This window comes from Euleptes europaea, chromosome 5, assembly GCF_029931775.1.
Source record: "Euleptes europaea isolate rEulEur1 chromosome 5, rEulEur1.hap1, whole genome shotgun sequence".
Lineage (NCBI taxonomy): Eukaryota > Metazoa > Chordata > Lepidosauria > Squamata > Sphaerodactylidae > Euleptes > Euleptes europaea.
Genome location: NC_079316.1, coordinates 62,925,575 through 64,079,007, shown reverse-complemented (window position 1 = coordinate 64,079,007; position 1,153,433 = coordinate 62,925,575). Strand labels below are relative to the sequence as shown.

Sequence of the window (1,153,433 nt, the reverse complement as noted above, 5' to 3'; positions counted from 1 at the left end):
ACACACAAATGCTGCTACAATCTAGGTTTGGTTAAATATGATGATGATACATATATGACTAGAGTGGGAGGGAAAAAATTGTTTAAACCATGTCATAAGAACATCAGAGCAACCATGATGGATCCAGTGTCCATCTAGAACAGCTTCCCGATTCAGAGATTGATAAACTAAATGCTCTTGAAACCCTACGAGCAGGGCATATATTCCCCCCCCCCCAACCTGGTTGTTGCCTTCCTGCACAGATATTCAGAGGGTTGCTGCTTCTGGACACAGAAGTCCATTTAGTCATTGTGGCTGAAAGCCATTGGTGGACCTCTCCTTCATGAATTTTAAAGCTAGCTAAACCAGTAGCCATTACCATATCCCACAGCAATGACTTCCAGAAGCCAATTAGTCTTTGCGTGAAGTACTTCCTTTTATCTGTCATACAACCCTTCATTTAATAATTATACAGCTTTTTTTTCATCTGAAGTATGCTGGGGTTTTTTTAGCTTGGCCATGCATTCATTGCTGGTGAAGCACCAACCACTGGAGTTACACCAGTAATGAATTTGTCCATCCATGTCAAAGAATATATAAATTTTAATGATTATATATATATATATATATATATATATATATATATATATATATATATATATATATATATATATATATATATATATATATATATCTGGCACAGAGTATCTGTTTAGCATTCAACTAGGCTGATTTGTCTTCCAAGGTTTTGGCATGCTTTCCCCTTTCAAATTAATTTGTGTGTTAATCCCTTGCAAGAAATCAATTCCAGACCAAAAGCTCATTAGTTTGAATATATATTTTTAATTAAAGTATGGATAGCCTAGCTTTGTAACTCTACTGCATTTCTTCAAAGTTAAAGTATCTGAGCACTAGAAGAACAAATTGTTGGGTTTTGCTCCTTCCTCTTCATCAGTTCTTCTAATACGGAACACTGCATTAGATAAACCAAAGTGGGGAAAAGGTATCTCATTTCCTAGGGGCAACTCTATGATGAAAGCACTCCATCTAAATGGGTATGATTGAATGACCACTAGACTATAGCTTCCACATTACAGGGTTCAACTGTGATGTTGTGTGATGCCCCCCTGACCCATGTCCTTTAGATAAAGAAAGAAAAGGGTATTCTGTTTTCCAGGGGCAGTCCCATGATTTATATTTTATGTGTTTCTATTATCTTTTATTTAATTGTTTTAAATATTTAATGTGTTTGTGTATTTTAAATACTTTTTAATGTCTACAATATTTGAACGTTTTAATGATTGAAATGTTTTATTGCTCACCGTATAGGGGTCCCTATATGTTTTAATGCTCACCGTTTAGGGTGTGTAAAGTGCCATCAAGTTGCAGCCAACTTATGGCAACCCCAAAGAAGGGCTTTCAAGGTAAGTGAGAAGCAGAGATGGTTTGCATTGCTTTCCTCTTGCAGAGTCTTCCTTGGTGGTCTCCCATCCAAGTACTGTGCTTGCTTAGTTTCTGAGATCTGATGAGATTGGGCTATATCATGCCATCTTCCTTCCCAAAAAGGCAGCACAGAAATGTGTTAAAGATATAATAAAAAATAATGAAAGCATTCCATCTAAATAGGTGTATTTAAATTGTAACTATAACTTCCAAACTATGGTAATCAGGGGTGCTATTGCATGGTACCCCCTTCTGAGACTGGTGTCCATTGCACTCCAAGATACTTTGGTCTTCAGATGTCTTAGGTGCAGGGGAAATGCATCCAGTCTGGTATTAAAACAGAGTCTTTTCCCAAGGTAAAGTAGCCAGCTGCCTAAATATTCCATAAGAACATAAATCACAGATCCTTCATTTGAACCTTTCCCCCATAAACAACAGCTCATGTTTCCAGGATAATAAATAGAGCTCTTGAAATTTCCTTGTGGTCCCAGCACTGAATGGGCAAAGAGATAGCGAGACACCCCCCCACACACAAACACACACAAACACACACATGATGACAACGGACAACCTTCTGGATTAAAAATGGCCAATGGGGAATGAAAGTAATTATCAGATTTCTCAAACATCGCTTATGGAATTAGGGAGAAGCCAAAGGATTGGTAACAATGCAGAACAAGATGAGCCCCTTGAGAATGGTAAGTTTTAAGTCAGAGGTTTGTAGTAATATGAGAATTCTCCTGCTCAAATACACTGACTTTGTGACTATCATCATAAATATGTATTACAGTATTGAACAAGAAAATGGCTAATGATAATTTGATAAAATATTAGAAAACAAATTTCCACTGTCAGTGTGTACATTGAAACCTTCCCAGCTTTTACAGTGGCCAAAGGTTTAACTCTTTGATAACTGTCTGGGCTTTGGAAATATCTGTCAAAATATTTTAATAATAAAAAAATTCAACTTGCAGTGTATACGTGTTTTGTATTATGAAAACCACAATAACCTGTTAGCAATCAGAATGTAGAGTTTGGTGATCTAACTGGCAGAAAATGAAACATTTGGTTTTGAAAGATCGAAGTAGCAGAACAGGTAATGGCTCCAGATCTCTGTTTTGTGGGTCATGATTAAAGTATTGAAGGCATAATATTCTGGTTGCTGGCAAAGCAAAATTCAACAACAACACAATTTAAAAGGAAAAAACAAACAGATGGTAAGTTTCAAATCCAATAGAAAACATTTCTATTTCTTTCACAATAGAACACTTGCTGTTTGAACAACTGACAAATGCAGACTCTCTTTAATTTCACTTTTATTATTGATTTGAACAGAGAAATGTCTCTTATTCTCCAAAGAGGAATATGAAATCAAAGGACCAGAGAGCATGACAGAAGGAAAACTGAACAGAGAACAACAGCATCCCTAGTTGCAACTTGACAAGAGGGGAGGGAATGGAGATCAGCATACGTCTTGTGCCTTCAGAGGCTACAGAAGGTAGGCCAGGTGTGATTACTCATTGTCAGTGTGCTGTCCACTTAAATAATAGTACTATACTTACAAAAAGTATCATATAAAAGACCATTTCAATAGCCCTGTAATGTTGCCTCCGTAGCAGTAGAGACAAGACCAGACAAGAGTACTTTTCACGCAGCATGTCAGGGGAGCCAGAATGTCCATGGGGGAAAGGAGCCCTGTGGAAGCTAACCCTGCCCTATTTGTGCATTTTCCCTTGACGGTGTGCAAATATATACACACAGGGCTCTCTCTATATAATCAGGAACCCTCCTTTTTCCGAACTACCAATTATATGAAGAGTTGCATGTTTGCTCACATGTAGGATCTAACATACCTTGAAGTCAAGGTGTTTTAGCTGGGCACAGAACTTGCCACCACAGTGCCACTTCCCCTTCCAAGTGCATGTAGTCTTGCTGTGTGAAAAGCTTCCCACCCCGAAACACTAAGAGCCAGTCTAAGCATTACACAAGATGCCTGTTACATCATCCCGGTGACCTTTCTTTAAAATTCAAAAAATCAAAAGCAGGATGTTTAACTCTTTCCAATTTGTTAACTCAGCTGTTCCTCCTTACCTTGAATAGTTCCAAGTGCATAAATGTGCTTGGATCCCAGTGACTGGAGGGAAAGTAGTAGAGGCAATTTAGAGCAGTGCTTGAATTATGGGGGGAGAAGGGGCCCTTAATGAAACACAAGATCTACCCCATATTCCCTCAATTTTAACCCGTAACATTGGTTATCATTAGCCACATCCCCAGATATGTTTTTATAGGGAGCTGTAGAAATTATAGAATATACTATTAGAGAAAAAAGTAGGGGGCATCTAGATGCAGCAAGAGCCCCCCCCTCCCGTTTTTGTTTTAATTTTGCTAGTGAGAGGTAGCATCACACTGCTGACTCATGTTCAGTGTTTGGTCTACTAAGACCCCTAGATCCTTTTTGCACACACTATTGCTAAGACAAGTCTCCCCCATCCTATAATTATGCATTTGATTTTTCCTATCTAAATGCAGAACTTTATATTTATCTCTGATAAAATGCATTTTATTAGTTTTAGCCCAGTTCTCCAGCCTGTCAAGATCATCTTGTATCCTGGCTCTGTCTTCTACCGTATTTGCTATCCCTTCCAATTTAGTATCGTCTGCAGATTTAATAAGTATTCCCTTTATTCTTTCATCCCAATCATTTATAAAGATATTGAACAACACAGGGCCCAGGACAGATCCCTGAGGCACTAGTCACTCCTCTCCATGTGGATGAGGAACCATTAACAAGCACTCTTTGGGTGTGATCTGTCAACCAATTACAGATCCATCTAACAGTAATAGGATCTAAACCACATTTTCCCAATTTGTCAACACGAATAGTATGTGGAACCTTATCAAAAGCCTTACTGAAATAAAGATAAACTATGTCTACAGCATTCCCCTGATCCAGCAAGGTAGTAACTTTGTCAAAAAAAGAGAGTCTGACATATCTTCTTGAGAAACCCATGCAGGCTCTTAGTAATCAGATCCATCCTTTCTAAATGCTCAAGGACTGATTGTTTGATGATTTGTTCTAAGCCTTTTCCAGGTATAGATGTCAAGCTGATGGGTCAGTAGTTTTGGATCCTCCTTTTTCCCCTTCTTGAAGATGGGGACAACATTTGCCTGCCTCCAATCTTCTGGCACCTCACCTGTTCTCCAAGAATTCTCAAAAATAATGGACAGAGGCTCAGAAATTACATCTGCAAGTTCTCTTAGAACTCTTGGATGCAATTCATCTGGTCCTAAGGACTTCATTTAAAGAAAGTAGGTGTCCATATACTACCCCCTATGCCTGGGGTGGGGAACGCCAGGCCCAGGGGCCGTTTAAGGCCTGCGAAATCATTTGGTCTGGACCTTCGTGGGTCCTGGCAGATCTCTAGCTCAGAAGGATCTAACACTGGCGATCTGGCCCCTCCCGCAAACAGGAATAGCCTCTATTCAAGGCGGATGTGAGTTTGTCATGGAGCTGCTAGGACTGCCCAAGAAGCTGTGTTAACCCTTTCCCACCTGGTCCATGGAGAAACGTATTCCCTCTGTACTACAAGAGGGCTGGGGACAGAAGTGGCGACAATGGAGAGGTTAAATGGGGCAGGGCCAGAATGCGCGGGGGGCGGGTGAGTTCTTAGCCAGTGTGTCCTCATTTCATCCCTGCAGGTGGAAGTGGCAGGAGCCGGCAGTAGAATCCGCCCCGACCATGCGGAGCCGGAGCAAACCCGGCGTGTGGCTGGACAGCTATGCCCGACCATCCTGGGCCACCAGGTGGGTGAGTGTGCCACCGGTTGGATGCCTGCCTGCTTGCCCATGCAGTGAGGGGGTCATCTGGGGCAGCTGCCTGCTTGGGGCTTGGTCGGCTAAATTTTAAGTTGTATGGCCCACAAATGATGTTATAAATATCCAAATGGCCCTTGGCGGAAAAAAGGTTCCCCACCCCTGCCCTATGCCAATCCTAGGCTGCAACTCGCTTCCCTCATCATGTGTTCTGTTTTTACCACATTGACCACCATTTTCCTCACAAGAGAAGACTGAGGAAAAGTAGGAATTGAGCAGTTCTGCCCTCTCTTCATCTCCTGTTACAATTTCACTTTCTGGTCCCCACAATGGGCTTATCACGTCCTTGTTCTTATTCTTACTCTGATCATTTGGATTGCAGTCTAAGCAACATAAATTTATATTAGACATTTATGTCATTTTTCTTTAATTACAGCTATAGCCTGCCTTTCTTCTATTATGGAACTCAAGGTAGGGCTGATGGAGTTCTGTATCATAAACATTTCAAAAACAGGGATTTAAAAAGGCCACTGACTTGTCAGACAGTCGCCACATTTTCAACTTTTCTTTAACAGATTATGTCCACATTGAAGTGAGCTATTACAGCTGCTTGAAAAAGCACTGTTTGATGTCTATAAGCATAGTCAGCAATCAATAAATTGAAATTTGTGCCATTTGTATCCTTAAGAACTGGCACATCATTTTTTATTTCATTTAATCTGCTTACCGTAGATGAAAGTGGGGGTTGAACTGATGCCACAAAGAACATTTACTCATGAAATAGTGCTCATTTATCCAGCAGTAAGTATATCATTTTGACATTTATTTGCAATATTAATTGTACTTATTGATTAAACTTTTGCACATATTGTAAATTGATTCAAAATACCACAGAAGGTGACATTATTCTGGTAGCTGCATGCAACTATGGTGAATAATCACAACAGAAAGCACAGAGACTGTTGTTTGTTAAATAATATTTTTAAGTGAAAAGGTAAAGCGTAGAGCTAATAAAGTACAATTGTCTTTTCCACACCTGACAAGTTGGACATGAAATGGCATAACATTTTAAAATCAGGATTATAAGATACATTGTGGAAGTTGAGAAAACACACTGTAAAAAAAGGTTTGGAGGCTGCTGCAAGCAGGAAAAAGGGCCATTTAACTCTGAAAAATAAAAATTGGGGGGGAGGAGAAGCCCCATAGACCAAAGCAATGTGGCGCCATCGCTTGCACTTGTGCTGGCGGGACGTCTGCAGGAGGCCAAGCCGGCATCCCAGGGCTGCAGTGCCACAGCAGCCCACAGAGGCTGGCATGAGCACCCCAATGCCAGCGTACGTGCCAGTCTTGGTGGCACAAGGGGAACAGGCATGGCACAAGGCACAGGCACTGGTGCGGCCGCTTGCGCACTTCCTGTGGACTTTCAGCCCCTGGGCTCATGAATGGGCTATTAGGGCCTTAAATTCTTATGGAGGTTTCCTTTAAGGTCTTAAAATCTACAGCTATTGTCATTAATACCTATTGCCAATGTCATTAATACCCAATGCCAACTGAGGTGAGACAGTGAAGGGTGGGGACATATAAATCACTGTTTCTTTGATGGCATGATGGCACTTCTAGTACAAACCCAGAAGGTATGTCATCGAGTTAGGATGATGCCCTAGGATTTAAAAATCTTAGGGCTTCCGTGGAATCCTAGAGCATCACCCCATGTGATATTGTCAATTCTAGGTTCATACTGGAAATGATATTTTGCCATCAAAACGATGGTGATTCCCGCCTCCCCCCATTTTTCCTGCATTGCCCTGCTGAGCAGTGGGAGACTGGGGCTGCCGGATGGAAGGTCTCCCACTCCACTGGCAGCCCTAATGCAGAAGGGCTGACTGGAGGAGAATCCTCCCTGCAGCCCAGCAACCCCACTCAAAGTTGAGTCACAGCTCAGTTGTTAAAGGGGGGGGAACCTTGTTAAAGGGTTAAGGGAGGGAATTCTGGAGCTTAGTGTCACCATTTTGAAGGTGATTCTGCCCCCCACCCCAGATTGGTTGCAAGCAAAGCTTTGACATGGAGGCTCTGCCTGCAGCCAGTGTGTTGCTTTCTCCTTTAGTTGAACCAAAGGAGATTTTTCTCTGCTCCAGCTTAAAAGGGAAAGCCCTGGGAGACCCAGGTGCTGTTCTGGGAAAGAGTACAACAACCACTGTGTTGGTAGATCCCAAATGAAGTGGGGAAGGATATGCTGTGTGCCACCTGACAACAAAAATCTCCACGTGGAAGCAGCTGGGTTAGATGAGCTCAGCCTCTACTGCAGTGGGAATAAATAAGGAATATATTTGAGTAAATAATCCTTAAAAGGCAGGGAGTGCAGTAAGAAGGGGTAGGAAAGAGAATTATTTGTTGCACTGCAAATATAGAAAAAAAGAGTGCCAAAAGAAATATCTCATGTTGTTATACAATACTTTAGGAGTGCACAGATACCAGTGACACAATGTCTATCTCCCTATTCATCTCATCTATTTTATTCCCTTCAGTAAACTTTGCTTCTGATTTCACTTGAACCACATTCTCAGTGTTTCTTCCAAGCTTGTAGAGCACCTCAGCTCTTTGTAGGAAATCCCTCATAGCCTTTTGTGTGGTTCATAGTCCATAATGAGGAAGACAAAGCTATCAGCTTCTTTAGCATAGGAGTGAGGAACACATGAACACATGAAGCTGCCTTCTACTGAATCAGACCCTTGGTTCATCAATGTCAGTATTGTCTACTCAGACCGGCAGCAGCTCTCCAGGGTCTCAGGCTGAGGTCTTTCACATCAGCTACTTGCCTAGTCCCTTTGACTGGAGATGCTGGGGATTGAACCTGGGACCTTCTGCATTCCAAGCAGATGCTCTACCACTGAGCCACAGCCCCTCCCCAATAGAGAATAAAATAGGAATAGAGAATAAAACTGCTGCTATCATACTGCCCTTGTACAAATCTATGGTGAGACCACACTATAGTTAAATTGTGGAACTCCCTTCCCCAGGATGTGATGATGGCTGCCAACTTGGAAGGCTTTAAGAGGGGAGTGGACATGTTCATGGAGGAGAGGGGTGTTCATGGCTGCTAATAAAAAATGGATACTAGTCATGATGCATATCTATTCTCTCCAGGATCAGAGGAGCATGCATGTTATAGTAGGTGCTTTGGAACACCAGCAGGACAAGATAATAGATACTTTATTTGCGGCCCTTAGCCAGATAAAACAAGATAAAACTGGAAACATGGACTAAAATACTCTTACAAGCAAACCAGCAGGACAATGCTGCTGCAGTTGTCTTGTTTGTGGGCTTCCTAGAGGCACTTTGTTGGGCCACTGTGTGAACAGATGGCTGGAGTTGATGGACCTTGGTCTGATCCAGCATGCCCTTTCTTATGTTCTTATGAGAGGCAGTGGAAGGAAGATTTCTTGCTTGCATCCAAGCTATTTAGTGGGTATTTTGGTTCACATCCCAAAGTGGGCCATGTGCACTCTACACACATCTAGTGTCTTCCAATCAAACATAGTAACAGTCCATGTATATATGTGCGCACACTCTACCCAGGCATATAACGTTTACTTTTTCTAGAGTGGTGACTACCACTGCTGCTACCTGAAAATCTTTAGAAATAAAACTTGTCATCTTCCACTGAGATATTATAATCACGAAAATAAATGACACAAGACATCAGAATGTCATGTCAAAAAATAAAATTAAACCCACGGGGAATTAATCTTTGTCAAACTAATAGCAAAGATTATGTTCCCTTCAAAGACAGTATGAGACACTCATGGGGATATGACTATGATTGGTCTTTCTTTCCTCCCCCATATTCTGTCCTTCCAAGTACAATTCTGGCTCAACCACTTAAGCTGTGAATAAACACCACTTTCCCCAGACACATCATCTTTCCTGCTGACTCCTCCTTTCCCTTTCAGTTTAATACAATGAAAGAGTTGCTGGAACTTGCATCTTATGCCTTATGTAAGATTTTCTCCAGTGTAATTTCACAGAATGTCCAGATGAAGAATAAAAATAGTGCTGTAATAAAAAGGGCTTTGATGGATAGGTTACTGGACTGCCTAATCATCAGACTGCTGTGATGGATGTGAAAATTAAAATGGTTCTCCCTTCAGTATCCAGGCCTGTGCTGAAAATTACATGGCAGGATATTCACTTGTCAGGCTGGTTTTGTCCACACTACAAACACTTCAGTTATTGAAACCCTCTGTAGCTATAAGGGACATATTTATACAGCAATGGAAGCATTAGTATGTACTCTGAATGAAACCTTTTTGGAGTGATTAGCTGAAATGACATCAAGTATATGGCCCCTGACAATATGGAGATAATTTTACAATCTAAACACATCAGGATAATCATTCATACCTTGGTGAAAAATCCCCCCTGCCTTTTTTCCTATTCATATTTTAATTCTTTTCTATAAACATTGTGTTTTGTTTTATTTGTATTTTGTTTCATTCCTTTCAATTCTGATTTTATTGCTGAACATAATTATTTTAATCAGTGATGTAACTGTTATGGTAATAATCATGTATCTATTGAAATGCGCCAGTGATTTTGGAGGCATGTTGTCAAAATGTGCTGGCCATCTTTATCCTGTTCAGTAAATTGAACTGAATTATCTGCTCAGTACCAGCATAAGGTTTGCTTCCCTGCTTCCTTGAGATTTTCGGTGCTCCCTCCTTTGTCCCCTTTATCTGTTTATTTGTTGTCTGTAGATTTCAAGCTTCTTCATTGCAGAAATCACTTCTTCCATTTGACTTAATAGTTGAGGAATCCCTGTGCATCCCAGAAGATTTTGGTGCATGTCCCAAGAGCACACGCAGCTCATTCAGAATGGTACAGGCCTTTAGAGCCCCACTGTTGCCTCAGGTGAGAGGACATCCTAAACATGCCCTTGTCAATGCATTTTTATATATTTACATAATTTATAGTCCTCCTTTCTCACTGAGACCCAAGGAGGATTACACAGTATAAGACAATACAATCAACAGGATGGGATATTGAATAAACAATGCTATAGGGTTTTGATTGCAGAAATCTGAAACAGAGCTGAAATAAAGCATAATATAAGAGAAAATTGAAAGTAGTGGGCGAGATGTCTTTCAGAAAAACTTGTTCACTGTTACCAGACTTCTGATTGAGGAATCCCAAGTTTCCCCTCAGAGGAACCCCAGTGTTCTCAGGAACACAGTTTGAAAACCACTTGACTGGAGCTTTGCCATTTACTACCACTTGCCGTCTTCCCTTGGATTTTCCTTTACAAGAGCATGAGATTATTTGAGTAACAGCTAGGGGGCTCTGTCTGTCCATATTTAAGCTTATAAGGCCCCACTGGATAAAAAGATCAGAATAGCAGAGAAAAGTCTTGAGCAACTATATTGTGTTAATGTTCTAGGCAACAACTGTTTCATTTATATCAATTCCATCAATTTTATAAATGGACTGGTAACGCTGTAATCTTTAATTTCTGCATATCTGTTGATTTAAACAAAAAATTAGGAATTATTTTATCATTTTTTAAAATAATTTGATGCTGTCAAGTCACAGCTGGCTTATGGCGACTCCATAGGGTTTTCAAGGTAAGAGACATCTGGAAGTGGTTTGCCATTGCCTGCCTCCATGTCATGACTCTGATGATCCTTGGAGGTTGCCCATCCAAATACTGATCAGGAACGACTGACCCTGCTTGGCTTCTGAAAACTGAGAAAGGAGGTCAGGGCTTTTATCATTAGTAATACTTAATCAGCAATAAAACTAACTTTCTGAAGGAATTTAGAAACTAAACCATACCCAGTACATATACTTACCAAGGAGGAAATAATCTGTTTTCTAATAACATATTATTTACCTATTAGAAAAATAAGTTTAGGAAGAAAGATTCCCCCACCCTACTTTTTCACACTATCAGTCCAAATAAAATTTATTAACACGAGATTTGCACACAGGATTTTCAGACTTCTGAACAGTAGGATGTGCAAGCACGTCAAGGACAACACCAATTTCCCACCACTGACTGTTTACAAGCAACTGCTGTCTGATGCCAGCCTAAGTGACAGGGTCATTAAAGCAGGAAACACATATGCCCCAAATGTGCTTTGAGCTCTTTTTTGGATGTGCACATAGCAGTAGCACATCAGCAAATCAAATGCTGTGATATAAGACAGCCACTTGCTGGTAAACCATCACTGTCTACTCCTCTCGCTCTTGCTGTTGGAGAATGAAAAGTTCCTTTGCCGACTGCCTGAGATGGGCCACTTCCTGGTCCCAGGTTGGTTTCTTTCCAAGCAGCAGCAAGGAGGCATTGGAAGCAGCAAGAGCACTACTGATTTGCTTTCCCTCTCACTATCGGGGAGAGAAAGTGTTGGCAGAGTGATTAACACAGCAGCAAAGGCCCTCAACCTGATTAAAGTGTAGACAAAGCGTTATTCAGGAATTACCATACTTGATAGCGAAGGGAAGAGGCACAGACAGATGGGTTGCTTAACTGTTCATCCTTAAAGCCATATGAATGTGTTGATTATAAGGAACTTGTCTAAAACATCTAATTGCAATTTATTTGGGAGAGAGTGGGTGAGGTGAGATCAAGACTCGCATCCGCAGCTGCAGTTGCACTGACTTTTGTAGTCAGTTTTTAGGGCAAACGGGCATTGGTTCTTGATGATTTGGTATTTCTCCTCTATCGGTAACAGGAAGAAAGTCTTTCTAGCATCTTTTCCCATAGTTGTTGGCTGTTTCTACATCAGTAGTTCAGCCTGGGATTTAATTTATGCTTGAGCTGAGCCATGGGAAAAACAGAAACTAGGACAATAATGCACTTGAACCTTCCACCGAGGGACAATCTCTGTGGCTCTGCCAGCATCTGCCAAGGAGTAGTCTCTCGAAGTCCATGTGTGCTTCTGCCTCATCCCCCTTTTTTGCTTACTCTGCACTGATGTAGCCTCAAATCGCATGTTATACAAAATATTGTTGTCCTGCCTCTCCACAGTGCTAAGGCAATTTATATTAAAATCAAACAGTATACACCATTAATGAACCTATAGTCAGTGCTTGTACCACAGGACACGCAAATCCAAAAAAGATATTGAGACTCTGAGTTCAATCCTGGCCCAGCTAGGCACATCTCTGTGTGTGTATGTGTGTGTGTGTGTGTGTAAAGTGCCGTCAAGTCGCAGCCGACTTATGGCAACCCATTTTGGGGTTTTCAAGGCAAGAGACTAACGGAGGTGGTTTGCCAGTGCCTTCCTCTGTATAGCAACCCTGGATTTCCTTGGTGGTCTCCCATCCAAATACTAACCAGGGCTGACCCTGCTTAGCTTCTGAGATCTGACGAGATCAGGTTAGCCTGGGCCATCCAGTTCAGGGCGGGCACATCTTTAGCTGCTGGTAAAAGGAGGCCTGGGATGGAAACATGCAGATGTCCAATGGAGGGGCATTCTACAGAAGGGGGCAACAGAAATGACTCTCTCATGGCAACACTCCTCACCTCACTCAGAGGAGAGACACAGAGCAGAACCTACAGTGGTGATCTCAGTTGGGCAGAACAAATTGGAAGGAAGTACTGGCCCTTGTCTATTCTTGGCTTTGTGTGTATCACATGCCATCAAGTTGCAGCCAACTTATGGCGACCCAGTAGGGTTCTTAAGGCGAGAGGTGGTTTACCATTGCCCTCCTCTGCTTAGCGACCCTGGTATTCCTTGGTGGTCTCCCATCTAAATACTCACCAGGACCGACCCTGCTTAGTTTCTGAGATGAGATCGTGCTAGCCTGGGCCATCCAGGTCAGGGCATTCTTGACTGTACTGGGCATTATAGGTCAAAATCAGCACTTAGAATTGGGTCTGGAAACCAACTGGTAATCAGTGAAGAGCTTTTGAAACTAACGATTGATAATGATGAGGATAATAACTGTTCCCCAAAATAAATGGGAAGCTGCATTCTGAACCCATTAAACCGTCCAAATTGTTTTCACATGAAGCCCATGCAGAGTGTGTTGCATTAGTCTGATCTGAAGGTGATTACCACATGGATTACTGTAGCTAGATCTTGCTTCTCAAGGAAGGGCCACAGCTGGAAACACACCAAAGCTAGAAAAAGGTGCTATGCACTACAGTGGGGATTAGCTTCTCTATCTGTAAATCTGGGTCTAATTGCACCCCAAAGATGTGAAGCTGTTCTTTCAAGGAGAGTGCTACCCCGAATCCCTGTAGAATCAACTGTTGTGTCCAAGGAACTACCATCTGTGGGCAGACCTATAACCTCCATACTATCTGGAACAATTTAGCTGGATGGCAATCCACAGATGCAATGGTGGCTGAGAAGATAAAGCACTCTATTGTCATTATCTCCACAGAGTAGGGTTGATAATATGCCTTTACCTGTGTTTGTCTCCACTTGTGCTTGAATTGTCTCCTTCCGTTTCATTACCCTAAGTTCCTCAGGCAAGTTCTACAGGAAGGGAGAGGGCATCACAGGAACACAGTCTCAACGTTTGGGCTTTGATCCACAGAGTACTGGGAGAGGTGAAGAACTTCCTGAAAGATCACAGCAAGTCCACCTCCACAACCATCAGGTCTACATTGGTGTATCACTGAGTAACCTGACAGAAAAAGTTACAGTAATCTGCCGTTCCCTCCCTTCTGTGGTCAGGTCTCAGCAATACATACCATGTCAGCTTTTTATGTAGGATCAGATGCTGGATGAGAGATGTTTTGGCAGTAACTAACCTGGCATTTAATACTGGCACTTTTAATATCTAATGATGACACCATATGGTCAACAGCGTGGTGGGAAGAAGGAAAAAGCTGGAAAGTGTTAATTGTCTAACTTGAATTGAATAAGCTAGCTTGCTCTTCTCTCTATACCTTATCTTCCTCTGCCCAAGCCTCCCAAACTCATTTCTGATCCCCGCAAAATACATAAGCAAGACAATGTACATTCTAGTAAAATCAGCATAACTGAAGTCTTGCAGGCTGTGTGTCAAGGAATCTTTGCTGGTGCAGCCCCAGGAAGGCCACAGGCCTTTGGTTCTTGCACTTTAGCTCACGCTTCTGGCAAACACAAGACTTAAATACCTCTGAACAGAAGGAGAAAGATGCTCAGCAAGGTCATCCATTAGATGATTCCTCTTCCTCCCTTTTTTGTGCCTCTAGTAAGCAGATAGGGTTGCCAGCTCCAGATTGGGAAATACATGATTTTGGGGGTAGAGCCTGAGGAGGGCAGGGTGTGGGGAGGGGAGGGATTTCAATGGGGTATAATGCCATAGAGCCCACTTTCCAAAGTGGCCATTTTCTCCAGGTGAACTGATCTCTGTCACCTGGAGATCAATTGTAATAGCAGGAGATCTCCAGCTACCACCTGGAGGTTGGAAACCCTACAAGCAGAACGCCTAAATACTTGGGACAAAGGAAGGGGCAGATGTTTGGCTGGCTCAGGTGTTCCCACTTCCTCCCCCTGGAATTAGTTATATATATTAAGTACCTATACATAAGTCCATATGATTGCCATGCTTTGTTCTGTTTGTGATTTGGGACAGAAAGGGAAAATTATTCGTGTTTGCTTTGAAGACTGGAAAATGAATGTTTTGAGAATGGGAAGAGAGTAATATATGAATAGTGGATAGGCAAAGTATCACGAACAAAGCCAAATTCTTCCCAGCTGACAACATCAACACTGGAGGCCGGAGCCTTTGTTCAATGCCATTAACAAAAACTGATCATAAGTTTACAATTGGTTCTTTATAACCACGAGGGCTAGAGAGGTAACCTTTTAATCGTGAATGTTTTAGAATTTTACCAACATTTTCAGTGCATATTCTGTGATTGCTGCTAATACTTGGACCTCTTGCTTCTAATTGCCATTCATCCTGACAATCTCGGCAGAATGTTGAAGCTGCCTAATTGCCAAACTGCTAACAGAGTAAATTCTCGCACTAAATGGTGTGTCCCAAGTCATGTCCAAAATATGGCCCACTGATTCAATGTCCTTTAGGGATGTCCAGTCTACGTCAGTGCTGTGGCAACTTGCCAGTGATCAGGCATGTTGTATAGATTGTCATTCTTTCCTTGCTTATTTTAAACCGGCTCCATATTTAGTAAAAATGGGATAATATAACTTATTGTGGAGTACATTTAAGCAATACTAAAAAAGAAATGACACACTTTATTACAGGAAGTCGCATGCCTTGAGTGGATTTTGTGGCATGAGGCCAGCATGCACAGAATTGTAAAAGAAATGTAATCATTTTCTATAAATACACTCTTGCACCTGAATAGTATCTAAGAAATAGGCTGGCTAATCTATTGGTCCTGTCATGCTGGGAGCCGCTGCACTGGTGACTCCTACTCTGGAGTTATCTGCATTAACATGATCATGATTCTGTGCAGCTCCAGTCAGCAGTCCAACTGTGGTCCTGCAGAAACAAAGGCAACATGGGCAGAAATTCACATGGCACCCCTGGTCACTCCTTGGCCACCCATCACTCAGTGTGGTGATTGTGGTGCCAGCGTGTGTAGCTAGCATGTATAGCCATCGTGGTATAGTGGTTAAGAGGGGTGGTTTGGAGCAGTGGACTCTAAACTGGGGAACTGGGTTTGATTCCCCACTATAATCTGGGGAACCGGGTTTGATTCCCTACTCCTCCACATGAGCGGCGGTCACTAATCTGGAGAACCGGGTTGGTTTCCCCACTCCTACACATGAAGCCAGCTGGGTAACCTTGGGCTAGTCACAGTTCTATTAAGAGCTCTCTCAGCCCCACCTACCTCCCAGGGTGTCTGTTGTGGGGAGGGGAAGGGAAGGTGATTGTAAACCGGTTTAATTCTCCCTTAAGTGGTAGAGAAAGTTGGCGTATAAAAACCAACTCTTCTTCATCATCAGGCTGCTCGCAAAGAAGGCCTTTCCACTGGTCATGCAAAATAGATGTCAGTCAGTCCTTGCAAGGTGACAGCTGAATGACCCCATGAAGTCATCCAATCCACTGCAAAACAGCCAGCCAAAATATGACAACAGCTCCTTCCTTCTTTCCTTAACATAGACTGCCATGGTACATCAGGTGAAAGTTCCTCAGCTAATGTGTATAACTACAAAACCCAGAGCTTCTGGCAGACAGAATTTCAAATCTCCTGGAAACACCAACAAAGAAAGCCTTCAGCCACTCAGGTTCAGTCATGGAAGAGTGCTATTCCAGCTGCAACATTTACTTCTCCCAGAGCTCAAAGGGTAGATGTCCATCAAGAATGTATGGGCTCCCCAGGAGAAAGTTCAGATTCTGTTGTGGGAATAATTAATCACACAACGTAGGCTGTCTGAGGGGAACAAACTTTTTTCAATGGTCAAAGAAGAGTAGAAGCCATAATAGGAAGCTCAGAATGACCAGTGCTAGGAGCTGCTTGGCTTGGTAGCTCACTGGAGGAGGACACCACCATGGGAAACAGGAGATGATGGTCCGAGTTACTAAAATAAAATCTTACCTTTTGGTTAAGTTTGTGGCTAGCAACAAAGATACAAAAGGAGGAAAGTAAGACTAGAACCCAGACCTGTCACTTCACAATGCAACTCTATCCCAGGGGTCCAACCCTCCCCCATGCATGGAAGTCCAGCCATGTAGAACAGAACTGAAGAGGCCCAACTGGCAACAACACAGGCTCACCAGCTGCATGGCTGTAGAGCAGGGATGGGGAATGTCCGGCCCAGGGGCCGTATGCGGCCCCTGAGGACATTTTCAGTGGCCCTAGGGAGCTCCAGGGCCCAGCTGTGGAGGCACAGCACAGCGCGACCCTCCCCGAGGGTTTTCCTGGGGCTGCGGTGCCCTTTGGATCTCCTCTCGTCGACTGTTGGTCGGTGAGAGGAGGGGGGAGGGGGACGGACGCTTCCCCCAAGGCTGCCCCCTACAGTCGCGGCATGCAGGAACGCCGCGGCACACTAAGTCCCTCTCGCCGGCTGTCAAGCAGCGGGGTGGGGGGAGAGGCCGATGGCTCCTGGCAGCGGAACATGCAAGCGGGAGCCGATCGGACTTGGAGGGCCTTTTGTGGACTTGGGGTGGGGCAGTGGGAGGGCATGGAGGCTGGGGCCTGGTCGCACGGGGCTGCATGTGCTGCCTTGTGTGTGTGTTGGGGGAGGTGGGGAGCCTGGGGCCCGGTTGCGTGGGGCAGGTGTGTGCGGCTTTTCTCTCTTCCTCTTTTTCTGTAACTCTTTCTCCTTTCTCCCCCTCTCTCCCTCATCTCTTTCTTTGTCCGTTTCCTTCCATCCTTTTCTCCCCCTCCATTTCTGTGTTTTCCTTCCTTCCTTCCTTCCCTGAGGATTGGCTGCGGGCTGCAGGCTGCGCCCCCCTGGCGCCTCATTTGTTCGGGGCCCACCGCTGGCTGCCTTCCTGCCTGGGAGGGGGCAGGGAGGGGAGTGGGGGTGCCCTCCAGGCCTTCTCTGCGTGGCCTCCTCTTTGGTTGCCAACCTCCAGGTGGTGGCTGGAGACCTGGCAACCCTAACCTCTCCCTCCCCTCACGCACCGGGAGATCTACACCTGGTTAAGGCCCTCGAATGATGTTATAAATGAACAAATGGCCCTTGGCAGGAAAAAGGTTCCCCACAAAGGATATCAATAATTCTTAGAATCATAGAATCATAGAGTTGGAAGGGACCACCAGGTTCATCAAGTCCAACCCCCTGCACAATGCAGGAAATTCACAACTACCTCCCCCCCCCACACCCCTAGTGACCAGAAGATGGCCAAGATGCCCTCCCTCTCATCATCTGCCTAAGGTCACAGAATCAGCATTGCTGACAGATGGCCATCTAACTCTTCTTAAAAACCTCCAGGGAAGGAGAGTTTACCACCTTCCGAGGAAGCCTGTTCCACTGAGGAACCGCTCTAACTGTTAGAAAATTCTTCCTAATGTCTAGACGGAAACTCTTGATTTAATTTCAACCCATTGGTTCTGGTCCGACCTTCTTGAGCAACAGAAAACAACTCGGCACCCTCCTCTATATGACAGCCCTTCAAGTACTTGAACATGGTTATCACATCCCCTCTCAGTCTGCTCTTCTTCAGGATAAACATACCCAGTCCTTCAACCTTTCCTCATAGGACTTGGTCTCCAGACCCCTCACCATCTTTGTTGCCCTCCTCTGGAAACGTTCCAGCTTGTCTACATCTTTCTTAAATTGTGGTGCCCAAAACTGAACACAGTACTCTAGCTGAGGTCTAACCAGAGCAGAGTAAAGCGATACCATCACTTCGCGTGATCTGGACACTATACTTCTGTTGATGCAGCCCAAGACTGCATTTGCCTTTTTAGTTACAGCATCACACTGCTGACTCATGTTCAGTGTTTGGTCTACTAAGACCCCAAGATCCTTTTCACACACACTACTGCTCAAACAAGTCTCCCCCATCCTATAATTATGCATTTGATTTCTCCTACCTAAATGCAGAACTTTACATTTGTCTTTGTTGAAGTGCATTTTATTAGTTCTAGCCCACTTCTCCAGCCTGTCAAGATCATCCTGCATCTTGGCTCTGTCTTCTACCGTATTTGCTACCCCTCCCAATTTAGTATCATCTACAAATTTAATAAGCATCCCCTTGTTGTTTTAAATAATTTTATTGTGCCATTGTTCCTTGGTGAGACTCCTTAAGTAGATCTCTGGTGAGGTGGTACACACACACACGAGAGAGAGAGAGACAGAGAGATTCTAAATAAATTAATAAAGGAAATAGATGGGATGGGGCACACACATACATCTGATGCAGAACAGTAATATTAAACTAATCAGAGAGAGTGGTGTGAGACCCGAAGGCCTCTTTCAGGTAACCCTTCCGGCCCCAGTTGCATTTCCTTTTGCCCATTGTTCTCCACCCCATCCAGCCACACCTCTCTGATGCTCCACTGGTTGATTGCCTGTGAACCTTGTTCTTAACCTTGTCCCCCTCCACCTCACTCAAACCTCTGCTTGCTTTTGCACACCAGAATTTATCAGGGTGGGAAAGAATCATGAGGCCACTGAGCTGTTAAAGTCCAGTTCTCAAAGAAATGAAATGATACTGTCTTGCAGCATCTTCTAAAGGTCAACAGGGACGATGCTCTCTTTATCTTCTCTGATAGCCCTTTCCAAAGAACAACACCAAAGAAATTGTATAACAAACAGTGAACAAAGTGGAACAATGGAAGAGGAAAACAATACTGAAATGCACTGCAGTGTATTGAGAAGTAAATCTATATTGGGGAGGGAAATATCATTACACACAGCTCAAAAGACACTTTTGTAATTTAACTTTAAAGTATTTCCCTACATTTAACCTTTTTGTCTTTACGATGTTTTAGTTCTTTGAACTTCTTTAAAAAAAACTTTTTTGAAGAACACCTATATGGAAAAGCAGTATATAACATCATTAGCAGATAAATCGACATGTGAAATTAGGATAAAGTATTTTGCAGCTTGCAGAGAACTTGAAAGCTTTAATATGCTTTGAAACAGAAGGATTAATTATATAGTGACATTTGCATTTCATTGCTCACCTTAGCTCAGTTTCTTAAAAAGTAAAACTCACAATTGCCTTGTTCGAGCTGTTTGCAAGATTTATATATTAATCATTTATTTTTCCTTTGTTAAGCATCTGTTTCCATCTGTCCAGTAGAATATATTTTATAATATCAGGTTATTTAACATTTTGTAATTATATTTTGGGCCAATGGTGATTTTTCACACATGGATGGACTTTCAGTGGACTTCTGATGGATTTATAGTTACAAGAGGAAATGGTATTTATACTGTGTCTATGTAACCTATTAAGCTTATGGAAGTAAACATATTATATCTGGAGTTTCAAAAAAATCACATCACAAATCAGATCACACAGATTCTACTTGAACACATTTGCAAGGTCAGTTTGGGGTTACATTTAATTAGTATTTCAGAAGACACGAACACACTTATCTGCTAGGAAGACGGCTTTAAATAGCTGCAGTCCTGCCTTCTTGAACTGATATTATGTGGAAGAAAGTTCCACTGATTTCTTGGGGATTTGTACAGATCAGATATTTAAGACTGGAGTACAAGTCTCCCCAACTTGAGCTCCTTGGAGGAAGGGCAGGATAAAAATGTACTAAATAAGTACACTGGGAATGTAGTGAATTATCCTGATGACCATTTTCTTAGTGTAATATTTTTATCAAACAGTAGAATCTTCATCAGTTAATTTCAGCTAATAACGTATGTAGCTTCTATAGCCCCCTGTTTTGTTCTTCGGTGTATTTTAATGCTGAGCTGTGAATAGGTGTTGGTGTCCCAAAACTGTTTAGTTTAATGGGATTAGACTCCACATTTTCCTATCAACTGCAATGGTTTGCTATCGTTTTCTTGGGGCTGATTCTTTGTGGGCTGACCAGCTAGGCAACAACTGCTTCACTGCACTTTCAAAACTCTCCCCAATGCCTGGTAACTCAGCCTGCTCTACTGCATGGCTTCTTTGAACACTATAAATTTCCTGTACTTAACATGATGTGAAAACTACTTGTAGGAATCATGGGAGTGATCCAAAGAATTGCTATGTAGCGCAGCATTACATGCCCTGGACTTCCTCAGACCCTGTGGAAACTCCAGGCATCTCCTTCTCTTTCACCCTCTCCCCACCTCCATTTTAATCCCACCCAGTGGTCCCCAACATGGTACACCTGGGTGCCATGGTGCCCACCAACACATCACCAGGCACTTGCCAAGTGTTTTCAGAAAGTGGAGGCAGGTGAGATTCTTGCCCAGCCCAATTTCTGTGCAGATTAAAATAATGTTGCTTTGGTGACAGCTGCCACAAGCATTGGTTTTATTTGGTCTTTCACTCCTCTTTCCCAGTACATTTTTAAAATTACCCCTCTTCTACCCTGCACTTGGACTTCCTCTGGATGCATGTTTAGCTGTATCTCCAGCGGCAGTAGGGTTGCCAGGTCCCTCTTTGCCACCGGCGGGAGGTTTTTGGGTGGAGCCTGAGGAAGGCAGGGTTTGGGGTGGGGAGGGACTTCAATGCAATTTGCCTAAGTCCAATTTCCTAAGTGGCCATTTTCTCCAGGTGAACTGATCTCTATCAGCTGGAGATCAGTTGTAATAGCAGATCTCCAGATAGTACCTGGCGGTTGGCAACCCTAAGCAACAGCCATTTTATGGTTGCACCCATCACCCCATGTTGGAATTCCAAAGGTGCCCACAGTTTCAAAGAGGTTGGGGACCCGTGCTCTAAGCTCGGGGCAGGATATCTGGCTCTCGACTCCATATTGTCCTAATAACAAAATAGATAGTGTCGTTGTTCCCCACTACATAAACTTTGGGATGGGGGAAGAGACTTCAACTTGCAGAGCATGATTTTTGTACTTTCCCCTTTATAATGGGAGCATGAAATGCCCCCTGAAATTCTGTTCCCAGGCATTTTGGGCTCCTGTGGTTAGGAGAAATCGCACTTTGCAAGCGCAAGCCCTTGTGCCTACAGAAATGCCAATTGGGATGCAACCTAGGGATTGTCCCAAGGTCTTCCAGTAAACATCATGGCTGAGTGGGGATTTGAACCCAGATCTCCCAGATACTAATCCCAGGTAGTGCAGTAACCACCAGACCATACAGGTTCATATCTAGAAACTCGATACCACACATGGCCTAGCACTTGCACAAAGCCTCTGATATTGCTGGGACTGGTGGAGCAAAGCTCTTGGTCAGCAGCTTCCCCATTCCTTGCTAGGACCTGATCAGTTACAAGCAATATCAGAGCTGCAGGCTGTGCTCTATGTGGTACCAGGGTCCACAGCTCATATGGGGTTTGATGCTGCTCACATGCCTGCATCAGTCCTGGCATGTCTTCACTGCATCAGTCCTCATCTGTTTTCACTGCTGAAGATAGAAGGCAAATACCTGTTCCTGAATGGATGTTTTCAGGAGGGGAGGATGTGGAGCTTAGGCAATTAGTGATGACAAGGGAGGAAGTTTTAGAACTTACGGACAAAATGCAAACTCACAAATCACCAAGACCAGATAGTATCTATCCTAGAGTTCTTAAAGAACTCAAATGTGAAATTGCTGATCTTCTAAGTTATGCAACATGTCCCTACGATCAGCCTCTGTACTGGAGGACTGGAGAGTGGCCAATGTAACTCCCCCTTAAAAAAAAAAAGGGGTCCAGGGGGGATCTAGGAAATTACAAGTCTGTTAGGTTAATGTCTGTTCCAGGTAATTTGATGGAAAACATTATTAAAGATTAAATTGTCATGTGTATAGAACCGTGTTGGCGAACCTATGGCACGGGTGCCACTTCCGGCACGCGTAGCCCTTTCTGCCGGCACGCACTGTTCCTCCAAGCCGCTGGCCTTTCCGGCTCTGCCCCACCCCGGATGGGGGAGGCTGTAGCCCAGGGGTGGGGAACCTCCGACATCATTGGCGGTGGCCCCCCGGACTCTCCCACAGAAGCTGCCGCCATTGCCGCCGCTGGAGCGTGCGCAGCCAGCCAGGCGGGAGAGCGGGGAACAGAAGCTGAGAGCGCACACTCGGCACGGCCGGCGGCTTCTCCAGCGCCCTCTGGGCCTGTGCGGGCGGAGGGGCATGGCTGGTCGGTGGGTGCGAAGGAGGCGCCCTCTGCCCCACCCTGCTCGGCTCTCACAAGCCTGCCGCCGCGCCCCACCGAGTGGCAAATCCAAGGCAAAACCTCCCATGCATAAATGGCCTCTTTCTTTTTCTGTCTCCCTCTGTCCTTTCCTTTCTCTCCCTTGCTCCATTTCTTTCTCCCTTTCTCTCTCTTTTTCTTTCTTTCTCTCCCTCCCTTCCTTCCCTTTCCCCCTCCCTTCCCTTCTTTCCTTCCTTCCTTCCTTCTTTCCCTCCAGCGGCTTCTCTGGCACCCTCTGGGTCTGTGCGGGCGGAGGGGCGTGCAGTCCTATTCCACCTTTGAAGTTCCCACAAGCTATCCTCCAAACACCTTTCCATTTGTCTTGATATGTAGAGAGAAAACACTAAGGAACTAGTTGCCAATCTCCAGGAGATCTGCTGGAGATCTGCTATTACATGTGATCTCCAACCAATAGAGATCAGTTCCCCTGGAAAAAATTGCCACTTTGGCAATTGGACTCTATGGCACTGAAGTCCTTCCCCAAACCCCGCCCTCCTCAGGTGCCACCCCAAAAACCTCCCACTCATGGCGAAGAGGAACTTGGCAATCCTAGCCTCTCCCTCTGGGCCCCCTCTGGGGGTGGTATTCAGGTTACATTGCCGCATTGGCACTCAGCGATAAATAAGTGGGTTTTTGGTTGCAGTTTGGGCACTCGGTCTCTAAAAGGTTCGCCATCACTGGTATAGAAGGACAAGGTCTGCTGAATAAAAACCAACATGGCTTCTGCAATGGTAAGTCCTGTCTCATTAATCTTTTATTATTATTTGGTTATTTATAGTCCACCTTTCTTGCTGAGACTCAAGGTGGATTATATAGTTTGAAAGAACTTTTAGAGTTCTTTGAATGTGTCAATAAATGTGGATAAGAATGAGATGGTAGACATTGTTTATTTGGATTTCCAGAAGGCTTTTTACAAAGTCCCTCAGCCAAGATTCTTGAGTAAACTTCAGAGTCATGGGATAAGAAGATTGGAAATTGGCTCAAAAACAGGAAGCAGGGAATAGGAATAAATGATCAGTTCTTGCAATGGAAGGATGTGAGCAGTGAGGTCCCTCAAAGATCCATATTTGGACCAGTGCTTTTCAAGTAGTTCATAAATGACCTGGAGTTAGGGGTGAGTAATGAGGTGCCAAGTTTGCGGATTACACCAAATTATTTAAGGTGGTTAAGACAAAAACATATTGTGAAGAGCTCCAAAAGAATCTCTCCAAACTGGGGGAATGGAAATTAAAATGGCAAATGAGGTTCAATATGAGCAAATGTAAAGTGTTGCATATGGGGGCAAAAAAAATCCCAACTTCGCATATACATTGATGGGATCTGAGCTGGCGCCAACAGACCAAGAAAGGGACCTCGGGGTAGTAGTGGATAGCTTGATGAAAATGTCAACCCAGTGTGCAGCTGCAGTGCAAAAGGCAAATTCCATGCCTGTGAAAAAGGCAAATTAGCACAGGAGTAGAGAATAAAACTGCTGCTATCACGCTGCCCTTATACAAAGCTATGGTGATTTGTACTTGGAATATTGTGTACAGTTCTGCTCGCTGCACTTGAAAAAAGATCCTGTAAAGCTTGAAAAGGTGCAGAAAAGAGCAACCAAAATAATCGAGATTAGAACAGCTGCCCCATGAGGATCAGTTAAAACGCTTAGGGCTGTTTAGCCTAGAAAAAAGCCACGTAAGGGGAGACATGATAGAGGTTTATAAAATTATGCATGGTGTGGAGAGTGGACAGGGAGAAAAGTTTCCATAATGCTAGAACCTGGGGTCATCCACTGAAGCTGAAGGGAGATTCCGGACAGACAAAATGAAGTATTTCTTAACCCAGCATAAAAATTAATTTGTGGAACTGGCTGCAACAGGAAATGGTTATGACCGCCAACTCTGAAGGCTTTAAAAAGGGAGCAGACAAATTCATGGAGGACTGGGCTATAGGTGGCTACTACTCACAATGGATATCTACTCCCTCCAGTACCAGAGGTAGCATCCCTCTTTACTTCCTTTGCTAGGGAGCACAGGAAGGATGATGCTGATGCAGTCTTTCTGGTTGTGGGCTTCCTAGAGGCAGCTGGTTGGCCACGGCATGAACAGATTGCTGGATTAGATGGGCCTTTGGTCTGATTCAACGTGGCTCTTCATATGTTATGTTAAACATTGTTTTCATGATAAAGAGTAAAAATATTGAAGTGAATAAGATTTTTTTCCATTCTCTTGCCCAGAATAGTTGTGAGGATTTGCTATTCTCTTCTGCTTCCTTGTGAATTCCAAAACATCTGTAAATTTTGAAGACCTAAGGTTTTGCTGCATGTGTCTATATGGGATACGACCTGGAACTGACACCCAATTTGCATATTTTATCAAGATAGTTTTGGAGCATCTCTGTAAGTAGCAAGTGTGTGAAAACAACTAACAGCTCTGCTTGAACCATCTGTCATGAAGTTGTGACATATGTTTGCTTTGTTTATTCAGGAGCCAAGTGTAAATTGATACACTGAACTAGTATTTGGCTGAAACGATGGTGTATCTGTGCGCGTATCAGAACTGCAAGTCTATGCATACATCTCTAAGCCTCATGAAATTTTCAAGAGCTCTGTTGCTCACAGAAAATTCTGCACATTTTACATGGCTACAAGTCAAGCATACAACAGATTTTTTGGTAGTACAATTCACTGGGCTTCTCCTGAAGCCTTCACTTCACTAAAGTGGAATTTAAATACTCTGCTCCTCTAAAGGGCAGCTGATGGTCAGAAACCATTCGGTTGTATTTTTCCTCTACACCTTGCTTGACTTAAATTTTTCCAATCCCATATACCATCACTCTTTCCTAGAAGTTAAAAATGATCCAAGCGACACTTTTTGCATTGGGTGATGCAAAAACACTAAATTAAGAATTGGCGGGTCACTGGTAGGGTTGCCAACCTCCAGGTACTTAGCACGGGAAAGTGGTACACAAATGCACATAAACAGGTTGCAAAAAACACGTCTATAATGAGTAATGAAGATGGAAAGAACAAAACAAGTGTACAACATGAAAGCTTAGCAACTAAGTGATTGGTTATATACAAATATACAAGTAAGCATGAAACAGTCTATTGGTGTGTATCTGGAGGCAAAAAGTCCTCTTCTGAGTTTCAAAATTAATCAGTTCAGCAGGATATCCAATAGTAGGTATAAATCCAAAAGCTAGGGGACGGCCGTTTCACATTCGTTTCTTCAGCCCCACATTGCATTATTCATTTTGTAGTAAGTCAATTACATATACAAGTCCATTTCAATTCAACATTCTTCAGCAGCACTGTCAACAGGTTCCCAATGGGATACCCCATTGGAGGCCCTCCCTTCCCCAAACCCCGCCCTCCTCAGGCTCCGCTCCAGAAATCTCCAGGGATTTCCCAACCCAGAGCTGGCAACCCTAGTCACTACCGTAGTAGCAATAAATCAGAGCAGATGGGGTTTCACCCTTACGAAGAACTAATAGCCCTGTTGCAAAGCGTGCACTGATGCATTTCTTTAGGCGAAGCGAGAGTCATTTCCTAAAGGCCCCGGGCTGCGAGGGAAGTTCCACAACGCTTTGATGTCTTTTCATCTCCCAACGACCCGCGGGTCAGGGCCGCCCCTTGTTTGCGGCCCCGATCCCCCACGCAACATAGACGGCGCCTAGAGGAGCGGCAGCAAGTTTCCAGTACCCAGCCGCCGGGAGGGGAGCTCCTCGGGAGGAGGTCCCTCGCCGCCAGGCTTCCGCCGGGAGCTTTTCTCTTCTGTGGGGGCCGGTCTGCCGGTCAAGCAACGGAGAGGAGTCAACTTTGCAGAGTGGAAATTTGCCTTGGCTACTCCCCCGGCTCGCAGTCCCGGAGTTGGGGAAGAAATGGGTCCTGGGCGTTCCCAGGCCACGTTTCTGTTTAGTTGCATCAGTATCCAAAGTCGCCCCCCCAGGGCGCTTTCACACATGCTGAACAATGCACTTGCAATCCACTTTAACAATTTGCCATTGATGCATGGGAGCTTTTGCCTTGGATTTGCACCTCTTTAGACGCACATTTCCCCCATCTAAATACTCAACAAGAAGCCCCCATGCAGACCATTTATGCACGGGAGGTTTTGCTTTGGATTGGCCGCTCTCTAGATGCACGAATTCTCAAAACTGCATGGGGGCTTATTGTTGAGCTCTGAGAATTTAGATGGGGGAAAATGTGCATCTAGAGAGTGGCACATCCAAAGCAAAACCTCCCGTGCATCAATGGCCCAATAGTTTGCAAATGGATTTTGCCGTTTTCCCTAGTCAAATCCAGCTGCTTGCTTTGTTATTTTATGCTGGCCATTCCGGCTGGTTCACAGTGGGTCGCCGTGTTAGTCTGTCTGCAGTAGTAGAAAAGGGCCAGAGTCCAGTAGCACCTTAAAGACTAACGAAAATATTTCCTGGCAGGGTATGAGCTTTCGTGAGCCACAGCTCACTTCTTCAGATACCGCTAGAACGTGAATCCATCTGTCTTTAAGTAGAGGAGAGTGATTGGTTCTTGTGGGTTATCCGGGCTGTGTGACCGTGGCTTTGGTATTTTCTTTCCTGACGTTTCGCCAGCAGCTGTGGCCGGCATCTTCCGAGGAGTCACCCTGAAGGACAGTGAATTCAGACAAGCATCAGTATGTCAATGTGAACAGTATGTCAACGTGCATCGCAGGCGTGACGGGATTAGGTGCGGCATGCAGAAGAGTCTGTGATGTCCAGGGGAGAGATGGGTTGCAAAGTGCATTGGAAGGGCATTGTCCGGCCCGGGCGAAAGCGCCCCCAGTCCCCGTCCCCCATCCCACCCCCGTTGGGGGCACGTTGCTCCGGATTGCAGAGAGCGCCGCTTGCAGTTTTTCCCGGTTACTGAAACCGGAGCGGTTGGGGGGGGGGAGAGGGAGACGCGAACTTTTGCGAGGGGCCCCGGCTGCTGCGCGCCCCTCGCCTCTCCCTGGCAGAGGGGACCCATTTGCCCCTGCCGGAGCCCGCCCGGCTCCGCTCGCTGCGCGCCCCTCCTTCTCCGACAGAGGGGGCCGCGCCTCCGCCTTCCTCCCCGCCCGCCGGTCCCAATGAACGAGGCGCAGCGAAGCTCCTTAGAAGCCACCAGCCCAGCCTGCGCACTTGGGCATAGGGGAAGGGACGCGCGGCAGCGTTGACTTGGAGGCGCCTGCAAAGGAGGAGGAGGAAGAGGAAGAGAGAGGGGTTTCCCCGGAGTGGTCTTGGGGGGTGGCGGCGGGACGGGGGACGAGCGCCTGGATTTTTTTTTGGTTCCCCCCCCCCCGGTCTCTTTCTTAGGAGTCCCTCCCCGGGAGGAAAAAAAAAAGTGCTGCCCCCCCAAAAGAGGCAGGCGAAGCTCCTGCTCTGCCTCCCCTCCCCTCTCATTGAGAAAGCGACGCTTCTGCGGTCCAGGATGCTGGGATGTGAGCTCTAAGCGGGAAGTCTGTCTCTCCCCCCCTTCTTTTTTTTCCCGGAGTGGGGGGGTCGAGGCGTCGCTCTCCCTGGTCCTCCCTGCGGAGCGGAGCGAGAGGAGGGCGGGGAAGGGGCATTTCCCGTGGCAGCTCGATGGATACGGACTTGGGGGCTTTGGAAGCTGCCTGGCTGGGAAGCTCTGCCTGCTGATCGCCTTTCGCCGCGCCAAGCGGAGGCTCGCCCGGGGGAACGAGCCGCGGATCGGCAAGATGCCCCTGGCCACCTTCTACTTCGTGTTGCCCCTCATGGGTAAGTGTCTGCAGTACAGCCCGCTGCACCCTTATGCGTGCTGATTTGCCAGCTTGCTCTTGTAAGGGCGGACGCTGAAGTTGTCTGTAGTAGGTTTTTTTTTTTTGCCTCTCATCCTTTTGCGTGGACCGTGCCCAGGTAAAGCTCGCAAAGGTACCCTCCACAGCATCGCCCCGGATTTTAGCAAGTTGGAAGGGAAACTTTCTGATAATTGCTCATCTTTGGCGACTGAACATCAAGGGAAGTGGGGGATCTTCTTCTGTGAGAGAAACAGAAGACGCTCCAAAATTGTTTTTTTTTGGGGGGGGGTCTCAAATCTGGACCGTTTTGACAGTAGGCATGATGTGTGTGTTTGTGTGTGTGTACACATGCCTGCATGTTCTCGACAGCAAGAAAGGAAATAAGGAAGTACGTTCACTACAATCGCTCTTGCTTTCTGCAGTGAAATCTTAGTGGTTGGAGAGAAATCTGGAACAAAACCAGGGTCAGTTTTTACCTTTCCGGTGGAAGATGGGGTAAGGGCAAGCCTTTCAAAGGAGGCTGGTGGAGTGCGAAGCGTTCTCATCTGGCCGTTTGCGAATGTCGATTGGAAGCACAGCAAAGCCTTTGTGGAAACTGAGGGCGCATCTTGAGCCCATCACTGCTGTTTGAAATGCATGAAGGGGAAGTGTATTTAATTGAGGCAAGAGAGGAACAAATCTTTGGCTGTGCAAGTTAACCTCTGTGGTATTTTTCTAGCCTCGAGTCAGCCAAGCAGGCTTCTCGTCAGCTAAAAGTAGTTACTTTTCTGCAGACTCCTAAGGAAGAAGATCCTGGGAGCAAAAGCTCAATTATCCCCCAAACTCTTTGGCTTGTATGGTGGGAAGCTGGAATGGGGTTGGCGGGGGTGGGGGAGGGTTGGCTATATTATTGACTACTGAGACATTTGTTTGTTAGGAAGAGAGATTAGAGCCCTTGGTGATTCAGCTGCTTGAAGGATGCTCAGCTTTTCGGGGACTCCCTGAGAAAAGGAGCTGGAATAAAGGGTTGTGCTCTTTTTCTTTGGAATGGTTTTAGTTGGACAGCAATTCTTGCTGTTCCTAGGATGGATGCCTCTCTCCTCACAGCCTCCCAGGGACTTTCCCCTGACGTCTTTTGCGCTCTTTTCCTTGTAGAGGTGCTCTTGTCCGCAGAAGTGAGCGGGCTGCTTGGCGGGGACCGCCTGGACTGCGTGAAAGCCAGCGACCAGTGCCTCAAGGAGCAGAGCTGCAGCACGAAATATAGGACGCTGAGGCAGTGTGTGGCCGGCAAAGAGAGCAACTTCAGCCGGGCCACGGGCCTGGAGGCCAAGGACGAGTGCAAGAGCGCCATGGAGGCCCTCAAGCAGAAGTCGCTCTACAACTGCCGCTGCAAGAGGGGCATGAAGAAGGAGAAGAACTGCCTGCGCATTTACTGGAGCATGTACCAAAGCTTACAGGGTATGTGGCAAAACATTCCCCGTTCCCCTCCGTTGAGGGGTTTTCCCCTCTGGCTGACAGTCCCCCCCCCCTCAGGTGACTTCCCCGTCCCCCTTGCGTTCTTCATCAGCCAAGGAAGGACCTTTTCGTGTTGCCCAGCTTGAGCAGCTGTTGCTGCTCCATCCGCCTGTTGTTGGGAAATGCAGAATAAAAGATTTCCTCCAGGGGGACTCAGTTGACCTTTGTAAACTGAAGTCAAAAGATTAGGGTATTGTTGAGCGCAAAAGTCTGCAAGGCCTTCTGCTAGGTGCTGTGCTTCCCCACCTCCTTGCCCCAAGAAGGGCTTTAAACATTTGTTAATGAGATCTAATTTCAGGGGTCGCTCCTCAACCACTCTGTCAAACTGGAGTTAATTGTTTCCTAACTGCCCTGCAAGGGCTGTGTTGAAAAGTAGCTCCCTTTCCATGTGTGTGAACATCCAGGAGGAAAGAGATCTTTTGAGAAAAGGGTTTTGTTTTTTTGGTACTTTAGGTAACATTTAGGTGCCGTGTGGGGACGGCATACTAATAGTCCAGTATTAGAGTAGCCAAAACATTCATCGATTCCTGCTACAGCCGGACTGCTAATACAATTTTGAACTCTAACCTTTGGTTGATTTAGAATTAAGGGCCCTGTACTGTTGTCCTTGGGATCTTAATGTGCCTTTTAATATCTTCTTTGATGCTTCCATACCTGTGGGGCTTAATTGAAATCGATATTTTATTCAATCACAACAGTGAATAATTTAATGACTCTGGATTTATTAGCTGTAGCTTTCACACTAAATGATGTGTATTACTGGATATTTTGGCTGTATATTGCTTCCTATCACTCCTTACCATAGAATTGTTACTTTCAAAGTATTCAGGTCTTGTTGGCTGTTCTTTGGCCAAGTAACAGATTATTGCAGCTAAATGCAAACTAAATTGTAATTGTGAGTATACAGGGGAATTTTTTCTTGGTCTGCCTTTCCCCTGCTGTAATTGCTCATGCAGGCAGGACAGCCACAAGTAACCTGTTCACGTTTTCTTTTTGATTTCATGTTAGGGGATGTCAGTGAAGAGTTACTGACAAGAAGCATCTCTCAAAAAGCTCAAGGACTTTCAAAAAATAAACTTTGAGAACATCAACTGTTGAGATTGGTAAAGAAACCAGATTTTAACGTCATCTGGTTTAGCATAAGTTGCAGTGTAGAAAGTCTAAAAAAGATCCTCTGCTGAGTAATAATTCTGAGGCGACCAAACTGTTGAGCATTTGGTGTGATGGTTTCTGTCATCCACAAGGCTAACAGAGGGGCATGAAGAGGCTTCTGGTAGAGTCTCATAGAAAGGGAGTACAAGGAGATGAGAACTGGTCCACATCCTAGAGAGGAGGCTGTGGTCAAATGGGGAGAATAATCAACAGTTGACTGGTGGGATGTAGGCTAGAGCTTCTGGATATATTCAGGTTTCAAAACATAACAAAGAGCTAAAAGAAGAACCTCCTATTTTTTATTGTCTTTAGGAAATGACTTGCTTGAAGAGTCACCTTATGAACCAGTTAACAGCAGACTGTCGGACATTATGAGGCTAGCACCCGTCCTGTCAGGTAAACACTTTTATGATTGTTGTGCTCCAGTGTGGGCTACTAGTTAAATCATTTCCGTGTGGCTAAGGAGAGTTCTCTCAGAACATGGAGTAAGATGTTTTCTTCTGTTTAAAAACCAGCCCAGCTGGATTTTGGACTTGGAAAATATAAACCATAGCAAGGCTGCCCGTTCTGTGCATTCTGTCGGTGTGAACTCATTTGCTCTGGTATAATTGCTAGATTCTGTAAACCACAGACTGTGGGTGAGACCGCACTGCCTGTTCATCGTTTAGTTATTGCAGTGTCAGCATGTGCAAAAGAGCATCGCGGGCCCAGCTCCACAGAGGGAGCATTCTTGTCAGCTGGCAGCACTGCAAATGCAGTGCTTTTCTGGAGGAGCAGTTCATACACTTATTTGTGAGTCATGAGGAGCTTAAGCATCCAGTGACGTACATGTATGTGTGAATAAGCCAGTGTGTCATTGGTCTTTATGGGAAATGATAATTTACTTTCCCCCTAGTATATGCAACTGTTGTTTGAGCCACTCATTGTTGTATTCTGTACACGTAGAATGTAAAAAGAGTGCGTTGTAATTCTTATCCTGAAAAAAAAAGTCCTGTTCTCCTCACCCCCCTTCATTCAGTTCCTGGAATGGAAAAAGAAAAGAACAGCTAAATACACCTGTAGGTGGCAATCTGATTCTCTGCCTTCAGAATTTAAAATGCCACAGTTTTTTGTTAATGTGGTCGATGCAGGATTGAGACAAAGGCAAATGTGATCATTCTTTCAACTGTTTTAAGAGAGGCAAAAATGAGTTCCTTTTAAAAGTGGTAGATAACAAATGAAGACTTTCCCGTTTTGTTGGCACTATTAGTCTTAGAGTTCTTTCACTTGTTCGGCTTTCAACAAGTTTCCTTTATGTGATTATTCAGGCTAAGCCTCACAGTAATTGTGTAGAATGGAATGGGGTACACTGCTTGTGCTTCCAGACTTAAATTGCATTTCTTCTGGATCAGAAATATTTACTGGTGCCACATATTTTAAGCATCACCGGAATCCTGCAGCCTAAGGTCAATATTCAAGGCTAGAATTCACTGCCTGTATGAAATACAACATTTCTCTTGTAAGCTGATGATATCATATCTAAGTATAATCAGCCACTGTCACCCTCACATGCTTGCACTCAAGGGTTCAATTCCTGGGTGAAGATAGCAGCTCCTTTGCCCAGACTGTACCAGAGAAAAGGCCTAAAACACCAGAGCAACAAAGTGCCCGGATAAATGGTATAGAGAGGAAATTGTTTCTTGAAGCCAATCCAAATAAGTAACACATGCCAGCTTTATCTGAATAAGCCAGTGAAAACCTTGCATACTGAGCTCATAGATCCTTTATAATCTGTTTAAGATAAAATTTTGATCTGTCTTTTAAAAATTATTTAATATGAATGCAGGTGCCTTTTCTGCCTCAGATCTGATCTATTTCTTTTTTTAAAAAAAAATTGTTAAGGAGTTAAACCCCATAACTGTCTGCCGCAGCAGTTATGTAATAGACACACAATTCTAACAGCTGTAATTATTCTGGAGCTGATAGGTATGATCTGTTTATTCCTATTGGATCTGTTTTATATTATTCCACCTGGGATTTCCCCTCATTTAAGTGTAATGTTCAGATCTGCAAGATTAGTTTGAGAGAAAAGGATATACTATAGACATTTCACTGGCTTAGACTTTACTGTGGATATGGTAAAAATGTTCTAATATTTTGAAATCTGTAATAGTAGATAGCTCTTAATGATCCTTCTACTGAATAGCTATATTAATTCCTTGAAGCCCTGCACACTTCACTCTTTCCAGCTCACTGCCTATATAAGCAGGCAGTGAATATATACTGTTTTGATTTTTGCTGATCTGATTAGCAAAACTTGCTTAAGGCAATGTTTATATCTGCGCTTCTGCCAAACTTGGTCAGTGTTTACATTGCCTTAAGTAAATTTTTGATATATACAGGGGGTTGTACATATCTTGTGAGACCCGTTGTGTGTGCCTTCTGTGTAGCTTTTCTTTACTGTGATCAGAGCAGGTTCATTAATAATTTAGGAGAGGCAGTTTGGGAAATCTCCGCAACTGCCTTTAAGGATAATTATTGAACGAACAGTAGATGGAGGAAAGTGAATTGGTCATTCCTCTTACTTAGCATATGTTTCTTCAACAAATGTGGCCTCTTGATGACCCCAGCAATCCTTACACTTTGATTTATGCAATTTTTATTAAAATATTTACAGAATAAGGTTGTTCTGTAGCTTCAGCTGCAGTCATGTGAGTTGATGCTGCTGCGGTGAAAAGGGAATCTTATGCTGGGCACGTGGGGTTCGGTCATGCGAGCTCCGCTTTTAAACGTGCTTTATTGCTCCATTTGGTGGATATCGTGTATGAGACCAAGGAGAGGCAGAATCATGCTAATAGTCCTTTGGTGGTTGTGCATGCAAGAAGCCATCAGTATCTGCCTGTATGAGAGGGGAGGATTTAAGCGAGTACTCTCCTCGCAGCAGGGTAGTGTAAGTTGTGATGTCATGAGGACAGGTCACGTCCTTTTGCATTACCTAACCAGGTGCAGCGTGGTGTGGTGGTTAGAGTGTCGGTCTAGGACCTGGGAGATTCAGGCTCACATCTCCGCTCCCCTATGGAAGCTCATGGGATGGCCTTGGCAAGCCACTCTCATCCTCATCTACCTCACAGGGTTGTTGTGAAGATAAACTGGAGGAGGGGAAGGTGATGTTGTAAAGCCGCTTTGGGTCTCACTGAAGAGAAACATGGGGCATGAATAAATTTAAGCAGAGGATAAATACATTTAAGTAATTTTGAGAAAACTAGTGCCAGGTCTTATTCATGTTGATTGAAGCTTGTAAACATAGAATGCTATTGTTGAAGGCTTTCACGGTCAGAGTTCATTGGTTCTTGTGGGTTATCCGGGCTGTGTGACCGTGGTCTTGGTATTTTCTTTCCTGACGTTTCGCCAGCAGCTGTGGCAGGCATCTTCAGAGAAGTAACACTGAAGGACAGTGTCTCGTCCACTAAAATCTAGAATGCTATATTTTAGTGTTTGAATGAACACTGTACATTGATATCTAAACTGTTGAGGTAAATAAGTGGCAACACTGAACCTGCTTCTTCCATGTATCCAGTTATCACCTGAAGTCAGGCCTGCTTAACTACAGAGAGGAGGCCTGTCTTGTAAAAAGTGCATGGACAGGTCACATGGCCACTGAACCGAGGGTTTTACAAGTAGAGTTGCTGGATCCCTCTTCGCCACTGGCGGAAGGTTTTTGGGGCAGAGCCTGAGGAGGGCAGAGTTTGGGGAGGGGAGGGACTTCAATGCCATAGAGTCCAATTGCCAAAGCGGCCATTTTCTCCAGGTGAACTGATCTCTATCGGCTGGAGATCAGTTGTAATAGCAGGAGATCTCCAGCTAGTACCTGGAGGTTGGCAACCCTATTTACAAGCCTTGCAGATTTTGCCATTCTTCTCTACAGCGGAATGCATGTTAATACCTTGAGTGGAAGAGGCTTCCTTTTCAGCATGCTTTGAGTTGAATACAATGCCTGTTGAAATAAAACCTTTGGGCATTGGTTGGTTGGTCGGTGCCTGTATTTCTATACTGTAGTTTTGCATCATATTTTTAATTGTGTCACTTTCACCTAGCAAGTCAAGTTTATTGTATAAGACCATAGGTCATTACAATGTAAAAACAATATAACAACAATTTTAAAATATACCAGCCAACATAATCAAAAGGAATACATTAAAATACACCTGTTCCGTTCTGTCCAGCTTTCCACAATTTATATTTGTTTCTCTCTGATTTTCTTGGGTGCCAAGCCATAGAGTACCATTTTTTGGGAAATATAGGGATCCTTATTTGATGGCGGATTAATTAATCTATCGGCATCAGATGATGATTGCAATGCAGGTAGAATATTTGCCAAAAACTTGTTTCGGGGTTCAATAATAGTGTCACTTTGCCTTGTGGTCATGTCTATAAGCCACCAGGGGCTAAATGGTAAAAGCAGGTTATAAAAGTTTTAAATTAATAAATAAAATACCATTTTTGCCAAGAGAATCATGGGTGGAATTTTCTCTTTGTTGCTATTCAGACATTGCAAAAGCATGGGGGCCCCTCTCATGTGAGCCCATGCTGCTTGGGTATGGTGTTTGACCAAAGCAAACTGTGGGCCTTGTAGATGCTGTGGGTTGTTCCCAAATGATTGTCACATGGCAACACCTAGGTAATAATTTGCCCAATCACTTGGCTGCTTCTCTCATACTCTCCAGCTGTGTCATGGTCACACAGCTGCGTACGTTCCAGTTCCGTTCAGGTGTCGTAGATCTGGTTTTCATTGTCAACAGTAGAGCTAACTGTTCACAGATTTCCCGTAAATGAAAACCAAGTAAGCAATTTCAATAAGAGGTTTCCAGGTAAGTGACCATACAGTAAGACAGAAAAAAAAGCTACTAATTATGCAGCAGAGCCTTATCAGCTGAAACTGCCCCTGCATATAAATTCTCATGCTGTCAGACATTATCTTGGCCAGTTTTACTTAATCCCAGTGGCAAGGTGCTATAAGCATGGGGAGAGGTGCAGATTGTATGATGTTATTAGCTTTGCCGGAGTCATTGCCACTTAACTGAACTACAAATGCAAATGTAAGCACAATTACACCTTTCTAAACCCAGGGTCATGTAGGCGTAGTCCTGAGAATAATGGCCTTTAAAATAATGTACAAGTTGATAGTGGTTTTTCTGTTTCGTGGGTGTTAAATAAATTGTTAGAAAGCCCTCTGCTTCTTGATCTTTAGAAAGGGTTTTTATGCATGTGGCCAAGAGCCTAGAATCATAGAGTTGGAAGGGACCATACAGGCCATCTAGTCCAACGCCCTGCTTAATGGAGGATAAGCCTAGAGCATCCCTGGCAAGTGCTTGACCAGCCTCTGCTTAAAGACTGCCAGTGAGGGGGAGCTCACCATCTCCCTAGGTAGCTGTTTCAACTGTCGATCAATCCTTACTGTAAATTTTTTCCCCTAATATACAGTCAGTACTTTTCCACCTGCAATTTAAACCCATAATTGCGAGTCCTATCCTCTTGTGCCAACAGGAACAGCTCCCTGCCCTCCTCTAAGTAACAGCTCTTCAAATACTTAAAGAGAGCAATCATGTCCCCCCTCAACCTCCTTGTATATCAGAAGCAGCTTCTGGTACAACCTGAAACGTAAAATGCCCAGTGCCATGCCATTCTGCACAGATCTCTGAATTGGAGCCACTATCCATTGGATCCATTTGTGACAGTAATGTGATTAAATAATCCATCACAGAAATATCTGTATTGTAGGGCAATAAAAATGTGAATAAGATACAAAGGTACATATATTTGCTTATATATTGCTTTAAAACATTGCTCCAATTGAATGAGGCTGTTACGTGACAGCTCCTGTTTGTGAGAGCCTGGGTTGGGGCAAGATGTACTTCTATTCCCTCCCACCCCCGGTCAAGTTACATCTGGCTTATGGTGACCCGTGGTGGGGTTTTCAAGGTAAGAGGCATTCAGAGGTGGTTTGCCATTGCCTTCCTCTGCATAGTGATCCTGGTGTTTTTGGTGGTCTCCCATCCAAATACTTGCCAAAGTCAACCCTGCTTAGCTTCTGAGATGTGATGAGATCAGGCCAGCCTGGGTTATTCAGGTCAAGGTACTTCTATTAATCAGAATTTATTCAAGAGGTTTGAGATGGTTACGAACTCATTCTTATAAGACAATATTGTTAAACTGGCAGGTAGAACTCATATTTTGATAGTAGCATCACTGTGCCTTTATACGCATTTCTAAAAATAAAATCAATTCAAGAAACATAGAACATAAGAATCTTTATTGAAGCATAAAAATCACATGTTCCTTTCAGCAGCAAAGCATATAAAGTTTATATCTTTGATTTGCATTTTGACTGAGTTGGAAATAAGCATCAGAATCCTGTTGGTAATATTGGATCAGGATATTCATTAATATTTTAGGAAGCTACTGATTATTAAAGGGTACTGGAATTGACAGATAAATTAGATGTGTGTACCAGTGTGTACCAGCTTACCTAGTATCTTGATCCTGTTTAGATGTCTAATGTCTAACCATCACTCTTAAGGTGCCGCTTTAACTTTTTCTACAAGTTTCATATGATAGGCAATGGGTCAGAACTCTAGGTCACTCTTAAACTCTTATTAGTTCTGTACAAATGGTGCTGGGTATCCAGAGAAATTTTCAAGACACACACAAAGGGAGTTGTAAGTATTAATGATGTTTTCCAGATGCCACTGAGACAGGTTCTGATGCTTGCTCATGGAGACCTTGCAAAGATGCTTGGACCTGCCTGTGCAAGTTTGTGAACCCCATATTGGCACAAAGGCTTGTAGGAGTTAGTTATGGGCCATTGACATATTCCATTTTAATTATGTTAAGTTGGGGGGAGGGGAACACGTTTGTTGTGTACCTTTTTTCAGAATTAAAGCATGTGGTGTAAGGCAGTGGTTCGGTACCTTTTTGGTTTGGTGACCCACAAGTACAAATTTACGTAGTATGGTAACCCACTTTTTTTTTTTAAAAAAAGCATGCATAAATCAATAAAACTACAAAAATCTGTGACCTACCTACACAGGCTTTATGACTGGCTTTTGGATCAGGACTCGTAGGTTGGGAAATGCTGGTATAAGTTATATTTATTTAGGATTAAATTTCTGTAAGGCTGTAAAACAGAAGTAATTGTGCTAGTAGTTTATATTTTTACGTGCTGAAGGGTTTTTAGCAGCAGTAACAACAACCTTTGGTGTTTCTTGGGTGACCCAATGAGTAATTGAGGGATTTGTCAGCTTCAGAATGTCAACAGCCGTTCAGTATTGTAAGCTGAACAGGAATGTCATTTTTGTTAAAAACTATTGCAGGTGACCTTGGGCTAGTCACAGTTCTCTCAGAACTCTGTCAGCCCCATCTACCTCACAAGGTGTTTGCTCTGAGAGGAAGGGAAGCCACTTTAAGACTCCTGTCGGTAGAGAAAAGCAGGGTATAAAAACCAACTCTTCTACTTCTTCTGTAAAGCTCAGTGGTAGGTGTTTCTCGAAGGTAGAGAAGTGAAAGGCTGTTAGAGTGCCTGGAGAAAGGTGACAGAGCAGGCAGTGGGCTGAAAAAAAAGAAGCTAAGTACAAGATAGAGGAGAGTGATACATGAGAAAAAGGTCAGAGAGTGGAGTGGAGGGAGCTGAAGCAAAGAGAGGCTAATGAAAAGGAGATGGCTGTGGAATAAATCTTACGGTACTAAGAGTAGAAAGTGTGAGGACCCTGCCCCCTCCTCCAGCCTAGACACCTTAGATCAGGGGTGTGTCAAACATAAGGCCTGGGGGCCAGATCTGGCCCCTTGAGAGCTCTTATCCAGCCTGCATCAACCAGGCTCCTTGTGTCTATGCAAATTTGGCTCACAATAGCCTAATTAAGGTATTTTCTTCAATTTCCCCCACCAAAGTTTGACAGCAGTTAACTTTAAACCAGCTAGCGAGATTTAAACTTTGTATCTTGACCCAATCCAAAGTTGAAATAGTCAAACTCCCACCTACCCGTCAGTAATTCTCTCCATAAAAGAACCCCCAGACCCAGCAAATTTCCTCAGTTCCCTGGTCCAGATCTCTGCTGGTCAGAACTCTGGTTTCCTTCTGAGAACCCGTTGCACTCTGCAGGCCTTTTTTCTTCCTCCTTCCTTTGCCAGCTCCTTGCTCTGCTTCTTAAATTTCCACTGCATCTACATCTTCACCTCTAACCTTGGATTTAAGGTTGTATGTCTCTTCCCTAAAACTTCCCAAATTCTTTGTCCCATTTGCTTGTGCTTTAACCCCATCTGTAGCATGCTTGAAACATTATAAAAAGAGAGTGAGTAATTAAAAGGAGTTTGAAGGAAGTTAACCTGCATGGTAAACTGCAATAATGGTGCAATTTTAAAAGATTAAAAAAAAAATTTTCAAAGGTAATTTATTCATGGGAGTTTTACCTGAGGTTCGTTGCTCGCTGGACCCACCCTTTCCTGTTGGGAATCTATGCACTAGCAGTTTCCAAGCTCAAGTCAAGTCCTACCCCTTTAAATGGTGCTTTGTAATTGGCTTACTTGTAGTGCTTACTGTGAGAGAAAATTCCCCCCCAAAACCAATTGCTGCATAAAAAAGCATTTTAAGAACAACAACAAAAGGAGCAATCTGAAAGGAGGGCTGGAATCCAAGCCTCCATTTTAAAAAGCTGTTCAGAAAGAGCTCCGAGGAAGCAGGAAGTATTTGAGTCCCCGCCTCTGGACATGCTGCTTTGTAATTGGATGTGAGCGAAACCAAGCTTTCTTGTCCCACACTTTGCCTTATGCATGGGGATTTCACCTGGACTTTGCTCAGGGAAGATGGACGAGTCGGGTTAGCAGAGGAATGGGAAGACACGGACATTGTGAGGGCTGGACATGAGGTTGTCTCTAATGGACGGAAAACTCATGCATAACTCCAAGGAACAACTGATTCAGACCAGGGGCGAACGTGAGTGAAAGTACCCATGCGTAAACGACCAAAGGTTCCCTCAAAAAAGGGTGGAAGGAAATGGCTAAGGAAAGTGACAATATGAGATTGGTCCAGATAGGACTGGTGAGAGTGGATCTTTAATGAGGTACAGCTCTAAACATAGACAGATCACAAATGGATCTTGTGTGATTGTTAGTGGTAGAGCGAAAGCTAGTCTGACAGTCTAAGCAATTCTACTCATTTTATTTAATGGGGCTTACTGCCACGGAAGTGCTTTTGGGATTGCAGTTTGAATATCGCTTATGCAATACTGTTTGTATTGCATATCTTATAATAATAAAAAAACATTAAAGGCATGTATTTGGCTTTAGTAGCAGCTTTTGGTCATCCAAATCTGCCATCTGTTTTCATATATGTTTATATAAGAATCTGATCTGATGAATGTATAAAAATGTGCTCACTGACATTTCTGTCTGCAGATTTGCTGCGGAAGCAGCAAAATTTGCTTCCAGGCAGGCAACAGTTATCAGCATTGCTCATACACACTAGCTGCTGATGCCCACTTCTATTTGTTTGTAATCAGGTTGAACCCTGTACAGAAAGAAATGTCTTTGGTGATTGCTTCAGCATCTTCCTGTTTGCATTTGTCGAATTTACGTAATCCTCCCTTGTTCTATTGCACTTGATATCATGAGATTTTGGGCCTCTTATCCCTTTTTTAAGAAGGCTTTGGCAGAACTGTGGTGCCTTCAGCCCTGCATTTTCTCAAGAAATGGTTGTGAGATCTCTTCATTCCCACCAGTTCCCTCTCTCTGTGAAGGGAGAGAGAGGCCTTCCTGTCATTGGTGTATGAAGTCTAAATATTTTACTTAAATTATCTATAGATTATGAGTTGTGGAAAACCTTTGGGTGGATGGCTCCACTCCTTTTGTGCAACAAATAAGAATATAACGGTGAAAGGAGATAGGACCTGCCTCGGAGGGTGGTGGAGTCACTGTCTTTGGAGGTCTTTAAGCAGAGGCTGTGGATGGCCATCTGTCGGGAGTGCTTTGATTGTGGGATCCTGCATGGCAGGGGGAGGGTTGGGGTCACTGGGGATGTGGGGGGAGGTAGTTGTGAATGTCCTGCATTGTGCAGGGGGTTGGACTAGATGACCCTGGTGGTCCCTTCCAACTCTATGATTCTATGGGTGCTGTATGGATTTGTCATTAGCATCGGCAGTGAAATCCAGAACAAAGACCATGTCTCTGTTGCAGAAAGTTTGAGAATCTCAGCTGTTAGGTTATTACACGGGTCGGCAAACTCATTAGTCAAGAGAGCCAAATATCAACAGTACAACGATTGAGATTTCTTTTGAGAGCCAATTTTTTTAAACTTAAAATATATAGGTAGGTACACTGTTTATTAACTTAATAAACTTTAATTAAAGTTTTAATTAAACTATAGGTACACTGAATAAAACTTGACATCATACTTAATAATGATCTTATTTATTGATAAAAATTAAATTGTAAGTAACATATCCATAACATTAAATCATGACAATGACTGACAAACACTTAATGTGAACAATGGCCTTGCATCTCTTTGGAAAGTTTGGGTAAGTGAGGTTTGTATGTTGTTGTTTTTAATTTTAGGCACGATTCCAGGTTCTCATCAATAAGACAACTTCTCACTTTACTCTTGATAAGGTTCATGCTTGAAAAAGCTTGCTCGCATGAATATGTAGAACCAAAAAGGGAAAGAACAGCAAACTCTTTGCCTCCCCCTCCCCTCCGGGCTGCGGGCGGCCTCAAGAGTGGAGAGAAAGGCGGTGCACGGGGCTTCCTCTTCCGGGCGACGCGCGTCCTTTGGCGCAATGTGAATTAGAGGCTGGGATGCTCCGTCACAACCCTTCCCAATCCTAAAAGAAAACTTGGGCTTACCGTACAAATATCGACACGGCGGCCACTCCCTCCGCTGCTTAAAAAAACCCCAATCCCCACAGCAGGCCCTCCAGGATCAATGGCACGTGGTCGCTGCTTTGTCACGCAAGCGCCTCCTGCGCAGACTCTCTCACCACAGCAGGCCCGCCAGCATCAGCGGCACGTTGTCGCTCCTTTGTCACGTGAGAGCCTCCTGCACAGACTCTCTCCCGCCCCCTTTTGGTACTGCCATGCTGGTATTCGTCTCGTTCCCCCCGCCCCCTGTCTCGACCGACATTCGCGACCTGCGCGCCCGCACGTGGGAAGAGCCACAGTCAAGGGCCCAAAGAGCCACTTGTGGCTCGGGAGCCGCACTTTGCCGACCCCTGGGTTATTACATTAAATATGTAGGTTTTATTTACTCAGAGATGAACATTTATTTTTTCTGTGTTTTATTATACTTTTATCTTTTTATGGTCTGAATTGTCGAGCAGATTGGCAGAATGTATATCATTCATCAACTATTGAGTATATGTTAGAAATATTAGACACAAATTGTTTATATTTTAATAAAAACAAATAAGAACTCTCATGTTTCAGGGGATGATGTAAACGTAGCGATAGACTCTGCGGGATTCATGTTGCTTAAGTATTGGGAAGGAATGCTATTATAGTATGTATATTTTAGCAACATGATCTCACGGATAGTTTTTTGATTGTGCTACAGGAGCAATTTTCCAAACTAAACTCAGCAATTTTTTTTTACATTAGCATTTTACTAACATTTTAAAATGAGCAATGTGGCAGTTTTCTGTAGCTAAAACTCACACAATTACTTGGAATCATTGCTATTGAAATAAGTCATTAACACAATTTCCGTTATTTACTTGCTCAGAAGCACTTTAATGTCAGTCTAGTGAATGAGAGGCAATTTTGGCAAATGTCAAGTTATTGTCCTGTGTAGACCGCTCTCCTGCTACAAATATAACATGAGAGAGATGAAATATAAAATGTGTAATGGCAGAAAAATAGCCTATTTTTAACTTGGAAATGTGCGGAATTGACAGGTTTTTAAGAAAGTTGATGATATCAGACAATTTGCCTTCACAATCTACATGAATCTTATTACTACTTGATGTCCAAAAATAACGTTTTTCCATTAAAGTTTTGACATACAACAGATGACACTCAGATGTTCTTAGCTTTTAAAAATAGCTGTAGGAAATACCTAGTGCCGAAATTTAGTTCCTCGGTTTTCCCAGCCAAGCACTCCTCTTTTCAGCCATCATTCATGATAATTAGATGTATCTCATTGTTGTTCTTAAAGCATTTTTCCCCTTCTCTAATTTATTTGTTACTGTTTTAATTTGAGTCTGAGTGAAATCCTATCAGTTCATTAGATTTTATCCCAGTCTCATTACTTCAGATCAGTGACTGTTAGAGCTTTAGATACAGCTGCGACAAGAGTGGTCAGATTTGGGGGGTTCTTGGATCCCACATTGTGTGGGGTGAAGGACCATGGATCTTCTCATAAGAACATAAGAAAGGCCCTTAGACCAAGGCCCATCAAGTCCAGCAGTTCGCTCATACAGTGGCCAACCAGGTGCTCCTAGGAAGCCACAAACAAGACGACTGCAGCAGCACCATCCTGCCTGTGTTCCACAGAACCCAAAATAATAGGCATGCTCCTCTGATACTAGAGAGAATAGGTATGCAGCATGACTAGTATCCATTTTAACTAATAACCATGAATACTCCTTTCCTCCATGAATATGTCCACTCCACTCTTTAAGCCCTCCAAGCTGGCAGCCATCACCACATCCTGGGGCAGGGAGTTCCACAATTTAACTATGCGTTGTGTGAAAAAATACTTCCTTTTATCTGTTTTGAATCTATCACCCTCCAGCTTCAACAGATGAAGTTCTAGTATTATGGGAGATGGAGAAAAACTTCTCCCTGTCCACTCTCTCCAAACCATGCATAATTTTATAGACCTCTATCATCACCCCTAAGCCGCCGCCTTTCCAAGCTAAAGAGCCCTAAGTGTCTTAACCGCTCCCCATAGGACAGTTGCTCTAGTCCTATGCTCTTTTCTGCACCTTCTCAATCTCTGTAATATCCTTTTTTAGGTGTGGTGACCAGAACTGTACACAGTATTCCAAGTGTGGTCTCACCATAGATTTGTACAATTTCTCCACCTTCTCCTTTTCCCTGGAGCCTTTTCTGCCTCCAGAAATGTTTATTGATGGGTGGGGTTGAGGAACTTGCATGCACTAGTAGGTGTGAGGGTCAGGCAGCTGCAGTGGGGAAGAGGAAGAGGGCAAAATTCTTTCTTTCTTTCTTTCTTTCTTTCTTTCTTTCTTTCTTTCTTTCTTTCTTTCTTTCTTTCTTTCTTTCTTTCTTTCTTTCTTTCTTTCTTTCTTTCTTTCTTTCTTTCTTTCTTTCTTTCTTTCTTTCGCGGCAGCCCCCCCTTCAGTTGATATAGTTAGTATATAACCTGGAGAGGAGGAGGGTGGGGAGGCCAGCAGATCTAATACCCACGGCTGCCCTCAACTATAGGCATGGTGGAATAGCTCCATCTTGCAGGCCCTGCAGAACTAAGGTCCTGCAGGACCCTGATGTCACCAGACAGAGCATTCCACCAGGCCGGGGCCAGGGCCAAAAAGACCCTGGCTCTCGTCGAGGACAGCCACACACTCTTAGGGCCAGGGACCACCAGTAGATTATTCTGCCATGGAATCCCAGTTCTGCCATGGAAGCTCACTGTGTGACTTTGGGCAAATTCTCAGTATACCTCACAAGGCTATCATGAGGATATAATGGAGGAGATGAGAATACTGTAAGCTGGTTTGGGTCCCCATTGTGAAGAAAGGTGGGATATAAATGAAGTAAATAAATATAGCAGATGATAAAATTTGGCAGATGGGAAAAACAAAAGGAACAATGGAAAGGTAAAGATATGGGGCTTGCCAGGAGGAAGCAAAGAAGCAATAGTGGAGGGAAGGGGATACAGGGAAAAGTCCTCCCACAAGTCCTTGCTGGTTCCCTACTATGCAACTGGGCAGGCAAGCAGTACTATGCAACTGGGCCTGGCCCAGTTGCTGGAACCATGCAAAGTTTTCCCAGAGAGTGGCTGCTTGGAGAAGTGAAGGTTGAAAAGCTGAAGTCAGATAAGGGTAGGCTGGTTGGTGGGTGAGAAAGGGGGAGAGAAGCAAAAAAAAGGGAGAGGCTATGGTAGCTTTCAGGGAAGGGAAAGAGGAAATAGTGGGGGAGGGGAAAGTGAGATTCCCCCCACAAATTTTTATGAGTCCCCCACTTGTTTCATCATAAAAGTCACATGAAATTAACATCTTGCTTTCATTGGTACTTTTAAATTTAATGTGCATACCTGGATCTGACCGCAGCTGAAAGCATATTTGCATTATTATAGATGCCTGTTTTGTTGGTGCTGAGCTAAAATAAGAAAGGGGATTTGAGGAACGTTTTCTGCTCCTCATGTAATAGAAATCAAACCAACAGCTGCCCTTGAAGACAACTGCAGGTGGTTCAGGATGCTACTACCTGGTAATTTTCAGGGGCTAGCTGGTGGGAACCTATCTTGCCCATCTTAAAACAGATACATTGGCTACCAGTTTGTTTCTGAGTTCAAGTCAGGGTGCTGGATTAGAACCTGAAAAGGTCTTCACTGCCTAGGACCTATATATCTAAAGGACTGCTGCTTACCATCAGTCTCCATGCACCGACTGTCATCCACTGTCACCGACTGTCACCGACTGTCACCGGCTGCCACCTACTGGCCGTTCTCTCTGGGAAAGTGGCCCATATGTTATCAACCACACCTTGTAACCTTTCCTTCGTAGCTCCCACTTTGTGGAATGGGCTCCCTGAGGAGGACACCATCTTGAGAAACATTCCAGAGGCGCTACAAGGCCCTTTTATTTGGCAGGGCTTTTATTGGCGTATAAACCCCAGGAATCTTTTGGTAGAGCGAGTAATTTTGGGTTTTATTTTGTTGGTTTAAAGCAGTGATTTTTTTTAAAAAAAATTATGATTTGTAAGTTGTCTTAAGCCACAAGGAGAGGCCAGATATAAACATTTTAATTAATAAATAAAGGGTCCTTTTGGCAATTTGTCGCCCTTCTTTGTGAAATGGTACACACTTTGTTTTCACGGGGCAGGTGATGGAGAGAAGAAAGAATATGTCTCTGTTGCTGAGGCAGCCAAGCTAATGCTCACTCCACAATCTGCTCATGGTTAATTGACTAATGCGATCTAAATGGAGCACAGTGCAGATTGATATCATCTGCAGCTAGGAGTACCTGCCAATGTGCCTCCTTACTCATATTCTTCAAGTAATTATATGTCTCTGTATCAAGGCAGAAGAAGTCTTGCTGGATTGTGCTGGAAGGCAGTTAAGCCACCAGCACACCATTGCATGAATGGGAGAGTTGGCCAGTTGTTGAAGTGTTTTCAGAGGGAAGGAAATGGGAGAGCTGCTCCCCCCCAATTGAAGTTATCATGTATTTAAACCTGATTGGTTAAGTGGTGTCTTCATTATGTGATTCCTGATTTGTACACTGGGGTCACAGAATGGCATTGAAGCAGGACCATAGCTGGGATTTGAACAGATAGGGAAAAAATGCAACAGGACCACTAAGAGTTTTTTTGTGGGGGGTTTTTTTGCACCCCTGTGTAAGTTACATTTTGTATTAAAAATGTGGCATAGCACTAATTAACAATTAGAGCAAGTGTTGTGTAGTGGTTAGTGTTGGACTAGGATCTGGAAGGCCCAGGTTCGAGTCCCCACTTTGCCATGAAGACTTGCTGGGTGACCTTGGACCAGTTACACATTCTCATCCTAACCTGCCTCACAGGGTTGTTGTGAGGATAAAATGGAGGAGAGGAGGATGTTATAAGCTGCTTTGGGCACTCATCGAGGAGAAAGGTGGTGCACAGATTAATTTTTTTTTAAATCCTCACGCACAACATTTTGAATAACTGCTAGCATTATTGACACCTAAAAATATTACTCATTGTAAAAAACAAAATAAAAGGGTAATATTTTTACTACAAACAAATATTTTTAAGGGTAAGCAAAGATTATGGTCACATTATGAGAAGACAAGAGTCACTGGAAAAGACAATCATGCTAGGAAAAGTTGAGGGCAGCAGGAAAAGGGGAAGACTCAAGAAGAGATGGACTGACTCTATAAAGGAAGCCACGGTCCTCAGTTTGCAAGACCTGAGCAAGGCTGTTAAGGATAAGAGGTTTTGGAGGACATTGATTCATAGGGTCGCCATGAGTCGGAAGTGACTTGATGGCACTTAACACACACACAAGCAAAGATATTTCTGCTTATAAAACATCAGGAAAATTATGTGTAGTCTTACATGAATTCATGTAAATGTGGCATTTTTTTCCTTTTTTTGGCTGCTAGTCATTTTACTTAATTTTAGTTTATTTAAAAGTAAAATAGTGACTACAGAACATTAAATGTTCAGATAGCTGATGAAGTAAACGGCTTTGATGTGTTGAGAGGTCAAATTGTATGTGAGTCTAAGCAAGCATTCCCCAAGGCAGACGATGTGCAATATGTCTCTTCCTGTTGCTAATGCCCCACCTTCACCGAAGAAAATTAAAGAGGATTTTGTGAAGAAAAGGACTATAGATTTAATCCTCTCTGTACTTTTGGTGTTGAAATTACTGGCAGTTTGGGTGCATTTGGAAGAGCAGGGCAGATTTGACATCTTTGTAGTGCCGACTGTCAAGGGGAGGAAAGGGTTCAGTTGATTTTCGTTTAGGCTTTAGAGAAGAAGGGGGGGAACCTATGATTTTAAAATGTTCACTGTGGCTGAGCAGAGGCTTTTGTAGATACTTAGAACATTGTGTAGTTGTAGGTAAAAAAAAAAGACCTTAATATAGTTTCATTCCAACAGAGGGCCAAGGAAAAATGAAAACCTGAATGACTTTCATTTTAGAACTGACAAGCAGCATATTTCTTACTGCTGACAATGTCACAGTCTGGATGCAAAATTCAAGCGCACAGGTTTGTTTGTTTGTTTGTTTAGCCATGATGGGGATATATATGGCAACCAGAGATCAGGAGAGGGTAAGATAAAAGGAGCGTATGGTGGGTTGAGATGAGGTCAGCGGGGGGGTTGGGCCCTGATGTGAAAAGTGGATTGTGGTATTGAACCTTAATTGCTCAATTAACAGAAAGTTAAAATGAATCAGTTCAGGCACACTGTTGATACTTAAAAATTGATCCTAGTAGCTAGGCTGCTGAAAAGGGCAGACAGCTGGTGTTGTGGCGGTATGGTGAACTTTGCCACCTCTTCCTCATAATTCCTTAGTGCCTGTACACACCCTGCATTGGCATACAGCAGGGGTCCCCGACCTTTTTGAGTCGGGCGTCTTTGAAATTCTGGCACAGCATGCCAGGTGCAACCACAAAATGGCTGGCACGGTATGGCTTCAGCAGGAGGCCGAGCCCGCCACAGAACGGCCGCCACAGCTTACCTTCGGTCACGTAGTGAAGATCCTTGTGCTGTAGGGGCAGCTGCTGCCCAAGCAATGTTTTTAAAAATCTGCACAGCCAACCAAATCTCCTATAACCATTCAGAACCTTTGTTGGGCAAAAGCCCACCTGGCGCCACCCAATCTCTAAAAACACTTGGTGGGCACTAGGAAAGGTGTTGGCAGGGGCCATGGCACCCACAGGCACCATGCTGGGGACCCCTGATATGCAGGGCTAGTTTACATGAGAACAAGAAGACTGGTCCTGTCCCACATTCACAATCATGTATGAGTGTGTGCAGTGCTCATGAGTACAAACTTCAGGCACATAGGCCCATGATTGGGAAAAAACATTCCTGATCGTGGGAAGAGAGAACCTATGCGTGTAGGCACTGCCCCACTCGTAGCGAACATGCACAGGATGGGCTCATGTTGCCCGCTTCATGACTGTGTCATGTGTGCAGGGCTGGTATCTCTCAAATAAGCACCGCATGCATGATAGGGCAATAAGAGCTACGATGGGATGGGGAGTAGCCTGAACTTTCAGGTGAGAACTGGAGCTCATCTCTCATTGGTAGGCACATCTGTGTTTTCTCTCCTTCTAAGTTGCCTCCTAAAGTTTTGAAGAAACTTTAGACTTAATGCTTTGGGGGGGGGTACCTTCTTCCAGAGAAAAATGGGGCCCTGCTAATTTTGTTCCAACTCAAGCAAAGATTGCTAGGTCAGATTAAGAAAGAGACTCCTGCTTACCTTCTAGGCTGTTTACTAGCTGTCCTCAGCTGCCAGTTCTGAAATGCTCCTGCTTTCTTTTCTTGTGCTTCATGGACACATGATATCTGGCCGTGCTCCAACAATTTCAGGCATCTCCTGGCAGATCTTCTGTTCCCAGAGTCTTTGTGCACACCTCTGAATGAATCTCTGTACTTCTGCGCGTCTGGTATCTGTTCCAGGATCCTGTCATATTCTTTCCTTTTTCTAGGCATATTTTCTCTCTCCCTCTTCCTTTGCCTTTCACATGACTCATAAAGAGGTCTCTCGGTGACTTCAGTCTGCTCCTGAAGAAACCTTCCTTCTGCCACCTCTCAGTCTTTCAAAGGCTGTCAGCTTAGTTTTTACAGCCAGTTACACAACTGGTAACCAAGGGGTCATTTGACAAAGTGACAGGGAACCCAGGCAGGTTTGAAAAAGAGCATTGAGATCTGGAACACAGGGACATCAGAGAGAGCTTTATTATGGAATAACACTACTTTTGGGCACTTACAATAACATGAGGTTTGCAGAAATAGCAGCTGATATTAGAATACCAACATTAAGATTCAATATAACTGGGGACCCCTCTGTGCAGTGTGTATTACTGGAGAACGGGAGGCAGAGAGGATAAAAAGAGAGCAAGAGAGGACAAGAGAGGCTTATAGCTGTCTGTCAACTCGTTAGGGGCCAGATCATCCGGTAATGGCCCCAAACATCTGGGCAGCCGGTAATGCAAAAGGAAACCAACCTCTCTTAGGAGTACCTTGAAGTTTTGTTGACAGCTTTAAACGATCAGTATTGTGAGCAGAGGCAGGCTTTGGCATGGTGGCTGGCTGCGGTTCATGCATGCTTGATTACCGTGCGTCTTAGGATGTCTCTCTTAAAAGCAGCTGACTGGTTTTGTGGGCTCTTTTTGTGTTCGTCCAGTGTACTGAAGATGAAATTGACCAAGGCTTCTAGAGCTCAGATTTATTGTCATTGCATTGTGTGAAAACTTGCTGTATTCATTTGGAGGAATGAGGCTGTGAGCCTAGGAATGTGAAATGATCAAGGGTAGCTCAGCCACATGGGTAGCTCGGCCACATGGATGGGCCACATCTAGAAAAAAAAACCCGTTCCCTCAAGGAAAGAAAAAATGGAGAGCCCTTTGCTAATTAAGGGATAATATGTCTTGCTGGTTGATTTTTTTCCAGGCTGGAAATTGTTTTGGAGAGGAGACAGCTCTGGCAAAACATTATGAGACCACATGAGCTGGTGCAATTACATGCAGTGTCCAAGCAGGAAAAATTGTTATCTGAGTAGAGTTCTTGAACATCCTTTATTTTGGACTGGCTCGGTTGCAGTATAGATGTAATTGTAGTACTCTTACCATGTGTTCCTTCACAGGTCATACTCATTTGCAGTTGGTATGACTCATAATTTAAGTAATATGATTGTTTTTCTAAGACAGTTGTGGTGACCTGATTGTATATACTGAGGATCTTATGTCTTTTATATCTTTTTGAATCTCTCAGCATCATTTTCCATGCATTGGTATTACTTAAGAATGGTTGATTAAAACCATGTTTCTTAAGCATGGGTTCCTATGGCAGATGGCCCTGGTGTTGTATCAGCTACTTTCTAAATTGAGATGTCTCTATGGATCCCATGGAGTTCATACTTGTAAAACTAGCATAATAAAGGCTATTTGGGATGTCACCCTTATTTCAGGAAGCAAGTTCTTTCCCCAACAAATCGAAGCTATCTCTTTTATACTCTTCTTTCTAGGTTCCCCATCCTCAAAGCTGTACAGAATACATATGATTCTACTTGCTAAGTTTATTCCAAATTATCTTGACAGCGTATGTCCTGGAAGGTGATGATGTCACAGATTTTAACTTTAAACCATTGTTTAGGACACAGTAGGCCTGAGAGTTTGGTTTTAAGTTTTTGTGTAATTTGCAAACATGTATTCCCCCCCACACATACACACACTCAGTTCTAGCTAATTTACAGTTTTCAGCCTTGAGAAGAATAAATGACTCAATGGCTTTGTGTCCAGAATAAATCTTAGAACCAATGGAACAGAGTTTGCAGCATTTATTCTTTGGAATGCTCAGAGGTTTTTAACATCACTCCTTTAGAGAAAACGAATTAGATGGTTTAAAAAAAGTCATGTGAGGATTGTGTAATTATATCAATATAAAATAGCCACACCCTAAACCTCACAAATCTCTCAAATACGGGTTGCTGTGAGAATATCTTACCTTTTCTGAAAAGGCTTGGTAAGAATTTTAGTAATTGCATTTTATTTTTAAATGCAGGCTATGCAGGAGGAGGTATGCTTTTTAAATTATAATCTCCTTTGCTTATGCTAGTGTGTTCTGTATAATTGTGATTCTGGTTTATTTCATCTGTTCAAGAGTAACTAGAGTGATTTTAAATAAAGTTCTTAACACACAACATTGAGGGATCATTGACTGTGTTTGGCTAAGACCTGGAATAAATAAACGTCTGACCTCTTTCCAGTCATGTACCTGTACTGATCGATCGTTGGAGATACTTGTCATTCTTCACACAGCCATGTGGATTCGTGATTAATGTGTTGCTTTGAAACAGAGACTTTTGGTTTCCATGTACCTGTTTTAAGCGATGTCCCCCCCCATAGATGAGAGTAACTCCGTAACAACAGTTCACTTCATAAGTTTGCACTGACTGTATACTCAGTCCATTTTAAACCAATTCTGTTGTTGCTCATGAATTTTCAGTGGAGCTGAAACATATTACATGATGATACCTCCATTTCCTTGAGTTTTTCTACCTCATATGTATGCATGAAATCTTTGGGGGAGAAAAGGCAACCAGGGTGATTGTTGTAATGGATGCTTCCATAATAAGGACGATTAATGGGACACAGGAGTTCAATTTGCTATCTCTGTAGATTGCTTATCATTTGTAAAATAGATCATTCTGTTCTGTATTACTGAACTAGTGTTGGACAATTTTTAATGTTCATTAATGATTTTCAAGGTAATATTTGTGACTGGCTGGTATAATTCTTCCTGTGATCACCCTGCCAAGGTAATGGAAGATCATAAGAGTTTTTCAGGTTGGAGGCAGGGTCTTGTTTACCGCTACTTGCTGTATTCCTTTGTTTTGTTCTTTAAAAGGAACAAAGTTGCTCGAGGATCTGGGCCTGTGCTGTTGTTTCTGCCATTCTGCACTGTTTAAACATCTATTTTGCTTTGCTTTGTTTTGTTTTGTTTTATGAAACTCAAAGAATATGGTGACTTTTGGGGAAGCATGGTACTCTTACACACACAAAGCCGCTGATAGACAACCGTAGCCATTTTTGCCAGACTATTCAGCTTATTTCTATTTCAGTGGTAATCATTCCCAGGAGTAATTGACACACTGTTTTAGTATGAACACATGAAGCTGCCTTATACTGAATCAGACCCTTGGTCCATCAAAGTCAGTATTGTCTACTCTGACCAGCAGCAGCTCTCCAGGGTCACAGGCAGAGGTCTTTCACATCACCTACTTGCCTAGTCCCTTTAACTGGAGATGCCGGGGACTGAACCTGGGACCTTCTGCATGCCAAGCAGATGCTCTACCACTGAGCCACGGCCCCTCCCGTGCTTGCACTTGAGCACTGTTGGATTTCACTGTGTTTGGTGTTTGATGATCAGTTAAGGTACAGCTTCCACAGGCATAGCTGTGTTGGTCTGTGCATCCTGTAGACTAACAGCTTTATTATTATTTCTCCTGTTACACGTGTTAAACTAGCATGGCACAGCAAGGTACTGCTGTTGTGAACAGTCACTATGCCTGCCTTATGTATGTTTGAGCTTTGTGTAGAAATGTGACAGACACTTGAGCTCATGAAGCTGCCTTAGACTGAATCTCAGACCATTGGTCTGTCCAGAGCAGTGTTGTCTGCTCTGATTGGCAGGTTTTCAGGCGGAGGTCTTTCATATCACCTACTACTCGATTCTCTTAACTGGAGGTGCCAGGGATGGAACCTGGGACCTTCTGCATGCCAAGCTTTACCACTGAGCCACAGCCACTCCACTTGCATTTCATGGCCTTTGTCATCATGATTTGTATTATGGGTGGGTGTCTGCGCATATGCACGCGATGCAGACCTGCAGCCTGCAGACCACAAAAGCCATTAGTCTCTTTTGGTGCCACGAGACTCCTTAACTTGCATTGGTAATTGTGTGCGGTAATTGTGTGTGGTCCCTTCAAAGAGTTTTTTTAAAATTAGGTATATTATAGTTAATTTATAACAGGCAAGGAACAGTCACGGTTGGCTGGCCAGCTTTGGGTGTTGATCTCCAGTGGTTCTGTCTGAACTTTGCAATATGTAGGTACTTTCATTACTGCTAATGGTGCTTAAGCTTGTAAATTCTTCATGTTATCAGCAGAAGAGTGGATTGCTTTTTATTTCATTTATAGGAAACCCTAAAAGTAATGGGCTGTGGAATATCTTTTATAAATCAGTCCCTCTTCGAAGCCAACAAAACAGAAATAAACTTGTGCCATTTTGCCTTGTTCCAGAATTAAAACTGCAGTCCTGAGCATATTTATTAGGATGCAAGTCCCACTAGAAATGATGGACCTTCTGAGTAAACAGTCTTAGGGTCGGGCTTTAAATGTGTAGCTTTCCGACACAAACTATTATTTCACTATTCAATGTTTTAAATTAACGAGAGATTAAAATGTGTTCATGTAACCCCAGACAGGAGCAAACAAAGCAAAAGGCATATCAAAAAGCTAATCAATAAGTAACTATACCCAGGACAGTGACTTGAGGCAAAAGAAATTGATTTGGTAAATAGCAATCTTTTCTTTAAAGCTAAACTCAGTGGGATTTTTAGAAAACAATCGTGGAAGGCTGTAATGTAGGCAGTAATCAGTGTCTTGGCCGAAGCTCTGTAAACAGAAGGACATTAAGATGCTGTCATTTAAAAAAGGCTGTGATTTACAAGTTGCTGAAGTTATTTTCTGTAGACCAAACAGGGCAGTTTTTTTTTCTTTCCTTCAAACAATAAAGTGCACTAATTTAATAGCTTGCATTTAGTTGTGGGAATTGGTATTGAGGTAAAGTGCTTCTAGGCACGCAATTGACTCTGAAATCCACAGCACCAGAAAGCAGGAGATTTGCTTAACTACAGCAAGGCTCAGAGTAGTGGTGTTTATGGAGTTATGGTAGCTGGAGATGCCATAACCTTGGCCCGATAAACCCTGTTCTGTGGGGTGTAACTAGCTTTCTGTTTGTTTCTTTGTGTGTGTGTGCCCCATCAAGTCACAGCTGACTTATGGCAACCCCGTAGAGTTTTCAAAGGCTGAGAGACTTCTGAGAGAACTATGACTGGCCCAAGGTCACCCAGCAGGCTTCATGTGGAGGAGTGGGGAATTGAACCCGGTTCTCCAGATTAGAGTCTGCCACTCTTAACGACTACACCATGCTGGCTTTCTGTAGGAATACTATATGGCTGGCATGAGAGCCAGCGTGGTGTAGTGGTTAGCAGTGGTTTGGAGCGGTGGACTCTGATCTGGACAACCGGGTTTGATTCCCCACTCCTCCACGTGATCGGCGGAGGCTAATCTAGCGAACTGGATTTGTTTCCCCACTCCTACACATAAAGCCAGCTGGGTGACCTTGAGCAAGGCACTCTCTCTCAGCCCCACCTACCTCACAGGTGTCTGTTGTAGGGAGGGAAGGAAGCTTAAGCTGGTTTGAGTCTCCCTTAAGTGGTAAAGAAAGTTGGCATATAAAAAACCAACTCCGTTCCTCATCTCGTACACTTATGTTCTAGTGTGCCAACTCCTACAATAGGGGCTCTGTGATGACAACCCAACAGATCACTGGGTCCACCACAGAAAAACCTCATTACGGTAACTATGAACATGGAAGATATTGTGAAAGTTTATAAAGTACCATCAAGTCGCAGCTGAATGTCAACCCCCTTATAGGGTTTTCAAGGCAAGAGACTAACAGGTGGTTTGCCACTGCCTTCCTCCTCATAGCGACCCTGGTATTCCTTGGTGGTCTCCCACCCAAGTACTAACCAGGGCCAAACCTGCTTAGGTTCTTCTGTTTTTTGAGATCAGGCTAGCCTGGGCCAGCCAGGATAGGGCATGGAAGATATTAGGTGACTGTAATGCGCTCTTTGTGGGGCTGTCTTTGAAAATGGTTTGGAAACTTTGATTGTTCCTAAATGTGTTGGCTAGGCTACTGTTAGGAGTTCATTACAGGGATTATATCACTCTGTGCTGGCTCATCCCTGTGGTTATTCATCTCTTTCTGGGCACAGTTCAAAGTGCTGTTTCTTATCTCGTAAGGCTCTAAACAGCTCGGGGCCAGGATACCCGATGGACTAACTCCTTCCTTAAAAACTAGCCCACCAGTTAAGATCTTCCTCTCAAGCCCAGTTCTCTGTGCCCCAGCCTACCTTCAGAGGTGAGGCAGGTGATGACTAGAGCCAGGGCATTTTCGGTTGTTATACCTTGCCTCTGGAACAACTTTCCTCTGGAGGCTTACCTGATGCCTACTTTACTTCCTTTAGGCACCAGGTCAAAACACATCTTTTTACATGTGTAAGTGCCATCAAGTTGAAACTGACTTATGGTGATCCCATCAAGGGGCTTTCCAGGCAAGTGGGAAGAAGAGGTGATTTGCCACTGTCTTCCTCTGCAGATATTTTCTTGCTGGTCTCCGATCCAAGTACAGGCCGTGCTTAGCTTCCAAGATCTGAGAAGATTTGGCTATACAATACTGCCCTCCCTCTCCACGTCTTTTTACCTACCCTTTTACTTAGACATTTTATCTTACTGGCTTTTTAATGGGGTGTCTCTGAGTTTTGGATAGTTTTTTAAACTCTCTCCAATAGCTTGTTTTTAATATTGTGATGTTTTAATTGTAAGCCACCTCAAGGAGGTCCACCTAAAGGAAGGACCAGCTGGTTGCCAATATATATATATATATTCTGCCTGCTACCTTTGTTGTTCTCTATTTTACTAATGGAACAATTAAAAACAGTTTTCTGACTATATGCTGTTCATTTGACCAGGATCCAAGCCCCAGGGCACTTTCACAAATTGAGAATTAAGCCTGGATCAAGATTCATCATGTTCAAGCCAATAAATTAATGGTAAGGACACATACATTCAAGGCGAATGCAAATCTGAATGAAACCAGTGGAACCTCCTTTTCTGAGAATGCTTAAAACAGAAAGACCAGAGGCTTATTTTCAAAATGCAAATTTGGTAAATTGATTGGAAGATAAGGATCAGGTAGCCAGCAAAAGAGAATTTCAAGCTTTCTGTCTGCCTAGGACCTGAATGAGCCCTTACAAAACGTGCATGTGACAAAATTGGGTCTGGCCCCAGGTTTGTTTTTAAAAAAATGTATAAGTGATGGCCCAGGCTAGCTTGATCTTGTCAGATCTCAGAAGCTAAGCAGGGTCAGCCCTGGTTAGTATTTGGATGGCAGACCACCAAGGAAGTCCAGGATTGCTGTGCAGAGGAAGGCACTGGCAAACCACCTCTGTTAGTCTCTTGCCTTGAAAACCCCAAAAAGGGGTCACCATAAGTCGGCTGCGACTTGAAGGCACTTTACACACACAAGTGTTAAAGTGCTTCCTCTGGAGTAGTCCCAGAGGGGCTATGCCAGCAATAGATATCTTTAGGATTGCACGATCAGCTTATTTTCTGTCTGGGCAATTTTCACACTTATCCGAACTTGCTGGAAAATAGGATTGTAAATATTGGCCTAGTAGTCCTTGGCAAGTAGGAATTTTCTTCAGACAGTCAGGCAAGGAACCTTTTGTACATTGGTAAGGAATAATTTCTTCAAAACTGTCAGGGTGATATAAATGACTGTGGTTACAGTTCTGTGCATATTTACTTGGGAGTTAGTCTCACTGAATTCAGTAGGACTTGATTCTGGGTAAACATGAAGAATATTGGACTGTAATAAAGATAAGCATAGGGCAGGGGTCCCCAAAGTTTTTGAGGAGGTTGGCACTTTTGGAAGGTTGATGGAGGATGGCGATAGGGGGTGTTGTTGTCGAAGGCGGGGTCAAATCCAAAAGGGCTGGTGCAGGAGGTGGAACCAAAGGCAATACCTCCCTCAAACTTTACAAAAGAATTGAATGGGAACCTGACTGAACACATGAAGAGAAATGAGAAAGGGGGCATAAAAAGAAGGAAAGCCTAAAGGAGGAATAGAACCACATGCTGACTAAGGAAAGCCAGGTGCTTACCAGTCCTACTGATCTCCAGTGTCTGTGGTTGCTATTGCAGGCATGGAAAAACCTTTGATTGGAATGAGGGCAGCCAATAATATGTTGCCCTGAGAGCCAGTGAGAACAGACAGGTCAGCATATTGATAACATTGCTGTGCTTAGAACTCTTGTAGGGACTACTTCTCAGGACACCCTTCCCCAACTAGGTTTGCAAGGTAGAAAAGGCAGTGGGAAACCATGATTCTGACTGCTGAACTCCCCCCCCCCCGCCCCAGCAGCATGCATTTAACTTACTTAAATGAAACTACTCATTTGACCCAATGGCCTTGAGCAGTATCTCATTAATAACGCTAAAAACATTCCTGATAACCCAACCCCAGACTCATTTATGTATTCCAGGGATCCCCAACATGGTGCTCGTGGGCTCCGTGGTGCCCGCTGACACCTTTTCTGGTGCCCATCAAGTGTTTTTAGGAAGTGGGCAGGACCATGTACAGTCTAGCACATGGAGAAGAGATTAAGAGAAATATCCCAGATAAATACATTGCACTAAGTGAAGGGGGAAAAAGTCTTTATAAAAAGGTTAATTGTAAAAGAGGGGAAGAAGAGAAAGGGTGGCTGGATTCAAAAAGGGATGGAAACAGCAAAACAAAATACAGGGGGTAAGTATACAGCAACAACAACACAGAGATATTCAAACGAAAAGCAATGCATAACTACGCTAAACACGCTACCTATGATGTAGCTGGTTCCTCAGAGCAAGTGCAAAGTTCCTTGTGGTAACAAGAGTTCAAAGGAGCTCTTAACCCCTACCCAACTTCCTGTGGACCCAGTTTCCAAACTGAAGACAAGTGAAAATCCCAAATGTCCAGATATTTATGCTAAATGGAGTTGGACCTAAGCCAGCCTCCTTTCTAAGAACGACAAGCGGATTTCTCCAAACCCAAGCAAATCCCTGGTGTCAGAGGCTACTTTTACCAATCAGAGCCATATATTATATTGTCCCATCTCCATCAAGCTCCAGTTAATGGCTCTGAACTTCCATGACACATAGGTCCGAACCGGATTGGCCTTTGTCCAAAAGAGAATAAGGCTGTTACCGCACTAGGTATTCCCAGCGATGTATCAAGTGTTTGGAAATGTTATAAAAAAACATCGCTTTAAAAGGGTTTTTGGATGCCATGGCTAAAAAATGGTTGGAAGACGTCTTCACAGCTAAAGGGGCCAAACAAAGTGCGAACAGTAGTTTTTATTACATTTCCAAACTCTTAATACATCGCTGGGAATACCTAGTGCGGTAACAGCCTCAGTCTGCCAAGATGGTCCAATGTTGAATGGAAGCGAATAGCTCATTCTAATGGGATCTAGAGGTCCAAGATCCCAGATGCTGTAGGTGGCATTCTTGAACCTTAGCAAGTTTTAGGATTTCTGTCACAACAAGTTACTAGACAAGCTGTTAGGTAGCAGTTGTGTGCAGATGTTCAAGTAGCAAGAGGTAGCTTCGGGCTCACCAGTATTGGTACAAATATGCCTGGGAAGGTTTGTTGGATCTTTTTGACTTGGAACAATGTACCCCAGGTTATCATAATTCAGATACTATCTCATAGTCAGGGCTACATTAGAGAGAGGGCTGGTGGGGATTGCTAGTTCTAAATTAATAGTTTGAATTTTGGCATATATTAGATATCTGGCCATCTTCTTAGATATATTTACAGACGTGTTTGGGACACTTGAAATACGGCTCTAAAAGTAAAAGTTTAAAATTTGGGAGATGGGAACATGCCCCCGTGTATTTTCTCTGTGTTTGGTTATGTCAGTTGTGTGCCTGGTTTTTCAAATATGCGTAAAAAGTAGATATGCTTTGTAAGCAGGGTGTATTACAGTTTCATTGCTTACAAAGCCAGCAGTTTCAGAGAGTGCTACAAAGTCAGTTCCAGTCTCAAGTCACCCTGGAAATAGTAGGAGCATCATAGACTACAGTAATCTACCCCTAATATCAATTTAGCCAAATACCATAGCTCAGCAGAATCTCCGCATTCAACGAGGCAAAATTATCTCCGTCAGCAACCTTTACTTAAATTTTCTAAGACATTTTGTTCAAATGGTGCTATCTCTTTTTGCAGTTTTGAAAATCTACCCTAGAATGTCTGTCATGCTACATTGAATTTTATACCTCAGTTAAAATTTAAACAAGCATATTTTCTGCATTTTTCCCTTGACTGGAGATTAGAAAATGTAGAGATCAATTCAAGTAAGTATGAAAGGTGTCAGTTTTATGGGTCTGATAGGTGAGTTGACAGGATAGAAGAAGGTGACATTTTGTAGTTTACATAGATGAAAAAAAGTTGGGAAAAGAGTTTCATTATGGTCATCATTCTCTAAAAAAAATAAAACCTCAACCACAGTATTTAATACTGGAGCTTGCAATGGGTAAGCTTTCTCTTCTGTGAAGAAAATATGCTGTCTTTCAGACCATTCCTGAAAATTTGGGCTAAAAGTCTTTAGGAGGAGGTGTGACCCCGCTGCCAGTGTAAGTGTGTGTAAAGCCATGATTACACGCACTGGCGGCGAGGCGAGTCCTGCCGGTGGTGGAGTGCCGTGGGCCCGCGCCTCGCCCCCCCACTAGCGCAGCCTCTCCGTGGCGCAGGCCATGATGAAGAGAGGCCAAACTGGCGCGGGGGGGGGGCATTCCAGGGGCGGGCCAGGGGGAGGAGCCGCCGGTTAGGCAGCTTCCTATCCTGGTTTGGCTGGTTACGCTGGCGCCGGGAACAGCGGTGCTGCGCCTGCTTTTGAGCAGGCACAGCCTCGCTGTTTTCAATGAGTCTTTAAACCCTGGTAAAACAAAAAAAGGCCGCAAAACGGGTTTTTTTTGTTTGTTTGTTTTTTACGGTGTGCGCAAATCGGCTTTTGCGCCTCTTCGGTTTTATGGCGTGGGAAATAGGCCATTGCGCCTCTTCCCCGCCGACTCCGTATGCCGTTATTTCAGGAATGGGCTGTTTGAATCTGATCCCAACGTGAGCGGGAGTTAAGCTTTTCATATGCAGCCACATTCATTTTTTCTAGGTACTAATCACTGAAAATATATAGAAGTCAACTGGTGGTCTGGGGATAACCTTGTGTCAAGTTGTTAATAGTGCTTTTCAAATGATAAAATACACCGTTGATTCAGAGCAAAGCAAATTGTAATTGGCAGATTTAAATCTGTTGCTATATTGACGAGATGCTCTTTAGGAGTTGAAGGAAGTGGCATTTGTGCATTTCTTTTATAAGGGGTTCGTATGCTATTGTAAGAAGATAAGGGATTTAGGATGGCTAATCTTTTAACTGGGGAAACAAAGTGTGCATATTTAACTCGTAATGGTATGTTGTAAGCCTGACATCATGATCCGGAATTTATATTATTTATACTGTTTACATATTTGTATGGGTTAGATTTAAATCTGTTGCTACATTGAAAGGATTATCTTTAGGAGTCAAAGGAAATGAGATTTGTGTGATTGTTATGTGTGCATTATTATGAGAAGGAGGGCGTATATCTTGGTGGTTCTGTTCATTAGCAAGTAGGCTCCAACAGGTGATTCAGGGGGACTTTTGCTGTGGTTGTGAATTTTGCTTCACAGTACTACTTTTCCATTCTATTCGACATCTACATGAAAGTGCTGGGAGAGGCCATCTGGAGATTAGAAATGAAGTCTGGTCAGTATTTTGATAATACACAGTTCTGTTTCTCCTTTTCACCTCATCTAGGAGTGGCTGTGTAGGTGCTAAATAGGTTCCTGGAATTGGTAATGAGTTTAGGTGATGGTTAGTAAACTGATAGTCCAGACGGCGGTACTATTGATATGCAGTTCGTATGACTATGAAGGTGGTATCAACCTCTTTGGATGGCATCAGGTTCACAGTTTAGGGGGCCATTAGATCACTTTGAATGCTGGGTGGCATTTGTAGCATGACATGTCTTTCGTTGGTTTAGGATTATGCATTGTGGCACCTTCTGCTAGAGAGAAACTTCCAACCATTATTCATTCTCAAGTATCCAAGTTGCATTGTGCCATATGTAGAGTTGCCCAGGAAAATTATTTGGAAACTAGTTCAGAATATAGTAGCCAGGTTGTTAACTGGGATTTTCCAGTCTGACCAAATTTTGCTATTGTTAAAAGACCTTCATTGGGGCTTCCAGTCTGTTTCCAGATACAATTAAAAATATTGATTTTGACCTATAAAACTCTAAATGGCTTGGGACAAGGTTATTTGAAACATTGCCTTCTTCCCTTTGACATTGAAGCTTCTGGCCTGATTAAGAGTTCTGGTGTACTTGAAAACGTGTACAATGTTTGTTGTCATTTTGGTTGGTCCTAATAAATGTTATTAAATTGATTTTGGGTTTTTTCTGAATTTTCTATGGAATAATACAGACTGTTTACAACTTTTTTCCTTTACCCTATGAACCAGATATCCCTTACAATCAGCTTCTTTGGCCTTGTTTCAGAGTTGGCAGCTATCGTAGATAGGGCCTTCTCTGTGGTGGCATCCTGCTTATGGAATACCATTCTGTAGCCTGGAGACACTTGAATAGTGCTGACTTTATGGTGTTTTAGGCACCACAGTATATCCTATGCAAAGTTACTCCGGTTTAAGCCAATTGAAATCAATGGGACTAGACTGGAGTAACCCTGCATAGGATTGCACTGTGAGTGAATCATTGTTTTTGCTGTTGCTTCCCATTCTGATTGACTGTTTAAGTGTTTGATATTTTAGTCTTTATTCTCTTTTAGTAGATGTATGCCACCTTGCAGTTTTATAACAAAATGACAGGATAAAATGGTATTAAGTAAATAAAAAAGTGAATACTGGCATATATCCTAAAGGAAGGTGGATGTGGCTTTGACACAGTTTGCTTAATTCTGAGGCATTTGTTTTCAGAGAATAATATGTCCATAACATTAGAAATGTTTGTCCATCTTTACTTTTGGTTATAGCAAACTGCCTGTGACATACATTTAGAAAAGTGAACATACCCATTAAGCAGTGTGACTTTCACTACTAGGCATCTCTGAACCTTCAGCTGTCTTCTTAATTTGTTGTCAAATGTTCCAATTAATTATTTTACTCTTCTTGGCTTTAATCTTTTAAAGGCTAACCTTTAAATCATTGTTTTAAAACAGCAGTGGTAAAGCTTGTATGATTTTCAAATATTTGTGTTAAATTGTATAAATCTGTAGGCTTTCTAGGCTAAAGTTATCTGGGATGTGTTCCGCAAATCCTGTGCACCGATATTTAAAGGCCGGGTGTATCTGGGAAGACTCCTGCAGAGAATCAGCATCTCTAACCATAGGAATTAATAAACACAGTACTGCAAACAAGGGACCTTTTGAACCTCTTCATGCAGAACAGCATGAGTTTTATAACTGCTGAGTGTACTTCTGAGTTAATTAACATTTAAAGTCTAAATAAAATCTCTAAGAAAGAAAGGGGGGGAAACGAAAGACATTCTAGTGGCTGACTGAATTCTATTTTGTTAACTAGCAACACAGAACTACAATTATGCTTTGTGGCCCTGTTTGAGTCACAAAGTTGAAGAGTTTATTCTAAATGGCTAAATTGGACAAGAATTGCTTGGCAGAGAAGAAATGATCTACCTGTGTAGACGTTATAGCAATCATGGTGCCACTGGTGATGGAACATCCCTGGAAAACTAATATTTAGCAACATCCTCTTTGAATGGAATTACACTAATGAGTGTTGTGTAGCAGTACACTGTTGGACTTTGACTGGACAGAAACAGTGCAAGGACCAGAGCAGCTATAATACTCCCTGGGAAAAACGTGGGTCATTTGCTTAACTCTTACCCTAACTTACCTCACAGAAGTATTATATGATCCCAGCATATGGTTGGAAGGCAACTTTAGTAAAGTAAACAGATCTGGGTCTGGTCAGTGCTTGGATGAGGGACTTCTTTGGAACCCTATGCTGTCTTGATCTGCAGGACAGAGAACGTGGGGGTAAAAATGAAATAAATTACCGTATTTTTCGCACTATAAGACGCAATTTTTTCCTCCTCAAAAGGGAGGGGAAATGTCAGTGCGTCTTATGGTGCGAATGCAGCGCCGGCTGCCCCGGGAGCCGGCTGGGACAACGCCAGCTGCAGCTGGAAGGCCCTTCCCAGCCACCCAGCACAGGGCAGAGAAGTTTAACCTCCCCCCCCCCCGCTTCCCGGTCCCGAGGCTCAGCTGCTGGGCGGATCCTCGGAACGGGAAGCGCGGGGGGGGGGGGTCTTTAAACTGCTCTGTGCTGCCTGCCCAAGCAGCGCAGAGCAGTTTAACCTCCCCTGCTTCCTGGTCCGAGGCTCAGCTGAGCCTCGGGACCGGGAAGCGAGGGGGGGTGCGGAGGAGCAGTTTAAAGACCCACCGCCCCTCCTGATCGGGCTTGCCTGACTGGTCCCGATCGGGCTTGCAGCCTGGAAAGGGAGGCTGGAGAGTTTCCCCAAGCCCCGCTGTGCGCACGCTCTGATCTCTCAGCGCGTGCACACAGTGGGGCTTTGAAGGCTTCAGCCTCCCTTTCCAGGCTGCAAGCCTGACTGGTCCCAATCCGGCTTGCAGTCTGGAAAGGGAGACTGGAGAGTTCCCCAAGCCCCGCTGTGCGCACGCTCTGATCTCTCAGCGCGTGCACACAGTGGGGCTTTGAAGGCTTCAGCCTCCCTTTCCAGGCTGCAAGCCTGACTGGTCCCAATCCGGCTTGCAGTCTGGAAAGGGAGACTGGAGAGTTCCCCAAGCCCCGCTGTGCGCACGCTCTGATCTCTCAGCGCGTGCACACAGTGGGGCTTTGAAGGCTTCAGCCTCCCTTTCCACGCTGCAAGCCTGACTGGTCCCAATCCGGCTTGCAATCTGGAAAGGGAGACTGGAGACTTCCCCCAAGCCCCGCTGTGCGCACGCTCTGATCTCTCAGCGCGTGCACACAGTGGGGCTTTGAAGGCTTCAGCCTCCCTTTCCACGCTGCAAGCCTGACTGGTCCCAATCGGGCTTACAGCCTGGAAAGGGAGGCTGGAGCCTTCCTCCTAGCCCTGCTGTGCGCACGCTCCACAGAGCAGGACTAGGAAACTGGAAGTGGAGTGCAGTAATCCCTCCACCCAGCCCTGGCCATAATAACCTCTCAGCGGTTGGTCGGGAAGCGCGGTGTGTGTGTGTGCGGATGTTAAACTGCTCTGCGCTGAGCAGTTTAAACCACCACCGCCCCCCTTCCCAGGAGTCCCGGGAAGGGGGGCGGTGGGGAAAGAGAAGGAAAAAGGAGGAAAAAGAAGATAAATATATTTTCTTAAAGACGCAGCGGGTTTTTAGAATATATATATTTTTTCTTCTTTTTCCTCCTTTAAAAACTAGGTGCGTCTTATGGTCAGGTGCGTCTTATAGAGCGAAAAATACGGTATACCAAATAAGTAAAATGGAAAAGAGGAGGACATTCAGTATGCTGCCCTGAGCATCTTGGGTAAAGGGTGAGATAAAAATGTGATTGTAAATTATAGGAAGCATAAACTAGATTATAGATTATTTTCTACTTGCTCTATGTTTATTGTGTGGCAGATAGGACTCAGATAGGACTCACTGAGGCAGATAGGACTCAGATTAACTACTCAGGGAGGGAATAAATACTTGTGTGCATGCACTGCTGCAGCCATTCTGTATTCATCCTAGCCAAACATAGCTTCAGATCACAATGTTAATAATTTTGCTGACAATGAACTGGGTTCCAGTGAGGCTAATTGCAACAGCACTATTGTTATGCACTCAGAGCTATCTGGATTGGTTTCTTTCGGAAGAGAGCGTACTGGAGTCTTAGAAGGTCATCTAATATTTGCTTTATTTACAAACAAGTGCAGGTGGATGCAAAGTGGCACTCCTACAGGGCAGCAGAACTGCTTCCCCGCTTCAGATCCACAGAGAGATAGAGAGAGATCCTACACTTCAAAGTGCTTCAGCCAACTCACAGATCTGTTTCAAAATGCAAATTACTTTTACACACACAATCACTGCCTCCCCCTGCCCCCAAGCCCAGCTGGAGTTTTTATGGCTACTTGAACAGATGGGAACCATCTTCCGACAATTAACCCCCATTGGGGAACACGGACATTCTTTTGTTACAGGCCTTTGCTCCCACTGGGTATGTCGCTGAAGGCCAGGCTCCTATGGATAGACCCATTCAGAGTTCTCAGACAAAAGTTGCATAGCATTATATAACAGATAATTGCCACAATCCAAACCACAGACATCACACACAAATTATGGTTTGTGCTAAACCATGATACAACCCATATTATGATTCCAAACATACAATTCAAAACATACAACAGGAAAATCATGATTTAGAGGTTTTGTTTTCTCTCCCTTCAGCTCTCGGATTCATAAGCCTACTCCTGCCTTTGCGGTGCAATGTGTTTAAAAGAAGAGTGATGGCTGTAGTTGTCAATCCCTGTTTGAGCATATGATGGAGCTCTACTGGGCACAGCAATGTTGTTTTTATGATGTATTGTTGTTACCTGCCTCTGGTCTCAGTTTTCTGAGCAGAAAGATATAAATGTTTTAAATAACTAAACGTGGTTTTCCATTTATTGTGCCAAGCCACAGTACAGTTTTCTGGTTCTGATTGGTTAGGTAATCTATCGCAAACCATGATTTGTCATGAGAAACCGTAGCAAAGTTCCTTTAACCATGGCAAAAGTAATGACTACAGGAGAATTACACAACTTTAAGGTTGACAATGAGGAAATTGAAATTGTTGAAGACTTCCTATTCCTTGGCTCCATCATCAACCAAAAGGGAGACTGCAGCCAAGAAATCAGAAGGAGATTGAGACTGGGAAGGGCTGCCATGAAGGAGCTAGAAAAGATTGTGTAAGGATGTGTCACTGGCCACCAAGATTAGGTTAATTCATGCTATCGTATTTCCTATTACTATGTATGGGTGTGAAAGTTGGACAATGTAGAAAGCTGATAGGAAGAAAGTAGACTCCTTTGAAATGTGGTGCTGGAGGAAAGTGTTACGGATACCATGGACTGCCAAAAAAACATATCAGTGGGTTCTAGATAAAATCAAGCCTGAACTGACCCTAGAAGCTACAATGACTAAACTGAGGCTATCGTATTTTGGTCACATTATGAGAAGGCAAGAGTACTAGAAAAGACGGTCATGCTAGGAAAAGTTGAGGGCAGCAGGAAAAGAGGAAGACCCAACAAGAGATGGATTGACTCAATAAAGGAATCCACAGCCCTCAATTTGCAAGACCTGATCAAGGCTATCAAAGATAGGACATTTTGGAGGACATTGATTCATAGGATTGCCATGAGTTGGAAGCGACTTGACGGCACTTAACACACACACACACACACAGATGTGCTGAGTATTTAGAGGGGTAATTAGTAGCAGTAACTATTGATCCCCTGCTTGTCTGCTGAGGGAAGACTTTAGGACTGTTGTTGGAAAGTTGGGTTTGAGGGACCTTACTGTCAAGGCAGTTTTTGTGCTCTTGACTTGAATACTTGAAAAATGTCAGCTAAGAATTTAGCAGTGGATTTTTAAAAAAATAATAAAATAACAAAAACATCCATGAGGAATATGAGAATGGTGATTCTGCATTAGGAGAGCTTTTTTCTCCCTCAAAGTCTTCGTTGGTCCAGCTTTAATAATACGGATAGGTGAGGGAGGACATTAGATGATTAAGGCGATCATTTGGGAAACAATTCAAAAACAAATTCACAAATGTTCTTATGGCATATTTCCCCAGGCAACTAATCCTGATGTTCTGGCAAAAGTGGAGTGTGGATTATTTATTCCCATGCTTCAAAATTTCTTTAGTTTCCAAAATGTTTTAAGTTACATCGTTGTGTATGTTGATGTATTCTTTCCACCTGAGATACTGTGGTTTGCATCAAAAGTGCTTACCCTTGAGTGAAGTGTTATTGCTGGATATTAGCATGAATATAGAAATGGATTGGAGCCAGGGTGGTGCAGTGGCGGAATCTAACCAGGAGAACCAGATTTGATTCTCCACCATGGGTCAGTCACAGTTCTCTCAGACTCTCTCAGCCCACATGGAGATAGGCAATGGCAAACCACCTCTGAACATCTGTTGCCTTGAAAACCCTACAGGGTCGCCATAACTCAGCTGTGACTTGATGGGTCACACACACAGAGAGAGAGAGAGAGAGAGAGAGAAATGGATCCACACTCATGTCTGAGGTTGCCAATCTCAAGGTAGTAGTTGGAGATCTCCTGGGATTACAGCTGATCTCCAGGCCACATAGATCAGTTCACCTGGAGAAAATGGCTGCTTTGGAAGGCGGACTCTATGGCATTATACCCCATTGAAGTCCCTCTCCAAATCCCACCCTCCTCAGTCCCCACCCCCAAATCTACAGGTATTTTCCAACCTGAAGCTGGTAGTCCTTCTCTTATCCACACTAAAGAGAGAAGGTGTGTCTAAGTTGCAGAACCCGTGCTATGTATGGGAAATATTCTAGTTTCAGTCTCTGGCATTGTCACTCAGTGGGTCTCTTGTACCAGATGGAGGAAAATTCCTTTCTTTGAGACACAGGATTACTCCTGCCAGTCAGTACTGAGCAAGATGTAGCAGTGATTCGGTTCTGTGTAAGGGAGCTTAGCACATTCACGACTGGAAAATAACAGGACGATAAAAGAGGAGATACGTTTTTTGGTAAAGGATTTTGAATAAAAGGCATATTATAAAGAGCAGGATGAAGATGTAATCATCAATTGTTGTTCCTTTTTTTATATGCTAGTTTTGGAGACAGCTGAGAACCGAAGAATGCCCCAAAGAATATATTAGGAATAGGAATCAATCCAGTCAGCAATAAGGATCCTAAGAACCCTGTCTGAGGGTATAAGCTTTAATTGCTGCAGGCATGCAGAGGCTTTCTGGCTAGACATTGCTTTTGCACCAGGCGCTCTGTATAATGGCTATTGACATCCTTTTATATATTATTTTAAAACTGTATGTTGAAATAAAAGCCCAACCAGAGAGTTATATGCTGCATAGTCAGGCTCAGTAGATGTTTGCATTTGGTTTTACTAGCTGTTAGCATTCAATAAGATCTGTCATATCCCCCATGAGCTCTCCACCGGGAATATATATGTTTATGATTAAATTAGCCAGTGGACTCATAAATACAGATCAAAGAGCATTTATCTAAAAGTCTGAAAATATTGATTTGTAAAGTGTCAGCCCTTGGCCCACAGAACCAGAAATCACCACAAAGTCGTATAGAGTCCAAACAGGTGGATTTTACTGATCAAATAGGCATACAGTGCAAACGAATAAAATGACAGCTATGAAAGGCTCACTAGCTGGGAGATATTATAAGGCAGGAAAGGCGGGAGATTACACGCAGGAATACAGTTTCCCAGGAGCTGAGTTCCCAGGCTTAGGCTTAGGCATGCGACCTTGGGGGGCAGACAATACAGCACAGAGACAGAGGCAATAACGAAACCGAGATAGCAGCCTGACATTCTGCTCCCCTCAAGGCCCCCTCCCAGTTCGCAAGGGGGCTGGCCTGTTCGGGTAAGCAATGTGAAAGGCGTCAATGAGGTCGGGGGCGGAGACATCCCGTGCGCGCACCCATTCGTCATAGGCAGGGGGGAAATGTTTCCAACGAACTAGATACTGGAGAGTACCATGGTGAATACGGGAGTCAAGGATCTTGGAGACTTCGAAGTGTTCTTCCCCCCCCACCATGATGGGTTGCGCAGGCGGTGGGTCCGGATGCCACCGTGGAGAAGCAACATGGGGTTTGAGGAGGCTTATGTGGAAAACAGGATGCACACGCCTCAAAGATTTGGGGAGAGCCAGTTCCACTGTGACAGGGTTTATGACCCGAGTAATGGGGAAAGGGCCAATGAATTTGGCGCTGAGTTTATGGCACGGTTGGGTGGACCGGAGGTTTTTGGTGGAAAGGTAAACCAAAGCACCCACTTGCAGATCACCCCCGGGGGAGCGATGTTTGTCAGCTTGCGCTTTGTATTTACGTTTGGCCCGGTCGAGGTTGCTAACGAGCCAGGGCCACGTGGTACGGAGGGCGTGTGCCCAGGAGGCAATGTCGGGGTTCCCCTCCCCCTCTACATCATCTGTAGGAACGATGGGACTGAAATCTTGTCCATACACAGCAAAAAACGGGCTAAAACCTGTGGATTGATGCATGGCATTATTGTAGGCATATTCTGCTAAAGGTAGCAGTTCCACCCAGTTATCCTGGTGGTAGTTAACATAACAACGCAAATAACATTCGAGTACAGCATTGACACGTTCAGTTTGACCATCAGTTTGAGGATGGTATGCACTAGACAATCCCTGTTCCACCCCCACCAACTTGAGGAAAGCTTTCCAAAACTTAGAAACGAAACCACTTCCGCGGTCACAAATTATTTTACGCGGAAACGAATGTAAACGAAATATATGCGTCACGAAGAGGCGGGCCAGTTTCTGAGCAGAGGGGATCCCTGCACATGGAATCAAATGTATTTGCTTAGAAAACAAATCAGTAACAACCCACAACACAGTTTTACCCCCACTGAGAGGGAGATCAGTCATGAAGTCCATAGCGATCACTTCCCAAGGTTTGCTGGGCGTTTCAAGAGGTTGTAGCAGTCCCGGGGGTTTGCCCTGCGATCGTTTCGCAGCGGCACAAACGGGACAGCTGCGGATGAAGGAGTCAATGTCGGAACGCATTCCCCCCCACCAGAACTGTCTGCGCAATAAGTGAAGGGTCTTCAGAAACCCAAAGTGCCCAGCTGTTTTGGCTCCATGAGCTAAATGTAAAACATCCTTCCGGAGAGTTTTGGGTACATACAATTTTGAGTCTTTGTACCAGGACCCCCCTTGTTCCAAAACACCAGGAGGTAGGGTATGAGCGGAACGTTCTAAAAGGCACTGGTCCCGAAGGACAGTTAAAAAGGATTCGGAGATGGGGAGTTTGGAGGGAGCCCCCCCGTCGGTTCTGGAGATCTGAGAAATAGTTATAGGGCTAGTGCTTACGTGTGGCGGCGCGCAGACTGCAGGCGGCTGAGCGGTCGGAGGGGTAGGAGGGGCGGGAACTCCGGTCTGTTGCGGTGGCGGCTGGGCAGCCGGTTGGGCTGGCGGAGCTTGCGAGGTGTGTTGATGCTGGGATCGGGTTTGCACAGCCAGCATAGGTAGGGCCCCACGTTGCATAGGGGTGAACAGAGAGTTGGTGGGTCTTTCGAGTTTTACCGGATATTGTGGTAAACGGGAGAGGGCATCCGCGAGAACGTTCTGCTTCCCAGGGACGTGCTTCAGGGTGAAACGGAACTGAGCAAAGAACTCCGCCCACCGTTGTTGTTTCGCCGATAGTTTATGGGACCCCGTGAGGGCAGCTAGATTTTTGTGATCGGTCCAAACTTCAAAGGGTATTTTAGACCCTTCCAAGAATTGCCGCCATAAAGTCAGTGCATGATGAACTGCAGAGGCCTCTTTCTCCCAGATGGGCCAGTTTAATTGAGCGTGCGCAAATTTTTTTGAAAAGTAAGCGCAAGGGTGAAGAAGACCGTCCGGTCCTTGCTGGAGGAGGGCCCCTCCCATGGCTACATCGGAAGCATCGACTTGCACAATGAACATTTGATTTGGGTTTGGGTGCCGTAGCACCGGCTCCGAAGTGAAGAGGCGTTTGAGGGCCAGAAAGGCGGCTTGGCACTGCTCAGTCCATAGGATCTTTGCGGAGGGCAAGGCAGCCGAGCTTACTTTTCCTTTAGTTTTCAGCAGGTCCGTAATGGGTAGAGCCACTTGGGCGAAGTTAGGGATGAATCCCCGATAGAAGTTTGCAAATCCCAGAAATTGCTGTACTTGCTTACGGTTGGTGGGGGGAGTCCAATCGAGGACGGCTTGGACTTTGGCGGGGTCCATGCGAAGACCTTGGTGGGAGATGATGTATCCCAAAAACGTGAGTTTGCTTTGGTGAAATTCACACTTAGCTAGTTTAGCGAACAGTTGATGGTTACGCAGGCGTTGTAGAACTTCTCTGACCAGAGTCACATGCTCGTCCATAGTTTTCGAATAAATGAGAATGTCATCTAAGTAGACCACCACCCCACGATATAGAAGGTCATGTAGGATTTCATTGATGAGTTGCATGAAGACCCCCGGGGCCCCTTTTAATCCGAACGGCATTACAAGGAATTCATACATTCCGAAACAGCTAGAGAAGGCAGTGAGGTGTTCATCTCCTTCGCGGATACGGACTCGGTAGTAGGCTTCCACCAAGTCTAATTTAGAGAACACACGGCCTTCCTGTAATTGTCCCAAAATATCCGATATTAATGGGATAGGATAGGCGTTGGTCTGGGTAACCGCATTGAGCTTTCTGAAGTCAATGCACAGGCGAAGGTCGCCCTCTTTTTTCCGGACGAAAAACGCGGGGGCCGAGTTTGGGGCATTCGAAGGGCGAATGAACCCTCTGGCGAGGTTTTTGTCCAAAAAGTCCCGGAGGACAGTGCGCTCGGAAGCGCTCATAGGGTAAATCTTACTTTTGGTTAATGTGCAGTCCTTTACTACTTCAATCGCACAGTCTGAGGCCCGGTGGGGGGGTAAGGCATCACATTCCTTAAGGTCGAAGACATCTTCAAAGTCCCGGTATACAGCGGGTAGAGCCGGTGGTACTGGGGCAGTAGAGGTTAACGCTGGAACGGGCGGAAATGGCAGAGCAAAGTTTTGCCGATGCTGGTCGCAGGTGGGACTAGCGAAAGAAATAGTGTCTGTTTCCCAATCAATACTGGGACTATGTCCTTTAATCCAGTTAATTCCCAAGACCACTTCAAATCGGATAGGGGCTATAGTGAAGTCTATTTGTTCCCAGTGGGAACCAATTCCCATTGCTACCCCTATGGTGCGATGATCAACTGGACCCCCCTGGAATTGGCTCCCGTCCATTTGAGCAAATTGGACGGGGGCGGGTAAAGCCTCTGAGTCGGCTCTGAGGGCAGCAAACGTGGCTTCGCTTATGAGAGTGCGACAGCAACCGGAGTCAATTAGTGCTTTGACGGGGATTTGTGGACCTCCGTTAAGTTGTTGTAAAACTGCATCTACGTAGACGGTGGAGTCCACTTCTTTGATTTTGGTAGGAGCATTCGGTTTGATAGGAAGATCCTGAGAGGTCTGTGGAGATGCTCCATTCACCACAGACCGGAGCCGTTTTTTGACAAGTCGAGGGGAGATTCCAGGTTTAAGGCTGGAGAAATCCAAGGGTTTTCCTCATCCGAAGAGGGAAAGCTGTCCCCCAATGGGGCACTTGTAATCCGAGACCCGGCGGGGTCGTTGGAAGCAGGCAGGGAGGCTGGGTCCCCGGCATGGAGTGCAGAGGGTGTGGGCCTTCCCGGAGCTGCGCTGCGGGTGGCCGCGGTGCCTCTGCGTGGTGGACGACCTCGGGCGCGGGTTGTCGTGCTGGGACGAAATAATTCCTGGCGGCGTGGGCAAACGGCTGCAAAATGGCCCATTTCTCCGCATGTAAGACAGGCACCCCTCTGAAATCGGACTTCACGTTCCTGGAGCGGACGTGGGGGATTTCGTGGGACGAGCAGTGGTGCCTTGGGTTGAGGCTTTTGGGTGCCCTTCTCCTTGTGCTTTTGACGGATGAGAGAAATAAAGCGGCGGCGGCTTTCCACTTCCTCGGCTAATAGGATCCAGCCTTCGAGGGTATCGGGATCGCCCCGCATGTAAGACCAGTTCAGAATGTCAGGATGCAAGGCTTCCCTGAAATGATGGATTAGGGTGGTCTCGGGCCAACCTACAATTTTACTTGCCAGTCGCTGAAATTCATCGGCAAATTCCCGAACTGTAGCAGAGCCTTGTTTTAATTGTAAAAGTTCCGTTTTGGCTCTTTCTCCCAGGAAGGGGTCCTCAAACCTCCTTCTCAGGGCAGTCATGAAGTTGTTGAGGGAACGAATCGCACGAGAGCGGGTGTCAAACTGGAGGACCATCCAGTCAGCCGCTTTGCCTGTCAGGAGGGAAGCTACGTACCGCACCCGGCTATCTTCCGTGGGGAAGAGTTGACCTTGTTCTCGCATATAACTGTCCACTTGATGCAAGAAACAAGGCAAAGTCTCAAGAGATCCGTCATACGTAGTCCTCAATTTGAGTTGCTTCCAAGGGCCGGGCGCGGGCTGACCCGGTTGCACGGGTGGTCCGGGCGGAGGAGCAACAGGAGCTCCAGGAGGCAAGGGTGGAGCAGGCACATTAGCAGGTGGTTGCACGGGTGGTCGGAGCGGAGGAGCAACAGGAGCTCCAGGAGGTAAGGGTGGAGCAGGCACATTAGCGGGTGGTTGTACGGGTACCGCCTGACCCGGTATCGGAACGGGCTGTCTCTGAGCTATCAGGGTTTGTTGTAATTGCCTGTTCTCGTGAAGCATAAGTTCCATTACTTCTTGGAGTTGATCCACACGGTCGGAGAGCTCCCGATTCTGGGCTCGTAAAAGATGAACCTCCTCACTTGGGCCCCCAGTAAGATGAGGCTTACTGGTTCGGAAGCTCGTGGCCCATTGAGAGCTATCCCCATATAAATCCTCGTCTTCAGACTCATCTGAGTCTCGACGTCGGTCAGCCAAACGGCGTGCGCGTTGGGTCGTACGCGACGGGACAAACGCCGGGGAAAAGGTGAGACCTGATAGTCCCAGTACATAGTCCTTGGGGCGCGTGTCCACGTTCGCCTGATTCCTTGCTGCAGCCGCCCTGGCTGCTTCCGCCGCCTCTCTCTCTCTTGCGACCGTAGCCGCTTCGGCGGCTTGCTGATCCGCAAGAACTTTGGCGTTCTCAAGTCTTAGGGCAGCCTCTGCCGTAATGCGCGGCAAAAGTTCTGTCTCGAGGAGCAAGAGTATGGGGTCAGGTTCCCCGCCCAGCAGAGGTTGTACTCGAACCGCCAGTGCGGATGCCTCGGCTCCAAACGTCGGGGTCAAAACTTGAGCCAAGGTGGCTACCGGGGTGTCCTTTGTACATTCCACAAGGAGAAGAGCGGTGCTAATAGCGACTCGCTTGGCCTCAGCCTGGCAGCTGGCCGCATCCGGGATCAGGGAAAAACCCTCCGGTGGGGCTCCCGCCATGGTAGAAAGAGTTTGTCGAGAAATAAGATTATCCAGAAGTCCAGTTAATATTTGTAAATCCTCAGTCGCCAATCGGGCATCGTCCAGTAATTGATCCAAGTCCTGAAGATCTAAACGAGCATCAGTATCCTCCGATGTTAACATCCAGAGACGTCCTGTAAGAGATTGCCACTGCGCGTGTACCAGTCCCCTCAAGCGGCAAACCTCTCGGTTCGTCCGGAAAAGTTCAGCAATTAAGTCCTGTAACAGAGTAGGGTCCTCTGAGAAGGGCTCCAGGGTAGTAGATCACCTGGAGAGCTGCACAGCTCCCATCCAAGTGGCAGGCGAACCCCCCTGGGCTCCAGCCTGGCTAGGAGAACGGTGAAGATGTGAGATAGCTGTCATAATGTCAGCCCTTGGCCCACAGAACCAGAAATCACCACAAAGTCGTATAGAGTCCAAACAGGTGGATTTTACTGATCAAATAGGCATACAGTGCAAACGAATAAAATGACAGCTATGAAAGGCTCACTAGCTGGGAGATATTATAAGGCAGGAAAGGCGGGAGATTACACGCAGGAATACAGTTTCCCAGGAGCTGAGTTCCCAGGCTTAGGCTTAGGCATGCGACCTTGGGGGGCAGACAATACAGCACAGAGACAGAGGCAATAACGAAACCGAGATAGCAGCCTGACATAAAGTAGGAGATGTGACTTTAAAAGCAGTTTGAGACACATCTGCTGATATTAAGAAGGGGGAATACTTTCAGAAACTTCTGATTAAAAGTTTAGAATGGATATTGATGCCCCTCTTTAACTACAAGTTTACAAAAATGAAAAGATGAATCAACTGAATATTGTCATACTTCCAAACAAGCAAAATATTCTCGTTTAGTTATAAAATGTGGATTGCAGTGTTTTTAGACATCTGATATACTATTTTTACAGTGCAATCCTAAATAGTTACTCCAGTCTAAGCCCATTCATTTAATGGGTTTAGACTGAAGTAACTCTGCATAGGATTGAGCTGTTAGTCATGTATTATGTTTTTATTCTGTCCTTTCTCCAAGCAGCCTATGGCAGCATACAACGGTCTCCCCTCCTCCACACTACCCTCACAACAATCCTGTGAGGTAGCTTACCCTGAGAGAGCGTGACTAGCCCAGGATCACCAGCAAGGTTCATGGCAGAGTGGGAATTCAAATCTGGGTCTCTGAGATCCTAGTTTGGGATGTTAGCAACTACACCAAGTTGGCTTTCTGAGTTTGATATTAAGTCTGATTTCTCCCTCTTTTGGATGCACACCTTAATGTGGTGAGGGAATTAGACTTTCAGCAGTAGTCATTTCAAGTCTTCCCTATTTTTTGCCAGTAATGTAGAGGCTGTCATACTTTGGTCACATTATGAGAAGACCAGAGTCACTGGAAAAAATAAAAATGCTAGAAAAAACTGAAGGCAGCAGGAAAAGAGGAAGACCCAACAAGAGATGGATTGACTCTATAAAGAAAGCCACAGCCCTCAGTTTGCAAGACCTGAGCAAGGCTCTTAAAGATAGGACGTTTTGGAGGACATTGATTCATAGAGTCGCCATGAGTCAAAAGTGACTTGACCGCACAACACACACACAAGGGTCTTACAGTGCCTATGTAGAGTTACTCCAGCCCATACCTATTGAAATCAATGTGTTTAGACTGGAGTAAATCAGCACACAAATGGGCTATACAAATTATGTAACTAATTTATTGAAAATATTTCTATCCCGCCTTATCTTCTCATACCCAGGGTGGTGACCAGTGCTGCAACCAGATTGCAAGGATATTATAATAGTCCAGTTAATCAAAGCACAGATTAAAATTCACAAATTAGAAATTTAAAAGTGCTCAAGATTTTAAAACACAGGATCAAGGGCCATAGAGAAGAGTTACAATAAGGCCAAGCAGCTTAGTCTTACATACAGAGTTGTGTTAGCTATAATTTGTGCCCAGTTCAAATGCTACCTTTGTGATGTGTTTGCTGTGTGTGTCTCCCACACCGCATGGGTGGTGTCTGAGGTTTCATGACATATGTATCGCTTTATTCAGCTGTGTCTCTTTCACGTACATCCTTCTTCCATCAGGCATGTTATTTAAACGGTCGGTCTTAATCATGGACAGTTTGGGACATTATTCAGGAAACATGGGAACTAACCTTGGAGAGGAGATGCCAAACTGCAAAGGCGTTGCTTGAACTGGGCATTTGGAGAAGACCAAGGTTTCCTGGGAAGTGGATACAGGTGTAATGCTATTGGAGCAGCTAAAGGTGGTTACAGGACTGGTGTGTCAGGGTGTAACCCATAACTTGTTTCTTCTAGTGTAACTTTAGCATTATATAAGGAAGTCCACATTAATTACATGTGGTAGCTGTGCCCTGTGCTGTCTGCCAAACTAGCCTCCTGTTGAGCCAGAATGCTGTGGTTTAAGCCAGTTGCATCATGTTTTAGAGCCATGGACATAAATCCAAATTTATGGATTGGGCTTTGTGTCCTTCATAGTCAGTTATTAACTGGACAGATTGTATATGGGATATCTTAATCTGGTTCGGCAAAAGACAGGAGGGGGAAAAAGTAGACATTCCTTTATTACAGATTTGCATCATTTATTTTATGTTTTCTGTTATGTTCATTTGTGTCAAATATTTTACCAACATGCCTTTAATGGGATGACTAATAACCTCAGCTGTCACAAGAACATTGTATTTTAAAGAGCACCTGAAGGAAAAAATAATTATCTTAGATTTTGTCCTACATTTTGCATCATTCTGAAAATGATGATTAGGGGTAATGTTTTCAAATGAGCCATTGATAGGAAAGTAGCAATAAAATCATTCTAAACAGTATTAGATTTGGAAAACAACTGAAATTGTATGTCCTTCTCAAAGGCAGAATACTTTCCTTTCCTTTTATCCCTTAGAAGCTTCTTGATCAATTGATCTTGAGCAGCATATATCTAGTGTTGGAGGGATATAAGGACTGAAACAAATCTTGCCACTGACAATGTAGCCTTGGGGTCCCTGTCGCTTAGTAAAAAAGGCATTATGTCAGTCACAGAGGCATTGGATTTGTATATTAAAAGGGGGGAAATATAGTGCGATCGAAGTTCCTCGTAAAAGCGGCATTCCAAAAGGGCATGGGCTAATGAGTCAATAGAGCCAGAAGAGCAAGGGCAGATCCTGTCTGAGTATGGTATATTCAGAATTCTGCCCTGCATTACCATAGAAGGGTTAGCATTCAATCTAGCCAAGCAAAAAGCTCTACAGAGACGAGGAGTTGTCAGATAATATGTAAAAGGCAGACCACGTGGAGGGGGTATTCCGAAGAACTGGGATGAACAGACGCGACGAGAAAAGGCAGAATACTGGATAAGTAGGATTGCCAGGTCCCTCTTCACCACCAGCGGGAGATTTTTGGGGCGGAGCCTGGGGAGGGTGGAGTTTGGGGAGGGGAGGGACTTCAATGCCATAAAGTCCAATTGCCAAAGCGGCCATTTTCTCCAGGTGAACTGATCTCTATGGGCTGGAGATCAGTTGTAATAGCAGGAGATCTCCAGCTAGAACATAGAGCCTATGACTTGGAGTCATTCCTTTGAACTGCAAGGGTGCAGTCAGAATATTAATACATGGTCTGAAGAAGCTAATTATACACAACGCGAAACAAGAGGCAACCAGGATCTTGTTACATCTTTGTATGCTGTATATGAATATTGAATGGATCCACATTCAAAATACACAGCTTTTTACAGCCAAAAGAGAAACATCGGCAGGAACGAGATTCCATCATTGTGATTGGACCAGTCCACATCATCTGACCGCGGAAGTGGTGCGGAGTACAGCGTTCCTCACAACATTGTCTTTATATTGCTTACTTGCGAGTAAGGACTTAGCTGCCGGCATTTCATTGTTCCCGAGGAGTACTCATTTATGTTAAAGATTCTGAGAAGGTATTAAGTGTAATGAAGTAATTGTATAGTGAAGTTAAACTGTATTGGAACTTATAACCTTGTTGTTGTATAAATTGTTAAGACAAGTTAAGAAACTTTGGAAAGAAAAGAAAAAGAGAGAGAAATATATTTGAAAGGAAAGTTATGGCAGTGTACTGAGATTTTTTTCTTAGGATTGCACAGTACCTGGAGGTTGGCAACCCTATGGGCAAAATGGAAAGTAAGGAATTGTTCATAATCGTAATAAGTGAAAGAAGTCCAACAGCTAAAAGAATAGATCACGATGGGTAGCTGTGTTAGTCTGTCACTACTAGTAGAAAAGAGCAAGAGTCCAGTAGCACCTTAAAGACTAACAAAATTTCTGGCAGGGTATGAGCTTTCGTGAGCCACAGCTCACTTCTTCAGATATCTTCAGGTATCCGAAGAAGTGAGCTTTGGCTCATGAAAGCTCATACATACCCTGCCAGAAATTTTGTTAGTCTTTAAGGTGCTACTGGACTCTTGCTCTTTTCTACAGCTAAAAAAATAGCAAAACAGTTCAAAGCTTGTTTCAAAACATGATTCAGAGCCAGAAAAAAAACAGAACAATACTGTCACAACTGGTTTCCATAAGGCCTGCAGAGAGAAGACAGAGGATCTGGAAAACTTGTGTTTTTCTGCCAATGATTTTCAGTGTTATCAAGTTACAGAAGACAATCTTAACTTTTTTTTGGGGGGGGGGGGACTGATCTCAAATACTCAAGTACATTGCAAATACCGGTACTAGGTTGAGACAAATCACAAGTTGAGACTGGATCAGTTTTAGGCACTTCCAGTTAACCAGGCTAGCTAACTGTAATGATTGCCACAGGAATTAGTTTTCTGTTTTTCATAGATCTATATTAATATCAGGTATTTGAAAGATTTTACTTATTAAAAATGGGTATCCCACCTTTCAACATGCATTTCTATTACAATTTTTTAAAGTAAGTTTCCTTCAGATGTAGCTGATACAGTTCTAAAAGTTATAATTAATTTTCTTGCCTGCTATTTGGGAACCAGGAAGATTTTAAAGACCTTGGGCAACACAATCCTGAGGGCCACTGTGGTAGAGGTGGCCAGCTTTTGGCACGGCAGCAGTGCCACTCATCCATTCCTTGAAAGGAAACAGCACAGGCCAGGGACAAGGCAAACAGCCCTGAAGGGGGGCTAGGCAGGCTGCAGCTGTGCAGACATCCTCAGTCATAGCGCTCACAATCCATATATCATGGATGTGACAGCATGGCCACGATGGACAGCAGGGAACCAACCAACCACAGGGCAGCAGCCACAGGGAGTTGGCCCCAGGGATGGGGAGGCGGGACATGCAGCTCTGGCCCACACCTGTGGCCCCCAAAAGGCAGAAGCCTCTGCCACACCGAATGGAGACTTTAGCATTAAAAGAGCAACTCAAGGAGGGGATGTGGGCCCGACCACCCTGCACGCCAGATGAAGTTAAATGGTTTCAGGTAGCAATCTTAGTCCTTCTTCAAAACTGTTGTGTATGGACCATCAACATCTACAGTTTTACTGGCAAGTTACCCTGTCCCGCAGCTATCTTGTTGCTTGGCAACTAGAGCTGTAGTATTTGCTAACTAAAAAGTATATGTAAAAGTTTATTTTAGCATAAAGTTTCGTGGATGAGAGCAGATGATGACATGAGCTCGAGGTCACAGTAGTTTTTCCTAGAATAAGAATGTGTTAGACTGTAAGGTGCCACAAGACTCCTGTTTATTAGTTCTATATTAACTCTTCCCATAAAAAGGGCCGGGGACAAAATGTGCCCCTTTACTGATAGATATTGTCACAAGGAACGTTGGTCAGATATAGGGATGCATCCAAACAGCTCTTTTTGATCAGTCTCTACCGATTCTCCCCCCATTCTCCACCCCCCACCCCAATTTCAGCTGGCTTTTGTACATTCAGATCTCATTGTTTTCAGCATAACCTTTTTGGATGGTCAAAGAGCTCCCTTTTTTACCAACAGGGGGCTTCATCCTCAGGGCCACTCCAATCATTGCATGGTTTGGTTGACACATAATGGCAAACCATGATTTGCCACTGCAAGAATGAGTTCCTTGGGCTTCTGTGTCCCTGGCTCACTCTACCTTCTCTCCTTGCACACAGCCGGTTAAGTCAAGATTTCTACTTTTGCAGCAAACCAGAATTCCAGCCTGGGACTAAACCGCACTTAGAGTCTAAATGTGCAGGGCGTGCACAAACCATAACTTGCCCATTTACATGCAAACCTAGAAATACCTAATTATCTGGCCATGCATGAGGGGTGGACCAAGTGTGTGAGTCTAAAAATCCCTACGTTTTGTTCACATAACCATTTGCTGTTATGTCTGAACCTAGCCACAACGGAGAGATTTTGGGTTATGTGAGCCTCTACGATGCAGTGTGGTTACAGTGTGTTTGAATATTGGTTGTTTCCACACAGATGTTTTGCTCTGCCTTGCCTTCCTTGTGACAACACTTTTTGCAGGAACATCCACAAGGCATCATCTTCTTCTTGTCCAATTTCCATGTTTTCCACCACTTTGTCCCAGTCTTTCCCAAACCTGGTTTGGTGTGATCGTTTTAGAGAGATCACAGTTGAAGTGCCTTTGGATGCTGCTGTGTGGATGGGAAGATTCATTTTTGACAGTCCAACTCACATCACCGCCATTTTCCTTGCCTCAGTTCCTGCAGCCACCATTTTGTTCATAGGGCTTTTGGTCTGGAAAAAAAGGTGTCCAGAATTAGATTAAGACTGGCAACATGTAGGTATAATAGACTGCATATTTTGACCCTGAAGTAGCTAATAATTTCATTTGCATACATATTATAGGAAGACATACATTATTGATACATATTATATTGAAGGCATACATTATTGATTACAGGGGAGGGGCTGTGGTTCAGTGGTAGAGCATCGGCTTGGCATGCAGAAGGTCCCAGGTTCAATCCCTGGCATCTCCAGTTAAAGGGACTAGGCAGGTAGGTGATGTGAACGACCTCTACCAGAGACCCTGGAGAGCCGCTGCCAGTCTGAGTAGACAACACTGACTTTGATGGAACAAGGGTCTGATTCAGTATAAGGCAGCTTCATGTGTTCATACTGTAATCTGCAGTTTACACAAAGTGGTATTTGGACCAAGAGTTTTCTGCTTTGAGAACTTACACATACCTAGAAGTAAAATGGGAGCTTTATTAGCAAGCATTTTCAGAACAAATGGATTTTTTTTTTTGTAATTACATAGAATTTGGTGATTCACTGGTCTTATTTGTATGCTTGGGAAAGTGAAGATGGGTCAAGGTTTCAGGTGTACATTGATTTTCACATGTTTGCTATAATATGCAGAAAGTCAATTTTCAGTGTAAGCTCCACCCCCCAGCATTCCCTTTGGATTCCATGCTTGAAATCAGCTTTTTCAAGCTTTTATTGAGCATCTAGAAATATTAGCTTAGAAATATTTGAGCTCGCAGGAAAAAAGAAAAGAATAGCAACAGTAAAACGTATGGAAGGGAGGGAAAGATTGATCCATAGAGGGGACTTAGTGCTGGCACTAAGATCATCTTAGAAAATAAGGGGGAGGACCACAGCAGAAAACCTCTAACCTTTAGTGTGGTCTGTGATAATGAGAGTTGGGGGAAGGGAATTACTTCATGGTTGCACCGTAAAGAAACAGCAAGTTTTCATATTATATAAGTGAGGTGATGAGTGCCTCGAGGCACACAATCACAACAAGGACACTGAGCAGCGAAGAGCAGAGCACAACATGTGATAAATGGGAAAGCATCCCAGGCGACCATATTTGTGTGACATCTCAGTCACTTATCACACAGCAGTTTTGTTTTCTGAGACTCCCCAGTGATGCCGTGGAAAGGACAAAAGTGGTTTTGGACTTGTCATCCAACCTCAGTACCGCTTTCTCTGACATTACCGTATCTCCGCAAGGAAGCGGAGCTATTTCCAGGAGCTGACAAAGCCTGCGAGGCACCTCCGTGATTGACAGCCATTGTCAGCGAAATGTTATTTGCCTGTGTCAATAGGATTGGGATGTCTGTTCTTCCTCATGAAACATGGAATAGAAATATACGCTCCTAGACAGTGTTTGCTGAAATTATATAAAGCACATTGTGCATTAGACAAGGATCCTGATTAATTTCTACCATACTTTGAACAAAAGAACCAGAAAGTAATTTTTGATCTCATAACAAAATTGCCCAAGCTCTCACAACCCTGGGTGTAGCTGATTTTAAAATACTGCTTAAAATGTCTTGAAGCATTGTTCCATGCTACTCAGTTCTTTTCAGAACTGTGACCTCATAGCAGTGTTTTAAAGCGGTGCAGCACAATCTTTGCTAAATGACCAAAGAGTTTTTCTGCATACATTCTGGCAGACTTTGGGCAAAAATTAAATCTAATCCTATGCCTTGTAAAACTGGCAAATTTAATACAACAAATTTTGATTTTATGTTTGTAAGTTCTTGTTTTCATGTGATTCCATCTGCATCCACATCAACAGATTGTTAAGAGCAGTTGATGGTTACTCCATGGTGACCAGTAGGAATGCAAGAAATGTCACCCTAGTTTGTTTTGTTTCATGGGGATACGTAAACACGTGTTAAAGTCTCTTCCATTGAAATGTAGGATATTTAATGGCTTACCTTTGGCTGGTTGGAAGGGTCATCTAGTCCAACCCCCTGCACAATGCAAGAATTTCATAACTACCTCCCCCCCCCACACCCCAGTGACCCCTGCTCCATGTCCAGAAGATGGCAAAAAACCTCCAGGATCCCTGGCCAAACTGGCCTGTGACCACAAAGTGGTGATTGGCATTCCCTGGGCATGTAAGAAGGGGCCACGAGAGCCAACCACTGACACAGCCCTTCCTGCCTCCCTCTCATGATCTGCCTAAACTCACAGAATCAGCATTGGTGTCAGATGGCCATCTAGCTTCTGCTTAAAAACCTCCAGGGAAGGAGAGCCCACCACCTCCAAAGGAAGCCTGTTTCACTGAGGAACCGTTCTAACTGTCAGGAAGTTGTTCCTAATGTTTAGCAAAAAACTCTTGTGATTTAATTTCAACACATTAGTTCTGATCCAACCTTCTGGGGCAACAGAAAACAACTCGGCGCCATCCTCTATATGACAGCCCTTCAAGTACTTGAAGATGGTTATCATATCACCTCTCAGTTGTCTCCTCTCCAGGCTAAACATACCCAGCTCCTTCAACCTTTCCTCACAAGACTTGGTCTCCAGACCCCTCACCATCTTTGTTGCCCACCTCTGGACACGTTCCAGCTTGTCTAAATCCTTCTTGAATTGTGGTGCCCAAAACTGAACTCAATACTCTAGGTGAGGTCTAACCAGAGCAGAGTAAAGCGATACCATCACTTTGTGTGATCTGGATGGTGTACTTCTGTTTATACAGCTAAAAATTGCATTTGCCTTTTTAGCTACCACATTACACGCTGAGTCATGTTCAATGTATGGTCTACTAAGAACCCTAGATCCTTTTTGCACATACTACTGCCAAGACAAGTCTCTTCCATCCTATAATTATGCATTTGATTTTTCCTACCAAAATGCACAACTGTACATTTATTTCCATTGAAATTCATATTTGTTGTAGCCCAGTTTTCCAGCCTGTCAAGATGATCCTGTATCCTTACTCTGTCTTCTACTGTATTTCCTACCCCTCCCAATTTTGTATCATCTGAAAATTTAATAAGCATTCCCTCTGTATTCCTTCATCCAAATAATTTATAAAGATGTTGAACAACACAGGGCCCAGGACTGGTCCCTGAGGCACTCAACTTGTCACTCCTCTCCAAGAGGATGAGGAACCATTAACAAGCACTCTTGGGTGTGATCTGTCAACCTGTTACAAATCAACCTAACAGTAATAGGATCCAAACCACATTTTACCAACTTGTCAACAAGAATATTATGTGAAACCTTATCAAAAGCCTTACTAAATGAAAAACTGTCCACCGCATTCCCCTGATCCAGCAAAGTAGTAGCTTTTTCAAAAAAGGAGATAACAGTCTGACATGACTTGTTCTTGAGAAACCTGTGCTGGCTCTTCATAATCATAGCAATCCTTTCTAAATGCTCAAAGACTGACTGATGGTTTGTTCTAAAACTTTTCCCGGTATAGACGTCAAGCTGATGGGTCGGTAGTTACCTGGATCCTCTTTTTCTTCCTTCTTGAAGATGGGGACAAATGATGGTTATGCCCATAATTTATATTTGCTCTTAGAAAATTAAGCTGTACAATCTCTTGTTCCTCTTTTGATGATAAAAATTGTACCTTCTCTGTTCACTTTCCCCTTCCAATGGAAGAAAGAATAGTATTTATCTTCAGAACCATGAACATGTTATTTTCCAAGATATAAATGATAATCCTATAAAACTCTGTACTCAGTTGGCAGCCTTTTACACAAGGGCTTTCTTTCTTCTTTGTGAGACACTGTTGAAGAAGTGATCTTATGGTCCAGCAGCCAAGAAGCTACAGCTAAAGGGAATATTAACTGGAGGAAAGGTAAAATAAGCTAACCTTAAAAAGTCTTCTTCCACAGTACCATGCCATCTTTTTGTTCATGCTCAATCCATTTATCTGGAGCCCATGCTAATTTGCAATGGTGAAGTACAAAAATATGTAGATCCCTTTACCATATCACTCAGTATTATTTATTTAGAGAAGCTTTTTAAGGTGGCTTACAACTAAAACAATGAAATAAAACAAGCAAATTAAAAATCAATAAAAAATATGCCATGGCATAAAAGTAGCATAAAAACAGATCAGTCTAAACTAATATTGATGAAATAGCCCTCGGGCTCAGACGAGATGATAAAACAGCTGGTGGGGGGTGCTAGTTAAAAGCTCAGGTAAAGAAAAATGTTTTGCTCTTGTATATAAAGGAAAGTAAAGTAGGCACTTATTGAACCTCAAGGAGAAGGGCATCCTAAAGGCGAGGCACCACCAGTGAAAATCTCCTGTCTGTACTTGCTACCTCTCTCACCTGTGGAGCACAAAGAACAAGACTTGGGAGGTAGATCTTAGCCAGTGGGCCGAATAATATGGGAGAAGATGGTCCTTCTGGTATCCTGGCCTCAAGCTGTTTTGGGCCTTAAAGATGAGAACCAGCACCTGGGATCGTGCCCAGAAACAGATGGGCAGATCTTTCAGCACTGGGGTGATGGATAGGTGCTTGAATACATTGCTTTAGACATGCCACCAACTATCTCAGTGAGTCATGACAGAGTTTGCTGTACCACTCCATGGTTCATTTCATCCACTCCAATCCCAGCCCCTCCATACTTCTACGTGTCGTACTGTTGCCCTTGAAGGACCAGCGAAATTAAGAAACTGACTGATCAGTGGTTCTTGTAGGTTATCTGGGCTGTGTGACCGTGGTCTTGGTATTTTCTTTCCTGACTGATCAGTGTTTCTAGAGTAGCCCAGTTTAGACCCAAACAAGGCCCTTCATTACAAGGGAGGCTGTGTTATGTTGTCTGTGATGGCCTTTACAAGCTCTAGAAGAATGCTGGGTGAGGGCTCAGGCTTACCTCCAAATACAGAAAGAGTACCAAGCTGGAGTAGAGATGATTGATTCCAACTCTATGTTTGAGCGGTTGTGGCTCAAGAATTTTAGTGGTTAGATAAGGGGGAAGACCTGAGAATCAGGAGCTTAAGGGAGCAGGAACTTGGGAGACGACAAAACCTTAGAATGAAGAGTTCAGAATGTATAGAAAACAAGAATATTAATCATATTCCCATCTACAGTTTGGCAAGGTTGCTGTTTTGTTATAGATCAGTCTAAGCCTAGGACCAAACTAATTGACATCACAGAGCACTAAAGGAGCACAAGACGCTCAGCTGCTTCTCAAACTGGGTATTATATTTCATAAAAGTAGTGAAGTTGCAGAACATGAACACTGTCAAATTTCCTTTGAACCCAGAAACTATGTTGCTAGGAATTGAGCCAGATAATTTGGACAGAAACCATAGAGAAATATTTGGCTATCTGACAATGGCGGCTAGACTATTACTGGCAATATCTTGGAAACAGGAGGATATTCCAGATTTGGAAAAGTGGCAACAAAAGATGGATGAATTTGCGGTGATGGCCAGACTGCCCAGCTTGATGAAAGAGAAGACGACTGAAGAATCCCAAAAGAAATGGGAATGTTATTTTGATTATGTTAAATGGAAAGGGTAGACTGCTAGATATAAGGATCAGCTTATAAAATTTACTATATAGTATAGAAGGAATTTATTATCTAAAATATAGAATATAAGAACAATGTATAAGATGTTTGAAATGTAAGACGAAATAGACTCCCCGAAGGAGTGCAAACTGTGTGAATATATGTGTATATAATTTGTTTGTTTTTTCTTGAAAATGTTAATAAAATATATATATATTTTTTAAAAGGAGTACAAGACTCTTAGCTGCTTCTCAAACCGGGTATTATATTTCATAAAAGTAGGTGAATTTTCAGAGCACCATGTTTGTAAAGCACCACCTTCAAAAATCTGTTACTTAGCCAAGAATGGATTATCCTTTGTCCAGTATTTCCAAGGGGCTGAATGTCTCTGTTGAGCAAACACAGTAAGGGGGGGAAGTAAACAAAATAAATGTTGAGAATAATTTCTTAAACAACTGCCCCCATGCGCATTTGCAAGGGTTTTCAATTAAATGTATGGTGTGGGCCTAGCTTGTATGCTGGATGAAGGAACAGTTCAAAAAGTTGCTTTGGAATCAGCGCGGCCACTAGTATTCCAAACCAGAACATGAATGATGCTTTATGACTGTGCGCCACAACCTCTTTGCCTTGGGCCCGGTCTCTGCAAGTCTAAAGAACTATTTTTTGGAGGGGCCCCCACTGTTTCTTTAGTATAATTTGTATAAGAGCTTTTGCTAACTGTAACTGGATTATTGGCTTTTTTGACTAGCCAAAATACTGTAGAAAAGCGCAAATGCTGTTTGTGACAGATTATTCTGCAGTGATTATTTTAGATGCTGTGTATGTGTGAGCGAGTTTATCTGTTTTGGCTGGTGAAAGCCTGCCTATGTGCTTTTTTATTTCTTATATACCACCCTTTCCGAGCTGCCGTTGCCAACACAGTATCACCCCCTGGCCACTTTGTGTAATGTGCAGCTTCTGTTGCTGCTAGTAATATCTGTCAGTTACTCAGCCAAGAGATAGGACACTCACAGAGAGATGTTTGGCATTGCTCATTGTATTCCCTGGCTACTAGGCACACACCACCTGCAACCCACTGGCTCACACTCCTCTGTCTAATCTTTGATGTTCAGCAGCAAGTTCAAGAACTTCTACTTGGGCCAAATGTAATGGTGATATATCAGCAACGACTTTAACGCTATACCGTACTGTTGCATTTCTTCTAGAGAAGCATGACACGGAAAACCTGTATTTTGCTGGGGTTTTTTTGTATATCTTGATTTTTGTACTTGTGTGGAAAATCTGCAATGTCATAAGCCTTTTCTGCCTTTTCAGACAATGTCAGCGTTTATGCAGGGGAGATGGCATCACAGGTCTTTCTGCTTTGTTTCTTCTCCAGGGTATCTCTTGTGTCATCCCAGATTATATGACCTGTGTTTAGGACAGAGAGCCATGTGTAGAAAACAGGAGAGAATGTCTCGAACCGTGCTTTGCAGTCTTCCAGGCATCTTCTGCCTCAGCAGAAAGAGAAAAAATGACTCATGTGGCAGATGCTTAGTTTTGCTTTTTAATCTTTTATAAATGGACATCAACTTTGATAATCAGTACTACTATGACTGTTCTTTTCCCACTGTCTCTCTGCTTCATTCAAAATATTCACCACTGTGTTGGGTCTGGTGGTGGTTTGTCTCAGATAATGGTGTATTCATATATACAACCAATACGATTTTCTCAATATGATGTTCTCCCTGGAAAATGCTCAAAGCAAAGTAACCATGACTCCTGTCTCCTCAGGCAGAGTTTGCAAGCAGCTATTGCTCCCTGGCAAAGTCAGGTTGGCCAAGAATAGTGGGATTAGAACGTTATGGAGCTTACATTGTCTCCTGTTCTAAACACTTACTTGGGCTCAGCCTCACCCTTATGAGTTTTCAAGGCATTATTGTGGACATTTACAATGGCAAAACAATTCTCCTCTCAAGCTGAAAAGTTCTTGGCTTGGTGGGGGAAATCTGCTGCTAAGCGTTTCTCCCCTGTTTTAATCAAGCTGATTATATTTTGCATTGTCCCTTTGCATCCTGACCTCCTTCTTTGCATCACTCCTCCCACCTTCTGACTGGAATGTAACGATTCTGCATTCAGTGCATGTTGGTAGCAAAGGACCTCTGTGTATTTGAGTACAATCTGAGACAATATGTAGTTTTTTCACTTTTTTTTTTTTAATATATGTATGATCTCTCCACCCCACAAGCCACAAAGGGCACCAGTCACCATGATGATGTGGCTTAGGACTCTTAGACCCATGTATGCCAATCACCATATGAGGATCTAGTTTCTCCACACTTACTTCTTTATGATATTGCAGTGATTTCTGTGATCAGAGTCTCCAAAAAATGTTGCCACTACTTCAGTAGCAGTTACCATGCCTCTATATGGATATGGGTGCATGCACACCTCACTTGTGTGAGCCCCCATCCCTTCATGAGGAGGGTGAGTGAGTGATGGTCACAGTGCATCTCAGAACTAGAGGTGAGTAGTGAGGTAGCAAGTATGTAGATGATACCAAATTATTTAGGGTGTTAAGAAGAAAAGTTCATTTTAATACCCCCAATTTTCTCTGCCTTTAAGGAGTCTCAAACCAGCTTACACTTGCCTTCTCTTCCTCTCCCCACAACAGATACCTTGTGAGGTAGGTGGGGCTGAGAGAGTTCGGAGAGAACTGTGACTAGGCCAAGGTCACCTAGTAGGCTTTGTGTGTAGGAATAGGGAAAGAAACCCAGTACACCAGATTAGAGTCCGCCACCCATGTGGAGGAGTGGGGAACTGAACCCGGTTCTTCAGATTAGAGTTCGCCGTTCTTAGCCACTACACCACACTGATTGTGAAGAGCTCCAAAAGGATCTTTCCAAACTGGGGGAATAGGCATTAAATGGCAAATGAGATTCAATGTGAGCAAGTGTAAAGTGATGCATATTGGGCCAAATAATCCCAACTTCATATATACACCGATGAACAGGAAGATTCAAGTCCCGTAGCATCTTAAAGACCAACAAGATTTTTGAGTTATAAGCTTTTGAGAGTCAAAGTTCCCTTCATCAGATTATTATGTTCACTTCATCAGATTCAAAGAGGACTAAAGATCCATCAGCCCTTATCCAGGTCAGATGGTGCCAAGGGGTGTTACAAAGAAGGGCCAGTTGGAATTTGAATGCCCACCCACCCCTTGTTTTTTGCACAGGCTCACTAGCAATACTTCATTGGACAAAGGACAGCGATATTTGGAGGAGAGATTTAAATGCCACCCTTGATTTGAACATGGGAAGAAATAAAACCACAGATACGTATAAAATATCAAGTTAGGGATTCACCCAGATAGCTATGTAGATCAAACCAAAGCCATATGCTTCCTCTCACATGGTGGAAGGGATATTGTACTTACCAGTCTGTTATGAAATTAACAGATAGTGCAAATGATGTCACACAAAGTGAAAGTGAAATGAAGGTGCCCCAGTGACCTCTGTACAAGAGAGTTTAATTTTGTTAAAATAGTTGAGTGGACAACTATGTCTATGGCATATCATACACTGTTCTTTGGTTCTGCAAAGTAGTATGAACAGTTTTCATTGCCTTTGGGGGTTTTGTCATAAATTTAAACATCAGTGAAGTATGTGCTATATTGTCTTTAAAGTTTTTAAAGTGTTATTCCATATTCGATTAATCCCCCCCCCATTAAATATTTCAGTTCAAGTGTTTGTTGCTGTTGGGACATAAATTAACTTGTGGTACTTTTAAATCTTTATTTACAAAATATAAGTCAAAATATATTTGCTAAACCAAATCACACTCTTTATGGCATTGGATAATTTTTCATAATACTTTCTGATTCATATTTTTTTCCAGAAAACCCGTGTCACTGTTAAAATCCAATTCTTACATTATCAGACTAGCGTGAGAGCTGTTGCTACTGTTCTAACAAGGTTATTTAACCTAGGGGAAATTCACAGATTATCAGGGAATCATTTACTATTTTACTATTGTCTATGCAAGTGAAACCTTGTATACATAATAGGTAATACTGCCTTTCATGTTTCCACTGACATGGGCAGAGGTTACATGTATACGGTTTGCAAACAGGTAAACAATTGCAAGCCCTGACCTGGATGGCCCAGGCTAGCCTGATCTCATCAGATCTCAGAAGCTAAGCAGGGTCGGGCCTGGTTAGTATTTGGATGGGAGACCACCAAGGAATACCAGGGTTGCTGTGCAGAGGAAGGCACTGGCAAACCACCTCTGTTAGTCTCTTGCCATGAAAACCCCCCAAAAAGGGGTTGCCATAAGTCGGCAGCGACTTGATGGCACTTTACACACACACAAACAATTGCAAACATTGTTCCAGATGTCCTTAGTGGCAGGATCAGCATGCACAAGTGGGCATGACTCTCCTCCCTGTATATATCCTTTAGTGTCTGCAGTCCTATGGCTGTGAGCAAGCCATGTACAGTAAATATGAGAGTAAAGTGTGTAGGTTCAGTTAGGGCAGGGATGGGTAAGTTTGACATTTTAAGAATTTGGGAACAATTCATCTTTCATAAGAGTGTTTGGATGCCCTGCTTGTACCGCAATACGAGTTTATACTGGGCTTTTATCTCGTTGTGGTAACGAAAAATAAAATTGCTAGACTTTTAAGCCTCTATTAATAGCAGAATACCATTATTGACTTATTACAAACATGCATTCAGCCATGACCACACTTCACCCTGTGACTCTCTCAAAATGAAAGACAGCTTGGGGAATGCTGTCAATCTGAAAAGTTAGCAAGGTTAATTTTGCTGGAATTAAAGTCAGAAATGCTGTCTTAAGAAAAGCAAACACAGTTCCATCCAATATTCTGTTTTAGTAGGTAGAAGTCAGTTGGATTAAGTCCTTACATGAATTTTTCAGTTTTGCAAGATCCATGCTGAATAAAAGGAGCAAGATGTCAACAGCAAAAAGCACAATGGTGTTCTGAAATAAAGAGGCGTATGGTCACCTACTAATTTCATATCCCCAACTCAAATCTTCTCTGAGGGCACAACTAGATGATACGTGTGACAAGAGTAGGGACGGAGCCCCTGAACCGTGCCATACACATCGTCTAGTTGAGCTCTCACAACTCCAGAAATCCGAAAGCTACTTGCTTTGGAAAGACTTGTTTGCAGTTCCAATGCCAAAGGGGCAAACAGATGGTAAGGCGACCAACCACACCCTTGTGAATGCAAGAACAACTGATAACCTTCTGGATTGAAAATGGCCACAACTTTATTGGTTTCAGCAGCTGTCAGAGCCTTGGTGCAGTATGTAGTAATTGATCTGCATGGCGGGGGGAGGGTTGGGGTCACTGGGGATGTGGGGGCGGGAGGTAGTTGTTAATTTCCTGCATTGTGCAGAGGGTTGGACTCGATGATCCTGGTGGTCCCTTCCAACTCTATGATTCTATGATTCTATCTTGGCATCGGCCGACCTGCCAGTTGTCCGATGTACCCAACCCCACCCCAGCCTACCTGCTGGGGGATACCATGGGATGGCAGGGTGCAGGATTCCACGTGGGTGCAGGCCGCTGTGTGATTTCCCCTGCCACTTGAGAGTGAGGGTGCCTTGATGGCTCCTCAGGTGGGCATGTCCCCTGTAAGCCTTCACCCTTTAAAGGGATTCTCAAATATGGGGAAAACGGGCACACAGGCTGCATTTCCCCTGAAAAATGGATCCAGCCCCATGCTGATACCACTGAAGCGCAGTTGTGACAGTGAAAGAAGAATGAAAGATAATGAGCTGCAGATCGTACTAAAACACCTGACGTGACTCACTTGAAACTCTACAAACATGGGGGAGGATGGGTGGGAAAAGTAATGAGGCCAACTCAGCCAGGCAGTGCTGCAGGGCCCTTAATAACCCAGCCAGGCAGACCACTGGGAAAACTCCCTCCGCAGGGTTTGCTGGCTAGGGCCCTGTCACCGCCACACCCGGCCATGTCTGATTTGCCAGGCTGGGGACAGAGCCCTGAGGAGCCCACAGAGCCATGGAGGCCTCCTCAACTGTCCCCCCACCAGGCCACTGGACCCAGATGGCGAGGCCACCACTGCATTGCCTCCCTCCTTGCCCCCTCAGGCTGGCAAATGGGGCCCAGGTAAGTCCACCCCCTGCATATCCATTTTATGAGCACCTATGACAATAATTGTAAAAATTTAATAGAAAAGAATAAGATCAGGAGGTTTGGAATATTTATAAATGAATTTTGTCGGTTAATATACGAAGATCAACATTCTTATACAGCTTCCACAGCCATTTACAGAAAATAGACTCAGTGACCTTCAATAATTTGAATGAGTGACACAAGGTAACATTGATAAAGACGACATTGAAAATTGGCTGGCCAGCCCTTTATTCTTTTTATTTCTTACCAATTACTTTAAAACGTTTCCCTGTATTAGGGCGCAGACGTATATAATGCAGTTAAAACACTACAATTTAGTCATTGTAATGCATGTTGCCATTTCCTGCAACGTAAAAGGGCATAGTTAGAAATACGTTAGTTTATTTGGTGTTGCCGGCTGTAAGGCTCTCCCCATTCACATTGTATCCGCTGAAAACTTTATTACCTGTTGTCAACCAATGTCGTTTTAATTTAATTTTTTTGAAACTGGAATTTAAATCTTAGGCGCGTACTCCCTTTATAATTATATGTACTCGTTTGAGCAGCATATGGCGAAAATGTATAAAGCTTATCAGAGTTAAAGAACAAGAATAAGAAAATGAGGCTTTTATGGTGATTGCACCTGTATGGGGGCTTTAGAAGCTTATGATCTGAATCATTTATAGATGCACACTCAACACAGTTCGAACATAACTAGTACTGTGTGCTTTTACGCTGACTAAATGATAGGCAAAGCAGTTTTCAACAAATGTCTCCCAGTAGGCTGTCATCACAGAAGCCTTGTAATATTGCTTTTTAACCTTCGCACTGGCAGCTATCCAGAAATTATTACATTGATACCAAAGCGCTTTGAACCAGCCTTCTGCCCTTTGGGTCCGTATGGGAACAAATGAATTTTTAAGTTTCTCTCTCCCTGCACCTCTTGTGTTTATATGATGAGAACATCTTTCAACCTCTTTTGCTTCCTAGGATAAGAAACAAAATGCCCTCTCTAGGAGGTTTTCTTTTTTTTTTTAAGAAGGTAGCTCGTACGAATTTAATTCCATAATCAGTTAGAATTTTGCTAAGAAAGGATAAACTCTGCTTGATAATATTGATAATAAAAGAGAACAAGCTTGAATGTTGTTCGTTGTAATTGATTTAATTGGTTTAAAAGCCATGGCCTAAATTGTCGTGTGGATAATTCAAATAGCGCTGCGGTGACTTCTGTGCTATTTATTTGTTACTTCATGTTCATGAATGTATTCAGTTAATATTCATTAAAGCATTATATCACTGGAAGGTATGAAATTTCTGACGCTGTTACATTGAAATGATACAAAGAGACAAGCTTTGGATGCAGTTTATGCATTTAGGCTGATTTAGGGTCAAACTACCAGGAAGTGTCTGCAGTCCTCTTTCTAAGGTGGCATACGTGTCCTGTAGACGGGCTTTGTAAACTGGAATTCCGAAAGTTTAGTTTCTGTTCCCTCAGCAATCTCCTTCCTCTTTCTCTCTGGCTCAGGGGAGAAGCCTGCTCTTCCCCTCACTACCTCTTGCCAGTGCAGTTTGCACTGTTCCTAGCTGCTTGGTTTCCTGGCCTGCAGAGTTCTTCCGTAAAGCGCCTCACGCAATAATACTTGGAGTACTTTTAGGTGGAGAAGTGAAAAGCATGGAGGTAATTCACTGCAAGAGTTGATAAGGTGTTTTTTCCAGCCACCCGTCCTGTTGAATATCACTGGATGGAGTGGGTGGTCATAGTGGAACTTTCAGTATCCCTGCAGAAAGAAAGAGAGAGAGTACGTACGGCAGAGTTCTTAAATCTGTTAACCTTTCCCAAATATAGGAGAGCCTATAAGATGGCCCGACTGAATGCTCTGCCACCACCTGAGTTGAAGGACAGATTTAGTAAAATTCCATTTTCAAATAGGATCTGCCCTTGTGGATCTGGCAGTATAGGCACAATAAGTAATTTGTTTTTTCATTGCCCGTTATTCAAGGTTGATAGACAGAGATGGGTTGAGTCATGTGATAATGGAAAGAAGGCACTTACTCTTCCTGATATTTTTTTTAAATAACAAATAAATCAGAGATGGTAAAGATTTCAAAATGTATATAGATATTGGCTGCCTATTTTAAAGGATAAGGGAAATAGATTAGATATTAAATATTTTGGCCATTGTGCTTTAGTGTGGTCCAGCTTAAGACCTATTGATCATTTGAGCAGAATCATTAAAGAAAGTTCACCAAAGAGAGAGCGAGAGAAGGTGTGTGCATGAGGGAGCGTGCTTTGCTCTCTTTTCTTTCATGCTCTGGGATTCTTGTCCACCAGCCAGACATAATCCACAGTATAAAGATGTCAGGCAGATTCCATTAATATATTTATTGGAGTCTCATGAAGCCAAATGCTCCCAACCCTCTTTGCACTTGCGGGAAGAACAATTCAGCTCATGAATAAGTAGGCTGTCAGAACTGGAAGTTTATTACCCAGCTCCATTTTTTTTTTGGTAAAGCTAGTTGAGTTGCTGCTGAACATTTACAGGTCATGAGTACCTGTGCCATTTCACTCATTGAGGACTGGCTAAAATTTCTCCTGTTAATGTGACACAGTTGAATCTTTTTCCCAAGAGCTGCGGGGGGCAGGCTATTTTGAAGGCCATGGTCAGTGGAAATGTCAAAACAGTGCTATCCGTCTATGTAAAAGAGTCAAAGTGTGGCAAGGCACAGAAGTTAGATAGTCTTACAGGTACTGACAACCAGTGAAGTGTCTTTCTAGGACTGCGCAAACTCTGTTCCTTTCTTTCCACTTTGTTTCCTCAAATTCTCATATGTCCACAGACAGTGTGCATCATGTTTCAGATGTCCTTCGCTATTCAAACAACTGCATGTTAAGTTCTTTGTTCCCTGGGAAGGCAGTTATGCTGAATGAAGTTTAGAATTAATGTGCATCATGATAATTCAAACCAGTAGCCATTTCATCCCATACTGTCTGCTCTGACTGGCAATGACTTTCCAGGGTCTCCGCTAGAGAAACTTGTGCCTGAATTGGACCCAGGACATTATGCATGCAATGCATATACTCTGGCACTGTGCTACAACCATATTATAATGTGCAGGCAAGTGTTAACATTCTCCATACACAAATGAATGTGGAGCGTTGCTTGTTATGCCACTGTTGCAGTTCATTTGGCTGCCCTGCCTTAATTCACAAACACATGCACAGACTGAGAAGGAAGGATGAGCAAATGTGGACTGCAAGCACATGCACAGACTGGTACAAGGTCAAAAAGCATTGTATCTCTATTTGAGGTTCATATGGTAATGACATCCAGTGTACATTCCAGTGCTTATTTTGTGTGTGTGTGTGTGTGTGTGTGAAGTCACAGCCAACTTATAGTTACCCCTGGTGGGGTCTTCAAGGCAAGTGAGAAGCAGAGGTGGTTTGCCATGGCCTTCCTCTGCAGTCTTCCTTGGAGTACCCACCCAGCTCAGCTTCTGAGTTCTGACGAGACCAGGCTGTATTGTACCATTCCACACACCCCAATTCTTATTAGCTTCTGTTTTTCCCATTCTGTTCAACACTGGCACAAGAGTACATGCTTCAGCTTCCGATTCCCTCTATGCAGATGGATAGGACTAAAAAGAAGATTTCAGGATAATTGTCTGTGCCAACGAAATAAACATCTCTATCAGAAGTCAAATATGGTGGATTACTGCAACATTCCCATGCCTTCACTTGGCAAGAAACTTGCTCAGGCTGAAGTGCAGCGGGATGGCCTGGAGGTATATGAGGAAGGGAGGTGGTTCCCTGTGGCCACTGATTCCCTCCAAAGAGTAATTCTGTAGTGACTCTGGTTAGCTGGTTAGAATCACTTACGGTTCAACTGCCTCTTCACAAATTATGGAGTACACAGGTTGAATCTGTGTCTTCATCCTGTGTCTGATGTAACAGTCACATGTGAGTTCTGGGAGTGTTTAAGGTTATATATTTCATCTAGCCAGCACTGCTGTTCAGAAGAATGTGTAGCGTTCCGCCACCCCCACCCCCTTCAGTTGCTAAAAAGAACCCACAAAGGACAGCAGTACTGGAGATGATCACAGATTTCCCATGTAATGTGTAGTTTGACCCTGCCTCACCGTTGTAGGATCTTGCATCAGCTGATGGAACTAAACTCAGCCTGTATTATATTGTGCTCCTCGCCAATGGATCAATCCATAACCCATAATCGAGGTAATAGTGAACCTAGCAAAAAACTTGGGAGAAAGCCAAAACCATGTGGAGGCATTTGGTCTGTCCTGCAAGAAGCTTTTGCTCCTCTAGAGTCCTATCTTCTATGGACTAGTCTTTTACAACATTATTATCTTTGCATCAAAAGCTCTGTTCAACACGTTTTTTTCATTCTGCAAGGAGGACTGATTCCCCGCTCCTCCACATGAAGCCTGCTGGGTGACCTTGGGCTAGTCACAGTTCTCTCAGCCCAATCTACCTCACAAGGTGCCTGTTGTGTGGGGGAGGCAATTGTAAGCTGCTTTGACACTCTACACAGTAGAGAAGAGCGGGGTATAAGAACAAAAACAGTAAAATAAAATAAAGTCTTCAAATGCTCTAAACATCCCCCTGACAATGGAACTGCATATTTTCCACCCTATAGAAAAAACCTCACTGAACATGCAACTTTAGGTTGTAACAGAAAAGGCATTCACTCAGCCTTATTCCTGTCATGCAGGCTTTCCTGTGCACAAGGAGAAGGTCTGCATGTGTGTGCGTGCGCACATGTGGATGTTCCAGTACACAAATTTTACATGTATAAAAGTATACATTAGACTATTGTCTGAGAAATTCAGCTTAACAACTTCCTGATACCTGAGGGAAGGCCTTCTCCCATATGGTCCTCCCCATTGAAATCTGCTGGAGAGGCCTTGCACTCTGCGCCATCTTTCAGTCAGGCGAAGGGTGTGGGGAACAGGGCCTTTTCAGTTATGGTGCCAGCCTTGTAGAACTCACACCTCAGAGAGACTTACATAGCCATCTCCCATGTTCAAATTTTTGCTTGCACAGGAAGACTTTCCCTGCTTGCTGATGATGGGGGGAGTATAATTTGAAGTTTTGGTGCTGTTTTTCGTTAGAGCATGATTATAATGGGCACTGTCCTTGCCTGTGTGGGAGCAGAATCAGCACACAGATGGCTTTCCAGTGGATTTATTTGTTTTTTAAAATTCTATGGCACCTTTCCACTCTTAAGAGAACCCTGTTTTTATCCTCCTTCAGAATGGACTTAGGCTGTGCGAAATAGTCATTATGAGGAACAGGAGATCTTGGATCCTACTATGATACAGACCCAACCCCTTTTCCCGCATATGTGTCAAGGTATCCAATTTGGCAGAGGAGGAGGACACACAGAGACCTCCCATTCCCTGTAATACCCTGGTGTACTGCCTGTGTTCACACAGGTGGAGAATATGGAGTCTCTCAGATCCTGTCAGGATCCCTTCACCTGTCAATGTTGTGAGTGCATGGAGAAGGGCGGTGCCCATTGTGTGTTTAATATTTTAACTGCATTTATTTCACTGATTAATTCGTGTTTATTGAATGTGTTACATTTACATTTTCACTTATGTTGTTTATTATATTTGTATACTCCTTTGAATGTTTTTTTAGCAGAAAAGCAATGTATTATTATTATTATGGATTACTGGATTTATTAAGAAAATAAATGATAAGGAACATTACATTGAAACTAAGCAATATAAGCAGAGGCAAGCTACCAGGTACTACATGATTTGGCCCCATAGATGCTTGTAATACAATTTTATTTCATCTAGTTTGTTAGAAGCATATTTATTATAGCACTGCTATTTATTATAGCCAGCTAAACATACTGTGTTTCCTTTATACTTGGTATGCCACTGAAGTGCTAGTGGAAGTTTCCTTACAATTAATTATGATGATGATAGATGGTACCTTAAAATGAGCATTCAGCATCTTTCCATTTGCATAGAAAATTCAAAAGATAATTGGATAGGAAACAATATAGCATTTTTTTTTTGAAGAGGCACATCCTTCCCCAAAAGATAGAGAGGCAACAATCTTCTAGAATTATATACTATCACAACATACAAGTAAAACTAATCAGATATGCCACATGCCCTCATTTTGTAAGTGCAATAACTCATTTGGCTGTTAGCAAAGCTTTGCTTAGTGATGCATCAATAATTAGAAACTGTCATAGTCTATATATGAAATAACACTTTCCCCCTCCTTTGCTGTTTTGTTCCTTATTAATAACACTTGTGTATTTCATTTATATATTGGAGTACAAACATATTTCCACACATAGAGAAATGTAGAGACCGTTTTTTAAACCCATGTGGTGTATTTGTGCTTTTCATTAATAAAATCTTGATTTTTATGTAGCCGACAAAAATAGGAAAGGATGCTCTTCCTAATTTCTTGTGTAGATGCGAGTGAACGCCTGTCACAGTATTTTACCGTGTATGATATGTAATTAAATCACATGCAGATTAAATTTTACATTGTAGAGGTCTCATAAATTTATTATAAACAACAATATATATGCTTTGTTGGAAGAGTTGTGATTGCCTGTGTTTTCAGCAAGTCTGCTTAACTTGACTGGTATTCTTCTGTTAATCTCTCAAGAGAGTTCCCGTTGTGATTATAGTATGCCCATCTTGGAATATCAAATGAGTTTCTGGAAACTAAACATGAAGTTGACATCTGGGGGCAGGGTTAACTTGTCATGGGGTGTCTTGGATGGCATTTTTGCAAAATAATACGACATGTAAATCAAGCCTCAGGGCTGGTTCATATATACAGATTCATCAGGTGGGGAGTTGGGCATGTTTATTTTGTTTATTGATTTACTTTATTTATAGTCTGCCTTTTTCACAGGGACTTAAGGTGGATTACACATAGTGAATCAGTCCAGTCAACAAAATGGAACATTGAGTAACCAATGTACTCGGATTTTAGAAGTCTGGAACCACCAGAAAGAACTGAAGCATAGCATGAGTATTAATATGAACCATTAAGCAGTAAAGAGATCCCATTATAGGATCCTACTACTATAAGCTATACAGAGCAGTATAGACCACATTCCCAATCATTTATCCAGGTCAGTTTGTGAACCGTTTTGTACAGTGCAACCCTATTACCTGCACAGAAGAGCCCCCTTGAATAGTTCAGTTATGCATGGTTTGTGGAAGGCTAGGAGAGTGGGAGCTTTCCTGGCCTCCATGGGCAAGCCATTCCACAAGGCGGGAGCCACAATGGAGAATGGTTGTGAACAGGCAGTTGTTCATCTGCCCATTTGCAGATGGCCCCTGCTGACAAGTTGTCATGGCAGAGCAAAAGGAGAGAGGCGCTCCTGCGAATGAGAGGGGCCAAGGCCATGAAGGGCTTTATATGTGATCGCTAATACTTTAAACTGAGCCTGGTAACAAATGGGCGGCCAATTGAGCTGAAGGGAGACCAATGTACAGTGCATTACAGCAGTCTAGTCTCGATGTTACTCTGGTGTGTATCCAAGTGGCCAGATCAGCCATTGTTGGAAGGTACAGGGCCATCTTATGGACTAAGCTGAGTTGGAAGAAAGCCTTTTTGGCAGCTTCATTAACTTTCTTCTCAAATAATAAAGCTGGATCAGGTATGATCCCAAAGCTTTTGACTGAGTCAACAAGGATCAGTTGAATGCCATCAAAGCGTAGAGAACAATGGCCTTCAAGGCCTCCGTCTTCCCAACCAGAATTACCTTTGTCTTTTCAGGGTTTAGTTTCAAATTGTTCACTTTCAGCCAGTTAATCACTGCAGCCAGCCATTGATTCAGGATCTCTACCACATTACAAGGAGATTTGGATAGGGATATATAGAGCTGAGTATCATCACCATAGTGATGACAGCCAACCGCAAAACTACATATGATTTATCCTAAGGGCTTTACATTGAGATTAAAAAGCATGGGGGATAGAATTGTGCCCAGTGGAACCCCACACCAATGACGACCAGTTTCCAGTAGCAACTCTTTGAGTCTGATCCATGAGGAATGGTTTGAACTAGTGCAACACACATCCTCTGATACCAGGCATCTCAACAAGATGGCAAGATCTACTTTATCAAAAGTTGCAGATAAATCCAGTAAGAGCAGTAGATATGTTTGGCCTTTGCCTACACTCAGACGGAGATAATTGATTAAAGCTTGCAGAACTGTCTTTGTCCTGTAGTCTGGTCTGAAGCCAGACTGAAAAGGATCTAGAGCAGATGAGTTATCCAAGAAGACGGAGTAGGTTCGCTACCGCTCTCTCAATCACTTTGCCCTGATTAGAGACTGGGTGATAATTGGCCGTATCACTTTTCTGTAGGGATGCAAGGTTGATTTTTTTTTAAGTAGCAGATGAATGACCCCCTCTTTGAGTGGCCAAAGGAAGGTGCCCTGAGTTAGAGACTTATTTAGAATAGATGCTGAGGATTTGTTGATGTGGTCCTTACATGATTTTAGCAGCCATCACAGATCACCTCACATCCCCTCAAACCACTGCTTTTCATCATTGTCATCAGGAAACCTGGTTCATTGTCAAATGTCTGAGGGGGAAGGATGCAATTTGGAGAAGAAAAGCGGCAGCCAGAAGAGCTTGACCCTCCTTTGCATGCTGCCTCTCTGTTGTGGCATGGAATATGATGTTTAAATACATCACTGCCCACCACCCATGCCAGCTGCTCCTCCTGTCCAAGTTCTGCCCCAGTCTTGTTGCTTTTCAGCTGATCAGTGGTGACTTGGGTTCTTAACAGTACAATCATAAACTGACTGCTAAATTGTTTAGGCTTGCTGTAGACCCCACTGGCCTCAAGACAGGCAGTCCATACTGAGTCATCACATGATAAAAAGACAAGGAAATCAACTGTGATACTGTAGGTTTCAGGATACGCAGCCATTGTCCCTTCTTATGATGATGTTTGTACAAGATCTAAGAAAATGTTGCATACCCAAATAATTTATATAGTAGGGCCAACACATGTGCTGTCCTTCACTAACTTTAGGTAGTGAAAAATGCAGCTGTGAATGCCTTTGTTTCAGGAACATGTAGCACTCGATCTGGAGCCCTGCCCCTTCCCTGTCTTTTCCTGTCTTTTCCTTTCCTTCCCCCATATTTTCTATCCTACCCTTTTGATCCATTCCTTTCTGTACCTTCTCCATCCCTGATGTTGGCCAGTGTGCCCTCTGAAGGGATTCGCCCTTGCAAAGTTTCATCATTGCTGTTAAGTCCGTGAGGATGAGCTCGGTCTTCTGGAGCTTGGGGGGTGTCGCTTGCGCGCACAGCCGACTGAAAATGTCAGCCGAGACTATGGAGAGTGTGGAACCCGAGTCGACCTCCATCTCGCACGGGGTGCCCTGGATCAGGACGGTGATGTGGACCTTCTCCATAGCATGAATCTTGTCAGTTCCACACTCTGGATGCTGTGGCGGGGGAAGTCGTGGCAGCGGCATGGCAGCGCGGGGTCCTTGTTGAACACCGCGTGGGCAGGCTGGGCGGTGCCATCTTTCTTCCCAGGAACCGACGGGAAGCCCCTTTTCTTCGCAGCGCGGCAAGCCCTGGCAATGTGGCCCACCTGGCCGCAAGCCCTGCACTCAGCGTCACGGAAACAGCACGTACGGCGGTCGTGCAAATCTCTGCAGCTAGCGCACGGCCTGCCCGCCGGACCCCACTGCTGAAGGCCCCTGGCGGACATCTTGTGGGCTTCCTCTTCCTCGTCCCCCTCGCAGGTGTCCTCGTAGTGGACAGGAGCTGCAGCACGAGATGGTGGTGCGGTCCCCCGGTCTCCGATGCGGTCTGCCTTCACCGGTGCTTCGGCCACCGTGGCTTCCTCGACAGCCGCCGCAAGCGAGACCTCCTTCTTTGCCACGAGGCGGTGGCACACCTTTTCGCACCGCAGACCAAAAATGAGCCAGTCCCAGAGGGTGCCGTCGAGGTCTGGAAAGTTGTAGAACCTCGTGGCCTGATGGAGCGCCGCAACATAAGCAGACACGGTCTCCCCAGGCTCCTGGTCCCTCAGGTGGAATTCCAGACGCCGGGTGAGCTGCATGGGCTGGGGGCGAAGTGGTTCCTCAGTGCTGCCATGATTTCGGTGAACGGAGTCTCGCTCAATTTCGCGGGGGCCAGCAGGGTTTGCCCCAGCTGGAAGGTCCGAGGGCCACAAACACTGAGGAAGAGCGAGTGTTTCTTGCTGGCGTCGGTGACGTAGTTCACATCCAAGAAGAAGCCAAGGCGGTCGGCGTGCCTCCATGGATCGAAGCCAAGCCGGATCGAATGCCTCCATGGAGCCCTTGGTGGCCACTGTGAGGCGTGTCACATCTCCCTCGTGTGTTGTAGTGATTCAGCAAGGCAAGCCGGGCTGCCTACTGGCCACAGTGATTTCAGCAGGATTCAAAAGTGAATTCAGCAGGACAGCCGGACTGCCTACCAGCCTTCGTCGCCACTGTTAAGTCCGTGTGGGGGGACACACGAGGTCAGAGACGGAGTTCCAACAGCAACCGCTTTATTAGGTAAACGAGAACTGAACTGACTTACAGTGACCAGACCCCTGCTTATATGCCCCCCTGGCCGCCTGCGGCCACTCCCCCCCAGTCCGTGATTGGGGGGGGAAACCCCAGTAGCCAATGGAAACATACAGTTCAGGAGCCTTGGGGAACACCAAGCTGCCCAGGGCTTCCCCTGATGCAATTACAAGGATCGTTATTCCCTTGATTCCATCACACATACCCATGCATACATAACAATTGCCAACCTCCCCAGTGTATTTTATAGCGGTTATTGAATTAGGGTTCCTTGTATGTATGCCTTGTATGTTTTAAATTGAGTATAGTTTTTAATTCAGTGTGATATGTTTTAATTGATGTATTTAAAGTTCTGCACTCTTGCTGGAAGCAGCCCTGAGCCCAGCATTGGCCAGGGACGGCAGGGTATAAATTCAATCAGTCAATCAGCTCTCTGTATACTAACTAGCTCGGTTCAAGGTGCTGCTTCTTACCTTCATACTCTTCATGTTCTGGGTGTATATGAACCCGTATGCCAACTGTGTTCCTTGTAGGACTTCCTGCTTGTTGTTTATTTCTTCAAGATGGTATATCCCTCTGCAGTGATTTTTGTACTTTGGGGAATGAACTGACTGAAGAGGTGCATAGGGCACGCACATTCATTGCCAGTCTTTAGGAAAGCCTGTAGGACCATTCTTTTCCATAAAGCCTTTTGCTAACTGATTAAAGTTGAAACTGGAGCAGTTCCTCTCTCTGGTCCTGTTAACTGATGCCTGTCATCTCCGATCAAAAAGTAGCAGGTGCCTGTCATCCACTGTCGGTCAGAATAGGCAATAGCGGTTTGACTTGGTATAAGGCAGTTTCATATGTTCATGACTTGTTATACCATTTGATATTTACTAAAATTGGCTTTGTGATGGTATAATCACCATTACTATGACATTTGTTAGTTTAATTAATGTTTGAAGACTATAAGGATTATGGAAAGGCATAATCTCAATGTTTCAAAATATATAAAATCAGTTCTCTTCAGTGGCACAATTCCAGCTTTACTATATAATACACAAAATATATATTACTGTATAGAAATTTAAATACATATAGGATTCTTGAACGAGAACTTGGTGACTATCTAATCATAGGAATGTTAAAATAAATCACATTCATGTATTTGAAGCCATATAGGGACTAGATGTATGTTACTTCTAGCCGTTGTTTTATGAAAAAATTCTCAAAGCTTTATTTGAAGTTCTGATAGTAACTCTTTAAAACCATGCACGTTGCTCTTTACTGTTTGTATGTTCTATCCCAATATAGCCCATTTTGTCTGAGCCAAAAAATGAGCAGTTTTCAAGTGACACCATCAGCTGGAAAGATCTCACCGACTTGAAAATATGTTACTAATGCTACTTGTAACACCTGAGATAACTATAATTGAAAGTGATGTGAGGCAAAACAATTTCTATGCTTTATCCAGCTTGTTTGTTTTGTATGCTTTGAAGGCACTTAGTACATAGGCATTCTCACCATTTCCCAAGCCATTCAACCTTTCACCATAGCAATAGGTAGAAAACAAATATTTTTGTGAAAAGAAAGTATCATTCTAAAACAAGAGCCAAATTCCATCGAGGGACAAGAATAATACCTGAAAATGCTGGCAGACATTTCAAATACTATTTTAGTGGATGGGCAAATGATTTTCTGTGGAAGATTTGTGATACAGTATTACAATATGGTTTTTCTTGAAGATCTTTCCCCCAAGGGTCGGAATTCAAAGATTGCTAGATCCACAAGTGCTCATATGTGTCTCTCTTTCTGTGTGTCAAAATGGCAATAACCTTTGTTCATTAAATTGGCTGTAACTCCATTAGGAATGGTCATAGAACAACCATTCATACCTCAAATTAAATATTATTTTATTATGTTTAATGTATATGTAGGTTGTGAATAGATTTTTAAAAATCAGCATGTGCAGAAAACATTAAAACATGTTTTATACATGTTGAGAAATTTTTAAAAGTTATGTGTTTTGATCGTATGCATCTGTGTGTCTATCCCAACAAAGAAGCTACAAATGAGTCAAAAAGACTTGGGCCATATTGTGCTTCAACAAAGTGAACTGCAAATGACGATGGTGTTGAGGTACATATGCTAGTCATTCTTTACAAATCAGCACTTTGCCCATAGTAGTCATGGATTTTGTTGAAATTTTGCAGATACTATACATGTTAGAATATATCAGAAGCCCCCCCCCCCCCTCAAATCGATCGCTGCAGCTATAGCCTTCAAATGCTACACCCTTCAGAAGTTTGTTCAGGGTTATACTTATCATAAAACATAAACTCATTCTTGTTGTCACAGAATTAGATGTACATTGACTATGACAACTATTAAGGCCTATTTTGAACCTCAGACTCTCTTTCAAAATATCGAGTCTCTTGTGTCATGATTAGCAAAAATGCAGCAGTATTAACCAAACAATTTGGACATTTCCATTTTTTCATGAATTTCCACTATGTCCTGTGTTGCAAGTTGATCCAGTAATGGGTTTAGTTATGTCAGAACTTTTGTTATGGTATTTCCATGCACACATGATATTTTAGGCTGCTGAGTGTGGTGTAGTGGTTAAGAGCGGTTGACTCTAATCTGGAGAACCGGGTTTGATTCCCTACTCCTCCACATGAGCGGCAAACTCTGGTGAACTGGGTTGGTTTCCCCACTTCTATGCGTGAAGCCAGCTGGGTGACCTTGGGCTAGTCACAGTTCTCTTACAGCTCTCTCAGCCTCACCTACCTCACAGGGTGTCAGTTATGAGGAGAGGAAGGGAAGGAGATTGTAAGGGAAGGAGATTGTAAGATTCTCCTTAAAAGGTAGAGAAAATTGGCATATAAAAACCAACTCTTCTTCTTCTTTTTGAAGTTTAGAGTCCAGCAAACACCATCTGGATATGGTTGTTAAACAATTATTTTCCAGTTCCAGGGGAAAGCTCTTCAACAAAAAACCATATCCCAGTATCGTACCACAAATTTCCTACTGAACCTAAATTTCTTGCCATTTAATCCCCACTGTTTAGAAACTGCTGACTTTTAACCAGCATTTAATCATATAAATTTTTGGTTTGCCCATGTTACTTACAACATTGTCTGTTTCCATTTGATGAGGAGACTCTGCAGAGCTTAAAAGTAACCACGAAATTGACTACTTTTTATACTGTACAAAATAACTTTAGAATGCACATTTTAAGTTGGGGTGACTTCAGAAACAAGCTGCCCTTCCAAGCACAGGGTCATTGCCCTCATATGTAGACCCACAAGCTACAACAAACCCTGATTTATTCCCTCTAATCAACAAACCAAATTACCCCAGGAATAACACTGCTGTCTTCTTTAAGAGTCTTTATCAACAAGCTTTACAACCTCAGTATTGGATCAGGACATCCTAATGGTGCAGCTGCTATTAAGGATTCCTTTGCTCAACAGTTCATCATGATCTGAGTTCAGACAGGAGAAATCTAGTATCTGTCATCCTCCTTCAGTCTGAATCGACCAAGAAAACAAGACCTCTGTCAAAACATGTTCTCCTTCTCATAGCTGAATAAAACTAAACCCAGCACTACATCCATGTGTGAGGAAGGAGCTGAGCGAATTTTAACACTGCCTTCCCTAGCTCATCATGACCCAATGAAGTGGTTAAGAGATTGGGTATAGGTTGCAGGCTCATGGGGTCCATCTCAGATAGGCACCTCTGTCCAGGTCTGGCCCTGGCCCAGCCTCAGCTCCCGGCATCCCTGATGGGTCTGAAGCCAATCCCGGCAAGCAAAGTGCCAAACAATGGCAAAGCCCAGCATACTTTCCCTTACCTCCAGGGGACTCCATTGAAGGAGAGTAGGCCTCCATGAAGGGTACCTGGCCCTCTGCTGGTTCCAGCAGCAGCCAGTGAAGGCCCAGACATGGCAGTCAGGATAGGGCCAAAGACAGGCTGTGCCAGGCAAGGACAAAGGGGAGATTGGCTGGGAACAGCCCAGCAGGGCGGGCTCCCTTGAATGTCCAAGGAGAGGGTGGACAGCATTCTGCAGCATTCATGAGCTGAGTGGTGTTCAGGCAGTCAACAGAGAGGCATGCCAACCACTGGCCAAGATAAAGGCCCAAGTTGTGAGAGTGAGGGCAAGGGGGATGGGCAGAAGCTAATCAGGGGTGGGGAGGGAACACAAAAGCAAGCTCCAAAGCAGGCCAAAGAATACAGGGGACCGGGCGTTGACCTGATCTGAGAAGGTAGCACTCTGGGGAAAAGAAGGCAAACCCCGGTGCTATAACCCTCTTCTTTACCAATTCTGAGGCCTCGGGAGATCCCAGGGTAGCAGGATATAACATCTGAGGGGAAAGAGACGGTGTCAACATAGGAGGAGCCTAACAATTCCCTCACCTGTCTTGTTAAAAATAGCTATTGTGCTGTGTTACATCTGGACTGATAATAATGCTAACCATTCAAACACTCTTCCTTTGCAAGCTCTGATTAAAGGGAACCATGATTGCCTTTAGCCTCAGTTCAGAAGTGACACTATATCATGGCTAACACTGAAAAGGGAAGGGGGGATTTTCACTGGAAAGAGGAGAATAACATTCTGTCTGTACCAGGCCACCGTGCATATGAACACTGAGATCAGAGTGATGGCTTTGAGATTACATGCCCTCTGGGTGAGCCGTTCGGTGTACATTATCATTATTCTGGTGTCATAATACTCTAGTATATATCATCAGAATCAGATAGTATGTTCTCTTTGCTTGTCTGGACAACATCAGAGCATGAATGCTAAATACATTATTGATATAGTAGACAGAGGTGATTGCTGCTCTCTGAGAGATGCTACAAAGTGTATAGGAATGGATCAAAATCTTTCATGATGATTGGAAGAGTTGCAGACAATTGAAGGAGGCTTTTAAGAATCATGATTGTGTCTGGATTTTTAAAAGGCGGCAGTGGCCCAAAGCTCCCGTTTCTTGCATTTGCTCCGATAACATGGTCAGAACAATTTTCTTTTGATACGAATTGTTCATGCCAATGTGACCGTATTATTGCAATCCATTTTTACGTCTGGTGGTTCTTAAATGATACTTTGAAGCTATAGGTAGTAGAGCAAAGTGCAGCTGCCAGCTTGTTTGATGGAAGTGGCTTTAGGGAGTATATTATATAAATTCTCCAAGGAGTACATTGTTTCTCTTACTCAGATTTGTGCCACTCAGGATGTTGCCCTCCTACTACTATGGGAGCTGAGTTTCCACCTGCAGCATTCATACTTGTCGTACCTGCAGTGAAATATCTGGAGTCTATGCAGTTTACAGCCAGCAAGAAATGAACGCTAAAATATTAATTCTGTGTTTTCATTATGTAAATTAACCTGCATGCTCTAACTAACAGGAATGAAAACAATGGGCTACTGCTGCTATGAAACAGTACTGTTGATTAGGGAAGAAGAAGAGTTGGTTTTTATATGCCGACTTTTCTACCACTTAAGGGAGACTCAAACCGGCTTACAATTACCTTCCCTTGCCCTCCCCACAACAGACACCCTGTGAGGTAGGTGGGGCTGAGAGAGCTCTAACAGAGCTGTAACTTGCCCAAGGTCACCCAGCTGGCTTCGTGTGTAGGAGTGGGGAAACAAATCCACCAGATTAGCCTCCGCCGCTCATGTGGAGGAGTGGGGAATCAAACCTGGTTCTCCAGATCAGACTCCACCACTCCAAAGCCAGTATACCACAGCAGAAAGCCCCAACTTATTTGAAGCCAAAAGGATGCACAGCTTTGGCTAAAAGGAGAGAGCAATTTGAAGAGAGGGGCAATTGGTGTTGTAGCATTAAGTATTTTTGTTGGGTTTCATTCAGTGTTTTAAATAATGACCTTGAGGAGGGGACCAGGAACCAGTTGACTAAATTTCAGAAACTTTGACTGGTAGTGCAATGATGTGCGTGTAAAGAAAGGTCTGATAGAGGCAATCCTCTTGGACCTTTAATTGAAATGCTGCCCTATCTGAGGTTTCTTCAAGGGGACTGATGATGACAGATCATTCCTAGTCATATGCTGTAATATAGCAGAGCAACGTCGAGATGGTTCCAGTCTTTTCTATCAGACTGCTCACAAAAGGTTGCAGTGGGAGATGCTGAATCATCCCCTTGGGAGCTGATTGGGGGGTGCTGCTGCAAGGCTCTGTATTTTCTCTCTCTGGAGGAGGAGGTCATCTTAAGATGGAAGGTGTTTCCGTCCTCTCTTGCTCTGAGAGGCAGGTCTAATTGAAATCTTCTTGTCTCCTAGGAGGGAACGCCCCCCCCCCTTCCCAGTTCTTTTCCTGCCTCGCTTGGGAGCAGCAGTGTCTTAGCAGCTCTCTGCTGTTTTTCTTAGGGAAGAACTTTTTTCTTGTCTTTACTCTGTTTTTCTTCCACCTTTATTCTTGCTAACCTTCCATATCTTCTATACTACTATATTCTCCTTTCTAATAAGAAATAAATTCCTGAGAGAATTTTCCTGCCAAAACAAAATGGCAGACGGAACAGACTCCTTCATTGTCCCGGGAGATTTGGACCCGGCCCTTCTAAAAACCCCTGGCTGCCATACCAGCGGCTCTAAAGGGAAGGGCAAAAAGGCGGGAGTGGCTTCCTCAAAAAGGAAATGAGTCAACTCGACTCAGGGTGCCGAAGGAGAGATCGCGCCTGCCGCTCCTCACAAACTTGCCACCACCGCAGAGACGGGGAACCAGCCCCATTCTAAAGTGCCCGCCGCTTCTTCTAAGCCAGCTACTGCTGCGGAAGCAATGAGTCAACCCCACGCCAGTGCGCTTGGGACCGCGGAGGCAACCGCCCCCCCTCCACCTCCTACAGCCCAATTGATTACGAGTGCCTTGGAGGGTAATGTTTCCCCCCCCCTCATTGGTGGGTTATTATGCTCCCGCATCCTCTATAGAGGTGGGAGGTTTATCTCAGCTGTCTTATCAAGGACACCTTTGCAGACGGTTTGCAGGCGGTACAACTGGCCTCCCCAGCCCCTTTGCTCCGCGGCTTGTGCCCTGAACCACCCTTAATGGACCCGGGTGAGAGGACCAGAACCGCTATGGGTGTCACTGGGGAGGGGGCACCTTGGCCCACAAAAGCGGCACGCAAAGCCCCTCTAAGGGACCAAACAGAGTGCATCTCCTCACCTCCTTCCTTGGATGAGGATAGGGAGGAGGGAGAATTTTCCTCCAATCCGGAGGAGCCTGTTCCAGAGGAGGGACAGCAGTTAAGGCTTTTCAGTCAGGAGGATTATCACTCCCTTTTAAGTAAGACCTTGGCTGCTTTGGACCTCACTGGGGAACCAGGGTCTCAACCAAAAGAAAAGCAGTTTGGGTCAAAAGAGTTCTTTCATAAACATAATGTATCCCCAAAGGTAGTCCCTGTGCCAAATTATTTTCTGTCCTTAATTAGGGGAGAATGGGAAAAGCCTATGACGTCACGCCAAATCCCTTCTGTGGCAAAAAAGTTTTATAACTTGGCCAGCAACACGGCAGACCTTCATAAACTCCCCCTGGTGGAGGCACCTGTCACTGCCCTTCATTCCTGGGATTTGGTCACTGAAGAAGGGGCTGGGATGATAAAGGATCCTGTGGACCGGAAGGCGGACCTAGCGTGTAAAAAGTCGCACGAGTCTGCAGCCTGGGCCATAAATACCTCCATAACCTCGGTCCTAGTGTCCAGGGCGGCAATAGTTTGGACCAGAAAACTGGGTCAACATATCCCAGAGGAGAATAGGAATGCCCTAGAAGGGGTTTCTAGGGTTCTAAAGGCCGTCTCCTTCCTGGCCGACTCCTCTCTGGACACTATGTCCTTTGCTGCTAGAGCCATGGCCACCACTGCTGCAGCCAAAAGGTCGATCTGGCTATGCCCTTGGCTGGTCGAGCACCGTTCCAAGTCGGTGTTAATGGGGTATCCCTTTCAGGGCAAGAAGTTACTAGGGGAGAAGCTGGAAGAAATTTTAGTGGAGGCTAAGGATAAGAAGAAGGCTCTTCCCAAAAGCCTTTGTAAAGGGCAGAAAAGCTTCTCTCCTCAGACTCCATTTCGCCCCTACCATCCCTCGTCTAAGTACAGGTCAGACCAAAGAAGGAATCAGTGGAACTTCCGCAATTCCTTTCGTAGGGGAGGACACGGTTCTAAGCCCCCACGCTTCTCCAATTTTCAAGCAGAACAAGGAGCAGGCTTTGATGTCTGGCGCAGACATCATAGATACTATCCTGACATCCAGGAAGCCGTCCACGCGGAGAATTTACAATACTACTTGGAAGGCCTTCATTTGCTGGTGCATCCGCAAAGAAGTGGACACCTTGCGTCCAAGTATTTCTAATCTGCTGTCTTTTTTGCAAGATGGTCGCAAGCAAGATCTTAAACCAGCCACAATCCAATGCCAGTTGGCAGCCATCGCTTCGGTCGTACCCAGAGTGTCCGGTATCCAGATCACCAGACATCCACACATTAAAGCCTTCCTACGGGGAGTAAGCCTCACCTCTCCCGCGGCATCTCACCGATTCCCCACATGGAGTCTCCATACAGTGCTATCACCCCTAATGAGGAAGCCCTTTGAACCTTTACGCTCAGTAGACCTAAAGTGGCTACGAATGAAGGTCTTATTTCTGATGGCTGTCACTTCTGCCCATAGGGTTTCGGAACTGGGGGCTCTATCCATCAGACCGGGGTTCTGTGTTTTCCATAGCAATAAGGTCGTACTTTGCCCCGACCCTTCCTTCCGACCAAAAATTGACTCTCCCTTTCATAGGGACCAAGACATAGTACTGCCTTTCTTTTGTGTTAATCCTCAACACCCTAAGGAAAAGGAGTGGCACACTTTGGACCTCAGGAGGGCGTAAGGTCCCTGAATTAGATTGTCTTCTGCAGTTTTGGAGTAGGTTGTCATCAGAATGCTGCTGACATTCAGCAACATAGTACCCTGAATAAGCCACCAACTGTTGCTGCTGTCTCTGTCCAGGCTAGGGTTCCCCAGTGCCCAGTGAGGGCTGGCAATTGCTCTCCAACTCACCAGGCTGCCTGCTGGTCCCCAGCTGGCCGGTGGGTGAAAGTAGGACAGCTGGGGGGGGGTAATCTGTGCCCGCCGAGCGTGTGCTTGCCGCACTGTGGCCCTTCCGGGTTACCCTGGAAGTGCTGTCAACACTCTAGCAATCTCCCCCCAAACGATATGATTTCCATAGATTTCCATAGAGGTTTGAAAGAGGAATCGTTAGAGCATCGCTAGAGTGTGGGTGGCGCTTCTGGGATAAACCCGGAAGTAAGGGAATCATGTGCACACATCGCTTCCCAAGTCGGCAAGGAAATGAAGCTCCTGCTGGAGGCCAGGTAGGACCTGGCAACCCTAGTCCAGGCCCATTGTCTGAATAGTAGTAAAGTGGGGGAGGAAGAACAAACTGAAGTTGATTCCAGATAAAATGGAGATAATGCTGGCTGGAAGGGCCACTGCTTGAAATGAGATTGCTTACTATTTATGGTATGCAGCAGCTTTCCCTTAAAGATTATGTTAAGAGCTTGGAAGTCTTGCTAGATCTTGGTCTTCTATTGAAGAAACAGTTGTCCATGATAGTGAAAAATGTCTCCCCCCCTGCTACATCTAAGTACGAAGCTGCCTCCCCCCTCCCGTTTGCAGACGTCTGTTCTGTCCAATAGGATCCATATGTCAGTAACCTCAACGCTTGATTACTGAAACATGCTCTGCATGGGTCTGCCCTTGTAGATGATCCAGAAGCTGCAGCTTGTGCAAAATGTGGCCTCTTGTCTATTATCTGGAACTAGCTGATGGGACCATGGGTCCAATTCAAGGTGGTGGTACCGACCTTTAAAGCATTTCATGACCTGGGGCCCCACATACTTGAAGGCCGGCCTCTCCCTGTATGTTCCTGTGCAGCAGCTCCAATCTTTCCAGAAAGGTCTACTATCAGCCCACCCATTACCTAAGGCACAATCTGCCATGGTCTGGGCAAAGACTTTTTCGGTGGCTGCCCCATGCCTCTGGAACATCCTCCCAGAAAAGGGGGGCTCCTACTCTCCTGGCTTTGTGGCAAACATGCAAAACTGAGCTTTTTTGGAGAGATCTGGGGGCTGGATAAGCCTGGATAAAGGGGGAATTCTGGTTGGGACATGTTGTTTTAGTTTTGGTTTGAGTTATTTTCAATACTTTGTTTTCTTAAATATTATTTCAACATTGTGGTTACCTGTGTTGGGTCCCAGGATGAAGAAAGGCTGGTATGTAAATATTTTAAATAAATAAATTGTAAGTAATGTTTTTAAAACCGTTGCTTCATGCAATAGCCTGCTATTTAGACAGTACCATAGTTTGAATTGTCATAAACCATTCCACTACAAGCCCTGCCTGCATGTTGCCTATAAAAGTTTGAAACTGTAGTGGATTGGGACCATTATATGATTTTGGTTTCTGAATATTCATTGAAGCAACATAATGATGTTTGTCTGAATCTGTCAGCCCTGTTGAATGACTGATTGCTGCCGCCGAAGGACTTAGTCTATGACTAGTACAATCTCTCCATTGTGTTGCTAGATTGTGTAACAAAGGTGTTTATTCTGTTTGAGTAGCTGAAGGGCTCTTGACTTGCAGCAAAAATCTTTGGACCAAAACATTTTTAATACTGGAACTTTTAAAGTTGTATTTCTAAAAACATTATGAGGGGGAAAACTTGAATGCTGGCTAGAAGAGCAATAAAAATTTTGAGGCGTTACTTATTTCCTTGCTTCTTTTTTTTTTTTACAAATGGATTCCTTGCTGTCTACACCAAATTTATGGCAAAATGTGTCTGATTACAAAAGAAGTAAATTGAACTTTAGAAAACCTGGTAGCTTTTCCTGAATGCTTACACCCCTTCCTACAGCAGTAAAAGCTTTGGGTCACGATGTTCACAGCCTGAATAGATTAGATGTTTGACCAGAAAGAATTACTGAGTTGGATAAAATGGATTACAATAAATGAGCATGCATTGCCTCCTGTCCAACAAAAAGAAGCTCTGAGTGTTGCCGTACAGCAGCTAATAGTTTATGAGAGACGAAGATTGTATCACGCTAAGAGATTGGCAGGGAAAGGATATCTCCATAGATGTTTGGTTGGTGGTTGTTCAGTTTCTGCTGCCATTTTTCCCCTCAAGCACTTATTTTGGTCAACACATGCAACAGAATGAGATGGTTATGAGATGGTAGTGTGCTGAAGTGGTAAACTGTACCATTTGGAACTATAGGTGAGGGATTATGTTTACAAGATTCCCCTACATCAGGGATGGGGAACGTCAGGCCTGGGGGCTGTTTAAGGGCTGCAAAATCATTTGCTCTGGCCCTTTGTGAGTCCTGGCAGATCTCTAGCTCAGAAGGATCTAAGACTGGCATCCGCCCCCTCCCGCGGATAGGAATAGTCTCTATTCAAGGCGGATGTGAGTTTGTTTTGCCGAGAAAAGGAACCTCCCCCCAGCTTGCAGAAGAGTTGTTAGCTATGGAGCTGCTAGGACCGCCCAAGAAACTGGGTTAACCCTTTCCCACCTGGGCCATGGAGAAATGTATTTCCTCTGTACTACAAGAGGGCTGGGGCGGAAGTGGCAACAATGGAGGGGTTAATGGGGGCAGGGCCAGAATGCACAGGGGGTGGGAGTTCTTAGCCAGTGTGTCCTCATTTTCATCCCTGCAGGCAGAGGTAGCAGGAGCTGGCTGTAGAATCTGGTCCCGACCATGTGGAGCAGGAGCAACTCAGGCGAGCAGCTGGATGGCTACACCTGGTTGGATGCCTGCCTGCTTGCTCGTGTGTGTGTGTGTGGGTCATCTGGGAAAGCTGCCTGCTTGGGGCTTGGTCGGATAATTTTTAAGTTGATAATTTTGTATGGCGAATAAATATCCAAATGGCCCTTGGCAGGAAACCAGTGCAACATGCAGAAGGCTAGGATAGAACCTTTCTTCCTCTTGTACTATTATTTTTTAATTAGCAGGGAGTTTTTATGTGAAAGGAGTACTAAAAAAGTGTCTGTTGTCACCTGCAGTCTGAAGTGGTATGGCTTGTTATACCACCTCATTCAGCTGTTGTACAACTGACCTCTCACAGTTGTGAGAGTAAGTAATAACTGGTGCTGGCTGGAGGATAAATTTCTGATAACAATATTGGAGTCATTTCAGTACATTATTCAGATATGGACAGTAGTAGCTCCTGTAAGAAGACCCATTATCAGCCCTACAGTAGGTTAGCAATTGGATGAAGTAAGACATATAGGCAGAATACGAGAGATGGTCTCACTCGGGGAGAAATGTTGTATTGGTAGATCAAATATAGCAGGGTTGATAGATGTAGAAACTCTGGGAGTATATATGATTAGAATTAAGTAAAACAGCATTTTTTATGAATGTAGGAAAGTATACCCCTTCTAAACTTAGTTCCTGATGGCCTTCAACCTAGAAACCTTGTTGGTTATATTGACTTCAACATACATGTATGTATGTATGTATGTATGTATGTATGTATGTATGTATGTATGTATGTATAATCTCTCTGTGTTATTATATATAAGAGGTTTTGTATCTACATCTCTGGTAGTCCTAAGTGCTGTTATCTAACTGACAGCTGTCAGATTTCCATTTAGAACCTTCACTGTACTGTAATATTTAAAGACATACTATCATCACAAAGGCTGTTTGCTTCAGAGAGTCGAGAGGGAGATGGGAACAGTAACAAGGACTGGGTAGTGGGTAACTGCAGCAAAACGTGCAGATTCAGGCCCTCATAACTGTGAGTGACTAACTAGAAGACTGTTTCTTCTCGTTCACGTGCCTCATCTCCCTTGCAGCTGACCACATGTGTCATATTCATCTTTTGAGGCTGGTGAATACTATGTTGCAAATCAATCATTTTAGATGGGCCAGGTGTGAGACATGAAACATGGACCAGTGGTTGTACATGATGCATTTGCCTTCTTTTGCTAAAATAATTTAATATGTAGCCAGAAAATTTCCCAATTCATATTTTCCCAGAAAACCCACATCACTGGCATGAATACATGGGGTGCAATTATGCTTTTCATTATTTTGGAAGAAAATGAAATAAAACCTCAGTCTGAAATTACAGGAGAAACAACAGTATATGCTTGGGCAATGCACTCTTCTGTTGTACCTTCCTTTCTCCCCCCCCCCGCCCCGCCCCGTCTTGTTTTTGATTATACAGTAAAAACTGCTGGCAAGAACTAAAAAAAAACACTGTACAGTGCCTAGTGTTATTGGGAGCTTCATAAATATATAATTGTAAATGAGCAACCTGATCTCGTCAGATCTCAGAAGCTAAGCAGGGTCAGCCCTAGTCAGTATTTGGATGGGAGACCACCAAGGAAGTCCAGGGTTGCTGTGCAGAGGAAGGCACTGGCAAACCACCTCTGTTAGTCTCTTGCCATGAAAACCCCAAAAGGCGTTGCCATAAGTCGGCTGCGACTTGAAGGCACTTAACACACACACACAAATGAGCAAAGATTATATTGAGGCTGTGAAGGACTAAATTAAATTAAATGCAATGGTATGAGTGTTGGTTTGGACATATTCAAAGATGGAGGAAAATTAGCGGGGTATTCTTGAACAGCAGCCCAAGTTTAATATACATAAAAGCAGCTGAAGCAGCAAACCACGTTACATACTGTTTGTGATGCAGCCATCTGAATTACACAGAAAAAGAAATAGGTCTTCCAGAAATTTATAAGCAGTTATTGAATATGCAGGAATGATAGCTGGCATTATGTCTATCGTAATGATATCAAGAAATTCACTTTTGCATCACTTTTATATGATTGACAGAATTATTAAATCTTGAGTCAACATGTAGGTGGTTAGGATTTTTCCAAGTTCTGAAATCAACTTAACACAAGATTTTGAAGATGTGAACAAAAACCATAACTCTCAGTTCCTAACAATATTATTTTTAGTTTTAAATATTTGAAAGATAAATCATTTTTAAAAGCTTATTAAAATGTTATGTGCATATTTTTCAACTATAATTTATATTATCACTGGTGCATAACCTTTCAAATGAATAATTTACAGCTCTGAGTAGTCACTTTTGATAATCTCATGTAGTATATTATGTTGGCATTCTACTGAGAGATTAACACTTATGGTCCAAGTAATAGAACTGGGGAGAGAAAAAAATCTATTACATTTGTTTGCCTGTCCTCAGCCACAGATATTCCCTTAAATTAAAACCTATTAGTCTGATTTTAGAATGTTAAAACTAAATCTGTTTCAACTAATTGTGGAGTCTTATAAAAGAAGAAAATAATACACCGTATGTTGCAGAATCAAAAATCAGACGCTGAAGGATGTTTCTTTAAAAATTAAATGCTGAGTGTGTAAAGCTGAAGAATGGTTTGAAAAAGGTTGATTAGATGACAGAGGGAGTTAATTAACACTTGGCATTTAGTAAGCTTGGTATTTCACTGGTTCTCAGAAAAAGCATAGGGACTATTACTGTTGCAAGAAAAGTGTGTGTGTCTCGGGGGAGAACAAACAGTGTCCTATGTGAAACAAAGCAAACATCTGAAGTAACATGCAGTAAGGCTTACCGGCTGCTGCTAAAAATGAGACCCTGACAGTAATCTTTGGCACACACATGGTTGTATCTGGGGAAATTGCACAATCCAAAACAAAGCGAGATGCCCTCTATCAGTGCTATTCTTATCGATGGCATTGCCTGTGATTATCCACTTAACTCTTGGGCTGAGAGAGGGCAATAACATTCTATGCTAAACTTTTTAAAGATTGGCATAATAAAATAAAATGTTATCAACCGATCTTTCTAAATGCTTCTAAAGCAATGTTCTTTCAAATATCCATCTCATTCCTTACACTGACGCAAATTGATTTTGGAGCACAGCCTATCTTTATAAGCTATCATAAGCAAGTGGCTTAATATCCACTACCACCGCTAATTCTAATTCTGCTATTTCAGTTTTTCATGTATGCTGCACCTATGATGTATATGGCCTTTTAAAGAGCAAGTGAAGAAGCTTGTCTTTGTTTGAACGAGTTTGCAATCTATTTGTGGTCAGGACTGGGACAAATGGCTTCAGTTTCCTTGTAACATGGTATTGTGTTGACGACATGAGCAGTCTTATAAAATTATGTTTATTATCTATTTATTTAGAAACCTTAGGGTTAGGGTATATGTTACCTCTGCAGATATCTACTCAGGGCAGGTCAGATTAAAGACCAACCTCACAATAAAAGCATAAAAACAGCAAACATAAAAAGTTATCAGTATTAAAACAAGCTATAAAAACAAGATCCTGCCAAGGTCATTAGAACAGCCTCAAGTAATATTCAGGAGCATACAATGGTATCCATAAAAAGTCCTCAAAGTAGAAGCGGGCCATGAAAAAAGTTAGATGGACCCATTCAGTTAAAAGCCTTGGATAAGACCAATGTTTTGGCCAACTGTCTAAAGGACAGTCAAAGTGGGTACCAGGTGAGTGTCAAGGGGGAGGGCATTCCAAAGGCAAGTCACTTTCAGTTGTGCCCTGAAAACAATTGATGTTTTCAGTTACCATTTCTGGAAACGCTATTGCAGCCATTTTCAAAAAGTTGGTGCACAGCACAGAGTCAGGGGAAGACAGGAGCCCAGGATGCCCAGTGATGGGGCTAGCTTACCCCACTTGCCTCACACAGAAAGACACTGCTGCTGACAGCTTAAGCTGCTTTGAACCCAACGGCTTACATCTTTTTATCAGGTCTAAGGATTTTTAGTAGAAAGAATGGCTATGTATTTGGGAGTGACGTTGCTCATACATGCAGTTGGTTAAATGAACATAACGATGTGAAATATATACCAATTAATTAATTCATCATTTTGTTTACAGAGCGCCTGTACAGTGATGTCAGGACCCATTTCCTTCCACTTTCACATGTGTATCAATGCCTCATTGGGGCTCTGCCCCGTTTGCTAAATTCGGGATGCTGCTTGCTGCAGCTGAACTGGTTTAGGATCAGGCTAACCATTAGGCACCCCTGATATTTATAAATTTACAATAAGGATTCAGTAAGTGGTTTGCAGAATGCAAAGGAATTCATGATGCCACATAAAGTGGAAAAAAACAACAACCTTATACTTAAGATTTGGAGCCTGCTACTGTTCATAAATCATTCAAAGTGTAACTGTGCCTTTTTCTTTAAAGCCACCGAGATCGTTTTATTTAATTACTGTAATGTATTTAAGAAAAGAACAATGTTTTATTGTGAAAGTTATTACTTTAATAATAAGCAGCCGAAGGAAAACCAGTATCTTGGATCAGGGTTGGCAGCTACACAAACATTGAAGCTATTGTTCTTGGAGAATGTAGAAGACAAAGTAGATATTACTTCAAGGTTTGCGTTAAAAAACAAAAGCCACAAGATATTTAAATTGCATCACACATTAAATTAAGTTAATCGCTGTTACTTGTCATTATGCAGTCTGTTTTCCCCCTATAGCTGCTATTTCTTAATAAACATTGTTTGATCAGATGATTAATGTTGAATCTTAATGCTTTCTGTGAAGAAATATATTCAGTGTTGTTTTGCAAAAGTAGGCTAATATGCCTGCATCAGAAATAAGTGTATAATTAACCTCTTTTCATGAGAAATTAACATTCATTTTCTTAGGATTAGAAGGAGAGAACATAACACAGGGCAGGTTTAGTATTCTCTGTAACTGTCTCAGGGGACCTTTAACACTCTTACAGGATTAGTGCCGGCAGTGATTCATCTGGTTACCATGCATACAGAAAGAGTGCACAGCTTCTGACCATCAAAGAGGCTTTCCTAATTATCAGCTTTTACAAGTGAACACAGAAAGATTAGAATATAAATATTGTAGAAAAGATGACTTTAGGGTCCTTGAGGGAACAAGATAAAATGTGCTCTTCCGTGGAGGGAATAGCAAGATTTTTGAATGGAACTTTATATTGTTTGTGACATATCAGTGTTTGGAAGATAATTAAAAAGGGTCTGTGGATGGGTGTCCAGTATGGATAGTGTGTCTCTTTTTACAAGAGCATTGCAACCATTTCTTTTCTAACTTGCATGTGTAGCTTCTTTAACAAAAGTTTGTCTTTTCACGCCGAAGAAATTCACTGGGCTCTGATGAATGTCAAAGGGGAAACCAAGCCAAATGACTGCAAATCCTCTATATTTTTGTCGTTGATTCATTTCAATCTGGCTTCAGGGCTAGATTTGGGACAGCTTTAGTGATGCTGGTGGATAATCTTCATTTTCAGATGGATAAAGGGAAATACATTTCTATTGTTGCTATTAGATCTGTTGGCAGCCTTGGAAATGGTGGACTGTGCCATACTGCTGGGGCACCTAGAATGTGAGGTAAATCTGGCTGGAGCAGTGTTGGGATGGTTCTGGCCCTTATGATCACAACAGTTAACCAAAGGTTGCAGTGGGAGATGCTGAATCATCCTCTAGCATGCTAACATGAGAGGTGCCCCACAGTTCTGTGTTATCTCTTGTATTGGTTAATATCTATGTAAGGCCCATTAATGAAATTATCCGCAGCTCTGGAGTAGGCTGTCAACGTGCTGACAGCGCTCAGCTTAATATTACTTTGTCTAAGCCTCTGGCTATAAGAACATAAGAAAAGCCCTGCTGGATCAGACCAAGGCCCATCAAGTCCAGCAGTCTGTTCACACAGTGGCCAACCAGGTACCTCTAGGAAGCTCCCAAACAAGACAACTGCAGCAGCACCAGCCTGCCTGTGTTCCACAGCACTCAATACATTTGACATGCTCCTCTGATCCTGGAGAGAATAGGCTGTAGCTGTCTTTGCCCTGGTCAGGTGTCTGAATACAGTTCTCAAGTGGCTGAAGGAGAAAAAACTGAAGTGGAATCCAGATAAGATGGAGATAATGGTGGCTGAATGGGCTGCTGCTTTAAATGGGATTGTTCTCCCTACCATCAGTGCTGTGCAGCTTTTCCTATCTATAAAAATGGAAATAATCTGGGCACAAGGAAAGCAGAGCTTTAAGCATGTTTAAAACTGCAGAATGTTTTCAAACCTGTTGCTGTATTCCACGATGGTAAAAACTTGGGCAGTGGGTAACTGCAGCAAAACATGCAAGTTGGCACCTGTGGAGTAGGTAGGACAGAGCAGAGGCAAAGACCAGAACTGGAGGAAGCCACAGAATGGGGGGCGGGGGGGGGATAACACAAAAGTTTAACACAACAGTACTTTGAAAAGGCAGCATCCTGTCCCCTTCTTTCTGTCCTTGACCATTCTTGAACAAGCATAAGGAGACCAGCCTGAGAGGTCTGGCAAGCTGTGGTCAGGGCAGCCGGTGTCTAATTTGATTTAGGATTCATCAAAGCTTTGCCTTGAAACCTATTTTTGATGCACTGGAAGTTGCAAAAGTATAATAAAAAGAGAATCTCCTTTACCACTGAGCAGACTAGTGTAGTCAGCATAGCTATGATTTCAGGGGCAGTCAGTTTTATACTCTAGTTTCATGTACATTAAGGCCCTGATGCCTCTGATTTTGGAAGTTCAGTACTCTGGGTGGTAGAGCTGGATTTTAACTCAGTAAGCATACATAACAAGCAATGTACTTATTATCAAACGTCTTCAAACAGGGCAATGTCAGTGGCAACCCATTCTATCATTACAAAGCATTTGAGAGAATGTGAGTGATGCATAAACACAGTGATAAATTGGCGTAATGGCTTAAATTACCCCTGCCCAACCTCTTACTGAAAGTATTTAATGCAATGTTGAGGCCTGCTGTTTTTCATTCCTCTGCTCAAGTTGCATCAATTAACTTCTGTGGCTTTATTTTGGTATTGTCAGAGCTATCTCATGAGTTTTCCATAAGCATATTTTTAAAAGGTGAAAATTGGCTGTCAAATAGCCCCAGATCTTTAGTCTTTTAAAGTGTGACTAGTAAGATGTTACAGTCCCTTAGCCTCGTCTACCTGATATGTAAATCTGCAGCACCATCCTCAGGACTTCATTGCGCAGTTGGTTTCACTTGCACTCAAGTCAGTGGGCTTAAAAAATCTGTTTATGATGTTCACTGCTGGAAATTATGTAGCTGTTTCCATTTGTACTTTCTAAAAATGGGAGTTAGGAAAAATAAAGTAGTATATAATCCACATTTCAATCATTCTACCCTCTCCTCACCCTTGCACAGTAGTGTTTCATGTGTGGGATGAGAGGAAGGAACCAGTGCCTTTCCATTCATTGCCATCCCATTACAAGCTGAGTCTAAACCCTCTCTGAAGTTTGGGCCTGGCTCATAATGGGTTCCCTGCCATCAGCCCACCTTCATTGCCAGTGTGTTCTTTCCCGAAGTTAACCTACCCATACAATGGGTGATAATAATAATAATCTACGCCTGACAATAGTCTGGCTGCAAAACTAATGAAGCTTAAAAAAAAGTATTGTACTTACAGGACAATACAATACTCAGCTCAAACCCAACCCCTTTCTGACTATATATTACTCTTTCTACACCCTTGACACTGAGAGACACTGTCCTTCAGTGTTACTACTCTGAAGATGCCTGCCACAGTTGCTGGCGAAACGTCAGGAAAGAAAATTCCAAGACCACGGTTACACAGCCCGGATAACCTACAAGAACTCTGACCGTGAAAGCCTTCGACAATATTTTGAACGCCTCTACGGGGAGGAAATATTTCAACAGAACACTTCGGAACAAGAAAGCACATCTACTTTGTTCTTTAACTTTTCTACTGCGATGCAGAGACACTGGAACCATTCCATCTTTTCTCACAAGTAAAAGAAAACTTCCCGAGCTAACCGCATTTATGACCATCTAGAACGGGCTCTCTTACGAGAGAGAATTCACACTACCCGCAGAGAACTTGCTGCCACAGACAAGGAGTTGTTTTCCTTACATATCAATACTAGCCACAAAATGAGAAGCCATGATTGGGACAAGATTGATAATCTCACCTACAGAAAAATGGAACAGGGGTTAACCAGCCATACTTCCAGACAGAAGCAAAAGTTTAACAAATTACAGGAAAGAAGACAGAACAGTCCAAAACTTGACAACAAACAGATTATCTTCAATCTGACAGACCGACAACTCTCACCTGAAGAAACTTCCATCTTAGCTAAGGGAGGAAACTTTGCAGTCACTCCCACCCAAATTCCAGTGGAAGACATCATTGCAAATGTAGAATCTGCCATTCGTAATCTACCTGAAGAAGATGCTGAGGAAATAAGAGGAGAGACAGCAAGAATTCTACGAAAAGCAAAGCCCCCTGCTAGCAATATAACACGCAAGGAGAGAAACGCCATCAAGACCCTCAATGCAGATCCAGAAATCATTATTCTACCAGCTGACAAAGGCAATGCCACAGTGATCATGAAAACAGAAGAATACAAAAAGAAGATTGAGGAACTTCTGGACCCTGCCACATACAAAAAACTAAAACGAGATCCAACTTGCAAAATTACCAGGAAAACTAGCATTCTGATCAAGAATTCCACTCTTCATCCCGACACACACAGAAAACTATGCAAGACTGAAGCACAACCACCACGATTATATGGACTACCTAAAATTCATAAGGATTCCGTTCCACTCCGACCCATCGTGAGTGCCATTGGTTCCCCAACATATGAATTAGCTAAATATTTGACCACCCTCCTACAGGACCACATTGGAAAAACCACTTCTTACATCAAAGACACAAACAGGACACAGGGTCTTATTCCAAGACACTGAAAGACTGGACAGTTCTACCAACTATTTTGTCAGATTGCACAGAGAAGCCATTGAAATTCACAAACATCAGCACAACTTTAACAGAAAAGAGGAGAGTTTAAGAATGAATAAGGCTTGGCTTCCTGCCCTGAAAAACCTCCAGACAAAGACAACATTCAACAATAGCCATACAGATTAGTTTTGGATTACACACATTAACAGCCATATTAACATACCATATCCTCATTAGCACATTATCTTGATACTTACAGGACAATACAATACTCAGCTCAAACCCAACCCCTTTCTGACTATATATTACTCTTTCTACACCCTTGACACTGAGAGACACTGTCCTTCAGTGTTACTACTCTGAAGATGCCTGCCACAGTTGCTGGCGAAACGTCAGGAAAGAAAATTCCAAGACCACGGTTACACAGCCCGGATAACCTACAAGAACTCTGACCGTGAAAGCCTTCGACAATATTCTTAAAAAAAAGCTTGGAAAGACCCTGAGCTCAAAAAAACTGATCTGTTTATGAGGCAAGTCAAGGGAAGGGGACAGCTCTCTCATCACACTTGATCATTAATGACCATAAGAGGATATAGCTTATAACAAAATTTTCTGATCTAAAAACACAAATGTTTTTTGATTCTAAAGGCAATCATTTGTCTTCAGTGGCACACAGCAAACAAATGTTTGGTCATAATAATAGCTCTATAAACAAAGATATTTCTCCCCAAGTGATATTTTTATATCTCTCTAATAATTAAGTAATAACTATTTTATGTTACATGGGAAAATCTTAATTTCTAATAACTAGTAATTATACTCTACCAATCGAATGTACTTTTGCTACTGGGATGCTGTTGTGGTTTCCCAACATAATCAAAGCAACAGAGGAAAATGCTTATTATGCATAATACGGGATGTGGGGAATTGGTTAAAGATTAAGCAGCTCTATATAATCATTGAACATGGAGATATTAAATATTAAGCAATTTGATTATTAAAAAAGTTTGAAGTAGCTAATCTTGTCGCCTTTTTACTAAAGTGGTTTAGTTTTTTGCTTTCCTGACTGATAACACATTGTGACATATACTCCCCTGGTGTGAGTCTTCCGTGTTAATATCTATCAGTATCTATTAGATGTTGTGTCACATAAGCACACCGTTCCTCAGTTGTAACCCAGATTGGTATTATGTATTAAACGCCACCCTCCTCCCCCAAATAGTTGTTATCGGCAGTGGTAGATATCTTTATCAGCATAGTTAGTCATTTTATTTTCTCTTTTTCATGCCCAAGATTTCTGGGAAAGTATATGACCACTTAGGGGACATATTTGGAGTCTTGTCTACAGATTTCAGTGAAACTTAAGCACCCAAAAGGGAAATAGACATATAACTACAGGACCAAAAGACTGAGGTCTTTTAGGAAAACCCTGTGTTATAAAATCATAGTTGGTTATCATCTTCAGTGTCCTGAAGAAAGAAGGGCTGTTCAGAGGTGCCAGCAGCTGGAGTAAATTCAGGCAACCCATATCAGACCACAGAATGGGATGGGCACAGCAGGAGTTTGGCCTGTGTGGTACAATTTTGTCCTGCTTTTCCTCAAAGGATCTTAGAGTGGCATACATAGTTTTCATCTTCCTCATTTTATCCTCACAGCTACCTTGTAAGGTAGGCTGTGAGAGTGAGCGACTGACTCAGGGTCATCCAGCAAGTTTCACATCTCATCTTATTCTCAAATTAGGATTCTGTCTTAAATTGAAAAGGTCATGTGGATGGCTTGGCCATTCTCACATGACTGCACAACCTTACATTTCATGTGTAAGGTTGATTGCTTGTTTTTCCACATCACAATTATGCTGCTTGTGTAAAGCTCATAATCCTGTGAAAAGATCTGGCTAGGCAAAGGGCACCCTTTTAATGTATTATGTAAACTGGATGTAAGGACACTTGAAAACAAGCACATACACATCTTCACATATGAAACCAGAGATCATGGGAGACGACCTTAAAACTTTTAGTTTTAATGGATTCACCCCCCTTATTGTATGATTATAGATTTGTGATTTGTAAAAACTATTGTTTTACTTTTTATCCTGTAAGTATTTTTTAATCAGTTTTATTAGAATTTTGTACATATTTTAGGATACTTTGTAACAGCCTATACAAATAAACTCATTTGGCTTGACCTTAGTAACCAAACATTTGACTTGGTCCTGATTATCAGACTGCATTTTTCTCACAGTTTTTCATGAAATAGTTTATATTATTCCTGCAAAGAGTACCAGGTGGTGGTCACTGTCTGAATCATTTGTAGTGTTGCCAGGTCCCTCTTTGAAACTGGTGGGAGGTTTTTGAGGTGGAGCCTGAGGAGGGTGGGGTTTGGGGAGGGACTTCAATGCCATAGAGTCCAATTTCCAAAGGGGCCATTTTCTCCAGGTGAACTGATCTCTATCGGCTGGAGATCAATTGTAATAGTAGGAGATATCCAGCTAGTGCCTGGAGGTTGGCAACCCTAATCATTTGCCAGACTATCAGTCACCACTTCATATTCTGTTCTGTTCAGGACTTTGCTAAAGGTTTTGTCTATGTTCTTAGAAAAACACCTACAATTGTTCAGTGAAGCAGAACCAGCACTTCCAGTACTTTATGTCCTATAATTAAATAATTGTTTCTTATTTACTTAATGATGGTCATGTTTCACAAGACTCATTTCTTCTTCACGCACTGCACAGGCCGTCTTGTTGGCATCAGCGCAGTGAACTGCAAGGACTGATATCTGCTGTTGTGATTTAAAATGGCCAAATTGTGCGACCTCATGTTCACTGCTATTTTGTAGTAGTTGCTTCATGAGAAGAAAAGCAGGGTGGATAAAAAATCAATTATTATTTTTTAAAATTAAAATTGGATTTTAAAAATTGAAATCAGATTTTTAAAATTGAGATCGCATTTTTTTTAAATAAAACGATTTTTGAGGGAAAGCTATCTATTTAAGATACATTATGGTCTAAAGGTTATTCATCCTGAAATAAGGATTCGTTTTTAATTATGTAGCATGAAGGCTGTATATGCATGCAATGTTTAATTTTTTTGGTAAAAGAATTCCATTAATCCATTCACAATGTCATACTCCTCCAGAGGTTTCTGTAAGATTATTTTGGGCAATTTTGCAGTTCTCAAAACTGTGAATTTGTGACGGCATTGATAACATGCCTCTTCTTCACAGCACAAATGTTATAAAATAAACATACAGAGTTGAGAAAAAGACCTTAATTCCATTGTTCTTTTGCAAATCTGTGGACACATAATCAACCCCTTAGCTCTTAAGTGGGAAGTTTCAAGAAGTCAATGAATAGAAGATTGTTTATAGTGGAATAGATCTGCACAAGGAGCTAAGTGCGAGGAGGGAGGGGCAAGCAGTAAAAATGAAAAGTGAAAAGTGAAACCTTTTGAGCAGAATACCCCACAGGTCTTGGGATCTTTGTGTGTATAGCCTGAGGTTTTATTCTCTCTCTGCAGGAGAAAAATCTATAATGGCAACAGGCCATAAAGAGTCCCAGTTGGGAATATTTTAATGAAGGGCTGCTACAGTTTGCATCCTGTTTGGGAACATGGTAACTTGTTATTTGATGCTGTGAGAAAATTTCTGAACAACCGCTTGCAGTAAAGGATGAACATCCTGATTTGAGATTACTGAACAACTGGAATATTGTAGCGGTTGCAGCCATTATCCCAGTGGGGAACTTTCTTGTGAAAAACTTAATAAGCTGAATTTGAACAAGTGTGTACACTGTTGATGATATAAGTGGGACTGAGGAAGACTCCGAAACGATCGTATCCCATCTTACTCTTCAGTTTCAAGAAGCCAACTTTGGATGTTATGATACTTTGATACCTTATATGGACAGTCACTTTTTGTATATATTTTCACTTGTTGTGTGCAGCACATCATTACAACTTTGTTATGCTATGTCAGTGTCAGCATTTTCCCAATTTCCTAACCATTGGTACCAGTACAGAGGTGTTCTTTTTGCAATAACCTCCAGATAATAGCAGAAGATCTCCTGCTATTGCAACTGATCTCCAGCCTATAGAGATCAGATCACCTGGAGAAAATGGCCGCTTTGGCAATTGGACTCTATGGCATTGAAGTCCTTCCCCTCCCCAAACCCCACTCTCCTCAGGCTCCGCCCAAAAAACCTCCCGCCGGTGGTGGAGAGGGACCTGGCAACCTTATGGCCGAATAAAACTGGAGATAGTTCACCTCACAATAATTTCATAATTATCTACCTACCTACCTACCTACGTACCTATCTATTTCTAATAGTCTAACCAAATCAGTAATTTTCAATATATCTGTAAAACTAATTTGAAAAGTTATTATTCTAAAAACGAAACCATCATTATACCAGCAAGAATGAGTCTTTATGTAGAAAACCATGATTTAAACCGAGTCGTATTGACTAGTGATTTAAATCATTATTTAAATCAATTTGATTTAAATCAAATCCACCCTGATGAAAAGTAAAAATCCATGTTGTCTGCTTGGTATATATAGTAAATTTTCATAATTTGAGAACACATGCAGAGCTAACGTAGTTGAAGGACATAAAATAGAATTAATGTAGATAATTCATATTGGCTCATTGGATGTTCCTGGTAAGATATAGGATGAATTCTGCTGGATCCTGTTCCTGTGACATCATGCTAGCCCCTGGATCCATCAGGAAAGTTCACAATAATAAATGATATAGGGCCGTGGTGTTTATAATGCTCAATATAATAGCAGAAGTGAGATGTTTCCTCCTGTGATTCTCTTTTACATAAAAAGCAGCCTTTTACTCAGTATAATGGAGAGGCAGATTTCAGTTTTAACAGATTATGTAGGCTTTTACCTGTTGTTTTAAATTTGTTTTCTTTTTAAGCCATGTTGTTACTTCAAAAGAGACATTACAATTAATTTAAAAATACAAAATCAATTATTTTTAAATAAAAAGTATATTTTATGCATTCTTATAATGAAACTCATGCAGTATCCGAAACACATTTTGATGTCCTAAAAAGTGCTGACTCTTTTCTCTGTTTTTGGTCCCATTTGGGTAATGGGTCAAAGGTTATATGTGGCACTATGAGGAAATCCATCTTAGGGACACATGGGAGGAACCTGCTGGTGAAGAATTGCATCCTGTTTCTGTCATGAATGACACAACCATTTAAGAAACAACTTCCTTTATTTCACTTTTCTTAACTTCCTCCTTTATCCTTCTCTTTACAGTTGAAAACTGAGAGAAGTTCTGTATTGATTGGAATAAAAGTACAAACCTGAAATCTACAAAAGTACTTGGATGCAACAATCCATTAATAGTTCCACCTATTCCAATTATTCTTAGCAGGCACTGAGGGCAATCTACATATCTGGGAGGGGGGTTAATTCAGAACTTTTGGGGGCATTTGGGACTTTAAGATTTCAGACAGCCCTTTCTCTCCTGTCGCAAAGGCTTCTGACAGCAAGTGAAGGAGAGTTTGTTGTTTTTTTTTACATTGTTCACCGCCCATTGAGGTTAATATCCCAGGTATCTCCCTTTGATCCTTAAAAAAATTGCACACAGCAAATACGAATCAAAAGTAACAACATAAAGGAGTAGGCAGATGGCCATCAGACCCAAGAGTCTCATTTGGATTGTGTGCCTGACATGAGTGTTGTGTGTTTAGATTATAAGGGCCCATTCCTTACCTGGGTGGGTGCAAGGGCTTAAGAGGCGTGGAACGACCCGTGGAACGACTGCGCTGCTTGCACCACCGTGACCGGCATGGACGCCGGCATTGGGGTGCAGATGCCAGACTCCCAGCGCTGCTGTGGCAATGTGGCCCCGGAACACTGGCTCAGCCTCCTGCCAGTGTCCTGATGGCGCACCTCCATCGTCCCAGGTGCACCATCGTCCCAGGGGGTGTTCCAGGGTGGAGCCACCTTTAAGCGCTTCCTAACCCCCTTCAGGCCGGGAACACCCCCTTTGCCCTTACTTCCATTTACGCCACCTTTTTAGGTGGCATAGCCCCATGGAACGCAATGGAGCAGTTCCACGGGGCAGACTCCTGGTTTTGGGGGGGGGGGCTGGATCTTCCTTTTGAGGTGGTGCCGCTGCACTGCCACCAGGGCAGCCCCTCCCCTCAGGAATGTATATATCTATATACATAGGTATATCTCTCTCTGTGTGTGTACACACACACACACACACACACACACACATATAGAAGTATATGTATATACATAAAATTGGCTTGAATTAAGTACTATTTTATGTGCTACTTTTTTGTTCGTTTGCTGATTATGAGCCCTTTCATTGCCCCAGGGCCTACTCTGGTTGAGCCTTCCCTTCATGCTCAGTTGCAGTGTGGGCCCCCTGTTTTTCAGTTTTTCATTTTAGGAATGCCCTCTCCTATAAGGTACAGATTGAGGTTTTGAACCTGTGAGTACACTTGGTGGGAGGTGGGAGGGTGGTTTTGGATTAGAGATTAAGAAACACTGATCTTTCCCATAGCATCATAGTACAAGAGCTACGACACAATTTCCATGGATTAATCACATTTTTAAGTTAGCCCTTGTACTATGATGCTATGGTTTTCTGAACAATACAAGTTGTTCACTGATATTGTACAGGAGTATTTGCACCTGTAAGTCTATGTTTTTTTTTTCCTGAAGCCAGTGTTCAGATCTCTTAGATAATAATAATAATAATAACAATACACCAGAGATCTAGAATGTAATATCTGCACAGTTCCCTTTGGAAACATTCACTCCAAGTAACATGGTCACCAGAATACCAGACAGTTATGTGAGACTCTTGATGAGCCACTGCCCATTCATTTCCAAGCCACAGACATTATCTTGGGTGGGTGGGGGGGGGTGGTAACTGGCTGTAGAGAGGTGGCCTCTAAACTGAAGATAGGTCTTGACTGGGGTCAATCTTTCCTACTAATTACTCTTCCCAAACTTCCCCAGCTTTAATTCATTCCAGAATTGGTGGGATATTGATGACAAATGTAATAGCAGACCAGAGATTACTAAAGAGATGCTAAGTTCCTCCAATATATACTTGCAGTGCATTCCTTAGCAGAATTACTCCTTCTAGGTCCATTGACTTCAGTGTAATTTATAAGGGTGTAACTCTGCTGAGGATTGCACTTGTTAAACTGCTAGTTTTATTCAAAAGAACAGCATACAATGTTTGAAGTAATTTTTATTCACTCATTTTGCTTGACTAAGCATTCATACTTTTTACTTTGCCTTACACAGAGAGACATCAATTAAAAGGTTAATTTTCAAAGACTTATTAAAATTGGTATGACAGTTATAAAGCTTTTTGAAATTCAAATTACTTTGAAACCACAGTTATGCCATCTACCTCTTTTTTTTTTTTTTTTTGCAGATAAAGGGCAATGTGCAATTCTTTCCTAAAGGTATATTGCCCAAATCACGGTTGCTTTAAAACAGGTGTGTTTGCCTGAAAGAGAGGATGTACGTGCAGATTGTATGTAACTATTTAAACCCATATTGGAATGTTGTATAAACATGGTGACAAATATATGTTTGCCAGTGCATGATCATGCAGGCAAGGCACTCAGACCATGGCCCCTTCCCAGCACACGCACCCCTACAATTCGTGTCCAGAAGCATATTTGCTGTGTGTGTATATTCCATCACATATGTTACGCTGTTCCCAAGTTACTCTCAGAAATCCCATATGTAAAGTGAGCTAGGAAGTAGATGAACATAGGAACATCTGTATGATGTGCATTTTTTTCCAGGTTGCTGAAATTGGGCATTTGGAATACAAACCTTGTAGGGGCTTAAAAAAAAAAATTCTGCAGTAATACAGCAGTCTGGAAAAGTAGAATGGTGTATTATTGCTTATATTGATATAAACCATGAAAATCCAATAGTACAGCCCATCCTCAGGGAGACGTGGGTGTGTTAGAATCATAGAGTCGGAAGGTACCACCAGGGTCATCTAGTCCATCCCCTGCACAATGCAGGAAATTCACAACTACCTCCCCCACACATACCCAGTGACCCCTACTCCATGCCCAGAAGATGGCCAAGATGCCCTCCCTCTCATCATCTTCTTAAGGTCATAGAATCATTGCTGACAGATGGCCATCTAACCTCTTCTTAAAAACCTCCAGGGAAGGAGTGCTTACCACCTCCCAAGGAAGCCTGTTCCACTGAGGAACCCCTCTAACTGTAGGAAAATTCTTCCTAATGGCTAACGTTAACGCGTGAAAATTCACAGTGCTATTCAATTGTCCTTCCTGTTGAGTGAAGACTAATTGTTATAACTGTACTTTTTGATGGATCATTAGTGCTGTGCTAGATTGGCATCTCACTTTGGACATGATGTACTTGATTATTCTAACAAACTGCAACAACATTTATCAATGACTGTAATTATCATATTGTCACTGTTTTCTATAATGTATAAAGATACATAATTCAAGTTGACAAGCACAAAGATTTTATTGGCATGACCTATGATACCCTAACTCCTCATTAATATATAACCAAAATCAGAATATCAATTAAGTATAAGATATTACTTCAGGACTTCTTACCATTAGTAACAGTTAAAAATTAATTGTGTGAGTGCAAGTTGTAGTTTTTAATCGCCCCCTCCCCCACGATATTGGATTTAAAAAAAAAGAAAACTCTTATTTTAGAAAACAGTTTTAAGGAATTGGCATATACTTGTGTCCATGATTTAAACTATTATCTGTTTTTGTGGTTTTTGATTATACATTGGAATGGAGAAAAAACTGAATAGACTTGAAAATGGGGCTATTGTTTATTCACAAATCAAATAAGCTCCCGACAGCTGCCCTGGTGGCTTCCTCATTCAGATAAATTAATGCTTAAGGCCTCAGGGCGAATGGTCTTCTGGGGAGAATGTGGGCATTTATTTTCAATTCCCATTCATCGTTGGGTCTTTTAATGCCAACTCCTATTTAATGTGCTCCTGTTGTGTTGAACTGTGTGCAAATTTATACTAAGGGCCACTTGACAGAATTCATGCTGTTAAAGTCACATACAATTTGCACTTGAAAAGTAAGGTCTTCTTTGGCGCAAAAAGTACACGTTTTCGTTTTCACTCTAGTTTAAGCTCTGGGGGGAAATAATAAAGTTTATCTGACAAAATACTGTAAAGCCTGAAAAATTCTTCAGGAGCAATTAGATCCACATTTATTTATTTTTTTATATACTTGGTTATTGATACCCAATTTTTCTCCCCATTTGGGCCCCAAAGCAGTTTACAACATTACTCCCCCCCCTTTTATCCTCACAATATGAGCTCTGTGAGGTAGATTAGGCTGAGAGAGAGAGAGAGACTGGTCCAGGTGAGTTTCCATGGCCGAGTGGGGATTTGAAACTGGGTCTCCCAGTTCCGAGTCTAACCTCAATGCTGGCTCATCACACGCAACTGAGACAAAGTCTCTCCAATCTATTCTTTTTCTTTTTGGTAATGTATCTAGCCACTACATTGCAACTGTTACTGTAAGCATTGAATTCAGGCTACCTTGTCAATACCTGTTCATGCTATGCCACCACACTCTGATCCAAACGGACTTCTGGAGTCAATTTCTGTATACCAGAGACAGGGAACCCCCAGCACCAAGCTGGACAGCAGCACACCAGACCGTTTTTCTCAGTGTAATGCACAAGCTCTCCACCCAAGCAAACAAGGTGAGATGCTGGCAGTGCCTCTGGAGCTAGTAGTATAGGAGAAGGTGATAGGTGTTGTAAACTCTCCTCAGTTGAGACATCCCAATTTGATCCCCAGTCTCCTCTTAGTTGTTTTGAAGGACACTCCCTTGAAAGCCAAAGAGCAGTGGGTATCCCTGGGATATGTTTCTGAGAGAACATCTGGCCTGCCATCTTCAGAGCACATTCCATCGTGGAGGCAGGATGTTATTAAAGCATTTACATACCTCCAGCTCCTAGGGATGCATAATACTATCATATCCCCTGCTTCAAGGGATGCTTCATCAAGGCAATATGGTTTCCAGTTGATGAGAAAAGTATCACTTCCAATCCAGCTATTGATTGAAAATCGCCCAATATCCGATCCACCCAGGATGGGCCATCGAGAAGACAATTTACCTTCATTTCAGTCCCTCTGTTGTTTGTCAATATGCTAAAAACTCCCATAAGTTGCCTCACCTTGGAATGTAAGGTGTCATTTCCTATTCTTCCTGCTGAGTTTTTATGGCAGTTACCTTTAGATTACTCAATCAAATTCAAACTTTATTCATCTTACCCAATCCTGATCTTGGGAATGAAGAGTCCCCTGTTGAGCTATGGAATCCCCCCCCCCCCATAAAAGAATCAGCCCAAGTCGGTGAAAAGTGTGCCAGGGTCACCAACTACCTGGATACCCCTGCAAACTGCTTTGCAGGCTCCTCTCCCTCAACGTTGGACTTCTACTGCACAGACTTCTCAGCTTCTCACCTCAGATCAGGTAGTATTGACCTCTTTCCCTCCCTACCCTTGTCTCTTCTCTCTCATTCTTGGCCCCATTCTCAGTTTTGTGCAGACTCATGTGTTTAGAGGGAGGAAGAGGATGGTTTTATTCTGGGTTTTTACTTGTGTAGTTTGTATTGGTGGCCTTAAATGTCAGAGACAGTTTTGGTCTACCTCTAGTTGTGTGTGTGTGAGTGCTAGTAAATAAATATTTCATTTAGCTTGAATCAGTTGGTCTCCGTTGCCTTTTCTCTTGGGAATATTGTGCAGGAATGAAACCTCTGTATACATGGGCAAAAGACCCCTTGTTTATCTGGCTGGAGACCCCGTAACATGCTAATCTCCCCCTCTCTGGGTCCAGTTTGGTTAACTATATGGTTTATGCCTTTTATCATTTCCCAGACCCATGCAGCTGCCGGTCGGGTTGAAAGCAAATCCCTGTGCACTGGCAGCACCACTGAGGTTCCCCGTGCTCCCTGCATGTCTGATCAAGTATAACCTTTCCCTCCCTTTTTGTTTGTCAGCATCCCAACATTTTACTGATAGATGTGGGGGGGTTGGGGTTGGGAGGGGGGGCCTTGAGACCAATTGGTGGTGGTCTTGTGCTATATACGCAGTTCCAGGGCTGTCTTGCTCATTCACAGTACTTCTTACATTTCCTCGCAGCCTTCTCAAGGCTACTTTTATACCTTCTAAAATTATTAGGTAGAAGGATTGTACCTGGAGCCTTGCATAAATGTCAATATGCAATAATCCAGTGGTTTGCATCAGGCACATGAACACATATGAACACATGAAGCTGCCTTATACTGAACCAGACCCTTGGTCCATCCAAGTCAGTATTGCCTACTCAGACCGGCAGCGGCTCTCCATGGTCTCAGGCAGGGTTCTTTCGCATCACCTGCTTGCCTAGACCCTTTAACTGGAGATGCCGGGGCGGGAATTGAACCTGGGACCTTCTGCATGCCAAGCAGATGCTCCAACACTGAGCCACGGCCCCTCCCCTGGCATATGGATGGGATGCTGGAATCACTATTGGCTTCCCAGAAAAAAAATCCTCCAAATGCCATTGTCACATGTTACAATTTTACACTTTAGTTCCTATATAGTGGATTTTGTGTGTGCTCTACAAACAGCTTGCCAGCAGTGAGCACCCACCTCCACATTTCCCATGAATTTCAGAGAATGTGGAAAAGGGGATGATCTTTTCTGTTTGTGCTGGCTTTGCAAAAGGCAAAACTAGAGAGAGGTTTTTTTGCTGCTTCTGCACTGTGCAAAAGTTCTTTCGGAAATGAAGACTAAGCCTCTCACTGCTATCCTCAAGGAGGTGCAGAATCTTCTTTCACTTCATGTAAGACTTCGTAGAAGACAATAATCAACTGAATTCACTTTTCTCCAGCGCTTGCGTAGACATTATGGAATGGAAAGGAGAGACTCACACCTTGCCTTCCTGGCAGATAAACATAATTCAAGTGGTGTGTGCATATCAGAGGCCTTGGAGAAGAGGTTGTTCTGGGTTAATTTTACTAAAAGCAAGCAATTTTACTAAAAGGGCTGCACCAGTCACTAACAACCCATTCCTGAGGTTTCAGGTTGAAACCTCTTAGGAGGCAGCCTGACCCCGCCACCAGCATAAGTGTTTGTAATCACGAGATTACACGCACTTACGCTGGCAGGGAGGGCGGCGCAGGGGGGTGTTCCGGGGCGTTCCGGGAGGAGACGTCGGTTAGGCGGCTTCCTATCCCGGTTTGGCCCGGCACGCCGGCACCAGGAATGGTGGTGCTGAGCCTGTTTTTAGCAGGCGCAGCCTCGCTGTTCCCTATGGGGTGAAAGGCCCCAGTTAAACAAAAAGCCGCAAAATGGCTTTTTTTTTGTTTAACGGCGTACGGGAATCAGCTTAGGAAGAGGCGCCGCCTCTTATTATATACCTAATATAGGTATATATTATTACTCCACCCTGCCAAGTAAGTGACTGAGTGGCAGTGCCAAACTAGGGGGAGTTGCTCACTGTGTGCTCTGCTCTTATAGTTGCAGTGGGTCTCTCCTTCCTCCCTCTACATCCTCAGAGGGCAGGCAGTGGCTGCTGGCCCCCATTCTCTCTTTTGCTCACTGGCTCACCTAAGCGAGCAGCTCGGGCTGCTCGGGCCAGCTACTGCTGCCACCCAGAGGGAAAGGACTAAGTAAGCCAGTGTTGGGTTCTGCTTCTCATAGTAGGTGTCATTGCAATTGATGATGGCAACAACTGCTTCCGCCTTCCCTTTGTGTGGAGGGTGGGCAAGAAGGGAGAGAGGTGCTGTTGTAGCAGCAGCATCTCATCTCTGCTTTGCAGGCAGGTGCTGCACCTGATGGCGTGGTGTAGTGGTTAAGCGTGGTGGTTTGGAGTGGTAGACTCTGATCTGGAGAACCAGGTTCGATTCCCCACTCCTCCACATGAGCGGCGGAGGCAAATATGGTGAACTGGATGTGTTTCCCCATTCCTACCCACGAAGCCAGCTGGATGACCTTGGCCTAGTCACAGTCCTTTGAGCTCTCTCAGCCCCACCTACCTCACAGGGTGTCTGTTGTGGGGAGGGGAAGTCAAGGTGATTGTAAGCCGGTGTGATTCTTCCTTAAGTCGAGAAAGTCGGCCTATAAAAAACAACTCTCCTCCTCCTCCTTCCTCCTCCTCCAAGCCCTTTGGACCCTAGAGCATGCCCATTCTCTCAGGCTCCTTCTGCAAAAGCCCTATTGTGAAATGATACAAGACCCAGCTCCTCCCACCCCCAGTCCTCTGCCATGCCAGGGTCCTCAAGGGAAGTGAGGGATGTTGAGGATTACCTATAATGATCAATTAGTAAACCCAGGCAGAATTTGTGAACTACTGCTTCTGTGTACAGATTTTTTCCTGTGAGCCCCAGGTCACAGAGAATCAGGGAATCATCTTGCAAAATCATGTTCTAGCTGTCGCTAGTCTTCCTTCAAAAAGAAGATTCTTGTTAGTTTGCCTCATCCCTGTTCTATTTTGTTCACCTATTTCCTTTGCTTGTCATTTTTATCAACCTGTTCAAATATGACGCAGGAACCTGCTTTCCTTTGCACAGAAGTAAAAATAAATAAATCCCTTTCATATTTTAATTAACCCCCTCTAGCAGGCAAGAAGCGAACCCTTGCATTTATTTCCACTAACCAGTGTTTTCGTCATTGTCAAAAGATCTGAGCAATGCCTTTCTTGGGCATAAATTCAATTAGCATTTCAATCTTTGCTTCACATGAATAGTTCAGCCATGTGTTTAAAGCAGGACAATTCTGCAACTGTAGATAAATAGGAACTTTTTAAAAATGTAACATGGCCTAAACCATATTGAGTGAAATTGAAATTGGGAGAGATTAGCCATAGCTATCACGTTTACATTAGTTTGTCCAGGGAGCCTCCGAGTGCTTCTTGTACTTAGAGAGTGGAAATGAGAAGCTTATGTAAACTCTGAAGCTGTACAGGAATGGACTTGAAACCATTTACATGCATTTTTTTTGGCAAAAATAAATAGCATTCTGTGCGTACATGCAAATGTATAATTTTTTGTAGCCACCAGAGATAAATCTCCACTAAGAGCCCTGTGGCGCAGAGTGGTAAGCTGCAGTACTGCAGTCCAAGCTCTGCACATGACCTGAGTTCAATCCCAACGGAAGTTGGTTTCAGGTAGCAGGCTCAAGGTTGACTCAGCCTTCCATCCTTCCAAGGTTGGTGAAATGAGTACCCAGCTTGCTGGGGGTAAAGGGAAGATGACTGGAGAAGGCAATGGCAAACCACCCCATGAACAAAGTCTGCCTAGTAAACATCGGGATGTGATATCACCCCATGGGTCAGGAATGACCCAGTGCTTGCACAGGGGACCTTTACCTTTTTTTAAAAAAGTGTTGAATGCCTCCGTGTGATAAAATGCTTAAATATTTGGGTTCTGTTACAGTAAATAATTCATACACAAAGGCAGCCTTTTGCTGGCTAAAATGTTTTTCACTCATCATGGTGTTCCTTCTCATCCCCCCCCCTTTTGCTGATGATGCATTCCAGGGACAGGATTCACCATTCACCATTACGGTAGGGCATGGTTAGCAATCGAAGAAGTCTGTGAAAGGAAGACTTTGAAATGTTAACAAGCAACTCTTTGGCAATTGTTTTACTGACATCTCTGGATCTGGGTGCTGAATCTTTCATTCGCTTTGCCTGATGTGAGGCGGCTTTGTTCTTGTGAACATCCCTTCTGTCTGAGGCAAGGGATCCTAGAAGCCATCCAATATGCGGTTTATCTGCATACCAGATTTTCTTTCAAAGATAAAAACCTCTCCTACCTCTCTGCTGTGTAAACAATCTTCTTCTGATTTCAGAGCACTTCAGTTTATATCCTCTCTTTGAAAACAAACCCCCTGTAATGATATTTGAGCATGAGTTCCAGATGTGACAGTTACGCGTACTTTTCCCATGGGATTTCACTAATACTTTCTTTTGCCCCGGACACTTCATTACAGTGAATCTTGAATTCCCCGTTAATTTATCCCTGTTGCACTCTGTTTATTCCTAGCAGCTACAACACAGGCATGTTCACATACCAAAAGAAGTAATATGAATAGTAGCATTAGGCAGGCTGCCGTCCTTAAATCGGATGCATGTTTACTCTAAAGTAAGGGCTTGCTCACAAGTCATTTTGCATACAATTGCAGTAAAAAGAAAATTCAAAGATAGTCACTGGCCAAACATAACTAAATGTATCTTAAGCAGGAGACATCATATTGGAGATCAGTTCTAGATTACAGATATATAAAACCATGAATTTAATATGGTTGTCCCAACAACTGGTTTAAATAGTAGAATTTTAACAGTTGTGAAGAATACCAAACAAATGCAAAGTATGTCAGCCTCCGCTAGACTTGGTCTTGGCCTAAGACACTGAGAATTAAAAAGGTACCAAATAAAGAGAGACACTTCACACGTTATTATCTGTAGCTGTACACCTAAAAATGTATAGTGGCTATAACAAAATTAGCAAATGGGTGTTTGCAAATATGTGCAGCAGGAAGCCAGGTCTGGCTGCAGCTCCAGTTTAGAATCCGCTTTGGAGAAAAGCTTGGGTATGCCTCTACATAACGAGATAAATAGTCCTACCAAGATCCAAACAAAAGGAATTGTTCCAGACGATGGGCCAAGACATAACGAAGTTAAAAAAAAAACACTGCACATTCATGGAAGAAAAGATTGTCAGTACCTTTTTAAATAAAATGGTCAGAGTTACATCCTGAGAATTTGCTAAAATATTAGAATGATGCTGACAGAAGTGAGATTTAGTTCCTTGGTCACCCAACTCCTTAGCACTTATACAGCATAAATTATATGAGTAAGCCTTTCAAGTGCCCTGTAAAGTCGGAGATTGTTAGCATCCAGGTATTACAGCTGAAGCTGAGAGAAGAAAGCCTTGCTTAAGGCCACTTATGGAGTTTGTGACTGAGGTAATATTTGAATTAGGAGCTCTGTTTGGCCTTGGACAATATACTGTACAAGCTGTCTGGACCTTCTGATTACTGGTCCCTCTTTAACCTTTTTGGCCCATATTGAAGACCCCTGAATAAGAAAATCTGTAGTTTTGGAATGGGTGTCACCAATATGCAGATGACACCCAATGAGCCCCGTGGCACAGAGTGGTAAGCTGCAGTACTGCAGTCCAAGTTCTGCTCACGACCTGAGTTCGATCCCAATGTGAGTCGGTTTCAGGTAGCCGGCTCAAGGTTGACTCAGCCTTCCATCCTTCCGAGGTCGATAAGATGAGTACCCAGCTTGCTGGGGGTAAAGAGAAGATGACTGGGGAAGGCACTGACAAACCACCCTGCAAACAAAGTTGGCCTAGTAAACGTCGGGATGTGACGTCACCCCATGGGTCAGGAATGACCCAGTGCTTGCACAGGGGACCTTTACCTTAAGCAAGTCTGCAGAACCTACTCTCTCTGTGCTGAGCCAATGCCTGAATGAAGTAGTTAGGTGGCTGAGAGAGAATAAATAAATAAGGGGAGGGGCTGTGGTTCAGTGGTAGAGCATCTGCTTGGCACACAGAAGGTCCCAGGTTCAATACCCGGCATCTCTAGTTAAAGGGACTAGGCAAACAGGTGATGTGAACAACCTCTACCTGAGACCCTGGAGAGCCGCTGCCAGTCTGAGTAGACATTACTGACTTTGATGGACCAAGGGTCTGATTCAGTATAAGGCAGCTTCATGTGTTCATGTGTTCAAGTTGATGCTGGTTGATTGGCCCATGTATATTGAAGGGCATTACTCTTCCCACTATTGATAGGGTACATCTTTCTTTGAAGGATTCAGCTAGTGCAAAATGCAGTGACCCATTTGCTATTAGGATCCATCCATTGGGACCATATTACACCTCTTCAGATGTCTCACTTTGTGAACAAACACGTGGTTCTTTCTCTGTAGTTAGATGCATCAGACTTTCATTCATTTTTGCTTGTTTACTATGAACTATAGTTATATCATTGATCTTTCTGTATTCATCTTCTGAACAGGTGGATACATAAGTGTAGACGAGTGTAACAATAGCTGAGAGGCTGAGCCATGATCCAGGAGGTTCCTGGGTTGAATCTCTCACCTCTGCTGTGGACTCATTTCACAGCCTTAAGTAAGCCACTTTTCCTCATTGTCAGCCCTCTTCTCCAATATGGAAATGATATCACTGACTCACCTTACCAGATGGTTGTCATGATTGCTGAGATAATGCATGTAGAGTGCCTTGAACTCTCTAAAGTGTTACGTGGTTGTATTACAGGAAAATGGCCAGGAAATGAAGAGAGGGTGCTTTCATATGTGGCACTAGAGAAAGCCTTCTGTTTCAACTTGTGATAGTGGGTAAAATGTAGTCATTTTAAACTGGAATGAAAATTCATTACTGAATGTGGAATTATCCTGAATCTTTATGTTGTGTTCTTCTGGACAAATAGTCTTCAAACTGCCTTCCTTTGATCATCACTACATTTATGGCAGAGAATGTTTGGACTCTCTCTTGGGTGTTCATTTTCTAACGCTAGTGGACAGTATTTCTAACATGGAGGCAGTGTTGACCTTTGAACATACAAGTTGGCATGAAATGCAAGCACAGATTGAAGTTTCTCTAGTAAAGGTGGTCTGAAAGGCTTTTTGTCATTTATAGAAATTAGACTTGGCCCTATTCAGTCAGTTCAATCAACTGTATGGAAGGCAGATTGTGTGTATGAATAGAGTAACAACCGCCCCATCCCACCTTCAAAGAAGTGACGGGAGGGGCGGATTTTGGCTGATGGTAGCGGGAGCAGAGAGCCAGCCTCCATTCATCCTTGGGCCTAACATATGAAGAGGGGTGGGACCAAGGGAAAGGGGGCTTATAGGTTCTGGGTCAGGTATTTCCTCCATCTTTGGAAGCAAATGGAAGAGACACCCTCCCTCCCTCTGTTTCAGAGCAGGCGCAAGCTGGTCACCCATCTGGGGGCCTGGTAGGAATTTATTACCCCTCCTGCACAATTGGCAACAAGCTGTGTATGTGTGTGTGTTCATCTACCCTACTCTGAAAGTGATAGGTGGTATGCAGGAGCAGTGCAGGAAAAGGTGGCTTCATGGTTCGTGGTACAACTCCGGTGAGCACCTTGAGGCATCAGTTTGGAAGATGAAGGCCCTCAGACCAGGCCTGGGGCCTCGGTACCTGGAAGTTACCTGGGACAGGAACTCCTTGAGGGGTGCTGCTATCCTTGACCTATTGATCTCGTGGGTTGGTGGACTGGATGTGGCACACCTCCCTCGAGCACTAAAGAAGGCTTGGCAAGGAGGAGCATGAGCCGTACCGCACGTAACGGCTCATCGCTCTGAGCCAGAGTCGTCTCACCCTAAGAATGGGGATGAACAAAAAGAGGAGGCCTGACTCTTCTGCATCCCAACAATTGCCCACACTGCAGTTAGCTCTGGGGGTGTTTTGGCTTGTGTGTACTGCAGATCCCTCTTGAGCAGATAAAGTTGGCCCTTTGATTATCCCAGCTCTGGTGTCGGCTCTCTTTATTATGTGTCCATGGACAACTGCATATTTTCCTGCTTTGGTATGTGCAGTCAGCAGCCCCGGATTTTTAAGGGTAGCCAATTACATGTTGAAGCTGGGAAATACACACGTTGTTCTGTTTAGGCGCATTGGTGATCACACATACTGAGAGGAAGTGCAAATAGGAGAAAAAATATATTGGAAATGGTTTCTGCTTACATTCCTTCTATAGTACCTTATATAAATGTGCTGGCTATTCACTAAAAAAAAACCCATCTGTATCATTCCTCACTTCCTTTGTTCTTCCCAGAGATCTTATCCTGTTGCTCGTTCTACCACTTTTCCTGTGTGCTTTTTTCTGTGTCGTCTGGACTGGCTGCCTTGCTTCATCTGCCAGATGCCCTCTCTCTTCTCCTTCCGGCTTTTCTTTAAAACCCAATTTTTCCAGCAAACCTTCCTTCCTTAGCCTTTTGTGTAATCCATTTGGCTTTTCTAGTTTGAATTGTGTTGACCTGCAATGTGTTTGGTCTTTGTGTAATGATTTATTTGAAGCTTGGAACTCTGTGTTCTAAGTGTTGAGCAAACTTGAATAGCTAAACAATTGCTTTTGAATAATAATATTGATTTTTAAGCGATGAAAGCAGTAGTAATTATAACAGCTTTTATGCAGGTTCACATTTTCTTTCTTATCCGATGCTTAAAGACTGACAGAACGAGCCTCATTTATGTCAGCTAAAAATATTATTCAACTTTGAAACAAGAAGAATGCTTTGAATTACAAAATAAAAGATTAGAGTATGTAGCAAACACAACCAGCAATAATTTTGCAAATGAAGAAAATCATTCAAACCCATAACATAATTTGAATTTACTCTTAATGACCTGTGATTTCCTTTTTGTTCAAATGTGCTCCTAGTACATTAATCAAATTGACATTGCCAGGATATATTACTCTCATTTAAGTATTTCCATAGCCAAACAATCCTTACCAGTGATGGTGCCATAAATTCAACATATTTTAGTTGGTCAAGCCGTGATTAATGTTCCTAATAGAATTTGGCCTTGCTAGGTAGCTGTGGTGCATTAACAGCCAAATGGAATGTACTCATGAAAAAAGATAAACCATAACGTTAATAAGTCCTATTTTAGTATTTAGAGGGAATGGAGGAAGGATCCATTTGATTCATTTTCTGACGGTGGTTTTTAGCTGTAGAGCTGGAAAACAATCTGGAAAATAATTGGTTCTCTTCTTTCCGTGGGCCCAGTTCATAAACTAAATCCAACCTTGATGACCATTTGTTTTATCAAGTCAATAAAACTTGATTGAGCTGGCCCAGAATACAACTGAAGTATGATTCCAGCATGCTTATTATGTCATTGCATGTTAGCAGTGGCATTTTATCAGGCAGCCAAGCTTTAAATATTTCACAAGGCATTAGAAGGAGTATTGTTGAAATGGGGGAAAGGGGGTCAGACGTTGTGTTTGGAGCTTAGATTTTCTTGGAACTGCCCTTGCATTTTTCAGACCAGAACAGTATTCTACTATTAGGGTACCAGGGATACTCTGTCAGAGGTCAGTTCTTTAGATGCTTGCTTGCTACTGGACTGTTTTATTTATATACCTCGGGAGGTGGTTAGCTCTCCTTCTCTGGAGGTTTTTAAGAAGAGGTTAGATGGCCATCTGTCAGCAATGCTGATTCTGTGACCTTAGGCAGATGATGAGAGGGAGGGCATCTTGGCCATCTTCTGGTCACTAGGGGTGTGGAGGGGGGAAGTAGTTGTGAATTTCCTGCATTGTGCAGGGGGTTGGACTTGATGGCCCTGGTGGTCTCTTCCAACTCTATGATTCTATGATTTTATGATTCTATATACTTCATAATACATAGTTTGGGAGGCTAACTGGAAGTTAGTTACCGTAATTTCCTTATGAAACAGACTTGAGGCGACTATGTTTTTCCCCCTAGATTTATTTATGAAAAGTTCGTAATGTAGCGTGCAAAGAAAAATTCAAAGGTTTGATTCAAAGCACTGTAAGCAAAGCTTTGCCTGTAGGATGGATCCTTTCTCTCTCTGAGGGGGAGGGCATCTTGAGAGGTGGGTGATTCCCTTCTGGTGCTCTGGGTAGGCAGGATGTAATTACAGTATGTGGAAATCTGCAGAACTCATGGATCTGTCCCTATATCAGTGGAAGTGCCTTCCCATTGACACAAGAACACCTTAAAATTGGACCTAGTAATTAGACTGGTATTGGAAAGTTATGCCACTTTCTTGACCGCTAACATTTATTTTGTAGTAACTAGGGGCTAGTCAGTCAAGGACAATACAAAGGACAATCTGACAACTCATGTTCATATATAGTAATTTAGTACATATACTGTAGGCATTGGTGCAGCCAAGGTTAAGTGCTTTCAAGACCCATTGAATTCAGTTGGAGAAAACTGGACACTTGCTGAACTCTTTCATTGAACTCAGAGGGCTTTAAAATGCTGGACATGTGTTGCTTTGCAATGCAGAAGAGAATACTTGCAGTCAGGTCCTTCTGGATGAAAAGAAGGTGTGTGGGTTTTGGAGAGAGTGTTTGTTTTGCTGCTGCTTGGGTTAGGGCTAGGTTCCCCACAGTAGGCAGGAGAGAATAGAACTATGCATGTATCCAGCAGGTAGAAGATCTGGCACGCTTGTAACTGCTTGGGAAGGATCATTCTCTGTTTCAGCAGCAATCCACATGTTATTTTGAGGGTCCTATTGAATGGAATAGCCAGTGTTACGTTGGTGTATCTTATGGAGCATTCCATGCATGATCTGGGAGAACATCAAATCTTCAACTGCCAGAAATATAGCTTATATGTGTTTATGAGCTCTGTTATTCGAGGATAAAAATTCTTGAACTAACTCACCTAACATACATGGAACGGTTCAGATACTGAAGTGAGATGGATTGTTGAATGACCTGGTGACTTCGGTTATCCTCTCTTTAATCTCAGGTTTTAAAAAACTGGTGGGGTTCAGTTAGGAGGGACTATAATGCCGTGGAACTCCTTCATTGTGTAGACAAGGGTTGGCATCTTGGGATAACAACGTTACTCTCTTTGTCTACTTTCCTTTCATGTGTAAATATACAAATGGTTGATCAATCATTTGGAAATTTGTGAATCAAATTCTTTACATTGTACAAATAGAAATATGGGACCCCTTCTGCCCATATAAGTGAATGTAAACTTCTGGGGGTACAATTATAGTTCCCCTGATTTCGTGATATCTCAATGCAATGGAACAAAATCCCTCCACCAGATTGTATTAAGAAAATTGAATGGTCTGTAGTAAGGAGAATCAGTGATGGAAGAGCACATCCTTCCTGCCTTCTTTGGATCCTGTTCCCCTAAGAGCTTAAGGCAGAATGCAAGTATGACCTTCTCTTTGGTCGTTCTCTCCTTTTTGCTACCTGTCGCTCCTTCCACAGACACCTTCCACAGGCCGTGCCATCTTGCTGTTCCTTGCCTCTTTGCTCTTCCTCTCTTCTTTCCATCCGCTCCCCTCTTCTGCTTTGATGGATGTGTTCTAACAACCAGGTTCGTTTTGCATACTGGGTTGCAGTCATTCTTTTCATAAATACGACAGCAAATATATTTCACTTGCTGACATTAAAAGGCTCTTTGGTCAGATGTGAAAGGTAGAACTGCATGTTGCAAGTGTTATAAAAGCCCATCAGCTGCTTTCCTAAGGGAAAGTGGCATGGGCAGGGGATAATTCTCAGCACAGGAGATGACAATTAACCCCTTCCTGCTGATTTTCTGCTTCAAAACAATCTTTTTCTTTCTCCCAAATATGTACTTAGAAGTCTACAAGGAGGAAGGCAGTTTGGAAAGATTGAGTTGGAGGCAGGGAAAGGAGTAATCCCCCATTTAGCCATTTTTCAATTCAAAGTTATACTCCTAAAGCATCTGCATTACTCACCTCCATCCCAATTCTAACTATAAGTCCATCCCAAGTGTAACTAGAGCCAGCTGCACCTTCAGTCTATAGCAACTCCAGTTAAAGGATCTCAGGTAGGAGGGTTAGAAAAGATCTGTGTGTCAGGCCCTGTAGAGCTCCTGGCAGTTAGAATATTCAATGCTACCTGTGCAGTATCTCTGTATATCTTACCCTCTCTTTAAAAAGAATCGTGTGAGTTTTCCATCCTTGAGCTGAGCTTGCACAATGGAGCTCCTTAAAAAAACAAGTCTACTACTGGACTCCCGATAGATAAGAGATAAATAATAGTTCACATATCAATGGTAATTTGGCTTTTCTGCTTAATATCGATAGTAAATATATTTAATGAAGAAAAAATATGTGTGGGGTGAGAAGACAAGCATGCTGATGTTGATAGATAATCTTATTTGAGAAAATCATTCTTGAACAGCTCATCCGTATGAAAATAAGATCTTCGTAAGTCTGCCAAGGTCAGTGAGGCTTGCAGTGATCTGATGAGTAAGTGCTGGTTATGCCTGGGAGGTAGCATTAGCGTCTGAACCCAGTTCCTTTCTGTATTTTTAAAATATTTGCACAGAAATAAACATTTTGTCATTTAACTCATCTGATTGGAGATGATCGTGCTGAAAGCTTTCTGGGCGCTGTGTTTCTGCCAGACACTGTTTCACTGGCCTCAAAAAGGTGATATGAGCTAGATACCGTGGCCTTCAGAGATGCAGGAAGGGACATAAGTATGATTTGTCAATTTGGACATCACATCAAATCATAGGGCAGAGCTACATTAATGGAGCAGTGTGAATGGAACTCCTAGCATTTTTTCTCTTTTAAAAACCACCTGTATGTGTGTGTGTGTGGGGGGGGCAGTCTGATTAAGCCTTCAGATCATCATCATCATCATCATCAGATTTATTAATACAGCATAAGCCAGTAAAAACACCTGTGTCATTTATACAAAAGGTCCCAGTCTGATTGGGCCTTCAGCAAAAAGGGAAGGAGGGTTAAGTCTTCCCCACCATGCTGTTTTCCTGATCTGAAATGAACACATGAAGCTGCCTTATACTGAATCAGACCACTGGCCAAATCAAGGTCAGCATTATCTACTTGGACAGGCAGCAGTTCACCAGGGTCTCAGCGTTTTTCACATCATCTATGACCTGATCCTTCTTGGGGAGGGGCTGTGGCTCAATGGTAGAGCCTCTGCTTGGCATGCAGAAGGTCCCAGGTTCAATCCCCGGCATCTCCAGTTAAAGGGACCAGGCAGGTAGGTGATGTGAAAGACCTCTGCCTGATACCCTGGAGAGCCGCTGCCGGTTTGAGTAGATTAGGGGTGGGGAACGTCAGGTCCGGGGGGGGGGGCGTATAAAGCCCGTGAAATCATTTGGTCTGGCCCTTCATGGGTCCTGGCAGATCTCTAGCTCAGAATGATGCTGCCCTGACTGAATCTCTTGGTCCCAGCTGGGGACAGCAGAGCTCAAAAGCAAGTCGCTCTATGTGGCAGACACTCAGAGCTGTCTCTGGACGTGCCTCTTGGCTAAATGTTTGACCAAATATAGCAGGCTAATTTTTAAGTTGATAATTTTGTATGGCCCGCAAATGATGTTATAAATATACAAATGGCCCTTGGCAGAAAAAAGGTTCCCCACCCCTGGAGTAGATAATACTGCCTTTGATGGACCAAGGGTCTGATTCAGTATAAGGCAGCTTCATGTGTTCATGTGTTCATATCCTTCTACCCGGAGATGCTGAGGATCGAATCTGTGACTTTCTGAATGTGAAGTAGAAGTTCAGCCGCTGAGCCACGGCCCTACCCCCCCCCCCCAATGCCCCTGGGAAGCTGCTGTTTGAGGTGAACTTGTGGGCAGATAGCGGATCCCTGAAGCTGTTTTGGGTAGATAAAAGGGTGTGTGTGTGTGAAGACTTAATTAACCCCTCACCGCTCTGCAATCACAATCAGAACCTCACCACCCATGCATGATTTTTAAAGGAAACGATATGCTGACAGCTCTGCTCACCAAACTTCCAGCATCACAGAACCCTCAGCAAGCCCATGGTTTTCAGACCCACTTCAGATCTTCATTTGTGATTTCTGCATATCAACTTGGACGCTGTAGCTAAAGGATGATGCACTCGCATATAAACTTGCCCACGAGTTCAGATTTTTTGCACATATCCTTCACTACATGTCCTATTATGTGCTGTGAAACACAGGCAGGATGCCGCTGCAGTCGTCTTGTTTGGGGGCTTCCTAGAGGCACCCTGCTTGGCCACTGTGTGAATAGACTGCTGGACTTGATTGGCCTTGGTCTGATCCAGTATGGATTTTTGTATGTTCTTAGATTCTTTGATTCGGGAAAGGGGGTGACACCAGTGTGACAGGGCCTTTTCTACAGTGGGGCTTGAATTTTGGAACTCCCTGTACATAGTTGCTCATCTGGTACCTCTTTTTTCAGGGTTAGTCATCAGGTGAAAACTTTCCTATTCACTTAGGCTTTCTGTGGATTTCATTGACTGTTTGCTTCTCTCTCCTCTCTCAATTGTGATTATTGGCTTTTTCTACATGATGGATATTGGTCATGCTGTTGGCTATTGTGGTTATCTCTTTCAGTTGGTGATTATTTCTTGTAATGGTAGTCTTTGGTTTTAAGTTGTACACGAGCTGCCTTGGAAGCCACTGGATAAGATTTATGCAGGTTATAAATCTTTTAAGAAATGGTTCTGGTTCCTTAATTATGGTTTAGTGCGGTGTCAGAATTGATCATTACAGCAGCTCATGATACAGTTCCCAAGATTAATGGAGAATAAATTTGATAAGATTACCTCCCTTCCCTCTTGCCCCCTAGACAAGTTCTGTTTATGGTAGCTGGGGAAGTTTAGTTTGCAACGTGAGTGAGTAGCAGTAGTTGCAGATGTTCATGGCATATTGTAAAGAAGTATTCACATGAATGCACATTGTTGATTCAACAAGAAATTAACTAGTGGAATATACTGCCAACAAAGGTATTTTTCTGTAACTGTATTAGGGCTATATTATAACAGAATGGTTCAGGAGGGTGCTTTTGTAAATGGAACAGAACTGTGAATTATACTCTTGTGTATAGTATGTATTATCTGTTTGCTTTATGCATTATTTTGCTCTCATTACATTGTTTTCTATTTATGTAATCCCATTTTCTGCATTGTTTAATGTATCATGTCTAATATTATGGTTTGTGTCAGATTTTTACGTCAGGTTTTCATAATCCTAGGCCTATTACATTGCTTATTAGATATCTCAACCTGTTGATTGTATAGATTTACAGTGTGTAATCTGCCTTGGGAGGGAAGGTAGCATGGTATAACTCAGTCAGATCTCGGAAGCTAAGCAGGGTCAGCCCTGGTTAATATTTGGATGGGAGACCACCAAGGAATACCAGGGTTTCTGTGCAGAGTAAGGCACTGGCAAACCACCTCTGTTAGTCTCTTGCCTTGAAAACCCCTTAAGCGGTTGCCATAAATTGGCTGCGACTTGACGGCACTTTACACACACAATCTGCCTTGAGTCTCAATGAGAAAAGCAGACTTCAAATAATGTGAATAAACAAATGGCTGCTAACTTGGGTGGCTTTAAAAGATTAATTGAGGATTGGTCCATCATTAGCTTTAGCTGAGATGACTAAAAGGAACCTTCCTAGTCAGAGGCAGTAAACAACTGTGGAGGCCTTGGCCTCCTTACCCTGTTGTAAAACTTTCAAGGGCACCTGGTTGGCAACTGTAAGATTCTGGACTAGATGGCCCATTGGCATGATCTAGAAAAGTTTCTGTCTTGTCCTCATGGCTGTTCTGTCTCGGTGGAGAGCTGTGCAGTAGGTTTAGTTCTGTGGTCTTTTAAACTGATATTCTTCCTGCTGAAATCGAGCATGGCTGAAAGGAACGAGCTGGCAAAAAGGGCTACAGAGAAATAAGCACATTCAGTTTAACTCATACCTCACCTTACCTTAGTTCTCTTTGAATCCTTACCCCCCACTTTCTGTATGATTGGGGTTTGTAATTGGAGCCTTAGTAATAATATACAAGTAGCATGCTTTCAAATAATGTCAGTCTTATTTTAGTACAATAGTATCTTAATTCCCTGTTATACTGTGAAGTTTGGATTTGCAATACAGCATTGCACCCCTTCAGCGTTCCAGTTCTTTGATCCCCTTGCTTATTAAAAAATGCAAATCTAAATTGTATCTTATTAATGTGTTTCTTTGTGTTAAAGCTGTGGGGGGTTAAAATCCCAGCTCTCCCAGTGCATTTGGATTTTTAATGTACAAAGTGCAATGAGAGCTAGACTTTCTGCAGGCCATATTTACTAATCAACTGTTATGAAAGGGTTTTTTTTTATTATGCGTCCACCACTTCTAGCGCTTACAGAATGCCTCGATATTAAAAGAGTAATGAACCTCATTGTTATACAGCTACTTCTAGCCATAAGTAGGAATCTTTATTAGTTTGCTGAAATTTTGCAAATTGATAATGAAAAAAAAATAGATTGAATGTAATATTATATATAACTAGGTTTTTCCCATCGTCAGTTTGCAAAATTCACACACACACACACACATACACACACACTGCATTTGATTATTGGGTGTACTTGTGCCTGCATGTCCTTTTCCATAAATTTAAGGAAGCTGTGAGGAGTGAAAATGATGTGCAGGAGCATTGTCTTTGTCCAGTTCACATGTAGCAGCTTTTACATAGAGCCTGCTCTCTCTGGCTGTCTGGGGGAATCAGTGGGAGATGGAGCTTTTTAAATATACTGATGCAGTTAAGGCCATTAAGCTGCTCTTGACATTCTTGTATTACTCAACATGACTGCTGTAACTCTACCTATCTCTTTGGTCAGTAAAAGCTTTCTCTGCATGCTTTAATATCTCTTCTTCTTATCTTTACCGATTTAAATATATATATATATATATTTGTGGATCCACTTAAGCTGTTGAGAATTTAGGTGGATCATCCTGACTTAGGTTTCGATGGCACAGAAGTACAGCTCTTGTGAAGTCAGAGGGGGGGGGAAGTATGGTAAACCAAAGCCTGATTGGCTTAGATACTGGTTTTTTTCTCTTCCAAATCCTCTCTGCAAACTCACAAGTTTAGTCCACTCCATAGCGAAGTTTCTCTTCTGAGGAGACCTTTCTTTAAAGCTTTTAATGAGAGCTGACGCTTTGTCTAAATACTTTGCATTAGAACTCTGTTTCTAACTATTAATCTTCAGGGCTTTTTCACACCAAAAGGAGGGGGTGGGGAGAATGCTGTCTACACTTGTAGTATAATTGCCGCCTTGGTCCTAGAGAGTGAGAGAGAAAGTACTGTAAGGGGATACCTTTTGAACAGAAGGTAATCCAATAAACACTTCCCTATATCTACTTTGTCTCTTTCTCACGGCGTAAATGGAATCAGAGAAATGCAATTAAAACCAAAATCTATATTGTATTTACATTTCTGGCTGCTGCATTGAGGTTCAGCTGACACCAGTTCCAGGACTTTATAGGCTTCTGGTTCAGTTGCTGAATAGCAGCTGCTGGTTCAGGAACATAAAAATAAATTAAACCTCTCATTAAACACTCTTCTCTTTTAACTGGCACAGGGCACTCTCCTGAAGTTCTTTGAGTCTCTGTTGGTATTCATTCATGTTCTAGGACAGGAGCTGGCAGCATGTTCAGCAATGAGAGTCAGATTAGTACGGCATATCAAGTGGGTATCATACCTTGGTGTTCTGAAGATGAGGAAAAGGCATTCCACGTACAACAAAATAGGGTCTTTAAGTTGTTCAGACAAGATACAGGTCTAATCCATCAGTCTTTGGCTAGGGGGGTATCTCTAACCTGGATATCCCAGGTTAGCCTGATCTCATCAGTACCCAGAAGCTAAGCAGGTCGACTCTGGCATGTATTGGGATGGGAGACCTCCAAGAAATGCTAGGGTCATGACATGGAGGCAGGCAATGGGAAACCACTGCTGAACGTGTCTTGCCTTGCAAAACCCCACCAGGGGTCACCTTAAGTCAGCTGTGACTTGATGGCAAAAACCGGGGTGGTATCATTTTTCCACCGTTTACTGTACTGCTTTATTTTATGTACTCCTCTGGCTCTTGCTTATTTCCCCAATTAAATTTTACATTCTTTAAATGACTTCACTCACGACCCTCCTGTACATAATATTTTACTTGGTGGAAAAAAGAGGGATAAAAAATATTAAACACCTGAAGCTGTTTAAAAGTGCAATGAAGAGAACGAAAAAAAAAAAGGCAGAAAGGCAACAGTTGCAGAAATTTTAACAGTGGCGCTCTGAGGACGAGTCCCCGTTTATCAGCCTGCGCATGTTGCAGGACGTCACTGCAGTTATTTCAAACTGTATCTTGATGGTTGTGTTTGCCAAGGGCTGCCTGCTCCAAGGCTACAAGACCCTACAAGACTCTGCCCCGCTGTTCAGTGTGACGTTACATATTTTATTTGCAAGTAAGCTTGCACAGTATTTGCACGAAAATGGCTGAAGTCCTGTCTCCCCTCCCACCTCCCGGTGCTCTTAACCGGTTTAGGATTGCCAAGTCCCTCTTTGCCACCAGCGGGAGGTTTTTGGGGCGGAGCCTGTGGAGGGTGGGGTTTGGGAAGGGGAGGGACTTCAATGCCATAGAGTCCAATCGCCAAAGTGGCCATTTTCTCCAGGTGAACTGGTCTCTATCGGCTGGAGATCAGTTGTAATAGCAGGAGATCTCCAGCTAGTACCTGGAGGTTGGCAACCCTAGCTGGGGTGGCCACACCCACTGACATTTGCTAAGTCTAACTGTCTAGCAGTCTTGATCCTTTGTAGAGTTTCCTCATTCTAAGCCTGTTGAAATCAACGATGGGTTTAGAGACCGAAGTAACACCACATACAATGGCACTGTAAATTTAGCATTCTCCCTTTATTAAAAAAAAAATGTGGAGCTGGTCAGCTAGGCTGAGATTTGAAAATATAATGCACTTCAATTTACTAAGCCTTCAGAACAATCTGTCGCCATGCTTCCAAGGTTATCTTTGCACCAGTGAAGGTTAGCAACCTCTCCCCCACTTCTTTTTTCCTCTTAATGAAGGGCTAATGTTTCCAGGATTGTGACAGGCTTTTGCATGTGGTAAAAATGCCTGTGGGTCTACATGGAGACCTTGGGCTATATGTTGCTTGTCTCTGTACTGTTGGGAGAAGTGGCACGAGGAAGAACGTCAGTCGTCAAAACAAATGCCCAGATATTCCTGAAGCCAAGCAGAGGCTGCTCTTTGCAGACAGATGTCTTTGTGTCACAACAGTAGCGTTACGGCATTCTTTTGTTAACAAGCCAATTTGTTAAAAGCGGGAGCCCTTTAATCAAATTTTTAAAGGGCTTGCTGTTAACCATAAGCTGAGTTTCATTTCAAGGATAGAAGAGCGGAATAGGTCATCAGATGCAGAATTAAGACCCAGCAAGGTTTGTGTCCCCGAAAGCCTGAGCCAGATTAAGCACATGGCTCCAGCTGCCATGTGAATTAGCATTTTCAAAATAAAACCTAATTTAATAGCCCGATTAATCCAGTCCATTTGGTAGCTGTACTTCACCAGAGCAGCATTGAACAGCTACATGCTGCTGGCAAATAGGTCTCTTTATGCCCTTTACGGTGGACTTTTGTTATAAAGGAACCAAAGGCTGCAATGTATAGGCCTCGTAGGCCTGGAACCTGCCAATCATTTCTGCTGCCAGAGAGGGGACAGCTTTTGCTGATTCTCCTTCCCATGGCAGATCTCCGACTCCTTCCACATACTGTTCTGCCACCCCAGAACAGCATTTCAGGGGACATTTTAGGCTGCAACGGGAGAGGGAAGGCAACAAAGTCGTCATGCTGCTAACAGAAATCCTTCCACCAGCAGAAACTTTCAACAAGATTCAAGCCAGTATGTGGAGCTAATGTCACTTGCCACCATTTCTTCTGAGAAAAAAGGAAGTGGCCATTGCTTATTTGTATGCACCATGTGTACAGATTTAAAATCTGTAAATTTTACAATGATAATGACTTGCTAGCTATCAGTTATACAGAGGTCTCCAAAGTGAGAAAGTGAGCACTGCTTAGCCCCTTTCCTTGGAACAGGATGGCAGTCTATTTGCCCCACCTTTCCCCTTGCAAGATAGTAAGTACGAGTCTGCACTCACTGCATGAAATATTTTTGGGTGTGTAATTGCTACAAATTTTGCCAGCGTGAACAGAAACCAGGGGAAGCTACACTACACCTAGTCTGAGTGGCTCACTTACAGATCTATGTCCAGTTTACTTGGAGAGAGGAAAAGGAAAGTGGGGAGAGAAGGATAAGAGAGGGCTCCAGGGAAGGCTGAAAGAAGGGTACTGGGGAGAGAACGGTTGGGCTCTGAAGTGGGGAGAGGAGGTAGGGAGGGTGGGGGATGCAGAGTGGGGCTTTGGAGCTCAGCTAAGTGTGACCAGGAGGAGCAGGGGGTGGGAAAGAAGCTGCATTGTGTCCCAGGCTGGTTTGGAGAGCAGGGGAGAAGAAGAGAGGGGGAAATGCATTGAACACATGAAGTTGCCTTATCCTGAATCAGACCTTTGGTCCATCAAAGTCAGTATTATCTACTCAGACCGGCAGTGACTCTCTGGGGGTCTCAGGCAGAGGTCTTTCCCATCACCTACGTGCCTAGTCCCTTTTAGGGCTGTCGATTCAGTTTCCCCTGATTCAGCGGTTTTTAGTTCGGATGGAACAGAACTCAAAAAAGGCGGGAAAACAGGGAGCCGAATTCAGCGAATTTGGGGTGTTCGGCGAATAAATTCGGCAGATTCGGGGTTCGGCATAACAGCATAACCGTCAGTTAGTAAGCAGCATTCTCCTGCAGCCAATCGGTGGCCAAGCTGGGTCTTCTTCTGGCCAATCAGTTTGAACGATTGAGTTCATGAGTCCAGCTGGTGCGGGGCCCGGGAAAGGAAAGAGAGAGTATCTGTTTGTGTGTGAGAGAGAAATCCCCGTGAGGGGGGGTGCTTGTGCTCATTTGTTCCTTTCCGTGGCTGCAGGGGGCGCATTTTTGGGGGTAGAGTCCCCAAACTTTCAGCGGAGCTTCAAAGGACCCTTCTTACGAGACCCCCCAAGTTTTGTAAACATTGGGTCAGGGGGTCCCGTAATTCTGAATGCATAGGACCTAGGAGCAGAGTAGACTCTGGGCTCCTAAAGCAGGTCCTGATTCACAGCGGTGCTCACCCTTAGAGGTGCAGCAGAGAGACATATTGTAGAAAGCCCTTATCTCGTCCCTGTGTTGCTACTTTTGCCTTGCCAGGCTCGTGGTAGATGCCAGGACCCATGTTTAGTTGAATATCCGGATGATGGTGCAACAGTGTACAAATTGTTCGCAGCACATTGCAGAAATGATCAGTAAGAAATACTTAGCCTTTTTTGTTTTTCATTTTTGCTAATCATTGTGGTTGGGGTGTTTTTTTGCCTCTTCTACTGTACCACAGCAATGTGTGAGAGGCTTATAAAATCAAGCCTCTGGTTTTGGATCGTTCAGTTAGAGGAAAATTGTGTTTGCCAAGCTCAACTCAGTGCAAAAAAACTTCTGGTTTCCAGTATCCACTAATGGCTGAGCAGCCAACACCCCGTCCTGCATTTAAGAGAAATTTCATTTCATTTTTATCAGCATCGGCAGCCAGTATAGTCTTAAAAGATATGAAATGCTGTCATCAGGTAAAGCATTACAGTTATTAGTGTGTCAAAAGTATAAGCAAGGCAGAGTGTATGCTTTATGTCATCTGTTCTTCGGCTCCACTAGGGCGAGAAGACATGAATTGCGTGCAGTCATTTTATGCAATTGACAAATAAGACCAAGATTTTGCTTTTATCTACTTCACTATCTGTTGTCGAGTTTCTCTTGTAAAGTAATGAATGGATGCACCCCATTTGGCTTAAAGCAGCAGATCTATACACAGTTAATTTGTGGATAAATATGGGTTTCTACTATTGATGTTTCTCAGTTCCCCGCAAAGTGGTTATATTAATACAGAAGCATTATTAATCAATAAGTAGCTCTTTAAAAATACATCAGTAAGACTAGCCAATTGGCTTTAAGTACATATCAAAGGCCACAGAGCAATTTGATGTACACTCATGGTCCATTAGAGAATATCAGGCATTTTAATTATAATTTTTTTAAAAAAGCTGCAATGAACCTAACAAAGCAATTTAAAATTCCTTCATTTGGCATCAGGAATTTGCAAGCCTGGTTGCCTCTCAAACACAAGACCCAGTTCTGAAAAGCATTTAGCCACATGATCAACCCTGTCTCATTTTCCTGAATCGAGGACATAGAAATTTAGATTAGAGAGATGAAGGGCCAGACCCAAGCAATAAAGCTAGAATAGCTCCACTGAAGCTTACAGAGATGCTGTGCTTTCATAGTCCTATGATTGACTCCCAACAGTTTCAGAAGAGTTATTCTATATTCCAACTGCTGTGGCAAAAAGATGGGATGTGGCCTATCTTTATGTAAAAAAGGCTGCTTTAATTCTGACAGGTATTTGGCTGCAGTTGACAAACCACTTATTTTGAAGCAATCAAGTTCACTCTAATGGCTTACTCTAGAGTAAGTGGCTGGCAGATTGCAGCTTTTGATTGTTATTTGGGGGTTTCTGCTCATATATGATACTGATGAAAATTATATTGCGGTAAGTACAGAATGTATGGCTGTGAAAGTTGGACAGTGAAGAAAGCTGACAGGAAGAAAGTTGATTCCTTTGAAATGTGGTGTTGGTTTGCTGCTAGAACGACCTTTGCCAGGCATTGGAAGCAAAAATCGAATCCAAAGATAGAGGAATGGCTGGTTAAAGTTAAAGAAATTTATGTTTTAATTAAGCTAACAGCATATCAGAAAAATAGAGGTACAATAAGTTTAGATGAGTTATGGTCACAAACTATAAATAAAATAGAGAATTTTATAAATAAGGGTGAAAAACGGGAATTCGTTTTACTCAGTCAGGACAGAACGATGAATATGAAGACAAAGAAATAAGCTGCAACATAGGAATCCTGCTTTTATCTTATCGTGTATGTAGATATAATGTATTTTAAATAGTTTCTTTTTTTCTGATTTTTTCAGTTGCTGTTATTGTTTATTGTTATTATCTAATAAATTTTAATTCTTTAAAAAATAATAATGAAATGTGGTGTTGGGAGAGAGTGTTAGGGATATCACGGACTGCCAAAAAGACAAATAAGTGGGCTCTCGATCAAATCAAACCTGAACTATCCCCTAGAAGGTAAAATAACTAAACTATCATACTTTGGTCACATTATGAGAAGACAAGAGTCCCTGGAAAAGACAATAATGCTAGGAAAAGTGGAAGACAGCAGGAAAAGAGGAAGACCCAGCATGAGATGGATTGATTCCATAAAGGAAGCCACGGCCTCAGACTGCAAGACCTGAGCACAAATGTCAACAGTAGGCCATTTTGGAGGTTATTAATTCAAGAAGACACTATAAGTTGGAAGCGACTTGATGGCACTTAACACACAAATACAGAAAGTATAGGAGTTCAGAAGAAATGACAGTTACCGTACTGGACACAGAAGCATAGAGTAACCCTTAAGTTACCCTTCTGGCATGCAGAATTTAGTATAGGAAGATGTGGCAAAGCCATTATTGAACAAATAACTTTCATCCTATTCCAGTACCTGAGCTCTCCAGTATGGTAGAAATGTAACAGCCAATTTTACAATGTGAGGACATATGAAGCAGAGGATCAAGAAATATCTGAGGCTAAGCCTTTGCTACAACTCCATGTTCATATCAATTCCTTTAGGGGTCCTGTCTCAACTAAGGGGATGGCTTAAGCCTTAAGGTATATGGAGATGCTGGAATCACACAGGAAAGGCAGAGGAATATCAGCCTGCACAAACCTGCAGCTGGCCGTTTATGAGGTAGCCCTCAAAGTATATCTGGGGGCATCAGGTATCAAAATAAGACATGTAGCAAGACATTGAATATGACCACAGACAGGGAAAGGGCAGATGATTCGCTTTGACAGCAAAGTCAGACCATTTATCCTGGTGCAGGCCTTGAAGTCTGATCCAAAGCTCTCTCCTCATTTGATGGAGGATTGGATTTCCTAAAGGGACCTCGCTTTGACCTGGAGCACAGCACTCCTCTAGCATTCTCTGGTTTCTTGGCTTTCGTTAGGTATCTTGGACTGGATGAACATGGGGTCCTGTACTAAGGGGATGGCTCAGGCGGTTGGGTCTGGCTGCCCTGAGGATTTCAGGGAAGAGCCAGCCCCTGGGTTTATCTGATAATGCTGGCTCCTCCCTTGCCTGCTGTTATTCAGGTTGAGCTGTGGATGCAACTGGACTATGTGGAACCTCTGTTTCTGCCTTGGTTTCTGGATTTGTGCAGGAGGTTGGAAAGTATATTTTTTGAAGTTTTGTTTATTGTATGGGTTTGTTTCACGCCCTGACTAGGCCAAGTATGAACGACTTTCCTGTTTGTGCCAGTATTTATTAAAAGGAATGCTGTATCAGTGATCAGATAAAGTTCTTCTGAAGTTGTATGTTTTACAAGCATTGTATTTTCTGTAATGTTTGCTAGATTTTTCTAAGACTCATCTAGGCTGAGCCTGGCTTTGGCCAGGAAGAGCTGGGTAACAAATGGAATTAATAAATAAAATATGCACCCTATGGGTTCAGCTGTCCCCCTCCCCTAACCAATCTGTACATTCTCAGCGTCTTCACTAAAGCAGCTGAGTTTCTTCATTTTGAGACTGTTATAAAATAATCCGTTATTAACTCATTGGGGATTGGATGCTAGGGTCTTACTTTTCATTAGTGTCTCAGCAGTGGTCTACATATTGTGCATAATTTTATAAACTTCCATCATGTCTCCCTTTATGTTTTTGTCTAAACTGGAAATCTGAAACTTTTCGGCTTTCCCTGTATGGAACGTGCTCCAACTCCTTAGTCCAGGGGTATTGAACTCAATTGTCATGAAGGCCAGATATGACATAAATGCCATGCCTCAGCCAGCCCAGATCGAGAGAGGGAGGGGTGGCTGCCTTGGGTGGCTCGCAGGCTGGATAAGAGCTCTCAAGGGGCCAGTTTCAGCCCCCGGGCCTTATGTTTGACCCTCCTGCCTAAGTCATTGTGATTGCCCATTTCCACACCATTTCTAGTTCTATGAAAGCTTTTTGAGATGGTCTGCAATTGTGTTTACCCGTTTTCCAATGGTGATCACATTATTTAATCTAGTGAAAGTTCAGCCCTTTCCCAGAGCCTGGAAATGAATGGGTACTTTCCCTGATGCCTTGGAGTCACATGGAATACAGCCAGGCTCTTACCTCTTCCATGATGGTTCTAGGTAATGGGTGGGGAGAGATTATTTATTTAAAGCATTTCTATGTCACCCTTTCCATCCAAATAGGGTCCCCAATCCAGTGAACATCAAAACATTAAAACATTTCAACATTAAAACAGCGTTTAAAATAAAGCATATATATAATAAACAGTCCAGTGAAAACTTATTAAAACACAAACACATGTTAACACAAGCAGGAAGGAGGGCTAGTAGAAGTTATTGGATGTACACAAAGCCAAACAAAATAGTATTCACCCTCTTGATGATGGAGCCATACAGAAGCTTGGGACATATTTACCATTTTCTAAAGTATTGTGGTAATAGTAGTAAGAATGTCAACTAGCATCGAAGACCTAGAGTTAAATCTCATTCAGGTATGAATATTGCTGAGTGACCTTTGGTCAGTCACTCTCTCCTGGTCTCACTTACTTCACTGGGTTATTGTGAGGATGAAATAACAAAAGGGGAACCATACACAGGGCTCTGAGCACCTTGGGGGAAGATAGGGATAAAAATCTACTAGAGCGATGATACTCACTCATTGGCTGTTCTGATGTTTGTTCCCAAATGTGGCACCTATTTCATGTTCCAGAAAAGCGTAGAAGGCCATTGGCCAGTAGGACTTGTTGACAGTTGAAAGACAGCCACTAGAGGACAGTTAAGCTATGTGTTCCTGATCTGCGGGCTTTGTGCCAAGGATGGGCACATACTTTCCAACAACCCCACACCCTTCTCTGTAGCTCCTGCTCTCTCATCTCAGCGCCTGGGAGGCTGCCAAGAGCAGAGCAGGCTGACTGCAGAGAAGACAGTACGACCACCACCGCCACCAAGGCAGCCACCCGGGGAAAGAGGAAGATGGCCACAGCTGGGTGGAGATTGTTTTACTGCTGCTCTCTACTGCCAATGCTTGATGGCAGTGGGAGGGACATGCAGAGGCACATCCCACAGATTCCACAAGACTCAAAGGGCACTTTCACACAGCCCAAATAATGCACTTTCAATCCACTTTCACTACACTTTAACGATCGTTTGCAAGTGGCTTTTGCAAGTTCACACAGTAAAATCCATCTTCAAAGTGCATTGGAAGTGGATTGAAAGTGCATTATTTGCGGTGTGTGAAAGTGCCCTTTGATTGGGGGGGATTTAAAAAAATAAATAGTAATGTAATGAAGGTTGTCCTGCCTGCCTTGTATATGCAGGGCCCCTCTCCAAACTGCTTCTTAGGTCTAGCGCCTCCCTTTAATAATGGGATGAATGATAATTCTGCTGTGTAGACAACTCCCTCCCCCATCAATGCATTTAGCTTTGTCAGTTTCCTTTATCTATTGACATGTTTGTCCTTGGAAGGCTTGCTTTTGGCTTTCTTTTCTTTTGTCTGTGCTTCTGAGATGTTTGCAGAACTCTTAACAATAAAATCATGCTTAGGGTATCTGCTGACTGAGGCCTTCTATATTTTTTTCTGTTGCAGCTAGATAGCATGTCTTTTGTTTTGCTCAAAAGAATACACAGTGCGTTTTTTCAGCTTCTATACTGTGTGCTGTATGGATGTCTGTGTTTAAATGGATTTCCCCCACTCCGCCTTCCTCCCATAGTCCATGATTGTACATGAGCAGTCTGCTGAGAGAATAGTGTGAGGTGTAACTGATTGTCATCTAGTGCAAGTGAAATCTTTAGGTGAACATTAGTCACTGTTTTAGACATGCTAGCCTGAAGTGGAAGCAGTCAATTATAGACTGGAGGCTTTATGGCTACATTATTACTATCATACTATTAGGTTTTCAGTAGCAGCATTGTGTTTGATCGATCTGTGCTCAGGACATTGATGGATAGCTTTGTTCTTCAAATGTCAAATATGTGGGACTTCTGCACTTTATATATTTACTGACCCACTAATCTACTCTGAATACCTTTCCTGTCTGCAGTGTTTTAGTTAGGTAGGCAATCATTATTCATGTTTTTAAAATCGCTGCCACATTTAATAGTATTCTTAATCATGCCATTTCTTTGTGGACCTTTGCCCAAATGGACTAAAGGTTACTGGAGCCCCACCAGCTTATACATCAAATGGGGAGGGTGCAGCTGTGGAGTTGGTATGATCTTTAACGTATGCACAATCTTGAGTTTTTCTTGCTGTTTGTAGAAACGTGTTCCATATTTCAGGATTAACGCTACACTGTAAACAAAACATGTGAATACTAAGGTTGTGCAAAAAAAAATTCTGTAAATTTTGGGTTTATTGGGCACGAATTTTTTCGGTAAACCCGAAATAAGCCGAATACCCATACTAGAGATGGGTATTTCAGCTTTATTTCCAGGTTAGGGGAGGGGCCGTGGCTCAAAAGTAGAGCATATGCTTGGCATGCAGAAGGTCCCAGGTTCAATCCCTGACATCTCCAGATAAAGGGACTAGGCAAGTAGGTGATGTAAAAGACCTCACCCTGAGACCCTGAAGAGCCATTGCCAGTCTGAGTAGACAATACTGACATTGATGGACCAAGGGTCTGATTCAGTATAAGGCAGCTTCATGTGTTCATGTGTGTTTCCCCAAAAAAAATAGTCTATGGGGATTTTTCTCTGAAGCTCCTGCGGGGGCATGTTTGGAGGTAACCAAATTTGCAGAGTAGCTGCAAGGGACTCTCCCTAGACAGACACCGAAGTTTGGGGAATTTTGGGACATGGGGTCCAATTTTATGGGTTCGCAAAGAGGTCGCTCCCATTCTCCAAGCATTTGCAAGCTGAGCTGTCTATCGGTTTTCAGGTTCAGAAGTTCAGCATTGCTGAGAACTGGCGGAAAGAGCCGATTGGTAGACTGGTGCCTCAAAGTCTGGGGGGCCCCTTCGTACTGGGGCGCACAGCATGATGTCCATACACATTAACTTCCAAACTTGAGTAAAATGGCTTAAATGCAAGAGAAATAAGGCATGGAAAACATTTCCTTTGGTTGTAAATGACATCCTGTGAACTATCTTTTTATTATAGTAATCAAAAATCTGATTTCAAGAGATGGTCATGGTGTGGGGAAATTAAGCCACTGTTTGGGCCAACCTTCAGTTTGAGAGCAAATTTTCATGGGGAGGGTGATATTGGAGCCAGCTGAAGTCATGACCAAGGCAACTCTTGTGAAGAAGATTGCTCAACTGCGTGGGTGAGGAGTCTTCTTCAGAAGCCTGATAAGCAGCTGTAGAAGCTGGTGTTTTTTAGTTGGAGGGTATATCCCTCTGGACGGGACTGGATGAGCCCCATCTTTTAAAATGATCCTTCCAGACTAGGTTGGTCAGACCAAGTTGGCTCTAATTACATGACCTCTACCTCAAAAGGGCTCTAACTATGGAGCCCTAACAAAACCAGTCAAAGATAGAAAAATCGGAGAAAGCACATAGCCGTGCATCTGAGCAAAGATGAATAGCCGAAACCCCAAAAAGCCGAGTATCTATTTCGCTTTTGGGGAATTGCCTGTTCAGCGATTCCCAGATTTTGGTATTCGGCCGAAACAAAACTCGAATATTGCCGAAATGGCTAATTTTGGGTTTAGTTTCCGTTCAGGTTTATCAATATGTACAGCCCTAGTGAATACCTCTTAAAAGTTCTTAGGTAGCAACTCACATACAGTATAGTAGCATAATAGGTCCCCTGTTAAAAGGTCTTTCCTTGTTCTTTCTTTCCCAGTTGAAAATGTAACCCCAATCCCCATCAACTATTGCAGTATTATCATTTTAGAGATTGAATAAGCAAAAATCAGCATATTTAATGATATAAAGCTAGAATAGTATAACAATGGCAAGTTATTGAAATTGAAACAAAATTATATTTGTTTTACGCAGAGATTGATTGCTTCTCTATAATTTAGGTTTTATGTTTTTGTATTGTGCTTTGTTATGTTGATTTTGTTAATTTGTATGTTTATGTTTTTGAAAAAATAAAATGACTTTTTTTAAAAAAACTATTGCAGTTCTAGACAAAAATACAAAGGCAGCAAATATTCAGAGGGCAATGCATAGAGACTGTGTCATGATGCATTTGGAAAACATTGTTTTAATGATGGTCTTTTACTGTCAAAAGCATTCTATTAATAGGAAAACAGACATCTCATGTGCTATTAATCTTGCAGCTAAGAATAACAAGAAGAAAGCTTAGTAGGACACAAGGAGGGAAGTAACTACTCCTTTTCTCATATCCTGCAGGCCCTAGGTCAATGATGTGTCACTCTTCCATAGTATTAATCTTGCTTATTAAAATGCTTCCCAAATGATGAATGGATGGAAAGGAGGCAGTTGTTGTAACTGTTACATGCGAATGCATGGCAGTTGTTGTAACAGGCATGGATAGCACCAGCTTTCTTTCCCAGGCTATTAACCAATGAGCTTTGGAAATACTCCTGACTTCTGAACAATGACGTGCTGTACTGCAGAATCTCACCGAGTCTCATAAATTGGACAAACACTGATATTTTAAATGATATGTAAGCTTTGTATGCTTAAGGGGAAATGCGATGCTCATCATTGGGCAGTTCTGAGTCTTGCTGTTGACAGTGGTCAGCTATACTCAGTTTTGAAAGTCGCTAAGTTCAGTGGAATGTGAACTGGATGGCTAAAAATCAGTGGCTTACAGTGCAATCCTGAGAAAACCTCCCTGGGAGTAAGTCCCACAGAATCAACCTGTGTGGGATTCTGAGTAGAGCTGCTTAGGATTGGCCCTCCTAGATCCTAACCTCCTTCTCCACTTGCAGAAATCACTTCCATCTGCAGAAGAAGGGAAGGAATTCTTGGCAATTCTCTCGTCCCACTGCAGACTCAAACAGTGTTATTCCCAGAGTTCTCTCTTCCTCTGAGAAAAATTTTAGGAGGTTTGATGGGAGGGAAAGGTCAGGACGTCTGTGCTCCTTGACATAGGGCCCAAACCACAGAGATGTGATTATCCTCTTTTGAAACAATTTTGTGGTTGTAAATTAAAATAATTTGCTCTGTAGTATTTTTGTTTTTTAAGATTAAAAGTCATTATTTTATGGAGTTCTCACGGAGGAGGAGGTCTTAAAATCTAAGTAACCAGCACCAGTAGTATTCTGAAGCATGTCATTTTCTACAGATAAGAATGAGGAATGGAGAGGTTATAGTATAGAGCTTTGATTCAATATGTTTTTAGTGAGACTTGAAAGCCTGTTTAAGCCCCTTGTTGAATTTGGACTATAGAGATTTATACAGTTTCACTGAAGTGAATCAGAATCTCTGCTGTTCTTTAACAGGATTTAGGCCAGGTTCTAAATGGACGTTTATGGATAAAATGTGAAGGAAGGGATAAAACACCAAGTCATATGCTAAGAAGCAAAATAAGCCTGCCGAAATTCCTTGCCTTGTCTCCCTTTGTTCCACAAACATGGATCTTTTAATTTTCTTTTTATTGAAATGAAGACTGTCTTTCATCATTTGTTTGGTTTTATGTGAAACCTCTGGGAGAGCCATGATTTTATCAAATCCCAATGGGGTGAGTAAAATATCTCAAACAGTCACCCCAGTTCAGAGAGTTAGATATATTGGTGAGTGTGGATGGACTTCTCTTTATGCAGTGGGTTTTTTACTGTCATTCTCAAACGGCACTTTTTATACACCCTAATCTGCTGGCTAAAGTTGTAGGACTTTACAAAACCTGCTTGAGGTGCAGTGTGATGTTCTGCTGTTAAGGAATTAAAATAAAGCGCAGTTATAGGTATAGATTTCATACAAGCCTGGATCAAGCCTATCACTGTGAGACAAGCTGGGAAAGGCAATCCCTAGTGTGATGGAACAAGAAATGCTGGTGCTGCCTTGATTGTGCCATTCTTCATTAGATTCTCTAGGGAGCTGGATTTCTCGTTTCATGGAGAAAAAAGTTAACGTGTCTGCCAAGAAATCCTAAAATTTGAAAAAAATATTTCCAGTACGACTTGCAAGAAGTAATAGTAGTAATAAATAATAATAATTTTTAAAATAATTTTAAAGTACTTCAGTATTCAAAGTGTCTAAGGGCACTTTCATGTTATCATTTTAAGCCCTCTTCCCTGTTGCTACCCCAGCTCTGTGTAAAGTGAGGTGAAAATAGAGGTTTTAAACAGAATTTACATCCGTTTATGAATCACATCCCAAATTGCTGTTTGTATTTCAAACTGTGCTGCTTTTTCCAGCTCCATGCTTTAAAATAAAAATGGTTCCAACTTTTGCGCTATAGCGATTTGCTGCTATGCCAATATAGCAAGATGTCAAACAACTGTATCCATTTTTTTTAGAAAAAAAAGGCACAAACTTTGGGAGAAGGGAAAGGGCAGGAAAGTCAGAAGGCCTGCACTTTCAGAACTGCAGCAGAAATCTCAGGCGTTACTCTCTAGCGATTCAGAAGCACAGTGGACGTCAAGAATGGGAGAAAAGGATTTTCATAAAAACTGGCTCAATCCTGCCTTACAGACAGGACATAAATGGGACACCGATGGTTGTGTCTGAAATGCTTTAAAAAAAAAAACTTCATAGCAACCAGCAGCCAAAAGGGCTTAGGGATAGACAATATGAAAGGATCCAAAGAGAGAGCAGCTTCTCTTAGGCCACCCATTGAGTTCCTGGCTGAGATGAGATTTGAACTGGAGACTTCCTGATCATATTAATTACTTCAGAGCTACAAGTGGTCAAAAAGCAAGTAACAAAAGAAGACTGTGGGTGTATGTAAGAAATATTTACAGTTTTAGTATTTATATATATTTCAGTACTGTACTTTTTACTAAGATAACTGCAAGTGTGGAAACAAACAGTAAAAGTGGAAGTTTTTTGTTCTTACAAGATCAAATTGGTCATCCCTTGCCCCTGTTTCATTCAGTTAGCAAAAATAAAGATATGGTGCCTTCAACAGCTGCTGCAGTTATCTGCTTTTATTTCTTTCCTGGTCTTTTTTCGCTCTCACAGCTATACTCATGTTAGGCATTTGCCCTACCTCTGTGGCTGTTGCCATGATTGTAGTTTCTGCCCATCTATATTAATCCTGTTTGAGACGTATGTTTAAAAATATCATCTTGTCTTTTTGTGATACTCCCTCGAAGCATAGGCACATTAATCTTTTTGTTTTTGTATTCTTCTGTCTGCAAGATGTAATTATCTGAGAGGGCAATTATTTGCCCAGGGCCGGTCCTCCCATGTAATACTATATAAGATGTTTTCAGCATGAAGGGAGAGCTAGAAGCACAGGACCCCCTCACTACTTATCCTTTTTATGCTTCTTTATGCTTCTTCATAGTATATCTACCAGCCCCTTCCTTATGCTGCCCTCCCTAGATGTATTAATACAGCGGTTCCCAAACTGTGCTCCATCTCCTAGTGCTCTGTGAAGAGATTGGAAAGAAATATACTACTGTCATTTGGTTTAGTATATAGGTGCTAGGTGAAAATTAGGGATCCATGATGAATTTCTCTCCTGAAAAGTGCTCCATGACTAAAAAAGTTTGGGAACCGTTGTACTAAAACATCTGGTCATAGCTAACATGACCAGATCCCTAGATATTAGTGAGGAAGGAAGGGGAACTGTGGTCTCAAAAGGAAGGATGGGTGCCCTTACAAACCAAGAGGGCTGAAAGAGTTTATCTTACAAGGATCACTCAGGAGAAAGTATGAGCATTCTTCTAAGCAGTCTATGGACTGGCCTTTAAAAAAATAAGAGAGTGATTCTTGAATAGCTAATAAAATGCATTCATTACATTAGCAGTCAAGCTCATTTTGAATACCTGTCCATTGATATGGCATCACTGTCAAAAAAATTTACAGCCAACCAGATACCACATCACTCTAGTTGCCTTTTGATGTGATGGGAAGGACTTTGGCAGAATCATAGGACTGAATGGGGTTTCAAAATCATCTAGATCATTCCCTGCTTTAAGGTAGACTCTCCAGTGTGTACCAGCTCCACTTCTTCACTTGCCTCCTGGTGAATCCCATCACCCATTCTAGTATACCACAGGTAGACTGCAAGAGCAAAGCACTTGCTCTTTGCTAGAGGTGCTTGCGTGATGCCAGTGAAACGATCCAGACAGTTCTAGCAAGTATAACAAACTCCTGATGCTGACCAGCTCCTGCCTTCCAAGTCATCAGCCAGTTTGATAGATGAGGAAATTTCTTCAAGATCTCTATAGGGACTTTCCTCCAATCCCAGTAGCTTCTGTGGCCCCCAACTTAAGGGGGCAAAGTCCCCTCACAGCACTGGAGTACAGAGATGACATGTCATAAGAACGCAAGTAGAGCCAGCTGCATCAAATAGTGGTCCATTTAGTGCTGTGTAATTTTTCCCCAGAGCAGCCACCCAGTTGACCCAGAGGGCCAAAGAAACAGGGTAGAGAGACACATAGAAATGAACAGTAGAATTTGACTCTTTATTACTTTCTGATGAAAGATCTGCTTTTCGAGTAATCAAGCAAAGGCTTCTGGATCATGAGCTGCAAACCCTTTTCCCTACTAAGGTGTATATATGTTCACCTGCTTTTTTTGGCATTTCTAGCCAGCTAAGCTCTAGGCTCATTATTTCCATAATTTAGTTGATCCAGACCAAAGCTCATATAAATTCCTTTCCATCAAAGGTCGTACTAGGTAGATTTAGTCACATTCCGTATCAGTAGAGACTCTGTCCCTGCGGTTCAGGATCTCCAGATTCGCTTATGCATATTATATTGGAATGTCGCCTGGGTGAGGACCCTCGTAATGACTGTCTATTCGATCTGCTTGATACCGAAATAGTCAATAATAAAAGTCGAATGTTATTTGCTCTATTGTCTGATACTAAGTCTGAAACAACTGCTTCAGTTGCAAAAAATTTGGTAACATTATTGAGTCGGGAATCCATGAAGCCCGTCTAATATTTTAAGTTGCTGTTGTGATTGCGGTTTATCTAGTGAATGGTCAGTGATTATGACTATTATTGTTTATTGTTTTATATCACAGTCTGGCTGGATGGGCAGATTATTTTAACCTTTTGCTTAATTTCAATAATGTGGTATATTTTATATATTTCATATTTATTTGTATTTTATATATTCTGTATATTTCTGAGCCTGATAGGGGCCCTGGTTTGTTCATCTTGGGTTGGTGTGATTTGATTTTGATCGTGAGAATTTGTACGAGATGTCTTTTGAACTATGCCTATTAAAGGTGAATGAATGAATGAATAAATGAACAAACAGTAGAACCCTCCCCTGATGCTGCCTCCTAGCACTTCTATTCTGAGGTTTCCTGCCTCTGAGTGTGGAGGTTCCCTTTAGTTACTATGGCTAAGAGCCATTGATGGAGCACTTCTCTGTTATGCAGTTACTCCAACTCATGGGGGAGGACATTGCTTAAAATGGGCACATGCAGACCAAAAGTCCCTTTGACTATTTTAAATCCACACATTAACCACTAACTTAGAAGGCTGTGTGAAGAATGATCAGTCTCTCCAGTGATCATTCAATACAGGTACCAGTCTCTATTCCAGGTCCTAGTGAAAACCTGTATCCTAGCCAATGATCACTCAAGGTCGTCTTTTAAGAACTTTATTTAAAACCACCCTAGTTATTCTTGAACAGATTGAATAAACTAGAATCACAATTATGGAGGAAACACTATCATATATAAATGAGATTGTAAATAAATGTCATTCCTTCTCCTACACAGACTGAATTTAAAGATAAAATGCAATTTCTAAACGTATTACCAAGCCTTTACAGAAAAGAGAATGTAGTCTCAACGTAACCCAGATTTGAGAGATTGGGCAATCCAAATAGATATAACAATGTTCCCTCTGTCTCTTTCTCTCCCCCCCCCCTCTTTCTTTGGCAATCTTCTCTCAACCCCCTTTCTCCCCTCACCACTTGTATATCACTCTTTCTCCCACCCCACACCCTCTCAGAAAATCTCCCCCTCTCCTTCCCCCACCCCTTCTCAATCTCCTCCCTATTCCCCACCCCACCCATTCTCAGACAATCTCTCCCCCCACTTCTTCCTAGACAATCTTCCCCTTTATCTCCCCACTGTGGGGGCCATGGTAACTGCGCCAAGGTCTTTGGAACTGTAGTATTGGCCGCAGGGCCCTTGGGAGCCACCGTGCTGATAGTCTGATAGTTGGAAGCCGCTGTGGCAGTGTCCCGGAAGCCACAGGGCCCCTAGGAAACACCACACTGGCTGGAGGGCCCGCAGGAGCTGTGGTGCTGACAACCTAGTCATTAAGAGCCACCGTGCTGTTCACAGGATCCCTGGGAGCCACAGCATTGGTGACAGAGTCATTGGGAGTTGCCGCACTGGCCACCGGACCCCCCTCCCCAAACCATCTCAATGATGGCGTCGGCAGCAGGGCCTTCAGGAGATGCCACACTGGCTGGAGGACCCCCAGGAGCCATGGTGTCAGCTACAGGGCCCCTGGGAACTATGCTGGTAGCAGTGGCCTCATCATTGGGAGTTGATCCAGGAGGCTGTGTGTAGACCTGTTTCTTTTATTAAGTACTGGGCATGTGTGCAGGCAACATTTTTGTTTGGGGAGGATTTAAACCCCCCATGTATTTTTTTAAATTAGATTTTTCTTCAAATGTGGTGGGTCTCCCAAGATTGGAGAAAAATCTCCTTTTTTCATCTTGGGTCCTATCTGTGGAGTCGGATATCTGCAAATCGGCCCAAACTTGGCTGTTAGATATATAGATTATGCAAGCCTCACATGACTTTCTTAAACCATTTAACTGGTTTGCTCTAAAGGCATGATGTTAGAAACCTCTGAGCATTTCAAAGAATAATTGTTCCAAACTTTGTTCCAGGATTTATTCTGAACATAAAACCATAGTCTCATAAGTTATCCCTATCAAGTCTGTAGCTGTAGGTTTGCTGGAACCTAAAAGCAAACTCTCAGGCCACTGTGTCAAAACATCCTAAAACAATAATTTAAAATTAAACTCCGCAACACCTCCATGATTCTGGCTAATCCTATTTTAAAACCATCAATGCTTGTGGCTATCACTAAGTCTTATAGGCGGTGTATTCCACAGTTTAATTACTTGTTGAATAAAAAAAAGTGTGTACTTTTGTCTGTCCTGAATGCATTTCCCAACAACTTCATTGAGTCCTCCCCCCCTAAATTCTAATATTATGTGAGATGGATAAAAAGCTCTCTCTAAACCTGTTTCATGATCCCCCTTAGTCATCAATTTGCTACATTGGAAAGTCCCAGACTTTCCTGATAGGAAAGGTGATCCAGCCCCGTAATCATCTTGGCTGCCATCTTATGTACTCTTTCCAGCACTGCAATAACCCGTTTGAAACATGGATTTTGCCTTTTTCACCACTGCCAGTTAGGATGTTTAGGTTCAATGTTCATCAGTTGATGATTAGCAGCACTGAACATCATTTGCCACGTTGTTGCCCACCCACCCAGTTTAAAAAGATCCTCCTGTAGCTCTTCACACTGCACCTTCGTTTTCACCATCCTGAATAATTTGATATCATCTGCCAGCTTATCTAATACACTGCTGACCCCCCAAGTAACAAAGCCAAATCAGTGCCATATTCAATGCCATCCTAGTTTAGGAGCTTGAGCCTTTTTCTATACTCTTTTCCATTTGTGGGCTAAGTGGTTTAGAATTTTGTTGAAATTTATGAGTTTCTTAATATTTGAAAGTATGCATCCAAATCTAAGTCTAAGTCTCCGGATAATTCTGGGAATTGTTTTACATGCTCTTGTGGAATTAACAAGTGAATTTCTATGTAGTATCACTAAATGCTGGGACTGGGAAGGGCAGCCATGAAGAAGCTAGAAAAGATTCTTAAGTGTAAGGATGTGTCACTGGCAACCAAGGTCAAGTTAACTCATGCCATTGTTTTCCCTATTATTATGTATGGCTGTGAAAGCTGTGGTGTTGTGGTGTTGGAGGAGAGTGTTACGGATACCGTGGACTGCCCCCCCCCCCAAAAAAAATCAATGGGTTCTAGATCAAATCAAGCCTGAACTGACCCTAGAAGCTAAAATGACTAAACTGAGGCTATAATTCTTTGGTCACATTATGAGAAGACAAGAGTCACTGGAAAAGGCAATCATGCTAGGAAAAGTTGAAGGCAGCAGGAAAAGAGGAAGACTTAGCAAGAGATGGATTGACTCCAGAAAGGAAGCCACAGCCCTCAATTTGCAAGACCTGAGCAAGGCTGTCAAAGATAGGACATTTTGGAGGACATTGATTCATAGGGTCGCCATGAGTCGGAAGCGACTTGACGGCACTTAACGCACACACATCACTGAATAATCATGGTATGAAATTAGAATCTAAATTCTTACTGTTATGAAACACATCATATGAATGGGTGTTGTGAAGTATTCTGGGCCACATCTGATTTTCATGGAGTCATTTCAGTTTTATGCTGTTTCATTCGAGGCAAATTTGGCCACCTACATTTTCATACTTGGCACTTCTGTGTCCATAAAGCACTTGTTAGCTTATAAAGAGAGAGGCTTTGGAATTTCCTGCGCCCGTGCTGGGTGGATTCAAATGCTAGATTAAATAATGCATGAACCTAAGATTTGTATAATTGATCATTGTATGATTTATACAGTGTAATTATAATTAGGTTGAGAGAGAAATTTTGAAAAGCCAGCTTCCTGGTAGCCAGAGCCATTAGCTAACAGTAAGCTGCCAAAACAAAAATTAGGTGGGAAAAAAGCCACAGAGTTCAAAATACCCGTCCTAGATCTGATTTATAACAGTCATCCCTACAGAAACATGTACAATACCTTCTAATTTGTAAGTACCAAGGGTTATTTTACAAATTGGAGAGATAATTTTTCATTTGATTGTTTTAACCTAATCGAATGCAAACAACTGCAAAACTGCAAAGAGCTAATGTATAACAAAAGAAGAAGGTGCAGAAGGTTGAAGAGGTTAATTAAAAATGTAATGATTGCATTTGCTGAGGCTGCACTATTAATCACTTTACATCAGTGATCATATGACTTGCAAACCATTGATTATACTCAGCCATTTCATTTCTCATGGTGTAAGGTTCCCTGTATTCAGTTCACTTCAAGTTAAAAAAGAATGTAAAGTTTTGCAAGAAGTATGGCCAATTTCTACTAGTTCAGCATGAAAAGAATAAATTAGAACAATCACACAAACCATGGTACAGATGCTGCTAATGAGTGAGCCATTGATCTACCAATCACTTCCAGCGTTTTGCACCATCTGCTAGATTGTGTAGGAATGTGGTATCCCTTATCCTTCTGGTTCGCAAGATCTAAGCCAAAATGTATTACAAAAACCCAGGAGCTGAATACACCGTATTTCCTTATTGCTCTGGTTTTGTATATTGTGCTGCAGTTGCAGGGTAATGTTGATTAAACTTACACTGTAAGGTGCCAATCCCTACAAACCTGTGACCAGAAAAAACCCAAATGTTGTGTGAATAATATATATATGTGGCAATTGAATATCTATTTCTTAATTTTCTTAGACACCATGAAAGGACAGAAACCACAGAAGTTAATGTGGTGGCTGGGACTTGGATGAGTGTAGGAAATGGGGAGGGGGGAGGCTTATAGGATTGTGAAGTTCTCGGATGTGCCAGTGATTTCAACCACCAGGAAGTGATATTAACCCATCACTTTTTTAAGTCTGGTTTCAGCCTGGAAAATTGTTAGCAAGCTAATCTCTTGTTGAGTGCAAAGACACTCCTCCTTCCTGCCATGTAGAAAAAACGAAAAAAACTCTATTTTGCCTTCGAGCTGAGGCACACATATCCATCCATTTCGTCCCCACCAGACCTGCCATGTAGAAGAATATTGAGTTACTGTCTCAGGCTTTTTGGGACAATAGATGGCATGCCTGCATTTCAATGCAAATTATTTGAGCACCCAATCTTTTTTTTGGGGGGGGGGTTAAGATTGAGGCTTAGAATGCTGTTCTGTTGCTTCTGGTTGGCTGAGAGGAATTCAGTCTTCCCACCAGATGCTGGCCCCTTTCAAACTGCTTTTATAATCCGGTTGAGCAGCAGATTGCTAACGGGTTTTTTGGGTCAATTCAAACACAACCGGTTTGGCTTCCAGCTGCTAACGATTGTTTTTTTACCTGTTCAGACAAAGCCACTTGTGTTCTGTTGGCATGGTGGAGCTTTGCTGCTTTTTATGAAAGCTACTTTCTCCCATTTTCAGTTCTTCCTTGTGCTTCTGAATCACCCCAGAGGGCTGTTTGGACTGCCTGGAGTGCTTCTGAAAGGCCCGCCATTTTTCCCCCTGCCTTTTTTGGCGGCGCGTTCTTTTCCAGCTTTTCTTTTTTGAACATTCTGAGCGCTATAGCACCATAGCAATCCAAAGAATCCCAATTCTGTGCTATATCACCAGCATTCGGATGTATTGGATTGCTGTGGTGCTATAGGGCTCATCTTAGAATGTTTTTTAAAAAGCTAAAAAAGAACATGCTGCCAAAAAAGGTGGGAAAACAATAGCGCTGCTGTTTTGAACTGGCCAGAGCACTTTAGAGATAGCACATAGACAGATAAGAATTGAGCTGTATGAACGCCCATCTCTGTATCGCTTTACTTGTAAATGGGCCAATAAGAGATGACATCTGGTTTAGAACAGTAATCTAGAAGGGGCTGCTGTGTCATGTTCTACAGGGCTCTTACAGAGAGAATGTAGTTGCAATCAATGATTGCAGCTATAACCAGTCAGAGAGCTTCCATATCTGACATCTTCCAATAGTGTGAGTCTGCCTTTCCCCTCCTAATCCACTTTGTCAAGCAGCTCAGAAGGAGAAAGAGAGGCAGAAACTTTAAAATCTATAATTACTGGTAAAATTAATTTTAATTTACTACATTACTCCTTTTGATTTCTCTTTGGGAGTTTGGAATTGGAGCCAAAACCTACCTTTGTATTTTAAGGGCAGGGAGCTCTGGCATTGCTTGGCAATATGGCACTGTAAATATGCTAAAAGAACATACCGTTCTGTCTGATTATATTCCAGCCCACCACCCTATAATCCCTTGGTTTTTGAAATGAATCCAGGGTGGGCTGGAGCTGAGCTAACCCTACCATCTGCCCTTATCTAAGTACTTAATTTTTTAAAGTCCTGTATAAATGCCACAGATCACATTTGCCTATGCAGGAAGTTGGGGGCTGCTGGTAGTGGAGGGATGCTGAATTTTCTTTAAAAAATCAGTGCATCAGTAGATTCTTGGGCCTCAGCCAGGCTCTTGTCCCTTGGGTGTTTAATAGTGGAGTAGAAGAATAAAATTCTTCATCTACAACTAAAATTACTTCTTATGTTCAGTTGTTAAAGGTGCAGAAATCCCAATATTCCTCAAGTGACTGGGGCCCGATATGTGTATGGGACTGTAATGGAGCTTATAGCTTTACCATTTCTGGAAGCTACCAGCTGCCACTTGGAGGAAAAAGGATTGGGTTACATAAGAAGAGCCATGAATGAAACAATAGTGACTTATCTCTCCTGGTCATTTGACATCCACTGCACAGCCTTCACCTTTTTCAGTTTTTTTGGCTTGGAATCATGAGGGCTACAAACAACAGTCTAACACATTAGCCCTTTCATATGATATCTCACGGTGACCAAAAATGTGAACCTGGAGAGCAGAATTGTACTCACTGGTTCCACTCCTCACTACCTCATGTTCATTAGAAGGCCAGGACACAGCCTGCACATCTATGCACATAGCACACTCTCAACACAGTCAAGAGCCTTTTATAAACACCGTGTTGTTCAAATCCAGTTCCTAGGCATCAGTGCCAGAGGGCAATCCAAATCCAGGGTCAGGTTCAGATCGAGGTCTGGGTAACAACAGTTCAGAGAACCAAAGAAGCACACAGCCAGAACAAGGAGGTGGTTGCGAACGAGTTGCTCCCACAAAGGTCCTGTCTTGCTGCTTGCTTAAATGGGCCCTTATCTTGTTAAGATAGCAGGCCAGCTACTGCCCTTTAAGCTGTTTCCGCATTCCAAGCCCGGTGAAGCATATCAGTCCTATCACTGTTGCCTAGTGCTGTACCCTGGCTAATTAATCTATTGCTTTGTCATCAGTCCTGTATTGCCACTCTGAGCCTTCGACTCCTACATTCCAGAAGCTTTGGTGATCCGTCCGGTGGTGGCACTGGCTGTACCTGGGCCTCAGGCCCAGCTAAATCCCCTGAGCCTGCTGCTGCTCCTGTGTCTTCACCCTGCTTCTATCTCTTCTTCATCTGAGGACGTCTCAGCAGGCTGACCAATGACATGCTCTTTCTAAATTATATAGCGTAACAGGACAGATTCCGTGGACTGCCAAAAAAACAAATCCGTGGGTTATAAATCAAATTAAGCCTGAACTGACCCTAGAAGCTAAAATGACTAAACTGAGGCTATCGTATTTTGGTCACGTCATGAGACGACAAGAGTCACTGGAAAAGACAGTCATGCCAGGAAAAGTTGAGGGCAGCAGGAAAAGAGGAAGACCCAGCAAAAGATGAATTGACTCAATAAAGGAAGCCACAGCCTTCAATTTGCAAGATCTGAGCAAAGCTGTCAAAGACAGGACATTTTGGAGGACTTTCATTCATAGGGTCGCCATGAGTCAGAAGCGACTTGATGGCACTTAACACACACACAACAGGACAGATATTTAATAAGAATTTAACCCAGTGCCCAGTACTTCCCACACAATCCTTCCTTCAGCAAAATTCTCATTGAAATGAATGGCAGCTTTGAGTAAAGATTACAGTATTTGCCACTTGGTTATTACACTCTGAAAACATTGCCCAGGGGGAGGCTTCCTTACAGATTAATGCGTAATGTGGTTTTGGACATGGGAGGGGGGAGACATCCAGGAGTAGAAATTAATCACTTAGTAATGCAGTCTCTTTGAAACAGTGTATATGATCAACAAATTGAGTTCTCAAATGTCAACAAGTACTTTTAAGTGCAGTATTTGCCCAGACTGGGGTGGGGAGGGAGAGCACCAAAAAAAAGGACCCAGAAGGATTGGTTACAAGAGCCCACCCCCTTTATATTATCAGATTTGCTGTAATATTCACACAAGCTTTAGGGAATGGAACATAAATTTGAAAAATAGCAAAATTAAGAAGGATTGCAATATTAAAGCAAGAAGCTAGAAGCTTTTTCCTGTTTTATTTTGCAGGGGCAGCACTTTAGAGAGAGGCCATTTATAAGAAAGAGAACAGTAGTTATGTTAACATGGTAATTAATCAAGTTGGAAGGAAAGAGGAAACAAGTTGCGAATTGACTTCTGCAGTAATAAAAAGGAATACTGAAACATACTCTGTAAATTGGCAAGGGGTTGGTAAACAGTCCCTCACTGTGTCTTTTGAATTTTCTGTGCACTAAATCACTTCTCATGCTGATGCCCCAATCCAGGGGAAAGCTGCAGGCAGAGACTGATTTTACATATGGAAACCCTTACTGGATCAGGAACCGCGCACCTAGGTCAGATGCAGATTTGCACATGGATTTGAGTATGTACTTGGGCATAGACCCTCAAATGGAATCCTCTTCTATACTGCACTATTTGGGCAGGGTTCTTCACATTTTTAGTGGAATACCAATTGGAATGTGAATGTACAAGAAGAAGAGTTGGTTTTTATACCCCACTTTTCTCTACCGTAAGGAGTCTCAAAACGATTTACAATCACCTTTCTTCCCCCACCCCACAACAGGCACCTTGTGAGGTAGGTGGGACTGAGAGAGTTCTGAGGGAACTGTGACTGGCCCAAGGCCACCCAGCAGGTTTCATGTGGAGGAGTGGGGAATCAAATCTGGTTTTCCAGATTAGAGTCTGCTGCTCATGTGGAGGAGCAGGGAATCAAACCCAGATTAGAGTCTGCTGTTCTTAACCACTAGACCATGCTGGTTCTCAAGTGCTGTCCCAGGCTATACAAGTTACGTGCAATAGCAAAACAATTCCAGCATCAGGACTGAATCTATAGATCTCAGTGTTTTCACACAAGCGTGGTATAGTAATTAAGAGTGGTGGTTTGGAGCGGTGGAGTCTGATCTGAGGAATCGGGTTTAGTTCATCACTCCTCCACATGAGCAGCGAAGGCTAATCTGGTGAACTGGATTTGTTTCCCCGCTCCTGCACATGAAGCCAGCTGGGTGACCTTGGGCTAGCCACACTCTCTCAGCCCCACCTACCTCACAGGGTGTCTGTTGTGGGGAGGGGAAGGGAAAGTGATTGTAAGCCAGTTTGATTCTTCCTTAAGTGGTGGAGAAAGTTGGCATATAAAAACCAACTCTTCTTTTCTCTCCCAAATGATTGTATTTTGCCTCTGCGCATTTTAATATTCATCCTAACTATACTTACCTGGGGAAAGGTTTGATTTATACAGGATGTGCAACATGGGGAAAGCACATATATCAATGATCTACACATGACCTGTCGTCTTTAAATTCACTTGCCATGTATTAAACTAATTGATGTATAATGATATCAGTTACCGGCCGAGGTGGGTGCACTGTTTATTAGTAGTGTACCCACCTCAGCCAGTAGCTGAAAACATCATAGCAGGCCAATTCACCTTATAAGTGCATTTTAAAATGACAAACTGTACATGGAATACTTAACATGGGTTCCCTTCTTCAATATACTTTGTTAATCACATCTTAATCCTAATGATGATAGTGGATTTTATTTCCAAATGAATGTGTTCAGAATTTCAGCCTTAATTCTTGGCTAGACTGAATATTCAGTAAATGGTATAAATGGGAGGCATATGCTGGAACATGTGGCCATATTGTATTTTCTAAGTGAAATTAATTAATGTTCAGCTAAAACCTTGCAGTTCTAATAGCATCCAAATCACCAAACTGCTCTCTGACTCTACAGAGTTTACGAAGTGCATATATGGGGTGGCATTAGATCTCTCTGCTAGATGGATTTGTTGCATATAACATTCTTATGATACGCTATTCATTCGTAATTCTAATATAGCATTTGACATTGGGAAGACCTTACAACATCCTAATGATCTTCTAGCTAGCATTGTAATCACTGATGTGATTAAAAAAAGAGCTACCCAACAGTGGATGAGTTCTCTGGGTGTACTTTTTTAAAAGCAGAGTATTGTAGCTTTGAAACGTTGCCTTTCTAGTGAGACCAGTGCGCTTCCTTTGTAAGCAAGTGGGAAGAGTACACCAGTAAATTCCCTCAAATATGAGCATCAGATCTCCATCCCTTCCCTGTGGTGACATAGCAGGAAAAACAATTCATCAGCTTTCATCATCCGCTTTCTAATAGTCTGGACAGTCGGGCTCATTCTTCCCACCAGGATCTGAAAGATGGATTTATTTTAGTTCACTTTTTCTTCTCAGTTCTGGGTGGAAGGGCATCTTGACAATCGCGGGTTTTACCATCACGTGCCCAGGGAGGCAGGACCAAATAATGTTTTCTTCCATTTCCTGTCTCCCTGGGCGGGAAAGCCAGTTTCCGTCCTGCCTCGGTTAGGGTGGCAGCTTTGTCAGAGAACTCCGCTTTACTCTGTGTGTTACTCTGTGCGTTTTCCCCCCCCCCCACTTCGTTCCTCTCCTCCGATTGTTTGTCCTCCTCCGATACCGCTACTGATCGCGAACACGATCCTCCTCTCCCCTTCCGTTTCTTTGCCCGATCCCTTCAACTTCTCCGCCCCCCCCACTTCGCTCTACTGGGCAAGATGGCGGACGGCAGGAGAGATTCTGACTTGGATCTTCTATCCGAGGAGGACCACGACCTAGCCCTCGTCGCCTCGACAGGGGGGAGGCGCAGAGAGATGGCCGGCAGCCGGAATGGCGGTTCCACCGCACACGGATTCGAGGGCCCGGCGGCTCCAAAGAAGGCACGCTCGGATGAGCCACCTCAAAATGGTGCCAATGGTGCCGAGTTTCACGAGAGAGCGCCAGGAGCCTCGACGGCCTCAGGAAGCTCGTTGCTGGATGGAGCTTCGCCTTTACCAGATGGGCAACAGGGGGGTAATGTACTTCAGTCAGAGCACAACGCTCCTGTTACAAGGAGGGAAATGTTGGATTTATTTAATGGCGTGTTAGATAGGCAAGCCCAAATGATGAATGCCCTAAGACAATCTATTGCCCCGATCTTTCAGGCTAGTGATCCAGGTCCTTCCCACACTACCATCAATCCCCTCCAGCAGCTCCAGGGCACTCTGGAAGGGCAGTCCTCTCGATGGCTCACTGAAGGCACAGTCCGGTTCACAGCCCCTTCAATCTATGAAGGATCTTTCCTCAGTAATATCTGACCCAGAGAGCGAAGAGGATGGCGAAGTAGATTCTGATGAGGACAACCCCATCCTGTTAGAAGAGCAGCATCCTCGCCTCTTTCTGGCAGAGGACTTTCAGGGCCTCTTAAATAAGGCACTGATAGCATTATATCTCAACGAGAACCCAGACCCTACCCCTGAGTCCAAGCCAAAATCCAGAAAGAAGGGCACTAAGGAATTTTTTCCTAGCACTAAACCTCGCATCTGGGAAATTCCCTTTCCTGAGTTCTTCGAGAACCAGGTACAAGCCGAGTTTGACAAGCCTCTGGCCAATAGGCAGTTCTCGGCCAATATCAAAAAACTTTACACTATGGTTCCTCAAGCCATGACTCTGTTCCAGCTTCCCATCATTGATGCTCCAGTAGCGGCTCTTCATTCTCCTGACCTCCCTTCAGAGGATGGGATGGGGAATATAAGAGATCTGTTGGACAGGAAAGCAGAGAATCTTTCCAAGGAGGTCCATGAGTCGTCCCCTTTGGCAATTCACGCCTCTGCAGCCACTTCCATTATGGCTAGAGCGTCTGTTGTTTGGCGCAGGAAGATAATACAGTTGTACACTGGTGACAATTGCAAACTGTCAGAGGGTCTCACCAGACTCCTCAGGGCTTCGGCCTTCATGGCAGATGCTTCTCTTGACGCCATGTCATTTGCAGCCAGAGCCGCCTCATCCAACATTGCCGTTAGAAAAGCCTTGTGGGTTCATCCTTGGCAAAATGAAATTAAAACTAAAACACTGACCATGTCCTATCCTTTTACGGGGGGGAAGCTTTTTGGGGACAAACTAGAAAAAATCTTAGTCGAAAATAAAGACAAGAAGAAGGTTCTCCCAAAGTCTTTCAAGAAAGACAGGAAACTTTCGTTGTCCTTTCCCAATTTCAGATCTTCTCATAGCTTGGCACCCTTTAGGCCGGACAATCGTAGAGGTTCCTGGAGCAGCAGCAACAGGAATTCCTTTTGTAGAGGGGGTGCTAGAAATTTTCGTCCCTTTCAAGGACACCAACAATTTGCCAATAACAGAGGAGACAAGTTCTCCAAGAACACTAAACAGTGACGCCAGGTTCCCGGAAGTAGGGGGCAGACTCCTACATTTCCACACCAGTTGGGAAACTTCCTACATGGATGCCTGGGTCTCTCAGGTTTTATCCACAGGATACCTAATAGAATTCACAAGCCTTCCAATCGAGAAATTTGTAAATTCTCCAAGGTCCATGCAAAAAGAAAAGCATTAGAGAACCCTGGAGGCTATTTTTCACCTTCAGAGCATTCAAGCCATAGAACCGGTTCCATTGGCGGATCAGGGCAAAGGGGTCTATTCAATTTTCTTTACAGTCCCCAAGAAAAATGGGGACTGGAGGGCTATTTTAGACCTCAATCATCTAAACAGGAGGGTCAGGTACAAGAAGTTCCGCATGGAAACGGTTCAATCAATTCTAGAAACCCTTCAAATAGATCACTTCATGACCTTGCTAGATCTGAAGGAGGCATATTTACATGTCCCGATTCACCAGAACCACAGAAAATATCTCAGGTTCTGCTATTCAAACAACCATTATCAGTTCAGGGCTCTCCCGTTCGGCTTGTCTTCCGCCACCCGCGTATTCACCAAGATTCTGGTGATGCTGGTGGCGTTGCTCCGTCTGGAGGGGATAACTCTCTTTCCTTATCTGGACAATCTACTGATTTGTTCACCTACCAGAGATCAAGCATTGACTCACATGTCCAGGGTGATCCAGGTCCTTTCTTACCACGGCTTTCTCATAAACACAGAGAAGAGCCACCTGGTCCCATCTCAAAGATTAGAACACCTGGGAGTCATCCTAGACACCCACAAGAACTTAGTGATCCTACCTCAGGACAAAGTGATCAAGATCCAATCCATGGTCCAGGCCACTATCAGCTCCAGTCACGGCAGACTCATGAACCTGGCCAAATTATTGGGGAAAATGGTAGCCTGCCTCAACTCGGTACCGTGGGCCAGGTTTCACTCCAGACCTCTTCAGAGTCTTTTGCAACCCCATCAAGACCTCATCATTCAAAGCAGGGACAAATCCATCCCCCTTCCCTGGTCACTCCGGCAATCACTACTCTGGTGGTGCCGGAGCACCAATCTGAACAAGGGAGTACAAGGGAGTAGAAAGTCAGATCCAAATCTACACAGATGCCAGTCTAGAGGGGTGGGGAGCCACTTGCCAAAACCTCATAACTCAAGGGACCTGGCCCGTGGGCGAAAGAAAGCTACACATAAATTTATTGGCACTCCGGGCAATCCGGCTCGCCCTAAAACACTTCCAACACGTCATACATCACAAGCATGTCTTAGTCCGAACGGACAACACATCAGCGAAGGCCTATATCAACAAGTAGGGGGGGTCGAGGTCTTCCAAGTTACACCAGGAAGCGGTGCACATTCTATCTTGGGCCGAATCGAACCTTTTATCCCTAACAAAGGAGCATGTCTCCGGGATCCTCAACTCCCAAGCCGATTGGCTGAGTCGACAAGTCCTGGACGAGGGAGAATGGTCCCTCAACAGGTCGATATTCCACCAGATTGTACAGAGGTTCGGACAACCCTCAGTAGACCTGTTTGCCTCAGGGAGCAATCATCTCCTCCCAAGGTTCCTGACTCGTTACTTCCATCCAGAAGCGGAGAGTACGGACGCTGTCATCTCCCCCTGGCCCAAGGAGACTCTCTTTGCGTTTCCACCACTCCCCATTCTCCCAAGGGTCATAAGAAAGATAAGGAGGGAAGGAGCAACTGTTATTCTCATTGCCCCCTTTTGGCCAAGGAGGCCCTGGTTCCCGAGCCTACGGGAATTGTCCATTCAATCACCATGGGAACTTCCGATCACGCTGGATCTTCTGCATCAGGGTCCCCTATTTCATCCAGACCCTCAATAGCTGCGCTTAACCGCGTGGAAATTGAGAGGAAATCCCTTTTAGAAGAAGGTTATTCCACAGCTGTTGTGGACACCATGATAGAGGCTAGAAGACCCTCTACCAGGAGAATCTATAATACCTCCTGGAGAGCCTTTGTATTGTGGTGTAGGCGTAAACAATTCAATCCACTTTCTCCAGGCATACCAGTCATCCTAGACTTCCTTCACGATGGGTAGCAATGGGTCTCAAGGCCTCCACCCTTCGCAGACAGGTGGCGGCCCTATCTACCGTTTTGTTGCCATCTGACGATACTCCTCTATCCAGACATCCACATATTATAACCTTTCTGAAAGGGGTGACTCAAACTTGTCCTCCTGTTCTCCATCGCTTCCCTACCTGGCATCTCAATGTAGTGCTCAATGCATTGACCCGCCCTCCATTCAAACCTATCAGGGAAATTCCACTAAGGATGTTGAGAATGAAGACCATATTTCTCATTGCGGTAACATCTGCCCATAGGGTTTCTGAGCTAAGGGCACTTTCCATGAGGGAAGGCTTCTGCGTTTTTCACAGAGACAAAGTGGTCCTTAGACCGGACCCTTCTTTCATTCCCAAAGTGAATTCTCTATTTCACCGTTCTCAAGAAATTCACCTTCCCTCGTTTTGCCCAGATCCTTCCCACCCCAAAGAAAAGGAGTGGCATAATCTAGATCTGAGAAGGGTCCTGAAAGTTTACCTTAAGCGTACTGCTCCCATCAGAAAATCAGAACCGCTTTTCATTTCTTTAGCCAATCCTTCTAAAGGGGGGGGGGGAAATGTCCTGTTCTGCTATCAGCTCAGTGGTCAGACAGTGCATTACGGAAGCCTACAAGGCTTGCAAGATTCCACCTCCAGCGGGAATCACCGCGCACTCTGTGCGTAGCGCATCCACGTCTGCCGCCTTCAATAGGCAAGCATCCCTAGATGAAATTTGTAGAGCAGCCACCTGGTCGACGGCCTCTACATTCATTAAACATTACAAAATTGAATCCATCGCCTCTGCAGACGCAGCCTTTGGTAGGAGGGTTCTGCAACAGGTCTTGGATGCATCTTAATCCCACCCAGTGTTATAGCTCTTGGATATCCCTCGATTGTCAAGATGCCCTTCCACCCAGAACTGAGAACGGAGCCTTGTTTACTCACCGTGATGGCTCCTTCTGTTCTGGGTTGAAGGGCATCTTGCCCGCCCATTTATTACCAAGACCTAATGTTATCCATTATTCAGGTTAACTAGTCGTTTGGGGACTATTTCATATACTGTTATGACATATTTCTCCCTATGTCTGCTATCTTGTTTAGTATAAAGCTACCTATGGAAGCTTTACTGTTTCCGTTTCTACGTTTTAATCGTTTTTTCTCAGGAGTTCATAGTTATATAAGTTTGTTTTAGTGCTTGGTGTTACTTGTGGCTTGCATGCACTTACCTGTCTCCTTAGCTCGGCGAGTCCGAAAACTTGCTTTCCCGCCCAGGGAGACAGGAAATGGAAGAAAAAATTATTTGGTCCTGCCTCCCTGGGCACATGATGGTAAAACCCGCGATTGTCAAGATGCCCTTCAACCCAGAACAGAAGGAGCCGTCACGGTGAGTAAACAAGGCTCCGTTCTCTGCAGTAGAGATGTGCCCAGCTTTATTCAGATCATGCTCAGCTTATTTTGTTACTGAATTATTTTTGTTTTCTGTTTGTTATTGTTTCAGCTGTTCATGTTCTTTATTCTATTCTTTATTTATTTGTTTTCAGTGGGAGAAACGTTTCTGCAATTTTTTTTGGTAGATGATTAAAATTCAAGCCTGCATAGTGGAAATGGGGGGGGCATTAATTGGCGTGTGAGGTGTCCATTCTTAAACAAAAGTGAGCATGCAGATGAGGGGGCTAAACCCTGCGTTCTGCTGCATCTTACCACACTGTGCTCTGTTGCTGAAAACATTTGATCCCAGCCAAACTCTGATACTAGAAATTAGGAGAAGGTACTGGGGTGTGTGTGAAAGAAATGGATGACAGAGTTCAACTCCTTTTCCTGCATATTTGTATAACAATAGATCCACACCACCCATTTGCTTTATCTGAGAATGGGAAGGTGCCTGTCTCTTTCACCTAATGGGAATAAAAACTAAGTGTAGTGGCCATTTGTATTGGGGCAATGATGCAGCTACATTTACATGAAATTAAAGATGGTGCAAGATTTCAGATGTTGATCCTTATAAATGGTCCTACTCAGATCATTTCTCGCCACAGATTTTTGATAACTGTTTTGACCCTGCCTTTCTTTGGGGAAGAGAGCATTTGCTTCTATCTTTTCCTCAGTCTTCTGTGCTGGAGCCGGCATGCCTGCCTTTTTAGAGTATGCAAGCAACTATGTACCTTTGTCCCCTTCAGGCAATGCTATCTCGAGGGAGAGTTATATAGCACAGCATAACCTCTTTCTCTATTCATCCCCCCCCCCCAGTCTACAGCTGCTTGCCTCCCTGAGAGTACCAGTAAAGTTGTTTTCTCTTATCACCTGAAGGTGTGCTATCTATTTTGAAGAGAAAGATTGTAGTATGGCTAGCCTATCCTGCCCTGCAGTGCCTAAATTCAGGGCATTACTTCTGTGCAGGCAAGCAGACACTATCTTAGGGCAGAGAAAGGAATAACAAGCAAATAAGGTGTCCGTGCCTATGGTATCAGGAACCCCCTCCCCAAGTCAATGGGATCAGTGCAATGATTGGCAAAAACTGGAAATACTGTGCAGAGTAGGGCTCTGTATATTGATATATCCTGGCCTCCCCGGGAAGGCCCGATCTGGCTTGCAGCTTGGAGAGGGAGGTGGGAGCCTTCTTAGCCCTGCAGTCTGCAGGTTCTGTGGAGTTGGATTTTTTTCAGCGTTTTTTGGGTTTGGGTTTATTAAACCTGAACATTTTCAGAAAATCTGGGTTCTCCGGATTTTTTGAAAATTTTCAGGCTTAATAAATTTGAACTTGAAAAATTGGTGCACACCCCTAGTGGGGGTAAGTCTCTTTGTTTGGAAAATTAGCTAACTCCAGGTTGAAAGATGCCTTTGTCAGTTTGATCATCCACTGAGTCACTTCTTCCCTTGTTAGCCTTCATGCTCCCTTCTCTTATCTTATGCAGCTGTGAAAAACAGACTTTGTAGGGTGACAAGAATGGTTATTTCTAATTTTTAGAGATTATCTGATTAGTGAGTGCATTAGTTAAATTAGAGACATGAAAGTATAGAAGGTATTCAATTCAAATTTTGATTAATGTAAAATGCACACCCCCATTGATCAATCTGACTGTGAAGTATAGAACACAGAACAGAAGGTCCTTTCAGAGCACAGTGATAATTTCAGAAATATAAATTTATTTACAGGATTAGCTACATAATTATAATTTATTATATGTGTTTGTGTTTGTATAATCTGTTATAAACCAATCACTAACTCAGGGCATCTTCCCTCAACCACTCAAAGAGGCACTTATCCATCCTCTACTAAAAACCTCATCCCTACAGAAAAATGATATAGCCAATTTTCACCCTTCTCTTATCTGCTCTTCCTAGGCAATCTGATTGAGAGAGAAGTAGCGGACCAACTCCAGGTCTTCTCATCTGCTCTAGACCCTTTGTAGTCTGGCATCAGATGGGGCCATGAGTCAGAGATGGCTCTGCTGGCTTTAGTGGGCTACTTCTGTCTAAATATAAGCAACGGTCAGGCTCCCCATTGCTCCTACTGGATTTATCTGCCGCCTTTGACACAGTTGACCATGCCATCTTGTTGAGGTGCCTGGAGGCAGAAGTAGGCATCAGGGGTTGTGTGCTGGACTGGTTCAAATCATTCCTCATGGACTAGACCCAAAGATTTGCCATTGGACACCAGTTATCATCAGTGTGGGACTATCCAGTAGAGTCCACAGGGATCAACCCCCCATACGCTTCCATCTTTATGTAAAACCCTTAGGCCAAATCATTTGTAGTTTTGGGGCTGGCTGACATCAATATGCAGACAATACACAGTTATATGTATATCCTTATCCAGATCTCCTCGGAATATGTTAGAGGTCCTAAACAGCTGCTTGGCTGCTGTGGTTAAATGGCTAAGAGTGAACAAATTGAAACGAAACCTTGGAAAGACAGAAATAATGCTGGTTGGGAAGGTAGAGGTCTTGAAAGTCATTATGCTCACCACTTTCAGTGGGGTTCATCTGACCATTGCCGACAGAGTTAAGAGCCTCGAGGTTGTACTGGACCCAACATTATTGCTGGAGAAGCGAGTTAATGCGCTTGCAAAAAAGGCTTTCTTCCAACTCAGCCTAGCTTGAAAAATGGCCCCTTACCTTAATACAGGTGATCTGGTCACCTGGATCCATGCCATGGTGAATATAATACATTGTACTTTGGTCTCCCTTCAAAATCAATTCGGAAATTCCAGTTGGTGCTGAATGCCGTAGCTCAGCTGTTATTGGGAGCTAGATGGAACATTCATATTAATTCCATTCTACATTCACTCCCCTGGCTGCCCATCAGTTACTGGGCTCAGTTTAAAATATTGGCTATCACATACAATGCCCTTCATGGCATTTGATCCTCGTTATTGGGGCCTGTGGTCTGTTCTACTGTGTATAGTTTGCTGCGGATTGGATCCTGTTGTGTAATTTTGCATCAGTTTAATGTGTCATGTTAACACTTATGCTTTGCTTCAGTTCTATTTTTGACTTCTGGTTGGTTCTACAATCCAAATCCTATTTCATTGTTTATTGAATGTCCCATCTTGTTGATTGTATTGAATCACTCTTGTGTAATCTGCCTTGAGTCCCAGTGAGAAAGGTGAGAAATAACTGTAAAACAGTGCAATTAAATAACTAATTAATTGTGATGTTTTGCGTTGTGCCAGATGTCCTATGCCTGCACAGGTAGGATGTGGGGGTCAGTGAGCTTGATTGCCTTCCCCCATGTCTTCATATGGAGTAGAATGGTCAAAATGAAGGGGTCAACATTTAACACGACATTCACCTTGCAGTAAAGGACAGCACTTTCAATACAGAACAAGCCAGGTTGTATAAGGGATGGGGTCTTTAGATATGGTACTTCTATTTACCCTTCATACAATTAAATCAGATTTAGACTGTGCTCCTTGAACTCCTGTTCCTGGCTGTTAGTTGCCCCTTTTGAATATCGGGGGGGACCTTTAGGGAGTCTGCTGTAGGAGGCGAATCTGTGGAGATCTTATGCAAGCAGAAGTGCCACGTGTGCATGCAGGACAAAAGAGACAATCCATTATGTTTTATGTATTTTTGTGTTATTTCATTATTACAACCACAATGGACTATTTTTGTACTCCTTCTAAATGTGATAACTCCTTTACATAATTAGCAGTCTTATCTGTGAATCCTCATAAGGTTACATTTATAGAAAGATTATAACAGGTGTAACTAGGGAAGATGCATAGATTTTCATAAACTTTGAGTCTGAACATCTGCTTCAGTGAAAAATACGTCTCATTTATGAAGAAAGGATATAAATCATCTAATAACTGTCAGACAAGTCCTCAAAGAATGTGCACACAGGTTCCTTGCTCAAGCTAATGGGTCTTGCATCTGTGCTCTCAGAATGAAAGACTGTTCCAAACATTAAATACTTGCATGTTTTGTAAGATTCCGTTTGCTGCTAATCATAAATTTAATGTCACAAAACAAAGACTTGCTCTTTGTTTACAATCTGGGCAGTAACTCTTGCGCATATGGTTGGGGTAAGCAATTATTCCAAGATATTTTTGCAAGGCTTGTAACATAAAGTTGGTTTCGCTACAACACTTCTACATCATGGCACCATGATTTAAACAGTAAAGAAACACTGACATTCCATGCACATGATTCGGTAGTCTGATGGGGTTTCCCTATGCCAGTTTCCAGCATCTTAGAACCAAACAGGAAGTGAGAAAATTCATTGTGGAAGAGCCAACAAGATAGAGTTTGGTGTTGGTGAGGGCGCTGTGATTTCCTTGTTCATCCTGCACTGATGCTGCTTTGGAATGACAGCAGGTACAATACTAGGGTTGCCAGGTCCCTCTTTGTAACTGGTGGGAGGTTTTTGGGGCAGAGCCTGGGGAGGGCGGGGTTTGGGAAGGAGAGGGACTTCAATGTCACAGAGTCCAATGGCCAAAGCGTCCATTTTCTCCAGGGGAACTGCTCTCTATCCGCTGGAGATCAGTTGTAATAGCAGGAGATCTCCAGCTAGTACTTGGTGGTTGGCAACCCTATGCAATACCCTTGTGGATTTGTAGGTTCAGGAATACTTACGGTATTCTGTTTTTCAAAAAAGCCTCCTCCTTCGACACTTGGGGTACTGACTTTCAAAATCCGTTTGATCATAGATTGGGTATGAATCAGCCGTTATTCTTGCAATAGAATTCGTGTAGAGCAAATAGTCCAAGAAGCTCAGATTTTCACAGGTTTCACTCCACTGTTTATTTCCTGGACCTAGGATTGCTAGTTACAAATTACTATCTGTTGCCTCTAGCTCCACACCCGCCCCCACACCCCCAATTGCAGTATTTCCTGTGTTTCCACAATTCAGAAATGTCCATGAAGAATCATAGAAACACAGAGTTGGAAGGTACCACCAGGGCCATCTAGTACAGCCCCCTGCACAACACAGGAAATTCACGACTACCTCCCCCCCCACACACACACACCCAAGATGCCTTCCCTCTCATCATCCACTTAAGGTCATAGAATCAGCATTGCTGACAGATGGGGCAAAAATGCATGGTCGCTTTAGATTCCTTTATTCCCTGTTTCAGCCAGGATTTAGCCAGGATCGAACACACATTCGGCGAAATCCTGGCTGAAATCCTGGCTGAATCCTGGCTGAAACAGGGAATAAAGGAGGCTAAAGCGACTGCGTTTTCGCCCCATGGCCATCTAACCTTGTCTTAAAAAAGGAGAGCTTACCACCTCCAGGGGAAGTCTGTTCCACTGAGGAACCGCTCTGTTAGAAAATTCTTCCTAATGTCTAGACGGAAACTCTAGACATGAATATATCCCATTTCCTTCACTGGTTTATTTTAAATATCTCTGATGTTTTCTTATGATATTTAAATTCAGTACTTCACACTAGGGCTGTTGAAAAAAAATTCGGTACAGTTCGGCTTCGGCAAAATTTGGCCCTTTTAAATTCGGGCTGTTCCGAAGTCCGAACTCCCCTTCTTCAGATCGCTGAAATTTGGGCGAGATCCAGAGTTTGGGGGAAAATTCACACACACCCCCGTGGGCCTTCACGGCGTGCGGGGTGGTGGAACAGATTTGTGCCTCCCAGCCGGGAGGCACAAATCTGTTTAAAGGGCCCCCCGCGCGCCTTCACGGGGCTTCCCTGAAGGCGCGCAGGGGGGCCTTTAAACAGATCTGCGCCTCCTAGGTGGGAGGCGCAGATCTGTTTAAAGCCCCCCCCCCTGTTTAAAGGCCCTACTTCACACAAAAGGGCTAGAAAGCTTTTTTAAAAGGCAATAAAATCTGAAAATACAGTTGTTGCACTCATCAGGCAATGAGCACCTGCGCTCTGGGACATTGTAGATTTCCAGACAGTGCTGTGAATCTATAGCTTTGCCAAAACACTGCGTAATGCACCGTTGATGTTGACCTCATGGCAGTTTTTCATGGCTGAATTTGGCTCAGGCTCTAAATGGTATACCAAGGTGACCTCTAAGAATGTGATTAAATATACAGCCTTTGCTTTTTCTTTGCATATACATATGTTTATATGTACAGATATATTAATATGATCATGAAATAAATAGTATTTTGACATCTATTAAAAGCATACAGCGGATCCCTTTTTGGTCTCACTGTTATGCTGTGTATATACCTCCCCACCCCCCCACCCCCGCTTTGGTACTTCAGCACACACACACAAAATCTAGCCTGAGAACTTTTCGTTATTCCATTAATTTGAATAGGATATTCTCACAGAATTGGATTTTTTCATATGGAAATTAGGCATCCTTTGTTGTAACGTTTGTATGTGCTCTCTGTGCATGCAGGGTTCATAGGCTTTTATGCAAATCACTGTGAGATCATGTTGTAGAGCAGCACAATCAGAGTGAGATCGTGTAATTCCACTTGTAGAATGACACATGGAGTATCATGTTGGGTTTAGATACTGCAAGCCCTGCTTCATATCACTCCTGAGCCATGAAATTCCCCAAATGGCCTAAGTAAACATATCTTCTTTCAGTTTTCTTAGCTCAGAGCCTGTTCAGAGGATAAACTACCAGAAACTACTATTGATCTAACATTCAGATGTAAGGGTTCTTACTAGAGCATGCCTTGAAGGCCATATGAGACCAAGATTATACCATTTACTAGTAATAATAGCTGTTGTATTTTTAGATCTTTCTTGTATTGTAATAATTATATTCTTAATGTTACATTGTAAGCTGCCTTGTAGGCTGTTTTATTGACAAAAATGCAAGTGATAATTCTCTTAAATCTATGGAGAAACTCTTGGCACAGTTATCACAGAAACCTTTTGAGAAAAGAGTAAAGCCAGGTGACTTGTGCTTCTGGCAACTGACAAAGAAATAATTAATAAAAAGAGTTGCTATTTCCCCCCACCTCCAGTGACAGCAGCAGATAGGAATCTGACTAAATCCCCCATAGAGATAAGTAGCAAATATTTTAATTACTATATTCAGCTTTATAACACTAAATATCCCAAACTGGATGATATAAATAGCTTTCTAAATAATTTACAGATAGCCAGGTTCTCAGCAGAGGATGATCATTTATAATTCAATCCGTTGCAAAGGCAGTGGGGCTTCCTTTTTGATAGGCAGTTGTAGTAGTCCTCCTGCACTCCAGTCTAGTTCTTGGTAGCCTGGATGGAATATCAGTATGGTCTGTGTTACCAGGACCAGCCAAAAAGAATCCATGAGGCCTGGCTGTTGCTGCTCGGAGGCAGTTGGGTTGGACCCCCTGGCTCATGGTGGGAAAGATGAATGCAGAAGATGAATGCAGAGACACTACTAGTCTAATGTGCCAGTCAGGAGGGCAGGTATGCACGGGGTCCTCCTGGGGCAACTTCTGTGTGGAAATTATGTCACTGAACTCACAACACATAGAAAACTCTTTCTCTCTTGCTACTTGCTTTAGTTGTTTCACCTTTAGTGATAGCAATTAGTTCTAATTCACAGATTAGTAGAGTTCGGGCTGTAGGGATTAAAAAACCACACTTTATTCTGACAATCTAATGTTTCGCTTCAGCAGTCTACATTATTTAGTGCATCTGTTTCTTAATAAAAACATGCAGCTATTTTTTCAGTTTATATCATCAATAATGAGAAATCTGAATTGTTGAATAGTAACAGCAACTGTGGAACAACATTTAAGCTAATTTACAATATGGTTTTAAATTTACTTTTAAAAAAGTTCGTTGGGTATCTCGAGTTGAATCTAGCCATCATTTTCTCTCCCACTCACATAATTCCCCCTCCTTCATGCCACCCTTATCCTGCATGCTTATTGTGCATGTAGGTCCCATGTTCCCCAGCATAGCATTTTTGGTGATCAAAGGAGACCCCCTCTCCTCTTTTTTACTCATGGGAAAGCTGGTTGGAGCCAGCACACATGGAATAAATTTGTAAATGATCTGTCACAAATGACCAATATAGGTTATAAACTGACACTCCATACAGATTTGGAAAATCTTGATCACTGGAAGATATCGTAACGATGCAGTTCTCCTGTCCCCCACAAGAATTGGTTTGAAAAGGTCTTTGCAAACTTTTTCTGAGTACTGCTCTAGGGAAGGTCTTAAAATAAACCATCATAAATCTAAGATTATGATCTTCTCTAAGAGGAGAAAAATGCCTCTTTTTCGCTGGGTATTAGATGGCTTTGAGGTTGACCAAGTCAAGGAGTTTGTTTACCTTGGCATCCTGTTTTCCCATAACCTAAATTGGAATGCCCATCAAAAAGCAGTGTCCAACAAAATTAAACCTGGGGTTGGTGCTGTTGTCAACTTTTTTCACACCAAAGGTGGCAAATATATTCCAGGGGCTATTCAGGTTTTTAACCTGAAAATTACCCCAATTATCCTCTTTGGTGTTGCCATCTGGATAACAGTCATCAATGAATCTATAGATCGTCCATTGCTTCAGTTCTTACAAAAACTCCTAAATGCCCCTCGATGTGTTGCTGGCGTTACTCTTCGTTCCGAGTTTGGCCAAATGTCACATGAAGCTAGGGCGTGGTTGGCCGCCTTTAAACTACACCTTAAACTGTGCTTTAGCACTGAGGGGTTCCTAGCTTCTCTGAAGCATGACCCTTTTAAATCCTCATGGCAAAAAATCTTAGATGAGAAACTGTCGTTGTTGGGCATCTCGCAGGATATGTTATTAGATCTTGGGAAAACTGAAGCTTTTACCAAAATTAAAAAGCGCATTAAAGAGCTCAATTATAACAGCACTACTTTTCGTGCTCGTCGCGTCTGTTCATCCCAGTTCTTCGGAATACCCCCTCCACGTGGTCTGCCTGCCTATACATATTATCTGATAACCCCTCGTCTCTGTAGAGCTTTTTACTTGGCTAGATTGAATGCTAATCCTTCTTTGGTAATGCAGGGCAGAATTCTGAATATACCATACTCAGACAGGATCTGCCCTTGCTCTTCTGGCTCTATTGACTCATTAGCCCATGCCCTTTTGGAATGCCGCTTTTACGAGGAACTTCAATCACATTATATTTCCCCCCTTTTAATATACAAATCCAATGCCTCTGTGACTGACATAATGCCTTTTTTACTAAGCGATAGGGACCCCAAGGCTACATTGTCAGTAGCAGATTTGTTTCAATCCTTATATCCCTCCAACACTAGATGTATGCTGCTCAAGATCAATTGATCAAGGAGCTTCTAAGGCAGGGGTGGGGAACGTCAGGCCCGGGGGCCATATAAGGCCCACGGAATCATTTGGTCTGGCCCTTCATGGGTCCCGGCAGATCTCTAGCTCAGAAGGATGCTGCCCTGCCTGAATCTCTTGGGCCCAGCTGGGGACAGCAGAGCTCCAAAGCGAGTCGCTCTACGTGGCAGACACTCGGAGCCATCTCCAATCGTGCCTCTTAGCTAAATGTCTGACCAAATATAGCAGGCTAATTTTTAAGTTAATAGTTTTGTATGGCGTACAAATGATGTTATAAATATCCAAATGGCCCTTGGCAGAAAAAAGGTTCCCCACCCCTGTTCTAAGGGGAAAAAGGAAAGGAAGATATTGTAGTTATTTTGGTTTACTGAGACAATAGCAATAAGGATGTCTGTCCTAGCTATTTTTTTAACACAAACTGTAATCCTAACGTCCTTGGGCCCTTACATAAATGAATACATTACCTCCATTATATGTTTATATCATGTTAGGAAAAGTGCTTATAAGAACATAGGTTGCGTCATTTCTGGTAGTCCAAAACTTTGATTCAAAACTTTATTGGAGACAAACATCTTCAGTCTCCTTACGTACCGTATATACTCGCGTATAAGCCGAGTTTTTCAGCCCAAAAAAAGGGCTGAAAAAAGCCAACTCGGCTTATACGCGGGTCAATACGGTAGGCGAGGGGAGGGGGGAGGAGGGATAGAGGGAGGGGGGAACTTACTGCCGCTGCTGCCGCCATCCCGCACGCCTTCTCTGCGGCCTGGGAGAGGCCTGCAGGGCCTGCCTGAGTGCAGGCAGGCCCCGCCGCCCCCCCGCGCCTTCTCTGCGGCCTGGGAGAGGCCTGCAGGGCCTGCCTGAGTGCTGGCAGGCCCCGCCCCCCCCGCCCCCCCGCGCCTTCTCTGCAGCCTGGGAGAGGCCTGCAGGGCCTGCCTGAGTGCAGGCAGGCCCCCCCGCCCCCCCTGCCCCCCGTGCCTTCTCTGCGGCCTGGGAGAGGTCTGCAGGGCCTGCCTGAGTGCAATCAGGCCCCGCCGCCCCCCCCGCCCCCCCGCGCCTTCTCTGCGGCCTGGGAGAGGCCTGCAGGGCCTGCCTGCGCTCAGGCAGGGCCCCGCTGCCCCTCCGGCTTGCGTGCCTTCCCTGCCGCCAGCTCCAGCTGATCAGCGGGCCTCGTCCTCCCGGTGAGTAAGGGGTTCAGGGGCTCTTCTCCCTCCCCCCTAGGGTGGCGCTGGGGTCAGGGTGGGTGTGGAGGGCCCGGGAGGGGGTGGCACTGGGGTCGGGGTGGGTCTGGAGGGCCCGGGAGGCCGGGCGGGAGGGCGACCTGGGGCAGGGGCATTGTGTAAGCCGACCCTCGGCTTATACACGGGTGCCTAATTTTCCCCCATTTTTGGGGTAAAATTAGGCACCTCGGCTTATACGCGGGTCGGGTTATACATGAGTATATACGGTATTTAGGAAGATCAATATGAGGAATACTTTCTTTGTCAACTGTCTCCAGCTAGATTAAATAAAAATTTCAACTCCAGCATATGTTGGAAATGCTCAGTGGAACTGACAGATTTCTTTTGAATTGGTCTCAGGTTCTTTCAGCCATTTCTGGTGTTAGTATAAGGTAGGAGCCGTTAGTAGCTTTACAGGGTCACCCTAAGCAAAGAACCCAGGCTAAGGCTGAGCTTTGTCTTATGTCCTTGAATTGTTCTAGGCTGCAGTTCACAGTGGTGGGTTTCAGTGCTGGCCTGAGGCTTCTGGATGTTTTAGAATGTACCAATGTATAATGTATAACCCTGTTTTGACATGTGACCGTTCAGAACCCATTTTGGAGATTTCATGGTAACAGCTTATTGAAGGCAGTCTAGTTTAAGCCACTCTGCATAACATTTGCCTTCCAGAAACAAATAGGCATGTAATTACTCTGTAATCACATAGTAATTAGTGTCTACTATGCCTATATTGCATAATTATATGCCCTGCAAATTACATGGAAATTATACTTGGATTTAGCATGCAATTTTGAACACTGTGTTTTAGACAAAATAAACTTGGAGTTTAATACATAATTATAACTGCACTAATGCTGAAATTCTGTAGAATGTTAGAGCTATCTATTGGCAATTAGTTTTTGTGTGGGTTTGACATATGAGGCTGTGATCCTCAAAGCACTTATACTGTTACAGTCCCATAGCAGAATGGGCAGTTATTGAAGCGAAGATGGGGACAGTTCTACATATGCCCAGCCAAATAAACATACTATTGAGAAGGGGGCTTAGGTATGAACTTTGGACATTTCCACCTGCATATTTAACTTTTAATGTGAACCAACACATATATGCAAAATTGCTGACCCAACTGTGCCCTGTTTTTGCAATCTACCCACTTTTTAAATGCATGGATTGCATGAAGGGAGTGGACATATGCAGGAATTTTAGTGTGCACATAAGAAGAACCCACCTGGATCAGACCAGTGTTCCATTCAGTCCAGCATCTAGGGCTGTTGGAAAAAAAATCGGTAAAATTCGGGTTCGGGCTTATTGGCCATTTTTTGGGGGGGGGGGAACCTGAATGCCAAATTTCTTATACCGGTAAAGGTAGGAATTCGGCTTTAAATTCAGGTATCCAGATACGTTGTATCTCTATGGAGGCATGGGCCGAACTTTCCCATCGTTTAAAGCCCGGCTTCTCTGGACCCCCTGACCCAATCTTCACCAAACTTGGAGGTTCTTGCAAGGCGAGTCCCTTCTAGCTACCCTGAAAAGTTGGGACCTCTACCTGCAAAATTGCCCCCCCCCCAGGAGCCGCAGAAAGACATTCCTGGAAAAGCCGGATTTTTATATGGCTTTTTCAGGAATGGCAAATTTGGCTTTGCCAACCTCCCAGATTTTGCGGACTCCGTAAACCTGAACCCAAATTTTACTGAATTTGCATTTTTTCAGTATTTTTTTGGTTCGGTTTTTACCAAATCCACAGCCCTACCAGCATCCTGTTCCTCAAAGCAGCCAACTGGTTGCCCTGGAGGGCCAATAAACAGGACATAGATGCCTTTAAGGTCTTTCCTTAATGTTGCCTATTAGGACAGGTATTCAGCAGTTTACAGCCTCTGAATGTGAAGTCTCCATTTAGTCCTCATGGCTAGAAGCCATTGTGGAACCTGTCCTCCATGAATGTATCTAATCCCCTCTTAAAGTCATTTATACTAGCAGCCATCAGTGTTTCCACTGGCAATTAATTCCACAATTTAATTATTCATTGAGTAAAGAAGAACTTCCTTTTATCCATCCTGAATTTATTGCCCATCAACATCCACATGAATCTGTTGCCCCCAAGTTCTAGTATTATGGGAGAGGGTGTAAAAGTATCCACTTAAGACAGTGTAGATTTCTTTGTTCTGAAGGACAGCAGGGAAAAGACATGCAAGAATTGCTTCTGCTCTCTGTATGTCTATAACCTATATCTTGGGTCCATTAGTGGCTTGAGGATCACAGCTATAAATATGAATCTTGCTGTTAAATGCTACTTCCTATATTTGATTTTGTGTTGTTATGGTCAGTTGTTACTACCAAGAACTTCTTGAGCTGATATCTTCAGTATCTCAATAAGAATAAAGTGGACATGAACATTCCAGTTCAATAATAATCCTATTTCTTTGTTCCTTTTATACACAGTGGAGTTTACGATTTCAAAGGGGAACAACTGTTTGGATGCAGCAAAAGCCTGCAACCTAAATGATACCTGCAAGAAACTCCGATCGGCTTACATAACCCCCTGTACCAGCAGTGTGTCTAATGAAATCTGCAATAAGCGGAAGTGTCATAAGGCCCTAAGGCAGTTTTTCGACAAAGTTCCCCCGAAGCACAGTTACGGGATGCTCTTCTGCTCCTGCCAAAACATTGCATGTACAGAAAGGAGACGCCAGACTATTGTTCCCGTGTGTTCATATGAGGACAAGGAGAAACCGAACTGCCTGAATTTACAAGATACTTGCAAGACGAATTACATCTGCAGGTAAGATAGCACATGGCAGTGGGGTGATTAATGAGATAGCAGAGGGAACCTTTGGAGCGGCTGAAATTGCCAAGGCTGGGAAGTAGCATTTTCGCCAGGGAAGTAGCATTTTCGTCAGGAAAGGAAACCTGACATCTTTAACAGAATAATAAGAACATCTCATTAAACCCGCATCTTGTTAAAATATCTCTTCCCTTTGGAAAACCTAAGAGATTATATATGTAAAAGAGACAGACCTTTTCCAGAAGAACTCAGGAGGAAAACTTTTCTTTGCTAAAAGTTATAAAATACTTGATTTTTCAACAAGTTAAAAATGTTTTTTTTTAAATATCCCTTTTTCTAAATACTGCCCAATATCTTGTGGATTAGCAACTTAGTTTAGACCCCCCCCCCATTATGTCCTTAGATTTAACAGATATAAAGTGGTAAATGCCCAAGCAGGTTTCTGAACTGACATTTTAAGATAATCACTAAGAAGAGTCTAACTAAACATCACTCAAGTACAGCTGAAGACTAAGGAATCTTGCTGTGGCAAGTGAATTTATCTATTAAGGCTTGTTGAATATTGCATTTCTGTTGTTACCAGGGTTTTCTTACTGAAGTCTATGAACTATGCTCACCTGCTCACACCTACCAGATAGTATTGTTTTTTGTGTGCAGTGCATATGTCATCATAGCCCATCCCACCAATTCTGGCTTGCTTATGCAAGGCTGAGGATTCTGCATAACTGTAAAAATCCCTACAAATCCATTAAGGTTATGATTGATCTATGCTCCATGGTAATATTGTGACTCTCTGACATAACTCTATTTACATCCGCCTAAAAACATGCATCTTCAAACAGTAGTGGGTCAGGATTGCTCTCAGCTGCACCCTCCTCCCACAACTTGTATATCCACATTTGATCTAATCAGTGCATAACTGTGTAAAGTTCACCATGGTGGGAGCCATAATGTACATCTCAGTGTCAATGTTTGTGGTTCTATAGGTTGTTGAAACTACACGTCTTAAACTGTATGTGTTAATGAATACATGATGCATTACACTATTACATTTAGGGATGCTTGGTTCTCGGGGCACAATATGTACAAGCAAGCCGGGGCAACGGGTTTGATTTGAAGATACAGGCTTCACCAGCAGATATGAATAGGGATGTTTCAGAATCATAATATTATCATTTAGTTGTTGGTTTTTTGTTTTATTACATATTACATAATAATACATTCAATATAATATTTATATTATGTCCAGGTTTCTTGAAGTACATAAACTCTAAAATTTAACTTTAAATACAAAAGGTGAAGCTGCTAAATTACATCATAGATGTGGACAGAGGGTCGATTGTGGGCTATTAGTAGACCGCTTAGGCTCAAATCAGACATTGCAAGTTTTAAGGGAACTGCCTTTGAAAATCCCTCAGGCTGATTCTGCACAGGACTGGGGTGTTGGGGGATTTTCTCAAGTCAAAATGGTTCAGCACTGTGGTTGTGTGCCCTATTCTGGAGCTGCAGAATGGGGCAAATAGAACCCACAGGTCTGTTTTGGCTCAGGAAAGCAGTATGAGGGGGAAGGCAGGAGCCTCTCCCCTGCACTCACACAGTCCTGAGCATAATCAGGCCCCTGCTGCTCTTTCAAAGGCTGTTCCCTGCAGTTCCTGTGGGATTGGTCTGAGAACCTAGACCCGACTTGTTAAAATCTGTAACATAAAGCTTGACCTTAAGTGCTTGCTTATTATAAAACTTTCAAAGAATGGTAGATTAGGTGGACATTGGCTTTATACATGAAGGTATTTCTTATGTTCTTGAACAGGAATGTATAATCAGGATCACTTATCACAGACTAGTTAAGGCTTAACTATTGTTTTATAAGTTTAAAACTTATAGTTCTGCTGAGGGGATTATAGCTGAGAGAGAGAGAGAGAGAGAGCACTGCTCATGCCTGTTATAAGAGATGCTTATTGTATGTGGCATATGTTCAGCTTCTCATGTGGAAAGACAAAAAACAGTCCTAACTAGCAACTTGGAATATCTGTGCCATGGTTCTGGGATGAAGCATTTCCTTTATAGTGATGAAATGGTAAGACCAGTGATGGAGCAGATCATTGTAGACGGTAAGGGCCAAATCTCCATGACGCTCATTTTCCTATGCTAGTTTATGTTGAGGGGTGCCTGTGACCTCCAGACAGCTACTTCCAGAGTCTAGGCTGTCCTTGGTTGCTAGCTGCAGCTAGTGACCTGCTTGTCCAGATGCAGTTAGTGTTCCACTCACTAAATGTGATTACTTGCAAGAGCGACTTTGGCCAGTGTCTCATTTTGCTGATTCACACAGTCTTGGAAGAAATGATAACCTCTCCCTGTCTGCCTCCCATTCCTGTTTACAGCCCTCTCTGCATGTTACTGTCTAAGTAGTAGCATTTTCACCAGAATATCTACTAGCGTTCCTGTGCATTCCATACTCAGAGGAAGTGGAAAAAGAGCCAGTTAATGGACATTATCCTCCTATTTAAATCTGTACCATAAATAGTGCCTAACAGGCATCCTTCTTGTTCTGTCTTCATTCATTTCAGCATCCGTGTTACTTAATTCCATTTCATTTCCTCACTTTCCCCTGACTTTATGCCTTTCGTTCTCCATCAGTGCACAATCCAGCTTTTGGGTTCAAAATGTTATTACTGTTTTTGAAAGCAACAGGAGTATGAAAATGGATTTCTTCGCAGATTACCAGTTCCAGTTCTCTTTCCTGTTAAAACTGCGCTGCAGCAGGCCAGGTCTCTGAGAGCCTGTCTCCTTGGGGGCATTTGTCTGAAGGCAGTTCATACCTCAGTGTTGATCCCTTGATTCCCATGGCATTAAGGGATGGCTTCCATGTGTGAATGATTAAACACCACACAAGGCATTTTAACACTGCTTCATGCTGCTTAAAATATGACACTTTTCAGTGGTGTCAGTTCACATGTTCAGCTGCAAGTCCTTAAGTGATGAGTAATGAACTAGTGAAGAATCAAGTGATTAACGTGCATTCATGAATCAATCTTTGACGTCTTATTTTACTGACCGTTAGACAGGATGTCTCCAGTAGATCTTTGGGAACATTTCCCAGGAGAACAGCATTTGTTTATCTTTTTCCACAATGGAAGAACAATCCCTCTTCTTACTCTGAGAAAAATGATAACTGCAACTCCAGTTACTTATGTGGCTGTCATGATTATCACCTCTGTTGCTAATGTGATGAGCAGTCCAAGAAAGATACAAGAAGTGACCCTTATTCGGTCACTTGATCTGATCTAGTAGGGCTTCACTATCACACCTAATTTGACCCTGTCTCCCAGTCCTATGAGATACTGCATTCATGCAGTAGCATATAAAGGTATAAAAGACTTGGTGAAGGAGATGTTTGCTTGACGCAAGCAGTGCACTAAGATCTCCACAGCAGATCTCTGACTCCCCTTTCATACTGCTCCTTGGCTCCCATTTTTTAATCATGTAGTTCCTCCCTTAGCTGCTCTGTTAGTAGGACTGTACATTTAACGAAGCATCCATTTGCCTTCTGAACTTCCCTCCTTACCAGAGTGGCCAACCTCCAATTGGTGGCTTGAGATGTTCTGCTATTACAACTGATCTCCATGCGACCGAGATCAGTTCACCTGGAGAAAATAGCTGCTTTGGAAGGTGGACTCTATGGCATTATACCCCATTGAAATCCTTCCTTTCCCCAAACCCCACCCTTCTCAGGCTCCACTCCCAAAATCTCCAGGTATTTCCCAGCCTAGAACTGGCAACCCTACTCTTTACCCATTTTCAATATGCTTTCAAAAAGCTGATTCTCATAGTTGCATCAAGGCCTCATGAAATCTTTGTGTTGGGGTTTTCTTCCCCCACAAGCAGTCTGAAAGGAAGCTTCCAAAATGTCCTAGTCCTGTGATCGAAAAATGCTAAATCTGTTTAGTATTTGTAGGGGCTAAATGAAAATGATTATATTCAGTGGCCTCTAGACACTTCCTTTGGGCACTGAGAGTTTTGTTTAATTTTCTCTTTAAATTGGAAAAAATAAATCAATAGAATAACACTTAGGAACATGTTTGGTAACTACTGTGATCTCCTGTCTTTTGGGAAGGTCATTATCTGATTATGTACCACACATATTGATACAATAAATAGAGTATTTGCACTTGGGATATATAAAAATTGTTGTTGTTGTTTCCTTCCTAAGGACAGTTCCTTCCCAGTCTTTCTGTTCGCTTCCAGTATCCATTAAGAGAGTGGGCTTGCAAATGCTGACATGAGAACTATCCGCTCGCTGGTCCTCCTTAGCTGCCCATTGACACCTTCCCCTTAAATGCATATTCCATTAAGAGTATATTTAAAAGAGACAGAGAAACAATTCTTGGTGCCAAAGGAGGCAAGATACTGGAAGATCCATGATCAGGTCTCTAGTGTGTTTTATTGTTGCTAACAGCAGTGCTTTGACTTGACGGCACTTTCCACCATCGAACAGCAGTCGCTGGAGACCCTGGTTCAGGTTAGGACCATAGCACAGGAGAAAGATGACCCCTTTATCTTACACACACACATTTGGGAGAAATATGCAGGCTATCTGCATATTTGCAGGCTATCTGCTATCTTAGAGCACATAAGAGTCCGAAGGGCCATTGGAGGCTGGCAAAATGAGAACAGGGTGGGAGAGTTTGAGCACAGGTTTGGGGAGGCAGTAAGTACATTTTTTCTCAATAAATAAAGAAAGAAAGAGTTCACCTTTCTTACTCCACTTTACATCCCTGAACTGAAACTGGACCCCCTGCAGTGCTGATTTGGGCATAATTAAACTGGCACTGGATACCTTCACAAGCCCCCTTGTGCTTCATCCTACGAGCCCTTTGGATCCACGGGATCCGCGCAGGTTGGTGAAATCCTGTACCAGCCATCTTTTGCATTGAGCCTGATACAGGTACAGGCCTTGATCTCTCAAGGCTTGATTCCTCGTGCTTTATTACACGATTATTTCATTTTCATTTGCCTTACAGTCACACGTTCACAAATTATTAATGAGGTTGAAGAAAACTGCAGATGGAATGTACACCTAATTATTTTTTAAAAAAATCCAAGAGCAGCTAAGAGCTCAGCATTAATCCATTTATGCAGCCTATTAAAGATTTGAGGAGAATGGGGAATACAGTAGAACAAAATGACTCTTTCTTTTAAAATAAAAATGTAATTAAAGCATATTCATGTATTGTCCTCCACAGCTGCTGTGCATAAAATGGTCAAAGGAAACAGCTTGGCTGCTATTTAGTTTGAAGTAGCCAAAAAAGTTTTTCTTTCCCCTTTGGCTTGTTCAGAATCCAGATGTGTTTTTGTGCTTAAATAAATAAAGCATAGTTCTTAAAGATGGAGCTCGGCAAGTGCTATTGTTAAGGACAGTGTGTTGGCTCATTTTCTCTTGTAACTCACCCACCCGTTCCAATTTTTTTAAAAACGAAGCAACTTTTATGGCACACGGCTTAAATAGTGTTTTTAAAAATATATGTGCTGCAAGAGCTATTTCAAGGATCTTATGCAGATTTTCTTTCTAGATTTCGTTAGTACGGGTCTCCCTCAAACACAAAGTGCAAGCAGGTGCACAATGTGCATTTGAAAACCTGCCATGGAAACCACAGAGGGTAACTATACCAGAGCAAACAGCAGACAGCATACTTACATATGTATGTACATGTAAAATATGTAAATATTGATTGGAATACCTGTTCCATCATGTCTGAAAGCACATTCATTTGCCAAATGGCAACTGGCTTCAAGCTTCACACTATTATCTGTAAACAGAGGTCTGGCCTTAAGATGTATTAGCTAATTGTGCGAAACATTATGTCTTCTTGTAGAATTCTCTGCAGATGGCTGTCCGCAGAGCTTCCATGCAAGTGAGTTTTCCCATTGATTGCATTGTTGGGAGAACATCCACAGACTTCATCTTTGATGCAGCTGTGGGAACAGTTTTATACACCATGGCTTCTTTGCACCACCGTGATTTAGAAAACCATGTGTGGATCTTGCAAAATCCTTATATTACCTTAGTAGGCAAGCACTGGGCTTGTAAGGAAGACACAGACTCCATAGTTCTAACAGAAAGAAATTAAACAGTTTAGCTGACATAATGAAAAAGAAAGGATAACAGACTAAAAGGAAGGGGGGACGGGGCTTATAGATGTGGAGAGGTTAATTGAACACACTTCAGACAAACTCATTGTTACCTATCAGCAATTCAAGATGAGTGCAGAAGGTCTTCATCCCAAGTGTACCCTAAACAGCTTGACTAACAGTACAATCCTGTGCAATCTAAGCCAGTTGACTTCATTAGACTTAGACTGGCGTAATTTAGCATAGGATTGCACTGTAACCCCATGTAGTCCTGGCAAGAGGTGTGGACTAGGGTTTCCCCTGTGCCTGCCTGCAGTGGGTGAACTCCTGCCCTTGTCCTCCATTGCCCATGCTCAATTCAATGAGCAGCAGATCCAAGCGTGGCAGACCCAGGCAGTTGCCTAGGGCACCAGAGGGCAGGGGCACTAGTGGTTACAAAAGAGGCTTGCTGATGGCTAGCAGCAGCCCTGAGCCCCTGTGCTGGCTCCCAGCTCACCTTGCTTGGCTTCCCCCATCGCACTCCACCCCCGTGAAGGGTAGAAGGAGGAAGGACAGGCAGCCACCTGCTCTACAGTGCTGGGCTCTGCTACCTCTCTCCGGCTTCATGGAGGGCATGGCACAAAGGAGGGAGGAAGGACAGGAGGCCACCACCTCTGCCAGCGCTGGCTCCACTCTCTCCACTGGGACTGGAGAACGCCCACCCAGGGTGGCTGGCAGCTCAGAATGCAGCCTTCCAGGCTGGCCAGTGGCTTGAACCATGCCCACCCAGGCTAGCTGGTGGGATGGGAGCAATACCAGGCTGGCCAGCTGGAGGGGGCCACACCTAGGCTGGCCAGCGGCAGGTGGAGTGGGCTGGCTGGCAGCATGGAGCACACCAGAGCTGGCCAGCAGGAGTGCAGCCGGCTAGGGAACAGAAAGCCCTATGGCTGGCCTTTCTATGATTTATGCACATAGGTTTATTATACACAATGCGCATGCACAAAGCAAAGGAATATTTAAAATAGCATATTTAATGGATGTGACCTAGTAGTTTGAGTGTTAGTTTCAAACTAGGGTTCAAGTCCTGATGGGACTTGTCAACCTAATCCTAAACAGTTCCCTGTAATCAAAATGGGGATAAGAGTGACCTACCACATAACATGCAAGGACAAGCAATATAGAGTCTTTAAAGCACTTTGAACATTATAAGTGCAATATAAATGATTAATAGCATATATCAAAGAAGAGACTGTTGAAGCATGATATGGCTTATGCCAGCTATAATGTTCATGTATATTTTGAAACATTTTAAAAACATATATTATTCATTCAATACAGCCTATTACATTTTATGCCACAGTTTCTGAATAAATCTACAAATGTGTACTGCCAGTTCCTTATTGAAAATGTGAGCATTCATGTGTGAACCTTCTTCATTACCTATATTTCAGATCATCACATTTTCAAGTTATTGGAGCATTTGTAGTGTGCAAAAATGCAGGGTCGGGCCAAGTGGTTTTCCTATAGAACATTCTCTTTCATGTACCACAGTTTGATCTCAGTGATTTGTTATGTTCTCTGGTTTTAATGGGTGGCATATGAGGGCAGATGTTTAGTGGCTGTTTTTTTTTATTATTCCACTACTGAACATTCAGTGCAAACTAGCAGGTTGACCTGTGGAAAGAAGTATTTCTAGGGTACACTTTAGTCAGAAGAAATCATATTAACACTGGCAAGTGTGGAAAGGTGGAGAACGTTTTTCAAGTAATGCCACAGAGTTATTTGAGTGAGTGGTCAGCTCCTATTTATTTAAGTGAGGCTTGCACAGGAGATGTTTCCAGTGGATTGAGACCCATGGCTTTCACGTTGGGGATAAGGTGTATGGCGTCCATAGCCAGAGATCTTTTTTTCATGGATGCGAGCTGTGCAAGTCACATGGTCGGATTATTACTGTGAGTTCAGATATATTCCAAAGAAAAGGTCCTTCTCTTCTATTACATCGTTATCGCTTACTCCAAGGAACTGGGGATCAAGTACCTCCATATTATGTTCACAGCAACATCCTAAGATAGGTTAGTCTGATTGATTCAAAGCCACCTCTTAAGCTCCATGGCTAGGTGAAAATTTGAACACCACTCTTCCTAGTCTAAGCAAGGCTCCATGCTAGCTCTCTAGTAATACCTGAGAATGCTTGAAGTTGTGTGCTGTAGGACAGTACCAGTTATGTTGTGCTGTTGGAGGTCTTCTTAACTGTGCCTTCTCCTGTCACACTGACTATCCATCTTTCTCCCCTTGATGGATCACATAAGGATGGTCCCTGCAGCACAGAACACACCACCTTGTGGAAGTGTAGCAGGATACAAAGCCGTCCACTTCTGCAGTTGATGGCAAATAGAAGAACAATTAGGATAAATAAAATGTTTTAATGGTGCTAAAGTGCATGGGTATTCCAAACTGAGAATTATTGCATTAATGCACATCCATCCTTGCTTTGCAAAATCACTAAAAAGTAACCTATTAACACACCATATTTTCTATGAAGAAAGCTTTTTAATGAAAAAAAATTGCTGTCATTAGAAGTGATCAGTTTTAAAAAACAACAACAGAAGAACATCCAGGAGTGTTATTATTATGTGTATGTATATTGATACTTGCAGAAAGAATTCTTCCCTAAATTATCGCTGAAAAGAAAATGTCTAACGCTTTGGAATTGAAATATCAGAATTTCAAAAAAAGTTCTTCACTGTTTGTTCAGTTGCCTAACTTTGCTAGTGTTCTGCTAGAGAAGGTCATGAACACGAAAAGCCTGGCAATATGGTGTTATGGAGCTGTTTTAAAAGACAGGGAAGCATCAAGCAAGAAGGACAAAAAATAAAATGCAACCATCAATGCTTTCCCATTGCTCTTCCACTTTAACACCTCCTCACATTGCTCAGCTTTATGCTTTAGGACTCAGACAATGAGGCTTTTGTCAAGCAGTTCTGAAATTTTCCTTGCAGCATTTTTCTAAGTCAAAAAGTTTCTTAAAGCCCACATTGGCCAAAATATATGATGACAGCTTAGGCAACATTGGTTTTTAAGCAAATAAATAACTCAAGTGCTAACATTAATCTTTGGTCATGTTAACTTAGACAGGTTCTGATTTCTATCATATAACTTTCACCATTGCTGTCTTAAATCCAACTGATCTTCCTTTCTATCATATAATGTTCATCAATGCTGTCTTATATCCAACTGATCTTCCTTAGTCTCAGTAAAGTCCTGCTAAAAACACAGGGTAGCCAATGGTAATTGTGAGTCCTGCTTTGAGTAACTTGCTGTTAAGTGGGTTGTGAAATATTCTTCAGAAGATACTGATATAAAATTATTCTTTAATGGCATTATTGGCTTATTACAGTTTAACCCTTTCTGAGGAATACGTGGCCGTCAAGTTAGAGTATCTTTCAAAGCCAAGGTGACCTGTGGGTTTATCTTGAGATCAGCAGTTTAGCTCATTTCGATCTCTAATTTGTTTACATAAAGTGATTAAACAGAGGCTACAGAAACAAGCTGAAAGCAAGATAGAGACACTGGTTAATTACATGCTACCTTTTCATTGTGAAATAATTGACTATAAGAACAGAACTCTGATCATTATCTTCGTTATGCGGAGCAGAATGAAGTTCAGCATCCGCTGCAAGTACTCAGTAGCGTGGTGTGTTCTAAGGTTGTAACCTGAGATGTCCTCAATTCTGAGTAAATGTGTATTTCTTATTGTGGTGGAATTCCCACACCCATGTAAACAAATATAGAATCTGATCATAATTTTCTGTGTGGCTGCTGCTTACAAACTTCCAGCAAGACTACTCAGATTTAAGGGAGAGTCTGTCATCCCTAGACTCTAGCCATATGGTAAGACAAGCATTATAGGGTAACATGGCAATGGCCCACTTATCTCATTGCTAAAGTCTAGATACAACTGGCTCTCCATTCAGATGCTCCACCAAGGATTTTTAAAGCAGAGACTGCGTGGAATCTGACTCTTTTCCTTGTGTGATTGGCAAGGATAGGAATGCCACATGTAAATCGTTGTTCATGAAAACATACCCTTATTTGCTGCAGATTGTGACCTGGAAAATGCCATGGTCTTGACCAGGAACGCTGGGGTTCATTTTCCATGTACTCTTTAGGCATTGTTTCAATGAAACTAGATACCAAGAAGACCCAACATGAGATGGATTGACTCGATAAAGGAATCTATGGCCCTCATTTTGCAAGACCTGAGCAAGGCTGTTGATGATAGAATGTTTTGGAGGACTTTAATGCATACAGTGGCCATAAGTCAGAAGCAACACACATACGCAGATACTAGGCTCTGGCTGGTTAATGTGTTGCCTCTCTGGTATGCCACAGGATCTTTAATGCTTTTCTTCCCCCATCCCATCCCATCCCCAACTATTATTGCTTATTTCCCTCTCCATGACTGTAGCTCTTGCACTGCCTTTTCCTTCTAAAGCTAGCTGCTACCTGTGATTGGCTGTGGAGCTGAAGACCAAGTGCATGTAAGGGTCTCACATTGTCCTCCCTTTTAGTAGCTGTGAGCCTGCGGAGAGGAGTGGTGGGGTAAAGTGAATGGAGAAACCAGGTGAATAGTGATGCAAGCTTTTGCTTGCCAAATACTGCCCCCTTCTTTAGTCTTGCACAGGCACCACTTTCACCACTGCCGATATTTCTTCTCCCACCCCCTTGTGGATCAAAAATCCTTTCCTGGAATCTCCAGGAAGATGCAGTCTAGCCTCTTGCATCCCTAAGTCTCTATGTCAACCTTTGGGTGTCAAATTCCAGCTAAGGTAGGAGCTGGCCATTTTATTATCCCAGGCCAGGATGTCCATTAGCATTTCCAAAGTTTTGATTGTTGGTACTTGAGTGATAGAGATGTAATGCATGGTGTAATGGTTAAGGTGTCAGACTAGAACCCAGGAAACCCAGGTTCAAATCCCCACTCATGCCATGGAAGCTTGCTGGGTGACCTTGAGCTAGTCACACACTCTCAGCCCTGACCCTGGCTAGTACTTGGATGGAGACCTCCAAGGAATACCAGGGTCACGACACAGAGGCAGGCAATGGCAAACCACCCCCAAACGTCTCTTGCCATGAAAACCCTATGAGGGCGTCATAAGCCAGACTTGATGTGCAGTCAGTTGTTGACAAGGTGAAAATATTCATGGAAATAACTGGTGAGGGTTTGGACGTCTCTAGTCAGGACCAAATTCTCTGGTTCCGAATACAAACATAAATGCAAGTATGCTGTCATATTAATCTCTAATGTAACCTCTACTGGCTTTGCTAACTTCCATAAACTGATACCGTGGCGGATTTGGCTTCTTCTTTATTGTGTTGCCCATCTGCAGGCAATGTTAAGGAAACAATGTCAGCTAATTCCTCCATTACACTGTGCTGGATTTTCTAAAGGTTATTTATATCAGGCTGCATTAGAACACCGTATGAGAATATTTCTTTTGGCAGTTTATATATCATAACAGCTCAGTGAAAATCCAAGCAGTGAAACTAAAAATAGAATGTGATGTTATGTTTTTCTGCAGAGAATAAGACGCATGTTTGTATAAGTGGATAGGTTAATATTCATTTGCATTTAGTTGTAAATGCAAGAATATTTCTATGCCCACTTTAAAAGGTTAGTTCGTTTTTCCAAATTTTGAAGCAGAAGGTCACTTGGTGTGTGGCGAGAATCTGCATAGCAAAGCTAATCTTTGATTCTCCAAGGTTTTAAAAGAAGTTATGCGTAGGAAGTTTCATGATGCAGTTTTAGTATAGATTTCCTGAATTAGTTGAGTTTGACCATCAAGAGGTTATCTTATGCTTATATAGATCTGCTTATTATATACTTGTTCAGCACGCAGCATGGGATCCCTTCAGATACACACATTTGTATCAAACATACATGACTTACACCTTGACTTTTGTTGCACCTGTTAGCTATTGCATGTCTGCTTTTCTTCATGTTTAAAAGCTGTCTTAGTTTAAAGCCATCCCATTCATCCTTTTACCATTTTTAATCAGTTATAATGAAATGTCAGCCTCCATATTCAGTTCAGACCACCAGGTACACCACATTTATGAAAGTAACATTTCTGTGGTTGCTAGGCCCCTGCCTTGCCAAGTTTCCGTCAAAAGTCTGAAGATGGTACAATGTTTTTCACAGATCGCCCTCTGAAAACGTAGGTATCTTAGAAGCAGTTAAAATTTTTGAACATAAATTAATTTAGGCTGGAAAAAGAGATTGTGTTCAACCACAAATATATGACAGGCCTCTCACAACATTGTATCAACACTTTATTTTTGCTGTATATTTTTTGGAAACTGATCCCACAGTGGTGTAAGGGGGGACTGCCGGCACGAATGTAGTTTTAAAATGCAGCAAAGCCATTTGCAAACTGTAGGCTGAAATCTCACGCTGAACTTATTGCACTCAGTGAGATCTTTGTCACTCAATGTAATTAGGTTTTTGAGACTAAGTGGTCATCCAGTGACCAGTGATGTCCTGAAACCCATGAACTGGGTTAGCAGAGAGCTTCCAATGCACATTATTCACAGTGCACAGGAAGGCAAAAGCCTGAGAGCAGCTTCCAATATTAAAGCACTGAAAGCTACCTGGATCCACAGGTGCATCACATGTCTGATTGTTACACTGCTCCTGTCATGTCGAAACAGATTTTCACAGCAAAACATCTTGAATGTGCACTCAGCTTGAAGATATTTTCCGTGCAAGTTCTCATTTGAACTGAAACAGCAAAAGCTGCACAGCCGTTAGTAAAGGGAACTTTAGTACCCCTGTGGTTTTAATGCCTGAGGTGATGATGAAAATGTAAAAGACTAAGCATTAGATACAGCCACCTTTCCTACTGACAAAAAGACTGTGCTGGGACAAAAGTCACATGGGATAAGGATGTACAAAGGAGGAGAATTGGGCAAGATTAAATAAAAAAGCTGACTGGATCTGGCCCAGTATCTTGTTAGTGGGTTCCCCAAACAAAATATTTAAAAATTGTATATTAGCATTAGAGCAAAAAAAAAGGGGGGGGGGAACCCGCAAGGACTTGTAATGGACACCTCATTTCCCTATTCTTTCCCTCCTCCTGGCAGCTCCTTTATCCTCTCACATGAACACATGAAGCTGCCTTATATTGAATCAGACCCTTGGTCCATCAAAGTTAGTATTGTCTACTCAGACCGGCTGCGGCTCTCCAGGGTATCAGGCTGAGGCCTTTCACATCACCTACTGTACCTGCCTAGTCCCTTTAACTGGAGATGCCGGGGATTGAACCTGGGACCTTCTGCATGCCAGAAGGTCTCTTGTTCCTGCTTCCTTATGCCCCACCTTTCTGGCCAGTAGGGACCTAAGGCAGCTTACATTGCTCTTCTTTCCTGCATTTTATTCTCACAACAACCTTGAGGTAGATTAGGCTGATAGAGTGACTGGTCCAGTATCACCTAGCAAGCTTCCATGGCAAACTGGGGATTCAAACCTGGTTCTCCCAGATTCTAGTCTGACACTCTAACCATTGCACCACGCTGTCTCTCAGCTTTCCCTCCTTCCTTCTCCCTGGCAGCCTTTCCTTGGGGAAAACCTGGCCAAGTTGCAAAAGTTGTGCAGTAACAAGTTGCTTAGGTGAGTTATGTGTAGGTCACTGCCAGGCCCAGGCAAGTTGTGTGAAGGCTTCAACTAGGCCCAGGCAAGTTGAACTGGCATCAAGTTGTCTGGTAATCATGGTAGAAAGTTGCCTAGTGGTTGCTGCTGGGCCTGGCCATAATAAGTCCTCCCTCCAGGACAGGAGAGAGGGGGACTTGGGAGGCTAGCACACCATTGGAAATTGCCCTACCCCACTTCCTTTACAACAGAAACCAAGGTTTGAAGGCTGCAATATTGTTGTGGTTGTCGAGGAAAGTCCAAAATAGCCACTGAGATCTCCTTTTTAAGAGGTACGCGCCCTGCTTCTGTTATTTAGGTGGGTTTAATCCCCTTGTCTTGTTTTGTTTAGATTTAAGATTTTCTGCAAACCTGGGGCTTTCCTCAGGTTTGTAGAAAGATCTGGCTTATATCTTCATGGCTCCAGTCTCTGGATTAACTATCCACATATGGGGCCACCTTGAGAAGTAGATATTTTGATGATAACAGTACAGCATGCACTGATTTAAAAAAAATGTAAAGGTTCCCTGTGCAAGCACCGGGTCATTCCTGACCCATGGGGTGACGTCACATCCCGACGTTTCCTAGGCAGACTTTGTTTTGTGGGGTGGTTTGCCAGTGCCTTCCCCAGTCATCTTCCCTTTACCCCCAGCAAGGTGGGTACTCATTTAACCGACCTCGGAAGGATGAAAGGCTGAGTCAACCTTGAGCCGGCTACCTGAAACCAACATCTGTTGGGATCGAACTTGGGTCGTGAGCAGAGCTTGGACTGCAGTACTGCAGCTTACCACTCTGCGCCACGGTGCTCAGATTTAGGGATTGTTTATTAGGAGGGTAACTAGTAGGGATTTACATGTCATAATGACCTTGTATTAGAATGTAAGAAAACATTACTAGGCAAGTTAGAACAAAAAGTTAACTTGGGGAGGCATCAACACAGTATGTATCTCCTTAACCCAAAAGAAATAAAAAATATATTTCTGAGCATGTGCAAAACCCTTTCCCCTCATTAATTAACGGCTATAATCATATTGGAGACATCTGGGATTAATCTGTTTGGTTTCTTCCAAGAGTTCATGACTTTTAGTCAGTCTTAAACCTTTTTTTAAAAGGCATTTTCTAATCCAATTTCTTTAAGTGGCTAAGACAAGAAAAGTAATATATTCTTTTTAAAGCACAACACTGAAACACCTGTATATGTTTGTTTGTTAAATTTTTTGGATAGCCTTATAGCAGAGGTCTCAGAGCAGTTTACATTAACGATTAAATCAAGACAACAATAAAATTAGAGGCTTCTCAGATCCATGTTTTCGTCTACAAAAGCAGAATTACATTATACACATTTAAAGGCAAGGCAAGGAAGCAGAGCCCCGCAAAACATACTTAATATAGGGTTATTTCCTGGGGAATGCTTTCCAGATGTTTTCACACGCCACCTTCTAGAAAATATGGTCTGAGGTAATTTTTTTGAAAGCAGAAAGGGAAATTCTGGGTTTTGTCACAGCACCGGAAAATCACCATTCTCATGCTTTATTAAATTATGCCATCTTCATTATTTGCGCAATGTTTTTCAAAATTGTTTTGTTTCACACAAAGGTCAGTGCTTTGAAAATATTTTTTCATGCTGTTGGCTGTAAATTATTTTGATTTCAACTTCCTTCAGAGGTTGAGGTTGCCAGTTTCCCTTGGGATTCATTGCTGACATTGTAGACTAATACCTGGTCTTGTAGTACTTAGGATTCTAATGCTTCGTAGTCATTGGATTACATCTTTGAAAAGCTCCCTTGTCTCACCATGCCAAATGTACGAACTTATGGTGTGTCTGATGCGGTGAAGTTTTAACTGGTTTCTTGGAAAGCAGCCTGGAAACAGTGCTAGAGAAATGGAGAAATAAGGCAATCTGTGCTTGTGCCTTCTTCTAGAATTTTTTCCTTCTAATAATCAAACTTCTACCTATGGAAACTAAGCGTATTCAAAATAGAGACACTCCTGTCTGCAGAACTGTCAAACAGAAAATATAAGTGAGAACCCGCAAGGTCTTGCGGGAGACATCTGATTTCCCCCTCCCCCACTATTTGCCAGGAGGAGGGTAACAGGAAATAGTGTGGGGAGAGGGACACAGGGGAAAGTGAGGTGCCCCCCAAAAGTCCTTGAGAGTTCCTTACCAGCAACCAGCACCATAGAACTAGGCCACAATTTTCCTACAGTCTTTCTGCACAGTGGGGACCAAAGCACCATACATTATTCTCCTCTCCTTTTTATCCACACAACATCCCTGTGAGGTTGGTTAGGCTGAAAGTATGTGACTGGTCCAAAATCACCCAGTGAGCTTCCACAGCAAGATGGGGATTTGAACCTGGGTCTCAACAGACCCTGCTTTGAAGCTCTTAACAGCTACATCACATGGGCTTTCATAGGGTGGCTGCTGTTGAACAGTAGCAAGCAGCCAGGCCTAGTTGATTCATGCATCTGTGTGGTGTCAAGACACCCAAAAGGTTTCTTCCAGGCTTAGGGTTGCCAACCTCCAGGGGGATGTGGAGATCACTGGAATTACAACTAAACTCCAGACAACAGAAATATGTACCCCTGAAGAAAATGGCGGGTGAACGCTATGGCATTATGCCCTGCTGAGGCCACTTCCCTCCCCAAAGCCTTCCTTCCTCAGACTTTACCACAAAATCTCCAGGAATTTCCCAGTCTGGAGCTGGCAACCCTAGTCAGGCCTGTCCCCAATGAGTCCTCCTTCAAAGGCCAAAATAGGTCTGGAAAGAGCCCTGCCCCCTCCTCTTTCCTTTTACTCACAGAAACTAAAGCCTGGAATGCTGTGGTGCCTAGCAACAGCCACTGAGGGAATCTGTTGTTTAAAACTACAGGTGCTCCTTTTATCATTTGGGGATTATTATTTTTTTTAAACCCATTATTATTATTTTTTTCGATTTCACATTTCTCTGCAAACTTGCGGCTCTTTTCAGGTTTGTGGAAAGATCTTTCTTGCCCATTCACAGCTCCAGTCGCTGGATTGAAGTATCCGAAGATTTGGCTGACTTCGCAGTTAAAATATAAAATGATGATGATTCTCCAAAGAGAGCCCTTAAACTGAGGTATCGCCAAGTAGCCACAATTTTAGAGAATCAGAGCAGATGAAATTGTTCTATGAAATGCTCCTAATATCATATAAAATGCCTTCCTTCTTCTTTTGTGGATTGGCATTGCTCCTCAAATTTTCTACTCAGTCCTAGAAAGCTTCTTTTACATCGGGCACAGCCAGCCAGGCAGGAGCAAAATGTATTATTCCCTTCCAAGCATATCACCTGTGCAAAACAAGGGCCCCAATCCTGAGCACTAAATAGACACTAAGGAAGCCTGGATTGAGAGAGGGCTTCTTCATCTTACACAGTTATCTTTGCACAAGCTTCTTTCACCTGAATGGTTGTTCTTTATACAGTTGTTAACAATATTTCTTTTTTTCCCCACGACTCAAAAAGTGGGATAAGTTTCAGGGGATCATTTATCCCTTGCAGTGAAACTCACTTGGAAAGACCCAGACACTACTGCTGGATGTTCTCAATTATTTAACTACTTAATTAAGATAACTGAAATGATTAACAGGCCCTGACTAGCCTGATTTTGTCATATCTCAGAAGCTAAGCAGGGTCAGCTTGTTAGTCAACATGGTTAGTATTTGGATGGTAATCCTCCAAGGAACACCAGAGTGGTGACGCAGAGGCAGGCAATGGCAAACCACCTCTGAATGTCTCTTGTCCTGAAAACCCCACAGGGTCACCATAAGTCAGCTGCGACTTGAGTGCACAAAAAACAACAACAGATTCTGTGTCATACATGAATGAAGATTTGCGACATAATGGCTAATTCGGTGATTTCTGTGCTACTGAATCCCTCAATCCAACAAAATCTCTTTTAAGTCAGTAATCCTCTGCTGCAATGCTAGCCTTGCTTAATGTAAAGTTACAGTTAGTAACCCCATCAGTTTCCAAAAACAAAATAACAGACGAGCATACCAGTTGTCCAGTTTTTCCTTTGTTTAGAGCAGTCAAGCTTGGAATGTTTAGCAATTACTCTTCTCTCTTCTTTAAAAAGGGGGGAACTAAAAGTGATGGGATAGATAGAAAATAGAACTGGTCAATAAGGTAGAAAGTAGAGGCAAAAAAACCCAAAGTGAGTCACTTAAATGCATTTCCCAGGAGGTCACCCCCCTATTTAATTATTGCTAACGGCTTTGCCCTATCCTTTCTAAATGGAATGAACCATCAGCCCCATTTTCCAGAAGGTTCTACATAATTCAGATCAATGTTTAACTATTTTCACCAATCGAGATATCTTGCCAACGTATCTCACGATGTTAGCATCCTGTCCAAGAGGCAAATCCATTGTCACTATCACTTTCCATAGGTTGGAACCCCTCTGATATACAGTCCAACACACTACTTGGGAGTCCAGGTAGCCAAATCTTGGCATGTGCCCCTATTATGTTATATAAACCTAATTTGGTCTCATCTGACATCATCTGATATTTTTCATCTAAGTTGTCCTGTTTACCACCAGTTAAATGGTAGATACAGGGATATTCTCAATACACCTCAGCCTCCTTTTTTTTTTTTGCCTTGCTGCATCACAAGATGTAGGACACACAGAGAGAGATGCTGAATAAGTACCCATGAGCAATCCTGTTCCATATAGAAGCCTACTACCAAATAGCACCCTTGAAGCATCATATCTGTAGACATTAAAGCAGGGGGGATTCTGTAGAATATAGCACAGTGTATTTTTTCGTGATTTAGAGACAGCACAGAAATCTGAGATCCTTCAATGCATCTTCATTCTGGTTGTGGCACAGTGAGGTGTGATTGGTTTGGCTGATTCTAGTAGAAATGTCGGGGCGGAATATTTTCCCTGATTGCTGTTGGCTATACTAGTCAGTTTGTGGTTTGTTTTCCAGGCAATACTATGTTTTTATATTCCCTTTTTTTTAGCTTTTCAAAATTTTGTTATTGAACAACTTTTTACACATGCAAATCTTTCATCCTGAAACTTCTGCTGTTCTTTCTTTGCAGTTTTGATGTAACATTCCCCATATGCAAATGTGCCCTCCCTGCCAAATGGTGTCTAGACACTGGAGCATATTTGACTAATTATTGCAGCCGCCCCAGTGGCTTGACTTCACACCCCTGACATCCTTGTAAGTGAATCAGAAATAGGGAATCTTGGCAACATTTGCCAGCATCTCTCATATGTCCAAAGAGGAATATTTATTATTGGTGATTTGCTTTTCTTACCGGAAATTGCATTTTTTACTGTTATGCTAGTCAAATATTATCATTGTCACTGCTCTTCATGCAGTCAAACACCTTTAAAAAATTAAGCTCCCTTACTTAATAGCCTAGATCACTATAATTAACCATTTGTACACCATTCAAAGCTAACTATCCACTAGGTCAATATGTAGCATAGTTGCTTTGTACAGTATTTATTTTTGAGTGCATTCCTTGATGAACATGTGAATGGTCACTGAAAGTCCCTGGATAATCATTCCCGGGAAGGCAATACAACTACAGTAGGTCACTTGAATACCCAGTTTTGTCTTTCAGGGCAAGCTAGTAACTTGCTAATTCTTTTGCAACAGTACAAATACAGGCTTAATGATGCACTTTCTGCTTTTCGTCCCTCCTTTCCTTTCTTACTAAATTCCTTTTTTCTTAACTTTTCAGTGCATCCCTGCTGGTTCAAAATAATGTTTCATGTCCCCCCAGATGCCCCAAAGGGCCAATAAGAAAGGCATGGAAACCAGCTCCCATTGTTGTCTCCACCAGCATTAATATTCAGAGGGTTACTGCATCTGAATGTGGAGGTTCCAGTTAGTCAGCTCGACTAGTAGACATTGATGGAACTATTTGCCACAAGTTTGTCAAGACCCTTTTAAAAGTGATGTCACGTCACTAGGCTTGCCAGGTCCCTCCTGGCAAATGGCAGGGGTTTTAGGGAGACGGGTTCAGGGGCAGCTATCTGCGTCCCCTGCACGATGACACCACTTCCGGCTTGACATGGAAGTGGCAGCATCGCATGGGGGGGGGAATGCTCTAGCACATGTCCCAAAACTCATCCGCCTGGTGCAATGCTGGTGCTTCCAAGTCAAGCCGGAAGTGACATCATTGCTCAGGAGACATAGATCACCCTGCCTTCTGCCAGCCTGCTTCTACCCACCGACCAGCTGAATGTCGGTGGGCAGCGGCAAAAAACGGCAGGCAATTGCATGCCATTAGCGGGCAGCTGGGAACCCTACCCGCCACTCTAAGAATCACTGGAAACACTATGCTGGTGGTGGTAGTGATGCACGCTCAGATTCTGGAACCTAGAGTTATAAGGCTGCTACTATTTTTATTTTGGAGGCTTTTTATTCTGCAAGCTTTCAGTTGTTGTTTTTTTGCTGTTTTTTAATTTGACTTCTATTTGATTTTAATTGTTTTCATTAAGTGCTGTTCTGTTGCTTATGTTTGCTTTGGCTGTAGCTTTACATCTAATTGTGTTTGGAATTCTTGTTTGTTTTTCCTCTGTGTTGGAGGCCTTGTTTGTTTTTCCTCTGTGTTGGAAGCAGCAAAAAAGCTCATACGTAAAATAAATGTAACAAAATCAAAGATGCTCTCCTTGGCCAGATCTGTATCTCAGAAGAGTTTTTAATTCTTTGCTGGCTTCCAAGAGGCCTTTCTTGCTGCACCACCAATAAGCTACATACTACACAATATCAGATTAAACCCCTCCAAATACTGCAGTTATTTTTTCCCTTGGGTTTCTGCTTGTTCATAAGTATGTTTCTATCTACAAACTACGTTTCAAGTGAATATAAAAACTCCTCGTATTACTGCTAAGTCACCTTGTAGGTCAAACAATGCCTGGGTCTGAATCAGAAAGAGAACATGTTCATGAACATTTTATACAATTCACCAAACACCGAGACCTTGCCACCCTTTATGTGTATAACCAGCACACACAGTGATTGCAGTTCAATTATGCAGCGATAAAAAGGTCCGGAGTGATAATTGCTTCTGATAATTTCCAAATACCAAAGAGCTCTTCATCAATTCTAGGATGTTTTAAGACTTGAATTGTTTTGCTTACAACAGCACCTCCATTTCAATGCACATCCTTTGTGTCCAAAAATATAATAGGAATTGCTCCTGTTTAAAATAATTAGCGCAAAGTATTTTGATATTTTTCTGTGAAATAGTCTTACTGTTGGAATCATATATAAAGGGATTTAGGTCCCCTTTGTTGTTATTGTCAAGTTTTAATAAACAGTAGCATATGGGGTTCAAGTTTTATTTTTTTTCTTCCATAGCTTGGTGTCTGTTTTGGAAAGATACTCTTCATATTTTCTGTTAAGAGTCTTCTCTTTCCAGTAAATGAAATCCAAACTAAAAATAAAGTGTTTCAGACAAGTTTCCCTAGTTACTAGAATTGAAATATAGTTTGATTCTCCTTCAAACCAGTATGACATAAGATCCAAAAAGGCCAAAGACTTCATTCTTGCTAGCATATATATAGATTAAGATTTATATATTTTACATATGGAAACAATTTGATTAATAATTTTGTTTGGAAAGAAGAATTCCTTTGTACATTTTTTGCTAGGTTTACTCTGTTGATGTTCGGTTTATATTTTCTGTCTGTGGGAAAATGTATTGGGGGAATTGTGCTTTATGGAAATAGGGGTTGATTTCTCCAACTTTTCCCTGTGGCCTACTGAGCCTTTTCCCCCTTCCCCAAGTTGGGATACCTTGAAAACAGAGGTAACTAAAGGAGTTTTGAAATTGTGTTTATCGAACAGAAGCTGCCCTATACCCCCATGGAAAATTCATTTGAAGTTAGTTTCAGAAGCAGTTACAATATGGCATGGGAGATTGCCATACAAAGTATATACGGGCAGCTCTTTTTATCATGGTCAATATATGACATTATGTGTTTCTGTATGAGTGTATGCCTACAGATAGTAATTTGGATCTCTTGCATGTCCCAAAAAAGGAATGCAGTTGGTATGCTTTGTAGTTGTTAAAATATCAGGTCCTACACATGCAGCCCATTCCCAAAGGGGGGGCAAAGCTCCTTAGGAGCAGCCATGACCCTGTGCCAGTGTAGGTGCCACCTTGTCATGGAATAAAGTAGCACCTACACTGGTGTGAGGGCAAGCACACTGGGGTCCAGGAGCCACCACCAGTGCAGCCTCAAAATGTTGTATATGGTTAAAACTTGCTTTCCTATTCGAAGTGCGCTGGTATACTCTGTTTGGTTCCTTTACTTTTCCATGGTTTTGGTTTTCCTATGTTCTGTCCTGCTTTACTTTCAATTTCTCATGGAAAATCTCTAAAATGAATGCCAAAACAGCTTCATGAGTAATTTGCTGCAGTTTTCAGTGCCTTCTGTTCAATTGGGGGGGGAGGGGCACACAAATACACACAAGTGCCTGTGCATATTACTGAACCACAACAGAGAAACAAATTCAGCCATACACATCATGATATCAAGATATAGCCTTGTGATGCTTTTCATCAGTATATACAGCTGTTTATGTGACCTGAACAAATTCTGGAAATCAAAACCAGAAGAATGGTAAGATGTTAATTCATCAGTGTTACTCTAGAAAGAAGACCATATAATGCCTGGGTGATGGGAGGGAGGGGATAAAGATGACAGTTGGGCCCAGCACTGGGCTGTCAGCTAGTCAGCTCTCAAGTAGCTTCCTGCAGTTTGCCCCCAGAGGTCAGCCCATCATGGGATGGGTGGGGTGCGCAGACCTGCTGGCAGCAGGTGTCTCTCTGGTCCAGAGCTCAGATTGAAAGGAGCAGGCTGAAGAGGTAGTGGGCATTCAGCATTTCTCTCTCTGCAAACACCCAGCCTCCCACCCCATGCTTGCAGGGTTTATTTTCTGTGTGTCTACTCATCCTTCTCTGTGACTGCAAGGGGGTCGCTGGTTAACACAGCTGGGAAGGAATTTTACCCTGGGCTAAGTGGCTGATAGGCCCTGGGTCTTTTTTTTTTTTTTTTTTGCATTCCCCATAGTAAACAATATAAATTCTGTCTGTGCTTGTTTGCACTGTTAAAAATAGCATAACTGTCACTACCAGCTGCAGGCATTTTGGCATTGGCTGGGAAACATGGTGCAGGTTGTTCAGAGTGGGCTCCCTGCACGACCAAAAGGAGGGCCCTCTTAAGGGGCTCTAGGGGGGCGGGGTGTAAGACAGCCGACCTCAGGGCTGATGCATTGACCACATCCCCAGGAGGACGCTGATGGGCAGGAATATCGGTTCCTGCTGCTTCCAGTTCTAATACCAGCCCTTTCCCCTCAGTTAGCCCCAACAGGCAGGTTGGGGAAGGTGTTGACAGCAGTTGCTCTGCAGACTGCACCCACTGTCCACAGCCTATGCTGCATCAAGACCTGAGGAACCTGTAATCAATAAAGTTGTAGCCGATTCTTCCCAGTACATATGTCTGTGTCGCCTCCCCCATGGGCTGGTTCCCATTCCAGGCACATTAGAAGTCATAATTTTAATGTATTTTGCATGATTTGTGCTACACAACTTTGTGTTTTCATACTTGGTATTGTACAGCCCCAAGGTAAAAAGTGAATTTGAAAAATTGATGAAATCTATATTGGTCTGACAAGGTGGGCTACCTTGGTACGGAGCCTTCTCCTTGAATAGCTTTCCTTTCTGAGAAAAATAATAGAGCTACGAATGCATTATGATAAGCTAAGCCTTTAAACTTTTGCAGGCCGGCCCATCCATCTCTACTTCCAATCCACTCAATAAAGCACATTAGTTCTCTCTACAAGGATAGATTAACTTATACCAACAAACAAAATTAATTAGTCTCCGGAGGTTTTTCCTTTTTAAAAAGTCTCAAGAATTTACCAATTTCCTTTTTTATTTTTAATAGTAAAATATATCAACAGGAAAACTACATTAAAGTGATAGTTGAGAAAAGTGATCAGAATCGCAGTATTCTTCACAATCGCCTACATACAGGTTACAATTCATGAATGAATTCTATTACACAGGTCCAGCTGAAGAAATAGAAACTCTACGGTGGTAATATACTTTGAAGTGGGCTGTGAACCTATACTTCGTATTGTTTTGGGTCACCTATACGAAAGTTTATTATGTTATTCTTATTTCGTGGGAGGTTTAGGCTCAGAAGTTAAAATGTTGTTCATATTGTTAAAATGTTGTTCATATTGGTATGAAGAGAAAATAACTATGAAGCCTACCTTGAATAGAGATCTAATAATTAAAATAATAGCAAGTTAAGATATAAAAAGAGTAGTTAATAAAGAATGCCATGTTTATTATTTACTTCACTGCTAAGGGGAGTTGAGTTGAAAGAGATCACATTTTATATAAGCCTTCTGATAGGGCAGAAAGATAGCAGATCACCTACCTTTATCTGCCCCCCCCCCCCGGTCTTCAGCTTTCCTTCCCTCCCCGTGCAACCTCTACGGGGAAGACTGTGGCCCAGTTGCAATATGCTGGCTGAACTCAGCCCAGTTGCATGGTGGGGAATCTGCAAGGACTTGCTGGGGGGAACTTACTTTCCCCTGCAACCACCTTCCCACACTATTTCCTCTTCCCCTCCTCCTGGCAACTCCTATATCCTCAACTATGCCTGTTTCCCTTCTCCCCACCCACCCACCATCCTACCTTTTATCTGCCCCTCATTTTCAGCTATATTTATTTTTTATTTATTTCACCTATACCTCACTTTTCTCCCTGATGGGGACCCAAAGCAGCTTACATCATTTTCCTCTTCTCCATTTTATCCTCACAACAACCCTGCAAGGTGAGCTGGGCTGAGAATGTGTGACTGGCCGAAAGTCACTCAGTGAACACCATGGAAGAACTGGGATTCGAACTGGGTCTCCTAGATCCTGGTCTGAAACTCTAACCAATACACCACACCAACCTCTGTGTTGTGGCTGCTGTTGAACAGTACTGAGCAGCCAGTCCTGGGTGAGTCACAGAATTCATGCGGTATCAAGTTACCGCCCAAGGTTCCCACCAGGCTTGACCCTGATAAGACCTCCCTCAAAGGCAAAAGAGTCCTGGAAAGTATCTTGCCCTGTCTCTCTTCCTTTTTCTGACAGAAACCAGAGCTTCAACTAGCAATACTGCTCTTGTTGCCTAGCAATGGCCACTGAGGGCATTTGTTTCTTAAAGCTACAGGGGCTGCTTCTATTAGTTTGGTGGAGTTAACTTCCAGGTGCATTTTTTTAACATTTCAGGTTTTTCTGCAAAGCTGGGGCTTTTCTCAGGTTTGTGGAAAGATCTGTCTTGTTCATGGCTTCAGTTTGGCCCAGAGATAACGTTTTCTAAGGAAGCTGAATGTTTTTACCCTGTGTAGATTTTACAAATTATGCATGTTCACATGTATTTGATTACTTCGTACAATTTTCTGTATTTTGGCCATTGGGAGGGCAAGGGCTATGAATGGCACACAAGCTTCATTCCTTGATAATCATCCTCAGCAACCCAAGCCTCCTCAACTTCACAGCCTTTTAGGGCTAGAAACTTGCTTTGAAATGATAAAATTAAAGCTGAGATTCTTCCAGCCCAGTCTGAGCCACATTTTTACACAGTAGATCCCACACTTTGAATGGCATTTACTCCCAGGTACATATACCCCCACTCCACTAGTGCAGTATTAGGATACTGAATCTGGTATCCAGCATGCCCAGACATGAACCTTTTATCCCTCCCTAAGCACTGGGGAAATGGCAGTCATCAAATGCGAGCTATGACATTATTCAACTATGAACTAGGCTGGAGGGTGGCAACAGCTAGCTATGGGGCACTGTGTGAACGGTCCTTAAAGCACCAACATCAGTGTAGTTCTGCCTCTTGTGTAGGAAAGATAAGTTGGGGTTTTTTTAAATGGCAAGTGAGGCAGCACTACCTGGCCATTTACAGGATGCCAATGTAGCTATTAACTGTGCAAACCACTTAGTGTCTAGGCTGCAAGACATTTGCTGCATGATCAATTAACCCACTTGTTTGGACAAATGTAGTTTCTTGCGTACAGATTCTGAGCTCTGATTAAAGATTCTCTAACAGAATTCTTTGTTGATGGGCTTACCTGTTGTCTTTCCTTAGCGGGAGCATTCTGAGAGCGCTGCCATGTATAAAATATGCATTTTCCAGAGCAATGCTTTTTCTTTTTAAGAACTGCCTGTTTCTACCTTAACGCTTTGCTATGCACCATTGAGATAAATGCTGTGTTTTTTTAAAAAAGAAGACGCTCTCTTAACAGTTTGAATGTGTACAATGTATGTGTGTAAAAGAGAATTAAATATTGACAAAAAGGGAGAAGAGTGCAAGAGGCGGGACTGCCTGGAGGTTTGATTTTTTTAAAGATAACGTGTGTGTTTTTTCTTACCACGTTGCAGATCTCGCCTTGCCGATTTTTTCACAAACTGCCAGCCTGAGTCACGGTCTATTAGTAGCTGTCTGAAGGAAAACTATGCTGACTGCCTCCTCGCTTACTCGGGGCTTATTGGTAAGGTTTTTCTTGCTATCTTTTTTTCCCTTTTCTTTTTTTCTTGGTGTGTTTGGAGTGTTGCCTGAAAGTGAAACAAAAGAGTAAAAAAAAAAGAGAAAGAATTCATTGGCAACTTGAAATAAATACTTGTGGATCAAATTTCATTGGCTAATTGTAAGTACTTTCCATTTATATGTGGCATTCATTGTTGTTTTTAATTGTGTGTGTGTGTGCGTATTTTCAACTTGTTTTGACGTTTTGATTGTTCACTGCCTTGGGGTATCCTAATCTGGATGGAAAGGTGGCATAAAAATGTTTTTTTAAAGAATCAGTACAATGCCTAAATAGTCAGCATGCAGTTCAGCTGCAAAAGTTATTTCCTTTTTTATTTTGAGTTAAAACTAATTGGATTCCTAAATCTGGATTTCTAAGTACAAAGTAAGGATGGCAAGGATAGTGTCGGGGCTGTGGCTCAGTGGTCGACCATCTTCTTTGCGCACAGAAGGTCCTAGGTCTAAACCTCCGCATCTCCAGTAGATGACGTGAAAGTTGTCTCCCTGAGACCACAGAGAGCTGCTGCCAGTCAGCACAAACAATACTGACCTTGACAGACCAATGGGCTCACTCAGTATAGGGATCAGTATCATGTTATACTATAAATTGATTTTGGACATCATCAGGTGAGCACTAGGGCTGTTGAAAAAAAAATTCGGTAAAATTCGGATTTGGCAAAATTCAGCCTGTTTGAATTTGGGAAATGCCGAAGTCCGAACTCCCCCGATTCAGATCCGTGGAATTCGGCGCAAAGTTCAGGGAAAAATTTGGCTGAATAAAGCCATTAAAAATGTATTCAAGCCTTTCCGTGGCTCCAGGGGGGGCATTTTTGGGGTTAGAGGTCTCAAACTTTCAGGGTAGCTTGAGGGGACGCTTCTTGCAAGAACCCTCAAGTTTTGTAAAGATTGGGTCAGGGGGTCCCAAGATATGGGCCCTGAAAGGGGTCCCCCCCTAATGTGCATTTTTATTCCAGTAACACACACATTCGAGCCATTCCGTGGCTGCAGGGGGCGCATTTTTGGGGGTACAGCCCCCAAACTTTCAGCGTAGCTTCAGAGGAGTCTTCTTGTAAGAACCCCCAAGTTTTGTAAAGATGGGATCGGGGGGGGCGAAATATGGGGTCCCCTCTTTTCCCTATTGTGATGAATGGGATCAGGCAATCCTATGCATCTAGAGAGCAGCAAATCCAAGGCAAAACCTCCCGTGCTAACCATTGCAATGCAATGCAAAGCAACACGCGAGCAAATGTATTGTGAGAGTCAGATTTTGCAAAAACATTTTTGAGCGAGCAGCAAAACAGACCGTGCAAAAAAAACCCCAGAATTTGTATTTTCTGCCATGCTCCTTCTTCTCATGGTGGAGGGACGCTCCCCTTATGCAAACGACCCCACCAAACTCAAGCAAGTCTCACCAGCACCACCCCCACCCCTCCAACCAATACGGTGCCGCGGTGCACCCCCCAAATGGGGAAAAAATCCAAGACGCAGGGGATCTCACACAAGCCGCCCCGTTGCACTCAACCCCAGGCTAGGGGCAAAAACAGGGGAAAACACCAAGGAGGAGGCGCGACCTGGGTGCCGAGCCGAGAGAGACTCGCTAGCCGCCGCACAGACTCAACTTTAAACTTTAAAACTTTAAAAGCAGAACACACACTCCCGTAGAGGCCAGCGGGCACACACCCCTCGCCAGAATGGGCGAAAGCCTCCTTTGGCTCCCCCCCACAGAATCTGCCCCCCCACACACACACACAGGGGGAAAATTATAGATTAAAGCCCCAAAAGGGGTCTTACTGTGGATATCTTCTGTTCCATCAGGAGGGACTGGGAGGAGTGGGTAATCCAATACAATTCCATTTAAGCACAGGAGGTTTTGCCTTGGATTTGCCGCTCTCGAGATGCACACAGGATCGGCTGATCCCATTCATCCCAATAGGGGAAAGGGGGGGACCCCATATTTCGCCCCCCCGATCCCATCTTTACAAAACTTGGGGGTTCTTACAAGAAGACTCCTCTGAAGCTACGCTGAAAGTTTGGGGGCTGTATCCCCAAAAATGCGCCCCCTGCAGCCATGGAATGGCTCGAATGTGTGCTGTAACGAATAAAAATGCACATTAGGGGGGACCCCTTTCAGGGCCCATATCTCGGGACCCCCCAACCCAATCTTTACAAAACTTGAGGGTTCTTGCAAGAAGCGTCCCCTCAAGCTACCCTGAAAGTTTGAGACCTCTAACCCCAAAAATGCGCCCCCTGCAGCCACGGAAAGGAGCGAATGTGCACACGCACCCCCCCACGGGGATTTCTCTCTCACACAAACAGATACTCTCTCCCCGGGCCGTGCTGCAGCTGGGCTCACGTGCTCGATCGCGACTGATTGGCCAGAAGAAGACCCTGCTTGTCCACCGATTGGCCGCGGGAGAATGCTGCTTACTAACTGACAGTTATGCTGCTGCGCCGAACCCCTAATTTGCTGAATTTATTCGCCGAACACCCCGAACTCGCCGAATTCGGCTCCCCGTTTTCCCACCTTTTTTGAGTTCGGTTCCATCCGAACTAAAAACCGCCGAATCGGAAAATTCGGCTCTTTTTCAGTTCGGGACGAACCGAATCGACAGCCCTAGTGAGCACTAGCGGTGGTGGGTGTGGAGACTCCTGATGTGATGGGAATAATTAATCAGGTGAACACATTACCAGTGGAACAGATATCACTATGACTGGAAGGCTGTGTTTGGTGCCATGCTTTCCCCCTGCCCCCCCCATAAATCAAATTTATTGTAAATGTATGTAACGAGTGTGTTGGTTTATCTGAGCCTCTGTTTACAGAAAGGTTTTGGATATCCCTCAGGTAATTCAGATAAATTTTCACTGTGGTATGAAAATAACTTCCTCGGATTCTAAGGAAAGCACACCATTTATTTGATAAATTAAAGCAAAGGTACACATCACCCTGTTTCTGATGATCCCCCTATGTACTTATTAAACATTTTCTGAGTTGTCCATCATCACCAGTAAAGGTGAAATTATCATTTTAGATCCTCTTCTTAATTAACATATTTTTTTCTCATTACTACCTCTGCTTAACTTTCTGTCAAATACTTCAGAGAATGAGACTGCACTGTGGCATTACACTGATATATTTGAATGGAAAGAGCTCTTTTGAGGGAAGTGAATAAACGATACATAGCATCCAGATGACAGTGAGTGTGTGTGCGTGTGTGTGTGTGAAGTGAGAAACAACACAAAGGCTACCATATTAGCTTTGTCTGAGGTGCAGAGTTTACACCTGTCATGAAACAGTTTTGACTGCTTCTGGTAGGTGTGAAAACCTCAGTTCGAGTACTGGAGCTGTTAAACAGATCTTTTGTGATGAGATACACTTGGAGGAAACAATAAAAAACCTGAATGCCCTTGCTCAAAACAGAAATGTGTTACCTTGATCTATATTAATAGAGCAGCACATTACGTTTTGTAACAAATTGGCCCTGATTAGGCTCAGAACCACAGTGTGAAGGGAGGGGCTCCCACCTCCCCTCACACCATTTTCCTGAGCTGAAACGGTCCCATGGTTGTGTTGTATTCCTAAGCCAAATTGGGCCTCAGTGGACCCTCACAATGCCATTTCCCTCAGCTGCTGTGTAGCTGCAGGGAAACATAGGGTTGGATCCAGACTAAATTTTCCAATGGGAGAATGGAGTTTTCCTGCCTCCCTACTCCCACTGCAGCCCACTGATCTCCACAAAATGCTGCTCCTGGGGAATAGGGGACCCTGAGGTAAAATGAGGGTGGGACCCTGAGGTAAAGTGAGGGTGGGGGCTACAGCAGGAAGTGGGAGGCGGTAGAAATTTCCTATTAGGCTGGCTGTGACCCATAATGTTGGTTGCCTGTTAGCAAAGCCTACTAACATGAGAGTGGCAAATAGGTATGATGAGTGAGAAAGTTATGATGACATGGAAGATTATCATGAATATTTTTGTATGGGGAAAAATGCAAAAGGAGGACTAAACCACAGATAAAAAGAAGTTGAATCTTGGACAATGAACTGAGACATCAGATCCAATCAAATGATATATGGATGCTAGCAGCTGGCAAGAAGTAACTTTGGTACTAATGGATAACTCAGAATAACAGCTGTGGGCAAGTAGTTTCCAGACACAGTGACTTTTGCTGAGGATTTTATTGGAGCCATTATGCAATTTAACCTTAAGGATAACCCAGTTCCTGCAGAGAGGTACTTTTATGTTTCCACGGGTAAAGATACTGCATAAATGCTAGAAGAAAGATTGCAAAAACACTCTCTGGCATCAAGAAGAAAGGAATGGGTCCCTAAGGAAGCAAAATCAAGTGGAGATCTGACTTTGGAGGGAAAATACACATTCTTCTCTTTTCTTGCAGCCCCAAGACTTAGACAAGAGGATGGAAACCGACGAATGTAATGAGTTCATGGCTCGCTTACTGCAATTACTCCAATAAACTCCTGCAGTCTTCCAAAATCAGGCTTTCTGTTTTTGGAATAACAAGGACTAGGTCAAATAACTGTAAAGTGAGATTAATGTCAGTGTTTGTAAGGACAGGTATTCATTCTGTAGCTGCATTGTATCCTGTCAGGATCTTTCCCTTCCACTCATGATCTTGGCATCGGTATTCCAGCCTGTGTCAGGGCTAAATTCAAAATTATATTCCCTATGTAAAAACTGCCCAAAGTTACATCTTCGTGGTACTGCTCTACACAGTGAGTGCAGCCTTTCAAAATTGTGGGCCTTTGTGGCTGCTGCCCTGATTTCATGTGAAGCTTGCGGGTGTCACCACTATCAGAAAAAAGCACCATTGTTGTGGGGAGGGAGGGACCTCTTTGGGTTATATGCCATCGAGTCCACCCTTGAAAGCTGCCATTTTCTCCAGGGAGTTGGATCTTTGTCATCTGAAGGCCGGTTATAATTCTGGGAGATCTCCAGTTTCCACCTGGAGGTTGGCAACCCTAGGTGTTGAGGCTCTAATAACTTGGGAGAAACCGGAAGAATACGTTCACAAGAAAAGCACTGGGGAAATTCCTATTAAGATTAAGTAATGCAAAAAGTCATGGAAAGTGTCCTTTGAAGGGTGTAAAACAAATATCATGTTCACACTGCATATATTAATAAGGGTAAGGTGGCTGTTAATTTTTACTTTGCATTGATAACAAATGCACACACACAGACACACACAGCCCACCCAAATATCTGTAAGAAAATGTACAGACAACACTAGGGAACATCTTGAAATAGACCCTGGTCGCCCAATAACTCTGAAACTTCTCTGCGTTTGAGCCCAACATGCCAACAAGAAGAACAAGTCAGAGGAAAGAGGCTTTATCTAAACTGCTTGTCTTCCTATATGCTCCCAAGTTTAAGTTCTCTTAACTGTTCATCATTTTATGTTATGTAGCCATAGCTTTGACAGCTTTTCCATATTTATACCTGGGCTTTGATGCATTGCTGTTCAGAAAATATAAAATGCCTTTTATCTGTTTTTATACACAATCACATTCCCCCATTGCTTCACATTCTCTGTCCTTTCTCCCATAAAAAAACCAAAAAAGTATGTCCGTGAAATAAAGTACATTCAGTGACAAAAAAAATTATTGATTTTAATAGAGCATAATAGAGCATAATAGAACATAAATGACCACTGCCCTCTTAAAGCCTTCCAATTTGGCACCACCACATCCTGGGTCAGGGAGTTCCACAATTTAACGATGCATTGTGTGAAGAAATACTTCCTTTTATCAGTTTTGAATCTCTCACCCTCCAGCAGATGACCCTGCGTTCTAGTATTATGAGAGTGGGAGAAAAGCTTCTCTCTGTCCACTCTCCCCATACCATGCATAATTTTATAGACCTCTATCATGACTCCCCTTAACCACTTTCATTCCAAGCTAAACAGCCCTAAGCGTTTTAACTGCTCCTCATAGGGCAGTTGTTCTAATCCCCTGATTATTTTGGTTGCTCTTTTCTGCACCTTCTTAAGAGCTGCAATATCCTTTTTTATCTAGGGATTCCTGGTGAAAGAAACACATTAGTGCAATGTTACTTTCACCCCATTCTCTCTCTCCAGCATTCATAGTCCTTTTCTTACCAACCGTCCTGAAAGCAGCTGGAGACTTTGTTCTTATATGCTAGATTGCAGTGTGTATGTGGTCGTGGTACATGAACCATCTGAACAGTCCCTTCACAAGAACACCCTTCAATTTAGTGCATCAATGCAAACCTTCCCAATGTCAGTTGAGCAGATCTGTGCCAAATTGCTTTTAAGCATGCAAAGGGCAATTCAGTGTATTATGTTTGCTATATGCTCTGCAGTCAGTATGGACAGCTACTTTGTATGGCCATATAAACTGGCGCTTGGACTTCCATGCTGTCTTTTCCCTTTGGGACAATACATCCTCGGTCCAGACTCATACCAGTGACTGCCCCATTTTATCCCAATATCTTTTGTCTCATTAACCCTTATAAAGGATTTCCTTTTAGGTACCAGCTTACCTATTTTGTTTCCTTGCCCCACATATTATCATTTCCTTTCCTTTCATAGTTCTTAAGGAAATCTTACATGGTTAAAACATCAAATCTCAAGCAGTACAAATATCTAGCTGATTTGCTTACATTCATTTTAATGCAACAGTTTTCCTGGGCACATCATTCTTTGTCCCGGATTGCATTGTTCATGTGGCACACAGGTCATCTAAATACTCCATCATAATCAGTTTAGTTTATCCTTTTGGATTTTGTCAAGCTTTGATTAATAGTTCTGATGGTAGTTGCTATGACTACATTTTCCCCACCCGCATTTCATAAATCCAAAACTCTTATTCAAGAATTACCAGTCTTCTACAGACCTTGGGCAATTATCACTGGAGTTACTCAGCGTTTGAACATAGATCTACAGTGTGCTTGCCATCTAATCCAGTGGCTTCTTGCAGCAACAAACAAACAGATACTTTTGCAACTAACCTTATTTATTTTCTTCAGCGGCTATTAATACTTGTGTGTTTCATTGAGCAACGTTGAGAGGTTGATTGTTCAGTTTCTGTCAGGGTGCTGGTGACAGAAACGATGGATACTATTGATGTGTGGCTGCATTTTCTTTTACTACACATTGACTTAGTTTTTGACAGATCTCAAAGTCTGGTATAGATCCATGGTGATGCACACATTTTGCTTCTATGATCCACACCGGAGAGCCTTTTTAATCTCTGTCATGAAACCTATTACTTGTGATAATGTTTTTCCAAGCATATAGCAGGGATCCACACCCAGAGAGAAAGCCAACTGTTATTCTAGCCAGTTGCATTTTTTGGAATAGCAGAACCTCTGTCCAAAACCATTATCTATGCAAAATTTGTAAACTACTTCCAGATGACTAGAATGTGCTCCAGATCAGTTAGTTTGTTCTGGATTTTTGCAAGACTTGCATTAACACCTGCTCATCATCATCTTGCTTTTGGTTTATGGATTTCTTGATCAGATTAGATTTTTCATATTGTACTAGCAAACTTTATTAATATAAGAAATTTATAATTCCCCCAAATTAATTTGTTGTGTTTATTTGAAATGTTTCTCCTCTTTTTAAGAGGACCCAAAGCAGATTAAAAGGAAACAGCTAAAACACCGATACTTACACAGTAGCTTGCGAGCCACCTGTGGCTCTTCAGTGAACCATTCCCCAATGTGGCACCTTCCCCATGCTTCAGGAAACTGGACCAGGCCATTGCCTGGCTGGGCTTGGGGTAGGCAGATGGCTCCTTGAAACAGCCACCACCAGAGGGACTGAAGCATTGGGAAGTTGCTAGCTTTTGTGAGTTGGAGATTCAAGGCAGCTAACAGCTCAACGACAAGTTGCAAGGACACAAAATATAAATATCCATTGACAAAACAATAACAATCCACAAATTAAAACCGTACAGACTGAAACGACCCTCCTCCAAATGACCTTTGAAATAGAGCAGGCTTTCAGGCATTCCTAACCATAGCCATTGAAGGTGCCCTCTGCACCCACTCCAGCCATTCCAGAGCCCTGGACCCACCATAGAGAAAGTGACTAAAGGTAGGGGTTATCTTGAGAGGGTGCCTCAAGGAGAAGGCCATCTGAGGGCCATAATCAATTCATTTCTCCTCAAAAGCTCTCTTAAAAAGTTCAGCCTTGCACCATTCTCTAAAAATCTCAAGTGGTGGGAGTTTTCCTCATTGGCAGGTTGCTCCAAAATATGGAAGATACTGTAGTGTATGCGAGAGAGATAGAACAAACTGTGGCAGGTTTTACTGATTAGGACAGATGATTAATTTTGCTGGGCCGACCAGAGCTTGTGACAGCCTCTAGGTCTTCCCTCTAGGCATCTCATCAAATCCCTGCCTACAGGGGGAGTAGGCAGATACCAGGTGGCATCAGCCAATGACAGGCTGGTGAACCTCCGGGGGGGGGAGTTAAGTGGAGGAAAAGTCGGTCAGTGTCATGGGTCTGCCTGCTGAGACCTCCTCAGACAAACAGGGAATAGAGGGAGTCAGTCTGAGAACAGAGGAACAGCCACAAGCAGAAGTCAGTTTAAGAACAGAGGAATAGCTGCAGGCGGAAGAGGTCTCACCATATCTGCAGACTTGCAGCTCAAGGACTCCAGCTGTGCCTGAAACCAAGCAACAGTCAGCATCACCAGAGGGCTCACCAAAGCCTTTGGAGCAAAGGAGAAGACAGCGTTGACAAGAAATTCAAGAAAGAAGACGGAGTGTCCAGCTGCAAGCCCAGCATAGGGTCACTTCTTGACAGCAGCAATGAAACAGAGCAAGGCTGCTGCATGCTACCTGGCTTGGAATGACAGCCTAATGAGCAACAGCCAGCTTTTTTAGCCCAGCAAGATAAGGGCCTGTTTAAGCAGTCAATTAGATTTTGCTGTTGTGGGAGCAAACTTGTTACAATCACCCTGTGTATTGGCCATGTAGCTCTGCTGTATTTCGGACTCCTGGTATCCTGACTTCTTGGACTGGCCTCTCTTGTGTTGATGACTTGGACTCTGACAGAACTGTGTATGACCTTGGTCTGTCTTACTGACTCCATTTTGTGCCTCCAGCCCTCGTTATCTGCTGGTTTCAGGACGCTTGGCCCATTTTTGCATGGTCAATTTTGATGCTCGCTCAAAGCTCTTTTTTTAAATGCGACTTTAAAAATGCCTTTTCACGGCCCTGACGCAAAAGGAGAAGTTCCACTCCACCCACTCACCTGCTCCTTTGTTCCTCATTGCATATCCATTAGCATATGCATAGCTAATGCGCCTCTGTTGTTTTGCATTGTTCCTTGAGGGTGATTCTTCGCGGTAAACACCAAAGGTCGGGTTAAATGGTCTCTTCGGTAATGCGAAGCAGGTAAGTGCCGGTTCACAATCACTTCCGGAATGACGGTTCAGCGAGCAAATTTCAAAAAAATATGCGGGGCAGTTCAGCCTGGAACGCGCTGCTAATTACCATGCAAAAATGGCCTTGGAGAAGCAACAGAGAAACAGGGAAAACTACAAGGAGATGAGTTAGGTAGTTAAGCTTTGCTCAGTGAAGGAAAGGAACTCAGACATCTATAATATAGGTACCTATGGCAGGGGCCAATAAAGAGGCAAGAATAAAGCAGGTATCCTGTGTTATATGAAGGAAATAGTAGAGACTTGTGAGTAGATTGAGGGAAATACCCCAAGAGAAAGCTAACTGTATTTCATAGAATCATAGAGTTGGAAGGGACCACCAGGGCCATCAAGTCCAATCCCCTGCACAATGCAGGAATTTCACAACTACCTCCTCAGTAGGTAAAGTAATTTTGAGGTATTTTCTGGCTTGGCTATACCAGAGCTCACATGCCTATTTTTGATACTACTCCACTACATTATTGTATCAGAAACTGTTCTGTTATTTTTGATGTACACAGTTGTGTTTAAAACCATACTTTAACATTTGAGTAATATTGAGTAATATTTCTAGGGTCAGCCTGAACTGACCCTAGAAGCTAAAATGACTAAACTGAGGCTATCGTATTTTGGTCACGTCATGAGATGACAAGAGTCATTGGAAAAGACAATCATGCTAGGAAAAGTTGAGGGCAGCAGGAAAAGAGGAAGACCCAACAAGAGATGGACTGACTCAATAAAGGAAGCCACAGCCCTCAGTTTGCAGGGTCTGAGCAAGGCTGTCAAAGATAGGACATTTTGGAGGACTTTCATTCATAGGGTCGCCATGAGTCGGAGGCGACTTGACGGTACTTAACACACACACACACAATATTTCAAGTATAATCTATCTGAGGTCTCAGGCAGCTCTTGTTTAATTTGTCCTGTCTTTATATTATTCCTCATGAATGTTACAAGCAAATCTTCTGATAACATCAAATGACTGTACCTGCTGATATCTTAAATGGAGACTTGTATTACTTACAATGCATTCCTAAGGAGAATTACTCCAGTCTAAACCCATTGAAATGAATGGGCTTAGACTGGAGTAACTCTCCTTAGGAATGCACTGTTACTTCTTAAACCAATTCTATTTCTCTCATGTACAGGATGGCATTTACTCTTTTGCTCTGGTTTTTCAAGAAAAGATGTGATAGTGATTTTGCTTTTGTTTGTAGGCACGGTGATGACACCAAATTATATAAACTCCAACACTCTCAGTGTTGCTCCATGGTGCAACTGCAACAACAGTGGCAATGACTTAGAAGAATGCATGAAATTTCTGAATTTCTTCCAGGACAATGCATGCCTTAGTAAGTACAATATTACATTACTTAACATATCTTAAAGGTGTGGGTGATACAATAACAGCTGTAAAAATTACGGAGTTGGCAGAGGGATTTGTTTATGTAAGTCAAGACGTAAAGGTTGTTTTCTCAGGTGGTTATTATGAAATGTCGTGTTATACACATATAAAAATTTGAGGGCACTTCCTGCACGCCATAGCCCTACTAGCCATTCTGAGTGATTCATAGGTTTCCACTCACTACCTGTTTATTGTATTGTGTTCATTCATACTTGTTACAGTAGTAAAGTATGTACTAGCCAGTCACACAGGGTTACGTCCTGCACCAGCAGTGTCAAAGGAAGTGCAACATGCTTGACTGGCCCTTGCTTATGTTGCAAGCCTCATAGCATGGAGGATACCTACCCATAAAGGGTTCTTTGGCAGCCACCATTTTGACTTAGTAATAATCCCGACTCGGTGGAACATATCCTATTGGACTGCCCTCTCCATAGCGGACCTCATCATCTAATGCTTAGCCATCTTCCAGATCAAAAAGGAATCTGACTTGTCTCCTTTTAGCGGACCAAGACAGAAACCTCGCAACTTTAGTAGCTTCCTTCCTAGCTTCAGCCCTCACCGAGAGAAGCATCAAGCTCACCCAGTTTAAGAGAATTTAAATAAAATTTTAATCAATAACTATTATTTTTAATGAACAATGAAAGATTTTAACCTATTTAACCTATTTTCGCTGACGTTTTGGTGTGTTATATCATGTTATGATGCCAATAAAGGTATTGTATTGTATTGACTTAGTAATATATGCATAGAGTTTACAGTGAAAGAGAGATGATTAAAGCCCCCAGATCTTGCCTCAACTGGGACTCCCTTGCAGCTTATTTCTCTCTGATTTTCCAACTGAGACATGTAAACAAACCATTTAAAAAAAAATTATTAGATTTTTATCTTGCCCTTTCTTGACTGAGGTCAGGCTCAGAGCCACTCATATCCAGTAGTACATTAACAGTATTATAGATGAATAAATAACACAGCAATATAATAAACCATAATGAAAAACCCAATTATAATCTAAAATAGATAATTTAAAAACAGAAAAATCCAAACAAGATCCAGATGATGCCTTTGGAAATACTAGTGGTGGTAAAACAGTCAGGTGGGAAGGCAGGGCAGGCATAAATAAAGGTACAGCAAAGATGGAACAAAAATGAAGCAGGGAGGCCAACCTATGATGGAACCATTGCTGCCCTCAACCATAGGCCTGGAGGTACATCTCCGTCTTACAGGCCCTGCGGAACTGAGCTAAATCTCATAGAGCCCAGGTCTCACTTGACATAGAGTTCCACTGGGCCAAAGCCAAAGCCAAAAAAGCCCTGACCCTGGTTGAGAACAGCCAGATACTTCTTGGGCCAGGGACCACTAACACGTTATCATTCGATGAGCGCAAAGCTCTTTGAGGGGTGTACTGGAGAGGTGGTCCCGTAGGTACAAAGGTCTCAGACCGTTTAGGGCAGGGGTGTCAATCATAAGGCCCATGGGTCAGATCTGGCCCCTTGAGAGCTGTTATCTGGCCCGCGAGCCAGCCAAGGCATCCAACCCCCCCCCCCACACACACACACTCTTGATCTGGGCTGGCAAAGCATAGGCTGGCCAAACCAAGTGACATTTATGTCATATCAGTCCCTTTAACAATTGAGTTTGACACCCCTAGTTTAGGGCTCTAAAGGTCAAAACCAAAACCTTGAACCTGATCCGACATTCAGCCTGGAGCCAGTGCAGCTGGCGGAGCACTGGTTGAATATGTGCTCTCCAAGGCCAAAAAGGGCCCAATACAGAAGCAAACCCTAGATGAGATGATGAATCTCATGGTAGCTTGATTGTGTGAATGTATCAGCCAGCTTAGTCATAAGGCGAATATGTTATTGGTTCTTGTTGGTTATCCGGGCTGTGTGACCGTGGTCTTGGTATTTTCTTTCCTAACGTTTCGCCAGCAGCTGTGGCAGGCATCTTCAGAGGAGTAACACTGAAGGACAGTGTCTCTCAGTGTCAAGTGTGTAGGAAGAGTAATATATAGTCAGAATGGGGGGGTTTGAGCTGAATCATTGTCCTGCAAAAAGTATCAAAGGTAATGTGCTAATCATTGTCCTGTAAGTATCAAGATAATGTGCTAATGAGGGTGTGGTATGTTAATATGGAACCATTGTATCCTGAAGTGATCTGTTAATGTGTGAAATCCAAAGCTAATCTGTTTTTCCTGAGTTTTCTGATTTTTGTTTGGTTTAATGGCCCTTCTGATTTCATTTCTGGAATAGCCGTTTGCTAGCAGTGCGTGATTTAATTAATCATCTAAATTAGGCACTGCTAGCAAACGGCTATTCCAGAAATGAAATCAGAAGGGCCATTAAACCAAACAAAAATCAGAAAACTCAGGAAAAATAGTCTCCCATAGGAAAGGTATTCTTGCCATTTATTAAAGGAGTCACTGATAGGATGGAGAAACTTTTGAAAAAACATAACCTACAAATGGTGTTTAAACCCACCAAGAAAATACAACAGATGCTACGATCAGCAAAAGACAAAAGAGACCCCCTCATCTCTGCAGGAGTATATCGTATACCTTGCAGTTGTGGACAAATTTACATCAGGACCACAAAATGCATCATTCAAACAAGGATAAAAGAACATGAAAGATACTGCAGACTTTGCAACCTGAGAAATCAGCAGTGGCTGAACATGGACTGACACAAACAGGACATAGGGTATTATTCCAAGACACTGAAAGACTGGACAATTCTACCATTTTGTCAGATTGCACAGAGAAGCCATTGAAATTCATAAACATCAGCACAACTTTAACAGAAAAGAAGAGAGTTTAAGAATGAATAAGGCTTGGCTTCCTGTCCTGAAAACCTGCAGACTAACAAAGACTACAGTCCACAATAGCCATGCAGATTAGCTTTGGATTTCACACATTAACAGATCACTTCAGGATACAATGGTTCCATATTAACATACCACACCCTCATTAGCACATTATCTTGATACTTACAGGACAATGATTAGCACATTATCTTTGATACTTTTCGCAGGACAATGATTCAGCTCAACCCCCCTTTCTGACTATATATTACTCTTCCTACACACTTGACACTGAGAGACCCTGTCCTTCAGTGTTACTCCTCTGAAGATGCCTGCCACAGCTGCTGGCGAAACATCAGGAAAGAAAATACCAAGACCACGGTCACACAGCCCGGATAACCTACAAGAACTAATGAACTCTGACCGTGAAAGCCTTCGACAATATTTAGAATATGTTATGTCCAGATGTGTGATCAAATGTCTGTATGACCTCAAAGACATCATCCATCCTTCACATTTTATATATTTGTTCTCAGGTTTATATCTCACCCTTCCTCCAAGGAGCTCAGAGTGGCATATATGGGGGAGTGGGTTAGCCCCCATTTTATCCTCAGAGCAAGTTTGCAGAATGGATTAGGCTGAGAATATATGGCAGGCCCAAGGTCACCCAGTAAACTTCATGGCAAATGGGGATTTGAACCCAGGTGTCCATTTCAAATTTAAAGAGTACTTCATCAATATTCAACATGAATTCACTTTAAAATATAATTCTTAAAAAGAAACAACAGGGCAGACTTTTTAGAAGGCTAATAATACTGCTTTTGACTAGTTGATGCTTATCTACATTTTTAAAATAATTTGGTAACGTGATAATTTCAAAATGTGGTCATTATTGTTACGTGCTCTGTTTCAAGAGACACCCCACTTTCATTGCCTTCTCTTTTGCTGTCAAAGAAAAAAAATGTTAATGAAGATAAAGCAATGACATTAGAGGACACTATGAGGAAAAATTGTACTCACCCTGGCAGAGAGACCTTTTCTTCATGAAGAAATTAAAGGTGTCCCTGCTTTAATAGCATCTCACTGAAAAGGGATAAGTGTTCCATTATCTTTTTTGTTAATGGATTGACTTCTGTAAACCTTTGTTTTAAATAAATATACTAATGGTTAACAATGCGCACAATGTATTGCTAATCTGATAAGAGTTTGGCTATTAGTGTGCACACGTTGAGAAGGGATTTGGATTTTGTAGAGGAGTCAGCACAACAAATGGCCGTGTTTTGTTCATGCAGCACTTCGTATATCTAACCCTTCAACCTTCTTGGCAACCACAGTGGCTCTCGGGATTGGGCTATGTACTGATGTAATCCCCTTGATTTAAAGGTGTCTTGGCCTGTTCTAGTGCAGCTAAAAGTCAAGCTATACATTCAGATGAATCTCATAGTACTGGGAATGTACCACTTCCAAATGTAGATGGGGATGATCAAGTGCTCAATGAAGCCAAAAACTCCCTGCCAAATAAAGTTAACATGAAGGGTTGCAGCTGAACACTGTCCTTGACATACTAGTCTTCTGTGTGCCAGTAGTTGTTCTTTTATTGTCCCCTTTTTAACCCAAGTTTCATTCAGTCCTGCATTTTCCACATTTTCCCCCCAACAAGGCTGTTTGTACCTTGAAATTCTTCTAAATGTGCACCAAACCATTTCTACTTTGTAGTCTTTGGCTCCTAGAATTTGTAGAATAGTATTTTCAGCAATAAGATACCACTTTATTTCATTCAGGGTGACTATCAGTTGTGCCATCATTTTCTCCTATAGCATGCTGCAAGCCATGAAAATCCAAAAAGATTTTCGTTACTTCTCACATCAGCTTGCCCATTTGTGAAGTATATACCGGTAAATCATTTCCTACATGTGACGAAAAATTTTTTTAAAAAGAGAATAAAGTCTATCTCTCGAAGATAAATAAAATTGAAATAATGTATATATGTTGTGGATGCAATTGAAGGAATCTATTAATAACTTCCATGCTTACATCCCCAGTGTAATAGCTTGATTTTTTATACAATGAATTTGAAATAAGAAATTCCTAAATCTATGCTGAGTCCCCAAAGACCTGATTAAAAACTGTTTTTCTATTCATTTGTTTTTTTAAAGCCAACCAATTTACTCTAGCAATAAACACTGTATTTAATCCCATGAAAAACTGTGATAAGCCTTTCAACTTTTGCATTCTAAACTTCTAGTTTAACCATGCATCTCCTACCTAATTATGTAGATTTTGTTTGAAGACTGGAAGGGGAAAGGAAAAGGAAAAAAATCACACTTTTTAAAAGACCTCGTATTCATTTACTTTATTTTTAAAATGCATCTGATAAATATGTTAATATGTTGCTTACCAGACACTCCACTGATAGTATATCTCAGAATGATGAAAGATCTGAAGGTGTACATTCTTATGATACCCTGCCCCACCAGGATTATTTCTGCCTCAGGGTCATCTTGGTGGCCCCACATTTCTTCAGATAGGAGTTCACAGGTTGGACTTGTAACTGGCTGTGAACGAATGGCTTTTTGAAATGTTTAGTTTATATGTCTACAAGTTAGCATGATAAGAATGCAGCTACAAGTTCTGAGTTCAAGATCTTTGATGATCACAGAAAGCGTCAGAGATTATATATAAATGGAGATGAGTCTGTAATTTGGAAACTCAAAGCAGCAGGGTTGTCTTTTCCCTTGTTCCTCCAAAGTTTGCTTCTCTTTGTTAATTTTAAACTACCCTCTGCTACTTGCTCATATGCAGAATTTTGCTCTGTAACTCTTTCTTGTAGGAAATGCAATCCAGGCCTTTGGCAATGGTACAGATGTGAATGTGTGGCAGCCATTGCTACCCGTCCAAACCACCACAGCTGTAACCACGATAGCTTACAGAGCTAAGGTTCAGGGATCAGAGAACACCAACAATGAAATTCCTACCAACGATTTACCAGCATGTGCCAATCTGAAGGTAAGAAACTGCTGGGTCTGCCTCTGCCAGACAGCTGTAAAAAGTGCAAAGAAAGGGAAAGGAATTGTCTGTCACATAAAGTTTGTGCCCTTGCTTGATGTGCATGCAGATTAGCCAGACAGGCTTACATTTATTTGCGCCCTGCTACCTTCAATATATTGTTGAAGTGATACATCCAAAGATTGTATTAAGCCAGTCACTCATAATTTTAAAATACATGAATCAATAATAGGTTGCACTGCTATAATAATGGAGGAGGAACATATTGTTTTCTCTTTATTGAAGTGCATCATGTTTGGATTAGGATTTGACACCCCTGACACGTGGTGAGAGAATCTCACTGGTACCTCTTCTTTTAGTAAACAGTAATCTAATTAAGGGGTGGACGGAAAATAATTCTTGGTCTTTTGGTTAAATACTGGCCCATTTCTGATGGACCACTGGTGATTGCTGGCTGTTGGTAATTTTGCAGTAATGTGTGGTGTAGTGGTTAAGAGTGGCAGACTCTAATCTGAAGATCCGGGTTTGAATCCTCACTCCTCCACATGAAGCCTGCTGGGTGCCCTGGGCTAGCCACAGTTTTCTCCGAACTCTCTCAGCCCCCCCTCCACACACACCTTACAAGGTGTTTGTTGTGGGGAGGGGAAGGGAAGGTGATTGTAAGCCGCTTTGAGACTCCTTAACAGGTTGAGAAAAGCACAGTATAAAAACCAACAGTTCTTCTCCTCCTCCTCCTCTAATCTAAAGCCAAGGTTCATGTTGACAGGGTGGGGAGGAAGTAGTTTGTGATGGACCACCAGTTGTGATTTTTGCTAAGAATGATGAATCTCAATTCTGATAAGGCAAGGTACTACATACGGTCTTTTAAAAAAGTGAATATTCAAGATTAGTTATTTTGTTATGTAATACTATAGTATATTCTCTCTCTTTCTCTTTATGTGTGTATCATTCACTTGTTATCCTATAATCTAGGGCCTCAGTGAGCATTTGGGAATTCATAATTTACAATCCAGTGTACTAAATTAAGTACTATTACGCATATTAGACTAAAATTTAGGGCTTTGTTCACTTATGTTCCCCTCAACAGTGTACTGTTAGTACCCCCCCTCCCCATTATGGATATCTGGTTTTAGATCTGCACTGGTACTCTAAGCATAGCTGTGAAGTATCCTGGAAATTACATGTCCCAGAGCTCAGACTTATGATAGCATCCTAGGTACAATGAGCCGATGGAAATGTCGTTTCAAAGGCACCTCTCATTCTGTGCTGAGTGCTCAGGCACCCTGGAAAACTGCATTTCCTGCGGTCTCTGTCCCTTGAGAAGGACTCTTTCAGTAATGAAGGCACCAACAAGGGACTGAGGCCTTTCCGACAGACCTCATGCCTGGCCTCTGTGGTTACTGCTGCTGGGAGTGTTTGAGAGAAGGAGGACTCCTGGGATTGCCAGAGCTGCTGGGAGGAAGTAATGGACCTGAATTAAGCTATTTGCTAGGCGTTTGTAAAACAGCGTGTTTTGATCAAATCTGAATGGAGCCAAAGGGACTCCACCCAGAATTTCACACAGAGAGCATTCTCCCCACCATAGCACAGGAGAATTCTGTGCTGCATTTGAGGAAGAACATGAGCCAGAATAGCAGCATCGGGCACCATTTGTGTGTCTGCATCCGTGTCCTTAAATCTATTACTAAACTACCTGGAAGAAGAGAAGTAGATGTTGAAACTGGACTTTATAACATTCATCCCAGATGTATACTTGAAATCTAGTGGGCCTACAGTGCATTGAAGAAATACTGTATTTTTCTTGTACAATAAAACAATGGAAAGCATTTTATTGATGTCATAGAAATAGCCAAGTACTCACCTCCTGTGGTAGTAAATTACAGGGCATTAGGTAGCCTGCCAAACTGCCATGTCAGAATTAATTGGCCATCATATTACCAGCAAGAATAATACAGGCTAATCTGATGTTGATGCATTCATTTTTCAGGCTTCTTGAAAGTATCTTGTGAAAAATGAAGCAGTACTCGGGATTTTGCTAATTTGTACAATCCATGGCCTTGTTTGTGGGAAAGCTTTGGACTGATAAGCCTAATATAGCCCAGTGCAGACGTAATGCTTAACCATGTTTAGTGCTAACCAGGGTTGTTACCTTAACCCTGTCTAAGATCACTGGCATTCATTGTTCAGCTTGCTAATTGCTTATATAGGGAGACAGCAGTGAGCTGTTCTGGTCCCCTTGCTTTGCAAAGGCATTTCAGACAACTATTTCATATCCTTGTAGCCCATCCTGAAACAGATCTTATTTGTGAACATTTTGTACATCTGCAGGCTCTGCAGATGTTCTGATTAATGTATGGAAGTTAGGAAGCTAGTGGGCATGATCCCATTCTCTCCCTCTTTTATGCATTAATTGTATGGAGATACGTTTTCTGAATAGTCCTATAGATGCCTGTTAGACATGCAATCCATTGAAATAAGTTATTTCACCAATATAACTTTTAAGATAAAATATCACTACTGAGAGTAGTATCCTGCTCCAGGGAATTCCCAATATTGGAATAACGTTACCATTTTTAAAAAATCCCTATGGAATTGAAATAATGAAATTTTGGATTGAGTTGTGTGCTTCATTTTACCGTCCAAGCAAACCAGACAGCAGCTGTGGCAGCAAGAGAGAGACCTCCTTGCAGGTCATCCATTAGATCCCCAATGCTACCACAGCAGTGTCTTGGGCACGAGGATCCATGGGAAATTTAGTTTTCCGCAGATCCTTGAGCTGGAATTCTGCCTCTGCAGTGCCAGTGGTGTAATGAAGACCTCTCAGTGAGGCCCCTCTTTGCAAGGGTTTACTGCTGATAGATATATTTTGGAGAAGAGGAATGGTGGGTGGATGAGGAGTCTTGCCGGCAGGGGAGAGGAATTGTGGGGACAGGAGTCCTCTAGACCCAGGCCTTTCATTGGAAGTGTAAGGGAAGCAGATTTCAAAATGGGCTCAAAAGCAGTCATTTTTCCTACGTTTGTTCCAAATCAAGCTGTCAAAAGAGGGGGAGGGTTGCTTTTGACTAACTTAAAATTGACAAGTTTTGAACTGAAAACAAGTTTCAACCTGTTCGTCATTTGAGACATCTTAATGCTTGCTTTTTGAGTACAGAATTTGGCTTGTGGTCATGCTCAAGAGAATTTATGAACTTACGAATTAATTCTTGGAATACATAGTATGTACCCTTTGATTTGAAAATCCAAAAGTTGCAGATCTAGGCCCCTGCTCTACCTGACATTTCTGTACCTGTGACGCACAGACTTAGGGAATCAGGCTGGATCCAAGCTCATATCACTATTCCAACCTTAATTGGACACATCCTTTTCCACCCTCCTTTTTGCCAGTTCTTTTCCTTGGTTTAGCAAGCTGCTCTTCAGCCTGTAGGCATGCAGAATCATTGTGCTTCAGTGAAAACAGCGGCAGATGTGCCTGAATAGCACTGAAAACCAGGCTGTCCAACCTCCCTCAGGAGGTCAAATGCCCAGATGTCTGCATGAGCAGGTGTCCCTGCAGGCGAGGGGCTTGACAGAGCCGTGCGAGAGCACCATGAAGCCTCGGCTGTTTTCTTTACAAGCAGATGAAGCTGCAAAGCTAGCTGGGGCTCCAGATCTTGCTTCCCTCCCCACCACCAGTGGGAAGCCCTAAGCCCAGCTGTTATGGCTGATGAGCCAGAAGAGAACGGGAGTCAGGTTCAGCAGCCTGGTCTGCCTGGAGAGAATCCTGGCGGCCACAACACCCATTTAACACAAGAGACAGCTGAGCTGGGAAGGAGCTGAGCCTGTGTTTTGTGCTGCTTTAGCATCTGTGCCACCCGAGCCGGGGCAGAACTCAGTGACAAAATCCTTCCCCGTTTCCTAACACAGCTCGCCCAGTACCCGTCTGAATTAAATCTTTGCGTAGCCGAGACTCATTTAACTGCACATGTGTATGCCAAATATACTGTGACATAATGGTGGGAAATATTCAGTGTATATCACAATTAATTAAAGTGTGTAATTAATTGTAGCTGTACATAGTTGCTTTCTGGCATCAAGCGCTTGGTAGAGTCATTCAGTGTATAGTTCAAATCAGCACAGATCATATTTACTTCCTTTCGATGAGCACATGCTAAAAAAATGGTGGGCAGAGGAAGGATTAGTCTCAAAGATGGGCTTAAGCAGCATGCTCAGCGTGCAGCAAAGCACTTAGCTCTGGGTTCCCAACATGAGCCTTAGTGGAAATTGCAGGTGTTCAGCACCGTGCCCAGCATTTGGAGATCATAAGCAGCTATATTAAAGCAGAGTGTTTATTGCTCTTGTTATTAGCGAGTGATGTGTAGGATTTAGTCAGAGGTGCAGCTTAAAAGCTTCAGCGCCGAACTCCAAGGTGCAGGCCACAGCAGGTGCGATGTTTCATGGATTTGTAATTGGTTAGTGGGTGAGCGTAAATAGAAAATGCAGTAAAGGTTGTGGGTGTTTTGTTGAAAGGGGAACAAGAGGACAAATTCTGTGTATGGTCTGAAATAAAAAGGGAGAGTGAACTGTATTCATCTGTACTGCTGTACTTGCGATGATCAAGGGAGAACGTTGCTTGGGAGTAACTTGCATAGTCGCACAACATGGGCCCTGACAACGTTAGCATCTGGACTTCAGTGTTGATTGTGATAAGAGGGAGAGAGGATTTGGGGCCACATTCACTGAAAACCACGGAGAAACATTTCAAAGTAACAACTGTCTTGGCCTCTTTGGCCAAGCATATTTGACTGATCAAAAGCATATTTTCCTGCTGGCCAATTTTTCACATGATGTACAAGTGCAGTGGATACCTCCTTTATTGTTCTAACTCATAGACCTGTCAATGACACCCTTACCATATGAGAGCCATCTTTCCATGAGCAGCTCCCATGTGAGTGGGGACCAATTCCATGTGAAAGACTCACGCCGTCAATCCTTGGCCGTACAGTTGGGTCATTCAGATGTCATCTCAGCCATGGCAAGAGATGCATGTGGAAAAGCAGCAGCAACTTGGCTAGGGTAATGTTAAAGGTACTTGGCAGCCCCTTTTGCTTTTGCTTGCTACCTTAAAAGAGAGCAGCATAGCCCAAAATCCTTAGGAAACAATTTTGTTTGCATGATTTATTTCGGACTTTGCTACCATTCAGAAAACGCTCATCTCATTGCAGCAGATGTCTCGGGAATGCAAAGCAGCTATTACTCTTTTAGAATAAATTATATTTAAAACATTTAGAAAACTGGCTAAATGCTTAAACTAGAAAAGATTTACGCTTATCCCCTGAATTTCCAGGATTATCTGACATAATGCGGTCAGCAGGCTGGCTGGCAGTAGTGCTTTACAGAATGCTTATTGCTGATTTCCCTTAAAATGCAAGCCATTTTTTAACTTGGCTTAGCAGCACAATGGTGTCACACGCCGAAGTACTTTTATCCTTTGCTTATTCTGAACGCTACCTCACAGTAAAAAATAATAATCATATAATGGTGTAATTTATTTTTTAGCAGACAGGTGACAAAGTGCCTTCAAGGACAGCCTGCCCAGGTACTTCTTGAGGGAAAACAAAATCTCATTCCCAACTGCTCATCACAGTGACAGCAGCACCATTCCTTGTTACTGGGGAACCATATCTAGAGCGGCTTCAGCAGAGGCTGCTTCTGCGTACGGTTTCACGAATTTACATGTTTCATTCCGTCTCATATTTGCTGTTATTACCAGATGCTGAGGATAATGGTATAAAAGCACTGAGCAAGAATGGTAGATTATTCCATGTTATTCACATCTGGCTTTCCCCCATATGCCATAAGTCCTGAGTTAGTAAGCCCTGACCTTCTTGGCTAATAAGTGTGGATATTGTAATAGCCTGGCTGATGGCCCAGGGCATCTCCTGGAGGTCACCTTCTGATCAAGTGGAAGCATTTAGGGTTCATTAAATTCAATGAATTGGATTCAATAATTCCCTTCCACTAGATAAGGAATGTTCCTCCAATGGAGCAAGGCTTCTTCTGCCGGAGCAAGTTCCCTGCTTGCACTCCTATGTGGTTTCTGAGAGCCTCCAAGCCATGATGGGGGACCTGAAGCACCTGGTGCTAAATGATAATTCAGATATAGTGGATGTTTCAGAAATCTGGTGGAATGGGGAAAATCAAGGGAGCAGCCACTGCCTCTGACTTGGCCGCCACTGCCCCTCTCTGCCCTGGGCAGCTGTCCCCCTAGATCCAACTCTGGAGGATTAGTCAGAAGGAAGTTTAAAAAGGAGAATTGTGGGTCACATTCCTCTGGATTATCTGAAAATTATTTAAAACTAATTGAGGCCCAAACAGAATGCATACCTCAATCAGGAAAGGTACATAATACTAGAATTCTGGGGCACTCATTGAAGTTGATGGGCAATAGGTTCTGAACACACAAAAGGAAATATTTTATTTATTTAAGGAGTAGTTATATTGTGGAATTCACTGCCAGTGGACATAGCAGGGAAACATGAACACATGAAGCTGCCTTATACTGAATCAGACCTTTGGTTCATCAAAGTCAGTATTGTCTACTCCGACCGGCAGTGGCTCTCCAGGGTCTCAGGTGGAGGTCTTTCACATCACCTACTTGCCCAGTCCCTTTAACTGGAGATGCCGGGGATTGAACCTGGGACCTTCTGCATGCCAAGCAGAGGCTCCACCAATGAGCCACAGCCCTTCCCCAAATGTTTCGCAGCCGCTGCAAAGGAAAAATAAATTTTTTAAAGTAACATTTTTGAAGGGGGGGAAGCCCCATAGAGGAAAGCAATGCTGTGCCAACAAAAACCTGGCCCAGCACCACTGAAGCGTAAGGGGGGGTTCCCAGCCTGAAAGGGGTTAGGAGTCTGCCTACCGGCAGCTCCGCCCTCTAGAACACCCCGGGAACGCCTCCCAGGACGTCGACATGAGCACTCGGAGGCCGAGCCAGCATCCAAGGGCTGCACTGCCATGGCAGTTCTGGGGGGCCAGTGCAAGTGTCCCTACGCTGGCATCCATGCCAGTTTGTGTGGCACAAGTGGCAGGGATGCCGGCGTTGGGATCCGGGCGCCTCCTAAGCCCATTCGGCCCCCAGACTCAGGAATGCACTGTAAGACTTCATTGCTCTCTTCTTCAAATGAATTCCTGTACTTGCTCCTGCTCAGAGAAGGGGGAGCCAGCATAATCTGAATATCACTCATTAATTAAACTAGCACTTTTAAAAATCTGTTAAATGATACAGTCACTTTTGCTTTCTGTTAATTGAGGTGTGACGTTTTAAAAAATAAGCATTCTGAGATCAGTTTGATGAACACCCCCCCTCCAGTGTGTTCTCATTGTATTCAGTGGGCCTGTATTGGTCTAAACCAGTGGTTCTCAACCTTTTTCGAGCCGCGACCCCCTTTTACAATTGCCAAGTAACCTGCGACCCTTGTCATATTTTCATAAATTTGCATAAATGACATTTTAGATAGGATAAAGAAAACACATTTGTTTTTTTGGCAGTCCAGGGTATCCATATATATAATTACTTTAAATTTTAAAGTTTAAAACAAACAAGCAAACGGTACTACCACCTGTTGCGCAGCGGCTGTGACTGTGGCGCAGCAACCTTTCCTGGCACAGAGGAAAGAGTGCCTCTGAGCATGCACTGCGTTTCTTGTCCTCCCCTCTCTCCCCAAAAACTCCTCCAAGGAGGCCGGGGCTCTCGAGAGGAAACCCCCTCTCTTGTGACTGGGACACTGCTTGTGCACAGAACTGCAGTTATCCCTCAAAGTGGAGCTCCGTTTAATCACCTCACGAGAGCGAAGGGCCAGGAAAGAGCCGAGGGCCGCTTATCCCGCTTGGACTTTTCGTGCCTTTTTCTCCCCTCGGCCAGTCACCGCTCCTTCTGCGCTTCACCGAACCTGCTCGCTTGAGGGGGAAATCCCGAACTGCGCATGCACCTCGACTCTCTCCCCCTTGGCCTTGCCAGAGCGGAACTGATGAGTCAGGGCAGAGCGGAACTGATGACTCAGGGCAGAAAAGCGATGCCACACTACAGACATGCGCACTTGGATTCCAGGCTGAATCTCCCGCCCCACCTGAGCGCGGCTAAAAGTAAAAACAATGTGGCTGTAGCAGCCTCAAGGGGAACCGCCCTCTTCTCCTCCGAGACCTGAACTGGCCGAGCCAGGGGAGCTTCCTTGGCCTCCCACACATCCTGCCGCATCATCCGCCCGGCGCAGGTGGGACCGCGCCCAGGGCCAGCCCGCCCGCCTCTCAGCTGGGCAGCGGGGCTACAGCTGGTGTGCGGCGGCACGCCGCCACGTCTCTGCAGCCCGGCTCCTTCTGGCTGTTGATTGGCCAGTTCCTCACCTCTTTGCTTGGGGTCTTCCCTGCCCTCACGGACGGATCAGGGTTACAGAGTGTCTGGGTTAGTCCTGGAAAGCCCGGGATGGGGGCTGTCCCAGGACAGTGGCGGCAACCCCCCGGAAAACACTTCGCGACCCCCTTGGGGGTCCCGACCCCCAGGTTGAGAACCACTGGTCGAAACTGTCTTTGAATGAGCTATTTTCACGGTGTCTTGTTACCATATGTACACCAAGGATTAATCTGGCCCTTTGAGGCCAGTAAATCAGTTACTGTGTTTTTGGTACATAATTTAGCTTGGCTTACACAATTATTTAATTGGGTTTGCACCAATGTATAGCTGTAGCTCACCCTTCTTGACTGAGACATTATGTATCTTTTAGTTGTAATCCCAAGAAAACAATTATAACCTCAAAGAGCTGTACTAGAAAACCACAGTTGTAATATAAGTTTAATTTGCCTTTTTTGCATACATCATGCACCATCTACATTTGGGTATTTTATAAGAGTACTATTCATTCCCTCCCCTCCCCCCTGCCCAAATAAAGTCTGCCTTTGTACAAAACAGTAGAATTATTTCATCACTAATAAAGATTTTACCATTCTTTTTAAAAAAGAGAGAGATTCTAATAGTGTGAGCATCTTTCTTATATTATAATAGCATACCATTTTATAGTTAACTGTAAAACCTGAGATTACGCCTTTAAGAATCATGCAGTTTTGTTTTATAGTTTAATAATTGTTCATTTGAAAATGAATGTGAGCTTCCTAGAAACCAGTGTAATGACTTATAAAAATAGCATTTTGCCAAAAGCTACTGAGCGCTTCTAAAGAGCACTGATATTTTACTGTTATAGTTGCTATTCTCAGGAAGTACTTTGCATATTATTCCTACTAAAAGGAGAAGTAGCATTTGAAGTTAAATCTCAGCTTTGCTTCACTGTTTTACTACAAAGGTTTCCTCCTATGGGAATAATGTCATAATACCTAAGTGCATGACTGTGCCTGAACAGGAGCAATAGACCATATTCGTTTACACCGTATACATAAGATCCTACATCAGATTAAGAAGACACTTGACACTTCTTGCTCCTTGAGGCTACTTGACATAGAACAGCTGCTTCACAGAAGTGGCTTTACTTTTCCACTGTCACAGCCCCACCATATAGAAAGCCATTCACGGGCAATTATTGCCACCACACAGGCTCCCCACCACCACACACACACACAAACACTGACCCAAGGGATATCTTTGTGGCGGCATGGAGGCAGTACTCTTGCCCAAGGGTCATCAACGTGATGCCCATGGGCACCGTGGTGCATGTTGACACCTTTCCTAGTGCCCACCAAGTGTTTTTAGAAAGTGGGTAGGACTATTAGCCACTGAAAATTTGGTTGGCTCTGCAGATTTTTTTGAAGTTATTTTATTTTATAGTTACAAGTTACAAACATTGTACATCTAACACATACACACCATACGAACCCAACACAGACTGTTACATCTTGGTCAGAATTCATTCTATCTTAATTTTACAAAATCTTATATTATCTTACATCAAATATATCAGTTCTTGCTCAAAATATTGCTATTCTCTTCCACCTTCCTTCTTTGGCAGCATTAATTGTAAATAAAAAACCGTTGCTTTGGCAGCAGCTGCCACAACAGCAAAAGCATTTTCTCAGTGTGACTGAAGGTAAGCTGTATTTGTCATTTTGTGGCTGGCTCCACCTCCTGCAGCAGCCGTTTTGGGGTGGCTACTTTTGTGGCTGTGCCCACCATGCTGTGTCAGAATTCCAAAGGTGCCCACAGGCTCTAAAATGTTGGGGACCCCTGTTTTTGACCGTGGCTGATCACAGGGTGAACCATTTACAGTGGCATCGTAAACAGAGTTATACCCTTGTAAGTCCATTGAAGTGGTGGTGTATTGCAGGTGGTGTATTGCATGTAGCAGGCTTCACTCAGGCGCAATTCAGATATCCTTGTCATGGTGAGCATTTCATGAGGTGAGCTTGAATACAACTCCATCATAATCTTCCTGTCTTATGGCAGGCATCATACTAAAAGAGACCTAATTTAAATGTAGGATATACCCATTGACAATAAAATATTATTGTGTATAATATTCATGCTCTTTGCAGAGTAAGCACATTTTTACCTTCACTAAAATTGACTGTGTGGTTTATCTTATTGTACATCAAGAGATACCCCATTAAACTAAATTATTATGTTACACATTCAGATGACAACATCTGTATACCTATTTCTCAAGGCTGGGCAGATCTGCAGATACCTAAATCCGTGGATTGGGCCCATACTGAGAAAAAGGAGATTTCCCCCCAAAGTTGGAGAACTCCCCAGGTCTGCAGAAGCACCTTAAACTTTAAAAAATACATAGGGGGGTTAGAAAAGTGTGGTCTGCGCCTGTGCAGATACTCCTTCTGAGGTGGTGAAGTTGCATGTGGAGGAGTTGCCACTGCTGTTGAGGCAGTGAAGAGGAGTAGCTGGGTGTGAAGAGACCAGGAAGCAAAAGATGAGGGGCTGCTGGGGACTGCCACCACAGCAGAGAGGCCGGGCAAGCAGCTGGCAGTGCTGCTGAGGCAGCGAAGCTGGCGGGGGTGGGCAGGAGAATCACAGCCACAGTGGCAGTGAGGAGGCTGAGTGAGCAGTCCTGCCAGCTGCCGAGGCAGTGAAGAGGCCAGGCAAGGAGTCAATAGAGCCACCAAGGCAGTGAAGCTGGGCGGGGTGGGTGGGGGTGGGGTAGGGCAGGTGGCAGCCACCATGGCAGGAAAGAGGCTGAGCAGCCAGGCACGCTGCCCAGTTGGCGAAGCTGCCTGGGGGAGAGGGGCTGAGCAAGCTGCTGCTAGTGCTGCGGAGGCTGAGAGGGGGAGGGCAGGCAAGCCACAGCCACTACAGCAGGGAAGAGGGCAAGCAGCCAGGCAGAGATGTGGGGTGAGGGAGGCAGAAAGAGTGAGAGACTGCAAGAAGAAAGGGGGAGAGGAGGCAAAGGTAGGGTGAATGGGATATCTGTTCCCGCAGGTTTCTTGTAGGTTCTCTCACTTGTAGTGTCACATTAAGCATAATAGGTTGGCACCAGTCACAAGCATATGCATGAGAATCTGCAAGTCAAAGCTCTGCAAAGCCAAGGTAAGCACTGAATGCTGGTTTATGAGAGAAGATGAATTAAATAAATGTCATTGAAACATCATGCTTTGTGACATAGTGGTGATGTAGTGGTCACTACTCTCGAAGTATTTAATAATTTGTTGTCACATCAGTTCTGATAGACAGCAGAATTTGTTCACATTAAAAGACTGGACTGACCAAGCAAAAATGCAAGGAAGCCTTTCCACATTGTTGCCTACTTCATAACACAGACTAAAGCTGTATCCCTCCTGACAGGTAATCCATAAAGTTCTGATGCAAATCAGAGGGGTAGTTTATGTAAAGCGAATGGGAGTTATGAATAGCTGTATTGTTAGTTGAGTCTTCTTTTAACTCTCCAATCCAGAACATCTTATTAGAAGTAGGTTCCCTTAGTTTTAGTTAGGTATGCCCACAGTTATTCTCAGCTATATTACTCCTTGGTTTTTGGTATTCTGAAGTACCTGGCCTTGTTTCCAAAATAGAACTGATGCATTAGAAATCCTACATTGTTCTTTTTTTAAAAAAAAATTTCCTGTTTTTTACCAAGGTCTGTGCATGAGATTCCTTCAGCAATTCCTTTAGTTCATTTGTGTCTCTACCCCTACATATGTATTACTGAAATACAGTTTACATGTTGAAACATTTCAGAAAATCAGTTTGATGGTATTGTACATGAATTTCAATTTAGATATTTTTTTGTTTTGTGACCTTATGTGTACTTGTGCGGGATGATAAGCCACTGCCCCCCAATTCTGATTCAAAAACAATGACACCTATGCTGTAAATCGTAATAGATAGAAAAAATATAGACAGCACAAAAGCTCAAATCATACAAACATACACTATAATGTCTATATATATTACAGACTAAATAATTTAATTACGAATGTCCATCTTTACACTATAATGTCCATAAATCAATATTCCATAGTAGATGTCCACTGTAGTAATACTTGCGGGCGAAACTGGCATGAAGTAACATCAACCCCATCTGTGTGGTGGACAAGTTGCCATTGTGCTTGGAGCTTGGATTTGAACCCTCTGTGGTCTATCTGACTGAGATTATTTTCTGGGCTGACAAAGCGATGTATAAGCAAAAACGCGGGACACTATTCCAGAAGGAGCATTCCCTACTCGCATGTAGGGCGGCTGCCCTGCATCCTCGCCTGCTTTGCAGGCTTTGCTACTCCTCCCCAATGCTGATTTTTGTGCCTCCACACTTGTTCACCAGCTGGCTTGTCCAGCGCTTCTGATCATGTGTGGCGTTGGGAGTCTTCCGCACAGACAGGGTTGATGTTACTTCATGTTACTTCATGCCAGTTTCGCCCGCAGGTATTACTACAGTGGACATCTACTATGGAATATTGATTTATGGACACTATGGTGTAAAGATGGACATTCATAGTTAAATTATTTAGTGTGTAATATATATAGACATTATTTTGTATGATTTGAGTTTTCATGCAGTCTATATTTTTTCTACCCAATTTTGATTCAGCTGTATGTATACTTTTATCAAGATTCCTTCTTTGTGGTGTTTTACCAATGTTCAGGACAATGTGGTGTTTTACCAATGTTCAATGTATACATCACTCAGACACCCTTTTAGAAAATAATCATGATGCATTCAAATGTACAGGCACTTCAAGAAGAAAATGCACCAAAGGAATGGAAAACTGTGAGTGCCCTAATTCCAGAATTACTTTAGGAAATGCTCTTAGTTAAAATGAAATTCCGTTCCAAAGGAGTGGAACTCAGGACAAAGTGAACTCCGGAAACAATGGAGGGACAGCGCAAAATCTGTACATCTCTTATTTCAGTAGCACTGAGCTGCTGGTAATATGTTCTGGATTGAAGGAACAGTCACTTAGAACCATGTTTAGACAGCTGGTTAGTGATCCATATTGGTTTGTTCTCTTGTGGGAACAGACCTAATGATTCTTTAAAATTGATACTGGGAACATTATCAGGTTGAAACGTCTGTCTTTGAGATATATGGTAATAATTATTGCAGCACAGAAGTGTCTCTCATAGAAAAGAGGGGGAAAGACATCTTGGGAATGATGTATTCTTTTAATATAAGGACTAGAGAATTGATCCCCTGATTTTTCCTCATCCTCTTGTGTGGGTGTACATGTGGGTATGTGTATTCAAAGCCTTGGGATCCGGTTCTCACCTAGCATTGACTATACATTTGTTTTTGGCTCCATAAATGATGCATAGGAATCCGTTTCCATGAATGTAGGTTGCAAGAAACTTGTCTTGAAATCATATGGAGAATCATATGGAGATGTGATTTCAAGACAGTAACATTTGTAGTGATGCTCTTCTAGTTAGAAACACTTCAGTGGTGATTATAGGAAATTAATAATACAAATGTTCCTGGCTTTGGGCACGTGAAAATGCTTTTTCCCCTCACCAAAAGATTATATAACTAGCTCCCGCAAATCTGAGGCCAGGGTTAAAAAAAAAATTCCAATCAGAAGGTGTAACCTTCTAGCAGGCTTGGCCCCCATACATAGGTGTGCTAATACAGCCTGATTTCTTTTATTTTCAATAATGTATTGATATTTTCCTACATAATGTTTGTCTGATGCAGTTGTCTAAGCAAAACAAGGCTCTGCTCTTTGAACACTCCTGTTTTTTAGACTGGCTCCATATGGCCCAGTTCCTGAGCACTTACATTTCCCATCTAACTGTTTGAAAAATTTCTAAGGCTGCATCCCCCTATCATTAGACATTGTGGCATCATTGTGCTATGCCAGGGGTCCCCAACCTTTTTGAGCCTGTGGGCACCTTTTGGAATTCTGACAAAGGGTGAGGGGTGGGTAGCTGCAATCACAAAATGGGTGCTGCAGGAGGCAGTGCCAACCACAAAATGGCTGCCTCTGAAGGCAGGGCCATACATACAGAGGAAGCCCAAGTGCAGGGGAGAAGATGGGTAATATAAAATTACACTGGGAAAGAGGAATTAAAGGGAATAAAACTATGACTGTGGTGGCAGCTGCTGCTGAAGCAGCATTATTTTAATCTGGATAGCCAATTAGAAGCCCTGCTGGGCAAGAGCCCTACAGGGTCCCACCCACTTTCTAAAAACACTTGGTGGGCATCAGGAAAGGTGTTGGCAGGTACCTTGGTGCCCGCAGGCACCGTGTTGGGGACCCCTTGCTATAGCAGCCGTGTACCTCCTGGATTGTCTTGTCCACACAGGAAAATCCAGTTGCAAATGATTGCTGTAGCACAATGATAGCATAATTTCCAGCCATGTGTGGATGCAGCCTACATCACCATTCCAACAAGATTACCTGAGGCACTTTCCAAAATACAGTAACTAGTTAAAACAACAACACAAAGCCCAATAAAAGCAGCATGGAATCTGCTTTTGATAATATACAGTGGCTTAAAAATTTCAAGAACATCCTAGGTGAAACGAGTTAATAGTGCATTACCTGGAGGAAAGGTGACCCTGAATGTAAGGCGACCCTCTTAAAAAGTTAGGCACAAAATGTTTTTTTTTTTAATTATGAAACATAACTTGTATGCAGATTTATGATGCATGCGAGATCCTCTTTTTCTTGTGACACATGTGGGGGGGACTTATTTTCTTTTCAGGCATATAGAATATGTAGAAACGAGAATGACAGAAGCATAATAAATCCAGAATTCATGAGGGTGATACATGGTTTGCATTTTTTTAAAATCATAACTTAAAATACCTCAAAGAGTAAGGAAGTCTCTCCTTCTAGAAATGCTTAAATCATATCTCACCCAGATAGCCTCTACCTTTTGTTAACCTCCAGTTTCTTTTCTGATCTGTTGTTTCCTCTTTCCTTGGTTTATTCTCTTTCAATCTTTCTTTTGCTCTCACTCACTCACTCACTCACTAACACACACCCTCTCTATTTTAACAGTTTCTGAAATTTGGCAGAGTAATCTTTGAGCTATACACTCACAGGATTGTGAAGAAGGCACAAAGATGCTGTGCTGCTTAATATAGCAGTAGAAGAATTGCTCATCAGCCTTGAAAACCATTGGCAGATTGTTTCTGTGTGTGTGTGGCCAGAATCTGGCATTTATCTGGACCCAGTGCGGTCTGCTTGGAACAGTTATCACTCTGGTATGGTGCTTTGCTCCAGCATGGGCACATTGTACTGCACTCTAACACTTGTGCAACACTGAAGAAGACAAGGAAACAAACTCCCCTCCCTTGGTGCAACATCCTATGAATATCTGAAAGTTCAATTTAACAGTACAAGCAGGAGTAGAGGTCTGCCTGCCTTTAAGGCAGAAGCAAATAATGCCCTACTTGCCAAGCACAGCATTCTGATTGTGTGGACAGAACCTGGGGGTGATAGCAACCAAAACCTCAGTGCTGACCCAGTCCCAAGCTTTAAAATCTCATATGTTATGATGTCTAACATGAGGACTTTTGCTTCTTCCTCCATGAGAAGATGAATGTCATGTCGGGAGAAAGTCATGTATCTCCCCAATGTCAAACAAGTGCAGACCAAGAACTACAAAGCACCCACCTTTCTTGTTGTTTAGTCATGTCTGAAAGTTTGAAGGTTCCCTCATTTTTTCTCAGGGGACAGATAATTGTATTTGCAAGACTTCATCGTCTAGGGTGAAAGACTGCAGTCAGTTATGCCAGAGTAAATTTACTGTCACTGCTAACAAGCTCAAAGCTTAATACATGCCTACCAAAAGGAGACATTCTGGTCCCACATATTCAGTCAAAACACACTTACAGAATTTTTGTCTTTCATTCTCTTGGAGTAACACACCAATTGGACTCTATACTGCTCCTGTAAAACGGATGGCTGCTCCTTGTCTAGTTATCGTATGCTCCAGGCTGTGTCCCTGAAAGTGAATTTTTCACTATAATAATATCCTGGGTTTTTCCCCCAAAAAAAATATTTTTGAAAAGTTAAAAGCCCTAAGTATTCGGTATAAAATGAAATGTCTTTTGTTAAAAAAGAATAGTAAAGTGAGCACAGTTTCCTTGCCGCAATAAGAAATGATAAAGATGTGGAGGAACCTGTGAGTGTTTAAAACATAATCATGAAAAACTAATACGCATTCATTTCAAACAATATGTTGGAATTGCTTCATCACAACCTGGGAATGCAGCATGTGTAGAAGAACGGCAGGCATTTCACCACTTCCCTCCACAGTATGCCTAAGTCTTTACAGCAGTCAAATCTACTTTATAAGAAAATAAGTCAAACACAGCCATTTACATGAAGTGTTTAACATATGCTCTTAATAAAAGGCATTAGTAGGACTAAAGCTCTGAACGTAAATATGTTTTTTATCCTGCTTTTAACCTGTCTTCTCATTTTGCCAGTAATATTCAGTGTGCATTTACAATCAAAGACTGGAAATAAATCACATTTATTTTATCCCCCACTGACCTTTTATTCCTATGTGTTCTAATAAGTTGCCTCACCTGAATAATGAATCTCAGCTTTACCTTTAGACCATTCTCCACATACGCACACCCCAATCTATTATTTAGTTTCTAGAACAGAGGAACTGTCACCCATTTTAGTCCCTTGACTTCAAAATCAATAGAGCTTGCAATGCTGTTTATTTTATTTCTCCTTTACACAATAAGATCCTATATATTTCATCTGGTGTAGCAATCAGTGAATTGTCTCAAACCATCCCAGCCTCCTGGGGCCTCATTGGAGACAGCCAATACATTGGCCTTCAATTCATTCTAATTTCCACAAAAGACATTTTACACCACTTTATGTAAGACCCTTAAATAGGGCTGCAGAGTACTATGTTACATTGTAAAGCACCTTACACATTAAAAGCATTATGGAAATGATTGATATTGTCATTGTCTCCTTTTAGGCAGTTTTTAAAAGAATGCTCAAATGGGCTCCCAATGAGATAACGTAGTGATAGAATACAGTCTTTTCATGCATAAAGTCCCAGGTTCATTCCTAGCATGTCCATGTCAAAATGATCATTGGTTTCAGGACTTTTGCTTGAAGATCATGGAAAACTCCTGCCCATCAAAATAAAAGGCACTGGTGGTATTCTGGACTAGATGTGTAGAATCAGTAGAAGGAAGCTTTACGTATTAACTTATTTTCATCTCAAGGAGCTTGGTGGCTTTCATTGTTATTGCCTGCTTCATTTTGTCCTCACGATTATCCTGAGATAGGTAGAGTTCAGCTATAATGTGTTCATATAATGTACTCATTTTTCTTGGGTGACTTGGCAGGCAGATTGTGTTCTTGTGCTCAAAATATAACGAATTGCTGGTTTTTGAGGAGGCGTTTCTCCCTTCTCCTCCATTCTATGTGTGGGTTTGTCTATCTGGGCTTTTGAGGGGCAGAAGAATCACCATGTAAAGTATGTCGTGAAAAAGCCCCGTTTTGTCAAAACAACTATGCAATTTATGTTGGGTTAAACTGAATGGACATTCAGAATCAAACTATTGTTCATAAATAGTTTTGTTGTTATTGTTGTTGCATTGTGGAACTAGTGATGAGTTTGCAAAAGTATATTGTTAATGGAACTAAAACAAATAAATCATCGTTTAAAACTCTGAGATACTCAAGACTTGCGCCATCCACAAAATTGCATAAATATTCTGATAGAAATGAATACAGAACAGCCTCTTTTCCTGTTATGTTCAGAGAAGTGGTGCTCAGAAATGGGAGGAAAGCATTTTGGGTATGAAATCATTCTTCTGGCATAAACTGTCAGGAAAATTGCTCAATATTTTTGCTTAGGTGTGAAATATTAGACTTTTAAAGATAGTAGGTGGGCATTGATCATAAGTTTACATTGATTTTTAAAGTAGGGAAAACACTGTGTTTTCAAGTCTGGAGGGAGGTATGATTCTTTTTAGCCCAAAAAAGCTGAGAAATGGTGGTTAGGATTAAGAGAGGTAAAGTTCTGGATTCACTGGTTATAACCCATCCTACCTAGATACACAGACTTAAACAATATGATCTTTGTATCTCTTACTTAGACTGAGAAGGAAGTCTTAAATATGCTGTTAACTTTCTTTAAATGTTCTGGTATTCAGACTTTCCTATAGAAATTAAACAAAAATGGCACAGCAAGGATTTTTTTCACGCACTCTAGATATTAAATCATTCCTCAGTAAATCATCATTATTAACCAAAAGAAAAGGCAAAATGCCAGTGTGACCTGACCAGGGATTCATATACTCCAGGATGTTGAGATCAGCTCAGCAATGATCAATAGAAAAATGGAGATGGGTTTTTGAGATCCTGAGTGGGGAGTGGGGCTTCCAAATTATTTTCTGTCTTCATGAGATTCCTCTCTCTCCCTCTCCCTCTCCCTCTCTCTCTCACACACACACGCGCACACACACACACACACACACACACACATGTTAAATAATATTATCATGAGCCTTCTGAGTCAAATAATGGTTCTATATTGTTTTATTTTGGTTTTAATGCCTTATTTGATGCTGAGTTTCTTTAATGATTCTTTTGATCATGCCACCCATATTGCTTTTGGGAGGGGATCAGCCTTTTATTGCCGGTGATGGTTTTTGTAAATTGTTCTTATGCTTCTCTTTTATCCCGTGTTACACTGAGCTTTTTTGCATGTCCTATTTCCACTGGATTTATTGCTGTAGAAGGTTGCACTTTTTTCATATTCTGCATGTTTTTGGGTCCACACCAGAGTTAATTCAGGCTTTATTAGTGATTTCTCCTGTCCCCCCCCCCCCGAGTACTTATATGGTGTTCTTTACTTTTAAAGTAGAAGCCAGTTTGACTTTTTGTGCCAGTGGAAATCCATGCCCCCCTGCTATCCACCGTTCAAATCTACGCCTCTTGGATCCCATGTGTTTTCTCCCTCCTCCCCTTCCATTTCCTGTGTACATAGGTAAATATTTTCTTTTAATTTTTACACAAAGCAGTAAAGGTAAAGGTCCCCTGTGCAAGCACCGGGTCATTCCTGACCCATGGGGTGACGTCACTTCCCGATGTTTCCTAGGCAGACCTTGTTTACGGGGTGGTTTGCCAGTGCCTTCCCCAGTCATCTTCCCTTTACCCCCAGGAGCTGGGTACTCATTTTACCGACCTCGGAAGGATGGAAGGCTGAGTCAACCTTGAGCCGGCTACCTGAAACCGACTTCCGTTGGGATCGAACTCAGGTCGTGAGCAGAGCTTGGACTCCAGTACTGCAGCTTACCACTCTGCGCCACGGGGCTCTGGCATTAGCTCTGTAAAAATGCAAATGATGCCTCTCCCCGCCGAGCTTCCCTGCTCTCCTCACAGAATAAATGATCACGCCATTCCCCCCCCCCCATTAAATGTGTTAGCGTTGGTATGTTGGTCTGCTGATAAGTTGTGAACACGCACCCTTGCATAGGTATTACTGTTTTGCCTGAGCCTTTTAAAGAGCTACAAGCGATGCCTCCCCCATAGTTGAGGAAGATTGTGGGTCTGAAAAGGGTGCTCTCATCTCCTACTCCCCCCCCCGCTTACCATACCCCTTCCCCCACAGAAGTTTAAATCCATCTCGTGGGATCTTCTTTTACTAGTAGTGTGTAGCATCATTAGTGTACATGCGCCAAAATTTTTAAAAAGCGTGGGCTGGGTTTCTGACTCCACCCTAGACGACATAAATGATGTAGGTGTTGACGTGCAAGGAAATGAAGATTGGCTCCAGAATGCCAACATCAGTGCAGAACAGGGAAAAGACCAAGCCTAATGCACAGGAAATAGAGAAGTGTGAATCGTTCACCCCAGAGCCGATCCTTAAGCTTATGGCTGAACCCTGCACAAAATCAGGAGCAAAGGCAGCATGCAGAACACCCCATTGTTTAAACTGTTGTTGGAGGCTGCCTCAGTAAACTAGATGGAATAGAATGTGGAATATCTGATACACAAATCATTGAGTGTGTGTAAAGGGCCATCAAGTCGCAGCTGACTTATAGCGACCCCTTATGGGGTTTTCGAGGCAAGAGACTAACAGAGGTGGTTTGCCAGTGCCTTCCTCTGCACAGCAACCCTGGACTTCCTTGGTGGTCTCCCATCCAAATACTAACCAGGGGTGATCCTGCTTAGCTTCTGAGATCTGAGAAGATCAGGCTAGCCTGGGCCATCCAGGTCACGGACACACAAATCATTAGAGGTGTATATTTGAATATATAACTCTTTTTTACCAGGTACCCAGAATACCTGGTATATGGTTCTGCTTTATTTCCTCCCTTTTTTGACAGCTTTCTATAATTTTGCTCATTTATAAGGCTGGTAAAAAGATTTGTTGCTGTGAACTCAATTTTGAATCATCTGATAATTAGACGCATAATCTGATAGCTATGGTTTCATACTTTTGTAAAACGTTCTGCATAATTATGGAGAAAGGTGTAACTGCTTTTTTTTGTAATGAAATTACAATTTCAGAAGAAAATGTTCACTGGAAAACAATAGAAAGTTATACCAAGAAGATGAGAATATAGTTATAAAGGGCATAGTAATCATTAGTTTCACTTATATTACAGGAGTGAAATTGCAGAAGAATTTAATGCTGCTTTTTTTGTAAATTAAGGAATTGCATTTTGCCCCTTATATACATATACAGCTTGCCTTCTGTACTTCTGTTCTTAACGATGATCACAATGCTGTGGATCACAACAGAAGGGGCCATGGCTCAATGGCGGAGTATATGCTTTGTATGCAGAAAGTCCCAGGTTCAATCCCTGACATGTCGAGATAAAAGGATCAGGTAGTAGATGATGCGAAAGACCTCCATGTGAGACCCTGGAGAGCTGCTGCCAGACAATACCAACCTCGATAGACCAACAGTCAGTTTCAGTATAAGGCAGCTTCAGGTATTCACCACTATCTTCATTACAGAACAGACCCTGCATTGCATGCAATATTATCAACAGATTCCTATTTGTATAGTAGAAGTGGGGGGCCCGGAAGACTTGCAGGGAGTGGAATTCCCCCACTAGCTCGCCAGGCCCACCACTTCCTGGCCTCCCTGATCACCCGCAGTGCCACAGCCTCGACCTGCCTTGCCTGTGGTGGTTGCAGGGGCTGTGGGGGCTCCCACTTCCCTTCCCTCCCCCACCAGCTTGCCGTGCCACCTCCTTTGCCTGACTGGCTAATGAGGGGGTGGGGGTGGATCCTGCAGTGCCAGCGGAGGAGGGAGGCAGCAGCTCCCTCTCCCCTGCCTGCTCTGGCTCCGCTTGCTCGCCTACCCATTTGCGATGGTGAAGGAGGGAGTAGCACTGACTCCTGCTCTGCCTCCTCCCTGGTTCACCTGGCTCACTCAGTGGCAGGCATCTGCTCCTCCCTCCTCTAAAATGGCAGCCAAGATCTCAAAACAGAGAGCTGTAAGGTTTTCATCTCTTCAACCTAACCTTAATTTTTTAAATGTCTTTTTCTGCAGGAGGGTCCCACAAGCCTCTAAGTGGCACTCCCCATCTGTACCTAGCCCCATTTTTCTAGGGGTTTGTATTTTATCCACACAATTGCCTGGTTCAGAAGTAGATATGTGATTTAATTTTCCTCACATACAATGTGTGTTTCCTACTGACAGGCATGAATTGTTTTTTGGCACAGGACTCTACGCTGTCCTAATTATAATCCGCCCATAACATTATTAAAATATTCTAGTATTCAGCCACCTGGAGAAAATGGCCACTTTGGCAATTGGACTCTATGCCATTGAAGTCCCTTGAGATCAGCTCAGCATTGATTAATAGAAAAATGGAGATGGGTTTTTGAGATCCTGAGTGGGGAGTGGGGTTTCCAAATTGTTGATTCCTCTCTCTCTCTCTCTCTCTCTCTCTCTCTCTCTCTCTCTCTCTCTCTCACACACACACACACACACACACACACACACACACACACACACACACACACGTTAAATAATGTTATCATGAGCTTTCTGCATCAAATAATGGTTCTATATTGTTTTATTTTGGTTTTAATGCCTTATTTGATGCTGAGTTTCTTTAATGATCCTTTTGATCATGCCACCCATATTGCTTTTGGGAGAGGATCAACCTTTTATTGCTGGTGATGGTTTTTGTAAATTGTTCTTATGCTTCTCTTTTATCCTGTGTTACACTGAGCTTTTTTGCATGTCCTATTTCCACTGGATTTGCCTGGTTCAGAAGTAGAAGGTTGCTGTAGAAGGTTGCACTTTTTCATATTCTGCATGTTTTTGGGTGCACACCAGAGTTAGTTCAGGCTTTATTAGTGATATCCACCCAATTGCCAGGTTCAGAAGTAGATATGTGATTTAATTTTCCTCACATACAATGTGTGTTTCCTACTGACAGACATTAATTGTTTTTTTGACACAGGACTCTACACTGTCCTAATTATAATCCACCCATAACATTATTAAAATATTCCAGTATTCAGTCACCTGCAGAAAATGGCCACTTTGGCAATTGGAAAGTTGCTCCCAGACCACTGCTGTAACATCTAAAGGCAATGTGGGAGAACACTGACTTTTTCCTTTCTTCTCTCAGAGCTAGTGCTATAGGAGGTGTTCATTCATGTGGGACAGGAAATAAACATTTAAATAAACATTTAAAGACTGGTTAGTAATTAAGAGCCCTGTGGCGCAGAGTGGTAAGCTGCAGTACTGCAGTCCAAGCTCTGCTCACAACCTGAGCTCAATCCCGACGGAAGTTGGTTTCAGGTAGCCGGCTCAAGGTTGACTCAGCCTTCCTTTCTTCCGAGGTCGGTCAAATGAGCACCCACCTCGCTGGGGATAAAGGGAAGATGACTGGGGAAGGCACTGGCAAACCACCCCATAAACACAGTCTTCCTAGTAAACGTTGGGATGTTACATCACCCCATGGGTCAGGAATAACCCGGTGCTTGCACAGGGGGCCTTTACCTGTGTTAGTAAATAGTGAAGAATTTCTATTGCTAAAGTGTTTGTGCTTGCGCACACATCTCTTATCTAATGCTGAACCTGGCCCCCATGTTGATCGATAGACCCAGATAACAGGGCCAGGTTTAGAGAGGCATTATTCTTCTGAGGACCTGGGGGCCTCCAGGATTGCAGGAAAATGTGAAAATAAAAAGGAGCTGGGTTTAACCCCCCCCCCCCCAAGAGAGGAGAAGCCAATCAGGCCCACACACCTAGATGCAGCTAGGGTGCTGGTTGAGGCATCGCCACCAATGCCACCCCGTCAACACCATCTCTCCTCTGCAGGCCAGCAGGTGGAGAGGAGGAGCAAGAGCTGCTGCCCCCATGCCACATGGGACAGGTGGGTGGGAGAGGGGGGAGCAGGAGTCATGGCCCCATGCTGCTTTGGCCAGATGAGCTGAGGAGGGGGAGGCAGATGAGCTGAGGAGGGGGAGCAGGATTTGTCATAGCTCCCTGACCACGTGAGCCAGGCAGGTGTCAATGGCAGCGCTGCAGCTGAGCAGCCTGGCCAGAAAGTGGCTAGCCTGCAGAAGGGAGGATGGGATCCCCCAGCAACTCTCATGGGTTGCCCGCTTGAACACGTATGTGTGCATTCTTGCTTGCATGAATGCAAACACAGAGAACAATTATACTATAAATTGCCTTCAGCTCATGCTGTGCCAAGGTGGTTTTAGTAATGGAAAAGGAATTATCAAGTGGGACAGAGGTAATCATCTTCTCTCTCCTCACTGCCCCATAAATCCTTGGAAATAACAAGAGCCAGTTTGCACATCAAAATGAAGCAAGCAGAAGGCTAATACTTATATTTATTGGACTTAACATTAGAACAGTCAGTTAGAAGCATGTCTTTCAGTGTCATGACTCAGAAGTAAGTCCCAGGCTAGTTGATGTGGCCTGCAGCTTGCATCAATGATTCTCAAGGCTGGGTGAGATAAAATCAACAATACAATAGGAATAAATAATGGACAATTCTTGGTTGCTTGAAGTAGCAAGAAAATTCCATTCATTTTAGAGAACCCTGACTGATGGCCTCCTACTGCACCATTTGTAGGGTTGCCAATCTCCAGGTTCTAGCTGGAAATCTCCTGCTATTACAACTGATCTCCAGCCGATAGAAATCAGTTCACCAGGAGAAAATGTCTCCTTTGGCAATTGGACTCTATGGCATTGAAGTCTCTCCCCTCCCCAAACCCCACCCTCCTCAGGCTCCTCCCCAAAAATCTACAGGTATTTCCCAACCCAGAGCTGGCAACCCTAACCATTTGCTTTCAAATGCATGTCTCGATCCTGAAACAGACATGTATTTAACCATTCTCTAGTTGACATGCAAGAAATATATTCATAAAAACAAATGCAGTAACTGGCCTATTCATATTCATGCTATTGTGTCTGTTACGGATATCATGGACTGCCAAAAAAACAAATCAGTGGGTTATAGATCAAATAAAGCCTGAACTGACCCTAGAAGCTAAAATGACTAAACTTGAGGCTATCGTATTTTGGTTGCATTATGAGAAGGCAAGAGTCGCTAGGAAACGTTGAGGGCAGCAGGAAAAGAGGAAGACCCAACAAGAGATGGATTGACACAATAAAGGAAGCCACAGCCCTTAATTTGCAAGACCTGAGCAAGGCTGTCAAAGATAGGACATTTTGGAGGACATCGATTCATAGGGTCGCCATGAGTCGGAAGCAACTTGATGGCACTTAACACACACACACATCATACCAAAAGGACAACTACTTCAGCATGCTGATTTAAGGGACACTGTGCTTTTCAATAACAACAGGTATAATAAGTATATAAAAAGTTATAAGTATATCTTTGGTGTAATATCAGTGGTTGGTACTCAGATTCATTAAACTAAAATTACACAGCTCACCACATATTATGGATAGCCATCCAAATTATGTCACTTTGGTGATAGCTTGACTGAATCCTGGAAAGTTTTAATAATGTTATGGGTGGATTATAATTAGAGCACTGTAGAGTCCTGTGCCAAAAAACAATTCATGCCTGTCAGTAGGAAACACACATTGTATGTGAGGAAAATTAAATCACCCTTTTCTGATCACTTACTTAGGGTTTTCTGATTACAGGGCACAACTTGACTTTTTGACTGGGACTGCTACGATGGAGGGAAAGGAGATATAAGGAAGCTAAGATTGGTGGACAACTGAAGGGAAACATAAGGGAAGTTAGTGGAAGAGAAGAGCTGTAAAGAAGGAGGATATGAGAAACAAGGCAGTAAAAGAAGCAGATTATTTGAGGAGCTTTAGAAGCAAAGAAACAGCAGAGGGACCATGAGTATTGAAAATCCACCTGGGCTTTCTAGGAAAGTATCCTCTTCAGAGAGCATTCCTGGAAAATTTGCATAGACTTGTTAGTTCTCTAACAGTTCATTCTCCTTGGTGTGTTCCTCCAAACAAATAAGTCTAGAATTATTACTAATTGTTCCTAATTGTGTCAAGAATTGCGTTTGTTTTAGGGTTGGTTAGCTGGTTTGGGGGTGATTAAATAGTTGGTTAAATCATAAAACTGATTCTGGTTTGATCCTTTCCTTAACGGTGTAATAAACAAGACTGAATATACAAGATTTGCTGAATTTGAAAATGCAGAATATATTGCAAGCTGGATCACAGAAAAGCAGCTTCAGATTAACTAGGGTAAAAGTACTACAGGTAGTAAGAAGGCTGAAGCAACCTTGTTGAGCCTTTTGGAGGTGGTTGTGCAAGGCTTATGCTTCTTGGACCTCTGGTTCTTCCTACTTCGTATCTGTTTCTGTTCACTCTGTTTACTTGTGAAACATATATCTGCAGAAATACTGTAAGGCCATAGTCAGAAACAAATCTTCTAAACATCTTCACTCCTTGGGGAGGAGGGAGCCACATAATAAAATCCCAAAGCAACTCGATTTATGGCAGTGTGGCTGTTCAGTTTTATATGTGGAATGAAAAAAACACCCAGTCAGCCTAAGCTGCTGAGATGTTAAGCTAGTAAAAGGAATTCCACAACCACTTTAACTGTTCTGTTTTCTTCTTTATCTGCCTTTATGCAAAAATGTTAGCTGGAGGCAAATGCATTTTAAGAAAAGGTCATATTGTGGTATGGCATAATATCCACTAAAAATAGGCGGCATAAAGCTCTGCAGCTTCATTTGAATCAAGCGAATAAGTGGCTAAAAATGACACTAACCCTTAACTGGCGAGTCTAAGAGGTTATATGGGGGCACATAAACGGATAAATCAATCTTTGGCAAGTTCTGCTCAGTAAGGCTGAGCTGCCAAGAGGGAAGGGAGCAGGGCATATTTTAATGCTGACCACAACATGCTCTAGTGCAAACAATGAATGACATGGAATTTACCCTTTGCGTCAGCCACTTGCGTTGCACATAGAGCCAAGTGATAGAAAGACAAGAGAGGAATCATCTTGAGTCTGTTTGAGACACTGTAGCCACCATAAGCAGCTTTTGCACAAAAAGTATGTGTACCTCTTCACAGTATAAAGTGGACATGTGCAAAATGAGTGCAGAAGTTAATTTAGGACTGAAACCATCAGTGGGAAATTACAAGGGGTGATTTGGGGCTAGAAAGAACCAATGAAAGGAACAAGATTGCAATGTAGAAATTTATGCAACAGCATAGAACTTACAGTTTCCCTGGACATATGGAGGGGGTGTGTAAGGTTGACATGCATGGAATAATCTGGTAGACAGGAATGGTATAAATGGAACTTGTTAAGAAATTAATTGGGAAAGAGGTTGCTCCTGGGTAGGAAACCATGCTGAAAAAAGATCCGTTTAACAATGGCTGTTACTTTTAAATAAATGTGTTTAGGACTGCAGCTAGGAACCCAGTTCTATACATCTTTACTTAGAAATGATTTACTCAGTGAGGCTTACTCCAAAGTATGTATCTGTGGGCCTAAGAAATCTGCTCATTTAGATGCTGTTGTTCCATACGAAAGTTTCTTAGGCTATTGGTTAGGAACATTGAAGATGTTCGCTTAATAATGATTCATGAAATAAGTATTTAGTCCATGATTAATGTGATTATTTTTATCAGAATCAGTTTTATCATAAAATCATAAAGTCTATCAAAACTTTCTTTGTAGAAGTTGAACCCTTTTCCTGTCTTATCTGCCACTGATAGGGTTGCCAACCTCCAGGTGGTGGCTGGCGATCTCCTGGGATTACAACTGACAGCGATCAATTCTCCTGGAGAAACTGGCTGCTTTGGAAGGTGGACACTATGGCATTATACCCCATTGAAGTCCTTCCCTTTCCCAAACCCTGCCCTCTTTAGGCTGTACCCCAAAAATCTCCAACCTGGAGCTGGCATCCCTAGCCATTGAGGAGGTAGCAAATAATGTTGATTTCATATTACGTGAAGGAATCTAAAAACTCCAAACATCTTTGAAAGGGTAATAAATCAATTAATATTTACCCACAAAGGAGCAACTTTTAAATACTGGTAAGAATTCAAAGATGTTTTTCTCCCCTTGGAGGAGAAAAAAAAATCACATATGGATATACCAGAACATTTCCTTTTTTGTTTAAAATTACAGTATTTGAGGAAGTGTATTGCCTAAGTTTACCAATAGCGTCTGGTTGAAACTTTTCCCTTCATTCTGCAGTTTTTCATTCAACTTCCTTCCTGAGAGTTGTAGGAGATACCTTATCTTCTCAATTTCCAGCTTATCTAAACAGCCATCATGGGCCAGATGTTTGGTAATCACGGAGTCTTAGAAATGTGGGTTTGAGTGTGAATTCAGAAAGTGCAGTATACACAATCTAAAATCAATGAACTAAAAGAAAGTTTAAGGACCTCTCTATACAGCTGGATGATGGTGCATGACCAGCTCAGCCCTGTATTATCTGGGACAATTTGTTTCCCATTAAATGGTTATTACCTAGCATATAGTGTTGTGTGGTCCATCCATTTCTCACAGTCCTTGTGTTTATCCTTCTTTTTGTTAATTAAGAAATACTCAAGGTATTGTGTGTTGAAAAGAGGTATGTAGAAGAAATCTATATCTCAGCAAACTGCTAGAGTTCAGCCAAAATAGATTTTCTTTGGGTGCTTTCAACCACTTTCTAAAAATGTGCATTTTTTGTCCGTGTCGTGGATGCTAGAAATGTATAAAAGGCCCCCATAGTCTCCTGTTTAGGACTTCTGGGCAGTACGTGAGGTAGCCCACAAGCCTCAAGGGCGCTCTCACCTTCAAGAGCAGCAGAGCTGCCCAAGGTTTAGGAGATTTTTCTGAGATGTACTTCATAGACTAATTCAAGCAATGCACCGATCCCTGGAGCCTTCCAAACCAGCTTTGGTGGGCTCTGCACAGCTCCCTCTAAGTTAGTGGTTTTTTTAATATACAACTACCCACCAAGTATTTAATGCAGCGCTGGCATCAGCATACCCTGAGGTGGGGCAACTGCCAACGCCCAGGTCTTCTGGTGGGGGGCCCTGCTGCCACCTCCCACACACTCACTTCCCCTGCTCCCCATCTTCTTATTGTGTACTCTTCCACCATCCACACTCTCAGCTGCATGTACTGCCTAGCATGGTCAGGAATGGGCATGAGAGCACTGGGAGGACTGGAAAAGGAACAAGTGGGTGGGGGAAGGATGAATGGATGGCTAGGCAGTGGAGGAGGAGAAAGCAGGCAAGTGAGCAGGGAGGTGTAAGTGGGGAAGAACAATGGTAGGCAGAGGAGGGGAGGGGTCCCCCTGGCACTCTCTGTGTAGGGCCCACGGAAACCTGGAACGGACTCACATGTAACATTATCATTGAATGCCCCCCCCAACTCACCAGGGAAGAATAGATCATAAAAAGAACACTCCAGCCAAGTCAATGTTATGTGTATGTATATGTTTGTGTATTTATTATAAATATACCAACTCCTTAATGTTTATTATATATCAACCAGTTCCTTAATGTGTGGTTTGATTCCTAGTTGTTGCGTACCCCTTTAGAGCCCGGGGAAGAAATCTAATATCTGGGATTTTATCTTCAGGGCAGGGTAAGCAGTATAAAGCCTCTGTGAAACCATTGCAGGTGCGGAGAATGGAATGGTTAAAATCCTGAATGCCCTACAAAGTTCTGAAAAGCAGAGAAAGACTCGCAATTTCTGTGTAATCTGCCAGCAGTTTGCTGAGCCATTTTCTTTCTTCCAATATTCACAGTGAAAAATGAAACTCATCAAAAATTTTGCCTCACATTAGAGAGCCAAAGTAGGTGAGGCTAGAATAGAGAGAGACCTCAGATGGCTTCCCTTCTCTCCCAAACAGGAATGAAGCATCTCATTTTTAATTGATTTTTTTTAATTACAAGGATTTATTCAAAATAATAAAAAGAGTGTACATAATAGATACAAGGCTAGCAAACCATAAAAACCCAGTGAAATTAACAACTCTTATCTGTCACATTTTGCTGCAAATTCCATTCTCTGCACAACCCTCGATCATAATGAGTGGAATCTGGAAGTATCTCTTGTGTTGGTAAGCTATTAGTTTTACCAGTGTGAGGGTCTCTTTTGCTTTTACCAGCCAATCATGAATTTTTGGCCTATTTTTTGTTTCAAGTTCCTAGCAAAGACCAGTTTGGCTGTAATCATATGTAAAGCTAGTGCCTGAACATTTTTAGGTACCGTATATACTCGGGTATAAGCCAACCCGAGTATAAGCCGACCCCCCAAATTTGAGGCCAGAAAAGGGAATTTCTTATTGACCCGCGTATAAGCCGAGGGTCAATAAGAAATTCCCTTTACCGGCAATGCTGCGCTCTAAAATGGCGGCCGCCATTTTAGAGCGCAGGGCCCCTGCCCCAGGTCGCCCTCCCGCCGGCCTCCGGGCCCTCCCAACCCACCCCAACCCACCCCGACCCCAGTGCCATCCAAGGGGGGGAGGGGGAAGAGCCCCTGAACCCCCTACTTACCTGAAGAGGCGGCGAATCGGCGGCGGCGGTGGCGGTGCGGCCTTCCTGGGCTGGCAGGAGGCCCCTGCCGGCCGGAGGAAGGCGCCCAGGCGCGTGGTCGGCGGCGGCGCGGCCGGCGGGGGCCTCCTGCCTGCGCAGGCAGGCCCCTCCCAGCCAGAGGGAGGCGGCCAGGCGCGCGGCCAGCGGCGCCGCGGCCGGCGGGGGCTTTCGCAAGGCCCCTCCCATCCAGAGGGAGGCGGCCAGGTGCGCGGCCGGCGGCGCCGCGGCCGGCGGGGGCCTTCGCAAGGCCCCTCCCGGCCAGAGGAAGGCAGCCAGGCGCGCGGCCGGTGGTGGCGCAGCCGGCGGGGGCCTCCTGCCTGCGCAGGCAGGCCCCTCCCGGCCAGAGGAAGGCGCCTGGGCCCGGCGGCGGCAGTGATGGAGGTAAGTTCCCCCCTCCCTCCTCCCTCCTCCCCCTCCCCCCTCTACCGTATTGACCCGCGTATAAGCCGAGTTCGGCTTTTTCAGCCCTTTTTTTTGGCTGAAAAACTCGGCTTATACGCGAGTATATACGGTATGTCAACTATACAATTTAACAGTAAGATCTCAGGCTTATAGGGATACAGTCTCTCCAGTTCGACTAATATAATTTCCATTATTTGTTTCCAGTAATCTGTTGCTCCTTTTCATGTCCGCTACATGTGGAAGAAGTCTGACTTCTCTACTTCACAAAACCAGCACATACTGCTCCCAGTTTCATAGTTCTTTGCTGGTCTGAAAGGGGTTAGATTCCAGTGATAATTTTTATCAGCTTTTCTCTCTAAAAAAAGAGGCAAATTGTAAAGGTGGTTCCATATATAAATATGTATTTCCATGTTTTATCATCTAAATCACTACCAATATCTTTTTGCAGTCTTATAAGAAAACTGTTATCAGGGTTACATTCGATACAATGGTGTATATGTTCAGAAGAACTATATGTTTTTCACATATAGTTGATACTTTCAATCTATCTCAGGTTGTGTCTTCCTCTTTTCCTGCTACCTTCCACTTTTTCTAGCATTATTGTCTTTTCCAGTGACTCTTGTCTCCTCATAATGTGACCAAAGTAGGATAGCCTCAGTTTAGTCAATTTAGCTTCTAGGGAAAGTTCGGGCTTGATTTGATCTAGAACCCACTGTTTTGTCTTTTTGGCATTATGCAACAACTCTCCTCTAGCACCACATTTCAAAGGAATCAATTTCCTTCCTGTCACCTTTCTTCATAGTCCAACTTTCACACCCATAAATAGTAATGGGGACTACTATGGCATGAATTAACTTGATCTTGGTCGCCAGTGACACATCCTTACGCTTAAGAATCTTCTCTAGCTCCTTCATGGCTGCCCTTCCAAGTCTCAATCTCCTTCTGATTTCTTGGTTGCAGTCTCCCCTTTGGTTGATGATGGCTCCAAGGGACCGAAAATCTTGAACAATTTCAGTGTCTTCATTATCAACCTTAAAAGTTGTATAATTCCCCTATAGTCATGACTTTCGTCTTCTTGATGTTCACAGCTGTAATCCTGATTTTGCATTTTCTCTTTTAACCATCATCAGAAGTTGTTTCAAGTATTCACTATTTTCTGCTAGTAATGTGGTGTCATCTTCATATCTCAAATTGTAACATGGTTAAAGATTCAATAGTAAGCATTCTTAGGATTGCTGTGTCAGTATATGGAGGTTTTACAGACCAATTCTATAAATGTTTATCTTGAAGAAATTCTTTCTAATTTCAGTAGGATTTACTCCTGGATAAATCTGCAAAGGATTACAATCTTAGAGAAACTGACCACAGATAATTTTCATGCTCCAATTGTAGATTTTCCAAACAGCTGATTCAGCAAACAACTAAAGATCAGGCTTCTGTTCAGAAAAAGGCTCCAATGTTGATAGCTTTTACAGCTTAAATAGCATTGCACCTAGACTCTAGTGGTTCAGAATTCACGATTGTTTTATGCTGAATTGAATCCTTCTTTTAGTGGGCTCTGCTTCTGAATGCACTTTGCTTGTTTTCCCAGTTGAAAGTAATTTATATTGCAGCACATTGTTGGATCACTGGGCTAATAAGAAAACTCTATTGACAAGTGTGATAGATGCAGACGGTGTTTAGTAAGAGCAAAAGAGTTAAGCTGATTGCATTTTTACAGTCAAATGCATTTTGCTGTTTATTGTTTATGTCCTGCTGTTAAAAAAATACATGTTGGTTCCATTGTGAATCTCTGTCATCAAGGCTGGAAACAAAAAGAGTTTGCAGCATTGTTAGCTGTGAATATTGTGACTATTTCAAGGATTTGGTTAGCCAGAGGATGATTGTGGAAGGTAGAAACCTGCTTTTGATTTTCTTAAAGCCAAACATTCAGGGGAGGGTATCCAGTAACAAAAGGGAAGACCATATCCCAAGAGGAACTTTTATGATCAGTTATTCCAGAAAGCTAATTCGGTACAATGAGACATCTCCTGATATAGACCTTAATCTTCTGCCTAACCATCTGCCATGTCTTCTGGCGCCAGGAGCAATGCATGGCTCCAGCCAGGTACATATGAGTATGGAGTCTGTCCCTGCAGTGGTCTGCAGCTGCATGCAGGGAGGAGAGATGGGCAGCAGCTAGGGTTGCCAACCTCCAGGTGGGCCCTGGAGACCTGATCTCCAGACCATAGAGATCAGTTTGCTGGAGGAACTGGCTGCTTTGGAGGGTGGACTCTTTGGCATTGTACCCTGCTGAGGTCTCTCCCCTCCCCAAATTCCACCCTTCCCAGGCTCCACCTCCAAAATCTCTTAAGTATTTCCCAACCCAGAGTTGGCAACCCTAGCAGCAGCCCATTCCAGTGCATTTTCGGTAACAGCTGTGACACACTGGAACAGGCTGCCATTTCAAATAAGCAGGGCTCCCTCTTTTCAGGATGGGCTACAGGAAAGCTTTGTTGAGACAGTGTTTCCCAGTTTTGCCTGAATGTCAGTTTTATATAGGTTGTCTTGCCTTATTTAGGGGTTGGTTTGTAGTTGGTTTGTTTTTGTGATTTTACTTTTGTTTATCCTTTTGTTTATATTCAAAGTGCTGTTTTTAATCTTCAATGCCCTTGGGACCAGGGTACTTGGAAACCCATTGGTTCAGGTCCTTCATATGCCCAGCCCACCAGTTCAGGTCCTTTTTACAAGCCCTGCTCTCTGTGCCCCTCCCTTCAGGTGAGGCAGGTGGCAACCAGAGATAAGGCTTTTTCAGCAGTGGCACCTTGCCTGTGAAATGCCCTTCTCCTTGTGGCTCACCTGGCACCTGAACTACTCTCTTTTAGGCAGCAGGCCAAAACATTAGTTTTTACCCATACTTTTAACTAAGGTCATGTATGCATGGGTACTTGGACTCAAGTTCGCCCCGTCTGACTCGGTTGTTCCATGGAGTTCTGTACGAGTTTTCCGTCCATTAGAAATGACCTTGCTGTCAGCCCTCACAATGTCCGGGTCTTCCTGTTCCTCTGTTAACCCAACTCTTCCATCTCCCCTGAGCTCAGCCCGACTGAAATCTCTGTGCAGAAGGCAAAGCACTGGACACCGAAGCTCGGTTTCTCTCACAGTTAATCACAAAGCAGCATGTAAAGAGGCTTGGAATTATTTCTGAGCAAAAGAAAGGCTTTTTAAAACCAAAGCTTGGATTTCTCTCCCCCCACCTTTTTTAGATTGTTCCTTTTTTGTTTTGTTGCTGTTTGTTTGTTTTTGTTCTTAAAATGCTTTTATATGTGGCAATTGGGTTGGGAGGGGAATTTTCTCTCACAGTGAGCACTACGAGGTAAGCCAATTACAAAGCAGCATTTAAAGGGGCGGGACTTGATTTGAGCTTGGAGACTGCTGGTACAGAGATTCCCAACTGGAAAGGGTGGGTCTTGGTAAAACTCCCCTGCATAAATGACCTAAGGGTTGATTTTTAACATTTTTAAGTCTGCTTTTAGTCGCAGCACTGTGCAAGACTCATTTTTAAGCTTCTCCCAGTTGTATGTTTTTTAATCAGTAACTTACGCTGCTTTGTGTTTTTATTTTATTTTGTAAGCTGCCTCAGGCAGGTTCCCTGGAGAGGCAACAAAGACGTTTTCTGAAAGAGAAGAAAATTTTAATTTTAAAAAAATCAACATTTCTCTTGAAATGGGGAAACATGTGGCACAATGATATTCAAAATAGCTTGACAACCAGAGGTCCTGCACAGTCAGCCTGATATGCAGATTACAGTACAATATTGGGCACATCTCAAAAAAAGACAATAATGGGAAATTTGCTTTAAAAGGTCCAGTCCATGTTTTGTTTTGTTTTTATGACATAAGGGCGATGCAATAAAATTACTGCAGAAGAATGAAAATGCCCATTTTGTCAAGATCAAATAGACTCACTGGCTCACATTGTTTTAGCATGTCCACAAAATAATATTGCACAAAATAAATATATCACTCCCTGGATAAAACAGCTAAAGACACTTTCTGAGAAGCGGACGCTGTGTTATCTGATGTCAAATAGATTGGTCAATTACTTGAGAGATGTGGCAACTTTTCTCTTTATAGTATCAAGGAAAAATTTAATTTCATTTCCCCTTTTTAAGGTGTGAAGGGGTTGATGGGTAGCCAGTGGCTGTTAAATCTAGGGAAAGGACCTTCCTCAAACAGATATAATGATTAATGATTAACGTCATCAGGTCCAGTCCGTAGTTTTTTTTTAATGGGTAGAGACATGATGACTTTAATGACCACGTATCAGACAGAAATGAACAGGTGAACTCTCCCCACTATGCCAGGGAAAGGCTTGCTTTGGGCAGAGAGGTTCATGATGAGGGGAAGGCTTCAGACAGAGGCCTCTGCGCTAGCAAGAAACTCTCTGTTCCAGTGTAACTTGCTAAACTCTTCTCCTGCCCTGAGTTCCTGCTGTGCTCAAAATGTGTTTTGTGCCAGGCTCTTGGTGTTTGTGTCAAAACTTGAATCTCTGTTGACTGAATTAAGACTGTAAACACACATCCAGAACTGATGGATTAAGTTTCACGCACAGAGCAGGGAATTATTCTGTTTTGCATTCCTTGCTTTTATGTCTTCCAAAATTTTGTACACAGATTTTGCCACCGAATACAGTATTTCAGTCCTGTGTGGAATAACTACAAACATAATAGTCTGCATAATTTTCATAAGCAAAGCTGCTGGTTTGTTTCCATAATATAACAAAATGATAAGGGCTGTGTCTCAGTGGCAAAGTATCTGCTTGGCATGCAGAAGGTCCCAGGTTCAATCCCCAGCACCTCCTGTTAAACGGACCATGTATTAGGTGTTGAGAAAGACCTCTACCTGAGACCCTGGAGAGCTTCTGCCAGTCTGAGTAGACAATACTGACCTTGATGGACCAAGGGTCTGATACAGTATAAATCAGATTCATGTGTTTTAACAGAGCTATGATTCAGTTGTTTGATTTTGTTTCATTGCATTGAATTAATTTCTCCATTCATTCTGTAGACATGTATAAATTATGACTGCTTTAATTCCATTCACTCTGCAGCAGTGAAGTCTGGAACTGCAAAGATAGCCATGTTCACTCCCACCATACCTGCTGCAGCTCTGACCATTAACCAGGAAATGGAACCATTAATCAGGGAATGGAACCACAGTCCCAAAGCAAGTCCCGCCCATCTCATCCTCTTACCCTGCAGATTCACAGCCCATTCCTGAAAAGTTGGTGTGCAGAGTCGGCGGGGAAGAGGCGCAGTGGCGCCTCTTCCTAAGCCAATTCGCACACGCCGCGGGAACAAAAAAAGCCATTTTGAGGCTTCCCCCCCCCCAACGGGGACAAAAGCCCCATTGAAAACAGCAAGGCTGTGCCTGCTAAATAGCGGCTGCTAAATAGCGCCATTCCCGCCGCTGGCGTAACTGACTGGGATAGGAGGCCGCCTAACCGGTGGCTCCTCCCCCCGGAACGCCCTCCCCTGCGCTGGCACGGCCTCTCTACGCCGTTGCCGGCGGCCCGGCACCACGGAGAGGCCACGCCGGCGGAGGGGCGAGGCGTGGTCCCGCAGCGCTCTCTCATCGGCAGGACTGGTCTCGCCGCCAGTGTAAGTACGTGTAATTGTCAATTAAGTTAATCTTAACGATGATTTTGCATGATGTCCATAGACGGATATCCTGGCTTAATCTTGGCTTTGCCCCCCAGCACTGACCTCACCACAGTGCAGGCTGGGATACCAGCTGGGTCTTTGCAGGGGAAGTGGGGGAAAGTATGGACACAAGGAAGCAAACATTTGTCAAGGGAAACCAGAATTTGAATGATCGTTAATGAGCTGAATCTATCCATGGTTTTGTGTTGTTTGAACCAAGCCATGAATCAATGTATTAGAGCATTCAGTGAGTACAAGCTTTACTTTTTCCTTGCCCTGCAATTATACCAGTTTCTCTTTGTCTAGAACCTGTGCATCTGCGGCAAAAAAAATGATTTGGCCTTAGAATATAATTATTGGATATCATGCTTTTCCCACAGAGTTTATATATATTCCATTACCTGTGATTTAGTGATACACTGCCATATTGCAGTACAGCAGCCCATGCCAGCTTTTCCATTATATCCCTTTTTTACAGGTTTATAACTCAGCAGTAAAATGTACTCTTCTAATTTGAAACTTGGCATGTCTTTTTCTCTCTCTGAAATTTTTGCTTTACAGAAGTAAAGAAGTAAGAATGTGTCTTCATTTCCTTCGAATAACTGTAGAAGTTCTTATGTTTACTTTTTTTTTTTTTTTTTTTTTTTTTTTTTGCTGAGATCACTATTGAAATGTGCTTTGCATCCCAGGCTGAAAATACTATCTGAAGAGGATTTTCCACATATAGATTTTCCCCCCAACTGAAAGTATCTTATTTTCCTGTGCACAGAAAAAGATTAAATACAGTTCCAGTCACCTAACTAAACTGGTGAAGGGAATCAAGGTGTTAGTTAATTCGAGGCATAAATACTACCTCGGTATCTGTACCGCAGATACGGAAAGGGTAGCAGGAGGCAGAGAAGATCCTGTTTACTAAGGTTGCAATGTACTTGACAGAAGGCCAGATGGTGATTTGAAATAGTGGTGGTGTAAGTAGCACAGTGTTCTTTGGAGCGAGCCACTATGCAGCGTGATTTGAAAATAGTGTTCTTTGCCCAGAAGACAGAATTTTTTAAAAATGTGCACATCTTGATCCTATCTGCTGCTAGTGCTGAAGTTAATCTCTAAAAGAGCTGTTATGTGGCATAGATGTGGGCTGGCGCATGAAGGGGTCCTGCTTTCTGAGAGGGAAAAACTTGAACAAGATTACCTTTAGGCTAGAGAGCTACAATGGAAGAGCCAAAAGGTTATCAGGATCAGCTTCCTATCTGTCTCTAATTTCACGTTCATACACACACTGTTCATATAGTCCTTAAGCAACATTTTCTGTTTCAAAGTTTGAAGTTTTAGTTCCTGCTTTGAAAGTTGTGGCCAAAAAAAAAAAGAGTTTATATAGAACCGCGAGATATTGTTTAATATACTAAGTGAGCTCAAGAACTGAGAGAAATGGCCAGTTGGGTTCCATGACAAAACTGCCTACAATTTTATCGGATAGGTTGAAGAAGGTAAAGCAGATAGATGTCTGCTTAGACCCATTTTTTCCAGCACTGTGTATGTATCATTGAAGCCATTCCAAGTGAGTGGAGAGGAGATGCACTGTTTCTTGTTCTCTAAGATCAATAGAATGATGCTGTGCTAAATACTGTGGAGAAAGTATGCGTACGTACTAATGTGTTCATCTTTCCACAGTTACCAAACCAGAACTTCAATGAATCTGTAGCGCCGGAATTCTGTATGTCTGGGGTAAGAGCGTTACAGTAATTCTTTATATCATATATATTATTTTGAATCTCTTTTCAGAACCGCTTTTCCTGCAGAATTTACTTGGGTAATACTGTTGTCTATCCAGTTCAGACTGACCAGAATCTGTAGAGCATGGATGCTGGCAAAGGAGATTAAATCCTACACTCCTGTCAGGCAAGGTTGTACAGCCATGCAAAGGCTGCAGACCTAGTCCCATTGATTATTTATCTGCCACTGTTACCCAAATAGGCCCAGAGTTGAAATGGAGACTAATGTAGCATGTAGGATGTGCCCTGAGCTGTGATACATTCCTCTGACTTGGGCCCTTCATTGTGCTTGGCTCTAAGAGGAGTAAACTGGAGCTGACCATCACAGCTCCTGTTTGTGGGCCCAGGCCAATCATCACAGCTCCTGTTTCCTGTCTCCCTTGCTTCAGAGTCACAACACAGCTTTCCTCTTGTCTGCAATGGGAATGATGTGAGTGGCAGAAGGAGAATTACAGTATATGAGTGGCAAGTCTAGTGGATAAGGAAATTGTGTGTGTGAACTACAAATTATTTGCTTGAATTGGACTGCTGTATGTGTGGTCTCTGGCCTTATGTACAATTCACCATAAGGAGCAGGTTTCCCGGTGTTGAATTGGACACCTTTGTATTTCTGATCGTTTATGTTAAAAGAGCCTGAAGAGAAGTCTCCAAATTATGGTTTATAGCAGCGCTTCTACCTAAACAAATTGTTTTAATGCAAATATATTCATTATATTCAGAAGAGTTTGGTTTATTGTACGGGTTGTGTATATTATTGTGTACATTGTGACCTAAGAGTGTCAAACCATGCCAAGAATATTCATTCACTTTCAAGCATGTAGCAAAAAGATAATTTTGCAGGTCACATGATAATTACCCTACACCAATGTCCTGTAATTAGCTGGTAATCTGCAAGAACATGTAATCATATGGCTCTTAGTAGGTCCTTTAAACATAGCAGATCAGATTTTATGGCTGACAGAATACAGATTTGGGATAAATGAAATGACAGGTGCTTAAACCATGCTAGGAATGAGACTGACTGAAATTCTGTCTCTCACGATGCTCTCCCCTGGAACTTGTAGCCTTGGACTATTCCATAGCACCAACTAGCTGACTACCCATATCCATTATATCATAGGTGTTCTTGTTTTTGTTCCACATTTGGAGCGGGGGGAGTTCCCTAAGAGGTGAATCAATCCAGTCCTCCTGTGCATGCTGTGATGTAGACAGTGTACAATTGCTCCAGAGCACCCTTTTCCCTCCTGCAGAGACTAAATGCTCCTCGGTTTACTGAGGAGCTTGTAGTGATGGAATGGCTGGGCAGGTGGTTTGAGCACAAGTGAAAGAAAACACAAAGTGAATGTGACTGAAAACATGTGAGAGTACTTTATCGTACCTAGTCTGTGGCAGTGATCACAGTGAATTGAGCTTATTTCAAACACCATTGCAATGCCATCCAGATGAGCTTTTCCAGGCTGTGAAGGGGCTCTTACCTCAAGCTCCTGAGGATATAAACCCAGAAAAGATACAGGTCCTTTGTGATGCTTTTTATGATGAGTTTTGCAGATAAAATCCCTTTTGCTGTGACTTAGATTCTACAGTTGGTGGAGTTCCATCTCATGGTGCCACTGGAGTACATTCTTGTTTTACTTGTATGGATGACTTTGAGTTGGTGAGGCCTGATGAAGTGGCCTGGTGGCTTAGAAATATGAGGCTCACTGTCTAGAGTTGACCCTTGCCCATCAAGGCAATTATGTCAAGCTGGGCTGGGTTGGTCAAGTGGGTCCAGGAAGTGACGAATGCCTCTTTGCAGGAGTGTGTGGTTCCAACGGCCTTGAAAGTGTTGGAGACTAATGGAGACTAATGGACTGCTGTATGTGTGGGCTCAGGAACGCCCCCTTTTGTTTTTGACAAGATATGCCAGATTTTTTTGTGCCAGGTAGAGGTTTCGGTGATGCCTAAACCTCCGTAGGAGGCAACACCGCTGGCTTGCCTCCTAAGCCCGGCGCTGGCATTCCTCTCAGGAATGCGCTGTTAGAACTCTGCATTATGAAGTTAATTAATAACATGTATTTGGGGTGTATTGCGTTAGCCCTGCCTGTAAATTTATTCCTTGTAAGTTTAGCTTCTGTTTTATCTGGCAAATACCGGTAAATAAATGATGATGGTGGTGGTGGTGATGATGTATTTGTGGCATTAAAAGGACGCACTTAAAATTCAAAATACAATTTGTGTATTTCCTACTAATAGAGTGGGAAAGACCACCGTTCTGCAAGCTAAAATCTACCTGACCTCACATTGGCCTTGTTGATGAAGCCCAGTTGATGAGACCATTACCAGAATTCAGGGTGGATTTCAGTTTGTAGAAGAATAGAACTTTCTATATGAAGCTCATTAATGAGTATCAGCAATTTTGTGGGTTCTACAGAACTAATTTTCTAAGTCATCTTGCAATAATTGTTTTTTAAAAATGAATTTTCACCATAATTTCTGTGAAACTTCCTTAGAACAGAGCAATGAAGGCATTTTTCTGCTTACAGTGTTTTTTTAAAAAAATGTTTACATTTGAGGACTATTTTGATGATGTATTACCCAAAAAGTATTATCCAAAAGGTTTCGTAGTAACGTTAAGACATTTTAACCACTTCACTCTGTTGAGTTTACTGTGCTTGACATGCAACTTGTAAACACAAAGTGAATGTGACTGAACACATGTGAGAGTACTTTATTGTACCTAGGCTGTGGCATAAAAACAGCATGTTGTCCTGCTCACTCATGCTCATACCACCTCAGTTTTCTCTTTGCACATGGAGTTTGATTCCAAAAATTCCTAGTTTGATCAAGCTCCAGTTTACCACCGTATCCAAACACTTCAGCACATTAGATTTTGTTTCTCACCTACAAGACAGGATTCTAAACCTGGGTTAAACCCCAGTGGGGGAGTAAAACAAATGCCAGTTCACTGAAGTGTCTGATTTAATATGTGACAATGAATTGGAGCTTTTTCAAAGGAAGAAATTTTGAATCAAGTTCCATGTACAAGAGGAGGAGGCAGACAGGAAGAGCAAAGGTACCACACAAGTATAGCAATCTCAGTTTGATAGTAGCTTATTGTGATGGCTGAATGTAATGAGAGCTTGTGCATCTCGCATATAATAGGATGTGCTAATCACAGTGCTGATGGTGACCAAAAGAAGTGATTGTGTCTTGCAGAATGCTATGGGGAAAGAGAACGTGGCAGGAGGCTCCATCAGTCATATGTCTTCGGAGAATTCGTCTGCTCTTTGTATCAGCATCAGGTCAAGCACACTTCTCATGCTGATGGCAACTGCACTCTCCTTCTGCTTCTTCCCATGTTCAGCAGGAACCTTGTAGCTGCTTTAACAAAAGGACCTGTACAAAGAAAAAAAGGAAAAAAAAGTGATCTGTTCCCTGTCCTCTGTTGTTTCTCTAAAGTTCCTGTTCTAGAAGCTAAATGGAGGCACTGTGCTAAAAAAAAAATAGTTCTGGATCATTATTGTCATGATTTCATTCCTTTTAAAGAAAGCTTCTTATGATATTTAGAGGCTTTGCGAAATACTTGATGATGCAGTGCTACTTTCCAAACCCAGAAGGCTTTTGGACCCACAGTGTTTCAAAGAGATGGAATTCCAGTTTGCTTGTAAATCTCAGAAGCTTGGTTCTTTCCTCTATTATTTTAATTCTACCCCAGAACAGAGATCTGGGGTGGACCTCTTGGGGACCGGTCCACCAGGAAGTTCTCCTGTGCAGCCCCATTGAAGTGAAAGAAATCTGTGCAAGTACAATGGTACTGCTCCCCCACCCCAAAGTCCTTGTAGTGTAGGACTGAGGCAGATTTCCTCCCCAACCAGAACCTGGATTGGAGTCCCAGCTTCCAGCTGGGGTGGAAGCATCTCCAGAGTAGATCCACGTTCTCCTGTTTTCTGGTGCAGTTTAGACCTGTTTCAGAAATGCGTATGACGTGTATATGGCGAAGCCTTTGATCTCCTTGGACCTCAGTGCAACTGCCAATTGTCTCTGGAGGCCGCCATCACACTGCAGGAGCAGTGCTGTCTCTTTGTTCTGGGCCATGATGGAAGCCCCAGAAAAGACAAGGGGAGGACTAGCATGGGTAACTTCCTGGTGGATGCTTTTGGGGAGGGGTTATTTCTTATTTTTCAAATTTAACAAACTTTGAAGGCGCAAGGTAAGCAGGCTATTGTAACTTAGTGAATGTTTTCCTGGAGAGTGGATTTTATGGAACTTCTTCGTGTTTCATAGATGGCTACCAATGTTTTAGCATACTCTTCCATGTTTATATATGTAAGGGGTTTTTACAGGCCTTGCTGAGGAAACCATTATAAATCATATACCAGTGTAATACACATATTTTCTTCAGAATTTCTGCAGACCTAGAGAGTGATATTAAACTTTCTAACGCTGCTTTTATTTTTCTGATTACAATCATATAACCTTAACAAGAGGTAAAAAAAAAAATCTGTATTAACAAGAAACTATCATTGTGACAGTTTCTGTAATCTAAACTTCTTTTATCTTTCTGAGGATATATTTTAAAGAACACCAGAAAAATTGTTTTTGCTAAAGGATTCCACCTATACAATTATTGGTCTTTATTGTAATTATAGAGTTTAGTTATTTTATTGTTCGTTGAATAAAAATGACCTGAATCTTAATTACTCTAGAGAAACACTAGTATCTGATTATATTTACTTCTTTGAAAGAGGTAAGGTATATAGCTTCATGTACTTTAAATTCTTGCCCCCAATACAGGGTGCCCACAAGCACAGCAAGGGCTGCAAAATACTGCTGTGTTCACAGAAGTACTAGTCTGCATCCGGGGTTCCAAGTGGAGGTGTGTATTTTGTTCCAAGTAGAGGTATGCATGCTGTACCAAAGGGGGAATTTCCAATCAGCTGATTTTTGCACATGCCCTGAACATTTGATACACTTGTGGAAACCAGTTCCTCCTCTGATCAGAGGCATTACAGACTTAAAAGAAAGATAAAAAATAAACTTATGGAGTTCTTGTGTCATCTCATGCTGGAAGACTCTGCTAGAGATCCCAGACAAGTTAGTACCCTTGCTTCTAAATCTTCTAGAAAAATTTTCCTAACCCCACCCCCCAATTCTGTTGCGGTTTCAGTCCCACACAAAATATCACACTAAGAAACAGTCCAGAGAACCTCAAACCCTTTATGTGGAATGTCCTTATGGCTGCAGTCTTGTGGAGGATCAGGCATCTGACCAGGGGTGACTAAACTGATTGAGAGTCCTTTCCAAGTGGCAAGCATCATGAGAACATGGAAGCCCTTTTTTTTTTTTTTTTTTACCTGCCATGCTCATGGGAATTGCTAAGAAGTGACACCTCAGTTGTAGTGGCGGGCATTACTTCATCCATATGAATGTGTTAATGGGGTGCTGTCTGGTTTAGAGCCTCTGATCGAGGTCTAGAGCAACAAGGTGAATTGGCGCTATTGTGCCGGCAACCACTACTTCCTACGTGCAGACTAGTCAAAAGCTATGTCACTGCCATGCAACGAGTAGAAAAAGAGCATAGTTAAGTATGGGATAATGAGGGGATTGGGGTGACTCACTTATGTACCATTTTAAAAGAATATCCACAATGACAAAAACAGCTATTTCAGTAGATCTCTGTGTAGCAGATATACAGCGTTAGTTATTTATAATGAATGAGCAATCAATGGCCAGGACAATTGTGTGCCATTAGCCTCGCACAGAACATATTTGGCAACAGAAGCTGATATGTGCATTGACACTATAACACATTTAGGGTTACATCTGATGGTCTACAGTAGACCGAGCTTATCACTGAATGTCTTCATTTAAATTATATGGCACCAACAGTTGCAGGGCAAACTATCAGGTTTCATTTTTTAAAACTCACATTAGTAGTTTGCTTGGAGCTCCTGGGAGCTCTGCCATGAAAAGGAATGGGAAGAATCAGAGCCTTGCATGGTTTAAAGGTTTTTACTTGCTATATTGCCCTTGTACATGATTCAAGTCACTTTGATTCTCATTCATTGACACTGACTGTCTACAAGGGATCGTTTTTTATTTTGTCCACTATGTTAAAGGGATTTTTTTTAAAAAAAAATTCAGATGTCATCAGACAGGCAGCACTTGTCCTAAGGACTGTCCTTATTCTGAACTCTGGTGGCAGTTCAAGTAATGTAGTAGTGGCAGCATGAGCAACAGTGATCTGCTTTGGGTTGTACTGAAAGTGGGAGTCAGCTGCACAAGACATAAATTCATTATAGTAACTCTAGTTTGTCACATTTTTTTTAAAGTGCACAGTATGCTCAGGCAGTAGAACTTCCAGATCTTTTATTTACAATGTAATTCTGAACCACAGATCCTATGGGATTATTCAGGGTTTGCATTTTGATAACATATTGTTATGTGGTGGATTGATTGGTCACTTGGGATTCTTGTTCCACTCAAAGAATTCTGGCTTGCTCACAGTGCTCCGCGCAAATGGGTGAAACACTATACACTTCAGAGCTGAGATCACAAACACAGAATGTTTTTCTGCTTTGCCAATAATAAGGTAGTCCATCCATGCAGGACGCTCTGCGTGCCTCTTAGAATTGGAAAACAAGTTGAAACAGCTTTTCTCTGTTTATCAAGCAATGTAAAATACATTTTTTATCTATTTGGTTCTGTGTCTGTCTTGTAGGCCTGCTTCCTGTAAATGCTCTGGGATAAGTCCAGTTCTGCTAAACCCAGTAATATAAACAACTTTCCTTTCAGTGATAAGGAACTGAAAAAAAGCTTTCCCAAAAATTGTTTCAGATTTCTTTGGCAACAAAATTTACCACTTCACACATTAAATTTGAGTGACGGGGGAGCGAGCACAAATAAAATGTTGGGTTCCCCTAAATATGTCATTTATGAATGCAACTTACCTCAGGGAGTTGAAGACAACCACTGCATACAGGTACGCTCACCAGGGATTAGATTGGTTGTGGCTCCTTGTTGAGAGTGTACTTTGCAAATCCAAAGTTCATGGTACATAATGTGTGAAATCACCCATAGAGAACACCGTTACTAGTCAAGTCCCTCATGGGTTGCATGCATATGGTTTTCTTGTAGGAGCTAATAAATAATTGGGGGAAATAGTGACAACAAGGCAGGAAGAAGAATAAATGAAGATGAAAACTAGATTCGTCAACATCCAGAAAAATTATATGTGTAATGTATTACATGTTCCTCAATGAAAACTATTTGCAAACCCAATCTGAACATATTAAAATTGCCACGCCATTTCTTCTTTGAGGAAACCTTTAAATATTTCCTGTATTCACCCCTTTTATTACTGTGGCCGTAGCCATTATTTAAACATGTAATTATCTTCCCTACCTCCCATCCAGTAAGAGTGATCTGTGGTCAGAGGGAGGTTTCCATATATGGATTACCTTTCTGGACTAGTGTCTTCATGCACAAAAAGTGTACTTTTAAGGAAGAAATGCCAAATCTTCTGCCTCTGGGTGTATGTTAACTGATGCTATCTTTGGCCAGGATAACTGTTTGGGGTAGGACTGGAGTACCTTAACTCGTGTCAGGAATAACAGTGCTGATCCTGTCTTTGGTGGGGGTGGATCCTTACATGTGGTAGCACATGTGCAGCCTACTCCTGTCGTCTCTGGAACTTTGGCCCTGGGCCAATCTCTCTACTTTTTTCACCAGTTATTGTGACAGGAACAATGGGGAATGAAAGCTATTGACACAGTACGGCATAATAACAATCTTAATTGGTTTCCAAAAACTAGAGGAATAACTTAAAACTGCTTTCAGTAATGAACTCTGATTAATACAAAAATAAGGCTTCCTATGCCTGATCCAGGGGAAAAACAATACTTTGCTTTTCCTGTGTATATTAAAGCATACAGAATTCTTCATTTGAAAACAAATTGCTTATTAGACAAACCAGAACCAAAAAAATTATGGGCTTGACATTTAATGAGATTTTTACCAACGTCTCTGAACAAATGCAGATAGATTTTTTTTTATGAGTAGACTATAGCATGGACAGTGTCAATTTAGCATGGTGACCTTGTCAACACAGCCATTAGTTACAGCACTGAAGTAAGCAAATTGTCTTTCTTTTTTTCTACCGATTTCCAGCCACTAATTGCATGTATTGAGTGCCAAGCAAACAAGATAACATTTAATTTTGTGAACTCATTCAGTGTGTATGTCTGCTAGCAATAAAATACGCTCACTCTGCTGAGTCACTTAAGATCGCAGCCTTTGTATATTGCCTATGGCCCAGATAAATATCTTCTTCATCTAATGCTAATTAAAGGTGAGCGAAAACAGGTTTTTTAGTTTCATTTTCACTTTCTGTATTTGCGGAGGGGGGGCGTGTACTATAGGTTGACCTGACCAGATTACAGTCATGGTTTTTGTCCAATCCCAGAACACGAGGGAACAGTCTGAAAGCCTTCAGAGGGTACTTTAGCTTTTATGCCTCCAAAGAACTGTGAGTTCTTCAACTCCTAGCTCGAGGAAACTATTGAGTCTTGGAACCAAATATGCTATGCAGTCTCTGAATTTCTGTGATGAACTTTTGAGATGCTCCCAGAATAGACCGTGCTAAAATTTAGGTAACATTCCTTCATGTTCCATCTGTAATCCCACACTCACTTATGACCTTCTGGTCCTAAGTTTTATCTATGGTCACATGGGCTTATAGGGAATACATAAATGGATTCTACTTTAACTTAGTCGGGTCAGGGAGTTTCTATAGGTCAGTCAAGCATGTGTTTTTCTATTTTTTATTCTGGAAACTAATCCCAGTCAGGCATGCCAAAGACTGATTTTTAAGACCCTGGGAAATTGTGTAGTCCTTTAACTAGAGCAGGAGATTCTGTGTTTAAAAGAAGGAATATGTGAAGGAAATTATCTGAAGGCACTGTGTTTGGGCATTCAACCAAAATAGTTTTCTTCTTCTTCATTGTCAAAAGTACTTCTGTTTCAAGTGCTCTCAAGTGCTCTCAAGTGCTCTCAACTATTCTCAACTATATTTTTTTTACAAATTCTGGACACTTGATGAGAGAGTGCAAAAGGCTCTCAGAGCTGGGTTTTAAGGCTTTTCTCCAGTCCCTGAGCTAGTCCACAAAGCCCAAAGAAGCTCCTAAGCTTTAAGAAAGGAATTTGAGCTTCCCAAGATTCAGCAGCTTAGAATCATGGAATCATGGAGTTGGAAGGTACCACCAGGGTCATCTAGTCCAACCCCCTGCACAATGCAGGACATTCACAACTACCTCCCCCCCACACCCCCAGTGACCCCTACTCCTTGCCCAGAAGATGGCCAAGATGCCTTCCCTTTCAGGAACTGCCTACTGTCATAGAATCAGCATTGCTGACAGATGGCCATATAGCCTCTGCTTAAAAACCTCCAGGGAAGGAGAGCTTACTACTTTCCAAGGAAGCCTGTTCCACTGAGGAACCGTTCTAACTTTTAGCTTCTCTGAGATGCACTGTGTTTGCTAGCTTGAAGACTTCACAGTTTCCCAAAGCATTACATATCAGCCTTCGGGTGAGATTTTGCACAGTTTTTCACTGTGATTAATGGTCAAGATTTGGATGAAATTCAGAGCAACACTTGAGTTTCATGTTGCTTAGCTATTCAACAAAATTTTCTCATCAAACATGCAGATTTTGACCTAAAAAATGATAGCTCATGCCAACAGGTTTTAATGTTAAGTATACTGCACTTAAATTCACTCCTGGGTTTAAGAAATAAATTTATTGTCTTAATCTTTGATCATAATCAAACAGGTGTTTCCTCGGAGTCCTTTTGAACCATCCCTCAGAATAATCTTACAGCCCTCAGCCAAGACCCTAGGCCACATGCCAGATGTAAGCATCATGCTGGAGAGCTAGTAGAAGTTACTCATGTTGCATGCATCCAGCATCTTTTAAAAACTGGCTCTCTGGGTAATGTTAGCACACCAGAAATCCATAGCCCAGTAGGCATTGCGCTGGCATGCTAATATTGCATGCAGAGTAGAACTGAATTATAGTGGCCCAGACTCATGAAACCTTGAGAGCCTGCTATGTCATATTGGTTAGTTCTTCTCTCACGCCAGGAAACATTTAAATCCATACCCAAGACATAATTGTACTACAGCAAAACAAAAACAAATTGCATATGATGAGACATACTGAGAGCTTTTTCTATGTGGCATTCAAGGCCTTGGCATTTTCAGTAATGCTAGTGCCTCCTAGTAAAACTACATTAGTGGTATGGTCCACAAAGCAGTGATATATCATTTCAGGCTAGCACAGATACTTGAAATGAAATTAGATCTGTTTCAGAAGTCTGCGGGATATACTTCAAGGTTATAAATCTTCAAATCACTTATGGTGAAATAAGTCAGTTTAGGTTGAAGAGCATATTCCTAAGTTGACTATTTTGATTCATGGTTTATTAGTAGACATGTGGCATGGAGGGAAGAGGAGGTGAGTTTGTGGCCCTTGTCAATCTAGCCTATTTGTTAGTCACATACCATTGTTCATTCTCTTGCCTCTTTTTTTAGTTTTAACAGGCAAGTAGAAGGGTGGAAGTTGAGTGTTGTTCCCTGGGGAAAACAGAGGAGAATGGTGGGCACCTGGGTGAGATACCATAAAAGGTGATTGAAGGAAGAAGGGACAAATATTTTTATCCCATTTGAAATAAATGTTTATATGGGTATTGTGAGGCAAGTAAGTTGTGGGATGTTTTAGTGTCTGGTAAGTTAAATAGTGCTTTATATTTGTTGCTCAGAATAGTTCCCAAATGAGATGGAGGGCACATGAGTCCCTAGCGTACAGAAGAGTTGCAGATGTAAGACAGCATAAAAATGGTCAAGTGAGGAGAAGGATGTTCAAACATTGAGAGTTATCTATCTTTCCTGTGTGTCTCCCAGGCTAAATATTGTAGGGAATAGTCAACCCACTGATGTCTCCATCTCAAACAAAGACCAACTGCTTTACATATTGGTGGTTTTAAAGATATCTTCCCGACTTGAAGTAGTCCTGAATGAAAACACCAGCCTCCCTGATTTCACCAGGATCTGGCTGGGAGAGACAAGCAAAACTATTGTGGCCCACAAATCAACAGATGATCTGTATCAATTGCATTTACCTTGTGTCAGAGCAGAAAGACAGAATGGGGATTCTGATTTGAATGTCATGGTGAGCACAGCTCCAATATAGATGTCTCTAGCCATTGTCAGCCAGAATGGCTTCCCAACCATTCACTCCAATAAAAAGTTGAGATTCAGATTGAAGATTTGGGGAAAGATGCCTACTGAAACAAAATAAGAAACAATTGATTCCGGAGGCAGCAACTCGTTGATGTGGTATAATGATTTAACATGGCACTAGCCACCATTTGTGTCATGAAAGCTTTTTGTGTGGATTTCTAGTCTGGAGCCTTTTTAGTGACAATTTACTGAAAATAACTTCTGGAGGACCATCTTGGTAGATGGGATTTGTGTTCCCTTCCCAAAAAGATATCAGTTCTTTCTTGTTAATACATCTGTTACTCTAAAGAACATCCTTTTTTAGAAATAGTTACGGTTGGTTAAGTAAAATTGTCCCTTTGCCCTGATCTGAACTGTCATGTGTGCTATTAAAGTTTCAAGGAGGCAATTGGTGGTTCCTATGTGCGAAGCAAAGCACATATGGATTGACTCCTTCCACTGAATTAGATGGAGGAGCTCTGGTGCCTCAAACAGGTAGCTAGATCAGCGCTCTTAACTTCAGTGGACCACCAACTCTTTAGTGACATTATTTTCCTTCAACTGTTTAGTGGAAAACTCAAAATGTACATTTTTCTTTTTTTCCTCACTCCCTCTTTCCAACTACTTACTCTCAGAAGCTTTAAATAAAAGATACTGGCAAACAATCTTAAAGAAGCTGCCTCTAGGAATACCTAGAGGCTAAGGTTCCCAGCAGTCATTATCTTCTCTCCTGCAGTATATATTTCTCAGATTCCAGACAATGTATGCTAACCTTCCACTTTCCACAACATCACCTCAAATAGATTTGCTTCTGATGAACTTGGCAGGAAATTAATCCAATTCACTGTGAAGGGTTTCTAATCTTTAAATATTTGCTTTCACTTACCAACTCACTTCCTCCTATGACATTTCAATTAATGATCATTCAGACTCTGACTTTGGAAGGCCATTTTAGTTTTGTTCCCCTTATTACATTACCCCTCTGAACAGCAGCATTTTTCCTTCCTTCTTTTTAAGCAACAGTCAGCATCTTAATCAAAACCCCTGCAAGTCAAGGTCCTATGATCGGTTGTACTTTCCTGGAAACAAGACAGCTAGTCATTTACAGCTTTTCTGTATGCTCCTATTGGCCATTGCCTGAGTTTAGAATTAGGGATTATAATTATTGCTACGCTTATACCAGAGCACCAATAATCATGGTCTTAATGACTGTCTGTACTGGACTCTGTCTATTTCACCACTTCTGATCGTACTTTGAAAGGTGATTGTCCAACGCAGTTTGCAATTTCCATATAACTTAATATGTGCTACTTCTCTCATAGGTCTTCTGCATCTTTTTACTTACTGCCCTAACAAAATGATGTAGGCAGTGGGAATGTCATATGGTTTGCTACAGTATGCTCTGATCTCCTTTTAAATGTCTGGCTTACATTCCCCCCCATCCTACACTCCAGTATTCCTTAGGGTTTTCCATGTTGCTCAGTTGGTTATGGGATGGGTATGGTGTGCCTTATGAACTACAGGAGTAGGCAGATATTAAATGGTGAGCTGGGAAGAGGGCAAACGTTAAATCAAGTGAAACCAAAATGGACCAGGTGGAGAAATGAAGCATCTTCTGAGTGGCTGCCATAATTTGGTTTTGCTTGTGGGAATCCATTCACATTGGACTACAGGACCTGCACAAAGCACTCTCAGATGTTTGATGAGGATCACTTGACTAGAAGGAGGTTGGAGTTCTTGGTTGGTGTCTCTTCTGTATGTGTGAGAAAGGTAGAAAAAGGTCTGATGTGTTTCGTGTAACTTCATACTGAGCAGTCAATTAGCCTCATTAGTCAGAAACAGTACTGCTTATAAATTAATTTAGCACAGGATTCATATGCTTACACACATAACTACAGGCGGCATTTCCAGTGTATCAGTCAGACTAGTCTGACTTTTTGAATATTCACTTCTTAAGTTAAAACATACTTCATTTATCGAAATTTCTTCTTTCATCTTCTGGACATGTGTGTAAGAGTATTCATCTTTGTGAATTAATACACATCAAAATTTAAAGCCTTGCATAACAAAACCCGATTGTCATTATTTTGTGGGGGGGGGGGGCGTTGTATTTATTTAAGACTAACTATGAACTAAAAATCCAAAGAAGTACCGTGGTGAAAGGATGGGGGAGAGAGGGAGGTCAATCATTTTCTAGTCATTGTTCCTGTTTGGCCACATCCTTCCTCCCTAAAGATCTCTCAGTCCATTTGACTCGAGCAGCTGCAACTTCTGTCTCTTTTTCCTCTGCCAGGTGCCAATAGCCGAATTTTGTCATGCAGCCACTTGGAGTTAATTACTGACTAGCTACAGCAGCCAAGTTTGAAACCAGGCAGAATGAGGTTTTGTTTTTGTTTTTTCCCCCATCCAATTTTGCTTTCTCTTAAACCTCCAGATACCTGCATTTCTTCTCCCCACATTACTGTTTCCTAATCTCCTAGTCAAAGAATTTTCTCAAGTGGGAAATTGTGTCATATATTTAACATGTGATTGGTTTTCTTAAAATTGGTCCCCACAGGGCACGAAACTGATCTGACTTTCTGTCAATGGCTTTCTCACTATGAAACACTAATGTCACCTGCCGTATGCTGAATGCTCTTACTAACAGTAGTAGAGCAATACATTAAAGGAAATACACTAGTTCACAAGGCCAAGCTGTATTTGGTCTTGAGAAGACCTGATAGACTAAAGATACAGGACTTGATGTGGCAGATTAACATGGTTCATGAGAAACATGATGGTGCACCAAGTTTCTAAAGAGTGCTGAAAAGAAAATGGCCACAAGCCAGCGCACATTTGCATTTTCTTGTCAGATATCAGCCTTGATATCAGCCGGTGTCATACTGTGGTCAAAATGTAATTTGTCACAAATGAGTAAATATGAACAGCAAAAAGTGGGATCAGTCAAACATATATTACAAAAACAATACAGTGTTGGTTACCTCCCTAATCTATCTGTGTTTTACCAATAATTCCCTTATTGTTTTTAATGTAAAACAAGCTTCTGGAGAATTGCTTCATAAGAATAATCATATGACTCCTGCTTTTTTCAGCCCCTTCTGAAAGCTATTAGTTGAGATTCCATGTTTCATCACTGTGTAAAACATATATTATCTTGATTTAGGGGAATACCTAACAAAGGAAAATATATTTTGAACAGATGATTGACACTGAATTAGCAATTGCTGTGTAATGCTAGACATCAGTCCAAGGTAGCACTAATTCTGAACCAATTTAATTGTAGATATCTTCCAATGGCACTAAGAGGTCAGAAGTTCAGTTTAGAATTGAACTAATGTGATAGGATTTGCTACATATTCTGTATTTTTATGATATTTTAAATGACACTAAGACCTATTAAAAAGGTAAAGGTCCCCTGTGCAAGCACCGGGTCATTCCTGACCCATGGGGTGACATCACATCCCAACATTTTCTAGGCAGACTTTGTTTACGGGGTGGTTTGCCAGTTCCTGCCCCCATCATCTTCCCTTTACCTACCCCCAGCAAGCTGGGTACTCAGCCTTCCATCCTTCCAAGGTCGGTAAAATGAGTCAACCTTGAGCCGGCTACCTGAAACCGACTTCCGTCGGGATCGAACTCCGGTCATGAGCAGAGCTTGGACTGCAGTACTGCAGCTTACCACTCTGCGCCACGGGGCTCTTAAGACCTATTACATCTTATCAAAATATACCTTCAGGCCATGATCCACAAAAAAAAATCTGTGCATAGCACACCTGTTTACACTCAGGATTTTCTGAGATATTCCCTTTTAAAAATGGCTCTCATGCCAGAGCATCAAAACTATATTTTAAACAGTGGGTGATAGAAGTGTTAAAAAAGGAAATGCAGGCAAAAAGAGTTGCCCCAAGCCAGCAAGATGCAAAAATAAACTCCTGGGCCTGGATTGCCACTCTGGACATGGTTTGTGCATGCAAAATTGTTTGTGGGAGAGGGAGAATAAATTTCCAGCAGACCACTTTAATTTGATAAAAAATTAAATACATAAAGCTTGTGCACTAATACACACATTTTCAGAACCAGAATCAAATAGAGCAGTAATTTTAGCCTGATTGTTCATATAAAATAGAATTCACAATGTATTGATTCATGGCATATCAAAGGATGGGTCATAAAGTCCAAAGATCATGAAGTTCAGTCTTCCTAATTTTCCCTCTCCCAAGTCAAGATGAGTATATCAGCAATTACCCCATGAAATTCAGACCACAAGATGCCATGAGCAATGAGCACCAAGATGACAACTGTTCGGTCTATGAATGATTTTGAATACCCTACACTTTTATGTGCTTTATGGTTTTTTTATGGTTGTTTTATAGGTATAGGCAGCCCAACAGCAAACTATTCACTAAAAAGATTCCTAGAATATTTAAAGGCAGCACATCAATCCAAATAAGTCCAATGGATACCGTCTTTGGCTATGAAGTCAAAGAGAAAAGGGGGTGGGGGGATTGTTTTACATTATCCCTCCATACTGAAGCAGACCGCACAGTGTGTGTTTGTATGTCCTTTAACCTCTTCAGAATAATGAAGCCTCCATTTCTTTACCAACATTTGTTGCGTTCAACTGAAATTATTGATTTGTATGTTGGAGGATAAAGCAGAATTGAACAGGCTGTTGTCAGCGGGAAGAATTAAGATTGTCTATGAATTTTACAGGGTTTTGTTCGTCAGTGGCACAACGCTCTGTCCGGCATCATGGGTTTTTAAAATTTCACGTTGGTAAATTATGTTTAAGAAGCAAGGGACTTAATTGCAAATTGGTGCTACTCTCTGGTTAGACTGAGATTTTACTCCAGTGATTTCTGTGCCTCCAAAGTCTCTCTTCTTTACCACACCTAGTACACTGCCCATCAGTAACAAGAATGCACCTGAATTCAAATGAGTCAAATGGCTGCAGACCACACCATTGATGAAATAATGGTGCCCTGGCTTTATTAAATGAGATTTCTGTAACGCTATGTGTCTCTTCATGTAGTATTGAAAATTATTAACTGTGATTAATCCTGCTCATGCTGGGAAAAAGCTGTGTGAATGTCTCTTTTACACCAAAAGTGTTGAAGTTTGTGTTATTTTTGTACAATGCAAGTTGTCAAGAACTACAGCAGATAGGAAATAGAATGCAAAGTTTGGATAGATTATTTTATATTCTATTACAACGTTACAGGGACTATATGTGGGTGGGGAATAAACAATAACATTTGAAAGACAGAATCTTTACACACTGTGAATGGGTTCTATAATTTGAGGACATCTTCCATTTTTTTAAAGACAATTTGTCTAACATAGGTTTCCATTTGGAGGGTATCATCACAAATATTCATGTTGCTATCTTATGTAAATGATAAGTATGTTGTCCTAGAGATTTCTGTATCCCTCTCCCTCCCCCTTCCTGCAGTTTAGGATGTGTCAGGTCTTTTCAGTTATTCTGCCGGGTACATTGTTCTTAAGAAACAAACACTACTATTGACTGTTCCCATTGACGTTGACTTAGGCTTGAACTAAGGACACTGTTCTTTGAACTGTCCAGACTTTGCAAGTGATTTTGTGATGTTTTGTTTTTTTTCTTTTCCTGTTACGTTATTCTCGCACACAACAAAAATGTACATATCTGAGAGAAGAAAACCCCACCAAATAAACATTGTCTCGTTTTATTAAAATAAAGAAGTAATCTGGCTTTGTCTCATGGTTTATTCTTAACAACTCCCTACTGGGGCTTTTCCGCATTCTCATTTTCCTCGCTGGTAAATTCCTGTTTCTTCTGGGTTTTCCCCTGTTCTGCACATTTTTTGCTTCCTCTAGTGGATGATTCGATATCACACAGGTTTATGTCTGGCATAAAAACCTGCAGTTTAAATCTGCTGGGAGATATGCCAGGCATAAACCTATGTGGCATTCAATCGACTACTAGAGGGAGCAAAACACATGGGGAACTGAATTCCCCCCCCCCCCAAGAAATAGGAACTTACAATCAAGGAAAATGAGAATGCGGGGAAGCCCTGGGACAAGTAAAAATGTGCTAACTACCTAGAAAGATAATGGGAAGATGCTGCTGAGAAGCCTTAAAGTGAAGTACAGCAACTGGCAATGCATAACTTGGTAGAGCATCCCTCACATAGAGGACACACAATGGATGTCAGATGGAAATAGTTATGTGAACAGAATGACACTAGCCATCTGCTCAGTTTCTTTGTAACTCTCATACTCTACAGAAATAGTAAGCACTGTGGTTTTCATTCCTTCACACTGATTATTCCATCACATTGTCCACTGTGATAGAGCAGAAAGATTATTGAAAATCCAGTCGTTTAAAATATTTTTGAAGCACCTTACAAAGGGACAATAATACCAAACAGTATTTTAAAAGCAAAACAATTTAATAGCAATATAATAAAACAACAGTTAGAATCAGCAGCAACATAAAGCCATATAAAAATGAGCAGCAAATAAATAGTGCATAAAACAGTTAAACAGTAATCAATAAGTTAAGTAAAATCATAGGTTAAGTGCCATTAATATCAATTAATATAAATTCACCACATAACTGAAATGTAATACCAACAAAACAGAGGTGCTACTGATGGGGGAAGCCAGCTGCGGCCCTTCCTGCGTGGGAAAGATGCCTGCCCTGGTAACATTTAAATTAGATTACTGCAATGTGCTCTATGTGGGGCTGCCCTTGAAAACTGTCTGGAAGATACAGATAGTACAGAATACTGCAACCAGAACGTTTACTGGAGTGGATCATAGGGAACATATCACTCCAGTCTTGTTCCATCTACATTGGTTCCCAAGTTGCTTCCTGGCCCAATTCAATGTGCTGGTATTGACCTTTGAAGCCCTATATGGCTTGAGGCCAGCATACCTTAAGGACCACCTTCTCCCATATGAACCTACCTAACCCCTCAGGTCCTCTTGGGAAGTCCTGTTTTGGGTATCCCTGTCATCTGAGACTAGACCGGTGGCAACCTGAGAAAGGGCCTCTTGCTTGTGGTGCCAAAACTTTGGAACTCTCTCCCCAGGGAGATTCATCTGTCTCCCTCTATTTTGTCTTTTGCTAGAGGGAAAAGACTTTTTTGTTTGTTTGGGTAGAAAGGTGGTATACAAATGTTTTAAATAAATAAATATGAAAAAGGAAGGGAAAATAATTTCTCAAGATTACCAGTAGGTAAGAAAAATAAGTTGAACAGACATAACTCCAAGTAAATATCTATGAGGAATCCATTCCAAAATAGTAGTAACTTGACAGAATAAGAGCTTTCCCTTCTGCACCACCCACCCAATCTTGGACAGTGGAGATACACAGACAATTTCTCTTAAAGGTGATATCAGATAATGGTCAGGATTGTATGGGAGAAGATGGTATTTTAAATGGCCCTTTGGGGTTCAACAGTCTGGAAAAGTAGCAACATTCTAAGCTCAAGCAAGGTGGGGGACTCCAGCACAACTTTAAAAGTGCTTTCTTGTGAATGTTGTGATTAAGTCCCGTTTTAAAAATTGTAAATGAAATGTTTACATACTAATGATTTCAGTAGTCAAAAGCCACAACAAGTCTCACTGCCTGTTATTTAAATGTGGCAACCAGCCCCATTTTGAAGCCAATGGAAATTATTCATGGATTTAACTTATTCAAAATTTTAGGCCTGAATTAGAGAGATCTTGTGGTCATATAGATAGATGGTGCTTGCAGTCATCTCTGTCCCTATCTTCTCTTTCCCACAACAGCTATCTGTGACCTCCCACAAAAGAAATTTCTGGGAGCCACAAATTCCCAGCCTAAGATCAATATGAGGGTAATTTTGCACAATTCCCTCTCCTTGCTGATGCCGACCATACCCAGTGGCTTTCTGTTTGAGAGGTCCTGTGACCTTGGAGGGAAAGAGGGAAGGGCACGTACTTTTTACCTCACACAACTATACGATCTAGCCTAGATTTTGCCCCTGTCTATGACATGATGCATGACTGGTCAGGAGAGCTCAGCTCAGCAAGGAGGGACAAATTCTGACTATATTGACCTGATATTATGTCATCATCCTTGGTAGAATGCCATGTTGAATCCAGTAGGCCATTTTCTGTAAAATGCTTATTCCCAGTGCTTTGGCTTTTTAACATAAATGTGTGAACCCTGTACAAGGAAGAGTTTAGGGTTGGATATCTAACCAGGGGAGGAGGGCATTAACAAATACGAATCAGGGTGCTTGATATGGTCAGTTTTCCTGATGCAAATCAAAGCAGTGTGTGTATTAAAGAATATAGGTAATTTTTAAGTTCTCCAAAATTGATTCTTGTTTTTGCACATGAAAATGTTACTTTTAAACGTTTAGCATTGAAATGGAAAACTCACTTCAGCATTATTTAAGGCTGGATTTTAAAATTCTCATGCTTTTTAAAACTGAAAATGGCAAAACATTAATTTCATATTTACAACAGAGAACTTAATATTTTGCTTTTATTACTTACATACAATTTCCTGTGAACGGGAAACACAGAATATGAAACCTGTCATCAATTAAATAAAGAAAAAAGCACATTGTTTACCCAATCATGTTAACTCCTTATTGTCCCCAACTTGAAGGTTGATTTTTGTATAACAGATATATTACAGACCAATTTAGAATGCAGGCAAAGGATTGCATGGTTGACTGTTCACTTGTTCAAAATACTGTTTTCATAGAAAGTTGACATGATGAAGTTAGGTGATAGCCTAAACCCTGAAATGCAAAGTTTGCAGTGAAGGGAAGATTTTATCTGAAAATGTGACAGCATATTCAGACATGCAACTGCATGTGTGCATTCTCAAGAATTACCACCCCTGTGCTCCTCAAGCTTAAAGACACAGGCCCTAACCCGGGAATGCATACATCTGGCCCAAGCTGCAATCATGCATGGACAAGAAAGAGGCATGGAGGGTTGGATTTAGTCCACTGCTTCTTGGGATCATCTGATTAGTATCATAGCATGTTTTGCACAGCTTCATTCAAAAACAACCCCTATTGCTGATCATATACTGCAATACCTCCAGACTTTTCTTGAAATATTAAAGTATGCAATCTAAAATTATTCTGAATGTATTCCTCTTCCTAAAAATATGTTAAAGGCACCCATATCCAGATCTTAATCTGTGGGAAATGATGCTGTTTGTAGTATACATCTAGCATGAGAACAGCTGTCGGTTTTGGAACTGCTACTAAACCCAATATTGGACAAGGTTACTGAACAGTTCCCCATTCTTATACTCATTCTGTTGAACGATGAAAATAGCCATCTACCAAATGCAACTATCAACGCTCCAAAGATTCGAACACAGTGCTGCTGTTTAACATCAAATATCACTTTGATGGTTTTTCCTAAGTAAATATTTACCTGCTTATTTAATTAGAAGTATGCCTCTTCCCTTTCTAATAGTATTTTTCATAAGTTACGTATTGTTGTACTCTCATGAAACCTAGCAATGAGATGATTTCTAAATATGCTGGTAGTAAAAAAAAAATCTGGAAGGCATGCAAGGCATTCTTCTTCTGTGCAAGTCAGTTCTCTTTCGTGTCCTATTGTCTTTACTCAGACATAGTCTATCTAACATTCACCATCCAGAGCTATTAATTTTGTTTGACTTCATGTCTTAAGGTCGAAATCATTAATCAGAATTTCTAGCGTTAGCTCAGTTTCCTTTTCTATTAAGTGATTACGATCGCTTACTATTAATGAGTCATGAAGTTTTAATAAATTTTGGTTAGTGTGAAATTGCTAAACAGTAATTATGACACTCAAGGTATGGATGGCTTCCTCCTCAATGTAAATTTTGCCTAGTGGTGATTAAAGAAAGCCAGAAAATAATTAACTGGTTGCAGGTGCAGAATGGAAGTGTCCAATTCTACCATTTTTATAGGCAATAAAAACTCAACATGGGCCTGTTTGGTTAATGCCAGGGTCTACTGCATCTCTGGTGTTTTATGGGTTGTTGGTTTTTTGTTTTTGTTTTTTTGCAAAGTTCCAAACCAAGAAGGCTGGTTACCAAGCCAACTATTTAAATCTACAACTGTAATTGGATTTTTTTCCTGTTACAAATGCAGGGGGGAAAACACAGGTTAAAATGCATCAGGCCCTTTTTGCACAGCAGTAATACAGAAGCAGCAAAGCTATAAGGATTGCCAAATGTAATCTCTGCATATATGGCTTGGATTCTCCTTGGTTTTCCTTTTTCATATTCATCAGGCAACAAAACTCCATAGATATTGCTCTGCCTTGGCTGGATCCTCACTGTTTAATTGACTAATTAACATACAACTGCCATATTTGCCCCCATTTAGCACCAGCATTTACTAATCTGATATTGTAGTGACTTAAACTGGAATATCTTAAAATGTGAATTAGGAAAACCTAATTTACGCCATTATAGCTTCACTCCCATTTATATTTATACCGATATTGGTGCTATGTCTGATTAGCAGTCCACATTTTATTAGCACCATTACACAGGCAGTTATTGATGCTCTGGAGCCAAATGATCTGGACAGCATAAATGGTGGAAGAAAATATAATTGAGTCCAGATGGATTCACTACTGCCTTTGAAGGCATTAGGGTTGCTGTGCATGTTGGCGAATTTGCATTTTGACCATTTGGAAGAGCAAAAAAATTGTACTTAAAACATTGGACCCTACCTGCTCAAATTATTTCTCTTGATTAACCAAATCTTTGCCCTTGTGTTTGACAAAAACCTCCTAATTATATAACTGCTGTTACATCAAAAGGTAGCTTTCACGAATGAAGCATTTATCTCATCAGCTAACGTTAATTAGATCCCAACAACCAAGCAAAGAATATTTAAACCATCAGTTACCATAAAGCCATCTGTGGCAATCATTCCCAAAAGTCCCACCTCTCCTCCAGGGCTCTGAACCAATCCTTGTGATCTCGGCCTCAAGCCAATCCAAGTGATTGTCAGCCAATCAGAACCCACGGAACTCCACTGAATGGGAGGGGGTGAGGCAGCCTCAACTTAAGAAGGATGAAGAAAAGCCTTTTTCTTTTCTTGGACAGAGATTTTGGTGCCTGCAGATAACAGCTCCAGTTTAGCCAGGTTTTGATTTAGCTTTCAGTTAGGCTTTGGGGTCGTAGGGAAGACAGCTTGTTTGAGTGAAACAAAAAAGCATCCTGTTAAAGGGCCAATATTCCTAAATTACATATACAGATTCTGTGGACGGGAGCTCTGTCTGTTCAAAGAGCAACCTTGAACCTGGAGAGGATCCTAGTCGGGAGAAAAGTGGACTCAAATCTCCCTTCAGGCTTTATTTACTATACTGGAGTCTCAGTTTAGAAAGTAATTATTCTCATTGGGGAAAATTTTGTAACCTTAAGGGTAAAGCTGAGAGCCAGTTTCACTTTATATATTGAAGCCATCCACACATAAAATTTACTCTGTGAAATACTTTATTTTCAGTTAAATGTTGTTCATCTCCATCTGTGTCTTGTCTGTCCAGTCAAATATCTAGGAAATGGTTGTTTTTATTTACAGCCTTGGTCTAACACAGGGGTGGGGAACCTTTTGTTCCACCAAGAGCCATTTGGATATTTATAACATCATTCGCGGGCCATACAAAATTATCAACTTTAAAATTAGCCAACCAATACGTTTCTCCATGGCCCAGGTGGGAAAGGGTTAACATGTTTCTTGGGCAGTCCTACCAGCCCCATAGCTAACGACTCTTCTGCAAGGGGAAAAAAGGTTCCTTTTCTCGACAAAACAAATTCACATCTGCCTTGAATAGAGGCTATTCCTGTCCACGGGAGGGGGCGGATCGCCAGTCTTTGATCCTTCTGAGCTAGAGATCTGCCAGGACCCATGAAGGACCAGACCAAATGATTTCATGGGCCTTAAACGGCCCCTGGGCCTGACGTTCCCCACCCCTGGTCTAGCAGGTTCCCAAATAAGAGACCTTAAGGGAGCACATAGCTTACATGGTACCAGTCCTTTAATCAAGGCTCGTGTTCATCTTTTATTTGATTGTGGGTTGTTGAGGTTTAAATAATCTATAGGAGAGGCCAGAATGGGGGGGTGGGGGTGGAAATCCTTCAGTCCAGTGGGCAGTTGCTTCAGAGTGTTCCCTCCCCCCGATAGCTGCCACAGCATCCATCTCTGTTGCTTGCTGTATCACAATGATGCGTTGAATCTACTTGTTACAGCAGGACTGAACGCCATTTTGGGCCAAAGTAAAGCATGCTCAAATATCTCTAGATGAGATAATGATGCTTTCTACTTTGAAAGAGGAAATATCCATGTGACAATCATGGGCTAAACTATGTTGCAGATACAGCCAACTCTACATTTCATAACAAACGGAAACCATGAGACAATACCTCTACCTTACTAGGGGTGTGCTCTGAGGGGGGGAAATGGTTATAATTTGGGGAGGACACCTTTACCATTTATTCCTGACTTTCAGGTGAGACAGTACTAGTTCAGGATTCAAATATGTTTGTTTGTTTTTCAGATCCCAAAATTACAGGACCGTTGCTTTCAATGAGGACCTAATTTGATGGTCTGGTGCAGCTGTTTTTAAATAATGGCACCAAATTTGCACAGAAAATAGTCCTCCCTCTAATCTAAAATCTAAGTTTCAAGCAGAATGGAGAAAGGGTTCTATTTTACAGACTTCCATAGCAGGTGCCCCTTGGTGGAGTTCTTTCAACTGTTTTCTATTGGGGGTGGGTGGGTGATGGTGGTGGCTGGGAGAAGAGTCTTGGTTGCTGGTGCTTAAAAAGAATTCCTGGCTGCATCTAGTTTCATTATATACTCTTACAGTGACTGACAATAATTTTTTAACCTTTCTGCTGAAAACTCTGCATTTGCCATCCATCCTTGTTGTGGTCCGTTCTCTCCTTTCACAAAGTAAGGAAGGCTTCCTTTGCAGGAAAATGCCTGCCCTGCCCCCATCACTGCAATTTTTGAAAATAGCTTGAATTTTTCAAAAATGTAGAGCACATGTGTGTGTGATTGCATGTGATGAATCAATCATCCAATTGTTATGAGGCATGTCTTCACTCTGGGCAACTACTTTAGGGGGTACCTTAAATACTACTGCTATTTAAGTAGTTCTGGTGGGTAGAATCTCTCATTCTTCTAAAAAGGTTGACCGGCTTAGAACAGCAGCTGTGAATCTTAAAATTCCATCTCTGGGGCTTGTGTCCAATAGTGATTGGCTGGGAGCACTGCTGATCCTTTGCAAGCATCCAGTTGGAAGGGAGAAATGCATTGTCTGAGAAATCAGGAGCATCAAAGAAAAACAAAACACCTGCAGCTAGTGATAGTAAGCACCCAACACACACAAAAACCATATACTTTTTTTTGGGGGGGAGGGGTACATAATGCCTAAGAATTCTGGATTTGTGTTTACTGTTCTGGACATCCCTGTAACAACCCAAAACAGCAATTTTCAGGTATGTTTCAATTTGAAAATTTTGAAATGTAGTACACCCTATACTTCACCATTGATAATCCCTAAAAGGTTATGATGCTTCTTTATACTTCATATTATATTCCTATACTTGTAATACAGAGACTGCTTATTGCTGAGGAAAATATACTGTCCATGTTACTTTTTAAAAGGATGCTGTGTTCAGAGACTTTGGATGTGTTTCCTCAGAGTCTAGGAAAGCAAAAGTCAAATACCAGTAGCCTCATTATCACAGCAATGTAGGCAATTCAGAAGTTCTTGGAAGAAGTAGTAAAAATCTATAAAGTTTATTATCAGTCTACAGACCATCTTATGTTGGCAGAATTCAACAGGAAACAATGTTAACTCTTTCCAACAAAAACTTCTCCTACAGCTAAGGAAAATTCAGTGTAACTGATAGCTGCTGAATCCAGATATAGACTCTGCCATTCAAAATATTCACTTGGTAAGACCTCTGGCTGGGACCACTTACAATGCAAGTACAGATGGCATGTTTGCATACAGTTCCACTTCAATGTACCAGTAGAAGGTGAACATGCCGAAGAAAATAGTTCTGGCCATGACATGCTACTTCTTGTTGTGCACACAACTTTAAAGCACACACAATATACAGGAGCTTCAAAGATGCAGCTCACCAAGATGATATCTGAAGCAATACAGTCCTAGGAAGACATCATCATGTAGAACTTCTAAACTGGGTCTCACATAACTTAACCCTGTTTATTTAAACTCACAACTTAAATCTATATTACTGGCTACACTAAACAAGAGGTAATACAAATATTCTTGTATGGGCGGTAAAGCTGCAACAACGAAAGGGCAAAAGCACTAACAGAAGGCAGGAAAAGAGTCAAGATATATATGCTTATGTGTGTGTGTGTGTGTGTGTGTGTCTGTCTGTCTGTCTGTCTGTCTATCTTTATCGATATAGATATAAGCCTAAATTAAATATGCCTGCCATAAATGCTACATCTGTACTTTGGGAGGGCGTCTTGGCCATCTTCTGGGCATGGAGTAGGGGTCACTGGGAGTGTGGGGGGAAAGTAGCTGTGAATGTCCTGCATTGTGCAGGGGGTTGGACTAGATAACCCTGGTGGTCCCTTCCTACTCTATGATTCTATGAGTCTATGTCCAGCCAAATTTTCTCATTAATGCCTCAGGTCAGCATATTCTGCGCTGTAGACAATATAGTTTTGAGGGCCTACATGTCTTTAATGGCTTGCTAGCTTGGTAACAACTGAAACCTTATCTGATTTGAAAGGAAGGATGTTACAGTATTTTTGTGGTTGTATTGTTAGTCCCTTTCCTAATAATCCCTAGCATAGAATTTGTTTTTATTACTGCTGCCACCTGCTGAGTCAATATTTTCTCTAAAATTGTACACTTAAAAAAATTCATTTTTAATTTCATTTTAGAATCTCAGAAAGGGCATAATTACCATTATTGTTAAATCCCGGGAGGATTGACACCATTTCAGGAATCCATTTCAGTTAATTTTTTCCAGGAATATTGAGGTCAGCTTCTGAAGTTGTTCAGTTCTGCCATTGTTTGCAATGGGCTGTAGATTTGATGCCTGGACTCCATAGAATCATAGAGTTGGAAGGGACCACCAGGGCTATCTAGTCCAACCCCCTGCACAATGCAGGACATTCACAACTACCTTTCCCCCCATACCCCCAGTGACCCCCTACTCTATGCCCAGAAGATGGCCAAGATGCCCTCCCTCTCATGATCTGCCTAAGGTCATAGAATCAGCATTGCTGATAGATGGCCATCTAGCCTCTGCTTAAAAACCTCCAGGGAAGGAGAGCGTAACACCTCCCAAGGAAGTCTGTTCCACTGAGGAACCGCTCTAACTGTTAAAAAATTCTTCCTAATTGTCTAGAAGGAAACTCTTTTGATTTAATTTCAACCCATTGGTTCTGGTCCGACCTTCTGGGGCAACAGAAAACAACTCTGCACCATCTTCTACATGACAGCCCTTCAAGTACTTGAAGATGGTTGTCCAGATGGCAGGTCTACCAACCAATGACTACAGTGTGTGTGTAAAGTGCTGTCAAGTCGCAGCTGACTTAGGACACCCCACCAAGAGGCTTTCAAGGCAAGTGAGAAGCAAAGGTGGTTTGCCATTGCCTTCCTCTGCACAGTGTTCCTTGGTGGTCTCCCTTTCAAGTACCAGCCCTGCTCAGCTTCTGAAATCTGTCTTCTATGCTGGCTTTCCTCCCACTGACAACAGTGTGTGTTTAAAAAGCCATGGCACCATTGATGATTCTGTGGCCCAGACTTAGCATGCTGACTCATTCTCTTCCTCCTCTCTTGCTTCTCCTGCTGCCTGCAAAGGAGCTGACTGCCACCTCAGGGCTCCAGCTAGCTCTCCTCCCATCCACACCAGCCAGTACACAAGCCAAAACACTCCAGAAGGAGATATGTTTAGCAATTCTGAAATTCTGGGAGTGGTTGGAGTCATTTCAAGTGTTCCAAGCAAAGATGAAACAGCAAATTTCAGGTGTTGCTGCAGTTCAGGAATATCTGAACCGAATATTCAACATGATTCCAATTTCTCTTTCCTGGTTACAGCTAGCTCAGACCTCATCACTCAATTTGAAAAGTTAAAGTGTTTCCCCTATGTACATCACTTCACACTTAAACCATTTGGAACATCGTCGAAGGCTTTCACAGTCAGAGTTCATCAGTTCTTGTAGGTTATCCAGGCTGTGTGACCGTGGTCTTGGTATTTTCTTTCCTGACGTTTCGCCAGCAGCTGTGGCAGGCATCTTCAGAGGAGTAACACTGAAGGACAGTGTCAAAGTGTGTTGGAAGAGTAATATATATAGTCAGAAGGGGGTTGGGTTTGAGATGACCTCAAACCCAACCCCCTTCTGACTATATATATTACTCTTCCAACACACTTTGACACTGAGAGACACTGTCCTTCAGTGTTACTCCTCTGAAGATGCCTGCCACAGCTGCTGGCGAAACGTCAGGAAAGAAAATACCAAGACCACGGTCACACAGCCCGGATAACCTACAAGAACACATTTGGAACATCGTTTCCCAGCTTGGAGAGAGCAACATCTGCAAACTTGGCCAATCCTGATTCCAGGTGATTTATGAACAAATTAAATAAACAAATAAATAATGCTCCTTGGGGGAACCAATGCTTAATTCCATCCATTGCAACAACTGTCCATTTACTATTACCCTCTCCTTCTCTTCACTTAACCAGTAACTAATCCACGCGAATCCCCTTCCCTATGAGTACTGAATTTACTAAGAGCCTTTGAGGAAACAGTCAAAAGCTTTTCGAAATATATACTGTGTACCAGATCACTTTTATCTGCATGTTTGTTAACATTTTAAAGAACTACAAAAGGTAGATGAGACAGGAATTCCTTTTATAGAAAGCAGTTTCAGAGGGCAGCTCTGTTGGTCTGCAGTAGAACAGTTAGATTCCGGTGTCAGCTGCATCCAGGTCATTCCATTGCTGCCTGCTGAGTGGCAGTTCTCAAACAAAGAAACTTCAAGGGGAAATTGCAATGTGAGATTGCTGAACTTGAGTTCATTCACAAGTTCAGAACAATGGATCCCCCCACACACACACACACACACAAACCAAGGGCTGAATAGAGACAGGATTCTTATCTCACTACAGATGCTAATTTTCTGCCCCCAAGCATTTCCCCTCTGCTCTAATCAAGCTGATTACAATATACATTGTACATTTGCATCCATTACAAGCATACTTTACAACAGCCCTTCCACCCTCCTACTGAGATAAAAAGACTCAGATCTCCATTCCTATTTGTGTCTAATGAAAGGAGTTTTGACTCTTGAAAGCTTATACCCTGAAAAGCTTGTTGGTCTCTAAGGTGCTGCTGGACTCAAATCTAACCCTTTTATAGAAGTTATTCTGATTCTTCTGCTATAGGGTTTATTTATCTATGTGCTTAATGTCTATGTTTAATAATACTTTCCACCAATTTACCCAGAATAGACTGGAGGCTAACTAGCCTGTAATTTCATGGATTTCCTCTGGATATTGGTTCTTGTAGGTTATTCGGGCTGTGTAACCGTGGTCTTGGAATTTTCTTTCCTGACGTTTCGCCAGCAACTGTGGCAGGCATCTTCAGAGTAGTAACACTGAAGGACAGTGTCTCTCAGTGTCAAGGGTGTAGAAAGAGTAATATATAGTCAGAAAGGGGTTGGGTTTGAGCTGAGTATTGTCCTGCAAAAGTATTGTCCTGTAAGTATCAAGATAATGTGCTAATGAGGGTATGGTATGTTAATATGGAACCATTGTATCCTGAAGTGATCTGTTAATGTGTGTAATCCAAAACTAATCTGTATGGCTATTGTTGAATGTTGTCTTTGTCTGGAGGTGTTTCAGGGCAGGAAGCCAAGCCTTATTCATTCTTAAACTCTCCTCTTTTCTGTTAAAGTTGTGCTGATGTTTGTGAATTTCAATGGCTTCTCTGTGCAATCTGACAAAATAGTTGGTAGAATTGTCCAGTCTTTCAGTGTCTTGGAATAAGACCCTGTGTCCTGTTTGTGTCAGTCCATGTTCAGCCACTGCTGATTTCTCAGGTTGGCCAAGTCTGCAGTATCTTTCATGTTCTTTTATCCTTGTTTGTATGCTGCGTTTTGTGGTCCCGATGTAAACTTCTCCACAGCTGCAAGGTATACGATATACTCCTGCAGAGGTGAGGGGGTCTCTTTTGTCTTTTGCTGATCGTAGCATTTGTTGTATTTTCTTGGTGGGTTTAAACACTGTTTGTAGGTTATGTTTTTTCAAAAGTTTCTCCATCCTATCAGTGACTCCTTTAATAAATGGCAAGAATACCTTTCCTATGGGAGACTGTTTTTCTTGAGTTTTCTGATTTTTGTTTGGTTCAATGGCCCTTCTGATTTCATTCTTGGAGTAGCCGTTTGCTAGCAGTGCGTGATTTAGATGGTTAGTTTCTTCCTTGAGAAACTGTGGTTCACAGATCCGTCTTGCACGGTCCATTAATGTTTTGATTATTCCTCTTTTCTGTCGGGGGTGGTGGTTGGAGTTTTTGTGTAAGTAGCGATCTGTGTGAGTTGGTTTCCGGTAGACCTTGTGACCTAACTGAAGGTTTGATTTACGGATGACAAGGGTATCAAGAAATGGGAGTTTACCCTCAATTTCCTTTTCCATGGTAAACTGAATGTTTGGATGGATATTATTAAGATGGTTTAGAAAGTCCATTAATTTTTCTTCACCATGGCTCCAAATGGTAAATGTATCATCTACGAACCTGAACCAGACTGTAGGTTTGTAAGGTGCTGATTCTAATGCTGTCTTTTCAAAATATTCCATGTAAAAGTTTGCTATTACTGGACTGAGTGGACTTCCCATAGCTACTCCATCAATCTGTTCATAAAATTCTTGATCCCATAGGAAATAACTTGTTGTCAAACAATGGTGAAATAAGGCTGTTATATCTTCTGGAAAAATCTGGTTAATCAATGAGATTGTGTCTTTAACTGGAACCTTGGTAAAGAGGGATACAACATCAAAACTGATTAATATATCCTTTGGATTGAGTCTTAACGGACTGATTTTGTTGATGAAGTGAGTTGAATCTTTGATGTAAGAAGTGGTTTTTCCAATGTGGTCCTGTAGGAGGGTGGTCAAATATTTAGCTAATTCATATGTTGGGGAACCAATGGCACTCACGATGGGTCGGAGTGGAACGGAATCCTTATGAATTTTAGGTAGTCCATATAATCGTGGTGGTTGTGCTTCAGTCTTGCATAGTTTTCTGTGTGTGTCGGGATGAAGAGTGGAATTCTTGATCAGAATGCTAGTTTTCCTGGTAACTTTGCAAGTTGGATCTCGTTTTAGTTTTTTGTATGTGGCAGGGTCCAGAAGTTCCTCAATCTTCTTTTTGTATTCTTCTGTTTTCATGATCACTGTGGCATTGCCTTTGTCAGCTGGTAGAATAATGATTTCTGGATCTGCATTGAGGGTCTTGATGGCGTTTCTCTCCTTGCGTGTTATATTGCTAGTAGGGGGCTTTGCTTTTCGTAGAATTCTTGCTGTCTCTCCTCTTAAGAGGAGAGACAGCAAGAATTCTACGAAAAGCAAAGCCCCCTACTAGCAATATAACACGCAAGGAGAGAAACGCCATCAAGACCCTCAATGCAGATCCAGAAATCATTATTCTACCAGCTGACAAAGGCAATGCCACAGTGATCATGAAAACAGAAGAATACAAAAAGAAGATTGAGGAACTTCTGGACCCTGCCACATACAAAAAACTAAAACGAGATCCAACTTGCAAAGTTACCAGGAAAACTAGCATTCTGATCAAGAATTCCACTCTTCATCCCGACACACACAGAAAACTATGCAAGACTGAAGCACAACCACCACGATTATATGGACTACCTAAAATTCATAAGGATTCCGTTCCACTCCGACCCATCGTGAGTGCCATTGGTTCCCCAACATATGAATTAGCTAAATATTTGACCACCCTCCTACAGGACCACATTGGAAAAACCACTTCTTACATCAAAGATTCAACTCACTTCATCAACAAAATCAGTCCGTTAAGACTCAATCCAAAGGATATATTAATCAGTTTTGATGTTGTATCCCTCTTTACCAAGGTTCCAGTTAAAGACACAATCTCATTGATTAACCAGATTTTTCCAGAAGATATAACAGCCTTATTTCACCATTGTTTGACAACAAGTTATTTCCTATGGGATCAAGAATTTTATGAACAGATTGATGGAGTAGCTATGGGAAGTCCACTCAGTCCAGTAATAGCAAACTTTTACATGGAATATTTTGAAAAGACAGCATTAGAATCAGCACCTTACAAACCTACAGTCTGGTTCAGGTTCGTAGATGATACATTTACCATTTGGAGCCATGGTGAAGAAAAATTAATGGACTTTCTAAACCATCTTAATAATATCCATCCAAACATTCAGTTTACCATGGAAAAGGAAATTGAGGGTAAACTCCCATTTCTTGATACCCTTGTCATCCGTAAATCAAACCTTCAGTTAGGTCACAAGGTCTACCGGAAACCAACTCACACAGATCGCTACTTACACAAAAACTCCAACCACCACCCCCGACAGAAAAGAGGAATAATCAAAACATTAATGGACCGTGCAAGACGGATCTGTGAACCACAGTTTCTCAAGGAAGAAACTAACCATCTAAATCACGCACTGCTAGCAAACGGCTACTCCAAGAATGAAATCAGAAGGGCCATTGAACCAAACAAAAATCAGAAAACTCAAGAAAAACAGTCTCCCATAGGAAAGGTATTCTTGCCATTTATTAAAGGAGTCACTGATAGGATGGAGAAACTTTTGAAAAAACATAACCTACAAACAGTGTTTAAACCCACCAAGAAAATACAACAAATGCTACGATCAGCAAAAGACAAAAGAGACCCCCTCACCTCTGCAGGAGTATATCGTATACCTTGCAGCTGTGGAGAAGTTTACATCGGGACCACAAAACGCAGCATACAAACAAGGATAAAAGAACATGAAAGATACTGCAGACTTGGCCAACCTGAGAAATCAGCAGTGGCTGAACATGGACTGACACAAACAGGACACAGGGTCTTATTCCAAGACACTGAAAGACTGGACAATTCTACCAACTATTTTGTCAGATTGCACAGAGAAGCCATTGAAATTCACAAACATCAGCACAACTTTAACAGAAAAGAGGAGAGTTTAAGAATGAATAAGGCTTGGCTTCCTGCCCTGAAACACCTCCAGACAAAGACAACATTCAACAATAGCCATACAGATTAGTTTTGGATTACACACATTAACAGATCACTTCAGGATACAATGGTTCCATATTAACATACCATACCCTCATTAGCACATTATCTTGATACTTACAGGACAATACTTTTGCAGGACAATACTCAGCTCAAACCCAACCCCTTTCTGACTATATATTACTCTTTCTACACCCTTGACACTGAGAGACACTGTCCTTCAGTGTTACTACTCTGAAGATGCCTGCCACAGTTGCTGGCGAAACGTCAGGAAAGAAAATTCCAAGACCACGGTTACACAGCCCGAATAACCTACAAGAACCAATGAACTCTGACCGTGAAAGCCTTCGACAATATTCCTCTGGATATCTTCTTAAAAATTGCTATCACACTTGCCATGTTCCATTCTCTGGTAAGGAAGGCCAGTTTCTGCAATGTTTTATATTTTTTGTTTGGAGGTCAGCAATCTCATACGTGAGTGATTTAGAAGCACTTGGGGCATGCATCTAAACCTGGATTTGTTCGTTTTTAATTTGCCTATTAGACCCAGGCCTTTATCCCCAAGCATTCCTTTAAAATAACAGTTCCAGTCTGGGGAAATGCCAAAGATTGTTAATAGTAAAACACACAGAGATAATTCATTCTACTTATCTGCAATTTCCCTATATTCTTTTAGCAATTATTCCACTTCTTTGCAATCTGACCTGGGCAGTTGCCTGCTTCTGATGTATTCAGAGAAATGTTTGTTGTTGTTTTTAGTGACATGCTATTCAAATATTCTTTTCACTCGCATTATCATCAATTTATATTTCTTCAGCCAAAAACCTGTGCTCCTTCTCATTCAGCTCATCTCAGAAAGACTTTGGAAAGGAAACCGTTCACTGTGTATGGCTTCCTTGACTGGTTGTTAACTGTTCTGGTATCTTCTTAGATTTGGTGGTACCTTTTCTACTCTGAAATATACATTCTGAGATTCAATAATCGTTTATATAAATAAATCTCAGGTTGAGCAGCCTTGACACAACTGAACGACTATTTGAGTAACTGGACCATGAACCCTTTCATTCTTCTGCATTCCAGACTAGGGCTGGCAAGTAAAATCTCTGGTCAGCTGTTAGAGGGAGTTGCCTGATTACCAGTAGAACACTATCAGACCTCCACCCCACCAGATTCCTTGCTTTTTTTGTACCCCTTATGACCAAATCCTTATAATTTTGCCCTTAAGTCCCCAGCTTTCAGTCTTACACATCCTGATACTTATTCTCTGGTGGGCTGAGTTCCTCCATACATTCTAGCCTGTTCACAAAATTTGCTTCTCATAATTGAAATGGAATCCACAGATTAAGACTTGGCTCTGTTCTGCTACTCTGTGACTAAGTTCTTCTCTCAGATGATTTGTGGGTATAACCTTTTTGGCTTCTTGAACCTGGGCTTTGAATATAATAAATGGAATTCAATTTTGATTAGCCTTCAGTTCTACTACTTCATCTTTGGGCTACCAGATTTGCAAAGCTAGTAAGGCACAGCCAGCTTCTATTAATTTCTTCTTTTCATCACCATACCATCAGGTTGGGTTTTTGAGTTCCCCATAATGGGGAAATGATTTCACACCTATGTTTATTCTGTGTGTAACATTTTAAAGCTTGACAATAAACTCAGATGTAGACTTGATGGGTCATGCTTCAGTGGCTAGATGTAATTAGGTGCATGTTGAAAACACCATCTGACAACATACTGAGGTACACTAATGTGCTGAAAACAACTGCCCTTAAGCAGAGCTCTCTTCAAAACAAGGGACAAAATTTGCACATAAAATCCTGTAGCAGGATCTGTTGAAGTAACTTAGCTCAGCTGTGAACATGAATTTAAGAACCCCTGAAGGAAGAGAAAAGGCTAGGGAATGAAAAGTAGAGCTGGGTTGCTTCTTTTTTTATTTCTGAATCTTCTAGTCAGGAAACTAGTGACTATTCCACAAAGCTTTTCAACAAAATAGCTCAGCCTTCTGTTAAACCTCAGATACTTCAAGCAAAAGACGGATACCTTTTGTACTAACTTGTACCACTTTTCAGGGGGGGAATGGTGACTGGGTGTTTTAGGTGGGAAATCATCTTCTTGTAGGACATCTCTCCCTTTATGGTTTATTCATGGATTACCTGAATGCCAAACTCACAAAAGGCTGAATGCTGTGGTGATTTAAACCCTAGGTATTTTGTGCATATATAAACACACTGTTTGCAATTAAAATGCCTGGGAGTGGTAGTCTTACAAAGGATCAGAGAAACAAAACTCTTTAAAAACAATTCTTCAAAAACCTATTACAATTGAGGTAAATATCATCTCTCTATGGGAAAACCCTTTGGTTTTCATTCTCTTTGTAGCCATTCAATCTATGTTAATCTATGTTTGAACACAGGTACAAGTTTTTGAAAACAGATAGCTGCTACAAGTAAGTATATCAAATGTAGAGCAGAACATTAAGTCAGTATGGGCCCACTGTTCACCAGTAGAAAAGAGCTTGTATGAGGGTGAACCAGCCACTATTAGCTGAGAAAGGAGTATTCAATGATGGCATAATTTTAGAGCAGATCCCCTATTCATAAATCTTATAAAACGCAGTTCTTCAAAGAGTCATGTTAGTACAAGTTTTTCAGATGGGATAAAATTTGAAACTACATGGATTTTGAAAAATGGGGATCAGATTTATAGAACGATAGAATAGAGGAAACTCATTATGTTCGTTTTCTTTCATGTCTTCAAAAACAAGAAACCTCCCAACACTTATTCAAAACTGAAAAGTCAATTTCCTGTGCTTAGTGGTAGAAGGATTGGGTAGCATAGAATGCCATTTAGATTCTGAGAAGTTCTTGGTATTTTAGTACAAAATACAGCTGTGAATCCTCCCCAAAATGAAAAAAAATGTCACACTTCAATATAGGCATTCAAATGTGAAAGAATACTCAAAAAGAATAGGATAGTAAATAACTAGATATCAGAGAAACAGTTGTGTTGGCTCCTTGCAAATGAAAAGGTTTCTGACAGTTCCTGTAGAACAGTTCAAATGTGCATTTGTTCATCTTCCTATTCATGGGAAACGTTTGTAAAGATGTGTCCATATTTACCCCAAAGTGTTACCAACTGCCAAAACCATGAATTGAGAAGAGCAATCAATATAATGCTGCATTTGAATGGGATAATTTTATATGGGTATGTTTGCATCCCTATTTCATAACCCCCCATTTCACAAGGTCCTAGCTCCTAAAATGCCATCTAATTGATTCCTCATTTGGGAGGATTAAACCATACACATCCATCTTCATCTTCACTGGTGCCAGGACAAAAGCCTCCGCTTGGGCTCTTTTTATGGCTGTGTCATTACACAGGCTTTTAATTTAGCCCACAGGTAAAGAACTTGCACTCCTAACACATGAAACATCCTGGAATTTCAGTGACAGAATTGCTTGTGATCAGGACTTGGAAGGCCTGCTCTGGCTCCCTGGTGCTGGGTGAAGATCACTACCTCCCACTTCCATTTCTCTGGGTGAGGAGGAGGACAATACAAGACTTCAAATTTCAAGCTGACAACTATGTGGCCCCACTTGGCAGTTTTGCCCATGAATCTGTCAGACTTCCAGAATACAGCTTCCATCATCCTAAAAAGTAATGGTAACCTAAATGGTTAATCTCTCTAACAAGGGAGAAAAGGAACAGCTGTTGCATATCCATTCTTTTCAAGACCACATGGTCCCACATGGGCCACCAAATGGACAAACTGAGCTAGGAATTCTATTCATATGACCTATTAGTATTTTCATCACTATTAAGGATCTAACAGTATTCTAACTCCATGGCAATTCTTTAAAATTGGGATTATTTCAGAACCCAGGGTTTGAAGAGTGCAGTGGTATCAATGTGATTTCACTACCACATTAAGCTAAAATCAACACATTGACAAAACCGCTATCAATAGAACATATAAGGAAATACTGTATAGTATAAAAGAGAAGCAGGATATCCACAGTAATGTTACTATCTGACTAAGCAACATTTATATTATCCAAGAGCTTAGCTGCAGGAAAGAAAATGGAAAGAGAGATTAGGTTACCAAAATCCATTACTGGTCATTTTTGGCCTGACTCAATCACACTTTGTGTAGCAGGTATTAACCTTAGCTTTTATCTTTCAAGATCTCAACACATATTTTTCTCTAAGGGCATACATAGTTCAGACTATTGAATTGTTATCTGAAACTTTTACATGTAGTATGTATGAGATCATGCAATGGATTCCTTAATGGATGATCCTCTTAGAAGATTTTGTTGGATCTTATTAACCATTGGCAACACTGAGAAATATATAGTTCACCTTGTCTACTGGCTTCTTCTTGTTTTGTCTACTAATTAGTTGTTCACTAATTTCCATAACAATAAATTTATTTAAAATAAACTTAAAGTGTGAATCATGGTGGAAATTTGGCAGACTCATTTGATTATCTCTGGGAATTTAGGACAGGTTTGCAGAGAAAGAATAATTTGGTATACCCTATTCACAAAAGAGGATGTTAGGCAGATCATTTAAATAATAAATCGGATGTATCATATATTGAAAGATCCATGGAACACATTGTTTCTAGTTAAATAAATAATTTATGTAGGCTATCCAGTAGCCATCCAGGGATTGCTGAACTGAGAAACCAGGTAATCATATAGGTAAGTTGAATATTAAAGCTGAAATGTAGATTAGACATTACTTTTATAATCAGTGGAGTAGCAGATAAATGTGTTTTTTTACACAATGCCATACTTACAGATCTGCAGGAACATGGACATTCAGAATACTATGATGAGGTTAGTAATCAAATGCTCTTTTTTAAGTTAACTGTAGCTTTGACATAAAATGGAAGTACCCTTACCTATAATCATGAAATAAAAGGCAGGCTAGAGAAAGTAGGCAAAAATGGTCGATACTCAAATGAAGGAAAATTAGAAGTGGGAAGGGGGGTAGTGATGGTTCTCAGTATTCACTAATTATCTCTGAAATGGCAGAAACAACATAATAAGAACTAATGCTTATTATCCCAGTATCATCAGCCAGTGTCCGTATCTGGAACACAGAGGATCAACCGTAAGGATTCCATTATCAGGACACTACAGTGCCAGGACTTTTGACGTTGCTTGGGGAAGATTCCAGTGCTAAAGCAACAACAGCACTCCATGAAATGACCCTTTCCCCTCTATTCTTTCTTTTATACTCATAAACATATCATTGTTTATGATATGTTTATGAGTATACAAATGGTCAGAAGGGACTGTTACCAGTGGAACACAATCAGAGGAATGCAGAACGCAGCACAATTATCAGATGAATGCAGCAAGCAGTGCAATAAACCACAACCTATTCCCTATATGAAAACACCACCCTGACCATTTACTACAACACTGTTTGCTATATTATCCTGTTTTCACTGCATCAGTTTCAAATTTGGTTATCTAGTTGCTGCCCTGGCATATCTTTCACTGTTTTCGTCACTCCACTCTTTATTCTAATCTCGCAATTGGCTTTGAGTTACAGTGAGAAAGACTATCAGTACAGTAAATAATAAACACGGCTAAAGCAGGCTGGGAAAAGCTACCCCAGAACAGTTTAACAAAACAGTACATGAAATTAAATGTGGATACCTGTAAAAGTGAAGCACATAAGGGAAGTAGTCCTGGTGTAAAGTTAATGTTTGTTCTAAAGGAGCTGGTGCCATGCAGAGAAGCTAACAATACCTTTTATAAATTAAGCCTAATTTTGAAATTTCAGCTTTGGAGGTGCACTTCTTGACATGTTAACTTTGGCCTAAATTCCAATAGAGGAACGCAAGTTGTTAGCGCAAAAGTCAGTCTTCATTACCAGTACTAAGCTAAGCATTAAAAATTAAGAGATGCAGCTCATCCATTATCTCTGCCTTATCCCCCCCGCATCATCAGTCTCAAATGTCTCTTTTCCTTTGTCACTCTAAAATGGCATATTGTCATCAAAAAGAAGATGACTTAGGGGAGGATACACATCGTTTTTCAGACTATATGACAACTGTTCCCATAAAAGCTGTGAGAGAGATGATAGTTTCTTCTATAACTTGTATTATGTCCATGAAGGTCAGATTAGGTTTTCAGCGAGAAAAGTATATTGCCAACCAGTTTTAATAGACTGATTTTGGAAATTTTATGTGATCAATATATGTCTTATCCAGTTCAACCGTTCCTATCAATTACATTGTCAGCCTCAACCAAGGCAAGTTTCTTCCTTGTTAAGACCCCCAGCCATGACTATGAATTACTACCCATGACATTCCCATGAACCCATTCTGTGTTTCTGATATTTACTACACATTTCAATTGATGAAGAACTGAAATACTTTCTCAAGCAACCGTTTTTCATCCCAATTTCTTGTCTTCAACTTTGTCTTCACAATTACAACTTGTTGCACACTTTTATACACTCAGCCACACAGTCATACCTCTTTTTATGTAAGAGATGAAATCAAATATGCAGAAAGAACAAAAGAGAGAAAGGCAGAAAAAGCAGGGGGAACCACCAAAAGGATTCAGTACTGTGTTGTTATTTTTTAGTGCTATGTGGAATATTTTTCTAGATCGCTGAATATCTCAACAAAATTTTCCTGTTTTTCTTTAAATGCATCTTCCCATAAAATGCTTTTGATATGTTCCTTGTAATTTCATCACCAGGATCACTAAGTCTTATCTGCAGATAGTTGCCTTTCAATTTATGGAAGCAATGCTACTCTTCTGAACCAATCATTTTGCTTCTTCTTTCTATCCCAAATTTATGGGATGCATCCCAGTAACCAGAACTTTGGGAAACATATTGATCCTGTTCTATGATACCCAGGAAATGGTTCGTCAGCCTTTAATTGTTGCATGCACTATTTCCTTATTTGGTGCTATAACTCCTCGATGGAGGCAAAACTGCTTTTCCCTTCTGCCATACTGTTCCATGCCATCACCAAGAGACAGGCAGCATGGAGGCTCAAACTACTGAAAAATATATATAATACAAAACACAAAGTGCAAATCCAAAGCCATCAACACATACATGATACAAACTCACAGTCAGAAATACAAATGTGACAAGTGCAAACATATATACACTCCAGCTACAGATGCAAATTCCACTGATGGAAAGAAGTCCAATATAAAGTGTCCACAAATGACAACACAAAAGCACACGGCTAGACAACTCTCACAGGATCCACCGGAGTTGGACCCAACAAGGCAAGGCAAGAACACGAATTCTAGATAATTGACACGTTTTGTGGTCCTGATCGATCAGGAGAGGCAACATTGAGCCCACCGGGGTCTGCTTTCTGTAATTGTTCATCCATTCCATATTGGAGCCTCGAAATTCCATGTTATGAAGATCGATTCTACGTCAGACAAGCTGAATAAGGAACCACGAAATGCGTCAGTTATCTAGAATTCACGTTCTTGTCTTGCCTTGTCTTGTCGGGTCCAACTCCGGTGGATCCTGCGAGAGCCATGTGCTTTTGTGTTGTCATTTGTGGACACTTTATACTGGACTTCTTTCCATCAGTGGAATTTGCGTCTGTAGCTGGAGTGTATATATGTTTGCACTTGTCACATTTGTATTTCTGACTGTGAGTTTGTATCATGTATGTATTGATGGCTTTGGATTTGCACTTTGTGTTTTGTATTATATATTTTTTTCAGTAATTTGAGCCTCTGTGCTGCCTGTTTTGCTTTAGCTTTGCTGTTGCAACATAGGATTGTTTTGGTTTATCACCAAGAGACAGGCAGAATACCTGTCCTGTGGAGGCTGACAAAAAGCAAACATGTAGACAGAGGAGGGGAAATAGAGGCTTTGCCCCTTCTGATGACAGACAGCAAGCCTGTCCTGCAATGGAGTGTAGAGACAAACACTTTTGTGTTTACTAGGTGATATACAGATAGAGTAGGGTTGCCAACCTCCAGGTAGTACCTGGAGATCTTCCGCTATTACTGTTGATCTCCAGACAACCAAGATCAGTCCCCCTAAAGAAAATGGCTGCTTTGGAGGGTGGACTGTATGGTGCCATACCCTGCTCAGGACCCTGCCCTCCCCAAACCCCACCTTCCCCAGGCTCCGCCCCAAAAATTTCCAGGTATTTCTTTAAAAAAAAAATTGTTATAGATTTTATTTATTTTCTATAAAGGGGTACAGAAGGAAAAAGGGGGAAAGAGTAAAAAAAAAGGGGGGGTAAATTTGACATTTCAGTTGTTGGCTCCCTGCCCAAAAGAAACCCATTCCCATCCCACGGTAAAATCCCTTATGCAAGTTCCGAGTTCAGTTGAGAGATTCGTTAATAAAACAGTATCTTAAAATTGTTCCATAACATTATTAAAATAATCTAAATCTGTTTAAAATCTCCAGGTATTTCTTAACTCAGAGCTGGCAACCCTAAGATAGCGGCAGAAGCTTTGCTCCTCCTACAATAGGCTGCTCACCTCTTTTGCAGGTGGGTGTGCGTGCAATACATCTTTGCCATACTTATTACAGAAAGGTGGCTATAAATTGGCTAAACAAATAAAGGCAAAGACTAAGGCTTCAGCCTCCAAACGTGAACACACAGAGACGCTCCCCCCACCCCGGTGTAAAAGCATTTCTACTCATAAAAATCACACCCCTCTCAGCTGCTATTGGCCCTTAGAGGTAGGGGGAAGGTAACTTCCTGTTAACATATAAAGAAAGTGAGGGTATGAGGCTCTATTTTTAAACAAGAAGGTATGAATCGGCGTGTGAGTGACTGTCTCTGGTGTGGTAGTTTTACAGTTTTAAAAAACTGTAACATGCCAGTGAGGAGACTAAACTCTGCCCTCTCCTATGCTTGCTGTGTGAAGCATTTTTTTATGTAATACAAACAAAAATTAATTGCTTCTAAAATTAGGACTCTTTCTCCTGTTTGCGGGGGAGTACCCTTTAGATACAGGTACAATTCCTGAAAATGTCACCCCAATTGGTTTGAACACAAAACGTTGCAGGCAGAATCCTGTTTCCAATTGAAGCATATCAGGAATAGAATGAGTCTCTAAACATAAATATTAAAGAACACAATGAACTAAAAATTGCCTGAATAAAATTTCCATTGAAATCCTCACCTCATGTGCTTCAAACAGACTTTCTTTCTCCCAACAGGCATTAGTAGCAATCTACCCTATATTAAAACATTCAACAGGAGCTAAATCTATTTGGAGCAAACTCTTCTGCTGACTCACTCTAAATTTAAATCTATAGTGAAAGATTTAATACTTGCCAGCACCTCCACTCATTGTGCTTTATTAAACTTTTCAAAAGTTGTACTGGGTCTCTACTTTTTCTGTTCCTTCTAAGAATGGCAAATAACAGCCATTCCTAGCAGCTCTTTAGAGTGGGGTTGCCAGCTCTGGATTGGGAAATGCCTGGAGATTTTTGGGATGGAGCCTGAGGAGGGTGGGGTTTGGGGAGGGGAAGGGAAGGGAGGGACTTCAAGGCCAGAGTCCAATTGCCAAAGCATCTATCTTCTCCAGGTGAACTGATCTCTATCGGCTGGGGATCAATTGTAATAGTAGGGGATCTCCAGCTACTACCTGAAGGTTGGCAACCCTACTTTAGAGTTTCTGTAAACTGCTCGGACCTCTCCCTGTGGTGCGGTGGTTAAGAATGTTGGGCTTGGCGGAGAGCAGAGCAGCACCCATGTAGGGCATTTCCAGTTCTGAATTGGGGGGAGAGAGAAAGATTTCACCTAAGTCGACAGAAGTATTAAATAGTGACCCTTTCCTTTGTTCTCGGTCCAAACAATTCACCCAGATGCCAAGACTTGAGGGGTGTGTGTGTTTGCTCCATCTGAGGGTAACTAGCATGATGAAATTTAGATTAAAAATTTCCTTTCATTTCCTTAGATCTGTATCTCTTGTATGATGGCTATCTCCATGTATGTGCTCTGGCTTAATCATTAGCAATAAAGCTTCTTTCCCGATTAAGCAGGCTGTGCCTGAATTCCCACCCACATGCCAAGACAGCTCATACATGCTAAGGGCATGCACTCACGGAGGGGGGAGAGCTAAGGCAATTGGAAGCTCTGCCCTTTGTACTTGCTCAGAGGCAGCCTTACCAACATACCCCAAGGCCTCAGTTAATGAGAGGCTGGGTTTTATATCTTGGGGTGGTGGCATGAAGAGGAAGCACGCTTTTGTGTGTGTAAAGTGCCGTCATGTCTCAGCCAACTTATGGCGACCCCTTTTGGGGGTTTTCATGGCAAGAAACTAACAGAGGTGGTTTGCCAGTGCCTTCCTCTGCATGCTTTTAGATGCAGGAAAACAAGTAACAAGCGTGTGATAACACACAGACCCCGTGCGGAAATGTGACAGAGATCACTGGGGGAAATGAATGAACAGGGAAATTTTCATAATATGGAATGCTTGGAGAGATTCTCTAAGCATAAGGCATCATGACCAGAAGATAACAAGCTTTCTAGAGTGCATCCTAGGTCACTGCATACACTGATGAAGATCCTTCTGGGTGCTGCTTGAATGACTAGCTGTCTGTGAGCTAATACAGATTATGTTGAAATTCTGACCACAGCTGTGCTATATTTAGCAAGAATGTATGGAATTGTATAAATCAGCAGTTCCTGCCAGTGGGGACCAGAAGAAGAAATACACAAGAGCCCTGTTTTCTTCTAACAATGGACCTTGTCTACCCCCTTCCTGCCTTCTTCTCCTTTCTTTGTACCCTCTGAAAACCAGGCATGAAAACCTTCCCATTTTCTGGTAGGAGATGCCAAAGGTTCAGTGACAGATATGCAAGTGGAAGAAACATTTTATACCGAGAAAACATCCAAGGTGCTCATACAAAAAGAAGCAGTGGGAAGGTGAGATTGTGTATGTCTGTGGGTGTGTGAGTGAGTGAGAGAATACAGTACTCACTATACTGATAAACTTTAAAATGTGATTTACTCTGTGAAGACAGCCGCCTCAGACATCAAAGACTTCAGATTCAATGCAGTGTCAAAAAACCATGAAGCTTTAAGACTCAACCAAGCATCGACACCAAACTGAAGAAGCTTTTACTCCCGACACTGCTGACTGAACGGATTAGTTTTTTTAAAAAAAAATAAAAAAATCTTGCACAACCTTCTCTTTTTAACGGTGCTAGTGGGAAAAATAAATGACTGAATGTGGAGTGTTTGCCCAAGTGCCTCTTTATTTATCTGCTGCCTTTTGCCTTGCTGTCTGCATATTTGTTAAGAATGCCACTACGAATGTGCTAATGAATTAATTATTGCAAAGACATTCAATGCCCAAGCAAAGAGCGAAGCAAAAGGTTCAGAATTGGGCCTATGTTATGAAGCATACCAGGGTCCTGCACTTTTCAACTAAGCTGTTGAGTTAGAAGACCAAGGCCACATTCCTAAGGACGTTTATTTACGACTTAAGTCTCCTTGCAAACAGTGGCAGGAAATACTTAGTTTGGGGCTTGAAACCAATCTAACATTCACCGTCCCCACTGCAAGATTTCTCAGTGATTTTGTGAAGTACTTTCCTTTCAAGTGTCAGCAGCAAAGCAGGTGACTTCTGTGTGGCCACTGCAGAATTGGCATGGGCTTTAATGAGCTCTGTGTTTGAGATTTTCAGACACCGTTCCATGTAGTCAGTACAAATTCCTCAAGTGACAGGGAGTTAGGTTTGCCATGCAGATTCTCTAATGTTACTTATTTATTCTCTCGTTTACATTCCTCGCTTGCCATTCAAAGGTGTCTCCACACATGACCTTTTTTACAAATGTGTAAAGAAAAAAAGATATGTACTACCATGCATGCTGTTAACACAAGCCACAACAACTTCTAATACTCACACATATGGCAATACAGATGCTACCATGATCTTTACACATGAAAGCATAAATCATACACTTTTCCCAATATTTATGTTCATAGAAAAATGCCATGTATGAAGCTGTTACCCTGAGATTAGTGGGCCACCTTCTTCTGTTGGTCAAGAAAAATGGTGGTAGTAACTTCAAGGAACTTGGATGTACACATTCATAAACATGGTAATGTGTGAATCAATCCTTAGTATTTCTTAATACAGAGCGTGCCAATATTGCTACTTCCTGCTCTTTGCTTGTAAATATGATTCAGGTTTAGCGGCCTTGGCATTCATCCCTCTGCTATTATTTCTTATGCTAGAGGTCTAAATGGTGAGAAAAAGCTTAATGTTTAAGCCCTGGTAGACTCCAGTGAAATAAAGTTTAGTCCCATACATGCGCAGAGGCTGTATTTATTATCATGGTGGTGGTTGCTACTGCTTCATAGGTTTCAGGAATGTGTCCTGGGATAGCACCATCTGTTCCAACCAGAAATGAGTTCTAGCTTCGGTAGGCTGAGGGTTGCTCACTACTGCCTTTGTACCCCATACCAATCCATGCTCAAGTTAATAAACAAATTGATCTTCTGGTTATTATTTTACCTCACAACAGAACATTCCTTAACACAGAAACTGAAAAAGTATGGCCAAAAGGTTACTGAATCCAAACTCTCACCAAAAGCTGATAAAGGCTGAATGACTAGAAGTCATCTTTCTAAGTATGGGAGAAAATTATAGGTGCAGTTCTCTGCTCTTGCTACCCATGTTGTGTTTTGCATTTTTTATCTTTCTCCTCCTTTGCTGGGATACATCTTGACCCTGTTCAGTTAAACAGCATCCCATTAAGTTATACCCAAAATGAAAAAGAACCAAGACCAGAAAGAATCAATCTAGCAGCATTTTCCCCATTTTATTCATTTTTATTCATTCTGTGCAAACCACCTTCATTTACCCATATGAAGGAATGAATGCCTCACTCACCAGTAAATAACTGCTGAGAGAGTCCAGGGTTGCCAGCTCCAGCTTGGTAAATAACTGAACAGTTGGGGACGGTCCTTGAGGAGGGAGGAATTTGAGGCAGGAAGGGAGCTCCGCAGGGCTGAAGTGTCATAGGCAGGGAAATTGAGCCCTGTAATCTGGAGATGAGTTGTAATTCAAAAAGATCTAGCCTCTACATGGAGGTTAGCACCCTTCCACAAATTCAAGAAAGGATTATTTGATAAATACCCTCATAGCCCTCACTAGCAATGAGGGTGTCAATGTAATGGGCTACTTGCATTTCCTGCCTCTGGAGAAGAATAGTTTATTGACAGTGATTAGTTTGGAAGAAGAAGCAGGGAGTTCTTCTCTCGCCTCCCCAGGCAAAGAGCTTTGTTCTCTGTTGCACAGATGGCTGGTTCTGGGGCAAAGATACTACCATAATGCAATGCACATCTCTGGGGTGCTTACACAGTGAAAGAAAATGTCATTCCAAGGGAGAAGGAAATGGAGAAAACTACCATGTATTTAAGGAGATCATCATTATAGCAAGATTTTGGTATAGGTGGTGATCTGAAACACAATGAAAGTGGAACAATGGACAAAAAGTGGAGCCAAAGAGGACTGGAACAGATAGGTTCTCCACAATATTTAAAACTCTGCAATCGCTTCTAAATACCAGAGAGGCAATGTTCAGAATAGTAAATCAGAAGTTATGACATGGACATAACCTTGCATAAATCAAAAAAAGAATCTTCTCTCTCAGCCTGACATAAGAAGAACAATTTAATAGAGAAGGGACAGAAAAGCAGAAAAACAATGGAACAAAACATCTTCTCAGTTGCCTCAAAAAGGCATTCCTCCTGGCTCTTATTAATGCCGAAGCCATTTATGAAGGTCGGCATTTTTATTCCTGGATTCAGGGCAGCTAAGCAAGTTAGTGACATGGAACAAGCTGTCAATTGCTCTGCAGTCCTGCAGGAGGATTTTAATTGGATAAGAACATGCATGTGGGGGAACCTCAAAACGAGCTCTTCTTATAAGCAAAAGATGTTCAGTGTAAAAAGAAAATAATTTCTTTCTTATCTTTCATGGCAAAGCCTTACTATTTGTAATTCTGAGAATTTTATCGCAAAATAATAAAAAGTATTCTACAGCATTTCGCCAAACCTACATCACCATTTTGTTTTTTGAAAAAAATATTATTCCAATCATCATCATCATCTTTGCAGCTTTTTCTGAAATAATTCTCTGTTTGTGACAATCCCAGTTTTTCTAGTTGCCAAACAAATTTTAACTATCCTGGCTGTTCAAGCACAACCCAGACTGGAATCTTAATTTCACATCAGACTCCAAACCACAATGATATTAACAGTTAAACGCCATCTATCCAGGCTCCTGCATATTCTAGTGGTTTTCAAACATTGGTCTGTGGACTATTGCCAAACCACATGCTGCGCCCTGCCAGTCCACAGAAAGCCAGCCTACTGCATAGATGCATGTGGGATTTAACCTAGCCTTTCTCGGGCAGCAAACAAATCTTTATTATTTTATGTTATAACTTTATGTTATTTATAGTCTCAGTGAGACACAATGTAAATCAATGCAATTAATAAGATGATATATCTAATAAGCAATGTGATAGGATCAGGATTGCATAAATTTGTAGATAAAATTGGATATCATCAGCATACTGGTGAAATCTAGTTCCAAAATTACAAATGATTCCTCCTTAAGGTTTTACATAAATAATACAGGATAAGATTGTGTCCTGTGGAACCCCACAGGACAACTCACACACAGAAGATAACTGGTCTCCAATGGCTACCCTCTGAGTCTCACCTGCGAGGAATGATTTAAATCAGTCCAAGGCACATCCCAATATTTACTTTTGCATCCAAATGCCTCAACAGGATAGCATAATCATCAGAGGCTGCAGATAAATCCAGGAGGGAGCAAAAAAGAACTTTGGCCTTTATCGACCTTCAGGCAGAGGTCATCAAATAAAGCCGCCACCACAGCTGTCTCTGTCCCATAGCCCAGCCAGAAACCAGACTGAAAAGATTCAGAATAGATGAGTTATCCAAGAAGACCTGAAGTTGATCTGTTACTGCTCTCTCAACCACTTTATCCAGAAAGGGCAGATTAGAGACTGGGTTATAATTCATTTATCTGCAGTGATTATTTTTTGAAATAGTGGATGGATAATCACCTCTTTGAGCAGCTGAGGGAAAGTGCCATTAGTTAGTGATTGATTTATGATGGACATCTCATTAATGTGATCCTTGCATGATTTTAGTAGCTAGGGATGGGCAAGGATCCAATGCACATGTAGGGGCCTTCACAGAATCCACAACCCAATCAACACCCACCAAGGTAACTGTTTCAAAATGGATGATAAGCAGACCACATAATGTTTTAGGCATTTCTTCTGCCTAGCTTAATTACAACCAGCATCTGGATCAGAGTGAATCCCTAATATTTTACCAGCAAGGAACTTCGCAAAAGTATCACAGCTAATTGTCTGTTCCTGAAACAATAAATATCCATATTTAGGTTTCAGCAGATGCCTTAAACAATTGGGATGGAAGTGAACTAGCTAATGCAAGGGTTTCAGAGACATATTTCTTTGCCACTGTCTCAGCCATTTCATTGGTCTTCCAGTGGGCTCTAGAGCATGCTTTATTGGATTCAGTAGAAGTTTTCTGCCAACATTTTTCTAGACATCTTCTGGCCTCCTTCAAGCCTCCCAGTTCTGATGTAAACCTTGGGGCTTGCTTCCCTCTGAAGGGTGGAAGAGGTTGATGAGATGAAATCTTTTCAATAACTTCAAGGAGCTTCACATTCCAAGCTCCCACCACTGCCTTAACAGAGCACATTTTTTGGAATTCTAAAATCTCCCAAAATGTTGTGGAATCCAGTAGAATCCATGAGTTTGCTGGGATGGACCAACTGTCCCCCTTTTGCTGGAGCCATGTTCACCCTTGACTTTAGATGGTGGTCAGACCACAGTTCAGATCAAATCTCCAACCCAGAAACAAGCTCTCCCCTCAAAGGCTCTGTGTAAAATATTAAGTCCCAGGAATGACCTTTTTCATGTGTTGGGCCTGTCATGATTTGACAGTGCTGTGGGGGCTAGTTTGGGCTGTTCCCAAGCAGCATTCTTGAAGTTCATCAGATACTTTCAAACAGCTTTAATCAAGCATCATGGTGGGACAGAACAACAGTTAATGTGTGTACCATTGGAAAATGATGGTAGCATAATCCCACACTGCCTCTGACTGTCCAGACTGTGTTTTTCTATAATATTATTTCATATCTCTAGCTAATATTTTATCCTCTATTTTTTTTACCTAAAGGGCACAGGGTATGCAACAATGGAGTTAAAATTGCATGCAACTGATCAGTGTTCATGGTTAAATGTAATCAAATGAGACATTTCTCCTCTGATTAATTTCAAGTACGTTGTCAAAGATGGTGCAGACAATATCAAATCTGCAGCATGAGGCAGCCCTGACGTCTCTCTACTTCCCAACTATCTGTTACAATGAGTGGGTAACAATCATTCCCCTCTCTAGTTTTCAAGAGGGAGATGGATCAAATACCAATATGCGGAGGGATTCTTCATGCTTCGCCAACACAGGAAGGTCTTTTGTGTATTTGTCAGATTAACATATTCTCAGATGGCATTTCCCAGAGGGAAATATCTGTCTCAAGCTGTTTCTTCAGCCTCTTGCACACTGTCTGAATAGATCGTTATGAAATTGCATCACCAATGCTTACAGCAAAAAAAAAAGCTGTCTGGCATACACCACAATGAAATCATTCGAGTTCCAGCCACTGATATGTGTGTTACTTACACTTGCACAACCCCATAACTTCCTCCCCAGTTACTAAGAGAACCTCACTGCGGCCTGCTAATTGGACCACAGCAGAGAGCTTTCTGTAAATCAAAGTCATCGCCTGGTGAAAGCATCCCTTTAACCAAGCCCCCTGCCTTCAATGGCTACTTGTTTGGCCCCAACACTTTGTCTCAACAACATGCCTGACTGTTCACATTTTGCACTAAATAACTAGGATGCTGTGTATTCTGAAATGCTGACGTCTCAGGTTTTTCTTCTTCCCATAACTGGGCAGTTGTCCACTACTTACCACCGGAAATCGAGTACCTAGATGTGACAAGTGACACAAGGAACTACTGAACTTCTGTGTTGTTTTTTCTCTCTGTTTGCCTCAAGTTTTTCCACTGGCTCTGGCAGAACATTTACCAGATGTTACAAGGGAAGTCAAATTCCTGCAATAACAAAAAGCATAAGTTATAGTGATGCATATAATTGTCTTACTTTTCAATGCCGAATCCAGCATTTTAGGGTGGGTGGGTAGGTGGGTGCATGCACAGTTCACAGTGATCTGCCAATGCCTTTGGGGAGTTAACCAGTTTAAAACAAATATATTTTTCTCATTCTTCCCATAATGTGATACGAAAGAAAAGTATTATGGCTTCTGAGTGCATCTCCCGACGAACGTTATCATATGTGCCGTTGTTGAACCAGATGAAAATAATTGGAGCCCCATTTGCTAACTCAAATGCCAGAGAGGTTTTAATTTATACTGTTTACCAGGCTCAGATGCTCAAAGCAAATGTTTTTTCCTTTGCCTTTCCTTCCTCCATTTTCCCCTTAAGGTAAGTTTGGGTTTAACGTTGCCATCAATCACAGGCAATTCTTCTGTGCCAAGACACTGACACACAAAGTTACACTTCCCTTCGGAAAGCAACATGGCTCTTTTATTAAACTCATCTGTTTCAGTTGCCAAGGTCGTGAGTTCTTAAGTCGCCGGAAGTTTCTGAGACGCCCGATGTGAATCTGAAGGGGAAGGGGGTTGTGCCTCTGATTTCTGGGAAGATGTGAGCCAGGAAGAACCGTTGCTGTGACTGATGTGCCAGCCTTCTGAGAGCAGCGATTAAAAATGAATATCATGGGATCTTTGGCCAAACTAATTTGCAGTCTCTCAGACCCTGAGACATCAGCTGGAGTGAGTTTGTAATGCAGCAGTGGTGGTTGTTTAGACCCAGACATTGCTCCATGCAATTGCTCTCTTGATGGATGTACTAACCAACAGCAGTGCAGGGAGAAGAGGCAAGAGCAGGATCCTGATGAACACACTTAAAAGTCTGTGTGTCAGAGTTGTCACTTATGCTGGGATCAGGTTTACTAACAAGCCTTAGTTGTGGAAGGGCTTCTAATCTATCATTGTCTGGTCAATCCTGAGGGTTTAAAAATGCTTAAGATATACAGACAAGGTTATTTTGAAGAAAAAGAAGAAGAGTTGGTTTTTATATTCCGACTTTCTCTACCACTTAAGGAAGAATCAAACCGGCTTACAATCACCTTCCCTTCCCCACAACAGACACCCTGTGAGGTAGGTGAGGTCGAGAGAGCTCTAAGACAGCTATGACTAGCCCAAGGTCATCCAGCTGGCTTCATGTGTAGGAGTGAGGAAACCAACCTGGTTCACCAGATTAGAGCCCACTTCTCATGTGGAGGAGTGGGGAATCAAACCTGGTTCTCCAGATTAGAGTCCACTGCTCCAATCCACCGCTCTTAACCACTACACCACGCTGGACGGACAATAAATTAATCTCCAGGCACTTGGATTCCACAGATATGTATGTAGTGGTGCTTTTAAAGAGAGGGGTTGTATGTGCTCATGGGGGCATTCAAGGAAACATTGCATGGAGTAGATGAGTTGTTCTAGCTGGTACGTCTTGGCCTAAAACGGAGTTGCTGTTGCACCAGTAGCACCACTGTTATTCTTTGGTTTACTATGTTAAGAGGAGGAGATCAGGGCAAAGTCAAGGAGAAAAAGAGAGAGAAAGACATCTGAGTTAAAACTTAAAAATGGCCCCATATAAGTGGTCTGACAGGCAAGTATGTCTTGCTTGTGGTAACTCTCAGCTTCAATATTTATTGTTCTGAAGTTGGTCTGTTCTTTTCTCTCTCTGCCGTTTTTTTTTTTATTGCAACTTGTCTGAGACGAGCAGCTTGTTCCAGACCAGGCGCTTATGACAGTGAGCCAAGGAAGGCGACACATTGAGAGCTGAAGCATGTAACACAAAAGCGCTGCTGTCGAGTGAAAAAAGTTCCTCGGCCATTTTTACTACCCATCTCATGGTCTGTTTATTTAAGTGCACACACACAAGCACACACTCTTATGTGCAGCTCCTTCTCAATTTGCATGACATTTTGCACACCTGTGCTTGAAAATCTGCCGCTGGTTTTAGTGAACTGATTTTGCAGTTATATGAACTCAGGGCTTCTGCTTATTTGTTGTAGCACATACAAAGATACAGGATGGGAAATTCCTTTTCAAGGTATTTTGTGCTTCTGTCATAAAGGGCTTAGGACACAGACACTGTTCCACTCAGTCACTGCAAATTTTTCTCTTTGGCTTCAACGGGGTGTGGACTGGCCCTTTCATTAGGAACTTGCTATCACACTGAGGTGAGAACCATTGTTGGAGAGACATGAATAGTGTCTTTTCATTTCTTTTCATTTCTTTTAATTTTCACATGTGGTTCAAAAGATCATTTTTGTCCTCCCTGTTTGGTAAATATCCCATTTTCATTTGTTTTCTTTTATGACATTTTATAACACCTATGTGACATATGCCATTTTTACACCACAGATTCACAGTCATTAATCTTGAACACACGAAAGTACCTTATACTATGTCCTTACATGTACCATTGGTTTCTCAAGGTCAGCACTTTCTACTCAGAGTGGTAACAGCAACCCACGGTCTCAGTAGGAGGTCTTCCACATCGCCTACTTTCTTATCTCTTTGTTGGAGCTAGAGATGCTAAGGATTGAGCCTGGGACCTTCTGTATTCAAAGTGGATGCTCTACTACTGCACAGTCCTTCCCAAATTTTAACAAATATTGTTGATACGGTTTTGGGGGGAAAGGACAAATAATTTCAGTGTAAGGAAACCATTAAACGAAAACCTGACTTTTTCAAACTGAACCGAAGTGGTCATGAAATTTGGTAGCATCCCTACCCATCATGTTGGCTAAACAAATGAAACAAGTATAGCAAAGGATCAGACCTGCTATATGTTCGGGCATATTACATTGCCATTCTCACTTGCATGTCCCATTCATTTGGGGAAAATGACTGAGAAATGGTTTGAACTCAGAATATGTGCACATTTTTAAAAAAAGATTAATATTTGTGGGCCTCTGCCCTTGTCATACAACTCCCCCACACACACACACACCAACTGTCAGCAATGGAGTTGCATCCCTTCCTTCTCCCAAAGTATATGGATCCTATCATTTTTACCCATTGCCTTAATGACAGATGTCTGCTTTGCCAAATGGGTCTAAAAAATGAATGATGTTCTTTGTGCCATGATAGATGGCACAAATCTGATCATGATCTACAGACAACTTCTTTAGAAGATTGACTCCTAGCATGAAAAATTAGAAGTACAGAGCCTCTCTAAAATGGGGAAATAGGAAATAAATTATCACTATTCCTTGGCTATTCCATCATTTTGTTCTGTGATGGAAAAGAAAAGCTACTTGCATGTTTATCACAATGAAAACCCAAGATGAGGAAGCCTTCCTGAAGTATGAAGAATATCATCAGAGTTGATTTTTTAAAAGTTTTGAAGTATAATCTTAGTATAGGTTTTACTGTTTGTATGCTTTAAAGGTTCCAGAGTGTCAGTCAACAGCCTCTTTGCTGAGTATATTTTCATTTGGCTTCATTAGGATATATTTGTAGGGGGCTTTCTACTAAATGTCCAAGGTCAAAATTACACAGCTATTGCTTAATGGAGCAGAATTAAACTGGGTTATAATATGAAGACACTGGTACACAAATCTTGACTCACTTTCCCCTGTCAATTCTTCCAGAAGAAATTTCAACCAAGATGAGGTGAGGTGTGATCTGAACATGTATCACAGCCCCTCACAAGAAACCCACTGCGAGATCACTTGGGTTCTGGAGAACACAAATCTCACATGTTATTATCCTTCCTCATCCCCATCCCTCAACCCTCCCCACAGCCACTTGCTTGTTAAATCACATTGCTACCCTTGTCACAAAACATTCCTGTGGAAGAGGGGAAACAATGATATTTTATTCCTGTAAGCCACTGTACAAGGATTGGTTTTTAAGGCTCCTAGGTGTGTGCTAGGAGAATATTTCATCCTACAACGCTCCTGCAAAAGTACTGGGATGATAGTCCCTTTGCACCTTGCATAATATTTGTAGCAGTGACACATACGGTCAACAGAAGTCTTGGTACAGGAACCTCTTCAATAAAGAGACTGACACACCACAGAAAAAGCTGCTATTTCTTAGTTTCCTGCAGTTCACTTTCTCTCTTCTTACTGTGGTTTCTTCCCAGCTACACTAGATTGCTGTCCGGAATGAACAGGAAGCTCACGCCTGGTGGGAAAGGCTCCTTTTTCACATTTCTGAAAAGTTCAATTAATTTCTTATCTTTATTAAACTGGGCCTAATTTAATTCTTATGGCTCTCTACAAAACTGCGTGCAGCTGACAGACTGTATAGCATTTTTAAATACTTTAATTGTTTCTTTGCCACTTGGAACAGAGATAACATATTTCTCTTTGGCTTTAAGATTCTTTAGCAGCCATAAACTTGGAATATTAATATGATACATGGAACCCAGTGCCTATTCTTGCACCTGCACAAAAGTGAATAAGAAGATGCTGTCGTTTTGTGTTGATGAAGTTCTGTATATTCATTTGCAATGTGACCGGTAAAGAGCATATCCATCTGGGGATTTAAGCTTGTAGCTTTGCATTGCTGGGAACTTTTGTCGAATTGGAGGCAGATTTTTACTCTAACTGAATCAAGGACTGCTGCCTGGAATTACATAAATGCAAAGCCTGAACTGTTCTTTTTTCCTGTCCTTCACAAACATGTATCTGTATTGAAAGGAACACCAGTTTCACAAACATAAGCCAATTTGAGGACTGTTTACCTGTTACAACTTCTCCAGTGAACCTTGAAAATTGGGGCTTTCGGTTAAGTTCTGATAATTCGCTCTGCCCAAATTTGATTGTTGGGGGTGCAAGAAACACAGATCAGCTATTAAAAATCAAAACACTCAGAAACCAATGTGGTGGATCTATTAAGAAGATCCAACCCTGGAGCCAGATGGATCCGAACAGCTTTCTGATGGCTGTAGGGGATTTTCGGTTGATATGATTGGTGCTCCTGTCAATACCCTGGTTGACCTATGCAATGAGGAAATTACCCAGGCAGTTGACATGATTACTCCCAGGCGCCCCTCTCTCAGGTTTTAGAGCCTAGGTAGCCCCTTGGTTTACTGGTGGGCTGTGGGCAATGAAAAGACAAGGAAGACAGCTAGAATGACAGTGGAGGAAGACTTGGGCCAAATCTGATAGGACACAGACAAAAGCTCATTTTAAAGCATACTCCATGGAAGTGATGGCAGCAAAGAAACAACACTTTCCCGCCACCTCTGTGTCTAGTAAAAATGGATACTAGTCATGATGCATACCTAATCTCTCCAGGATCAGAGGAGCATGCCTATAATATTAGGTGCAGTGGAACACAGGCAGGGTAATGCTACTGCAGTTGTCTTGTTTGTGGGCTTCCTAGAGGCAACTGGTTGGCCACTGTGTGAACAGAATGCTTGACTTGATGGACCTTGGTCTGGTCCAGCAGGGCTTTTCTTATGTTCTTATGTCTATACAGTGCAGGCCAGCAGATGTGTTTCAGGTGGTCAGAGACCTGGGGTTCTGGTCTGCAGAAGGAGTTGGACTGTTCAATGGCCCACTGTGACTGTTTTGCTCAGCACTTTGCAAATAAAATCTCTTGCATCTATTCCGACTTGGACTCTATGTTAGCAGTGACAGGGGCGGATGGTGTCAGAGGGTCAGGTTGTCCAGTTGTGTGGGATACTTTTCAGTTTATTCAGTCTAAGGATGTGGACAGGATCCTTGGAAATTTGAGGCCTGTCATCTGCTTGTATGACCCGTGCCCTTCCTAGTTACATAAATCTTCGAGGGAGGCTGGCTGACTGGGTTCAAGAGGTAGTTAATGCTTGTTTAAGAGATGGGGTGATCACCCCAGCTTTGAAACAGGCTATGGTGCATCCACTTGTAAAGAAGCTTGCCCTTGATCCAGTGGATCTCAGTAATTGTCAATCAGTCTCAAATGTTACATTCTTGAGCAATGTGATTGAATGGGTGGTGGCTGGACAACTCCAAGCTTTCCTGGATGAAGCAAATTCTTTAGACCCCTTCCAGTCTGGGTTTAGGCCTGGTTATGGACTGAAACAGCCTTGGTCACATTGGTGGATTACTTGCACCAGGAGATGTACAGAGGGAGTGATGATTCACCTGGACCTCTCAGCGGCTTTTGATACCATTGATCATGGTATACATCTGGACCACCTATCTGGGAGGCCCCATTCTGCTGTGGTTCCAGTCCTATCTGGAGAGTAGGTTTCAGAAGTGGTGCTGGGAGACTGCTGTTCAGCTCCTTGGTCTTTGGCCAATGGGATCCCACAAGGTTCCATCTTGTCCCTATGCTCTTTAACATCTACATGAAACTGCTGGGTGAGGTCATCTGGGACTTTGGGCTGGGCTGTCATCAATTTGCAGATGAAACTCAGCTCTATCTTGTGCTTCCAGATGATCCCAGGGAGGTTGTAGAAACCCTGGAGGCAGTGTTGGAGTGGATACGGGCTAATAAATTGAAGTTTAAGCCCAAGATGGAAGTGCTACTGATGAGCAGAAGGTCTGGTGAAGGATTTAAGGCATCATCTGTTCTGGATGGGGTTGTACTCCCCTTGAAGGAATGAGTGCATAGTCTAGGGGTGCTTTTGAACCCAGGCTTACTCCTGGATAAGCAGGGAGCAGCTGTGGCCAAGAGTGCCTTTTACCAGTTTTGATTGGTTAGCCAGCTGTGGCCTTTTTATGGGCAGAAAAGATCTGGCCACTGTAGTGCATGCCCTGATTACATCTAGAATAGATTACTGCAATGTGCTTTATGTGGGCTGCCCTTGAAAAGTGTTCAGAAAGTTTAAGTAGTACAAAACACTGCAGTCCAGATGTTGACGGGAGTGGGTCATAGAGACCATATCGTTCCAGCCTTGGTCCACCTACATTGGCTTCCAATTTGTCTCCAGTTGCAATTCAAGGTGCTGGTCTTGACCTTCAGAGCCCTATATGGTTTGGGACCAACATACCTGAAGGACTACCTAATCCCTTATGAATCCACCTGACCATTATGATAATCTTCAGATGCAGCAGAACTTCATCTTAGCAAGACCAAGGAATTTAATTAACCTGTAGAAGAAATGAAATTTAAAATAGCTGTTTCACAATAGGGTAACCAGGAAACTGTGCAAACATTCTGCCTAACAGCTTGTCTTGCCATAAGAACACCCCCAAATCCACACTAACAGGGTGACCAATGCTTGTGGAATATTAACAGGACTCTCTCTCTCTCTGATGTGTTCTCTCTCTCAGTTTCTCACCTGAGCCCAGCCTGAGCATCCTCCTCAGCCACACGGGGGTAGTGGTTCTTTTATACATTCTTCTAGCCCCACCCCCAGCAGTTCCTTGTACTGAATTCAAATTCACAGGAGTTCTGTCAGGAAAGTCACTTAGTTTACAGAAAGGAAACACAGGGTGAATGTTAGAAGCTCACTTGAGACTATGCAATGAGCCCACTACTCAATTGGGATTAAATCCTACATCTCCCAACCATTTAAATTTTAGTATGCTGTATTCAGGGAGAGGATGGGGGTCACAAAGTGCAATGCTATAATTGGTGGGTGCCCTGGAAAATTGCTATTTTTCTAATTTATTTTGTATGAGTATCTCTGTTCAGGAAGCTTCCTTATTGCCACCATGATCTTTGTTCTTTTTTTTAGAAGTGCTATATAATTTCCTGATGTGACTTTTTTCCTCTTTGGGAGATTTGTTTATGCTGATACACACACACAGGACTTACATAGAATTGTTTGCATATGAAATCATAATGGAAACTATTGCCATCAATCTCTAGTTTGTATAATTAGGAATAATAAAGGTACATACCTGTGCTTCTGTGGCCTGCAATTGAACTTTAAAAGCCATCTGTACCATACAAATATTGAAAGGAACATTAATCTCTTTCTAATTCACCTGTTCTGTATTTTTTTAATACATAGCTTTTTTTTTACTTTTTCCTATTTAAACTGCATCGGTAATATGGGGGTACAGGTTGATGATTGAGTTCCATAACTGTAAATTACCCTGTTCTACATTCTTTGGGAGGAGGGAAGGCAGCATGGTATAGCCTGATCTCGTCAAATCATGGAAGTTAAGCAGGGTCAGCCCTGGTTAGTATTTGGACAGTAGACCACCAAGGAATACCCGGGTTGCTATGCAGAGGAAGGCACTGGCAAATCACATCTGTTAGTCTCTTGCTTTGAAAACCCCCATAAAGGGTTATACACACACACACACACACACACACACACACACACACACACATATATATATACATTCCTATATTTGTTTAGATTTATGCTTTAAACGTATACATATTCAACACATACATTTATATTGTCACAACCATTTTGGTTTTTAATTCAGTTCATTTTGGGTTAAGTTATTTCCCTTTTCTTCTTTTGTCATCTAACTGTGACAAGCCAGTTGGTTCTGGAAGCTGATAAAGCAGGGCATGAAAATGGTGGACATTAGGCTATGCCTATGGATATTATCTAGCAAGTCAGGAATGAAATGCAGACGGGTATAAAAGAAACTCTCACATCCTTTGATTCAATTTGAATCAGGGAGTTTCACTTTCTCCCCCTTCTTCTGTAGGATGGAACAGCAACTGAACACATCTGACTGCAGGCAAAGCCTGAGTGGAAGAGTATTTCTATTACAGCATTTTGCATTCATGTTTCTGTCATCTGTTTTTATCACTAGTCTGGTTTTATACATTAAACAGTTGTCTGTTTTTATGCATCCCTTTACTATCTTTCTTTCCTCTATAACTCAAGATATCATTATGACCCTCTGTTGAGTATCCACCCTTGGGTATGCAGACTAACAACCTATTCCTGAAGGGGGGGTACTTGCAGCGCCGCCAGGAACAGTGAAGCCATGCCGCCCCCTGATTGGTTTGCGTGTGAAACGGCAAAATCCACTTGCAAACTATCGTTAAGGTGCACTGAAAGTGGATTGCAAGTGCATTATTTGGGCTGTGTGAAAGTGCCCTAACACAGCTACCCATCATGATCAAATTCCTGTATGGAATTCTTCATGACCTAGTTTATGTATTTAGCTGATATGAGCTGTAATACCTTACCTGGACAGTTCTTAATTCAAGCTGTAAGTAGGAGTGTGTAGATATCAGTGCTTCTGCAGGACAAAACTCCATTTGTATAGACAAATACATTCTACAAAGATTATCAGGCTGAACCCTTTTCCTTGACAAACTAGCTTTTAACACACAAGAGGGTTTTTTCTTGGAAGGGGAGCTCTTAAATATACCAGCTTCCACCTGCAGTCCAGCCCAGGAAAAATGCTCTATCACTTGATCCTGCTGCATCTAAAAAAGATACTCTGTCTCTAACAAACATTTTCTTTTGCTGCAGGGCCAACTCGCATGTTACATAGTACATAGATTGGGTCTGGAGTCCCCACCCTACGTAAAAATCATATGTGATTTGCAGGTTCTCCTCAATTCCCATGTGTCCAGGTCCCAATTTGGATCAAGATCAGGATACACATAGAGAAAAGTCTTCAGTCTCCCCACCCATGCTCTTTTCCTGAACTGAAAGGGTCCGCAGTAGGCCACATACCACCCCTGGTGGTGGTGGGGTGGGTGGGTGAAGCCCCTGATTCAATTGGATACCACAACAGAGGAACTGAGAATAACCTGCCGTTCATGTCTGAGTGGCACACAGTGTGGAGATGCCAGACCCATCTTGTGTACTTCATAACATTTGACTTGGCTGAAAATATCTGGAGAAATATAGATAGAGCTTTGTTGTATCAGACAAAGGCTGAATGAGTCTACTACAGCCTGCAAAAGCATTCAGCCAACTCCAAGAAACTCATAAAAAGAACATGACTGTGATATAACCATAACTTGCTTGTTCTCAGTATCTGCTGTTCAGAAATCTGGAGCACGGGTATTATATTCTTAAATTCTATGGCTAACAGTCAGTGATATACCTGTCCACCACAATTATGTCTAATCCTTCAGGGAAGTAAATTTTAGTTAGTTGCTTTAGGTATGTTTGGCATTTCCTCTTTCCTCCTCTTGCTAAGCATGTGTGGATGTTCACCTCTGGGGCACCATATAATGGAACGATGTCTGTTGAGTTACAAACATCCAACATACTTGGAGCAAAATCAAAAACCTATTCACAAAGTGATGCCTCTAATGGAAACATCCTCCAAGACACCCTGACAGGAAGAAGCCATTTTAGAAATCCTGACTGCACCTTGCAGTCACTCATTTTGGCCTAGTACAGGGGTCGGCAAACTCATTAGTCAAAAGAGCCAAATATCAACAGTACAACGATTGAGATTTCTTTTGAGAGCCAAAGGAAGCCCGCCCCACCAAACAGCTGATAGGTGGGGGGGCCCAGGAACCGCCGAGCTGCCCGCCCAGCAATCGCTCAGCTAGAGGGGAGGGGAGGCTTTAGCCTCCCAACCATTGAGGGAAAGGGAAAGGGGGACCCGGCCATTCTTCACGGCGGGGGGGGGGAGACAGCACGCCCGCTCACCCGCTCTCTCTCTCTCTCTCTCTCTCTCAGGTGCGCCGGCTCCGCAGCCCGGCTGCCAGCGCGAGCGGGCGCAAGAGCAGGGGCTCCGAACCAAGTTCGGAGAGCCGCACTCAATGGGCCAAAGAGCCGCATGCGGCTCTGGAGCCGCAGTTTTGAGACCCCTGGCCTAGTACAAGGCACTGCGGAAGCATCATAATTAGGCTTTGGTACACAATCAGCAAAAAGGGCAATATGATGAGCTTGTTATAGTACCAAGGTGGAAAGTCTGCGTATGCGTCTTTAAATAATGCAATAGTGAAAACTCTGAATTTGAGCTGGAAGAACACAGAAGAACCTGCCTGGGGAGAAAACTCACCTTTCATTAAAGCCGAGCAAACTTGCCAAGACTGCCAGGCTCAACATAAGCTTGATTAAGGCCAATGGGGAACTTACAAATCAGAGAAAGAGCATAGCACAGAGGGGGGGAAAAAGCTAGATCAGTTATAACTTGCTAAAGGGAAATCTGGCAGAGAAGGGTGGGCGGGAGTGGGGGAACCGAGGCTCAGTATTATTGATTAAAGGATGGTCAACAGCCAGGAAAGATGATATTGCTTTATTTCAGCTTCCCTGCAATCTGCTGGGTTTCTGGACTTGCACAACATATACATCATATTTGGACCTGGTTCCTAGATGTGAGAACAATCCAGCACAGTCAGACAAAGGCAACAATAGGTGTCCCAGTCAATCACACACAAATTGAGGTGGAAGGAATCTGACTTGGGCTGAATGGGGTAAAGTAAGAGATTAAGGCTGGATCTACATATGAAGTAGTGCAGACCTGTTTGGGGGGGGTAGAGTGGATTGTGGCTCAACAGGTAAGGGACACAATTTTTAACATGTTCCACCCCGTCAAAAAATGTAGCAGGGAGAAAGCAGAGGGAAAGCCCTCCCCTAGCCGTGTGTGACAGACAAGGGGTTAATCTGCAGCAAAAGCTCAGAGACTAAAAGTGGACGGAGCCAAAAAGCTGACCCTCTGAGCTCTGAGGGGTAGAAAGTATTCTGAGCTTGGTAACAAGACTGAGAAGAAGCTGTGAACGGTTCTAAGTTTGTGAACCTGTGTGACAGGCAGCAGAAAAAATAAAAAAAAACCTCTGTGAACCTAAGGGTTTTGTATAGCCTAAGCTAGCAGAACACACAACCTGTGGATTGACATGATTGAGAATAGGGTAAAAAAGGGCCCTTTCTCAGGTCACAAAGGGGAATTAGTCTCTAGGATAGAGCTATTCTGGTTGCAGGGTGGTGTGGAGGATTACTGCCACTGGTGTGGGGTAGTCAGTGAGAACTGGAAGAGGGAATTTGATAATTCCCCATACTTCTGGATGTTCTCTGGGAATAAGAGATTCAAAGTCTCTTCATTCCTGTTAGCTAGGCTGGGAACAGCGTCTGTGTAACTGAATCTGAGTGAGTTCTGAGGAACAGAACTAAGCTTGCAAGCTAAGAACTGAAGGAACTTAACCTGAGAAAACATCTAAGCTAAAGACAACTTGAGTAACATCTAAACTAAGCTATCTCTCTGAAAGAATTCTGGTAGACATATATGTGATTTTGTGTTTTCCCTCCAATTCTGCCTTTTCCTCAAAAATCCATCTTGTGAATACTATTAAATAAATTTCCCTGTTTTGTTTGTTAAAGTTAAGAAGCCTCTTGTGTCAAATTTCTCTCTGAGGTAAAAACTGGTGTGGGACTGGAGGAGGAGAAAAATAATCCCATCACAATACACTCAGACTAACGCTTTCCCTCAGCATACGCAGTCAGGCTGAGAGAGTGGGTACTAAAGAGGGTACAAGGGGTTGCGTCATACTGTACTAACTTCCACTCCATTTCCACATAGAGAAACAATAAATAATACAATTGTCCACCTGCTATCGATTCTGCCACTCTAAACTTTGAAACCTCATTCTTCTGCATATGTCTACCCTGCCTAAATTCTACCCACATGTTCTTCAGATCACTCTCACATCAACCTACTTCTCTGAATGAGCTGTTTCGTTGCCAGGATGGCTATTAAGGAGAGTGAGGTGACTAGCCTATTTCATTTATTATATTTTAACCCAAGGAATGGGAAGGGCTGTTTGGATTTCTTAGCTCAAGCCCCAGAGAGTCATGGGACACCCTAGGCATGCTCCAAACACCACTACACATGGCACAGGATGCTTGTGAAGCTGCCCACCATAGTGAATTGGAGACTCCCTCCATGGTGACACTTTTTAAAACCAACCAAACCAAGATTACTGTATAGCTAATGTTATCCCATTGAGGCTCAGCACAGCTGTGTGTGTGGAAATCTAAATATGCAAAACCCAGGAGTCCTGGAACTCTCTGCTACACTTTTGCTAAGAGATGAGAGAAAGCTCTGGACTTGCTTAACATGCTGACAACTGCTGAAAGGAAACCAACTTGGGGGGCCTGCAGCATTCATTAAGGAAATTGGAACCAGCAGGACCACCTTGCCAAGAGCAAGTTGCTGGAGCACACACACAGGAAAGATGTGATTTTGAGTCTTTCCCTGGCAGAAGTGGCTATTGTTGAGATCTGAATACACATTGGTTGTATATGTGTCAGTATGAATTTACTAGGGGAGTAACGTATAATAATGACCATTTCTATTGCCTTCTCGCTTTCATCTTCTCAAGACCACACCCAAAAACATGGTTGTTTTCCAATGAGGCCTCTCTAGTCATTGGGCATTAACGCATGGGCAGAATGTTCCTGGTTCGCTCCTCTGTTATCCCACAATATTTTAATCCCACAATATTTAAGTCTGGATAATCAAACGCATGACGCCAGCCTATCCCACATTAAGTCTGAAACAAGTAGCTGCTGGAGGCTCCCCGTGCGTTTGAACCAACCATATAATGTGGGATAGTTCGCAGTGCGGGATAGCAGGGGAGTGACATCGCCCAAGGATTGGCTGAGGGGTTAGCCAATCAAAGGGCGATTCTCCCCCTTTTTTTCTTGGAACACCAGCGTTCCGGTATACCATCGTCTCAACCTGTTAAGCATTGATCTTCTCAGGCATAAAATGGCTTTTTGGAGTGGGGCAGTGGAATGCATACTAGAGTGAGGGAGGTGCGTTGGTGCTACTGAAAAAAAGATGTGGGTATTTTTTTGCTGAGATGTTAGAAAACTGGCAATCTGGTGAAGCTAGCATACCTCAGAAGTTTACAGGCATTGCAAACGAACTCACTAGTAGAAGCTGGTGTGGATGACAGGATGGATTGTGCTAGTCCCATGGGCTGTCATTCCAGTCCCAGAGCTCTGGGTTTAGAGATCTTACTGGAAAATCCATTCCACATTTTCTTTGCAACTCTGTTTGTGCTGTAATGTATTTCAATGGAGCTCATGCAAGGCAATTGGCAATCCAGGCTCCTTCAATAGGCTATGCATCCTCTCCCATTGTTTCTAATCGGCTAGCCTGTCATTCATTTTAGTGCATCCCGACTTCACCTCTTTGCTTCGTGGCCAGCCCAGAGGAGAGGGGAAGGAAAGCCTTGTACATTTTTCAGCGTGCCACTTCAGAGGCTCGCAACAGCACAGCGGATGGGAACGCATTGATCAGATTGATGGACCACGTTTTGCTTCCACCCAAAGCTGGAGAGTTGTGCCTTTTCCTTCCAAGTGTAAATAAAGCTGTGTTGTGAGGGCGAGGCAACAAAACTGGCTGGGCTTATTCAAAACAGGACAAAATGGGCATTTTAATTAAAAAGACGGGACGGCCAGGAAATGTGACAAAAAACGGGTCAGCCTATACAAAAGGAAGGTAGGACAGGACTGTGCTTCAGCTGCCATTTGCCTTGGGGTGGGGGTCAGTCCCCCTCGCAAGTTCGGGGGGGCTCGAGGGCTTGAGCCTCCCCCCAAGTTTACGCCTATGTGAGGGAGACCAGTAAGGGGCGTGTCCTTGAACGAAAGGAGGTTAGTAGCGGGCTAGTCATGTGATTACACGCACGCCGGCGTTCCAGTAATGTAGCGAAATTAAAAAAAGTAGCGGTTTAGCACTGAAAAGATCGCTAGAAAACAGGGATTGCTTAACCCGGTTTTTTTTGCCTTAATTCGCGACTAAGGTGGGTCCGATGCGCAGCACTTGGACGGTCGTGCGTGTGGACCACAGAGATTCGCTACTATTAAGGCACAAAAGCGAGACAAATTGGCCGTGCGTTAAGCCCCATTCTGGATATAGTCCACTGGGAATGTTTCCTGAACAAGTTTTCTTGAACTGAATGAAGGTGGGCTCCAGCACAGTTTGTATTCAGTTCAAACAGAATTGTACTGAAGGTGTGGCCAGTGGACTGGGTATTTTATAAAACACAAACAAGATTATTAATATAGAGGGGTGGCTGGATCCTGCTAATTTTGCCAAAGATGAGGTTCTGAGCCCAAGAGCCAGTACCTCCAACAAAAGAAGAATAGATGGTTCACACATGATGTTATTGAAACAAAGGTCTCTCATATTTATTTTACCTGCTTTCAACCAACTTCCTGGAACAGGAAAATGAATATATACATGATCTTCATGTGCTGCTATGGGAAAATGCTATCCATCAAGCAGCCATCAGAGATTACATTTTGTGGCTACCATGAAGTGTAACATTTTCCCAATATGGATAGTATTCCTAGGTAGCAAAAATCATGCACACTGTTTGTCAAGCTGCCATAAACAGCAACTGCACATAGAGGCACTGGGAAGCTGCACTCCCTACTTGCTGCAAAATAGGTGTGTGCCAAGTATGTTTATATGTGTGTGTGTGTGTGTGTGATTCACATGTTTTTATCCCCCCATCTTTGCCCAAAAGCCTAGGAACACAGGAAACAGTATTATAGTTGAAGAAGCCCTCAGAACATTCACACCATGAGATGATGCATTTCCAACAGGCCTGTTGCTGCTCCATCCCCCAAAGTGTGAATAAACGATGTCATAATTGTTTGTAGGTTCAACTAGCACAGGAAGACTCTGAGCCATCACTGCTTCAACCAGACAAAGTTTGTAAAGCAGCCAGGGTGCCTGTTTCCTATCGCTCCCTTCCCCATGTCTGGGTTGAGCAGTTTTGTCAAGAGACGCCTCAGATTCCAATGGCTCAATTAAATGTACTAATAATCCAATCAGAAGAAAAATACCAAATGATTCATTTCCTTCCACTTCACCCACAGGGCACCTGTTATTTGCTGTGCTTCTCTGTCCCTGTTCCTCCCCGCCACCCCAATTTGTTGCAAAGGAGTGGAGATAGCAAGTCTGTTCCTGGCTAAGTTCATCCTTCTCAAATAGGAGCAACCAGCACTGATCCTTGTATGGACAGGGGGTGCTGCGGCTTCTCTCGCTTTCTTGTAGCCCAAGCAGGGTATGACTGGCAGAGCTACTTCTAAATTTGATCCCATTCTTTGCCAGCTGTCATCTTAGAATCGAGCATCATGCTAGAAGCAATATTGTATTGACAGGGCACAGGATGAGTGATCCCTGACCCATGAACCTGGCAATTAATACTGACAAGCCGTACAAAACTTCAGACAGAGAATGCAGCAGCTGACCAGATGGTACATTTAACACAGGGCAGTGCTAGATTCGTAGGCTTTAATATCATAGCACCGCTACTGACTGCCTCATAAGCTTCACAGGGGGAAATGTGTTCTTTCAGAACCTTCAAACACAGCACATGCCATCAAGGTTGGCTTTGAATCCTTCTCTGGCTTTTAACTCAAAGGCACATTGTGTGCCAGTTCGTCCATGTTTCTAACGACACCTCAGCATCGCAATACAGTTGTCGATGTGCGTCCTTCTGCACACAGCTCCCAGACCACACAGCAAGCAAATGCAAATCAGGCAAGGTCCACAGCAGCCCTGGCTCCTGACCTAGCTACTGTCCTGCTCAAATGATCCAGAGCATGGGCATCCCAGACAGGTTCAGAGGGGATCAAGAAAGCAACCCTAGGCCAGAACATTACTTCCAGGCTAAAACGGTACTTTGAGCTGAGATCAGAAACAAATCAGAAAGGTTCTCTCCCCCCCCCCCCATAAAATCTTCTCTGGGACTCACCCGAGACACAGCCAAGAGATGGGGAACAGCCTTATTAGGCTGAAGAAAAGATGACCCACATATGCAAATCTGTAAAGAAGAATTTCTAAGGTGTGAAAGGTATCTAACACATGTACTATAATTTAAGCTTTAAACGAACCCCTGTTTGTTCTATGCAATGGTGAGGCTTTGCTTCTTTTCTTAAATACCCTATTCATTCTCTCTTAAAAAAAAGCCACCTCTCTGAAGGAGAGATGAAGTCATCCACAGAGGTTCCACCTGGCCAGGCAAACTGGCTCTTCTTGCCAGCACTTAAAATTGCTAACTTGCTATTTGTCATTTTTATTGCCCTTTAAATTTGCAGAGTGCTTTTAATCTTTATTGTGTTCACCCCTTACAACTACCTTGTGAGGGAGATTGCTCGTGCCTGTGTTACAGGTGGAAAACAGAATCTGAGAACTAGTGACTTTTTCAAGGCCACAAAGGGGGGAGGGATGAAGGGCAATATTTTAAAAAGTGGAGGGAGGGAACCAAAAGAAGAGGTGCCAGAAAAGAATATGTTGAAATAAACCCACAGAATTTCAAGTGCAAACCTTTCTGTTTCAGGAGCAACTCCTCTGTTCTAAGCCAGTCATGTAGTATGAGAAGCATATTTGGGAACGAATTAGGAGACTTGTCCCTAGAGCAGGTTCATTTCAATACAATATTTCAATACAATATTGAAATCCTCTATTCTCTGGGCTTCTTTCCAGTGGGCCGGCACAATGTGCCTACAGAAAAAGTAAAATTTGAACCACAGGTCTCCCATTCCCCAGTATTCTCATTACATTTTTCTCCCACCCATCCTCCAAAGAGATCAAGGTAGCATGCATGGCTTTCCACTCCTCTGTTTTATCCTCAGAGCACCATTTTGAGGTAGGTAGTCCATAAACAAGGATTTGAACCTCATCTCACCAGTCCAGCACGAGGACAGTGAAAAGAGTCAAATCTGAAGCCCAGTTATGTGTTATTTTACAAGGCTATTTCATGCTGGAATTACCGTATATACCCATGTATAAGCCAACCCGCGTATAAGCCGAGGTGCCTAATTTCTCCCCAAAAATGGGAAAAAATTAGGCACCCGCTTATAAGCCAAGGGTCAGCTTATAACCCCTCCCCCCCACAGGCTTACCTGACAGGGCTCCCGGCGAAGGCAGTGGTGGTGGCGGCGGGCCCCCCGCAGGAGGCTTCCAGGGCCGGGGGAGCCGGGCGTGCCTGGCGGCAGCGGCGGCCACACGGCATTGCAGCGGCCGCAGGAGGCCCTCACAGGGCGCTCCTGGCCGGGGGAAGCCGCATGGGCCCGGCAGCGGTGGCGGCGGCGATGGCGGCGGCGGTAAGTTGCCCCCTCCCTCCTCCCTCCTCCCTGCTCCCTCCTCCCCCCTCCCCTCCCCTACCGTATTGACCCGCGTATAAGCCGAGGCCGGCTTTTTTAGCCCTTTTTTTGGGCTGAAAAACTCGGCTTATACTCGAGTATATACGGTAAACCAAGTCTGTTAATCTCTGCTCATTTTTCGCCTTAGAAAAAGTCCTGTTCTATACATGCTACAGAATGCATTTATTTATCTGGAAACTTTTTATGCTGCCGTTCTACCCAACTTAGGTTCCCCAAGGCAGTGAACAATCAGAACCATTAAAAGAACTTTTAAAAATACCTATTATAAAAACCAATTAAAAACAACAATTAAACAAAACACATAATTAAAACACAAACAAAACACACAAACAGGAAGGAGGATCAGTGAGGGAATCCCAACCCCAATAAAACCCCAAACAGATACGTCTTCACCTGCTGGAAGAAGACAATGATTGAGGGGGGGGGGCAGACAAATCTCCCTGGAGAGGAAATTCCATAATTTTGGTGCCATGACGAGAATGCCCTTTCTTGTATTGCCACCCATCTGGCCTCAGGTGGCAAGGGCACCAAAGAAGGGCCCCAAAAGATGACTACAGTGATCAGGTAGGTTCATATAAGAGTAGACAGTGCTTAAGAATGAGGTTTTATATTGGATTATCATCATCATCATCATCAGTGAGACCCAGGATGGTGTAATGGTCCAAGTGTTGGACTAGTATTTGGGAGATCCATGTTTGAATCACCACTCTGCCATGGAAGCTTGCTTGGGTGAGTAACGTATTCTTAGCCTAACCCACTTTACAGGTTTATTGTGAGGATAAAATGGAGCTGGGGAGAATGTTCTAAACCACTTTTGGTCCCATTGGGGGGGGGAGTGGGGTATAAATTAAGTAAATAAATAAAAATTAATAAGTATTTTTTTTCCAGACTGCAAATGTGTCTGTGTGTGGGAGGGAATCACATTTTCTAATGCTCACCCTTGGAAAAATTGCCTGCCCATGGAAAAACAGAAAAACAGAAATCAGACTGATATGGAACCTTTCTCCTTGCTGTATTAGTGTGTGTGTTTTTTTAAAAAAAATTCAGGAAACCAATCCACAAGGAAGCATTTAAAACTGGCATTCTCCACCTGCAACCTGAAGCAGTACTATCCAACACTTTACTTCCTACCACCTTGCCCTGTTATGTGTAGAGCAGGCCAAAGTAAAGCAAGGAAGGAAGTTCATTATTTCCTTATAATAAGATAATGGAAATAAATAGGTAGGTCCATGAGACTTTTCACACATATAAACCCTGCTTATTGTCTTTCACAACTTTAAGGTTGACAGTGAGGAAATTGAAATTGTTGAAGACTTTCTATTCCTTGGCTCCATCATCAACCAAAAGAGAGACTGCAGCCAAGAAATAAGAAGGAGATTGAGACTGAGAGGGGCAGCCATGAAGGAGCTAGAAAAGATTCTGAAGTGTAAGGATTTGTTTACGGATGTGTCACTGGCCACCAAGATCAAGTTAATTCATGCCATCGTATTCCCTATTACTATGTATGGGTGTGAAAGCTGGACAATGAAGAAAGCTGATAGGAACAAAGTAGACTCCTTTGAAATGTGGTGTTGGAGGAGAGTGTTATGGATACCGGGGATGGCCAAAAATACAAATAAGTGGGTTATAGATCAAATCAAGCCTGAACTGACTGTAAAAACTAAAATGACTAAACTGAGGCTATCGTATTTTGGTCACATTATGAGAAGACAAGAGTCACTGGAAAAGACCATCATGCTAGGAAAAGTTGAGGGCAGCAGGAAAGGAGGAAGACCCAACAAGAGATGGATTGACTCAATAAAGGAAGCCACAGCCCTCAATTTGCAAAATCTGAGCAAGGCTGTCAAAGATAGGACATTTTGGGGGACTTTGATTCATAAGGTTGCCATGAGTCGGAAGCGACTTGATGGCACTTAACACACACATTGTCTTCACATGTAATGTGGTACCATAGCTGTGTGAAGAATTGTTAGTACTATCTGGATGGTGCCAAGAGGATGCTGCAGCGATTTCCTTGATGAAAAATATATATGCAATGGTGATTACAGAAATGACTGTAGGCCGTCTCTATGTACCTTCCAGTCCCCATAAGATGTTTCTGTACTCAGCTGATTTGCATACAGGAACTAGCTCCAAGAGTGGATAAGTGATCTCTCATGAGGCAACAATAGCACTTCCAAAACCTGTTCTCCGAACCACAGCATCCAGGAATAGAGCTCAAGGCTCAGATCTACCCTGCTCCCTGCAGCTCTACTCAGGAAATCACCAGTCCTCTCAAGGTTCATGCACCTGTGGAATACGAAAGTTAAAATCTATCATAATTGCCTTCAGCAATCTTTTCCCCCCATTAACAATTCCCTGATGGCAACATAAAGAAAATCGAAACCCTCCCATTGCATTTTTAGCTATAACCCAGTTATGCATATTTAATAAGAGGCGAAACTTACTGTACTAAAAAAATATGGGTGTCCATGGAAACTGCAAGCCTTAGCATTTCCCCCACAAAATAACATTATTTTTGAGACTTAGTTCTCTGTTCTCTTCCTTCCTCTCCATTGCAGGTTAGTTGCTGCATTTTAAGTCAGAAACTAGAAAGACCTGTGATAAATGTGTGAATTCCAATCTCCTGTGATAGATTTGGGATCTGTAGCAGCACAAGTTCCTCCCTATGCATCAGATCACTGGCTGAGCCTTTCTTCATGCAGTGGCCTGGGAGTTGTACGCAAATGGCATGATGGAGAAGTGATGTGAGCCTCTCCACACCGCTGTACAGTCAGCCGCATGTAGGGTTGACAGTTGCGGATTGGGGAATACCTGGAGATTTTGGGGTGGAGCCTGGGGAGGGTGGGGTTTGGGGAGGGGAGGGGAGGGACTTCAATGCCATAGAGTTCAATTGCCAAAGAGACTCAGTAAGCATCATTCTTCAGTCTCAAAATAATGGGGGAAGATCATGAAAACCAGATCTCTGTGTGACTGGCCATTCATCTGAAAGGAAGGGTGTACCCAGGAAGTGATGCCAGTCACCTCCCACTTCCTCCATATTGGGCTGCCTTAAGCAGTTGCTTGGGTTGCTTGGCCAGAGACCCAACCCTGGTCATCACTTGAAATTCTCTGGCAGATCACTAATATAATTTAATTAGCTGCCCTGAATTTGTTGGAAGAGCAGGATAAAAATGTTTTAAGTGAATAAGTAAATAAAAATAACTATTATATTAGCTCAACTAGGATTCTGTTTCAGTAATTATTTTGTTTCTTTACTACTTTTACAGACTGCCTTTCGCACTGAAGGCAGATTAAAAAAAACATAAAAAGCATTTCAAGCAGACAGCATAAGGTATCCAATAAACCAGTGATGGTGAACCTTTTAGAGACCGAGTGCCCAAACTGCAACCTATAACCCACTTATTTATCGCAAAGTGCCAACACGGCAATTTAACCTGAATACTGAGGTTTTAGTTTAGAAAAAACAACTCATACATTAACATCCCCACTTCATCCCATGCTAGCAGAGTTGCTCTGCACAGGATCGTGCGGCCGGACGGTCTCTGGGATGGGGGGCGCGCCCCTCACCTTATAGAGCGCTTAGTGCAGGTACAGGTAAGGAGTGCGTCGCTGGAAGTCGTGCAGGGTCTCGGCCAGCGGGTAGCGGAGCTGTAAGACTGGCAGGCCGCACTTGAGCACCGCAGGCAGGAGGCGTGCCGCAGGATGCACCCGAAGAGGTCCAGCTCAGCCAGCCCCTCGTCCGGCGCAGCACCCGGGCCCAGCTCTCCAAAGGCCGGCTCCCCGAGCCAGGGCTCCCCCGACGCCTCGCCGACACTGGCGCACTTCTGGTGGCAGTGCGCCTCGCTGTCGCACAGCTGGCAGTGGAGGCGCAGGCTAGCCTCCATGGCGCGGATGCTCTCCTTCCAGCCCTCGCCCTCATACTGCTCCAGCGCATAGGCGTGCTGCAGCAGCAGCCCCCGGCTTCACTGCTCCATGCCCGCCCCGCCGCCACCTGCTGCTGCTCCGGAGCCGCTCAGCCGCTCTGAGGCCCATCAGGAGGCTCTGGGAAGCAGGGGGGAAAGGAAGGCGGGAGGCAGGCCCGGGCGGATCCCACAGGGTCTTAGCGCAGCCAGCGGGTGAGGGGAGGGACCAAATGGCCAAAACGCACGGGAGGTTTTGCCTTGGATTTGCAACTCTCTAGATGTGCTGGGGCAACAGCACGCGTGCCCAGAGTGGGCTCTGCGTGCCCTCTCTGGCACGTGTGCCATAGGTTCGCCACCACTGCAATAAACAATGCAATAGGACTATGATTACAAAAATTAGGGAATAATGCAAACAGAAATCTATCTAAGACGTGACGTACCACAAAAACGCAGAGAGTAGATTACAAAGGTTGGGGACACTGCAAGAAAAGCAAAATGATGCATACAGTTAACATTGCAATAGGCTATAATCCTGTTCCTTTATAACAGCAATTCTGCTTTACATAGTTTGCAAAATGCCAGGAGCGTGAGAGCCTTGCTTGACCTTCTCAGGCTGGTCATTTCACAAGGTGGAAGCCACATCAAAGAATGCTTATGTACAGCCAGGTGTTGATCTTACCCATTTGCAGGGAGGCACACTCAAAAGGCTTTGCTCAGTTGCTCAGTGGTTTAGGATTTGGAGACCACCATTGGGGGACATGGATAAGGAAAGAAAGAGCTGGGTGTTATCAACAAATTGATAACGATCTACTCCCAAACTACAAATTATTTATCCCGAAGACTTTACATAGAGATTAAATAGCATAGGGATAAGACAGCCCTGTGGGGCCCCACAGGACCAGTCTCACTGTGATGGCAACTGGTCTCCAATGGCAACCCTCTGAGTCAGGCTTATAAGGAATGATAAAAATCAATCTAAAGCACTTGGTTACATCTACCTCCAAATGCCTTGTTAATAGCCATGCTATTTATTTCATGGTATGCAAAACATAATTACGATGATAACAATCTTTTGCCATGGAAGATGAAAGGGGTTCATTCTGACCTAGTTCGTGACTGATATCACTGTGCTAAAGTTGGGACAGGGTTGTTCTGGCACAATTGAGTCTCCAGGTGGACCTTTGCAATATTCATATATTTCATTCCTATATAAATTGTGTGTGTGTGTAAAGTGCCGTCAAGTCTCAGCCGACTTATGGCGACCCCTTTTGGGGTTTTCATGGCAAGAGACTTAACAGAGGTTTGTTTTAGTGTTTAGCTCTCTAATGATGATGTTTCCATGTCGTATTATAGGGGATATTTAATTTAAAGTATTACCTAAATTCTCTCTCTCTGTTCCAAGCAGCCATTGTGAGTATCATGAAGTGTGTTCTTTGGGGAGCTTATTAGCAGGTGGTCTTTTAATTGCAATATAGTAATGTAATCTTGACATATACCAAGCGGTGTTCAGCCTTAGGTTCTTAACAGATACCTTGAATCTCATTTATCAAACCACTTACATCATACTTGTCCCATTCAAGTTGACAGAACAACTCCAAAGCAAGAGGGCTGCAGCCTACAGAAATTAAAGGACAGATAGAAAACCTAGATTTAAAAAACATTACAAGAAGCATGAACACATGAAGCTGCCTTCTACTGAATCAGACCCTTGATCCATCAAAATCAGTATTGTCTACTCAGACCGGCAGTGGCTCTCCAGGTCTCCAGGAGGTCCTTCACATCACCTACTTGCCGGGTCCCTTTAACTGGAGATGTCAGGGATTGGACCTGGGACCTTCAGATGCTCTACCACTGAGGCATGGCCCCTCCCCATAGTATGGGTTCATGCAACACTGGTGTTCAAGGCACCACCTGTGGTCACCTCAGATTAGAAGGAAATGCAGCAAAGACTAGCTAATGTATGGAAAGTGTTTGCAGCTAATGTATGGAAACTATCTGCACTGAACACTCGGTATAGTAGATGTCAGTGCCGTACTGAATACCAAAACCATGATGTGAATGACCAACAAAGAAATCTGTAACCTTACTTTATTCATCCTCACAACATATGAGAGTGGAGTCATCCTTTTTACAGACTTAGAACAGACTGGCTATAGATCGCTTCCTTTCTCAGGGGTTTATGTTGTGAGGATGAATTAATGAAGATTATAAATTGCTTTGCAGATTGGAAATGCTGCAAAAGAAACATGAACAAAAGTGCCATTAATTTATAACTTTCAAAAGTTCATTTAGAGGGGGAGAAATGGATACGTTCTTTAATGCTTAGCAAGTCCAGTGCAATTTAAGTGATTGCAGGACAAGGATCTGGGTGACCCAAGCAGGACTTCAAACAAATTGACATAACAGACTTTGGATTAGGTCTGTTTAAGTGCAAGGGTCTGATTTGTGAGTCAGAGCCCTGCTACCATTTTCCATACTGTTTGTGTAATGTGCAACATGTGAAGAGGTCATACTGTGGCTTCTCCTCACTTCATCATTAACCAAGATTCCAGAGTAGGGTTCCCAGGTGCCCACTAATGGCAAGCCATCTCCGGGGGATTCCTGCCTCTGCCCACTGACGCTGGCGCTCAGCTGTCTGGAGAGCAGAAGCAGGCAGGGTAAAAGGGGGGCAGAGATCTGTGTCAGTGTGCAATGACCTCACAAAGAGGGGAGCAAGCGATGACGGAGGTGTCCAGAAGTTGGAGAGACTGGCAGGTGGACGAGCGAGCAAACAGCTGCGGGGCCAGAGCGTGTAGGGGGAAAGGTGGCCATCCCAGCGGGGAAGCCTCGTGGAGGTGCTGCCGAGGACCCAGGGCTGAGTCTTGCTGGCAGGGACTGTATCTGGTGGTTTTCTGCATTCAAAGCATGTCCTCTAGCACTGAGCAGCAGCTTAATTACATAGACTCTTCCCACATGGCTTCTCACTACAACAGTAGCCAGGAAAGAGCAACATGATTGACAGAAACCAGGTCACCATGTTTAGAACCAGTTCTAAATCCCTTCGTTTACATTTGAAGAAACATGCATACTATTCAGGCTGTATGGATGAAATTTTAAGCAAGTCCACCTGAGTTGATTGGGACTTTCTCCCAAAGTGTGCTAAATTGGGATCTTTTGTTTACCTTTGCTCTTCTCCCTGAAAACATATAGGACAGAGGAATGTAAAAAGTGGCTCTCATTTTTCCTGATAATGCTCTCATTTCTAAATGCCAATTGTTATAAGCTACCAGGAATTGACAAGAAGTATTTTCTAAGCACTTCAGCATCATTAAGATGCTTCACCCTATTGCTGCATCTGTGTGGATAATGATTGCCCGAGTTTCTCAGCTGTGCTTCCCTCATAATTGTTACCATAGCAGTGTTAACAACCATAGTTTATGGCCAGCTTCAAAGGGCAAAACCTGATCTATGAACTAAAGCTCCCTTTCTTCTAGTTGTTTTGCTCCTGAAAGCTTGGAAGTATATTTCTCTTCATGCTTCTCCATTTAGCAAAATGGACATTTTCTTCCCATCACCAACTCATCCCTATTTGCTTGGGAGATAGATTTTCCATGACCACTTACAGGAGCAGCTGTTCCGGACAAACGAAAAACGATACAAGTTGCATCTCCTGGATTCTTGCCTTTGGGTTAATCTTTCCCTTTCCTAACCACAAGCCTTCACTGTGGTAGGAATAAGGGAAGGTGATTGTAACCACAGTTTATAGTCAGAATATTTTCTTCTATTTTTCTTCCCTACAACTGCATTCCATTGCTGTCTGTGCTTCTATTACTGCATCATGTAAAACAGGGACTGACTAAACCACTAAATATTATCTGAAGCTACCTTTTGTCTCCTCAGCTGCTATTAATGACTATCTCTTATTCACCCACCTGACATGACTGCTCCCATCACTTTTTCCCCTCTGACCCCTCTAGGTGTCGTTATCATTTTAGTATCATCATCTTTGTGTTCCTTGGACAGGCAGAGCCATTAGTTTGCATGGCTTACTTAAAGACCAGCTCTGGACAGAATCAAGCATTTTAATGCCTTACTAATTTTCCACTCCAATTCTTCAACCTGACAGGCCTCACCATTATAGAGCGAGTTTTCTCTGCTCTTTAACAAAATGTCATTGCACGACCCCTCCCTTTCACTGGTTCTTTTTGTGAAGGCTGAATGCTTTTCACATTCACAACTCGAGTGACAGAATAGAGAAATCAACACAGAGAAAGCATGAGGCAAAATATACTGTAGATAATCATTCTTCTCCCCTGTCTCAACACTTAAAGTAATAGGTTATTCAAGACTACCATTCATACTAGTTTCTTTTCTCCGCAAAGAAACACACTTTTCTGGCCATAGCTTTTGTGCCAATCTAGTTGTGAGAGCTTTTCAGGTTCACTTACAATTTTATTTCCAAACAATATAATGAAGAGGGCACTTAGGGGTTAGGGAAGGGAAGGAAGAGCATAATAAGGGAGTGGCAGTTGAAGCTCCTCAAAGTAAGGGAGCAATCTTAGGGGAATGGGGACTCCCTTAAAAAAAGCCATAGTGGCATAGAAATTGATTTTACTAACAATGGAACCTTGTCTCTCCCTGGCTGAAATAATGGGGTCACTGCAGACAACAAGATCTTGTGATAAATAATGCTTCTAAACAACGTTGCCAAGTCTGGGGGGCTTTCCCTTCTAGAGTTGCCAACTCTGGGTTGGGAATTTCCTAGGGATTTTGGGATGGAACCTGTGGAGGGTGGGGACCTCCGCAGGGTATAATGCCAGGGTTAAATGTATAAGTCCACCCATCAACCCATCCATTTTCTCCAGGGGAACTGACCAACTACTGCCTGGTATCAAATCTATTGTACCTGGGTAAGGTAGTTGAGAGAGCATTCATCGAGCAGCCGCAGCGGTTTCTGGATGATACATCAGCTCTGGATCCATTCCAGTTGGGCTTCTGCCCTGGCCATGGGATGGAGACAACTCTGGTTGCCCTCGTAGATGCTTTGACGACAGCTGGTAGAGGTGGGTCGGGGCTGCTGATTCAGCAGCCTTCGACATGGCCGATCATGATCCTTTGGACCACCGCCTCGCTGACATTGGATTCAGGGCACAGCCTGTCAATGTTTACGCTCCTTCCTGCAAGGTTGGGGACAAAGGGTGGTGCTTGGGGTTTCACAGCGGCACCCTTTGGTGTGTGGGGTGCAGCAGGATGCAATCCTCTCTCCCATGTTGTCTAACATCTACATGCACCCTCTTGCCCAGCTTATCTGGAGTTTTGGGCTGGGGTGTCATTATTATGCTGATGACACCCAGCTTTATCTATTGATGGACGGCCATCTGGATTCCGCCTCGGACACACTGGCCAGGTGCTTGGATGGTTGAGAAAAAGCAGACTGAAGCTGAATCCAGCGAAGACGGAGGTCCTGTGGCTCAGATAGGGCAGCTTGAGGTCGGGATGCTGGCTTTCAGGTCTTGATGGTGTGCAGGTAACATCTGCCCCTGCAGTCAAGAGTCTGGGTGTGATCCTGGATGCCTCCTTGTCTACAGAGGCCCAGATTTCAGCCGTGGTCACGGTGGCTTTTTTCCATCTCAGCTGGGCCCCGCAGCTGGTGCCCTACCCTCTCCTGCCCTGATCTAGCCACAGTGATCCACGTGACAGTCACCTCTAGGCTGGATTACTGTAACTTGCTCTACATAGGGCTGCCCTTGAGACTGATCTGGCAGCTCCAGCTGTTACAGAATGCGGTGGCGAGGCTCCTAAGAGGGGCACTGCCCTGTGAGCATATACAGCCAGTGCTCTACCAACTGCACTGGCTCTAACTGGAGTATCGGATCAGGTTCAAGGTGCTGGTTTTGACCTTTGAGACAGCAAGGGAAAAGTCTGCTGCAGTACAAGACTGTGTGTTGAGTCAGTGGGGGAAAAGTCATGGTGAATGATAAAGGGAACTGGATGGAACCGCTGTACTCCTGTGCTCCTAACTATGTGAAACTACCAGATAAGCACTAAATGTTGATGTGTCATGTTTTAGCATGGAACTAGGATAAAAGTTCATTCCCCAGTACAATTGGGGCTCAGTATTTATGCTTGTTAAGGCGGCTGAGCCGCAGCTGCAATAAAACTGTTTTCTCGATTAACAGTCTCGGGTCTCTCTCCTCCACGAACCCCCGTTTTGCTGCAACACCTTTAAAGCCTTACACGGTCTGGGACCCTCGTATCTTCGGGTCCATCTATCCTGGTATACCCCCCCCCAAAGGACAGATGATAATTTGCTGGTGGTCCTTGACCTTAAGCGTGTGCAGCTGTCCTCAACAAAAGCTAGGGCTTTCTCAGCCCTGGCTCTGGCCTGGTGGGATGCTTTGTCTGGTGACATCAGGGCCCCATGGGACCTGAGAGGGCAAAGGTGCCCCCCTGTTCTTAAGATTGTTGTACTAGGCTTCTATGGATTGCCTTTGGTTCTGCAAAGAAAAAACACCCTGCTGGGTTTCCCTGGTTTGATATTGGTTCTGCTGGGCTTCAAAAATGGCCTCCTGTACTTACAATTGTTCTGCTGAGCTTCTGTGTATTGCCCTTGGTTCTGCTGGGCTTGCAAAAGGGTCCCATCTGTGCTTCAGATTGTTCTGCAGGGCTTCTGTGGATTGCTCTGGGTACTTTAAAAATACCCTGCTGGGATTCTCTGGTTTGACATTGGTTCTATTGAACTAGCTGTGCCACATTGGCCCTGAGTTCTGCTGGGCTTCTCTGTTACACATTGGTTCTGTTGGCCTTGCAAAAGTATCCCCCTTGGTTGATTTTTTTTTCTGCTGGGCTTCTCTGTTACACATTGGTTCTGTTGGGCTTTTCACATTGGCTTGTGGTTCTGCTGGGATTCCTGGGTTCTGCTTTGGTTCTGATGGGTGTGTGTTGGTTCTTGGCATGTAAGGCATTGACCAATGGTCATTGCAGGCATGCCTCTTTGTTTTTTTTGACCAGGAGGGGGGAAAGGCTGTTTTCTCCCATTGGAAACAATAGAGGAAGGATGGGGTCACCTTCTTTGGGAGCCCATAGAAATTGACCCCTTGACTCAATCTTCTGTAAACTTGGGGTTTCTTCTGTGGATGGCACAAGCAGCTGTGTTGCAAATTTGGTGCCTCTGGCTTAAAAAGCAATCCCCCCAAACGTCTGGATAAGTTCCCCATAGGCTATAATGGAGCCAAATAAATTTGGATTTGCAAATAAAACCTGAAGCCAAATACCACACCAGTATTGGAATTCAGGGATATTGGGGATTCTAGTATTATTATTTTTTGGCTCCAATATACCTGAATCTGAAAAATACCATTTTTAATGCACACCCTTACTAATCATTGCTGGCTTTTAGTGGGCTGTGAATACCTTTCAAGGGGTGTATGAAGTGATCAAGCCTGAACTGACCCTAGAAGCTAACATGACTAAACAGGCTATTATATTTTGGTCACATTATGAGAAGACAAGAGTCACTTGCAAAAACAGTCATGCTAGGAAAAGCTGAGGGCAGCAGAAAAAGAGGAAGACCCAACAAGAGATGGATTGACTCAATAAAAGAAGCTATGACCCTCAATTTGCAAGATCTGAGCAAGGCTATCAAAGATAGGACATTTTGGAGGATTTTGATTCACAGGGTCGCCATGAGTAGGAAGTGACTTGGCAGCACTTAACACACACATGAAGTCTTTGTGAAACATTCGGTACCTGGGTTGCCATTCTGTGTATGGCAATATGATGTTTTAAATAAGTTGCTTCTAGTTGATTTGGTTTTAGCCACTTAGGTGATAAATGATTTAAAAGAAATATATGGCATCGGGGTGCCATCCTTCCTCTAAATTGGAACCTGGTACGGTCTTGACCATGTCCTACCCAAAATAACTATCTGACTTTACCCTAACATTTCTATGCCTTTCCTCTCATTTAGAATTCAAGCCTTCTTAAGAGGAAATGGCATCTTATAATGCTTAGCATCCCAAGCCAGAGAAATAAACCTGTATAATCGGAGGGTTTTCTTTTTCACAGCAGCAGCATTTAATTACTGAAGGTAGGCTGAGATGGTGCACATCTGTGTGTGTGTGTGTTTGAACTGTCAATTAATTATATTTAACTTAATCTTTTAAAAGGAATTACAAAATGGTTTTAAAATGTTGTGCCCTTCCCCAAGCTATCTATGCTTAAGAGGGAATTCACGGTGCTGTTGAACAAAACAAACAAAAAACCCCAGAATTAATGGCTTTCAACAAAAGTGATTCTAGTATTTCTTGCCTGAAAAGCACCACTTCAAGCTGGTGGGAGTTTTTGGGTGCACAAAAGGTGTGCAAATTTGGTACTTTTACATGTACATTTATATGGTTGCAGCACAATAACCCAATTCTGTCCTTTCTTTTTTTTTTCTTAGTCAGTACAGTATACAATCATCTCACATGAGCCTGAATCTTGCAAGTTCCATAGAGGTTTGGCAGAACTGTCACTTCCCTTACAATACAATGCTTTCTCAGCTTGCATTCATTCTTAGAGAAATATTATTTGTCCTAAGATTAGCCAATCCCAATGCAATGCTTTAAAGTTAATGGGTAGTGATTTATCTGGGGCAGATATCAAGAGGGCACAAACTGTGTACGTTTCTCTGCAGTTGCATTTTAAGGCTCTGGCGACACTAGGGGCAACATAGGTGAGAAAGTGAACAGTTAAGTTTCACTTAGGGTTTTAAATGAAAATGTTATGGCTACCTTTCGGAGGTCAATAAAAGACAGCCATCTATTGAGGTGCATCTGAGAATACTGGCCCAGTTTATATACACACCCTCAAGAATATTTCAAGCACAGAGGCTTTTACATACTGGATTCTAATCTGCCTGAATGGCTACTGGATTCAGATGTCCACATTACTCATGTCTTTATTGCAGTTATCACATGATAGCTTCAGAAGAGGAAGCTATTGCTGATAATTGTAGCATTTGAATTAATGTACTGTTTATCATTTAGTGACTTATAACAAGATAGCTTGGACTCTCTTGAGAGCAATAGCTATCAATCAAAAGAAAACCAGGCCCCACTTTATCATGAAGTAGCATAAAACAGTTGCTTTAAGCACCAGTTTTCAGAGAGGGTACCATTTTCATGATCCAACACACATGTATTTACACATATAAAATTAGCTCTGGTCTGGAACAAGGAGGCGTCAATTCAATGTGATTTTTGCTTAGGTGGGCAAATGCCCAAATCCAGCACAGAAAACAACTCACATGGGATAAAATTATCCGCTACCCAGCTGGGGTTGCCAACCTCCAGGTGGAAACTGGAGATTTCCTGGAATTACAACTGATCTCCATGCAACAGAGGTCAGTTCCCTGGAGAAAATGGCAGCTTTGGATGGTGGACTGTATGGCATTACCGTATACCTCACTAAGGTCCCTGCCATTCCCAAACCCCACCTTTCCCAGGTTTCACCCCCCAAATCTCCAGGAATTTCCCAACCTGGAGTTGGCAACACTAGACCAAACTGTTGTTGTTTTTCTTTTCAGAATCCCAGCTGCCATTGTGATGGGATGTGATGATTATAGTCTAAAGTTTACTTTAAGATGTGTGGTTTTGAACATATCCCTCATAGGCCTTTTATGAATGGTCTGTTTCTGCTGCTCTCTAACTGCACAGTATTGCAGTTGGATTCCCAAAACACAATGCACAGGGGCTCCCCCCCAAAAAAAATTCCAGAAGTACCTTGTGATCAATTCTGCACCCTTATTGAAAATGTGGAGCTTCTGAGTCTCTCCCCCCTGAAAACATTTTGTAATTGGCTGTAGTGTATTTTTTTAAAATATATCAGCAGCCCCCACCAGTTCCACAGCAGGATTCTTTCATTTTAACTGAACCAAGTGGCCATTTTACAGCCAAAGCAGAGAAGGGTCCGGACAAACATATCCTTCCTACCCATTTGTTTCTGGTTGTTTCAATGCAGGGCTCATAAGAACATAAAAACACTCACAGTCATTTCCATTTCATCATTTCATCAGTAATCTAGCACTGGCAAAAAACTTGTATAAGGGGAGGGCAGGAAATCAGCCCAGCTCTGTTCGATCCCTGAGATCTGAAAACACTCACTGTGAAACTGACCAGAGGAGGTGTATTAGGGGAGGGTGGGAAATCAGAGAATGGGCATGGGGAGACAAACCCGAATCAAAACTATGCTCAGGACCGGCTTTCGATTTGGGATCAAGGCAGATTTTAAATTCGTGGCAAAACAGCATCCTGAAAATACAGGGAAAACATGGGGGGAGAGCGAAGTGACTACTGAAGGTCCTAAAAATCATGTGTAATTCCAACGAGCCCCCAAAGTAATCTGGTGGTGATCATGATGCAAACTATCCATGCATAAAAGTCTATAGCATATTTATCACTGGAATAGTGTCAGTAGTAGGAAGACTATCAGGAGCATAATAAAAGCGGAAAATAAGTTATTCTGAAAGCACATAGGTTGTCTTGAAAGGAGAAACTGTCAAAATAGAGGCATACAGGGTTGAAATACTACGGAAAGGGCAGAGGAGACCATCTTTTCCTCAGAAGCATAGAAGTAAGTTTGCTAATACAAAATATCCTTTTTTCTTTTCCAGATATTCTCCATACCCACAGTTGCTGTCACATATAGCTGAGCATAGGCATGTAGTCTATGGAGATATTATCACAAACAAGCTCTCCAATTACATCCCCATTACAAGTAAATACAGTTGATTTGGAAATGTGCATACAAACTCCAAATATCTCCTTCCTGCAAAACAACCTCATCTATGGAGTAAGTGGGAGTCAGAATGTCTTTTAGATAGGTGGTATTTTAAATAGAACCAACCCTATTGATTGTTGACAAGAAGCACTGGTCAAGTTGAGCAAAGAATTTAGTGCTACATTTGGTAGAACACTGATACCACACAGAAAAAAAAATCTTAAAATATGCTTATCCAAGGTTCCCTTTTATGCACATTATAAATATTGTTGACATGAAAATAATTAAATAGAGAACAGAAATTCATGGCTGGTACTAGGAGGAAAAACTATGGATTACCTTGGCTCCTTCGTGTTATGAATTACTGGACCCCTGCAACCATTTGATGTGCTGGTGCTACAGACAGCTGGTGCAGAGAATAAACAAGACCAATATGTAAAGTGGTGATAAATTTTATTAGCACAGTTTTTATTGATGAAAGACAATGAAAACTTTTAAGTTAGATGGGATTCTTCATCCAGCAGAATGGAAAGCTAAAGAATATAAGAAGAGTCCTGCTGGATCAGACTAGTGGTCTATCTAGTCCAGCATCCTCCTTCACATAGTGGCCAACTGGTTGTCCTGGAGGGCCAACAAGCAGTACAAAAACAGTACTTTTTAACCACATGCTGTGATTTTTATGTGCAGCCCTGTTATATTCGCTTTCTGATCATTATTATCAATGAGCAAGGTAAGAAATAGAGTGTACAGGGAGAGGAAAGGATGTACATGTGTCTGCAGCTCCAATATGTGCTTTGCTAAGATCAGGTTTCCCACAGATGTGATATATTTTGTTCTATGGGAATCCTTCTATTGTATTCCGTGATGTGTCTGTGTGGGGGGGTGTTATTTGAAAGACAAAAGCAAAAGGTAAAGAAAAGATCTTACACTGAAAACATTTGATCTAGATTGAGAGCATAGGTATGATCCTCTGAAGACTTCCTGGTGCTTTTAATTATCAATCTAATGCCTAAACCTCCAAGATGCTGCATGCCCATATAGGGCTCTTCAGTCACTGGCACTGCTGGTCTGTCTATTGTCCTCTGAAGATACACAGCACTGGAGGAGTGACACACCTCTGATTGGGGTAGGTAGGCAGGGCTGTGCCTCTCTGTCTTGTTGGACAGCACTCTATTAGACTTTGGAAGTTGTGGGAGAAAGCTTAGTGGCCAGAAAGTTACCCCAGACGCTCATGGGCTTAGAAGGGTGTAACTTGGCTTAGGATGGCATTGTTAATGGTCTATTTAAGTAATTGCCTGCCCAGTGGAGCAGCAGGACAGCTTAGCGGGGGGGGGGGGTGTATTAAACAACACAGGGCTGTGTGGGAATGCACCTGCGTAAAAGCCAAACAAAAAGGATTGGGCTGCAGTGACTTCTGCGAAGTTTCAGCAAATCCGAAATATGTTGCAAATTTCCCAGTTTTACATTTGAAATTTCACTGCACCATATATTTCCATGTTTTCATCACGAGTTGATGCTTAACTGCCTTGCAAACGTCCAGCAGTTATTTAATTATTTGCCAGTTCCCTAGCCCATTTTGAAAATTGATGGCACCAGTTCAAATGCTGTAATTTAAATCCTGACTCTTTCCTGAACAACATTCGTCAAGATATTTTTCATGACAGTTTCTCACTGTTTTACACGTACTTTTCATCTACATGCAAATTCCTCATGACAGTTTTATGGCAGATCTAAATCAAGCCCAGTTTCAACGTTAAGCTCAGGATCGGTTCCAACCTTAACAAAATCTGATGCAACTTTACACACACGTATGCACGCACCACACTCCCAGATTTTAAACAAATCAGGTCTTCTACTTCATTCTTGTCTGAAAACAAGCTAGCCACAGCACAATTGCAGTAACAAGTACTTTTCTATTTTACAAGCCATGGTTCTGTGTGTGCTGCGGAAAAGAGACCTTGGAAACCACAAAACACAAAAAATCTGTATCTGGAATACATCAATGAAAAATATGAGAAAGTTAATTGAAATCAGATTAGACTACCCATTTTTAAAATTTGCCCCTGAAACTGTGCCTTAAATAGCTGTGTGTTAAGCAAAAAAGAGCCCCGTGGCGCAGAGTGGTAAGCTGCAGTACTGCAGTCAAAAGCTCTGCTCACGACCTGAGTTCGATCCCAATGGAAGTTGGTTTCAGGTAGCCGGCTAAACGTTGACTCAGCCTTCCATCCTTCCAAGGTCGGTAAAATGAGGACCCAGCTTGCTGGGGGTAAAGGGAAGATGACTGGGGAAGGCACTGGCAAACCACCCCGTAAACAAAGTCTGCCTAGAAAACGTCGGGATGTGACGTCACGCCATGGGTCAGGAATGACCCGGTGCTTGCACAGGGGACCTTTACCTTTAAGCAAAAATTAGTAGGTGATGCTTTTGCTAACAGGGTGATAAAGTTTTGCTTGGGCAAAATTAGAGCACAGGACAATAAGAAGAGAAATGCTGAATCTGACCAATGGTCTCTCCCTCCCCCCAGCAGTGGCCAGCCAGATGCCTCAAGGAAGTCCCAAAGCAGGGCATGAAGGAAGCCCTCTCCCATTGTTTGTGTGCAGCATCTTATATACTGCTTCTGACCATGGAGGATTCACTGAGCTATCATGGCTAATGGCAGCTGACAGATCAATCCTCTTGTTAAGCCTTGACCATGTTGCTGAACATTGCATTCTATATGGAAGTTATTCCTTGTGTCTGCCTTGAATCTACTGCCCATCAAATTTCCTGTGTGACTTCAATTTAGAATGTTCTGAGAGCATGATGAATTTCTCTTTATCCACACTCTTCACCGTGCATAATTCTATAAGCCTCTGCGATGTCTCCCCTTCGTTGTCTTTTTCTATTTGCAAAACGTTTCCCATACTTTAGCTTTTCCTTGCAGAGAAGGTGCTCCAGCCCCTTGATGATTTTGATTGCCCCTTTCTATACTTCTTCCAGCTTTTATATTGACCTTCCAACCCCTGACAACTGTCATTATTCACTGTATTTCATATTGCTGCCTATACAACCTGTTGTAAAAGCAAAGCAGTAAGGAAGCAATTGAAAAGTTGGCAAACCTAACTCAAGGCTCCAGCTGATCAGAAATGGATTCCGTCCCTTGAGGAAATAGCTTCCAGTAAAAGTCAGCTCACATTGCCCCTGGAATTCCAATATGTGCAAATATTGATTTGAGTAATGTAAGAAAGATATTTACTCCAATAGGAAAGAGCAAAAGTTTATTCTTTGACCCCCCAAAAAAGTTGTCTTGTGATTGCCATGGGGGTTTAACAAATATAGTTTATAAAAACCAGCCTGCTAATGGTGGGAGTTAATCTATGTTGACAGGGCAAGAGAGCTCACATCTAATTACACTCAGAGGCCAGGAGGTCTTGAAACATGATTAATAATTAGCAGGTATTAGCACCTGACGGGGCCAGAAGAATTAGAGAGATGAAGCAGAACAGGTCAGAAAATGAAGCACAAAAAGTCATATACAAGGAAATTCAGACATAAAGCACAAGCGTGCCCTTTCATTAGCTTTGCCTCTAACTGAAAACATTATCATACTTTGTTGCCAAAGTGGTGCACAAAAACAACAACACACAAGCCCAAAAAAGATGCAGTTGCAAACTTTAATAAAAGTCTGGCGTGGCAGCGGGATCGCATCCAACCTTGAAGATAACAATGTGAGCACTGCCTTCAGGAAGAGGAAAGCAAGTGCCTGGTCCGAGATTGCAGCAAATGCAAACGTGCAATTTGCGAGCTAACAAGACAAACCAAGAATGGACTGGATGAAAGGGGATTTGTGATTTCTAAATCGCTCTGAGCTGGCTAAAATTAGATCATACTGGAGAAGGGCCCTGTAAGATCAAGACTTTTATTCATCAAAGAAAGACAATGTAGACTCTGAAATGAATGTAAGGTCATGTACTGGAACCATTTTATTTTTTTTAAATGAGAAAATAATAGCAGAGTTCTGAAAACAGAAATCTTCAGTGTGGAACCTCTATAATTAATAGGGATGATCCCAATCAGGTGGTAACAGCTCCAACAAGAGAGCATGTGTGAAAATTCATAGACAGAAAAGGGCTGAGATTGATCCTAACCTTTGTTATTTAAGTCTGAATTCTCCCTTTGATGTCCACAATATAATCTAGTTATCTTGAAAGGAACATAGGTTTAGCTCACTGTACCCTTATAATGTTTGTGTATAATTTCACCTAGAAGCTAAAATGACTAAACTGAGGCTATCGTATTTTGGTCACATTATGAGAAGGCAAGAGTCACTGGAAAAGACAGTCATGCTAGGAGAAGTTGAGGGCAGCAGGAAAAGAGGAAGACTCAACAAGAGATGGATTGACTCAATAAAGGAAGCCACAGCCCTCAGTTTGCAAGACCTGAGCAATGCTGTCAAAGATAGGACATTTTGGAGGACATTGATTCATAGGGTTGCCATGAGTCGGAAGCGACTTGATGGCACATAACACACACACACACATAATTTCACAGGTGGAAGAGGAGCTAATAAACTCAGTCTCATCCTCCACTGCATTTTTCCGTTCAGTAAACACATACGTTGTATGTATGGGGCTTCAGTTAATACAGGATGCTGCTAGTAAGCCTTCACTGAACCCCATATGACCTGTGAGTGTAACTGGAACGCTTCTGTCAAAGAGCTCCCCAACCTGTCTCCACCAGTTGGAGGCTGCTTTGGTTTGGTCAAAAGTTTTCCAAAAGACAAAACCTTGAACTCCAGGCTTTCGCCCCAAGTCCAAGGAGTAGCTGCCACCAGCCCTTTCAAAAGATTGAGCTCCAGGGGGAAGATAAGGGCAATCCTCTCCCAACTCACTCCAAAATTGAGTGCAATGCTTACCCTGCAAGGTAGAGGCCTGCCAGGGAAAGATTACACTCCCAAAATGTGTTAGGTTTTTGGTAGGTGGTTTTACACTCACACAAGGCACTTAGAATTTAGGCTTGGAATCCCAAAATCACAGACACAAGCCATTTAAAGGCTAACAATTTATTTATAAGATTCAAGCTGGTTTACAGGAAAGAAAAAGTCATGAAGTGTTAAGCAAGAAAATAATAAACTATTTAGCATAACTAGCTAATACATTCAAAAGCCTTTTTGGTTCAAAAGGATTGGCAAAGGTTTCTTGCATCAGGTTTATAGTTACCAACTTCCAAAGATGCTTCCAGCATTCAAGAGTTTCAAAAGGTTGTCCAAAGGTTTCTCCAAGCAGGTCAGCTTGACCAGAGTTTCCCCGTAGGGCCAAAATCAAATGGGTTGTGATGCAGCCAGCACTAGGGCTGTCAAAAAAAAAAATTCGGTACAGTTCAGATTCGGCCGAATTTGACCCTTGTGGGTTCGGTACGTACCGAAACCGAACTCCCTCTCTTTGGATCCCCGGTAATTCGGGGGGATCCGGAGTTTGGGGGAAAATTCGGCCCCAGCGCGCCTTCAGAGGGATTCCCTGAAGGCTCGCGGGGGCCCTTTAAACTGATCTGAGCCTCCCAGCTCAGGGGGGCGGGCTGCCCTTTAAACTCATCTGTGCCTCCCGGCCGGGAGGCACAGATGAGTTTAAAGGACAGCCCGCGCCTCTCCAGCGGAGCCCGCTGAAGGGGGGCGGGCTGCCCTTTAAACTGACCTGCGCCTCCCAGCTGGGAGGCTCAGATCAGTTTAAAGGGCAGCCCGCGCCTTTCAGCGGGCTCCCCTGAAGGGGGGCCGAATTTGCCGAATTTATTCGCGAACTCCCGAACTCGCTGAATTCGGCCCCCCCGGTTGCCCGCCAGTTTAGAGTTCGGATCCGTCCGAACAGAAAATCACCGAATCAGGGGAAATTCGGTTGATTTTCAGTTCGGACCGAACCGAATTGACAGCCCTAGCCAGCACAGCTCTCCTGCTGTACCCCAAAGCATGCATTTCTCAAGGGTTGGTTTGTCCTTATATTCGTTTTCTCAGTGGCATGAGCTCATAGAGGCCAATTGAGAAAAAGCAAGCACTTAGCTGTTAATTAATCGCTTGGTCAGAATTGCTGACTCACTCAGAGATGTGTTCAGGTGAGGAAGCCTGCAGAACTACCTGCACCTGGACATTGTCATGATGGCTGCCCATTTAATTACCATGGCAATGCACGGCCTTGCATTCCAAAAAGGGGAGGTTAACTAGCACCAGCTGGGGCTTACTCCCTCCACAGAAGCAGTTTTCAAAAGGAAACTTATTTTGCTGGTCTATAATCCCAATAACACAAAATTCATAGGCCTCCCAGGCCTGAACCAAAAAATCATGCAATCCAAGAAATTGAGAGACCTCAACTTCTTGACAGCTTCTACAACTGCACATTACAAGAATGAATAAGTAATGGTCGGCAACTTGTGGTTCAGAGAAACTCATCCATTATTTCTGATCTTCTCGTTGAGGAACTTCTCATAAACTTCCTGGGAACCCCAGCATTCCCCAGGACATAGTATGATAGAATAAGTCTCCCTGCTCCCCTTCTAATCTAACACACAACTTCTCTTTCAGCACTACAGGTACTGTGCTCACTCACAAGCCCTAATAGTCATTTAATGAATTTGTTTGGTGGTTATGGATTGGGATTGCTCCGGATCCAAAACTCAATAGTTATGGAAGGTCTGAATAGAGACTACCCACTTACAACTGTACATGTGCATGTTCTGTACACATGAACATAAGAACATAAGAAAGGCCATGCTTGATCAGACCAAGGTCCATCAAGTCCAGCAGTCCATTCACACAGTGGCCAACCAGAGATTGGGAACTCTACCATTAAGCACACAGAGCCTATGTACATTCATCATCTACATATGTAGGCTTTATTCAGACTTTACAGAGGTTGAACATGGAGAGGTGGCAGAGCAGGGGTAGTAGGCATGATCCTGCTGTCCCCCTCCACAGGTTCACTGGACAGCTGTGTAGAGCCCCAGACTATACACATCAAAGTACTTATTGCTCTGCTGTGGACACCCTAGAAGACTTGGAGAAGAATACTGGCAATTGCCTTGGCACAGAACTCACAAAATGGAAAGGGAAGGCTAATTTGCACCTTATTTGTAAGATGTGAATTGCTAGGGATGATTAAGCATCAGTCAGTTTTGAGTAACTGGCTTCCCACTTCAGCTGAAATTGAGTAGTAGATCCATGGATAAATGAGCTACATGTATTATACATTTGTGTATAAATCCAGGCAGCAAGAGCTATCTTCCCCATCCACTACCATCCAATTACCACCTTGCCCCACTTAAGTCCAAATCACATTGACAGTGGTGCAATAGCAGTCTTTTTGTCGGGTGGTGCGATGAGGAAATCTGTGATCCTCTCCCGGTCCTAGTGGTATTGGCATTTGAAGCAAAGGCGGCAGGCTTGGTGGATGCAATGGCTGATTTCAGGGTGCAGACAATGCTGGAGAGGCCCCTGCGGAGTCACTTTTTCCCCAAGCAGCTGCCTTGGCAGCAATTTATGTGGTATTGAGGCTCAGTGAGCTATAGAGTCGGCGTGGTGTAGTGATTAAGAGTGGTGGAGTCTGATCTGGAGAACTGGGTTCAATTCCCCACTCCTCCACATGAGCAGCGGACGCTAATCTGGTAAACTGGATTTGTTTCCCCTGTACATGAAGCCAGCTGGGTGACCTTGGGCTAGTCACAGCTCTCTCAGCCCCACCTACCTCACAGGGTGTGTGTTGGGGAGATGGGAAGGGAAGGTGATTGTAAGCCAGTTTGGGTCTCCCTTAAGTGGTAGAGAAAGTCGGTATAAAATACAACTCCTCCTCCTCCTTTTCCTCTTCTTCTTCTTGGTGCGGACTCGATGGGATGTATCCCAAACAGCATTGGAAGTGGAAGACCTGAGGCTGACGTCCAGTGAAGTGAGGCTGATGATCTGTAGGTCTAAAGCAGACCAGGAGGGCAAGGGGTATCGCATGGTTCTGAGGACCGCAGGCGATCCTCAGTTGTGCCCCGTTAAGGCTTTGGCTCTGTTCCTGGAGGCATGGGGCAATGGCCCTGGGTGCCAGTTTCAGCATGGCAATGGAAGGCTGCTGACACAGTTTCTGATTTGGACAGCGACCCACCAGGTACTGTTGGAGGCTGGATTGCCAGCACATGAGTTTGGGACACATTTGTTCCAGACTGGGGACGCATCAACAGCAGCCACTTAGGCCTGCCTGGCCAGGACATACAGAGGATCAGCCGGTGGTGATCTGATGCCTTTAGGGGCCACATTAGATAACACAGTGGGCTTTGTTTCTTACAAGTACAGGCATATCATGCAGCCCGGTCAGGGTTCTCATCATGGGCCACTCCATTGTTTTCTGGGCAAAGAGAAGGGGAGAAGTCAGCATTGGAGGGACTCAGCTTGGCCTTCCTCCCTGCCCTCTCTTCACCAGGTATTGAAAGAGGGCAGTTATCCTGAAATGTTAGTGTGGCACTTAGGTGAGAATGATTTAGTGCAGACCAAGGGTGCTGCACTAGTAATAAGAGCAATTAAGGATTTTACAACAATTCAGGCAGACTACCCCAGAGCGTTGCTGGGTTGGTTGGAACTCCTCCAGAGGTGGGTCTGGAGGGGCGCCTTTAAACCTCTGCTCATTGAGAAGGCCAGGCATGATGTCAACATGGCCATTAGAAGGGCAGTATTGGGATGGGGGGAGTTTATACCCCATCTTTCCTTCTGCCATGATCATAGAATCATAGAGTTGGAAGGGGCCATACAGGCCATCTAGTCCAACCCCCTGCTCAATGCAGGATCAGCCTAGAGCATCCCTGACAAGTGATTGTCCAGCCTCTGCTTGAAGACCGCCAGTGAGGGTGTGCTCACCACCTCCCTAGGTAGCTGATTTCACTGTCGAACAACTCTTACTGTAAAAACCTTTCCCCTAATATCCAGCCAGTACCTTTCCGCCTGCAATTTAAACCCATTATTGCGAGTCCTATCCTCTGCTGCCAACAGGAACAGCTAGTTGAACTTAAGACAGGGAGACTAAGGCTCAGCTCAAATCCCTGCTCAACCATAATGCTTATTATGTGAGTTTGGGCCAGTCACTGTCTCAACCTAACCTACTTCACCATGAAGATCGTAAAAGTGGAGGGAGATCATGTTTGCAGTCTTGGGCTCCTTGGAGGAAGGGTGGGATAAAAATTATGATAAATGCCTCAGCATCTCTCTCTTTTGGCTGTCAAGGCACAGCCAACTTATGGCAAACCCATGGGGCTTTCAAGACAAGATAAGTTCAGAGGTGGTATGACCTTATCTTCCTCCGTGGCTCCTTTACATGCTATTAACTGAAAAGAGGAAACCACCAAAAGCACAAAACAATACACAAACTGTAAGGCCTAGGATCTCCATATTAATCCCCCCTTTGAGTTTTCTTCATATCATAGAATAACATTCAGAAACTGCTCGCCCTTTGTCTCTTGAACCGTTTTACTCCAGAGCATATATGAGTCAGTTTACCTTCTCTAGTACAGTATTTCTGTTCTTTTGACCACTTACCCTTTTCCTCCACTTTCCTTCCAAAGTCACCCTTTGATGATTATAACATAATTTTTTCCTGCCTGATTAAAAATTCCTTGTTCCTCTTCACTGAATTGTTTAGAGGATTTCTTTCCCCTTTCACAACCTCTGTCCTGATTAAAACAAATTAGTATCAAAGATCCCCCAGTCAAATGAGGAATTATTAATTGAGGAACATGCAATGCTCCTTAATTACCTTTAGAACAGTCAACAAACAAATAATCCTAGTCTTCTAAGGGGGCTAGCGTGCACCACAAACTGCAGCCTTATTCTCGGTGTCTGCTGGAAGGAAATCCCATTTGCAAATACTTTGGGGAATCTCTCTACAAGCCTCAGTAAACATACTGTAGATTGTTTTCTAAAGAAGGAAAAAAGAACACGCTATTAGTTGACTAGCAGTGATAGATGTTTCCGTTTATTAGGGTGATTGTAGCTTTCCATTTGTTTTACAAGTGCTAGTATTGACAGGGAAGTGCTTATTGGTCTCCATTGCAATATTTTGAAAACAATACGTGTCAGACACATGATGGATGTTAACTTTTCCTGATAATTTTTTTAAAACATTGTATTCAAATGTCACACTTGTTATGAATGGGGGTTGATGTGTTGTTAAAACAATACAGTTTTATTTGCTGGAATGGGTAGTCAGATTCCCAGCTGCACTGAAGAAGCAAAATGGCATTTTTAGGGTGATGCATGACTTGGTTAGGGTTGCCAGATCCCCCCTGCCCATTGGCATGGAATGGGGGTGAGGATAGGGTTGCTAGATCCAGGCTGGATAACTCCTGGAGATTTTGGGATGGAGCCTGGGAGGGCAGGGACCTCAGTGGGGTACAATGCCGTAGAGTCCACCTTCCAAAGCATCCATTTTCTCCAGAGGATCTGATCTATGTAGTCGGAAGATGAATTGTAATTCCAGGGGATCCCCAGGTCCCACCTGGAGGCTGGCATCCCTAGGTTAAATCCAGGCAGGCAGTGAGGCATTCAATAAGCATTTACCTTTGCTCTGAGGGAAGATCAGCCTCCCTCCTCAGAGGCAACAAGAGCCAAATCGCCTACATGCCAATTGAAGGGTGTGGGAGAGGAGAAAGTTTCACAAGATCCCTGGGTTAGGAACTTTTCAGTAACCCCTATAATTGTCATTGGTCCAGTGGAGACAATTCAAGATATAAAGGGGGGGGGGGCTCAGCCATGTGCTCCTTTGTCAATCAGTCTAATCTTTATCCTTCTCCAGAGCTGGAAACTTGGGAGAATGAACCTCAGTAAGCATGTTCAGATACGAGGTAGGGACTGTAGTGGCTTTACGAGTGGAAGACCATTGTATGGCAAGGAGATAGTGAGACCCATGAATTCCCTGTTTGCTATTTTTTACTCTATTCCAGGCTTCAGGACTGCACTTCCAATTTCAATTAGAGATAACGCTGAAGGTAGTGAATGGTTTGCTTGTGGGAAAGCATCCCAAGGAGAGGTGCTGTCACTTGCATACAATTAAACAGCAGCAACTTTTTAAAAACCTAAGCAAGCCTCTAGATCTCTGGATCTTGCTGGTTGATGGGGAACTGCACAGATGTGTGACCACCAATTAGCCCCACTGAGTGACATCTCAATTTCTTTTGCAGGGGTGGTCATTAACCTAGTTAGGATTCAGTTGGGTGGGAAGAGCCCAAACTGAATATGCCCTCTGAACCTCCTTGGTGATTTAGCTCAGGTGTAGAGACAAGTCAGCAGGCAGAAGGGAGGGAATAAAGAAAGAGCTGCTGATGGCCCACGATCTTTTAAGTCAAAAAGAGAGATTCCTAAAATCTGGATATGACTTTCAACCAATTTGCTCCACAAGCTCTGATAAGAATCAGCTTGCAGTAGGTGTAAGTATCCATTCGACTTCATGGAAAATAATCTAAAATGCTTACTGAGGTTCATTCCCCCAATCTAAAAACTGCAGCCAACATCCAAGCTTCAAGGGATCTAAGGCCCAGTTCTGCATGCCGAGAAACTCCTGAAGTGCAATTAGAAGCAGCAGTAATTTTATGGAGAAAATAGTTCAGAAGGAAACCAATTGATTCTCCACAAGCTTCAACCTACAAGGGTGCTCCATACAGGAACTATGATCTTACTTTACTGTTAAATACAGTGATAGCAGATGGAATGTATTGTCCACCTTTAGAATATATTTTTTAAACCCAGATTGTTGCCTTCGTAGCAATGAGTGCTTTGGTTTGTGCATTTCTAATATGGGCTGTCCAAAGCATATTAGATCAAAAATAAACCCCAAGATATTTAAACTGGGTAACCTGTTCAATAAAATTACTGTTAACATACCAAAGATGTCTCTGTTGACATGAGGACCTAGAGAACTGCATCACTTTAGATTTGCTATAATTAATATTCAAACTTTCATAACAGCAATACTTTGCGAAGGAGCTCAGAAGTCAACGTAGACCCACTGGGGTTCTAGAAAGTAACAGTGTGTCATTAGTGTACGATAAGGTTGAAATAGGAACTTGGGCCAATACAGGGGGTGGTGGTGGAACTGTTGGCTATTTAATCTAGAGGCCATGTCATTAATATGTCTTATCCCCTTGTATAAAGAAAAGGAATTGGACAGATGCCCTTCAGAGCTACAGTGAACTTGGGCAGCCAAGGGTTCATAAAGTCTTTGCATAAACCACAAAAGTCTCCAATCAATTGAGGTCCTGCGTAATTTTCCCCATAAGCCCTTCTACAAAGGCTGTTTGTAGATCTACATAAAGGCAAGAAGGTGGCGTGGCACAGTCAGCATAAACTCCCCTTCCCACATAAAGGCACCCTTTAGTAATGGTCTTATATTTCTTAGCCAAAGGATATAATAACATACAATGATCAATTCTTGAGCATCCTTTAATGAAGCCTGCCTGCTCAAAACCAATAATATTCACTAGGGAAATCCAATCAAGTAAACTATTTAACAGGACAGAGCCATATATTTTCCCCAATACAGATAGTAAACTAATAGGATGAAGAAGTGAGCTGTGGCTCACGAAAGCTCATACCCTGCCAGAAATTTTGTTAGTCTTTAAGGTGCTACTGGACTCTTGCTCTTTTCTACTAGTAGGACGATAGTTACTCAGATCATTTTTATCCCCTTTCTTATGGATAGGGACAATGTTTGCCCTTTGCCATATATTAGCATGTCTGGTTAACAGCAATAAAAATGGGTGCTAATATATCACACCACCAACTGAAATTAACCAAGAAAAATTCAAGTGGAAAAGATCCAGACCAGGTGCTCTACTTGTTTTCATCCCTCTGATGACTTCCCTAACTTCTTCTTTTGTAATTTCTGGCCAGGATGGTAAATTCTCAGGCTTTTCCAATGTCCACTGGAGGAATATAATGCTGAAAAATATTGTTCCAATGCTCTATAGGAATACAAAAAGTAATTAATTCACCAGTACACTGGGAGGAAGAAATTAGTGCCCCAAATAGTTTGGAATTACTATTCCTTGAGGCATTTATTAAAGCACTCCATTCGTTATAAATTGCCTCACACTTCTTCCTACAGATCATAACTTTTTATTTTTCTTTTGACTGTAGAAATTCCCAGAGTAATAAGGCATGACGGCATTTCCAAAATCTTCGATATTTAATTTGAGTAAGTTTTTTCATAGTCCTGCATTCCTTATCGAACCATGGGCTCAAATTTGAATTCAGTTGTCTGAATGGGTGAGATTCTCCCAGGAACAGAAGGGGAGTTTACGCTGACTGTGCCACGCCACCTTCTTGCTTTTACCATCAGCAGTTGCTGGTTTCTTCCCCCCTCCCTAATCTCTAGGGAATGTTGCCAAATCTTCATCTTCCTGGTACTGAATCTTCACAATGTCACATCCCTCTCCACCTGCTCTTGAAGCGATGTTTCCTGGATCAAAAGTATAACATAGTGAAGTTTCCAGACATGGGATTTCAATACACCTCCTCAGTGAGTCATTTGGGAATTATTAGTAGAAGGTCTTTACAGTAAACAAATGCTTTTCATTTCTGCTGAAATCTAAATATTCTATAGCTAATGGGTGTTGCTCAGGCCTTCAACTTAAGTAGCTGTTGATGGTAAATCGCTTATGTGGGCCTCCCCAGAGAAAAAGAATTGCTGATGCCCACCTGTACATTCATAAAACACATAAAAAGAAATATGCTTAATCCACTTCTCTTGGGGTTCTAAACAAGCCCAGCAGAAAGCTTTGCCTCCATAAACAGATAATACCACTTTTCACACCATATAAATACTAATATTTCCAACAGCCGTTCCACATCCCAGATGAGATAATGTTCCATCGCCTCTTTAGTAACCCTGAGATACAGAAATACCCTCATGAAAAGATTTTGTATTTGAGTTGGTCCCTGCACTATTTCACTCACCTGAAGCCTGAAACAGATAATCACTGACAGACACAGAAAAGATACCACTGTGTAATCATGCTGTGGCTTTGCCTCAAAATTTTGGATTCTGAAGAGGGTTTTTAATGAACCCCTCACTTGATAAGATCACCATCTCCTATGCTCAGGAAAAATTATTCCTCTCCATTGGTATTGTAGAGCTTACCATGCAGCTGTAAACTGTGAAATCTTTTAGATTTCATCGACTGACACATAGCCGAAGCTGTGCAACACAAACAACACATACACACAAAAAAGAAAAACCTCAATGGCACAAGGAAATCAATGCATTATCACAAGAAAATGTAAGGGATTTCCAATAAGAATTAATTTTACCTATTTTGTTCTATGTATATTGACATATTGTATATGTATATTGATAGATCCGGCTGAAATGTCAATGGGAAGTCTAATAAATGAGGTCAATGCCTCTGTATGGTAGGGAGAATGTGGGGGTTTATTATTTCCCAGAAAAATGCTCATCTGGAAATGCACAACAGAATAGAACATTTGTTAACAATTGTATCTGGGGCAGAAAGGAACATTCCCATGAATACATATATTATAACCTAACCTGCAGTTGATGTTCAAGGTGAGTAACAATATATTCTTCACATTCCTTCTGCAATCATTTGTGGGGCAGATTGCAATTATTTCAGTCTTGCACACAAGGAACTAAAGAATAGGTCTACTATGGTCAGGAGTGAATTGAGACAAGCTGGAAGCCACTGACATCTCATAGATTCCTATCCTTGAGCTCCCTCCCATCCTTGAGTTATCATACATGCCTCTTACCCTTGCTTAAGAGAAGTTTGATACAATGGAGCCAGGTGGAAGATATGGGCACTTCCATCTTGACCTGCTATAACTAAGAAGCAGCTGTACAGTATACATTAGAAAAAGAAAGATGTGAGAAAGAGAATGCAGCTGTTCTGTTTAAATTCACCAGAAACACCAAAATGAGGGGGGAAATGCAGTACTCAAAACTGTTATTACAATCTCCTTTTTCTTCATGATTTTCAAAAACAGTTCCCCCAAATATTTTGTTTAACAAATGTTCTTCAGACTTCTGATCCCATTGCTGTGCACATGTGCATTCAAATCACGTATGGAAGCAGATATGTCTTCTGTGCTTGTCATTACCTTGAATATAGTCAACTGTTTGCCACGTGGCTACTGAGCATGGGCAGGACTAATCAAGACTGCTGTGGCTTCCAATCAAGAGGGGTGGGAAACCTAGATTCTGTTCATGGAGAAATCAACACATTTCTAATAATTGACTGTTGTAAGGGTTAAATTCTCCAAGGTGGGCAGAGCAATCCACAAGGGGGGGGGAAGGGAATAGGAGCTGGCATGATTCCTGAGCTGGCATTAATGCTACTTGCTCTGGCTAAACTGGTACTAACACCGGCGCAGGGCCACTCACATCGGCTCCAGGGAGCAGTGTGGCAGCACAAGGCTTGGGTGTCGGCACAACCTTGCTGAAGTGGGCATTCCTGGGAGTGGAGCTGACTTTAGTCAGCTCCCTAAGCCCTTTCACCCCGGGAATGCTTCCTTTTGCAGGTGCCAACTTGCACCTGCAAAATTGCTGGTGCAGCCCCATGAAACTCCATGGAGTGGTTTCATGGGGTTTTCTACAAAATAGCCTTTTCAGTTGCTGTGCCCTGCAAACCAAAAAAGCTGGTTTATTTATTTTGTATAAGGCAAGTGCTGGGAAATTCTGAAACTGTGACACAATTATTTTGACTTTAGAAGGCATTTTTATAAGGTTCTTGTAGGTTATCCGGGCTGTGTAACCGTGGTCTTGGAATTTTCTTTCCTGACGTTTCGCCAGCAACTGTGGCAGGCATCTTCAGAGTAGTACCACTGAAGGACAGTGTCTCTCAGTGTCAAGGGTGTAGGAAGAGTAATATATAGTCAGAAAGGGGTTGGGTTTGAGCTGAGTATTGTCCTGCAAAAGTATTGTCCTGTAAGTATCAAGATAATGTGCTAATGAGGGTATGGTATGTTAATATGGAACCATTGTATCCTGAAGTGATCTGTTAATGTGTGTAATCCAAAACTAATCTGTATGGCTATTGTTGAACGTTGTCTTTGTCTGGAGGTTTTTCAGGGCAGGAAGCCAAGCCTTATTCATTCTTAAACTCTCCTCTTTTCTGTTAAAGTTGTGCTGATGTTTATGAATTTCAATGGCTTCTCTGTGCAATCTGACAAAATAGTTGGTAGAATTGTCCAGTCTTTCAGTGTCTTGGAATAAGACCCTGTGTCCTGTTTGTGTCAGTCCATGTTCAGCCACTGCTGATTTCTCAGGTTGGCCAAGTCTGCAGTATCTTTCATGTTCTTTTATCCTTGTTTGTATGCTGCGTTTTGTGGTCCCGATGTAAACTTCTCCACAGCTGCAAGGTATACGATATACTCCTGCAGAGGTGAGGGGGTCTCTTTTGTCTTTTGCTGATCGTAGCATTTGTTGTATTTTCTTGGTGGGTTTAAACACTGTTTGTAGGTTATGTTTTTTCAAAAGTTTCTCCATCCTATCAGTGACTCCTTTAATAAATGGCAAGAATACCTTTCCTATGGGAGACTGTTTTTCTTGAGTTTTCTGATTTTTGTTTGGTTCAATGGCCCTTCTGATTTCATTCTTGGAGTAGCCGTTTGCTAGCAGTGCGTGATTTAGATGGTTAGTTTCTTCCTTGAGAAACTGTGGTTCACAGATCCGTCTTGCACGGTCCATTAATGTTTTGATTATTCCTCTTTTCTGTCGGGGGTGGTGGTTGGAGTTTTTGTGTAAGTAGCGATCTGTGTGAGTTGGTTTCCGGTAGACCTTGTGACCTAACTGAAGGTTATAACTTTTTTCTAGGACCCCAATTCAGTGTTTTTAGCAGTGTCCTTCCCACTCAAGCAGGGATCATCCATTCATGAAAGGCTTTATTCTGGTACTAGAGTAATTCCTTTCACAAATGAAAGATTCCTTCTTGAATTAAAAGGCATTTTGGGGATCCAACCCACAGTGAAAGATTCCTTATTATAAACAGGCATTAATTATAACTGAAAAGAGTAACAAAGGGTATCACTGTACCATAAGAACATTTTTTAAAAACACTCTGGATCAGCCAAGGGCTCATCTAACACTATCTTTGGGCAATCTCCATTCACATCTGTATAACCTGTATAACCTGTAAAAAAAAAAAAAAACACTCACACAGAGTGAAAAGTCTTTGCTGCTAAAACCACCTGCAACAAAGGTATGAAACGTTAAGAGATAAAAAAAAGGATATCTACACAAAACCAATCAATAAAATCTTCTAAAGTCAGCGACAGACTTCTGGAACGGAATACACATATAACTAAAGACATCCAACCACTTTGCAGAGGGGCTGATGCCTTGGCAATTAAGTTGTTCCAATGTGGATCCAATTTTGCACATTTTTAATACCATTTCCATAAAGCCATTGGATTCTTGTTCCAGGTCTAAGTCCCAATGGAGTAGGAGGCTGGAAATCTTTTTACCCATTATAATATCAACTAAAATGTTTAGAGGAAAGCTCGACAAAAGCTGCCTATTGTATTCAGTGTGTTTTATTAAATAAAACAATAAACACATGCTCTGTTATAAATGGAAAATCCAGCAACCAGCAATAATTTGAATTCTAGCCAGTAAGTTTCAGGTATAATATTCCTTGTTCTGTTTGCATTGAATGGACATTAGCAATTGCCTGGTGACTGCAATTAGCTGAATTTTATTGAGGAGCACCTGGATGCCTTAGCTTATGGTGTCTTGTCAAGGCCTTGCATAATATAAGATGCACAGTGGGTCTACAGGTTGATGGATGCTCTGGGTTAAACCAGAAGGAGAGCAACATAAATCCCAGGCCCACCAGAGTCTAGCTTAATTGGACAGACTCAAGACTGCTGAATAAAATATATCTGGTAATATGAGAGTTGCTGGGATAGGAAAATCTACTGCTATGAAAGCACCTCCTAAACACAACACAGTCATAATATTGGATGGGAAAGAGACTGATGCAACAGATATATTTTCCTACTGGGTTATTAATCTGGAGAAATTCCATCACCCTTATTTGTCACAATTATTGGAACAAATCAGAATTCCACAGTAAAACAAGGAGCTAGAGGAAAGTAATCCACCTTTTACACTCATTTAATACCCAGAGGATACTAAAAGATTAGCTAGTCCACATGAACTGAGCCTAAGCATCAGATTTTTTACACATTAAAATGCATTTTTAATGAGCAGCATACAGCGTACATCTTCACAAGCAGAACTATTGTCGTAGCTACACCGTATTTTCCCAACACACAAGCCACAATATTTTGTCAATGGCTAACTGTGCTATATTATCTACAAGCAATGAGCTGCCTGCTGCCTGACAGGCAGCAAGTGGCTGGTGTGAATTGGGCAGGGTGCTGCCTCTCCCACTGCCCGACAGCTGGCTCTGCCCCCCCACATCTCATGCCAGCTGCTTGCTGCCTCACTTTCAGGCAGTGAGAGATGGGTGGGGGAAATGCACTGTTAGCACATTTTGAAGGATGCGTTGCATAATTTTTGAAGAGGAGGAGAGGCTGCTGTGCCTGTTAGGGTTGCCGGCAGGAGGGGGTGGGGACAGGGGGGATGATGTCACACCAATGGTATGATGTCACTTCCATTAAATAGAATCATAAAATCACAGAGTTGGAAGGGGCCATACAGGCCACCTAGTCCAACCCCCTGCTTAATGCAGGATCAGCCTAGAGCATCCCTGACAAGACTGCCAGTGAGGGGGAGCTCACCACCTCCTTAGGTAGCTGATTCCACTGTCGAACACCTCTTACTGTAAAAGAAAATTCCCTAATATTTTTCCCTAATACCTTTCCACCCACAATGTAAACCCATTTTTGTAAGTATCCTCTGCTGCCAATAGGAACAGCTCCCTGCCCTCCTCAGAATACCCAGTCACATTACTGGCATGATGTTGATGTGGCACTCTAAATCCTAGAGCTTCACTCTGACATCACACCAGTGATGTGACATAAATTCCGGCTATTCATCAGAATTGTTGTCATGCCATTGGCGTGATGTTGCTTTTTGAAACATTTTTTTCCTCTGCCAGCAGGTGACAGAGAGGGAGGCTGGGAGGTCTCATGCTGATGGAAGAGACCGCGTCTCCCTATTGCCTGCCCTGGTCTAGTCTACTGGGCTCAGGGGAAAGACTTTCTCCAATAGACTGTCCCAGCTTAAGAGAACCATGGGCCACTGGGCAGGTGCCACAGCCTCCCCCATGCTCCAAACCTTTTCCAACCTAAATGTGTAAGGGTGCGCATGTGCTGACAGTGCATTTTCTCCACCCATCTCTTGCTGTCTGATTGTCAGGAAGCAATAGTAATGAGCTGGGCAGTACCCCCCCCCTCCATCCTGATTCTGGGGCTCCATCATTGAGTTTTTCCCTCTTGGGGTGCCAGAATCACTAAGACTGCCCCTGCAAAGTGAAGCATTCCAGTAGCCCTTTAAAAATAAAAAGTAGAGGCTAACACTATTGGGACTACCAACTTCTTCCTACAGTAATTCCCTGTCATTGGGCGAAAACGCATGGTTGCTTTATTCTGTTTCAGTCAGGATTCAGCCAGGATCGAACGCATGTGTTTTCGCCAAACGTGCGTTCGATCCTGGCTGAATCTTGGCTGAAACAGGGAATAAAGGAGGCTAAAGCGACCGTGGCCAAAAACGCATGGTCCCTTAACCCACTTTATTCCCCATTTCAGCCAGGATCAAATTTACCAGGGCTGGGGGGGAAACTGTACACATTATCTTGAAAAGCAGGGACGAAACTGTGCCAATTGATCCATGTAAACAGAAAGTGTGGGAGACATGAAGTTCCTGTTTAGTTTGGCACCCCCCACCCCCCAGTGATTGGTCGTTTCAAACTGACCAATGAGGGCCCGGGAAATGGCCAATCACCGGGGCGGGGGTGTTGCAAGCTAAACAGGAACTGTGCACGTCTCCCGCAATTTCTGTTTACATGGATGGATTTGCACACAGCTTCGTCCCTACTTTTCAAGGTAAAGCATACAGTTTCCCCCCAGCTCGGGTCAATTTGATCCTGGCTGAAACGGGGAATAAAGTGGGTTAAGGGACCATGCGTTTTTGGCCCATGCGTTTTCACTCATTGTGTGCTCTCTTCTCCAGAACGGAAACACACATCCCTCTCCCCTTTCCAAAAATACAGACTACTAAAACAATAACCTTATTCTTCATCTCTTCTGTTGGGAAGACAGATCATATTTTCGCTATTAGAATTCAGCATTAAAGGGGGAAATCTATGGTGGGCATGCAGAGTTCGCATTAATGCTTGCGCATCTTACACTACCTGCAAAAATATTGAATCCCGCTAAACTCAGGATGAAAGTAAATATGCACTCATGAGACACTAAGCCAGAATGAATTCAGTGAAGTAAATGGAAAAGCTGTTATATTGATCATGTGGAAATATTTCACTATAAATGTTTTTATTAGTTTGAAAACGGTCTTCCCTTTACGAACTTAGCTAAGGAAGACAAAACAACATGTGTTTGTGAGTCACGCATAAATCCCATGTTAGCACATTCTTGAAAAAAAGGACATTCATTCCAAAGGATGGGGATGGAGGATGAAAACCCATCCATTCGTGGCCTCTTCTATTATACATTCATCTTATTAGGACTCTGCATTTTTCTATTGAAAAAGAGCAAGAATTAAATAGATTAAATACATAAATTTAACCCAGAACCCAGAATAAATAAATAAACCAAATCTAAAAAACAACAACAACAAAACCCAAAGATGCATCAGTATTGGAAAATTACTATAGACATGACATGACTTAAACATCTGGGACTTAACTGCTACAGATTCTATAGCTACATTTGTACAGAGAACCTTCTTCTTATTGTGGTTTATTGTGATTAAGGCCTGTTGTCCACTCATTGAACCCACTGCCCTATCCCTTAGCTTGGGCTGCATCCACACTGAGGTTTTTCCGCACCTTGGCTTTCAAACTGTAGCAGGGTTTTTTTTTTGGGGGGGGGAGGAATATCCACACAATGTGATCGTCTATCCACTTTGAGGGATTTCCTTGTCCTCAGAACATCCCTTCTCCAAACTGATCTGGTACAGTCTTTCTTAAAGAACACAATCCAAGTGCATTAGCAAGCCATCTGGGCAGGAAGGTACACCTTTCTGAAGATTCCATCCACACTGGTACCATTTTCCTTCTGTTAGCCCAGAGGTGTCAAATATGGCCCTCGGGCTGGATCCGGCTCCTTGAGAGCTCTTATCTGGCCCGCGAGCCAGGCAAGGCAGCCACCACCCCCACTTTTGATCTGGGCTGGTGAGGTATGGCCCGGCCCGACCAAGTGGCATTTATGTCATATCCGGCCCTCGTAACAACTGAGTTCAACACCCCTGTGTTAGCCCCTTGTGGCTGCTATTTTCCCCTCTGTACCACTGGAGGGCTTATCAAAGGCTTTAAAAAAGATAATTACTATTATGGGTGGCTGCAGCCTGAATCTTGCTTCCCCACAGACTGAAATTATGTTTCCTGTTTTAAAAAATGGAAATATGGTGGGTTCCTTGAGAAATGACGCAGTTAAAAAATCCCTAATTTTTTTCATACCACAACATATTTCTTGTGCCTTGTTGTCTGCTTTTCCCTGTAGCACAAGATGAAGGAGGTACGAAAGGCAGCATGAGAACAGTGATTCAGGAGATAATGTAACCCACAGAGGTGTCTTCACAGCAAAATTTAGCAGATTATACTATAAACAATAAATAATATTAATAAATTGTTGGGGGCTTAATATACCATCTGTGGATTGCTGGAAATGCCCTTAGGAGGTGACGTGACTTCTACGCCGGCGTTAATGCTGCTTGTGTCAGCTAAAGTGCCACTAACGCAGGCGTAGGGGCACTCCTGCTGGTTTTAGGGAGCCATGTGGCAGCTCAAGCATTGGGCGCTGGCACAGCCTCAAAGGCACTGGGGCTTGCGCCAGCATCAAAGGGGGCATTCTCAGGGCTGGAGATAACATTAGCTCCCTAAGCCCTTTCAGCCTGGGAATGCCCCTTTCTACAGGCGCCGAGTTATGCCTGCAAAGAGGTGGGCATAGCACTGTGGAACTCTATGGAGAGTTCCACTGGTTTTTCCTTGAAAAGGTGTCTTCGGCTTGCTGCGGTGCAACTGCGCCATCCCCAGCCTAGGGTAAGTACCCCTCCCCATTAGGATTGCATTCTTAGAAGGGTCTAACTCTGTTTAGGATTACACTGCTAAGCATGTTGCAAACTCGTTTTTTGCTATGTTGCTGTAACTCTGTTTAGCACATTTTAATCCTGCTCTTTTCATCCATGGAGCTCAGTGTGATGTTCATGCATCTCCCATCCTGCTTGCATCCCCACCCACACTCTGAGTGGCAGGATAGGCTGAGAGAGAGAAATTGGTATCTGGTCACACATTGAGCTCCATGGTAGAGTGGGGATTTGAATACATGTCTCCTAAGTCGTAGAACAACACTCTAACCACTATATGACATTGGCTGTCATGTGCTTGGTATCACACATCAAAACTCTAGGGTTACATGTGGCAAGTGAATCTCCTGGTGATGATAAGAAAGTCCAAGAATATCTGAAGACAAAATACTTACAATCACTAATTTCTTTCATGCAGCTACTGCATCTGAACACATGAAAACATTATAAAAATTAGTATCTCCCCCACCCCAAGTGCTACTGTCAATGATACCTCATTTAAGATTAAATATATTTCAGTATTTCAGGGTAAGCATTTCAAATCATAGGTAAACACAAAATATTTGACTCAAGGGCAATTCAAAAAGTGGGGAAAATTTAGGAAATTTACAGCCAAGTCTTTTATTTCTCTTTTGTCTTTCTTCAAAAAATCATCTTACTCATACATGCCAGTTCTAATGACATTTTTCTTTAACCAAATCAACACTACAATGACAGAAGGGTTTGCTTTTTTAAAAACCTCTTATCTGAGTTACAACTGTTCAATGACTGATAATTTCCAACAGAAATCTCTCTCTCCCCCCCGCCCCCAATTCTGAAAGAACTTAAATGTGTAAACAGGGTCATTTATTAGACTTATGTGCACATAAGTTCTTGGAGAAGCAGGTCCTTTGTTTCAGAGTAACAACAAAGTGAGGTCAGAACAGTCAACCAAAAATCATCATACTGTGACAACGTAACTTTAGAATAAGAATTAGTCTCTTTTTGATATGTGAAAATATTCCAACAATCATGCCAGCATAATTTATCAATGTGCAACTAATCAAAACAGTATAGCAGTCATGATAAAATGTAACCTAATCATTCTGGATGAGAGGAAACTACATACTGTACAACAGTTCCTTTTAAAGAATTTTAAATGTCGGCTTTTATACATTCAGTCCTCATCCAACGTAAGTCATCTGATGTTTGAATGGCATTACAAAAGAAACACTACTAACTCACAAACAGGGCGTTATTACTGCTACTGCACCATCTTGGCATGCAAGTAACTATGTAGTCAAAGTGTAAACAGTGAAATCTCATCCCCTTCCTGAAAGAAAATAAAAATTAAAAAATGAAGTTATAGTAGTAAACATCAATTATATTTCTTTCACTTTCATATTTACGAACCACGGGTTTTATACCGCTGCGGACTACTTCAGGTATCGGCAGCTCTGCGGAATAAGAGCTGCTGCTGTGCCCTTCCAAGGAAGCGCTAGCAAAAGGACTTGTTTTGTGTAATTTGCCACAAACACTTAAGGTGCAGCCTGACTCCATAGAAACGTGCACACTTAAGTCCCAGTGAAATGAATGAGGTTAAAGAGAACAGTTAAGTACTGTGGTTGCATTGGTTTCACTTACGTGCATTTAACATTCTTTAGACTGAGACTATAGGGCACTTTCGCACAGCCCAAATAATGCAGTTTCAATCCACTTTCATTGCACTTTGAAGGTGGATTTTACTGTGTCAACTTGCAAAATCCACTTGCAAACGATCGTTAAGGTGCAGTGAAAGTGGACTGACAAAGCATTATTTGGCCTGTGTGAAAGTGCTCTATGTGGCCCATCCACCCCCACCTTCTGCAAAAGACTTTTTAAATACTAAATGCTATGTAATGGCAATACATTGCTTTATTATTTCCTTGCAAATACCTAGAGGAGGGTTTCCCTTTAACTTTTGGGTACAGTGACTTGTTGATTCTCTTACAGAAAAGCTATTCTACGAATCCTGAACACCAAAAATGCTAAAAGATCTTTGGTGGTTTTTAGAGTGATTTATATTTTAAGGTGCTGTTAAATATCTTGAAAGGGAGGAAGTGAAGGACTGTCTAATCTGCTGTTTGGACTCTGGAAAGGGGGGTTGGTGTGGCCAGGGCAACATTATTGTCAAAGAAGAGATTGCTGAGAACTACGGCTGCAATCCAAAACAAATTTAAGGATGCCCTAAACCCAATGAAGTCAATGAGCGTATGTAAGCTCCAACCTGCATTGGTCTTTGGCCTTCCTTCAATATCACATTAGTCAAACAGAATCAGACATACTACTGTGCAGGAATAAAGAGTTAAGCTCTTTGGAGTCTTGCAGTTTTGGAGATGGCTGTTACAAAGATCTTGGCTGCTGGACAGGCTTTCTCATACTCAATCAGCTGTGATAATGAGTTAGTTGGCTGGCATGGAAGACAGGCTTCTACTCTTCGCTTTATTTCTCATTCAGAATTCTTATGAAGTCGAGTCCACCTTTCATCCTGCTTCAGCTTGGATTGTTACAGGGTCTTTGGGAAGGCAGAAATCCTTGATTTGCATAAAGCCAGTTTTCTATATGTTATCCTTGAAATATATGGATATTTTAAAATATCTGCTGATTACCTACTTCAAAAGTCTGTTTTCATAAGAGGGAAATGATAATAATATCCCTAATAATGCCAGTTCCTGCTTGAAGTGTATGCATCTTAAGTGTTACTCAAGCTGAGCAACTGAGCAACCCATTACTTCTATGTATACAATTACTCTTTCAAAACTGTTCAGTTTTCAGTGATATATTTCTTTCCACATTATAAAACAATGTACAGTCTTTCCCCATTATTTCCTGATATGGATAAGAACAAGTATGAAGAAATGTTTTGTTTTTCATATCTTTACTGCTGTATTTCCTCAAACTCATCCAAAATATTCACATTTGCCCTCCAGGGTGCCCTGCTTTGAGGGCACAGCTGGAAAATGGGCTTGTCCAACAGGGCCTCGTGCTTCTGACCATCATCTGTACCATCATCCAGAGGTTGCCTCCACAAAAACAGAGGCTGTAGTTTAGCTTACAATGGAAGCTCATTAAAAAAGAAAAAAAATTACAGAATGTACAAATGCATTCTCTTGATCTCAGACGCAAGTTCCTTGACGTGTTGAAAGGTGATGTTTTCTATTTCTGACTCCCGAACTCTTATCTTTACACTCTGAGGGCTTCTGTTGTGAAATGTCTATCAGTGCACTTGCAATCGCGAGCCCTGCAAGGAAAAATAAAAGAGGAAAAATGATTTAATGGCCTGCTGTGAGAAGACTTGCGTAGACTCTCTCTCTCTCCCTCATTTCATGCCCAGCATTTTTTTAAACTTTTCCAGTACAACTCTGTTTTCAAGTGAGAAGGGGACCTCATAACTCCCCTTGGTTCAATGGCACTAGAAACTTACTTGTGAGAACTGCCTTCTTGAATTTGAACACAAAAGAGATGATAACTAAGAGAGGTACAGAGTTTGGGTATTTTCTGTCAAATGGTCAGTTGCACATAATTGGAGGGGATAGGATACTATGTTTATCTTTAGTAACACATTTCCACATACCAAGTCAACCAAAAATAGCCCTGGGGGTACTAAAATTCAAAAACTATACATTATCAGTCAATTCTGGCATCGAGCAACCTGCCCATAACCTGCTCTTCAGTTCAGTGAAGCAATCACGTAGCTTCTCTACATGGATATGACGACAGAGATAAATATTTTAATTGTTTATACACTTCTCCCTATAAGTGAAGCAGAGATAGATGGCAGAAGCTACCTGGTGCAAATAACGTTTTATTGCCAGGTCCCTCTTCGCCACCATCGGGAGGTTTTGGGGGCAGAGCCTGAGGAGGGTGGGGTTTGGGGAGGGGAGGGTTTTCAATGCCATAGAGTCCAATTGCCAAAGCGGCCATTTTATCCAGGTGATCTGATCTCTATCAGCTGGAGATAAGTTATTATAGCAGGAGATCTCCAGCTAGTACCTGGAGGTTGGCAACCCTAAACATAGCACTTTAATCTCTACAATACATTGGCTCTGGTCTTCACACCACTGTTGTTGATTCCTGGTGACTATCGGCCCTTGTTGGGCAGAAAGATGGGATAGAAATATTGTAAATAAAAAAAGAATAAAAATGTATCCGTGTTTTGAGACAGGGATTTTACTTTCATCCCCACAGCTATAGCCATAGATCAAACATGTTCTGATTCCTGTCCAAGGTCACAAATGTTGCCTTTTTGCTAAACCAGGCTCGATCCTCACTTCCACTGTTGGAAGTGTTGATGAGCTGAAGTTTCCTTGTAGATTCCTGTAGATAGTGAAAACATTACCAGTATGAACACAGGATGGGACCTGCTTGTTAAGCACAAGATCCCATTTTAGCTACAACTGCAAATGTTATTGCTTCAGCTGTTGCAGGTCTATAGGATCTGGCTGAATAATGTGTATTGAATGTGCTTGTCCACAATCCTACGGTGGACATCCCCCCAACCATCAAGTTTGGAGCTGAATCACAACTACTTTCCCCAAAGTTTATTCTTGTTTTTCAAATATGCTTGACAGTGTGCTGTTCTTCTTACACTGTGTAACACTGGTATGCAGAAAAAACTACTTCTTTTCAATCTAATGCTGCATACTGGGGCATGCTGGTATGCAGTTAGAGTTCCATTAAAATCAGGTCACTTCAAAAGATTATTTTTTAAAATGTCACACAAATCATCTGATGAAATTCACTTATTGTGTTCTCTGGGCCTAGCAAAGCTTCTTGTTATCAAAGCAATACAATTAACTGGGGGAACAATTCATTATTTCAGACTGGCAGTCTAGAAGAATTTCATTTACCAAGTCGAAATGACGCACAGATGCTGCCGGCAAGTAGAATTTACATCAAAATGCAACCAAAGAGTCAATAAAAATACTAGGACTTAAATATTTAGTATACATTTAACCTAGCTTTAATTGGGTTTTGTTTCCAAATGCTTAGAGTTGGCTGGAAATGTAAATCCTGTGATATTCACAATTTGTCAGCCCTAGTTTCCAGGCTTGTTTAATCTGCCTTCCATTCATGAATTCCCCTTTAGAAAATACCTTCCACCTTACTACCGGAGGAGTGAAATTTGCCTGGCTCAGTGCCAAAACATTGAAGCAGAATTATTAATTTGCATAGGTCAAAGTTACCTTGTTATCCCAAGACCTATACACTTCAGGTACAACTTAAAATGGGATCTTTTTTTGAAAAGTTTAATCAGAGCTGGCTATTTTTCTAACCTTTGACTGGAAAACCATCTATGGTCTATTTTAATGGAAGCTACAGACTGAATTTAAAAGGAGTGACCCATCTGACATGTCCATGGGTATAGCATTATTTTTTTTTAAAAAAAGACAATTGTGTAAACATTAGGAACAGTGGAATAACACTGTAATCTTGGTTGCATATAGAAGAACTATATTCTTCCCCTATGGCAATTAAATGGTAATCGTTGACTCTCAAACAGCTAATGTCTAACCATAAAATTACTGTAGTAGAAAAGAGAAAGAGTCCAGTAGCACCTTAAAGACTAACCAAAATATTTTCTGGCAGGGTATGAGCTTTCGTGAGCCACAGCTCACTTCTTCAGATACATAAAATTACTGGTGTGTGGTTTTTTTTTTATTTTTAACAATTATGCAGAACAATTAATAAGTACAGAAATAAACTGTACCACATCAAACCAGATTGCCTTGCAAAATGTGTTCGCCATTTAAGTATAAGTGGAACATTTGAATTTTACATCCAAACAATGGGTTCTGAAAATGGATTCATTCGGAGATATTCTTCCCCCCCCCCTCTCCACTTTTGCAAGAGCAGGCGACATGATATATTTTAATTTTCCAGCAAAACTGCTTCATTAGGCGTGAAAGGTTAATTGCAGGCTTAAGTGCAATTCAGGGAACAGCACAGGAGTCTGCTGTGAACAGAGGCAGCCTGCCACAGAGGCGGCCTGCGATCAACTGTTTGCCCCCACTGAAATGCTTTACTACCTCATTTACTAACTGTCTTCTTTTACTGCTTGTATTTGTAGTTCTTTTAAATCTTTAATAGCTCCAGTTTTATTTCACTGTAATCAGATTTAAATAGAAATACCCAGGCTGGGATGTTTAAATGTTTTTTCCCCCCTCTTCTTGTTGTATATAGCTGCACACTAAGTGACGCAAGGCCAGATTATCTTTGAGAATAAGAAACTAACATTTATACTTCAGCCCTATTTGCTGGGTGGGAAATGTAAGTTTTGCCCTCTCCTCTATTGTTCATTTTAATTAAAAATGTATCAACTTCATACTTTCTCCTTTGTTAAAACACAGGGTGTTAAAGATAATCTGCTTGGTTTGCTTAACTAGATAACTGGAAAACATGTTTCCCCTTTAATATATACTGTGTTACAAGATGCCATTCTGGATAAGTACCTTTATTAATTAAATTCCAGCCATTTTCATATTGTTATGCAGAACTACCTGTATTCATAATACAGATCGCACTGCAATAGTTCCAGTAAGGAAACAGTGGTGTGGATTCTTAACAGAATTAAAGATCCTAATGTCAATAAATAAGATAGCAGCCACCCATTTTCCTCACTCATCCCCTCCCTTGTTTTCCTGTGTTTCGGGGCTGCAGTGTTGGGTTGTCTTTGTAATTTGAATCTTGTTATTTTATCTTCCTTTCTATGTCACAACTGCATTGGGCGGTATCAGCATGGGATTGGGTCCATTTTTAGAGTTAGGTGGCCTGCATGCCTGTTTTCCCCATCTTTGGGGACCCCCTTAAGGGATTTTGGGGTGAGGGTGTTCAGGAAACATGCCCAGCTCAGGGCTGTTAAGGCATTATCCCCTTCAAGTGGCAGGGGAGACCCCGCAGCGGCCGGTGCCCATGTGGAATCCTACATCCTTCCATCCCATGGTATCTCCCCCACCCCCGCAGGCGGGCTAGAAGGGTGTGGAGCATATTGGCAGGCAGGAGGATTAACCAATGCAAGGATCCATTGCTCCATTCTGTGCTAAGGCTCTGACAGCTGCCTTAACAAATAAAGTTGTGGCCATTTTTATTCCAAAAGTTGTCTGTTGTTATTGCATGTTCTGGGGGTAGTGGGGTTGTTTGTTTGCTGTCTCTTCCCTTCAGGGCTGGGTCAGCAATAAGTAACAGAGCAGCAGTTGGCATGCAGGTAAGTGGAGTAGAGAAAAGATGGCCTTGGGAGTATCTTTTGAAATTCTACCTATCAATAATGCTGTGATTTCCTTTCTCCCCCCACAAAAAAAAAACACCCTCAAAAATCCTGCTACATTTGTCCAAGGAACACTGTGATTCACTCTTTTATCATCAGAAATTCTCGAGCAAGTGAATGTTAATGCAACCAGTTCCAAACAGTTTTAAAACCTGCTGAGAAAATGATGGGAATTAGGTCTAATTTGTGGTTAATGTAGATCACCATAGAGCTCAACAAGTACATCTTCACTCCTTATCTCATCTGTACTATTTATAATTACACACGGGGCATTTATTACTGGGTCCTGTCATTTATTATGACCGTTTAGGTGCACTAAAGCACTCTGCGGGTACATATGAAAATATCCTGGTTCATCAACTCTGAACCATATATAACAGTATGAGCACTGTCTTACTGTTATGCTGTAGTTTATATTCTTGCTAACCTTTATTGAGATCTGTTAACTTAGCTTATGCTCATTATTCACAGAGAATGGACATTTATTGAACCCACTCTAAACTGAAGAGGGACTGATATGTTCAGAATAGTTGCTCTAAGCCTTCCCTCTTTCATCTCCTGTCTCTGTATCCACTGAAACAGACTGCAGCATTTGGTACATGGGTGCACCATAAAACACTGCTGCTTCTCACATGGGTTTGTGTGTATGTGTGTGTGTTAAGTGCCGTCAAGTTGCTTCCAACCTATGGCGACCCTATGAATCAATGACCTCCAAAACATCCTATCGTTAACAGCCTTGCTCAGGTCTTGCAAACTGAGGTCCATGTCAATCCACCTCAAGTTGGGTCTTCCTCTTTTCCTGCTGTCTTCAACTTCTCCTAGCATTATTGTCTTTTCTAGTGACTCCTGAATTCTCATAATGTGATCCAAGTATGATAGCTTCAGTTTAGTCAATTTAACTTCTAGGGAAAGTTCATACTTGATTTGATCTAGAACCCATTGGTTTGTCTTTTTGGTGGTCCATGTTATCCGTAAAACTATCTTCCAACACCACATTCCAAAGGAATCAATTTTCTTCCTCTCAGCTTTCTTCACTGTCCAACGTTCACACACATACTTGGCATGAATTAACTTGATCTTGGGATAAAGCCTGTTGAAATGATTGGAGGTACTTCCTCATTCCCCATATTCTTTCAAATGTTTCACTCTCTGTAACTACCTTACCTTTTCCTTTCTTAATCCAATTTCTTCTCAGTTTCTTCTTCCTCAGTCCCCACTTGTTCATCTAGTAGCCACCTCTCTCGAAACCCCTCCTTTATCAGACCCCTACTTCCTCTGCCCCACTGATGCCTCCTTTCCTGGGCTCCCCCATTTCTTTCTAATGCCCCTTTTCAGCCATGGAGAAGGATGTGCATATAATGCCATGAGCCACAACCCAGAAACTAAAAATATTTGGACCGTACACAGGTCATTCCTATTGATCTCTAAAAGATGAAATCTGATTTATATGACTTAGGTCTGGATACATCTGGGGTTGGCATCTACAGGCATCTGTTTAAGACCTAGTGCCTGAGGAGGACCCACCGCTAAGCCCTGGCAAGCTACCCTGATCTCTCTCCCTTTGGACAACTGTGAAGCCTCTTCTAGGTCCCACTCTCTTCTTCGTACCTCATGGGCTATCACCATAAGTACAGCAGCTCCTCCTTTTTGCTACACAGGAGAAAAGAGAGTAGCCAACAGCTGTCGCTCACTCTCCCAAATGGTGGAACTTCCTTCACGTCCACTATATGGAGTAGAGTCCAACAGCATCTTACAGACCAACAAGATTTTCAAGGTATAAGCTTTTGAGAGTCAAAGCTCCCTTTGTCTGATACTGATGAAGGAAGCTTTAAGACTCTCAAAAGCTTATCCCTTTTAAATCTTGCTGGTCTCTAAGGTATCACTGGACTCAAATCTAGCCCCTCTACTGCAGACCAACAGGGCTATCCTCTGGGACTATCTATATGGGGTAGGCACCAGTTGTTGCTTCTTTCCGACACCAGCTGCTCATTCAGGATCCTGAGTGAGTGAGAAGCTGGGTGGTGGTGGTTGGAAGTAACTGCTTCCTCTTGTTCTCCTGCCCTCTGCCTCTGAGTGACAGCTCTTGGCTGCGATTAGATAGATGTCGAGCGGGGAAGGGGAGGATGCCATACTCTAAATGTTGGCTGGGGAGAAGAAGCAGCATCGCAAGGGGAGACAAGAGACAAGGGGAGACCTTGAAGTAAAACAAGTGATTGGTCATTGCTACCATGTACCCTAACAATGGAGGGTGAGGGAGGAGCTATTGCTGCAGGTGCAGTTGCTCAGGGCCTCTCACAACAGAAACTCAGTGTGTTGTGTGGTGTGAAACAACACATGGAAGCAGCTGAAATCCCAATGCAAGATAACACAAAGATCATCCATAAATCTGTAGTGAGACAAACATTCTTTCTTGAAAACAGCCATGGTAGTAGAATTACAAACTACAATGTTGTTAAATAACCAGTTGAAGCAAAATTGAGAAGCCAGGCAGATCTGCATTACACAGCTACCTAACACTGCACTCTGCTTCTTAAAAATCCAATTACACAGGCTTCTTACTTAGCATAGATATTTGATGCATGATAGATCTTTTCCACCCAAATAATCAGTTTCCAATTTTAAAGAGCGTCTACCCATTAACAGTGAATCAGTTAATCACAGGAAAACATACCTCAGTCCTCACAATGCTGTTTGTCATTCTAATTTGTTTTCCAGAAAACGCCTATTCACTGATTTGCTACTTTGCAAGACTACAGTACAGTATGTTGATCATAAATGCATGTCATGCAACTTCCCAAGCAAATCCCTACTTGAAGCAATAGGAAAATACTGTTTACAGATGCAATCCACCACACCTCCTTTTTAGCAAGCCACACTGAAAACAGCTGGTCTCTATGGGAATAGCTTGGCCAGTTTTGACTTTTCATCTCTGTTCACTCAGTTCTGGTTTTTTGCTAATTAATCAATGACAGTACAGGCACACTAGCAAGAATCAGAGACTTTGGATGTAACGAGAGGCAAGCTATAATTAAGAACTGCATCAACCCCCCTTTCCAGTTCTGAAATTGGAAGCCCCAAATTCATTACAGGCATAAGTTATGCAAAATGACCAGTGTGCATAAGTAGGCAGATTCTAATTCACAACTCAAGCTGAGTTTACTTTCTTCCTATAGTTTTTGTTGTCAGTTCTCTGCAGCCAGCGAATGAAAAGGACTGCCTGGATATCAAAGCAAGAAGCCAATCAGGAAGGTACGTATTGTTACTTGTATGTTAGCCCCAATAGGGAAAACAGTGGCTTCCTTAGGCCAATTTTAGGCTAGGAAAAACTGCATGTGGGGGGGGGGGAGAGACTTCAACCTCTATCCACTCACACTGTGGCCCCAACTGGAATTGGTCCTCACATGCCTGACGTTTTAAAAGGGGGGGAATGCTATATAAGCCCTATTCACTGAACACCCAACATTTTGCATTGGTGAGCACTAAGAGAGGCCCCGTGGGAATGGCAGACTATAATGTGCTATAATCACAACAATCCACAGTATACATCCCTTACGATGCTGTTTTGGAACACCTTTTTTTTTTTTGTTAAGAAATACAGAAACCTAGCACATCTATCAACCTTGTACTAGTATAATCTCCTTTAATCCAAGTCTTTACCCTGGGAATCTCATTCTGTTGTTGCTTGACATCCCAGTCAAAATAAGCTATGACAGAGAAATGTCATACACATCAAATGAATGATAGTCTTTGGAACATAAAATTAAGGTCTTCATTTTACCTAGGTCTTTTTACTTATGTTTTTCATTTTACCCACTGCAAGTGAGGTTGAAGCCTTACTAAATGTTATAACTCATATATTGCACAGAATACTAAATTTAGGTAAAACTGATATAAAATCTCAGCTGTTTAGGCAAGGCAAAGTTAGGCTCAATTCATCTTCTGAAAAGTGGGAACAAGGATGTTGCGAGGAAGTATGTGTTGAGTATTGTAAAGTACGCTGCATATTTAAATTATGGAAATGATCAATAATAATAAAATGGGTTGTGAAATGTCAGGCAGTCTTATAATAACAACATTTAAAAACAACAACTGGAATTAATGATGTGATTGTACAAAACTGATCTTTGAGGCTCTATTTTACAAAATCCTACAAAATCCTACAAAAATCTACAAGAGACTCAGAGTGCCTCATTCTTGCTTCAAATACATTTGGTAAAATAGGGGAAATCTGCTCAATCTGAGTAATGATCAAAGCTTCACCATTTTTACAGCTGATATTGTGGAACCTGCCTGAAAGCGACTTAGAAAAGGGAAAAAAAATAGTTTAAAAGCATAAAAAATGCCCCGTTTGTTTTTTGCCTCAGTTCCTTGTTGCTGCTTATTCTTAGCTCCTAGTTACAACCCATTCTTGTCAGAATACAGCTTTTGTTCAAAGGTTTACATTACCATTACTCTGTCCATCCCCCCATCCCTAGGGTTGCCAAGTGCCCGGTGGTGGCGGGTAAAATCTCGCCAATCCACTGGGCTGCCCACTGGCCAGCTGATGGCCGGCAGGCACTGCCGGCACAAGCATACACACGTCACTTTCAGGTAAACCTGAAAGTGACGTGGACGCTCTGGGAATCTCGGAGAAATTCCCGAGATCACTAGAGTGTTGTCGTGCGGGGTGCATGCGCTGTGCCAGGCGTGCGCGCACACCACACGCTACAGCCACGGCCCCAGAAAGCTCCATCCGGTGGAGCTACGGGGCCTGGCAAGCCTACCCATGCCATAGTCCAGCTACTTTGCATCAGTGGTGACATTCTGCTTCCAGATCACTTACTACTCAGCAGTGCCTGAAGAGGAGGGAGTCTATTGTAAACACAAAAAGTATTTTCTGTGTAGCACCAATGGTTAGCCTATGCAGTGCTGCACATGTGCGCCCATCCTCCACCTGCTTCTAGCTCTTCTCTGCTCCATTATTCATGCATGTACAGTGCATGTATATACAAAACAAAAACTGGGAGGGGTGGGAAAACGTACTTTCATTTCCCATGCTCAGTAATCGCAGAGGGAAGTTTCATGCTGGCCTGGCCAGTAGTTTTCCAAACCATCTGGCAGCCCTAACATTAACAGTCTAGAGGAGGAAAGAGACAGAAGCCCGGGGATGGGGAGAGAAGGAACAGGAAAATGTCAGAAGAATAAAGGAAGAGTGCCTGTGTTTAGAAATGCCAGAAGCTAACCTGAGGCCACAGGAGAATTCACAGACTTACCAATATTTTGGAGTTCATTAATCATCTCTATTTGCCTTACTTGAAATTTGCCTTAAGAGAGAAAACCTCCTTCCTTTTCTAAAAACCTAAAAGGTATCTTAGCATCTAAAAGATAGCTTAGCTCTCTGATCAGGTTTACTTATACTCTAATTAGCACGGCCAGCTCCAGCTTTTTGTCCAAAGAAGCGCCAGACTGAGCAAAGCTCCATCTCTCCTTTCCCTTTCAGACTGCCTCTCAAGAGCAATGCCTGAAAAATAACAAGCTAGTCTAAGGCTTGCCCTGAAAAGGCTAACAATTAGTTGCCCCCGTGCTATCATCCTTCATGCTTTATAGATCCTTTCTTGAGGAAGGTCTCTAAACTCTTTGCTTGATTTGTGTATTTCCCAACAGAATGAGCTCGATGAGGCCCTTTGGAATAGGGCTGCTATTTTCCTGCCAGGGGCAGGGCATCCCCCGCCCCCACCTCTTGGTCCCCACGACTTCTCCTGCAGCCACCGAGAGAAAAATAATGTTTTAAAAAGCCCTAAGTGATGCCATGATGCCACTTCAAGAGAAAACTCTCTAAGTTTTACCATAGAGTTTCTGGTGATTCCTAGGTTTCCCCCCAGAAGTGACATCTGGCACTGACAGCACCTCCCTATTTCTCTGCCCCCCCCAACTCCTTACAGTTGCCGGGCAACCCTACTTCGGAAAGAAGTTGCTTTGTAAGAAATCTCCATTTGTAATGTATTCTAGAGCTGTTCTTTCTCTTATGATCTGTAAATTTTAGTTAGTGATGACTATCTTTATGAAGATGAATTATCACAGAAGTGTATTGAAATTCTGGTACACTGGTTTAATCATAAGTAGATATTCTATTCTGTCCGGAGTGTGTACCCATAATGTGTTCTAACTCGTACATTATATTCAGTAAGATTAAATAACTACAGGAATCAGAAGGAGGTTTTGTTGTTGCTAACAGTCTGCTGCAATATATCATTGACTCTATCCGCTAAACATGGTTTTTCATTTGGCTTCAATTCAGAGAAATAAGATTTTCCAGCTACTCAGTATCCTGCTGAATTCTGCAATTAAATATTCAGTGCATTCCTGACTGTTGCTTGCAGTCACTATGGTAAACAAATGATCTCTGGAATTTAATTCAGGATTAAGTCAACCAGTTCTTAGAATTTTGAAAGCAGATTACTGTGTGACACCTCAGGGCCTCCAAACATTTGTGATGCATGGCTAGTCAGATTATCAGCAGTGCACCCATTAGCGTCTTGACACTTTGGAGGGGGGAAAAAGAGAAAGGAAAACACAAGACAGTAAACACCTTCCTCTCAAGTTTGGGCCAGGTCCATTAGCAAAGCTGGCACAATCTCATGCCGCACACTCATTTTACTTAGTCCAGCAAAAACGGAATTTGCTTATAGGACTGAGTCACAAAAATGTTTTCATCAGGCAAGCAGATGTAGAAGAAATGTTACAAAATGTTGCAGACATGTATATAATAGAAAGAAACCCATGACAAATGTCTTGCTTTTGACAAATGACACATGCATCTTTTCAAAACGGAAGCTGTATTATATATTCAGTGTAGTGTTTTAAACCGTAAAATAATATAACCTTTGCTTCATTCAGTAGCCACTATCTTTATCAGCAAAAAAGAGTTCTCTAACTCCCCAAATCCATTGCATTCTTATTTTATAATACAGAATTAATTGTATTGCAATGTAAGCTTTAAAGCTGATCTGAGTAACACTTCTATGCAATACTAGAAAAACTTCCCTTTCAACACTACCATAGAATCTTTGTTTTTCTTGGAAACTACCTACATCCTTAATCTGTGGAATTGTAAAATTGGGTGATTCCTAATTTTGTTGGCCTTGATTGTAAACCTCTACTCTGTATGGTCAGTTTCTGTTTTACCTGTTTTATCTGGCATACCTGCCACAAATAAAATTTATTTATTTATTTATTTGGAAACTACCTTGGGCAAATTTTGAGAGGGTTGCAGAATATATATACAACAAATAAATAAGTACAATGGTACCTGCCTGATCCAGTATTGGTTGCTTGGTAACACTGTGGCAATGTAAGGGGGAAAGAAGGAGCCCCGTGGCGCAGAGTGGTAAACTGCAGTACTGCAGTCCAAGCTCTTCTCACAACCTGAGTTCGATCCCGAGTACCCAGCTTGCTGGGGGTAAAGGGAAGACGACTGGGGAAGGCACTGGCAAACCACCCCGTAAACAAAGTCTGCCTAGGAAACGTTGGGATGTGATGTCACCCCATGGGTCAGGAATGACAGGTGCTTGCACAGAGGGACCTTTCCCTTTTAAGGGGGAAAGAAGCTTTGCTGTCAGATAGGTAGAACAGGAAGCCATTTGCTCAATTTTCCCAATTACAGCCATTTTCCCAATCTAATAAAAAAAAAAAGTTGACCAGACCACAAATGGCAAAGAAAGAGAAACAGCGGAGAAAGAGAAGGTCCCACATTCAAATCTGCACAGAACTTCGACCTGCACACTGAGCTCTGTGCAAGAAGTTGGAGTAGCCCTTGCCATGCTGAAGAATGCTGCCTGTGGGCATGCAGTAGCACAGGTAAAGCATTCACCTACATCAAGAGCACAGGGGAATGGAGCAGCCCATTTGCTTAGACCTACTTGGGCATGTGTACCAGAATCCAATGAGTGGGGTTAATTTATTCTGCTTTCTTAAAAAGAATTAAGAAACGGGCTGGTTCTTATTATATTCTGGCTTGAATACAAAGAAGATGAACCCAGTTGAGACGACAATAAAAATTCAGAGTTACCATCATAAATTCACTCTTGTATTTCATTTTACCCTGGCATCTTTTCTCTTCTCGCTTTTCTCTGTCCCCTTTCCTTTTCCTTATGTGTTCCTTCAGCACAAAACTATCGGCCACTTGACTGCTGATATGTTCAGTATATCATAGCCATCCTTCTAGTTCAAAGGGAATCCTTGATCACAGCTTCCTAACGTTTTTCTCATTCCTAACCTCCTTATCCTTTATTTCACAATGCAAAATTATTACAAGCAGGTTGTATGAGTACCTTGAAAACCTTAAAAAACACTTATATTTTTTGTGTTCTGATCTTTAGGTTTAGTCACCAGTTCTTAAACTTATATATAAACATATATAAACTCACATTGGGAGTGGGGGGTGGAATGTCCCTCTATATTCTACATGGGATTTTAACCACTCTTGAGGACAACAGTGTTAATTTCTTTCCTTTATTAGCAACCTTATTTCAAAGGATAATCACAAACTTTTATTAGGGCAGATCTTCCAAACAAATCGTGGTCCTCCCTCATTGGTCTGCTGTTCTGATCAAAGCTTAATTCATGGACAATTTTAAGTGTTTTTTTTTACTGAGAACACTTGTTAATTTGTTGTTTTTACACATTGCAGCATGGATCCCTAGTTCTTAGAGTTATGGAGTTGTCTACCCATGAAACTCAAGCTTCACCCCTTTGTATATGGTTTTCACAGACATAGGATAAATGTGGAGGATCATTGTCTCTTTAAATCTTGGAACAAAAACCCTGTATTAAAGACAGAAGGAGTCTTACTCAGAATGGAGCCAGAGGAATCTACTTATTTCAATGAGGTTTCTAAAATGGGAATGCTATCGGTTTTATGAGCAATATGTCATTTGAAAAGTTTGCAGCTAATGAACATGCACTCTATGCTTCTTTCCCTCTTTGTTTTGTTTAGCAGCTTGAGCAGAGTTCATGCAAGTTCGTGTCTTTCTATTGATCAGTTTCATGGGGAGTATGGCTTGTTAACGCCACTATCTACAAGAGTGGTTAAAACAGTGAAGGCTTTCAGTGAAAATCCATTTCAGCTAGGGTCACCAAATATGTCCCAGAAAATTCCTGGAGCCTGGGGGAATTTGGGGAGGGATTTCACTTAGAATCTATGGTTTACCATAAAGTCCACCCTTTCAATCTGCCATTTTCTCAAGGGGAACTTATCTATGTCATCTGGGGATCAGTTATAATTCTGGGAGAACTCCAGGCTCCACTTGGAGGTTGGCAACCTAGTCTCAACAGATTATGTTACTGCTTTTGAATTAACAGTTATGTTAATTTCCAATGTTTTACAATGCATGTGCTGCAGGGAGAAATAATTTTGTTACATTTTGGAAACAATGTTTAACATGGTATAAACAAAGGACATTTTCCTAGTGGCAAATACACAACTGCTTGTTTGCCCTCTGGTCTGAGAGAGAAAGACTTTTGGAATAATGCTTTTACGAACTGGAGAGGCATCAGCAGAGATTTCATTGTAACGGGAAAATAGGAATTTGAGGTAGGGCTTTCCTGTAGCATTCAATGACTGGCAGTCCCTGTTACAGTTAGGGTGTGACTCTAAAATGGTGCTGGCAAACAAGCGAAAATGGCCACCATACTAATCAAGCCATCTGAATATCCCCATGGGTCAGTTCAGCTAATGACAAGTTTCAAGCTGATGGGCAATAAATCAAAATTAAGATCCAAGGCAAAAAACAAACAAACACCAGAACCATTGTGTTTGTCATAGTGTGAATCATCTTGGAGTTGTCAGCAGACCCCCCCCCCAAATAACACATACACAAGTTTAAGCTGCGTAAACTCTATCCTGAAGAAAATATAGGCCAAAGAACATCTCCACTTCTTGTCTTTATCATTTTGTAAGAAGTATCTTACTAATGAGGGACATTTTGGTGCATTACTTGCTTTTAGTTGAAAATTGAAGCAATAGTTAGAAGCTCTAGAACAGAGGTGTCAAGCTCAATTGTTACGAGGGCTGGATATGACAGAAATGTCACTTAGTCGGGCCGGTCTATGCCTTGCCAGCCCAGATCAAGGGGGTGGGGTGGTTGCCTTGGCTGACTCGCGGGCAGGATAAGAGCTTTCAAGGGCCCGGATCCAGCCCCCGGGCCTTATGTTTGACACCCCTGCCCTAGAATATCTAAATAAGCACTGTGGAGTGTGCCCATTTCACCTTGCCAGTATGGCACAATCTTGATCAGAAAGGCATTTTTATCATTACAGTGCATATTTGTTTTCTTAACTGACCAGCTGTTAATGGGCAACAGTAAGTATGGGAACAATCCTAAGCAGGCCTACTTTGAAATAAATTCCATTCTATTCATTGGAGCTTAGTCCCAGGAAAATGATCCTAGGATTGCAGCCAAAACAGAAAGTGCAACGAGCCTTCATGAACCTATTGGGCCAAATCTTTTCTCCATGGATGTAATTTTTCAGACAATATTTTGCTTCCTTCTAGTTGCATTCTTTACTCACAAGAATAACCTACCAACATAATGAATGTAAAACATAAAGCAGCTCATGGATGGATCTTTGCTGTAGCAACCTGTACATCAATAGGAACTTTTTCTTGCTCGTGAATAGGTCACTGGCATTAGTTAAGACAGCGATGGTAAACCATGTGTTAACTGGCACTGCTTGAGATTGCTCCAGCTCACTTCCTCTCCCATACCTTTCACATTGTCCAGTCTATTTCACAGGCATTGCTTCACAGTCAGAGAGCATAAGAATTAGAAAATAATTGGGTGTGAACAACCTGGCTCTTAAAAGAAGTCTGCATCAGTGATGGAATGCCTGCTTCTGGCTTAGAGATTATTTTCAGGAGATATTGATTACACTACATACTACTCTGGGCACTTGGGCAAGTTAAAACATTCTCTGCTTAGCATTTCAAATAGTGTCCTCATTTAAATGAGATTTCAATTTTAACATTTCTGTTTCCAGGCTTTTCATTTGCATGAGTGCATCTTCCAATCCCTTATTAGCCCAAATATACAAAGGAGAGATGATGTGCTGGGTAGTCACAGTGAAATAGTGAAGGTTAAAATAGAACCTTATATGTTCAAAATCTGGAATGAATACACATTGATTTATTTTCTCTTGTGCCAATACAAACATACTGGCTCTTGTTGCTCCATGCAGTTCAGAAGTGGTTAAGTCACATGCTCTACCTAAAAGTACTCTAGTTTCTACAGGACTGCTTAACAGTCCTCCAATGTAGACGCCAATACTTAAATGACACATCAGTTATGCTTATACTTAGCAAATTTCCTCCCTCAAATATTGAGCAAATAGTCTCCCTCTGCCATGAAACTTACAGCGCATTTCTGAGAGGAATGCCTGTGCCGGGCTTAGGAGGCAAACTAGCAGCATTGCCTCCTAAGAAGGTTTCGGCACCACCAAAACCTCCGCCCAGTGCAAAAAAAACGTGCAACCCTCACAAAAAATAAAAGGGGGCATTCCTGAGCCGAAGCAGAACCTGTGCCACGGCCTGTGCCGGCAGCCGGATGCCAGTGGGAGGCTCCGGCAGCGTCTGGGCCCAGCGCTGCTGCGGTGGGTGGCCAAGGACTGGCGGCCGGGCCTGCACGCTGCCGCTGGGGCCACTAACACCGGCGTGCGCCTTCCGGGCACCGGCATTGTGGGCCCTTGTGCCGGCAGATGCCTTCGTCGGCCTCCAAAGGCCTTTGGGTTGGGTCGCCAACGTGGCTCAGGAATAGGCTGTAAGTGGGTGATTTTAGGCCAGCCTCCTTTTCTCCACTTAACCTACTGCAGAAGGTTCTTGTGAGAATGAAATAGAGAAGGGAAGAACCATGCATGCTGTCCTGACCTCCTTAGAGGAAGGGAAAGAGAGCCAACATGGTGTAGTGGTTAAGAGCGGTGGTTTGGAGCGGTGGAGTCTGATCTGGAGAACTGGGTTTGATTCCCCACTCCTCCATATGGGTAGCGGAGGCTGGTGAACTGGATTTGTTTTCCCACTCCTACACATGAAGCCAGCTGGGTGACCTTGGGCTAGTCACAGCTCTTTCAGCCTAGGGTTGCCAATCTCCAGGTAATAGTTGGAGATCCCCTGTTTTACAGCTGATGTCCAGCTGACAGAGATCAGGTCGCCTGGAGAAAATGGCCGCCTTGGCAATTGGACTCTATGGCATTGAAGTCCCTCCTCTCCAAACCCCGCCCTCCTCAGGCTCTGCCCCCAAAATCTCCCGCCAGTGGTGAAGAGGGACCTGGCAACCCTATCTCAGCCCCACCTACTTTACAGGGTGTCTGTTGTGGGGAGGGAAAGGGAAGGTAATTGTAAGCTGGGTTGATTCTTCCTTAAGTGGTAGAGAAAGCCGGCATGTAAAAAACAACTTTTCTTCTTCTTCTAAGATAAAATCTAACAAATATTAATAATAACTACTACTATAGAATAGAGCTCTGTGCAGACATTTAAATCCACATATGTTTGTGTGAGCGAGGATTGTGTCTGCTGGTCCTGCCCAGAACTTGGGCCTGTGTGCACACAGGCCTGTGTATGCACATCCCCAAATGAATGGGCTCTGGCTGAGCAATCTGCAGATGTATGAAATGTAATTAGCACTGACACTGTTAGAAGTGGTGGGTGAAGAGAAAAACTAGAACATACGCTAATTGGCCCACGTCAGAAAGAGTGAAAAAGGCGGGGGGGGGGGGGTAGTTCGCAGGCTTTTTAAATTGTGAGGATAAGCAGCCTCTTTAGGAGCAGTTGTGAAAGCTGGCTCCAGAGACCACAAAGCTCCAGTTCGAGCACTGAGGACAGAGAGGCTGGAGAGTCAAGGAGGGCTTTGTTCCCTTTTTCTTGGACTTAAGCATCCACACAAGAGTCTGTTCACATAACAATCTGTTCAGCATTCACATAACTGATGACTGGAAAGCATGCAGTACCCAACAAAAGCATATTGCTGGCTTGAACCACATGGAAAGGCAGTCATCTGTCATTTGATTGTAGACCCTCCATTACTGCTTTCTACAATTTATCCAAAAAGTAGAAGGAGCAAAGGCAGTATGGGGCATGCTGGGCTTCCCATTGGATGGAGATTACAGAGTGCTTTTATGAAGTTATAGCGGTTGTGCAGTAACCTTTTAAGGAGCTAGCATGTGCTTCTTACTTGTCTTTTTACAGATACAGAATGTGACCACATCTCCTTTGAAAACTAGAGAAGCTGTTGGAAAGAGGCTCAATCTTCCTCGCTGGCACAAAGACTAAAGCAGTATTGTAATACCAAAAATGGGTGAGATGGTTGTTTTTAACTTCACCAGAACCATACAAAGTAAGCTAATATTGAGAAATAGCGAGCAATGTGGGTCTGTTCGTGGCCACGGAAAGGCATATATAGTTAGGGTTGCCAGGTCCCTTTTTGCCACCGGTGGGAGGTTTTTGGGGTGGAAACTGAGGGGGGTGGGGTTTGGGGAGGGACTTCAATGCTATAGAGTCCAATTGCCAAAGCGGCCATTTTCTCCAGGTTAACTGATCTCTATCGGCTGGAGACCAGCTGTAATAGCTGGAGATTTCCAGATAGTACTTGGAAGTTGGCAACCCTATATATAGTGGTAGTTCCATACATTTTGATAGCAACTGGCCTAGATCACACATGACATGACATGTATTACTGGACTGAGAACTGGTTTTTGAGAACTGGTAAATGAATATGTGAACTGGCTCAACTGAAAAACTGCTACAGAGTTATGTCTGAGATGGGACCATTCACTTACACAATTTTTCACTTGCTGTTGCAGTTATCTAGTGCACAACTTGTATGTGTGAAAAGACACATAACTTAATCTGGGCAATCCAGCGAATCTTGATTCTGATTTCTACATTACAATGGCACTTGCGTATCAACATCCAAACAGAAAAAGCATACCTCTTTTGAAGTCTAAAGCATTTGCACATGTAAATATGGAGTGTGCCCTTTTTAAATACCTGAAAAGGCCAGTTGGGAAAGGATCACGTAACTGCTTTTGAGGTTTTTGAAAAGGATATAGGGTTGCCGCCTCTGGCCTGGGAAATTCTTGGAGATTTGGGGGTGGTGCTGATGGAGGAGGGGAGTTTGGGGAGAAATTTCACCTAAAATGTAAGGTATACCATAGAGGCTGCCTTTTGAAGCTACTATTTCCTCCAGTTCCTGGAGGAATTCCTGGAGTACTCCAGACCCCACCTGCAGGTTGGCAACCCTAAAGGGATATGTACTAAATTTTACATACATGTACCTTTCATACTTCACATGGGGTTGACACATGTTGTACTTGGGGATCTGTACCAAATACAAAATGTAAAGTGAAAATCAACCCCAGAACAATTCAGAAAAAATATGTCTAAAAATCATAGCACAGACAAGTATAATGAATGAGCTTTTATTTTAAATATGAAAGTGTCTTGGATCTTGACATGAAAAGCTGCAATATTTATCATTCTTGAATCACAGGGGACAAACCAAGGAAACTAAAGCAGGAGAGGTTTTTATTTGTGAATTTGTATTATGTTCTTGTCCCTGGTGTTACTAGAATGATAAATGCCTTTCTTTATGAGGAAAAGAAATGTTTTCATGCTAACAGTCCCTTCTATATATTCATGTCCTGTTCTCCCCCCCCCCTCAGTTTTTTTTTCAATCTGTCCCACTGGCTGGATCCATATATCAAATGCTTTTTATTCAAATCTCTTTCAAATGTTCTTGTTTAAGTTTCATCAAAGTGTCTTGTCCATAATTCTCTGTGGATTGAGTGTGGGGAGCATTAAGTATAAGGTACCCCAGACTTTTTCCTGCCCTTAGCAGCTACACTGCATAAACAGAGAGATGCATCCCAGGATCTCTTGCGATCTTGCGTAATATGCTGGGATAAAACGTTTCTCATTGTTCTCTTTTGCGCACACATTACAGTTTGCACTTCAGCATTCCGTGTGATATTGACTTGTTTAAGGCCTAACATCAAATCATAAGTGGGAGATCCTTGGGCCAACATGATCTCCTGCCATCTGCATGAATGCCATGATGTCATTAGATACTTCACAATTGTGACAAACCATGGTTTGCTATTACATTTGAAGTGGCAATGAGTGGTATGTGCTTGCCAGGATTGCTAAGAGCCACCACGGGCCACTCTCAGACAAAGATTCCCTCAGGGATGCCCTCACCTCACCCAGATCCAACCCATCATGCCACATGGATTACCCAGCTCCACAGGCCCTTGGAATTTTGCCCCTCAGTCCCACCCCCTCTTGGAGTCCTGGTGCTTCCTCTGCAAAGAACTGCAGTTCAGGGGCGGACTTACACGGGAAATTCTCAGTGGGCTATTGGTAGATAGGAGCAAGCAGAACTGAGGCCCAGTAGTTCTGTCAGCAGTGAATTTTGAAACTGGGGTGGTCTGGGAAATTAAAATGGCCTAGAAGCAAACCAAGTTGAGCGGCCTCTACAGCAGTATGGACCAATGCTAGGGCTGCCAGGTCCCCCCTCTCCTCCAGCAAGAGGCTATGGAGCTGAGGTTGGGATTGCGTGCGCGCGCTAACGCTCATGTGCTTCCCTTCCAGTTTACAACCAGAAGTGCCACCTCGCGAGGGGCCTTATACCTCTTAGTTTGAGCAGTAAAGCAGCCCTTTACCACTCAAACTAAGAGTTCAAGTGATATAAAGAGTCTGAGTGATATAAGGCCCCTCACAAGGCGGCACTTCTGGTTGTTTGAGTGATAGAAGAGTTTGAGTGATATAAGGCCCCTCCAAGGTGGCACTTCTGGTTGTAAACCGGAAGTGACATGCGCGCAGTGTGTACGCGTGCGTGCACATTTGCCCTCCGACCCTCAGGTGGTTGGCAGGCAGGGGGGCAAATTGCCGGGGGTTTGCCCGCCACCACCAGGCACCTGGCAACCCTAGCCAGTGCTGCAGAGACCACTTGAGTGAGACATGGCTGTGGCCCCAACAATGGGTGTTGGCTTCCCAAGTGGCAGTGCTGCAGGAGGAGGCAACAGGTGAGCCGACATCTATCACCTGCCACCGCTGGCCAGGTATCAGCTGAGGGGCCTCTACAGCAACGGCTTGTACCGTTTCAAGGGCCACTTAGCCTGGCTTGCCCCCAGTCATTTTACCTGCCAAGTCTGCCAAGGCTATTTCAGTTTGTAAAATTCTTAAAAGAAATATTCTCAAAAGGAATTGATACGTAATTCTGAGGGTCAATTTTGACCTATCGCATAAAAAGCAATGATGTATGTGAATTCATGCAAACAGACTCAATCTAAAATATTTAATAGAACAGTTCATAATGATTTGTCAAGAGCGTCTTCTCGCTGTAGTCCATCCACCCCCCTTCACTACATGTTGCTCCTCCAGTTGTCATCATAGAACCATAGAATCATAGAGTTGGAAGGGACCACCAGGGAATTCACAACTACCTCCCCCCCCCCAGTGATTCCTACTCCATGTCCAGAAGATGGCCAAGATGCCCTCCCTCTCATGATCTGCCTAAGTTCATAGAATCAGCATCACTCCTTAATTTTCGCTGAATGAAGTCACTGTTCAGTTTCTCGCTTTCACAGGTTAGCAAGAAGCACTCTGATGCTGGGGCAATAATTAAGGTGCTCCGTGCCCTGAATATGTGGAGACTGGAATATCTTCTTATGAGTCTTACAGATGAAACATAGAATGTAGCTTGTCAGTCGTACGGCATGTGGATTCAGCACGGGTGGCTTTAGGTCTACATGGCGCTGAGCTGCTTGGGAAGGGGGATACTGCATTCGTAGTTCTTTAAGCAGCAAACTGGGAAATGCTGCCATCGAGCAAGGGTCTTGGGCATTATCCTGGCAAGCCACACTAAAAGGCCAACTACTAGGACAAAAAAACTTTTCCTTTTACATGCTGACCTGCAAGTATTACTAGCAACTTACTCTGCCTTAAATTGGGCTTGCACAAAAGCAATGTTCACATCATGTCATAGAAAACAGGCTAGGTTTAAAATAACACCATAGTGAATAAATACAAAATGTAATTCATACATCAGTAATATGACATGGGATTCAGCAAGACTGAATGCCTTTATGCGTGGCAGATTTTTTTAAAAAAGCTTTTCAGGGGGCTGCTGTTGCTTTGCTCTCAGCTTCAGCTGCTGGGTGGAGTTTATTTTCCACAAACTTGTAATGTTGCAATAAAGTTGACTTGTACTTTAAGGGCTTTATTTTGGCTTGTTCCCTTAAACCTCTAAGCAACAATTAGGAGACAATTACTGAATCTCTCTCTTGGGCTTCAAAGATTTCAAAATGCATTTCCCTCACCCTTTCACACTAATGATTTCAGCAAGAAGGGCAAAAAGAACCGCATGCGGCATCTTTTTAAATGCAAGCCAAGATTCTCAGGATGCTGAATTTGGTGACCAGGAGAATTTTTAATGCATTTCCTCATAATAGTGGAATACATGCAGGGCCAGCGCAAGAACATTTTCTGCACTAGGCTGGCTGATCCAGGCATACCGCCACGTAAACTGGCATGAGCACACTCCCCCAACCAGCTGGCTCCGGAGCATGCTGAGCTGCCAGCCAGCCAGCAGCTGCTCACTCCGCTCACTCCAGATGCCTGGTGCTATTTCTTGCTGTGGTGTGGCTTGTGCCACAGCCCACCTCTGGGGCATGGGGGTGGAAGGCCCTGACCCAGGCCTCAGCTGCAGTGGTGTGCCAGGTGCCCAGCTGCTGTTGCCACCAGCCCCTGGGAGAAAGGCCCTGGTCCAGCTGCGGGTGCCCAGAGGTCCAGGGCTGCTGCTTTAGCCACAGCCAGCCTCTGGAGTCTGGGGGGAAGGCCTTGGTCCGGCAGCAATCGTAGGGTTGCCAACCTCCAGGTACTAGCTGCAGATCTCCTGCTATTACAACTGCTCTCCAGCCGACAGAGATCAGTTCCCCTGGAGAAAGATGGCAGCTTTGGCAATTGGCCTCCCCTCCCCAAGCCCTGCCCTCCTCAGGCTCCTCCCTCAAAACCTCTCACCGGTGGCGAAGAGGGACCTGGCAATCCTAAGCAATAGGGGTATGGATAGGCACGGAGCCCCAGGGCTGCTACTTACTGTAACGCTATGCTGCCATTCCTGGCTCTGGGGGAGGTGGGCAGGCAGGATAGCTAATCCTGCCCGTCCATATCAGGAGAATGGCATCCTGGGCACAGCTAGTGGGATGGCTGCCCCCTGCATCCATGCTACAGGGGAACGGTGTCTCTGGTTTCCAGGCTTTTTAGCCTACAATAAAATTAATGCAAAACCTCCAGAAATCACCCAAACAAACCCTTGACTGAGTGTTATGAGTGTTGTGAGAAAACCGAAGACTGAAGAGTGGAGAAATAGTATATAATACAACCTTTCCTGAATGATATCTATCACTTGAGAGTTCAAGTGGGGGAGCTGTATACCTGAATGTTCCCTCACATAATATTTTGTTTTCTTACGCAGAGAGTTAGCACATCAAAGATAAGGAGAGCTAAAAAAAAATGTAGGAATTTTATGTGAGGCGAGGTTTGTTTTAGTTGTCCAAATACTTGTCTGGAAAATGATCAAAACTGATATTAGGGTATCATACAGTCTAAGGATGATTCTTGTGGAGAAATAAATTTTGTTTACTTGGAGAAGCTGCGTGGAAGGCACACAGATGGCATTTTTGGCCTGGCCACATTTCAGAAAGAAAGAAATGCAACATAGAAGAAGCTAAATTCCAAATATTTGTTAAAAACGGGTTTGTCACTAAATTATAAAGTTTCTTGTAAAGTAATCTATGCACTGCTTGGTGGTAGTGGAAAGAGCCATCAAGTCACAGATGACTAATGGCGACCCTGCAAAGTTTTCAAGGCAAAAGACGTTTGGAGGTGGTTTGCCATTGCCTGCCTCTGCATGGGCTGAGAGAGTATTATTTTAGCATCTAAGCCTTGCTTAGAATCTTTTTTAATAGAATGTGAAAGGTTTTTTTAAATTTTTAATTAGTTCCAATGATGGGTCAAAAATCTACCGGAAAACGTTTGCCAACTGCAGGTATTTTTTCTTAGGTAGTCACAGATACAGTAAAAAGTCATGAAGAATTTTCCAGTTTGGACAGACTTCAGGCTACAAGTGTCAGAGTTAACTCTGACACTGACAGGCAGCTTTCCTTGAAAATGTAGATCCGATATCTAGAAATCTTCAGGTTAAACCAATTTTTTCTTTCACCTCTGCCTCCGAAGGCTGGTCTCATAGGACTTTATTTCAAGCGCGGACCTGTCAAATCTCCCAACTGCCTTTCATTACGGAATTCTTTCTATATGTTCTTCGTCAGCTGTGTTAAAATAACAAATTTTCAACTGATTGATTTCTGAACCGCAAGTGAACCACCTCGAGCTTTCTCTCGCTTTACTAAAATGGCAGAGAGGAGAATGATGGGAGCTGTTTTTGGTTCCCACTGGGGAGAATGGTAGAGTATAAATGAAGTAAATATATAACCCCATTTGAAATAAGGGAAGGAATTTAATTTGCAATTTGGGCTTGGAATTGCTGCCGTGTGCTAAAATATTGGAAATATGTTCTTGTCATACATAACAAGGAAGCCTTACAAAAATGGTGTCCAATCAACTGAATGCACATAGACTTTCGTTGGTTAGACTTAATGGGCATTACTTAATGCACAGCAAGATAACAATGAATGCCTCAACCTTTTAAATTAGTACTCTAAATGAGTAAAGATATAGTTTATGTTCTGATGCACTTAGGGGGAAATTCATATGCTTTCTGGCCTTACTTTAGAGGTGATTCTATGTAGATTCCTGGCTGGGCCCCAGGTATTAAGGAGGGGGGGCATGAAAGAGAATACCACTGGACTGAAGAGATGATAATAGCCATTTTCAGCTTGCTAGGAAAATGGTATTTTAAAACATGATATACATTCTCCGTCCTGGAGCAGGATGGATGAGGAACCTCTGCTTGGATGAGACAATAGAAGTGCAAACACAATATAACAGAGGACAAGAAAGCAATTAACTATGAAATTCACTGATGCAAAAAAAAGTTTTACAGATTAAATTCTTCCTGAAAACGTCCCTGCTGTCTATTGTAAAGGGCACTGTTGAAAAACCTTCAAAACCCATATTACTAAATACATCATGAAAATCAAATAGCTTAATTCTGAGTTATTTTGCCTTATAAACTGTACCACTGTCTACTAGACACAACACTCCATGTCTAGAGGTAAAGAAATACAGATAGCTAAATTAAGCACATGCAGAATTAGACCAACTGGGTGTTATTTATAATTCTGTTTTAATACTACAAAGACAATGGCATTACCAATGCCCAGATCTCAATAAGCTTAGATGAATGGCCTTGCAACATGTCAAGCCAAATGGGTCCCGTGGCACTGTCAACCCCACAGGCGCTGCTCAGCTGAGACCCAGCCAGCAGTGCTGTGGGAGAAGGCAACGAGCAAGCCGATGCCCATAATCCTCACCACTGGCTGGGTCTAAGCTAGGTAGCACTTCTGGGGTACAGTCCTTTATGGCAGCTGCTCACCCAGAACTTACCCAGTAAGTCGAAGGGTAAGTGGACCCCTGGCTTAGACAAGCAGAACAGAACAAAGAACAGAACAAAGAAATGGGAGTGAAGAAGAAGGAGGAACAGAAACATCTGCATAAAGCTCCTGGGGTAAGTTATCAGGAGACAAAGAGGGCGTTCACATTTTTTAAAATGAGAAAAATGGAAAAGGGACTCAGACAAATGTAAATTATAGTCATGCTTGAAGAAGGATGAAGAAGGTTCCACAGAGAAGATCCAAGGAGAGATCAGTGGATTTGTTATTATTCACAATCCACCTTGGTAACTAGTCAGCTTCACAGTGAGTGGGAATTTCAGCCCAAGTCTCCCTGGTCCACATCCAGCACTTTAACCACTATGCCATATTGGTTCTCTGATGCAATGGCACTGATGAGATGGGGGCAACTTTTGATGACACAGGCAGAATATAACCCCCAGAACATTGCGTTCTACCAATACCAACTTGTTGGTGGTCCCTGCCCCTAGGAGTGTGCTGCTGTCCCCGGCCTGGTGGAGTTCCCTTGCCCTGTGGGACCTTATCAAGTTCCTCAGGGCCTTCAAGACAAAGTTATTCCATGAGGCCTATGATTGAGGGCAGCTGTGGGTTGTCACCAGTGATGGCCTCCCTACCTCCCCCGTCTGCCCCACACCATTGGTCTGATGGTGTAGGTTCTTAAATTGTTGAATTCTCCAGCCACTGCTCTGTAGATCGAGCGCCATCTTTGTACTTAGATTAGATTAAATTATTTTTATTGTTTTAATAATTCATTTTATTGTAACAAACTGTCACAACCCGCCTTGAACCCGGCTTTGGCTGGGGATTGAAGTCAGGGTAGAAATCAATCAATCAATCAATCAAACAAACAAACAAACAAACATGCTGAGAATACAAGGAGGTTACAGCAATCAAGGAAAGAGCTGATCAAACACATGGTAATAACTCGGAGGTTGAAACTGAGTGATCATGTGTAAATACAGATAAGTCTGTGATTCATGAGGACATGTGGGACAGGGGATAAGCAATAAGGAAAATTCTTTGGCTAGTGGATATTCTGGAGCACTGATGGCCCCCTGATGCTCTATAACACAAGAGTACTACAGTGTCAAGGTTTTAATTCTCCTCTGTTCTATATTGGAAGATGTGTACAAAACTGTGTTTATCCCTACTTCCACTAAAAAAACAAACAAACAAAAAAAACAGGAAGAGGAGTGCTATCAAAAAGAGCAGTCTGTAATGCAGAATCATGGTGTCAGATCAGCACCTATTACTGGCATGTTTGTGGCGAGGTTGTAAAGTACAGACACCATTATTCTGAAAACATTTCACTGGAACTAAGTCTCAGTTCTCTGTGAGGTGCACAAAGCTAGGGAGTATGTTTCTTCATTTTAATTAAGAACAAAGTGAAAGATAATTAAAGGGTTCTGTCTGTCTAAGATGAATGTGCGATGCCTCCCCAAAGCATTAGTTTATAATTAATTCTACTTTAGTCATATGCACTGAACTGAGGGGAGACTGAAAGGCAATTGTCTGAATATCCCCATTCTATATTCCATCTCTTAAACTCTGAAAGCAACTAAATTAATACATTTTGTAGTTTTAGGTATGGTTGTCAGGGCATCTGTATATTTTCCCACCATACATTAAGCTGTATGTGCAAAATGTTTTCAGATCACTGGTAATTTTTTATCATTAAGTGGTCTTCGAGACCCTAATTGCATGTAATACATGTTCAAAGTTAGCCTTATACTTCCTTCAATAGTTGAATTTTAAGAACTCAAATCTGATCATCACTGGGCCCCTTTTCCCCTTAACAGAAAGAGAAGTAAAGTACTTCATTAAAAGATAGCTGTAACAAAATTCACAGTGACAATGTGAGCAATTTATTCTAATGAATAATTTGAATTAAGATTTGATACAGGGATATAGCACAGTATGGCTCTTCATTGTATTTCATTGCTCTGTATTTCATATGTTGGTGCATTTGTTTTCAGATTTTTTGGGGGGTGTTGTTTTTTGTTTTGCTTTAGCCAAAAGATAATTTTGGGTAAAGGAAAGCCACAAGAAAGCCTTATGAAAACATGCATGGCCAAAGAATTCCTGATCTGAATTTGTCTGCCTTTCCTATTAATGAACACTAGGCCAGGCAGAGACATATAACAAAGCGAAAAGAAGAAAAAGAGTTTGTTTTTATACGCCAACTTTCTCTACCACTTAAGGAAGACTCAAACCGGCTTACAGTTACCTTCCCTTTCCCTCCCCATAACAGACACTCTGTGAGGATGGTGGGGCTGAGAGAGTGTGACTAGCCAAAAGTCACCTAGCTGGCTTCATGTGTAGGAGTGGGGAAACAAATCCAGTTCACCAGATTAGCCTCCACCCCTCCTCAGGCTCCACCCCAAAAACCTCCCACCGGTGGCAGAGGGGCCTGGCAACCCTACTCATGCTGCTGCCTTTTATCTCTCGCTCCTCCTTCAATCCCAGCCCCCTCCTCTTTCTCCCAGGTGCTTCCCTTTTCCCCTGTGCCTCTGTTAACCCATGGTTGTCTGAGCCTGGGTCTGGCTCTCCCTGTCCTCCCAGGGCTCCTCGTGAGCCGTCTTCCCCAGCTCCGCTGGCCTTCCCTCGCTCCCTCCACCTGGGACCTTGCCTCCCAGTTGTAGGCATTTGGTAGCTTCTCCTCCTTGCTTGGCAGCCAGCGCTTTTGCGGGGCTGCTGGCCTTAGGGGGGAAGGTTCTGCTGCTGCACTTTCCACTGAGGGGACGAGGGGGCAGGGCCTGTACCCTCCTGAATTGTGGGTGCCGTGGGTGACTGCTCTTGCCCCCAGCAGGTAAGTGAGGCTGGGGCTTTCTGGTAGGGTTTTCTCTGGTAGGGGCTGGCAGAGGAAGCCAGGAAGGCCTCCACGCCTGGGCCATTGGTTTTGAAGGCCGGGATGGACTCTGACATTGCGGCAGAGACCGCGGTGTCTGAGTCCATTCCCGGACAGCAGTGTTCTTATTTGCAATTTCTTGTCCAATGTCCTTTAAACGTGGAAGGCTATTTTGTTTTGTTTTTTCAGTTACTGACCAAGAGTGTTTTGAATTCCTGTTGGACCCACCTTTTCCAGAAGCATACCCTCAAACATTTCACTGATGAAAACAGGGACATATTGTAACAGCCCAGTACTCATAACAAGGATCATTACCCAAGCCTTCCTCAACCTTACACATTGCTGAAGGCACTTTTCTGGCTGGTGTATGCTGTGTATGTATTTGTATACGCTGCATTAGCCTATCCTTCACTGATTTAAAAGCCAAGGGAGTATTTGTTTTTCTCTGTTACAGATATGCTTGAAAAACATAATTGGTCACTATATGTTATCAATATGTTATTCAAAATATATCTCTGAAGCAGCAGTGAATGAAATGGCAAGCAAGCTGTGCACTGCACGATATCTTAGTGTTCATGCACATGCATTTACATGATGCTGCATTACAGACAAAATGTATCTGTTTCCTGCTCATAGATTTAACTTCAACAAGGGGGGTAAACCCTAAAGAATGAAAATCTCTGGCAACTTGCACTGACACATTTTAACAAAACATTCCTGCAAGAAAAGAACAAGAAAACTTGTATAGTGATTTAGCAGGGGCATGTACCAGAAATTAGGCACACTGGGGCATATGCATAGAAATGACTGCATAGGCTATATTCAGATGTAATGACAAATGATGGTTTGGTGTTACAGGAAAAACAGTGCAATGTTGTCCACAGTCACTCCAGTTTAAGCACAATGAAGTCAATCGAAGTAACTGTGCATGGGATTGCACTGCAAATCTTTCAAGTCTTCAAGCTTGGGTATTCCAGATTAAACAACTGCTTGGAATCTTGATTTGGGCATCATGCCAAACGGTGACAGGTTTGGAGCCATGAAGTCTTCAGTATGTGAGCTTCTTGTAATGGGAGGGAGCACACGAGCAGAGGTCTTTCAAGCTTTGTTCTAATAATGACATACCATGGTTGTTGTTTTGTCTGAAAGCAGTAATTGCAATCCTAAGGGGGAGAAAGGCCTTTGGAGGTGGCATGACCCCTGCGCCGGTGTAAGTGCCACTTGCGCCAGAAAAAATGGTGGCATAGCCCCATGGAACTGCATACAGCAGTTCTACCAGGGGAGGGTGTTGGGGAATTTGGCTGTCCAGCTTGCTTACTTCGGCACACCAAATCACTCAGGAGGAGACCCGGCTGCACCATGGCTGTACCATCCCTGGCTGTACAGCCCCCTTTAGATTGCGCTATTGGTCTATGAACATTTGCCATCCCTTTAAGTCTTTGGTCAGAACCAAGTGCCATCAGCTGAGTTATTTTATTACTTCTCTTGGGGATCTTTGTCTATTACTGAAGTTGGGAAATATATCTGTTTACCTAGTTCATTTTGCCTGCTACTTCAGAATTGTTTGTTCCTGTATATTCTCTAGCGCTTTGGTTACAGACTGCTATTGTTTACTAATTCTATCATGCACAGCTCTAATTGTTTAAAGTATAATTATAGATGTTAAACTGTTTGCTTTTTATGATAAAATGTCCTTTGGAGAGAAGAAAACAAAAATCTGATGAATGTAAAATGGAATTATTGAGAAATCACTAATTGCATACTAGACAATTAAAATTAGAAGTTTTGTTTGATGAAATAATTATTTTAATTATATAGCACACGTTTACCAGTTGTAAACACTCCAAAATTTATCATTAAGATGGCTTTCTGTGTACACTTGTACTGCTCTTATTTAGGAAAACAAATAAACCAGAATCCCTGCAAGGAGAATCTATAAACTGATTCAGTCAACGTACCTGGATACAGATTTATATTCAGATATGGCAAACAGAGATCATAATTTTAAGGGTTTTTATTATGCAACAATCCTAATTTCACTCCTCCAAGAATTAGGTTTCCTATATATCCCTGCTTGACTGATTAATAAATGGTGATAACAGGGTGTGGCTTACCTTAGGCTACCCAGTTAACTTATAGTAAACAAAGAATTTTCATTGGGTCTGCTAGGTTCACATTTAACAATTTATTCAGTGTTCATAAGGGATGGAACTGCACCCTTACCAAAAATCTGGGCAGGAATCACAGTTTATAATAGGGTGGGAGGTATATGTAGGGTTGCCAACCTCCAGGAGATCTCCCACTATTACAACTGATCTCCAGCCAATAGTGATCAGTTCACCTGGAGAAAATGGCCGCTTTGGCAATTGGACTCTATGGCATTGAAGTCCCTCCCCAAACCCCGCCCTCCTCAGTCTCCGCCCCCAAATCCTCCTGCCAGTGGCGAAGTGGGACCTGGCAACCCTAGGTATACAGTATGTAAGGCTTTCTCCAGAAATATGGAAAGGGTATGCCTCCCCCTCGTTGCCACACAGCCCATCAGTCGTGCGACACAGGGATCTCAGACTGTGTTAGAGTGCTGCCTCACAGTTGGTCTTGTGAGTAGGAGTAAGCCTACCAATTGAGATAGCACACAGTAGACTCTGGCAGCTCCTGTTACAGGTTTTTTATTGCTTCCAAGATAGAAACGCACACACAGGGTACTACAACCAACCAACACACACGGATTTGCCAGGTGCCTCTTTGCCACCAGCGGGAGGTTTTTGGGGCAGGGACTGAGGAGGGTGGGGTTTGGGAAGGGGACGCACTTCAATGCCATAGAGTCCAATTGCCAAAGCGGCCATTTTCTCCAGGTAAACTGATCTCTATCGGCTGGAGATCAGTTGTAATAGCAGGAGATCCCCAGCTAGTACATGGAGGTTGCCAACCCTACACACACAAAGTGAAGCTATCTGCAATATTATCTGTTCTGTGAGTGTAGCATTCCATCATCTCTATTATTTATTGAAATTGCTATTTATCTGAGTTGTCCACCAATGTGCAACTTCTGGCATCATTGAAGATTTTGGAAAAGTCACTACTTCTTTATCTACCCTGCTATCCTCTTCAAAGAAGCCAGTTTTCATTATATTACATTGATGCCCAGGTCAACAGTGCTGCATTATGTATTTCATTTATTTCAGGATACTGGGTGACCTATCTCTGATTTGCTTATCAGTTTGCTTTAAAGCCACTCAAATATGTAACTTAAATAAGATGTCTTAACGTGGATTTAAATGCCTGGTTTTACACTTCCGAGATTGAAAATTCTAACCTCATCCACCCAATTTCTCACTGCATAAAATGGGCCAAAGACTTCTTAACTCAGCTGACCAGGTTGCCAGAAGGCCTAATTTATGAATGTGCTAGAACAGTATTCAATTCTAGTGCTATAGAAATCAAAAGCGTTTTATAATAGTCATTTTTTAATCTACATTTTCTCCCCTTTTAATAGTAATCAAATTGACTAGATAAGTGAAGGTAGTTCTTACCTACGCCAGTGCATAGCATTCAATTGAGTAAAAAATTAGGTATGGCATATCAAGTGTGGGGGGAATCCAATCTTAATGACCTCATGCAATTTAACTTCCTAGCAGTCAAACCTGTTTTAGGAGAGTGACTGAAACAAAAGCCCAGTTTACCAATGAGTGATCTGGTTGTTCCCTTGCTGCTCCAGGGAATAACATGGGGAAAAGATACACATGATATCTGGAAAAGTATGGAAATAACCACAAACAACCATGTAACAACTATGGGGTAACCAAGCACATAGCTAGAAAAAAATTTAAGATCAAAAGATTACAATCCTTCTGCATACAAGCAGCCGATCATTCCATAAATTTCCACCACTAACTAAAATTTTATTGGCTACATTTCAGAGACTGACAGTGTCGTTTGGGGGGCTAATATATCAGAGTGAGCTATCAAAATGAATAAAATATAAAGAGCTTACTTCTTAGACAGATCATTTCCAAGCATATAAACTTTTATCATGCTTTTGAAAAAGTGTCAAACCACTCAAAGGAGCACTTTAAATGTGATTTATCAAAAAGTCCACTTTTACAGGTAACAGGAACTCTGTAAAAGTCCTTCAGAAAATAGAGTTGCCTTCACTTTCAACAAAGTAGTTATAAAATTGGTGACGAATGGGAGCAGTTAGGACAGAATCGCGGCCTTGACATTGAATTGCATGTTTCTGTGACTAGTAAACAGGTCTGACTCAGTTACATACATACATTGCAGCTGATGTAGTTTGGTTCTTGTTTAAAATTTTAAACCAATAGATCACGTTTATGTAATAATAAATGCCTTCATATTCACCAGTTACAAATGATGTACTTACCTACTAGAGTAATCTAGGTAGTAATATACTACCTACTAGATAATGATAAAAAAAAATAAAGGCAAAATAAACATACTTTCCTGTCAAGTCTGTTTGCACTGATTTTTTTTAACATATTCCTGTTAAGACAGTGGTATATTAGATTGTGCTGGTATTTGTTGTTTGAATAACCTGCTGCTCTTCTCTCTCACTTCCAAACCACTCTTCACACCCTGTAGTTAACACTATCCCATGTGGAATGTATGTGAATGCTTCCACCATGTTGATCAGGGCCAGTGGTATGTGTTTAAATAATACCACCATGAGATGGGGACTGGCCCATGCCTTCCCAGATGAATGTTGATTATGTGACAAAGTCCTAAGCTATTATCCCTAACCAATGTAGTATTCATCCTCATATACAGACACATAGGATAAAACCCAGAGAACATGTATCATTCTAGACCAGTGGTCGGCAAACTCATTAATCAAGAGAGCCAAATATCAACAGTACAACCATTGAGATTTCTTTTGAGAGCCAAATTTCTTAAACTTAAACTATATAGGTAGGTACACTGTTTATTAACTTAATAAACTTTAATTAAAGTTTTAAGTCTTAATTAAACTATAGGTACACTGAATAAAACTTGATATAATACTTAATAATGATCTTATTTATTGATAAAAAATAAATTGTAAGGTATTCATAAAATTAAATCATGACAATGACTGACAAACGCTTAATGTGAACAATGGCCTTGCATCTCCTTGGAAAGTTTGGGTAAATCAGGTTTGTATGTTGTTGTTTTTAATTTTAGGCATGATTCCAGGTTCTCATCAATAAGACGACTACTCAATTTACTCTTGATAAGGTTCATGCTTGAAAAAGATTGTTTGCATGAATATATAGAACCGAAAAGGGAAAAAACAGCAAACGCTAGTAGAGGAAGGGAGGGGGGAGGAATGGAGAAAGGAAGGAAGGAACTGGGAAAGGAAAGAAGGAAGAAAGAAAGGGGGGAGGGATGGAGAAAGAAAGGAAGGAAGGGAGGAACTGGGAAAGGAAAGAGAAGGAAGGAACTGGGGAAGAAAGGATGAAAGGGAGGAAGGATGGAAGGAAGGAAGGAAGAGTGGGGGGAGGGACAGAGAGAAAGAAAGAGGAAGGTGGGGGAAAGGAAAGAGAAGGAAGGAACTGGGGAAGAAAGGATGAAAGGGAGGAAGGATGGAAGGAAGGAAGGAAGGAAGAGTGGGGGGAGGGACAGAGAGAAAGAAAGAAGAAGGTAGGGGGAAAGGAAAGAGAACGAAGGAACTGGGGAAGAAAGGATGAAAGGGAGGAAGGATGGAAGGAAGGAAGAGTGGGGGAGGGACAGAAAGAAAGGAAGGAACTGGGAAAGGAAATAGAAGGAAGGAACTGGGGAAGAAAGGCTGGACTTTTGGGAGCTGCCTGAGGGGGACGAGGAGGAGGAAGGTGGCGAGGAGGAGAGTTTACCCCTTGCAAGTGGGCCGGTGATTAAGGCGCGAAATACGCCCCCTGCCCTGGAAGTTCCCCCGCAAGATCCTGGCCGGGCAAGACGCGGCCTGTGCGGGGGGCGGGAAGGCGATGCGCCAGACCGGCTCCAAACTCTCAGTCTGAGGCGTGAGGAGGGCGAAGCGAGCTCGGTCCTGGCCCAGGAAGCATCGTTGCCTTCCCTGCCCGGGGCCAGGCAGAGCCAACAGGAGGAGGAGGAGGTGGGGGGTGAGAGGTCGCCCAGCTCCAGTCGCCCATAGAGACAGAGGAGGGAAGGCGGCGGCGGCCAAAACGAGGACCGGACAGCCACGCCTCACTCCTCACGGTGGAGAAAAGGAAGGGAGGAGGGAGGAGCCCCCTCTCTGACAAACCAAGGCACGCAGCCGGGTGGCAAGAAAAGATGGGGGGTGGCAGCTGAGGGGCTCTTGTCGTTCTCCGGCAGCCTCCGCAATGGTGGGAGGCGGGGACGGCGCTGGGGCGAGAAGGAGGAAGGGCCACTCCTTCCTCTCTCAGAGACCCTCCTGCTGCTTCGGCCGGCCTAGGGCACTGCTTCCACACGTGAGAAGAGCCGCACTCAGGGGCCCAAAGAGCCACTTGCGGCTCGGGAGCCACGCTTTTGCAACCCCTGTTCCAGACCATGGTTTCGAAATAGGGGGCACTATTTGCAATAGTTCCTCTCTTACCTAAAGCTTCATCCTATGGGAATTAACTTGTGGTATGCTTGAAGGTTCCATCTTGTCCCCCATATTGTGTAAGATCCATGTGATATGAGGATTTGGCATCCACTATGATCATATACTGATGTCACAAAGTTGTGTCTCTCTTTCCCCTCAAATACAGTGACTAGAGTTGCCAGGTACCCCCTGGCAACTGGCGGGGGTGGGGGTGGGGTTTTACCAGGCTTAAAATGAGGCCTAGGCCTCGGCGTTGCTGGCACGATGATGTCATTTCCAGAAGTGATGTCATTGCACCGCTAATGTCGAGACATAGGCCTCATTTTAAACCTGGTAAGACTCCCGCTGGTCAGCTGGACAGCGCCTGGGGTAAGCGGGCCCAAAGCAGGGGATCCCCCACTCCAGCAGGGGCCTGGCAACTCTGAGTGAGAAAATGAAATCTGTGAATCAGTTCCTGGATTTAGAAATGAACTAGATACAGGCCAATATACTGAAGCAAAATCCGGATAAGACTGAGTTGTCGACTATTGCTGGCCATGCTGAATCTGGAACTGGTTACTGGTCTGCTCTGGAGCCTCTGGATGGTTCACAATTTGGGAATTCTGCTGGACTCAGCCATGATGATTGAGCCTCAGCTGGCATGTATAACCATGATTGTCTTTTTCCAGCAGTGGGTGTTATGCCAGTTCACCAGTTTCTGGGAAATGTGGATTTAAAAATAATAGTAATGCATGTTTTGTTTCTCTTTTCTTTCATGTTTTGTTTATACTCTTAAAAAATATTTTAATAAAAATATAAGTGCAATTTTTTTAAAAAGGAGGGCCTTTTTTTAAAGAAAATAGGGTCACCATTAATGCCTATGAAAATGCTTTTGTTCATTGTATATATTATACAGTTGCACTGTTTATCTAATTATGCAATCTGGTTTTATGGCAGCTTGATGTATGTATTATACCAGTCTTATCACATTATTTTTAATTGTGTAATCCACCTTGAGTGTCAGTAAGGAAGGTGGACTATAGAAGTAGTAGCTAAAATAAAATAAAATATTCTCCAATATGGCACCCACTCTGGAATTTTTGGCCACGAGAAGTTCAGCTGGTTAACACCCTCCCTGTACTTCGAACTATGATCAAGCCCTTTCTTTTTATAAAAGGTTTTAGAATCATTCTCACTGGAGCTGACTTTTTATTCTTTGTTAACATGCCTTTTTAAAAAAATACTGGAAAATGTATTCTAATTCAGATAGATTTTAATGTTTCACTGGATTCTACTTCTCTCTGATGCATGAATGCCAATTAGAATATAATTACCATTCACATCTGATACCTCGGAAAATGCTGCAGAACTATAAAGCACCCTCTACACCTTTATCTTGTAGAGGAGATTAGAAAAAATTATGACTGGTCTTTTAATAAATGCCATGGAATATGGATATACAAACAAAAGTAACAACAGGGTATCCACCTGGTAATTTCTTCTTTCTAAACTTTTAAGCCTCTTAAATATAACTATCAAGTAATCTATAGAAGCATGTAATTAATGTGGATACATGATACTGTAAGCAGTAAAAAGGCCCAGGTCTTTATCATATACTTATTATACGCTTCCATGCAAAGTTAAGCTTATGCCAGAACTGGGAAGCAAAACAAAAACAAAACCCCTCAGCCAACATCAGAACAATAATTATTCTATTTTTTTTCTTTTAAAGAAAATGTTAGAATGACAAAGAACCTTGGATTTTATTAAGACTTATAAACACATTATGAACTCTTATCAGCTGGGTTTGAGTTTATAAGTAGAGCAATAATGAAATGTCCAAGTGGCAATTTTTACAGCATTTCTAGTAGCTCAAAAACAGCAGCCTAAGATTAAATTTTCTCTGTATATCTTTGCAATACATTTTTAGTTTCAAATTATAATGAGATATTTAGAAGCACACATAATTAGTCACACTGCTTCTTTAATTGTATGATCTCCTGGCAGGAATGGGGATCTACTATAATGTAATTCTAGTAGTTATGGAAAGTAGCAAAAAACGTATCCCCAAAGGATCTTCAAAAAATGTTCAAAAGCACCCAGACGAATTGCTGGAAGTGTGCAGATTGAAGGAACTTTCTTCCACCAATGGTGGACATGTAAAAAGAGTCGGCAATTCTGAAAAATTATACATAAAAGTAGCAGAAAATAGTAATCGAGTATGCTTTTTAAGCCTTTGCGGAGTAACATTCATTCACACCAAAGGCACACACTTTCCCACCATTAACTTGTATTGAGCTGTTATAAGTCTGCATAATTAAAAGAAATATATCGGACAAATGCAAACCAATAACCTTTTGTGGAAATGTATTCTAATTAATTTATTCTAACAGCGCATTCCTGAGATTCGGCGTGATGGATAGGCGGGGAAGAGGGGCGGCCGTGCCACCTCCTAAAGCCGTTTCCCACATGCTGAATTTTTTTTAAAAAGCCTTTAAGCAGTTTTTTTGGGGTGTAAAACAGGGCCTTTTCGCCCCATAGAGAAAAGCGAGGCTGCACCTGCTAAAAAGCAGGCGCAGCCTCGCTCTTCTCTGCGCCAGCATTCATTTCTCCATAGGTACCTCCCTAAAACTTCCTCCCATAGTTACCTCCTTAAAAACTCTCTCACAGTCTATTTGTTGCTTATTTATCTGTCCGCACATGGTACACATTTTTTTTATAGGAACAAGAAGAGTCCTGCTGGATCAGACCAGTAGTCCATCTAGTTCAGCATCCTGTCTCACACAGTGGCCAACTAGTTCCTCTGGAAGTCCAACAACAGGCATAGAGGCTGAAGCCTTCCCCTGATGGAAGGCCTTCCCAGTCCTGGCACTGGGATTCAGAGGTTTATTGCCTCTGAATATGGAGGTTTTTCTTTACCAAGACCTAATTTTTCCTTTCAGCTTTAATATACCCCGATTCTTTAGATACGTGGTAGCCACATCACTCTGTGTGAAGCAACTGAGGTAAGTCCAATTTGTTATCTTGCATAAATAATAAGGTTGCCAATCTCCAGGTACTAGCTGGAGATCTCCTGCTATTACAACGGATCTCCAGCTGACAGAGATCAGTTCACCTGGAGAAAATGGCCACTTTGGCAATTGGATTCTATGGCATTGAAGTCCCTTCCATGCCCTCCTCAGGCTCTGCCTCAAAAACGTCTCGCTGGTAGTGAAGAGGGACCTGGCAACCCTAATAAATAGCCTCACTTCAGCAATTTTTCACAATTTTCCACCTGAAGTTGTACTGAAATCCTTAAAATGACGCTATAAATTTTCATTCTTGCCCTACCATTCTCTTTTTCTGTTAATTTCCATGCAGTGTCTAGCACACAAAAAATGCAAAGCAAATGCTAATAGCAGCAATGCACAAGTATTAAATAGCATTTATATGGTCAAGCTGATCCATGTGACTTAGCAAGGAGTATGTTAATTGCTTTATTTCTCCAGAATTGCCATTGAAATCAGTCACATTGTTCATAAAATAATGCCCTGCTCAGCATAAAAAAGATGTAGCACTATAGAAATATTTTCTATTAGTCGATGCAACTGCCCCTCAGCTGCAGTATTTCCTCAAACACCATACCCTCTAAAGTGCAATAAGGACAGGTAAAAATGGAAAAGTACTGCATCCTATCATTAAACATTGCTGATTCTGACAAATGCAATATACAAGCCATCTACTAGATAGTCAGGACATAGTAGTTACTTGGCAGAGATAGTAGCCAAGCAGGGTCAAGAAGATTTCCCCTGTTTCTTTCCATTCTTGTTCTGTAGATAAATGCTGTCCAGCAGTACACCCCACCTGCCTTCCAGTTTAAAATTAATTTCAGAACTGGCTCATGCATCGTTTGCTGAAATTTTCAACTCATATATATATTTTTCCTCATGGGTTTCTGAAGTGCAGCAGCGTATAAGCACATCAGTTAAATCACAGTGTAAAAAGGAATTGCTGATGTGATCATAAGCAACAGCAACCAGTCCAACAAAACAAAACAAAACAAATAAAAAACCAGCAAAAAGCTTCATTATACTAAGCATACTCTAAGCGCTCTCAGAACACGCATACTGCTAACACTGCAGAAATAAATTTAGGGAACCCCAGATTTTGGGGAACATTAAGATGGGGTCAATTTCATAGGCATCGCATAGTAAGATTTACAAGTTACAACTGAATCATTTGCAGTGTAATTCCATGCAGTGTTAATCTAGCCTAAACCTATTGAAATTAATGGGCATAGAATGGATTAATCTTGCGTAGGATTGCACCTCTAGCTGCTACATGGGAGATGCAGTATTTCAAAAGTACGTTTTAAAATATACATAATTAAATGCTAAAAAGTTTTTCAAATAATATATCATACAAATAATGGATCTGGAGAAATTCCATTGGCAGCTGTGAAAACATGATTAGCATAATTAACTTTTTCTGGCTTATCTAGCCTCTTCTGTTAAGCTACACTAGTTACTATCATCATACATGTTACTGAAACTATATAAATTGAGTAGAAACACATATGGAAACTTTATACAAAATATGACATCATTAATGCAGATTCTAATTGTTTTCTCTCTATAAAATATTAATTTTCGTATATTCATGGAAAATTCTTAAGGTCTAGTTATTCCAGAAATCTAGTAATTTCCTGTAATTTTCCCCAGGAAACACGCTACAAATTGCTGCATTTCTTCAATAGAGTTGTTTAATAACCTGGAAGAAGGCAGAATTGCTAATGATGTGATAGAAACAGACTGCTCTGTATGCCAACAATGAAGAATTACAGCAATTCTGTCACATGACTGTTACAATTAAGTCTGTATCCATTTCTTCACATCTAGATGTTCATAGAGAAATACTATCTGGGACCTTTTCACAGGCGTTGAGATACGGTAATTTCTTCAACCCACTAACCACTTCAGTTTGTACAGTATGAGTGACCTGAGGTAGGGCTGTAAGAATCCCACCTACTTTTCTCATAGACATCTGCTGAAAAATACTCCTGCTAGTATGTTCTTTGTGGAGGCTACTCTAAGAATAAATGACCTTTCTGTTACAAACTAATAGCAAACAAAATTGGTCCCAATTGTGTCTCGAACAAAAGAAACTAGAAGTAATACAGGAGCTTCAATCAGATGCATTTTTCTCCATTTCAGCCTCACTGGTCTGTGAGCAGCAGGGAAGCATTAAAACATAATCATGGTTTATAACAAAAGCACACAACTGTGGAGAGAACTACAAACCTACTCTTTAATTTGTAGCAGGTCAGGTCAATAAAAAAGTCAGGAATTCATATTTGGGATCACCAAACCAAATAAGCTTTAAGCTTGGAATCCAGTTGCTACTTCTCCCAGTCCCCATCACAAAAATACAGGCAGTGCCCATCTCCACCCGCTAAGATCTGACAGACCACCTATGAAGTTAAAGAGTTGCAGGTGAATGACTTTGAAGTGTCATTCAGACACATCAGAATGCATTGCTAGCAAATTTCATTATTCAAAAAATGTCTTTTTTACAGTGGTGGTTTTTTGGGGAGAAGTGGTAACTTTTAAACTGTGATTCCTTGAGAATTCAGCTGACTAACCACAGTTTCCATGGTGCTCAGGAATGGTTGGGAAAAAAAAAAACATTGCCGGTTATTGAAAAAGGAAGTTTGATTGAGAGTACATAAGAAAAAGGAGGAAAGACTAGTGATATAGAAATACGTATTTTTGCAGTGTTTCCTTACCAGTTGACAAGCTGATCAGTAGTTCTGTCTGTGCAACATATTTGTGTACATGGCAATTCACGTAAACTGGGAGCAAGAACAGAAGTGAATGACCAGCCCGAGTTACCCAAATAGGTACTTGTGCAAGTGCTATCACATACAAAGCATCCTGTAAGAGCCAACACACATCATGTAGGCAATCTCTTTGCGATCTTCTACATGTGCATACCAGTGTCCCAAATCAGGGTAGCACGCCAAAAGAAAGAGGGGGAAAATAGCTGTTGAAAAAGAAATATTTTTATTCCCTGGACAAGATATAGAATGGAAAAATGGAATGGCAAGAATAGCAAAACAAGACTGTACATTAAACAAATGCAAAACTTTTACATAAGCCTACCTGCCTGTGAGCTGTTGTTTACTGGGGGGGGGCATGGAAACGGGCTAGCAGTAAGGCAAGCCAGTGGTCCTTTGGGAAAAAGGGGGGAGAACGAAAACATATGAGTTTGATCCTGAAAAGGTGGGCAAGACTCCACTCCAGGAGCAGATGATGAAAAGCAGCTCTGGGGAGGAAGTTCCAGTGTTCAAAGGAGGGGAACAAGGAACATTCAGAGATTTTGGCCAGAGTGAGGGTCCAGAAAGTGAATCAACAATAATGTTGAGGAAGAAGGCTTGAATTTAAAACTCAAATAAAAAGGCAGGAAGTCTGGAGGGTGATTTTTATACACATTTAATTATATCAGCAGGTAGGGTTGCCAGCTCTGGGATGGGAAATACCTCGAGACTTTTGGCATGGAGCCTGAGGAGGGTGGGGCTTGGAGAGGGACTTCAATGCCATAGAGTCCAATTGCCAAAGTGGCCATTTTCTCCAGGTGAACTGATCTCTAGCGGCAGGAGATCAGCTGTAATAGCAGGAGATCTCCAGCTACTACCTGGAGGTTGACAACCCTATCAACAGGGAGGCAATGGCTTTGCTGGGACTAGACTGGATTTAGGATTGAAACTTGAAATCAATTAGACAGTTTGAAAGTAACTGGCTGATGAAACCTGCGATTGAGTTACGAAATGCATTTAGGATTGTAGTGAGATGCACTCAGGCTGATAATGGGTGATGCAAGACTGCAAGTTCTGTCTAGGAGCTTGACTGAATCGAATTGGGGAGTGGAGGGGGCTTGGCAGGGTCAGGAGCCTTAGTTATCCTCCAGCATGCTTAAGTCAATTATTCATAGCCAGAGGGTGAGGGAGCTCCAGAGTCATGAGATAGAAGTCCTTTATCAGTGTACTCCATATAAGAAGAAGAGTTGGTTTTTATACGCTGACTTTCTCTACCACTTAGGGTAGAATCAAACTGGCTTACAATCTCCTTCCCTTCCTCTCCCCACAACACATACCCTGTGAGGAGGGTGGGGATAAGAGAGCTGTGACTAGTCCAAGGTCACCCAGATGGGTTCATGTGTAGGAGTGGGGAAACAAATCCAGTTCACCAGATTAGCCTCCACCGCTCATGTGGATTGGGGAATCAAACCCAGTTCTCCAGATCAGAGCCCACTGCTCCAAACCACCACTCTTAACCGCTACACCACACTGGCTAGAACATTCCAGCAGGTGGGATATTCCTTTTTTAAAGTGTCTGGGGGGATTCCTGCCAGTTTCAGGGTGGGGATTTAATATCATGCTGGATATTTTATCCAGGCCTCTGGCAGTCTAGCCAGAGGAACTTTAGTGGTTAATATTATGGGGGTCCCTATCGTGGGCTCTCATGGGTCTCACCCCACCATTACTCATAGTTAGGCATCCTGGCCCGATCTCCTTTGCACATTTGCCCCAACATGGGCCCAGCATCTACACATGTACAAGTATAGGCTCCATTACCATGATTCAAAACATCCAAATGTTTGTGATCACAGGGATGGCACCTATGTGCACACAGCTTGTACACATGTAAGTATTATGCAAACGTGAGATGAATGCACTTAAGAAAGGGTGGGCCCTGCTTGCTCCCTCCATCTGTGGGAGTGAAGATGTCATCTGTGAAACCACAATCCTGGCTACACTTCCTGAATGTTAAAAAGAATAGTAGCTTGGGTGTTCAGGATTGCAAATGGATTATAGGAAAGCAGAGTTTTCTCATGACTAATAGCTAGCCTCTGGGGTGTGGATTTTAGGGATATGCAACATTACCCGTTAATTTCTATTGAGTTTTAAGATTTTCTGCTTATGCCCTCAAATATCCATGGAAAATATGGTTATACAGCCTTGGTTTTAGGAACTGTAGGTGAAAACTGTATGTGCATCCAATTTCAGATGCTGTCCATTGTTTCTTGTGCATTTGAATGCACATTCCCACATCTAGATTTTTGCAGGTCCATTTGCCTTTTTTTTTTTTTTGCCCAACAGAAACAAAAGTGAATACAATTGGATAACAGGTTTGCTCATAATAATTGCAACAGCAGAACTACAACATCCACACTGGAAACGGAATCTACCAGATTACAATGGCATCCTAGCAAATTTGGTAATCCTACTTCATCTTCTGTCTCAGCCTCTCAAAAAAGCATTTTTCCTGCATATGTGACCATTCTCCTTTATAGCACAGGTGAGGTGGCAATGCAAATCTGTAAAATATGGACTCAACAGAGACATCTGTCTACTAGTCACTCATTCCTGAGTTAGAGGCTCAGCCTCTGTCAAATAAAAACAGAAAATAGTTCTGATTTGAGTGTTGATGCCCTAAAGGAATAAATGAATGTGCTCCATACTGTGTTTAATTTTGAGAAATGCAGATGCCCAAGTAACCCTTCCAGGTACACACAGCCTATGACCCCTGCCCTCTAATCCCAGGGGTTTAAGAAGCCTCTGTTTACCTGGGCAACGAGAGCATTATTTTTGTCCATTATCGCTCCTTCTATATTGTTTATTTATATATTCTAGGACCAGAGACTAAGCCATGAACAGAGCTGTCTCAAATTCAGCCCTGAACTCTACAGAAACTTAAACATACACACTTATCCGGGCTGTGTAACCGTGGTCTTGGAATTTTCTTTCCTGACGTTTCGCCAGCAACTGTGGCAGGCATCTTCAGAGTAGTAACACTAAAGGACAGTGTCTCCGCTGTCCTTCAGTGTTACTACTCTGAAGATGCCTGCCACAGTTGCTGGCGAAACGTCAGGAAAGAAAATTCCAAGACCACGGTTACACAGCCCGGATAACCTACAAGAACCAATGAACTCTGACCGTGAAAGCCTTCGACAATACACACTTACATATACACATGCAAAATACAGCATATGGGAGACATTCTGGCTCAGTTCATGTGTTTAAAAAATCTCCCACACTGACAGTCATTATAATCATAGCCACAGGGGGGAAATAATGTATGAGCCAAAATGTTCAAGTGATGGCTGCTCCCTTGGAAGCCCTGCTTATGTGATGTCTCTCCCTCAGCCAAAAATAAATAAAAAAAAGAGCAGGGAGGAAGAAATTGCCTGAGCAGAGATTCCCAGGGATTAGCTATTTGTCTGGATGCCTAGTTCATAAATTACTTCCCTCATGTGCCTGTGGTGACAGAGATGCTCTGCATGGGGGATTTTTAAACATACGAAGCAGAGTGAAATCTCTACTGAGATAAAAGGAAAATTTCTAGTGAATTTCAATAGGAACAAAATTTCACTCTGCGAACGTAAACGAAAGAGCTAAAACGATTTGAGAAACTATTGAGTTTTTAGCTATGTTAACATAAATATAAAAACTCAGAGCTGTAACAATGCGTATGTTTATGCTTGACAAGGTTTGTAGATTGTTCACTTGAACTGTAAGTCCTAGGTTTTTTTTTTTTTGCTTTAATGCAAGCTTTTATGTAACATTTGGAAATAAGAATGAGAATTTTCATTATTCAGAAACCATCCACTATCATGAAACATTCATAATTTGTGGTAAGATGCATGATACTGTGCTTTTTATTGTCATGTCTTCACATATCACTAAGACATGGGTTTTTTGTTGTTGTTATTGTCTTTTTGATCAATGGAAAAAAATCAGAGTTAGCAGAATATTTCAGTGAAGCATAACACCAGAAAGATATCATTTGAATAAAGCTCCAGATTTTTAATAACGGAGAGGGGGGGAAATTACACACGTTTGGGACTCCTATGCCAAGACCAAGCTTGCATACTCTACAAACTATGCATTAACTGAAGGTCTTATAAAGGTCAAGATGATGTGGGGTTATTTAGTTTTATGTTAGAATGTATGGGTAGTTTATCCCAGATCTGTCTTGGTTTTTTATGTTGTAGTTACCTTCCCTGAGTCATAAGGATGATGCTCTAAGTCTGATTGGGGTATAACTATTATTCTATTATGTGGCATTATTGTATGAGGAGGCAGCAATGCTGCATCAATATAAGTGTGCAAGTGTTTCACAGCAAGATGATTTTCAGGCTAAAATCTGAACATATTTAACCAAAGTATACAAGTAGTGAAATGTACGTTCTAGTTGCAAATTACAAACTTTGGGATGAAAACTCTCTGAAAGATATCCAGCGTTTGAACAAAACAGGAAGCATGACCTTGCAGGGTTAAACATTTTACAAAAAGTGACAGTGCTGCATCTAGTGACAATGTCTGTGAATTTGCCATTGTGCTTAATCCTTCCTGGCAATTAGATATTCTGACCCTATCTTAGTCTTAGAATAATAAAATGATTGTTTCTCTTTTAGCTGAATATATACTACTTGTTAAAGGTCAATCTCTGCTCATGGTTTGCTTGCTACCCTGCATACACAATGGGATTATACGAACAAATGGCACCAATAAACCCTCAGCGCTCACATAAGGAAAACATATTTCAGACTATGTAAACTGCAAATTAGGGACTCTTCTGTTATTTTAGCTTATAAAACTTCATATATAATTTCTAATTATACAGATTATAATGAAGAAAAGATTTATAGGCAAGACACTATCCATTGGCTTGGCTAGGCCCCATAGCCTTTTGACATCTCTTATCCTACAAGTGTCTCCATCAACAGCCATTCTACGAACATGATTTGACCACAGTTATATGTGCTCAAATCATATCCAAGTTACGCTACTCCAATAGCCTCTACATGGTGCTGCCTTTGAGGACAGTTCAGAAATTCAATTAGTTGAAAATGCAACATCAAGATTACTGTCTGCTATATTTCATCTGCACTAAAGGATTTAAATTGGTTACAATTTACTTCTGATCTCAATTCAAACTGCTGGTTACAATCAGTCTGTGACCAAGGTATCTGAAGGACTGCTTACTCCTGTATAAATATGTCTGATTACTAGGGTCATCACCTGAAGCCCGTCTCATAGAACACCGCTCCCACAGATATTTGGCTGTACTACGTATCCAGGGTTTTTTTGTTGCCTTTTTTGTAATATGTGATTTCAATGAATAATTATTCTATGCTGGTTTTTAAATTCTTCATATTATTTCAGGAACCTTAGGTGGAGAGAATGGGACAGTCATTGATTAAAAGAAAGTCAAGGCTATTATGCCACATTATCTTAGAGATAATGGCTTTTTGGTGATGTTTTTCAAAAAATATAATACTGCCAATTACAAAGCAGCGTTTTCAGGAGGAGGGACCCACCTGTGTGAGACGTGTTTTTCGATAGCGACCTCGCAATTTATCACTAGTATGCATGCATGAAGAAAAATAAATAAAAAGGGGGGGTGGCAAGCTGTGTAACAATGACAACATCGGTGACCACTCCCCCACTGGTTCAGAAGCTCTGGGTTTTTGCTAGGGATGCATAATTGATCACAAGGTACTCCTGTCCATAGTGTTTTGAGAATTCGACTGCAAATACTGTGAAGTTAGAGAGCGGCAGATCCAGCAGAAACAGACCATGCGTAAAAGGCCAATATCTAAATGTGTCTATTTTCTTTCTTTTTTCCCTCTCTCAAATCTTTTCCCCTTTTGGATTGTGTCTATTGCAGTTTAAGCCATTTTATATTGCAAACCTTCTTGAGTAGATTGGCAGAAAGGTAGTATATAAAGGTAGTAAATAAATATAGCCATGGCTAACTGGGATTCAGACTTAAGTGCACTGAGAAACAATGAGCAGTGATGGAAGAAAAGTTGATTGTCTTAAGTGTATCCCAGGAATGCAAATTCTCCTGTAAAAACTGACCATTGACTCTTCCTTAAGGTTTTATATAATAGAGACAGCAAATATACTATTAAACAAGGGCCCAGGGCAAAACATATTCTTCAGACATGCTGCCAGCCCACACAAGTGAACTGGCAGGCAAGCATAACAAATCAACACTGGTTCAGACTGTCAGAATTGCCTCTCCTTGCCCACTCCTTCTTTCAGTTGCGGTTGCCTCCTCCATTTGGGGAAATAAAATGCCTTGCAGCCACATAAACACATGAAGCCACCTTATACTGAATCAGATCCTTGGTCCATCAAAGTCATTATCGGCTACTTGGACTGGGTATGTTTAGCCTGAAGAGGAGAAGACTGAGAGGGGACATGATAATCATCTTCAAGTACTTGAAGGGCTGTCATATAGAGGAGGGTGCCAAGTTGTTTTCTGTTGCCCCAGAAGGTCGGACCAAAACCAACAGGTTGAAATTAAATCAAAAGAGTGTCCGTCCAGACATTAGGAAGAATTTTCTAACAGTTAGAGTTCCTCAGTGGAACAGGCTTCCTCAGGAGGTGGTAAGCTCTCCTTCCCTGGAGGTTTTTAAGAAGAGGCTAGATGGCCATCTGTCAGCAATGCTGATTCTGTGACCTTAGGCAGATCATGAGAGGGAGGGCACCTTGGCCATCTTGTGGGCATGGGTCACTGGGAGAGAGAGTGTGTGTGTGTAGTTTAGAATTTCCTGCATTGTGCAGGGGATTAGACTAGATGACCCTGGTGGTCCCAACTCTATGGTTCTATGACTGGCAGCAGCTCTCCAGGTTCTCCAGCAGAGGTCTTTCATATAATCTACTACCTGGTTCTTTCAACTAGAGATGCCAGGGATTGCACCTAGGACCTTCTGTATGCCAAGCAGATGCTCTGTCCCTGAGTCACAGCCTCTCCCCACATGCTTGAGAAAGGGAGTTGCAGTGTTTGAGGTACTAACTTGATAGCTTTGTTAATTTTTGCCAGCTGGAAGCATCAGCCGTGAGCATGGTCTGGCTGCCCAGTCCAGTTGCAAGATGCATTCACAGTTTGTTCAGAGTGCAGCAATCTCTGTTTATTTTTGTCCAATCTTTTCCCTTAGAAGACACTTAGAAGATTCTGAAGACACATATATAATATTGTCATGAGTACAGTCACTTTATGAAAAGATATATCAGCTAGAGTAGTCATTAAAGTCTTGGTGAGAGCATGATATAAGAGAATGAATGGACACAAATTGAGCATTGCAAATAGGAATGTATAAAAACCGGTGGGAGAACATTTTAATCTCCCTTCACACACTAGCTTTCAACTTAATACAAATATCAAAGGGCAAATGGAGTAAGAGGATGTAAAATTGGAATTCATTTACAAATTTGATAGCATTCCTGGGCAGCAGTTCTCACAGAATGAAAGATAAATTGTGCACCAATTTGGTTGTGCATTGTATTCCTGATAGGTTTGAGGGCAGTGTGTTTTGTATTCCCATTATTTTTAGGATCTATCTGCTCTAGTGGAGGTTTGCTTTTTTCCCTTCATTTTGATTTGTCTTTCATTATCTTCAATTATCCCTCATTTGTTTCTTTCCTGCACTTTGTGCATTTCCATTAGATGCACACCAATCTTGGCAGAGGAAAAAGAATGATAAGATGCACAGTGAGGAAGGAACAAGTAGTCTTGCTGGTTCTGTTTGCTGGGTCATTTGTCAGTAAATTTACTCTTAGATAGGCATACCCCTTTGACACTTCCAAAGGAAGGTTAATGGCCCTTAAAGGACAGGGGGATAGTGTACCATGTGATATTCTTCCAGAAGTTATAAGAAGCTTTGTATGTATCAATAAATTAGATAATCTGTAAGCGCTGGTCCAGATGATATTTTTAAAAACACAAACAAGCATCTCCAGACATGCCTGGACATTTAATATGATCTTCCATTTTTTATGGTAAGTGTACTTGCCAGAGCATTCACCTAGGAATAGCTGGGAATGCTCACACAAAGATAAAATTGTGGACCAAACCAGTCCTTATAGCTCCTTTTGTTTTCCTTTGGGTATTATATTCCTTAAAAACTACATTAGGTATAGAAAGAGCATCTATACATAGTCCCAGTCACAATATGTTATTCAAGTTCCTTTCATCATTTTCTCATATGGCAACTAATCTGCACTTTATTGTAGGTAAAGAGGGGGATATTTCATGTCTAGAGAACAGTTATTGTGTTTGTCTGCACCCTTCTTACAAAAAAAAATCAGAGTACTCTGAATTTTGTGATATTGATTCAAAATTCATCAACAGTAAACATTAAGGAAGACTTCCTTGCTCTTTCCTCACCGTTGCATCTATTAAGCAGGCAGTGGGATATTTAAATAAAAACCTGCTGCACAAAGCCATGTACAGATAATTATGGGATATCTGCATTTTACTATCGTTACACAGATAACACTTTATTTCTAAATTATGAAGAAGATCGTGGTGATAGCGATTCCTTTATTTCCATTTTACTGATATGTGGATCATTCTTATTTGAATTATGCAGACAGAGGTTGCTTAGGCAGGTTTTAAAAATAGAAGAATTTAGATTGTACTATATTAAAGTAGATTAACGTTGTGGTGCTCAGTCAGGACAGCAAGTTGGAACACAGATTATGCTTGGGATCTGAGCAAAGGTCTGAGACACTCACAGCGCATTCCTGACTGGAATGCCTGCACCGGGCTTAGGAGGCAACGCACCGACACTGCCTCCTAAGGAGTGCAAAAAATCCATGCAATCCTCATAGGGTTGCACGGAAGATATGCCACTGCCCAAAAAAAGGGGCGTTCCCAAGCCATAATAGTGGCCCCGCCCCCGGCACTGTAACACCCCGGGAATGCCTCCCGGGACACCGCTGTGGCCTTTGCCGGCGTTGGGACACCGGCAGCAGGTTCCGGCAGGGTTCAGGCCCGGTGCTGCCATGGCAGTGGCCAGCGACCAGCCCTGCACACCGGTGCTGAGGCCACAACCACTTGTGTGCACCACCCGGACACTGCCGCTGTGGGTCCTTGCGCCGGCACAAGCCTTTGCCGGCCTCCAAAGGCCTTTGGTCCCGGCTGTCAGCGCATCTCAGGAATGCACTGTCAGTGCCCATACAAATGCTGAAGAGATCTGATAGTCAAATGCCTGAACTACTGGGGGCTTTTTCCTTGAGATGTTGGGCCAATGCAAGGCCAGCAGTGGGTGACCTGTAAGAATCCATGTTTCTAGAGTGAATTATTACAGCCGAAGCGTAAAGAACATCCAAGATTTCCCATAATAGATAGATAATTTATTTGCGGCACTTAGCCAGTCAAAACATGATTTCCCATAATTATTTCAGTGTGTATCATTTTAACCATAACATTCACCAACTTTATATCACATCTCCATGATGCATTTCCAGCATCTGAGACAAATTTCTCGTAAAAGACAGATTTAGGTTGCTGACAAGATTGTTATTCTCCCTCACACTATTTTGATTTAGGAGGCAAAAAATAGTCAGTTTTCACTTTACATTCATCAGAGATTAGATCATCCGTAAACCAGAGCTATCATTAAAAAAAGTAATTTGAGTTTTTGGTAAATCTGGCTCATTGAAATGATTCAGAATTGTCAATGGCTTCGAAATGCATCTGTTAATCGAAAATTATTTAAGGGGAAATCTTAAGCATCCCCCATGTCTACCTTCTTATCACCTCATATACCTTCCTAGGGATTATTTTCTTGCTTTGCTAAAAAAAAAAATCTACATTTCCCTGTAACCTAAATATCAACCAATCTAGCAGTAGTGGCAGAAACTACTGCTCAGTTATTAGTTTGTTTCCCTACACTGATTTTCTCAATTACATCCTTAAAATTAGCTCCAACATTTTTTTTTATTTTCTATAATAGCTTGCATTCTCTTAAGAGGCTTGCTGGCTTCATGTATTCTGCAATTAACTCCTGGCTTCTTGCTGTTATGACAGTACTTTGTCTTTGACATGTTTTCTGAATACATCCTTAGGAAAACTATCTTAATTAGATACTAAACTCACCCTGTCTAGAGTACACAGTATTAACATCTCCCCACACAATAATTGATTTGGTTTGAATGTCAATAAGCACAAACATTTGAAAAACATTAAGTAAGTAGTCATTTCCAGGGGAAAAAAATCCTAAAAATCACCAGTTTCCCTTATGCTCCCTTCTTTTTGTTGCTCTATTGTGACACGAGCGCCATGGACACTCCCTTGGATGTGAGACGCCAAAGCCAAGAAGCCTGGAAGTGGCTGTAAGGCCTGAAAGCACCTCAGTGGGATCCTCTGTTAGTGCTCACTGGTGGGGTACTGCAGCCCTAATGGCATTTGAGCCTGAATTAAAAAGCTTTCTCCTCTGGTGCCAAGGAGTCCTGTGAAAGAGGGAAAGAAAGAAATCTAGCAGTCCCAGTTCTTTTCACTGGGATATCACTGACTTTCCAAGACTCACATGGGGTCCCTTTCCAGGGGTTAGGCTTGCCAGCCTCCAGATGGTGACTGGAGATCTCCTGCTATTACAACTGAACTCCAAGAGACAGAGATCAGTTCACCTGGAGAAAATGGCCACTTTGGAAGGTGGACTTTATGCCATTATATTCCTTTAAGACCCTCCCCTCCCCAAACCCTGCCCTTCTCAGGCTCCATCCTCAAAATCTCCAGATATTCCCAACCCAGAGCTGGCAACCCTACCATGGGCAAGACTGGGTCTCTCTGAAACCTCTCCCCCTATTTTCACTGCTGGTCCTGCTGGGCTTGGGAACTTGGATGCTCAAAGGTAGCCTGGCTGAGTCCTAAGTGGTTTGTACTTCCTGTCTTCCATGATATGCATCTGGACAGAGGTGTTCTTTATACTAGATGTCCTGCCTCACTCCTCCTTGTCACCTGCTCTACCTTCTTTGGCTATCTGACTTCCTGCTATTGGATTTACAACTGTGCTGTCCACCAGGTATGGGACAGGCTGGTTATGACTCCTTATACTGGATTTGTTTTTGCATCTGTTGCATCTGTTCCCCTTAAGAACATAAGAAAGGCCATGCTGGATCAGACCAAGGTCCATCAGGTCCAGCAGTCTGTTCACACAGTGGCCAACCAGGTGCCTCTAGGAAACCCACAAACATGACGACTGCAGCAGCACCAGCCTGCCTGTGTTCCACCAAAACCCAATATAATAGGCATGCTCCTCTGATACTAGAAGAGAATAGGTATGCAGCATGACTAGTATCCATTCTAACTAATATAATAGGCATGCTCATCTGATTCTGGAAAGAATAGGTATGCAGCATGACTAGTATCCATTTTTACTAGTAGCCATGATTAGCTCTCTCCTCTATGAACATGTCCACTCCTCTCTTAAAGCCTTCCAAGTTGGCAGCCATCACAACATCCTGGGGCAAGGAGTTCCACAATTTGACTGTGTTGTGTGAAGAAATACTTCCTTTTAGCTGTTTTGTTGCTTTTATCCCTTTGACTGCTGCCTAGGGCTGTCGATTCGGTTCGTCCCGGACTGAAAAACAGCCGAATTTCCCCTGATTCGGCGGTTTTTAGTTTGAATGGAACAGAACTCAAAAAAGGCGGGAAAACGGGGAGCCAAATCAGCGAGTTTGGGGTGTTCGGTGAATAAATTAGGCAAATTCAGGGTTTGGCGCAGCAGCATAACCGTCAGTTAGTAAGCAGCATTCTCCCCTGGCCAATCGGTGGCCAAGCTGGGTCTTCTTCTGGCCAATCAGTTGCGATTCAGTGAATGAGCCCAGCTGCTGCGCGGCCCGGCCGGGGAGAGAAAGAGAGAGTATCTTTTTGTGTGTGAGAGAAATCCCCGTGTGGGGGGGTGCTTGTGCACATTCGCTCCTTTCCGTGGCTGCAGGGGGCGCATTTTTGGGGGTACAGCCACCCAACATTTAGCGTAGCTTCAGAGGAGCCTTCTTGCAAGAATCCCCAAGTTTTGTAAAGATTGGATCAGCAGGGGCTGAGATATGGGCCCGAAAGGGTCCCCCTTAATGTGCATTTTTATTCCATTTACAGCACACATTTGCTCCTTTCCATGGCTGCGGGGGGCACATTGTTTGGGGTACAGCCCCCAAACTTTCAGTGTAGCTTCAGAGGAGCCTTCTTGAAAGAATCCCCAAGTTTTGTAAAAATTGGATCAGTGGGGGCTGAGATGTGCCCCCCCTTTCCCTATTGGGATGAATGGGATCAGCCGATCCTGTGTGCATCTCGACAGCGGCAAATCCAAGGCAAAACCTCCCGTGCTTAAATGGAACCGTATTGGATTACCCAGTCCTCCAAGTCCCTCCTGATGGAACAGAAGACATCCACAGTAAGACCCCTTTTGGGGCTTTAATCTATAATTTTTCTCTTGTGTGTGTGTGTGTGGGGGAAGAAGAGTCTGTGTGTGTGTGGGGAGGAAGCAGTTTCTGTGGGTGGGGGGGAAGCCCGTTCTGTCTAGGGGGTGTGTGCCCCCTCAAGTCTCTCTTTCCCTGGTTTGAGGGGGGGCTTCAGTTGTGTGTCCTCAGGTTTTCCCTCATTCATAAGATCGGTCAGGTCTATTTTGATGCTTGCTCAAAAATTGTTTTCAAATTGTGACTTAAGGAATGCATTTTCCTGGTCTTGAGTCCGATGCAAAAGGGGAAATTCCACCCCTCCTGCTCCTTATGCTTAGCTAGCATGCCTCTGTCCCTTTCCATGGTTTGCAAACTCCCAGGCATCAGGTGTGGCTTTGCATGGTTGCAAACGTGATGGTTTGCATGGTTGTGTTGCTTTGCATGGTTTGCAAACTTCTTCGCACCTGCCCCGCCCTTGCTTCCCGCAGCTCAGCTGTTTGTCGGGGCTGGGAGCTTCGAGTGGGCAGCAAGCTCTGCTAATTGCAAATGCACATTAATTGCAAATGCACACTAATTGCAAATGCTCATCCCCTGCTGATCCAATCTTTACAAAACTTGGGGGTTATTGCAAGAAGGGTCCTTTGAAGCTACGCTGAAAGTTTGGGACTCTACCCCCCAAAATGCCCCCCCCCGGAGCCACAGAAAGGTGCAGTTGTGATTTTAATGGCTTTATTTGGCCGAATTTTTTCCCGAACTCCGGACCTCATGCCAAATTGCACGGACCCGAAGCGGGGGAGTTTGGACTTCGGTATTTCCCAAATAAAAACGGGCCAAATTTTGCCGAATCCGAATTTTATTGAATTTTTTTTTCAACAGCCCTACTGCTTCCTCAGCCACCAGGATGCCCCAGGTAGCCAATACTGACTGCTTTACGCCAAGCTGCATTGCGACCAGCTTTTCAGACATTCAGCTTCTAAGCATTCAGATGCAGGCATCAGCAAGGTTGTGCTACAGTTCTCGTCTTAAAATACTCCTGCTATTGAAAAACAAAGCAGCTCATGCTATATCCAGTATTAAAAGTCCCAACAAGATGCCAGATTATGGGAGAAGACACCATATGATTAGTCCTGTGTACGTAGTTGTGTTAACCACATATGAACGCTTGCAGTGTAGGTAGCTGCAGTGCAGCTTTCATACAATTAGACATGGAGGTCAAGAACACCAAAGTCCTGTAAGTTATTAACTAGACTGAGCAGCACATCAGCTAGTACCAAAGATAAGAAGCTGTGGTGTGTTTTCCCATCACCACCAGTGCTTAGGGAATAGTGGGACATTAGTGGATATTGATGGCAATGTTAGCCCCAATGGTAATGGCAATGTTAACTCTGATAATTCTATAGCAGACCTGTTGGATATAAAGACCGCAGGCTGCTTTTAAAGTTGCCTTCCACATCCTCTCTAGAACATCCATTTATCTGTGAGTCTTGCTTAAGAACTTCTCCATCCTACAAAGAGTGTTTTTCCTTATAAATATCAAAATGCAAAGAGAACACAAGACAGATCTGGGAAATAATTGCTTACATGGAATTCATTTACCAAGAAAATACCTTTAGAATATTTTAGCCCCTCAAAACATAATGAGAGTGGAAATTCTAGGACAGCTGTCCTGTAGGATGCCTTGTAGGATGCAGGACCACATAAACCTTCAGGACACTCATAATGCTGGCCTTCGAGCAGCCATCCTGTAACTATCAATATTGTTGTTTATATACACAGAAGGAGTTTCTCATCTTTATTTTCATCTCTCCTACACCATTTTTGTTATTCCTTTTTAAATATTCTAGCCATTTATAAAATACGTTATCTGCCAAACGGCACTCAGACTAATCCAGACACCTGTTTGGTCTGTCAGATTCCCAGAAATTATTTTGCAGACGGGCAGAAAAGTATGATGGTGCTTATAGTGGAAGTTTGATAGTAAGAAGGTTATGTCTCATCAATCTTGGATACAGAGTAAAAAGAATTTAGATGTTCCCTGTGTACTGAAGCAAGCTGTCTGGGTAACAAACTAGAGGATTATTAGTGTGTGATGAGAAAAAAGGTGACATGATGAGAAAAGTGAAATAGGTGCTGGTGATGGTATTTCTTAAGGATGATGGAAAACCTTGAAAAGCAGACATGGGAGAAGCAGTTTGGGGGTGTGCCACTGGACCAGGGGCCGGTTAATCCCATACAATTTTCCTGATAGAAATTGCCCTCCCAGAAACTATTAACTCCAGTAGGGGAAAAGACAGACCCCCCTGCCTATTATGGCTAGAGGCTGCTTTCAGGGGGAGAATTACTACAATAACTTTTAACACTTGCCTGGTTAGAACTCACTTTTATGAACAGAGAATCTAATTTCTTACCATGCCAACCACATGTTGAGTTCTCATCGATTGTAATGTTAAAAGCTGCGGGCACTTTCACACAGCCCAAATAATGCACTTTCAATCCACTTTCAATGCACTTTGAAGGTGGATTTTACTGTGTGAACTGGCAAAATCCCCTTGCAAATGATCGTTAAGGTGCTCTGAAAGTGGACTGAAAGTGCAATATTTGGGCTGTGCGAAAGTGCCCAAAGATTCTAAGTTATGAGTGGCTGCTGATTTTGGTGGTTAAATGTTAGATAAATGATGTTTTATGCTTAATACTTTGATAAGTTTCGGTGGTTTAGATAATTTTATTTTTTTCTTTGTGTTTTAAGTTGGTGCTAAAATGTAAACATAAATGTTCTCAAAGATTGTTACATGATCTTATGATTTTAGTCAAATTTTTGTAACAGCCTTTGGCTACAAGAAGGCTTACCAGGTCCCTCTGCTCCGGCAGGAGGTTTTTCCAGTGGTGAGTGAGATTGCAGTCGCGCCGACACGATTGCGGCACTTCCGGTTCACACCCGGAACTGCTGCATCGCAATGGGACCTTCCTTTACCACTAGGAGTTTGTGGTAAAGGGCCCGTTGTGATGCGGCACTTCTGGGTGTAAAACACATCGCAAGGGGGCCTTTACCACTCAAACTCCCAGTTTTAGTGGTAAAAGGCCCATTGCGAGGCAGCACTTCTGGGTGTAAATGCATCGCAAGGGGGCTTGCGATGTGGTGCTTCCGGTTTACAACCGGAAGCGTCATGGCGCCCCGTGCAGGCGCTCGGTGGTCGGTGGGCAGCCAGGTGGATTGGCAGGGGTTTGCCCGCCACCACCTGGCACTTGGCAACCCTAGCCACATGCAATAAACCTGAACCTTACTACCAAGAAAATGGTGCAAGTAAAGAGCTGAATCCTCCTGCTCTAGTGCTATGGCCCTGAACCAAGTCCCCACTTCTATGGCTGCTTAATAAAGTGAAATACTTGCTGGGATATATCTCGTCACTGTTCTCCAATCTAATGAGCAGTTCAGTCTTAAGAGAACAAAGGTAGGGAATGCTGGTGCTTGACTAGGATTTTCCCTGCTTTTCCTAATAACAGCAGGGACCTATGCTGCAGTTTGAAGTTTGAAATATAAACAGATTGCTTATGAGGATTTTGAATATAAGGCATTCATCAGCACAAAATACCTTTTCAAAAAGGGCAGGCCTGAATAGAAGAACAAAATCATACTTTCAGCTGTAAGTAATTATTTTAAGTTTGCTGAAGTACACCATCTGCACTAGGAAAACCCCCCCCCCAAAAGATGTAATAATTCTTATGAAGTCACTTCACTATCAAAACTGTACCTCATGGAAAGCTGTTAAGAGGCCAGACTGCGAAGCACACTCAAGTAGCAAGACTTCCTCACTATGGCAAATCCGTATCCCTCTCCCCTGATTCCCCCAGCATTCTTTCTGTCCAAAGGGGAAAATCATAGAATGATCAACATACCTGCAACTCAGGGAGATTTTGCCCAAATACATGAACGTTTGATAGCCATACCATTTATCAGAGGCCCGAGCCTGAAATACATGGCCTCTAGCTGATGGTTTTATAATCTAAAGGTATGAAGAAGTTTTGCTTCCCTCACCGTTTGCCTTTTAATTTTCAGTCTGACAACTATAGCAGATATTATAGAAATAATTTCTCTGGCATCCTGAAAACTGTGAGATGAAAAGATTCTTCAAACTGGACAGCTGCAAACTTTTAAGTGTTTCTTTTAAGGCAGAACTGTCCCTATCAGGCTTTCAAGCAGCTAATAACATAAAGCTTTGACATCCTTCTGACAACATTTTCCTGAATCATAAATTGCTCATGCATTAGAAATTCTCCTGAACTGGCACAAAAGGTTCTGAAGTAAATACAGTTGTGAGAAGAGCATGAGGAGGAGCCAGAACTCAGTGGTAGCTTACATACCTTAAACTGCATAGTGAAGATCCCTGGTTTCCCCAGTTAGAAAAAAAATCTGAGAGAAACCTCTGCCTGAGACCTTAAAGAACTTCTGCCAGTATGGCTGTTGATTTGGTAAAAACTGAACCGAAAAAATACCGAATAAATGCCAATTCGGTAAATTTCTGGTTTGGGTTTACCAAATCAGCCAAATCTGGGAGGTTGGCAAAGCTGAATTTGCCATTCCCTAATATCTGGCTTTTTTAGCAACGTCTTTCCACGACTCCTGCGTGGGCATTTTTGCAGCTAGAAGGGACTCTCCTTGCAAAAAACCCCAAGTTTGGTAAAGATTGGGCCAGGGGGTCCGGAGTTATGGGTTAGGGTGTCTGAAGTTATTGGATCAGGGGGTCCGGAGTTATGGGGTCTGGAAGAGGTCGCCCCCATCTTCCTCCATTCACATAAATGGGTGTAGAAAGATGTGACTCTGTTTAGGATTGCACTGTAAATGAGTGGAAAATGCCCTAAAAATAATCTATTATTTTACTCTGGGCTACAATACCTTGGAGTAGAGGCTGTCTTCCCCTATTTTACATTAGAATTAAGGTTCAGTTACAACTGCAATGTTTGTTGCATTCAATGAATCACATAGCCATAGGCTAACCTTAATGTTAAAACAGTGCCTGTCTTATGTTACAGCAACACTGGCATAAAGTGTAATCTGTACACAATAGAAAAGCACAATTTTATTTAGACATTATGACATTAAAAAAAACCTCAGATAATGGCAACAGTTACAGTCCTTCTAGGCTACAGTTTTTCCATCTTTTTTGGTAGCTTTTAAGTAACTGCATAACATTAAGGCAGTGGAGCATGACATACTGTATGGATCCTTCAGTGTATAATTAAGCACATATTATCTGTCAAATACAAGTGACTCCTTTATTTCATCCCTGTTCTTAAAATTCCCAGCTGCATTTCTTGGAAACATATAAGATATCAGCAAACATAAAACTGATTCATATGGCATAAATGCTTATTACTGGCTTCAAAAGTCACCTTCCCTCCTATATAGTTTATATCAAAGTTGGCACAAAAACGACACAGGGTTGGAGTACAGCCAGTCTCTCAACAAGTCCTTAAATGGCAACTTCGTGTGTTTGCTAGCTATCTTCAAAACCTTTTTTTTTTTTGTCTTTCCTTTGATGGCTTGCAGAATGTTCATATCAAAAGAAGGAAAAGCGAACGAAGAATTCATGAAACTGAACAAAACTTAGCTCTATAAACTGCTTAAGGGCCTGCCTGGGGAAAGTGGTCCGATTTGAAAGAACTTTTCTTTTTATGAATTGGTTTTCTTTACAATTTTATATTGATTCCATTTAACGCTGTGTTCTACCTCACTGCAGACCAGACAAGTATCTTACCTGGTACGCTGGGAAATGTGTGGGGATGAATAAATATTAACCTGAAAAATAAATTCTATGTATTTTGGTTAAAGTACAGAAGTTTCCAGAGCAATCACATGATCCAATAATAAGTGCAATGTTTCAGTACACAAATAAATCTATACAGAGGGACAGATATCTAGATATCTCTGTGTGTGTTTATGCTCATGCATGTATCTATATATACCTTTTAAGCTAGGATGGTGGATGTTGGAAATACTATGTTGGGTCTAGCACAAAATTTGCACTTGTGCAAGAGCTCTTGCACATGCAGAACAGCAAGAAAAAGATGGCAGTAGCTGCTTACACTAAGTCAAACGTATTAAATTCGTGCTTGGTTTCGTGTTGCACAGCATCTTATGCAACCAATTTCTACATACTATAATGTGTAGGGAGGAAAGAACTAGATGTTCTACAGGTCCATTTATGTTTCTGCTTTTGCATCTCTGGAAGGCTATAGGGATGTGCATATTTCCCCCCGGTATTTTTTGGGTTCGGGTTTAACAGACCTGGAAATTTTCAGAAAACTAGAAAAAAGCCAAATCCCCATAGTGTTTTTTTGGGATATTTGAATTTTTTCAGGTCTATTAAACCCAAACCCCAAATATTCCAGCCACCTCCGAATGCCACATAGGTCTCAGAGGTGGAAGGCGCAGAGCTGAATGCAAGGGGAGGGGCCATGACTAATTTGTAGAGCATCTGTTTGGCAAGCAGAAAGTCCCAGGTGCACTCCCTGACGACTCCAGTTAAAAAACATCAGGCAGTAGGTGATGTGAAAGAACTCTGCCTAAGACCACAGAGAGCCACTGCCAGTCAGAGTAAACAGTGGTGACCTTGATGAACTATAATCGTATTCAGTATAAGTCAGCTTCATGTATTTATGCATGTGTTAATGACTGTAAAATGCAAATATATTATTAACATATTTAACTGAACATTGTGAAAACAGTCTTGTACTTTTGCAGAGCTGTATCCAACAGATAGATTTTTTCTTAAAAGATGATTCTTTGGTTTTGGCTAACTAAAATGCAGGAGATACTATCAAGTTAAATGCCCAGGTATAAAATAGCAAATAAACAGATTCTAAGAGTATGGAAGGTGATTTCTGTAATTAATTATGAATCTTTCTCTGCTCCAGTCCTAAACACATTAATCTGAATAACTCTTAGATTGAAAAATGTAAGAATTAATAACAATACATTTCAATCATTTTATTTACTCAGTTGATAAGTAGAGCATAGCTCTAATAGGATTACAAACAGTAATGATAGCAAAGTCAATCATTTGTGCTTTTAAGTCTGACATACAATAATGACCTCCATTTGCAAATTCTTGGCTACTACTGCATAGTTCTGCAGAAGACAGATAATCTCCATTACTTTGTCAAATTTCTCTGCACATTTAGAGAGCTTATCTCTTTTTCAGACAAATATTTCAGAAACAAAAAAAGAAAGGTCAATGAAGAGAAATCATAAAAAAAATACTTTGTAAATTGGCCCCAAACCTTTACAATAAGAGTAGATAACATCAATATATAGCTAGTTCTACATCAATTATAGGGAGTATGGGTTGCAAATATCAATGATTTCCACACAAAGATTTTATAATGTGGGTAATGAAACTGGCACTTTAAAAAAAAAAAGCCTCTTCACCATCTGTCATTTACAAATGTGTGTCGTTTTGCAATATTGATCATATAAACAAAACCTGCATCTTCTTTCAAAAAGGAAAAATGGAATAAGGCAGACATAACAACAGTGAAACCCAGTAGTGACATTTCTGTTTGCTTATTTGTTAATTTGGTTGATTTCCTTAATTAATCCAAAAAGTCGGCATTACAACATGGAAGTCCCCAACCAAAAATCATCATTGTATTTATCATATGGGTTTTTGTCAGAGTGAAAACTCGTTGGTAGTTTTCATTTTATACTCTGGTCCGAAAACCAACAAATATGCCTCATGCGTACAGGCGATGTCATTTCACTCATTACATTATATTGCTATCATCTTTCACCCATAGTCATAAAGAACGGTGATATTTGTGTACTGCTTTCATTGCACGTGGCCATGCCTAATGCATGCAGAAGGTATTACGGACTTTCTTGGCATACCTGAGCTCCTGCTAATTCTCTTGGTTCCTGCTACACAGCTGTTTCACCCCTAGTCTTCTTGGGGCCACACCCTGACAAGTGTGCCAAATGTTTGAAATTATGCTGGAACTTTGTCCTGCCAGCATACAGTTGATGTATGTTGTTATTATCAGCCTTGGGTAAAAGTACCACTTTTTAGCTTGAAGGATCCTGCATTCTTAGCAACTGCTTAAAAAACTGTTACTGTGTGAACTTTGGGACAGTGAGGATTGCTTCCTCATAAAGGCCTCCCCTTGCCTCAAAATTGTGACTGATGTTGTACCAGTGTCAACAGTCATAGCAGCCAGCCCTTAAGAGTGGTTGCAGATATATTTAAATTGACAGTATATGTGCCAAAAAATCCAACCAAGAACATTACTTGATATTTAAACTAAAAAAAAGTGACTGATAAGAAACACACAGCCATCGATAACTCATATCCTGTATAATGCATAGTTAAACATATATAACAGTGGTAAAAAAGTTCAACTAAAAGACAATGCTGGTATGGACCAAACAGAATCTGTATTGTGATTCAATTAAACTGATAAGAATTCAAGTCAGATTAGCAACAGCATGGAAAGCTATTTAATGTCCTCCAATATGCCATCTAGTAAGTTGCCCTCAAGTAACATTCACACAGCTGTACTCCTCAGCAGAACTGAAACTGCCTCAACACCTGCAGGAACAAAAAATAATTTCTATGTACCTATCAAAAACATAATTACCCACTAGCATTGTCAGTTGACAGAAAATGATAAACTGTATTTACAGAATGTTGGCCGGTGATAGGGGCAATGGGCCCTAACTTTATCTCGTGACCCTTAAGGGTCTGTCCAATGCATTTCCCACATGATGAACCACAACTAGGGTTGGATGAATTTCACTTGCTTTGTACTTTTTGCTGTCAGAGCCAACGGGGTGTAATGGTTAAGAGTCGTGGTTTGGAGCAGTTGTCTCTGATCTGGAGAACCGGGTTTGACTCCCCACTCCTCCCCATGAGCAACGGAGACTAATCTGGTGAACTGGGTTGGTTTCCCCACTCCTACACATGAAGCCAGCTGGGTGACCTTGGGCCAGTCACACTCTCTCAGCCACACCTACTTCACAGGGTGTCTGTTGTGGGGAGGGGAAGGGAAGGTGATTGTAAGCCAGTTTGAGTCTTCCTCAAGCGGTGGAGAAAGTCGGCATATAAAAAACAACTCCTCCTCCTCCTCTTCTTCATCGTTGTCATCATCATTCTGGGCCCTTCGAGTGGGTCCTAAACTTCTTACATTACTCACCTCATCCTCGGTCTAAAGAGGAGTGTGAGAAAGGGCAGCTACAATGTCTTAAGTGACTGATGGCGAGAGTGTGATGGAGAGCTCTGAGGATGAATCGGCTGGTGATCTGGATACAGAGATTGCTGCTGGAGGCAAAGAGGTTTCCATGTCATAAAGGCAGAGAGGATGTAAGATAGGGAGTCGCAGATGGATTTGTGTGCTTTGCCTCCCTTCTCCTCTTTGAGCTGCCTGTTCTGGTTGGTATGGTTTTTTGAAGCTTCTCAGTCCAGGAATGGGGAAATGATGTCACACCACCGGCAACATGCTTTCCCCATTGTCCTGGCCCTCTTTCCTCTGGACAGTCCAGGGCAGCGACATCTTTGGTAGGGCTTATCCTTTCTTTCCCATTACTCTTCAAATTTCTGTAAACTTCATATGTGCAGATATGCATATGATGCCCATTTTGATCTGCATTTTGAACATATTGATACAGTTCCAATATGTACTTCAATAATGATAATATATATCCACATCTCTATCCATTGCATCTCTCTCTCTCTCAAAAATAATTGACACACAAAAGGAAAAAAAGAATGTGCATGCAGTTCTGTTTTGCAACATAAGGAAACAGAACAGCATATTTCGAGGAGAAATTCCTACTGAGAAGTAATTCAGAAACATTAAAAAAAGGCAAAAGCTCAAAAGCTGGCTTGTGGATTAAGAATGAAGGGAAGCAATTTCTCTTCTCCTCAAGGCAGCTCGGAGCTGTGGTTAGAAAATCTCAGAGTGGCCTTCAGGAGAAAGAGGAAGAAAATAATGGACTCTGCCTCCAATACTGAAGAAGAGCTGGGCGTACATTTCAGATGCATCACCCATCCTACCAACTGGGGTTTGTCTTGAAAAAGGGAGAGAAGAGGGGCAAGGCATTATCCCTTTGTCAGATCCTAGCTCTTGTTTTGTGAGTGTGTGTGGGGTTGGGTGGGGTCCTTCCTCTGTTCTCACAGCCCTGCTGATGCAGTGCCCTCCCTTCTTGGGATTCATCTTCTCTGTGAATTTTTACCTGGTGAGGGAGAAAGGATACAACATCTGCAGTAGCAGGACAAAAAAAAAGGCATATGATGGGAGAAGGATAAAAGGCACAGAGAAAAGAAGGAAGGCAGCAAACACGAAGGGTAGAGAAAATAAGGTGAGGAGCAGTAGAAGCCAAAATATGTATGAGGCAGGTGATATGTTGGTGGGGCAAAACTTGGGAGGGTCAAGGTGAATAAGGGGACAAGCTGTAGTCCTCCTTTCATCCCATTTCACCACCATTACCATGCCTGTCAAATTTCATGCACATTTTCCTGGTAATTTATAAAGAACAAGTTAGCTACTTCAAAGGTATCTAATCTTGTTAATGGATTGTTCTATATGCCAGCCTGAAAATATGGGCAAGCAAAAATCAGAGTAAAAATAGCATTTAATCTTGATAAAGCCTGCCTTAAAACAAAAAACAAAAAAAACCTTTCCATTTTCAATTGAAGAACTACTGACTGCAGTTACTGAAATTTGCTAAAACCAGGAATTGGAATTGCAATATGGTAGGACTATGTGTATGTATACATATCATTTAAGTGGTCACGCTAAAGGTTCAGTTTGTTACCAAACGGTTGCCACCTCCTGGACTGTGTTACATGGCAACCATCTAGACACGTGTTGCCACCGTCCCAGACGGGTGTCAAGCCCATACGTCATGGACAGAGGCTCCCGTACTAGCGAGAAGGACGGACAAGGGAGAACCAGAGGGAATCCATTTTCTCTCTGTGTGCCCAGATAGTGTCTCCAAAGCTGTCATTTCACAAGAGACGACCTGACACGTACCCAGTTCCCCTCCCCATCCATCTGCATACTTAATGGCTCATCGGAAGCCACCGAGATATCAGCTCCGAAAGATCGCACCTCCGACATCCAGGAAGTGACTCACCCGGACGCAGCTGGTCGCGTCTTTGTCTCCAACGACTCCTGACCCTCCCGGAATGTGCACGATCAATGGTTTAGGTTAGCCTGTCTAAAGTGCCCCCCTGCCCCACCTTAGCAGCTGAACATTAAGGTCTTTGTCCACCCCAGGAACCATAAGGGGGTAATCTAATTAGCACCCACCCCAAGAGGGTACAACTGGAGACGCCAGCACACACACTAGAGAGCTCTTTCTCCCCTCCCCCCACCTTCCTCTTGTCAAGCCATGGGAACCCCCGTCCCCCCCTTTCCTCTTGTCTCTGCCGCATGGAGCCCAGGATGCCGTCTTCAGGATCAGGTGAATATCGTCCCTCTTCTAGGGACCCTGCCACATTGGCGACCGTTCAATTCCTACTACGTTGATTTCCTAGGCTCTGTATGTGTGTTATGAAAGTGTTGCTATGTTTTGCGTGAGTGCATATTAATTCAAGTAAAAACCTTTTAATTGAAATCCCATTGCTTCCGCCTTGTTTTGTGGTCACGGTACGGACTCTGGTATACATAGATTAGATCCCTGTTTAGTTACATCTTTTGCCAGTTATTGATTTGCTAATTCCCCATATAAATATTAATAACTGAGCAATTTGGCCAACAAGTGTGTATGTCCCCTGGCCATGAGTGCATCAGAACATTCAATATTGTCAGGAACAGAAGAGCCACAAAGCCACATAGTGTCCTGGGTTTGTCACCCCCAAGAGAGAAAGGCAATTAAAAGAGCCAGCCAGTGTTTGCCAGTGATGCTTGATGGAAGGTTGAGTGAACTCCTCCAGAGTTCCACTCCACTGGGAGAGTCAGCCTCAGTGTGGGCAGAGGGAAGAGTTTCAGTCCCTCCTATTGACCTTCTTTTTGACTCTCCTCCTGGCTTGTATCCCTCAGCTCTCAGAGACTACCTAGCCACCCACCTCCCCCTTGGCTCTTTGAGCTTTCTTTCAAGAGCTCCACCCTGTAATGGCATAGAACCAGAGCTGGTTACTGATTCATCCCAACAAGTGGCACAAGCTGGTAAACTCCCTGGGAAGGAGAGCCCTGTCACTGTCCCCACCCTTCTTCCTAGGGCAATGAGACCCAGCTGGCCTCATAAGAGGTGATCATACATCCCATTTCTCTCCCTTCACCAACTGAGTGGGAGCAGCCTCTTGGGTATGAAGGTGGGGCTAGGCATCTCTGCCAACTCCATGCTCATTCAACAAGTCCACACTCCTTTGAGGTGTCCCTAATATTGAGTGGATCCTCATCCCCCCGCCCCCGGTCAAGGTATGCCCTAACTTTTCTTGGGTAAATCCAGAACAGCAGAGACAGATGCCCGAAAGATCGATTTCCAGGAAACCATGATAAGAGGGGATTGTGTAATAGAGGGAATGTGTTAAGAGACCCAGTTTATATTCTCAGGAAGTTAGCAATGGGCTGGCTGTCACATGTTGTTCACATTATACTTACTTGCTGGCAAGGTTATCAAAATTAAGGGATTTCAACAACACAGAAAAAACTGCAATTTGATACATCAAAATGCACCACCTTAATTATTTTAAAGGTCTGAAAACTAGACATGAGTCCCTGTTTCACTTGAAACATGGCACATGCAGCCAATTTTCTAAGAGCAGTAAGCAAGCACTCCAGCAACCCAAGAAACAAACAGAATAGGATGTTGGAATGTGGGAGTCCAAGCAAGGCTTAGATTAGCACAGTAAAGGATGCAGTAGCAGCTAGAAGCCTAACTCTGCAATGTTGAGTTACATCCTTTTAAGACTATTGAAGTTAGACTCGGCTTAGGACTGCATTGTCCATATGAAAACTGGATAATTTGGGGTTTTCCCCTTCGTTTACTTTAACTTTTCTTGGATTCGGAAAGAGATTTTTGTTAGAAGTCAGAAATGATGTACGCTTGCAGGATGTAGCCCATATGTACTGGTAGATATATACAACTATAAGAACAGTTATTCATAAGGACATAGGCTTTATTTTCCCCCTGGTCAATCCAAAATTTCACCTGACTGATTTCTACAATATTAATGGCCTAGACTCGAGAAGAAATCACTGGTACTAGTAAAGAGGATATACCATAGGGATAGAGGCAAACTTAATACAAAAGTTAGCGGATCAGATCTAAGGTTCTGCTGGCTTCTTATTTTTGTCTGCCAATGGGCTTGAAAGTGAACCTCCAATGCTGAAACGGACAGTCTGGTGTAAGGAAAGAACAGGAAAATGTACCTAAAACTGCCTAACAGACAAATGAAACCTGACGGGTATTGAGAAATAATGTGTTCCAAGGGCGAAAATAAGACACGTTGCCATGTATTTTGGGTTTTCACCCTGCCATCAAGCTCAAAGATAACAGGTGGGAATAACTCAGAACAGTATACAAAAGACCAGTTGTCAAAATATGCTGCACATCACTTTGTCCAACAGCATCACTGAAGTTTCATCTGTCTCAGCTCTCTATTTTGTTATATGTCTAGTTCAGTGGTGGCGAACCTATGGCACGCGTGCCGGAGTTGGCACTCAGAGCCCTCTCTGTGGGCACGTGAGCCGTCGCCCCAGCACAGAGTTTGCCTGAGTTCGCTCCAGCGGTGCCTTCCTGGCTCTTCCGGGAAGCGCCAGGCTCCTTCCCAGTGCCTTCTCCGCAGTCGCTGCCTGCGCGCTCCAGAAGTGAAGACAACAATGAGCCTTCTGCCAAGGGCTGGAAGAGGCAGAGCCGGGACGGGGCTGGACCGGGAGTGGGATGCCTGGGCCGCCGTCTGCGGTGGGCTGGTTGGTGACTGCAGCGCAGGGGTTTGGCGGTGAGGGCCGAACGGGGGCCCGCCTGACGTTTTGCTGGAGCCAAGCTCTTCGCGTAGCTCGGGTTTCCAATCTGCTCGTTCATGCAACCGAAGGTGCCTCTGAGCGCGGGCAGAGGGCTGTCCCCACCATAAGCCCCCCACATAACAGTCTTTTTAAATTCGTATGAAGATAACAGTTGGGAAAAGAACCAAACTGAAGGGGTGGGGGCTATTATCCAGCTGCTTTCCTTCCCCTGCTCGGCCTCCCATGCAGGGTTGCCAACCTCCAGGTAGTAGCAGGAGATCTGCTATTTCAGTTCACCTGGAGAAAATGGCCGCTTTGGCAATTGGACTCTATGGCATTGAAGTCCCTCCCCAAACCCCACCATCCTTAGGCTCCGCCCCCAAAACCTCCCACAGGTGGTAAAGAGGGACCTGGCAACCCATAGCCCCATGTGGACTTTGTTGGCACTTTGCAATAAATAAGTGGGTTTTGAGTTGCAGTTTGGGCACTCGGTCTCTAAAAGGTTCGCCATCACTGGTCTAGTTCATCAGAAAAATATCAGATCATGACATTTAAAGAGCACAAATGACACAGTAAAACTTGGAGACCAGATAATCCACAAGAATATACCCATACACTGGCCCCTCCACTAGCCCAGCTGACATAGAGAGAGTTAAAACATCCCAAAAGAAGGCAACTGGAAAAAGAGCTTTCTTGGTTGTGGCATCAAAACTTTGAAACTTCCTCCCCAGGGAGATTCGCCTGTCTCCCTCTGTCATTGTCTTCCACCAGCAGGTGAAGACCTTTTTGTTTTGTTTGACAAATCATATAGGCTCTCCTCCCTGGTTGTGTTGTGTTTGTATGACTATATTTTTAGTCAAATATATTTAATATTTTAAATATTTAATGTTTTGATATTTGCTGCTTTGCAGACCCTGTTTGGGTGGAAAGGCAGCACAGATATACAATCTATATATCTAATTCCCTTGTGTGCCCCTGCCTGCGGATGCTTAAATCTGCAGATGGGGGCACATTCACCCCAAACAGATGTTTCTTCAGACTTGGGTATACCCCAAGTTTGCAGAAAAATGTAAACACTAAAAAGGTTTTTTTAAATTCCCCTGATTTTTTTAAAAAAGTTGTCTGGGCCTGGCTGCTCTGGGCCCGGTCACACTGGAGGAGGGCGCCGGCAGCTGCTCTGAGCCTAGCCATGCTGGAGGAGGATGCCTGCAGCCACTCTAGGCCTACCTGCACTGGAGACATAGGTGGGGAGAGTCTCAAGGGTGGGGGGTAAGAGAAGTACCAAGAGAGGGGGTAGGTGGGGAGAGCAGCAAGGGTGGGGGTAAGAGGAGTGCCAAGGGTGGAGGGTAGGTGAGGAGATCAGTGAGGGTGGGAGCGAGAGGAGTGCCAAGAGTGAGAGGTGAAAGAAGTGCCAAGGGTGGGGGTAGGTGGGGAGAGCTGCAAAGGTGGGGGGTGAGTACAGTGCCAAGGGTGGGAAGTAGTAAAGGATGCACCCTCTCTACAAGTTTATTGTGGTCTCCACTTGTAACAACAATAACTACGCTTTTGAGAACCATATTTTTTTCATTGTTCAGCAATAAAGCAATGAGCAATGTGGTAGTTTGTACATAAGAGCAACTGTATCCAGGGCTTGAAAAAAATATTAAAATATAGCTCTCCAATATTGAGGGCATTAAACAAAATGAACAACAGGAATGCAAGGGGCAAAAAGGTAATGCATAAATTATCTCTTTAAAAAGCAAAGTGCCAAAGATGCTGCAGAAACTGAAAGAAATGACTAACTCAAGGTCTAGCTATGTAGTTTGGCTGAAATATTGAAGAACAATCTAGGTGTGAAATAAATTTTCTGGAATGAAGAGCTGAAAACACGTAATTGAAAACAATAAAAAACCCTACAAACCAAACTCTAGGAATAGGAATAGATGCAGAGCTTATAAATCTTGATGTAAAATCCTTGTGAGCTGTTTGAACATATCATTTAATATAGACCAAAGTAGCAGTGAAGCAGACAATATCCAAAACTGCAAATATTCCACAAGCATTAATGCTGCACCTCTATTGATACTTATTTGGGAAGGAATCAGTGGGGTTAATTAGGATTGCCAACTCCAGATTGAGAAATTCCTGGAGATTTGGGGGCAGAGCCTGGGAAGGGCAAAGTTTGAGGAGTGGAGGGAGCTTACCAGAGAAGTGATCCCATAGAGTCCATTCTCCAAAGCTGCCATTTTCTCCGGGGAACTGATCTCTGTAGTATGGCTACAGAGAATTACAGATCACTTGTAATTCAGGGGGAACACCTGGCCCTACCTGGAGGTTGGCAACCCTAAGGTTTACTTCTAAGCTTTACGAGCACACTGCATGTATACATTTTTAGAACTTCAAGGCGGAATGGGACTAGGAAGTTATTTAAGCCAACTTGCTACAGAAGCCTTCATTTCAGGCATTAGCCTGTACCATCCAAATTATGGTATCGCATAAGACCAGGCTGGAGAAAGTATACCACACCAGAGGTGTTTAGCAGGTCATGGGAAATGTTTAGTAAAGCAAATCCAAATGGCTCATGAAACAGGGCAAAGTAGAAACCAGCACATTCTGATCAATAATTACCTCTAATTGAGAAGGGAGGTTATCTGGGGCAGGTGTGGTTATGAAATTTCTCCAGAAATGCCTAACATAAGCATGAGTGCCATACAGAAGGCTACATTTGATATAAAGCATGTTAACCTAATGTACATAATTAGTGTCATCTATCCCTTTCCTCTGAAAAGTTCTGAAATAGCTTGACTAATCTGCTCCAAATGATGGTGCAGATATGGATGGTGTTTGGTTCAAAACAAAATTCTCACAGAATTCCAGGTCTTCAAAGTCTTTCTTAGTACTCAGCTAAGCGGAAAAGTGAGAATGATGTGGGGTAGAAAGGGTGAACAAGGGAGGGAATGGAAATTCAGTCCTACAAATGAGAATTTACCACAGTGGTTTTTGTATTTGCTCCCCATTAATTTCATAATTTGTGCCCTATACTTTCCCTAAATGGCAGAATTTAAGGGGTACACAAGGAACAAGCTAGAAATGATCCCAAAACTTTGTTGCTGGTTTCCAGAACATCGGACTGTCTTCTGTAACCCATTCTATATTTACGCAGTGTCATGAGAGATACAATATCGCACATTTTGCACAGCTGCTCTGTTGAGAGCGGTGGATTGGCTTTTCCCCACATTTGAGCAATCCCAAAAACCAGTGAAGTCATTTAAAGATCATAATCAGAAGCAAACATCTTTAGATATACAAAGTGAACCAGATCTAGTCATAGCCAATATATCTTAAAACTGACTCCCAGTATGACATAATCTTAGGGCAGTTCCAAAAAGAAGCCAATTCGCTTTCCACATTTCCAACTGATGTTATGTCCCAGTATACATACTCTAGTTAACTTAGATGGGATAAGGTACTGTTAGGAAAGGATTTTTTAAAAACCATCGCTGAGATTTTATACAGTATTAACATGGGTATATGTTGCCATAACCAGGTCCCCATCTCATTTGAAATAATGGTACCTTTCCCCATTTCCCTTGATAGGTAGTAGTGTTGTTTCATTATCGTTTCACATAAATTACTTAACAGACTTTTTGAATGATTACCTCAGAACCCATCTGGTACCGTATTTTCTTAATAATATACACATAGCATGACAAATCTGGAAATGTTGAGATATAGGCAATCTGTGCCCTCCCATAAATTCAGTACAGCTTTTAATAGTGTTGTCCTATACTAGTTTCCTCATTCCAGATATATTATACTCCTTCCAGCCCTTTCCTAATTTATCCTTTTTCTTAGTTTCTTCATTATCAAATACTGCTGGTAAAGGTCACCCGTGGTAAATACATAACTTTAATACATGGGTTTCACTTGATTTTTCACAATGCTATATTCTATATTTCACATGCCTCCCTTGCTAAATTGTTTGAAAGCTCAGAGGCAGCAGCATTGGCTTGGGAGGGTAGCTGAAGCTTTGAGTATCACCACAGCCTTCACTGTATTTTCTTTCCATGTGTTTGCAAATGGAGAAGGTCTGGTTATAGAGTTTCAAGGGTTAAAGGCGAGACCCAAAACTCCCTCAATACAGATGTCAGCTGCCTATTTCCTGCTACTTGTAGCCCATCATTTCCTGATTTTACTAACTTATTTCCCTCGTTTTTCTCTTCTTCAGAGAGCACCACTAAATAATTCCTATTCCAAATCCTTCAAATAATTTTAGCTGGCAGAACTGTGAAACCGTGTACATTGAATCAGGTACACCAATTTTATTTATAAAAAATACAATTTACATTAATTATTCTAATTGGAGAATTTGTTGTTGGAGCACTAAGTATTTTAAATTCAGAATTCCAGAACTTCTGAATAAATATTTACATAGGCAGACAATATTCAACTAATGATGCTTGTGAAATCTTCCTATGTTGAATTTATCAACTTGATTTTGGTATTTTCCTTCTTACCAGAAATATGCATTGCCATGGAGCTCATAATGTTGCAATCTGAGGTTTTCCTGGAGTTGTATTTCAGAAGATAAAATACCATCAAAAAAGAATCGTGGTGATTCTATAAAGTGTTCTGGGAGATCGCTAACCTGTCCCATGGCCTTTGGCTTATTGGGTGCAATAATGGGGTGTGGGGGAGGTAGTTGTGAATTTCCTGAATTGTGCAGGGGGTTGGACTAGATGACCCTGGTGGTCCCTTCCAACTCTATGATTCTATGTTCTGTTTTATTCTGAACGCTATTTACTGTCTACATGGAACTCCTGGATGAGGATGTCCAGGGATCTGGTGGTACATGTTATCATCATCATTACACCCAGTCCCATTCTCTTTTTCATTTGATTCTGTGTGGAGACAGTGAGAACTCTTAATCTCTGTCTGTGGTCAGTGATGGACAGAAATACTATTGGTTTGGAATGAATCTGATACAGGGAGAGGTGTTCATCCTCTGTTAGATGGGTTTCTACTTCCCCTTGACACTCAGGGTGCACTTGGATCCACACTCACACACACACATACACACACACACACACACACACACACCTGTATCTTCCAGTGGTGGAGCAGGCTAGAGAAAAGTTTTAGCAATTTAGATTGGATTGTCATCTGAGACCTTTCCAACAGCAGAATAACCCAGCCACAATAGTTCATACATCAGCTATATTCAGATTCGATTACTGTAATGATTTCTGTAATGATTACAGATCACAGTTCAAGAATGCTCATGGAAACTACAGTTGATTCATAATATGGTAGCCAGGCTGTTCCACGGGACTAATATTACGCCAATTCCTTCTCAAATTCTTTCTCTTTTTGTCACTCAATAAGTTAGTTTTGGAGGGATTTATTTTTTCCTGATCTTGTTTTTATGTTGCGCTGAAGCACTACTGGGCTGTTATACCTGGTATACTGTGCTGTTATGTTGGTAACAGCACCAAAAAAACAAAAAACAAAGTGTTGTCTTCTATGAAGCCTTTGTTAGCAGAAGATGTAATGGAAGCAAGTCATGATCAGATTCCTTCTTTCCTTTCTTTTTGTATGTGTGGCAGACAATTGGAACGGAATAAAAGGCCTCAAGAAACTGTGCAATAATAACAGAGTGGAACAGAGGGAATCTGTTCAACCCTATATTTAACATGCTGTTTGCTGATATATTTTTTTGAAACAGTATTGCCATCACTTATAATTAGCAGTAACCATCTCCGCTATGGCGGATTAGCCTGTGACAGGGCTGGGAACTGTCAGCCCTTGAGCCAATCTGATCCCTGGAGGTGTGATGCTTCGGTTGTCTGTTGCTAATCCAGGTTACGCCTCCTCCTCCACACAGTCATTCCATGCAGTGGGGAGAGGGAGGCAGAAAGATAAGAGTTATCCTGGGAACGAGGTACGGAAGAAACAGAAGCTCCGCAGTTGCCAACCAGCTCCTAACACTGCTGTTGATCTGTAACCCTAAGTGTATTGTGTGCCATCCTGGCATTATTTAACAATAGAACTTGTCTCCCTTATACCCAGCTACCTAATTGCCCTATGCCCTTCTGCTACAGTTTAGAATGCTCAACATGTCATTATATTCTACTGTAGTCTGCCTTGACTTTCTGTGTTATACAGAAAGGAAAGGTATGGCATGAATAATAAACAAACAAACCATGTGGGCTAATCAGCCTGCTACTAGAAAAGGCACTTTAAACTTTACAAGCACTTTCAAGTGAACTCCTTTGGCACCACTGCCATCTTCTAAGGTCACCAACCCCTTCTCCCTTCCAAGCTTGCCCTGCTTCTTCTGCCCTCCCCTTTCAAGCTTCATTTGAGCCAGCTATACCCTGCTGTTACTGGGGCTTATCTGAGAAAGTGGATCCTCTTCTGGCTACGCCTGGGACACTTGGCCCTAGTTATGCCACTGCTGTTGTGCCACTAGCATCTGTGTGTCTGGCCTTTTGTGAAATTGTAGAGTTTGCTTTAAAAGGGGTTAACAAATTGAATAGTCAACACAAGGAAAACTCAGTGGGGTGGGCATTCCTGATATCACTAGTTCTGTTGCAAGATTTTTGGCGGAGGTGATGTCGCTCAAACGTCAAAACAAAACAAGCACGTAAACTGCGAGTTGAATGTTGAAACAGATTTTGTGATTTCAATGAGACTGGTTCAGGGGGAATATATTATTATGGTATTGGTGATGCTATGTTTAGTAATTGTTTTCTACTGTGTTTTAACCTTAAGTATACGTTGGGTGTTGTAAATTGATTATGTGTTGTTGTATTATGTATTATTGTTATGGTTAAGCTCAAAACCTTTGGTCAAAGGAGCTAGTAAATAAATGGAAATGGAGTGGGGTGGGCAATGTCGGTTTTACTTTATGTTTCTTGGTACGAAGGAATAATTCAGTAAGAAGTCAGCCTTTTTGATGGCTGAGCAAAGAATGCTTATTAGTATAATTAATTCAGAACGAGTGATTTTAAAAAATCGAACTTGGAGTCCAATGGAAAGCATGTGACTGGACAATATAACTGATCGCAAAACACTACTGGATCCCCATTCCATTTTAATTTGTATGCAAATATTGTGTCAGGTCTTGTAAAACTATATCCCTGAAACATTCTGTAAATCTCTAGCTGCTCTTTAAGGTTTTCTTCTTACCTGACTGACCAGGTGGTGGGACTCCTGATGATCCTCTCGGCAGGCATAAAAACACAGTCAGTACTGCGGCTTTATTTCCGGAGCAAGGCTCAATAGCAATTGGTTTAGGAGAACCCTGAAATAAAAGAAAATTTAATATTATTATGTGATCTGATGTTATCTTCTGTTGCCGTTTTTTGTTTCTTATCTAAGAGCTATGAATATATACACAAACACACTAACCTGAGGTTTCTAAAAAATACACCATGTTTAAAACTAAGAATGCCCCTCTCATTGCTTAGCCTTAAAAATAGTTTTTCATAAACAAGTTGCACTTTCCAATTAAAATATCAAAAAAGACCTCAAATAAAATATAGTAATACGGATTTCAGCAAATGTATTCAGATATAAATATTAATTATTGAAGCATTCAAATCAGCAATGTGATTGCTCAGCACTACAATTTCTCACGGGATTAGTATCACTCAATAGTTTGCAAAGAAAACATAGCAGGAATAATATTGTGTTACATTTTATAAAACAGCTGTGATAGTGTTTTTTCTCTCCAACAGAAGTCAAAGGGAATTTAACACTAAAGATTAAAGGTGGTGGATCCCCCCCCCTTTAAATCTGATATACATATACATTTAATGATATGATATGATATGATATACATTTAAAAAGAAAATGTTGCCCAAAATCACTAACAGATATAAACCAACACTCTGGTGTTATGACCAATGTACAACACTATGCTTACATTATTGCCGAACTGAGTGCAAGAAGTATGGTGTCCCAATGCCATGGGGACATCACATCATCAAATATACTAAAAACTGTTTTAATGATATTGGGCTGTCCATTTTAAAATGGCTGTTATATTGTTTTTAGATTGTAATGGCCTTATACAGTAAACTACTATTACCACTAAAAACTGTTTCTAAAGAGTGTTTTTTTTTAATTCACTAAATTACATTGAGCATAGGGTATTGCATCCATGGTCTCTGGTGCTGTCTCATGTATCGCTTGTCAGCATGGGCTCATGTCTGCTTTACTATCATAGCATTACCTGCTACCTAACACTTTTTTAAACTGGAGATGCCAAGGGCTGAACCTGGGTCCTTTTGCCACTGAGCCACTGCCCCCTCCAGGATTCTTTAAAGCTCTCAGGGATTTGAGCAGGATGTTTTCTCCTCTCACTTTTAACTATTTGTCTGCTCATAGCATTCTGTCCCTTGAGAAGATGTTCCAGTTCTAGTCAGACTGTTTTTTATTTAAAGGCTTTGAATTTTTTTTTTGTAATTGACAAAGTTATGTTTTTGCTTACCCAAGAAGACCCTGACCATAATCCAGTTATGCTGCTTTCGTAACAGGCATAGCAGCTACCCGCTTTATTGTTGGAAATATCGATGAGGAACAATAAATCTAGTTATATTTATATAGCCAATCTTTGGGGTAAAACTCAGTCTTATTGACGTCAATTAAAATCCTACTGGCTTTATTAAACCAATAATGCAAGATATTACTATACTTCTTTCAAGTGTAGTTGCTGTTTTTTCACATATATACATCATCAATGGTTGCAAAGTATTATGCTAATTTCATTGGATAACCCCTTGCTCTAGTATCATAAGAGAGAGAGAATAATGTCTATCCACTATCTCTGTACCATTCAAATTTCTATCATACCCTCCTTTGTACAGAAAAAATACTGCAATACCAATTCATTATGACTGTCTTTTTCTGGACTAGCTTAGCACTGTAATATCATTTTTGAGACTTACTACAACTGCACACCGTAGTCCAAATGCAACCATTCGCCCCAATGAGAGAGCAAGCCTAAACAGTCTACTCAGAAGTAAGCCCCCCATTTTATTCAATAACCCTTACTGGCAGGGAATTGTTCTTAGGGTTCCAGCCTGAGAAACAGCCATTGACAATATAGACATTTTAATGTCCTCCTCTGGGCAAGACTTTAATGGAAGCTTTCTTATCTTAGGCTATTCTTGGCTCAGCTTGTCAACCATGCTGCCTTCCTCTTGGACTTGTTTGTACCTTTCCTAATCTTTGGTTTATTTTGTATCTCACAGTTGTGGTTAAAACTTTCAAATAATCTTCAAGCACCATGAAAAGATCTGACACGTATGTATGTATTGTGATTATGTAGGCAAAGGTCTAGGTAGTTGTATCATTAGAGGCCCTAGTGCATTTTTGCTGCTTTTACAAATAATAAACCATCACATGCTATATAGTGTGTCAGCAAGGCAGTAAATAAACACATGAATAAAAAGTGTTACATTCCACATCTCATGGAAGTCAATGGTTCTGTTCACACTGATACAATCTAATTTGCACTACGTACACAGAAACCAGGCAGAGAGCCTGGTAGTTTGGGAGCAGGGCTATGAGGGCTGGTAAAGTCACAGGAGAAAAATCAAATTGAAATCAAACATACATCTGAGATTTAGCCCAAACTGTAGTAAGAAAGCCCTAAGAAAATGGCCTGATACACTTGTTGACCATGTGCAAGTCCACTGCTGGGCTGCCAACCTCAGAAGGCTTGTTAAATACGAAAATTATTTTCATTAATTATTACTTTCTGAGTGGCAGCCTCTGTGGTGTGAAATAGCACATTCTCAGAAGGCTCTTTTTGCTTTTTAGAAGAGATGCAAGACCAAGCTGTTCAAGCAACAGTTCAGAAAGATGCTTTAATGAAGGGAATAGAACTGAGGACTACACTATTGTGTACAGTATGTACCAACTGTTGATGTATGTATTATCCCACCATGTAATTTCTGCTTCGTTAACATGTCATGCTAATACTTATGCATTGTTTCAGATATCTTCTTGGTTTCAGGCTTCTGCAGTCCTATTCCTATTATATTGCTTATTGGATGTCCCATGCTGTTGATTCTATTGACTTGCACTGTGTAATCTGCCTTCAGTCTCAGTGAGAATGGCAGCCTATGAATAGGATAGATAGTTAGATAGATAAACAAACAGACAGACATCTAGTAACATTTTAGGGGCTGGGCTAGCTGTAAGATGTTTGTTTGATGAGCAGAGCATGGAGATTTAGTGGTCAGTTTAGTGTAGTGGTTAGTGTCAGTCTAGGATCTGGGAGACCCAGGTTTTGAATCCCTGTTCTGCCATAGAAGCTTGCTGGATGACCTTGGGAATGTCAAATGCTCTCAGCCTAGCGTACGTCACAGGATTGTTGTGGGGATAAAATGGAGGGCAGGAAAATGACGTGAGCCTCTTTGGCTCCCCACTGGGGAGAAAGGTGGGGTATAAATGAAGCAAGTCAGCAAATAAAGTTCTTATGGCTCTTTCAATCAGAGTGAATATATTTTTGGAGTTTGCTTTTAAAAAGGTGTCCATGAGGTTTACATGAGACTGTCAAAATAAGTTGTAGCAATATATAATGTTTGTGAATCAAACAGTAGAAACTGAGTTCAGCATAGTATATGCTCAGTGCTTAAAAAATACTTACAGTTAGACATGTTTCCATATTTAACATTTGTTAAGTCATGCATTTCTCATTTCAGAACCTACCCTTCAGTTGTGTACTGAAGATGTTTCTAAAACACATGCTTTCAAAATTATTTATTTCACTGTCTTATGCATAAATATTTAGAAAGCAATTCTGTCATGTACTAAGACAAAAAGGGAAATATTCAGTGTTTTGATTTCTAGTTCAAAGTCATTAAATGCTCCCATTTACACGCAAAACTATATATAAAGTGATTTTAGAACATGACAAGAAATGTTAGCTTAGCCATATTAAATATGCTGAAAAACTAATCTGCAGTATGGAAATAAAACTTCCTTTCCTCTGAATAAACAATTATTTATTTCTCTTTAACTAACACATAGTAAACAACATTTAGAACTGTACATTGGGGGTATGTTTAGTGAGCAAATATGCAGAACATTTAAAAATAGATAAATTATATTTTCCAATATGTTTTAAGCAGTCAGCTTGTAAAGGAGCACCTGTATTTGAATATGGGAATTGTTGTTGCTCTTGTTTAACAGCTGATTCAGGTATTCTGGTGAGATAGTTACACCTTTGCTTTCTGATGGCTCAGTGTACACAAAATTATTAAAAATATTGTTTAAAATTACATTCAGGCTATGTGTGTAAAGTGTATATAAAACATAAATGAATTTGGAACCCATCCCCAAGATATCTCATTATGTATATGCAAAAATTCCAAAATATTCCAATATATGGAAAGATCCAAAATACGGACCACTTCTAGTCTAAAGCAGTCCGGATAAGGGATACTCAACTTGTAATGTGAGTCTTCAAACATGCTCTTTACATGGAGACTCACTAGCCCTGCTTACATGTTACAGGGAACCCACATACATCCTGCCTGTATGTGCATAAGTCTGTTTGTAAGAAAAAGCCAACATGCAGTCACCTTGTGAATGAAACCCAAAGATCAGTAACTGGATAAATGTGGGGTTTGTATCACATGTTCAGTTGTACATGCATTGATTGTAATGTGAGACTTACTCAACGCACATACAAAGAGCAATCAAGTGTACACTGCACACAGACTGTACATGTGTTCACTGTAACTTGTGAACAGGGTTACTGTGATAAAGTTAATGAACAGCAGAAGGAACAGTAAAGCAGAACCAGCAACCAGGCAGTAATTATGGCTGACCCCCACCCCCCGCCAATGAATACCAGGTCAACTAACTACAAACTTCCTGCATGAATGACCGACGAAAGGATAACCTTTGTTGTAAATTGGCTTGCCATGTTTTGGTGTGCGTACGGTGACACAATGCCACTTGGGAACTGTGGGCAGGCAAGCACATGCTGTACAAGCAAATCTGTGACACTCTGTTTCTTCTACGTAGGTTGTGCTATCCAAAATCCTGGCCCTTGTTTGGCTAATTAATTCTTCATGCAAGATAAAATACTGGCTAGTGGATTTGTTGTTCAGGAAGAACGTTCCCCTCACCCCTCAACATGGCAACGCAAAGCCTCCCTCCCTCACTGTCCAGTCCTGCTGCATTTGCTTTCATAAAGATCATATTTCCATATGACATGTGCTGCCCTGTGGCATATGCAACTGTCCTGTGCTTCCTAATTAGATCATTGTACTATGCAAGAGCTGGGCCATATTGTCCTATAAATTACAGCGCTACTTAAATCAATTCCCGTTCTCAGGAACAAAAGGATAGTATTTCATCTAGAGGCTGGGTGAGACCAAATAAGGGGTTAAAATAAATAATTTTGTCATGTGCCAGCAGTAGCTACTGGCCTTGGCTGCCTGGTCTGAACAATGTGTACCATGCAAGCATAAAGAGCGACATCTGCTTGAAATAGTATAATTAATTATAAACACGAGCACAGTTCGTAAATAAGGGTACCCAAATCATAACGGATTATTAAATCCTATGGACATTTCTAATCACTGTGGTGTTTTCATCCAGTCACTGGAAGAGCCTCTTCTGCCAAAGGAAGATTCCTCATACTAGAGGAAAGTCCCACTTTTAGCATAAAATTTCTGCAGGGTCCAAAACCAACAACAATGAGTATTAAACAAGCCATGGAAACCACTATCACAAACCATTTTTTGTGAATGTCTCAAAACCAAAATGGTTCTAAAGCAACATGCCCTAAATTAGGGTTGCCAACCTCCAATTACTAGCTGGAGATCTGCTATTACAACTGATCTCCAGCCGATAGAGATCAGTTCACCTGGAGAAAATGGCCACTTTGGTAATTGGACTCTATGGCATTTAAGCCCCTCCCCTCCCCAAACCCCGCCCTCCTCAGGCTCCACCCAAAAAAACCTCCCACCAGTGGCAAAGAGGGACCTGGAAACCCTATTCCCCACGCTTCCAAATGAAGCTTGCTGAGTGACCTTGGGCTAGTCACAGTCCTCTCAGAACTGTCTAAGCCCCACCTACCTTACAGGGTGCCTGTTGTGGGGAGAGGAAGGGAAAGTGATTGTAAGCCGCTTTGAGACTCCTTAAATTAGAGAAAAGTGGGGTATAAAAACCAACTCTTCATCTATGTGCCTTTTGTTTTTGAAAGACACAAGTATTAAATACTTTCAATCATTGCCACTGTAAAATTTCAACAAACTCAAGAGATCTTTACTGTTCATATTTGCTGCTGATAAATTTAAAAACACACGCATAAACATTTTGATTCAAATTGTATTAACTATTTTCTGATGACTCCCCCCCTCAATCAAGTACATCAGCCATTTTCTGTTTTTGACTGAGAAAGTGTTTTATAGCATGTTAAAGCTGGGGAAGCAGAAGTGCAATCTTGGTGTATATCATTTCAATTTTTGTAGCAGGAGACCCAGGCAGCATAGAGCAAATGATAATAATTCAGATACCCTTAGGTTTGTCAGTTGTTTAAAGATAAATACATAACCATGAATCAAAGTTATTTCGGTGTGACATGACACGTTCTTTGAAATGTACACTTTATCATGCACTTTCCATAGCTTTTGGGGGGAGAGATAAGGCACATGTTTGTTTGCCCAAAGCACTTAGCAACCGTGATTTATTTATTGGAATTGTCATGTTTTGGATGGAAGGAAATGGCTGTTATGCTGTTCCAAAAAACAGCCAAAGATAGTTAGACAGTTAATAAACCGTTTGGAGTGGATAGTATAAGGAAGGATCTTATTAACTGGCTTTCTTTTTCCTTTGTACAACTAAATGCAATTGAAACAGATGCACGAAAAGTCTACAAAAAAGTTAAATATATAGGAGATGCTCCAGCCAAAATTAAATACGTACTGGTCCCCCTAATTTCAGTGGAAGAGTTAAGCAGTAGAGTCAACTAAACTGAACTGTGATTATCTTTAATCAGCTAGTGTCCACAGTATCTTCAATATGCACACAAATTATCTTCCTACTCGAAAGCCAGTACAAGCCACAGTCAACAATTTATGTATCCTGTCCTTGTCCACAGAAATTTCCAAAGATGTTTCATGATTTATACCTGCATTTTTCAGAATTACAAATCTCAGCCATTGTCTTAAAGTAGGTAAAATTACTGTTTTCTTTGAGAGAGACATTAAGGGGATGTTCAGTTAGCAAATTAGTATTTAGAACTATAATCTTTTATCTCCCTCACCAAAAATATATAACCCTGGGACTGTTCTTGGGATCCAAATATTTTATCATTTAAACTTGAGACTAACAATTGTCAGACTCTGAATCCAAATCTTTGGCTACCATAAACCCAACTATAGCATTCAAGAATCACGAAGAAGATAACTTAAACAATGTCTTTGAAGCTATATACTCCAATCAAAAGGCCAGTCTTCTAATTTGAATTTAAAGCATATTCTATGAAAATGTATCCGCCTTCTACCATGTGACCCCCCTACCTCAATAGAAGTCAGAAACTACTCCATCCCATCCTCCCAACTGCAGATTGCAAATTTTGTTCAACGTTTCAAATCTTTACATTTAAAAATAATATTTCATAAGACATATGTGACATGCAAAGTTTACATACAGAACTGTGTGTACTTTCTGGGGAGCAGAGGCCAACACAGGCCAAAGATGGCTAGAAGTTGCCCAAAAGCAGGTCAGCCATATGTATATGAAGCCTCTCACGATGGTCATGAACTAAGTATGTTGGGTGTGTGTGTAGAAGAGATACCTGTGCTGAATCTGGATACCTTCTTTTCCTTTCTCGTACCCTGTTCTCTTACCCCTCTGGCACCCAGGGGTATTGTGTTGTAATACTCTCATATTATGCTGTAATATTCCCACAGCAACTGTTAGCTATGAAAAGTTTATTTATTATATTTTATTCATACAAGAAACTCAGAAAGAGCGTGACTGGTCCAAGGTCATCCAGTAAGTTTTGTGACTGAGTACAGAATTAGAATCTGTTTCTCCCTGATCCTAGTTGGACACTCTAATCACTATGCCTAACTGATCTTCAAACTGCCCAAACTGTCCCCTAAGAGCAACTTGGGCTTGCTAGATGGGGAAAGTACAGGTTTCTGTTACAATAATATATTGTGGCCTTGCAACGCTAGATTCATAAGCAGAAACTTGTCTGCACACACAATCATCACTTGATCTTTATCAGGATCCTACTGTGCATGCTAATTTGACAATTAACAGATTTTGATCCAAATGCTACTACAAAAACAATTTTTTTTAACTGACTTCACCCAGATCCAGTGAGGGTAATATCCTTGCATGCAGAACTGTGTGTTTAAACAGGTGTTGTATATTTCTGACCCGTCTAGTAGCTGGGCTGCACACACACAGTCCCTTAGAAAATTGGCAATAGTGCCAATCAGCTGTTTGAGGAGGCTGGATTCCCATGTTTCCATACTCCCTTCTCCCCTGAATTTCTGGCTGGCTATTGAGCACAAGTGTAACTAGATTATGACAAAGATTAACAACATGTTTCAAGAATACCTGTCACCCATACACCACTAACAGTGAAATCCTATATGGAGTTAAGCTCTTTTAAGTATGTTGAAGTCATTGGGATTAGAAGGGTCTAACTTGGTTTAGGACTGCACTGTAAATGAGCTGAATGTTTGAAAGTTTCTATACTAATTTATATTCCTAGGGGGAAAGCCACTCATTTTTTTTAAGTACTTGACCATCTATTTTCTGGGCAGTCATTTGAAAGTTAGGTGCACCTAATTTTTAAAAGTGCATTATTATGCCATAAAGGCAAATAGATCACGAAAGACTAAACGGCTGCCATCTCATGCCAAAAAAGCAATTAGAAAATTGGATCAAGGAATTAATGTGGGTATGTTACACCTGTCAGCAGTAATAAGTATTTTGACATGAGCAGAATAAAATTTGACACAGTGCACAAGTACTGATCTGATCCACCAAGTATTTAAAATGCGAACAACTATGCAATAATCACTTCGGTGTTGCCACACCAGAACATTTTAATGGTATTATTATCATAATCTGTCTATAAATAAAAATGCTTCTTTGAGCAGCTTGAATAAGTTACCCCTTTACAGATAATGATAATTTACACTAATGTAAAAAAATTAGTTCCTAATCATATTATTAACACTGTATTTATCCAGTGAATACCAACCAGAGTAAACATGATTGCTTTGTATGTAAGCAATCAAGTGTGTTGATGTGATGTAATTAACACAGCCATCTTAAAACCTTGCAGCTGCTTCTTGTACAGTCTGCAAAAAATCTAGACAGGATTTTGTTTCCCTTTTCGAAAGAATCAAGCATTACAGTAAATGACAACTGGGCCCCATATTTGTAGCGTTTGACACATTAACAGTGTGACCCTAAACTTTTCTGCTGGTGTCTCTGCCTTTGTGGATACGGCGTATCTTTACAGGGCAATGTTGGTGCAATGACAATATGCTGCCACATTTTGTGACATCCCCTGGAGTGGCTATTGGCCTTAGGGTTGCCACGTCCCTCTTTGCCACTGGTGGGAGGTTTTTGGGGCGGAGCCTGAGGAAGGCGGAATTTGGGGAGGGGAGGGACTTCAATGCCATAGAGTCCAATTGCCAAAGTGGCCCTTTTCTCCAGGTGAACTGATCTCTGACGGCTGGAGATCAGTTGTAATAGCAGGAGATCTCCCGCTAGTACCTGGAGGTTGGCAAACCTAGCTGGCATTTTTAAGTTGCAAATTGAGATCAGGCTAAATCCCCTGAGTCCATGTTGTCACTACCAGTTGCAGCCATATATTTTAAAGAGGTCTTGGGATGTTGCAAGATGGCCAGGCAACTGCAGCTTTTGCTACTTAAAGTTCACCTCTCAAAAGCCTTCCCACTTGGAAATCCTGTCCAAAATTATTAACTGTACCATAATTGTTAATTATTTAATACATTTTTGTTGGCTCAATTATTTCACTGAAATAAAAAGCAATTAATAATTTATACATTAATGAAATTCCTTCACAAAAGCTTCCACCAGAATACAATCTATGGTTCATGAAGAACATTTTCCCCAAAAGTATTGCAACTTTCCGCTTGTTTATAAATCAGGCAAAGAGTATCTGTAGGCTTTACTCTCCCCAGTCATTCATTAAAATTGTCTTCTCTTTTAATCTTTCCATTGTACATTATGTCATTTTATTTACAATCTATTCTCAAGAATAAATTTGAACATTATCAATGTTTTGCATTTCTTTGCTGCAGTGCTTTCCAGTTGCGACTCTCTTGGTGATTTACAACTTTAATTAATTAAACTCCGCCACCCCCTATGTGGTAGGTAAGCATTATTATCTATTTCAGAGCAGTGATCTACGGAGAGAACTCTCTCCAGTGGCTTCTTAAAAGGCTGCCACCAAACTGAAGGTAGTATTGAGCTAATTTCCCTTCTTCCACAGCTAACTCACTCTTCTTGTCAAGGAGGATTTATCCTTAGGGCTCGTAAAATTATATAAAAACAGCACATTAAGTTCTGTTTCCAGAACCCACTGAAACCTTATGGAAAAGTACAACAGCGCAGAATAGCAATGAAGGTAGTAAGCTCTTATGGATATTTCACTCTTTAAAAAAAAAAAAAACCCTGCAGATTTGAACAGAGAATGATAGTCTCCTGATGATTTTCTAATCTGTTGAGCAGATTTCACTCTAGTAAAGATATAAATTCTTACTCTAGGAGATGCACTTGACAAGGATATGGTTTATGACCAAAAAACACGAATATGATCCTTATCAGGCAGCAAAGATCTAGGCCCACAAAGCTATAGACAAAGAGCAGCCACTTTGCTTTTGTACCACTGTACAGCGAGGCCAATGCTCCAGAGACTGTTTCCAGTGACGCTGGAGAATTGCTCCCAAGAAAGCAGTCTCTACAGGACCTAAGAGACTGTCAGAGGAGAGTGCTGGAGTCGGAGTGAGGAAGCAGCAGGCCAAGGGGGGAAAGTGTTAAGAGAGATAGGTTCACAGCAATAATGGGAGAAGGAAAGTGAAATATGAGCCACTGATCACAATCAGATGCAAATGCACCCACAGGTCTCTGCCGTCATATTCTTTTCTGCATCTTCTTGTCTATTCAGCATGTGCCTAGCAAATGTTAATATTAAAACATGGATACCTATAACTTCAGAAAAACTGGAAGAGAACAAGTTCAATTAATGCCCTAAAATATCAACAGATGAGAAAATGCAAAGTTGGAAATATTATTACAGCAGGGGGAAAATGCTAATAGTGTCCAGCATACCAAATTTACTCCGTGCTATAAATACTATACAATTTGAAGACAACAGAAAGTAAGAAAAATCATTTAGAAAAGTAATGAAGGCATAAACGATGTTCCATTCCTGCTTTTCTTGGAATATTCACAGGGCAGGTCCAAGGTTGGTGTCTCCATCCCCCAAAACATTTTTCCTAAGTGTATCATTAGTACAGAAAGGCCTTACTACCCATCCATATAGGATAGTGGATCATAACAACAATGCATTTGGGTATTATAGAAAAGCTATTACAATTCCACTCCAGATGGGAGAAAGGAAATCAATGAGACATTTCTCACACGTTGAGGAGCAAAATGTCACCAACATTAGTTACGGTTGAATTCCCATTATTTCAGCAGCCTAGTTATTTAACTGCACAGCGTGACCTCCCTTTAACAGTTGTATGTAAACATAACTGTATTCAAGATAAATTTCACACACACACACACAAATATACCTTATGGATATGTAGTTGCATGTCACCTAGATCATTTGAACTAATAGGATTGAACTGTATTCACTGGTGATTATTTTAAATTTCATACAATTCTTACCATTGTTAAATGTAGAACAGAGGAGAGACTCAGAGAATCCCTCTTCCCAATAACATGACATGCATCTGTGGTCAAATGTTGTATTGTGCATCTCACATTGCCAGGGACAGTTAGTAAGTGTAGTGGTTAGAGTATCACACTAAGATCTGGGAGATCAGAGTTCAAATCCCCATCCTGCTGTGAAACTTGTTCTGTGACCTTGGGTCAGTTACTCTCTCTCTCACCCTAACCTATGCCACAGGGTTGTTGTGATGATAAAATCAAGATGAAAGGCCCACATTATTCTGCCCTGAAAGTATTGGAGGAAAGTTAGGATGAAAATGTACAAGTTAGATAGTCCTAAACTATGGAGGGCAGATCCAAGAAACAGTGTGATGGATAATTTGGCTCCATTCCATTTTTAAGTTACCAGCCCCTATTGTGTGCATGTTTAATTACCCTATTTAGGCCATGTGCTGTGCATGTTGCATGATCTATACGTAACAGCCTGATTTTATGCTCCACCTAAGATGGCTGCTGTTGTACCACTATAAGTTAATCAATGTTGGGGTTGCAAATCAACACAGAGAGGAGGAAAAAACAGCTAACTTAATTTCTTGTGATTTAATTAATTAAAACACATGTTATATATTTAAATAAATACAGATATCTGATACCAAACATAAATTTAAGATAGACATGATGCTTCTGGATCATAAGTAAACACTTCTGTGTTCTATTTCTAGTGTTGCCAACCTCCAGGTGGTGGCTGGAGATCTCCTGCGATTACAACTGATCTCCAGGCAACATAATCACCTGGAGAAAATGGTCATTTTTGAAGATGGACTCTATGGCATTATACCCCATTGAAGCCCCTCCCCTCTCCAAACCCCACCCTCCTCAAGCTCCACCCCCAAATCTCCAGGTATTTCTCAACTCATAGCTGGCAACCCTATCTATTTCATACATATTACCTCTGTTTTTCCTATGCTTTATATAGTGTTTAAAACAGGGGTCACTACCTTTTTTTCTTTAATGAGAACTACTTCTGGGTAATGAAAAATATTCTGAGTTACACCCCCCCCCCCCGGCATGTTATCAAGTTTTGTTCTACAGAATATAGACTAGAAAGAGCACCAGAAACGAATCTATCAACTAAGCCACACAGGAAAAAAACAAACCCTAGGAAATACAAACCTTTTCTTTTTTAATGTCTAGAACAGGTCATTTCACAATCTTTTCCTAGATCTTCTAGGCGATGCAGAAGCTACTCTGCAGCAGCCGGAGAGCTAATGATAGTTCACAAACTACCAGTTGGAGACCTCTGATTTAACGCATGAGCAAGTAAAAATGCAATTTGTGATTGTTTCATAATCTTTTGTCCTGGGCCTAACTCCTGAATTATAAGGAAAATGTGTATACATTTAGGAGTATGATATAAGCACTACAGGGAATAACTCCTTATAAAAAAATAATAACGTTTAACTACTTTTTGTGATTTGGGTCTTTTGAGAGATTCCTAATTTGCGGTACATCGCTCAATGAACTGCTGAACAAGCATGAAATGTTAATAGTATTTATCATATTATTAGGTTGTTTTGCACGTTCATTTTATTAATGAATATGCCCGTATACACGCTAGATGTTAGCCAATTTGCACCTGTCTTTTTAAAAATAATACTCAGCTAGTTCTCTAATTAACCAGCTGTAAACAGTATTGTTGTGTAAAATAGTTTTACCGTTGGCTTAGTAATGTCATTATGTTGCTATGCTGTACTTCTGGGGATATTCAGCTTTTACGGCAATGCAGAAATTAATCTAAGAATGAAAGAATCCCACAGTCAAATGTAAATTAATACTGGATACTTTTTATTCATTCAAAGGCATTCATATTAAATGCGGACATCACTGTTCTAAAACATTTTTGGCGCTTCCTGAATCTAAGCACTTAACACTGACTGTGATGCATTCCACATCTATTATAACTGAGAGGACAGTGAAGGTAATGTATTTCAATAATGGAAAGTAATAAAATACACTAGAAATGGTCCATTTCCAAAGGATACCTCCTTGAAATTTATTACGTTTTGTTAAAGACAGACGTTTTATAACTTGCTTTTGAAGGGAGGCTAAAATGAGAGCATGGTGCTCTTTTTTGATCAGGAATGCTCAGAACTTTGCACAAATAGAATGAGCAATTGAACATACTTTGTTTAAAATGCCCTTCTGATTGCCTTGAAGGTTTAGCTGCAAACAGTACTGCAAGTGTTACATCTATGCAACTGTAGCATTCAGCATGGCAGCCAGGTAACTGCTGACCATGCAAGCTTGATTACTATCTGACTCTCTAACCATTACACCATGCTTTCTTAAATATTATTAATGTTCTTGTAAAAGCATATGGAGTTATCCTCCCATCAGAGTTACCGTATATACTCGGGTATAAGCCAACCTGAGTATAAGCCGAGGTGCCTAATTTCACCCCCAAAATGGGGAAAAATTAGGCACCCACGTATAAGCCGAGGGGAAAATGCACCCCCTCCCCCCGCTTACCTGACCGGGCTCCAGGCGTGCAGGCAGGCGGTGGTGGCGGCAGCGGCCCCCTCCCTGCGCACAGGAGGCCCCGCAGGGTCAGCTGGCAAGCGGGAGGACTGGCCCGGGTGAGGTGGGGGGGTGGGGGGGAAGAAACCACCGCTGCCCAACAGAAGGCAGGGTGGGGTGGGGGTGAAGAAACCGCCGTCGCCGCGCAGAAGGCGCGATCGCGCAAAAGGCATGATTAGGTGGGGTGGGGTGGGGAAGAAACCGCTGCCGCCGCGCAGAAGGCACAATCGGGTGGGGTGGGGAAGAAGCTGCCGCCGCGCAGAAGGCGCGATTGGGTGGGGTGGGGGGGAGAAGGCGGGACAGCCCGCCCATCAGCTGGCCGGCGGGAGTGCGCTGGGAGAGGGCCCGGCAGGCGAATTACCGTATTGACCCGAGTATAAGCCGAGGTGAGTTTTTTAAGCCAAAAATCATGGCTAAAAAACTCGGCTTATACTCAAGTATATACGGTAACTGGTCTCATTTGATATCAATATATCTAATTATGAACAGGTCCATAGAGGATACGGTCAATAGATTCCCAAAATGGAGCTATGGACAGGAGGTGGAGATTTCTCTACAAACCTGGAAGAAGTGAGGGAAGGAATACTTGGGGAAAATAAGGTGCTGCCCACAAGTCCTTGTGTGGCCCCCATTTGATTCATCTTTAATACATTGGATAAGTACTCAAATTATTAATTTAGAGGGTGTCCAAATCTAGAACCCTGAAATGAATTTGACCCAGCTTTTCTTAGTCACAGCAGTGTGTATTTTTGGGAATGGATGGGCGGTGCTTTGCTGCAGGGAGCTCATCCCTAATAGAGAGACAACATGTTTAGCCAATATTTTTCCTATGGGCAGAAAATGGTTTGGGGGAGAGAACAACTGTGCCATAGTTTTGCAATAATGTGTGTGCCCAACTGATGCCAGTTTTCCTGCCTTTCCTACTGCCAAACTTTGGGACAGGCAGCCACGAGGAAGAAGGTTGACACCTCATCACTCAATGAAATATTTTTTTTAATGTCCTAAAAGAATGTGACGATCAGAAGATGGGAAGAAGGCAGGGATATATGGGGGAAATTGCAGGCAAACAGTATGAGATATGTGTGCAGTTGGCTTTTTCAGTGAACTAAGAACATACACAAACTGTCTAAATGCAAAACAGTTTGCCAAAATTATGACTATGCTGACAGCATCTCATAGACAAGTTGCAACCCAAACAGTCCATGTGATTGAGCCTCTCTGTTTCAGACCTATAGTAAAGTTTGTTTTCTCTATGGAGCACTAGAGATGTTTGTCCAATGTTTGAAGAGAAATTCTTACAAATAACACCCTAATCCAGTTTAAGTTGCATTCTATAAGATTTGTGTTGCTCTGTAGAGGAATGCTTCTTTAAAAGGGCAAAAACTGCATGCAGAGAACCATTTACTCCTTCCCTGGTCCCATCAGAGCAGTATACTGGCCTTGCACAGCACAGCTAGTTCATCCACATCTTGGGAAAGAAACGGCACTGTTGAAGGAAACTGTTAACACTCGTGCCATATCCTTCAGCAGGTCCCTGTACCACCGTAACGAGACAAGCCGTCAGAAACCACTGGGTGGGGAACATAAAGAAAACACTGACTTTTATAAATTCTACATCTACTCATATAAGAGAAATATCTACTATTTGAGTTAATGATTAGTATCCAAAGGACTACTTTAGAAAAGCTCACAGGGTTAGCTATACCACATGGACTTTTTTTAACAAAAACACCTTGTTTCCTTAAATAGCATATTCCTGTGCTCTATCATGGAAGAACCTGGATAGGGCAGGTAGAGTAAAAAGAGATCAAACAAATAAACAGATATGAAATTCCCTTGTTATACTGGAGTGTGTGTATGGGGAGGGGGACCTGCTGTTCAATAACCAGAAATGAAAAGCTCTCTTGAGAGCATAGAACTAGCAGCAAGTTCTCTGTATTTGACTTCCAATGGAAGTCATCTACAAGGGTCTTCTAGCTGAAGAATTGCCAGACTAAATTGTTTAGCAGAATAGAAGGTGCTTTGTGTTCATGTCTTAATGCTTTTAACGCTTTTGCCTGTTTTCACAAAGAGAGTCACTCCAGAGATGAAAGTTAAGACCTTCATTTAGTTGACATTTCTCTCATGTATACAAAGCAAGGAACCAAGAAAACGGTAGAGTCTGATTGGTTTTGTTGCCTGTTTATTATTCAGGATGATTTTTAAAGTACTGAGTCCCAACAGTCTCTACTAAAGTATCTAACAAAAGTAATGAAAATGTTTATTTGGGTAATTCATTGGGGGCTAGACTGAATTATTTTACATTTGGCATCCTTGTTGGGAGGGCCAACTAGGGGGTGTTTAATGTTGCTGTTATACTGACATTATTATTATTTATTGTCATAGTGTTTATTTTTTTGGTAATGGTATTTTTTTAATTGAATAAAAAACAGTGTTAAAAAGTATGTCATGTCTTGCCTTTGCTTTTGCAAGCATGGCCGTACACGTTCTTTTATACTCTGAAGTAGATTAAATGGGTTGTTATTATTATTACTGCTGATGGGAAGAAATAAATGAAAATTGACAGCACTTACAATATCAGTATACAATACCATAAGTGCTCACAACTTTGGTCCCTATACATGATACAACCGTTAGTAAAATCTTCGTACAAGTTGGTAGTCAAATCCCTCTGTTATATTCAGTCCTTCTATTCATTTGCCTACAAACCCTCTTCCTTTATTCCTTATCCTTTATTCTGTTCTTTATGGTCACGGGCCAACAGGTCATGAGCAAAACAGATTCAATAATACAGAAATAACCAAACATACAAAAATACAATATCTAAGGATTACAGTTAAAAGGAAGTATCATTAAAAACCATAGATATATGTTTTGCCATGGCAAGGGTTACATTTGGATCAGTATCACCCAATAGCTTTGCAACTATCTCTTGCTTTAGGGCAAGTCCCCACCTCTGAATGTATACTGTGATCCATTTATCTCTGGCGAAATCATGCTTTTTACAATCAACAAAAAATGTCGTGGTGCAGGCGAGGAGCGAGGGCTGTAAGCGTAGTCTGGGGAACAGTCCAAGGTCATTCACAGTGAAGGCAGAATCCGAGATATCAATACAGGCAAGGGAAGTCCAAGGTGTTAGTCAGAGCCAGTCAAAGAAGTCAGGATACCAGGAATCCAAAGGATAGCAAGGAAACAAGGCTGGTACACCAGGAGGTTGGTGACAAGTTGCTTGCACAACAGCCAAGCCTAACTGATGGCTTAAATCCCTTCCCCTGCTGCTGTAGCAGAGCCAGCTGATGCTGATGAGGCTGAGTTCACAGGTGGTGCTTCAGCCCTGCTCTTCCTCATCACTGCAACTGGGGAGGTTCCTGTGTAAAGCCTTCAGTCTAGCACTCTGCCGTCTCTGCTGCATTGCCAGACGAACCTGTTTTCTTTTCTGCTCCAGTGGCCTTGGCGAGGCCTCTGGAGACACTGCATGTTGCAAGGTATCAGGTCCAACTGGAGTCCTTGAGCTGGCAGGCTGCAGGCATGGTGAGTCATCTCCTGACTTTGGCTGATCCTCTATTCTGGCCTCTACTTCCTCTTCGTCAGAGGAGGTCTCTGCAGGCTGACTCTCTGCAGGCTGACTCATGACAAAAAAATGCCAAGCCGTGTCCAAACTCCCTGATCCACAATCACAAAATCTCAGAAAACAGGACCCCCGAAAAACCTGCCTGCTAACTCCCCCAATGGTAGTGCATTTAATCTGGCCTTGGAGAAAAGCAGTCTATATTTGGGAACAGTTTAACATTTACAGTAAGTAGGTAGAATCCTTGGAACGGGGAGGCCCAGATGGTACAAGGAGCATACCCTGCGTGCTCTACAGCCAGTGCTCCATTTGTCAAGGTGTAACACTCTAGATCTGACTAGTTTACATGCAGAGGGATAACCCATTTGCTTTAAATAGACCCTCCTCCTTCTGCAGGCAGCTGCTCTTTTCTGATGTGCCCAGTTTTGAAACAGAGTCTATTTCTTAGTTGTACCCTTGCTCTGCCAGCAGTGACATCAACTATGAAGGTTACAAAATATTGAAGCCCAGCTGCACTTGGACGAAACAGAATGAGCATTTTGCAGATATCTTATATTTGTGGAATATGTTCTGTGACCATGAAAACAGAAGACCTGCATAAACTGGCAGGTGGTACTAGATGTAAAGATATTAAAGGCTTACCTGGATGCACTACAGGGATTATAGTGATGTAATTGCTAGGACTAGTTCCTGGCCAACACTGTATTCTGCCTAATTAGTCCCACATCACCATAATTAAGTAGTAAGGTGCAAAGAATGCAGTCTTAGTCATCAAAGTCAGAAACAAAGCCATGATACAAAACAAACTAAAAAGAACACCTTAAACTGCACTACAAGAGAAATCTCACAACAAAAACCTTGCTACCACATTGACAGATGTCTGTCTATATGCCACAACATGCTGATTAGCATACATTTAACAGTACAAGTCTGTTTTGTTTCTTGACTTATGCTGAAAGAATACAGAGCAATCGTCACTAGTTAGAATTTCCATAAATACTTGAAATTCTCATTTATCTTAGGAATAAAAAATTCACAGCTCTGATATGTGTCAGTATCTTTAGGCAGAGAAAGAAACAGTCCATTTCTGATTCTGATGGAAATACATCACTTTCTCTCTCTGCTTCCCACCTTGGCAGACATGTTGATATTCTGCTAAGATTTTTGCCTGTCTCTTCTGAGGATAACCTTCTTAAGAGCTAGGTTTGTAGTATGTATGGACCCTGGACCTGGTAGTCAGTAGGTAAGAATGTTGTAATGTTCAATCCCCAAAATTCTTGATATGTTCAACATTAAAGTCTACAGCAATTAATTGTTTGTTGGCCTTCATATAAAACCTGTTTATAAGTTACGGCAAATGCATGTACAATCCATGTACACTGTATACTTGATATATTTTAATATGTGTTGAATAATTCTCATGTTCCATTCAACATATCTAGAGCTAAATGTGTGATACAAACCCTACAGTTATTCAGATACTGTTCTCTGGTTTCAAGTGAAAGTGACCTTATGTTGGCTCTTTCTTACAAACAGGTGCACACATTTACCTGCAGGATGCACATGTGTTCACTGTAACATGTGAACAGGACTAATCCCTCCCATGCAAAACACTGGTATAAATTCCAAATGACACTTTTGCTTCTGTTTCAGCTTGTACTACAGAATCAGAGCTAATGTTTTTTATCAACTTGTTTTGCTACTGACTTATCTAACAATTAGTGAAGAAAGATAATTCATTGTTCAAGTACCAGCATCATAAGATATTTATCCAATAAGCATTGTTATTATCTATATCATATAACACCCACCAATGCACAGAACACAGAATACTAAGGAGTTTAAAATCTAAAATCTGACACAAGAGAGAGAACAAAGAAATGCATTTTCCCAGTTACATGTGGTTTGGCTTAGCAAGAAAGGGGCCCTTTGGGGTATCATCAAAAAGGTGGGTTTCAGGAAGGATTTGATGGGAGTGTGAGAGGGGTGGCATCATGGTGCTTTCTGGAAGGAAGCCCCAGATATAAGGGGCAGTAATGGAGGAATGGCAGTACAGTTAGATTAGTAAATGGCACAGATAGGGTTACTTTATTTTATATGAGAGCCGAAAGGGTGCTAGGCCACAGAAGGCTCTGAAGATAAAAACAAGAAGTTTGTGCTGGATTCGATACTAGTCAGGAAGCCAGTGTAGGGATTGAAGGAGGGGACTCACATGGCATCATGCTGGAATGCCTAGTATTACTTCTTACTTTGGACGGAAAACTGGTAACCAATTGCCATAGATGGGGATGACTAAGAACAGGTCAAATGACACTTAAGTAGTGTTGCCATCCTCCAGATGGAGTCAAAATTCAATTAAACAACAGAGCTGCTCAAACAGGTTACTCAAAATATGCATGTGAAGAGAACTCTCTGTATAAATTAGCAGCAACTATAGAATTTGGAAGTGCATTTATTTTTGTTTGTGTTTGAACTTATAAGTATAAAAATTGTTATATTAAAGGCAACAGCACCTTGTTTTGTTTTGTTTTGTTTTGTATGAATATAACACGTTATTGTAACACATAGCCATAGCAGCTGTATATTTTGAGTATCCTCCAGATGGGGGCTGGAGTTCTCTCAGAATTACAACTTTTCTCCAGAATACAGAGTAGTGCTGTGCATATTGATATGCCGGGTTACTGGCAAAAATGGTGGCTGGAAAAGCCGACCCAAATAATGCCGAATTTATTCGGCATTATTTGGGTGCTTTCCCTCCGCATTCCCCTTCCTTTCTTCCTCCCTTACTTACTTGTTTGCTGACTTCGATCCATGCCACTGGCCTTCTCTGGACTCAGGAGAAGGTGAGCGGCATGGATAGGAATGCCCCATCTCCTTCTCCTGAAAAATACCAGAAAACAATTGTGCAGACCCCTACTATAGAGATCAGTTCCCCTGGAGGAAATAGGGTCGCTTCAGAGGGTTGACTATACAGCATCATTTACACCACTGCTGATCTCCCTCCCTTCCCCAGGCACTGCCCCCCCCAAACCTCCAGGAATTTCCCAAGCTGGAGTTGGCAACCTTCCACTTGAACTGAGTCACTCTTACTAATAATTACAACTAATTCAAATGATGAGTCTCTCATCACATAAACACAGGTACATTAAAGGAGAGGATTTCCATGAAATTCCAGATTCCTTTATCTGTAGTCGGGAAAACCACATAGTGTGAGTTTTATAATTTTCAAGAACAAGTTTATAAGAGTCTCCTTCTCAGATATTACAATGCTCACAGGATTTACCCAGTCATGTGAACAGTTGCTTATAAGAGTGAACAACTCAAATACTGTCAGAACTGCCTCTAAAGCTAGTGATCAGTACAGTGCAGGATCAGTGAAAAAAAATGACTTCAGATTTTTGAATGGATTTTTGTGGGGGAAAGATACACTGTGTGTGTGTGTGTAACGTGCCGTCAAGTTGCAGCCGACTTATGGCGACCCCTTTTGGGGTTTTCATGGCAAGAGACTAACAGAGGTGGTTTGCCAGTGCCTTCCTCTGCACAGCAACCCTGGTACTCCTTGGTGGTCTCCCAACCAAATACTAACCAGGGCTGACCCTGCTTAGCTTCTGAGATCTGAGGAGATCAGGCTAGCCTGGGCCATCCAGGTCAGGGCAAAGATACTCTACTACATCATTTATTTATTTATTCACCCTAGTTATCTGACATACTACTCAAGCCTGTTAATTTATTGTCTGTTATTACACAGTCCCATAAACTGTCTCTAGCATAAATTGCTTCAAAGGATGTGCTCCGAAAAACCTTTGTGAGATTATTTCTAAAGATTTAAAAGCTATCTTAAAATCAAAGGGTTTGTGAGAAACTCAGCTGGTTCACATCTGACCAAACTAATCATATTCCAGCAAAAGAAAATGCGCTAATTATAATTTTACTGTCTGCACTACAATTAGCTTGTGATTGCTCAACTGTTTTATATTGTCCTGTGATATTCTTTTGCAAATTGTATATTAATCTCATTTTGCACCGCCTTTTGGCAATATATTTCTTAACTTTGTATACAAACAGAATATTTAATTCTGGTGAATATATATTTTTAAAAGGAGAACTGGTATTTCAAAAATTCTCTTTTTTGAGAAACATCAATTGCTAAAGGAAAGTGTCAGCAAAGGCCATAATCCAGAGGTGCAGATACTTTCTAAAATTCCTTATAGGACTTTTACAAATCCTTAAATTGCTTTTTAAACTCCCTCTGTTCAAAAAGTTTTGGGGAGTGATATAACACCTTTTTAGAGAAGATGTGGTGCTGGCCTAAGTCCACAATTTGCTCCCTATTTCTCCTTTAGAATTTTCTTGCACCAAAACTCCAAGATGCTGTTTTGAACTTGAGGAACACAGCTTTTTTGTTTGTTTGTTTGTTTGTTTAACAAATCTCAAGACATTCTTATATTGATCCTACCCTAATCAGATGGCTTAACAAAATGAGCAGTTACAGTATACACAGCTCTGGCAATATTTGCGAAAGCAACATGCACAAGAGACATCCATAAACAAGTAGTTGCACAGCCAAACCTGCCCCCAATGGCACCAGGCAAATTCTGTGAGCATCACAAAAAATTGTGACATTATCAATGATATCCAAAAGAGTAACTTTATATGTTTAAGTTCTATTTCTCTATCTTCTAGGTTCATGAGATAATGACTACAATCCAGAGCAAGATAAACCCTGTTCACAAGTTATAATGAATGCCCGTACAATCCGTGTACAGTGTACACTTGATTGTTCTTTGTACGTGTGTTAAGTAATTCTCATGTTACAGTCAATGCATATACAGCTGAACATGTGATATAAAAATGTGTGAATTCCACATACAATAGAATAATTATTTGAATAGACTAACTCTACTGTGTATGGTTGGTTTGTTGCTGTCACAAGGAGTGAGTAGTTGTATTATTTAATTGAATGTTAATGATCTCTTGAATTAATGAAGTCATCAAATATAATGAAGTAATCAAAAATAAAGTCCAGCTTATCAACAAAAGATAATGAAAGAACTCTAACTAGATCTTCAGTTTTATTAAAATCAAACTGATCTTTTTCTTTTCTTTTATGATAGATATAGAAAGGTACAAAGAAATATAAGTTGCAAAACTTACAAAGAAAAGAAGGAATATACAAGTTATAAAAGTAATAAAAACCCCATTTTAAAGTTGAACTTGTTGTCCCCCCCACAATATCCAACAACAGTTGGAATAAATGAAATGATTTATTCCTAGCCTATTAAACCAGGGAAATAAAACGGCTTCATTGCAGTCCTACACTCAGTTACACTTGCAAATGATTATTGACATTCTATTAAAGTCAATGGTTGAACCGCCATCAACTTTACATAAAGCCTTTTGGTGAACTGATGTAGAAGCACAACTGACATCGGTTCAATGGTGCATATTCTTTATTTAAAAAGTAGAAAATATGGGCAAGACACAGGTTAGGAATAACACAAGATACCTGTTCAAAGCAAGGCAGAAAAGCTTAAGAAACAGAAAGCAGATGACAACAGAGCATGGAAGACAGTAGGGATTGTTACCTATTTTGCGCCTTATTTTTTGTACTGGATTCATTTCAGAAACTTGTGAACAAGGTGGCCATTTCATTATATTGGGTTTACATTGAAGCTGAGAAGAAGCTCCAACAGTCTCTCTGTGTGTGGCGGGGGGAGGGGTCACATAGAAACCTGTGAAAAGCATTGACTGGCCTATGAGTGGACTACAGTGCCTTGTGGACAACAGCAGCTTTGGTTCATCCCTAATTAACCTCTGGACTGCTTTTATAGCTTCCTGGGGTTGGCATGATGTAGAGAGCTGTATATTTCTTACTTGTACTGGTGGTAGCTTTTAACTGGGGTAGGATGATTGGTGAATACACTATTTCAGTGCAGTTGGGAGGTGGAAGGCATGGGGGTGGAAGTTTTCAAAGACAGAGAGACATAACAAGGGCTCACTCTTACCTAACCTCCATCCCATTCTGAGAGATGCTGGTCAAAAGGAACAAAACAGCACTGCTATGTGGGTTGCTTAAGAAGGATAAAATTGATCGTGCTTGTGTGATTGAGACCTGGCTAGAAGATGACAGGGTATATCTGTCTTGGCTTATTCCATCTGGCTATGCAGTCCTTATCCATTCTTCACTGGAGGCTGGGGAGGAGGAGGCAACTGTCATCCTCCATGAGTCTTTCCCCTTTCACAGATTCCCAGTGCACACTATTGCTGGCATTGATTGCTCATTGTGCTAGGCTTCAAGGGATAGATGGGGCGTTCTACTTGTTTACCAGATGCCTAGTTCCTCACTGGGCACCTATTTGAGCTGGTGGAGGTGGTGTAGGGCTTGGTGGTGGAGATACGTAGACTGTTCTAGGAGACTTCAGCATTCATGCCGGTCACCTTGGCTTGGGATTCATAACCTTTGGCCACTGTGGGTCTCTCAGATTGTAGCAGGCCATACACATGAAAAAGGACATACCTTATACTTAATTTTTCATGCCAAGCCTTCGGAGGAAGCTCTGGTTTCGGGGCTGTGGTGTGTTCCAACCACTGCCTCCTCAAGGCATAGGTGACTGCACTTGCACTCCACAGGGATGGGAGGCTGGTTGTAATGCACCATCCATGAAGACATGGATCTAATTACAGTCCAGAATGCTTTGGAGGATTTTAGGGTCCCAAATGACAGCTCTGATGAAGATGCAGTTGGAGCTTGGAAGGAGAGGCTCCTGGAAGTTATTGACATGGTTGCCCCATGCTGACCTTTTCCACCATTGAGGCAGAACCCAGTGCCTTGGTTTACTACGGAGCTGGATAACCTGAAGAAGGCCAGTAGATGTTTAGAGCAGTGCTGGCAGAAAACTCAAAGTGAATCTGACAGCACATACTCTAGAGCTCATTGGAAGATCTATGAAGTAGCACTGACAACAGCAAAAATATCTTCCTTCTTTGCTATCACTGCATCAGCCAGTTCTCAGTTTAAGGTATTTTGGCACTTGCTGACTCCTAAGTTTGAGTCTTTAAATTCTCAAGAACTGATGATTAGTTATGATACTTTTGCAAAGTTTTTTTGCTGATAAAATCTCTCAAATATGTTCTGATTTGGATGTTACTTGTAATGTAGCTGAGACAGTTGAAATGTGCAGTGCAGTCTGGTTCATTGCTAGATCCTTTTAACCCAGTTACTGTGATGGATGTTGACAAGATCTTGGGATGTGATCTGGAAAGCCGCCACTTGTACTATGGATTCTTGTCCATCCTGGTTGCTGAAATCACATAAGGATCATATCAACAAGTCCCAAATGTCCATCTTAAATCAGTTACTGACTTGGGGTACTATTCCTTAGTCACTAAAACAGCCATTGATCTACCTGTTCCTTTTAAAAAAACTGCTAGAAAAGAACATTTTGGCCAATTAGCATCCAGTCTTTCATTTGCTATGTCTGGGCAAAATGACTGAGAGACCAGTTGTAGAATAACTCCAGATCTTCCTAGATGACTCATCTGCTCTAGACCCTTTTCAGTCTGGTTTTGGGCTGGGCTATAGGAGGGAGATGGCACTGGTGGCTTCACTTGATGATACCCATTTGAATGTAGACAAGGGTGGTGCCTCTTTGGTTCTAGTGGGTTATCCGGGCTGTGTAACCGTGGTCTTGGTATTTTCTTTCCTGACGTTTCGCCAGCAGCTGTGGCAGGCATCTTCAGAGGAGTAACACTGAAGGACAGTGTCTCTCAGTGTCAAGTGTGTAGGAAGAGTAATATATAGTCAGAAAGGGGTTGGGTTGAACTGAATCATTGTCCTGCAAAAAGTATCAAAGGTAATGTGCTAATCATTGTCCTGTAAGTATCAAGAGAATGTGCTAATGAGGGTGTGGTATGTTAATATGGAACCATTGTATCCTGAAGTGATCTGTTAATGTGTGAAATCCAAAGCTAATCTGCATGGCTATTGCTGACTGTAGTGTGGTGCCTCTTTGTTTAACTTATTGATTTATCAGCAGCCATAAATACAGTAGACCATGCCATCCTGTTGAAACATTTGGAGGTAGAAGTAGTTATCAAGGCACATGTTTTGGATTGATTTAAATTGTTCCTTATGGACTGGAATCAGAGAATTCCTTTTGGAGACCAATTGTCATCAGGGTGGGACTTGTCCTGTGGGGCTCCAAATGGCTCAGTCTTATCCCCCATGCTATTTAATCTCTATGTAAATGCAATATGAGACATTATGCATGGTTTTGGAGTAGGCTGTCATCAATTTGTTGATGACAGCAAGCTCTATGTTTCTGTTTCCAAATAGCCCAGTGATGCTGAAGAAGCCTTACTGCTGTGGATAAATGGCTCAGGGGGAACAAGCTGAAACTGAATCCTGACAAGATGAAGGTGATGCTAGTTGGAAAGGCTGAGGTCTTGAAGGATGTTGGGCTTCCCCACATTTTATGGGGGTTCAATGGATCCATATTGACTCAATTAAGAGTTTAGATATTATACTGGACCCAGGATTATTGCTGGAGAAGCGATTTAATGCAGCTGCAAAAAATGTTTTCTTCCAACTTAATTTAGCCCAGAAGATGACTTCCTACCGATCTGGCCATGGGCATCCATGTCATGGTAACCTTGAGGTTAGACTACTGTCACACGCTCTACATGGTTCTGCCAATAAAGTTAAATCAGAAACTCCAGTCGATACAAAATGCTGCAGCTCAGTTATTATTGCAAGTTAGGTGGATTGTGCAGTCACTATTCTGCAATCACTCCACTGGCTACCAATCAGTTACCAAGTTCAATTCAAGGTATCAGTTACCACTTACAAACCCCTTTGTGGCCTTGGACCCACATATCTGCAAGGACTGCCTCTCCTGCTGTGCTCCACTGCTAGGGCTTCTGAAGCAAAGTCTTCTGAAGATACCACTCTGCAAATGGGTAAAAACAACAGAAGGCAGGACCTGGGCGTTTCTCTGTTGTAGCTCCCATCTTGTGAAATGGCCTACCTGATCAGAAAGTGTGGTCAGAATGGCTCCCACACTACTATAATTCTGCAGAATGTGTACAAAATAATGTTAGAAAACAGGGTTGTAGCATAATGGAATGGTTCAGGAGGGTGCTTTTATAAGGGAGTAAGATTATAGTCTATTGCACTACTATGCATTATCTTACTTTTGCTGCCTTGTCTTCTACTTTTGTAATTAATTTGTTTCCTTTCCCCTCCTGATGTGGGTCCTGCGGCTCTGGGAATAAGCTTTCCTGGGGCTGGAAATGGCTGATGAGGGAAAGGGAAAGGCAAGAAGATCAAGCAGTTCTTGTGTGGTCCCTCAAAAGGTCCTGGATCCTGGGCTGTATCCTACAAGGTCTAAGAGCAGAACAATGTTTGTGGAGGCCCCCTGCAGCAGACCCTCAAGAACAGCATAAGGGGCAAAGTGGGAGTCTGCAGCATGAGAGGGGAAATTGTCCTCCCTCCAATGATGGAACTCTATCAAGTACATTTGTATCCCTCCCTTCCTTCAAGGTGGTGTACATGGTTCCCCCTCCTCCAGTTTATTCTCACAACAATCCTGTGAGGTAGGTAAAGCTGAGAGAGCGACTAGCACAAAGTCCCCCAGTAAGTTTCATGACAGAATGAAAATCTGAATCCCCCCCAGATCCTAGTCCAGCATTCTAACCATTACACCGCATTGTCTCTTCCATTATTGCAGAGAGATAGTAGGATTGAAGCTGCATAAGCATCAACTAACCTTTAAGCCACAGATGAACAACAACATTTATCCATTCCTGCCAAACAATTTTTCTGCAAGTTAAATCAATGCTGTTCCATTTTTGCAGATTGTGAACAGAGAAAGGCTGCTGTGGCCAGGGTCAGCCAGTGACTATAACAGAGCCAGGTGTTTCCTAAACAATGCATCACAGAAGCTTTATGTGGTATCACCAGGCAACTGGCTGCGAGCACCGAAGCCTATGCAGCGGAAGGAACACAAGACTTTGAGGAAAGGGTCAACATGCGGATGCTGCCTTTCAGCAAAGAACACTGAGAATGACGGGTTTCTATGTGTGTGCATTATGTGAATGCAAGCAAACATTTTGCCGCAAAGACAGGCTTGACGGTGTACTCCTTGTGAACTCTGTCAGAGTGCTAAAATGCCTTCCAAAGGATTCAGCACAGGTAGATGGCGGGCAGCTTGCTGCACGAGATTATTTTATAAACAGACTCCAAATGACAGCACCGTTAAAAAAACGTTTGCTGACCCAGGGTTAATTAAAAGGAACGCCGCTATTCAATAAATTCAAACATTTTTTAAAAGTTAACATTTTATTAACACACAACTTTATTAAACAACAACATTATAAACATTTAATTGTAGGAATTAGATTGATTTTGGAATAAATTGGCCACAGCTTGGAATTGGCAAACAGCTGCGACCCTCGTGGCGCAGCATGCGAGATGTATCAAGCGCCCAGGCCGTGTCCACCACGGCCATGAAGTAACCACTGCCCACAGGACTCCCGCTGTGGGCAACTGGGATGGCAGTACCAGGATGACACCAGGACGAACACCACTGGGTGTTATCCCCCACCACTTGGGAAGAGGCGGACACCTGCCCTGCCGCCAGGGCATGTCCCAGAAGCCTCTCCCAAAACCCTTGGGATAGGGTTCCCAAAACCAGGGAAGCGACCAATTCCTATGGAGCTTCCCTCCCCAAAATGACACATCCACATGCTAAACCGCCCCAAGCTGTGACTATAAGCAATAAACTTTAGGGAGGGTGGGTGGGTTCACAAAGAAAACGGAGTGAGCTGTGGGCGGGCCCGGCCCCTTGTTATATACTGAGGGGCGAGGCTAGCCACGCCCCCCACCCAGCTCCCGCCTTCCGCCGTCATTGGCTGGCGCCCTTCCTTGCCCCAGCCAATGAGAAGGCTGTAACTGGGCAAATCGGGTCCGGCACGAGCTCCCGTGCGCGCGCAAACGCACATGTCGGCCGGCCGGACCCGATTTCCCACCCCTCCGCCGCGATCGCTCCTTCCTCCCCCCGGGGCAGCAAAGATGGCTCCCGGTAAGGCGGGAACCCTGCCTTAATGGCTTTTAAGTCCAAGTCAGGAATGATACCTCATTATAGGAGGTATTCCATACGACTCCTTAACTAGATATTGCAGTGATAGGTGCCTTAAATTAAAGACACCCCGGGGAAGCACGGAGCTGTGTCCTCTATATACAGGGAATCTCAAGATTATTTTTAATATATTGTGGACATGACTTAAAAAAAAAAAACAGTTTAGAGTAACAGTTGCTGCTGATGTTTGGAATGAGCCCCAGCTTCTAGTCTTAATGCAGTAGCCTGTGTGCCCAGCGAGTGTGAGATCATTGCTTAAATTTTTGCTCATTTGAAAACTTGCCGGGTGGTGGTGGGCCACTGATCTTCTCAAGCCTCAATTATCCACAGATATATGAATGACAAACCTTACCAGCTGTTTGTTATGGAGGAATAATCACATGACTGCCGAGCACACACTACCCAACAGAGTTTCTGATGTATCACTATGTGCAGCATTGTTAATGGAGCTTTCAGAAACTCCGACCGCACGCACACAGCAAGTGCCCAGCAAATGGTTAGAGGCCACGTGCAGGTAGCATTTCCCATCCAAGGCAGAGGTGGGTGTTTTATGTTCGCGTGGGTGATGGACGAGGCCGGAGACGGAGTTCCAACAACAACCGCTTTATTAGCAACCTAGAACTGAACTCTACTGAACTCTGCTGAACTGAACTGTAAGCGCACAATATATCCCACTTATATGCCGATCCCAACCACCCAGCGCCAAGCCCCCCAAGTCAGTGATTGGGTGGCTATAGTCTATAGTCCAATGAGAAACACAGGTGAAGGAGCCTGGGCTAAACTTCAAGCTCAGCGTGAGCCTTGCTTTCCAACTGCATACGTTACAGGGCGTTTGCCATAGCTTGCTCTCCAGATGCAGCTGGGCCAAATTGTCCCTCAGGGGCCTGTGTACCCAGCTCTTTGGGGACTGGAGAAAGGCAGTATTCAATAGTAAACTTGGTGGCTTCATCAAGTATGTGTTTCTTACTTTAGAACTAGCAAAATGGTCTGCTTGTGGCCTTTGGCCTTGACTGTCCACAAGGACACTGGATGTACGGATAAATACCAGTGTTCTGGGCCTTCATCTCCGAACTACCTTGGGGGACAGTCTCAGTTTCCATGGTCACACTTCAAACAGGAATTTAACATAACCCTTTTTATCTCATTTACAAATACAATTTCATCATTATAGCATTGTGTGTTTCAGTCACATATTACTATTACCCAAATGCAAAGTAAATAGTTCTACAATACTATTGACAGCCATGATAAATTGCAAGAAACCAAATGAGCAAACAGGTACAATGTCTGCCACTGCAGAACTTGGGAGATTGTAAAAATAACAGAAACCTTTAATTAACTCAGGAAATTAAAAGGTGCCTTTAATAAAGCAACCTGAATAACAAGACACACTCAGATGAACTTACTAGCACATGTTAATCAAGAACAAGAAGCAATTTAAAGTACACAAATGATTAGGTGCTTACATATTGCTCAGATTAAACTAAAGACAAATATACTTTACATGGCTGCCTAGATAAATGATGAAAAACCATGACATTAAGGCCCATAAGTGCCAACATAAATGACACGCTTCCAATGATTAAAAAACCAACATAGTATTGATTTAATTATGAACAGCTGTTATGCAACAGGACAGATCAACTGAGAATCATACCTCTTAGGGAATCTCTATAGGTTAATGGGTTGCATAAGCTCATGTGACACTATATCATCAATGAGGAAACTATTACCAGTATACACACAGACATATTCTTAGAACTGACCCACATGGACAAGTTTGGCTTATTTGAGATATGGTACAGACAACCCAACATTGTTTAGACATGAGATACAGTATTAACACAGGAATAAATTGTAGAGGAGTAGCTGTGTCAGTCCGCTGCAGTGAAAATAACAACAGTTTTGTGGCACTTTGAAGACTAACAAATGTATTATGGCATAAGCGTTTGTAAGACAGAGCCCAATTCATCATAGGCATAGTTGTGTCAGTTGCATCTGATAAAGCGGGCTCAAGCTCACAAAAGCTGATACCCTAATAAATTTGTTAGGCTTCAAGATGCCACAAGACTCTTTTGCTATTTTAGATTTTGGATTTCTAACATGACTTTTTGTAAATAGATCAAAATATTACTAGTTGTGCCACCCTCATACATCTGCAAACCAAACCTTCCTATGGTCTTTTTCCACCCCTGCACAACTTTTGTGATGTGCTGTTCAGAGACAGGTTTATAAGTTAGCCTGAGGATTGGTGGTCCTCTGCCACCTCTGTCTATCCCAGCACTGGATCTGAACAGAATCAATCCAGTTGAGCAGCACAGCAAGTATATTCACATAATCATCTTCACTTGGCATTAAGCCATGTCCTCTTCAGAGGCAAGACATTTGCACGACCCCACCTTTGTTCTATTAGAACTTTGGATATTGAAAGAGGCACAGAGATTGTCTCATGATTTATTTACACACCACACACACATCTATTTGTCTATCTATGTGGGGTCTTACCATGGCCTCAAATCAGTGGCTCACTGTGCTTTCATGCAGGGAATACCCTCCCTTCTTTCTCTTTGCTCCCCCCCCCTTTATACAAGAACAACAGTGCCAACTTCCCTAGTCCCACTTAAACCTCGGTACCCTCGCCCCAAAAGATGTTCCTTTCCCAGCAAGCAGTCCTACTTAGCCACCCCCAGGCTCGTCTCCAGTCCTTTGAGTCCAGTTACACCCCTCTGGCCATCCTTGGCTCTGCACCTCACGACCCTCAGTCCTCATAGGTGAGTCCTCTTTGGAGTCTCTGGGACCCAAGTTGCCTAGCCCCTCTGCCACTTCCCCCCGACTGTGCTTCACCCGAATCCTACTGATTCTGCCTTGGGGAGTGATGGTTCTGTCCCTTCTCTTCAACCACTCAGCCTCAGGATCTTGCTGCCACCTTCACTGGCTCCTTTATTACTATTAATGACTTTAAAAACAATAAAAAACTTGAAAAGAAAAAAGTTATAGATAAAAAGACAAAAATATAACAACAGTGGTGGCAGGTAAGTGGTGCACATAAGTTTCTATAAACAGTTTCCAAATATCTAAAAATAAGTCAGAGCACAATTGCTGCCTATATGCCATGCATTCAAATATTGACAGAGGTCTAAGGTCCTCGATCCATTTATTTCACCAAAGGTGGGTTTTTATCTTTCCAATGTTGTAATATGAGTCTAAGCTCTATATAGGGAATGGAGGGCCCATTTTCACTGGCCACTGGTTAGCCTCCAAGAGACAGGTTTAATAGTATATTTTACCTGTCCTCCCACCCCTTTCCCAATATGACTGGCACAAACAAGTTAGAGCATATTCTCCTTTCAATGATAGTATAATGTTTAGTTAATATTTATCTTTTTGCAGTTCCTGATAAAGATCTGGTGTGGGAGACATAGCAAACTGGCTTAAATGAGATTTCAATTCATCTTTCAATGTTATTTCCTTCTCAAGGCTTCTTATGAGAAGCCTATGCAATGAGTTCCCCTCTAATAAAAGCTTTACAAGCATCCCATTCAATAGCATTACTAGCTGTTCCTTGATTTATATTAAAATATTCGGATAACTCAGCTATCATCTGATTTTTAAAAGTCTTATCATTAAGAAGAGAAACATTAAGACCCCATAAACCAGGTGCTCTAACCCAGTCTGGAAACCAAAGGACTAATGATATGGGGGCGTGATCAGAAATAATAATAACATCTATATCACAGGCCATAATTTGGGCACTGGAGAAGCGGAAACAAAAAAGTAGTCTAACCGGAAATGATTACAATGCACAGAAGAAATAAAAGTCTAATCTGTCAGCTGGGTGCAATATGCGCCAGGGATCAACCAAACCTAGCTCAGCCATACAGTTTTAAGCATAGATCTCACCAAATAATATTTTTTGCATGGGGGTGTGCTTTGAGCCAAAGCTGTATCTAGTATGTCATTAAAATCTTCCCCCACCAACAGATAGTCACATGTAAAATTTACGAAGAAGAAGAGAAGGAGGAGGAGGAGGAGGAGAATCATAACAATATGTTATGGGGGGTATCATAACAACAATAGGATCAAGTAATAAAATGACCTTCGCTGATTCCTTGAGAACTCGGTTGCTCTCTTAGGTTTCAGGCATCTTCCCTCGCACCCTAGCATCTCGGCTCTTGCTGGCTCTCCCTCACCACCACATGGGTTTCTATGGCCACCGTACTCGCTGCCAGGCTTCCCCTCACTTCTGCAGCTACTGCCATGCTCATCTCCCCACTCACTGTCTCTGCCTCCCTGGCTGCAGCCCTCTCCCCTTTACTGACCTCTGCACCACCTTTTAATGTCCTGATTGTCAGGCCTGGTCCCACTCTTCCATTAGCGTTGGCATGTCTCTTCTGGCTTGGTCGTTTTTACTTCTGACCAAGCCGCAAGAGACCCTGGCTGCTGATCTGGCCCCGCAGGGCCAGCCAGTCGGTCATAATATATAAAAACAGGGTTGCCAATTTTGGGTGGGGAAGTTCCTGGAGATTTGCGGGTGCAACCACTGTGGCATAGATGGTGAGGCTGCAGATAGTGTGTGAAGTCTAGAGAAATGCATAGCCTGTGGCAGGGGCAATAAAAGGCTCCCCTTCTCATGCAGGGTGCCTTACTAATTCTGGACCATTAAGCACAATTAGCAGAGCGCGCAGATGAATGCTAGGCTGTTTCCAAGAGTCCCTATTCCAGCCATCAAAACAGCTAGCACAATCACAGTACCAAAAAAATGCATATTATTTGATATAACTAGATTCAATAGCTTAGCTTAAAATAATGATGTGGTTCACTACTGTAATATTTCTCCATCCAGGACTAATCCAGCACTCTTACAATAGAAAACTTCTAGTTTAGCTATCAGCAGGATTCTTCTGGGACTCTGCTAAATCTCAAATTAGGATTTAGATTTTGTGTGGAAGAAATATCGCTTTTTCAAAAAAATCGAGGATTCCATTGTGGATTTTTTTTTACTCAAGAAGAGCTGCATTTCATTTCCAGATTGAAACCCAGAACTTCCACAGATTTTAAAACAGCAACGTAGGTGTTTGTTGTTAAAATATCAGCTTAGTATTTTGGTACAAAAGTAACTAGAAGTCTGAATGAGAACAGGCATTTATGCAAAAGTTAGCACTGATACAGTAAAATACTGCTATATTACCACACACTTAAAAATTCTTAGAAATATCACTGATACTCTTGCTTCCTTATCCCTAAACCTAAATCTCTGGATTGCCACCTTTCAGGTGAAAAAAATGTATGCTGCTGTAAGGTCAGTCCTGTAACTATTACAATGCCAGGGTTGTGCTGGAATAATGAACCACATGCCTTATCTTAAGCATATTTTCTAGGGCAATAAAAAAGCAGAGCTGTTCCTCAGAATAATATTGTGCCTTTCCTACACCCTCCCGTCTTTTTACAGAACCTCTCAGATATGTTAAAGCATTCAACTTCAGACTTTTATTAAGAATGTCTCCAGTTCAGTCAAATGAATTTTGGCAATTTACAGTTGTACCGCATTGATTTGCAACAGCCATCCCTTCCAGTTTACTCATTTCCTAAAGGAAATTGCAAGTTAATAGAAAAAGCAGCACTGGAACTGCCTCACATCCTATAGTTATTAATTAAGCAAAGCCTGGTTCAGTAACTAAGGATACTAAAAATATAGACTTAAACAAAGCCCTGTGCTCCTTGAAATGAAGTTTCAACTTCAATAGTCATTCTATATAATTCATGCATTAAAATCTTTATCCGCTTATGTTTTCTAAAAGCACATATAGATCAAAGACATACAATACATACCCATTTTTAGAAAAACACTAACAAATATAAGAAACTACATATGCATCAAGTTAAACTACTTGATTTTCCTTTAGTGCTCATGGAAGAGGAGAAAGGTAGGGCTGCCAACCTCCAGGTGGTGCCTGGAGATCTCCCAGAATTACAACTGATCTCCAGAATACAGAGGTTGGTTCCCCTGCAGAAAATGGCTGGTGGACTCAATGGCATTATACCCCTCTGAGGTCTGTCCCATCCCCAAATTCCATCCTCCCCAAGATCCATCCCCAAATCTTCAGAAATTTCCCAACACAGAGCTGGCAACCCTAGAAAGGTAATTTTCCTATCTCCCCTTTCACTGTAATCCCCTTCCTTCACCTCCCATGATGTTTCTGAGGGTCCACTGAGGGACTGAGGCACAATTTCAGGGGTATTGATCGAGTGCAGTGTGGGGGAGGAAACAGGAAAAATGCAGTTTCTTTACTGCAGCTCCATTCACACTGCATAGGATCCAAGCCTTATAGGTTATTCTGCCAAACCTATACAAAGAACCTTTCCCATAAACAAAGTCAGAAACTAACTACTTTACTAATAATATACAATAGGTACAAAACTTTAATGCACTAATGTGCCAAACTTTTAAATGTTTGTGATAGCCATAGCTCTCATGGGCTAATTGTACTCATACTTGGAATAAAATGTTAAGGAAGCGGACAGCATGCTGGGGAAAATGTACATAATCCCAGGTTCTGACAATTGCATTTCTTTTCTCTTTTTTTCACGTTGAACATTTTCTTGAAAGGTAACAGGTTATCATTATACTGACTCTTAAAATCGGTTTCAACAATAGATACTGACACATTTGTCAAATGGTTTATAAATTCTGAAGGTAAAAAATATTTTTTGTTAAATCTCTGGATGCTGGAGATAGAAGGTGTTATGAATGTTAAGAAAATGAGAACAAGGGTTTGGCATCCTCCAATGAGTCTAATACAAGCTGCAAACAAATAGAATAACAAAAGCGATTGTCAGATGAGAACTGGAACAAATCACAGCTCGCAGGGTAGATAAATTAAGAGATAGGAAGAGCTGTGTGAAAAGTGGTAGGTTTAAAAACAAACAAATGGGTTTACATTTCACTCGGTTTCATGAAAGGGAAAGGGAAAGCCACTTTTCAGCAGTCGATCACCATTCATTCAAGTTTGCTTTAAGTAAGCCATTCGTTCTTTGTGCCAGTTCCAAACAAAATTGTAGGTGTCACAGGAGAAACAGGGGGAGGATGGATGCTGAAGGTCAATGGGTAAATGAACACTTGTTATGGTATGCTTTCACAGGCTTAATTCTGGCCATGTGAATTCTGCTTCAGACAGGAAGAGCTTGTGGGATGTGGGGCTGTACTAGCTAGAGCTAGGCCAAAACTATCCATTTACTTTTGGTTTTACTCTTGTAAAAAAAACACCGTTTTGGGTGTGTGCTTTGAACAGCATTCTCAAACTTTTTTAAAAAAATTAAGTACTAGAAGGAACTGTTCAGAAGGTTACAGAGAACACTGGGGTAGACAGTGAGCTATCCTGCAGAGCATAGTTCAAAAAAGATTTGAGCCAAGGAGGGGCATACCTCAGTTGCAGAGCATCTGCTCTGCATGCAGAAGGCCCCACATTCAATCTGCAGCTTCTTCACAGTTAGAAGGAGGATCTGATAGTAGGTGATGTGAAATATCTCTGCCGCAGACCTTGGAGAGCCACTGCCTTCTAAGTAGATCATTAGGGCGGCACAAAAATATTTTTGGGGTAAATTTCAGGCTCAAGTTTTTTCAGCCCGATTTTTTCCTGGTAAACCCGAAATAAGCTGAATACCCATACCGGTAAATATGGGTATTTGGCTTATTTTCAGGGTTCCTGGAAAATTTGGGCCCATTATAGCCAATGGGGATTTTTTCGAAACTCCAAAGGCCATTTTTTGAGGGAGAGTCCCCAAATTTGCAGAGTGGCTGCAAGGGACTCTTCCTTGATGGTAGCATAGTTTGGTGGCCTTTGGGACAGGGGGTCCAATTTTATGGGCCTGCAAAGGGGTCGCCCTATCCCCCAGGCATTTTGGTGGCAAATTACATCCTGTGAGCAGTCCCTTATTGCGGTCATGAACAATCTGATTCAAAGAGATGGTCACTGTGCGGGGAAATGAAGCCGCTACTGGGGGCGACCTTCAGTTTTCAAGGGGGTGAGATTGGAGACAGCCAAAGTCTCGACCATGGGGGCTGTCTGAAGGAGATTGCTCATCCACATGGATGAAGAAATCTCCTTTGGAAGCCTGGTGGTGTCAGCAGCTGTTGAAGCTGGCTCTTTTTATTTGGAGGGTATATCCCTCCGGATGGGACTGGGTGAACACCATCTTTTAATGACTCTTCTGCTTGCAGACTAGTCCTCTGTTTGGTGATACACCTGGAAAGTTGGTCAGACCAAGTTGGCTCTGATTACACGATCCCCATCTCAAAAGGGCCCCAACTATGGGGCCCTAACAAAACCAGTCAAAAAGAAAAAAAGAAAGAGGGGAGAAAGCACAGAGCCATGCCTCTGAACAAAGGCAAATAGCCAAACCCCAAAAGCCGAAAATCTATTTGGCTTTTTCTGGAATTGGCTATTCGTCTTCGGCTTTATCCCCAGGTTTTAGAGTTCGATAAACCTAAATCCTAAAATTTACTGAAACTGCTAATTTCGGGTTAATTTTCGGTTCGGGTTTATCGATATGCACAACCCTATAGATCATACTGATCTTGATAGGCCAAAGCAGCTTAATGTGTTGATGTGTAAGTGCAAGGGAACTGTACCTGAACTAGTGTGATAAACTGCAGGGAGATAAACTGAGATAAAGTTTAAGTTGAATATCAATATATAGACTTTGGAAATCCTGCCAAACCATGTGATTATAGGCATGCTGGCAGTAGGAATAATGGCAAACATTACTCATTTGAAAGACTGATGTCAGCACTTGGCTTGAAGAGACACCCCCCCCATTGTGAGGATCACACCCAAAGCCTAACCAGCACAACAGAGTTGGAATACTCAGCTGACATGAGCTCCACAGATGTGATGGGGAACCTTCAAAATACAGGACCCACAGCCTATGATGATGTGGTATACTTCTTCCCTCCCTCCCTCAGGAGGGCAGAGGATTAGACTACCCAACAGTCTAAGGGCTGTGGCTGTACCGTCATCCCCATGACAAGTCTAAATGGTCAATTGCATCAACTATGGCTACAGAATAGAGATTACTGTACTAATTAGAATGTTTTAGCACTTGATTTATTTACACACTAGGCTTCAGAATAATGTCTCTGTAATATAGTTATTCATCAGACAAAATCTAGCATAAATTAAAAATTAACATATTTTCAGTGTAAGAATTTAAAACCCAAGCAGTCCTCTACACATTTGTTTGGGTAAGTACACTAGATAAATAAATCAGAAACCATTTACTTTTGTAAAGCATTTCAGTTTCAAGCAATTGAATTACATTGGTCTACTATTAGCATTAATAGCTACATAGCAGTACGGCCAGCTGCTGGCTATATCCTATCTTTCACAGAACTGAAGGCACACACAAAGGGCTCCCAGGCAGACTCTCATCCAGCTATTGACTGGAACCAGGTAGCTTCAGACACAGGCTGCTATACCAGGTGCTTTCAGACCCTTCCCTGTGTTTTTTTAAACTAGCATTCAGCCAGTCACTACAATGGGCCGTGAATCAGATATCCTCACTGCTGGACCTGTGCTTCGGCATCCTCTGCTTGAGGAGTCTCTTACTACCATTTGTTCATCTCTCTTCTAATGGCACTGTGGGTTTATGTTAGCAAGGGAATTGAGGCACTTCAAACACAGATGCTCTAATGTTACAAGCAGCCTTTCCTGCCTTGATCCAACCAGCTGAATAATCAGGCAGTAATTATTATTATTTTTTTAAAAAACACCTCTGTGATGGTGTCAAAGCATTAAAGCATCTTCCTTATGGCAATATTTAATGGGGCTTCAAACTGTACTTTAAAATCTCAATACCTGTTTCTGGAAACGGACAAATTTTAGGCAAGCTGCCCTGATATATTTGTTGATAACCATGGCAGATGATTTATAGCACAATCCTAAACAGAATTAAGTCCACTGAATTCATGAAGAAGGAGCTCCACAATTTTGGTAGATCATAACATCTGGGAAGAAAAGGAATTTATGAGCTGAAGTACATGCAATGAAGAATTTGGAATTGCTGTGTAAATGCAACCCTTTTCCGCCTTGCTCCTGTAAAATATAGTAATGGAAATGTATAACATGATATCTTCAAGTTGTCTGCTTCCCTGCCCTCTCCACATTTGCCAATGAAGTAAAGCACTAGTGAGGAAACATAAGGTGTGATGATGTGGTGTTATGAATTTCCATTATTATATATTACCTAGGAGAGAATGGTGAACTTCAAATAAGCTTGCTGTTTTTGGTCAAAGCCTAATGTTCTTTATTCCATCTAGGTTCACACTAAGATTTATCTATATATATTTGTTTTGTTATTGAATAGATTCATGATTATCAGTGCAATCCTGAAGGGGGGGCTGAAAGAGGTCTGCAGGTGGTGTGACCCCTGCGGCGACATAAGTGCCACTTGTGTTGACCAAATGGGCACTTACATCACCACAGAGCCACTTACACCAGTGCTGGGGAGCCATGCGGCAGCACGAGGAATGGTCACCGGTACAGCCACCACAGCAGCGTTTCTCTGGTGCAAGGGCTCGCACCAGTGCCAAAGGGAGCATTCACGAGGTTGGGGCTGCCTTTAGTCAGCTCCCTGAGCCCTTTCACCCTGGGAACGCCCCCTTTTGCTGGTGCAGACTTGCACCGGCAAAAGTGATGGTGCAGCCCCATGAAACTGAATGGAGCAGTTGCACAGGGTTTTCAGTAAATTACATATTTGGCTTGCAGCACCCTGCCAGCAAGCCACTTAAGAGGAGTTGCGGCTATGCCATCCCCAGGGCTGCCCAACTACTCTCTCCCTTAGTATTGCGCTGCCCAATGAGCAGGGGGAATTAGGCAAAACTGCCCCATCCTGCTCTTGCACAAACAGAGCAACCCCCAGAGCCAACCTTGCTCCACTCGTGGAAGATGGGGGATGGTGCCCAATTCCCTTTCCTTACTGTAGCTTCTTGTGCTACATGGCAATTGTATAGCCAATCATTTCTTATTACATCCAAGAGCAACAATCTTTTCTTTTAAGGGACATCATACCACATACTAGCCATTTCCTCCACTTCTCAGCACATTTTCACAGCAAATGTACATTTTTAAGCTGTGGTAGCCAGAGCTGAATGATGCACCTCATATTTGGGCACATTGGCTTCTATAGGACATCCTGATCTTATTCTTGATGATTTTCCAAATAATGTTTGATGTTCTGTTTGCTTCTTCTTTTTCATGTCAGCAACACTTTTAGCTGGTCTTTCAGGGAACTATTTGTACTGGCTCCAAGATAATTTTTTTCAAGTGATAAGAGCTAATTCAGACTCTAATAGTTTGTAAGAGCCATTGCAGCTATTCAGCTCTCCCTCAACATACCCCACTTTACAGTTCTTCATGCCTTTTCCTGGCCATTAAAGACTATCTTCTGAAGCACAGGTCCCAGTTATAATCCTTGGAGCACTCAGCCCGCTACACTGTGATTACTAATCAATTTATGCATTTCTCTCTTCCCCAGATCTTTCAACTAGTTGCAAATCTATGAAATGGCATTTTTTGTTGACAACAGAGATACTTAACTTTTTAAAATGCCTTTGCTAGTGGAGGGGACTTATTGAAAGCTTTTTCCAGTGCTACTGTCGGACCATTCCTTTGTGCTGCTGCATTACGTAAACAGCACGTAACTTGCACCATATCTCTAGTTCAGGTATAGCTAACTTTGCCAACTTCCAGATGCATCCTGGAGGTCTCCCAGAATTACAATCAATCTCCGGACAACAGAGATCAATTCTCCTTCCCAAACGCTGCCCTCACCAGGATCCACCTCTAAATTTCCCAAGCTAGAGTTGGCAACCCAAGGCACAGCAGTAGTAATTTATGCGGTGTGACTCTAGTGTTCTTGCTTCCTCCCACATGATACTAGTAATATACAAAAGGTACTTTTGTGTCACAGTGGTGCAAGTAGCTGGCTACAAACAGTACTGCAACATGGCATTCTAGGAGCCAGCTGAACAACAGAAAGTTGGCAGAACCCTGGCCTGTCTAGCATTTCTGCTCATAGTAAGGCACTCACATGATTTCTCTAACAAGAGGTCTAGTCAAATAGCTTTCCTCAGCTTAGCCAAGTCAGAATGCTGCAGTAGCTGAGGTGGTCAGAGTTGTGACGTCACAGCTCTGTAGAAATTGCTAGGAAACTTTATGATAAAAATGTAGTTTCCAGCAATCCATAGAGAGTTGTGACATCACTTCCAGGTTTTCCCTGGAAGCGATGCCATGCTATCACCAATGCCGATTAAAAAAAAAAATCTTTCTTCTATTGGCTGCTGGAGTGCTAGTGGACAAGGTCTGCTGGGGGTAGGAGATATCCTGCTCCCAACGGGTTCATGATAAATTGCTTTTTTCCACTGTGCCTGTAGATTGGACCTTGTCTCCGAGATCATGTTTGTTGATTTCTACAAAATATTCCACTGTTTAGGAAACTGCCTCATGGTTAATGGAGGTCAGTAAAGAGGGACAGCATAAATGAGAACGTCAACGTAAAACAGCAATCTCAAAACAAACGTGCTTCTACTACTGGATTTATTTATTTTTGCTTTTTGCAAAGGCATGGGAAAATGGATTAGTCTTCTACAATGAAAGATCTGGCTGCTGTTAAAGTAGTAGTGCCAAATACGGGGGGTGGGGGTGGGGCTGACACCAGTTTATTTGTATAGAGGATTCATGGCAAAAGCCATCTCTGGTTTTTGTTGCAGTTCCATTACTAACAAAATGCAGTCCTTTTAGATACAAAGCTTACTTCAACCCACTTCCAGTTAACCTGGCCATTATTTAGACATGTGCAATCTACTAAAGCTTGCTAAAGCAAAAATTTTCTGAAGTCATCTGGAAAGCTCTCCAGGGCACAGAGCCAAGGCACAACATATTGCTGAACACTTAAGATGTCAAAGACAAGGGAACAGCAGAAGTCATGTATCAGATTTTAAGCCATCTCATTCCCTTAATGGGGGGCAGACGTACAAAGTAACACTTGCCAGATTCTGTCCCAATAATCAGCCAGCTTCATTCCTGATGTTACAGCACCATATTTAAAAAGTGGTCCAAAATAGTTTTTCAGATTATATTTCCACCTGAGTCTGATCACCTTATTAAGAAGGAGTGCAAAACACATGGTGAATCCATGGCATTCCTTCATTCATTATGATTCTAGCACACCCTCGGTCCAAGGAGCTCAAGATGGCGTGTGCAGATAATAGGATCGTTCCCGCCCCCCATCGGCTTCGTGGGCCAGACAAAGATTTGAACTCGGATCTCCAAGCACAACTCCTACATTTTGTCCACCAAACCACATTGACAGGACTCAAAATTATCCAGAGGTTTATCCCTTTGAAATAAAGAAGAGCTGTGAAAGGGCACAGTTGTATTTGTATTTGAAGCTGATGGTTTCATTTTCCATGGAGGATCCAGTTTTCTGGCAAGAAATATGCACCAGTCCGAAGGTGTGTCAATTAATTAATTAATTAGGAACATTTCTCTCATGCTTGCCTCTCAAAAGTACACAAGGAAAATTACAAAAATAAAAGCAACCAACAAAATAGCTTTTTTAAAAAAAGGGAAAATAATGTACATGAAAGTCCTTGACCAACTAAACAATTATTAAATATTACTAAGCATTATTAATAATGCTAGAATAGACATAATCAAGGGACAGGGAATAAAATATAAAATACCTCTGGATTGCCCCTAAAATAGAAGGAAGAAGCAAAAGCTTGAAACACTGTAGATAAAATGACTTGTACTTGTGTGAACATATGGTACATATCAAATACATAATAAATAAATGAAAATAGCACATTAACTGCTTGCAAGTAGTCAGCCAGTGCATTCTCGAGAAATACAAGTCTTATAAAGTGCTTTGGGAACTAGGTGTTGTACCATGATTGAACTCTAAAAGAAGAGACCTTGCCTGCAGACTTGCAATGTAAGAAGATGAGAGCATAAGGTAAGGGGAAAAGTCATGGATTGTGGGGGGGTTTTAAACCACAGCATGCAATATTTTAACCAGACTGATAAACAGCCTTTCCTGTTCACAAAAATAAAATAGTATTACTCAATGGAATCATAACATCCTGGTAAAGATAGATCTATACTATGCTACTGCTCTTTCTCCCTGCTCTCCAGGCTCAGCAAGGTAGATATTCAAATAACTGACAAACCAAGCACTCTCAGCTGCAGAGATTAAGTTTGAAGAGGCAGAAGCTATTTCCACAGTTATTAGCATTTCAGTTAGAAGGAGATATTTGTAAACCAAGACGATCCCCTTTCATACCACCTTTTCGTGTCAATACTGAAGTTAAAAAATATTGAATTTTGAACCATGACTCAGTGTTGGGAGATTTTAAATTACTATGAAGTACCAACACGTCTGCTTTTGACAGTTAAAATGCAAGTTAATAAGCTGGAGAAAAAATATGGTGAAAATTTGGAGGTATCCATATTTTCTAAAGAGACAAAACCTGAATGAACAGGGAAAGGAAAGTACTTTCTAAATCACTCTCAGCACATTATGAGGACCATAGCTACAGCCAAACAAAGAGGTATACACAGATCCCAATGACGTTAATACTTCAAAATCTCAGATTAGACAAGCATTCCTGCTTTCATTTGCAGAAGTTGCTAAACAAATTGAAAAACCCAAAATCATATCCCAAGAAGAATATATAGAACAACAATGATGTACCAGTGCAAGAGTAGCAAACCATGAAAGATCTATAGCTCATCTTACATTGCTGTGGGAGAAACAGCCTACAGATATCAACCTATTTTGAAATTACTGCTCAATCACAAACAAATAACTGCAGTACTGGAACTGCTAAAGTTCTAGAAATATTGAAGCATTGGAAAAGCTTAAATATTAAGAAAAACTGTAAATATATATAAATACACTTTTATCAAATTTAAACTAAAGTTTGCATTCACACGTCATGTAGTTCCTTGATCATTTTCTTGGAGGTTTTTGCTTTCACAGAATGTAGTTCCTGGTACTATGATTTCCAAATTGAAAAGCTGCAGCCGGAGATAGTGTGTTTAACGCATCCCCTTCAAGCATTCCCTACTGACAAGTGGCATCTCAAAATATATATTGTATTTAGTAAATGCTGAAAATATAACCTAGTAATGTAGAGATGTACAAAAGAACTGGACTCAGAAAGAGTGTGGCCTCAGAAACAATATGCAGGCAAACAGAAATAAACATATTTGCTGGTGCGGTGGGGAGAGAGAAAAAATATATAACCCTGTAATGTCATAGAACAGTTGCTCTAGACATTAGAAATAATTTTCTAACAGAGCGGTTCCTCAGTGGAACAGGCTTCCTCGTGAGGTGGTAAGCTCTCCTTCCCTGGAGAGTTTTAAGAAGAGGTTAAATGGCCATCTGTCAGCAATGCTGATTCTATGTCCTTAAGCAGATGAGGGAGGGCATCTTGGCCATCTTCTGGGCATGGAGTAGGGGTCACTGGGGGAGTATGGGGGGGAGGTAGTTGTGAATTACCTGCATCGTGCAGTTTATTTCTCTAACTGGAATCAGGCTACATCCACATGGCAAGGATTCACATGGCACTGACTGCTGCTGCTGCAAATGTAGAGGCATTCACATTGACAAAATGGCACCCATATGGGAGTTTCCTGTGCCTCTTCCACCGTTTTACCTGCATTTTCCCCTCTATTCCAACAGAGGGCTTTTTGACAGCTTTTACATTTTTAATTGGTAATAGGTATGTGGTGTGGATCTGCTAAGAAGATGGACAGTGGAGGAGAAAGGTTGAAAGAGTTGGTGGGCGGCAGCTAATCATTCCACTTACAGATTCCTGTATCAGTTCCCACTTGATATTAACTTGAGGTGCTAAAAGCACTTGTGCCTATTCATGATGCAAACTAATTTTCAATAAACAGTAATGCATTAATGGTAAAATTCTGATGTGTTGACATATGGGTTGACTATTCCCAAGATGAGCATATGCATGAAATTAAGAGTTTTATGGTAATTTCAGCACACAGTTGGGTCACAAGTAGTCGTTGAATGATCATATTTTGCCATGCCACTGCAAATGCCTTGATAGCTTTGTGGTACATTGTGAGCACACGGTGAGATGTCAGAATATGAGTCCACTGAATAACAATCACACCAACAATTTCCTTGTGTGTGCAAATCAGCTGGAATACAGTAAATCTACATGTTGGCAGAAGCCCAACATAGTTGAATTGGCCTTTTGAGATTCTTTAAAGAGACTTTAATTGTGTTGAAATATGTAAAATTATGTTCATTATAATTCTCATTTGACAGTCTTATGATTTCTTGTCTAATTAGTGAAGGCATTTTTGTTTGAATAACTTGCTCCTTGCCAGCATCCTCTCCAATTTCAACAGAAATGCAGGGTTTGTGACAGCATAATTTTAATTTTGCTATTACAACCGCAAAGTATTAAAAATGAAATACAGGAATTAAAACTCTGAAAGGACCACAAAAATCTAATTCACACATATTTGCTGGCATTTACTAAGTGAAAAGCCTCCATAATATGTCAGACATTTTTAATGAGCTAAACCTGTGTCAAGAGTTTTAGAAGAGACAAGCAGGGACCCGCGAAAATCTCAAGGGGATTACACCTGTTAGTTTTATTTTCCCCCATCATTGCCACTGGGCCTGGCATCTCCCCACTCCTCACCAGCAAGTGCCATTCAGCTCCTGGTGGCCAGCCCCACCAAGGATTCTCCCCCACACCCACCAAAGACCATGCTGGTGAGCACCATGCAGTTCCCAGCCCCCGGGCCCACCAAGGCTCCCTCCCCAGTAAACAGCAGCAAGCCCTGCATGACTCCGGGCCGCTAAGCCTGTAAAGGCTTCTCTCTCTCCACCATCAATGGTAGCAAGCCTTACGTGGCTCCTGGCTTGCCAAGGTTTCTCCTCCCCACTGTCGATGGTGGTGGCGGCAGTGGCTCCCAGCCGCAGGTCCACTGATGTTTCTCCCAATAATGATGTCGGCAATCCCCACATGGCTCCCCGCCCCCGAAGGCTTCTCTCCCCCTATCAATGACAATTGCTCCAAGGTTTCTTCCCCCATGAATGACAACAATGTGTCCAACAGAGGAGGTAGGGGCATTGCCTGCCCATACGTAGAGGATGCTGAAGGGGGTGATTTGAACCCGCCCAATGAATTTTAAAAATCTTTCCAGATTTTTCTGCTAACCTGGCGAGTTCCCCAAGTTTGCAGAAAAATCTGTTTAGTGTTAGTGTGGCCCTGATCCACAGATTTAGGTATCTGCAGATGGGGGACACATGTAGCTATTAGATACACAGATGTCAATAAAACTCACACAGTTATTATCTCAGCAATATCAGCAGGAAAACTGGGAAGAAGAAACAGATAGTGGATAGATTCTTGATTTCAAGCTGCCTAGAAACCAAAGACTTCAACACTGCTAAGCCCTCTGGTCTAGTCTGTATGTGAATCTATAGTTTATGTTTTTAGCCTTTCTTGTCTATGGTTGCTCACACACTTTACCATGCCAAACCACTAGGGATGTACAGCTGTAAAATCTTTATCAAAATCAGGACCAAATCACACCTTATTCTCTAATATACCAAATCCAATTGCTAAAAGTAGCCATCTCAGGAAACATTCAATAACTGCCTTTGTTCTAGCACTTTATTATCTGGTTGACATGGCTGCATGACACAAGGGCTTTGGCTGGGGTTGTCAGGAGAGACAACCTGACAGCAGACAACCTGACAAGGGAATCTTCCAGCCAGGAAAGTGAACGGATGTTTCCACCAAGGATGCATCCATGTCCCAGTATGTGTTTTTGTGTACAGCATTTCTGCTCTCTGCCAGTCATTGCCCTGCCTTGATTCTGTATGAACAGTGGTTCCTTCTCGCTTGTTATTCCTTCCCCTACTTGGATGATACATCTATTAGAAGGGCTCAGGATCAAACATTTTGTTCGTATTCACTGCAGTGCAAGTGCTGCAGACTAGAAAGGCCCCAGAGGAAAATGCTTTGAGAAAGTAGCACATGGCAATTCTGAGCCAAACCAGTCAAGAGTCATAATAAGGTGAAGCTGAATGACAAACTTTTGAAAGATCAGAAATTGTTGGAGGAATTATCTGTCCTGATCAAGGATTACTTTGAAATTAACATGAATGGAGAAACCACCTTAAATATAGTATGGGACGCTTTTAAAGCGGTGATTAGGGGATTTATGATCTAGAAGAATGCAGCATGGAGGAAACAGCAGCTACAGTTAACTAACAGTATACTTTGGGACCTACAAAAACTTGAACAAGATTTACTCCTGGAACTACAAAAAGATCACAGAGATATTATTTTGGGGAAGATAAATGCCCTTAAACACCAATTGAATATGGTGGTTTCTGAAGACATGAATAAAAATTAGAAATATTCAAAACAAAGATACTTTGAACAGGCAAATAAACCTGGAACGTTTCTGGCAACTCAGCTTCGGGACTCTTTTCAAAAATGAATTATAGCTAAACTACAAACAGTAAAAGGACCTATTTATACTACAACAGATATCCAAAAAGAATTTGTATCTTTTTATACTAAGCTGTACCAAAAGGATGAAATATCAATTAAAAGGATGGGAAAATTTTTACATTCTACAAATATTAAAAAACTATCATTAGCCCAACAGAGACTACTCGACGAACCAATCTCTTTAGAGGAATTAGAAGAAGCTTTTAATAAACAAAAAATAGACAAAACCCCAGGACCAGATGGAATAACCGCTTTATTTTATCATACTTTTAAATCACATTTGATGAAACCTTTTTTGATGCTCTGTAATTCAATAATAGATACAGGAACAATACCAGAAACATGGTCGCATGCTTTTATTTCATTAATTCATAAGTCTGGAAAAGATCCTGAAAAAGTGACTAATTATAGACCCATTTCGTTACTTATTGTGGATTACAAAATTTATGCTTCAGTTTTATCATCCAGAATCAGAAAATTTATTTCTGAATTGATACATGATGACCAAGCAGGTTTTGTCCCTGGAAGACAAATTAAAGACAATGTTAGGGTACTTCTGGATGCTTTGGATATTATGAACAGAATATTCAACATAAAGCAGCTTTTATCTTCTTAGATGCAGAAAAAGCGTTTGATATGGTTTCTTGGGATTATATGAAAAAGACTTTGGAAGTAATGAACTTTGGAGAAAAATTTAGAAGAGGCATAGAAGCTATATATACTAAACAGCAAGTGAAAATATTGGTTAATGAATCAATGTCAGGAGAATGTAACATACAAAAAGGGACGAGACAAGGATGTCCACTTTCTCCTTTGCTTTTTATTTTGGTTCTGGAATCCTTATGTTGTAAGATTTGTGAATCGCAGGATGTAAATGGGTTAAAAATAAACAAACAGGAATTTAAAATGAGGGCGTTTGCGGATGACCAATTGATTGTAGATGATCCTAACAAATCTGCAATTAATTTGAAGGAGATATTGGACTCCTATAGTAAAGTTTCAGGATTTAAAATCAACCAAGAGAAAACACAAACAATTTTTAAAAATTGGTTCTTGTGGGTTATCCGGGCTGTGTAACCGTGGTCTTGGAATTTTCTTTCCTGACGTTTCGCCAGCAGCTGTGGCAGGCATCTTCAGAGGATTAACACTGAAGGACAGTGTCTCTCAGTGTCAAGTGTGTAGGAAGAGTAATATATAGTCAGAAAGGGTTGGGTTGAGCTGAATTATTGCCCTGCAAAAAGTATCAAAGGTAATGTGATAAACAGGATTTTCTAAAACTAAATCAACTTTACAGAAATTTTTACTGGATACAAATGATCATCTAATATCTAAGATGTATAAACTATTGCTAGAACTTTACCGTGAACAAGACCGAATAAAACCAACCATGATTAGTTGGGCGCAAATGTTGGGTCATGATATAATGTTGCAAACATGGGAAAGGTTATGGACAAGAGATTTGAAACTTATATCCTCGCAACTGTTGAGAGAAAATATATATAAAATGATGTACAAATGGTATTTAACACCGAAGAAACTAGCAAAATCATTTCCCTCAATGTCACCAAACTGTTGGAAATGTGACAAAGTTGGATCATTTCATCATATTTGGTGGACTTGTGAAAAAGCTAAGAAATTTTGGGAGATGATATATAATGAAATAAGGTTGATTTTACATCAAAATATTCCCAAAACACCTGAAATGATGCTACTGAGTATGATACTGGACACCATTCTTACTCATCGGACTTTTTTGATATATGCCACCATGGCTGCACGTGTGATATATGCAGCTAAGTGGAAGATGGACGAGATACCGACCAGAAAAGACTGGATAAATAAGATGCTGGAATTGACGGAGATGGCGAAACTTACAGTTCTGATAAATCTGAATGATAATGTACAATTTTTGGGGGAATGGGAGGCGTGGAGAACTTACTGTGAAAATCAATTTTTGATGGGACCATTACTCTTTGATTTAATCTCTCATATATACCCTGTATTATGATTATAATAAGATATTGAATGAATAACATTAGATTAGATTAGATAAATATATATTCATTAAATAATTTGGGGATTAGCTTAATCTGCAAAAGTATATACACTGTATTTGTAGATGGAAGAGAGTGAGGGGGAAATCACTATATGCTTATTATAGATTTCTTATAGATTTCTTATTACTTTTATTAACTTTTAGTGTTAAATGTTGATTTTTACATGGATGTATTAAATGAAGGAAAACAATAAAAAATATTTTAAAAAAAGAGCCATAATAAGGAAACATCTGAGATCTCTCTGTGTGACAGATCAGTAATGAGGATCATCCTGAGATCTCAGAACCTTTAATTTTATTTAAAAGTAGGAATGGGGGCACCAATTTGCACCGGGGTCACAGCAGTGGGGTAGAGGGAAGGGGGAAAAAAAGATAAGCAGTCTTTTTGAGTTTGAGGGTAAACAGGCAATCCTTGTAGACAATGATGACTCCGTTTGTTCACTTGTAAAGAAAGTATAGGGTGAGGAAGTAGATATTTTAATATGTGCAATCAGGTAAGAGGAGCTAAAACCCACCCCTGCCACAAATTACTTTGCTGTGTTTGGTTGACTGATTTCAGCAATTTCCTCTGATACTTGAAGTCAATGGGCTGTGAGAAAAATGCTGAAATCAGATGAGCTTAATGAAGTGAGGCAGGAGGAGGGCTTTTGCTCCCCCGCCCATGAGATCTAGGATTGTTTAAAATAGGACCTTTCTGACTTCTTTAAATGTAAACACAAGATTCCCTACTACAGTCCACATCATATTTTGTGCATGTGCATATTAACCACACTCCTGCACAACACCTCTCCTTGCTTTTGACTGCCATCCTAAGAAAACCTCACCTCTTCCTTTCACTGGATTTTTGATCAGAGCAAATGTTAAAATTGCTACAGAGATGCCACTAAGGAACTAATCCCTGTGACAAACATATATGTGCACCCACATGCACAGCGTGACAGCATTTAACATTAGCAATCACACTGGGAGTTGTTATGCTGTGAACCAGTGCGCTTCTGTCAGCCTTTGCCTGGAGCAAGCAGTGGGAATGAGGAGACTCACTATGGGTGGCAGTGCCCCATACAGGGATTACTTTGACACAAAATGGTATTGCAGGGATTCCAGTGAACTAGCATCTTTATGGAGATTTTAACCCAGGCTCTGATCCTAAGGCCAATGAAATCAGGAGTCAACACAGATAGGCAAGATGGCATCCAAAAGAGCAAGGAACATGGTGCATTGGAATGTGGTAATCTATAGGGAGTGTAACACTAAGGCACAGTCAGTGAGGGGATTGAGATGTTACCATAAGGTTTCAACTTGAGTAGCATCACATGTACTCCTACCCAAACTGATTTTGATTTTTCTTCTCTGACTGATTTTCTAGGGCCGTACCTTGCCAGAAAACTGAATTACTACTATACTTGGTGCTGGAAGTAGGTCTTGACACAACAGAATTATACCTACCACATATCCTGAATGCTGGTTATGCTGTCTGGCCCCAGCATGAAATCTGATCATAGAGAACATGGGGGGGGGGAGTGTTAATGGAAACCTGAATGTGATGGACCATGAAACTAACATGTCAGAGTCCTCAAACCGCCTGTTCCAGATCTTTTCCATTAAAGTCTGATGCTGCAATCCCACATCTAGCTGTGTGTGCTTAGTTTCACTGACTTCACTGGGGCCACATGGACATCATAGCCAGAATTCAGCCAAAGACAGGCTACAAAGTGAAAAAATAATATGTGCTATTTGTCTTTGATTAACAAAACATTTGGACTAGTGAGAGCTGCAGAATAAGGACAGCATATTTTTCCTCTTGACAGGCTAAGAAGTAAGCACGGCTTTCTATTGTGCATTTACAAGGATTCTGTCCTGCCCACATAGTTAAAAATGTCTCAAGCAGCCAGGATTTTCTTGAGAGTACATTGCATAGACTGTCAGGCTTTGCCCTGATAATTAGCTTCTGGTTTCCCTTCATTTAATTGCATTATGCTTAGGGTCAGACTTCTAGTATTGACAAAGAAAAGAAGTAATGACTCCAGTTTCTTGGCACTTCCATGGCTTTTTAATGACTTCTCAAAACTAAGTGCCAGTAGTAAATGAAGTTTGCTAGGATAAAGTGTGTTCTTCACTCTGTAACCAAGTCTCCTTAAATTGCCATTTAAAAAATAATGGTTACTTCTTGCTGTGTGAAATAAATAACACCCAGTCTACAAATATAAAGATCATACATTCCAACTGTAAATCCCACAATCTTTTATTCCCGTGTTATCACTATCAAATAAGAGCTGCCATGAATGTAAAAAAGATTGTCTTAGTCTTACACACACAGTATATGCCCAATCCTTTAATGGTCTTACACTGGTATAACAAACTGGAATCTGAGAAACATTTACACGGTTGAAACTAGCTGTGAACTGGCTCCTGCAAGGCAGCCATGACCCCCACATTTAATAACTGTACAGAAAATATGAAGTCACATGGCAACTGGATGACCAATCAATAAAAATCTAGGTAAGGGACAGAAGGCTTGCAGGTCCTGTCCAGAGACAACTAGGCAACAGCTGGCCCATTGGTGAGTTTTCATTTGATAATGGCAGCATGGGGCAGAGGATGGGGAAAAGCATAACTAGACAAACAGATTCAGCACCTAGTCCTTACATTGCTTGCCCTGGTCTACACATATCAGCAGTTATAACAACTGTATTCCACATAGCTTTTGAACTTAAGTAGCATCTAATTGAGATAATCTGACAACTGTATTGAGCAAATAATAACCTTAATTCTATCTTACCACCAAGGACAGCAGGTAACGGCTTACATGGTCCTCGGTTTATGCCAGTCTTCTCTCAATTCCTAACCAGTAGATGGTTTGGGCACTATGGTGTGTGTGTTGCTGCATCTTAGACAACAAATTGGAACGCCTGGGTGTTCATTAAAATGCAACATATTTTCCATCCAGGGGGGTGCACTGACTTTGCTTCTTACTCACTGCTCCGAAGGCAGACAAATCTGTTTAGAAAGCACCCCCACACACTCACAAATTAGCATATAAAATAGAAGCAGAATATTTCCTCATGCATAACAAACAAGCTTGCTGTTTGAGCTAAGTGAAAGTGACTGTATCCCCAGTATCTTTTCCACATGTGCAAGACACAGCATAAAGTATTTCTTTTGATAAAATCTCAAAACCACATTAAATGAAACCAAGTGAACCCTCCGTTGTAGATTCCGTTGCTCCACATCCCCACTGTTTATTTTGCTAAAAATTATATTAAAATTCTATTTGTTGCTGCGGTCGCTGCACTACTGTTTGCACCAGCAGAACGTCACTAAGCACATTTTCCTTTCCACTGACACATCACTGGATATAACCCAAAGGATGGAGATCATGATATATAATTCTTTTGCACCATGATAAAAACAAAAGTGACTCCCAGCCTGATGCAACTGCAGAATCTTGCTACTTTTGTTTAACTCTCTCCACATAGCGTTAATGTGTGTAAAGCCTTTGAGAAGCTAAACAGTGCCTTTTCATTATAAAGGAAACAGATGCTACAAAGCTAGTACGTATTGATGTTTTTCCGATACTGGATCTTAGGTATAATTCAAAGACTGAAAAGCTATTATTGTTTTCTTTTGGGTAAAAGATAAGTTCACTTTGGTTATCTTCCTCAAAAGCAATGAACAATAGCTCTTACAACATATACAGAATTGCTTACTGCCCTCCTCTCTCTACCTCAAGACCTCTCATGCCTTTTGAACTGGGTTTTTAGAAAATGAATTAAGCTGTCCTCCCTATTGCTTCTTTAGAAAACATAACTTTATGGCTCCTTTCTCCATTCTAGGAAATGTCACTTTCCCCCACTGACCTTTATACTTTTTTAAATTTTAAAAAAGGTAAAGGTCCCCTGTGCAAGTACCGGGTCATTCCTGACCCATTCCAACGTTTACTAGGCAGACTTTATTTACGGGGTAGTTTGCCAGTGCCTTCCCCAGTCATCTTCCCTTTACCCCCAGAAAGCTGGATACTCATTCATTCATTCATTCATAAACCTTTAATGGCATATAGCTGGATACTCATTTTACCAACCTCAGAAGGATGGAAGGATGAGTCAACCTTGAGTTGACTACCTGAAACCAACTTCTGTTGGGATAGAACTCAGGTCGTGAGCAGAGCTTGGACTGCAGTACTACCACTCTGCACCATGGGGATCTTAACATTGACCTATACAAAAATGTCTCACACAAACACAACTTAGAAAGCTGCATCATATGTGGTCATTTGGGGCAAATATCAAATCAGGGGTTATTTAGTGTAGCCTTCCTTACATCTCATAAAGGAAGTCAGACCATAAATGAAATGAATTAACAAATTGTCCCCAGATGAATCTCTGTTTCATTATTAATAGAAGGGCTTGGAGCCTATCCACATGACCATTCAGCATGATGGACATGGATTGACTTTATTCCACCCTACAGTTCACCTCAAGAAGAAATTTCGGGAATGTTGGGGATAGGGTTGCCATGTGCCAGTTAGGGATGAGAGAATTCTCGCCCTCAGGGGTCCTTGCCCACCAGCACTCCAGCAGCCACTGGGATAAATATTTTTAAAAAAATTACCATCAGTGATGGCATGATATCATTCCAGGAAAACCCAGAAGTAACAACAGTCCTCTCTAGGAATAGTCAAAAACCATATGGTTTTACAAAGTTTCCAACAATTCCTAGAGAGTTGGGATGTCATGTCTGGCCTTCCCCCAGAAGTGACATTACACCATAACTGATAGCCACTTCCCCATGTCCCAGCTGCACTTGGACTCCTGCCCCACTTGTATACTGAGCCTGGCAACCCTAGTTGGGAAGGGAGCAACTCCAGATGCGGCAGTATCAGCTCATTCCTGAGCCTTGCGACGGCCGGGAAAGGTGTAACCAAGGCACCTTCAAAGAGGTTTCCTGGTCGCTGCAAGGCTTTAAAAACCCTTTTTTAAAGGATAAAAAGGAAAATGAGGCTTCCCCCCCCCCATAAAAAACAGTGATGCTGCGCCAGGAAAAACCTGGCGCAGCAACACTGTTGTGCAAGGGGTCATTCCTGGGATGGAGGAGCTTTGGAAGCTGACTACTGTCAGCTCTGCCCCTGAGAACGCCCCCCCCCATGTCGGCGCCGCATTTATCTTCTGGGATTTAGGTCCTGGAGAGACTGCAGCATCAGAGGAGTGGCATGGACTGCTGCGGCGCCCAGGCGCCAGCGTAACTGCCCACGCCGCCAGCGTAAGTGCCTCTTATTCTGTGATAAGAGGCCACTTATACTGGCGGTGGGGTCATGCTGCCTCCAGACCACTTTCAGCCCCCCACCTCAGGAATGGACTGTGAGTTAACAAAGGGGGCCCTGCTCACCAAAACAATGTACAGGAAAATTCCTATCTAGGAGGGAAAGATGTAACAAAAATTACAGCTATTACAGGACACAGAAGAGTTCAAGCAAATAATCAGCATGGATAAATTATTTAAAGCAATATGGAACATAGTAGATATCATATGCAACTTAGGTCTGCCATTCAGATAACTTAGCAATATGAAGTTCTCTGTTAGATTAGAGGTAATTGACAATTCTTATTGTTATCAGTTTTTGTTTTTATTTTCTTAGTAAGCATGAGTTTACAATTTTTTTATCTTTTTCTTTGCACCTATGTCAAAAAACTAGCTCTTTTTGTTAAAACACTGGATACTGAGAGATGAACTCTGAAGTGTTATTATCTCTGGTGCAATCAAACACACTGCAATTTGTGCAGTGTACTGCAGTTTTGAAATGTGCCACAATATGGAATGATTCAAGTTTTTTTTTAAAAAAATTCTTCATAATGGATTTTAATATTTTCTGATATTTAGAGTGTCAGCTTTTGACAACTTACATTACATTTTATTTTCTGGTTATCTGAAAGCTAAATTGTGTGACTTAGTACAAAATAAAGCCTATCACTTGACTACAACCTCCTCATCGTTTTCTTCTTTTGGATATTTTTACAGAGAGTACCATGAGACGAGGCCAGTAAGAAGAGAAAAAAGTAGCCAGTAAGACAGGCAGGCAGTGGAGATAGAGGAAAAATTGAAAAGAAACACAGGCATGGATCTTAATAAATCTCCGACCATCAAGTTAGGTCCTCTCTGGAAATGTTTATTTATTAATAAAAACTTGTAGGCTGCTATTGTCCCTTTCATCTATGACAGTAGCACCAAAAGGAGGGGGGCTCCTTCCCATTTGTGTGGAAGCACCCAAAACAATCATTCTGAAGTAAATCTCCAAAGAACTGATACAGTTATTAAGTTCTCATAGAAGCAGAGGTGTTATTTTAATGTTTGGGACAACTATGGATATGTAATTTAGAGGCATATGTAGAACTTTTTCTGACACTGGAACAGGATTGCCAGCTCTTGGTTGGGAAATACCTGAAGATTTTGGGGGGTGGAGCCTGAAGACACTTTAGCTAGAGGAGGGACTTCAATGGGGTATAATGCCATAGAGTCCATCTTCCAAAGCGGCCATTTTCTCCAGGGGAACTGATCTATTTATGTTGTTAAAGACAGAACAAAAACAATCGGCTTTCGGTCACAGTAAAAAACAACAACAAAAAACTGCCCCCTGAAACTGATGGTGTGTAATCATGTATGGATGTTTTCCTACATTCCTCCCTGTTCTTGCAGCCCATTCTGATCACTGGAAAGATAATTCCTGGGATTGCATATATGTATACGCAGAAAAACATGAAATCTTTAAAAAAAAATCCACTGTGGGGGTAAACCCCCAAACATAATAGAAGCAGCATCTGTAGCTTTAAAAAATGAATGCTCTCAATGGCAGCTGCTAGGCAGCCATGCAATAGTGCCAGCCTCCAAGCCTTGGTTTCTGTCAATAAAAGGCAGAGTGAAGGGGCAGGGCCCTTTCCAGGGCTGCTTTGGCCTTTGAAGGAGGACTCATCAGGGCTGGGGCCAGTAGATACCACTGGGCGACTTGTCACTACTGGGTAACTTGCATGAGTCACCTGTGGTGTTTGTGAAATAAGTCACAGAGGAAAGCAAAAAACATATCCCAGTTGGAAAAAGAACTCACGTACAAGGCAAAAATAAAGGCTAACATAAACTGAATTAACAGCAAGCATTTTTTTGTCCTTTTAATTAAGGATGGCACTTTCCTCAGTTGTGCTACATTGCTCACACCTGTGGAACAGACTAAAGTTACATAATAAGGAAGGATATGTTCAATGGAATATACTGTTCGGTACGATAGCCTGCACACTATTGAAGGAAATTGTCTCTTAGGGAATGCCTACCCAACATTATATAACCATTTATACTGACCGTTGCTTAAAGTGAAAGCAATGTTCTATCAATGCCCTTTGCCCATAGTAAGACTCTACTAAGTAAAATAACATTACTTAATTCCCCTAAATTGTAGTTTAACAAAAACAAAATAAAGCCAGATAAAGTGTCAACTCCATTTATATTCAGGAAGAAGGGATATTTGGCAGAGTGATAGGTTTAATTAAAACAAAACGTCCGACTCAGGTTTTACTATGCTTTAAAATGGTCAGATTAAAGATGAGAATTAACAAAATGAGCAATCCCTTTAGCCCATTATATACTACAGCCCTACACATTCACTGAAGGCACAGGGAGGGGCAGCAGATGTGAGCATGCTGACCTTTCCCCCATCTCCACATGCTCTAGGGTTGCCAACCTCCAGGTACTAGCTGGAGATCTCCTGCTATTACAACTGATTTCCAGCCAATAGAGATCAGTTCACCTGGAGAAAATGGCCACTTTGGCAATTGGGTCTCTGTGGCATTGAAGTGCCTTCCCTCCCCAAACCCTGTACTCCTCAGGCTCCACCCCAAAAATCTCCCGCTGGTGGTGAAGAGGGACCTGGCAACCCTAACATGTTCACCTGATTGTCTGCAGGGTGCAACTATGCAAAGGAAGTGACCACATGAATGGCCCTCTCCTTGTGAGCTTTTTGATCATCGCTGATCGCGTGGCCCATTCTTCCATGTGGTCACCCTTGCAGACAGCCAGGCAATTGCTCTCCCTCCCTGGGCATTTAGTGAACTTATGAGGCGGTCATCTGTACCAGGCTTTTGAGACTTTTTGTGATGGTATCATTGGAGGGGAGGAATACAAGAGCACACCAGAATAAAAGCCCTTCATTTCTAGGAACCAGATCAGCTCTTGAACTATCCAAGGTATACATTTTGATTACTTTGTGTGTCATTTTTCTTCCTCATTTTCAAGATATTTACTGCATGAAGTGACAACTGGAAAAAGTAGTAATTTTAGGCATAGGCACTGAGTTTCAAGCAAGAAATTTCAATAACAGTACTTGACTAGATTCCTAAATGTTTCTTCTTAATCACAGAAGAAGAAGAAATATCATCAAAGCAAAATTATATGTGATGGGGGAGCCATGCCTGTTCCGTTCACACATAAAGGCAGGGATGAAATTTAAGTTTTCCAACAAAAATATGTGTGGGTTAGGCATATTGCAGGTACTTTTCTCAAAGCCTAGCTCTGATAATGGAAGTAAATGAGACTATGGAGGAAAACGTCTCAAACAATGGAGGAGAGGGGGCAATGTAAGGTTCCTCACACCCATACATACTTTTTGTTGTAAAAAGTAGGCCCCACTTCTCACTCCACATGGGAATCAGCTCAAGTTAGGGTTGCCAAGTTCCCGGTGGTGACAGGTAAAATCCCGCCAATCCATCGGGCTGCCCACCAAACATCTGAGGGCCGGCAGGCAATGCGTGTACAGGCATCCGCGCGATGCGCCCACGTCACTTCCGGTTTTACCCGGAAGTGACGTGGACACTCTAGCAACCTCCAGCAAAACTCTATTGAAACCATAGAGTTTTGGCAGAGATTGATAGAGCGTCCACATCGCTTCTGAGTAAACCCGGAAGTGAGGTAGGCGTGTTGCATGGGTCGCATACGCGCATTGGGCGGGGTGCGCGCATTGCGCGCTGCTGAAGAGTTTCCACCGGTGGAGCAAAGGGACCTGGTAAGCCTAGCTCAGGCACAGGAACAATTGTGGATGTCCCTCTCACATCTACTTTGTCCCTGAGCCAAGTGCTCCAAGAAAGAGGCCAAAATGACGGTTTCAAACAATATTAAAAAATATGTTTTAAAAAAAGTATTCTTAACGTCACCCGTTTGTTGCAAGAGATTCATGTGTCTTTTCCACAGGTAGCTTTTCTGCTGTAGATATATCACATCTACCGAGATACCAAACTACCACATCTTCTACCGGAAAAATATGACCCTTCTGCTCAGACACTGCCACAACTGTGATCCTGACAACTGTGTGGAATAGGATGGCATGAGTGTCACAGGCATTTAAGTAGATTGTGTCTGTGGCATTTCAGTGATGAATAACAGAACCCTTTAACCCGTCACAAACATTTTCAATGTTTGATAGGTTATTTTTTCTTGTTTTACTTGTACAAAATACATTCTGTATGTATATGGCTCTTCACAGAACTCTTAGCTATACCAAAAGGTTTTGGTAATTAACTTTTAAATGTCAAGCTCAGTATGACAGAGATCATGGTTTGGATTCCATGGCACATGAAAGGGAAAAAACCCTCACAGGAAGTATCTTTGCTGCCTGTTACCTTCTTCCCCTTCGCATTGGAGGCCTCTGAATCCCCCCTTCCCTGCCACCAAAGGTTCCTCATGAGAGCTGGCAGATCTTCAGGAATGCATAGGAGGTGGGACTGGGCTTCACCCCACAGAAGCAATTTTTTGGGGTTCTAGGGGGAAGGGGGAAGTAGGAAGGAACTGTTCATAGGATCTAAACCCATGTCTACTTTACAGAATAAATAAAACTAATCTTATTTTTTAAAAAATCTTTATTATTTTATCTCCACATGGCAGTAACAAATACTTACCTACCTTGCAGAGTTTCTGTAAGAAGTACAGATATATAAAAAGTGTAACCTAAAGGGCTATACAGATTCCGTGTATTAATTACTGAATTAAGAAAACTATATGGCACAAAGTGAAAGTGAGGATGAGAACACTTTTAAAAGGGGAAGAACCCATTTTTAGTTACAAGGAACAAAGAAGTTAAATGCAATACAACATGATTTAAAAAATCACTATGGGAGTTGATACTGACCTAGGAGTCGTTCAATATGTTAAAGCAACAAATCCATCTGAACACCTAAACATTCATGTTGGTTGACCATATCTTGAATATCAATTCCCCAAGTCAGTTAATGAACTCTTGGCATTTTAAACCTGACTAAATCATTAAGAATGAAGAAAAACAACAGCTTAATATTCAGCTACCCGTTCTGTGAAGGAAATGCTACGGCATTAAGCCAGTGAACCATAATGCAGAATTTTTGCATTTACCTGAGTAAAAATCTTATCTTTTTCTAAAATACACATAACTAAATCCAAGAGGTGGTAATGTCAATGCATAACCTTTTTACAGCTAGAAATTGAAAATACTTTCTAATATTGCCACTTCAACTTTTAAAAAGAAAGGAAATTCAAGATAATGAAAAGGCAGTATGGTTTAGGGAAGGGGAAAGGAAGACATGGAGAACTGTGCAACAGAAAGGCATTTTGGCTGAGTTCCAGCTGTTCCATTTCGGTACCCTTTAAAAGTTCTGCTGTGATCTCCACTTCCTCTATCAGAGGATGAGTAAAACACAAAGTCAAAATCCTTCAGCGTGATTTCTTTCAAGCCCATTTTTTATTGTTCCAAGGCTAAAAGTTTACCACATTCTAAAAAGCCTTGAGGAGCTACATATATGGCTCCGTTTCCATAGGCTGAAATTATCCTTTGTGGGGTACCACTCCACCTTTTCTACTTGATGTGAAAAAAAAGAACACGACAAATATCTTTACCAACTCAAGAGACCATTTGCTGGTGCTGATGTTCACAAATACTGGGCTCCAACCATGAATTTTTATTATAGGTGCCCCAAAACTCATATTCCTTATACTTTTAATCCAAGCTTCAGTAGCCTGCAATGCTGCCTTCACTATGAAGGCAAGCATCCCACCCCCAAATTATTCTCCAGCTTGAATTCTGTATCTAAACCAAAAAAAAAGATTTCCTCCTCTCCTCTCTTCTTCTCCTAACCCTACATAATGTCTGCATGGGCAGTGCTAGAAGTGGCAGGAGGCAGCTTGCTGGCCAAGAGATGAGAAGAGAAAGAGCCTCTCTGCCACCTGCCTCCTCTTCATCTGGCAATGTTTGAGGTGGGTGTCCTGATTAACTATATCGCCCAGGAAATTGAGATTCTATATTAAGCAATACCTGAGGTGCTGGTGGAGGACAGGCTAGAAAGAAGAAAGTGAGACACGTTTTTCTCCCATCAGCTGGCCAAGCTACCTGCTGCTTCTAGCCTGCCTCACAGCAACAGGGAAATCTCATTGGGAGGAGGTGAAAAGAATGAGCCTGGTTCTCTCTCTCCTCCTCCAACACAACTGAACTGAGTTTGAAGATTCCTGCTTTGAAAGAAACCACTGTGTTATGAGGTCTGAATTGGTGCATTTTAACCACAGATTAAATGGGATTCTGAATTAGGGTTAAACCTAGGGCTGTTGAAAAAAAAATTCGGCAAAATTCGGATTTGGCAAAATTCGGCCCGTTTTTATTCGGGAAATGCCAAAGTCCAAACTCCCCCGCTTTGGGCCCATGCAATTTGGCATGAGAACCGGAGGGGGGAAATTCGGCCGAATAAAGCCATTAAAAACACAATCGTGCCTTTCCGCGGCTCCGGGGGGCATTTTTGGGGGTAGAGGTCCTAAACTTTCAGTGTAGCTTGAGGGGACCCTTCTTGCAAGAACCCCCAAGTTTTGTAAAGATTGGGTCGGGGGGGCTGAGATATGGGCCCCGAAAGGGGTCCCCCCTCCTTAATGTGCATCTCTGACAATGGGGGTTTGCAATTAGCAGAGCTTGCCGCTCACGCCCAAAGTTCCCAGCCCCGACAAACAGCTGAGCTGCGGGGAGCAAGGGCGGGGCAGGTGTGAAGAAGTTTGCAAACCATGCAAAGCAACACATTTGCAGCTATGCAAACCATGCAAACAAACATTGCAACCATGCAAACCATGCAAAGCAACATGTTTGCAACCATGCGAACCATGCAAAGCAACACGTTTGCAACCATGCAAAGCAACACCTGGGAGTTTGCAAACCATGGAAAGGGACAGAGGCAGCTAGCTATGCATAAGGAGCAGGAGGGGGTGCAATTTCCCCTTTTGCATCAGACTCAGGACCAGGCAAATGCATTCTTTAAGTCACAATTTGAAAACCAGTTTTGAGCAAGCATCAAAATAGACCTAACCGATCTTATGAATGAGAGAAAACCTTAGGACACACAACTGAAGCCCCCCCCCCTCAAACCAGGGAGAGAGAGACTCAGGGAGCACCACCCCCCGCAGAACAGGCGAAAGCCCCCTTTGGCTCCCTCCCACCCACAGAAACTGTTCCCTCCCCACACACACACAGACTCTGCTTCCCCCCCCACACACACACACAGGAGAAAAATTATAGAGAAAAGCCCCAAAATGGGTCTTACTGTGGATGTCTTCTGTTCCATCTTCTTCGCACCTGCCCCGCCCTTGCTCCCCGCAGCTCAGCTGTTTGTCGGGGCTGGGAGCTTTGGGCATGGGCGGCAAGCTCTGCTAATTGCAAACCCTTATTGTCAGAGATGCACGTTAAGGGTGAGGAAGAAGACCCAGCTTGGCCACCGATTGGCCGCAGGAGAATGCTGCTTACTAACTGACGGTTATGCTGCTGCGCTGAACCCCGAATTTGCCGAATTTATTCACCGAACACCCCGAACTCACTGAATTCAGCTCCCCGTTTTCCCGCCTTTTTTGAGTTCGGAAATTCAGCTGTTTTTCGGTTCGGGACGAACAGAATCGACAGCCCTAGTTAAACCATGGGCAAGAAACAAAACTTTGATTTGTTTAAAGTCCCAGGGCAAGACATCAAAACAAACTCTTTCAAACAAGGAAGTCTTAGATCTTGGTTCAGCATACAATTGGGGGGTGGGGGGGGGAGAAGCCCAAGGATAAACCAAGCTTCTCATGAAAAGACTTGAGTTTGTTTGTGATTGTGAATGCAGCCTCTGATTTATAGAAAACAGCCCAGCTCTCTGCCTGCCCACATTTGCACTACATTTCCCAAGTGGTGCTGCAAGAGTTCGTATTCACTAAAATGGTGGTGGAAAGTGCCTTCAGCTTGCAGCTGACTTATGGCAACCCTGTAGGGTTTTCGAAGCTACAGACATTCAGAGATGGTTTGTCATTGCCTGCCTCTTCATAACAATCCTGGACTTCCCCGTTGGTCTCCCATTCAAGTACTGACCGGGGTCAATTCTGCTTAGCTTCTGAGATCTGACAAGATTGTGCTAGCCTGTGTTGTCCAGGTCAGGGCACCCACTAAAATACTGAGTCAATTTAGAAGTGTCAAGGAAAACTGTGAATATGATTTTTGTGGAGGGTGCTCCATATCATTAATGTATCTAATTCTCAACATGCCATTTAAATCCAGAGACTGGGGCCAGGGACAGACAAGTCCAGGTTTGCAGAAAAATCTAACTTCTACATTTTTTAAAGAAACTCATTGAGGGTGGTTAAAATCTCCCCATATGATAAACAGAGCCCTGTAACTTTAAGAAATAGATGCCCTCAATGGCTGTAGTTAGGCAGCCATAACAGTATTGCCAGCCTTCAAGCACTGGTTTATGTCAGTAAAAGGCAGGGGAAGGGGCAAATTGCTTCCCAGGACTACTTTGGCCTTTGAGGTTGGACTAATTGGGGCCAGGCCTGACAGCAACCACTGAGTGACTTTCTATCACTTGACTTGCATGACTCACACATTCCACTGCTTGCTACTGTTCAACAGCAGCTACCCTATGAAAGCCATTGTGTGCAGTGGTTAAAGTTTCAGACTAGGATCTGGGACACCCAGGTTCAAATTCCTACTCAGCTGTGGAAGTTTATTGGGTGACTTTCAGCCAGTCAAACACCCTTTCAGCCTAGCTTACCTCAGGAAGTTGTTGAGAGGATAAAATGGAGGAGGAGAGGATGTGATGTGGCTTTGGGACTCCATTGTGGAGAAAGGTGGGACATCAATGAAGTAAATAAATAATGAAAACGGCTGAAGATGGGGGTAGATCAAAGGTACGTTGATTAGTAGGTAGGAAAGAAAGAAGGAAGAAGGGAAGGGCAAGGATACCGGAGTTGCCAGATGGAGGGAAAGAGGAAATAGTGTGTGTGTGTGTGGGGGGAGTACAGGGGGAAGTGACATACTCCCCCAGAAGTCATTGTGGATTCCCCACTATGCAACTTGTCGTCTTGTTTGGGGGCTTCCTAGAGGCACCTGGTTGGCCACTGTGTGAACAGACTGCTGCACTTGATGGGCCTTGGTCTGATCCAGCATGGCCTTTCTTATGTTCTTATGTTCTTAACTGAGCCTGGATCAGGCACCACTGTGCAATATGGCCAAAGTTTTCCTGGGGAGAGGCTACCGGGGAGGGATGGAGGAAACGCTGAAGATGGGCGGGGGGCAAATTAAAAATTGGTTTGTGGGTGGGAAGGAGAGAAGGAGACATGGAAAGGGTTTTTTCAGGAAAGAGGAAATGGGGGAGGAGGAGAAAATGAGATGTCACATGTCCTTGTGAATACCCCACTTGTATTACTAATTTGCAAAGCTGATTCCTACAAAACAATGTATCACAAACTAAGGAGCAGTGTTACAATGACATTTATGTACATTTCATCATTACATGATAGTTCCTTGTAGTCAGTGGCAACAGCAGGCTTTCATTCCACTGTTATATTATAGTGCTGTCCAGGAATGAATCAGGGTCAGTTGCTACCACTGAAGAAAGCCTGCTGGTGTATTAAGGGCATCCTATGACTACGGTCATTTATGCATGGGAGGTTTTTGCCTTGGATTTGCCACTCCCTAGATGCACATTTTCCCCATGTAAATTCTCAAAACTCAAAAATAACCCCCATGCAGAGTTTTGAGAATTTGGATGGGGAAAATGTGCATCTAGAGAGCAGCAAATCCAAGGCAAAACCTCCCATGCATAAATGGCCTACAACTCCCCAGAGTTTATCTTATCACTCTACAGACTGGATTAGATTGAGCCAGGCTTCAAAGGGTATATGAGAAAGTACTATGAGAATGTACCATACTCTGAATCTTATACCTATCTGTCATGGTAGGATTTGGTTATTCAATGTACAGAAAACTAAGGTGCACTATGGAAAATTGCATTAATTTGTATGATGCTTGTTTATAGTACAAACATGGGCAGGACAGAAATGAGTTAGCATTAGCTAACAATTATTCCGGAATTTAATTATTAATCTAATATTCTCCTTTTTATTTATGAATGTTAATATTTTGCTTCTATGCCAATAAAGGTTTGGATGGATGATGGATTATTAATCTAAAACTGCTAACTTGGCCTGAACCTTTTTTTTTGGGGGGGGGGGGTGTTTTTTCTGCAGCAAATTAAGGAATAAGAAGGGAAACAAGATTAATATTATTTCAGGTTTTTTATTTTAAAAAATTTGTATGCTCTACAAGCAGCCAATATAATTCACAATAAAATCTAAAAATTATGGGCAGCACATTCCTGAAGCTCCTAAGGAGCCGGCATGTCCCCGTGCCAGCACAGGTGCTACCTTAACATGGAATAAGGTTTCTGTGTAGTCTGGCTTTATATATGGAAACTGTAATTCTGAGCATTATCGAAAACAAACAAGATAGTTTAAATTAATTTGGTTGCATGATTTTTTTCCCGTTACTAGATACTGTAGATAGCTGGTTTTAAAGGCAGCCTACAAAGGGACAGCAAAATGAGAACAGGCTGCCATACTTCCTGTTTAATTGTGCTACTCAATATAAATGCTTATATTAACTGCCTGTACTGTCTTAGTAATCAGCCCTTATTCAAACAGAAAATCAAACTCCACCCTTTAAAAATGAAAAATAAGTACACAGCAACTGCAGTAAAATTGAAGTAGCTGCCGGTCTCTGCACAGCTATTGTGGAACATGACAGCTCAAAAGACTTGAAATGCTACCAAACGCTGTTCTCTCACTACTCCATTCTCATTGCTAAAAGGTGACTATGGGTCAAAATCAGCGCTTGGGAGAAGCCAGAGGTTTACAGCTGTTGAAATTCTTAAGCCCTACCAGATTTTTAAATGATGTCATGGCGATACAGTTAATGCTAGTCCACTGTCAGATCTACGGATGGCAGTTATGGTTTGTATTCAAGGGCCCCAAATAATTGAAATAATCCATCTGCTCTATGTTCTTTTCTGTCTCTCTCTGGCTCTGGTTTCAGTACTGGCTGCCTTGTGATATTTGCCAGTGATGTCATACTTAATCAAGCAGCCGCTCACCCTCCGGATCTCTGGAGAGTTATGCTATACTTTGAACATTGAAGTGTATGTTACGGAATGAATCCACCTGTTCTAGGCAATTTCTTTCCTTACCACCATTACCTTATGAGACCCACTATCTGCCTGGTATTCTTGGTCGCGCACCACCAATCGACAGCCTTGAGCATAATTTGCGAAAGCTGACAGTGTTCTAATTCATCATGAATCCCAGATAATTGAAGTAATTGACCCACACCGGGCTACTGTTTCAATTTCTGCTGGATTGGGACATTTGCCTATTGTCATGTTCACTCAAAAGGCTGCACTGGGTATAAGCCTTAATTACTTTTTCCACAAGACAGAGTAGGCCGTGGAGGGAAAATCATATTATTTGCATAGCTCATTTTAGTGAACTCCGAGACACTAATCTGCTCTCCCTGTTTGTATCTTTGAGTTTGGTTGCCATCTCAGCATAAATACAAGTAAATAGATACAAAGGAAGAGAGAAAAGAAATGTGGTTACCAATATCAAGCTACTTTCAAGAACACTGCAAGGGGGGGGGGAAGGGAGGGAAGATTACAAAGTCAAGCAGTTTAACAGTACCTGAGCATGGTTTTTCAAGAGCCAGCTAAAGAATGGCAGTTTCATCCAAAGGAGCAGCTGAATGGGACTGTTGCATTAAAATGTGGCTAAGGGAGATGACTATAAAAACCACACAACAATCAACTATCTAGCAGCCCAGAAGATCTGAAATCTTGTTTAACATCTAGCTGTTCAGCAATCAATTTGCCATCTACAGAGAAAAATGCTTTGCCAAGAGCAAGGACAGACCATGCAGTAACACAGTGGTTCTCAAATCAGGATCCCCAGCTCCCCAGGGATACACAAGGGTCATTGAAGGAATCGGTGGAGTGCTTAAGGGGGCCATACACCCCCGCCATGGTAGACTACAGCAGATAATAATAATCCCCACCTTGTAGAACACGCTCCATATTTCCAGAAGCTGCCCTTACTTACCAAGTGGGACCTTCTGCCAGCGGGTACTTGTTCTACCCTCAGGCCTACCAAAGGAACCATGCTGGTTATGCTGCTGCCTGCTCCTCCTTTCCTATGTCCTGTTCTCCTGTAGGGAAACTGCTCTCTGCTAAAGGCAGCAGTGCATACCTGGAGGAGATGAGGTAGGGTTGCCAAATCCAGTTTGGAAAACTCCTGGAGATTTGGGGATGGAGCCTGGGGAGGACAGGGACCTCATTGGGGCACAATGACATAGAGTCCACCCTCCAAAGCAGCCATTTGCTCCTGGGGAATTGATCTCTGTAGTCTGGAGATGAGCTGTAATTCTGGGGGTCCCCACCTGGAGGCTGGCATCCCTAGGATGAGGCAAGTCTCAGGCAGAACCTAGCAGAGCTGACCTTTGGTCTCTGGCCAGACAAGCAGCCAGAGCAATGCATCCCAACGCAGTACAGAGTGGTCGGGTTTCCCACAGCATTCTGTCCAGGATTACTCAGATCACATTCCTCCCTTGTGTCCCTTGTACCTCAGACAATACCTGGGAGGGGCAGCATGTGTGTGTAAGAGCAAGAAAGGGAATGGCAAGGCAAGGTAAGGCAAAGCAGCTGCCTGGCAAACAGTGCACTCAGTCTGCAGGTCCTTACAGTGCTGGGCTAGTCACTGTGCACCTTTGCCAGGTCAAGTGGATACCAAGAGTTCACTTAGACTCTTCTTACTCCCTAGGGTTGCCAGCCTTCCAGTGGGGCCTGGAGATCTCCCAAAATTACATCTGATCTCCAGAGAACAGAGATCAGTTTCCCTGGAAAAAATGGCTGCTTTGGATGGTAGATTTTATGGCATTATACCCTGCTGAAGTCCCTCCCTTCCCCAAACCCTGCCCTCCCCAGGCTCCACCCCCAAATCTCAAAGAATTTACCAACCCAAACTTAGCAACCCTTTCTTGTTACTATGTGGGTGTCACAGCCTCTTTGCAGACAAATAACTCCAGCCTTTTCAAATAAGGGGAAAGTGATTTCTGGCACAAATACTCCTTTGGCCATTTTTGTACCATTAGGGTTGCCAGGCCCCTCTTCGCCACTGGCGGGAGGTTTTGGGGGCACAGCCTGAGAAGGGCAAGGTTTGAGGAGGGGAGGGACTTCAATGCCTTAGAGTCCAATTGCCAAAGTGGCCATTTTCTCCAGGTGAACTGATCTCTATCGGCTGGAGATCAGTTGTAATAGCAGATCTCCAGCTAGTACCTGGAAGTTGGCAACACTATGTACCTTATAGATAAGGTCAGTCCCTTGTACTGTACATTGGTTAATCTTGCACAACTACTTTTGCTTGATTCATTATGCACAATCACATGGAAAAATTAAATCAAAATGGGAGTCTTCAGGTTGCTACAGTATGAGACTCACTGTTGTAGCACATCTTTATCTTTTCCTTGTTTGAAAGACTCCCTACAATGTACACACCTTGCCATTTAAGCTGCTTCTGCTGTGAACTTTTCTCACTTATCCCTTCAGCTTTTTAACTTCACATGTATGAGGGACTTTTTTTTTTTAAGTGGTGATTTTAAGCATGAAAGGGTAAAGAAGAAATCTCACAAAGCTCCTCAGCAAGGAAGGCTAATCTGGCAACACCAAATGATGCAGTTAGTCATTTAACTATTACTTCTGCTCAACCTTTCTATACAGATGCAGGACATAATGTTTCAGAAAGTCAAGGTAATCTTTTAGTGAAAAGGACACATTTTACAGCTAAATTGTACCATGAAAATGAACACTATTTCGATTTGCCATTGTCTTCTGTTAAAATTACTTTGACAAAAAAGTATGGGGGTTTTGTTGCTATTTAAAAAGCAAGTCCCCCAAATGTTCCTTTATGCACAGAATTGTTCGGTCAACTAATAAAACTATTCCGACCCTACTTATGTATTCTACTTCTTCTATTTGTAAAAGCTAACACAACATACATGTCTGGCAAAAAAGCAAGTTGCCAATTTTTTAAAAGAATGAGACATTAAAATAGAAATAAAATGAACTCATTGTCTTGTGTCTGGTGTTAAAAGTGAACACAGAGACTTGACTCATGGTTTCTCTGTTGTCTGAAAATTAATACCAACTACAGAGAGGGAACTGGTAGAGAAATACTGTTGCATATTTGTGGACAGCTATGCGTAACAATGGGGAAAGGGCACCAGAGTGGCAAAACAATGGTTCTATTTAAGTGCTATACTTATGTACAAGAAGACGAGTGAAAGAATTAAAAAGTCAGATGAGTGACTCTATTTCATGATAATTGGCACTAGAAAACAACACACTGTAGCATTTTGTCACTAGTGGGATTTAATTATCTTCCATTAATTATATCCATGTGTCAACAAAAGGGCAGGAACCAAACCTTTAAAGGAAGACAAAGAAAGTCATTCTACAAAGAAAATCATTCTACAGATGAGATTGTGGTGAGCAGAAGAATATAACAGTATAGCTTGGAGGCAATACAGAACAGCATCTTTATGCTGTAGACAAAGTAGGGTGAAAATTCATTCTGAGAAGGCCAGAATGATACCCAGGCACAACTTACTACAAGATAAGCCCAGAGAGAATGACAACAGAACACCTCTAGTTGTCACTTATAGCTCCCAACTAAAACCAGTCCAACGTATTATTAAGGACCTACAACCAATGCTGGATTGTGACACTTCCCTCGCTGAAGCACTGGGGGGGCATCCCTTTCTTGCTTACAGACAGCCGGCTAACCTAAAACAACTTCTCACCCATGATGATAAACTACTTAACAGGAACATGGACTCTGGCACCAAGGCCTGCAACAAACCAAGGTGCCAACTTTGCCCTCGTATAGATTCTAGGAACATCATCTCTGGACCCACCAATGTCAGCCATACTATCTCAGGTTCATACTCCTGCTCATCTTCTAATGTGATTTATGCCATCACATGCCAGCAATGCCCTTCCACAATCTACATTGGACAAACAGGTTAGTCTCTTAGACAAAGATTAAATGGACATAAGTCTGACATCAGAAACCACAATATTCAAAAACCAGTGGGAGAACATTTCAACCTTCCCGGACATTCTGTTGCAGATTTAAGAGTAGCAGTTCTCTTACAAAGGAATTTCAAAGGGAGACTGGAAAGAGAAACTGCTGAATTACAGTTGATATTCAAACTAAAGAAAATGCATTTACCTGGGCTGAATAAAGACCTTGCATTCATGGCTCATTACCAATGCTGATTTCTCCACACCCATCTCTCCCCTGGACATCTCAGACTCTTCTGCATACCACACCTAATCCCATCATGCCTGCTATTCACATTTACATACTGTTAACATTTACATACTAATGCTTGTCTGAATTCACTTTCCTCTACTTAAAGACAGATGGATTCACATTCTAGCTGTATCTGAAGAAGTGAACTGTGGCTCACAAAAGCTCATACCCTGCCAGAAAATATTTTTGTTAGTCTTTAGGGTGCTACTGGACTCTTGCTCTTTTCTACTACTAGGGTGAAAATGTGAGACCAACTCATAAGTGAAATGGTGATGATGATGCAAAGGGGATATGACTCCAGAGCCCAGTGCTTGCCATAGAGATAGGGTTGCCAGGCCCAGCTTGGCAAACAGCAGGAGACTAAGGAGGCACTTTTTTCTTGTAAATGATGTGAGTCTTCTAAGAATTGGTCTGATGCCTTTTTTTTTCTCCTGCTGAAAATTAGGGGCAGGTTGGAGCAACCCTCATTGAGGGACTGGCAATCCTAGTAGTAGGTGATGTGAAAAACCTCAGCTGACACAGGAGAACTGCTGTTGGTCAGAGGAGACAATACCGATCTTGATAAACCAATGGTCTGAGTCAGTGAAAGCCAGCTTCATGTGCATGTTTGAGCATAGACCTAGTTCTCACACAGGTGATAAAGCTTAGGCCTGGATGATACTTCTGGCCTAGGTGAAAGTTCATAGGGTTGCTCCTCCAAATGAAACAAAAATCCCTCCCCACAGAGGAAAGGAAAGAATTCTTATCTTTTATCTTATTATTTAACATTTTGTGAAGGAGATTTAATGGTAGAATGGTACCATTCAGTCACAGGTTTCCCTTCTCAGTGGGAACTAGTTCTGTACCTCAAAATTTTACTTTGAACTGTTTCATTACATGCTAGCAAACTTCCCTTTGTGCATTAACTGGGTCTGGATCTAGTATCTGAGCATTTAATAAGCTTCTCATCTCCCTTCACACATGCATACACATGTAGATATCATACTGAGGATACGTCACTCATTTTTAGGCTTACCAGGTCCCTCCTCTCCTCCAGCAGGAGGTTTTTTGGGCAGTGGTGAGGTATCATCCTGCACACACGCAGCTCTTGAAAGCCCGGCTTCTCCACTGAGATACATAGTGAAGTTCCCTCTAAAGAATCTGAATACAGTCATCCACTTCACTATTTTCTATGGAGGAGGATGGGGGCGACCCCTTCCAGACCCCATAAAATCAGACCCCCTGACCCAATCTTCACTAAACTTGGGGGTTCTTGCAAGGTTTTTGCAAATTTAGGGGCTCTACCTGCAAAAATGCCCCCCAGGAGCCATAGAAAGCCCCATAGGCCTTATTGGACCCGATTTTTTTTTTTTTTTTTTTAGGAAACCTGGAAACCCCAAATTCCCATATTTACCAGCATGGGAATTTGGCTTTTTTCGCGTTTTCAATAAACAAACAAAAAAAAAAAACACGGGTCCAATAAACCCGAATCCGAAATTTACCAGATTTTTCTTTTTCTTTTTGCACAGCAATATAAGTTATATAACAAAAGCTTTCCAGGTTTATCCAACCTCTTCTTAGAGAACAACAGTTTAGGGTCAATCTAAATATGTCAACAATTCTCTGGCCTTTTAAAGAATAAATAGTAGTTGTGATGGAACTTGAATCAAAATTAAAACAAATGGGGGGAGGGGGGTTGAGGGATTTCCCCAAACTCAGCCAGTAATTAACTGTTATTATTCACAAAACCATGGAGCAAATATCTATCTGGGATGACTGAGGTTAAGAAAATGGTATAAGGAAATGGTTAAGCCCTCCTGTTTTGTGCTGTGGCTTGATTGGAATTGGACCCACCCATAACTGTTACCTACTGTTTAAAAATTCATGGAAAATCTACTCATGGATCTCTGAGTGTCATGTCTATTTTGATCCCTGATGACTTGCTTTACTGTTGGACTAGTTTGCAGATAATGTTTTTGTCAAATTACTGGAATGAATAAGTGCAATAAATATTTACTTAGAACATAATTCAGCTACCAAGAAACATTGGTTCTCTGATCAAAGTATGCTCTCTCTCTCCCCCTTCTAAAAGCCCTCAAGAACCATCAGCTTACAGCCCTCGCATAAAATTTTAGCTAACTATCTGTACCACATCCCAACAGCAGTAAGCCTTGCACTTACTGTGGACCAGAAAATAATTCTGAATGAGGCAAACCTGAGATTAGTGGTGTAGAGAAACCAGGAATAGAGGATAACGGTAAATGAGATGAATATGACCACAAACACATAAACACTCTTAAAGGGAATGAAGAAAACTCCATAAAGAGGATTTGATGCGGGGCTAGGGCTGCCAGGTCACTCTTTGCCACTAGTGGGAGGTATTTGGGGTGGAGCCTGAGGAGGGCATGGTTTGGGGAGGAGAGGGACTTCAATGCCATAGAGTCCAAGTGCCAAAACAGCCATTTTCTATCAGCTGGAGATCAGTTTTAATGGCAGGAGATCTCCAGCTAGTACCTGGAGGTTGGCAACCCTATGCGGGGCCTCCCTTTGGTAAAAGGGATTTCAGAATACAGGGGCCACCATTTAAGGTTGGTTTCAGGAAGCCCTACCATGCAGAAGAGTATCATAATATCATGACAGTAATGGAGTTTATTGAATCAGGAATTACTTCTACACAAGAAAGACTCTGATCTTGACTTATCCCAGACCTTGCCTTCACATCTCGTTTTCAGAAATACATAATTGTCCAGATTACACAAAGGTGTTGCACCCAAATCTTGCCCTCAATCCTGACACTACTGGCAAGTGTAAGCAATGGGCAGAGGCCACTCATGACCAAGGCAGTGACCGACTCATGCAACTTCGGATCCCTTTTTACAAAACCAGCATCCTCAAGCAGCTGATGAATCATGGACAGAAATTTGTAACTCCTCCTCTTCATAAATGTAAAATTGAAAATATTATGCATCATATCCTTCGGCTATGCACCGAGATAAATTAATTTATAATGTACCTCTCTAGCTGCAGATTCCCTCAAGCTGTACGTTCCTAGTAATGGAAATATATTGCAGCTCTAGCAAACTGCTAGACAGATGTCATGGCCCCCCACATTATTGATTCTGCCTAGCCTTAGACTGACTCCTGGCTTCACTTTATGTTGAAAAGATTCTCAAGAAAACAAAGCACACAGTTGTGGCTTTTCCCTAAAGAGTAATTTGATGCACTGCACACTTTCATTACTGAGGCTGCTGGAGTAACACAAACTTCATTTAATGATTAGTGTAACTTCCTAAGTCAAACTAAATGACTAAATTGTGGTTTAAAAAGATGTTCTCTTGCTCGTTACGTTAACCTACACCTGACTTACGCTTAGGCATCGAGAACCATTCTTCTGGGCAATGGTTACCTTGTGCCATGGCCGAAAGATCATTAAGCTGTCTGAACCACCTTATTTATAAAGATTGTTCTTGTGATCAACAATTCTGCAATGGAGAGAAAAGGCTGAGAAGGAATAAGCATTTCAGATAAACCAGTGTTCGGCAAACTCATAAGTCAACAGAGCCAAATATCAACAGTACAACGATTGAGATTTCTTTTGAGAGCCAAATTTCTTAAACTTAAACTATATAGGTAGGTACACTATTTATTAACTTAATAAACTTTAATTAAAGTTTTAAGTCTTAATTAAACTAGAGAGCGGCAAATCCAAGGCAAAACCTCCCATTCATAAATGGCCAATAACCCCCCATGCAGAGTTTTGAGAATCTGGATGGGGAAAATGTGCATCTAGAGAGTACAAATCCCAGGCAAAATCTCCCATGCATACATGGCCGAGATCCAGAAGCCAAGTTTTGAAATCCATCCCTCTGCTCCGACTCCCCCTGCTGCATGCGTTTAGGAAAGGTGGGGATTCATCACCATGTAAAGCGATGCTTTATAAATACATATATATTTTTTTTAAAAAAAGGATTTAAAAGGAATTAAAGTAGCATTTTTGGTCCTTGTGAACGGCTGCAACATTTTAGCCCAGAGGGAGGCAGAAGGGGGGGTTGCCTTCCTATTATGAGAACTAACCGCCGGGGTCAAGTCCCAAGGCGAGGACGAGGGCCGGCTGCCTCTCTCCCCCCCCCTTCACGGGCACAGCGTGCACACGAGATGATGCCGGGCCGCGGTTTCTTCCTGCACCCCCTTTTTTGCAGGAAAACGGGGGCTCCTCCCAATTTTGCAGGACCAGAAAGCAGCAAAAATAAATAAATAAATAAATAAATAAATGCATCCTCCCCACCGGAGCTGGCGGAGAATGAATCAAACATGGCTCCCCCCCCCCAGGCCCCGTGGCCTCCCTTGATCTCCTCCTCGCCGCCGCCGCCTGGGCTCCTTCCTTCCTTCCCTCGCCGGCCGGCCTGCCGTCTGCCCGTCCGCCCCTCCTCAGCACCTCGGCCTCCTCCACCAGCCAAAACCAGCGTGAAAAATCCCACCCGCTGATTGGCTGCCGCCAGCCCTCGAGCGCTGCGTTCAAAACCCGGCCGCGCTGTGAGGGGAGGGAAAGGGGGGGAGGAGGAGGAGGAGGGCGCTTTATCTCACACACCGCCCCTCTCGTGGGGGGAGGAATAAACCTGAAATGGGGCAGAGCCGCACTGAAGGGGCCAAAGAGCTGCATGTGGCCCGCGAGCCGCCGTTTGCCGACCACTGAGATAAACCATCCAGATTATGCTGTTACAGTAAAATGGCACATTCCAATCAAATCTTTTGACATCTGAGCTGATTTTATGGCACTCACCTTTTTTTTACTGTACAGAACTACTGGGAGAACTGTGGCACAAATTCTATTCGCAGCATCATTTTGTTCCAGACTATGTGTCTGACGATGGCTGAAAAAAGGTTTGGAAGTTGTATATATTTGCCTTGAAAACCAAAAGGAGTTTAAAATATGGCAATCAATAAGTAGCATTGCCAACCTCCAGGTACTAGCTGGAGATCTCCCGCTATTACAACTGATCTCCAGCTGATAGAGATCAGTTCACCTGGAGAAAATGGCAGCTTTGCCAATTGGACACTATGGCATTGAAGTCCCTCCCCTCTTTAAACCCTACCCTCCTCAAGCTCCGCCCCAAAAACCTCCCGTTGGTAGCGAAGAGGGACCTGGCAACCCTATCGATAAGGAGTTTAAAATATGGTAATTGATAAGGTCCTGTAGGGTTTTTGTTGTTGTTTTGAACACATATTTAGCTTTCAACTTAGTAACAGCTCTGGCCTGCTCGTAATGGAGTATAGTGCTTGTGCATTTTCATAAATCCAGATTTTGTAAACTATAATGCAGTGTTAGTGGCACCAACCACGAACTTTTGCATTGCCTCCAAACCACAGAGGAAGCTCCAGAAAAACTGTGCAAAGAAGGGGCATTGTAGATTATGGAGGGATGAACTCCATTTCACACATGACAAGCTTTACAAACAGAAACAATAATCTATGTTGCATACTAATTCAGAGGGGGTGGGGGCAGATGGGAAGACATTTGCATTCCTCCCACCCCCCAAGACACCTATCTATAAAGGACATCAGACAGCAGCTCAGGATGTGATGAATTATGCAAGCCTGTGGGTTGTGATTATTTGTGTGTGAGAGTAATAAGGGATTTGCCTAGCAAACAACAAGGTGCTGGACCACTTATCAGACAATGAATTGGGCTTTAGTTGCAGTGGCACAGATTGTTTGCATTGCTGCAGCTAAAAGTAATCTATAGGATTGGGCAGTCAGCCCCAGGAAATGTTGTGGAATAACAAAATCATACATTTCTGCATCTCAAATCCATAGTAAGACAAAGCCTTAAATAAAAATTAAGTTTCAAAAAATTCATTATGTAGGAGATCTATTTCCTACTAGCTTGCATTTTCAATATTGCAGGGAAAGCAGGCAGAAACATCCTGACTAAGTATTGTAAATAATTCAATACATATACAAGGGTAGCAGCAATGCAAATAGCAGGATTATGATAATCTGAATAGGGTCGTGTGTCCTTTACACTTATGCATTATATGTCAGTTATTATCTCAGATGATTGTCTTTCAGCTTTAGACAGGCTTGGATCAGATTCTACAAATTGCATATGGTGGAATAATTCAGGAGAACTTTTTGTACTGACACCTAAATATTATATTGGTGCTATGTAATTTATATACTTTGTAACATTTTAATTTTAAAAAACTGTGTCTTATTTTACTGTCGTAACTTGCTTTGAGTCTGCTTTTTAGAGAAAGGCAGGTGAACAATGGCCTAAAAAGATAAACAAAGGCAATGTGTGACATCCCTTGGGGGTCGGGCACTTTGGAGTTCCATATCCAAAGAAACAGGAGGAAGCTTGTGGGATTTTTTGGTCTGCTCAGTTTACTACATGACAGACATACTCTTCAGGACAACAATAGTTACATCACTCCGAGGTCTCCCCACTTGCCTCTTTCAGTTGGGCCAGAGGCCAAGAGTAGGGTTGCCCACCTCCAGGTACTAGCTGGAGATCTCCTGCTATTACAACTGATCTCCAGCTGATAGAGGTCAGTTCACCTGGAGAAAATGGCTGCTTTGGTAATTGGACTCTATGGCATTGAAGTTTCTCCCCTCCCCAAACCCCGCCCTCCTCAGGCTCCGCCCCAAAAACCTTCCATCAGTGGTGAAGAGGGACCTGGCAACCTTAGCCAGGAGGCTCTCTGTCCCTTCCCATTTGCTGCCAGCCACTGGCTGACAACCCTACTCTGAGTAGCAGAACTACATATTGATAAAGACTTGGAACATGTAGAGAAGAGGGGAAAAGAAGCATTTTCCCAATGTGGTAGTTAATATATATTTTTTTTGCCAAAAATGTTACTGAAGAAAAAATGAGTCGCATACTGTCTTCTGTCAACAAAAATCATGGACAGTCACACTTCTACGTTCTCCATGTCCTTATGATCTGAATCCTGGGGTCACAAAACCCACAGGGACTAATAACCACATGAATCCATGGTTCCTCTCCTATACACAATCCCCTGATTCACATGGCTATTAATCTCCATAACTAGGTTGCAATGTTTCTGCAGGAAGTGGGAGACCTTCCGCCCCAGTGGGCCCTTCCTGCTGCCACTCAGCTTGGTGTCAGGAGAAAAATGGGAGATGGGGGGTGGGGGGAGTGATCACCAGTATCCTGACATGCTGATGTCTCTTCTGGCTCAACTGGAAGTGACATCATCACATCACTGGTGACACTCTATTCCACAGAAGTTTGGCCGAATGCTACAGCATCATCAGCAATGTCATTTTATCCCTTCCAGTTGCGCCAGCACATTGATGGCAACATCCCTATTTCACTGGCAGCTCCCCCAATGGTGAGTCTCTTGCTGGCTGCCAGCCTTGTGCGGGCAACCCTATCAATAATCACTGGAATCAAATTTTTCAGGACTAGAAAGTACTACTGGAGGGAGGAGCAATTAGAAAGGATCCCCAAATTTTGCTCTCATAAATAATGGTGTACAACCCATTGGTATCATCATGCAAATTACTACGTTCTCTCTTCTAAAATTTAACAATTTATGTAATTGATCTGAAGTTTCTATTCTGCTAATGTCAGGAGTTTTTGGTCAACACAAGGACCCTTGATCCAGAGGCAGAAGAGTGTTGTGCTGACAGAAGTCTCCTGCCAGGAGAAGCCTTGTTGTGTGAGAGGAAGGCTCTGCGGTACACTATGAGACTCTTACTGTGTCATTTGTCCCATTAATTATTTATAATTTGTTAATGTTACACATCAAAGAGGTCATATATAGATTTAATCTTTTGCTCTGACCCTTTGAGGGAATGGCCTGAATAGCTGCCTGGCTGCTGTGGTTAACTGGCTAAAAAGTGAAAAAAAAATGAAATTAAAATGTGATAAGAGAGAGGTAGTGCTCGTTGGGAAGGTGGAGACATTGTTCTCTCCACTTTTGATGGAGTTCAACTGACCCTTGCTAACTCGGTGAGAAGAGCTTTGGGAGTTGTACAGTATCCAGCTTTACTGAAGAAGCAAGTTAATGCAGCTGCAAAAAAGGCTTTCTACCAACTCAGCCTAGCCTAGAGGATGGCCCTTTACCTTGATACGGCTGATCAGTCCACTTGGATCCATGCCACAGTAATATTGAGACTAGACTACTATAATGCACTGTCTCAGCTCAAAATCAACTCAGAAACTCCAACTGGTCAAGAACACCGCGGCTCGATTGTTAGCAGGAGCTAGACAGAGCATGCATATTACTCCCATTCTACAGACACTCTATTAGCTGCCCATCTGTTACTGAGATCAGTTTAAGGTATTGCCTATCACATACAAAGCCCTTCATAGCATTGGCCCCTCTTATTTGCAGGACCGCCTCTCTCCCTATACTCTGCCACGACAACTTCACTCATGTCAGCAGGGATTTCTGCAGGTGCCATTCTGCAAATGGCCAAAATCAACAACTGTCCATATACGTGCCTTCTTTGTTGTGGCTCCTGCCTTGTGAAATGGCCTAGAAAGCTCCTACTAACATGGCTTTCCACAAATGGTGGAAAACTGAACTATTCAAGAAAGCTTTTCTATGCAGGTAATAGGGTTACCCTATACAAAATTGTTCAGAAACTTACTTGGACCGTTGTCTGTATTGCTGTGTATTGCTGTATAGCTTATAGTATGTAGGATCCTATTATGTAAGTCTTGTACCACTTAATGTGTCATGTTAATACTTATGTTAAGTTTCAATTTCTTCTGGTGGTTTCAGGCTTCTAATATTTTAATGAACTGGTTATTGAATGTCCCGTTTTGTTGATTGTACTGACTCACTATGTAATCTGCCTTGAGTCTCTGTGAAAAAGGCAGACTATAATTAACACAAATAACATAAATCAACGTATGCTGAAAGGCACTCTGCTACTGCCACATTAGGGATGCTAGACTCCAGGTGGGACCTGGAGATCCCCCAGAATTACAGCTCATGTCCAGACTACAGAGATCAGTTCCCCTGGAGAAAATTGATGCTTTGGAGAGTGGACTATGGCATAGTAACCCACTAAAGTCCCTGTCCTTCCCAGGCTCCATCCCCAAATCTCTAGGAGTTTCCCAACCTGGAGTTGCTAATTCTACTTCCCCCCGCCCAATTCCCTGCCAGTGGTAGGGCGGACCTGGCAAAGCTATGCTACATTCCATCAAATAAAGGGGTGGGGGGATACAGAACCAGTTCCTCCTAAAAGCCAAATGATATGATATTGTAAAAGTCAGGTCTGGGAAACATTTTTTTAAAAGTCTACAGGGGTGTGTTTTGGCTCAGAACCATGGTGTGGGTGGCAGAGAAGTTCCTGCTTTCACTCTCATGTAGTTATCTGCCCCATTTTGGAGCAGCACATGCACACGATACTGCAACAAACAAATCCTATCACTTGCAAAAAACCAAAAGTTTGAAAAGCATTTCACTTCGCCATTTCTCAGTCTTGTAGTACCATACCAAGATTTGCTGATAAGTGATGAAAGCAAAGCTGAGATTTGCTTATTGAGCAAAAAGATTTGTTGACCTTACAGTTTACTGGAAAAAATGCTTTTGATTTTGGGGAATGAACATTTCCCAAGATGTCACAGAAATTTACCAAACCCATGCTTTAAATGATGGAAATGAGTTTAAGATTTGGACTTTAGCTACAGACTCTTTGCTGGCCTTGACATTCACCATCGGATTCCAAAGATGTTAAGAAATACCGATCACAGCAAATTCCACAAAGTTTCTGCTATGTGCTGATACATAATTCACAATATGCAATTCACCATTTTAAGTATGTATTTGCTTTTCATTTAGTGATTATTTGATAGCTGACTGGTGCTCAATATTCCACTTAAAAATTTGCAAGTTCTGAAGAAATCCCACTTTCATGAGTGCTCAAATGGAATTCTTTATTGAGATACATCTATCTTATTTTTGTTCTTAAACTTGATGATAAGCCCTATGGTCCTTATAAAATAATCCTTCCTATGAGCTATATTTCATCGATGCATGATCAGAAATAAGTGGAGGGGGAGGGGAGGACAAAAGAGGAGAAGAGTTTTTTTTTTTTATAGGCCAACTTTCTCTACCACTTAATGAAGACTTAAACCAGCTTACAATCACCTTCCCTTCCTCTCCCCACAACAGATACTCTGTGAGGTAGGTGAGACTGAGAGGGTGTGACTAGCCCAAGGTCACCCAGCAGGCTTCATATGTAGGAGCAGGAAAACAAATCCAGTTCACCAGATTAGCATCTGCCACTCATGTGGAGGAGTGGGGAATCAAAACCTGGTTCTCCAGATCAGAGTCCACAACTCCAAACCACCGCTCTTAACCACTACACCTTGCTGGCATTATCTGCTTTGTCACCAGGCCCTGTCAGCTTCAGCCCAGTAAAAGCTGCCAGTTCCTTTGGCTGCCTCTCCAGATACCATATCCAGCAAACATACCCTGCACACAGGGGTACGGTTCCATCCAATGGTGTGCTTCCACATATCGCTGTTTTACATCCCACACTACAACACTGAATTTAAAAAGATGAATGCAAATCCACTTCATTAAAAGCCCAGGTAAACAAAATGGCCTTGCAGCACCTCTTAAAAGCTTTGAGAGATGGTACAGCCCTCGCCTCCTCAGAAAGCTTTTCCCATAGGGTGAGAACTATGATAGAAAAATCATGGGCTCTGGTCAATGGCAGGTGGGCTATCTCAAGCAGAGAAGTACACAGTAGGCAGCATGTGAGGTTATATGCAGAGAGACTGCACTAAGGAGTTTGGGTTTTTTTGCGCAGTCAAGTCACTGCTGACTTATAAAGACATCTTATGGGGTTTTCAAGGCAAGAGATGTTCAGAGACAGCTCGCCATTGCCTGCCTCTGTGCCACGACTAGGGGTGTGCATCCAGCTAAAGCCAAACCAAAAAACCCTGGAAAATACATTATCGGTATTTTTCGGAGGGGGGGGGTATCACTGGTATAAAAAAATGGCAGCAAATAAAGAGAGCTGAAAAAAGCAGATCCCGAATAATGCTGAATTTTTTCCGGCATTATTTGGGCCTGCTTTGGCCCTGCTGAGGGCCCAGCATTTAGTTTTCCGCTGCCACCTTCAAAGTCCATGTGAACTTTGGAGGTAGTGGTGGCGAGCTGAACACTAGCCAAGCCCAGTGTTCAATTCTGCACCGCCTCCACCTCCAAAGTCCATGCAGACTTCGAAGGTGGCAGCGGCAAACTAAATGCTGGGATTGGCCAAGCCCAGTGCTCAGTTCTGAGCCACCTGTCACCTTCAAAGTCCATATGAACTTTGGAGGCGGCAGGGAGCACGGAACTGAATGCCGCCTGCCGCCTTTGAAGCCCATGTGGACTTTGGAGGCGGCGGGTGGCGCACAACCGAACACTGGGTGCAACAAGAAAAAGAAACAACAACAACAACAACAAGATTTCTTACCATGTCAATATTGGGACAATCTTTTTAACATGTCTTGATTCGAATGAAAAGGAACAGCCCCTCCATTCCCCACTTGTCCACATAGTCATATGAACATCTTTTTTGTTTGGGGCGCACTGAGCAATGTTACAATGCTGATACTGAACTACGAAAATACAAAGCCGTGTGTGTGTGTGCATCTTTCAGAGATCCTCATACATATTTCACTATTTTGAGGACAGATATCACAGCAGATTGTAAGCAATAAATAAGACATATTACTGAGATAGGAGGATTGGATGGGTCAGGAACTCACAGCTAACTTCCATTAGCATAACCAAAGAAAACACCCTTACCATGGTGCTTGAACTAACTAACAGAGATTCTTTGATACAGGGGGAGAGGGAATTTGTTCGCCTGGAGCTGAAATGTAGCTGTAACCTAGTGAGGAACTAATAATTTGGAGGAAGAACGGACTCCATTACTTTGCCCAAACTAGTGAGGAACTAATTCATTCCTTAAACAGGAAGGGGGGGCACATTATCCCAATTTTATTTCACATTGATTTATTGTGGATTGCAAACTGCTTTGAAGACCTTACAAAGGAAATGCGGGATATAAATGTTTACAATAGGTCAGCTGACAATACTATAACTGAGTGTTCTTTTTCTGGTCAGGGTTTCCTTAATAATTTATTAATAAATATGGACAGTCAATATTTAGAAATATTAATTTCATGAAGTTAACCATGTCTCCCTGTAAGTATTGACCTTGTTGAATAGCAAAGCTAGCTTATTTAAAAACCACTAGTCGTAATATGCTAGCAAACTATCTTTGAAAATTTCCTGATCTTGGCTTTTTCTTCATGGTGTATGAAGTCCAGCAATCAGACCTGTCAATGGGTTTGAAATGAAGGTAAATTGGAGGTGATTACTATAGTATTTAAGAGCAGCCTGCTCCACAAGTCATTTAAATTGGAGCACTCAGACTAAAGCTGTTTTACAGCTCAATTCTAAACAGAGTTCCACCCTTCTAAATGACTATGCACTTAGAAGGGTGGAACTCTGCCTACAATTACACTGGGTGTGTACAAAAGTCTGAATCACACTGACTCTCGTGCAACCATTCTACCTGTGATCCAGGTTAACTGGCTTGTGGGCAAGTAGGTTGACAGTATCCAGGCTGAGGTAGTGATGAAACATTTTTTATAACCAAAGGAATATCTGTAGAGATTCAATTGAAACAGCGTCTTTTCTCATAAAGCCCGGGATTTGTTATATGCTGTATCAACTAGAGTTCAATTTTCCAGCTAATTCAGAAAGTCTCTGAATTTATTTAATTAGTCTAGGTACAAGAAGTCAACCAGTGAAAATACACAAGTGCTAAGATGCATTAATTGGAAACAATGCTAACAGTTAATTTTCTGCATGATGTAGGAGCCCAAAAATAAAAGTTGATTTACGCTGTAATTAATTAATTGATTAACTGCTTCCTTTTGAGAAATTATGTGCCGTGAGGATGTATCAATACAAATTGCTGTCAAATGGCTGCTTGATAAGGTACCAAGTATAACAGGTTTGTGTGTACACAGCAACTAATTCTTATGAATGCTGGTTATGAGGATTTATTGGAATTTATGTAAAATGGCTCCTGTGAAACAGAAGCTGCTCCATATTGCGGCAAGATGGCTATATGACCATCTGTCAGCAATGCTGATTCTATGACCATAAGCACATCATGAGAGGGAGGGCATCTTGGCCATTTTCTGGGCATGGTGAAGGGGTCACTAGGGGTGTGGGGGGAGGTAGTTGTGAATTTCCTGCATTGTGCAGGGGGTTGGACTAGATGACCCTGGTGGTCCCTTCCAACTCTATGATTCTATCCTATTATTTCTGGAGGCAGGGAGATACAAACACAAGTGATGTGGGATATGTCATTTTAGTCCATACATAAGCCATCTCAAGTGTTCCCTGAATGCCACCACTTGCCCCATTACAAAGTAGAGAAATCATAATAATGTATGAAGAAGAAAGGCCACATGTGTCCTTAAAGAGAGAAGAGAAATATCACCATGGTAGGGCTTCGGCACCTGAGGAACATCAAGCACTGGCATGTTCCTGTTTCATACGATCTACTTCTCTCCCATGATTTTGCTACTTCATATGTTGCTAAAGTTATAGGGACCTGTTCATCTGACCCTGAGATCCACTCACAGGATGTCTGAGAGGAACTCAGCGGAGCACATAAATGGCAAGACTATTTTCTGCTTCCTCAAGGAAACAATATCAATATATCAACATAGCCCCATCTATGGCCTCCCAGTCCACCCTGGCTCATCTCCCTCCTGCCCTGGAGAATTGTGTTCAGGCTCAGCAGCAACCAGCTACTGTGCCATTTGTTCAACTCACCCAGCTGGGGCAGATGCCACACAACTCACATGGGCCCAGTGGTAGTGTCTGTAAAACTTGCACAACTTGTCCAGGCCTGGCAGTAGCCACAACTCAACTGAATGACTTGCTACCAGATGAACGAATGAATGAATGAATGAATGAATGAATTTATTTACGGCAAAAGCCAGAATATACTACTAGATGAGTTTTGCAAGATCATCAGACTTTTCACAAGGAGAGGCTGCAAGGGGGAGGGAAGGAGGGAAACCAGAGACCTATTGCAGGGTAGTGGTTACAGTGTCACACTAGAATCTATGATACCTATATCTGACCTTGGGCCAGTCACACTCTTTCAGCTAACCTACCCCAGTGGGTTGTTGTGAAGATAAAATGGAGGAGTGGTGAATGATGTAAGCTGCTTTGGGTCCCCACTGGGAAGAAAGGTGGGGTATAAATGAAGTAAATAAATAGATAATGCTGAAGAATGGGGGGGCAGATAAAAGAAAGGGTGGTTGGTGAGTGGGAAGGAGATAAAAAAGCAAGGAAAGGGGAGAATATAGGGGTTGCCAGGAGGAAAGAAAGAGAAATTGTGTGGGGAAAAGGATACAGTGGGAAATAAAGTGAACCCCTTAAGTCCTTGTGGAATTCCCATTTACCAATATAGTTCTCAACATGGCCCCATCTGTGGATACTTAAATCTATAGATTAGGGCCACACAAAGACAAAGGAGATGTTTCTCCATAACTGGAGGCATACTCTGGTTTGCAGAAAAATCCTTTAAAAAATGGAGAGAGGTTAAATCCACCCCAAAACAGAGGTTGTCTGCACCAGCCAGGCAGTACACCTCTTTTGGCTCACTGTGAGAGATGGAGGAGGAGCTGGTGCCATTGCATGAGGCAAATAGGAGACAGTGCTGCGTGTGGGAATGGAAAGAGGGAGAGAGCCATTTCCTCCACCATTGCTTCTCCCAAAGCAGTGAGGAGGAGGATAGCAAGCAACACTGAGTGGGGAGAAGGGGCAGGGCTCATGGGTGTGCAGAGCAGCAGGTAGAGAGTGGACAAGAGTCCCCCTCTCCCATGAGTATCTTGTGGATCCCTGCAGGGGGAGGAGTGGGAGCCCTAAAATGGATGGGAAAGCGAACTAAGGGGGGTGAAGAGTATTCCCTCAGTGAGTCTCATGGGTGCCCACTTCTAAACTAAATCTAACAGAGAGCAGTACTATTAACTCCCCAGACTGTGTCTCAGTTTATTCTAAGGCTTGCTTCTCTAACTTCTTCAAGGTATTCCAACCCTCCCCTCCCCAAAAAAACTTCTCATCATTTCCTTACTCTGGCTTGCCAAAGCTCTAAGCTTGCACTGCACTTGCTTTGCTTCTCCTCACTTTGCTTCTTGCTCTACTTTGCCTCATCATCTCACTGCTTCTCCTTGCTTTGCCTTTCACTTCCCCTGCTTTCTCTTGTCTAGGGCTGCTGCTGGCACCTTTTAATTGATGGAATTCCCTGACCTATTAGTCCACATTGTTCTAGTAAAGGATGCCCTCTGGACTGCCTGCTTGGCTTTTGTCACAGCTTGCGCTCGGTCCAGGTGCTCCCACTCATATGAAATTCGGTTTTATCACAAGTCATATCCTACACCAGGGGTTCTCAACAAGGGGGGAATTCCCGCCCCCAGGGGGGAATTTTAGGGTTCCAGGGTGGGGGGCGAATTGGGACTACTATTCAGCAAAGTGTATTGTCCTGTAGACTATATACAATCTGTAAAATTGTAGTTTGTTTTTTTGAGTTAGACTATCTTGGGGAGGGGGGAATTATATTCTGAACAATGGTGAAAGGGGGGAATAGAGCAAAAAAGGTTGAGAACCACTGTCCTACACAGATCTATTTATCAAAATTATCAACATGCTATTTTAGCTGCAAAAACTGAACTTAACATGCATGTAAAATATGCTTCAGTTCATCGTTGAACCATAGCTATAAATAAATAAATAAATAAATAAATAAATAAATAACTTCTTATGCAGACCTTGTTCCTGCTACTTTTTCTGTTTGACTAAAGACTATGCAAGATTTCAAATAGATTGATTTTAAAAAGAGCTTTAATAGCAACGTCTTTGAAATACCACCTCAAATATAGGTCAGACTCTAACTGACTAGGTACTGCTACAGAGCATGAAAGTCTGGATATGTTTTCTCATGCCTTCTCTCCTTCTGGGAGCTCCCATAGATCATTTCTCTCTGCAAAAAAAAAAAAAAAAATCCATAGACTGAGCTTCTCCTAAAGAAAACAAACTGAGGTATCCTTGGGGAAACGTCAGCAAAGCTAGTTCAGGTATTGAGTATAGTGCTAACAATGTAAAAGTATGCCGGTAAATCCTCATATTTAATTCTTCTGTTGTTTTAAGAAAAAAATCACTTTTATTTATCAAGCTACTGACTGTTTAATGAAGCCATTTTTCTTTGTTTTTATTTTGGAGTATGGTCTTGGGTGCCATCACATGTGAGGGATATGTATCTTGATCTAGTTTATTACTGCTCAACATCTTTTTGATCATTATATTAAAAGTTGGTGCTAAACTAACAGGCATTACAAATTCTCGTTTGTACTTTAATTCCATGGGTTATATGGTTGAGGTTTAGTGCAAAACAATTCAAAAATGTGAGTGAGAACATAGATGAAAATGCTGTTTGATATTAGAAATCCAGAGCCCTGACTTATGGTCAGTGGCATCTAATAATCAAACATATCTTAGGAAACTGATTATTGCTAAGCATACTTTAACAGACCATCCCATAAGGGCAAACTTAAGACAAAAATTATTACAGTGCAGTAATGGAGCACACAATAGACCTATTTATCAGCACAAAACAATGGAAAATTAAAAAGTTACCCATCTGAAAGGGTCAAATGTTACAAATTTATGCAAAATGAAGGTAATCATTCAAATCCTAAATTGCATTTCTATTCCAATACTCTGCCTAGTGTTTCCAGCTCTGGGATGGGAAATTCCCAGAGATTTGAGGGGTGGAACCTGGGAAGGGTAGGGTTTGAGTAAGGGAGGGACCTCAGCACTGTATAATACCATAATAGTCCACTATTAAAAGCAGCCATTTTTTCTCCAGGGGAACTGATCTGTAGTCTGGAGATGAGATGTAATTCCAGGAGATCTCCAGCCCCAACCTGAAGGTTGGTAACCCTAGTCTCTGCATGGCAGCGATTCTCCAGGGTCTCAACCAGGATATTCTCAGCACTGTGATTTGAGGTTCTTTTTAGTGAGAGGTGCTAGGGATTGAACCCAGAATGCAAAGCACATACCGCTGAGCGATGACAGGCAAAGGTGGATATTCACTCCCCCCCCCCCACACACACACACACACACACACACACAACAAAGGATGTAACCCTTGGTGGCCAAGTGAGTTTAGTATGCGAATTGGAACTTCTATGCCATAAGAAAACACTGAATTGCAGGGATTGCACATTACAGTTCCATGTATACTAATGAAGTATGAGGCTTTTTACATTCAACAACCATCTAATTATTATTTGTAGAATGAAAAGACCTCAGAAAGTGCAATCAATTTAGGGCCAGAAAAGTCTGTCTTCAAATGTGCAATTTTTAATACACTGTTCAAATTGATGTACATTACGGGATGCTATTATGACATTCTTATTGTATCTCTATCATACCAGTTCACTTGCTAAGGTTTGGGGGTTAATGTTTGAGCATACCAAACAAATTTCTGTTCAGATTTTTGAAATATGTCAAAATTCTTAATTACAAAATATCTCCAGCTAATGCTATCTATTGGTTATTTTAAAACTCTGAACAATGTTGTAGCTTAAACAACCAAAACATCTCAAATTAGGTCAAGGATACAACAATACAAGGATTCAACAATTCACTTCTGTTCTGTTATCTTAATTAATTGGTTTGCTCGTTTTATTATAACAAAGTATATCGATTACTTTTATATATTTCCATTCAACTGTGATCTGACTGCTTACTTAAGGATGTTTCTTTTTTGTTTGAGATTTTTTTGTTTTGTTCTGCAACCTAATTCCACTCTGCAATACTTCCCAGTACCTAGAGACTGCGCTTCAAGCATCTTATATCTACTTTTCAGATATTTTAACAGCATTGCACCAGTATAATAAATCAAAAGAACAAGAAATCCATGTATTGCTCTGTATGGCACACTGACAATTCTAGGTAAAAGTTTATAGACCATATCTATATAAATACATATTAAGAAACACCATTTTCCTTTGCATGTTCCTTGAATTATTCATCTTTGTATCATTAATAAAAGTCACATCATCAAACGAGCTGAAAAAACTCGGGGGGGGGAGTCAGATTCCCCCCCTCCTATATATTGGAATCATAAATTGCGCGGATGAACAGCAAACAACATTTTGAGGAGCATAAGTCTTTCTGAAGATTTTTTAAATGTAGTAGTATAAAATATCCTTTTCATCAGAGGGTATGCATTTAATTGCATGTAAAGTAAAACAATTTATCCTTCCTACATAGGTTAAAATCATTTTTTTAATTAATCAGATTGAAACAGATAAGAGTTCACTCACTGAAGAAAATGAGATGTATCCAACACTTACTCAATCTAATGTAAAAACAGGGTTGATTGTTGTTTATCATACAGGGGTATTATTTATTTATATTGTTTATAGTCTGCCTTTCTCATTGGGACTCAAGGTGGATTACACAGAGCAAGTCAATACAATCAACAGGTTGGGAAATTTATAACAGGATTGGAATTTTCATTACACAAACCTCTGCAGTTTGTGGTTCAGTTTGTATGTTGTGTTCAAGCCCTACATGGAATTAATTCTGCACATGTACACAAAATACCATAATTATGTCAGAGACTGTGACAGGTGGAGCCTGGGGAGGGAGGAAGGTCAGCAGTGACATGATGCCATAGAGCACACCTTCCAAAGCAGCTGTTTCCTCCAGGGGAACTGATCTCTGTAGTCTGGAAATCAGTTGTAATTCCAGAAGAACACCAGACCACACTAGGAGGTTAGCAGCCCTTTAGGAGAGGTTGAAAACCATGGAAATGACCCTTTCATTCTAGGCAATGTGTGGAGTATGAAGAGGCACAGGTTTGGGCAAGAAAGTTTTACATATTTTTAATTTTTAAAAAGAGAAGTCTGATTAACCAACCCACATAGGTTGGCTGGAAAATAGTATATATATTTTTCACATCAAACAAATGCAAGTAAATGTCCTAATGACATGCAGATGTGACTGAATGAAAGCACATTCGACAATAAAACATAGATAACTAACAGTCAAGGAAGTAAATGAAGCAAAATACTCAAAAGTTTTGTCTAAAGCCAAAGTAAGAACGCAACAGAGTCACAGGATGGAAAATACCTCCCCAATATGAATAGTCCCCTGTCTTTTACTGCCCTGATAAGAGAAACAAATTGTTTCTGAAGGTCTGATGTTTCTTCTAGCTATATTTGTATCTGCAAATTAGTGCTCTATCCTCATGTCGTGAGAATAACAAGGGAGTTTATTTTCTAAGTATGTTTAGTAATCCAGAGTTTTCATCTCTGGCCAGCACAGGAAATCAATTTCTTCCTCATAGACAATTATTCACTTTTGCTTTTTCATAGATAGTAACCCTTTTCAGACATTCTAATGGAGGAGAATGAAAACGAATCAGAGGAGGGAATTGGGAACAAAGCCGCAAGCTCTCCTCATGTCTTACACATATTCATTGTATTTATGGAACCTATACTTTCCAAGCATATGTGGACAGGGTTCTCTCCCTGTTACAGAGAATCCAACATAGAAACACAGAAATAGATTTGAAAGGGACCTCTAAGGTCATCCAGTCCAACTCCCTGCAGAAGGCGTAGGGTTGCCAGGTCCCTTCTTGCTATCGGCGGGAGATTTTTTGGGCTGAGCCTGAGGAGTAGGGTTTGGCAGGGGAGGGACTTAAATGCCATAGAGTCTAATTGCCAAGGCAGCCATTTTCTCCAGGTGAACTGATCTCTATCGGCTGGAGATCAGTTGTAATAGCAGGAGATCTTCTGCTGTTACCTGGAGGTTGGCAACCCTAAGAATGCAGGAAATGCACAACTACCTTCCCCTCCACAACCCAGTGACCCCTGCTCTATGCCCAAAAGAAGGCAATAAGCCTCTAGGATCCCTGGCCAATATGGTCTGGAGAAAAATTCCTGGTGATGCTTCTTCAGATGGTTCCTGAGGTCAATAGTCAAGAGATCAGCCAGGTCTCTCCCTTCACTGATCTGGGACCTACACAGTTGGCATTGTGCAAACTGGGAATCCTCCATCCATTGGAATTGCTTCCAGACTATGGAGGTGTAGGGGCATACATGCCAACTAGCAGCTGCAGGCACCCCTGGAGCTGCCTCCTGTGAGGAGAGCAGAGCAGACATGCTGTGTCAAGGAGGGACAGAAAGTGATGCCCAAGGGAGAAGGGGTTGAGATGGCAGCACCTTGGGATATAACTCAATTTTTTCCTCTTGCGCCAACTCTGGTCTCTCCTCCTGTCTCTCCTCAGAAGGCCTGTTGGACTCTGAAGGAACCAGAGAAGGGGCACTGAGTCTTTCCTCTAGCTTCTCCAGCAGCTAGGGTTGCCAACCTCCAGGTACTAGCTGGAGATCTCCTGCTATTACAACTGATCTCCAGCTGAAAGAGATCAGTTCACCTGGAGAAAATGGCTGCTTTGGCAATGTGAGTCTATGGCATTGAAGTCCTTCCCCTCCCCAAACCCCGCCTTCCTCAGGCTCCACCCCCAAAAATCTCCCGCCAGTGGCAAAGAGGGACTTGGCAACCCTACCAGCAACCTCTATGTCCCTAGAGTGAGCTCCAGAGCAGGAACACTCTCATCCTTCGGGCTAACCCCATAAGACAAGCTAAGGTTGCTCCTCCTCCTCCTCCTGAGTCTCAACAACAGTTGGAGGAGGGGCAGCCTGAGCAGCAGACCCCTGCCCAGTGCCAGCAGCTGCAGGCACATTTACTGGCCGCTCTCCAGTAGCAGCCTCAATGAAGAAGGCTTTGCAAGGCCTCTTCATTGCACCATCCCAGCCAGAGGTCAGGGTGGTGGAAGACCACTGTGGAGAAGTCCTCTGCAAAGGTGGGGGAGGGGAGTCACAGCCTTCCCCTCTAGTCTTCTCCTTTGCTTTTCTTCCAGGGCCCCGCTAGGGTTGCCAACCTCCAGGTACTTAGCACGGGTAAAAGGTACACAAATGCACAGAGCCAGTTAGCAAAATGCAAATATTAATAGGTGCTAGAAAAGAGAGACAAACAGTGTGAAGCAAATATTCCTAACAACTGTGACTAAACAATATACAATATATACATGGAATTAATCATTTTACAGGCAAAAAAGTCCTCTTCTTAAATATTTCAAAGATGATCCGTTCCAATGGCATAAGTTATTCTCAGGTATAAATCCAACAGGTATAGATCCAAAGTTTTATAGATCAAAACATGGGGGACGGCCGTTTCACCTTGGTTTCTTCAGCCCCACATTATTTCATCCATACAATGGTAATTTCAAAGCCTAGCAAAGTCCATAAAGGTTCAATATTAAGCCACAGCAATGTCCACAAGTTCCCAAAAGGGATACTAACGTAGTGAAATGCTTAATAACTTATGCCATTGGAACGGATCATCTTTGAAATATTTAAGAAGAGGACTTTTTTGCCTGTAAAATGATTAATTCCATGTATATATTGTATATTGTTTAGTCACAGTTGTTAGGAATATTTGCTTCACACTGTTTGTCTCTCTTTTCTAGCACCTATTAATATTTGCATTTTGCTAACTGGCTCTGTGCATTTGTGTACCTTTTACCCGTGCTAATTTCCAAACCGCCAAGGTATAGGCACGGAGGTGCCTTTGTTTTGTTTTTGCTAAACCTCCAGGTACTAGCTGGAGATCTCCTGCTATTACAACTGATCTTCAGCCAACAGAGATTAGTTCGCCTGGAGAAAATGGCCGCTTTGTCAATTAGACTCTATGGCATTGAAGTCCCGCCCCTCCCCAAACCCTGCCCTCCTCAGGTTCCACCGCAAAAACCTCTGGCCGGTGGCGAAGAGGGACCTGGCAACCCTAGCCCTGCTCCATTCCCTTCATTCTGACCCCAGACCAAACTCTAACTACTTGAGGGAAGTTAGGTACCTAGATACCTGCTCTACAACCTACCAGACCCTGAAACTTTTTAGCAACCCTCTGCCCCAGAAAACTATTTTTGTTTATTTTGTAAAAAGGCACCTAATCTAACCTTGCTTCAGTAATTATTTTTAAAGAACTAGTGACTTTCTATTGTAAAATCTGTCTGAAGTTTAACTGAAACTATTCTCAAGATGGAATGTGAAAACCTTTTTTAAAATATAAAGGAACTATATTAAAAATTTCCCTGCCTCTCCTGGAATGAACACTCTATATTAGACAGCCTATTAGACAGCCTAAAGCACTATTTTTCTAAAAGTACCTGGCTTCAAGTGTTCTGAAGTTCAAAGCGGACACTACAAAGTTTTTGTTTTTACAGTTAACCTATGCTAATTACTGTTTGACAGTCTTGCCTCTTCTTAATTGCCTAGCACTAGTCTAATTAGGAAGGAACACAAGCCCTATGTGGAAATTTAATTTGAGCTTTTTTAACCAGTTCCTAACATACACTTATTAAAAGTAGCCTCTGTTTAAAACCTTTCCAGAATCTCAACAACTAAATGACTCAGCTGAAACCTACAGGGTCAATATCTCCACCAACTGCATAGAACACAGCAGCAACACTAAACGTCCAAACTACCCCCTAGAAATTAAGGGGGGGGGATTAGCAATGATAAACAGACCCCAAGTCCCCTACGTAACTCAAAAGCAGAACAGAAGTCTTTCAACAAATAAAAAAGCGAAGCCAAAGGGGGGAGGAAAGGAAAAAAAACAACCCGATCAAGGAAGCTAAGCAACAAAGCCCCCCCACCAGACCCAAAAAAGGAAAGGAAAAAACCAGCAAAGTATAGGAATGGTAAGGGGGAAAACCCCAACGTAAAATAGCTTTAAAAAAAACCAAGCAGAGCCTCCCCCACAAACCCAAAAAAGTACAAAAAACCAGTTCAACCACAAAGCAAGCAACACAACAGCAAAAACAGAAAACTAAGTTGAACTCAACAAAAGGCCTTTAGGCCTTACTAGGCCCTTTGTCCTGCCCCTCCCACAACCCACCACCAGGCCCAAGGAATAAATGTAAAGATAATGAACTAACAGCACATTCGGGGGGGGGGGGGTGAACTGTGGTGACTGGGACAGCGCAGCTGAGAAGCCTCCTTAGAGGCATAAGGCCGCACCAGTGTCCTAGTGCCATGCTGTTGCCGCAGGCCAGGGGGGCCAGCTTAAGTGACACTACGCTGGTGTAGGGGTCACGCCACCTCCTAAGCCAATTTGCCCCTCCCTGGAATGCATCTAATAAATGTTAAATAGTTTTAAAATGATCCAATTTGTTCAAACAAGTAGATGACTAATGATCTTCTCTAGGCAGGCAGGCAGGCTCCAATACAGCTCCAGTCGCAGCACACTCGCAGGCAGCAGCAGCAGACCTCCAGAGGCTCAGAGAAGCAGCTGAAGCCAAGCTTAGGAATATCTACTCCAGAAACCTCTCTCTGTAATGGAATCTAGCTGCAGCCAGGGCCTGCTTTTATATTGTTTGCCCATGCTTAGAAGAATTTGAAAGAAAACCAGCCATGAAACCACTCCTGTGATTGGGCAAACAGCACTGCTCCCTCTAATGTGCAATCGTATTTGCCACTGCCTCCTTTCCTCCTCCCTACTGTTTCCTGTGAAACCTGCTAGGGGAACCTGGGGGAAACAAGGTTGTTGGACTCCACATTTGAAGGCAAACACCCTGTAAAACAACAGCTATGATTGGGCAAACAGTACAGCTCCCCTTAATGTGCTCTTCTATTTGCCCGTGAGAAATGCCTCATTCCCCCTCCTTTGTATTTCCCTGGAAACCCCCAAACAAGGGAAAAGGGCAACTTTGGGAGACCTTTAACTGTAGCTATTTGGTATTTCTGAATAATCATGAATAAACCCATTTTTTCAGGGTTTTTTGGGATCGGAATAACTGGCTAGCAAGGGGGATTCTCTGATGGGTATTTGGCTGAAAAAAATACCAAAAAGATACCGGAAATGTATTTTTCGGGTATTTTTTCAGCTCGGATATGCCCGAATGAATACCCCTAACTGGATGAGGGGAAGAAGAAAATGGAGCTGTGAAGAAAAACCTGAGAGGTTGCATGCTGTGTAGATGTGAGATAAAAGTATCTTTGGTAGTAGCTACAAGGACAGGAGAAAGGAGATCTTAGAAGATAAACTTTTTCTCTCTAATATAATAGTCAAAATCCATTTTTTCAAATGGAAGGCAAAATATCTCCACCTCTCTCTGACTAATGCTTGAAACAACACTTGGACCATATCGGTTTCTCTTTTCTTGTTTTTATCTGTTCCTAACAAAGCTTTCATCTCCTATACAGTCTGTGATCCAGTAACCCTTCCCTGAACCATGTGGTTTGGCTTGCTTCAGATCAATTTATTTTCAATGAGCTTCCTTTCCATATCTAGGACCTGGCTCATCATGGGTGCTCATTTTGCAGGGCTGATCCAGATACACGAAGATTAAAGCTTTAAGTACACAGGGCATGTCAAAGGAAGGATGATTAGTGTCACAGAGAGCAGGCAGCCTATTTTAAGAGGGACAAACCAGTTACTTTAATTGTCCTCCCCTTTTAGTTATATAACAGTCTTTTTAATAAAAAAGAAAGAAAAGAAATCCACTGCTCTTTGACAGGTATGCTTGTAATCCCAAAGAGGGGCCCAGTGTTCAATGATAGATCACCGGTATAGCTCCCTCTTTTTACCTTTTTTGGAAATATTCCCAGACACTGAACCACCCCTCCTTTTCTTTCACCAGTCAAATGGCAGATTTGATCTTCCACCTGACCCCCTTCCCTCTTTTAAAGCCTAGAATTAAAAGAACCACTAATTTTTGGTCTCTGCCACTTGTCTTACCTACAGCCACAATCTATCCCCAAAAAGCTTTTAAACTGGCTCCAAGCCACCTATGTTTGTATAGCTTATGGAGTACAAATTGGCCCATTGCATGCCCCTGCTTTTTGTTGGGCTGGTTTTCAATTATTTGTTGTCCAAGATGGTTGGACTCCTGCTTCAGTGTTTCACTCAGACATTCAACCGATAGGCAACTATAGCCCTCTCTACCATCAATCTCACTCTCTCTCTCCTTGGCTTCATGTCTGCCCCCCTCCCTCTTGAATAGAGTAACTTGCATAGTGTTTGGATACTTAGAGTGACTGGCTTTTTACGTGGGCTTCTAGTATCGGTAATTACAATGAATACTTATTATTTTGACAGCTTGAGTTTGCTAATTCTCCACTTGCAGTTACCTATTGAATTTTTTCTTTATGGCTATTTGTGTGGATTTAGGTTCACATTGAAAACTGGTTTTTGGGCCCAGCCTTTCAACATACTTTTTGGGTCAAAGCATCAGAGGATACCAACGAGTAAGAAAAAGAGAGATGAATCTTCAGTTTCTGTAGTGAGGTACAGCTACGTAAAGAATGATGCTAGTTCAAAAATTAATAGATGGGCTTTCCAAACAGTATGAAATATCCCTTAGCTTTTTAAAATTAAAAAACAACAAAAACAAGGATCTTGAGAATGTTAGTCTGCAGATGTGAACTTTAAACTCCAATTTGCCATTAGCTGTGGACAACAAGACTCAACAGAAAATAGCTGCATATTGCTCCTTGGTTTGCCACCATATCTATGATAATTCTGATCTTTATCAAAGTGAATGCTAACTCCTACTGCTCATTAAAGCTGTCAGGTTTTTTTCCACAGCTTATCTGGCTCATAATTGAAATTCTTATTTTAAGAGTGTCATGTTAACGTTATTGCTAGCTATGGAACATCTTGTGAAGACTGCAACATTAGAGTTAATTTGGCTCTACATCTCTGTTAATGGATACTGTCTGAAATATAATAAACTGTGGGTACCCAGACCTCAACCGAAATGTGTCAAGGTTACTTTCCCAATTACTGCAGTTTGTTAGACAGCAGCGGGCAACTGGGTATCATTCTTCATGTCTCTCAGATTTCAAATAGCTGATAAGGTCTTTGTTATGTTGGCAAAAGTGAGTTTTCTAACACAACAGGAGAAGGTCTCCCTATGCGGCCATTATCTATGTTTACATGATCCACTGATGTTTCCTACCGCCAAAAATTGCATTAAATCAGCAATAGCAAAAATGCTTAGAAGGGTAGACTTGTCAGTATTAAGAATGAAACACAGACTGTACCTCATTTGTAAAGAAACTATACTTTTTGTACTGCTTGTACAGGGCGTATTGTTTTGTACTCTTATCACTACTCTTCTGGAAGTAAGACCACAGCAATCTTGATTAAGGTGCAAGGGTTATTAGAGGTGCCAAGGGGGGGGGGAATTCCAGAGGGCCTCTGAAGCCAGAATCATGTGGTGGTCACAGAATGCATTTGCTTTTTTTAAAAAAACCTTATGCAGTTCTGCACTGTAGCCACTAGGGGGTGCAGGGAAGGCAAAGCACAGGAAAGAGGAGTTCAGACTGCTGGCCAGGCCTTTCTACAATGTTTACTAGGAGTCTGGGGGAAACCCATGCTTCTCAGATCCTGCTAAACCCATCGGCCAAGCTGGAGCAAGGCAAGACCAGTCAGGGCAAGCTACTGTGCTGCTAGGATGCAGCTTACAAATAAGGTTATCTCCATCAGTCTATGGTTTCCGTCTTCTTCTAGTTCCACCCAGCTCCACAGCTTTGTCTGTACAGCCAGATCTTGCAAAGGACAGCCCTGTTATTGTGTGGTACCATTTTTTAAATTAAAAACCCTTTCATTGTCTTTTCCTTAATTTCTCTAAATCTTTCCCACACTTTTTTGCTCCTTCATTTTACTCTCTTCCTTTCATGATCTGCCATTCCTCTATCCCCATATCTAATATCCCCTTATTTTTCAGTCTTGGTCTCAGCTCCTTCTCATCCATCCTGGTTGGCACCTTAGAACGTATTTAACAGTAGTATAGCAGCAAACCTTTGTTAGTATTATAAACAGAAGGGGGAGTTAATATTTCCCCATAATCAAAGTAGCAAATGGATGCTTTCCCCTCTTCACCTTTTTTTTTTTGCTGTCAAGTCACAGCTGACTTATGGAGACCCTGTAGGGTTTTCAAGGCAAGAGACGTTCGGAAGTAGTTTGCCATGTGTCACAACCCTGGTATTCCTTGGAGGTCTGCCATTCAAATACTAGCCAGGGTCAGGGCTGAGAGTGTGCCACTGGCCCAGGGTCACCCAGCAAGCTTCCATAGCACGAGCGGGAATTTGAACCTGGGTTTTCCAGATCCTAGTCCGACACCTTAACCGCTACACTACATGCATGATAACAGAATGTTAATCTGCCTTAGTGCTGATAAACGAGGAACATGTTAGACTTTAGCTTAGCTTCCTTTACTAATAGCATGGGGGGTGTAGATAACCTGGGTCAGAATATTTTGATACCTTTCATTTTGAGCCCTGGCACTCCAACAATCATCTTATTTTGAGATGTGTTTTGTTATGATTTTTGATTTGGTATTGTTGCCATGTCCCTCTTCGCAACCGGCGGGAGGTTTTGGGGGCGGAGCCTGAGGAGGGCGGAGTTTGGGGAGGGTAGGTACTTCAATGCCATAGAGTCCAATTGGCCAAGCGACCATTTTCTCCAGGTGAACTGATCTCTATCGGGTGGAGATCAGTTGTAATAGCAGGAGATCTCCAGCTAGCACCTGGAGGTTGGCAACCCTAGATCAGGGTCATATACGAGGCCCAGATGGAATCTTTGTCTGGGAGCCCCTAGTGACTCTCAAGAGTCCTGAGGGTGATCTTAGTCCTACAGCATGGTCTCAAATATGTCCCATCAAGTTTAATGAACATTATTTCTTATTTTACACTGTAATTCTCATGGATGCCCCAATACAACAAGATATTTATTACTGCAATGGCACAGAGAATGCAGTTACTTCCTATGCAGTTGACACCATCTCTCAATGGCTACCCATGCACAATCATCATAACACTTTTGCATTATACTAGAATACTATATTGAGCAATGGTCACTGCTCTTGGCATAGTAGAATCAATCCACATTATTGCACTGGAGTATCATCTAGGTCAAATATGCCACACACATACACAGAAAGACTACAGAATGAACATTCTCCTGTCCCTCATGGGCAGAAATGGGACGGATATATAATTTTTAAAAAATTATATCAACTTCGCACATGATCCAAAATTTCACTCTGATTGCCAAGCATGTTTTATACCAGAAATGCAGAAGCACAGTGTGGCATTCCTGTTTTGCTAAAGGTGTTCTTTTTCTTTTTTCCCCTGTTGCACCAACTCACAGGAGCATTATAATTCCTGATCTGATGGTCCTGTCTTTCCAGCTTAAGAAAAACCACAAGAGAGAAACAGGATTCAAGCTGGTTGTCTCTGAAGCAAATATAGAATCAATCACAGAAAATAAATCCTCTGGGGCAGAACAATTTCTCTCATACATCAGAGAGTGTAAACTTTCTATAAATCAGCAACTTAGATCGTAGCACAGGAAAATACTCTTGTGTGAGTGCTTATATCTAAAATAAAGAGATCATTTTAGTGATTAGCACAGGAAATATAACAAATTAAAAGTTACACCTACTGTTATAAAGGGCGTAAGAGAAAAACATTTTACGTTGTTACCAATGCTAAGTTCACGTACCCAGATTTAACAGAAACTGGTATTGTGGCGTTCAGTTCAATTTACAGTCATTTGACCAGCAAATATCAGTACAAAATTACAATTTTAAAACCCCAACTGAGGATTTCCGTATCTTACTGGCTACATAACAGAACTTTCCCACTGAATAAGAGATAAATGCATCTTTATCTTCCAATAAAAATTTAACAATAAAATCATCCGAATGGTTAACATTCCTAAAACATTTTGGTAAACACAGGTAAAATCAGCTTATTTCTACCTCCCGATAAAATTTACAGTGTAATAAAATATGTATAATTGTCTCAACTGTATTAAAATTACAGGGGCAGGTACTGTGGTGTAATTACCTCTACAACAGTATATGCTCTTATGTTGGCTGAAATATGCCAAGGTAACTTGTCCAATTACCAGTTCACTTTTTGGATATTCAAAATTTGATTTCATCCTAGAGTTTACAAAAAGAAATTACTTAGATGCAGTTCCTACAGGAGCTAGCAGTTAAAATGAATCTATGCTGCAGTTCAACCTTATTTTAACCTCACTTGACATGTGAACATGGTTAAAGGGAGCTCAGAGGTCAGAAGGCACTGGATCTGAGGAACGGAAAGCAATGGTTTAGAGGGGGGAATCCTTCTTATAAGCCTGCCACACAGGCAGATTTGGAAAGAAGGGGGCCTTCTCCAGGCTTCTGAAGCTGCTTTCAAAGCCTTAAGAGCACATTAGTGCTACCGGTTAAATCCTACTTTCAAAATGAGATTCAGGAATATTATGGCGGAAAGCATACTTTTATTTTATAACTACCAATTTTTCCAAACCAAAACTATCTATTAGAACATTTTACTGTGTTCAAAGCAATTCAGAAAGCTGAATTCAGAAAACTCAACTAAAACATAAGATCGCTGACAAGGAAATTGTACTGAAGAAAAAGAGTGAAGTTTTATGCAAATAATATGATACAACATCAAAGAAAGAACTGGGCCAGGTTAGAGATTTCCCTCATAGTGCTGCAGTGATTCAAAAAGCCACAGTGAGTAGAATTCTCCCTTCTATGCAACCTTGATGGTACAGTCAGGGGTGGGCTGTGTCATCCAGCACTGGCTTTCTAAGGTCTTCCAGCTTCTCATGTCCGCTTCCTTCATGCAACCAGCTCACCTCCTTCTCTGTCGCTTGCCAGGTCATATTTGAGCCTTTAACTCAACATCAGCTTCTCCTTTTTACCCTCTAACATGGGAAGAACGGCACCTGTTTCACTTGTCATGCAAATTCAAAAGGCAAAGAAGCCTTTCTAGAAAAATCAGATGGCAGCCTTATTCCAGCACCCCCTTTTCCGGGTTCCCCACTCCTTAGCTTGCTTATATGAGGAGACCTTTCCCCCACAAAGCTCATCACTGCAGACCGCTAGTCTTCCCTGCAACTTTCAGGAGAAAGTTTTCTTTCCTCTCTTCTTGCTGCTCAAGTCTTCCTGCCGAGTCAAGGGATACAAAGAAAAAAGAGGGAAAGTGATGGAGCCTCTCTCCGTCTCTCAAATAACAGAATGCGGGATTATCTGCTGAAGCTGGAGGGTGAGAGATTCAAAACAGATAAAAGGAAGTATTTCTTCACTCAACACATAGTTAAATTGAGTTTAAACTCCCTGCCCCAGGATGTGGTGATGGCTGCCAACTTGGAAGGCTTTAAGAGGGGGAGTGGACATGTTCATGGAGGAGAGGGAGTATTCATGGCTACTAGTAAAAATGGATACTAGTCATGATGCATACCTATTCTCTCCAGGATCAGATTATATTAGGTGCTGTGGAACCCAGGCAGGATGGTGCTGTTGCAGTTGTCTTGTTTGTGGGCTTCCTAGAGGCACCTGGTGTGTACAGACTGCTGGGCTTGATGGACCTTGGTCTGATCCAGCATGGCCTTTCTTATGTTCCTAAGAGTCCTCTGTGTATGTTAGACCTTGTAACAACAAAAATAGTCAATTGTGCTGATGTGTTCTGTACAGGTAGAAACTTGACACAAGCTCGTTGGTCCATAGCTCTGCACACTGCCACTGTGCTGTACATAGCAATAGTAGCTGCTTTTGGCAAACAGCCAACCTGTACAACTGCAACGTCCCAACAGCCTTTGCCAAATACAGCGTGCCGCACCTTGTGTCCCAACACGGTGCTCATCTGTGTGCTTAGTCAATATGGCACAGTTGCTCACAGTCTGGAAACTGCTAAGATGTATAAATAGGGCAATTTTATCACCTGTTGGTCCAGAATCACTACACAGCCAGGAGCAATACAAGAACTACTTGTTTCCATTAAGGCCTCAGCATACCCAGCTGCTCACAGGAAGCTCAGAGGAAAGAACATCTGAAATAATAGTAATACAATGCACACAAAGAAGAAAACACAGTAGCAGCTACCATCCAAAGTGATCAGGAAATGGACAAATAAGTCATGTTCCAAATGATCATTTTGACAAACCAGTAAAGCACAGTTCACAGCAAATGTTAACTGTAAATGAGTTGACATTCTGAACACAAGACAATGGTTCACCTAAGATATAATGCAACCAAGAAATATTCTAGTCAACGGCTACCAACTGACAGTTAACAACTGCATTTCATCTTGCTGGTCAATCATTTTATTCGCTTTCTCATTATCAATTAATCATACAACAAAGGTGAATCCATTCCTAGTTCACTAACGGGGAATTCAATGAATATGTTCTTAAAAAAAAAAAAAAAAACCTCTCATTTTCAAAATTTTAGCCCTGAGATGGAAGGTAAACTATTTTGATTTGTAGTGACTAAAAATGTTATCTGCTTTATGAAATATGAGATTAGCAACATTCACTCCATTCATTCTGGAAAACCTAAACATCTACAATGTCATTTTCTTGTAAAGTTCACATACATACAAAAGAAATTTTATTGTGCTTGAGAAAAGTCAGCTTCTGTATTTTGATACTGTTAAGCTGCAAATGTGCACACTCAAATATATTAATTAGTAAATTATACCCTTACTATGTCAAGATATGCTGAAACACCTACACTTAATCAGTCAGCCAAACTTAATGTTATATTTGTTCCAGCGGACCATGAAATCTCGTTCAGTTAAATCTTGTATTTCCATTCCAGTGAGTTTTATAGAAATCAGATTTCGCAGAGTATGTTCAAGACACCAAGATCATTTGGAAATGTAAAAATATTAAACTTGATCTTTTTACACCTTTAACTGCATGCACAGGAGCCTGTTAATAAAAGATTCATGTATCCATTAAAACAGTGCTACTTTAAGATGACTATCCTGAAACGATCTGCTATTCAGCAGTCTCCAGGGCCTGTTCATATATTACCGGTACTTTCTCCCCAGAATTCTTCTTGGGGGGGGGGGGTTGGGAGTAGGTGCACATCAACAAATGTATCCCATCTCTTGCACAGGTGTGTCAAAGGGGCAGTAAACATCTGGGGCAATGGGATATCCTGCGTTCAGATAATCAGAGGATCTTCTGGTTTGGACATGCCCCTACCTTGTAGGGCTGTTTGCAGCTTTCTGGCTCAAAAATAAAAGTATGGGATGTATAGTTTCTTACGGAGAATGTGCTGGTGTCCATGCCTACTGACTTGACTACCACCAATGAGAGATGCTTTTAGGGTTGCCAACCTCCAGATACTAGCTGGAGATCTCCTGCTATTACAACTGATCTCCAGCTGATAGAGATCAGTTCACCTGGAGAAAATGGCTGCTTTGGCAATTGGACTCTATGGCATTGAAGTCCCTCCCCTCCCCAAACCCCGCCCTCCTCAGATTCCAGTCCAAAAACCTCCCGCCGGTGGCATAGAGGGACCTGGCAACCCTAGATGCTTTTCAGGTTCAGTGTAGGACTTGGATGTGGGAATGAGCACAGAGATAGAAATACTAGAGTAACATACAGCCCTTTTTCCAGTTTGATCTGGAAACAACATCAATCTCTGCTTGATCAGAAGGGCAATTCAGGGCCTGATTACTTTGCCTGGGACACTGACTGTGGGAAGGAGGATTGAATCCTGCCCTGTACACTGCAGGAGGGATACCATTTGTCCAGAATGGGTTGGATATCATGCCAGCTTCCATCCTTACTGTAGCATTGCTGCTAAGGCAGCACCTTTGAGCAGTGCCAGAGGAATTAGACTCTCTAGCATGTCTCTCCAGTGAGCACCTCTGACTCTGCTGGGAGAGTATTATGCTAAGAAGTTGATTTAGGAAAATAGTTTGGGAGAGGCTAGTCCTTGGAGAGAGGGCTGTTATTCAGCTCTACTTCTTTATCTTTGGTTGGTGGGGACTATGAACTTTGGCAGTGCTGCCAGGACATGGACTTGGATAGTATGGTGCTGGGAGGAGTGGCATGTGTAGAAGAAGAGCAGGGAGATGTCTGGTGCTTGCTGCTTTTTTCACACCTATGTCACCATCAGGGCTGAAATTAGAAGGACTTCTCAGGTTGCCTTCTTTTTGATCTTGATGCTGTGTAATGCCAGACTGATTATGAATAAGATGTCTTTACTATGTGATGCACTGGCAAATTATAAGATTGGTCGAACGTGTGTGATGCAAAGCATGTCTGTCTGTCAAAAATATCTCTGACCAGTTATGTGGTTCTCCATCAACATCTATGTGTGGCAGGGGGAACTGCCATACTGTGCACACCACCTGCACTCTGCCAGGGCTGAATAGAGCATGTGGCACACCAGCACAATAAGGCCGCACATGGTGCTGCACCGAGGCTAGCAGTTGCTGAGTCACAGTGAAGCAGCAGGAAGAACAGTTGTGGCTGGGCTGCCCAGGTGTAGTTTCGCAGAGCTGGCGCAGACCCCAGCTCCCAGTGCATGCCACTGAGTCAAGCATCCATCTGGCCATGTGGCAGGGCTGTCCTGCACGCTGCTGTGCATCGCCAGCCCTGCTCCCACCTTGCAGCTGCAGAAGCAGGTCCCTCTTGGCCTCCTCCTCCCTGGCAATGAGTAGGGGGTGGGGGGGAGGCAAGCTTGGGCATCCCTGGTCTGGGGCCTGGTCCTGGGATGCGATTATTGGTGATGAAATTCAAGGGTTTCCAGCTAAGGGTTATCTTTCTCTCTTTCTCTTTATCCCTCTTTCTCGCCCCCCTCCTTCTCTCTCTTTCTCTCTTGGCTGTATATGCTCTCGAGGCGAGGTCCCGGACAGGAGACTTGCCACTGCATTTTGTGCCGCATCAGTCTCAAGGACAGCCCTACGTAGAGCGAGTTACAGTAATCCAGCCTAGAGGTGATTGTCACATGGATCACCATGGCCTGATCTGGACGAGAGAGGTGAGACACCAGCTGCTGGTCCTGGCGGAGATGGAAAAAATACAAACATGCTTAAAACAATAACACTATTTTTCTTTTATTTAACAATGTTATTGTTTTAAGCACGTTTGTATTTGAACTAAAAAATATCATTAATTGGTTTTGCCTGTGTTTTCTATAAAGTTGGTTCTCCGGTACCTGGCATTAATGTTTATGGTACAAATGGTCTGGCCCGACCAAGTGACATTTATGTTATATGCAGTCTTCGCAACAAATGAGTTTGACAGCCCTGCTCTAGACTGACCACTCCTACTTAAAAAATGTTGGGACCAATTCTTTTAATAATTTAAGAATACTTCCATAAATGTAGTAAATATAATAATAATTTTAGCAAATGTAATAATATATTTGATAATTTAATAATAATCTAATAATTCTTTTAATAATTTAAACAGCAGCAGTTTAAATTATTAGATGCAGAGCAAGCAGGCAGAGAATGAGGGCAGAGCCCTAAATCCTTCAGTTCATTTCTGGTTTACTTGTTATGCAGCTGGGAATTGGGGGAGAGTATGAATCTCCGTGCACTGTCCGTTCCACTTGTATAGGACTGACGGAAGTGGCCTTTTTATATATGATTGAAAACATAACTTAAGATTGCAGAAGTTGTAAAGTTTACATGAATTCTAGACAAGCATGGAATGCTTCTGAGGCAGAATAAATATTAAACAAAAAGGCACACTCATGTGATAAAGAGTTATGGGTAACCAAAAATGTGTGTTGAAGAAGCAAAAAAAACATTTGCAAAATCTATAATTCCTGATTGTTAGGTCACCCTGACCAGTGGCAAATGATTGGGGGGGGGGGTAGGGTTGCCAGATAGGGTTGCCAACTGCCAGGTAGTAGTAGGAGATCTCCTGCTAATTCAACTGATCTCCAGCCGATAGAGATCAGATCACCTGGAGAAAAATGGCCGCTTTGGTAATTGAACTCTATAGCATTGAAGTCCCTCCCCTCACCAAACCCTGCCCTCCCCAAACTCCGCCCCTAAAATCTCCAGGTGTTTCGCAACCCAGAGTTGGCAACCTTATTGCCAGATCAAAGTTGGGAAACTCCTGGAGATTTGGGGATAGAGCCTGGGGAGGAAAGGGACCTCAGTGGGGTACAATGTTACAGACTCCACCCTCCAAAGCATCCATTTTCTCCAGGGGAACTGATCTCTGTAGTCTGGAGATGAGCTGTAATTCCAGGGAACCCCCAGGTCCCACCTGGAGGCTGGTATTCCTATCTCTGACTCAATTTTAGGCGAGGAATTTCAATGTGTTCTCCACTGTGTAAGATGCTGAAAAGCTAAACAACTAACAAGATTCCATAACTTTATGACAAGCATGCACAGTATGGATGAGGTCATTCAGCCTTTGTGTGTATATAGTTCTAAAATCAGGGTGTTGCCCGATTTTAAAATATTGGTGTAGATTTACATTCATTTGATACTTGCAAAGCTAACATCATTGCAGAATAAGTTAAACCAGAATTAAATAACGTCAAACTCTCAACCCTATATGGAAAAAAAAGTTTTGTAGGTTGTCTTCTGTGTACATTAAATGTACAGGAGGAAAAGAAATCATAGCTAGGGATAAGCCAAAATTTTTGTTTTCCTCTGAGGCAAGCCCTATGCCTCAATAAAAGAACTACAGAATACCTTTTCTGAAAATAACATTCTTCATCCGGGTATCACAAATGTTTTTCAGAAAGAACCTGGCATTAGCTAAAGGAAAAAAAAAGGTCTTGAAGCAATATCTCAAATGAAGAGATTCAATAGCCTGAGAGACAAAACATTTTCCAGATAAATGAGGCAGCCTGAGTGGAAGGGCAATTTCCAGCTACACAGAGTTATGACAAGCTAGAGAAAAACATACCGAATGAAGAGGTGGTGGGGAGGGAAGAGGTTGATAGTGAATGCTTTGAGGTCAAAGTGTAGAGCAAACCAGTGAAGATGCAAAAAGGTAGAGAAGCCATTTGGAATTGAATTTGGAGAAGAAAGGAAGAGAGAAATGACAGAAAATGGGCTGATACAACCTTCCATTTCCTGGGGCAAGAAAGGCACAAGACTATGTGACCACAGCAAAAATAGTATTAGACTATGTAGTGAAAGGAATAAATAGAACTGCAAGAAATGATATCACAAAGAAAGGAAAGAACAGGATTTCAATGGATGGATACTTAAGAGTAAATGTAACAGTAGTGTGGTCATTAGCAACTGTTTGGGGATAACTACAACAGTAGAAGCCTTGTTATAGAATGACATGGAAAGATCCTAATTTTTACCACAATGCAATATTATGTGGGTTATACATACCTAAATAAATACACAAATTATGCTGTCACCTTGTGGAGGTGCTCCATAAGGATTTTGGATTTGTGAATGCTCAAAATACCCCATGCCATCCTTGCTGGGCAAGTCTTGAGAATCCTTTCACTACAAAAATGCCCAGAGTAGCATAGCTGTTGGTGTGTCAATCTGCAAGATTCAGTTTCAAATCCCCCATTCTGTCATGGAAGCTTGGTTCAGTCACTCACTCACCCTTAACCTAACCTAACTCACAGGATTAAATGGAGGGGGAGGAGAATGTCGTAAGATGGTCGAGTTATAGGTGCCAAGCAAAACACTTATTTTAACAGGCTTTTTGTTGATCTGTGGACTTGCCTTGCCTCTGTATGCATATGTTTGTTTCCCCTTGTCCTTGATTCAATTATATCAGTGCTGTGTTTCTTTTTGCCTAGATTACCCTCTTTTGTCTAGTAGTAGAAAAGAGTAGGAGTTCAGTAGCACCTTAAAGACTAACATGCTGTGGCTCACAAAAGCTCATACCCTGCCAGAAATTTTGTTAGTCTTTAAGGTGCTACTGGACAGTGACAGACTAACACGGCTACCCATCGTGATCTACCTCTTTTGTCCGTAGGCTGTGTGTGTGTGTGTGTGTGTGTGTGTGTGTGTGTGTGTGTTAAGTGCCATTAAGTCGCTTCCGACTCATGGCAACCCTGATTCAATGTCCTCCAAAATGTCCTATCTTTGACAGCCTTGCTCAAGTCTTGCAAATAGAGGGCTGTGGCTTCCTTTATTGAGTCAATCCATCTCTTGTTGGGTCTTCCTCTTTTCCTGCTGCCCTCAACTTTTCCTAGGATGACTGTCTTTTACAGTGACTCTTGTCGTCTCATGACGTGACCAAAATACGACAGCCTCAGTTTAGTCATTTTAGCTTCTATATTTGATCTATAACCCACTGATTTTTTTTTTTTTGGCAGTCTACGGAATCCATAACACTCTCCTCCAACCCCACATTTCAAAGGAATCTATTTTCTTCCTATCAGCTTTCTTCACTGTCCAGCTTGCACACCCATACATAGTAATAGGGAATACGATGGCATGAATTAATCTAGTCTTGGTGGCCAGTGACACATCCGTACACTTTAAAATATTTTCTAGCTCCTTCATGGCTGCCCTTCCCAGTCTCAATCTCCTTCTGATTTCTTGGCTACAGTCTCCCTTTTGGTTGATGGTGGATCCAAGGAATAGAAAGTCTTCAACAATTTCAATTTCTCATTGTCAACCTTAAAGTTGTGTAATTCTCCTGTAGTCATTACTTTTGTTTTCTTGATGTTCAGCTGTAGTCCTGCTTTGGCACTTTCTCTTTTTACTTTCAGCAGTAGTCGTTTCAAATCTTCACTATTTTCTGCCAGTAATGTAGTGTCATCAGCATATCTCAAATATGTTCCTCCCTCCAATTTTCACTCCACCTTCATCTAAATCTAATCCAGCTTTCCTAATTATATGTAGATTGAAGAGCTAGGAAGATAAAATACATCCTTGTCTGACACCTTTGCCAATTGGAAACCATTCCGTTTCTCCATATTCTGTTTTAACTGTGGCCTCTTGTCCAGAGTACAGGTTGCGCATTAAAACAATCAGATGTAGTGGCACACCCATTTCCTTTAAAACCAGCCATAGCTTTTCATGATCCACACAGTCAAAAGCTTTGCTGTAATCTATGAAACACAAGCTGATTTTCTTCTGAAATTCTCTCATATGCTCCAGTAACCAGCGTATATTTGCAATAAGATCTCTAGTGCCTCTTCCTTTTCTGAAACCAGCTTGAACATCAGGCATTTCTTGTTCCATACATGGTAACAGCCTTTGCTGTAAGATTTTGAGCATCACTTTACTTGCATGAGAAATTAATGCGATGGTCCGATAGTTGCTGTAATCTTTGATGTCTCCTTTCTTGTGAATTGGAATGTAAATGGATCGTTTCCAGTCTGTGGGCCATTGTTTTGTTTTCCATATCTGTTGGCATATTCTTCTCAAGATTTTGATGGACTCTGTTTCTGTGGCTTGGAATAGCTCTATTGATATCCCATCTGCTCCTGGTGATTTGTTTCTCCCGATTGCTCTCAATGCAGCTTTCACTTCACTTTCTAAAACTGTAGGTTCTTCTTCAAAAGATTCTTCTTGGAAAGAATCTTGTATCCTTTCATCTCTTCTGTATAGTTCTTCAGTGTATTGTTCCCACCTTTTCTTTATTTTGTCCTGTTCACTTAATGTATTTCCATGCTGATCTTTCAGCATGCCTAACCGTGCTTTAAATTTACCTTTGATTTCTTGGATCTTGTGGAACAGATCTCTTGTTCTTCCTTTTTTGTTGTTCTCTTCTATTTCTTTACACTGGTTATTAGAATAGGTCTCTTTGTCTCTACGTGCGAGTCGCTGGAACGTTGCACTTAGACTTTTGATTCTATTTCTATCACCTTCTACTTTTGCTTTTCATCTATCTCTGGCAATTTTAAGAGTTTCCTCAGTCATCCATCGAGGTTTTTCTTTTCTTTTGGCTACAGGAATAGTCTTGCACATTGTTCCTTGATAATATCTCTAGTTTCCACCCATAGTTCTTCAGGTTTACATTCACTTGAACTCAGTAATGCAAATCTGTTCCTTACATGTCTTTAAACTCTTCCGGAATATTGCTTAAATTGTATTTTGGTGCTATGAATGTTTTGGTGTTTTTCTTAAGCTTTATCTTGATTTTCGATATTAACAATTCATGATCTGTACCGCAGTTGGCTCCTGGTCTTGTTTTGGCCGAGAGAATAGAGATTCTCCATCTTCTGCTTCCAATTATATAATCTATTTTATTTCTATACTGGCCGTCTGGTGATGTCCATGTATACAATCGTCTATTTGGTTGCCTGAAACATGTGTTTGCAATGAACAGATAGTTGTCTTCACAGAATTCTACGAGGCGTTCTCCTGCTTCATTCCGTGCTCCTAGCCCAAAACTGCCAACAACATTTGATTCTGCTTTGTTTCCTACTTTTGCGTTCCAATCACCTATGATTATCAGCATATCTTGTTTAGGTATGTGATCAATTTCTTCCTGAACGTTGGCATAAAAACTTTCAATTTCTTCCTCATCAGCATCTGTAGTTGGGGCATAAACTTGAATGATGCTTATGTTGATAGGCTTTCCCTGAAGACTGTTTGATATTATTCGGTCAGACTTTGCAATATAGCTCCTGACTGCCTTTGCTACATCTTGCCTCACTATTAAAGCAACTCCATTTCTTCTCTTTTTGTCATTCCCTGAATAAAACACTTTGTAATTTTCTGATTGAAAATGTCCTAATCGAGACCACTTTAATTCACTTACTCCCAGGACTGAAATGTCCATACGTTCCATTTCCTGTTTAACAATTTCAAGCTTACCCTGCTTCATGCTTCTCACATTCCATGTTCCTATTATATGCGTCGAACAGCTTCGGACTTTCCTTTTGCATATAGGGTAATATTATGGATGGTTTTTATTGCCGCTGATTTTAGTGGGTTTTTATTACTAGACGTAACAAAGGTTCTTCCATTTTTTGCTGATGTTGTTAGCGGTCCTTGTTATTTTAATTGTTTTTATTGTTTAAACTTGTTTAATTCGAAGCTTATCCTCAGAGAGATGCTGAAGTTGAAAATGTGCTGTTTTATCTGCCAATATGACTCCAGCTATCCAGACGCAATTCTTGTGATCACAGAGGATGAAAAATGGGCTGCTGCCGCCATGCCACACATTCTCCATGCAAATGTGTCTCTGGGGACAGACAGCATATATTGAATGGAGAAGATTTTGCAACCCTACCTATGAGTATGGCTGGGATAAATAAATGCTTGTAACCCAGAAGGAGTTATTTGACAGGAAGGCTGACTGGTAGTTCTCGCTTCTCTGTTTTACATGAATTTGGAAAAAGGCAAGGTCTACCTTCATGTAGATGGTATTTTTATTATTTAAAATACACACTTATTGTAGAAATCTGGTTCTAAAACAAGGAAAATTACCCTACTATCATTTCACTTTCTTATGCTGCTGGGAAGATGAGCCACCTGCTTCTCACAATATAAAGCTGGATTTACCAAATAACCTTCTGAGATCAGAATTTTGGAATGGCCTGCTAACACAGGAGAAAATGTGGCTCTTTTTAAGACCAACAAGTTTGGACCTGTTGCCTTTACTAGCAACATCCTCTTTGCCACTTACACAGCGGTATTACCCATGAAGCATTTTAACTGCACTACAGCTGTTTATTTCAATTGGAGGTGCAGAACAGCAATAGTTGGGTGTATTGTGTCCATGACTTTATGGCAGGTAACACAATTATATTTTACACCAGAAGTGAGTGTGACTTGCAGTGAAGTTGTGCTCTATTAATCTGACAACTAACAGAGCCTTCAATCTTTTATATAAAAAAAAGAACCTGGGAGCAAGGAAGGCCTACGAAACAGATCAATGAGATGACCTGTGGGAAAGAGGTTTCAAGAATACAATCTGATTCTGCAGAACTTGTGGTATCAGAGGAGTAAAGAAACTATAATGCTGATCAAGCAACACATACCACTTTCCTTTTGTACAAAATAATCAAGTATGCTTGGGTTGCAGATTTTAAAATTGCTCATTAAATTATTTAAATTAAACAAGAAAAAAAGCCCAACAAAAAAAAAGTGCATTTGTTTGCATAGCAAGTTAAAAAGTCCTGCCACCTTATTGGCAAGGGAAAAATGGGAACGTAGCTTGTTAGTGTAAACTTCAATTACCTGAATGCACAAAACTCAAGTGCTGGACTCTATGAAAATCACCCTGAACTCTTAGCAGCACTTATGGAACAATGAGAGGCAGCTGCATTGAAGCTTGGGTGCTGCTTTGAATGCGATAACACTTGACCTTAGCCTTACTTCAGCCTCCTGAAATGTACTTTACTAACAGCCCATTCCTGGGGGGGGGGGGGGCAAAGCTCCACAGGAGCCAGCATGACCCCACGCTGGCACAAATGCCCATTTAACCTGGGATAATGGGCACTTGGGATATCGGCCGCCAGCGCAGCCTCCTGCCGGCGTTCCTCTGACATATTTCCCTGCACAGCTCTGGGGGTGGGAGCGGCCGTTACCTTTTAAGGTGATGCAGCCCTGTGGAACGCTATGGAGCAGTTCCACGGAGCTCCCAAGTAAGGGCAGCATTCTGGCTTTGGTGGAGGGGCTGGATCTTGCTGTGAAGGCGGCGCGGCAGCGCTGCCTCTGGCCGCCTCCTAACCATCCCAGGAATGGGCTGTTAGCCAATGGATTTAATTGAATAATTCTGAAGACAAAGCTTAAGTCTCACTGAGATTTGTAAGAGTACACGTAAGACTACATTAAATATACACACAGAAATATGGTACACAAGCAAGAGCGTACTATGAACTGATGAGATAAGGATGCTAAAAAGAGCTGGCAACCCTAACTTGAGCAGCTGGGTTAGGGGCAACTCTTGGTGCTAAGCCACATCAACTAAAACTTTAGTTGCTGGGGTAGCATGGGGAACAGAGGTGGTCTTAGCAAATGGGCAAGAGGGGCAGCTGCCCTGGACCCCACATTAGACAGGCGTGCGGTAGAAATAAGCTTGAGTCACATGGGCTTTCTTTCCTGGTCCCTCTCCATCCTGAAAGGGGGGGAAACACATTTTTGAAAAATTGCAAATGTTCTGTTCTTCTGAAACTGGGAGTTATCTTTTCCAGATGCTTGGAAATTGTAGGAATCACACAAACATATTCGGCACTCAGCATCTTTATTCTTTCACTCTTTTGCAGGCCCATATTGTGGCCCAAACAAGGACAACAATTTCATTTGGACATCATAACCAAATGAGTGGACTCTTGCAAGAAAACAGTGAAGTCACTGTGATTAATATAAAATGCTCCAGTTTTTGGAAATACTCACTTCACTGCCCCCAGCCTCTTCCATTACAACTCTCCATACCACTGCAACAACAGCTATAGCTACAAAGGTGATACAAGAGTTTCTGCCCAGTGTTGAACAACTGGGTCAGAAGCAGTTAACTGCTTTTGTCTGGGAACGACTCAAGGTGCCAACAGAGGACCTTTGCAAATGAAATTCCATGCTCCAGTGAAGAAGATAAAGGTTTCAGCTTTTGTATCTACTTAACATAGCACAGAAATAAACAAAAGGCAATGTTGCTGTAAAAGCTTATCAGAACATCTTGTATTGCTTAATAATGTCCTGTTGTGCTGGAAGAGTAGTAGAACTTCAAAAAATATTGCAGCATGACCCTAGGGGATACCCAGGTTTGCAGAAAAATCTTGAAGCTAAAACTGCAACTGCAGACAACTGTTCTCCTGAGGCAGCTGGGCACATGAGGAGGAGGAGGGCAGAGGAGATGCAGCATAAGTCGCAGCTCCACCTGTTTCAGCAGCTGAGGGTGCAACTTTGAAGGAGGCATGGGAGTCGAGCAGGGGAAGAGGAGTGGGAGCTGTTGCTGCCCCCGGCTCCTGAGACTGTGGCACTGGAGAAGGGTGAGGGAGGAAGTGTGGGACCTGTTGCCAAGTGTTGTGGGGTCCCACTTGTATACCCTTTAATCACAATATTCCTGTTCCCTCAGTTACTCACTGAGCTCCCCAAAATGCATGACAGCTAAAAGGATATAAAATTAATTTTAAAAGTAAACATTTAAACTAGCAAAATGTTATTGCTTAAAATCAGCTTTGTCACTGATTTTTGTTGAAAAAAATCAACATCTGTACATGTGCCAGTGTCAGTCTTGTGCATGGACGATTGACAGTAAGTCTCTCTAATCATCAGGATGTTTCAGGCTCGAATGGTTGATCCAGTGCTATTGGTTATGGTTTATGTTATGTTTACGTAGCAGACAGATCAGAATCCATATGATCTGCCCTCCATGCAGGTATGAGGTCACTCTGCAGGGGCCTATAAAATTACAACAGGTGATCAAAGTCACTGCATCAGTGCCAGCAAATGAGATACTATGGAGCTCACAGCACACACTAGTAACGCAGGTTATTGCAACATTTGCTAGCTGCCTTTCTAGAGCAGGAAACATGGCAAGTGCAGAAAGGAGTGAGGCCTGGTTGTGATTCTGTCAATCTGGTTTAAACATTTACAATATTATGGTTACAATAACAGTTATAGTTCAACTATATAAACGCTTAACATTTTCCATCCCTGTTATTCACTGCTGAATGCTCTTTCCGCCTACTGCATGCTACTTAGCAGGTCCTGCCCCATTTTATGAAAACAGCTCCTTTTAAATACCTAAGGTACCTAGATTGTATTAAGCAAGTGAAATTATTTATCTATTTATCTAAGCCTATGTTTTATTTTAATATTTTTTGCAAACTTTTCACCAGAATCTCAGCTTACACACACTCTCTAGAATACTCACAGAATTCATGTACAGTCATCATGGTAAAAACAGTAACCAAAAAGCGAATAACAAGTGTATATTGCAAACCCCACAGGTATATGCTCTGAAACAGATTATCATAAAAATAAAATATCTGCACCAAGAAAACTCATGACAACATGTAGGTGAGAGGAACTATCAATGTGCAATATTTTTAATTAACAATCCAAGCATTAGGCCTACAGCACCATGGGCAATAGTTAATCTGATGTTACATTTTGCCCACAGTTCCCCATGGGCCAATATGAAGTCACTGTAAGCGTATGAGTTGTTACAGTGTCAATAAAACAAAAGTACACACTTCATACATGATCCACATCTCCCTTGAATCAGATATAATACCACTGAAGGCTGGGGAAAGGGGCTGTAGTGAAAGAAACTTGCAAGTATGCTCTCCTTATAAAGGGAGAGTTTACTTCATTAGCAAATGATTGCAAATACCGTATTTTCCGGCGTATAAGACGACTGGGCGTATAAGACGACTCCCAACTTTTCCAGTTAAAATATAGAGTTTGGGATATACTCGCCGTATAAGACTACCCCTCTTCCAACACACTCCAAATAAAAATTAAAAATAACCTCCTGCTCCGCTTCCCCCTCCCCGGAAGGACGGGGGGTGGGAGGGGACGGGAAGGGCTCTCCCCGCGCGGCTGCTTGGACCGGGATGGGGGGGGAGAGGCACAAAGGCAGGCGCAACGGCCGTCATGGGGACGGAGGAGGGGGGTTCCTGCGGCGCCCATGCGGGTAGGGGGGATTCTCCTTCCTTTTCCTCCCTAGCTTCTGGAGCAGGGGTCCTCAAAGGGCTTTTTTCCAGCCCGGGAACCAAAAAAGCCAGTCCCCCCTTGCCCCCCTCCCCAGAGCTTTTCTGGGCTTCCTGGCCGCGTGCGCCCAGCCAGAAGCCTCCCTCCCGCCCCAGTCGCCCCCTTCCCTGCTTCCTCTCCAGCCCCAAACCCCCTTTTCTGGGCGAGCGAGGCATCTTGCCGCCTCGCATGCCACCCAGTCGCCTCCTTCGCCCTCTCCCTCCCACCCTCCCCGGCCCAAAACCCCCTTTCCTGGGCGCACGAGATGTCTTGCCGCCTCGCGCACTGCCCAGTCACCCCCTTCGCCCTCTCCCTCCCAGGCCCGAAATCCCCTTTCCTGGGCCCGGTCACCCCCTTCTCTTCCGCAGCACGCCCCACCGGGAGACTTCTCCCATTGCCTAGCTTTGTGGCTGGGCCTGGCCTCCTCGAGCTCCATGCAGAGGCGCCTGGTCCTTCGGGGCCCTCCACGATGCAGCCCAACATGGCCCTGGCATTCCTGTTTTGGCTGCAGTCGGGCAGCGTTCTCACGGCTCGGGGCTCTCTCTCCTCCCGGGGGTATCCTTGTGGCCTGGAGGTAATTGTAAGGGCCCCTTGGGGGGGGTGCTGGGCATATCTCCAGGGAGAAATAGAAAAAGACTTGTGGCCATTGATGCATGGGAGGTTTTGCCTTGGATTTGCCGCTCTCCAGATGCACATTTTCCCCATCCGAATTCTCAGAACTCAAAAGTAAGCTCCCCCACCCCCGGCAGAGTTTGGAGAATTCAGATGGGGAAAATGTGCATCTGGAGAGCGGCAAATCCAAGGCAAAACCTCCCGTGCATAAGTGGCCTTGGTTTTTACATGCCGACTTTCTCTACCACTAAAGGGAGACTCAAATTGCCTTACAATCCCCTTCCCATACCCTCCCACAACAGACGCTCTGTGAGGCAGGTGGGGCTGAGAGAGCTCTAACAGAGCTGTAACTTGCCCAAGGTCAGCCAGCTGGCTCCGTGTGTAGGGGTGGGGAAACCAACCTCCGCTTCTCACGTGGAGGAGTGGGGAATCAAACCCGGTTCTCTAGATCAGAGTCCCTGCTCCAAACCGCCACTCTTAACCACTACATTTGTAAGGCACAGGCACTTGCCGCAGACTCCAGCCTCTTTATTCCCCATTAACTCGCCTCTGTGCGTGCGTGTGGAGAGGGCAAGGGAGGCTGGGGCAGGGGCGAGGCTGCGTCTGCCGCAGAGCGAAGGGGGAAGGTCTGGGCTCGGGAGGAGGATGCTTTTCAGGAGAGCCCCCTTGCGCCGCTTCCTCCTCCTCCTCTCCCGCACACGCGGGGAATTTGTTCATATTTTTTTCAAACTATAGTCCGGCCCCCAACAGTGTTTGAGGGGCAGTGAACTGGCCCCGTTAAAAAAGTTCTGGAGCCTTCAGGAGAGGCGCTTCGTGGCTTAACGGCCCCTTCCCCCCCCCCCGCTCTTGGGATCTTGCACGTGGCAAATGGAGGAGAGGGAGAGAAAGCAGAACGCCCCTCTTCGCCATTCAAAGTGGCTTAGTGGCAGGGGACGGTCTGCTGATCGCCAGGCTGGAGCATGGCGCGGCTGCAGTTGCGACCCCAAGGACGCGGGGAGAGCGGCCGCCCCAGCCCCGGCCAGCCAGCCGCCTGCCTGCCTTGCACTGCCGTCGGAGCGCTGCCGAGCGCTTCCCTCCGTGCGCCCCGGCGCACCTGGCTCCGACTCCCAGCGACCGCCCTCGCCGGGCTCGCCTCCCCTCCCTCCTCCGGCGGACATGGACATTCTCCAGTCTGGCTCGGAATTCAGCACCCGCCCTTATATACCCGGCGTATAAGACGGCCCCCGACTTTTGAGGAGATTTTCCTGGGTTAAAAAGTCGTCTTATACGCCGGAAAATACGGTACAAGTATCACCCATTAAGAAGGAATAAAACATTTGTTGCTCATTCAAAATATAGTCCAGCACTGTGACATACCTATTACGTGCATACACAAGTTGCCTTGATGCAGGTTTGCTGTTGTCAAAATGAACATACTTAGGACAGGTCAGTGAAAATCCCATTACAAAGAATGGCGTGTTTCTGGGAGAACTGTTTGAGTGTTTCTAATAAATCTCACCATAACAGAATGACAATAAAATGGAACATAAAAGCAGGACAGCCTGCAAATAAACCTACTTTCAATGTAGCCTTTTGACTGAAACCCTCTTTGGGCCTCTATTTACCTACAGGGCTAAAAGAGAACTGTGGCAATTCAAGGCAGATGTAATTTTTATTACCTTGCTTTTATATAGGGTGGCCAACCTCCAGGTGGGGTCTGAAGATCTCCTGGAACCACAAGTGATCTCCAGTGTACAGAGATCAGTTCCCCTGGACAAAGTGGTTGGAGGGTGGACTCTGTGGCAGTATACCCTACTGATAGGTTGCCAGGTCCCTCTTCGCTACTGGAGGGATGTTTTGGGGGCGGAATCTGAAGAGGGCGGGGTTTTGGGAGGGGAGGGACTTCAATGCCATAGAGTCCAATTGCCAAAGCAGCCATTTTCTCCAGGGAAACTGATCTCTATTGGCTGGAGATCAGTTGTAATAGCGGGAGATCTCCAGCTAGTACCTGGAGGCTGGCAACCCTAGTAATAGCAGGAGATCTGGAAGTTATAGTAATAGCAGGAGTAACTGGAGGTTGGCAACCCTACCTACTGAGGTCCCCCCCTCCCTAAACCTGCCCTCCCAAATCTCCCTAAACATCCTCCCCACCCCCAGTCTCCAGGAATTTCCCAAACTGGAGTTGGCAACTCTACTTGTATATGTACGAAGCAGACCTTCCATTCTGAAGAATACCAAAAGCCCTTTCTTTGTACTGAACTCTATGCCATAAGACATCACAAGCCAATCAATACATTGTACCACATTGCTGTAATATTCAGTGAAATGTACCTTACTGTTACACATTTTACTCTAGTGGAAAAACTTGAATGGTATCCAGCCCACGTATATGTTAATCAGGCTAGGCAGAAGATACTCAAACAGAGAGCACTAAAACAATTACTAGAACATGCTTACAGGAGAAGGGGGGAACCCTAATAAAACTTCTAAAATATAATTAAAATATTTCAGTTTCCACATCCATTAGTGTCTGAAGAAAACATGTCATAGAAAATGACAGCAATTAACTTTTGATGTTTACTTCTGAAGTTTAATTAAATAAGCTGTACGTAAACAAACCAGGCCCCACCACCCACTCAGTCCTTTCCCACCCAAAGACAAAACAACAATATTGCACAGACTCTAGATAAATTAGTGAACCTTCACAATATCAATGAAGTTCTGTATGTAGCCGTGGGGCCTTCAGTTTGAACTGCTTGGTACCTCCCTTTGTTTCTCTGATAGGCAACAGCACAGCAGAAGATAATGGGGGGCACTGACAGCTGCCACATCTTTGTTGGCCATGTCTTTGCACAGAGGGTTTTTGACAGAAAACGCTTTGCATCCGACCCGATCAAATTATATCAGCAAAAAAATATTATTAGCCCCTATTTATGAGGACCTAAAAAGTAATTAGGTAAGTGCTTAGCATTTGGATCTGCCCTACACAGTATCAGAGGATATTTTACTTATTACATTTATACAGTGCCTTTCTTTCTTGGAACTTAATGCAGCCCTTATAGTGTTTCCAGGGGCCTCCCACCCAGGCACCAACCAAATCCATACTTTGGCTGCTGTATTATGCACCAGACCAAGCTCCGAAACCTATGCCAGCCATTCATTTATAATACAATAAATATGCAGTTGGGATTAATTTGTTGCAGGGGATCCAAAAGCCTTTCCTCAAAAGTACCGCTCTTTCTGGGAATTTGTACTTCTCCAGGGTTTAAACTGCAATACCGTTGCTAAGAAAAAGCAATCTCGCTCCTCTAGTTACTGGTCCAAGACAGACAGCTGAATAGGGATGTTTATTCATTTAGAACATTTTTATGCCACCTCTCCAGGAACCTACCCAAGACCGCTTGTAGGTTTTGCCATCAAGTCACATTTGACTTATGACGACCCCTGGTGGGGTTTTCAAGGCAAGAGATGTTCAGAGGTGGTTTGCCATTGCCTGTCTCCACGTCATGCCCCTGGTATTCCTTGGAGGTCTCCCATCCAAATATTTGCCAGGGTCACGGCCAAGAGTATGTGACTGGCCCAAGGTCACCCAGCAAGTTTCCATGGCAGAGTGGGGATCTGAATCTGCGTTTCCCAGATCCTAGTCCAACGCCTTAACCACTACATCATGCTGGCTCTCCAATACAGATTCCGAAAGACAAAATAATAAAAACAGAACATTAAAAATATAAAAATCTAGTGTTAAAAACTCAGCCCAAAACATAAATCATATGAACAGACCACTGACAGCTTAAAATAACAGTTTCCAGACTAAAATAGTATTAAACATACAATCCCTTAATTGAAAGCCTGGGTGGACAGAAATGTTTGGGCCTGGTACCTAAAAGAGAGAAACGTGGGCGTCAAGCAAACCTCAAGAGGAAGGAAATTCCATAAGCAAAGTGGCACTACTGAAACAGCCCTGTCTCTGGCTGCCACCCACCTCACCTCTGGGGCGGGGCAGAGAGAGGAGCATTTGTGTGGCAGATCTTTTCTGGCATGCTGAACAATGTGCATAGACATGGACGGAGGCATGGACAGACCACCCAATCTCTATAAGGGCCAGTGCTTTATATGTGTACACTGAAAAGATCAATCCAAGAATGATAGCATCTGGAAAAGTCCCCAGTTATTTCCCTAGAAAGAGCATTTTGAGAATATCAAAGAAAAGTTCCAAGAAAAGCAAAAAAAGAAAGAGAACTTAGAACTTTAGAGAATTTTTCAAAAAGGTGCATTAATGTTCAACGGCAAAATATTGTAAACAAAGGTAAAGCAACACGAATATGAGAGAGTCAAATACCAGCCCTAGTTAGATTAGCCACCATCAATTTGCAATGTTTTTTAACTTTTAGGTGACTCTTTCCAGAATCTATTTCATGCATTATTACTCTATTCCAATGCATTATTACATTGCTTTGCATATTATAATTTCTCTTTCAGAGTGCTGCCTTTACAATAAAATTGTCATAATGTAGCCATTAGTCACAAATGACAACATACTCCATCTACGGTACTCTCCAAACCTCACAAATAAACCCATAATAATGAAATGCAATGCAAAGCTCATTTTAAAGAGCAATCTCAGTTAATTAAGATAGATGTGAACTGTTACCTAGGGGGTACTGCGCACTCAGAGGTCTAAATACAAGAGGCTTGTATAATACATGCATCTTAAACTCCTTTGGCTCTTATCTGCTAAGAAAGGGCTGCCAGGTGAGCAGATTGTCACTCCAGTCTAAGCTAATAGATTCTCTAGTGGCTTTTGTTACAGCTCATGTCATACAGCTGAAACGCTGAGCCTCAGAAACGGCATAACATATGTAGCAGCGACTTGTCAACTCCAAGTAATCAGATTCTTCTTGGTTTCAGAAGCAGATGCAGCCAAGACTTGTAATGTAAATATGCAAATTGCAATGGTCCCTCATCAGCCCCACAGTTCCTACCTCTAACGGCCCTCGTAGAAAATCTGTTTGTTCAGCTCCTACTTCCAGCGCCACATCCACGGAAGCAAAGGGACGGCTGGCCATCTGCTGTCGTTCCCGCATAAGTTGCTGATGGAAGGGGGGAAAATAATGCTTTAGCATACTGTCTTACAACATAACACTTCGTCTCTTCCTTTACTTAACAGTTACTCGGATGATAATGGATGCAGTGCCTAAATGACATCAAAGAGGAGTTTCAAGGTCAAAGTGTCAAATTATGTTAACATATGAGGAGCAATGCAGTATCCACTGGGGGTAGGGGGAGTCATCCAACCAAGAAACTGTGTGGGTTCATCTTACTGGCTATTCAGCACACAGCAAGCAACCAAAAGGAAGTCGATGAGCAAGCATGGGGCTACCTTATTGTCAAGGTTCCATTGGTTAACAGAGGTAACAGCTTTACTTTGCCAGCTCCTTCTTCTTAAAGACTGATGGGTTTCATAGCAACCCCAACTGAGCTTCAGTTAATAAGTTATTTAAATATAGTTCACAATTAACCTTGCACAAGGAGTGTCACTTTCTCTCAGTCTTCTACTTCTTCACCCCAGATTTCATTATTTCAGATTCGTTTTTGCAAACATGATAAATCTGCACCATAGATATCTTAGATGTTACCACTTCTGAACACTACTATGGGATTACCGGTATGTGGGTCATCTCTAAACTATCGTACCTCATTGTTAACAATTCTACGTTTATGTAAATCTGCTGTCACAATGACAAGTCTCCCTTCAAAGCAGCAACCAAGCATCCACACAGTAATTTTCATTGCACTTCTCTTGCTGCTGCACCCCCAACCCCCGGCCACCATTTCTCTCCCTGCAATGAGAGCGCTTCTTAAAAATTGGCTATTGCTAGATCACTATAGCACACTCTCAGCCCAACCTACTTCATGGCTGTTGTGAGGATACAGTGGAGGAGAATGATACAAGCTGCTTTGGGTCCCTCTTGAGCAGAAAGGTGAAGTAAATAATAATTATAGGTGAGATGGGGGCACATAAAAGGTAGGTGGGTAGTAAGGATAGAGTGGAGGATATGGGGACTGCCAAGAAGACAGAAATAGTGTGGGGAGGTGATACAAGGGCAAGAAAGGGGCTTCCTTTGCAGGTTCTCCACCATGCAACTGGGCCCAGCCCGGCCAGCACCATGCAACTTGGCCAGGCTTCCACCATGCAACTGGGTCAGACTTTTCCCAGGTTAGGGTTGCCAGGTCCCTCTTTGCCACCGGTGGGAGGTTTTGGGGGCAGAGCCTGAGAAGGGCAGAGTTTAGGGAGGGGAGGGACTTCAATGCCATAGAGTCCAATTTCCAAAGCAGCCATTTTCTCCAGGTGAACTGATCTCTATTGGCTGGAGATCAGTTGTAGTAGCCAGAGATCTCCAGCTACAACCTGGAGGTTGGCAATCCTATCCCAGGTAGAGGCTGCCAGGGGGAGAAAACAAGGGAAAATCAAAGACAGATAAAAGTTGGTTGGCTGGTAGGTGAGAAGGAAAGAAGAAAGCAGGAAAAGGGAAGAGCCTACAGGGATCTCACTGAAGGGAAAAAAGAAATAGTGTGGGGAGGAAAATGAGGTGCCCCTACAAGTTCTTACAGATCCACTGCTTGTAACCATCTATTTCCTTGAGCTACTATGTCCTCTGATTTCCCAACTTTCATTGTAAAAAAAGTAAGTCTCTCATTGTGGATATGTAAGGGGATCTTTGCAATGCAGAGGTCTAGAGACTGAAAACATAAAAGCTGTGAAGTCAGAGGGGCCGATAATGGTGATAGATTGTTATAACATCATTGTGCTATATATAGCAATCGAGCAGTTGCTGGGTTTTTTAAAGCCCAAAACAGCCCTCAAGTGGAGCAGGGGAAATGAAAGCTGCAGGAGGAGGCAGAGGACAGTGGTACCAGTGTGGGTGAGACGTAAAAAAAAAATGTTCCCCTTCCCATCCATACAGTGTTCAAAGGTGCTTTAACTGCAATCTTTCAAAAAGATCATATCATACCAAGTTTAGGAAAGACTGCATCAAACAAGAGGAAAAAGTAGAAACAATTATGGAGCTACACCATGCGGCTATCCCCCACCCCCATCCAGGCACATGCATGCGTATTCATTCTCACATTGGCTCTCATACTCTCAACTTTCTGTCTCTACTCCCTCCCCCCCCAGCATTTCTCTAAATAAGGAACACATATGAGGACATGATAACAAGAAATTCTTAATTGAACTTCTCACTGATAAAGGAATGAATGGAATGAATCTGCACCAAGCACAAATCCTTTCAGCCTTCAGATTTCCCATGCATTTTTACTGAAGCCAGACAGAGCTACTAGAGACAGTGTCTGAAGCTTACATGCAGCCCCTTCTGTGATTACTTAAACATGAAGAATGTCTGTGCATTAGAAAGCTGGTGCCAGCATAACTGAGGAATCTGAAGCTCTCTCTTATGCTCAGGTTACTTAGAAAGCCCACTGTGTGACAGCAATGTACAGTGAGCCACAATCAACCCGTTCAAGCTAATCTTTATTGTTTCCCTTAGCCTGTAACAGTGCAATGAATAAAAGTGATGGGCACTATAATAAAAAACTTACTACTCTAAATCTGCGCAACTAATGAAAGCAATGACAAATAATTAAATAAAAATTAATTGTTCCATTGCTAGTTTCTTCAAATGAGTTGGAAGTCATGGTACCGAGAAGGAACCAAATCTCTTCATACGAGTGCATTTTTCCCTTTTACATTCTAGATCAATTGCGCGAATACTTTAAAGGATATGGCCCTTTCAGTGAAAACATGGCAGCACCCTGACATTCAATCATTGAAACTTCCTTTTGAGATAATAAAGAATATCATCAAACTCTGCAAAGCGTCCACAGTCACACAACTTCCTGAACTGCCTAGCGGACAACTTCCTTTTTCAAATGATGGAGGAAAATAGGGTTGCCAACTGCCAGGTAGTAGCAGGAGATCTCCTGCTAACTCAACTGATCTCCAGCTGATAGAGATCAGATCACCTGGAGAAAAATGGCCGCTTTGGCAATTGAACTCTATGGCATTGAAGTCCCCTCCCCAAACCCCGCCCTCCTCAGGCTGCGCCCAAAAAATCTCCCGCCGGTGGCGAAGAGGGACCTGGCAACCCTATGGAGGAAGCAACGAGAGGCTTGGCCACAATCAACTTAATATTAGCCATCAGGCAAGAATTAGTAGATGAGATGAAGGTGGTGGGGACCCTAGGGGGAAGTGACAATGTCCTAGTAGAATTTCTTTTGCAGTGGAGGAGCAAAGATGTTCGTAGCCGTGAGTGTATGTTAGATTTTAGTGGGACAGATTTTAATGAACTCAGAGGCATGATGAGAATCATTCTATGTAGGGCTTTGCAGCTTTCCCCCCAAGTATTTTTCAGGTTTGGGTTTAATAAACCCTGACATTTTCAAAAAAATCCCAAAAAACCAAATATAATAGATTTGACTTCTTCAAAAAAATCTAAAAAATTGTGGGTTTATTAAACCCAAAAAATACACAGAGCAGAGCTGAACACTGGGCTTTATGGAGCCCAGCATTAAGTTATGCACTGCTGGGGGAGTTCAGATCTGCACTGCTTGCCGGCTCTGACCTAATTGAACAAGGGGGAATCAGCAGGCAGCAGCATGGATCTGATCGCTGCAGGGTTTAGATCCCTGCTGCTTGCCAGCTCCCAACTCCACATGGAGGGGGGAGCTGGCAGTCAGCGTAGATCTGATCACTGCAAATGGAATATTACCAGAAGTGGCATAATTCACCACTGTGATACCTAGCCCCATCCCCTAAATCTATAGAGCACTGCTAGAGCATCACGGCAACAGCATAACATTACTTTTGGCTATGCAGCTGGAAGTAATGGTATGGCATCACTCAACACCTGGCCCCACCAAAAACTCCTAGGGGATTGCCAGGCCAGCTGCCAAAATTTACTTGCGACAAATGAAGGATAAGAAAGCACATTGTGAATTTACCATAATATGAAAATTACCATGCTATAATGACCCACTGTATTGCCAGAAATGCTGAGTGGTATTTCTTGGCTCAAAAGCAGTTGCATGAGCTCATTAAAGATGTCTTTGAAATCTAAAATTACTCACAATATTACTGGACATGATTCACATTTCACTCACAATGAAATGTTACTGGACATTATTCAAATTTATTCTCAAATATAACAATGAAGAAGTGTACTCGAGAATGATTCAAGCAAACTCATATGACTCCATAAGAAACAGATTTCACCCTTTATTGAAGTATTCGCTCAAATAACCTGATTTCAGATATCAGTGCAAAATTATACACCTATACTTGACTATGCCATTGCTATACAACTTAAATACTCCCAGTGGCTTCAGTAAGACTGCTGTCATAAAGAGTGTGAAAAGCACAGAATGTATCTCCAAACATTAACTGTGCTTCAATATTAGGATATTATTAAACAACTGAAGCTATTTCCTCCCTAGAGCTTGATGCTTTGTTTTTATAACTAACTCCTGGATCTTGCTTGGGAAGGTCATGAGCACTTAAAAGTGGTGTATTTTTAATCTGCCTCTGCTCCATGATGCAGTTTAGGATGAAAAAGAATGACTGGCCCAAGGTGACCCAATAAGTTTGATGGCAAGTGGAGATTTGAACCCAGCTTTTCCTAGCTCTACTTTAACCACTACACCACACTGGCTCTTTACCTCTCAAGAATTAACCATCTCTTTTTGCATTCCCCTATATAATTACCAGTCCTGAAGCCTTTTGAAAAAGAAGGGATACAGAACTGCTTGGTTCTCCCTGTCTGCCTCTGCAGTTCCAGCAAAAACCCCTGCGCCAGCAAAGGCCTCACAATGCAGGGAAAGGATTAACTGACCTTGTTTGTCCTTGTCTCATCCCAAAACTCTCCTTCACAGACTGAAGAACCTGGGGCCTCCTTAGGGTTGCCAGGTCCCTCTTTGCCACCGGTGGGAGGTTTTGGGGGCAGAGCCTGAGGAGGGTGGGGTTTGGGGAGGGACTTCAATGCCATAGAGTTCAATTGCCAAAGCGGCCATTTTCTCCAGGTGAACTGATCTCTATCAGCTGGAGATCAGTTGTAATAGCAAGAGATCTCTAGCTAGTACCTGGAGGTTGGCAACCCTAGGCCTCTTCTCTGTTCTGGTTTAGCCCCTTATATGGACCAGGCCTAATCATGAGCATGCCCAATAGCCTTCCCTAACTTTCCACACCTGTTTCCCATTTGCCTGACAGTTTAGCTGGTCTGGCCCAGTTGCAGCTACTGCTGGCAGCTCTTCCAGGTCCTTAAAGGGGCTACTTAGGCCTGTATAGGAGCTATGCATTGCCTGGCCTAGCAGTGCCAGCCCTCTTGCCACTGAAGCAGCCCTAGGAGCTGCTGGCAGCCTGAAGGCTGGAGCCAGGGTCATGGCATGGCTACCTGCTGCAGCCTGGGTAAATCCAAGAGAAGATATGGCCCTGGACAATAAAAGAAAAAGAAGAAAGTGCAGAAATATGCTCCCCTTGTAAATCTCGCTATCCAGGCTCCCTTTCATGGGCTCTAGGGACAAATATTGTGGACTAAAGCATTAAAATCTTGTAGAGGTCTTGGGCCACCTCTCACATACAAGAGTACAAAAATGTCTTGGGACGTTTCTGTATTCGCAGAAGTATTCAGATAACTCATTTGTCACAAGGAATGACTAAATTTAGGCTGGAAGGGAAAAAACTCCACAAGCAGAACACTCGTGATATACCAAAAGCTTAACATAACTTCAAATGCTATCCTAAACATAAAGATGCATTCTTATTTGGGTCAAAAACTATGAGATGTTATTTGCCTTTACAGGAAGTTTGCCAAACCAGTAGCAGTCATACTGAACTTTCAAAAGTCGTTCAGATTTCAGTAAATCCCAAATAAACGGGGAGAACACTTGATTACAGATTTGCTTTATTTTACAGAAACTACACACTGTCTCTGTTAGATAGTAATTAACACATATTACTACTGTCACAGTACATCTTTGTAATTGTATAATTAAATATTGTCACTACAGCAAATATGCTTATAACAGTGTCAGAAAACTACTGTCAGGTTCTTACTTCTCTAGACACAATGATATGTAATTTTAGAACACTTTCCAAAAATAACAATTTTTGACATGATGAATGCCTGATTTGATCATACACATCCTATTTCCCATTTTGCAGATGAAAGACAGGTCCTTAAAACAGCTCTTTAGCATTTTATTTTTCTACTAGAGATTCAAATGAACAGATTCACAAACACCTTTAAAATAGGTCTTATTCTACTCATTGAAAAGGCAAGTTAAAGAGCCCTAGAATAGCATTTATTGAGGTATAGGCTTGCCAATTGCCCAGTGGGGGTGGGCAAAAGCCTGCCAATCCACTGGGCTGTTCACGGGTCCTACGTGCGGTGGCCGGGAAGGACTATGGCGGCCGCCAGCTCCCATCTGCCCCTGCAGCGGCCCGCCCCCTTTACAAGATTTCGGCGGGCTCTGCTGGGGGTCACGGGGCCCACCCTGGCCCAATAGGGCCCACTCCGGCCGGCGTGCCAGGAAGGGGGATAAAAAGCGGCCCCTCCCCTGACTGCGGCCATTCGTTCCCCCTCCACGCCACTTGTCTCGCCCACCCTCCCCTTGTGCATGGGGTTTTAGCTGTTATCTGTCACAACTAATGGTTGCCGGTTAGGGCATGGGGCCGGATCCAGTTTGGGGAAAGATGGCCTGTGTGCCCCGCTTCCCATTCTGGGGACCCTAATAAGGGGTTTTGGGGGGAGGCCAGAAATGGTTAAGCCTGGCTCCGGGGCTGCGGTTTGGCCTCCTCCCAAGTGGCAGTGGACCACATGGTTGGCTGCCGCCCACGTGGGTCCCAGCATACTGCCATCTCAGGCTGCGCCCAGCAGGCGGGTTGGGCACAGGGTGTGATCAGCTGGCAGACGGGTCAGCTGATCCCTGGATCCCGCCCTCCATGCTTGCCAATGCCTAATGCTGTAATCAATAAAGTTGTGGCCTTTTTACTCCAGCTATCGAGTACTAGTCATTCTTGGTAACATCACGCCTTTCCGTCTCCAGGGAGGGGCAGCCCCTGGGATGGCCGTGGCCCCCCTTTCCCCCTGTTCCGTTCCCCCAAAGGGCTGGGGCCGCAATCAGGTCTCATAGGCCTTTCAAAAAAGCCAACAGAGAATGAGTCCTGACACACAGCTGCTAGAAGGATGTTCTATGGCAATGGATTCTATTTGGATTCTATTTACTCATTTTCCCTAGTAAAGTAATGTGACCTTACCTGTACTTTGCACATTTGGTAACTTTCAGTAGATTAAATATATATGAGGCTATAACAGCACAACTTTGCAAAATATTCTCTTGAGAAAGTGAATTATACAGAGCTCCACCTTTCCATACTTTCTCTAAAACCCTTCTGCATAGGTGAAGATCCACGTTACCTTCTCTCCCCCACCTCCTTTCTGAAATCTGTCTCCAGAAGCCTGTCAATCATCCAGAGGTTTAACACCACCAGTGTACAAAGAAAAAGTAATATATCAGCTAAACCAATAGTGCTGACATTTTAAAGAGACCAAAACAAACCATTTGTCATGTGATGATCTTCCTACACGCGAAAAAAGGTATAAACTCACAAGTATATCATCACATATGATGTACACATGTCTATTTCACTGTATATTTGGGCCAAGGATATGTATATTTCACATGCAGTGAAGCACACACTTTTTTCCCTGCATGGAAATGATAACCCATGTAAGAAAGTCATTCTATGCAACACAGCCTTTAGACTCCACACATTGTCACCATTACATATGACCATGCTGCTTATATATTTACAGTCTGAATAGTGGTAACTGTCTACCCATTTATATCCCAAATACTAATTTAAAAGCATTAATTAATTCCCTTTACATACATTAAATGTTCATCCTCAGACTTAAATGAATTATGCCCAGCCCTGACCATTTCCTTAACTACTTTTAATGTGTACAAAACAATTCTGCCTCCTGCTTTGGATCTATTGTTGTAACTATTGGTGTTACAAATCTCTTTAAATTAAGTTAGCTGATTAAATAGCTTGCAAGTGGATCAGTTTTTCATGTGCACAGAAAATATGTGAGCAGCTGCTAGACAAACTAGTTCAAAGTTATCCCAGCCCACACTGATCATAAAGCAAAATACATTTTTGCCATTTTACTTGGAAAGAGAACATATAAATGTTTAGAAATTACAAAATGGTATATCTACCATACTCTGCAGACTGGCCCTTTCTCTGTTTTTGGGTTGTTGTTTTTTGTACTGTCTGACCAGGGAGGTTGGATGGAGCAAAGATTCTCCAAGGTGTGCGCTAACACCAGTTTGCCACAGGGGAGATATGAGAAGAGCGTCATGTACTTTGAGTCTTGGCTTTATACCAAATGACATAAAAGGATTATTTAAACAAGGCCTAATCCAGCAGGCAGCACTCTAAGACGCACTTAAAATAATGTGTACACTTGTCCTTCATCTTTTGTACTTCTACCTACACCCCTCCTGCCAAAAGGTCAAAGCGATGTGTATACTTTTTGGAAACCAAATACCAGCTGCTTGTAATTTCTCCAGAACAAATCAAAATGAGGGGGGGAAAGAATGATCACTGAAAAGGTCACTTTGTTGCTGGATCCAAGGAACATTTAGTGTACTGTACACTGCTGCTCAAATGGCACAATGCGAACCCGCCAGTAGAACTTCTGTGTTAACACCATTTAAGACTCTGTAATAAAAGTTCGCCTTCTAAAATAACATTACATTCATAGGGTACAGAAATATACCTTTGCTATCATTAAACAATTTCTGAAATGAGAGGGGGTAAATTCTCTGTGATTAAAATGCCAAGTGGAACAAACAAAAAGCAATGCTGCGGACATTAATTTCGAAGATGAGACATACAAAAAAATAAATTATCTGAATTTACAAGACTGAAGTTGAGCATCAGATATAACGTCTCCCCCCCCCCCACTCAGCAACTATCAGCCCATTTCTGAGTGGGGGGTTGGTTCGGTGACAGCTGGAGGTAGCGCAGCTGGAGGCCAGTTCAGCAGGCCAGAAAAAAACTTAAAATGTATTTTTCAGAAAAAAACCTGTAGGACTTCCCAAACAGTTCCATGAGGCTGAGCCATGATTTTGCAAGCATATCTCTACGCCTGCAAAAAGGCACATTTTCAGCCCTAAAGGGGTAAGAAAGACGCCTAAAGGCGACTTCGCCCCCAGGAATGCCCCCCTGGACGCCAGTGCAGGGAGATACACCAGGAAAATGCCTGTGGGAGGCAGTGCCAGCGCCCGAGTTTCGCCAGCGTCCAGGGGGCCAGTGTAAGTCGCCCTACACCACGTCCAGGCCAGTTTGCACGGTGCAAGTGGCACAAACACTAGTGTGGGTGTCACACCTGCTCCTATGCTGCTTCCCCCCCCCCCCAGGAATAGGCTGTATATCTTTCAACAAGGCAGAGACAGCAGGACATGTATACCAACACTTTAGAACCCTAGTATGCTTAAATGGAAGCCACATCTTACCTACTTGATCACAGTGTGGTATTTAACAACCACAGTGTGGTAGTTAAGGGTGTTGGATTAGGACTTGGGAGACCCAGGTTTGAATTTCCATTTTGCCATGGAAGTTCGTTGGGTGATCTTGAGCCAGTCACAAACTCTCAGCCCAACATACTTCACAGGGTTGTGGGGATAAAATGGAGAGGAAAATGATACAAGCTGCTCTGGGTTCCTATTTGAGAAGAAAGGCAGGGTATAAATGTAAAATAAATAAAAAATATATACATTCTAACATCTAGAATAACAGTGTGCATATCAGTATCCTGAATGTTGTTTTTTTTAAAAAAACCTTTTTGGTATTTTTCAGGGTTTGTTTTTTTTACCGGTATGAAAAAAGGCAGCAATAAACAGAGCCGAGAAAGCAGATCCCAAATAATGTTGATATATATATATATATATATATATATATATATATATATATATATATATATATATATATATTGCATTATTTGGGTTGCTTTGGCCCCACTGTCATTTTTCCCTCTCCACTCTTCCCTCCCCCCTTACTTATCCACCTCTGAAAGAAATCCACGCTGCCCCGCTTCAGAGAAGTCTGGAGAAGTGGGGCGGCATGGATTTCCTTCAGATCCTCACTGCTCCCCTTGTCTGAACCCCGGAGAAGGCCAGCGGTGTGGATCTGAAAGATCCCATTTTTCGGGTCTGGTAGTTTTTGGGTTTGGGTTTATTAAAACAAAAATTAGTTTTCTGGATTTTTCAAAAATGTCCAGGTTTGATAAACCCAAACTCAAAAACTACCAGGAAAAAATTGGTGCACACTCCTAATCTAGAATACTATTTCATGTGGATGAGCAGAATAAGCAGCACCATATTCCATGTGACATCCCTGTCTCCACAATCAGTCTCAATGAGAAAGCTAGTATATGTGTGTGTATACACACAACCAAGGCAGTTGGAATCATAGAGCTGGAAGGGGCCATACAGGCCATCTAGTCCAGCCACCTGTTCAATGCAGGATCAGCCTAAAGCATCTCTGACAAGTGTTCATCCAGCTGCTGCTAAGACTGCCAGTGAGGGGGAGCTCACCACCTCCCTAGGCAGCCAATTCCACTGCTAAAATACTAGGTACCAGCTAGGTAGCTAAGAACTATGGCCTGTTTCAGAAGGTATTAGGAAACAGATAAAAATTGTGCAAAACTGTTTCAGCCTATCTTCATTCTAAATCTGGGAGGTTATTAAGGAACACACCCTCCCCAGAACAGATATGATACATCAATTCCTGCTTGTATGCAAAAAACGTGTTACTGAAAACTCTGTTACAATAGAGCTGTGCTCAGAAGGTATTTCCCCCTAAGAATTCATTTGCTAAATAAATGTTTCTGTACATATGTGGTGATAGGAAACAGCAGAAAGCTCCTAGACTCAGCTCTGCACCACAGTGCTCTGGCTTCTCACCTAAGTCGTGGTAAATGGAACCTAATCTGGTTATTTTTTCACTTTAGTGAGTTCATATTGAAGATTTACATGGTCTGTTATGATAATCATGTTAGAGGTTCCTCAAGAGATTGTTAAATCTTCCTGTAGGTGTACCTGACTCCTGCACTTCTTTCTTCTTCTTAATCAAGTGCATTTTTAAAAAATCTATACAGCAAAATTTGATTATTTTTGTATTAGCCAGTGGAGCTATTTGGGAGAGGGGGTCTATAAAACCACCTACACTGAAAAATCTGTATTCATCGATAGTGAAGGGAAGAGATGACAAACACTCACAATGTCTAGCCTGAACATATTGTTCCAAGTAGACTTATTATACATAAAATAATGTGTTTGTATCAATGATTTCGGAAGGAGGAAGATAATCTTGAATAATCACCCTTACATAGAGAAATGCTTCTTAAAAGTATTAACCTGTGCTGTATTCATACAGTTAAGGATTTGGCTCAGAGACTCTCATGGGGAACACCGTTCGCCTTTTTCCAGTTGAGGTGGGAGCAGGCTCCACCCTCCAGTTGCCTCATCAGACTGGGATCTGCTCCCAGGCCAAAATTAGAGTGAGAGGGACCCCTTGTGGGTCTTTATGTCCAATCCTAAACTGTATACAGCATGAACAAAGCACAGGGCCAGACTTTAAAGAAGGGTTTGTACTTCAGCAGAAGGTCAGAGGAGTGTTGTAAAAGGAGCTTTTTCAAGTCAAGAACAGGGAGTTATGGGCTACCAGTGGCCCCTTGTAGCACATTCCAAGCAATGCCACAGGTTAAACATAGCTCTAGCACTGTTACTATCTGGGTTTCCTAAAGACAGCATCAAGGCGTCCTAGCCTGCCTTTTGGTAATCAGTGATAGCTATCCCCACCTTTTGTATATATTAAGGGTAAGATTATCCATGCAATTTTAAATATTAGCCAATCTTTCTAGATGGGTTCTTAACTGCCTAACATGATGAATAGCAACACTGTATAATGACGGAACACAGTGAAAACTAATGGGAATGTTTCACACATTTTGGCTATCAACTGATAATGATAGTCGTGTGAATAACAAAACACATGATTGCATTATGGAATCTAATCCATGTGAGGGGGAATTCTGCTCTCTAAAATGAGTTATGCGTGGCATTTAGAAACAGCTCCTTTGTTAAAATGGTGTTTCAGCTGGATTTAATTAATCAGAAACAAGGTGCTTCTCTTCAGTTCCCTACAGCGTTTAATGTGTAAATAAGCCCATCTTCACTTGGACCCACACTATCACTGTGGCAGTGTAAATCAAAGTATTCTGGCTTTTTTTGCGCTCAGTCAGACGGTTTCAAAGGGGAAAAGTGGAACAATTTAGAGTTCATCAATTATATCAGATCAAATTAGCCTCCATCATAGGCTCAACTGGACAGCTTTCATCTATTCTAATTTACAACAGAAAGGACAGCCAAGTATAGAATAGGAGCAATGAGAGAGTCAAAGAGAATATCTATGGCTTTACTTAGCAAGAAATATGGTTCTTTTCAAGTACAGCTTCCGTTTGGGTTGAAAGCTGTAGCCACAATTAGTTCCTTAAGTTCTGTTTGATTAGATAGCCTTTATCCTCATTTAAGCTACTGGAGTATAAACATCTTTTACCAATCCCACAGTTACTATTCTGTACAAGCAATACTTTATATTTAGTCTATAGCAGTTCAGAAACTTGTTATTGCAATTGCAGACCATAAAGTAGAGCTTTTATCAGACTTGGCATTTCTGTGCCACAAGTGACCCGTTTTACCACGACAATTTTAAATGGGTAGCCCATTCCTGAGGGAGGGAGGGATCTGCGGCAGTCAGAAGCAGCGCAGCCACACTGCCTCCTCAGAGGCTTCCCAGCTGCTACCAAGGGGGGGGGGAGCCTTTTTTAAATGTAAAAAAGGAGGAAAACAAGAAGGAAATGCCCCATAACAATCAGTGAGGCTGCACCTATGCCAGCGTGGAGTCATGCTGGCTCCTATGGAGCTTCTCCCCCCCCCTCAGGAATGAGCTCTTACTCATCCATACAGAACCAAAAGTTGTCAATGTATGTCAACTGACTTTACACTTTCATATTTGCTATGACCATTTTGATACACTGTAAAAGTACAGTGATTTCAATCACTGTGAAAGTTTTATCATGTATTGAACCATGTGCAGATTCATTGTTAGCTGACGGTTTTAAAAAGGCCACCTTCACCCCTTTGTAAAAGGTTACTTCAACAACTTTTACACAGTTTCAACAACTTACAATGATTCCTGAAGCTGAAACAGTACTAATACTGATCCTCTGGGGTGGTGTTTCCGTAAACTAATATTAAATCTACACTTTAGACTTAAAGTTGCACCTAGCTGAACTTATTTATAGCCAAGCCCCATTATACTAAGGTCTGCTGGTTTAATAGTATGTTGGTTGTTGTTGTTTTTTATTATGAACTTTCAAAACATTTCCAATGTCTTCAAGGATGTAAAAAGATTGCAAGATTGGGAATATCAGGGACCTTTGCCTTTTATTTTGAAACAGTTAATTTATGTGTACTATTTTCGGTAACAACCCTGGATAATGTTACAAGAACACAATTAGAATTCCCATGATCCCCATTATTTAGGGAACACATCAGGGATATTTGAAATGTCTTCTTATTTCTCTGCCAAGTAGAAAATTGCTAGTTATTTAGAGGTTTTTTAAAAAAAAGATTCATTTCCTTGTATTTACAGAGAACTTGCCATATGTTAATTTTACGTGAGTCATTGGTAAACACTTTCACAGTTGGCATTTTAATAATTAAAATGTATTTATCAAGAAAAAGATCATACTCTGAGGGACTGACAAAGGAAAATAATTATATATGATTCAGGAGGCAGAGGAGCTGTATGTTCGAATGGATTTCTTCCAGCAAAATGGCACTTACGGCAATAGTAGGGTACTGATTAAGAAATCTGTGATGCCCAATTGTTTGCTATATATTTTTTTAAGACAACCTTTAGGGTTTCAGGGAGCAGCAGTGTCTCATATTAAAGAAATGATCAACACATGAGGATGAGCATATTTTGGACGTAGCCTGTGTACAGGGCACAGGATGGGTGACAGAAATATTCTCTTTTCCCCACAAGAATTGAATCTTATCATGTAGCTGACAAGACAATTTACTAAGGTTAAGTATATGAAACAGTGGTGGTAGGGTTCCTGAGGAAGAGAGATGTCCCAGCTGAAGCAAAATATCCAGGCAGGATTAATTAAGGAGATAAATCTGGCTGAAGAAAGCAAGAATGTTGAAAGAATTCTTGCTGTGGTAGCAATCCAGAGAAAAAACATCTTGCCAGAAACAAGGCACTTCTCCAATGGGTGTGTGAGTCAATATTCTGATAAACTCATGGGAGATGGCTCCACTTTCCACTTATGTATTGACTTTGAGTAGGAGCAAATTGTCCACCTTAATTAACTGTTTGGGAAATAGAGCTGTTGGTTGATTGAAGGAAAATATGCCAGTGTCCTGAAGCAGGCAGATAGCAAGGGCCAGAGGCACAAAGCATAGTCCACAAGGCAGTCTGATGTCGAGCATGGTTCAGTCAGAGTCCAAGGCATCAACACAGGAGAGGGCAGTCAGTCCAAGAAGTCAGGATACCAGTAATATGAAGTATAACAAAGACACAAGGCTGATATATGGGGAGGGTGGCGACAAATTGCTTCCAAAACAGCCAAGCCTAGTTGATGGCTTCAATAGGCCCTTATATTGCTGGTGTAGCACAGCCAGCTGTAGCTGATTAGGCTGATCTGACATTTCAAGTCAGGTGGTGTGCTTCAGCCCTCCTCTGCCTCAACACTGCTGTCAGGAAGGGTTCTATGCTGGGCTTGCAACCTGGCACTCCAGCATCTCTGTGGCATTTCTTGTCGAACCCGTCTTCTCTTCTGTTCCAGTGGCTTTGGCCAGCCCTCTGGGGATGCAGCTTGTTGCAAGGTGTGAGACCCAGCTGGAGTCCTTGAGCTGGAAGGCTGCAGATGTGGTGAGCAATCTTCTGGTTGTGGGTGTTCCTCTGTTCTTGAACCAACTCTTTCTATTTCCTCTTTATCTGAGATTTCAGCAGGCTGACTCATGACAGTCAGACACGCACTTACTAGACAGGCAGGCCATAAAAGGGTTTGTTTGGGCTGTCCTATCAGTTTATAAACATAATAAATCAACTCTATGGCATTTATTCTATGGAGCCCCATAGGACTTTCTTGTGTCATCAATACTGTGACATCATGCAACCTTACCTCTCTTTCATCTGTCAGGTGAAGCAGTAGGTGTTTTGAGTGGGTGACTGGACGAAGAAAAAGACTGGATAAGCTCAAGTCAGATAATACTGAGGTACTATTGTTCCTCAGTAGAGATTTATTTTGGGGGGGGGTTCAGCTTTACTCTGGATGGTTTTTTACTCCCCCTTAAAGAACAGGTTCAGAACTGGAGGTGCTTACCAACAGATGTACCTGTAATTACTTTTTGCTTCAGCTTGCTTGGCCCTGAGTCAGTTCCAGAAGCTATTTTAAACAGGCAAGTTAAGAATAAATTAGTGCCTCTGAGCATACACAAAAAACACAGGGGTCACTTGCAACTGAACAGCCACTACTGCCTGCACACAAATCAGAACGGGGCAAAAATTTCAGGTCAACCTGTGCAACCAGTAGCTGAATTTACATTTTTTTACAGTTATCTGTACAGATTACATGAACACTCCCATTTGTTATTCACAATTATAATTTCAAAATGTCTCAGTAATAAATCTTATGAAATGCTTATTTACTATATGCTGTTTGGACAAATATTCTGGCAGGAAAATTCACATGCCAGAAATGCGAAAGCTGCAGAAAAAACTGTTCTACAATTGTGCAAAGTCTCACATATGCATTCATATGCAATCAGCCATACAGCCTGTACTTAGTTTAAAAATACAATAAAACAATTTAAAAGGGAAAAAATAAGCAGATTATTTGGCTAGTTCTATAAATTGTATTCTTTAAGATTCACAAATTATGATAATTTTGAGTTGTTCCCATTTCAACGCCTGTGATTTAGTCACAACTGAAATAGTCAGTTGATGCCAAGAGGCATATTTCAGCAGACTGTAAAAATAACATGCAATCACTCCTATCCTGGGGCAACAATGATTTCTGAGATTTTTGTTTTTGACAGAAGAAATTTTGGAGCTAATTCACTAAAGGCTTACAGGAACTAAATATCAATGTTTTCTCAAAGTGACTTTTAAGAAACTGAAATAAAAGAGGACTTTGTGCCAACAAAAGAAAAAAAAACCAATCCAAGTGTATGACATTTCCTTTCAACATGGCAGTTTCTCTTCCCAGTGCCAGGCAGAATACAATTTTCTTCAATTATTGCTCGTTCCAGCACTTTTGGAGCGCTGAATTGAACAGAATACTGCAATCGAAACATTCTAGAAGATGTATACATTGTATGTTCACACCACAGGTTTATTATCTGTATACAATATAAAATTACAAGAGGTGGAAAAATAGGAAGGGATTTGTGCACATTCTTCCACTCTGATCTGGCTTCCTCCTTGCTCCCCATGCTTCAACGGCCAAAGCAGAAGAAAGAAAGAAGCAATTTCCTTCCTTTCCTAGTCGTATAGACAAAGTTGGCTGTAATGGTACACAGAATAACTTGAGTGAAAGGAAAATGGTACTCTCATTACAGTTGCCAACCTCCAGGTACTGTAAGTTTGTATGAAGTATATACAACATCCAGTAAAAGCAAACAAGGTTTAGTTGTAAATTTTGTTCATTATTTCAGTATTTTTCCGTACAGAACACAGCAATAACCTCCAGGTACTAGCTGGAGGTATCCTGCTATTACAACTGATCTCCAGCCAATAGAGATCAGTTCACCTGGAGAAAATGGCCGCTTTGGCAATTGGACTCTATGTTATTGAAGTCCCTCTCCTCCCCAAACCCCACCCTCCTCAGGCTCCGCCCCAAAAACCTCCCGCCAGTGGCGAAGAGGGACCTGTCAACCCTAACTCTCGTGCTGTATGGCTGTAGGGGAAACTACTTACGCTGGTGGTACACTACACACACACACATATACTGCTACAGTGTGGCTCATAAATAAAAATATGCCAAGAGATTTTGTGTAGTAATGATAATATACCTTTGCCATCAGTTTCTTCATGTCCATTTATAAGCATCAAATAGGGGTGACAAAGTGTGATGTTCCAGGGGTTGACAAATTCAGGACTGGAATTCACACCGAGTCACTAATGCTGTCAACATCATTTGCTTACTAAGAATTGTTATCTTGAATCAGCTATTAAATGAAGTTCTGATTTAATTGGATAGGAATCAATTATTGTGAGAGAAACCCCTGATTCCAAAGGTTCAGTTCATCACTTTTTGAACGCCTCTTCTTTTTCAAATTTACCTCTCAATGATGTAAATATATCCAAGTTTAGAGTTAAGATGTTCTCAGAATAAGTGTGGCATACATAAAATGCACTCTGGTGTGTCCTTATTGCACAGACAATATAGAGAATGTCGACATTTTGAAAATAGCAGCATATAATCCTATTTATAAATGTTTTGGGGGAAATTATGTGGATTTATCACTCTGTAATTATGTGTTTTAGTAGATTTCCCATTATATGTGGGAACTGACATTATCTCTGTAAACAGGCAAGCATACAAGCAGGAAAAGAAGATTTGACTTTGAAGTCAATAGATTTAGAAAGGTTAGAATTACACTGCTAGTTATTTTTCAAAGCTTATTCATGAAGGATGACCCATATATTACAAAAGTTGTCATTTATTTTAAGAATTATTCTTTAAAGTCCTGCTTTTTTAAAAATGACTAGTTTTAACCCTTGTGTTTATTTAAAAAGGGCTAATCTCTCCCCACTCCCTATATCTCTGCAAAACTTGTACGTTTATATATGAGGAGTTTATCCTATTAGGCAGTTTCTCCTGCAGTGTATTGTAGTAAATATTTATGCAGTAGAATTTCCTGGAACAATTCATATTTAAGTGTAAAAAGAGAAAAGGCATAAAATTAAAAAAAAATTGTTTGCACATACCCTCTCACCCATATGCATGCACATGCGAGCGCACACACACAAAGTTATAAAGAGGAAAACATGCCTTTTGCTGCTTCTTGAAATAATTACCATGTGTACTGAGCCATTTTTAATATGTTCTTCTACAGCTAATAAAATTTTCCATAAATTTCAAATTCGCCTATGGGTTGAATCCAGTTGCTTCGCAGAATGTAAAAACCTTACCCCCTCACATGGTTATTGTTTAGTTATTTTTTAAATGTATTCTCTGCATTTTCAAACCAGCTCAGGGCACCTTACATTGTAAAAACAAGCATTTTCTGTGTTATAGTACATAGTTGACCCTGCTGACTTGGGAAAATGTGACCATGTATTTAAAACTTGGGACTGCGGCATAAAGACAGCCCTATACACACTAACCCCGAAATGTAGTCTAGCTGCATATTGTGATATATAGGAAAACTTCATACAACACTTCTCCTTACAATACTATTTCATTACAGCACTCTTCATCGTGAATGGGGAAGTACTGGAGTGTCCTGGGAACACTAGAGAGCTTCAGCAATCTTCTCGGCCTATCCATATCAGTTCTGTTCTCCTGACCACATTTCCCCTTAAACTAAAAACAAACAAGCACCAACTGTATTCTCTTCAAGGGATAAAAGTGCTTCAGTCCATTGAAACTGGGTGACCTTGGGCCAGTTGCGCTCTCTCAGCCTAACCTACCTGCTTGTGAGGATAAGATTGAGGAGAGGAGAATGATGGAAGCTGCTTTGGGTCCTCATTGGGGGAAAAGGTGGGGTACAAATGAATTAAATAAAATAAATAAGATGAATGAATGAATGCCTTGCCCAACCTTTTTGTATTTTGCCATCTCTTGAAGAACTGTGTACCCTGAAGTTGCAACTGACTCATGGCAACCCCAACTATAGGATGCTCAAGGCAAGAGTTGAGAAGAGACAGTTTGCCATTGTCTTCCCCAATATAGTGGCTGCAATCTTCCTTGGTGGTCTCTCATCCAAGCACTGACAGTGGCTGACCCTGCCTAGCTCCCAAACCCTGATAAGCTTGGGCCAAACTGGGCTATTTGGACTGCTACTGAGATGGGGTTAACATAACGTGTATATATAGAGTTGCCAGGTCCCACTTTGCCATTGGCAGGAAGTTTTGGGGGCGGAGCCTGAGGAGGACAGGGTTTGGGGAGGGACTTCAGTGTCATTGAGTCCAATTGCCAAAGTGGCCATTTTCTCCAAGTGAACTGATCTCTATTGGCTGGAGATCAGTTGTAACAGCAGGAGATCTCCAGCTAGTACCTGGAAGTTGGCAACCCTATGTATATTATGTAATCACACATATGCCTCCTTCACATACACCCAAGCTCTGCATTACACTACAGGGGGGCATATGTAAAGAATAATGAAACAACGTGAGCAGAACTAATCATACAAGGCTTTCCCACAGTATCAGCATCTTGAAGATTGTCATAGATTATGATGACAATTCTGGTTCTTTTTAGGACAAGGTGGTGACCGGAGCAGTCACCCTGAAGCCATGCTCCTTATCTTTCCTGTAAATCAGTCTCTATTACTCCCAGGGGCAAATTTTGGCAGATATAGCCCACTCAAGAGTTGTTTGAGGTTGTTTCTTTCTGCCTTCTGTACCTGGAAGTTGAGGCTGTTGGAGCAGCACTATTTATAGCCTGAAGCCTCCTCTTGCACTCAACTTGTTTTCTGGGGTTTCTTCTGGGTCGCTGCCTGCATTATGCTGGAGTGTGTCTTTTGGACTGTGTTGGCAAGATACTTGTTCTGAGCTTCTGAATAGGGGTTGTGTCTGTTTCTTCTCTTTAAGTTGTTTATCTTATCTATACTGGTATTTTGGAATCGGACCTCTTTGCCTTTTTTCAGTTTCTGTTGGGGTTTACATCTTCTTGCATTGTAACCAGTAGGAGGACACTGGACCCTGGGAACTGGTTTGCTCTGTGACATTGTTCCAACAGCTAATGATCTCTAAGACAGTATTCTGCCTCGGCATGCTTGTATAAGAATTTGCTGAGGAATCTGCCGTTGGTAATCTGATCCCTAGAGGATACATCATGATTCACCTGAAGATTGTCATAGATGATCGTGACAATTCTGGTCCTTTTTAGGAAGTTCCATAAAGGAAACATAATATGATATCTACAAATATTCTTGCAAATAAGATCCACATCCATTTACTCATTGCGCCCATTCCTTGTTAACCCCCTTTAGTGACATTAACCCCTTTTCTTTGTGTTTGATGACAACTGTACTAACTTGAAGTAATAAATTTTAAGTATATACATTTTCAAGCAGAAGCATTAAACGAATACTGCCTTTGAAAATTTAAAGGAATACAAATGAACTTCAAAGTGCTTCTGAACTTTTCATGCCCTTCTTGTGACATTACAAGCAACAAGCATCTTGCGCAACAGGACACTATTGGTACTATCCTAAGCAGAGTTTATACCCTTCTAAATGGATTTGAGTCAATGGGCTTAGAAGGGTATAACTCTGTTTAGGACTGCACTGCAAGACACCTGCATCATCCAGCAGAAGAAATATAACATAATGATACCATAGAAATGTGGTGGGTGTTGGCCAAATTAAAAGGACAGGTGTAACCAACTAGGGCTGCCAACCGCCAAGTGGTGGCTTCACCCCTAAAATCTCCAGGTATTTCTCAACCTGGACGTGGCAACCTTAAAACCAACATAGCATGCTACTTGTCTTTCCTAATGTGTAACAGACACCTCTTTTTGAAGGAGAAAAGCTGATAAAATTAAAAAAATGAACTAATATTTAAATAATATAGTGATCACATGCACACCTTACATGTGAGTCAGTATTGTATTAGGATTTGGGAGACCCAGGTTTGAATCCTCACTCTGCCATGGAGGCTTGCAGGGTGACCCTTGGGCCACTCACACTCTCTCAGCCTAACCCACCTCACAGAACTGAGTCCCCACTGGTGAGGAAGGTGGGGTATAAATAAATAATTTCCCTAATATAGACCTAATATAGACCCAGTAACAGCTAAAGATATATTTTTGTCCTGATCTTTCTTAGATGTATTCCAAAACTGTGAGGTTTAGTAAAGAATATTACTTAGCACCTTGCCTCCAAGAAGAAGGATCTGATAAAAGCACGACAGCATACAGAAAATAAAACCAAAGGTGACAGAGGAGAGAGAAATGGGAGCCAGAATGTGAGGCACTGATTCATCAAGACATGTAGTTCTATAGTTAATGACATGAAACATATGGCTCTTTCCTAAAAAATATATACCAATCAAGTAGAATATATTTTCCCTGGGGTTGCCCAGTAATAGAAACAAATATAATAGCAATGCATTACCAAAACTCTGGCAGATGTATTCATATTGACACATCATAACCAAATGCACACTATGCATCTATCCCCAAGTCTGATAGCCCAGAGGAGCTTATTGGGGCACACATTCAAAACATATGGCATTGAGGCCTTTGACTGTAATATTATCTTGTAATAATTTTATTCAGAATTCATGGCACTTGATAGCAGATCAGCAGCACACAGATGTGACTGTTCCTCCATTTATTCAGAAATTGGCTGTTCTGCTGTGCTGTTTCCTGAATATTCCTGAGCTGCTGATTCATAATTCTGGCTTCTGAGACCCAGATCCAATGAGGTCCTTAATGGAGAGAATTTCCATTGGAGGAAACTCTTTCCATAACAATCCACATGTTATTAGCAAGGCCACAGCTGCTTCAGAAGTAGGTAAAATCCTATCTCCTTTAAAAGACACCAATCTATTAGTTTTAGGGTTGCCAACCTCCAGGTAATAGCTGGAGATCTCCTGCTGTTACAACTGATCTCCAACCGACAGAGATCAGTTCACCTGGAGAAAATGGCCGCTTTGGCAATTGGCCTCTATGGCATTGAAGTCCCTCCCCTCCCCAAACCCTTCCCTCCTCTGGCTCTGCCCCAAAAACCTCCCACCGGTGGTGAAAAGGGACCTGGCAACCCTAATTACTTATGTTTTAGAAATTAGTTAATTCTATGACCAACACAAGCACCTTAAAATCCATACTAGCCACTCACTGTCCAACAAAAGGGATCCAGTTTTGATTCAAAATTGTAGTGGATGTATATTTTGAACTTCCCCATATTTTCCTTTTGTCCCTACATTTTATTAAACAGAGTTTCAGTGGGGGTCTGCTCTGACAACGGGTATAAAAGAAAAATATTCATATGTATCTTGTAACTATCCCTACTTTTAGAAGAAAACAAAAGAAGAAAGGAATCATACATGGCTTGCAGGGTATGTAATATAAAGTAGTATTGGAAGAACAGGAGGGATGGCTCAAAAGGTAGATATCTAGAACCTTGTGGGGGGGAAGGCAATTATAGTGTAAATCAGTGGATAATGTGGCAATATCATGCAGGTGAAGAGCAAGATAGAAGGAACTAGAAGCTGGGCAGTGGAAAAATGTTTCCTAATTACAATTTAATACCCTAAAATTGTGCTTATAATTCAGATAATTATATAGTGGCTAAGGTAGATTTCATCTCCTTTTCAGAGCACATCTGTAAATATTTATTAGTGACTGTGAGTAGCAGGCCAAATAATGCTGATTATTCCAGATTAAATAATTTTTCTGTTTTAAAATGGACTGAAGAAAGGCATACATAGAAGAACATTAATCCAGTGGAATGTTTATATGCAAAATTAAAATAACTGTCTACATGACACATGTTAAATTAGAGTTGGTTTGGAATACAAAATCAATGAAACATGAAAGGATTTGAGGATGTAGTAAATATTAACTTTGTTTCTTTTAATTAACAGGGAAAGTAAAGTTTTACACTAAAGATCAATGCTAGAAATTCCAGCATTTGTCACTAGATTATTTTCTTTTTTAGTAAAGAAAATCTACAAATTCAATACATTACACTCTCTACTCACTCAACAATAATTTTATTGATTTTCTGTAAACATAGAGAGCAATCCTAAATAGGTTTACTGAGAATCCTATTCAATGGGGCTTAATCCCAGAAAAGTGTTTTTAGGATTGCTGTAACAATCAACTAAAGTCACAGTGCTCTCCATCTTAACATTTCAAATTTATGTTATCACCAAGAAATACTGATAACATCAATTAGGCATTGTTTTAGATTAAACTTTAATACTTGACAATAACCACAAATCAATTATGTTTATTGTGAGGGACTCTGTAAGCAACAGTAGAGCTCAGTGGTTTTAAGACAGCAATTCATTTCCTAAACAAATGGACTATCACAGTGCAAGCAACAGAGATGAGATATAGCAACGCCAAAGTATTTGATAACAGCCTTTCTTTCACTGAAATACATTACATTAAGCTAACATTACGGTATATTACACTCCATTTCTTCTACCACTTCATTCCTAAAGTAAGTTGTAACTACTCAGACTAATCGTTCAGTCCAATGCTCTGATGAATCGCTGGTTTTGTTGGGCCATAGTATTACTATTTCTAAACTAATACACAGCACTATGTGAAAACGGTCTGGTAGGGATGGGGAAGGAATGACAAGTAGAGAAGTCCTCAAGGATCATGTCCATTGCATGATCTCACCTAATACAAGACACAGCTACAAACTCTAGAGAGTTGTTTGTAAAATCCATATGAAACAGAAGAACAGAGACAGAAAATGCACTGTTCTATTCTCCAGTACTTTGAAGACAAAGTTAAAATGCCAAACCATTACCATCAATGACTTCTTTATAAATGCTAATTTATCAGCATAAAGCTATTTCAGCCTGTTAAGAAAAACTTTGCTGTGCTGGATTTTCACTGTGCTAGCAATGCAGTACTATAACAGCAACATACTAGAAGCAATGTAGATTGCTACAGTTCAATTTAAAAAGTTTTTTTTGGGGGAAAGGCATAGTTATGACAAAAACCAAACAGTACAATCCAACAGTGTTGGGAATAATCACCAGGGAACTCAACGAGACAACTTCTGAGTAAGTATGCACCAGGTTACTAGTTTCGCAGGCCAATCAAGCCAACCTCTCAAAGAATTTCTCTAAATTCTTGGCAGCCATTCAACAAACAAGAATGATATTTTTATTGGCATGTGTCTATCTTTTGCTGAAACTGTAACATTTTATGAGCATTTTGTGGGATAAATAAAGCAGCACCACATCTGAAACTCTTCCTTCAGAAAAAAAAAATTAAAAGGAAGGCAGCATTAATTATTTATGCTAGCAGGAAAAAACGGGACAGAATTGGAGAAGGCATCAAATTAGCATTTGGTGTTAACCACTAGGGGGGAAGAAGCAGAGTGCATTAGTTTTCTATCGAAAAGCTCATCCTGTGGCCAGGACTGCATTATTCATTTGCTTAAGCCAAGCAGGCCCTTCATCAGTTTCTGTCTTTCCTTATGGTCTCATTTCCCTGCAAATATATGGTAATCAAGGTCCTTTTAACAGATGTTCCTCCAGACTCATTAACTTCTGAGCTTCACTGTTCATGTTATTCAACAAGGAATAGTTGATTAGAGAAAATAAGCCCACCCCCAACCTTAGAAAGCATGAAGGGCTTACACCACAATATTAAACTCTGGTTCCGTTCATCCCATGAAAATACTGCCAATCATATTCCATTGGTTTGCATGCTGCCTTAGGCAAAAGAGCATGAAATAGAATGGGGCAAGCTGTCCAAACAGAAACTCTCCTGGTTATTGACGATGACTTAGCTGAGCACAAAAGCAGTGTTAATCACAGTAGCCAAAAGAAGGATTCCTTTAGATAATGTGCGCGCACATGAGGCCACCTTTGATACATTTTAAGATGAAGCATTAGTAAGCCTCTAATTATTTCAGTCAATACACTGGAAATAAAGTCCTCAGAAAAGCAAGGTTACACAAAAAAGACAAACCACAGTTAACAGCCCAATTTATTTCCCTTCCTACTGAGTTGATAATTAACAGGTTCATTTTAATGTTAATTTTACAAGAAGGAGGTGGGCCTAATTGCACACCAGATTCTTAACTGGCTTGCTGCACTTGGGAGTGGAGGTCTGTTCAGGGAGGATTTCCAGTTAAAAGGAGGCAGGATGGAGGTTAGACAGATCTTTACAGTTGTCTTCACCTGAAGCCTCCTTAGGGTAGAATGGGGAGTTTTGCTGAAGCTATGCCAGGGCATGGGTTGTTCAGAAACTGTGAGGCCAGCTACATCTGAAACTTCTGAAATATGACATAAAGGATTTTATGAACTTTTTAGTTTAAGCCCAGCTTGGCAAAACCATCTAAACCAGGGGTGTCAAACTCATTTGTTATGAGGGCTGGATATGACATAAATGCCACTTGGTAGGGCCGAGTCATGCCTCGCCAGTCCAGAGAAAGAGAGAGAGAGAGAGAGGTGGGGGGGTTGGCTGGCTCGGCTGGCTCGCAGGCTGGATAAGAGGTCTCAAGGGGCCAGATCCGTCCCGCAGGCCTCATGTTTGACACCCCTGATTTAAACCAAACAGAAGTAATGTATCAGCTTGAGCCATACTGCATTTTAATGTTAAATCCTGGATACATTCACTGATTAAAATTAATTTTCTAAATGCACATGATTTTGACTGGGTATGAAACAGATAAAACTTTATAAAAAGATTCCTAGATTTCTTCAGTCATGTTTTGTGCAAACATCCTTATGCCACCACAACAGAAATGTCAGGCTGGTACAGAGAGGGGTGTCTCTGGCCATAGTTTCGCCTTACAATTTATACCAGCTTATGCAGCATTCAGGGACTTTCAGCACTCTGGGAACAGAATATGTTGACTGTCAAACTTTGCTGCTATCCTGTTCAGGCAATTTGACAGCAAAGTTCAAGGATCACAAGCAAGCAAGCAGGCAAGGAACAAGCAGGGCAGGATCCAAAGATCATGGCAAGAGCTGAAGCTGAAGACTAAAGATCTCCACAGGAGGCAAGCAGGCCCTAGAAAGTTGAAGCTTCATAATCAGCAACTCTCTAGGCTAAAGCACAAACTGGTTAAAAGAACCAGTTTGTTGAACCAGTAAAGATTGGGACTCAACTGTAGCACTATATAGGGGACTGAGAGTCCCACCCTTTCCTATAGTCAGGGCTAGGTACCTGATCCTGCAAAGATCTGTGGAGTTCCTCTTGAGAGAGGGTAGTGTGAGAAGCCCCAAGGTGATAAGTGTGCACTCTTCCTCCTAGTCCAGGGGTCCCAGGGGAGACTCTGGAGGAGCGCAGGTCCATTTACGGGTTCCCTGGTCTGCTGGTTCTAAGGAAACAAACATGAGCCTGCTGTTGGAGAGGAGGCATGGTGTCTTTTCTGGGAGGTTTTGGAGTGCACACAGCCCTTGGAATAGTGGAAACCATGGGAAGCTCCTCTTCTGGGAAGACTTCTGAGGAGTCTTCATCCCAGGTGCAGGCAGGGCCAGGACCCCTGCCAGTTTTAGAACCCAGATAGGCTTGGACTTTGTTTTTTCCATGCATGCATGCTGGGGTGGTGGTTAAAGGGAGTGTAACCCTGCCCTGGATTCTGAGAGTTTTGAGAGTTCTGGAAGCTCTCCTTCCTTCCATTCCCAGAAAAAGAGCATGAGCACTGAGAAACCACTGACAGCTCCAAATTTCAGGATAAAGGAGAACAACTGGGCTATCCTGAAGACCAGATCAGAATATTCATAACACTGTGCACTGAAATGTATTCACTGAGCTAGCAGCCAAGACCCAATATTTCATTCTTGGCTAGTTAATACCAGTGGAGAAGTTTTCTCCACACTAATTTACACTGAATCTAATTTGCCATTTTGTCGTACATTTACTCAAGAAATATCACAATCAAGTTTGGTATTCACACTCCTAAATAATATGGCATCAGTCTCACGACAGCACCCTGAACCACATTTCAACCACTTTTAGCACTCCATCCCAGGTATCTGGCTAAACATGTACCATGTTTCAAAGTTAATATTGAATCTGCTGTCTGTAAATGCTTAGATGTAGAGGTAGGGAACATATTACACAAGAGTTTTATCTTGTTCCCAGTGCATCGGGACAGTAGGATGTTTTCATATGTGGATGGAAATAACCCTAGGAGTTGCATATAAACAAGATTGCACAGAACCTTCTGGGAGCTGGCAGATCCAATCCATGGAACATTAACAAAATGAAAAGTATCTTTCAACCCTGAAGTTCATCAGGGTTTTTATTTCTTTCCAAAATGAATACCTGCCTTTCTACCATTTGTGTTTTCAGGGGTGACTCACAAATATGTTTGAACAAAGTTGTTCTCAGTCTCAACAAGGCCAGCCTTTCACATGTAAATCATTCTTACCCTAACACCTGATGTCCATGCCAGAGGGTAAATATGCCACAAGGGGCATGCCTCAGGTGCAGCCTCAACCGTGGCATTGGGGGAAAAAGCAAGCCCTCCCTGGAAGAACCTACTCCTTCAACCATTTTGGGAGCAGACCAGATGACAACACAGATGGTGGGTGGGTCAGGGCTGCTCCCGCGAAACAGTTCTTTCCACAGACAGAACGTGATTGCAGAATCCCCACCTATGTAGCTCAATGGAATTTCTCTCCTCAAGTGACATCAGCAACAGTTCTGGCCAGGGCTGCAGAGCAGATGACAAACTCTGTGTTGGGCTACTAAGGGCTGCTCCTGATACACAGATTCTTCCCACAAACAGCTACGACAGGAAAGAACTCTAAATAAATATCAATAGTAAATCTCTAGGCTCCAATAAGACAATGGGTGAAAACACATGGTCGCTTTATTCTCTGTTTCAGCCAGGATTCAGCCAGGATCGAATCCATGTTCAGCGAAAACACATGCATTCGATCCTGGCTGAATCCTGGCTGAAACAGGAGGCTAAATAAAGGAATAAGGGAGGCTAAAGCGACCATGCGTTTTCACCCAATGTAATCCTGAACTTAAAGACACATTCCTCCAAGGAATACCCAGTAGTTTGTTAGATCTAGCATAACTACTTTAGTAGCTTCTATGGAATAAAGATTCAAAACTGTTATGTTACCAACGACATGCTTCACATTCCCCAGTTCAATCCTCGTGCCTTGATAGATGCCCTGCCAACCAATAAATATCACCCACCATAGATTAAGAAATAAAAATATATTTTCATAAAAATTGATTATGAAGTAAAGGCTGCAGCTTTTGTACATTCCAACAAAGCATTCCATTCATCATACATTAAAGTGAGTTACGCATGCCAATAAAAGAAATAATTCAGCATTGTATTTGATTTTATTGCTCACTTAGTTAAGGATCAAATTCAGCAACAGCCTCACTCTGATGGGGCACAAATAAATCTATAATCAAGTGATTCTTGGAAGGACTTGGTCAACTCTCACAAGAAAGGGAGTTCTGCAACTTAAGCAGTCTTTGAGCGACCGAGATAAGAACACAGAAACACAGTAAATAAAGAAAGCATTCTTTGGAACAGCCAAAAGACTGCCCCTCTTTGCTACAACAACAAATATATTTTTCCTGAACAAAGGCTGGCACAGATGCAGTGGTTACAAACTCAGAAATGGAGCATGGGATTACTTCCCCTGGTCCTTTCCCACAACGGTCTTCACCACAATTCTGAGCCATTTTGATACTGACAACAATGACCAATACCCAGGATTTTTGTTTAACCAAGACTTGGATCTAGGGATTGAAACTGGTTAGCAAACCTCTTTCAGGGCAACCTCTCTCATTAGCATTAACTAGGGCCAACAGTGGGGCTAAGATTAACCGTTAAGGATGTGGGAAATTTTGCCAAAGAAAGAACAGTGTGTGAGATCCGGTGCCCCACTCTTGATTTCTTAACTTCTTTAGTGCTCATCAACAAGTCCAAATCCATTAATAGGTGCACGCATTATCCCACAATAAATAAATGGGAGCCGATGCTCAACAGGTTCAATCCCTGGCATCTCCTGTTAAAGGGACTAGGCAAGCAGGTGATGTGAAAGACCTCTGCCTGAGATCCTGGAGAGCTGCTGCCGGTTTGAGTAGACTATACTGACTTTGATGGACCAAGGGACTGATTCAGTATAAGGCAGCTTCATGTGTTCAACACTTAACTCCAATTAATTTTCCCTAAGTGCTGAAATTTTTTACTATTATGCCTGGTGCATGGCATATGGGCCTCAGGATTGCTGTCAGAGGCTGCCTGACAACAGATTCAGACTCTGACGGAGACCAGATCCAGGGACAGAGTCCTCCTCCCCCACCCACACTGACAGAGAAAACAGCTGATGACGATGTATTGCCTGACCTTGGACCGGCCTGACCTTGACTCTGCCTTTTGCTTTGACGGATTGCCTTTCACCTTGACTGACCTTGGACTGTTACTGGACTGCGTTATTACTCCCATTCCCAATTAATACAGCTGCCAGCTGTAGAAGCCTCAGCTTCAGAAACCCCAGCCTGTTGCCCTGCCTGCTGCAAGCCTCTTCAGAGCACCGTGCTGCTACAGGCGCACCCCGCCCTAGTGGGCCAGCACAATTGCCATGTTCTCCTAGGCCTTTAATAATTACAAGGCACAGACAAGCTGGTCAGATACAGCTTCGCCAGCCACAGAGATTAATGGCTAACATCAAGTCACAACTTTTAGCTGCATAGCCAAGATCCAAGAGTACTCTTTAAGGCATCACACTGGGGGTGAGAACTTGCAGAACTCCCAGGTTAAATAGGTAGGTCTTAATTTTGTTACAAAGATGTCAGCATCTTAAAATTACTCTAAATATTTAATATACTTGTGATAAAGTCTAACCTATTGTTCAGAGATGTAACCATACCAAAAGCTAGAACAAATATACTCCTCAACTACTGCTGTTAAGCATGTGTGAAATGAAGCATATGTGGTAAACATTATGACCTTCTACCATAGTCACAAAAATCACTTGCAAAGATGAGAAATGGTAATATATTGGCCACACAGTGGCCCTGAATGAAATGTTTAATATGTATCACTTTCCTTGTGTTTAACACTGTAAATCATTCAGGTAACTAGTACCAGCTGTCAGCAGTAAACTCCAGCGCTCCTGTAAGGAAAAACAGTACAGAAATGCCCAGGTTCCTAGCAAAACAATCTGAAAGCTCAGAATCTACATTTGGAAGAAGGTGCAGAGTAGGGTTGCCAGGTCCCTATTCGCCACCAGCGGGAGATTTTTGGGGCGGAGCCTGAAAAGGGAGGAGTTTGGCGAGCAGAGGGTCTTCAATGCCATAGAGTCCAATTGCCAAAGTGGCCATTTTTCTCCAAGTGAACAGATCTCTATCAGCTGGAGATCTGTTGTAATAGCAGGAGATCTCCAGCTAGTCCCTGCTGTTGGCAACCCCAGTGCAGAGAGATAGTGAGAACAGATAAGAACTTCTGTAGGACCTTCTGTAAGTCTCTGTCAGAACTTGTGCATCCTTACACAACAGTTAAGGATGATATAGAGTTTCATCTTAACTGGAATTCATTCGGGAACCTCAACCTATATGTGGATGGGTTTCTCAAAAGGGTATAGGACCCATTATATCTGGCAGGTTCTGGCTGCATTCTGGAAGCGGCATTCAAGGAAGGCCTGCCACAGCCTTCAGGCATCTCCAGCCCATGCCATGCCATCTTTGCAGCTTATCCCGAATTCCCATGTGCAGTGGGGGACTGCCATCATTACTAGTCCATCACTGCATCAGAAAGCTGGGAGCATATGTAGCAAGGTCTGTGTATATGTGTGTACTGCCTCTCTGCTAAAGGGAATGGGAAAGGCCTTGAGGACAGCTGTGTTAGAACATATGATCTCCTGTGTTGATAAAAGCCACTGAATCGGGCCAGCTTGTCCTAGCCTTATGCATACAATGTGGCTTATCCCATAATCATTCACACGCTAGAAATTTCTGGATTTTTTTTTAATGAAACCTAGTTTTCACATGGAGCTGGATGGCCCAGGCTAGCCTGATCTCGTCAGATCTCAGAAGCTAAGCAGGGTCAGCCCTGGTTAGTACTTGGATGGGAGACCACCAAGGAATACCAGGGTTGCCGTGCAGAGGAAGGCACTGGCAAACCACCTCTGTTAGTCTCTTGCCATGAAAACCCCAAAAGGGGTCGCCATAAGTCGGCTGCGACTTGAAGGCCCTTTACACACACACACACAGTTTTCACATGCTTTGTTATGGAATGAACTTTACACTATCTTTTGACAAAGGCTGAATCGTTTAATATATACATACATTTTGTATTAGTGTAGCGTTACCAACCTCGAGGTGAGGCTGGAAGATCTCCTGGGATTACAACTGATATCCAGACTACAGAGATCAGTTCCCCTGGCTGCTTTGGAGGGCGGAAGCTATGGTATTATACCCCGCTGAGGTCCCTCCCCTCCTCAAACCCCACCTGCCCCAGGTTCCACCCCCAAGTCTCCAGGAATTTCCCAATCTGGAGTTGGCAACCCTATGTGTTAAAATAATCTTTTGACATCATATTATGCCAAGTAAGACTCTTGGGTGTCCTTTAAAACCAAAAGCATTTTCCAAGACAGGCTGATTACAAATGTAAATTAGAAACTTTGTTTAGTGAAGGAATAGGAGATTACATATTAGCATTCTTTGCTTCTGTGTCTTTTTCATATCCCAAATCCTATTCTGTTTATTGTTACTCAAGATAATCAACATGTCTCTTGTGTACCTTCTTCAATTCCCTTATTTATGAATCCTTTCATATCAGAAAATGTGGCCAGCATACAAAAAGAGTCTGAAGTTTAAAAAAAACAAATTCATTAAGCCAAAACGCCAGAACATAATTTTTCTTCCATAGGAGATATGTTTTAAAAAGTAGTCATCTGAATGCTAGAAATAGCCTTGTTTAATAAGAACGCAGGAAGGTTGATTTGAGTTATTTTTGCTGTTTGCGTAAAACTACCAAGCAGCCTGTAATCAGGTTTGCTATGGCAAGAGACAAATGAGTTTGGACTGCAGCCATTTTATTTACGCTAACATATTTATTTGTATATCTTTAAGATCAAATGTTCTCCATCATGTCTCTGTTTTTCTGTCTTACCGTCTTCCAGACTCTTCGGGTCAACCAATATTTTTAAAAATCTTTATCTTCTAAATATATTCAAGTTCTTTTGGAACTTGGTTCTATGTGGGGCCCAGAAGGAGTCAGATCAAATACAAAGCAGTGGGAGTAGGGTTGCCAGATCCCTCTTTGCCTCCGGTGGGAGGATTTTGGGGTAGAGCCTAAGGAGGGTAGGGTTTGGAGAGGGGAGGGGCTTCAATGCCATAGAGTCCAATTGCCAAAGTGGCCATTTTCTCCTGGTGAACTGATCTCTATCGGCTGGAGATCAGTTGTAATAGCAGGAGATCTCCAGCTAGTACCTGGAGGTAGGCAACCCTAAGTGGGAGAGGAAACAAATTTCAGATATTATATATAATTCCTGGTCCTAATAAGAAAATCATTTGGAAGGCTGTGAGAAGCTTACATACATTCCTCTGCCCATTTTTTCCTGTGGAACCCCAGAAGGATAACAGAGCACACCAGATTTGACTTTAAACCTTTGTTTGATATAGGACACTAGGAAAGGAGGCTACCTCCTTCAGGATGCTAGGAATCCTAACAGTGTTGGAATGCAGTTGCCCAGTCAATGGATCCCAATGCATTTCCCACAATGCTGATCTCAGTGGCCTCATTACTCTGTATCAGTGGCACTCACTCCACAACTCACAGAAAATCAAATTCACAATTGCTATCAACAAAAGCAGCCACATTAATTTTCATTCATGGTATGCACCTCAAGGAAGCTAACAGCTTACCTATTCCTCTGGAAGTGGCTGTTTCAAGGTGGAAACTGTTGGCCAACCACATGTCCTACCAAGAAAGGGTCTTGCCTATTTACCTGAAACATGGGGCAGATGCCATATTGGGGAACAGTGCTCAGAAGAGCCACATGTGGCATGTCAAAGAGCAACATGTGGCTCCCAAGCCACTGAGTGAGTAAAAAGCTGGGACTGCAAAGGTGCACCCCTGGGGAGCAGCCGCATTAAGTGCCACTCACATCTCAAAGTATGAGGCACTTCTTCTATATCATAAGCACTTTCCTGCACCCGTTTTTGAATAAATGCTTTAGAGCCGGAGCTGATCTTTTAATTAGCCCCCAAACCCACTCTGAGTCCTATAGCTAAACAGTTGTGACAACAATACCTAACACCTCTTGCCAGGTATTGTCTGAACTACAGATCCCACAAGGGTCCTCTGTGGAATGCAGTGTGGAGTGACAAAAACAAACAAACCCTCCACATTCAGGCCAATCTAGAGCAATAGATGAAAAACTTCTCACTTGGAGGCAAAGTATTCCCACTCAACCCCAGAGTAACCAGCCTAACTCCACACTGGAAGACTAAGGGAGGGATGGAAAAACCACATCTACAAGGGACCGGGGGAGTGAAGAACCACTGTTCTATCAAAATCACTGTTGTCTATTCTGATTGGCCATGGGTCTCCAGGGTCTCAGGTGCAGATCTTTCACATCAAGTATTACTTGATCCTTTTAACTGGAGGTGCCAGGAACTGAACTTGGTACCTTCTTAGGCAAGTACCCTACCACTGAGCCATGGACCCCCATCACTTACACATGCATCAGTCCTCCAACATAGCATTTCCAAACTTAAAAATTCCTCTTATGAAACCACCAACCCAGTCATAGAGATAAAACACAAAAACAGCATCTACTCGAATACTAAGATTTTAGTGCCACACAAAAAGAAACAGAGGGCCCTTATTCAAAGTCAAGCCTGTTGCTTAAGGATCAACCACCAATATATTAATGGGCTTATTTTTAAAACAGCCTTTCCATGTTTCCATGTTCTTCTTCTCCCTCAGTGAGCCTTTGACATTGTCTTCCTTCCTCCAGCACACTCATATCAGTCCTGAGCTGTGTAAATACTGAGCAAGTTGATGATTAGGCAATAGTCCAGTCCCTGCTGCTGTTGGATGATGGCAAAAATCCAACAATTAAATTACAAAATTAATTTCCAGCTAGCCCCAAGCTATTTATGCCCTTGTGCAGATACCGTCCATGCAAAATTATGATTTTGTGATATTCTAAAACTGCTTGTTTGCGTTTTGACAAGCTACTTGAGGACTCCAAGTGATTTACATCATTCTCCTCTCCCCTCCATTGTATCCCCAATGGAGACCCAAAGTGGGATTATTCTCCCCTCTTCCATTTTATCCTCACCTAGGGTCACCAACCTCCAGGTAGTAGCTGGAGATCTCCTGCTATTACAACTGATTTCCAGCCGATAGAGCTCAGTTCACCTGGAGAAAATGTCAGCTTTGGCAATTGGACTCTATGGCATTGAAGTCCCTCCCTTCCTCAAACCCCACCCTCCTCAGGCTCTGCCCCAAAAACCTCCCGCTGGTGGTGAAGAGGGACCTGGCAACCCTATCATCACCTGAACTCTGTGATGTGGGTTAGGCTGAGATTAATTGGCCCAAGGTCACCCAGCAAGCACCTGTGGTAAAGTGGAGATTCAAATTTGGGTCTCCCCAATCCTAGTCTGACACTGACCACTAAACCACCCTGGCTCTCCATTGTCATCAGATTATTTTTGCTACAACCTTTAATGAGATCCATTCTGTATCAAACATGATCGAAAGGAAAAGTAGTTTATAATAGAAAAAATAACTGATGTTTCAAGATTTGAATACTGAAGGAACTTTGTACACTGGGGACTAAGCACACACCAGGAGAGCCATCTGTAAAGCCCTACATTCCTTCCCATTTTCTTTGCTTGCTGACAGGATGTAAAGACCAAGGAGGAAAGGTTTAAATCTCTCTACAGTCAAAGCATATGGAACTTGTCAAGCCAGGAGCAATCAAGCTTAGCTACTTTATGCAGAAGGAAGAACGGAGAAATCTGGGACTATAAAATCCACTGCAAAGAATAAGAAATGAATCTGTAAATGGACTGCAGAAAAGAGCACCTTAATCCTAGAACTGTGCCATTATTCAGTAGGAAAGCTCAGGAAAGTAATCTTGTATATTTTCCAAATTCGTAGAAATATGTCTGTAAAAATCACACTAAAGTGGTATTTCTAACTTCATCCAAACTGCACTGTATTACAGGAGAGCAATCTATTAACAGAAACTCATTTTACTCCTTTGCCAGCACAGTATGGTGGGTATGAATGATGCCGGCCCTTTAATAAAACAGAGTTCTTGATTTAAAATATCATTGCAATTTTATAGGCTGTTAAATAAACAATCCTCTGTGTGTTTATATTGCTTTGTGTCTCCCTGATTGTGTCCCATTCTACTAACCACCTGTCCAACTTAACTTTGATTGGCTAGGTATTGTCTGCAAATAATTCAATAGGAAACAAACATGTTACTGTTTGTATGAAAAACAGAATGTGTTATGGGACCTCTGATTATTGGTCAGTGTTGGAATTTTCCAGGCATCTGGTTTGCAACCCACACTGCATACAGTGAATTATATCTGTGTAATTGAGGATGATGAATGATCCGACCCACTCAAAATGCTTAATGAGGAAAAGGCTCTGTACAGAAAAAAAAAAAGGATAAATATAACCAAAGAAGAGGTTGTAGGGAGGGATAGAAGCCAGGCTACAGCTTGACACCAACTAGTGTGTAATCCCAGTGGGTTCTATTGTTAGAAAATATGCTGTACACTTTGGGTAACATATATTATAAAGTGAGAAGCAATACTAGCATTGATTTTCTAAGCAATGAAACAATATGAAAACAGGGTTCAGGTTCTGAAGTACATGGTTTTTTTAAGCCGTTTGTCTGGGGACCTCCTCACTTCCCTAACAGTAATTCTAGGAATTGTTACAAAATGCTCGACTGGTCTCATAGCAGAATCGCAGAACGAAGCCAAATTACACTGACTTATATTAATGTCACCTTAGCAAGGGTGCTTGCACAAACCAACTGATTACCGCAGTGACCGTACCAATACATCAGTTCGGAGGGCATGCTTATGCCCAACTTAATCAGTGTGATAAATTAGCACCTTCAGACTGGCATTTCACACTTGGAGGCCACGCTGTGGCAAGAGGCTGTCCCCAGGCCAACCTGCCACTCTTCTAAGATATTAAAGTCATTCCTTTTCCTTATTGCCTTTCTCCTGTCTGCAGCTGATCATCTGGTCTCAGCAGCACTCTGAATAGGGGGAAATGCCAGATGGAGACCCTCTTGTCAGGAGCCGGAAAAAAAGAACCAGGCAGTGATGGGCCTGGCAGTGAGGGAAGCGAGAATGAGAATCTATTATTCAACAGCAGACACAGATGAGGGGTTGCACAAAAGAGAGAGGGAAACAACAACAACAGTTGCCATGTTGTTCTCTCATTTCATCCAAAAGCCCAAAACCATGCTTCCATAATGCAGTATGGGTGTATGTGTAGGGGGGGAGCAGGACCATTATATGTGTTGTCTTGATCCTGGTGATGCACTTGAAGAATCCTAACACAAATACAATCCTGCTAAAAGAGCACACATATGGTGAAATAAATACAAAGCCATGGGCGTGACGTTTTCCTGTATACCTTTTGCTATTCAGAGCTTCTCCCATGCTCCTCCATCTGACATTCCCGTCTAGGGCTCAAAGACTCAAACATGATGGAAGTTTAGCATGAGCACTGCTCATTGCCTGAAATGCTCCTTCACCCCCAGGATTTAAATATGAATGGAGAAATCTAGCAGCTGGTGTAAAGAATCAATTCTGCTACTGTGGCAGAACTCCAGCACCCCTTTTGCAAAGAGAAATTCAGACAATGCCTGTCCATTATGTTTTTTTACTGAGTGAGCTAAGAGTGAATCCACAAAGAGTGAATTAATCAGGATCCAGAAGATACCAGGGAGCAGTTTCCATATGGCATTAAATCTAATGGATGTTTCATACAAGACATCTTCCTAAATGATTATCACAAGAGCACCATGGCATATGACTTCCGTTAATGTTGCAACATGAATATACAATGGGAAGTGACAATTAGTAGCAAGTAAAGATGGCTAAACAGATACCCATGCACACAGACAGTTTTCCTGCATGTGACTTGTAGGTCATTGTTTTATATGAACCAGACCTGCAATTTTTGCGAGATAGGGCTTTGGCCTGTTCTTCTTTTCAGGTAAATTCAGACATACTTCTAAGTTTAGTGAAGCATCTAAAAAAGGTTAAGGATTTAACCAAGTGGTAGAATACCTTCTTTTATGGGAAACAGTTGAAGAAAAACTGGTGTGATTTCTTTTGTGAAAAGTTCAGGATACTATGTGTGGGGGGGGGGGAATCCAAGCAGGAAAAGCTGCTTCTCCAAGTACTGTGGAATTCACAATACAATCCAAAGCAACTGAAAACCCAGAAGCAAGGTGAAAGTACTTTCTGAAAAGTGTCATTCCCTAAGAAGCAGTGCGAGTATTTACTATTCACAGAAATGTTTATGGCTCTAGCTCAGATTATGCAAAACATTAGGGTTGCCAACCTCCAGGTATTAGCTGGCGATCTCCTGCTATTACAACTGATCTCCAGCCGGTAGAGATCAGTTCACCTGGAGAAAATGGCCACTTTGGCAATTGGACTCTATGGCATTGAAACCCCTCCCTCTCCAAACCCTGCCCTCCTCAGGCTCCACCCCAAAAACTTCCCACCAGTGGCGAACAGGGATCTGGCAACTCTACAAAACATGGTATATTGTCTAGTGACAGGGGTAGAACACTGGAAGAATTTTATACTAAATATTCTGGGTTTATACAATTCTAACTTTGAACTATAAATCCCTCAACCATCTACATTCCAATCCTATATATAGGTTTAGTCAAAATTTAACTCCATTTAATTCACATGGGTTACTTGAGTATAGGGTGCTAGCTTTATTCTCCATGTCAGACTTTCTATTATCCTTGTCCAATAATATTTTTAAGAGTAACTGAGAACACTATTGTTGTCTTGGGCTACATCTACACAATTACTATTCTTCATTCTTCTTTCATTTCCATTGAAAATGCAGAAGCATTTGCAGTGGCAATAGAGCACCCATACAGTTGGGCAGTGAATTCTCACCTGCTCCAGCCGTCTTCAACCTACTCTTCTCCATTCCTGTCCAGCAACCTGGACAGATTGCCTGCACCTTTTCCTCTTTTATATCTGCAAAAGGCTAGAGAATTATTTGGAAGCTGGAAACTCATAAGGAAACATCATGGAAACAGATTGTTACAAGTGGGGCCCCTGCAAGCACTTGTGGGGACATCTCATTTTCCTCTCCCATTTTTTCTTCTTTCCTAAAGGACCCCATAGCCGCTCCCCTTTTCCTGCTTCCTTCTTTTCTTCCCATAAACCAGCCAAAACTATCTTTATCTGCTCCACTGTCTTCAGATTATCACCTGCCCCCCCCCTCCAGTAGCCTATGGTCAAGTTGCATGGTGGCTGACAGGGCAGGGCCAGATCCAACTGTACGGTGATGGCCACCAGGCCTAGTTGTGCAGTGAGAAACCAGCAAGAACTTGTTGGGGGGGGGCACATGGCTTTCGCCGGTACCCCCCCCCCACACACACACACACAATTATTTCTCAGGCCACCCAGAGTTTGTAGAAAGACCCTTCGTGTCCATTCATAGCTCCAATCTCCAGTTTTAATATCCAGAGATTTGGCCATGTTGAGAATTAAAGCCCCGCCCCTTTCCCTGCTTTTTACTGACAGAAACCAAGGCTGGCTGGCATTACTGTGTGATTGCCTAACAATGGGCACTGAGGACATTAGTTTCTTTAAGCTACAGGCACTGCTTTAATTAGGGGGGGGGTTAACTGCCCAATGTTTTGTTTGTTTAGATTTCAGATTGTTCTGCAAACATGGGGCTTTTCTCAATTTTGTAGAAACATCTGTCTTGCCTGTCCATGGACTCTATCTCTGGATTTAGGCATCCACAGATGGGACCATGTTAAAAATAATACATTGATAATATTATTCTGCTACTGAGCACAAACTATTACTGATCTTTAAGCCCCTTTGTGGCACAGCAGGTAAAAAATGGTAGCTGCAAGGGACTGTCAGAAGAAAGATGATGTAAATTTGGGTTGGACGTTTGAAAATGCAGTCCTTTCTTTCCAAAGAGTGTCCAAATGTGCTTGGAGTACATTCCTTAAAAAAAAAAAAGGATCATAGCAATACAGATCTGGGAAAGATCAGAACAAAGCAGAGGAAAGCCTGTAAAGGGGATGATCAAGGAACAATGCCATATGGATGCTAAACAAAAGTGCTCCAATTTGGAAGCAAAGGTGTGGAAGTAGTTCTGATTTTGCACAAGGAGCGAATATAAAGATGCATACTCTGTTGCTGCCCTACAGTGATGGAAACTCTTCTCTAGGGAGATTTATCAAAGACTGGGGCACAGCATCCTTCAGAAGGTTGGATGGTTTCTGTCTCTCTTCCAGATTATCAACTTTTTCACCACTTACCATCTGTTAAGAAATGTGCCTGTAGACTGCATTCAATAAGAATCACTGTGCATGAAATGCCAGGAGTTGGACAGGGGGACGCTGTGCTTTGTTTGTTTGTTTTTTAAATCAGCGCAGCACCTTCCTGAACACTTGGATTCCATTCAAAAGGGGGGGAACAGTTGGTTAATGCTGCTCTTCCAGAAAATGACATAAGTGGTAGTTTACTCCACAGATTATGATTACGTATTATATAAAAGTTAACAAAGTTACTAGTGCTACATACATAAGGAAAAAACGGCACACCTGATTCACAATGAATTGCAAAGAAGTGTGATAAACTGATATTGGTCTAGGCTAACATATCTAAAGATATGTTACAAGATATGAGTTATCAGAAAAGCTGCTGTTTCAGAATTATAACTGGCTTGATAACTTACCAATTAATGTTCTGACAAAAATGGCTGGATTTATTTTGCAGGCTATATAATGGAAATGAATAAATTAACTACTTATGAATATTTTCACGAAGATACACAAACACACGTATAAGATATATTTTAGACAGCATGGGATAATTTTTTTTGGGGGGGTCGATAATTTATATCAGGACTATTGAGTTGTATCATATGTTGTTTCGGTATGGTTTTATTGGACAGTTGTAACATTTGAATACGAAGGAGGATCTATGAGACGTCAGCTTCTTAAAGCAATGACCGATCACCCGTTTTCTCCTTTCTCACTCCGCGTTTTGGCTGCACATTTCTGCATATCACAGCAGACGTTACATGAAGTGCCAAAGCACTTTGTTAACAAACTTATTTTCCAGATGTGGCTAAAGCAGGGACAGAAGGCTCAAATGTTCTAACATACCTAACAATTCAATTACAGTTATCTTATGGTGCCATCACATATTTTTCTTCAACAATCAAACAGCCTCAGCTGGAAACACTAAGCAATAACATAAATAAAGCACCATCTGGCAAGAATAATTAAGGAAGGCTGGAAATAAAACATTAATTAGCCCAGTATTTCAAATGACCTTCAAAGGCCTGGTTATGAAATTATCTCCAAAACAGGTAATCACTTATTTCATGTTGCAGTTAAATTTAACTAAGCATGAATAAATAATTTCACACTTTGAACCTACAACTGCATGTTATTGACACAAACTGATGATCAAACTGTTTTGTTTTGGTATAACAACAGCCGTGAAACAGAAAACAAATAAATAAGCCAGAAGCAGCTGCACATTTTTGCTGTCTCATATATCTGAAATAGTGGGTACATGATGCTCACTAGCCATACAGTTCTGTTTTCAAATGTCTTGTAATACTTTATGGGACTTCATTCCATTATCCATTACAGTCAAGTATTAAATTTGCCTCATAACAAGTGTATCTCAGGAATAAAAATATTTAATCTAGTACCTTCTCCATTCAGTAATACTGATGAACAGTCAACTTTATTAACCAAAAGGCAGTCTAAACAATGCCCATTCATAAATATTATAAATGCTCTGAGTCCAAACAGAATCCCGCCCCCCATCATTCAGGAACAGTTGGCAAGCTTTTGATAACAGCCATTTATTCTGCTGCCTTGCTATGTGGTTTCAGTTTTCCTGGCAGTATGGGGACGGGATCAAGGAGAAAGTCCAATTTAGCCTATCTACCCAAACCATAATAGCTGATAAACAAGACTGTTTCAGTTAGTGTGTCTGCACAAATTGTTTCTACTTGGGATATGTGAATCCATATATTTGGGGGGTGCTTCTTTAATGTTCAAGGAGCACAGCTTTGCCTCTCCCCGAAATCCAAAACTGGGTGATTGTGCTAGTATTACATTTGCTTTGTATTTACTATGTTTATTTTATAAGCAATTGATTTCAGACATTTTTAAAATGTCACAACTAAAATGTGTTCCTATATGTGAAGAAAAGAGGAAGACCCAACATGAGATGGATTGATTGAATAAAGGAAGCCACTGCCCCAGTTTGCGAGACCTGAGCAAGGCTGTTAATGGTAGGACATTGTGGAGGTCATTAATTAGACAGATTCATGGAAGACAAATCCATCTAGGCTATTGGCCACAATGACTTATGGAAACTCCAAAGTCAAAAGCAGTAACCTTCTGAATCCAAGTGCTGGAGGCAACAGCATGGCTTTTGTGCCTTGCTGGCAGGCTCTTCAGGGGCATCTGGTTGGCCACCATGTGAAACAGGACGCTGAACTAGATGAACTAGTAGTTTGATCCTGCATAGCTGCTTTTTTGTTCAATTGTGCATACATTTCTTCAGTCAACACACCTTGAGCCTGTATATCATGTCTGGATCCTTCCTTCGAGTTTAAGTTAAGGAGTTCAAATAACTTTTGTTATTGAATAAAGCAGGCATGTTCGGGGTGGGGGGAAGATGAATGGTATCACATGCTAATAACTGTGATTTGTGCAATCCTAAGAAAATCTCAGTACACTGCCACAACTTTCCTTTCAAATATATTTCTCTCTCTTTTTCTTAAGAAAAAGAGAGAGAAATATATTTGAAAGGAAAGTTGTGGCAGTGTACTGAGATTTTTTTCTTAGGATTGCACAATTTTATATCAGTACACCTATTTATATAATAACTGTGATTTGGCATAAATTTTAATGGATATGCTTTCAGATTTCTTACAAAAGACGCAATGGGGGGAAATCTGTTAGAGCTATGTATCAAATGAGTTAGCTGATGTCAGAAATCATGAGATAATGTTCATAAAATAAATATTTTTATTCCACCACAATAGCAGACCCTATGGTTCATGCAAAGTATGTTACATGATCCTTAACATTCTTACATTTTACTTTTAAAGGATGCTATACAAGAAAGTATGATTGTGTATCATAAAATATGATTAGTAGCGGATATTTCCTGTTTTTGTTTCTAGAAAAATATGCCTTTCACCAGCTGAAGAAGACTTCAGCTCTTCTGTTACCAGGTGCAGCATCTTTTATACTTTTCATAGATGAACTATGTTGTTTCATAAGAGAATAAAATCCTTTGCAGAAAGAAGGGAAGGGACAGAGGTAAACTATAATATTGTACAACCATTAATCTGTTTTCTTAACATTTTGTGTAAATGAACAGATTATAAAATAATTTCATAATATAGCCTGCGTTTTTCTTCTTCTACAATACCAAGGATATAATATACCAAGGTAGAGCTTCTATCTAAAGGCTGTTCAAGGGCCAATTAATAAAAGTTAATTACTGTATTTTGTTATAATATTATCTTGCAGACAATGAGCCGAGGGTCTTCATTAAGTGACAGTCACCTTCTCTTTAACCTTAGGCTGTGGGGTGTCAAATGACTTGCACAACTGCTCTTGGCATGAGGCCAAGAAAGCGTCCTTTATTCAATATCCAGACCACGATAAAACTCCTGAACCTCCCAGACACCATCTGGAAAACTAGACACACAGGTCAAAAAGCTTTCTTGGGGAATCTGAAAGGCAGATCTTCTGTACACAGACTCTCCTCTGTCTACAGAGATCTCTCTTATTAGGATTAAAGGAGGCTTGTGCCAAAAGCAGAAAGAAATATAGCTTTCCTGGGTAGTTTTGGCAGATGCATTTCTGCTTCAACTCTTCAAGGTTTTAAGAGTTTTAGAAATATTACATATATAGTACAACCCTATACTTGTTTACTTTGAAATAACCCTCCAACATCCCCCAGTTCAACTCTTATGGAGACATGCAGAAAAGCATTGCGCTGTTCATGCAAGTTACACAATTTCTGAAAGTCTTTTAATTTACATCTAACTGTGATTTATTATATCAGTAAGGGAGTCCCCTTTAATAACCTCCTCAAATTTGATATTGGAGCCATGTTTTTAGTTTTTCACCAGCATCAAAGGCAATTGAGAGGTAAGACTATCAACAAAAGCAACAAAATAGTGTGTTATCTGCATAACAGAGGATGTCCCACCATGAGGCAAGTTGAAGCAAACTGCTTCAGGTGGCCAACTGGAGTTCTGTTAAGAGACAATGGATTCCAGTATTTTATTTATTGTTATGTTGCATATTTTTATACAATGAATGAAAAACAGATGGCAGTAGCAACAAAATTGGGAGGACAGGATGTGAAAGCACACTCATACATACATACATCCAGTTTTTCCGGCCATGCGCTCTAGAGTAAGGTTGTGCACCTTTTTCGGTATTTTTTGAGTTCAGGTTTAATAAACCTGGACATTTTAGGAAAAACCCAAATAGCCAAATATAATGGATGTGGCATTTTTGAAAAATTTCGGGTTTATTAAACCCAAACCGGAAAAATACGCAGTGCAGAGCCCAGCATTCAGTTCTGCACTGCTGAGGCATTCATATTGCCACTGCTTGCTGGTTACGACCTCCACGTGGAGTTTGGACCCGGCAGGCAGCGGGGATGTGACTCAGGTAAGTCGGAGGGAGGGAGGAAGAGGAGGGAGGGAAGGGAAAAATGGCAGCAGGGCAAAAGCAGCCCGAATAATGCAGGGGGGGGGAGTATTATTTGGGATCTGCTTTTTTGGCTCACTTTAATTGCCACCATTTTTTTACCAGTAAAAGAACTCCCCGAAAAATATCGAAAACGTATTTTGTTTTTCCCCCCTTCCTGGTTCAGCTTTAGCTGAATGTGCACCCCTACCCTAGAGCACTAAGCGGTCATCCTTCCTTTTGGATGGTTTCTGCTGAAGGAGTGCATAGAGCAATTGGCAATAGCAGTATAGGATTGGCTGGATTTTGTGATGCTGCTCAGAAGTCCACTTGCACCTAAACACCAACATTTTCCCCCAGGGCTCACCTTTTAGGAGTCAACGCTTACTTTGTCAGATGCCAATTTTGTACATGTGGGTCTTCACACAGCCTTATGGATATTGTAGTGTACTCTCTCAAAGGTCCCAAAAGAGCTTACATTGTTCTCCTCTTCTGTATTTTATCCTCGCAACGAACAACTCTGTGAGGTAAATTAGGCTGAATGTGATAGGCCCAAGCACCCAGCAAGCTTCCATGGCAGAGTGGAGATTCAAACCTGGATCTCCAATTTCCTAGTATGAAACTCTAACTACTATACATTGATGGCTGTAGTATAACCCTCCCCCCAATTTATTTTAATATCTGACCCAAACATCCCCGGCCCTTGGAAGGGGTAGATTTATCTACTGCACAGATGAAAAATCAGCTGCAAGGCAGAAGGAACTGAAACTGAAAGTCCACAGCTGCTGTGCAGCTGCAAGCTATTTGGCAGCTTCTCAAGTTGAGCAGAAGCAAGACTATCTGAGGCTCAGCTCACGAGTGACCACAGCTGTTGAAATGGTATATTTGCCTAGCAAACATGTTTGCTGTGATGTTTGCATCATTCTTAGTATTTCTTTATCTATTACAACCTTCCCTCCTGGTTCAAGGCAGTTAATGGATAGTGGCTTTTTCACGGCTACCCCATACATAGCTTTCTCTAATTCTGTTCAACCCTCTTGTATCCACTTCTGGCTCTATCCCCTCTTACACTCCATATTGCCCTATTCTTGCCCTGATCCTGCTCTCCTTTCTCCTTGTCCCCTTTGTATTTCCTTCTTTTCCTTAAGATTCAGGTACTACACTTCCTTCATTTGCTTTTTCCTTTCCCTTCTTTTTCTGCATACTATTACAGTCCTATTTGCATTAGGCCAGGAAAAACTTCACCTATGACATGTATGTGTTAAACTGATGTTAAAAAGCATAAGACCAAGGGCACTAAAAAGATAATTCTGGATTAATAACTGAAGATCAGGTATAGGATTCATGGAGATTTCCAGCCCTGTGCAGCCTTATCAGCAGTTGAAGACCCCAAGGACAATGACCCTTCCCTAGTCTTCAACATGCTTTCAGAATCAAGATGATCATCATCTCAGTAGTCTCCCTTTCCAGCTCTGTAGGGAAAAAAATGTAGAAATAATTCTAATCTGAGGATTGTCATTCCAGACCCTGAGGACTGAGAGTGCCACCCTAAACTGGTTTACTCAGAAATGTCCTGTTTTGTTCAATGAGGCTTACCCACAGGAAAGAGAACTGCATTGTGCTCCCCGGGGACCCTGAACACATGAACACATGAAGCTGCCTTATACTGAATCATACCCTTGGCCCATGGAAATTAGTATTGTGTACTCAGACCAGCAGCGGCTCTCCAGTGTCTCAGGCAGAGGTCTTTCACATCATCTACTTGCCTAGTCCCTTTAACTGGAGATGCCAGGAATTGAACCTGGGACCTTCTGCATACCAAGCAAATGCTCTACCATTGAGCCACGGCCCCTCCCCCTTTCCTTTAATTCCACATCCTCACTATTTAGCTTTCCCGTCAGATCTCTCTATAAAAATTCACAGCCTACACTGTCTACTTCTTTAACCTCCCCCAAATCCCCTTCTCACTCTCTCCATAGCTTACTGTTCCCACTGAAAATAGCCAGTGACATTTAATCAGAGACAGGTCCCTTCCTGCTTTTTCTTAAGCTATCTTCTCCTTCCCTGTCCTCTGCAAAACCTTCAGATCCTCTCCCCAGGCTTCTTGGTCCTTAGGAAGAGCCTCTTCAATTGTTCCTTCCCTCTCAGATGCTGGACTAAAAACTGCTTTGATTCACAAGCAAGTGAAGATTCCAAACTAACGTCAGCTTAGTAGATCAGACTCAAACGCCACAGGCACTACACAACATAGATACTCAGAGTTTAAGTTTGAATGTTTGTTTCCAGTGTGTCTCCTGTTTTTTAATTCTTCTTTTCTTAGTCATAGTACTTAGCAGATAAGAGTATCTCTAATCTTTCTTCAATGAAGTAACATAAGAAGTTGATTATTGGGTACATTTATGTGGCATTTGATTTCTCTCTTTTAATATGATACACAAATACCCCTTTTTACAAAGTTAAAAAGTTTACACAGTTTACACAGAACAACATCTTGTATTTTCATCCTGTTCATCATAAATATAGAAGAGTTTCTGATGTCCATTGGATGGCAACCCACTCATTATGATTTACAAAACATGAACAGATCAAAGTATCCTGCCTTTCAAGAACAGTCTGTAAAATTCAATTTGGAGTGTCCAACGGGATATAATATGTCTTTATGCAAACTCAAATGTATTCTCTTTAAATAACAAAACATGGTCCATGGTAATTCCATCATAATGTTAAAGTATAATATGCACGCACAAAATCCACACTGAATTTTTGCAGTAGCAAAAAAAAAATTCATTTTAGCGAAGTGCTAAATAAGCATTTTACATTACATTTTCACTTTGGTCTTCTAGGTGAATATGAGTTAGTAAAGCAACAGATGATGGCTAGATTTAAAATATGATATGGCTAACGATTCCTGAGTATGTGCAAAGTGACTCCATTAGGATTAATAGACTTCTAAGTATATGGATTTTCTGCATATTATTTGCTTACTAACCAGTGGCCAATTAAAATGCACTGTTCCAGTTTAAATGCTGGCTGTCATAAAACAGCCAGTGTCAGTCTCTGGAAGCCACAAGTCCATTTCAGCCCAAACACAGGTATCGCTAAGTCTCTGAACCATACTGTAAAGAGGTCATTGCATAATATGGCTGATTGAATTCAAGTATCATTAGAAACACTAATGAACTGCTTTTTTTGTGTAGCATGAAATGGAAAATCTGTCCAGCTGAAATCAGTCAGAGAATGGTGAGGATAATTTGGCAAAGATAATAAAAGTTTGCAATAATTATGATATACTGCATATCACAAATATGGATTTATTCAATATGAGCACACTGTTGAACAATAGAGAAGAAAGGGTTGAAATTTTATGTAATTTTTCATCATAATGCCCCTTTCTCAGACCTTTCAATGGATGTGATTGAATAACAGTACTGTAGCAGTATTGGTTTCAATAAGATTGTGCTACTGAAACTAGGTATTTAACAAACACCCATTCTTGTTTTAATTAAGATAATTTTCATTTACAATCACCGTATTATTTATAGTGATCAAGGGTTATCTTTCACAGATGGCAATAAGAAGGGAGAAATTAGAGGAAACAATCAATTTGCTGTGAAATCTCTGACTTCCAGTTTAACTACTGAGGATGTTATAATTAAGCTCTGGCTCCTAGTTGTTTAACTTAGCAGGGCAAAGGTGGTGGCCCACATTTAAGGAAGGTGAAGATGTTTGCAAAGGAGTCACCTTGCGAATATGTGAGCCATAAGCTTGGAATCAGACAGGGTCACAGATCACTATAATATAAAGTTTAACGACAAGTATAACACCTTTGTCCTGCTAAGTTAAAAAAACAGGAGCCAAAGTTTAATTACAACATTACAACATCCCTGAGCCTCAGCCACATTTAATGAGGCTTTGCACCCCCTTACAGACTTACAATGTGCATTACAGAACCAATGCAGAAGGAAAGAGTTTAACACTAGGGGCGTAAATTTGGTAAAGCTGAATCGAAAAAAAAAAAAGGCTTTCAAAACTGTAGCCGGTAATCCTGATCCTGAAAAAAACAAGAAAAATCCAATTTTTTCTGGGATCGTTTTGGAACCCATTTTAAGGGGGGGGAAGCTTCAGCACATTTACGTCGAACTTCACAACACTTTAATGTTTAAATCCCCCTTCCCTTCTGCTCCATTATGAATAAGTTTCAAACCATTCACTGAGATAAAGAGAAAACGTTAAATACCTGAGACAATTCAATAAGTCAAAAGCGAACAAGCAATGGACAATAAATTAGTGATCCACTATCCAGTAGAAAAAATGATGGAAGCAATATATACAGAACACAAAAAGAACATATTGTAAAACTGATGAAATTTATCCAAGGACAGTTGCTTAAAGTACACAGAGTCCAAAAACAAAAGGTTAACCTTGTAAATTGTAAACATGCTAATTACTTGGACAGCTGATGTTTTAAATGAACTTACACCACCTTGGCTACTGTACAATTTATGTGTGCTGTATTGTGTTGTCTTGATTTTATATTCAAAACCAAACAATGCTGAATAGGGATTTCCTAATAACCTAAAAATAAACGTTTTATGTTGAATAGCTATACACTAATACTGTGTGCGTAATCTGCACACGACTGAATGATGCATGCAGTAAGGAGCTTTTAAAATGTTGCTAATTTCAATTGGAGTGCTGCTTGAGGTAAGGGCTTTTCACCAGTCTATGTGTGCCAGCAATAATATGTAAGCTAACTTCAAAATGGATAGAGCTCAAATTAAATTTAGTTCAAATGAATAACTTAGCAATTGACAACATAAAATTGTCACTATATCACCATAATTTTTCTACACCACTGATGTAATTCCAATCCTCCTCCAGCCAGAATTAGCTGAGGACAGGAATGCAGTTTTAGAGATATTGTGCAGTAGAACTTTAAAAAGTACTCTATGAATTCTGAGAATTAAGTATTATTCTCAAAAGGAGGAATTTTCTTGTTGGTCAATATAAACTATGAAAAGGTATTGCAGTGCCAAGTTCAATAACACTGGATGAGGATGAATACAAGCCTTTGATTCTATGGATGATTCTACAGTTATTGGAGTAGATCAGGAGGCACCAACATAGTGTCAACTAATACCTTTCCTGGCACCTGCCAAATGTTTTTATGAAGTGGGCGGGGCCAGTGAGACTTTTGCCCAGCACGCCTTCTGATTGGGTGTGCAGATTTTTAAAAAATTGCTTCCACAGCAGCCATTTTTGCGTAAGGATCTTCACTGTGTGAGTGACAGTAACCTGAATGTATGCAAGGAATTATTTTTCAACAATATGTCAATTTTAAAAGGCATTGTATTAGTCAGAGCTTCTGCCTGAAATGTTGAAGTTACTTTTAGATTTTTGCTTAACCTGACTCCCTGACATTTTGAAGTTAACTCCAAGGGTAGCCATTTTGAGGTTATGCCCACCACTGTGTGTCAGAATTCCAAAAGAGCCTGCAGGCTCAAAAAGGTTGGGGACCCATGGAGTAGATGAAGAGAGAGAATTGGCACTGGAAGGTGGATGTTTTTAAAGCCAGGGATTTTTTTTTAAACAGCCATCATTTCTCTCCCATTCATTTTAAACATGACTGAATTTGTATAACAACGGAACAACTTGCACTTTTTTCGGGGTCATTTTGCCACTATACAAATAAACGGAGGTAATGGCCAACCTGGATATATCTGTTTGGATAGTATATTGTCTCATACATACTGAATAAATACTTCACTACCAGGATGTACACTGTTTTTTACATATTTTTTAAATAATCTATCTGTGCTGGAGTTCTTTCTATACACTTCAGCCTCAGTATCATTTCTAATAGAGCATTTCCATTATAATTTGATTCTCTTCACACACTGTCCTGAGATTTTATGACAGTTTATAGTTCAATTTAATCCATCATTATTACCAATAGATTTAGAGAGTTATCTTAGGCTCAACTTACTCATGACTGTGGGGGTAATTCTGTGTCAAAATAAAATATATTTATGTCAGTTTCTTAACTAATGGTAATAATGAATCAAATTCATCACATACAGACACCTTGTAAAAGAACACTTTAAAAAACTGCTTTCAATCACCTCAGAGCATTTTAAGATGTTGGTAGCAATGGTTAGAACAATTATGAATGAATCAACAACATTTTCTCACCAGAGGTAATGGATGCAAAGTCAGAAAAATGTCCAGTGTCTGCTTTTGGCAGTTTAAATTTGTTCAGTGATATTCCTGTTGACTTTAAAATCCTATAATTTTTTTACTGATGTAAAAAGTACACTATTCCTGGCTGAGGCTCCTGCCTGTCCCTCCTGATACCCCCTCTCCTATCCCTTTGTACTTATAGTGTCCTGCTGTGGGATCACAGAAGTTCAGCCAAAAGTGTCTAGTGACACTGTTGCAGCTGCTTTGTAACATTAACAGTGTGATCCTAAGCATAATTACACCCTTTTCATTAACTTCAATGGTCTTAACCCTCTGACCATCACGGGGGGAAAACTTACACATATTATATGCCAGGGTATGCCCAAGGCCAAATTCCATTGTAACAGGGTACAGAAGTTCCCAGAAAAAGAAAACATTTGTAGTGGCAGAAGATATTGTGTTTGACAATACTAAATCATGCAGAGCTTGAAAAGACACTTGGACATGAGGCAGAATGTTTCTTTTGTGTACATTCACCCCTGTCCTTCTGCATATTGAATAACTCACATCGGTATGGTTCTTTTTACAAAGTTCTATTTAAAAAAAAAATTAAACAAAAAATGGTGTTTGGAACCAAAGATATTAAACAACTAAAACAACTAACAAACTACAAAGGAATGTTAAAGGAAAGCATCTAAAAACAGGTTGCAATGTACAGGTGATAATGTACATGTAAAAAGACAAAATTGTACACTCACTTCCTTACGCATTCTTCCAACAAAAGGGCAACTGGGGTACAAAACTCATCTCAAGCTTGGATCCAGAAGGGTGCTTAAGATTGCACTGTCAGGCACTTCAGCCAGTATTGGCATAAACTTCAGTTCTGCCCACCACAAAATCCCCAATTACATTACAATACAGATAAAATAGTGAACACACAATGCATTCCTAAGGAGACTTACTCCAGACTACACCCATTGAAATGAATGGGCTTAGACTGGAGTAACTCTCCTAAGGAATGCACTGTTAGCCTGCTAAGCGTGTAGGCTTGGTATTTTGTTGTGCTTGATAGCTGATATTTGGTAGTTAATTCACTCACATTGTTGCCATCCTTTATGTGACAGACAACATAAATTGCAAAATGTCAGATGTCAGGCTTCCATTACTACTTTAAATGTATGTCTTACATATTTGCCACAAAACAGTTTAACATCAAAAATCTAATCAACACCGTTATGTAGAAACTTGTAGTCTCTAAAATTTATTTGACAGAGGCCCTGGGGGCATGCCTTTTATTCTCATGCTTTACCTCATTGCAAGATAATTATTTTTTATGCCAGCATCTATTCACAACTCAGTGAAGGACTAAAAATGATTTAAATATTTTATACAGCGTGTCGGTGTCAGTTATTTCCAGCCCTCCCCCTCCAACAATATGACTGACTGCAGCTCAAATGAGATGAAGCTAATCACAATTTAAATTATATCACACAGTTAGTGTTCAGGAAACCATTTTTATAAAGAGTGGGCAAAGGAGGAAGTGCACTATATTTAATACAACTGCTTTTGGTATCAGCTGCCTGAGCAGCTAACAACAAATTTTCTTTTAGCATTTTAAACACTTTTTTTAAAACAGGGATAAGCAAGAGAGACTTCCTGGCCCTGTAGATACCAGCCCCCTTCCTCTTGATGCTTCTTTCAAATCTCAGTAGGTGGGATAGATGGAGAGCAGAGAACAGGAGAAAAGGAATCCTCCTCTCCTCCTAGACTTTCTTTTCCTTCTGGTCTTATCTGCAGAGAGAGAACACCAAGACCCCAGTACAGGGGGGAGGGCAACACTGGGCTCCATTCTGGTTGTTGCACAGTGAAGCAGAGGTACTCTGTCATGCTCAAAGGCACTCTTTGTTGTGATTACTTTAGTTCTCTGCATGATAAATGGGAATCGGAATAAATGGGAATAGATGGATAGTTATTTGAGAAGGAGGATGTAAAACAAAATGGATAACAGGATGTAAACCTTAAAGGACAGAAAATTGTATCTGATTATTTTAAGTGTCCGGGACACCCTGGAATTACAGCTCATCTCCAGATTACATAGATCTGCTTCCCCTGGATAAAATGGCTGCCTTGGAGGGTGGACTCTGTGGCATTGTACCCCACTGAGGTCCCTGTCCTCCCCAGCCCCCAGCCAAAAATCTCCAGGAGTTTCTCAACCTAGATCTGGCAACCCAACCCTCCAATCCCCTGCCAGTGGCCAGGGGGGACCTGGCAACCTGACTGGCTTAAGTCAACCACTGAGTTTCAAGGCCAAATGGGAATTTAAAACAGGATGACCCTAGTCCAATGTTCTATTATTTTAGTGCTTCTCCGATCAATACATTATCTATTGGATCCTACTGGAGCGCAGGTGGAAAGCACTAGAATAGGCAAATTTCCTCCCCTTCCTATTGTGTATCACAAAAATCCTTTGCTGGGGATTAGGGGGAATTTATTGCCAGTGGAGCAGTAAGGAGGAGAAATTGGATAAAATCATCCTCAGAACAGTGTGAACAGAACACTTCTTTCTCTGTGTTCCCTCCATCAGTGGAAGAGACAGCAGTCAAGTTGTCTCATTCCCCCTTCTCACTGCAGCCCTCTGTACATTTTGGTATATTTTTACAAGGATCCTCTGATCTCTGACAAAGAATTTTTGGTGTGTACAGGGGGCTACAAGAAAGAGAAAGACATGCCTCCATGAGTCTTTCCACTCACACTACCATAGGATCAAAGGGAATAAAATTATCACCAAGAAGCTCCTAGTTTATTATTTATTATTATTTTCATTTATGGTCCACTTTTCTCACTGGGACCCAAGGAAGATAACAAGTATGATACAAATTTTTCAGTAATCAACCAGCAGATTACAAAACATGATTACATCAGGCAATCAGTGAGCAGATTACAAAATACAATAACACTTTAATCTAACACCAAGGATTCCTAGTAAGACAAAATAATGCTGGGATTTTAAAATAGGGGGAAATGTTGAACAGTGCATGGAAACACCGCTGTTTAAGGCAAAACAACATTCAGTGTAGGAAAGACTTTATCCCTAATAAAACACCCCTCCTGAGCTGAACCACTACACTACTGCTTTGCTCCTTCTACAAGAAAGCCCTCCTGAACAATTCTCTTATGCTCATTTTGCAATTTGATTTGTCTAATAGCCCCAGATAGGCCATGCATAGGAGCCACCACAGAGAATGTATGTGAATGGGCAATTGCCAATTTTACCTGTTTGCATCTTCAGAAGGCTATGCTCAGGTGAGTGGAACTGTTGCAGTGGAACATTTGCATTATTCCTGATATTTTAGTTTATAATTTGCAAGGCAGTTTCTGGTTTTGTTTTTCTAAGATTCAAACATTTGATCCTACTACCTACAGATGTAACCAGAGTAAAAATGTATATGTTGTGGGACTACTGAACATCTCTTTTGTCTGCTGATCATACTGAGATCTGTGCGTTCTATGTATATGCAGGTAAGGACTTGTTCTGACTTGCTTAAGATGCATAATGTATTCTTTATTGTTGATGATCTTTCAGATATTTTGCTGCATTTCTTTTTTTTTTTGTTTATTGTGATGGTGTTAATCACTGTCATCCATTCCATTTCTGACAGACCATTGACTGCCAAGCTACTGAGTCACAGAACAGGTACTGCAGTGCAAAGCACTTGCTCACTTAGGGCTGTGGTGAAAAGGGTAAGGAAAAGTTTAATCAGTCTGAGCAGATAAGACGATACAGGGAATGTCCAGAAGACTAGTCATGTAGTCTGCTATAGAACTAGTGTTGCCAACCTCCAGGTGGTGGCTGGAGATCTTCTGCTATTACAACTGATCTCCAGCTGATAGAGATCAGTTCACCTGGAGAAAATGGCAGCTTTGACAATTGGACTCCATGGCACTGAAGTCCCTCCCCTTGTCAAACTACGCCCTCTTCAGGCTCCATCTCCAAAATCTCCAACCTGGAGCTGGCAACCCTATGTAGAACAGAATCAAGTTGTGGCAAAGAACAATAGAGGGTTAGGCTACTGAGTGGCAGTTGATTGACAGAGGGCGAAAACGCATGGTCGCTTTAGCCTCCTTTATTCCCTGTTTCAGCCAGGATTCAGCCAGGATCGAACGCTTGTTCGGTGAAACACATGCGTTTGAGCATGGCTGAATCCTGGCTGAAACAGGAAATAAAGGAGGCTAAAGCGACCATGCGTTTTCGCCCAGAGCTGACAATGTTGCTGTCTGCCTGAACAGAAGGTTTAGAGAGTGCTTAGTCTATGATGTCAGGCAGACTGAACACTAGCTTACTGGGTTGGGTATGCCCTGGCCTGCTTGGTCTATAATGGCAGAATCTTATTGATTTTAGTTAATTGTTTCAAGTATAATAATTAAATTTTCTGGATTATATTCTGGATCTCCTCCATTGTGGACCCTTGTGTACTTATATGTAATTTAAGGCCTACACTGTATACTTTGTGAAGTAGGCTAAGAAAGTTCATGCTACCATAAATGCAGCACAATAAATGCCACAAGACTGCTTCTTATTTATGGTCATAAAATATAGCAGAAGATTCTCTAGAAGCTGGAGTTACAGACATGATTTTGTAGCTCTTCCTTAAATAACATCTCATTTCCTTTCCATGCTTGACTTTTGCTAGTAGAACAAGTTTAATGACTTATATTCCTGGCTATGTGAGGCACACTTCAACAGATGGGTACTCTACCATATTAAATTATTTTTTAAAGGACCTCATTACTGACCATGAAACACAGAGGAAGTAGAGTCCCTTGAATTAAATTAATTTCAATTAAGGTAACTTCTGCTTTCAAAGGTATGGGAAAAACAGCTTATTTGGTGTAAAATTATATTGCCTATTGAAGAGATCCCCAGGCCTCCTAGATTCTGCCTTGCTAGGCTAAAATGTGTCTTTCAGTACCAACTTGTTCCTGACATACCCTTTAATCTGTGTGACAGGTTGTAACTTTCTTCTATTACCTTATCCTATTCTCCTCTTCAGCAATGTTCAGCACAGCTGGAAATATACAAAGTTTCTTCCTCATTATGATGTTGTATGACCTTTTTCCTACTACATTACGGGACAAGAAAAGCCATTGTAAGTAACCTTCTCTTCAAACAGTTATCTTTGAGAACATGCTATGGATTAGTAGTAACACAATCCAATGATTTAACAGGCTTCTACACCAAGTTATTCATTTATTTGGTAATTTTTATGCTGCCTCTCCTGGGGACCCTGCCCGTGGAGGTTTAGAAAAGAACGGAATAAAACATAAACATTAAAAATTTTAAATTGAATCCCAGCATTAAAAGCAAATAATTGAACAGCTTAAAATGAATTTAATAGTTTTCAGAGTTAAAGCACACTATAAATTGATTGAAAGGCCACAGTCTTAATTAAAAGCCTGGGTAAACAAAAACATTTTGGCCTGGTTGGTCTTTCTGGCTTTACTATATTTTATTGTGATTATATCTTATTTATTTTTGTATTTTAATTTTCTTTTATCGACAGCCACTTTGAAGACCAGCTGTCAAAGAGAAAGGTGGCAAATAATATGTTAAATATATTAAAATGTCCAAATTGTGTACACTACAGAATGTTTCCAGGAAGCCAGCTTGGAATAGATGCTGGTCTGTCTCATCCACTAACATTTTTAGCCTCACAGACCATTATTAGTAGACAGTTATAAAATAAAACAAAGTATCCATTGATAAAAGAGCCTAACTATGCAACATCTTCTTAAAACCCAGAGCTGTATTAAATCTATATACTAGCTGAAGTCTATTCCAGGCTTCACTTGATTTGTTCAACCAGCACTGAAGAAATCTAGCGTTATAGTTACACTCATCCTGGGATGAGTTTCACCTGCTCAATAGCATTTAATGAGAAGAATGTTCCCTTTAATCACACACCACATATTGGATTATACAATACATTTACTTAAGAATACCAGCTATGTGGAACAATAACAAATCCCTCCCTACTTGTTTTTAAACTTTAGGCAACTTACAATAATAATATAAAGTGCACGGGATTTTGTGTTCAGTGCTTTCACGTCTCCTGTTAAAGACGAGGCACTGATGCTTCTATGGCCCCTTCAGAAAGGAAAGCACAGGGTGTAGCTGCAGCAGTAAAATATCTTGCTTCAGAGAAAGGAGAAGTTTTAGAAAGAAAGACACCCTGCAGTTCAAGGCGGTGTATCAGCAGTGTATTTGGTGCTTGCCTCTGGAGAGAAATCGCCCTACTTTGAAGTAACATCCATAGCTGATCGAAGCAATGAAGAGCAAAAACTGAAGGCCACGGAGAGAGTGATCAGTGATCAGTAGAGCTTTGACTACCTTTTCTTCTGTCAGGCATGCTCTTTTTAGTGGGGAATCAAGGGACATTAAACTCAAGTATGCTCTCTGAGGACATGAGTAGTGAGCCATAAGTCTTTAAGGAAATCAAATAGAGATTAATATTGCATAGTAGAAGGCAGTTCAGCACAGAGTTAAAGATTCTCATATACAATTAAAAGCCTTTCAAGTAGCAAGGGCTGGACCTCCGACTGAGTTCTTGGACAGCCACTGCCAGCAAGGGTAGACAGTTCATACAGGGGTTCCACAAGCCTGGAAAATGGCAAGGGGGGGGGGGAGGCTGAAGACTCTTCTCTGTGTACACCACAGTCCTGATCCAAACCAGGCCTGCTTGGGAAATGGAACTCCCAGTACACATGTGATCTAAAGTCCTCCTAGCAGCCACAGGGACTTTGTAATGTGTTCATCAGCCCTCGAGAGACTGTCAGGACAAATGACAGGCTGCTTGAGGAAAGGAAAGGTAAAGAAATTTTATTTCTTTACTTCATTTATACCCTGCCTTTCTCACAAAAGCCCTGTGATGTATGTTAGACTGAGAGGATGTCTCAAAGTCACTCAGCAAGCTTCCATGGCAGAATGGGGATTTGAACCTGTGTCTCGTATAGCCTAGTACAACATTCTAACCACTACGCCATGCTGGCTCTCAGATCTCTCAGAAAGATCTCCTTCATCAGCTCCTGCCATGAACTCTCCCACTTTTATCCAAACCAATATGCAACAAGTTCCTTTCCTACCAGCTGTATAACTTCAGAAATTCATCTTTTGAGTCTACTTGAAAAGCCAATACTACACATTTAAATGTAATATTTGCATACTGAAAAGAGCAAGAGTCCAGTAGCACCTTAAAGACTAACAAAATTTGTGGCAGGGTATGTTAATGGACTCTTGCTCTTTTCTACTGCTACAAACAGACTAACATGGCTACCCATCATGATCTATATTTGCATGTGTATCTATGTACAAAAATACTTCCCAAAGTACACAGTTATTGTCTAAATAATTTCTGCCTTCCAGCATCTTACAATGGCTTAGCAGTCACAAAGCAGAGCACTGTGTATCTGCCACTAACATACAATGTATATGTCATTATTTAACAGAGTATATGTCATTATTTAAAAGTAGGGTTGCCAACCTCCAGTTGGTAGCTGGAGATCTCTCACTATTACAACTGGACTCCAGGCGACAGAGATCAGTTCACCTGGAAAAAATGACTGCTTTGGAAAGTAGACTCTATGGCATTATACCCCGTTGAAACCCCTCCCCAAATCCCGCCCTCCTCAGGCTTCACCACCAAAATCTTCAAAATCTATTTCCCAACCTGGAGCTGGCAACCCTATTTAAAAGGCTGATATTACGTCCCATAGGCAATGGCTTCTGTAAGCAAAAGCCCTCCATCAAAGTAAAATATTCCCTAAACCCTACTGGGCAACAGCTCTGCAACAAGTGGGCCCCAACAGCTGCTGCTAGCTAAGACATAATGAGAAGCAACAAATATGCTCTAATCAGTGAAGAGTATTATTTGTGCATTACACAATTTACATAAATTTTGCTTTCAATCAGGCTATGAATTGAAACTATCTGTGAGGAAAGCTTTGAAAAGTTGGTGATGGTAAAATAAATTTTATTGAGTTTTCCTGCAAAACAGAAATGAAGTTAAGGCTTCCAAGCATTGTTCTCTGAAGCACATTGTAATTAAGAGCCAAGCCCTAGAAACCATTTTTTTCCTAGTCTCCTATTTCTTCATTTTTATGTTACTCGGTTTATATTAGTCTGCTTATTTAACAACTCAATCTCATGGACAATTAAACAATACCCACAGAGGTATACAAATGTCCGACCCAATCAGTTCCACCTTATTAAGCTTCTTTCATTGTTTTGTTGCATCCGGAACAACACAACAGTAAAACAGTCCTGTTGACGCAGCTGCCTTTATGAATGAATCCGACAAAGTGAAAGTTATCAGAACAACAATTTTTGTTACAATATTAACAAATAAATACCTGTATGCAAGGTGTAGTGTAACTGCAAATTAAAAAATTTCCCCAGCTCTGTTACTGTCCAGAGCTTTAAAAAATGCAACATAGTACCACAAAACAGCTCAACAAAATACCACAGCATAGTACCACAAAACAGAACTACAAATGGCTTCAGCATTTATAAAGACCTTGGAACATAAGCATGAAGGTATTTCCATAATAGGTGGGGGGGACCACTCCTAATGAAGGTACTAATGGGAGGGGGGACCACTTTTAAGAACAGACTGCCATGACTGGGATGATTGGCTTAAAAATGTAACTGAAATTTCTGCAGTAACTGAACAGCAGTTTTTCCATCCAGAAGGCAGGAGGCAGTTCTACTCTTACATAGGAAGATAACTGGAAGATTTTAAAGTTCATTGCAAACAGAGGGCAAAACCCTTCAATGTACCTTTTTTAAAGGTTTGGAGTTCTTTTCCTTATAAATAACTTCCATACAAATGTAGGGCTAATCTATACCACACACATTTTTTTAAAAAAAATTAAATTAAAAAAAATCCAATGAAAAAGTTATCCCCCCCACACACGCAGAACCCTTAGAAGCCTCACAAATCCCTGCCTCACCTCACAAAACTATGGTCCCCCGGATTTCTTAGGGAGAAGGAATAATGATTAAGCAAGTTGAAATCTGGTGTTCATGTATGCTACAGTTATATTGTCAAGCCCAGGAAGCAAAATTGTCTTTGATGTAAGGTATGAGCAGCTGAGTAAAGAAATAAATTGCCTAGGGAAGAAACAGAATCTCTTTCCCTGGATCCCCACTCCCCCATCACGAACGTCCGTAAGAACACAATTAAATTCAAGAAATCTTGCTGTTGCAGAGAGATCAGATTATCTTTACAACCTTCTTTACCGCTGTTTTGCCTAAGGTTATCAGTTATGTATCTTGGATAACCCTGTTATAATAGTAGGTCAAGTCTGACCGAATCTATTAAGATGCAAACATAAGGAATAAAAACAACAGTGAAGGGGGTAGAATGAATTTCTTTATAAGTGATCTTTGCCACACAATACTTTCACATAGCAGACAAGTAACCTGAAAGTCTTCAAGACAATCCCCATAGTTTGTGATACAAAGTACAGCTCTGACAGGTCATGTCTCTGTGCAATAGAGACCTTTAAGTGATAGTAAATGAAACTATTATATACAAATCCTTTTTCAAAGTGACTGTCAACATTAATGCATTATTTCAGTAATAATCATGAATTGTCTGTGACATATTTGGGCTATTTGAATGTAGGATGATAATAAACTTTTGTCCAAGGGTATTAAAGTCCATAGCTTTTGTAATCTGCTCTCCGACCAACAGAGGCCATGAGAAGGAAAATTCTGACATGGGAAATTCAGTCTTTCAGTGGAGGCCATGTTCACTGGCCCCAGGCTTCCACTACAGCCACATTCTGGACTCCCGATTTGCTGTTTGGCTTTAATAATCTTTTCAGCAGGGAAGCAAGGAGGGCAGCTGTAAATAACACCCCGTTAACTGATGTCCACAAAACAATAAATGCTCTAAAAGACTTGCTACTGCTGCTTATTTTAAAATATATGTTATCATTTCAGCTATAATCATCCTCAAGTGTTCAGAGGTCTAGGCGGCTGCTCAGGCTAAAAATACAAAGTATATTTTAGGGGCGTATAACTCCCATTAATTTTCACTGCATGGCAGGCTTTTATAGAAGGCCAGTGAAACTGAAATAGTTTCAATCATATCATAACAGCCACTGCTAGGATCAACTGGACCGTGCAACTTGTTGCTAATTTTTATTATCAGAATAGATTTTAAAAGGATACAAATAAGGGACGCCAAAGTAAATGGCTACAAGCTGTGTCAAAAAGTTACAGTAGTAAAAACCCTTTTTGTTCAATGAGAACATAAGAAATAAATCTCCTATGGGTAGCTGCAATTACAAATTATTTCCAGAAAATTAAAGAAATATAGAGCTTGCATTTATACTTAGTGGCCCTTTCAGAGCTTTCAGTTGGAAAGATTCATACTTGCCTCAAGGAATATTATATGAATCACTGTTCGTATTTATCTGTAAAGAAGGTTATCAAGGGTAGAGGAGTAGAGCGTGGAGCTGGAGGCCAACACTTCACTAGGGTGGGCTGTACTACTTCAGCTTGCAGGAGGACTTTCACATGATAGCATGCTCCCTTCTGCAACCTAGGATTGCTAACCTCTAGGTGGGGCCTGGACATCTCACAGAATTACAACTGATTGCCAGACTACAAAGATCAGTTTCCCTGGAGAAAATGGCTGCTTCGGAGAGTGGACTCTATAGTGTTATAACCCGCTGAGGTCACTCCCCAGTCTCCAAATCTCCAGGAATCTCCTAACCCAGAGTTAGGAAACACCCACACATATTCCTGCACATCATAACAACTAACATCTCAGGAATAGGGGGAGACTTGATTCCTTTTTCCTTATACCGAGTATTCTATGTGGGGGGAATATTGTGTATGAGAGCAGACATACATTCACGTGAATCCTTACCTGCACTCTTTAGTAGTAACAGCCCAGGCATAGACTTACCACCTCAGTAAGAACTAGGCCAAACCAAGACAAGTATATAGAAAATACAGAGGTTATAATTGTCTGTAATGCTTTAATTAAAGACTTCTGAAAGCACAATTATTCAGCATTAAGCAATATTGCAAAGAAAATGTCATTAGACATCTTAAGCCACTTTTATTAAAGGCGAATTTCACTTCCAGGTCCAATTTCAACATAAGGCTACAATGATTCTGGGACGTATACAAACTGGAAAAAAAAACAAAAAACCAAAAGCATTATTACTATGCCAATTACTAAATTTCAGCTCTTAATGGCATTGCCTGAAATAAAAATATAAAACATCTCTAGGGACTAAGATATCATTTGCTGCATAGAAACCTGCTGGCAAAATGTAAAGTTTGACAAAACCTTGGCATTAAAAACATTACCCCGATTGTTACGACTTTTGTAGGTCAAAAGAGCTGGGGAATGTGAGGTAGGTGACATCAAAAAGTGTTTGACAGCTAAAATATAGCTATGGCTAACGGCACCCAGTAAAAACAAAACTGGTTATAGCTATTGGTACAAGAAGCACAGCAAAGAAGAAAACCATAACAATTACTGTTGGGAATAAGAAATATAGCAGATCTAAAATATGGCTACCGGGCCAAATATCAAAATGAAAACAACTTCTCCCTTTTACTGCTAGCACGTCTTTCAGCTATACCTACAATTCGTAATTACTTTGGGAGTAGCTTTTACCATTTTTCTTTTCTCTCTCTCTTCTTTCAACACAATTTACCTGCTCCTTTCAATTAAGCCAGACACATGGAGAGAGCTGGTGGAAGAAACATCATTTCCCATATTTGTGGGTTAGATTGCTGCACTGTACATTTCTTGTATTTGTACTTGTATTTCCAGTGCACTTGTATTTGTGCGCTTGTATTTGTACTTGTATTTCCTAAACAGAATTACATTCTTCTAACCTAAATCATTTAAGTCATTTAGCTTTGAAGGGTGAAGGCTGGAACTCTGTTTAGGATTGCACTATATGCTGTGGTAATGGGTTGACTGACTAGGACAAGACAGTGGCCTTGGCAATGACATACTGGAAAGCTGCATGATCTACCAAAGCAGTGCAGATTAATATTATTCATTGTTAAATATGCTACATGCTATTTAATTATTAATAAACATATTTAAAATATGCTACACTGCCACATCTGCTGTTATACAAAAGGGTCTTTTTTAAAATAAATGTCTTGTCCCGTGGTTAAATAATAATTTTACATGTAGGATATATGGGATTTTTAAAAATGGGTTTATCTTGTATTATTCCCAAAGGACAAAGAATTAGAAAAAAGTAGTCAGGCATTAAACAGCAACAATATAGTATGTATTAAGTGCCATCAAGTCACTTTTGACTCATGGCAACCCTATACATTAATGACCTCAAAATGTCCTATTGTTAACAGCCTTGCTCAGGTCTTGCAAACTGAGGGCCGTGCCTTCCTTTATTCAGTCAGTCCTTGGGCAAATCACAGCTCTCTTAAGAGCTCTTTCACCCCCACCTACCTCACAGGGTGTCTGTTGTGGGGAGGGGAAGGGAAGATGATTGTAAGCTGGTTTGATTGCACTGTTGATTGCACTGTTAAGCTTCTAGGGAGAGTTCAGGCTTGATTTAACCTAGAACCCACTTAAAGGTAAAAGTAAAGGTCCCTTGTGCAAGCACCCGGCCATTACTGATCCATGGGGTGACGTCACATCTCGATGTTTACTAGGCAGACTTTGTTTACGAGGTGGTTTGCCAGTGCCTTCCCCAGTCATCTTCCCTTTACCCCCAGCAAGCTGGGTACTCATTTTAATGACCTCGGAAGGATGGAAGGCTGAGTCAACCTTGAGCTGGCTCCCTGAAACCAACTTCTGTCGGGATCGAACTCAGGTTGTGAGCAGAGCTTGAGCTGCAGTACTGCAGCTTACCACTCTGCGCCAAGGGGCTCATACAGAACCCACTTAGGAACACATTAGATGATTAGCATCTAAAAAGCAGTTTGTTAAAAATATTTTTTTGCAAAGACTTGTCTTGACCAATGTTCATTATTGTATGTGTATCCCCAAAATATGTCCCAAATTTCTAAAATATTCAACACTTACAATTGGCATATTATAAGAAAGCCAGAAGGGGAAAGCTATTTTAAGTTGCATAGTTGTTATTTATTAATTTGTACTTTCCAGCTAGTACTTTGGGGAAGGAGTTACCTTCCCCTGCAATGTGTGGCTGGGTAGGCTTAAATTAGTTACCTAAAGCTACTCCAGTTAGCATATTCCTGGAGGGCACAGTCTCTGCATGTGGTCACTACATTCTGGGCAGCATCAGCTGATCTGTGGCCCTTTCGTCCCTTTAACTCATAGTTTTTATTACATCTTAAAGTTCAAAGCTGGTGGAAAAACAAAAACAAAAAATTATGCTAATCTCACTACACCAGACATCATAGGTCTCAAATAAATTGCAAAGACGCTGCATAGGTCTTTGACAAACCAAAAGAAAAAGAACCAATTCTATAGTACTAAATCAATTCAGCTTGAAAGAAATGTGTTGATAATGCATTTTAACTGTAAATGCTTTAAATGTTTTTAATACATGCAGCTATTCTAAACTCGTCGAAGAAAACTGAGCTAATATTTGGTGATGTATTGATTAGCCAATGAAATAGTAAGTACCACAGACTGATTCCTTTATGGTGACCTTGAACATGAAGTCATTGTGAGGTATCACTGCAGCATTTATGCTGTTAGCTGGCAGGAAGACTATGTGTCCCTCACACTTCGCCTTGCATCACTGAACTGTAACAAACTCTGACAGGTATACTATGCACCTCCAAACATTATGACACTCTTCTTGTGACAGCTGGAAAAGCTGGACACAATCACAACTCTCACATTTACTTAAAGAGAGGATGTTCTGCCCATATCCTGCATGTTGCTGAGGAAACAGCAGGAGCCGATGCCATACATTTAGAATGGTCAGTTAAACATCTCTGTTTTTCAGAATGTAATGCCAAAACAAATGTCAGATATAATTGCTGCTGTTTAAAACCTGGGCAATTTGTCCAAGGGTTCTCCTGTGTGTAACATTGTCATAGAAACCCCAGTGTTTCTTTTCTTTAAGTCTTGCCATGTTAAGCAACCTTGTTCTATTCTAAAAGGATTCATGACAAAGGTCATTTGCAGCAGCAATAATATTTGCATAATAATTGCATGTGCGGACTAAAGCTTGCAAATCACAACAGCACTTTCAGAAATTCTCTCATAAATTATATTTTCTCTCAGTAAATGCCCACAACAGTCAATGTTTTATTTCTGAAACTACATTAAAGAACAGAATGTTAATTTTTAGAAATGTTCATTGGGAAAGAGAAACGAATAATAGAGAATCAGTCAGTGAATGCTTTTGACGAGAGGCTTGGGATAAGGGTAAATTTTCTGAAATGTGCTAATTAATATCCCTACCTCTTATTAGATAGTTTTGGCAGCTATGTGACTAATTTAATGAAGATGGTACTGTATATTTACACCATTTGAATCAAATACACAGATTTTTTTGCCCTTGATTCACAATTTCCACCAGGAGTTTAATTCTTAAACCAGCTTTGGCTAGAAGCTAGTATGTTTGCAGGAACTGGGCACGAAGTAGTGCAAGGTTCAGCTAGGACTAGAGATATGGGAAATTAATGAAGACAAGGATTTGGAGACAGTGGAGCCCTAGCAGAAGCGAAAGGCACTTGCGCTTGCACAAGGTAGGAAGTGCCTTTGATTTCCACTGGATTTCTCAGCTGCTGCTCTTCATACCACATCACAGGCTTCATACCACATCACATGTAAAGGATCTTCTGGAAGTAGTGTTTCAGGAGTTCTGGGGAGGCTACAGTGGGAAGCTGGAGGAGGGCAAGCCCCATTCAGTGGCAAGAATTCCACTTGCAATGCTTGGCATGGAAGTTGAAATTCCTTGGGCATGTTAGTTTGTTGATATATTTTAGAAGCATTAAAGGGCCTTTTTCTGCTTAGCATTTGATGACTTTCTGAAAATATCCCATGAATACATACACATATTAAATGTCACTTCAGAAATGGTTATTCATGTAACATTTTTGAAGATGAATATTTAAACAGAACCTCCAAAGGACAGATTCATGGATAGGCAATTCCTAAATAATTTTTTCCCAGATGCGTACAATCATGAGATCACTTAAAATATAGATGAGTTCACAACATGGCTTTGTCTGAATAATGTTATAATGATAACCCAGCCAGTTGGCATTCTTCCATTGCTAAGAATTGCCGCCAGGTGTGTTTTCCACAAAGGGCTTTCGTAAGAATAAATTTCTACATGGCAGAGGTCTTTCACATCACCTACTTGCCTAGTCCCTTTAACTGGAGATGCCGGGGATGGAACCTGGGACCTGCTGAATGCCAAGCAGATGCTCTACCACTGAGCCACAGCCCCTCTCAATGAAAATTCCTGTTCAGCATTGGAATTTTATGACTCATTTTGCAGAACAATGATAACACTGATCTTTCAAACATGACATATTTGGAGATATTGGTATATCACATTTAACTCACCTCACACTATTTAAAAGTCACAAGGCTAGAAGGCAGATAAGTCATAAACACTTTTTTAGATGTCTTCCCACACATTAGCCATGGATTCCAAAAAGAACAGGGTACTGTACAACAAACAAAAATTATTACTGTACGTAGTCTGACATAAGTCAAATTACAAATAACGAAGTATAAACAAAGTTGGAACCACTGTATCCATCATCATTAATTTCAGCATAACTATACAAATGATCGATTCATTGTTTATCATTATTACCCAACATTTATTTTGAATACTGACATATCCTTAGAGATGCAAATTGCCCAGAGTTGCTTCCACAAAAATCCCACTAAAAATATCAGAGTTGTATGATTCATTTAACCAAGCACTGTTTCCATTCAATCTACATGTTCTACATGTGTATGTGTGAAATCCTCAATCCACCGATTCACAGGATCACACAGCAGCATCCATGGTTTTTTCTTGTCTGTGTCAAGTCATCAGTATGCATAAGATGAACTTGTAAAGGAGTAATTTCCCACAACATGCATTGCAACTAGGGATGCTTGAACACCTGCCTGTTTGGCTCACATCCTGTTCGCCAGTAAAGATTAGGCGACTGATTAATCAGTGGGCTGTTTGCAACCTATTCATATCTATTTGTGGGAACAGGCTACTCATAGCCATCAGAAGCTAACTTGCAGCTGATGAGGGAAATTTTTCTCTGTAACCAGCAGGGCTTTTTGGGGGGGGGGGGTCAGAAGCCATCTCTCAGCTGATGGTGGGGCTTCTCTGGAAGGCATGTTCTTCTGACCTCCAATCCTAGAAACTGTGCTATGCTGAGATCAGAAGCCCTGTTAATAAGACTTTTCTCCTCCCCAATCCAAGATGTCAGCTTGTACTGTAAATAAGTGGAGGACGTCACTCCTCCTAGCCTCAAGCTAGGGTTGCCAGGTCCCTCTTCACCACCGGTGAGAGGTTTTTGGGGTGGAGCCTGAGGAGAGCAGGGTTTGGGGAGGGACTTCAATGCCATAGAGTCCAATAGCCAAAGAAGCCATTTTCTCCAGGTGAACTGATCTCTATCGGCTGGAGATGAGTTGTAATAACAGGAGATCTCCAACTAGTACCTGGAGGTTGGCAACCCTACCTCAAGCTCTCAGGATTGTTTTTTTAAATAGGGGAGAAACTGGTTGCTTCCCCCACCACAACCAGTCAGGTGAGGCTGCAGAGAAAAGGAACAGAATCAAGGGGCTTCAGAGAAAAGTAAAGGAACAATTTCTCTCACCTCTCCTTCTAGGAACAAAAGCCAATTGTTTCCATTTTCATCCAAAACTTGGAGGGGAAGGATGAGAAATGATCTCTCTCTTCTCTCTTTTGTAAAGGGGAGATCAGAAGCCTTTTGCTTCTGTACACTCCCACCTCCCCACCCCCCAGCTTGGAATGAAAGAAACAGAAATTCTCTCTTTCTGCTCTCCCTTTTGCAATAGCAAAATCAGAAGCGATCGGCTTCTGATCTCCAACTTCACTGTGTAGTTATATTGATGAGGGATGAGATGGATTCCCAGCTGATCCCCCGTCAGCTTTGATCCAGTTCTGATCCCCCCGGAAGCTTTATGGTGTCTCAGCAAACTGAGGCTAGGATACAGGGAAGTGCTGGGAGATCAGAACCCAACTCCCAGTTGTGAGTAGGCTTCTGACCAACAGGCAGCTTCAAACTTGTTCAGCAGCTGTTCAAATTACTCAGTGCAAGCTGAAGATATCCTTGATCACCTCCCAGTCTGAGCACAGGTGTCCATCAAGGAATGACGGACTGCCAATCCTTTTCACTGAGAAATCTGCAGCATCCCTAATAGCAACATCATGCCACCAAAAAGAAGACTTATGGATGTTACTGGAATAAGTATTATTACACATGTACCATCTGGTGCTGGCTTCCCCGGACTCCCCTACATCAGCCCCACGCTCACCATCCCACTACCTGGAGACTTCCCAAAAAGGGGGGGGGAACGCCCATGACAGGGGAAACGTTGGTGCAGCGGCATACCCGGCAGTGAGGAGAAGGGCTGGGAGGATCTGAAGCGACTTGCTGGACCCTGCAGCCGGGGAAATGGCTCTCCTCCTGAGGAGACCTACCCATTCTGAGGCCAGGCAATTTCCCCCAGACCACAACAGAGGGCAGAATCATGCCCGTGGACCAGGGGTGGTGCCACATGTACCTTCATGAGAGCTGGAGACTAACACACATAGGGGAAAAGTGCTCATTTTGGCATCATAACTGCAAGTCTGTTGTGTTAAATGGTTGAACTAGATGTTTGCAGATCTGTAATGGGGTTACTGTGTGCACCCCCCACCTGGATCTCCAGTTTACCCCAGTTAGGATTTTTTCCTAAGAACTAGCCTTTCATTTATGAAATTGTTAACTATTTCAGAGATCAGATTTCCAAGATAGATTACCACATTCTAAAGGGGAACCTCAGTGCATAGGGAGACAAGTTAAAGGCTACACACAGCAATATTATTTTCTTCCTTGATGATCTGTAATGTTTGGCAGCAATGTAGATTCCCAGTTCAATTTTCTGTTGCCAAATACGCAGCTTGGCCCTGAATACGCTGTCCGTAGATTGGACTGTTTTCAATTTTTATTGCCGTAGGCATCTTGAATATTGCTATTATTTCTCACAAATCAGTACATACAAGATGGAAGTCATTTGGTTTTACGTACTGCAGTGGTGTTTATATTTGTCTACTGCCTATTAGAAATAAAACAGCTTCTTGGAAGTGAGCTGCCAGGTCCTTAATAGGGGACACGTGGTAGTTTAGGCTTCTAGGTAGAAGAAGTGACCGAAAGAACACAATTTATGTTGGTTCTGACCTTTTAAATATATATAATGGTGATCTTTGGTCTGGGTGTTCCCAAATCTCTCCTATCAGAGAAGGAAGAAATTCTGATAAACGCCAGCAGCAACATAGCCAAAAGTTTACATCTTCCCCATTCCAGTTCAAATCCCTTCCTTGGATAATGCTTTTCCTTGCTCTTGGATGAAATACAGCAACATATTAAAATACGTCCCATCCCCCAGACACTTTAATGGCTCCACATTATGTAGGGCACTTTGCATTTATAACATAAGTAACAGGCAAGGACAATTTTTAAAACAACGCTTCAAACTTTGCTGGTAATAACATCATAATTATAATTAATGCACACACTGGGCTATAACGTTTCTCCCTTTTGCCATTTTTGTAGACACTTATTGTGTCATGGCAATAAGCACCGGGGTTGCAGGAAAGGCTGGATTACAGAAGTAGCAAAAATAAAATACATCCTTAAAAAATTTTTCAAGTATTTTCACTGTCCCCCATGATGGTATGATGTGAAGAGCAGAGCAAAATGCAAGCGCATGAAGGGGTTCTGTAAAATTAAATTCACAACAGGGAAACAGGAGTGTAGCAGGTAAGGTCCCTCGCCATTTCTGACACAGCGGCCAGATGCATCACTGGATCTCCTGAGCTTTGGGTTTGACAGCCATCCGGGATAAACACTGTGATGCCTAGAGTAAAGAGTATGCCACCGTGTCAACTGGGCATCTGACTATAAACAGGATTTGTATTTTTGTTTCCCTGTTTGACATTCACTTGAGCTGTGCAGCGTTCTCCCCTTCTTCTCGTTCTGATCCCACCCCTGAGCCAAATGCTCGGCTCCCAAGTGATTCTCACGTCAGCCACCTCCCTTCCCTTTGTTCTTCCCCTTTCCGTAATCTCCAATTGATTCTCTGAAAGTCACGACACCAAAATACTTACATTTATATAGTGAAGGAATAAAGCAAGGATGACAGGATTGCAAATGTTCTACATAGTAACACGAGGAGAGGATTTATTTAAAACATAAAATTTCAGATATACACAAGCAGGCTTAATCGGATAAAATTAAGCCAGTAGGAAAATATCTGTAAGCTAAATCATTACAATACCAATGATAAAGTTACTGTCTTGTTTGTGTGTTTTATGTTCATTCGCTAGTCAAACTTGTGCAGTTTGCTAGCTTTATATTAAATGTCTGAAGATTTTAGAAGGTCTTTCTCTACTTCCTCTTTTTAACTGAGAACTGCTGTAATATAGTGGATAGTGCAGTTGATTTGGGCCAAGGATGCACAGGTTCAAATCCACAATCATGCACAAAGCACACTGAAAGGCCTTGGGCACACCACTGTTTCTGAGCCTAACCTCTTTGGAGGGTAAAATAAGATAACTCCAAGGGAAGCATACAAATGTAATAAAATAAAACCATTTTAGTGTTTGGCTTGAAAAAAAAAACACAGGAAATTACACACACACACACACCCCTAATTAAGAGGCAAATTGGTTTTCTGAGTTTCAATACAGGGCCCAATCAGGTCAGCTTTCAGGAACAGTGGTGCATAAAAATTTAGCACGCATCCAGGCAATGGGTATTTGCATACTGCTTAAATACAATTAATCTGCTTAGATCCAGTTGATTCTTGCAGCCAAAATAGGCGATGGTAATGCTGACAAATTTTCACCACTAGCTTTAGCCGGGGAAGTTAAAAGTGGAATATATCAGGCCTATTTAAAGATGCACATTTAACAGTCTTTTATTCTTAAAAGGGAAAAAATCAAAGGATATATTCCAGATAATAGCACCTAATTGAACTGGTTTTGGCACTTAATATACCATGATAGCTTAGCCTATAATAACTCTGAAATTACAGTTAAAGCAATGATAGCAACAAACCCACAATTGTAGCAGTAAAGCACTTTGCTAACAGGATATCAGTCAAGCTATGGGGCTTAACTTTACAAATCCCCAGCTGGATGAGCAGTCATGCACACAAACGCACATTGTGCATGATGTTCCCCCTGTGATCTAATTGCTGCTGTTATGCCCAGTCCCAGTCATAGAATCAGTAAATGGACTGAGCAACTGGACAGGAAGTGTATATCGGGGGCTCAATTTATTGCGTGTAAAGCGTAGTCAACTTATGGCTACCCCATAAGTAAAGCAAAGCCAACTTATGGCTACCCCATAAGGTTTTCAAGGCAAGAGACTAACAGAGGTGGTTTGCAATTGCCTCCCTCAAATTGTTCTCTCCTATCCAGCAAACAGCTAATTAACATGACTGCGGATTTCATGACAGGACTATGCTCGGGCATGTAGCAGCTGCTACATGCATACACAGTTGGATCAGTGTCAGTAATTGCAACTCAGCAAGGTCATATCATCTGCAAGCACAGCTTCGCAACAGTGGCAACATACAAGGAAAGAATCCTATATGCTCACCAGCTCTGTCTCTGAAGCCCATACAGTCCTCAATAGTAGATTTTTGTCTATAACAAGCTGAAATGAAATTTTGATATTACCAAGTTTCTCTTGCTTTGATGTGTCAGTTGATTATATTAAGGACTGTCTCCTAATACATTTAACTACCCAACATGTTGGATCAACATTTGAAATCTCTTTGCCCTCTGAAACATGGTGAGATAGGACATCTGCCAGTGTCTTTTCTGGGGAGGCACCAAGTTCGTGGACCCCCCACCACCCCAAATCCAATTGTCATGATCACTGATTGCCTTTCAGTAGACAGTTATTTTTTCCCCTAAGAATGCCTTTGAGCTTTTTTGAGAGTCTTCTCTTGAGAGGTTTAATTTGATTTTTGTATCCTTCTTCTTACACCAGTGTGGTGTAGTGGTTAAGAGCAGTAGTTTGGGGCAGTGGACTCTGATCTGGAGAACTGGGTCTGGAGAACTCACTTCTCCACATGAGCGGTGGACGCTAATCTGGTGAACTGGGTTGGTTTCCCACTCCTACACATGAACCCAGCTGGGTGACCTTGGGCTAGTCACAGTTCTCTCTGAACTCTCTCAGCCCCACCTACTTCACAAGGTGTCTGTTGTGGGGAGGGGAAGGGAAGGTGATTGTAAGCCGGTTTGATTCTTCCTTAAGTGGTAGAGAAAGTCGGCATATAAAACCCAATTTTTCTTCCCCTTCTTCTTCTTCTATAATATCAGTTGAATGAATCTGATTACACAGCAGTTTAAACTTATCAAGTTGTTTAATTGGTTCTGATTTGATTGTTTTAATAACATGTTGTTTAGAATACTTTCTTTCAATTGAAAAACAGGGCAGAAATATTGAATGTATAATGGATAAACTGCATTATGAACATTTATTTATTCCAGAAGAAAACTTTGCTAAGCTTCTCTTGATGCATCATATATAAAGGAATTTACAAGCAATTACAAGGGCAATAATGTTTGTTATTTTGTTGCCTCACTGTTGCATCAAACAACTAAAAATACTTTGATCGAAGAAGAAAAGGAAATATCACAAGGATTTATTACTTGGCATATGAAGCAATATAGTAATTTTCTGATGCTTACCAACTATATAGGAGCCAATATTTGAGCCTCAGTCTTTAACTTCACAACCGACAAAGAACTCTGCGTGTAATTTATGCTTATGCATGGATTTTTTAAATGACTACACTAAACTGGTTGGGATACAGCCCATAATGGGCCAACAGGAATACAATATAAAAGGAATAATTGAAATGACTTAATGATCAAAACACCCTCATTGTGAAATTGAAGGTCACTGTACTTTGCCAGTAAAGTGTTCGCTGGAACACAAAGAGGCTGCAATCCTGACTTTACATACATAGTATTATTATGAGATAGATTGAATCAAACAATGAAAAACCTAGATTGAGGGTATAATCCCCAAAATAAATTCAGTGGACAAAACTGATAGCTGACTGAGATATCAAGGAACACAGACCAGCTCCAATGATATACATTTGTTCAACAGAAATAACAGAATTGCAATTCAAATGCCTGAACAAGCTAGCTAATCTTGTTAGGATATGCATTTATGTAAAATTAGCCTCCGCATCTGTCAGAAAGCAGCACTTAGACCCTTTTAATTTTTCTGGCCTATGGCAATAAACAATTGTAATAATTTAACAATCCAACCCTTTACCATTCAGATTGGTTTTCTAAGGTCTGTCACTGCCAATAGCTCTCCAATTTAACAGTGGTGAAACTGAACTCATTTCTTTTGACTGGCCCATTCTGGTTTCACATTATTGAAATAAGTTACTGGGTTAAAGCTTCCTGACCAAGCTCCAACACACCCAGATACATCAGCTATAATTCTCTCCCTCTCATCTCACTACCTGATAAACAAAGGCAACACAGCAGGCACACTGCCTCACGTCGAACACGATCATGCAGTTATGGGCCACCGTTTTCTTGACCTTTCTTATTGGCGGTTCAAGCCTCTGCCTTTCATCAGGACTGTTTCAACTGAATCTGTTATAAATTACTTCAGTACAGATTACACATGTTTAGTAAACACACTTATTCCAGAGCAGGGCATGTCACAAGAACTTAAAATAAAACCATCTGTGGATTCTAAACATTTGTTACAGTAGTTCAGCTGCTGGGCTTTTGTAAATACTTTGGCCCAAAAGATTTTAAGACACACACACACACACAAAACAACAGTAACCCTAAGAAGCCAAGTAAGGAAACACCATCTTAAAATCCAGGAAAGGTTAAAATAGCCACTGAGGAGCATAAATGTATTAAACTAGATTACACTTGTAATCATAGAATCATAGAGTTGGAAGGCACCACCATGGTCATCTAGTCCAACCCCCTGCACAAGGCAGGAAATTCACAACTACCTCCTCTCACACCCCCAGTGACCCCTACTCCATGCCCAGAAGATGGCCAAGATGCCCTCCCTCTCATCATTTGCGTAAGATGATCTGCTTAACCACTCTTAAGCAACTAGAAAACAAAATCATATGACTATTCATGATAGCAGAAAACTTCTCCACAGACATATGCTTAACTTAGAACTCTTTTAAACAGTGATGTGCCTCAGGTTTTGTCACTGGGGAGTTATCTGTGTTTAGTTATTCTTGACAATGCAGCTCGGAATTATAACAGGCCATCAAGATTTGGTGTTGGCTATAGCCTATTTCCACACATGAAGCAAAAAGAGAAACATGGCATAACTAATCTACTCATATTGAAATTGACTTGTCAGAGCCTTAGTTAGGTTGATGACTGCTGCTCTTGGTTATCAAATGGAGGAGTATGTGCATACCTCTCTGTTCACCCTCTCCAGTTGCAAGATCCATTTGGGTGGTCAAAGACCCTACTTCCTCTTAAGAAGGTTGTCCTTCAGATTTACACACAGAGAAACAGATTAAGGAACCTGGAAACGAGGGCAACATACTTCTGCTCACACCGGTCACTTTTCTCTAGCTCATTTATAATTATATCCACAAGGACAACTGAGGCAGGATTTTGGATATGGAGAAATAAGATCTACTTCCACAGCAGCTCTCACCTGCTAAGCCATTCAGCCTGTGCCTATTCACCCAAGTCCCTGTTGTATTCTCTTGTTAGCCTTGCTTCCCCGTCAAATAGGGTTGCCAGCTCCAGGTTGGGAAATACCTGGAGATTTTGGGTGTGGGGCCTCAGGAGGGTGGGGTTTGGAGAGGGGAGGGACTTCGATGCCACAGAGTCCAATTGCCAAAGCGGCCATTTTCTCCAGGGGAACTGATCTCTGTCGCCTGGAGATCAGTTATAATAGTGGGAGATCTCCAGCCACCACCTGGAGGTTGGCAACCCTACCGTCAAAAGGCCCAGTGGACTTTGGGCCTGCCAGAGCAGAATGACTGTAGACTAGGGCACTAGAAGTACATCACAGCAAATACGGTGAATGTAACAGTTTCGGTACCATTTCTCCAGGGCCTTAATCTGACACCTGGTAATCCCCATGCACTGGTATTATTGTTAATCCAATTCATATCTCATATGTAAAGGCCTCAAAGACCAAGTGCATCAATATTTTTTTTAAAGCAGTAATAATCAGTATTAATATAGCATTAGAGGTTCTGAGGTGAGGTATCTGTTAAATGGATTTTATTACCAGTATTCAAGAGGTTAGAAATTGATGATTTGATAGGTGTAGGCACACTTTGGAAGTGCGGAATATTGGTTTGTATGGGCTGTATGAATGTATGGGGTATTTGCTTTGTTTTGTTTTTTGTTTAAAAATAATAAAATTTATTTTAAAAAATAAATGTTAGAGGAGCATACAAACAGAAGCTCTCAATTCTTTTCCCTTACAGAAGACACAGTCAGTCTCCCTTCCTGAAATGGGCCTTTCTTAAAGGAAATGTGGTCTCTTTAAACCCCAATAAATCATTTCCATATTTACTGGTCCAATATGCAAGCATCATAATGTTTTCCTCTGAACCTTTGACTCTGACATTTTGACTCCTTCCTGAAGACAATTTAAACTAACAGAAGATTGTAAAAGTAAAAATGGAATCTAAAGAAGGCTTGAAAACCTTTATACAAAGCTACCTCTAATAAGCAAATGGCTGCGTGATCAATAATGGAAAGAGGGCAAAGCACAGTATACAAACATATGAAGAAAAAATTCAGATGTCAGCAACGGAAGCAACACAACTCTCACAATTTGCTTTCAGCTTAATCTCAGTTGAAAACAGCAGCTGGAACCACCTAGAATATAACAGCAGCAACATCTCGTAACTGTAAAGTATAACACTGCAGGAGCTTTATAAGTAAACAAATGCCTTTTTACAATACAAGCAGAATTAGGGTGTTAGGTTTAAGCACCTGTTGTGAAAGGAAAACAGTTAGGCAGCAACTAAAATGTATGAAGGTTTCTCTGGTTTGCAATTAGATGTCAATTCAACCTTAATCCAGAGAAACCCGGAGGCATTTTGCTGATTTGTATTTACAGGTATTCTTTGGGTGGCTTTAGCAACTCCCTTTCAACTTCAGCCACTCATCTGGAAATAAAGATCTAACTCAAGGTGTTCATAGGATGCAGAGTGCTCTTTCATCCACTTGACCACTCATCATTTAATATTCAGCACTTGATGGTTCATAGCTGTATGTCTCTATTGGGGAAAAAACTGAATTGTGACAAGATTGCCATTACATGAAATGAAAGCTCTTCTGGAGTTTACTCATGAGTGTTGATTCATTAAAATATCTAAGATGTCATTTCAAGCTACAACCAATGAATTATGACCATGCATATGTGAACCAACCTCTACATTTTGGAAGATACCACTCCAAATTTTAAAGAAGGTATATATAGCAGATCTACTGTTTTTTTTTTTTAAGGTTTTTATATCCCACTTTTCTCTACCTTAATGAGTCTCAAAGTGACTTACAATCACATTCCCTTTCTCTCCCCACAATAGGCCCTTGAGAGGCAAGTGGGGCTGAGAGAGTTCTGAGAGAACTGTGACTGGCCCAAGGTCACCCAGCAGGCATCATGCGGAGGAATGGGAAATCGAACCCGGTTCTCCAGATTAGAGTCCACCACTCTTAACCACTGCACTCTTAACCACCAGCTCATCATATAGCATACACATCTGTACATTTAACATCTTCAGCTCTCATTTCTGTATGGCATGGCCTTCCCTATCACATCAAGGGGCATAGTAAAAAGGCTAAAGGTAAAAGTTCCTGAATTATAACGGACACACGATTCAATAAAATCAGATAGTGGGCAAAACATCTGTCACCATGTGGAGGTGGATGGGTTAAATTCCCCATTCCTTCCCCTGCCCACAAAGATACAAGCTGAATTGGGAAGACACATAGTAGTAATGGGATTTTAAACAGTGCTGGGAAGAGGCAGTCATTGATCTCCCAGCATTTCATCTGTTTTGACCCAGAATCTATTCAAGTTCAATCGGCATTTTGACACGAATTTTTGTGTACACCGCTTGAGTGTCCTTAACAATTCTATCTCTATGACTTCAGAGTTCAGGATTTTTTTCAGCTGCTTGAGCCACTTAAGCTAGGTTTGTGACACACATACACTCACAAATGCTTCTTCTAACTATGAGATTGTGTAAACTGAATTTAAAAACATATGCAAATCTTAGAAAACTCACGTTTCTCTCTCTCACACCCACACATAAGTATTTCTTCTAGTTTAATGCAACTGTTTCACAAACGACACCTAAATGTCTCAAACAGAAAAAAGTGGGAGGGAACTGCACTGCTGTCTAATAAAATTACTCTCTGAACTTATTTTGGTCCCTCCATCGAGTCAGTTTTACATTTTGGCAAGACTTATTTACCGCTCAAAAAATACCACGACAATATGCCACCATAAGCCCCTCTGTCTTCATAAACATCAGCTTCAAGTGCACAACAACAACAACAACAAAACACTTTCTATTTTTATGACAGCATTAATTAAAACAATTTAATGAGAACGAGGTTTTGACTGTTACAAAATCAAGGTTAGATAATAATGAACTGTATGTGATTACATGGAACAGCCACCGAAGATTCAATGTAGCCCCAACAATCATGCTTCGCTTTGCCAACCTGATGAAGAGAGGGAGGATGTTAATATCAGCAAGAGATCTTCTCTGCCAGCTCACACAATCTGGTTAATGGAAAAATAAAACCACTTAAGCCTTGGCCGGTACAATATTGCTATTGAGGAAAAAAAACAGGTTTAATGGGCAAGGCTCTTAACCATGCAGAAAACAAGCACATTCATTTTGAATTGTAAATAGTTACTCCAAGCAGAAGCTCTCTATCCCCCCCACTTTATGAGAAACGGAACAAAAGCGTATTTAGTGAGGTGAAAACACACTTGAACAGAAACTCCAACTCAACCAGAGCCAAACAAGGTGTCTTTGGATAATGGAATAAACATGCACGGTGAGTCTGAAAACAGCCAGAGCAACATCCAAGATAATAACAACCATTTTAGCTGAACAGATGGCCAGGTGGCGATATAATGCTTTGTTAACTTTGTAGCAAGGGCATAAAATGGATTTTTTCTCACTTTATCATCATTGAAAAATACAAGGCAAGGGGGAAGGAGAGAGGAAAAACCTGCCCTTAGAGCTGTTTATAATTCGGAAGTAATCTGCAGTGTAAGACGGTTCTTTTCTACAATTTTCTCATAAAATCTAAAAACTTTATGAGTCTCCACTTAGATGAGGGCATTTTTCACTTACTTACAGTTGGAAGTATTTGCAACACTATATAACAGCAAGCGGCAAGGCTAAAGTGCAAATCATCATTTAGATCATGCCTCTAGTGTCATTCCTTTGATGCAGAATGCAACACATTGTTTTACTGCTACGTTTCTCATTGAGAGAAGGCTATTGGTGACCACATGAATCAATATAGTGGTCTTGGTCCAGTTACAGCCTGACCTCCCCCTTATGTTTATGAAGTGATGAGACTTTTGACTTCAGTGAGCTTTGGATGAGGTGTTCTCATTTTGTCTCATCACAGGGTTTTTGAGGTAAGGGTTGGGCAAAAGTGGTTTACCACTGCCTTCTTTTGTGCAGTACTAACTGGAGTTAGCTGGATGAGGTAGTAAATAATAATCCAACATTTATTGCAGATAGTGAGAGAGAAGAACTATGGACCCAGAGGAGTATATAATTATGGGTGTTCTCTCCATGCTAAGCCTAATAGGCCAGGACCAGCCGAATCATTAGGCAAACTTAGGCAATAGCTTAGGATGTAAGAGTAAGTGCCAGTTTGAGAGGGGCATCAAAAAGCCCCAAACTGAGCTGTTCCTTCTCTTCTGGCCTCCTCAGGCATACTTACTTTTTGCACTGCCAAGAGGCTGCTACCTGCAGCTGCATGCCCAGTAGGGTTGCCAGGTCCCTCTTCGCCACCAGCGAGTGGTTTTGGGGGAAGAGCCTGAGGAGGGTGTGGTTTGGTGAGGGGAGGGAAATTCAATGTCATAGAGTCCAATTGCCAAAGCGGCCATTTTCTCCAGGGGAACTGATCTCTATCGGCTGGAGCTCAGTTGTAATAGCAGGAGATCTATCTACAGTTAGTACCTGGAAGTTGGCAACCCAAATGCCCAGTAGGGTCAATAGAAACACCGGGGAGGAAGAAAAAGAAGCAGTCTGGCTCCTGTGCCTGGCTGCACCCACCTACTAGCTGAGACTGTGACATAGAAGTGTTTTATAGATGGTGGCCCAGGGAATTCCACCCCAGCTTCTCTCTCAGCCAGGTGATTGGGTGGCACGCTGCAGCTATGGCAAGCAGTTCTTCCTTGGACTCTTCCCAGGCTGCTTATAAGGGCAACAAAAAAACCCTGGGCTGGCTATGACAGGCACACCAGCATTTATTTAGATATTTTCTCATCACTATTTAGAAGTTTTGTATTAGTCAACAATAGTTATAACAGTAATCTACTATAAATTACATAATAAAATATCTACATAAAAGGGCCCATAGTAGGGCTGACTGCTCTGGATTGGGAAATACCTGGGGATTTTTGGGGTGGAGCCTGAAAAGGGTGGGATCTGGGGAGGGGAGGGCCTTCAATCGAGTATAATGCCATAGAGACCACCTTCCCAAGCAGCCACTTTCTTCAGGTGAATTGATCTCTGTCGCCTGGAGATCAGTTGTAATAGAGGGAGATTTGCAGCCACCACCTGGAGGTTGGTAACCCTAGTCCATAGACTAACTTTTGAAGGTGGAGGCATAAAGAGCAGGGCCTCAGATGTTGATTGTAATTCATGAGCTGGCTCATATAGGAAACATTATGTCCTTTAGATAGCATCAAAACCCTAAATGGTCTGGAACCAACATAAGAACCCACACTTTAGGGGAGGGGCTGTGGCTCAGTGGTAGAGCCTCTGCTTGGCATGCAGAAGGTTCCAGGTTCAATCCCCGGCGTCTCCAGTTAAAGGAACTAGGCAAGTAGGTGATGTGAAAGACCTCTGCCTGAGATCCTGGAGAGCCTCTGCCGATCTGAGTAGACAATACTGACTTTGATGGACCAAGGGTCTAATTCAGTATAAGGCAGCTTCATGTGTTCACTTTAAATTAAGCCCAGTGTGAACGGTGAATGGGTGATACAAATTATTAGGCAAATCGAAGAACAGCATGATGAGAAGTGATGATTCCTTAGGTATGTAAAGTTAAACTGTTTTAGTGTTTTATAGGTCAAAAGCATCACCTTATATTGTTCCCCTTATATTGCCATTCTGTGTGCATTGGCATTTAAACATTGCATAATGTGCTCTGACAAGTCACCACTAACCGAACCCTCCAAACAATCTTCAAATGCATCTGTAGAAATAACACATTCCCACAGTCCATCCTGGAGGGTTAATCATCAGGTACGTTCCACTGATTTTTCTTGAGAGCTTCTCTAGTCCAAGAGCATACACGACTTTTAGACAATTTATCCAACAGCTTTCAAGAACACTCAGTCTGAACAGACAACTCCCACCCACAACTGTTTTCAGGCAGAAGATAATACTTTTTTTCTTGTCATCAAATGAAAAAAGGAAAATGTCAATTAACAGTAGAAGATAAGTGTTCAGTGTCACAAAGTTTTTCAAAATAGTGAACGCATAAATGTCAAATACACATAAATTCCCAACCTAGATAGGTTAAGAATCAAAACTCTCAATAAACGTAATACAAAGTATCCTACTCTACTTCAGGAGTGTACATCCCTATGACACAGGTAACTTTTAATTTGTGCAATTTCAAAATTCTATGTAATGGATGAGCTAAAAGGGGTCTCTAGTGTTCCCAAGAAAGAAGTTTGTGTCTTTGTATCATGCTGTGAAATTTAGCTGTAGAGCTAAATTAAGGAGCAGAACTGGGATTTGCCTTTTAAAATCACCGCATTGCTTGCTTTGTAAGAAATGCCCATATCTGTTCTCTGCAGAACAGAATTTGATATAAGCAGTGTGCTGTTTTAATTCAGTTTAATTTAAAAACGACAACAGATCTATGGTGTTAACTATGCAATCAGCTGTATACATATTAGATATGCTCCTGTGTTTTTGTTGCTTGCAATTGTATATTCTGACCATAACATTACCCTGATGCTCAGTGAAATAATATACTTGGGGAGATCACAGAATCTGCAGTTGAAGTGTATGCTAAATCGACATTGGTTCACTTCTCTATTCTTTTTCTTGCATTAGTTCATTTCTGTCCTGCTTTCTAAAATTCTCTCTCACCACCATTTTAGCCAAGGAAAACTTAAAAAACTGAAACTGAAAACAAAGTGTCACTTGATTAAACAGAGTTAGAAACAAGAGCTCTGTGAGTTCTCAATGGCCACAAGCCCTGAATCAGTATATACAACCTCTGCAGATCCCCTCACATCTTCCTAGTGTTAGTAACCTCCAGCTGATGTCGGGAGTTCTTCTGGAATTACAAATGATCTCCAGATGAGAGAGATCAGTTCCCATGGAGGAAATGACAGTTTTGGAGGGCAGACTCTATAGTATCACACCCCTTTTGAGCTCCTTCCCCAAACTCTGCCTTTCCCAGGCACTGTCCTGAAATCTCCAAGAATTTCCCAAGCTGGAGTTGGCTTCCCAACATCTTCTTTGCAAATCCCATTATCATGAAAATCTGCTGCAACCCCTCCTTTTTCTGTAAGGTAACCTAAGGTAACTCTGGGAAGGGCCAAAACAAGCACACAACATGCTTTTCTGACTGTTTTAGTCCAGCACATTTGGTTTGCCCTTCATTTTACTACCCAGTAGGGTTGCCAGGTCCCTCTTGGCAACTGGTGGGAGGTTTTAGGGGCAGAGCCTGAGGAGGGTGGGGTTTGGGGAAGGGAGGGACTTCAATGTCATAGAGTCCAATTGTAAAGCAGCCATTTTCTCCAGATGAATTTACCTCTATTGGCTGAAGATCAGTTGTAATAGCAGGAGATCTCCAGCTAGTACCCGGAGATTGGCAACCCTACTACCCAGCATTCATGAATATGAGAAAGCAGATGCCAGGTCCCCCAGTACATTGTTGTAAATGTTAGTGCCAATGAATTCCTTAATTGACGTTAAACAGGGTGTGGGGAATCTGCTTCAAGGAGGAGCGAGAAAGATCTGTGGTGAGGAAACACATGTTCACAGCACTGCCCCTGAAACTATAGCCCCAATTATCTAAGCCAATGCTATGTCTGCACTAGTCCAAATATTGCATGATCATGTTGTTACCCAAAGTAAATGTCTAATGCAAAGGAAACCACATTTATGATGTTAAAAATGTCTGTGTTTACAGTGAGAGGGCGAACACTACCCACTGAATAAATTATGCATGTTCTTAATGGCTATGTGGCAATTAGGTTGTAAATGTCCTTCTTAAGGATTTTTGGCAAGGGCTGTAGATGGATTAAAATAACATCTATCTGTATATCAAATAGGGTCACCAACCTCCACAGGGGCCTGGAGATCTTCTGGGATATCCAGACTACAGATCAATTCCCCTGGATAAAATGGCAAGGATAGATTCTATAGCATTCTATCTCACTGAGATCTCTCTCCTCCCCAAACTCTACCCCCAAATCTCCAGAAAATTCCTGACCCAGATTAGGCCTGCCAGGTGACTGGTATAGTTCTGAATAGTCTAGTATTTCCACAGACTGTTTGGGTGGGTGGGGGCAGAAAAAATACCGGGCATATAAATGTCTTGGTATTCTTAGGGTTGAATAGGAACTGGGCCTGGGAGACATAGCCTGCAGGCAGCAGTGGCAAAAGGCAGCAAAGTCCATCATTTGGTGTGGCCTGGGCCAGTTGCAAAAACCGAGGAGAGTGAGACTCCATCTTCTTCCTCCCTCCTCCCTGTGCCTGCAGGACTCCTGGGAATGCAGGATTCCTTGAAGGCTGGGAGCAGCCAGCCATTCTCTTTTCTCCAGCACTCTGACGCTGCAGCTACTCCTGCTGCATGCAGGAAAGCACATGAGTGTGATTCCAGTGAGCCATCGCCTCCTGCAGGTGGCCACAGTTGAATGCAGCTTCAGTTGATTATCTTGCAAAGCCAGAGAACTGCATGTTTTTAGCTGAGGAAGGTAACACAAATAGCCCCACTGCTGCCACTGAACAGTAACTGTACAGGGCTACCTCTGAGCTTCTCCATGGCCTAGGGTTGCCAGGTGCCCCCTAGAGGAGGGGTGGGGGAGTAGATCTTTCCAGGATTAAAATGAAGCCTTCAATGAGTTGCTTCAACGCAGGAAAACCTGGATGCTGTAAAATCCAATATTGTTGCATCTAAATAATCTAGGCTTCTTACATGATTAACTGGGGAAGCAAAGACACTGGCCAGCACATTGTTTGTATCTACTTCTTAGCACAAAGACCATCTTCATTTTTGTTACCCAAAGACAGTCTCAGCTTGAAGGAAGAATATTTTAGCTCCCCTGGCTGGTTCATATTAATATATTATATTTGTTTTCCTTATTTAAGCAATATATTACAGATTGCTTTTTCTAGTTGTGCTCTGCTTCACCATTATGCTGAATATACTAATAAAGACAAAAACAGCTTCTTAAATTAAAAACATTAATAAAAGCATGGCTTGTAGAGGATGTAAAATTAATGTTGAACATAAATAACCATCCCTACATGTGATGCTTAGTCTGAAAATACCATTGCAGCAAAACCAGCCTCCCAGAGAATAAGAAAAAGGCTATTGTACAAAGTGACCATGTTTCATGGTGTCTGTTTCAGTTTTGGATACTTAGATGTTTTAAACATGAAAGCAGAAAACTCTGAGCACATCATGTTTCCACAAATGTTCGACTCCATGTGACTGCATATGGTTAATTTTTCCTTATCTGTAGGGATTTATAATCACAGATTGCATCAGTCTTCTGTGAACAACCACCAGAGCTGGTGGATTTTGTGGTTCAGAAACATGGAAGTCATCACTTCCTAAATCATTATTCTTCATGCATAGTCAGCTTTTCTCCATCACACACTGATCATAATCCTCCACAATTGTACTACTGAAATGGTACCACTGAAATGAATGGGAAATGGCCAGACATTATGACTGTACTCCTGCACAGTTTTATTGACTTCAATGATGCTTGTGCAGAAGATGTTTTCAGTGGATTGTCCTTATAGTGTAGTTCTACCTGCCATGAGGACTCTTTTGGCTCAAATGTGGGTTGTATGTTTTCTCAACAAATAACTGCCTGGGTAGTAAGGAAGGGAAAGAAAGATATGCAGAGAATTAGCTGTAACATTCACCCTCTTGAATATGAATTGGAAAAATCCATTATATACCAACAACTAGGACAATTATTGGTAGTTACACATTAATTTGTCACATGGTATATTTTAAAATAAAATGGCCTCAGGTTTTCTGCCAGAGATATGGTAGGCAATGAGGAACTTAACTATAGCCTCAGAACCAAGACTGAGTTTGCAGGGTTGGCATTATAACTTCTGTTATTTACCCAAAGCTCTCCATACCTTTGATCCCTTATAAATTAAAAGGCAGTTCCCTCTTCCCAAATAGTCCACCATGCACCATTTTTATATTAAAACTTTCTTTTTCTTATAAAAATAGAGTCATGGATACTCCTAATATCATATTTACAGCCTTTTTTTACAGGTGAAGTACATATTAACCTTGCCGGAAAAGAATAAAACCTGAAGTGAAATGTTTCCCCCCCTTCTCATTTAAATGATATTTTTTCAGCTTGCAAACTGAGTATTGCTGTAAATCTCAAGTTGTATGAAAAACACCAATATCCTTATCTTATCATTAGTCCCACATAACTACAGTCATATAATCTCCTCAGAAACTTGTATTAAATATGCAGGACACACACTACATATAACAATAAACTGCTGCCAGCCATGATTATGTGTACCCGCATTTATACGTTATTTTATTGTTATCATAAATGCCAGCCATTCGACATCAAAGGCACCTTCAGTTGAGATTTAACAAACATCTATCTTAGAAAAGAAAACTGCAATTTCAATAATGGAGCTTATTAAATATGTTCAACAGTACAAATGGAAATGAAACTAAACAGAATTTATTGGAAGCTGACCAATGGCATTAGAAGAACAAAAGCCCATTACAAAACTGCCATCTAAAGGGTTATATTTCCATACTTTTTATTTTCTCCAGTAAAAGGTTGTTATTTTATCTAAGCATTTTACTACTGCATTAGATTGTAAATTCAGGAGATTCTGCAGGACATTTATAGGGGTCAAATGCCGATCTAGAACACTGAGTTGTCTCCCTTTACCTCCCCCCCCCCCGCAGCCATGGGTAGAAGATGTGAGTGTAGGGTTGCCAACCTCCAGGTGGTGGCAGGAGATCTTCCGCTATTACAACTGATCTCCAGCTGATAGAGATCAGTTCACCTGGAGAAAATGGCCGCTTTGGCAATTGGACTCTATGGCATTGAAGTCCCTCCCCTCCCCAAACCCCACCCTCCTCAGGCTCCACCCTAAACTCTCCGGGTATTTCCCAAACCAGAGCTGGCAACCCTATAAATAAAGAAACTAATAAGATTATGCACAATGTCTGCCAGTATCTTGACTGGCGTCTACTTCATAAAAGCAAGTACCAGTTGAGATGTCCACTACCGCTATATAATAATTAAGGTTAAATGAACACATTCTCACAGAAGGGGAGCAGCTAATAGATCTGCATGCCACAACCCCATTTGTGTGAAGCTGTGCATGTTAAACTAACAACCTTACTTTTGTCTCCACAGTGGCAGCTTGCCAGAGAAGCAAGATGTTGGCCAGTCCTCTGCTATGTTGTTGTACCACCATTGCAGGAGGCCAGAGGATTGTTATTGTAATGACCACTTCTGAAGGGACCATGTGGCACAAGGCAACAAGAACTTCTACCTGGTCCTATAAAACTGCCAACTCTGGCCTGGCCTGGCAGCAGCAGCAGCAGCAAAAGCAGAAGAACTTTTTCTACCACTTAAGGAAGACTCAAACCAGATCACAATCACCTTCCCTTCCACTCCCAACAACAGACACCCTATGAGGTAGGTGGGGTTGAGAGAGTGTGACTAGCCCAACGTCACCCAGCTGGCTTTATGTGTGGGAGTGGGGAACAAATCCAGTTCAGCAGATTAGCCGCTCATGTGGAGGAGTGGGGAATCAAACCTGGTTCTCCAGAGTCCACCACTCCAGTAGGGTTGCCAGCTCTGGGCTGGGAAATACCTGGAGATTTTAAGGACGGCGCTTGAGGAGGGGGGTTGGAGAGGGGAGGGACTTCAATGCCATAGAGTCCAATTACCAAAGCAGCCATTTTCTTAGGTGAACAGATCTCTATCGACTGGAGATCAGTTTTAATAGCAAGAGATCTCTAGCCACCACTTGGAGGTTGGCAAGCCCCCTAGTCCTCAGTCTGAACAATTTCTTGGCTCAGGCACCAACTGAATGGATCTTGGACTTCCAGGCTCCATGCACTGTCTATGTAGATGCATGCCTGCCCTCAGAACACTAGTGCAAGGTATACTATCAGGTGCCATTGCACTAATCCATTGCTATGGTACAGCTGTGTTAAGTCAGGCCAGGCCCAAGTTGGGAACAGCATGGTTCCCCTCCCCAAAAAAAGCTCTTTGCAGTGTTCTATGTACTCTGAGGAGCAACAAGAAAACCTGCATTAGCTGTAACTCAAAGGTGAAGCCTGAAGGACAGCAGAGCCTGCCAACACTTGCTATGGATCAACTTCCAGCCATAAGCAAATGTAGGATGGAGTTTCCCATTGAAATTACAGACCTAAGCAATAATTCCTAGCTATACACACCAAAACAAGAATTAAAATGGTTTTATTCTGTTAACTATCTGTGTTTCAACAGATTTAGTCCTCTATCTAACTATACTCAAAGATGTTCCAAAGTATCAGCTCATTTTGCACAATTGGCTGGTGTAGAAACTTAACAACATAGATAAAAAAATGGTCTGCTCAAATATTCATGTTATTCCCAATAGTATCTGTCAACTGTCCTAAAATAACACTACATTCATTTTAATTAGATTTTGAATTTCAAAGCGTTCTTCCTACACGTACACAGATTTTAGATGGCTTATATCAGTTCTTGAAGATTGCCTTTTCTTCTAAGGTTATATGTAAATTATTAATTATGTATAGCGGAAAAGTATGGCTAATTTATCCTAGCACCCATACTAAAGAAATAAGTAGCTGCTCAGATTTGTGCACTATAACAGATTCTCAACCTCTGGTGAAGTTAAATAATGCACCAGAGGATCTGTTGTGGCTTTTTTCTTTGATAATAAAATATTGTACAGATGATGTGCTGGTATTTAAGCAGTTTATATTCTATAGCTGGATCAAAGACAAAAGGCAAACACAAGAATATGAAAAGCTTTCCAAAGTAAAGTTTTTTGATATAATTTGCCCTGTACAAGTTACACCATATTTTGTTCATACGGTGATACTGGTTGAAGTTTAAAAACGGAAAAGAGGAGCTAGTCATTTAAAAGGACAATGAAGATATCAAATGGTATCTGAAGAGTTATTTTGTGCCCAAGAGCTTGGCTGCCGCCTGTGAACACACATGAAGCTGCCTTATACTGAATCAGACCCTTGGTCCATCGAAGTCAGTACTGTCTACTCAGACCAGCAGCGGCTCTCCAGAGTCTCAGGCAGAGGTCTTGCACATCACCTACCTGCCTAGTCCCTTTATCTGACAATGCCAGGGATTGAACCTGGGACCTTCTGCATGTCAAGCAGAGGCTCTACCACTCAGCCACAGCCCTGTGGGATTCCCCCACACTTTTTCTCTCCCCTTTGGTGACTGGAGCACCAAGCCATATCACAAATTGCTTTTGAAAGTCCCCTTGGTGTTAAAAATAGTTTACCTGATGACATGACAGGTTGTTGTTGAAGCCCAAGAAGTCACTGGGTAGATAGAACAGATGCATTTATTGGGATCCTCATTTCTACCAGCAGCAAATGCCAGTCTACTACATACGAAATCTGAAGCACTGATTTTGACACATATTTGCTATTTCCTAAAAGCCATATGACTAAAAAAAAGCTCCAGCTATAACATTCAACATCAATAACATCAAAGCCTACACTTATGCATAAGAGACCTACAAAGAAAAAAGCATTCACTAATAAATACCTCCACTTAAAAGTCTGCTCACTGGAAAGTTGCTGAACTTCTAGCTAATTATTTGTCTCAAATTGTTTTTGCAATAAATGTCTAAATAACCAGTTCTTGCATATTGTGAAGTTGTCATTAATGAGGAAGCGCAGGGCCTTTAACATTTCAAAGCAGTTCTGTTGAAGGACTTGTGAGGAGGATTAGTTATGTATGGCTTAAATAAAATAACTAATAAACTGGAGTCCATTCTCCACTGAAAAGAGGCAGAATTTGGTGGCCCAGCTCCACAAAACACAAGACACACCACTGGAATTCATCCCATGGATAGCACACGGCTGTCATCTGCCCCACCAACCTGCTCATCAGTCTCTTCCACACATCACTACTTGAGACTAAAAAATCATGTCAGTAGTAAGGACAGTACAGAAGATCACACTGGTTTACTCAAGCAAGTAATTGTTTTGATATGTACACTAATAACCACATCCTAGTCATGCACTAACATACAAATATTATGCAGCAATCCTAACTGTGAATTTAAAGTGGGTGGTGTTAAAAATTTTAAAGGTTGACTATAAATGATAATAACTGTTTGCTCTTTCTGCCAGAAGAAGAATCACTTATACCTTGACATCTGCATGTTTACACAGAAGTGGTGCAGGCATACATTTTACCCAGCCTTTGTGTTTATTTTTCATAGAAGAGTGAAAGAAAGGCATAGAATAGCTTTAGTGTCATACCGTTACTCAAAGACAGCACAGAAAAAAGAGCACATCTTAAAACCTCCCTTCATGCTTTAGCCTCAATCCGAAGCTACTGCAACCTGTCATCCTATTAAGGTAAAGGTCCCCTGTGCAAGCATCGGGTCATTCCTGACCCACAGGGTGACGCCACATGCTGACGTTTACTAGGCAGACTTTGTTTATGGGGTGGTTTGGCAGTGCCTTCCCCAGTCATCTTCCCTTTACCCCCAGCAAGCTGGGTACTCATTTTACTGACCTCAGAAGGATGGAAGGCTGAGTCAACCTCGAGCCGGCTACCTGAAACCGACTTCCGTCGGGATCAAACTCAGGTCATGAGCAGAGCTTTTGACTGCAGTACTGCAGCTTACCAATCTGCACCATGGTGCTCTTATGTCATCCTCTTAGGAGATTCATACATAGATCTCTCATGCTTACTTAGAAAACTTGGTTAACACATCCAAGTATAGGAACATTGTAATCCCATGCAGACTGCCTCCAATCTAAACACACAGCATAGTAATCACCAATATACAGAAATTGCTTCATAGTACAAAAGACATCAAGGTTAGTTAACTGCTTAGATACAACCGCTATTTTAAATTTGGTACAAACATTTTAACTATGAACATGAATGCAGAATGATGTAAACAAATATAGTTTAAACAGCCATTTGTTTTTGTTAATGACCCAATATTTCCATTGGCAAATGTAACAGCCTGGAATAATTCACTGACTTTGCAGTTCAGACCTCTGTCATCATATGACATCAATCAGATAAATTCTAACCAAAATTGCACCTCACATATCAGGAAAGATTTTGGTACAGATAAAAATAATGGTCTGTTAAAATATTAATGAAATTCCCTGTGGTATTTTTATTGCTGATACACCAATGTCTTAAAATAAGATTACATCAATTTTAATTAGCTTTTGCATTTCAAAGCATTCTTTTTGCACAGAGTGTGATGTTATGTGACTTATGTCAATACTGGAAGATGAAAGGAAAGCCAAAGGTTACCCGTTAATTATTAATTACCTCTCAAAAATAAATGTAGTAAATTTTGTTTGTATTAGCTCACATTAGCTGCTCATAAATGTGGTAAAAGAACTCACAAATATTACAACGTCAGCAAAGAAAAATATTATCGGTTGGATTTTCCCTTTAGCTATGCAAAGAACTTCATTCTGCTCCAGCGAGCCTTCTTGCATAGCAGAAGAGGGTCAGATGGCTCCACTTCTATCCTAGGAGCTTTTTGAGCAGCCCTTTTCCCTAGCACTGCCTGATATGTCCAGGAAATAACGGGTTGGAACTAGAGAGCTGGAAGCCGAGTGGACATTGCTACAGAACATGGAATGAGGGCTGCATTAAGAAGGCAGAAATTGATGGAGGGGAAGCGTTTGTCCATCTACCTGCATGTCCTTCTTCCTACTATAAGCCCCTTCACCACATCAACATGGTCCCTAATCTCCAGGAGCAACTTTTCAGAGGATGTACTGGACTCCAGTGGAAAGGGGAAGAGAAAAATCTATTCTCTGAACAGGGCTCTGTACATAGCCCAGTGGTAGTAAAAAAATTCCCCTTTAGTGTTATCGGCAGATGGAGCAGATCTAAATGGCTCTGACATGCTTAGTTAGGACAGGATAACTTGGAATCTTATAGCATGGCACAAACATCAGGGGATAGGATAAACTAGAAATACAATTGGTTCTTGTAGGTTATCCGGGCTGTGTAACCGTGGTCTTGGAATTTTCTTTCCTGACGTTTAGAAATACAATTATTAGTTCAAATGTGAGATAAAAAGGTGTATTTACTTTAAAAATCCAGTTTGCATCAAAACACAGAAGACTTATGCACATGAAATGACTTTCAAAATATGCTTTGCATTTAATGTTTTAGTGTACAAAATATCATAAGAAATTATACACTGAAGAACTCAAATTTACATAAGTAAATCATAGTTAAGCCAATCGTCTTGAAATTAGATATTTTCTATACCGTTCATTTTGCCATAATTATAATAATTGTATAAATTGACATGATTAAAGTAATTAAGATAATGGGACAAATTATATCATTACCATTCAACAAGAACGTCAGGGAGGTTACAAAATACAAGTTAATGTTCTATGGTGAGACCACACTTGGAATACTGTGTACAGTTCTGGTCACCACACCTAAAAAAGGATATTACAGAGCTTGAGAAGGTGCAGAAAAGAGCAACCAAAATGATTAGGGGACTAGAGCAACTGTTTTATGGGGAGCAGTTAAGACGCTTAGGGCTGTTTAGCTTGGAAAGAAGGCGGCTGAGGGGAGACATGATAGAGGTCTATAAAATTATGCATGGTTTGGAGAGAGTGGACAGGGAGAAGTTTTTCTCCCTCTCCCTCTCCCATAATACTAGAACACGGGGTCATCTGCTAAAGCTGGAGGGTGAGAGATTCAAAACAGATAAAAGGAAGTATTTTTTCACACAACGCATAGTTAAATTGTGGAACCCCCTGCCCCAGGATGTGGTGATGGCTGCCAGCTTGGAAGGCTTTAAGAGGGGAGTGGACATATTCATGGAGGAGAGGGGTATTCATGGCTGTTAGTTAGAGTGGATATTAGTCATGCTGCATACCTATTCTCTCTAGTATCAGAGGAGAATGCCTATTATTTTGGGTGCGGTGGAACACAGGCAGGATGGTACTGCTGCACTCCTCTTGTTGGTGGCTTCCTGGAGGCACCTGGTTGGCCACTGTGTGAACAGACTGCTGGACTTGATGGGCCTTGGTCTGATCCAGCAGGGCCTTTCTGATGTTCTTATGTTGTTATAATCTCAGAAGAAACATAAAAACTCAATGAATCATAGCATGAAGCTACCTTGGACTACTGCTCTAGTCTTTTAAAAGGAACTATTTGCACGATGATATTCTAATGATATGCACATATTTCCACGAGTTAATACTGTAAAAAATATTTTTTTTCTTTCCTCCTGCAGCTATGGATAAATACCCTGCAATTACTTAGTATCTTAATGTGACATGATGTCTATCATTGGATCCAAAGGTCCACTTCCCCAAACAGATCTTTTGGTACAAGCCACTTATCGCTAGAAGATTCACAAGCAAGCTGTGACAGCTGCAACAGCAGCATTAATTCATAAGATTTTTTTTGCCATCTAAATCCTAAAAGTAACTAACACATTAGCTCTCTGAAGATAAACATGTCACATTCAATAAAGTATTCTGAACACACTGGTGGATATTAATATCTCTTAAAGACACAATCATTTTTAAAAATTAAACTTCCATCATAGTACTTTGTACGAGTTGTACATACTGAAGTTCCTATATTTTTTCTCTCTATATATATATTGTACTTACTATTTGAGAATAAAGAAAGAAAACACATTTTCTTTAGTATACACTCTCACACACACCGCAGGCAGCTCGGAAATGAAAAATGAGCAGGTAACAAATATTTATGCTTTAATGTTGTTTTATCTTTTATGTATTCTTCATGCTCAAGATCTTTGGTCATATATGCTTAATAATAAAGGAAAGGATAGGAAATATTTATGTTTGCAATTCCTTAGTTTTTCTGGCCAGAAGCCAATTTTGCTAGATGTCATCTTGTACAGTTGTCCCCATCTTGAAAGTCTGGGGTTCAGAGGCTACTTTCAGAACATGTGGGCAACCTGTGAGGGTCTGCATGTCTCTGTCTTCCCCCCCCCCTCTCCTTTGAACTCGTAAAAGCAGTTCACACCGTTTGGCATTTCCTGGGTTCAGGCGCCATATCTATCAGGCCTTGGCTGGAATGCCTCCTCTCTCTGCATACGCCTCCCCTGCTGCGCTTTGATTCACTCCCTCTTGCCAGATTCGTCCTTGGAGACCTGATAGCCCTAACAAGCCCTCTGGGGTCGATTGATGTCTGTATTGTACCCATCTGTCTTGTAGCTTCCCATAACATAGGTGTGAACTTTGCTGCCCTGTAGGAGATATAATTCTGTAGTTTTGGAGTCCTGCTCACTTGCAACTTTTACTCGTGTTTGGCCTGTACTACTTGAAGCCTTCAATAAAGTCCTTGTTTCTGCATCACCGTCTGAGCAAGTGATTTTATGGAGTTTGCACAAAGTGGTTGGGAACTCACACATTAAGTTGCAAGACCTTGCCACGTTGACCTGCTCCTGTACCGTTCCCGGACAGCTATGGCAGGCAACGGGGACCCCAATGACAAGCCGGATGACTGCGACAAGAAGGACGATGCGGTACCCACGAAGCCTGTTCAACCCCCTTCGGAAGAGAAGTCGACTGGGAAGGCGCCCAGTGGAACCGACTCCAGATCGGGTTTGGGAACTAAGCCTAAGCAAACTCGCTTGGAGAGCTGGCTGGAAACTCCCAAGCGTTGGTCGCTCTTGAAGAGCGACGTGCAGTCAAGACCGACTGTGGTTCACGGGTTGGGGTTCGAGGACGATCCCGCCCGAAAGGAAGCCCTGCTGCTTCACCAAATGGATGAGGAACGACTGCGCTGGCAAACAGAGCGCCAGGAATTACTGGAACGGATGGATGCTATGCAAGCGGTTATGCTGGAGATGGCCGGAGCCATGGATGCACTGAAAGTTCAGACTCCACCCGTGGCTCCGCCGGACGGAGGACCACAACCACCCGAGGGCCCAACACCTCCCATCCGCCCCGCTCCGCCGGCTCGCAGGGATTTGAAAATCACCTATGACGGATCGAGTGACCAGCTAACGTTTTTCATGGTACAAGTGGACGTTTTTATGCGTGAACAGGCCCGGACCTTTGCTTCAGAGGACTCCCGGGTCCAATACGTCGCTTCTCTCTTACAAGGGGAAGCGGCCGCCTGGATGGTACAGCAGTATGAACTCCCCGGTTTTGCGAAGCCTCGATGACTTCATGATCGCCCTTCGGCACCGCTTCGAGGACCCGCATTTGGGTGAGCGAGCCAAGGTTGCCTTGCAACAACTGCGCCAAGGAACTAAAACTGTCGCGCAGTACGCAAGCGAGTTCCAGTCACTCTCGAGTCGAGTTTTGGATTGGAGCGAAACTACCAGAGTGCAGTGTTTCCGTGAAGGTTTGAACCCGGAATTGCAACACTGGGCCTTCATGCAGGGCAACCCTCCCGATGTCGAAGGTTGGGTTCGCCATGCCGCTGATATCGAAAACCGAAAGCAACTGCTACTCCTGTCCCGACAACGCACCGGACGAGAGACCAAGACCGAGTCTGAGAAACCCCCTCCCGAGGGGCAACCTCGCCGCCGGAGCGGCGCAACCAGCCGACGGAGTGCACCTCCTGCCCTACACGCGAGCGCCCAAGCCGAAACCTCGGGCTTGACTGGTCCATCGGGACCACGGATTACAAATGAAACCTTTGACTCATCGGAGTCATGGATTACAAATACCACATCTACTTCCTCCAGCGAAGAGGAGGATTGGGAGCTGCCGGCAAAAAACGCCGCCGGTCTGCTGTAAAGGGGGCTCCTCAGCAGACCGCTCCGAAAGTTGTGCAAGGAGCTCCATTGATGGTAAGCGCTCAGGAGGACAATGTTTACATTAGGGTCCACCTTGCACTACCCAAAGGGGGTCCTGTGTTAGAATTCCCAGCCCTAGTTGACTCGGGCTGCGCTCGCACCCTGATAAGCGAAGAAGCTGCCAAACAATTGCGAGTTAAACGTAAGCGTCTCCCAGAACCCCTCCGCTTCTCTCAGATGGATGGCAGCGACTTTAAGAAGGGGCCCGTGACTCACCGCACCTCCGCGGTGGTTATGGCAGTGGGGGAACATTGGGAACGGCTTTACTTTACTATTGCCCTCATAGTCGCACCAGTAGTGTTGGGGATGAATTGGTTGCAGGGTCACAACCCCTCCATAGACTGGGTGAAGCGGACGCTCACCTTCCCGAGCAACCCTTGCGAATTGCACGATAAAGACCGTGTGCTTTGCACTCCAGCAGCCGCCTTGGTGGGGGCCCCCGTGCTTGAAGCTCCCTTGCCCCAGCTGCCCAACGAGTACTCCCAATTCGCCGATGTGTTTGACGTGCGGGAATGCGACGAACTACCCCCCCACCGAGAGACTGACTGCGCTATTGAAATTGTGGGGGATGGGAAATTATCCAAAGGGAAAGTCTACCCCATGAGCCCAAATGAGAAGGCGGTACTGCGGGAGTATTTGGACACCAACCTAGCACGGGGCTTTATCCGCCCGTCCAAGGCTCCTTACTCGGCCCCCGCCTTCTTTGTCAAGAAAAAGACTTGAGACTTGAGACTGTGTATTGATTTTCGTAGACTGAATGCAGTCACTCAGTTTAATGCTTACCCCCTCCCTCTCATTCCAGACCTTCTCGCACAATTGAAGGAGGGCCGAATCTTCACCAAATTGGATTTGGTGGAGGCCTATCACCGCGTCCACATAAAAGAAGGGGACGAACCTAAGACTGCCTTTTCTAGTTGTTTTGGAATGTTTGAATACTTAGTGATGCCATTCGGGCTTTCGGGGGCTCCGAGTGTGTTTATGCAATTAATCAATGAAGTTTTGCATGACTTATTGTTTCGTGGGGTGGTGGTTTTCATGGACGACATCCTCATTTATTCGGAAACCATGGAAGAGCATGTGCGGCTGGTGCGCGAGGTCCTCCAGCGGCTGCGTGAGCATAAATTGTTTGCTAAGGTTTCCAAATGTGATTTCCATCAACCCTCCATCACCTTCCTGGGCTATGTGATTTCCCATCAAGGCTTAGAAATGGATCCCGAGAAGGTCCGGGCGGTTATGGATTGGGAACCCCCCGTTACACGTAGACATTTGCAACAGTTTCTAGGCTTTGCCAACTTTTACCGAAACTTCATTCCCAACTTTGCACAAGTGGCGCTTCCCCTCACCTCGCTTCTGCGCACCAAGGGGAAGGGGGCAAACGCTGCTCTGCCCTCTGCTAAGTTGCAATGGTCTACGGACTGCCAGCGAGCCTTCGACACGCTTAAGCTGCTCTTCTCGTCCGAGCCCGTTCTTGCTCACCCGGACTGTAATAAACCTTTCGTGGTTCAGGTTGATGCCTCAGATGTTGCCATGGGGGGGGGGCTCTTGCAGCGGGACGAGAACGGTCTCTTAAAACCGTGTGCCTATTTTTCTAAAAAGTTTTCCCAGTCCGAGATTAACTGGGCCATTTGGGAGAAGGAGGCAGCTGCTGTTAAACATGCCCTCACCATTTGGAGGCATTTTCTGGAAGGGGCAGAGACTCCTTTTGAGGTGTGCACCGATCACAAGAACCTCGAGGCTTTAAAAGGAGCTAGGAAGCTCAACGCAAAGCAAATTCGTTGGGCTCAATTCTTTGCCAAGTTCCGATTTGTTTTGAAACAATTTACCTGGGAAGGACAATGCTCTAGCGGATGCTCTCTCCCGACTTCCACAGTACCGCAACGATTTTGACCGGCCAGTGGACTCTCTGTTCACCCCCGAGCAAAGAGGGCATGTTTCGGGACTCGCAGTAACTACCCGGTCCCAATCCCACCGTCAGGAAACACCTCCCCTCAAAGGTGTCCCGGAGGCCTTTCAGCAATGGCTCCGAGACGCTTCTCTGAGGGAAGCTGAACAGCAGACCCTTCCCGCGGGTCTTGAACAACAAGATTCTTGGTGGGTGCAGGGGGGTAAACTCTATGTTCCCGAAGTCCTTCGTAAAGAGGTATTGGGAATGGTTCACGGGGCCAAACTCGCAGGTCACTTTGGGTTTGTTAAGACCTTGCATTTGGTAAGACGACAATTTTGGTGGCCTAGCATGAGGGCCGATGTGGAACTGTACGTACGCAGCTGCCCCGTCTGCGCCACGGCCAAGAAACGGATGGGAAAGCCCCCTGGACTTTTGAAACCCTTGGAAACGCCAACCATGCCCTGGGAAGTGATCGCTATGGATTTTATCACTGACTTACCACCCAGTCGGGGGAAAACTGTACTGTGGGTAATCACTGACTTATTCTCCAAACAGGTTCACTTTGTCCCTTGTGCCGGACTGCCATCAGCTCAGAAATTGGCTAAATTGTTTGTTAATCACGTGATGAAACATCATTCGATCCCTAGGAAGGTCCTCTCCGACAGAGGGGCACAATTCGTTGCCAAATTCTGGAGAGCCTTCCTAAAGGTTATGGGGGTGGAAGAACAAGGGCTTTCTTCAGCCTACCACCCCCAGACCGATGGTCAAACAGAGCGTGTCAATGCCGTGGTCGAATGCTATCTCAGATGTTATGTTAATTACCACCAGGACGACTGGGTAGACCTGTTACCTTTTGCCGAATATGCTTACAATAATGCTCCCCATTCCTCCACAGGTTTTAGTCCTTTTCATGTGGTGTATGGGAAAGACTTTGGACCCTTTGGCTCTGCTACCATCACCCCTGAACTCGAGGGGGTTCAGGAAGTCCAGGATTGGGTGCAAGTGGTACAGTCCACTTGGCCCTGGTTGCAGAAAAATCTTGAAAGGGCCAAGCGTAAATATAAGGACCAAGCAGACAAGCACAGATCTCCGGGATGGGAACTTAAGGTGGGGGAGCAAGTTTACCTTTCCACAAAGAACCTACGTTCGCTTCGGCCTTGTAAAAAATTGAGTGACAGATACGTAGGTCCTTTCCCCATATCCCGAGTGATCAACAACGTCACGGTGGAGTTAGAACTCCCCAAGACCCTTCGGGGTGTCCACCCTGTGTTTCACATCAGTCTGCTCAAGCCATTTGTCGCGGCCCCTCAATTCCATCCTCCCCCTAAGCCCGAGATTCCCACCGTTGTGGGGGGGGGGAGATGCATTTGGAAGTTTCTAAGGTGTTGGACTCCAAGATAAAGAAGGGTAAATTGTTCTATTTGGTTCGCTGGAAACACCTGGGCTCCGCTCATGACGAGTGGGTGGCGGCTCCTCACATGGCCGCTCCCCGCCTGGTTGAGGAATTTCACTCTGCCTACCAAGATAAGCCTCGGCCGCCCGGACTCGGGGGAGGGGGGCCTTAAGGGGGGCAGAATGTGAGGGTCTGCATGTCTCTGTCTTTCCCCCCCCCCTCTCTCCTTTGAACTCGTAAAAGCAGTTCACACCGTTTGGCATTTCCTGGGTTCAGGCGCCGTATCTATCAGGCCTTGGCTGGAATGCCTCCTCTCTCTGCATACGCCTCCCCTGCTGCGCTTTGATTCACTCCCTCTTGCCAGATTCGTCCTTGGAGACCTGATAGCCCTAACAAGCCCTCTGGGGTCGATTGATGTCTGTATTGTACCCATCTGTCTTGTAGCTTCCCATAACATAGGTGTGAACTTTGCTGCCCTGTAGGAGATATAATTCTGTAGTTTTGGAGTCCTGCTCACTTGCAACTTTTACTCGTGTTTGGCCTGTACTACTTGAAGCCTTCAATAAAGTCCTTGTTTCTGCATCACCGTCTGAGCAAGTGATTTTATGGAGTTTGCACAAAGTGGTTGGGAACTCTCACACAACCGAAGAGCAACAGCAGTAGCTGAAGTATGTTGGGAAGGGACTAAAGCTTCCACCTTCCAAAGATGCTGCTGTTGCTGCTTCTGACTAGCTGGAGGAAAAAAACAGTGCCTGTATAGCACAGGCAAGTACACAGTTTCTCTGAACCCTGGGACTTTAGCACCCAGCCCCATTATATGAATGTTGCAAATTTTATATTCTCTCTTTGCCTGTTAATAAAAATTGCTTGCATTTTTGTGTTTAAGAGTACTCTAGGGATCTGAGCTGTCATGCAGCCCACTACACAAGTTTACACACAGTGGTATTTTGTACACTCACATAGTGATTAGCAAAGAGCAGGCCTTATCTTAAAATATGATTAGAAAGACAGTGTAGAAAGCTTGAAATTGGCAGCTCCAGTCAGATGTACAGAATGGTTTGCAGTTGGGCGTGTTTTCTGTAGGAAGACTTTATTCCATCACTCCATGAATTAAGTGGTGGCCAGAAGAGGCTCCAATACATTCCTATAGTCAGGGGGACCCCAAATTCTTGTAGTACAATACTAAGCAGAGTTATACCCTATTTGGCCCACTGACTTAGATGGGTATAACAATGCATAAAACAGTCCACCTGGTTTTTAAAAACTCATACACATTCATACACTTGAAAAACATGGGGAAATCTCCAGTTGCACATGTGGCATTTGAAGAGAGCAACACAAGTGGAAGGAACAGGTAACATCTGTCCCTAGGGGCCCTTTTTTCTTTTACGTGTGTTTTACCTGGGTAAAGTGAAAGAAATGAGTTTTCTGTCAGCCACAAAATACACAGAAGGAAAAATTAAAGAAGTCACATAACTGAATGAGTACTAAAAGCTTTCCACTCATTCTACCATAAGAATTGTAGCTCACAGAAATTTGAGTATTGATTTCGGGATCACATTTCCTAAACGGTTTGACAATTTAAGAAAAAAGTCAGGAAAATGGAAAACATAATGAGAAAAATGGCAATGTCCATGTTTTGACCACTTGAAGAGGGATAAGTGAAACTGATAGTACTGAGAACATTGCAGGAAAGTAAACAGACCTGGGTGGAAAGCAAAATGATGGCACAGAAGTCAAAGAAATTATAGGACAACTAGAATGGTTTGGCATAATGACAGTTGATTTGACAGCTGTATAAATCTGAAAAACTGAATATCACAATAATATGTGATTTTGCTTGAATGTTGCACTTAATGTATTTTAGAAGTGAGTATAGCATGAAACAAAAAAACCCAAATTGTAAGAGTCTAATACACAAACAGAAAATTTTAATGGGCTTACACAAGTAAAAACCAAAAAAGTTTGCCCAGGATAAGGCAGACTGTGCTGTTCTGACATTATATAAAATAATGACAAGAAAAGAGGATGCACTGTTAAAGGCATTACTTAATTTCCCAATTTTGACAGGCAGGCTGTCTGTTCCCCTGCAGCTCTGAATTCCCTCTGGAAAATCACCCTCCCCATCATAGCAATCCCAATGTTAACGATACCTCTCTTCGCCGAGAAGCCCAGCAGGTTTGTTTGATTTTCCAGACCACAGCAGCCACCAACAGCAGTGACAAGAAACAACTGCAATCACAAAGCAAGAACAATGAATTAGAGACCAGATGGCTTCGCTCAACCTTTCTGGAACAAAATTGATGGTTGATGGCACAAAGGCAATAGAGGTTAAAGAGAATATATAGTCCAGCTTCCTACAGAGAGAAAGTAACTCCAAAATAAAACGCGGACTACTAATCTCATCTCTGTGTTGTCTGATAATAGATGTCAGTTATTTAATATGCATTTCTAAAAGTTATAATTCTCTCAAAACTGATGGTGGCCAGCATGGTATAGTGGTTAAAGTGTCGCACTAGGATCTGGGAGACCCTGGTTTGAGTCCCTACTCTGCATGGAAGCTTGCTGGGTGACCTTGGGCCAGTCACACACTTTCAGCCTAACTTACCTCACAGCGTTGTTGTGAGGATAAAGTGGAGGTGAGGAGAACAATGTAAGTCTCTTTGGGTTCCCATTGGGGAAAAAGGCAGGGAATACATTGATTAAATTAAAAAGGACTAAAAATAAGGATTTTCCATCATTACCATAGCAAAGGCCATTTACAACAATAAAAAAGATAAATGTATCAAATTATTACTAAAATAATAACAATAATAGCTAGGAATGCCAACTCTCAATTAAAACTCTCAATTAAAAACCATAGAATAAAGCTTAGCTCAGAAATAAATGATTTAACTTAATGGGTTGGATTTATTGATTTGTTAGTGGTAGATACTGTGTTCTCCTCCCCAGCAGTTCTTTTCAGTTCCAGGAATGTTGACTCTGGGAGTTCCAGGGCCACCATGGACTAAAGCACTGGTGGAGGAGGGGGGCTGCAGGCTGCCAGGGCATCTGATACAAAGCTGAGGAGAAAAGTGCTTCACAATGCTCTCCTGGTAAGAGGCTAGCCACTGAAATTTGAATTCATTCATTCTTAGACGACATATGCTGCAGGAAAACTATCCATGGAGTCACCAAGGCATGATGATAAAAGCCAAATCCTGTTTCTTCAGGAAGGAATGTGCTAGATGAAACTTAAAAAAAAAAAAGGCATGCCAAGCTATAGCTGTCGCTTGACATCTGAGATCAGATCCCAAAGTCCTTCCCAAATGCAAACCTGGCTCTTCAGAAAGACAGGGAACAAACCTAAGCATGTCTACTCAGATGTAATCCCTATTTGGGTCAATAGATCTTATTCCCAGGGCATGTGAAAGTGTTCTTCGGATTACAGCCAGTGTGTGAAAGCAACCCTCCTGATAAATACTGAATCCCTAACCATGCTCAATTCTCTGTTATCTGGTTTAAGCTTCAATTTCAGTTACACAGCTCCATCATACGCATTCTCACAGAACATGACACTGCAAGGGGATCAACGGTAGAATTCTGTTGGGCAAGTGTCTCGTTCTATGCCCTGACCTGGGGATCACCACCAGTCATTTCTAGCTGCTGCTGCTACTGGATGACTGTTGGTTCACTTCCAAAATTCTTAAGATATCCCTGCTTCAACAGACTCATGGAACTGGTCAACAACAATGCAAGTGCATCACTTATGAAACAGGTAATGTAGAGAATCACAACTAATCCAGAATTTATTTAGGTAAGCTTTTTATGCTACAACTGCCTCACTTGGAAGAAATTGTTGCAGTCCCCACAGCTGAAATATTTAAAAAGCAGATGAATATCTATGGTAAAATTAAGTTTGCATTAATGTAAGAAAAATGCTAGATTACATTTAAATTCTGTGAACATTTATGCTTTCGAATTCCTGTGGTTTCATATTATTCAGGGTTTCTAGATGGTCAAGATATTAATTTTTCAGATGGCTTGAGTTGGTACATCAAGCAATATTAGCTTCTTCTGTGCACTTTGTGAAATGCTGTGAGCAGCATTTAAAAGGCAATTGTTCTGTTAAAGTTCTATGGAGAATAACATTTCAGCAAAACCAGCTTTCACAGTAGTTGGATTAGCAAATTGTAAGGGGAGGGCACAAACAAGTCATGATGTAATAGAATCAATCCGTGGGAGCCTTGTCATTTATTTCAGTTAGATATAGGCTGCATTCTGGATATTCAACAGCACTTATACCAAAGGAAGCTAGTCAGCAACATATAGCATACTGTGCTCATGCATTACGCTGCATGAGCACTTTGGTATATGTAAAGTCCTCCTGCGGTTTCCCCCGTTATGGGTTATTTTTCCTCATTTATATATGGTTACTTATGAGAATTATCATATATACATGATGTCCACGCTTGTAATGTTTTCAATATTTGTTGGGCAAGTATATTTTCAAAATGGCAAAAAAACCCTATTTTTTCTTTTAAAATACTGATATAGCAATATCGACATATGCTACATTATCTTAAAGACACTGACTAGAATCCAGACCCAAAAAGCAGAGTGTTGCCTGAGAAAAGGTTCTTTGCTCATTCCCTTCCATGCCCATTGAAAAGCTGTTCCTGGCATCTGGAGGAGCCTCAGGAACAGCATGGTATTGGGTGTGAGGGTGGTTATAATAGGAAAGGGAAACTGGTAAAACTCACCTCACATTTTGCATAAGCATTTGTTCCATTTAAGCAAGAGTTCATAGGCAGGAGTAGAAAGCAAGTGCTTCTTGCTACAGCAGCCCTTCCCCCTCACATCCCAAAACATCTCCGAGGGTACGGTAACCCTCAGGAGTGGGCTTTCAAAAGGAACAGAAGGTTTTAAGGGAAAGGAGGGGTCTACAAAGAAAGATCCCTTTGCTGAACTGTGGTCAGTTTGTATTGGTCTGACTCCAAGACATTGTGCTGTGAAAAAGTGCATTTCGACTGATATTTCATAGAAATATTTACAGTACATTTCAGGGTGTGAAAACATATTGGAGATGGTGCTACATACAATATTTAGATGTTTCTGAGAATTATACTCCTTCAGCCTGAGTTCGCCATGGTTGCAAGTAATAACCTGCACAATACTATAAAGCACATGATATGCTACAATATGAAAAATAATTATCACAACCCTGTCTTATCCATACTGTGAGAAACTGAACTTTCTAACCTACTTGTTGTTTGCATGTACATCAGGCCATTCTCTATGATGAGGCATGAAAGGCTACTTTTCTTCACAAGCAATTAGTTTTTCTTATGTTTGTAAATTCGGAAGCTGGGAAGCTACAGGTCTTAGAGAGAATGAATCTCTGAATGGGAGTGGAGTGGACTGAAAACCGGTGGACTGAAAAGACGTTTTGTCATGGCTGATGTGGAAGACAAAGTCCCAAACACCAAAGTTTGTTACCTCATTGCTGGCTGAGGAAAGATACTTCTGCTACCATGGCCAGGAAATGAACTAATTCTTAAATTATTTTCAGCTGCTTCAAAGGTCTCTTCCTATGAGTAGATCAGGTTCCATCCACCTGTTCTCCATGATGCAATACTTTGGTTAGGTCTTGATGTGGAACCAGCCTACGAACAGCTGCCCAGTCTCTCAGCAAAGGCAAGCTGTTAAGGTGGGAAACCACTCACTTCGGAGTGCTAATATGAACTCTGGGGAAAAGGTAGTGGGATAAAGGTAGTGCTGATTAAAATATGATCTAAAGTCAACTAGTGTTTGGCAGTGGTGGCATTTTAAAAATTTGCATCTCAACTGATGGGTGGCTGTTGAGTAAGGCGATACTTGCTTTTAAAACTGTGTATTAGTCACTTGCTACCTTCTGTCCTTGATATATGCCAGGCAGTAAGAAGTGCCATGTATAAAAGTGATGTAAATAAGCTACTGGAAATGTTGTGCTTGTAAATTTTCATTGTTGGTACCTTTTTACATAAATATTACATTCAATGTAGTAAAATCTTTACATGGGTCAGTGAAAACATTGAGTGAAGTATAACTAAATGAAACCGACACTGCTGGAATTGCAACCATCACCATGGATTTTGAATACTTCTATCAAGGACTGAAATTAAATCTAGAATTTGGTTCACATATAGTGCTTTGCCTGTTGAGAACATACTGACATAATGCTAATTTGGGGGTGGGGGAGTCAATAACAGCATTTATTGCATACAGGGTTGCCAGGTCCCTCTTCGCAACTGGTGGGAGATTTTGGGGGGCGGAGCCTGAAGAGGGCGGGGTTTGGGGAGGGGACTTCAATGCCATAGAGTCCAATTGCCAAAGCGACCATTTTTCTCCAGGTGATCTGATCTCTATTGGCTGGAGATCAGTTGAATTAGCAGGAGATCTCCTGATACTACCTGGCAGTTGGCAACCCTAATTGCATACTAACCTGCATGGTGTAGTGCAATGGTCGGCAAACTCATTAGTCAACAGAGCCAAATATCAACAGTACAACGATTGAGATTTCTTTTGAGAGCCAAATTTCTTAAACTTAAACTATATAGGTAGGTACAGTTTATTAACTTAATAAACTTTAATTAAAGTTTTAAGTCTTAATTAAACTATAGGTACACTGAATAAAACTTGATATCATACTTAATAGTGATCTTATTTAACGATAAAAATTAAATTGTAAGTAAGGTCATAAAATTAAATCATGACAATGACTGACAAACACTGTACATTTTCCCCATCTGCATTCGCAAAACTCTGCAGGGGGGCTTATTGTTGAGTTTTGAGAACCTGGATGGGGAAAATGTGCATCTGAGTGGCAAATCCAAGGCAAAACCTCCCATTCATAAATGGCCAATAACCCCCCATGCAGAGTTTTGAGAATCTGGATGGGGAAAATGTGCATCTGAGTGGCAAATCCAAGGCAAAACCTCCCATTCATAAATGGCCAATAACCCCCCCCCCCATGCAGAGTTTTGGGAATCTGGATGGGGAAAATGTGCATGAATCAAACATGGCTTCCCCCCCCCGGGGCCCGACTTCCTCCTCCTCCTCTCCGCCACCGCCGCCTGGGCTCCTTCCTTCCCTCCCCGGCCAGCCTGCCGTCCGCCCGTCTACCCCTCCTCAGCGCCTCGGCCTCCTCCGCCAGCCAAAACCAGCGCGAAAAATCCCGCCCGCTGATTGGCTGCCACTGCCCGCCTTGGCGCCGCCGGCCCTCGAGCGCCGAGTGCAAAACCCAGCAGCGCTGTGAGGGGAGGGAAAGGGGGGAGGAGGGCACTTTACCTCACACACCGCCCCTCTCGTGGGGGGAATAAACTCAAAATGGGGCGGTGAGGAGAGTTTTCGTGGTCGACTTTTAATGGGGGGGCATGTGCCTCTTCCTCCTCCTCAGAAACGTTTGGGTTTCCAGAGCCGCATTCAAGGGCCCAAAGAGCCACATGCGGCTCATGAGCCGTGGTTTGCTGACCACTGGTGTAGTGGTTAAGAGCGGTAGACTTTAATCTGGAGAACCGGGTTTGAACCCCACTCCTCCACATGACCAGTGGCCACTAATCTTCATTTCTATTTAGGAATTCAGGCAAATTTAAGAACTTTGAGAGTCATTAGCATAAATTGTTACGTTATAAATGTTATAGTAAGAAAGATGTTTCTGAGTTAAATTTATACAAATGAAAAATATAATTAAAAAAACACACATATCACCTTGGATTCCATCTAGGATGTCCACAAGAACAAAGAAGTGAGCAATTTTCTCCAATTAGACCCTCCCACAGCAGCCCAAAAGGCCTCCCAAAATCCTGCTTCTAACCCCCAGGAACAGCTGGGGGGGGGAATCAGAAGTCTCTTGTGGGTGGGGGGATTAGTGAAAATAGCCCCTCTCATTGCACCTGTAGAAGTTTGAGGTGGGATCCAAGCCATAATAACTAAATAGAAGAACAAAGAAAATGACAACTAAAATGAAAGAAAAACATAGATTTTTGGCACACTACAAGAAAGAAAATGGTAACAGGACTTTGACAAAACACCACATGTTGCAAAGACTGCTAGATCAGCAGTATGTAATATATATGTATTTTTTATCAAGCATATCTTGAGTATCTCATTTCCAGGAACAAAGTTATGTGTAGCAGTGTCTCACATACTTTATAAATAAGTTTTTGAAAGCCATAGTTATCAAAGGACAGAGGTCATATGCCATTTTACAACTTCTATTGTTAAGCTGTGTAAAGAAGAAAAGGCACCAAGACAGTTAGTTGTCTGTTGCAGCAGAACTCATAATAGCAGGAGATCTCCAGCTATTACCTGGAGGTTGGCAACCCTAGTGGGGATGCATGGAGTTACATGCCAGTAAAACATTTTTATTTCTCACCTCGTGCACAAGTTAAGGCCAGAGCTGCAAACTTATAGTTCACATACTTTGGAGTACACACGTTGAGTTTGTAGGAGCTATAACTCTTCTCTTAAATGGAAGCAATTTTTTGATCTTAGAATTGCCTTTGCTTTTTTTAAAGCGAAATTTGAATTTTATGAGCCCTGTCTGTGCTTAGAGCAAAGGGAGAGAGCACGGGGGGGGGGGGGGGGACTGCACCACATATTGTCATGAAACCAACAAAAGGCAACCCACCATCATTTTCTGAAATCTCTAAAACGGAAATTTAAGATGCATTTTTAACTGGAAAAAAATGTTCGGAATAAATACCACACAGGATAGAGAGGCCACAGTGGTCCTGGAAAGCACCCCCCCCCCCACGAAAGCAGGTGAAGGAAGGAAAAAGTATGGCTGCAGTAGCAGCTTGGCTTGCTTTATAGTATGGAGCACGTTATTATTTGCAACCATATGGAACTCAGGCTAAAGTGCTATCATTCTCAAGATCTTCTAGAAATTGTAGGTAGAACTGATTCCAGGTAGAACTGATTCCGATACATTTTCATACCCAGAAATATACTGTAAAATTTTCAATGAGATATTAACAGTACTAAGTGTACATTTAAATGCACATTTTCACAGCACGATGTCTTGGTGGGGATCCACAAGGAAGTCATGGTGGATGGGAGCTCCTACCTCCCTCTCCCTCACTTACTCTCCCACCTGCTTCTCTTTCCCTTACTGGCTTGCCTACTTTCCTTTGCTCACTTGCCCACTGCCACCTCTCTTATTTTGATGCTGTTTTTGCCATTGACTCTTATTTCTTCATTTGCTGGCTCCCTTCCTGCAGCCAAGGCTGTGTCCTCTTCCTCATTTTCATCCTTGCTGTTCTCTCCCACCCCCACCCCCACCCCATCTTGTTCCTCTTCTCCTGTGGTGGATACAGCTTCCTGCAGCTGGGGTTGCTAAGCAGCCCTCAAAATGGCAGTTGAGACCCCATGACATAGCATCATGAAATCTCATTTCCCCACCACCACCGGCATGTTCCAGTTTGGGCTTTTTTTTAAAAAAACTTTTTCCTGTACTCAGTAGGGTTGCCATCTTCCAGGTGGTGGCTGGAGATCTGCTATTACAACTGATCTCCAGCTGACATAGGTCAGTTCACCTGGAGAAAATGGCCATCTCGGCAATTCAATGAAGTCTCTCCCCTCCCCAAACCCTGCCCTCCTCAGGCTCCACCCCCAAAATCTCCCGCCAGTGGCAAAGAGGGACCTGGCAACCCTAGTACTCAGATATTACTGGAAATCTGGGGACACCCCCACAAGCGTGTAGCTAAATACCCCATTAATATGGCCTTTTTGTGCAGATTTTTTGATCCACACTGTAGACCATTTGGGGGAGGGGAGTAATGAAATGCCAGAAATTCACTCCAACTCAATTATACTGCTGCTCTGTAAAAAAAAAAAAAAAAAAAAAAAGGTGGTAAATGAAGTCACACTTAAGGGATTGAAATCAGAACAGATTGCTTTACAGAGGTTATAGTGAAAATCTCAGAGCTGAGATTGACCCGGCTATAGAGAGTTTGGCAAACATTTCAGGAATCCTGAATCATGGACTTGCGGAGTAAAGATGAGGAATACAAACAGCTTTATTTGTCCGAATGATGGTGTTAATCCTGGGCATGGCCAGAAGCTTTTCTATCAGGGGAGGGAAATCATGGGAACATATATGACATCTCTAGACTGGGCGTCTGTTTCCTTTCCTGCTACAGGTATTTAAACCTGGGTGTGACCAAAAGTGTGGGTATGAGTCGAATGGTAAGAGCCGAAGGGGTCTTGGTTCAGCCAGTGGCTCACAGACTATGGCCCTCAGTGAACTGGCCCAATGGATCCAGGAGCTGAGTTTCATCTTGACAAATTCTATGCATTATAGTGAACTTCATAAAGGCAGGACTACAAAAGGCTGGTATTGCAAAGTGGGCAGGAAGAAGGATGCAACATATGCCAGGAAAAAACTTAATTGACAGCATATGCTTAAGGTACACTGACAAAGCCCTCAAATTTTAACAACATGTTGTCAAATGAAAGCAAATTCTCAGTAAAGATCGTATAGTTTATTGCCTAATAAAGTTCTAGATTTGAACTCTAGTAACTTTGCAGTTCCTCCTTTCATCTTTTTCAAAGGGGGAGTAAAAAAGATTTATAGGCAAAGGGGTTTAATTTTAAAAAATGGAAATAGAATCTTCATAGAATAAATAGAACATCTGACCCGTTAAGTGAAATTCTGTTTCTACTACTCATGGAAAAGACTTTCATATTTCATATAATGTTATGTACCTATTCTGCAGGAAACTGAATACATGACCTTCATGGCTGAAATATTTTACACTTCTTCCAAGAAGTGAAGTTGCTTTAAAATATAACATGTGACTGGCTGCACGACAGTCTATTATATTCCACGTAAAGGCTCCAGGAAGCCAGTTCTAGGGAGTGACTTCCCAACAAAAGTACTGAATGTCAAACAGAAATGCAGCTTAAACCTTAACGTACTATATTCTGGATGTTTACCCCCGCCCCTCCATCATGTGTATTAAAATACTACACACTGCAATAACCTACAAAGAAGCTTAAAGAGAAAAATTGCCCACTCTGTATTTTGGTAGTATTTTTTTTTTACACTTAGCATGTTTAAACAATGCCCAGGAATGCAGGTCATGGTGCGCCAAGATGGTTCCCAGATTTCCACAACCGACGATATTGCTTTAGAAAAACCTGCTGCACTTGTGGAGCATTCTCTGTTTGCCCTTCTTTATTAGGAATCGCTCTGATCCTTCTTCTGGCGCGGTAGTAGAATATAGTTAGGAACAGATGGAGGTGACAGATAAGCCAAAGCACATCATTTTACACCTTTCCTGACCAATCCACATCACTTTCCTGACCAATACTACAACTTTGTACAGGCTCTGACAAGTAGTAACGTTTGTCAAGGTTTCCCCTTGTAAGGAGCAATTCTAGATGTTTCTGTCATTATAGACACATGATGGTGTGTTAGGTGCAACTGCCAGGGCACTTATTCTGCAAAATGTAGATTACAGCCAGATTCCTTCAAAGCCTTGCCTTTGCATTTATGTTACCAATTGTCCTTTCCAGGCTGTCCTTTAGTGTCTGATTGCAGGGTGTTTTCACTTAAACTGATTATGAATACAAAATGTAATCAGAAAGCCATGCAGTTATGGTGTTGGAAGCAAGAACTCTGTATGGACATTAAAGTCAAAGTCGACCTTAAGAGAGAACATGGGAAGGCTGAACCTCAACTCTACCCAGATATAAGAAAGCTGCACCCAACCCCTGACAAAATGAAGATGAAAATATTCAGAGGTCCTGGTTTTATTTTAAGAAAATGGCCTGATGTATACTGAGCTTTGTAGCTCTTTTTCAAGGGTGCTATAACACAAATACAAAATGTGCCCTGACCTAGATAGCCTGATCTCGCCAGATCTCAGAAGCTAAGCAGGGTCGACCCTGGCAAGTCTTTGGACGGGGGATGTCCAAGGAATACCAGGGTTGTGATGCAGAGGCAGGCGATGGAAAACCACCCCCGAACATCTCTTGCCTTGAAAACCCCACCAGGGACAGCCATAAGTCAGATGTGACTTGACAGCAAAATAAATAAATAAACACAAATATATACATTAAGATGCTCCCATTGCTATTTTACACAACGTATTCACTCAATTCAAAACCCTTTTACTGTGAAGATGATGGGTTCTAGCATCTAATAACATTTCTAAAATTGGTTTTAAGAAATAGGATCTTAGAAACTTCGTCAGACAATAGGAACGTACTGCTTGTATAATTAAAGGATTTTAAAGTATAGGAGTATGTTTTAATTAAACCTTTGCCACCATCTATTTTATAACAAAAGACAGTACATACAAATCACAAGTATAAAACATATTTATCAACTCATTCCCTTTAAATGAGTATTTTTTTGTTTAGAATTGTCTCAATCCATTCAGTGTCAAGGAATCTTGATTCAAAAGCTTTACAACATGAATAAATTATTTCAAACAATTATTTTAACAATGTTTTCATTGACAAACCATCAGTAAAATAAAGGGTGATCTATTATACAAAAGGAAATGCATTACTCCCATCTCCTACAGAGAACAGGTTTTCCATTTTCACTTTAAGTCTCCCCCAAATGTATTTCTCACTGAGGTTAAACTGCCTTATGCCCAAGGCAGGTGCTCAGAATCGCCTTCATAGTAGAAGTCCACCATTTCATTTAACTCTTTGGATGATTCAGTAAAAACAAGTGGAAACCCACAAGGGCTTGTGGGAGACATCTTATTTTCCCCTCCCCCATTATTTCCTCTTTACTTTTTCTGAAAGCCAACATAGCCTCTGCTCTTTTCCTGCTTTCTTCTCTCCTTCCCACCCAACAGCCAACCTACCTTTTATCTGCCCCTCTGTCTTCAGCGTTCCCTCTCACCCCTCCCCCCCAACAGTCTCTACCTAGGAAAAATGTAGTCCAGCTGTGTGGTGCTAGCCTCTCATGGTAGGGAACTCTCAAGGACTTGAGGGGAGGCATCTCACTTTCCTCTGTACCCCCCTCCACATATTATTTCCCCTTTCCCTCCTCCTGGCAACCCCCCATCCACTCCCCTTTCCCTGCCTTGTTTTCTCCTTCTCAGCAATTCACCAACCTACCTTTTATCTGACTGCTCTTTAGTTATATTTATTATTCATTCACTTCAGTTATACCCTGCTTTTCTCCTCTCCTCCTTTTTATCCTCACAACAACCCTGCGAAGTAAGTTAGTCTGAAAGTATGTGATTGGCCCAACATCACCTAGTGAACTGCTATGACAGACTGGCAATTTAAACCTGGGTCTCCCAGACCCTACTCAGAAGCTCTAACTGCTACACCAACTGGCTTTCATAGGACAGCTGCTGTTGAACAGTAGCAACCAGCCAGGCCTACTTGACCATGTAAGGTGACTGGTATCAAGTCACCCAAAGGTTGCTGCCAACCTCCAGGTGCCATCCTCCCCCTTCCCAAACCCTGCACTCCTCAGACTCCACAACAGAATCTCCAGGCATTTTCCAACCTGCAACTGGCAACTGAGTCTTCCCTCAAACGACAAAACTGCCCAGGAAAGGGATCTGCCTTTTACTGTCAGAATCAAGTATCAAATGCTGTGGCTGCCTAGCAACAGCCACTGAGGGAATCAGTTGCTTAAAGCTAAAGGTGCTCCATTTATTTTTGGGTTTTTTTTTACCCTCCCAATTTATTTTTTTAGATTTCATATTTTTCTACAAATCTGGGACATTATTCAGGTTTGTAGAAAGATCTGTCTTGCCCATTCACAGCTCCAGTCACCAGATTTAAGTCACCTCAGATTTGGCCAACTTCACTATTGGAATATACATGGGACCCGCAAGAAGCTTGCAGGAGTGGCTACCCATTCCCCCCATCTTTGCTTCCTCCCTTCTCCACTACTGCTCTCAGTCTCTCATTCTTTTCCCCTCCTGCCACCCCTTTTCTTACTCTTTCTCTCCCCCATGCAAGTCACTTTCACCCTGCCGTCTGCCTGCTTCTCCCTCTCCTACCACAGGAGCAGCTGCACCGGTGACAAGGTTCCTGGGATTCATGGTGGCGGCTGCAGTAGAGACTCTGGAAGATGATGCACCAGCTGCAGAGCCCCCTTCTGGTAAGTGCTCTGCACATGTGCAGAGAACATTTTTGTTTGGGGGAGATATAAACCTCCCCCCAATGTTTTTTAGATTTTTCTGCAAACCTAGGGGGTTCCTCCAAGTGTATGTGTGTGTGTGGGGGGATCTCCTTTCTCTCAGTGTGGGCCCGATCTGGGGATTTAGGTATCTGCAGATCTGTACACACTTGAAAAGCAGATATATAGATTATATATCCTATTCATCCTTTAAGAACACAAGTTCTGTTGCCAAAACTGTTAAATCTGTTGGTTTCTGTGTGACGGACAGGAGGCTGTCAGGTCCTTGAAGAGAAGAACAGCCACTCAGCTGAGGCTATGTGAGTGCTGAATCCAATCACCTTTGGGGTGGGGAATGAAATGTTGAAGGGAAGCACAGCAGAAGATTGTTCAGATGTGCCTCAGGGAGAGTGCAGTGATAGTTTTGGGTCTGCCTTAGCGAAGTAGTTTGGCTCTATCTTTGGGAGAGAAAAGAGTATCAGATTGTTAGGCCAGTCTTTGATAATAGGTAGATCTTATACCATTTAGTCTGAGTCTTGGGAAAGGGCAGGCTGGTGTGGGTGGAATCCTGTGTGTGTGTGAGAGAGAGCGGGTCCAACCTAGTGGCTAGTGAGTAAAAGCCTGTTTGTACCTGAAAGCATTAAAGTCCAAATCACACTCTGAAGCTGTAGCTAACTGAACTGATTGTGTGTCAGCCAGGTTTTCATTTGACTATCTTGAGACCTGGTGAGCCAGCGTGGTGTAACGGTCAGGAGTGGTGGACTCTAATCTGGAGAACCGGGTTGGTTTCCCAACTCCTACACATGAAGCCAGCTGGGTGACCTTGGGTTAGTCACAGTTCTCTCTGAACTCTCTCAGCCCCACCTGCCTCACAAGGTGCCTGTTGTGGGAGAGGAAGGGAAGGAGATTGTAAACTGGTTTGATGATGATGATTCCTCCTCCTCCCCCTCCCCTTGGAAATAAAACATCTGGGCTATTTACATAAAACGTCTGCCTCAATGATCTCCCTGTTCTACTTGCTTGCCATAAAACTTACCTCACGGCACTAAACCCAAAGCCTTTACACTTGCTACCTTAACAGCCTCTGGTAACTGAAAAGAACGTTTACTGTATTAAAGAAATCTGGTTTCCCAAAACCATAAGGCTCTGTGTGGGTCCCCACAGCTGGTAGAAAAGGCCTGTCACGTTGCAATAGTACTTTAGAGAACGTTTCACTAACAGTATACCTAACCTGTTATTTTGGAGGTTGCTTTTGTACTCTCTTGATCTTATTTTCAATTTTCTGATTATTTCATTTACACAAAGCTTTAGACAGCAGATTACACAGATCATAATTTTAGTGTCGCATGTAATACAATTCCTAAACTGGTATATTGTCTTTTCCATGGGGTTCTTAAAAGCAGCAATCTGATCAGTCTATTCATGATAATCACAGGATAGAGAAGAAGAGTTCATGGCTTGGTAACAGAACCATTATTAAAATACTAGTTTGCAATGTCTTAAAGCTTCCTGAGCGTAGGCTCCTCATAAAATAGTTAAAAGGTTTTAACTATTAAAATACCCATTCATTTTAAAGGGAATAGCTCTGAAATAAGCTGTCAAACAATGTGAATATGTTGTTTGTATAATAAAAAAAGATAAAGTATTGTGTAAATGTATTGAAGAAGAGGAGGAGGAGGAGGAGGAGTTGGTTTTTATATGCTGACTTTCTCTACCACTTAAGGAAGAATCAAACCGGCTTACAATGACTTTCCATTCCCCACAACAGACACTCTGTGAGATAGGTGGGTCTGAGAGAGCTCTAAGAGAGCTGTGACTAGCCCAAGGTCCCCCAGCTGGCTTCATATGGAGGAGTGGGGAATCAAACCCGGTTCTCCAGATCAGAGTCCACCGCTCCAAACCACCGCTCTAAACCACTAAACCACGCTGGAATTGTACTACATGTGACACTAGCAATGTGAGCGATTCATCTTCAATTGTATACTTGTATTCTGGAATCCTTGAATAAGAATTCTGAAGCTTGAAACACATCTCTCCTTTCTAAGCTTAAAAAAAAGTCATACTCCGCAGTGATAGGCACAATATTAACTGTAGCCAACATGTTCCCCACCAGATAGAGTTGGCAACCTCCAGGAAATCTTGCAGAATTACAACTGATCTCCAGATGACAGGGATCAGTTCATATGGAGATAATGACTGCTTTGGAGGGTGGACTCTATGGTATTATGCCCTGCTGAAGCCCTTCCCCTTCCCCAACCCTGCCTTCCCCAAGCTCCACCCCTAAAATCTCCAGGAATTACCCAATCTATAGTTGGCAATCCTACCACTAGATGATCTGAGTTAAACAGCAGAGCAGCTGACTTAAGTATGGACACAGGTGGGGGACACTACCAATTATTCTTAAAACCTCTAGCTCATGTCTGCACAGGTACAATCAGCTATGAATAAGTACTGTGGTACATATTACTGTGTATAATTCACACTGCCTGTTGCTGTAAGTAGGAACCTACTATGTAATGTATTCATTGTTTAACACATCATGTTAATACATATGCTTTGCTTAAGTTCTGTTTTGATTGGTTCTAGATTTCAAACAAGGAAAAGGGAACCAAACCCAACCCAAAAAACAGGTTAGGAACCAAAAAAGGCTGGTAAAGGGCAAGGTAGTCCCCTTGTGCAAGCACCAGGTCATTACTTACCCATGGGGTGACATCACATCCTGATGTTTACTAGACAGAGTATGTTTACAGGGTGGTTTGCCATTGCCTTCCCCAGTTGTCTACACTTTACCCCCAGCAAGCATGGTACTTGTTTTACTATCCTTGGAAGGATGGTCAACCTTGAGCCAGCTACCTGAAACCAACTTCCATTGGGATCAAACTCAGGTCGTCAGCAGAGCTTTGACTGCAGTACTGCAGCTTACCACTCTGTGCCATGAGACTCATAAAAAGGGTTGAACTAGCATAAATTAACAAATAATAGTTTCTTTATTGTGTGCACAAGTTCATAAAAAAATTAAAAAACAGAGCCTCATAGCGGTATTAAAACCTTTAAAAGGGAGTTAAATGGATTAACGAAAGATTGGTTTCTCAGTGGCTACCATTCATAGCAAGTAAAGGGAGCCTCCACATTCAGTGGCAGTAAACCTCTGAATTATGAGACAACATCAGTATGCCCTGTTTGTTGATCCTCCAGGGCAACTGGTCGAACAGTGCGTGAAACAGGATGCTGGGGGTGGGGGAGTCTGATCCAGCATGGCTATTTTTATGTTCTTATGAATGTTTTGTATGAATACCTGCTGCGATCCCTTGCATACTGACTTAACCATAAGGCCCACTTAATTCAATAGCACTTACTCCTGAGACATCTTGTCACTGTGATTGGTCCCATAAACACACTCCTCGTTATAATTTTTGACTGGCGAGCATATTTCGGATGTTCAAAAAGCCGGATGCCCTTAACTCTGAAAAATCCCAGACTTTAACAAAAATATGTTTACCAAACGAAGGAATCGAGATTACTAATCTAAAATGCAATGCTCTCCTTTCCTTGCTACAGAACCATTTCACTGAAACACTTTATTAACATTCTAGTAATGAAGTCAAGAATGGCATTTGATTCAAAATGTTCAGCGTTAATCAATAAAATGTAATATATTCACATCTATAGAAGCCAGAACAGGACACGCAAGTATGTGTATTGCCCTTTTTCTTACTGCCTTGGTTTATTACAATGCAGAATAAGAATCTGCAATATTTCCTGGCTGCTGTAAACAGGTTGCTCATTTCTTTGATGTCACTCATTTCACAGTCCCATTCCTACGGTGTCTGAAAGGAAGGAAGGCTGGCGGGCTGCTTCAGAAAGCAGCTTGTCATTTGCCATAACATACAATGACATTATTGCCTAAAGCAAAGCCTGGCGCTCTCTGTCCTTTTCTTTAAGACTTCACTGCCATCACCCCAACATTTTGTCACAGAGTGAACATTTGCTACAAGTTCACATTTTGCAGCACAGAAAATTCTACTTAGTCTTGTAAATGAGGAATGTGTATGTTCAAACCCATTTGTCACAGACAACTTGCTAGTTTAGGCAGACAAGTTGGTCTAATTCGTGCTTTAATATTGAGAGAAGAGGCCGACATTACGATAAAAGAAAACCAACTAGGATGAAGAGCATCTGTGAGAAGAGCAGCTCCGTATACTCCACAGCTGCTTGGGAGCATAATTTCACTGAACACCGTCGGAAGGGAACAGGACAAAAAGTTACAAAGTATGAAGCAATTTAATTTCCCTGTTGTAATGCAGACAATAATGTCTTAAAAGTGGTCACAGGGAAGCACAGCTGCAGAGTATTTGCAACTCTAAAGAACTTCCAGCACAGCAGATGCAGCATTAGATCCAATCCTTCAGTGAATTGCAAGAGGTTGTGGAAGGTTTTTTTGCCACCCTTCCCTTCCCATTGCAGATTACCTAACGCCCCAAAAGCTCATTCTTGGAACCAATGTGACATATCTTATGTAGGGCAAGACCAAGAATATGGAATTGGTAGGACCCCTCCTCTGTTTTGCATTCTTGTATAAGTAGAGCAAGCTCCACTGTGCATGTGTGTGTGTGTGTGTGTGTGTAATCTGTTGATTTCTTCCTTTGTTGCCTTCCCTATCACCAAGTTGTTCCCAATGGTCCTTTAACCCTTAGAAGCAGCTTCTGCAAAGAAGGGGTGCAAAGTAAAGGGAAAGGTAGCAAAGATCTCTGCAAACTCATTCTTCTTGCAGAAAGGTTGAACCCAACCCATTGTTAGGGTTCCCAATTGCCCACCAATCAACCGGACTGCCCATTGACCAGCTGATGGTCAGCAGGCGGAAGCAGGAAAGGGAGAGTGATTCCTCCCTTCATGCTCTGCCTGTGGCACTTTCAGGTTGACCCTCTGGAGGTGATGGCTAGAGCGTCCTGCGCAATGCCAGAACTTCCAGGGTAAACCCGAAAGTGGCAATATTTCGCTGGGAGCACACGCGCAAATTGCTCCCCCCAGCCCCGCTGCAAAAAATCTCCTTCTGGAGATAATAGGGGACCTGGCACTCTATCCATTGTGCATGAAGGAGATGATCTATCTGGGCGCTGCAAGATATGAAAAGATAACAGTTTTGTGCCAGTAAGACTGTTCACAGCGCCCATATAGTACGTTAACAGAAATATCTAGGGGTGTGCAAAAAATAATAACCCGGGAAAAGTCAGGGTTATTGGGCCCAATTTTTTTTTGGGGGGGGGGGAACCCTAAATAAGCCAAATTCCCATACCGGCAAATATGGGGATTTGGTTTATTTTTGGGTTTCCCAAAAAATTTGGCCCTGAGGGGCGTTTTTGAGGTAGAGCCCCCAAACGTGCAGGGTAGCTTGCAGGGACTCTCCTTGCAAGAACCCCAAAGTTTGGTGAAGATTGGGTCGGGGGGTCCAAAGTTATGAGGTCTGGAAGAGGTCGCCCCCTCCCGCCTCCATTGACATACATTGGAAGGTAAGAGTCAGTCAGATTCTCTGTTCCTTTGTGAGTTGGCTAATGCTTGTCAATGGAGAGGGGAGGGGCGACCTCTCCAGAGCCCATAATTCCAGACTCCCTGGCCCCATTTTCACCAAACATTTGGGTTTGTGCAAGGAGAGTCCCTGAAAGCTACCCTGAAAATTTGGGACTTCTATCCCCAAAAATAACTCCACGGGAGCTTCGCAAAAAATCTCCAATGGTTCTATTATAAGAACTTTTCAATCTGCCAACTTCAGTTGTATTGCGTCTTTGTAGCGAAAGTCGGCAGATTGAAAAGTTCTCATAATAGAAACCAATGGGGATTTTTGTGACGCTCCTGTGGAAGCATTTTTGGGGCTAGAGGTCCCAAATTTTCAGGGTAGCTTTCAGGGACTCTCCTTGCATAAACCCTAAAGTTTGGTGAAGATTGGGTCAGAGTCCGGAGAGGTCACCCCCCCTCTCCATTGACAAGCATTAGCTGACTCATGAAGGAATAAAGAATCTGTCTGACTCTTACCTTCCAATTTTGAGATTCCTTAAAGGTAGAGAAAATCAGTGTATAAAAAACTAGCTCTTCTCTTCTTCTTAAATTATTCCTTTAACAATATCCTGTTTGAATTCCTACACAGTAGGAATTTAAAGCTTAGCAACTTTAAATGTGTAGGCTGAGTATCTAACCTGAACTGTAACTGTTTTTAATTAAAATCATTTTTAAGTTAATTGTAAAACTTAACTCCTATTGTGCATATCTTTTACAAAATCAAAGCACATTAAGAAGTCTTGTTGGGCTGCAGAACTGAGCACTTGGTTTCCCTCCCACAGTAAATCCCCCTACCAGGCTTAACCATAGTTAATGCTCAAGTAGGTACCAATCATTAAATGGTTTTATTCAGGATGATGAAAACAAAAGTAGATTGTGAAAAGCTCCAAGAGGATCTCTCCAAAGTGTAGCAAATGGGGTTAAGGGTAAAGGGATGTACACTGAAAGAAGAAATCCAGACTTCAGATAGATAAAAGTCGGATAGAGTTCTGATAGAGTCTGAACTGGAAGTGACTTACCAGAAAAGACACCTTGAGGTCATGGCAGATAGCTCAATGGAAATGCCAGCTTGAAAAAAGAACTCCAAGCAGGGAATTATTTAGAAAGGACTGAAAATAAAACCACTATTCTTGTGATACCCTTGTGCAGATTTATGGAGCAGTAAGCCACATTTGCAATACTCTATACAGAATACTGTGGTCATTCTTTCTCAAAAAGGATATTGTTCAGTTGGAATAGATGCAAGAAAGGGCAGCCAAAATGACACCAGATTGGAGAACCTTCTGTACAAGAAAAAAGTCTAAAGAGATTTTAATTTAGAAAGAAGAGGACACAGGGTGGAAAGTGGATACAGAAAACACTTTATATCATAAAACTAGAACTTGAGGTCACCCAATGAAACTGATGAGCAGTAGATTCAGAACAAACAAAAGCAACTGCTTTCATATAATGCCTAATTAATTTATGCAATTCACTGCCAGAAGATGTGGTAATGGGCATTAGCTTAAATGCTACATAAGAATTAATCAAATTAATGGATGAGAAAATGGTTCTATGGAAACTTCATGTTCAAAGTAAAGTGCATCTGAATACCAAATGATGGGACAAAAATAAAGGGGAGGGGAGATTTGGCCTTAGTGTTCTGCTTGTAGACTTCCTGGTTAGCTACTGTGGGAAACAGAATGCTGGAATAGATGATTTTTTCATCTGACCCATTAGGGTTGTCCTTATCTCCTCATGTTATTGTTTTTCAGATCCTAGTGACAGTAAACACTGGTTAGCATTAACCATGGTTGAAGTCAGCTGGAAGAGGGAATTTATGCTAGAGATATAAGGGGTGGGGAAAGGGGATGTACGATCCTGTGGACTGTCCCCACTCCCTTAACCATGAGTAAGGTGTAAGGAATATTACTTTTGCACCACCAGTAATGGTGTCTTCTCTGATTTTTTGCTTATAAACCCTTAAGTTAGTGGTGATATGAAGAACTGTCACCATCCCTACAAAAACCAATTATACTTCAAAAGAAGTTAACGGAACACTATTTGTCTCTCTTATAAAATGCATGAAGCTGAACAGCAGAGTAAGCAAGCAGTGTATTTTGGATAGCAACGTATTTCATATCTTTGGGAGACTAACATATTTGAGAACATTCATTTCATGTTTTCATTCAGGCAGATTTTAATATACCAATTTCAAATGCATGCACTGTAGAGGGTTCCACTATGCTGAACACATTCTGAGCAAACTAGTCGCTAACGTCCTAGAAGCAGGGATGTAGTCAGCCTTCCTTTCAGGGTAGAGCCATCACATTTTCAGGTGAGGTTTCAAAGATATGAATGGAGCAAGGATGAATTTCCTCATAACAAAAAGAACCTTCTACAGTCCTCTTGCCAAGCTCAAGTATTTGTGTTTTAGCATCAGTGCAAACTTGATATGTCTTGATAAAACTCTATTTATGATGGCACAAGCACAGATCGTTGTCATGCCTGCACACTGTACTCACACAGAGTGTGACTGAAAGCTTTCTGGGAAACCAATTTAATCAACCAAGTTCAACCACTTTTAATCAAAAGGTTCTTCTTAAACCAACAAATTTCCACTGAGATGGATGAAAGAAAATGACACCAAAAAGTGTATTGTGCTTGGGCACAGCAATCCTGAAGGGGGGTGGTAGTTAGCGGGCGCCCAGGCATGGCACAGCCATGCCACCTCCAGAGAGGCAATTTAGAGGAAAATCCCATAAAGCTCCCCACAGAGTTCAACAGGGCTACACCACCTTTTTGTAGGTGCAATTCAATGCTTGCAAAAAGAGACATTCCTGGACTAATGTCGGCTCTGCCCCCGGGAACATCCTGCTGGACACCAGTATGAGGCCTTGCACCTGAAAAACAGTGCCGGTGAGGCAGCACCGGCAGCCGAGCCTTGTGCTGCTGTGCGGTGCCCCTACACCACTGTAAGTGCCCTTGCGGCAGCGTTTGTGCCCACTGAGCCAGCACAAGTGGCACTTATGCCAACATAGGGGTCATGCCGCTTCCTCAGCAGCTCTGCCCCCCCCCTTCAGGACTTCTCATAAAGTCTCTGCAAAAGATAAAAGTGTATTTAAAAAAAATAAAGCTGTGTTCACAATCTCTGCAAAATGTTAAAATACTGTTTTTAAATATTGATGAAGCCTCTGTGGTAGGTGTTTCTAGCTTTGTATTTATGAATTCGTATAATATGCTGAAATAGAACTGGTGAACCTCCTGTAATTATGTTTAGATTCCTATATATATTAAATTGTTTTTTAGGAACTATTGAGTCTTTATTAGTTTCAAACCTGTTGGTTACTTTCATTCACATCACCTATTTGGTTTCTTTGGATATTTCCTCAAGTTTGATTCTGTGCTTCTAAAAATTGTTTCCAAGGGATACCACAACCACATTTTGACAGCATGTGTCTTAGTGTATATAGTGTATTACAAGATTATTGAAAAACTTTACCTGAAGAAAGTGACAAAGAACTGCACCAGATCCATGATGGTATTGTGCTGTGAAAATGCAATCTGCAAAAAAGAGACACAAGTGAATCAATTTCATAGCTAACAACTACTAAGGTTGCCTTGAAAAGCAACAGAATTAATGGGTATGAAGATGTTCTGAATGATAAAGGAAATCAGGGCTTCATCCCACACATTGCTGGATACTGTGTTCTCATTGTGCTATAGCACTTATTAGCAACTGGGTTGTTTTGTTGACACAGGATAATCCAGTTGTCAACAATTGCTATAGCACAATATCCATTATTTTATGGATACAGCACAGAAGGCACAAGGTCAGTTATTACAGTATGAATCAGAGTGTTGTGGGTAATATGTATTAGCTTCTAAGGTTTGGATCCAAACCCTGCTTTCCACTGGCAGAAGGGCACTTCCCCCTTCCACTGCAGACAACCACAAAAACCCAGTGCTTTTCCTGGGAGTTTCTGGGCTCCTGGGGCAGCATTTTGAGTGGCACAGTAGGCTTCAGCAGGAAGGATAGGCAGAAAATTTTGTTCCTCTCACTGAACTCTGCCCATAGTACTTTGGATTCATGGCTACTAGTAAAAAATGGATACTAGTAATAATCATACCTATTCTCTCCAGGATCAGAGGAGCATGCCTATTATATTAGGTGCTTTGGAGCACAGGCAGGATAATGCTGCTGCAGTTGTCTTGTTTGGGTGCTTCCTAGAGGCACCTGGTTGCTGGACTTGATGGACTTTGGTCTGATCCAGCATGGCCTTTCTTATGTTCTTATGGATTCAAGCCTAAGTTTACAACATGTAAGAAAATGGTATGACCAATGTCATCTCACACATCTGCTTTTTTTTTTTTTCATTTTTGGCCAACACGTCACAGCTGACTTATGGCGACCTCATAGGGTTTTCAAGGCAATAGACGTTCGGAGATGGTTTGCTATTGCCTGCCTCCACATCACAACCCTGGTATTCCTTGGAGGTCTCCCATCCAAATACTAGCTAGGGTCAGGGCTGAGAGTATGTGACTGGCCCAAGGTACCCAGCAAGCTTCCATGGCACAAGTGGGGATTTAAACCTGTGTTTCCTAAGTCCTAGTCCAACACTTTAATCACTACACCATGCTGGTTCTCACGGCCAATGCTTTAGGTGCACGTTAACAGCTGAATTGACTAGAAATAGTTATTATATGCAAAGGTGGGACCCAATCAAAACACTCACTCCACAACAGAGACCTGTAACAGCTACATGGAAGTTGGAGTCCTGTACAATCTTATTTGCAAATAAGTCATATGGAGCTCTCTGAGATTTAACTTGTGATTAAACAGGATTTGGACTAGGACACAAAGCCAAGTTGGATTGGGATTTAGGTCTTTGTTGCAAAAAGTCACTCAAACCTTTCTCCTTGCAACACATCATTAAAAATCACCTTCAAAACGTATTTAACATTTTCATTTGTACCAGCTAATGATATCCCTAGAGTCAATCCTGTTCAGTGTTTTGTAGCATAAGTAGAGTTTTCAGTAATTGTACTTTTGAGTATGTTGTACTGAACTGCTCTGGAAATTTGCTTACAAAAGCACATTTCCACATAAGGCAGATGGTCTCATAGGACTTTGCTAGAGTTAAGCTCCCTTAAGTGGTGTATGCAATACATCCTCATCCTAGACATTTGTACCCCTTTATCTTCCTGGCATGACCTCCCTGTACAACATCATAACTTCATGATTTGTGGCACTGCAATACAGTCATTTTTAAGATAAATATGTTAATATTCCTAGATGTTATATTTGCTTACTCATTTTCATTTAGACATGTTTTCTTGAAAGTAGCATAAGTATTGCAAGTACTAGATTCATGTAATTCTTCATAATTTCAGTTTTCCACAGTGCATAATATCATATGATATTTGATGTCATAAGCATCAAACAGGCACAGAACAAACAGAGAAATAAATTAATTCTTATGATGACATCATAAAGTCTATAAAAATCCTAACAAAGCACTTACACAAAGGACTCAATAAACATGACATGAAACTCTCTAAATTTAAATGATTATTAACAAAACTAAGTAACATTTAAGAGCCTTGTAAACAACTCGGGCCACATTCAGACACCACTACAAATCTCTGTTTCTAATAGATACCAATTTAGTGTATTATGTTCACAGGCCCCGTCTCTCCTCCCCTTCCCCTCATTCACTTCATTTGGGAAACCTTGAATCAAACTCCAGTTCACTGTAATCTCTGCATGTAGGTGCCTCAGCAGAGTCATCCCCACAAACAAGGATTCTTAAGCTTAGAGTGCAGTTGCTCATCAGTGAAGACAGTGGACCAGTGGCCTGACTGATGATAAGGTAGTGTCATGTGATTGATCTGCAAGGTTTAAGTATCCATTGTAGGGCTGACAAGGCCCTACTGGAGATGGGGGAGCCCCTAACCCCAGCCTCCATTTTCTATTGCAGTGGCTGAAGAATAATCTTTTAAAAATCACCTTTGGAAGATGACATGATGTCACTTCCAGGGAAAACCCAGAAGTGATGTCAGTTGTCTCTAGGAATTTCTGGGAATTCTATTGTTTTTACCATAAAATTTCTGGTGATTCTTAAAGAAATGTAACATCACTTCCAGGTTTCCCCCAGAAGTGACATCACACAATCACTTACAGCACCTTATGTCCCTCCCAATCTCCTGCTAGTTGCCAGGCCATGTCTAGCAATCTTAATCTACTGGCTTCTTCTGAGCATTAGTTACAGGAAGTTATCTAATATGAAGAGACAAAATATAAGGAATTTCTAGACACTAATAAAATCAAATTGTTGAAGAAGACTTTACAGCCTGCTTCATAGCAATTATTTTTTCTGATGGTGTCAGCAGTCACTCGAATTGTCCCTCATGCCATAGTTATCAAGGAAAATTATTGCAATCAATAAATGCAACCCAGTTTATTAGAAATTATACCCACATAAAGGTACACTATATCAATTATTTCCAAATCAGCTAAATGCCTGAATTTTCTACTTACATAGATCATTACATTAAAAGGTTAATATAACAGATTCACCACTAATACATACATTTTGTATTCACAGATTCACAACTAATACATACATTTTGTATAGGTACTGCCTGTGTATTGCCTATCTGAAATACCAAGCAGACAGTTTCCTTTAATGGATTCAGACAAAAATTAACTACAACGGACATATTTAAGATCATTACCCGCCCAAAAAGCCACATCATCGGGTACAATGGATGTGGGTATGGAAGGAAGGGTAAGCTGAAGGTAGAACGAAGTCACTGTCTATCTAGTCTTGTCTGCTGCTGAGCAGCAACAGAAGGGCAGCAGTGCAAGCAAGAGATGGTGAATAGTCAGCAGTGCCCAAATAAGGACAAAGATGTCATTGGTCCACTCTTACCACTACTGGCCATTCACCAATCACACAACTGCACAGTGCATGAAATTCTGAACTATGTCTCCATTAAATGATATGCTGATGGGTATGGGGGTTCCCTCTCCCTCCTTGACTGTTGCTCTATGGGCGAAAACGCACGGTTGCTTTATCTTCCTTTGATCCCTGTTTCATCCAGGGTTCAGCCTGGATCGATTGCGTGTGTTTCACCTAATGCGCGTTCGATCCCGGCTAAAACAGGGATTAAAGGAGGATAAAGCGACCGTGCGTTTTCGCCCTATGTGTCCTTCACCCTTTGTAATCAGACCATCCCTGTTGACATGCCCATAAATCATATGGCAGAGTTTATCCATTCACACCTACAAAGCAGAGTGAATTTCTGGTGACAGGTGATTCTTTCCACTAAGAGAATTATTAGCCAAATCTGTATTTCAAATACAGAAATAATGACCCTGGTAATATTGCCAATTATAATAGTTTAATTCCAGAATATCCTGTGTTGGTTAAATGGGTTTATTTTATTCTGGTTTTACCTGGAAATGTTTTTAACTATTATTGTAAGCCTCCTTGAACCACAAGGAAAAGAGGGGTATAACTGTGTTAGCACATAATAAATAATCTGGTTGACCACTGTGTGAAACAGGTTGCTGGAATAGATGGACAACTAGTCTGATCCAGCAGAATTCTTCTTAAGCCTCCAGGAGTAAAGGTACACATTCTGTCTTATTATTTCAGTAAGGCAGCAAACAATGATTTCTACACAGAATTTCCCTTGATTATTGTTCGGACGTTGCAGCAGACACAGAATATAATTGCTTACATACTGTGAGGTCGAGCTGATTTCATGGATGCTTTCTTGTGTCTATAAGTTAATATTGCTGGTTATGACCCCACCAAGATTTACAAATAAGGGTTTATTGTTAACTTCTCTCCTTTCTGGGAATTTGAATAGTTTTTCATTTTATTCGATGACAGTAAAGGGAGTTTCTTCGCTGCTTATTAAATCAGGTAGAGCTATTGATGCAAACAAAAAAAATGTAATAGCATGAAAAAGTCTCCTCAATCTGAAAAATGAATGGATTCTGATTCCTAAAACAGTAAAATCTAAGTCCATATTCTTGCAGTGACAAGCAGTCTTTTGTCCATCCCAAAAGGAGGAGAATCCTTTGATCAGCTTATTCTCCTAACAGAAAAATTAAAAGGGCCAAAGCAATGCATCCTTTTAAAGATTCTATTTAAAATTTTGAACAAAATAAAAACACCAGGATAAAGAACAAACTTGAACAAGCATGGTTAAGTCAGATCAGTCTCTTTAGCTCTCTGTCTCACTCATTTCAGGTTCTCTGTCTCACTCCAAAAACAGTCCCTTTTTCTAAGCAAGAGCTGTTCTGAACTGGCAAAAAAATGTTTAGCAGCGGGGACCTGCCCTAAAGCAAGAGATAGTTGCAAAGCTATTGGTTGATACTGATCCAAATGTAACCCTCGCTGTGGCAAAATGTTTATCTATGGCTTTTAATGATACTTCTTTCCAACGGTATATTTTAGATTTTGTATTTCTCTATGTTGGTCAGTGAGCCTAAAGAACAGAAATAAAGAAAAGGAAATTTTGAGCAGCAAGGTCAGTTTTCACAAGAGAGCATCCTGACCCTACACATTGCATAGGTATCTGTTCCTCAGAAATGCAAGGCTAAGTCCATCAGATTGAATCAAACTGAGGGCTGAAGTGAGTCTGTTAGAGATCAATCCGGAAATCTCTTCAGGCCTAGAAAGGCTAAGACAGCTTGTCACACTACAATCACTCTGAAGAGCTGTTCCCTAGCCAGGCTGTATCTTACTGAATAAGCTTATAACACTAATGGTTAAACATTTAACCTTATTATCCCCTGGTATTATACAAAGCAATGATTAAAAATCAGGGTACATCAGAGTTTTTCTTTTAAAACCACTCTCTTCCAAAACTCACACACACAAAGTCATATATAAAAGCTGCTGATTGAACAATTTTATTTAATGAAACGCGCATTTCAACAAATTACGTTAAAATCCATAGGCATATTATCAAATCTTAATTATAGGTGCTTTTCTGAGAAAAAAAAATGGTTTGGCCTTGGAAGCTGGAGCGAGCAGGTATCAAAAATGCACAGTTATGAACCAATACAGCAAGATTGATTTGGGAAAATAAAGAATGAGCTAGAAAAAAATAAACTTAAGTCGAATTCCACATTTGAAATAAATATAACACCTCTTGCCAGGGTTAGTATTTTCTGTAACAAAGGCAAATCTAAACCTCCCACAAGTCTAGGATAGGTAAGGGAGGGGTTATAAATCTACTGATTTATAACTGCCAGCAACAGTTATAAATCAGTAGAGAAATTATTTTTGCCCATTAATTGCATTATTTCATTGTTAATAAATTAAGAAATTATAAATAGGAAAAACAAAAAAGGCAGCCAAACTTCAGCAGAAGGTCTAATAACCACCACTGAACTCTGTTGGCATATTTAATATGATAAGGTCAACATAATGCCAAGTAAACTGCCTGGAGAGTGCTGATACGGATACTTAAACTCTATAAAATTATTACTTCTTACAGTATCATCAAGAATTGTAATTGAATTTCTTCCTGGATAAAATTATTACGCACTCCCACAGAGCAAAAATGTGTGTTCTGTAGTAGTATTGACATGGTATTAAGATTAACCCATTTCAGTGACAATCCTCCACAAGGAAAATGAACAACATCCTTTTTGAGTGAAGCAACCTTTGAGTACAAGAGACAACAAAAAGACATAAGAGGTAGAACTTATGCACCTGTGGCACCTTCACTTTCATTATAAGGAACAAAAAAGAACAAATGGCATTTGCCCTAAAACATGTAGCATATGTAAAACATGCAATGATTATACCTCCATTATTTGAAAAAGAAATACAAGAGTTGATATCAAAAGAACAAGTGGTACAAACACAGGTAGATAGTAAAATACCTGGTCATGTTGTAAAATGGAAAGCTTCTTAATCTATCATTTCCAGCTAAAATACACATTACCTTTGTTCAGAGACAGGAGATCTAAATAACCCCTTTACCAGAACTGAAATGTGAATACTGTCCATTTGGCAGGGTCCAAAATATAATGCACAAGCAGGAATCCACAAGGGCTTGTGAGGTACCTCTCATTTCCCTCTCCCCCACTATTCCCTGTTTCCCTTCCTTGCAAGTCCTCATAGCCTCTCTTCCTTTTCTACTTCTCTCCTTCCCATCCATCAGCCAATCTATCTTTATCTTCTCCTTGTATTTAGTTTTCTACCTTTCACTATCCCTGGCACCTTCTACCTGGGAAAACTATGACCTGGTTGCATGGTGCCAGTTACCAGAGCAGGCTGAGCTGCACAGAGGGGAGCCTGCAAGAACCTGGGAGGGGCACCCCCATTTTCCCCTCTTAACTTCCTAACACTGATCGCTTGCCTCCACCTGGAAATCCCCATATCCTGACCCTTCTCTGCTTCCTTCTCCACTTATCCATCTGCCTTGCCTTGTGTAGAATTCACCAGGGTGCTGCCCTCTACTTTGTCTTGCTTCACACGGGCCCAGCTGGGTGCCACCATCTCCCTTGCCTTGTGCAAGGCTCAGCTGGGCTGAGTGCCACCCACTGCCTTTTCTTGTCTCATGAAGGGCTCGGCCAGGACAGGTGGCAGCCTCTGCCTTTCCTTGCCTCACATGGGGCTTGGCTGCTCTCTGACATCTGCCTCACCTCACATGACACTCGGCCAGGCACCGCCATCTGCCTCACCTTGTGCGGGGCTCAGCCAGGCACCACCATCTACCTTTTCTCATTCTGGACTCAGCCGGGTGCTGCTGTCTGCTTCTCACAGGGCTTGGCCAGGCTGGGTGTCAATGGCTGCCTTGCCTCACACAGGGTTTGGCCAGCCCAGGCACCAGGGTCTGCCTTGCCTTGAGTGGGGCTGAGCCAGGAACCACCACATCTTCCATCTCACCTCTTGTACAGGGCTCTGGCAGGCTGGGTTCTGACTCTCCTGCCTCGCCTCAGATTGACTGAGCACTGCCTCTCCCATCTTGTGCTGGGCTAGGGTGGGTTGGGCTCAACACTTGTATCAGAGGGCCGGCCAGCCCAGGTGTATGTAGGAGGCCATCAGCTCATTGGGAGGCATCCAGGTGCTCTTTATGGTCAATCTTGGCCCTGTCTGTGAGGTAAGTTAGGCTGAGAATGTGTAACTGGCCCAAGGTCATCCAGAGAGTTTCCAGGACAGAATGGGGATTCAAGGTCCTACTCTGAAACTTTAATCCCAACTAGGGCTGTCGATTCGGTTTGTCCTAAACTGAAAAACAGCTGAATTTCCTGATTCGGCGGTTTTCAGTTCAGATGGAACCGAATTTTAAAAAAGGCGGGAAAACAACGAGCCGAATTTGGCAAGTTCGGGGCGATCACCAAATAAATTCGGCAAATTCGGGGGCTCCGAATCAGCAGCATAACCGTCAGTTAGTAAGCAACTAGCAGCATTCTCCCACGGCCAATGGTGGCCCAGCCAAGTCTTCTTCTGGCCAATCAGTCACAGTTGAGTGCGTGAGCCCAGCTGCTGCGCAGCCCAGGGAGAGAAAGAGAGAGTGTCTGTTTGTGTGTGAGAGAGATCCCCGTGGGTGAGGGGGGTTGCGCGTGCACATTCGCGGCTTTCCGCGGCTCTGAAGGGGCATGTTTGGAGGTAGAGATCCCAAAATTTCAGTGTAGCTTGAGGGGACCCTTCTTGCAAGAACCCCCAAGTTTTGTGAAGATTGGGTCAGGGGGTACTGACTTATGGGGCCCGGAAGGGGTCCCCCCCAATCTGCCCATTGGAATAAAGCGATTAAGAACCCATTTGCGGCTTTCCACGGCTCCGGGGGGCATTTTTGGAGGTAGAGGTCCCAAAATTTCAGTGTAGCTTGAGGGTTTTTAATGGCTTTATTCGGCCGAATTTTTTCCCGAACTCCGAACTTAGTGCCAAATTCCACGAATCTGAATCAGGGGAGTTCGGACTTCAGCATTTCCTGAATCAAAATGGGCCAAATTTTGCCAAATCCGAATTTTACAGAATTTTTTTTTTCAACAGCCCTAATCCCCACACCACACTGGATTTGGTGGGGTGGCTGCTGTTAAATATTAGCAAACAGCTAGATCCAGGTGAGTCATGCAAGTCTTGTGGTATTAAGTCACCCTGTGCTTCTTGACAAGCCTTGTCTTGATAAGCCCTCCTTCAAAGGCCAAAGCAGCCCTACTCCCTCCCAGTGCCTTTCACTGACAGAAACCAAACCTGTTATGGTTGCCTAGCAACAGCCACTGAGGGTAGCTCTTTCTTAAAACTACAGGTGCTCCTTTTGGGGTTTTTAAACACCAAATGTTTGTTTTTGTGCTTTTCTTATTGTCCTGCAAACCTGGAGGATTTTTATTGTTTTGTAGAAGGATACACCTTGTCTATTCATGGGTCCAATCTCAAAATTTAAGAATCCTCAGATTTGGCTCATTTGGCTATTCGAATATAGACAAGCAGGAGCCCACAAGAACTTGCAGTAGGCATCTCATTTCCCCCCTTATCCACAGTTTGGTATTTCCCTTTCCCAAAAGCGCCCATAGCCTCTCACCTTTTCCTGCTTCTTTCTCTCCTTCTGGGTTGCCAACCACCAGTTAGGGCCTGGAAATCTCTAGGGATCACAACAGATCTCCCAAATACACAGATCAGTTCCTGGATAGGATTGCCAGCTCCAGGTTGGGAAATTCCTGGACATTTGGGGGTGGAGCCTTCGGATGGTGAGGTTTGGGGAGGGAAATGACTTCAGCAGGATATAATGCTGAAGTTCACCCTCCAAAGCAGCCATTTTCTCTGGAGGAACTGATCATTGTCATCTGGAGATCAGTTGTAATTCCAGGTGACCTCCAACCCCCATCTGGAGGTTGACAATCTTAGTACCCAAGGAGGAAATAGCTGCTTTTGTCCTCTTCTCCTTTGTATTTGCATAACCCTGAGAGATAGGTTAGGCTGAAAGTATGTGACTGGCCCAGAGCTGCCACAGTAATATGGCATAGGATTGCATAGTTTGAAACTGTGTGGCTTGATGTTTCATACTGTTTGGAAAGAATTGGTTAGTAACTCAGGAAATCTGATAATCAAGTCATTCATACTCCTACATGCAACATCTGTATAATTTCTTTTGGGAGACAGCAAGGGAGGGTAAAGCATTTTCTTAAACATAAGGAGAACAATTTCACAAACTTTATTTTTAGGAATGCACAGAATGCTATAGAACAGCGGGAGCCATAGAATTAAAAAAAAAACACCTGTATTTGCAATAATGCTTGTTCTTGATTTCCCCTGATTAGCATATTTATGAGATGTCTTGCAGAGCCTCAGGTTTTAACCCACAAATTAAAAGGTTTATATCAGCAGGAGTAATGGATTACATAGAAGTCTATAGCCTATGATATCCCAAAGGTATCTGTCTATCCCAAGATTTAAGTTTCCAATGCCACTCTATAGAAATTACATATTGTGATCTTTGCATGGCACCAAATTTCCTCTGAAGTTTGTTAGTTATCCAAAGCATGTTTCCCGCAGTTAGCATAAAAGCTCATTCTCACAAGAGTTGTTGATAATATTATTCTCATTTTCTCTCCCTCTCTCCCCTTTTTGTCACTGTCAGGACATTTCAATCAGATTAGTATGGAAAATATATTTTATCAGTATCAAATAATGATCAAACAATGGCAAACAGGCTGATGTGGCTACTGATCCCCGAAGGAGGTGGATGCACCTTAGTTTGGTGTTTCAGTTGTGACCATTCTGCCTTGAGTGACTCTGCTAGGAGTTCTGCCTCTTAAGAAAATCTAAACTTCTTATGGTATTGCTCTCAGCCTCACTGACACACACAAACCTCCTCACTACTTTAATGTATGTGTTCAAGAGGGAGACAAACAATGCACAGAGGTTTGCATTATGAAACTAATAGCTGCTATGGATGGGTTAACATGATTTTCCAACAAAGTAGACTTGTCTTGTTTTAAGCTGGCAATAAACATCAGGCTATGTTTCCTACAGGTAGATGGCATTTACACTGCCTGAATGGGGAAGGAAGAAAATTAACACACATAATAAAGTATAAACAAGCATGACAAAAAGAAAATATACAGACCAACTAGGATCAGCATGTCCACCATTGGGAGTTATCTAATAGTAGAGTCTGCACAATAGTGAGATTGGTCCAATACTGAGATCAAATATTATAATTATTATCTCCAAGTGGGGGCAGCAAAAAGATCTACCAAGGCTCATAGGTTTAGGATTAAACTCCTGACACTGACATGTCAGACATTTGGGGGAAGGACAGCCAGCATTAGGGGATTCAGCATAATAATCTCTGTTACTATAGATCAGTGTGGGCACTAAGCAATACAGGGCATGATTTTAAAAAGGTTTTATGCAAGCCATCTAGTAGATGCTCATCAAAAGATTGGCTCACACTTGCATGTTAATTACTTGATTAAGCATGAACTGACTCCACTGAAAACAACTGTCATTAACATGAGACACCCTCTTGATCCTACTGTCAATGAGGGGTGCATGGCTTGCTTTATGTCATTGGCTTTTTTAATGGATTTGGTATTTTTGCCTTAATTGTAAGCTACCTGGAGCAGGTCACTGGACAGTCAGCATAAAAAATGTCTAAACAAATAAATAATGCATATATGAACTGTAAACATCCCTAAGTTCTTGGACTTTCACATAAAGAATGACACAATTTTTTCTATCAGATGTTTTCTCTGAGTTGTGGTTTAAAGAGACCATGTCCTTTTTTGAGTCCCCATTGTTTCATAAGTGATGATAATGAGAAATAATAATGAGAAAATGTAAATTTTCTAGCATTCATATGATATGGACCTTGCCTTTCAGACTTTATTTAGTTCCAGCAGTTTGGTTTTATGCTATCAATCTATTTTGAAATGCATGCTAAATGCTTAGTTAGAACAGCCCTTTGGACTCCTGGTCATATTTTTTTCTGCAGAGAACTTCCTCAGAATGTGCAGAATAATAAAGCCAGAATGCCTGATTAAAAATGCCCTGGCCTGTGATTGAAAGATTTACTGCATGCTTGCACCAGTATATTGAGAAATGGATTTGCTGTCAATAAATCATATGAACATAATAAAAAGATCTACACCATTGCACAATCTTCCAAGATTAAAGGGACCTGAATATTACAACATAAAGCAAACTGCCCCAGTGCCTTAAATTTTTTGTTTGGATTACTCTTTAGGAACTCATATACAATCCTTTCTGCAACAAAGTCTAATAAAGGAAAGGTTTATCCACACTTTAAGGTTCAGAGTGGTCTGGAGGTGCATGGGTGATCTGTCCCTGAATGCTACTTGTGCCACTTGATTCTGACCATCTAGGAACTATGCACAAGATGCACTGAACTTTAGGGAGAATACAGAGGTTTAAGTAAGGCTGAGTTTTTGAAGTCCAAACTCATTGTTCCATTCATTGCTTTGAAAAGCTATATTCAACAGTTTTCCTTTACCAACACTTTAACTTTTCTTTGTGCAAAATTATTTATGTGGATTTGGTTAGAAAAATAAGGGCATGTGGAAGGACATTTGCCGTTAAGTGTGTGTGTGTGTGTGTGGGAGATATAGGGGTTCATCTTCTATTCCATGTCCAAATAGTTATTTGCTAATGGATTAGGTACCCAGGTAGGCATTCATTGTTAGCCACTAATACACGGTTCACCTGCCTCTGTGGAATCAGATGTTGCAACAACTCCATTAAAAAGCAGGTACAGAGGGGTACCCCAAACGATAATGATTCACCTAACAGACAATGGTTTAGGCAATAGTCTGAGGCTAGACTTAGTTTGCAACGTTTTATGGGGCATGGTAGGGATTAGACCTTTGGACCTCATTCAGTTTGTGGAAAAATTATTCAATTCAGGATCTGGTATATAGTACTGGACTCAACTGCCATCATCCTGTTAATAAGGATGTGGCCCAATACAGAATGGGGTATTATCAGGTAACCTAGTATTCTGCTCAGAGAGTCCATTTGAGGGAGATGGGATCCATCATGCAGGATGGGAATAAGACCTGTAACTGAGGAAAACAGCATGCAAGGAGCAGACCCGAAGGATGAATCAAGAAAGCCAAAGTAGACTGGCCCCTACCAAATGCTGAATGCAGATAGGGATTATAGGTAAAGTAGGGCACAACAAAGTAAACAGCATCCAGGGTGAACTGAGAAAGGTAAAGGCAGGTCACCCAGAGGACTGGGATGAATTACAAAGGTAGCTGGCACCTTAGAAAACCATCCTCTGAGACAACCATCAGATTGCAGACAATTCCCCAAGAGGGATCCTGCCTTACATTTCCCTCTCTAAGCTAGAAAACAAGGGCCTTTAGCAGAGCAAATGGTACCCCCTGCTCAGGGTTGAACCATCAATGCTGATCTTTTTCTGAAAGGCTATGTGGATAGTAGAGTAGTACTGGCCTCAATCAGCATAGTTCTCTTTTTCTTTAATAAAAGTTGCAATCATTTTAATCCAAATGCATGATCCAGCATCTTCTCTTTCCTATCATGACAAAATAATCTTTGCTGTTCATTTTTTTCTTCGTCTTAGAAAACTGTGCTTAGAGCAGGGAGACTGCAAAGACTGCAAAGAGACTTCAAGTGTATTTAAATGAGCAGCTGAATACTATTATCTTTCATTTCAGGACCCTGATATTTTCTTAGCCTTCTGTATTCATAAAGAGGTGGGAACATCTTTAAGTAGCCCCTAAGGGAAGATGTCAAATATATTAATTTGAGAGTCTGGAAACCTGAGATGTTCTTTTTAACATAACCTTTGATTGAAAGATGCCAGAACACCACCACAGCAATTCAAGGAAGGGTGATATAGCACTTCATCATGCTTCACCCTGTCCCATTGAAATTCAAGAGTATATTCTCAATACTTCTATAAGATTTGAAGTTTTCTCCTTCTGACTAAGGGGTATTTGTATCGTGTTTAATAGGCCCTTTATGATCTGGGACTTTATTTTTCTGCAACAAGGATTTATTCTATTTGCAAGGTGCTGTTTCACTGAAGAGAGCATTGGGCATTGTCTTACTAAAACCCTTGGTCTATTCAAACATATAAGGAGATTTATGACCAAAAACCTGAGGGACAGGGTGTCTGTCAGTACAGTGGCCAGGAGTTGCAATCTTGCTAGTCACAAAACAGCTGAATCAGGATGAGAAAGAAGCAGCAAAAGTCATCTCTAGTTGCCAGATATGCCTGGATTTCCCACAGTTCAGATGCCTGTGCTAGTAGGGTTGCCAGCCTCCAGGTAGTAGCTGGAGATCTCCTGGTATTACAACTGATCTCCAGCCAACAGAGATCAGTTCACCTGGAGAACACTGCTGCTTTGGCAATTGTTCGCTATGGCATTGAAGTCCCTCCCTTCCCCAAACCCCGTCCTCCTCAGGCCCCGCCCCAAAAACCTCCCACTGGTGGCGAAAAGGGACCTGGCAAGCCTAACCTGAAGAACAGAACTGAACAAAGATGTGTGTGTGCACACGTGTGAGGGAGAGAATAAGTGAATAATGAATACTAAAAAGTAAGTACAGGTAGTTGTAACAAAGAATGTAGCATTGATCATGGCCTTAATTGTAACACAACAAAAATGTTTTCCTTATTTTAAAGCCCGATTTATGACACATGCCATTGGGGCAAGATGGTTCCAATCTTGGCATTTTGCTATGTCTAATAAAAGGGAGTTTTGAATCCTGCAGAAAATCTGTACTTACAGAGGGATTTCTGTCAGAGCGCAACTTCTCCCCCTTTCCCTCCTACTGCAGCTCTAAAAGTCCCCCTCATGCTGTTCCTAGGGGACAGGGGGCACTCAGGAAGAGGAGAGTGGGACACACATGGGAGGGAGGAATCAGCAAAACTCCCCCGTAGTTCAAACAGAAATGATTGGTTGGCTCCAACCCCATATTGCTCTTTTTATTTTTGTATGGTTCTTTCTTGATTGTACAATCTTGGTATTTGCACCTTCATTCTAAGGATCCTACCTGCTTATTGTAAATTTTTAATTGTCCCCAAATGCTTTTCTCCAAGAACAGATTAAATGCACTACCATTGGGGGAGTTAGCAGGCAGGTTTTCAGGGATCCCTTTTTCTGAACAATTCTGTGATTGTAAATCAGGGGATTTGGACACTGTTCGGCATTTTTTAATTTATTGTATAAAGCATGATCTCACCAGAAAAAAATGGATCACTGATACTGATCCAAATGTAACTCTCGCCATGACAAAATTTTAATCTATGGCTTTTAATTATACTTCTTTCTAACCGTATATTTTAGTTTTTGTATTTCTGTATGTATTACTGAACTTATTGAATTTGTTTTGCTCAGGACCTGTTGGTCCGCAGGCATAAAGAATAGAAATAAAGGAGATAAAGGGAAAAGGAACAACTATATATTTCCAAAGCACCCGGTATTCTCTCCTTATAATATATGCAGACTGAAACTTCCAGAATCTATTATAGGGAACCAACAACAGCATTCCTTACATTAGATGTTAAAAACCCACATTCTAAAACAGTTCTTTAATTTGCCTATTTCAGTATTACAGATTGACAGATCAATTATTCTTAAATATTTGTTTACTTTTCCCAATACATTAAAAAAAAACTTCTAGTAAAAACTATTTATTTTCACTTCTACTCATATTCAATAATTATTGATCTTTCCCCCCATTTCACATGTTATGTTTTCTGGGAAAATCAAATGCAACAGTATCAAAAAATAACTTCAGCTATGAATCTTATGCATATATGTCATAAAAATAATTGGATGCCTTTTTCTTTTTAAGATATAAAGGGCCCAGAGGAAGACTTCCGTGTGGCTGTATTCCATAGATTCAGGTTTTCCCCGCCTCTGTATGGGTTTAGTGACACTGGATGGTCTCTCAACATTCATTACTTCGTCATTTCACACCCTGACATGAATTAAAGATGTCAGAACTCAAGTGCGTTCTCTGGTCAGCCATTTCATTATTGAATGCTGATAGGTTCTGGGGTGTTTGCGACAATGATTCATTAAATATCAATATTTCATTTGACATAACTTTTAAATTCTTTGTGGGGTTTTTTGATGTATTGGCATGGAGTAATTTCAAACAGTTGACAAATCAAACCCAAACACAGTACATTTGCTGTAATATTTCTGACCAATTTTACTCAACCATGATTTTTCAGTAAAATATCCATGTGCCAATAAAAAAAACGTTTTAAAAAATATTGCTGCTACAACAGCATGGCAATATTCCCTAAAGACAAGTTTTGTAAGAGAAAGACTAGTGAGAGCTCATATGTTGCTAGTAGAAATAATAGCTGTTGCCTACTGATTCATTGTACAATGTAAGATTAGCAATACTTAGTAGTTACTAATACCACCTTTCCAAAAATGACGTGTAGTAAAGTCAAAGCAAAGAGTTTATTCTAGCATTAAAACATTAACTAAAATGGAAAAGGCAGGACTAAAATAATTTGCTTAGGGCAGGTATGCCATCCTCCTGTGGGAGGATTCTCCCCCCTCCAGCTCCTCTTTCCTGCCACTGTTAGGAGCAGCAGCAGGAAAAAATTAAAAAGCCATCAGGCCCATGGTATGACATAACTTCTGGCAAAACCTAGAAATGAGATCATACTTCTCTAGGAATCAGCAGAAGCTCTAGGAATCATAAAAGATGTAATAGTTTTACCATAGAGATGACTGACATCACTTCTGGGGGAACCTGGAAGTGATGTCAATTTTCTCTAGGAATTGCTGAAAACTCCATGATTTTGCCATAGAATTTCCAGTGATTCCTAGAGAGACATGACATAACTTCTGGGTTTTCCTGGAAGTGCCATCATGCCGTAGCTATTGGCTGCCCCCCATGCCCCCATCCCCCAAGTCTACTGCTGGTAGCCAGGATGGGCCTGGCAGCTCTAGTTTAAGGCCTTGACTTAATACTCTGTGTACAGTAGCCTGAGCTGCATGTACATAGCCTGGGTAAAAGAAGCTGAACTCCCAATGAATACCTCTTTTGTGAGGAAGAAGGATTGGAATCTGACTCCATCCCCCCACTGTCCCTGCTGAACAGGAGACCAATGGCATTCAAGCTTTTGTTTACCAAATCAATAGTGTGCTGTCAGGCCTGGTGGATGAGGCTGTAGAGAATGGTATGGATGATTCTGATCAGCTAAGGACACTCAGGCAGAAATCTGGCTAACCTCCTCCATCCCCAGCTACTCCTACCTGATTATTGCAAAGAAGTAAATTACAAATTTGTTTTCCAAATGAAAGATCTCCACAGCAGGCCACCTATATATACAATAAATTCATACAGTCCTGTTGCTGCTTTTTAGCCTTAAGTCTGTTCATCCTTAGTAAAAAACCTCTCTCCTTTTCATGCCCAGAAATTAAATTTGCTAAGTGAATGATTCTTAGAATGATTCACATATATGAAACACATTCAAATTATGATATCAGTAGCCAATTGACTTAATAGTGAATTACCAAATCCAATTTACTAAGAACCTTGTAATTCAGATTAAATTTAATTTAATTCAATTTAAACTGTGATATATAAATGTTGATGAGCTTTGCTATTTCAGACGAATATAAAGTATTTAGCTCAGTGTGGTCTGTTTGTTGTGCAACTTATAAGCGCTTGAAGTACTCAACAGTTAATGTGTTTTTCCCATTGAGGTGGCAATAAGCAATCAATATTCCTTTTTATTCAAATGAAGGAGGGAGGGAGGGGGGGTAAACATCTGCCATAAAACTATAGTCCCAAATCACATATCTCAGAATTTTGGATGATGTGAAATATGTGGCTGGCACTCACCTGTTTCTGCAAAATTATGTATTTGTTATTGGGGTGAATCCCTAGCCCGCTCTACTGAGCAAAGTTTACTCATTTGTTTATTAAAATATTTATACCCCACATTACCTTTTAGCTCAAATTTGAAGTCTTATTCCAATCTAAGAAATCTTCCTTCAACTTAAGTGGCTCTTCTGTTGGAGGAAGAGCCATTTCAGTTGGAGGAAGATGACGGAGAGGATGATTGGATCCATCCCAGTAGTAAGAAACATTACATCACCACAATCTTTTATTCAATATCACTTATTCGTGGATACATAGTGTTTTACTAGGAAACATGTAAATCTTCATAAGAGGTACTGGTTCTTCCTAAGGAGAACCTTGGATAATGATTTGTACATTCACAGTACTTTAACATTAATAATCTCCATATTGTAATTGGATTATCACATGATCAGTTGATTCATATTGCATTTTTTCAAGCTTTTGTAACAGCATTGGGAAGAGCTTGCTGTCATATTGCACTATATTGTACCAAATTAACCACACAAGTTCATCACAAAAATGTGTCCCTTTTGATAGAGGAGCAGTAGCCTCTCTCCGATGCCTGCAATTAGCAATCTTGCCAAAATCCTGTGGCTCAGCATTACACTAAATTCTATAAAACTGACTGCTTTATTATCACCCCACCCTGCCGCTTCTATTTATTTCAGACTTCCTTTATATCCTGGCAGGTTTGGACACATGCTGCAAATCCCACATGCCATAAAACAATCAGAGTCTAACTACGTCACATTTTCCCTAGGTCCTCCCTGAATCTGGGCAAGAGTTACCAACCTCCAGGTGAAGCGTGGAGATCTCCCAGAATTAAAACTGATCTCCAGACTACAGAGATCAGTTCCCCTGGAGAAAATGGCTGCTTTGGAGGATGTTCTATGGCATTATATACTGCTGAGATTCCTCCTTTCCCCAAACCCCGCCCTCAACCAGATTCCACCCCGAATTTCCAGAGCTGGAAACCCTAGCAATTAGGTATGTACTTGTGAGTAGGAATGTGCATTCAGATATCTCCAAAAAAGGGGTCTGGAAAAATCACAGAAAAGTTTGGGAGTAACTGGGAATTCTGAGAGCCAGCGTTTTAAGGCTCCCATGACCGTCTTTCCCCCCTTTAATTTTGCTGTGTCTCTGTCAGTGCCTGTTGATTTGGTTTAGATTCTGTGCTTTGAAATTAGTTCTATGGTTCTTGCAACATAGTGTTATTTGAGCGAGTTGATATGCGTCTGATTTATGATTTTCTGATTTTACATTTGTTGGGCTTGCAACAGTGTTTCTGTTCGGTTTGACTTGGATGATTCTCTGGTTTGACATTGGCTTGGATGTTCGGGTTGAACATTTGTAGTGTTAGGCTTGCCACATTGCCCCATGCTTTTGCTGGAATTCCTTGATTCTGCATTGGTTCTTGGGGCTTGTTGGTTCTGTCTGTTTTGAGAGGCTTTCGGCCAGGGGTTGCTTTGCTTGCTCTTGTGTCTTCGGCTATTCTTTGCTCTGGAGAAAGCATGGAACCCCCCCCCCATAGGAAACAGTGGCGGATGGCTGGGGACACCATGTCCAGGGGCCCATAGAATTCACTTGAAATCCGGGGGTTATTTAAAGGACTGGCACCAGCAGCTCTGCTGCAATTTTGGTGCAATTTGCTCAAAAATAGCCCCTCCAGCCCTCTATAAATATTCCCCATAGAAATCATGGAGCCAAATACCAGAATCCTGAAAAAAAATCAAAGCAGTATTTGGAACCTGGATAACTGGGAATATTGATATTTTTCAGCTCCCTAACATCCAGATCTGAAAAATACTTTTTTTTTAGGTGCACATCCCTATTTGCGAGTTCCCCACTGGAAGTTTAATTCCCAGTCACACAGGACCCCAATTTGGATTAGTGCATAAGAAGCAAGAGCTTTTGCCTTCCTCCCCCATGCCATTTTCCTGACATGAAGGGGTACTATTTTTCCTGGTGGGGGTTCCAAGTGTATTGATAGGGTCTTCAAAGGTATCTTAACCCTCTTCTCTGAACACACCATCAGGCCTTGCATACTTGAGAACTGAGTTCCCAGTGGGGAACTCACAAGACACTTATATTTAACAATCATCAGAACAGACCTGGGCCCAACTTGATGACTGAATATTGTATAATTATGGCCTCAGTGTCCTATTTTTTTGCTCACCTCCGAGCTGCACAAAACTAACAGAGTTTGTATTTTGTAATAGCAAAAGAAGGGGAAAGAGCTGCAGAGAAAGAGTTGGTGCTACTGATAACATTGCCTATAGTTGCCTTTACTCTAGCAGACACCAACAGAGCATATTATAAAAGTGTTCCCCTGTAGTAGTACCAGCTTTCTACAGATACATGTGGTAGTGCTATGGCAAATATACCTGTCACATTAGCACAGAGGGAAACTACCTATGGACTACCAATTAGACCCACAGAATCTGTATTTGAAGAATAAAAAAGCAAAAAAATTGGGTGTGCTATTTTAGGAATCAGCCCTGACCTGGATGGCCCAGGCTAGCCTGATCTCATCAGATCTCAGAAGCTAAGCAGGGTCAGCCCTGGTTAGTATTTGGATGGGAGACCAAGGAATGCCAGGGTTGTTGTGCAGAGGAAGGCACTGGCAAACCACCTCTGATAGTCTCTTGCCATGAAAACCCCAAAAGGGGTCGCCATAAGTCGGCTGCGACTTGAAGGCACTTCACACACACACACGCACACACACACATTTTAGGAATCAACTATACTGTGAGCTGGAGAACAGGGTAGGACTGCAATCACTTTTAAACTCACACAAGAGTTCATTTTTTCCCCTGAACAAATTGAGATTTTTTTTCATTTGTATTACACTAAAGCAGCAGTTCCCAAACATTTTGTACGATGACACACAAGTCCAAATTTACTTGGTATTGTGTGCAGCTTTAAAAAACAAAAACAAACTGGAGCATGCACAGATCAATGAAACTGCTAAAGCATGGGACCCACTTTCACAGGTTTCACAGGAGCCTGAGGAGGGTGGGGGTTGTGGAGGGAAGGGACTTTAATGCCATGGAGGCCAATTGCCAAAGTGGCCATGTTGTCCAGGTGAACTGATCTCTATTGGCTGGAGATCAGTTGTAATAGCAGGAGATCTCCAGCTAGTACCTGGAGGTTAGCAACCCTAAACTCCACCAATGAAAAACAGATGAAGCTAAGTTATTTTTGGTCCCAAACCCAATATGTTTTAGATGTCTAAGGGGAAACTGGAAACATCTGTGCCAGCTGTATGAGATCTGAGCTGAGCCTGTGCTTCCCTCCTTGTTACAACTATTTAAGACTGGGTGTGGCCAGAGGCACAAGCATTTTGACAAGAGTCAAAGGGCTCTTGGCTCAAAGCCTTGTGGTCCAAAGTAAGCTGTGCCTGTGAATACAGGACCAGCCCAAGATGTTGTATTTATGTATATAAACTACACTACGGTGTTGCTTTGTAAGTCCCTTTAAATCTCCGGTGGAAGACAAGGGGAATAAAATACTTAAACAACTCTAAAAAGTTGTCAGTGAAAAAAACAGGTTACTTCACTATTCATTTTCTGATTTTAGATCATGTATGACTGATACTCAGCCCCAATGACAATATAAAATGCTTTAAAATAGATTCAACTTCTAGACAGACAGAAATACCTCTAAAAAATATAGCATACTTTTATAAAAAGTACAGCTCTCTATGTTTTGCTTTTGTAGGTGGTATAAGAATAAAGACTTCAAATCTCCAAGGGGAAATTGCTTTAACAAGCCACTCTGGAACAAAGAACAATTCTAGTAAACAAATGTTCACATCTTTTATCATAGTGGGCTACCTACTGCTTTCATTTCAGCAACAGTGAAAAAATAAATGCAAGCTATGAAATTTTAGCATATACCACTGTGTTTTCCATATACAGTATTAGTTGAGAACCATTGGTTGTATCTGTATGCAAGCTAATGTTACATAGTACAATATTTGCTTGGGTAATTTTGGAAGGATTTAATTTTATTGTATTCATTAAAAAATTGCCACAAGGAACGAGGAACTGCCATGAAAATCTTTATATTATACAATGCAGCATACTGCCTTTGGGAAACTCAAAAGATCTTATAATTCCTATCAACACAGTGTTGTATGATATAATATTTTTCTCAAATTTTACGTTTTTTAAGAGATGACATTTCTTGCTTAAGGGACTTTGTTTCTTTATTTCTTTATTATTTATTTAAAACATTTCTATTTCACCTTTCCACCCAAATCAGGGTCCCCAAGGCAGCAAACGTTAAAACATTTCACACATTAAATGATTAAAATACAAATATATATTAAATGTTTAAAATAAATAAACATAAACACAAAATATAAACACAAACACACAAACAGGGAACAGAGATAATAAGAGTTAGTGAGGGAATGCCAAACAAAACCAAAAAGTTTTCACTCGCTGGGGAAAGACAACAATAGGGAGAGACAACAATAGGGAGAGACAGACAGATCTCCCTGGGGAGGGAGATGGTTCGGACACCCAAAGCAGGGTCTCTGAAGATGATCATAGTGGTCAGGTAGGTTCAGATGGTAGTAAGATATGCTGGCCTAAAGCTGTATAGGGAGGGCTTTAAAGGTCAATACCAGAACCTTAAATTGGGCCCAGAAGCAAATTGCGAGCCAGTGTAGTTGTAGTCAGGCTGGAATTATATCTATCTATCTGTAGATAACACAAATAGAGAAGACATATTTCATCTAGCATAAATGTTGCAAACCCCATTTGAGATAACCACAACTGCTTGCAATAGCAATTAGTTTCGCCCTATGGTATTTAGGTTATGATTTTGTGTATGGATTGATCGGAAAATAACTGTCAGTAATGTTTATCTAGTTACTAACTGTATTTGCCAAATGCTTTCTCTGGTTCTTGGAACTTCTCTTAGAAATAAATAGTTTTAAATGACAGTTTTGAAGTGGAGAAAGGAAAAAAATGATTTACCCCACTTATCTATGGTCAGGGGTTAATAAAATATTATCTACGGTAGCAGGAGAAGGTTTTGCAGTTAAACTCCCAAACAGCCTACAATCTGATAAAAAGGTCACTCCACCTGCTCCAAAAAGCAAAACATGGAGAGTATTCCAGCCGATAGGTAATGTGCTCAAAGATTCATTAAAGGTCATGGAAATACTACACAATACTTCAATTGAGACTTACAAAAATATCATTAAGTGCACTTTCTAAGTCCACTATAAAATAGCAACATACGAATTATGTGTCATTTAAATTGCTTGCCATTTGTGCCCACACGTTTCATAAGCACGATGTGTTTTTGATTGTCAATACAGCTGAAGATTTAACATTACTGTGGCTTAGGCACTCAAAGCACCTCTTTTTCTAACACATAGCTGTTTTAATTTAAGCATATATTAAGAACATTTTATAAAAAAAAATAAAAATATGTAGAGTCCACCAGATAAATAATGCAAGGGGAACTAGAAATACTTTGCATATATAAACTTCCCCAAGCTGTAAGAGTAAATGTTTGCACAACTACAAAGCATAGGTAATAAAAATCAAATACTCATGATTATCCAAGGAGTGCTTATTCTGACACTCAGGTGGGTGGCAGACAGATATGAGACATTATTAAATACAGTAGCGGTTTGAATTTCATGTGTTGGAGACAGACATATTCCTGCTAGTGGAAGGGGAAGGGTTTTTTTTTTTTTTTTTTTTTGCCATTTCTTCACTCCTACTGCAGACCTCTGATTTGCCTCTCATGCTATTGGGGGGGAGTCGCCTATCACCCAGGAACAGAATTTCAGGGAGATCCGCCTGCTGCTGCAGGAGGGCAGAGGCAGAGAAGTTCCTTTCAACTAACATAAGTGCTTTCTGTTTGTATAAACTATCATTAGGATCCATCCCTACACTAAACCCATGTGGTTGATCAAAAACGCCTGTGATTGTCTTAATTAACAGCCAGTCCTAATTCTTCTGATTAAGTGGGCTTGGGATAATGGCCCAATATGTAAAAGTTCATACAGCTGCACAGCACACCATAGAATCATTCTATATTTAATTTGGCAAAAAAAGAACCTCAGTCATTATTCAAAATATAAACCAATGTCATTAATATAGTCTAATTGCTGTATTTGAGGTTGTGAAGAATTTGTTCCAAGATGAAACTGGAAGGCAATATTGAGAGACTTTTGCCATTGTAAGAAACATGTTTGAACCATCTAGAGCTATGTAGTCTGACAGCACCTTTGGTTTCTTTTTCTTTCTTTTTTTTGGAGGGGGGTTAAATGACAATCTTAAGCATATTGAGATATGGACCACATATTATGTCAGTGCCATGGGATGGGATTGGTATGAAAACGATTCTGCCTCCTGGTTGAAGAATGATTTTTATTACTTTGGGTCCCTTTTCCTATTTGCTAAAAGTGTGCCAGGTTCCTCTTGCCAAACTTCTGTTTCCAGAATTAGACGTTACCATTTCAGAATCCATACCTTTCCTGGCTCCACATCCAGCTATCTCCATTGTACCTCCTTAATAGAAATCTGTGAGCATCAAAGGAGGGTCTTCAGCCCAGACAGGCTTTCAACTTTTCTCGCATCTACGTAACAGACACTGAATCAGTCCCCTTTACCAGTCGGCCTCTTTTGGAACAACCTAGATCTTCCAGAGATCATGGCACAGACACAACAATCGACCTTTCTCTAAGGAAATTGGCTTCAGCTGCAGACTGAGGGTTCCAGCATTTCGAACAACCAATCTCTGTCTGCCTACAGATTGACCACATTAAGTGCATATTAAATAGGGCTGAGATTCTCAAAGTCACCTAAGGAAATCTGAAGCGCTGTTCCTATTAAAGTTAATGGACAGAGGCTATCCAAATCCCCTTAGTGGCTCTGAAAACTACAACCAATTGACATATTACAAATTGCAAAATATGACAGCTGATTAAGAGAAATCTACCTTTAATAATGATGTAGAAGATATGGTAAAAGTGAGTCCTCATTAGAAATATAACCAAATTATTCCAGAAATCCAAGTGTTACTCTGCATGATATAATAGGGGGAAAACAAGCAAGAGCCATTTGATTTACTTCATAATATACTGATGTGGAAACTTAAGCTCCCTTCAGTGTGATAATAAATTGTATTAAGCCCTTGTGTGCTGTTCAACTGCCTCCTACAACATCATTAATATGTACGTAATAAACTTAGAAGGATGTTCAATCCAATTATGTTTGTTTTCAACTCAAAGAAGCAGCATTTCTGTCAAATATTCAATTACAACGCATCTATGAAATTTTATATCATTGTGATTAATCCAGAATGAGAAAGGGATACTGAAAATTGATTTAACCACTGAAACATTTTACAGACAAATCACCATACAAAGCATAGGTGCATCAATCCTGAATTGAGGAACTGGGGAACACATATGAATTCTCACTCACATGAACTTTTCCCTTTCCAGTTAGCATACAAAGCTATCTCTGCTATTGAAGGAAAAGGGAAACCCAGGAGCTTTGTATGCATGTAGTGGCACACACAGGAGGTTAATGTGGCAAGCTCCACAAAGCAAGAACACAAGACCCTAGGAACTACAAACAGGAATGCTCTGTGTCCCTCTTCCTTTAGAAAGAAGTCTGAGCTGCAGCGTGCCAGCTTCACGGTCAATTCAATCTACTGATACCCTTGTAGATGTTCCTTGGGATTTATCCAGAGATGTTTCTTTCCTTCTGTTCCTTCCCCCCTCCCAATTTTTACTACACATGCACCAGACACACATGAACACGTACACACACTCTCTGCTGACAGAAGAAATGTCCATCAGTGGAGTGGAACTTCCCTGTCTACCCCTCCCACTGCAACACAAAAACTCCCCCCGAAATGCTGCCTGTGGGGGACAGGATCCCCAGGAATAGTGCAAGAGCAGAGTCAGAGGACTGCTACAGGAGAAGAAAATATGTGGAACCTCCCACACACACACACACTTCATCCAGCAGTAATTTCTGCTGGATCCAACTTTTTATTCTTACAAAAATAAAAATTTTAAGGGTCAGCCACAGCCAATCCAATTTCAATCCAATTTATTTGAACTGGATAGTTAAGCATATATTTAATGCTCTCCTTCTGATATCAGTGGGACCTAAACGTCCTTAACTTTGGCTGAGCCCCAAGTTCACCTACATAAAATCACAACACAAATTAACCAGAAACTTGCAGTCAAGGGGCTTAGATAGTTCTTTCTAATCAGTATATATAATTTGTTGTCACATTGAGTTGGAGCTGGGAAAGATATACAGGCAACAAGTAGTCAACAATGGAACTATTTCATTATATGGCATTTAAAATGCAAAAAATATATGGGGCTCAATATAGTCCACTATAGTAAGAGCTACTTGAACACACACAAACACATGAAACTGCCCTATACTGCATCAGATCACTGGTCCATCAGTGTCAGTATTATCTATTCAGACTGGCAATGGCTCTCCAGGGTCTCAGACAGAGTTCTTTCACCTGATCCTCTTAACTGGAGATGATGGGGATTGAAACTGGGATCTTCTGCATGCCAAGAAGATGCTCTACCACTAAGCCATGGCCCCTCCCCTCTACCACTGAACCAGGGACCCTAGGCAATGAAACATCTCCATAAAACATGTTCACCTTCTTTCCACTCCTTCTCTTTGCAGGGCATGAGTAGAAGCACCAGGTCATTATGGGGAAAAGAGCACTGCACGCCTCCCTTATCAACATATAGCTGACCTTTCTATCTGACCAAGGAATACAACTTTGGAGCCAAGTGCTAGTGCACACATAGAGCTGAGGAAAGAAATCAGGCTATGTTGTGCCCTATGGGGTTTTTTTTCCACATGTGGCTGCTGCAGCCACAACCTACTGCATTGAGCACATTCTGATTTAGTACCAGTCCCATCAGTTTATGTGGGAATTTTACAATAAACTCAGGATAAGTAAAGATAATACACACCAAATTGCTGCAAAGTTAGATGAAAGTCACTTACAAGCTCGACAGAATTAATATTTGAGAAGTGTTGCTCACCATCTTTTTATACTGCACTAGTTTCTAATTGCCTGATTTCTTCCCTTGTCTTGTAATCAATGTTAACTAGAAAAGTTAATACGTTTTGCAAAAGAAAATTCATTAGCATTTAATTTAGATCTCTTTTTTCTGTTCACAATATAGCAATCTTTATAAAACTTTAAAAGAACTGCAAGGTAAAAACAATAAAAAAAAGTTTTGCAAAAGGTTAGACAATGTTAGCAAACACCACAAGTCTTCTAGTAGCAAGGCTATGCTCAGTCAGCAACCCGGTTTTCTTGATGATTTTTAGGGGGGTTTTCTTGATTATTTTTTAAAAAATAAATAAAGCAAAGACAGTCATTTTGCATATTTTAGTTACACTTTTGCCAACTATTCTGTTTTATGTATTTTATCCACGTGTCTTGAATTTATTTGGCATTTTGTACCTACAAAGCTGCTCAGTAGCAATGCTCTTTATGCACAGTTTACACTTATTTAACTACAGTTGCATCCCAGAGGAAACAGAAATGTTTCTAAGTTCCTCAAAGTACAAATGATGTTACTTCCAGAATCTCTACATGCCTGGGGCCTATGAAGCCAAAAGTGTAGGCAGACTCCAACTTGGATCAAAGCAGGAACTAACAGCCCATTCCTAACTTTTGAGGATGAAAGTCCTCAGGAGGCCAGGAAGGGGCTGCACCAGCGTTGGGAGCCCCTGCGTCGGTGCCTGGGCTACTTACATCATCGTGAGTGGCCCCAATGCTGGCGGGGAGGCCTGGATGCTGGTCTGCCGGCACTGCCATGGCAGCGCCACCCCAGGACACCGGCTGGGCCTTCCAGGGGGCATCCCGGTGTCCCAGGGAGCATTCCCAGGGCATGCTGGGGGCGGAGCTGCCTGTAGGCAGCTTCCTGTCCCCATTCAGCCCGGAATGCTAGCAGTGAGAATGGTATTGCTGCAACTGCTTTTTAGAAGGCGCAGCATCGCTGTTCTCTATGGGGTGAAAAGCCCCATTGTTACAAAAAAAAGCTCTAAAAGGCTCTTTTGTGTGTGTGTGTCTTTTGGAGGTTATGAAACAGCTTTGGAGGCACTGCAGAGCCGCCTCAGCCACGCCGCCTCCAGCCACTGAAAGCTCAGTTGATATCATAAAATGCCACCTCATGATGAGACAACTGGGCTCCCAAGGGAAGCCAGTGCACTGCTCCACGAAGTGCCTGTTTTGAGACTCCATGAGATTGTCTCATACCAAGACCAGAAGAAATGACTAGTGCTTGTGGGGTGATAATGTTACATTCCAAACAACTTAGTGACAACTTAGAAATTTGCCTCTCTGTCATACCTATCCTTTCCTTGATTCAATAAAGATTGATTTGTTCATGTAAAGGTTTCTCTCCCTCTCTTGTATTTCGCAAATATCACTACAGGCATGTCCCTATGCATGCACAGATTTAGGATCTCAAGATGAGCGTTGGAAGCATGTATGTGTGAAAGCCATGGCCATGCACCTCCCCACACCCCACACACACACACAAACACACAAAAACACTATGACAGTAAGAGACTTGAGGTAAGACATGGAAAGGTTAGGTGGGACACCCAAATGATCTTAATTTTTAAAATAAAGCTTCTAAAGTTAAACATATTGTGCAATATACTAACTGTTTTTAGAGAAAATAATAGCCATTATTAAAAGACACACCTTTTTGGTTTTTCACTCCAGGACCCAAAACATTTAAGGCTGGCACTACGTATGGTGATGACAATGTATCCAACCACACGATGGGGCACTAAGTGAAAATTCAAAGTTAGCTGCCCAATGAGACACTTATATTGGAAGTCCAGCACAAAATATTGGGTAAATATTTAAAGCAGCCACATTTATACATTTTTCTTTTGTGTTACCCTTATTTATAGGAACATTAAGCAAAATCTTGAGGCAAAAAAAACCTCATATCTGTTTCTGCACTATAAAGGAAAAATCTGGCATATCAGAGTTTCTTTCAACCCTTTAGGATACCTCTTCTACTTACAATAGAAGAAAATTGATTGTTTTGCAAGTAATACCACTGCAATTGATTTTTCTCCTCACTACTACAGCCCGAGCACAGAGGAATACAATTTTAAGTAGTTTCTAAATAAATGCAGTTTTTTAAAAAGTGAATGCCCACGAATATAAATGAAGTCTTATTAGGTTAGAAAAATCAGTGTAATCATTTTACAAAAAGTGCTTAATCAGCTTAGGGAGGCTATTATAGGCACAGTATGCATTAAACAGCATTTTCCCTTTTCCTAATAGCTATGGGGAAAGCAAGAAGCTGAGGGGAAAAATCTATTTCCATTGATGCACAAAGGATTAACCACTTGAACACTCCCTAATATATGGGTTAAAGTAGGCCAGAGAAATATCTAAACCTTTTCACGCCTGTTTTTTTTTACTGAAGAACTGTATCAAGCTCTTCTAATGTGTTACTGAGCTTTACAACCTCTGAAGGGCAAAGGTTACACTTTCAACACACAGTCAAAAATAATAACCTCACATTAATTTCAACAGGATCCTTAGAAGAACCACTCATTGAACAGTGACTAACATTCAAATAATTTGTACACTGCAACATATTCTCCCCTATATCTAATATCTCAAAGATGCACAATTTCCCCATTAAGGTATTTTCCAGAAATACCCAGAGGAGGGTGCTGTATCTTTATACTTCTATCTCTCAATCCCTTTTGGATACTATTTCTTATACTCAGTATTGTAATATGTGAAACAAATACTGTTATTAGAAAAAGGAAATGCTCTTTAACATCAGGCATTTTTTAACTGCCAGAAGCGAAAACATAATGTGTGGATCTCATCTTGAGGCAGGCCCCCAATGACCTCTTCTGATGACTGAAGAGACCCATCTACCCTTCTCTGAATTCTTGCCAAGGCAAAGCAACCTCTCATCACCTCTGGCGAGCCCCTATCAGCAGATTCTGAATCATTACAGGAAAAGACAGAGTGATGATGGTCCTCTATAGACAGGGACTTCTCCACAGAATGTCCAGCTTCTGGCCATAAGATCCCTTGTATAAACATCTGATGACTGGTGCCTACTAGCTATTGGAAAATTCATCTGCTAGGAATTTGAACTGGACAGAAAAAGCTTTGCAATTAAGCTAGTGAAGAAGCCTTTTTTTTTTGTAGCCAGCAAGTAGAAGACTGGAAGGAAGAGCTACATGACAAAGGAAAGCACGAAAGGAAATCTAAATGGACATGCCATTTACTTTTGGGAACACTGCTGAACCCATACAGATAACCAAAATTTCTCTGGGTAAGCTTTCTCACCTGGTCATCTGTATTGTCACATGAAATGGTCAGGAGAATTTTAGTATACATCAACTGTTAACAGGATAAAAAAGACAGGGTTAGTCTCCCATGCTTTACTTATATATTTGGAAATAAGCCAATAGGTATATCTATCGACCCATCCATATAATCCATTTTTATCCATTTTTATCTGAGGAGCTCAGTACAGCATACATGATACTCCTCCATTTTATCCTCACAACAGCACTATGAGGTAGGTTAGGCTTACAGTGACTGGTCAAAAGTCACCCAGTGAGCTTTACAGATGAATGGGGGGAAAGAATCCAGGCCTCCCCTATCTTAGTCTGACATTCTAACCACCACACCACACATGAACACCACTTCCACTCTGAATACCCATTCAAAATTATTTTAGTGTAAAAAAAGGACTGTAAAAAAAGGACTGAAGAAACTGTGTTCATGACAAGAGAAAATATAGTTTTTATTCAAATTAAAGACTAGTTTTCCCCCATAGGTATGTCATAAAAAAGAGATAGTTGTCCTACATTTGCATACAATTTACAGTTATGTCCAATGTGTGTATGTGTGCATAATTTTTTAGGGGGTTGTCTTACATTCTGGGTTTTAATTTGAATAAATATGGTAAATCGCAGAGGGGCTTTGCTAAACTGCACTGAGCCTGAATCTACAACAAATGTCAAATAATTACCAGTACAGCCTTTATATATATGGTGGACACGTTTATTCCCTCCTTCATTTAGCGAAAATAAATTAGAGATGTGCAAAACCTGTTTCTATATGAAGTTGTCCACTTTGCTGCGGGAAAGTTCTTCAACATCCATTAAGGTGGCAGAATGGTGCATTAATGTTGACTAGTTGTGCACATTCTTGACTGGAATGCATATTCAACTATATATATCCAACTGTGATTAATACAATGCTGACAGACAGCTGTTCTCATGGTTTCTCATACTTAGCCTTTATTTACTCTCCTCTCTGCCTAATTTGCAGAACCATTTGGGCATACACATGCCAGTTTCTTCCCCAATGGAAAATGGACAGGGCCAAACAGAAAAAGGCTGGGATAAATGTACACAACAGCAGAACAACAATATGTACACTACATGTACTACTGAAATCCTGTGGGTTCCCTACAATAAACACATTGGATTGGATCCAGCAACTCAGTTTCATTAAATAAGGAATCTTCCCATAAAGCCTTGCTCCAGTGGAGAAAGGTTGTTTTCTGTCATTGGAAGACTATTTTTAAGGCTCCTCTCTTGGCAGCAGTGAGTCATTACAGCCATCCTATTATTTCCTAATTTCTGAAGTTGGAACAGTATATACAGTTACACTGATGCAAGTAACTCTTGTCTTAGCATTTAATTTGGGGCGCTTTCACACATCCTGAATAATGCACTTTCAATGCACTTTAATGATTGTTTGCAAGTGGATTTTGCCATTTCACACAGTATAATCCAGCTGCAAAGTGCATTGAAAGTGAACTGAAAGTGCATTATTCAGGATGTGTGAAAGCACACATAGGTGATCTTGTAATTGAAATAAGAAAGTTTTTAAAACTTACTAATGCATATTTGTGGTATCTATTAATATTTTCATTCAGCAATGAAATGCTGCCTTTCAACCATATCAGATCAGAGTCATACCAAGGAGAGCACCGCAACCACTTGTGCAAAGGAGAAATGTGTAATCGCTCCCCTTTAACATGAATGTCCAAGGAAGCCAAGAGCAGGTGCAAAAGGGGAAAAAATTCTGCCCTGTCAACATGCAGCAATAGGGTTGCCAGCTCCAGGTTGGGAAATACCTGGAGAGTTATGGGGTGGAACCTAAGGAGGGTGGGATTTGGGGAGGGGAGGGACTTCAATGCCATAGAATCCAATTGCCAAAGTGGCCATTTTCTCCAGGTGAACTGATCTCTCTCGGCTGGAGGTAAGTTGTAATAGCAGAAGATCTCCAGCTACTACCTGGAGGTTGGCAACCCTATGCAGCAATCATGCAGGACACAGTCTCCATCCTTGTTCCTTCCTGCTGTTTGTCATTGTCTTAGGCTAGTGAAAGAGGGGCAAAGGGCATGTCCAAGGACAGCCTGGAGGCTGTGCAGCTGCAAAAAGCCATCTTGGCCCTCAATGTTCTTCTGCCCAATATGGCAACAAGACCAGCAAAAGGGGCAAGGAAAAAGAGACTGGGGAAAGCTAGGCTCTGAAATAATGATCAACATTATCATCTCCCCCAGTTGCAAGTTCAGCATGACAAAGACACCAAAATGGGGGTCTTGGCTTTTACATATTTTATATCAGTTTCAACAAACAAAGTTCTTGTTCTTGTTGTTTTTAATGAAACTACTTCCCATGACTTTCCTAGATTTCCATTATTTAATAAATCATGATCCTAATCCAGGTTATTCTTTTTCACCTGTATAATCTGTAGTATGTATTATAGTGTATTTAAATGCATTATTTTCTGATTCTGTGATCCATACTGAATTTTGATGAGAAAACCAGACTATAAAGGAAATTAACATTATAAAATGTTCACTTTTTGTTCATCTCTTAATCTTTTTTAAAAAGATACAGCCCAATTCTGGACCATGCCATACTCCTTTGGCATGACATACCAACCAAGAACTTTGCTTTTCCTAACAGAAAAAAAGTAAAATCTACCTTTGAGCAATATCTACTATTAATGTTAAATGTGATAGCTACAATTTATTTAACTAACTAGATAAAGGAAATAGAAATTGCAAAAAGAAATCTCAGCATCTGCTTGCAAAACAAAGAGATACCTTTTATTTGAAACAGTATCTACAAATCTACAGTTACTAGTGAATGATATCTTGGTCTATTCTGAGGAGAAATAATGCAACTGGCACATTAGTTACTGAAGTTCTTATCTCAAGCATTCAAATGACATACAAATTAAAACTCTGTGTGACCGGAAACTAATTACCTCTTAATTAGATGTTTGACTTGTTTTTAAATTGTTAAATAATCAACTATTTACAGTGCTCCCATACCTTGGCACATAACTGTTATCACCACAATTATTTTTAAATGCACATTTTTTTAATAGGTGAAAAATAGAAGGGGGGTTGAAAGGCATGTTGAGGGTCACCTAGACCAGTCCCTGTACTGTGGAAAAATGCTGCAATTAATTTTCCCTCAGCAAATTTATCTAGTTGATTGTTTTTTAAATATTTTATTTGCACACTTTACAAACACTTAACCATAACATACACACACATACAGCTTATGACTTCTTCCAAAAAAATCAATAAGCACTTATAAATGTGTCAATAAATGGTCACAAGAACTGATTTTGATATCAATTCTACTTAATAGTCAACTACTAGAGTTGCCAGGTCCCTCTTCTCAACCGGCGGGAGATTTTTGGGGCGGAGCCTGAAGAAGGTGGGGTTTGGGCAGGGGAGGGACTTCAATGCCATAGAGTTCAATTGCCAAAGCGGCCACTTTTCTCCAGGTGATCTGATCTCTATTGGCTGGAGATCAGTTGAATTAGCAGGAGATCTCCTGCTACTACCTGGCAGTTGGCAACCCTATCAACTACTCTTATTTGCAAATTAAACATTTCTAACATTGCGGGCAATATCTTACGCTTAATCCTATAGTTCTATAGTTCTTAAGAATTCTTCTCTACGATTTGCTACCTATTTCCTCCAGTTTAAAACACTCCCACCATTTCACACATCTGATTTTATACTTTGTTTGGCGTAATCAAAATAATTCTCCCATTTCTTTTGAAAATCTTCCATTGTTCTCCCTTTCAGCATGTTAGTTAATTTGGCCATCACCACATACTCCGACATTTTTTGCTGCCATCTCTCTAATTCAGGAGTGCCCTCTTGCTTCCAGACTGTTACCAAGGTCACTCTTGCTGCGGTTGTCATATAACTAAATAAATCCCTGTGGTTCTTATCCAAATTTAATGGTTCTATCCCCAATAACACTATTTCAGGGTTCAAGGGGAATTTAGCTCTTAACACCTTCTGTATTTCCTGATGAATTTGTATCCAATACTTCTTCACTTTTTTACAGGACCACCACAAGAGGAAATACGTCCCATCTTCATCTTTGCATTTCCAGCAACGGCTGTCAAATGTTTCATTCATTTTCTTAATGTCCACTGGTGTTATGTGCCATCTAAAAAACTGTTTATACCAGATTTATCTAGTTGTTTTGAAAATCTTTTAACAAAGACTACGTAAATTCTTAACATATTGTTCCATTTGTCAAATTGTACTACAAGGGCTGGATCCAGATTGAATTGGCTATCTCCATGGACACCTCTGCAATATTGTTCCTCAGAGTCCCCTATTGCCTGGGAATAGCATTTTGTGGAGATCCATGGGTTTTACTGGGGGGGGACGACACGGAAGTTCCATTCCACTCATGAAAAATGTAGTCAGATTTGGTGAAAAGTCATGAGAAACATGAGATTTATGCTCTGGTTAAGAAATGTATTATCAACCTTGACTATCAAAGTACCAGGTTCAGAGCATGCTGTGTTTGCTCCTCTCATTATTTTGGTATTTCCCCTCCAAAAAACTTCCATCATATGCATATTAGTTGACCTTTCATCGATATGCAAGGGCCTTCTGTATGGCTAGATTAAATGCTAATCCTTCTCAGGTTTGCCAGGGTAGATTTATGAATATCCCATATTCTGATCAACTCTGCCCATGCCCTTTAGGTAAGATTGATACCTTCGTGAGGATTTCAGTCCTCTTTTTATTATCCCCTTTTTAACTTGTCCATTCTGAAATTTCAGTTTCAGCTGCTTTGAATTTTTTTACTTTGTGGTAAAACCCCCAGAATTTCTTTGCCTGTAGGTAATTTTTTTTCATTATTTTCATGCTTTCAGTTATACATATATTGCTGCTCAAGAGCATTATCCCTTGGAGCTTTGGTGCGAGAATGAAAGGAAGAAAAGGCAAAATTAGTCTGGATCTAACCCCAATCTATTATCTCTTTTCCAACTAATATTAGTTAATATTAGTGGGTTGGAGCCAATAGTCCCATTCTGCTAAGTGAGATATCTTCTGGTGAAGGAGTCTTCCTTCAGTCAAAGATAACTCACTTACCAAAAGGAACCTAAGCGATCTAATACCATTTATTTAGTAGCAACAGCAGCCACAGTGTGTACTACATTACTGCAGAGAATAATATCTTTTCTTCCTTTTAAAATATAGGTTTTACTTACTTACTTAAACGATACTACTCATTTAACCTATAGGTTTTGAGTAGCAGGTTTTAAATATTCAAAAGTTTAAATGATCATATATCTTCTTTCTCAGACCTAACTATTCCAAATCATTCACACACACCCCTTCCCTCTTCCACAGCACCTTGAATTTACAGCTCGTATAACTTTGGCCAATTTTCTGTTTGCCTTTTTAAAATGATGTCCAAAAGTGAACACAAGGTGCCATCTAAAGATGAAGTTGATACAACTGTCTTCTACTCACTGAATACAAAATGGAATTTTTCTGTTTTGCAAGTTTACAGTACCCGATCTGATATCAGCCCTATAATTTGTGGATTCAAATAAGCATGGTAGCTACTTGTAATGAAATATCTGCTTTAAGAAAACCAATCGATAATTAAAGGATGGAATCGAAATTTGCAAAAATGAAAGGGGCTCATGCAAGTGGATCTGTTCCACTTTCCGCTTCCCCTGTAAGCCTCCCCCCCCCCAAATAAACTGCTGAGGATGTGAAATCCTCATAAACAAACTATACTTGGACCAGTTGGGGGAATCAGGCCCCATCACCCCCTTTATTAATTTTATTTATTTATTTGATTTATCCCCCTTCCTCCCCAGGCAAAGGCCGGGCTCCTAGTCCATTAGTAAAGCCAGGATTGTTTAACTAGCAGAAGAGTAAAGGGGGATGTCTGCACCTGATTGATAGGGTTGGATCCAGACTAAATTGGTAATTTCCCTCAATTGTCTCCCCCTTGCGCAGACCCTCCTCATGTCATTTCTCAGGATTTCCTGTCCCTCAGGAGCAGATCAATGGGCTGCAGTGAGAGTTCCATTCTGCCACTGGAAAATATAGTCTGGATCTAACCCATACCATTGAACTCCCCTTCATTATATATCTAAAGAGAGAATCTGAGTATGACTGAGAAATCTCAATAGCACAGTTTCAAGGTGTTCCACTTAACACCCTTCAAGTCTCATAAATCAAAAAAGTATTTGGCTCCTAACTGCAGCACCAAGTCCAAAGAATCATCCTGATAATTCCATACTCTATATTTATTAGAATCCCATTCTAACCTTATTTTGACAACAGATTTCACATTTCCCAAAATGATATATTCAAAGTAGTTTTAGAAAAATAATGTCCTTTGCCTTGACATTATCAATGGCCAATCAACACTTCAAGAGTTATAATCTTCACACAGTGCTATAACATAACTACTAGCAGCTACCCCAAAGGCCATTAAGACTTTAGAAAATTGAACCTTGGACACTAAATCACTGTTATTACATCACTTACATTGCTGAGAACAATTCCCCGTGCAGCCACTTGTACGTGCATGTATACACATTTTTTTCATGTAAAAATACCAAATAACCTTAAGGCTTATCCTACGAAAAGCTAATATTCCCATTTAGCAATCAATCCATGTTAATCATTTATGATAAGATTGCTAAGTAAAATTCCTCAGAAATTGTATGTCAAGATTTTCTAATCACAGACACTAACAGTTGAAAATCTCAATGTCACTATGTTGTAAATATATTTGTTATTTATTCTATAGCCAGTGTGATGTAATAGCTAGTGTAAGATTGGATCTGGGAGGTACAGGTTCAGATCCTCCCTATGCCATGGAAGCTTGCTGGATGACCTTGGGCCAGCCATTCTCTCTCAACCTAACTTTCCGTGCAGGGTTTTGAGGATAAAACAAGTAAAAGAGAATGCTGCAAGCCCCTTTAGGTGCCCATTGGGTCCCCTAATATAAATAATAAAATATATTGTGTTGAGGATTTTTCTATTACTTCATTATATGAATGCAGGTTAACCAGAGTTAATTTTTGGTTAAAGGTCCTGGTTAGTAGGGGTATGTGCCAACACAAAAAAATTGTTATAATTCTGGATCTAGGATTTGAGATGTTTACCGTGATTGCTTATTTCTGGGTACAACATTACTGGTTCAGTTTTTAAGCCTGTGTGGGTTATGGAGTTTTCAATGGGGATTGTATATGAGGGTCTGGGGCAGTTGTTTATAAAGATAATGCCATCAAATCTGCACCCAACACAGTCCTTCCTATAATCAAAAGTCTCCCCAAGTTTCAAGTGAATTGGACCAAGGGGGTTAATTTTATAGATGCATGAAATAGATGCCTTATGGTACAGACTCTCCACTGAGTCTTAAAATGGTGGTAACAGGAGAGCTCTGGTTGGCCACAGCGTTAAAAAAAAAAGTGTATGCATTTTTCTATTCTTACAGTGACTGACTGACAAAAAAAATCTTACATTTCCACTGAAAACTCTGCATTTGCCATAATCCTTTGTGAGGCCTGTTTGTTTCCTTTCGCAAAGTAAAAGTGACTTCATCTGCAGACCCCCTCTATTCCTTTCTTTTGGTCTGCCATTATGGGGATGTACTAAATGACAAAAATGCCTATTGAGAACAATGGGAGAGGCCTGCTGCCTGAAGGGCCACTGGATATAATGGGCGCCAAGAATGCCAATTGTCTTGCATAGGCTCCACTGAAATACATTACAGCACACAAAAGTTGCAATAAAAATGTGGAACTGATTACAAGAAACCTGCCCTGGGTCTGGAATGACAGCCGCCAGGGTGGAATGACGGTCCCTGAACCCAGATAAAATTATCTGGAATGGGAATGACAGCACCTAGAGTGGAATGACGGCCCCTGGGACTGGCATCGGTACTCTTGGGCTGTCATTCTAATCCCAGCGCAGTTTATATGGTTTCAAGGACAGTGATAGGGGCTGGCATTTCAACGGCAGAACATTTGTTCTACTCCAAGGGACTGTTATTCCATTCTGGGGGCTGTCACTCTAGGCCCAGAGCAGCCTATCTGGGTGCAGGGGCTGTCATTCCATCCTGTGGCATTCTTTCTGTTCATTTTACTAGATCTCTTCCTTTGCCCCCCCCGCCCCCCCCCCCATCTTTTCCTGTCAGTCTGCCATTATTTCCTATGGGGAATAATGGGAAGGCTGGAGTTGCTGTTTTTCAACAAAATGACACCACAGTTGAAGCAGAGTGGATGCTGCCTATCCTCTAAAGAACCCTTTATTTTCAACAAATTGGACTAAGAGTTCAAATTCTATGGGCTCCTAAACAAGCTGCCCCCAGCTCTATTTTCCCAAGCATGGTATTTGCAAAGAACAAAAGGGTTCTGTCCCCCACAAAGGAGCAAGCGAGGGAGAACAGGAGCTCTCTGCAGCTTGTCTCGAAAGGTGACTGGCTAAGGAACATTTTGGAAGGAAGAAATGCCATTACCCACAGAATAAGCAGAATCAAAGAAAAAGACAAGGCATGTTGCTTTGCTGGTAAGCACCCAAACTCAACAAACAAACAAACCCACAGATTGCTTCAGGGAAGGGGGTTTCATTATACTAATAACCCAGGATTTATATTACAGTTACAGGAAATCACTGCTCCAACACAAACCAGCCATTTCTGTGTATATCTTTGGCTCTACAATTTTTGTTATCTACACCCTTACTGGTTAGTAGGGTGAAATTTTACACCAACTGGAGCTAATACTTAATTAATTCAGCACTAGAAGGAAGGGGGGAGGAGTGAGACTTGTGATCCTGACAAAAAGGCAGATTCCTATGTATTTAATTTAACTGGAGTTAAATTTGCTATCTGAATGCAACCTGAATGTGTATGTGTTCAAAAGACATCTTGCAAAAGCTCAGTGTGAGTGCCAAACTTTACACTTTACAGCAATAACCTTATGGCAGAACATGTTTCTAAAGGTGGTGGTAGGAATCTAAAAGAAGAATGTTTACAATTCTCTCTCTCTCTCGTGTGTAGGTTTGTGTTCCTTATATGTAATCCAACAAGATTTTGGTTTAAACATGCTCCTTCCTTCATGATTTCTGCAGATATTCCTCACTGTAAAATATGATATTGGAACCTCTGGGTAAGCAGAAGACATACTACCAAATTAAAACACTTCCCTGGAAATGTGTTCTCTTTGCTGAGGAATACATTGAGACTCTAAACCACTAATGTTTGAAACAACCATTTTTATATTATGTGTTCAACAGTGCAGAAATAATTGAAACCAATACACAATGAACTTTATAGCAATGTTATATTTTTACTATCTTAAGTACCTTGCCTTACGAACTGTGGGGTAAAAAAAACATACTTGAGTTTTCTTTCCTTTTTCTTTATTTAGCTCCACACAAATGCCAAATTTGAACTGCTGTATCCATGAAATTAACTCCTGGGAAAATCAGTATGATTACTACAGAGAGACAGAAAAATAATCTCCCTGATAAATGAAATTATATATGACTCACTGGGGAGGGGAAATCCCATTTCCCCTCTTACCTCCTGTTTCCCAGCTGTGGATCCAATTTCCCCTCCCTCTTTGGCATTGTCAGGTTTTCCTCTACCTGCTGCCAACTCACTTTCTCATTGGGTTGCCCCACCCCAGGCTGCCAACTTCCAGGTAATAGCTGGAGATCTCCTGCTATTACAACTGACCTCCAGCTGATAGAGATCTATCTGGAGAAAATGGCCGCTTTGGCAGTTGGACTCTATGGCATTGAAGTCCCTCCCCTCCCCAAACCCTGCCCTCCTCAGGCTCTGCCCTAATCAGGCTCCTCCCCCCAGCTCAGCTCTGTTTTTTTTCTACCTTCTGCTGACTCCACCTCATTTTTTCCTCCTGGTTGTGGCTACCACTGCTGCTAAAACATCTGGTGCAACTGGGTAGCCCAAAATAGCAGATGAACTCTATTTTGTGTGTATGCATGATGTCCGCACATGAGCAGATGTTGGCATTATTTATTTGGAGGGGATTTTTGATCCTCAGGAAATCTTTTCTTTAAAAATAATATTTTTCTGCAAATCCTGGAGTTCCTCCACATCTGGAGAACACAAAATCATAACAGTTGCTGACTACATTGTGTGCATTTGGCAATCTCCACAACAGTCAGCCATTGGCTATTAAATATAGGATGACCTCCTCTGATGAAGAGGAAGTGGAAGCCAGAACAGAGGGATATCCGCAGGCAGAAGTCACACAGGAACAACCACAGGGTCTACAGCCTGCCAGAACAGAGGAACAGCCAAAGTCAGGAGATGACTCACTATGCCTGCAGACTGCTGGCTCAAGGACTCCAGCTGGACCTGACACCTCACAGCATGCAGTGTCCCCAGAGGCCTCACCAAGGCCACTATATCAGAGAAGGAGATGGGTTCATCTAACAATGCAACAGTGATGGCAAAGTGCGAGATTGAAGGCCCAATGTAGAGGCCTCCTTGGAAGCAGTAATGAAGAGCAGGGCTGAAGCACCACCTGTGAGATCAGCCTAACTAGCAATAGCTGGGTCTGCTACATCAGCGAGAGAAAGTATTTAAGCCATCAGTTAAGCCTGCTTGTTGTGCAAGCAACTTGTCACCAGCATCCTTGTGTATCGGCCTTGTCTCCCTGCTATACTTTGGATTCCTGGTATCCTGACTTCTTGGACTGACCCTGACTAACGCCTTGGACTGCCCTTGCCTGTGTTGATACCTTGGACTCTGCCTGAACTGTGAATGACTTTGGACTGCTTCCCAGACTACACTTCCAGCCCTCACTCCTTGCCTGCAACACAACATAGGAATTCTTTACATGAAGTCATATAGAAATTACCTAGTATATCTCTGTTATTTAATATTTGCAAAGTATTAACATTTGTACTAAGTAATTGTTCCCACTGTTAATGAAAGGATCTAAGGGGGCATACTAAAGTTCACTTATCATGGAATAATTTCCTTTAACATTCCTCAGCTATTCCTGCATGCTAAGATATTCCCATAGCACTGTTCATGTTTACCTCTTCCTTAATTTACAAACGTATTTGCACACTTTAAAATATGGAGACCACTTTACATCATTCCCTGGACTGCTTTCTTCTTTTGGTAAAGTGGTGTCACTTGAAGATGCCACTAAATGAAGCAATTTATAGTAGCCTCTTGGATTATACAGTCATCTGGTATTGGATGGCCATTGTAGGGTTCTTTTATTCTAACACAGTTTTTCATATTCAAAAAAGTCACATAACTTTGGGTGTTTGTCTGTGAGAGCTGGAATGTCTTAGTAACACAACTGAAGCAATCTTAAAAATATATTTAGAAAAAGTAATTGTCTCATTTGATCAAAACCTTAATGGTACTGAAAGATTGGCTAACTGCAAACAGAGCTATAGAAAATCAATCGGAACTATATTTACACTGTGTTGAAAAGATACTAAGATAACGTTATTGGGTCAAACGGCATCTATTCTCGATTTGATTTAAGAAGTATGAGCAGTGGGGTGGGGCAGGGGGTCCATGGTGATTGATCAAGGTGAACTAGTTTTGCAGCATCACATCCTTCATCAACTGGGCAATACGATTACGTAGTTTGGCTACACGAAGCTTACTGAATCCCAAGGGACTTTCAAAGCCACATTATATAATAGCTTAGGCATCAAAGTGTTGTTATTCTTGAATAAATCTGGAAGCTACCTTGGAGAGATGCTTTCTAATTAAATATCACCTAGCGATGAGTGAATGTTCCCTATTTTTACATTCATGTATATTTGTGCAAACAAGTTTTGTTCTTTGCTGGTTTTGTAAATTAATTTGCATTGTGTACATATTTTTATATACAATGTGTATGTTGTATATATGTACAATGTATGTCACATATATGTATATTATGTACAATACTGCTTTGTTGATGTACATATTTTTAACATTAATTGTGTAATTCATGGGGAAAATCTCGTTCTAGTGGAAAAAATGATGTAAAGATAAAGAACCACAGGTTTAATTTTCACAAAGAAGTAAAACAAAAAGGGAGATTACTGGAGCAAAACAGAAGGAATGAGATATTTTAAATCATCCCCTTACTTTACTTATATCAAAGGTAGATCAATGGAACCTGCCTAGTAAAATATACCTGTATATTTTGAGCACAGTGAAAGACACTGAGTGTGCCCTTTCACAAAAACTCTATGGTTTTACTCTAGCAGAATGCTAGAGTGTCCTGTTTAAACTGGAAGTAACATAGGCAATGGCATGCCACACACAACACCAGCGCACCAGGCCTTCCCTCCCTCCCCATTCCCCAAACTTCAAAAGGAATTGCTGGGGGGGGGGCCTCCAGCTGCACCCATGGCATCCCTACCAAGCAAGCAGAGGGCTCTGTGGTGCAGATACTCCTCCACGCTAGCTGCAAAATGCCCTGGCTGGCAGGGTGAAACCATTGGCCTCTGTGCTCCACCTCACTGGCTGCACCATGGGTACAGGCTCAAGACAGTGGCCCACTAGGATTTCCCCAAAAAAAGTACAGCAAATGGCCAGTCCACCATTGGTAATTCAACAGGCACACTAAACATAAGAAAATCAAACATATCAAGACAATTAAGATTTAAACCGACCTCTGTCTCTTAAAAATACCAATCTGTTCACAATACAAATCTCCCCCCACCCCCAGCATTATATTCATTTTGATCAAACCTCCCCATACCTGTACTATTTTCCTGAAATACTGGGGCTCACATACAGAATAATGAAATGCTTTCATAACAAATCCTGTAGCACTTAATTGTGTGCATGTTATTATAGTTATGATATATATTTAAGGATTTTACAGCACCCCTGCAGCTAACCAAATTATGCTTGACACTGAAGCACAATTGCAGCACTTGTTTCTATTTTTCCGTTCTGTTAAAGCATAATAAGGATGCCGGCTCCAGGTGTAGGCTTACCAGGTCCGTAGCTCCATCGGCGGGAGCTTTTCAGCAGTGTGGGACACACACACGCCTGGCGTGATGCACGCACGCGTCCCTCGCAATATGCCTACGTCACTTCCGAGTTTACTCGGCAGCAACGTGGACACTCTATCAATCTCTGCTGAAGTTGCTAGAGCACCCATGTTGCTTCCGGGCACGTGAGCACACGTTGGCTACCGGCCCTCAGCTGGTCGGAGGGCAGCCCAGTGGATTGGCAGGATTTTACCCGCCACCACCGGGCACTTGGCAACCCTATCCTGGTGGGACCTGGGGATCCTCCAGAATTACAACTCATTACTATAGAGATCAGTTCTGCAGACAATGGATGCTTTGGTGGGCTCCATGGCATTGCACTCCAGTGAGGTCCCTCCCCAGGCTCCACCCCCAAATCTCCAGGAGTCTCCCAGACTGGATCTGCCAATCCTACCCTCCCATCCCCCGCTGGTGGCCAGGGGGGACCTGGCTATCCTAAAGCATAAAGCTTCTTCCTTCGGCAATCAGGTTTCATTAATTTACAGGATTTTAACAAGAACAACCAGCCAATAGCTTTTTTTTAAATGTGAAGATAGCATGTAGATTAATGACGGTTACCGCACTTGTATTCCCACCAATGTATTAAGAGTTTGAAAATGTTATAAAAATACTGTTTGCACTTTGTTTGGCCCCTTTAGCTGGGAAAACGTCTTCCAACCATTTATTAGCCGTGGTATGCAAAAACCCTTTTAAAGCGATGTTTTTTTAAAACATTTTCAAACTCTTAATATATCCCTGGGAATACAAAGTGCAGTAACCCAAAATGTCTTAATCTAGTAATTAAGCCTTCTGTTGCAAGTCAGGTAACTCACTTCACAATAAAGTTGCCAAAGATTTTAAAAATATATACTACACATAATGCTACAGCATGCAAACTGATACGGTGTCCTCTACCTGTAGAGTAGCTGGTTCCTTGTGACCAGGAAAGAATTAACTTAATCTGACTGAAATGTAAGGATTGTTATAATTATTACTAACCTGTATTTTGATTGGCCATGAAAAATTGCTGACATATACATAGAAAGTGATATTTGGGTTGCTCCTAAAGTTGAATTTTTCACAGGAAAAGCTATCTCTGTACTCCTTGATATTAGCTTTTGAAATTACAGGAATCTCTTCTCCAGATATCGTTCCAGCTATAAAAAAAATACATAAACATAATTAAAGGTAGACATACTTTTATTTCTTTCAGTTTCTAGTGCATCTGTTCCTAAGAACTTAATACAGCTAATAGGTATACATCACCAGAAGGAATAAAAGCTGTGTGCTGAAACAAATAAACATCACAAAAACGTCTTATCGCATTTTCAGCAAATATAATAGAGGTGCTCTAACACCACTTCCAGAAAACGCTTAGTGGAAAAGAATTTGGAATTCCATTGGGGCAGCTATTAAGGCCAAGGCCAGATGTGATACTAAGAGTTCTGTGAATGTGGTTCCCAATGAGTTTTTCTCTTTTAAAGAGTAGGCCTGTACAAACAACAGGTCAGATCAATATACTTGTACAAGGGGAAGGAGGTTTAAACCTTTCCCTTGTGCCCCTTTCCGTTGTGCCCCTTTTCTGACCAGCTACTATTTGCCCAACTAGGGAAACATACACATAACTGATGCAAGTACCTTTATGTTACCCACCAGGAAGCAAACAGGAATTCACAGAGCTGTTTCTGGTCAGAAAGGTAGTGTGGGAGGCAAAGGCTCACCTCCCCCCCACATTGAACTATGGTCCCCACCCTCCACACACACAGGGCCCTGCATGCTCCTAGTTTAAAAAAAAAAAAATGCTGGAAACTCCCATTCATGGAACACCTAAGGCTGGATCCAGCAGAAATTTTCTGACAGAAGGGGGGCAATTTTCAGATTCCCCCCTCCCACAGCAGACCTTGAACTCTCCTCTCGCTGTTCCTGAATGTCCCCTATCCACCAGGAATAGCATTTTGGGGTGGCATTTAGATCGGCAGCAGGGGTGGAGAAATCCCACTCCACTGTACAAATAATGCTAGGAATTAATGCTAGGAAAAGCTGAATACAGCAGAATACAACTCAGCATGATATGAATGAACTCAATAAAGCAAGCCCTCAATCTGCAAACCCTGAGCAAGACTACTGGTGGGATGTCTTGGAGGTCATTCATTCATAGGGTTACCATATGTCGGAAGCTACTTGATGGCACTTACACACACACAGCGTACAAAAATCCTTCTGTCAGTGGAGATTTTGTGTGGGATCTGGCCCCCAGTGTCAAATCTCATTTGTTCCTGAGACTCATTCTCTATGTGTTCTTGATATTCCCTCACACAGGTCAAAAGGGCACTCTTGGTTGATCTCCAAGATTATAATGACCATAATGGGGGGGGGACAACAACAATGGGTTGGATTATGAACTTCTGCTCTGCAGGCTCGGCCATGGTTCTCCAGCATAAGGTTTTTGCCACTGCTGCAAGATACCTTTGCATTAGTGCAATAGAAAAGAACAAGAGTCCAGTAACCCCTTAAAGACTAACAAAACTTTTGGTAGGGTAGGAGCTGTCATGAGTCACAGCTCACTACATCAGATACATCAATGCAAGATTTTCTTGAACCACTGAACAGAGGAATCTGCCAGTACAGCATACCGGTAAGTACAAGATCCAACCCCATGTTATAGTGTAGAGGACTAAAGTCCTTTTAGGGTTGTTTACAGATTTTGAAAACCCAGCACTTTCAATATAAAAAGTGTGGTTATACATATATCTCTATTACACGCCCATTTCTATGCCTTCTTCAAAGATTATGCATGATTCATTAAAGATATAGTGGATATTGAATTTACAGCAAATTTATCCCAATTAACTACACCATTAGTATCGTTCTCCAAGTAACTTACACTAAAATTCATAGTTTTTTCCTAGTGCAGAAAGTGCATTTCTCTTGATGGTAAAAGATTGCTTTAGTATCTGAACTGTTTTTATGAAGTTTAATATTAAGCCTGATAAACATGTCTCATTTGCAAGGCATGAGACTTCTCAGAAATTCTGTTTGTACATTGCTGAATTGGTGAAATGAAACAAAAGGTGACAGATACACACACATATTTGTACTGTCAACATCTGATTTATGGCAACCCTATAGGGTTTTCAAGGCAAGAGATGTTCAGAGGTGGGTTGCCATTGCCTGCCTCTGCATCACAACCCTGGTATTCCTTGGAGGTCTCCCATCCAAATACTCACCAGGGCTGACCCTGCTTAGCTTCTGAGATCTGATGAGATCAGCCTACCATGAAGCTATCCAGGTCAGGGCATATTTCTATATTGTATATATTGTATCACCTTCATACACATACACTTTCCCTCTCCAGCCACTTTTCTCTACTTGGGTGGAGCAACAGTGAGGGTAAATCAGCCAGAGGAAGGAGAAAAAGGCGCAAGCAAGAGATGGGTTAAGTGCCTACCCATGGTCACCATTTTTTTCTGCAAACACTCTCCCTTTTATTTTGCATGCTGGAGGGAAACATGAATTAAGTATTCTACATTTGCTGCTGAACACTGAGTTGCATCCTTAGATGCAATTAACAGTAATCTAGGAAATATATATTTTTATTAGGATAGAGCTCTTCACAGAATTTTTTTCTTGAAGAACCAGACCGGGATGGGAGTTGCAAAAAGTGTCACAAAAGCTCGGCCTGTTCACTGCCACTGCGGCCTGTTTGCATGGCTCTGGTTCTGGCAGAGGTCATGTTGCCCTCTCGTCCTCTTGGCTCCAGAGAAAGGTGATCACCACCACGAGGATCACGTGAACAAATGGCTGTGGGTGCACTTATTAAATAAGGGCAAACACACCCTCCTAACAGCCAAAACAGCCTCTCTCAACCTAGTATCCTGTAAGGCAGGCATTTGGACTCAGCACTAGTTTTTTTAAAATATTTGGAACAGGAAACAAATACTTTATTTCATTCATGAATATTGATACAATAAATGCATTTCATCTACATTATACCTGAAAAATGTAAAACCCTGACCTCCAGAGCAGAGTAGTGCAATTCTCTCAGTGCTAGCCTTAACATATGAACCCATGAAGCTGCCTTCTACTGAATCAGACCCTTGGCCCATCCAAGTCAGTATCGTCTACTCAGACCGGCAGCGGCTCTCCAGGGTCTCCGGCAGAGGTCTTTCACATCACCTACTTGCCTAGTCCCTTTAACTGGAGATGCCAGGGATTGAAACTGGGACCGTCTGCATGCAAAGCAGATGCTCTACCACTGAGCCACAGTCACTCCCCCCCTTTTTTTGTGAATGGAACAAACTTAGGCAGGAATAAGAAGCCCCAACAGTTTTTTTAAACTATAAACAGCAGTATAAGCAGCTTCTCAAAAGAAGAAAGAAACTGGCAATCTCTGGTTACACCATTGCACCTGTCTCTATACGCTCTCTGACCTACTTCTCTTCTCTAGCAGGCTTAGGGTTGTCAGTTTCCTGCATCTGGCAAAAGACCTCCTACCTCCCCCACTGGCCCCTCCCAAAGCCACTTATCTGGGTGGCAGGAGCAAAATGGGGGGGGGGAACGGGGAGGCAATCACCACTGGCCTGACATGATGACACCACTTTCTGTAGTGCTAGAAGTGATGTCATCGCATCGCCAGTGAGGGGGCCCCCTACAGGTCAGTCTCCCACCAGTTGCCAGCCTCGTGCTTGCAACCCTAAGTCCAGCTACATCAGGATGTGTTTGAAGAGGAGCTAAAAAGGCCTGCAATTGATCTGTTCAGGGGCAATGTAACTGACTGTAGCTCACCAGTACATACAGACTGCATGTTTGCAAGTACATGTTTGCCCTTCAAACGTTATATGCTCATCGGGTGTAAACATAGCAGATACTTGGGGAAACCGATCAGTCACACAAAGCATGGCGGGGGTGACCTGTTCCTACCCATTCGGCATAATTAATTAAAATTCTATCAATAGTGTTCTCCTTGGATATATTTTCAGAAAGTCAACAGAACCAACTGAAACAAACTTTCTAAACAAAGCTTTTCTTTCCCTTTATTAAAACCAAAAGAGAAACGGGGTTCAGAGGTTTTTTTTTTCTTTTTTAAAGAGAGAAGATAAGCAGGTTCTTTTATCTGCACACACAGAAGAATTTTATTGTTTGATATCAATGTTAAGGTTAATAATTAAATTCCTAGCTTCAACACTGAAACAAAGAAATTAAAATCTCAGTCTCTGCAGTAGTTAAGAAAGTAATTTATCTTAATTAAAATCACTTCGTTCATAACACTGCCATTCTAAAAATTTAAAGAGCATACAAGGTTTTACTGCCCAAGTAATTTTAATTGAATAGGGAAGAAAGTTAACATGTTAATGAACCTTTATTCAGATTGCAAATTATTATCTGAGCTTTAAGTAATATCATTAATAATGGCATAATGAGAATGGGAAAAGAATACATTTTATTAAGCTTTATTAATAAGAAACAAAAAGGCAATCATGTAAATATAGTTTAGACGATTAGTACTTGAGACAATATGGCAAAAAAACCCCCACGTCTAGGGCTTTCTTACCTGTAGAACCAATAGACCAAGTGATATTCAGGTTAAAGTTGTTTGACGCATTAATTGATATGTCCAAGTTTTTGTTTGACTAAAGATTTAAAAGGAAAACAAGAACATTCGGTACTGAGAAATCAAAGCTCCACCATCAGTATCAGTAACTGTACAAAAAAAATTATTACCATCTTTGTAAAATGCACAACTGATTATTAGACAGGTATAGGCTAGACTCATATGTAAAATTTAATCTTGGTTAAATAAAAACATGCATGTATCAGTCACGTGCTGGGGGCTTTCCCCCATGGGAATTGACCATTAAAGCCAGAAGGAAAAGTTCTGGTGGACCAATGGCCTTAGAGGCCACCGTCCTCCCCTCCCCTCCCCCTTCCACACCAGGGCCACTCCACTCCCAAGCAAGGAGCGGCCCTCATCCTGTTCAGGGTGGTCCTCATAACTACCACTGTGGCAAGCTGAAAGCCCTTGCAGCTGCCACTTTGGTGAACTAATGGCCGTTGCCCCATGCTGGGCAGAGGAACAGCCACAGCAGAGAGCAAGCGGGCTGCCTGGGCCCCATGTGGGGCAGGGCAAGCAGTCACAAGTGAGCTATTGCACCAGTCCTTTGAAGGACAAATGAGCAACCACAGCAAGCATGCCAGCTTTTGTTCCTTTCCCTCCTCTGTTGAGGGGGCAGAGTGTTAATTCAAGAAACTTGAATCCAGTAGTAGTTTAAAAACCAACAAAATTTTCCACAGTATAAGCTTTTATGAGTCAAAGCTCATTTCATCAAATACAAATAGACTGAAGGTCTATTTGTTTTACACCATCATTCCTCCATGGCAGGGAGGAGTCAGGTGCTTGGGTATGATCCTGCCAGAAGTCAGGTTTATGCATTTTTTAAAAAATTAGCCATGGTTAAACGGGATGTCCAAATGCAGCTGTAATGTTCACACTGACAAACAAACGCACTTGATGATATGCTTCAGTTAAGGTATTGTGGGTCTAGACTCAGACCTGAAACTATAATGAGTGAAAATGTTACTTTAATTCTCCATGGACAGAGTTTGTGTCACTAAATATGGATGGGATGGGGGAAATGTGCAGGACTAGCAGAATGCTCAATCTGAGTTGTGATAATGAAGACCCGGAGATGAGGGTAGCCATCGTCTGCAGTATTAATGGCCAAACAAGCAATGTTGAGCAAAGCCAACAATGGATTTGCTGTGACTTCAAGTCAAGTTGTTCTACAAGTGGTTTTAAGTAACAACCGATGCCAACAATGTAAATTATGAATTTACATCAATAAGCTATTGTCAGGTAAGATACAACATTATAAAAGGCTTCCTCATGTTCCATTCAAGTCAAAGAACTATCAGCTAATGGCTAGTGGAAGAAGATGTAGATTGGAATCAGCCATCAAATATGAAACAGGTGCCCAGATGCACACTTTCTAAATCCTTTATTACTACTAACACCCACCAGAGGAATGTTACTGTCATTTCAGTGTTCCTTTATGTGAAGAGATAAATGCAGAAGAAGATCAACTTTTCTTGGGGAGATAAGACCGATGTCATTAAACTCAAGACATTTCATCAATCCAATATGATCGTTTAGTTTAGTAAAGCTTTATTGTACACTTTATTGTACAGACATCTACTCTAGCCATCACCTAGACTCCAGAAATAAAACATACTGGTTGAATGCCTAGCAAACCCATCTGGCTCACACTTTACACCAAGTAAGGAGCTTGGTGAAATTAAGCAGCTATCTGTAAATCAATCCTGAATATGTGAGTGCAACACTGATAGATGCTCCATTGCAAACAGAAAGATTGGTTCCAAGTGGGTTACTCCATGCCAGCAAACAACAGAAGATTAAAGATCATCTGGATTTCTGGAGGGCAGATGCAACTTGACTAAAGTATGTTAGAAGAAAAAATGGCTTGTGGTTTAAAGGAAAAGAGGTACATATCTTACTTCAAAATCCATATTCCTAATTATACAATTTAACAAGTTGAAGAAGCACATGTCCTACTCTTCTTGAACCAAAAACATTGTTTGTATCATTCCTACTTGTTTCCATAGTGCAGAAGGGAAAAAAGAACCAAATACAGTAAAAACCTAGCCCATGAACACTAAATGATCATATTAGAGACAATATATTATATTGGCTCACCTGTTCAGGATTTGCAATGAAGTTTATGGCGGTGTGATGGCGATCGTCCTCTTGTAATAAACTGAAGGTAAACTGATAGTCAATCAGCAAGCTATCTGTGGACAAAACATTTAGAAGTGAGCAGCTATTTATTTAGGACATTTTTAAGCTACATCTCCAGGGTCCTGCTTGAGGCAGCTTAAAAGTAAAAGCACATAATGAAATACATTCATTGTGTTAGATTCAGCATAGTTGGACTGTAGTATGTACTTTTAGTTGCGATCCATGAGGTCTTCATAAGATTACTGAGACTCTTTGCCTTGGTCTGCTGCTTCCTGCCTACTGAAGACACAGCAGGAAGGAAACACAGTTGGATTGTAACAGTACTGAGAATCAGAGTACAGCACTTTCCCATTTATGATGTCAAAAGAAGATCTAATAACTTTTATTTATTTATCTGATGGAGTTACATCTTATCTAAGATTCAAAAAGGACCAACACAGGGAACAAGAAGCTGCAATAAAAACTTAAAACAATAACCCAGCAAGTTAAAGCATGCACAGACAAAAAAGTAACTAAGCCTTCTAAATAGTTATTTCACCCTCCACAAAAAGCTCTCTGAAATAAAATGCTCTTATTTGGTTTTCAAAAGCAGGGAGCAAAAGTGCCCTTTCCTCACCCATTCCAGCAAGCCATTCCAAGGGACCAGCCCCACAACAGAAAATGCCCTGCTTCTAGCAGCTGTTGTACAAACTAACGTAAAGGAGGACATAGTAAGGAGGTCATCTGCTAAGGAACACAATTGGCACATGGAAGTATGAAAGGAAGTAGGATCCAATAGGTATGAGGAACCCAAGTCATGAAGGGCTTTAAAGAGAATAACCAGCATTTTGAATTGGGAAGCAAGTAGGTAACCTATGCAGCCACTGAAGCACTGTTGTGATATGCTCTAAACGGCCAGTTCCAGATAAGATCTCACAGCCACATAGAGTATCTTACAGTAGTCTAATCTGGAGGTGACTGCAGAATGGACCATTGTAGCAAGGTTAGCAGAATCCAAATAAGCCAGTTTACAAGAAGACGTAACTGACAGAAGGCACTCCTGGCAACAACACCAACTTGTGTCTCCATTATCGGGGCTGGGTCAAAGTGCACCCCAAAGCTCTTCATTTGGCCTACTAAAGAAAGCTTGATCCCCTTTATGTTGGTGGATCAACTTCAACCATGGTGTCCACCTTCTCTATCAGCATCAGTTCCATATAAGCATTCAGTTTCAGCTTGCTTGACCATGGCCCCAAGACAATTCCCCAGGACCATTACTGCAACTTCTGGAGAATAAAGATAAATAGATAAGTAGATAAAGTATAGAGAAATTTGGATGCCATAGAGGCAGATTCTTTTCATGGGAACTATCTATATCAGTAGGGTTGCCAACCCCCAGGTACTAGCTGGAGATCTCCTTCTATTACAAGTGATCGCCAGCCGATAGAGATCAGTTCACCTAGAGAAAATGGCTGCTTTGGCAAGTGGACTCTATGGCATTGAAGTCCCTCCCTTCCCCAAACCCTAACCTCCTCAGGCTCCACCCTAAAAATCTCCAGGTATTTCCTAAACCAGAGACACCTGTCTCTTTCAAGGCTTTGGGCCTGCTCCCAGGATTTTTTCCTTGCTGCCTCTAGCCATTGCATCCATATTGCAATGTTAGACACTGATGTATAGGGTTGCCAGGTCCCTCTTTGCCACCAGCAGGAGGTTTTTGGGGCAGAGCCTGAGGAGGGTGGGGTTTGAGGAGGGGAGGGACTTCAATGCCATAGAGTCCAATGGCCACCGTGGCCATTTTCTCCAGGTGAACTGATCTCTATTGGCTGGAGATCACTTGTAATAGCAGGAGATCTCCAGCTAGTACCTGGGGGTTGGCAACCCTACTGATGTAGATAGGTCCCATGAAAAGAATTTGCTGTTGGCCAGGAATGTCACCTCCCTACTCCATGGGAGGGCTTGGATTTCTTCTTTTCTTCAGGGTCCCAAGGTCTGCTTGGCTTCCTGCCTTGCTGGTTCTCCCTCCCCTCCTCCCACTTTGGTCTTTTATTCTCTTTCTTCCTGCCACACCTACTCCCTGTCTGTCTGGGCTGACACATGAGTAGCCTTTACTCCCAAGGAAGTACTCTACTTCTGAGGCAGCCTTTACTGCTGAGGAGGCTACTACTGGAGATCTTTGACCCTGCCTGCCCCAGAGCCATCAGTAGCTAATTTTACCCTGAGGCAAGGATATAAAATTGTGCCCCCAATACTTTCATAGTAGTTATTTGGGTTAAAAGGTAAATACATAAAATGGAAGAGTAATAATAACACAACATTTATTTTAGTCATGATACACTTCTGCACCCCTCAGCTTTGTGTGCCCGAGGCAAGTGCCTCACTTGCCTTGCTCTTATTACAGCTCTGGCATGCCCTTTAGGTGCCCAGTCATGCCTTGCCTCTTCCTCCTGCTGCCTTGTGCTCCCTCAGGGCAATCCCCGAGTTCTTCCACTGCATACCCTAAACCAGGATACCACAGAATTTGACCTGTTCTTTTCCAGCACTGATTTCTTAAGAAGAGGTATAATCACCGCTTCCTTTGAGTGAGAATGAAAACCCCCTGAAGTAATGGCATCTTAATAATCTCCCCCAGCCGAGGTATAATTTTCTATCATCAAAATGTATTAGCCATATAAGAGTAGAAGGAGGAGTCACAGATTCTCATTTTTTTTCCTTTCTGACATTAAATAGTTTAGCAGTCCCAAAGACAATGTCAAAGTATATATTATATTCTGCACAAAAAATTAGGGCATATTATCTTAATTTTCCTTAAACAGGATAATTAAATTTTACTTATATTTTATGCTCATACTTCTGAATGGTACCGTATATACTTGTGTATAGGCCAAGTTTTTCAGCCCAAAAAAGGGCTGAAAAATCCCAACTCAGCCTATACATGGGTCAATACGGTAGGTGGAGGGGGGGGGACTTGCCGCCACCTCCAGCGCGCCTTCCCCCGGGCCAGGAGTGGCCTGGGCAGCCTCCTGCGCGCTGGGGGGGCAGCGGACGCGGACACCTCCAGCGTGTTTTCCTCCGGGCCAGGAGCGGCCTGGGCTGCCTCCTGTGTGCCGGGGGGGCCGCCGCGGCTGCCTCCAGCACGCCTTCCCCCAGGCCAGGAGCGGCCTGGGCAGCTCCTGTGCGCCGGGGGGAGCCGCCGCTGCCACGGCCGCCTCCAGCGTACCTTCCCCCGGGCCAGGAGCGGCTTGGGCAGCCTCCTGCACGCCGGGGGCTTGGGCCCGCCTCCAGCACGCCTTCCCCCGGGCCAGGAGCGGCCTGGGCAGCCTCCTGCGCGCTGGGGGGGCCGCCGCGGACGCCTCCAGCGCGCCTTCCCCCAGGCCAGGAGCGGCCTGGGCAGCCTCCTGCGTACCGGGGGGCCCGCCGCCGCCGCGGCCACCTCCAGCGCGCCTTCCCCCGGGCCAGGAGTGGCCTGGGCAGCTCCTGCGCTAGGGGGGCCGCGGCCGCCGCCTCCAGCGCGCCTTCCCCCAGGCCAGGAGCGACCTGGGACTCGAATGTGGAAACACTAGATATTAAACTTGGTCAGTTTATTTAGAAGATTGCAGACAGATAGAGCAATGTTCCATGTTTCTGGCATCCTAATCTGGATTATGTCAATCTGCTTTCATGTTATATATTAAAATTATATACATCTCCTTGGATCAAGCAACAATGCAATTTGAAGAACAATAAGCAACAAATACTCAAGTTATTAGGATTCTTAATTAGAAACACACACATCTCACATTGACTTAATCATCCTTAAAAACCACAATTCAAAATGTCCTATTTTTACAGCCAGAGCAGCATGACATCACTTCCAGGCTTTCCCTAGAAGTGACATAATGCTCTCATCTCATAGTGCCCAACCATATCTCTGTCCCACCAGACTCCTGCAGGTTGCCGCTGTCTGGCAACCCTAGAGATTCCTCAGGTTTGCCAAAAAATAAGAGGAGTTACAGAAGTTACAGGTAGAGCTGCCAACCTCCAGCTGGTAGCTGAAGATCTCCCGCTATTACAGCTGATCTCCAGAAGACAGAGATCAGTTCACCTGGAGAAAATGGCTGCTTTGGAAGGTGGATTCTGTGGCATTATACCCCATTGAAGTCCCTCCCTTCCCCAAACCCCACCCTCCTCAAGCTCCACCTCCAAATTCTCCAGATATTTCCCAACCCGTAGCTGGAAACCCTAGTTACAGGGGAGGATAAAATTTCTCAAATCAAAGAATGCTGACAGAGATCTCACAAAAGCTACTGATATGACAGCTGGCACTATAGGATTGCCTGGCTGACTCAATAGAGCCTGGGCCTAGCAAACTCCTGCCTGGCTGCATAGGGTTGCCAGGTCCCTCTTCGCCACCAGCGGGAGATTTTGGGGGCGGAGCCTGAGGAGGGCAGGGTTTGGGGAGGAGAGGGACTTCAATGCCATAGTGTTCACTTGCCAAGGCGGCCATTTTTCTTCAGGTGATCTGATCTCTATCGGCTGGAGATCAGTTGAATTAGCAGGAGAGCTCCTGCTATTACCTGGCAGTTGGCAACCCTATGGCTGCATCTGAGAAGAAAGCAGCAAATAGAGTTGTGAGGTGGGCTGGGGGAAATGAAAAAGGGGGGCAGAGGGAGAGATAAAGCAGTTAAAAGAGAAGGAGTGACAAATTGGGAAGTGGAGGAGAAATAAAAAGCTGTTGAGAAGGAAGGAGTGAAAATCAGAGCAGGGAAGCAATCAAGAGAGAGAGGTAGGGTTGCCACCGGCGGGAGGTTTTTGGGTCGGAGCCTGAGGAAGATGAGGTTTGGGGAGGGGAGGGACTTCAATGCCATAGAGTACAATGGCCAAAGCGGCCATTTCCTCCAGGTGAACTGATCTCTGTCGGCTGGAGATCGGTTGTAATAGCAGGAGATCTCTAGCCACCACCTGGAGCCTGGTCACCCTAGAGAGAGGAGGCAATGCGAAGGGTGGGGTGCATCTTGATATATGAGCTCTATCCTGAATACGAAAGCCTTTATTGGCATTAAAAGGGAAATTGTACAGTGAAGTTTACAGTAAAATCATGGTATAAGGGCATGCAGATATCATACGATAAAATGAACTATAAAATCATTTTTATAAGAACATGCAAATCCCACTAAATTGGTTACTTGGTTATTCAATCCTGACTTAACCATTATATGGTGCAGAGTAACAATCGTGTTCCCTAATTACGAACTGAAAAAACCTTGCCACCGAGTCAATAATTATTGGCTCCTGTGTGGTCCATTTTCATTCCATAAACCTTTAATGGCATAGGCATTATGATAACTACCACAAACAGAAAACATACATCTTAAAATCAGTATGATAAGATCAAAACTGAGAAGCATAAGTATCAAAGATTTTAAGGTTTTGGATTTTCAACACTTCAACCAAAAACTTGGCTACATGCACAGTGATCTCTGGCGTTACATCATTCATTAAGAATTGGCATTTTATTTTATTAGGCAAGTGAAACTTGGCATGTAGCCTATTTCCTAACCATTTCTCACGTGGTGATACATATAAAGAGCAGTCAAGTAATATGTGATCAAGCGTATCCAGGGAGTTAGAGTCACATGGACAAATTCGATCCTGAATTGGAATTTGGTGAAACCTTCCGTACAAAATTCAAGATGGGAAGGCATTAACCCTGGCAAGAGAAAATGCTCTCCGAAGGGAAGGAGTATCCAAATTATAAAAATATTGGGGGATACTTTCAGTTTTAGTTGAGAGACCCAGCATTGCTGACAAACAGACAAAAGGTTGAATGGGATGTAACCACTGAAATTCCATATCCAAAAGACGTTGTTTGATAGTTTTAAAGATGTGGGCCTCAGAAAATGGGTCTAGATGGTCAAGAGAGACTCCAATTGATCTTATCTTGGTCAGAGTCACGTTGTCCCAGGAAGTGTTGTGGAGTTCCTTTAACAGTAAAGATAAAAGGGAGCCCTGCTCCGTTCTAAAATGTAATTTGATCCAGTAGCGAATAGTTGATAACCAAGCCTTGGTTTCACACAGACTTTGGCCAAGTTCAGAAGTGGTTGCAAAATGAGACACACAGCAAGGAAAACCCAAAATTTGTCTTAAAAAATTAGCTTGGAGCGCTTCTAGATCACAATTAAAGGCATTTATCCAAATAGGGATGCCGTACAGAATTTGGGGTAAAATTTTAGAGTTAAAAACCTTAGTTGCGGCAGGGACGTATTGGTTGCCCTTACAAAAAAAAAAAAAAAAAAAGGACTTCAGTTGGCTTAAAGATATTTTCCCAAGTTTGATGGTTCTAATTCTATGCACCACCCATCCAAGGTTATAATTAAAGGTCATACCCAGGTATCTGAAACTCTTGTTGGATTTTGGCCTTTCCAATACGCCAGCTAGAGGGCGACCACTTCTTTGAGAAAACAAGAACATTGGACTTTGAGTAATTTATTTTGAGAAGGTTCAGCTGCCAGTATTTCTCAAATGCTATTAAATAGTGCTTAAGTCCTATTTTAGAGTAGGATAAGATGACAGTGTCATCGGCGTATAATAGGATGGGAACTGGTTTACCACCTAATTTTGGAGGGTGTCCATTGACAGAGTTTAAGGAACTGGCCAAGTCTGACAAAAACAGGTTAAAAAGAAGGGGAGTGAGAATGCAACCTTGCTTCACACCTTTGTTCAATGAAATTTTATCGGTGAGGCCTCCACATGAAGAAAATCTAACTTGGCTCGTTGTAGAAGAGTGCAATTTCTTTAGAAGGAATAGGAGGCGCGAATCGATACCTAGTTTAGATAGTTTGGTCCAAAGAATGTCTCTACAGATTGAGTCAAATGCAGACTTTAAGTCAATGAATGCGACGTATAGTTTCTTGCTGCCCAATTTCATGTACTTTTTTGCAAGAGTGGCGAGTACTAAACAGTGATCCTGAGTTGATTTATTTTTGGAAAATCCCATTTGCTCAGGTCCGACAATGGAGTTATCTTTTACCCATCTTGAGAGACGTTGTTCCAAGTGCTTCACGTACATTTTGCCTAAGAAGGCTGATGGGTCACCCTTCTTATAAATGGGAATTATGATTGAGTTGAGCCAGGAGTTTGATAAGATACCGTATAAGTCAATGGATGTGAATAGTTTGGCAAGGAGTGGGGCCCACCAATCAGAAAACTCCTTAAACAGCTCAGCAGGCAGTCCATCCAGACCTGGAGCTTTACCAGATTTCAGGCTACTTATAAGTTCGGTAATTTCTTCAACATCAACAGCTGGCCATCTTGGATATGATGAGGGAATCGTTGCATCAGAATTAAGTTGTGTATTAGTGTGGGAATAGAATAGCTTAGTAAAGTGATCCACCCAAATTTGGGGAGGAATACTAGTTTCAGGAGAAAAATTATTGTTACTTGAGATAGCAATTGCTTTCCAGAAAGTCTTACTATCACGGGATTTAAGAGATGCGACAAGATGGGACCATCTTTGTCAAAAGTGGGTTTTCTTTTTATCTGCAACTAAGTTGGCATACAACTTTCTGTGTGTAAAATATTCTTCAAAGTTATCACCGGGAAGACTCATACTAGCTTTCCTAAACAGGAATCTAAGCTGTCTTTTGTGGGCTAAACATTCCTTGTCGAATCAGGAGGCCGTCTTATTAGAGTTGGACAGGCTCCTGTGTGGTCATAAGGTGGGACACCTTAGATTTGGTAGGTAACCATTCCCTATCAGCAAGTAACGGGTCTATGAGATTAGATCGGCCCCTATTGTAGTACGAACACTTAAGGAGGATATATGAAACTGTTTCTATGTTGCCCTCCCCACATGGGCAGACCCTATCCAGATATCGAACTTTATTATATCTTCCATATAGTAATGCAGATGGTAATACGTTTAATCTAGCGAGCATATAAACTCTTCGCTGTTGGGGTACAGTTAGGCACGTGAAATATTGCACCACAGATTGTTTATATGGCAAAGGCTCTGTCCCTTTAAGAGAGCTTAAAATGTTCTGTTGCAATTGGTCAGACATCAGAATCTTATCCTCTGATGTGGCTCTGAGGTGGAGGGCATGGCCCCGGGGGAAAGGTTGCCAGCTCTGGTCTCTGTCGCTTGGAGATCAGTTGTAATAGCAGGAGATCTCCAGCTACCAGCTGGAGGTTGGCAACCCTACTGGTGGGGTTGGCACTTCATCTACTGTAATGGAAATGTTTTGACCTGCACCATCTCTTCTGTATGCATAATGTTATGCCAGATTGGAGGCTGGAGCAAGACTTGAGGTAAGCATAAGATTCTGACTAACCTCACTCCTTCCACACCATGCCTTCACTCCTGTTTTCCATTTTATGCTAGCACAGTTGATGGTGTCATAGCACTTAACACTGAAATAATGTTTTGTCATCATAATGTGTTTGCTGTGCCGTCCTGTCATCATGGTGACTTTACTACATTGCCATTACTGAGAGCCATTGCCATAAGGAATCTAGTGGTAATCCCATCGTTCAACCAGCATAATTCAAGGATAAGAATGCACTGTACATGTACTTAATATTAGTAAAGCCATCCCTTAATATAAAAGTATATTGTTGCTAGGGTTGCCAACCACCAGGTACTAGCTGGATATCTGCTATTACAACTGATCTCCAACCAACAGAGATCAGTTCACCTGGAGAAAAATGCCTGCTCTATGGCATTGAAGTCCCTCCCCTCCCCAAACCCTGCCCTCCTGAGGCTCCATCCCAAAAACCTCCCACCGGTGGTGAAGAGGGACCTGGCAATCCTAATTGTTATTTTCTTTTACCATGTTATGTTTCCTTTAGCTATCCCATACCAGTGATGTCCACCATGTCTGCATTATTTTAATACTGCATATACTTTGCAAAACCAAATACAAAAGGAAAAGGGAATAGATGAGCAGGGATTTAAACTCAGAATTCCCACACTACTCATTAAACCACATTGGTTATTTCTTGCGGGGGGGAGGAGCTGAGCAGAATTCTCACCTTTCTGAGACTTTCTACCGTTTTGTCATTTTTTTCATCTCATTTCAACAGGGGGTAATTTTCTCAGGCATTTATGTCTCAAGGATATTTCACATATCTGGACAACAATATACCAGGCAAAATGCATTTGACTCATGGAAGAACTTCAGCCATTTGAAGAAGATATTTACAATGCTGAAAAGCATACAGCACTGGCAGGAATTTAAAAAATAGGATCAAATATTTAAAAGGAACAATGCAGCAGAGGATATTGCTTTGTAAAATAAACTGCAAAAAGCCTAAATCCACATAATAAGACAAATTTACCTTGGTTTATTGACACAAGGCTTATTGCATTATTAAGACACTTCCATCAGCTAATAAGCAGGTGCCCAATCTTTTATTTCTACTGCAAACATTTAATCAAAACAACCACAGCTTATATATCCATAACCTTCACATTCAAAACATAAGACTTCTCAAGAGCCTGTTTGTGAGTCTGCATAAGACAGAATCACAAAAACAAATTACTTTAATTAGAAAAGAAGTCTATATTGATTGCAACCAAATTAAAGTGAGACATCTAGCATTAGGAGAGCGAAAAGTCTAATGATTTCAAAGCAGCCAGATATTATGTTTCCATCAGCTCACTGACACCCATGTTACAACAGCAAAGGGGCTGTCCTTAACCTAGGTTGGTGAGAGGTACCACCTTGATGCCATTTCTTCATTTCACAGCATTTTCCAACCAACAAAAAGTCCAAAGTCAAGCACCATCATGCAACCGATACCAGGGGTCATAGCTAAAATTATGATAAGAAACTACCCAAAATCACTATGTAGAGAGAAAGATGTTTAGAAGCAAACCAGCACTTCAAGGCTGTGATACCAAGGGAAATGATAACAAGATTCAAACAAATCTATTCAGCTCCGGGTTGGAAAATACTTGAATATTTTGGGGGTGGAGCCTTGAGGAGGGCGGGGTTTGGGGAGGGGAGGGACTTCAATGCCATAGAGCACAATTGCCAAAGCAGCCATTTTCTCCAGGGTAGCTGATCTCTCTCAGCTGGAGATCAGTTGTAATAGCGAGAGATCTCCAGCTACTACCTAGAAGTTGGCAGCCCTAGATGGGACAGAGAGCAAGAACAGAGAATGAGTTAGAAGAAGCTAGCAGATAACAAGCCATTTTAAAAACAAGAGCTGCATTGGTCATCCACAATGATAATCATTCATTGGGAAATGCCAAACACGTGGGCTGCAATGAAATTATTCAGAATGCTTGGACTATATAGTTAGGCAGGTGGTTTGCTTATTATTATGGCTTGCTTACAATTGATAACTTTTATGCAGCTATTTTTGTAATTTCATTGTACTGTGTTTACTTTGTTAACTGCCTCAAGCAGGTCTCTGAAGAGAGAGTCATATACATTTTCCAAATAAGTAAAATAGTAAAACATTTTCAAGCGTACAAGGCCACAGATCTTAAAACATTAACATCTGAAAAGGAAGGTTTCTGGATTTCCAAACAACACTGGCAGCTCATTCCTGAGCACTGCAGCAGCTAGGGACGGTGTGGCCATGGTGGCATCTCCAAAGAGGTTTGGCCGCTGCAGTGGGGGGGGGAAGGGTTTTTTAAAAAGAAAAATTTAAAAAGGGGGGAAAGCCTCATTGAAGACAGTGATACTGCGCCAACAAAAGGCTGGCACAGCACCACTGTTGCTAAAGGGGACATTCCTGGGTTGAAGAGAACTTAGGAAGCTGCCTATCTACCACTCCACCCCCCGGGACACCCCAGGAATGCCTCCCGGGATGCCAGCGCGAGGACTTGTGCCGGCAGGATGCTGGCGGGAGGCCGAGCCAGTGTCCAAAGGCAGCTCTGAAGCAGTAGTCCAGGGTGGCCGGCATGCCAGGTTGCACGGTGCAAGTGGCACGGACACCAGTGTAGGGGTCATGGTGCCTCCTAAGCCCATTCGGCCCCCCAGCTCAGGAATGAGCTGTGAATCACCTAAATGGTTTCATGACTGTTCAGAGATCTATGACATGTAGGAGATTCTTAGGACCTGGGTCAATACTCAAAACATTTCCAAATCCAAATTTTATAATTCCAGACATTTAGAATAATTGGGAATAGTCAGAATCCCATGCAGAAATTTACAGAAATAGGCTGGGCTGCCTGGAAAATTGAAATGAATCATATACTCTAGACAGTCTCACACCAGGCTTTAGGAGATAATGCCCAGTTTTCTGGTATCTGTGGTACCTTTTATCTGTCTCTTGACCAATTTAAAGGGTTACATAAAGTATGTACTTTCATTATAACTAAGAAGGAGAATAGTTAAAGTATAAGCAATATACAGCTCCGTATCAGATACAGATATGCTGGCCTTTTATTGCTTTGCTGCTTGAAATATATACTTAGCAAAGCACTAGTAAGTTATACAAAGAAGGGAATTGTCTTCTCTTTCAGGTGCCTTTTGTCCCTTACATATATGTAATTCACCGCACGTTTTTCATTCAGAAAGTGTTAATTAGCTATAATGATTTTCTTATAGGACTAGCTGTTAAATGTCTCACATTCCACATAGATTTTGTTCTATGAGACAAATTTTAATGAAGAGCATGAGATGTTAAAGTGCATGTTCCATTTTCTGCTATTAAAATCTTTTAACGTCTAGATTGTTATCAATATTTAAAATAATTACTTTAATTAGTTTCAAACATATAAAAAAGCAACATTTATGAATAGGCTAATTTACATTGGTGAATTGTTAAGATTACTCTTTATGTTAGAAAGTTTTGCATTTTTTTTTTACAGCGGTGTACATTTCTATTTGCTTTCTGCGTGTAAAAGAAAGCCCCATGGCAGAACTGTACATTGACCGCATCTATATTTTAAAAAGCATTCTTTTGTCTTTTACTAGAGCCCTCCACCTAGTCAGTGGCATCACTTGGAAGTCCCTATACAATAACTCTAAAGCAGAACAGAAGTAATTTACACCCACTTTGCACTCATTAAGACCTACAGAAGGTCAAGAGCAGGCCGAGGCAAGCTGCTCCTTACAAATTATTTGAACTTTTTTTAAAAATGGCAGACACTACAGTGGTTATTGCTTTTTAAAACATTTAACACATACCCACATTTCAAAACAAAAGTGTTCTTTTGGATAAACAAGAGTGGTTAGAACCAGTTCTGCGTGTCAGTAATGAGTGCTGTAAAAAAATCAAGCACTCAAGGAAAAAAAACATTTAAATGAGATACAATTCAAAGCAACAGTTTAATTTCCCTATAGTTGCTTAATTTTTAAAGGAGCAATTCCCTTTCTGATGAGCACACATGGCTCTGGAAAAGGTTAGTGGGAAGTTTGTGCTTGTATCCAACAGGGAATAAACCCATTGTTCCAGTCAAATCTCTATAAAGTATGCCTTAACATTTCACCTCTTAAATGTTTTACCATAGGCCACCATAGGACTCAAAACACAGAGGGCAAACTTACATCTGCGGAGTGGTAAAGTTATTGCAGTAAGCCATTATTCTAAATGCCGACCTGCATAGGAAAGTCATACTTTTTACTTTTAAAAAGTGATGTAATATTATGTGGCTCTAGTGTAACTTAGAACCATTCGGTGGGATGTTCTGAACTACTGATGTTTTTTTTATATAATTCATTTAGCCCCCTAAAAGCAGGGCTGTTTCGGCTCCTACAAGGTGAATATTGTAAAAGCATCTGTACTTTGGCAAGAATGGAATTGGCAGCAAGGGACTGATTATCATTTTATTTTACTTTTATTTAGTTCATTTATACTTCACTTTTCTTTCCCATGAGGGCCCAAAGCAGCTTACATTGTTCTCCTCTCCACCATTTTCTCTTCACAATAATTCTGTAGGGCAGATTAGGCCAAGAGCATCTGACTGTCGGACTAGGATCGGCGAGACCTAGGTTTGAATCCATGGACACTTGCTGGGTGACTTCAGGGCAGTATCACTGAGCTTGCAGACTGTATTGTAAGGGCAAAAATACTGCAGTTTGAATGGCACAAAAAGGCTAAATGTGCAGTCCTGAAGGGGGTGGCTGAACGCCCATAGGAGCCAGAGTAACCACGTGCCAGAGTCAGTGCTCCTTTGTGCCATGATAAGGGGCACTTATGCTGGTGCAGGGGCACTTATGTTGGCCCTGGAGAGTGACGTGGCAGTGAGGTGTTGGAACAGCAGCACAGCCTCCCCGCCGGCATTGTCCACACCAGCATCCTGGGGGGGAAGGCGTTCCTGGGGGCGGAGCTTCCTTTAGGCAGCTCCTAATCCCTTTCACCCTGGGAACACCCCCCCCCCCATGCTGTGGTGTTGCTAAGCCAGCTATTTTGCTGGTGCACCCTCGCTAAAGGCAAGGGTGCTATTTTTCATTTTGTTATTTTTAAATGGAGTTATTCACCTTTATTCCGGCTGGGAAGCCTTTGTGGAGGCAACGTGGCCGCCAAATTTCTCCACCCACCTACCCTTAGGGATGGGCTGCCCATGCTGTCACAACATCAAGTGGCTATAGCATTTGCACACCTCATCCCTTATCATCTATTATATGAACAAGTCCATCTTCTTCAACAAGTTAGACAGTTGCAGCCATATTTGTTTTGCACATTTCCATCTTCAAAAATAATGACAAATGTAATTCCTGGATTTCTGTCAGCATATCAACTTGGAGTTCTAAAGGAGAAGGCAACACACCACATGATATGATTTATTTTAATTCTAATAATTGTTTAATTTAAATTGGTAGAAACTTGTCCAAGGTAGAGTTATTAATTATAGAGAAATACAGTCTCTGCAGAAAAAATCAGCATGGCTTTTGCAAAGGGAAATCCTGTCTCGCAAACTTTTTGAAGTCCTTTGAGAGTGTTAAAAAGTAAGTGGTGATCTGGTAGACGTTAATTACATAGTAGAACTTGCAAAAAAAATCTTTTGACAAAATCTCTCACCAAATGCTGTTGGGTAAACTTAGCAGGCTTAAGATATAGAAGAGGCTATAAAGTAGCAAACACTCTCACAACAGAGGGGAGTAAGCAGTTGGGTTCCTTGGAGGTATTAGGACCAGTTAGGGTTGCAAACTTCCAGGTGGGTCCTGGATTTGCCACTCTCTAGATGCATAGGATCGGCTGATCCCATTCATCCCAATAGGAAAAGGGGGGAACCCATATCTCTGGACCCCCTGATCCCATCTTTACAAAACTTGGGGGTTCTTGCAAGAAGCCTCATCTGAAGCTACGCTGAAAGTTTGGGGGCACCCCCAAAAATGCGCCCCCTGCAGCCACGGAATGGCTCGAATGTGTGCTGTAAATGGAATAAAAATGCACATAAGGGGGACCCCTTTTGGGCCCCATATCTCGAGACCCCCTGACCCAATCTTTACAAAACTTGGGGGTTCTTGCAAGAAGCCTCATCTGAAGCTACGCTGAAAGTTTGGGGGCTGTACCTCCAAAAATGCAGCCCCTGAAGCCACGGAATGGCTCGAATGTGTGCTGTAAATGGAATAAAAATGCACATTAAGGGGGGACCCCTTTCAGGCCCCATATCTCGGGACCCCCTGATCCCAATCTTTACAAAACTCGGGGGTTCTTGCAAGAAGCCTCCTCTGAAGCTACGCTGAAAGTTTGGGGGCTGTACCCCAAAAAATGAGCCCCCTGCAGCTACGGAAAGGAGCGAATGTGCACACGCACACACACCCCACGGGGATTTATCTCTCACACCGATACTCTCTTTCTCTCTCCAGGCCATGCAGCAGCTGGGCTCACATGCTCAATCGCGACTGATTGGCCAGAAGAAGACCCTGCTTGGCCACCGATTGGCCGCGGGAGAATGCTGCTTACTAACTGACGGTTATGCTGCTGTGCTGAACCCCGAATTTGCTGGATTTATTCACCAAACACCCCGAACTCGCTGAATTCGGCTCCCCGTTTTCCAGCCTTTTTTGAGTTCGGTTCCATCCGAACTAAAAACCACGGAATCGGGGGAAATTTGGCTGTTTTTCGGTTCGGGACGAACCGAATCGACAGCCCTAATTGTTACAGGATTTAGTGACAACACCTAGATTCAGATGACTTTAAATGGATACTGGTCAAATTTGAGAAGGATAGCTCCATCACTGACTATTAGCCATGACAGTTAAATAGAACCTCCATATTCAGAGGCAGTGTATTCAGAATATTATTTCCTAGGGAGCACCAACATGAGAGAATTTTATCTCTGTGCCCTGCTTGTAGGCCTTGCAGGGGTATCTGGTTGGCCAATATGGGAAACAGAATGTATGATTAGGCATATTGCTGGTCTGATCCAGCAGGGTGCTTCTTTTGGTCTTAGGAGAACAGAGTTTGAGCATTCTGTACAGTGTGATTTCAAAACAATTTTACATGTCTAGGTTGCAGAAATGGGTTGATGGATATAAACAAAACACTTTACATGAGAGAAATCACAAAATTGCTCCCTAGGAATTTCATCATGGCACAACTTAGTCACATTCTTCCCACATTTCTATTCTTTTTAGGAAACTCTACTCATGGATTACAGCAGTATATGCCATTATCGATGTATTGTACTATCATTTCTTTCTCTTTTGTATATAGCATATATATTGCTTTGTATTGCTGCTAAGGGTTTGTTGAATACAATCAATTCAGATATATTTCCGTTTGAAGAACTGCTACTTTCCTGAAAGAGCTCTATTATCAAGCTGTACAAAATGAATCTGTAGCCAAGATATGCCACAGTTGCATATTATACCACTGCCAATGCTATTTCAACTTGATGTAATTGATTCCCCCTGCTTTTTTATCCTATTATATATTCAAACATTTTTTAAAATTAGTTTTAAATCAGTAGATAAGGTTCCTAGGATATGTGCAGATTCATCCCCTACTGGCTCCAGTCTTCCTACCAGTGCTCTCGTCTCTCTCCCCCCTATCCCTCCCAGCACTACCTCTCCTCCCACAATCATCCCATCACAGCTTTGATCAGTTCCACTTTGTCTCCCCCCACTTTCTTTAACAAAAACACCTCTTGTAAGATCTCAAAAGATCTTGTGTGTACCTGCACACATATCACTTCTCCATTGGGGAGTTTAAACCCCCTATTCTTTTTCTTGGTTCCCCACCCCCAGAAAGGTCTCCCCTTTCTGTATCTTGTCCCATTATGTAGATTTTTAAATCTACATAACAGGGCCAAGTTCAGAATAAGGTATATAATTCTCATTTAGTACAGCAGTCAGGGCAGGGCTATGCTGAAACTGATGGCAGATATTTTATACACATACCTCAATAGTCAGCATTTTTCAATTAGATAAAAGCTAAACTGTAGAGGATTATATTCCACGGCCAGCATTTTATTTCTGTACTTAAACAAATCTTTGCAGTTCTGGTATTTCTATACAATATTCTAATAGGAGGCAAAACCAGTGGCTGCAAACTCTTGATCACGTGCATGAATAAAGAAACACATTATTCAGATTCGTATGGTGTACTTGCATTATTTACAACTAAGTTCTTTCATTTCTCCTTGATCCATTTTAATGTGGCATTTCCTATTGAAATTTCCTATTGAAAGGCTTTCTTATTGTTACTACTCATTAGGCTGAATAATACTTTCTCCACAAAGGCATGATTTTTCTGCTTCACAGTTTATCTTCCACAAATACCTTTATTTGCTTTCAATAATCTAAGATGAAAAACTCTAAAAGACATTGTTAATTCTATTATACCCACTTCACATTTCTGCATGTATTGTGATTGCTCATCAATATTCCTTTATTCAGTACTATCAAGTTAATTTTGTATTATTCCTAAATACCTGTAATTTTTGGTATTTATTTTACTAAGAGCAGAACAAGATTCAAGATCATAGAAACAGCTTGCTCTTCACATTCCTGTCATCTTAGTTGTTTTTAATAATAAATTATCAATGGTGTCTTGCCACCAATGTTTTATTAATAACACTAACAAAAAACCCATTTAATTGCTTGGTAAAGAAAAAAAATTATCACTGGCAAACCACCCCGTAAACCAGGGGTGGGGAACCTTTTTTTCGTCATGGGCCATTTGGATATTTATAACATCATTCGCAGGCCAAACAAAATTATCAACTTAAAAATTAGCCGACCAAGCCCCAAGCAGGCAGCTGCCACAGATGACACCCCCCCCCCGGCATGGGCAACAGGCATCCACCCAGTGGCACACTTGCCCACCTGGTGGCACAGGATGGTCTGTTGCACCAGCCGGCACACTGGAGTTGCTCCTGCTCCGCATGGTCGGGGCCGGATTCTACAGCTGGCTCCTGCTACCTCTGCCTGCAGGGATGAAATGAGGACACACTGGCTAAGAACTCGCCCCCCCCCCCCCGTGCGCATTCTGGCCCTGCCCCCTTTAATCTCTCCATTGTCGCCACTTCAGCCCCCAGCCTTCTTTATTTATTTTATTTATTTTTGTATTTCGAGGCCGGGCTCAGGGCGGGTTACAACACCAAAATTTCCAATATAACAATAACAATAAAATATATAAAAACCATTAAACCACAGAACCTGATTAATTTAAAAGATGGTCGCCGTATATAAGTGCATACTGTAGCAGGTAAGGCCAACCATAGCATATAATCGGTTCGGCTATCCACCCTCATATAGGTCATAAACTGAGGGTGGGGAATAGGGAGGCCAGCGCAGATCTTACTTAATCTCACCTGCTGCCATCCTCAGCCATAGGCCTGGCGGAATAGCTCTGTCTTACAGGCCCTGCAGAACTCCTTCAGGTCCCGCAGGGCCCTGATGTTATTCGGCAGAGCATTCCACCAGGCCGGGGCCAGGACTGAAAAGGCCCTGGCCCTGGTCGGAACAGCCGCACATTTCTCGGGCCGGGGACCACCAACAGATTATTGTCAGCAGAGTGTAATGCTCTTCGGGGGGTATACCAGGAGAGGCAGTCCCGAAGATACGAGAGTCCCAGAGGGTCTTGTAGTACAGAGGGAATACGTTTCTTCATTGCCCAGGTGGGAAAGGGTAACACCATTTCTTGGGCTGTCCTAGCAGCTCCACAGCTAATGACTCTTCTGCAAGGGGGGGAAAGGTTCCTTTTCTCGGCAAAACAAACTCACATCCGCCTTGAATAGAGGCTATTCCTGTCCGTGGGAGGGGGTGGATCACCACTCTTAGATCCTTCTGAGCTAGAGATCTGCCAGGACCCACGAAGGGCCAGACCAAATGATTTTGCGGGCCTTAAATGGCTCCCGGGCCTGACGTTCCCCACCCCTGCCATAAACAAAGTCTGCCTAGTAAACGTTGGGATGTGACATCACACCATGGGTCAGAAATGACCCGGTGCTTGCACAGGGAACCTTTACCTTTAAAGAAATGACTACTCAAATGAGAAATACAACAAAAATCAAAATTTCACTTGGGTTTTGCTTCAGTGAAGCTTCTCAGTCACACCTACCTCAAAATTTTGGTGAAGTTTTTAAGAAGAAGAGGAGTTGGTTTTTATATGCTGACTTTCTCTGCCACTTAAGGGAGAATCAAACCGGCTTACAATCACCTTCCCTTCCCCTCCCCACAACAGACACCCTGTGAGGTAGGTGAGGCTGAGAATGACTTGCCCAAGGTCACCAGCTGGCTTCGTGTGTAGGAGTGGGAAAACAAATCCAGTTCACCAGATTAGCCTCTGCGGCTCATGTGGAGGAGTGGGGAATCAAACCCGGTTCTCCAGATCAGACTCTACTGCTCCAAACCACCGTTCTTAACCACTACACCACGCTGGAACTTGAAATGGTGATAAAACGTTTCAGACAAACATTAAATTGTCACCAAAATTATCTTTACAATATAAAACAGTCTGATTTTATCCAGCACAGAAGAAACAGAATGGACCAGTCAAAGAAATATCTTTAGTATGTGTGTGTGTGTGGGGGGGGGGGGGGGTTACATTGCCCAGAACTTCAGGATTTAAACATCAATTTAGAAACTGAAAGTACCTTCAAATACCTTAAAATCTGGACAGAGTGACTGAAATCTTTTTACTAAAAAAGTTGAAAGGAGGTATTTTGTAGAGATGCAAAGAAACCCAAACCCAAGTCTGCTATACTTTCACTAAACAGAGCTGAAATCAGTTACCCATTGTCATTGTCCTTATGTTTACAAACAGAAATGTGGTGATACTTGTAAAACCCTTTTCTTTTCACATCAGGGGCCTAGAAGAAAACACATTATACCAATTCGTTCTGTCCCTCTCAGTAGCTGCAACTCTGACTTGAAGCATATGGTGATATATTAGGGTTGCCAACTTCCAGGTGGGGCCTGGAGACCACCCCCACCCCCGAATTACAACTTATCTCCAGATTATGAAGAATAGTTCCCTTGGAGAAAATGGCTGCTTCGAAGGGTGGACTCTATGCCCTGCTGATGTTTCTCTCCACCTCAAACCCCACCCTCCCCAGGCTTCACTCCCAAATCTCCAGGATATAACCAGAGCATAATAGGGATAAAGGATACAGAGTTGCCTCTGATAAATAAGTAACATAAATAATGTAGCAGTTTATCATTGGTAGGGTTGCCAACCTCCAGGTACTAGCTGGAGATCTCCTGCTATTACATCTGATCTCCAGCCGATAGAGTTCAGTTCACCTGGAGAAAATGGCCGCTTTGGCAATTGGACTCTATGGCATTGAAGTCCCTCTCCTCCCCAAACCCCACCCTCCTCAGGCTCTGCCCACAAAACCTCCCACCAGTGGCAAAGAGGGACCTGGCAACAGTAATCATTGGTATCACTGAGAGATGCAGGAAGAGGGGGGCAGTTGTTCCAATATGCTCTTCAAGCTTTCCTTCTTTTTATTCCTTCTTCTGTTTTTCCCTTCCACCCCCCACAAGTTTCTTTTGTTTCTCTTTATTTCTCTTCTGCAATTATTCTGCAAAGAGAGGAGTGTTATGGTTATCAATACAACTCATTCTTTCCCATGCAGGTTCAAATTTGAAACCTAAAATCATCACTTGGAGTTTAAATCAATGTTGCAGGTTGTCAATTATCTATACCTTTAACCATAAATGTATTGAAAACCGTAACAGGAGGAAGATATTGCATTTGGCTCTGCCTTCTGTGGAAGCCATTTTGGGTTTGGCTCCACTTTTTGTGGAAGCCAATTTTGAGCCCACAGACTTAAAATGGTTGAGGACCCCGCCTCAGATTCATTTGTCTAGTATCCTTTGGCTGTTGTCTTGTATTTAATTTGCAGATGTTTCATAGCACAAGACCACAGGCCTCTGCAAAAATCTTACCATTTCTTGTCAGAGAGTATTTCACAATAAAAGAAGTTATATATTTATCAACCTTAGCTCACTGAGCTTTGCTTCAGACAAAGGAATAAAATATTTGATGCCACAGGAAAAGTTGGGTTATTCAGATCCAGCAGTTACACATATAGAATATAACATTTACCGATGGAGGGGGGGTAACGAAACATCTTAATCACTGCGGCCCTTATGTGACTGATTCAGGATGGTACAAACCACTGGGATGATATCCCATTTCCTGATGAGGGAGTGCAGAAGAGATTGTAGCAGTCACCTGTTCGCCACACCAGCACCCATGTAGCTAAAAGGAATGTGGAAAGAGTCCTCCTATACTCACTCTGGTAGAGCTGCAATGCGAAGAAGGATGAGGAGGGGAGTGGTGAAATGGAGAGACAAGAAAAGGAAGGGAGCCATGATAGGAGCACTATTTGCCCAAATATCATAAATATCTGAAGCTATCTGAGCAGTAAAAGGGCTTTGGTTGTTGCATGAGAATATAAGCAGATCAAGGACCATCAAGTCCAGCAATCTGTTCCCAACAGCAGCCAACCAGATGCCTGTCGAAGCAGAGCATGAAGGTTAAGTCTCCCCTTGATGCTTGTGCCAAACATCTGGAATCCAGAGGTATGCTACCTGAGTATAGATGCTCCAGCTAGTCATCGTGGTTAATAGCAGCCAATAGTGCTATCCTCCATTACTGTTTTAATACCTTTTCTAAGGCATCTAAGCAAGAAACCATCACCACAATGCACTCCATATAGTAATTATGCATTTTGTGTGCACTGAACTGCTCTTTGTACTTGGTTTGCTGCCTGTGAGAAATCACTTACCTCTTTCTAGTCCAACATTTTGTTTCCAAAAGTAGCCAAACAAATGTCACTGGAAACTTACAATTGGGGCAGCATTCCTCTGTTTTTTGTCCTAGCATCTGCTACTCAGAAGCATACCTTCCCCTGATTCGGCGGTTTTTAGTTCGGGAGGAACCGAACTCAAAAATGGCAGGAAAAGGGGGGGCCGAATTCAGCAAGTTCGGGAGTTCACGAATAAATCCGGCCAATTCGGGGCGTCAGTAAGCAGCATAACCGTCAGTAAGCAGCATTCTCCTCCCCCGGCCAATCGGTGGCCAAGCTGGGTCTCCTTCTGGCCAATCAGTCAGGATTGAGTACTGGAGGAATCAGCTGATGTGCGGCCCGGCCGGGGAGAGAGAGAGAGAGGGAAATCCTCGTTTGCGTGTGTGTGGGGGGGTGCTTGTGCACATTCGCTCCTTTCTGTGGCTGCAGGGGGTGTATTTTTTGGGGTACAGACCCCAAACTTTCAGCAGAGATTCAGACAAGCCTTCTTAAGAGACCACCAAAGTTTTGTAAACATTGGGTCAGGGGTTCCCGAGATATGGGCCTCCCCCCTTTTTTCTTTCCATGGCTGCAGGGGGCGCATTTGTGGGGGTACAGACCCCAAACTTTCAGTGGAGCTTCAGATGAGTCTTCTTAAGATACCCCCCAAGCTTTGTAAACATTGGGTCAGGGGGTCTCGAGATATGGGCTCCACCCCTTTTCCCTCCACCCTTTCCCATTTACGTGGCTGCAGGGGGCGCTTTTTTGGGGATACAGCCCCCAAACTTTCAGCATAGCTTCAGACAATCCTTCTTAAGATACCACCCAAGTTTTGTAAAGATGGGTTCAGTGGGGGCAGAAATATTGGCTCCCCCCCTTTTCTCTTTCTGTGGCTGCAGGGGGTGCATTTTTGGGGGTGCAGATCCCAAACTTTCAGTGGAGCTTCAGACAAGGCTTCTTAAGAGACCCCCCAAGTTTTGTAAACATTGGGTCAGGGCCCCCCGAGATATGGGCTTTTCCCTTTCCCCTTTTCCCTATTGGGATGAATGGATCACCCTGTATGCATCTCCAGAGCAAAACGTCCCGTGCTTAAATGGAATTGTCTTGGATTACCCAGTCCTCCTCCCAGCCCCTCCTAATGGAACAGAAGACAGCCACAGTAAGACCCCTTTGGGGGCTTTAATCTATACTTTTTCTCCTGTGTGTGTGTGTGGGGAGGAGCAGAGTCTGTGTGTGTGGGGAGGGAGCAGTTTCTGTGGGTGGGGGGGAAGCCAAAGGGGGCTTTCGCCTGTTCTGCCTGGGGGGGTGTGCCCCCTCGAGTCTCTCTCTCCCTGGTTTGAGAGGGGGCTTCAGTTGTGTATCCTCAGGTTTTCCCTCATTCATAAGATTGGTTAGGTCTATTTTGATCCTTGCTCAAAACTGATTTTCAAATGGTGACTTAAAGAATGCATTTTCCTGGTCCCGAGTCCGATGCAAAAGGGGAAATTCCACCCCCTCCTGCTCCTTATGCATAGCTAGCTGCCTCTGTCCCTTTCCATTATTTGCACAGTTGCAAAGGTGTTGCTTTACTTGTTTGTGTTGCTTTGCAGCTGGGTTGCTTTGCAAACTTCTCAGCTGTTTGTCAGGGCTGGGAGCTTTGTGCGTGGGCGGCAAGCTCTGCTCAGAGATGCACATTAAGGGTGGGGGGACCCCTTTCGGGGCCCATATCTCAGCCCCCCCTGACCCAATCTTTACAAAACTTGGGGGGTCTGTCAAGAAGGGTCCTTTGAAGCTCCGCTGAAAGTTTGGGACCTCTAACCCCAAAAATGCCCCCCCGAGCCGCGGAAAGGCGCGGTTGTGTTTTTAATGGCTTTATTCGGCCGAAATTTTTCCCCGAACTTTGAATTCCCGCCGAATTGCACGGACCCGAAGTGGGGGAGTTCAGACTTCGGCATATGCCAAATCTAAACGAATCTAATCTATTCAGCCGAATCCGAACTATACCAAAAAAAATTTAATTCAACAGCCCTACTTCCAAGCACTGCCGTAGCCATACTGGTTCCCTTTAGCCATAACTGATGATGGGAGATGCTTCCATGGGTGGAGCAGGTTTGGGTGACTGGAGCTGATTGTGCTGGGAGTGGTATAGCAGAGTGGGTAAAATGGGTAGAACCCTCACGTTCTGCAGGCACCATCTGGTACTGCACCCTGCAGACAAACATGCAAGTTCCCTATGTGCCCTAACACACAACTATACATAATTTACAAATATGTTATTTCACAGTTCTCTGGAAGGCTATTTGTTTGCAAATGGCTTCATTATTTTACATCATGTGTTGTTTATTTTAAAAAATAGTGTTTGTACTGGTGGCATGAAATAGATTGCAACTCTGATAAATGTACCACAAATGTGTGTAGAAACTGCATAGAAAATTAAGATCACGTTTTCTATAATGGATTGGTATAAAGGACTCTGGCCTTTTTTTTTTTTTTTTTTTTTTTTACAAAAATGATTTATTATATAAGGGACATGGGAAAACCCCAACCAAACAGACCTGTACAAAATTAGATTCTCTTCTTAGCACACTGGGACACAAGATTCTGTAAGCCCTTATGCATTGGCTTTCTTTGATTTAAAGGAACATTTTTTAAAAGATGCTAAATGTGTAATTTCCAACACTCTGTGTTGAGGGGCTGCTGTTCAAGACAGTGGTTTCACTAGCCCTCCTTAAATATTAGAGAGAATTTTTAGACAGCGTTTATTCTTACAGTCCCAAATATTGAAAGCAAAATGACCGTTTGTGGTGATTATAACTTCTACGTATAACAATAATAAAAATAGCCTCAATCTGCAAAGTCAATTAGTGTCAGATATAATTGCTGAAACCCATTATTCTAAGTCAAGCATGACAGCTTTACAATTACAGTAGGTATTTAGTTTAAACAAATTAGATCCCTAAAGAAAACTAACAGTAAAAAGGCTGCAGCAGAAAATCAAATTGGTGGGCCATTTCTCACAGCTCTCCTGAATCACTGATGTTGTTTCCAAAGTCAAAGGCATCAGTTTTTGTTCCTGACTTGAAATTTCAACATAATTGATTAAAATTATTTCTGCTAATGGCAGTATTACTTTAATTTTCAGACTACAATAATTTCTCCAAAACATAATTTGAGTTCTACAAGCCATTTAAGTATAACAAGGCTGCCACCTAGTGTTTCATAGCATTTTCTATTACTCTTTATTCAATAGGCAAAGAATAAATATTTTCTATATTCATGAAGTATCAACATACTTACTTTTAAATATACTTGCATGCACAGATAGATGCTGCTCCTTTCAAGAGTTTTTAAAAAAGCATAAATGGTATCTGAATAACAAGCACTTTCAGCTCAGTAACTCTACTATTTTTCACTTCTGTCATTTTAGCAAGCTCTGACCTGGATGGCCCAGGCTAGCCTGATCTCATCAGATCTCGGAAGCTAAATAAGGTTGGCCCTGGGCTGTACCTGGATGGGAGACCAGCAAGGAAATGGCAGATCAACTTTGTTAGTCTCTTGCCTTGAAAACCCTACAGGGTCACCATGAGGAGGCTGCAATTTGATGGGACTTTCCACCAACTTTAGCAAAAACAGATCTAGTTATTGTGTGTGTGAGTGGGGGGGGGTTGAATCAGATTATTTACTAGTGTAATAACAGACTTTGTTCTGTTTTGCATGAATAGTGTCTGCTTCTATCTTTTGATCCAGGGTCACCCAGAGATGTTTCAACATCTAAAGCAGAAGCCTTCACCTGTGCCTTCCCAATCATTCTCCACTGTGTCATCAGCCCCAAGTATGTACTCATGAACTTAGCTGGCAGTAATTACAATAAGCAATACCTTCTTCTTCCTTTGGGTGTTTAGGGCATAGCTTCTTTCTAAAATAACCTGCTTTCTATTTTCTGGAAAAAAAAGAGGTGCTGTAGGAGCCCAGTACTAGCTTGCTAAACTGTGATGAGAAGATGAGATGGCAACAGGATTGCAGATACCCACCCCTCCTTAAAGAAGAAAATAAACACTGGAGGGAGCTATCAAAAACTGTTGATGAACATGACTGGTAAATTAACTATTTTAAGAATACTGATCACCAGTGGTCTCCTCCAAAAGGAACAAAACAATGGAGAGGTTAGGGGGAGAAACAGCAATGGGATCAGACTTTAATAATTTAAGATCACTTAAGGCTGTTCGCCCTCTCTAGTCTTCACATAGAGGATTACTAAGCATAACGTTCAGATATGCAGCAAGGCTATGGAGTAATATCACTTGTTTCGGGAAAAGAGAATTGCCCGATAGTCAGTCTGACCCAGATTTGGAACTACAAGGCTTACTGCTAAAGCAATATCCATTCATAGCACCTAGAGAAATTTGTCCAGAGTCAACAGATCCTTTTTCATTCCTTCTTTTTTAAGATGAATAGAAAGGGGTTAGCAGACAATAATATGAATGTTCAATACCTGTGGTTAGGAAATAACCTTTGCAGTTAGCAGTTCTGGCACTCAAGGAAGGAGGGAAATGCTGAAGAGATACAATGCACTCTTATTTAGAAGCCACTATCTATTTAATTTGTTGCATGTTCTATTGTTACAAAGTTATAATTTCCCCAGACAAGTAAAGGTCACCACCCTTTTCTGCATCTTTTCCTCCTTTATAAACGACAGGATTCCAGTTTTTAATCTTTTTTATTTAACAAGCATTGTAAAAATAGTTGTTTTGCTGAAAATATGATTATCAATGATATTATGCTCTCAGTTTATAGCTTAAAAGAAATTCATTAAAACCATAAAGTGGCATCAGATCAAAAAAAAATTTGCTCTATCACTCTAAAACCATCCGTTCTTGAAACATACTCATTTATACCCAGGAGCACAGATTGTGAAACAACCTGCACTAAAGATGCTGATATAGAAGAATTAATCCAAAAATTTGAATGCCTCCTTTACCATCTAGGATTTATCAACATCTATTGGTTTGGCAGTTAGTAAACAAAAGAAAAATAAATGCATTGTGACAGAACACTTCATTTCATCCTGGATATGTTCATAATTCTGGTATAAAACTATTACTTATGACCATTTGGAATTCATGTATATGTGCCAAATCAAGTTGTCAGTAAGGTTAGGGTATATATTGTGGACGTGTAACACATTTTGTATACAAAACAGAATATTTAATTCACACATATGGAGCTCAAAGAGTACTGTACAACATTCATTCTTTGTTTTTACTGTCCTTCTGTAACATTCTTGCTTTAACCAGAGAGCTGCTGTCTCCTGAAAATTCAGAATTTAATTTTACTGCTATTAGCTTTGTTCAAAACATCACTTATAACCCTAACCCTGGGATCAGCCCTCCTGGCTTCCCTGGACTTCCACAGCATGCCGCCCCGGCACTTACCAAGCATCAAGGCTGTGCCATGGGGGGCACACCAGAGGGGGGGAGCTGCAAAGCCAATGTGGCGGGGGACACCACCACCATCAGACAGCTCCCCCAGGGACAACTCCATAGCCGCCTGGACAGGGAACTGCCCAGCCCCAATCCTGGCAGAGGGAAGAGACGATGGCTGCTCCCGGGCTGGAAGACACACCACCCATGGGGCCGCGGGGAGAAGTGGCTCAGAAGGCACAGCATAAGGAGGCCACTGGGCAGGCCCCCACACTGGCAAAGAGGCCAGCAGAGAGGGAAGAAAGGGGGCAGGACTTGGCCCATGGAAGAGAGAGCTTGGCTGTTTGGAGGGAGTTGGGCAGGGCTCCAACCAACTCAGAGGGATCAGGGGTGGAGTGGGGATTGGACAAAGAAGGGTGGGGCAGGGGTGGAAATAAAAGAGGGAAGACGCCAAATGTCCAAGGAGGAAGGGAGGCAAAAGGGGTAGCCCATTTAGGCTAGACCCAGGAGCCAGGGGAGCCAGGATCCCTTGGTGGTGAGACCTGCCCCCATTCTTAGGCCTAGCGAGCCCTCCAAGGAACAAGGCAGAGAGCAAGAAAACTGAGCAGGCCATTTCATATATTCCAAAGTAGTTTAGGTTTCTCTGTTATGCATAATTATGACCTGCCTAATTTTATATCCTTTTAGTACCATTGTGTTACCAATCAATTATGTTTTTAGTGGATTTGTGAAGTATGGTTGTCAATATATATAAGAAATCTCTACTTACAGCAGTTTAAAAAGGGAACACAAATTTCAATGAATCTTAGATGAAAAAGCATCACAGTTTGTCATTAATAATGATTTAAACAAAAATGCAATTTAAAATACACAGCGTACACAGTTGTTATTTACATGATGAACACTGATTTAGTTTTCAAATGCCTATTTTGATAATGTGCAATATGAGATATTAATGACATTATTCCATACAGGATTCCAGAATCCTAATATTACACAGGAAATGATGCTGTCTTCTTATGTACAACCTCCTGCTTCTCCAAGCCAGATTCTGATTTAATATCTCTGTATCAATATCAGCATGGAAGCTATGGTACTAGTCAAAGTCATCCAATAGCATGAAGCATTAGCTGTAAAACACAAGAGGCTCCATGTAGGAACTGGCCTAGAAATCAGCTACTTAGGATCAAGCTCTGTAGTAATAAGCTTATACTCCACTAATGGCATTTACATGACTCATTAAACGCTATTCAGATTATGTAATTGAAATAAATTATACATTCAAGAGCAACCTGAATTTAGATTTGGAAGCAACGCCATATGTGGAGTACACATTATTCCATTCGATATACACATTTTGTTTTGAAATATAAATATTTTATATGGAAAAAAATAAGCATTCCTAAATATGAGAGAGGGTGACATCTCTATCTCTTGTCAAGAAAAACTGTTCTCCAAACCAGGGCATTGTATTGAAAGAACATTTCCATTATTCAGTGTAAAATTTACATCTTTAAATTGCATCTCATTCCTTAGTTTCCTTCTACTACGTTGAATAATTCGCCCCTTTTAACATCTGCAGTGTGCTACATTTTCTCATAATAATAACTTATCCATCTACTCATTCTGTGTATCTTTTGTTGTGTAGATCTCCCTCCCTCCCCATATCATTACAAGCAATGTAGTGACTTCAGTGTGAAAGGAAAGCACTTAGGATCTGGCATGACCAGCACCTTTGTATATAAAACTACTCCAGAGACATCTGTAGCTTTGTTATGGATTTAGCATTTACCAAAGCCAAAACAAAACAAAACACTCCATAAAACATGGTTATTGTGTGAAGTCAAAGTTGTTAGAACTCTTTGAGAGCCAATACTTAACAGACGTTCCTATCCGTCCTCTCCTTCAGTTCAAATCAGCACCTTCGTTTCTTTCATTCCGATATGCATTTATTAACTGCACTGGACAGAGACAAATACAAAGAAATCCAGTCACATGATTCCTCTGTTTAGCTGCTTCTATGTATTTGTCCATAAGAGTGACCATTAAACAATTTTCTGTTTTCTGGAAGCTGCACATGTTTTTTGGGGGGGAGGAGTAGGGGGGTTACAGCAAAATGGCTCCCCACACTATTATGTCATACTGCTTCCAAAAACCTTTTTGTAGATGAAACTCTGTATTTGGGTGCTCAAGCTCTGAATAGAAGAAATGATGCTAGTGACATAACTGAAGTTAGCAGCTTCTTTGAGATATGAAGTATGAAAAGGGACGAAAGCAGTTTGCAATTCTGAAAGAAATTTGAATGAGTTCAGAATTTTAGCATGTGATTAATAACAGAATACTTGGTAGCATAACAAAATATAATTGAGAAGAAAACTCCAATGTTTCCTACGGAAGAGTAGTTTCTACGTCTGAACAAAACTCTTCAATATTGTCTATTTCAAATGCTCTCATTGCTCTGTACAGTTAACTTCTTCAACAGTTTGAATCACATCACACCACTGTCAAAGGTAATGTTGGCAAGTATGGATCATCGGTCTGTCCCAGTATGCGTGTCTGACGGTTTCCCCAGAACATCCCAGAATAATTGGCTGTACACAGAACTCGGAGTCTGCTCAATGAAAATGCAATTTATTTCTATGAATCTCCATGTAGAACTAAGATTTAAAAAAAACTTTCACTAAAGGACTGGGTCTTCCAATTTAAAGATACAAACGCAAGGCAAAGATGACAGGGGCACTAATTATTTTTTTAGAGAATCTGCCTATTAAATTTTCCATTACCAAAGTGTTTCAAGTAAAAAAAACTGTTCATTTTTAGTGAGTATTATCAGCAGTGCCATGAAGCTTCCTAATTTTTTTCCAGTGATTTTGACACTATTTGTGAAACTACTACTCACAGTGAAAGTTTACTAATCAAGATCTGGTCTGAACCACACTTATTCCTCTATCTCATAAATTCTCTGAATTCTAATGGAATTATTGGGAGCCTTCTAATCTGACAGTTATTAACGAACCTCACTATCTGGTTTCAGTTTCCTGAGCAGCAAGAGGGAGAGGGAGTTAACAGGTGTTTGTTAGACAAGGACATTGTACAGCCAGAACAGTTAGCCAATTTTACCGCCAAGGAGAATCATCCCCATTGACATCTCTGTGTGTAACATTTATTCATTCTGCCAGTCACTGCATAATCTTAGGCTCTGGGATACTTTCTAAATCTATATATAGACCTAGGTCTTGTTTGCCTGGCCTATTGCATTCTCTGGAGCTTTGCCTGCTTATTAGACAACCCAGAGCACAGCTTTGCTTGTAACCACTGGCAGGCAAGCAGGGCTGCACAACTGGGGAGGAGGCCACCTCCATATAGGCAGCCTTCTTGTTTTGCAAATAAAGATGATAGAGACAGAGTACAGCATTAACTCTTTCCATTTGTCCATTAAGCATGCTTCATCCACACACCCATTCCAGAAGTAGAGACATATCATGCTACACCTCGCCCATGATAGATTAGGTATGGCACTGCATCTGCAAGGGAGAAGTATGTGATTGGCACTCCCTCATTCTGGCAGGGAGGCCAAGACTGCTATACAGGGCGGGAGTTTGAAGCAAGTGATCCCCCCACCACATAAAAGGCAGGGCCAAACAGGACAAGACCTAGAAGTAAGGATCCAAATTCTCTCTCTACATGAAAATCAGTGGTGATCAAATTTCTAATATCTTCATCTAGACATCTCTTTAATTTCTTGTAAAAGTTTTAAAGCATAGAATCAAAATATTTCCCTAATAGAAATGCCCACCTACATATTTGTTTTAGCCATGGCAAGATGAAAAGACAGGCAATTTCCATTTATATGTGAAGAAAATTGCGGGGTGGGGTGGGGTGGGTGGGTCTATTTTTTTAAACAAAGCCAGAGTGTGTAGGCCAAGAGAGTCAACCACTGACGATCCCAACCTTATCTGAGTTTCCTCTGCACTTTTATCCTGGGCATGCTCCAGTACAGGAAGTCACCTAGGCTGGGAGACAAATGCTAGATGCATCAGAGTTTTGGTGAGGTAAGATGCAGGGGAAGATTCCTTGTGGGTCCACAATTGTTTTGACATCTGCTTAAGAGAGGATAGTAGCAGTGTGTTCCAATCTGTGGGTCAGTTTTCCAGGGTGGAATGGGACTTGGATTTAAATTGCTGAGTCTCCTGTGGTGGCCTTGTGTATTTATCTGCATTTTCTATCTTGATATTAGGAACCATAAAGTCCCATACAGAGCTATAGTTAGCAAAGTTAATATCCTAATGAACATACCAGTTTCTGGGCTCCTTTAGCTAAATCCACAGATTCTCCCAAAGCCATTGGAACAATCACACAAAATAAGATCAAATATCCAGCAATCCATGTTTCTCCTCACCCCATAATATCAGTTAGGGCCAGACATCATTGGGATTGTCTAATAACACCCCCCAATAGAAGAACTACCTGTAGCTTTAAGAAATGAATGCCCTCAGTGGCTGTTGCTAGGCAATGACAACAGGATTGCCAGCCTTCCACACTTGGTTTCTGTCAGTAAAAAGCAGAGGAAGGCCCCCTTCGAGAGTGGTTTTGGCCTTTGAGGGAGGACTCATTGGGGCCAGGTGTAAGATCTGAGTTCACCTGTCAAATCCCAGTCGACAGACGTCCAGACAGAGCCTTCTAAGAAGCAGTTTATTTGGGAAGCATAAGGTGTATAGCAGCAACTTACAGGAAAAGGTACGAGGACTCAAATGGGGGGAAGCGGGCAGGTTGAAACATATACATCAGAAAGGCACCGTTGGATACCAGGCTGAGCCTGGTTCCCATGATAGATTACAGTTATCATGCCGGGGCGCAGGCCGTCATAACAAACCTCTGAGCTACTTGACCTTGACTCCAGCTGCGCTCTTAGTCTGGAGCTCACATTCTGCCCCCCCCAGGGCTCCCCCCTCCCCACCTCAGCCGATGGGGCGGGTTTATCCGGATACGAAGCATGGAATTGACGCAGTAGGCGAGGGGCGGAGATGTGACGATGTTTAACCCATTCATCATGGGCGGGACTGAAATGTTTCCAACGGACTAGGTACTCCAGCCCCCCCCCCCATGAATGCAGGAGTCAAGGATCTTGGAAACCACACAGTACTCCCCCACCATTTCGGGAACCTCTGGAGGCTCTTCTGGATGCCACTGAGATGGCATCTGGGATGGCACGTACTGTTTTAATAAACTGACATGAAATACTGGATGGACCCTTTTCAACTTCTTGGGGAGTTGCAACTCCACCGTGACTTTATTAATAACTTGGGTGATAGGGAAAGGTCCGATGTATTTTTCACTCAGTTTTTTGGAGGGTCGCAGAGACCGTAGATTTTTGGTGGACAGATATACCAAATCACCCAAATCAGCCGGGGGACCGATGCTTGTCCGCTTGAGCTTTATATTTTCTTTTGGCCCGTTCTAAGTTTTCAGTTAACAAAGGCCACATAGACTGGATGGTTTGAATCCAGTCAGACATCTCCGCACCCCCCCCTCCCCTGACACATCCACCTGCCCGACGGGGCCAAAATCTTTGCCATACACAATGCAGAAGGGACTGAAGCCTGTGGATTGATGAACAGAATTATTATATGCATACTCTGCAAAAGGCAAGAGATCAACCCAATCATCTTGGTGGTAATTCACATAACACTGGAGATAACATTCTAGTACAGCATTAACTCTTTCCATTTGTCCATCTGTTTGGGGGTGGAAGGCACTTGACAGACCTTGTTCAACTCCTACCAGTTTGAGGAATGCTTTCCAGAACTTGGCTATAAATATAGATCCGCGGTCTGAAATTATTTTGCTCGGGAACGAATGATATTTGAAAACATGTGTGACAAATAAGTGAGCCAGTCTTTGAGCGGAGGGCATGCCTACACAAGGGATTAAATGCACCTGTTTGGAAAAAAGGTCTGCAAATTTCTATCGTGTATAAGTCTGATCCTAATATATTATTCATCTCTAAATCATCATTTACTTTACCGTAATATATCTTTTCTTTTACAATCTATTTGCTAAGATAGTACATTATGGATCAGATTAAAGAATACCCTTGCATTTTCCCATAAGATAAATCTTTCTCACAATAATTCCTCCAAGCCTCCCATTCTCCCAAAAATTGTTCATTGTCTTTTTGGTCATTGCCGTTAGTTTTGCCATCTCCACCAGTTCTAACATTTTTATAATCCAGTCTTTTCTCTCTGGAATGTCCGTCAATTTCCATTTGGCTGCATAAAGAAGTCTAGCAGCTGTAGTGGCATAAATCAAAAATGTTCTATGTTTCAAGATATCAATCGGAATCATACTAAGAAGTATCATTTCTGGTGTTTTGGGTATATTTTTCTAATCAATCTTATCTCGTTATAAATCATATCCCAAAAATCTTTTGCTTTATCACATGTCCACCACATGTGATAAAAGGAGCCAACATCTGTGTTGCATTTCCAACATTTCAGGGACATCATCTTATACATCTTCGCCATCTTCTTGGGAGTCAGGTACCACCTATACATCCTTTTTTATATATTTTCTCTCATTGATTGTGAGTGAATACCTTTTAAATCATGAGTCCAAAGTCTTTCCCATTTATCCAAGGCGATTTCATGACCCAAAGTTTGTGCCCAATTGATCTTAGTTGGCTTGATTCTTTCTTGTTCACAGTAAATTTCCAATAATAATTTATACATCCTGGAAATTAATTGGGTGTTGTTATCCAGTAATGATTTGTGAAAAAATGATTTATCTCTGGAAAAGCCTGTTTTTAAATCTTGTAAATAGACTGAGTTGATTTGATAATATTGAAACCAACTTAAAATATCTTTTACTTCTTGGTAATCCTTTAAGTAGCATTTATTCCCGTCCCATTTCAATAAGTTTTGGTATGTAATAAATTGTTCTGGTCTAAGTGGACGTAGTATTAACATTTCTTGAGATGATATCCACATTGGTGTCTTTGGTTCCAAAAGATGTTTATATTTCAACCATATCCTCAGTAAAGAGGATTTAATTCTATGATTCCGAAATGAAGCTTGTATCTTAACTTTATCATACCATAAATAGCCATGCCATCCACTGATGTTATTGAAACCTTCCAAATCAAGTAATCGAGCATTTGATAGACTAATTCAATCCTTCAGCCATACTAAAGCAGACGCCTCAGCATACAATTGAAAATTTGGAAGTGAAAAACCTCCTCTATCTTTTGAGTCTACTAAGTGTTTATAGGCGATCCTTGATTTCTTCCCTTGCCAGATGAAATTTAATAAGTCCTTTTTCCACACTTCAAAATATTTAAGATGGGAAATGATAGGTAAATTTTGGAACAAAAAAAGTATCCTTGGTAAAATATTTATTTGTACAGTTGATATGCGGCCCAGAAAAGAAAGTTTTTTTATTTGACCAAATTATCATATCTTTCTTAATTGTCTCCCAAAGTTTTAGATAGTTATTTGTTATCAAGTCTTTATTTTTGATGGAAATCCAAATTCCCAGATATTTAATCTTATTAGTTTTTTCCCATTCTGTATATGATACAAAATCCGTCTGTTCAGGTCCAGGTATATTCATAAATATTGTTTTTGTTTTTTCTGTATTGATCTTAAACCCTGAAACTTGACCAAATGCCTCCAAAACTTCCATTAATTTACTCACAGATTGTGTTGGATTTTCCAAAATCAATACGAGGTCATCCGCGAATGCTCTCATTTTAAATTCATGTTTTTTAATTCGAATACCGCGGATGGCCTCTGTATCTCTTATCTTGCAACATAATGATTCCAACACTAAGATAAATAACAATGGGGATAATGGACAACCTTGTCTTGTCCCTTTTTGTATAGAGCAATTTTTTGACATAGATTCATTCACTACGATTTTTGCTTGTTGTGTTGTATATATAGCAGTTATGCCTCTCATAAAACGTTCTCCAAAATTCAATTTTTCCAAAACAGGGTATTGAGGAAGCCGAGAAAGAGCATCAGCTAAGAGATTTCTTTTGCCCGGAATGTGTTTGATTACAAAACGAAAGCGAGAAAAAAAGTCCACCCATCTGATTTGTTTTGCAGTGAGTTTGTGAGTCCAGTTAAAGCCTCCAGGTTCTTGTGATCCATCCAAACCTGGAAGGGAGTCTCAGAACCTTCTAGGAAGTGTCTCCAGACTGTTAAAGTGTGTTTTACTGCGGCGGCTTCTTTTTCCCAAATGGGCCAATTGAGCTGAGATTGGGAAAATTTCTTTGAGAAATAGGCACATGGGTATAACTGGCCACCCTACCCCTCTTGCAAGAGGGCCCCTCCCATGGCAACTTCAGAAGCATCCACCTGAACAATGAACAGGCGGTCACAATCCGGATGCTTAAGTACCAGTTCAGTTGTGAACAAACGTTTCAAAGTCTCAAAGGCTACCTGACAGTCTGGGGTCCATTCTACTTTTGCGGAAGGCTGGGTAGCGGCAACTCCTTCACCCTTGGTTTTGAGTAAGTTAGTAATCAGAAGCGCAACTTGTGCAAAGTTGCTGAGGAAATTGCGGTAGAAATTAGCAAACCCGAGAAATCTCTGTACTTGCTTGCGAGTAGTTGGTGGCTCCCAGTCAACTACTGCTTGTACTTTGTCAGGGTCCATGGTTAATCCTTGGTGTGAAATTCTATAGCCTAGAAACGTTAACTCCCTTTTATGGAATTCACACTTGAAAACTTTAGCATAGAGGTGGTTCTCTCTGAGCCGTTGCAGAACTTCTTTGACTAGGGTGATGTGTGTTTGCGGCGATGCTTGCAGCGGCGCTTGAGGAGGAATGCCGGGTTGCGGTGGCAGCAATCTCACCGGGGATTGTTGCCTCCGTCTCCATTCGTGGCATAGAGCATCCATTCGCTCTTGCATTTGGGCCATCTGCTGCTGTAGTTCTCGGTTCTGGAAGCGTAAATGAGAAACTTCATCTGCTGGTCCGCCTCTGCGACGGCCTTGAGAAACACCGAACTGGGCATTCCAATCCTTGGCCGCTTCACCACCATACCACCCCTGAGAGACATCGAAAGGAGCATTCCAGTCTTCAGCATCCTCTCTGTCCGAATCCCCCTCGCCCGGGTATTCACAGATATCTTGGGTCAGGGCATAGTGTACGGTAGCTCGTTGACGACAAGCTAAGTGTCTTGGGAGAGCCATAAAAGACCTATCGGAAGAGAGCAAAAATGTGAAGTCCTCCTCTCCCGATCCTAGTCCCAAGCCCAGCCGTCCAGTATCCTTGGACCGTGCTCCGAGCGCTTCTGCTGTGGTTTTGGCGGTTTCAGATGCCTGGGTCACGACCAACTCCGCCGTCCGGGCCTCGGCTTTGGCCACAGCCGCTCCCAATTCCGCCACCTGAGGCATGGCGGTGTCTCGGAGAAGTTGCTCCAACAGGGGAGTTAGAAACAATTTCACTTCTTCCAGGTTGGTAAGAAGCGGCATCACTTGCCGCGCCATGTCTGTCACAGCTGACCCAAAATCTGACAACAACAGTTCTTGGATTTGGGCTTCCGAAGCCGACAGTGGTAGTTCCATGATGCGTAACACAATTTTGGCGGCGGCGTTACTCGCCTCGAACTGAAAGCGGTTGCCTCCGGAGCCTTCAGCCATAGCGGCCCGTAAAAAAGGACTGTCCCATAAATTCTCGAGAGCCGCGGTGCGCGTGATCCACTGCGTTAGTAAGGAAGTCCCTTCTTGGGTTAGCAGGGTCTGCTCCTCCGGCATACCCCCAGCGGCACCGTTAGTCAAGTGACGGAATTGGTTCAAAAGGTAGGACCTGGTGGCCTTCCTCCTTTCCTCACGCCGGTGCCGTTGACTCTGGGCACTCCGAATTCGATCCTGAGTCTCCTCTTGCAGGAGCTGTCAGAGGATTTCTCGCACGGTCGAGGCCTTCGGTTGACCTCCCCGGTCGTCCTCTTTCGAAGAGGAGCCAGTGAATCTAGGTGCTGTTGCCATGCACTTTAGGAATGAGGCAATAACCACATTCCTTAAAATAAAATAAGAAACTAAAATAAAAAAGGAGAAAAGGACTTGAGTCCTATTGTAAGGTCTGAGTTCACCTGTCAAATCCCAGTCGACAGACGTCCAGACAGAGTCGTCTAAGAAGCAGTTTATTTGGGAAGCATAAGGTATATAGCAGCAACTTACAGGAAAAGGTACGAGGACTCAAGTGGGGGGAAGCGGGCAGATTGAAACATATACATCAGAAAGGCACCGTTAGATACCAAGCTGAGCCTGGTTCCCATGATAGATTACAGTTATCGCACCGGGGCGCAGGCCGTCATAACAAACCTCTGAGCTACTTGACCTTGACTCCAGCTGCGCTCTCAGTCTGGAGCTCACACCAGGCCTAGCTACAAACAATGGGTAACTTGCCAATAAGGTTGGGGAGGGGCCGTGGCTCAGGGGTAGAGCATCTGCTTGGCATGCACAAGGTCCCAGGTTCAATCCCCGGCATCTCCAGTTAAAGGGACTAGCCAAGTAGGTAATGTGAATGCCCTCTACCAGAGACCCTGGAGAGCCGCTGCCAGTCTAAGTAGACAATACTGACTTTGATAGACCAAGGGTCTGATTCAGTACAAGGCAGATTCATGTGTTCATGTATTGCCAGCTCCAGGTTGAGAAAACCTGGAGGTATTGGGAGAGGAGCCTGAGGAGGGCAGGTTTGGAGAGGGGAGAGAGTTCGGTGTGGTATAATGCCATACAGGCCACCTTCCAAAGCAGCCATTTTCTCCAGGTGTACTGATCTCTGTCCCCTGGAGATCAGTTGTAATAGTGGGAGATCTCAAGCCACCACCTAAAGACTGGCAACCCTACTTGCCAATGCCTTATAACTTGTATGACTCACCCAGGCCCAGCTACTTGCTCCTGTTCAACAACAGCCACCCCACAAAAGTCAGTGTGGTATACTTGTTAGAGTTTCAGACTATTATCTGGGAGATCAAAGTTCAAATCACCATTCTGCCATGGAAGCTCACTGGTTGGCCTTAGGCCAATTAGACATTCTCATCCTACCTTAGATCACAGGGTTGTTGTAAGAATAAAATGGAGGGGAGGAGAATGATGCATGATGCTTTGGGTCCTCAATATGGAGAAACACGAGATACGGACTTTCTGTTAATTCTCCCATTCCCCAGCAGCCCATTGGATCCCTATAAAGCCACTGCTGAGGGTCAGGGAACTCTCCAGAACACCAGAAATCACCTACAGAAGGCAGTGGGTATACAAGCTTCTCAGGAAGAGTAATATTTGGCTACTGCAGTGGATCAGATGCATTCTGTCAGGTGATCATAGCCAAAGATGCATGAATTTTTCCCAATGTATACTTCATATACTTCACTTTACACGGATCCACAGGTTCTTTTAATACTCCAATATAGAACTTAGAGTGCTTGCTATACTATTAGCGAACAGGAATGGAAATTTTGGTGCCTAAATTATCTGTGAATTATCTGTGAATGGGTGAAACAGAAATAAAGAATCAAATTAGCTTGCAGCACTTAAAGCTCTTAAAACAGAGCAGTCACCCATTAAGTCAATGAAATCCACCCTAAGGGTTCTATCATACAACTCTCCCCCCCCCAAAAAAAAAATATATCAATGTAACCTGGTCTGCTCTTGTGGCTGAAGAACCAGCACCAAGGAAAGAAAGCATCTTGTTAATGAGGCATCAACATAAAATGCAAATTAATTTAAAAAATAAATGAATTTATTCTGACTATAGGTTTAAAATCAACAAGAGAGCTGGAGGATTACATCAATCCAAAACCACAAAATCTTTACAATATTTTAAAAACCTGGCAGCAGACAAATAGCGTGGTTATTTAAGAGGTGAAAGGCTAGCTTGAAATAGCACAATTTTGTTTCAGATCAAAAAAGATTTATGACACAGTGCTATTACAGAATACTAAAATCCTTCTTGGAAGTGTCTAGCTTCAGCAAGTCTTATTATTTTCACATATTTTCACGACATTAAAATTTGGCTGTATTTATATTTAGATGACAAAATAAATCTTCACAAACCCGGAATGTTTGCAGAGAGAAAACAGATTGTTTTGTATCATATTTAGCTCTCATTGCCATCCTTCAAAGATCTACAGGCAACCACGAACCCAGGCTTTGCTGTTAGAGTCATGATATCTGAGAAACTTGCATTACATCATTTGAATGCTTTTACAATTTCTGCATGAATGGCTTTTTAAATACCTTTCTCAGAGTCCTCATTTGCTATTTTGTCATATTACATAATGAGAAAGAGAGCATTTAGAAGTTTCGCTCTATTAAGAAAACATCCTCATCTCTCTTCAAAAGAGAAGCACAAACCCTTAAAATACACAGCTCCTAGCCAAAATAACAGTGGTTAGATGTGCAACTAAGAGTGTGCTCCTTAAACCTGATGGATTGATAGCATACATCAACTGCAAAATCATGAAAATTGATATCACTCTCTATGCAACTTCACTACTGATTAAAGGCAGTACAACCCCAACCAACAGCCTGTTTCAAATCCTAGGTCAGCAAGCTGCTTTCAATTGCTCAGTCTTGATTCCTTTTTATTGGGAATCATAATCCTTCTCTCACATGGCTATTGCAACACTGAATAAGATATGGATTGTGTTTATCATATTTATATCTCACCTTTCCCCAAACAGCTCAGGGCAGAGTACAGTGTTATCCTATTTTATCCTCTTGGTAATCCTACAAGGTTGGTTAGAACAACTTGCCTAAGGCTTAGCATTATATCTGACCAGGGAGTTCTTTTTTGAATCCCAGATGTAGAACATTACAATTAATACATCATTGGATGGTATCCAATCTACAGGCAGAAGTGACAGATTAGCTAACATATTAAACAATGAGCAACATCAGAGGATAAAGAAACAAACTACTACTTACAGTAACATGTTCCCCTGAGTGGATTGCCGAGGTACCTGTTTTCTGAGTCACAGCTGCAGAAGAAAAGAAGGGGAAAAAACCCAAATTGTTAATTACGTGTTATCGCATTGTTTAAATTTACAAAGAATAAGTATCGCAAAACTATACATTTTCAGTACGAACAGATAACAGAAATGCAACATTTGGGCATTTTTATACATTTTCAGTACGAACAGATAACAGAAATGCAACATTTGGGCATTTTTATTTTTATTTATTAAATTTCTATACCCCCTCCCCCACCAATGAAAATGACCCCAGAAATTTCTGTTGGTTCCCTCTTCCCTGAGCTCAGCCTGGGTGAAATCTCTGTGCATAAGGCAAGCTTAGTTTTGCTCACAGCCAATTACAAAGCAGCATGTCCAGAGGTGAGGAGTCAAATACTTCATGCTTCCTCAGAGCTCTTTCTGAGCAGAAGAAAGGCTTTTTAAAATTGAGGCTTCGATATCTCCCACCCCTTCTTTTCAGATTGCTCCGTTTTTTGTTTTTTGTTCCTAATTTTTATGCGACAATTGCATTTGGGCGGGAGTTTATTTACGCTTTAAAATTAGGCAGCTGGGTACACCCTCTATTCCACCTACTGGGTAAACCACAACGTACAGTGGAGCGTGCGGCATTTCCTTTGTTCTTTCCCTTGTTCTGTTCTGAGAGTGGGTGGGGACAGGATGACAACAGGAAGGCCCGTGGGGTCATCATGTGTTGGCTGGTTCCTTGTTTGCTTCTATATATAGCTGTCGAGGATGTTGTCAGCATGCTGCTCTGTGATTGGAAGGTGTGGATGGTACCAGGATGGATATCAGTGCAATTACTATGATCTCACCTCCTTGGATTTGGGTCTCTGGGGATTTTTTTTTCCTGTGCTGAAAAAGCACAGGATACTGACTAGCTGTGAACTGGTGTCCAGGGGGTTAGGACTGAGATGTAAACTAGGAAAAACTCATCCAGATTCATTCTGCAAACTTTTCTGTTGCCCGAGGCCAGCCACTTTCTCTCATCATCAGTCCCTTTTGCCTCAAAGTTGATTGCTGAAACTGACTTGACACAATAATTATTGTAAAACTGCACTAAAAGTGAACACAGTAAAGCTCAAAATTATGAACTGCATTACCAGCAGCCATTTATATGATGAAATCTATCATATAGCAAATTATTTACAGAACGATCTAATAATGTTGTATGGTTATAATTATATTCATTTTAAGAAAGCAATGTTTAGCAATATTTTGTAAAACATATAATTTTAACTTTCAATATTCTCTAGTAATTATAGATTTCAATCTCTTAAATGTTTGTATCATTTTAATGACAAACTGACTTGATTTTTATTATTGTAGTTATTGTTGAAGATAATTTATTCAACTGCCTACAAAGAAATCATGACATGCAGTCTTCAGCCAAAAAGTTAACATAAACTGAGTAGAAACGTCTACAGATGTTCTCAAATGATTTCTCCACCCCCATATTCTCTTTTAATTTTCAGCACTTTTTCTTTAATGTTTAAAATAAAAGCACATTTCATACAAGAACAATCTGCAAAAATATCTCCAAATTTTAAGCAATTTAAGCCACATGTAGGCTGGACTATCACCCGTACCCAGTAATTTCTGTAATTAATAGAAAAGAATATAGAGAATGACAGTTTAATTTTCTGCTTTCCATTGCAAAATAACCTTAATCATGTTTCAGTTACTTAGGCACAGAGTTTGTCTTTGCATGAGAATAAATATTTTTATAGGAATGTCAGCTTCAACTAAATCCACAGTTCAAAGATCACGTCTTCTTCAAAGACTACTCTGATACAGAAAAATAATGTAAAGCCATGCAAAAAGACATGAAAACTACTATTTTTGTTTTGCTATGTTTTAAAAAATGCAATGTGGAAGGGAACCTAAAATGTCTATACAAAATTTTGGATTTTTTAGGCATCCACTATAACTCCTTAAAAAAAAAAATCTAGAACTAGCTAAATGTTAGGAATGTTCCTTAATCTCACCAATCCACATCTGGACACTAAGGGCCTTTAGAATGATTTCACATCATATCTTGGTGAGTCTCCAAAATAAAACCAACAAAGAACCTGGCCTAGTCTGAGAATTCTAGGCCCCCAATGTCCTCAGCAAGCATGAGGACCTAGGGACTTCCTCAGGTCAAAGCCTCAACGGTGAGGACCAAATCTTCTTCATCCCCTGCCAAATGACTCCACAGAACAAACATAGAGCAGCAGGAAGGGTACAATCCCTACTTGAGGTTTACAGTGCTACTCGGAATCCCTGAGACGCCCAGCATAACATGGGGAAGTAGTTCCTGTGCCCCCACTACTGAACAGACATTCCCAGGCTTAGAAGTAGGGTGATTGGCAAAGACTGGGTACTCCCTCACATTCTCTCCTTTCAGGCTGACCAAATGGGGGAAGAAAGGGGGTGTGGCAAGAAAAACACAGTCCCTATCATTCATATCAACATCCTGTTACCAATGATAAAACCATGACATCTGAACTGAGCCAGTGCCTGCATCTGTCAGCCTGTTCTCTCCCCTTCCTCTTTACACTGTGGGAATGGTTCACACTGGTCAAGCTTCATAACTCAAACTTTCATAGGGTAATGGGCTCCAATAACACAAGACTTTTTATCTCTGAATTCAGTTAGTTCTGCATCCCATAATCAAAAACAGTCAAAAGCCAGGCTCTTTAAATGAAAATAATACAAGCTCTTTCCAAGTCCACCATTATGATAATACTTTTTAGTATTTACGACAAGAGTCCCCAACCTTTAGAATGCTGACAGAGGGTGGTGAGAGCAACCACAAAATGGCTGCAATAGGAGGTGGAGCCAACCACAAAATGGCTACCATGGGAGGCATAGCCAACCACAAAATGACAGAGTAGGGTTATGCATAACTCTGAAAATAGCTCTTCAGCATTTCAGGAAGAAGCTCTGTTAAACAGGTGCCTTTAAAATTAACACATTGTTTAAAAACATTTTCTTGCATACATAAGTATACATGAGCTAGCTAAAACACCCCCATCTGGCTGTATCTGTCTTCATTTTGCAGGCATCTAACACACTTATGCAAAAGGGAAAAATGTTCCTCCTAACTTCTTAGCTTTAGATGAGCCCTTCTCTCATGAGCCCAGACATTTACAGCCTGCACTATTTCTTTTAATAATGATAGCTGGTGCTGAAAGGCTGGTCAGAGCACATTGCATATGTGATGTGCACACTAAGAGAGAGTTTCTGGTCAGATTTTGATAGGAACATAAATGATTTTTGAAGACTTACCACACATTTACCAAAATATGTATTACCTATACTCAAAATATATTATAGGGTTGCTAGACCCATGCTGGGGGCAGGAGATTCCCCGCTTTGGGCCCACTCCCCTTAGTGCCATTCAGTTGTCCGGTGAGGGTCTTACCAGGCTTAAAATGAGGCCTAACATCACTTGCATGATGGCGTCACTTCCGGAAGTGACATCATCACACAGGTGACAACAGGGGAGACACTCCGGTATTTGGGCAACACTTTATGGTAAAAACAGCTTCTACCATAAAATTTTAGCCCAAATACCAGAGCATCTCCCTCATCGTTGTTGACGAGATGACGTTGCTTCTGGAAGTGATGTCATCACACAGGAGGTATCAAGGCCTAGGCCTCATTTTAAGCCTGGAAAGATCCCCCCCACCTTCCTCCCCCACTGATGGCCAGAGGGACCTGGCAACCTTAATATGTTGTTTAAAATAAACATGAACAAATTATTAAAGCACCACAATAAGGACCCACACAAAGCCCATCAGTAAGCAATGTTGGGGGAAATAAGAATACTCTTAATTTGCATGTAAATCTAAGGAGGATTGCAAGTAAATCTCCTTTTTCTTAGACTGAATTCTTTTCTCCCTCCATTATAATCTGATGTCAACAGTGTGAAATCTCCTCCCACACACACACACACTTCACACATAAAAAGCAACTAAGCCTTCAGCCCTGTTGTGCTGAGGATGAGAGAGGAGAAGAACTTTATACACACACACACTCCAGCCAGCTTTCCTCTCAGGCGCTGGATAGAAGGGCTTCCCCCCGCCCCCTACTCCTTTCAAGCAAGCCAATGTGCTTTTGTCCTGGGTGCTGCTTGGGATGGAAAATAGCTAGCTAGTGGAAGAAGGTCTTTACTTCTCCTCCGCTTTAAGTCAGACAGACTGCTTTTGTCCCAGGCACTGCTGCTTGGGATGCAAAGTAGCTGTCTGGCTTGGGGGGGGGGGGGTTGGGGGGGACTTTGTACCCACATTTAAACTAGCCAGCTTGCTTTGCTCCCCAGGTGGCTGTTGCAGCAGCAGCGCAGGAACCAGACAATGCCAGCAGATTTGAGCAGGAATTACTTCTCTTTTCCCACATGTGCTGGGCATCTGGTTCTCCCTGGTTGCAGCACCTGCCACTCAGGAGAGCAGGCTAGGGAAGAGGGTCTTTTCTCTGCCATCCCACTCAGGTTAGCCTTAGTGCCAGCCGAATATTTATCTGCTATCGAGCTAAATAACCAAAGGAGAGCATTAACCCTGGCTAGAGGGTCAGCCTTGCCCTCAGCAATTCTGGAGGGAAAGTACAAAAAGTTAGCAAGATCTGAGTGGGCATGTAGTTGTGGATCAGGTGAAATGGAAAGCACTAGTCATGTTCTATTTAGATGTAATTTTTATGAGGGAATTCGTCAGAAACTAATTCTACCTCTTATTGACATGATGGAGACTAGTTCAGAGGAAGAGAAAATTAAATTCCTCTTATGGGAGGGAGACTCTCAGCAATCTTTGCAAGTAGCCACGTATTGCTCTGTAGCTATTAAAATTCGTTGGGAGAAGGGTATTAGCAATTTTAATTGATTTTAATCGTTATATGCCTTGTGAATATGGTGATTTTTAATTGGTACAACTTTATCTATATTTTGTATAGAGAGGTTTTAATCTAATTATTTATTTATGTAATCGATTTTAACTGATAAGGTTTGTAGTTTGTCTGGCTATTGCCGTAATAATAAAATCATTCCTTCATTCACTCAGGTTAGCCAAGAGGGAGGGGGAACCTGGGATAATCAGCACAACCTTATCTATGAGTACTGGTTACTTTATTTTCTTTCTTTTTCTCCCCCCCCCCCCAAAAAAAGCATTGTGTAATGATAATACTATCATTTGGAATATAGTACTCCAATAAGAAATTCAATCTGTGTTAATGTCACTTGCAAACACAATTCTAATGATGGAAATGCTTTGTCATATAGAAAAACAATTCTTGTTCCATATATTCTATAAGTCGATAGTGGAGTAGTTAAGAAAATGCTTCTGGGAAGGAAAAAGGTTTTTTGGCAAGCTTTGCATGGCAACATTCCAAAGAACCCACTCTACGATTATTTAATGTTTGCAGAGTATTGTGCTACCATATAACAAACATTTTGTGAGTCTTGCTTAAATAGCAAGTATTTAAGCTTTTGTTTTAAGAGCTGCCAGATTAATCACTTTAAAAATAATAAAAAGTATCCTGTAGTGAACATAAAGTAATGGATTCTAGGGCAAAAAATAATTTTCCTTCCTTTTCCAATATGTAACAGAGGTTAATTTTTCAATGGGCAAAATATTGTTCATGCTTGCAATTTATCACTAGTCATTTCACAAGTTCTAAAGGGCACTAGAGTACAAACAGTTCTCGCTTTCCCCATTTTCTTACTCTTTCATCCTTCCTCAAAAAAAAAGGGCAACAGGAGTTGCAGGGAGAAAATAACAAACCTGCCATATATCCAGAAAAATGAGTACTCGGATTCCATCCTTGTTTTTTATTGGTGGGGCAGGTAGCACCAAGGAAGAAAAAGCTCTACTCTGTCTGATCCTAATCAGCACTGCTCCCCTGTAGGAAAAGGCAGAACAGGCAAGCAGGATGGTGCAGATGTTCTAGCTCTAATTCGTAAGTCCCACCCATTCCTGAAGTGCTTGAACAGCCATACAATTCTGCAATGAAACTGCCTTATAATTCTTATACACATCCTAGTGATGCTGGAATCTTCACACACAACCTATTTGAAAATCAAACATACCAGGCTGACTATGTCCATTATCTTGTGTCAAACACCCCATACACAAATTCTACAGATATGCTTAAAGTTGTCACTACAATTTGCCTTGAGTCTCTATGGGAGAAAAGTGAACTAAAAGTGCTCCAAACAAATAAATATGCTCTGAGCTGCCACTGGCCCTTGCTCAGAATTGATGTAGTTTGAAAGATATTGCACTTTTTCAGTCTTCTGTTTCATTTTCAGATTGAACATTTACCTATCGTGATTTCCCACTGTGACTGTATTTAGTATTGGCAACACAGGAACTCCTTTGGGTCCCTCACTTATTTACTTCAACTTTTCAAAACACATTAACAGACCATTCCTGAAATGACGGCATATGGGGACAGCAGGGAAGAGGCGCAGCGACGCCTCTTCCTGGGCCGATTCCCATACGCCGTAAAACAAAAAAAAGCAGTTTTGCAGCTTTTTTTTGGGGTTTACCGGGGGCTTTAGCCCCATAGGAAACAGCACCCACCCCCAACAGACTTGGTCATACACTGATAACCCAATCTGTAACTAAAAAGGAGGAGGTGATGTTAAAAAGTGGCCAGATGTGTTGTGTACGAATGAACCATTGTAAGAGTCATCAAACAAAAAGCTCTGGCTGCACACATCTGCAAAATGAAAAAACCTGGAACGGCATTTAAAATTTCTAACTACCTGATCCTATGCGTATGTTTGGTTGGAAGTAAATCCCATTGAATTTAATAGGATTTATTCCCAAGCATCCCAACAGTGTAAACCTAATTGACTTCAAATGGACTTAGAGCGTAACTCTTCTTAGGACTGCACTGCAAATCATGAACAATGCCATATTAGAAGTCATTTGGAAATAGTAATATCATCTCAATTACCTTTTATGGTATAAATTCAGTAGTTCTGGGTGATTTTCCATATTATTTTTTCTTTAGCAGTTGTCTAATTATGCTTTTTACCTCCGCTTGGGAAACAGCCAGATTATCCTGAAAGCACAGCACACTTCAAACCCTAACACTATTCCCTGCTAGACATGATTTAAAGGAGATTATTCTCCACAAAGGTTTCCAAACTAACCCTGCACATATGAATGCTGGGATCTCCAAATATGTATACATCTGCTGGGCATATATCAGAACTGTCTGATCCACACATGGTATGGGAAGCTATTTTGCCTTCAGTCTTCACTCTGCCCATCCCTTCATCAAAGAAACCATTCAACTCTTTTAAGGTACTTTAAGCATGCATTTTAAGCTATTAAAACTAGTTTCAGAGTGCATTTTAAGGTTTACAACTTATGAGCTTAGTATTGCAATAACCAATCATCAGCGTAAATCTTCACAAAATGTAAATATAGTAAGAATCATTATAACAAGCTGATGAGCATTCCCGGGAATAGTGACATTAAGAAAATGAGACTATGAGGACAAAGACCTGACATCTATGAAATAAGAAGTCAATTTAAATGCACAAAATAGCTGAAAGGAAAATATGCACAAACATCAGCTAAGTTAATGCAACTTGCATTGGAGGGAGAGGGAAGATTGACTTAAGGTCACTGAGTAGATGAAGAGAAAAGGCAGAACATGAGATGCTGTTTTACAATGTCAAACACAAAGGCAACTCTAATCACAGATTTCAGAAGGAGAACTTAGAAAATTATTTTACCGTGTATGGCAAAGCAGTTCACAAAAGAAAAATAAGCCCCATAAACAGGAGTATTATTAAATAGACTTTAAAAAAAATAATCCAGAACACACAAGCCTGAACTATTTTTTAACAGTCTTATCTCATCCAAAGAAAAGGCTAAAAAGGAGATTCTTCAATGCTTTTCCCTATATAAACAGGTTAGTTAAAACATCCCTTCTTCAGTATCAAAATAGTTTGTCCTATAGAATACTGACCAAATTATTATCCTCCACTTTATATGTTATTGCCCGTTTTCTGCATCATTGGACTCCTTGAGGAATGGATTCACACAGCTGCCACTTGTGGGACCAGTTTACTTTTGCCCGAATGGCACTGAATAGCAGTAAATTTGTAAGTTGCTGAGGTATGTGTCTATAGTTCTTACATTACCGTTTCTTTTATTCATCTAACTAGAATAAGTAATCTTCTTGGCTGCATGAAGTCTACATTTTTACAGCCATCATTTGTCAGTTTTATCTGTGCCCATCTCTAGTAAATGAGAGCCAGCATAGTGTAGTGGTTAGGGTGTCGGACTAGGAAACCCGGGTTCAAATCCCTACTTGTGCCATGGAAGCTTGCTGGGTGAACTTGGGCCAGTCACACACTCTCAGCCCTGTCCCTGGCTAGTATTTGGATAAGAGACCACCAAGGAATACCAGGGTCATGACGCGGAGGTGGGCAATGGCAAACCATCTCCAAACGGCTCTTGCTTTGAAAACCCTATGGGGTCGCCATGAGTCAGCTGTGACTTGATGGCAAAAAAACCCCAACTGGTAATAAATAGACAACAATCATAGAGGAAGAACAATGATAAGGAAAATAATTTCTAAGTGTCCTCTGAATTAACTCTAGGGAATTTTAACAGTGAACTCCCAAAGGATGTTCACATATTGTTTTGGGGATTCCATTTTAAGAAACTATTCAGTTAAATTTAGTGACGTGCCAATATTGTGTTTGGGTGGCTTTTTCAACTGACAATAATCTTGTGATATATGATTGTTTAACCAATGGCTTGTGCTGATACTGTAATCCAACCAAAGACAATCTATCCAAAAACATCCTAAAATATCCATGAGAACTTACTCTGTGGTGCTGATGGTATCAAAGAAAAAATGCATCTCTACTTACCCACACGGTGCGTTGGAACCCACAGAAAATTTCCACTAATGGAAAGGGGTGGTTTTTGCTGATTCCCCCTCCCACTGCAGACCTCCAACTCCACATTCACACTGTTCCTGTGGTTCCTCCATCCTCCAGGAGCAGAATTTCAGGAGACAGGCTGGGAATGTAAGGAAGTCCTGCCCTACTGATATTTACCATAGAATCCAAGCCACTGCTACCCAACAATAATTTTGGGGATGGTAAGAGGCCTGTTACATCTTGGTCCCTAGAAAAAATTACAATGTAAGCAGTCAGACATCTCCTCCCATTAAGGGGTACCATGGAGGCACGGGGGCCAAAGACAGGCATAAAAGGAAGACACTGCTCCCCACAAAATCGATGCCCCTCGGGGAGTTTTGGGATCCATCCTTGGTGTCAAACCTGGGCAGGAAGCAGGTTGGCAGCTGAACTTTCCCCTGGCCCTTAAGGTGTGCCTGGCTGGACAATGGGGCTAGCTAATCCCCATTGTGTCACCCTAAGGTGATTTAATCAGAGCTCCAAGCAGACCATTATTCATCCTATCTGCATCCATCACAGCCATCAATCAGTATTCAAGAGAACAGTCCAGGCATTCTCTTGAGTCCTTATGACCCATCAAGCCTCTCCCACTCTTTAATGAGAACCCTAGAAAAGCAATCAATTCTTTGTCTCAGGCTTTCCTGCCAGCTTACTTCATACCACCTCAGGACCAATTTTGGGGTATAAATAGTGGTCCTTTGGTCCTTCATAGTATGTGTGCACCCTGGATCTGTGCAATCACCCTCACTTACATGTGGGCTCTTCCTCTTGCTCCTGAAAATGCTGGTTATTTTCTTCCTCAGTGCTGTTTTCCCTGGACATCCCTTCAAGACTGGTAACTATCACCCATTCCTGAAACCCTATCCAATTTCCTCCCTTTTCTCTTAGTCAGCTCTTGTATGCTTTGAGTGCATATGTTCATTGTTTAAAATATATTTCTTGGTTTTTTTAATTATTTTCATTCTGTAATAAAACCCATTTCAATTAAACAACTACCTGCTCATTTAAGAGGTCTCACCAGGGACAACTCTGGCATACATAGGTTATCGATCCCAGTTACCCCCTACTCATTCTGTCTCCAGCTAATTCCCCCAACTTAAACGGAGACTGCCTGCTCAGGGTAACAACAAAACCCTCAACATCTCATTGTGACCAGTAGTTTCCTAAGATCTCTCACATCTAATCTGATAAACTGCTTGTTCATGAGAGTAAACGTTCCTGAAGTCTCTACTTGCCAGGTCCATATGGTTACCTTATATTAATTCAACCTTGGAATGTGGACAAGATATTTATGTTCTCTCACACACATGTAACATAACCACAAATTTCTTGAGTCTTCAAGACATCCTGTCAGTTAACCTGTCCTGTCTTCCAAATGATACCTGATCTTCCCCCAGCAAAAATGGCTGGAATGTTTAGAACTTATGAGCCCCTACCCTCCCATTCTTCATCGGCCCTCTGAAAGCTCATTCTCACCCCTACAACTGCCCAATTCATCACTTCCTAATCTTGACATCTAGCACTTCTTCATTCTTCCCTCATCTTCCCTCTCGTGGACTCCTCTTTTCAATTTGAGAGAATAACTTCCATTGTGCATGGTCCCATTTTTTAATGTAGAACTGCAGAAATACTCTTATATTGAATGTACCGTAAATAATAACATCAAAATCACACTGTCTAGAAACTATTGAAATAATCTGTGAGAAATAGTTACTAAAGTGGAATTATGCCAGAAAAAGAACATACAAAAGCAGAGGCAGCTGCTAAATACTCCTCCTCAAGAAAGTCAATTTTAACGTCTGAAATATATTCCGTTAACATCCATGATTCTGAACCATGGACAATTCACGAGCTCATTTTTAAAATGTGTATGACCTCATTTATGTTGAATTGTGATGTCTACAGTACTTTAGTCACTCTGGTAGTGTGGTCTCCCAAAAAATGGGTTAGTATAGAATATGAGTCTCTTTTCATTCAATTGGGTTTGAAATAAAGGTGAGCCACAGTTGTATTAAAACATGTGCACACAATCCATATAATGATAATTTATATAATGCAGCCTATATGATGATGCTATTAACTTCCTGAGAATATGGTCATTTTAGGACAGAAACCTCAACCTAAAAACAACCCTCTTCACCACAGGAAGGCTAAATGAAACCCCTTAGGACTGAAAGAAAAGGAATAACTCAGAAGACAACAGTCCTTGGAAGACATATAGTACTGATAAAGGATTTAGAGCACTTCCGCACAGGAGCTGTCTTTCTGCAAAGGTAATGCAACAGATAAATATCACAAGTCATCTGCTGCAATATTTGTATTGCTACATGATGAAATGGAACAAGCCTTACAGAACCAAAACAAATCAAAACTGGTACAGATTTCCCCCCCTAATTAGTGGGGCATTGAAGACACAGTTTAATAAATGCTCATGACATTCAACAACTACCATACCAGTGTAGAACAGGGAACAGTCATGCTTGACAATTTATGAATCACAACCTCACAGCACTTCAATTAATGAGCTGAGTGCTAGGAAATACTAGGAAATACTAATACTGCAAAGTGAACAGTTCAACAATACGTTTTTCCTTCAACATGCTTTCCATTGTTTCCTTTTAAAAAAATGGGAGGGGGAGCTTCTCTGCTAGCAGTCTTTGTTGAACTGCAATATACATGTCCTCACATTCAAGAAATGTCATCTGTTCAGAAGCCGATTAACTTGTCTTGACCATCCCTTGTTGTAATCTTTGAGACTTTCAATAAAACAAAAATACCTTGCATAAAGACAAAAATTGTAATTTTACTTTTAACGTTTTTGTTTTTGCTGTCAAGTCACAGCTGGCTTACGGAGACCCCGTAGGATTTTCAAGGCAAGAAACTTTCAGAGGTGGTTTGCCATTGCCTGCCTCCATGTCACAACCCTGGTATTCCTTGGTTGTCTCCCTTTGAAATACTGACTAGGGCTGACCCTGCTTAGCTTCAAAGATCTGATGAGATTGGGTTAACCTGGGTTATCCAGGTCAGAGTTTTAACATATATACTGTAGGAACAACAACAACAACAACAATGTATCATTAGAAACATACTCTGTATAAGGACCAAGCAAGACAAAGTATAATTGTGAGCAACAGAAAACCACAGAAAGGAATAACTACAGTTGTATATGATTTACTTTCTTGCACATAATAGCTAAGAAGAAGAAGAGTTGGTTTTTATATGCTGATCTTCTCTACCTTTTAAGAAGAATCAAACCGGCTTACATTCTCCTTCCCTTCCTCTCCCCACAAAAGACACCTTGTGAGGTAGGTGAGGCTGAGAGAGTTCAAAGAGCCCAAGGTCACCCAGCTGGCTTCATATGTAGGAGTGTGAAAACCTACCCAGTACTCCAGATTAGAGTCCACCACTCCTAGCCACTACACCATACTGGCACTCAGATGTCACTGAGAGAGCAAAGAAGAAAGTTGGCTTGTAAACTCAAAAGTTGCTCATGCTCTCTTGGCTGGTAGAGGTAACTAGGAAGGGGAGGAGAGAATAATGCCTGAAGAAGGAAGTTATAGGAAAGGGTTGAATTCTACCCATAGCTCACCACAGCCTTGCTCTGTGATTTTGCCTAAGGCTCTCTTTTCTTCTTTCTGTCTCATTTGTATAATGGGAGTCCAATTTATAATATTTCATTGTCAGCTATATTTATTAATGCCTATGAAGTGGAGGGAAGAAACAGCCTGCAAAAGGAACATTTATGCAGGCAGTTAAACAGGAGAAAAGAGTTGAAGCAAATGAAAACATTAGCAGAATGGAAGGATTTCAAGGAACACTTAAGCACTGCTCTGATAAATAAAAGTAAGGGCAATATTGATAGCATTACAAAACCTAGCCAAATCAGAGCAACGTAACAAAGAAAAGTTTATTCTATCTCCTTTTTTAGAAGCTGCCACGAAGTGCAATCCCTTTATTAACTATCAGTGCTTATTTACAATAGTTTCTTTACATAAAAGCTTTGTTATACATTGGATGACCACTGGAACAACTGGAATTAATGGCAGTGGGCAACAAGATGGAAATGTAACATGAAAGACTACTCTTGCTCTCCAGGCATAAAGATAAACACTACTGCTAAAACGTTTCTTCTTCATTCACACTACATAGTACTGCCTAAAAGATGGGGGAAATGGAAAATAGCAGTAGGTGGATGCATATTACATTCATTAGAGGCCATAAGAAGAAAAAAGCAATCTTTGCGACACCAGGAGCTTTTTAATAAATATGCACCATCACCAGTGCCAACCTAACCGGCTTTTTTATTGTTTTATGGAAATAAGTTCCTTTTCTCCCTCTTACTGTATATGTAAGTCTAACATAAGCCAGCAGAGACTGATGGACACAAAAACAAGGTTCCCAGAACCAAACCTATTGTGTGTGTTTGTGTACACATGCATACATGTGTAAAATTACTAAAATAGCCATTTTAATAATGAAAAGCTAAATAATGTAATTTACTTGGTATTGGATCTTACCAGTTTTTCTGCTTGCTCTCTTCTGATTCCCCCCTCACTGTAGCCACCTTTCCTTGTGCCTTTTGAGGACACAGGTGCCATGTTCCCTGGCATAGCCCTTTGGGTGGTCAAAACAAGCCCCCTCCTCCCTCTTTCAACAGTGGAAAGCCTGGTAGGATGCAGCCCTTTGTCATACAAAAACCATGTTCCAAAATTAGGATTTTTGTTAATGACAGAAAACAGTGTTTGGTGTTTATAGGGCTCCTTGGCAGAAATCTGGCTATCCACAACACAATCTTTGATTACTAAAACCATAATATAAATGAAACAATACTTTATTGTTGTAACTACCTCAAACTGATAGAAAAATGGCCATTTAGAAAATAAAAACTTGTCTTCCTTAATTGTTTGCAACAGCAGTGCAACAGCTCAATGAATAACTTCACTGAAAGTTGATTTATTATATTGATTAAAGCTATTTTTCACAGGTAACATCTCTAAATACTGATTCATATTCTCTTATGAAAGCATATGGGAATAATCAGGTATAAACAGAACAGGTCAAAACATCAGCCTGTTTCTTCAGAGCAACTTGTTTTCTCCCTTTATTTGAACAAAAGCAGAAACAATAAAGTGTGTGTATTGATCCAGCCTAACTTTGATTGAGAACCAAACAAATATTATGATGGATCATTACATAAAGAAGTAACACATAAATACTGAAAACTTTACAGCAGGCTCTATTTTCCACTGTTCAGATCCCATTGATCTGCATCAGTGCACTTGCCTTCATCACAAAGAGGCATACAAAAAAACCAAAGAGAAAGGGAAAAAGAACAACATAGAGTATTTTCATGCCCAAGACAAATCTGCTTTTTAAAGACATAACTTTATATAATGCTGTTAAGCGTAAAATGAGAGCCAGCATGGTGTAGCGGTTAAGAGCAGTGGACTCTAATCTGGAGTACCAGGTTTGATTCCCCACTCCTCCACAAGAAACCTGTTGGGTGACCTTGAGCCAATCAGAGTTCTCTCAGAATTCTCTCAGCCCACATGGAGACAGGCAATGGCAAACCACCTCTGAATGTCTCTTGCCTTGAAAACCCTTTGGGGTTGCCATAAGTCAGCTGTGACTTGATGGCTGGCACATGCACAAGCACACACACACGCATAAAATGGAAAAAAATGAGACGCTAATTCCAAAATTGAAAAATTGAAAAATTGCTTACTTTTTAAACATATCACGTGAAGTGATATAGTAAAGTATTGCTTTCCTCTGCTCTGGTTAGACCTCACCTAGAGTATTGTGTTCAGTTTTGGGCACCACAATTTAAGAAAGATGTAGATAAGCTGAAATGTGTCCAGAGGAGGGCAACAAAGATGGTGAGGGATCTGGAGACCAAGTCCTTTGAGGAAAGGTTGAAGGAGCTGGGTATGTTTAGCTTGAAAAGGAGAAGACTGAGAGGGGATATGATAACCATCTTCAAGTACTTGAAGGGCTGTCATATGGAGGATGGTGCCGAGTTGTTTTCTGTGGCCCCAGAAGGTCGGACCAGAACAATTGGGTTAAAAGTTAAATCAGAAGAATTTCCATTTAGACATTAGGAAGAATTTTCTAACTGTTAGAGTGGTTCCTCAGTGGAACAGGCTTCCTCGGGAGGTGGTAAGTTCTCCTTCCCTGGAGGTTTTTAAGCAGAGGCTAGATGGCCATCTGTCAGCAATGCTGATTTTATGAAGTTGGGCAATTCATGGGAGGCGGGCATCTTGGCCATCTTCTGGGCACAGGGTGTGGAGGGGGGAGGTAGTTGTGAGTTTCCTGCATTGTGCAGGGGGTTGGACTAGATGACCCTGGTGGTCCCTTCCAACTCTATGATTCTATATCTATTTAAGAGATTCAGTTGGGTTGGACTCACAGCACTTTTCTGCTCATGCAAAGGGAGCCATAATTTTCAATCTCTTCCTCTAGCTGTAGCCCTGAGCTACTTCCAAGTGCCTCTACTCCCCCGGAGGATTCAACTTGGTGGGTCGAGCCAGCTGCCTCAGGCCCAGCGGATTCCCTCCATCCTCCCACCCCCTCACAAGGAGGAAGCGCCAGAGGGGACAGCTTCCCAGGCAGCGCTTGGCCAGTCAAGCGCATTTCCTACACCGGTGGTGCGCAGCGACCGGCTCTGGATCAGCTGGGAAGGCCCATGCTGGGCAGGTGGCCTGACCACTCCGCCCACGTGGTGGGTGTTAGAGCCTGTGGGCAGCAGAGTGTGTGAGGGAAAAGGCTGCTGTTACACCTCTGATTATCCTCATGTTGTTATCATGGCAATACAGTGATGGCGCAATATACACCTGATGGCCACTTCTCAATTGTGATGTCTAGAGATGTGACTCTGCCATCACTAATTCTGGACTCTGTGCATCTTGTTTGACATGGTAGTAGCTGTTTCCATGTGGCAAAAAAACAATGTCTTTGTCCTCTATAAATTCCCACTCTGCCTGTAGAACTACTTTTCAGGGAGCTGAAGACCAGAGTATACATGAAAATGAGCTGGTAGCACACCCAGATGTTAAAAACTGGACTACGGGATCCATCACATATAATAGCATCTTCCAGTTGTATATCATCTGTAGCTATTCAACAGGGGACTTCCTCTCACTCACAGTAAATGTTTTTATACTGCCTCCTCCATGGTTGGTCACTCAATATGGCCCACTCAATATTGAGCTAAGAATTGCCAATGACCAACACTACAGTGAATACTAGTCAAGCTTCTGAAGAATCCTGTCTTCTTGGAGGTATGAATCTTGCAACAAACTGACCAAAATTTGGTGTTGGTTCTTCATGAGTGCCCATCTTGGTAAACGGGTGTCCATACAAAGGGGACAACTACCAGACCCATTTCATCTTTGTTGGAGAAGCTTCTGGCCTGCAATTCCCATCTCACTACCAGCGGTTTTTGACAGAACTTTCACCTTTGTCAACTCTACTTCATACCAGGCACTAACTGGACCAGTATACTTGAACAGATAAAGCTGCCTTCTACTGAATCATAGCCTGGGTCCATCAAAGTCAGTATTGTCTACTCAGACCGGCAGCAGCTCTCCAGGGTTGCAGGCAGAGGTATTTCACATCGCTTACTTGCCTAGTCCCTTTAACTGGAGATGCCAGGGATTGAACCTAGAACCTTCTGCTTGCCAAGCAGATGCTCTACCACTGAGTCATGGCTCCTCCCCTTCCACTGTAGTGCCTCTGCATGTGTCCCATCAATGGTGAAATCTTGCATGGTTCACTGTCCTGGGATTAGAGCCAGGAGAACAGCAGAGAACCAGGATTTTCAAGATACTCTAAGAAGTCTACTTACAGCAGAAGGACCAGTGGACTTTAAATTACTCTTAGCTAAAACTTTACCACAACTCACCTATGGTGCCCAATTGGGCCCCTATAAAAAAAATTAATGTTAGAAAAAAATTCAATCAGGCTTAGGACTCTCTTCAATGCTCCTAGATGTACTGCCAATGCAATATTACGTCAGGAGGCGCAATTATTAAAAGTGGAGACTAGGGCTTGGATGATTATTATCAACTATTGGCTGAAAGTACACCTTCATCCAACAGGTTTAATGCCTTTCCTCTTTTCACTAATCCCTCAATCTACTTGGAGTGAAGGGATAGTCCACATTAGGCATAGGCCCTGAACAATTATTGGAACTAGTATTCAGGAGGGTGAAAGCATTAATCCATCAATGCCTTACCAATATTGAGATACAAAATGAGACTGCTCCTTTCAAATTCATACAGGATATTAAAGTCATGGGCGGGAATCTCTGCTGCTCCATATTTAGCAACTATCACCTTTTCCAAGTATTGATGGACAATTTCTAGATCCCAATTTAATGTTGTCCCTTCGACCCTGCTTAGCGGAAGATTTCAATGCTGGCCCGGTTATGCCCCTGCGATGCTAATGAGATCAAGTCAATCAAACATATATTATTGAATTGTGAATTTTACAGGGGTATTAGGAATTGCCTAATTCTACCTTTGCTGGCCAGGTTTCACCAGTACTCTAGTTATTTTAGATATGCTAGCACTTCAATGGCAAATTTTCTGCTCAAAGATAAGAACACCACTGTCTCATACACAGTGGCAAAGTTCTGTTACAATGCAATCAGAATATGGAGATTGTTGTTGGCATGAGAGACAGCCCGATAAATGCTGGGATAATTGTATTGTATTACTGCAAGTGTCATGCTGGTCATTGACTGAATTCAATAAATGATGATGATGATGATGACAACGACGACCTGTGGACTTCAAGCCCAGTAAAGCACAGGAAGCTAATCAGAATTGTTCCCACTGAGCAAAAACAATCTTCTCGGAAGAATGGGAGAGAGCACTTGCAGTTGCAGTGGGAATGGTCTTAGTTGCATTGATTTTTGTAAAATTAAGAAAATATTGGAGAAGATCCAAAGGTGGACAGACGAGCATACTTTAATAAAGAATTATTGAAGGGGAGAAAAAAGAAGTGGCATTTCAGGAGTATAAAGAGCTACAGCTAGAGATAGAAAAGTCCCACTGTGTGGTCATTAGGACTGCAGCAGGAGGATGGTAGGCAAGTTATTCTGCAGGCAGAAATCCTTCTGTCCATAAATATACACAGTTGGATACAAGCCATTACTTTTAATTGTCCTGAAATTGTTCTGGCTAAAATTCTAAAGTATGTACACTAAACTCATGTGCCTACTCAGAACTTTAAAACCTGAAAAAAGAAAAAACACAGTGCAACCTCCCAGGTTGAAATTACAGGACACAGTTTGTGTCTTCTCCCCCTCCCCAACACACACTTTCTGAACTGTGCTCACACTCTTTTATACAAGTCATGATGAACAGGAATGAACCTTCAGTCTACTACATAACATCCTACGCACAAAATTTTAATTGTGAACAGACTGTGATACAGGCTTGCATATAGCAGATTTAGTCTCTGCAGCAAAGCATCTAGGAAAAAAACCCTGCCCCCTCTAGAAATTTAATGACAGGTATGTAAATGTGATTTTTCTACTAATAATTTATCAACTGTGGGAGCACCAAAGCTTCCAATTAACCTCACCAGTTTCTATATTAGATCATATGGACCCAGATCAGCACAATGCCTAGTTAAATCCCCTCAGGTCAGCAGAAGTTTTCCAGCCACTGCTTTCCAAATTCATTCTTCCATATATCCCATGCTGCAACACGTATTTTGACAACAGGTAGGATATGTGGTACAGGGAACCCATTTTCATCATGATAAAAGTTCTCTTGAGGTGTCCCAGGAGCTTCGCCCACTTAGAGCAGTTTGACTGCTGCCAATGTTTGTTTGTTTTTTAATGCAATAATAAACATCCCATCTGTTTTCTTGCCAATTCGGTCGCTTTTTCCTCACAACTTCCAATGCACGTGCCATTTCAGTTAAAAAGATAAGCATCTCAAGTTGGCTGCTTTGGATCAGATTCAAAAGCAACCTGAAAACTGGACACTCTCCTCCATCTATACATTGGTTTCCATACTAAGATACCGACATACGCTTGCAGTTCCCACCCACACATTGGGGATTGACTGCATCAGGAGTGGACAGTGGACCACACCAGACCCCTCAGAACCCAGCGCCAAATGCTGCAGACAAATGCTAGTTCAAAGAACATCCCCTGCTATTTAATTGCTACAAAACTTTTGCATTTTGGACTTACACCCTGTTCCCCAGTTACTGATGCCACTGCACTTTAAAAAGTTTCTGTGATGTTGTTAATTATGGAATGAACAACTTTTCTCTCACCAAAAAGGCTATTCAAATTTCTGGTCACTGTGTTACATATAGCCTGGGTTATTATTCTAATTGCATAATGTTCTATATTTATGACAACAAGCTGGGGAAAGGAGGTTATGTATGAAATGCAGATAAGAAAAATGCAAACAATTACACTGATTATTCAACATCCCATTGAAATAAACCTGAGAGTTTTTTTGTTGATAAATTGCTAAATAAAAGCTATATGACAGACCCATAGCTGCTCATTTTAATTGTTTGAGACTTAATGGTTCTATTAATAAGAAAGAAACATATCTTGCATAAACAAAAGCTGCTGGAGAGAGAGGGAAAAGCTGTATACTTTGCTAAGGAAAAAGAGAATAATTTCTAGAACACTTGCCTGACATTAAATAGATTCAGAAAAGAGGGGATACCATGAGACCAATTTTCTGTGTCTGGACCATGAGGAAAGACACAGCACATGCAACCTGTAACACACTGGTTCCCAACCAGGGGTCCGTGGACCCCCAGGGGTCCGCGAGAACTAAATTAAGGTCCGCGAAACAAAGTTATAAACCCATAGTAAATTAATATTTTCAATTAAAAGTTCTATATTATAAATATATATATATTCAAATATTATTCTAAGTTTAATGTTTAACTAACAGTTATGATTAAAGTTTATTTTCAAATTCTCAGAATTTTTATTTTGAACCTTGGGGTCCCTGCACCGAACAAAAAAGTCCTAGTGGTCCCTGGTCAAAAAAAGGTTGGGAACCACTGCTGTAACAAGACCAGCACTCCCGACTCTAGGATTACTTTGGATAACACACACACACGTCCATTGTAGAGACTGGGTTGCCAAGTGCCTTGTTCCTTTAACAGAGACTTAATAGAATGTTATTTATCAAGATATATGGTTTAGAGGGGAAAAGGAAACATTTGAGATTTTACAAAAAGGGATTACAGCGAACTGTGGAAATTGGAGAAGATAGCAGCAGCAGCATACAAGAGTAAGGGAGGCAGGAGGAAAACTTCTTGTAAAATGGGTCTTGTATACAGAATGTCATGCCTTTTTTGCCAGTGTGGTATAGTGTTTAGGGGTTTGCCAGTGCACTGTATTGGCTAGAGTGTTAGAGCTCATTCCTGAGCCTGAGGGTCAACTGGGCTCAGGAGGCGGTGTGACCCCGCCGCCAGCGTAAATGTCTCTTATTCCGTGATAAGAGGCACTTATGCTGGCGGCAAGGGCAGTTCCGTCGGCGCCTGGGCGCTGCAGAGGTGCACACCACTCCCCTGGCAGCGCAGTCTCTCCGGGACATAAATCCCGGAAGAGACATGCAGCACCAGCGCGGGGGAGAGGGCATTCTTGGAGACTATGCAAGCTGTAGATGCAAACTGGCTTGCATTAGTCTCTCTTTTCAGATTTACAGCACAAGAACAGTAAGCGATTTAATGCATAACCTCCCTTGGTGCTTTCTCAGCCCCTCCCAATAGCTTCTGAAACCAATCTTAGTGAGTAGGTTTTATTCATTTCTTCCGAATGCAGCATCTTCAATCTGATCCTAAACTAATTTACTAGAAATGAGACACGGTTTAAATATTACAGTGCCCAGTTTAGCAATGTAGAAGAATGTTTCTGTATGTGGGTACCACTCACAGAGGAACTTCTGGCAATAATATTGAGTCACGTCACTTCACTTGCTTAGCCCCAATAATATGGCAAAGTGGTTCAGAAATGCTATGGCTCCTTCATAGAGTGTCACCAGGCAGTAACAGTGAGATGTATTCACAGAAAATGTGTAATGTTTAAATCAGCCTCTAGTCCAACTGACGTCAAAGCATATTGTGTGATAGTGCTTGGAACTGTCGCTGGATGTAATCTGCCTTGTTGGTTTAGAAATGCCTTGTACTAGAAAACAATTCAACAGTTTAAAAACATTCTGTAATAATACTCAACTGTAAATTTACTCAGTATTTGAACAAGGAAAGAAAAATCAGTTGCTTCTGAACGGCTAGCACGGCTACACTAAAAGAAATATCCACCTCGTTCTCCCTGGATTTAGTAGCTTCTACTACATGAAATAATTTGTTTTATACAGTCCCTACAATTTCTAAAAAGCCTGTGCTCCAAGGGCATAACATTCACTCCACACTATGAACAGTAAGGAAGGGTGGGGGTGGGGGAGGAGCAATGTTCTGCACTGCAGCTATGACTTTGTAATCAATAGGATTCTTGACAGGAATATAAATCTAACTTACAGAGCGAACAGCGAAAGTTTGAAATTTTCATGGAAATCCTTACTTTAGTAATCACAGATTTATAGGCTTTCTGCTGAGACTGCACAATGGCCTGCCCAACAAGTGGAAAAACAATTTATATCCAGAGCTACAGCATACCAGTATCTGAGCATGCATCGTATAGAGTTTTTGGTCCCAAACAGGAGAACTGCAGAACACAACACACATAATTCAACAACACTGGGGGGGGGGGGAATGATTCATAGCTCTTTAATAATTTTCGACAGGAACTTAGTACGTGATGTGCCTTTGAAAAAGCACATACAAATAGAAATTCTCATTTGGACTATCAACCCATTAGTGGTATTACTTGGCTTGCTATTAAGGCTGAAATCCCATATATACTTGTTTGGGCATAAGCATCAGAATCAGAAACAAATATGTATGCTGGAGTAGGGGGGGGGAAGAATGGATTCTAAAGGAGCAAGCTCTATCACACCTACTAATACTTACCAAACATCTCTATATTTTCTACACATCTGTATTCAGAAGTATGTATACGATCACACAAAAAGTAAAATTATATTTTAAAGGTTCTATTTTTTTAAAAAAAAATCTGTCATACAAAGAGGTCATGTGGAGGTAAACGTTTGCTATAATCAGCCAAAGGGCAGAAAATCAATAGAAGCAGCTCCCATAGAAGAGAGATTATTCAAAACAAAGCACCAAAGTTTGGAAGAGGGAGGGTGGGAGTGCATCAGAAGCAAACTTTTCCACTTTCGAAATCTCAGCCCCAATATGAGTTGAGCACAACCCCCTTCCAAAGTTCAGGCCCAACTCATAATGGACTTTGACCCACTACCGTGCCTTCTCCTCTGCAAAGTGCCTTTTCTCCTATCTCTCCAAACTTATGAGGAAGCTGCAACGGGGAAGCCTATCCTCGGAACCCTACTAGATATTTGGTTGTAGGGATTATTGAAGTCTCCCTGTTCCATCCTGATGAAGAACATAAGAACATAAGAAAGGCCATGCTGGATCAGACCAAGGTCCATCAAGTCCAGCAGTCTGTTCACACAGTGGCCAACCAGGCGCCTCTAGGAAGCCCACAAACAAGACGACTGCAGCAGCATTATCCTGCAGATTGAGATCTGACCTCTCATTACTCCTTGGGATTCAATCAGAAGTGCAAGTGCAAGAGAAGACTTGGGAAAGACAAGAATTTCCTTCCAGAAAGCTAATTTATGCTATGCCCTCTGTGAAGCAGGTGAAGAAGAGATGAGTACCCTACTAAAGATGTTAAGTGTTGATCATCATCATAACATCCACATCAAATGCTTATCCTTACTCTCAAGGAGTCCCATTGATTTCCAAAATTATATACAGGTTGAGTATCCCTTATCCAGTTATCCAATATCTGGACTGATCTGAAAACCGGACCTTTTGAGCTGGCATACAGGCATCACTCACAGCCCCTTAGCAGTGCCATTGATAGTTCAATGTACACAAAATTATTAAAAATACTGTTTAAAATTACATTCAGGATATGTGTATAAAGTATCTATAAAACTATATAAAACATAAATTCGTGTTTAGACTTGGGTCCCATCAACAAGATATCTCATTATGGAACTTCCAGTAGAGACACTGATCTGAGCGCCACGTTCCTCGGGAGCTCCTGAGGGACCCAAGAAATGTTCGAATTTGGGGTGCAACCCTGCATCCCCCAGGTTCCTAAACAGTGGACTGGGAAGCAGGAATACCCCTGCAGACGAGAAGAGCGGTTTGACCCCCATTTTCTCTGAGAGAACTTCAGGAAGTCTCTCGGAAACATTGGGTGCGGTCCCGCCGGCAACAAGGGGAAATACAATGCCGCAAACGTCTCCTTGGCATTAGGCTCAGATCTCCTCTATCTATTACCATCTAAGCAACTACATGGAAGCAAGAATACCTACTCTTCTAAAATCTGAGTAAGTTACAAGAACTCTTTCATTTTACCTGGATTTGGAAGCTCTGAAGGATTGTTAAATACATCTATTAAATCCGCGTCTCCCCACCTAATGTATAAATGACTTTTTGAAAACAAGAAAATATCTGATAAACCGGCAGGAACCTTATCAATTTGATCGGTGGGTAGACATAACAAACAGGATCTTTTGAAAGATGCTACAACTACCGATCAGACACTACGATGCAGAAAGGGGAGGGAGGAGGAGATACCCCCCCCATCCCAGTGGTGACGTCTTTCCGACTTCAGCAGGTCCTCCAGCCACGTTTTCCCTGGAAGTGACATCTTGGAGAACCGGAAGACAGTAAGAAACTTGTTGCTCTCTAAGGCGTCAAATACCACCGTAGTATCATCGATCGTGGGGCCAGAAGTGTGTCTCCCTTGTGCAACTGGCAAATATCTCCCAAGTTCCTGGATATCAAGAGGAGGTAACGGAAGGTCCACGATCTTGCAACTTCCTGTGTATATCCTGTTTCCTACAGCATCTCCGTGCTAGAGTGTCTTCAACTTGATGGTATTCTAATACTAAAGTACTAACCACAATACAAGAACCCTGCCAAACTATTTACAAACTTTCTTTTTTCGGTGTATCTGTCTGGACTTTACCAACTAAGTTTTAACAGAATTTTTAAAAGCAGCAACCATGGAACGTGAGATTAATCAGCTGGATCAACTATTTGCTATGATAAACTCTCAATATCAATCTATCAACCAAAAATTGGACATCATCTTAGACAAATTTAAAGATATAAATAACCAAGCTACTACAATGAAGCCAGATGTGGGAGCAATGGACTTTCTAACTGAGAAGACGGCTGAAGAACAGAAAAATCCTATAAAGGAACTGGAAAGCCATGATAAACAACCAGAGGCTGCATACCTTCAAAAAGAAACTGCAATAGATCAGCTAGCTACAAAGGATCTGAATGTGAGAGACTTTGATTTCTGTCTTTGCAATCTGCCTGAAGAACTCTTTAATGCTAGCTTGGAGGATTTGAAGGGTGGAATGGCTGGAGTTACTGGGATCTCTCTCTACGACTTTGGGATGGAAAAATTACAATGCAGATTTTCTATGAGAACCCTGTGTCTGCAGAGGAAATTTTACCAACAATCTCCAAGGATGCTCTTCAATGTTTAGTGTTAAAGAGGAAAAGCAGAAGACGCTGGAAATCCTGGAGAAAGGGACTGGTTAAAATAGTTTAGATTTTCTGGAACAAAAAAGGAACTGGTTAAAAGACTTAGCTTTGGTGAAAATGGAACAGTCTACTATACTAATATACTAGAAAGATAATTTGCAATTATGGGTGATTGGGAGACATGGAGAGTTTACAGAGAAATTGACTTTTAAAGGAAGTAATAAATGTTACCTATTGTTCTAATCTATTTACTATTAATGAGATTTATTAATGTTTTTGTGTTAGTATCAATTGATTTTTAACAAATATGTTCAATGCTTTATCTTTAAAATTGCATGTGATTTAGTTTAATGAACAACATTAAAAATATTAGGATTGGAATTATCTATACTAAAGAGTACATAGGCTTATTGATGGATGGAGGAAGATGTAGGGGAAGTCTTCTTTTTTCTTCTTTTTTCTTTTTCTTTTTATATTGGATATACTTTCAACAACAATATAACTTTTTTATGATTGTTAGCAATTGTAGAAATGTATATGTTTATTTGACTTAGAAAAACAATAAAAAATATTTTAAAAAAACCACAAGATATCTCATTATGTATATGCCCAAGATATCTCATTATGTGTATGCAAAAAACCCAAAATATTCCAAAATACAGAAAGATCTGAAATACAGACATTTCTGGTCCCAAGCAGTCCAAATAAGGGATACTCAACCTGTACTTTAATATTTCTTTCAAGAAGTCCTAAATGTTCAGTTCTGACTCAATGAAACCCAGGTGGCAGACAGAACAAGCCATGTGGATCACTGTGGTGGGTCATGGTTGCCAGCAAGAATCAATTCTGGTAGGTCAACAGCTGCACCCAGTTTGAGGGCTGAAATCTAGGTTACTAACACAACTGGAGCGAGCATGAATTTCAGCACCTTGGAGAAGCCACAAAAAGCAGAAAACTTGTTTGTTTAAATGCCTATGTAAAACTGCCTTGATAAACACTCTCAGACTCTGCTTCCAGAAGATACCACTAAAAGAGCAATGCCTGGACTTGAGCCTCACAATATTTTATTGCTAGTAGTTCTCACTGAATTTATTACTTCCACTGGTAAGCAGGGTACGGGGGTCATGGGCTCAGTGAAGTGTGCAAAGGGTTTATTGGAGGGATCTGGTTCAGGCAAAGCCATCTCTTGCTCAGTGGTCTCTTGGCTGAGGGATTTGGTCTTGGTGTTGGGGCACGCAAACAGTACCTCAACAAGGATTCTATCTAACCCACACCATTCTGCCCCTCAGTCTGAAATTCCTTGGAGTTTGGTTTATGATTACATTAACATCTATACTATTTTATAAATTCCGACACCACTGGATATGAATCCCTGGTCTAATTATATCTGTCCCTCCCCGCAAAAAAATACCTTCAGTCACATACATTGACAGCCCCATTCCTGAACTTGGGACTGAAAGTGGTGTGGAGGGAGTGTGACCCCTGCGCCAGCGTAAGTGTCCATGGAATAACGGGCACTTACGCTGGCACCGGGGCATTTCCGTCAGGGCCAGGGCACTGCAGAGCTGCACGGAGCTCTGCTGCAGCCGCAGCCTCTCTGGGACCTAAATGCTAGAAGAGAACTGTGGTGCCAGCATGGGGGGCATTCCCAGGGCGTTCCAAGGGGTGGAGCTTACTTTAGTCAGCTTCCTCACCCCTTCCAGCCCAGGAACGCACCCTGCAGAAACAGCAGTGCTACGCAAGCTTTTTGTTGGCACAGCATCGCTGTTTTCAATAGGGCTATTTTCCCCATTTTCTAAATTTTCTTTTTTTTAAGGCATTTTTTTCACCTTGCAGTGGCCAGGAAACCTCTTTGGAGGGGCCATGACAACTCCTCGGCACGCCGTCCCTGGCCGTTGCAAGGCTCAGGAATGAGTTGTTAAACAATGGTAATGCATTATTTTGGCTTCTTTTCCACTTTCAAAACATGATGTTAAGTGCATTTCCAATATAAAAAACTAATATGAGACCCTATGCTCTGATTTTTCATTTTTATAGCAAGAGGCCTATTATTTTCAGTCTAGAAAGTCTCTATCTAAAAATATTTCAAATATTCTAAAAATATAATCACCAAGAACAATTTAAACAATTGATCAATTGATTTGGGTTCTTTTTACAAACAAAGCAGAATAATTAATTCTCCAATCAAATACTTACCTGAAAATATTTTAAAATATCCACACTTCTTTCATTTATTAGCATTTTCCATGGTATTTTACACAAAAAAGTAATAACATTTATCTGAAGGAATGTGAGGTACAGGATAGCCTGAATCATTCTGAAACCTCAACAGCAGTCACATTCCCCCCCCCCCAATGGAATTTGTACTTAAATCGCAATTGTCTGTTCTTTAAACTTATTTAAATGAAATGAGGATTTATTTTTGTACTCACAGTTGACACTGGTCTCCTTTGATCCCTTTAGTTGTACAGAAGCATTTTCCTGTTTGCATGTGACAAATATTTGCATGCCCACTGCAGGTGCAAGCTATAAAATCAAATAGAAAATGGGTTTATTAGTTTTGTAATATTTTGGATATCAGTACTATCAGTTTATGCAATTGAGGGATGAAGTACTGTGGCATTTTGTGGCAGGAAGAACTGTTAGCATGTCAAGTTCAAGACAACACTCTACCACTGCCATTGGTTTTGAGGTCTAACTTTAATCACTTACTCAATGAATATTCCCTGAAATTTCCTATAAATGTAGGCTGCAATAATAAATAAATAAGGAAGGGGATTTTAATGACTTGTTCCAAATGTAGGAGCGGATACCTAAGAATACTATCAGTGATAAATTTATTACCCACTTTGGCATGAGGAAAACAGACATTATCGGGATGGTATTTAAGAACATAAGAAATATAAGCTAAGCAGAGCCCTATTGGATCAGACCAGTGGTCCATCTAGTCCAGCATCCTGTCTCACGTGGACAAAATGTGTTCAGTCTGGACATTTTTCTGAAAGCAGTGGAGCCATTTGTCCACCTCAGTAACATTACTTTGGGATGGCTATGGCTTTGGGGAAAGGCAAGCTGTATCAAGGTGCCAGAAAATGAATTTTATCGAAGCATTTTAAGATTTCATAGATGTAAATCTTGAAGGGGGAAAAAACAAGCTACATTGTTGAACACATGACCAATAAAAACCCCATTACTCTGGCAAGCAACATCCACAATGAATGGTCTAAGGATCTATTTTTTTAAATAAAACTTTGTACAATTATAGTTCCAAGACTATCTTTTTTTTTTTTAATTTAACCAACCATACAACTGGTCAGCTATAAGGCACTTTACACCATGCAAGTTTATGGAAAAACTGACAACAATTTCTTTATGGAGTATGGTGCTCAATCACTGGCAAAATTCATTTGTATGAAAATCTGCAAGGCTTGGCCAAGAAAGAAAATGACTGAGAGCATGTATCTGATGAAAAGAACTATCTCCTTGTAATGTAAAATTAGTATTATTATTAGATTCCATTGCATTATGCATGATTTGAAAACCCATTGGCAGCATGAATCTTATTTCTCCCTAATAACGTATGCATCCACATATCTGTATATTGAGTTCAAATATCAATCATAACCTGAAAGAGATCTGATGACTGATGATGAAGCAATCTTTTAAAATGTGCCCTGAATTTTTATATAAGATAGAGTGGAAGCACAGAATGACAGGCACTGACAAAATATCACTAGTTTGCTGACCTAGTGCTTAACTGGGGAGTATCTAGAGCCAGCAACCTGACCCTAATTCCTCCCTTCCTTTGCATGCAATTCCAACCTCCAGCATCATTACATTCATTCACCCCTGGCATGCGACAGAAGACACAGAAGGCAGTTGCTAGATGGAAACGGCCACAACTTTACTGATTATAGCAACAGGCATTGGTGTGGCATTGGGGCGTGACCGTAGGCATCGACCAATCCACCTGCAGACAATATTGTACAATATAACTGTTTGTGAAACTGTTTGTGAAACTGTACAGTCTGTGAAACTGTAGTATAGACTCTAACTACATTAAATTTCTATACCTTAATTCTCTGCATTTAAGGCTGGATGAACTCAAGTAAGCCAATGGAAAACACCTTCATGTTAAGCAGTAGCATGGAGGAAAGTAGTCAGTTATCAGATTAACAGTTCAGAGGCATAGGGTCCTAAGTGTACGGACCAGGAGAATCCTTAAGATAAAGGGAAGAATGATGAGGAAGAAGTAGGTGGGCATTTAGGGGAAGGACCTGCAAAGACTGTGAATAACTGAGCATGATAATTTAGCTGCAGGAACACCGAAGAATAAATTAAAAACAAAAGGAAAGCTAGGTGGAGAATATGGCAAATGAATACCATAATGGAGCAGTTGTGCCACTAGAGACGAAACATAGCAAGGGAGTTAAAAACTGAAGTGAATTTAGAGGCTCACTGAACCATCAAGTCCTAGTGACATCAGTACAATAACAATAACTACACATCTGACTGTCGTTGTGAAGGCAATTTGCTTTTTAGCATCTACCATATCATAAATTTCTCATTTCTTGCAATTATAGTAACATATGCCCTCTCCAATTCATAGTAATTCAAATTGGAAAACCATGGAGAAATTCTCTCCCAAAGCAGAATAGTGTGAGACTACTCTGATCTGAAACAATGAGCAGTTTTCTGCTCCCCCAGCCTTGAATCTCAGACGTCTGGCACCACAGCACCATTGACCAACGGCACTAAACAGAAAGCTGCTCTTTTACCACCAAACCTCAGCAGAATATTGTGAGAAGGTGCTAGTTCAACTATCCCTACCCATGTTGTATAGGAATATTTAAAGTGGAAAATTGGGCCTGGCCATGCATTCTCCCATCCTCATTCCCAATTTAGGATACTATAAACTGTTAAGGATTGCACTCTTCACAAGTTCAAAAGTCAGAGGGAGAGGGATTAGAATTGTAGTAAGCACTTCCCTCTGATCCTAATTACAGAGACTAACCAAAGAGTAACAAACCTAACAGACTAACATCGGGAACATTAATACTAACAAATTAATTGCTGATTTTAATATATTAATTTTATTAACTTAGAAGAATTTCATGAAATAAGGTGGAACTAAAATTGCTTAATTAAGACATTGATATGATTGAATTTAGGGGACAAGTTAAAATTAATTAGCATCTAATTAATCTCCCCACTAAGAACCTTTAGCTTTAAAGTGGTCAGAGTTTGATTTGGGAGGGAATCCAGCTTGGGAAATGGTGAACTGGGAAATGGTGGCAAATATTCCCTGGGCCTCACTTTTCCTTTCTAAAATACTACAAACTCTTACATGCTTCCCCCACACACACACACCTAATGCTTGACATTCCACAGATCCTGGAGAGGCAATGAGCATGCTCATTATTTATCAGAACATTCTGGATTTATGTTCTTTTAGAAACTAATATTATTCTGCATACAAGGCAAGTACCCCAAATACTTTATGCAGAAATCCCTGCCTTGCCTGTGAATCACCATCTTTTGCTACCCTACTGATAGGTATGACACCCCCCGAGTTCTCCATGACGTACTGGATAAAATTACTACCTGCATACATGAAATTCTGTTTCACTTAAGATGGTATGCCATAAGATTGACATTTGCATTGTATTCTCTGTTGACATTTTTTTCCAGAATCTTTTAAATACCTGACTCCTTTATCAACAAAATCCTCTTTTTCAAAAACTTAAGTTTTCATTATGCAAGTTCTATAATGTATTCAGGAAGAAGCCAACTAATCTACACTAATTATTATTAATCCTTAATTGGTTTTAGAACTGTAGTATTCTACTACGAGCAAGAAAATGAACAAAAGCTTCTGATTTCTAGACATATACAGATCCTGTATATAGTCAACAGATGCTTAATTCAGGACATGATTATTTGAAACATCACCACTAAATTAATGATGGACAAACTCCCTTTAGCTTGATTTAGCTTGAATCTCGTTGGTAATTACAAGTATCTTCAGAGAATGCATGAAAAGGTTTTTTTTTTAATTTCTAAATTGGCTCATTATATTTTATACTTGCATGTTCTTGCAACGTCACTTGGGAATTTTAATTCCTTGCATCAGACATAGTGGATAGACATTATAAATTCAACCCCCACCCTCCCCTCCAGAAACAAAAATACACAGGAGGAAGAGTGAGTTTTATATCTGCACAGGAGCAGCAGCCACATGAAGCATTTGCAAGGCATAATCAAAAGAACTGACTCAAATAGAGAAGTTACCAAACAAAAGGTTTTGTTCAGGCAGTCTACGCACATGAAGTTCACAACAATCAATGAAAGTTAAGGGTAAGGCTATTACGGTAACTGAATTCTGCATGTGTGTTTACAAAGCAGCTGTCTCTACTGCTGTTTCATAGCAATCAACACAAGTTTCACCAAGAGCAAGAGGTTTACCATTAAAAGAAAAGAAAAAAACTTTTTGTTCTGCACCTGCAAGATTTATAAGCTGCTGAACTCTTGACTGGGCATGCACAGAATCTCATTTTACAGTCAAACCAGGAAAAAAGAAACTTTGGAGGAAATAGCAGATAATTTGGAATATAGTAGGGCTGGAAAAATTCGTATTCCAGACCAAGTTAAAGTAAGCTTTGGCAACATCACTAAGGTCATTTATGCATGGTCGCTGTAACCTCCTTTATTCCCTGTTTCAGCCAGAATCTAACTTTTCAGTATGCACAATATCCCAATCCTTTGTAGCTCGATGCTTGTTCGACACAAAACCAACCCGGGTCTTCCTGTTCCTTTGTTAATCCGACTTTTCCCTCTCCCCTGAGCTCAGCCTGGCTCAAAGCAGCGTGGAGATGACTAAACAGGGGGAAACACTAAACAGGGGGAAGATTGGCTTCTCTCACAGCCAGTCACAAAGCAGTGTGTAAAGAGGCGGGGATTCAAGTGCTTCCTGCTACCTCAGAGCTCTTTCTGAGCAAAAGAAAGGCTTTTTAAAAACGAGGCTTGGATTTCTCCCCCCCACCCTTCTTTCAGATTGCTCCGTTTTTTGTTTTTTGTTCTTAAAATGCTTTTTTATGCAGCAGCTGGGTTTGGGGGGAAGGAAATCTTCTCTCACAGTGAGCACTGCGAAGTAAGCCAATTACAGAGCTGCATTTAAAGCGGTGGGACTTGATTTGAGCTTGGGAGACTGCTATTCTGTGTTCATGGCTTGATTAACACACAGTTTCATCCCTAATCATTCAAGCCAATGCATACAGTTTTCCCCAAATTGGGTTATATTAATGTGCAATGAACCCAGCTCCAACCAGGGAGATCCAACCCATGCATAAAAGGCCTAAGAAGACCTGAACCTGGCACACCAGACAAATGGTGCACTCCCCCAGTGTTCCACCCCACTTTAACACATCAACCAAGTCAGGACCTCAAGAACACAGATGGTAAATGCATCCATTTCTAAGGGAAGATTAAAACAACAATGGTAAGGAAGGGCTGCATGAGGAACAGCAAAAAAAGGTATAAGCAGAACCAAAGAACCCCCCCAAAAAAGCAATTGGCAAGACATCGTTTCTAGCAGTTGTCACCCATATTAGTCACTATGGTCTCAAATTCCAGCAGAAAGCCTACATCCAGGATGCCTCTATGCAAAAGTGACACACTGCAAACCTAAACAAAGTGACTTCAGTGGACTCAAAAGGGTGTAAATCTGATGAGAACTGCACTGCTGGTGTCTTTTCCATGGTTTTAAATAAAATGTGTGCAGTAGTTTCTTTGTCTCTGCGATTTAAAGGATTTGCCAGACCTCCGACCCAGGGCAGGGATTGAAATGTTTTTCAAGATGGCCATTTGGAATCAGAAGATCATTGCTGGTGATCTTTGGGGAAGAGGTAGGGTGTTGTTCCACACCTTCAAAAACACAGAAGCCCCATTTTCTATAAAGCAGATTTTGATTCTGAGGCAAGGTGCTGGCAGAATGTGAGAAGCATTCTGTGGGACTTATTCAATGAAAGAAAAATCCAATAAAGTGGAGAAAATAAGCCAAAAAAATTGGGGAAATTATCATAAGGGATCATCATTACCCCCTCATTTGAGCACAGTATGGTACACAGTATGGTGGAGCAAAGGAATCCTTAACAAACAGGTGTTTGGAATCCTATGGCCTCTTAACCTGGGGCCCTCATTATTTACTTGTCAACTGCTAATTAGAAGAGTATCATTAGGACTATACAGAGAAGAAGAAAGCTGTTTAAACCTGACTGTGATCAAACTATGCACAGCACCCAGCAGGTTTAAGATGGCCTTTGCATTTCTTTTTCACCTCTTTTCTAACAAAGTTTGGAATTGGTCTGAAAAATCTAGGGAACCACAATAATGCTATTAGATTCAAAGACAATTTGTCATTTTCTTTTACAAAGATGATGAATCCCCCCCCCATCTTTTCTTCAGGACCGAATGTTCGTGATAGCCTTAATGTCCAATTTTGCAGATGAAACCACAACAGCAATAGCATTCCCATCTTTACTAATTCAATTTTTATTTATTTCTTTTCCCCTATAACTTGAAATTCGGTGCATATGACTACAACACATTTGTAGTTCAGTACTAACTGGAATTATAGCCAGCATGGTGTAGTGGTTAAGAGCGGTGGTTTGGAGCAGTGGACTCTGGAGAACCGGGTTTGATTCCCCACTCCTCCACGTGAGCGGGCAGATGCTAATCTGGTGAACTGGATTTGTTTCCCCGCTCCTACACACAAAGCCAGCTGGGTGACCTTGGGCTAGTCACAGCTCTCTCAGCCCCACCTACCTCACAGGGTGTCTGCTGTGAAGAGGGGAAGGGAAGGTGATTGTAAGCCGGTTTGAGTCTCCCTTAAAAAAGCCGGCATATAAAAACCAACTCTTCTTCTTCATCATCATCCACTGAAGTCAATGTGTTCAGAAGAGTGCAGCTGCTTACGATCACATTGTTGATAACATAAACTTTCTGGACAGCCAGATATCCTCCTTTTGTTTATGTAAATAGTTGTTTCTTTGGATGAGAAGTTATATTTAAGGTTGCAATTCCTGGGAATTTGGGAGTGGTGCCCGGGGAGGGTGGGGTCTGGTGAGGTGAAGGACCTCAGCAGAATATAATGCCATACAGTCTGACCTCAAAATCAGCAGGGAAACTGATCTCTGTTATCTGGAACTCTGTTGTAATCTCAGGAGATCTCCAGGTCCCATCTGGAGGTTGGCAACCCTAGCTATATTCCAACCACTTATGGAAAGTTAAGAGTTTCAAATGGCATAAATTGCAGTTTAAAAAACCATATTTACATGTTAAGTCTAACATTACATGGTATCAAGCCCCCTTCAGATGTCATTAATACATTCTTATAGGAGCAGCAATGGCATGTTTTTATAGCGCGTTTAGCGAGAAACATACATTGCACTTCATTATGTTTGCAAGTCTGTGTTTATTTTTTCCACTTGTCTGCCCTTGACAAATGTTCAAAAAATAACGAGCTTTTAATATAAGCAATGCGTACTGTTTAATTTACCACAACCTAACGCTTAAATGTTTGATTTTACAGCAAATGATTACAAGAAAATCAGACAGCCAAAGAAGCTCAAATAGAAGAACAGTTATTAGCAGTGACAATAGACTACTAAATATGCAGAATGCTTTTGGTTATAAGAGAAATAAGATGGTTATTTTATTCTATTTTTGCCCTATAAACACATACCAAGAGGAACCCACGTACATGCAAGTGCATCTTAAGAACACTATTTTGAATTTGAACTTTCAGAGTAGTAAATGTGAACCTTGTTCTAGCACCAAAAAATCACAACCCAGATTCAGAACTAGATTTGGTCTGAGTATACACATACAACATCTGGTCCAGAATTTTAAATGAGGACCCAGATTCAAGGTTAAGACAACACAGCCATTAGCTGATGAGACACACATGGCAGGTAAATTCCAGGAGGTCTTGGATGACCTCCACTGTTTAATGCTTCTGGCAGCAGTCCAGATGTTACATCTTAAAGATAACAATAAGAACCTAAGATTCCCAGAGCTGAAGAGAGGAAGGGCTTTTACAAAAGCTATCTCTGTCTGTAAGGACAAAGAAGAGCACAACAACCTCCTGATAATGTGATGTGACAATCTATTGAAAAGATTCAATATGACTTTTTAAAGTGCCCATACAAGAGAAGTAAACATCGGGTAAACACATGGCTGGCCAGGCATACTGAGATGACTGTTTCAAAATCATAAGATTCCATTTAAGGCGCAAACTAAAGTATGTTAAAAAAACAGTTTTCTGTCAACATTCCTCTTCAAGGGAATAAAAAGCAGAAACAGCTGAGCATCAAAACAGTAATGAAATTTGCAGAACTCTGAATGAATGCCTATCTTCGAACAGGCAAATAAAAACACAGGCCAGTAGCCTTCCCTACAGGCAATCTGATGAGCACATGGAGCCCGCAGGAAGCTCACCCTTTCATATTCAGTACACAGTTGAGAACAGGTCCCACATGCAATGCCAATGTTGTACTCCACAGGGAAGCACTTGAGTATGTGGGACTTCTGTTTCAGCATTTGAGCTCATCCCCATGGTTAGGATTGCCAACTCCAGATTGGAAAATACCTGGAGATTTTTGGGGCAGAGCCTGAGGAGGGCGGGATTGGGGAGGGGAGAGACTTCAATGCCATAGAGTCCAATTGCCAAAGCGGCCATTTTCTCCAGGTGAACTGATCTCTTTTGGCTGGAGATCAGTTGTAATAGCAGGAGATCTCCAGCCACCACCTGGAGGTTGGCAGCCCTACACATGGTAGAAACCTCTAGGTCACAGCTATAATCTTCTATGCAGGGTTGATTATGAAAATGGCAACCCTGAATCAAATTTCTCCTTCCCTGGTAATTAAATTATGGAAACAAGTTCACAGTGACATGCCAGCAAGCAAGCTAACACTGATTTACACAAACAGATAACCCATACAGTACCGAGTACCTGGAATTGTACGATTTCAGGGTGCAGGTGAAGTTTGCATGTGTAGATGTGACCTCTCTATAAGATAAAACTGTAGAAAACTAGCAAGTCAGGAAAACAGTTAACTCAGAACCCTTTCCCTGATAGATTAGGGAGGAGAAATTTGATTCAGAATGGCATTTAGACATGCACATCTCCACCTGCTGGGTGAAATGGTACAGTCCTATGCCATGCTGGGTGAAATGATACAGTCCTATCAACTATACCATGTAACTGTGTGACTAAATTATCCCTTAGTTCAGAAGCTTTTCATTTGACATGGCAAATAGCAGCTATCATCACGATTCCTAAAAAAGATTCACAATAAGAAACTGATAAATTAATCTCATGATTACTTTAATTGTAAATTAATAGATTTCAAAACTGTACCTAACCACTTCATAAGCCAAAAACGTGTTTCGAGACTACATTTATGTAGATGTCATTCCATATTAGGTAAATTCCCCTTAACACTGAATAATATTTTGCTCAGCAGTAAATATCAATATTTAACAAAGCCATTACTACAAGTTTTCAATACTGTAATAAAGACCAAAGACAAAATATTAGTCAGTTTGTTGCACAAAATAACCCTGTTGCTAAATATTGATATTGCTGATATTGACAATTGCCATGTTTTGTTCTAATGTGCAAACTATGCAGAGTAAAAATTAAGGTCACAAGTGTTTTAGTGCCTCAAGTTTCGTTACATTTTGTAAACGATATACTTGCTACATAACATATTACTATATGCGATACAGAGATTGCAAAAAGAAAACCCATGAAGTAAAATTACTATTCATATACAACTTATTAAATAATATGCCTATTGCTTTTAGGTTGCTGATGCAGCAGAAAAATGTGGTTACTTATGCTGACAGCAGAACAGGCACAAATATTTTCAATAAACACAGGTTTTAAGCAACTGGAGTTAAAACACAGTGGTTGCTTTACTCCTTATTTCAAGCATAGATGAAAAAGGACTTTTCACCTCAAAATGAGTTCACTTCATCCATTACATTTTGTTTACTTTGATTATTAACACCAAAATTGATACTTTTCAGTGAATTTAAGAATGGTTTCATTGTAACTCTCTTAAGAGGTATTAACACATGCTAATACTATTAATCTCAGCATGTTATACTGATTTCATAACATTTAGAGCAATGTTTAATAAATGCAAAGTGGTTGTGATTGTCACTGAAAGACAGCAAAAAGGCATTTACAAAGATTAAATATGCAATGCAGTAACCAGCTTGTTATGAATATAAAGGTTGGCCAGTTACCTCAAAAACCAACCACCAGCAGTACTGTAGCATTTTTATTCATTAAGTTACTATATTTACAGTCCATCTATTCTGCAGAGACACAAGGAGGACATTTGAAACATGAAATGTACTACAGTCCTGACACTATTGGTTGTCCTGTTGGTTCTCACAAAAATCAGACTATCAAGAGAATTTCAAGAACTGGGAGGGTCTTGCTCTAGAAAAACTCTGTGGAAGTTCCAAGGGAAATCATCTACATTTCTCATTGGTTTTGCCATTGTGTGAAACAGGATGCTGGACTACATAGACCACTGGTCTGTTGTGTTTTTATGTACTTAACTGCTGTTCTTTTCTTTTTAACTACTAGTGATTTAGTTACATTTTCACTTATGATTACTTGTTAAAATTTAAAAACATGTAACTACTGTTAGTTCTAGAACATTACTAATTCTATTGCATTATTGTATGGTTTCTATTTTGGGGAATAGTCTCAAAATCTCAGGCTATAAGACTGTCTAAAAATATTTTCAATAAATAAATGAAACCAGTTAACCAAGAAAAACATACAATTTACTGGCACTACATGAGTACACTCATCACAGTTGATTTGGTGTAAAACTGGGTTTTCACTCTGTTTTCCAAGCAAAGGATTTAACCACAGAAACAGAGAAATGCCACACTTGAGTCCACTGACAACTATAGCCAATAACATTTTTCAGTTGTATAGTAGAAGTTCAGATTACGTGTGATACTGGTCTTTTTCATAAGCTCCTTCCCACCCAGGTTCAGATGGCCTATATGTTATTAAGCAGTAACAAAAGTGCTTGCTGTCACTTGTGCAAAATTCCTTCCAATCGAGGGGTAGGAATAACTACAACGCTGGACAGGGCCCTTTGAGTCATGATCTTACAAAATTAGTACCATATGGGGCTTGACCTTGAAGACCATATACAGATGATGCAACATTTTCCTTAAATTTCAAAGTATGGGATTCTTACTGTGTTGTTTTGAGGATGAAAAAAATAGAAGCATGTGTGACTTACTGAGTACACTTTGAAAACAGGCTGTCAAGTACATGGCAGGCACCAGCAAGGGAGGAGGGGGGCATGAATTTTTTTAGATCAAAATGGAGGTCCTCAGGTTGCTAAAGTTTGAGATCTGCGAATGTAAACCATGGCCCTCCAAAAGCACAAATAAAAACTATTTTTTTAAAAAATGTTGGTAATGCCAAATAATTTTATACTATACAGATACAGAGAAAATTGATTTTAGGCAAACTTTAATGTATAACTGCCTCAACCAAGGGTGCACAATTCTTCGTAAGACAACTTACATGCAGAACCTGTTAAAGGATTATGATTAATCCTCTGGAGGTGATCAAATGAGTATGAAAAAGATAGAGGTATATAATATAATTCAACTTGCTGGATCTCTCCAGTACTACTGTAAGTAATAAGTAGTCATCAATTACAGGACCCAAGTTCACTATACCTTAGAATAAGCTGCTGAGTTAGCACATAACAAAAACTTGTTAAAAGAAGCTGAGCCATTTTTTTTTTTTTTTTACCAGCGGTACAATATAAATGTTACTATTATTCTTTCCTTTGTTGGAGGTTTTTGTCATCTTACAGAGGACTTCAAATGATTTTTTTTTCCAGGAACAGTTAAAGCACCCCCTAGACATTAGTAATATAATTTTCTTCCTCTGCCCTTCCAATAACCCCAACCACTGATAATTTACAGCTGAGAAAAAGGGAATTCCTACTGTTCACAGGAGTGGCAGAAAGGCAGTCTAGATGTTCTAGGATTGCCACCTCCTACTGGAGGAAGAGGCAGGGCCAGCTTGGGGTCCCCCTAGGTTTGCTAAGTGCCAGGTGGTGGCAGGCAAACCCTCCGCCAATTCACCTGGCAGCCCGCTGACCAGCTGACGGTCGGCGGGCAATCTGTGCAGGCAGGGACAGGTCACTTCCGGTTTACATCCGGAAGTGCTGCATTGCAAAGGGCCGTTTTCCACTCAAACTCCCAGTTTGAGTGGTAAAGGCCTATTGCAATGCAGCACTTCCGGGTGTAAAACGCATCACAAGGGGCCATTTGAGTGGAAAACGACCCCTTGTGGTGCGTTTTACACCCGGAAGTGCCACATTGAAACAGGCCTTTACCACTCAAACTGGGAGTTTTGAGTAGAAACCAGCCCTTTGCAATGCAGCACTGAAGCACTTCCAGGAGCGCGCGACCCCCCCCCCCACCTCCACTCCAAAAACCTCCCAATGAAGAAGAAGAGGGACCTGTAAGCCTAGGTTCCCCAGTGGTTTAAGAAATGTCAGTCTACCTTAGTCACCTTCTACCCCTATCTTGTGCCCTTTCTCTCTTCAACTAAGCCCAGTGGTATCTGATTTTTCTAAAGATATTGAAGTATTTATTTACTCTTAAGGACAAACGACATAGCTCACAGGAAATGTAGGAAAGATGCCAAGGTAAGGGGATAGATTCTGACTGGAGCCACAGCACCAAAGGAGAGTGGGGGGGGAGGTTTAACCCTCTTTGTTGCACTGGAGGAAGAAATGTAACCCTTTAAATAAAAAAGGGAACCACTGTTATATAGGATACCCACAGGGCATAAAGCAGCTTTGGTGGTTGATGTGCATGGGGAAAACAAAAGAGAAAGAGGATTGAGCCCTTTTCCCCAATGCCATTATCTCTAATCTGAATCAAGGCCCAACAATGGTTGGTTTTCCTTTTTTTTTAAAAAGAGAGATCCTGATCAAGAATCACGCATATGATGTGCTGTTTTGTTCTAATTGCCACAATTCTGTTGATCTATAAACTTACTAAATTATCATGACAACTGAAAACAGAGCCAGTATCCATGACCTCAAAAATCTATTTTCTTAGACTTCCTCCAACACATAACAAAAAAAGCATAGTTCTATTGTCAGAAATCATCATTGGTATGAGCTTGAATTATTTTCTCCCCACACTTGCTGTCTTGTTTTCAGTGCACTGGAGAGCAGTAGATTGGTTTCAATGGAAACAAAACAAACAGAGTAACTGAACTAAAAAAAAGTTAAAGAACAAATGGAACCTACTCAAAACAAAACCAAATGAAAACCAAACACCAAATTGCACAACCTGCAATTGAACTGCAGTGGAAAAATTTCTAAAAGAAGAGTGATGCAGCATCTGCCTGTTGAGTAGTAGAAAAAGACAGTGGTATGTGGTTCATGGTGCAATCGTAGAGCCTACATTAAAATTATCCTACTTCAGGAGATGAGAGGGCCCTTTGTGTGTGTATGCATGTGTGTGTGTACGCCTCAGAAGTGCAAAATCACAGCCAACTTCCTTTAAAGATTGATAGCAGCATTCTGAAATGAACAGATGGTTGCACAGAAGTATCATATTTAAACTACTTACAACTAAATATGTATACCTGACATGTAAAGAGCTACTTTAGGCACACCCAAAGACTTGGACATGCCTCATAGGGATTTAAACCCCACCCCCTTGAACAGCAAACCTCTAGACAATATTTCCTCTAAAATGGGTGTTACCATGTAACTTAGGGAACGTTATACATAACACTGAAGACCACCCCCCGACCTGTAGAACTAGCTGCGTTGGTCTTTGGATCCAAGCAGCTTTTATTTAAGACTGACATATGTTGCTCACATGCATTTTACTTCCTGCCGTCTCTGATAAAAATGCACAAACAATTTTTGATCTGGTTTGAAGTGAACAGAACTGTGCTTTGTTTTGGTTTGAAGAACAGCTGTCTCTGGATAGCTTATGGAAGAAATGAATAAATTAAACAACATGCTGTGAAGTGAAGGGCTATTGCAAAGAGCTGCTTTGAATACTATTAAGTATAACCCTATTAAAATGTATCATACCTTACACACTGTTTTCATATTACATTATAAATACTATAGCCTACACAGTAACTTCATGCTGACTACTAAGCAAATCATAAATGTCTGAAAACAATACTAATAGGATTATAAAACTGTATCTGAACATGCAGTTAGCAACCTTTCTTTTGTATGAATACAGAGAAACCATCCAACCCTTGGAATGGCTGGAAAGCATCTGATGCAACAACTTTACTGAGGCTAAGCTGGCCTGGGTCTCTTCAGTGCCTGACAGAAGATGGGAACTATACACTGAAGAACTATATAGAAGAGATGAAAGGATGACAGATTTCTTAAAAAAAGAAACTTTTGAAGAAGAACCTACAGTTTTAGAAAGTGAAGTGAAAGCTGCAGTGAGAACAATTGGGAGAAACAGATCACCAGGGGTAGATGGGATATCAATAGAACTATTCCAAGCCGCAGAAACAGAGTCCATCAAAATCTTAACAAGAATATGCCAACAAATATGGAAAACAAAACAATGGCTCACAGATTGGAAATGCTCAATTTACATTCCAGTTCCTAAAAAGGAGACATCAAAGACTGCAGCAACTATTGGACCATCACATTAATTTCTCACATGGATAAAGTGATGCTTAAAATCTTACAACAAAGACTGTTACCACATCTGGAATGAGAAATGCCAGATGTTCAAGCCAAATTGAGAAAAGGAAGAGGCACTACAGATTATATTGCAAATTTATGTTGGTTACTGGAGTGTATGAGGGAAATTCAGAAGAAAATCAGCCTGTGTCTCATAGATTAAAGCAAAGCTTTTGACTGTGTGGGTCATGAAAAGCTACGGCTGGTTTTAAAAGAAACAGGTGTGCCACAATATCTGACTGTTTTGATGGGCAACCTGTACTATGGACAAGAGGCTTTTGTCAGGACAGAATATGGAGAAACAAAATGGTTTCCAATTGTCAAAGGTGTCAGACAAGGATGTAGTTTATCTCCCTGTCTGTTGAATCTTTATGCAGAACAAATCCTAAGAAGCTGCCAGGAAGAATATTGATTCATTGGAAATGTAGTGTTTGAAGAGTGTTTTAAGGATACCGTGGACCACCAAAAAGACAAGTAAGTAGGTTGTAGATCAAATCAAGCCTGAACTCTCCCTGGAAGCTAAAACGACTAAACGGAGTCTATCATACTTTGGTCACATTAGGACAAGACAAGAGTCACTGGAAAAGAGATTAATGCTAGGAAAAGTTGAAGGCAGCAGAAAAGAAGACCAAACATGTGATGGATTGACTCAGTCAAGGAAGCCATGGCTCTCATTTTGCAAGACCTGAGCAAGGCTGTTAATGATATGACATTCTGAGGTAATTGATCCATAGGGTCACCATAAGTTAGAAGCGACTTGATGGCACTTAACACACCCCCACACACAATGTAATGCGATTGAATAAAACTGACCAAAGCTCTGGAGTTGGCTTCACATCTCTTTAAATAAGCTTCCATGAGCTGTCTTAGACAGATTCTAGATGCTGTGGTTGAGTGGCTGAGGGAAAACAAACTGAAGCTGGAAAAAGAGAAAACAGACATGATGCTAGTTGGTCAGCCTGATCTTCTGCAGGGGACTACGTTGCCAGCCCTTGTTGGAGTGAGTCTATGTATCGATCTAGTGTGGCATATATGGTTCGCCCATATCTGTTTTGTCTTCACAACAACCCTGTGAGGGTTGATGAAGCTAAGAGTAACAACTGGCTTAAACAGAACGCATGATGAGGGAAGGGATTTGCAGCCTAGGATTGGCATTGGGGTAGTGCACAAACACCTAGTTTCTTTAAATAAAACAAAGTTCTCTGGGCCAGATGAATTGCATCAAAGTATACTCAAAGAACTTGCAGATGTAATTTCTGAGCCTCTGTCCATTATTTTTGAGAAGTCTTGGAGAACAGGTGAGGTGCCAGAAGATTGGAGGTGGGCAAATGTTGTCCCCATTTTCAAGAAGGGGAAAAAGGAGGATCCACATACCTACCAACTCATCAGCTTGACTTCTATACCAGGAAAGGTTTTTGAACAAATCATCAAACAGTCAGCCCTTGAGCATTTAAAAAGGATGGATCTAATCTAAGATCTAAGAGCCAGCATGGGTTTCTGAAGAACAAGTCATGTCAGACTAATCTTATCTCCTTTTTTGGAAAATTACTACCTTGCTGGATTAGGGGAATGCTGTAGACATAGTTTATCTTGATTTCAGTAAGGCTTTTGATAAGGTTCCACATAGTATTCTAGTTGACAAATTGGGAAAATGTGGGTTAGATCCTATTACTGTTAGATGGATCTGCAACTGGTTGACAGATCACACCCAAAGAGTGCTTGTTAATGGTTCAAGTTCAAGTTCTTAATTATTACAGTCCACAACCAGTATATAAATAAAGGGCCTGTTAATGGTTCCTCATCCACTTGGAGAGAAGTGACTAGTGGGGTTCCTCAGGGATCTGTCCTGGGCCCTGTGTTGTTCAACATCTTTATAAATGATTTGGATAAAGGAATAGAGGGGGTGCTTATTAAATTTGCAGATGATACTAAATTGAGAGGGGTAGCAAATACGGTAGAAGACAGAGCCAAGATAAAGGTTGATCTTGACAAGCTGGAGAATTGGGCTAAAACTAATAAAATGCACTTCAACAAAGATAAATGTAAAGTTCTGCATTTAGGTAGGAAAAATCAAACACATAATTATATGAGGGGGGAGACTTGTCTGTAGGGCTGTTGATTCGGTTCGGCCCGAACTGAAAATCAGCCGAATTTCCCCTGATTCGGTGGTTTTTAGTTCGGGAGGAAGCAGTGTGTGCGAAAAGGATCTTGGGGTCTTAGTAGACCAAACACTGAACATGAGTCAGCAGCATGATGCGGTAGCTAAAAAGGCAAATGTGATCTTGGGCTGTATTAACAGAAGTATAGTGTCCAGATCACGCGAAGTGCTGGTATCGCTTTACTCTGCTCTGGTTAGACCTCACCTAGAGTACAGTGTTCAGTTTTGGGCACCGCAATTTAAGAAAGATGTAGACAAGCTGGAACGTGTCCAGAGGAGAGCAACAAAGATGGTGAGGGGTCTGGAGACCAAGTCCTATGAGGAAAGGTTGGAGGAGTTGGGTATGTTTAGCCTGTTGTTTTCTGTTGCCCCAGAAGGCCGTACCAGAAACAACAGGTTGAAATTAAAACAAGAGAGTTTCCATCTAGACATTAGGAAGAATTTTCTAACAGTTAGAGCAGTTCCTCAGTGGAGCAGGCTTCCTCGGTAGGTGGTAAGCTCTCCTTCCCTGGAGGTTTTTAAGAAGAGGTTAGATAGCCATCTGTCTGCAATGCTGACTCTGTAACCTTAGGCAGATGATGAGAGGGAAGGCATCTTGGCCATCTTCTGGGCATGTAGTAGGGGTCACTGGGGGTTTGGGGGGGAGGTAGTTGTGAGTTTCCTGCATTGTGCAGGGGGTTGGACTAGATGACCCTGGTGGTCCCTTCCAACTCTATGATGCTATGACTGGCCCAAGGCAGATACTCTAACCCAGCGGTATCAAACACATTTGTTACGAGGGCCGGATATAACATAAATGTCACTGGGTTCGGCAGGCCCATGCCTTGCCAGCCCAGATCAGAACTGAGGGGGAGGGGTGGCTGCCTTGCGGGCCAGATAAGAGCTCTCAAGGGGGCGGATCTGGCCCTGGGCCATTTGTTTGACACCCCTGCTCTAACCACTATGCTGAAGAGGGTTTTTCTTAAAGCAAACAGTCAAACAAACACTAGTCCTCCCTTAGTCTAGAAGCTTCATTCAGGAGGGAAAAATGAGGGAAACTCATCTGGCCAGCCTTGCCCATTATAGCTATGAGCTTAAATAATTATTGACATACCAGTATCACCAATTAATTTCCATAAGAGGACCTAGATTTGTATTAGTGCACAGAGCTACATGAGCTACAAGAAATAAAAGTAACCACAGCAGCATGGAAAAACAGCCATTAATTTGGCAAACACCCATGCAACTTTACATGCACACACATGATGACAGTCAATGCTGATTACAACAGAGAATTCTAGAACTATAAGACATCTACTCCATTAAAGCTATGTAGAAAAATGTTCTATTATAAAGTAAGTATATTTTTACTTTTAAAATTCTATGGAAGCTTAAATAGCCAATTCTGAAATCATGTCTCCCATGAACTTGCACAAGAAGCCTCTATCTAAAGCATGAGAAACAAGCAGTAAAATTTATAATTTTATAGGCTTATAAATTGATTTTAGCCATTATTACATTGCACATCATTCACTAAAGGTGACAGAATGCTTATTTGGTTAGATAGCTAATGTATCCCTAAAGAACAAAAACTGTTTTAATATATCACTTTGTCACAGAGCTACTAGAGAGTGCAGAAGAACATTTTGTCAACTTCAGGAAATAAGAAAACCATTAAGAATTATTTAAACCTTCATAAAACACTAAGAAAATGTGCAACTGTCAATAAGGACAGACATTAATCTTTCCCTTGAATATTTTCTCAATATGTTTAACTTTAGCTTATCAAATGTGTATGTCCGCATAGACAGTATTGCATTTTAAATTGCCATGAAGCCAAATGAATCAACTAATGAACTGAGATATTCAGAGGTCAAAGGGTCTTCTAAATTAACAGATCAACAAGAAAAGTGTCATCCACAGTTCTCTGTTTTCAGTTGCTTAAGAAAGGAGATCTTCTGTTTCATGAATATTTTTGCAGTCCACTTCACCATATGCAGTTAGTCTGGAACACTGGTCAGAACATGTTCCACTCAGTGTTGGGAAAGAGAATTGTAAAGTGTACATTTCTCTGTTTCTACCACATTTATTTGGTGGAAAGGCAGCACAAAAGTGTTCTAAATAAACCAATAAATATTATTTAAAAGGTTTATATGCCACTTCCAAGCATGTATTCAAAGTGGCTTGCAGCAAGAGGCAGAAACATATCACAATTATATAAAATTAATAGAAAATAAAAATTAGCATTAAACATTAACATTAAAAACAAAATAACTAGAAAAATATATTTGCCAGTCAGAAACGTTGCTTTGGGGGAAAAGCCCCAAGGTGGGACCCAAAGGAAGTCCTTCTGGAATGCAAGCAAAGAGGAACACAATGCCATAATTTAGGTTATTCCTCAATCTTGGGGCTACAACTGTTGCCAGTGGCAGACATTCATTTTTTTCACAAACAGATGGCAAATGAAGGGACTTATGAACTGTTCTCCTGTTTAAAGTCGTTCATGCTTTTCCCACCATAGTTCCCACTCTATAGGACAGGGTCATTGAGGTGGTGAGGGGGGATGTATTATCTCCAGAGGTTTTTAGGTGATACTGCAAAGCCATTTTATTGGCTAGGGATTTTCATGGGATACAGGCTGGAGACATTTGGGGTGGGGCGAGAGTAGTTTGTTTTGTGTACTTTCTGAGTTTTAAAGTTGGATTTATTAGCTGCCCTGAGAAAAGAAAAGCAGAGTATAAATATTTAAATAAATACATTCAACAGAGCTGGAAGAGATTAGAGGTCGTGAGCAGCCTTATAAAACCGACTCTCAACCAACTTTCAACTGGACCTGAAAGCACATCAGGAGGTCCCAATAAACTTGATAAGGCAAAGCTGAAGTGCTCCCAACGTTTAACAGATAATGTGTTAAACCATTTTGCTCTATTGCACCTCCATTTACCAAGAATGGCTAGGAAAAGCTCTTCTCCCTTCCTTGAGGAAATATTTTCCTTGTATAACATTTCTGGAAACAGCAGAACAGATATTAAAAAGAACTTACATGTACATTGCCCTCCATTTGTTGGGTCCCCATAGTAGCCTGGCATGCATGTTTCACACTGTTTTCCTGTAGTTAGGTTTTTGCACTGATCACAAACATTACCATTAACACAAGTGCTATGTCCATTACACTGGCAAGCTGGAATACAAAAGACATTAGAAATGGATTTTAGTTGTTTTGTAGAATGAGTAAAAAAATAAAGAATGATTCAAAGGTATTCTATAAAATGGCACAGAAAACCGTGACTGCTAAATCTTAACATCATAAGAGTTTAGTTAAATGAAAAAGAATCAGCTTGAAACTGGCTGGCTGAGAGCTGTAAATAATACATTTTGGCTGTGTCACTGCCTGTGCTCTGTGTAGATTGATTTATTGAAGAAATGTATTCTCCTACCTTTACCTCCACCACTGAAAGGAATACAAGCATAAGAGTCCGAGGGGTTATGAGGGTAACAAGAAAGACAAGATTATTCAGGAGACAGGCTGGTGTCAGAAGAGAACCACCATTTCAGCAGGAGTGAGATATCCCTACTTCAGTTTGATATCTGTATGAAGAACACAAGAATCCTGCATCTTCTTCATTTCCTGCTCAGTTACATGTTATGAAAGGGTTGTGTCATGGATAGGGCTGTTGAAATAAAAAAATTCATTAAAATTCGGGTTCGGGGCTATTGGCCATTTTTTAATTCTGGAAAACCCAAATGCCGAATTCCCCTATACCGGTAAAGGTAGGAATTCGGCTTTAAATTCGGGTTTCCCTAATGATTTGGCCATTTAAAACCATTCGTGGCTTTTCGTGGCTCCTGGGGAGGGGGCGTTTTTGCAGGTAGGGGTCCCAAATTTACAGGGTAGCTAGAAGGGACTCTCCTTGCAAGAACCCCCAAGTTTGGTAAAGATTGGGTCAGGGGGTCTGGAGTTATGGGTCTGGAAGGGATCGCCCCCATCCTCCTCCATATAAATGCATTGTGGCTGTGGTCAGAATATGATCTCAATGGAGAAGCCAGGCTTTAAACCAGGGGCGGGGAACCTTTTTTCTGCCAAGGGCCATTTGGATATTGATAACATCATTCGCGGGCCATACAAAATTATCAACTTAAAAATTAGCCTGCTATATTTGGTCAGACATTTAGCCAAGAGGCACGACCGGAGACGGCTCTGAGTGTCTGCCACATGGAGCTACTCGCTTTTGAGGTCTGCTGTCCCCAGCTGGGCCCAAGAGATTCAGGCAGGGCAGCATCCTTCTGAGCTAGAGATCTGCCAGGATCCATGAAGGGCCAGACCAAATGATTTCGTGGGCCTTATAAGGCCCCCGGGCCTGACGTTCCCCACCCCTGGTGGGTGGGAAAGTTTACCTAGTGTCTCCATAGAGATACAATTTGTTATACACTTTGTCTCTATGGAGGTGTGTGGGGAACTTTCCTACCTTTTAAAGTCCAGCTTCTCCATTGAATACATTGAAGAGATCAGATTAAAGAGTCTGAACACAGCCACTTTGCCAATGCAAAGACATTGCTAAAAAAGCCGGATATTCGGAAATGGCAAAATTCGGCTTTGCCAACCTCCCGGATTTTGTGGACTCGGTAAACCTGAACCAGAAATTTACTGAATTTGCATTTATTCGGTATTTTTCCAATTTGGTTTTTACCGAATCTGTTACCAAAAATATAGGAGAACAGTTGCTGGTTTTTACTGAAAAGGTCATGAAGGATGCTTCTGCAGCCTAGAAACAGAGCTGGCCTGGTCTCTCAGCTAAACATACCAGATATGGAGTACAGAGACCCAAAATAGAACAGCCTTGGAGAGGGACAAAGGACCAGAGAAGTAACAGACTAATATAGTCTTTAGTAGATTGTGTGTGTAAAGTGCCATCAAATCGCAGCCGACTTATGGCGACCCCTTTTTTGGGGTTTTCATAGCAAGAGACTAACAGAGGTGGTTTGCCAGCGCCTTCCTCTGCACAGCAACCCTGGTATTCCTTGGTTAGAAATAGCTTATTCAATATCAATACATATAACATGTATCTGGGCCCAGGTGAACAAGCATCTGAGAATGTCAAGAATGTCTACCTAAACACTGAAGTAACGTTAAAGTTCAAAGATAGTGTATTGGTTAAGGGCCAACAGATTCATATTATGAGAAATTTGTAATCCCTATTTTTTATATTCTTTGTTATGACACAAAGTAGCAAGATTAAATTAACACAGCTTTAATATATATTTAAGAAAATACATCTGTGATGATCGTCATCTGTGGTGGTTATGGTAAGAGGCTGAGTAAGATGAAGCTCTGAGATGATTATACCCAAGGCTCAAGGGTTTTATTATGTCTAGGATTATGTTGCATTGAAAGTAGGGTCCTCTGTAGTAGCCTGGAACCTTTCTCAAATGGCCCCTCCCTCCCACTAGCCTCTCTTTGGCTTTAATCAGCAACTGCTCACATTCATGAGAATGGCTGGCATGAGTTTATGATGAAGTGCTGGTAGCATGTAGACACATGTTCCCACAAGTCTTTTCTTCAGACACCTCTATAACAATACTGGATGAAGTTATGAGGTAAATTTTAGTCCCCCTTTTACTAAATATCTGAGTGGACAGATAAGACACAGGAGAAGGCAAAACAACACATTTTATTTAACTGGGGGGGAGGTATTCAACAGAGTAAGTCTCATGTGTGAAATGTTTCAACTTTAATGGGTAAAATGACTCTCAGTTGCAACCCAGAAGTTACAACATTTTTCCAAAGGGATTGAATATTTTATAACTGACCAAGCTACAGTAAAAAACACCAAAGTGAGATTATGCTTCCTTTCCCATGAACATTTGCCTCAGTTTAGGAGGTTTAAGTGAACCTGGTTACCAAAACTCAGGTTTTCTCAAAGCTGTAGGTTTCCCCTTTCACCTCACAGTCTCTGGTTTTCAGAAATTCCCCAGGTAGATCCTAGGGTTTCTGGCTTCTACCAGGGTGCATATAATTTACCTAAAAATAAGCTTTCTTCCCTAGGACTGCCCAAATCCTACCTAAAGGCCAAATAAAAATTCTGGCTAAACTGACACTGTTCTCCAGAGCTGCAAATTCCATTTGAGTTTTTCCTCCCTCATTTTAAACTGAGGCTTGCTAGCTCCCTCTCCCCATACAGTGAAGTTCCATGGGCATCATTAGCTGACAATCACTTGGATTTGCCTATAATCACAAGACTTGGTTCAGTGCTTGAGGAGAGATACAACTTTTGGGGATGATTCCCACAACATAAATATAAGTAACTTTGTGAATTGATAAGATGGTTACAGTGCAATCCTATGCAGAGTTACTTAGTCTAAGCCAATTGAAATGAATTGGCTTAGTCTGGAGTAACGCTCTTTAGGATTGCACTGTTAGCAAAATAGGGTTGCCAATTCTGGGTTGGGAAATACCTGGAGGTTTTGGGGGTGGGCCTGGGGAGAGCAGGGTTTGGGGAAGGGTGGGACCTCAGTGGGGTATAATGCCAGTGAATCCATCCTCCAAATCAGCCATTTTCTTCAGGGGAACAGATACAGGTCTTCTGGAGATCATTTGTAATAGCAGAAGATCTCCAGGTGCCATGTAGAGGTTGGCAACCCCTTAGCCAAGAATATGAGTCCTATCGGGTGGGACAGCTAACTATCATTAGAAGTTGATTTTGAAAACCTATAAATATGGGAAACTGAACTGATCTGGAACATCTTCTTTGAAGATACCCCTTGCCTGTAACCTGCATACTTTTGGTAAGCCATTTTAACCCATTTTATTGGGTTCAAATAATTGCTCTCCTTTAATGATCTATGTGAAATTAAGGGATGGTAGTATCATATTTTTAAAAGTGAATCATTGTTAAAAGTATAAATAATGATGTTTCAATGAAAGGATAACAAGCAAGCAAAGTTCTCAAATAATATTTTTAGTTGTGTATTATACCCCAAATGAACCAAAAATGTTGTTGATGTGTACCTCTAGCCAGGAGATTAATGATCTGAAATAGGAAATCTAATTAGATGCCTAGAGCTTCTTAAGTGCATGCCTACATCTGAACATTAGTCATCTGGAATAATTAGTAGCCTAGTCCTGGTACCATATGCCCCTAAGAAAACCACCCAAGGGAAGGGTGGAATGGCCAGGTTATCTCTTCCAAAATGACTTTTAGTGACCACTGATGAGGGTGATGGCCTGAAGTCCAGATATTAATTTATAAGCTGGACACCTTTGGAAAAGCCAAGCTGGTTAAAAATTGTCCTAACTAGTTAATCATCAAAATTCACGCATGGCACTTGAAGCACTTTTCAGCCATTCTCATGTCATTTGTGTCCATATATGAAAAACTGAAAGGCAGTTCCAATTGCATTTGTGCCCAGGTGAAAAGAGCAAGGCAGTTTTAAATGTGCTTGCATCAAGTTTCTGACAAGATTGATGACCATGCAGCAAGGATGATTTACAATCACATTCCAGCCTTCCTGTGCTTTACAATGCATGTGTGATTTCAGCCTTATCTGGTATATCCAAGGGCAAAGGAGTGCATTAGCATATAAGGCCAGCTGAAATAAGGGATTTCTCTGATAGGATTTTAGCACTGGCAGCACAATGAGGAGCAGCCCAGACATCAAGGAATGATGCTGTGGTGGTGCCAGAGAAAGTGGATTAGAACAGCAGCAATTGCAAGGACAGGTGAGTCAGAGAGGGCCACTGAGCACAAGATGTGGGCTTGTGGTTTGTTATTCAACCATCAGGATCACCTTGTGGCTTTTGGGATCAGTGGCATGCAAAAGTTATATACATTCCCTAAGCGTTGTGTGCTGGGACTACCACGGTAAATAGGCATTAGGATGTATTCAGCTATTTGGCCTAAGAACACCACTCACACCTTAATGCTGTGCTGAAATAACCGCATCACCTATTTTTAATGTTGAGTCCAGGTTCAGCTCAGTACTGTAGCACAAGGGAGAAGGTGAGAGCTTAGAAGGGAGGGCATTATGCCAAAGAAGCATAAAGGCTCTGCGATGTTCAGGATTTGTAATATTGGACAGATATGACATGGTCCTATTCCTGATAAGCAGATCCATTCTAAAGAGAGGATTCAAAATCTTATTTATATCATGTTGCCTCTCTACCTCAGCTACTCTGTTCTTAAGAAGCTCCTTTGCCTTCTCGTATGTCATTGTTAGAAGAAATTGGCAGGAAAGCCCATAATAACCCAGCTGTTTATTGAATGCCATTTGCAGGGACGCTTTGAATGAATCTGTTAATAGCCTCTTTTTTGATATTGCGGTTTCAGCCAAAGCATAAAGTGATGACCCAAAGTCTGGCCTGAATTGTGATCATCCCAGATTCAATTCTTAGTGCTACGTTTGAGATAATATTCGGTACCTGGAAGATTTTCCTTAGAAATTTAGCCTGCACCTTTTCTAAGATGGTTGTATTGCCAGTAATGCTCAATGGGGCTCCATATGTAATTTGAGAAAGGGATTTAGCCTTAAAAATCTTTATTGCGGCAGGAATGTGCCGCCCTCCTTTGTGCCAGTAAAACTTTTGTATTAGGCCAGAGGATTTCTGGGCACTTAGGGCAGCACAGTTGATATGCGAGCTCCTAGCTTGTGTGGACTGAAACGCAACCCCTAGATATTTATACTGCTGAACCTGCCCAATCTCCATTTGATTGATTCTCCATCTATATTACTTTGGGTTGCTAGCACAGATCATAATTTTGGTCTTATCAGCATTAATCACTAGCTGATTTTCATGGCAATACAGGTTTAATGCCTGCAAAGCTCTTCTCAAGCCAACTGGAGTTCTGGATAATAGAACTAGATTGTCAGCATAGAGCAAGAATGAGAAATGCCTATTACCGGTACCAATTTTTGGAGGGTATCTTTTGGAGTATCTTTGAGATGCCTATCAATATCATTTATGTAATAACTAAATAATAAAGGAGCAAGTATGCATCCCTGCTTAACACCCTTTTCAGTCTTAATCAGGTTTGTGAGATAATACCAGTGTTTTGGTATAAATCTTTAATCAAAATAAGGAGACGCTTGTCTAAGGTTGTTCCTTCCAATTTAGCCCATAGAATTCCTCTGGAGATGGAATCAAAGGCAGGTTTAATACCAGTGTTTTGGTATAAATCTTTAATCAAAATAAGGAGACGCTTGTCTAAGGTTGTTCCTTCCAATTTAGCCCATAGAATTCCTCTGGAGATGGAATCAAAGGCAGGTTTAAAATCAACAAAGGAATAAAAAGAAGAAGACTTTTCCCCTGATGTGTATTTAGCTATCAAGTGATCAAGAAGCAGGCAGTGATCGGTAGTGGAACGTCCTTCTCTGAAACCGTCTTGTTCTTCGATCAAGAGGTTCTCGTCCTCCAACCAGAGACTTAACTTCCAATATACGTGTCTTGCATAAAGTTTGCCTACAGTACTAGCAAGACTAACTGGCCTGTAGTTTTGGGGATCGGTAATAGACCTTTTTTGTGTATAGGAACAACAACAGCAACCTCCCATCCTCTAGGTAATCTTCCCGTTTTGTCAATAAGTGTAAAGAGTTTGGCTAGTGTTGGAATCCACCATTCCTCATTACTTTAAATTAAATTAGGGGGAATTAGGTCATATCCAGGGGCTTTCCCTGTTTTCAAAGTTCCTATAAGTTTCTTAATCTCCAAGTGAGTAACCAGTGGCCATTCAGGTAAATTTGCCAGCACATTAGGATCCTTACTGATGTGTATTAATTGATCTAGAAAGAGTATAGTGCTCTGTAAAGGGATCCCCAAATTTCATGTGGGATTGATGTATGTAGAGTAGGTCTCCTCAAAGAATCTTAAATTAATTTCCAGAATTGTGAGTGGTTGTTATAGTTTTTAGAGCCTGCCCAATTCTTTCCCACTCTCCCAGGACAGCCTTTCTCTTTTGGTAGTTTATTTCTGCCTCAACTGCCTAATCTCGTATCTAACAGCATCGGAGGGACAACATCTTTAACACTTACACCTGTCTCTCAAGGTTTTTTTAAGAGCTCTGCACTCCTGATCATACCACTCATTGGGAGACTTACTAAAATGGTTACCTAATGCAGAAACAGGACCTATTAAGGCATTTTGGAGATCCTGGACCATATTATTGTAGCAGAAGGAAGGGGCAAAGCCAAAGCTCTTGTCACTGTCCCAACCAATGAACACTTGGCCCACCAGTGCAGTCACAGTGGCTGCCTTCCTTTTCCTGCTATCTACATGACTGGGCTTTCTGAAGTCTCTGGAGCCAGTGTCCCTATCCCGGCATCATATTACTTCAAGTCTAATGGCCGGTGCTGCTGGCAAGTTACCAAAGCTGCCACTGCTGCAGTCCCTAAGGTCACACTCATTCCTATATATTGGGGGGGGGGTAGGATGGCATGCCTCAAATAGGGGATGACAGGAGAAAGTCATATTCTTCTGCATACACAAGGGTTTCCTCAGATAAACAGAACTCTTTCTGACCTTTGTGCCTGGTTCCATTACACTAATTTCATTATCCACATGAAAGCCAGGTCTTCTCTATTAGATGGAAGGATAATTACTAGTGGTGTGCTGAGTATTCATGAACAAACATATATGGCACAAACAAGGGCTTTCAAGATCCAACATGTTCCATGAAACATGCATGGCGGGGAGAGGGTTGGGGTCACTAGGGATGTGTGGGGGAGGTAGTTGTTAATTTCCTGCATTGTGCAGGGTGTTGGACTAGATGACACTGGTGGTCCCTTCCAACTCTGTGATTCTATTCCCCAATGCTTACCACATTGTGTCTATTTGCTGCTCGTCTCAGCCATCATTTCATGCCATTTTGTTTGCTTACTTTAAACTACTACTTGTTGGCTATATGATCCCTGTTACCATGTAGCTAGTATGATGTCATGGTGCCATGTAATCTTTCAGTGCTCTCACAACAAGTGTCAATGGGATGGAGCAGTTACCACAACATGAACACTTTTATGACTGTCAGCAGTTCCTCCCTCCCCCCCACTTCAATCACCAAAAGAAAAACAAACAAAAATCTTGTTTCCAGAGGGCAAAGGTATTAATGTAAGAGCCCCTCTCCTCCTCATTCAGACCCAATGGTTAATCTGGTGGCTAATACTAGCGTAACTATTACAATACCATATCAAGATAACATCAGAAAAGAAGAGGCAACAAGTAGTTGGTGGCTATGACCCAACCTAGTAGTTGTGGTATTTGTGATGCAGCCATGGTCCTTCCTTCTTCTGTTCAAGGGGGGAAGTGAAACCGAACTTGCTCTCATTCTATCAGAAGGCTGCTTTTAGTGGTTGTACAGGGAGATTGTTTCAACTGGTTTGCATTGCTTAATTTTATGAACTGTATACGTTATCCCTATAGATGCTTCGAATAAGTGAGAGGATAATTTATGAATTAAAGAATAACAACTTTAAAGACAGGCACACAGAGTGCAAGAATCTTCAGAATATTAATAATACTGATATTTGGTTATGGGAATTCATCAGTGCAGATGATACAACAAGGTGAGATTGTAAACTGAAGATGTTTAATTGCTTAAAAGCCAGAAGCAGTGTTGATTGTGAGCGTATAAAAATGTGAAGTTCTAGATACATTATAAGCTTATTAATTTTGCAGTGTTGTATCCAGCTGAGGTACCTATAGGTCATTTATGCTTGGTAATTAGCAGCGCGTTCCAGGCTGAAGTGCCCAACATATTTTTTTGCATTTTTTCACACTGAACAGTCAGCCCCCGCACTGAAGCATTTACTGAAAGAACCATGAAAAATCACAAACTCAGATTAGCAATGCAAATGACTATTGCCAATGCCTATGCAAACAAAGGAGCAGGTGAGTGGTGTGTGTGAGTAATTTCTCCTTTTGCATTGGGACCATGAATAAGCATTTTAAAGGTTGCATTTTTAAAAAGAGCTTTGAGCGAGCATCAAAATTGACCCTGCATAAATGGCCGGATACATTATAACTTTATTAATTTTGCAGTGTTGTACCCAGCTGAGGTACCTAGAGTATCCCAGTCATATATTAAAACCTACTGTAATTACAATTGTAAATGAACTTCACCTAGAACTACGCTAGAGTTCAGCTACTTTTGTTTATCCTAATCAACTGATTTTAAAGACAGCTGCTTCTTTTCTTTGCTCTTTGCTCCCCAGTGTTTAACTGGTAGAAAATGACCTTTTAAAATCTAAAATTATGGAGACTAGTAATAAGTACCTTTTCCCCCCTTTTCACTGTTAGTATATTTAATTTTCACCCCTACTCAACTTCAATTATCTCTGCCCTATGCATGGAAAAGTAGCTAGAACCCAGAGCCCTGAAATCCTTGTAAATTGGAATCAGGAAGTTATCAAAAGGGTCAGAGGATGATTCAGAACATTCTATCCATCCCTAATTATATAAACAAAATCTGCCCAATTTTTGAGCATCACTATCCTGACTCTGCAAAACAAAGAAGGAATTACAAAGTATTTATAGCAACAACAAAAGTCCTTGTCTGCAAACATTGTCAGGATACAGAATTCTTGCAATTAAATGCTGTATTTTACCCATCTCTGCATATAAGAGCAACCTATTCATTATTTGTTTCATTATTTATAATGAAATTTAAAGGTGTCCTGTTATATACCTTTAGATATTTTGTGAAGAATTAAATTTGTCTTCTGGCATGTTTCATATGTACTTACTTCACACAGCATAAACTCTGAAACATGTGATATGTGTTTTAGTTGAACAGGGATCTAACTAACCCTATGTGAGAACAAAGTGCTAAGGAGACCAGAGAGAAGTTGTGATTTTTTTTAAAAAAGTCTTAAAATAGGAAAACCTTGAAAACATACTAACTGAAATTATGCATACAAATTTGGTGTGTGAAGTCACTTCATTCTTGGAAGCAACACATTAATAGTTCTCTAATTTTATTCTACTTAGCCAAAGGGGCGGGGTGGGGGAGAGAGATTAGGAAATTTTACCTGGACACTGGATAAAGGACCATTCATAATTTTTCTCTTTGGGACAAAGATTGTTGTCAAGGACCATTTCAGCAGAATGTACCCCAGTGAACTTCATTGGACCCCTTGAAGACCCTTCCACGCAATGGCCTTTGCCTGTGTTGCTAGGGTCATTGCACCAGCCACATCCTGGGTGTTCCAGACACTGTCCACAAGTCCTCATTCCAGAGCAGTTCTGAGCTGTAATACACAGAGTACAATAATAATAAGCAAACCATTGTAAAAGCTGCCTACTATTGGTATGAGTATAATTCAGCTATTCTACCATGCTCTTATATTTGCCCTGACTGTAGAAGAAACAAATGGACTACTGTTGCTAAAAACAATAGAAAATATTGGAGCTATAACTTTGCACAAATAACTGTTTCCCCCTCTCTAAAGTGTCAGATGTCTGTTACAAAAGATGCATTGTCAGGTTTGTTTATTACACTTCACAGCACCACTTTACTGCAGGGAGCTCAAAGTCAGAATTTGACTGCTATGGGAGGAACTGAACACCAGTTTTGTCTCTGATCAGACTGTCTGTTGATTCCAAAGGTAGTATAGTTTTTTTCTTCCTGCTTCTTTCTAAAAACATAGAACATCTCCACTGCCTTAGCTATCTGCATTTGGCTGAGTGAATATTTTCCCCTAGAAGTTTGCCTAGAGATTGCTTCCTATATTTACTCTAGACAATGAGATACAAAACAAACAAGACACTGCCTTTTTACTGGACCAGATTTCCTCTCAATGCGTCTTTTGTGCGACCTCTGGGATCTTGTTAGTATCTTGAGTTTTCTTTTTACAAAAAAACAAAAACCCAACAACAGTATTCAACATGCTCCTCCAACCAGAATTCCTGTAATAAATGTAAGGCTTTTACAGTTACAGCCCTTGTTTCTTTTTTTTAAAGCCTGCCGTATTATTTAAGGGACAGACTTAATTATAAACACAAGGGACTCTTACAATCCCACCCTAAGCAGAGTTAATACCCTTATGAGTCCATTGAAGTCAACAGGCTTACAAGGGGGTTTAACTTTGTTTGGATAGCACTATTAGTCAACACTGTTTGTCTAGAATACTTAGGTCATGAGATGGAACTTTCACACACTTCTCAGCCTACCTAAAACTTGTTCACTGAAAATGAAGTTTCATATAAGACAGAATGTGCTGCTTTGTGAGGAATTTTGAGAGACAGCAGTGAATTATACACGTCCTTCAACAAGATATTTTTGCTACAGTTTTTCATAGAACAGAGGCAGCATGTCCGCCATGTCTGTAATTTGTTTTTGTAGCATTGTAGGATGCTTTATATACTGTCTTCCTGCCCTTAGAAAGACACACTGCTGTTATTAAAAATGTCTATAAACACTCTTCTAATATATATATATATTATACTCCCAAATAGAAAAGAAATAAAAAATATAACGAAATAGAGCAATGGTGGCAAGTCTACAGGTAAGCATCTATAAAAGGATTCCATATATCTAAAATGTCCACGCACAACTGCCATCTATATGCCATTCATTCAAATGTGGATAAGGTTGTAAATTCCCCAGTCCCCTAGATAACAGGAGGTGAGCATTGATCTGTCTAGTATTGTAACATGAATGTTTTAACAACAGTAAGGGCATTTCCTTAAAGTAAGGTCCATTTCCGTTGACCATCAGTTAGCCTCCAGGAGACAGGCAAATCGTTTAAAAGTACATAAGCATCCTCAATAGGGTTGCCAGCTCCAGGTTGGGAAATATCTGGAGATTTGGGGGTGGGGCCCTAGGAGGGTGTGGTTTGGATCGGTAGGGACTTCAATGCCACAGAGTCCAATTGCCAATGTGGCCATTTTCTCCATGGGAACTGATCTGTCGCCTGGAGATTATTGGTAAGTGGGAGATCTCCAGCCACCATCTGGAAATTGGCAACCCTAATCCTCAAAGATCAATTAATATTCTAATGCAAAATTAATATGAGCAATTACTTCTTCCAAAAAGACTGAATAATTTGCAGGTCCAAAGTATACCTCCTGTAAACATCATGATGCGATGTCACCCCATGGGTCATATATGTATATGTTTGAGAAAAATGACTGTAGACAGTCTTGAGTTATAAGGTGGGGTGGAACTTTCTCCCTTTCCCTTCACCAAGAGCAAGTTCCACAGTCTTGCAAAGGTTGAGATACAAGCTGTACTTCTCGTTTTCAACTGAGTAATGTGAGCTGGTGGATATCCTAGACCAGGTCCTGAAAGCAGTAATGGGTGGGATTCATTGAGGCTAAGTCAAGATGAGCTGCTGTTAATTGATAGCAAGACCAACTGAGGTTTACAGATTTCTGGATTGGGCTGCACTCCCCTTTAAAAAGCAGACATGCAGGTTCAGGGTATTTCTGAATCTAGGGCTACTGACACAAGTGCAGATCTTTCCTGGGGCACACAGGAATTTTAACCAGTTTTAGCTGGTAGGCCACAGTTATCCATGTTTCGATTATATTGATGGGTGATGGATGCAACAAGCTCTCTGCCTATAAAGACATTTTGGAAGCTTCAGCTTTGAAATGCAGCAGCTAGATTTCTAGCATGTGCTAATTACACAGATACCGTCACCATTTTAAAAGCTTTACGCTGGCTGTTGGTTAACTCCTGGGCGAGTCACACTCTCAGCCTAACCTATTTCACAGGGTTGTGGTTGTTGGACATTAGGGGGAATGAGGTAAGCCACGTTGGTCCCCACCAGGGAGAAAGTTGCATAGGGTTGCCAGGTCGCTCTTCACCACCAGCAGGAGCTTTGCAGGGTTGGTGGGTGGGGGTGGCTGGCAGTCACAATCGGGGCATGTGACCGCAGACGCTCTAGCAATCGCCTTCAAAACTCTATGGTAAACCTGGAAGTGACATCAGCACATTGCATGGGTCACATGCATGCCAATCTTGGCGGGGGGGCTCCCCTGACACTCTTCCACCTGCCGGCCAGCTGAGGGTTGGCGGGCAGCCCGGTGCATTGGCGGGTTTAAAGGTGCAGTATAAATGAAGTAAATTATAATAAATCCCCACATGGCATGGGTCCAGGATACTTGAATGGCTGTCTTCTCTTATACATAACTGCTTTCTGACTGAGGTCATCACTGGAGGCTGCTCTGAGTGCTAGCACATTCTGAAACCAGGAGGGCCTTTTTTATTGGTAGTGCCTAGTCACTCTAACTCCCTTCTCTGCAGATGCTTTTCTGGCTCTATCTGGATTCCTCCAGTTCACTGTAACTTGTGAATGGGGCTCAAGAAAAAGGGCAAAGAGCCAACATATAGTTATTGCAGATCACCTTGACCCTGTACTCTTTCAGATTTTAAATGTTCAAGGAAGGAAACATTCCCTGTGAAAAAGAACTCCCTCTCCACAAAACTCGATCAGGGCTGGACTAAGAGGTACTGTCAAAATTGCTGATGTCTCTAAGGAACAGGCCTAGAGCTGTCCCTGCCCTTTATCATACTGCTATAAAGGAGGACAAAAATGTTCCTTGTACAGACAGACCTGACAAACTATGAACTACTCTGTTAAGAGAAAGAGCTTGAGTGCAATACCCAAGCATGGGGAGAAGTGTACACTCTACTGGGCCCAGAGATCAACCAGGAGGCCCAGGCTACAACCCTATTTCCATAAGGAAAACAACTAAGGCTAAATTATAAGTCACAACAATATTTAATGAAGCTTATTTCCCTGCATTTGTGAGATATGTGTGACATCCAGATCTTGTTAGATTTGCTGGGCCAATGAGAACCAGTACTACAGCAGAACATGAAACATTCTGAATAGCTACTAATTCAGCTGGGGTTGCCAATTCCGGATTGGGAAATTCCTGGAGATTTGAGGATAGAGCTTGGGGAAAGTGGGATTTGGGGTGGGAAGGGAACTCAGTGGGATTTAAACATCATAGAATCCACCCCTAAAGCTGCCATCCTTTCAAGGGGATCTGATCTCTGTAGTCTGAAGATCAGTTGTAATTCCAGGAGATCCCCAGGCTCCACCTGGAGGTTGGCAAACCTAAATTCAGCCTAGGCCCTTCTCTCTGGAACAGTGTGGTTGTGCAGTTAAGCTAGAACTTACAGTTTAAGAGGTAGAGAGGGAGGTGTGCTTTTTATTGTGTGACATGCTCTCTCAAGAACTGCCAATCCCAGAGTTCTTTCTGCATAGGCAGGAGGGGGACAGCTGATGGGAGGGGAAAGCACCACAGCAGCCAGGGACATTGATCCCTGGGCCATTTGGAGCTACTGCTGGCTACTGATTGGCAAGGCCAGCACATCCACTAGGACAGTGGTCGGCAAACTCATTAGTCAACAGAGCCAAATATCAACAGTACAATGATTGAGATTTCTTTTGAGAGCCAAAACGCCTTTTAACAACCATTACTGCACGGGAGGTTTTGCCTTGGATTTGCCACTCTCTAGATGCACATTTTCCCCATCTGCATTCTCAAAACTCTGCAGGGGGACTTATTGTTGAGTTTTGAGAATCTGGATGGGGAAAATGTGCATCTGAGTGGCAAATCCAAGGCAAAACCTCCCATTCATAAATGGCCAATAACCCCCCATGCAGAGTTTTGAGAATCTGGATGGGGAAAATGTGCATGTAGAGAGTACAAATCCCAAAAAGAGAGTACAAATGAATCAAACATGGCTTCGCCCCCCCGGGCCCCGACCTCCTCCTCCTCCTCCTCGCTGCCGCCGCCTGGGCTCTTTCCTTCCTTCCCTCCCCAGCCGGCATGCCGTCCGCCCATACACCCGTCCTCAGCGCCTTGGCCTCGGCCTCCTCCGCCAGCCAAAACCAGCGCGAAAAATCCCGCCTGCTGATTGGCTGCTGCCGCCCGCCTTGGCGCCACCGGCCCTCGAGTGCTGAGTGCCGCGCTGTGAGGGGAGGGAAAGGGGGGGGGAGGAGGAGGGCGCTTTCCAGAGCAGCACTCAAGGGGCCAAAGAGTCGCATGCGGCTCATGAGCCGCGGTTTGCCGACCACTGCACTAGGAGTACCTAGGCAATTACCAGCCTACCCTGTTGCCCCCTGCACCTGTCCACAGCATCCAGATCAGCCACAGCAAGTAAAGCATGTTCAAATTATACCTAAAAACACATGTTAACAATATCAGCAAAAAAACACCAACAGAGAAAATAAAAGCTAATTAAAAGCTCAAGCAAGAAGCATGGACTTTGCCTGGCATATAAAAATACTATTGAGGATGCCAGATAAAGATGTCAGGGGAGGGCGGTCTAAAGCCAGGGCACTGCAACTGAGAAGGCCATCTACAAAAGTATTTACAAATAAGGAACTGTAACAGCCATGTGCAGAAACAAGGGTAACGGCAGGCCCCATAGATCAACTGGAATTATTGAATTCTAAAAATGAACCCTGATGAAGAGTCCTGACTAGTATTAACATCATTCAAATTCAGTCCCAACCAGTATAATTGATGCCAAATAGCAGGACCTTGGACCAATTACAGGGCACATCATGCAGATTCTTACATTAAGCAGTTTCCATCTACACTGGTACTAAAAAAAATCAAATCTTGTTTCTCCCTTCCTCCTCATCACTGACTCAGTTCCTCAACTGTGTTATTTAAAACCATTTCTCCTCACATTATACATCTCATTTCTCCATCGCGGTACCTTTTTCTCACAAATGTATGTGGACTCTTTCACATCCATTCATTTCATGTTAATACACTGTCCAAAAGGGCTTGATGGGATGCTCACGTAATGAAGGCTAAAAGGGCAGACACCAATCTCACAAAACTATCTCAGCTAACCCTTCACATTACTAGGCAGATATTGAATATTCCCAGTTACAGATCTATCATGTTGGCTGCACAGCAGCATCTGCCCTGCCTGGTACAGGATGATCCAAATGGCTTGAAATATAGTACAGGCTCAATTACTCTGTCCAGAGGGAAGGAGAGAGAACAGGGATACAAGTGGATGGCATCTCTCCATGTGCACAGACCAGAAAATAAAAGCAGCATGAGGGAATTCTCGTGGAACAAAATAAATTACATCGTAAAAGGAGAAATGTGCTCAGAACACAGAATCCTAAGGACCATACAGATCAAGAATTAAAGCTAGCTGACAAAACAGAGAGATAAACTCTCAAAAGGATTCAAGCATAGTTGAGGCTTTAAAAATTACTGGGAGAAAAAAATCCTGCTGGCAGCATGGTAGATCAGTGATAAGGGAATAGGATGTTCCTTTCCCTTGCATCCAAAAGAAATCTGTAAAGAATGGGAAGGTGGAAAACCTTTGTCAACTTTTGTTGACATAAACTTTTGTCAACATTTGATGGGCCTGCATGGATCTAACAGACACATCTTAGTAACTTTGAGAGCCAAACTCGATGTTTACAGGGGCTGTTTTGGCACTTGAAAATGTATGGGGGGGATATTGCCTGGTCCTCCCATATTATGAGGCTGATCAGGACTGTGCCCTCATGGCATATGTCCCGAGTTCAGGCCTCCAGGGACCCCCTCGGGACTTCCCAGTTCGCGGCGGAGCCTCAACCCCATGTCCACAAGGGTACAAAAGGGGTCCGGCCGGCAGGAGGAAGGGCTACCTCTCCCACCCCCTTCCCCACTCGCCAGCAAGCCTCCGCAGCCGGGCGTACAGCCGAGGGGCCGAGGGGCCGCCCCCAGAGACGGCCAGGAGCCTTCACACGCCCCCTACCTTTTCCCCGCAGGGTCTCCAAGGGAAGGGGGGCAGACACCCCGAAGATGGCTCGACAGGTGGCCAGCAAGAACGGGGCTACCCGAGAGCCGGGAGGAAGCCAGCTGATGCGTGGCGTCCTTCCACAGCCGCTTCAAAGGCCCGACGGCCAGCTGGGAAGCGGGCGAGCACGCCCTGGGCAGGGCCGGGGAGGATGAGGCCACATGGCTGGGGGTTGGGAGAGGTCTGACGTAAGCCTCTCTCACCCTTATATGGACTCTGGGGGGAGGGAGGCAGGGGGTGGGGCCAGGACCGGAGGGATAAAAGAGGCTGTGAGGCTGAGGCCAGGGAGGAGAGAGAGCCAGAGTCAGCCCTACTGCCTGAGCTTCTGGGTCACGACACTGGCTTCATCCGAGGGGGAAGACAGTTCCGATTCCCCCTTGGAATGGTCTGAGGCTGAGGAAGCCCCACAGCTCTCCCCTCCGCCGGCAGCCGCAACCCGGGATACGGTCCCCACCCAGTCGGGGCAGCTCACAGCATATTTAAGAGGCCAAGTTCAGCTCTAAATGAGTGGTTAAGAGCGGTGGTTTGGAGCGGTGGACTCTGATCTGGAGAACAGAGTTTGATCCCCCACTCCTCCACATGAGCGGCAGTGAACTGGATTTGTTTCCCCACTCCTCCACCTGAAGCCAGCTGGGTGACATTGGGCTAGTCACACTCTCTCAGCCCCACCTACCTCACAGGGTGTCTGTTGTGGGGAGGGGAAGGGAAGGTGATTGTAAGCCCGTTTGATTCTGCCTTAAGCGGTGGAGAAAGTTGGCATATAAAAACCAACTCTTCTTCTTCTTCTAAAATGGTGCCCAACCCATGGATAGGGTTGTCAGGTCCCCCCTCTCCATCAGCGGGAGGTTTTAGAAGCAGGGCTGGGACGATCATGCGTGCAATATGATTACATCACTTCTGGGTTTACCCCCGGAAGCGCTGCATTGCCACAGCTGCTTTAGCACTCAAACCTCCAAAATGTACTAAAGGAAGGTACTTTAACTTTGGGCCAAGCAAGCCTTAAATTTTGGCTTTGATGAATTGATTCATCTACCAAAGGTCCTGTTTTTAAGAAAATATAAGCTGGAAGAGGTTGCGCTTACAACAAAAATTAGTGTGGTCTAATTTAGCACAAACTTCTTTGTGGTTCTAGCCACAATCCAAATCTTTAAAAGGATACACAAAATTTTTAAAGCCGTTGTGTATCTGCTCTAAGAATTGTACACGGGGAAAGGGATGGTTCCAGATATGTCAAGGGGCCCATTCAACAACTACCTGAACCATCTGTATGCAGAACAGTTGATTCACCATTCATATCCCTTCTTAAGAGGAAGAACTTGTTTTTCTCTGGTTCAGCCTAAACCACACTGCTTTTAAGTCATGTCTCTTTCCAGCTAAAATCCTGGCAGTAATTTGGTTTCATCACACAAATGGATGAAAAAAGATTTTAAGGGCAGAAACACAGCATTGCCAAATCGTGGTCAAATTTCACTGATGAGAACCAAGCAATTAAAAAAAAATCCTCCTGGTCACGACCAACCAACCTGAGAGGTGAACAACCATACCACAGCAGCAGTGGGCAAGGTGGATGTTGGGGTGGCAAGCATTCTATGGCCAGGAGTAGCCTGCTAGCCTTAATGCCCACCCTTGGACAGGACAATTTATCCCAAATGCATCCAGAATGGATGGTGTTATATAATCCTGATTGGAAATAAGAGGAAAGGAAGTTGTGTTTTATCTCAAACACATTCCTGGGTCCTCACTATATAGGCATTTAGAAGACTTGATTAAAATGAACTGCAAACTAATGGAGTCAGTATTCCTTTCCTTTATCTCTCAGAAGCTCCTTGATCCATTGATCTTGAGCAGAATAGTTTTGAAGTATTATATTTGGCATGAAAAGGTTGGGACCCACAACACAAACTCTGAAAAATCAGTTCCTACTGACCTGAGAATACACACGTTAATCAGTATTCAGCATATCGAGGCAAAATAATGGTATTTACATAGACTTTGGCTTATTGGAGCTTTCCACTTTAAATTTGTTCCTCAGAACACGGATTAACTCTGATTTGTCTTCTAAGCAGCCTGTAATTTGGAGGGGAATTATTTCACATTGAGCAAATTGGCATAGCATACCACAGAGCCTCTTTGAAGACAGTACTTTAGAAAAGCTTCAGGTGCATTTTTAAAGCAGAATTTGCCATTTCAGTCAGAACATCACAGTTGTGGAACCTAGATTTTATCTTGCTGTTATTGACATTACGAGAACACGATGATCTCCAGAACAGCAGGGATGCTAAGCCACAGTACAGAAGCAATATAGTATAGAATAGTAACATTCTATCCTGTTATTAAATCCCTTTTAAAAACTACTGTGGAATGTAGCATTCACTCTTTGAAGAAGATAACTACACATTTCTTGGCAGCCATCCATCATTTTCCCTATAACACTGAAGTGCTTTTCGGAATACTAATTCATTTGATCAAATAGGTTCTTCATGAACACAAGTCCATACCACCCACCATAGAAAAGCAAGTTTAATGTGTGATTGCACTTCTCTTCTTAGGACAGAATGCACCATCTGTGGAAAATGGCTGTAGCTGCTCTCTCCCTCATTGTTTAAATAACATCAAACTACAAAAAGAGGCAGGGCACAGTCACTCCTTCTCTCTTCTCCCTTTTCCCACAAAAAAATCCTTATTAGAAAGTAACTTTGGTTACCCATGACATACAGATACATGTGTATGGGTTAACTGGAGTTATGGGTTAACCAGAGTTAGTCCCTGTGACACAAACCCTAAAACCTTATTAGGCTCAAGAGTACCACATAGAGTGTCTGGGATCTTGGACACCTGGGGGCTACATTAGAGCGACCCATTGTATCCATTCCACACTGTCCTGACAGAATTAATCCTTTTGGACAAAGGACAATGTGGTTTGGGCCAGACAACCTATTTTTCATGGAAGTTCAGAGCCATTACCAGGTTCTTGAGGGGGGTGGAACTATATTTTATACATTTCTGACTGGTAAGAGTTGCCTCAGATATCAGAGATGGAGCTTTGCCTGGCCTTAGGTGGTTTGCCATTGCCTGCCTCTACGTCACAACCCTGGTATTCCTTGATAGTCTCCCTTCCAAACACTAGCCAGGGCAGAGCCTACTTAGCTTCTGAGATCTATCCAGGTCAGGATGGAGAACCTGCTACAACCTAGGTAAAGTATACTTGAGTTAGTTCAACTGCATTGCTTTTTATTTTGGAATTCTCTGCGCTGTGTTCTTGTGTGGTTTTTATTTTGTTCTGCCCCCCTTTCCACCCCTTTTTGAATCCAGCCACCCTCTCCCTTTCTCTCTCTCTCTCTCTCTCTTTTATAATAAGCCTGTTTAAATTATAAAGGCCTTTTGGGGGGGGCTTTTTTAGAGCAAAATGTTTCCCTGGGATATTTCTCTGAATCTCTTCCCTACATGCTAAACTGCATATGTGCTACATAGTTTGTTATATTTTCCAGGTATTCCATCCAGTTTCTTCATTATAGTTCTAGTATTGTGTTGGAGCCCTTACCTGGATGGTCCAGGCTAGCTCGATTTCATCAGATCTTGGAAACTAAGAAGAGTCATCCCTGGTTAGTATTTAGATGGGAGACCACCAAGTAAGTCCAGGGTCACTGTACAGGGGAAGGCAATGGCAAACCACCTCTGAACATCTCTTGCCTTGAAAATCCTACAGAGTCACCATAGGTTGGCTGTAACTTGATGGTACTTTGCATACACACACTGAACTAGAAGGATATCTTCTCAGCAGTTCAGGCTAGATAGTCTCTTCAGGTCCCTGAGTGTTGACAGTTACTACGGTGCTTTCGAGGGAAACCTTGGTCAAAGGGAGTTTCTCAGCAAGGAAAAACATTGTTCCCCCTTCCTCTCGTAATAGCTCCCCCTCCCCCGCATGACCAGATTTCAAACAGAATTTAATCCAGATTTAGAATCCCAGGTTTTATAGGGGAGAACTTATTCTGGCTAACCCACACAACTGTAGTAGTAGGTGACCAGGATGCCTGTGCAAGAAGGCAGAGGGGGAAACCAGGAACCCTCTTCTCAGATGTGGGCTGCCTGCTCTGACTCCATCTTTGCTGAATTTGCCTTTGGCAGCCATTTTAGGAGCAAGCGATGCCATGCTTTCGAGAAGGCAAGGCCAAGGCTCTCCTCAGGCTATGCAGATGAGTCACTCTCCACAGCACCCACTCCATTCTCTCTGCATCTTTTTTGAAGTGAGGCCTCTAGAACTGCACACAGTACTTTTGGTGTAACCTGACCAATGTGGTGTACAGCAGGACTATGACATCTTGAGATTTGGATGCTATGTCTCTGTTGGTACACTCCAAGACAGCATGTTTTGCTGCTGCATCACACTGACTGCTCATATTTAGCTTACAGTCCACCTGTAACCCAAAATCTTGTTCACAAATACTACTTCCCAGAAGTATATCTCCCATCCAGCATGCATGCTTCTCATTTTTGTTACCCAAATGTAGAACTCTGCATTTATCCTTGTTGCATCGCATCTTATTCACATCTGCCCATTTTTCCAGGGTGTTCAGATCTCACTGAATTCTATGTTTAAGTTCTGGCATGTTCACTACTTCTCCCAATTTGGTGTCATCTGCAAATTTAATGAGTAGTCCCTCCACCCCCTCATCCACATCATTTATACAAAAATTGAAAATTACTGGATTTCAGAGAAGACCAGCAAAAGTTAAATATTCTGCTATGCAAAGTGACAACACAATGTCCTCACTCTTACTATACATTTAATAAATATGAACATTGTATGCAAATGGGATATAGATATAGATATTTTACAGATATAGATTTCAGGGGGAAATGTTTTATGGGAACATTCATTTTTCTCATTTTGCCCTCAAACTTCCAAAGGACTCAGTTCTGATGAAAAGTCTTATGGAAATTTAACTTTTTTTATTGGCTGGATAGAAAACAATTTCAGAGAGAGCTCCTTCTATATGATATTGAACTGACATGCAACAAATCACATTAGACTGCTTGAATATAAGGTTTTATAAACCTGCCTCAAATGATATTTTGTTGCCCTTCTTCTTTGTTGCATAAAGAGAGCCATCCACATAAAGACACTATTGCCGATGCAACCTCATTTCTCAAAAGTATAAGTTGTGGCAATGGTGTCCCACAAGAAGCTCCTTGATCTCAGAACTTGCTGCAAGATTCCCCACCCCCCACCCCGAGCTTGATGGTACTTTATGCCAATAGGCATCTGGCCTATGTTAGGGATAGATTAGAGCCACAATAGCCCAAGCCAGAATTCACACTTAGCCAATCTTTTATCTGGCTTAGGTGGAAGATGGAGCCTGAAGTAGAGCAGGCAGAAAGTGCTGGTAGTTAAGCAGGCCAGGTAGGTAAGCAGACAGATAAATGTGCATATTGTGGTTCTGTGGCATTGAGGCCATTCTGTATCACACAGTGGATCATGTTGCAAGCAGTCATTCCATTCAGTCACGTAGTAATAATTTTTTTAACTCCTCATTTTTTGGCAGGTTCTGACATATTATGGGTTGGCCAATGTCTTTGTATATATCAAGCCTATCCCAGGAGGGGGCAGTAGGCCTATTCTCAGAAGCACCTGTTGCACAACCCTATCAGCTCTATATGTAGCTGGTAACTCATAGGATAGACACAACGTCCCTCAAATAACATGATTCCTTGGTCAAGCCACAAGGTATCTGGCACATTCATCAGAGGACGATCAGGCTGACACTGTAGCCCCAAAGTGTTCCTCTGATTTCATCACCAAAGGTAGCCCCTAATATATAGGTAGCTGAAATGACTGAAGTAGACTACAGAGCAGGCAGAGCTCAGTTTGACCTGACTCACTGCAGTATAGCCATGTAAAAAAAAATGTGGCAACAACAGCATGGAAAAGAGATTATATCTGAAAGGTAGTGCAGCACATTTCATTTTAAAAATACAGGTTTTCATTCCAGGTCACTAAAACGCCTCTCTGTGGCAGAGGACAAGTGAGTGACCATATACAACTTCAACTCATGCTCATCCTAGCTGCTGAAAGCCAGCCAAAACTATTTGGCTCTCTGTTGGCTGTGGTAATCAAGGACATATCAAAATGGAGAGCGAGGTGCCATGCACTGTCCCTTTGTCCCTACACAAAAGACCAAATTTGGACACCCAGTCCCAATCCAGTTAATAATCTGCAGTCTTTCCATCAGGGAGAAAGTTATTGAGCAAGTGGTTGCACTTAAACTTACACCAATTATTCTGGAATACTAAAAATTGATTCAAGTAAGATTCAGGCTCACAATTCCTGGATCAATGAAAATAAATGCATGCTGATTACACATAGTGCCATAAGTCTGCCCCATGATGAAAGGAAGAACAATATGGAACAGTGCTGTTGAAGTGAACTTGTTGATGAAACACTCCCAACAACAGGTGTTCTCCATACAAAGAATGAGCATAACATACATTTTGACAACTAATATTTAACACAATAAACTTGGAGGTGGATTGCAACTCATGTTACTATAAGTGAGAAGCTGGGGAGTATACTCATGACTCAGAAAAACACACAAACAAAAACTAAACTGTGGGGGAGTGTAAACCCTGAAACTAAATTACCTTTAAGCCCCTTGAAATACTTGCTGTTACTCTAGTCCTCTGTCTTTATTCATAGAGAAGGTGCGGGGTTAAAGCAGAAGTAGATTTGATTCTACTCAAAGAGATATTCATTCCATTTAAAAGTAGTAGGGAAATTGCTTATTTTTCTTTTCTGCTACTCACTAGGTGGTATAATGTGTGTACATCAAAATATGCATGACTTAAAAAAAAAGCCCATGGAATTCAACAGCTTTTGAAATATAAAACTTAAAAACGAAACAGTGCAGTTTTATAAACCTATTTTCTGATGTAGTTCAAGGTTTCTAATCTTGCAGTTTAAGTACTATAATCACAGATTTTTATTCAACACCTCTCTTGGAAGTCTTCCCAATTACTAAACAATGAGTTAAACAATCAGGCAGTGTATATTGCACAGTACATGGTGTGCAATGGGTGTGGATGAGACATTCTGATCCCAGCTCATTCATGAAAATTACTCTAGAAATTAGAAGTGGATTGTAACTAACTACAGAAAGAAAAAGAAAAAATAAATACCCAGCTTCTCTAGACCACTAAACAATCATAAATGAAATCAGCATTTCTAACACAGTTATAGAAACAGAAAATAGGCTGCTTTATGAGCCATCTAGTCTATACTACAGCGTTTCCTCCTGTTTACATTGGCTCTCCAAAGTCCTAGGCAGAGGACTTTCCAACCCTACTAATCATGATCTCTTTATCCTGACATGCTTAGAACTGAACATGGCACCTTCTACACACAGAGCTACGAGAACTGGGGTCCCTCCCTAAATGAACAGCTATGAATTGTTTCAAATTTTATCATGGGCACAAACTCACTAGATACCAATAGGCAATAGACTTCCATCAATATGGGAATAAAAACACTTGACAGGGTTGCTACAGAACTGCAAGCTAATGTACATAATGGGTTTGGTGTCCTCAGGATAAAGAGCTATTACATATTATTGCTCTTACTCTATTTTATGCTCCTACTAATTATCAGAATTAACAACGTTCACTTCAAGCAAATACTTACGAGAGCAGGTGGTGGTCTGCCACTCCAGGCACTGTCCATATGGAAAGGAGATGATGTAGGCATTTGAGTCAACACATCGTTTTGTACTGCTACACCACATGCACTCCATACCACTGCTTGTACAGTTGGAGCATGTTGTCCTGAGAGAACAGGGCTTTTTGCAGGGCCTAGCATTTTGATTTGGACTAACTAAAGGAAAAGGAAAAGAAAACACAGTAGAAATTCAGTATTTGTTTTTCTTGCTTTATCTTATTTAAGCAGATATAATTCTACACAAATGTTTTTCATTTTGTTTATCTTGGAACACTTTCAGCAGACCACACTTGCAAAGAAGAATATGTAGATATTTCATACTAATTCAAAATAATTTCTTCGATGCAACAACCTTAGTCTACATTTTCCCCCTTACAGGAAATCTATTCTACAAATTGTTTTACTAAGGTCTGGCCGTTCGTCAAAACAATAGTGAAAATCCAGAAAGTTAATTTAGATAGCTATATGCACACTGGAAAACAACACTAACTGAACATACTTTTAATAGGTACCGTAATCTATGACCTTCGGTTTCTGCTGCATTTGATAAACAGTGCATAAATAATAGTTATTTACTTCACTGGTGGTATATTCTCCCTTAAAACAGTGTGCATTTTGTTTAAGAGTGTGATTTGTCAAGTGAGCATCTGCCCTCTGGTATATGTGCGGTATTTGTAGTCAGTACAAATGCAATAAGGAAACAAAAAAGAAAAGCATTATTTTATACATTAAAGAGAACATTTTTCACAGCACAGTGCATTCTGTTTCCTTTAGTAGCATGTATTGTCCCTGAAAACAAACACATAACTTACATAACTAGAACTAAGTAGTAGTGGTAGGGCTGCCAACCTCCAGGTGGGGCCTGGAGATCTCCTAGAATTGCAACTGATCTCCAGATGACAAGAGATCAGTTCCCCTGGAGAAAGTGGCTGCTTTGGAGAGAGGACTCGCTGGCATTATTCCCCACTGAGGTCCCACCCCTCCCCAAACCCCAGCTGGTAACAGTGAACACTGCGAAGCATGGAACAGTGAACTTGGTGATTTTTTTAAAGCTTAGTACAGCACAGATAAATATAGCTATATTAAAAATATTGTCGAAGGCTTTCACGGCCAGAGTTCATTGGTTCTTGTTGGTTATCCAGGCGGTGTGACCATGGTCTTAGTATTTTCTTTCCTGATGTTTCGCCAGCAGCTGTGGCAGGCATCTTCAGAGGAGTAACACTGAAGGACAGTGTCTCTCAGTGTCAAGTGTGTAGGAAGAGTAGACCACTAAACAATCTCTTCCTACACACTTGACACTGAGAGACACTGTCCTTCAGTGTTACTCCTCTGAAGATGCCTGCCACAGCTGCTGGCGAAACGTCAGGAAAGAAAATACCAAGACCACGGTCACACAGCCCGGATAACCTACAAGAACCAATAGCTATATTAATTTTTCTCAAAGATTCTGAACACAACTGATCACTTGACATCAGCCTATACATATGACAAGTTGAGTGCATGGGTTTTACGTCTAACAGCATTATTTCAAATCTCTTTAAGTTTTAAATGAGACAAGATTCTCAAATAAAATTAAAAATGTGAGTCAACTCGAATTGCTCCTTTGTTCCTTAACTTATGTCAGACTTAGTTAACAATTGTTTTATATTAGAAAAAAGGGGATCCTAACAGCATATCCTGGAAAGATCCTGAAATTGGCAACACTAAAAAAATAGCACTTGTGAAAGTTTAGCAACCCCATTCCAAAACATTTACAATCCACAACTGTAGCTGCCGTCTCTTTCAAAAGAGAAAACAAAATTATAACATCTATTATTACAAATAGCAGACAGTTACATCCCAGGCATGAATAACATGGAACAACATTATTGCTATATATTTTATGATAGTTTCACCATTTTGGGTAAGACAAATGTGCACATAAGAAGGAAGAATCCATGTTTTTATTTATAAAATTGCAGTTTCCATGGAGAACCTCACATGACAAATGTTTTTTACATGTAAGGGCAAAGAAAAGACACATTATTGTTCCTATAGCCCTGCTTCAAATAAGGTATTCCTATAACATCAATTCAAAAGCAAAGTCTTGCTGATGGACTCAACATTGTTGTCTGCAACAACAGTGGGTTTCTAGATTATGTTTGATAGCATTCAAAAGAGTGGATTGCTTCTTGGAACAACTTATGAATCTATTTTCACTGTTTTGTTGTTGTTGCTTCCTCACATTAGTTTGACAATGCAGTTTATACATGGCTGTTTACATCAGGGCTCGACAAGCTGATTACATTATTCTCTGGCAAACAGGAAACTCTACATGGTCTTTAAATTTCTAGGCTATATTCATGGTAAAACACACCACGGGGGCAGCACTACAAAATAAGAAAAAAAATAACTATCTAAACAGGTACAGGACACAAATTAATTATTTTAATGTGTGTAGTTCCCAATGTGTTCTGAGCAATTACTTCTTCATCAGGGAAATGTGAGACAACTTTGTTAACCTACGCCAAGAAGAGCTGTGACCCCGACAACTCCTGCAGTGCTCATTGACAGAGTTCTTTAACATTCCCTGATGAAGTTATCTCACATTCCCTGATACAGACCTAATTGTTCTAAACATGTTGGGATCCACAAAGTGGAATAAATAGTTGTCTCCCGCACCTGTTGGATTCTCAATTTTTAATATATTTATGGCAAACAGCTATAGTTCCTCATTTCCAAGAAAGAAGAACTAATCCGCTGATCTATTCTAATGCTCCTGCTACCATATAATGACACAAAGAAGGCTCAGCTGTTTTACCAAGCTTCAAAAAGATCTTTGCAAAAGGTTTCTGTGAACAATACCTATTAATATTGAAGTAGAAACAAACTTTTTCCATAGAATAAAGGGATGTATACAGTGTGCAGGAATAGAAGGTAAGTTATACAGGGAACTGGCAAAGCTCTAGAAAGGGGAAGAGATCTATCCACTGTGAACAGTTAAGAGTTACAGACAACCCCATATTCCTAAGTATCTTACCATGAGATCTTCAACAGCACTTCATTTTGAATGTGGAACACAAGTTGTGCATGGTAATTTCAGTAAGATTTTGGTAATAAATGTTTTATACGCATCATCTTTATGGAATATGTAGGTAAAATTACACATTTTACACCAGAGTCTCAATGGAATTGGCCTGTACCTTAGTATGAACTCTTAGGAGAATATTCAGCTCCTGTAATGCAGGTTACCTGCAATTGCTAAAGTGGACTCTATGGAACTGAAAAAACCATATTACATTGGGTTGCCAGACCTGAATGGCAGTGTGGGCAAATGAGAACAAGGACTCGGAGGATAAAGAGGGACAAGCACTGAAACAAAATGGACAACTTTGCAAAAAAAAAAAAAAAATGGCCAAAATCAATTTATAACAAAATTATCCAGTTATTAACCAGAATTTCAACACATGATTTCTTTTAAGTGAATTTTGAACAAGCTTGATGTTAGCAAAATTAACAATTGCAATATGGGAGCTTTCTTACCAACAGGCTTCTCACATACAAGGCCATCAGCCATGGCTGTACATGGGTTTGCTTTCAGACCGGCTATTTCTGCCCGTTCGAGATAAGCACAGAATCCAGAGTCATTTGGTTCTCCTGGAAGCCACTGCAATGTAGTGTTTGTAAAGGGAGACATATCATCCCATCCCCAGTAGGAGATGTTGATCTTGCGTAACCCTACCCAAGGTGATATTTTCTGTGAAGCAGAAGGAAAAGGTTGTATGAATAAATTTGGTGTTGTATTTTGTTCAGACTTAACAACAATATTTCCATGCTACATACACTCAGAATGCATTAATAGTCATTTCTCCTACTATTTGCCCATATATGGAACACATATTTATTCAAACTACAATTTTAGTCCCATGGATTCCATCTTCCCAAGAGCAGCCGCAACCTACAAAGCTTCTATTTTCTCCAGGTAGATTCTATTCTATACTATTTTGCAAACTCTGTACACCTAGTAAAAACTTAGAATGAACACAGGATTGGTAAGGAAAATTGATGGAATAAATGTACAATACCATATGTGAGTGTTAAGTGAGATCAAGTCACTTCCGACTTCTGGCGACTCTATGAATTAATGACCTCCAAAACAACCTATCAATAACAACCTTGCTCAGGGTGTGCAAAATGAGAGCCATGGCCTCCTTGATTGAGTCAATCCATCTCCTCTTGGGTCTTCCTCTTTTCCTGCTGCCTTCAACTTTTTCCTAGCATTATTGTCTTTTCCAATGACTCTTGTGTTCTCATAATGTAACCAAAGTACGATAGCCTCAGTTTGGTCACTTTAGCTTTTAGGGAGCGTTCAGGCTTGATTTGATTTAGGAGCCACTTATATGATTTAGAACCCATAACACCATAGGAAAAGAGAAAAGAAAAAACTGAAAATAAATTCTTAAATTTTCGATTTATACTTTCTGGCCATTTGGAAATCAGCATAGAGGTCAGCATCATAGTGAACTAATTTTTTTTAATAGACCAAATTAGTGTTTAAATATAATGCTGGAAACCGCTATATGTGGCTGGTTTCTAAAATTATACAAGGAAATATTAGAGAGAGAAAGAGACAGTGAATAGTTGTTTCTCTCTCTCTCTCTCTCTCTCTCTCTCTCTCTCTCTGTGTGTGTGTGTGTGTGTGTCTATGTGTGTGTACACACACAGAGAGAGAGAAATTAACTATTCATTGCCTTAACTATTCACTGATTAAAACATTGTTCCACACAATGTGTATGTCATGACTTGTCTCAAAGGGGTCAGGGCATAAAGGTGGCCCACAACATCAGCAGTGAAAGTCAGGTGAAGGGGCCTGAAGGGGCAAGCCCAAGAATGAGCCATGGCCACAGCACCTCGCACCCATTGGACAGCAATTTGACACCTTCCTCCAGTGCTGTGGCCACTGCAGCCCCCTGTGTATGTGGGGGACTCGGAAGCCTTGTCAGGGCCCTGGCCAAGGGGCCCGCGGCCAGCACAGTCCATTCTCCCACTTTCTCCTCCACGTGGGTGGCAATCAAGTTGGAGTAGCTAGAGACCTACCATGAGTGGAGGGATGCTTTCTCCTGGGGACACCAATGCATGGAGGGGCTGGTTGTGTCAGTGGTGGCTGCTCCTGGTTGTCAATAGAGATGTCAGGGATGGGCAGGCATCAATTGAGTGGCTCTTGCAGGATCTGTCGGCTCCACTGCTTGCCCCCACACTAGGGCCTGCCCCGACAGCCCCGCTCCTGCTCCTGCTCCACCACCAGAAATGTCTGCCTGGGGATGCCCTCGGCAATGTGACCAGTCCACTGGGAGGCACCACCCTGGTGAGCACCAGACATCCCTGGCTGGGGGCACTCTCCTTGTCACCTCCCTGTACTCCTTTTTTGGTGGTTGCACCCTTTGGGCTGCAAGCAGTGTGTGCCCGTTTGGGGTTTCTGCTGATGGGCAGGTTGCTGGGGATGTGAATGGAACAATGTTTTAATCCCAACTCCAATAATTCTGTGTGAGGGCTTGTTATTAAAGGGGGCTGGGCTACCCTGTCTGCTGACGTCTCTGTGAATGAGAGAGGTCCTGAGGTGTGAAATGGTCATGGCTCTCTAGAGATTTTTAAAAGAGATGAGGGCGGCAAGTATGATGTCCTGACCTAGATGACAGCAGTGTGATGCGGTAGCTAAAAAGGCAAATGTGAGTTTGGGCTGCATCAACAGAAATATAGTATCTAGATCACACAAAGTGAGGGTATCACTTTACTCTGCACTGGTTAGACCTCACTTGAAGTACTGTGTTCAATTTTGGGCACCACAGTTTAAGAAGGATGTTGATAAGCTGGAACATGTCCAGAGAAGGGCGCCAAAGATGGTGAGGGGTCTGCAGACCAAGTCCTATGAGGAAAGGTTGAAGGAGATGGGTATGTTTAGCCTGAAGAGGAGACAACTGAGAGATTATTTTGATAGCCGTCTTCAAGTACTTGAAGGGCTGTCATATAGAGGATGATGCGGACTTGTTTTCTCTGGCCCAGAAGGTAAGACCAGAACCAACGGGTTGAAATTAAATCAAAAGAGTTTTGGGCTAAACATTAGGAAGAACTTACTGACAGCTGGGCTGGTTCCTCAGTGAAACAGGCTTCCTCATGAGGTGGTGGGCGCTCCTTCTCTGGGTTTTTTTTAAACTGAGGCTAGACGGCCATCTGACAGCAATGCTGTTTCTATTATTCCCTATGAATTTAGGCATATGGTAGAAAGGAGAGCAGCAAGGAATGAGCCAGTGCTCAACTTTCTGGCTCTTTCTTATAGCCCAGGATAATGCTGATTGCCACTTTGGGATCAGGAAGGAATTTTCCTCTAGGCCAGATTGGCCCAAGGATCCTGGAGGTTTTTTGCCTTCCTCTGGGCATAGAGCAGGGGTCACTGGGGGATGTAACTGTGAATTTCCTGCATCATGCTGGAGTTTGGAATAGATAACCCTTGGAGTCCCTTCCAGCTCTGTGTTTCAATGTAGCAGTTGGGCAGATTTGTAAAGGAGTAGGCAGTCCTTCAGTTATGCTGGTTCCAAGCCATATAGGGCATTAAAGGTCAACACCAGCACCTTGAATTGTGCCTGGAAAGATTGGGAGCCAGTGTTGATGGAACAAAACTGGAGTGATATGGTCCCTATGTCAGAAACGCCAATCAATAATCAATAATCAACACTCTTATCCCCTTTACCCAATCTTAATTAGGGATAGAGAAGACCAGACACAGAGAGATCTGTTGAAAGCATTTATTTGGCCACAATAAATGGGAGTCAGTTTTAGCACATGCAAGTGCCCTAACTGCTCAAAGAAAATGGTCCACTGCTCGCTCTTTTATAGCCCTTCAGAGGCTCAGCCCCCTACTGATGCCCGAACACCGGCCCTTTTGGCTTTCCATGATTGGATAAAGCCAAATTACAGTAATTCCCGGCCGCTCTAAAAATCCATACATGGCAGACGTTGACATCATTGAAACACCCATTTCTAAAATGGTTAATTTGCTGATCATCGAAGTTTCAGATCCCATGTTCTTTGAGTTGTTTACTTGTCATGTGTGCTCATCTTACAAAATACTTGCTGACAGCGTAAGTTATTTCTGATGTTTTAGACCCTATGAGTGTCTGGGTTTCTACTGTTTACTTCCCCTATTTCACGACCATCTGTTAAGATTTCCTTTGGTAGATTTCCAGGCTCCCTAGACTCCCCCTCCCATCTCTGACCATCTATCTGAACTCTTGTCTGAACTTTTAACCTCTCCTTTAATTCTATATGGGAATCTAAAATCCTCTAATACTTTATTGCTAAATCCAAAAATCAATAGTTGAGAGCTCTTGGATTATCATCTTAATCATGAAGCAATTAGCCTGTGTGCAAAGTATCTCCTCAATATTCCAAACCATCAGACCTTTACACAAACATTCTTCATTTAAACAGTATATTGCTGGAGCCTGTTTGCTTTCAGAAAGAAACTATGCAAGCTATTTCATGGTATAGATCCTGTTTCCCATAGAAATCTCCTTTAATTCTTATTACTCTGCATATTTTAATTTTGCCCATGTATTTCTCTTCAGTAAGCATGCTTCCTCTTTTGGGGTTGAATCAGTCCTATCCAGCCCCCCTACAGGAATACTATTTTAGCCTTGATTAAAGGTGTACTAGTTCTCTCATCTGCAAATCTAATATTTTAATCTATTGGAAAACTCCTTTCAGTTAAAATCATTCCTTCTTCTGTCTCCCCTGCATGTCTATTTTTGGCTGGCTGTCTGCAAAGCCAGTCTGTCAGAAAACAGGAAGTATCTTCTACCTAACAACTGCCCTTTAAAATCATTACTTTATTAAGATTTCCTATAGTGCAATATAAGCTAATCTAAAATATGTCTTTAATCAACTATTAAGTTTAAGCCTGCATTTATATTCTATTCTCCTAAATATAACAATTGTTAAGCTTATAGTGAGCTGCCAAGATTCAGTTCCTCCTTCCTTCATGTTCTGAGTTGGGCTTTAATGCCCCCCTCTTCATGCACTTCGACTAGGTCAGCGGGATTTTGCAAATTCTCTCCAATAGCCCAGAGTCCTGTGGATAAAGACAGGTAGCCTGAGATGAAATGCCCCCATCCTGTGATGGACCCAGGTCATCCCTCTCTCTGACCCCTTCCTGCCAGTTCCACTGTTGGTTCTCTAGCTTCAGCGAGACAGGCACTTTCTCATGGCTTCCATATTAATCCCCCAACCTTTCTCAGCCAAAGTCTGCATGTTTCTTTGACATGGGAAAAGGAGCTGAATCTGCATAATGTTTCTATATTATTCTTTGATATATATATATATATATATATATATATATATATATATATATATATATATATATATATATATATATATATATATATATCTTTAAAGCAGAATAAATCTTAAAGATTCTTCTCTCCCCCTCTTCCCTGTCTGTGCTATTTTTGAATGCTCTGTCTGCAGCTTCAACAGGAAGCCTGCTAGCCACAGGAAAAAGCGTAACTTGAGAGCCTCTCTGTTTGCTACAGAGCTAAGAAAGATTTCAACCTTTTTGTCTTCTGCTCCTCCAAAATCCTCCAGGCCTTGCCGGGGGAAATCTTTAGGTCTGCCTTAAAAGGGCATTCTATGCTATTTAAAAACTACCTTTATATACACTGTCATGGGTAAACTAAACAGGTGACCGTTTCCATCACCTATGACCCACTCCAGTCAACACTCTGGTCACAGCATTCTGTACCAACTGTAGCTTCCAGACAGTCTTCAAGGCTAGCCCCACATGGAGTGCATTGCAATAATCTAATCTAGATGTATCTAGGTGCACGCACCACAACGGCCAGACCTTTTCTGCCTGGAAAATGCTGCAGCTGGCTAGCCAGTTATTATTTGACTAGTCTTAGATGCTGTTACCCATCCGGAGTCCCAGCTGTGCTGAAAGGAAAGTTTAGAAATACTTTACATTAAATAAACAAATCCCCTAATGAAGAATTTAGGAAGAAAGAATATCAATAACGATACATCCAGTGAAACTTGGGAGGAGGGGGTTTATCCTTGTGAAAGAAGAGCTAATATTCATACATCGACTGGCTCACCTACCTCTCATACCCTACCAGAAAATATTTTTGTTAGTCTTTAAGGTGCTACTGGACTCTTGCCCTTTTTGACTACTGCAAACAGACTAACACGGCTACCCACTGTGAATCACCTACCTCTTGTGAGCAACCACTTGTGGTTACCATCACTTTTGAATGTGATCATTATCACAAACCCCTTGTCTCTCCACAGGCATCCATAAAAATCTCACAAAGGTAAGGGCAGTTCCCCTGGTACCATGCTGAGAGAAACAGAGCCTATAACAATAGTACTCAGTAGATAAGCAGGTGTTCTGAGTTGATTGTGCTTACTGAACAAAGTTCAGTAAGGCATGGATTGACAAATTGAGCAACATGATGACCAATGTATCACGATCCTCTGTGAGGTTGGTCAGATATGATGGAGTGTCAAAAGCCTAGGCCTCTTGGAAGTGTTTAGAGAGACAACAGTCATTTCAGTTCTTTGAAAGAATCTTGGAAGTCAGATATTCATTTTGAATGTGTTATCTGCATCTCTGGCCCATGTATAGAAGAATGGGTGGGAATGGGTTAAATGATATTAGTGTGGCTGCCACGCATAACTACTTGAGAAACAGTCTGTGGGTAATATTAGGATGAATGGGTAGTTGCAAAGTACACTATAGGAATGACTTTGACTGTTGCTATGTCTCTTTTAACACTAATAATGTGTTGTTATGTGGCTGAATATGTATATGGTCACTTTATCTTGCTTTACAAGATCAGCAAAGACATTCTTGTTAAGCCAGGCATTTGCTACAGTAAGTGCCTAGCTGTATTGTTGGGTGCATTTTTAAAAGAATCCTGATTAATATTAGCTTGTAGCTGTTATTGTTTTTATTTTAATTCCTATTTTAAAGCATTTATAATGTTTGAATTATGCTTTTAATAATTAACTGCCTTGAATACTTCTACAGCTGTAAATTTTAAATAAATATGGATAGGGTTGCCAGTCCTCCCTGTCCATGGGTGGGAGCTTCGTGAGGGTGGGGGCTGCAATCCGCACGCAGGACACAATGAGGTCACTTCCGGGTTTACCCCAAAAGCACTGGCATCAAATGGGATGCTCTAGCACTGTCCTCCAAAAACTCGATGGAAGTCCCCGTCACGATGGCAGTGCTTCCAGGGTAAACCCGGAAGTGAAGTTTTCGCGTTGCACATCAGGATTGCAATTGCCCACCATCACCAGGCAAATGGTAACTCTAAATATGGAGTTTTGCCCAGTGTGTTCCATCTCATATTTGTGGAAACCTGTACGCTGCAGCATGACTTAAACTTGTAACAGGTTTAAGCACTCCTTTTTCTTTTTTTGTGAAAAGAGATAAGAAGGTAAGCACTCATAGCTGTCTTTTCTTTTTGACAACAGGAGAGGAGACTCATCAATAGGAGGACTTTTCAAGTTGTAACATGAGCTTCCTTGGGTTTGGAGAGGTAAAAGCCTTTGTGGGACTTTGAAAACATCTGGTAAATCGGGCATTCATTTTGATTCTGGTGTGGGAATCATAGTAGAAATAAGCCGGATGTGTAGGCCTTTGATTAATATAAAAACTGTAAAATTCTACTCAATTGCCAATCATTCTATGCAACCTGAATTATTCATATATAGATACCTAAATAATAGAGGAAGACATCTTATAAGATAAGAAAATAAGAAAACCTTACAAATATTATTCTGTTTATTTTCTAATCATTTGTAATAATTCTAAAAGGCTTTTATTTTACATAAATAGTTCAGTTTTAAATGGAAGAAGGATTTTAAGAGCCAGACTCAAACACAGGCATTTTAGGTTAGCAGACATTTTTGTCGTTACAGCTGCTCTTCCTACATTTGTGAACCCTACTAAACGATCTGTAGCAAAGAGAAGTCATCTAAAATGAAATCGTATGCTCTAAATCATCGTGATTGGAACCTGAAAGAACAGGCTTATAAAGGAAAATCAAGGAAAATCTCAGCAATTCTGTGGCAACTGATAGCACATTCACTTATTCAGAATAAATGGAATGGGACAGACAGATAGGAATGAAAGAGAAATTACTTTTGGGAAGGGAAACTAAAAGTAAGATAGAGCATAAATCACTGTAACATTTTATTAGAAGTTTTTTGATAAGTAAACGATCACTTAACCCAAGATATCAACATAAAGTGCACACATTCATCTACCTTTATTGTATACCACATGTGGGTTATCTCAAATGTATAGAGATGTAGTGTTACAAGCCATAATTCATTTGAATAAAGATATGCTGGGTTCGATGTCACCTTGCAGAAGTTTGCAGCTTTAAAACAAAATCCAGAAACTGAAACAGCGATTTCTCATCTTTACTACAAGAAGTCAGCAAACTATCAGAATGACAGGCTGTCAAAAACAGTAATATCAGATTTGAAGGGGTTCTTTGTACCATGCTATTTCTTTTCCTTTCTAAAAACTCATCCTCACTACAGCTTCTGGCAGGGATCAAGACTTTGTATGCAATGAAAATAAAGACCCTCCCCAGATACTCAGCTCACCTGCTCTATGGGTGCTTAGCCCAAATAATCTACAGTCTCTTTCAAGGCAGCTCCACTAGTTATCAATAGATATGCCATGGATATATTAGCAAAATTGTTCAGCAGTCAAATTTACCTTGCTCAGTGCTCATGATCAGACTGTGAGCTGATCAAAAATATACAGTGAAGTTTCAAAAGGAGGGAAGAGCTTGTTCCTCCCCCCCAAACTGGGTGGGGCAGAAGCAATGCTGTTAATCTCTGTGTTGCAAAAAGGTAAAGAAGAAAGAGCTCCCCCCACACAAAAAAAAAAACGGGTAGGGATTGAAGCAATGCTTCTGAGCTCCCCAATGCAAAACTCCGTTCTCTCCTTTTCTTGGCAAGCCAACAAGCCACCCTCCACACACCCACACCCCAATTGCTACCATTTAGTGAGTCTGGGAAGCAGAAAAGTTTCCAGGATAGAAGATCAGAAGAATCTAATTTCTAGATGATCAGCCGGGTGTTTCTCCTGATCCTCATGTCCCTAAAAAAAACTTTGCTGAGTATAGAGCAAAATTTCTCTAGCAGATCAGAAGCCAACTCCAAGCAGGCTGCTCATCAGCTGGGAGTCAGCTTCTAATGGCAGTAAGTAGCCTGTTCCTGCAAAAACACACAAACAGGTTGCAAACAGCCAAGTAGACAATAGATTAATTGGCTCCCTGATTACCACTGGCAAAGAGAAAGTGAGCCGAACTGGCAGATGTCCAAGCATCCCTAGTTATCAATTAATAACTCTTCTCTGTTAAGAAATAATTAACAGACTGAACCAATAACCAGAATTGGGGGGGAGGAGTGCAGTGGGAAAAATAATTAATGTAATTTGACCCCCCCCCCCAAAAAAAGGAACAGTGGATATTGAGATTGAAAGCTCTGGTTCCTTATGGTTTAAAGGAAAGTTTAGATTTGCTACCACTCACCGCAAATAAAAACGGAGTCTAACTCACATTCTTTCCACTGAAACTCAACTGCTGTGGGAACTTTTGGCAACACAATTTTACAGTTGACCTATATTCCACTTCTTAACCTATATGTACTCATAAGACTAATCTGTACCTTTCGTTTAAGAAAATTTGTGATTCTAACAGTGTGCATTTGCGAATAAATTTCTCAAAATTGACCTGTTGGGAAATTGGCATTGATTTATTCAATATGCACTAGCTTCCGGCTCCTGGGGCATCAGCTTATCAAGTATGTTTTTCACATGCTCAGATACCACTGTCTTTAAAAAAATTGTTTTTAAATATTTGTGTTTTAGATGATACATGTGTCTATATTTCTTGAGACTTCTTTATATTTGTATATTTTTACAGGTCCTTTGTGTATATATATATATATATAATATATATATATATATATATATATATATATATATATATATATATATATATATATATATATATATATATATATGTATTTTTGTATTTTTTGGTATATATGTTTGTATACTTTTACAGGTCCTTCATGGCTACTAGTAAAAATGGCTACTAGTCATGATGCATACCTATTCTCTCCAGGGTCAGAAGAGCGTGCTGAATATATTAGGTGCCATGGAACACAGGCAGGATGGTGCTGCTGCAATTGTCTTGTTTATGGGCTTCCTAGAGGCACCTGGTTGGCCACTGTGTGACCAGACTGCTAGACTTGATGGGCCTTGGTCTGATCCAGCATGGCTTTTCTTATGTTCTTATGATGAAGTAGGCAAAACGCATAGGAATTGCCAAGTTGAATAAATTATTTTCCCCCTATTATTGTTGTTATTTGCTTTTTCTTGTTCTCCCATGACAACACATGGTGACTGGAAGGAGAAGGAACTTGCAGACCACAGGTTGGTAAGCTTGAGTCACATACAGACACAGAGAAATGCCGCCCACAATATAAACTACACTAAACCTCCGAAAAGATGTTTAAATTTAAAAGGGTATGTTTAAGATGACAATTCTAAAGCAAGAAAATATGTAATTCTTATAAAATTATTTGTCTGCAACATTTCTGCATGATTTGTCTTGTTTTTATTTAATTGAGCTTATCCTGGGCTTGTGCCCTGACCTGGATGGCCCAGGCTAGCCTGATCTCGTCAGATCTCAGAAGCTAAGCAGGGTCAGCCCCAGTTAGTATTTGGATGGGAGACCACCAAGGAATACCAGGGTTGCTGTGCAGAGGAAGGCACTGGCAAACCACCTCTGTTAGTCTCTTGCCATGAAGACCCCAAAAAGGGGTCGCCATAAGTCGGCTGCGACTTGAATGCACTTTACACACACACACATCCTGGGCTTGCAGTCATCTTATTTATACTGACTTAATCCTGGATTTAGCTCACTGTATCTGAAGAAACAAAATGTTCATGTTTACGCTGCCTAGTATTTCAAATGTATTTATAAACCTTGATAGATGACCTGTTCCTATAAAAGAAATATGTACACCTGTATAAGATTTAGCTGAGATACAGATGCTTGCCAGAAGAAGAGTCCTCTTGCTACTTCTCTTCCCCTATATTACATGATCTATTCCAAATGTGTCTGTGTTGTTACCATGTCTATTTGAATATGTAAGGGTGTACTTTTGCTAGATTCATTTTGATAAATGTTTCACCCCTGGAACATATCCTTACTACTGACCTCGGTTCCCTTGCAACCATAGATGTAATACATTTATATGATGTCCTTGAACCATAAATAATCTTCAGGTCTAGATAACATGTCTAGTAGTTTAATTTCATTTATTGCTTTTTGTAGAAAATCTCATCTGAAAAGATGATATACAAATCCTAACAAATGTTTTAATCATCAAAATAGACCATGACATCAGTAAAATGTCTCTTTGCCTTATACGGCACATACTGAACCCTCTAGTTCCCCTTCTTCCATTAAAAAACTGGGGCAGAATACAACCATGTAAGATTCTTGAAGAGTTGGGCAAATACAGATGCAATCTAATGCTACACAGTTTAACACTAACAACCTACTATAAAGCAGACTATGAAGCCAGCATGGGGATTCTCTTGCTTATAGTGGTGATATCAATTTTAGATAGTGGTTGCTTGAAGAGGGACAATGCAGTTGTATGGGCCCAAGTCCATTAAGTTTAAAGGGACTAATACTAAGCAGAGTAATACCCTTCTAAATCCATTAATTTGAATGGGCTTCGAAGGGTTTAAATCCACTTAGGACTACACTGCAAAACACATGAACAACACTCAATTGTGTATCTGTATCTCTACTTAATAGAATCTTCTTTGTGACTATGCCAGAAAGATTTCAGAGTGGTAAACAGTTTTTCACAACATCTTTAAATTGCAATAAGCATGGTTAGCCAAAGGTTTTAAAAGGTTTACTGTTCTCTTAAATACAGTATTATAAGTAAAAAGAAAGTTGCACTGGAATATTTAAATCTCAGGAAAATTGTTCTCTCTCTTTTAAAACAGCACCTAGTATTTTTGCACTGCCAAAGTCAATCTCAGGTTGACAAAGAAGTCCTCCAGCTTATAATAGGTTTGGTGAATGCATAACTGCAAACATTACAACAAAAATAAAATAATTTTGTATTAAATTTTAAAGATTTCTTAGTGCACTTCTAAATTAGTTATACAATTTACCTGGAGAGTATATTTCTGTATTTCATCCAAAACAAACTCAACTTCCTTTGAGGTTGTTAATGATGCAAGAATCCCATTTAAGCCATAGCAGTAAAGTCTCGCATTGTCATAGTTTTCACGACTGGAGTTTATACGGAGGCAGGCATCTCCAATGTGATTCCATCCTTCTCCACACAGATGAGCTATAAAGAGTTATACAAGCTTAAAAGTAGTTGTGAAAGAAAAAAAATCACATTTAGAACTACGCTTTAGTATTACTTTTTTAGAACACAGTTCAGTTAAGCAGGCAAGAGATCTTTTCTAATGTTCTTATTGTAAAAGAGGTCATAGCTTTGATCTGTGATGTACTAAAATTACAGTTAGAAGAAAAACTGCAGTGTAAGTAGGAGCACAATGAGTTAAACAATGGGTTAATGCCAAGTAATCTTACTGAAATAATAGGATTTGTGATTTATATATGTTTTTTTGAGTTACCATGGTTAGCATCAACAGATTAACATTTAGGTGACATGCTGATGGGTGCCTTCGGAAATCATACGGAAATTAAATGTTATCTAGAAGATTACAACTGCATTTGAATGGCAGCCAAATGTGCAAATTCTTGGCTTTGTCATTTTTGTACTGATAACTGATTACAGTGAATGCTCAGAGCCCCCACTGTCTATGCTGAATTTTGTAGAGCTGACGTTAGGGTTGCCACCTCCAAGTACTAGCTGGAGATCTCCTGCTATTACAACTAATCTCCAGATGACAGAGATCAGATCAACTGGAGAAAATGGCCGCTTTGGCCATTGGACTCTATGGCATTGAAGTCTGTCCCTTCTCCAAACCCCGCCCTCCTCAGGCTCCACCCCAAAAACTTCCTGCTGGTGGCAAAGAGGGACCTGGCAACCCTAGCCGACGTTCCTAATACAGATCGGAATCATTCTCACCCTTCTCTCAGTGCTACGCATAAAAATATTAATTTCAAACACATTTTTTCCCCTTTTTACCTGGCAAAGCTTGGCATTCTTGCTGTCGCTGGTCCCACTGGCAGTTGAGATTTAGTGAACAACTTTTACAACTAGTCAGCTTATTACAGATTTGTTCGTTTCTCACATGGCATTTGGTGTAGTTTTTTACTGACTGGAAAACAAACAGGCATGCAAAAGTGTTACTTTTATGAACAGAATATAAGCAGGTAAAGCTGCAGGAAGAACTGTTTATATTAGAGTTAACAAGCAAATCATGTAAATTTATATAAGTTAAGATGAAGCTTATCCATGATTCTTCACTTGTTTGTCACAAAGAAGGAAAAACCAGAATAACTATTTTATCTATTTAACAAGAGGGGCCACATATATAATAAAGAATTCAACATTCATAGAAGTTTTGAAAGTACCTTTTAAAATCATTGCTAGCATTTCATTTACCAGAAATTACATAAACTTACAACAGTAGGCATTTATGGGTTAATGAATGAGTTCTTCCTAAGTCAGGGACTAATTTATCAAGTCAACACAGTGCAGAATCAACTGTCAGGAGATATGTCTTCAAATATGTACATAACCACAAATTCCTGAAGGGTCTATTAATCAGAATCCCTCAACTTATGCACCTCATGCTTAAAAAGAAGGAACATATAGATTTGCTTCATAAAAACAGTCAAAAGGACAAACAATATCCGATGGTGTGGTTTCTGCACATTAGAAGTCCCATATAAATTAATGGTATTTTCACAAGAGGCACATGTATGTGTTCTACTGTTTGTTCCTGCTCTTTGCTGGTGACATGTTGTGGTCTAGATTACAGCGAACATAGGGGAGGGATACTGTTGTGTGGGGCCCTTCCTTGTCTATAATTCTAATTAAGGAATTTTTTCCACCCACCACACACCCTAGTTTATCTTTCTCTGACAAAACCTCACAGGAACAAGAAAATCTGCATATTTCCAAATTCTGTAAGGAACTCTCAAGTTCACAGAACCTCTCTAAAAGTTATATACTTCTGCTTATATTCCAAATGTTATTGCTCATTTTCATTTATTTTTAGATGTTCATGCTATGCAAAGTGCATAATGTGTTTGTTTTCTTTCAAATCCAGCATGCATCAACATTCACATATGTAAACTTTTATATACTTCATGTTAAAATGCTTAGAAGCAGTGACAAAGGAAGAATTAGGTCTCCGCCTCCAATTATTTTAATGGGTCTTATGTACAGTTATACACATGTGAACATGTCAAACATAAAGATGTATTTTCTAATCAGTATTTTCTAATTTTCTAATATACAACGTGTTAAGTGAGAACTGGCCTTCAAGAGGAGGGCAAGGAAAACACAAAGAAACATCTGAGGAAAAGATAAAAGCAACCAAACATGCTAAGCATATAGAAACATTGGTTCTTGTAGGTTATCCGGGCTGTGCGACCGTGGTCTTGGTATTTTCTTTCCTGACGTTTCGCCTGCAGCTGTGGCAGGCATCTTCAGAGGAGTAACACTGAAGGACAGTGTCTCTCAGTGTCAAGTGTGTAGGAAGAGTAATAAATAGTCAGAAAGGGGGTTGGGTTTGAGCTGAGTCATTGTCCTGCAAAAAGTATCAAAGGTAATGTGCTAATCATTGTCCTGTAAGTATCAAGATAATGTGCTAATGAGGGTGTGATATGTTAATATGGAACCATTGTATCCTGAAGTGATCTGTTAACATGTGGAATCCAAAGCTAATCCGCATGGCTATTGTGGACTGTAGTCTTGCGGATTAGTTTTGGATTTCACATGTTAACAGATCACTTCAGGATACAATGGTTCCATATTAACATACTACACCCTCATTAGCACATTATTTTGATACTTACAGGACAATGATTAGCACATTACCTTTGATACTTTTTGTAGGACAATGACTCAGCTCAAACCCAACCCCTTCTTGACTATATATTACTCTTCCTACACACTTGACACTGAGAGACACTGTCCTTCAGTGTTACTCCTCTGAAGATGCCGGCCACAGCTGCTGGCGAAACGCCAGGAAAGAAAATACCAAGACCACGGTCACACAGCCCGGATAACCTACAAGAACCAATGAACTCTGACCGTGAAAGCCTTCGACAACATATAGAAACAATTAAGGGGAACACCTAGAGTTGCCAAAGTCCAGGTGGTGGCTGCAGCTCTCCCACTATTACAACTGATCTCCAGGTGACAGAGATCATCTGGAGAAATGGCCACTTTGGAAGGTGGCCTCTAGGGCATTATACCCCACTGAAGTCTCCCCGCTCCCCAAACCCTGCCCTCCTCAGGCTCCACCCCCAAAATCCCCAGGTATTTCCCAACCTGGAGCTGGCTACCCTAGAAACACCTGATAACAGTTGTTGAGGGAGGGAGAGAAAATATTCCAGCTGCCAGAATATATGGACAAAGGAACTAGAGGAATTTCCTTCTGTGGTGGGTTAGAGATGACCATCTGTAAAGACTGAATGAACTCTAAGGGATCTTGCTCTAAGTGGTCTTGATAGTGCTCGCATGCACACTCCATCTTTCAGATTTTAAAGTACATCATTTCCCAATGCAAAATACTTAATGGATAAAGCAATCACAGATAGTAGGAGGACCCTGCTGGTACATCAACTAGCAGTGAGAATTAAGAACAGAAACCACTTTCAAACTGCCAAATTGCACTAAAAGCAATTCATATATTCAAAACCTTAGATTCCAGTCATACATAGCTATTGATAGAATGAATCAGTCGTCTTACTTCATGTTCAGAGTGAACCATGTGTACATTTTAAAAAACAGTATGAAATAAACCCATTATGCTTAAGGTCTTACTGAAAGGTTTTGCAAAGACAATAAGAAACAAATGTGAAAAATCACTGTGTTCTTTTATAGAAGCTCTATGCAGCAAATTAGCCAGAACAAAATATTGCAAAGTGACAGAAGGTAAGCCTGTAAAATATGCACAGATGAATTTCAGGAAACCCTTTTTATACCTATTTGCACTTAGTTTGGCCCAGTTATTATACATTATTGACAATGCTGCCTGAGAGGTCGATTACAATGAATTTTAAATTGCAAGTAAGCACCATCTGTTCACTTAACACTGTCCCCACCTAATATTCCTTGTTAACATGTCATTATCACAATGTCAAAATCCTGAAAAGTTCAGGCTGCTTTCAAAAATGAAACCATATGGCAGTAAGCAACAATAAATGCGGGGGGGGGGGGAGACAGAAAATTCAGTATATTTTAACCACTTCTTCATAACATGATTTTCTGACAACAGATAACCCAAGGCTATCTAAAAATGCTATAAAAATTTCAAACTATTAGTAACTATTCCATCTGTTCTCATCTTATTTCCGTAATCCCAGCTCTTACTTCTTTTAAATCCAATTTACACATTCCTTCCTGGCAAATCTCAGTAGCCTAGTGTAAATGCAAATCCAACAGGTAATTGCTGTTAACACTAAGATTCTAGCCCAAACTACCAAACCCAATTAAATTCAGAACAATGACTGCATCTGTTACACAAGCTTTCATGTAGCTGCAAGAGGTGTAAAACAGCTAAGTGGAACATCATAAATAAAATGACTCAATGCAAATTTTCTTTTCTTTATTTCCACACACAATGGTAGCATATCCACCACAAAACCTCACTTTCATCCTAACATCGTATGCTGCTTTGTGGTGAGTAAACTTGGATGATGGAGAGAACTCAGGCCACAGTGTGTGTGTGTGTGTGTGTGGATGTCATAGGGAGACTTAACAGACATGTTTTGTTGTTATGCCTAGTTTAAAACAATGGTGATCCCCATGCTCATATGGGCAACTCAGACTACAATGGGGGCAAGCATAATCATCACAGATCAGAATCCAGAAAAGGGTCTGTAATGCAACCCACCCCCAACACACACACAGACCATTTATGCTTGGTAATTAGCAGAGCGTTCCAGGCTGAATTGCCCCGCATATTTTTTTGAGTTTTTCATGCTGAACCGTCATTCAGGAAGTAACTGCGAAGCCGGCGCATACCTGCTTCGCATTTCTTAAGAGCCCCTTTAACGTGACTTTTTGTGTTTGCTCTGCCCCAGCTGCGAAGAATCCCCTCAAGGAACCATGCAAAATAGGGCTAAGAAAGCCGGAAGGGCTAAGAAAGCTGGAAGAATTTTAATTCAATTTTTATAAGGGGAATGGGGGGAGTAGAGGTATTACAATATTAAATTATTATTTTTTCCTAGGGATTTAAGCTTTTTAAGATCTAATCCACTATAATATGACAGAGATGAGTAACTGGAGAACAGTGTATTAATATATTTTGTGTTGTCTGTTTTTTTTCTAATGGTTTATTCTTTTCCCCTTGCTTATTGTTATTGTTATCTCATTATTCATTATGGAAAGGTACTATATAAGGGGGAACTATAACATTAAAATAATAATATATCAGGATTAGAAAATATTAATACAAAGGAGATACCAGATTAATGTTGGGAGAGGGGAAGTCGGTGGGGAAGTTCACCACATTTAATTAGATTTGATGTTGAAGATTTACACCTAAATATTTGTTAATGCTTTGTTGGTTTAAAGATTAGTATATAGGTTGTATTGTCAAATGAGATGTGTGGTAATTATTGAAAAATAATAAAAATTATATTTAAAAAAAGGAACCATGCAAAATAACAGCTGCGCGTTAGCTATGCACATGGCGGTTGCTAATGGCTATGCAAACAGGAACAAAGGAGCAGGCAAGTGGAGTGTGTGGAATTTCTCCTTTTGCATCAGGACCCTGAATAGGCATTTTAACGGTCACATTTAAAAAAAGAGCTTTGAGCAAGCATCAAAATTGACCCTGCATAAATGGCCACACTGTTTGGTACCTCTTCTTTGAGGTATCTCTTCCATGCAGTTCTGTTGTACTACGGTCCCAGTTAAGCTATGGAAGATGCTGCCCCTGGGATACAGCCTAAGATTGACTAAACCAAAGACAGAAGAATAGCTACTGCCTTGCAATTCTGTTCTTATTTCAACATGAGTGAAACTGTTTTTTTTTTTCTCCCTTTCAAATTCTCTGGTGCCTTCACTGTTCTCCGTGACTTATCAAAAATAATTGCTAGAGTTTCAGTATGTTCATTAGTTAATTCCCTCAAGATGCAAAGAGGCGTATATAGTAGACCAACTCATTAAAGTAATTCAAGGTCCTTTTTGTTCATGACAGTTTTCTGGTTATTTGTAAATACTCCCTTGCTTCTTATCAATGCTGCAAATGACATTTTTTCCATTCTAAATTTCTGTACATGTCAGTGTTTGCTTGTTAAACTTCTATGCAATTAAATAGTCCAACAGCTATATTTCTCCCTAACAGACTTAGGAATATAGTTTTCCTGTATTTGTTTCTCCATTTCATGTCCATTTCTCAGTGTTCTGGGACTCCAAGCAAGATATGCTTTAGTAAAGTTATAATCACAGAACTTTAAAATAGGCTCAGGTGCCGCTTGCCATTCAAAGTCACATGCACATGCATGACTGAGATACATAAACACTTACAGTGCATTCCTAAGGAGAGTTACTCCAGTCTAAGCCCACTGAAATGAATAGGCTTAGGCTGGAGTAACTCTCCTTAGGAATGCACTATTAGTTGGATTAATTACTGTTCTCACTGAGAGGGAGTAATAGGAGATTCTCTCCCCATTTCGGATGTTGTGCTATCAGATTAGTGCTTGCTGCTGCACCCCTTTGTTTTATACTTCTGTCCACCAGAGGGAGATCTCCTTTCTTTCCAAAATAATATTTATTCGGATTCTTGAATATTGTTCTCATGTGCTCATAGTCACTACTTGCTTTCGGTGATGTTTCATTGGTTTCAGTGCAACAACCACACTTCCACCTGTGACTTTTTTGGTCTCCAATAAGGATGAACCTGTTGCCCTTAACCAAAGGACCCTTTCCTTCCAAAATTCAAGCAGTTCAGAGAAAGCGACTCTTCCATTAAAACTGATGCGGGCGTTAAACCCTGCAGTCACACACAAAACCTGTAGTAGGATTCATATCAGCATTTTTCTTCTAGCCCATGACTAACAATTTACTCCCCCAAATCCATCAAGAAGCCAGTGGACTTGCTTGGAAAAAAATAATTGTTAAATAGTGAAGGCTTGCAAGATAAGGGAGAAGGGCTTTATCTCTCTTCCCCACATGCTCCATTTTTTTGTTTTTACAAACAAACTCCTCTGACTATTACACGTGAATGGCAGACTCATGCATAATCATGTCCCTGCAGATCTACTTAAAGACAAGGGGCACTATGAACTGGTCACAGATCGATCTCTCTCTCTCCTTCTTGTGTGGTGGCATTTCTTGGTAGAAGCCCTAGCCTCTGCTATGAAAAGTATGTGGACTACTTATCTCAAAGGGTGAATAATGGTGTAAAGAAAGATCAGCCTCTGGGTCTCTGAGGGGTATGTGTTTGAGAGAGAGAACGTAATGCTTCCGTTCTTTACCACATTCACCTCTTAACTTACTCTATGTGGGGGAGATTCCTGCCACTCTATCCCCTTGGAAATCCTCTCAGGTATAGAAAGATGAACTCAAAGCAGGGCCATTTATACACAATGAGATGTATTCAGGACAGACTAGATCAGGCCCTTTCTTCAATGAAGAAAACAAGGTTGAACTTACCTGTAACTACTGTTCATCGATGGTCTTCTACGCAGTTCCACATGGGGCAGTAGCAAGCTCATTTACCAAGGAGGTGGGTGTGGGCTGTTCACCAAAAAAAGTGACTGTAAAGTTGCTCTCCCTACAGCTGCCTCACTCCTTGAATCCATGTCGATGGAGTAATGTTGGATGAATGTGGAAGGGAAGGACCAGGTCGCTGCCCTGCAGATGTCTTCGAGGATGATCCTTGCCCAAAGGTGATATGGCTTGGGCTCTGGTGGAATGAGCTTTGATTGGGAGTGGGCAGTCTTTATGAGTTCTAAGATAAACAAATTGCAGAGACCACCCACCTCAAGATGGTCTGTGAGGATGCTGCTTTGCCTCTCTTGGGACCTCTAAAACATACAAAAAGGTTGTCATCTTGTCTAAATGACTTTGTGTGATAAAATAGCAATGCCCTTCTGATGTCTAATGTGTGTAATGTCTGATCCACTGTTGACTGTGGATTTGAGGAAAAAATGGTCAGGACAATGTCTTGAGTCATATGAAACTTGAAAGCCACTTTCAGGCCAAAGCCCAAACTAGGACAAAGGACTACCTTGTTGGGATGAAATGTAGTAAAGGAGGCTTCACAGCAGAGAACACCCAGTTTCCCCACTCTCCTTGCTGTGATCGCAGCTACAAGAAATGCAGTCTTGTACAAAAGAAAGACAAGCTATGTGTTGCTAGTGGCTCAAATGGTATATATATACATTGTGGTAACATAACGATAAACATTGTGGTACTGGTGGTTTTATGGGTGGGTAACAGTTGTTAAGACCCTTAAGGAATCTCTTTTCATGAAATGTTCAAAATACTGTGTATGAATCCAACTGAGCATGAAATGCTGAAACAGCAGCCAAATGCACTTTTATGGAATTCACAGCAAGGAAGGCCAGTGTCCTTAAGTAAAGGTAAATAGTTCAATATGTCTGGAAGAGGGCATGTGTCCAGTTGAATATCCTTCCTATCAGCCCAGCCTACAAATGTCTCCACTGAGGTTCGTAGGACCTACGTGAAGGTGGCTTTGGGCTGACACTGGAACCTCGGATACTCTCACAATCCACTGTCACGAGGGGGCATTGCAGCTGAAGGCAGCCTTGTGGACTCTCAGTCTGCTGTCAGTCGGATACTCCCATAGTCCACTGTTCTACTGCTGGACTAACCACGCAGTCAGATGTAGCAATAGTATGTCTGCTGTCACACTGTCTTGACCCACTACGTGAATGACTAACAAGGCAACCTCGTGTTGAATGGCCCACTGCCAAATACAGAAAGCTTCCTTGCATAGAAGTAGAGATACCATGCTGCCATTTTTCACATAAAACTTTGCTGTCATGCTGTCTGTTATGAGTAGGCGCTTCTCTTCAGTGATGGCTGCAAAAGAGGCAATAGCATGCCTGATGGCCCTGAGCTCTATTATTGTTGTTGTTGTTATTTGATTTATAGGCCACCCTTTCCTGGCCAATCTAACAGATTGTGCAACTGAGATTCAGTTTCTGACCAACATCCCTTCACATATAACTGCCCACAGTGTGCCTCCTATCCCCCTTGTTAGGCATCTATGAAAATTTGCAGTTGTGCTTCAAAGTACTGAGACTAATGCCCCTGAATAAACTGTTGTCTGATGTCCACCATGTGAGGGACCTAATGACAGATCTGGGGATGGACAGCTTAAGCCATTGTGGGTCGACATTAATTCTGAATCTACTAATAAACCAATTTTGCAATGGTCACATATTCAAACTAGCAAAAGGCCCAAGTGTTTCTGCACGTGTAACTGTTTGGGTCGGCATGCTCTGCTGACACGAACTTCTCCACAACACCTCTTCCCCACTCACCAAGTGATGAGGCAGTGACATGAGGCAGCCACCAGAAGACGGATGGAGGGAGCCAAGCTGGGAGACTGAGGAAGCAGGAAAGACTGCCAGCACAGCTGGGTGCAGCAGGGCCTATCGAGACAATCTCGCCACCAGCCAAGAAGGAAGCAACACACCCACAATCCAGGGCAGCCGTGGGGAGGAGACTGGTCCTCAAGCCATTCAGAGAGCTGATGGGAGTTCAGTTCAGGCAGCACAGTTCAGGCAGCACACCGTGAGGAGACAGCAGAGGAAAGCTCACTGCTAGCGAGGATGCCAGAGGGGGTGAAAGGGGAGCACTGGGACCCAGGAAAGAAGGGAAGAGCCCGTGAGCAGAGAAGAGGGAGGTGGATAGAAAAGTGTAAGATAGCTCCAACAGCTGATAGGAATTGGGAAGGTGGGAGGAGGGATAAAAGGAGAAAATGCCAGTTGGCCAGGGAGGAAGAAAGCTGACGGGTTAGCCAGGAGGTGCTGCAGCCAGTAGCCAGGGGGACCTGGAACTCTTTTTGAGGAGGCCAGCCCCCATTATGAGGCCAGGCAAAGACTCCAGAGACCATGGCAGAGAGCCAGAGGTGAGGGCAGACCAAGGGGGCACCTCACAATAATGCTTTTTGAAACCTCTGTCTGGTGCAACGAGATATTAGGGACTGAACAGCCCTTGCCTTATTGGTCTTGGAGTCTAGTCATGCTCTAATAAATTCTACGCACTGAGTTGGTTGGAGTTGAGATTTCGTATGGTTAGTTACAAACCCCAGAGACTGGAGAGTATTAATAGCTAATGCAAGCTGATGGCTAAGTGAGTCATAAGAGTCACCCACAAAAAGCCAATAATCAAGATACGTGTAGACTGAGCAGTCCCGTAACCTCAAATGGGCCACTACTGCTGAGATACATTTGGTAAAGACTCTTGGGAATGTCTCATCATTCCAATTCCCAAGAAAGGAGACATCAAAGATTGCAGCAACTATCGGACCATCGCATTAATTTCTCACGCAAGTAAAGTGATGCTCAAAATCTTACAGCAAAGGCTGTTACCATATATGGAATGAGAAATGCCTGATGTTCAAGCAGGTTTCAGAAAAGGAAGAGGCACTAGAGATCATATTGCAAATATATGCTGGTTACTAGAGCATATGAGAGAATTTCAGAAGAAAATCAGCTTGTGTTTCATAGATTACAGCAAAGCTTTTGACTGTGTGGATCATGAAAAGCTATGGCTGGTTTTAAAGGAAATGGGGGTGCCTGATCATTTTGATGCGCAACCTGTACTCTGGACAAGAGGCCACAGTTAGAACAGAATATGGAGAAATGGAATGGTTTCCAATTGGCAAAGGTGTCAGACAAGGATGTATTTTATCTCCCTATCTCTTCAATCTATATGCAGAACATATAATTAGGAAAGCTGGATTAGATTTAGATAAAGGTGGAATGAAAATTGGAGGGAATAACATTAATAATTTGAGATATGTCGATGACAAAGAGAAAGTGCCAAAGCAGGACTACAGGTGAACATCAAGAAAAGAAAAGTAATTACTACAGGAGAATGACACAACTATAAGGTTGACAATGAGGAAATTGAAATTGTTCAAGACTGTCTATTCCTTGGCTCCACCATCAACCAAAAGGGAGACTGCAGCCAAGAAATCAGAAAGAGACTGAGACTAGGAAGGGCAGCCATGAAAAGATTTTGAAGTGTAAGGATGTGTCACTGGCCATCAAGACTAGATTAATTCATGCCATCGTATTTCCTATTATTATTTATGGGTGTGAAAGCTGGGCAGTGAAGAAAGCTGATAGGAAGAAAATAGATTCCTTTGAAATGTGGTGTTGGAGGAGAGTGTTACGGATACTGTGGACTGCCAAAAAAACAAATCCGTGGGTTATAGATCAAATCAAGCCTGAACTGACCCTAGAAGCTAAAATGACTAAACTGAGGCTGTCGAATTTTGGTCACGTCATGAGACGACAAGAGTCACTGGAAAAGACAGTCATGCTAGGAAATGTTGAGGGCAGCAGGAAAAGAGGAAGACCCAACAAGAGATGGATTGACTCAATAAAGGAAGCCACAGCCCTCAGTTTGCAAGATCTGAGCAAGGCTGTCAAAGATAGGACATTTTGGAGGACTTTCATTCATAGGGTCGTCATGAGTTAGAAGCGACTTGACGGCACTTAACACACACACACGCGCACACACTTGGGAATGTTGCTAAACCAAAAGACAGTATGGTGTATTCGTAGTGATTTCTGTCACATCATAAGAAATCTTCTGCATGGAAGTAAGTGTCCTTTAAATCCAAGACTGCGAACCACATGTTCTCACTCAGGAGCGGTTACACTTCAGACATCAACATCCTAAACTTAGGTATCCAGGTGCTAGTTGAGCAGTCTGAGATTGAGAATCAGCCTTTTTATTTATCAAAAAATACCTAGAGTAAAAACCACTGCCCCTGACTGGATTGAGTAACTGTCTTATGGCACCTTTGAGAAGTAGCTGTGTAATCTCCTCAGCCAATAAAGGATGCAGGGGTGATGTAAGAAAGGGAGGTAAGAGGCAGTCGGGCTTTGATTTAAACTCAAGAAAGTAACCAGACTTTATTATCAAAAGAACCCATTTGTCTCTATTAATTGAAACCCACTGTGACACAAAAAAGGACAACCTATCCAAGAACTGCAAACGGCCCTCTAGTCATGCGATGGGCCTACTCCTAGTAGGTTATTCCCTTGGGGGTTGTGCACCCAGCCTGTTTCTTTGTTTGTGGTGCATGCACTTTCCCTGCTGCTGCAAGGTGTAAGACAGGTGGTAGCCCTGTTGCAATTGATGTTGAAGCTGTTGGTAATTAAAAGGCCTACCATATTGAAAATGTTGGGAATGCCTAAGGAAGTACCTTTGTTTGAATGTGCTGGTAGTCTGGGAGGTAATCCCCATTTAGCTGTCAATTTGTTTTTCCTTATTCTATCCAAGAAAAAGTCAGTTTGATCACTGAATCAAGTCTTCCCTTCAAAGAGAAGGTCCTCAATTCTAGTTCTGGTGTCTAATGGTAAAGAGAAAGCCTTTAGTCAAGCATATCTCCTGAGCACCACCCCTGAGGCCACTGCCCTGTTGCAGCAGTCAGCCAGGTGTTTAGACATGTTAAACTGCTGCTTCCCCAGCCTGAGGCCCTCAGCATAGAACTCCTTAGCTAAGGTCTTTTTTTCTTCAGGCAGGGAGTTCACACATTGGGACATCCGCTCCCATAGAAGCATCTGGTACCTTCCCATTACTGCTGTGAAGTTAGATACCCGAAGACCTAAAGCACCCAAGGAATACACCTTCCTCCCTAACATGTCCAGTTGTCATCCTTCTTTGTCCACTGGGGAGGAATGTGTCCCAGAGCTGTGTCTGGATGGCAGAACCTCCGTCACTGTGGAGTTTGTCATTGGGTGTTCAAAAAGGAATTCACAGCCTTCTTCATGGATCTTATACAATTTCTCTGTCTTCTTGACAGAGGCTTGAACGGAGGCAGGTCTGGCCCAAATGTTATTGGTAATGTCTCTGATGCCTTTGATTATCGGCAGGGCTATTGGACCTGAGTTGGATCCGTAAAGAACATTCATGATCGGATATTCAGGCTTTGGATCTGAAGGAGCGTAATAGAGTTTCAACACTTTTGCCATTCTAATTAATTGCTCCAAAGAGAGCTTTAATTCTTCAGTAAGCAATGTAGGGGATGGATCCCCCATGGCAGTGTCCGAAGAAGGCATGGAGGTCCAATCTGATTCTCCCTCCAAATCCTGTTCACCACTCTCCTCGGGTTCTGATGTGGAGTGCGCTGCTAGGGTCAAAGCTGTTTCACACTTTACATAGGCTGCGGGTTGTTTTCCAGGTAGTATTGGGGGTGACTGATATGGGGGTTGCCATGGTGGAAAAGGAGTCAGCATTGTGGGGGTAAAAAACCCATGATCTTGGTGGAGGTTACCACTGAGGAACATTTTGACCATAGTACTCGGGAGAGTGAGTGGAGGGCACCACCTCAACCTCGAAGACATCACCCTCCGAAGACTGAGGGAAGTCTGTTCTTGTGCCAGCGTAGGCCAAGGGCCGGGCAGTCCTCAGACGTGCGGGAGGTATCTAGCCCCTTTCAGAGCAGGCGACAAAGATTATGCTGTCTACCGAGGTCAGAAGTCGGAGGCGTCGTCAAAGCAGGCAGGAGTCAACGGCCGGAGAGATCAATCATGAGCGGTAGCAGGAACACAGAGAAACTGCACGGTGTCTTCTGCAAAGTGAAAGCACGCCTGCACTGCCTTTATCAGTCAGTGCACTTCCAAGCTAGGCTTCATCCTGAAACGACTCAGCACCAGTTCTCTGTCTGCTTAGCCTCTCCAAGTGAGCACTTCTCCTTCTTCCTTGCAGAACCACAAGCTGCAGAGTCCTGATACGCCTATCAGGTTCAGGTGAGCTTGGAGGGCTGCCATTCTCAGCTTCCACTGCAGGGGTTGGGGGAAGAGTAGCTTCTGTCTGCCCTTGTTCCATCTCTCTGCCTAGCTGTGGTTCCTGCTGAGTTGTTTCAGGCTCCTGTGCTACTGACTGCAATGGAGGTACTGAGGGCCCAGAGGCAACCTGTTCCTCCACTTCAGCTTCAGAGTCCTCCGAGTCCTCAGCTCCCAAGGCAGGGCCCATGACAATTCTGTTCATTGAAGATGATGGCATCCTAGGATGCTCAGGACAATGTTGAAGTGAGGTTGAGCTCTGATGCCAAGGAGACACAGAAACTCAATGTTTACTGTCTTCAGAATCTCAACGTTGAGGTGATGTTGAAGATAGGCGTTGGGGGGGGGCGTTGAACGTCAGTACTAAGGGGATGGAGAATCTCGGCACTGTGGAGATAAGTTCAGTCTTTGACCTCGAGGTCAAAGACTGAACCTCTCTGCTGACCTGAACCTCTCTGCTGTGGCAAAGAGGGCTCTTGACACCGAGGTGATTTCTGGCATCGAGGGGAGCTCAACTCCATTCTTGGCCTTTTTGGCCTTGTGGCTCCAAGGCCACTGTCTGCTCTAAGGGCATAGGATCCGATGGGGGCTTTGAGGGAGCAGATGGTACAGATGCCACAGATGGCATTCTAGATCATTTGTGGGCTTTTTCTAAAGGTTTTTCCATGGTCCTGAACTATTTGTCCCACAAGCCTGCCTTCAGCTGCGATGCCCTCTCATGCCTCACCTTAGGTATGAAAAGGTGACAAGCCACACAAGTCTCTGTGATATGGCCTTCCCCCCCAAAAAATAAGGCATTCTGTGCACTCATCATTTTGCGCCATCTTAGTGTCACACTGCTGGCACTTTTTAAATAAAGCCGTTTTTACCTCAGAAGTCAATTGTAAAGTGACTAGATGAAAGATGCTGAGATGAAGCTCTCTCCACAGTGATGAAGAGAGAACTGAGGGAGGAAGGAGCACTCTTTCCGCCTCCGTTATGTGACCGTTTGGGTGGGAAAATACCCAGCTCTCGGCTTGAGATGGAAGGGAGGGGAAATGCTCCAAAGACGCTGAATCGTCTAAAAGCTTGAAAGTCTATTATCCATGGCTGGCCTGCACCTGCGCAATCCCATGTAGGACTGCACAGAAAACACGATGATGAACATTTGGCTGCAAGCAAAAGTGAACCACTGAGAAGCTTTAATACACTTCAACGTGTCAACTATGTCTCCTGCAGTTTAACATCCATGGCCTGTTTTGGAATTTCAGCTTCACTGCTTTATCAATAAATGTAATATATGGTAGGCAAAAGTCCAAAGTATAATTTCTGTTCTTTTTCCAACTGTCCTTATGTAACAGGGCTTAAAAGATAAATACTTGCAATAGAATATACTTGCCTCAGTCCTTCCCTTTCTTCGTTTCCTCTCTAAATTTTTTACTTTCACATTTATATGCAACATACATGAAAAATTACATAAAGCTGTTATTTGCAACTTTCTTCTCAAACATCACTCCAAGCAGCTTTTCTAATATTTGTTTGCTTTTAAAGAGAAATATTTATCACAGCTATAAATGTTTTTATCAAGGAGGGAAAAATACCCGCAGCATTCTGATGTACTTCCAAGGGTTTGCCTTATCACGAGTAATTTTACTCTCCTGTCAAAGCACTACTGTATGCCACTGATAACACATAAGTAAAGTCAATCACTGTTGATAGTAATCTTCACATTTTTTTCTCAAGGGAACATTTATTATGGTGGTAAGAAGTAGGGGCAGAGATGGGTTTTTTTTTAAAAATGCAGCCAAGTAGAAAAACAGACAAAATTTCCTATTTTCTTATCAGCAATTTCATTTGCTATAGACAATGTGCAAAACCATGAAAGATGTATCAAAACCGACAATATGTACTCATATGAACAACCAGCAACACTGGAATTTACATCTTATTTTAAAATTAACCATGACTGTTTATTAACCAAGTTATCAATCTGTAATCTTGGAGAATATGTGCTAATTCAAACACTATTGTTATAAGGTAAATGTACTTATTTATTTAGATAACCTACATTGAAGTATTTGTTAAATTAAAATGTTTCTATCCTGCCTTCTCTACAAGCAGACTCAAATAGAAGTGTGGGACTTATATGCAAGTCCCAACTTTGCCACAGATATTCTTAATGCTCTGTCTCAAATTAAGCCTAGAAATGTAATGCTTAAAACAGGTAACTTCAGAATACATGTATGTCTGTAGTTGGTCTTTTTGATTACATTAGCAATGAACTATGATTTTCAGAAAACACACTGAACGAAAAGCGTTTACTGCATTTTATTATACTTTACTCCTGAGAGAAAGATCCTGATTATTAGGTATGTACAATGTTACAGCATCTAGCAGGCTAAGAGGGTCTTCTTAGAAACAAAAGTCTTCCTTCAAGGGCTTTCTTCGAGTAAAATTCTTAACTTTGCTCTCTAACACATTATATTAAACCTTTGGCCAATATTATAAATAGTTTTGGACTGAGTTGCCACCAATATGCATATGACATACAGCATTGCATAATCCCCCAGAAGCAGCTTGAAGGTCCTGGGCCAGTGTCCTGAGCTCAAGTGGCTGAGAATAAACAAACTGAAACTTAATCCAGACAAGATGGAAGTGAGGCTGGTTGGGAAGGCGGAGTGTTTGGCTGATGTTTCTCTATATGGAATTAAACTGTCTTTAGTAGATTGTTAAGAGTTTGGGGATGTTTTGGGATAATAAATGTGTTGATAGATAAATGTGTCAGAACTGTTGCTAGGAGCACTTTCTTTCAGTTATTTCCTGCTCATAAATTGCCTCCTTAGTTAAGCTCTAAAGCTTTAGCTGCACTGGGGTGGGGCTATGGCTCAGTGGTAGAGCATTTGCTTGGCATGCAGAAGGTCCCAGGTTCAATCCCTGGCATCTCCAGTTAAAGGGACTAGGCAAGTAGGTGATATGAAAGACCTCTGCCTGAGACCCTGGAGAGATGCTGCCGGTCTGAGTAGACAGTACTGACTTTGATGGACCAAGAGTCTGATTCAGTATAAGGCAGCTTCATGTGTTCATGTGATCTACACTATCATAACCTCCAGATCGAATTACTGTAAACTGATCTAAGAGGGGATGCTTTTAAAGATGTCTGGGAAGCTTCAATTGCTATATCATTCAGCAACAAGTCTCTTGTCTGGGGTCAGCCACTCAGAACATCTAATTCTAGCACTGCATTAATTCCACTGGGTACCTATTTGCTTCTGGGCTCAAATTAAAGTGCTGGTTATTACATTTAAAGCCCTTCATGGACTGAAGCCTTCATACTTATCCAACCATATCACCCAGTATACTCTCTTACACCAGCGCATGCTTCAGGCAGTCTTCTCTTTGGGGCACCCTTTCTAAGGATTATCTGCATGAAGGGTTGCCAGCCCCCAGCTAGCAACTCCTGGAAGAGTGAGGAGACTTATGCAAATAGCACCCTACAACGCTGAAATGTCACTTATGCCTGCATAAGCAAAATTAATGCTGTGGCATTGTGGGACAGTCTGAGATTTCCCAAAAACTCTATGATAAAAAGTAGAGTCACAGAAAAACCCTAGAGCATCCCATGATGTGATGTCACTTCAGAAGTCAGAAGATGCTGTTTTGCCCACATTCCCCCTGTCTCCTTATTAAGTGGCAGTGTGGGACCAAAGCAGAGGCCAGGAGATTGCCTACCAAAGTGGGTAGCCTGGCCTCCCTATCTATGTGGCAACAGTTACATCATGAGCTTTGGCTGTGGTCAGCCCAGTCCTCCGGAATGGCCTGTCAGAGTGGGTGTGGGGTGTTCCTTCACTTGCTGTCTCCAGGAAAGCACATAAAACAGTTTTATTTCATTGGGCATTGTTTGGAAGACAAACTGTTTTGGCAGATTTGGCTGCATGTTTAAGCAGTGGTTTTTAATTTACAACTATTTTGTGTCCTTGAAACATGTGGTTGCAGTTTGAGCCACCCTGAGTCTAAGAAGATAAGACATGATGTAAATATTTTGAATAAATATTTTGAATAAACAGTATCTAAATAAAAGCTATCTAACAGCCAGATACTGTGGAAGAACACTACTGAGAACCTTAGTCAATTATGATTTAAATTATTTGTTTGATTAGGGAGAGGACCTGGAAAACAAGGTGCTTCTGTGAGTTTCATTATGTTTCTTTCCAGTTATACCAAATGTCTTAGCAACTAATTCGTGATGTAGCAATTTACTATGCATTTCAAACACCTGGTGATATTGTGACATTTACGCTCAAAGGCACCAAAGAGCAAGCTAATGGTTACAAAGCAGTGTTATTAACAAAGCAACCTCATAGTCATAAATACTCACCACACTGCAGTTACTGTTTGCCGAAATGCACTTCTTGTCATCGCACCATTGACAGCCATTTGTATTGGCAGTACAGCTGGCGCAGTCTGCATATCTGTAACATCTGTCATCTGCTGCAGCTACCATACAAATGAAAGATAAAGCGAAGCATCAAGATGAGAGACAAAGGATGTCACACTTCCTAATTCACACATTTTTAACAGCTGTGTGTGTGTGTGTTAAGTGCCATCAAGTCGCTTTCGACTCATGGCGACCAGGCGACCCTATGAATGAAAGTCCTCCAAAATGTCCTATCTTTGACAGCCTTGCTCAGATCTTGCAAACTGAGGGCTGTGGCTTCCTTTATTGTCAATCCATCTTTTGCTGGGTCTTCCTCTTTTCCTGCTGCCCTCAACTTTTCCTAGCATGACTGTCTTTTCCAGTGACTCTTGTCGTCTCATGACGTGACCAAAATACGACAGCCTCAGTTTAGTCAGCTTTTAACAGCTGCTGGAAATGATATCCAGAGCTTACTCATTGTAAATATGACCTTCGATTCAAGTTGCTCAACACATTTTATTTACACTCTTCACTCAAAGGTTTTCTAAATCTCATAGCTGCCAAATTCCACATGGATGCCTACATTAATCTGCTGTAGCCAAAATTTTAAACAGATTCTTGCAGAACCTTAATGAATTTATTGCAGTATCAGCTTTTGTGAGTCAGTGCTCACTTCATCAAACAGCAGCCAAAAATCTTTCTTGAACTATAATCCAAAATGTCAGTGCACAATGATGGGGTATCACGACCTCAGGAATAAGTTTCCCCAGGGTTTGAAAGGATCGCCTGGGGCAAGTGAATGTGGGAAAGTTCTGTGATCCTTGGGCAAGTGAATGTGGGAAAGTTCTGTGATCTTTGTGTCCACAGATTGCAGGATCTAACCCAATATTCACAAATATCTACATGGCATAAGAAGCAAGAATGAAATCTGCCCAATATTTTCTGTAGCATAGTTATGTCTCCAAGAAATAGGAAGCAGCCCTAGAGATTATGGTTGACCTTAGATTTTATTTATTTGTTAAACATTACATAAAGTGGTCAGGGAACTCAGAATGGTACACATCCCAGTTTATTTGTTCCATTTTCGTTTCATTTCATTTTAACTTTCATTTGTTGTGAAACCTACTTCACAGGGTTGCCAGGTCCCTCTTCGCCACCGAAGGGATGTTTTTGAGGCAGAGCCTGAGGGGCGTGGGGTTTGGAGAGGGGAGGGACTTCAATGCCATAAGGTCCAATTGCCAAAGCGGCCATTTTCTCCAGGTGAACTGATCTCTATTGGCTGGAGATTAGTTGTAATAGCAGGAGATCTCCAGCCACCACCTGGAGGCTGGCAACCCTATTCACACTTGTAGTAGCGAAGGCTCACAGCAGGGCTTCTGCTACGCCCAGGACACTGCTGCAAGCATATGTAACACCAAACACATTTGGAAATTCAGTTGCTATATTTCCTACCATCTCTGTATGCTGCTGGTAGCAAGGGCTCATGAGCCCAAGTCGAGCCAAACCTGAACTATAGAGAGGACTAGCACTAATGTGAAATGGGTTTATGGTGTCACACTGCATTAATTCACATTTTAAAGATTGGCTTCATCATTACCAAATTCCTGATACTTTAAACAGTTTCTGAAATGTCTATGTGAAAAGCAGTTTTATTAACTGACTGCTTGACGGTATCCCTGTAATACAGACATTATGCACATACAAAGTGATTGGGTATGCTGCTTTTTTAAAACATTTCTGATTACTTTACGCTCATGAGATGGTAACATGCTCAGACGACTGCAGAGCCAACATGTTTATCATCATTCTCCTTTATGTGTGCTCATTTCACAAGCTGAGCTCTGACAGTGGAAGAGTGAGGAAGGGATAATTGTATCCAGTTCCTCCTGTCACGGACTACCCTGGTTTAGCATGGGAAGAGGAAGCCTCAGAGGAGGAGGACAACCTGCCCTCCAAGCCCCACCTTGACTTGGCAGACCCTCCTAGTGAGGGGGACTCTTCAATGCCTCCCAGAAGGGATCCTGAGCCATCACCACCACTGGCCCGAGCCAGCAGGGCCCCCACCCACGACCAGACCCTCCATGGTCTCCCAAAGCACACCACGACCATAGGAGATAAAGGGCTAGGGCTCAGGCATGGATCAGGTGCACAACAGCGTGCTTGGCAGCTCGAGGCATCTAGCTATGGTAAATTTATACTTACAATTCCTTAAAAAAATTTATTCTTGTAACTTTCACTTCTTGGGACAAACATAGCTTATATGAAACACCTTAAACAAGCAACTAAAACTTTCAAAAGACCACTTACCTGTTTTTCTGGGACACTTTGCCCTAAGAATGCTATTAATATGGCCAGATTCCCATGCCATGCAGTGATTTTTGTTCCATAAACACCTTAATCCAGGTCCAGCATTTTTACAAAGCGCTTCATCTCTGAATGCTTCACAGTTGGGAGGTTTGTACACAAGGATGTCATTTAGCAAAACACTTGAAAAGCCTCCAAATATATACATAGACCTATTGAGCCAAATAAAATGAACATGTATGGCAATTGTAGAAATGAAAAGCATTATTAAAAACCATGACCCTTATTTAGCCACCCCCCGTTTACATGCTACCCATCATAAGCCCATGGGTAGTGAAACTATGATAAATGTATGCCAATATACCAGAGTTGAGTGCTCTGGAGTCTGGAGTTCCACTAAGTTCAGTTCAAATGTTGGAAGCAACATTAAACATTTCAGCTGAAATGCTTAACTTTGACTGGAGTGTACCCAAGTTATGTTAAGCAAAACTACAGTATTTTAACACTACTTTAAAATGAGGTAATTTCCATGCTTCCCTTTAGACAACACAATGTTAATGATTTTTTTAAAAACCTCTTCACTTAAAACAGTGTGTTTGCATACCTATTTAATATTCAAGACAGAAAAGAACCATCCACTTATTTTCTTGAACTGTATTCACTGCTTTCACACCAGGACAGGGAACTACCATGATATGCCTACCCAAGAACAATTTTGTGATGCACAAAAGGAATACATCTCAAACCTATTATTACTCTTGTCAATGATGCATATCCAATTGCATTTTAAACATTTAACATTCCATTGTTATTACTACCACAGATGTACCATATAGACCGAGTGACTATTTCAACTTGCTTCCAATAATTCTTATGATGCTAATCATTTGCATTGCACCACTTTCTCGAGGATCTTGGTGAGGCAGTACTTGGGTTCTTCCTTATCACTTTGACCTCACAAAAACCCTTTAAAAGTACATTAGGAAACAGTGACAAAGTCACCCAGTGAGTTTTATGGAAGAGGAAGAAAATCAATCCCATGCGGCCCTGCTCCTCACCCCAGGTCCAATGTTATTGGTTACACAGCACTCATTCTTGTAAACCAGGCATTATTCAGACACTGACAAACACAGATGAAAATAAAAACTGTACATTAAAGGGAGTCTTTCAGAATACTTTTCTTCTTTTGACATATATTTTGAAATGTATATTTTACCCATTGCTGACAACTGCTGAGTGACCAAATCTGTTTACATCACGATGAAGATTAGGTTTGGGAAGAATTTTCCATTCATCACAAGCTAGTAAAACAAAACAAAAGAACAGAATGTCCTATCATTCTAGAGAATTTATCATAAACTATTAGTGTAAAACCTGACATTTTAAAAAATCAGAGCCATATGGACTATAATGATATGCATAACGTATGTAATATCCTTTCAAAATCCCGAAGCTTGCTAATAATTCAATGAATATTTTAAAATCCCATTTCAGTTCCTAATGATGAATTATATTTTTGAAATATCAAGGAGAATATATTTCAGTTTAAAATTACTACATTTCAATCAAATATTGAAAGAACTGTAAAGCTGGCAACAGTCACTGAATAAGAAACACATGAAGAAGATAACTGAGCATGAGCAAAAGACTGGCATTTCAGTGTGATTATTCCTTTAGAACAGAAACATTTTTATTATTATCATAACTATTGTATAAAAAGACTTATAACAAAAAACAAGTCTTTAAAACAAATCTGATAGGGCAGACACATACCTTTCAGATTGGTAGCATTTACACTTAAATCTTACAATGCATATTATAGCAAGAACGGGGGGGGGGGCATATTGCATGAATTGAATTATATAAATTAAATGGCATCATTGTTTGAAAATACCATCTATTCTCAAATATAAGGACATACCAGTACCAAGAATCAAATATGATAGCTAAGTTGCTATGCTGGTATACTGGGAGTACAATCTTAAGCAAGTATACTCAAAATCCTACTGAAGTCTGTTCAATTCAGCTTACTCCCAGAAAGGTTTTTTTGAACAAAGAAAAAAAAACTAAATCACTAAAAGAAGAGACACTCAGGCCCAGACATCCATAGCACCTTTTATCCAGTTTACATCTTATGCCTCTCCTCCATTTTTATCTTCACAAGAGTGTGATATAGTGGTTAAAGAGTCAGAGTAGGAGCTGGGAAACCCACATTTGAATCATCATTTGACCATGGAAGCTTGCTGGGTGACCTTGGGTGAGTCACACACTCTCAGCCTAACTTACCTCACAGGGCTGTTGTGAGGATAAAAAGGAGGAGAGAAGAACAATCCTAAGGAGAGTTACTCCAGTCTAAGTCCATTGAAATGAATGGGCTTAGACTGGAATAACTCTCCTTAGGAATGCACTGAATGTAAGCCATTTTGGGTCCCCATTGGGGAGAAAGATGGGATATAAATAAAGTAAATAAACAACCCTGTGAGGTAGGTTAGGCTGACTGTGTATGACTGGCCTAAGGTTACCCCAGCAAGCTTCCACAGCAGAGTAAGGTTTAAAATCTGAGACTCCCAGAACCTAGTCCACCTCTAGTCACTACTTCACACTGACTTCCTTTTCCAATTATAAGGAAGGGATGTTCCACAAATACGGCTGTTTGCTGATGTTCATGTGACTCATGATTTAGTCACAGAATAAGGCAGATATAGTATGCTGGCTAATTCTAATTAGCTGTGTACAATATTAGAGGAGACCATCTGAACATGGAAATTGGTTTTCAGTGCCAAGATGCCCCATATAGGATCAAGCCATTGAGTCTACTTTTGTTTTGGTACCTCAAGGTAGTAAGTCTTCATAATATATTTTCCGCAATGAGAATATCTATATTCTTTTTCTACATGAACATCTTGGTAATGTTAAGATTTTACAATACCAATAACAAAATATCCCATTCCATATTGTAAGTGTGCCATAGTGTGAGTGCCCTCTTTGGTAGGTGCATTTTTGCCCTTTCTTCCATCATGCCCTTCATGTTGAATCTCCTCAGGCCTCAGAAATTTGGTGGGGAGGACATCTGTGACTCTGCAGGTCCTTCCCTTCCTTTCCCAAGTAGATCTCAGCTTTTCTACCAGAAGCTGTTCTACGTTCTTCCCTCCTCTGCCTGACTGAGAGCCTTCCTTTTATTCCCACTCCCAGCTCTGGCCGGCTGCCTGGAATTCTTTAGTTTCATTTAGCTGGATTGGCAGCTGTTCGGCACTGACTGATCAGTTGGGGCTGGGAGGTAGTTTCACTAGTCTGTTGCTGTCAAGGCTAATCTTCATTCTTACACCTTAACGAGGGAGATTGAGGTATTGGATCCCGAGCCGTGGCCTTCCAGCTTACCAGCTCTTGTCCTCCCTCCTGCAGCCCTGGACCAGGTAAATAGATCAGCTCCAGGGCCTTGGTGTGGGAGGTCAAGTCTGGACACAAGCCTGTGGCCAATCACAGAGAAATACTCACCAAGAATGAATATGAATATTCTAAGGTTAAAGATACAATAAGAACATACAAGTATGTTAGATGAAATCATAGTAACTTTTTAGATCTCTGCAGATTTTTTAAAATAAAATTAATTAAGGATGCCTTTACATTTAATTGCAAATGTAACTGGCAATACAAACATTTGAATCTTATTGTATTTTAGAGAAATCATAAGGGAATCCGCCAGTTATTTCCAACAACTGTTGATGCTAACATCTCTTTGAATCCAACAGTGAACATTTTGGAAAACCATGTTACTTGATAAAATGTACTGTATTCCAATATTGTACTGCATTCTATTTCTTATGTAACTGGTGCTATAATATTTAGCAAATTTAGTTTTAAACCTTATTGGAATACAATATGGTTTAAAATTAAATTTCCTAAATATTATAGCACCGGTTATAAAAATAAGAGATACATCATATGATAATCAAATAGGGCCCACTAATCCCTGGTCATATAGATAAATCTGCAAGAGTATTCAAGAAATTAAACTGAAAATCACTAGGGAAATCAGCTAGCTCATGCCTCACTGTACCAACATTGCACTTTATAAGGTTAACCTAAACTTTAAAGCCTCATTATATTTGTTCTTTAAATCCTCATCTAATGATATTACAAATCTAAGTTCCTTCCTCTAAAAAGTTGCCAACCCTTTCTGTTTAGAATTAAATCTTTAAAATAAACATACTCAAATACGAAGCACATTACTAGTTTTATAATTTCTTTTACTGCAATATTGCATGTAGAGACACTGCATTCAAAAGCCATTGGCCTACTATGTATGAAGGAGCCAAAGAGATCTCAAAGCTCATCTAACCTCTACACTAATGAAAAATCTTTCTAAGCTGAAAAGTATGATGCCCTTAAGCTAAATCAGAAGTCTTCAAAAATGTATGATTCCTGTGTGGACTCATTCTAAGCAAAGCTTTAGAAATGGTCCAGATTTGGGGAATTCACAGAGTGATGCACAATGCTATGACATCACTTCTGGGCTTGAAACAGTGATATAGCAGCATTGCACAACACCAATCCCCCAATTTTGTTCCCACTGCTTCATGAAGCGCTAATGAGAACACAGATCTCAAGCGCATGAGGTTACCCACCATGGAGGGCAACCTGGCAGCTCTAAATCTACAGCATAATCTGTCATGAATCTACCTTTTCTCTATTCTTCATTCCTGTTTCTATTTTTGCTGAAGTCTCCTTTTTGTCATCTCATCATTATGAATCCTTTTGCTTTGTTTCCTTTTTATGATTCCACATTAATCTAGCACACGTGACCTACAATCAGGAGCGTGGCTGTCCCTCAATGCCACCCCCCTCTCTCACACACAGGCTCCATGATCCTTACTTGTTCTCTAGATCACATTAGCAGCCTGCCATCTGATTCTGTACCTAGAAATGAACATTGATCCTTTAGCAATAAAGGATTGCATCCAAACTCTTACCTAGACCCTTAGTACATGGCCAAGTATATGCCAAGAGTCTTGTGACTCATAATATTTGAACATCTTGGTCAAGTGAGTTAGGAAGTAAAGTAGCAAAAAAGATGTTTGGCAGGAATGCACTTTCTTGAAAGTGCAGCGTTAAAACACTTCAGAGAAGTGTCACCACCTATAATAGTCTAACAATGAATGGCTGTTGACCACAAGTGCCAGGGGAAAGAAGTGAGGACAATATTAAACAATAAGGGTTTCTCATATTCCACTCTTCAGCGTCCCCAGAAACACTTTTTTTTTATTACAACAGCTTTACATAGAGAGGCATATTATTTATTGGAAAATAAAAGTGATGAACAATTATGAATTCAATTTCTATTTCAGGAACATTTTTTTCATGTGAACTATACAAGCCAACTATATTTTATCACAACACCCTCCCAGCAAGATCTTTCAATTATGCTATAAATTCAAGTGTCTTCAAGATCTCATAATTCAGTGGATGGTCTCAGACAGCTTACTAGAGCACATAAGAAAATCTGTGTGTACAGTGACCAGTTTTTTTTTAAAGAAGAAAAGAATAAAAACCCGTATGCAGTATACATTTAAATTTCATAGGAGGGTCATTTAAGACAATGTTTCCCCCACTAAGAAAAGGGGGGGTAACCTGAAGAAACACCATAAAAATAATTGTTAAAAGCCAAGTTTAAGATAAGGAATCCTTGCAGCCTCCAGATATAATAATTCCTTGCTTGCTTGTGTTATTTGTCAAACTGGCAGGTCTTTTCAACAGAGTAGGGGGGGAAGCATGTTACAAATAGCCTTTCTTCTTATCTTCCCCGGCCTTCTCAGTAACTGCTTGAACACACTGAACAAACCTCCGTGATAGAAAAATAGTTTTGCTTAAAATCCCAACTAGAGCTTTTTCTCTAAAGCACATATTTATTCACATCAAGTGCACCAATTTCAAAGCAGATTTATTTTTAACAGATAATATAATATCATTTGTATTCTGGGTAACCTGTTCCAACTTGCCCTTGCCTAGGGCAAGCTGTGTGAACAGAGACAGTGCAGTACAACCCAATGTTTCTTTTAGACACGTATCCTAAATACAGACATTTACAAGATAAAATTTGTAGTATGTACACTACAGTCTCATTGATCAAATTTCCCCTGGCATCTCCAGTCATTCAGAAATTCAAGTAATCAGAAGTGTAGTTTATATAATGTTGGAAGGGGACTGTGTGAGACACATACATTAAATTCAGATAAGCATTATTTTGGTAATTGAGCTTCTCTGAAAGTTAAAAAAATTCACTGGAAGATAATTTTAGCCCCTTTGTTTACAGTCAGGTAACAGCATGCAGTTTCGACTTCAAGTATCTATTTGTTTGACTTTCAACTTCAGGACTCGGGATGGCAAGGTAACAAAATAAAATATCCTTGAAGTTTGCCACAAGTGTGAGGAACTTCTTTTCCAGTTTATTCCATGTCAAATAAATCTGTCTTTATTTTAGTCATAAAAAGTTCCCTCTCTCAGTGAAATAGGATATAATAAATTTTAACTACAGGTGAAACATCAGCAGCACAACGTACATATAAAAACAGGTTCTCCCCCAAACACCTTTACAAAACAACAGACAAACTGAAGCAATTATATTATTCTGATTTTGTATGATGTGAAGCAATTATAATATTCTGATTTTGTATTCCTAATGCTACAACAATAAACAGATAACTGCAGCTACAGAGTGCAGCAGAGCAACCTTGATGAATTTTAAGTATACACAAATATATAAAATATAATCCACTGCAACTGCTACTTCAAACTTTGGGAGATACAGACATTTTTGTTCAAATGTAGATGTTCTCCTCCCATTATTTTATTTTTAAATGGCACAATTTGTAAAGGCTTTGTAGTAATACTGATCTTCACTACTGCTAAAAACACGGAATTCAAAATATTTGACAAGCACTTGTCAGGGATGCTCTAGGTTGATCCTGCATTAAGAAGGGCGTTGGACTAAATGGCCTGTATCGTGAGCTCCCCCTCACTTGTAGTCTTTAAGCAGAGGCTGGACAAGGGCTTGTCAGGGATGCTCTAGGCTGATCCTGCATTAAGTAGGGGATTGACTAGATGGCCTGTATGACCCCTTCCAACTCTATGATTCTATGAATACTGTTAAGAAACGCAAGGCGCTTCGGGTTTTTAGATAACAAAAAATTAAAAGATTGATAATGAAGCAAATTAAATCTAAAGACTTTATTTCATAGAATCATAGAATTTGAAGGGACCACCAGGGTCATCTAGTCCAACCCCCTGCACAATGCAGAAAACTCACAACTACCTCCCCCACACACACCCAGTGCCCAGAAGATGGCCAAGATGCCCCCCTCCCATGAACCGCCCAAGTTCATATAATCAGCATTGCTGACAGATGGCCATCTAGCCTCTGCTTAAAAACCTCCAGGGAAGGAGAGCTTACAACCTCCTAAGGAAGCCTGTTCCACTGAGGAACAGCTCTAACTGTTAGAAAATTCTTCCTAATATCTACTTCCTAATTTCTCTTCCAATGTTTTCAAGCTGGGAATGAAACATTTATATATAAAAAAGAAACATATGCAAGGAATTTTATTTTTCCCCTCTAAGTATATTTCTATGTATTATGCATATTGCAGAATTGTGGTATTAATCTTGCCAAAGGAATGGCACAGAAGAATAAACTTGCATCTAATTAATCTCGACACAAGTTTTAAAATGAGAGAAATTACATTTGTCATATTTGTATTATATCAGATTAATAATGCATGGAGAGTGAGACTGGAAGAAATTATAGATAATATGTTAAGTGCTTAATTATCTAGGAGCAGAAATAATGTAGCATTACAACTTTAGAAATACAGAACATTATACACTTTTATGTTGAAAAAATAAAGAAAAATTGGTTATGCAATGTGTCTCAAGTTACATTTATGGCTGTCCCAGTACACACATAGTTGATTACAATTTCTATATTATGTGACAAGAAAATATAACCATTAGAAGTAATCAATTGAAGTGACTCATGGGGCCTACACATTTTAATTCAGTGCTACAAATAAAAATTACAGCCTTTAAGCAATTTAACACTTCTTCCCATATTAAATTAATGAAGAACTCTGTAAATTAAAGTAACAATCACAATCGAAGCTATTTGAAACATTGATAATTCATGCCAGAAGAACAATGAAACAGAATGCCATGTATTGCTGCTATGGAGAAGTTGCAACTATAGAATAATGGTGTGTCTTAGCTGCACTGTCAGTTATCTGGGATGGCTAGACCACAATACCTCTTGTTCTCTGGCATATGCTGGCTCTATCTTCATTTTAGAAACGAGTTTTTGTTTTGTTTTTAAGTTCTATGAAAATTTCTATGCTGTCACTCCAGGGAAGCTGCCAATGCTTTCAACACTTAGCTGTACACCTTTACAGAACCAGCAGGTTAAGAAAATGCTTTCTTCCCATCAGCCGACTAAGGTATTGTTAGCAATCCATACACTACAACAAAAGTAATATAACTTTTGTGTGCTGAAACTCCATAAGCACACGAGATACAGAAGGACACTTCATGAGTTCTCAGAAAAACCTATGTCTGAGTTTGTTCAAACATTTTAAAATATTAGTGACACTTGCAGTGCAATCCTAAACACAATTACACCCTTTGAAGTCCACTGACTTCAACAGATCTCAAACAAAGTAACTTTTGTTTAGATTAGAAACCTTAAGAATGGATCTCTTTCTTGAAATATAGGCATGTTTTTGCACCTTCCAGGATTGGTGTACAGAAAAAACACAGCAACACAGTCAAAACTGATGCAAGCGATTGATTTGTGGAACTGCTAGAATGTGGAAGGGATGTCTAAGGGAGGTATACAAGTAGTACCAGAAATAAAAAGGGAAGAGACAAGGAACTTTACAGTGAAGAGCAAGAAGGGGTGAACATGTAGAATTTACTGTGGCAAGAAGTGTAGATGGTACAGACTGGACAGGTTGGTGCAAATAAGGCGGATATTTCTTTGAGTGTTTTGCAGCACATGATGGAAAGAGTTCAGATACTAAATAGCCTTAGTTTAAAACAATTTCATTGTATAACAAATTGGTTTGTTCCATAAACATAGCAACTTAGTATTTGTCAAACTTAATATTATCATGATAAAATGCAGCTTATCAAGCAAGTAAGCAGCTTAAAAGTTTTTCACATAGTGAATAACTTTTTTTGAAATGGGATACTGTAAGCATATTAGCTGTGTTTTGTATGTAAAGGTTGTCATACTTCACTTTCAAACAGTTATTTAATCCTATGTGTAGTACCTACCTATATCATAAGCCAGGAAATCAGCAGAAAAACATTTTGCACCATTACTCAGAGAAGTATCGTTATGAGTGTTTCCACCAAAAATTAGCATAGCTCCACTGATTAAGACAGCTGAATGGAGATACCTTGCAAAACCACTCTCTTTCAAAATTGTCCTATTAAAAATAAGAAATACATATGACTGTATAGTGTTGATTTTTAAAGACAATTTAAAATACCCAACAAATGCATACAAAATCATTCCCACATAAACGAAACAACTGCTGAATTATAAGAGGCAAGCTATAAATCCAGCATTTTCTTAAAATTTTCCATTGGCTTCTTGTTTTCTTGTTTGGAGTAACATCTCATTGCAAATCCCATGAGAAACAGCACACAGGGTATTTCCTTTGTAAATCACATTGCACAAGTGATGGACTCCAGGAATAGGTGAATACCATCTGCTCACCAAACCCTGAACCTTGGCAATCTAGAACTGTAGTATAACTATGACTAGATGAGCAGGTAGCTGGTTATCTAGCTCTCAATCTTTGCAATAAATATAGCAGGATGTGCTAGGCTAGCTGCCAACTCCCAAGTGTCGGACCGCAGCATTTCAGAGGCACCGCAGAAAGCTGCTGTCAGGGCTGGGAGAGTTCAGAGGAGTCAGAGAGTTCCTTGTGTCAAAGCCAGAGATCAGAGTCCAGTAACCTGCCAAATTAGAGTCCAGTTCTGTCCTCCGAGAAAGCTGTTCCAAAGTCCAAGGTCAGGGAGAATTGTTCAGTGTGGGAGTCAATGAGTTGCCGTGTATGCAATCCGTTGCTTCCTCGTCTCTGGGCTGTCCAGCTGTTCCTTTTCTGATGTCCCGCTTCTGCATTAGCCCTCATCCTGCGAGGACTCACCATCCAGCAAACGCCGATATGCTTCCAGCTGGGCACTATGCCTTTTAGCTACCATCGCCTTTCTCTGTCGCTGCCTCCACCTGTCATCCCTTGATGCTGCCTCTGGCAAGTCAGTAATTTGAGGGCTCACAGCTGGGCTACTGGGTCCAGGCTCTGAGTAGGGCGGGGTGGTTCTGTCACAACTTCAGACTGCAAGTCCTGTGCAGGCTCTGGGGAGCCAACAGCTTGAGGGCTGCCAAGCTCCTCACAAGGCTGTGCTGAGTCTGATCCCACTTCAGGCTGCGAGGCCGGAGGCAGGTCCAGTGTGGCTGAATCCTCCTGGTAGAGGCACAGGGAGCAGTTTTACGTCTCCTTCATAGCATATGGAAGAGTATGGGGAGAGGGAGAATATGTGCCTTATAGTCTGTACTCCCGAAACCTAATGTCTATCACAAGCCAGGGTATTTGAGGCTGTTAGAAGACCTATCCCTTTCCCAGTTTAAAGAGATCATTGGGATGCAATTAATTAGGAACAGAAGAGGTTATTTTAATCTAAACCTAATTAAATCCATACCTTCCTGAGCAGGGCTGTTGATGTTTCAAAGTCCATATTTCCCTTTAAAGCACACAGGCATCCTTTGTGTATGAGGAAGGGAGCTTTGACTCTTGAAAGCTTATACCCTGAAAACTTTGTTGTTCTCTATGGTGCTACTGGACTTGAATCTAAGCATCCTAGACAGTGGGTGATGCACAGAGACCACAAAGACCAGAGACCTCAGAACCGTATCATTGTATGTTGGCTAGATGTGTGACACTTCTACCTCAGCCACATCTTAGGGACCCCTGAGTAACCCCACCTATGCATGGTATTCCTTTCTGTTTTGTATTACTCCTCTGGCTATAGAGAAATAGCACTGCTATTGGATATTATTGCATAGCACTTGGGGCAAGGCTAACTTCTATTGCCAGAACACAGGAACATGGTACCATCCTTCTTTAAAAGGGGGCATCCTGTGGCAATCTCATACTGTACCGTCACAGCATAAAGTACTCAAAAATCCCTCAAAAAACATTCAAAGAAAAAGATATTATTGCATAACATTATAGAAAAAATAATATAAAATAGAATGCAAATATTTCATAGCACTGTTCACTCAAACCATTTCATAATCATTCTCAGGTTTTCTTAAATACAGAATAGCTGCCCATAAGGCATACAACTATTCGAAAACGAAAGGAAGACCTTCTTACCATGTCCGACTGTTGACTTCATATTTATAAAGATCATCAACCAATCCATATTTATTACCAGGCAATGCTTTGTATCCACCATGAACATAAATAGATGTTGTTGTATCATCATAGACGCTAGTATGGCCATATCCACCTTGCACAATTGCCCCTTTTGTTTCTGGCACAAGCCAAGAATTTGATCCTTTAAAAAAAGATGACAGAAATGGAAAGAAATAAAATAAAATTTTACTATCATCCCACAAATAACTTTTCTCCTAATAAATAATTACTTTAACACGATTATGAAATCACTGTACCTCAGCCTAACCTATTTTGCAGAGCTACTGTGAAGATCAAACAAGTGAGGGGAGAATGATATATGTCACCATAGCTCATTGCAGGAAGGGCGATAAAAATAAGCAAATGCCTTTCATATTTCAGCCTATTTAAATTCAATCATCTTCAGATTTTTTTGTGTACTGTGAAGTCATGTAAACTCATATCAATATACACTTATAGGACATGGAAATAAACATTAACCGTTTCTGTAGCAGTTAAAGCATCATTTGTTCTCCCCAGCATATATAATTACCAGGTATTGGAAATTCTCTGGTACAACGGGGGAAAGCTCACCTATGGATACACTTAATTATGCAGAGAGAAGAGCTGTAAAGACACTTCTTAAGAAGTCTCTGTACTCATTGCCTTTCTCATCAGGGTTGTTGAGCTGCTTGAACTTCAGGAACTGAAAACAGTAATGAAAAGCTAGATTACAAAAGTGTAATTTTCAGCGCATTCCTGATTTCTGAGGAAGGGGCTGTGCTGGCGTTGGGGCCCTCCATGCCAGCATCCGGGCTACTTACGCCACTGTAAGTGGCCCCATCGCTGGCAGGGAGGGCCGGATGCCGGTCTCTGGACGCTGACATGGCAGTACCACCCTGGGACCTCAACGGGGCCTTCCGCCGGCATCCCACCAGTGTAAAGGCCCAAGCTGGTGTTCCGGGGGTGTTTCCGGGGCATTCCAGGGGGGAAGGGCTGCCTGTAGGCAGCCTCCTGTCCCCTTTCGCCCCCGATTCACCAGCGCCGAGAATAATGTTGCTGCACCTGCTTTTTAGCAGGCGTAGCCTTGCTGTTCTCTATGGGGTGAAAAGCCCCATTTAAACTTTTAAAAGCCTGCAAAAGGCTTTTTAAGGTTTTTGGCAGCCAGGAAACTGTTTTGGAGGTGGAGCAGCAGCACCTCCTCCATACTGTCCCCGGCCGCCAGAGGCTCAGGAATGCACTGTTTGTAGTCTCATGACTGAGACTTCTCTACCCAATGGTACATTTGCTTATTTCATATAAACAAAGTGATTGCTTATATTGACACTTATACCCACCCAGGTATAGTCTGTTGGTTCCTGTCTCTATTTTATGTGATTAATCTAGTCAACAACTATTAATGACATATTCCCTTCCAATTACACCTCTCTTTGTAGGCTCTTTTAAATCAAAAGCTATCTTCAAAAAAAATATTCACTGAATATAACCTGATATATGTTTCAGTTTGACTTCTATCATCTGGCAGCCTAGAATTGTGTTTATATTCTTGAGGTGTTATGATCACCTCTGGGTCTGATAGGAGAGCAAAGGAGCTTCCTTTTGCCCTTTCATGCTGTTGTGAGAATTATGGCTTTGGGGAATCGATAAATCTCAGGAGGGGAATTGTGTGGATGGTTTTACTAACTTAGACCATAAAGCTTTTCTAGGCTAGTCCACAGGGAAATTTATTTTGCTTCAGGTTAGCAATACCTCATAAACTTTCTAAGAATCTCAATGTGAGGCTCAAGGAGAGTATAATATTATTGTTTTGTTTTAGCTGAAGCTTAAACAGCATCTTTTTATCCTAGAAAATTTCTGAGTAAAGTCTTTTCTGGACTGACTTGTTTAGATTAGTAGCAGGCTGGCGTCTGTTCTCAGAGCCAAAATGAAGCTTCTTTGGCTTCAGAAAAATAACTAATAGCATTTTTGGCTCTGATAAGAGCCTGACTTTTTTTTTCTTCTGAGTGAATAACATGCACTTCCCTCTGCCTTCCTCCTGAGATTTAGCCAAAATGCTCCAGGGGAAAATATCTAGGGGAAATGTAATGACTTTGAAGCTCCTTAAGCAATCCAAAGGTTTTTACATTGTACATGAGGAACAATTCATGGTGATTATTTTGTTATAAACCCCTTTTGGAGAAAGTCTGGCTGAAATCTTCATAAGAAAGGTCAGTGAGTTTCAAGGAACCTGTGTACAGCTCTCACTAATAAGATCAATTTTCAAAAAAGTAATGAGCCTACCATTAGGGGTCAGTAGACAGAATTGACTATGGGATAAAAGCTAAGAATCAGCAACATATAGAGGTATTGTTAGAGAAGCTTAGGCACAGTTCAGGGCAAGGGAAGACTGAAGGTTAACATAACCTGATGGATTAATGCTCTTAATTCAAGAGCAACATAACTTCATTTAAGGGCAAATCCAAGTCCACTGTCAATTTCAAGTAGCAGTTCAAATTCACTTGACAAAATAAGAGGCAATCAAAACCTCAGGCTGCAGAAGGGCCATCCAACAAATGAAAACTGGTCTATGTGTCAAGCTCCAGCACTCAGTAAGTGAAGCTTCAAGAACAAGGAATCTGGGTTGACATGCTGAGTAAAACTGCATTCCACCCATGTTGGATTTTTTGTCAGTGGGGGGTGGTCAACCTTGTGTTAGGAATGGAGAGCAAGTTTTTGTCCTCACTACAATAATATTCCACGTGCCATTAACTTCTGTGAGAGAAAGTAAAAAGTACACTGGTGGATACCCACTGTGGTGAGCAGGAGGATTAACACTCCCCCCCACCATCACCTTCAACTCAAATTGCAGTTTTTAGTCCTACTAGACTATGACACATTCAGATAGAATATACCTTTCGTGGAATTTCTTTTCCTACAAAAGAATTTGCTTTACAGTAACAGTATCCATCACAATTCAAATTGTCCAAGTCAGGCTTCTGCTGGTTTTTGTTTTTTTTAGTTCCAAAAAACGAGGCTGTACTGAGTTAAAGACACCATCTGGAATTTTATAGTTTAAAAAATGATCCTGCAGCTGCAGAAAACAGTGTTTCACTTACCTGTAACTGTTGTTCGTCCAAGGTCTTCTGTGCAGGCACACATTGGGACTGCGCATGCGCAGGCCTGCAGCTGGGAAGATTCCATTGCTTCTAAAGGCTAGAATAGGGGGCGCAGCACTCTCTGCACATGCGTCCGTTTTCCCGCCAAAACGGAGCCCTCTAAAGGGCGATGCCCCCCTATTCCCTCAGTTCTTTCTCCTGCTAAGTTGATCTGCAAGCAAGCAAAAACAGTAAAAAGCTCACAGTGGGGCAGAAGGGAGGGAATATGTGCCTGCACAGAAGACTTTGGACGAACAACAGTTACAGGTAAGTGAAACACTGTTTTCGTCTACAGGCTTCTGTGCAGTCCCACATTGGGAGATTATATAGCTACTCACCAAGGAGGAGGGAGTCAGCTGTTAGTCAAACAATGAATGTAAGACTGCTCTCCCAACTCCAGCATCTTTTCTACTTTCAGCATCCACAGCATAGTGATGAACGAAAGTATCCGGAGAAGACCACATGGCTGCTCTGTAAATGTCCTTCAAGGAAACACCACTCCGGAAGGCTGCAGAAGATGACAGTGCTCTATTAGAATGTGCTCTGAGCGAATCAGGACATTGCACATCAGCTTGTGTGTAACAGGTCTGGATGGTCTGGATTATCCACCTGGATAAAGAAGCAGAAGAAGCCAGCCAACCCTTCTTGGGTCCCGCAAAGCAAACAAATAAAGAGTCAGATTTTCTAATGTCTCTTGTACGCTGTAAATAAAGCAATAAAGCTCTTTTAACATCAAGCGAATGTAGCGCCTTCTCAGCAGGGGAAGTAGGCTGCGGAAAGAAAACTGGTAATGAAACAGTCTGGGTTAGATGGAACTTAGGCACCACCTTTGGTAAAAAATTCACAACTGGGCCTAAGAACCACCCTGTTTGGAAAAAAATGAGTAAAGGTGGAGAGGCCCTTAAGGCTGCCAGTTCACCAACTCGACAAGCTGAAGTTATAGCCACTAAGAAACAAACTTTCTTAGATAAAACAGAGAGAGGGACAGTGGCTATTGGCTCAAAGGGTGATAACATCAACCTAGAGAGGACCAACAATAACGATCATTGTTCAATTTTCCTGGGAACCGGGGGAAACAAATTGTTAAGACCCTTCAAAAACAACTTAGAGGTATAATGTGAAAAAAGGGAGCCCCCATCTATCCACATATGAAAGGCGGAGATGGAGGCCATATGCACCTTAATTGAAGAAACAGAGAGGCCTGTCTCCTTCAGCAAAAACAAGTACTCTAAAACCTTGGGTAAAGGGGCTGAGTGGGGCCGCAACCCCTGAGCTCTAGCCCACTTAGAAAAACGGAACCATTTACAAGTGTTGGAATAACGGGTAGTAGGTTTCCTAGAGCTAAGTAGGACCTTTAACACATTCTTAGAAAAACCTACTCTAGTGGCAGGATCCGCCAGGCTGTTAGTCGAAGCCTGTTGGGATCTTGGTGAGGAGTTCTCTGTAGGACAAAAGGTCGGGTACAAGGGGGAACCAAGACCACGTGCCCTGTGCTAGCATCATAACGGTTGTGTACCAAACCTGTCGGGGCCAAAAAGGGGTAGATACTACAGGTTTTGTACAATTGGATTCGCTTCACCACTTTCACTAGGAGGGGCAAGGGTGGGAAGGCATAGAAAAGCCCCTTGTACCGTGGGATTGTGAAGGCGTCCTCTATGGAGTGTGGGTCAAACCCTACCCTTGAGCAAAAGGTTGACGCCTTGGCGTTGTCTGTGGTCGCGAACAAGTCCACGTCAGGAAAACCCCAACAGAGAAACACTGGTTCTAGGTATTCCCAGTTTAGTGACCATTCGTGATGAGGTGCAAAGTTTCTGCTTAGATCGTCTGCTACCACGTTGTTGGAACCTGCAATGTGCACTGCCTGTAAGGCAATGCTGTGTTGATGGGACAAAAACACCAAACGGAACACCAGAGGTAAAATTCTCCTCCATTGACCACCAGGTAAGTGACCGAAGAACAGCTGTCAGGATGGAAAATTTCTTAGATTGCAAGTGGATGTATGGATTAAAAACCCTAACAAACCAATTCTGCAGGGGGCGCATGTGCAGTCTCGCATATGGGACCACTGCTGTAGTGGAGGCCATCAAACCCAGGAGTAGCTGGATATCATGAGCAAGGCAAAAACGGACCAATTGGAAACCAAAAACTAATTTCCTTATGATCCCCCGTCTATCATCTGGTAAAAAGGCTCTACCAAGAGAGGCATCCAGAATAACCCCTATGAATTGGATAAGTCTAGTGGGGTCTAGTGTAGACTTAATAAAGTTGACCAAAAGACCCAGAGTCTGTAACAGATTCACAGTAGTCTGGGCATGAGTCTGAACCAACTCTCTCGTGGGGGCGGTGATAAGCCAGTCATCAAGATAAGGAAAAATTGTTATGCCCTGAGACCTAAGGTGTGCCACAATCACTGCCATACACTTGGTAAACACCCTTGGGGCAGTGGAAAGACCAAAGGGAGTACAGAATACTGGAAGTAACGACCCCCCTCCACCACGAAACAGAGGTATTTTCGATGCTCAGGATGAATCCCAATATGGAAATAAGCATTTTTCAAATCAATTACGGTAAACCACCAATCCGGGTTTAATAAAGCGAGGACATGTTGTAAAGTTAACATCCGAAACTTTTTATTAACTAAAAACTTATTTAAACACCTAAGATCGAGGATGGGCCGCAGGCCCCCATCCTTCTTCTTTACTGAGAATAACCTGGAGTAAAAACCAGAACCCAGGGATTCCATAGGCAGAACTTGAACTGCTCCTTTCAAAACCAGTTCTTGCAAGGCTTGACCCAACGAAGGTAGCATCAGGAGTGAAGGTCATGGTGGAGGTATAACATGTGGTAATGTGACAAACTCTAAACAGTAACCCAACTGAACTATGTGTAAAACCCAACTATCGGTGGTGATGGCCTGCCAGGCCTGTATGAAAGGGGCCAAGCGGTCACCAAATTGAACCACAAAGGGTACCCCCTCCCCCTCCAGTCAGAAAGCTGATTTCTGGCCTTGGGTGAGGAAGGTTTATTTCCAGGGTTGTGAGGTCTGTTAGGTCTACGCCTGTTTTGCTGGTAAGAAACGAGGTTGCTGGAAGGTGGAAGGAGGTGGCGCTGAAACCCCCATGTACCTGGCAGTTTGTTTCTGGGCCTTCAACTGTTTCAATGCCTCATCCGTTGAGGCAGCAAACAAAGTTTTACCATCAAATGGCAAGTCCTCGATGTGATTTTTCACATCCTGTGACAAGCTGGTGGATCTCAGCCAGGAAAACCTCCTCAGGGACACAAAGGCGGCCATAGCTCTGGCTAAACAGTTGGATCCATGACGGCCAGCATTCATCTGGTTACTGGCCAACTTGACACCCTCATTCATAACCACTTTTGCAAAAGATTTCTGCTCTCAGGCAGAAATTCCATAAATGTATTCATTCAGTTCCATAAGTAACCTTGGTACACAGCCATAAAGGCTTGATAATTGCCTATACGGAAACCAAGGGCATCTGCAGAATAGCCCTTCCGGCTATGAGCATCAATTTCCCTGCTATCTTTATCCACAGGAGTGGAATTAATGCCTTGGCGATGTTTTGCTTGAACCTCCGCCACTATCATCGAGGAAGTAGGAGGATGAGAGAATAGAAATTCACATTCAGACAGTTGAATCTTGTAAATGTTCTCCACTTTCCGTGAAGTGGATGAACAAGTGGAGGGTTTCTCCCAAACTCTTTTAGCATTGTCCATAAAGTCTGACAAAACTGGCAGAGAAACTGTCAAAGGAGCCTCAGAATAGATTGGTGCTAAAATTTTCTCTTTAGGCTTAGGAGCAGATGAAGTAATGTCAATCTCTAAGGATTTAGCCATAGATAGCATTTGTTCAGTAAAGCCCCGAACATCCTCATTAGGCGAGCCAGGAAGAAGACCACTGAAGGTCTCATCAGGGGACGGATCCGAGGGAGCCTCGGAACCAACATAAGAGCGACACTGGGCTGAATTTTGTCAGAGTCCGATCCACTGCCATGAACAGAAAATTGAGAATCCTTGGGACTGGAACGGCGTGGGCCATGGTGCCGACTGTTGATGAAAAGTAGGTGGGAACCATGGCATAAAATAAGGGTTCCATTGAGCGGGATTCTGCATAGGCCACTGCTGGGGCCACCAAGGATGTGGACCCAAGGGCTGTTGAGTTGGCATGGATCCAAGCGCCTGCACTGAAGTAGAAGGCTGGGTTGGAGCCGAAGGCACAGAAGGTAAAAACATAGATTTCGCCAACTCCAAGTCAGACATGGAGAACTTCGGGAAAGCCATCTGGGAACCAGGGGACTCAGACCCCAAATGAGGTGAAGGGGTTCGAGGAGGAGGTGGAGTGGCCGGGTCCTGCAAAACAATCGGGTTTAGAGGTTTTAGTGGGTTTGGCAGACTTCTCCAAGTGCTTCGTCTTGCACTTGGCTTTCTTGCCACCCGGTTCAGAGGAGCTCTTCTTCTGAGCCTTGGACTCAGAAAAGTCAGACCGTCGCTTCCGATCCGAGGGGACTGGATCCACAGTCATGGAACCAACCAGTTCCAACGGGACTGATTGCTCACGCCCAGCTGAAGAACTCGAAGCTGGCGTCTTTGAGCACAATAAAGCCTTTTCATATAGCCAAGACTTAAGCCTATCAGCCCTGGCATTTCTAGCTCTGGGCGTAAATAGAAGACAAATTCGACAAGATGCCATGTTATGAGTTTCACCCAGGCAATAAACACACAGAGTGTGATCGTCCAACTTCGGCATTTTAGCGCTGCATTTCTGACACTTCTTAAAAACTGCGGTGTCAGTGGAAGACATTTTAGACTTTTAATGAAGACAAAAGGAACGTATACATCACCAAAAATCAGTGAAGAGACTAGCAAAGCTAGAAAGGTCCTTTCCCATCGGCAGCAGAGAAAGAACTGAGGGAATAGGGGGGGCGCCCTCTAGAGGGCTCCGTTTCGGCGGGAAAACGGATGCATGCACAGAGAGTGCGGCACCCCCCTATTCTAACCTTTAGAAGCAATGGAATCTTCCCGGCAGCAGGAGTGCGCAGTCCCAATGCGGGACTGCACAGAAGCCTGTAGATGAACTGTAGATGATGCAAGTTTACTACAAAAAATTTATTCAGCTTTAGTGGAAAGAAGGTGTGGAGGTGAAATGAACATGAGGATTATCCCCTTCAAAAAATGAACTACATGATTTAGACCAGATCCTGCAAACTAAAATTGTGTAAAATAAATCCATGTTTACATAATGGCATTTTGTAATAAAAAGCTTTTCTGACTTGCTTTTATAAATTCTTCATTAATATTTGATATACACAATCTATTATCACTGTAAAGAAGCACAGGAAGTTGAGATTAATCCTGAATCATAACAACTGCTAAGTGAGCAAAATACATTTTTCCCACTACACAAAGCTTAAAGCTATGAACTGAAGTTTATTAAACTGTGCTCTGGAATATATTGTTTCACAAAACCTCTACAAATAGATTTTTAACATTTTAAAGGAAGTCATAAAATGGAAACAAGTCATACACTTCAACTGCAGCCCCAGTAATAAACTGTTCAGTGAATACTGAAAATTTCATTTCAGTTCTTAAGTGAGGCAGAAGCCTTCTCTTTAATCTGCCCAGCCATATATCTTATGTACAATGAAACCTGGAATTCTTCCAGACCTTTAATACTCAGAAGGATACTTTTCATAGTGTTAACTATTAATGAACCATGCAGTGCCAAAGTATGTTATTGTAACTTTTTCTTTTTGTCTTCCTTCATTTATGTTATGTGTTGTCATAGCACAACTATACAACAGTTATTTTGTTTCAGGTTTTGTACCACAGCAGTCTGGCATACAAAGATCACTGGGGAATTGATGGCTTCAGTACTGGCTTCAGTACTGGATGTCAAGTCTCTTCAGATACAGAATTTCAGTGGGGACTAGAATAAGCTAACGTTAGACTAGTCCACTCCTTTAAAAAGAGCTATATTTGATTTAATGACATGCGAATCTCTGCAACTATATTCCATCTCTGTTTAAGGAAGGCTGGTAGAAGAAGTCTATGAGGCTGCAACAGATTCTCTATGTTGCCATTTTTCTTTGTTTCTCTTTAACAGACCTGGAGACATATTAAGTATGGACCATTCTATTGGGAATAGGGTTGCCAGCTTCCAGGTGGTGGCTGGAGACCTACTGGGATTACAACTGATCTCCAGACTACAAAGATTAGTTCCCCTGGAGAAAATGGCTGCTTTGGAAGGTGGACTCTATGGCATTATATACCACTGAAGTCCCTCCCTTTCCCAAACTCCACCCTCCTTAGGCTCCACCCCCAAAATCTCCAGGTATTTCCCAACCCGGAGCTGGCAACCCTAATTGGGAATGCTATAGGAAGCTTTATTACTTCAAAGCACTTGTTTTGGATCTGGCCATTAGTATTTCCCCCCATCTCTTCCTTTCCTCTCCTTTACATTTTATGCTCTTTACCCTTTTCTTCCCTTCCTGCTCTCACCATCCCTAATGTTTTGCCTCTCAACACCCACCTAGGTTGTCCCCCTGGGTCTCCGATTCCCTTACCTCCTGATATTGTCCCAAATCCCATTTGCTTATTTACAAAGTTCTTGCTCCCAGGCCCACCTGAGGTCCCCCCCCCAGCTAACCCCCCCCCGCTAAATTACGCTCTGCTGCTAATAATCTGTTGGTGGTCCCTGGTCCGAGGAGTGTGCGGCTGTCCTCGACCAGGGCCAGGGCGTTTTTAGCCCTGGCCCCGGTCTGGTGGAATGCTCTGCCTAATAACATCAGGGCCCTGCGGGACTTGAAAAGAGTTTCACAGGGCCTGTAAGACAGAGTTATTCCACCGGGCCTATGGTTGAGGGTGGCCGCAGGTGAGATTAAATGAGATCAGTGCTGGCCTCCCTACTCCCCACCCCCAGTTTATGATCTATTTGGGGGTGGACAGCCGAACCAATTATATACTTATGGTTGGCATTACCTGCCACAGTAAGCACGTATATACGGTGTCCATCTTTTAAATTAATTGGGCTGTTTTATGGTTTATGGTTTTATATATTTTACCGTTTTATTGTTATATTGGAAATTTTAATGTTGTAACCCGCCCTGAGACCGGCCTGGTCGGGGGAGGGAGGGCTAGAAATATGAAAACAAACAAACAAATAAACTGACAGATACTGCACAGTTTAAGATTCTAACTGCTGTTTTAGTCAACATTACAAGTTATAACATATAGAACCTGTCTATTATTTAGCAACAGGTCATACAAAGGGTAGTGGAGGCAAGTGACAGGTCTAGGCACAGGCAACCAACCCAGTTAAATAAACATGTTATGATGAATCATCTCATAAACAGAACTGCAACAGCAAGAATCTAAGAGGACTCAGTCTAGCGACCCATAAAAATCTGATTGCTGTCTTAACACAAACTTGCTTCAAAGAGGAATCACAACTAACTGACAAAGTCTGCAGGCACTGATTTAAAATCGTTAAAAGATTCCTACATATGATTTTTTAAAAATGAGATGAATACCTCAGAACAACACAAAAATAAAATTCTTCACATCCTTTTTTTATCTAGCATTAATGAACAGCTATATTTTTTCATGTTCCATTAATTAACAGCTATATTTTTTCATGTTCCAACTAAGGGATGTTCAAATGTTTATAGAATGAGAAAATGGCTTTGGATACAACAAAGCATTCTGTTGCTGAGTAATATTTTTGTTTGTACTCTTAAATAAACAAGGTGATACCGGAGAGCATCCTGCTGGATTCTAGTGAAACTGCAGAATTCAACATTTCAAGGCAATTAGAAATTTCTGTAGTAGTACAAATAATAATCCAAAACATATCCAGCAATACCCTGAAATCAAGCATGATAAATGCTAAAATTACTTTCAGACGAAAAATATCAAGAATCGAACCGTCCCTTAAGGTTACCTCACCTGTTCCTTTCAATGAATTTAGAAGCCTCTATAGCAGCACTTGACCCTTTAAGTCAGCTGCCAACTGGTAGTAGCCCAAATCCCTTTTTAAAGTGAGATTTTTATGCTTTGGCAAATTAACTTTATGCCATTAACAGTGCATTCCTAATGAGAGTTACTCCAGTCTAAGCCCATTGAAATGAATGGGCTTAGACTGGATTAACTCTCCTTAGGAATGCACTGCATGTGCTGAACATATGATATAGAAAAGATCTGGGTGCATTAGTAGTTTTTGTAGATTGAAATACCTCTACAGTTGGTGAAGCACTCATGGAAGTCAGTGTTGACAGGCAGGAGCCAAGGCAGTGTGTAAGTTTCCTCCTTATTAGCAAGGTGATGCAAAAAACTAACAAGTGCAAATCATTTCACTTCCACTTTTAGGTTTCCTAGTAGTAAGCAAATCACTATGCAAAATCTTTCCTTAGTTCATATTCCAAATTAGCAATACCTGAAACTATCTCACTGGGGAGGGGCTGTGGCTCAGTGGTAGAGCATCTGCTTGGCATGCAGAAGGTCCCAGGTTCAATCTCTGGCATCTCCTGTTAAAGGGACTAGGCAAATAGGTGATGTGAAAGACCTCTACCTGAGACCCTGGAGAGCCACTGCCGGTCTGACTTTGATGAACCAAGGGTCTGATTTAGTATAAGGCAGCTTCATGTGTTCATGTGCCAATTTACATTATTTTATTTTAGCCCAATCCTTGAGGGTTTTGGTTGTTTGTTTTCACAATCAATACCTCACATCTCCATCACTGGCATCATCAGTCACGCACGAGGGCCTCTGGGTCCCAGGAAGGCCCACAGCAGCCTGTGACCAGCCATCATGCAGCATTTCTGCTTGCTCCTCTGTCTCTTTTGTCAGGTTACTGATAGCCGCAGATGGTTTGGGCTGTAACCTGCGACACAGGGTGGGAACCTGCGACACAGTGTTGTGTAGCTCCTTCATTGTTTCCTTCTGCTCCAGAGAACACAGAAAAGCTGCTTATATGTTATTGCTCACCAGGAACTTGCATTGATGCCACCCCAATGAAGATGAAGCAAGTAGCAACAATGGCTAACATGAATAGATATTGGTACTACTTTTTTTTGTTCACCCAGATGGGTGATTAGCTGTTAGAGGCTGCCACCACCATTTGCTTACATACCCCTTTATTTCTGGAGACCACTAGCAACAGCAGCAAGCCTCCCTTTAAAAAAAGGAATCGGCTACCCAAAGAAAATAATCAAGGGACCAAACTTGTAGCAGCTGCCTTACTGCATGCCCCCTTGGCTGTTTGATGACAAGAGTCACTGCTGCCTGCTTCATGCAGGGAGAGTTGGAAGGAGAGACGCGGGCCATGGGCCAATTGAGAGCATCTTGCCTCCCTGACCCCCAAAGAAAGTTCAAGGAGTCAGCTCTGGTTATAGCGAGATTTTCCCATAAAGGGAAAGGTCATGCTGATCTCCATGGGAGTGCTATGCTGCTCTTACCTCGGACACAGAAAGGCAAAAGAGAGAAAAGAAAACTCATTCAGCCTTCATATTTTAAATCTTCCTAATAATCTGTGAACTTGCCTGTATTTGGTTCAAAGCCAAGGGAATGGGGGCAAAAACATTATTAGACTAATAAAAGGAGTTTCATTCATTTGATTATTTAGGTATCTCCCCATCTCTCGTATGCATCATGCTTATTTACATTTGTTAAAAACATTTATAGCCCACCTTTCTTTCTAAACACAAAAGCAGAAGGTACTGGATTTATAAATAAGAAAGTAAACTTACTAATATAGTACTCTTGAACACTGCTTGTGTAGCCATATATTACAGAGTAACCAAAAATCACAATCATGACAACGTCCTTGCTATCCAGCTCCACAATGTGCGCAGAATGACCTTCAACTGCATATTGCTGGCCGTGAACAAGTACTGCTGGAATTCTGGTAGTCCAGGTCTGACTGGGTATGTTGAAAATCCATAATTCATCAGTGACATTCCCAGTATTTGTTTCAATTTTGCCTCCATACATGTAAATGTCATCCTGTTGTAAAGAGACACACAAAAGTGAGTAAATATTACACAAAAAGCAGCAAATACCTGAAGCTAGATATTGCCGTCCTATACCGAATGGAAGCAACACTACAATGATTGTGCCTATTTTATATAACATTTCAACATCTAAATCAGATCCTAAACATACACAAACCGCAGAGCGGAGTTTGCCTTTTGCTACTCATCATCAGATCCATTGATTTCTAATAATTTGTCTCCTGTTTTAAGGTCTCCTGACCTTAACGCTTACCTATTCTCCCACACTGCAACCAATAGATACTCAAAGTGGCCCTCAAAACATGATACAGGACATGGAACCTCTCAGGCCTTTCCTCAACAGCTGCATGTATTCTCAACCAGTGGCCCTTCATTTCTTGCCTTAAAACCACCACCTCATAGGCTTGCAAATGGGCTTTATGACATGCTTTATCTGATTCATCCTGAGTCTTCCATCAACATCCCTCTAATTATCTTCCAATCTGCTTCATGTCACTCAGCTTCCTAGTAAACCAAGGAACTGATGTTGTGGTATTCTAATAGCCCTAGGCCACCCTGGTACACCCAGCAAGGTGTTCAGAACTGGAGCTAGTGTGCAAGGATGAAACACTGCTGTCTGGCCAAGGGGTCACTTGGCATCCATCTTGTTTGTGCCATGCTACAGAAACCAACTGGGCAAGTCCAGGCTTGTTTACCACATTTCCCCTTGGGAGAACATCTGGTGTTCCTTGCAGACAAGGGGACAAAAGACACACTTCTTCAGCATTTCTTTAATCTTCCTGCAGCAGACAAGACACAACTTGCTAAATCTCCTCAGGAACAGAACTCCGTTCAGAGAATCAGGATGGACACGCATAATCTCATCAAGTAGCTAGCCAACCCCCTTCTGGATGCACACCTTAACGTGGTGAGGGGGTTTGTGAGTGTCAGGGAAGCTGAGAGCAATACCGTAAGGGGTTTAGACTCTATCAAGAGAATAAACTCCTAGCAGAGTCACTCAAGACGGAATGGTCACAGCTGAGACACCAGACGAAGATGCATCCACCCCCTTAAGGGATCAATGGCCACATCCGCAGAAGAGAACAGGCAGTTCCAATGGGGATGGGGGTAGAGGAATCCCTGAAGGTTAGCTACTGGGCAGCAGCAGTAGTGGAAGGTGACACTGGCGGAAGATCTTTCGTAGACAACGGCAGTGCCACTACGGCTAACTCTGGTTAGTACTGCGCAGAAGAAGGCACTGGTAAACCACTTCTGACCAACCTTTACCTTGAAAACCCTATGATGAGACAAACCAAAATGAAAAAAGATATAGTGCTGGAAGATGGGACCCCCAGGTCGGATGGCACTCAATCTGCTACTGGGGTAGAGCAGAGGACAAGTACGAGTAGCGCTGTTCTTAATGATGCGATTGGACTAAAGCCGAAAGGACGTTCAGTGGTTGACATGAATAGATGCAAAAGGAAAGTCCGAAGCTGTTCGACGCATAAAATAGGAACATGGAATGTGAGAAGCATGAATCAGGGTAAGCTTGAAATTGTTAAACAAGAAATGGAACGTATGGACATTTCAGTCCTGGGAATAAGTGAATTAAAGTGGACTGGATTAGGACATTTTCAATCAGAAAATTACAAAGTGTTTTATTCAGGGAATGACAAAAAGAGAAGAAACGGAGTTGCTTTAATAGTGAGGCAAGATGTAGCAAAGGCAGTCAGGAGCTATAATGCAAAGTCTGACCGAATAATATCAATCAGACTTCAGGGAAAGCCTATCGACATAAGCATCCTTCAAGTTTATGCCCCAACTACAGATGCTGATGAGGAAGAAATTGAAAGTTTTTATACCAGTGTTCAGGAAGAAATTGATCACACACCTAAACAAGATATGCTGATAATCATAGGTGATTGGAACGCAAAAGTAGGAAACAAAGCAGAATCAAATGTTGGCAGATTTGGGCTAGGAGCATGGAATGAAGCAGGAGAACGCCTCGTAGAATTCTGTGAAGACAACTATCTGTTCATTGCAAACACATGTTTCAGGCAACCAAATAGACGATTGTATACATGGACATCACCAGACGGCCAGTATAGAAATCAAATAGATTATATAATTGGAAGCAGAAAATGGAGAAGCTCTATTCTCTCGGCCAAAACAAGACCAGGAGCCAACTGCGGTACAGATCATGAATTGCTAATATCAAAAATAAAGATAAAGCTTAAGAAAAACACCAAAACATTCATAGCACCAAAATACAATCTAAGCAATATTCCGGAAGAGTTTAAAGACCATGTGAATGTAAACCTGAGGAACTATGGGTGGAAGCTAGAGATATTATCAAGGAAGAATGTGCAAAGACTATTCCTGTAGCCAAAAGAAAAGAAAAACCTCGATGGATGTCTGAGGAAACTCTTAAAATTGCCAGAGATAGACGAGAAGCAAAAGTAGAAGGTGACAGAAATAGAATCAAAAGTCTAAGTGCAACGTTCCAGCGACTAACACGTAGAGACAAAGAGACCTATTATAATAGCCAGTGTAAAAAAATAGAAGAGAACAACAAAAAAGGAAGAACAAGAGATCTGTTCCACAAGATCCAAGAAATCAAAGGGAAATTTAAAGCACGGTTAGGCATGCTGAAAGATCAGCATGGAAATACATTAACTGAACAGGACAAAATAAAGAAAAGGTGGGAACAATACACTGAAGAACTATACAGAAGAGATGAAAGGATAAAAGATTCTTTCCAAGAAGAATCTTTTGAAGAAGAACCTACAGTTTTAGAAAGTGAAGTGAAAGCTGCATTGAGAGCAATCGGGAGAAACAAATCACCAGGTGCAGATGGGATATCAATAGAGCTATTCCAAGCCACAGAAACGGAGTCCATCAAAATCTTGACAAGAATATGCCAACAGATATGGAAAACAAAACAATGGCCCACAGACTGGAAACAATCCATTTACATTCCAATTCCCAAGAAAGGAGACATCAAAGATTGCAACAACTATCGGACCATTGCATTAATTTCTCATGCAAGTAAAGTGATGCTCAAAATCTTACAGCAAAGGCTGCTACCATATATGGAACGAGAAATGCCTGATGTTCAAGCTGGTTTCAGAAAAGGAAGAGGCACTAGAGATCATATTGCAAATATACGCTGGTTACTGGAGCGTACGAGAGAATTTCAGAAGAAAATCAGCTTGTGTTTCATAGATTACAGCAAAGCTTTTGACTGTGTGGATCATGAAAAGCTATGGCTGGTTTTAAAGGAAATGGGTGTGCCACAACATCTGATCGTTTTGATGCGCAACCTGTACTCTGGACAAGAGGCCTCAGTTAGAACAGAATATGGAGAAACGGAATGGTTTCCAATTGGCAAAGGTGTCAGACAAGGATGTATTTTATCTCCCTATCTCTTCAATCTATATGCAGAACATATAATTAGGAAAGCTGGATTAGATTTAGATGAAGGTGGAGTGAAAATTGGAGGGAGGAACATTAATAATTTGAGATATGCTGATGACACTACATTATTGGCAGAAAATAGTGAAGATTTGAAACAACTATTGCTGAAAGTTAAAAGAGAAAGTGCCAAAGCAGGACTACAGCTGAACATCAAGAAAACAAAAGTAATGACTACAGGAGAATTACACAACTTTAAGGTTGACAATGAGGAAATTGAAATTGTTCAAGACTTTCTATTCCTTGGCTCCACCATCAACCAAAAGGGAGACTGCAGCCAAGAAATTAGAAGGAGATTGAGACTGGGAAGGGCAGCCATGAAGGAGCTAGAAAATATTTTGAAGTGTAAGGATGTGACTCTGGCCACCAAGACTAGATTAATTCATGCCATCATATTCCCTATTATTATGTATGGGTGTGAAAGCTGGACAGTGAAGAAAGCTGATAGGAAGAAAATAGATTCCTTTGAAATTTGGTGTTGGAGGAGAGTGTTACGGATTCCGTGGACTGCCAAAAAAACAAATCAGTGGGTTATAGATCAAATCAAGCCTGAACTGACCCTAGAAGCTAAAATGACTAAACTGAGGCTGTCGTATTTTGGTCACGTCATGAGACGACAAGAGTCACTGGAAAAGACCGTCATGTTAGGAAAAGTAGAGGGCAGCAGGAAAAGAGGAAGACCCAACAAGAGATGGATTGACTCAATAAAGGAAGCCACAGCCTTCAATTTGCAAGATCTGAGCAAGGCTGTCAAAGATAGGACATTTTGGAGGACTTTCATTCTTAGGGTCGCCATGAGTCGGAAGCGACTTGACGGCACTTAACACTTAACACAGCTAGCCAAGCCCCCTGACTCACCTTGCCAGGCAGATTCTCAAGGCTCACCTTCATTTCCAGTTCTATAGCTCTGCTCTGAGGTACTTAGCCACAAGCACCTAGGTATTGTTTCTGATCTCCCTCATCGCCTGGCTATGCTCCTTCCAACTCCTAATCCAATCTAGAGCAGCCAAACCTTTGTCCACTGGCAATGACAAACCATTTCCAGACATTGCCAGGTGCAGTGAGGCCAACCCTCCAACTCCTTCCCTGGATATAAATATATCCCCATTCGCCATAGCAAACTGCTGGGGTTTTCCCCTTGGATCCAGAACATGACCCCTGCACTTGCATGCAGTTCCTCTTTTCTTTCCCTTCTTGCAGCTGCCTCTCTGGACCTCACTCCCTGAATCAGGTAAATATAATTTCCCCCTGGGGACCTCTAATCCTTGTGTCTACCCCCTCATACCTTTATTTTCCTAGTTCTTGTATGCATCAGGTTGTGTATGTGTCTTGTTGTGTGTGTGTTTAAAAAGTTATTTTATACAATAAAAAACAATTGTTAAGACAAATCTCTTTATTAAGAGTTTTCCACTGGGATTTGACCTCTGTATACAAAGGGTAAAAGGTCCTGGTTACCTCTGCCTCTTGCAAAATATAGTCTTCTCAGCTAATTCCCCAACCAAAAATGAAGACAATCTAACTTGGGTAACATTGGGGGCCTCACGGAACATGGAAGAGGAAACCAAGGAGAAACTCTGTTTATGGCCCCAAACATCCCATCTTTCCATGCAGTTCAAGGGCCCCCACAGAGTCACCACAGAATTTCTTTGGCAGTTCATGATATCCATACTCCTAGGGTTTTATTTCCTATTTAAGCTTTTCCCTCTTTTATGAGGTCAAGCATCCTAATAAATTCTACCTAAACACATATAAATCAAAATGCTTGAGACACTAAGGTTACCCTTCAGTTAAAGTATTTCCCCATGAACAGCATGGGGAACCTGAGAGCAGAAATAACTTCTGCTTGATACAGCTCTCAATGCTAACTCACAAATGTCTTTTAAAGTGTGGGGAGAAAGTTTGGCACTAAGAACTGTGGGAAATAAGAAATAAAGAACAACTCGGTTATATTAGGAGCCAAGAATAACAGGGTTTTTTTTTTTAAAAAAAATGGAGACTCCATATTGTTTTAGACTTCTTTTCAATCTGCCATTTTGCTTTCATAAATAAAGCCCACAGAAACTGTTGTCCTGGAGTAGTTCTTTTTTTAGCAGCATCGGATACCCTGCTCATGCGCTACACAGGTGGTGATGTTTGTAACATTGGGCTGTTTTTAACTCTGCAACAATACTCCTCTTCAGCATGGTTTTGTTGACATAATTAAAATTATCCCATATTATTAAGGAACTGATTAACATAAATGCGGTCTGCATTCTTGGCAGTAAACATGCTTCTGGCTTAGTGGGTGAAACAGGCTTTTATTGTTGTTTTTAAATAATGACTTATTTGGCTCAAGACAGATAAAAACAACACAAATAAAAGAATTTGCTCCATGAGAAGCATCTTATACAGATGCTATTTTTTTCTTGTACGTACTGTTTCAGAAAGGCCTCAACAGTGAAATAAGGGGAAGCTATGATATTGCAAAAGAATAGCTATAAAAGACAACAAATAATGTTATGGCACCTTGGTCTAACAGTATGAATAATCATTCATCAGGTGCATGAAATGGGCAGAGAAATTACTGGACAACCGTACACATATAGTACAGCAGACAGTTAGAGAAAGATATATTATAAAAGGTGAAACCAAAAGATAAACAAAAAAGTAACCTGACGGCAGAGATAAAAACATGAATCAATCAACTGACATCAGTATCATCCAATCAGCTTGTCACAAGCAGACAGGAGGCTGCCTATTTTTCCACTCAGAGAAGAGCTTCTGTACAGCATGAGAGGTGTTCCAACTTCAGAAGAACTAGGTCTTCATTAAGGTCAGTGGTTATGAATAGTTTCTAGCCAGCTTGTAAGGTGAGAAAAAGGTGAATGCAGAAGTATATTTTGCACCATTCTCTGTATTGCTTGCTGGAATAGTGGTAAGGAAAGCTAGGTTGCATCTTTCCTTGTTAAGACAAGATGTAAATCATTTCTATGGTGCACACCAATACAACATGAAAACTCACTGAGGCTATTAAACACAAAATTAGTTGTTTTTAGCATAAACATAAGAGATGTTTACCTACGGGAAGTTTTTTGGAGGGGAGCAATTTTCTTGGGTTACAAAAAGAAACTCTAAATTTAGGAAAGGCTAATAACGGTCATCCCTAGAAATGGAAAACCAGAATGTTTTCTCCTATTTTACCTGATCAGATAAGGATGCCTGTAGAAACAAAGCCTATGAAACAAATGAATTCATCTGTTAGGACAGAGTCAGTTGATTTCGTAGTGCATTACTGGATGTTTGAGTAAAAATAGAAAAGGGTCATTAAGGACATCCTGTTCTTATGCCTTACACCTTTGATAGTAAGGAGAGGTTAGCAAGAGTTATGTTAACTGACTGGCAAGATAAAGCCTGTTCAATATCCTGACAAGCCTGTGTGCATAGAAAGTTAATGGCTATGCCTGAAACAAAGGCATGCCATCGTACTCTGCTTGGAAGAATCAATTTGTTCTGTTCATATATCTTCATTTCATTCTTGTCAGATGTGGTTGAAACAAAACATTCTATAAGTCTGATAGTGTTTCCATATTCTACGAAGTTATACAGCGAGAAGATGGGTCTGATTATTTTCTGTGACTACCAAGATTTATATGGAAAAAGAACCCTGAAACATGGGTTAAGCACTTTGGACCATTGATTTCAGGAGTCTCATGTAAGTATGATTAGAATACACTCAAGTATCTAAATTTTTAGAGTAACAAAAACAACAACAGTGGCCACTCCTGCCAAATATTTCCTTTTTCTTGCTCTTGTGGTAGTGTAGATGAGCCACAAATTTTATCTGCATCACAGAAGAGGATGAGAGGACCAAATGACTGACAAAAATTCATTGTTGCTGGAAGGCCTGGAAAATTGTCACCCAGTTCAACCCAGCAGCAAACGGAGCAGGCTCAGAATAAACTATTAGCATCTATATTGTAAAGATGAGTTTGGAAAAGGGAAGGGTTGGGGATGAGTTCTCATCTTTCTCTACTGTCTCAGAAAAAAGCTCGATGGACACTTAGAGCAGGGGTGTCGAACTCAATTGTTACGAGGGCAGGATCTGACATCAATGTCACTTGGTCGGGCCAGGCCATGCCTCGCCAGCCCAGATTGAGAGTGAGGTGTGTGTGGCTGCCTCAGCTGGCTCACGGGCTGAATAAGAGATCTCAAGGGGGCGGATTTGGCCCACAGGCCTTATGTTTGACACCCCTGACTTAGAGTTTTCCAAAAGTCATCAATAGGACTGGCTCATTCATGAGACAAGGAGAGGTGGTTGTCTCAGGTAACAGATTTTGGAGAGTGGCAACCACACTTCCACATGCTGTTCCCACCCTTGCTCCTATCTCCTACCCACTAGCTGGAGGTGCTCATATTCCTCATCTCTCTCCCTTCCCCAAGCCTTCCTAAAACTGCACAGCAACCCACAGATACACAACATGCCACCCCAAGCTCTCAGGAGATTCCTTCCACTTGGAAAAGTTCAGGCATCGTTTGGGTTGCCCTGGCACAGTTTCCAGGGCAACCCAAATGATGGCCGAACTTTCACAAACAGAATAAATCTTTTAAGTGTTCAGGAAAGCTCAATAGAGTATACATGGCTTGTTGCACTGGTTTTAGACAGGCTTAGGGAAGAAGAAATTAGGAGCATAAGTGTCTCAGTCACCCTGGGTGGGGGCAGCATCAGGAAATAAAATGCCTTAAGCTTCCACTGGTTATCTGTGAAAACTCAGAATGAATGAATCAATTACAAGGTGAGCTAAGAGAAGAATCAACACCACCACATATTACAGAGACAGCCACAATTTCACCTTTCCTTAAAATGTATTATTGCCAGTTTACTGTATAAAAATCTCATCATCAATAGTTCCTGAAATATTAATTGCTTACTTTAACAGATGGCTCTATTTGAAAACATATGTAATGTCTAGGACTGCCAGCCCCCACCCCCAGCTATTGTCCCCTGCTGCCAATCAGCTGGATGGAGAAAAATGGTGTGAAAAATGGAGGGATGCTAGCAGTATCCTAAGTCACTGACATCACTCTCTGTGCACCTGAGAGTGGTGTCAGTGCATCACTGGTGATGCTGGGGATGCTCTGGTACTTGAGCAAAACTCTATAGTAAAACTACTGAGTTTTGTCAAATACCAGAGTGTCCCCAGAGTAATGCTGAAGTCACTTCTGGTGTACGCTGGAAGTGACACCACTGAGTAAGGGAACTGATATTGCTAGCAATGTCACCACATCACTGGATGGCCCTCCCCTGCCACCAGTATGTCCCTCCTCACCCCACCAGTTGCCGGTGGGACCTGGCAACCCTAGTAATGCCAAACATTACTTTACCCAATATAGCCCTAATGCTACCATTGTGGCATAACTGTGAGCCATAGCCCTGATAGACAGAGGGAGAAGAGAATTAAATTTTCCTTCATCTCACCTCATCTGTGGTACTGGCTCGTCTCAAAGTGAAATCTGCCACTACCATGATGAAAGAGGCAAAGCCAAGCCCAGTGACAGTGTTTTCACTTAGAATCTGTCTCTTCTTTTCTCTCCACTCCCTCATCAGATATTCAGCTCTTCCAGCCTTCTCACCACCTCTGATTGTTTCCTAATGAATTTTCCAATCCTCAGTGTCTCGTAGGGATGCTGCAAATTTCTCAGCAAATCTGTTTGGCAGACAAATTTACCTTGTTGGACTCATGATCAGACTATGAGCTGATAAAAGATATATTCAAATTGCACTGAGCAATTCAAACAGCTGATGAACAAGTTTGTGGCTGCCTTTTGGTCAGAAGCTGACTCCCAGCTGATCAAGGAATCAACTGGGAATTGGGTTCTTATCCACCCTGCCCCCTCAACAAAATAGCTGCACAGTGAAGTTGCAAACGGGAGCTGCTCCCTTCCCTACAAGACAGGTGGAGACAGATGCAATGTTTTAGTCCCTGCATCTCAAACAGGAAAGAAAGAGCTCTTTCTCCTCTTTATTCTCTAAACTAGCCTGAGACAGAAGCCATGCTTTTAATATCTGCAAAGTTTGCAGGATACGAGATTAGAAGAACCCAACTTCCAGCTGATCAGCTGGGAGCAGGCTCTGTACCCAAAAAAATCTTTGCTGGGTACAGGGTGAAATTTCTCCAGCAGGATATCAGAAGCCAACTCCAAGCAGGCTGTTCATTATCTGGGAGTCTGCTTTTGATGGCAGTAAGTAGCCTGTTCCTGCACATTCCCATTGACTAACTAGCAGACTGATCACCTCTGGCGAACAGAAGTGAACCAAAGTGTTTGAAGCATCCTTAGTCTCTCTGCTTCGTTATATAGTCCCCCCTATAGGATTGTTACTCAGTCACAATCCAATTTCAGGTTTCCTCACAAAAGTGTGCTGTCTTGAACACTTTTGACCGGCATCTTCACAGAATGAACTTTCCACAATGCAACAACTTTCAATTGACCACAGGTCTTGCCACTGACCTCAAATCACTTTGTGTATCTTAGTATAGATGGCAAAACCACATATTAGCCAATGTCCGCTATAATTCCTACATTAACAATTTATTAAAACATTATTGTAAAGATACAACAATGTATTAAACCTGTCATTCCTATTATTTTAAGCATACTTCTACCCTTGCCCACGCTCAACCTCTAACAGAGCATATTTACCAGTAATTCAAGAACAAATTGAAATCTTTTATAACAGACATAGCTATTGTTTTAATATGCTGTTTGCTTCCTTTTGCCTATTGTTATATAACTAATTTAAATTTGTGAAAATGATATTGTGCTAACAGCCTCCTAAGAAATAATCCCACTTCTCTATGACTTGTGTTCCTTCAACAATAGCTAAGGTTTAGAAATAACAGCAAGACTTTTGCAGAATGTCAGTAATGCTCAGAATCATTGTGCAGAAATTCCACAGAGACACCAAATTAATACATGGAGACAAAATTATCAATTAGATAATTTTCTCTTCGTTCCACTGTGTTCAGTAGACCATGTGTTGATGAATAGTAGATGACTGAAAGTAAATACCCTGAATCTCAAGCAAGTCTCATTGAAATAAATGTTCAAACAATGTGTCACTTAAGAACATCAGTTATTCTTGCATATTGTTATAACCTCAGCCAAAGTAATGCAATTAAAGATCTGCAGGCTGGAACAAGTTGAAAAAAGTTTATAAATAATTATCTCATTTATCCTCCTAAGGGTCTTGTGATTATTCTTCCTATTCTTTGGAATGCCTGTTTGATTTTGAATGTAAGACCAAGTTTAGCTCTCAGCCCAATGAACAAAGATACCCTTTAAAATACACTGCACTGCTAAACAAAATTTCTTATATTTAAGCATGCTCTTCCCCTTTAAGGAAACAAAGTAAATTATCTTCAAGTTAAAAACTTTGGTTCAGACATCTTAAACACAAGAACAAGGTGCAGTACACTTTGTTTTCACAAACCAAGTGAAGTTCAAAGCAAATATATTAGAGGTACTCCTCAGCTTCTTTAATATTTTTATAAAATCAATTATTCAGTTCTGTTCATATGGAAGAAAGCCCGATGAACTCAACTGGGCTTGTTCCCAAATAAACATCTATGGGATTGCAAATTGTAAACCTACCTACTTGTAAGTCCCACTGAATATCAATGGGAAATTCAAAGTAAAACATAATTAGAACTAGGGTTTAGGCACTTAGAAAAATAGCTCTCATCATTTATTATTCTGGGGTAACAGCACAACATTGACCAAAGATGTTTTCTGAAATGAAATTGATATGCATAAAATATTATATTCTCTAGTCATTTAAACAGCTTCACCTTGAAATCTATGCCAAGCTTCTCATCTTTCACTACAATCTATAGTTAGATCGGAAAGCCAAAGAAAATGCAAATTAAAAATTGTATAGCTATAAATATATTCAAAATCAAATACTGACCAAATATTTCATAATCCATGTTTGTTTTTTAGTAATTTGATTTAGGGGCCTGATCTACCACAAAATTTTAGGAAAAATTCAGTATTTCAGTAAAGATAGAATATGATATAGTGCTCAGCTACATTGTACATAGAATCCCCAGCTCTGCTTATTATCTACAACTTAAGCCAAATAGGAAGCTCTTATAATATATAAAATATGTATATCTTGTACTTTGGGGCATTTAAAAATCGAATTTATTGTTATTATTGTTGTTGTTGTTATTAAGCAAAAATGGCAATAATATATTTTGGCTCCTTACTTATTTTCTGCACAGAATGGTGCCAAGAGGTACTGAGCCCCACCATCATCCCTCCATGCTAGGGTTCATTGGAATGCTGCCCAGCACCAAGGGAGTGCCCTCCCCATGCCCCTCTGCCTGCACAGCCATAGAATGCCATACTTAGAAAGAACAAATTTGATGCACAAATCATCAAACTATTTTGACTGATCTGAGAGATTACAATGAGAAAGAAAAAGATGTTACATAACTGAATTAGGTACAATATTTTCAAAGCTACCAATGATATGAGCAGTGTGACCAAAGATGAACATTTCAAATCTCATTTATTTCAATGGGAGCATTAAGGTTATCATCTCTATTAACTCTGACATCACTGATCACCTGTTCAGGGGGAAGCAATCTCTACATTCAGTTTTCATCTCAAGCCAAACAGGTGATCGGCACTGTCAGAGTGTATAATACTGACCCATGTGTTCTGAACTATACATAGGATACTGAAGCATCGTATACATATCACTAGGTACTGAACATGATTCTGTACGAGTAACTGGAAATCCATAATGGTGATTCATGCATAGAAACATGTTTCCATGCATGGATAGAGAACCTTGCAGGATAGGATGTTGACAATTCTTTAGACACTACAAGAAAGAAACAGAGGGAGAAAAATCTATTTTCAGAAATCAGATTAAAGTACCTTTGATATATCAAACAACTATAGTTGCACGGTAACTTTTTGGCACAATATTACTACATATTGGAACAAAAGATTTTTTCATCTCAAAATTCTGAAGTATAGATTGAAAACTGAGTTACTGTGGGAACAGCAATTGCAATGTAAACCAAATTAGAAGCATAATTATCCATAAAACTTCATGGTTCAGTTTTGACAGTGTAGCCATGTCATCATCTCAGTACAGTAAATACTTGGCACAGATTTTTGATGCTATCCTAAATGATCCAAACCTGATATAATGCAATAGTATGTCCATATCTCTGAAGAGGTCCTTTCAATACAGGTACTACATTCCATATGCTGCTTTCCAAGTTATAACTGAAAGGTTAAAAAAAAGATGTTAGTAAGAAAAAAAAGAAATCATAAGAAACCACAAGGTGCTGCACTATGCTCATGGAGTCACATGCATCTACGTGGCTTCAACATATTGAGAGCAAAATTATATCTATTGGCTTTAACCTCGACTCCTTGCTTATGCTTACTGAGGCAGAAGCTTTTCAAAGGATAAAATGCAGACTCTTAGATATAGGACTTCAAGACCTAAACAGTGCTGCTAATAAAACATGTTCCCCATCAAATTTAGGGGTACCTTTTGATGTTTATCAGCCCTCCCCATACTTATCTCACCTGTCTGATCCTTCTCAACGAAGAGCCATTTCTCTGGCCAGATTTAATGTTTTGCCATCTGCACTACTAGAAGGCAGATTTCAGAAAATTCCTCTGTCTGACAGGCTTTGCCCTTGTGGCAACTAGGGCTGTCGATTCGGTTCGTTCCGAACCAAAAAACCACCGAATTTCCCCCGATTCGGCGGTTTCCAGTTCAGGACGAACCAAATTCAAAAACAGAGGGAAACGAGGGGAGCCGAATTCCCCGACTTCGGGGTGTTCTGAAATAAATTCGGCAAATTCAGGGTTCGGCTCCCCCCCACGTGCGCCTTCAGGGAAGCCCCCAGAAGGCGCGCGGGCGGGCGAATTTTCCCCAGAACTCCGGATCTCGCCCGAATTTCGGGTATCTGAAGCGGGGGAGTTCGGATTTCGACACGGCCCGAATTTAAAAGGGCCGAATTTTGCCGAAGCCGAACCATACCAAATTTTTTTTCAACAGCCCTAGTGGCAATAATTGAATTGAAATGGTTGCTCATGTCTTATTTTATTGTAGTTTCTACACAGAATCTCGCAACGAGCTTTTTAGCCCCCTGTTGGTTAATAGACAGAAAATCTCAGATTCTTTTAACGTTTCCTATTTATTGAACAATCGTTTGCCCCATATATTGGAGACGGTGGCAGTTTTTAAAGTTTGTTTTACAAGCCCGCCAAACTGTTAATTAGATGGCAATATCAACAAACAGCGCTATTTGATGTAACTGTCTTTTAACTATGCCATAAAGGGCACTTTTTAATATCTCCATTCCTTTTGTACCCCTTGTGTATTATGTTTTTATGCCAATAAAGGAATGATAATGATGAAGGTGCTGCACATTATGTAAATTTTGCGTTCATTTCTATAATGAAATCTATTTATTGATTTTGCCAGGCCCTTTCTTACAAAAAGTTCCAAATCTGCACAAGTTTATTCTTTTAAATCACTTAAACTCCTATTTAAGGCCCTCTGTTAGTTGGCAAGTGTTCCCCTAAACCTTTGAGCATATATTTCAAATGAATATAATGTATCATGAATTGTTCTTAATGCCAAAGTGAGCTGACAATAACCACAGATGTTTCACTAGAGAGGCAAATCCTTAGACTTGTAAAAAAAAAGGACATAAATATAATAAGTGTAATAAAGTATTCTAATTCATTGAAAGTAGACAGGGCTTTCACATCTACAAAGAGGGTTGGAGCTCATGGTTCATAGTTGCAGGGTGTGCAGATCTTTCCCATGTTCCCTTTCTCGCAGAAGGGCCAGCATTACCTGTGTCTTGTCTGGTTTTAGCTTCAGTTTGTTTTGCCTTATCCACCTGATCACAGCCTCAAAGCACCAGTTCAGAATTGAGTCGGATGCATATGGAGGCTTGGATAATGAAATACAGAGCTGGGTGTCATCTGCATATTGGTGATACCCAATCCCAAAGCTCAGGACAATTTCATTCAATGGCCTCATTTATTTATTAATTTCTTTAAGAGCATGGGTAACAGAATAGAACCTTTTGGTTTCCCACAAGATAAATTCCACCCAGTTGATTCTGCACCTCCACTGGAGACTCTCGGTGTCCAGTAATACAAAAAACAGTGAAACCACCAAAGGGCTACACCCGTAACACCAACTCCATATTCAAGCCAATGGATAAGAATGGAGTGGTCAATCGTATCAAAGGCCACTGAGAGGTCCAACAGTATCAGCAGGGAAGGCTATCTTTTGTCCAACTTTAAATGAAGATCATCCCCCAGTGCAATTAAAGCTGCCCTGACACCAACTCTGGCCTGAACCCAGATTGAAGTTGGTCAGGGGCATATGTGTCATTCAGGAAACCTTGGAGCTGCTCTGGCACTACACTACCAGGTGAGGCGATTGCAGTAAGGAGGGGGAAGGGTTAAACCGATCCTGTCTTCCTCTTCCTGGTTCTACAACCCAAGGAATAAACTTTCCTGAGGACAGAAAGAACTGCTGTGGGGAAGGGAACATGGGAAATATCTGTGATGCTCAGTACATCAGATCTCTGGAGCCAATCCGAAGTATTTTACCACCTGAATAAATAGGAATGTACTGTAACTACAAAGAGAAATTTTAAATCTTGTGAGACATTTGATCACAAGTGAGCTCAAAGTTTCATCACAAGTGAGCTCAAAGAATATTATAGGTGCAATAATGAACCACAGCTCAAGAACACAAAGTGAACAGACTGAGGTAAATAGAACTTAACAATTTTGGTATACATGGAGAATAAGATGAACAGAAGAATATTTTCAGGGCAATTCTCCTTCCAGTAAACAATGTCTTCACCTTAATTCCTAGTTCATTTGTAATTGCCAGTGTGAACACCACAAAGTTTATAATGCTATGCATCCTTATTTGCAAATAGTCCAAGGACAGCAAATGTATCAACCATGTATCAGGTTCCCAGAAAGCACTCCCCCCCATGCTTCATCTTCAGCGAACTCTATATGTGTGTGTGCATGCACACACACCCATATGCAGGTATCACTCCCAATTTCAAATGAAGAACTGGCTCCCAACTGCTTAGCTGTCCCTTCCTCTAGGCCAAGAGAAGGCTGGATTCCACACCATCAGGAACACACACACACACACACACACATACATACCAGTCATTAAGGACCAGTAAGATTATTTTGTTTTAGCCCTCACCTCAATGGCTAAATTCAATACAATGTATTCCACCAGAAATTTGCAAATCACCAACTATTTATTTTAAACTCAGAAAGGACTGTATAGTTTAATGCCAGTTTTGAAGGAACATTGTACCAGTCTCTTTTCTTTTGACTAGATTACACTGACCCATCATTTGCCCCAGAGCAACTAAAACAATACTTCATAAAGATAATCAATCAAGTTATTATCTCTCATTGGCTAACTATTATGAAGATCACACTTGCTTGGCCCTGTTCCATAAATCTATATGCTATTTTTGCTCAGTTTTGTAGTATGCCTGATTTCTGGTTGAAAATCTAATCTACTGCTCAGCCTTTAATAGAGCTTGAACTGATACCCCAATTCTGAGTTCAATAAATGCCTATTTAATGTTTAGATTATCATTAGTTCTTTTGTGATCATTGACTCCTAACTTAGACATGACCTTGATCAAGTTGTGGACTTTTCCAAGACATTCACAAATCTGAAAACATTAAAATATTCTTTGCTGTTGAATTCCCATTTTCCACTGAAATGTAACCATAACAATTTTAATCCATGATATTTTTTGTATAAAATATTTCTTCTTCTCCATGACTTGGATCCAAAAAGCTCTGAACATGTGTATGGGTACTAAGCAACTTTTCTTTCTCAGCTCCAGCCTCTTATAGTGTCTGATTATGCTTCAGAGGACATCCCCCCACCCGCCCACAATTTTCAAGAGTGGGATCTTTGTACATGTGAGGAGATGCAGGGGGAAGGGGATTCTTAATCATATCATGCACTCAGAAGATGGCGGGCTACCCCTTGCATCATGGCCCATATACATAAACCTCATCCTTGTTTCATGATCTTTCAGTACAAATTGTAAATATGAATATATAAATATTAAATGGCACGTATTTCCAAAAGTGTACCCATAATGTCAGTTCTCACTTTTGTTCTTTTCCATTTCTCACTTGCTAACTTAAAAGTTCCTACTTCATTAGAAATATTTCTAGTCCCAACATCAGTGCTTACTTGTTCTATCATACTGCACATTACCCTTCTATTTTTACCTTGAAACTGATATTTGAACCAATTCCAACATTTCATTTTACTTATATTTTACTGTCGTCCCAAAAAGCCTTTGCTTCATCATTAAAGTGATACAAGAATTACTGTACAATTTACATGCCTCCTTTGATTACTAGTAACAAATGTGAAATGCCTTTAACACAACCACCAAGTATTCCCTTCCCAAGGTGTAATTTGCTGAGTTGTTGTTGATGAACTCTGGATTGTGGGTCAACCGCAAAGAGGCCATACTGTATTGTTTATAGACTAATCTCTCCAAGGTGACTTCAAAATATTGAAGTGCTAAAAAAACTGGCATCTAACAAATTTATAGTGCAGTTCTATGCAGACTTACTCTGCTCTAACCCTACTGACTTAAATGGGCTTAGACTAAAGTAACTCTGAATAAGATCGCACTGTTGGTTTACACTACACTGCAGAAAATACCTTCATAAAATTAAGTATCAAGTAGTGAACTAAGTTGTGCCAGGAAAAAGACCTATTAAGAAAGGTTCTTTAAAGCTTTCACTGGGGAGAAGTAGGATGGCAGCAGAGGCATGCTACTTATCAGATAATAAAAACATACAAAAACAGTAATACAAAGGAAAAATAATATTGCTTACTTTAATACCATTTGGAATGTACTGTAATTAAATGCATATCCACCAATCACCCACATAAACTTTCCATGTAGAACTGCCTTATGGGAAGCCCGACCTACAGATGGGCTAAAAGGCTTCACATTGGGTAGTATCCAAAATGACTCCATGGAAGGAACATTCAAAGAACAATCAGGACCTGTTTAAAAAGAAATCACACCTGAATATCATTATATAATTTGCTAGACGAAACTGTAAATGTCACTTGAAGGTTACATCAGAAAGCAATGTACAATTTAGATATAACTTTAAAGATGCTGAAAAAAGCAACTAAATAGAGCAATTTCTATAAAAGAACGTTGAATGGGAAAATACGTCATTCATTTTCCCTGAGAAATCTTTATCGCTAAAGGAAATGGGAAAATACACCTAAAAGTCTGCCACTGCAGAAAGCTATATAATGTTCAACAAAGCTTTATAATTACCCAAATCATCATATTTTTATGAACACTAACATATGAAGCTTAAACATTTTTGTTGTTGCTGTTGTTTTGATAAAATTCAAAATTTGTGTATAAAGAGAATATGTGTTTGCATATTTGCCTTTTATTTCAAAAATATATGAACACTTTGACTGTCAAATTCTTCACCCCCTCTGACATTTCAGTATTGGTCCTAAAAGGAAAGCTAAACAACATTTGTAGAAACTATAGCTGGAAGTTACAGAATTACAGCTCATTTCCAGAATACAGAGATCAGTTCCCCTGGGGAAAATGGATGCTCTGGAGGGTAGACGCTATTTCATTGTGCCCCACTGAGATCCCTGTCCTCCCCAGGCTCCACCCCTAAATCCCCAGGAGTTTCCCAACCTGGAGTTGGCCACCCTACCCACCGGTGGCCAGGGGGAATCCGGCAACCCTATTGTGTGACTTTATACTCAAGATCATAAATTAAAGCCATTTTTCAATATGTGTACAGACTGTGGTCCATAGCATTACCACTGCTATACTCAGAACCTTCTCTTGGCATAAAGATGGAAAGGAAAGCAAAAACATTTACAGCTATCAAAACGTTAACTTAGGTAATTATTTCTTTTCCACATAAAAGACCCCTTTTCAAAATAGCCAATAAAAATCCGGTATCAGTCTGCTCGGAGGTTTGGTACTGACAGGCCAGGCAGAACGCTATCCTTGCAGCTGTTCTGCAATGCTCCAGAGGTATGCTTTTCAAAGATAATAAGACCTGAGAAACAGAATCATACAACTGTGCACAGCTATTAAAGTGCTAAACTATAGAGTACACACACATCAGGATGATTTCAGTAATGTGAACATAGATTAAAACTGGTGGCAGTATCCTTGCCATCCCCTTTCCCTAGCATCTCATTGTGACCCCACCTTTTGAATCCCTTTGTAAGGGAAGGATTTGTAAAATATGGACTTGTCAGAGATTAGAAAAAGAGACTGCTGAATTACAACTAATAATGAAGCTCAAGGCAATACATTCTCCTGGATTGAATAGGGACCTAGGATTCCTGTCTCATTACCAATGCTGATTTCTTCACGCCTACTACCCCTCTGCATATCACACCTGCTAATGTCATTTATTTGCTATTGTCATTTACATGCTATTCTCTACTTAGGGATAGATGGGACTCACATTCTAGCTGTATCTGAAGAAGTGAGCTGTGACTCTTGAAAGCTCATTCCCTGCCAAATTTTTTTGGTCTTTAAGGTGCTACTGGACTCTTGCTCTTTTCTACTGCTACAGACAGACTAATACGGCTACTCACCGTGATCTACAATTGTACTGGTTAGTTCGGCATGAGCTTCTATAAACCAAAATCTACACAAAATTCTAAAACGCACTCAAGCTTTGTGCATCAAAGGCTCTATGTGTGTGTGTATGTGTTAAGTGCCGTCAAGTCGCTTCCGACTCATGGCGACCCTATGAATAAAAGTCCTCCAAAATGTCCTATCTTTGACAGCCTTGCTCAGATCTTGCAAATTGAAAAGGCTCTATAGACAAGGTCTTTCCCTCATACAGATAAACTACCACGATCATCTGTCTATGTCCTTCTTATCTAGACTTGGCAAAATGATAGCAAACTGAGAAGAATGCTCTCTATTGACTTTAGAGATCATGATGCAACTCCATGATACAGCTTCCTAGGTATACTGAGCCAAGTTTAGAATGTCACAAGTCAATAGTATTCTAATTTTGCCCACAAGGTAGCAAAGAGACACTGCCAAAAGCACAAATGCTAGAGCACCAGTTTAATAGTGCTGTCAAGTCACAGCTAACTTATGGCAACCCAGTACGGTTTTCAAGGCAAGAGATGTTCAGAGGTGGTTTGCCATTGCCTTCATCTGCTTAAGGACCCTGGTATTTCTTGGTGGTCTCCCATCCAAGTACTAGCCGGGACCGACCATGCTTAGCTTCTGAGATCTGATGAGATAGGGTAGTCTGGGCCATCCAGGTCAGGGCACCAGTGTAATTAGCTCCTGATAATTCACCTCTGTTCAGAAGTAGATCATTCTGAATCAGGCTAAAATTTCCAAAACAGTCATCAAGGGCTTCTCGTAGAACACGTTGCAGTAGCTTAACATCGAAGTTACAAAGACATTAATAACAGTTCTCCCAATAGCAGTAGAAAAGAGCAAGAGTCCAGTAGCACCTTAAAGACTAACCAAATTTCTGGCAGCATATGAACTTTCTCCCAATATTAATTTTATAAGGAAAATCTCAACATTTAATCTACCGTATTTTTCGCTCCGTAGGACGCACCTGACCATAAGACGCACCTAGTTTTTAGAGGAGGAAAAAATCTTGTTTTCCTCCTCTAAAAACTTGTCTTATGGAGTGAATGCCGGCTGGGCGCGTGTGCGTCGCTCCATAAGACGCACTTTTTTCCTTCTCAAAAGTGAGGGGAAATGTCTGTGCGTCTTATGGAGTGAATGCCGGCTGGGCGTGTGCACGTCGGGACGGAGCGAGCCGGCGTTCCCCGCCCCGACGGCCAGCTGGGAGGCGGGCGGGACACACAGAGCCGGCTGGGGGCGTGCGTGTCCGGACAGTGCGAGCCAGCGTTCCCCCCCCCCGACGGCCGCTGGGAGGCAGGCGGGGCCGCACAGAGCCAGCTGGGCGCGTGCGCGTTGGCACGGCGCGAGCCAGTGCACGCACCCAGCCGGCTCTGTGCGGCCCTGCCCGCCTCCCAGCTGCCCGTCAGGGCGGGGAATGACGGCTCGCGCCATCCGGACGAGCACGCGCGCAGCCGGCTCTGTGCGCCCCGCCCGCCTCCCAGCTGGCCGTCGGGTCGGGAAACGCCGGCTCGCGCCATCCCGACGCGCACGCGCCCAGCTGGCATTCACTCCATAAGACGCACAGACATTTCCCCTCACTATTGAGAAGGAAAAGAGTGTGTCTTATGGAGCGAAAAATACGGTATATACTTGCAACAGTACTATTAGGGGCTGCCCTTCAAACACCAAGTAGCATATACTAAGGTTTCAAAAGCCGTTCCAGCCACAGAAAAAGATTTCATAGAAATGGAAGATTATTTAGTTCATGCATGTTTAACAAAGACCAAAACTTGTAAAAACTCAATGAACTAATTAGGGACACCATAGTGATCTGCCAGATTTGAATTCACGTGTGGGTATTGTAGCTCTGTTGGTGCAGACAAGTAACCCAGACCCTCCTTGTATTTAGTTCTCTCAGATGCAATTTCAATCAGGGGGGAAATTATTGGTGAGTGGATATACCAACTCCTGCAAAAAACTACTCCGAAAAAATGAGCTGTGTTTGAATGAATATCTTGTTGGTTTACAAAGATTGTAAACAGTAGCAAGTTTCTCTCCTACCCTGCACTGTTTCCAAAAGTCCGTTCATTGCAAAGTCCTTTCATGGTAGAGGTGAAACTGACAAGGGATCTCAAATGCTTTGACAACTTCCCCTGTGTAGTGAAGGTGCTTCTCTTAAGTCAAGTTTGTCAGTTTTATCACTCCCTTTGAGAAGCACCGTAGATTGAAAAACAGCTCACTTCAGCTTGAAGGCTTGCATGCAAGGGCTGAAAACTGCTTAGAAAATTGCATGTCAATCCCCCCTACCAGAGCAGCAGGGCCCAGGAAATTCCTTCAATGCAGATTTGAGTGGATTTTATAACATAAACTGTGATTATACTAAGATTTCAAATATATTTACAAACATATGTCTGAACCACTTATTATTGAATGGGTCAGCCTTTGACATAAAAGTAAATGCTCCTAATAGACTGATAACATACCTATCCCTCTTCTGAGCATTTATTTGAAGAAGTACAAAGTATGTCTGGTAGCTGGACAGGGCTGCCAATTCTGGGTTGGGAAATTCCTGGAGATTTGGGGGGGGGTAGAGTCTGGGGAGGACAATGTTTGGGGAGAGGAGGGCTATAATGCCATAGAGTCTACCCTCCGAACAGCCACTTTTTCCAGAGGATCTGATATCTCTATTCTGGCGATCAAATATAATTCTGGGAGATATCCAGGCCTCACCTGGGGGTTGGCAATCCTATAGGTGACAAACCTCTACCATCTTATCTCAACCCCTGCACCAGAGTAGACCTTGCTAGGAGTCAACTGGGACCAAGAGGGACTGTTTTGGAGTTTCTGGGAAAGGATGCTGAGTGACATGCTGCCCCTACTGGGTGTTTCCCTATGTTTTAACATGTATGGAGGTGCAAACTGAAGGGCAAGAGAACAAAGCTGGGGTCCAGCCTATGCACACAAGTGGAAGAAGGTCCGCCATTACTGGAAAGGGAGAGTGATCTGGATGCTGGTTGTAACATAGGGTGAAAACGCATGGTCACTTTATCCTCCTTTAATCCCTGTTTCAGCCAGGATTCAGCCAGGATCGAACGCATGTGTTTCACCTAATGTGTGTTCAATCCTGGCTAAAACAGGGATTAAAGGAGGATAAAGCGACCACGCATTTTCGCCCATAGTGTGATGGGCAGGGCCGGTTCCACCTGTCCCAGAAACAGCCAATGGAAGTGGATGGAATGTTGGGAGGGGCTGATAGTTGAAGAGTGTTAGGCAGATGGAGAGAAGGGGGAGAACACGAAGACAGAAAAAGGAAGATTCTGAGTCTGTAAAGGAAGTAGCCTGAGTTAGAGCTGACTTCCGAGAAGTGATACTATGTTATCCGAGACTGCTGTAACAATCTTAGATCATAAATTCAAATATTAAGAACAATGTATTGTTGTGTTTGAGTCATCACGTTGAAGTTGTAAATAAAAAAATAACTTTGTCTTCGTTTTAAACCCTATTGACTGGATGTCTAATGTTTCAGGGAAAATACCACACACACACACACTAACCCTGATGGTTGTTACAAAGGAATTTAATCAACCACCTGGTGGCAGTGAATAAGGAAAAGAAGTATTGAGTTCCCTGATTCCAACAGCTCTGTGCAGTAGCTGAGTGAGGGATGGATAACAAGGGGGAACTGGGCTGTTGATGTCTCTAGGAAAGAAAAGACAGGGGACACAATGCTTGGAAAGGGGTCAGGGCTCTCTACCTACTAAAGGGAGATGAAACAGGCAGTGAATTGTGACTGTGTGACCTACCTAAAAGCCTGAACTTATGTGATAATGGTTGTGAAGGGTGATAGGGTCTCTTAAGTGAGTGAAGAGGGTGTCACACATAGGGCACTCTAAAGAAATACCTAATACTGTGCCTGGTTTATTTATGGACCATTTCAACTCAGTTTCACAAGATCCTAAGGTCTGTAAAGGCTACTACCTGTGCCCTGGATCCTTTTCCATCCTAGCTGCTAAAATCATGTAAGGACCACTTCATCAAACTCTTAGCATCTATTATAAATCAGTCACTAAGGGCACCTTCCTTCGGCTACTCAAAGAGGCAGTTATTGGTCTGCTGCTTGAAAAACCATCCCCACAGAAAAATGTTGTGGCCAGTTATATCCCAGTTTCTGATCTGCCCTTTATAGTCAAAGTGATTCAGAGAGCCCTAGTAGACCACCTTCAAATCTTCTTGGACAACTCATCTACTTGGGCTGTTTTCAGCCTGGCTTTAAGCCAGGCTATAGGATGGAGATGGCTCTAGTTGATGACTTCCATCTGAATGTAGATAAAGGCCGTGCCTCTGTTACTCTTACTGGATTTATCTGCAGCCTTTGATACAGCAGATCATGCCATCATGTTGAGGCTTTTGAAGGCAGAAGTAGGTATTAGAGTTATAGATTTGGGACTGTGGACTATACGATTGTGTACAGTACTTACTGTCTGTTGCTGTAAGTATGCTCCTACTATGTAATTCCTGCATCATTTAACTTTTCATGTTTGTACTATGTTTCAGATTTCTGCAGTCCACAAGCTCCTGGCTTATACATACTCAGCATTTAACAGTTAATCGATGTTAGCATTAATTTTCCTAAAGGCAAATTGACATATTTTGTATTCTGATGAGATCCTGTCTTCTGATATTACATTGGACTCATATCTTTACATTTCATATAAGTTAAAATTAACTATATACCTTTTAGTATATAGTTATACTATAGTATATAGTTATACTATAGGTTATAAAGACATATTTTGTGAAGAACAGTGACACCAAGTGGTAAACAGTAAAGAAATTCTAAAATTTCAATAAGCTCCCCTACCCCCAATCTATTTACCCTTATTTAAATTTGGTAGTTCTAATGCTGTCTGGGATTTATGAAGATAATCAATATAGTTGTTTTAGCATATGAATTTTTGCTTTGAAAATATCTGATATATTAAAGTATACAATAGAGCAAGATGACATTCCACATATAACAACGATTAAAAAACACAGGGAAATTACTGCATTTCACAATTTATCCAAAGAAAATTATGTTCTGAATGAGAGGTTCACTAAAATAAAAATATCCCATTCATAACCTTAAAATGTGACCAGATCGAGAGAGTGTTCACAACAGCTGTGCAGCATATAACTGACTGCTCACATAGACACAAGAAGTTTATTTTCGCTCTGAATGTGTTCACTATCATGTCATATCTGCCTCTGCACATAGTGGTTAGCACTGAACTCTATCCAATTTGGTTCTATGAGGAGTGTTTCTGGGCACAAACTATTCTTCTGAGAGCATCTGTAATGTGTGAGTTGGTTTGACCTCAACATACTACTGATGTACCACATATAAACACTCTAACTTCTAAGAATATCATACTCAAAAGCTTTATCTCCACTGAAGGAGCCATCCCAGGATGGTCCTTTCATGCACATGTCCCCAATGGTTCCATTTCTAAATACCTTTTGTACCATATCATTAAGTACATAACATTTGGTACTGCCAGCAAAACTCTTGGTTGTGCCAGGGCAACAATATTCCTAACTAGTGTGTTTACTAGTTAGTCAGGAACACATTGGCGCTTAACTTCCTGAAAGCTGTGCATCTGTATATTTCAGATGATTGCCCTCCTACCAGCAATAGGTTTGGTTTCACTCTAAGTACACTTGCTGTTGTCTACTGCTTATTAAGGTATGTCTGCTCTTTCCTTAGGGCTGATACAGTGACTGGCATCTCCCTTGGTGGCTGCCCTCATTAGAAGAAAAATGGAGCAGATTTCTGTTCCGGATCACGCACTGACAGAATGAACTCCTTCATGGCTCTACCATATGTGCTCATGTTGGTTACAGGATTCCTGAAGGCTGCTCATCTTCTTGATATAATGCAGCTGATTGCTCTCAAGCTAGTAAAAGCTTTGGCTGGGATCCAAACAACGGTAGAACAAGAAGTACCACAAGCCCCAGGGGACTGTGGGCTTTTTTTTTTTAAGAATCCCCTACACATAGCAAACTGAACCAAAAGTGAGGAAAAATCTCTGTGATGTGGTTTAAGGGGATTTTCTATTAAATAAAACAAGTCAAAATTACCACTTGCTATCCCAAACTTGTGGGTATGCCTGAAGTTCCTCTTTGGATCCTAATTCTTCTTTTCACTGCAAGTATATTTGCTGTTCTGAACTACAGAAAGTAACAAGTTGTTATACTAGATGACATCAGACATTCTTAGACATCCTTCATACAACACATAGTTAAATTGTGGAACTCCCTGCCCCAGGATGTGGTGATGGCTGCCAACTTGGAAGGCTTTAAGAGGGGAGTAGACATGTTCATGGAGGAGAGGAAAATTCATGGCTACTAGTAAAAATGAATACTAGTCATGATGCATACCTATTCTCTCCAGGATCAAAGTAGCACGCCTATTAGGTGCTTTAGAAAAAAGGCAGGATAATGCTGCTTCAGTCGTATTGTTTGTGGCCTCCCTAGAGGCACCTGGTTGGGCCACTGTGTAACAGACTGCTGGACTTGATGGACCTTGGTCTGATCCAGCATGGCCTTTCTTATGTTCTTATGTTATGTTCTCATTTGTTGGACATGTTATTGGAGTTGCCTAGAAGCCACCTCAGAAGTTAAATTAACATACTTGGGACAGTGACACCTAAATGGGGTTGCCAGAAGCTACTTGGAGATAATTCTTCCCTCCTAACTAATTTTTCCCTCTTGGTCAAGCAATTTCAGTGCTGCAATTATTGTTCCTTTTCAAGTACAGAGAATACAGGTCAGAAGGAGAAAAGGTTGTAAGGGGGAAGGCATGTGAGAACAAAGTTATAAAGAGGGTGAAGAAAACATGAATCTTTCCTTCTTTTCTGGCAATATCGCTTGCCTTCAGGATGTGAGCACTTGGAACTGAATATGCCCCCAAGTCCACTTACACTTGAGGGAGACATGAGCAACAAACCTGCACTCTTTGAAGTTCAACTGCAGGAAAGACTGACAGATAGGTGCTTCAGGGAACTTGACTTTTACAATCCTTTTGGTTGCTTCACACATTCATGGAATTGCTGTGGTTAGCTAAGGTAGTTTTGCTTATGAGGTTTTCTTGAAGAGGATTAAAGCTATCTGATTTCTGTACAATTATTTCTGGAGAAACATTGTCATAAAATAATTTTTCTTGTAAATCTCTGAAACTACAGAAAAGGCTCTAAAACAGCACCCATATATAAGCTCATTATTAATGTACACTTAAGAGGTTTAATAGCATAATTTCAAGAAAATGTACAACTATGAAATGCCACAGACTTTTTGGTTTATGTTTAACAAAAATGGAAAGAAAATATAACCAGTACAATTACACTGCTCACATCATGGGTGTTAACCTCAACAAAATGACATTTTTGGGAGATTTTTTTTACACAGAATTACTATGCAAAACACAATGAATGCTTTCTGAACCAAGGCTAAGTACCTGAGCCAAGACTGTCATACCTTTAAAAACACAAACATGATGTTTTAGATGGTATTGTAATACCTCTTGATCTCAATCACATTTCTTATAAAACTTTATATGTTTGAGAACTGGAACAATATTTTGCCAGTCTGAACTGGACTGGACTCAAGAGAAAAAAAATCAAACACAGCAAAAAGTGTAATTTGTTATTATTGTGGTGCCTTAGGAATTACAAAAGCAGTCGTGACCTGTTTATTCAAGAGGTAAAATCATGCCTAATCAGTAAGCCTATTCTCTGATCTTGAATGCATATTGTTCCCATAAATACTTTTTCCACTTAAAGATATTTACTTGTTGGACATAGGCTTGTAATTTCCCCTTTGCCTAAAGAAAGTAAATTTAACTAATTTTACTACAAAAATTATAGTTCTAACTTTTTGTTGTTTAAAGATGCCTTCTGAATTAAACTTAAGTCAGAAACACCAAGAAAACTGTAAAGGATAAACAGGAATAAAAACGATCTTGCATGTCAGTGGCCCCATTATCATTCTTATCTTTAATCAACATTTATTAATCAGGTGGGTAAATTACACAAACAAACAAATTTTAAAAAGAATGTAAAGGTGTAAATCCACTTTGAAAGTAAAGTGCTTGGGATCAAAACTTTCCTTGTTCCAGAACTATGGACAGCTCCTTTCTATCCATTACTGGACAAAAGAGCAGTGAATTGAATATAAAAGTAGAGTCTCAAACCTATTTCAAGCTGTACCTTTATATTATGGTGACGCATAAACAGTAAGAGCAGACATAATCAATATCTCTAATGCGCAACATGGTCCCATCTGTGGTGGGTGGGTAGAAAGGAGAGAAGGACGCTGGGAAAGGGGAGGATATGGGGGGTTGCTGCGGGAGGGAAAGTGAAAATAACGTGCAGAGTGGAAATCAGGAGAAAGTGAGACCTCCCCCCGGAAGTGCTAGCAGGCTTCCCACCATTAAACTGGGACATAGCAGAAGCTCCCAGGGCGAGGAAAAGCTGAAGAAAAGGGGAAGGGGAAGGCTTTGTTGGAGGGAAGGAGAGAAAGAAGCAGGAAAAGGGAGCAGCTATGAGGGCTTTCAGTGAAGGTGAAGAGGAAATAGTGGGGGAGGAGGAAAATGAGTCCCCCCTGCAAGTCCTTGAGGATGCCCTGCTTGTCAATATATCTAATTCTCAACACGGCTCCATCTGTGGATACTTAAATCTGTATTTTGGAGCCATCTTCTGGGCATGGTCACTGGAGGAGTGGGAAGGGGAGGGAGTTATGAATTTCCTGCATTGTATAGGGGGTTGGACTAGATGACACTGGAGGTCCCTTCCAACTCTATGTTTCTATAATTTCTATTCAACATTTGAGGTCTCATATATAATTCAGATGCAAAGCAAGAAAGCACTACAAATACCTGGACCCTGCCTAGCACAAACACTTCCATAAAGAATTCCAGATTGATGGAAAGTGACAAAATACAGAAGCAGTCTGATATTGTTCAGAGGCCACCATCTTTTTTGGTTCCATTGCTGGCTCCAACAAAATCTCTCATGGGGGATTCTGATGGGCCAAAGGTGAGCACTGATGAATTTCATTAGGCATTTAGCTTGACTTAGCCTTTGAGCCTAAATTATCTGTCATTAATGCAGTTGTAGAGACAAGGTTTTATAGAAGAAAAAGAAGAGTGGGCTTTTATATGCCGACTTTCTCTACCACTTAAGGAAGAATCAAACCGGCTTACAACCACCTTCCATTCCCCTCCCCACAACAGACACACTGTGAGGTAGGTGAGGCCGAGAGAGCTCTAAGAGAACTGTGATTAGCCCAAGGTGACCCAGCTGGCTTCACGTGTAGGAGTGGGGAAACCAACCCAGTTCACCAGATTAGCATCTGACACACATGTTGAGGAGTGGGGAATCAAACCCAGTTCTCCAGATTAGAGTCCATCACTTCAAACCACAGCTCTTAACCACTACACCATGCTAGTTTTAAAAGTCACAAAGTCACCTTATTTAAATATCTGAAAGCTTCAAGTACTTAATGTAAAACAAAGAGCAATACTGTCCTTTAGGAAGAAAATCAATTCTTGCTGGCTGAAATACAAATGGCAGATGGTTTCTCTACATACTTTCTTGGCTGTAACCACATGGCATTTTACATATATACATAACACTTTTCATGGTAACTATCATTTTAGATCACAAAAGGGATGGAAGAGCATCCTGTTGAGAGTTTCTTTGCATCGTCCTTTTCTGTTACCAGAAGATAATAGGATTTTTGTCAGTAATATCAGTATGGCTGAACAATAAAAGACTGGATTGTTCCTTATCTTTCAGTGTTCCCTTAGGTATAGAATGGTAATTCTACTCCATGTTACTGATTGTGATCGAGGATCTTAGAATTGCTGAAGATCTATGAATTGGAATGGACAGTATTATAATGCAGAATCAGCTATCAGGTACAATATAAGTAACAGGACTTTTTAAATTGATTTTCTTGTCTTTCATCACCTTGATTCAGAATGTTCATTCCAAAGTATCCACCAGATGTCACAATTGCTCAGAAAGACCAGTATACTACCACATATTCACTTTATACCTCAAATTGTAGTTTTTGGTAACCATTTGACAATTTATCTGAGCACAGAATGAATGGAGCTGCTGTCTGAATTCTTTTTAGTAGCATGTGTCACGTTATTCCCTTTTACCTTTTAGTAGCAGATGACAAAACTAAAAAATAAACAGTGATGACCATTCACTGGATATAAATCTTTCTCTCGGCAAATAGCACAGAACTAAGTTAAAAGTCTTCTGAAAACAATCCTGCAAACCCCCTCACACATAATCTGCCTGTCAAGAGACCTTTCACTTCTAATGATCTGCATACTGCAATTTATAGACAGAACCATCTTTGTCCTCTGTTTTTTCCACTTCCTAGACTATACTTCTAGCTACTTCCCATTAATCTCTTTTCTGCTCTGCTTTACCCCCTGCTACTGTCACACTTGGCACTCTTCTTAGCCTTATGCCAAGCTTTTCCCCCCAATTCTTTTAGCAACACATGCTATTTCTTTCTCTTTTCACCGCTTAGTGCCCTTTCCAAGAACCATCTGGTGATGGAACTAATTTCCAAAAGTTGTAGGCTGCTTTCTCTCCACTGCAGGCTACGTCGCATGGACCAGCCTGTCTTACATGACAATATATATTTTTTAAATGGTATAAGTTGCAAAAGACAATACTTAAAGATGGATTGGTTGCCTATGAGAAAAACTGCCGGCTCACGTTCTCAAACTATTCTCTATTGTCACAAAAAGTAGACACTTCCTTTAAAAACAAAGCAGATTTGAGGGGGTTCTAACATCTTTGTTACCCAAAAGAAACTTTGCAACGTTTTAGAAAATGAAGCAACAAAGTTTTTGTATGACAATGCACACTGAACATGTGTTGGAGCACTTGCAGAAATATGCTCAAGGAGCAACACCCAAAAATCCAAGGAGAAAAAAAATGTTAAGACCATCAGGGTATTTTGTGAAATGAAGGGACATTAGACAATAGAAGCAGAAATTCCATGCATTCCATAGGTGCCACTTAAAAACATATCAGAACCCCCAATTCAAAAGTAATTGGATAGCATAAGCTACCAGGCATTATAACATCTATCTTTTCATATTTCTAGCCTGACCTATCTGGAGCTTCACGGAGCACTAATAATTTAAAACAGAACTGAAATACAAAACAGACGCCCTGGAGATTGTCGATTCATGGGGTGTATAAGTAGATCATAGCGAGGCAGCAACTCTCAGGAAATATTTTGCCAACTGACCTTGCCAACTGTCATTACACACGCACAGTTTTTCTCCCGTCAGATCACAGTAGCCATGATCAGGACTCCCACAGTTAGCTTTACAGTAAGGAATATCACAGGCTTCTCCCTTCCAATACTTGTCACATTCACAATATACCCGGCTTGGAATGGAGTTGCTAGTTGTGCACTTTCCATGCCCCGAGCAATTATTGGGACATGAATTAATTCTGTAATAATTAAGATGGGGGAAAAGAAATAAGCCGTATTAACAGGCAGATAATCATACTCTTCATTATTTCATCAATCAGAAGATAACAATGCCTTAAGAACAGCAACCTTTCAACGACTTACCCCAACATTCATTATCTCTCAGAAGTCAAATATCAACCTCTAATGACCCATTCAATAGCAAAGTCAGAACTGGAAAGCCAGTAATATTCAAGGATTGTTCATTGATGATTCTTTCATATTGTCACCATCATATATGTCACTTTAGTGATACATAATTAAGACTAGAGATGCATCCGTATGCAAGAAAAGGGAAGCCTAGACAACCATGGGCTAAAAATATTTCTGTTCAGTGAATGCTCAAAGATGAAACCCAGCTTTGCTGGACTATGAAATGTTACAGCTACTTAGCCGAGGCATGGCAAAGGCTTTTCCAGCTTGGAAGCAACACTGTGAACATCTTTTTGCCAGTTGAAGATGACCTGGTCTAAGTTTATGTTCCTTCTCTGTTACAGGTATGTAGTCTGGCAATAGCCAGATGTATGAGCCTTTGGCTCTTAGCCTGTGGCTTGATGCCCATGGCCTTAAGTGAGCTGCACTTCTGTAACTTGCACCAGCCCACAATATTAGAACTTTTTTATTAGATGCTTTTACGTTGTACTTTTGCATTTAAGCTGCTTTGAGTCCCCAAATGGAGAAAATGTGTGGTATAAATACCTAAATAAATAAATAAATTTCATAGAGAGCAAAACAAATGAGTGTGAACCTTAAAACAATTAAATAAGGGGAGGGGCTGTGCCTCAGTGGCAGAGCATCTGCTTGGCATGCAGAAGGTCCCAGGTTCAATCACTGGCAACTCCAGTGAAAAGGACCCGGTAGCAGCTGATGTGAAAGACCTCGGCCTGAGAATCTGGAGTGCTGCTGCAATTCTTAGTAGACAATATTGACTTTACATAGCTTTCCATGTAAGAAATTCATAATATTTGAAGAAGCCTTGAAAAGCACATGCCATTATGCAGCAACAGTAACCCATAAATAGCTACAGCTATGGGGTGGGGTTGGATCCTGCAGAGTAATGAGCAACCTCTGTCTTCAGTTTCATAAAAAGAGCAAAACTGTACCAACACTAGGGATGAATACAGATGACTATTGACCATGTGGTAATTTACACAGGCCTATAAACCACATTAAGCTGCAGTCAAAAGCTCTGCTCACGACCTGCGTTCGATCCCGACGGAAGTCGGTTTCAGGTAGCCGGCTCAAGGTTGACTTAGCCTTACATCCTTCCATGGTCGGTGAAATGAGTACCCAGCTTGCTGGGGGCAAAGGGAAGATGACTGGGGAAGGCACTGGCAAACCACCTCGCAAACAAAGTCTGCCTTGGAAACGTCGGGATGTGACGTCACCCCATGGGTCAGGAATGACCCGGTGCTTGTACAGGGGACCTTTACCTTTATAAACCACATGCTAAACTGATTGACTCTACTACTTTACAAAGTGATGGGAGGAATTTACCATTCACCAACACCAGATCAGAAATCTTGGAAATAAGGGTAGTGGTTTCAGGAGAGTAGCCATGTTGGTCTGCCGTAGAAGAGCTAAATTTGAGTCAAGTGGCACCTTCAAGACCAACAAGATTTTCAATGAATAAGATTTCAAGCATCAAAGCTCCCTGCGTCAGAAAGGTAGTGGTAAAATTCTTAGAACTTGGCACAGCTTGTTTATCAAGTGGTTACATGTACACTAAAGTAAGGTTACTATTTCAAAAGTATTTGTCTGAATTCATCACAGGGCTATAAATGTTTCCTACAGACATTGGACTGACCTATTTTGTTCATCATATATTAAATCTGTTGGTTCAGTCCAATGTGAGAGAGAGCCCACAATAAATTATTCTACAACTGCATATACAAACAACTTAGTCATGGAAGAAAGAGAGCACTCATGCAAATTATTTTTCCTGAAAGAATTGTCATCAGCTTGAGAAGGCTGCATTTCTTCATGTAAGCAACATTTTTCATAATCTTCAGGAAACTTAATGTTCTTTGTGAAAATCCCGATTTACATAAGATCTTCGAATATTTTAAACTCCAGATTTTATTTACTAAGAGATTTTATTTACTAATATCTCTGCTGATCAGTAAACAAAAAACATGACTGATAAAATTACTTACGAGTAAAAAATATTAAATCCTGTTAGATTATAAGCAGCATCACTAAAAAAGTGTAGCAACGCATAACCAGATGTAGTAACCACTTCAGGAACAGTTTCATTTCCACGAACTTCAGGAACTATAAGACCACTGTAAAAAAAACAAAAAAAAACGAGAGCTTCATATTATCAATAACACCAACAATAAACAGTAGCAGATTTGAATAATTGGGTGAACGCTCAGGAAAAAATTGGGAACATTCTAGAATCCCATTCCACAGCACTCATTAAAGTGAAGTTAGAAATTCATGCATACTGAATAAAGCAGGGTTTTCTAACTGTTTTTCATTTCAAAGATCTGCCTGAAGTTCATATGAGCTAGAGTTTGAATTTTAGCTTTTAGAAGCAGGCTGTAGTTCTATTTCATTAAAGGCTTGGACTGCTGCAGTTAAATTTAGATTTATGTATTTATCATTTATGTATTTACCTTGTATGTATCATCGGAACCACAAAATTAATTTTTTAAATTTAATAATTTGGGACTTGTTTGTTGATTCAACCTTGTGCTTTGTTGCATAGGCACTCAAATTTCCAAACAGGAACAGGACAGAAATATTAGCAGATAACTGCTCAAAAATAGTACTGTTTGGTCTTCAAGTTTACAAAAGAATCCTTTTACTTGGTATATAAATAACTGAATAGTAAATTAAGTAAGACAGAAAAGCAAAATTTATTTTAAAAATTCAGGAGGCAATTTAAATATTAACATGGGAAGCTGCAATCTGTAAAGTCAGAATTGAGGCTACAGAGATACACAAAATAAATCCAAATATATTAATATCTATTACAAATGTGAGAACTTTAATCACTCAGGAGCGCGATCTACATATCAGTGAAAGATATAAACACTCTAATCCTAAAACCAAGGGATGCTGGCAGTTTTTAATCAGTCCATCAAATGGGAATACAGAAATGGTGGTAGCTCTGATTTTTAAAAATCTACTATCTATGGCATCATTTTGTAGTATAAAAATGTTTACAGGTCTGCCTATATTACATGGTATGAACTGTGATTACGTATATGGAGTAATGTCAGATTTGCTATTTTAAAATAAAAACACTATTACTGGTTTTGGCTATGTGTTTACAAGGTAATTACTGTTCCTAAATATTTCTGTTTTGAGGGGTCATCCTGGGAGTGAATACAATTTAAAAGTTTGGAGTTCTGTACATTATTCAAGTAAATATTGGGTCCAGAATGACAGCCACCCCTACTCTGACACACCAGCTGTTACTCCCCTCAGTTTCAATTTTTGTAAGATACTGAAATTGCAAAAAAAATGCATTCTTTATAAGGTAAACAGTTTAACATGTAAAAATAACTTATCCCAAGCATGTATTGAGAAAAGCAATATAGAAGAAACACATCATTTTTAAAGGATAAGAACCTGTGATCTTTGTTTTTCATGAAATAGGAAATTTAAGATTACTGTAGCACACCGGAAACTTTTATAAGTGGGAACTGGTGCTAGGCAAGCTCTCTATAGCTCAAATTGTAATTGGGCTAACAAGGGGTATCAGTTAACAGTTAGGAAAAGATCTCAGGCTTTAATCAAGAGCTCTGAACTTCTATTGTTATTGTTCATGTACATTTCCAGCACAGTCACTTGGAGACTATGGTTAAGGTAACATATTGCAAAGGTCACAAAGTTGGATCCTAACAGCTTTTCTGCAAGTGGCAGAAATGCAATCTTGCCCAGTTCCCTTCCTTGCTTCATTCCCCGCCCCGGCATGGATTGTTGTGCATGCAGGTCCACAATACCCAGCCAGAACAACATTTTTTGGAAAGGTGGGGGCTCCTCTTTCATGCACAAATGAAAACACTAGCAGGATTCTACCCGCTATTTTAAAAAATGCTCCTGGGCACTAAGTTGATACACATTTTTTTCATGTCCTCCTGAAAGAATGATTTTTGTCTTTCGTGGCAACTGATTTTTTTTACATAATTAGTTCTGTATAAAAATATTATCTCAAAACAATCAAGGCTTTTCTTCTTGCAACCTTTATATGTTTGCTTTGGTAAGGGAAACATTCAGGAATGGCCCTATCCTTGAGGTGTCTTGTACTTTGATGAGGACTGGATTGCTGGGGTGAGGGGGGTTATGTTCTGTAAGTTACATTCCCATTTACAAAAACTTCACATTCAAATCAATTTCAGCAATTAGAATAGTTTTATTAACATTCAGTGACAGGTTAAAGGAATCACCTGAGCATTTACACACAGTATATATCAGCCTTGGCTATCTAATCTGATGAATGCTGACAAGAAGGGGGTAAAATGACACACACCCAAAATGCATTTCATGTGTAACTGAGAATGGAGCAATAATTTCAGGTCAAGAGCGCTCACCTCATAATTAAAGTGAGCATTAAGTACTGAGGAAATTAGCTCTTTATATTTGAACTGCAGCAGAATAAGAGGTACCATATTTTTCGCTCCATAAGACGCACCTGATCATAAGTCGCACCTAGTTTTTAGAGGAGGAAAACAAGAAAAAATATATTCTGAATCAAGTGGTGTACTGCCCCTGGAAGCCCAGCGGGGGGGTCTTTAAACTCCTCCGCGGTGCCATCCCAGGTAGCGCAGAGCACTTTCAAGACCCCCCCCCCGCCTGGCTTCTAGGGACTCCCTGGAAGCCTGGCGGGGGGGGGGTCTTTAAACTCCTCCGCGCTGCCATCCCAGAGCACTTTCAAGACGGAGGACCCGCCCAACAGCTGAGCCTCGGGACCAGGAAGCGCAGGGGGAGGTTAAACTGCTCTGTGCTGCCTGGGCAGGCAGCGCAGAGCAGTTTAAAGACCCACCGCCCCCCTTCCCGGGACTCCCGGGAAGGGGGCGGTGGGGGGTTAAACTGCTCTGCGCTGTCTGCCCAGAGCAGTTTAACCTCCCCCCGTGCTTCCCGCCAGCGCTGGCTGGCGGCTTCCTAGCCGGCTCCCGGGGCATGCCGGCTCTGCGCTGGGCTGCCGTGGCTGGGGGTCGGCCGTGGCTCCCAGGGCCTCTCGCAGCTTTGCCCTTCTCCCCGGGGGCCGGATTCACACACATTCGCTCCATAAGACGCACAGACATTTCCCCTCACTTTTGAGGAGGAAAAAAGTGCATCTTATGGAGCGAAAAATACGGTATCTAATACCATATGAAGTGCAAAGACCATTCTGACCCTTAAAAGCCCTGATAAAAAAGGGCTAGTGTTCTTGTTTGTAAAAAAGGAGAAACTTGGGCTAGGTAGAATATGTGGGGGAAATTAATTTTAAAATGTGGATTCACTGAAAAAAACAGCACAAGGAACAATATGGTAAACAAGGACAAATTTGGTCTTAAATAGGTAAATGGATAATGAAATAAAAATAGAACAATAGCAAATTTAAATGTTCTAATGCTAACTTTCTATTCAAACATAACTATTTTTATTACATTATAATAAAAGCAGCTAAAACTGAAGTACTTACCTAAATACAGCTATTAAAGGTGCATATATTGAATCTCCATCATAAACATACATATGGTCCCAACTACATTCTGTGGCAAAATGATTAAATCTTAATCTTAAAACTGAATTAGGACTAGGAGAGAAAAACAGCAAATATATTAGTAAAATCCTGTTCAGAAATAGCATCTGCTCTAATGAAATGCAAATATATGTGCAGCAATATAATATCATTTAAAGACAAGGATTCTTTTTGATGATAGCTATGAGCTTGGTTCTTTGAAATTTAGCTTGCTCTTTCATTCGCTCCACTGCTTATGATGGATGGAAAGTGACATTAAGTCACAGCCGACTTATGGTGACCCCGTAGGGTTTTCAAGGCAAGATACGTTCAGAAGTGGTTTGCCATTGCCTGCCTATGCATCATGGTGACCCTGGATTTCCTTGGAGGTCTCTCATCCAAATACTAACCAGGGCTGACCCTTCCTAGTTTCTGAGACCTGACGGGAATGGGCTAGCCTGGGCTATCGTCAGGACACCACTGCATATTTATAACAGTTTACAGTAAAAACTACATCACATAAAAGCATAAGGAATGTGCATTGTTAAAATACAAAGATAAGTTAATGCACAATTTACAGAGAAATTAACTCAGCAGGAAATACAAAAACTAAACTGTCAGAAAGGAGCAAACAGTCATTGGAAATGAGATTATGTTATCTTTGAACATGCCAATTTCATAATAGAAATATTTTACAATAAGTGCAATATATCCATTAGAAGCACTTAAAAATCTGACATTCAAAAAATGACTGACAGATTTATGCTGCTGAACATGTCATTTAATTGAATTCTCCTGGCCCAAGAGCTATTTGTATTAAACAATGGTTCTAGAATTTAACTGAAGCAAAAACCTTGCTTATTCGGGCATTCACCATGAGATTGAAAAAGAAATATTACATAGAATGAAGATACTTTGCACGAAGGCATTCTATGCACATAAGGCACCAACCTCCAGGTAAGGCCTGGAGATCTCCTGGAATTACAACTGATCTCCAGATGACAGAGATCAGTTCTCCAGGAGAAAGTGGCTGTTTTGGAGGGTGGACTCTATGGCATTATACGCTGCTGAGGTCCCTAACCTCCCCAAACCCCACCATCCCCAAGCTCTACCCCCCAAATCTCCAGGTGTTTCCCATCCCAGAGTTGGCAACCCTATATGTACATGATTTGAGTAGATATTAACATAAAAATATACTTACTATCCTTCAATTAACCATGTACATTTAGTTTTGTATTTATAATTTATTGGTCCATCTGTTAAGTATCCAGAAGGCTCAGTTAACCTACAAAAGAATAAGCCAAGAATAATTAGGTTTTCAAGACAATAGTCTTTTTCTTCTTTTTAACAAAACATAATATCTAAAAAGGTATCACATCATGAAACAAAACTAAGAAGAAAAACAGAGTTTCTTCAAACAGTAATGGCATAACAAGTAATAGGAGAAAGGAGATATAATAATATTGCTCCATCACTTTTCCAACAAGTACTGCCTAAAGTTGCTTACAATGAAATAATAAAACCACCATAAAATAAAGACATAAAGATATCCAGAGAAGTACTAAAACTGAGCAATATAAAAGATTTACTATGTAGCATACGCTAGCTGAAAAAGAAATGTCTTGTGGACAGCATATAAAGAAGGGCTTAAAAGCAGCTTCTTTTCCAGAGCAGCCCCACACAGAACATTACATTAATAAATCCAAGATAATTAGCAATGCATGAACGACAATTTCCAGGTCTTAGAACCAAAATAGGTGGGAGATCCAGTAACAGATTTTTCCATAATTTTTAAAAGGATACTGCAATTGCACAGGGCCCTAATTCTGACTAAACCACAATGAGTGTGTGGAGGGGGGTATTTAACCCTTTCCCCACCTATTGTTATTAGCTCTGGAAATAAAGAATGCCAGGCACCCCCCATACCTCTATTTTTTCCCTTCCAGCACTAATAACAGTGGGAGAAGACTGCTGAACTCTACACTGCCAATTCAAATAGAGGTTTCACACCCAGTGGCAGATTGTCTGGTTAACTAACTAGGAAAGTTACCAACAGGGAAAGTTACCAACAGAGAGACTAAAACTTTGGTTTTAGGTGAACTTTGCAGGAATGTAGTTGGCAGGCAAATACACTGTTTTCAACAGCCATGATGACATGTGAGCTGAACCTTTGATCTATTTGCCTCACCACTGTCCAACATTGCAGTTGTGTGTTGGCTGTGGTGGCAGAGTTTCAGTCCTTCTGCCTTACGGTTGCTTTTGTATCCTAACCATTGGTACCAGTACAGAGGTGTTCTTTTTGCAATAACCTCCAGGTGGTAGCTGGAGATCTCACGCTATTACAACTGATCTCCAGGAGATAGAAATCAGTTCCCCTGGAGAAAATGTCCGCTTTGGCAATTGTACTCTATGGCATTGAGGTCCCTCCCCTCTCCAAACCCTGTCCTCTGCAGACTCCACTCTCAAAATCTCCAGGTATTTCCCAACCCAGAGCTGGCAACCCTAATCTGGCTGGTTCCCTTGTCTGCTGACTCAGAATGATTTGTGGCTTTCCCTGACACCACTGCTGTGGAGGGCCAATTGGCTGCAATAGGCAGACTGCTTGTCATCTTGCCAGACGACAGGGCCACGGTGTCAGAGGCCTCTGTCACTGTGGCAGCACCACAGCACTCACCACTGCTGCTAGGGTTGCCAGCCTCCAGGTACTAGCTGGAGATCTCCTGCTATTACAACTGATCTCCACCCAATAGTGGAGTTCAGTTCCCCTGGAGAAAATGGCCACTTTAGCAATTGGAGACTATGGCATTGAAGTCCCACCCCTCCCCAAATCCCACCCTTCTCAGGCTCCACCCCAAAAATCTCCTGCCAGTGGCGAAGAGGGACCTGGCAACCCTAACTGCAGCAATGCAAGTGAGTGGCTGAAATGGGCAGCGGAGGAAACTGGAGTAGATGGGAGGAATAAATACGAATTTTTTTCTTTTCTTTTAAAGTACACCAAGGAGCAAGTTAAGAAAAACAAAGTAGAAGAAACATACCAAAAAATGAAACAGCCTATCGGATCTGGACAGAAGATCCCTTAAAGTTCTCTTGCTAACACGTGCTCACAGAGGAGTCAATAGGAGTCCTATTCTCTCCAGGATCAGAGGAGCATGCCTATTATCTTGGGTGCTGTGGAACACAGGCAGGATGGTGCTGCTGCAGTTGTCTTGTTTGGGGGCTTCCTAGAGGGACCTGGTTGGCCACTGTGTGAGCAGACTGCTGGCGTCGATGGGCCTTGGTCTGATCCAGCAGGGCTTTTCTTATGTTCTTAAGTCAAAACTGAAGATGGGCAGGTATTCCTTCCCCAACTAGAGACTAAACCTACCTCCAGGGGCTGTGGATAGGGAAGTATGTAAACGCTCCAGAATGCCATCCCCTTCTTAAGTGGGAAAAAAATAATTTTTACAAACTGAGTGATCTCTGCACCTTGCTACCCTGACTGCGATCCTGAGGGAAGAGGGATTTCCCCTACTGTTCAAATCCAAAAGCAGTTGCAAGACATAAAGGGACTAATCTTACCTACCCAAGGCTACTGTGTAGTTGCAAAGTGGCTTGGAGCGAGGCAACAAACAAGAAGAATGAAGCAATCCCAAACATGATTTTCATGCAGCTTGCATTGCTCAAACAATGACCATGTGGCAAGTATGTTTGCCACAGAGTTGTTAGCATGCCTGGCCAGAAATGTCTAAAAGTCTGCTGGCCCAATAAAGTTATGTCACATTTTGAAACAAAGGACACCCAGCAACGTTAATGCAGGTCCCGACAAACCCCAGAGCCCAGAAATTTGATTGTGGTGCCTAGTACTTTCAGCAATGATTTTATTATAGCATCTCTCAGCAATCCTCAGTAGAAATACCAAGCTTCTTTATAATTTTACTTCATAACGTTTTATTGCATGACAGAAATTCATGTGTGTGAAGTTTTTGTCGTAGCCTTTTTTTGGTGTTAATTTTAGATCATTCTGTGTTGGTAAATTAATTCTTTTTTTAACCAGTTGTTTTCTATTCTGGCTCCAGTATTAAATTAAGTACACCTTTTCGACTTCCACTAGGGCAGGAGAGCGAAGCAGCCGTCTCCCTGGGGGCTCCCAGAGGGGAACCAAGAACGTCGTTAATAGGGGCTTAAATGCACCCCCCCCCCGATTCCTAAATAGTGGAACGGGTGACAGGAAATCTGCAGCCTCGTAGAGCGGTTAGACTGTCACGGTCTCTGACTTAATTATGGTATTCTGTGAACATGTGCAGAATTAATTCCATATAGAGCTTGAACACATCATGCAAACTGAGCCACTGCAGAGGTTTGTGTAATGTATAATGAAAGCCTGTGTAATGCAAATGTCCTTAGAACAGGCTGACAGAATTCTCTCAAGGTCAGCTCTATTAAGAGCTAACTAATTATGTTACCCTGGTCTTGTCCTTGAAGGGGAAGAGCAGAGCACCTTTCCTTATCTATCAGTCAGATGTAACTAAAATCACCTTTCTGACTCAGCTGCCAGATGTCAGAATCTCAAAAGCATAACTTTTGCCCTTCTCAAGGTCTCAAGATATCTTAATGTACTGAGTGAATTAATAGCTTAAACTGTGCTTTTTATAACTTAAAGGCATTAAAGGTTCCTGCAGTCCTATCAAGTAATATCCTTTCTTGCCTTCTGTAATCTGCTCGAGGCTTTCAGTTACTAACAGATGGTCACAAAGTGACAATGTAAACAATAATTGTGTTTTATGAGTTATACAGTTAAATATTGTGCTACAGATTTCTAAATGGTCTCATTTAATGTGTATTGTCCTAACGAAGAGGATGGTATAAACATTATGTATATAATGTGATCATGAAACTCAGAAATGAGTGTTTATACTTTAAGCAAAGTTGACTGAAAGGAAAGGAAGCCCATATATGGTCATGGAGACATGAGCAGCTGCTACTAAAACATTACTGCACTGCTCATCATATCTGATAGAGGGAATAAAAGGTATCCCTCTTGAGGGATAAGAAAGAGGGGATAAAAGATTTCTCTTTACTCTTAATGAGTTTGAAACAGTATAAATACAGCCACAGTACAGCTAGAGAATCAGAACCTTCCAAAAGGCTCTCAGAAACGGCTGAATGGTATGTATGGCTTAAATACTTTACTCTAGACTTTATGAATTAGATACTTTGAACTGAATCAGAATAATTTGACTGTTATATTTTAGAAGTTGGATTTTGAAACTGAATAATATGTAAGACTTGCTTGCTTTTACTGCATACATTGTAAATACATACATTGTATTTTTATAAGAGTTTTTATAGAAGCATTAAAGACATATTTTACTAGAGGTATATCAATAAAAAGACTTGCTTTTTAAAAGTAAGTAAAGTTGGTGAGTCGTGCTTAATCAATGACTGGCTGAATAAGATACCTTCACTTCTCAGTAAGTGAAACATTCAAAGAGCCTGTCATCTGAACAGCACGACCCGCTTCTAGACTCCAGAAAATCTCTGGGTTTTATGACTTGGAGACTCAGTAGCAGTCACCACCAGCTAAGGAGTAATAAATCGCCGAAGACGTCTCTTTGGAATTTTTGGCTTCGCTCTCCCCTATCTATCAACATCTGGCAACTATAGAAGAAAAAAATACCTACTCTTCTGAAATCTGAGTAAGTTTGAAAGACCTCTTTTGTTTTACCTGGATCTGGAAGTCCCAGGAAATTGCTAAGTCTATCTGGTGAATCCGTATCTCCCCACTCAGTGATTAAATGACTCTTTAAAAACAAGAAAAGATCAGATAACTCGGCAGGAACTTTATCAATTTGATCAGTGGGAAGACATAACAATTAAGACTTTTGAAAGACGCTTCAATTGCCAATCAGGAGCCATTACGAATTAAGGGAGGGAGGAGGAAATCCCCCCCACCCCGAATGCAGTCTTCCTTACCAAACAAAGCATTCCTGCCACGTCCTTCCTGGAAATGACCTATCATCGCGAGAGAGCCAGAGAACTTGGAATCGGAAGTGTGGCACCAGTGTGTTACTAGCAAATAACTCCCAAGTTCCTGACTACAAAGAAGAGGGAAGGTTTATGTTGTTTGATTCCTGCAGTACCTCTTTGCTATTCACTACACTGGAACCTGCCTGGATTTAACTAACTGAGTTTTAATAGACTTTTGGAAGGGCAACCATGGAACATTTGATTAAGCAGATGGAACAACTTTTGGCTTTGACGAACACTACATTTCAATGCCTTAATCAAAAAATGGACATTATCCTAGCTGATGTTAAAGAATTAAAAACCCAACTTATTACAACTGGAGCAGAGGAGACACCAAAGGGTCCTCCAGTTCTCAAGAAAGATGAAGAACAGAAGAATTCTGCAAAAGAAATGAGGAATTATAAAAAGCAATCTACAACAACCTATCTGATAATAATGGGATTGAAAATGACTGACTCTGACTTTTGCCACCTGGATCTGTCTGATGAATTCTTCAAAGTGATTGATTTCGACTTTTGTTACCTGGACCTGCCTGATGAACTTTTCTACTCAATCTCACGAGGGAAACAAGGGAGGGCAAGGAGGGAGGGAGGGAACACCCAAACAGTAGGATATTACAAACAGACAGACAAAAAACACAAATCGATAAGGAGCTACAGTAGAAAACCTCAAAGGCTAACTTTAAGCTAAGCAAGCACATAGCTGTGCTTACGACCTGCGAACCCTTCCGAGGCAGGACGGAACTGAGGTTTTGCAGGCTATTTCCCACCAAGGGGAGACAGGAAGTCAAAAGAATTGGTCCTGCCTACCCGATGATGGAAGGAAATAACCCACAAATCAAGACGCTGGAGCCTCAGTAGGAGAATGCCACACTGCAGTTGTTCCAGAAGTCTGTTTCTCCTAACAAGCTCAATATGACAACCTTAAGATAGGAACCAGACTGTGGGGAAAACATGAATGCCTTAAGTGTATGTTGCTACTGTGGGAATCTTGCAGAAATATCAGTAAGGAATGAACTAGGATACTAGAATTAAAGCGACCAAGACTTACCTGGTTGTGCTTTGCGATCCTCCTGGGCCAGGCTCCAAGGGGAAAGGAGGACTTGCTGTGGGGGGGGGGAAGCGGCACCACTCTTGCCTCTCTGCATGTCAGGCGTTTGCCCTCCCTTCCTCTGCCCCGCCCCACAGCCTATTGGCGTGCAGGGCTGGCACAGGATCCGTGGTGTCAGGGGCGCTGGCGCTCCCCCACCCCTTCCCTCGCCTATTTAAGGGCACGTCGCCGGGGCACTGGCCTGTTTGTGGCCTGGCGGCCACAACTTCTTCCCATCTTCAACTGTATTTATTATTTACTTCATTTATACCCCACCTTTCACCACACTAGTGACCAAAATAGTTTACATCATTCTCCTCTCCTCCTTTTTATCCTCACAAAAACCCTGTGAGGCAGGTTAAGCTGAAAGTATGAGACTGACCCAAAATCACCCAATCAGTTTCCACAGCAAGATGGTAATTCAACTGTGGGTCTCCCAGACCCTACTCTGAAGCTCTAACTGCTACGTCACACTAGTTTTCAGAGTGGCTGTTACCTAGGTGAGTCAGACCTAGTCAGACCTAGGTGAGTAATGCAAGTCGGGTGGTATCAAGTCACCCAGTGATTGCTGCCAGGCCTATTGTTGCCAACCTCCAGATGAGATCCGGAGATCTCGGGGCTTCCGGTGGTGCGCTGGGACGAGTACGACGTTCCCTCAGGTTGTCCTGGGGGAAATCCAAGTTTGCGCCAATTTAGGGGTGATATATGCACCCCAATCCGACCCTTGCAAGTGGGTCGGACAGCAGGAATTCCCTGCAGCCCGCAAACGCAGTTTGACCTCCCAAAGACTCTGAGGGAGCTTTATAAGTCCCCCGGAGCTTTGGACGCCAGTCCTGCGAGGGCACTTAGGGAAAGGAATCGCCAAAACGCAACTTTGGCATAAGGCTCTACCCTCCACCACCTTAATACCAACATAAGGACTATTTTAAGAAAAGAACCTCACCTCTCGATGCCTAAGTGAGTACAAAGAACCCTTCGTCTCTTACTGGCATTACCGAATAACCGGGGGGGTAGATGAAGATATTCCCAGTACCTCTGCTCCTCCCTTATTTGAATCGGGAAAGTTTGATTTGTAAATTCCATCAGGATTAGTGGCAGGAGCCTTATCAAATAGATCAGCTTAAACTAAAACAAAGAGTTGGAAGGACGCTTAGATGATGGACTAGAATTTCCACCAATGAGAAGCAACTTGGAGGGAAGGGGAGGGTGAATTTCTTCCTGATTCTCTGGTGAAAAAGAATTTCCTGCCACGTTAGCAGCAAGGGATTCATCAGACCGGAAGCCCCTCTATACCACCCTCTTTATCATCTGAGTCATAACAACAGGAAACAAGTCGCAGGACCGGATACGCGTCGCACTTGAGTAACACAGAAACAATTCCTGAAGGAAACCACCATCGAGATGAGGCGGTAGAAGGTCCGCGGCAAATTCAACTTCCGGAATACTTCCTGGTAGATCCGACCTAGAGCGTCCAGTAAAACTCGTTGGTATTTCAAAACTTTATCAAGCTGTTTTAAAGCCAAATTTGGCTCTTTTCAACCCGAAAAAATTATTAAGCTGATCAATGAACTATCCTCTATTAATCACCATCTGGAGGGCCCTGTCTGAGGACATGACTTTTACCAGCTTTATTCCAATGTAAATGTCTGGAACTCGGCCCCGATCTGGCTCACTGCATAGCCTTGCCTATACTAAACTGAAGGAGACAGCACAAGTTTCAACTATGGAGAAAAAATTACAGGACATGTTAGCCAAACAAACAGAGGCAACAACCAAGCAGTTTGAACAGATGTCTACACAGATGGCGCAGCTAACTTCTATGATGACAAATCTTGGCCAAGCATCTCAAGCCATTAACCACAAATTGGATGTGGTAACAGGAGACCTTAAAGAAGTAAAAACTCAAATGAGTACTATGAAGTCAGATATGCAAGCAATGGATTTATCAATAAAGAAAGTGATGGAATAGCATAAGGATACAAAGAAAAAATTAGCAAGCCAAGAAAAACAGATTGAAACAATACAATTAAATCAGACAGCTGTAAAAGATCAAATAGCCATGATGGAGATGAGAGTGAGAGAGACCAACCTTCGTCTGCGCAATTTTCCAGATATGATGGGAGATAACAAAGAAACTGCAGTTCCAAATCTGGCCTACCTGTTTCAAATGGACGAACAAGAATTGAACCAAGCCATTAACAGAGTATACAGAATACCATTACCTGCTAGAATGAAAAGGTCTAAGCCAAGAGACCTGATGATAGTGTTCTATGACACTAGGATTAAGGATAAGATCATGAAGATGCATTATGACAACCCGGTGTCAGCAGGAGATACTCCTCTAATTTTATTAAAGGACATACCAAGACATCTACTCTCACAGAGGAATAATTACAAAGAATTTGTGTCTGTTTTGAAAGCTAATGGTATCAAATATCGCTGGATTATGCCACAAGGCTTGGCTTTTACCTACAAAGAAATGAAAATGACAATTACATCTACAGCAGATGTGGGAAAATTTCTGAGCCTTAACATGGCTAAAAGACTGGATAACCTTATCAAATACACGTTTACTGGAGCTTGAAGGCTTCAATAATATTAGTGGATGGCATGGCTATTTATGGTATGACAAAATTAAGATACAAGCATCATTTAGGAATCATATAATCAGGTCCTCTTTATTACGTATTTGGATGAAATATAAACATATTTTGGAACCAGCAACACCGATGTGGATTTCACCGTAAGAAATGTTAACGCTACGTCCACTTAGACCGGACAAATTTATAATTTACCAGGAATTAATTAAATGGGAGGGCGGAAAATGTTCATTAAAGGAATTTCAATTTTTTAAAGAGGATCTACAATGGTTGCAATACTGTCAGATTAAATCAGTTTTTGTACAAGATATGAAAAATGGATTTTCTAAAGAAAAGTCCCCTTTCCACAAGATGTTATTAGATAACAATTTGAAACTGATCTCGAAAATGTATAATCTACTTTTAACAATATATTGTGAGCAGGAGACGATTAAACCAACTATGATCGACTGGGCTCAAAACCTGGGACATGATATTGCTTTAAATAAATGGGAAAGACTATGGTCAAAAGATTTGAAAGGAATAAATGCGCAATCAATTCGAGAAAACATTTATAAAATGATGTATAGATGGCATTTAACACCTAAGAAGATTGCAAAGATATATAAAGTGACATCCCCTAAATGTTGGAAATGTAATAAGGAAATTGGTTCCTTTTATCATATGTGGTGGACTTGTGATAAAGCTAAAGATTTTTGGGATATGATCTACAATGAATTGAGATTAATAGTACAAAAAAATATACCCAAAACACCAGAAATGATGCTATTAAGTATGATACCTGATGATTTGCTAATACAAAGAACTTTTTTGATCTATGCTACAACAGCTGCGAGACTGCTCTATGCAGCAAAATGGAAAGGGGCAGAAATTCCCGAGAAAAAAGACTGGATTGGGAAAATGTTTGAATTGGTGGAAATGGCAAAACTTACAGCCATTTTAAATGAAAAAGACAATGTTCGATTTTTAGGGGAATGGGAGGATTGGATGAAATATTGTGAATATGAATTAAAACTGGGGAAAATGGAAGAATACTTATTAATCTGATCTAGAGGACACAATTAATATTAAGAGTTATAATCATTTATATTAATAGAAGATGTTTTATGAAAGTTAAATGAATTTATGATAGTTAAGATCAGACCAATTACGATGGGATGAATACTTTATTAAAAGGCGGAGAGAGGCGATGGGGAAGTCATAAATTTTCCTTTAATTGTTTTTTTTGTTATGAATTTAAGAAACTATAACAACATAGAGTTAAAATTTTGAATTTCATATTGCCTTTATTGTTGTTTACTATCATGGAAAATTTGTATTATAAAAACCAATAAAATTATTATAAAAAAAAAGAGATCCAGAGATCTCCAGATGATAGAGATCTGTCCCCCTGTAGAAAATGGCTTGGAGGGTAGATTCTATGGCATTATATCTGATTGAGGCCCCTCCCCTTCCCAAACCCCACCCTCCCCAGACTCCACCCCCACATTTTCAGGAATTTCTGGCAACCATAGCCAGGCCAGGCCCCAATGAGTCTTCCCTCAGAGGTCAAACAGCCCTAGAAAGGACCCTGGATTACATTACACTGGCTTTCACATGAAAATAAAACAGTAAAACAGTAAAATATTAAGTTCACTCAGAGCCAAAGAGGCCCAACCCACATATATTGGCAAATGGCAACTATTGGGTTAAAATATGAATCGTTCCTTGTCAGTGGTTGATTTCGGCTCTCCTAATAGATGTACCCTAAATATGCATTTCACTCATACCATGCCCCATGTAGTAATCTAACAACCTTTCAGGTTTTTGAATTATTACATTTTTCTATTTTCATCTAAATATTGCATTGGATTCTATGCATCATGAGCTATGGACATTTATGGGAAAGACCTCCCTTTCCTCCACAGCTCACAGCCCCCCCCCCCCAAAAAAAAACTGCTTCTAGGGGTTGGAGACTATTCCAGAATAGAGTGGTATGCCATGCAAGGGGAATGCAACAAGAAAGGGAAATTAGCAGAATTTCACACACACACAATCTTGCATGGCTTTTGTTTCATTCTTAGAATACCTCACTCAAGTGGACAATTTCTACTCAAGCTGCATACTCTTGAACTACTTCTCCCTGAATTCCCAAATGTCTCCAGCAAACCCTCAAGAGCAACTTTTCAGAAAGTAAATGGGAAGGAGGGGAATGATAAAATCCTGTGGGGTTTTTTGTCCCTGAGAAGCTGAAATACAAATAATCATCTTTGGTTTATCCAACTTTCTCTAAGTCTTCAGTCAAAAAGGGCTTTTGTATATATCACCTGTGATCCCAATTTTGGAAGGCTAGTTGCCTATGCAATAAGATAATCCTCACTGCACCTTTCTGCTCCCATTTCTAATTCAACTTCACCTCTCTCTCACTTCAGGTCCAAGTACTGCATCATCATGATTCACTAACCCCCCTTTTAGAGTTACAATGCAGTTTTATATATGGCGGTCAACCATACGGGTCTGTCAAATTGATAAAAATACCTCTAATGAACACTCAAATAATAATGCTTTATCTGACTTCTCCTTCACTCAAACAGAATTCATAACCTAAATTTCTCACATCAGCATTAAAAAATACATGCAAAGTTTCCTGCTGATTGTTCGGACAAGACTGTTGTCAGACCTGTGCAGGTACCCTCCATAAGGATCAGATTTTAGAACCATTAGAGCTCTGAAAAATTTAGATTTGTGTTAATAAACATAAAGGGCAAGATGATCTCTAATACATCCAGAATCAAATCCACCCAAGGCTTTTTAAAGATAGCTGCAATCATTTAGAAGGCAATGGAAGCCATGACCTGCTTTGACAGTCAGCCCTCATGGTACCCTGGAAACTGGTACTTTGGTCTTAGCTGAGATTCTGCCTTTGCACTGCTTCTGACAAAAAGATAGTACCAGAATTGTAGATCATGCCCTTCATCATGAAGATCTGAATGTCTGAAACGAAAACCCTATTAAAGTAGCACCATAATTAATGGAGATTTCACAGCCCAAGTGTTTTGGTTATGTGCTGAATTAATAGAAAAATATTATTGATGTAAGCAAAATATTACTATTGAAGAAATATATTCAACACATCTGGCTAATCTGTGAAATAAGCAAGTGTCATCTCATTCATTAACCAAGCAGATCTTCCACTTAATTTCTGAAACTGGCAACACCTCGGACTAATGCAAATAATTGCATGATCGAAGACAACGTCTGTGCCTAATTCACAAAAGAAGCAAAGCATTTCATCACTGCAGGGGGTAACTTTCATGAAATAGATATTGAGTTGACAATTTCATGAATTAGCCCAAGACACTGTTAAAATTCCATTAATTAAGGAGGGGCTCCATCAATCTTATAAATTAGATTTGCTTTTAATATACATTTTATATGACAGACAATATGGAAACCTAAGAGCTCCGAAAGAAAATCTCAAGAGGAAAAAAAAACACTGCTTGCTGATATGTTTATTATCTTCACCTATTTAGAGAAGAATTAATCTGCTAGTACCAAGATATAAAGTTCTTCTGTTACTGTAACCCTTTGCCTTGGGAACTTCAAGAGACCAAACAACAAACTTCAGTACACTTAGCACAACATCTTCATATGGTGTCCTGATTTTGTAGTGATAAAGGTCTGATATGGTGGCAGTAATTCTCTACAGAGATAGACATAATTCCCGTTCTGTTGCAACTGGCCTTTGAACCTCAGCATAACAATTGCCAAATATTTCCAATCTAAATCTTCCTTAGTCACCAGAGTCCCTTAACTACAATATATCATAAGGCAGACTGACATTCAAAAATCTACTATGTTATTAGACCATGTCATCACAAGACATGCGCCAATATCATTATAAAAGATAAATACAATGCAAAGAATGTGATCCACACGTATAAATGTAAGCAGCACTAGGTGTCACTCTACCCCTGGACTGCTGGCTACCCAGGATGCCAGAAAGGTCTGTGCTTAGAAATCAGGCCTCTTAGCTAAACAAAGTAGAATATTACTTACTCAGTAAAGAACGATACTTGCTATATTGCCTGTTTAAGGCACACCATCATAATTACAAAATATAAGAAGGGGGGGAACCAAATATTTCCCAGTTTTCTGTTGTTACTGATCCTATGACATTGATAAATCTGAGTAAGAATGTGTGTGTGTTTTAGGAAACAACTTTTAACTTATGGTGGTTCAGACAAAACCGCAATTATACAACATTAGCATGCTTAGAAGATAAAGTGAAGTGGGATCATAGTAGGGTTGCCAATCTCCAAGTACTAGATGGAGACCTCCTGCTATTATAACTGATCTCCAGCCGAGATAGTTCATATGGAAATAAATATTTAAAGAACCCCTAGGATATATACAAAGCCACTAGTGGGCTGGGGTTTCTCTGGCAATAGCCGTCTTTTAAATATTAATGAACCCATGCGCACGTTACCACACAAGTAAAGACTTCCTCTAGTTTGCATACAGGATCAGTAATGACGAAGAGAGAAAAAAACTTATGGAGGGTTTCCTTGTGACATCATCATTTCTCCCACACTAACATAATGAGGGTGATATATTTGGGAGCACAAAATATATATGAATGTGTATAATGTGGAGTGGTATGACACCCTCCAAAAGACACAGGGTATTTTTTTAAAAAAAGTTCAGCCATCTGTTCTGAATGAATTTTTCAAATCAAGCTTCTAGGTTAATTGGTTTGCAGATTAAGTTGTTAGTTAAATAAAGACAAAGCTTTATTTAACATTCTTCACCAGCAGTCTTGTATGAAAATAGGAGGGGACCCTCTGTATCACCAAAATGAACTGTCACACCTGCAAACGCACACACCAACAGAGCAAGGTATTGCGTTCTCTGGAACAGAGCAAATGGTTGGAGTCCAGTTAGGGCTGCCAGCTCCACGTTAGGAAATACCAGGAGATTGGGGGGTAGAGCCTGCAGAGGCTGGGGTTTGGGGAGGGGAGGGATTTCAGCAGTTCATAATGCCAAAGTCCACCATCCAAAGTGCCAATTTTCTCCAGGTGAACTGATCTCTATCACCTGGAGATCAGTTGTAATCCCAGAGGATTTCCAGCCACCACCTGGAAGTTGGCAACGTTAAGGTCAGTCTTTCCTCCAGATCGTTTCAGAAGCAATCTTCTGCTGTGGACCATGTTTCTTTAGCACCAGGAACTTTTCAGTTCATTGAAAAACACTGGTCTTGCATGATCAGAAGTGTCTAATGCGAGAGGAATGTGCTTCACAGCAGACAACTGCCTCTGCAACAGAAAAGTGGGGATAAGGTTTAGGATCCAAACCTAAGTACTTTAATGTCTGACCCATGGATGAATGAATGTCTTCCTAAGATCCAACATAAAATAAATTTATTTCTGTAATCAAATACATACATATGTTGGGTATACCATGTCTGTATTAGAGAAAGAGAAACTCAAATAGGACTCATCAAGCCTTTTGGCAAATTCAAAAAGGAAACAGTAAGGTAAGTAAGAACTAGTAATCTTGTCCAAAAAAAGCAGTGTGAATCACAATACATCATTTATTGCATTATTTGATCAATGTAGTTATAAATATATAATGTATTATGATCAAGCGGTTGACCTGTTTATTGTAAGATCCTTCGTCTTACAATAAACAATTCAACCACTTGAGCATGGTATAGTGGTTAAGATGTCAGACTAGGATCAAAGAAACCCAGGTTCAAATCCCCACTCTGCCATGGAAACCTGCTGGGTGACCTTGGGCCAGTCACACATACTCAGCCTCGACCTCGGCAAGTATTTGGATAGGAGACCAGGGTCGTGATGTGGAGAAATATCAGGGTTGTGATGTGGAGGCAGGCAAAGGCAAACCACCTCCAAATATCTCTTGCCTTGAAAACCCTATGAGGTCACCATAAGTCAGCTGTGATTTGATGGCAAAAAAGACCCTTCAAGTCACTGTGAGAAAAGTAAAGTATAAATTGTTTAAATAAATAATTAAAATTTAGAAAAGAACCATACTTAATTGGTTCCGTCAAGGTAAGGCTGAGAAATATTATATAAATTGATGATCTTGAATCAGAAAATGCATGTTTCTGCACTAGGCAACTAATCATTGTTATTGTGACTTGTTTAATTTTTTTTCTGGCAATCAACCAAAATGGATAATAGTAGCTTAACAAAAATATACAATTCTAAAAAACAGTGAGGTTTAAAAAACAGCCAAATTGTTTGAAGCTCAGATTCTTAAATTCATGACAAAATACAAACTTATGTTTAATGTTCATAACTGAATAGCAATACCCTCAGCAAGAAATGTACATCTTTTGTGGCACCCATACTGCTGGCAATGGGAGACAACATCTGTTAGTGAAAAGCCATTACTTAACAAGGTACTTCTATCATTGAAAGCAAAACCTCTATCATAAAATCTACAATATTCAGGCTAATCAGCAATCGCAAAAAGAATAAATACAATGGTCAATGAAATTATACCATGACTATTGAATTCCCAAAAGTCCCAAAAGTTTTATTTGGGTATTTTCTTGGTTTTTGTTTACTCACATCATATAATCTATTGTAGATACAATTAAAAGGGAATATATAATTTATGGCCAGGTAGTGATAATACAGAAGATCTTATGATTTTAATATAGTGCAACTGACTGTCATCTGTGACCTAGTTCAGGGGCTTAATGTAAGCCTCTTGAGTCTCACCTAACTTGCAACTTTTTCTTTTTCTATTTCTGATGGCAAGCTTTCTAATAATCGCATGCCCCCAAGAGGACACAGGGTTTCTTTCTACCTTTCAGACCACATGATGGCAAATAACCAGGCTGTGTTGTTTCTGGGCCTTAGAAAAATAACTCTGTTCTACAGCAAGCAATTTGAGTTGCATCTTCTGATGAAAAGTGTGACCATGTAATTGGCATAACCATTTTTTCAGCAACTACAAGCCAAACAAAAATAAATCAGCTGCATAATACTTGATCTTTAGGGTTGCCAACCTCCAGGTATTAGTGAAAAAAGACAACAGTATAGTGCATATAACAACAGTGGTATTTATATCTTAACCACTCAAAATAAATGAATGCAACAAATTACATACAGTGTATAAGGCAATACACAACTTAGGTATATAAGTCCAATTAGGACACAATTGATATAAAAAATAGTTCATATACTCACACTCTAGCTGTTAGTACTTAGCTTACGCGCTGGCCAAAGAACTATGTCATCATTAAGTATTTAAACAGTACCTTACATGCATGGTTACAAGCAATTAGAACTGAGCATGATTCTTAAAGTGATACAGACATGTCATGAGTCATAAATTACAAATAGCAAGATAAATCAATTGCAGCATTCATTCCATTAGGATGTACAGTATCAAAAAGTTGGATGTATTTGGATTCCTGTCGTCTCAATAATAACTCTATATCAGTTTTATCATAACCCTGTTTAACAAAACGCCATAACACGAAAAAAGACAAATCTTCATCAGAATGATTTTTCTCAAGAAAATGCTGAGTCAGGAGCGCCTCTAACACGTGATTCCTGATCCTGGATCGATGTTCACTGATTTGATATTTGATTTGCCTACTCGTTTTTCCAATATACCAATGTTGGCATTTGCATCTAATGGCATAAATAAGGTATTTGGAATCACAGTTGTTAAAACTGTTTATCACAAAATTACGGCCCGTTACAGGGTTAGTTATTTCACGGACTGGCAACATGAATTTGCAGTTTTGACACGAACCGCTGTTGTCATTGTACATTCATGTTGTCATTGTACATACATTTCAGCAATTGTGTCCTAATTGGACTTGTATGCCTAAGTTGTGTATTGCCTTATACACTGTATATAATTTGTTGCATTCATTTATTTTGAGTGGTTAAGATATAAATACCACTGTTGTTATATGCACTATACTGCTGTCTTTTTTCACTAATTAACTTACAGCAGGCTAACCTTAGTTTGCTAAACCTCCAGGTATTAGCTGGAGATCTCCTATTACAACTGATGTCCAACCAACAGAGATCAGTTGGCCTGAAGAAAATGGCCGCTTTGGCAATTGGACTCTATGGCATTGAAGTCCCTTCCCTCCCCAAACCCCGCCCTCCTCCAAAAACCTCCTGCCAGTGGCGAAGAGGGACCTGGCAACCCTATTGATCTTTGAGTCACAAACTGCTATGGCAGAAAAGAGTATCTGAAAATTAAAAGATAGTCCTCATAATGATCACTTTGAAAATGATGTTTAGGGCTATATTTGAACGTGGGCTCCCAAAGGTTCAGTGCCCGCTCCTATTTTAAAATGCCCAAGTTCAGTGCTGAAAAACATGATTATTGGTGTGTGGGGGGGATATTATTGAAGCCAGTACCTACACATCTGGGATTCGGAAGCAAGATTTAAGACCACCATTTTCAGGAAGCCTTTCTCATCTTGGCACCTCTCACTATGAAAATTAAGAAGTGATGCACAGGTATCATGAACCTAGCATGTCTTTAAGAGACTGATAAGCAACAACTTTGGGAGACAACTGACCATAAAAAGTGAAAAGACCCAAACTCTCATGCTCTGTAGAAATGTTACAACAGAGAATAAGGGTCTGTACATGTGTTGCTGTTTTTGCCTGATTTTTAATAAAAGATTTGCAGATGTTTACAACTAACTCTTTCATATACCTGTTGACTTATGGGGTTTTGAATTAATCTGGCACTAAAAGAGAAGGAAAACAATGTAGCACCTACTTGGATTCCCATCCCAGACTGAACTTTGGTTAAGAGATCTGTTGAAATAGTTTACATTATTATTAACTTTGCAGAACAAAGGCCAGCGTTAGGTATGGTGTCAGCTTGGAACCAGTGATACTATGTTCAGCTGGAAGAATTATGAAACCAGGATTCCAAAGATAGAGTACATTAAGGCAGCAGAAGACTGATTGTAAGAATACAGCAATAAAACAGATGGGAAACAGTGAAGTCCTGCAGTCTGGCACCATTTCCCCAAGTGTTTTTAGTGCCAGACTGATTACTTGTCAGGTACTGAACCGTGCAAACCCTCTTCTTGCTGCAGAGCTGAGGCTGGAATCCATGCCTTATTCATTCAAGGTCTTATCCCAGCCTTTCTGTTTTCAACTTCATTTCCACAGTTTAATATTTCTAGATATCTTTTAGTTCAACCTAAGGTTTTGAGGCTAGGGATAAAATATATTACTAGGATATATTAATTATTGCCACTTAAATTATTGATATGTGCTGTCAGGTTTAATTGTACCTTAGTATAGCTCTTGCTTTAGAATAGAAAATGAGTCTGAACCACCCTCACCTTCTGGATTTTATAGTATAAAACAGAATTGCCTTATTCTGTGCATCAACGTAAGGTGGAAGGTGAGAGAGAAAACATTATTGGGCCTTGGTTTGACATGGGAATGCAAAAAGTTGTAATCAGCTCTGAGGCTCAAATTGCTTGTTACATGCAAACAAACAGTATCCCTGCAACTGGGGATGCCAGCCTCCGATGCCAGCCTCCAGCTGGGACCTGGGAATTCCCCAGAATTACAGCTCATCTCCAGACAATGGAGATTACCGTATATACCCGTGTATAAGCCGACCCGCGTATAAGCCGAGGTGCCTAATTTCTCCCCGAAAATGGGGGAAAATTGGGCACCCGCGTATAAGCCAAGGGTCGGCTTATAACCCCTCCCCCCCCCGCAGGCTTACCTGACCGGCTCCTGGCGGTGAAAAGCGGCGCGGGCCCGGTGGGGGCGGATTTCCTGTATGTGAAGGAGGCTGCCGCCAGGCCGCTCCGGGTGGCGGAAAGCGGCGCAGGCCCGGCGGCCATCCTGCAGCCACAGGAGGCCGCCCCAGGCCGCTCCTGGCGGCGGCAAGCGGCGCGGGCCCGGCAGCCTCCCAGGCAGGCCCCGCTGGGCGCTCCCAGGCCGTGGGAAGGGGCGCAGGCTGGCGGCGAAGGATGGTGGCGGGGGCAGCCGCGAGGCCTGCCTGCCCCTAGGCAGGCTCTGCTGGCCGCTCCCAGGCCGCGGAAAGGGGGGCGGGCCGGCGCTGGAGGGGGCGGCGGGGGCGGCCGCAACGCCTGCCTGAGAGCAGGCAGGCCCCGCTGGCCGCTCCTAGGCCGCGGGAAGGGGCGTGGGCTGGCAGCGGGGGGGTGGCGGGGGCGGGGGCGAGGCCTGCCTCGGATCAGGCAGGCCCCGCTGGCCGCTCCCAGGCCGCGGGAAGGGGCGCGGGCCGGCAGCGAAGGACGGCGGCAGTGGTAAGTTTCCCCTCCTCCCTCCCTCCCTCCCTCCCTCGCCTACCGTATTGACCCGCGTATAAGCCGAGTTGGCTTTTTTCAGCCCTTTTTTTGGGCTGAAATACTCGGCTTATACGCAAGTATATACGGTAATTCCCTTGGAGAAAATGGATGTTTTGGAGGGTGGACTCTATGGCATTGTACCCCACTGAGGTCCCTGTTCTCCCCAGATTCCATCGCCAAATCTCCAAGAGTTTCCCAACCTGGGTCTGGTAACCCCTACCCTCCCCCATCCCTTGCCAGTTGCCAGGGGAGACCTGGCAACCCTACTTGTGATCCACTTTCAGCAGGAAAAGCCACACCTAACAGAGACAATTCTGATTAGAGAAGAAGCAAAGGAAGGAACACTTGTTTTTCACTGTCTGGTATGTTCCCGCTCCAATTTACCACTCAGTTTTCCATCCCCCTTAGTTTTAAATAAAGGGTTATTACTACTATCCCAACTTTGCTTTCCTCATCAAAATTGTCCCGACTACCACTAAACTTGGTGGTATATAATAGTGCTTTGGACCAAATACAAGATTAATTTCAGATGAAACAAGACAAATATGCCATCAAATGAGTACTGGTTCAGTTCCTTTTCTGAAACATGATCTATTCAAACCATTATTAATGGGAATGCCCTTTCAAATAGATGTACCATATTTTTAAAGATTGCCACAATTTACAAGAACAGATGTGGATTCTGCAATATTTGAAATCTGTAAAGCACTGGATTGCATTTACATAGTTTCAGGCAGCAGCCACAACCAGGAAAAGGTGCTCTCAGAAACACAGGACACACATTTACTTAAATTCAGTCAAGGTTGTTGTCATCCATATAGTCAATACTGATTTATTTAAAACTTTTTATTCAGGTTTTTTAATTGAAGATCTCCATGACAAGTCATAATTATTACAAACACAGTATAAAAAGCCAATAATTAAAAAACCACATAATCACAGCTTCAGAACTAAACTGGGGAGGGAAAAGAGACTATTAATCAACTTGCACTAGCCTCCAAAGCTAACTGAAATGACCACCTTTGTATTCTGTGGCCTGTTCATTCTTACATCTTACTTTCTAGTTAGTTGCATATTTTATACTATAAATTTGCATCTTTCCTCTACTCATTTGGAAAAATGATTGTGTTTTTCTTCTTTCCTTAATTACTAACAGAAGTACAGATGGCCAGTGGAAATGTTCAGTACATTCCTTTCAATCTGAAAAATTTACTTTCTGCAGAGAATTCTAAACTGGAGGCCTTAGGCAAATAGAAGAGGATAAACATTAAACAGAAGTAACCACACAGCTGATCTTCTTAGCTGCAAAGGAGATATAAAGTGGCATTCAAAGAGGAAAAAAAGAACAAAAACCTGTTGTGATATTTAACGATCTTAAAAATATTTATGGGCCTGAAATCCAGGTTACTGACTAAATCTGTTGTACCTTATGACAATAACTATATACAAACACAGGGTAAGTAGCAAGTGTGGATGGCTGAGCAAGTCAGGGAGACCACTGTTTGGCACACCTTGTCTTCCTGGCACCTCCCCCAGAAGCTTGTGGCCAACCAGGGCCTCACCTCTCCCTGGGCCCCGTGTTAGTGGCGTGGTGCAATGGCCTCTTCTCTCATGCTCCTGACCCAGGCCACAAAATGCGGCTCCTGGTAAGTCGCAGGGCCACATCTTTATCAAGTCATTTTTTTTCTACAAATGTAAAGCAGCAGAACTTGGGCTGCATAAATCCCTCTCTTATTTTTCCCACGAGGAAAACTGGTTTATCAGGCAATTAAGAAATCACTTCAAGAAAAATATCCAAGACAGTACATTTCCCAAGGTAACATAATTTATCATACATTTTGTCCCCTTCTACAAGGCTTTAACACTAGTTTGAGGGGAAAGAACAAACCATAGCTTTTTGTTTGTTTGTTTTGTGTGAGTGCCAAACAACGTTTGTTGTCTACCCTCGAAACCAGGATTACATCCCAGATTAAACCATAGTTCGAAACCCTGATTTAGATTTTAAAAACAACAACAAATAGTTTGTGGTTTAGATGAACCAATGAGCTACTGTTTGCCACAAGGGTGAACTTGTGGGCACAAGGGACCACGCATGCCTGTGGATCTCCCAGGGTAATTCATCTGACAACATTAGAGCCAAGACAATTTCTCTGACAACTTTTCAATTGTTTTAATGATACATAATTTTATATGTATTTCTTCTTACAATGAAACCCATCACTTCACATTTACAAGCTCTGTCTCCTTTTTAAGAAACTTTCTTCTCACATATGTAGGTCAAGTGAAAGACACAACTGACCTATTTACAGAAATGTGTTTACTTGCAAGGCAGCAAATGAAACACCATCCCAATGCCACTTCAGAAACAGAAATTAGAGCCTACTCACACTAACATTCAAGCTCATTTTCTTATTCAGCAGTGAACACTGTTTACTCCATTACACATCTCAGTGTCAACTTTGACACAGTAAGTCTCTAAAAATAATTCATACAAGTGCACACTGAATGTCTGAATGACTTCTTACTCGTTAATTTGATCTTCTCAATCATGGCTGATCTTACCTCAAGGTAACGATGACAATACAGTTGCAAAATTGTTACAATGTCAATTTATCTGTGATCAAGTCACAGCTGACTTATGGCAACCCCTGGCGGAGATGTCAAGACGTTCAGAAATGGTTTACCATTGCTAGGGTTGCCAGGTCCTTCTTCGCCATCAGCGGGAGGTTTTTGGGGCAGAGCCTGAGGAGGGTGGGATTTGGGGAGGGGAGGGGAGGGACACTGAGGTCAATTGCCAAAGTGGCCATTTTCTCCAGGTGAACTAATCTCTATCGGCTGGAGATCTTCTGCTGTTACCTGGAGGTTGGCAATCCTAGCCTTTGCCTGCCTCCACATTACGACCCTGGTATTCCTTGGAGGTTTCCTACTCAAATACTTGCCAGGGTCAACCCTGCTTAGCTTCTGAGATCTGACAAGATCAAGCTAGCCTGGGCTATCCAGGTCAGCAAATGAAAACCAATTTAATCTCAAAAGTGTTTGCCTAGCCTTTTAAACCAATTGAGGAAACTATGTTAGTATTTGTTAAGAACATAAGAACATAAGAAAAGCCCTGCTGGATCAGACCAAGGCCCATCGTCCAGCAGTCTGCTCACACAGTGGCCAACCAGGTGCCTCTCGGAAGCCCCCAAACAAGACAACTGCAGCAGCACCATCCTGCCTGTGTTCCACAGCACCCAAGATAATAGGCATGCGCCTCTGATCCTGGAGAGAATAGGTATGCATCATGACTAGTATCAATTTAGCTAGTAGCCATGTTGGATATCTATGGTGGCTAGAGCATGAAAACAGGATTGCACATACCTGTAACTGTTGTTCATCAAGCAGTCTTTTGTGCAGGCACACATGGGACTGTGGAGGAACAAGCCAGCCAAGGAGAAGAATAAAGAGCTTTCCAGAAGAGTAAAAGTATTTGGAGCGCTTCCCCTCCCCTCCTTCTCGTGCTGATGTTTCACACCCAAACAGGCACATGACAGAGGTGGGGAAAGTGCATCTCCCTCAGATCTCCCTTCGCCGCCATGGACACTGCAAGCCCTCTGAGCGAATAGCCCACAGGGAGGGATGTATGCCTGCACAGAAGACCACTCGATGAACGGAGCCTTGATTACTTACCGTGAAGGCTCCTTCTCTCCTGAGGCGAAAGGCGTCTTGAGCAGTGGGTTATTTTCCTTGTTCCATCCGGGGAAGGCAGGACTAAAATCGAACTTCCTATCTTCCTGGCTGGAAAATAGCCTACAGAAGCCCAGTTACCGGCTTGCCTAGCTCAATAGACAGGAACTACACTGAAAACTGAGAACATTACCAACGGGTAACAGCAAGAACAACATACATAACGTCAACAGACAGTAGAGGGAACTACAGGTTCTAGTTCGCTCCAGTTATATAAGACTTCTATATGTAATTGTTTAGAAAAAACTCATAGAGAGGAGGTTCGATGTTATTGCTCAGTGTATGATTAGGGAGGGCAAGACGCCTTTCGCCTCAGGAGAGAAGGAGCCTTCACGGTAAGTAATCAAAAACAAAACCTTCATGCGAAGGAATTTTAAAGGAACTGAGTCGAGAGGCTCAAATGGGGAAGAGGTAAGAACATTCAAGACTAAATTAAGACTCCATGAGGGAAATCGATGGACAACTGGAGGTTGTGTCTGTGCCACCCCTTTTAAGAAGGCCACAATATGTTTGTGTCTAGATGTGGGAACGCCTTCTAAGGTAGGTATTACTGTAGTAATCGCAGCTATTTGTCTCCTTAGTGTAGACGCTGATAGTTGCATCCGTACCCCTTCCTGCAAAAATTCTAAGATGTTTTGTATCCCAGGATTCATGGGGTCGACCTTTTTCCTTCTAGTCCAACGTACGTAAGCCTTCCATGAAGAATTATAAATGCGTCGTGTGGCCGGTCGTCGTGCCTCTATAATGGTGTCCGCGACCTCTTGGGAGTAACCCTTTTCTAACAGGAGTCCCCTTTCAAGTACCAAGCGGTTAAGCAAAACCATGCGGGGTCTGGGTGTTCCCCAATGAGTTGGAATCCGCCATGGCTGTTGGACTGATAACTGCTGAAGGGTCGCAAACCACGGTCTGCGGGGCCAAAAGGGGGCAATGAGTATGACATTGGCCTTCTCCTGGAAGACCTTCCTTAGAACCTTGGGTAGAATTGGCAACGGAGGAAAGGCGTACAGTAGGCCTTAGGGCCATGGACTGGTCAAAGCGTCCGTTCCTTCTGCATTTTGATGAAAATATCTTGAGAAAAACCTGGGCAGCCTTGTGTTTGCGTTTGAGGCAAACAAATCTACCTGAGGGGTGCCAAATCTGGAAATAATTAGTTGAAAGGCATCGTGATCTAAAGACCACTCTCCCTCGTCTACGATCTGATGGCTGAGCCAGTCCGCCTGGGTGTTGAGAGCCCCTTTTATATGTTCTGCCCGTATTGATTTGAGGTGTATCTGTGCCCAGGAGAAGATCGCTACCACCTCCAGGTGGAGGGAGGATGATATGGTCCCTCCCTGCTTGTTTATGTGTGCCTTCGTAGTTGTGTTGTCCGTCCTCACGAGTACATGGTGACCCTGAAGGACTGACGAGAATTTGAGGAGGGCTAACCTGACTGCTCTCATCTCTAATAGATTGATGTGTAGATTTTTCTCGGCTGGAGACCAGCGACCCTGGGTCATGTGTCTGTTGAGGGTGGCTCCCCAACCCTCCAAACTGGCATCGGTAAATAATTGAAGAGGCTCGTCGAGTAAGTACTGACTCGCCTTCTGAAGGTTTGCCTTGTGGGTCCACCACCGTAATCCTTGTTTTGCCTTTTGTGTCATACGTATGGGTCTGTCTCTCTTCTTGGCTATGTCCTTGTGAAAAGGTCTTAAGAGCCACTGAAGAGGTCTCGAATGGAACCGAGCCCAGGGTACCACTGCAATGCATGAGATCATGAGACCTAAGAGCTTTGCTAATCTCATTAGACGTGCTGACTTTGACCTGGTTATGGAGGATGCTAGCGGGATAATTTTGGAAATTCGCTCCGGGGGTAAGGAAAGAGAATTTTTCTGAGAATCTATCCGAACCCCCAGATGTACCAAGGAGCGAGAAGGGGTTAAGGAACTCTTTTTGAAATTGATTATGTAACCATGTTCCTGAAGGACTTGTACTACTGTTGTAGTATGCTGGATGGATTGTTCCCTGGATTGAGCGCAGATCAGGATGTCGTCCAGGTACGGATGTACCTGGATCCTTTCCTGTCTGAGCTGCCATGACCGTCACGAGGATCTTCGTAAAGACTCTCGGGGCGGAAGACAGGCCAAAGGGAAGCGCCCTGAACTGAAAATGATGTGGACCTATTGCGAATCGGAGGAAACGTTTGTGTCGTGGGTGGATGGGCACATGTAGATAGGCCTCGGATAAGTCCACCGCCATCATAAATGTATTGGGGCGTAGGGACTCCACAATGGAGCGTAAGGTTTCCATCCTGAAATGCTTTTTTGTCATTCTCTTGTTTACATACTTGCGGTCCAGGATGGCCCTCCAGTCCCCATTTTTCTTTGGGACGGTGAAAAAAATGGAGTAAATCCCCTGGTGTATTTCGTGGATGGGAACCTGTTCTATGGCCTTGATGTTTTGCAGATGTTGAATGGCCCTGAATGTTCTGGTGCGCTTTTCCCTCTTGAGGGATGTGGGGGAAAAGATGAATCTGTCGCGTGGTTGGCAGGTGAACTCCAATAGGTACCCTTCTGAAATGATTTTGGAGACCCAGTTGTCCGGGTTGGAGGCTAACCATCTGGGCAGAAACAATTGTAGCTTCCCTCCTATCCCTGTGAGGTGGGCGTCACTGGGTATTGGATTTGGTGAACTTGTCACCCTTGTCATTGTATCCATGGTTTCTGGTGTTGTTTTGAGGTCTTTGGAACCTACCGCCCCTTCGAAAGGGCCGGGAGGTATTCCAGGATCCTCTCTTGTAATCAGTCCTATACTTGGAAGAGGGTCGAAAGGAACGAAAGGACTGGGTGTAACTAAATGACTTCTGTTCCTTGCGAAGTTGTTTGGGCATGACATGTTTTTTGTCTTTGTTTTCGACAAGAATTCGGTCTAATTTTTCCCCAAACAATCTGTCTCCTTGTATGGGGTAGGCCATAAGGGTAGTTTTGGCCCTGAAGTCTGCTGGCCAGGCTCTGAGCCACAGGCCTCTTCTTAAGGCCGTGGTGGAAGCCATGGATCGAGCTGTGAATGAGATTGAATCCAATGAAGCGTCGGCCATTAGACTGACCGCGCTTAAAACTCTCTCCAATCCTCCAATAATCCTATGGGTTTCCTCAGGAACTAACTGAATCAGTTTTTTGGTCCACAAATATGATGCCCTAGCGAAGATGGACATAATTGCATTGGCCTGGATTGTAAGTGCCGAGGCTTCATGTGCCTTTCTAGCCAGAGAGTCAGATTTTCTGTCTAGCTGGTCACATAGGGTGCCCACTCCATCTTCTGGAACCAACCCAGGATTTTGAAGATCTGCCACTGGGGCATCTACAAGGGGCACTTTAAGCATGGTCATGGCATGTGGTGCCAAGGCATACAGTTTTTTAATAGTAGGAGGCACTTGTTTGCTAGATGAAGGATTATCCCACTCATCACTGACTGCTCTAGCAAAGAGATCAGGAAAAGGAACCAAATTGTTGGGGGCTTTCTTTCTTGGAAAACACTCCTTGACCCCCTGTTTTAGCTTGGATTTAGGTTCCTCAGAGGAATCAGACTCTTCATTTAACTCTAAGGCCAGAATAGCTTTAGCTAACAAACTCTGATAATCCTCCCCATTAAACAATCTAGTGGGTTGATCATCTGACTGAGAAGACTCATCCCCTCGTCAAATTCTCCTTCCTCTCTTTCTTGATCTGAATCTAAGGAAGTGGAGGTATCCAACTGATAAGTCTGAGTATCCAATGTCTTAGATTTCAGTGCAGCCTTTGTTGGCCACTGAGAAGAAGTAGAAGACTGGGGTTGAACTAGTGTTGGAGCCATGGCCTGATTCAGGGCAGGCTCCCCATCCCTGGTACTCTGGGAATGAGAAAGCGAGGTAGAGGGAGATCCCATGGTCCCCGTCCCTGTGGGCCCCGTCCATGGAAAGGGGGGGATTCTAAGTTGGAAAGCTTGGAAAGCTTGCCACTGTCTCTGCAGCGCATAGTTCACTAAGTCATCTGCCTCCTGCTGGGAAAAAATGCGCTGTCCCGCCAATTCAGAAGGGGGGGAAGTACGTTACCAACTCCAGGCCTGGAGACATCGGGTGTAGAAGCCGGGAGGGCATTGGTAGCTGCGCTCGCGGGGGTTGCAGAGTAGGCGGGAGCTTTCTTCCCGGCTCTCACTTTGTGCCCAGTCGCTCTAGGGCCGCGCCTCTTTCTCCCCGCTCCGATTTTAACAGTTGCGGCTTTTTGCGCCTTTTTTGGTGAGGGGAGCCGCGTCTCTCTCTCCGCGCTCCCCTGCTCAATTTCCACCGCGCTCTCCCCTAAGGGCTCGCTATTGCGGCCGTTGGGGTACTCGGGGTCGTGGCGGGTCGCCTGGACTAAACCTAGTCGGTAGTCCTCTACCGACAATAAATCGTCCTCCCGGGTCTTAATGGCGTCCGCCATCTTGGATCGTCCCGGGTCTAATCAAGTCCCTCACAAAGAAAAGGTTTTACACACAAGGAGGGGTTGGAGAGAGAAGATTGGGAGAAAATAAGGGTTGGAAAGAAGGGATTGTGAAAAGAAGACTAACAACAATAAAGGTATTAAACTCTTCCTACTCTAACTGAAGCACGGAGCTGTGCAAAGATCCTGCTTCCCCGTCCAGAAGGCAGGAGGAAACTGGGCTTCTGTAGGCTATTTTCCTGCCAGGAAGACAGGAAGTTCGATTTTAGTCCTGCCTTCCCCGGATGGAACAAGGAAAATAACCCACTGCTCAAGACGCCTGAAGCCTCAGTGGAGAACAACCGTTAGAAGTTAAGTGCAACCCTGTTTTCATCAATGTAGCTTCTGTGCAGTCCCTCATGGGAGAGTAGCAAGTTCACTTACTGAGGAGGTGGGCTGGTCACCAAAAAAGTAACTGTAGTACTGCTCTTCCCACACCTGCCTCATTTCTCGAATCCACATATATGGAATTGTGCTTCATGAACAGGAACACAATCGACCAGGGTGCCACTCTGCAGACATCAGACATCGAGACCTTGCCTAGAAACGCACTGTCCAAATGGCCAGGGATATCCAGTTTTGTTTTGTTTTTTGAACAATATGATCTCTTATCTATGTGTCCTGTGTAATATCAAACAATACTCAATATTAAATAAGTATGGCTCCCATTCTTTTGTTATACTATGCTTAAGAATATGACATGGATTATTGGCACATGAGTAACAATCTCACCCGTGCTGGTGCCCTGTCCATCATATCATTTAATCATACATGTCATTTTCTATCAATAATATCATTTCTATGATTAACCAGATCTACAAACTTCCATTATGATAACTTTTGTAAACCGCATATATGAGCTTCTCTCCTTCTCTATTCAACCATTATAGGCAATCCGGTATTGCTCACAGTCAGGAGGGGGGTTGAGAGAACCCAGTGTCATCTTGATTAATGTAGACTTTCAGATGATTACCAGTTTCATCTTACAAATCTGACTTCTGCATGTACTGCAAATGTTCAAGATGCATTTATTTGGGATAGCTGTATCAGATTCACAGCGGGTCAGCATAACATAACTTAAACATTACATTTAGGTGGAATTATAACTGCTTACTTTTCCAGTTTTTTTCTCTAAAAAGAGATTCCTTACTGCTTTCCAAATCTGATGGACTGTCCTATTAGTGAATATGGAATAGAGAGCTATTTCCAATAGAGAATCATTTACCAAGTTGCTGTTTTCTGGTGTCCATTTCACTCTACACAGAATCACAGAATCATAGAGTTGGAAGGGACCACCAGGGTCATCAACCCCCAGCACAATGCAGGAAATTCAAAACTACCTCCCCCCCACACCTAGTGACCAGAAGATGGCTAAGATCTGCCTAAGGTCACAGAATCAGCATTGCTGACAGATGGCCATCTAACCTCTTCTTAAAATCCTCCAGGGAAGGAGAGCTTACCACCTCCCAAGGAAGCCTGTTCCACTGAGAAACTGCTCTAACTGTTGGAAACTCTTTTGGTTTAATTTCAACCCGTTGGTTCTGGTCCGACCTTCTTGGGCAACAGAAAACAACTCGGCACCATCCTCAATATGACAGCCCCTCAAGTACTTGAACATGGTTATCATATCCCCTCTCAGTCTTCTCCTCTTCAGGCTAAACATACCCAGCTCCTTCAACCTTTCCACTTGGTCTCCAGACCCCTCACCATCTTTGTTGCCCTCCTCTGGACACGTTCCAGCTTGTCTACATCTTTTTTAAATTGTGGTGCCCCAAACTGAACAAAGTATTCTAGTTGAGGTCTAACCAGAGTGGAGTATACACAGCTATAAAGTATACACAGCTATAAAGACAGATATATGTCAAGCAATGTCAGTTTACTTGAAATTGTGGCACAGTAACTGTAACAAAGTGCCCCCTTCCCCTTGTTTTACTGTTCCCATTTTGTTTAGGACTGGAAGGCCTAAGTTCCATCACAACCACCTTTCTTCTCATGTAGAGTCCGGGAATCTCTCAGCTACTTACGTCAGGCAAGTATCCTTAATTATTACATTTTGGAGTGACAATGGGCCACTAGGGTTGCCAACCTCCAGGTGGTACCTGGAGATCTCCCGCTATTGTGATTGATCTCCAGATCATGACAGAGAACCGTTCCCCTAGAGAAAATGGCCACTTTGTAAGGTGGACTCTATGGCATTATACCTGCCCTCCCCAGGCTGCACCCCCCGCAAATCTCCAGGTATTTCACAACCCAGAGCTGGCAACCCTATGGTCCATTCACTGCTAAGTGCCATCTACCCAATTCTGTTACTATCCAATTGTTACCTCCTTTTGAATGGTTAAGGCCCTCGCCTCCTTCCCTTCTGGAAATCCTCAAAGGAAAATAAAAATATTTAGCTACCAGGAACCAAAACACTTTTCTGGCCTCCTTAGTGAAAGAAGTCATAAGTATGGAATAGGTCGTTAGGCCATAAGAACATAAGAAAAGCCCTGCTAAATCAGACCAAGATCCATCAAGTCCAGCAGTCTGTTCATACAGTGGCCAACCACGTGCCTCAAGGAAGCCCACAAACAAGGCCAATTTACTGCTTCGCTAGAATCGTTTTCTTTTGAAACTGTATTCTCGTATCATCCGCTTAACATTGTATCCCTGTGCACTTAATAAATTTTCTGATAATTTGAAACATAACGAGTCTTACATGCTAAGGCAACTTGATTTACATATGCACTATACGCAAATATCGAGAGACTGTGACAGAAAGTGTTGCACCTCCTTCATCTGTCCCCACTAAACCCACAAAATAAAAAATAGGTGTGCAGAGCACTCACACACTACTGCTTCCTATCAAGCTCGCCTGCAATTACAGGAAACATGAGTACTGACTGATCCATCGACAGGCGGTACCTGTGTTCCCCAAACACAGGTGAAGCATGTGGTAAGAGGAATTCCAACAAAGCCCCAATTGGCTGATCTTGGATCATATGAATAGACTGATTCTATCTTTTAAAATTTGATTACATCCAAACTGAAGAAGAGCTCTGGTGAGTTCAAAACCTTGCATGTTTTGTGTGCTAATTCAGTTAGTCCTAATAAAAGGAATTACACTGATTTTGTTTGAGCCACGAACATATACGTTTTTCTTCTTCAAACATTCATGACTCATTTTTCCCTTCAGGATAAGAGGGGACATAGAACATGCTGAAAATAATAAAAGAGAAATTGCCAAGTTCCAATTGAACTCCCTGCAACAGATGGAACTGTCTTTTTATTTTGCATCCCCTAAAATGTGAGCGGGCAAATCAAATACCAGGGAGCTGCAAATAGTAAACTAAACTGAAGCACACAGCACAGAAGAATACCCCCCAACAAGCATGTAGTCTCCAAAACTGTCGGTTACAGATGTTACCCATTGGGAGGGGCCGTGGCTCAGTGGTAGAGCATTTGCTTGGCTTGCAGATGGTCCCAGGTTCAATCCCCAGCATCTCCAGTTAAAGGCACTAGGCAAGTAGATGATGTGAAAGATGCCTGAGACGCTGGAGAGCCGCTGCTGGTCTGAGTAGACAATACTGACTTTGATGGACCAAAGATCTGATTCACTATAAGGCAGCTTCATGTGTTCATGGGTCCCTCTAATCTCCCCACAGGCAACAATTCAATATACTCAGCGTGTTCTCATCACCCATGCCCTGCTAGAGAAACCTACAGAAGCAGCAACACTGCTGTAGGAAACACTGGGAAGTCAACACTTCTAAACAGGTTGCTAGCTATATGTTCTAATACTTCATGGCAAGATCACAAACGCTCTTTCCCCTCACTACATGATAACCACACAATACCTACCTGGTATTAGAGGATAATTTGTAGGTTGGAAAATATGATTTGTGGATAGGTTTAACTTCATAATCCCCCCTTTTTAGTAATTTAAGTTAAATGCCATCTTCCCTACCCATCAGCTTTCCAATCAGTATTGAATCTCCCCTGCAACATCTCTTGAGAGATGAATATAGGTACATTAATTAAACCAAAACAGAACTCACAGTAGGATTTATGAGCAAACCACTTTTTCATAGATAGCCAATACTATGTCATATTACAGATATATGACATCTTGAACACATGAAGCTGCCTCATACTGAATCAGACCCTTGGTCCATCAAAGTCAGTATTGTCTACTCAGACCGGCAGTGGCTCTCCAGGGTCTCAGGCAGAGGTCTTTCACAACACCTACTTTCCTAGGCCCTTTTAACTGGAGATGCTGGGGATTGAGCCTGGGACCTTCTGCATGCCAAGCAGATGCTCTGCCACTGAGCCACAGACCCTCCTCTTCTTAGACTTCTATACATGTCTGCTTGTGACAACTATTGTAAACTGGAGGTTTACTGGAGAAATAATCTGGAATTGACAACTCAAATACATTTCTTATTAAACAGAGAGGTAATTTCCATTTTAAAAAAAACAGTGTGCTAAATACCCCCTATCTCTTGAAAGCCAGTTGGTTGTGATTACACATAGAAACCATATTTAGTGATGTATGGAAGTACTACTTTGAATACTGCCATTCAATGTGACATCACCAGGCCCCACTCCATGCCCCCACCTATGATATCATCAGCCCCCACCCAAAAACTCTCAAACTAGGTTCTGCCCCCAGGTCTCTGAGGGGGCAGGTGCTGTTATTGGTTGCTGGGAAAATGTCTGAAGAAGAAGCAAGAATGAGGATATATACTGGGATGGGGTATGTATTATGTGTTGGCATCTCCCTGGCATGTTTTATGTGGAGGCATTGTCAGCATGTGCCTTTGTGATTGTGAGGGGACAGTAAAGGGAAAATATCTCTCAGTGTTGTATAGTATTATGAATATGCTGTACCAGTGTGACCCTGGAGTACCTGCCTCCACTAAAAAGGAACCACAGGATTATCCTGTAACAGAATAAAATACAGGATTTGTGTGTAATTAAAAGTTCTAGTATGTGCTTAAAAAGTCCACAAGAAGATGGGCTTTTAAGCTCCTTTACGTTTTAAGCGCATAGAAAAATATATCCTGAGAAACTGAACATTCAAATTCATATATGTAATTAAACTGCAAAGCCTTTTTACTAGATATGCTGAATAATCCTGTTTTGCTTATTTAAACTGCCAGGAATGTGATGAGACTGTTTTTCAAAATCTTTTATTTAATTGTTTTTAAAAGTACTATCATCATTTTTTTAAAATCAGCACCTTTACTCTAAAACCAAAATTGAATGTTAACATTTAGATATACAAGGGGCCTTGCCTACCTGTATTTAATATGGCTGACCTCACACAGTTGTCACAAAACGCAATCCCTTCTCCCTTGTGTGCCAAAAGCTAATTTAGTACCTGGTTGACAGGAAACCCCCATTTCCATTACACCTAATCTGACAATCTGTTGATTATGATTCTCCCAGACTGTAAACTGGGAACAAACCACATTTGAAACCCTGCTTTGCAGGACTAGCATATGGTTTTCCAGGCTGGATGTAAAGCTTTGTCGCAAAAGAAGGACAACTATTTATTTGTACTATGGCTTTTTCCCCAGCGGGGACCCACAGTGACTTAATATTGTTCTCCTTTCCTCCATTTTATCCTCAAAACTCTATGAGGTAGGTTAGGCTAAGAATGTGTGACTGGCACCCAGCAAGCTTCCACAGCTTGACACAAAAATTAAAGGTAAAATTATGAGATCCTACTTAAAGATAAGCACAGACCCTATCTGTTAAAAAACATATTTGATTTTGTGCCAGCTTGAGTGTATTGGTTTTATTTGTCTTCTTAATGTCAAGTATTACTTAGACTTTACACCAGCTTTTGAAGGAATAAAGAAATCTATTATTTCCACTTATTATGGAATGTGTAATCCTTCGTAGACTGGAACATCACTTACACTTGCCATTAAAATTAAACTCTTCACAGTAACATTTACATTGTCACATACTGCTAAGTGCCCAGCATACTGTTCTAGCATGAGATGGTACAACTAGAATGGAATTGTGAGCAGATACCTGCTGTTCAGGTCAACTACACAGACCTGTTTTTGGCTTGATTATTTTATAGGATGTTTTAGCTTGGTAGCAGTTGCTTCAGAATCTTAAGCAGGAATAGACTACATCTACCACACTCCTCTACAGAAGTCAGTGTACAGGGACATTTTTTAAAGCACCAAATCAAATGCAGTCAGAAGGAAACACCACACACTGCAGTATCTGACTGTGTGCTAAAATATTTCCACTGACATTACCTGTATCCAGCTATTTTGCCTGGGAGTGAAGTTGCCCAAGTGTTATCTGTGAACTGAAGTGATCGGAATTTACTTAGACCGGGAAGGTCAAAATAATGAAAACAGACTACTGCCCTACAGGGCATTCTAGTTGCAAATTCAAGTCATTATGCAGGTCACCAAGCAGAGTATTAAATGTCTACATTTTGACTCAGATTTTTCTAGAGATGTTTCGGTCAAAGGCTGCATGGCATCCGGCTGAGACAGGAAATTTGTTCAGTGAGATAAATGTAGCAATTATGCCAACAGAAAAACGCAAAAGCAGGAAATGTACAAAGATACTGAAATACTCTGTTCCACAAAAAATTGCAGGGTAGCTTTTGTTTCAATTACATTAGAGTTTTGTTATGAATATACTAGTTTAAGCAAAACCTTTTAAATTGGAGAGGCTACAAATACCACATTTTGTACATGTGCTTTAAGCAGAGTGAAACCTTATTTCCAGTATGAAATATATAAAATCCTGTTAATAAATGCATCATAAAGATAGTCTGATTACTCAAAAGCCTTGAATATAGTATGAAATCCAATTTGATACAGCGATGAGAGTGATGACTTTCAAAGAAACCTTGTGAATAAATTACTTGCAATTGCTGCTTCGCAAGTCATTATAACATTATTCAATACATCATTTGTAAGATTTTGAACTTCAGGGCATTTCCTGGAATAATCTAAACATGTATTTCCTAGAACATATTATTCAAATAATTGTCATTTTTTTAAATGACCATTATTTTTTTAAAATGACATAACATTTTAAGTAAATCAACAGAAGAACACTGTCGTGGGTCAGCCTGTCGACAGTTCCTCAGATGAAGAGGAACTAGAGGGAGATGGCAGGATTAGGACAGAGGAGCAGCCCCAGAGGACAGAAGAAAGTGAAAGGAGTGAAGACCAGGAAGTCTCACTAGGTCTGCAGCCTGGCAGCTCAGGAGAACCAGCTGTGTCTGGGTTCAAGCCATGGGTGGCCTCACCTGGAGGGTCACCAAGACCACTCGAGCAGAGATGCCAGAAGATCAGGGCCACAACAGAAAGCCGTCCGAAAAGTGCAAGGCTACAGGCTTTGCATAGAGCACTAAGCAATGATGAAAACAGGAACACCTAATGAGCGACAGCTGGTTTGCATTAAGATAAGATCTACTGACGCAGGCAACAAGCTCAGCGTTATGTGGAAGACAACTCGTTTGCTTGGAACCACCAAGTGTCTCTGTTATTCTTTGGACTCCTGGGCCTCTGTTACCTTGGAACTGAACCTGACCTTGAATTCGGATTGCCCCTCTGCTTAGAAGTTGGACTTGAACAGCACAGTACCTGACCTCGGACTGTTTTCTTGCTTACACTACCTGGCCTCTGGCCTTTGTCTCTGCCAACAGTCTGGACAAACATGATAATACTTGATAGGCTTAGAGATGGTTCAGTTCAAAAGCTAAGAGCCAGCATGATGTAGTGATTAGGAGCAGTGGACTCTAATCTGGAGAACCGGGTTGGTTTCCCCACTTCTACACATGAAGCCTGCTGGGTGAACTACGGCTAGTCGCAGTTCTCTTAGAACTCTCTCAGCCCCACCTACCTCATAAGGTGTCTATTGTGGAGAGAGGAAGGGAAGGTGATTGTAAGCCAGTTTGAGACTCCTTTCGGTAGAGAAAATCGGGGCATAAAAACCAACTCTTCTTCCTCTTCTAAAGTTAAGGTTCTGATTTATACTCACCCAATCTCATCAGAGCTTGGAAGCTATGCAGAGATGGTCACAGTTAATACTTGGATGAGAGACCACTAAGGAAAGCTGGGCTTGCCATGCAGAGGAAGGCAATGACAAACCACCTCTGCTCATCGCTGGCCTTGAAAGGTTCTGGGGTCAATATGAGTCAGCTGCGACTTGACCGCACACAATTTGCCAGAAGCAAAGGGAAGCACCAAAGGCAATTACTTCCTGTTCTCTTATGGCCAGAGCATTCCTGAATCAGGAGGGCAGGGGAGATACTTCAGGGTAATATTTTAGTTTACCCAAACGCGCTGCTCTTTTTTTAACTTTTATTAATTTTGCAATCACACTACTACAAAAATTAAAAAATGGCCAATCACTATGAATACAGAGAGACTGCCCCTCCTTGCATAAACAAGAACGGAAAATTAACCATTTTCATAAACACCTCCACTGCATGTGAACAGGCTATAAAATAAGCGAACAAATTGGAAAAAGGGAGAAAGGAACTTTATTCAATGAAACTTACTAATGTACAGTAAGGTGTTCCCTAGGGTACACACACTGCTGAACTTTACTGGAAATATTCACTATTATTTACAGACTAACTTTCTCACTGACCCTCAAAGCAGATTATACAATGTAACGTCAATCTTACATGCTGCAAAGAGTCACTGCTTAAATTCCACTTGCAGCTAAATTTGCCATCCTCCAGGTGGGGCCTGAAGTTCACCCGGAGTTACAACTGATCTCCAGACTACAGAGGTCAGTTCAACACGAGAAAATGGCAGCTTCACAGTGTAGACTCTATCACAGTTGAGCTGCCTCCCCTCTCCAAACTCTGCCCTTTTCAGGCTCCGCTCCCAAACCGCCAGGAATTTCCCAACCCAGAGTTGGCAACCCTAGACTGGAAGAACAAAACAGCCCTGATATAGAAGCAGCAGGAGAGGGCAATCTTGAGAACATGTCTGCCAGCTGCATAATGTGATATATATGTTTGGTGTGTATGTCTCTTCTGGAACGAGTTTCTGTTTTCCCCTCCAGACCTGCTTAGAAGGGGCTTCACTTAGTTCTTGTTCTTGGCTGCAGTGTCAAAGTGTGTTTGTATTAGCTTTCTCCATTTATATTCTCTCCCAGCTTAAAGCAATAAAGAGATCTGTTGCTGAAGCTACCAGAGTTTGCTGTGTGTTGGCTTCCATTTCACTTTCTGTTACAGGTAGTTAAACATGGGCCATAGATACAAGCCGAAATGCAAGAGCCAAAGGCAAGACCTTGGCGTATGGCTTGTCACCATGCAGCCTTGAATGAGCCAGGCCAGTTGAACCTGGAGTAGCCCAGGATGTGGTGTATTATACTTTTTAAAATTGTATTTTTGTGTTTTGTTAGCTACTTTAGGTCCCCTCTGGGGAGAAAAGCAGAGCAAAAATACTGAAAAATAAAAATATCCAAGGCTACAATCTATGAAAACTTAAATACCCATTAAATATATCATTCTAAGTATGGTAGGATTCCTTCTGAACATCCATAGGATGGCACTGCACAGCAATGATCAAAGATGGTGGAGATGAATTCACATTTCATATTCCCAGCCACTTTCATTGTAGAAATTACCCTGCCATTGAGACATTTATAGGTGATATTTTACCATATACCAGAATGTGTGTCCAATACCTTTCTTATTAACACAGCAAGTCTGGATCCCTGTTTTCCCCCTTGGTTCCCTCACAACCCTCATTCAGCTTTGAACCACAGCCTCTCCTAGAGCAGGTTAAAAATATGTACCGGTATGTATGAAATGAAAAACATATACGCTTTCTTGACAATTTAACTGAAAAGGAGGTTTCTGAGGAATATTACCTGAAACAAACTCTTAACACTAAACACAAAACATCCCTTTAAAATTATGTAGCCTCTCCAAAGGTACAAGACCCTCTTTATGGCAGAAATTCACTGCCGTAACACTACGCAGAAGGTATTTCCTTCCATTTTGAACAAAGGGCAAAAATTAGATATTTGTTTCTCTGAAAGTCATTTGCTACTCAAACGCTACTAATTTTTATTATCTTCCTCATCTTACAAGGACTCATGTTGTTGTCTCTCTTATGCCCCATTCTCCCCAATCTAGTTTCATTCTGTTTGTAAGAAAACAACATGAAAAAAGCCCTTGGGAAATTGTAAGTCAGATAACTTTATGTCATTCAAAGGAATGAACTGACATAGCATGGGGAATCTGAGAGTGTGACAGAAAGATGTAGATGCTCTTGCATATGCAACTGTGTTACTTTAATGCAGGGTAAGGATTAACGTTTTTTGTAGAAATTGTGTGCTGGCCACAATAAAGAACAAGAGAGAGGAGGAGCTCTGTACGTCTCTCCCAGAAACCACTGATATGTCAGAGAAAGAACCTCTTACAGTTTATCAGAGTAGGACAATGTCTCATAGGGTCATAGCTAGGGTTCCTCCACAGAAGTGGAAACGGTTCTGCCCCCAGCATAAAGTTTTTGCACAGTACCATTCAGCAGCAAATATCAGTAGACATTCAATAAACTGAAAGGAAGCATTAGAAGAACAAAATGAGAAAGTCAAATATCCATTATTTAATAAGCCTCAAAGCACTGCCACATTTGCATGATATACGCCTAATATGGGAACACTGTCAAAGCAGAGCCGCCAGCCGTCTTCAAAGTAGAGCTCCCAGCGCCAGTTTAATGCCATGGCCTGGTACTGTGACATTACTGGCCATTTTGGTGCAATATCTTCCATTATATAAATCTTAAATTAGCCTCAGCTTGCATTTTTTCTTTTCTGCATATGATGAGTTATTTAATAACAATTCCATCCCCAAGCGAAGACTATATATGGCATTTATTTCTACAGCAGCACTGATAGCTACAAGGATACTATTAAGCATGCAAAAGGCAATGTGAGCCTGCAGTTCTCTCCTCAAAGATAAAAGTGCCAGAACCAACCATAAAAGACTAAACTTTTTAAAAGAATTTTTTTTAGAGTACGTGTGAATGCCTTGGTAATAGTAGAGCTTGCAGTGGAACAAACTAATGGCTTCCTGTTTTGCTGTGTTGTCTTTTTTTTTATTTTGCAGGGGGAAGGGGGGTTCACTTACAGACCATACATTTATGCTGGAAGCCTTCTGAAGCAAAACTACAGAAGGCATTTAGGACAGGCCTTGACAAAATATTCTTTGGCTCTATGTGCAGCCAAATATTTGGGAGCCAGACTCATTTTTCAGTCCTCTGGGTTCTGTATTTTAAAGACAACATTTTCTAATTATTGCCAACACAAAACCTAATTCTAACCACAGCTTCTCATAATTTTATGCCAAAAGTGTTGTAGTACAGAAATAAACAGCAAAACCCAACAAAAAGTGAACCTCTAACCCTAGCGTAGATTAGGGTTGCCAACCTCCAGGTAATAGCTGGAAATCTCCTGCTATTACAACTGAGCTCCAGCCAATAGAGATCAATTCACCTGGAGAAAATGGCCAATTTGGCAATTGGACTCTATGGCATTGAAGTCCCTCCCCTCCCCAAACCCCATCCTCCTCAGGCTCTGCCCACAAAACCTCCCGCTGGTGACGAAGAGGGACCTGGCAACCCTAGCCTAGATTCTCCCCAATTTCTTATAATTCTATTGTTTTAAAAAGCTCAATTTAACTGAATATTGGAGCCAATAGACAAAGCAACTGGTTAAGAAATGAATACACTCCCCCCGAATAAATGGTGTAAAGCAGGGTTGCCAACCTCCAAGTGGGGGCTAGAGAGCCCCTGAAATTACTATTATTTCAGTTTATTTATTTATAACAATTATTTCCCTTCTCCTGGAGAAAATGGCTGCTTTGGAAGGTGGACCGCATGACATTATACCCTACCGAGATTCCTACTTTCCATAAACCCCACTCTCCCAGGCTCTACCCTCAAATCTCTACGTATTGGCAACCCTAAGTAAAGTTTACATATAAACAAAGACAAGACGTTCAGGCACCTTTATTTTTATATCCTACCACAAAATTTTCTGATGTGAAATGATAAAAGCTTTGTGTTGGATCCAGATTTTATCCTCAATCTTGGTCAATTCCCCTCTGTGACAGGGACAGACCAATGAGGGAACCCACTTATCCATTCATCCCACAAGCTTTGGGTGGTGAAGCCTGGGGGAGGGGAAGCATTGTGGATACTGTGATGTCATAGCCCTCACAATGCTCTAGGAATTCTTCCAACCTCTATGGTAAAGACCTCCATGATTATAGTTTGCACAGAGGTCTGTGATGCCTCTCTTTTTTCGCTCCTGCTGCTCAAGTGACTGAGCATCGGTAGTGGAAGATGGGGGCAAGAGTTCATCTGCAACAGATAGGCAAATAGTAAGCCTAAAGGCAAACTACAGGTATACCTGGGAACCTAGATACTGAATACTAAAAAATGCCCAGCAATGATCAGAGTAATTTGGAGTGAATGGAGAGGGCCACAATGTTGCAAGCTTGCAGAGATCAAAGTAGGGTTGCCAGGTTCCTCTTCGCCACTGGTGGGAGGTTTTAGGGGTGGACCCTGAGGAGGGCAGGGTTTGGGGAGGGGAGGGACTTCAATGCCATAGAGTCCAACTGCCAAAGCGACCATTTTCTCCAGGGGAACTGATCTCTATTGGCTGGAGATCAGTTGTAACAGCAGGAGATCTCCAGCTCCAGTACCTGGAGGTTGGCAACCCTAGATCAAAGACTATTGAGTACCTCAACCTTCCATGTACATCTGGGATGGGGCTAGCTTAGCCTTTAGGGGTAGGGGGGGAGAGTGATCACATCAATTCAGTGGGGCGGACTTATGAATCACACTTTTATATTGAATTCATTTATGAAATGAAGCTGACCAGGTAAAAGTAACTGCTCCTACACATACACACTCATTAAACAGGTAGCTGATGTGATCAGTTTTGACACATTTTATACACAAACACACACCCCCATTGTATAACAGATCAATTATATGGAGCCCATTTTACATGGAGAGGCAGGACTGTTTGATCTTTAAAACGTTTTTTAATTTAATAAGATTTTATTCAGGTGAGTAGCTTTTGTTTGACTTTCAGAGAATAAACAGCATTTGCTAGGTTTCTGCTTACACTACACAAAAGTCATAAGAAATTATATCTTGCTTTTTAATAAGTGATTCTTCCTCTATAAATCAGTAAGAAGTCTCAACTTTTGATTTATTTTTTACCTTAACATGAAGCCAAGTATCGCACTTTATCAAAAGGCTTTCATTTGAATATCACAAAATTACAGATGTCATGTGAATGACAACTACAAATTACAACACCAAGAAAAGAATATAATTCATGGCTATTTCACAGCTGATACAATGTTAATTGCAATTTTTCAGTTCTAACACCAGAAGCAGTAACAGTATGTGAAGACTCAACACAAGAGTCTTTAAAATGAGGGAACAGTTCTGATACACATCTCACTCCTATAAAGCTTTATAAAAATGAAAGCAGAACGGGAAAATAATTTTTCACATTTGCATGAAGCATATAATTATTTTTACACCTTATGTTGCCAAACTAGTATTATAAATCCATCCTAAATGTGCAACACTGACATGAGTATTACTGCAAATTTACTTCAGTGAAAATGAGAAGATTTCCAAGTTGTTTGCCATATTATTGTAGGTTGATATTGAGAGCAGAATTTAATCATTCCTCTTTCCCAGCATGAAAGTCAATACTAGAGAAACAATGATACCCCATAACATCTCTTGACTTTGGAACACAGTTACAGAGAAAATGCTTTTAGTTTTAAGAGTATACTCTCCTAGAGCTAAGAACTTGAAACAATAACTATACAGAATACACAGCACCATGATAAGCAGACATTCTGGGGTGAAAGCTGGAAGCAGACAATAGGCCAGAGGCCGGGAGTAACAGCTGACCTTAATATGCTCCCTGCTGGCAAATCTACTCATTATTTCATTAACAGTCACTGCTACTACAAGAAGCCATTGGGAAATATGCAGCACTCAATAAAGGTTTGGATCCCGCAATCTGTGGGCACAAGGATAGTAGATCTTTCAAAGATTCTCCTCCCCCAGCAGTCCTTTTCAATCTCAGGGAAGTTTATTCTGCGGGTTGTGGAGCCCATGTGATCTAATACTAGGGTTGCCAGGTCCCTCTTCGCCATCAGCGGGAGGTTTTTTGGAGCCTGAGGAGGGTAGGGTTTGGGGAGGGACTTCAATGCCATAGAGTCCAATTGCCAAAGTGGCCATTTTCTCCAGGTGAACTGATCTCTATCGGCTGGAGATCACTTGCAATAGCAGGAGATCTCCAGCCACCACCTGGAGGTTGGCAAGCCTGTCTAATACCCATATAGGTCAGGATTTTGTAGTGAGGCCTGGGCAAAATCGCCTTCTCCTCTCCTGTCAGTAAAGTTCTGCTGAAATAAGAGACAAAAAGGGCACTTCTGTCCATTTCCCCCTCCCCCCTGCAGTCTCCCAATCCACACAGCTACCGCCCCACACCCCTCCTAAAACACAGGAATAAAATTTACTGGAGTTGGAAAGCATGGGGGGGAGGGGGGAGAGATGCAGAGAACTGGCTGTCATTTTTTCCACTGATGGATCACGGGCTCCAAACCAATATCGTGATAACTGGTGATTGTGCTCACCTGTTACTAAAAAAACCCCTCTGTATAAAAAATCCCATGTGGCCAAAGAGAAACAGATCACCCATTCTGGACTTTGAAGCTCAGAACTGCAACACCTGTGACAGCAATTGTTTGCAAAAGAATAAAGGCTGCATGATTACCTTCTCATGCAGGGGAAAAAAGCAAAGCTAAAATTGATACAAATAAAGGCTCAGACCAATAACATTTACTGATTAGTTAACCTGCAGAGGGATCAATTATGTAGTCTATACAAACAACAAGCAGCTATCAGATGTAAAAGGTAAACACTGAAGAAATTCACATCTCTTGAATTAACTAATCAGCAAAGCTATTTATTTTTCCTGTTTCATAAATCCACCTCCTTCCCTTCCACCTATTAAATTCTAAAAGTAGTCAGTGTTCTACTTGGAAAATAATGATCGGTTTCATAGCAACAGACCCATGTGAAACCTAGGTTCATAACTTCATTACATATTCAAGCAACAACAAAGCTCCGCTGCAAAAGAAAAAAGAAAAAAAAAACTACCAGCAACCCTACATCTCCTATACCTCAGAATATTTTTAAAAGTTCTTCTAAACAATAACATCTCAGCAAGCTGAAACAAATGAACTACCTGGAGCATGATGGCTGCTACAATTTCCAGTGTGAGAAGGCTCACAGCTATGGGCATTCTCTCTGTGACCCAGCAACCACAGGTAAATCAGTGTTTTGTGTGCTGTTCCAAACCCAGATTCACAAGTGGATTGAAAACAGAATGGTTCGTCATATGGCAGCCACTGTACACATGACAGAGTCTGAAGCAGCCACCACGTTGCAAAAAGGTTTCATTGCGTCGACTGTGTTCTGTTTTTGTTTTATACCCCCATATTTTATCTTGAGCTGCTGTAGAAGCAAAACAACATTCAGAATGATGTCAAATGGCTCCTTCAGCAACACATCACTCTTGTATTTTTCTAGTAGACCAGAATGTTAGAGCAGAAGTAGCACAGCATGAAGACGCTTTGCCAGTAACAGGGTTGCCAAACTCCAGGAGGGGCATGAAGATCTCCCAGAATTACAAATGATCTCCAGATAGCAGAGATTGGTTCCCCTGGAGAAAATGGCTGTTTTGGAGGGTGGAGTCTATGGCATTACATCTCACTGAGGTCCCTTCCCTCCATAAACCCCAATGACCCTCCTGGCTTCTTTGGCCAAGCCAACCCCTCCCTTCCCCAGCCAACTTCCTCCCTCTTCTATTAGGCAATAATTAGAAAGGACTCCAATCTCTTCAGTGAGTGCTGTGCTGCCCTTGCAGAAGGCAAACAGCAAAGAGGAAGGAGAAGGGTGGAAACACCAAACCAGCTAGGGATGAAGGTTTTCTACCTAAAGGCTTCATCAGCCTGCTTTGCCATCCCCATCCCTTCAAGGAGGGGAGAGGACAGAGGGGGGCAGCAGTGGCAGAGCATCTTTAGAGAAGGTTTTGAACAGTTGGTTGGATCCAGACATTTCTATCAGCAGAATGGGATTTTCCTACATTTTCCCTTCTCTCACTACAGCCCAAAATGCTGCCTGCAATGCTGTTCCTGTGGGACAAGAGCCCTAAGCAGCAACATGAGGGGTGAACTGGAGGTCTGCAGTGAAAAAGGAAAAATGGCAAAAAAGAATTCCCCCTTTCGTTTGCCAAAATTTACCAGATTCAATCCATATGCTTCAGCAACACCACTGCCTTTTCTGCATATTTACATACCAACTGTCTTACATTATAGAGGCATGCAAACAAGCTGGCATAAAATAAACTCTTAAAATTAATTTTGCTGATTTTGCTGGTCAGGTGTTCTGAAAAACACCTTGGTGTTTATAAACTGGTTAAAAGTTGGCAGGGGGTGGAAGGATTTTCACAGAAGAAAGGCACGGAAGGTTCAGCACTTATATATGGAGGTCCTGCCTAAGCCTGTTTCTTATCTATTAATGGTGTAGGGGTGCAGGAGACTGCAACTGTTCACTATTTAGGGATAGAGCTGGCCCAAGGTTTTTGGGCACTCTAAGCGGCAGGGAGATGGCACCTGCCCTCCATGTCCTGTCCTCCCCCACCCCACTGCAAGGCAAAGATGCACAGTGCTTTCCCTCCTTGTGGCAGCATGGAGGTGGTAAGGCCAAGTAGGGCTTGGCCTTCACCTAGGGTTGCCAACCTCCAGGTACTAGCTGGAGATCTCCTGCTATTACAACTGATCTCCAGTTGATAGAGATGAGTTCACCTGGAGAAAATGGCCACTTTGGCAATTGGACTCTATGGCATTGAAGTTCCTCCCCAAACCCCCCTCTCCTCAGGCTCTGCCCCCAAAACCTCCCACTGGTGGCAAAGAGGGACCTTGCAACCTGACCTTCACCCCCCCACACACACACACACACAGTGAAAAGGGAAGGAGGGCCAGGCCCTAGCAAGGGGAGGAGGAAGAGGGCCAAGTCCACCCACACAAAGGAGGGAGGGAAGGAGCAGGTTCCCTGCCAACTGCCCACGGGGGTGGGGAGACACTGCTCCTGGTATGCTACTTGTGGACCTTGAAGCCATAAGCAGGCAGTTTGGGGGTGGGACAGGACTTGTTTCTGCTCCTCCATCTCTGGTGCTCTGAGTAATTGCCTAGATGTGCCTAGGTGGATACTTAGAAATCTTTTCCTCCAAAACTCAGGCCTAGTGCTGAATAGAAATTTGTTGGCTAAGCCCAACTCAAAACTTGGCACAAATTAAATAATTAATTCCACAGATAGAGTCTAGAGGTGTAGACATGTTAGTCTACTGTAGCAAAATCAAAAAGCAGTATTTTGTCACCTTAAAGATTAAACAGATTTGTCACAGCAAATGTTTCATGGCCACAGGCTAATTCATGAGATGCATGGACTGAACTCAGTCTGCAGATACATAAAGAAATGTGAACAATGGAGCTAAAGGGCCATGAAATAGATTCTAGTTCTAAATTATGACATTTCTACGCAAAACTTGAAAATACATGATACACTCAGTGACTATTCACAGCAGCATAATGGTAATTTAAGCCCTGCTCAATACAATTACATGTATTGTTAAATCCTAATTTAGTATATATATTTCTTAGCAATTCCTTTTTGTTTATAAAGGAAGGAAATAAATTCCCTTCATCAGTATTATATGATGTTAAACAAATTAATAAGAAAATTATATCCCCAAAAGGACAGGTTATTTTCCATGAGTCCATGTTGTGCTGTTTAGGAATTAATTGGTGGGGAACAAAGTGTTCCTCACTTGTGGTCTGCGTTGCCAACTCTGTTGGGAAATTCCTGGTCATTTGAGGATGGATCCTGGGGAGGGTGGGGTTTGGAGAAGCGGAGGGACTTCAGCCAGCTATAATACCACCATTCAGCCACTTTTACCTGGGGTACTGATCTCTGTAGTCTGAAGATCAGTTGTAGTTCTGGGAGATCTCCAGTCCGCACCTGGAGGTTGGCAACCCTACTTGGGGATGAAGGTATTTTTGTCACCAGCCTTGTCTCAAATGAATATCATAGATATACCTCCAAGTTATATGATATGCCTAATAATGTCAAGAAAAACCTGCAAATCTTGATATCAAATTTCAGGCGTCTGGTGTAATGTGTATAAGCCAAACACTATTTATACATTGCAATACTATTTATACATTGCAATACAGACTAAAATCTCTTGCTTTTATATACTATTTCTATAATTGCCTTCAAATTGGTCAGAATTTTATTTAGCCATTATAATTTTTACTGTGAGTGGACTGAAAAGATGTTCAAGAAATCATTAATGCAAATTATCATGCCTTTGCATATGTGGTAACTTTTCTTTCAATAACTTCAAGAGGTTTTCATTATTGTGCTAATTAAGCTTTGTACAGAATTTCCCATTTACTGTTTTCCTGCAATTTGATCTCTGCAGCTGAATGAAAATGCAGTGAAGCAAATATGAAATGCTGCACAGCAGCCCATCAAAGAGACCAAAGAGAAGCTTCAGTTTGGAAAACTTCAAGATAACATTGCCAAGTCAACAAATATTAATCAATTTCACAGTAAGTTCTGGTTTGTGAACAAAGCACTATTCACTAAATAATTAAATACTATTTTAAAATACAAACATTCAAACACTTTTAGTATTCACTTTCATCAGGAGGTGTTCAGGCTTCAGTTTCCGTTACTTGCAACATACACTACTGTGCCTCTACTGGCATTGGGGCACAGATATTCTCTATGAAGTCTCCACATATAAGAAGTTTGTTTACTTAAACATTAATAAAAAAGGTAAAGGTAGTCCCCTGTGCAAGCACAGGGTCATTACTGACCCATGGGGTGATGTCACATCATGACGTTAACTAGGCAGACTATGCTTACGGGGTGGCTTGCCATTGCCTTCCCCAGTTGTCTTCACTTTACCCCCAGCAAGCTGGGTACTCATTTTATCAACCATGGAAGGATGGAAGGCTGAGTCAACCTTGATCCGGCTCCCTGAAACCGACTTCCATAGGGATTGAACTCAGATCGTGAGCAGAGCTTTGACTGCAGTACTGCAATTTACCGCTCTGCACCAGGGCTCTTAAACATTAATAAGCAGCACCAAAAAGGGAATCTCAAGAATAAATCAAACTAGTCTCTTGTTCAAATTGGAGAGAAGAGGGGGGCATGAACAACTTTAGTTTTAATGTATTCCCCATGTATTTCTACATAAGCCACCATTGTCAAAACTCTATTTTTCTTAGCAGTTACTGTATCGTTTTGTTCTGCATTCCACTGAAGATATGACCAGGCAGCAGATGCCATTTTAGTCTTATTGTGTTCTTGTGCATCTGCATGTTAGGAATAAATATGTACTTACACTTAGGAAGGACCAAGGCCAGCTAAAACTGGTTCACACATGAGGATGCAAGAGTTGATTGCATGAACAAACTCCGGTGGCAAGAACTAAGACTAAAGTGATATGAAATGACATCAGCGTTGGTCTGGCAAGCAAGTCACAGATCATAAGCATAAATAAACCAGGCTAAAAACTGCAACCTCAAGCACTCTTGTAGGCAGGCACAAGGATCTATGAAAGTACAGCAGGACTTTTAATGCTATGATTAAACTTGGATCCTACTGTGGAATTTTGCATAATTTAATGTGTCATGTTAATACTTGAACTTTGCTTCATTTCTGGTTTTGGACTCTGCTTGGTTCCACAACCCGAATCCTACTGCATTATTTATTGTATGCCCCGTCTGTCAATAGTATTGGCTCACTCTGTGTAATCTGCCTTGAGTCCAACCGAGAAAGGCGGACTATAAATAACATAAACAAATACATAATGCTCTTTTCATCACCCAAGCACCTACATGGCTTTTGAATCTGCCAAGTCCCAAAGGCAGCTGGTCAAGAACAAAGGATCAGACGCCTGTTCAAGAGCACACATGGCTGTTCAACTAATGTCCTTGGACACATTGCAAGTGCACAAAAAATTACCCTTTTTAAATGTAGCAAAGTATCACCTGGAAAGTAGGAACACATGGAAATTAGGCACTCCTGGCCATCAACTTGCTATTTTCAAAGCCAGCTCTTGAATGTACAATACATTTTTGTAAGAATCCACAACCAAAGTGCTGCAACAGTAACACAGAGAATATAGCCTTTGACTTCTCAACAAGTTTCATTCATATTGTATTTATTAGAATATTTATACCACCATTCCTTGCAACTCAAGGGAGCTTACAAGTCACAATTAAAACATGACAATTTAAACCAATAGAATAAAAACCTGGAAGGTCCCCCCCCCTCCACAAAATGCCTATAGTTTATATCCTATTAAAAGTCCTGGTGAATAAAATGATTTTGCAGCACCTCCTGCTCTTGTCACTTCCATGAGAAGCCTGCACCACAAAGTTGGAGAAGCAATGGAAAAGGCATGGGATCAGGTTAACGCCAGGCAGGGAATCTTAAGTGACAGAACAGCCTGAGGACTGTAGTCGGTGCACAGGGACAGATGGGAGGAGACTGTCCTTTAGATAGGGAGAGGCTGTGACTCAGTGGTTGAACATCTGCTTGGCATGCAGAAGGTCCCAGGTTCAATCCCCGACAACTCCAGTTAAAGGGACCAGGCAAGTAGGTGATGTGAAAGACCACTACCTGAGATCCTGGAAAGTCTGAGTAGACAATACTGACTTCGATGGACCAAGGGTCTGATTCAGTATAAGGCAGCTTCATGTGTTAATATATGTATCCTAGGCCATGAAGGGCTTTAAAGGCCATAACCAGCACCTTGAATTGGGCTTGGAAACAAACTAGCAACCAATGTAGCTGATGTAAGAGGGGTAATATATGTCCCCATTGGCTAGTGCCTGACAATAATCAGGAAGCCACATTCTGCACAAGTTATAGTTTCTATGTTGTTTTCAAGGACAGCTCAACATAAAACACAATGATCTAACCATGAAGATCACTGCGGCCAAATTGGCTGAGTCTAAGAAGATAGCAGTACCAACTTGCTTTTCAAGCAGCAAGGCTGCGTCCTTGAGCACATACCCCCCCTTGAGGACTTAACTTGCTCTATAAATCCAGGACGAGTAGATCTAGTCCCTCTGAAAGCTCACCAGCATCACCTCTGTCCCATCTGGACTCCATTTCAGCTTGTTCTTCCTTAGTCATCTGACCACAGCTGCAAAGCACCACTTGGGTACCAAGACACATTTGAAGGCTTACAGAATTGGAAAAATAAATTACAATTAAAGCCATGAGCCCTCTTAGCCAATTTGCAGCTTTCCCAATAAATCTTTTTTGGCATGTTTTGTTACAAGATATTAGCTAGATATTTGCCCTGAGACTGTTAATCTTTATGTGTAGAGCTCCAAAATGCTGCCTCAACAAGGAGTTAAGATTCTCATGGAATTTAGTGGTAGATTACAAACAGGCAATAGCAAACTTGTTTTCTTACTTAAAAGCACCATCAGCATGAACTGGACATGAACACTTCTGCCTCCCTGTGGAAAGTATGTAACACATACCTGCCATACTCCTTAAAGACAAATTTCTGTTGTAAATTAAGATAAACAGCTTGGCAGAAATCATAATATCATTTTCTGTAAGTGAGACAATCTGTGGATATTGCCTACTATATACTGCAGAGTGTTAAGCTGCAGTACAGCAGTCAAAAGCTCTGCTCACGACCTGAGTTCGATCCCGACAGAAGTCGGTTTCAGGTAGCCGGCTCAAGGTTGACTCAGCCTTCCATCCTTCCAAGGTCAGTGAAATGAGTACCCAGCTTGCTGGGGGTAAAGGGAAGATGACTGGGGAAGGCACTGGCAAACCACCCCGAAAACAAAGTCTGCCTTGGAAACGTTGGGATGTGACGTCACCCCATGGGTCAGGAATGACCCAGTGCTTGCACAGGTGACCTTTACCTTACCTTTTTATACTACAATCACTGTGCTGTTACTGAAAGTCTCCTGTCGCCCTTTTCAGTGGCCTACAGCAGAAGAGAAAGTGATTTATGATGGCAGAAAACAATTTTTGGATTCGACCCTTTGTTTAATAATTTGTATTTTGAGGCTGCTTAACAACTTATAGTTTAGCATGATGTATCTTTTCTAAACTATAAGGAAACTGCAAAATTTTTGTCCTAAAATGTTGTTAGTTACAGTCATGGGGTGTGTGTGTGGGGGGGGGTGTTACACTGCAGGCTTTCTGGGGATGGTGTAGGAACACTGCTCATTTAGGCACTGAATCTCGACAGGTTTACTGGATTTTTGCCTCTCCCTTCTCACTGAGACGAATCCCTGCTTTTCCTGCTCCTGCCACTAAACCCTGTGAAACAAAGCCTCTACTGCACATTACTCACAGACCCTCCTCATTATTATGCCCTTGCCTGCACCCATTATGCTTCCTGCTCTGTAAGCCTTTCTTTCAATCCTCAGACCACATAAGGCTACCTGCTTCTATTTCTTCAGTTGCCTTATCTGCCTGAACTGTTTTTTGGGAAATTGACCTCTTGACTCTTCCCTACAATTCAACGTCACCCCACAGTCACACATCTCAGCATCACCTGCTCATAGGAAAATCATAACCATTCTCTGCTCTACCTGAATGGCCCTGAACCCATAATAGCCACCTTCCTGGAATCTAGGAACTTCTGCAGTGTTGTTTGCATATGGTGAAGGTCTGCATATCAAATAAACATCGAATAAAAATACCGTATATACTCGCATATAAGCCGAGTTTTTCAGCCCAAAAAAAGGGCTGAAAAAGCCGGCCTCGGCTTATATGCGGGTCAATACCGTAGAGGAGGGAGGGAGGAGGAGGGAGGGGGAACTTACCGCCGCCGCCATTGCCGCCATCGCAGCCGGGCGCGCCCGGCTCCCCCAGGCCAGGAGCGCCCTGGAAGGGCCTCCTGTGGCCGCAGGAAGGCCATGCCTCCGCCGCCGCCGGGCGCACCCGGCTCCCCCCGGCCAGGAGCGCCCTGGAGGGGCGTGTAAATAATGTGAGTGTAAATAATGAGGAAATACTGAGACACTGGCCTTTGCTCCAGGAATACTGATTGTTAAAACTGTATTTAAAGGATCAAAACTTAATTCATTTGGAAAAATTATGACAGGCATCCCAGTTGACTGAAGGAACTGTCTTTGAAAGAACAACACCAGTTGATTAAGCAGACAAACGTGAGATCAAGATGACAAACTGAAACACAGGACCTATTCAGCAGTTGATACTTGCTGCAGTTGCTTGAATCACAGTCAAAACAAGCATATAAAATGAACTCCTACAACTCTATGACCTCATACACTCAACTGTCCAGAGACATTAGTAAGATTGGTTTAAGGGAATTATCTCTCACCTCTGCAGAAGCAGCCTTCAAGTCCCTACTCACAGAATTATTCCCTGCCATCAACTGCCTCCTGCCAACCAGGCAGGAAGCACAAGTAGAATAATTATTACAAATTCTCATTCTGGGAATTGACCAGATTAGATAAGCAAGGCAATCTTTCCTCTTAGTAACTGCGTTCTCCCTTTCCTGCACTGAAGCACACAATCGTACAGCTTGCTTTTTCTTAAGCTTTCTTTCTTTTTTAAGGAAGGGGAAAGAGCAGCATCGATGCCCCACAGTAGCAAGAAAACCGCCTCTTTCATACCCATGAGCTGGATAACAAGCAGCACAGGCGGTGCGCTTGAGGAAATATTAAACTGTGAATACAATCTGGTCTAGGCACAAACCTAACAATCTAGAAAGTCCTATTTTCCTCCAGCATTGTATCCTTTCATAATATTCTTGCAATAATTGAAGGAGTTTCTTCTGAACCAATGGGTACACTAGTTAAATAGTTCTACAGAGAGAGCTGCGAAGATATTCAGGAGAATTAAAAATGAGACACTACCTTGTTTACTCTGTTTCATCCCCCCCACACAGTTACTGCATGGATGTTCACTCAACAAGCTCTACATCTGCAACAAGTTAATCAAAGACAGATGCTTGCTTCCAGAACTGCCAAAATAGGGTGGAGATCCATGATTGGCAACGAACATATTTTTTAGAGAAAAAGAGCAAGCTATGTTCCAGATCTAAACATATGACAGCCACCTCCTATAATCACTCCAGCAGTCTCCACATCAGCGCATGGCTATTTCGTCATCTGTACACCAAGTATTGTACCCTAGAGACCAAGGACATGGGAATCTACTCAAGTATGCCACGGTGGTCTCTAAATGTTTTTTCCTACCATATCGTTAAACATATAATTGTGGAATATATTATAGCCAATACAGTTACATGATACAGCCTAGTTACTAAAGGAAGGGAATTTTATTTACTCTGCATACTAAACGAACTAGAATACAACAAGGTTCTCAATAGTTGTATATGATGCATCACATATTATCCTCAAAAAGACTGGGCTGACTCCTATACACTTCAGATATTATTGCACCGGCAGAGTTTCCAACCACTCTTTCCCACTACTGTACTTCCTAAAACCCTGATGAGTGGGGGTGATGGACACACCTAAGTACACCATGGAGGTCTTACAGAATACTATGAACTTCACATAGGGTTGCCAGGTCCCTCTTCACCACCGGTGGGAGATTTTGGGGGTGGAGCCTGAGGAGGGCAGGGTTTGGGGAGTGGAGAGACTTCAATGCCATAGAGTCCAACTGCCAAAGCAGCCTTTTTCTCCAGGGGAACTGATCTCTATTGGCTGGAGATCAGTTGTAATAGCAGGAAATCTCCAGCTAGTACCTGGAGGTTGGCAACTCTAACTTCACAACAGGCTCATGCTGTGCTTGCAGCAGCCCATAGGCTGACTGTGCCTTAAATCTTTCAACCTTGCGAGTAAGACTCCAGCAGCTGCCAAGCGTTAAGTTGCACTGTGCTGCAAGGGAAAGAGGCAGGGGAGCCTCCAAGGGGCCCATCCCTTTCTCTTCATGTGTAATTAAATGCAAAGAGGGGCCCAACAAACAGGGTCAGGCCTCCCAAGGCCAGCTGAACAGCCCATCAAGGGATCATGTCTCGGTACTGAGGGGCAAGCAGGGAGTGAGACAAGCCACTTGGTGTTCAAGAATCGCTAATTAATACCTCAAACCAGCACAGTACATTTTACTTTATAAATAAAAGCTTCCATCTTTCAATGCAGAAAAAGCTGGCCTATCACAGCCATAAGTAAACACTATGTTAAACACATTATATATATTGTGCTGAGGCAGCAGCTCCTAGGACCAGGTGTAACACGGATAGCACAGATGCAAAGGAATGACCTGCTCATGCTAGTACCTGAAAGCAACCACCCCTGTAGTTCAGGAACAGCCAGTAGCTACTTGTAGCACAAAGTGTGTTGTATGCATAAAGGCAGCTGCAAAGGATCTTCTGAACTTCTTTGTCCCATAAGGGGCAAATATACTACTGCGAGCATGAACAACCATTTCTCCCATAAGAAAAATGGTACAGGCATATGATCAACGCTGCTAAGGCTGCAGTACAAATCATTGCTTGTCTTGCTACATTTTTTTTTTAATCCAGTAGTTCCTAGCCTTTAATGCATTACAGCACCCCAGGTACACATCACTAAAATATTTATATACCATCTTTCACATTGACCATGGTGCACTGCTCAAGCACTTACAGAAGACCTGGCCCACAGGTAACATACAATTAATTTTTTTAAAAGCAAGAAATGCAGTTGTACAGCTTCTTGGCAAAATAATATCCCTCTTTATGAAATTAAGTGCCAAGTGCCCACCTATCAAGAACAGCCTTGCATAAAAGCAAACAAAAGAGGTGACCTCTGTACCTTCGTCGGGAATAGGGTTGTCAACCTCTAGGTGCTAGCTGGAGATCTCCTGCTATTACAACTCATCTCCAGCCGATAAGAGATCAGTTCCCACTTTGGCAATTGGACTCTATGGCATTGAAGTCTCTCCCCTCCCCAAACCCCGCTCTTCTTAGGCTCCGCCCCAAAGTCCTCCCACCAGTGGCGAAGAGGGACCTGGCAACCCTATTGGGGAAGGTGCTCCACAACACTAGATCTGCCACTAAAAAAGATCAACCCCATGCTGTGGCTGAATGGGTAGCTCTCGAAGGGAGGACGCAAGCCAGAGGGGAAGATGTGAAGTGGTGAACAGGCTTCAAAAGGCAATTTTATTTATATTAGTATTTATACATATGCTAAATAGGTCTCAGGCATACATTCAGCGAGAGCACTGTGCACGATGATTCGATCTGCAATTTTATCTCTGGTACAAGATGAGCAGCTTAAAACACCTGGTATGTTCCCTGGAGGACTGTTCGCTCAACAAATACCAACCTTTTAGTCGTCCCCGGCCCGAGGAGTGTCTGGCTGGCCTCCGTCAGGGCTTTCTCGGCCCTGGACCCTGCCTGGCGGAATAGCCTCTCTAGTGAGACCAAAGCCCTGTGGGACCTTAAAGAGTTCCGAAGGGCCTGCAAAACAGAGCTATTCCACCAGGCCTATGATTGAGGCCAGGTACAGTCCCCTTATGTATAAATGCTGGCCTCCCTAACCTCCACTGCTACTACTCTCTCCCTATTCAATCGGGTTGTCATCCATCTGCTCGCCTAGATGCAGTTTTTTACGTTAACACTTCAGAGGCGCCTTTAGATAAATTAAGACATTATTTGAGGATAGTTTTATAGAGCTTTTTCAATTGTTGTTTTAAGGTTTTAATTATGTAACAGGATGTTTCCTTTGTAAGCCGCTTTGAGCCTGGCCTTGGCCGGGGAAAGCGGGATAGTAAGTTGAATAAATAAATAAATAAATAATCCTCTGCTTGCTGTCAGAAGCCCTTGCAAGTGGAGTGAAGGGGCTCATTTAAAGCCCAAGTGCTCCCCCAAGGTTTGTAGACAGCTCCCTCGGGGGGGGGGGTGCAGGGCCCCCCACTAAGGATCACTGGACTGATCTGTGCAATCAGGCTGTCAACACTATTACAACTACAACTGCACTTCAAAGCACACTACATCAGTAATTTATACTTTAGACTTAAATGTATATGTTGTCTTGTAGTATACATTAGGTCCAGGTTGTTGAGGATTATGGTCACTTTATCTCTGAGTGCCCAACCATTGCTCAGTGTAAGATCCAATGTAAACATAACATATTTCTGAACCAGCCAACAAAAAACAAACATAGAAGGGTCTGTGTAGTCTGTTACATCCTATCATAAACTAGAAAAATACAGTTATTTCATCTTTGTTAGTCCAATTAATGAACTATTTTAAATTAAGATTCCAGTCTCTCATTAAACATGAAGTACTTCATATGATACACTACCCACAAGCTTTTCCATTAAATACTTTATGGCCCATCTTTTTCAGCACAAAAATCTTCACTTCCGCTACTATATTACATCCCTTTCTTCTAGCCAATCCTGAAATATCCAGATAAAGATTTCATTAACTAAATGAAAAATTACTCTTTAGAGAACTAGTAATGATATGCCACTGAATTCCATACTTTGTCTGGCAACATTAACAATGCCTAGCTTGAAGCAATTTCTTTAACTCACCCACCCCCCAATACAAACACAAACTATATTCCACTACTATAAAAACCAAAGATAAAATACATAGCTGATTATTTCATGACATCATCATGATGACTAGCTATCTAACACCTTTATATAATTCCTAAAAGTTTGAATCCTGTGAGGGAAACAATTATGTAGTTCTAGAGCGGTTACCTAGAAATCCGTTGGTACAAGTTCTATTCTGCATGTTTATAAGTGCAGACTGAAGCAGCATATATTAATTTTGGCCACGGCACATTCCTTACCAATCACAGGATTTGGGGAAGTCATAACCCTGCTCCCTGGCCAGAAGTTACACAAAAGTTGTAACATCTTGTCTTGTGTTATAATCAGCTGAAAGGTATTCCATTTGCAGTTGACCACCTCCCAGTCAAATATTTGTTAGAATCTTGTTTCTATATCTACATCCTCTCTTAGGCCACTGTGCTCCCAAATGTTAAGCTTGCCTTCAGGAACTGGCATTTAGGACTAAATAGAAACATACCCTTAAAAATAATCTTGTTGAATGTGATCACTATATTTCTACTTTATGAAGCATGACTAGAGATGCTATGTAAGGAATGTTAACTGACCTATTTTCCTTTTCTTCCCTTGAACTCAACAGTTCCTGCTTGGCATCATAGGCTAGTAATGCTTTGTGCAGGAGTTTCAGCTTAGTGTTTGAGACCCCAAAATAGCACTGGAAGCTCTGGGCAAGTGCCCAATTTATCTCTTCAGTATAGATAAGGAAATATAAATCCCAGCAAGAAAAATTATGCTTGGGTTCATCATATGGTAATGTTTCATCCATAGTACTTCCTTGTCTCTGAATCATGTTATATTTGCCTTCCTGGAATATAAGCATTCTAGACAGAATTACATGTTTTGGCTAAGCACTTTGAAACCCTATCCTTTCTTGGGCCCACAGACAGAAATCTCACAGAAGATAAAGGATGAGATACGGAAATCCTTTGCTCCATCATGCTGGCCTATGATAGCTGGCACTCTCTCCCCTTGTTGCTTTGTCCTTCTTAAAACTAGGTAAAGGAAAGGTGTGATCTCTCAGTTAATTTCAATTTCATATTCTGTCTCTTTGCTGTTCCATTTATCCAAGGAGATTTAGTTTTATATCGATACATACACATGACAATTCTCTGTCCGTTGTGGTGTTACCTTGCAGTTGTGTATGCTGTATTAAATATAGCCTATCACAGGCAGCCTCCACATGGCACCTGCCAACACCTTTCCTGGTGCCCTCCAAGCATTTTAGAAAGTGGGCAGGGCCAGGTGGGGCTTTTGCCCAGCAAGGCTTTTGACTGGCCATTGGAGATTTTATTGGCTATGCAAATGTTTAAACATGTTGCTTTGGCAGCAGCTGCCACAACAGCACAAGGATTATCACTGTGTAATTGAAGGTAACCTGCAGCAGCCATGTAACATCTGGAATCATGTAGGCTAAGACCTTGTTCCACTTCTGTTGAAAAGGAGTATTAGAGCTAAGACTAATTCTAATCGAATATATTGTAAAGTCTAGAGCAGTGGTTCCCAAACTTTTTGGGCCACCGCCCCCTTGTTCCACAAACTCAACCCCAGCACCCCCCACCCTATCAAAAGCATTATAGAGTTTGTATGATGCACTAAAGATAACAATAAAATTTCAAAACAGTAACAATTAATTGCGCATCTATTCAAAATCAAATTTAAAAAATTTAGTTGAAATTTAGTCAACAAAACTGATGAACTTGATCTAGTGGTACCAGCTCTTCAAGGTCTGAAAAAAAATTCTGATAGTTTCCACCAAATTTGCCAGCATGGTGCCATAGCTTGATCTATTGTAAATTAGTGAACAACACAGTTGAAGAGGCCTACCTCTAGCTTCCCCCCCACCCACTACCACCTTGACTTAGTACCCCCCTAGGTAATCCCACTGCCCCCAAGGGGGTGGTACTGCCCACTTTGGGAACCACTGGTCTAGATAGAAGATGCTTGCCACCCTGCATCAGTAATTTTTCAAACTCAATACAATGTCTCAGAATTCTATTCCTTATTTATAAACTTTTCATCTGTATAAATTCAAGCTTTGGAATCTGACCATTACTTGTTATGGAGACCTGCTGGAATGTAATCCCTTCATTATTAACAATCAGGGACATAAACATATCCAAGTTTCTCCCATTTAGATAGAACCCCTAAGTGATAATGTTGGAGATAATAAAGATCAAATGGTTGTACCCTATGCTACCATAGCATATGTATCTTTAATTTTTGCCACACTTTCCCCCCATATATTTTCACATATGCTGTCTATTAGCCAAAATTATATACTCCTGCACTGTTGATAATTTGAAAGGGCTACAACTTTTAAATATGAACATTTCCCAACTTTTTTTTGTATTTAACTGTGCCACAAAGAATCAGCATTCTGCGTAAGTGAAATAGGCACACACACTTTTCCAGTACTTGCAGTGAAAACAGAAGTAGGTCAGTGCGTGCTTCCTCAGAAATAGGTTAAAATTTAAAGAAGTCATTCACAAGTGATTTAGTTTGTAACATCCTCCATGACCTTCCTAGTATTCTGCTTTACTGCTATAATAAAATTATACTTTATAATTTGTTATATAAAACCCAAATAAGTCTTTATTTGGAAATTTAACAGACTGTTTCCAAATTAAATGACAGCTAAAAAATTATTGCATGCTGAGATAATATTATTGGACAACTTAGTAAATATCATCATCCTTCCTAAGTAGTACCAATCCTATTAAACTATTAAAGTATGCATCACAGAAGTTGGGCAATCACAGTAAGGAGATGAATATGGCTACGGAGAAATATCAGTTCTCCACAATAAAATCATTGACCAGACACAACATAAAGTGTAATCATATGAAGCATATGTTCTCTGCTGTTATTAACAATTTGAATGTTTATTAAAATGAGGCTCATGAGTATACAAAAACATTAGTTTAATATTTTAAGAATATTCTTAAAATAACATCCAAATAACATTTTAAGCCAGAGATACACCTAGAGGGAGTAAGCTATATATCCAGTCCATTTTTTATTTGATGAAAGGAGGCACGTAAAGTACTTTCGAAAATAATTATCTATTTTGTAGTCTGCTATGTAGGAAACAAAACGGAATGTAAGTCTCAAAAGTTATACAAAAAAATTAACTCCAGTATGACCCTACATGTTTCAAATGAAGGACTCTTCCCTGAGAAGACCTGAACATATTGGTTAGAAAGAGCTACATGGAACCACCATTCTGTAAGAATTACTATAAGACTAAGAAAAGAACAAATTATTTTGTAACTGGCATAGCAGGTACGAGACTGAGCAATGAACTGGGAAGCCTCAACTCAAATCTTACCTCTACAAGTGAACTCATGTGATAGCCTTAGTTAAACCACCTGTCCTAAGACTCAACCTTCTATTTGCAATGTGGAGATAATATTGAAAAGATAATGTGCGTCAAGTATTTTGAATACTGTAAAGTAGTGGTACTCAATCTATGATTCACAGAGAGCTACATTCACAATCAGCAGCAACCAGAAGAACCACATGACTAGTGTATGTCCTGTGCACTGCTCCACCAAACACACACATGCAACAACATAAGATATAGCTATTAATATTGTATGTAAATATAACTTTCGAAATTACTAGAGTACCTCAGTGCATGTAAAATGGTCTGTCCCCACCACTGCCGAGCATTAGCTATCCCTTGTGTATAGGGTTGCCAGGTCCCTCTTCTCAACCGGCGTGAGATTTTGGGGGTGGAGCCTGAAGAGGGTGGGGTTTGGGGAGGGACTTCAATGCCATAGAGTTCAATTGCCAAAGCTGCCATTTTTCTCCAGGTGATCTGATCTCTATCGGCTGGAGATCAGTTGAATTAGCAGGAGATCTCCTGCTACTACCTGGCAGTTGGCAACCCTACTTTTGTATCTGGAGTGAAGGTGCCTTTCCGCTTTCTCCTGAGCATGAGGGACAGCAGGTCAGGCAAGTGAGTGAGATTGCCAAAGTGCCCGGAGGAAGACCAGCTGGCTATGGAGAAAAACTACCTCCACGCTACTATGGCCAGCTTGCCCTTTTCCTAGATGGCTGCTGAAGCAGTTTACTCTTCTCTGCAATCAACTTGCTCTCCTCCAAGCAGTTGCCTTGGTGTTCAGATGAGAACAGAGGCTGCAGAGAACGGGTGGGGGTATTGGAGATAGGATTGCCAGGTCCCTCTTTGCCACTGGCGGGAGGCTCTTGGGGTGGAACCTGAGGAAGGCGGGGTTTGGGGAGGGGAGGGACTTCAGTGCCATAGAGTCCAATTGCCTAAGCGTCCATTTTCTCCAGGTGAACTGATCTCTATCGGCTGGAGATCAGTTGTAATAGCAGGAGATCTCCAGGTAGTACCTGGAGGTTGGCAACCCTAATTGTAAAGGTCAGGCCCTCTCCAATAAGTCTCCAAGGTCTATTGTGTGTGTGTGCATTAAGTACCGTCAAGTCGCTTCTGACTCACGGTGACCCTATGAATCAGTGTCCTCCAAAACATCCTATCTTTAACAGCCTTGCTCAGGCCTTGCAAATTGAGGGCTGTAGCTTCCTTTATAGCGTCAATCCATCTCTTGTTGGGTCTTCCCAACCAGCATGGTGTAGTGGTTAAGAGCAGTGGTTTGGAGTGGTGGACTCTGATCTGGAGAACTGGGCTTGATTCCCCACTCCTCCACATGAGCGGCGGAGACTAATCTGGTGAACTGGATTTGTTTCCCCACTCCTACACATGAAGCCAGCTGGGTGAACTTGAGCAAGTCACATTTTCTCAGCTTCACCTACCTCACAGGGTGTCTGCTGTGGGGAGGGGAAGGGGATTGCAAGCCAGTTTGAGTCTCCCTTAAGTGGTAGCGAAAAGTCGGCATATAAAAACCAACTCTTCTTCTTCCTCTTTTCCTGCTGCCTCAGTTCTATTATGAGGGAAGTCTATTCTGATGACGGCTCTGTTCACCTCCCTCCCCCAACCTTCAAATGGGGAACAGGAGGGGGGAAATGTAGCATGCAGACCTTAACTCTAAAGGGGGGGAGAATGGTAGGTGTTTCCCATACCACCCACTTTTTCTGATCCTTAGTTAAAATGAGACCACAGGATAAAGTCCGTTTCATTCTTTTACCTGGCCACAGTCATTGCTCTGAGAGGGAATTTTCTTTTCCCATTTACAGGAACACGTATGGACACCAGTACCGGTGCTCAAAGTAATAATATTTAGAAAAGAAAGGGAATTGTGAATGGTAAAACTGATTCACTGAAAAAGGAGAAAATTCCCAACAGAAATTGGTCTAAGTGAGACTAGGACTGAATCTTAACTTCCGGAAGCAGCAAATGACAGCTTGCAGCAGTGAATATCCTTAAGCAATTAGATTTCAGCTTCCACCTACTATCAGTTTGTACTAACTACAGTCATTGTAGTGAGGCCCAGCATGTGAAGCAGAACCATATTTTGACACAGTCAGGAAACGGCCACATACTTCAAGCACATGTTACAAGCTGACATTCATCCCTCTTCTACTCAGTCATCAGCTGATTGCAAAAGACAGCCTCTAAGTTTCTAGCTCATCTTGTTCCCAGCAGCCTTGCCCACAAATACATTGCAATTGTTCATCTCCACTCTATGCTTCTTGTGGCTCATGCATATGAACTGCCTAGGAAGGGAGAAATGAATCTCACTCCTGCTGTTTCGCTTGCTCTTTAGCAAGGATTAAAGGAGGCAGGGTGAAGATGGCTTTCTAGAATTGTACAAAGCCCCTGAAAGAGAAAGGGGGCAGATAGAAAGTGAGGAGTATGAGCACACACATTTTCAATTGTAGCACAGATCAAGCATTTCAGTTTACAAACTTTAAAGGCATAGTTGGTCAAACAATTACATAAAATGAAAACACTTTTTCCAGGGCAGTGATTCATCTGGGGGTAAGACCTTGAAAACCATGATAATTTAAAAAAATACAAGATGGGCTTAGAAGCATTTGCAAATGCGGCTCTGCAATAATGCTTTATAATTCTATGTGAGGTGGTGAGTAACATTAATATTAAATGATATTGACAAATGGGACCAACACTACTAACAGCAGCCAATATTGTATTTTGACTGGGAAGGTACATGCAACTTTTACTGGACCTGGAAGTGGCGGGGGGTGGGGAATAACTGAGAACATAATAAAAACACGCCAAGAGATTCCCTGAGACAACCACTTAAAGGGCTATATTTAGAGTATGACTGAAAGCGAACATTATTACTTTAGGGAAGAAAACGTCTTTATACAGAGATTCCTTCCCATTATCTTTGAGTGCAAAAAGGCATTTCAGGAAATCCTTGACTTAACTGGCACCAAAATAGGAAATCCTAGGGAACAGACACTTCTGTGTTGACCTCCTTTTGTTCCTGCCCACCTTCTCTCAGTCCTCTAACAAGAAGTGTTAGCATTTTAGTTTACTCATACAGAGTAGTATCTCAACACATCCCCTCCCCCTAAAATATGAACTTGACAGGAACTTTACAGTTCCTCAGGGATCTGTGCTGGGCCCTGTGTTGTTCAACATCTTTATAAATAATTTGGATGAAGGAATAGAGGGGATGCTTATTAAATTTGCAGATGATACTAAATTGGGAGGGGTAGCAAATACAGTAGAAGACAGAGCCAAGATGCAGGATGATCTTGACAGGCTGGAGAAGTGGGCTAGAACTAATAAAATGCACTTCAACAAAGACAAATGTAAAGTTCTGCATTTAGGTAGGAAAAATCAAATGCATAATTATAGGATGGGGGAGACTTGTCTGAGCAGTAGTGTGTGTGAAAAGGATCTTGGGGTCTTAGTAGACCAAACACTGAACATGAGTCAGCAGTCTGATGCAGTAGCTAAAAAGGCAAATGCAGTCTTGGGCTGCATCAACAGAAGTATAGTGTCTAGATCACGCAATGTGATGGTATCGCTTTACTCCGCTCTGGTTAGACCTCAACTAGAGTACTGTGTTCAGTTTTGGGCACCACAATTTAAAAAAGATGCAGACAAGCTGGAACATGTCCAGAGGAGGGCAACAAAGATGGTGAGGGGTCTGGAGACCAAGTCCTATGAGGAAAGGTTGAAGGAGCTGGGTATGTTTAGCCTGAAGAGGAGCAGACTGAGAGGGGATATGATAACCATGTTCAAGTACTTGAGGGACTGTCATATTGAGGATGGTGCCGAGGTGTTTTCTGTTGCCCAAGAAGGTCGGACCAGAACCAACGGGTTGAAATTAAATCAAAAGAGTTTCCGTCTAGACATTAGGAAGAATTTTCTAACAGTTAGAGCAGTTCCTCAGTGGAACAGGCTTTCTCGGGAGGTGATAAGCTCTCCTTCCATGGAGGTTTTTAAGAAGAGGTTAGATGGCCATCTGTCAGCAATGCTGATTCTGTGACCTCAGGCAGATGATGAGAGGGAGGGCATCTTGACCATCTTCTGGTCACTAGGTGTGGGGGGGAGGTAGTTTTGAATTTCCTGCATTGTGCAGGGGGTTGGACCCTGGTGGTCCCTTCCAACTCTATGATTCTATGAAACCTGGCATTCATTCTCCATTGTCGCCTCTACAAAACACGTACTTCCTTACAAGTGGGAAGGAGTGTGCTACTTTTTTGTCATGTTGATTCTACCACCAAAATATGGGGAAAGCCTTCAGGAAACCTGCAGACCATATTCAACTAAAGCCCACTTTAGGTGCAAAGGACTTGAGCAAGCCTGGCAAGATTCACTTTTTTAGCAGACTCTTCCCCAGCACCATATCATACACTTTTTTGTTGGGGGGGGGGGGAGTATCTTTTTTGAAAGCAATTTATGTGGCATGAGTGTTACTGCTACAGAAGCACAAGTACAAGAATTCCGCATTTCATTGTTAATTCTATCATCCAACAGCCTGCAAAGAAGCCTGGCTGATTTTCACTATGTCATCCATCTATTCTTTATTGATTGGAAATAACATTTGTATCCCTGTGTATACCACAATATTTGAATGTAGAAATACAAGGGCCCTGAATCATTAAGACTGGTCTTAATGATTCAGGGCCCTTGGGCAAAAGTCCAGGATGAGACCCCAGAATCACCCCCAGGACTAAGCAAGGGGTGGACCTCACCTAGGGTTGCCAGGTCCCTCTTTGCCACAGGCGGGAGGTTTTGGGGGCAGAGCCTGACAATGGCAGAGTCTGGGGAGGGGAGGGACTTCAATGACATAGAGTCCTATTGCCAAAGCGGCCACTTGCTCCAGGTGAACTGTTCTCTACCGGCTGCAGATCAGTTGTAATGGCAAGAGATCTGCAGCTAGTACCTGGAGGTTGGCAACCCTACCCTCACCACTGCCAATGGAAGCTAGATGCCTGATCCCCAGATGGGACAGATGCAAGCAGCAGCAAGACCCTAATCTTTTTCTTTTCACCCCCAATATCCTTAAGGTACTGAACTATTCATAATACATTTTAAAGCAAGAAACATTGACTAAAGGTAAACAACCAGACACAAAAATAGTATGGAAGTTAAGTTGTCACTCAAAAGCAGTAACCACACAGGAAATAAATTTAAAAAGCCTGAACGGCAACATATGATTCTACATACCAATTCTATAATTCTTGCAATATTGCAGTTATTTTGCCTCACATATGTTTACAATACTTTATCACCGAACATTGAAATATCTGTAGTTAGAGACCATTATAGAATGTGTGTTTGTATTATTCTCTGTCTTCATTGTAGCATAAGTGGAATAACTTATTAATAGTGCTACTCAGTACAGCAACTTATGAAAGTTTGAGAATGCAACCACAACAGTCCCCCCTCCACTTGTATATCAAACATCAGCCAACATGATGTAATAAGAATACCTTACATAACAAATATACAGAGTGGTGCTGCAGCTCCTTTTTGTTTTACAGTTCTGTACCTCAGGAGCACTCACTCAGTAAATCCGTTATTAAGCATGCACATAATAGCCTTATTCAAGCCTTTAATGGAAGCTTAATTTTATCCTCCTACCTTTTATATTTCTTACAAACCTTCAAAGACTGCAGGTTTACTCTGTTCCTACATTTATCAATGTAAAACTGCAACTGCTCTGAATGCTCTGACTTGCCCCTCCATCACCATAGAAGCACCCTATATAAGCCGGGGTGTGTGTCAAATGCCCATCAGTTACAATAATGTGAAAACAGTATACTAAGCAGGAATTCTCTAGGACAGTTCAAGCAACTGATCGGAATTGTATGAGAACCATGCCCTGATCTGGATGTCCCAGGCTAGCCGGATCTCTTGAAGCTAAACAGGGTCGGCCCTGGTTAGTATTCGTAAGGGAGACCACCAAGGAAGTCTAGGGTCACTACGCAGAGGCAGGCAATGGCAAACCACCTCTGAATGTCTCTTGCCTTGAAAACTCTATGGGGTCACCATAAGTCGGCTGCAACTTGACCGCACTTTCCATCACCATGCTGAATTAGCACACTTACGTATAAAGGTCCTCTTTTTCAAAATTGTTTGGATCCATAATGCCTATATTATTACAACTATATCTATGGCTGCCGCCTTTAAAAATTAAATATTTTGCTGGCAAGTAAAACATGAGAGCCATATTGGTCAGACCAGCATAGTGGGGTCAACTCCCCACTCTGCCAGTCACTCTCTCTCAGTCTAACCTACCTCATAGGGTTCTTGCGAGGATAAAATGAAGGAGAGGGGAATGATGTAGTCCACTTTGGGTCCCCATTGTGGAAAAAGACAAAGTATAAATGACATGCATACATAAAACTACAACTAAGTAATCTAACAATGTTAATGACAATTTTCCATTACTTTTTAAATAAAAAATGGATCTTGCATAAAGACTGCTCCAGAGTAATGATTTCTCAAGGCAGAATGAAGCACTAGGTTCCCCCTTTCCCAAGTTTTCTTGTATAGATGGTAGCCACAGAGATGTGATAATTAACTCTTTCCCCTTGTCCCATTTTTGAGGCCAATAATTGCCTCACTGCTTTTAACTCCCATTGAGGAAACTTTACAGATATCTGCAAGTGAAGAGAGAAACTGAGTTTATGTCCTGCAAAATTCTACTACGAATAGGTGTTCAAACAAAATTCAGTATGCATACCTCAATCCACTCCTCCTTTGTCCTCCTGAAGGTGAGAACATAGATGAATTCACTGATCAGCTTCCATTTTTTAGTTAAGCCATAATGTCCCTTATTGTACCTATTAGTATTTAAAGCCCACACAAAAATTACTGGTGAGGTAGAGATCCTCCAACTCTTGTTTCTCTTCTACTGCTTCTCCCAACCTTTCTCACCACCTTCATTTCATCATTTAATCGATAGAGGTCTGTATGCCAACCAGACTAGTACCCCATCTCACTACAACTATTTATCAGACCTAGAAAGTATAAGGTAGACGGGCAGAGCAATCCTGAAAGGGGGGAAACCAGCTCAGGAGCAGGTGTGACCCCTGCGCTACTGTAAGTGCCACTTCCCCCGGCTTAACTGGCACGGACACCAGTGCAGGGTCACGCCAGGGAGCAGCGCAGCAACACCATGTTTGGGTGCCGGTGCTGCCATGGTGGTAGCATTTCCCTAGCATTTCCCTCAAGTGTCAAAGGGGGTGTTCCTGGGGGTGGAGCTGACTTTAGTCACCTTCCAAAGCCCTTTCGCCCTGGGAACACCCGCTTTAGCCGGCACAAACTTGCGCCAGCCAAAAGGCAGGCATAGCCCCGTGAAACTCTATGGAGGAGTTTCACAGCGGTTTTAAAAAATAACATTTTAAACTTCCATTTTTGGGCCAGCAAACCACTCAGGAGGCAGCGCAACTGCGCCGTCCCTGAGCCCAACCCAACTATACCCCACCCCACCCCACCATTGTGCTGTTAAGGAACAAACCTGACCCTGCCTTTGATCTAACATACCCATGGCCTCAACAGATGGGAGTGAAAAAGAGCCAGTGTGGTGTAGTGGTTAAGAGAGGTGGTTTGGAGTGGTGGACTCTAATCTGGAGAACCGGGTTTGATTCCCCACTCCTCCCCATGAGCGGCAGAGGCTAATCTGGTGAACCAGGTTGGTTTCCCCATTCCTACACATGAAGCCAGCTGGGTGACCTTGGGCTAGTCACAGCTCTCTTAAAGCTCTCTCAGCCCCACCTACCTCACAGGGTGCCTGTTGTGGGAGGGGAAGGGAAGGTGATTGTAAACTGGTTTGATTCTTCATTAAATGGTAGAGAAAGTCAGCATATAAAAGCCAACTCTTCTTCTACTATGTAAAAACCAGCTAAAACCTTCACATGGTGGAGAATCAGGTCTGCTACAGAGATAGCATGATAGAGGCTCACAGGTCAACTCATTCAATCCTTTCCCCTTGAAAGAGGAAGGTTATTTGAATCAAGGATCCACATGAGCATGTTTTGTAGGTGGCTCAACTCCCAAGTGGCACTATCTGCTGGATGATAAAGAAAGGGGCAGGACACCCATGTACAAACATTCCCACTATGCAAAGAAATAGAACACTGGGAATATGTTATGTCTCTTTTACAAAGCAAATCCACCAATGTTGCATTTTTCCCAAAAACAACAAATAAGACAGTATACTGGGATACCTTCTTGCTCCTACTTCTATTGTTGTTGTTTTTAAATAGAAACAAGCATTCACCCTCAGAGACTGGGAATGTCTCCACAAATGGCAATTTCTGTGAGTCTGGCCTTTTAAATCTTCATCCTTTGTTCATTCGATTTCTGACCATCACTGCAATGTCATGCTAACGCTCCACCCCCTCCCTTCCCACAAATGCCTGTCATCATTATTCGACTAGACCCCTGCCTCCCCACCCCTTGCATCCACACTCAACCCTCCCCTCCTCCAAATTGCTAGTAGATGATACACTGAAAATTCCTGGCTGAATTTAAAAAATACACATTACAATAGCATTATTTCACTGATGTCTGTTGACGTCAACCCTCTCATAGTTAAAGCGTATATCTGTGCCTTCTGTCCAAAGAAAGGTTTTGGATGGTCCTGCTTGGTCTCCTTCAAAAAGTTGGATGCTTTGAAATCGCCCCAGAGTTTGCATTTGGAGAGGGAGGTTTGACTGACTCTCCCTCATGTCTCTGCTGAAAGGTTACTTTTTTCTATCGGCATATCTGCTGCAGTTGTTTGAAATGTTTTTGCAAGAGTCAACCTTCCCCCTTGCAGAAAAATGCAATAAAAAGGGTAGTGGTAACGACTCCCAAAGATAAAAGCTGTCATTTTGGAGAGATGGCAGATGAATTGCAATGGCTAAAATTCAGAGCCAAGGCTGTAAGTTTCGCAGGAAAACCCTCCAGTGGGGAGTGACGGCGACCAACCCAGAGCTGCAGTTTATGACCTCATCATGGGGGAAACCAGCCAAAAGACATAAGTGTGGAAAAGGTGTGGTTCTGGCAAACCAATGTACTAAAAAGCATGGAAACCTAGGGAGTAATCAGTAGTCTAGCAATCATAGTAAATTTTGAGTTCTTCTCTTTCCTTTTAACTTGCATTGAAACCACATCAACCACTTTCCCAGTTCATTCAATGTACCCACATAACTAGGCCACTGCCAATAAAAGATCAATCAACATATAGTTAATCTCCATGAAACCATAGCACTTCTTTCCATGTGCAACATTATGTGCAACATAATGGTTGCATTTTACTAATAATTGAAGAGCAATTTCCCTAGGGGGTGTGGGGGGGTATGTGCCACCTGATAAAAGAAAAGGAACATTGTGCAAATTCCAGTATACTGTTCATAGAACGTCCTCAATCAAACTGATAGTACAGTAATGTGCATGAATTCACCTTCCAAGAGTAATAGATGTACACTTGGAGGGGTCAGACAGGAGATTGTCCCCCCAAGATAAAGACTCATGGCTGTGCCTCTCTTTGCCTCACACATTGTCAACCACTGAGCGGAGAAAAACCTTACCTTATTATTGAGTTCCTGCCGGAGAAGCTGCCTAGTTCAAGATGCAGAGAGGACACCTGCCTGATATATTCCTTGTACCTACTGTACCCTTGTTCTTCACGATCCATGTCTTAGATTTCCCCTTCTCTTCCAGTGCTCTAGGTCAGTTTATTTATTCCTTTCTAGAAAGGTTTTCTCTATTTGACATTTGGGGGTAAGGAAGCATAATATTTTAATAAAGGTGTGTTGATTAGGGCAGAGGGAAAAACTAAAGCTCTTAGTGCCTTGAATGCCAATTGTTTCTTCCTTATCATTTATCTTTTATCTATCCCAGAGCAGCATTTAAAAAGTCATCTCACCATTTTAACAAATTCCCTATAGAGGAAATGTTAGTTACCATGGAATCAGTCAATTAACTTTGACACATGCTTACCAGGTTTGATCAATCATTTTGATGTCTGTTTGCTAAGCTACTATTTTTTATTAAGGATAAATTCTCACATGAGAATTAAGACCAACATTCTTAGATGGGTACTTTGCTGGTGTCAATGCTACCAATGTTTGCTAATACCCATCACTCTCTTTACAACAGGCTAAGCCAACTACAATCCTGTTATATAAGAGAAACTTTAATAGACCCTTGTCATTGTCATTCTGTTGAGTTATGTAAAGAAATGTGACTCAAAACTTTACATCTGTACAACTATGTTGACAAGTTATGACAAGAGGATGGCATACAAAAAATTAATTTTAAGAACTGCTACAGTCGCAAATCATACAAACATACAGTACTTTGATACAACCTCTACAAGGTGCATTTTTTACAAGTTGTATTTTGAAGATTTCAATTAAGATAATATTTAACAAATGGCTTGCTTTAAAGTGAAAACTGAGTTCAGTACAGTTAAATATTATACTTACAACAAAACTTAATTCATTACCTTCCAACACACAAACACATGAGCCAACTGAAGAAATACTAGAAATTCAAATTGAAAATATAATTTAAATCAATCTACCCTGACAAGAAGGGGGGGAAGTCAGTCTTAAGTTACCTGAATGGATGATAATAGGGATGTTGACTTAAATGGATTATGGACTGAACTGCCAGTCTCACTCTCACACTCTAGGCTGAACCCGACAATTCACAATTTCAAGGGTCTTTCCCATGTTCACCTCCTCCCTTTATGACCACCAAGAAGCTGATGCTAGCAGTCAGGGAACTTGGACAAAATGGCCCAGCAGTCTACAGTGATGAGGCAGAACTGGTGGAGAATACCCCCATTCCCTTCCACCACCAGAGTTCCAATTCCTTCTTCTCACTCAGCCCTCTGTGTCAGTTTGTCCACGAAGTTCCCCCACGCCCCAGCTTTTTGTGGCCCACCTTCCTCTGCAGGATCCAACCCACACATGCATTTACAAAAATTATCTATAAGCTCAGTAACTGTTACCACATTCAATGGGTTATCAGTAGCAGCTCAGTTATTCTCTCTAGAACATCTACTACAATCATTTTTAATTATTACAGTATCAACTGCTGGTGAGGTTACCTGTAAACTTCTCCAATTTTACTGCTGCAAAAGCCTACTTCCACTGTATTGGTAAAATAAGCTATTCCCACTGCAAGCCTACCATAAATCACAAATTCTTTGGGTGAAATCAAATATTCAGGTAAAGCATATCCTCTCAGCATCCATCTAATCACAGAATATTAAAGTAATCTCTTGATATTCAGATACCTAACTGAATCTGCAAGAATTTTCACCAGTATGACTTGCTTTAGTGTCTCAGCAAATACAGAAACAGATGGCTCTTGCTGTCCCTATTTATGTACCATTCACACCAGCAAAATATTATAAAAGCTGTGAACGAGAGCACTTTTTTCTTTCAGACGAACTTTTAAAGTATCCCATCCAAATACATTTTCAGAAGAGTTTTTGGAAAGAGCCCAAAATTTATTTCTCCAATATAAAGCAATGGCATTAATCAGACCTTTAAAGGATATTCAATGTAGGATATGCAACAAGGAATAATTATACTCTTGGTTCACCAGAAACTCTCAAACACTGTTGCTATTCTGCTAGTGGAGAACTGTCCTTTAAAGTGCAATCGAGTCTTTCTCATGCTTAATTGTGAACAGTTAACATTCTTCAATAAATTTAATATAATCCTCCCTCAATCTGTTTCATTTTCCATGCAAATAAGACAAGTGACACACACCTTATCTTTTCATACTAAATAATGAACAGAATCCACCTAAGAAATGCATAACAGTAATGTCAAATGAAATATTTATTACTGTATTCAATAACTCCAAGCTAGGATATAGAGCATCATCAGAGGATTATACATGTCCTAAAAGGAAGTTGCTCAAGTGTGACTGAGTTACGAAATGGCATACAGCAGCACCAGGAGGAAGGTTCCAGCATCTATAGGCAAACTGTCTGATTCCATAGAGTAAGAAAAAGTCACTTAAAGTGCATCATTTCTGAACAAAACACTCAGCCCACAAAATATGTACCTGCTAAAATCATCACTGTCATTTCCACACTTATGTAAAAGTAATAGCAATTCACATTTTGTTCTTCCCTTCCCAAACTAATGATACTACAACTGATAACTTTTGAGCCCCCAAAATATGACTTTGTCACCCAAAATTCTGTATTCTGCGAAGTGACTTCTCATTCCTTTCCCAAGCAAACAAGTGGCTTCATCCAACTGAAGGGTAAAACGATACATTACAACATAAACAAACAAAAATGAACTGGAACCTGTACTTCCGTGAAACAAGCTTCTATCCTGATCTTTTCCAAAGATGAAGTTTTTGATCTCAATTAAAGACTCATACCCAAAAGCAGAACTTGTAAAGGGTACATTAGATATTTTTGCTGTTCTATTAACAAAGCTAATTCCAACGAGGTTTGCAAAGTAAAGAGAGTACTGATTACCTGATTATTTTCACAAATTACTAAACAAGAAAGCAAGGAGAAGCAAGTTAGCTCACCCAAGGTCATGCCTCACACCACTAACAGATCTGAGCACAAAGCTCTGCACTTGTAACTCCATCTACTAAGCTATATAAATTCCCTTTTAGGCATCTTTAGTATGAATGAACAAGATACCATTCCTCCCACCATACATACAGGGCACAGTTATGGAAGTGCATCCATATGCCCCACAGCCATTGTCCTTCATTCTCTTTTGCATCCCACCCATTCAGTTTTAGCAAATGTGTTTCTCAAATGACTGGTGGAGATTACTGTGGCCAACTAGCATGGCTCAACAGTCACACACACACACACAAATATCAGGTTAGGTGTATGTTATTAAGAGGTACCTTGTCAAAGAACTTGGAGAAATAGGTTTGCTTTAAAGTACGCGAAGAGAAACAAAACCCTAGTTGCTCTGAGGGAAAGGCCTTGTAATTCACATGTCTTTTGCTCAGAGGAATGACACCCCAAGACACTGTCATGAGCATCGCAAAGGAAACCACAGTGACGAGATCTCATCTGATTCCTCTTGGCCATTTCATTACAATCAAAGGCAAGCTGTTTTCAAGGGACCAAGGCATTCTTGGCCAAGAGGTTTCATTCTTCGTGGGCTCCAGCTTTTACGAACACGGAGGCATAAAACCAAAAGCCAAAGAAAAAGCAGAGCATAAGATCAGAAGATGACCAGACTTACTTGAACCTGCCTTGGCAGTGCTGGCACTGGTCTCCTACCCAGCCTTGGTCACAGAGGCAGGTGGAATTGGCACACCGGCCCGAAAAGCAGGAGGTCCTTTCACAAGCCTTCGACTCGGAGACCTGAGCATAGAGCACCAGGTACAGCAACCCATAGAAGAGCAGCCAGCTGTTCACATCCAGGAAGGAGGAGAAGCAGCAAGAGGGAAAGGGAAAAGGTCTCCAAGCGCCCAGGATGACAGGCGGGCCTCCCAGCCTGCGCAGGGCTTTCCCCAGAGGATCCATCATCTTCGCCACGGAGCCCATCCAGGGCCAGAGCTGGGACGGAGGGGAGGGGGAAGACCGATCAGCCCAGCTCCTCATTCAGCTCCAACCAGGCTGCAAGCAGTCGCCACCACGCCACAAGCATCCCCCAGCTCAGGGACAGAGGGAGCTTCTTTTTTGGGGGGGGGGGAGAACGAAGAAACAGGCCTTCCCCCAAAACGCAGGAACAGAGAAAACAAAAATGTATCCTGAAGAGAATTCCCTCCACGGGGGGGAGGGGGGGTGGAAGCCAAGTGCCCCCCAAACCCCGCTTTTCCTCCCTTCCCGGCTCCTCACGACGCCTCCTCTTGGCCCCTCAGGTCAACCGCCAGCAGCAGCAGCGGCCGCCGCTTTCCCGCCTCCTCTTCCTCTTCTTCCTCAGGGCTCATCGCCCCCCGCCTTCCACGGCTCCTGACCTTGTAAGCTTCCCCTCACAACATGCCGGGCACCCCCCACACACACACCCCAACCTAGTTTATGTAGCCCCTCCTCCTTTCCTCCTCCCCCCCCCAGTAACACCCCCCCCCCGCTCTGGTCTTCGCCGCTTATCCTTTTTCCCAAGCAGCAACGGCGGGACAAGGACGGCGGCGGCGAGGCGTCCTCCTCAGGCAACAAGCTGCGGGGAGAGCGGGGGGGAGCCTCTCCAGCGTCCCAACCCGAGCGGGCCTGAACGAGAGATATGGGGGGGGGGGGAGGCGGCTCCTCGTCCTTTCTCGGCCCCCCCGCAGCGGGGGTCCGGGCCGCGATTAAAAGCCCTCCTCTGTCCCGGCTGACAGTTTGCGAGCAGCCATTTTTAAACGGCTAATTGTAACGGCTTTCGGAGGCGGCCGGCTTCCCTCCCCGCCCCCCCCCCCTCCGCGGGGTCTATTGAGAGCCGTCCCCTGCGCGGCCAGGCCCCTCCTCAGTCCATGTGAACGGCGGCCGGGAAGCCGCCAACGACTCCGTGGCCGCCTCGGGGAGGGGTGGGGGCTGGGACTGGCTGCTGGTGCTGCTTTGAAGCAACTGCGTGGGAAACGGCTGGACTGGAGACCGGCAGCCCGTCCTCCCCTGGCCGCCGCGGAAAAGTAAAGGGGAGGCGCGGCGGCGAGCTGGCTTCTCTCCTCCTCTCTCGCCGGCCCCGCCCCCCCCCCGAAAGTTCCTGTCCCGCAATGAAGCCTCCGGCCTCAGGGCCCAGAGGAACCCCCCCCCCTCCGCCTTTGCAAACGGAGACGGGTTGGCCGGCGTTGCCACAGGCGCCGTGCCTCGCTCCCTCTCCACGGCTTTGCAGCGGGGAAGGGGGGGACTGGAGAGAGGAAAAACTACCACACAAAGAGGAGCTGAGCATGTGCGGCGGAGAAGCCCCTTAAAGGCGCAGCGCGTTGCCTCGTTGCATCACTTTTGGCGTCACGCTACAGAGAGCGAGTCGGGTTTGTGTTCAGGAGAAGGGAGGGGCCGACGAGAGGGGGGCTTGTCATCTGTTCCACAAGACAGAAAGCAAGTTCCTGAACTTTAAAAAAAAGAAAAAAAGACTAGGAGACTTTCCGTAAACACACTGACAACAGAACAACAGCAACACACACACACACACACACACGAAGAATTGTCATTGTTTTGCTGACTTCAATTTAGGGTTGCCCTGACCTAGATGGCCCAGGCTAGCCTGACCTTGTCAGATCTCAGAAGCTAAGCAGGGTCGGCCCTGGTTAGTATTTGGGTGGGAGACCACCAAGGAAGACCAGGGTTGCTGGGCAGAGGACGGCACTGGCAAAACCACCTCTGTTCGTCTCTTGCCATGGAAACCCCAAAAGGGGTCGCCATAAGTCGGCTGCGACTTGACGGCACTTTACGCACACACATTTAGGGTTACCCTCTTTTCTTTCTGCGGGGTCTCCTGTGTTTTTAATAGCTGCGTTCAGCTGATGCGATACACACGCCAACACACAATCCCAGCATCTTCTTGCCACATCTTTGGCCCGTCATAAAAAAGTTAGACACAGCAAACCTGCGACAAGCAAGTGTAGCGTCATTTGCCATTCTGACACATAATTATAAGATGGATTTACATTTGCATCAGACTAAACAACCTTAAATCAGAAGCAAATGGGGGAATACAGCTACTTATGTTTGCTGCACAATTTTGCTCGATTCTGTGCTGATAAAGTCTCATCTGATCCAATTTATATGCCAATTTGGGGGTAGACACTGCAGTGGGGGGAATCAGGTACAACCTGTTGTCAGACTTCTATGGATAGTTTCCAGTTGATCTCCCTTGATCGATATCAATAAAGTGATTGGGCTGTGAAGGCTACTCCCTGAAAACTGGATTCTTACCCATCCAGGCTATTAAAATCATGCCAGGATAAATGTGGAAATTCCTTTGGGGAAGATCATTAATATGTGCATCTTAGGAGTGTTTCCTTCACAGCTGAAAAATGATGCGATTAAACCTCATATTGAGAAGTCGTCTTTGAATAAGAGGGATATGGGCAATTATCATCCTGTGTCTAATCTCCCCTTTGGGGGCAAAATGATGGAGCAGGTTGCGGCAGAGCTACTGGAGGCATTTCTGGATGCAGTGCCTCCTTCCTACTTAATGTTTTAATTTTGTTTTCGTATCTTTTATGTATGCTAGATCTGGTTTTGATTGTTTTAATGATGTGTTTTTGTTGGTTTTTAAGTGATTCTTTTATTATGTGTTGATATGTTAGCCTCCTTGGGGGCCCTTTTGGGGGCAGAAAGGCAGGGTATACATTTTTTAAAATGAAAAAAAATACAGTCTTGAGGCTATGGGTGAAGTGCCTGAGGGTGAACAAATTGAAGCTTAATCCAGATAAAACAGAGGCTATGCTGGCTGAGAAGCCATAGTGTTTGGTGGCATTGATTTACCAGCCTTAAATGGGGTTAAACTTTCTTTAGTAAATCTAGTTAAGAGCTTGGGGAACTCCTGGACCTGGCCTTTTCAACGGATAAACAGGTCAGTGCAGTCAGCAGAAGTGCCTTCTTTCAGTTATATCTAGCTCATAAATTTACCTCTTAGACTTCATAGCGATTCATGCTAATGTAATCATAAAATTGGACTTCTCTAAGGCACTGTACTGGAGGCTGTCTTTGAACCTTCAGTTGCTACAAAACGGGGCAGCAAGATTTCTGTTTAGGATCACATCTTTTATATATTTATTTGGGGAATTTTTGTGCTGCTTCTCCAAACTAGACAGTATGGGAAGAGGCTGCCCTTCAAGTAGCCTACCCCAAGGTGTTTAGGGCCATAATGGTAAGCACCAGCACTTTGAATTGTGATTGGAAATAAATGGTTCATCAGTGCAGGTATTTCCCCACATCCAGCCTCTGACAATAGTCTTGTCCCTGCATTTTGTACCATTTAAGTTTCTGGACTATTTTCAATGGCAGCCCCAGATACCCAGGTGGAGTGCATTACAGTAATCTAACCTGAATGTGATCACACTATTGACCACAGTGGCCAGATCACACTTTTTGAGGAACTGCCATGGTTTGCATATCAGTCAAAGCTGCTAAAGGTGCTACATGTAACTCCAATAGTTTGGAAATGGCATGGTTACCTATGTTTCTGGATCCAATTCAAAGTGCTGGCTAGTTTATTTGAACACACATGAAACTGGTTGATATTGACTAATACCAATGTTAGTATTGTCAGCTCAGACTGGCAGTAGCTCCCCAGAATCTCAGGTAGAGGTCTTTCGCATTACCTGACCTTTACCTGATGCTTTTAACTGGAGATACCAGGGATTGAACCTGGGACCTTCTGCATGCCTAGCAAATGTTCTGTCACTGAGCCACAGGAACTCGCTCCATGTTTTTAATGCTATGGACAATTTCTTGCAAAATGATCTGAGCCAATGCCAGATAGCAGGACAGTCATTATTATTTTTAATACCAATGCTTATAGAAACCATGGCTAGCAGGCACCATTTTAAAAGAAGCGTTCCTCCTGTCCTCTCGCACAAGAGAGAATGACTCTTCTAAGATAATACATGCCTGTGTAACAGCTAGCACCACCTTCAAACTGTGCACCTTCAATCCTTCCATGGAGTCTGCAGTTTACTGAGGTGCTGCAGATGATGAAACAGTTGGGCTGAGGGTTAGAGCACAACTGGACAAAAACTCGAAGCAAATATGACTGAACACATTATCGTGCCTACTCTGTGGCAGTGATGGCAGCAAAGCTAGCTCATTTTCTGCAACCATTGCATCTGCACAGTGCCATCTGGCAGAGCTTTCCCAGGTTGTAAAAGGGCTTTTATCCCAAGCCCCAGAGGACGTTGACCCAGAAAACATACAAGCCCGCTGTGATTCCTTTGCAATGCATTGTGCAGATGAAATTGCTTGTATCCACCATGAATTAGACACCACAGTTGAACTGGCTCAATCTCAGGACGTTATTGAAGCGCAGTCTGGTTTTAGCACAGTCTGTTATACTTCTGGAGAGGCTGGCTGTGCTGGGAGGAGGGGGCACTGTGCTTCAGTGGTTCCACTCTTATTTGACAAACTGATTCCAGAAGATGGTGCAGCTGCTCAGCCCCATAGCATTTATGGTATGAAGACCTGTGGGGTTCTGTCTTATCCTCATGCTATTTAACATCTGCACAAAACTGCTGGTAGAGGTCATCTGGGGATTTGCAGCGGGGTGCAGATGGCACCCAGCTCTATTTCTTCTTAACACCTAAGCCAGGTGGGTCTATGGAAATCCTGAACAGGTGCCTGAAGAAGTTAATTAGCTGGATAATGGCCAATAAACAGAAGCTCAATTCAGACAAGACTGAGATGCTTCTGGTCAGATGTTCAGGGACTGCAGAGCCAACCTGGCCTGGAAGAGGTTGCACTACCCCTGAAGGAGTAGGTTTGTAATTTGAGGATGGTACTAAATTCTAACTGTCCAGGTTCAGGCAGGCAACCTGGGGCAACGGGCAGTAAGTGTAGTCCAAGTCACAGTCCAGGATCAGTTAGGTGTTCAAGCAACAAAAGAGGAGGTCAAATCCAGAAAGCACAAGCCAGGTCACAGTCCAAGGTCAGGAGTAAATCCAAGCAACAAAGTCCAGATCCAGTCCAAAGATCAAGAACACAGAGTTCTAAGGAGCAGGGCAACAGCAGGTACATAAGGGTCATGGACAAGTTGCTTCCATGCTGGTTCACCCTTCTCCTGTTGTTTTTATCAGAGAAACCCTGATCAGGAGCAGGTGCAACTCCTCAACCTGCTGAGTCATCCACAGACAGGTGCTACTCATCAATAGCGGGGCAGCCTGTGTGGCTGTCAGCCCTAATCCTGTGGTGACTCAAGCTCACAGGCTGAGGTTGACCAGTGCTGAGCTGCCAACCATGCACTATGGCACCACTTCTACACCTCCCTCTGGGCTCACCTTCTCCGGTGTTCCAAGGGCTCTGGTGGTTGCAGCATTTCTACTTCAGCTTTGGATCCCATGCAGCAAGACTGAAAGTGTGGCATGCTAACTTCGGCCTGAGACTCCCTCTCTGCACCTGATGGAGTCTCTGCCTTGTCCAGTGGATCTTCCTATGGCATCCAAGGGCTGGGGCCAGCTTCCTCCATCTCTTCCTCATCTGAGGAGGCGTTGGTAGGCAGAACCACAACACTAACCTATGATTGGAGACCAGGTCTCCATAGTGCCTTTTACCAGCCCTGGATAGTTTGCCAGCTATGGCCCTTCCTTGAAAAGTGTGATCTGGACAGAGTGATCTATGCTCTGATCACATCTGAGTTAGATTACTGTAATGCCCTCTACATGGGGTTTAGGGTTGCCAGGAACCCTCTGGCAACCAGCAGGGGGTAGGGGTGAGGGGAGAATTTACCAGCTGCAAATGGAGGACGGCATCAACATCACTTCCGGAAGTGACATCATCACATTGCTGATGACTTCGAGGACACTCTAGTATTTAGGCAAAAACTCTATGGTAGAAGCCGTTTTTACCATAGAGTATTGCCCTAACACCAGAGTGTCCCATGGTCATCGCGACATAATGACCTCCCTTCCAGAAGTTGCATCAATGCTGGACTCAATTAGCAGCTAGTAAGTCGTCCCCCCCCCACTGGCTGTTTGAATGACGCTGGTGGGAGGGGGCTTGGAGCAGGGAACCCCTAGTGGGGTTGCCTTTCAGAATGGTGCAGAAACCTCAAATTGGTCTGAAACGCAGTGGCCAGGCTACTGACAGGGTTTGGATACAGGGGTAGTATCCTCTTTACTATTAGTAGTACATACTACTAATTATGTACACTTTAATTAGCTAGCCACCTTGGTGGCCCTTATGAGAGCAGAAAATCAGGATATACATTTTATTAAATAAGTTTAAAAAAAATAAAAATAGAGACAGGGCATTTTCTGTGGTGAGCTTTTTACCAGGCTTTTAATTAGGAGTTTTATCTTATTAGCTTTCTTATGTCTGCTTCTGCTTTAGTGATAGTTTTTCTGCTGCTTATGTATAATGGCTCATTTTTAATGGCTTGTGCTTTTTTATACTGTGCTTTTTAATTGTAGGCCACCTTGAGCAGGACTCTGATGAGACAGCCTAGAAATATTATAAATAATTTTATTTCAAAAGCACTGTTTTATTTGTATATAAATTCATGAAGGTTTAATCAATAAATTAATTTAAAGTGATCAGATTAATAAACCAAACAAGTTGCCTACCAAATAATGGCTGATTACAGAATAAAATGTATTCCTAATACTGGCTCCCTAATATTGTCCCAGTGCACCTACTAATACTGATGGTAATTTAGCTCACCTACTAATAATTCCATATCTTTTAAAACTATGACATTTTGCAACTAATTGTCAAAATTATACTTTGCCTTTCTGGGAGAAAATGCTTTAGTACTGTATTTTTTTGGAGCTGTTAGTTAATTGTGCCAAATTATATGTGATTGGGTCTACTAAATAACTATCTGGTATTAAGGAGTGACATGAAACCAGTGACTTTATTAATTTAAGATTATGTAAAGGGATACAAATGAGCCAATCCCAGTTTTCTATTTCATACCACATTAAGCAATCTGTGCTCCATCTAGAAGGAAGATTGCATCAAATCTAAGACGCAGGCCAATTTTAATTATTTATTCTAGTTTACTTTTAAATCTATGTTGGGCTGAGGAGATCCATCTTTCTCTGACATTTTCAACCACTTAGGAAAAGGCAGCCATTTTTTCCAAACTGCCAATCAAAGTAAAGACAATGTTGGAGGAATAGAAGCCTTTAAACCAGAGAATTCTATTTAGCATTGCAAAGGGTCAATGCTGTAGCAATATGTTTGTCCATCAACCATCACACTTGTTGTAGAAGGACAAAGAAAAGAAGAAAAGCAGTAAAAACAAAGGTAGATGTTATAAACAGAAATAAAGGGGGGTTCATTGATAAAGAATTGTGCTGTTAAGAATCCTTTCATGAGAGTTTACAAAAATAAATTAAGCTGCTGAGTAGGCACCAAAAAACCACCCAAAGGTTATTACAGCCAAACAATGTTTATAATGGAGAAAACGTTCGAGTTACACAGAATTTATGCAGGCTGGATATTCGGGGGGTGGGAGGAGCATGGGGAAATAGATATACTGACAACCAGTGTGGCACAGTGGTTTGGAGGTTGGGCTAGAATCTTAGAGATGGTTTAAAGTTCCCTTTCTGCCATGAAGCAAATTGTGTGACTTTGGGCCTGTCACTCTCTTTCAGCCTAAACTACCGAGAACCATCTAGCTGCCCTGAACTCTATGGAGGAAGGGCAGGATAAAACACTAGATAAATATTTCTTGGTGAAATAATGATAACCCTTTGTCTACAGATAGTTTTACTCATGTGTACTTTTGCTTCCTATGTTTACTCAGAAGCACTATGGTAAGTATGTCTAAGGGAACGATCCTAATCAGGTCTACTCAGAGTAAGTCCCACGTTATTCAGTGGGGCTTACTCCCAGGAAAGAGACCTTAGGAATGCGCTGTCATACTGGAACCCCAAGAAAGAAATGGAGAATGCTCATGCAGCCTCAAAGCTTCACCTTAATACCCTGACACTGAACAGTTGCTCAGAAGGGAAATTAATGACTGAAACACTTTAGTAATCCCAGGGCCTTATGATGCCAGATGAATATAGGAAAGCCAAAAACCATGAATCAGTCCTAGGAGGAAATAAAAAATTAAATGTCGTCTCATGATGAAGCAACTGGTTTCCCTGAGAAACTGTCAGACCCCGCCTAATGACAAATTTTGTAGTTAGTTCTCCACAAACTAGTTTCCACCAACATTATTTATATTATTTATTTAAAACATTTTTATGCCGCCTTTCCACCCAATCAGGGTCCATAAGGCAGCAAACATTAAAACAATTAATGCAGTTAAAATTATAAAATTCAATTAAAAAACACATAAACACACAGTACTAGAAGTAGGGCCAGTAACCATTATTGTGGGTAAGAGATGAAACAAAAAGATCTTCACCTACTGGCGAAAGACACTGATAGAGGGAGACAGAGGAATCTTCCTAGGAAAGGTGTGACGGACAGGAGGCTGTTGTGCCCCTGAAGGGAAAAAACAGCCACTCAGCTAAGCCCATGGAAGTGCTGCTGCAGCATCCAATCACCTTTCAGAAGAGGGATGGATGAAGGCACAGGAAGACAGAGTTTAGATCAGGCTGAGGGCAGTGATGGCTCAGGTCTGGCTCAGCAAAAGAGCAGACAGTTTGAAGGGCAACTCTGCCTGGTAGTGTGATACAGGTGTTTAACTCTTCCTCTGGGAGAGAATAAGGAGCCCATTTGTTAGGACGGTCTCCAGTAATGAGCTGACCGTGTACCACTCCGTCTGATTCTTGGGAAAGGACAGGCTGTTGTGGGTAGAATCTTGTGTATGTGAAAGGATCCAACCTAGTAGCTCATTAGCAAAAACCTGTTTGTACCTGTAAACCGTAAAAGAGAATTCAAATCTCAATCTGAAGTCATAACTAGCTTAAACGTATGTGCCTCAACCAGGTTTCTTCTTTGAGGACCTAGAGACCTGTGCTGCTGATCTGTTCCTTGAAACCAATCTGTAAATAAATAAATCTTTGTAATTTATGTACAACTCCTGCCTCAGTGATCTCCGTGTTCTACTTGCTCACCACTGAACTTACCTCATGGCAGTGAACCCAAAGCTGTTACACTTGCTACCTTAAGAACATCTGGTAACTGAGGGGAAGGTTTAAAACAAACCTGGTCCCCCAAGAGCTGTGTGGATCCTCTCAGTAGCCAATAAAGACCTGTCACAGAGGGAGTTCCAAAATTTTGGTGCCACGATAGAGAAGGGTGTTTCTTGGGTCACAACCTGTCTAACCTGTCTCAGATGGCTGGGGCAGCCAAAGCCCCAAGGATGTCTAGAATAAGCAGGTAGGTTCATTATGGTAGAAGGCTGTCATTAAGCTATGTTGGTCCATTCAAAATACTGGAGAGCAGGCACAGTATGTACCATCTTTAAGCCCTCAACCCCATGCCTTTTTCTCCATCTCCTTGCCAAGCACATTCGGGTCCAGCTTTCTGCCCCAATCCCATCCCCTTCACCAAGCTGCCTTCAGTCCTCAGTTCTCTCCCCCTTCTGTTAATCTTGTCCCAGTGTGGCTTCATCCAATAGCCATACAATCCTTCTCAGAAACACATTGACTTCATCCCCTCAATCTCCTGAACCTTCCTCTTATCCAAGTCTTGTTTGGTAGGATGCGTCCCCAGCCCTCTTCACTGAATCTAGGGATGCCAGCCTCCAGGTGGGACCAGGGGATCCCCTGGAATTACAGCTCATCTCCACCCTACAGAGATCAGTTCCCCTGGAGAAAATGGATGTTTTGGAGGGGGGACTGTATGGCATTGTATCCCACTGACGTCCCTGCCCTTCCCAGGCTCCATCCCCAAATCTCCAGGAGTTTCCCAACCTGGTTCTGGCAACCCTATGCCCCCATCCCCCACTGGTAGCCGGGGGGGGGGATGGGACTTGGAAACCCTAACTGAATCTCACTTCCTCTATCCCCTCCACACACAATCTAAACTCTAACCTATAAGGTTTCTCTGCCTCTTTTCTCACACTGGGACACTGTCGCACACACATCAAGAAGTACTAAATTCCTTGTAAAACTGCAAAGTATTTACATGGGCAGCTATAAATGGGTAATTTTGCTAATTCTGCTACTCATACTGTGACACTCTTCTTCATTCCCCTCAGTATTGCTTCCATATACCCTTATGTATGCAACAAACTTCAAACATCCTGCCGCCTGAGTTACAATGGTACATATGGGTTACAACATACATATGTGAAAGCCACACATATATTCTTCCTTGTTTCCTGGGTAACAACAGTGACTATGCTGGAGTTTATAGCAACCTCACCAACATCCATATATTACAAAGTGGCATGATACTAACAACCTCATGTAGGGTACCAACCCCCAAGTAAGGCTTTGAGTTCTGGAATTACAACTGATCTCCAGACTACCAGGCTCAGTTCTCCTGGAGAAAATGACATCTTTGAGCGTGGACCCCATGGCATCACATTTCTGCAGAGCTCCCTTCCCAAGCTCTGCCTTCCCCAGATTCCACCACCAAATATCTAGGAATTTCCCAACCCAGAATTTGCAACTAGGGTTTTCATCCTCCAGGTGAGGCCTGGAGATCTCCAGGAATTACAGCTACAGACTACAGAGATGAGTTTCCCTGAAGGAAACGACAGATTTGGAGGGTAGACTTGTTTTGGGCAAATGTTATAGTGTTACCCTACATGATGATTCTACTTCTGGGTCACACTAGAATAAACATGTCACCAGCAAGCCCCCCCCCCCAGGTGAGTCACCCACCTGTTGCCAACCTTGGCAATTCTACTGACAGGATTGCTGTGAGGATAAAACAGAGAAGAATTATGCAAGCCACTTGGGGTCCTCATTGGGGAAAAGCAAATGAAGCAAATACATTTGCTACATCAAGTGTCAAACACATCTTGATTACTAGAGAAGTCTACTAATGAGACATTTTTAATTTTGTTCCTTAAAACCTGTCACTTGAAGGCTACCTGATAACTTGCCCGTGCTCCATAGAGCAAGCCAAGGCATAAAGGTGGCAGAATGTTGGGCAAAGGGAATTCCCAACTAAAATCAGATTTATGAAAGTCATTGTAGTGACAGCCATTTAGGGAGACGAGATATTAAATAAAGTATAAGTATAAGCAACATTAGCATAAGGAGAATAAAAATATAAACATTCAGTATCAATAGAACGTTGTAGTTTGTGTTCCAAAATAACTGCAAGCTTCACTAGGTTACAAACATCCAAGTCCAACATGCAATTAAGCCAGTGTAGCTTCATTTGCTTCTTTGGAATGCAGCCTGCTTAACAGCAATGGTACCATTTTAAGTATGCCTTTACACAAAACAACAGGCATTTCTATCACAGCCTAAGGAACCTGGAAGCAAAGAGGACCAAAGTTTTTTTGCTTCACAATGATGGAATTCTAAAGCATGTGAAGGAATGGTGAACGTTATGGTATTATTTATTCATCTCTGCATATGTATTGTGTTATTACCATAGAACAGCTGAACTGTAGTCAAAATTATATTTAATTTTACTTAAAATGTATTATTTGGAAGATTTATATTTCACCAAAATGGATTATATTATATTGAGATAACTAGAATATTTTACTGAAGTTAGGTTTTATTATTAGATGTTCTACTTAATGCTATACATTTATACACATTGTTAAGGTTGAAATCTATGTAACAAACTGATTATGAATGCAAGTGAAGGAATATTAAACTTTTAAGTAATGTGTGTGTCATAAAATCATTAGAGGTGTCAGAATCTTATTTGAGGTTTTTAAAAGCCGATGTGGCTTAACTATGCTGAACTGATGATAAACTTTTCTGTCAGATGAAGTTATTTGGCAGGTCTAAGTGAAGGCAGATCTGTCAATTTATTGTCATTAATTGAAGAATTATTAAGCGGTGCCTCTTTTCCTTCAATATGGTGTTTAACATTCAGAATAATTCCTTTCTCCAGATGTGGATATGGAAATTGCTCGTTTTATGAAAGCGGCTTACATCCTTAATAGAATTTCCTATGGCAGCCAAAATGTGTGAATAGCTTTATTCACAGAGCTAAAGTTGTATGGGGGGGTATTTTTAGAATTAGAGGATACACTTAATGCACTTGGAAAGAAGGGAAGTAATATTGAAAATGAAATTATACAAATCCTTCCAGGCTGTGCTTGCAATATAATAAGATGTACACGTTATAACTGCAAATCAAAATCAAAGGTTTTCAGAAGTATAAAATAATCATTCAAGAGGGGGCTATACCCTCAAGGGATGTGCAGTTGGACATTAATGAGTTGAAGCCAGAAACTAAATGTTCCTTGTTATTTATCATTATAACTAATCCAAACTAAAAAAAATAATATTAAGAAATGTTTGAGCTAGCCCTCAACCTGTCTGGCTGAAAGTTCAAGAAAGGTGGAGTGGAAGTGAGGATCAGATATGTCAGCATCCGGGACATTTACCCAGCAGCAAACGTACAGTGCCTGTCACCAAAAATGATTGTATTGATGGATCTGCTTGGAGGAGGACTTCTGTTTTGATTCTATATAAACACACTGGCTCCTGTTTGCTTCATATTCTGTTCTCTCTAGGGCTGCCCTGTTGGCAAAGCAGAAGATATTTTGGCTACCAAGAGAGGTGTATAGACAGGCAGTGCTACAGACTGAGGGGGGATGGAAGAAAATGCCACAACTGACATCCCCCCCACCATAAGAACATAAGAAAGGCCCTGCTGGATCAGACCAAGGCCCATCAAGTCCAGCAGTCTGTTCACACAGTGGCCAACCAGGCACCTCTAGGAAGCCACAAACAAGACGAGTGCAGCAGCACCATCCTGCCTGTGTTCCACTGCACCCAAAATAATAGGCATGCTCCTCTGATACTAGAGAGAATAGGTATGCAGCATGACTAGTAGCCATTCCAACTAATAGCCATGAATACCACTCTCATCCATGAATATGTCCACTCCCCTCTTAAAGCCCTCCAAGCTGGCAGCCATCACCACATCCTGGGGCAGGGAGTTCCACAATTTAACTATGCGTTGTGTGAAAAAATACTTCCTTTATCTGTTTTGAATCTCTCACCCTCCAGCTTTAGCAGATGACCCCGTGTTATAGTATTATGGGAGAGGGAGAAAAACTTCTCCCTGTCCACTCTCTCCAAACCATGCATAATTTTATAGACCTCTATCATGTCTCCCCTTAGCCGCCTTCTTTCCAAGCTAAACAGCCCTAAGCGTCCTAACCGCTCCCCATAGGACAGTTGCTCTAGTTCCCTAATCATTTTGGTTGCTCTTTTCTGCACCTTCTCAAGCTCTGTAATATCCTTTTTTAGGTGTGGTGACCAGAACTGTAACAGTATTCCAAGTGTGGTCTCACCATAGATTTCTACAAGGGCAGTATGATATCAGCAGTTTTATTTTCTATTCCTCGTCTAATTATGGCCAGCATAGAATTTGCCTTTTTTACAGCAGCCGCACACTGGGTCGACATCTTCATTGAGCTATCCACTACCATCCCAAGATCCCTTTCTTGGTCTGTCGCTGCCAGCACAGATCCCATCAGTGTATATGTGAAGTTGGAATTTCTTGCCCCAATATGCATCACTTTACACTTACTCACATTGAATCTCATTTGCCATTTTAATGCCCATTCTTCCAGTATGCAGAGATCCTTCTGGAGCTCTTCACAGTCCGATTTTGTCATAACCACCCTAAATAATCCACCCCCAACAATAGGCTGCATCTGTTGTTTCATCTTAAATGTGTATGCACTGCAGCCAGTGCCAGAGGGATAGACAGATCGGTCAAATAGAGTTGCCAGGTCCACCCTCTCAATTGGTGGGAGGTTTTAGGGGGCGGGGCTGGGGCGGCCGTGCACACATGATGATGTCACTTCTGGGTTTACCCCCAGAAGTGCCACATCGTCATGGCCGCTTTAGCTCTCAAAACCCAAAATTTTGGGAGTTTGAGTGCTAAAGAAGCCGCAGCAATGCAGTGCTTCCAGGGGTAAACTGGAAGGGACGTCATTGCGTGCACGCAGCCATGCGCACATACGATCACTGCTCTAGAGCAGCTGGGTGGATTGGCGGGCAACTGTCCACCGAAATCACCCACCTGGCAACCCTAGTCTCAAATCAGATGATACGCAAGAGATCAAAGATGAGGATAGATGAGAATGCCCTGTGTTTTTAATATTCCTTAAAAGCAGCCATGGAAGACTGATTTCATGAAAGTTATGAAATCATTATTCATAGCAAGGCCACAAACTGGAAAATAATTGTTAAATATAATGTTGGTGGATTTAGAGCTCTAGATATATAAAGATGTGGGAAATCTTTAGGTCCAGAAGGTCCCAGCATCTCCAGTTAAAAGGGATCAGGTAACATGTGATGTGAAAGTCCTTGAGCTGAGACCATGGAGAGCAGCTGCCAGTCTAAGAAGATAATACTGACTTTGATGAACCAAGAGTTCGATTCAGTATAAGGCAGCTTCATGTGTTCAATGTAAAGATCAACTGAAAATTTAGATTTCCAAGCCTGATTTTATTAACTTCTTGGCCAGCGTGGGGTAGTGGTTAACAGCAGTGATTGGGAGCGGTGGAGTTTGATCTGGAGAGCTGGGTTTGATTCCCCACTCCTCCACATGAGCAGCGGAGGCTAATCTGGTGAACTGGATTTGTTTCCCTTCTCCTCTACATGAAGCCAGCTGGGTGACCTTGGGCTTGTCACAGCTCTCTCAGCCCCACCTACCTCACAGGTTGTCTGTTGTGGGGAGGGGAAGGTGATTGTAAGCCGGTTTGAGTCTTCCTTAAGTGGAAGAGAAAGTCAGCATATAAAAACCAACGCTTTTTCTCCTTATCAGAGCACAGGACCAACATTAGCACTTTCTGCACCAAAGGAAAGAGGGAAGGAGCCTGCTCCCCTGTACCAGTTTTCCCCGTAGCCAATTTGCAACAGTCTGTGCGCCCTCTCCAAATTGCTATCTGCAGTTTTCTCCCACAGATATAATCCTCTGCTCAACTGGGGGAGAGGGGGGCTGTTGCCTTCCCAGATCTCCCACACATCAAGAAACCGTTTCCTAGCAATTAGTTCCCATTAGTTCTAGCCAATCACTCTAGAATATTTACCCAGTAACCTGCCTAACAAAGGAAGGGACAGCTAGCACCTGAAGTAATATCAAGAGGCTTTTGCATTGCTTTGGGGGGGGGCAAATGAATAGAGCAGTCCATCTCCACCTCTTTCCCCCCTTACACAAGATATTGGTAAGCGCTCTTTGCTTGCCTTGAGGCAACTTTAGATGGGGGGTACAACTGGGCTGTCCACATAGAACAGTGAAGAATGGATGGAGCTTCTAAAACTACTCCTATAATCTTTCCAGATCATGGCAGTTTTTATTGTTTTTGTTGCTTGGCAAGAAATGGCAACTAATCCACAGATCTGAAGCAAAGCGACATGAAATTCAATTCTACCCAACTTTGTACTTCCTATCACAGATTAGTGACCTGTGGTGTAAACAAGAAATCAGAGGTGATAAAATGAATATGGAAGGAAGATTGGCGGTAGTGTCTAGCCACCTGGAAAGGTAGATTAAAATCAAGAAATATCCTGTCTGAGCAGAGAAATGCTATGACATTCATTTTACTACACATTCACTGAAAACTGAAGTGCTTGCAGTTTGATTCAAATTGGAATATTTCCAAGTGAAGCTTTTTGACAGAAGCTAGAGAAACACTTATTAAATTCTGCATGTAGTTCTCACACTATATTGCAATATGTATGCTTTCCAAGTGGAATGTTTAAGAATTTGTGAGGAAACGCTTCATAAGGTTAAATTTAGATCATGTAAAAATCCCGTGGTTCAGAGGTAAATGAAAACTATGGTTTGTGCTAACCATTATGTGTCTTCAAAATCAGGGTTTGCTGAATCTGGAGTGTTGTTTTTGTTTCAATCTATGGTTACAGCTAAACCATGCTAATATGATTTCACCTCATCTTGGATTTTAAAGGACCATTTAGAAACTATTCAAGAAGAACATCTGTTCCATTAACAGGATCTTTTTTCCAGCTAGAGTGATCTTAAGGATCACTAGAATTTGGGGAGGGGGGGGACAACCATAAAATTAAGGGAAGGCTGGAATGAAAAGCTGCAGAATTGAAATTCATTACCAGACACTGCTCTCATGGCTTCAGAAAAGAATTTACACCTCAGCAGTTTGTTTCATCTATCAGCTGTTGTTGTAACGATTCTTTCTTCCAAAAGTTAGCCTTGGAGAGTTGATACTGGATACTCTTGACTGAAGAAGTCGGTTATGCATGGCTGGTTTGTCTTGCAATTCTCCTGCAAATGTCCCGATTCTCTGCGGGGATTATGCAGGACGTTCCCTTCCCTCGGGCCTCAATTTGCTTCTACTCCATGATTTCCCTGGATTTTCCAATCCCTGTTTTATCCGAAAATAAGCTTACTTCCGAGCCTATCTCAGATGTGAATAGGTGCATAGTTCAACTGTGGGTTGATCTTCCCATGTCACAACACACCCCTGTTCTCCTACCCCTCCTCCAACTCCTCCTTCAGCCAAACTTAAGCTGTCCCCTCCGCAGTTCCCCAGGAAGCCACATCTGAGACGGAGGCGGCCATGGTTGGTTCCTTCTCTGTACCCCCTTGCCGAGTTTAAAATGTTTTTTTTTCTGCTGATTCGATGGAATAATGATATATCATCATATCATCCAAAATACTATTAAATATCGCAGAGAAAGCCAGCAGAGGCTAGGATCATACATTCACTCCCCTTCCCAAATTTGGGTGATGATTTACCCACGTTGGGGGTGAGCGAGTGCACAATCCCAGGTCGTTTATGCTTGGGAGCTTTACCTAAGGTTCATTGCTCACTGGACCAACACTTTCCTGTTGGGAATCTATGTACCAGCTGTCTCTAAGCTCAAAACAATAAGCATTTGAGTCCCCGCCCCTTGACACGTTGCTTTGTAATCGGCTGTAGTGCTGTCTGTGAGAGGAACCAAGCTTCCATGCCCCACGCTTTGCCTTATGCATGGGGATTTCACAGGGAAGATGGAAGAAGTGGGTTAATAGAGGAACAGGAAGTCCTGGGATTTGTGAGGGCTGGCAGCTAGGTCATCTACAATGGATGGAAAACTCATACATAACTCCAAGGAACAACCAAGACAGACCAGGGGCAAATGTGAGTAAAAGTACCCATGCATAAACGATCCAAGGCTCTGCAGGCTGTCTCTGCAATATTTAATAGTATTTTGGATGATATGATGATATCAGAGCGGCAGGAAAAAATAAAAAAGCGTGGTGAGGGGGCACAGAGAAGGAGGCTTCTGTTTTAGTGATTTTCAGCAGTGTGTGTCCAACCATGGAGAGTTCCCTCCTCTTTCCTTTTGTGAGATTCACTGGGACGAATGGTGAACTTGCCCATCTATTCAAGTCATTGTGCGTTCAACTGTGGAGATCCCCCCCCCACTTTCCTTTTGTGAAATTCATAGGGATTCTAGTCTGTTTCAGCAGTGTGTGTACAAAGGAGAATCCCCCTCCATTTTACTCTTCTGGATGCAATTCTGTACTCCATTTTGGGTTGTGAAATGGCCACTCACAGGGGGGAGAGGGGGGAAAGAGGAGGGGGGGTGATGTTTTTGTCTATTGCCAGTGACAATGGAGTGTTTAAAGGGGTGGGGACTCAGGCACTTCCTGATTTCTCCTTGTGATTATGCTGTGCTCAAGAGGCTGTCCAGGACTTTCTCAACTACAAGCAACGCCATGCATAAGGTTTTCCAATTTCGGGATATAAAAATGTGAGATGAGAGAGGGACAAACTAGGGACATACTGACCATGCATAGCTGACCGAAATGAAACCCTGGTGAAGTCACGACCTAGTCATTCATTGGTGCTAGAATATCAGAAAGGATATCTGCTAACTGGAATTCAGGTCTCATATTTTTCACTTACAACCTTGCAATTTAAGAAATAACTGTTGTTTGTAGTTTATCAACAACTGCTCATTTCACAAAACACAATAATGACCATACTTACTAGAAATGTTTTTCTTGTTATGCTGCTTACCTTGGGCAGACCACTGTAGAACAACCTATTTTAGGATTGATTGGAAATCAGAAACAAGAGAAGACAGAAACAAAGTAGGGCAGGAAAATAGCTATATAGCTGAGATTGAGAAAAATATGATTCAGTGATAACTTTGCAAAGCACTTGTAAAACTCTTTATCTGAAAATGATATAGCAGAACCAGAGCTGTATATTATTATTCCATAAGCATTTCAACCTAGTTACTAAACTGGCTTTAGAACATGAACTATTATATATATCACCCACACACAGAGTTTTAAATTGACATGGTAATTACGCCTTCCAATATGCAGACATTCTGGAAGAATGTGTACATTTCACTTTGCTTCTCAGTTCTACAGAGTAAAATATTCCATGTTATCTAATATATGTCTGATAGTTTAGTGATTTATTTCTCATCTAATTTTCCTAGACATCAGTTACCAGAAGCCCTCTTAATGAATGTTTGGAGGGGGTTGCCTATCCATTATGCTCTTCAAGAAGCTGAGATGGCACATTCTTTCAAATCCGGAATTTGTTTGGCTCCCATCCAATGCTCAATCAAGTGTGGGATTCATGATTGTCATCTTGTTCTGTTTTACTGTTGGAGAATGTGATTTTAAAGTATGTTTTAATTTATGTTTTTATGCCTAAAATGCTGTGACCCGCTCTGAGCCCAGCTTGCCAGGAATGAGGGTGGGCTATAAATATGAAGAAATAAATAAATATGAAGAAACAAATTGCTGAGAGAAAGAACTGCAGATATTGAAGAAATTAGAATTTGTATTTTTTTTAAATAGAAGTATAAAATTAACGTGCCATCCTTTTAAAAATCTCTGATTGTTGCAAAAGGGTTTTCTTGTACAAATTAGTTCTATACCCGCTGTGATGCAGCCATTAACTGGGCTAACCAGAGATATGTATCTTTGAATCCCTATTTAGCAATCAGACTCCCTGAGCCAGTAACTGTGTTTCAGCCTACACCTAAGTCAAAGAACTGTTATATAATGATCTAGGGCAGGGTCCTGCAGACCCGTTATGCTAACCAGTGAAAGAGCCTTGTAGCAAGGGAAGGTTCCTTGTACCAGTGAAAACCATGAGATCCAACTCATAACCTTTGCATACAGCACTGTGAGCTCCTTGAGGAGAGGTAGGGTCTAATCTAAGGATCTTATACAACAAATGTCATAAATATTCTGTTACGTACCACCCATTAATTACATTACAAAATTATGTGATATGCATCCATACTAGCATATAAAGATGCATTACAAAGTCATCCTGTTAGCATACCTGCTGAGAATTTTGCAAAAAAAAAAAAAAACAACCCGTAAAATAAAACAGTGAACAATGAAAGGCCACATAAACCCTCTTCTACACTACAAAATTAAAAGAAATGTAAAATTTTGTGATAGCAGGAACCTTGTAATATGGGTATAATTAGATCATTTCTATTTGTTGAAAAATCAGAGGAACCCTGAAACTGTAAAAAAAAAAAAAAGTGCCCCAATGGAGAGAATGTCTTTATATCATACCAATAATACAGATACAGTAAGCTTTGAGATCATACTTCTGTGATGCATAGAACAGGTTACACATTTGAAAGCAGGTACCATTTGCTATTAAAATTGCCTCTTACTTTTAAAGACTTAGTGAAGTGACCAAGTAGTACGCAATTAATAAAATACTTTTGCCTAGTGACATATACATAAGTGAAGCCAATGGAATATACTCATGGTTAGCTAATAGCACCTATTTTGTTTTGAATATATGTCACTGGAGCCTACCTGCTTTTTCAGTGTGGAAGAGGAAGGACAGCCCCCTATGACACTCAAAAATCCATGCCATGTATTATGAGAATGTTACTATCACATGACAAAAAAGTCATATGGGACAAGGGCTATAGTGAGTAGGGGAATCAGGTTACACTGGCCCTCGTTTCTCTTATGCTAATGAGAAAGCTGGTAAGAGCCAATTCATTATGTAAATAAATAACCTTACTTTACAGTAAAATTAATCTTACAGGGAAATTTCCACAAGGCACATAAAATCTGTATCTAATCAGACCTGCTGAACTGCATACATTCATGAAATTCCCATAGGGTTGGATACTACAGTAAGTCTCTACTGACATAAGGGATTTCCATTAGCAAAGCAGGATTTCAACCCACTCCTTTCCCACTGCAGCCCAAAATACTCCCTGAAATACTGCTTGTAGGAGACAGGGACAGCATGTGGGAGTCAGGTCTGCCATGGGAGGGGAGAACTGGTATATATCAAGGGAGCCTTCTATCAAAGGGGACTTCTTCTGGAGCCAATCCTATGGGAGACATTAGATTTCAGCGACTCTTTCAAAATATATTTCAGATCTGGATCAACATTCCAGCTGTTGTTTTACTGTACCTGAGTAGGTTGGGCATGTAAAATGAGGCCAGAGGAATACTGAATGTTTTATATGGAGCTTATCAAAATTATCACCATAAAAGATGAAATCTATGGTAAGGTATGAATGACACAGGGAAAAGCAGAAAAATAGCTTATTGTTCCCATTTTTTTAGCTCGCCTTCATGGTTGTAATTACTATTATTACCCACTCCTGATTAATAAATATTAAAGTTATTAATGTTTTTCTAGAAAATTACCTTTATTTTTTAAATTTTCATTCCATTATGATTTAATAACATGAATTAGCAAAATGCTGCTCAGACCTGTAAGCTTGGCCCTAAACATTGCATAGTATTCAGTATGAAGCATAGGATCAAGGTCTACATTTATTCAAGACTAGAATGCCAATGAGTGAATTTCCATAAGTCACAGGCATGGTAATGCAAACAATATGATTTCTCATGTGCAGTTTTGTCCAGACACACAAACATATACAGCTGCACATATTTTTCCAAGCATTATTTGGTAGGTATTGATTTTCCTACATGGGTATTTCTCAGGTCTATTAATTAGCTATCTAATAGTCACTATTAACCAATAACAAAATCAATTTCTCTTTCTAATACCTTTAAAGCAAGACAGTGTGCCTTGCTCTGTTATCATTTACAGTAGGGGTGTGCATTCCAAGATTCCTGAATCAAAAATATACACAAAAATCACTGTTTAGGGTAATTACTGTGATTTTAATTTATTTCATTCCTCACTGCCTAAAGGGAGTTTAAGAAGATGGCTGCCTCCTATAACAAAGTTGCTTTGAGATTTTGCAAGCATGGTAGGATCAAGGACCAGTATCAAGATTTAAAAGGATAGGATTAATATGGAGATCAACAACTAAATCTGAAGAACAAAACCTGATAGTTGGACTAATGAAAACAGGAACTGAGGCAAAGTTAAATTCATAGCCAAGAGCTTGGACATGGATAGAAGATTAAGTCTAAAGTTATACAGGAATATAGGTACATCTACATCAAGTTACAAATTACTTGACAAATTAGAGGACACAAATCCCCCATGACTAATCCCATTTAAAGTCAAAATTCTTCTAATTTGATTTATTTATTTCATGGCTTTCTCTTCCTCCCTCTTCCCTCTCACTTTTCTTTGGATATAGATATTAATACATTAACAATCAAGAGTATCTAGAAGAATGGTATAAAAAGATGTTTTCAGTGACCACTAGAAGGCTAAATATATCAGGGGCTTTTTAATCAAATTAGATTTATGAAACTGGAACCTTCACTGAGAAAGCCTACTCCAAACTCTCAGGTAGGAACCTGTAGCAGCTCCTCTCAAGTGAAGAGAATGGCTATCTTCAACTGAGGAGAATTGGCGGCCTATACAATTCATGAAAGACATGGGTTATCTAGTCTTTCTAACTTGCCCTGGTCATGAGGCACACAGCTGATTTCAGTACTGTCTCATAAACTTCTCCTGCTAAACACATATTTTCTGATTATACCTGATATTGCACCACTATGAGAAAATTTAGGTGGTCTAAAGGATGGAAAAGCTATGTGGTCTCAAGTTCTGCCGATAACTCATAAACCAATTTGATAAGGTCACACTTCCCAATTCTACAACACATGTGTTCAAAGGAATTTCTAATTTGCTGTATTATACATGTATATCTGAAAAATTCAAGAGCAACAATTCATATTTGCCGCTGATTATTGGTTGCCTTGAGTCATGCAGAAATGAAAATAAGCTCTAAGCACTGAACAAAATACCACAATCCCTCTTTCTTTGGGCATTATACTTTAATCTTCAAAGCAGACACAGTTTTAAAAATATTCAGTGAGCTTGTCTTTGAATGGTTAGATACATTCAAGTGATTCCACTTGAAACACCTTCATCTTTATTAGGACACTTACTATACAACAGTGAAAAATGTGAATAGTCGGAAGAGGAATGTGAAAGCGGAATGCAAAGAACGCTGAAAAACAGCAGATGTCTAAAAGGTTGCAACCTGCAACCAGCAATGACTGATAAGGAACCCATCCCAATAACGATTCCACCATACTTTCCACATTTCTCACTATGAGCACTACAATTAATACGTCATAATATTCTTTCCAACCATTTCAGCAGGCAGAATTCATACATTTAGATCTATACATCAGTTTGGCTTGAAAGATATCCTTTTTCTTTTTAAATGTAACATTAAAACATGCACCGTATTATCTTTTATGTGAAGACTAATAGCCCCATTCATTGTTTAAACTGAGGGGGGAACAGGAATTACCCATTAACCAGATGCTCTGCTCCAAATGCACTCTTAATCACAAGTGTCTTTACACATACCGCCAGCCCTGATTCATGGGTAGATCAAGCTACAGACTGTATTACAGCTGTATTACTCCAGAACAGCTAGCAGTTGCTGAATTCGCTAACAGACCCGCTGTCCCAAGAAGCAGCACCCATTGTCTAGCTGCTCGTGCTTCTTACCCTTAAGCATTTTGGTGATTGCTTACGGAAATAAAAACAAACCTGGACTTTTGTCCCTAAGGCTTAGGCTGAAGCCATCATTAACCTCACCTCACCCTCATTAAATTCAGATTGTGTCTAATAGTTGTATAAATCCAATGTCTATTACATTCAGCCAGATAATGCCTTGCACTGAACTGAGAATATATGCTCTAGTAGGATTCGTATTATCAAAATTATGTGGTTATAATCGACAGATCATTCATTACCTGTTCAGGATATCCCTTGCTCCACCAATACGATTGCAAACTTCTTTGGGAGACATTCCTACTTTTATACTATTGTTTTAATAACTTTGGTGAACTGTTGAATGGCAACAAAATAAAAGAGGAGTACCATGGCACCTGAAAAGACTGACACCATTTATTCCAGCATAAACTCAATTCATTAGATGACTCACAGATATAGTTTTTCCCCTTCCACTGCTTTGTTGCCATGCCCCATGGCTTGTGACTTCACTAGGGTTGCAGAACAGCCCCACTCTGACCTGCAGGCCCTATTCCACTGTGCCTTCCAAGGCCCCAGGGCCCTAGTGGCTGCCCAAGGTCTCTGCTTGGCACGTGTCACCCCCTTGGCCCTCCCAACTCTTGCAGGGATTTTTTTTCTCTCTCTCTCAGTTCAATCGCTGCCACTACCACTCAGCTCACTGAGAAGAAAACATCCACTTGCATACTCTCAGAACAGCACCACAATGAGCAAAGGATCCAAAGGGTAGAATGCAATTCCTCCTTCCCTCCCTCTGTACATGCCCTAGTGGTTGTTAGCATAAGGTAGGCTCTTTAGCCTAAAAGCTTACAATTCTTCTAAAGGGTTCCCATTACCTTGAAGCCTCTGCTCAGGTGCGCGGGCCAAGAGGCCTCAGGTAAGAGTTCTGTCTGCCTCAATGGAATCAGCACTAAAGAGACCCTTCTCCTTGCTCCCAGGAGTTATCATCTCTCCCCCGCCCCCATTGACCAGGTCAGTCCAGGCCAAAGAAGCTTTTCAAGCACCTTAAGTCCTCCAAATCTCTATTTTCTGCTAGATATCACCTGTCTAGCTGGAGGGGTATGTGAGTGCGTGTCAAGGCTGGCCCTGCCTTGGTGCAGCAACATAACCAAAGTCACCTGGGTTTGGTACTCCCTGAGTAACACACACCATAAAGCAAAAGAAGGCTTTATTGAAGACATTTAAGAAAGATCTTTAAAATAAGGCATACAGTTCAGTGTCAATGAAATGCACAAAAACAATAAAGCTGACTAGCTATCTTACTTACTAGGGTCCTAACACAGTGCAGTTAGTTCTTAAGGCAAAGAGTTTCCAGTGCATAATACAAATTTCTTTATGGCAACAAAGAGTCATAGGAGGGAAAAGATAAAAGGATATGGGATTCTTCTCTCTAGCTACACTTACAGGAAAAACCTGAGCATAAACTGCTGGCCTCCACAACCAATCATAGGAGAGTATCCATGGTACTTTCCAGGATAGGAGCAAGTTCCCCCTCCCATACCAGATTCACAGCTAGGCTGGAAAATTCCTTCAAGATGGATTCGACAGTGTGACTTTACCATCTTGTGCCTTCATGGCCTTCTATTTGCATATCTAAAGGCTTGGTTGGTAAAGCTGGTGAGCAATTAAATCCCCCTTCCCACTTATACTTTGCCAAGAGAGAGAAAACTTTTTTAAAACTCAAGGTGAAAGTTCTGCTCAGTTGAAACCTCCAAAGAAAAATGCATTTCTCCACAGCCAGAATGAAAGTTTATCTTTAAAAATGTACATCAGGACAAGCTGTGGAAAGTTCACCCATCAACACCAAAAACTATGATCAACTGCTGCATTGGAGGGGGGATTAGTTCCACACCATACCACAACAGTTAATGCTAGAAAACTAGATTCCAGAGCAAGCTACTCCAAGTATAACAGTTACAACACAAATACAAAGGAGGGCAGGCAGGGAGAAAAACTGAGCCTGGGCTTCCCCTTCCCTTAAACACTTCAAATGGATTGGAACTGGAAAGTTCCCAGTGTAGTCACCCCCACCAGCCAGCCAGCCCCAGGCAAAGGCTAGGATAGGAGAACATCTGCACATATAATATGGCAGCTTCACTCTTTTCTGCCTGAAGCTCCCAATTTCTCCTTACCCCCATCTCAAACACAAATAAACCTAATCTGAAAGCAGAACTATACTTCAATGAGAAGCTGAGAGTCAAACTGAGAGCCACTTTGGAGAGTATTTGCTTTAAAGGCAGGATACAAATGTTTTGATACAAATAAATAAAATTAAAACTAGCATCTGTACCTCCCCCCCACCCCCCAAGGCTAACAGCATTTTACAAGAGAGGGCTAGACTGGGGAAATCCCTTGGGGGAGTGCAGAGTTTAACCCCCTCCGATTTCCCAGATCAACTTAACATTTCCTGCAGCTTCTCTAAAGTAGAAGAGAACCCCTTGATCTCCTGCACTGTGTCTTGCTTAATCCATAGACTACACTGTTCAGTGGTTAGAATATTAGACTGGGGATATGTGGGTTCATATCCTTGCTTGCTATTAAACTTACTGGGTGACCTTGGGCCAGTCATTCTCTCTCAGCCTAATTTAGCTCACATGATTATTGTGAGGATAAAATGGACAAGGGAGGAACCATGCTCACCATCCTGAGATCTTGAGATTTAAGCAGAGGCTAGATTGCCAACTGAACATCAAGAAAATAAAAGTAATGACTACAGAAGAATTGCACAACTTTAAGGTTGACAATGAGGAAATTGAAATTATTCAAGACTTTCTATTCCTTGGCTCCACCATCAACCAAAAGGGAGACTGCAGCCAAGAAATTAGAAGGAGATTGAGACTGGGAAGGGCAGCCATGAAGGAGCTAGAAAGGATTTTGAAGTGTAAGGATGTGACTCTGGCCACTAAGACTAGATTAATTCATGCCAACATATTCCCTATTACTATGTATGGGTGTGAAAGCTGGACAGTGAAGAAAGCTGATAGGAAGAAAATAGATTCCTTTGAAATGTGGTGTTGGAGGAGAGTGTTACGGATTCCGTGGACTGCCAAAAAAATAAATCAGTGGGTTATTGATCAAATCAAGCCTGAACTGACCCTAGAAGCTAAAATGACTAAACTGAGGCTATCGTATTTTGGTCACGTCATGAGACGACAAGAGTCACTGGAAAAGACTGTCAAGATAGGAAAAGTTGAGGGCAGCAGGAAAAGAGGAAGACCCAACAAGAGATGGATTGACTCAATAAAGGAAGCCACAGCCTTCCATTTGCAAGATCTGAGCAAGGCTGTCAAAGATAGGACATTTTGGAGGACTTTCATTCATAGGGTCGCCATGAGTCGGAAGCGACTTGACAGCACTTAACACACACACACACACAGATTGCCAACTGTCAGCAATACTGATTCTATGACCTTAGGCAGATCATGAGAGGGAGGGCATCTTTGCCATCTTCTGGGCATGGAATAGGGGTCACTGGGGTGTGGGGGTTGTGAATTTCCTGCATTGTGCAGGGGGTTGGACTACATGACCCTGATGGTCCCTTCCAACTCTATAATTCTATGACCCTGGGAGGAGGGGCAGGCTAAAAATGAACTCAACAGAAAGGTGAAGTGAGGGCTTTCCACTTGTTCTAAACTCAAATAGCTGATGGATACATATCTTTCTTTAATTTGTTTTTTCCTGAAAGACTATACTTCAGAAATATTGACACTAACAGGAATAATTGGTCTGTGCTGCTCTTGAACTGTCCTGCGTGATGAATGGTCTAGTAAATCTGGCTTATCTTTGCCCATTTTATGCCCCACTTTCTAGACAAATGTACTCATTAACTTGACTAGGGGATACTATTGTAAAGGTACTGTCCCAAGGTGATCTATCACATGTTCCTTTTTTAGTTTGGTTTTGATCTGCCTCGCTTCTTGATGCAGAAACTATGCTTGGAGGGCTACCATGTGTATGCTGGACCCATGCCCATCCTGGCTAGTGAATGCCAGCCGGGAAAAGCGGAGTCCTTTGTTGGCTGAGGTTATTAAAGCATTGAAGGCAGGATGCCAGATGGCCTGAAAGCTGCAGTTGTTTGGCTCCTGTTCAGATAAACAGTCATGGAGGCAGACTCCTCAGGCAGCCATTCTATTTTCAACCTTCCATTAACAGCCACACTCAAGCTTTAGTCAGTCAACGATATGGACCAGCATGCCAAACCCTAGTTTGACTTTCCACTAGGATTGCCAGCAGGCTTGGAGAAAAATGCCCGTCCCCTTAACAGAGGCTTAACATGTGGAAATGGGCTGACATGTTTACTTCATGGTATGGAGGTAAACAACATCCCGTGAAAGTTCATTTTACCAGTGTTTCAGTATCAGCATTGGTTACCTTTTAGGTCTGTTTTGCTATAGAAAGTCTTTTTATGGTTTTGGAGGCTGTAATCCTAAAAACACTTTCCTGGGAGTAAGCCCTATTGAATGGACTTCCAAGTAGGTTTGGTTAGGATTGCTTTCTCAGACTGCCTTGTGCATTTACCAAAGTGGACAATTATCTCACCACACCGCAACAGAGTAATGAGGTTACAATTAAAAATTAAGGAAGGCATAAGCTGACCAGATATCATTTGGCAAATTGAGGCTGTTTTCTCATTTTATTGCACGTTTATAGCCAGACTCATAAAAATGCCTGGATAAATGAAATCAGAATATCTGGACTTGTCACAGATTTTATTGTTCCACAGCTTACTTAACCTGTTAGGGTTTTCCAAAATCCTAGTCCATTCTCTAAGATTATTCTAACTCTTGATATAACTTCCATGCAGCATAAGGTGAAGTGGCAAGCCTAGCATCCTAGAACAAACTCAAGAATACCATACCAAGAAGGTTTCTAGGGATAAATGTAAACATATAATAAATAAAATATGGTTTTACTCAATTCTGACTGGTAAATTGGGAGATGCTAAGCAGGTTTACAAAGCCATATGAAGCAGAAATACACCCTTCCAAGCCCCTGGACTTCAATAAATTTAGAAGGGGATAACTCTGTTTTGGATTACATCAGTCCAACATAAGGATTACTAAATTTTTAGTAAAAGATATTTCTAGGCAGCTAACGAGCACAGTCATTAAAGTTGTCTAGAAATGAGATAAACAGCCATTTTTCTACATAAATGGAGACTATTAAGCATCTATGCTGTTACACAACTGACCTTTGATGAGATAATGTATTCATCTGGATCTCATCAGATATGTAGCCATGGCAATGGAAGATATGTGGCTACATGAGCTTTTCAAAATGTCTTCAAGCTGTGGCACAGGTTTAATATGCAAAATAAAGGATGCAAGGTTATTTATGTGGATTTACAATTGGTTCACATTGCTCCAGGTTGCATAATTTAAACAGATGCAATGCATGTTCAGAATCAGACTGCTGCTGCTCATGTTTGTGACAGGCACAGATGATAGCAGTTCTACTTAAAAGAATTGAACTATAACATTTTCTTTTCTTCTCTCTCTCATTTAAACACCCATCATTAATTGGGGTTTTTAACAGAAAATGGCATATTATACACTCAAATTAGTTGTGGGGTGAAAGACTGTTTCTCTAGGTTTTGTATTACACTCACGGTTTTAGAGTTGCTTCCTTTGGTTTCTCTCTAATACATCTTTTCATGTATTAAAGTAATAATCTGTATCCCTTTCAAAACTGCAGGTGAAACTTCTCACTAAAGAGTATGCAATGAAGATAACTGAACAAGAGTAGGGTTATAATCACATAATATTCTCAAGAAGAAGAAGAATCCATTCCCGACTATCATTTTCTAACGATTTAGGAGGGTGCATTCCACAGACTATAACACAATCCCGAATAAGGAGGTAAGTGAGGTGCCAGTTGTAAAGAAATAATTTGAGATCTTTGTTCCTCATTGTAGAGTGTCATTGGAGTATCTGAATGCAGAATTATGACCACATTACTGAAGTAAATCAAGGATATGTATTGGGGTAAAGAAGAATGCTATGGAATATATTTTGAATATCACTGTTATGTTGGCATTTTGTGAAAGTATCATAAAAAGTCTGTGAATTACAAACAGCAAAAAAGAGACAAAAACCTTTCTTGCTGTAAGATAGGCTGGAGAAAAGTGGCTGGTCCAATGAGCTTCATGGCAGAATAGAGATTTGAACCCAGATTTTGTGAATCCTAGACCCGGACTCTAATTACCGCATCACTCTGGCTCTTGCTATTTATTCTGCTCATTACAGGGAAGTCCAGAAGAAGGGGAAGTGTGAGCAGGGCCATTGCTCCTCCACTCATTGCCAGTGAATTTCCTTTAGAGGCAAGGAATGCATAGTAGGGAAGTACTGTGGGACACTGTTTTAGTAGAGAATGCATCGTGCCCAGTCAATATCAAAACCAGAATTCAGGCTCTTCAGTGCCAAAAATCCAAGTTGTTATCCCTGCCATAATGGTCTTCTCTGCTTCAGCTAATATGTCAGATGCACATTTACAAATTCTGAAGGCCTGTCCTATAGAAGGCAACTCAGCAAGTGGATGGTGAAGGGTAATTAATTATCATGAAGCATTTTGCATTTGTAAGGTATCACATAGCTGCAATTTACAAGAATATAGGTAAGCAGATGTCATACTTGTCAATCTTGTTGAACTTCACAGTATAAAATCAATTCAGAAATATGCAATACATATACACTGGATTTCAAAACAGGCAAGTTCCCCACACCCCCTTACACACAAACGTGCATACACAAACTTTTCAGTGGTCAACTGTGCAGTTGACTTTTAGAAGCATCCACAGGCAAAAATAAATTCTTGAGAAGTCAGATATGTTAGTAAAAATGATAAATCCACTTGATCAACAAGGAAGGCTGAAAATCTTGTATAATTATTTCAAGCAGATAATTCCAATATATTGCGTTGACAGCCATTATTAGGAAATGAAACAACATGATGTAGATTTTAATGCACAAATCATTCTGCTAAAATAGATCACGAGAGAGAGAGAGAGAGAGAGAGAGAGAGAGAGAGAGAGAGAGAGAACTCTGCATCAGCATCAAGGTGGCACATAAAGTGTGCATTATTAAATCAGGACCACACCTGTGTTGCCAAATAGATGGCTAGCACAGTGTGTTCGGACAGTCCCGGTCACCTGTTTAGAAGTGGGAAGGGCTGGTACTGAGGATCAGACAAACAACCCTCAGCAGCAGGGTCCTGGATTACACCCTACAGTTCTAATTCTAGCTTTCATTCAGAAACATACAAGAATTTTATTTAGGCTATACTTATAACACTGATTTTTTATTATTGTTGTTATTATTAATTTATTATTTATTGAGTGATTATTATTTTCACTGCAAGCTACCTGCAGCCACAATTGTTTCGCAAACACATTTTAATTATACTTGTAGCATCTTCATGCCCTTTATATAGCACAAAACATAGCTATTCCTACAGGAATATAAGAATTAGTTAACAGCTATATTTAAATGACATAAGCTAATAAAGGTAAAACAGTGATGCTGTGGAAGCCACAGAAGTAGCGGGGTGCAAGGTACACCCAGTTTCCTCTTATTGTCATCAAACTTCATTGCCGAGGTTGCAGTTGTACCTGAGCAATTTTTAGCCCTCTATAGGTTTGGTTAGCTCATATTTAGAGAGGAAGATTTATGATTCCCTTCTCCTCCAGCAGCTCTGTCACTATTAAAAGCATGTGTTTACTGTATAGTCAGCTTTTCCTAAAAATAATTGGATGTACACTTCTTCTAGGGGCACCAGAGACAGATCAGCATCTGCAACAATCTCTACCTGTGACAACATGGGTTCTGCACTCCAGTGAACACATCAGACAATGTGTGCATCACCATTTGAGACAGGGATCAGCTTGGATTTTCCTCAATAGAAATGCAAAGCCATTGGAAGAAGAATCATTATAGAAAATGACAAATGGTATATAATGATATAGCCTTCTCACTGTATTATTCAAGGAGTTTTGTTGTTGTTGTTACTGCACTTTCTTTCTGGTTTAATGGCATTGGGTGAAACCTCCCAAATAAATGAAGGTTAAAAACAACTGTTTTATTTCAGCAACTAATTATTCGATCAACAGATAGTGCACGCCACATCATTGCAATGAAAGAATGGGTTGGATCCAAACAGCTTTTCAGCTGGTAAAAACAGCCTGACCACCCCAGAAAGCTAGGCTGATGATCACTGTACTTGTACAAAAGCCATGTGGAATGAAGGCTGTAATAAGGACTGGGAGAGATTGAGTGAAAAAGCTGGCCGGATCCAACAATATAGTTTGAATTTATGGATTCACAAGTGGGGACTCGCAAGAAACTTGCCGGAGCAGCTATCCCATTCTCCCCACCTTTGCTTCCTCCTTTCTCGCCATGCTTCTCTCAGTCTCTCACTTTTCTCCCTTCTGCCTCCCCTGGATAGGGCCCTTCCCCCTCCACCTGCCTTTTACAGAAACTAAAGCCTGGAATACTGTGGTTGCCTAGCAACAGCCACTGAGGGAAATCTGTTGCTTAAAGCTACAAGTGCTCCTTTGATCATTTTGGGGTTTTTTAAACCCCCCAATGTTTTTTTTTTAAATTAGGTTTCACATTTTCCTGCAAACTTGGGCCCTTGCTCAGGTTTGTAGAAAGATCTGTCATGCCCATTCATAGTCCCTGTCACTGGATTTATGTATCCAAAGACTTGGCCGACTTTGCTATTCAAATATAAGATAGTTATGCAATTCCCTCTGCTACAGTGCTCATTTAGCACCATTGCTGCGAGCCTTCCATATGCAGGCAAATAATTCTTTGTCTATAAGTGGAAGGCTAGGCCAAATGGTGATAAATGAGCCCTGTTGTGAAGGGAATTCCATAACTACCAATCTAAAAATGTAAAGTATAATTTCATTGAAATGGTGTGATGTGCATCTTCTGTTGATAAAACAATTAACTACTAGAGGAAAACAGATTTTTAATTTGATGTAGTTAACCTATTTCACTAATATAAATTACTAACTTGTGTGATATTTGCTTTGATTTCTCTGGGCCACTTTTTGCATTTTTAAACAGTTTTTAAATAGTATTTTTAATGGTTGTAGATTGAACATGGTGTGATTGTGATGTATTTTGATTCTGTTTTGTGTGCTCATATAGATCAAAATGCAAGGTATAAATACCTTAATAAATATGTTTATTTTACAAGTGTACTTGCCTTCAGTTCAAATATATTTTTAAAACATTTGGAATACATTATTAGTTCCTTACCCTGTCCCTTTACAACACAGTCTAACAGACAATTAAGTACAGTTACATGCATGCTAAATTCACAAGTTCAAGTGTGGCCTTGCTCTACTAAATGTGCCTGGAGCAACACCATTAACAGATTTATATTTTAGGTGGAATTGTTTCATAGAGTCTGTCTCCTGAATAATATGATTTGGGGATGAAGGATGCAAATGGGAAGGCACATCAGCATCTGTCAGTGATAAGAAGCACCTAAGTCTGTAAACAACACCTGTCCACATTCTACTACTCGTCAGAAATGTACTATAAATAGGATTGCGTTTCTAAACTATGAAAAACATCATATAGGTCCGCAAAACACTTCTATACCACCCTGTCAGTTTTTTTAAAAATGCATTCACGATTTATATTAAATTTCTACATTCTGGATGGAGACCACCAACCTTTTGTTCTTAGGAGTACTTATACCTGAATAGTTCCTCTGGGTCCAATAGGGCTTTTCTGTGAGAGTTAGTGCTTCTCAGCATGCATAAAATGCTGGGAAGTCTAGACCTGAAATATTACATCTGGGATGGAGATACTGCAGGCTGTCTATTGTACTTCCAGCAGACAAGTAAAAGGCTTGTCGTTTGGAACACATGTCAGAAAGATGACATGTTTTCATCACTCCCCAGAATTAGTTATAGGTCTCTGAATGCATTAACTGGCTGAAGGAAAACTATCAGGCAGTTTCTGAATCACAGTGGCAATTGCAAGTGCAAATGGCATTGTAATTTTAACAAGTACTCAACGTAGATTTCAACATTTAAAACTCAAGCCAATTTCTTCCCCGTTAAAATTAATGGAAGGAAAACTTCCTAAAGAGTACTACAGTTACAGTTGATGCTATCATTGGATAAAGTGGGGGGAAATATCTCAAAATATAAATTCACATCAACTTCTTGGGGCTTCATTTTGCAAACAACTATTAGTGCTGGAAGAAATATTCAACAGCCTTTATTATAAATTATTATAGGATTATTATAAATTATTTGATGGGTGCCACATAAATTAATAGTATTACTTGTATGCCACATTCAACCACAAAATTATAGCTAAAAACCATGGTTAGGGATTACATTGACCATTGGTACAGCCCTTTTATAAACAGTTGTTCTCTTGCACAAATCACATTTATTTCACTGCAGTAAATGTAGTACCTGCTGGGACTTTGGCCTTCAATCTGCCCAACACACAGCTGCCAGACTATTGATTCCATGCCATGTAATAGTATGATGAACTCCACAGGGTTTCAACTGGAAGGTGAAATTAATTCGAAGAACATAGGATAGGTTTTCTGCTTAGTGACCACCTTTATTGGTTTTTTGCATATTGAATACACACAGGCTTGGATCCCACTTAGATGTTTTGCAGATAGAGGCGGTGATTTTTGCTGATTCCCCCCTCTTGCAGCAGGATTGCGTCGCTTCCTGAGCTATTCTCAAAGGTCCACCATCCTCCAGAAGAAGCATTTAAATGGCATTTGGGGCCGCTGCAGGAAGGGGCAACAAGGAAGTTGCGTCCTCTGGACTGAAATCCTCCATCCATGGAAATTTTAGGCATGATCCAAGCCAAGATGTGCTACAGAAAGCTATTTTGGGTCCAGTTTAAGCAGTCAAAAAAGGTTCATGATCTTTCATTTATATCCATGGATATGATCAATTAATCAAAGACAGACCTCATGACAATTGCTCCTTTAATTTCTACTTTAAAAATTCCTCTCAAGGCCTTTTCTTTTTGCTTTTTAAAAACGTACTCTGCTGCCCAAGTTAACTTTTAGCCCTTCAGAAACTGCCATACCTATTTGTTTCTTTATTGATTACTTACTTCATTTATACCCCATCGTTCTCTCCAATGGGAACCCTAGGTAGCTTACATAATTCTCCTCTCCTCCATTTTATTCTCACAACAACCCTGTGAGGTAGGTTAGGCTGAGTGTGTGTGACTGGCCCAAGGTTACCCATCAAACTTCCAATGCAGAGTGGGGATTCGAACCTGGTTCTCCTAGATCTTAGTCTGAACTAACCACCTCACCACACTGGCTCTCCATAATCATGAGGATGCTGCTGCTAAAGTTGATAGCACAGACTGCTTTTGGAAGTAAGGAACTTTTTTTTTTGAAGGAACATTCCAAGTTACGAAGAAAAAAAAAGGAATTAGGATGCATGAATCAGGGGATTTCAGATAACACTACAGTAGTTTAAAGTAGAAAACACCCAAAGTCTGAAGAACTACAGTACAGAGAGAACCCAAAGAATTGTACATATGAATGACTGGCATAGAAGCTTTCTGTTGAAGAAGAATCACCAGCAGCCACTCATGTGAGAAGGCAACTGATTGTGTAAAATTCCTCCACTTGAGGAAGGGGAAAACACAAATCAGTATGTCTCCCATTTTAAGGTTGCCAAAATCTATTAGTGTTTCAATACTGTTTTCTCTCCTTGTTCTGTTGAGAATTTACCCCGTCATGCAAATTATTGGTTTCATTATTGTTTTCTGTAGTATATTTGAAATATTTTTCTCATTTTTTGGAAGTTACTCCATAGATTTCTATTTAGGGTTCTCTCCTTTCAAAAAGAAAATAAAAAACATATGAAATCCCCCCCCTCCACCAACTGTATTAGGCTGCTGTTTCAGCTTTCCTCAGATCTAGCATTTGGCGGTAACATTTAAGTCATCCTGCTAGAAGTTGGATTTTAGCCATTTCTCAGAACCAGACTCTGGGCTTTTGCCAAAGAAGATGCTGGAAGTCCATGGAGACAAGGTGATTATTACTACAGTGCCATGGGTATCTACTACATTTTACAGCCAAATGAAAGGAAGCATACTCCCCAAGAAGCACATGTTTTAAGGCTGTTCGCTTGATTCCTGTTCTTAGGCATCTACCTGCATATACTAGTTAAGGAATAATTTTATTTTGATGTGCAAAAACAAAAAAGACAAAGCTCTATTTGAAATGTTTATCAGATTCTAAGGTTTGGGATATGGAAGCATTTTCTTCTCTTTTTAGGCACATCTGCTCGTCACCAATTAGCTGCCTGTTGTAATCCATATATTGGAGTTTAGCTATTATAGATGGCAGACTAGTGTGATCCCACCACTAGTGTTAGCAGAGCTTGGGGGTAGTTTAAGCAGCAGCAGGTATTAGATCTCATGGTGGCCTGAAATTCATTACTTCTATCCTGGAAAACCTACCCACTAAAGCCCAGATGCATGGCTTTAGCCCATGCTAAACTCCAACATTGAAAACAGGTTCCTGAGCTCAAGTCCTTTATTTCGTTTCCCTGCTTTATGAAAGAGATTATGGTGGGATATATTTTAAAATTATATAATCCATTTAATTGCCAGACAGCGACATCCTAGGAACACTTTCCTGGAAGTAAGGCCCACTGATTAGGCCTGCTTAGGATTGCTTTCAGTGGGACTAGTTACATTTACTTGTGGCATGAGAGTTATTTGCCAATTCACTGGAATGTGTTGTGAAAGAACCCATTGGTCAATGGCATGGTAGATCCCACATGAACATTGTCGAACAGTGTCAAAGAAGGAACTAAGCTAGAATTACCATGTCAGGAAAAAAGCTGTGACAGAGTTCTTCCCTCTGGTGTTTTATCTTTCTTTGTTTTCCTATGTGATTTCATCACCTTTATCTTGAAGTGCTATATTTCATCAAGAGCTGCTCCATATGATTGTGAAGATCAGGTAGCTTTGGTCCAACTTCTAAAGCTGAAGTATTTAGGACATATAGAAGTCATTTCAGGAGACACTGAATTTAATCCCAAGAGGATGGTGTAACATTTAAGTATCAGTTCAATGAATTACTTCAGTCTGAATTAATACTTAAAACATTCTCTGCAACAGAACAACAATAAAACACATAAAACAGGCTGCAGTAGAAAATAGCACATATTGTTGCATTATCTCTTTTTTTGAAGTTCTGCATCCACTTGACCATGCATGTTTTTACTTGTTCTTGCTCTGTATCATATTTTAATAAAAGTTTATATATTTTGCCTAAAATATGATCCGATTCTTTATAAATCACTTCCTCAAATTCTGTCATGTCTCTTAATTTACCTTGCTGAAAACAATCTTGCTTGCATTTCGCCACCATATGGTTATACGTTAACCACCCTATCTTCTTTTTGTCTTTCTTAAATTCTTCCCATGACTTCAGATTGCCTTGCTTGTTTATCATGTCTTGCTATCTTATGAAGTCCATTTGCTTTTTCTCTGCCTCATTTAAATAAGCATTTGTTTGTGACATCACTAGCGCAGGCGTTGGGCTCAATCTATTCTTAGTTTTCATCCAAGTCTTCATCATTCCTTTTAACATGTGTCGGCATTAAAATATTTCTTTCTTTTTAGCTTTCCATAAATAATAATGTAAACCTTGTTCCCATTCTCCTTTTTCTAGTCTCAGTATTTCCTATTTTGGGTTTTTGATCCAGTCCGCTATCTAAAGTAGTCCTATCGCTTGGTAATAAAGCCTTAGGTTCGGTCCACCTCTTCTTTTCTCGTCTTGCATTACCTTAAACTTGACTCTTGGTTTATTGCCGCTCCACAAGAATTTATTAATTTGTCTTTGCCAACCCTCCACTGTCATGTCTTCTATATAGGTGGGCAACATCTGAAATAAAAAAATTATTCTTGGTAATACATTCATTTTAATAGCCACAATTCTTCGCAGCCATGACAACTTCAATTTTGACCATCTTTCCAAATCCTTCAAAATTGCTGACCAGACCTTCTGATACTTATCTTTGAATAATGTCTGGTTTTGACCAGTGATTTGAATTCCCAAGTATCTCACTGGATCTTATTAAAAAGATTGATAAAGCCTATGACAGCTGATGCTGGAAATAGATGGGACTTATTTTCATATGTGGTGGACTTGTAAAAAAGTAAAGAAATTCTGGATACAGATTCACCAAGAAATGCAGACGGTCTTGAAAACCAATTTTTCTCTAGACCCAATGTTGTTGGGACTAGTGCCAGAGAAGGTAGATAAAGACCATAGAGACTTGTTCAGCTATATGATTACAACAGCAAGATTAGTATTGGCCACAACTTGGAAGCAAGAAGAAGTTCCAGAAATGGAGAAATGGCAAGATAAAATGGCAGAATATGCAGTGATGGCTAAATTATCCAATCTGGTGAAAGGCAGAACAATGGAAGAATTTCAGAAGAAAGGGGCATTTTATTTTGATTACATAAATTAAAAAGCAGAGTTATGTGTAGAAGGAGGGAGGCACTACAACAAATATAAAAATAATAATAATATTAAGGTAGTAGCAATATTGTATTCATGTGATAGTCAAATCTAGAGCAGTAAAGGAGGTATAAAAGTGAGGTTTTGAGTGATTAATTCAAAATAAACTCCCTGAAAGATGGTTTACATGGCATGTATGTGTATGGTAATTTCTAAAAACACGGTGTTACTTCATCAGGTAAGATCAGCTATGCAGGCTGTAACGTGTATAAAAGATTCTCTGTGTGTGTCCCATCTCTATGACTGGTGCCAGTGAAGGTAGAACGAGCCCAAGCTGAGCAGTCTGGAAGGCAAACTGCCTCCTCTTCATTTACTGGTGTCCAGAAAAATAAAGAATATTCCTTTTTCAGGAATACCTCCCACACAGAGGCAGGATGCTGCCATGGTGGGCCATCCTTGTTCTTATTCACAATATGTGAATAAACTCCCAGGAGTTTCAAAAGTTATTCGACATAGAGTGAGGACTGCTGAGCAAGAACCACGATGCCCAGAGAATCACTGAGCATGCAGAACTATTTGTGCAGTTCTTTAGATTCTGGCTACAGCAACAGGGATAAAATAGGTCCAACATACTACTGTTTTATATGAAATTATTCGTACAGTCACGTGTAACTCACAGGCCCACAGGAAGTAGCCCAAAGGATGAGGATGAGTAAATTGCTTTCCTTCAGTTGACTCTGCATCCAACTCATGTTTTCTAGACATCCCATAGTATTCCATTTCTTCCTACTGAAACACTGAATAATAGCATCTCTGTCTTCTGGAGGATTAAAAAAAGCTGCATGGTTATAGAATACAGCGTCTGCATTGTGTTTCTCCAAAAGCAGCAGCAGGACACATGATTATGAAGAAACAAAAACAATATGATGTACCACAGCTAGAAGAGGAAAATTAGCCACTGCTATATGCCCTAGAAAGTCAAATTGGTTATTTTAAGTCCCACAGCAGACATGCACATTGTAAATCAAATGCAATGCTAACATTTGCATACCATCTACTCGAATTCTTTCTTAGCCTCCAAAGCAGCATGTTCCCTCTGGTTCCCCCCCCCCCTTGGAAACAATGGCTACCAAAAGGTTTGCATTTCATTAAAACCAGGATTACATTGTCTTGTCAGTAATCCCAAGGATTTTCCGACACCAAGGATTTTCCGACACGTGAGCAGCAGAATTTACTTGACTTTCCCTTCTTCCATGGTCCAGGAAAAGTGAGGGAAGATGGAGGGAGAGAGACAGATTGGATACCATGCCCAGACTACATGGTGCACACTGTGTTCTACATAAGTAGATTACTGGCATTGTCAGCTCTGATTTATTTACTCCATTTATACCCAACCTTTCTCCTCAATAGGGATCCAAAGCAGGTTACACTATTTCCCACTTCATCCTCACAACAACCCTGTGAAGTAGGTTAGGCTGAGAGTGTAGAACTGGCCCCAGGTTCTGTGGCAGAATGGGCTTTCAAACCTGGGTCTCCCCAGATCCTAGTCTGGCACTCAAACCCTTGCACCACACTGTCTCTCGTTGTACTGTATTGTACTGCTCTGATTGTAGTATTGGGAGTGGAAGAGAGGAAAGGAACAGCCATAGTCACACACACACACCCAAAACCCCCCACTGGCCATCAGTAGCATCAGAACTGACAAAACACTGATTGCTGACATGATTGTTCACTTACTATGCAAGAGTTTAGGATGTTCAACCCCTAGAGTGACAGAAATATGAAGTGCTATACTGCACACACTGTGACAATATATACACATCAACAATGCTAAACAACCTCAGCATAGTAGTAACCCTCAATGTGGGCTTTTCTATCCTCAGAGCATTATCTTACATACGTAGATCTGGAGTGAGGTGGCAACATGATTCTCCATGCAGGTTGCTTTAGCAGAGCTGGGATGTCTGAAAGTTGGTTGGCATTTTATTAAGAAAAATTAGTGATACCCTGATAGATTATCCGGTGCTTTCAGGGTAGTTTTATTCATTGTCCCAAATGCTCTTAACATAATGGGACTTTTAAGAAATCTTTGTGCAGGGACAGGAGGGATATGCATCTTATTTTGGATAAGGAGGAGGAAAAGAAGAGGAGGAGGAGGAGTTGGCTTTTATATGCCGACCTTCTGTACCACTTAAGGAAGAATCAAACCGGCTTTCAACCAGCTTCCCTTCCCCTCCCCACAACAGATACCCTGTGAGGCAGGTGGGGCTGAGAGAGCTCTGACTAGGCCAAGGTCACCCAGCTGGTTTCATGTGTAGGAGTGGGGAATCAAACCCGGTTCTCCAGATTAGAGTCCACTGCTCCTAACCACCGCTCTTAACCACTGAACCACGCTGGCTGGCTGTGCTGAGAATATGCATGTGGCCATTTTCTTTTTAATAAATGTTTTATAACTTTTAATGCTGGTAGTAGATAGTAGACCTCCAGCATTTCAGACGCACTGTTTTAAAAGGATCACCAGAGGAAGGGAAGGGGGCAGTCAATTGGCAAGGGGCTATAACCCAGTGGTGTGCAAGTGCAGTAAACTGTCCCCATGGGAACCAAACACGGAGTAACAGGAGACACAGGTATGAGGTGAGACCCAAGAATGGTAATGCAGGGAAGTGAAGCTGGGAGCCCTGGTCTTCTCAGTGAGCAGTTCCTACAATGACCAGGTGGTGGCAGTGGGTGAACAGAAGGAGGGAGAGAAAAGCCCCTCCAGGGTGTTGGAAAAGCTAGGAGGGTGGCATATGCCAGGCGGAGGGCAGGATAGAAGAGGGTCTGCTGGGCAGAGTGGGGCTGTTCAGCCACAGTATGCACAGAATAAAACTCATCAGCTATTTGTTCTTTTGGCTTTGAGAGACTTCTAGATTACTTTTCTCTCACAAGAGAGATTACTTTTCTCTCTCTTACTTTTCTGACCACAAGTTCCCCTCTTGAGAGAGGAGGTGGGGAGCACATATATAGAGATATGCACAAAAGGAAAAGCATTGGTTGAGCAAGGGCAATCCAATCTAAGTAACCCTAGGTGGTTGCAGGAAACTACCCAAAGGGGTATTTTTGGAGTTCAAGAGGGCTGGGGGATGTACAGATGCACTGGAGGTAAGGAACACTGGAAACTAATACCAATATCATCAACCTTTTAAATTCATTAACTCGGGTCTAAACAATTCACCACAGACAAAATCTATTACGTTTGACACTAACCTTCAGATTCTTTTTGTTAAAAATTGCTCAGATGTGGGTCTCTCTATAGCAACTGCCTCACTGCAGACAGCTGCAAAAAATTTTATCATGAAAATGATTACAAGAGCCCTCTCAAAGTAGTTTATAATGTTTATAGAGTTTTAAAACTAGATATTAATAATCTCATTGGTTTTCCCTAGACCTTGAGTCAAGTTTGTAGCTGACATCACGAAGCTACGACAGTCGTTCTAGAAAATGAACAGAGACTGTTCAGCCTCTCTGAATGGTGAGAGGCATACTTTTCCGTGCCTTCACTTCTCTCCCTTCTTGGGTCACTACCATTTCACCTGTTGTTTTGGTCACTATTCTCCTGGGCATGAATGGTTTTTTTAATTGGCTCCCTATTATCTCAAATGCTTTTCCAATCACATTTTAAAATGGGTCGTACTTACATGAGCATTGCCATGCCAATGGTACTAGTAAAACATGACGGTGGGATCTGGAACTCGGAGGGTGGGTAGAGATTAACTCTTCCTATTTGGCACTAGCCGGGTTGCACTCCAATCAAAAGCAGAGCTACACAAGTCTAAGTCCATTGAAGTCCATGAATTTACAAAGCTTCAGTGCAGATTAAGATGGTCCTGTTAGTGTCTTGTCCCAGCAAGGAGGACATAGGCAAGGTTTAAAATACAGGTTGCTTCTAAACACTGTCTTGCCCTACAGTCCTTCCTCCTCTTTTCCTCCCTTTGCTGTCCTTTTTCTGCCACATCAAGCATCCCTCCTAGGAAATGTGAGTCCTGAAGGTACGGTTACAAAAACAATCTAAATGGACAGAGTTCTGAACATAAAGAGAGGAAGAGAATGAAGTCATTAAGATACTGTAGATATGGCCACAATATATTCTGTAATTTTTGTGAAACACATTCTAACAGTTGCTGAGTTTATACTATGGCCTTAAGCCAGCAAATGTACTATAATAAACCAATAAAGAACTAATAAAATAATACAAGCAGAATAATACTAACATTATGTTCAGGAGGGCTTTTCTGTGCAAGTAATTGGGTTGCACTGTACAAAAGGGTTCACAAACTTACTTGGATAAATTATTGAGACTGTGGTCTACACAGCTGTGTATAGCTTATTATTAAATAGGATCCTATTATGTAATTTATGTACCTCTTAATGTGTTTTGTTAATACCTATGCTGTGCTTCAGTTCTTTCTGGTGGTTCCAGACATCTAAAATTCCAATGCGCTGGTTAGTGACTGTCCCATTTTGTTAATTGTACTGACTATGTGTAATCTGCCTTGAGTTCCTGTGAGAAAGGTGGACTATAAATAACATAAATAAAAAATAAAATAATAAGAATTCCAGAGAGGTGGTTGCTTTAATTTGTTACAGAAAATAACAAAAAGGTTGTGGCACCTTGAAGGGCTTAGACTTTAAGGTGCCACAAGACTCCTGTTTATTTTGACTAATAATATTTTTAGAGTGGTTTCTAATGTTTAAAGTACTGGACTTAACATTTTCTTCTTGTAATCATGTAAGGAGGCCAGTAGTGGCTTTCCTATATTGCATCTGGAAGGCGGGAGCTTAGAGTAGCTTGCCTAAGATCACATACTGAATGAACAGGCGGCATTCCAACAGAGGACTTCTTCATACAGAGCTCAGTCTCTTAGCTGCTACGTACCAGCTCTGTTGTTCCTAGTTCCTCTTTGCGGTCCAACAAGGATGATCCAGGCTAATCTTTCAAAACCTTTGCATAGGCGAAATCTTTCTGCACTACAAGGAGCAGGAGATTCAGGTAGGAGGGCTAGACTTCTTAGCGTGGTGTAGTGGTTAAGAGCAGTATTTTGGAGCAGCGGACTCTGATCTGGAGAACCAAGTTTGATTCCCCACTCCTCCACATGAGTGGTGGATGCTAATCTGGTGTACCAGGTTGGTTTCCCCACTCCTACACATGAAGCCAGCTAGGTGACCTTGGGCTAGTCACAGCTCTGTTAGAGCTCTCTCAGCCCCACCTACCTCACAAGGTGTCTGTTGTGGGGAAGGGAAGGTGATTGTAAGCCGCTTTGATTCTTCCTTAAGTGGTAGAGAAAGTCGGCATATAAAAACCAACTCTTCTTCTTCTGAACACTTCCAGTCTTACACTAGAGTTACTCCAACCTAAGCCCACTGAAAACATGCTTAGAATTCTAAAAACATAAGAACATAAAACATAAGAACATAAGAAATGTCCTGCTGGATCAGACCAAGGCCCATCAAGTCCAGAAGTCTGCTCACACAGTGGCCAACCAGGTGCCTCTATGAAGCCCACAAACAAGACGACTGCAGCAGCACCATCCTGCCTTGTGTTCCAAAGCACCCAAGATAATAGGCATGCTCCTATGATCCTGGAGAGAATAGGTATGCATCATGACCAGTATTCATTTTAACTTTCTGGCAGTAAGTTAAACTGAGATACACCTTTGACTTGAAAGGCCTTAGCTTAGAGGGTATAATTTTGCTTAGGATTGGCACTGTAATTGCCTTCAGTCATGCCTCCTTTTAATGGATTCCAGTTACAAATCCTATTTGGCTCTCTTTCTCAAAGCAATTCAGTGCCACTGACTCCACAGCAGACAGAGCCACAAAGGAGTACAAGACAACAAAGGAAATTCTCTCTCCCTGTCACTGTTCTTTGCGCTGTCTTTAAAGAGCCTGTTCGAAGAAAACAACCAAGAGGAGGCACATGTAATTCTATTTTCTCTCTTACACTCTTCCAATCTTCTTCCATTATTGATGGGTTTTTTGTCAGCAGCCTTGTTGTGATGGGAAGTTCCTCTTTATTCACTTAAAGGAAATCAATAATGTATTGAGGAGTCCGATTTTTAATTCTCTGTATTGTGGAACTTTTATGTTTCCTTTTATGCCAATGCAGATCACTGTGTCAAAGTTTAAAATGTATTTTGTTGGAATGTTATTGATATTACATTTGCATGGCATTGATGGGTTCAGGATGGAACTTTTACATTCTGATAAAGAGAAGATTTCTCAGAATAAATGTGCCCCAAATGGCAAATCGCAAAGCAGAGTCACCCAATGCTGCATTAACCTTCTACAGTGATACAGTGAGGGAAAAAAGTATTTGATTCCCTGCTGAAATTGCCCGTTTGCCCTCTGACGAAGAAATGACCAGTCCATAATTTTAATGGTAGGTCTATTGTAGCTGTGAGAGACAGAATAACAACAGGAAAAGCCCCAGAAACCCAGAAGACAAAAGTCAGAGATTGATGTGCATTATAATGAGTGAAATAAGTATTTGATCCCTTTGCAAAAGATGACTTAGTACTTGGTGGCAAAACCCTTGTTGGCAATTACAGAGGTCAGACGTTTCTTGTAGGTGGCCACCAGGTTTGCACACATCTCAGGAGGTATTTTGTCCCACTCTTCTTTGCAGATCCTCTCCAAGTCAGTAAGATTTCGAGGCTGATGTGTAGCTACTCAAACCTTCAGCTCCCTCCACAGATTTTCAATGGGATTAAGGTCTGGAGACTGGCTAGGCCACTCCAGGACCTTAATGTGCTTCTTCTTGAGCCACTCCTTTGTTGCCTTGGCAGTGTGTTTTGGGTCATTGTCATGCTGGAATACCCATCCTCGACCCATTTTCAATGCCCTGGCTGAGGAAAGGAGGTGCTCACCCAAGATTTGACAATACATGGTCCCGTCCATCGTCCCTTCGATGAGGTGAAGGTGTCCTGTCCCCTTAGCAGAAAAACACCCCCAAAGCATAATATGTCCCCCTCCATGTTTGACGGTGGGGATGGTGTTCTTGGGGTCGTAGGCAGCATTCCTCCTCCTCCAAACACGGCGAGTTGAGTTGATGCCAAAGAGCTCGATTTTGGTCTCATCTGAGCACAACACTTTCACCCAGTTCTCCTCTGGGTCATTCAGATGTGCATTGGCAAACTGCAGACGGGCCTGTACATGTGCTATCTTGAGCAAGGGGACCTTGTGGGCTCTGCAAGATCTGTCCTTCACGGCGTAGTGTGTTACCAACTGTTTTCATGGTGACTATGATCCCAGCTGCCCTGAGATCATTGACAAGTTCCCCCCCGTGTAGTTCTGGGCTGCTTCATCACCGTTCTCATGATCATTGCAACTCCACGAGATGAGATCTTGCATGGAGCCCCAGACCGAGGGAGGATGACAGTTAGGGTTAGGGTTGTCACCTTCTCACCAAGCTGCTTGGCAATAGTCTTGTAGCCCAGTCCAGCCTTGTGCAGGTCTACAATCTTGTCCCTGACATCCTTGGACAGCTCTTTGGTCATGGTGGCTAGTTTGGAATCTGATGGATTGATTGCTTCTGTCGACAGCAGAACCCTAATCCTAACCCTAATCTGGCTGGTTGATAGGGGATCAAATACTTATTTCACTCATTATAATGCACATCAATCTCTGACTTTTGTCTTCTGGGTTTCTGGGTTTTTTCCTGTTGTTATTCTGTCTCTCACAGCTACAATAAACCTACCATTAAAATTATGGATTGGTCATTTCTTCGTCAGAGGGCAAACAGGACAATTTAGCAGGGGATCAAATACTTTTTTCCATCACTGTATAACCTTGGTGCTGCCCTTCTGTTCAGGAAAAACACAGCTTATAGTTGTGAGAAGTGCATGAGAGTCTCATATTTTCTAGTCATTGCTACTTTTGAAGTCATAAAAGATAAAAGCCACTCCCAGGGAGAAAAAAACCCAGAACATTGGCCGCTTTAGGGTCATGTCCTAGGACTTGTACCAGCAACACTAGAATTAACTGCAAATATAATGCCCCCCTCTTTGTGATGATGGTGGGGATACAGCCATCATGAGCTTTTCACATAACGCCTTATGCAAGTTTGCTAGGTTTTCCATAGAATGCAACACATGATTTTCATTCCCTCTCCAGAAGACACCGTACTAGTAACCAATATGGAATTTTAAAACAATAATTGTAGCTTTGACTTTTTAAAAAAGAGCCAGAAGCTCTGATTCACCCAATAGGTGAGCCAATCATCCTGTAAATTAACTACAGATTGCTTTGGCAAAAATGTTCTCTCTGTACAAAAGACTGGTAGGAGGAGGCAAACCCACCACGCTCAGCTGCAGAAGGAAGAAACAGCCCAAGATCTTTAGACGCCTGGGAAAAAAGTTGCCATGGTGCCCACCTCAGAAAAAAAGTATTAGCAATTAAATATGATTTGCTGCTCTGATATAGCCCCCCCCAATCTACCTCATCCTATCTAATAGTAGGGCACACACATGCATACACAGATGGTTTGCCTCTGGACCCCTCATCTGGTATGTGTGGAGAAGTGGACCTAGTCCCCCTTTCCAGCCAACAGGGGATGAGTTCTTCTGAACAGATGTTCCAGGTGGTCAGTTCTGGAAGATGTGGCCAGAGAGATCTTTGCGCAGAGGTGCATAAGGAACTGGCAGTTTTGCCCAAGCACCAATGCATTGGGGTCAAAGTAAACATTTAAATATGTTACCACGTATATTCATTAGCTAAAAACAGCTATTACCAACTTTGTTAAGAATATTGTTTCATTATCGTAGTTTGAAATATTTCTGCTGACCAAGGAGGAAAGAAAACAGATGGTACATTATGCCTAGGCTTTACAGTGCAAAGAACACTTTAAGCTACCACCATTAAGTGAATATATACTGCTTGGGAATTTTCATCCAGATTTCTGTAAATTAAATGGATTTGGTTTATGGCCATAAAACGTATGAAGCATGGCTACACAGACGTATGCATCTCCTTAACTAAACAAATCTCTAAAAGAAATACGGCTGAGGGCAGCTGCTTCTAACACTGAGATCAACATTCATGGCAGAGAAAGGGTCCAGAACAATGGGTGAATCAAAACATGTCTATTTCAAATGTACAGGAAACATGATAGTGAATGATTAAATGTTTTGTATATATATGGAGCTGTTGGGTGGTCAGATGTCATACTAGGATGGAAGGGAATACCACATTCTCCAGTTTTACAAGTCAAATACACCGATCCTGAAACTCCTTTAGGATTTCTTACTGCAGCTGTGCTGGAAATGATGCAACAAATGTATCCAATTAACTGCAGTAGAGAGTTCTATTGGTTGCCAAAGGCATTTTATGTTCCCTCAGCAGGTGGGTGTGGACGCCGGATGCACATGAGCTAATGCATAGCATAGAGAACAGTACATTTGGCCTCCTGTAAATGTATCAGCCTTCAGCAATATCATTCCAATGTACTGCATTTACTTAAAAGGTAAAGTTATAGTAGGAGTGCTTCTTATATTTCAGTGCCAATTCACATTGTACATTATTCATGCATAATTGTATGGACACATTCAATAAGCTGCAGATCTGAATGAGATGGCACAGTGTTCTCATCTCTATATATTCATCTCTTGAAAACCCCAAGGACAACTTAATATGCACCATCCTTCAAACATTTAATGTACAGTGCAAATTCCTTTCACAGAAGAGCTGAGAAGCCAACATATCCTCGTCACCTGAGACCAGCTGGCTAGGGCAGGTAATCACAGCATACTTAGAGCCCATACATAGGCTGCAGTTACTTCTGCCAGTTTCTGTCAGCAGAGTGGGACTTCTTGACCTTCCCTTCCTGTTGCAGAGTCAGGGGTCTGCAATGAGAATGAGGAATTTGCAAAAGTCATTCTCCTTCCATTAGTGGACGTTTTCTGCAGGATTCAACCAATACATACACACAATAAGCCCAATGACTGACTTCTCTCCTCTACCATGGGATAACAGTGGATCTGTTTCAAGAAGGTTCACTCCATCTACAGCTTTCAACTTTGGGGTGGGGATGGGGGGAATGCCTTCCCCAGTCATCTGCACTTTACCCCCAGCAAGCTGTGTACAAATTTTACCAACCTCGGAAGGATGGAATGCTGAGTCAACCTTGAGCCGGCTCCCTGAAACCAACTTCCGTTGGGATCGAACTCAGGTCATGAGCAAAGCTTGGACTGCAGTACTGCAGCTTACCACTCTGCACCACAGGGCTCTTATAAGTCCCAAAGCAGATCTTCAAAAGAACAGTTGTGGCAAAAGCAGGGACATGTAAAGCTTATTCTAGGACTAATGTCACCCTCCAAAACAAAAACAGACAAGACAAGACAAGCCATCTCCTCAGAAAGAATGTAGATTGGGGCCTGAGGAGTAGATACTTCCTAGGCTTGCCAGCTCTGGGTTGGTAAATAGCTGTAGGTTTTGAGGTGGAGCCTGGGGAGGGGGATTGCGGAGGGGACAGATCTCATCAGGGTACAATGCCATGGAGTCCACCCTCTAAAGCAGCAATTTTCTCCAGGGGAACTGATCTCTGTAGTCTGGAGATCAATTGTAACAGCAAGAGATCTCCAGGCCCCAACTGGAAGTTAGCAACCTTATATTCTTGGGCTGCTACACTTTCTTCAACTGTTTAAGTCTTGCACCCAAAATTTACCGAAATCTTTTTTTGCACAACCTTAGTCCTTGACTAAGATGCCTAACCCTTCCCTTCAGAAGTTACAAATTCCACCAGGGTAGCCATAATAGTCTCTTGCAGCAAAACTAACAAGGAGTCTTGTGGCTCTTTGAAGGCTAACAAACCAGCTATTCTTTAAGATGTCACAATGCTCCTTCTGAAGTTGTTGATATGGATCGTAGTCTTTTCCCTGGAAACTCCTGCAAAGTTTACCAATCCAGCATAGCTCAGTAGCCAAGGTGGTTCCACCCCACCCCTACTTTAGATTAGTGAAATCAGACAAGCCATTTTCTTACTCTATTTTTCTGTCCTCTTATCACTGATGTGGGAAGTAGACTCTCTCTGCTCAGAAAGGAACAAGATTAAACCCATCACTGATAGTTGTAGTTAATCTCTTGACAATGAGAAATGTGGAGTTAGAGTCACATGAGAGGGGCCTGACAGGTTACAACACCTCAGTGTTGGCCAGAATATACTTATACAGGTTTGTCTTGGGGACAATAGCAACATCATTGAAACGTATAACTCCAAAGACTGGGCTGCCATGACCTTTCACCTCCATTTTGTTGACGGTCTGTACCTCTTGGTTCCATGATCACTCCACCTTTTCTGGTGAACTCAAGAGCTGACAGACCGTCAGCTTAATATTGCTTGCCAGCAGATCCCTATGATCCCCAGCTATTTATTTATTCGATTTCGTGCCCGCCCCAGCCAAAGCCAGGCTCAGGGCAGGTCACATCATTTAAATGTATATCAGCCATAAAAATTTAAAACAATAAAACAATAACATGATAACAATAAATATTTGCAGAACAAAGGAGGTGAATTTCCACAAAAGAATAGCTAGGAGCAGGTTGCTCAACATGATTAAATTATAGCTATGAAGATACAATGGCTATCTTACCTGATGCTGACAAACCCAGAAAGGTGAAGCCTGGTACCATAGAAAACTCAGAGATGAGCTGAACCCATCATGTACGGAAGGCTCTTAGGCTATTGTACAAAACGGTTTGGTTCAATGAAGGCTTCTTTTATGCAGAGTACTCTGTTGTCCTGCTGTTGTGCTCCCTCACAAAAGAACTCTATGGAGACATCAGGCCATAATTTAATGGATTTTAGTCCTCATTGATACCCCTTGCCTTAGTGGGGAAACTACATTTGCTTCTCTTTATTTGGAAAGGTTCTGACTTGGGCACTGCCTCAGCCACCTGCCCATTCTACCCCAAAGCCTTCCCCCTTTCCCTCTGATTTTAATTTCCCAGCCTGCCTCAGAGCTTCATCTTTTTTTAAAAAAAGATACTTAAGAAGGATGTCCATCATTCCCTTTACACACAATGCTGAAACCTAAACCTACACTTTCATTAGGACACGAGTGAGACCGTGACAGCGGAGATGTTTCTCTCTTATGCTTGACTTCCCAAGAATAAACTGGGACCCAAGAAGGAAGCAGGCCTCATTTCACACAGATGTGTGTCTAGCATACATTTGTCATCCTGAACACCCATGGTAACAGTTCGCATAGCAACCCTCCAAAGCAAAACAGTCTCAAGTACCCAAGTATCTTCTACACAAGTAGATTCCTAAGGGCTGCTTCACAGGAAGAGAGACTAACAGAGGTTGCAAAGCTAAGGAGAGTGATAGAAAGGAGGGAAGAGAATGTTTATCTGAACCAAGCACAACTCAGTGTGAGGACAGTAACACTCTGTGAGTCTGTATAAATACAGACTCAAGAGTAATGCCCACTCCTTCCTACTGAAATGGTCACCTGTAAATGGAGCTAACACACAACGTGATGATATGTCTTAGGGTTGCCAGCTCTGGGTGGGGATATACCTGGAGACATTGGGGGTGGATCCTGGGGAGGGCAGAGTTTGGGGAGAGGAGGGACTTCTGCAGGGCACAATGCCATAGAGTCCACCCGCCAAAGCAGCCGCTTCCTCCAGGGGAACTGATCTCTATAGCCTGGAGATCAATTGTGATAGTGGGAGATCTCCAGACTTTACCTGGAGGTTGGCAACCCTACTATTCAAACAAAATTGAGCACAAAGATGAACAACCAAGGAAAAACAGAAAAAAGAAGTTAGCAGAATGAGATTCCAGCACATTCCGTCATTAACTTGGAATGATTCATCCTGTCATTTCTCTGTGCAAGGTTTCAGTTTAATGGTACAAATGTTAAATATCTCTAAAAGATAAATGGGGAAATGAACACCATTAGAACTCTTTATTTCTCCTGAAAAAGACACCATTATCACATTCAATTCTCGAGGGCTAGGAAGTCATGAATACATCTACAGCAATTTGACCTTTCAAATTACTATTTCAAATTCTGTTGATGAAGGGGTGGGCTATGCAGGCCTTACATTCCCACCCCCACCCCACCTCTGGGACATTGACACATTAGCTTACAGGCTCTGGTTAGAATCCTAAGCTCCTGAGCTTTCATTTTCCAAAAGATAGACATTTCAGTTCTCATTGTGCTACAAAGATTACAAATGTAATAGCACTGAGTTCCAGATAGCAAATAAGAAAAATCCTGAAGCTATAAGGGCCTGGATGCTATGGGGTTAGAGTTGCCAGGTCCCTCTTCACTACCGGCGGTTTTTTTTTTGGTGCGGAGCCTGAGGAAGGTGTGTTTGGGGAGGGGAGGGACTCAAATGCCATAGAGTCTAACTGCCAAAGCGGACATTTGCTCCAGGTGAACTGATCTCTATCAGCTGGAGATCAGTTGTAACAGCAGGAGATCTCCAACTATTACCTGGAGGTTGGCAACCCTATATGGAGTACATGCATATGGACATGGATCTTTTCTGCCTTCCCACTATCCCTGGCAGTCCCCTGTGATGGCTGAAGGATGTCTGTAGACAAAAAAGCTACAAGCTCAGGGGGAACAGCTCCCTGATCCTCCCCTGCAGCCCCCACCCCAACACCATAGCTCGTGGTTCATGCAGCCTCCAAGCCTAGCACTGGTGGAACATCAGGAGGCTACTAAGAGAAGGTGAAAATGAACCATATCCAGATACATCTTTACATGTACATATTACAGGATTTAATGCCAACGGGCTTATAAATACAATGTGTGTGTGTGTTAAGTGCTGTCAAGTCGCTTCTGACTCATGGCGTCCCTATGAATGAAAGTCCTCCAAAACGTCCTATCTTTGACAGCCTTGCTCAGGTCGTGGCAAGCTGAGGGTCGTGGCTTCCTTTATGGAGTCAATCCATCTCTTGTTGGTGATCAGCCCTTGTTGTACCACCTGAACTGCTGGGGCTTAACTCAGGTTGCTCTTAGGGAAGCTGCCCACTAGGACCTTTCCTGGTAAATTAAAGGTCCATTGTATTCCCAAAACCACCTTCCCATGAGCCCAACAGGCCGTTTTAATAGTCTTAAGAGAAAAGTCAGGAGCCTTGAAACTGCAGATCGTATCAGTTTTAAAGGCAGCATTTAAAAGATGCCAAATGCAATCTGGTACATTTCAAAACTCAGTGTTGGTTTTGCAAGCATATGCAGTGGCAACTTATCAAAGCTCTGGTCCCATCTGGAGAATCCCTGGCTTCAGGAATACAAACACTACAACCCTTAATGAGACAAGTACAACAAATAAAGCTGCAGTTTCAGATTTACCCTGAATGTCCACACTTACCAATTAGTTTCTGTCAAAGGACTAAGCAGCTTTACCGTCTCCCCTCTCCAGGAAAAAAAAAGCAAAAATAAACATTTAGTGGAGGAAAACACACAACTCACAACTGCTAGCATTTGTTATCCTAAATCCTATCAGAACAGTATACTTTATAATATGCACCTACCCCTACACGTGCAGGCTAATACATTGGCAGTCTCCATTTCAGTTTTCAAGATTAAGCAGCAGATGTTTAAGCAGCAGCTCATACGAAGGCTCTATTGCTTTCACATAATACAGCACTATACATTTTATGGTGTATGGTACCGCAGAACATCTGACCCACGTTACAAGTGATCAACAAATGAAGCAAGCACCAGGGCTGTAGCTAGGGGGGTGAGGAGGGCAGCAGCCACCCTGTGGCATACAGAGAGGGTGATAGAACTGCCTCTCCTACAGGAGGAGTGGGCTGGGTAGGAGAGGTTCTGCTGCCCGCTCTGCATGCCACAGGGGTGGCAGCCGCCCTCCTGGCCCCTCCAGCTACCACCCTGGCAAGCATACATAGAAATTAAGAGCAGCAGGAGGAGGAGAGTTGGTTTTTACATGCCACCTTTCTCTACCACTTAAGGAAGAATCACACTGGCTTACAATCACCTTCCCCTCCCCACAACAGATACCCTGTGAGGTGGGGGGGCTGAGAGAGCTCTAAGAGAGCTGTGACTAGCCCAAGGTCATCCAGCTGGCTTCATGTGTAGAAGTGGGGAAACCAAACCAGTTCACCAGATTAGTGTCCGCCGCTCATAGACAGGTGGGGAATCAAACCTAGTTCTCCGCTCCAAACACAGCTCTTAACCACAACATCACTCTGGCTCTTAGTAGTTTGCTCAAATGAGAAGATGCCAGTGTACATCACTGAGGGCAAGGAACACAAATCTAGACAATCTTAGCTGAAGTTATCACTAAAGAGCAAAGGGTTGTGTGTAACAAATGAGCAAGAGGCATCGGGTGATCAAGTAGATGAATGACATCAGATAATCCAGCCCTCGGTGTGAAACATACACCCCTTCTCGCTTTCCATATCTCTTGGTCACAAAAGAAAGTGACCAGCCAGCTGGCTTCAATCACTACTGAAATGCTGGTCACTTACAGGTTGGAATGGAAAATGTGCGTAGTCCCTGTTTATATATTGCACAAGTGCTGAGGGGCTTAAATTGCACAGAGGCTTCCTATTGGTAGGAGCTGTGCTACCCACAGTCAATGATGGGTAGATTTTGTGTTCTGCTTTTGCTTTATTTTTCACTGTAGGAGTGAGTTCCAGTTATTCAAACAGAAAGCAAAGTAGCACCATGGAGACATCACTGGGGATTAAATCTATCTTTTGCCCTGGTGCCCGAGCTCAGGGTCCCTCCTGTATCCCAGTTTACAATCTGTAGAGCCAAAGAGAATGTTCTGAGAACTTCATAGCTTCATTATGTCCTTTTATAAGAGTTAGTTTACATTCGCTAGCATAAATGGATAAAACCTCTCCAGGACTCTACTGTTTCAGGCTACTTTTGGGGAGACATATCTTTGAATCTTTAACCATGAAAAAAAAAGGCTTACAACACATAGAAAACTACTATGTCAGGGAGGAAAGACCAGTTTAATTTTCTTCCCAATGTACCATTTTTCTGTACCTTTTCACATACACACACAGACTTGCACCTGGAGTGGTTTGGTCTAGGAAAAGTTCTATGACTTCATCCTGTAGAATACTTAAATACCCTTGTAACATGCTGGGGTGTAACACTATGTTAGAAACTGGCTTTTACAGATATGAATTAGCTAAAGGTTCACCAAGGTTATAAAATTAATACAGCCCAGGAAAAGCTTTATCACTGGGAGAGGGGGAATTCCATGTTCTGAACACTTCCCCTACCCAAAAACCCTTCCAATATTAGGAAATTATGCTGGCCTTTAGTCCTGTGTTGCTGGAGCATTTCATGAAAAGCATGATATAGAGCAAGATAACTGTGACTACTAGTGTAATTTTAGTACTCTATTTCCTTGGCAACAGATGCTGACATTGCTAACTCAAACAAAGTGTAAAGGAACACCACACTCTGGAGTGGCCTAAAAAGGCACAGAGCTGTATTTCTTTTACACCCCAGAAAGAGTAAATCTCAAAGAATTCATTTATTGTTCTGTAGAATGGAAATGTTAATCCTAAACAGATTCACAGCCAGAGGGCAGAATCCTGCCATTACAAAGTGATAGTGGGAAGGAAGCGGGTTTGAGATTTTAACTCCATTGTAAGGTATCCTACCTTGGTTTATAATTTTAGCGGTTTGATATCCTCAATATAATAGGAGCCTTGAAGAAATGAAACCAGATGTTGAGGCAGCTCTTGAAAATACCTTCCATTTTCAAGAAAGGTAATGCAAGCTGTTACAGGTATGGCCAGAAATACAGGGGAACAATTGCTGGTTTTAACTAAAAAATGATGGTGGGTGTTTCTGCAGCCCATGATCAAGTCTCTCAGTTAAATATGCCAAGAGGGAGTCCAGAGACCCAGACTGGAATAGGCTTAGAGTGGGGTAAGAAACAAAGTAGCAACAGAATGATATGGCATTTAGTAGACTAGACCCCTTGGCATGAAGGGGAGGGTCTCTCTTTGTCTGATTGGGGTGGCAACTAATGCCCAATTGCCTCAATGGGCAAGATGGAACAGTACTCATGGGTCAGTGGAGCTGTTCTGCCACGATGTGTGACTGGGCCCACGTGCGAGAAAAATCTGAGGATGGCAAGGAAGTCCAACTAAACACAGAAGTGAAGATGTAATTCTATGATGAGATGTATTGGCTGGGAGCCAGCATATAATCATATGTATGAGAACCACTATTCTTGATATTCTTGGGTATGAGTAAAAGTAGTGAGAATGCTCTAACACATCTTTGGTACATTTTAAGCAAATCTATGAATATAAGTAACTTTTATGCTGTCTGAATGTACAAGATAGTTAGTCAAGAATGTGAGTCCTCATCACATTCTTGTGGGACGACTAGCTATTATTAGGAAATTATTTTGAAAACCTATAAATATGGGAAACTGAAGTGATCCAAAGCATATTCTCTGCAGATACTCTTTGCCTGTAACCTGCTTACTCTTGTTAAGTCATTTAACCCATTTTAATGGGTTCAAATAAGTGTTCTCCTTTAACAATATATGTAAACAAGATATGGTGCTATCATATTATTTAAAACTAATAATTGTTAAAAGTGTAAATAATTATGTTATGTTTCAATAAAAAGGCAAGATTCTCTAATAATACTTAGTTGCAGTCTATATCCAAAAGAAACCAAAAATGTTGTTCAGAAGTACCTTATGCCAGGAGATTAATGACCTTATGCAGGAAAGCTAACTAGACACCAATGGCTTCTTAAGTGCATTTCTATATTTGAATCAGGGCTGACCAAAGTCATCTGGAACAAAGTGTGTGTATACGAACATAAAATATCACTTATTACCACCATCTGGTACCTTCTTGCCAAGGCTGTGCTTAAGAAATTTTCCATGAATGTCTGTCCAAATATAAGAAGTTCCAGAGTAACTTCATGTTAGTTTATTCCAGTCCCAGTTTGTCCCTGAGTATAGGATTGGGCTGTAACTCCAAGTACAGAAGACATACAACCAGTGCCTGATTTTCGAATTCAAAGTGATAATATGTTGCTGTTTTGGAGCCACACCTATTGATATGCAAGTTCCTTCATGTGTGGGAGCTAGTCATAGTTTTGTAGATAATGCACAGTGAAGGGATTATTTCTATAACAAACCTCCAAAGACACAGTAAATTCTAACAACACATTCCACTATATTTAGAATCATGCTATTTGAGCAACCAGGCTTTTCCACCATTCATTTCCTTGCACATGCAACTTTTGCTTGCTCTCTATTTTTAAAGAATGAAAGAATGACAGAACAATCCTGACCTTCAAGGGCGGAAGCCCTTAGGAGGCCAGGAAGGGGCCACACTGGCATTCGGGCCCCCTGTGTTGGTGCCCAGGCTACTTAAGACGGCATGGAGGCCTCCGGATGAAGATGCAGCAGCACCATCCTGGAATGCCAGCAGGGCCTTCCACTGGCATCGCACCGGCGTAAAGGCCCGCACCAGTGTTCCGGGGAGCCTGCTTTTTTGCAGGAGCAGCCTTGCTATTCTCTATGGGGCTTCTTAGGAAGCGCCGCAGCAGCGCCTCCTCCCTCCATCCCCGCACGTTGTAAGCTCAGGAATTGGCTGTGAGAGCACCAACACTGAGGGGATTGCCTCTCAGCGGCTCTGTGAAGTTGTTAGTAGCAGGAATGTTTATATGCTAAAATTCTGCAAGAAAATAATAGCATGTGCTATGGGGTCAGCTTCTTGAGAATCTCAGTTACATTTAAAAAGTAAGTACATGTCTATCCCTGATGGCCACAAAGCCCTACTGGAAGCATATGGGCAATGGCTGCAGAAATCTCAGACTCTAAAGGGATAGCTGAATAAGAATTCCGGTGGCTTGCTAAGTTCCTTATTCATCCTTAAATCAAGCACAACAAATAATGTAAAGTAATCTGTATACGTCTGAACTTTTATTAAGAAATTAGGTATATTGCTCAATTAATGCAGATTGGGTATGACATTTCATTTTATTTTAAGCTCAGTATGCACAATCCCTGATTTTCAATATTTCTCTACTTGGCATATCTTCCTTCATCCAGAAATAATGCACTTTATGACTATGATTTTGCTTGTTTTGTAGCTAAGCCTCATAATTAAAAACAGGCTCAAGGGCTAGGGCCTGGAGAACTATGGTTCAGACTGAACCCTGAACAACACGTTGGGTGTTTGATTCATGCCTCTCTAACATTTATGATGACCCTTTCCGTTGGAATCAGAAGCTCTTACAGTGGACGCTACGTAGAATTTCCAAGGCACACACAGCCGTTTCAAGCCTTCAACAAGTGTTTCCACTCAGGGAGCCTATAAATACTTTTTTTCTGCTTAAGGCCTTGAGAAAAAGAAAATGCAACTTTCATTTCCCCCCCCTCCAATTTGTGCCTGTTCTAGCAACCCAGCAGTAAAGCAACCCAGGAGAGTGAGTGATTCTGGCAGCCTTCAGTAAACCCATATTTGAATTTCACTGTCGGTGTTTTGCAGGTAGAAGTAGGGCAAGCTACCGCAACTCCCAGCAGAGCCATAGTGATTTACAGTAATGCCACAGTCAAATTCAATTGAAGGGTCAACATTTGCACAAGGAGGGTCCTGGTTAAATGAGAGCAACATAAAGCCTTAATGGTTGTGGCTCAGTTTTCTAGAATATCACAATAATAAGCATTCTGGCCATTCCACAAATCCGGGGGCCTCCTTCCCAACATTTTTTCATCATAGCTCCTTAACATTTGTGAGAGCATACAAGCATAAACAGGTATACATAAGAGGAGGTAACTCAGCATGGAGAAGCAAAGGCTGTGAAACAGCAAGTGGTTGGTAAGTAACACATTTAAAGGGACAGGTGTATGAAGAAATGGGAGCTTTGCCAAACAGGACTTACTTCCAAGTAGAGATCATGGATTGGATTCAAGAGACAGTGAGTGGAGCTGTTTATAAAATGGGTCTTTGCTGTCTTGGCCTTCTTGCTGCAGCTATGAGCTCCCTGAAAAAGCAGATAGTGGAGACTGGGAGACCATTAGGAACATTCGTGTCACAGAAATAACCCCCCTCCATTTGTGCAAGCAGACGAAGGACTTCAGATGCAATCCAACAGATCTTTCCCGTGGGGAAGGCATTACTGGCTTTTTATGGGAAATATAGTACAGTATTACAGGCTACGTAGAGCCCCTGTTTCTGCTTTGGTGGCAGCTGATTGTGGAAAAGGAATCCTACAGTGGCACCAAAAGGTTACGGTGTGGAAACAACTTGAATCAGACTACTGGCCCACTGAGCCCCCGTTGTCTACTCTAACTGCCAGCAGCTCTCTAAGAGCTAAGGCAGAGAGATCTTTCCCCAGCCATGCTACTCAAGATCCTTTTTTAAACTTGAAATGCCAGCCACTGAAACTAGGACTCTGCATATGAAGCATAAGCTTCTCCTCTTAAGCAGCATGCTGCAGAATTTCCAAAGCAGTACTATCAGCCCCCATTCACAGGCGGTGATTTTTCCTAACGTCTGACAGAGTACTCTCATTTTAACACACCACTGACTCAACATGGAATCGCACATATGCAAAAATAATTTCTCCTTGTTGTTTAAGGAGAAGGGTCACAGCACTCCATCAAGGAAAGGGACAATGTCCTCTACACCTCAGTTTAGTGGTATGGTATCAGATCAGCTCCCATCCTTGTCAGCCATGAAGCTCACTGAGAGCCAAACTATGTGTCACATGTGACATGAGTCAGGTTGGGGGGCCTGCCAATCTGACTTACAATCACATGTACATTGGAAGATCTCATCTTTTTAAAATGTTCTGTTACTTGGTGCAGCTTAGAGTGCTGTGTTGGGGGGAGGAAGGCCTTCTTATTTCACTCCCATGCCATTTTCCCTATCCCAAAAAAAGTCAATAGTTCATTTACCCCTTATTTTGGCTCCATGTGTCCTGGGATCCTGGGACCAAGGACATGTGGAACCTGATGGGCAAGCAGTGGCTGTTTCCCCTGGGGAAAATGGTATGGAAGTGAAGGCATAAGTTCCTCCCCCACCCCTCCCTGTGCTCTGACCATCACCAAGTGACAGAGTGGTTTATAAAGTGAATTCCCCTGATGAACATGTGACTGTAATTTGGGTCAGGGGACCCCCTATCCAATTCATGTCATGTATAGCTAGTCTTTGGGTGACTCTGGATCAGTTGCTCTCTCTCTCTCAGCCTAACATACCTTGCTGAGTCGTTGTCATTATGAAGTGGGTGGAGAAGAGAATCAAGTACATGGCTCTTTAGAGAAAGGGCAAGATAAAAAGAAACATGAGAAGATTTAACCATACTTCTGCTCCATTAGGACAAAGGCAAGGGCCCTGGCTTACACACGAGTGGCTAAAATATACATACGCATCTCTCAGCCATTACAAAATTCATCTGAGTGGAAAAGGACAAAGATATTAGTGACAGTGGAAGAAGAAAGTCCCTTCAACCAAGCTTTGAAAATGTCACGAGTTGCTTCTAAGACCTTTCTAAGATGCCTGATCACACAAACCCTCTACAGCAGCAAAGCAGTTTTGATTTTGCTTTCCCTTTGCACTTTCCACTGCACAGAGGCACATTTCACACTACTAGATAACCCCTGAAATTCAGCTATAAAAACATCACAGGCACCACTAACTGTTTCACAATTCTAACAACTGTATTTATAGCCAAAACTGTTTCAATCCAGTGATTTTCACTTCCTTTCTTAACAGCTTCTTTTCCCAGGGTTTACATACTTTGAGTATGGAAGCCCAGTATTTGCCATCCTGTCATGAGGAAACCATTCTGTTTCTCCATATTCTGTCCTAATAGTAGCCTCTTGTCCAGAGCACAAATTGTGCATCAAAAAATAATAATCAGATGCTGTGGCATACCCATTTCTTAGAAAACCAACCACAGCTTTTCATGATCCACACAGTAAAAAGCTTTGTTGTAATCTATGAAACACAAGCTGATTTTCTTCTGAAATTCTTTCATACGCATAAATTTGCAATATGATCTTTAGTGCCTCTTCCTTTTTTGAATCCAGCCTGAACATCTGGCATTTCTCATTCCATATAATGGTAACAGTCTTTGTTGTAAGATTTTGAGCATCACTTTACTTGCATGAGAAATTAGTGTGATGGTGCAATAGTTGATGCAGTCTTTGACGTCTCCTTTTTGCGGAATTGGAATGTAAATTGAGCGTTTCCAGCCTGTGGACCATTGTTTTGTTTTCCATATTTGTTGGTGTATTCTTGTCAAGATTTTGATGATCTCTGTTTCTGTGGCTTGGAATAGCTCTATTGATAGCCCATCTACTCCTGGTGATTTGTTTCTCCCAATTGCTCTCAGTGCAGCTTTCTCTACACTGTAGGTTTTTCTTCAACGTTTCTTCTTGGAAGGAATCTATCATCCTTTCATCTCTGCTGTATAGTTCTTCAGTGTATTGTTCCCAATTTGTCCAGTTCAATTAATGTATTTCCTTGTTGATCTTTCAGCATGCCTAACTGTGCTTTAACTTTCCCTTTGATTTCTTGGATCTTGTGGAACACATCTCTAGTTCTGCCTTTTTAGTTGTGCTCTTCTATTTCTTTACAATGGTTATTATAATAGTTCTCTTTGTCTCAATGTGCAAATTACTGGAATGCTGCATTTAGACTTCTTTGTTTCTGTTACCTTGCTTCTCATCAGTCATCCATCAAAACTTTTCATTTCTCTTGGCTACAGGAATAGTCTTTGTGCATTCTTCCTGGATAATAGTTCTGGTTTCTGCCCATAGTTCTGGCTCACATTCACTTGAACTATTCTTTACATGGTCTTTAAACTCTTCAGGAATGTTGCATTTTGGCACTATGGATGTTTTGGTGTTTTTCTTCAGCTTTATTCTAATTTGTGACATTAACAATTTATGGTCTGTACCACAATCAGCTCCCAGTTTTGTTTAAGCAGAGAGAATAAAGCTTCTCCATCTTCTGCTTCCAATTATGTAATCTATTTTATTTCTGGATTAGCCATCCAGTGATGTCCATGTATACAATCATCTGTTAAATTGCCTGAAACATGTGTTCACAATGAAACATTGTTGTCTTCACAGAACTTGAGGAGGTGCTCTCCTGCTTCATTTCATGCTTCTAGCCCAAATCTTCCAAAAATATTTGATTCTGCTTTGTTTCCTACTTTCCTACTTTCGCGTTCCAGTCACCTATGATTATCAGCACACCTTGTTAGGTGTGTGATCAATTTCTTTCTGGACACTTGCATAAAAGTTTTCTGTTTCTTTCTCATTAGCATCTGTAGTTAGGACATAAAGTTGAATGATGATTATGTTGATAGGTTTTCCCTGAAATTGATACTAATGAGTCCAATTTTGCATTATAGTCCGACTGTCGGTGCAACATCACGTCGCACCATTAGAGCAACTGTTTCTTCTGTGTTTGTCATTCCACTTGATAATTTTCTGACTGAAAATGTCCTAATCCAGTCTACTTTAGTACACTTACTCACAGGATTGCAATTTCTAAACATTCCAATTCTCATCTTACGACTTTGAGCTTACCTTAATTCATACTTCTCACGTTCCATGTTCTTATTATATGCGTCAAACAGCTTTGGACTTTCCTTTTGCCTTCATTCACATCAACGACCGGTTGCATCAAGAACAAGGGAACCTGTACATTCAAGCTTCTGAATACCAGTGCCAGAGGCAACATCAGGGGAAAACCTTGGCCTCTATGCTTGGTTTGTTGGGCAAGTGGTTCATCACTACATGAAACAGGATGCTGAATCAGATGGACAGCGGGTCTGATCCAGTTATGTCCATATGTTCCTGAGGATCCCCAAGCCCTTAGAAGTAGCTATGGGGAAGAGACAAGGAGATGCACAGGGGGTGGAGAGTGCCATTCTGAAGTTGTTGTTTCACAATCACTTGGGAGTAGAATTATTGCTGTGACAATTTCATAGTGATAATGCCTCATCCAAATGCAGCCACAGAAGCTACTGGAGTTTTATTTTCTGAAATTTTGGATTAAATAGTGGTGCAAAACAGAAAGCTACTGAGACACAGCAGGAGTGGAATTTTTAAATCTGGACATTTCTAAAGGACACAGTTCAAGTCTCCCTTGGATTAGTCTTTTTATTGTACCAGAGGAACTAATGGAACGGACAGCACTGTATACAAAACACACTGTGCTTCTATCCTTAGCCTTAACTGTGCTTATATCCTTAGCCTTAGTGGTAGTGGTGGAGGAAAGTGCCATCAAGTCACAGCCAACTTATGGTGACCTCTTATGGTTTGCCAATGCCTTCCTCTGCATAGCTTCCCTGGTATTCCTTGGTGGTCTCCCATCCAAATACTAACCAGGGCCAACCCTGCTTAGTTTCCAAGATCTGACGAGATCAGTCTAGCCTGGACTATCCAGGTCAGGGCACCCTTCACATACAGATTCTTTCATTTACACACATTGCCCATTCAGGCAACAGAAATCTCAGCTTCCAGAGGTTCACTACTGCCATCTAAACCTGAGCTACAGACTGAATTAACATAGCTCTGACAAGCAACTTGCCAAGATAAAACAGGGGCTAGAGAGATATTTCTGGAGTCTCAGGCTGAAAAATTAATGGGGTCCTGTCTAGCAATTCTTTGTAACATCTTTGTATTACCGAATAAGAACCTGATGCAAAATAAATTTAGAACTGTTAAGGGAATTTTAAGAACTTTCAGGCCACACCCTTGCGACTGCCAGATCAAAAATTACACTCACTTCCATAATGAACTCTACTGAAATAAGTGACATTGTGCAAGATTTGGAGTGGCGACAAAACATGTTAACCTCTCTTTATCCCACAGCACTTTGGAAATTCCAGAACAGTCTTTTAATTTTGCTCAGTTAATATCAAGATGAACAAAGGCTGTAGGAAGTTTGTATGCATTCATCCAAAGAGCATCAGAATCTGATCTTTAAATTCAGTTCCATATAAAGGTAAATTTAATCACCCTTCCAATGAGCCAAAGCACGAGCCTTAATTTTTTAAAATACTTATATACATAACCCACCCTCCCCCTGCATAGCAGGACTCAGGGGCTGGTAACAACAATTTAAAATACACTAAATAAATACATGGATTAAAAGTAAATTAAAACAGTACAATGGATGGCAATAAAAAAAGCAGCAGTGTGCAGGTTCTAATAGTACTCCTGGCCTAAATACAATTGCCAGTTTAAGAATGGGAGAAAAAGCAAACTGGCTAACCGGGCTGGTATGAAGTCGGCCAAAAAGACCGGCTGATCTAATAGCACTTAACGTAGGAAGAGGCCCCATAAGGTCCAAGCCAACCAATAGATTTGCTGTATGCTGCTGCTGCCTTCAACTATATGCCTGGCAGAACAGGCATACCCATATCATTGTAACACACGCGCACAATTCTTCTTAAAGGTACATTAGCTATGTGAATGAGTTATTTGTTAAATAATGACACTGCTGATTTACTAGTGATTTGTACTTAAAACATATCTATAGCTATCCACAAAGTATAATAATGAATCTCTTTCATGAGTTTCTGTCTCAGAGTGGCAGTTTATTGACAAGTAGTACTCCAGAGGTTTTGCAGAGAGAAAAAACACAGGGAAGAAGAAGATTCAAACAGAATTTTAGATACAGAATGTATTTCAAAGGTCCTAGAGTGTTATTAAAGGGAAAAGGCAGAGTTGCGTAGAACATTTTGTTCTTTTTATTTTCAGCCTTTATTACTTCCAAATCTGAAGTAATTGGCATGGTTTACAACACACCAGCAAACTTATGGATGCAATCTTGCACCTACGTAGTTATGTGGGACTTAAAATGGGAGTACAGGAACATCATTATAAAAAAATACAGGAGCTCTAATTTCCATATCTTTATCAATCGAAATCCTTCTGTATGCTATGCTGTCATAAACTTTCCACTCAATAGGCCTACAATTTTAAACAGACAAGACCAGCTATAATTCATGCTGCGTGCATCATCAAATGCAGTGTCTGGAAGGAGTCTGTTCACAGGGACTAAACAAGAAAGCCTTTTAATCAGGGAAGCATGCAAACTACATTGGAGAACATGCCAAAGCTTTGAGAAGTTATGACCTTCGGGTAAAATTGCATGGATGTGTTAAAATTCCGGGTGGGCAGCAAAAAAAAAAAAACGCAACAGCTGGTTACCACAACTCATTGGTCAAATCATTTATTCTTCTAACCTAGGGAGCATGACCAGTGGCTTCTCTAGGTTGGTTTATTGAGTTATCTGACAAGTTATCTGACAGATGCATTTGTGTAGACAGGGATTTAAACTTCATAATGTCCTACTATCACCCAGGTCCCCATCTAGATGGTAACTGCAGCAATATCAAATGATCGCATCACTGATTCAATGGTACCAATGGTTTCAACAATAACTTTTATGTATTTCAAAGAATCCAAAAAACTTTATGCTGAGAAATTATGTACTAAACATTTTTCCCTTGGATATTTGTGACACTGTAGGGGCAGGAAAACATTTTCACAAGTCATTATTTTGCTTCTCAAAAATGAAATGCAAACAGGAAATAAAGAATTGCCCAGGCCTAAAGCACCGCATTTGGTCATTCAAATAACTTATTGAACGTGGGCCTGAATTTAGCTTCCCTTAAACCATAAAGCAAATTACTTTTTAAAAAGTGAACCTTTTCTCCAGTGACAACAGCAAATTAAATGCAATTTTAGTCTTTCATATTAAGGTTACTGACGCAGCTAGTATCTAATCTCTTGAGTGCATATTAATAGTAGGATTTTTAAGAGATATAAAGCATACTACTAATGTGACTGCATACAATTAATGTTTTTACAGAGTTTAAATGCATGGTCTACTCTGCACAACTTCTAAACCCTTATTTGAAACCACATACAATGGTGTTTTGGGATAATATTAGGTACATAAGCACTTGGATTTGTCCATCTATCACTTGTAAGGCAAGAATTCTAAGAAAAGTAACTTCTGTCAGATAATTAGCATTATCTGAAGCACATAGCATGAATCTCTCCCTAGAAAAATATACATTTATTATTTCACTGCTGCTCTAGAGTTTATGCATGTCTCTTATTAAAGGTAATTGCATAGATGGAAAAGGTACTAAAGGCCACTTCACATGTTACAGCTGAAGTAAAGGCACATAAAAAGTTTAGGACCCATTTTTACCTCTGAAGAAGTAACTACATCCATAAAGTACTCATTACCCATGCTTACATGCAAGAACATCTTTTCTTCTGCACCTTATCCACACTGAGGAACCATACTGAAGGTATTTGCTCAGTGTGTTTAGGTCAAAAAGACCTTCTTACAAACACAATCATCATCGGTTCTTGTAGGCTATCCAGGCTGTGTGACCGTGGTCTTGGTATTTTCTTTCCTGACGTTTCGCCCGCAGCTGTCATCATCACTCATCAATCGAATACTCACGGAATGTCTGAACAGCTTGTTGAAACAGGACCTGTGAAAGGCCTTTTCTTTAAGCGGAGGGGCTCCCACAACCTCGTAAGATTTTGGGGAACCAGGCTGGCTTTGAGATATGAACCTTGCCCTCAGTTACAGGGTGTCCTAATGGTAGCAAATATAAAGGCTTTGGGTTGCTGCTGTGAGGTATGTTTTGTACTGAGCGTGAATAGCATGGAGCTCATTGAAGCAGGAGGTTCAACAAAACAACAAAGAAGTTTTATTTATGTGCAGGTTATGTGGTGAATTCTCTTTTAACACATGCGATTACAAACAGGCATTCACTGCCTGGCCACCAGATCCTTTCACCCACAGGATTCCACCCACACCTGCCTGCCCTTTCCTAAGGGTCAGGCCTCAAAAACAGATACTTGGTCCTCTCCCAGAGTTAAACCACTCTGCCAAGCTACCAGGCAGAGCTACCTTTAAACTATCTTGCTGATGCAGACCCGAATGGACTGTCACTGTGCTTCCCACAACATTCCACTGCCCCCGCCCCCGAAAGATGATTGGATGCTGGAGCAGCACTCCCATAGGCTCAAGTCTGAAACAGGACTGAGTGGCTGTTTACCTCTATGGGGCAGGGCAGCCTTCTATCCATCACAGTATACCCAAAGCAGACTTTTGAAAGACAGCAAGAATATTGTGTCAATGTTTGAAATCATCTGCCTGTTTCTGTCAAATTTACTTAGTAAATTTAAGGCAACATATGGACTGGATGTGAACAAGATGCAATTCAACATGGATAAGTGCAGAGTTCTACATTTGGGTAACAAAAATGAGATGTGCGCATACTAGATGGGGGATACGCTTTTGGGTAGAAGTGTGTGAACAAGATCTTGGGGTATGGGTGGACTGTAAGTTAAATATGATTAGGTACATAAGCACTTGGATTGTCCATCTATCACTTGTAAGGCAAGAATTCTAAGAAAAGTAACTTCTGTCAGATAATTAGCATTATCTGAAGCACATAGCATGAATCTCTCCCTAGAAAAATATACATTTATTATTTCACTGCTGCACTAGAGTTTATGCATGTCTCCTACTAAAGGTAATTGCATAGATGGAAAAGGTACTCAAGGCCACTTCACATGTTACAGCTGAAGCCAGTGTGATACAGTGGCAAAAAAGGCTAATATGATCTTGGGGTGTATCAACAGAGGCATAACATCCAAATTGCAAGGTGTCATAGTATACTGTGTTGGTCAGGTCGCACCTGGAGTGCTGTGTGCAGTTCTGGAGGCCTTACTTCAAAAAGGATTTGGACAGAATGGAGCAGGTGCAGAGGAGAGCGGCGCCGATAATCAGGGGACTGGAGAGCAATCCCTGCAAGGAAAGGTTGGAGGACTTGGGAATATTCAGTCTGGAAAAGAGAAAGCTGAGGGGGATATGATTGCTCTCTTTACGTATTTCAAAGGCTGTCACTTAGAGGAGGGCAGGGAGCTGTTCCTGTCAACAGCAGAGGATAGGAGTCGCAATAATGGGTATAAATTACAGGCATTATTGCGACTCCTATCCTCTGCTGTCCAGCTGGATAGTAGGAAAAATTTGTTTACAATAAAAGATGTTCAACAGTGGAATCAGCTACCTAAGGAGGTGGTAAGCTCCCACTTACTGGCAGTCTTCAAGCAGTGGTTGGACGAACACTTGTCAGGAATGCTTTAGGTTGATCCTGTATTGAGCAAGGAGTTGGACTAGATAGCCTGTATGGCTCCCTCCACTCTATGATTCTATGAGTTAACAATGAGTTCCTCCTCAGATGTTCTGAGAGGCCTACAGCTTCCTGCCAGGATTTTCAGAGCATAACACCAGAGGCCTTTTCCCTTTAGAACTGCCAGATGATCTCTCAAAGCATTAATAAACACCCTTGATCCCTATAAATTAGCATAGAGCGTTTAAAGGTTCATATATGTCTTAACTGAAATTGATATACCCCTAGTTATGCACTTAAGTTTATTTTGCTCAACAACATTAGTAAAAAATAGCTTAAATGCTGGATGGTCTTTATACCCCAAGCCAACACAAGGGAACTGGAGTGCTTAGTGCTCAATGGCAATTTAGATATAGTGGGAGTGTACAATTGCTTACCTGATCAAACCCTTGAGGCTGGTCTTGAGATGGAGAAGGAAATAAGGGAGGTGATTAAAGCAGATAATGCTATGACACTGGAAGCCTTCAACTACATTGACTGATTAAACATAGAGGAACAAAGCAATTTTGTCCAGATGATCTACTAAGACATTCCTCTCTGCAAACTCATTTCATGAGGAGTAAAATTTTTACTTCAGAAAACCTAGGAGGTGAAAGAAACTAAAGTGAACACTGTTTTTGCTCTTTATGTATTGCTGTATGAAATTATATTTGAACAACATCCCGCTACTTGAAATCAATCATTATATAGTTAAATAAAATTTGGTTCTCAATCATGATGTCTGGACCGATTTAGCAAAGCTCAAAAATGACTTCCAGTAAACAAGGAATTGAAGTAAGCAACAACAACAAAAGTATCCTGTAAGCTCTCTTCAAGGGTGCAGCAAGGAGTTTTGCTTCCCTGACAAATACATTTACAATGCAACCCAGAGATACAAGAGGAAATAAAAAATGCTGGACATCTTCTTGTGTTTGTTTCAGCATGAACAGAAAAGATAGAAAGCTATCATTTTCAATGCATTGCAATGTGTCATCCTCCACCACAGGACTGTAAATTTACAGGGGGAGACAAGACAATCCCACAGCAATCTTAAAACGTCTCAGTCATTCAGTCTTTTTCCTTGACCTGACTTATCACTTATCTTCACAGCTCATGGTGTGTTCTTCAGACAGCTCCGTCATTAATTTTTTACAAGATGGTTCTACAGAGAGAAGAGGCATGCAATGCTCCAGGGACTGGGCAATTTCATCAATTGTCCATTTGTCTTCATAAAGAGCATGTCCTTCCAAGGTAAACGGTCCCTGTTTTGTTCGGGTCAGCTCCTGAACAGAGGCACAGGACGAGAGCTCTACAGCATGATGGGGGAGGGGGGGGAAGAGAGAGGGAACAGGAAGAAAAATCAAATGTAGAAAATGGTAAATAGTACTTCACAGAATCTGTGTCAGCATCCCAAGGGAATAAAACATATCAAGGCAAACTAGAACACACTATTTTAAAACCAATCCTAGTACAGTTTTACTACTACAGAACATCAAGTAGAAGGCATCTCTTTAAACAAATACATTGTGACCCTTTTAGCCTTGTAGGGCTGTGGATCTCAGCCACACGTGTTGCCTAAGCACGATGGATGAAGCCATTACTCGTATTGGCTCACATTAATTTGTTGCTTAGAAAGCAAGACTGCCTCCATTTTCAGGCACTTGGCCAGCGACGACTTCTCTTCAGAAAGGAGCTCCAGGCAGGGCAACAGCTTCTCCCAACAGAAACATTGGTAGCTGGCCATGATAGCCTGGTAGTTGGAAATTTGCAGGCACAAGTCTGCTGAAGAGTAGACTTTCCTGCCTAGGGCATTGAGCTTCCTTCCCTCTTTACCAACAGGTGCAGAATGGTAGGTCTGATGCCCTCTGGATTGCATCTCCTCCATTATAAGAGAGGACGGAGGGGGCATACAAAAAGGAAGGTGACAGTGTCCTGCTTGATCTTATAGAAATTTTCCACACTACGTGAGGTGGCGGGATGGAAGATGGTTTCTGCCACAGTTCCTGGGTCACGACCATTAGGCCTTCTAACAATGGGAATGCAATAACCCCTGGAGAATCAGAGTATAGGCACTCCAGGGTTTTATCCTTGGGCCAATGGTCAGTGGTAGCAACTTTGATGTCAAGCAATTGCACTATATGAAGCATCTGTTCACTGTATATCTTAAGGTCCTCCGTGGGGAAAACCAGAGCTGGATACCCCACTCTTTCATTGGGAATCAGATTCAAAGGGGCTTCTGAACTCACTTTGGAACCAAGACTGGTTCATCTACCTCCTCCAGTTCAGATCCAGGCATGGGTGAAGGGGGTTGTTTAGATTTGGTGACCAGGGCTATAACTGCTGAGGGAGGGTTGTTGACCTTGACTCGGGTCCAGCTTGGACCTAGGACTGTAGTAATCCCCCCATTTGGAATTGTATGCAGGAGACATGAAGAAGTTATGGAGGCAAGGGCATTGATGGAGGAGTCTATGGCCATGGAACCAGAGGTGCAGCCTTGGATCCGGTGAGTCCTAGAGCCAGGGATTGGTCCCATTTCGGTTCAGTCTCACCCCCTGAAAAAGACAATGGTGGTGTTGCTGGTAGAGGGGAAGGCGTCTTTGGTGGAGCAATGACCTCTTCCACCTCTGGAGATGGCTTAGGTGCCGGTACTGGTGAGGTGACATTTTGGCTTTGATTTGTATCTGTCCCTGTGTTTGTCTCTTGAGTTTAGTCTTTTTCTCAGGCAGTTCCAAGGCAAATCTTGGAACTGATGGGGATGGCAAATGAGACCAGTGCCATTGGGGCTCGGACCTTTGCACAGGCAGAACCAACATCACCAAGACCAAAGAGGATGACCTCAACAGATGTTAGGGAACCAATGTTGGTTTCAGGGGGTGTTGGATAACATTATGGCCCTTGTCCTGACAAAGAAGACACAGGTCGTTTTTGCACTATGAGTGCACTTCTTGAAGAAGCCCTTCTGAGCCATGATGGATACAAGAAGCCCAGCCACCTGCCTTACAGTGGGGGGGTGAGAACGTTCCCTAGGGGTGAGTTAGTTTTGAGAAGGTTATATGGAGGGGAATAAGAAAACTCACTAAGTTCTCCCTGCTTATGCTCATTCCCTGCAAGAAAACACTTTCGTATAAGGAGACAGGAGTGCTTGCTGAGAGGACCAACAAGAAAGGAACTGAGGGAACGGGGCGCAGCTGGAGCACATGACTATTTAGGTGGGAACAGTTCACAGCAGCTCTGACTTGCAGCACACCCCTAGTAGTTTTCAGCTGAATAACCTCTCCATGGCAGGCCTGCTCACATGCAGTCCCAATGTGGGGCTCTACAAACGACTGAAGATGAACTGCAAGTCCTGCTCTGTTTAACAGGGTACTCTCCAGTATTGCTTGCTTTGGTACATATTTTCTCTTCCCTGCTATGCCAAAATGAAACATGGATAGCAGCTAGATTGCCTGTTGGGCCAGGTACTTTGAAAATGGATAGGCATCAGTGGGAGAAGGCAATTTTGAACCCACGGTTTATATATCACAAGACCTGCCTAACGTATTTTGTAACTTAGAAAACCAACAGGCAGCAATGAAGTACTATTAGTTGTCTGTAGTCCACTGCCAAGAACTGAGCTACACAATTTGTACTGATAGTCCATTATGAGCTGATGCTATGATTTGGAGCTGGAGAAAAGAGGCACTAGGTACTTACACGGGAATCGGGAACAAAATAAAGTACCAAACAACGACTGGAATGCAAACACAGATTTAGTGCAGATTTAGTGCAAGTGAGACATCAGTGCAGAAAGTGAAACAATGACAAACATCACAATACAATTTTAGAATACATTGCTCCCAACGGAGTCTTCAATGAGAACGTCTAAGACTCTTTGCAATGGTCCCAAGGACTTCATATAAGAAGCAAAAAGCAGAACAGGTCAGATCGTGGTCGAAACGCAGTCCGGATTAACTTGACGTTTTCACCACCGCAAAGGCGGCTTCATCAGCAATTCTGTTCGGTATCAGGAGACAAGGCTCCTAAATAAAACTCCTATATAATACAATAAATACTATAAATATTTAAAATTGATACAAAATACAATAAATAGATTACAACAAAGTCTGCCTGACATACCTTGATATAAGAGTGTATCAAAACTCTACAGGGAGGAGGATAATTCTACAGCGCTCACTGAGCTGCTCCGTTCAAAGTCGGATACTAAGGCTACAGGTGATGTTAATTTATACAGTACTTTTCAGCAAAAATTTCTTAAAGAGAACTCAACCAAAAGGTGAACCTAAACAGTAGCAGCCAGATTCTTATTAATAATTACAAAAAACAAGACAAATCCATTTCATTGTTAAGCCCAAACGGAGAGTAAGATTTAAATAAATATATAAAACGCATTTCCTGTTGTAATAAAAAATTTTGTACATTCTCCAAATCAAACTGATTACCTTTATAAGTCCAAATTACGAAAAAACGAATATCATTTTCGCTATGTTTATTATTTATAAAGTGCAAAGTGAGGGGAGCATCTAAAATCTTCTGTCTGATCCTAGATTTGTGCTCTCCTATCCTAAGCTTCACCTGACGAATTGTACTGCCCACGTATAATTTGCCACATTTACATGAGATGCAGTAAACACATCTACTAGTAGAACAGTTTGAGAATTGATTGAGTTTGAAAGTGAAGTTGGACGTGGTAGATGTAAAAGTTTTTAAAGGTAAACTTAGAGGGCAGAAGGAGCACGAGCCGCACGGAAAATGTCCATAGATGGAGGGGGTAAGTCTCTTAGGGCGGCAGTCTGAATGAACAAGACGATCTCTTAAAGAGACATTCCGTTTAAGACCAAACATCGGGGGATTAGAGCAACCAGGTATGGAAGAAAGAACATGCCAATGTTTATTAATAATTCTTTGTATGGACGAGGAATGGCGACTAAAGGTAAGTGAACAAAAAATTGTTTGGTTGTTACCAGGTTTCTGTTTGGAAATCAACATGGAGGATCGGTCCATTAAGCCTGCTTTCAACTTAGCACTGTATATTACATTCTCTGGATATCCCCTTTCGGCCAAATCCACTTGTAGTTGTTGAGCAGCTTGTTCGTAATCTTTAACTTGAGAGGAGTTCCGTTTTAAACGAATAAATTGACTATAGGGTAAGTTGCTTTTAAGATGATGCGGATGATAAGAATTGAATCTTAAACCTGAATTTCTCGTCATAGGTTTTTTGTAAGGTTTAAATGCAAGAGTTCTATCTAATGAAATAAATAGTTCCAAATCTAAGAAGAAAATGGAATCCTTACTGTGAAATCCAGTAAAGTGCAAGTGCTCATCTAAGGTGTTAATCCATTCTGAAAACTTCAAGTTGTTCCCGATTCCCGTATAAGTACCTAGTGCCTCTTTTCTCCAGCTTTACCCCTATTGGCACCATGGCGTATAAAATGCCTATGTTTTCTTATTCTAATGCTGAAAGAGACAGGATTTTAAAATCTATGAATTCTCTTCAAGAAGCTGTTACACCAGTTCTGCCTGATTTCAATAAATTGCTTAATCTCAACAAAAAGAAGATTAGATATGAGTTGCATGGTTCATCACTAACTGACTATGCCAAACCATGATTATACCTAGAGGATTACGCATCCAGAAGGCTCCTGTCTTATTTTCTGAAAATGTTGCGTTTAAAGAGAAGTGGGCTGCAATTCTTAATAAATGTTCCATGGATTTGATGTTGTTGATTATAGACCAATCCTCCACTGAGTTGATATCCCTCTCTCAAGAAATTGACAATGTAATTTCAGATATTAAAAAAGATACTTCTGACCGGGAATTCAATTTACAAATAGAAAAAATGGAAACTGAATTAAATACATATGCCACTGGCATTAAATCCTTTAAACTAAAGAAATTTAACAGGGGTAAAGATGATTATGAGAAAAAACGTATCTATCATTGGGAATACTCTGATCCCTCAGCAAATCCTAGACGCAATTGGCGACCTATGCGTACAGATGAGTCTTTTTCTGACCATGACAGTTTCAGCTCACTCGAATCCAATAGGTCAAATTTTTCAAATGTTTCTGATAGGGGTTATCAACTTCGTTCTAAGGGGCAACCAAAAAACTACCCGCACCAGACACGTCCACGAGGTCCCCAACGAAACAAACGATAGTGGTTAACCTTTCATCCAGACAATTAACAGCTGAAGAATTAGAAGTCCTAGATCTCGGTCTAGGCTTTGTGCCCACACCCTCTTACTCATCCTTTCAAACTAAAGTCGATCTCTTTAAACTAATTAGGAATATCAAATTAAAAGATTTTTTCAAAGAAGATTCCATTATTAAAAAAGATCGCTTGCCCTTTAAGAACAAATCCACTTTCATTCCCAACACCTCTAATCATTTAATTAATACCTTTCAATTTTTGGTTAATAGGGATATAGAAGCCTTAGAAAAACAAACATGGAAATCCCCCCCTAATTTGTCATCTAAACAACATGAAATCCTAAATGACCTTTCTAGAGACGATTCTATAGTAATTAGACAAGCAGATAAGGGAGGAGCTATTGCTATTATGGATTTTGAGAAATATAATAATGAGAATTTGAAACAACTATCTGATTCCAGGTTCTATGAGAAATTACCTAGCAATCCCACCAATAAAATTTCCAAAATCATTAGAACAGTGATTTCAGAAGGCGTTGCATTAGGCTATATAGATGATCATTTGGCTAAATTCCTATCTGTTCCCTATCCCAGAACACCTATCTTTTACAGTTTACCTAAGCTACACAAGGATGCCATCAATCCACCAGGACGCCCGATAATCTCTTCAAAAGGTAGTTTGACTGAACCACTTGCCCAGATGCTTGACTATTACTTACAGCCCTTTTCAAAAGATACTCCATCTTTTATCTTAGACTCTAGAGACCTTATTCGCCAGCTAGAAGGCTTTAAGATTCCTGAGGGAGCCATCTTATCCACACTCGATGTGTCTGCTTTATATACTAATGTTCCCTTAGACGCAGCACGGAACATCATAGCCTCCAGTTTGGACAGCCGTTCTTCCCTAACACCGCCAACCCATTTCTTACTTGACATCTCTGACATTGTTTTAGAAAACAATTTCTTCCGTTATGGATCTGAGTTTTTTCTTCAGATCAAAGGGGTTGCAATGGGTGCTTCTTGCGCCCCGGCAGTGGCGAATCTTTACATGGTGGACTTCGAGAAGCGTTACATTTTTTCCAACAATCCCTTTGCTAGAGATATGTTATTTTACAAACGTTTTGTTGATGATCTGCTATTTTGCTTTAAAAATGTAGACATTTACTTGAAGTTTTCAGAATGGATTAACACCTTAGATGAGCACTTGCACTTTACTGGATTTCACAGTAAGGATTCCATTTTCTTCTTAGATTTGGAACTATTTATTTCATTAGATAGAACTCTTGCATTTAAACCTTACAAAAAACCTATGACGAGAAATTCAGGTTTAAGATTCAATTCTTATCATCCGCATCATCTTAAAAGCAACTTACCCTATAGTCAATTTATTCGTTTAAAACGGAACTCCTCTCAAGTTAAAGATTACGAACAAGCTGCTCAACAACTACAAGTGGATTTGGCCGAAAGGGGATATCCAGAGAATGTAATATACAGTGCTAAGTTGAAAGCAGGCTTAATGGACCGATCCTCCATGTTGATTTCCAAACAGAAACCTGGTAACAACCAAAAAATTTTTTGTTCACTTACCTTTAGTCGCCATTCCTCGTCCATACAAAGAATTATTAATAAACATTGGCATGTTCTTTCTTCCATACCTGGTTGCTCTAATCCCCCGATGTTTGGTCTTAAACGGAATGTCTCTTTAAGAGATCGTCTTGTTCATTCAGACTGCCGCCCTAAGAGACTTACCCCCTCCATCTATGGACATTTTCCGTGCGGCTCGTGCTCCTTCTGCCCTCTAAGTTTACCTTTAAAAACTTTTACATCTACCACGTCCAACTTCACTTTCAAACTCAATCAATTCTCAAACTGTTCTACTAGTAGATGTGTTTACTGCATCTCATGTAAATGTGGCAAATTATACGTGGGCAGTACAATTCGTCAGGTGAAGCTTAGGATAGGAGAGCACAAATCTAGGATCAGACAGAAGATTTTAGATGCTCCCCTCACTTTGCACTTTATAAATAATAAACATAGCGAAAATGATATTCGTTTTTTCGTAATTTGGACTTATAAAGGTAATCAGTTTGATTTGGAGAATGTACAAAATTTTTTATTACAACAGGAAATGCGTTTTATATATTTATTTAAATCTTACTCTCCGTTTGGGCTTAACAATGAAATGGATTTGTCTTGTTTTTTGTAATTATTAATAAGAATCTGGCTGCTACTGTTTAGGTTCACCTTTTGGTTGAGTTCTCTTTAAGAAATTTTTGCTGAAAAGTACTGTATAAATTAACATCACCTGTAGCCTTAGTATCCGACTTTGAACGGAGCAGCTCAGTGAGCGCTGTAGAATTATCCTCCTCCCTGTAGAGTTTTGATACACTCTTATATCAAGGTATGTCAGGCAGACTTTGTTGTAATCTATTTATTGTATTTTGTATCAATTTTAAATATTTATAGTATTTATTGTATTATATAGGAGTTTTATTTAGGAGCCTTGTCTCCTGATACCGAACAGAATTGCTGATGAAGCCGCCTTTGCGGTGGTGAAAACGTCAAGTTAATCCGGACTGCGTTTCGACCACGATCTGACCTGTTCTGCTTTTTGCTTCTTATATGAAGTCCTTGGGACCATTGCAAAGAGTCTTAGACGTTCTCATTGAAGACTCCGTTGGGAGCAATGTATTCTAAAATTGTATTGTGATGTTTGTCATTGTTTCACTTTCTGCACTGATGTCTCACTTGCACTAAATCTGCACTAAATCTGTGTTTGCATTCCAGTCGTTGTTTGGTACTTTATTTTGTTCCCGATGCTATGATTTGAGCATTACAGTTCATGAGCTAGGGAAAAGGCTGAAGGAAGAACCATGCTTATGTACAGTTATTGGTCACCCTGTTCAACAGGGCAGAATAATTAGCTGAATTTTTATAAATGGCTTTATCTATCAATGATCAGGTAACACCCTAGTCAAGTACCACCATTTGCAAATACTGCAATTGGATCACAGTTTAAGACAGAGGAGAAGATGACCACTTGATCATAAATTTGATGGCTGGTGGTGGTCCTGAACTGGATGGATATATCATATTCAAGAACAGACTTTGCACTTCCTGATTTTAAAGTGTCACTTATTATACTCCTTCAAGGGTACTCTGTCTTGCTTCATATCACTAACTTATGATCTGATTGCATTTCAAATCTGTTAATCTCACAGAACGAAATTTATCACCCCCATCCCAGTTCTGTTCCTTATTATTATTTTGTTGATATCCCCCACTAGAATCCTTTATATTCATTAACCCATGTGCCTCCTGTGATACAGAATACAGACAACAAACAGCCACTGCATCTGGCAGCCAGAGATACTAAAAGCAAAAAATAGCCCTCTATTAAACAGAGACCATGGCTCTATGAGCAATTGTGCTTTGTCTGTGCCTACCTCTGCCAATGTCGTTGACCAAGCTTCTGACATAAAAGCCACCGCCACATTCAACATCTGTAATTTTAATAGCAACACAGTAAAATTGCCAGCCCAGTACAAAAAAATCCCCCTACTTTACATAGAAATATAGAAGTGCACTAAGCAAACAACAGAGCGATTAAAATATTTATAGGTTGTATTATAAATTATTCATTCTGCAACATATGTGTGGGTGAGATTGTGAAACTGGTGGAGAGAGAAGAGCAAATGGGGGCGGGAGGTACTGGTTCAACAATCATTCACCTTATAAATTAACCACTAGCTTCAGGATTTCAATAAGTACTTCAGGCCATCTCATTTCAAAAAGATGCCACAGAAGGTGAAGATCTATCTACTGGTGATAATAAAAGGTTATTTTAAAGTGTTAGCAAAACACACACATCTTAAATGTACTAAGTGTGTTTTAAAGACTGTGCACAACCACAGTCAGTAAAACTAGAAAATCTCTCTATGAGTCTCCACCACAACCATGGTGATTGGCTGCAAGTCATCCAGTACATTAAGTGGTCACTGAAATTGCACAGTACATTGAAATCCAGCTTGTATGTAATGCAAAAGTACACTAAAGAGACTGCAAGTGAAAGTCTCCGCCACTAATTGCTGGCCTTATTACTATGCAACACTTTTTTTAAAAAGCACACAATGTTTTATAGCTGTTCTTCCAGTCACTCCCACAACCACCCTATGAAAAAGAGTTAATGGTCATCAGCTTGGGTAATGCTGCCCTTTCATCATACTATGAAAGAGGGAACAGAATTACTAGAGGCTCATATTTATTTATACATTTTTAGCCCACCTGTCTCTGAAACTGGACTTCAGGAAGCTAATAGATTTCACTCCTTATGGGTATTAGCACTGTCTGAGTACCAGGATAGAGGATCAGTAGATATCTCACTTCAGTTTGCTATAACCTCTGTGAAACATGGGGTATGGTGTTTTGCCATGTATACTGTGTGTTTTATTTCTATGTTTTAACATGGAGTTTAAATGTATGTTGATGTGATCTAAAATGCAGGCCTATAGAGTAAGAAAGGGGGGGATGGATGGGTGAGTGTTAGTCTCACCTCTGTTAGTCTCTTGCCATGAAAACCGCAAAAAGGGGTCGCCATAAGTTGGCTGTGACTTGATGGCACCTTACACACATTTTAGAGTAAAGGATACTCTTTTACCTCAGAGCCCCCTCCATGTGCTGACCGTTCTGTCAATCAACCATATACAACTAAGCCATCCTGTTCTTTGGGCCCAACTAAGAATTCTAAGGCAAGACCTTTGTTGGTAGAAAAAAACAAGGAATGCAAGGAGGCAGCATAACACACATCACCTCACAACACTATAGAGAGATGCCTTTACAGAAGTCACACATTGAAGAAGTCTCTCAAGGAAAAGAGTGAAAATGTTACAGGTGCTGGCTTTAGTAGTGGGGTATCAACTTCAGGGAATATTGATTTGAGAGGATATTGTTCAGCGGAGAGCAAACAGAGAATTTCAAAAGGGTGGAATAGACATCTGAGGAAAGAAATGGACAGAAAATTTACAGATAGGTTGGAAGAACATAGTCACAAGAAATTGAGAAATGGCAGTTTCTGGGAATGGAGAAAGACACTCTAATAGAAAAGCGTGTAGAGTTGGGAATGCCTCGTGAAATATACTCTGTAGAGGCAACAAGGGTGTATCTAATAGAGCATCAGACATTGGGAATTGGTAAAGTAGGAACTTTGGCAAGTTCTGGGGTATCTTCTACATCGCCAGAGTACGCACAGGTTCAGAAAGAGGAGGATAGATTAAGAGCTCTGGAATGAAAAGAGAAAATTAAAGTGGAAGCAGCGCAACTTAGACTTGAGGAAATAAGAATTAGAGCTGAAGAAATCAGAGTTTGAGAGGGAGCAGCAGATAAAAACTGAAACAGAAAAACTTAGATTTGAGGCAGAGAAATTACATTTTGAGAGGAATAAGCTGAAATATGAAGATGTGTGGCATCATAATAGGGATAACGCATAAGGATAGTATTTTGTCTGTGTTAGGGAAAGATCCCCAGATGTTCTTGGCTACTTTTGAGAAAGCTGCCCAAAATTGGAATATTCCTACCATACCATTCATGAAATATCCACCCAGGGGGAGCTGGTAGAAATTTATAAAAGTTTTCCCTCAGACAAACCAGTAAAATATGAAGATTTTAAACTGGCAGTGTACAACAGGTTCAAGCTAGGGCCTTATCACTTTAGAAAAAGATTCAGAAATTTACAACCCCAGCTTGGGAAATCGTAGGCAGCCTTTGGGGCAAAACTGCGAGATCTTTTTGACAAGTGGATTACCTCAGCCAGAGTAGACACAGCAGAAAAAGTGTGTGATCTCATGATACTGGACCAATTCTTATTCCCAGCTCCTCTCCATCATCAAAATTCTTGTCAAGGACAAGGTACCTCAGAATGTCGCATGAGCAGCAGAGTGGGCAGACAATCTGATGGCTAATAGGGAGGGGTATGACAACAGAATAATAAAATCCAAAAGAGAAAAGAAAAATAGGGCTACACCAAGCAATGAGCCAGCAAATAAAAAAAAAAAAATTAAAAAAGATGCCAGGTGGCAGCTTTATTGTAATGTAAAGTCCTTATTATTCTTATTCTTATTACTATTATTATTATTTATTAGGTTTATACCCCGCCCTCCCCGGCACCACCAGAGGGATCATCTTTACCTCAGCCGCTACGGGAACCCATACGGTCCCATATGGATTCCAAAGACAGAGACACTGAGAAATCGTATGGTATTCAAATCAGCAGTGTACATTTGGATACAGAATTTTGGGAAAAGGTACAATTGAATAGAGAAAATACACTAGCCATTATGGACACTGGCTCTTCAATTACCCTGATCAGAGCAGACGCTGTGAAACCAGAGGATATAATCCCTACCAGTACATGCTTTTGAAAGGGATTAGAGGAAAACTAGGAGACGTTCCTGTCACCCAAATAAGAGTGGGTTGGAGGGGAAAAGGATTGAGAAGAACATATCAATTATTGCAGTGTTGTACAGGGATTTGCTAAATCCAGATTGATTTGGAATAACTTGCAGTCTGACAGATCTGATAGAGGATATGAACTATAAACTGGTGGTTAGACAATTTCAAGCATTCCCGGACAAAGCCAATTGTTTAGATCCTTTCCGATCTGGTATCAGGCCTACTTATGGGACTGAGAAGGCCTTGGTCACCCTCCTGGATGACCTGAGTTGGGAAACAGACAGAGGGAATGTGACTCTGTTGATTCTCCTAGACCTCTCAGCAGCTTTCAATACCATCATAAGAACATAAGAAAGGCCCTGCTGGATCAGACCAAGGCCCATCAAGTCCAGCAGTCTGTTCACACAGTGGCCAACCAGGTGCCTTTAGGAAACCACAAACAAGACGAGTGCAGCAGCACCATCCTGCCTGTGTTCCACCGCACCCAAAATAATAGGCATGCTCCTCTGATACTAAAGAGAATAGATATGCAGCATGACCAGTATCCATTCTAACTAATGTATCCATCGATCATGGTATTCTTGAGGACTGCCTTTCTGTGCTCAGAGGCACTATTTTATGGTAGTTCCGATTCTACCTGTAGGGTAGTTTTTGGGTGGTACTAGGGCACTGTTGCTCAGCTTCTTGGCATCTGCCCCCTAGGCTTTTCAAACTGCTGGGTGAAGTCATCTGGTGGTGTAGGGCCCCACAAGGCTCCATCTACTGCCCTATGCTTTTCGATATCTACATGAAGCCACTGAGTGAGGTCCTTTGGAAATGGGCTGGGTTGTTACCAATATGCAGATGACAACCAGCTCTATCTCACATTACCAGAAGATCCTAGGGAGGCTATGGAAACCATGCACAGGTGCCTGGAGGCAGCTTTGGAATGGATGAGGGCTAACAAACTGAAACTTAATCCCGACAAAACGAAGGTGCTACTGGTGGAGGGAAGGTCTGACCCAGGAAATGGGTTATCCCCTGTTCTGGATGGGGTTGCATTCACCCCTAAAGGAGCAGGTTCATAACTTGAGGGTGCTCCTGGACACAGGACTCCAGTTGTATAAACAGGTGGCAGGAGGGGCCAGGACTACCTTTCAGCAGTTTTGGCTGGTGAACCAGCTGCAGCCCTTCCTGGACAGAAAAGATCTGGCCACTGTGGTTGAATGCCCTGGTTAACATCTACGTGGGGCTTCCCCTGAAGACTGTCTGGTAACTATAGTTGGTACCGTATACTGTAGCCAGAGTGTTAACTAGAGTGAGTCCTAGGGACCATATCAATCTAGTCCTGGCTCACCTACAGGCACAATTCAAAGTGCTGGTATTGATCTTTAAAGCTCTGCATAGTTTGAGACGAGCATACCTGAAGGACCACCTACTCCCTCATGTACCTACCCAACCTCTTCCGGGGCTTTGCTTTGAGTACCCCTGCCTTCTGAGATTAGGTGGGTAGCAACCTGAGAGACAGCCTTCTTGGTTGTAGCACCAAAACTTTGGAACTCTCTCCCCCGAGACTTGCCTGCCCCCTTCTGTTGTCATCTTCTGCCAGTGGGTAAAGGCTTTTTTGTTTCGTCTGGTGTTCCCCCAGTGATCCTGCCCTCATGCCCTGTTTTTGTTGTTTGGGTGTAGGTATATTTTATTGATTGTATATGTATTTTAATTTGGTTTTAATTGTTTTAAATGATGTGTTTTTGATTGGTTTTAATTGTTTTTAAGATGTGTTTTCATTATGTATGTTTTTAACCTGTTAGCCACTTTGGTAGGCCTGATGAAAGGGGGGTATAAATTCTGTACATAAACAAACAAATTGAATTTGTATATTTTTGAAAACGAGAACACTATGTAAGCACACGGGCCGCCTAAACTCCTGGACTGGACCTGGCAACCCGCTATGCAGGCACTTGACTACTGTTCCAGCCGCGCGCCTGCTCCAAACGCTACTGGGCGGTCGCTGCGCGCGCCGTTTCAAACAGACACGGCCGCTCCTGCGAGCTCCGTGCAGCCAGCAGCTTGGAAACAAGCAAGGGCAACCTCCAGCGAACCGGAGTAACTCCATGTTCTTGTGCAAAGCCTGTTTCAGCCGCAGCCATGTGGTGGAAAGCAGTCAGTCACGTAGTCAGTGCCAACACCTCCCTCTCCCATTGCAACATCAGCAGCTTAATGGACAATCAGCAGCGATCCTGATATCAGATGAGTCGTTCTTCCTGTTATGCAGCAGCAATCCCTGGACGTTTGCAGAGAACGCACCCATTGTTCCAGAACGTTAATCACTTCAGCAGAAATCTCCCGGTTCCTCCCAGGTTGCAAAAGCCATTGGAATTAGAATAGATTTCCAAATTCTCACTACCCCACCCCGGTAGCCACAGATTAATCCTTTTGTCACCTTTTGTCACCTGGGAACCTAGGAGGGGTAAATCCCCTCTCCCCGCCCCCAGAAAAACAGTATATCTGGGGTGCCCCTAGCCCATTATGTCACCTTAGGTCTTTCCTGGCACCTTCGCCGTTACTCTGTCGGTTTGGGTTTTGCGCAGCCTGACCACGCTCCCTCCCGCCTTGCTGGCCAAGTCTACAGGAACCCCTTGTCCCTGCCTTTGCTATTGATTTCTCTGTCTTAGTCTACGTGAATTTGGACAACATCTCGTCTAGAAGGTAAATATCATCCCACCAACGATTCCTGCCACATTGGCATCTGTGCTTGTACTCCTCTCTTTGAATTTCTTAGATTTCCTTGTGTGTGTATGCAACACTGATTTGATTGAAAAACAACATAAACACTTTTAATTTGGAATCCATTGTCTATATCTTTATTCAGGGTCTCATTAAACGGATTCTGGTATAGCTGAGTGCATCCCGCTTTATAAATACATAGTTACTGATTGCTTAAGCTAATTTCCCCATATTACAGAGCAATTCGGCTAACAACTATATAGTTCAATTGAATACAAACCCACATCAGAATAAAAGAAACAGTGAAAATATCTGATCAAAGACATCCAACATCTAACACTTTTGACCTTACCAAGCGTGAAAAAGGGTGGCGTGAAGTTTCTGAGAGAAAGACTGTACACTATAACCGGCCTGGCAGGCTTTGCTTCCACAGCTTCTCCTTTTTTAACCAGTGTTGACAACCTCTGTCCATCCTTCTTCAGGGCAGAATAACTGAACAGAAAGAATTCAAGTGGGTATTAAAAAATTAATGAGAACACAAGCCTGAAATGCTTTAAAAATAATTAATGTACTGTAGGAGACCATTTCAGTCCTTCAAATATTTCCAAATATAGTAAATGTAATTGAGATCTATACTGGCCAAAGGAAAAGCATGATAGAGAAGCTAGATGATAAATATAAAAAGTACATATGACAATTTACAGCTGAATGTGTAGGTTTTGCAGAGAAACCAGAAGGACAACATAACTCGAACTATGCTAGAATACTCCCCTACCCCCACTTATGAGGAAATCAATGGCTCACTTTGTAACATGAGGTGAAGTCTTATCGCAGCAGTGCTAGCTGGCTCTGAGACTGTATTCAATTATCACCAGGGGCCTTGAATGATATAAAAAGTTACTAGACTGGAATACCTATCCAACATTCTCAACTTCCATTTGCATTAATTCAGGCCTGACAACTCAAACTGCAAGACCCTGCTTCTGCTGAAGGGGAGGTAGATCCACGGTGGCTGGGAGCAACGCAGCCACACCGCCTCCACAGAGGCTTCCCGGTCGCCGAAAAAAAACAGTTTAAAAGTTTTAAAAGAGATTTAAAGAAAATGGTTCCATTGAAAACAGCAAAGCTACGCCACCAAAAAAGGTGGCGCAGTAACACCGCTGCGAGAGGGGGTATTCCTGGGGCAAAAGGGGTTAGGAAGCTGCCTAAAGGCAGCTCTGCCCCCACAACACCCCTCCACGCCCTTCTGGGAATTCCCTGCTGGCATGGCTGCGCTGGCGGCAGGGGAAAGAGTGGCTTCATGGCTCCAGCATTTTTGCCCCCGGGAAGGTGTAAGAATCTATTTAACTTCCTTACGGTTATGCTGGGACCTACTGGGGTGGGGTGTTGGCATCTATGAGCAACTTTCCACCACATAGTCATTAGGGATTCCAACTGATCCTGTGTAGCAAGACTTGCCCTCCTATTTAGAGGGTTTAAGTGCAAGGGGAAAAGACAATGTCTGTGCTTGGACAGAAATCTTTGAAAGCCAATCAGCTTAACTTCCTTGCCATGGTTGAGCAACTATATCAGAGGCAAGTATAGGACATAGTGGGCAGAAAGTAGACAGGGGTCTACTGCTGGACCACCGGCCAATTTTTCTGGAGGACCACTCAGCACCTGCCTGCCGCTGAGATTCTTACAAAGAATCTTGACCTAGGTAGACCTTGTTCTGACCCAGCAAAGCACTTCTTAGGTGCTTGAGCAAAACTGTGTACTTAACATCACTTAACACAGTCATTCCTTATTTGGTAAGAGATCTTACCTCCTTCCTTGAGGAATGTTGCACACTTTGTCAGACTGGGGATTCTAGTAAACAGAAGTGTACACTTACGAAACTGAAGTATTTCATTCCTGAAGGAAGACACCTAACAGGTTCCCCATCTCCTCTATTAGCTGCACACGGTTCCATAACAGGATGGGCATCCACTTAGAAGACCAAATGACATATGCACCATTTTTCTGCCAAGCACATCCTGCTTCTTGACTTTGGGAAATCAATTTATAAGTTGGGCTGTGTCCAGTTTTCCTCCAATATGCACTGTCAACTTCACTGATAATGCCGTCTACTTATGGTGTACATAAGCTTCATGAACATTTGGCAGTGCCATTTGACTCTGCTTTATATATCAAGCTCAAGATAAAAAAGTTTACCTTTGTGGTGACTTGAACGCCTGACATAAGTTAACAAGTAAAAAGAGCCATTCGCATGCTGTCCAGATTGATGTCACATTCTGTTGTGAAGCTATGAAGTTAATAAACTCTTTAAGCCTGCCTTATCTTGTCAGTACATTACGGTAAAAAGGACACTTTCAATTGCCAGTAAAGTGAGCGTTTTGCCACTAGGCTTTTCAAGGTTACATAGAGCACTGAAGAAACTTACAGTGGAGGAACTTGCATGATGCTCCCTGTGAACTTCTGCAAAATATTTTCAAGATCTTCTTCTGTTACCTGATCTGACAAAAGGCAAAGACAACCATACACACACTTCAGTACTGATTATTCATATTTCAATTGACATACTCTGGGCATTTCATAAATATAGAAAAAAAATCTACTGCCCTTTTGGATTGTATATAATTCACACACACACACACACACACAAACCTTTGTATGATGAAAATACAGGGGAAATATCAGAGAAAATGGCAAACCTTTCTTGCCGTGAAACCCCTACAGGGTCAGCTGTGACTAGATGGCAAAAAACAAACAAAAAAAACAAAACAGTATCTCACATTTTGATAGTTACAAATCAAGCACAAAAAACTCAAAACAGGTAGACTTTCCCCACTTTTTCATGATCCATGGGGATACTGAAGTGGGAAAAGTCTACCTGCTTTGATATTTTTACGAACTCCAGATGCTATAATCATGGAACAGAGAGCAGGAAACCCAAGTGTCTTTTTCTTCCTGTTTCTCTGCTTCTCAGTCTGGTAGGAAATCAAATTTCCCATCCTCCCCCATTAAACAAATGCATGAGATCTAAACGTAGGAGAATCTGAACATTCTACTTCAAACTAGACCAACATCAGTGAAACTGTTAAAAGATATTGCAGATAACTAATCTGCATCAAATGCTCTTGAGCATGTTCCTATGTGGATCAAAGAAAACTCTTGATTTTAAAAAAATACAGAAAACCCTTGGATTCAAAATTATGTATGTATATAAGCTGGGAGATAAATATAAAACTCACTCCAACACAAACAGTCCATTTACACGATATGGCTCCCCCGTTGCTTCCAGTCTAATGTGCATTCATTTCTATTCCATAACCTACGCACTGTTTAAAAAAACAACTTCATCTTTCACATTGTGACATATGCTAATGTAGGTTGATCTACTCCTCTCCCAAAACAAGGATGCATAGTGTGGAGGAGGAAAGCATAAGGGACCACTTATTAATAATCGAAACACTTTCAACCTGGGAGAGATTAAAGGGAAGTTTTCAAGATCACACGAAATGCCCCAATCATCTAGATCCAGATTAAGTTTCTTGTGCATGCAGCAGTGCCTTTGAATCATTAGCCACCAGCAAAATAATAATATAAATCCTATCTCTGTAATGTACACCCGTGTGTCAAGAGGCTGCCCAAAGAACCAAACGTGCCAAAGACAATTTTCTTCCAACTTGACAGGAAGTCTCCCAAGGACCCATTTCTGGCTGGTGCTTTGGATTACTTCCTAAACAGAGTTTCAAAGACAGGGTGCCCAAATGTTCTGTTCATACAGTGCCTAAACCAAAATGAGTGATTTAAATGTGACAATTTAGCCATCATATTACAATCAAAAGGTGGTAAGATTTAATAACTGTTCTTCACGTATTAAGCTGAACAATTCCCAGCATCCACACTGCCTCGCTCTAGTAAATCCCTGATGGATTCTTGCTGAAGAACACACAACATGACTGTCTTTTTCTTATGCTTTAATCCTTGCTCTTTACTTCCTCGCAGCTCTTACAGCTCTCTTCCTGAACAGATGGCTCTCACGATACAGATAAGAGGTTATTTCTTGAAAAGAAAACATTTCATCTCCTCTGTTGTATTGGAAGGAAACAGCTTTAATATCTCACTTTATACAAATAGAACACTTGGAATCTTGATGGCAGATGCTGCCACTGTGCCCAGCAGAGATCTAAATGAACTGTCATTAATGATAATGGAAAGGAGAAGAGGCGAAAGCAAACATTGGGTGTTATGCGATTTCTTATTCTTCCAAGAACACTTTCAGAAGTTACTTGGAAGGAGAGCTGCAAGTTTTGCCCTTCTGATGTAAGATGTGAAACCAAATTTATGCATGGAAAGCGCTCAGCAGTAGGGGATCTGCTTGTACGTCGAAGGTCCCGGCATCAGGTTAAAAGAAAAGATCAGGGAGTAGGTGATATGAAAGACTTCTACAGAAAGACTTTGTCATTCAAAGCAGATAGCACTGCTCTAGCTAGACCAAACAATCTGATCCCATATGAACCAGATTCATGTATTTATGCCTGAACTTATCTAACACACAAAGCAGCTTTCAAGCTAGTTTGTTTCACAGTACACATAACTTCACTGCCTGCAATACTACAGATTAGCAGCAGAGAACATAGGCACTGTCTGGCATTTTTAGTTTAAAAAAATAACCTTGTGGCACCCTTAAAAACTAATGTTTTATTATAGCACACGTTTTTGCAGACTAGAGCCCACCTCAGTAGATGTATGTCTATCCTTCTGAAATCTGTTACTATTTTAGGTGCTTAACTACATCACCACTGTGACGCAAACCTGGCCACCGGATTACATCAGGTTAAAAAGAAGCAACCTTTTGTTAGGACTAAAACTATTCACTTTGGTTCAGAAATCTTTCCTTAAGCTAAATGTACGCTTTAGGCCTGATAGTAAGATTTCCCCACTTGCTACTCTTCATTCCAGTGGAAGCAAAAATGAGGGGTGGGTAGGGTGGCAAATGACTTCACAAAGTTCTATGAATTCAGACCAGAACCAACAGGTTTAAATTAAATCTAAAGAGTTTCTGTCCAGACATTGGCTGTTACCGCACTAGGTATTCCCAGCGATGTATCAAGAGTTTGGAAATGTTATAAAAAACATCGCTTTAAAAAGGTTTTTGGATACTACGGCTAAAAAATGGTTGGAAGACGTCTTCACAGCTAAAGGGGCCAAACAAAGTGTGAACAGTATTTTTTATAACAGTTTCAAACTCTTAATACATCGGTAGGATTACATAGAAAGTGCGAACAGTATTTTTTATAACAGTTTCAAACTCTTAATACATCGCTGGGAATACCTAGTGCAGTAACCCCCATTAGGAAGAATTTTCTAACAGTTAGAGCGGTTCCTCAGTGGAATAGGCTTCCTCAGGAGGTGGTAAGCTCTCCTTTCCTGGAGGCTTTTTAAGCAGAGGCTAGATGGCCATCTGTCAGCAATGCTGATTCTATAACCTTAGGCAGATCATGAGAGGGAGGGCATCTTGGCCATCTTCTGCGCATGGAGTAGGGTTCACTGGGGGGTGGGGGAAGTAGTTGTGAATTTCCTGCATTGTGAAGGGGGTTGGATTAGATGGCCCTGGTGGTGCCTTTCCAACTCTGATTCTATGGTAAAAACTATAGAGATCGGGGAATTCCATGAGCATTGTGACGTCACTTCCAGTTACAACAGAAAGTGATGTCACTCCCTCCCACTTTTTTGCTCCCGCTGGAGTGAAGAGCCCACCTGGCAACCCTAACAAGACACAATTTCCCATACAAAGGTCACTTTCACGTTGGGTATTCTGCTTGCATGAAACAGCCCTCCATGTGTATCTACACAAGAAGCTTCAGCTGGCAGGACTTTCCCAGAAGGTAGAGCTGCCTTTGGGCAGCTTCCCCAGCCCTTTCACCCCAGGAATGCCACTTTGAGTGGTGGAAGGCTGCGCAACCTTTTTCGGGGCAGTTTCCCACTTTTAATTTCAAATTTTACTTAAAGGATTTTTATGCCTCCGCGGCAGCCAGGAAGCCTCAGAGGAGATGGCGGAGCTGTGCTGCTCCCCGCTGCTGCAGATCCACTACCCCCCTTCAGGATTGGGCTGTAAGTGTTTGACATTCTGAGTATTGCTGCTTTCCATTAAAGAATGCACGGGTGATTTTGTACCTAAGCATCATCTGGTAAACCTAGTAACAAACACAGACAGAAAGATTAGCTAACTTTGAAGGCACTGAAATGGAATCAAAATGGAGTTGGATTTTTGAGCACTAAACAAAGGTGATATAAGCTATAAGGGTATTAACAATACAGTCTTGATAGGCATGGCAAAATAGAGACAAAATGTGAAGAGAGAGCACAAAAATGAAACAGGAGAAAAGAAAAATCCACAGAGAGCTTCTTTATCACCACAAGGTAACAGAAGATAATTTATTGCTGCTACCTGTTACTGGCTGTTATAAATATAGAGGACTGTATAGTAGTTGCTAGGAGACAAGCTATCTATAGCTCTCTTCTTTTAAGTAGTGAAGGAATTAATGGAAGTAGTACTAAGTTCCCCTCCCAATTAGCTGCACATTACTTCTGAAAAGCACAGAAGAGATGCATCTTGCAGAAGCAAGGCAAGACACAAAGCATTTCAACCATTCAAAGGACTCTTCCTCAGTTTTCAGATAAGTGTGTTTATTTAGCTGTCGGTCTGCAACTTAGAGAATTCTGAAGGGATAGAATCCACAGAGAAAGGAAGCACTTAAAAGATGGAGAAAGAACTGGGAACACTCCTCTTTGTGTTCTGAACCTCATAATCAGTAAGTGATATCATCTCCTGCATACATGCAACAAAAGGGAAAAATATACCATTAGTCGAAGGTACAATAAGCCACTATGGATGATGTGAGTGTATGCTAGCAGGGCAAGAAGCCTCCCATTCCCTTATGAATATCCTTTCACAATCAATCATCACTAATGTCCACAACAGGGACATCATCTTATGGACTGTTCATTTCTGTTGTCCGCCTTGATATTAGTTTCTTACTAATCTGAAGACCAATTATGATGCTAGGCTTGGTATCTAGGAATCCAGGGTTGTATATGAATTTGTAAATGAGAGACTACTTCTCCCATCTCCAAGATCAATAGAACTTAGTTGGTCGAACTGATGGTATCACTTCAAAACCAAACTAGGAATCTGACCTTGACACCATCTTTACTTCAATAAGTTCCAAACAAAGCATGGAAGTCAAATATTTATTTATTTACAAAAAGATTAGCTTGTTGCTTACGGTAAGGTTTTTCTTCTGTTACTTTTCCTGAAGAATCAAATGTATCAGTTGCCTTTCCCAGCTGCCCAATGGCTATATATTTCTATGAGAAAGAGGGGGAATCATTAATTTAAGATGTAAAAGAACAAAACAGAAGCTTAATAAAAATACTAGCCATAATTTTGAAGTGACACTATTCTTACAAGACACACAGATGCAGCATGAGGATGAACCATGAAATCTAGTGTACCTCCTCTTTTTGACTTAGGATACTCAAAAAACAATATTAATTGCCTCTTTTTTAAAAGGTGCAGACATGTAGGATGTTAATGTTAGAATATTTTAATGAAATAAAAATTTTGATTTAAAGTGGAAATGTACTCCATCAGCTTCCATGAGCCTGTCATGAAGAAGAATTGCAAAATGCTGGGAAAAGAAAGAAAGCTTGGAAAGAAAGGGAAATGGCTTCAATCATCTCTGTAAATGCTGTCACCCTCTAGGGAGGAAAAAAAAGGAAACTGTACACTTACCAATACAGACAAGAAAAAGTGGATGAATATTATCTCTAAATTGAAACTGAAAAATAGGGATTTCAATCAGTCTGAGCACCGTTTGCTACACTGCTTTTTTTAACCAAGCTATGTGTTGGAGGTTGAAGTCATACAAAAAGATTTTACCGAGATGTTTCTTTTCTCTATTTGGCATAAATGGGAAAGGGGCTGTGCCTCAGTGAGAGAGCTCCTGCTTTGCATACAAGTAGGTCCCAGGGTTAACCTCAGCATCTCCAGCAAAAAAGAAAAGAAAAGATCAGGTAGTAGATGATGTGAAAGACTCAAGACACTGGATAGCCACTGCCAGTCAGAGCAGACAATAACGACCTTGACAGGCAAATGATCTGACTCAGTATAAGACAGCCTTGTGTGTTCAAAAATCTAAAGCCTATCTTGTGCCTCTTCATATATTCATATTTGGGGAGGGGCTGTGGCTCAGTGGTAGAGCATCTGCTTGGCATGCAGAATGTCCCAGGTTCAACCCCCGGCACCTCCAGTTAAAGGGACTAGGCAAGTAGGTGACGTGAAAGACCTCTGCCTGAGACCCTGGACCAGTCAGAGTAGACAGTACTGACTTTGATGGACCAAGGGTCTGATTCAGTATAAGGCAGCTTCATGTGTTCATCCCTAAAGCTTGAAGAGAACACACAAACAAGACTTCCTGTTCATTTACGTCATTTATATCCTGCCTTTCCTGCTGAGGGTCAAGGTGGATTACATAAAATTAAAAAATTCCAACAGCCAGCATAGGACATCCAATAAACAATGCAATAGGACTAGGACTGTGTGCGTGTATTAAGTGCCATCAAGTCGCTTCCAGAGTTAGAAAGCAATGCAAACAAAAAGTTGCCAGGAGTACAACATACCACTATGCGGAAAATGAATTAAAGACAGAAGACAATGTAGTAAGAGCTTCATCAGAAAAAGGCCTCTTCAAGTCAGACTTACTGCTGACGTTTCATTTCCCTTTGTAACTGTTTTAAAAAACTCGTTTCCTCACAGCTCCATTGATATCCCTTGCTGTCCTGGCTTTTCTTGCTTCTTTCTGAAACCGGGTTTTCTCCAATCTTTTTTCCTGAAAACGCCTTGACTGCATTGTTTTGCTTTGTCTGTAATGCCTGTCCCATTTCTCAAGGCTCCACACACCTCACTCTTTTGTTGTACACAGTGGATGGTGCACTTTTAAAAAAACTGCATGCTAGCGATATATCAAAACAGTGATATACCATGCATGCACTAAATGAACCAGAAATGGTCAATCAGAACATCTGCTGCTTCAGAAAAACTGTGCACTTTATAAGGGTGCTTTGAAGGACCTCCACAATAAACTTCCACATCAACATCACCTTAGTCTTGACAGCAGCCATGATCATAGATCTGCTGTATTTTTTAGCTACTGTATATAATTCAAAAAGGGAGCAAAGGACTTAACAGCCAATGAAAACAACCAGCTGCAGAAAAGCAGCTAACCAATCAAATGCTAGACATGTATGCAAGGTACAATACAGAGGTAGGCTTTGGGGCGGTGACTGATTAAGGGAGACAGTGCATGCGCAAATGGACTGTATTCAACACAGGACACCATCGCAAAAACACAAGCACACACACAAAAGGGGAAAATGCCAAAAAACGGAACAGTCTGTAAGGAAGGTAGGACGCACACACAGGGAAAGTTCACATAAAAATCAGCAGTGTGGAATCACCATTCCGAACGTGTTGCGATTGGAGGTTCCCCAGAGGGGAGGAAAACACCAATCAACACTGCTGGAACATAAGAATATATCCTTAGTGGAAATAGCATGCATCGAGAGGAAGGGGGACTGAGTGGGTTGGAACCTGCTATCACAGAGGGGGCAGGGGGAGGCAGATCCATTGTGTTCGTTCCTGCTCACCCTCTACGCGTGTGATTTCCATTGCCTGGGATGTATCTGAAGAGGGTGAGAGGGTACATGCATGCTTTGGTTTACGTTTGATTGTTTCACTAAACAGGTATTTGAGATTAGACAGACTTCCGTAACAATGAATGGAAAAAATAAAGAACTGTACAACTGAGGAAGCAGAACCCAAATTAACGCAAATTCATACTATTCTTGTATGTAAGAGCAAGGGCTGCTTTCTTCATGTTAGAAAGTCATACGTACATCGTGGAAAACCAGACAAATTAATAATGAGCCAGAGCACATGTTGCAGTTGCCACTGAGATGCTGCCAAGCACTGTCTCCCACCCAAATATCTGATCCTCACCCCATTCTCTATAATGCTCCCGAGACCTAATTTGATCATTGTATTGATCATTGTACTGATTATTGTATCGATACTGTCTGCTCAGTTAGTACATTTTTATACCACCTATATCTTCTGAAGAGCTTAAGGCAGCAAACATGGTTCCTCCCCCTTCCATTTTATCCTAACCAAACCTATGCAGGTATGTTAGGCTAAGGGAGGGTCACTAGTGCAATGTTATCCAGTAAATTTCATAACTAGCAAGGCTTTGACTCTGGATCTTCCCAAGCATAGGCCACCACCATTCACTACCGCAACACCACTGGCCTTCATGCTCCCTCTAACTGTCACCAGTAACATGGAGAAGTTGTCACAAACTCAAAAAACAGTGGCAGACCACATTGCCATCACTCCTATGTGGCACAGAGTAAGTGGGGTTCAGTAAAAAGAGGAGCTGTTTTCGGTGGTCTCCTAACAGGGACTGTAGTGGGGGCTCTGGCTCTTCTGCGCCTAAGATACTCCATATTAGTTGTGGTATGCTACAGGGTATGCCAAAGCTAATGGGTTTCCATTACAAAGAATGAGCATCCATTTTATTCGACTTCACAATGACAAAAGACCCTGGGCAGAATGCCAGGCGTACCACTTACCAGCATAACTGATGGGGATGAGCCATGAAAAACATGCTTCCCCCCTTGAATTGCTAATGATATCAATTTCAGAGGGAAAAGGGCCAAACTCCTGACCCCCTAAATTATTACCTGTTTAAAAGCTTTTAGAAACCACGAAAGAGAAATGTCTGAAGGGAGGGCAACAGACGATCTGTTTCCAAGATATACGTAACTATATGTGATGGGCCCTGCTGGCAACTGTCTTGCACATCTTGCATAGGAAGTGGCATGGCATAAAGTTTGGTTGTCACCTGAATCAGAGAGAATGGGATGGTAAGAGGAAGCGCATACTTCTGAGTTTCACAGATCTATTGCTGTAGGAGCCGAAGCCTCACACAAGCCTTCCATTATTATTGGGGATCCAAGTCTGGTACACACAACGACACAGAACTTGAGTCACCAGCATCCCTAGCTCTCACTAGTCGGATGGAGAAAAGCAATGGTGATAGAGAAGCAAGAGCACAGATGACCTGAACCACCTCCCTGTTCAGGACTAAGGCCTGTCAAGGCTCAGAAGAGTGAGGCCCTGGATGGTACACTGGCCCCTGGAAACATTGCAGAGGCTCACAATCAGCCTCACAAGGGTGATACGATAAAACCCACATAATATTTCCTAAGCTTCTTACAAGAAGTCCGGGTTACAGTTAGGGTTACCAACTTATAGGTGGGGCCTGGAAACCTCCTGGAATTGAAACTGATCTCCATACAGAGATAAGTTCCCCTGGAGAAGATGGTTGCTTTGGATGGTGGACACTTCGGAATTTACTCTGCTGAGGTCCATCCCTGCCGTAAAATCCCATCCTCCTCAGGCTCTACTCCCAAATTTCCAGGACTTTCCCAATTCAGAACTGGCAACCCTAAGTATAGTGGTATTTTAATAATGGTAACAGAAGTGAATTGGTAAGGCCTTGTAAGCATGGAGTGCCGCTGTTGCCATACTGCCTCTCATTTGATTTATATTTCTGACACACATTACATCTTAAGGACAGGACACTCTCCTCTACATAAGTTGGCCACATAAATAGGTTTCTGGTCATTTCCATGACAGAGGGCAGAGCGGGACCACACCTAATCTCATCAAACCTACTGAGGATGGCAGCTTCAGAGAGAAAACGAGCCCTGCCCTGCATCCAGCTATGTGATAATTAATCTAGGCCTCTCAGCACTTCGCCACAGAAGTTATCTTCCCATATTAGCACTCTGCCATAGAAAGAACTATGGACATATTAGCATTCACCACTAAAAAGGTTTTTAGATCCAAATGATCTCATCTGGATGGCTAAGTTAATATTTAATATAAAAAAGATAAAGGTCCCCTGTGCAAGCATTGGGTCATTCTTGACCCATGGGTTGATGTCACATCCTGACATTTTCTAGGCAGACTTTGTTTACAGGGTGGTTTGCCAGTGCCTTCCCCATTCATCTTCCTTTTACCCCCAGCAAGCTGGGTACTCATTTTACCAACCTCGAAAGGATGGAAGGCTGAGTCAACCTTGAGCCGGCTACCTGAAACCATCTTCCGTCAGGATCGAACTCAGGTCATGAGCAGAGCTTGGGACTGCAATACTGCAGCTTACCACTCTGTGCCACGGGGCTCCTTCGTATTTAATATAAGCAAGATTAATTGGCTATGTGTTTTGAGGAAGCTTACAAGAAATCAAATGAAAGCTAATGAAGTAACCACATGACCCAAATGCACAAACAACCCACAAAGTTCCTTGGTGAGGCATTATTTTAGGGATACTGTTCACATGGTATACGGTCCAAGATATATATTAGCATCCTCTACAACACTGTAAGGTGTCAGAGAGGACACATCCTCAGTTATGTACTGCAGCTTCTTCAGACAGCTAAACACCTTGGGGTGGCCTCTGATTAACCAGGGCAGTATCAAATTAATACAATAAAACAAGAAGCAGAAAATATTCAATATCCTATTATGAAGAGACTCTACAATTCCAGAACTATTTATTTACAACCACACATCATCAGCTCTTACATGATGTGTGTCTTATTTAATCTTACAACAGCATTTCAAACTCTGAACCAGGAATACTACTGGATTTGATATTTTAAGGGACAGAGTCAAAACAAACCCTTCTCCCTACACATATAAGATAAATGAAAAGTAAGAACTCAATAAAGGAATTAATTATTTAGCCTCAATTACACCATCAGATCAAGGATATCTAAAAACAAAACAAAACATCATCTGTTTTTCCATTATGTGAGTCATCCAATAAATCAGACCCAACGGGCAAAAAATCTCAGGGGCAGGAGAATGCTATAGATGACAGAGCAAATTTAACATCAGAGTTAATGAACAGTCAACATGATGTCTTCATTCAGCGAAACATTATATCTCTCTTCCAGAATAATTTTTCTCCACAGAGAAAAAGCTGACTTTGTACTAACTCTGCACTAAAAATTTTTTTACTGCTAGATGCTGTAATTGTTCTGTCACTACTGAAGAACTATCGGATCTTTACCCTACAAGCTGTTGGATTGTTTGACCCTGTATATCCGCCTCTACTTTGAGACTGAACTCACATGGGGGATCAGACTATCAAGACGAGAGGGTGGGAGAAGAGTCTGCAATGGGTGACTTCATAGACCAAAGAGGTTCCCATACAGCACTGGAAAACAGTGACTGGGTAAAGACTTATGACTTACGGAACTAGAACCATTCAGCCTAGCTGTTCTATCTTGCTAAAGTTTGCTATTCCCAGAGTTTTACTGTAGATAGCATGCTACTATTGCAAAAGTGTTTTCACACTGTAAGAACCAGCACTGGATCAGAATCTATTCATTCTTACTCTCGCTACTTGCATCCGAATGCACGTTAGAGAACGAAAATCTGTTCATTGAAGCTCTAATCCCTAGACATTACAGATAGAACAGGGATAATTTTTGCTGGGGAAGTCATTTTTGCAGCGTCTGTCTCATCTGTAGTACCTACAACAGATCTAAGAAATTTAGAATCATAAAACTTTGGGTCTAGGGCTGATATATTGTAGTCTACCAGAAATTGGCCAGTAGCCCATTGCTAAGGGTCATGGACTAGAGCAGAGGTTCCCAAACTTTTTGAGTTATGGAGCACATTTCAGGAGAGAAATTTGTCATGGAGCACTAATTTTCACCTAGCACCTATATACTAAACCGAATGACAGTAGTCTTTTTCTTTCCAATCTCTTCATGGAGCACTAAGAGATGTTTTGTGGTGCACCAAGTTCTCCACGGAGCACAATTTGGGAAGCTCTGGAGTAGAGTATGGACTCCTCCTTGTCAGGCGAGGAGGCTGAAAACCCTGAGGAGGAAGCTGTTGGGCACCTAACCCTGTCGTAGAAGGAGGCAAACTGAAATACCTCCAGGAGCCTTCTTTAGTGGTGCAGGAGGAGCCCCAAGACTCTGAGTCAGCCCACTCACCCTGAGAAACAGTGCTGGCTTCTGACTTCAACTTGGATCCTGAAGCTTCCACCCCAGGGCCTGCTGCTGATCCAGAAGTCTCTCCCTGACCAACTCCTCAAATCTCTTAAAAGCCCTGAACCACCACAGCCCCACGGCAGTACCTGCCGCCAGGTGCAACACCTTTAAGCACTGGCAGGCTGAACCATTCATGCAGGATGGTCTGTTGCATCAGCTGGGCGTAGCTGTCCAGCCGCATGCCAGAATTGATCCTGCTCTGCATGGTTGGGGCCAGAATCTACAGCTGGCTCCTGCTACCTCCGCCTGCAGGAACGAAATGAGTACACACTGGCAAAGAACTCGCCCCTGCCCTTTAACCCCTCCATTGTTGCCACTTCTGCCCCCAGCCCTCTTGTAGTACGTTTCTCCACGGCCCGGGTGGGAAAGGGTTAACACAGTTTCTTGGGCGGTCCTAGCAGCTCCATAACTAATGACTCTTCTGCAAGGGGGGAAAGGTTCTGCCTTGAATAGAGTCTATTCAAGGGGGCAGATCGCCAGTCTTAGATCCTTCTGAGCTAGAGATCTGCCAGGACCCATGAAGGGCCAGATCAAATGATTTCGCGGGCCTTATACGGCCCCCAGGCCTGACATTCCCCACCCCTGGTCTAAGCTGATCTTGGTATGGTTCAGCATGCCACACGTTTAATACAATGTGCACTGTCAGGATAATTTCCTATAGATTAATTATACCTTACAGACTCTGAGTGTATATTCTTTCTTCATAAAGTTAAATCACATTAGTGGACCATGGGGATTCTAGTTTAAAGATAACGAGAGAGAGAAATAACCCACACATCAGCCCGTGCCTGCTATCGATGATCTCAGTCTTCCTTAAGCACTCTTCTTGCACAACTCCCATTTTACTCCCATTAGTAGTACTGCCATTAGTAGTTTACTCCCATTAGTAGTACACAAGTGATCCCAGTTTGTCCATATGTATAAAATAAATGGAACACTTCTTGCAATCTGTCTCTCCCCTAGAAAGCTGTATATCCTAACAAACAATTAATAGCACTTTGAGTGTGCAAGGATGCTTTATACCATCCCATCTGTTGTCCATTAAGGTACTATTTTTAGGATTGTCCTCACAGGTATGTTCATAATTTGATAACTGCAACTCTAAGAAATGGCTTTTATATGCAAAGGAGCCATCATCAATAAATTGCTACAGAAAGAGCCTTTACATCAACTGGTGATATCACAAACAACTATCTTCACTGAAGTCAGTTCAATTGCTGGCTATTAATTAATGGGGAATCAAGAGATGTACACATATTTGTGAAGCATCAGCAGTGGGAAGAATGACCAAGCATCCCCCAGATGCAGCATTTCTCCATCAATCAGTTGAAGGGACCTTAAAAATAGGAAACACAAATATACTAAAAAAGATGGCAAATTAAGCTTTGCAGACAGGAAAGCAGTAAGTCACCCTGCTTTAGTACCTTTGAGTCTGCATATGTTCAGCAAACCTAGTCTCCAATTTATTCAAATGCGTTCATAAAAACTCCAATTTAAAATTGTTTATTATTATTTGCAATAATTACTGGCACACTGCAGGTGTTTAATGGGTTCTAAGAACTGCTTTGCTCAGACAACAGTAAACCTTATTGCTAAAATTTGTTATCTTTGCCATGATTTAGCAATTCCATTATATACATGTTTGGCTAGAGTGCATGTAGTCAAACGTATTGCATGCAAAAGGACTACAAGCCACACATTGCTACTTTGATATTAAAAAAAATCTGCTCCAAGTAACACTATATGAAAACAGATGCAATCAAATGCATTACCAGATCTTCTCAGCAGATAAAGAGAACCATCTGCTGCCACAGAAATACTGCTTCATAAGTGTGTGTCCATTTAAATACATATCTTCTGAAGCACCTCTGGGAGACCAACAGGCTCCTGTTAGAAATCTAGGATTTGAGATTGTGTTTTCTTTTTTGGTATAACAATTCAAAACACAACAGAAGAGTCTTCTAGTCACTGAAAAAAGAAAAAAAAAACCTGAGTTTTCTACTGGTTTTAATTTTATTGCCTTTTATTTGTACTTCGAGTATCCCCTGGTTATTCCTTTAGATTATTCCTGTTTTCGGTTGCTGTTTTTGGTTCTTGCTTTTTGTTCCTTGTTGACGTAAGCTGCCTTGCACGTTAAGTATGCAAAAGACGGGGTATAACAATTGCCAACACAAACACAATCTTTATAAATTTTACAAGTTGTGTTTCTAAACTTCCATACGCCGAGGTTTTTGAAAAGTAAAATCCAGAAGGTTCTGTATTCATCAGATGTACAACACACACAGAAATGTGAGTCATTCACAGGAGTTTTATATCAGATTTCTCTGCCTCTGTGCAGCATCTGAAATACTATGCATATTTGAATATAAAACCTATGTGTACCAGGTGAAAGGGGGGGTACAGAATTAGGTGACTTGCTGCAAAAACATTTAAAATGATGTGCAGGAAAGGAGGCTGCAACAAGCCTACAATCAATAAACCTAGTGAGACCACTGCTCTAAAGGAAAACGATGCATTATCCCGCATAAGTCCCATTAGTAGCAAGTCTGTGTCAAAGTAGAATAGTGCAGTTCCGTTTCGGATGACAGACTAATTAAAATGGCATCCTTTGCCCATTTGGGGACTCCGGGAATTTAACTTACTATAAAGAAATTGAACTGTTCAAGACCATGGCTAGCTCAGCAAACTCCCTTGTTCCCTTGATCTCTTTTACTGCATAACCTCTGAGACCACTGAAAGCTCGGTTTTTATGTTATCCAGGCGACATTTCAATACAGGGCCTCTCTGGAGAGATGACAGCCTTTCAGATCAAATGTTCAGATCACCTACTGCCTAAATGAAAAATTGCAATTAACTCACGTAGTCAATTCTAATCTTCTGCAAGTCATTGACCTCCCTGGGAATTCAGGTAAACACACACACACTACATTCAGACCATGACTATTTTCCAAAACTAGATTTTCAACAAGATGGTGCACTGAAAATTGTGTGCACATTACTCATGATGGATTCATCATTCCCCAGAGAAAGCAGAAATCACTGTGGTTTGACCTACTTGAAGAAACTAAGCCTACCCTTGCATGGAAGAAGCCAAAACTGGATTATTTAGAATACAATTAAATGAAGCTGAATGAACAGCAGCCTGATATTAGAAGGCTAAGAATAGATATTGTCAATGCAGAGCCCACCAGTACTAGATGTTGTATTTCCTGATAGGGGCACCATGCAGATCTCAAATTGAGGACATATTAGCTATCAGACTAAGAACAGATACCACCAATAGCTTGGGGACAGGGTACTTGATGGACTGCTTCCTCCCATGTCTCCCCTGCCAATTTAAGATCCTCTTCCCAAACAGTGATGGTTTTCTTGGGGGGAGGGAGTTAATTGGATTAACCTCTAGTGCCGTAAATAGAATGTGATCTGATTTAGCACATTTATTTTGACTTCTATTTAGTAAAGAATGTTTTAGAAGTATTCCATGTTAATTTCATGTCCCATAGCAACAAATAGTTGATGTCCAAGCTGCAGAAATAGATGAATATGCACACACTGTGCTGCATTCCTGCACTGGTATGGAGAGCCTCTTTCCGGCCTCTAACAGCACCCCCGTCACTTAACCAATCAGTCTTCAAAAATGAAAGCTTTTCCATAGAAAAATTAAGCGCAGGAAATCTTTCCATCCCATCTCTCTGTTCCAAGCCTTGTTCGGTGTGCCCCTGCCAGCAGATATCCACCAGGGACAGGATGCTTTCAGTAATGGCACCTCACCTACAGTATACTGTCCCAGGATCCCCTGGCACCTTACTGTCCTTTAAGAGCCATTCCACATTTATCCAGGCTTTTAACTGAGAAGCTCCACCCTTTCCAGTTTTTATTGTCTGCTTCTAACCTGAGGACTGTTTTACATTTATTATTTTAGGCTGCTGGACTTTGTTTTATGCTATGTTGTTTTTATGGGTTGTTTTATGTTCCCCCCCCCCCCCGCCTTGGGTCAGTAATGACCCGGTGCTTGCACAGGGGACTACCTTTACCTGTACTACTTCTAATTCATTTGTTGCTGTTTTTTATTATTGTACTGCATTACTTTTACTTGGTCAGCTGCCTTGAACACGTCTCTACGATTTTCTAAATAAAATGTATCTATTTACTTCATTTGAAGCATACTTTCCTCACAGAAAAAACAAAGTAATGCCACGTATGATGATCTTAGGCATAAGGTAGAAAGGAGACCCAGAGCACCTTAACTAAAGAAGAACAAAATCACGTTGACTCAGTGGTAGGCCGTCATTCCCTATCTTGGGTTTCCCTGCCGTGAATTCCTCAAAGTATTCCCAAACCACAGATGCCTCTGCAGAGATAAACTGTATTCAGACTTTCAGGGATTTTCCTCCGTTGGAAATGGAAATCTTAATTTAAATTATTCCTAGCAATCATAAACGTAGGAGGACAGTTTTCAAAACGCCAAAATGTGATGCACTTAAGCCTCATGACTAAACCATGAGGAGTTTAAGAGCAAAGTTCCTGCTTGGACAACGTATGAAACGGTACTTACATAACCGGTGATTAAAATATGGTGCTTGCGGTCTCCACTTATTAGTCTCTCTCACTTAGTCAGTACATATATTTGAACAAGGATTAAAACTCGTCATGGTGCATAAATTGAGATCTCAATTAACCAGGAATGATTTCCTAAACAACCAAGGAACTGCCACTTTTAATCTCACACCAGAAATTTCATGCACAGTATCGAACAGGAAGTACGACATGTCCTCCAGCTGTGTTCGTGCAGATTACAATATGTTATGCCTTTCTTCCCCAACACATCATGCACATTAACTGTACTTTCTCCATATCCTGCACATTTATCGCTCCTGCCAACAGTTTGTGGGAAGCAGAAAGAGCCATTTAGCCAAGAATCGGAAGAAAAGGATCGTTTCTTTTCTTTATATTGTTTACATTTAACAGGGTAGCCAGATATCTTTGCTTGCTTTAACAGAATTCCATCCTAGACGTCACTGTGCCTGCTTCTATAGGAAGGTAATAGACCGGAAGCCCAATCGTAAGGGAGGGGTCGTTAGTTGATGGACAGGGACAGCGCTGCCTCACCACCTCCTGATAGGCTTCCAGGGCCATAAATAAAATTAAACACTTTTTTTAAAATCCCCATGAAACTCCCCCATTAAGTTTCACGGGGCTAGGCCACCTATTTTGCAGGGTAACTCGACACCTGCAAAATGGCACGTTCCGGGGGCGAAAGGGTTTTGGAAGCTGCCAAAAGGCAGCTCTGCTCCTGGAAACATTCTGGGAATGCCCCCTGGATGCCAGCATGAGCACTTGCGCCAGGAAAACACTACCAGGGAGGTAGCATTGGCGGACAAGGCTCATGCTGCTGCATCGCTCCCCAGAGCTGGAGTAAGTTGCCCTGTGCTGGCGTCTGTGCCACTTGGGACAGCGCAAGTGGCATGGATGCTGGCGTTGGGGGTTATGCCTGCATGTCCCCTTCCAACTCTATGATTCTATAAATAGAAAAGTACAAATTCAGGATGCAATATTTTGCTGCTATATGTGCCAATAATAATCTTGCCATTAAGCAAGTAATATGAAATGCTATATAAGTCAAGAGGAACCGAGTTGTTAAAGCGTTAGGCTTAGAACAGGGACACCTGGGATTTAAATGTAGGCTAAGCCACTATGTGGCCTCATTCTAAGCTCCTGAAAGATCTGGAGATTGAAATTTAGCAGTGCCATTCCTAGCTTTAGCTACCTGCCAGAACTACTTTTATTCTGTCTCACGGTTCACATGAAGCTGCCAAATCCTGAATCAGACCACTGGTCCATCAAAATCAGTACTGTCTACGCAGACTGGCAGCAGCTCTCCAGGGTCTCAGGCAGAAGTCTTTCACATCACCTACATCGTGATCCTTAACTGGAGATGCTGGGAACTGAACCCTGGGACCTTCTGCATGCTAATCAGGTGCTCTGCCACTGAGCCTCAGCCAAAGCACCTCATATTTCTTACCTTGGAACCAGCCAATATGCTGCTCAGCATTTTTGTTCCTTTTCCAATACCAACCACTGTTAAGAAAGAGAAACACGGCTGTAAGAACAGGCACTCTGCCACCATCTGTATTTACTACCACTAGCTGCTTTCCTTCACACTACCAGGAATGCTATTTCGCAGATGTGCAGTCCAAGAAAGATTCTTGCAAAAAGAACTGGCTGATTCAGAAGAGTAAAGATACTGTCTTAAAGAAAAACCATGATGCTGCTTTTAATCTTTCAAGGAGCTGACAAACAAGCAACACAGACCAACAAAACTTGCTTAAATGCCTTTAATTCTATTTTGGGGCCTTTCTTTGGGAAGAGCATTTCTTGCAAGCACCTGCACAGAATTAGCAAACACAGTTAACCTCCTCACACTGTCCTCTTGGATAAAGTCTTAGAAAGGTTCATTAGTTGTGAAGAAAAGCCATCACTTTAACTAATGCACCATTTAAAAGGTTATTAGCATTCAACAGTAACCCAACCAACCCAGCAGCAGACTACACTAAGGAAATTAATATACCACTTACAGGATCATGGCAGATGGGGAAAATATAACGGAGAAGCTAAAACAGTCTTGAAAAGAACAATTATCACTACATATCTCAGAAAGAAAGAGAATGCCGGAGTATTAATAATTTTAATGGTTTCAAATTGTAAGGCAACTGTGGCTTTCTTATAACAGTTTCAGATGTCTTACTGAAGCAGAGGAGGCTTACAACTAACATGTATTTCTAACAAGAAAGAAGTCTCGTGCTTCATTCTTAACACTCATCCAACAAGGCAAGATGCAAAAGCAGCCTTCCAATGGACATGAGCTAGCAGTACTATATCACCCTGAGCTTTTATTAAGACCTTAAATTCACTGCCATAAATTGCTGGGATGGCCACTAGCTTACAGAGCTTTAAAAGAAGGCTAGTCACTATGCACCTGGAGGGAAGGCAGCATGGTACAGCCCGATCTCGTCAGATCTCGGAAGCTAAGCAGGCTCAGCCCTGGTTAGTATTTGGATGGGAGACAACCAAGGAATACCAGGGTTGCTATGCAGAGGAAGGCACTGGCAAACCGCCTCTGTTAGTCTCTTGCCATGAAAACCCCATAAGGGGTCGCCTTAAGTCGGCTGCGACTTGACGGTACTTTACACACACACAGTCACTATGCTGGTTAAATGGAAACTGATCTATGGAACACCAGTGGAGACTGTTTCAGACTTTGTTTGTGTGCTTCTTTTTTTATGGGCTTCTTGAAGGCATCTGGTCAGCTACTGGGCAAGATGCATCAGTCCAGGACTTAGCTGGGGCTGTGTTTGTGGTTATGGGGCTGGGAGCGAGTCAAGGAAATGTCCTTGTTGGCTCCGAACTGGTGGCATGGAGCTGGGGGTGGTGGTCTCCAGCAGCAGGCCCAAGCTGGCCAATCAGCTCATTGGGGCAGGCCCAGGAGAGGTGGACCTCTGGGTAGACCTGAAGGCTTCTCTCTGGACTGACCCTTCCTTATTTATTATGGCGATTGCAGAGGCTTTGCCTTCCATTGTTAAAGCTCTATTGTTTGACTGTTTCAGGAAGATTGGCAAAACCTTTTCTTTCAAATTTACAGTAGCCATACAAAAATTAGTAATATAAGTTTGTACTCCCCATTTTTACCAAAACAAGTAACACCCTCAAGAGTACCAAGTCTGTCTACAAAATTCTGAAACTTAACCCAACAGATATACATAATGCCTAAATCTTAATTATATAAGTACACACAACTGGCACATGAAACTCAGAGGCATCTGATGAGTCCAAACAGCTGGAAAGCCTGAACAACCCCAAAGGCTAAGGCACCCTGTGTATATTCTGTAACACCTTAGGACATGCAAATGCTGAAATCTCAATGTCATGGGGCATGGGGGGGAGAGTACACAATAAATTAAGCCACATTTTTTAAAAAAATGGCAGCCACTATATAAACCTTCTTGCCAACAAGGCCCTGCTCAGAGTATCCGTCATCAGTAGATGCAAAACTGGCAGCCATTAGAAAACAGAGTTGCACTTACCTGTAACTGCTGTTCATCGAGCGACCCGGTGCAGACACACATTGGGACTGCGCCTGTGCGCAGGCCAACCGCCGGAAAAAATTGTTAGCCTAAGCCCTAGAGGGGGCGCTCCTGCCGAGGCGCACAAACGGCTTCCCGCCCAGCTGTCATGTGTGCCTCGGGGGGGCGCCCCTCCCCTCCTCAGTTCCTTTTTTGCCACCGCTAACTAATAACAGCCCTGACCTGGATGGCCCAGGCTAGCCTGATCTCGTCAGATCTCAGAAGCTAAGCAGGGTCAACCCTGGTTAGTATCTGGATGGGAGACCACCAAGGAAGTCCAGGGTTGCTGTGCAGAGGAAGGCACTGGCAAACCACCTCTGTTGGTCTCTTGCCATGAAAACCCCAAAAAGGGGGTAGCCATAAGTCGGCTGTGACTTGACGGCACTTTACACCCACACACAACTAATAACAACATGTCAGTAAGATAGTCAGCAGCGGGGTAGGAGGGAGGGAATGTGTGTCTGCACCGGGTTCCTCAATGAACAGCAGTTACAGGTAAGTGCAACTCTGTTTTCATCTTTGGTCCCGGTGCAGCCCCACATTGGGATATTAGCAAGCCACTCACATGCTTAGGTGGAGGGGTGCGATCTTACTGGAACATTGAATGCAGGACTGCTTTACCCACATTCGCTTCTCTCCTGGCTTGCAGGTCGATGGTGTAGTGCTTCACAAAGGTCTCATCGGACAACCACATCACCGCCCGGCAGATCTCCTTCAGAGGAACCCTTTGGAAGAAAGCTGCAGAGGTGCCCTGAGCCCTGGCTGAGTGGGCCATCAGTACCAATGGGCAGTGAGTCCTACTGACCTCATAGGCCTTCCTGATTGCCAACACCACCCACCTGGAGATGGATTGTGAGGAGGCAGCCTTACCCTTCTTAGGGCCAGAGTGACAGACAAAGAAGGATTTAGTGTCTCTAATGTCCCTGGTCCTTTTAAGATAATAAAGCACAGCTCTTCTCAAATCAAGGGAGTGTAGTTTTTTCTCTGCTTCTCTGCACAATATCCTGTTCCAAATGGAACTTCGAAACAATCTTGGGGCGAAAACTAAGTCTAGGGTGGAACACCACCCTCTCATTAAATAATCTGAGAAAGGGGGGGTCCATTCGCAAGGCTGCAAGTTCACTAACTCTATGTGTCGATGTGACTGCAATTAAAAAGGCGACCTTCATAGACAGTAAGTTTAGAGAGCAGGATGCGAAAGGCTCAAAGGGAGGGCCCATCAGGTAAGTGAGGACCAAGGATAGGGACCATTGTGGGGTTAGAGTGGGTAGCGTATTATCCCATTTCCTCGAGTAAGAGTATCTCGTAGAGGGCTTTCTAGAGTGTGTTAGTGTCTGTAACACCCTATCTGAGAACCTAGGGATTAAGGAATTATTAACCAGGCCGTGAGGTGCAGTCTGGTGATATCGTGGTGCAATACTTCCCCCCAGCGTAGCAGGTCTTGCGCTGCTGGGAAATGGATGTAACAGTTGTGAGACATCCTCTTCAGTTCTGTAAACCACACCTGGCGGGGCCAAAAGGGAGCTATTAGTATAGAGAGTGATCCCTCCGCCTTCATCTTAGCTAATACTCTTGAAAGTAGGGGGAAAGGGGGGAAAGCACAGAAGAGGCAGCCCTGCCAGCATATCTGAAACACATCGCCCATGGACAACAAGTCCTTCCCTGCCCTGGAGCAGAATTCCCTGGTTCTCCTGTTGGCTCTTGAAGCAAAAAGATCTACCTGGGGTGTACCCTATTGTGCAAAATGGGGAACAGGTACTTGTACTGAAGAGTCCACTCATGGTTGGATAGCGCGACTCTGCTGAGGCGATCTGCTAACAGGTTTGATACGCCCGCTATATGCATAGCACAAAGTGAGATGCCCAGAGTGATGGCAATACCCCAGAACTTTTGGGACTCTTTGCAGAGGGGCAACGACCCCATGCCCCCTTGTTTGTTCAGGTAGAAGATTGTAGCTATATTGTCTGATTGAATCAGGACGTTGGAATCCCTTAGGATATCTGAGAAAGCAATAAGGGCATAACGTACAGCTATGAGTTCTAAGAGGTTAATGTGAGCGCAGGACAGGGAGAAGTCCCATGTCCCCTGCGTCGTTCTTCCCTCGCAGTGAGCCCCCCAGCTCGTTAAAGATGCATCAGTGGTGACGGTGTGGTCCACCACCCAATGGCCAAAGGGGGCACCCCGTAAGAGATTGGACTCTAGCCTCCACCAGCCCAGTGTTGAGAGGATGGGCCTTGGGACAGAAAGGTAACGAAATTGGCTATCTACCAGTGGGTTAAATTTACGGATAAACCAATTCTGCAGGTCCCTCATATGTAATCTTGTGTGAGGTGTGACCGCTGTAGTAGAGGCCATGAGGCCCAGTAGCCTCTGTATGAGGAGGGCCGGCTGTCTACGGGAGCCCTGGAAGGAGGTGACAAGGGATCTGATACTCTGGGCTCTATCCGGGGGTAGGAACACCTTAGATTCCAGTGAGTCAATGATTGCTCCTATAAATTGAATGCGCTGTGACGGGATTAATTTTGACTTGTCCCAGATTACAATTTGGAGCAGGTAGCAGTGACCAGCTCAACATGAGCCAGAAGGTCCTGTTTTGATGAGGCTGTGATCAGCCAGTCATCAAGGTAGGGGAAGATCGAGCAGCCAAGGGTTCTAAGATGGGCCACAACCACCGCAATACACTTCGTGAAGACCCTACGGGCTGTGGCCAGACCAAAAGGGAGGACTGTGTACTGGTATGTCTCCCTCCCAAAGCAGAATTGCAGGAATCTGCGATGTGCGGGGTGTATCGCTATGTGGAAGTAAGCATCTTTGAGGTTCAAAACACGTAGCCAGGTCTGAGGTGAGAGTAATTCCATCACCATAGGAAGAGAAACCATTCTAAATTTGGATACAAACAGATGTTTATTTAAAACTCTCAGATCAATAATGGGGTGGAAGCCTTCCCCCTTCTTGTCAACTATGAAAATTCTAGAGTAGAATCCAGCAATTGGTAACTCCTGTGTAACTAATTGGACTGCTCCCTTGAGAGAAGCTCCCAGAGCGGCTCAGCAAATTGAGGAAAAGGATTATCCCTTGCGGAAGAGGGATGAGAACAGGTAGGTAAACTTTTAAATTCGAGGGAGTATCCCTCTAAAACAATTCTTAACACCCAGGAATCGGAACAAATCTCCCTCCACTGCGAAGCAAAACGGCTCAGTCTGTCTCCAAATGGGAAGGACCCAGTGGGGGCATTCTGGAACAGTCAAAACCTTTGTGCTTGGTGATCCTTGGGTTGGTTTGGGCCCGCTCTTGGCCTATTGGGACCCCTACATCTGCCAGGCTGTTGTTGGAAGTGGGGTTGCTGGTATCTATTTGGAGGATATGAAGGCTGGTATTGTCTATTGTAGCACTGTGCCCTGAAGAAAGAAGAGTATGGTTGTTGTCTCTGCTGGAAGCTTTCTCTCAGTTGGGTATGTGTAACTCCTAATGATTTTACTGTTTGACGATCCTTCTTAACGTTTGTTAAGAATTCGGTGGTATTTGCAGCAAACAGCGTGGGGCCCTCGAAGGGGAGATCCTCCATCTGGGCTCTTGTTTCGATGGCTAAGGCCGTGGTGCGCAGCCATGCGTGTCGGCTGACCACGATAGTGGATGCCATGGCTCTTTTTTTTTTTTGAAATTTTTTATTGGTTTTTATAATATAAATTTTCCATATTATCAAACAACAATGAAAGTAATATGAAAATCTAAATCATAACTAATGTTGTTATAATTACTTAAGTACTTAATAAAAATAAAAAATATAGGAAAAATTTTTGACTTCCCCATCACCTCCGTCCGCCTCTTAATAAAGTATTCTATCCCATCGTGATATGATCTGTTCTTAATTATTCTTATGTCTCAGTTAAATTTCATTTACATTAATCCGTTAATATAATTAATTACACTTCTTTGTATTAATAATATCATCTAGATCAGAGTAAAAGGTACTCTTCCATTTTCCCCAGTCCTAATTCATATTCACAGTATTTCATCCAAGCCTCCCATTCCCCCATAAATCGTACATTGTCTTTTTGGTTTAAAGTAGCTGTAAGTTTTGCCATTTCCACCAGTTCAAACATTTTCATAATCCAGTCTTTTTTCCCAGGGGTATCTGCCCCTTTCCATTTTGCTGCATAAAGCAATCTTGCAGCTGTTGTCGCATAAATCAAAAAAGTCCTTTGTATTAACAGGTCATCAGGTATCATACTTAATAGCATCATTTCTGGTGTTTTGGGTATATTTTTTTGTACTATTAATCTTAACTCATTATAAATCATGTCCCAAAAATCCTTAGCTTTATCACAAGTCCACCACATATGATAGAACGAACCAATTTCTTTATTGCATTTCCAACATTTAGAGGATGTCACTTTGTAAATCCTTGCGATCTTCTTTGGTGTTAAATGCCATCTATACATCATTTTGTAAATATTTTCTCGAATTGATTGTGCATTTATTCCTTTCAGGTCTTTCGACCATAGTCTTTCCCATTTATTTAAAGCGATATCATGTCCCAAAGTTTGAGCCCAATTGATCATTGTTGGTTTAATTGTTTCCTGCTCACAATATATTGTTAAGAGAAGATTATACATTTTAGAAATCAATTGGGTATTATTATCTAATAACATCCTGTGAAAAGGCGATTTGTCTTTAGAAAATCCATTTTTCATATCTGATTTGATTTGATAATATTGAAGCCATTGTAAATCGTCTTTAAGTAACTGAAAGTTTTTTAGTGAGCATTTTTTCCCTTCCCAGATTGTTAACTCCTGATAAGTAACAAATTTATCCGGTCTAAGTGGGCGTAATGTCAACATTTCTTGGGGTGATATCCACATCGGTGTTGCTGGTTCAAGAATATGTTTATATCTCATCCAAATACGGATTAAGGAGGACCTGATTATATGATTACGAAATGATGCTTGTGTCTTAACTTTGTTGTACCACAAATAAGCGTGCCATCCACTTATATTGTTAAAACCTTCAAGATGTAACAAGCGTGTATTTGATAGGTTAATCCAGTCCTTTAGCCATACTAAAGCGGCCGCTTCAGCATAGAGTTGAAAATTTGGTAGTGCTAAGCCTCCTCTAACTTTAGAGTCCACCAAGTGTTTATATGCAATCCTCGGTTTTTTCCCTTGCCAGATGAAATTTAATATGTCTTTCCTCCAAGTGTCAAAATAATTAACATGTGATATTATAGGCAAATTTTGAAATAAGAAAAGTATCCTTGGCAAAATATTCATTTGGACTGTTGATATACGACCCAAGAGGGACAGCTTTTTATTTGACCAAATGATCATGTCAGTTTTTATCTTATCCCATAATTTAAAATAATTATTAGTTATCAGTTCTTTGTTCTTCGTAGAGATCCAAATTCCCAAATATTTGACCTTATTAGCTTTCTCCCAACCTGTATATGATATAAAGTCCTGATGTTCCCTTTCTGTCAGATTCTTGAATATTGTCTTTGTTTTTTCTTGATTAACTTTAAATCCCGATATTCTTCCAAAATCGTCCAAAGTCTCCATCAGTATCTTCATTGATTGTGTTGGGTTTTCCAAAATTAACAGGAGGTCATCCGCGAAAGCCCTCAGTTTAAATTCATGTTTTTTAATTTTTAATCCGCGTATGTCCTCCATAGCTCTTATCTTGCAACATAGTGATTCCAACACCAAAATAAATAGTAACGGAGACAAAGGGCATCCTTGTCTGGTTCCTTTTTTTATTGAACAATTATCAGACATCGATTCATTCACCAAGAGTTTTGCCTGTTGGGATGTATATATGGCCGATATACCCCTCAAGAAACGGTCTCCAAAATTTAATTTCTCCAATATCTTTTTCATAAAATCCCAGGAGACCATATCAAAAGCTTTCTCAGCGTCCGAAAATACAAAGGCAGCCGTTTGTTGGATATTCTGGTCATAATATTCCAGTGAATCTAATAAAATTCGTATGTTGTCTTTAATTTGCCTTCCTGGAACATTAGTCGATCCTTCGACTTTCTTTATCAGCCGGGGTCGAGCGTTGACCCTGACGTTGCTTGGCTTGCATCTCTCCAGCTACTATGGAGGAGGGATGGGGGTGTGAGTGGAGGTAGTCAAGAGTCCCCTGTCTCACCCTGTATAGATTTTCCAGCCTCTTCGTGGAGGCTGGGGCAGAAGCAGGTTTTTTCCAAATAGATGAAGCCACTTCAGACAGGCCCTCGAGGATGGGAAAAGCCACTGAAGATGGCGAGTCATTGTAGAGTTTGCCCAGGATCTTGTCCCATGGTTTGTTGTCAGACTCTGAGACATCTATGTCCAGCGCATGTGCCATGTGGCGCATCTGTTCCGTATGGAGGCGAAAATCCTCACTGGGTGACAGCAGGTCGGTGTCGTCCGCCCTGTCTTCAGGAGAGAATTCTGATTGGGCCTCTGAGCCTTCTCCTGATGGGGAGAGGAGGTCGTCTGAGTCATTCTCATCACGAGATGGCACCTGGGTAAAAGGTGGCTGAGATATCCTTGGTTGTGCCGGGTTTAAGGGCAGCATCTTGTTAGGTTGGTTTAGCTGTCTAAAACGACAAAACTCCATCCAATCCTTCATAAGCTCTGGAGGAAAACAGGGGACTGATGGCTGGTGACTCCAAGAGGGGGCAAACGGATCAAACCCCGTATCCCCTGCTCCTTCAAATGGTGCGTTAGTCTCAAGTTCAGAAAAAGACCTGAGGGGGGACTCGGAACGCCAGGATGGGGTGTCAGTTGGGGCCAGGAAGGTCTCTGGAACCGTGAAGTATATAGGATCCTCGGAGCACTGTTGAATGGGTGGTTCCATGAGAGCAGGTCTCATATCTTTTGGCTTGTCACAGTGCTTGGTCTTGCGCTTGTGTTTTTTCGGGGGAGGTTCCTCAGTATTGATGGTAGCTTCTCCCTCCCTCCGTAGGATGCGGGGGGGGGGGAGGGGCGGAACCACAGGCGCCGGAACCACCGGCGTTGGAGCCGAGATCGGGTCGGTCGCACCCTGGGTGGTATTATGCAGAGCTACGTTGGAGGAGCATCTCTTGGTAGAGGAAGAGGCTGACTGAGCGGGAGAAGTGCTCCGCGTACTCGCAGCGCGTGCTGCTTCTGAAGGGGGGGTCAGGGCTTTCTTCCACAGTGCTGCTTTCAGACGCGCGGCCCTCTCTGATCGGGCCTTTGAGGTAAATTTCATACAGATTTTACAAGCCCTGATTTTACAAGATTTTACACCATGTGTGACTCCCCCAGGCAAATTAGACACAGTTCGTGCTCGTCAGAATGAGTCATTTTGGTGCTGCACTGCGTGCAGTTCTTGAAAAGGGGCTTTGAAGCCATCCTTTCGGGGATTTTCACAACGTTCGGAGAACGGGAGTAAAGGTGGGACTAGGCCAGGCGATCCTGCCTGTCAACATATGTCAAAGTTATGCCTAGTCTGCAGTTTGCTAAACAGATCATACTGATCAGAGTGACAGCTAAGTCATGTGATGATGCTGGTCTGATCCAGTTTGTACAGCCAGGAATGGGGATTTCCAGAATGACTCATCTCAGGTGAACTGTGATTGGTCATAAATGTGTATATAAGTCTGTGTAGCGAATGTAAGTTACCTCTTGCTGAAATATATGTGCTGGCGGAGCATGCTGTTGCTCAGAGCTGTGAATGTTAACAGCCAAAGGACTCTGTGTAGATATTGTAAATAAACTGTACATAGCAGAACTGCGTGGTGTGAAGTTGCTACCAGGTAAACTCCTGAAGTCCAGACAAGCTGTGCGCGACAGGGTTATGGGCCAAGATAGACTGCGCTGAGAGCTGGAGGTTTTATTGGAGTTGGTGAGCTACTGCCGTGAGTTGCTGCTGTGAGAGGTTTGGATATCTACAGAGGCCAGCGACGCTGAGGACCTTGATGTACAGTCTGCAGACGGTTCAGTTGTTTCTGACAAAGTGTCGGAGGAGGAACCAGGGGAAGATAATCAGCTACTGCCGGTGAGAGAAGATATCATGGCGCAAGCTGCTTCTGCCCTGCTGGTTGATAAACTGACCGCAGATAACTATGCCATGTGGTCCCTGCGAATGGAGCATTACCTTAAGCGTGAGTCATTGTGGACGTATGTGGATTCTCCCCCACAAGCTCCCACGCCTGAGGAAAGTTTAAAAGACCAGAAGGCATTGGCCACGTTGATATTAAGTGTTGCTGATGACCAGTTGGTGCATGTGGCGGGACAGGGGTCAGCTAAAGATGCCTGGAATAGCCTCAAGGCTGTATATGTGCAAGACACGGCTGGATCTCTTATTTCCCTGATGAGAAGGATTTATAGAAAGACTATGGAGCCAAATGAGAGTGTTAGAGCTCATTTGAATACCTTAGCCACATATTTTCAACTGCTGGCTCAGAGGGGAAAGCAGATTTCTGACCAGGACCAGGTGTTTATTGTTTTAAGTTCCCTGACGGAGCGTTTCGACCCACTTATCTCAGCCCTTGAATCTGTGGATGCAGCAAAATTATCTTTGCAGTACATCTCAGGGAGATTGTTAGAGGAAGAGGCGCGATATACGCAACGGGAGTTGGCAGTCGGCCAGACCGGGAGCTGTGCCAAGCATGAGATAAGGAAGGATACAAGCCTCAGCTGTGAAACAAGCAAGCCTATACCTGTAGCTTTACGTGTCAAATGTTACAGATGTGGAAAAGAGGGGCACATTCAAAGATTTTGCCCTGCTGCAAGGAAATACAAAGGAGGAAAAAAGACTCAATTTGTGACCAAACAGCAAGCTACGCTGGTGAGAGCAAGTCCAGACTCCCTGAATGACTCTTGGATAATTGACTCAGGAGCTTCACAAATATTTGTGAGGGAGAAAAGGTTATTAATGAACTCACATCAATCGGCGTTAGGTCATGTAAGTTTGGCAGATGGACGTTCTGCAACTGTTTCCTGTGAAGGAAGTGTAATGTTTCGAAGTTTAAACCATACATTCAATGATGTGCTTTGTATACCCTCTCTTGAGAAAAACTTATTAAGTATAAGTGCACTAGATTCTGCTGGATTCAGTGTGACTTTCAGAAATAAGTGCTGTAATATTCTCAAAGGTGATAAAATTATGGCAGTGGGGAATTTGAAAGATAATGTGTATGTGCTAGAGAACATGGCAGGAAAAGCACAAACAGTGTTAAATAAAAACCCTCACCATAAATGTATACATTTGCTACATAGAAAACTTGGCCATGTGGGCTGGGGCACCTTAAATAAAACTCTTGCCCTGCTGGGCAAAGAGAAGGTTGAAGGGTGCAAAACGTATCTGGATTGTGATGTGTGCAAGCAAAGTAAGTCTAAAGCACACCCAGTTGCACCAAAGAGTGACAGAGTAACAAAAACCCCTCTATATCTTATTCATAGTGATGTGGTAGGCCCTTTCCCAGGCAGTATATCTAAAAGAAAATATCTTCTTCTTTTGATAGATGATGCCACAAGGTTCACATGGGTGTATCCCATAGCAAAGAAGTCAGAGGTGTGTGACACTATAAAGATGTGGGCTAACAATGTGCAAAGGCAATTGGGGCATAACATTTGTAAGTTCCAAAGTGATTTTGGGGGTGAATACATGTCTGGTGAAATGGCTCATTGGTTTAAGACTCAAGGTATTGAACACAGAATTGCTAATGTATCTATGAGTCAAGAAAATGGTGTTGCAGAGAGAAAGGGAGGAGTACTGCAAACAATGATAAAATCAATGCTACTTGATGCTGGATTGCCAAAAATGTTCTGGGCTGAAGCGGCAAAAAATGCTTGTTATATATCAAATAGAATTTGGACAAGTGCCACAAATAATATTCCATACAAGGCTTTGTATGGGAAAGATCCCAGTTTGGATCATATCAGGATATTTGGCAGTAAAGCATGGGTTAATATACCACTGAAACAACGTAGGAAAGGTGGTAAAAGAGCAAACAAGTTGACATTCCTGGGGTATCAGACAGGAATGAAATCTTACCGTTTTGTAAATAACCAAAATGCATTAAGTTTCAGTCTTTCAGCTACATTCTGTGAGGATGCTAATTGGCCTAAGATACATGCAAACCAATTACCATCCACAGTACTGTTACCTATGAATGATAATTCTGAAAACATGCCAGAGGTAAAACAGGAGGTGCAGTCACCAATACATGCAGACTCTGAGAGTGTGCAAAGTGCAGATCAGAGAGTAGTGCCAAGAGTGTCCTCTAGATCTACAAAAGGTATTCCACCTCAAAGGTATGGTGTAACTGCTAACCATGTGTTTGTTAAAGTTCCAACTGATTACAATGATGTGTTAGGTCTAGCCTCAGAAGAAAAAAATGCTTGGTGTCAAATGAAGTATTTTCCTTATCTGAATTGCCAGCAGATAAGAAAACTCTGAGTTGCCGTTGGTTGTACAGACTCAAAACCTTGCCAAATGGGAATGTTAAATATAAGGCAAGATTAGTTGCCAGGGGATTTACGCAGGTGGTTGGACAGGATTATTATGAATCATTTGCCCCCACGATTCACATGGAAACAATAAGAGTTGCATTAACTAAGGCTGGAGCAGAAGGAATGCTAGTTGATCATTTTGATTTTGATACTGCATATCTGAACGCACCTATTGAGGAAGAGTTATATTTTGATCAAATACCAGGGTTCAAATGTCAAAATGCCAAAACAGTGTTAAAATTGCACAAGGCATTATATGGCTTAAAGCAATCAGGACATGCATGGAATATGTGTATAAAAAATGCTTTAACCAAAAAAGGGTTTAAGCAGAGTGTGTCTGATGCATGTCTGTATCAAGTGGAAATATGTAAACAAACCTGTTATTTATTACTTTTTGTGGATGATGTATGTCTAATGTACCACAACAAGGAACAGTTGAAATGGTTTATGCAGACCATACAGGAAATGTTTACAATGAAACATCTAGGACCAATTAAGAATTACCTAGGGGTGCAAGTCTCCAGAGATGAGAATGGTTGGTTTGAACTAAGCCAGGAGACTAAAATAAGTGAATTGCTGGAGAAGTATAACATGAGTGAAGCGCATGAGGTTACAACACCTATGACAACAAGTTACAATAGGGAACCAGATGATAAAGTGTTTGAACAGAAAGGATTGTATCAATCACTAGTGGGATCTCTACTGTACATAGGATGTTGGACCAGGCCTGATATATGTGTTGCTGTTCACTGGTTATGCAGAAAACATGCCTGTCCATACCAGAAGGATTGGGTGGCAGCAAAGAGAGTTCTAAGATATTTAAAGGGAACCATAGCCAACAAATTAGTGCTGAAAGCAGACCAAAAACCAGCATTAATGGCTTACAGTGATGCCAGTTGGGGTGAACATAATGATGGCAAGTCCACAACAGGATTATATGTTTTAGGATCCCTAGTACAGTGGAAAACAATAAAACAAACCCATGTTTCCACAAGTACATGTGAGGCAGAATACTCAGCTTTAAGTGATTGCCTAGTACAATCAGAATGGTGCATTCAATTACTGTCTGACTTGAAGATAGAATGTACGGTACCAATAACTATAATGTGTGACAATACTGCAGCGCAACAATTAGCAAATGACCAGGGAGTGCGCACTAGGAGTAAGCACATTAATATGCGGTATCAAAATGTACGGGATGCTGTGAATAGAGGGATAATAAGTCTGAAATATTGTACCTCTGAAAATAATGTAGCAGACATATTTACTAAATGTTTGAATACTGAAAGGTTTCAATACTTGAAGAAATGGCTGTGTTTAACAAACGTTTGACTAGGGAGGCGTGTCAACATATGTCAAAGTTATGCCTAGTCTGCAGTTTGCTAAACAGATCATACTGATCAGAGTGACAGCTAAGTCATGTGATGATGCTGGTCTGATCCAGTTTGTACAGCCAGGAATGGGGATTTCCAGAATGACTCATCTCAGGTGAACTGTGATTGGTCATAAATGTGTATATAAGTCTGTGTAGCGAATGTAAGTTACCTCTTGCTGAAATATATATGCTGGCGGAGCATGCTGTTGCTCAGAGCTGTGAATGTTAACAGCCAAAGGACTCTGTGTAGATATTGTAAATAAACTGTACATAGCAGAACTGCGTGGTGTGAAGTTGCTACCAGGTAAACTCCTGAAGTCCAGACAAGCTGTGCGCGACACTGCCTCAGTCCGTACTCACAAGAATTTTTCTTTCTCTTTCTTTTAGATTAATATCAGTAGAGATATCTGCTAACGGCTTCCTTTCAAAGCGGCAGCAAAAAAGGAACTGAGGAGGGGAGGGGCGCCCCCCCGAGGCACACGTAATGGCTGGGCGGGAAGCCGTTCACGCGCCTCGGCAGGAGCGCCCCCTCTAGGGCTTAGGCTAACAATTTTTTCCGGCAGTTGGCCTGCGAGCAGGCGCAGTCCCAATGTGGGGCTGCACCGGGACCGAAGATGAAGCTAGGTCTTTTCAGTGGCCACTCAAATGCTGTGGAATACTTTCTACCAGAGGATTGCTTGGCCACATCACATGCCTCATTTTACAGCAAGTGAAACCATTTGTTCCTGTCAGGCTTCTAGTCACAAATCATCTGCTGATTAAAACAGTTTTATTCTGCTCTGGGATTTAGACCAGGGTGGTTTGTCTATTCTGAACAGATCTAATGTCTTAGTTTTAGAGGCAGTGTGGTGTAGCGGTTAAGAGTGGTGGCTTGGAGCGGTGGAGAACCGGGTTTGGTTCCCCACTCCTCCACATGAGTGGCAGAGGCTAATCTGGTGAACTGGATTTGTTTCCCCACTCCTACACATAAAGTCAGCTGGGTGACCTTGGGCAAGTTACAGCTTGGGCAAGTTACAGCTCTGTTAGAGTTCTCTCTCAGCCCCACCTACCTCACAGGGTGTCTGTTGTGGGGAAGGGAAGGGAATATGATTGTAAGCTGGTTTGAGTCTCCCTTAAGTGGTAGAGAAAGTTGGCATATAAAAACCAACTCTTCTTCTTCTTCGACGAGTTCAACCACTTTGCAAATTTTTAAAAATCAGTATGAAAGTATAGTAAAGATATAAGCCATTTATGGATATAAATACACATAAGCCATTTGTGAATATTAATACACGTAAGCTATTTGTGAATATTAATACACATTACCTAGTACTCCAGTAGCAGCACTATCTAGAATCCCTCCATGTCCAATCTTTAGAATGTGGTTCCTCGTCTTCCTACTAGGCTTTGGCAAACCAGCTTCTGAAACAATAAAATCCCAAAGGATATGAAGCTTCACAATATCATACATACAAAAAAACCAAAGTACATACATTTGACATTCATGTTGGCAGCTACCAATATTGCATAACTAATTCAATAGAAACTGTTTAATCTCAAGAAGGGAGGAAAATTGTCAGTTAGAATCACAGAAATGATCACACAAAGCTAATAAGCTCACCTAGAGCTATTTCTCATCTCCAGAATTGGCCAGCATCAGATAATTAATTATTTTAATGTTTAGCACTGGGTTTCATTATGTTCCACTGCAATATACAAGAAACAACACATTGACCTATTTGTTACAGTAATAAAACCGTAACTGTCAGTAGTTGCAGAATTCCTCCAGTGTTGTCAACAGCACACAGCAGTGACAATATGTTTCCCACATTTAATGATATATAATGGCTGGGATCCAGCAAACTCAATGCATAACTGAGTCCCTAGCCAGCTACGGAAGGCAAGACATGTGATATTTCAAGCTGTTCAATAAACCACAATGAGAAACCCTGACTATACTTGCACACCCAGCTACTGGATCATGGGCAGACGGCCATGTGGTCCTCTATCCAGAAGAGGCAACAGCTAGCATGCTGAATGTAGAGATGAGAAAACCAAATAACTACTCTTCCTTGGATGCTATTAGTGGAGAGGAAGTCTATCAATATATTAAATAAACACATTGACTCCTAAACTGAACTCTGAAGTTGTCATTCTTTTCCTACCTTACAGAACTTTTGTGAGATATGTATTTTGGAAGAAGGCACAAGCATAACAAAGACCAAACTAACAGTGCATTCCTAAAGAGAGTGACTCCAGTCTAAGCCCATTCATTTCAATTGGCTTAGACTGGAGTAACTCTCCTTAGGAATGCATGGTCAGTCTCAGCAGGCCTGTGTAACTTTGAATCAAATTTTATGATGAACAATTTTAGGGAAGCATTCTTAGCTATTTACTCTGCCACTCTGGAATTGTACCAGGCCCTATGTAAGCATATGCTTAACATTATCATTGCAATCAATAGGACTACGAGAGTTAGTACTTAGTTGGATTACATCATGACTAGCGTGATCAGATTGAACCTCATTCTAAGAAAAAAGGTACATTGAGACTTGGCATTGTCTCAGACAACAAAATACAAAGAAGCCAGGTGCATAACATTCCCGTGTCTTATAAAAGTGCTTTAGTACCCTGCTTTGGTGGAATGAGTAACTCAACCTTTCCAGCAAGTCAGTTATAAAACTGGGTATGAATTCCAGGGGGTGATGTACTTGATTCTCATTTGCAAAACAAACACAGCCTTGTTGAACTTTTTTATTTGCATCCGATGACACATCAAGGCTCTCATTTTTCATTTAACACAGTACTTCTAGAGATGGGTCACAATTCTCACAAGAGATGGATCATGAAGAGAAGAAAGAGAGTGAGCTGGGAGAGGAGGCTCCGATAGTACATTTCAGTTTGTTTCTGTGCAGAAACACATCCTGTTGCTCATAATAAGCAAATGACAGATAAAACATTAGCTTGTTCAGGATTAACTGATACAAGATTCCTGTATTTTGTGCTGGGGCAAGGGAAAGTCATGTGGAGTTATTTTTTAATTGGGTCCCAAATAGTACACTAAATTTACATGTGGGTTGCATATCAAGAAGTTTGTGAACCACCCAAAACCACTGCTAACAGAAACTCCTAGATACAAACTCTCAAATCTCAAGGGCATTTGAAGCTCCGAGTTCTCCTGAAGGAATTTAGCAAGTACCTATAGCAAGAAACTGCAACGGGTTATGCCATTAAAAAGGGCTCAGGGTTTGTTTGTGTGTTTTTTCCCCCTAAAGGGACACAAAGAACACACTTGTGACTTTCACTTCATTGATACACACGCACAATTCGCCATCTCTGCTTGGGTGAAATATAGTAGAGCCACTACTCCAAATCCCTTTGAAAAATCACCTGAGGAAACACTAGTATCCACTAAGTCAGATTCCACTAAGTCAATTTCACTGAGAAAACAAAGATTTGCCCTTTTTGCTATTTGTGCCGGGGGGAAATTAAAAAGTAACATGGTGTTCAATTTTTTAAAATGTATTTCTTTACTTCATTTATACCTCACTTTACCCAGTGGGTACCCATGGTTCTCCTCTTGTCCATTCTGTCCTCACAACAACGCTGTGAGGGAGGTTAGGCTGAGAGTGTGCGAATGGCTTCAGGTCATCCCGTAAGTTTCCAAGAGAGGATTCAAACCTGGATCTCCCCAATATCAATCTGAGACTCCACAGCAACACATGGCCTCATACAGATGCGATTCCCCTCAAGAACAACTGAAGTTACACTTTCGGTGACTTTCCCCCACCCTCCCCAGTCCCCAAATGTCACATCTTTTCTCACCCCCTAATGGTACCTGCCAACAGCTTCGCCTTAAGATGGTTCAGCACATCTGCTGAAGTTGGCCCTTTGGGTTTATACACAGCAAACAGCCCGCTAAAAGACAAAAGCTTAGCAGCAGCCATGTTCAGTACAAGAGGAAAAACACAACAACGCTGCAGAGTGGTCTTCTTTGGCGGTAGCTACTGGAAAGGAGCGCTGACGCAAGGAAGCTTATGCTGGAACAAATGCAGTCAATCCTTTTAATGCGTCCCTGAGACTAATTTTGCCGCAGAAGACAGAGCCGCATTTTCTAACCACCTGGTTCTGCAGGGCGGGGGGGGGACTGCAAAGCGCTCTAGAAGCCACCATGCCTCTCGAGGGCGCGGGGGAAAGGAAGCGAGCCCAACCGCGGGGGATTGTGGGATTTGCAGTTTGTGTCGTCAGGCAGGGAAAGGTTGAAAGGCTTTCTGGGAGTTGTAGTTTGTTGGTTCCGGCCGGCCTTTTCGACGGGGGCTGTCTCTGAGCAGAAATCTCTTATCACAGCAATAGCGGGGTGCGAAAATATAAAAGGGGGGAATTAGTAATGAGCTTAGTCGAAATGCTTGAATGCTTACTTTGCTTGGATTTTTTTTCCCTCATGTTTAAATCCTTCCATATAAATAGGTTGGAAGTTATTTAAAAAGTGGATTTAATCACACACAGATAAACAGATGATGGGGTGTTTATTTTCTGTATTCAAGGGTACTTCCATCACAGCTGGCAGAAAAATCCCATTGACTTCCATCCTGCGTTTAATGTATAGTCAGGCGGGAAAATCCCATTGACTTCCATCCTGCGTTCAATGTACAGTCAGGAGACCTTTACAGTCCTGCCTTTAGAACATAAACAATCAATGACATCTAGGGTTGCCAGGTCCCTCTTTGCCACTGGCGGAGATTTTTGGGGCGGAGCCTGAGAAGGGCGGGGTTTGGGGAGGGGAGGGGCTTCTATGCCATAGAGGTCAATTGCCAAAGCGGCCATTTTCTCCAGGGGATCTGATCTCTATCAGCTGGAGATCAGTTGAATTAGCAGGAGAGCTCCAGCTAGTACCTGGCAGTTGAGAGAATTATGCGCTAGTACTAGCAAAGTCTGGCTGAGGAAACAATAGTACAA

General features: G+C 41.9%; 3 protein-coding genes across 3 annotated transcripts; 1 reads left to right on the top strand and 2 right to left on the bottom strand.

Moving 5' to 3' along the window:
• The first annotated feature begins 28,540 nt into the window (after nucleotides 1-28,540).
• On the top strand, nucleotides 28,541-283,258 carry GFRA1 (GDNF family receptor alpha 1). The gene is made up of 9 exons (XM_056849616.1): nucleotides 28,541-28,617; nucleotides 29,772-30,074; nucleotides 31,596-31,679; nucleotides 197,970-198,309; nucleotides 224,553-224,662; nucleotides 235,321-235,455; nucleotides 241,135-241,310; nucleotides 279,464-279,517; nucleotides 282,760-283,258. Exons 1-9 carry the CDS (start codon nucleotides 28,578-28,580, stop codon nucleotides 282,919-282,921), a joined length of 1,404 nt encoding a protein of 467 aa, XP_056705594.1. The 5' UTR covers nucleotides 28,541-28,577; the 3' UTR covers nucleotides 282,922-283,258.
• A 103,880-nt stretch (nucleotides 283,259-387,138) lies between these two features.
• On the bottom strand, nucleotides 387,139-1,032,319 carry ATRNL1 (attractin like 1). The gene is made up of 29 exons (XM_056850671.1): nucleotides 1,032,015-1,032,319; nucleotides 960,687-960,770; nucleotides 959,447-959,560; nucleotides 955,965-956,093; nucleotides 953,581-953,789; nucleotides 940,484-940,658; nucleotides 935,728-935,815; nucleotides 922,817-923,072; nucleotides 909,904-910,087; nucleotides 907,793-907,947; nucleotides 899,691-899,775; nucleotides 898,478-898,686; nucleotides 896,132-896,250; nucleotides 878,780-878,912; nucleotides 877,788-877,969; nucleotides 866,048-866,261; nucleotides 862,493-862,681; nucleotides 848,072-848,290; nucleotides 838,101-838,238; nucleotides 818,547-818,640; nucleotides 791,497-791,549; nucleotides 752,027-752,121; nucleotides 749,867-749,945; nucleotides 745,315-745,472; nucleotides 701,567-701,628; nucleotides 680,564-680,642; nucleotides 581,157-581,264; nucleotides 460,753-460,867; nucleotides 387,139-387,405 (listed from the first exon to the last, which is right to left on the bottom strand). Exons 1-29 carry the CDS (start codon nucleotides 1,032,317-1,032,319, stop codon nucleotides 387,281-387,283), a joined length of 4,155 nt encoding a protein of 1,384 aa, XP_056706649.1. The 3' UTR covers nucleotides 387,139-387,280.
• Nucleotides 1,032,320-1,099,901: 67,582 nt separating this feature from the next.
• Nucleotides 1,099,902-1,152,424, bottom strand: TRUB1 (TruB pseudouridine synthase family member 1). The gene is made up of 8 exons (XM_056850460.1): nucleotides 1,152,316-1,152,424; nucleotides 1,149,804-1,149,899; nucleotides 1,134,563-1,134,618; nucleotides 1,121,634-1,121,715; nucleotides 1,116,782-1,116,854; nucleotides 1,114,712-1,114,851; nucleotides 1,108,653-1,108,709; nucleotides 1,099,902-1,100,366 (listed from the first exon to the last, which is right to left on the bottom strand). The coding sequence occupies exons 1-8, from the start codon at nucleotides 1,152,422-1,152,424 to the stop codon at nucleotides 1,100,152-1,100,154; spliced, it is 828 nt and encodes a 275-aa protein (XP_056706438.1). The 3' UTR covers nucleotides 1,099,902-1,100,151.
• Nucleotides 1,152,425-1,153,433: the final 1,009 nt, after the last annotated feature.

Excerpts from the sequence above, each read along its gene's own strand:
- GFRA1 (XM_056849616.1), top strand. The coding sequence starts at position 28,578 with ATGCCCCTGGCCACCTTCTACTTCGTGTTGCCCCTCATGG. Across the intron at positions 28,618-29,771 it reads CTTCGTGTTGCCCCTCATGG|AGGTGCTCTTGTCCGCAGAA; the intron begins GTAAGTGTCTGC and ends TTTTCCTTGTAG. Across the intron at positions 198,310-224,552 it reads AAGACGAATTACATCTGCAG|ATCTCGCCTTGCCGATTTTT; the intron begins GTAAGATAGCAC and ends ACCACGTTGCAG.
- ATRNL1 (XM_056850671.1), bottom strand. The coding sequence starts at position 1,032,319 with ATGGGCTCCGTGGCGAAGATGATGGATCCTCTGGGGAAAGCCCTGCGC. Across the intron at positions 898,687-899,690 it reads TCAGCAGTTGTCAGCAATGG|GTCTATGTATATATTTGGAG; the intron begins GTAAAATATACA and ends TTGGCTCAATAG. Across the intron at positions 581,265-680,563 it reads GGGCTTCTCGGCGAAGAGAG|CAACTTATGCGGGAACGACA; the intron begins GTATCGTTAACA and ends CCCTTCCATCAG.
- TRUB1 (XM_056850460.1), bottom strand. The coding sequence starts at position 1,152,424 with ATGGCTGCTGCTAAGCTTTTGTCTTTTAGCGGGCTGTTTGCTGTGTAT. Across the intron at positions 1,116,855-1,121,633 it reads AACAGAAGAAAAACCTTACC|ATCAGGTAACAGAAGAAGAT; the intron begins GTAAGCAACAAG and ends GCCTTTTGTCAG. Across the intron at positions 1,100,367-1,108,652 it reads GGTCAACGACATTGGCAGAG|AGCTCTCGTCCTGTGCCTCT; the intron begins GTAGGCACAGAC and ends ATCATGCTGTAG.